General features: G+C 43.6%; 3 protein-coding genes across 7 annotated transcripts in view; 1 reads left to right on the forward strand and 2 right to left on the reverse strand.

Moving 5' to 3' along the window:
* Positions 1-18,065: 18,065 nt before the first annotated feature.
* On the reverse strand, positions 18,066-33,799 carry LOC143775064 (uncharacterized). The gene is made up of 4 exons (XM_077262899.1): positions 33,649-33,799; positions 20,470-20,625; positions 19,168-19,321; positions 18,066-19,082 (listed from the first exon to the last, which is right to left on the reverse strand). Exons 1-4 carry the CDS (start codon positions 33,797-33,799, stop codon positions 18,800-18,802), a joined length of 744 nt encoding a protein of 247 aa, XP_077119014.1. The 3' UTR covers positions 18,066-18,799.
* Positions 33,800-299,383: 265,584 nt separating this feature from the next.
* On the reverse strand, positions 299,384-914,403 carry CFAP54 (cilia and flagella associated protein 54). 3 transcript variants are annotated; one of them, XM_077265522.1, is made up of 69 exons: positions 914,193-914,403; positions 903,782-903,887; positions 902,310-902,453; positions 898,834-899,005; positions 898,616-898,674; positions 885,025-885,168; positions 857,323-857,436; positions 851,765-851,866; positions 848,495-848,693; positions 844,674-844,772; positions 834,212-834,324; positions 820,119-820,284; positions 816,977-817,059; positions 813,077-813,211; positions 806,360-806,510; positions 790,788-790,852; positions 783,465-783,593; positions 778,705-778,858; positions 776,363-776,440; positions 776,161-776,276; positions 775,706-775,882; positions 773,966-774,058; positions 770,280-770,465; positions 749,921-750,060; positions 744,917-745,064; positions 722,862-723,017; positions 712,300-712,422; positions 709,760-709,927; positions 708,957-709,062; positions 698,572-698,664; positions 693,021-693,147; positions 672,618-672,726; positions 672,103-672,206; positions 651,661-651,891; positions 609,519-609,673; positions 607,703-607,884; positions 603,311-603,538; positions 564,499-564,722; positions 564,216-564,351; positions 558,987-559,095; positions 552,458-552,610; positions 541,968-542,168; positions 538,706-538,793; positions 490,472-490,669; positions 482,343-482,409; positions 482,046-482,246; positions 480,160-480,246; positions 473,711-473,833; positions 473,535-473,588; positions 465,188-465,404; positions 453,841-453,917; positions 428,858-429,027; positions 422,080-422,167; positions 412,318-412,459; positions 411,167-411,324; positions 402,939-403,112; positions 398,629-398,755; positions 357,335-357,487; positions 354,941-355,049; positions 352,081-352,201; positions 340,587-340,685; positions 331,988-332,129; positions 330,105-330,269; positions 327,492-327,694; positions 310,250-310,432; positions 308,995-309,101; positions 306,723-306,894; positions 301,191-301,265; positions 299,384-300,922 (listed from the first exon to the last, which is right to left on the reverse strand). In XM_077265522.1, the coding sequence occupies exons 1-69, from the start codon at positions 914,345-914,347 to the stop codon at positions 300,803-300,805; spliced, it is 9,453 nt and encodes a 3,150-aa protein (XP_077121637.1). In that variant the 5' UTR covers positions 914,348-914,403; the 3' UTR covers positions 299,384-300,802. The 3 variants fall into 3 exon arrangements, with proteins under 3 accessions (XP_077121637.1, XP_077121636.1, XP_077121638.1); XM_077265521.1 differs by having other exon boundaries at positions 330,105-330,284; XM_077265523.1 differs by lacking the exon at positions 902,310-902,453 and having other exon boundaries at positions 330,105-330,284; positions 914,193-914,397.
* A 38,447-nt stretch (positions 914,404-952,850) lies between these two features.
* Positions 952,851-1,024,719, forward strand: part of CDK17 (cyclin dependent kinase 17) — a 226,138-nt gene continuing 154,269 nt past the window's right edge. For 2 of the 3 annotated variants that reach the window (XM_077265527.1, XM_077265528.1), the window contains exon 1: positions 952,858-953,300. The gene's annotated coding sequence lies outside the window, so the exon portion shown is untranslated. Of the gene's footprint in view, positions 953,301-1,024,719 lie in introns of all 3 variants that reach the window. The other variant, XM_077265524.1, reaches the window with a different exon arrangement.

Here is a 1,024,719-nt window from a genome sequence, read left to right on the forward strand (position 1 = left end):
GGGCAATATATTATGTGGCTGGGCAATATATTACATCGCTGGCCATTATACTACATGACTGGGCAATATACTACGTGGCTGGGCAATATACTACGTGGACATGCATATTCTAGAATACCCGATGCATTCGAATCGGGCCACTATCTAGTGTATGTATATATATATATATATATATATATATATATATATATATATATATATATATATATATATATATAGTTATTAAGGTTGAAGGAAGACTGTAAGTCCATCTAGTTCAACCCAAAGTTTAACTCCACCATGGGGAAAAAAATTCCTTCCCGACTCCACATACGGCAATCAGACTAGTTCCCTGGATCAATGCCTTATCAAGGAATCTAGTGTATATAACCTGTAACATTATACTTTTCCAGAAAGGTATCCAGTCCCCTCTTAAATTTAATTAATGAATCACTCATTACAACATCATACGGCAGAGAGTTCCATAGTCTCACTGCTCTTACAGTAAAGAATCCGCGTCTGTTATTATGCTTAAACCTTCTTTCCTCCAGACGTAGAGGATGCCCCCTTGTCCCTGTCTCAGGTCTATGATTAAAAAGATCATCAGAAAGGTCTTTGTACTGTCCCCTCATATATTTATACATTAACATAAGATCACCCCTTAGTCTTCGTTTTTCCAAACTAAATAGCCCCAAGTGTAATAACCTATCTTGGTATTGCAGACCCCCCAGTCCTCTAATAACCTTGGTCGCTCTTCTCTGCACCCGCTCCAGTTCAGCTATGTCTTTCTTATACACCGGAGACCAGAACTGTGCACAGTATTCTAAGTGTGGTCGAACTAGTGACTTGTATAGAGGTAAAATTATGTTCTCCTCATGAGCATCTATGCCTCTTTTAATACATCCCATTATTTTATTTGCCTTTGTAGCAGCTGCCTGACACTGGCCACGGAATATGAGTTTGTCATCCACCCATACACCCAGGTCTTTTTCATTGACTATTTTGCCCAGAGTTTTAGAATTAAGCACATAGTTATACATCTTATTACTTCTACCCAAGTGCATGACCTTACATTTATCCCCATTAAAGCTCATTTGCCATTTATCAGCCCAAGCTTCTAGTTTACATAAATCATCCTGTAATATAAAATTGTCCTCCCCTGTATTGATTACCCTGCAGAGTTTAGTGTCATCTGCAAATATTGAAATTCTACTCTGAATGCCCCCTACAAGGTCATTAATAAATATGTTAAAAAGAAGAGGGCCCAATACTGACCCCTGTGGTACCCCACTGCTAACCGTGACCCAGTCCGAGTGTGCTCCATTAATAACCACCCTTTGTTTCCTATCCCTGAGCCAGCTCTCAACCCACTTACACATATTTTCCCCTATCCCCATTACTCTCATTTTATGTAACAACCTTTTGTGTGGCACCGTATCAAAAGCTTTGGAAAAGTCCATATATACTACGTCCACTGGGTTCCCTTGGTCCAGTCCGGAACTTACCTCTTCATAGAAGCTGATCAAATTAGTCTGACATGAACGGTCCCTAGTAAACCCGTGCTGATACTGGGTCATGAGGTTATTCCTCTTCAGATACTCCAGCATAGCATCCCTTAGAATGCCCTCCAGGATTTTACCCACAGTAGAGGTTAAACTTACTGGCCTATAATTACCGAGTTCAGTTTTTGCCCCTTTTTTGAATATTGGCACCACATTTGCTATACGCCAGTCCTGTGGTACAGACCCTGTTATTATGGAGTCTTTAAAGATTAAAAATAATGGTCTATCAATGACTGTACTTAGTTCCTGCAGTACTCGGGGGTGTATCCCATCCGGGCCCGGAGATTTGTCAATTTTAGTTATTTTTAGACGCCGCTGTACTTCCTGCTGGGTTAAGCAGGTGACATTTAATGAGGAATTTTATATATATATATATATATATATATATATATATATATATATATATATATATATATATATATATATAATTTCTGATTTTTGTTTTAAACATGATCAAACATGATCGCAGTGTTCCGGCGGTATAGGGAAGCATCACGCAGGGAGGGGGCTCCCTGCGGGCTACCCTGAGACCCCCGGAGCAACGCAATGTGATCGCGTTGCTCCGAGGGTCTCTTACCTCCTCCCTGCAGCAGGCCCGGATCCAAAATGGCCGCGGCATCCGGGTCCTGCAGGGAGGTGCCTTCACAGCGCCTGCTCAGAGCAGGCGCCGGGAAGCCTGGAGCTGTGCACGTCAGATTGCCGATCTGACACAGTGCACAGCAAAGTGTCAGGTCAGTGATCTTACACTATAACATGATGCCCCCCCGGGGCAATGTTATAGTGTAAAAAAAAAAAATATTCACATGTGTAAAAAAAAAAAATTCCCCCGAAAAAATATATATTGTTCCTATACATACATTTCTTTATCTAAATAAAAAAAAATAAAATAAAAGTACACATATTTAGTATCGCCACGTCCGTAACGACCCGACCTATAAAACTGTCCCACTATTTAACCCCTTCAGTGAACACCGTAAAAAAAAAAAAAAAAAAACGAGGCAAAAACAACGCTTTATTATCATACCGCCAAACAAAAAATGGAATAACACGCGATCAAAAAGACGGATATAAATAACCATGGTACTGCTGAAAACGTCATCTTGTCCCGCAAAAAACGAGCCGCCATACAGCATCATCAAAGAAAAAAGTTATAGTCCTCAGAATAAAGCGATGCAAAAATAATTATTTTTTTCTATAGTTTTTATCGTATAAAAGCGCCAAAACATAAAAAAATGATATAAATGAGGTATTGCTGTAATCGTACTGACCCGAAGAATAAAACTGCTTTATTCATTTTACCAAACGCGGAACGGTATAAACGCCTCCCCCAAAAGAAATTCATGAATAGCTGGTTTTTGGTCATTCTGCCTCACAAAAATTGGAATAAAAAGCGATCAAAAAATTTCACGTGCCCAAAAATGTTATCAATAAAAACGTCAACTCGTCCCGCAAAAAACAAGACCTCACATGACTCTGGACCAAAATATGGAAAAATTATAGCTCTCAAAATGTGGTAACGCAAAAAATATTTTTTGCAATAAAAAGTGTCTTTCAGTGTGTGACGGCTGCCAATCATAAAAATCCGCTAAAAAACCCGCTATAAAAGTAAATCAAACCCCCCTTCATCACCCCCTTAGTTAGCGAAAAATTAAAAAAATGTATTTATTTCCATTTTCCCGTTAGGGCTAGGGTTGGGGCTAGGGTTAAGGCTACAGTTAGGGTTGGGGCTAAAGTTAGGGTTAGGGTTGGGGCTAAAGTTAGGGTTAGGGTTTGGATTACATTTATGGTTGGCAATAGGGTTGGGATTAGGGTTAGGGGTGTGTCAGGGTTAGGGGTGTGGTTAGGGTTACCATTGGGATTAGGGTTAGGGATGCGTTTGGATTAGGGTTTCAGTTATAATTGGGGGGTTTCCACTGTTTAGGCACATCAGGGGCTCTCCAAACGCGACATGGCGTCCGATCTCAATTTCAGCCAATTCTGCGTTGAAAAAGTAAAACAGTGCTCCTTCTCTTCTGAGCTCTCCTGTGCGCCCAAACAGGGGTTTACCCTAACATATGGGGTATCAGCGTACTCGGGACACATTGGACAATAACTTTTGGGGTCCAATTTCTCCTGTTTCCCTTGGGAAAATACAAAACTGGGGGCTAAAAATAATTTTTGTGGAAAAAAAAAAAGGATTTTTTATTTTCATGGCTCTGCGTTATAAACTGTAGTGAAACACTTGGGGGTTCAAAGTTCTCACAACACATCTAGATAAGGCTACGTTCACACTAGCGTTGTGCGCCGCTGCGTCGGCGACACAACGCACGCAAAAACGCGTCAAAACGCACGCAAAAACGCTGCGTTTTGCAACGCATGCGTCGGTTTTTGCCGAAAATCGGACGCAAGAAAAATGCAACTTGTTGCGTTTTCTTGGTCCGACGCTTGCGGCAAAAAAGACGCATGTGTCGCAGAACGCAACAAAAAAAACCGCATGCGTCCCCCATGTTAAGTATAGGGGCGCATGACGCATGCGTCGCCGCTGCGTCGCCGACGCAAACCCGACGCACATTAGCTTAACGCTAATGTGAACGTAGCCTAAGTTCCTTGGGGGGTCTAGTTTCCAATATGGGGTCACTTGTGGGGGGTTTCTACTGTTTAGGTACTTTAGGGGCTCTGCAAACACAATGTGACGCCTGCAGACCAATCCATCTACAGGTCCTTCTCAAAAAATTAGCATATAGTGTTAAATTTCATTATTTACCATAATGTAATGATTACAATTAAACTTTCATATATTATAGATTCATTATCCACCAACTGAAATTTGTCAGGTCTTTTATTGTTTTAATACTGATGATTTTGGCATACAACTCCTGATAACCCAAAAAACCTGTCTCAATAAATTAGCATATTTCACCCGTCCAATCAAATAAAAGTGTTTTTTAATAACAAACAAAAAAACCATCAAATAATAATGTTCAGTTATGCACTCAATACTTGGTCGGGAATCCTTTGGCAGAAATGACTGCTTCAATGCGGCGTGGCATGGAGGCAATCAGCCTGTGACACTGCTGAGATGTTATGGAGGCCCAGGATGCTTCAATAGCGGCCTTAAGCTCATCCAGAGTGTTGGGTCTTGCGTCTCTCAACTTTCTCTTCACAATATCCCACAGATTCTCTATGGGGTTCAGGTCAGGAGAGTTGGCAGGCCAATTGAGCACAGTAATACCATGGTCAGTAAACCATTTACCAGTGGTTTTGGCACTGTGAGCAGGTGCCAGGTCGTGCTGAAAAATGAAATCTTCATCTCCATAAAGCATTTCAGCCGATGGAAGCATGAAGTGCTCCAAAATCTCCTGATAGCTAGCTGCATTGACCCTGCCCTTGATGAAACACAGTGGACCAACACCAGCAGCTGACATGGCACCCCACACCATCACTGACTGTGGGTACTTGACACTGGACTTCAGGCATTTTGGCATTTCCTTCTCCCCAGTCTTCCTCCAGACTCTAGCACCTTGATTTCCGAATGACATGCAAAATTTGCTTTCATCAGAAAAAAGTACTTGGGACCACTTAGCAACAGTCCAGTGCTGGTTCAAAAGTGGCTTTACCTGGGGAATGCGGCACCTGTAGCCCATTTCCTGCACACGCCTGTGCACGGTGGCTCTGGATGTTTCCACACCAGACTCAGTCCACTGCTTCCTCAGGTTCCCCAAGGTCTGGAATCGGTCCTTCTCCACAATCTTCCTCAGGGTCCGGTCACCTCTTCTCGTTGTACAGCGTTTTCTGCCACATTGTTTCCTTCCAACAGACTTACCATTGAGGTGCCTTGATACAGCACTCTGGGAACAGCCTATTTGTTGAGAAATTTCTTTCTGGGTCTTACCCTCTTGCTTGAGGGTGTCAATGATGGCCTTCTTGACATCTGTCAGGTCGCTAGTCTTACCCATGATGGGGGTTTTGAGTAATGAACCAGGCAGGGAGTTTTTAAAAGCCTCAGGTATCTTTTGCATGTGTTTAGAGTTAATTAGTTGATTCAGAAGATTAGGGTAATAGGTCGTTTAGAGAACCTTTTCTTGATATGCTAATTTATTGAGACAGGTTTTTTGGGTTATCAGGAGTTGTATGCCAAAATCATCAGTATTAAAACAATAAAAGACCTGACAAATTTCAGTTGGTGGATAATGAATCTATAATATATGAAAGTTTAATTGTAATCATTACATTATGGTAAATAATGAAATTTAACACTATATGCTAATTTTTTGAGAAGGACCTGTAAGTCTGCATTCCAAATGACGCTCCTTCCCTTCCGAGCTCTGCCATGCGCTCAAACGGTGGTTCCCCCCCACATATGGGGTATCAGCATACTCAGGACAAATTGGACAACAACTTTTGGGGTCCAATTTCAACTGTTACCCTTGGAAAAATAAAAAACTGGGGGCTAAAAAATAATTTTCGTGGAAAAAAAAAAGAATTTTTATTTTTACGGCTCTGCGTTATAAACTAGTGAAACACTTGGGGGTTCAAAGCTCTCACAACACATCTAGATGAGTTCCTTAGGGGGTCTACTTTCCAAAATGGTGTCAATTGTGGGGGGTTTCAATGTTTAGGCACATCAGGGGCTCTCCAAATGCAACATGGCGTCCCATCTCAATTCCTGTCAATTTTGCATTGAAAAGTCAAACGGCGCTCCTTCCCTTCCGAGCTCTCCCATGCGCCCAAACAGTGGTTTACCCCCACATATGGGGTATCAGCGTACTCAGGACAAATTAGACAACAACTTTTGGGGTCCAATTTTTTCTCTTACCCTTGGGAAAATAAAAAATTGGGGGGCGAAAAGATCATTTTTGTGAAAAAATTTGATTTTTTTTATTTTTACGGCTCTGCATTATAAACTTCTGTGAATCACTTAATGTGTCAAAGTGCTCACCACACATCTAGATAAGTTCCTTAGGGGGTCTACTTTCCAAAATGGTGTCACTTGGGGGGTTTCAATGTTTAGGCGCATCAGGGGCTCCCCAAATGCAACATGGCGTTCCATCTCAATTCCTGTCAATTTTGCATTGAAAAGTCAAATGGCGCTCCTTCGCTTCCGAGCTCTGCCATGCGCCCAAACAGTGGTTTACCCCCACATATGGGGTATCGGCGTACTCAGGACAAATTGTACAACAACGTTTGGGGTCCATTTTCTCCTGTTACCCTTGGTAAAATAAAACAAATTGGAGCTGAAGTAAATTTTTTGTGAAAAAAAGTGAAATGTTCACTTTTATTTAAACATTCCAAAAATTCCTGTGAAACACCTGAAGTGTTAATAAACTTCTTGAATGTGGTTTTGAGCACCTTGAGGGGTGCAGTTTTTAGAATGGTGTCACACTTGGGTATTTTCTATCATATAGACCCATCAAAATGACTTCAAATGAGATGTGGTCCCTAAAAAAAAATGGTGTTGTAAAAATGAGAAATTGCTGGTCAACTTTTAACCCTTATAACTCCGTAACAAAAAAAAATTTTGGTTCCAAAATTGTGCTGATGTAAAGTAGACATGTGGGAAATGTTACTTATTCTTTCTAGCTTATGCTTCACCCGCACATGTGGTTCTGTCAGTATTTCATGTTCAACAACCTGTGTACATCCTGGCAACTCGGGTCTCAGTTCCACTTAAGCAGTTCTTGGCATTGTTGTTTCTTGGCCGGTGACAGTGTCTCTTCCAAAGTGACATCCTCGAACTTGGCCTGAGGATTGACCGCTAGGCATGTAACTTCCACTCATTCTCTTTCTCGCCATGGTTTATAGGGACTCTGTCACCTGAATTTGGAGGGAACAATTTTCAGTCATATGGGCGGGGTGTTCGGGTGTTTGATTCACCCTTTGCTTACCCGCTGGCTGTAATATTGGATTGAAGTTCATTCTGTGTCCTCCATAGTACACGCCTGCGTAAGGCAAGATTGCCTTGTGCAGGCATATACTACTTAGGACAGAGAATGAACTTCAATCCAATATTGCAGCCAGCATGCAGCCAGCGGGTAAGGAAAGGGTGAATTAAACACCCGAAAACCCCGCCCATATGACTGAAAATTGTTCCCTCCAAATTCAGGTGACAGAGTCCCTTTAAGCACATTGATGTGGTACATTTGATGCGGCTTGCTTCTCTTGGGCTGGTGGACCTTGTAGTTGACATTACTCAGATTTTTGGCGACCTCATATGGATCAACACCAACACTGGGTCTCAAGGGCTAAACTTTCTCAGCCTTGCCGACTGTAGACCCTTGCCTAAGCCTCTTGTGCTTGAAGGAGGCTCTATTTCATAATCGGCATTACCCTTGCGATCCTATCCTGCATCTGGGCCACATGCTCTATGATACTTTAGTGGGGTGTAGCCTCTGCTTTCCAGGTCTCCTTTGTAATATCTTGAAGTCCCTGAGGGTGTCGTCCGTATAACAACTCGAACGATGAGAACCCCAGCAGGTACTGAAGTAGGCAATCCCAGTCTTGGCCATCCTTTTCCACGACCTCCATAAGCATGAATTTTAAAGGCTTATTGAACTTCTCCACCAGGCTGTCCGTCTGTGGATGGTACACCGACGTCCTGAGTTGTGTAATCTGGAGAGACTTACATAGGTTTTTTTATTACTTTGGACAAAAATGGCGTTCCTTGGTCTGTCAGGATTTCCTTTTGGCAGGCCCATCGAAGAGAAAATATGAATTAGCTCTTGGCCTATGCTCCTGGCAGAGGAGTTTCTTAGTGATACCACCTCCCAGGACCGTGGTGCGTAGTCCATGACCACTAGGATATATGGGTGCCCACTGGCAGACTTAACTAGGGGCCCGACAAGATCCATGGAAATGGGACCTCTATAATGGGTAATGGCACAAGGGGATTGTGGAAGTGTGAAATAGGAGCAGTTAGCTGACAGGACAAAAGTGGAAATAATTAACAATCTCAGTGACACCAGGAATAGTAGAACCTTTGAAATGTCCGCTTCTGTTTTATTTACGTGCAGATAGATGCCCACCCAAGACATGAGAATGGCCAAAGTCTAGAGTCATCACTAGGGTTGAGCGACCTTTTAGTTTTTTAGGGTCGAGTCGGGTTTTGTGAAACCCGACTGTCTTAAAAGTCGAGTCGAGTGAAATCGGCCGACCGTGAAAAGTCGGGTTTCGGCCGAAACACGAAACCCAATGAAGGAAAAATTTTTTTTTTTCTTCTCTCTCTCTCTCTCTCTCTCCCCTCCGTCCCAGCACAGAAAATTTCGTATTGCACATTCCAAATCCCTACTGCGCACAAGCGATAATATGACGATAGGCGTTCACTCCCCTAAGACCTATGTCATCACTCTGCCCACGCTCATTCATTGGCTGAAAAAATGGCGCTAAACGCGTCATACGAAACGCGACTTTGGCGCCAAGATCGCGTACCGCATGGCCGACCCCGCACAGGGATCGGGTCGGGTTTCATGAGACGCCGACTTTGCCAAAAGTCGGCGACTTATGAAAATGAACGACCCGTTTCGCTCAACCCTAGTCATCACCTAGACTTGGGGAGGAACTGCTGGTCTCTCACCAACCGCCTTTGCGAGCAACTCAATCTGCTGCTGTTGTTGGTGCTGATCTTATTGCTGCTGCTTTTCACTCAAGACATGCAGGTTATCCACAGCCGTCACACGTTTTCCCTGGTGAAGTTGCCCGTACTTCTAGCGCCAACTGTGGTCGATCAGTTCATTCGTCTGGTCATACATGTAGACACAGGAATGCTGTCTCTTTAAATTTTCCACTGGTTTATTTAGATACAGCATTAACCAGGGTAGTAACCCTAACAACATAAAAACGGCCTTTCTGGCCTAACAGAAAAAAACAAAATAAACTGCACAGGCTGTGGGTATCCACCTGCTCAGGAAATAAACATAGGGAAAAAAAGATCCAACTTCCCTTTATATGCTTGCACAGTTCTGGAGTTCACATCTCCAGACACACACCACCCCAATGAGAAAGAAGGCTGTGTATTCATTCTCTGGACTCCACCCTGGAGTGGAGATATGTTGAACAGCCTCCCACCCAGTCTACAGCTCTTTAATCAAACTAATTGGATAGTTCAATCAACGTGTCATTCTCCTGCTGCGTACACACATTCCCCTGCTGCCTGCACAAATTTCCCTTCTGCCTCGAACTGTGTGCTGCACGGAGAGGCTGGGGCAGGAGGCATAGTGAGGGTCTGGCATAGACTGGGGGTGTGGTGTATGTTGGGACCTTACGATCAGTTTCTACAAGACTGTATAACTGGTCATGGTGTGAGCAGTTTCTCCAGAATCGAGAGAGCTACTTCCATGACTAAGGCTAGTTTCACATTTGTGTCTATGTGCGCAGCATATCATCCGCAAATGCATACTAACACAGCATTTTTTTTATCCGCATCAGCTTACACATGACGGCAAAAAAAAAAAGCATTTGCATGCGTTTTTTATAACGTTTACGCTTTTTATGCGCATGCATTTGATATTTCCAGGAGGGAGTGTCTCAATGGGCATGTCCTTGCGAACGCGTGCGTTCCCATAGACAGTAATGTGTTTTTTAACACACTCATGCGCATGCCTGCGCATATTTGATTTTTGATGCTTCCAAAAATGCAACATGTTGCGTTCTCCCCGCCGCACACCGCGAAAAAACATGCTTACGCAAAAGCATGCGAACGCATGTCCATGCATACACCATGGTACACGTGCGGATCCAACGCTGCGCACACAGACGCACCAGCCTAAGGCTACTTTCACACATCAGTTTTTTGCCGTCAGCCTCAATCCGGCAAATTTTGGAAAAAACGGATTCGTTGCAAATTGTGAAAAACTGATGCGATGGATCTGTTTTTTTGCTGGATCCGTTTTTGTTTTTTTTTCTTTCCCCGGGGATGGAGTTTGGACTTCCTGTTCCGGGGAAGAGAGAGAGAGCCTCTTCCGGGGAAGAGAGAGAGAGACAGCCTGTTCCAGGGAAGAGAGAGAGACCAGAATGGAAAATTCATGATTTAAATGGAATATGCATGATTTGTGTAAAGAAATGGATTTGGTTGCCGGATTCGATCATCTCACCTCAAGTTTCATACATTTTCTGCCGGATCCATTGCTGGCTGTTTTTTCGCCGGACAGAAAAAACGTTCCTATGTATGTTTTCTCCGGCCGCCGGAAAACAAACTTTAGACGGATCTGTCAAAAAACAGATGAGACATGAGGCCATCCATCGCAATCCGGAGCTAATACAAGTCTGAGAAAAAAACGGATCTGGCGGCCAATTTTGCCGGATCCGTTTTTTCAAAATTCGCCAGATTGCGCCTGATGGCAAAAAACTGATGTGTGAAAGTAGCCTAAGTGATATCTAGAAAACCATGCAGAATGCTGGCAAGGAGTATATTACAAATTGTCAAAATGCTGCAATTTGTCAAATTATAAAGAAAGCCCAGACAAGCCCTTTGAGTCTTAGGGTAAGTCTCCACGTTCAGGATTTGGTCAGGATTTTCCATCAGTTTTTGTAAGCCAAAACCAGGAGTGGGTGATGAATACAGAAGTGGTGCATATGTTTCTATTATACTTTTCCTCTGATTGTTCCACTCCTGGTTTTGGCTTACAAAAACTGATGGAAAATCCTGACCAAATCCTGATGCAATCCTGAACGTGGAGACTTACCCTTAGGCTGCTTTCACACATCAGTTTTTTGCTGTCAGCCACAATGCGTCGAACCCTGAAAAAAACGGATCCTGCAAAAGTTGCCACCGGATCCGTTTTTTTTCTCATAGACTTGTATTAGCGACGGATTGCAACGGATAGTCTCAAGTTTCATCCGTTTTTGCCGGATCCGTTAAAAATTGGTTTTCCAGAGGGCGGAAAAAACGGACATAGTAACTTTTTTCCGTCGCCGTCCGTCGTTTGTTACAATGGAACCCTATGGTGCCGGATCCGTCAAATGACGGAATCCAACGACGGATTCCGTTTTTTTTAACTGAGCATGCTCCAATTTTTTGGGGACCCAATTGTCTAGATCCAATCGCTAGTTGGATCTGTCGAAAAAACGGATCCGTCGTATCAATTTTTCACAATCTGCGACAGATCTGTTTATTTCAACATTCGACGGATTGTGCCTGACTGCAAAATACTGGTGTGAAAGCAGCCTGATGCAGCACTCTTGGAATTGCTAAGGCTAAGTTCACATTAGCGTTTCTGTGAGCAGCGTATCCTCTGCATGCGCAAACGCATGCCAAAACGCATGCAAAAGCATGCTTACGCCTGCGCATCATCTTGCTCATGACGCAAACAAAAACTCTGCGTGTGCATGAGTTTAAATGCGTTTTGCCATGCGTTTGTGTTTTTATGAGCATGGTGGAGGCGGTGACATCATTTCTGGACATGCGCAGTCTAAAGTACGCATGTGTTCAAACGCATTCATATGCATGTCATTGCGTACCAATGTGTTCCCATAGACAGTAATGCTTTTTTGATGCAATCATCCTCATGCGGATGATTGCGCAATATTTGACTCCTCAAAAAAGGCAACATGTTGCGTTTGCCGGAAACCGCCGCACACCGCGAAACGACGCATGCGTAAGCATCCACATACGAATGCATGTCCCTGTGTACACCATGTTAAAGATATGTACTCATGCGGATGTATGCGGATGATACGCTGTGCACAGAAACACTAATGTGAACCCGGCCTTAATAAGTTATTGGGGTGTGATCACAGAACCATTGAAAGTCAAAAATATTTGGACAGTGACCGAATCTTCATGATTTGGGCTCTCCATGCCACTATTTTTTAGTTAAACTAAAACAACTAAGATGCAATTGAATTGTAGACTTTCAGGTTTAATTAAAGGGGATGGACAAAATTATCCTGCAAGACTTTTTTGAATTGCAACCATTTTTCTACAAAGCCTCCTCATTTCAGGAGCTCAAAGGTAATTGACCAAATTAACTTTACCTTAAATAAAACTGTTCATTTTTAACACTTTGTAGAGAATCCTTTGCAAGCCATGACTATGTCGAGTCTGGAAGCCATGAGCATCACCAAACAATTAGTTTGCTTTGTGCATCTTTGCCAGGTCTTTACTGCAGCTAGCTTCAGTTGTTGCTTGTTTGTGGGTCTTTGTGCCTTACGTTTTGTCTTAAACATGTGAAATGTGTGTTCGATTGGTTGAGATCTGGTGATTGACTTGGCTATTGCAGAATATTCCACTTCCTTGCCTTAGAAAATTCCCAGGTTGCTGCAATATATTTTGGATCATTGTTCATCTGAATTGTGAAGCTCCGTCCAGGCAACCTCGCTGCATTTGGTTTAATCTGAGCAGAAAGTATATCCCTATACACTTCAGAATCCATCCTGCTGCTTCTATCAGCAGTCACATCATGAATAAACACTAGTGACCAAATGCCATTGGAAGCCATGCATGCCCATGTTATCTCACAACGCCTCATGTTTTACAGAGGATGTGGTGTGTTTTCGATCATGAGCTTTTTCATGCTTCTGTGTACTTTCGTCTTCCCATCAATCTGGTACAGGTTGATCTTAGTTTCATCTGTCCAAAGAATCTTTTTTCCAAAACTAGGTTGGCTTCTTTAGATGTTTTTTGGCAAAGTCTAATTTGGCCTTTCTATTTTTTAGGCTGATTAATGGTTTGCACCTTGTGTACTCCATTTGCCGTCATGAAGGCTTCTGTTTATGGTACACTTAGATACTGAAACACATACTTCCTTGAGGGTTTACTTCACTTGGGTGAATGATGTGAAGTGGTTTTTGATCTGCATCTAAAGAATTCTACAATCATCTACCTCTGTTGTCTTCCGTGGATGCTCAGGCCTTTTTGAGTTTTTTGGTTTTTTTTGCAGAATGTGCTATACTTTTGATTTGGCCACTCTTAAAATTGTTGCTATATTTCTAATAGATTTCTTCTTTTTTTCAGCCTAATGATGGTCTGTTCTACGCTTATTGTGAGCATCTTTTACTATGTGCTTTTCGTTCACTGTAAAAAATTCCAAATGCAATACCTGGAATCAGTTCCAAAGCTTTTACCCGCTTAACTGATGATAGATTAATGAGGGAAAAGCCCATGCAACCCATTAAAGAGCTTTTGCGATATTTGTCCAATTACTTTTGGTCTATTGAAAAAGAAGTTGCTTCATATTAAAGAGCTGTCATTCCTGAACTTCTACTCCAATTAGGATTCGAATACCCTCAAATTAAAACTGAGTGTTCACTTAAAGCCCATATTGATTATATAACTGTATTCTGAAAATGTTTTCGTAAACAGCTAAAACTTGTCACTGTCCAAATATTTCTGGACCTAAATTACAGTATATGGGACTAGGGTCAAAGAGTCAAAGACCCCAATCTCATTAGCACCTCCCTTAATAATATAAAATGCACTCCAATTTTTCTGATTTATACCATTATGAGAAAAGCATGATCCTATGATGTGTTCTATCTTCCCGACTGCCTTGCATAAAGTGTTGTGTCCACTAAGCCTCTGATTCCATACTGTGGATCTGACAAGATACTGGCTCTGTGAGATATTATGCCCTCTGGTTTAATAATTGACCTTGAGCTGACTCTCTCCTGGCTATCTTTTATACCAGCTTATTCAATCTGATCAAAGACCATTTTGCTGGTAGAGATTTGCCTTCCTCCCTTGATGATTTCATTTCTCTTGCTACGTGAGTTGACTTGAATTTTAAACAGCGGTCAAAAGAAAAATCTCTAGGTTCCCTTGTTTCATACTCCATACTACTTCAATATCTTTGAGTGGCCACATCGGAATGTAAGTCAGTTGGAAAAGGCTATTGAAAGGTCCAGTCTCCTTCTTGAATGGTTTGAATGTTGTGGTGAACTTGCTCATTCTTTCATAAATGGTTGCAAGCTGAAGGCAAAACAGAAAACTTCAGACGGTAGGCGAAGGAGGGATCCCCATTATGTTAAGGCCGGGGTCAGACCTAACGTATAAAAATACTGTCCGTTTTTTATGGCCGAGAAATGTTCCCTGAACAGTGTTCCATATGTAATCCGTTGGCAAGGTGTGGCAGCGTATTTTGGGCATGTCATCCTCCGTATGTAATCCGTATGGCATCCGTACTGCATTTTTTTCTTTCAACCTTCCAAAATGGACATTTAACGGTTTTGAGGCCTGAAATTAATTTAAATCATCATCAGCAACCCTATTAATTGCCTCTACAACAGGTGGCACTCTCCAATCTGGCCATTTTGTTGCTGTGCTTCTGTTGGTGTGTTGGTGGTTCTTTGGCAACATGTCTGACCTGCATTTCACCCCAACTGAGCGTGTGTTATATAACTGGGTGTTACACGTTGCTTTGGCCAGTCATACCCAGTGATAGTGGATCCGAGGAGGAGGAGACAAATGTGGGTCCATCCGCTTTTGAGGCAACGCCTCACTAAAAGCCATTTCCACCAGCTATATGCATCTCTGCGGACACATCCCGAAATTTTTTTCCAGTATTGTCGCATGAGTATTGATATTTTGTTGGAGACAGTGCAACCTGGAATAACATTTCAGAACACCAGGATGTGGAAATGCATATCTGCAGAGGAGCGTCTTCTCCTTACTTTACTGTATGTATTCCTCATCCTCACATACTATATGTTGATGTTTTTCTAATAAATGTGTTATTTAGTTTTACTTAGCAGCTGATGTAAATTGAGTAATAATATATGTACAAACTCAACTAAATTATTAGTTAGAATATGCAGTTAATGTTAAATTCACATAGCCAGTGTTAATTTTTTAACGTACTGCTAGCCTGGCTTGTTAGTTCCACACAGTACTTATGTTGTATATGAATTTTCAAAAACATTCAAATATTGTTAATAGTGATTTTTGTCTGCTTTCAGCTTCCAATTGGAAGGTCAACTACCTCCGGCATAGTCCGGGCTACGTGTGTGGAAATCTGGTCCAGACTACATGAACTGGTCATGCCTGTGCCCAAGATGGAAGACTGGATGCAGAATGCCTGTGGCTTTCAGGAGCATTGTGATTTCCCAAATTGCACTGGAGCCCTTGATGGGAAACACATCCATGTGCGTAAGCCGCCGATCTCAGGGTCCCAATTCTATAATTATAAACAGTATTTTTCTGTAGTACTGTTAGCTGTGGTTGACAGTCACTACAGGTTTATAATTGTAGATATTGGGGCCTATGGGAGAACTGGAGACTCTAGAGTCTTCATTTCTTCCATTATGGGTTGGCGTCTGCTATAACCAGTTGGACCTACCACTACGTCAATTTCCAGGCTCCAATTTAGAAGCTGTGCCGTATGTCCTTGTGGCAGATGATGAAGGAACAGATGAATGACCTCGGGGAGACCAAAACATCCAACACTGCGGAGACACCATCACGTGTTTCTCAACGCAGTGATCCAGAACACTGCCCCCATCCCTTATGGGAAATATGCAAACGCATGTAAATAAAGGAAGACCACCTGCGTTGAGAAACACGTGATGGTGTCTCCGCAGTGTTGGATGTTTTGGTCTCCCCGAGGTCATTCATCTGTTCCTTCATAGCCTTTCACCAGGCACTGCTCCTAATAGCCAGTTTCCTACTCCACACTGATGAGGGGCAAAAACCCCGAAACAGCTGTTTGTGGATGGATACCATGCTTGGCACAGGTGGTCTTCCTTTATTGGATATTCTCCTTTATTGGATGCTGCCCTTCCCGTGGTTGTTCCTTCCCAGAGAAAGGCCTGGCTATTCATTGCTTGCATTGAGAAACACGTGATGGTGTCTCCGCAGCTTACTTTACATGCTTGTGGCAGATGAGGCCTTCCAATTACCAAGGCATGTCATGAGGCCATTTCCTCATCGAAACCTGGATCACCGGCGGCGGATATTTAACTTACGTTTATCACAGGCACGGCGACTGGTGGAGTGCGCCTTTGGCATTCTTTGTGCCAAATGGCCGGTCCTCCAGTCTTCAATTCAGCTGAGTGAAGTCAACGAAGTTATAAAAGCTTGTATAGTACTACATAATTTCACCAGACTACATGAGTGCTCCTCAGCTGATGGTGCTGAAGGTGTGTTGCCAATGTGGGTAGGCCTACACCACATGTCATTCCTCAGAGTCATCCACTTTCAGGGCTCAAAGTCCGTGATATGTTTACTAACTATTTTCTTACACCTCAGGGTGCTACTCCCTGGCAAGATAATGCCGACTCTGTTATCATTTCAAAATTTGTTTATATATATATAAAAAAGTTTTTATGTTAAGTTACTGTATGTGTTGATTTTACTTACCATATATATACTCGAGTATAAGCCGACCCGAGTATAAGCGGACCCCCTAATTTTGCCACAAAAAACTGGGAAAACTTAATGACTCGAGTATAAGCCTAGGGTGGAAAATGTAGCAGCTACTGGTAAATTTCAAAAATAAAAATAGATACCAAAAAAGTAAAATTAATTGAGACATCAGTAGTTTAAGTGTTTTTGAATATCCAAATTGAATCAGAAGCCCCATATAATGCTCCATACAGTTCATAATGGTCCCATAAGATGCTCCATACAAAATACGCCCCATATAATGCTCCAGTTTATGATGGGCTCCATAAGATGCTCCATATTAAAATATGCCCCATATAATGCGGCACAAATGTTGATTATGGCCCCATAAGATGCTCCATACAGACATTTGCCCCATACAATGCTGCACAAATGGTGATTATGGCCCATAAGATGCTCCATACAGATATTTGCCCCATATAATGCTGCACATAGCCCCATACAGATATTTGCCCCATATAATGCTGCACATGGCCCCATAAGATGCTCCATACAGATATTTGCCCCATATGCTGTTGCTGCGATTAAAAAAATAAAAAATGACATACCTCTCAGGCCCCCGGCACTTGCTATATTCACCTGCTCCTCATTCCAGCGCCGACCGCTGCTGTGTCTTCCCTGTCCTCTGCACTGACTGTTCAGGCAGAGGGCAGCGCACACTAATCGTGTCATCGCACCCTCTGACCTGAGAGTCCGTGCAGAAGACGCGGAAGATGGAGCGGCGCCAACGGTGGAACGGGGAGCAGGTGAATATTGCGCACTGCCCCGTCATACTCACCTGCTCCTGGCGCTATCCCTTCACGTCTGTTCCCTGGCGCCGGCAGCTTCTTCCTGTAGTGAGCAGTCGCATGGTACCGCTCATTACAGTAATGAATATGCGGTTCCACCCCTATGGGAGTGGAGTCGGGTCCATATTCATTGCTGTAATGAGCGGTACCATGTGACCGCTCACTACAGGAAGAAGCTGCTGGCGCCAGGGAACCAGGGACACCGCGCCAGGAGCAGGTGAGTATTATTAGACATCTGCCGCTCCCCCTCCCCTGCCAACCCCTGGGTATGACTCAAGTATAAGCCGAGAGGAGCACTTTCAGCCTAAAAAATGGGTTGAAATTCTCGGCTTAAACTCGAGTATATACGGTATTTAAGAGATGGTTTAGAATCTAATTAGGTATGGTGTCTTAATGATTGTTAGAACAAACATAACTTGGCTTTTGAAACTTTTTTTATAATGCCAAAAACAAATTAGTTATTATCCAAAACCATATTCACCTCATATGGCTTTTGTGGCCATATAAATTTGGCCTAACATATATAGAACATATTCTTACGCTTACATATTCTTGCTGCCTTTGTTGGCCCAATTATCCTTCATACTGTGTGGGAAGATACTCTTGGCCATGGTCTGATTGTAGACTTGCCAAGTGACTATAGGGATATTGAGTATGTGCCTCATGGGGATTATAGAAGCCACGTGACTCATACCCCCCAATATGGCCATGTCGTCCAAACCCAGGTTGGGACCATCCTCCAACACTGGGTCTGTACAAGTGACCATATTGGTAAGGTTGCTGATAGAATGGCATTTGGATCTGTTTTGGCAATGGTTGGTTTTGGGGGGAAAAGGGTTGATGTGTAGGCACACGTGAAGGAGGTGCATCAGATCCCTGTTGAGCATGCACTTGTGGGGTTGGTTGAACTCGCATGAGGTTACGGGCTGACAGCTGCCACCTCTCCAAGTATTCAAACAACTCATATGGGGTATTGGGGGGGTGCATGCATTAATAAGGATATGAAAGCACCCTCTCACACGTAGCCTCACCTCACGGGGTAGGGGACAGAGGTACCGGGCCAGGCTGCGGGAATTTGCCTCCTCCCCCTCATCCTGGGCAGCCCTGGACAGATAGTTCAGAACATCCGTATCAACATGCCTCCTTGTATCCTGTAGCTCTCATCTTCTGCGCCCACGGCGAGATATCACAGCAGGCTGTGGGGAGGCCTCCAGCGGTACAGTAGGACTACTGCTATTTCCAGTATCTTCCTGGCTGACGGGTGCTGGTGCAGCATCTGGGCCTGTTGTTGGCGGAGCTTCAGGTGCTGCGGCAGATGGACCTGGAGGGATGCAGCAGGAAGGATCAGAAGATGGGCCAGCCACCTCTTCACCTTCCCTGAAAGGATCAGTTATGGCCTCTGAGTCTGACCCTGTCTCCCTCTCAGTGAGGTTGGATGGAGTTCTGTTATAAAAGTGTGAAAATAAAAATAAATAAATATATGAGCATAAAATACATATGTGTAATGTGTTGTGAGGTTTGAACTTACGGTCTCAGATCCATACTGGGATCAAGAAATGACAGCCGGTCATAATAGATGTATTTTCTTTTCGTCAGTGCGAAAGCACCACTCCTGGCCCGCTGCTGTCTTTCCCTCCTGTATTGGTCCCTTATGCTGCGCAATCGTCTCATAACATCTTCCACTGCAATGACAGACAAGAAAATAATGTATAAGGCCATCGTACACAGTGGTACAACAAGTTTACAGAGATTTTACATAGTCGTGGCCTAGTAAGCTGGATTTTTAAAACATTATCTTCATTCATAATAATTTGATTACAAACATCAGAATAGGATTTAAGGGGATAGTGTGAAAACCTGTTAATTACTGCAGTTTAGAATATTATTTGAGAAACATGAGTGAACTTACTTAATTGCTGCTGTCCCCGTCACCGCTGTGCTGTGCTTTCACTTTCCGGCCGGCAGTCAGTCAGTGCGGGAAGCAAACGGCAAGGGACCTGACGGACACCGGAATGTAAGTATGTACTGTTTGTTTTTTTTTTACATTTATGATGGTAACCAGGGTAAACATCGGGTTACTAAGCGCAGCCCTGCGCTTAGTAACCCGATGTTTACCCTGGTCACAAGCGAACGCGTCGTTGGATCGCTGTCACACACACCGATCCAACGATGACAGCGGGAGATCCAGTGACGAAATAAAGTTCCAAACGATCTGCTACGACGTACGATTCTCAGCGGGGTCCCTGATCGCTGCTGCGTGTCAGACACAGCGATATCGTATGGATATGGCTGGAACGTCACGGATCGTACCGTCGTAGCGCTCAAAGTGCCACTGTGAGACGGTACCCTTATTCCTAGTGATTATATCCAATTTCAGACAGAGAAGGTGACCCCCAGTACTGGAGCATTACACATTGAGAACATTTTTTTTAATAATTTTGCGCTTTCTGATGCGCTAATGTTTTTTGGGAATTACTAAGCATATGACTACATACCTGAGTCATTGATCGTCCGACCAGATTGCCCAGTGAAGATCATCCTTATTAGTGTCTCAAAGATCTACCTCAACCACCTTCTCTGAAACTCCTCTGCTTCTAATGCCTATAGTTCGCCTGTGCCCTATCAGGACTTCACAGATAGCTTCTATAAGCAGAGGGCTGCAACACTACCTTCTCATTGGTCATTTGACTGCACCATTACCCTTCCAGGTAGAGAGAGTTTACCCTATCTCTTCCAAAGACTGAGGTGTTGTCTACCAACGTTAAGTGGTATATCCGGTACTTAACAAAAAATGTACCTAACTGCTAACAGGCTGGTAGTTTCCACTTACCTGCCTGTTGTCTGGAGCCATTCTTCCCCGGCACAGAGCGGTCACAGACAGCTTCTGCTGGGGATTCAGAAGTCTCGACATCACGGACTCCAGTCCTCTCTGTAGACAGGGCGGGACTTCCGATGTCATTCTGATTGACAGCCAGATCCCTGCTGCCTAATTGAGGGATCCGGCTGTCAATCAGAATTACTTTGGAAGCCCTGCCCTGTCACGTCAGCAGAGGTAGCTGAATCCCCGGCACTGCGGCAGGAATATGTGACTGCTCTGTGTTGGAGAAGAACAGCGCTGGGCACAACAGGCAGGCGAGTTGCAATTACATGCCTGCTAGTGCTTAGATACATTTTTTTTTGTCTTTTGCATAGTCCTGGATACCCCCTTTAAAGATAATCTGGAAACTGGATTAATCTGAAAATCTTCATCTATTGCAGGCTTTTTTTCATTAAAAAAAGACAGGTCTCTGAGACAGTACATAAACTATTGGGGTTTAAATAAAATCACGCTGAAGAACCATTATCCATTGGCTCTAATCTGTGATTTATTTTTTTTTACAGGATTATAGGAACTACCACCTTTACCAAATTAGACCTGCATGGAGCTTATATCCTAATCTGCATTAACCCCTTTCTGATATTGGACGTAATAATACGCCCACGTCGTAATCCCCCTGTCTGGGTATATGACAGCTCATCAATACAGCTGACATGCTGCAACAGCCGCGCGTGAAATTGCGATCCACCCGCGGCTGTTAACTAGTTAAATGCCACTGTCAATCTCTGACAGCGGCATTTAACTCGTGCTTACCGGAAATGCGTCTCTAATCCTGCCCATTGGTGACCCCGTCACATGATTGCAGGTCACAGATGGGTCAGCATGACAACCAGAGATCTGCAGCAGACCTCTATGGTTGTCATTGCCAGATTGCTATGAGCGCCACACTCAATAGAATAAAAACATCACATGGTCCCTACATAGGCAAGGTAAGACAAATAGCACAACACCACCAGGAAAATCTAGGAGAACCTCGTCTGGAGCAAGGATATAACAGTGGAAATACATGTAAATGTGAAGAGTATGTTGTGATCAGAGCTCCTAAGAAATGTCTGGAACATGAAGGGTATGTACAGTTGAAACCAGAAGTTTGTATACACTATATAAAAAGACTAGTGATGAGCAAATACATTCTGCACTATTCGTTACTCACACGAATAGTACGGTATTTGAGCTATTTGTTTCACGGCAAGTAATTACCTAGTCACCTCAGTATATTTGAATGACCAGCCCAGCATGTTTGGTGCTTAATTTGGGCTTGCTTGTCAATCACAGTAATGCCGGCGCCATCTTTGGTGTCTTACAGCGTCACAGGAGATATTTAATCCTTGCTGGCGCCATCTTGCGCACATTACAGCCGCAAACAGCGTAATGTGAGCGTAGGGAGAGTGAAAGCATCATATAGGGAGAGTTTGTAATTGCAAAAACCAGTTTTAAGAGCTACTGAGAGTGAAGATTAGTTCTCTGTTAGGTGGAGATAGCGTAGGGAGAGATTTAATTTGAGGGAAAGGCATGCACCTGGGTGTTATCACTGCAAATACATGCTGAAGATATCTGCTAGTTTGCATTGTGTTGTATAGTGTAGGAACTGACTGTTGGATTAAAGAGAGAGGCAGGGTGTCATAGTTTGTACCATAATATATAAAACTGCTCTTTATAGAGCCAAATAATATTACTCAGTAACAGCTTATTTAGTACTAAGCAAATTTTTTTAGAGCTACATAATATTCCTGTGTAGCAACATACCGTATTTTTCGGACTATAAGACGCACCGGACCATAAGGCTATGTGCACACCTTCACGATTTCTTGCAGAAATTTCCTGAGCAAAACCAGACATTTTCTGAAAGAAATCCCCATGCTTTTTTTTTGCGTTTTTTGCACGTTTTTGATGCGTTTTTTCTGGAGCTTCGCAATGCATTAAATAGCAGGAAAAACACTAAAAATCCGCAAAATTAATGAACATGCTGCGTTTTTTACCGCGATGCATTTTTTTTGCGGAAAAAAAACGCATCATGTGCACAAAAATTGCGGAATGCATTCTAAATGATGGGATAATGTATGCGTTTTTTATGCATTTTTATAGCGAAAAATCTGCAACTTGTGCACACAGCCTAAGACGCACCTAGGTTTTAGAGGAAATTAGGAAAAAACTGAAGCAAAAAATGTGGGCAATTCTGTACTTAAGATCACCTATCCTGGTAAATATGGTCCCCTCACCCTCATCCTGGTATGCATGGCCCTCATCCCCACCCATTCTTATTCTGATATGATTGATTGGCCCCATCCCGTTCCTGGTGTGATTGATTGGCCCCATCCCGTTCCTTGTGTGATTGATTGGCCCCATCCTGTTCCTGGTTTGATTGATTGGCTCCATCCAGTTCCTGGTATGATTGATCGGCCCCATCCAGTTCCTAGTATGATTGATTGGCCCCATTCCCTTGTTGGTATGATTGGCCCTATCCCAGTCCTGGTATCCATGGCCTCATCAAAAAAGATTTAAAAAAACAAACCTTTACTCTTGCCTTCCTCCGCTCCCTCGCAGTTGCAGCGTCCTGCTCCGGTGCCAGCAGCTGATTAATGCTTGTAAGTAGCGCATGGCAGGGACATCATGCACTGCTCACAAGCAGAGCACAGCTGCAATACATGTGGTCAGAAACAAGCCAAAGAAGTCAGAGCCGATCGGGAGCAGGAAAGCCAGAGACGCAACCCAGTCAAACAACTCAGAGGACAAGCTGAGTCAAATACCAAGGGGTCACAAAACGGAGAGCGCGTACCACAACAAGCAAAGTCACAGGGGAACACAGGAACGGGACTTACCGTATTTTTCAGACTATAAGACGCACCGGACCATAAGACGCACCCCAAATTTGGCGTGAAAATTGCAGAAAAAAATATTTTTTTATAAGATGAGGGTCCGTCTTGTCCGAATATACAGTATCTTACCTGAGGGCTGGCAGTGGCAGAGCAGGGTCACAGGAGGCATGGTGTCGGCAGAGGTCGGGTGATGTGGTACGGCGTGCACCTGAGCAGGGTCCCTTCCTGCTTAGGTGGGCGATGCCACGGCCTGGTGTCCATGGGAGGGTTGCAGCAGTGGTTACCGGCAGAGGTGTGGAGATGAGGAGGCTCAGTGAGCGGTATGGCATGAGCGGGGTCCCTTTCACCGGTGAGGTGATGCAGCAGCCCGGTAAGCAGCAGAGCCGGGTGAATCATGTTATCAGTGGTGTCGGCCATCTTCCTGAGGCCGCGCATGCACAGATGGAGTGCTCTGCTTCCCGGGGCTTCAGGAAAATGGCCGCGGGAGGCCGCGCGTGCGCAGATGGAGATCGCGGCGGCCATTTTCCTGAAGCCAAGATCTAAATCTGCGAACTCAGCTTCAGGAAAATGGCCACCGCGATCTCCATCTGCGCACACGTGGCCTCCCGCGGCCATTTTCCTGAAGCCCTGGGAAGCAGAGCACTCCATCTGTGCACGTGCGGCCTCAGGAAGATGGCCGCCAGCACCGATAACAACATGATTCACCCGGCTCTGCTGCTTACCGGGCTGCTGCATCATCTCACCGGTGAAAGGGACCCCACTTACTGCGCCTCATCCCCGCACCTCTGCCGCCGCACCTCTGCCACCGCCACCACACCACTGCGGGTAAGCCTGCATTACGATTATTAGACGCACCCCCTATTTTCCCCCTAATTTGGGGGGGGGGGAAGTGCGTCTTGTAGTCCGAAAAATATGGTAGGTAAACGGGCAGAGGACAAATCAGGGTATAACGGGGTCAGCTGCTCAAGCCAGAGACAGGAACTATGACTGACACTGCTTGCAGGTAACAGCGGAATGAAATAGCCAGACATCCCAAAACGAGGCAGAGAAGATTAACCCCCACATGACCATCCCAGGGAGAGGATAATCAGAAACCAACCCCGGACCAGATCATGCTAGTTTGAGGGTGAAACCACTGGCCTTTCCCATGTCTTACATTCTTCCCAATCTCCTGTCCAGGAAGGAGGCGCTGATGCCTCTTGTCCACAACCTGCAGTTGCACAGACACAACAGTAAGCAACCAAGTCCAGTTCTTTGTCCCAGCGCAGTGTTCCGTTGTCCCTTGTCAGTATATATGCCTCTTCCCAAACTGTTAGTTGGATAGGGCATACATATTCGTTAGCACTTGACATTTTCTGCTGCTGGATAAAGACCATTCCTGGCTTTTCCAGGCTCCTAAATGAGACTTGTGTCTGCGGCCGAGTCTGCTAGCTGTGACGCTGCTGGGCGTGTGACCTCTGCTGCTCTCCTGCTCCCTGGCTCAGCGCTCCGCTGTTCTCTGTGTGACGCGGCCATCCAGCAGCGTGCGCACATTTAAAGGGCCCGCGCCCTCCTTTTTTTTTTTCCTTCCTCCCCTCTCCTGCTCTTCTCCAGGGGCCCACCGGGGATTTCCCCGACACCACACCAAGCCAGTCCGACAGTTCATTTTGGCCACCGAATCCCAATGGAGCCAATGTCATAGCGGGTGAAGCAGCTGTAAGTTGAATATAATACAGAAGTTGGGGTAGATGTATGATTAATGTCAGTAAATTGGACACTGTGTGAGAGGACAGTGTGAAGAGGAGGCCCAGTATAGAAAAGGAAGCTCAGTGAGGAAGGCATGTACCATAAGAATTATAGAGTGTGTGGGTCATATTTAGTGCAGGGAACATTGTGAGAGTTAATAGTCTATACAGTGGCTCAGTGTAGGGCAGATATTTTTATTCAGGAGCATTATAATGAGACTGCTATCTTTTAAGGGCATCGCGGTGGGATGTGCTGCAGAAGACCGGAGAAGATGGAAGTCTGCGAAGAACAGCTGTGGATGAGAAGAGTCATCATGGACTCTGGACAAGCGGAGATGAAAAGGAAGAGAAAGACTCTGATCAGAGAAGATGTCTGAGGTAAGATACCTGGATGTAAATACTTATTTGTGATCCAGCCTGCGTCTCATCAGTGCTGTGGTTCCTATATGGTCCGCAGTCTGATGATGACTGATGACAGCAACTCCCAGTATCTCCATTGTTAAGGACATACTGAGAGTTGTAGTTTTATGTGATACAAAGGTATGTGGGGCTGACCTGACACTACAATTGATGTACCACGTACTGATGGTGGTTCAGATGTTGTATTCATGTACTGGTGTGTTTGTGCGTGTGTCTGTGTATCTGTAATGATATGTATTTTTGGAAGATGTGTGTATGTAACAGTGCATTGTGGTGTGTAAAAACATTCATATGTTTGGCAGATTTAATAAATCTATTAGGGCTCTTTCACATGTGTTAGGGAATTTTATTAGTCTTTCCATGTTTAGGAACAGACATGTGAAATTTTCTAACATTGTCATAGCTGTCACCTTAGGGATGTGCTTTTATGGAGGGGTTCAGTGATACACAGCCGGCATCTGCCTATAACAGCAGTGATCAGAGTTCACCTTGATTGCTGCTGTTTTAGGTATTTAAATGCCCTTGTTAATCACTGACAGCGACATTTAGATGGCACGATGGCCCGGTGCATGCGCTCACCTGCACCCATCAGCCTCCTGTGACGCAGTTGCAGATTGCTGATGGGTGTCACGTGCTGATGCCATGTTAGTCGTCAATGAAGCCCAGCCTGAGGTTGGGCTCCCTAGACTATGTCACAATCGCAGTGTCGGGACATTATTACAGCACGCTCACTTTGTAGTTAGCGGTGACTGTAATGTCTCCCTCCTGGCACCGACCCTATCACAGGAAGCGACTGGCGGAAGGGAGAATAAAGACTAATTTTCTCCCTGCAGCCAATGCTTTCTCATTATGCCGGCTAACCAGGCTTTAAACCCCATTTACCTGCTGACTAACCCTATATCTGCAGATAAATAATGTTTCTCAAGATGACAAGTTACCCTTAAAGGGACTCAGTGCAGAATGACTGTTCAAAATAAGTCCTGCCGCTCGGTGGTTCACTGCGTGGCCAATCATGTACATTCATCTTCGCACTTGTTTGTATTTCATCATTCTCCACCTCTCTCTAATGTGTAATGTGAGTGACAGCTCTGGCTTCATAGAGCCAGAGAAGGATGGAGATGGATGGAAAACAAGCAGGTGGGAAGGTGTATGTAAATGATTGGCCGCCATGATGATCTGGGTGCCTGTGCTTGGTTTCAATAGTCATTCTGTGCTGACAGAGAGCGTTTAAAGAGGTGTCCAATACACCTGAAGGATTTCACTCTGACTCAAAACATTGTATATAATGCACCCAGCATTATGTATGAGTATATATCTATAATGCCGGCACGATCCTCTTCCAGAGCGGGTCCTCAGTGGGATACAAGCAGCGGGCATCCTGCAGTGGACTCACTAGTGGGAAACTACCCTAAATGTATATCCAGGGATTCTGTTACAGGGTATAACTAAGGGTAACAAACTAGTGACAGGTCCCCATAGCAGAATGCTGGGTCACTCAGTTGTACCACAATCTTGTATTGGGAGCTCCAGCACGTAATGATGAGTCCTGAATATTCATGAGTTCCTGACTTTCTCCGCCCCCGCTGCTAATTCAGTTTTTAAAAAAAAACAAATAAACCTGTAAATCAGGGACCGGGTGTAGAGAAAGACGGAAGCTCAGGAACATCCGGACTCATCATTCACTGCTGACAGAAACTGATTCCTAATGAGGTATATTACAAATATGATCAACATCTCTGTCCTTATATTGTATAAAAAAATATAGCTCACAGAAAAAATGCGGCAGCACTCACCGATCCTGAAGTTGGGTATACCTTTTATTCAAGCATATTACAAAGCCTTCACGGCCCAGGAGGGTGGGATGGTGGCAGGAGTGTGCGGGGACAGACGACGGCCGTTTCGCGCTACACACAGCGCTTCTACGGGTCCATGTCCAAAAGGAAATGACGCCAGGAGAAATAGGTAAGTCCGTGCAGAACTCCTCCTGCGCCCTATTCCAATTGGACAAACAAAAGTGCACGTGCATAATCATAAAAACATTTAAAAACAACCAACAATCGGCTGGAAAAAGCCGAACATAGCACAAAGTCATTATTCAGTTATAATACTTAAATTTTCAAAGGCTTTCCACGACTCATATCCATATGCGGAAAACTGGCCGGCAAAATGCATATATCGTTCAATCATCAAAAATGAACAAGCAAAGTATATCAAATACACTATCTAGTAATGTCATGAACAAATCAAGACAGCAAATAACACAATTGCAATACGAAATACATACACGAAAACGCAGATTACAGTGCGGAGTTCACAAGAAAACAGACATATCGACTCTGTCATTAAGGCCAGCCGGACCATTTGCTCGGGTCCGTAGGATCCACCTAGCCTCTTTCCTTAATAATAATTTATGCAAATCTCCTCCCTGTGCCGGCAATACCACCTTCTCAATACCTGCAAAGGTTAGGACCTCCGGATTCCCTTCATGAGCTTCTCTGACATGACTTATCAGTCTGGGCACCCCTTTACCCGAGAGTACAGATTTAAAATGCTCCCTGAACCGGATGGATAGTTTACGTATCGTCTTACCGATATAAAACCTTCTGCATGGACAAAAGACCACATATACTACATATTCAGTTTTACACGAAATGAATTGTTGTACAGTGTGTGTTATCGGACCAATATTCAGAGTACGGCCCGGTAGGTGATACTGACAATAACGACAATGACCACAATGGTGGTTGCCCTTAAAAGCTACCTGCTCCAACCAATTGGTATGTTGTTTGGTGGTACGATTGCGGACTAAAAAATCCCTAATACGTGTACTACGCCTGTTAGAAATAAGCGCCCCCCCGGCTGTCCTGCCTGCCAAATTTTTATCCCTCTCCAGTATATGCCAATGCTTCCTTATGGTAGATTTAATCTCCTGGTCCATCGGACCGTACTGAAAGCAGAAGGTAAAACGTTGTCCTGATACATTAGGAATGTCCCTCTTGGGACCCTGACAACGCTTATTCACCCGCTCCAAGCTAGTTTGTAATAGAGAGTCCGGATACCCCCTGCTATGAAGCCTCTGACACAATTCCTTGGACTGTCGTTCGAAGCCCTCCTGTGTGTTATTAACCCTTCATGTCCTCAACAACTGACTATAGGGTAATGCTTTTTTGGTGTGAACAGGGTGAAAGCTGTTAAAGTGCAGGACTGGATCTCTATCAGTACGTCCAAAAATTCTAAACTGGAACCTCCAAAATTATGAGTGAAGGACATCCCCATAGTATTAGTTTTGTTGATGTGCTCCACAAACAATACAAATTCACTCTCAGTCCCGTCCCAAATTAGGAATACGTCATCCACGTATCTCAGATAGAGTTTGATGTGTTTGAGGAAGACATTAATGCTGGAATAAATGTAATCTTCCTCAAATACAGCCATAAACAAATTGGCGAAAGTGCATGCAGCCGGGGTCCCCATGGCAGTCCCATTGGTCTGCCTATACCAAGTGTCAAGAAATGTAAAGGCATTATGTGTCAAAATAAAATCTAGACCCCCACAGACAAAGTCTATGTAGTCCCGACTCTTCTCAGTGGTGTCCAGAATACGCCTGATTGTACTAACCCCCAAAGATTGTGGTATGTTGGAATATAAGCTCACCACGTCAATGGATGCCAAGGAGAACTCCGGCTGCCAAATGAAATTCTGCACATAATACAAAAAAGACTTGGTGTCCTTAAAGGGGTTGTCCACTACTTTCAGTTAACCTCCCAATGTATCCCCCCGAGGCCCCTAATGAATTTTATAAATACCTTCTGTTGCCGTTTTCGCCTGTGAGCGGCGCTATGGCGGCGGCTGAGTCCGGGTCACGTGACCCCCAGGCTGCAGCCGCCGCTAATTTCCGCCGACGACACGTCAATTTCCAGACTCCGTTGCGGCGGCCGGTGCGACGGCCGGTGCCCGGCCGGTGCGGTGGTGGTGGCCTGTGCGACGGCGGGGGTCTGCGCGGTGAAACCGAAGGTGCTGGAGTGTGGCTGTGCGGTGGTGGTGGCGTCGTCGTCTCTGTGTGCAGGCATCGTCCGATGGGACTACATGCGCCATGCGACGACATGCAGCATGCGACATGAGACAACATGCGGCGACATGAGACAACATGCGGCGACATGCGACGAAATGCGCCATGCGACGACATGCGCCATGCAACGCCATGCGACGAAATGCGACATGTAACATCATGCGACATGCAGCATGCGACATGTGACATGCACCATGCGACATGCTACATGTGACAACATGCGACGACATGCGCCATGCGATGACATGCAGCATGTGACAACATGCGCCATGCGATGACATGCGCCATGCAACGACATGCACCATGCAACAACATGCAGCAAGCGACATGTGACAACATGCGATGACATGCAGCCTGAGCCATGCGACGAAATGCGCCATGCGACAAAATGCGACATGTGACATCACGCGACATGCAGCATGCGACATGCACCATGCGTCATGCTACATGTGACAACATGCGACGACATGCAGCATGTGACATGCGCCGACATGCGCCATGCGACAACATGCAGCATGCGACATATGACAACATGCGCCATGCGACAACATGCGACGACATGCAGCATGTGACATCATGCGACATGCACCATGCGACATGTGACGGCATGCGACGACATGCACCATGCGATGACATGCAGCATGCGACATGTGACATCATGCGACATGCCACATACAGTACATACATACAGTACATACATACATACAGACATACAGTACATATAACATAGAGTACATACTCACCATCACTTGTCACTTTGATCCCCGAAGCCAGTGTCATCTGTAAAAAATCTTAAAATAATAAACAAACACTATACTCCCTGATCCGTTATTAATTGGACTACGGCGGACAGGTAGTATACGGTTTATTATTTTACGTTTTTTGCAGGCGCTGAAGTATGGTAAGTATGGTGAAATGAAGAAAATTAAAATACTTTTTCCCTAATGTGTGTGTTTTATTAACCCTTTGTTACTATTGGATTAATAACGGATAGGTGTCTTATTGACGCCACTCCGTTATTAACCCAGCTTAATGTCACCTTACAATAGCAAGGTGACATTAACCCCTTATTATCCCATATCCCACCACTACACGGGAGTGGGAAGAGAGGGGCTAAGTGCCGGAATTGGCGCATCTTACAGATGCGCCATTTCTGGGGGGCTGCAGACTGGTATTTGTAGCCGGAGGGGGACCAATATCCATGGCCCCTCTCTAGGCTATGAATATCAGCCCACAGCTGTCTGCGTAGCCTTTCTGGCTATAAAATATAGGGGGACCCCACGTCATTTTTTGGGGGGATCCCCCTATTTTAATAGCCAGTAAAGGCTACGCAGACAGCTGCGGGCTGATATTCATAGCAGGCTACAAATATTGGCCCCCGGCCGTCGGCTTTCCCCCTCTGGCGCAGAAAATTTTGCGGGAGCCCACGCAATTTTTTTTTTTTTTTAACTGAAACATATTGTTCATTAACCCCTTTCTGCCAGCTGACGGAATAGTACGTCAGCTGGCAGTATCCCCCGCTTTGAGGTGGGCTTCGCGGTGAGCCCACTTCAAAGCCGCAACATGTCAGCTGTTTTCAATACAGAAAAAAAAAAATTACATGATCGCTAAACGGGATACCAAAAAAAAAAAAATCAAAAGACAAAATTACGTTTTTTTGGTCGCCGCGACACTGCATTAAAATGCAATAATGGGCGATCAAAAGAACGTATCTGCACAAACGTGGTATCATTAAAAACGTTAGCTCGGCGCGCAAAAAATTAGCCCTCACCCGACCCGATATCTCAGAACATATAGACGCTATGGGTATCTGAAAATGGCGCAATTATTTTATTTCTTTTTAGCAAACTTTGGAATTTTTTTTCACCACTTACATAAAAAATAACCTAGACGTGTTTGGTGTCTATGAACTCGTTATGACCTGGAGGCAGGTCAGTTTTAGGCTGTATGCACACGTTGCAGATTTGGGTGCAGAATTTTCTGTACAAAATCTGCATCTCCTTGCAGAAAACGCCACTGCGTTTTGGATGCATTTTTTTCACGTTTTTTTCATGTTTTTTTGCGCGGTTTTTATGCGGGTTTTTTGTGTGGTTTTGATGCAGTTCTTGGTGCGGTTTTTGTTGCGGTTTATGCGTGTTTTTTCTGCATTTTTGTATGCGTTTTTGAAAGCTAAATAAAGATGTATTTTTGAACAAAAAAAAAGATTTGTGATGTCATTATTGTCCAACCCACACTCAATTGCACACAGATAGATAGACATATAGATGATAGATGAAATGGATAGACAGATCTACATATAGATAGATCTATAGATGCATACATCTACCTATTCCTATATCTATCTATAGATATATCTGGATAGATATATCTATTGATAGATGTATGGATAGTGTAGGGTGCGTGTCCACTGTCCGGATTACATCCGAATTAGCTGCAGATTGGATGCTGCGTACTTGTAGTCCCATCGGATGATGCCTGCACACACACCCCAAAAGACCCCCCCGCACAGCCCCGCACACATCCGAACAGCCCGCAGACCCCGCACACACCTGAACAGTCCCGCACAGCGCCGCACACATCCGAACAGCCCGCAGACCCCGTCCACACACACATACACGCACACCGTCACCGCCCACACACTTCCCTCCTCCCGAACTGCAGCGTTTCTCGGACCCACATCCGCATCTAAACTGCAGATATTTTTTACATCTGCGGTTTTGCTGTGGATGTGCCCGACTCAATGAAAGTCTATGGGTGCAGAAACGCTGCAGTTTGGCACAAAAGAAGTGACATGCTCCAGAAAAAAAAAAGCTGCGTTTCGGTGCGGCTTTATCCTCAGCATGTGCACAACAAGTCTGCGGCTCCCATAGACTTACATTGGTTGTGCGCTACACTGTGGATTTGATGCAATTGTGTGCGGCAAAAAATGCTGCGGATCTGCAATCAAATCCACAACGTGTGCTCACAGCATTAGCATTTAGTGAACCTAGCAAAAAAGCCAAGCAAAAAACAAGTGTGGGATTGCACTTTTTTTGCAATTTCATCGCACTTTGACTTTTTTTCACATTTTCTGTTACACGACATGGTAAAACCAATGATGTCGTTCAAAAGTAGAACTTGTCCCGCCGAAGATAAGCCCTCACATGGCCGTATTGACGGAAAAATTATGGCTCTGGAAAGAAGGGGAGCGATAAACGAAAAAAGCTCCAGGGGTGAAGGGGTTTAGAAACATGGATATGGACATATATATGGAAATAGACATAGATATATCTGTATGTATCTATCTATCCATCCCATATCTATCTATCTATCTATCTATCTATTTGTTATCTATCTATCTATCTTATCTGTCTATTTGTTACCTATCTATCTATCTATCTATCTGTGTGTAATGGAGTGTGGGTTGGACAAATGTAAAAGAGGAGGTTGGACAGAAATGACATCACAAATCTTTTTGAAGATAGAGGAGGGAGGGGTTTGGGTGTGTTTTGGAGTGGGTGTGGTAGGTTCGGGCTTAGAAGCCTGTGCAAAGCATCATGGAACTTGTAGTATTAGAGCATAGTAAGTCAGGAGAAAGGAAGTTGTCGATTAACCCCATGAGAGCTGGATCTAGCACTGAAGATGTGCTGCTACAGCATGATAAAAGGTAATATTGCTAAAATAAAGACAGTGGATGTTTTCAGTGGCACATAATAGCAAGATTTATGAAAAAAAAAAAAATGTTTATTGTAGTGGACAACTTCTTTAACATAAGATGGAATGTCCTTAAGTAAGGGGCGTAACAGCCAGTCAATGTACTGGGATAGGGGCTCAGTGAGCGACCCTATCCCCGACACAATGGGCCTGCTGAGGGGACTTGTGAGTGACTTATGAATTTTAGGGAGATAATACCAATATGGTCTTGTAGGGAATCCCGGGAGGAGTTTTTCAGCCTTCCTCTGTGTGATAACTTTCATTTCTACCGCTTTTCTCAAAAAGGAACATAGTTCCCCCTTGAATTTATGTGTAGGATCGCCATGCAATTTGATGTAGATTGTACTCTCTGACAATTGGCGTTCTGCCTCCAACAAATACATCTCCCTTGGTATCAACACCGTTTTACCCCCCTTGTCAGCTGGACGTACGATGACATCTGGCCAGTTAACAATATCATTCAGGGCCCTCCTTTCTATATCCGTAAGATTCGAAGGTGCTTTTTTGTATATCAGAGCCTCCATGTCTTTTAAAACTAATGTTTCAAATAAGTCAACCATATTGCCAGGAGACACCTGGGGCATATAAGTGGAAGGGACCCCACCAGTAAATGGTATACAATCTATAGCACCCGACCTACTATTGTCCATTACCGTATCCGAAAGACTGAGAAGGAGCGCTGCATCTTTACCGCCATCTGCAAGGGTCTCTGTCTGGGCACCTGCCATGAAGCCAAGGGGTCCTATACCACAGGGTCGTTCCCCTTCTAATGTGGCGGTGACCCCAGCACCAGAAAGAAAAGATTTATAAAGATGAATTTTCCTTGTAGCTTTAAACAAATCTATTTGAAAATTAGAAAAATAAAAAAAAATAGGTACACAAAAATTTAGACCTTTAGACAGTAACATTAAATGTGCCGCATCCAAATGATGGTGTGTCAGATTGACCACATACTCTTCCGGGCGTGCCTCCATCACCATTCCTGCCTCCAGGAGACATTCTTCCTCTTGTGCTGTCAGTTGGGGGCGTTGTTTACGTTTGCCCCTCCGGGTCTTCCTCCTAAAGGGAATGAAGCTGGCGCCTGAATTTCTGTAGTCAAATCCTCAGCAGAACCGGTATTAATGGCTATTCCTTCACTGACTCGAATCTGATTCGGTGGTCAGATAGTCCTTGTTTCTTGATTGATTACGTTTTTTAAAACTACGCTTTCTGTATTTACGTTAATTTGCGAAAGCGCGCGATCTCTGATTTTCCTTATGTACCTTCTGCCATGTGAACACATGTCCCGAGTCATAATCATTTTTATCCCGAAGGAATTTATCTCGCTTACTTGACTTAATCTCAGATTGTATCGGGATAAGTCTAGTGTCCATCTTTTTACTGAATGCCAACCACTGACTGTCTGTCAGTCTGCCTTGTAGTTCTGTGTTTTTGAGATTTCCGCATTAACCGATTCATAGTTCTGTATGTTCGATTTCAAAACCAACTTTAATAAGTCCTGAGAACACTTCAGCATTATTTTTTCCCATTCAGACTGAAACGGTGTATCATTGCTGAAATGGGAAATCTCTTTCCATACACGTAGTCCCCTAGGAACGCGACCATTATCCACATAGGACTGCAAGGAGTTGTTTGTCCAGAACAGCCTAATCTCTCTTTCAGAGAGACTCATGAGTTTATGTACTCTCGGGTAAAGGGGTGCCCAGACTGATAAGTCATGTCAGAGAAGCTCATGAAGGGAATCCGGAGGTCCTACCCTTTGCAGGTATTGAGAAGGTATTGCCGGCACAGGGAGGAGATTTGCATAAATTATTATTAAGGAAAGAGGCTAGGTGGATCCTACGGACCCGAGCAAATGGTCCGGCTGGCCTTAATGACAGAGTCGATATGTCTGTTTTCTTGTGAACTCCGCACTGTAATCTGCGTTTTCGTGTATGTATTTCGTATTGCAATTGTGTTATTTGCTGTCTTGATTTGTTCATGACATTACTAGATAGTGTATTTGATATACTTTGCTTGTTCATTTTTGATGATTGAACGATATATGCATTTTGCCGGCCAGTTTTCCGCATATGGATATGAGTCGTGGAAAGCCTTTGAAAATTTAAGTATTATAACTGAATAATGACTTTGTGCTATGTTCGGCTTTTTCCAGCCGATTGTTGGTTGTTTTTAAATGTTTTTATGATTATGCACGTGCACTTTTGTTTGTCCAATTGGAATAGGGCGCAGGAGGAGTTCTGCACGGACTTACCTATTTCTCCTGGCGTTATTTCCTTTTGAACATGGACCCGTAGAAGCGCTGTGTGTAGCGCGAAACGGCCGTCGTCTGTCCCCGCACACTCCTGCCACCATCCCACCCTCCCGGGCCGTGAAGGCTTTGTAATATGCTTGAATAAAAGGTATACCCAACTTCAGGATCGGTGAATGCTGCCGCATTTTTTCTGTGAGCTATATGCCATTTTTTCTTGTTTCATGCGAGAACCTCCGATCAGCCATCGGGGGATTAACTGTTTGAGTATATGCTTACCTCTCCCTGTAAGGGCTGTGCTGCTCTACTGTTGTCTTTTGCTTCACATTGTATAAAAAAATGTTTATGGAAACTGTAGAGCGGGCCCCTAGAGTTAATTCCCCTGGTGGGCCCTAGGTTCCCCAGTCCGACCCTGCTGCTGACCCTCTAAAAATGTGAAGCGGGGGCCGTACAATGACATGGCAGTGGACGTGGTTGTGATGGCAGGCGAAGCCCAAAATTCAAATGTTTTAGCTGGCATTGTAAAGTGTTGGGGAATATGTATTCCTTTAGCACAAAATTCAAAGGGGCATGTTTTAGCTGGCATTGTAAAGTGATGGGGAATATGTATTGCATTGGATTTGTTATTCAGTAGGAATACACGGATATTAGAAATTATTTGTGCCAATTTTCCCGAATCCAAATATTTCACTATTCGCTCATTACTAAGACACTTATGCATGGTTTTTCTCAATATCTGACATGAAATCAGAATAAACTTTTCCCATTTTAGGTCAATTAGGATTACCATAATCTATATATATAAACACGAGTGTAATAACTGAAAAAAAAGAGAGCAAGAAGCCGCACCAACAGCTGGTTTTTGTCACCTGCACACACTCTTTCTATGTCCTCATGATGCGTAAACACGAGTGTATGTGTGTGTCTATCGACGATGATGTGATAATAGTTGCCATGGCGATGATGATATCATAAAGGTTGCCATGGCGAAGATGATGTCATTATGGTTGCCATGGTGACGATGATGTCATAATGGGTTGCAATGGTGATGTCATAATGGTTGCTGTGGTGACAATGATGTCATGATAGGTTGTAATGGTGACGGTTATGTCATAATGGTTGCCATGGTGATGATTATGTCATAATAAGTTGCCATGGCGACGATGATGTCAGAGTGGTTGCCATGGTGAAGATGATGTCATATAGGTATATGGGCACAAAACTATGGGATTGAGGATGTGTGATGGGCACATGGGCACAGGACTATGGGTTGGAGGATATGTATGATGGGTGTATGGGTATGGGACTATGGGATGGAGGATGTGTGATGGGTATATGGGCATGGGACTATGGGATGGAGGATATCTATGATGGGTATATGGGCACAGGACTATGGGATGGAGAATGTGTATGATGGGTATATGGGCATGGGACTATGGGATGGAAGATGTGTATGATGGGAATATGGGCATGGAACTATGGGATGGAGGAAGTGTATGATGGGTATATGGGCACAGGACTATGGGATGGAGGTTATGTATGATGGGTATATGGGCATGGGACTATGGGATGGAGGATGTGTATGATGGGTATATGGGCACAGAACTATGGGATGGAGGATGTGTATGATGGTATATGGGCACGGAACTATGGGATGGAGGATGTGTATGATGGGTATATGGGCACAGGACTATGGGTTGGAGGTTATGCATGATGGGAATATGGGCATGGGACTATGGGATGGAGGATAATCATTATAATTTGTTATAACTAACCACAGTTAGTTACTATGCCCAGGCAATGCCAGGCTCTTCAGCTAGTTATTAATATTTGCCAAATGCCAGAATAATCAGAAAGAGAGCATGTTTTACAGCATTTTTATTACTTACTGCAAAATCAAAACTTTATAAACACTCTCATTAGCTGCGAAGCATTTTTTTGTTACATTCCGTTACAAGATGAAAAGTTGTAATTGTGTGAAACTGGTTTGTTTGTTTGTTTGTTTTTTATCATATATTTCAGCTACCGTAATATGGCAGCCCCTGGGGAATGTTAGAGCAAAGTGTGCCCTAATGTAGCTGAGGCCCTTTTACTTTCTGCAATGCCTTTGGTACCATGTGGTGGCCTTCACAGTGAATGCTCAACTGGTTTTTAATAGTATAACCAAAAAGAAATAACCTAGTCACAAATGGCGCTTCCAAAATAATTTGTAGGTAGTATGGTTTTTAATAGTGGTGTATATAAAATTACAAGTGTTGAATGGAGTTTGGATTTGTTTAATGTATTAAAAAAAAAATTAAAAGCTGACTTGCAAAAAAAATAAAGTTTACAAAAAGATTACTATGCATTTAACCCCTTTACCCCCAAAGGTGGTTTGCACGTTAATGAACAGGCCAATTTTTACAATTCTGACCACTGTCCCTTTATGAGGTTATAACTCTGAAACGCTTCAATGAATCCCGGTGATTCTGAGATTTTTTTTTTCATGACATACTGTACTTCATGATAGCAGTAAAATTTATTTGACATGTCTTGCATTTATTTGTGAAAAAACTGAAATTTGTCTAAAATTTTGAAAATTTCACAATTTTCCAAATTTGAATTTTCATGCACTTAAATCACAGAGATATGTCACACAAATTACTTAATAAGTAACATTTCCCACATGTCTACTTTACATCAGCACAGTTTTGGAACCATTTTTTTTTAGGAAGTTATAAGGGTTAAAAGTTGACCAGTAATTTCTCATTTTTGTAATAAAATTTACAAAACAATTTTTTTATTGACCATATCAGATTTGAAGTCACTTTGAGGGGTCTATATGATAGAAGATGCCAAAAAGTGACACCATTCTGAAAACTGCACCCCTCTAGGTGCTCAAAAACACATTCAAGAAGTTTATTAACCCTTCAGGCGCTTCACATGAATTTTTTGAATATGGAAAAAAATAAACATTTAACTTTTTTTTCGCAAAAAAATTACTTCTGCTCTAATTTTTTTTATTTTAACAAGGGTAACAGGAAAAAATGGACCCCGAAATTTGTTGTGTAATTTCTCCTTGGTACGCCAATACCCCATATGAGGGAGAAAACCACTGTTTGGGCACACGGCAGTGCTCTGAAGAGAAGGAGTGCCATTTGCAAAATTTGATGGAACAATTGGCAGACGTAATGTCCCATTTGGAGAACCCCTGATGTGCCTAAACAGTGGAAACCCCCCATAAGTGACCCCATTTTGAAAACGAGACCCCTCAAGGAATGTACTTAGATGCATGATGAGCACCTTGAGCCCCCACGTGCTTCACAGAAGTTTATAACGTTGAGTCGTGAATATAACAAAATCAAATTTTCCTCAAAAATGTTATTTTGGACCCAAATTTTACATTTTAATAAACATAACATTTGTTGTACAATTTCTCCTGAGTACGCCAATACCCAATATGTGGGGGAATATTACTTTTGAGGCACAGTGCAAAGCTCAGAAGGGAATAGGTGCCATACTGGAGTTCAGATTTTGCTAGAATGGTTTGAGGGTGCCATGCACATTGGCAGAGCCCCTGAGGTGCCAGAACAACAGAAACCCCCTATATGTGAACATATTTTACAAACTAAACTCCCCTATTAATTCATCTAGAAGTGCAGTGATCATATTGACACCACATGTGTGTCACAGAATGTTATACCATTGAGCGGTGAATAAAGAATAAATTACATTTTTACCACTAAAATGTTGTTTTAGCCCCAAGTTTTTAATTTTTGTAAGGGCTAAAAGGAAATTTTTTTATAACAAACTCAGGTACATTTTTTCCTGAGTGCGCCAGTACCCTACATGTAATCGGAAAATATTTTTCAGGCACAGGTGCAGGTGCCATGACCCACTGGGAGAGCCTATGAGGTGCCAGAACAGCAGAACCCCCCATAAGTGACCCCATTTTAAAAACTATACCTCTCAATGAATTAATATAGGGGTGCAGTGATCATGTTGACACTTTTGGTGTGTCACAGAATTATATACCATTGAGCAGTGAAGAAAAAATAACTACATTTTTATCATCAAAATTTTTTTAGCTCCAGATTTTACATTTTCACACAAGAAGTGGGTAAAAAGGCACCAAACTGTCCCACAATTTCTACTGAACGTGGCAATACCCAATATGTGGCTATGCAGTGCTACTCAGCCATTTGGAGAGACTTGGGAGGAGCAGAGCGCTATTTGCCTCCTGGAGTGCAGATTTTCCTAGAACAGTTTCTGGACTCCATATACAGAGCCCTTAATTGCTAGAAGAGCAGGATTCCCCCTCAAGTGACCACATTTTGAAAACTATACCCCTTGGGGAATTTATCTACACATGTAGTGACGATTTTGACTCCATGGCTATTTTCCAGAAACAAGCAGCAATGCATGTTGCCAAGTGAAAATTGCAAACTGCTGCTGTAGTGTGTAATGTCTCTCCGGTAGCCAGGAATATGCGGAACGGACATAGGAAAACAAATATCATTACATGGCTTCTCTAACAATAATAGTGATGACAGGTGTTTGATTTTCAAAATTATGTACCTCAGGGTTACCAACAAACGTTCCTCAGCAGGAATTGCTCTACATAGTTGGGTTTCCAGCCTGGTGATGGATCCATGGTGATAGACACATTGCAGCAAGTCAACAAAGCTCTGGTATGACATCCTGGTGTAGTTGTAAAACTTCTCCGGGATTTCCAGCAGCTCGCTGTACAATGAGTAGTAGGCTCCACGGGTCTTTCGCACTTCAACAATGGGGTGTTGCCAGTAGCGACTACATCTTCTCCGTATTTCTCTCCTTGTTTCTTCTTCACAAGCCACAGCAAAGGAAAAAGCCAATTTCAAGGACAAATCCAGATTCCGATAGAAGCTCTCCATGCCAAGATCCATCTTGCAGCAGTATACAGCAGCAAAAGATAAGGATTTCATCTGTGTAGGGTTTATATACAGAATCCCCATGAGACACACTGATTGTGTGTGTCTTGTGTCAAGAAAATTCTCCTGGAAATATTGAACGCATGCCGAAACACATGCAAACGCAGATTTTTGCGTAAGATGATGCGGATAAAAAATGCAGCATAACCATGCGTTTGCATGCATTTTGGCATGCGTTTCCACATGCAGACAAAGCGCTGCGCACACATACGCTAATGTGTACTTAGCCTAAGTCCATTGATGATGGACTACGTTATTACATCTATGGGCATGTGCAATTTTTACTTTCAATATGCTATTTGTTTTACCTTCTCTTTGTAGGGACCATATGATGTTTTTATTCAATTGCGTGTGCGCTCTCTTCTTTGTTGCCACCATACCCTGTTATTGCGAATAATGTTATTCTATTGCCATATACCATTGACCACTTTTTGGGTGTCTTTTTTTGTTTAGTTTAGGTACTAACCATGCAGGGTGGCCAAACTTTTTCATACTTTTTATAATATATTGTGATGCAGTGACCCCTGGGGCAGCTAGGGGGCGATGTGTGTGCTCCTCGGGATATGCATGGAGGTGTATCTGTGGTTATAATGGTGGTGAAACAGTGACTGGCAGAATTGTAAGTGGCCGATATATGTCGCAGAGGGAGTCTGCGCGGTAAGTCTGAAGTAATGTTGTTGTTCTGGGACCTGTAGTCCTACAAGTAAATTGTGTTGTTTAACAAGGGAGACTTACTGGGCTAGTTATGAGATGGGCGGGTCAAACTAGCCACTCCCATCTAGGGAAGTGGTTACAGGTGTATAATGTGACCAGGGTGTGGGTCACATGGTTCCTGTATGGTCGCTGAGTGTGGACCTGAATGGTCTATGCTGGAAGGTCCTGGAGAGCCTATGTGTTGGGAGTGTCGTCTCCCTGAAGAGCACGTTGGGGCTTTGAACCTGGTGGCCTGGCGTGTTGGACAGACATCCTGAATAGCACCCGGACAGGTCACACGCCTGTGTGTTGGACGGTCCCCGGTAGGGACGGACGTCCTGAATAGTGCACTGAGTAACCTGTGTTGGAAGTCCTGGGAGTAGGCTTCCTGAAGAGCACAACCTGTGTTGGATGTCCTGGGAGTAGGAATCCTAAAGAGAACATGCCAGTGTGTTGGACAGTCCCAGGTTGGATTGACGTCCTGAATAGCGCACAGTGAAACTGTGGTCCTGGACAGTCTGTGTTGGAAGTGTCACGGGGGAACTGGGTAGACTAAGGTAGGTTACCCGGGCCCCTGCGATATCCCTCAGGCTAGGGAAACCCTGTCTGTCCCTTTCCCAGAAGTTACACTAAAGGTGTGCATGTCTGGGCCGCCAGGCCTGACCCTGACTCCTGTTTCAGCCCTAAGCTGAAACCACCTCCCGCCACCCAGTGAAGAGACCACACACCAATCCCCACAGAAAGCACAGACAGGGAAAACTGAAAAACGCACCACGCCGCAGACACACAGGAATACACTATAATGTGCACAGGGCAAAACAAATACAAATAGGAAGGAGGAATATGACAAAGGATTATACACCACCAGATACGATATTCCTGCAACAAGACCACCACTCCAGACCGGAATCACCAGGCATAAAGCAAAAGCTATAATCATCGACGCCCAAAGTCCAGCGCGACTATTTAAAGGCCATGGGCGTGACCCAGCCTACAACCTGATTACCAGCTAGATTAACCCCGAGCAAGCTGGATAAAATCTAGCCGACGCCACTGAGTGTGTAGTGGACGTAAGTGGAATTACTGCTGTCTGTCGGACGCCCTAGTGTGAACAGCGTCCGACATGACTGGAAGCTCCCGTGAGTGGAGTCTTCCTGGAGCACCTGAGAGACCATGGACCTGGATGGTCTGTGTTGGGGGAGCTACTGACCTTCGGTGGCTCTGGACTAACTGATGTGTGCCTGCCAGGCAAGTTGGTGAACCCCGTAAGGCAGCTAGGACTGACAGGAGGTCAGCGTGGGGAACAGGAGCTCCAGAAAGGTAACACCCGGGAAGGGAGGCTATCATAACGGCAGAGACATATCTGCCAGTGGAACAGACAATTGGTGCTTGTTGTGTTCCATGGATAGTGATGAACTGTGCGGTCTCCCACGGTAACTGGATGAAGTGAGGTCCAGCGTGTTTAGAGACTGCGAACCAATGTCGTGTGCGCTATATGGCACGGACATTAATACAGCGTATGGACACCCCCGGGAACTAGTCAAGGAGGGCTGACGGGTGTAGTGTCTGAACTGTGAGTTAAAGCCGTATATGAAATATCTGAGTCAAAGCTGCAACTTAATGTCACCGGTTGGTGCCTGCTGTGTTCAATGGAGTTTATAACGAACTGTGCATAACCCGGGTTATGATGCTATAATAAACCAAATAGACTGTGTTTAAGTGAAAAAAACATGCCTGTGTGACTGAATCCCATTGCTAAGCAAGTGTCCCACAGCACACGCAGTAAGCACAATTCTTACATATGGTGGAGAATGCGGGCAACGGTCCAGGAAGTATGTTCGGAGTTAATGCCTGTAACTTGGCGGGGTTACGAAGGTGACAAGCGTCTTGCAGTGAATCGGCGGGTCCACGAAGGTGACAAGCATCTTGCAGTGGATCGGTGCGTCCACGAAGTCTGCGGTGGAGCCATACAGAGCATTGTGGAGTGTAGCTGCAGTTGCAGCAGGAGGTTTTGCAGCAGCCGGAGCTGCAATGGCAGCAGCAGCGGCTTGTGACCGGCAGCCGGAGGTGCCTGTTGTTTGTAACTGGAGCAGAAGCTGTGTCAGTACCCGCAGGAGCTGGTGAAGTTACATAAAAAAAAATTGTGCTCCAGGAAGTGCAAACTCTTAAAGGGCCAGTGCCAAGCCCAGAGACATTTTTTTTCTGTACTGTGCAAACTGGTGCCTGAGAGTACCGTGGGGAGTCCACAGGGTGTACCCCAGGGAAGGGGTGGTGTCCCTTAAAGGAGTGGTGTCCCTTAAAAGTGGGTGGTGACCTAAACAGGGATGGTTGCCCAAAAAGGGGTGGAGTCCCCAAAAGGGTGGTAACCCGAACAGGGATGGTGTCCCAAAAGGGGGTGGAATCCGAAAAAGGGACGGTAACCCAAACAGGGATAGTTGCCCAAAAAGGGGTGGAATCCCAAAAGGGGGCAGTAACCAGAACAGGGGCGGCGTCCAAAAACGGAGCAGTTGCCCATAAGGGGGCGGAGTCCAAAAAAGAGGCGGCGGCGAATGCGCTATTGGACTGTAGCCAGGAGCAACGAAGTTCCTGCTATGCAGGACCATGCTATACAGTGGATAGCTCGGTCGGTGAACTGACACATCACTGTCCCTTTTGGTTAGATGGGGAAATTGTGATGGGGCTGATAGACCCTGGGAGTAGAGTGTCTTTGCTGAGGATCCCTCCTGAATGTTCTTTGTCGCCTGGAATGGGGTCGAGAGTGAATGGCTCCGGTGGGGATGTTAAAGGACATTTGACAGCCTATCTCTACATTGTTGCGACTGAGGGGTCCACGTACCGGGAAGTGATGGTAGTCCCGGACTTACTATACAGGATGGTAATAGGGCGGGACTTGGAAGCCCTATGGGATTGGTGGATAAAAGGGAAAGTCTCAGTAGAAATAATGTGTATGGGAGGTAGTAATGTGGAGAATGTGCCCCCTATAGTTGTCAGTCCTAAGTTAGGTGTGACCAAGGAAAATGGTGAATGGCCCCAACTTACGGACATGATGTCACCTGATGTGTGCCACAATATGACTATTAGTGATGTGATGTAGATAAAACGTGTGGAGCTGACACCCAGAAAGAGTGGGACTTAGGGGTTCACCATACTGTGGGGTATGACACAGACTATGAGGGTGACTGTGACTCTGAGGAAGTAAGGGAGTACAGTAAAGAAGAGCCCCACAAGAAGGGCAAGTCCTCCCGTCGCCGGAGACATAAAGGGTGCAAAGAAGTGGTACCAGTTGCACCTTGTGAAGAAGTGGAGGAGGCCACCAAAGGAGTGGGGCCTGAAGTAGAAACCCGGTTGAAGCAAGAGGAGCTTCAGAGACAGGCTGCTGAGTGCCGAGTGGGCACCTTAGAGAAAGAGGTGACGGAGCTCAGAGGTTGCCTGGCAGAAATCCAGTCAAAGAATAAAGAAGTCTGGGAGAAGATGGACCGGCAGGTGTCTATCCTGGCCAAACATCTGGAAGCTGGTGACATTCAGAGGAAATAGATTCTGAAAGCTGAACAAGATTGGTGTCTAATGGCAGCAGAAGAGAAGGAGACTTCCTTGTTCAAGTGCATGATAGACGTACCTGAAGACCTGAGAGAGGCATGTGCCAGAGAGTCTATGCATGAAGGATTCAAGAAGGCTGTGGGGGCATGTAAGGTGAACTGGACCCCGGAAACAAGTCAGTTAGTGATGCTGTCCTGTTATGATCCCAGTGGCTGGGGATCACAGGAAATACTAGCTAAGTAACTAAACATAGACACGAGATCTAGGGAGGTGGTAACTGGACTGACCGCAAAACCTGATCCTATCCAAACACACTAAAGGTAGCCGGTGAACGTGCCTAAAATCCTGGAAGTCTCGACGCAGCCTGAGAAACTGACTACCCCTAAAGAGAAAGCAAGACCTCACTTGCCTCAAGAGAAATAATCCCAAAGATATAGGAAGACCCCAACAAATAATAACGGTGAGGTAAGGAGAAAAGACACACGTAGGAATGAAAACAGATTCAGCAAATGAGGCCCGCTAATACTAGATAGCAGAAGACAGATAGCGAACTGTGCGGTCAGTAAAAAACCCTACCAAAATATCCACGCTGAGAATTCAAGAACCCCCACACCAACTAACGGTGTGGGGGGAGAAACTCAGCCCCCCAGAGCTACCAGCAAGCTGGAAAATCACATATTAGCAAGCTGGACAAGAAACATATAGAACACTGATGATCAAAAAAAGAACAAAACGGAAACTTAGCTTCTCTTGAAGAGACTGGGAGCAAGGTAGTCAGAAGGAATCAGAATAGCACTGAATACATTGACAGCAGGCATAGACTGAGAGTCCAAGTGAGCTTAAATAGAAAACCAGCCCACAGATAACGAGACAGCTGATGCCAGTCACAAACCTGCAGAAAGACAGCACTCACACAGTACCACTTGTGACCACAAGAGGGAGCCCAGAAATAGAGTTCACAACAGTACCCCCCCTTGAGGAGGGGTCACCGAACCCTCATCAAGACCCCCAGGGCGATCAGGATGAGCCGCATGGAAGGCACGAACTAAATCGGCCGCATGGACATCAGAGGCGACAACCCAGGAATTATCCTCCTGACCATAGCCCTTCCACTTAACTAAATACTGAAGCCTCCGTCTGGAAATACGAGAATCCAAGATCTTCTCCACCACGTACTCCAATTCGCCCTCAACCAGCACCGGAGCAGGAGGCTCAACAGAAGGAACCACAGGCACCACATACCTCCGCAACAGAGACCTATGGAACACATTATGAATGGCAAACGATGCTGGGAGGTCCAAACGAAAAGACACCGGGTTAAGGATTTCCAAAATCTTATAAGGACCGATGAAGCGAGGCTTGAATTTAGGAGAGGAAACCTTCATAGGAACATACCGAGAAGACAGCCATACCAAATCCCCAACACGAAGTCGGGGACCAACACCGCGACGGCGGTTGGCAAAGCGCTGAGCCTTCTCTTGTGACAACTTCAAATTGTCCACCACATGGTTCCAAATCTGCTGCAACCTATCCACCACAGAATCCACCCCCGGACAGTCAGAAGGTTCAACCTGACCCGAGGAAAAACGAGGATGAAAACCAGAATTGCAGAAAAAAGGCGAAACCAAAGTAGCAGAACTAGCCCGATTATTAAGGGCAAACTCGGCCAATGGCAAAAAAGTCACCCAATCATCCTGATCAGCAGAAACAAAACATCTTAAATAAGTTTCCAACGTCTGATTAGTTTGCTCGGTTTGGCCATTCGTCTGAGGATGGAAGGCCGACGAAAAAGACAAATCAATGCCCATCTTAGCACAAAAAATCCGCCAAAATCTGGACACAAACTGGGATCCTCTGTCAGACACAATATTTTCAGGGATGCCGTGCAAGCGAATCACATTCTGAAAAAATAAAAGAACAAAATGGAAACTTAGCTTCTCTTGAAGAGACTGGGAGCTAGGTAGTCAGAAGGAATCAGAATAGCACTGAATACATTGACAGCAGGCATAGACTGAGAGTCCAAGTGAGCTTAAATAGAAAACCAGCCCACAGATAACGAGACAGCTGATGCCAGTCACAAACCTGCAGAAAGACAGCACTCACACAGTACCACTTGTGACCACAAGAGGGAGCCCAGAAATAGAGTTCACAACACTGTCCCCAACTGATGTCGCAGCGAAGACAGTAGCTACCCTGAGTGATATGCACTTGAGATATGTGCGCACAAACTGGATGGCTCAATTGAGGAATGAAGAAGCTGCTAGGCAGCTGGAGCATATGAGGAAAGCTCGGAGTCTTCAGGAAGGTGTAATACAGGTACCCGTCTCTATAGTGAAGAAAGTCATTGGAAGGAATGGTCAAGCCATGAAAGAGATGGTGGGTAAATCTGGAGTGGTGAGGTTGAGAATACCTGGTGTCCACGAATTCCACTTACCCCGGGAAATGGGTATGGTTCCCTTCTTCGTTGTGGGAACAGAGGAGTCTTAGAGTCTTAGCGAAATACGGACTCTGCTGGGGTATCGTGTGGCGTATCTAAGAGAGATGGAGCAGTTAAGGCTTGAAAGACGGCACCTTACTGGACTGCTGGGCCCAATTGATGGAAATGTTGACAGCCAAAGACGCTTAACAAGACTAGGACGCCGAGAATCTGCAAGTGGCAGTTGTATTCCTTGTAGAAAAAATAGTGACAAAGGGTCAAACTCTGAAGAGACAGTAGCCTCGACTGTAAGTGGGTCTCATGACTGCACCAACCGTGGGTGGCGGCCATGGAGAGAAAGGTCGGGTAAAGGGACGCACTCAGAAAGTGTGGTGACTAAAGGTCGGGTGACACAGACAGACTGTGACTTAAGGGCCAAAGCTCAAGGCCTACATGTTGACCGCTGGGGGCGGGGTAAACCGACTGAGACGGTTCTCTCGACTGGTAGGGCAAGGCAACATGCGTGACCTGTCTCGAGACCCCGGGTGTATGACAGGTGTTCAACCCCACAAGTTTGAACAGGGGGGGTTTGTGATGCAGTGACCCCTGTGGCAGCTAGGGGGCGATGTGTGTGCTCCTCGGGACATGCATGGAGGCGTATCTGTGGTTATAATGGTGGTGAAACAGTGACTGGCAGAATTGTAAGTGGCCGATATGTGTCACAGAGGGAGTCTGCGCGGTAAGTCTGAAGTAATGTTGTTGTTCTGGGACCTGTAGTCCTACAAGTAAATTGTGTTGTTTAACAAGGGAGACTTACTGGGCTAGTTATGAGAGATGGGCGGGTCAAACTAGCCACACACGCACACTCCCATCTAGGGGAGTGGTTGCAGGTGTATAATGTGACCAGGGTGTGGGTCACATGGTTCCTGTATGGTCGCTGAGTGTGGACCTGAATGGTCTATGCTGGAAGGTCCTGGAGAGCCTATGTGTTGGGAGTGTCGTCTCCTGAAGAGCACGTGGTGGGGCTTTGGACCTGGTGGCCTGGGGTGTTGGACAGACATCCTGAATAGCACTCGGACAGGCCTGTGTGTTGGACGGTCCCCCATAGGGACGGACGTCCTGAATAGCGCACTGAGTAACCTGTGTTGGAAGTCCTGGGAGTAGGCTTCCTGAAGAACACCATCTGTGTTGGAAGTCCTGGAAGTACGAATCCTGAAGAGAACATGCCAGTGTGTTGGACGGTCCCAGGTGGGATTGACGTCCTAAATAGCGCACAGTGAAACTGTGGTCCTGGACAGTCTGTTTTGGAATCTCCTGTGAGTGGAGTCTTCCTGGAGCACCTGAGAGGAAGTTTATGATGCTATAATCCAAATAGACTGTGTTTAAGTGAAAAAACGTGCCTGTGTGACTGAACCCCATTGCTAAGCGAGTGTCCCCAAGACACGCAGTGAGCACAATTCTTACTATATATATATATATATATATATATATATATATATATATATATATATATATATATATATATACACAGTGGGGCAAAAAAGTATTTAGTCAGTCAGCAATAGTGCAAGTTCCACCACTTAAAAAAATGAGAGGCGTCTGTAATTTACATCATAGGTAGACCTCAACTATGGGAGACAAACAGAGAAAAAAAAATCCAGAAAATCATATTGTCTGTTTTTTTATCATTTTATTTGCATATTATGGTGGAAAATAAGTATTTGGTCAGAAACAAAATTTCATCTCAATACTTTGTAATATATCCTTTGTTGGCAGTGACAGAGGTCAAACGTTTTCTGTAAGTCTTCACAAGGTTGCCACACACTGTTGTTGGTATGTTGGCCCATTCCTCCATGCAGATCTCCTCTAGAGCAGTGATGTTTTTGGCTTTTCGCTTGGCAACACGGACTTTCAACTCCCTCCAAAGGTTTTCTATAGGGTTGAGATCTGGAGACTGGCTAGGCCACTCCAGGACCTTGAAATGCTTCTTACGAAGCCACTCCTTCGTTGCCCTGGCGGTGTGCTTTGGATCATTGTCATGTTGAAAGACCCAGCCACGTTTCATCTTCAATGCCCTTGCTGATGGAAGGAGGTTTGCACTCAAAATCTCACGATACATGGCCCCATTCATTCTTTCATGTACCCGGATCAGTCGTCCTGGCCCCTTTGCAGAGAAACAGCCCCAAAGCATGATGTTTCCACCACCATGCTTTACAGTAGGTATGGTGTTTGATGGATGCAACTCAGTATTATTTTTCCTCCAAACACGACAAGTTGTGTTTCTACCAAACAGTTCCAGTTTGGTTTCATCAGACCATAGGACATTCTCCCAAAACTCCTCTGGATCATCCAAATGCTCTCTAGCAAACTTCAGACGGGCCCGGACATGTACTGGCTTAAGCAGTGGGACACGTCTGGCACTGCAGGATCTGAGTCCATGGTGGCGTAGTGTGTTACTTATGGTAGGCCTTGTTACATTGGTCCCAGCTCTCTGCAGTTCATTCACTAGGTCCCCCTGCGTGGTTCTGGGATTTTTGCTCACCGTTCTTGTGATCATTCTGATGCCACGGGGTGGGATTTTGCGTGGAGCCCCAGATCGAGGGAGATTATCAGTGGGCTTGAATGTCTTCCATTTTCTAATTATTGCTCCCACTGTTGATTTCTTCACTCCAAGCTGGTTGGCTATTGCAGATTCAGTCTTCCCAGCCTGGTGCAGGGCTACAATTTTGTTTCTGGTGTCCTTTGACAGCTCTTTGGTCTTCACCATAGTGTTGTTTGGAGTCAGACTGTTTGAGGGTGTGCACAGGTGTCTTTTTATACTGATAACAAGTTTAAACAGGTGCCATTACTACAGGTAATGAGTGGAGGAAAGAGGAGACTCTTAAAGAAGAAGTTACAGGTCTGTGAGAGCCAGAAATCTTGATTGTTTGTTTCTGACCAAATACTTATTTTCCACCATATTATGCAAATAAAATGATAAAAAAACAGACAATGTGATTTTCTGGATTTTTTTTTCTCAGTTTGTCTCCCATAGTTGAGGTCTACCTATGATGTAAATTACAGACGCCTCTCATCTTTTTAAGTGGTGGAACTTGCACTATTGCTGACTGACTAAATACTTTTTTGCCCCACTGTATATATAATTTTTTTATTTTTTTACTTAAAGGGAACCTGTCACCACGTTTTTGGAAGATGGGATAAAAATAGCGTTTAATAGGGGCAGAGGTGGGCGTTACATTAGTGTGTTTGTTATGCGTTTATTACCCACCTAAGTTGCCGAAATACCTTTGCAAAGTCTCCGTTTTCGCCTGTCAATCAGGCTAGTCTGGTCAGATGGGCGTTGTCTTCCCCCAGATCTTGTTTAGTTTTCCGTTGGTGGCGTAGTGGTGTGCGCATGCCCAAGGTCCCGAATCCTCTGCCAGGGGATTTCAAAGAGCGTGGTGTCCGTTATTGCATTGGTGATCGGTGGGCGCGGCCATCTTCCTTTGGCCGCGCGTGCGCAGAAGCGGCGCTCTGCTTGCCGCGGCGCTCTGCTGGCCGCGGCTTCAGGAAAATGGCCGCCGCGATATCCATCTGCGCACGCGCGGCATCCCGCGGCCATTTTCCTGATGCCGCGGCCACCAGAGCGCCGCTTCTGCGCACGCGCGGCCAAAGGAAGATGGCCGCGCCCACCGATCACCAATGCAATAACGGACACCGCGCTCTTTGAAATCCCCTGGCAGAGGATTCGGGACCTTGGGCATGCGCACACCACTACGCCACCAACGGAAAACTACGCAAAATCTGGGGGAAGACAACGCCCATCTGACCAGACTAGCCTGATTGACAGGCGAAAACGGAGACTTTGCAAAGGTATTTCGGCAACTTAGGTGGGTAATAAACGCATAACAAACACACTAATGTAACGCCCACCTCTGCCCCTATTTAACGCTATTTTTATCCCATCTTCCAAAAACGTGGTGACAGGTTCCCTTTAAGCCCTTTTAAATATCATTCAATCTTCAACTTCCCGTATATACTCGAGTATAAGCTGACCCAAGTATAAGCCGAGGCACCTAATTTTGCCACAGAAAACTGAGAAAACGTATTGACTCGAGTATAAGGCTAGGGTGGGAAATGCAGCAGCTACTGATAAATTTCCAAAATAAAAATAGAAACCAATACAAGTAAAATTAATTGTTAGAAAAAAAAAAAAAAAAACTTCCTTTCTTGGCGCTTCCGGAAGACAAGGATGATTTGAAGGTTGAGATAATTTGCTCAATACCAAATTTATTAGGACACTTTAATAAGAACAAAACAACGCGTTTTTGAAAAGCACATATAATACCTGATGAAGGCCGTTGTGGGCTGAAACGCGTTGTTTTGTTCTTATTAAAGTGTCCTAATAAATTTGGTATTGAGCAAATTATCTCAACCTTCAAATCATCCTTGTCTTCCGGAAGCGCCAAGAAAGGAAGTTTTTTTTTTTTTTTTCTTTTTCTAACCATTGTATTCACATGCAATCCTTGGATCAAGGCTGGCATAGTTCCTGCAATAGTGCTGCATACCGGAATATTATAAGGCGTGGATCCATCATACGGATCAATTGAATATACATACAAGACATCCAAAGGGTGAGTGCAACAATATATATTTCTTGCTGTGAATATACATCTACACTTAGACTCTGCGCCCCTTGTCTCTCCTTTTATATCTCCTTTCGATATCCTTGTGAAGTAAAATTAATTGAGACATCAGTAGGTTAAATGTTTTTGAATATCCATATTGAATCAGAAGCCCCATAAGATGCTCCATAAAAAATGCGCCCCATATAATGCTCCATAAAGTTCATGATGGGCCCCATAAGATGCTCCATAGAAAAATATGCCCCATATAATGCTGCATAGAGGTTAATGATGGCCCCATGAGAAGCTCAATATTAAAATATGCCCCATATAATGCTGCACAAAAGATAATGATGGCCCCATTAGATGCTCCATATTAACCCCTTAACCCCCAAGGTTGTTTTGCACGTTAGTGACCGGGCCAATTTTTACAATTCTGACCACTGTCCCTTTATGAGGTTATACCTCTGGAACGCTTCAACGGATCCTGATGATTCTGACATTGTTTTCTTGTGACATATTGTACTTCAAGGTAAAATTTCTATGATATTACCTGCGTTTATTTGTGAAAAAAAAGGAAATTTGGCGAAAATTTTGAAAATTTCACAATTTGCCAACTTTGAATTTTTTTGCCATTAAATCACAGAGATATGTCACACAAAATACTTAATAAGTAACATTTCCCACATGTCTACTTTACATCAGCACAATTTTGGAACCAAAAATTTTTTTTGTTAGGGAGTTATAAGGGTTAAAAATTGACCAGTGATTTCTCATTTTTACAACACCATTTTTCTTAGGGACCACATCACATTTGAAGTGATTTTGAGGGGTCTATATGATAGAAAATACCCAAGTGTGACAACTTTCTAAAAACTGCACATCTCAAGGTGCTCAAAACCACATTCAAGAAGTTTATTAACCCTTCAGGTGTTTCACAGGAATTTTTGAAATGTTTAAAAAAAAATTACTTCAGCTCCAATTTGTTTTATTTTACCAAGGGTAATAGGAGAAATTGGCCCCCAAAAGTTGTTGTACAATTTGTCCTGAGTATGCTGATACCCCATATGTGGGGGTAAACCACTGTTTGAGCGCATGGCAGAGCTCAGAAGGGAAGGAGCGCCGTTTGACTTCTCAATGCAAAATTGACTGGAATTGAGATGGGACGCCATGTGTTATGATCCGGTGGCCTTGGAGCCGCATGAGACCTTCTCTGGAGAAGGTGGTACCTGTACAGACCGCAACCCTAAACTGACACCGCAACTAGAAGTAGCCGTGGGGTGTACCTAACACATCCTAGACACCTCGACACAGCCGGAGGACTAAATAACCCTATAGATGGAAATGGGAATTCTATCTTGCCTCAGAGCAGAAACCCCAAAGGATAGGCAGCCCCCCACAAATATTGACGGTGAATATAAGAGTAAAGACACACACAGGCTGAAAACAGGATTTAGCAAAAGAGGCACTTCTAGCTAAATAGTAAAGGATAGGACAGAGTACTAAGCGGTCAGTATTAAAACTCTGAAAATATCCACAGCAGAAAATACAAAAATTCCACATCTAACTAAAGGCATAGAATGTATATCTGCATCTCCAGAGAATCCAGCATGACTGAAAAAATCCAAACAAGTCTAAGCTGGACAAGACAAAACAATAAATTGTTCTGAACTGAAAAGCACACTACATGTGTGCTGCAGGTAAATAAACAAGAACTTATCTTGGCTGAATTGGCAGTAGAGCAGAAGGAACCAGACAGGGATGTAAACCCTCCAAGAACAATGGACAACTGTGTTATGACCCCAATGGCAGAGGGTCTCAGAAATAATTACTAACCAGCTCGTAGGGCAGTGGTAACTGAGCTGACCATATATCTAATCCTAGCACCACAAATAGCAGCAGCCGGGGAACGTGCCTACGTTGGTTCTAGACGTCTCGCGCCAGCCGGAGAACTAACTAACCCTAGAAGGGAAAAGAAAGACCTTTCTTGCCTCCAGAGAAAAGACCCCAAAAGTTGGATACAAGCCCCCAACAAATAATAACGGTGAGGTAAGAGGAAAAGACAAACGTAAGAATGAGCTAGGTATTTAGCAAAGAGAGGCCCACTAGCTAATAGCAGAATATAGAAAGATGACTTATATGGTCAGCAAAAACCCTATCAAAATATCCACGCTGGATATTCAAGAACCCCCGAACCATCTAACGGCCCGGGGGGAGAACACCAGCCCCCCTAGAGCTTCCAGCAAAGTCAGGAATCACATTTAGTACAAGCTGGACAGAAATAAAAGCAAAGCAAATAACCAAAAAACAAAGAAGCAGGACTTAGCTTAATTTTGCTTAATGCGCACAAGGTTGTACGCACCACGAAGATCTATCTTGGTGAACCACTTGGCACCTTTAATCCGGGCAAACAAGTCCGACAACAGAGGCAAAGGATACTGAAATTTAACAGTGATTTTATTCAGAAGCCGATAGTCAATACAAGGTCTCAAAGATCCGTCCTTCTTGGCCACAAAAAAGAATCCCGCACCAAGAGGGGAAGAGGATGGACGGATATGCCCCTTCTCCAGAGACTCCTTGATATACGAACGCATTGCGGCATGCTCAGGTACAGACAGATTAAATAGTCTTCCCTTAGGAAATTTACTACCTGGAATCAAATCTATGGTGCAGTCAGAGTCCCTATGAGGAGGCAGAGCACTGGACCTGGACTCGCTGAATACATCCCGATAATCAGACAAATACTCAGGAACTTCCGAAGGAGTAGAGGAAGCAATAGACACCGGCAGGGAATCAGCATGAATTCCCTGACAGCCCCAACTTGACACAGACATTGCCTTCCAATCCAAGACTGGATTGTGGGTCTGTAACCATGGCAGACCCAAAACGACCAAATCATGCATTTTATGCAGAACAAGAAAACGAATCACCTCCCGATGTTCAGGAGTCATGCACATGGTTACCTGCGTCCAAAACTGCGGTTTATTTTCCGCCAATGGCGTAGCATCAATACCTCTAAGAGGAATAGGATTTACCAACGGTTCAAGAACAAAACCACAGCGCTTGGCAAATGACAGATCCATAAGACTCAGGGCAGCACCTGAATCCACAAACGCCATAACAGGGTAAGAAGACAATGAGCAAATTAAAGTCACAGACAAAATAAATTTAGGTTGCAAATTACCAATGGCGACAGGACTAACAACCCTTGTTAGGCGTTTAGAGCATGCTGATATAACATGTGTAGAATCACCACAGTAAAAACACAACCCATTCTGACGTCTATGATTTTTCCGCTCATTTCTAGTCTGAATTCTATCACATTGCATTAAATCAGGTGTTTGTTCAGACAACACCACCAGAGGATTAGCGGTTTTGCGCTCCCGCAAACGCCGGTCAATTTGAATAGCCAGCGCCATGGAATCATTCAGACTTGTAGGAATGGGGAAACCCACCATCACATTCTTAATGGCTTCAGAAAGGCCATTTCCGAAATTTGCGGCCAGAGCACACTCCATCCACTGAGTAAGCACGGACCATTTCCGAAATTTTTGGCAATACACTTCAGCTTCATCCTGGCCCTGAGAAATAGCCAGCAAGGCTTTTTCTGCCTGAACTTCAAGATTGGGTTCCTCGTAAAGCAATCCGAGCGCCAGAAAAAACGCATCAATATTTGCCAATGCCGGATCTCCTGGCGCTAGCGAGAAAGCCCAATCCTGAGGGTCGCCCCGTAAAAAAGAGATAACAATTTTAACTTGCTGAGCTGAATCTCCAGATGAATGGGGTCTCAGAGATAGAAACAATTTACAATTATTCCTGAAATTCCTAAACTTAAATCGGTCTCCAGAAAACAGTTCAGGAATAGGTATTTTAGGTTCAGACATTGGACTACTGGTAACAAAATCTTGTATGCCCTGCACACAAGCAGCAAGCCGGTCTACACTTGTAATCAAGGTCTGAACATTCATGTCTGCAGCAAGCACAAGCCACTCAGAGGTAAAGGGGAGGAAGAGAGGAAAAAAAAAAAAAACTCAGAATTTCCTTTCTTATTATCCCACTTCTGCAATGCATTAAACATTCAATGTTGGCCTGGCATACTGTTATGACCCCAATGGCAGAGGGTCTCAGAAATAATTACTAAGTCTGCAAACACAAAAAACCAGCTCATAGGGCAGTGGTAACTGAGCTGACCATATATCTAATCCTAGCACCACAAATAGCAGCAGCCGGGGAACGTGCCTACGTTGGTTCTAGACGTCTCGCGCCAGCCGGAGAACTAACTAACCCTAGAAGGGAAAAGAAAGACCTTTCTTGCCTCCAGAGAAAAGACCCCAAAAGTTGGATACAAGCCCCCAACAAATAATAACGGTGAGGTAAGAGGAAAAGACAAACGTAAGAATGAGCTAGGTATTTAGCAAAGAGAGGCCCACTAGCTAATAGCAGAATATAGAAAGATGACTTATATGGTCAGCAAAAACCCTATCAAAATATCCACGCTGGATATTCAAGAACCCCCGAACCGTCTAACGGCCCGGGGGGAGAACACCAGCCCCCCTAGAGCTTCCAGCAAAGTCAGGAATCACATTTAGTACAAGCTGGACAGAAATAAGAGCAAAGCAAATAACCAAAAAACAAAGAAGCAGGACTTAGCTTAATTTTGCACGAACCAGGACAGCAGACAGGAGCAAACAGAAAGGATCTGATTACAACGATGCCAGGCACTGGACTAAGGATCCAAGAAGTTTATATAGCAACACCCCTGGACTAACGACCCAGGTGGGTGCCAAACTGAGGAAAGACAATCCCAGAGTCATATCACTAGTAACCACAAGAGGGAGCCAAAAAGTCTAATTCACAACAGTACCCCCCCCTTAAGGAGGGGTCACCGAACCCTCACCAAGACCACCAGGGCGATCAGGATGAGCAGCGTGAAAGGCACGAACTAAATCGGCCGCATGCACATCAGAAGCAACCACCCAGGAATTATCCTCCTGACCATAGCCCTTCCACTTGACCAGATACTGAAGCCTCCGTCTGGAGAGACGAGAATCCAAGATCTTCTCCACCACGTACTCCAACTCGCCCTCAACCAACACCGGAGCAGGAGGCTCAACAGAAGGAACCACAGGTACAACGTACCGCCGCAACAAAGACCTATGGAACACGTTGTGAATGGCAAACGACACCGGAAGATCCAAGCGAAAGGACACAGGATTAAGGATTTCCAATATCTTGTAAGGACCGATGAAGCGAGGCTTAAATTTAGGAGAGGAGACCTTCATAGGAACAAATCGAGAAGACAGCCATACCAAATCCCCAACACGAAGTCGGGGACCCACACCGCGGCGGCGGTTGGCAAAACGCTGAGCCTTCTCCTGTGACAACTTTAAGTTGTCCACCACATGATTCCAGATCTGCTGCAACCTATCCACCACAGAATCTACCCCAGGACAGTCAGAAGGCTCCACATGTCCCGAGGAAAAACGAGGATGGAAACCAGAGTTGCAGAAAAATGGCGAAACCAAAGTAGCGGAACTAGCCCGATTATTAAGGGCAAACTCAGCCAACGGCAAGAAGGTCACCCAATCATCCTGATCTGCCGAAACAAAACACCTCAAATAAGCCTCCAGAGTCTGATTAGTTCGCTCCGTTTGTCCATTAGTCTGAGGATGAAAGGCAGACGAAAACGACAAATCAATGCCCATCCTAGCACAAAAGGATCGCCAGAACCTGGAAACAAACTGGGATCCTCTGTCAGACACAATATTCTCAGGAATGCCGTGTAAACTAACCACATTCTGAAAGAACACAGGAACCAAATCGGAAGAGGAAGGCAGCTTAGGCAAAGGCACCAAATGGACCATTTTAGAAAAGCGATCACATACCACCCAGATGACAGACATGCCCTGAGACACCGGGAGATCTGAAATGAAATCCATGGAAATGTGTGTCCAAGGCCTCTTCGGGACAGGCAAGGGCAAGAGCAACCCGCTGGCACGAGAACAGCAAGGCTTAGCTCGAGCACAAGTCCCACAGGACTGCACAAATGACCGCACATCCCGTGACAAGGAAGGCCACCAAAAGGACCTAGCCACCAGATCTCTGGTGCCAAAAATTCCCGGATGCCCTGCCAACACCGAGGAATGAACCTCGGAAATGACTCTGCTGGTCCACTTATCAGGAACAAACAGTCTGTCAGGTGGACAAGAGTCAGGTCTACCAGCCTGAAATCTCTGCAACACACGTCGCAAATCAGGAGAAATGGCCGACAAGATAACTCCCTTTTTAAGAATACCAACTGGTTCTGCGACTCCAGGAGAGTCAGGCACAAAGCTCCTTGAAAGAGCATCAGCCTTCACATTCTTTGAACCTGGTAAATACGAGACCACAAAGTCAAAACGGGAGAAAAACAATGACCAGCGGGCCTGTCTAGGATTCAGGCATTTAGCAGACTCGAGATACATCAAATTTTTGTGATCAGTCAAGACCACCACACGATGCTTAGCACCCTCGAGCCAATGACGCCACTCCTCAAATGCCCACTTCATGGCCAGCAACTCCCGATTGCCAACATCATAATTCCGCTCAGCAGGCGAAAACTTCCTAGAGAAGAAAGCACATGGTCTCATTACCGAGCAACCAGGGCCTCTCTGCGACAAAACGGCCCCTGCCCCAATCTCAGAAGCATCCACTTCGACCTGAAAGGGAAGTGAGACATCAGGCTGGCACAAAACAGGCGCCGAAGTAAACCGGCGCTTCAACTCTTGGAACACCTCCATGGCTGCAGGAGCCCAGTTAGCAACATCAGAACCTTTCTTGGTCATATCCGTCAAAGGTTTAACAACGCTAGAAAAATTAGCGATAAAACGACGGTAGAAGTTAGCAAAACCCAAGAACTTCTGAAGACTCTTAACTGACGTGGGTTGAGTCCAATCATGAATAGCTCGGACCTTGACTGGGTCCATCTCCACAGCAGAAGGGGAAAAAAATAAACCCCAAAAAGGGAACCTTCTGTACTCCAAAGAGACACTTTGAGCCCTTAACAAACAAAGCATTCTCACGCAAAACCTGAAACACCATCCTGACCTGCTCCACATGTGAGTCCCAATCTTCAGAGAAAACCAGAATATCATCCAGATAAATAATCATAAATTTATCCAGATACTTCCGGAAAATATCATGCATAAAGGACTGAAACACTGAGGGAGCATTAGAGAGCCCAAAAGGCATCACCAAGTACTCAAAATGACCTTCGGGCGTATTAAATGCTGTCTTCCATTCATCTCCTTGCTTAATGCGCACAAGGTTGTACGCACCACGAAGATCTATCTTGGTGAACCACTTGGCACCTTTAATCCGGGCAAACAAGTCCGACAACAGAGGCAAAGGATACTGAAATTTAACAGTGATTTTATTCAGAAGCCGATAGTCAATACAAGGTCTCAAAGATCCGTCCTTCTTGGCCACAAAAAAGAATCTCGCACCAAGAGGGGAAGAGGATGGACGGATATGCCCCTTCTCCAGAGACTCCTTGATATACGAACGCATTGCGGCATGCTCAGGTACAGACAGATTAAATAGTCTTCCCTTAGGAAATTTACTACCTGGAATCAAATCTATGGTGCAGTCAGAGTCCCTATGAGGAGGCAGAGCACTGGACCTGGACTCGCTGAATACATCCTGATAATCAGACAAATACTCAGGAACTTCCGAAGGAGTAGAGGAAGCAATAGACACCGGCGGGGAATCAGCATGAATTCCCTGACAGCCCCAACTTGACACAGACATTGCCTTCCAATCCAAGACTGGATTGTGGGTCTGTAACCATGGCAGACCCAAAACGACCAAATCATGCATTTTATGCAGAACAAGAAAACGAATCACCTCCCGATGTTCAGGAGTCATGCACATGGTTACCTGCGTCCAAAACTGCGGTTTATTTTCCGCCAATGGCGTAGCATCAATACCTCTAAGAGGAATAGGATTTACCAACGGTTCAAGAACAAAACCACAGCGCTTGGCAAATGACAGATCCATAAGACTCAGGGCAGCACCTGAATCCACAAACGCCATAACAGGGTAAGAAGACAATGAGCAAATTAAAGTCACAGACAAAATAAATTTAGGTTGCAAATTACCAATGGCGACAGGACTAACAACCCTTGTTAGGCGTTTAGAGCATGCTGATATAACATGTGTAGAATCACCACAGTAAAAACACAACCCATTCTGACGTCTATGATTTTTCCGCTCATTTCTAGTCTGAATTCTATCACATTGCATTAAATCAGGTGTTTGTTCAGACAACACCACCAGAGGATTAGCGGTTTTGCGCTCCCGCAAACGCCGGTCAATTTGAATAGCCAGCGCCATGGAATCATTCAGACTTGTAGGAATGGGGAAACCCACCATCACATTCTTAATGGCTTCAGAAAGGCCATTTCCGAAATTTGCGGCCAGAGCACACTCATTCCACTGAGTAAGCACGGACCATTTCCGAAATTTTTGGCAATACACTTCAGCTTCATCCTGGCCCTGAGAAATAGCCAGCAAGGCTTTTTCTGCCTGAACTTCAAGATTGGGTTCCTCGTAAAGCAATCCGAGCGCCAGAAAAAACGCATCAATATTTGCCAATGCCAGATCTCCTGGCGCTAGCGAGAAAGCCCAATCCTGAGGGTCGCCCCGTAAAAAAGAGATAACAATTTTAACTTGCTGAGCTAAATCTCCAGATGAATGGGGTCTCAGAGATAGAAACAATTTACAATTATTCCTGAAATTCCTAAACTTAAATCGGTCTCCAGAAAACAGTTCAGGAATAGGTATTTTAGGTTCAGACATTGGACTACTGGTAACAAAATCTTGTATGCCCTGCACACAAGCAGCAAGCCGGTCTACACTTGTAATCAAGGTCTGAACATTCATGTCTGCAGCAAGCACAAGCCACTCAGAGGTAAAGGGGAGGAAGAGAGGAAAAAAAAAAAAAACTCAGAATTTCCTTTCTTATTATCCCACTTCTGCAATGCATTAAACATTCAATGTTGGCCTGGCATACTGTTATGACCCCAATGGCAGAGGGTCTCAGAAATAATTACTAAGTCTGCAAACACAAAAAACCAGCTCATAGGGCAGTGGTAACTGAGCTGACCATATATCTAATCCTAGCACCACAAATAGCAGCAGCCGGGGAACGTGCCTACGTTGGTTCTAGACGTCTCGCGCCAGCCGGAGAACTAACTAACCCTAGAAGGGAAAAGAAAGACCTTTCTTGCCTCCAGAGAAAAGACCCCAAAAGTTGGATACAAGCCCCCAACAAATAATAACGGTGAGGTAAGAGGAAAAGACAAACGTAAGAATGAGCTAGGTATTTAGCAAAGAGAGGCCCACTAGCTAATAGCAGAATATAGAAAGATGACTTATATGGTCAGCAAAAACCATATCAAAATATCCACGCTGGATATTCAAGAACCCCCGAACCGTCTAACGGCCCGGGGGGAGAACACCAGCCCCCCTAGAGCTTCCAGCAAAGTCAGGAATCACATTTAGTACAAGCTGGACAGAAATAAGAGCAAAGCAAATAATCAAAAAACAAAGAAGCAGGACTTAGCTTAATTTTGCACGAACCAGGACAGCAGACAGGAGCAAACAGAAAGGATCTGATTACAACGATGCCAGGCACTGGACTAAGGATCCAAGACGTTTATATAGCAACACCCCTGGACTAACGACCCAGGTGGGTGCCAAACTGAGGAAAGACAATCCCAGAGTCATATCACTAGTAACCACAAGAGGGAGCCAAAAAGTCTAATTCACAACACAACTGGCACTGACTAATGAATCCAGCACACCTAAATACCGAATAGAGCTGCAATCAGCAGAAACACCAGCCCGGATTACAACCCAGAGACAACTGCACTATCACAAACGACCACCGGAGGGAGCCCAAGAACAGAATTCACAACAGCCATGTCGCGTTTGGAGATCCCCTGATGTGCCTAAGCATTGAAACCCCCACAAGCAACACCATTTTGGAAAGTAGACCCCTTAAGGAACTTATCTAGATGTGTGGTGATCACTTTGACCCACCGAGTGCTTCACAGAAGTTTATAATGCAGAGTTGTAACAATAAAAAATCATATTTTTTCACAAAAATGATCTTTTCACCCCTAATTTTTTATTTTCCCAAGGGTAACAGAAGAAATTGTACCCCAAAAGTTGTTTTGCAATTTGTCCTGAATACGCTGATACCTGATATGTGGTAAACCACTGTTTGGCCGCATGGCAGAGCTCGGAAGGGAAGGAGCGCCGTTTGACTTTTCAATGCAAAATTGACTGGAATTGAGATAGGACACCATGTCGCGTTTGGAGAGCCCCTGATGTGCCTAAACAGTGGAAACCCCCTACAAGTGACACCATTTTGGAAAGTAGACCCCCTAATGAACTTATCTAGATGTGTTGTGAGAATTGTGAACCCACAAGTGTTTCACTACAGTTTATAACGCAGAGCCATGAAAATAAAAAATCCTTTTTTTCCACAAAAATTATATTTTAGCCCCCGGTTTTGTATTTTCCCAAGGGTAACAGGAGAAATTGGACCCCAAAAGTTGTTGTCCAATTTGTCCTGAGTACACTGATACCCCATATGTTGGGGTAAACCCCTGTTTGGGCGCACGGGAGAGCTCAGAAGGGAAGGAGCACTGTTTTACTTTTTCAATGCAGAATTGGCTGAAGTTGAGATTGGACCCCATGTCGCATTTGGAGAGCCCCTGATGTGCCTAAACAGTGGAAACCCCCCAATTCTAACTGAAACCCTACCCAAACACACCCCTAACCCTAATCCCAACCCTAATTCCAACCGTTAATGTAATCCAAACCCTAACTTTAGCTCCATCCCTAACTTAACCCCAACCCTAACTTTAGCCCCAACCCTAACCCTAACTTTAGCCCTAAACCTAACTGTAGCCCCAACCCTAACTGTAGCCCCAACCCTAACTGTAACCCCAACCCTAATTTTAGCCTCAACCCTAACCCTAACTTTAGCCCCAACCCTAACCCTAATGGGAAAAAGGAAATAAATACATTTTAAATTTTTTTATTATTTTTCCCTAACTAAAGGGGTGATGAAGGGGGGTTTGATTTACTTTTATAGCTTTTTTTAGTGGATTTTTATGATTGGCAGCCGTCACACACTAAAAGACCCTTTTTATTGCAAAAAATAGTTTTTGCGTCTCCACATTTTGAGAGCTATAATTTTTCCATATTTTGGTCCACAGAGTCATGTGAGGTCTTGTTTTTTGCGGGACGAGTTGACGGTTTTATTGGTACCATATTTGGGCACGTGACTTTTTTTTATCACTTTTTATTCTGATTTTTGTGAGGCAGAATGACCAAAAACCAGCTATTCATTAATTTCTTTTGGGGGGAGCGTTTATACCGTTTCACGTTTGGTAAAATTGATAAAGCAGTTTTATTCTTCGGGTCAGTACGAATACAGCGATACCACATTTATATAATTTTTTGATGTTTTGGCGCTTTTATATGATAAAAACTATTTTATATAAAAAATAATTATTTTTGCATCACTTTATTCTCAGGACCATAACATTTTTATTTTTTCGCTGATGATGCTGTATTGCAGCTCGTTTTTTGCGGGACAAGATGGCGTTTTCAGCGGTACCATGTTTATATCCGTCTTTTTTATCACGTGTTATTCCACTTTTTGTTCGGCAGTATGATAATAAAGCATTGTTTTTTGCCTTTTTTTTTTTACGGTGTTCACTGAAGGGGTTAATTATTGGGACAGTTTCATAGGTCGGGTCGTTACGGACGAGGCGATACTAAATATGTGTACTTTTATTGTTTTTTTTATTTAAATAAAGAAACGTATTTATTGGAACAATATATTTTTTTTACACATGTAGATATTTTTTTTACTTTGTCCCAGGGTGGGACATCATGCTATAGTGTCAGATCGCTGATCTGACACTTTGCAGTGCACTGTGTCAGATCAACGATCTGAGCAGGCGCTTGGAAGCCACCTCCCTGCAGGACTCGGAAGCAGCCCCGCGGCCATTTTGAATCCGGGACCTGCAGGGAGGAGGAGGTAGGAGACCCTTGGAGCAACGCGATCACATCATATTGCTCCGAGGGTCTCTGGGAAGCACGCAGGGAGCCCCTTCCCTACACTCACCGGCCACTTTATTAGGTACACCTGTCCAACTTCTTGTTAACACTTAATTTCTAATCAGCCAATCACATGGCGGCAACTCAGTGCATTTAGGCATGTAGACATGGTCAAGACAATCTCCTGCAGTTCAAACCGAGCATCAGTATGGGGAAGAAAGGTGATTTGAGTGCCTTTGAACGTGGCATGGTTGTTGGTGCCAGAAGGGCTGGTCTGAGTATTTCAGAAACTGCTGATCTACTGGGATTTTCATGCACAACCATCTCTAGGGTTTACAGAGAATGGTCCGAAAAAGAAAAAAAATCCAGTGAGCGGCAGTTCTGTGGGCAGAAATGCCTTGTTGATGCCAGAGGTCAGAGGAGAATGGGCAGACTGGTTCGAGCTGATAGAAAGGCAACAGTGACTCAAATCGCCACTCGTTACAACCAAGGTAGGCCTAAGAGCATCTCTGAACACACAGTGCGTCGAACTTTGAGGCAGATGGGCTACAGCAGCAGAAGACCACACCGGGTACCACTCCTTTCAGCTAAGAACAGGAAACTGAGGCTACAATTTGTACAAGCTCATTGAAATTGGACAGTAGAAGATTGGAAAAACGTTGCTTGGTCTGATGAGTCTCGATTTCTGCTGCGACATTCGGATGGTAGGGTCAGAATTTGGCGTAAACAACATGAAAGCATGGATCCATCCTGCCTTGTATGGAGCATCTTTGGGATGTGCAGCCGACAAATCTGCGGCAACTGTGTGATGCCATTATGTCAATATGGACCAAAATCTCTGAGGAATGCTTCCAGCACCTTGTTGAATCTATGCCACGAAGAATTGAGGCAGTTCTGAAGGCAAAAGGGGGTCCAACCCGTTACTAGCATGGTGTACCTAATAAAGTGGCCGGTGAGTGTACATGATGCTTCCCTATGCCGCCGAAACGCTGCGATCATGTTTGATCACAGTGTTCCGGGGGTTAATGTGCCAGGAGCGGTCCGAAACACATTCCCTTGTGTACTGCTGTCTACCATCCCCACAACTGTAATTTCACCTTCAGATTTGGGGTTTTCCCTACTCTAGTCAGATTCCCCCAACCCACTCCCCTTCTCCCTTTTTTTCTGTCTCAATAAATGACATGCCTTTTACATGTCTTCATTACATTTATTGGAATGTATCCATTTTGTCATTATTTATTATATGAATCTTTTTTCTTTATACACTTTCCCTTGCTACTCCAAGGCATTTACTTGAATGGTTGGACTTTCATTGAAGAAAGTTATTATTAGCCTGTGAACAAAGGTTACCATTGAAATTTAACTAAAAAATAGAGATGAGTGAACCAGACGTGTAAAATTTGGGGTTCGTACCAACGTGTTTGGAACATAGACTTTTCCTGGACTTACGTTCTACTGAGAGAGAGATCTTTTATTTGGCATTTTATTTCAAGTGTGTCTATAGTAGTAAGCTAAGATTGTTCCAGATTCAATGTTTAAGAAAACCCTAAGTTTGTTTCCATATAAAAAGGTTAATCGTTATGTTTGATAAGGGAAATCTTCCTCAATTTTGCTTTTTTTCTTTAAAAAAAAAAGTGGAAATGTTGCTGGGCTGAAATACCAGGCTCAATGGTGGTGAGATGAAGTACCAGACTCAATCCATGGGCATATTTTATAAACCCATATATTAATGGCTTAGCGTTCAGATTTATACACATAATGAAAAAGATTCTATGCATCATCAGATATTATGGAGATATGGAAACCTTACCGATATTTCTAAACTGCATTTTTCTCACTGGAAACTATTGTGGCATTTGATGTTCAATAAATATATAATCTGTGAGGGTCTGAATGCTGGCACTCCCCACAGAGAGCAGAAATCTTATAAAATAATAATGTTGAGTTCTGTGATCATTACTAATTAATTCCTTATTTAAGCACTAATTATAAATCTAAAATAATCATATTTTCAGCAGAGAAACAAGAAAACGTTCACAATTTCAGGACATAGTGAAAAAGCATGTTCTAAGCTGTAGATGTGTACACAGTGTGGACAGGCCATCAATCCAGCTAGATATGTCTTATGGGAAATATACTTTTCGGGATATTATATTTCACATTTTCAGGGTTGCTTTCCAATCACATTGCACTTGTGTGAAAATAGATTCTGCCTTGTCTTTCCTCAGTGCTTGGTAGGACATAGACCTGAAAACAATCATTCCCAACAAGTTTCGATTTCACTCCAATGAAAACAATTTTAATGCAATACATTTATACCGATTGATATGTATTCTATATATATTTATTGTATATAGTCTCTATACTGTCCATTAAAGGCTTTAAACATCCTCCTAAATCCTTAGATAACTATCACTTATGTTTCAGAAATCAAAGAGATATTATTAGAGAGTAAAACAGCTCCACTTGAAAGAAAAATTATAAATTTTAGCTCTTATGTATCAGTGGATGGTTTAGTCCTTTTTCCATGTTCCTATATTATATTTGTAGTCACTGGGAGAAATGATCATATATTTCTGCAATGTTTTCTTCTTTTTTAAAGTTAATCTGGCATCTTACAGATGTTCAGCTTCCTGGACAGTAAATTTCTGAATATTATTTCTGGTCATTTACTGTTTGGGTGAATCACAAAAACAGCTTGGATGCTTTAATTTTTCAAGAAATCAGACCATTGTCAAACAAAGGCCATTCAACTACCTGCCACAAAGTTATTCAATATTATTGTTACAGTTGAGAAGAGTACTAATTTTGCGTTAAAGAAGCTTGTTAAAGAGCAAGTCAAGATGAAATAGATGTTTGTGCTGGACGTCTCCTACTAGACCTGGTCACAAAATTATACACCATAAAAAACAATACATAGAATAAAGTACTCACATGATGAATGCAAAATAAATGTTACGTGAAATTCAAATCTCTGAATTTCAAAACACTGGATTTTTTTCTGTTTTGTTAATGCTGCACTACATGTTTTGCTTTTTCTCTGATCTTCATGAACAGATTTGCACCATTCCCTGCTTACTGGGAGCCAGGGGCAGGCTGGGTCTGGTAGCAGGGAGGCAAATGCCCCCCGGGCCACTACCTCAGCAGCTGTGCAGGGCCGGTCGCCTGATGGCTGTGCACAGCAAATTGAGCATGACCGTGTTTGCTGTGCAGGAAGCAGACATGGCTCATAAGCTGCAGACTGCGGCTTGTGAGCCCTCAGATGACATCATTGTCTCGCGCCGCTCTACAGACCAGAAAAGAAGACAGAGGCTGCGGTGCCGGGAATCAGGATGAGGTGAGTATAAACTTAATTATTTGTTATATGAATGGGCTGTGGGGCCATCCTACTATATATATGGGGGCTGGGGCCATCATACTGTATATATGGGGGCTGGGGCCATCATACTATATATAAGGGGGCTGGGGCCATCATACTGTGTATATGTGGGCTGGGGCCATTATACTTTATATATGGAGGAACTGGGGCCATCATATTCTATATATGGGGGCTGGGGCCTTCATACTGTGTATATATGGGGGCTGGGGCCATCATACTGTGTATATGGAAGAACTGGGGCCATCATATTCTTAACATGGGGGCTGGGGCCATCATACTGTATATATGGGGGCTGGGGCCATCATACTTTATATATGGAGGAAACTGGGGCTATCATACTATCATACTGTAATACTGTATATATGGGGACTGGGGCCATCATACTGTATATATAGGGGCTGGGGCCATCATAATCATGTGATCAGTTGTAATTAAAATCACAGCATGGTGAAGGATGGAGTGCACCTATTCAGACTAGTTCTCATTGTTTCAGTCAGTTTTTCTGTTAGGCTGGGGTCACACTTGCAAGTGAGATGCGAGTCTCTCGCATCAACACCCGGTACTGCCGCCGGCACTTGGACCGGAGCGTGCGGCTCGAATTTCTGACTGAGCACTCCGCCCTTCACCATGCGGTGATTCTAATTACATCTGATCATATCAGGTTCCGACCAACCGATAAAGCTATGTGCACACGCTCAGGAATGTGTGCAGAATTTTCCTGAGAAAAATCTGACACCACTCCCAGGAAATTCGCATGCGTTTTTTATGCGTTTTTTTGACCCTGCGGATTTGCCGCTGTTGTACAGTACCATGTAATAAAGACTATATTCTCCCATAGGAGCACTCTCGGAGGAGGAGGAGTAGGAGAAGACTTAAACGGATGTGGGTTCATCCAATTATTCAGGAGCGGGCGGAAAAGGGCCACTTTCCTCTCCTTTACCGGGATTTAAGGAAGTAAGATATATTAGGGAGAAAATGTATATTGTCATCTATGTTCCTTTAATTGTTTTTTTATTGCTGTTATACAATGTAGTGTTACATTATCTGTGTGTTCGAACTAATTTATTAAATTTTTTTTATCTTCAGTTATCCAGGCTTAGTATTCAGGCATTTGATCGCCTTCTCATTCTTCTGGATCCACACCTCAGTTATGTAGACACGGTCATGCGAAGAGCCATCTCTGCAGAGGAAAGGCTTCTCATCACCTTGCGGTAAGGCAAAATTTTTTTTTTTTAACACATACTGCCAGACACATTGCCCCCATAATTAATGCTGCCACAGTGCCCCCATAATTAATGCTGCCACAGTGCCCCCATAATGCTGCCACACTGCGCCATAATGCTGCCAGTGCCCCCATAATGCTGCCACACTGCGCCATAATGCTGCCAGTGCCCCCATAATGCTGCCACATTGTGCCATAATGCTGCCACAGTGCCCCCATAATGCTGCCATACTGTCATAATGCTACCAGTGCCCCATAATGCTGCCACACTGCGCCATAATGCTGCCAGTGCCCCATAATGCTGCCACACTGTGCCATAATGCTGCCAGTGCCCCCATAATGCTGCCACACTGCACCATAATGCTGCCAGTGCCCCATAATGCTGCCACACTGCGCCATAATGCTGACAGATATAGTGCCCTTGAATCGTATTTTTTGTCTTGGCATACATATTTTTAACTTTATTAGGTATTCTAATTGTTTGGGTTTTTTTTCAGGTTTTTGGCCACAGGAGAGAGCTGCACATCCCTGCACCTCCAATTTAGGGTTGGCAAATCCACCATCTCTCAAATTGTGAGGTGCACATGTACCGTCATCTGGCAGAAGTTGCAGCCCATCGTGATGCCTTGCCCAACCGAGGAGACTTGGCTGCAGGTTGCAGCAGGCTGTCAAACTCTGGTCAATTTCCCCAACTGCATTGGTGCTGTTGATGGCAAACATATGAGAGTTCTGAAGCCACCACGATCAGGATCATGCTTCCTTAATTATAAGAAGTATTTTTCTGTGGTCCTGATGGTGGTGGCTGATGCCCATTACAAGTTTGTTGCCATCAACGTCGGTGCTTATGGCAGTTCTGGGGACTCTCGGGTGCTGCAGTGATCACAGATTGGACTTCAAATTCTTTGAGATGGCGGAACTCTCCCAATCCCACGACCTTTGCTGGGTTCCACACATCCAGTGCCCTTTGTGATGGTATCGGATGAGGCATTTCCCTTAAAGCCCAACCTGCTGTGCCCATACCCGCAAAGGGCACTGGTTGACCGGCGGAGGATTTTTAATTATAAGCTGAGCTGTGCACGTAGATATGTGGAATGTTCCTTCGGGATCATGTGTAGTAGGTGGAGGATCTTTCACACTGCCATCCAGTTAGATCTGGAGACTGTTGACACTGTAATAAAGGCATGCTGTGTAACTACGCCCGTGAATACAGCACAGAGGTAGTTGAGGAGTCACAGGTGTCGGAATTAATTGCAGTTGACAACTTGGGTCAAGGAAGGCAGTGTAAACCTTCACTGACTACTTCATGAGTCCTGAAGGTGCCGTGCACTGGCAATACTCCTGTGCCTGTGTTGAGCAGCCTGAACAGCAGAGAAGATCTGATGCCTAAACCCAAGCAATCAAGTCCCCAGCCTGTACAGCACAGAAGATAACAGCAGAGAAGATCTGATGCCTAAACCCAATCTACCAAGTCCCCAGCCTGTACGGCAGAGATGACAACAGCAGAGAAGATCTGATGCCTAAACCCAATCTACCAAGGCCCCAGCCTGTACGGCAGACATCATAACAGAAGAGAACATATGATGCCTAAACCCAATCTACCAAGTCCAGTTTTTATTCAACAATGGAAAACAAAATAATTGTTAATAAATAAAAAATTAGATTTATGAAAATCTCGTCTCCATGAATTTTATACTGTTTTTCACTGACACTTTATCAGATCCCATTACCCACTCTTCACATACTGTATTTATACATATACTCATATTTTTTTAATAATAATCACAAAGTTTTTCCAAAAAACCTTTTTTAATAAACTTTAAATATATTTTAAGTAAATATAAAAAACTTTTCAAATATATTTATCTTTTAAAACCTTAGGACAAACATTGTCCAAACGTCCATCGCAAAAGGACATTGCAACATCCTGTCAACGGGACAGTGGAGGTGGCTTGTGCCGGCCGGCCTCGTCGTTGTCAACCAAAAAACTCAAAACTGATGATACTCTGGGTCATATCCATAACCCAGAAACAAGTCTTGTTGGGAGGAGATACTCGTATTTGGTGTACTAGTATGATGGCCGGTTGTTGGAGGTACTGGTGGACGGCCATAAGTGTAGGCGTCAGCAGTGTCTGGCCTGTATGGTGCCACCTGCCCAAAACGCTGCGATGCAGCTGCTGGTGGTGGTGGTGGAGGCACAATAGGGTTATTAAATATATTGAAAATACCCATCATTATAGATTGTGCCGGGGGTAGGGTGGATGTGACATCAATAGCTGTTAATAGACAATTGGCTGCTGTCATATATATATGCTGCTTGTCCCGTGGCATTGACTTTAGGCGGTCAGCCAAAAGTGACCCAAATTTGTCTTGCTCGTCTTGCTTGACAGAATTGTCAAGCATATTGAGGGTTCTACTTGTTTGGTTTTCAATAAAATGAGTGTTTTGGCCTTCTTGGGTGCCACCCTTCTCATTGCCATGGGACGGGCAGAAGCAGCCCCCAACCCCGTGTTCCTTGACACGCCACCAGCAGAGCTGGACGCAGCGCCAAAGGCAGGAGCAGCATCATTGGACTCCAACACCACTTCGACCGAAGTAGCCGAAATGGCCATTACACTAGAGGAAGCTGTAACATCTTCTGACATCGCTGACAAACTTCTGGCCTTCAGAGAATCTTGTGAGTTGAACATGTGAACATCATGCAATCCTCAACCTCCTCTCCTATATCGTGCTCTGCGGTGTCTCCTTCATGGGCCGGTGGTATTTGGCCACGGATATTGCCTTCAGTTCTGTAAACCGAATAAAAAACCCATGTTAAAAAAATGACTATTTGAAATCATGAAGTAAACAAAAATTTTTTTCTATATAATCTAGCTCCGCAAACTCCTGCTATTCAATATGAACTTCAGCTGGTCTGCATATGGCACCCGCTTCCTTGGTGGAGAGCTGCCACTTGGTGTCTTTTGTGACTTCATAAACCGGTCTGTCACCGACCGCCACCTTTTCTTTACATCGTCCACTGAAATGAAACAATATAAAATAAAAATACATTTAAAAACTTTATTTCTTAAAATGTCCCCACATTCAAAATAATAAATACTTACAAATAATTTTTTTCCCCTGCTGTAATAATTATAGGGGATAACTCAGGAGACTCTTTGCGTGGAACAAGACAACTACAGGACACAGTTTTATAAGTGGTAAAGTCTATATTATCACACGGTGATTCAAACAGGTGCACAGAGAAACTCAAGTCCACAACACTTGGTGCAAATAATAAACGCAGCTTTGCAGTCTATAGGAAACTTCAGAGGAAAATGCAATGAAGCAGAAAGTCTATGAAGCACAGTTATTCTTGAGGATACTTGACACGAATAAATCCTTGTCTTAGTCCAGGCACAGATAGATATGCTTATTAGGCAGTTCAAATCATATCTTAGCTCAACCAGGGAGGCCTGGTTAATAGTCTCAGGTTATTGCAAAGCAGCAACAGCTTACATGACCAGCAAATGCAGATGGAAGTAAACACGAACAGCAGATGAAGGAGGATTACTGGAAACTTGTGTATGCAGCAGGAACTCAGAGCAGAGTAGCAGGATCACCACACAGGTTCACAGGAGCAGGTGTATAGCCAGGGAGTAATCAGAGGTCAGGAGCTGGATGCAAAGCAGAATACTCTAGCATAGACTGAAGGCTGGGGTGGAGTTTTATAGCAGGAGACACAGTGCACATGAGACCAAAGACGCCATCTTGAAAAAGGGCAGTAATGCACAAAAGGTAAAAAATATTCAGAGTCCTGACACCTGCTTTGGTAGGTTTGGTCACTGTGGATATAGTTCAGTAACTGTTAAGGGTCGAGTTCCCACCTCTGCACAGGGGGAATCTCGGGCCATCTCCGCTGCGGTCTCCCATTCTCCTGCCGCAGTGGAGCCTGCTCAGCAGAGACGTCGGTCCCAGCGTCTCGCTCAGTCTGACTCTGTACAGAGAGTTACTGCTGCTTTTCCTGCTTCTGCCATTGAAGTTAGTGCTGGGCAGCGGCAAGCAGACGCTTCTGGGACTAAGTCCTGCTTTTCTCGTTCTGAGCATGCCCAGAGTAAGATCTCTCAGTGGAGATCGAGGGTCACATGATCAGACACTGCAGCTAAGGCCATTGGTCCTTCAGGAAGGTCCTGTAGGTGCTCACGCTCTGTGGCAGCCTCTCATTGGTCCTTCTGGGAAGGTCCTGTACATGCTGCAACTATTAAAGGCTCGCTAGTATTGTTCTATGTTGTACTTTGCGCTAGTGTGGTCACGTATGATTGTGTTCAGGGACCCGGCTGAAATAAGCCCCTAGAATGCTGGCACCTCCGGCGAGGAGTTTGTGTGTTTGAGTATTCAGGGACCTGGCTGAAATAAGGCCCTAGCATGCTGGCACCTCCGGCGAGGAGTTTCGTATGCATGCATGACCACTGACTGCTCTCGTTTGGGTAGTTAGCCTGTGCCACTGTGAAGTTTAACAGGGTGCAGTGCTTTGAGTTCACGGCTACTCTGTGAAGTAACAGAGGTAGCTCATACCGCCATTCAGTTCCGCCATTTGCTAGCAGCAGGTTCTCCTGCACGGTGGACCCGGGCTGCGAACGCATATATTATAATAAAGTCTCTATATCCATTTGGTGCGTTCCGCTAGCCCTAACAGTAACAATGTCTGGCCAGGCATCACGCTTTGACGATGACCCCTTGTACTCCTCACTGGTGTGGTCCCAGACCTCAGGGTGTTTTTCAATCTAAAATGTTTCAGATGACAAGGAACAATATTTTTTAAAATTAATTGTGGACTAATAAAAATATAATAGCAATATCTAGACTAGCACAAAGACACACACACAAACCCCCTACACAGCTCGTTCAACATAATCTAAGGTACAAATTGTGAAGAAAATGCCCTAACATAATGGAAAAATATAGAAACACATAAGCATCACATAATGGACAGAAAAAGTGAAAAACTACCCATTCGAACTCATAACCTAACCTCAACACACCCCTAACCCTACACACAACCATAGACACAACCCTAACCCTAACCTTAGACTCAACCCTAACCCTAACCCTAGACACAACCCTAAACCAAGACACAACCCTAACCCTAGACACAACCCTAACTCTAACTCTAGACACAGTCCTAACCCTGTAAAAAAAACTGTCATGGGCTCCCGGGCAATTTTCTCCGCCAGAGAGTGAAAGCAGAGGGCAGTGAGTGAGGGCAGATATTAATAGCCTAGAGAGGGACCATGGTTAAAAACATCTGCCCCCAGCCACCCCAGAAAAGGCACATCTGTAAGATGCGCCTATTCTGGCACTTAGCCTCTCTCTTCCCACTCCTGAGTAGCGATGGGATATGGGGTAATAAGGGGTTAATGTCACCTTGCTATTGTAAGGTGACATTAAGCTGGGTTAATAATGGAGAGGCATCAGTAAGACACCTATCCATTATTAACCCTACAATAGTTAGCTAAAAAAAAGACACACACATTATGAGTAGGCTAGTTTCACACTAGCGCTTTCCTGAGCTGTGGACTTCCTCCATGAAGCCCCGGCTGCACCTCCTCCGCTCAGCTCCGCCTACGTCTGCATGTGGCCCGCGTACCTATCTTTTACATTAGGTACGCAGGTCGTGCGAATGTATGCGGATGCTTCTGCATGCGTCGTTTTGATGATGCGGAGAAAAAAAGAAATTCCAACCATCTGCGTTAGTACATCGTCAAAACGACTCATGCGGAAGCATCCGCATACATCCGCACGACCTGCATACCTAATGTAAAAGGTATGCAGGCCGCATGCGGACGTAGATGGAGCTGAGCAGCAGAGGTGCGGCCGGGGCTTCACGGATGAAGTGCACAGCTCAGGAAAGCACTATTGTGAAAGTAGCCTAAAAACATTTTTATTAAAAAAAAAAAAATTTTACCGCCATCTTTTGTAAAAAAAAAGAAAAAAAGAAAAAAAGAAACTTTAAAAAAAAATACATACCTCTCCGTCATTCAGTCCAGTACCACGCAGTAATCCATCAAAGGGTTAACAAGTTTACAACGGGGACCGGTGCTAATGCACCAGCCCAGCTGTAAACCACTGCAGAATGAATGATTTCATCTCTGCTCAGCCTCCCCAGCTGAACGGAGATGAACTGATAAGCGTGGGAAAATTTCCTACGCTCCCGAGTTCACCTCCAGTCAGCTGGAGAGTCCGCGCAGCCGCAGTCATTACCGCACGAGTTCACCCGAACAGCGCAAGCTGCTTTCGGGTTAACTCGTTATACAATGAACGGCGTCGCTTTACGGCCCCGTTCATTGTATCGTCGGTGCCGGTTTAGAGCAGTCACATGTTATGTGGCTGCTCTAAACTCTAAATCATCGTTCGTGGGACACTCGTTTTAATTGGATGCTGCGGAGGGTAGGTATATATTGTGGTTTGTTTTTTTACTTTTTTTTGGACGAGGGCTTCGTGGAATTGGGTGTGTAGGTGAGTATGGGGGGGTTTTTTTACATTTATTTTTAGGTGGCGATCAGCGGGGACAGGTAATTATAATTTATTTCTACAGGTAACTACTGGCCACCAATGAAAATACATTTTTGTGGACTAAGTTAATAGGACAATATAGGGACATGACCACTGGCCACCAATGAAAATTATTTTTGGGGGACTAATTAAATATTTCATGAATACATAATGGGCTAATTTAGGGACCACTGGCCACCAATGCAAAATATTTTATGGGGACTAATTAAATAATTAATTTATAATGGGCTAATTTTAGGACATGGGCCAAGAGGAATTAGTAACCACTGGCAACCAATGAAAAATATTATTAGGGGACAATTTATAAGGGGGAAATAATAGGAAATTTTTATTTAGGAAAATAGGGGGAGGGGGTGTGAGGGGGGGCCCTGCTAATTTCGGGTACGGACATAACAGCAGGGACAGTTCGATGGGAAATACTGCTCCCATTGAGCTGAGCCTGCTGCCATGACTTGTGTAGGGAACAGACATAGGCCGATGGGAGTAGTAGTCCTATCGGCCTATGTCAGACAACACACACACACTTACCACACTGATCATCATCGGCACATCCAGGCTCATCCGTTCATACCACTCCATGTCGGCAGCCATAATCCAGGAAGACGGGAATGATCCGGGAGTCTCGTCTTCCTGGATTATGGGATGCGCATGCATGGCATGATGGGATGGCCATTATGGGATGGACATGATGTAATTTCCTGTTTGCTGCATTTTTAACCGCAGCAAATACGCTTGAAATCCGCAAATATTTTTATGTTTGCGGTTTTCAAGCATTCCAATACAAGTCTATGGGTGCGGAAAATAAGCGATTCCGCAAAATAATTAATGAACATGCTGCATTTTTTTCCGCAATGCGTTCTTTTTGTGGAAAACAATGCAACATTTGCACAACATATGCGGAATACATTGAAAATAATGGGATGCATATGTAAGCGTTTTTTTCACGTTTTTATAGCGAAAAACGCAAAAAAACGCAAAAAATACTGAATGTGTGCACATAGCCTAAATGTAGGCTAAGGGTACTGTCACACAGTACCATTTTGATCGCTACGACGGCACGATCCGTGACGTCGCAGCGATCGTATGATTATCGCTCCAGCGTCGTAGACTGCGGTCACACGTTGCAATCACGGCGCTGGAGCGATGCCGAAGTCCCCGGTAACCAGGGTAAACATCGGGTAACTAAGCGCAGGGCCGCGCTTAGTAACCCGATGTTTACCCTGGTTACCAGCGTAAACGTAAAAAAAACAAACAGTACATACTTACATTCTGGTGTCTGTCCCCGGCGTTCTGCTTCTCTCCACTGTGTAAGCGCCATAGCCGGCAAGCACAGCGGTGACGTCAGACGTCACCGCTGTGCTCGCTTTCCGGCTGGCAGACGCTCACACAGTGGAGAGAAGCTGAGACGCTGGAGGACAGACACCGGAATGTAAGTATGTACTGTTTGTTTTTTTACGTTTACGCTGGTAACCACGGTAAACATCGGGTTACTAAGCGCGGCCCTGCGCTTAGTTACCCGATGTTTACCCTGGTTACAAGCGAACACATCGCTGGATCGCTGTCACACACAACGATCCAGCGATGTCAGCGGGTGATCAAGCGACGAAAGAAAGTTCCACACGATCTGCTACGACGCACGATTCTCAGCAGGATCCCTGATCGCTGCTGCGTGTCAGACACTGCGATATCGTAACGATATCGCTAGAACGTCACGAATCGTACCGTCGTAGCGATCAAAATGGTACTGTGTGACAGTACCCTAAGACCTGAGCCAGGAAGTAAATATAGATAGATTATAAACAAGCAGGAGGTCTGTGATAAGTTGATAAGCCACCTGAGAGAACCAGATGGAGAGACAAATTCCAGAAATACACCATAACTGAATGCAAAGCTTACTGACAATTATGCAAATGAAGGATATGCTAACCTGATAAGGTTACACAACCATGAATACCCATGAAACAGCTGCTGCAGATCCACTTGTCTTCTGACCAGGAAAGAGGGAAAAAAGGAGCCAAATGTGCTTTATCCACCCTGCTGGTAAGCAATGAAGATCTAAATGGAAGTAAAATAAAGGATTTCTTATTTCAGGTTTTAGTCAACGAGTTTCAAAGTAATTCCAGACTTCTTGCTCAGGTCACAAGCCGTATTTGGTAAGTAACATGCATTTTCCAATGCTGCAAGCAAAGGCAGCTTTATTTCTGCAATATCGGAGTAGTACAGTGGCATTGAAGCAGGCCTGATAGGATCCTAATGCTGTGCTCTAGAAATCTGTCCAGTTTCATAACAGAGTTTACAAGCTCTCTTGGAAAGAACATGTAAGCACTGAATGTTCAGCCTTCTGTTACAGTGCAGCATTAATCAGTAATCTAGACATTGAGCAATAAAATTAAGAATCACTTCATTTTTGAGAATGAAGAATATTTGTAATAACAAATAAATTGCAAACTTTGAGTTTGTTTTGTGAAAAAAATTGAAATTTGGTGAAAATTTAGCAATTTTCCAACTTTGAATTTTCATGCCTTTAAATCACAGGGATATGTCACACAAAATAATAAGTAACATTTCTCACATACTTTATATCAGCATAATTTTGGAACCAATTTTTTTTTGCTAGGAAGTTATAAGGGTTAAAAGTTAAACATTGACGGTCGCCCCTCTCGTTCATGGCAGAGTGCGACGTATCAATAGACAACCCTGGCACAATAACACCACTAAAAGGCTCCGGCAACTGTCCAGGGTTGCAGAGTGGCATTGGAAGAAAACATTCGCAAGACGACTTCACTGCATTCAAACAGGTAACACTGGCTTTTAAATCGGCCCTCACCTCTGCTAAACAGGCCTACTTCACAACCCTCGTATCCTCCCTATCCTCCAACCCCAAACAGTTATTCAAAACCTTTAACTCCCTCCTCCGCCCCCCACTGCCCCCTCCAACCTCCCTCATCTCTGCTGAGGACTTTGCCACACACTTTAAAAATAAGATCGCCCAGACAAGGCAAGTCTTCATTGCTCAACCACCACAACCCCTTTGAATACCAGACCAATGCCCAAACCCCATAACCTCCCTATCCATCATCACCGAAGGGGGGCCTATTTGTCTCCTCTCCAAATCGCACCTCACCACCTGTGCGCTCAACCCCATCCCATCTCACTTCCTCCCCAACCTCACCACACTTATCCCATCCCTAAGCCACCTCTTCAACCTATCACTAACTTCTGGCACCTTCCCTTCTGCTTTCAAACATGCCACAATCACGCCTACCCTTAAAAATCCAACCATCGATGCTATGTCCAGCTATTGCCCAATATCGCTGCTCCTATTCGCTTCCAAACTCCTGGAGTAGCACGTCCACGCTGAACTTTCTTCCCACCTCTCATCTAACTTGCTCTTTGACAATCTACAATCTGGTTTCCGCCCCCATCACTCAACTGAGACAGCCCTGACCAAAATCACTAACGACCTACTTACAGCCAAAACTAATGGACAATACTCTGTACTCCTTCTAGACCTGTCCTGCTTTTGACACAGTTGACCACTGCCTCCTACTACAGATTCTCTCCTCCTTTGGCATCAAAGACCTCACCCTATCCTGGATCTCCTCATACCTTTCCAACCGCACATTCAGCGTCTCCCGCTCCCAAACTACCTCCTCATCCCACCCTCTCTCTGTTGGAGTCCCCCAAGGCTCTGTTCTAGGACCCCTACTCTTCTCAATCTATACACTTGGCCTGGGACAACTCATAAAGTCCCATGGATTCCAGTACCACCTTTATGCTGATGACACTCAGATCTACCTTTCTGGCCCAGACGTCACCTCTGCTGTCCAGAATCCCAGAGTGTCTATCAGCCATATCCTCCTTCTTCTCCTCTCGCTTCATCAAGCTCATTGTGGACAAATCTGAACTCATCTTTCCACCATCTCATAGATCTTCCATACCTGACCTACCGGAAGTCAGCTGCCTCGGAGTAACCCTTGACTCTGCCCTGTCCTTCAAACCGCACATCCAAGCTCTTTCCACCTCTTGTCGCCTCCAGCTCAAAAATATCTCCAGAATCCGTCCTTTCCTTAACCGTCAATCTACTAAAATGCTTGTGCATGCCCTCATCATCTCCCGCCTTGACTACTGCAAAATCCTTTTCTGTGGCCTCCCTTCTAACACCCTTGCACCTCTCCAGTCCATCCTTAACTCTGCTGCCCAACTAATTCATCTCTCTTCTCACTACTCCTCCGATTCCCCCCTCTACAAATCTCTTCACTGGCTCCCATTCCCTCAGCGTATCCAGTTCAGACTACTAATACTGACCTACAAGGCCATCCATAACCTGTCTCCTCCATATATCTCTGAATTAATCTCCCGATATCTTCTCTCACGTAATCTCCGGTCCTCCCAAGACCTCCTTCTCTCTTCCACACTTATCCGCTCCTCACCCAACCGCCTCCAGGCCCTTCAGAATATCCCTCATCCTCTGGAATTCCTTGCCTCAACACATCCGACTATCAACCACATTCGGATCCTTCAGACGGAACCTCTTCAGGAAAGCCTACAGCCTGCACTGACTTTGCTGCCTCCTCACCACTACCGAAGCTACCGCCTCACCAACGCTTTAGCTCCTACAACCCTCAACCTATTGTCTCCCTCCCCACCATCCTGTAGAATGTAAGCCTGCAAGGGCAGGGTCCTCGTCCCTCTGTATCAGTCCGTAATTGTTACTTTGCTTAATGGAAGCGATATCTGTAATTTGTATGTAACCCCTTCTCATGTACAGCACCATGGAATCAATGGTGTTATATAAATAAATAAAAATAATAATAATAATAAACAGCGATCTCTAATTTTTACAACACCACTTTTTTTTTAGGGACCACATCACATTTGAAGTCACTTTGAGGGGTCTATATGATAGAAGATACCCAAAAGTGACACTATTCTAAAAACTGCACCCCTCAAAGTGCTCAAAACCACATTCAAGAAGTTTATTCACCCTTCAGGTGCTTTACATGAATTTTTGTAATGTGGAAGAAAATGAACATTTAACTTTATTTCCCAAAAAAATTTAATTCAGATCCAAAATTTTTATTTTGACAAGGGTAACAGGAAAAAATGGACCCCAAAACTTCTCCTGAGCACGCGGATACCCCATGGGAGGGAGAGAGTGTTTGGGTACATGGCAGAGCTCCTAAGGGAAGGAGCGCCAATTGACTTTTTGAATGCAAAATTTGCTGGAACAATTAGCAATGCCATGTCGCGTTTGGAGAGCCTCTGATTTTTTCAGACTATAAGGGTATGTGCACACGTTGCGGATGTGGCTGCGGATCCACAGCAGATTGGCCGCTGTGGATTCGCAGCAGTTTTCCATGTGGTTTACAGTACCATGTAAACCTATGGAAAACCAAATCCGCAGTGCCCATGCTGCGGAAAATACCGTGTGGAAACGCTGCGGTATTATTTTCCACAGCATGTCAATTCTTTATGCAGATTCTGCAGCGTTTTACACCTGCTCCTCAATAGGAATCCGCAGGTGTAAAAATGCAGGTGAAATCCGCACACAAAATAACGCAGGTAATCCGCAGGTAAAACGCAGTGCGTTTTACCTGCGGATTTTACAAAAACGTTGCCGAACAATCCGCACACAAATCCACAACGTGGGCACATAACCTCAGATGCAATTTTTCCCAAAAAAAATTTTTTGGGAAAATGGGGGGTGCGTCTTATAGTGTGAACGCAAACCTTACCGAGGGGTTGCCCGACGTGGACACCGGGCCGCGGCGTCACCACATTTCTGCCGCCAGCATCCTGAAGAAGGGACCCTGCTCAGGTGCACTCCACACCACCCACTGCTGACACCGAGCCTCAGCATCGCCGCACCTCTACCGCCACACCTCTGCCTCACTGCTAACACCGAACCCACAGCATCGCACCCCTGGACTGCAGCATTGCCCCACTGCTGCCGGCATCCTGAGGAAGGGACCATGCCTTCTGTGACCCCGCTGTACCATCGCCAGCCCTCTGGTAAGAGACCTTAAATTCAGACAATAAGACAGACCCCCATCTTATAAAAAATATTTTTTCTTCTATTTTCTACCCCAAAATTTGTGGTGCGTCTTATGGTGCGGGGCGTCTTATAATTAAAAAAATACAGTAAATAGTGAAAATCCCCCAAAAGTTACACCATTTTGGAAACTAGACCCCTCAGGGAACCGATCTAGATGTGTGGTGAGCAAATTGAATGCTCAGCTGCTTCACAGAAGTTTATAAAGTTGAGCCATAAAAATAAAAATTCTCCCCACAAATATGTTTTGAATGCAAAATATTGCATTTTTATAAGGGTAACAGAAGAAATTGCACCATACAATTTGTTGTGCAATTTCTCGTGAGTATGCCAATACCCCATATGAGTAAGAAAACCACTGTTTGGGCGCACAGCAGAGCTCGTAAGGGAAGGAGCGCCAATTAACTTTTTGAATGTAAAATTTCCTGGAATCATTAGCGCACGTCATGTCCCATTTGGAAAGCCCCTGATGTGCCTAAACAGTGAAAAACGCCCACAAGTGACCCCATTTTGGAAATGAGATACCTCAAGGAATGTATTTAGATGCATGGTAAGCACCTTGAACCCCCAGGTGCTTCACAAAAGTTTATAACGTTGAGCCATGAAAATAATAAAATGAAATTTTCCTCACAAAAATGTTGTTTTAGCCCCAAGTTTTTAATTTTTCCAAGGGCTAATAGGAATTTTTTTTACAACAAACTGAGGTCCACGTTTTACTGAGTGCACTAATACCCTACATGTATTCGAGAAATATTGCACAGTGCAAAGCTCAAAAGGCAAGGAGCGCCAGATTTTACTGTTATGATTTGAAGGTACTAAGACCCACTGGGAGAGTCCATGAGGTGACAGAACAGCAGAACCCACCATAAGTGACCCCATTTTACAAACTACACCTCTCAATGAGTTCATCTAAGGGTGCAGTGATCATATTGACACCACAAGTGTGTCACAGAATTTTATACCATTGAACAGTGAAGAAAAAATAACTACATTTTTACCATGAAAATGTAGTTTTAGCCCCAGATTTTACATTTTCACACAAGAAGTGCAGTGCTACTTAGCCATATGGAGAGACTCCGGAGGAATGGAGCGCAGATTTTTCTAGAACAGTTTGCGGACTCCACATACAGAGCCTCTGATTTCTAGAAGAGCAGAATTCACCCTCAAGTGACCTCATTTTGGAAACTATACCCCTTAGGGAGTTTATCTACAGGTGTAGTGCTGATTTTGACTCTATGGGTATTTTCCAGAAACACGCAGCAATGAATGTTGCTAAGTGAAAATTGTCTCTGTAGTGACCAGTACACTGTAGTGACCAGTATGTTGCAGTCACCAGTACGTTATGCCCATTATGAATTGTTTTTATTTATTTTTTATGCCGTTCCTTATGCGGTATAAGTGATTAGGCAACTTTATGCCTCACCAGCCACTGGTCGTACCATAACCCCATCTGCTGCTTTTTCCTCCTTCATCACCATTCCAAGGGTTCACACACAGGTGTCAGGCCATAGAAACTACAATTGTTTACCCACCACAGTTAGGGTAAGTGAGAGCCCGTCAGCTGTTATGGAATTGGACATGACTGCTGCTTTTGTGTCACCAAGCTCATCACATCTTTCTCAATCCACCATAGCATGTTTCCTCCTACACATGCCAAAGCTAAGAGCTTGAACTCCACCATCTCCAATCTGGTTTCCACGGAAATGCTGCCTTTCTGCCTGGTGGATATCGACAGCTTCAGAAAGTTGATGGTCATTGCAGTCCCCCAGTACCAATTACCCAGTCGCCATTACTTCTCTAAGAAAGCTGTTCCCACGCTACACCAGCATGTCATTGACAACATCAGCCGTTAACTGAAAAAATCTATTTCTGCCAGGGAGCATTTCACTACTGACACCTGGACAAGCAAACATGGGAAGGGTCGTTACATCTCACTGACTGGACACTGGATGACTCTAGAGGCTATGGGGGCAAATGGTCAAGGGACTGCTCCACAAGTCTTTGAACCCCAAAGCTTGAAGGAGAAACCGCTTTATCTAACAGTTCCTCCAGTGCTTCTGACTCCTCCATCTCCGCTAGGGCTCGACCTGTGCCCTCAACTGTTCCCTTAATCCGACATGTGTTTCAACAATGCAAATAGAATCACCCCCACCTCTGTACTGCACAGCCATGGCTCACTGCAATCAGGCAGTGTTCAAATTAATATGACTTGGAGATTGCAATCACACAGCTCAAGAGTTGCGGACAGCTATCTAGGCCAAGTTAGAGCAATGGCTGTCTCCACAGGGAAGGCTGTGTGTGATAACGGTGCAAACCTGGTGGCGGCCCTATGCCTTGGAAACCTCACACACGTGCCTTGCATGACTCACATCCTTAACCTGGTGGTACAGCAATTTCTTTGCCACTATCCGGTCTGGATGCACTGCTGCAGAAAGCAGATTCGCTGTGTACTCACTTCTGCCAATTGCACACTGCAGGTCATCGACTTGTATCGCTACAGAGGTCTTTCAGCCTACCGGTTAACCATTTGATTTGCAATGTTCCGACACAGTGGAATTCCACTCTGTACATGTTGTAGCAACTGTGGCAGCAGCAACGAGCCCTGGTGCAGCTTGTACTTTTGCATAGCCTGGGCCAACACAGTACAGACATGGTGCAAATCTCACTTGTGGAGAGGGCACAGATGAAGAACCTCTGGACTCTTCTGCACAGTTTCAAAATGGCTACTAAGATGGTTAGCGCTGACGATGCCATCATCACCATCACTATTCCGGTCATCTATATGCTGGAGCACAATTTCAATAGTCTGCATAAGTAGGTGGAGGTCCCAGAGGAAGAGGTGGAAGCAGAAGAGGATGCGGAAGGGATAACAATATCTCAAATTTCCAGACTGTCATCGCACAGGCGGATGCGATGGGAGGGTGGCTTACAGTGATCAAGGGGGGCTTATGGTACCAGACAAACTTAGTGAAGGTGCTGGAGCTGAGGAACAAATGGAGAAGGATGAGGTGATGGATGCGCTACAGTCAGGAGTTGAAGAGGGTAATGATTCCTTCTTTGTTGTTAGTGGTTGGTGGGAGGAGACAGAGGAAGCAACCTTGAGTGTTACCCCGCCACCAACACACCGTGGACTTGGACGTCATGGAAGCACCCGACACATGAGCGCCTTCTTGCTGCACTATCTTTAACATGAAGACTGTATTCTTAGGGTTTAAAATAGTGCTGACTACTGGATTGCCATCCTGTTAGATCCATGGTACAAGAGTAAATTTAGCCAAATGCTTCCCCGCTGGAAAGGGATGTTCGCATGCTGGAGTATCGAAACATGCTTGTAGACAATCTTAATAGAGGTTTCCCCAAGACAGCAGTGAGGCACACAGTGTGCATCCCAGTTCTAGACATCCAACCTCGGGAATGTCAAGGAGTCATCCCAAAAACATTAGCAGCAGTGTATGTGGCCTAAACAATGTCTGTGAGTCATTTCACACATTTTTTAGACCAGTCCGTGTACCAGGAGAACAGAGTACAAGTCTGACACGTTGTGAATGACTCGAGAGGATTGTGCAGGAGTATCTGGAGCTCAATATCAATGCCATCAGGGGGGGTTGGTCCATTTTGCATTTTGGTCTTCAAAAATAGAAGAGTGGCCTGAGCTTGCCTGTCATCCCTTGGAGGTTTTGTCATGCCCAGCAGCCAGCGATTCCTCAGAATGTGTTTTCAGAGCTGCTGGTGGTTTCCTGATGGATAAACATCCGCCTAGTGTAGACCGACTAACTTTCATCAAAATGAACAAGTCATGGATCTCCAATGACTTCTGCACCCCTGTCACAGACTGGGCAGACTAGGCAATGGTGTAGTTTTTAGTGTCATGCATTGATCTTGCGTTATTGCAGTCTGTGCCATCTTTGTGGTGTCTTCTGTGCCTGCTGTTGCTACTCCTGTTAATGTTACAAACAATTTTTTTAAATGTGGAGACTCGAAGTTGGGTTTCCATCTCGTGGATTGTCGGTAGTAGAAGATGTGTCAGAGGCCTATTATACTGTTTCTACTCTGTGGATAATGATGCCACTTTAGGGGTGTGTGTTTTTTAAATGTGGAGACTCCAAGTTGGGTCTCCATCTGGTAGGTTGCCTGTGTAAGTAGGTCTCTCAGACAGAAAGGCCTGCACTTCCTTTCAGTCAACTAACTGTGTTACTTTCCTTACATTTTTCTACCAATATTACTGTATGAAATTTGTTTGTGCCTTCTCCAAAAATTGGAGGTGTTGTATGAGGGATCAGGGCTCCCAGCTTAGAAGGCTTACACCGCTCCTTTAACCACCAGGTACTCATTAAAACGTCAATTCCAAGCTGTAAATGCTTGGTCAGACGCTGATACCTCATGCATGGCCCAAGGCTGATTGCTTCCGTGTCATTATAAAAGGTTCTATTGTGAGTCAATAGATCAGTCAACAACCTGTGTTACTTTCCTTACATTTTTCTACCAATAGTACTATATGAAACTGATGTTTGTGCCATCTGAGTGTGGCTGGAATAAAAAGAAATGGAGGTATTGCATGAGGTATCAGGGTAAGAAGGTTTACACCACTCCCTTAATCACCAGGTGCTATTTGGAAAGCTTTTTGTCACCCCTTAAGGTGTTGTGTATACATTTGGTTTGACCTTCCATTGATTCTAAAGGGGTTCAGGTACGTTCAGTGAATATCTAAACATTTGTAGAATCGAACCGGGCCTTGAAAGGTTCGCTCATCTCCAGTAATGATTACCCTTGAGTCGCATGGTGGGAGGTGACCCTGCAGAATATTTGGAGCCTTGCCCCCATCAGATTTAGCCTAGGTCATGGGGCATATTACATACCATCAGGGTACTGACCCTATGGAACAACATAGAAATCGCTTGCTATATATGCACAGCTATATTGGCTTGCGTCCATTGATCATTGGTATGTCATTATCATATGGATCGCATCTAATATAGGGTTAATAATTAAATTGCCTTGATGTTACCGTGTTTTTTCTTGGCTCGAATTCCTCTTCTCACCACTGGCACCTACGGATGATTTTTCAATCTCGCTGACCAGAGTATGGACAAATCTGTGGACACCTTCTCCAGGCTTTTTCCAGTGATTTAATCTGTCTCTTTCTTTTATTTTTATTTAAAATCTACATGACAAATAAATGGTTGTTCCCATATTTCGTCTTCTTGCCATTTATGCATTTCTTCTGTCTTGGCTCATGCCTTTCTTTTCCCTACTGGCACCTGTGTCTTGGCTCACACCTTTCTTTTCCCTACTGGCATCTGTGGGCAAGTTCCCACAATTATTTAAAGGAATTTAGATAGGCACATTGGCCATGCTTTTTGGGTATCATCATGTGATCAATTGGAATAATGGGGACCTCCAAATTATTGCTCTATAAAACTATATGTTGTGACCCAGCTCTTAGGGCTGTTTTATTGCGGTCTTGGAAATGGTTATCAACCATAATGTGGGTTTAGATCTAGGTAGCTTTGAACCTTCAAACTGAGTAGCATGGGGCTCTATTTCTGAAATGTGCATAACATCGCTGGTTGGCGCATTTCTTGCATAGGTATACAGGCTATGTTACAGCATGCACTATATGTTTTGATTGTTCTGACAGAAAAGCTACTTATAGTTTTTGACATGTGCTGTTATAATCAATGCTATCTGCATTGGTACATGCTGTTAATCAGTAAATGCAACACTTGATGAAGGAAGTAATTCCGAAACGCGCGTCGGGGAGTGCGCTGTGGCGAGAATTTGACGGGCCTTAAAGTTATATGCCATGGGTATTGATCCCATTTGTGCACTTTTTGTTCTTTGACACTTTACCTTTATCAGTTTATTTCATTGTACTATGACACTTTGAATTGTTTTCTCCCATACTGGTGGGACTTTTTCACACATTGCACTTATATGTGTAGCAATCCATGAAATGAGGAAAAAAGCAGCAACACTCCGTGTCACGTGCCATGAAAACCTAAGTCCTTTATTTAAAAGAGCTTTTAATGGACAAGATTTACAAGGGCCCGTGGAGGCGTGTTAAATGTGAAACGGCCATAGTCCTGTTCTTTTGCCCACATCCCTTCACTAGTCCTGCTCTTATAAATCTTGTCTTTGCCTTGTAGACTGTTTCTTAGTGCCATTCTATTTTTTTCTTTTTTTGATCTGCACTTATATAACTATTATATTTCTTTCTTTCACTCTTTAGTAGTGTTGAGCGATACCTTCCGATATTTGAAAGTATCGGTATCGGATTGGATCAGCAGATATCCAAAAAATATCGGATATCGCCGATACCGATACCAGATACCAATACAAGTCAATGGGACACAAATATCGCAAGTGATCCTGGATGGTTCCCAGGGTCTGAAAGAGAGGAAACTCTCCTTCAGGCCCTGTGATCCATATTCATGTAAAAAATAAAGAATAAAAATAAAAAATATGGATATACTCACCCTCGGACGAGCCCTGGCTGTCACCGCTGCAAGCGTCTGCCTCCGTTCCTAAGAATGCAGAGTGAAGGACCTTCGATGACGTCGCGGCTTGTGATTGGTCGCGTGACCGCTCATGTGACCGATCACGTGACCAATCACAAGCCGCGACGTCATCGCAGGTCCTACACTCACTGCATTCTTAGGAACGGAAGCTGCCGGTTGCACCGCTGAGGTTCAGGGTCTGTCGGAGGGGTGAGTATATCCATATTTTTTATTTTTATTCTTTATTTTTTACATGAATATGGATCCCAGGGCCTGAAGGAGAGTCTCCTCTCCTCCAGACCCTGGGAACCATACGCACCGCACATGCCTGGGAACTTATAGGAACTTCTGATTCCGATTTCCGATATCACAAAAATATCGGAACTCGGTATCGGAATTCCGATACAGCGAATATCGGCCGAGACCCAATATTTGCAGTATCGGAATGCTCAACACTACTCTTTAGTCATGAATTTTTGGATCCATTTTTTATATATTTTTTTACTTTTGAATTTTATACCTGGATTATATAATATGATTGGTTGATTCAATTTTACATCTCCTGGTCCATCATACCTATATATCAGAATAGTATATTCATTTTATCAATTTTTTATTAATTTGTTTATCCAAGCACAGGCACTTGTTTTTAATATTTAGTACTACTAATTGCCATTTGTATAAATAAAGCCATTTTTATTTGAATTTTTTTGTGGTCCGATATATTTTTTTGGTCCTGTCTTTGGGATATTCTCTATTGGTATGTAGGGGGTATGATATATTATGTTTATACCTTTGCCTTCCTCTTCCTCTCCCGGTGCCGTAGATTTTCAGTGTTTGTATATTTGTTAACATATGATGGTACTGCTACACGATTTAGTGTATTACCACTCTTATACAATGGTACTGATACACTGTTATGTGTACTACCGTGTCTTGTTAAATGTATATACCTGTAATGTTATACTGTTGTAATGCTGCTATATATAATGTATAGGGTAAGTGCAGTTATTGAATTGGCAACTAGATGGGGGCACTATAGTATTTATAGTGTATTCAAGAACATAGTGTAGGCAGATGGTTAATTGTAGGAGGGGATGCTGTGTGGTAAGTGTATTATGTTAGGTAAGCTCAGAAGGGTCTAAGCGCCAGAAGCGTCCACACGGGCTCTAGGCCCGAGACACAGCAGCAGCCAGAGTCCTATAGGGACAGAAGGACAGTTTTCAGTAGCAGTGTTTCAGCAGTAAGAAGCTGAGGAGAGAAAGAGGTCCGGAAGACGTACAGGGCGCACATTGTTCACCATGTAGCAGGTTATTGCTTGGGCTGAAGCTCTAAGGTCCGGGGTGAAATGGATGAGTGAAGCCTCAAACGTAGTGAGTCTACACCAAGATGATGCTGCGGTACCGCTATTACCCTGTAATGTACGAGAGGACATGGAGAGGAGTACAGGAAAAGTACAGGATGTGAACTCTATGGACTTTGATGCTGAAATTGTTTCTTACAAGGATGTGCTGCGAAGTATGTCAAGTAAAATTAACCGTTTTGAATTGCAATTGGACTGTGTTTATTCAGAAGCGTCTGAAAGGAACCCTGAAGAGCAGAGGGAAATTCCAGAAGGAGCAGAAAACAGGAACACAAGTAAGCTCAAAGTGAGATGTGAATTTTATGTAGAGGGAGACCAGGGTCTGCCAGACCCGTTGTACTCGGCCCCGACTGCACCCCTGGTCTGCCCCGACTGCACCCCTGGTCTGCCCCTACAGGTATATGCTGGTACAGTTCAGGATACCTGGCAGTGCCAAATAATTGATTATGTTTAGAAATAATTTTAGCTGATATCTGCTTACAATTGAATAATTCTTTGCTTTAAAACAGGTTCGAAGATTTTCATACTCAAATATCATCTTAAGACAAATATTAGATCTTGGAACATACCGTATGTTGAAATACTTTGCGCCACCTTACTATGATCAATTTTATTAATCTGCACTATTGACCAATACGCATGTGCTTGTGTATCCCGTCATTGACTATGTTATTTTGTATGTTATTGTTGTATGAATACTGCGCATGCTCATTATTGAATATCAGCAATGGTATCTGCTTTCGTCAGTATCATATGTCATTTGGATGCTCCTGCCTCTTCAACTACTGCGCAGGTGCATTGCTAGATATTGGCAGAGACATCTGCCCTAACCGGCATCGTGCTTCAAAATACACCTGCTTCCGCAAACAGACAGCTGAAGGCTATTCACCACCGGTATGTACTTGATGAATGATTAGTAACATACTTAAGCTATGTGGGTTTAAAGGCCCACACTTCCAAAGACAAAGCTGTGTTTGACACAGCGATACGCGTGGGGCTTTCTCCCTGCCTCACCATACCCTGCCATTTTGCTTGACTCTCCCCAGCCTGAAGGGTTTTCTATATCTTATCTGCCGATAGGTATATTCCATCTATTGCACATTCTATTCTATGCTTTATACCCCATTATGGGATTGAACTTTGTACAACAGTACATGATGCTATTATCCACCTTCATAGTGCGGCACATATATGCCAAGAGGTCTTTTCCATATCATTAGACAAATATATTCATGTGGGTTTTATGTGATCGGTGGCATTTCTTCAATTGTCTGGCATTTCATATGCTATTTAGGGTGTACATTCCTAATGGTCTTGTGTCTATATTGTGCTTTTCACTTGTCTATGAGATTTGATATATATTCTATCTTTTATTCCTGATTGCATTTTTTAGACTAATTTATTATATAAATTACCATGACTGTATTCATGCATCTTACTGTCTGTGATACTGGGACTGTGCTGTGCAATCTGTGCAATAGTGGTTCCTTGGGTTTTTTTAACGCTTTACTGACAGAGCCAATTTGGTACTTAATGACCTAGCCAATTTTTACAATTCTGACCACTGTCAATTTATGAGGTTATAGCTCTAGAACACTTCAACGTATCTCACCGATTTTTAGATCTTTTTTCGTGACATATTGTACTTCATGTTAGTGGTAAAATTTCTTTGATATAACTTGCATTTATTTATGAAAGAAATGAAAATTTGGCAAAAATGTTGAAAATGTTGCAATTTTCAAACTTTTAATTTTTGTACCCTTAAATCAGAGAGTCATTTCACACAAATTAGTTAATAAATTACATTTCACACATGACTACTTTACACCAGCACAATTTTGGAAACATAATTTTTTTGTTAGGACGTTGTAAGGGTTAAAAGTTGACCAGCGATTTCTCACTTTTCAACAACATTTACAAAACAATTTTTTTAGGGACCACCTCACATTTGAAGTGAGTTTGGGGGTTCAATATAACAGAAAATACCCAAAAGTGACACCATTCTAAAAAATGCACCCCACCAGGTGCTCAAAACCACATTCAAGAAATTTATTAACATTTCAGGTGCTTCACAAAAACTAAAGCAATGTGGAAGGAAAAAATGAACATTTTACTTTTTTCACACAAAAATTACTTTGGAACCAATTTTTTTTATTTTCACAAGGGTATCAGGAGAAAATTTCTCCTGAGTACGCCGATACCCCATATGTGGGGAAAAGCCACTGTTTGGGTGCATGGCAGGGCTCAGAAGGGAGGGAGCACCATTTGACTTTTTTAACGCAAAATTGGCTGCAATCAATGGTGGCACCATGTCATGTTTGAAAACCCACTGATGTACCTAAACAGTGGAACCCTCCCAATTTTAACTCCAAAGCTAACCGTAATCTCAACCATAACCACAACCCTATCCCTAGCCCAACCCTAACTTTAGCCCAACCCTAACTTTAGCCCAACCCTAACTTTAGCCCAACCCTAACCCTAGCCCTAGTCCCAACCCTAACTTTAGCCCAACCTTAACCCTAACTTTAGCCCAACTCACTTTAGCCCAACTGTAACCCTAATGGAAAAATGGAAATAAAATTTTATTTTATTATTTTTACCTAACTAAGGGGGTGATAAAAGGGCTTTTGATTTACTATTTTTTTATTTTGATCACTGTGATAGGGTCTATCACAGTGCTCAAAATGAACCAATAGCAAAAATTTCCTATTGATGCCGGGTGCCAGCTGACAGATTTCGGCAGGTGCACTGCGTATGCAACTGCCATTTTCTCCCGGAAGAAGATGCTATTTCTCTCTCCTGTGATGTGCGAAAATGGAAAATCTGATGGGCTTTTTTGCGGTCACGTTATACCATTAATAACGACGATCGCAACACTAGGATTGTGGGATCGGTAAAAACCGAGACCCCTGAAAAATTCCGAATCTGGGGGGCGCTGTACACTTATTTCTCAGCGCCGTTAAAAAGCGACGCTGAGGCATAAGTACCCTTAATTGCCACCGTTAAAAGGCATATCGGCGATCATTAAGGGTTAATCTTATTGTTGTCATCATTCAGGTTTGTTATTTGGTCTATCTGAAGCAGATGAACTTTCGGCATATATTATAACCTTTTTAAATGCTTTTCAATGTTTGTCCACTTTTTGACAGTCTACTTGCGGTGGATACCGCGTAGCTGCACCAGTCCTCTGCGCGCCTTTTTCCTTTCCTTCAACGGCTGGACTGCCACATCATTTAGTGTTTTCCTCAACACTCTCCAGTTGATGCAAAATAACTGTATTGGGGCCCATTATATGGTTCACATCACCTCAGCTGTATATCTAGCACACTGATGAAGGTCCACGCGGACCGAAACGTTTGTGACTACTGTATGTACATTAAATATTCCCCTTTGCATCACATTTCTGGAGTGTGCCAATTATAAATTATTTCATGTCCACTTTTTGAGACAGAAAAATACATTTTATGAATTTTCAGGTGTGCTTATCACTATATATAGTTATTTGTTTTTCCTTTTATATATACTATATTGTTTAAAACATGACACGCCAACAAGAGACAATAAAAATACACTAAAAAAACTAAGAAAAATGTAAGTAACCTAAACTTAATTAATAGATGTAGAAATGGTCCAGGACATCTGCAACATCAAAAACTCACCAACAGCTCATCATGGGAACATAGCCTAAAATTTTCTCCACACACTATTCTTGTTTTCTTCTTTCTTTCCTACCTTTGTGGTCTCCTATTCGCAACACTAACAAGCAAGCCAGAGGAGTTCTCAGCGAATTTGTGTTTGTGCAGAGTCCTGAAGGAGTTTGTCCCAGAGTATCCATAGTTTGTTGATATGAAGAGAAGCAGTGCTAAGAGGAAGCCTGAAGAGACGGATAGTTTACATCCCCAGACCTATCTGCATGTGTGGAGAGACCTCATAAAGGGGTGAGATACAAACTTTTTGTCCATGTAGACTTTTCAATAACTTTGCTCCCACATAAATTGAAAATGTATTCTTAGCTCCAAGTCAATTTCTTAACTCATTGTCTATGGTAATCTGATAGGTAAGGTTATGTTCACACAAGGTCTTTTTCAGGCGGAAAAACAGTGCCACAAATAATAAACATAATACAAAGCAATGTAAAAAACGACAATGCCATGTGCACATATTAAGTCCTTTTTTACTTCTTTTAACTGCTTCATTTCAGGGTAGCATGTTCATTCTCTGGGCAGCTTTCGTTAGGAAGTTGCTCACTAGTTATTGCTTGAACTACAGAAAAAAGCAAAAAGCAGCAGAATCGCCAAAAAAAACTGTAAAACTGCTAGCGAAAGCCCTTCAGGATAAAGCTTCTTTTTCCTTAAGCTGCACTGCCTAGGAAAACTTCAGCAGGTGTGCCAGCATCTTAAACAGGTTGTGGTCATATGCACTTATAGCTCATTCAAACGTCTAATTTTTCTGTACGAGTGCTAGCCATGATTTTCATGGATAGCACTCATACCTGTAATAGTGTATGGGTCATTTGCATGTCCGTGATTTTTTATGGACCGAGCGATCCGCAGAAAATTGCAGAGGCATGTTCGATATTGATCCGAGGGTTGGATCAAAATTAGCAATAAAAGAAAATGGGTCCACGAAAAAAACTGTCAGAATGGAGAAGGTGGATATTTTTTTTTACGAGAAAATCAGACCAAACTGTGATCAAAATAATCTGTCTGTTTTTCATGTACGTGGAAAAATTGGACGTCTGAATCAGCCCAAACAGTGTGTTTTGTCTAAATCTCAGCTCTTATTTTTTTATATTATTCACTATGCAACATAACAGACATATGAATGTTTTTCTTTGGTTTATACCATTATAAAGATTCATCTATATATATATATAATCGTCTAAGGGGCACATCCATCTGTTTGTCTGTCTGCCTGTCTGTTTGTCTGTCATGGAAATCCCAAGTCGCTGACTGTCCGCGACCAATCAGCGACGGGCATAGTCCGGCCATGAAATGGCCGCTCCCTACTCCCCTGCAGTCAGTGCCCCCTCCATACTCCCCTCCCAGTCAGCGCCCGCCACCCACATAGCGTTTTAGCAGTCCGTTAAACCGACTGCGTTACACCACGGCATAACACGGTGTAACGCAGTCTGTTAACGCTGCTATTAACACTGTGTGACAAACTTTTTACTATTGATGCTGCCTATGCAGCGTCAATAGTAAAAATATATAATGTTAAAAATAAAAAATGGTGCTATTCTCACCTTCCGCCGATGCGCGCGAGCAGCGAGGCTGCCGCCAGCTTCCGTTCCCAAAGATGCATTGCAAAATTACCCAGATGACTTAGCATTCTCGCGAGACTGCTAAGTCATCTGGGTAATTTCACAATGCATCACTGGTAACGGAAGCTGGTGGCAGCCTCGCACGCATCGGGACAACTTTGGTGGACGCCGGAGGGTGAGTATATAACTATTTTTTATTTAAATTTTTTTTTAACAGAGAGATGGTGCCCACACTGCTCTATACTACATGGGCGGTGTTATATACTGCGTGACTGATATATACTATGTGGGCAGTGTTATATACTGCGTGGGCTGTGTTATTTACTGCACGGGCTGTATTATATACTGCGTGGCTGCTATATACTACGTGGCTGCTATATACCACGTGGCTGTGCTATATACTATGTGGCTGCTACATACTATGTGGCTGCTATATACTATGTGGCTGTGCTATATACTACGTGGCTTTGCTATATACGAGGGGGCTCTGCTATATACTACATGGCTGTCTGTGTTATATAGTACGTGGGCTGTGTTATATACTACGTGGCTGTGCTATATACTACGTGGCTGTGCTATATACTACGTGGCTGCTATATACTATGTGGCTGTACTATATACTACGTGGCTGTGCTATATACTACGAGCTGTGCTGTATACTACGTGGCTGTGCTATATACTACGTGGCTGTGCTATATACTACGTGGCTGTGCTATATACTACATACTACATGGCTGTGCTATATACTACGTGGCTGTATTATATACTACGTGGCTGTACTATATCCTGCACCCCGAACCCCCTCGACATCCAGCGCCCCGAACCCTCGACATCCTGCGACCAATCAGCGACAGACACAGTCCAGCCACGAATAGATGCGGGATTTAAACCATGTTTCACTGATTGGTCGCGCAAGGCCGGCCGCGACCAATCAGCCATATTGGCGCGGGATTTAAACACTGCTTCGGTCTTTGGTCGTGCCCGGCGAGCCGCGACCAATCAGCGATATTGGCGCGGGATTTAAACACTGCATCTGTGATTGGTAGCTCACGGCTGGCAGCGACCAATCAGCGATATTGGCGCAGTATTTAAACACCGCTTCGGTCATTGGTCATGCCCGGCCCGCAACAAATCAGCGACAGGCACAGTCCGGCTGCGAATTGGCGCCAGATTTGAAGCACGCTTCGCTGATCGGCCAGCCGGGCGCAAACAATCAGCGATATTGGCACGGAATTTAACCCCCACTCACAGCGCGACGTACATACATACAGACATATTCTAGAATATCCAATGCGTTAGAATTGGGCCACCATCTAGAGATTTATATAATTGTTTTATGTTTTACTACTTTTTTCTCATTGAAGATGTTTTTTATTTTCTTTTTTTCAATCAGATCATTTTTATTGATTAGAAAGCATACATAAAATTGTGTTCCCAATATACCATCGAATAATAACTTGTTCATAATTATAGGTTCAACCTTTACTTTACTGTTATGCATTTAATTGTATCAACAACTTTCCATATATCCATCTCTAACTCAGTTTTATTGATTATATTTATAAATGAGAACAAAAATAAATAACACCCCTTCCTCCAATAACACACCAGACCAACTATATTCATAGTGCTTTACATCCAATATATACTAACTTGACTGACACACAATAGTTGCTTCTATTTACTATGTCCACTAACTACTCCTATATCCCAAACCTGGGAATATTGTAGCCCTCTATTCTGGAACCACTAGCTGCCATATCCTATCTCTCACCAGAACTCCAGATGGTAGACCAGGCATATTTAACTATGGTCACCATATATTTTCAAATTTTGTTATTGCTTTTCTTTTTCTATAAACCCCCTTTTCCATCCAAATGTTATAATTTTTCCTATTTATTAGTACATTGACCGACGGAGGTTGGACATCTAACCAATGTGATGCAATTACTTTTCGAGCATGGTATTATGTTCACGATAACCCAGTGGCCAGCGGAGATTCAAAGTCCGTTGCCTCTCCCAGATATCCCAGCACACACACCTTTGGGTCTGCCTGAAGTTGCACCCTTTTTATTAGAGCTAACATGCTTTTCCAATATGAGCCCAGTTTACTGCATTCCCAGAACATGTGCATTAAATGCGCATCTTCTGCTCCACATCTAGGACAGTCTGCATCTGAGCGGACCCCTATCTTAAAAAGGAAGCTCGGCATTCTATACACCCTGTGTATGAGATATATCTGCAAGAGTCTCTTAGACTCACACAGGGACAGTCTGGGAACCTGCTCCAATACCTCTTTCCATTGTTCTACTGTGATCTGTCCCACATCTGATTCCCATTCTAACCTCGCTGTCCTAGTATGGCCATCAGCACAAGACTGCAACATCTTCTGATATATTCTAAAAATTAGACCAGTCGTATACTTTGCCGATGCTAATGACTCAAGTGCGTATCTTTTGAATTTCAGGTGCAGTAACACCAAACTGGGACCGGAACGTATGCCTCAGTTGTAGGTATTGAAAGAAGGAAGCATAAGGAGGCCCATATTCTTGTTGAAGTTTATTGAAGCTTTTAAATGTTCAATTTTCTAGCATATTGTCCATAGTTTGTATTCCCTTCAGCTCCCACCCTCCAAACCCCTATAACTTGTCAAACTCCTCTAATTTATGATTGTACCATATTGGGGTAAATTTTGAGTATCCAGTAATTACCAGCAATCTCTTTCCCCTATCCCACACCTTGTATATTAGCGCCATAGTTGGCCACTCTCTATCCATTTGGCTCGCACCCCCTTCCAATATGTGAAAAAATCACAGAGAAAAAAGCAGAGATGGTTACCTGCTGAAGCCTCCAAAAAAATGCACCAGCAGGGCGCATCAGACCCGATTAATGATGGCAACAACACAGGTTGCGTTAGGACCGGCAAAAATGTAAGGACCCTTGACGTGGGTTGCCGGCTTACATATTGAGGCCCCAATATAAACCAATACCTTACATGCATTGATATGTGGGTTTTTTGCACTTTATCTTGCAGGGCACAGTCGGACCAATATGGCTCTGTAAACTGTAGGCCTCTATTCACACAGCATGCATTTTGTAGCACTGGGCAGCCCGCCTGTATGTGCGTTAGTAATAGGCTGTAGACCAGATGCTCTGCATTGCCTGTGTGAACAATGCCACATACAGACTATTATCGTTTATCTTTTTGTGCACTAATGCCAAACAACCAATACTGGATTGAAAGTGGTTGTTTCATCGGTATTTTTTGCACCTGTGTTTTTTGCCATCATTAATCGGGTCCGATGCTCCCTGCTGGTGCATTTGTTTGGAGGCTTCAGCAGGTAACCATCTCTGTTTTTTTCTCTGTGATTTTTTCGTCAATTTTCTGGAGGATTTTTAAGTCCTCCTTGTGCGTCTGTGACCCTTCCAATATGTGAATAAGTGAAAAGTATTTTTTGTCATGTAAAACAAGTCGTCCCGCTTTGCCCATACGCTCCCTCTTTCCCCAACTGTGAAGATGCTGCATCTGTGATGCTATAAAATACATCCATGGATTTGGTATCGCCAGCTCACTATCAGGGGGTTAGTGCAATGGAGCGGAGCCAGAAGACTGCAGCCTCTGGTTGCTCCTACTCCGCCGCTGAGAAGAAGCACTTGTCTGGTTTATTAAACATGTTTATTTCTTCAAGCAGAACAGGGGTTAATTGGCCATATTGAAAATTCCTTTGTTCAGCTGGGCTTGGTTAGCCACTCGTTTTCCTTATAAAATCTGGGCTCTATTACCTAGTCCTTGTCAGAGTTAGCACTTGCTGCATGACATTAGGAGGGAGAGAAGTTGGTTTGTGAAGGATTGCTGAAGGAGTTAGAAGAAACTGTTGTTTGGTTTGTACGCTTGGTAATTTTTTATCCTTCCCTGTTTTGCTTTCTTCCCCTTCCTGCACACCCTGGTGGATTCCTCTGTTATATGTGAGTGAATATTTTGTGTGTGTGTATTTTTCAGTTTCCCCTTGTCTTTTTTTGCCCTGTTTGTCAGGTTGGCGTACTGCGGTGCACAGTAGCACCCCCTGCTTCCCTGGGTGGGGGAAGGGGACAGACAAAGGGCTAACTTAGGAGATAAGGAAAGAGCGGAGGCCCCGGCGTCTTCACCATCTGAAGAATCCCGGGGAACAGGGTGAGCTAGAGCGCCACCTAATGTTAGGACCAAGAAAGGAGCCCCTGATACCAGGTCGCTCGACAGCTGCGTCGTGACACCCACCCTCTGTTTTATTCCTCTGAAGAGTTAGTAATTTAATTCTTCTATTGCGTTTGCACCAGATTAGTTCTCTAAACCTTAAATGCGCTTTACGGAATATAGGAGGAGGAATGTAACATAGAGAGTTGTGTAGTATATATAGCAATTGAGGCATTAGTATCATTTTAATGAGATTTCCTCTGCCTATTACAAATAGCAGGAGTTTGCACCATGCATTGATTTTAGACCTGAATCTGTTTAACAAGGGGTTAATGTTTAGCATTATATAATCTTTTATATGTGCATCAATCACTACTCCAAGATATTTTACATTTTCTACTACCTGAATCTGTGTATCTGATGTTAATTTTGTGGGGGGAAGAGAATCCACTGGTAAGGCCGGGGTCACACGCGAGTTCAATGCAAAAAACACGCATGAAGTCCCAGCACTACCGCCGGCACTCGGGATCAGAGCGTGCAGCTGCATGTATTTCTATGCAGCTGAACACTCCGGTCCCGAGTGCCGGGAGTTGATGCGAGAGACTCGCATGAGTTTCTCGCATTGAACTCGCAAGTGTGACCCCGGCCTAAGAGTGATGATTTTTTCCCAGTTAACTGACAGTCTTGACCAATGACCAAATTCTTTAATTTCCACCATTATTGGGCCCAAAGATGTCTCTATATTTCCCACATACAACAGCATATCATCAGCATATAAACTTACACTGTGTGCAGAATTATTAGGCAAGTTGTATTTTAATCACATGATACTTTTTATACAAGTTGTCCTACTCCAAGCTGTTCAGGCTTGAGAGCCAACTACCAATTAAGTAAATCAGGTGATGTGCATCTCTGTAATGAGGAGGGGTGTTGTCTAATGACATCAAAACCCTATATAAGGTGTGCTTAATTATTAGGCAACTTCCTTTGCTTTGGCAAAATGGGTCAGAAGAGAGATTTGATGGGCTCTGAAAAGTCCAAAATTGTGAGATGTCTTGCAGAGGGATGCAGCAGTCTTGAAATTGCCAAACTTTTTAAGCGTGATCACTGAACAATAGTGTTGAGCATTCCGATACCGCAAGTATCGGGTATCGGCCGATACTTGCGGTATCGGAATTCCGATACCGAGATCCGATACTTTTGTGGTATCGGGAATCGGTATCAAAACCATATTAATGTGTAAAATAAAGAATTAAAATAAAAAATATTGATATACTCACCTCTCCGACGCAGCCTGGACCTTACCGCTGTGAACTGGCAGCCTTCTTTGCTTAAAATGAGCGCGTTTAGGGCCTTCCATGACGTCACGGCTTCTGATTGGTCGCGTGCCGCTCATGTGACCTCCACGCGACCAATCACAAGCCGCGACGTCATCCCTCAGGTCCTAAATTCCCTTCTAGGAATTTAGGACCTGAGGGATGACGTCACGGCTTCTGATTGGTCGCGTGGCGGTCACATGAGCGGCACGCGACCAATCAGAAGCCGTGACTTAATGGAAGGTACTGAACGCGCTCATTTTAAGCAAAGAAGGCTGCCGGTTCACAGCGGTAAGGTCCAGGCTGCGTCGGAGAGGTGAGTATATCAATATTTTTAATTTTAATTCTTTATTTTACACATTCATATGGATCCCAGGGCCTGAAGGAGAGTTTCCTCTCCTTCAGACCCTGGGAACAATCAGGGATACCTTCCAATACTTGAGTCCCATTGACTTGTATTGGTATCGGGTATCGGTATCGGCGAGATTCGATACTTTGCCGGTATCGGCCGATACTTTCCGATACCGATACTTTCAAGTATCGGACGGTATCGCACAACACTACTGAACAATCAAGCGTTTCATGGCAAATAGCCAACAGGGTCGCAAGAAGCGTGTTGGGCAAAAAAGGCACAAAATAACTGCCCATGAATTGAGGAAAATCAAGCATGAAGCTGCCAAGATGCCATTTGCCACCAGTTTTGACATATTTCAGAGCTGCAACGTTACTGGAGTAACAAAAAGCACAAGGTGTGCTTTACTCAGAGACATGGCCAAGGTAAGGAAGGCTGAAAAACGACCACCTTCGAACAAGAAACATAAGATAAAACGTCAAGACTGGGCCAAGAAATATCTTAAGACTGACTTTTCAAAGGCTTTATGGACTGATGAAATGAGAGTGATTCTTGATGGGCCAGAGGCTGGATCAGTAAAGGGCAGAGGGCTCCACTCCGACTCAGACGCCAGCAAGGTGGAGGTGGGGTACTGGTATGGGCTGGTATCATCAAAGATGAACTTGTGGGACCTTTTCAGGTTGAGGATGGAGTGAAGCTCAACTCCCAGACCTACTGCCAGTTTCTGGAAGACAACTTCATTAAGCAGTGGTACAGGAAGAAGTCGGTATCGTTCAAGAAAAACATGATTTTCATGCAGGACAATGCTCTATCACATGCCTCCAACTACTCCACAGCATGGCTGGCCAGTAAAGGTCTCAAAGAAGAAAAAATAATGACATGGCCCCCTTTTCACCTGATCTCAACCCCATAGAGAACCTGTGGTCCCTCATAAAATGTGAGATCTACAGGGAGGAAAAACAGTACACCTCTCAGAACAGTGTCTGGGAGGCTGTGGTCGCTGCTGCACACAATGTTGATCGTAAACAGATCAAGCAACTGACAGAATCTATGGATGGAAGGCTGTTGAGTGTCATCATAAAGAAAGGTGGCTATATTATTATTATATATTTGTTATATATTATTATTATTATTTTATATTGGTCACTAATTTTTGGGGGTTTTGTTTTTGCATGTCAGAAATGTTTATTTCAAAATTTTGTGCAGTTATATTGGTTTACCTGGTGAAAATAAACAAGTGAGATGGGAATATATTTGGTTTTTATTAAGTTGCGTAATAATTCTGCACAGTAATAGTTACCTACACAGATATCCTCCTAAGATAGCCAAATCTAAAAAAAACGACTCCAACTTCCAAAAATATTAAGCTTTGATATTTATGAGTCTTTTGGATTGATTGAGAACATAGTTGTTGATCAATAATAAAAAATAATCCTCTAAAATACAACTTGCCTAATAATTCTGCACACAGTGTACTTTTTCCTCTATATATCACTACACCTAAAACCCAGTTATTTTCTATTAATTAGCCTCATCTGTATATGCTTTACAGCTGCCACATGGACATGGGAAATAATAGATGTTCATTGACTTATGGCAGAATTTCATGGGCATGCTCTGTGACCTGCGGTGAAGTCATTGTTGAAGGGTGAGGAGGTGACCTGTGACCGTCACTTATTGTGAATGGATCTTGTGTTATCTAATTACAGGTGGTGCCTAAGACTTTAATCCTGCCTATAATGATAATGATATGGCTAATAAAAAGTGATATATACAGAACAGATAATGGCAACCTGTCAAGAGTTTCATGGTGCAGTGGGAAAACTAAACGTTTAAAAAAAAAAATTCCGAATATAGATCACATGCAAAATTACCAAACATTTAGGCCACATTCAAACATTGAATATTTGGTGAATTTTTAACCTCAGTATGTGTAACCCAAAACCAGGAGAGGAACAATCAGAGGAAAAGTATAATAGAAACACGTCACCACTTCTGTATTTATCACCCACTCCTGGTTTTGGCTTACAAATACTGAGGTAAAAAAAACTCACCAAATACGCAACGTGTGAATATGACCTTACAAAAAACAATATTTTTGTATATGTATCAGAAAATGCAGCTCAGACCACTATAATTAATGTGTAGAAAGAAAGCAGCTCTGAATTTGGAACCTATTTAGATGAAAATTAAATAATATTCAAGGTTTAACATTCATTTTAAATTAGCTTTATGGTCATATCAGATTTTAAAAAAAATCGACTCTTAACTATTTACATTCACACCATTTTTTAAAGATATTTAATTAAGGTCTGCTTTGGAAAGATACATTAAAAGTTTTTAGCTTCTATGATGACACTATATGTGGAAACAATAATATGGAAGCACACTAAAAATACATTTACAAGAAAATGTGGGGCATCGTGAGATTAGTTTGTGGAAATCACAAAAAAATCACAGTGTTTCAAAAGCACCAGGAGGCAGAAAGACAGAAGCCAATGATTTCTGAAGAACCATCCAAATGGTGTCAGATCAGTTTGCATGGCGGTATAATTTCTTTTTAGTGTATTACTAGAAATGTTATTTTAAACTACACAGTTGTAAAAAAAAAACAACTTCACATAAATCATTGATATATGCCATCTAATATGTTCTGCCAAAACACTAGGTTTGTAATGAACTTTTTTTTTCTGATGATATGCTTCAATTGTCTTCCAATGTTTTGATTTTTTTTCCCGGCTAACTAAGAAGGTTGCATGCAAACCTCAATAAATATATTGGAAAATGAAGCTGAAAGAAATCAAGACACATTTTTCTGGATTTCCGTAACACTCCTGTAAGCAGCATTGCCTCTCTAACTAATGAGTAGATGGTTGGAATTGATTCTGCCATCATTTCCTGGACAACTTGCTGAAGAGCAGTGTGACCGCTCAAATCTTTCAAAATGGAGATTAAACTTCAGCAACAAACTAGAAATGTAATTAAGAGAGTAGTGATCCATGTTGTTCTCTCTGTGAGTCAGAAGCAATAGAAGAGGCTGTTTGAAGAATATTCTGAATATAAGGGAAAATGCAGACTGTTTATCATGATACATGCTAACTCTACACACACATAGTGTAAGGCACCCCTCAAGGCGGAAATGTAGCGCACAACTCATGACACAAATCGCTATCAGAAACTTATGAAGGAAAGAAAAAAGCAATGTGCCCCAAAGTGCAGAGATCCTTATTTAAAAAGGATTGATGAAGACTGACAGGACATATGGTAATACATACAGAACAGGCAAAACCCCTGCCAGAAAATGAATAGTTCAGCTTTAGATTGCCCAAGATGACATTTAGATAGTCATCGTGTTTCAGTTGTTTTTAGTCAGCATTAGTGATGAGCGAGCATACTCGGTAATGCTCAATACTCGCCCAAGCATCGCTGTACTCACAGTACTCGGCGAGCACCGAGCATTTCCGGGTTTGCTCTGCGGGAGCCCTGGTCCCCGCCCTGCATGATTGCCGCTCTTTACAGAGCCAATCAACATGCAGGGATTGTCTGCCACACACTGTAATGCCGTAGCCATCTTGGTTGTGGCATTACAGTGACTGGCTGGCTGCACAGCATCATCAAGTCTATAAGAGACCTGGCGCCGCCCTGCTTGTCGCATTCAGCTCCTGATTCAGACAGTGTAGGGACAGGTACTGCTGTGATAGGGTCAGATTTGGGGGGTTATCAGTTAGTGTGGGTATACCATTAGATTTCACACAAATCCAGCTAAACCAACAGTCCTTCTAAGGACTAATTACAGAGTATATAGATTGCAGTGCTAGGTAGGCAGGGGAATGCATGTGGCTCTATACAAATCAGTGCAAGGCATGCAGGCACTGTATGTGGGTATATAGATATCATTGTATACATCAAGCGGGTCCATTCCATTACTGTCTGCTGCTGCCTATTACATATATACCTAGCCCCAGGTATCAGTGGCTAGGAAGAATTTTTTTGGCATCTTAATCCTGATTATTTTAATCCAAAGCAATCCAGAGCCCCCTTTTTCTTTTCTTTTTTTTTGCTTGTTCACATATTGAACATTGTGATATCTCTGTCAGATGCCTGATCTATCTGTGGGCTACAAATTTGGGCATTTCAGACCTCCATTCCACTGTATTTGCTGTCTGTTACCCTCGCGTTCTATACATTATTTTGGGGAAATAATACAGGGCACACATTGAGCATTGGGGTACCTCTGTCAGACGCCTGATCTATCTGTGGGCTACAAATTTGGGCATTTCAGACCTCCAATCCAATGTATTTGCTGTCTGTTACCCTAGTTCTGAACAGTATTTTAGGGTAAAAAAAAAAACAGGCCACATATTGAACATTGTGGCTTCTCTGTCAGACAGGCCTCCATTCCACTGTATTTGCTGTCTGTTACCCTCATTCTATACAGTATTTTGGGGTAAAAAATACAAAAATAAAGGCCACATATTGAGCATTGTGGTATCTCTGTTAGATGCCAGATCTATCTGTGGGCTACAAATTTGGGCATTTCAGGCCTCCATTCCACTGTATTTGCTGTCTGTTACTCTCATTCTATACAGTATTTTGGGGTAAAAAATAGTGAATGTGGAAAATATTGTAGTAGTCCATTTAAAATGGGCAAAGTGCGTGGCAAGGGATAGGGAAGTGGACGTGATGCTGATGGTGCATGCAGACGCTGAGGCCGTGGGCAAGCTGAAATTGGGCCACAACAAACACCCACATCTTCACGCTTGACCTACCTGTCCCAATTACTAGGGGACACACCACTATTGAGCCCAGAGCAGTGTCAAAAGGTTGTTGGTTGGATAGCAGATAATTCTTCTAGTCACTTTTGCCACCACCACCACCATGTCTTCCACATGGTCAAGTCTGAGTTGCCATGAGTCTGGACTGCATATTACTCACCCTGATCCTCCTTCCTCCCACCATGCTGAGTGCTCGGAGATAACTAATCCCACACTTGGACACTCCGAAGAGCTGTTCACTTTTCCATTTATAGATTCAGGACTTTTGACCGGTCCACTTGAAGTGGGGCAAGATGAGATCGCATGTAGCGATGCCCAAATATTTGAGCAGCCATGGTCACATGAAGGTGATGGTGGGAAAGTGTCACAAGAGGTGTTCGATGATGAGACACAATTGCCAGAATGTCAGGAGGAGGACCAGGGTGCGGATGAGGAAGACGAGGTGGTGGACGATATAGTAACTGACCCACCCTGGCAGGAGGACATGCAGAGCGAGGACAGCAGCAAACATGGCACCTCAACAGGCAGGAAGAAGCAGTGTGGTGGCCGCAGACAGAAGGCGTGCATCCGTTCCCCCTAACACCAACATGACGGAAGTTGCCAGTCCAACTGTTAGGTCTTCACGAGTTGTTTTTTAACCCCTTAATCCCATATGACGTACTATCCCGTCAAGGTGACCTGGGACTTAATTCCCAGTGATGGGATAGTACGTCATAGCCGATCGGCCGCGCTCACGGGGGGATCGGCTGGGTGTCAGCTGCCTATCGCAGCTGACATCCGGCACTATGTGCCAGGAGCGGTTACGGACCGCCCCTGGCACATTAACCCCTGGCACACCGCGATCAAACATGATCGCGGTGTACCGGAGGTGCAGGGAAGCATCGCGCAGGGAGGGGGCTCCCTGCGGGCTTCCCTGAGACGATCGGTACAAGGGAATGTACTCACCTTGTACCGAGCGTCTCCTCCCTGCAGGCCTCAGATCCAAAATGGCCGCGGGGCTGCATCCGGGTCCTGCAGGGAGTACTTCCGGGTCCGGAGCAGGCTGCAGATGAAAGCTGCAGCATGCAGCGATGTGAGTGAGAGCGCCGATCTGATAGAGTGCTGTGCACACTATCAGATCGGCGATCTGTGATGTCCCCCCCAGGACAAAGTAAAAAAGTTTAAAAAAAAATTTCCACATGTGTAAAAAAAAAATTAAAAAAAAAATTCCTAAATAAAGAAGAAAAAAAAAAAAATTATTCCCATAAATACATTTCTTTATCTAAAAAAACCCAAAACAATAAAAGTACACATATTTAGTATCGCCGCATCCGTAACGACCCAACCTATAAAACTGTCCCACTAGTTAACCCCTTCAGTGAACACCGTAAGAAAAAAAAAAAAAACGAGCCAAAAAACAACTCTTTATTATCATACCGCCGAACAAAAAGTGAAATAACACGCGATCAAAAAGATGGATATAAATAACCATGGTACCGCTGAAAACGTCATCTTATCCCACAAAAAACGAGCCGCCATATAGCATCATAACCAAAAAAATAAAAAAGTTATAGTCCTCAGAATAAAGCGATGCCAAAATAATTATTTTTTCTATAAAATAGTTTTTATCGTATAAAAGCGCCAAAACATTAAAAAATGATATAAATGAGATATCGCTGTAATCGTACTGACCCAACGAATAAAACTGCTTTATCAATTTTACCAAACGTGGAACGGTATAAACGCCTCCCCCAAAAGAAATTCATGAATAGCTGATTTTTGGTCATTCTGCCTCAAAAAAATCAGAATAAAAAGTGATCAAAAACTGTTACATGTCAGAAAATGTTACCAATAAAAACGTCAACTCGTCCCGCAAAAAACAAGACCTCACATGACTCTGTGGACCAAAATACGGAAAAATTATAGGTCTCAAAATATGGAGACGCAAAAACTTTTTTGCTATAAAAAGCGTCTTTTAGTGTGACAGCTGCCAATCATAAAAATCCGATATAAAAAACGCTATAAAAGTAAATCAAACCCCCCTTCATCACCCACTTAGTTAGGAAAAAATAATAAAATTAAAAAAATTTATTTATTTCCATTTTCCCATTAGGGCTAGGGTTAGGGCTAGGGTTAGGGTTAGGGCTAGGGTTAGGGCTAGGGTTAGGGCTAGGGCTAGGGCTAGGGTTAGGGCTAGGGCTAGGGTTAGGGCTAGGGTTGGGGCTAGGGTTGGAGCTAAAGTTAGGGTGGGGCTAAAGTTAGGGATAGGGTTGGGGCTAAAGTTAGGGTTGGGGATAAAGTTAGGGTTGGGGCTAAAGTTAGGGTTAGGGTTTGGATTACATTTACGGTTGGGATTAGGGTTGAGATTAGAATTAGGGGTGTGTCAGGGTTAGGGGTGTGGTTAGGGTTACAGTTGGGATTAGGGCTAGGGGTGTGTTTGGATTAGTTTCAGGTAGAATTGGGGAGTTTCCACTGTTTAGGCACATCAGGGGCTCTCCAAACGGGACATGGCGTCCGATCTCAATTCCAGACAATTCTGCGTTGAAAAAGTAAAACAGTGCTCCTTCCCTTCTGAGCTCTCCCGTGCGCCCAAACAGGGGTTTACCCCAACATATGGGGCATCAGCGTACTCGGGACAAATTGGACAACAACTTTTGGGGTCCAAGTTCTCTTGTTATCTCTGGGAAAATAAAAATTTGGGGGGCTAAAAATCATTTTTGTGGGAAAAAAGGATTTTTTATTTTCACAGCACTGCGTTGTAAACTGTAGTGAAACACTTGGGGGTTCAAAGTTCTCACAACACATCTAGATAAGTTCCTTGGGAGGTCTAGTTTCCAATATGGGGTCACTTATGGGGGGTTTATACTGTTTGGGTACATCAGGGGCTCTGCAAATGCAACATGACGCCTGCAGACCAATCCATCTAAGTCTGCATTCCAAATGGCGCTCCTTCCCTTCCGAGCTCTGCCATGCACCCAAACAGTGGTTCCCCCCCACATATGGGGTATCAGCGTACTCAGGACAAATTGGACAACAACTTTTGGGGTCCAATTTATCCTGTTACCCTTGTGAAAATATAAAACTGGTGGCTAAAAAATCATTTTTCTGAAAAAAAAAAAGCATTTTTAGTTTCACGGCTCTGCGTTATAAACTGTAGTGAAACACTTGGGGGTTCAAAGCTCTCAAAACACATCAAGATAAGTTCCTTAGGGGGTCTACTTTCCAAAATGGTGTCACTTGTGGGGGGTTTTAATGTTTAGGCACATCAGGGGCTCTCCAAACGCAACATGGTGTCCCATCTCAATTCCAGTCAATTTTGCATTGAAAAGTCAAATGGCGCTCCTTCCCTTCCGAGCTCTGCTATGCGCCCAAACAGTGGTTTACCCCCACATATGGGGTATCGTTGTACTCAGGACAAATTGAACAACAACTTTTGTGGTCTAATTTCTTCTCTTACCCTTGGGAAAATAAAAAATTGGGGGCGAAAAGATCATTTTTGTGAAAAAATATGATTTTTTATTTTTACGGCTCTGCATTATAAACTTCTGTGAAGCACTTGTTGGGTCAAAGTGCTCACCACACATCTAGATAAGTTTCTTAAGGGGTCTACTTTCCAAAATGGTGTCATTTGTGGGGGGTTTCAATATTTAGGCACATCAGGGGCTCTCCAAACGCAACATGGCGTCCCATCTCAATTCCAGTCAATTTTGCATTGAAAAGTCAAATGGCGCTCCTTCCCTTCCAAGCTCTGCCATGCACCCAAACAATGGTTTACACCCACATATGGGGTATCAGCGTACTCAGGACAAATTGCACAACAATTTTTGGGGTCCAATTTCTTCTCTTACCCTTGGGAAAATAAAAAATTGGGGGCAAAAAGATCATTTTTGTGGAAAAATATAATTTTTTATTTTTACGGCTCTGCATTATAAACTTCTGTGAAGCACTTGGTGGGTCAAAGTGCTCACCACTCATCTAGATAAGTTCCTTAAGGAGTTTACTTTCCAAAATGGTGTCACTTGTGGGGGGTTTCATTGTTTAGGCATATCAGGGGCTCTCCAAACGCAACATGGCGTCCCATCTCAATTCCAGTCAATTTTGCATTGAAAAGTCAAATGGCGCTCCTTCGCTTCCGAGCTCTGTCATGTGCCCAAAAAGTGGTTTACCCCCACATATGGGGTATCGGCGTACTCAGGACAAATTGTACAACATCTTTTGGGGTCCATTTTCTCCTGTTACCCTTGGTAAAATAAAACAAATTGGAGCTGAAGTAAATTTTGTGTGAAAAAAAAGTTAAATGTTCATTTTTATTTAAACATTCCAAAAATTCCTGTGAAACACCTGAAGGGTTAATAAACTTCTTGAATGTGGTTTTGAGCACCTTGAGGGGTGCAGTTTTTAGCATGGTGTCACACTTGGTTATTTTCTATCATATAGACCCGTCAAAATGACTTCAAATGAGATGTGGTCCCTAAAAAAAAATGGTGTTGTAAAAATGAGAAATTGCTGGTCAAATTTAACCCTTATAACTCCCTAACAAAAAAAAATTTTGGTTCCAAAATTGTGCTGATATAAAGTAGACATGTGGGCATAAAAATTCAAAGTTGGAAAATTGTGAAATTTTCAAAATTTTTGCCAAATTTCCATTTTTTTCACAAATAAACACAAGTTATATCGAATAAATTTTACCACTTACATGAAGTACAATATCTCACGAGAAAACAATGTCAGAATCGCCAAGATCCGTTGAAGCGTTCCAGAGTTATAACCTCATAAAGTGACAGTGGTCAGAATTGTATAAATTGGCCCGGTCATTAACGTGCAAACCACCCTCGGGGCTTAAGAGGTTAAAGACTTTGCCGATAACCCCAAACAGGCCATTTGTACTGCTTGCCATGCCTGCATCAGCAGGGGTAGCAAAACTACCAGCCTTACCACCACCAGCATGATCAGGCACATGTCAGCAAAGCACCCAACTTTGTGGGCCGAACCCTAGGCTCCAAGAACAGTGTCTGCAGGTGACACCACTGCTTCTTTCACTATTGTGCATGCAAGCCAATCCCCTGTCCACGGTGCATGAGAAGATGCCTCATGCCCTGCATCTGTCATTGCCCACAGTCAACTAGCACCATCATCAAGCACGTCCACGTTCTTGTCCCTGCGCATCCTTTGGTTGTCCATACCCCAGTCATTGGAACGCAAGCAGAAATACGCAGCCACGCCCCACAGGCCACAGTACTAAACTCACACATTTCTTGTCTGCGTGCACTCAAAATGTTGCCTTTTAGGCTCGTGGAGATGGAAGCTTTCCGCAACCTAATGGCGGCAGCCGTCCCAAGGTACAAGGTCTTCTGGTGTGCCGTCTCGGCATTACACAAGCTTTTGTCCCACAACATTACCCGTGCCCTCAACAATGCTGTTACTGGGAAAGTCCACCTAACCACGGACACATGTGCTTGTGGGCAGGGACGGTACATCTCACTGATGGCACACTGGGTTTACATAGTGGAAGCCGGTACCCAGTCAGACCTTGGGATGGAACACATCCTCCCGATGCTGAGAATTGAGGGCCCTATGTCAATCAGGGTTGCCCCCACAGTCTACAGCTCCTGCACCTCCTCCTCCTCTTCAGCCTCCATCTCTGAAATGAGCACATCTGTCACAAGCTGGAAGCACTGTAGCGCTGCCTCAGCCAAGTGGCAGCAGGCTGTGCTGAAGCTAATCTGCTTAGGTGACAAACTGCACAATGCTGAAGAGTTGTGGACAGCGCTGAAAGAGCAGTCAGATTTGTGGCTGACACCGATAAACCTACAGCCAGGCATGGTCGTGTGTGACAATGGCCGGAACCTGGTGGCGGCTCTGAGGCAAGGTGAGCTCACACACGTACCATGCCGGCCCATGTGCTTAACCTCATCGTTCAGCGGTTTCTCAAAAGCTACCCGGAGCTGCTAGATCTGCTTGTGAAAGTACGCTGCCTGTGCCTGTTTTAGAAAGTCAGCTACAGCTTCAGCCGCCCTTGCCATGCTTCAGCAACGTTTTCAGCTTCCGGCTCACCGACTGATGTGTGATGTGCCCACGCGTTGGAACTCTACACTGCATATGTTGGAAAGCAGAAGAGGGCAGTTGTTGACTACCAGCATCAACAAGGCCATCGTTATTCAGTTCAGACTCAACACATAAGATCTCAGGAGTGGACATGGATGTCAGACATATGTACCATCCTACAAAACTTTGAGGACTCCACCAAGATGGTGAGCGGTGATGACGCCATAATTAGTGTCACCATCCCGCTTCTCTGCATTCTGAAAAGCTTTCTGCTCACAATGAAAGAGGATGCATTGCAGGTGTAGCACAAGATCATCAACCAAGGAGCAATACATGGTGAATACATACAGTATAGTCCAGCCTCATGTCATCCCAAAGTGGATTGGTAGACAATGAGGAAGAGGAGGAGGAGGAAGAACAGAAGCTACTTTCATGTGCTATAGATGGTACTACAAGTACAACTGTCATACCGTCTGTTCAGCGTGGATGGCTTGAGGACAGGGAGGAGGAGGACAGCATGGTCAGTCATCCTGTTGGTGAGGACACGGAAGTCTTCGCATTTGAGAACGCTGGGGGAAGAAGTCATAGTTCATTGTACAACCAAGGAGTACGGGCGAGAGACGCAACTCCAATGCAGCAGAGGCAGGGGAACACTGGCAAAGTTCTGGGAGATTTTTCTCAGACCCTCCCATCGCCCTGGCCCAGAGGCAAGGGGTACTGTCACAAGGAGTGCAATCAGATGCTGAGGGAGTGCCTTGCTGACCTTACCAACGTCCTCTGTGATTCCTCTGTGCCTTTTAATTATTGGGTATCCAAGATGGACACGTGGCATGAACTGACTCTTTACGCCTTGGAGGTCATGGCCTGCCCTGCCGCTAGCGTTTTGTCAGAGCCGCTGGTGGAATTATAACTGATAAGCACATCTGCCTTTCAACTGAAAATGCTGACAGGCTGACTCTTATAAAAATGAACAAGGGCTGGATTTGGCCAGACTTCTGTACACCATCAAATGATAGCAGAAAAACATAACCTCCAATATTGTGTCTTTTTTTGAGAGGTGTATTCCCATGCACCTCTTCACACCCACACATGGGTATACAATTCCTGATTTTCGTTGTTTGGTGTTACCCTCCTCCTTCTCATCCTCATCATCTACCACCACTAGAACACCAGGGTGAACATATTACATGATACAAAAGCCACGCTATTTTTTGGCAAGGGTGTTTATTATGCCCTTAAAACATTTTTTAAAAAATGTGTATCTCCAGGGGGAAATGTTTGTCAGCCCATATACTTAGTGTATGGGCATTCCAAATATAGAAGACCCGCTTCTTTAAATTGGGAAAAGATTCATAGGAGGACATCCTCCATGTCTCTTCAGACACCACAACTAGAACACCAGGGTGAACGTATTCTGTGATGCAACAGCCATGCTATTTTTTTGGCAAGGGTGTTTATGATGCCCGTAAAAAAAAAAAGTTGTACCTTCCAGGGGGAAATATTTGTCAGCCCATATACTTAGTGTATGGGCATTACAAGTATAGGAGAGCCGCTCCTCTATAATAGGAACATTTTTTTTATGAGGCCCTCCTGCACATCTCTTTCAAGGGGCATTGGAGTGCATCCTAATTTTTTGCAGGCCTTGCATTCACTGCATAGGCAAACACTTTGGGAGACCCACTTCCTAATAATGGGAACATTGTTTTCAGGAGGCCCACCTCTACGTCTCTTCCAAGGCTTATTGGGGTGCGTGTGAATTTGGTGCAGGCAGGCCTTGCATTCAATCCATAGGCAAACAGTATGGCAGTACCAAATGAATAATATGAACTAGGTTTTCCTGTGGCCATCCAGTACATGGGCTCAAAGGCTTATTGGGGTGCATGTAACTTTGGGGCAGGGCAAGCCTTGCATTCAATGCATAGGCACATACAATGGGAGACCCACTTTCTTATAATGGGAACATTTTTTTCAGGAGGCCCTCCTGTACGTCTCGTGAAAAGGGTATTGTGGTGCATACTAATTTTTGCCAGCCCAGCCACTCACTTCATAGGCAATAACAGTATAGGAGACCCACTGTTTAAGAATATTAATGCCGCCTGATGCCACTATAAAAATAGGCTTTCTGACTTTAAGAGTCCCTCCTTCATAAATGAAACGAGATGTGTCTAATGATGTGTCACACACCATATGGAGAGCTAAGGTTGTTAAATATTACAATGCCATTTCCCAGTGAATGCATTTGTATTGGTTGAAAGCAATGCTAAAGTTGAAAAACGCATCAAAAACGCTACGTGTGAACATAGCCCAAGTGGTGGAGGTACATTTTTTTGAGGGGGTCTTTATTTTGCCTTACATACAAATTATTACCCTGGGAAGGATGTTCCTTAACATATTTCCCAGGAAAATCCATTTTGGTTTCGTTTTTGTATGTTTTAGTGTGTGCCTGTAAAAGTGGCGTCACACTCTGACAACATTGGTCACAGCTATGACCTAGGAGTCAGAAATGCTTCCAGGGGTCTTCCCCATGATGTAACCATGTCATTTGAGCAGTATTCCCATCGATTTCAGACATTTTTAGACCCTAAAAGGACCCCCGGGGGGGAACGCGGCAAAAATGCTCGGGCTTCCCATAGACTTACATTGGGCTCATTGCTCGGGTCAAGTACACGAGTATTCCAATTTGCTCAACCCGGGCAAGGAGCACCCGAGCATTTTAGTGTTCGCCCATCACTAGTCAGTATGTTTCAAAACACAGTAAAAAAAAAATAATAAAGTAATATGATATACAGCGCTGCTTGTTGCAACAATCAGACAGGTTGTATAAAAATTAAATGTGCACAGGACTATGCATAACAACATGGGACAGATGTCAGATGTCTTTGTCAGGACAGGCATGCAAGATAGCAGTATAAGACGCCCTTCAAACATCTGCTAAAAAATTGGCGCTTTGCGAGACTCAGCAACTGTGAAGACAGTGTCTTGTTTTTGTTTCTCTCCTTTGATGCTGCAAACAGCTTCATAACACCACCAGAAAATGACAACGAGGGATACAGCAGACTGTATCACGTTTAGCAACAGAAAAAATGATAATTTTTGTTTTTCAATGTGCGTTAGGTCTGCAGACAGCTTCATATCACCGCCATAAAATTAGAACGTGGGATACAGTGGGCTGTATTACGTTTTGCAACAGAAAAAAATATGGTTTTTTTTAATGTGCATTAGGTCTGCAGACAGCTTTATATCACTGCCACAAAATGACAACATGGGCTATGGCAGGCTGTCAGTGCACAGACCATTTCCTGAAACACGTTTCGTGTTAGTGTGATTTAGGTCCCACCAAGAAGCTATCTGTTATCACACTAACAGAGAGAATGCTCATTTGAAATTTTTCACAAAATCAGAGCAAGATTTGCCTTTTAACGGTTTTTGGTATTGCCGCTCATTTCCATCATTCCATCCAAGTGGATGAGGTTGAGCCGCATTAATAGTCAAAATCTATGGCCAAGAGTAATGCTTTTTGTGGGAAAACAGTAAGATCCTTTATCAAATAAGTGTAATCTCTTGAGAAAATTAGATATTATAACTATTGCTATACATCAAATATGAAGATTAACAGTAATATTGATAATTAAGGAAAAATTGGTGTCTATTCACAGAAGATGCTCCTTGATAAGACATGAGGAGAACATGGATTATTCTTTTAAAAATATTTCATGTACCAACCTATCACATTGTTTCATTCTCTACTAAAAAGTTTGACATATCCATTCTTTAGTAAGTGCATATGGACATTATAGAAAGATTAAACCATCACAGACTCTCTTATCATGTGCCATTTATAACGCTGTTGTTTTTTGAGGAAGAAAAGGAACTTTTGGCCCCCTCAGGTACCACGTCTGTGTGTGACTAATCTCTGCAGCCCCTAATAAAACACCCTGTTGCTGTAAATGTCTTCCTACAACTTGTTATCTATAGAGCCTTATTCAAATACAACAAAGACAGACATAAAAAGCTCCTTCAGGCCATGTGCACACGTTCAGTATTTTTCGCGTTTTTTTCGCGTTTTTTCGCTATAAATACGTGATAAAAACGCGAAAAAAACGCTAACATATGCCTCCTATTATTTACAGTGAATTCCGCATTTTTTGTGCAAATGTTGCATTTTTTTCCGAGAAAAAATCGCATCGCGGAAAAAAAAGCAACATGTTCATTAAAAATGCGGAATTGCGGGGATTCCGCACACCTAGGAGTGCATTGATCTGCTTACTTCCCGCACGGGGCTGTGCACACCATGCGGGAAGTAAGCAGATTATATGCGGTTGGTACCCAGGGTGGAGGAGAGGAGACTCTCCTCCACGGACTGGGCACCATATAATTGGTAAAAAAAAAAGAATTAAAATAAAAAATAGTCATATACTCACCTTCGATGGCCCCCGCAGTCTTCCCGCCTCTCAGGTGCATGCTGCCGCTTCGGTTCCTATAGCTGGTGTGCGGTGAAGGACCTGCGATGACGTTGCGGTCTTGTGATTGGTCGCGAGACCGGTCATGTGACCGCGACGTCATGGAAGGTCCTGCACACACACAGCATCTATAGGAACGGACGCCGCTGAGGAGATCTGCTGTCTGCAGGTGAGTATAACCTTTTTTTTAATTTTTTTTATTATTTTTAAACATTCTATCTTTTACTATAAATGCTGCATAGGCAGCATCTATAGTAAAAAGTTGGTCACACTTGTCAAACACTATGTTTGACAAGTGTGACCAACCTGTCAGTTTTCCAAGCGATGCTACAAGATCGCTTGGAAAACTTTAGCATTCTGCAAGCTAATTTCGCTTGCAAAATGCTAAAAAAACGCGAAAAAAACGGGAAAAAAAAAGCAAAAAAAATATGCGGATTTCTTGCAGAAAATTTCCGGTTTTCTTCAGGAAATTTCTGCAAGAAATCCGGACGTGTGCACATACCCTCAGCAAATCTTTTATGAGTCATTTATCAGCTAGAAGTAGTTGATATCTCCAGCAGGTCTTCTCTTTTTTACATTACATTTTCAGTGCTTCATCACAATTTTACTAAAGAAGATAAAATAATCAACACACAGTAAAAAGGAGCTGCAAAAATGTTGCAAAAGTGGAATAAAAAGCCAGAAGGAAAAGTCCTAAACACAGCACTTAAAAGGTCTCTATATCATTTTTCAGTGGAAATAGTCCTATGTAGGATAAGAAAGTATGTATCTATAGCATTGGGGGTGGATTTTGTAGACGAGAGTAGTATCTGGTAGATCGTGATGATAAGACCCTTGAAAAAAGGGCCCTGCTGGAATAGGCTCTCAGATGGAATGAGAGGGGAAAAACCTTTTGGGAGCCCAGGATATATTACATATAGTAGTAGCAAATTTGTTGGTAATGAAAATATTATCCTGGAGTAATTTGCCAGAATTGACCAATTCTTTGAAGGAGTATAGTTCACGGGTGAGTGTATAAGTCATGATATTCTAAAAATTTTCGCTGAGATCAGTGTATGACCATTCTGGCCATCAGGTTCACTGGTTTTGCTTTAGGTTCTTGCACTTGGTGCATGCAAGGGCGTGACCTCACTTTTTTGAGCTGGGCATTACCTTTATATAGCTTCCCATGGCTGGGTGTCCATAGTCAGGCCCTAGTCCTGCTTGGCCCTTATTCACATTGAGATAATTTGTGACACATGGTAAGGTTTTAATACTAGAGGTTATTACCATACAAATTGGGTACACCTTGGCGCTGATGGGATGGCTTTGTCACGGGGAGACTAGGTGAGCAAGAGCTAATAACCTGGGCCCCTGCAGTTTCCCTCAGACTAGGGAAATCCTGACTGACCCTCTACCTGGAGTTTACGCTGATGCAGGGGCGTAGCTAGAGCTTTTGCCGCCCGGGGCTGTTCCCGAGTTTGGCGCCCCCCCCCCCCCCCCCAGAACGTATGCGATTTTCACACTTAGTCATGTACCGACGAGCTCCTCTCCCTTAAGCTCCCAATGTTCAGTGAAAAACTGAGAGAAGCAGAAGAGAAGCTCGTTGTTACAGGACCATGAGTATGAAAATCGCATATGAGTGACGTGTCCATGTGTCGACGACTGGAACCTGCAGAGGTGAATCCTGACATCGCAGCTTCTGAATTCTCACAACTAATGCATTGCACACTTTTAGGATTCTCCCTGGCCGGTGGACAGTCATGTCAGCACAAGCATGCGATTTGTATACTTCCGACCACATTCCGACTAGACATGCCTGGCCTCGCTCAGTTCATTTTCATAGAGTGAGGCCACACATGTCTAGTCAGCACGTGACCGCATGTATGTAAATCGCCAGCACCAGAGAATCCTGACAGTGTGCAGGGTGCACTGTGAGAACTCAGAAGTCTGCAGTCACAAAGAATGACTGCAGACTCATTACAAACCTGGACATCCCCTTTAATGCTCCTAACATAAATAAAAACATGAGAGTTAGTCAGTATCACAAATAACATTTACATCCAGGTACCTTATAGATGACGTCGTCTCTGGAGCCGATCTTCTTTTCTTCATCTTGTCCAGATCCCATGATGAGTTTTCTCATCCACAGCCGTCTCTGCAGACTTCCATCTTCTCCGCTCTTTTGCAGAAAGTCTCCACATGACGCCCTTAAAGATACAAGTGTCATTATAATGCTCCTGAATAAAAAATTTCCCCGCACTATATTGTCTGCATAAAATATGACCCCCACACTGTCTGTCTTATGGTACTTGCTCTTCACACTGACCTCCCCTTTCTATACCGGACCCCTCTTCACACTGACCTCTCACACTGTGTCCCCCCTATAGGGCCCAGTATTTATACTGTACTCTCTCATCACACTCCCCCTCCTTTGTATCATATCCCCTCCTGGCTGTGCCCTTACACTGTCCCCCATGCTACGCATGCACACATCCCAACACCCTCACTCCCCGTACTCTGTCCACATACGTTTTTCACATCGCTACTCATACTGTGTCCGCATACATTCCCCTGTTTGGCCCCAAGCTGTCTGCACCCATCCCCCATACTGTTTCCTCATATATGCCCCCCCATCTCCCCCTTTGCTCTTCATTTTGTGTCCTCAGATCTCCCCCACACATTAAATCCCCCCATCCCCATGACAAATCTCCCCCCACACACAATAAATACCCCATCTCCACTCACATTAAATCTCCCCCCACAATAAATCCCCCCATCTCCACTCATATTAAATATCCCCAATCCAATAATATATCCCACTATCCCCACTCACATGAAATCCCCCCCATCCCCACTCACAGTAAATCCCCCCCAGAATATATGCCCCCCATTCCCACTCACATTAAATCCCCCCCACAATATTTTCCCCCATGCCCACTCACAGTAAATCCCCCCCCACAATAAATGCCCCCATCCCCACTCACAGTAAATCCCCCCCACAATAAATGCCCCCATCCCCACTCACAGTAAATCCCCCCCCACAATAAATGCCCCCATCCCCACTCACAGTAAATCCCCCCCACAATATATGCCCCCCTTCCCCACACAGTAAATTCCCCCCCTGCACTTTCGGTGTCTTCAGCTCCATTGGAGCACTTACCACCGCTCTGCATCTCCTGCTCTGCCGCGCAGGTGAGTGACGTCAGCAGCGTGATCACATGACCTGATCACGCTGCTGGCGTCGCTCTGACCCGGCAGTCAGAGCTTCAATTGTACTCGCATCACAGATACGAGTACAATTGAACACTGGGAGCCGGCACGCTGCAGCTTCTCTGTGCCGGCTGTCAGCTTGACAGTCGGCACAGAGAACAGCTGACTCCCAGCGCGGGGGGTGACAGAATGCAGCCGCCGGGGGAGACACTGCGGACCGCCGCTTTAGGCGGCCCGACTGCGCCCCCCTGCCGGCTGCTCCCCCCCTAGATACGCCACTGACTCACCCCCGCATTGTGCCGCCCCCCCGCATTGTGCCGCCCGGGGCGGCCCGCCCCCCCCGCACCCCCCTTCCTACGCCACTGCGCTGATGGTGTGCATGTCCAGGCCTCGAACCTCACCCTGACTCCTGTTTTAACCCTAGGCTGAAACCAACCGCCCACCACCCAGTGAAGAGGTAATACACCAATACCCACAGTTAGCACAGACAAGGATAAAGGAAAATATACACCACGCCGCAGTCACTCAGGAATACACTATAAATGTGCAGGGCAAAATAAATACAAATATAGGAAGGAGTAAATAAGACAGAGGAAAATACACCACCAGCAACGAATCTCCAACAACCAGCTCTCCACTCCAGACCGAGATAACAACGCACAAGACAGAAGCTATAATCGGCGACGCCCAATGAACAGGAGAACTATTTAAAGGCCATGGGAATGGCCCAGCTTCCAATCCAAGGATTAGGTAAATTAACCACGGAACAGCTAGATAAAATCTAGCAGACGCCAATGAGCAAATAGTGGTCAAAAGCGGAATTACCGCTGTCTGTCGGACGACCTGGTCTGAACAGCGTCTGACATGACAGTACCCCGCCTTCTACGAGGGACCCCAGGGCCCTCACGGCTTATAGGACCCGGCTTGTCTGGATGGCGACGATGAAAAAACCTGACAAGCCGATCCGCATGAATGTCCGAGGCTGGTACCCAGGACCTCTCCTCAGGCCCATAACCACGCGGATGACGGCCTGATGTGCCCTTTGCTCAAGCTTTCAGCAATGTAATCTTTTAACCCTTGTCTCTCTGGACCGGAGATGTTAAACATCCTTGCTTTAGGCAATTTGGCCCCTGGTTTAAACCTGATAGAACAGTCATAAGGACGATGTGGCGGCAACTCTGAACAACCCTTCTCAGAGAACACATCCACAAAATCCAGAAGTGACTCCGGAACACTTGAAGTCACCGCAGCCACACATGTGGCTAGGCAATTCTCCTGGCAGAACTCGCTCCACCGAATTATGTCCTGAGTTTTCCAGTCAATTACCGGGTTGTGCATAGACAGCCAAGGAAAACCCAAAACCACCTGAGCAGGAAGATTCCTGAGCACCTTACATGTAACCCGCTCGGAATGTAGAACTCCTATGTGGAGTTTCACCTCAGCCACAAATTCAGTTATCTCCCCCTGAGAGAGAGGAGCAGCATTGATGGTGACCACGCGGATAGGATGAGACAGTTTTTCAATCCTAAAGCCTGCTGTGCGCGCAAACTCCTCATCAATGAGATTTGTGGCTGAACCACTATCCACAAAAACAGTAATTGGCAGCTCACTGCCAGCAATAAAAACCTTAGCAGGGAGCATGCATTGAGAAACCACCATGGAGGATATACATAAGCTCAAATTAGTCTCCTCCACACCCTCTGAGCTTAGAAGTTTTCCGCCGTTGCGTTTTTCTTAGACAGCAGAGGACAGATGTTAATAAAATGACCAGTTTTACCACAGTAAAAACAGGCTCCCTGCTTCCTGAGCTCAGGGGCTTGACGCTTGACATGTGACACCCCTGCGTTTTGCATAGGCTCTGTGGGCTCACCTGCATCAACCTCACGTGAACCTAAGCCCTCTCCCATAGGCGGTGTTTCATGCTCCCCCTGACGCAAACGGCGATCTATGCGGACAACCAGACTCATGGCGGAATCTAGAGAAGCAGGAGTCTCGTACATCAGAAGGGCTTTTTTAACCCTTCCAGAAATCCCTTGTATAAACTGACTCCGCAATGCTGGATCATTCCATTGTGTATCGATCGCCCAGCGACGAAATTCAGAACAGTAATCCTCTGCAACTCGCTCCCCCTGGCGAATAGTGCGTATCTTAGATTCTGCTAGAGCCATTCTGTCAGGTTCATCGTAGATTTTCCCAAGAGAAGAAAAAAAACTCACCACAGAGTCAAATGCAACAGAATCAGATGGCAAAGAAAATGCCCATGCTTGGGGATCCCCGCTTAACAATGACAACACCAGGCCCACACGCTGAGCCTCATTACCCGAGGAAATCGGGCGCATACGGAAATATAGTTTGCAAGCTTCACGAAAAGAAACAAATTTACTGCGTTCCCCAGTAAATCTTTCAGGCAAAGGAAATTTAGGCTCAGCAACTCCTCCTGTCGCTCCAGCCTGAACATTAGATACTGCTAGTCCCTGTTGCTGCACTGCCCCCCTCAACTCAGTGACCTGTAGAGACAGCGCCTCCAACTGGTGGGTTATGGAAGTCATGGGATCCATGACAAAACACAAAAAAAAGAAACCCCTTTTTTTTTTTGTTGTTGTTGTTGTTGGGCCGATTATAATATCACGGGGAGACTAGGTGAGCAAGAGCTAATAACCCGGGCCCCTGCAGTTTCCCTCAGACTAGAGAAATCCTGACTGACCCTCTACCTGGAGTTTACACTGATGGTGTGCATGTCCAGGCCTCGAACCTCACCCTGACTCCTGTTTTAACCCTAGGCTGATATCTCCGCCCTCCACCCAGTGAAGAGGTAATATTCCAATACCCACAGTTAGCACAGACAAGGATAAAGGAAAATATAAAATAAATAGTAAAAATAAATGTCATCATCAATTGTTTCCTTTTAAGCCACAGTAAATGTGTAATATTTTTTAAGAAAAATAGACAGCTACATAACTGTATCTACAATGCACAACAGAAAATACACTGTCACACAGAATGCTAAAATAATTAAGAACTACAAAAAATACATCATATTTCATGAAAAGCCATATAAACGCACACAATACTAAACAAGCTGTTCCAATTTTTTCATTTACTGTGCAATTGCTAAAAATAAATGAATCGTGATCTGACCGAAGACATGTTGCCTTCACAGTTAGAAAGGGTTGATTGGAATCACAGATTGCTTGGCCACTGAGCAAATGGAAATGTTTTCTGTTTCTAAGCAGTGTTGTCAATATGGATACGGTTGGTTGCATCCAAAACATTTGATAATGAACAAATTTGATGTGAACCTACAATGTATTTAACCCATTCGCTGTGACTTGCAAAAAGCTTCTTCTAGCATTATAATGAAACAAATCACATGAACCACTCTAATTAATCTTCCATAGGATGCCTGGCATTTATACGACATAGAATGTGGTCTAGAAATAGTAAATAACTAGGATTTAGGATTGTAAACCTGTCTCCTATAATAGCGTGTGGGGAAGTGACAGCATATATTACTAATAGAAACAATATATTACTAAATAAATATGATCATATAGCAAGAGATAATACAAATTGGGATAAGTTAGTAGGATCTTCATATACAATGACTCGTGACGTGCTGCTACCTGTGAGTTATCTTGTTTGGTTAATGCACTTTCATCCATAAATTAGAGAAGATATAAGATGTCATTGTGTCTTGTCAGATTTATTCCAGATGTACAAAGGTAACTTCTATATGTCACTTGTATGTGGACATATAAATCCTAGGTGACTTCTCATTTCCAGTAGGAGATGTGTTTTAAAATATATACATCTGACCCTGGGACTTAGGCTATTTAGACGCAGCACCAGGATTATACTCAAAATCTTCCCTTCTCTCATCAATATAAAGTGATTACTTTGGTGACAGCTGATGTTATCTGACAGCTTGACTGATGGGAATTAAACAGCATAAAGTTCCAAATGTGTAGGGCTCCAGATATCACTCTTAATAGTTCAGGAATTGTGAACTCTATCCATGTCAATTGTTATGCTAACTGGATTTTAACTTTACATTCTGCATTCTGGTTTAATGAGAATATTTATTTTATAGATTTTATGCTTTGAGGCCAAGGTATAGTGAATTGTATTTAGGCTTTAATGTGACTTCATCAATCACAAAATGGCTAAAGGAGTGTTTCATTTTACATTTTTAAATGCCAATCAACTTGATTGTGTTAAAAAATATAATCCCACCATAACTCTCCCTTCACTGCTCCAGCGATGCCTCTCTGCCACAATTCACGGTCTTTGCAGTCACTCACTGAGCCCCATGGTACTGCCAATATTAAACCAATGCATGAAATGTTACACCAGACATATGAGGATACGTCTTTGGATTACCTTCTCCAAGAAGCCAAAAATGATAAAGAATATTTGTTTGCAGCAATTCACTTTTTAAGGCTTCCTGAAAGGAAGAAAACAGTGTTCTGCAGAGGGAATGCTCAATGTTCACCCCATTCATTGTCTTTGAGACTTCGGGAAATAGCTAAGCGCTGTGCTGGCCCTCTCTTGTATACCTATTACAATCATACAATAAATGGATCAGCAGTTAGTCATGCACACCTCTGCTCCATTCAAGGTTGGGCACTGTGTGAACCAAGCCCATAAAATTTGTGTTTATATTTGCTGCAGATCTACCAGTTCTGTGAATACTGAGCTCTGTATAACACGTTTTCTACCACATATGAGGTATCAGTGAACTCAGGAGAAATTGCAAAACAATTGGGGTCCATTTTCTCCGGTTACCCTTGTGCAGCTAAAAAAGATTTTTGCTGGAAAATTGTGATTTTTTATTTTCACGGCTTAACATTATAAACTTCTTTAAAGCACTTGAGTGTTCAAGGTGTTCAATACACATCTAGATAAGTTCCCAAAGGGGTCTAGTTTCCAAAATGGTGTCACTTGTTGGAGGTTTCCACTGTTTAGGCACATCAGGGGCTCTCCAAACGCGACATGGCATCCGCTAATTATTCCAGTAAATTTTACATTCAAAGAGTCGCTCCTTCCTATTCCAAGCCCTGCCGTACACCCAAACAGTTGTTTTCCATCACATGTTGGGTATCTGCACACTCAGGATAAATTGCACAACAAATTGTATGGAGCAATTTCTCCTTTTACCCTTTGTAGGGATTTGCTCTGGTTGGCAATGGCAGGGCCGCAGTGATGAGGCGACACACAGGCTTTCAGTTCAAACTTCAGTGGTTTAGTAACACTTTAAACAGTCAGTGGCAGAAAATATGAGAAAAAAAACAAACATACTCCAGCTTGGAGAACCACTGATCTCAGACTCACCCTTGCATGGGACGGGCTTAACTAAGCGGCTGCTAGGTCAGCAGAGTCCGCCAGGTGCCATTCTGTTGTGAATTCCGTTCTGGAGCTCCCTCCTGTGGTTGCTAATGGTATTTTTGTGAGTTCTGCCCTTGGGCTTCCTCTGGTGGTTTCGAGTGGAACTGCTGCTCCTTTAGGTAGCTGTAGCAGCTGCCTCCACTGATCGCCTTGCCTGGGTTTGTTATTTAAACCTGCTCTGGGCTTTAGTTCATGCCAGCTGTCAATGTTCTTGGTTGGAGTTGGTTCTCTCCTTGGATTTCTCATATGGCCTGTCCTTGTCAGCAAAAGATAAGTTTTTGCTAGTTCTTGTTTGTCCATTTGTTTGGACTCTATTGCTCTGCAAATATGTCTCTTTTTGTCCAGCTTGTCACTATGTCATATTCAGGCTAGCTGGAAGCTCTGGGGAAGCAGATTTGCCCCTCCACACCGTGAGTCGGTGTGGAGTTAATTTTTGTAAACTCTGCGTGGATTTTGTAGTTTTTAATACTGACCGCACAGTATCCTTTTCTCTCTGTCTATCAAGTTTAGTATTGGCCTCCTTTGCTGAAATCTGATTTCATTTCTGTGTACGTCATTTCCCTCTCCACTCACAGTCAATATTTGTGGGGGGCTGTCTTTCCTTTGGGGGTTTTCTCTGAGGCAAGATAGCTTTCTATTTCCTACTTTAGGGGTAGTTAGCTCTTAGGCTGTGACGAGGTGTCTAGGGAGAGTCAGGAACATCCCACGGCTATTACTAGTGTTGTTGTTAGGATTAGGGACTGCGGTCAGTAGAGATACCACCTCCTCAGAGCTCGTCCCATGTTGCGTTTTAGCCACCAGGTCATATCAGTGTGGCCTCTTAACCACCAGGTCATTCCCAGGGTTGCTATGACTCTTGTCGCCAACCTTTGCAGCATATGTAAACCGACAAAAAACAATTCAGGCTCACTCCAGCCTAGCTCCTCATACAGATCATGTGCCAAACAAAAAAAACTCCATTACATAGACTATTACCACACCCACAGGTGAGGTACCTATCACATGGGCTGATCATGTGATCGTGACATCACTGCAGGTCCTCAACCTTAGGGAAAAACCAGGCCAAATCTTATCCTGCTGGGAGAAATGTACCTTCCGTCCAGCACTACACCTTTTACTGCACCACATACCTCCCCCTTTGTTCAACCCTATGGGGGTGGACACATGGCATACAATGGACTCTGGACAGGGCATCTGCGTCCCCCTGTAGTCTGCTGTCCAATGTTCTACTGAAAATTTTAAATTTTGCAGGGACAGAAACTACCTGGTGACTCGCGCATTCCTCTCCTTAGCTTGACTCATCCATGTAAGAGGGGAATGATCTGTCACCAAGCAAAATGTTCTCCCCAGCAAATAATAGCGAAGAGACTCAAGGGCCCACTTAAAAACCAGGTACTCTCTCTCCACAATACTGTACCTGGTTTCAGCTGGGGTAAGCTTCCAGCTCAGGAAACTAATGGGCTGCTCTTCCCTGTCAATGTCTTGAGACAACACGGCACCAAGACCTATCTCAGAGGCATCGATCTGCACGATGAACTCTCTCTTGAGAAATCGTGTGTAATCAGAACCTATGTACCACACAGTACTGATTTTAGCGTCTCATCAGGCTTAGGTATAGACTGGCCCACTCACTTTGGGACTCTTCAATGACCCCTAACTGTAGCATAGTTTTCAGCTCCTGCAATATGGCTTGTCGCTGGGCCTCAGGCACCCGATATGGCTATAGTCGGATTTTGGCCTGTGGCTCCTTGACAATGTCATGTTGGATTATGAAAGTACATCCTGGGAGCTCAGAGAAAACGTCCGGATTTCAGCTAACAAACTCCCGACCTCCTGAACCTGTTTAGGAGACAAAGTATCTGCTATTTTGACTACTGAGAAAGCTTTTCCTGACTCATCCAGAGGTAATGAAGCCTACTCCACAGGAAATGCAGGTGGTCTCTATCTTTCCATGGTTTAAGCAAATTGATATGATAAACCTGCTCTGGCTTCCTCCGTCCTGGTTGGTGTACCTTATAGTCTACCGGTCCCACCTTCTCCATAATCTCATAGAGCCCCTGCCACCTTGCAAGAAATTTGCTATCCACTGTGGGCATAAGTTCCAACACCTGATCCCCAGGACTAAAGGTTCTTACCTGAGCCTCCCGGTTATAGACCCGACTCTGAGACCGTTGTGCTGCTTCCATATGTTCCCGGACCAACAGTAGAACGGTCTCCATTCTTTCCTGCATTTTTGCAACATGTTCTATTACACTCTTGTGGGGGGTTGGTTGTTTCTCCCAAGCCTCTTTGGCTATATCAAGTAAGCCCTGGGGATGTCTGCCATACAATAGATCAAAGGGTGAGAACTCCGTAGATGCCTGGGGCACATCCCAAACTGCAAACAACAAATATGGTAGTAAGAGATCCCAACCAGTGTAATCACTGGTTTGCACAAGGCTGGCTGAGTCCAGTAGGGCCACAGCTGGGGTGACCTCCACATCAACCTTACACACATGTCCCATATTGGATCCCTCCGGGGTGTCCGTTGTGCAAATCAGTTTGGCATAATGGGATTGGCGATATCCAAAGTTTGTGTCCATGGGCTCAGCCAGGTGGGGGCAATCAGCTCTCATATGGCCAGACTCTTGGGCCCTTTTCTCCCCAGTCTTGAGCGGCCTTCCTGGACTCTGCTCGCTGAGCCTGGGGTTGGAGATAATTGTGAACTGGCTCCTATACTACAGAAAGGGGTGGTTATTGCATCTATATGCTCTGATCTTGAGAAGGAGGTTGTAGACCACCTGCTGCCTGCCCATTAGGTAATCTGTTTGTACTTGTGAATCTCCGTCTTTAACTTTTAAGTGAACATCATGATTCGGTCTTGGACGGACATCCTTGTAGTAAAGCCACTACAGTTCTCCTTACTCTGCGTATTTGGTGGTTTGGGATACACCAGGATGTTCATAAGTATGTAGCTGCCTGCATTGTTTGTGCATTTTCTAAGACCCCTCATACTCATCCGTCTGGGTCTTATCCAAGCATGCTTGGGTGTTATCCAAGTATCTGTGAGTGATCATATATTATTTTCGAGTCCCCGCGCGGATGCATGATTTGTGGCTGTTAGGCAATCCCCACATGTGTTGAGGCTGTCTAACAAACAGACATTCCCCAAATGAGTTGAGACTGTCTAACAGCCACAAAACATGCAGTCACAGGGACTCGAACATAATATACGAGCACTCCCAGATGCTCAGATAACAGCCGAGTATGCTTGTATAACACGTTGTCTGAGATTGTTCGCTCATCACTAAACAAGATGTCTCATTTCTTTGCGCTACCTGCTTTACTCGATGCCAAGACCTTTGCGCAAATTTTTGTCAAAGAAATAGTGAAATTACATGGCATTCCTACTAATATTGTTACTGACTAGGAAGTGAAATGTATTAATTTTTGTTGTATATGCATATTGTTCAAATGGATTACCGTGTTATGGAACTTTTTATATCTGTTCATCTTATGCCCACTTTTTAAATCAGTTATGTTAATCATTTACCCCACCGGTGTGTTTTCAGGTTTAGGGCTATTTAAGTGGGACACATGGGTCTTTTGGAATGTCATGATTAAGGGAGCTTAGTCTCCAGAAACGCGTTGAGATTCTTACCCATATGGTTCGTGCTGAAGTCTGTACCCTCTATGTCTAAAGTTTGTGAATAAAGAAAACTCTTTTTTACGGATTCGGTGAAGCTGGACATTCTCTTCTTTTTTGGACTTTATACGCCTGGACACAGCGGGTCCGTGCTCCCGAGGTTTGGTTTATGCATCACGGGTCAGCGGGCTTATATTTCTTCTTTCTAAGTGAAATTTATTTCAAAATTTTGGAAAGCATTTTGCGCTTGTTTGGAGATTCATCTGTTGTTTTCTTCAGCCTTTCATCCACAGTCTAACGGGCAAGCTGAACGTGTTAACCAGAATCTTGAGACTTATCTAAGGTGTTTTGTGTCTGAGACTCAGGAAGATTGGATTACTTACTTACCTCTAGCTGAATTCGCGGTGAATAACCATTGTCATGAGTCTACTGATAAGTCCCCGTTCTTCAAGGCATACGGCTTTCATCCTCAGTTCTACTCTTTTAAAAGGAATCATTCTTCAGGAATACCTGAAGAGGAAAAGTTTTCATCATCTATTACGAAGATGATAAAGCAGCATTTTTGAGGGAAAAAAGTTTTGTTTGTTTTTTTATTTTCACAGCTCAACATTATAAAATTCAGTTGCTCACCACACCTCTTGATAAGTTCCTCGAGGGTTTCCACTGTTTAGGCACATCAGAGACTCTGCAAATTTGACATTGAGTACTCTATCCATTCCAGACAATTTTGCACTTCAAAAGTCAAATGGTATTGTTTTCCACCACATACGGGATTTTGGTGTACTCTGGAGAGAGAAAACTAAATCGTATGGTCCATTTTCTCCTCTTACCTATGGGAAAATGCTAAGTTTGAGGCCAAAGTAATATTTTTTTGTGGGAGAAAGTAAAATATTAATTTTTTCCGTCCGCGTTGCTTTTATTCTGTGAAGCCCCTAAAGGGTTAATAAACGTCTTGAATGTGGGTTTGGAAACTTTGAGGGGTGTAATTTTTCAAAATGGTGTCACTTTGGGGTATTTTCTGTCACATAGGCCTTTCATAATGACTTTAAATGAGATGTGGTCCTTAAAAAATTGGTTGTGTAAATTTTGTTGGAAAAATAAGAAATTGCTGATGTAAAGTAGACATATGGTAAATGTTATTTATTAACTGTTTGGTGTGGGATAACTATCTGGTTTACTGGCAAAAAAAAAATTACAAGTTTGAAAGTTGCTAAATTTTCAAAGTTTGTCATATTTTTGATATTTTCAGAAATGATCGCAAATCATATCAAACAAAATTTACCACTAAAAACCCCCACAAAAATTGGGCTTCGCTTAAATTGGTATACATGCAGCACATAAACGCATGTTCACATTGGCCATAAAGCATACAAAACTTACAAGAGACATTTTGTCTCTTGTAGGTTTTGTAAAATTTACCACTTACATGAAGTACAACATGCCATGAAAAAACAGTCTCAGAATCCGGCCCATGAATGTTCTGGTTCGACCGAACTGGAGTCCAAAGTTTGGTTCGGTTACCAGAAATTTTGTGCTGTACAATTGCTGCAAAAAATGGTTGTAGTAAGGTCTAGGGGGCTGCAAAATAAGCAAAATGGGGGTAAGAGAAGATAAATTGCCCTGCAAACAAATGCGGATAGAGAAATGACTTAAAATAACATAGAATTAAAAAATAAAATAATAATCTTGAACTAGGAGGCAGAGGTCCAAGTGGAGGAGGAGGTGGAAGAGGCAGAGGAGGAGGAGGAGGCAGCCAACACTGTTTTTGTTTGTTTTTTTTTATTTTGGAAAGGCCATGTCGTAGCTGTTTTCGTTCTGACCCAATGTCAGTACGCCAGATCACCAGTGAGGCCAAATCAGGAGGTTACGCCCGTCATTTTACAAGCGCGCTTGGAGACAAAGGACACCCGCACACATATTTCTGTGAGCAAGTCACTTTTATCTGATATATCAAAAACCAAGGCAATGTTTTATACCATTTACAACAAATGCATTTCAATGTAACTCAGGTAGCCCCCACCATCACCCAGGGTCATACTTTCTTTACCACGCACCCAGAACATGTTGTGGCTGATTATTGAAAGCATACATGATAAGAAGTGTAGTCTCCTTGAAGAGGAGACCATCAGACTACTGTGTCAACAGATTCTAGTAATTCTAGCAATTACAGGCAAAAGGCACTTAAAGGCAAACTATTAACCCTTCTATATCAATTTCCCCTTTTTGTAAATGGTATAACCTCTGCCTCCGGGTCAGCTGATGTCCACAAAGGAGCTACTGTCTCATGGGTCTAGTACCCATAAGGGGGCTTTCTACCTGCTTCGCCCATCCACCCTCAGTGTGGACACTCACTTCCTCAGTCAGCAGTGGCTATACAGGGCCTATGATACACTATGGATTACACAGCCTTAGATTCCTTCCTTAAACATACTCTCTTCATTAGCTTAGGTAATACATATATTAGCGCTTTTACGGCTACATAAAACAATAAGCAAAGCAACAAAATTTGCATACAAGTCTGTAAAATACCAAAAATAATCCATCCCGCTAGGCCGCTAAGCCAATTGGCTAGATTTAAAAAGGAGTCTCTATATTGTATTAGTCTCAATAAGAGCCTTAAGGAACCTAGAAAATCTGAGTCCAAGTCTCATTGTGCATGCAGTGTGGTGTTAATACCTTCCTTGGCTCCACGGGTAAAGCTAAGTACAGCATAGTCCTTGCAGATACTGGGCTGTGTGTACAGATCCAACAGTCCAGCAGTTTTTGTCCTTCCGCGTCTTTTATAAGAAAAGCAAGATGTTGAATAAGTTTGTTGTCCTTGTCAACATTTAAAAGTTTATCCAGTCTCTCTGTAAGGTGCAAAAATCCTACCACTGCCAGCAAGGTGATTAGGAGAACAGTCATTCTGCTAGTGAAAAGATCTTTTTGCAGTGACTGGCATGGATCCAGGTGGGCTTTCCCTCAAGTTTCCCTGAGGTGAATGTGGTCAGCTGGACTTTAAAACGGGCCATCAAACCGTGGGTCTAGGCTCCCTCTCACGTGTCTGTGTATGACCACCAATCACCTGGATTCAGCTGATGCACGTCTGCACTGGCATTAGGATCTGGAATGGATGAAAACACATGTTTATGCACCACATTAAGGCCATGTGCACACGTTCAGTATTTTCCGCGTTTTTTCGCTATAAAAACGTGATAAAAACGCGAAAAAAATGCTTACATATGCCTTCTATTATTTACAGTGTATTACGCATTTCTTGTGCAAATGTTGCATTTTTTTCTGCGAAAAAATCGCATCGCGGAAAAAAAAGCAACATGTTCATTAAATTTGCGGAATTGCGGGGATTCCGCACACCTAGGAATGCATTGATCTGCTTACTTTCTGCATGTGGCTATGCACACCATGCGGGAAGTAAGCAGATCATGTGCGGTTGGTACCCAGGGTGGAGGAGAGGAGACTCTCCTCCACGGACTGGGCACCGTATAATTGGTAAAAAAAAAAAGAATTAAAATAAAAAATAGTCATATACTCACCTTCGATGGCCCCCGGAGTCTTCCCGCCTCTCAGCGGTGCATGCTGCCGCTTCCGTTCCTATAGATGGTGTGTGTGAAGGACCTGCGATGACGTCGTGGTCACGTGGCCGCGACATCATCGAAGGTCCTGCACACACACACCATCTATAGGAACGGACGCCGCTGAGGGGATCGGCTGTCTGCAGGTGAGTATAACCATTTTTCTTATTTTTTTATTATTTTTAAACATTCTATCTTTTACTATTGATGCTGCATAAGCAGCATCTATAGTAAAAAAGTTAGTCACACTTGTCAAACACTATGTTTGACAAGTGTGACCAACCTGTCAGTCAGTTTTCCAAGCGATGCTACAGATCGCTTGGAAAACGCTAGCATTCTGCAAGCTAATTTCGCTTGCAAAATGCTAAAAAAAACGCGAAAAAAATGGGAAAAAAACACACAAAAAAAAATGCGGATTTCTTGCAGAAAATTTCCGGTTTTCTTCAGGAAATTTCTGCAAGAAATCCTGACGTGTGCACATACCCTAAGTCTATTCTGCAAGGCCTGGACATGGGCTGTCATAGCACCGTGTTGCATTTGTAGCACCTGTGGGAAGTACAGACCAGTCTTTGGCAAACTACCAAACAGGACTTCAAAAGGAGACAAGCCTGTCTTTCTATTTGGAGTGTGTCTGACTGACAAGAGTGCAAGAGACAAGCACTCTACCCAGCTCTTTCCTGTGTCTGCCATGGCCTTTGATTTTTCAGTTTAAGTGTCCCGTTTAGTCTTTCCACTTTCCTACTACTTTGTAGTCTATATGGTGCATGATATGCTTGCTGTACTCCCAGGGCCTGCATGACTTCCCTCATTATTTCTCCCGTGAAGTGTGTACCCCTATCGCTTTCTATGGTTTCTGGGACACCATACCTGCAGATCAGTTCTTTCATCAGTTTGTCTGCAGTCGCTTTAGCATTTGCACATTTTACCAGATAGGCTTCCAGCCAACCAGAGAAGAGCTCTACACATACTAGGACATTTTTCACACACTTTTACCTTGGTTAGCTGTATGTAGCCAGTCTGCAGTCTCTGAAATGGGTAGAGAGCCCTGGGTGTCGCTTTCTTAGGGATTTTTACTGTTTTACTTGGGTTGTGCTGTGCACAGATGAGGCATGACTGTACGAGCTTTGCAGCTGCGTAACTGAAACCAGGAGCTATCCAGAAGGCATCTACCATGGACACATGTGACATTTTGAGGTGTGAGTGGGGCCATGTGTTGCTTGCACCATAATTAGGAACAGGGACCTTGGTATATACAATTTATCCTTATTCTCCCATACTCCTTCTGAGTTCAGCTCAGCTCCCATTCTTCCACAGTGTTCCTTCTCTGTTTGGGCAACTGAAGGGATTTCAGGACATCTAGGCTCAGTGTGGTTGGAATACGCTCACTGCCCGCCACCGTCCACTGCTCCCTAGGCCGCCTTGCTGCTATTTTAGCAGCCTCATCCGCCCTTCTGTTGCCCTCTACCTCCACAGAGTCACCGTTTGTGTGTGCTTTTACCTTGACGATGCCAACCTGGACTGGTAAGGTAACATCAATGCCTCCACTAATTGTTTCACCAGCTCTGCATTTTTAATGGGCTTACCGGCTGATGTAAGAAACGTTCTGCTTCTCCAGATAGGGCAATAATCATGGGATATTCCCCATGCACAATTCGAATCTGTGTAAATATTAGCGACTTTACCTGCAGCAGCTCTACACGCCTCAGTGAGTGCCTTCAACTCTGCCTCCTGCACCGACATGTGAGAAGGGAGTGGTTCAGCTCAGATTACCTCATGTGAGGATACTACTGCATATCCAGTGTAGAACTGCCCATCCTGGTGGTATCTGGAGCCATCTACAAAAATAACAATCTCAAAGTATGCATTAGGAACAGGGTTTTTTTTTCCATGAACATATGTAAAACCCACTGTCTCCTGACTCATCAATTCCTATGCAATCATGCTGTCATGCTCGTGCGTCATGTCAACGTACCAGAGTACTTTTTTTTTTTTTCCCCTGCCAACGCTGTCACCAATTCCCCCTTTTCTGAATCACAGGCAGATGAGTGGCTGGATTCAGAACATTATATCTTTTGAGGGTGACGTATTCAGGAATTAGTATTAGAGAACATTCAAGTCTGATCTGTCTAGACATAGACAGGTGTTTTGGTTGAACTTGTGTGAGTATGGCATTAATGTCATGTGGGGAACAAATTGTCAAAAGAAAAAAAGTCAGTGTGAGCTCACATGCCTAGCAGTAATACAGCAGCTCTTACAGCACAGACACATGTAGGAGACCCTCTAATCACTGGGTCTAATTGTGCTGAGTAGTAAGCTATCGGTCTCTGTTTTCCTCCATGCTGTTGTGTCAGCACTGCCTGTTTTCTTCTTTAATCAGGCGTCTTGTACCTTTAGCAATATTGTGGCCTAAAAATGTCACCTTTTGTTTGTAGTTTGTCACGTGAGACTTTGCAACCCTTTCCTGCTAAAATGCCACAGCAAGGACATTTGGTCCGGGCAGCAGAGCAGGAGGTCATCTACATACTGTAATAGTACAATCTGTGGATGAGGTGAAGAATGCATATGCCAAATCAGTGATTGTGAAACATTTTGACGTGGCTGGGATCTGTGACCGTACAGTGTGTGTATTAGGGACAGTTGAGGTCACACTCACTGTAACATCATTAATAGCCTGTAAGTCATGAACTATTCTGTATGTGTCAGGGGAACCCTTGGGTCCTTTTTCTTCTTAATGGGACACAAAGGGGTGTTGCAGGGGGAAGATCTCTGCACTAGAACCCCTGCCTTAACATACGCTTTAATATCCCTGCTCAGTGCCATTGATTTGATTAGGCTCAAAGGGGTATTGCTTTAACCAAAGAGGAGTGGTTCCTTCTTTTAATTTAATCATGACGGGGAATGGGCAGCCGACCCACATCAGATTTTCCCCTTGCCCAAACGGCGTCTGGTACCTGACTCTTTTCCCTGTCCTCAGGCATTCTGGTGTCAGGTGTTACTTTCACTACTCTTGCCATATACACCATTTCTGCAAGATTACACAAGTGTTTATATAAGTCACACATTAATGTCCAAATATTATGTATACCCGTATTTGATTGGGTAGAGTACCCCTTAAGGAACTAAATTTGGTTCACAAAATATGTTACCAAAAGAAAATTATATATATTAAAATGTATAATTACGAAAGGTGCGGAGTCATAAAATGGGGGAGCACAATGCCATAGGCCACAGCAAAGCACAAGCTTATTCTAAGAAAACCTCATGTTCAGTATATAAATTTTTGCATAGCGGCTTTAGATCAACGTATGATTTTGGGATGTGCGGCTCATGCTCTTTTTTTTCTTTTTGCACTAAGTATGTTCTTGTCTCTTTCTTGGACCAGCACTCCTCCCATTTGGCACAGGTGGTTTTAATTAGCAGGAGACTGCAAAGTAAGGGGTCTAGCCCATTTTGGCTCTCACTGAAGAGCTGGAGGAAGGTGAGTTTAAATGCTCCTTTCATTTTGGTGATGGTGCTGTGTGGCGGCCATTGTTGCTGTGGCTTTGTGCTGGTGGGGCGGCGCGGTCTGGAGTCATGGGGCTCAGTCTCGCAGCATGGGTGCTGTGGGGCAACAGGCCGTCCGCCCTGCTGGTGCATGGCCGCTGCGGCGGTGGTTGCCGCACGGCTCCGCTCCGTTAGGGCGGTAGGACCCACTACGAGGTTTGCCGTGTAGTGGCAGTGGGCTTCATACAGTCTGATCAGAATGTTAAACTGAAAACCTCATATTCAGTATATAAATTTTTGCCTAGCGGCTTTAGATCAACGTATGATTTTGGGATGTGCGGTTCATGCTCTTTTTTTTCTTTTTGCACTAAGCTTATTCTAAGAAAGTAGCAGCCCTATATAAATTCATAACCAACAGCTCCAAATACAAAAAAGAAGGGATTTGAAGAATACCAAATATCAATGCAAGTTGCTTGCGATAAGGTATAAGAAGTGGAAAAGACAAATAAACAGTGACTATGGTTTGAGCCAATATAATGAATGGCTAAAAAGCTATATATCATTTGAAGACAACCTAGAAATACACGGTAACTATATCATCTTGTGTAAGGAAACTGCTAAACTGGCAAATGAATGGAATTAAGTGTAACTATAATAGGGCATAATTTACCTGTGGTATAATGTGCACGTGGAAGACCCTGGCGTCCCTCTGCCCCAAGTGTTTATATGAAAGGGGGCTTGTGACTGTAATACCCTCAGGAGAGTACTGTATAGTGGCCTAGACAGCACTCAACTCTGCTCCCTGCAAATTCATAGGGGTATTGTCACTAACAATAAGTTTGTAAGCACCTCTTGGCTGTCTCGTGATTCTAGTCTTATTTGTTTAGTCATAGGGGCTTCAGTCGCTTGTCCCTCTACCCTCACGAGTTCCACAGTCTCGTCAGTAATCATGTCTGGCATTATCAAGTCTTTGTGTACCACAGTCCTGGCTGCCCCAGTGTCAATTAAGAATTCTGTCTCTTTCCCTCCCGGCATTGGTATGGTGGTCATCCACGCAGGACCAGGTCCGGAGGGGACAAGAACAGGGCACACACTGGGTTGTCAGTTTCCTAATCTGAAGGTGAAGGAGGTGGAAGATTGGTCTGAGTGTCCATTTTCTCCACAATTCCAGCACTTCACTGTTTCTAAGTTCTTAGGTCCCTTACTACGTCTCTACTGTTTTCCTTGTACTCCAGCATACATGACACGTCGTCTTATTGTCCTAGTTTGTTCAACTCCTTTAGGAACCTTCAGGTCTTTTGGATCTACATTTCTCCATTCAGGTCTGGCTGTCTGTACTGCATCTCGTAAGCCTTTGGTCATACCATCAATGAATGCATTTACCAATATTTTAACATCAAGTGGGTTTACTAGACTGTACCCCATGTCTGCCCATTTCAGCTGTAACCGTCCAAAGTACATCTCTACACTCTCTCCTTTAGTCACATCTGTAAAAGTCTTAATTTGCGTCCTAGTACGTCACCTGCTTTTGTGCTCACTAACTCTCTAGGTCTGCCCAGGTGTACTTATACGTCCATCATATTTTCTTTATTTGTCTGAAAAATGGGAAAGGTTGGTTCTCAGGGTTAGCCAATTGTTTTAGCGTAGCTAGCTAGTCAGAGGGCCTCCAGGGATAATACTCCTGTATCTGTCTTTCCCTACCTGAGGTGGTTGGTTCTCTGGTGGTGGGTCTGGTGGTGGGGGTGACTAGATGACCGGTTAGGGGTTACATGACATGCTGGTCTACAGCTCCTTCCCAAAAGGATTACTGTCAGCTTACTCCCAAAAAGTCAATGTCCCCACTACCCACTAACCACAATCCTGTGTCAGCTTCTTATGTCACTACATGTGATCTTGTCTGGACAGGATTCAGTGCAATTCACTTAGGTCGGGTTGCAGCACGGATCATACAAATATTTCTCCAGTCTGAGCTTGTCTGACCACAGTGTTTACAAGTCCATCTGTCTTGTCTGGGTCTCTGGTTATACAAAGGTATGACCATAGCAGTAATGTGTCGGTCATAGTCGGATTTTTGAGCATCAAAACATTCATAATACACCTTACTTTCATCCTGCTGCACTCTCTCAGACGCCATTTATTCACTTGCTATTTTCCTCCCTTGTCTGTGACTTTTTGTACATCCAAACATCCACACACTGGCATTTTTGCCTTTTTCAATACTGGTCCCACATCTTTCACTGCTTCCTTTTTCAATCTGTATAGTGGTTCTGGATCCCATTGGGGCCCTGACTGCACACAGAACAAGTTGCCCATGGCTTTAACTTGTTCACTCAGACAACTCACCTTTATTCTGCAAATGCCCTTTGTAGAGTGCCTTACCATCTACGGGTGGCCACACATAACAAGTCAGAGCGAGTGTCAAGGTTTAGCGGGCAGGTTACTCCACCTACCACCCGGTAGACCTAAAGGATTTAGCGGGGAAGGTTACACCACCTATCACCCGGTAGATCAGCTGGCTAGCTCAGCTCCATGGAATGGCAAGGTTAAACCACCTCTGAGCCGTAACAAAAACAAGCTGACTGTAGCGGGAAGGCCCAGATGTGTTAGGCCTCTCACCTACTACATCAGCAGTGCAGTTGGCTACCTCCTCTAATGATCCTCAATTTGCTATATCAATCACTCAACTTGAAGCAGGTGAATCTTTTACCAATCTTTTAATCACACTGATAACCAAACAATCACTTACAAGTTTCCTTCTAAAACTAGGCAGTTTTTTTTACTTTCAACGTCCAACTTCAACTACAATATTTTTTTCTACTTCAATACATACAGTACTAATGCTTTAAACACAAATCTCTCAGCCCGTACTACACCAAGGACAGAATATTTGAGCGCAGCTCCTTGCCCCCCTTCTTCTGGCACACAGCGAAGATAAGGACAGGAGAGAAATCACAAGCAATTCGCGCAGGGGTTTGCTTCACCCCTCCCATCAGGTATTCAGCACAGATAAGAGCTTAGTGTCTTCCACACAGAAACAGAATGCAGCAGTTCTCAGACTTAATCTCTACAAAACATTCATCCTCTCGGAATTAAAAACAGTTTCTCTATATGGGCACATCACTGCATAACTTGAATAAGCTGATTCTGACCGCGTCCGGCCAAAACACATATAGAAGCCTATCCAATGTCAAACCATATATAACACAGGTTTCACTGAATCTCAGATATAAATTAAATGTACATTAAAAATATCCACAACTCATTCATCCTGTACCCTCAACAACAGTTAGATAAGTAATGATACTTATGTGATGATTCATTCATACGTGCTCATTCAGGGATTGTTTTTTTTCTTTTTCCTTTCACTTTTCAGTTGATTTTTACAAGAAGAAAATCCCTTATCTCAATCACTCCACCTAATTCAGCTCAAATTGAGTTGAATAATGTCTTCTGTCACATACAGAGGACCACACCTAACGGAACCCCTCATCAATCAGGGATTTATTTATTTATCCCTTATACTCATTTACTCACCTCTCATCTCATTCAGAGGTTCTCATAGACATACATACAAGGTTCACACAGCCTGCCTATTTTGCACTTTGGAATTAACACAACTCTATATAAAAAAAAAACTGCAGCAGTGTCTACTGACACCCTGAAAGTACTTTAAGGCCAAACAACAAAAAACCACAGCCCTATACAAAATACAGCTTCATATAATGTACTGCCAATCCAAAATGACCAAAATAACAACACTGCACAGAGTCTATCCCAGCTCTGTACTTCACACTTACACAAATACACAGCCAATTAGTATATTGACAAATATTACAGATGACAATTATTATCTTACTAGATTGTGGCCCGATTCTAACGCATCGGGTATTCTAGAATATGCATGTCCCCGTAGTATATGGACAATGATGATTCCAGAATTCGCGGCAGACTGTGCCCGTCGCTGATTGGTCGAGTAAACTTTTATGACATCATCGTCGCCATGGCAACCATTATGACATCTACGTCAATACTGTGCCCGTCGCTGATTGGTCGAGGCCTGGCGGCAGACTGTGCCCGTCGCTGATTGGTCGAGGCAACCTTTATGACATCATCGTCGCCATGCTGTGCCCGTCTCTGATTGGTCGAGGCCTGGCGGCCTCGACCAATCAGAGACGCGGGATTTCAGGACAGAAAGACAGACAGACAGACAGACAGACGGAAAAACCCTTAGACAATTATATATATAGATTACTCTATTATTCAACTCTCAAACGGACATAAACAGACAAAACACAAAACTCACTGGTGATGTGGATTCTTTGAACCGTGTTCGCAGCCTTTTACCCAGAGGTATGGAGAGATCCAGAAGAGAGATTGCAAGCGCAAAACTGAGTGTAAGAATAACATTTCTCACCTTGCTGCAGCTGGTGTTTTGCATGTCCAATCTCCCAGGAAGCTCCCACATACGGATTCCGAATAGGCTGGTTACCACAGCCCCCATTCGGGCGCCAAAACTGTCGTAGCTGTTTTCGTTCTGACCCAATGTCAGTACGCCAGATCACCAGTGAGGCCAAATCAGGAGGTTACGCCCATCATTTTACAAGCGCGCTTGGAGACAAAGGACACCGCGCACATATTTCTGTGAGCAAGTCACTTTTATCTGATATATCAAAAACCAAGGCAATGTTTTATACCATTTACAACAAATGCATTTCAATGTAACTCAGGTAGCCCCCACCATCACCCAGGGTCATACTTTCTTTACCACGCACCCAGAACATGTTGTGGCTGACTATTGAAAGCATACATGATAAGAAGTGTATTCTCCTTGAAGAGGAGACCATCAGACTACTGCGTCAACAGATTCTAGTAATTCTAGCAATTAAAGGCAAAAGGCACTTAAAGGCAAACTATTAATCCTTCTATATCAGCCTCAAAACATTTGGAATGGCAAATGGATTATAACAATAGCTGGGTGCAGCTGGTATACTTCTCTATTCAGCCAAAGGTACAGACACCTCCTGTGGGATCCACGACAGATTCATTGTAATGAATGTGAGCTTGCCCATGCTGGCTGTGGACAGGCGGATGTTCATCTCTGTGATCACACTGCCTGTCATGCTGAACATACATCTCGACAATAGACTTGCCATCACTCAGTATGTAGACACATGTCGATACATACTCTTTGACCATGTTGTTGAAACATTGCCATGAGCGTCATCAGCGCTGGCCATGTTCAGAGTACTGGAAGCAGCACAACATGGCACACAATTCCTACATGGAGGCCCACTCATTGGTTGTGAAGTGGTCTTGTTTGGCAGAGCAACTCACCCATGCATGCTGCAGCTGAAACTCATCTATTGCCTGCTGCTGCTCGCACAGTCTTTCCAGCATATACATGATGGAGTTCCACCTTGTGGGTAAATCGCATATGAGGCGGTGAGTGGGAGGGCAGAAGTGACACTGCAGTGCAGACAGGCAAGCAGCAGGGTCGGAATTCCTAAAGAGCGCACAGACGGCCTGCACTTCCTTCAGCAGCTGTAACATATGTGGGTAATTTTTCAGGAACCTCTGCACTACCAAATTCAGCATATGTGTCAGGCAAGGGATGTGCATCAAACTGACTAGCCCCATAGCTGTTCCAAAATTTTGCCCATTATCGCACACCTTCTGCACAGTGTGGGACTTTTCCCCCAAACAGATGAGTTTCAAAACAGCTTGCTGTCATTTCCACTGGCTGAGCTGAAGTTGGTGGTGGAGGTGTTACGCTGACCAGATGAAGATCCAATTGGAAAATTGTTTCAAGTTGGGTACCAAAAGGGTTTGTCTTGGCCCCAGTGTTGTTCAATATTTTAATAAGTGATCTAGATAAAGGAACTGTTGGTAAACTAATCAAATTTGCAGACGATGCAAAGCTAGGAGGGATAGCTAAAATTAAAGAAGGCAGAGAATGCTCTAGATAAGCTGGAACAATGGGCAGCAACTAATAGAATGGTTTTAACGGAGAAATGCAAGACTCTTCATCTGGGCAAGAAAAACAAAAATTATATCTATAGAATGGTAGGAATAGAACTAAGCAACAGCATGTGTGAAAAAGACTTGGGTATATTAATAGATCACAGGCTGCACATGAGTCAACAGTGTGATGCAGCAGCAAAAAAGGCAAACACAGTTCTAGGATGTATTAAAAGAGGTATAGAGTCTAGATCACGCTGAATAAATATCCCCCTGTACTCCTCCTTGGTCAGGCCTCATCGGGAATACACTTTTTAAAAAAGACATTAAAAAACTGGAGCAAGTTCAAATAAGAGCTACCAGGATGGTAAGCTGACTGTAAAGTATGTCCTACAAGGAACAGTTAAAGGATTTGGGAATGTTTAGCTTGCATGGAAACACAAGAAGCAATGGAATGAACCTGAATGGGAGAAGATACAGATTAGATATTAGAAAAACCTTTTCGACAGTGAGGGTGATCAATGAGTTGAACAGGCTGCCATGAAAGGTGGTGTGTTCTTCAATTAAAGTATTCCAACAGAGGCTAGACAGACATCTGTCTGAGATGGTTTAGTGAATCCTGCATTCAGTGGGGGGTTAGACAGGATGACCCTTAAGGTCCCTTCCAACTCTAACATTCTATGATTCTATGAAGAGGCAGTGGAGGTAGCAGAGCAGGAGGAGGAGACAACATGGACAGAGAAACATCCAGCAATCCTGGGTAGGGGTAGGACATGCACCAGAACACCTTCTGCCTCAGGCTTAGTTGCCACTACATTTCCACAGTGAACAGTTAGGAAGGTAGAACATCCCTTGCCCATGATTACTGGTCTAGGTATTGGTGGTTATGTAGACCTTGCCACTGATGGTAATGCACAGTGCACACCTGATTTTGTCCGCAACATATTTGTGCGGAGCGGGGATGGCCCAACTAGGAAAGTAGTAATGGCTGAGAACCATCTACTGTGGGACAGCCACTAATATAAGTTTTTTAAAAGTGTCAGTCTCCACCAGTCGCAATAGCAGTATTTCAAAGGCCTGGAATTTTGAAATGCTGCCATTCAGGACCAGGGCTCGGGTGAATAGGGGGTTACTTGCTCTTTCTTTCCAGGGTTAGGGGGATGGACAGCTGAACGCTTCCATGGGACGGTGTGGAAATGGTTGGTGACACTGCTGCTGGTGCTGTCACTACCTCACTTTGCGAGGAGTCAGGTGGCCCTGTTGCTCGGGAGAAGGAGGTAGAGGCCGAGCCCGCAGCAGAACAGGGAGCAGGAAGAGCCTCAGATCTTTCCTGTTTTTTGTGTACTTCACTGCAGCTTGTGATTTGCATTCAGATGACTCATCAAGCAGGTGATGCTCAGGTTAAGAACACTGATGCCTCGCTTCAGGCTCTGATGGCACAGTGTCACGGGGGAACTGGGTAGACTAAGGTTGGTTACCCGGGCCCCTGCCATATCCCTCAGGCTAGGGAAACCATGTCTGTCCCTTTCCCAGAAGTTACACTAAAGGTGTGCATGTCTGGGCCGCCAGGCCTGACTCTGACTTCTGTTTCAGCCCTAAGCTGAAACCACCACCCGCCACCCAGTGAAGAGACCACACACCAATACCCACAGAAAGCACAGACAGGGAAAACTGAAAAACGCACCACGCCGCAGACACACAGGAATACACTATGACAAAGGATTATACACCACCAGATACGATATTCCTACAACGAGACCACCACTCCAGACCGGAATCACTAGGCATAAAGCAAAAGCTATAATCGGCGACGCCCAAAGTCCAGCGTGACTATTTAAAGGCCGTGGGCGTGACCCAGCCTCCAACATGATTACCAGCTAGATTAACCCCGAGCAAGCTGGATAAAATCTAGCCGACGCCACTGAGCGTGTAGTGGACGTAAGTGGAATTACTGCTGTCTGTCGGACGCCCTAGTGTGAACAGCGTCCGACATGACACACAGAGTGCAAACCTCCTGTATATTGTCATCAGGACATTGCCTGAAGAAGTGCCATAATAGGGAGTTTCTTTGAGCTGGCTTGGTGTGCTCAGTTTATCAGCACAGTGTGCGGTAGCAGTCAACATACTGGCTAGGGGCCGGTCGCTGTGCTTTTGCACCATGCTCCCTCTTTTGCTGTGCAGCTGGGGCAGTGTGACCACCACCTCTTTCTCCGAACTGCCCACGTCACTCAGATGGCTTTGACTCCATGTGAGGTATAGGTCTTCATCATCCCCCGCATCATCTTCCACCTATTCCTCACTCCTGCACTCCTTATCGGTCTGCACACTGCAGAAAGCCACAGCACTTGGCACCTGTGTTTTGTGTTTCATCATCATCAAAGATGTGCTGCAGTGGTCTTCTGACTATTTGCACTACCCCTACCGCATACTCATTCTTAATCAGAACAAGTGGTTGGGTATCAGTGCACTCAATCTATTCCTCTTCTGGGGCAGGGCCAGGTGGATGGCCCTCGGACCCACAGTGAGTGGAGTTATCAAAAAGCAGAAGTGACTGCTGCATGAATTGGAGATCAAGCTGCTTGGCTGATATGCAAGGGGGTTAGGTGGAAGTTGGATGCTCATTGTCCGCAGGTGGAAACTCTGTGCTTTCAGCAGTGGACTGGGTGGAAAACAAAATTAATGAACTTGTGGCAATCTCAGAAATACAATCTAAAACCCCCTCTACTTGTTCTGGCTTCATAATTCATCCAGCAGTACTCGGACCAGCTAAATTACGCAGAATGTCCTGTCGCCTGCGTGCACCAGAGGAAGGCGTTTCATTTGGGTGCATAGCAGGCTCAGATCGACCACATGCTCTCACTGCAGAAGCTATACTACAACCAGTAGCACCATGGCCACATCCCCTATTTGATGCTCTCTTCATTCTTTGATCCAAAAAAGTGCAGAGTATTACACAGCCTGTTTACAGAGATAGTGGCGAACAGGTTATTACACAGCCTGTATGTTGAGTATCCCCACAGAGCCTCTTTTCAGAGTACCCCATCAGAGGCTGTTTTGCAGAGTACTCCCTCAGAGGCTGTTTTGCAGACTATCCCCAACAAGGCTGTTTTCAGAGTACTCCCACATTACCTGATTTGCAGAGTACCCCCAAAGAGTCTGTTTTCAGAGTACCCCCACAGAACCTAACACTGTCCCTCACTCAAGCCAGGTCTTGTCCCTACACTAGAAAGAGTACAATGGTGGCTCCACCCCTGATCCGGAAGTTATACAGGCTGGGTCACGTGGTGAGCCGGCCAATGATAGCTATGCCAATACTCGGCATGGTTGTGATGACTGAGGAAGTGCCACCAGCCAAGCTTGTTGATTGGGGGTGTGTCCTCTGTTAGCCTTGAGGACTCTTTTGTAGGTTTTACTAGTTCAATCATTGTATTGTGTTTAAAGACAACATTACAGGATACATGGACTATAAGAAACGAGACAAAACCTGGGTTACACAACTCGGGGCGGTGTTTGGTGAGAAACAGCTGAATGATAAAGAAGTACACAATATTAAAGATTGAAACTGAGGATCAGAGATCTTAAAAAAAGAACTAAACCTTGGTGGAACAAAGCAGCTTTAGAAAATTATTTACAAAAAGATGTTATTCGTAGGGGATTACGCATACAATTATTCCCTTCCCTAGATGTGGAAGATCTGTCATTTACATCTAAATGGGAGGAGACTTTAACTAAATGCTCTAGGACCCTGCTGGAACTGCTAGTAGGGGTAGATAAAAGAACACTTGAGACCCTTGAAAGGGCACCCTTTCTGGTGATGAATGTAAAAAATTTGATTTGTCTCTAGAAGAGGACCTCTCTAAGTCTGAACTTGAAATACAAAATAACAAAACGAAAAAATATTTGTGCGATCTGGAAGACTATCAACTCAAGCAAGTTTATCGCTGGCGTCAAAAATATCCAAAAAAACAATCCAGATCACAATCAGTTTCTAGTGTTTCCACCACTTCAGAGGGAGCATGTGGAGATCATTTTTTAGACAGAGGACATACGTTAATCGGGGAAGGTCCTCTAATAAATCTCCATGCTCAGCGTACCCATACACCGGCTACAACAAAGAAAAAACATCAATACAATATGAGAGACAAGAAAATAAAGAGGTTTTAAAGGTAATAAATTTATCTCAATTCTCTTTAAATTCATCACAGATTGAAGTGCTCTCTAGAAGTCTCTCCTTCTCACCAGTGGAGGGTTCCGATCATTTTACACTGATAAAGGACCTAGAGCTTTTTGCCAGAAAATTAATTTTTAAAAAATACTTTGCCCCTAAACCGGACCCTTCTATGACTTCGATTGAACTGCAGGCCTTGAGTGACTTGGAATCTCTGGCAGCTGAAAATTCGCAGTCAGACTCTGCCTCTGTCCCGACACATTTGTATCGGCGCTCAAACGTATTTCCCCCCTTGTCTGCCTGTCCTCAAGTTGAAATTTTTGTTAAACTAGTTAAAGAGGATATTAACAGATTGGATCCCCACATCCTTCATGACAACCTTACATCTTCACAGAGGAGAGCTATAAGGGAACTTAGGGTCATGAAGGATGTGGTGATCAAAAGGGCGGACAAGGGCGGTAATGTGGTGATCTGGCCTGTGCGACTGTATGAGGCAGAAGCTTTCAGGCAGCTACATAGACCTGATCACTATAAAAAAACTTGATGCCATACCATTACCCTTATTTCAACGTGAAGTAAGCCATCTTTAGGACGAGGGAGAAGAATGCTCAGCCATTACTAAAAAAATGAGGACAGCATTATTACCGGAATTTCCGATTATTCCAACCTTTTACCTGCTCCCCAAGATTCACAAAGACCCCCTATGCCCACCTGGTAGACCTATAGTCTCGGGCATGGGGGTTCTTTGTGAACCGGCCTGTCAATTCATCGATTTCTATCTACAAAAATGTGTCGAAACCCTCCCATCTTTTGCTAAGGACACCACAGATGTCCTGAGAAGGTTGGATGGTCTATACTCGAAGACGATATGTGGTTTGTCACCTGTGACGTGGAGTCCCTATACACGTCGATAGGGCATAGCCACGAGATGCGGGCCGCTAAATTTTTTCTTGACATGACTAACCTTGAAACAAATTTGATTAAATTTATATTGGACTTATTACAGTTCATACTTACCCACAACTTTTTTGTGTTCAAGGACCGCCCCTTGCTACAGCTCCAGGGTACAGCTATGGGGGCGTCCTGTGCGCCCTTGTATGCTAATCTTTTCCTGGGGCTGTGGGAGAGGGATACAGTCCTTAACACACCAGGTCACGGCTCTGTCATCTCGTGGCTACGCTATATCGATATTTTTTTCATCTGGCAGGGCTCCACGTCACAGCTGGATGTATTTCTGAACCACTTGAATACTAATGTATTCAATATCAGTCTAACTTGGAAATACAGTCAAAGCTCCAATGACTTTTTGGATTTGGAAATCTCTAATTCTATAGACGGTATCATCAAGAAAAACATTTTCCGTAAAAAAACGGCCACTAATGCACTGCTGCTATTTACATCCTCTCATCCCCGTAAACTCAAAAGTTCGATACCTGCAGGACAATTTTTGCGGACACGCCGTATCTGTTCTGATGACAGCAGTTTCCTTAGTCAAGCTATGGATCTAACAACACGGTTCAGGAATAGAGGATATAAACGAAGGGACATTCATAGAGGCTTTTCTCGAGCTTTACATTCAGACAGGTCTACTCTGCTGGCAAGGCCGCCCAGAAGAATTACCAAAAATTCAGATATAGCACAAGGTTTATTACTAGATTTAACTCCAACTGGTTCGAGATTAATGGGATTTTCAGAAAACACTGGCCGGTACTGCTAACAGACAGGGACCTGTCTAACCAACTGACTCCATATCCTCTTATTACATGGCGTAAATCCCCCACCTTGGGAGATATATTATGTAACAGCCATTATGTCCCTCCTAAGAACAAATTCCTTGGTTCCAGCAGCAGTGGCCCCCATGGGGCTGCTTTCCATGCGGGAACTGTTCGGCCTGTTGCTCTATTGTAAGAACAAAAAATGTAGCAAATTCAGCTGGGGATAATATTTATAAGATTGTGCATCATATTACTTGTAATACTGAAGCAGTGGTATATCATGCCCGCTGCCCATGTGACCGTATTTATATTGACATGACAACCAGATCTCTAAAAGTTCGTGTGCAGGAACATATAAGAGATATAAAAAATTCAGCCAATTGTTCTGAACCACATTTACTCAAATCAATTCCGAAACATTTTTTTGAAAGGCACAATAGCAATCCTAAAGGGTTCACAGTTTGTGGCATTGACCACGTCTATATGGGGATTCGGGGTGGGAATGTAAAACAGAGATTGCTTCAAAAAGAAGCACGATGGATAGTGACCCTAGATACGCTTTCACCAAAGGGCCTGAACGAATCCCTCAGTTTCAAGTGATGTGATATCACGATAAAATGTTTGATCGCAGTGTGCCAGGGGATAATGTGCTGGGAGTGGTCCGTAACCGCTCCTGGCACATACTGCCGGATGTCAGCTGCGATAGTCAGCTGACACCCGGTCGCGATCAGCCGCGCTCCCCCTGTGAGCGCGGCCGATTGCATATGACGTACTATCCCGTCACTGGGAATTAAGTCCCAGGTCACCTTGACGGGATAGTATGTCATATGGGATTAAGAGGTTAAAGAAAACCTGCCAGCAGGATTTAGCCCTATAAACTAAAGTCATGGCCATAATGGCGCTGTGATGCTGATTAAACCCCTTCACAACATGCGCCGTACTAGTACGGCGCATGTCGTGTCTCCCCCTTTGATGTGGGGTCTGGCGGTGAGCCCACATCAAAGTCGCGACATGTCAGCTGTTTTGTACATCTGACATGTGCGCGCAATAGTGGCGGGTGAAATCGCGATTCACCTGCCGCTAATAACCTGTTAAATGCCGCTGTCAAACGCTGACAGTGGCATTTAGCTACCGCTTCCTGGCGCGCAGCCGGAAATGAGCGCATCGCCGACCTCCGTCACATGATCGGGGGTCGGCGATGCGTCAGGATGGTAACCATGGAGGTCCTTGAGACCTCTATGGTTACTGATGCTGGCCTGCTGTGAGCGCCACCCTGTGGTCGGCGCTCATAGCAAGCCTGCAATTCAGCTACATAGCAGCGATCTGATGATCGCTGCTATGTAGCAGAGCCGATCAGGCTATGCCAGCTTCTAGCCTCCAATGGAGGCTATTGAAGCATGGCAAAAGTAAAAAGAAATTTTAAAAAAAATTTGAAAAAAATAAAAAATATAAAAGTTTAAATCACCCCCCTTTCGCCCCATCCAAAATTAAACAATAAAAAAAAATCAAACCTACACATATTTGGTATCACCGCATTCAGAATCGCCCGATCTATCAATAAAAAAAAGCATTAACCTGATCGCTAAACAGCGTAGCGATAAAAAAATTAAAAATGCCAGAATTACCTTTTTTTGGTCGCCACGACATTGCATTAAAATGCAATAACGGACGATCAAAAGAATGTATCTGCACAACTGTTGTATCATTAAAAACGTCAGCTCGACATGCAAAAAATAAGCCCTCACCCGACCTCAGATCACGAAAAATGGAGACGCTACAGGCATCGGAAAATGGCGTTGTTTTTTTTTTAGCAAAGTTTTGAATTTTTTTTCACCACTTACATAAAAAATAACCTAGATATGTCAGGTGTCTATGAACTCATTATGACCTGGAGAATCATAATATCAGGTCTAGATTTTAGCATTTAGTGAAGCTAGCAAAAAGGGCCAAACAAAAAACAAGTGTGGGATTGCACTTTTTTTGCAATTTCACCACACATGGAATTTTTTTCCCGTTTTCTAGTACAAGACATGGTAAAACCAATGGGGTTGTTCAAAAGTACAACTCATCCCGCAAAAAATAAGCCCTCACATGACCATATTGACAGAAAAATAAAAAAGTTATGGCTCTGGGAAGGAGGGGAGCGAAAAACTAAAACGCAAAATCGAAAAAGGGCCGCGACGGGAAGGGGTTAATATGATACCTGATGTAAAGGGATCTGCTCAATGGCTGATGAATACACACCTTGTGAAGTTTTCTTAAAATGACGCCTTATGTGCTTCAGGGCGGGACGTAGGAGCAGGGTTTTCTTCTGGTCCCCCCATCAGCCTCCTCTGCTTCTTGTGCAAGTCACAGATTATTCAGTAACCTGCCTCCTTTACAAAATTCCGCCATCATAGTGTGGGCGGCACATGCGCAGTGTAAGTTCGTGTCCTGTGTGCAGGACTTCAATAAAATGGTGCCAGATGAGGCACATGTGCAGAACGAGAATTTGGCTCGGTGAAAAATTTACTGAGCCGAAATCGCTTTTTGTGTATGCGCTGCCTCGGGCGCCATTTTATTGAAGTCTTGCACAGAGGACGCTGACTCACACTGCCCTTGTGCCACCCACAAAATTATGTCAACAGCGGCAGTGAAGAATTTTAAAAAGGAGGCAGGTCACTGAATAATTATTGACCTGCTCAAGAAGCAGAGCAGGTTGGTTGGGGGTGGAGAACCAAAAGAAGACCCTGCCCCAACATCCCACACCAAAGCACGTAGAAGGACAGAAGATGTCATCATTTGAAAACTTCATAAGGTGAATACAGAAGACATCATTTCCTGAAAACTTCATAAGGTGAATATGCCCCTCAACACATGGAAGCCGCAGCAGCAACTGGTTTATCGAGGCCAGTATAAGCGTTGTGCCTGACACAACTTTGTACCAGAAAAAGAAACAGCCTTTCCAACACCAAATCAGATTACAAATACACTTGCAAGATGCAGCAGACCCCATAAAGGCGCGGGCAGCACAGGTGCAAAATACTGATAGAAGCAACCACCCACACACCTACCAATTCATGGAGGGGGTGGCTGCGTAGTAAAAAAATGTACACAAATGAGGCTTGCGTAGGATGCCAGTTACATAGGTAGGTGTGATGCACTGTGTCTGGCTTACAGCCTATTAATGACACCCATACTATTAGATCAGGCGGTCTGTCCAGCATTTTGAGTGCACCCCACGAAGACAGATGTCCTAGTTCAGTCATCTTGCTAGTGCATTTGTAATTGACTGGGTGTTAGTAAGGCTATTTATTTTTCTGGTATGTTTTTTTAATTCATGTCCTTTAGTGAGCTGTTTTGATTTTAGTGTTAGGATTCGCCACCTTTGGGACCCTTAACATGAGTTGTGAGCTTGTGTATTTTGGACAAAATATCAACCAATACCTCATGTAATGTATTTATCGTATACATTATTTTTAATTTTTCATTGCTCATTTTTCCATTTTTGCAGGATGCAGCCAGGCCATTTAGTGTTGCTTGGGTGAACTGGGGCATCTGTCCTTGTGGGGTGCACTTACATGGTGCTGGACAGCCCACCTGATCTAATAGTATGAGTTTCATCAATACTCTGTAAGGCTAGTTTCACATTTGCGTTTAAAACGCATCCGCAAGTGGTGGAAAAAACACATGTAAACGCGTACAAACGCAGCGTTTCCTGCGTTTGCGTTTTTGGTGCGCATGATGAGAAATTTCACAAGAGAAAAATCAAGATAACCAGACACCGCCAATGGGACTACAGAGGGCGTGTATTATGGGATCTCTATATGTAGACCCTATGGCTACTAAAATTTTAACAGTTTGCTACTGTATCCTGTGTCATGATGGATCTTCGCATGGAGAGCTTTTATTTCAACCTGGATTTCAGCTTCAAACTTTTTCTTGCTTGTGCTTTCGCTTGGGAGCAAGACAGAAATCGCCAAAGATGGAGAAGGAGACAACATAGGCGTTTTTGGAGGCACCCCATTATCGAACTACGTGAAAGCCGTGGAGCCTACCACACGCTCTATGCCGAGCTTAATGCCAACCTGGAGAAATTCCAGGAATACACACGACTGTCGCAAGACTGGATTTGCTGTCTCATGTCCAAGGAGCCATACGGCGACAGGACACCCAGCTCCGTAAAGCGATTCCACCCGAGGAACGTCTGCTGGTTACATTAAGGTACGTTCCAAATCTATACCAATGATAGTTCAAATTTACTGTTTTCTGACATGTATTTTTGGGGTATTTTCCTTTCTTTCTTTAGCCTAACCACACCATAAAAAGAATAGATTGTAATGGTTTTTGTGTTTGTTTTTCTTACAGATTTCTGGCCACCGGAGAGAGTTTATCATCCCTCCACTTCCAATACCGGCTTGGAATATCCACCCTGTCCGGAATAGTTGCGGACACCTGCCGGGCTTTGTGGAATGTACTCCGGGATGAGTTTATACCCCTACCCACCTTGGACATGTGGCTAGAAATTGCGGAGAAATTCTGGAGTGTGTGTGATTTCCCCAACTGTTTAGGAGCGGTGGATGGAAAGCACATTCGCATTATCAAACCAGCCAGAACAGGATCGGAGTACTTCAATTACAAAAATATTTTTCTGTTGTGCTCATGGCAATAGCCGATGTGAACTGTCGCTTCATTGCCGTGGACATTGAAGCTTTTGGCCGTGGCAACGATTCGCAGACTTTCAAGAACTCGGATATGGGCCGCCGTGTGTATGGCAAAAATTTCAATTTTCCCCCGCCACAACCTCTTCCCAACACTCAAGGACCATCAATGCCATTTGTTATGGTTGGGGATGAGGCCTTTCAGATGTGTGAAAACCTACTGAAGCCCTATTCCAGTCGGGACTTGAACCACACTAGAAGGATCTTTAACTACAGACTGACCAGGGCCTGAAGAACTGTAGAGTGTACCTTTGGCATTCTGGTCGCTAAATGGCGCATTCTTGCATCAGCCATAAATCTAAAAGTGGAAACAGTCGACGAGGTGGTCAAAGCCTGTGTGGTGCTGTATAATTATATAATGGTTAAGGAGCAACCCAACATTGAACTGGATGAACCAGTTGCACACCCTCTGCCCGATTTCCAGCATCACCCGCTGCGGTCAACTGCAGCAGTTGGCCACATGCGGGACCAATTTGCGGCCTTTTTTGATTCAGATATTGGACGTGTCTCATGGCAGGACAATGTAGTGTAAAAGTCCTGTTGTAATTCGATATGTACCAGTTATTTTCTACAATGATAATAATATTTCTCATTAATAAACTTTATAATATTTCTCATTAATAAACTTTAGTTTTGGTTGAGTTGACCATGTCTCCTATCTTTTTCCTCTCCAAACACAGGCTGTCCTAAAACTGGCAGTATTTGATCTGTATTTAATATCAGTTTTTGTAATCCAAAACCAGGAGTGGGTGATAAAAGCAGATGTGCTAGTTATTATGTTAATATCATAATTTACCTAATTGTTCCACTCCTTGTTTTGGCTTACAAATACTCATATAAAACACTGGCCACATACTGCTAGTAAGGGCAGCCATGTTGCTTTATTGGTAAGCTTGTTGACGTCATTGCATCATGATTCTCTTCTCCTGTATCCATTGGACACAAGCTGAAGAGACAATCACTGTCACACTATCTATAGTCATCAAGTCAGGTGTCAGAAATAATGAATTCATGATAAACATATACAGGCTCACGAATTCACTATTTCTGACACCTGTGCAGGTGAGCATAGATATGTAGTGTGTGACCACCATTGTAACTCAAGTTGTGTGTAATATAAGAAGAGAAAATGGTGGTTATACAAGGCAGTTCTCTACTCAACAGGTCAGGTGTTATAACTAATGAGTTTTTTGACACCTGACCTGTTCAGTAGAGGTCTGCACTGTATTTCCACCATTTTCTCTTCAGACTGGCACACTAAGCACAGACCTAAAGAGATTATGGAGATACATGTAATATTTTTTGGGCCACCTCATATCTGTATACTAAAGACACAAAGCTGCAGTCTTTTTATTTGTAACTAGAGGAGATATGATGTGGCCCCAAAAATTAGTGTGTGGCGAAGTTTCATGGCGCACGGTGTGTTGCCGGCGGCAGAAGACACAATAAACCAAACATAATTGTGGCAAATCAAACTTTTTTAATTTTGTTAACAGGAAAAAAATTATTTTTTACTGCGCCGGCTTGGGGTAGAGTGATGTAAACGGGGGGTGTGAAGTACTGAGGCCTGGCTAACCGTGGACGACGCAGAGGTGGCAGTAGAAGGGGCAATGAAACTAGAAGGGTCTGTAAGTTCGGGGATAGGGCTTGACACATGAGAGGCTTCAGACGCACTGGAAGGGTGAGACAAACCTGACATTACAGACACATTGGGAGGTGAAGGGGGAGGAATGCTAAGAGTCCTTGGTTTTTGTTTTTTTTTGTGTTTTTTTTTTTGTTTGCCTGGTTGTGGGAGGTCTTGGTGGGCTCATATGGCATGGCGTGGTGGTGGGTGACCTGTCAGGGTCCGGCTGCACTGTGTCAGAGTCCATAGTGCTCGTAGATCGTGCAGCCATGCCAGAGTCCATAGTGCTCATAGAGCGTGCAGCCATGCCAGAGTCCATAGTGCTCATAGAGCGTGCAGCCATGCCAGAGTCCATAGTGCTCATAGAGCGTGCAGCCATGTCAGAGTCCTGCTGCATAGTGGAGGAGGCGGTGCAGAAGGCCATGACAGGGTCCTGCTGTATCGTGGAGGAGGCGGTACGGAAGGCCATGCCAGGGTCCTGCTGCATCGTGGAGGAGGCAGTACGGAAGGCCATGCCAGAGTCCTGCTGCATCGTGGAGGTGGCGGTACGGAAGGCCATGCCAGGGTCCTGCTGCATCGTTGTGGTGGCGGTACGGAAGGCCATGCCAGGGTACTGCTGCATCATGGTGGTGGCGGTACGGAAGGCCATGCCAGGGTCCTGCTGCATCATGGTGTCAGTGGAGGAGGTCCAAGCAGGAGCAGCGGATGTCATGGTGGTGGCGGTGGGATGTCCAACTGCACTCGGCATGGTGGTGGTACTGTAGTGGTGTCCGGCTGTGGAAGGAATTGAGGTGGCCGTGCAGTGGGATGCAGCAGAGGTCGACATCAAGCGTGACAGTGAAGGCACAGTTGGATATGCCCCCACTGTCTGCTGAAAATACAGACTCTGCTGCATAGACTGCACGTAAGCAGCATTGCAGGCCTGCATGACACTCAGCTGGAGATCAGGAGTAAGGTGTTCCGACATGCCCTGCTCAATTTGGTTAAAACAATGATGTGCTGGCCTCTGGAGATCGGCTTTCACTTGATCAAGGCTTTTGCTGACCTCCTGGATACGTGCATTTAAGAGGTTATGCGAAGCATCCATTCGGTCACCCAAAGCCTTGATCGCATCATGTAAAACCGAGCTCAAGTGCAAAAAATTCGGGCATGAGTGACCTGTCCGAAGCCCTCTGCCGCTGCCGGGATGAGCCCAAAAAAACGGGGGCAGTGGAAGAGGACTGCGAAAGGGGAAGACCTGATGGACCAGCTCCCTGGTCTCCAGTTAGTGTGGAAGGCCCACTTGCTGCTGCGCTGCTGGATGGCTGGGACGGGTCCGTGGCTGTCGGATGAAGGACCGCTTCAGAACCTGGGCCGACAGTCGTGCTGTATGTGCTGTGAAAAAAGGAAAAAGAAAATTAATATCAAAAATTTACCAGACGCAAAATCCTGTGGAATTTAAAAATACAGATTATGGCAATACAATACAACCTAATGCACGTGATAAATACTTACGTTCTCTGGGCAAGGACCGTTCTTAAGAATGACAGTACTCGATGGTATTTGTAACGTCTGATCCTTGCTCCTGAACCACTGGGAACACGGCTCTCTTGTCGCAGGTCCTTGTTGAAGTGGTCCTTCATCGAACGCCAACGTGTTTTGACTTTGGATACTGTTAAAAAAAAATTGTGGTCAGAAAAAGGACTTTTGGCCGTGCTCACACAACTGTGTGTGATGAGAGAAACTCCTGAGAGTTTCTTTCATCACACACAGTCGAGTGAGCACGACCAAGGTCTCTGCTGCTTCACACTGCAGTGCAATACTTACCAAATGCAGCTCGGACCCGTGTCGGGGCGTTGTCCCAGCCATCCCACATCGCTTGGGCCACCTCATTCCATAACCGCCGGATCGTGATGTTGTTCGAGTGCAGTGGATCCCGGGTGTCCCACAACGGGACTCGCTCCTGGACCAGGGTGATAAGGAGGTCATTTTCGATTAGGTCATCCTCCCGTTGTGAAACCTAAAAATTAAAGAAAGTCATTAAAGTTTGCTCAATTTACATAAGGAAAAGAAAGAAAAAAGATGCTGAGAAATGGCATGAATAGGAAAGTCAACATACAAAAGGATTCCAGAAGAAAAAAGTAAAGAAAGAAGAGTGTAAAGAAAGGAAGATTCAAGAATAATACACGGAGGACAGTCAGCCTTGTATACGTACCCGCTGCCGCCTTTCCACCGGACCTTGACTCCGCTGCTCCTGCCCTGTCTCAGCCGCAGTAGAAGAGCTCTAAAAAACAGAAAAAATCAAATTGTCACATGTGTCGATGTGACAGTGAATACTTACCAATCTGACGAGGCAAGTACTCACCTCACTGAGGACATGCTCCACTTCCGACTGTCCTGGCCGAAACTCCTCACCAGATGAAGAATCCGAAGAAGACATTATGATGCATGTAGAAAGAAAGAAATGGCAGAAATTAGGACATGTAGAGACAGAAAATAGAAAATGAAGGCATTGGATAGGATATACTCACATTGTTCAGTGTCTTGTTTTCCTCCAAGGATGTAGCCTGCGTCTCGTCTGCTTCAGTGTCTGGTGAGAAGTGACCTGCACCTGTCCACACCCTCCCTTTTATCACCTTGATGGTGGGGGGTGGCTTATCAGTGTCTAGACATGTTTTTCTCTATTGAAACGCATGTGTTCAAAAACGCAACCAAACGCATGTGCAAAAAAACGCATGCGTTTACATAGGCAGCAATGCGTTTTTTTGTCGCAATCCTTGCGCAATCGCCCGCTTGCGTTTCCTGGTGGCAAATAGACGCCTTCAGAAATTACTACATGTTGCATTTCCGCGCCAAGCCGCAAACGACGAGACGACGCATGCGTCGTCAAACGCGGCAAAACGAGAACAAAAAAAAACTCATGCGTTTTTAATGTTAAATATAGGAAAACACGACGCATGTGTTTATATGCGGTACAAACGCTGTGGCAACAAACGCAAATGTGAAACCAGCCTAAGCCAGATACTGCATCACACATACCTGTGTGACTGGTGTCCTATGCCAGCCTCATTTGTGGGCAGTTTTTACTAGGCAGCCACCCCCTCCATGAATTGGTAGGTTTGTGCGTGGCTGCTTACATCAATATTTTGCACCAGTGATGCCCCATGCCTTTATCATGGGGTCTGCTGCATCCTGATAGTGCATTAGTAATCTGACTTGGTGTTGTTAAGGTTTTTCTGGTATGTTTTTTGAATTGATGTTCTTTAGTGACCTGACACAACTTTGGAAGGTGAACCAAGTGTATCCAGGTTATACCCTGTGTGCACTTTTGTCACCCTTTAGCATTTCTTTAGCATTGCCTCTTATATGGGTATGAGCTTAGTTTGTCACAAAGCTCTTTCTATATGCGTTAGAATCGGGCCACCATCTAGTATCCTATAGTCACATAGACCAATGAACGATAAGATTCTGAATGCCAGCAGCCACCACTAGGGGGAGCTTATGAAAACCACATATATTATTGAACGACATGTCTTTGAAGTCACTGCAGATAGAAGGCATTGTATTATTTAACTCTAGGACTGTATTAAGGGAAGCAAAAGATTAGGGTTAAGTTCACACGGGACATTTTTGCTGATTTTTTTTCTGCAGCAAAACCCGAGTGCTTGGCAGAAAAGAAACTAGCAAAAATGCAGGTACTGCTGCGTTTTTCATGATGTTTTTGCTTCATGTCCAAATAATCAAGCAAAGCACAAAATACTCATGAAAAAAAACAAGCTGTGTGCATGAGAGTTCTGAAATCTCATAGACATAGATGAAACTGTCAAACGTAGCTGAAAATTAGCATAAAAAACTGCATAAAAAAACGAAGCAAAAACGCCCAGTCTGCACTTAGCTCTAGGTTTCAGAAAATATCTGCAGCTAGTATTATGAAATTAACCTGGACTGTTGCCTGGACCTATTTAAAAACATCAGTGAAACCAAATGAATTGAAAATTATATTAATCTTGAAAGGTACATGGCTACAGCCAATTTTAACAAATGAATCCCCCACACAGTATTGTTCCAACAGTAAGTCTGTAAGGGTGCAGTTGCAGCGCCCCAAGGTCCTGGTCATTGCAGTAATATAATTTTCCTCTATGGGGGAGTGATGTTACATTTGGAGGCAAAGAAAGACAACTGAATCCAGGTATCACAAACATGCAACACATTTCGCACTCCAGGCCACCAGGGGGAGCTCTGCTCCTATTTATTAGGGCACTCCTCACACTTAGGTAGAACTGGTTGCCTGGGGAGGAAGTTAGTTAGTTGCTGGCTGAGCTTCGCTCAGGTAGTTGGTCCCTGACAGGGGTGGGATCCTGTCAGAGGTTGAGACAGAAGGACACGGAGCTGTGCCTGCCCTGAGTGCGGCAGCTTCCAGAAAGAGACACTGAAGGAGAACTGTATTGTAGAGAGGGTGAAGAAGTCATAGCAAAGGAGTGGATATCAGAGGAGTTCTGCCCTACACAGGCTGCCTCCTTCTGAGGTGCAGGATCCCGGTAGCCGGAACACCGAGGGAGCAACGACCCTTTATGCCTTGCTCCAGAGACTGGCAGGACAGCTAATTTCATGTTAGCTGTCCGCCCCTACACCCAGGAGGCAAGGTGGCACCCCTTAGAGGCTGGGGATGATAGAGTCCCTGTAAAACGCCTCAAGCCACCGGTCATACGGGTTTGTCCTATCCTATCTGAGGGACAGAGAGAGACATAACATCTGTAACATCTTCAACAGTTATGAGGACCTTATGAGAAGCTTAGCAGTAAGGTACTACAACACCATGGCACTAGAGGAAGGCTACTGATTTCTACCTGGATAAGGGGACTCTGGAATTGCCTCCAAACCGGCCGGACTCTGCCTGCCCTGTGGCCTGTGCTCTGGACTGTGGATACTGAAAGCTTCAGTAAAGGTAAAGAGGGTGCAACCTTTTGTCCTCGTTCTTCACTGTGCCTCTCACATCAACCATCAACACACTGGGAAGCCCTGGGGACATACTTCACCTGTGGGAAGGTATACCATCTAGCTGCCATAACATCACCCCTGCGGACCCCCTTAACCCCTTTCTGCCATTGGACGTACTATTCCATCCATGTGGGGTGGGCCCTACTTCCCAAGGACGGAATAGTACGTCTGCCTATCGCAGCTGACATCCGGCACTATGTGCCAGGAGCGGTCACGGACCGCCCTGCGCACATTAACCCCCGGCACACCGCGATCAAACATGATCGCGGTGTGCCGGCGGTACAGGGAAGCATCGCGCAGGGAGGGGGCTCCCTGCGAGCTTCCCTGAGACCCCCGGAGCAACGCGATGTGATCGCGTTGCTGCGAGGGTCTCTTACCTCCTATCCCTGCAGGCCCCCGATCCAAAATGGCCACGGGGCTGCATCCGGGTCCTGCAGGGATTGCTTCAGGGTGCAGACCAGGCTCTGGTAAGCCTGCAGCGCTGGAACTCCGATTGGTGATCTGACAGAGTGCTGTGCTAACTGTCAGATCAGCGATCTGTGATGTCCCCCCCTGGGACAAAGTAAAAAAGTAAAAAAAAAAAAAATGTTCCACATGTGTAAAAAAAAAAAAAAATAAATAAATCCTAAATAAATAAATAAATAAAAAAAATTATTCCCATAAATACATTTCTTTATCTAAATAAAAAATCAAACAATAAAAGTACACATATTTAGTATCGCCGCGTCCGTAACGACCCCACCTATAAAAATATATATCACTAGTTAACCCCTTCAGTGAACACCGTAAAAAAAAAAAAAAAACCGAGGCAAAAAAACAACGCTTTATTCTCATACCGCCAAACAAAAAGTGGAATAACACGCGATCAAAAAGACGGATATAAATAACCATGGTACCGCTGAAAACGGCATCTTGTCCCGCAAAAAAACGGGCTGCCATACAGCATCATCAGCAAAAAATAAAAAAGTTATAGTCCTCAGAATAAAGCGATGCCAAAATAATTATTTTTTCTATAAAATAGTTTTTATCGTATAAAAGCGCCAAAACATTAAAAAATGATATAAATGAGGTATCGTTGTAATCGTACTGACCCGAAGAATAAAACTGCTTTATCAATTTTACCAAAAGCGGAACGGTATAAACACCTCCCCCAAAAGAAATTCATGAATAGCTGGTTTTTGGTCATTCTGCCTCACACAAATCGGAATAAAAAGCGACCAAAAAATCTCCCGTGCCCGAACAGGTTACCAATAAAATGACTCTGTGGACTCAAATATGGAAAAATTATAGCTCTCAAAATGTGGTAACGCAAAAAATATTTTTTGCAATAAAAAGCGTCTTTCAGTGTGTGACGGCTGCCAATCATAAAAATCCGCTAAAAAACCCGCTATAAAAGTAAATCAAACCCCCCATCACCCGCTTAGTTAGGGAAAAATTGAAAAAATTTAAAAAATGTATTTATTTCCATTTTCCCATTAGGGTTACGGTTAGGGCTAGGGTTAGGGCTAGGGTTAGGGCTAAGGTTAGGGCTAGGGTTACGGTCAGGGCTAGGGCTAGGGTTAGGGCTAGGGTTGGGGTTGGGGCTAGGGTTGGGGCTAGGGTTAAGGCTACATTTAGGGTTGGGGCTTAAGTTAGGGTTAGGGTTGGGGCTAAAGTTAGGGTTAGGATTACATTTACGGTTGGGAATAGGGTTGGGATTAGGGTTAGGGGTGTGTCTGGGTTAGAGGTGTGGTTAGGGTTACCATTGGTATTAGGGTTAGGGGTGTGTTTGGATTAGGGTTTCAGTTATAATTGGGGGGTTTCCACTGTTTAGGCACATCAGGGGCTCTCCAAACGCGACATGGCATCCGATCTCAATTCCAGCCAATTCTGCGTTGAAAAAGTAAAACAGTGCTCCTTCCCTTCCAAGCTCTCCCGTGCGCCCAAACAGGGGTTTACCCCAACATATGGGGTATCAGCGTACTCAGGACAAATTGGACAACAACTTTATGGGTCCAATTTCTCCTGTTACCCTCGGGAAAATACAAAACTGGGGGCTAAAAAATAATTTTTGTGGGAAAAAATTTTTGTTTTATTTTTACGGCTCTGCTGTTATGATCCGGTGGGAACCCAAGAGCAGAATTCACAACAGTACCCCCCCCTTGAGGAGGGGTCACCGAACCCTCACCAGAGCCCCCAGGCCGATCAGGACGAGCCAGATAAAAGGCATGGACCAAATCAGCAGCATGGACATCAGAGGCAAAAACCCAAGAATTATCCTCCTGGCCATAACCCTTCCATTTAACAAGGTACTGAAGCCTCCGCCTCGAAAAGCGAGAATCCAAAATCTTCTCAACCACATACTCCAACTCCCCATCAACCAACACAGGGGCCGGAGGATCAACAGAGGGAACAACGGGCACCACATATTTCCGCAATAAAGATCTATGGAAGACATTATGGATAGCAAAAGAAGCCGGAAGGGCCAATCGAAAAGACACCGGATTAATAATCTCAGAAATCCTATAAGGACCAATAAAGCGAGGCTTAAACTTAGGGGAAGAAACCTTTGGAGCGCCCCCACACCGCCGCAGGGCCGAGGGGTACCCGGAGCCGGGCCTCTGGGATCTCAGTCCTGGGGTTGTCACGGTGGCTAGACCCGGTCCGTGGCCCTGTCTGTCAGTGGGGGACGTCCGTTGCCAATAGGTGCTGTTAACGGTGGTGTAGCGGTGCAGTTGTGGGGTGCAGGTCGCGGTAAATAACGAGGACACCAGGTTGCAGTCTCTTTACCTCTTTACTGAAGATGTGGGAGACCTCAGTCCAGAGCGCTGTTAACTGGGTTTTCAGAGACCGGCCGGTCCAACGACACATCAGGAGCTCTCTTTACAGGTGGGAATCAGTATCTACCTTCTAGCGCTGTGTGTTGTAGTTCTTCCCTGCTGAGCTCCCGGGATAGTCCTCACAACTGTTTCTTTCTGTCTCTACTGTTCCTTCTCCGTCCTCCAGTTGATATGGTAGGACGCACCCGTATGACGGGGTAGGCCTGGAGTTCTTCCGGGACCCTAGAGTCGCCCCTCTCCCACAGCTGCCTCCGTTGTCTGCTTAGGTGTTAAGTGAGACAGCCAACCTGTAGTTAGCTGCCCTGCCGTGGTTTGCAATGTACTTAAAGTCTCTTACTTGCTCGGCGTTCCGGCCACCGACTGTTTGCGCCTCAGAAGGATGTTGCCTCGGTCTAACAGCAAGACCCCTTCTGGTATTTCTCCTTTTCTGTATTCCCGTTGTTTACTGGTTAGTTCTGCTCTGAGGAGTCTGCCAGGATCCCATCCCTGACAGGTCCTCTCACTAGCTCTTCCCAGCTACTTCTCCCTGTCTTCCTGTCCAACCCCCAGTTTTACCAGAGTTGTGAGGAGTGGCCTACTAGATAGGACCACCCCCCCTGGTGGCCGGAGTGTGAAGTGTGGTGTGAGTGTACCTGATCAGAGAAACTCCCTAGTGCAATCAGACGCACCATAGCTCCCCGTAGTGGCGGAGCCACAGCACTGCAACAACCAGGACTCTGGGGTGCTGCACTCCCCCCCGGTTAAATCCAGTACTCCGGGACTGGGAAAACAAGAACAATAATACATGTTAACAGAAAACACACAAATTTTTGAAATAGCATAACAATTGAACATAACAGAGCTTCCCTTTACGGGAGGTGAGGATTCTTGAACGTTGCGAAAGTTTGGTCATGCACAGTTTATGACTCTCAGTTCAGTGGTTGAAACAGCGGGGACCCCGGGTAAACAAAGGGGCCCCCCTTTTTGAAAGTTTTTGAGCAATTCACCGTCCATTACTCTATTGTCCATTTAAAAACCTGTAACAAAAAGATATATATACAACATTTTCAATTAAATAGCAGCCCTTATTAATACCTCCAAGTTTTGTAGCGGAGGGGAGTTTGATTTTGAGTGCTGCGTGTGGACCTTCGCAGCGCAGGGGTTGCTATTGGTCTAACAGGGCCCGCTATGCTTGCTACCGCTGGTGTAGTGCGCTGTCTTCTAACTACACTTCTAGTGAGTCTGGGTAGCACTGGCAGGTTGGGGCTCTCAGAGCTGCTGCTATCAACAGTGGGTACGGCAGGCTCACTGATAACAGAGGGAGGATTTGCCGGTTCAACGGTTGGCATGGCTTCTTCAGGCAAGGCTTGTTGAGGTTGCGGGACCGGATGATCTGGTACCACCATTGTTTCTGGTGGGTCCGGCTGTGGAAACGTTAGAACAGGTACCGCGATGGCCTGATTTATCTGAGTCCAGGACTGGGGAAAGTCACCAAGGACAGTATGGAACATCTTCTCCTTTTCCACCGGCGGGGAGATTTCTGGGGCCGGGCCCCTCTCTTTCAACTTATCGGGGCAGACCTTAAGGTGATCCCTGGATACCGCTGTCGAGGTCTCCCCTCTGTCCTTGCTGATGAGACAGACCTTAGTGTTGTCGAAGTCGGATGGCAAGATGGTATACGGTTCCGCTTCCCATTGGTCATCAAGCTTGTGTAACCTCCTCTTTCGTTTAAGCACTTGCTCACCAGGTGACAGGGGAATCGCAGGAGCGTGTTGATTGTAGTCCCTTTCTTGTTTCTGCCTAGCCTGGGCGAGACTTCTCTCCACACACTCCTGTACTTCGCGGTATCTTCGCTGCCTTTCTGTATCCCAATCTGCCTCCGGCGAGGTATCTTCGGGTACTAGGACCCCCATGTCCAGATCAACGGGTAACCGACTAGACCTTCCTCGCATCAGGTACGCTGGAGTACAGTTGGTGGAACTTACTGGGATGTGGTTGTACATATCCACCAAGTCAGGCAACTTTGTCGGCCACAGGTTCCGTTCCTCCACAGGCAAGGTCTTCAATAAATCGATTACTACCTGGTTCATCTTCTCGCACATCCCGTTGGTTTGGGGGTGGTACGGTGTAGTTCTGATCTTCTTACACCCGTACAACTGGCAGAATTCTTGGAACACTTCCGCTTCGAATGCAGGCCCCTGATCGGTCAGTACTTTCTCTGGGTAGCCATGGGGTCTACAAAAGTGCTGCTGGAAGGCCCTGGCGGCAGTCCTAGCTGTTAGATCCTTGACAGGCACAACTACCAAAAACCTGGAGTAGTGGTCCACGATGGTAAGGGCGTAGATATAGCCCGACCGGCTAGGCGTCAGCTTCACATGATCCAGCGCGACCAGTTCGAGCGGCCGTTTGGTGATGATAGGCCGCAGGGGAGCCCGTTGACTGTCACGGTCCTTCCTTCGCAGACTACACGGACCACACTCTCGACACCACTTCTCAATGGTTCTCTTCATGCCAATCCAATAGAACCTCCCTCGGAGCAGCTTCTCCAGCTTCCTCCATCCGAAGTGTCCGGCTCCATCATGGTAGGCTCCCAGAACCATGGGCGCATCTCGCCTTGGCACCACTATCTGCCACACCAATTCATGAGTACGTGGGTCGATGCTCCTCCTGCACAACTTGCCATCATGGATAAACAGTTTGCTTCTCCCCTTCCACAGCTGTTGAGTTTCTTGTGGATCATCTGGGCCAGGGTGCAACCCAGCCTGCGTCAAGAGTTCCTTCACCTGACGGACCGCGGGGTCACTATCCTGGGTTTCTGCCCATCCGTGGTGGGGCAGGGGATTCAGCGTGGCATCCGGTTGGTTCTTGTGCCTGTTCTTCACATGGTGAGAGTTCTGAGTGGCTTTGGGGCGATGGAAGGCAGGCAGCTCCACCTCTTCAAGTGCCTCCGGGTCTTCTCCCACTTCTGGTAGATTGGGCATTCGGGACAGAGCATCGGCATTGGCATTCTGGTGTCCTGCCCGATATTTGATGGTGAAATCATAGTTGGACAGCCGGGCCATCCACCGCTGTTCCAAAGCCCCGAGTTTGGCAGTATCCAGATGCGTTAGCGGATTGTTGTCCGTGAAGACGGTGAATTTCGCAGAGGCCAGGTAGTGCTTAAACCTCTCTGTCACTGCCCAGACAAGGGCAAGGAATTCCAGTTTGAAGGAACTGTAGTTGTCAGGGTTCCTTTCCGTGGGACGGAGTTTCCTGCTGGCGTAAGCGATCACCCTTTCTTTGCCGTTCTGAACCTGGGACAGCACGGCTCCTAATCCCACATTACTGGCATCTGTGTACAGCACAAACGGTTGATCGTATTCGGGGTAAGCCAGTATCTCTTCTCCCGTCAGTGCCGACTTCAAACAGGTGAAGGATTCCTCCAGCTCTTCGTTCCAATCAAAGGGGGTTTTCCTCCCCTTGGTCTTCTTTGGTTGGCCCACCAGCAGATTTTGCAAGGGTGCGGCCTTCTTGGTGAAATCCTTAATGAATCTCCGATAGTAACCTACCAACCCGAGGAACTGCCGGACTTCGTGGAGGTCACTGGGCTTTGGCCAGTCCTTGATCACTGTGACCTTGTCGGAGTCTGGGGCCACTCCTTCAGCGCTCACCACATGGCCCAGGTACTGCACTTTAGGTTTCAGCAGATGACACTTGGACGGTTTCACCTTTAGGCCGAAGTTGGACAAGGCTTCGAACACCTCGGCCAGGTGCTTCAGATGGTCTTCGTAAGTTTTAGAGAAGACTATGACGTCATCCAGATATAGCAGCACGGTTTCAAAGTTCAGGTGTCCCAGGCAGCTCTCCATCATCCTCTGGAACGTTCCGGGAGCATTGCACAATCCGAAGGGCATGTAGTTGAACTCACAGAGGCCCATTGGCGTCGTGAAGGCCGTCTTCTCTTTGTCCGCCTCCGCCACAGGAACCTGCCAGTACCCACTGGTGAGATCTAAGGTAGAGAAATAGTTAGCAGATTTTAAGGCAGCCAGGGACTCCTCTATCCTGGGCAGTGGGTATGCGTCCTTATGTGTAATGCGATTCAACTGCCTGTAATCAACACACATCCTCATTGTACCATCTTTCTTTTTAACGAGGACTAACGGAGCTGCCCAGGGGCTACAGCTGTCTCTCACCACCCCAGCCTCCTTCATTTCCCGCAACATGTCCTTGGCACACTGGTAATGAGCTGGGGGTACAGGGCGATATCTCTCTTTTATGGGTCGGTGATCTCCCGTGGGGATGTGATGTTGGATCCCTTTCACCTGTCCAAAATCTGAGGGGTGTTTGCTGAATACCTGCTCGTACTCGTGTACTACCCTGTAAGCCCCCTGTATTTGATGAGATGGGGTAGAGTCAGTGCCCACATGCAATTCCCGACACCAGTCTTTCGAGTGCTCTGCAGAACCTTTGTTCTCCGCCACGTTTGACGGGACCAAGGGTTCAGGTGTCTGTATTACACTATTATTGACAGTGAACAGTTTGGCGAGCGTGGTATACTTGGTTAGGTGGACCTCTTCCTCCCCACAATTGAGGACACGTACGGGCACTCTCCCCTGTCGGACGTCGACCACCCCCCGAGCTGTCAGAACAGTAGGCCTATTGTCTGAATATACAGGTTCTACCAAGGCCTGGTAGTCCCTACCCCTGAGGCCTATGGCTGCTCGACACCATATTAACATTTCACTCTTGGGAGGTATCGCGATGGGGTTTGAATCACTTACAGTGACACGACCAATCTCGCCACCAGTCAGCTCTACCTGCTGTCTCTGCATCAGAGCCCTGATTTCCTTCTGCAGGGCACGTTGCTCACTGTGGCCAGCGTTTTCTGCCACCTGTTGCAACAAAACAATCACTTCTGCAAGACAATTTTCTATAACATTAGTACCAAGAGTCATCATGGGATTACATTCTCGACGATCAATATCTACAATCACAATCCCTTGGGCTTTCAATTCCACCCGCCCCACTTTGATGGTGACCTCCTTATACCCCACTTGTGGCAACGGCTGACCATTACTGGCGATTATGGTGAAATCATCGTCAGGGCCACGAGTAATATCAGCGTCCTCCCAATACCGTTTGTAGAGCACGTGAGGTATAGTCGTCACCTGAGAACCGGTGTCCAGCAAAGCATTCAAGGGGATTCCATCAATCACTACAGGGAGAACTGGTCGTCCTCCAATATACTTGGTTCTCCAATGCTGCGGGCCTGACCGTCCTACTCCTGGGGGTTGGCCCTTTGCCCCAGGGGTTGCTCGTTTAAAGGACAGTACCTTGCAAGATGGCCCACCTGGTGACAGCGGCGGCAGATGGGTCGTCCATCCTGGTGGAAGCGATCGTCGGGCCGGCTCCTGGTCGGCGGAGTCCTCCTCCGTCGCATCCAAGGGACATCCTCCGGGCTGGAAGCCAACTGGATCTTCTCTTTGGGGGCCTCCTGCAGGGACTGCACCGTCCGGGCCAGGGCAGCAACGCTCTTGGTTAGCTCTTGCATCTGGAGACGGAGTCCTGCAGGGGAGTCGTCCTCGAAGCTCTGGGCGTCGGCCTCCGCGGCAACTGGGGTATCCGATGCCACCTCCTGGAGGTAGGTGAGAGCGGGGCGCCTGGGTGGTACTGCGCGGCTGGGCTGTCGCTCCTGCAATGCCTGGATAGCTTTATCTTTAAACTGCGCAAAAGTCAAGTCTGGATTTTGCATGGCCAGGAAGTGCAATTGGCCCCGCTGGTGACTGCACAGGAGCCCCTCAATGAACCGCTCCTTCAGGATTTTATCCTCATCCTGCATGCTGCCGGGGTCACTCTGCTTAATGGCCCGCATCGCTTCCTGGAGATCAAGGGCATAGTCCCGTAAGCTATCCTGCGACCTCTGTTTGCATCCATAGAAAGTCAGTTTAATCTCTGTGGCAGTGCGAGTATCAAAGGTGGCTTTAAGCTTGGCAAAAATCTGTTGTGCAGTTCCTTTATCCTCAGTGGGCCAGGATTTCACTTCTCTCAGAGCCGCCCCAAAGAGTTGGCCGGTTATCATATGGACCTTCTGGGGCTCGGTTAGGGGATAGAACTCGAGCAGGCTGCAGAGCCCTTCTTTAAAGTCAGTGAACGTATGCGCCTCCCCAGAGTATCGTGGGAGCCAGGTCGCTCCGGGCAGGTAGGGCATGGAGAAGGGCATTATGGCTTTTGCGTTAGCGGCGGTGTCCAACTGGCTGATGGGGGCAGCGGGCTCTGCGGCAGCCAGTGGCGGTGTTAGGGCCGCGGCTTCGCCCGCTGCGGGGACCGGAGCTGCCCCTGCGTCCGCGGCTGCGACCGCCACCTCCTCTCCTCCCGACTCGGACATGGCCGTCCCTTCCTCCCACTAACCTGCTGGAGGTCGGAGTTCCTCTTCCGGGATTGGCGTCTCACCGCGCTTTCCGTTCCGCGCTTCTTTTGGCCGATCCCGCCCACGTAGCTAAGGCTCCTCCCTCCGCGCGCGGCAATGGCGAATTTTGGCGGTAACTTTCCGCGGCAAGCAGTAGCACACAGTTCTCTCAATAAAGTACAGTCCAAGCACGATAAATCACAGTTCCAAGGCACACATGACCTGATTCTTCAGGCTTAAGTAAATCCTGTTCGTGACGCCAAGTTGGAGCGCCCCCACACCGCCGCAGGGCCGAGGGGTACCCGGAGCCGGGCCTCTGGGATCTCAGTCCTGGGGTTGTCACGGTGGCTAGACCCGGTCCGTGGCCCTGTCTGTCAGTGGGGGACGTCCGTTGCCAATAGGTGCTGTTAACGGTGGTGTAGTGGTGCAGTTGTGGGGTGCAGGTCGCGGTAAATAACGAGGACACCAGGTTGCAGTCTCTTTACCTCTTTACTGAAGATGTGGGAGACCTCAGTCCAGAGCGCTGTTAACTGGGTTTTCAGAGACCGGCCGGTCCAACGACACATCAGGAGCTCTCTTTACAGGTGGGAATCAGTATCTACCTTCTAGCGCTGTGTGTTGTAGTTCTTCCCTGCTGAGCTCCCGGGATAGTCCTCACAACTGTTTCTTTCTGTCTCTACTGTTCCTTCTCCGTCCTCCAGTTGATATGGTAGGACGCACCCGTATGACGGGGTAGGCCTGGAGTTCTTCCGGGACCCTAGAGTCGCCCCTCTCCCACAGCTGCCTCCGTTGTCTGCTTAGGTGTTAAGTGAGACAGCCAACCTGTAGTTAGCTGCCCTGCCGTGGTTTGCAATGTACTTAAAGTCTCTTACTTGCTCGGCGTTCCGGCCACCGACTGTTTGCGCCTCAGAAGGATGTTGCCTCGGTCTAACAGCAAGACCCCTTCTGGTATTTCTCCTTTTCTGTATTCCCGTTGTTTACTGGTTAGTTCTGCTCTGAGGAGTCTGCCAGGATCCCATCCCTGACAGGTCCTCTCACTAGCTCTTCCCAGCTACTTCTCCCTGTCTTCCTGTCCAACCCCCAGTTTTACCAGAGTTGTGAGGAGTGGCCTACTAGATAGGACCACCCCCCCTGGTGGCCGGAGTGTGAAGTGTGGTGTGAGTGTACCTGATCAGAGAAACTCCCTAGTGCAATCAGACGCACCATAGCTCCCCGTAGTGGCGGAGCCACAGCACTGCAACAACCAGGACTCTGGGGTGCTGCACCTTCATAGGAACATGACGGGAAGACAACCAGACCAGATCCCCAACCCGAAGCCGGGAACCAACACACCGACGACGGTTAGCAAAACGTTGAGCCTCCTCCTGAGACAATACCAAATTGTCCACCACATGAGCCCAAATCTGCTGCAACCTGTCAACCACAGAATCCACACCAGGACAGTCAGAAGGCTCAACCTGCCCCGAAGAAAAACGAGGATGAAAACCAAAATTACAAAAGAAGGGCGAAACCAAGGTAGCCGAACTAGCCCGATTATTAAGGGCAAACTCGGCCAATGGCAAGAAAGCCACCCAATCATCCTGATCAGCAGACACAAAGCATCTCAGATACGTTTCTAAAGTCTGATTAGTTCGCTCGGTCTGGCCATTTGTCTGAGGATGAAATGCGGAAGAAAAAGACAAATCAATGCCCAGCTTAGCACAAAAGGCCCGCCAAAACCGAGAAACAAACTGGGAACCTCTGTCAGACACAATATTCTCCGGAATACCATGCAAACGAACCACATGCTGAAAAAACAACGGAACCAAATCAGAAGAGGAAGGCAATTTAGGCAAAGGCACCAAATGGACCATCTTAGAGAACCGGTCACAAACAACCCAGATGACAGACATCTTCTGGGAAACCGGAAGATCAGAAATAAAATCCATAGAAATATGCGTCCAGGGCCTCTCAGGGACCGGCAAAGGCAAAAGCAACCCACTAGCACGGGAACAACAAGGCTTGGCCCGCGCACAAGTCCCACAGGACTGCACAAAATAACGCACATCACATGACAAAGAAGGCCACCAAAAGGACCTACCAACCAAATCTCTGGTACCAAAAATACCAGGATGGCCAGCCAACACAGAACAATGAACCTCAGAAATCACTCTACTAGTCCATCTATCAGGAACAAACAGTTTCCCCACTGGACAGCGGTCAGGTTTGTCAGCCTGAAATTCCTGAAGAACCCGTCGTAAATCAGGGGAGATGGCAGAAAGGACCACCCCTTCTTTCAGAATGCCGACCGGTTCAAGGACCTCAGGAGAATCAGGCAAAAAACTCCTAGAGAGGGCATCAGCCTTAATATTCTTAGAACCCGGAAGATACGAGACCACGAAATCAAAACGGGAAAAAAACAAGGACCATCGAGCCTGTCTAGGATTCAGCCGCCTGGCAGACTCGAGGTAAATCAGATTTTTATGATCGGTCAAGACCACAATACGGTGCTTAGCTCCCTCGAGCCAATGTCGCCACTCCTCAAACGCCTACTTCATAGCCAACAACTCCCGATTGCCGACATCATAATTGCGTTCAGCGGGCGAAAACTTACGGGAAAAGAAGGCACACGGTTTCATCAAGGAACCAACAGGATCCCTCTGAGACAAAACGGCCCCTGCCCCAATCTCAGAAGCGTCAACCTCAACCTGAAACGGAAGAGAAACATCCGGTTGACGCAACACCGGGGCAGAAGTAAATCAGCGTTTAAGCTCCTGAAAGGCAGAGACAGCCACAGAGGACCAATTCGTCACATCAGCGCCTTTCTTCGTCAAATCGGTCAGGGGTTTAACCACACTGGAGAAGTTAGCAATGAAACGGCGATAAAAATTAGCAAAGCCCAAAAATTTCTGAAGGCTCTTCACAGATGTGGGTTGAATCCAATCATGAATGGCCTCAACCTTAACCGGATCCATCTCTATAGATGAGGGAGAAAAAATGAAGCCCAAAAAAGAAACCTTCTGCACTCCAAAGAGACACTTAGACCCCTTCACAAACAAAGCATTATCACGAAGGATCTGAAATACCATCCTGACCTGTTTCACATGAGACTCCCAATCATCGTAAAAAATTAAAATGTCATCCAAATATACAATCATGAATTTATCAAGATAAGTCCGGAAGATATCGTGCATGAAGGACTGAAAAACAGATGGAGCATTAGAGAGCCCGAATGGCATCACAAGGTATTCAAAATGGCCTTCGGGCGTATTAAACGCAGTTTTCCATTCATCACCCTGCTTAATACGAACAAGATTATATGCCCCCCCGAAGGTCAATCTTCGTAAACCAACTAGCCCCCTTAATCCTAGCAAACAAATCGGAAAGCAGAGGTAAAGGGTATTGAAACTTGACCGTGATCTTATTCAAGAGGCGATAATCAATACAGGGTCTCAAGGAGCCATCCTTCTTAGCAACAAAAAAAAATCCCGCTCCCAACGGTGAAGAAGATGGCCGAATATGTCCTTTCTCCAAAAACTCCTTAACATAACTCCGCATGGCGGTATGTTCAGGCACAGCCAGGTTGAAAAGTCGGCCCTTAGGAAACTTACAGCCTGGAATCAAGTCAATAGCACAATCACAGTCCCTATGCGGTGGAAGGGAACTGGACTTGGGCTCATCAAATACATCCTGAAAATCAGACAAAAACTCTGGAATTTCAGAAGTGGAAGAAGAGGAGATTGACATCAAAGGAACGTCATTATGAACCCCCTGACATCCCCAACTAGTCACAGACATAGACTTCCAATCCAACACAGGATTATGTGCCTGCAACCACGGAAAACCCAGCACGATAGCATCATGTAAATTATGCAACACCAGAAATCAACAATCTTCCTGATGGGCTGGCGCCATGCACATGGTCACCTGTGTCCAGAACTGGGGCTTATTTTTAGCCAAAGGTGTAGCATCAATGCCCCTTAAAGGAATAGTGTTCTGCAAAGACTGCAAGGGAAAACCACAACGCCTGGCAAACTCAAAGTCCATTAAGTTCAAGGCGGCGCCTGAATCCACAAACGCCATGACAGAAAATGATGACAATGAGCAGATCAAGGACACAGATAATAAAAATTTAGGTTGTACAGTACTGATGGTAAATGAACTAGCGATCCTCTTAGTACGCTTAGGGCAGACTGAAATGACATGAGAAGCATCGCCACAATAAAAACACAACCTATTCTGACGTCTGAATCCCTGTTGTTCCGTTCTAGACAGAATCCTATCACACTGCATTGACTCAGGCATCTGCTCTGAGGACGACGCCACAGCGCGCACAGTTCTGCGCTCCCGCAAACGCCAATCAATCTGAATGGCCAGAGACATAGAATCACTCAGACCGAAAGGCGTGGGAAACCCCACCATAACATCTTTAACGGATTCAGAAAGACCCTTTCTGAAAATTGCCGCCAAAGCATCATCATTCCATTTAGTCAACACAGACCATTTTCTAAATTTCTGACAATGCAATTCTGCCGCTTCTTGACCCTGAGACAGGACCAACAAGGTCTTCTCCGCTTGATCCACAGAATTTGGTTCATCATATAATAATCCTAAAGCCTGAAAAAAGGCGTCTACATTAAGCAAGGCCGGATTCCCAGATTCCAGGGAAAATGCCCAATCCTGAGGATCACCACGCAGCAGGGAGATGACAATTTTAACCTGTTGAATGGAATCACCAGAGGATCGAGGTCTCAGAGCAAAAAACAGTTTACAGTTGTTTTTAAAACTCAAAAATTTGGACCTGTCCCCAAAAAACAAATCAGGAGTAGGAATCTTAGGCTCTAAAACTGGAATCTGAACAATATAATCAGAAATACCCTGTACCCTAGCAGCAAGCTGGTCTACACGAGAAGCTAATCCCTGAACATCCATGCTAGCACAAGACTCCTCAGCCACCCAGAGAAAAAGAGGGAAGAAAAGACAAAGCAGGCTACAGAAAAAAAAATGGCTCTTTCTTCCCTTCTTCTGAGATGCATTTAACTCATTGTTGGCCAGTTGTACTGTTATGATCCGGTGGGAACCCAAGAGCAGAATTCACAACACTCTGCATTATAAACTTCTGTGAAGCACTTGGTGGGTCAAAGTGCTCACCAAACATCTAGATAAGTTCCTTAGGGGGTCTACTTTCCAAAATGGTGTCACTTGTGAGGGGTTTCAATGTTTAGGCACATCAGGGGCTCTCCAAACGCAACATGGCATCCCATCTCAATTCCTGTCAATTTTGCATTGAAAAGTCAAACGGCGCTCCTTCCCTTCTGAGCTCTCCCATGCACCCAAACAGTGGTTTACCCCCACATATAAGATATCAGCGTACTCAGGACAAATTGTACAACAACTTTTGTTTTCCAATTTCTTCTCTTACCCTTGGGAAAATAAAAAATTGGGGGCGAAAAGATAATTTTTGTGAAAAATATGATTTTTTATTTTTACGGTTCTGCATTATAAACTTCTGTGAAGCACTTGGTGGGTCAAAGTGCTCACCACACCTCTAGATAAGTTCCTTAGGGGGTCTACTTTCCAAAATGGTGTCACTTGTGGGGGGTTTCAATGTTTAGGCACATCAGGGGCTCTCCAAACGCAACATGGCGTCCCATCTCAATTCCAGTCAATTTTGCATTGAAAAGTCAAATGGCCCTCCTTTGCTTCCGAGCTCTGTCATGTGCCCAAACAGTGGTTTACCCCCACATATGGGGTATCGGCGTACTCAGGACAAATTGTAGAACATCTTTTGGGGTCCATTTTCTCCTGTTACCCTTGGTAAAATAAAACAAATGGGAGCTGAAGTAAATTTTGTGTGAAAAAAAGTGAAATGTTCATTTTTATTCAAACATTCCAAAAATTCCTGTGAAACACCTGAAGGGTTAATAAACTTCTTGAATGTGGTTTTGAGCACCTTGAGGGGTGCAGTTTTTAGAATGGTGTCACACTTGGGCATTTTCTATCATATAGACCCCTCAAAATGAGTTCAAATGAGATGTGGTCCCTAAAACAAAATGGTGTTGTAAAAATGAGAAATTGCTGGTCAATTTTAACCCTTATAACTCCCTAACAAAAAAAAAATTGCCTTTGGGGGCGCTCCACAGTGGTTACTGATGATTACTTCCGTTTGCCCTGGACACAACATTGATGGAAAGATTCAGCATATAGGGTCCTGTGTACGTTGCAATGCTAGGAAAAGCAAATTCATAAAAAATATGAAACTCAACCAGCTTGTCATGCTTTGCTTTGTTTTACGCAAATTTTAATGAGAATCTGTATTCTGCCATTTAATGTACCATGTGGGGAGTAGGTATTTAGAAGACATCGCTGGTAGTTACAGAGAAAACAAGCAAAGTGGGCTCGTAATGACAGATCAGAAGAGTGAAGTACTCTTATCATTAAATAGCAGTCTGTAAGAGCACTGACATGAATAGCTAGTGACCAGCAGTGCAAATCAGTCCAGTAAATTGCCTACATTAAAAAAATAAAGATCAATACAATGGTAAGACATATCAATAGACCTCTGTACATAGTGCTATATTACAGATCCTCATTAAGTTCTCACCAAGTACAACACAGCCATCTAATAGCAGTGTAGTAGAAACCAGCAGCAAATTACCTCTAACTAGTGATGAGCGAATATACTCGTTACTTGAGATTTCCCGAGCACGCTCGGGGGTCCTCCGAGTATTTTTTAGTGCTCAGAGATTTAGTTTTTTCTTGCCGCAGCTGAATGATTTACATCTGTTAGCCAGCATAAGTACATGTGGGGGTTGCCTGGTTGCTAGGGAATCCCCACATGTAATCAAGCTGGCTAATAGCTGTAAATCATTCAGCTGTGGCAAGAAAAACTAAATCTCCGAGCACTAAAAAAATACTCAGAGGACCCCTGAGCATGCTTGAGAAATCTCGAGTAAGGAGTATATTCGCTCATCACTACCTCTAACAAAAAATATATATAATAGTAAATAGAAAAAATGAAGTTCCAAACAGGTTCTCTACAGTCATATATTAACTTTAAATATGCAGCATATGTGGTATCATTTAGACTAAGGAAAAATCCTGTAATAGATTATATACTGTTTACTTATTGCTTTCTCTCTAAATTTACAATTTACAGTACTGTCTCTATGTTATCATTGTATCAGGATAGTTGTCTACTTGATATTTATTTATTTTACTCACTTTTATAGCATCATGAATTCCGCAGTGCTTTACAGACATTATCGACACTGTCCCCATTGAGGCTCACAATCTAATTTCCCTATCTGAATGTCTTTGGAGTGTGGGAGGAAACCAGAGTAAGAAACCCAAGCAAACACGGGGTGGACATCCTTGCAGATGTTGTCCTTGGTGGGATTTGAACCTGGGGACCCCAGCGCTGCAAAGCTGCAGAGCTAACCACTGAGCCACCGTAATCAAATCTTTTGAAATTCAAATTCACTGGTTCAAATTTTTAAAAAAATCTTTGATTCATACATAATAATCATATCATATTATCATGATCATATCACCACGAATCACCAGCATTGCTTAACCTTCAATTGCCCAGAAAAGATGTGTAACACTTTTGAAGTCTCCTAGGTCTGTATTGAAAACCTTATTAGCTTTTTAATGCAAGCACATCCTTAGAAATGTCAAAGTGAAGTCACCATATAAACGAATGATAACCATTGGTAATCAAAAGCCTGTTTAACAACACTCAGCACTAACAGACTTGTAAGATTTTTTAAATGTTTTTAATGGTCCAAAAACGATCCCTCTTTGTGGACAGATGTCTGTCTAGCAGTTGTTCATAACCAGGTGGTGCACAATGAACAAGTCTTGTTATTTTCACAAAGGGCTTAGGGATGTAAAAATGCTCCCTGTTTAGGGTATATAAAGAGGTTTGTTCTTTGCTAAATGATGGCATGATAACCTTTTCACAAGATGATCAACAATTATCCTTGTTTTGGGATCAGCAGACAGAAGCACATTCACTGTTTAGTAAGAGAAAACTCTATAGAAGGTTCCCTATAAGCCTTACAAAAATTATCACTATATTGGAATCTGACAGAGGATTGCTATTTGCTAAGTGAAGAAACCTTGGAATATTCTCAACCTGTGCAAAAAGTATCCCTTTATTTAGGGTGCAGAAGAAAGTGGAGAAGTAATGACGTCTTAACTAGGGTTGAGCGAAACGGATCGTTCATTTTCATAAGTCGCCGACTTTTCGCAAAGTCGGCGTCTCATGAAACCGACCCGATCCCTGTGTGGGATCTGCCATGCGGTACGCGACTTTCGCGCCAAAGTCGCGTTTCAATGACGCTAAAAGCGCCATTTCTCAGCCAATGAAGGTGGACGCAGAGTGTGGGCAGCGTGATGACATAGATCTCAGTCCCCACCATCTTAGAGAAGGGCATTGCAGTGATTGGCTTGCTTTCTGCCGCGTCACAGGGGCTATAAAGGGGCGTTCCCGCCGACCGCCATCTTACTGCTGCTGATCTGAGCGTAGGGAGAGGTGCCGCTTCTTCAGAAGCAGGGATAATGATAGGCAGGGTACATAAAGCCACAAACCGCTTGTGCTGTAGCGATTTCCACTGTCCAACACCACCTTTTGTTTGCAGGGACGGTGGAAGCTACATTTTTTTTTCCTCAGCGCTGTAGCTCACTGGGCTTCCCTAGAAGGCTCCCTGATAGCTGCATTGCTGTGTGTGTACGCCGTGCGCTGTGCAAACCAACTGCTTTTTTCAAAGCACAAATCCTGTTGTTCCTTCCTTTCTGCACATCTATCTTGTGTGTTTGTCCCCACTTTTGTGTACAGCAGTCCTTTTTATAGCTGCCTGCCATACTTTCCTGAGATTACTGCAGGGAGATAAAGATTGGCAATTCTGCCTCTGTGCCAGTCCTGTGTGTGGCATCTGTCTCTCATTGTGTGCCACCGAAAACCACTGTGTAATACTTGGCCATTTATTTTTTGGGGGTAAATTCTCCCTGGAAAAAAAAAATAATTAGTGGGAGATAAAGATTGGCAAGTCTGCCTCTGTGCCAGTCCTGTGTGTGGCATCTGTCTCTCATTGTGTGCCACCGAAAACCACTGTGTAATACTGGGCCTTTTTTTTCTAAATTCTCCCTTTTAAAAAAAAAAAATTAGTGGGAGATAAAGATTGGCAAGTCTGCCACTGTGCCAGTCCTGTGTGTGGCATCTGTCTCTCATTGTGTGCCACCGAAAATCACTGTGTAATACTTGGCCATTTATTTTTTGGGGGTAAATTCTCCCTGGAAAAAAAAATAATTAGTGAGAGATAAAGATTGGCAAGTCTGCCTCTGTGCCAGTCCTGTGTGTGGCATCTGTCTCTCATTGTGTGCCACCGAAAACCACTGTGTAATACTGGCCCTTTTTTTTTTTTTTTTTCTAAATTCTCCCTTTTAAAAAAAAAATAATTAGTGGGAGATAAAGATTGGCAAGTCTGCCTCTGTGCCAGTCCTGTGTGTGGCATCTGTCTCTCATTGTGTGCCACTGAAAACCACTGTGTAATACTGGGCCTTTTTTTTTTTTTTTTTCTAAATTCTCCCTTTTAAAAAAAAAAAAAATTAGTGGGAGATACAGATTGGCAAGTCTGCCTCTGTGCCAGTCCTGTGTGTGGCATCTGTCTCTCATTGTGTGCCACCGAAAACCACTGTGTAATACTTGGCCATTTTTTTGGGGGGGTAAATTCTCCCTGTAAAAAAAAATAATTAGTGGGAGATAAAGATTGGCAAGTCTGCCTCTGTGCCAGTCCTGTGTGTGGCATCTGTCTCTCATTGTGTGCCACCGAAAACCACTGTGTAATACTGGGCCTTTTTTTTTTCTAAATTCTCCCTTTTAAAAAAAAAATAATTAGTGGTAGATAAAGATTGGCAAGTCTGCCTCTGTGCCAGTCCTGTGTGTGGCATCTGTCTCTCATTGTGTGCCACCGAAAATCACTGTGTAATACTTGGCCATTTATTTTTTTTGGGTAAATTCTCCCTGGAAAAAAAAAAATAATTAGTGAGAGATAAAGATTGGCAAGTCTGCCTCTGTGCCAGTCCTGTGTGTGGCATCTGTCTCTCATTGTGTGCCACCGAAAACCACTGTGTAATACTGGCCCTTTTTTTTTTTTTTTTTCTAAATTCTCCCTTTTAAAAAAAAAAAAATTAGTGGGAGATACAGATTGGCAAGTCTGCCTCTGTGCCAGTCCTGTGTGTGGCATCTGTCTCTCATTGTGTGCCACCGAAAACCACTGTGTAATACTTGGCCATTTATTTTTTTTGGGTAAATTCTCCCTTTTAAAAAAAAAATAATTAGTGGGCGATAAAGATTGGCAAGTCTGCCTCTGTGCCAGTCCTGTGTGTGGCATCTGTCTCTCATTGTGTGCCACAGAAAACCACTGTGTAATACTTGGCCATTTATTTTTTTTGGGTAAATTCTCCCTGGAAAAAAAAAATAATTAGTGAGAGATAAAGATTGGCAAGTCTGCCTCTGTGCCAGTCCTGTGTGTGGCATCTGTCTCTCATTGTGTGCCACCGAAAACCACTGTGTAATACTGGCCCTTTTTTTTTTTTTTTTTCTAAATTCTCCCTTTTAAAAAAAAAAAAATTAGTGGGAGATACAGATTGGCAAGTCTGCCTCTGTGCCAGTCCTGTGTGTGGCATCTGTCTCTCATTGTGTGCCACCGAAAACCACTGTGTAATACTTGGCCATTTATTTTTTTTGGGTAAATTCTCCCTTTTAAAAAAAAAATAATTAGTGGGCGATAAAGATTGGCAAGTCTGCCTCTGTGCCAGTCCTGTGTGTGGCATCTGTCTCTCATTGTGTGCCACAGAAAACCACTGTGTAATACTTGGCCATTTATTTTTTGGGGGTAAATTCTTCCTAGAAAAAAAATAATAATTAGTGGGAGATAAAGATTGGCAAGTCTGCTTCTGTGCCAGTCCTGTGTGTGGCATCTGTCTCTCATTGTGTGCCACTGAAAACCACTGTGTAATACTGGGCCTTTTTTTTCTAAATTCTCCCTTTTAAAAAAAAAAATTAGTGGGAGATAAAGATTGGCAAGTCTGCCACTGTGCCAGTCCTGTGTGTGGCATCTGTCTCTCATCGTGTGCCACCGAAAATCACTGTGTAATACTTGGCCATTTATTTTTTTGGGGTAAATTCTCCCTGGAAAAAAAAAATAATTAGTGAGAGATAAAGATTGGCAAGTCTGCCTCTGTACCAGTCCTGTGTGTGGCATCTGTCTCTCATTGTGTGCCACCGAAAACCACTGTGTAATACTGGGCCTTTTTTTTTTTTTTTTTCTAAATTCTCCCTTTTAAAAAAAAAATAATTAGTGGGAGATAAAGATTGGCAAGTCTGCCTCTGTGCCAGTCCTGTGTGTGGCATCTGTCTCTCATTGTGTGCCACCGAAAACCACTGTGTAATACTTGGCCATTTATTTTTTTTGGGTAAATTCTCCCTTTTAAAAAAAAAATAATTAGTGGGCGATAAAGATTGGCAAGTCTGCCTCTGTGCCAGTCCTGTGTGTGGCATCTGTCTCTCATTGTGTGCCACAGAAAACCACTGTGTAATACTTGGCCATTTATTTTTTTTGGGTAAATTCTCCCTGGAAAAAAAAAATAATTAGTGAGAGATAAAGATTGGCAAGTCTGCCTCTGTGCCAGTCCTGTGTGTGGCATCTGTCTCTCATTGTGTGCCACCGAAAACCACTGTGTAATACTGGCCCTTTTTTTTTTTTTTTTTCTAAATTCTCCCTTTTAAAAAAAAAAAAATTAGTGGGAGATACAGATTGGCAAGTCTGCCTCTGTGCCAGTCCTGTGTGTGGCATCTGTCTCTCATTGTGTGCCACCGAAAACCACTGTGTAATACTTGGCCATTTATTTTTTTTGGGTAAATTCTCCCTTTTAAAAAAAAAATAATTAGTGGGCGATAAAGATTGGCAAGTCTGCCTCTGTGCCAGTCCTGTGTGTGGCATCTGTCTCTCATTGTGTGCCACAGAAAACCACTGTGTAATACTTGGCCATTTATTTTTTTGGGGTAAATTCTTCCTAGAAAAAAAATAATAATTAGTGGGAGATAAAGATTGGCAAGTCTGCTTCTGTGCCAGTCCTGTGTGTGGCATCTGTCTCTCATTGTGTGCCACTGAAAACCACTGTGTAATACTGGGCCTTTTTTTTCTAAATTCTCCCTTTTAAAAAAAAAAATTAGTGGGAGATAAAGATTGGCAAGTCTGCCACTGTGCCAGTCCTGTGTGTGGCATCTGTCTCTCATCGTGTGCCACCGAAAATCACTGTGTAATACTTGGCCATTTATTTTTTTGGGGTAAATTCTCCCTGGAAAAAAAAAATAATTAGTGAGAGATAAAGATTGGCAAGTCTGCCTCTGTACCAGTCCTGTGTGTGGCATCTGTCTCTCATTGTGTGCCACCGAAAACCACTGTGTAATACTGGGCCTTTTTTTTTTTTTTTTTCTAAATTCTCCCTTTTAAAAAAAAAATAATTAGTGGGAGATAAAGATTGGCAAGTCTGCCTCTGTGCCAGTCCTGTGTGTGGCATCTGTCTCTCATTGTGTGCCACCGAAAACCACTGTGTAATACTGGGCCTTTTTTTTTTTTTTTTTTCTAAATTCTCCCTTTTAAAAAAAATAAAAATAGTGGGAGATACAGATTGGCAAGTCTGCCTCTGTGCCAGTCCTGTGTGTGGCATCTGTCTCTCATTGTGTGCCACCGAAAACCACTGTGTAATACTTGGCCATTTTTTTGGGGGGGTAAATTCTCCCTTTTAAAAAAAAAATAATTAGTGGGCGATAAAGATTGGCAAGTCTGCCTCTGTGCCAGTCCTGTGTGTGGCATCTGTCTCTCATTGTGTGCCACCGAAAACCACTGTGTAATACTGGTCCTTTTTTTTTTTTTTTCCCTAAATTCTCCCTTTTAAAAAAAAAAAAATTAGTGGGAGATACAGATTGGCAAGTCTGCCTCTGTGCCAGTCCTGTGTGTGGCATCTGTCTCTCATTGTGTGCCACCGAAAACCACTGTGTAATACTTGGCCATTTTTTTGGGGGGGTAAATTCTCCCTGTAAAAAAAAATAATTAGTGGGAGATACAGATTGGCAAGTCTGCCTCTGTGCCAGTCCTGTGTGTGGCATCTGTCTCTCATTGTGTGCCACCGAAAACCACTGTGTAATACTGGGCCTTTTTTTTTTTTCTAAATTCTCCCTTTTAAAACAAAAAAAAATAGTGGGAGATAAAGATTGGCAAGTCTGCCTCTGTGCCAGTCCTGTGTGTGGCATCTGTCTCTCATTGTGTGCCACCGAAAATCACTGTGTAATACTTGGCCATTTATTTTTTTTGGGTAAATTCTCCCTGGAAAAAAAAAATAATTAGTGAGAGATAAAGATTGGCAAGTCTGCCTCTGTGCCAGTCCTGTGTGTGGCATCTGTCTCTCATTGTGTGCCACCGAAAACCACTGTGTAATACTGGCCCTTTTTTTTTTTTTTTCTAAATTCTCCCTTTTAAAAAAAAAAAAATTAGTGGGAGATACAGATTGGCAAGTCTGCCTCTGTGCCAGTCCTGTGTGTGGCATCTGTCTCTCATTGTGTGCCACCGAAAACCACTGTGTAATACTTGGCCATTTATTTTTTGGGGGTAAATTCTCCCTGTAAACAAAAAATAATTAGTGGGACATAAAGATTGGCAAGTCTGCCTTTGTGCCAGTCCTGTGTGTGGCAGCTGTCTCTCATTGTGTGCCACCGAAAACCACTGTGTAATACTGGCCCTTTTTTTTTTTTTTTTTTTTCTAAATTCTCCCTTTTAAAAAAAAAAAAATTAGTGGGAGATACAGATTGGCAAGTCTGCCTCTGTGCCAGTCCTGTGTGTGGCATCTGTCTCTCATTGTGTGCCACCGAAAACCACTGTGTAATACTTGGCCATTTATTTTTTGGGGGTAAATTCTCCCTGTAAAAAAAAAATAATTAGTGGGACATAAAGATTGGCAAGTCTGCCTTTGTGCCAGTCCTGTGTGTGGCAGCTGTCTCTCATTGTGTGCCACCGAAAACCACTGTGTAATACTGGGCCTTTTTTTTTTTTCTAAATTCTCCCTTTTAAAAAAAAATAATTAGTGGTAGATAAAGATTGGCAAGTCTGCCTCTGTGCCAGTCCTGTGTGTGGCATCTGTCTCTCATTGTGTGCCACAGAAAACCACTGTGTAATACTTGGCCATTTATTTTTTTTGGGTAAATTCTCCCTTTTAAAAAAAAAATAATTAGTGGGCGATAAAGATTGGCAAGTCTGCCTCTGTGCCAGTCCTGTGTGTGGCATCTGTCTCTCATTGTGTGCCACAGAAAACCACTGTGTAATACTTGGCCATTTATTTTTTTGGGGTAAATTCTTCCTAGAAAAAAAATAATAATTAGTGGGAGATAAAGATTGGCAAGTCTGCTTCTGTGCCAGTCCTGTGTGTGGCATCTGTCTCTCATTGTGTGCCACTGAAAACCACTGTGTAATACTGGGCCTTTTTTTTCTAAATTCTCCCTTTTAAAAAAAAAAAAAATAGTGGGAGATAAAGATTGGCAAGTCTGCCACTGTGCCAGTCCTGTGTGTGGCATCTGTCTCTCATCGTGTGCCACCGAAAATCACTGTGTAATACTTGGCCATTTATTTTTTTGGGGTAAATTCTCCCTGGAAAAAAAAAATAATTAGTGAGAGATAAAGATTGGCAAGTCTGCCTCTGTACCAGTCCTGTGTGTGGCATCTGTCTCTCATTGTGTGCCACCGAAAACCACTGTGTAATACTGGCCCTTTTTTTTTTTTTTTCTAAATTCTCCCTTTTTAAAAAAAAAATAATTAGTGGGAGATAAAGATTGGCAAGTCTGCCTCTGTGCCAGTCCTGTGTGTGGCATCTGTCTCTCATTGTGTGCCACCGAAAACCACTGTGTAATACTGGGCCTTTTTTTTTTTTCTAAATTCTCCCTTTTAAAAAAAAAAAAATTAGTGGGAGATACAGATTGGCAAGTCTGCCTCTGTGCCAGTCCTGTGTGTGGCATCTGTCTCTCATTGTGTGCCACCGAAAACCACTGTGTAATACTTGGCCATTTTTTTGGGGGGGTAAATTCTCCCTGTAAAAAAAAATAATTAGTGGGAGATAAAGATTGGCAAGTCTGCCTCTGTGCCAGTCCTGTGTGTGGCATCTGTCTCTCATTGTGTGCCACCGAAAACCACTGTGTAATACTGGGCCTTTTTTTTTTTCTAAATTCTCCCTTTTAAAAAAAAAATAATTAGTGGTAGATAAAGATTGGCAAGTCTGCTTCTGTGCCAGTCCTGTGTGTGGCATCTGTCTCTCATTGTGTGCCACTGAAAACCACTGTGTAATACTTGGCCATTTATTTTTTTGGGGTAAATTCTCCCTTTTAAAAAAAAATAATTAGTGGGAGATAAAGATTGGCAAGTCTGCCTCTGTGCCAGTCCTGTGTGTGGCATCTGTCTCATTGTGTGCCACCGAAAACCACTGTGTAATACTTGGCCATTTATTTTTGGGGGGTAAATGCTCCCTTTTAAAAAAAAAATAATTAGTGGGAGATAAAGATTGGCAAGTCTGCCTCTGTGCCAGTCCTGTGTGTGGCATCTGTCTCTCATTGTGTGCCACCGAAAACCACTGTGTAATACTTGGCCATTTATTTTTTTGGGGTAAATTCTCCCTTTTAAAAAAAAAATAATTACTGGGAGATAAAGATTGGCAAGTCTGCCTCTGTGCCAGTCCTGTGTGTGGCATCTGTCTCTCATTGTGTGCCACAGAAAACCTAGTGTGTAATTTTTTATTTTTTTTTTAATTCTCCCAGAAAAAAAAATAAAATAGTGGGAGATTAAGATTGGCATTTCTGCTTGAGTGCTGGTCCTGTGTGTGCCATCTGTCTCAAATTATTGGGGAACAGAAAACCTAGAGTGTAACATTGGGCCTGATTTTCCTTTCAGTGTCAGGCACCTATAAAGGTATATATAAATCCTACAGAAGTTTGAGTTCACCTTATAAGTTGTTTTACAGTAACAAATACCGTTACTTTGGTTACGTTTTGCAAACAATGAGGAAGTCTAGTGTAAGAGGTCGTGGCCGTGGGCGGTCATTGTCAGCTGGTAATGATGGTAGTGGTGGTGGAGCATCAGGTGGTCGTGGTAAAAGCAGTATAGAACCTAAAGGTACCGTCACACTAAGCGACGCTGCAGCGATAGCGACAGCGATGCCGATCGCTGCAGCGTCGCTGTTTGGTCGCTGGAGAGCTGTCACACAGACCGCTCTCCAGCGACCAACGATGCCGAGGCCCCCGGGTAACCAGGGTAAACATCGGGTTGCTAAGCGCAGGGCCGCGCTTAGTAACCCGATGTTTACCCTGGTTACCAGCGTAAAAGTTAAAAAAACAAACAGTACATACTTACATGCGTCCCCCAGCCTCTGCTTCCTGACACTGACTGAGCTCCGGCCCTAACAGCACAGCGGTGACGTCACCGCTGTGCTTTCACTTTCAGTTTAGGGCCGGCGCTCAGTAAGAGTCAGGAAGCAGAGGCTGGGGGACGCGCAGGTGAGCATGTACTGTTTGTTTTTTTACATTTTACGCTGGTAACCAGGGTAAACATCGGGTTACTAAGCGCGGCCCTGCGCTTAGTAACCCGATGTTTACCCTGGTTACCAGTGTAAAATATCGCTGGTATGGTTGCTTTTGCTGTCAAACACGGCGATACACGGCGACCTAGCAACCAAATAATGTGCAGACCTTCTAGCAGCGACCAGCAATTTCACAGCGGGATTCTGATCGCTGCTGCGTGTCAAATTCAGCGATATCGCTCCCTAGGACGCTGCAACGTCACAGATCGCTGGCGACGTTGCTTAGTGTGACGGTACCTTAAGTCTCGAGTTGTTGAGCCAGGTTCGTTGTCTGGCTACACAAGGCCTCGAACGCTCTCTTTTCTGGGAGTAGGAAAACCACTTTTGAAGCCGAAGCAGGAGGAACAAGTATTGGCTTTCATTGCTGACTCTGCCTCTAGCTCTTTCGCCTCCTCCTCGGAAAGTGCCAAATGTCAGAGCAGTGCATCGTCAGTGGATGCTCCCGGTCAGGAACAAGTCGCTTCCTTGTGTCCTTCACCCAGAACAACAGTGAAGGATGCGTCAGTCGACAGAACAGGTTACTCCAGGTTACACATACCGTTCCTGGGTTAGACAGTGAAACAGTTAACAGGCCATGCCCATTCGAAGTTGAATCGGACATGGAGTGTACAGATGCACAGCCACAGCCAGATTACTATGCTGTTCCTTTGACTCAGACCAGAACATTGCCCTCACAGTGTACTGAGGCAGAATCAAACCCAGCGGAGACTATGGTGCCCCGTCACGAACGCAATACCACCGGCTTACACGGTGACACAGACGAAGTTGCACACGACATAGAAGAGGAGGTCATAGATGACCCAGTTGTTGACCCCGATTGGCAGCCATTGGGGGAACAGGGTGCAGGCGGCAGTAGTTCTGAAGCGGAGGAGGAGGAGCCGCAGCAGGCATCAACATCACAACAGGTTCCATCTGCCGGGCCCGTATCTGGCCAAAAACGAGGGGCAAAACCAAAACCAGTTGGAGGACAGCGTGGCCATCCAGGTAAAGAAGCTCAGTCTGCAATGCCTGAAAAGGTATCCGATAGTAGAAAGAGTGCAGTCTGGCATTTTTTTAAACAACATCCAAATGATCAGCGCAAAGTCATCTGTCAAAAATGTTCAACTACCTTAAGCAGAGGTCAGAATCTTAAAAGTCTAAATACAAGTTGCATGCATAGACATTTATCCACCAAGCATTTGCAAGCCTGGACTAACTACTAGTGTTGAGCATTCCGATACCGCAAGTATCGGGTATCGGCCGATACTTGCGGTATCGGAATTCCGATACCGGGATTCCGATACTTGCCGCGTATCGGATACCGGAATCAGAAGTTCCAAGATTCAAAATGCAGAAATTCAGCCAATGAGAATGATTCCAAGTGTGGGCACATCCTGTTTAGCATGGAGGGCATGAAACTACTGGCAAGGCTGTGATTGGCTGCTGAAATGATGTCATGATGCAGTTTAAAAGTCGCTGGCGCCATTTTGCGATCACTCTGCTGTGAATTCAGTTAGTGACAGGACGCTGTTTGCTGACTGAGGGACAATTTAGAGATAGCGATTTGCTTCTTTGTGCTTTCCAAAGGCTAATTTAGCAACCGCTGTGTTCACCTATTATTCACCTAGCTTTTGCCTTGTAGCGCTGTTTTCACAACGATCTGCAAGGTCTGTGTGTGTGTGTGTGTGTGTGAGTGCAGCCCACTCTCTAGTCTGAGTGCAGCCACATAGGCCATCCATAGCTGGTTGTATTCAGTTCAGGGAGGGTGGTTCATTGCCTCATACTGTTCTTTTTTTTTTTTTTTTTCAAGTAGTGTAGTCTGCTGCTAATTTATTCAAAAAAATCCTATTAGTGTCTTTCCACCCGTCTCCAGCTAATTTGTGGAAAAACACTACATAGGATAACGTAGAGGAGGGTTTTTGGGCCTTGCAGCGCCGTTTACGGCTGTCTGCACGGTCTCCGTGTGACTGCAGCTCGCCCTGTAGTCTGTGAGCAGCCGTAGCCTGGTTGTCTCCAGCTCAGGGTTGTTCACTGCGTCATACCGCCAAATCAATTTTCATTTTGTTTTAAGTAGTGCAGGCTGCTGCACATTTTTTCAAAAAATTCCTATTAGTGTCTTTCCACCCGTCTCCAGCTAACTTGTGGAAAAACACTACATAGGATAACGTAGAGGAGGGTTTTTGGGCCTTGCAGCGCCGTTTACGTCTGTCTGCATGGTCTCCGTGTGACTGCAGCTCTATCCGTTGTCAGTTCAGCCCCCAAAAAATAAATAAATAATAAAGTTCACCAAACACACCAGTTACACCACTTTACATTTGTGTAGGCCACATTAGCTCATATTAAAGTCTAGTCCACACTTTAGAAAATTAGTGTTTCTTATACCTGTTAGTAGGAGTTGCTCAGGAATAAGCACACAAAGCCGTTAGTACTTTTCTGCTTATCTTTATCAGTCAACCAAGATGAAGAAGGCAGTGAGTAAGGCACGTGGGTGTGGGCGTGGGCGCGGAGCAGGGAGGGGACATGGGGATTCTGTGCCTGCTGCGGGCACCGGTGACTCATCAGCACCCACATTCACCAGGCAACAGTCGTTCATGCGCAGCTTTGTGTCAGAGCGCCCTACACCGCTGCTGCGTGAAGACCAAATTGAAGCCGTTGTCGGATGGATGGCAGCTAATGCATCAACTTCAATTAGTGCCACATCCTCTCAGACACAGAGCACTGGAGAGCAGCCATCTGTCTCTTCACCACCTGCCAAATTGCCCAGGCAGACAGAGAGCCCAGGACAGGAGCCGTCTCTACTTCTGTTCTCTGAATCTCTTGGCTTGGAAACAGGGGGCCAGCCAAGCAGCATTGGAGAAATGGAAGAAGAGGCAGGGTGCAGTGATGCCCAACAGCTTTTTCTCTCTTCCTCTGAAGAGGCGGGTGGGCCAGTGGCTCCGGTCACCACATCGCAGGCCGCATCAGCTGATGATGACACTCAGGTGCCACTTACTGGTGCGTGCTCTGCTGCTGAGACTACCCAGGAGGAGCAGTTGGGGGCAGAGGGTAGTGTAGATGATGAGGTCCTTGACCCATCTTGGCGTGAGGGACAGGAAGGTGGTGGGAGCAGCTCTGAGGAAGAGATTCCCCGTACAGCCCAAAGAGGGAGAGGGAGGGGGAAGACTGCGGATCCTGCAGCCTCCGCTTTGGCACCCGTTAGGAGCATGTCTCTTCCAAAAGCCAAAAAGGGCGCTCCCAAGACTTGCAGTGCCTGGGCCTTTTTTGACACAGTTGCAGATGACATTTGCTATGTCAAATGCAAGGTGTGTCATCACAAAGTAAAAAGAGGTCGAAATGTCAGCAGCCTCAATACCTCCAACATGTGGAAACATGTGCGCACCAGGCACCCGGCGTTGTTAGAAAAACACACTGAAGAGCTAGGCCAACCAACAGCGGCAGCTACCACCTCTTCAGCTCGTGTTGCCTCTTCCTCCAGCTCACACGCAGCTGGTTCGGCTTCCTCCCAGGATCGCCGTGGAAGAACCTCTGGCCCTGTTGTCCAGAGACCCGCTGTAATTCCACCCGCAGCACCACTTTCCCAGTCATCCACACACTCCCAGCCCAGTCTACAGCCATCGGTAGTACAGGCATGGGAGAAAAGGCGGCCTTTCTCGTCAAACCACCTACGAGCACAGGCTCTGACTGCAGGCATTGCCAAACTTCTGTCACTGGAAATGCTGTCATTCAGGCTGGTGGAGACTGACAGCTTCCGTGACTTGATGTCATTGGCAGTCCCACAGTACAATGTGCCCAGCCCCTTTTACTTCAGCAGGCAAGCCGTCCCTGCCCTGCACAAGCATGTGGAGGGACACATAAAACACGCGCTACTGAACGCCGTCAGTAGCAAGGTCCACCTCACCACCGATGCGTGGACCAGTCAACATGGACAGGGGCGATACCTTTCCCTGACTGCCCATTGGGTTAATGTCGTTGAGCCGGGTACAGACCGTGCGAGTGGCGCAGGACGTGTCCTGCCCACTCCAAGGATTGCAGGAATCCATTCTGTACGCATTGACTCTTCCTCTTACACCAGTTCCTCAGAATCATCGCTGCAGGAGCCGTCACAGTCCACCTCCACATGGACCCGTGATGAACGTGTACCTGTTACGACCGACATGAGCACAGCCGTGGCCAAACGTCAACAGGCCGTCTTGAAATTAATTTTTTTGGGGAATCGTAGCCACACAGCGCAGGAGCTCTGGAATGCCATCAAGCAGGAGAGCGATGTGTGGTTTGTGCCAGCGAATCTCCAGCCAGGCATGGTAGTGTGTGATAATGGCCGAAATCTGGTGGCAGCTCTGGGCCTCGGCAACCTCACTCACATCCCATGTCTGGCACATGTGCTCAATTTGGTCGTGCAGAGCTTTTTGAGGGACTATCCGGATCTTGATGCACTGCTGCACAAGGTCCGCCTAGAGTGTGCTCACTTGCGGCGTTCCAGCACGGCAAAAGCGCGCATTGCGGCTCTGCAGCGCCGACACCGCCTGCCGGAACATCGCATCATATGTGACCTACCTACCAGGTGGAATTCCACGTTACATATGTTGGAGCGGTTGTGTGAGCAGCAGCAAGCTGTAATGGAGTACCAGCTGCTTCAGGCGCAAAGAAGTCGCACTCAGCGCCGTACAGACTTCACAACCACAGAGTGGGCCACTATGAATGACGTCTGCCAGGTTTTGCGTCCCTTTGATTATTCCACGCGGATGGCGAGTGCAGATGATGCACTAGTCAGCATGACTGTCCCCCTTATCTGCCTGCTTGAAAAATCACTGCAAGCGCTAAGGGATGATGTTGTGGAAGAGGTGGAGGATGAGGATTCACCATTTCCATCATCTTCTGGACAGTCAGCGCCACGTGGTTCCTCACAAACGCGTAGGCAGGGGACAGTTTGTGAGGAGGATGAGGAGGAGTCAATGGAGGAGGAAGACATCCGTCCAGAGGAGGGAGTTACCGAATTGTCCAGTACTCAGTGTGTACAGCGAGGATGGGGTGATGACGAGCGGGCAGAGATCACGCCTCCAGCAGGGGACAGCGTTTCTTGGGCAGTTGGCAGTCTGCAGCACATGGTGGATTACATGCTGCAGTGCCTGAGAAACGACCGCCGCATCGCCCACATTCTCAACATGTCTGATTATTGGGTGTTCACCCTCCTCGATCCTCGCTACCGGGACAACGTAGAAAGCCTCATCACATCGTTGAACCGGGAGCGAAAAATGCGGGAGTACCAAGACACACTGGTCAATTCCATCATCTTCTCCATTCCAACTGAGAGAAGTGCTGCTAGTGCATTCCAAAGCAGCTCAGTGCGTCCAGGCAGTGGTGGAGGCTCTGCACAAAGAGGGAGCAGAAGCAGTGCCTCTGCCCAAGGCAAGACCAGTATGGCCCAACTGTGGCACAGTTTTCTGTGCCCCCCACAAAAGTCTACACCATCACAGACGGCTCCAGTCAGCAGGAGGCAACGGTTCCGTCAGATGGTGACAGACTACATGTCTTGCCCTCTTGCTGTACTCCCAGACGGCTCTTCCCCTTTCAAGTTTTGGGTCTCAAAGCTGGATACATGGCCAGAGCTAAGCCAGTATGCATTGGAGGTGCTGTCTTGCCCTGCGGCCAGTGTATTATCGGAACGCGTCTTTAGTGCTGCAGGTGGTGTACTAACTGACCGTCGCATGCGACTATCCTCCGATAACGTTGACCGGCTTACTTTCCTGAAAATGAACAAGGCCTGGATCACGCAGGAATTTGCCACTCCTCCTCCTGATTAAATAATTAGGTCACTGTATACGTTATCCAGGTCTCCTGTTGTGTTCATCTTTCTACCACCTGAACTTAAATTCCTGGGCTCCAACACCGCCAGTTGAGGCTCAGAAGTGCCGTCTGCACAGTCAAAACATACGACCCAATGTTATTGGGTTTCAGTAACGTCAGCTGATCCCCAGCTGTGTAGCCGGCAATGTGTCATGCGACCGCCACGCTGACACAACAACTGAAATGTAAGGGAATCTGTCCCCCCCCCCCAAGGCGTTTGTTACTGAAAGAGCCACCTTGTGCAGCAGTAATGCTGCACAAGGAAAAGGTAGCTATTTTGTTTTAGCTCCTTGCACACGCAGAACTTAACACTTATAAAATGTGTCCACTGATACCGTAAAACCGTCCCGGAGGTGGGACTTTCCTTCGTAATATGACGCAGCACAGCAGTTATTCCTACCCCCCCGGCGCCGCGCCCCGGCTCCTCAGCGTTGTTTGATTCCGTCCCGGAGCCTGCGCTGTTATGTTATCCCGTGGCCAGGCACACTTAGCGCTGCCCGTCTTCTGGCATCATTTGGTGTCAGGATGGCTGCGCCTGTGCGGCCGCGCTGGCCGAGAGCCCACCTCGCAGTGTCTTCTGATTTAATCCCACTGGGGGCCTGGGATCCATGGACATGCGCAGTGCATATCTGAACCTCCACCTCTCACTCATCTCCCTATGGCTTCTTCAGACTGTTCGGTGTCAGCTGGTCCCTAATAGCATGCCACGGCCGTGACACCGCACAGTCTTAAGAAGCCGTAGGGAGGGGAGTGAGAGGCGAGGATATGCACTGCGCATGGCCATGGATCCCAGGCCCCCAGTGGGATTAAATCAGAAGACACTGCGAGGCGGGCTCTCGGCCAGCGCGGCCGCACAGGCGCAGCCAGCCTGACACCAAATGATGTCAGAAGATGGGCAGCGCTAAGTGTGCCTGGCCACGGGATGACATAACAGCGCAGGCTCCGGGACGGAATCAAACAACGCTGAGGAGCCGGGGCGCGGCGCCGGGGGGGTAGGAATGACGGCTGTGCTGCGTCATATTACGAAGGAAAGTCCCACCTCCGGGACGGTTTCACGGTTTCAGGGGACACATTTTATAAGTGTTTAGTTCTGTGTTTGCAAGGAGCGTGATGAAAAGAGCCACCTTTTCCTTTTGCATCTTTTGTGCTGCACAAGCTGGCTCTTTCAGCTACAAACGCCTTGGGGGGGGGGTTAAAGGTTCCCTTTAGACTTTCTCAGGCTTCGGCCTACATTGTGTTCCTCTGCTTTTCCACCTGTCCCTGGGCTCCAACACCGCTAGTTGCCGTCCAGAAGTGCTGTCCGCACAGTCCCAACAGTCGCTCCTCTGTTATTGGGGTTCAGTAACGTCAGCTGTTCCCCTGCTGTGTGTGTGGCAATCCCTCCTACCTCCTCCTACCTCCTCCTCCTCCACCTGTCCCTGGGCTCCAACACCGCCAGTTGCCGGCCAGAAGTGCTGTACGCACAGTCAACAGTCCCTCCTCTGTTATTGGGGTTCAGTAACGTCAGCTGTTCCCCTGCTGTGTGTGTGGCAATCCCTCCTACCTCCTCCTACCTCCTCCTCCTCCACCTGTCCCTGGGCTCCAACACCGCCAGTTGCCGTCCAGAAGTGCTGTATGCACAGTCAACAGTCCCTCCTCTGTTATTGGGGTTCAGTAACGTCAGCTGTTCCCCTGCTGTGTGTGTGGCAATCCCTCCTACCTCCTCCTCCTCCACCTGTCCCTGGGCTCCAACACCGCCAGTTGCCGTCCAGAAGTGCTGTACGCACAGTCAACAGTCCCTCCTCTGTTATTGGGGTTCAGTAACGTCAGCTGTTCCCCTGCTGTGTGTGTGGCAATCCCTCCTACCTCCTCCTCCTCCACCTGTCCCTGGGCTCCAACACCGCCAGTTGCCGTCCAGAAGTGCTGTATGCACAGTCAACAGTCCCTCCTCTGTTATTGGGGTTCAGTAACGTCAGCTGTTCCCCTGCTGTGTGTGTGGCAATCCCTCCTACCTCCTCCTCCTCCACCTGTCCCTGGGCTCCAACACCGCCAGTTGCCATCCAGAAGTGCTGTACGCACAGTCAACAGTCCCTCCTCTGTTATTGGGGTTCAGTAACGTCAGCTGTTCCCCTGCTGTGTGTGTGTGTGGCAATCCCTCCTACCTCCTCCTCCTCCACCTGTCCCTGGGCTCCAACACCGCCAGTTGCCGTCCAGGAGTGCTGTACGCACAGTCAACAGTCCCTCCTCTGTTATTGGGGTTCAGTAGCGTCAGCTGTTCCCCTGCTGTGTGTGTGTGTGGCAATCCCTCCTACCTCCTCCTCCTCCACCTGTCCCTGGGCTCCAACACCGCCAGTTGCCGTCCAGAAGTGCTGTACGCACAGTCAACAGTCCCTCCTCTGTTATTGGGGTTCAGTAACGTCAGCTGTTCCCCTGCTGTGTGTGTGGCAATCCCTCCTACCTCCTCCTCCTCCACCTGTCCCTGGGCTCCAACACCGCCAGTTGCCGTCCAGAAGTGCTGTACGCACAGTCAACAGTCCCTCCTCTGTTATTGGGGTTCAGTAACGTCAGCTGTTCCCCTGCTGTGTGTGTGGCAATCCCTCCTACCTCCTCCTCCTCCACCTGTCCCTGGGCTCCAACACCGCCAGTTGCCGTCCAGAAGTGCTGTACGCACAGTCAACAGTCCCTCCTCTGTTATTGGGGTTCAGTAACGTCAGCTGTTCCCCTGCTGTGTGTGTGGCAATCCCTCCTACCTCCTCCTCCTCCACCTGTCCCTGGGCTCCAACACCGCCAGTTGCCGTCCAGAAGTGCTGTACGCACAGTCAACAGTCCCTCCTCTGTTATTGGGGTTCAGTAACGTCAGCTGTTCCCCTGCTGTGTGTGTGGCAATCCCTCCTACCTCCTCCTCCTCCACCTGTCCCTGGGCTCCAACACCGCCAGTTGCCGTCCAGAAGTGCTGTACGCACAGTCAACAGTCCCTTCTCTGTTATTGGGGTTCAGTAACGTCAGCTGTTCCCCTGCTGTGTGTGTGGCAATCCCTCCTACCTCCTCCTCCTCCACCTGTCCCTGGGCTCCAACACCGCCAGTTGCCGTCCAGAAGTGCTGTACGCACAGTCAACAGTCCCTCCTCTGTTATTGGGGTTCAGTAACGTCAGCTGTTCCCCTGCTGTGTGTGTGGCAATCCCTCCTACCTCCTCCTCCTCCACCTGTCCCTGGGCTCCAACACCGCCAGTTGCCGTCCAGAAGTGCTGTACGCACAGTCAACAGTCCCTCCTCTGTTATTGGGGTTCAGTAACGTCAGCTGTTCCCCTGCTGTGTGTGTGGCAATCCCTCCTACCTCCTCCTCCTCCACCTGTCTCTGGGCTCCAACACCGCCAGTTGCCGTCCAGAAGTGCTGTACGCACAGTCAACAGTCCCTCCTCTGTTATTGGGGTTCAGTAACGTCAGCTGTTCCCCTGCTGTGTGTGTGGCAATCCCTCCTACCTCCTCCTCCTCCACCTGTCCCTGGGCTCCAACACCGCCAGTTGCCGTCCAGAAGTGCTGTCCGCACAGAGCCAAACACCTCGCCAATGTGTTAGTGGGGTTCAGCACCGCCAGCTGTTCCCCTGCTGTGCAGCCGGCAACGTGTACTGCGACCGCCACGCAGGCACAACAAGTTAAATTTAAGGGAACCTGTCCCCCCCCCCCAGGCGTTTGTTACTGAAGGAGCCACCTTGTGCAGCAGTAATGATGCAAAGGTAAAAAGTGCCTCTTTTCGTGGTGCTCCTTGCACATGCTGATCCTAACACTTATGAAAAGTGTCCCCTCCTACCGTGATACCGTCCGGTAGGTGGAACTTTCCTTTGTGATGTGACGCAGCACAGCCGTCATTCTTACCCCCTTGGCGCCGTGCGCCGCCTCCTCAGCGTTGTTTGAATCAGTCCCGGAGCCTGCGCTGTTAGGTTAGCCCTTGGCCATGCACACATTTTGCGCTGCCCGTCTTCTGACATCATTTGGTGTCAGGCTGGCTGCGCCTGTGCGGCCGCGCTGGCCGAGAGCCCGCCTCGTACTGTCTTCTGATTTAATCCCACTGGGGGCCTGAGATCCATGGACATGCGCAGTGCATATCTGAACCTCCACCTCTCACTCATCTCCCTACGGCTTCTTCAAACTGTGCGGTGTCAGCTGGTCCCTAATAGCATGCCACGGCCGTGACACCGCACAGTCAGAAGAAGCCGTAGGGAGATGAGTGAGAGGTGGAGGTTCAGATATGCACTGCGCATGTCCATGGATCTCAGGCCCCCAGTGGGATTAAATCAGAAGACAGTACGAGGCGGGCTCTCGGCCAGCGCGGCCGCACAGGCGCAGCCAGCCTGACACCAAATGATGTCAGAAGACGGGCAGCGCAAAATGTGTGCATGGCCAAGGGCTAACCTAACAGCGCAGGCTCCGGGACTGATTCAAACAACGCTGAGGAGGCGGCGCACGGCGCCAAGGGGGTAAGAATGACGGCTGTGCTGCGTCACATCACAAAGGAAAGTTCCACCTACCGGACGGTATCACGGTAGGAGGGGACACTTTTTATAAGTGTTAGGTTCAGCATGTGCAAGGACCATAATTAAAAGAGCTAAGTTTACCTTTTCCAGCATTAGTGCTGTACACGATGGCTCTTTCAGCTACAAACGCCTGGGGGGGGGGGTTAAAGTTTCCCTTTCAACTTGCTCCAGTGCAGGCTTCGGCCTACACTCTGCTCCCTCTCCTCCTCCTGCTGACCCTGGGCTCTAACACCGCCAGTTGGGGCCCGGTACTGCTAGCTGCACAGAGCCAAACACCAGCCAATGTGTCAGTGGGGTTCAGCACCGCCAGCTGTTCCCCTGCTGTGCAGCCGGCAACGTGTCCTGCAACAGCCACGCAGGCACAACAGACCCAAAGCTGCCGCCAGTGCAGGCTTCGGCCTACACTCTGCTCCATCTCCTCCTCCTGCTGACCCCGGGCTCTAACACCGCCAGTTGGGGCCCGGTACTGCCAGCTGCACAGAGAAAAACACCAGCCAATGTGTCAGTGGGATTCAGCACCGCCAGCTGTTCCCCTGCTGTGCAGCCGGCAACGTGTCCTGCAACAGCCACGCAGGCACAACAGACCCAAAGCTGCCGCCAGTGCAGGCTTCGGCCTACACTCTGCTCCATCTCCTCCTCCTGCTGACCCCGGGCTCTAACACCGCCAGTTGGGGCCCGGTACTGCCAGCTGCACAGAGAAAAACACCAGCCAATGTGTCAGTGGGGTTCAGCACCGCCAGCTTTTCCCCTGCTGTGTAGCCGGCAACGTGTCCTGCGACCGCCACGCAGACACAAGAACTGAAATTGAAGGGAACCTGTCCACCCTCCCCCAGGTGTTTCTATGTTTTACAGCCACCTTGTACAGCAGTAATGCTGCATGTGTGCAAGGTGGCTCAGAAACGTATTCTCCTTGCACTCGTGGAACTGAACACGTCTAAAATGTGTCCTCTGTGACCATTAAAACGTCCCTCAGGTGTGATTTTCCTTTGTATTGACACGCAACAAGCTCCTTGGTAACGCTGCCCGTCTTCTGGCATCATTGTTTGGCTGGGTGCGCCTCTGCGGCCGCCTTGCCCCACACAACGCCCCTCGGTGTCTTATTTATTTTGACTGCGAGGGTGTGATTGACGGGCATGAACGGTGCATTTCTTCGCCTGTCCCTCATCTCCTTCCGCCTTCTTCGGACTGTGCGGCTTCATGGCCGTGGCATGCGATAAGGGATCAGCTGACACCACATAGTCTGAAGCAGGTGTAAGAACCCAAGCGAGAGGCGAACATATGTACTGCGCCAGGCCATGAATCCCAGCCCCGCAGTGTTTTAACTATGTCAAGACACTGCGGGGCTGGGATTCATGGGCATCGCGAACCGCACCGGCCGACATCAAATGATGTCAGAGGACGGGCAGCACTAACAGCACTAGGCCAGGGGATAACACGACAGCGCAGACTCCTGTACAGCAAATAACAACGCTCAGGAGGCTGCACCCAGCACCAAGGTGGGATTCTTGACATCTGTGCTGCGTCTCATTACAAAGGGAACTCGCGCCTCCAACACAGTTTGACTGTATAAAGGGCTAAATGTTATACGTGTTTCATTCAGCGTGTGCAAGGAGCAAAATTAAAAGAGCAACCTTTGACTTGTGCAGCACTACTGCTGCATAAGCTGTGGCTCTTCTACTTTGTAACCCCTGAGGGGGGGTTAAAGGTTACCTTTGAAATTGGTTCAAGTAGGCTTCGGCCTACACTCTGCTCCCCCTGCAGAGCCCGGGCTCCAACACCGCCAGTTGGGGCCCGGTACTGCTAGCTGCACAGAGCCAAACACCAGCCAATGTGTCAGTGGGGTTCAGCACCGCCAGCTGTTCCCCTGCTGTGCAGCCGGCAACGTGTCCTGCAACAGCCACGCAGGCACAACAGACCCAAAGCTGCCGCCAGTGCAGGCTTCGGCCTACACTCTGCTCCATCTCCTCCTCCTGCTGACCCCGGGCTCTAACACCGCCAGTTGGGGCCCGGTACTGCTAGCTGCACAGAGAAAAACACCAGCCAATGTGTCAGTGGGGTTCAGCACCGCCAGCTGTTCCCCTGCTGTGCAGCCGGCATCGTGTCCTGCAAAAGCCACGCAGACATAAGAACTGAAATTGAAGGGAACCTGTCCCCCCTCCCCCAGGCGTTTGTACGTTTTTAAGGCCACCTTGTACAGCGGTAATGCTGCATGTGTGCAAGGTGGCTCATAAACGTATTCTCCTCGCACATGTGGAACTGAAAACACGTCTAAAATGTGTCCTCTGCGTGACCATTTAACCGTCCCGGAGGTGTGACTTTCCTTTGTAATGACACGCTGCAACCCCCTTGGTAGCGCTGCCCGTCTTCTGGCATCATTGTTTGGCTGCCTGCGCCTCTGCGGCCGCCCTGACCCACACAACGCCCCTCGGTGTCTTATTTATTGGGACTGCGAGGGTGTGATTGATGGGCATGAACGGTGCATTTCTTCGCCTGTCCCTCATCTCCTTCCGCCTTCTTCGAACTGTGTGGCTTCATGGCCGTGGCATGCGATAAGGGATCAGCTGACGCCGCACAGTCTGCAGCGGGTGTAAGGACCCGAGTGCGAGAGGCGAACATATGTGCTGCGCCAGGCCATGAATCACAGCCCCGCAGTGTTTTAACAATGTTAAGACACCGCGGGGCTGGGATTCATGGTCATCGCGAACCGCAGCGGCCGACATTAAATGAGGTCAGAAGATGGGCAGCGCTAACAGCGCTAGGCCAGGGGATAACACGACAGCGCAGACTCCTGTACAGCAAATAACAACGCTCAGGAGGCTGCACCCAGCACCAAGGTGGGATTCTTGACATCTGTGCTGCGTCTCATTACAAAGGGAACTCGCGCCTCCAACACAGTTTGACTGTATAAAGGGCTAAATGTTATACGTGTTTCATTCAGCGTGTGCAAGGAGCAAAATTAAAAGAGCAACCTTTGACTTGTGCAGCACTACTGCTGCATAAGCTGTGGCTCTTCTACTTTGTAACCCCTGAGGGGGGGTTAAAGGTTACCTTTGAAATTGGTTCAAGTAGGCTTCGGCCTACACTCTGCTCCCCCTGCAGAGCCCGGGCTCCAACACCGCCAGTTGGGGCCCGGTACTGCTAGCTGCACAGAGCCAAACACCAGCCAATGTGTCAGTGGGGTTCAGCACCGCCAGCTGTTCCCCTGCTGTGCAGCCGGCAACGTGTCCTGCAAAAGCCACGCAGACACTTGCTCTTGTACCTTCTGCTCCCCATCCTGGTTCCAGTACCGTCAGCTGGTTCCGGGCAGAGCCTTTGGCTTAGGTGCCTCCCTCTGGGTATCCGAGTTCCACCAACGTCAGGTGGTCCTTGGTAGTGCTTTCAGGCACGGGTACCTCCTGCTTAGTACCCAGGTTCCAGTAACGTCAGCTGGTCCTCGGTAGTTCCATTGGCTCTTGGACCTTCGGCTACCCATCCGGGTTCCAGCACCGTCAGCTGGTTCTCAGCACTGTCTTTTGCTCTTGTACCTTCTGCTCCCCATCCTGGTTCCAGTACCGTCAGCTGGTTCCGGGCAGAGCCTTTGGCTTAGGTGCCTCCCTCTGGGTATCCGAGTTCCACCAACGTCAGGTGGTCCTTGGTAGTGCTTTCAAGCACGGGTACCTCCTGCTTAGTAACCGGGTTCCAGTAACGTCAGCTGGTCCTCGGTAGTTCCATTGGCTCTTGGACCTTCGGGTAGCCATCCGAGTTCCAGTTCCATCAGCTGGTTCTCGGCATTTTCTCAGCCTTCTTGTACCTTCTGCTACATTTCCAAGTTCAAGAGACTAATCACGATGACCCGGAAGACCACCCCTAAGATGACGACGACACCAGAGACGACAACCACCGTGATGACGACGACCCTGGAGACGATGACCCTGAAGACCACCCCGATGACGACGACCCCGGAGACGACGACCCTGGAGACGACGACGACCTGGAAGACCGAGAAGCAGAAGAACAAGAGGCTGCAGAACAAAGAGCAGAAGAACATTAAGCATAACACTAAATATCAGAGCAAAAAATATTATCTAAATTATAAGCAGAAGAAGACTAAGCAGTGTATGGGAGTGAGTCCGTTCCTCCTCGTGGTGCCCCTGGATAAAGCCTGATGCTGCAGGCCAAACTGAACGCGGACAAATGTAACTGTTTTGTGACAGGCAGAACGGAAGGTGTAATCTTCAAACTTTTATGGATAACAACTACGGGAATGCCTGTCACAAATAAGAATATGATGAAGAAGTTGAATATGAAGAAGATAATAGTAAAATAAAAAGAATATGAACAATGTATGTAACAAAAAAAATAATAGGTAGAAGATGAAGAAGAAGATGAATAAGGTGAAGAAGTTGATGTCAAAGAAGCTGATGATGAGGATAATGAAGAAGAAAGTGTGGGAGAAGTAAAAAAGAAGGTGAAGGGCGTGGAAGTAGTGAAACATCAATATCTGACAAAATAAAAAAAAAATTAACATAGTCAAAATCTTTCTAACGCCGAACGTCATAAAAAAAACCAAAATCCTGCTATTCTATTACATTGGGCTAAACCTCTGTGCCTTTAATGTCTCCGCCACGTCCCCCAATACATCCTACATTATTCTTAGTTGTTTTCCTTCATGTAGAATGAACCTACAAGTTTATAAAGGGTTTATTTTAATTCCGATATTTTCGTCCCATTGACTTGCATTGGGATCGGGTATCGGTATCGGATTAGATCCGATATTTTGACGGTATCGGCCGATACTTTCCGATACCGATACTTTCCGATATCGGAAAGTATCGCTCAACACTACTAACTACCAAACGTCCCTAAAGGTTGCAGCACCCTCGGCCAATGAAGCTAGTCAGCAACGCTACATCCCTTCCCTCCCTGTAAGACCACCATTTCCCGCGCCACCTGCAGTATCTGTGCAGCTTTCGTCGCCAGGCCAAAGCAGTCAGGGAATCACCAGGTTAGTAGTAGGAAACACTGCATGTAGGGCACCGGCAAGAATACCATCTCCAACCCTCTCTCAGTCACCCATGTCCACCGGCACCACCGCTAGTTCCACGATCTCAAGCTCTCCAGTCCAGCTCACCCTACATGAGACTCTTGTTAGGAAAAGGAAGTACTCATCCTCGCATCCGCGTACACAGGGTTTGAACGCCCACATAGCTAGACTAATCTCATTAGAGATTATGCCCTACCGGTTAGTTGAAAGCGAAGCTTTCAAAGCGCTGATGGACTATGCTGTACTACGCTACGAGCTACCCAGTCGGCACTTCTTTTCTAGAAAAGCCATCCCAGCCCTCCAACAGCATGTTAAAGACCGCATCGTCCATGCACTCAGGCAGTCTGCGACTACAAAGGTGCACCTGACAACAGATGCATGGACCAGTAGGCATGGCCAGGGACGTTACGTGTCCATCACGGCACACTGGGTGAATGTGGTGGATGCAGGGTCCACAGGGGACAGCAATATTGGGACAGTTCTGCCTAGCCCACGGTCAAGGAAAGAGTTGGCTGTAGGCGTTCGCCCCCCCTCCTCCTCTTCCTCCTCCTTCTCCTACAGAAGCGAGAGCTCGTCCACAGACCGCAGTCGCACATCCACTCCATCCACAGCTGCCACTGTTGCACACCAGGTGTGCCATTATGGGACAGCTAGTGGCAAGCGTCAGCAGGCTGTATTGGCAATGAAGTGTTTGGGCGACAACAGACACACCGCGGAAGTTCTGTCCGAGTTCTTGCAGAAAGAAACTCAGTCATGGCTGGGCACTGTACATCTTGAGGCAGGCAAGGTAGTGATTGATAACGGAAGGAATTTCATGGCTGCCATAGCCCTTTCCCAACTGAAACACATTCCTTGCCTGGCTCACACCTTAAACCTGGTGGTGCAGTGCTTCCTGAAAAGTTATCCGGGGTTACCCGACCTGCTCCTCAAAGTGCGCAGACTTTGCTCGCATATCCGCCGTTCGCCCGTACACTCCAGCCGTATGCAGAACTATCAGCGTTCTTTGAACCTTCCTCAGCATCGCCTAATCTTCGACGTTGCAACAAGGTGGAACTCCACACTGCACATGCTTCAGAGAGTGTGCGAACAGAGGCGTGCTATTATGTATTTGTGGGAGGATACACGGGCAGGCAGTTGGATGGCAGACATGGAGTTGTCAGGTGTGCAGTGGTCGAAGCTACAAGACCTGTGTCAAGTCCTTCAGTGTTTTGAGGAATGCACACGGCTGGTTAGTGCAGACAACGCCATAATAAGCATGAGCATCCCCCTAATGCGTCTGCTGATGCAAAGTTTTACGCACATAAAGGAGCAGGCGTCTGCAGCCGAGGAAGAGGAAAGCCTTGACGACAGTCAGCCATTGTCTGGTCAGGGCCGTGTAGAGGAGCGAAGAGGAGGAGGAGGACGAGGAGGATGATGGGGAGGAGTACTTTTTTAATGAGGAAGCTTCTCCTGGGCCAACAGAAATTAGTGGCGTTGCAAGGCCGGGTTCTGTTTTTTTAAGGGAGACAAGTGATGTAGATTTGACTGTAACTGCCCCTCAGACCAGCACAACCGCAGATTTGACAACTGGAGCTTTGGCCCACATGGCGGATTATGCCTTACGTATCCTCAAAAGGGACCCACGAATTAGTAAAATGATGAGCGATGACGATTACTGGTTGGCCTGCATCCTTGACCCTCGCTATAAAGGCAAATTGCAAAATAGTATGCCACATGAGAACCTCGAACAAATATTAGCAACCAAACAAGCTACTCTTGTAGACCATTTGATTCAGGCATTCCCAGCACACAGCGCCGGTCATGGTTCTCACACAAGCTGCAGGGGGCTACAGGGCAGAGGTGTTAGAGGTGCACAGATCAGAAGTGGCGTTGGACAGAGGGGTTTTCTGACCAGGTTGTGGAGTGATTTCGCAATGACCGCAGACAGGACAGCTACTGCAGCATCTATTCAAAGTGACAGGAGACAACATTTGTCCAGTATGGTTACTAACTATTTTTCATCCCTTATCGATGTTCTCCCTCAACCGTCATTCCCATTTGATTACTGGGCATCCAAATTAGACACCTGGCCTGAATTGGCAGAATATGCATTGCAGGAGCTTGCTTGCCCAGCAGCTAGTGTGCTATCAGAAAGAGTATTCAGTGCTGCTGGTTCAATATTAACCGAAAAAAGGACTCGTCTGGCTACACAAAATGTGGATGATCTCACCTTCATTAAAATGAACCACTCCTGGATTTCAAATTATTTTGCCCCACCTTTCCCGGCTGACACCTAGCTTTCCTATAAAAAGATCTTGCTTGTGGACTGGTCTTACTGAGTGTTCCAATCTCTTAATTTGCAGCAGCTGTTTGTACAGCATACGACATGTTTACACCTCCCTCAATGGGAAAATTCCCCCCACGCCACTTGGCGCAAGCACCCGTTACAGTGCCGTTTGTCTGAAGAGGTGGGTGTGCCCGCTTTTGGTCGACGGCACTGCCACTGGGTCCCTCATAGTACAATGAAGTGTCTCTGGCGGTGGTGGTGCGCACCCAACGTCAGACACACCGTTGTAACATGAGGGGCCCTGGGACGGTACCGCCGGCCACAAGAGAGTTCCCCCCCCCCCCAGCTCAAACTGTGCTCTACCACGTGCAAAATTATCTCGCACAGCTCCACCAATGTTTAGTCTATGCGCTGACATCATTCAATGCCTGGCACTGACAATACCAATTTGTTGACATTTATGATGCTAGTTAAAGTAGTCTGGGTCAGTGTCCTATATTGACACCAGTAAATACTTACTGCCAAATTACTTTGTCAGAAACTCAGCAGATGAGCCCACCCCTGTACCTAAGTATGCCACACTTTTTTTTTTTTGTTGTTTTGCGAGACATTAACATCTATTTTTTTTTTGTGAGTACTAACTGTGTCAGACCCTCCTTGCAATCCTCCTCCGCTGACCACAATGCTGCCTGTGTATCCATGTAACCGATTTAAAACTGCCTTGAGCCTATTTTTTGTTATTTTAGGCCTTCGTTAGCCTGTCTGCGGGCCTTCATTAGCCTGTCTGCAGTCCCTCCTTGCAATACTCCTCCACTGACCACAATGCTGCCTGTGTATCCATGTAACCGATTTAAAACTGCCTTGAGCCTATTTTTTGTTATTTTAGGCCTTCATTAGCCTGTCTGCGGGCCTTCATTATCCTGTCTGCAGTCCCTCCTTGCAATACTCCTCCACTGACCACAATGTTGCCTGTGTATCCATGTAACCGATTTAAAACTGCCTTTAGCCTATTTTTATTTATTTTAGGCCTTCGTTAGTCTGTCTGCAGTCCCTCCTTGCAATACTCCTCCACTGACCACAATGCTGCCTGTGTATCCATGTAACCTATTTAAAACTGCCATGAGCCTATTTTTTGTTATTTTAGGCCTTTGTTAGCCTGTCTGCGGTCCCTCCTTGCAATACTCCTCCACTGACCACAATGCTGCCTGTGTATCCATGTAACCGATTTAAAACTGCCTTGAGCCTATTTTTATTTATTTTAGGCCTTCGTTAGCCTGTCTGCGGTCCCTCCTTGCAATCCTCCTCCGCTGACCACACCAATGCTGCCCGTGTACCCCTGGAACCTATTTAAAAGTTCATAGAGCCTATTTATATATTTTATTTAATATTAATAAAGCCATGATGGACTACGCTGTACCACGCTACAAGCTAACCAGTCGACACTTCTTTTGCGAGAAAAGCCATCCCAATCCTCCACCAGCATGTAAAAGACCGCATTGTCCATGCACTCTGGCAATCTGTGAGTACAAAGGTGCACCTGACAACAGACGCATGGACCTGTAGGCATGGCCACGGAAGGTTACGTGTCCATTACGGCGCAATGGGTTAATGTGGTGGATGCATGGTCCACAGGGGACAGCCTACTAAGTCTGTCTGCAGTCCCTAATTCAAATTGTCCTCCACTGTCTAAATCTGAGCTTCAACCTTCTGCCTCTCCTTAAGTGTTTTTTTTTAAAAAATTGGTGTTTGGGGCCCAATACCTCTGTTTGCCGCTCACTGATGTTCTCCTCAACTAAATAAATCTGAGCTTCAACCTTCTGGCTCTCCTTAAGTGCTGTTTTGTTAAAAATTGGTGGTTAGGGCCTACTAACGGTGTCTGCCGCTCCCTGGTGTTTGTCCTCAACTGTATAAAGCTGAGCTTCAACCTTCTGGCTCTCCTTAAGGGCTGTTTTGTTAAAAATTGGTGGTTAGGGCCTACTAACGGTGTCTGCCGCTCCCTGGTGTTTGTCCTCAACTGTATAAAGCTGAGCTTCAACCTTCTGGCTTTCGGCCTATAGTATCAGATATTAAACAGCATTTGGCCTTCAACTTTGGTTGCGGCCTACTAACGGTGTCTGCCGCTCCATGGTGTTTGTCCTCAACTGTATAAAGCTGAGCTTCAACCTTCTGGCTCTCATTAAGTGCTGTTTTTTTAAAAATTGGTGGTTAGGGCCTACTAACGGTGTCTGCCGCTCCCTGGTGTTTGTCCTCAACTGTATAAAGCTGAGCTTCAACCTTCTGGCTCTCATTAAGTGCTGCTTTTTTAAAAATTGGTGGTTAGGGCCTACTAACGGTGTCTGCCGCTCCCTGGTGTTTGTCCTCAACTGTATAAAGCTGAGCTTCAACCTTCTGGCTCTCATTAAGTGCTGTTTTTTTAAAAATTGGTGGTTAGGGCCTACTAACGGTGTCTGCCGCTCCCTGGTGTTTGTCCTCAACTGTATAAAGCTGAGCTTCAGTCTTTAGGCTTTTGGCCTATAGTAGCAGATATTAAACTGCATTTGGCCTACTAGTGTGGTTGGGCCCTTAAAACAGTGTCTGCTGCTCCTGGGTTTGCTACTCCACTGAACAAAGCAATGCCGCCTGTTTAGTCCTGTCCTGTTACCAATTTTGAACTGCATTTAGCCTACTTTATTCTTTGGCCCTATATTTGTGTTTCCTCCTCATCCTGCCCATTGCCCAGCCACTGCTAGATGAGTCTGCTGGTACATTGACCTAGACCACTACATTCCCCTTGCACTCTACACAGCCAGAATCTGACCCTGCTGAAAGTAAGGTTCCCCTTCCCGCATGTTATACCACCTTACACAGGGACAAAGAGGAAGGTGCAGATGAAAGTGCAGGTTCCTTCATGAGGTGGGGGGCATACTCGTTGGCGACGTCACTGGCACAGGGCCCCTCAGAGTACGCAAAAGTGTCGCTGCTGGTGGGAGGCGCCCCCGCCATGCAAACACACCGCTGTACTTTGAGGGGCCCTGTGCCAGTGCCAATGCCAACGAGTGGGCCCCCCCTGCTTGCTTAGGATCACAGCACTTGCAAACTTGACATACTTACCTCTCCCTGCTCCACCGCCGTGACGTAGTCCACGTTTCCTGGGCCCACTAAAACCTTGAACCAGCCCTACCCCCCACAACTTTTGCCAAATGACCCCCAATTTCCAATGCCCAACTATTATTATAAAGTTAATTAAGATTGACAAGCTTCAGAAACAAGAATGGATGTTTTTGGCATTAAAATGGGCACTGTAGGTGTTTTCCTGGCCTCCACTCACTGTCGACTATGCTTCCCCATTGACTTGCATTGGGTTTCGTGTTTCGGTCGATCCCCGACTTTTAGCGATAATCGGCCGACTGCACTCGACTCGACTCTGGACAAAGTCGGGTTTCGCAAAACCCGACTCGATCTTAAAAAAATGAAAGTCGCTCAACCCTAGTCTTAACTAAGAGTGAAAAATTATCCCATTCGTGGTATTCACAATAAATATTCAAAATGAATAGACCATTACAATGGCCTTTTATCAAGCTATCCAAAAATGATCCATTTAAGGAATAGTTTTATGTTTGTGAACCCTGAAGATGGTACACTTCTGGGAGTGACAAAGCCATCTATTCTCTCTCACTGTATGCTGACTGCTTGACATGACTGTACTAACATTGCAAAGTGGGCCAGTTCTTATCACTAGTCCAATCTGCTGACCCAGAATTGCATTGGATTGAGACTGATGCTATCTGCTGGAGAAATGACACCGTGCAGGTATGCCACAGCAGCAGATAAAATATCTGATCCATCATGTCAAATGTACTCTAGTAACTCCTACTGCTTTGGCTGCTATTTCTAGTGACGGCAAAGGCAGGAGATCTTTGGCTTTTCTTTTCGTGGACCCGGGGAGAGGTGTGACCTGATTAGCCAAGCGATTGGCAGGTGTTCGCTCTGGAGAAGTTTTGACAGGCAGGAAACAAAGTTTATCCTGTTAATATGGCAATTTTTGTGGAAGCCACAAATAAATTCCACCATAGTGAGGGTCTAAAAGCATGCTTATCCAATAGTCAGTCATTTGCTTGATAGTAACGATATACTGTACCTGTCAACTTGTAAGCATTCCCATATACAGCTTGCCAGTATGACCAAGTATGAGCAAGTGGTTACATTTTTGCTTGGCCAGTGTCATGGTTGTCAATTTCTTTGTCAGCCTCATTCACTGCCTGTGCCCGGAATAACTCAATGTCCCATACCACATCCACCTGCAGCTGCTCCTCATTCCTTCACATCTTACTGCACGTATAATAGCATAAACCTTCAGTGTCACCCGCATCGGCCAGGACAGCTGAATGTGTACAAATTGAACGGGTACAAGTTGCTGCCATCCTTTGTTGCATCCTGTTGTTTTTTTCAATCCAAGAGAAATATGAGGAACTACATCGTTGATATCATGGTTGTCTCCTGACAAATTTAGTCACCGCCTTAAAGTACTTCAGTAAGGAAGACGTGCTCCTCAACTGCTGACAATGACTGTACTGCTGATGTCACGATCCTCCTCTGATAAAATCACCTCCTTGGTGCCACTATCTGGTTCCAAAGTCGTATCAACCATAGAATCATCATCATCTCTGACTCAGCTGTCCTTTGCCTCTGTGTGGAAAATGTCCTCAGTCCCTTGCCCTCCACCTGATTCCCACTTTGAGATTTGCCCTGGATCACTACCATTGCCCCTACATCAGCCAGCAATACTCCTCCATCTTCTCTGCTCCCATGTCATCCATGTTCAAAGACTGACTGTTCCTCTTTTCCAATAAATTAACAGGACATGCTTTCAAGTGCAGTAACAGTCCACAAAATGGTTATGGAGAGTATGGTTGCCAAACTGGACCAGGACTGTACTGGAACTGGACTGTTTATTTTCAATACTAAACAGTATCCCACCACCCTAAAAGAAAGCCGCAACCAAGGTTGCTAGGTTTTGAGGCAGGTACATTTACAAAATAGCACGTTTCGGCAACAGCCCTCAGTATTTCTATGGCATGTATGGTTGTTAAATTTGATAAAATGTTAAACTTTAAAACACGCACACTTACACCTCTCAATTCCAGTTGAGAGGTGTAAGAAGTTTGTTGACAGTTATACTATAACTGATAGGAAGCCATTGATGGAATTATTTATGCCAAAGGGTGTGCAACTAGTTATTAAGTTGAGGGTGCCAACAATTTTGTCCGGAACATTTTTGGTGTTTGTGTGAAATTGTCAACTTTGCCTTTTTTATCACTTTTTGTGTTGTTCCAATACACACAAAGGAAAGAAATGTATATAACAAAACATGTGTAATTGAATAATTGCAATAATTTTGGGGATAAATACTTCATTTTCTAGAATAATTTTAAGGGTGTCAACACTTTTGAACATGACTGTAGATAGATAGATATGCTGCAGTTCAATAATTTCTCAAGCCCCTTATATACACTGCTCAAAAAAATAAAGGGAACACTTAAACAACAGAATATAACTCCAAGTAAATCAAACTTCTATGAAATCAAACTGTCCACTTAGGAAGCAACACTGTTTGACAATCAATTTCACATGCTGTTGTGCAAATGGAATAGACAACAGATGGAAATTATTGGCAATTATCAAGACACACTCAATAAAGGAGTGGTTCTGCAGGTGGGGACCACAGACCACATCTCAGGACCAATGCTTTCTGGCTGATGTTTCGGTCACTTTTGAATGTTGGTTGTGCTTTCACACTCATGGAAGCATGAGACAGACTCTATAACCCACACAAGTGGCTCAGGTAGTGCAGCTCATCAAGGATGGCACATCAATGTGAGCTGTGGCAAGAAGGTTTGCTGTGTCTGTCAGTGTAGTTTCCAGAGGCTGGAGGCGCTACCAGGAGACAGGCAAGTACACCAGGAGAAGTGGAGGGGGGCCGTAGGAGGGCAACAACCCAGCAGCAGGACGCTACCTCAGCCTTTGTGCAAGGAGGAACAGGAGGAGCACTGTTAGAGCCCTGTAAAATGACCACCAGCAGGCCACAAATGTGCATGCGTCTGCACAAACGGTTAGAAACCGACTCCATGAGGATGGTCTGAGTGCCCGATGTCTACAGATGGGGGTTGTGCTCACAGCCCAAAACTTTGCAGGCTTGCCATAGAACACCAGGATTGGCAAATTCGCCACTGGCGCCCTATGCTCTTCACAGATGAAAGCAGGTTCACACTGAGCACATGTGACAGACATAACAGAGTCTGGAGATGCTGTCAAGAGCGATCTGCTGCCTGCAACATCCTTCAGCATGACTGGTTTGGCAGGGGATAAGTAATGGTGTGGGTTGGCATTTCTTTTGAGGACCGCACAGCCCTCCATGTGCTCACCAGAGGTAGCCTGACTGCCATTAGGTAGCGAGATGAGATCCTCAGACCCCTTGTGAGACCATATGCTGATGCGGTTGGCCCTGGGTTCCTCCTAATGCAGGACAATGCAGACCTCATGTGGCTGGAGTGTGTCAGTGTTGAGGGAGGATCTAAAGTGATCCTTCACGGTTAACCCAGTGATTTCCAAATTAATGTACAAGGTGTTGCCGGCAACTGAAAATGACCAGACGGAGACGTGTGTCTCTGTATGGGGGATCGAGCTGATCTCTGGCCCCCGTTTTATTGTGTATGAGTTTTGATAGTCATAGAAATTATACTTCAACCAATCAGCATAAGAACACGCTCACAGTTCTTAACCTATAAGAATGCAGGAAAAACTTAACCCATGAGGATACAGGAAAAATGGAAACTACAGATATGGTCATGTCTTTTTGGCATAGTATGTGTTTTTCTAACAAATGCCTCAGTCTTGTATAGTGATACACCCCCAAATCTCTTATCTAGCTTGAGTCAGAAGACTCAAGGTCTTTATACCAATTATGAACCATAGCCTAGTTGCATACCAGGCTTGTGAACAACAAGATAAAATTACTTCATGGCAGCTGTAACCTTTTACCTAATTAAATAACAGAATTTATCTTTAAGCAACAAGAAAATGGAGTCAAAAACACAAAATGGAGAATCTAGCACAAAATGGAGATCCTTTCATAATTTGTTCCTTCACATCAGCAATTCCTGCAAGAAGAAGGCATCGAAGCTATGGACTGGCCTGCCCATTTCCCAGACCTGAATCCGATTGAACACATCTGGGACATCATGTCTCGCACCATCCACCAACATCACGTTGCACCACAGACTGTCCAGGAGTTGGCAGATGCTTTAGTCCAGGTCTGGGAGGAGATCCCTCAGGAGACCATCCGCCGCCTCTTCAAGAGCATGCCCAGGCATTGTAGGTAGGTCATACAGGCATGTGGAGGCCACACACACACTACTGAGCATCATTTACTTGTTTTGAGTCATTTCCACTGAAGTTGGATCAGCCTGTAATTTTATTTTCCACTTTGATTTTGAGTATCGTTCCAACTCCAGGCCTCCATTGCTTAATAAATTTGATTTCCATTGATGATTTTTGTGTGATTTTGTTGTCAGCACATTCAACTTTGTACAGAACAAAGTATTCAATGAGAATATTTCATTCATTTAGATCTAGGATGTGTTATTTATTTGAGCAGTGTACTAATAGATTAGAGACTAAACATGAGTAAACAGTGTAATGCAGCAGCAAAAGAGGCAAACAAAATTCTGGATTGCATTATCAGAAGCATACAGTCTAAATCACGTGAAGTGTTCCACTCTACTCCTCTTTGGTCAGGCCTCATCTGGAATACTGTGTCAGTTCTGGGCACCACATTTTACAAAAAGACATGAACAAACTGGAGCAAGTTCAGAGAAGAGCGACCAGAATGGTGACCGGTCTGCAAACAATGTCCTATGAGTAAAGGTTAGAGGATTTTGGAATGTTTAGCTTGCAAAAGAGAAGACTGAGAGGAGACTTAATAGCTGTCTACAAATATCCAAAGGGCTGTCACACTGTGGAGGGACCAGCTTTATTCTCATTTGCACAAGGAAAGACTAGAAGCAATGGGAGGAGACACATATTAGATATTAGAAAAAACTTTTTGACAATGAGGGTGATCAACGTGTGGAACAGGCTGCCACGATATGTGGTGAGTTCTCCTTCAAAGGAAGTTTTCAAACAGAGGCTTGACAAACATCTGTCTGGGATGATTTAGTGAGTCCTGCATTGTGCTCTACCAACTCTACCATTCTATGATTCTTTTTTCACTGTCTCTAATGATGAGCTGTGTTCTCTGACCCTCTATCCCTAGGCTGTAAAACCCTAAAGTGGGCAATGTTTTCTCTGCTTCATCTTTTATAGTGGCTGTGATTTTCCCACATGATTGGCTATGCTAAACCATGTAATGCAATAGCGGCAAGGCATTATGGGGAAGTCGACGCAGACGCACCTGACATCATATTGTGACACCCCTGGGGTCCAGTTGCCACAGAGGTACTGCACCTCAACCCGAGGTGTGGTATCCCACTCTCAGGTAAGGAGGGAGCACTACATAGGACTCCAACATTCACATCCAACATACACCAGTTCAGTCGGGGCACCTGGGCGTACCCTTAGGGAGGAAGGCCTCATCCCAGGCTGGATAGGAAAGGGAGTTGGGAAATGGGTGGGGTAGGTAGAGTAGGGGAGGAACTTAGGAAGCTAGAATCAAGAAGATTGTGAGAGTAGTCGAGCTGAGCAGACGTGAGAGTCTGCAGCTCCTGACAAGCAGAAGACGGAACTGAGAGGGAGAGACAGAAGGAAGCTCCCAGAAGGACAGAAGGGGTCCTAGGGGACGGGTAGTGCAGAAGCCACCCATGCGGTCTGCATCCAGACGTGGAGGGACCAGGTCGCAGACAGGGGACCAGCCCCAACTTAATGGAATACTTCAAGTTCAGCTAAGAAACCGGAGGCTGTGGCTTTTGCAAAAAGCACAGCCACATCCACCTATACTTTGCCGTAAAGGCAACCATATAAAATCCAGGGGACTCAGAGGATGTCGCCTGACCAGGTACGTGGCTGCTGGCTGGGACACTGTGGGTAAGGCGCTTGGCAGGAGAAGAGGAATGCCAGTGTAGTGAGACGGCCAGAGAAAGGTATACGAAAGGAGTCCTGGAAAGGTGCATCCCAATTTGCCTGGGAGATTGCTGGACCACTAACCTGAAGAATACAGCATCATGCTGACATGTGTGGACTGGTGAACGGTGATTAAAAGTGGATACTGCACCTTACTGTGTCCTTTGCATTATTTCTACAACACCTGCCCGGTCTACCACAACCACCATCATCCCACCATTTATTCATACAGTTGCCCTGGGGTCTAGCTCTACCTGTGGAGAGCTGTACCAACTCTGTTGCATCACCATCAGCCCCAGCGGACTCTGAAGCAGCGTCAGCTAACACCTTTATTGCCGAGTACCACAGGTGGCGTCACGAACAATTCCCCTATAAACTATTCCCCTTTCATTACATTGACACTTTTATTGGATGCCTAGGGCCACAGACCGGGTCACTGCTGCCATGACACATCCCTTTAAGAACTGGTCCAGTGCCGAGTATTCCCACGGCCCTGGTGAGCGCTCCAATATGACCCTGCTTCTTGACAGATGCAATCAGAGGCACTGTGTGAAATGGTGTCAAAATATTTTTAGAGATCTATACAAATCGAAATGCAAATTGTATGTATTTGCTGGGACCTGCAAATTTCATAAAATTCAACTCACATTTGATTTGCATTTGATCAATTCAATCAACTTTATTATCTACATGACACGTCTTGTCATAATAGCAATGTTTGTAGAAGCCTGTTACCTGTTAATAGTGCTTCAGCAGACAGGCTTAGTGCAAGCCACTATGTTTGCCAGATTCTAGTGCTTGCCCTGGCCTTTACTCTTCAACCCATGTACGGGTATCTGAACTTACACAGGGACCCCTGTGCTAGGGCCACAGAGTGAACTGCATCCCAGTGGTGAAAGATGGAGGCCAGAAGGTTCTTCATGCAGGGTCAATACCAAGAGGTCACGTCAAAGACAAAATCAGAAAACAAGTTTGTAATCTAAATTTAAGCCAAGTTCAGTGAATGGGATAAATCAGTATGACACAACAAGAGCACCGAGCAAACCTATAGACCAGATAAGCAGAACCATTGACTGGCAGTCAAAGTCAAAACTAAACCATAATAACTAGTGATGAGCAAATATACTCGTTACTCGAGATTTCCCGAGCACGCTCGGTTGTCCTCCGAGTATTTTTTAGTGCTCGGAGATTTAGTTTTCATCGCCTCAGCTGAATGATTTCCATCTATTAGCCAGGCTAAGTACATGTGGGGGTTGCCTGGTTGCTAGGGAATCCCCACATGTAATCAAGCTGGCTGTAAATCATTCAGCTGCGACGAAGAAAACTAAATCTCTGAGCACTAAAAAATACTCTGAGGACACCCGAGCGTGCTCGGGAAATCTCGAGTAACGAGTATATTCGCTCATCACTAATAATAACACTATAGCTCCCTGATTAAGAGGCACCAGAAACAAAAACAGGTCATGTGTCGCCAGCCCCATGGCCGCCATTCATAGCAGATGATCATTTCTGCTATTCGTAGTACAAGCGATGAGAAGATGGCAGTTTCAAGTCTCCTAAGGAGATTATTGAAGCAAGTAAAAAGTTAGTTTTTAAAAAACTAAATTAAAAAAATATAAGTTCAAATCATCCCCCTTTTGCCCCATTCCAAATAAAACATGAAAAAATAAAAAATACGCATATTTGGTATTGCTGAATTAAAAAACGCCCGATCTATCAAAATATAAAACTAATTAATCCGATCGGTAAACGACGCAACAAGAAAAAAAATCAAAATGCCAGAATTACTTTTTTTGGTCACTGCAACATTGCAATAAAATGCAACAACAGGTGATAAAGTGATCTTATCTACCCCAAAATGGTATCAATTCAAATGTCAGCTCGGCACACAAAAAATAAACCCTTACTCAGCCCCTGAAAAATGGAGACGCTATGCTACACTTTGAATTTTTTTTCACTACTTAAATAAATAAGAACCTATACATTTTTTTATATCTTCGAACTTGTAATAACCTGGAGAATTATAATGGCAGGACAGTTTTAGCATTTAGTGAACATGGTAAAAAAAAAATAAAAACAATTGTGGAAGAACCTGAGAGTGGACCATCTGGGTCGCGACCCCAGAGCCCCCCAGGGTGAGCAAACCTGATGGATGCACCCCCTATACAGGGAGTGTTAGGAGCAGGCCCAAGGAGTATGGAACCGCAACTGCCGGAGCCAAAGGGACGACTGGGTCAAAGCGGGAATAGGCGAAAGTGCAGGACGAAAGGCAGACACAGGCTCCGAAGAAGACTGAAGGCAGAGAGCTGAAAAAGAAACAGCAACATGTGAAGGTAATACTGAGGACAGCGGGAACTGAGGAAGACAATAGAGAAGGGAACGGAGGAGGCAGGAGAAAGACGGACAGCAGACAATCAAAGATAGGACTGGTAACTGGCTAGCAGACAAGGGATAGACTCAGGGCTAGCGAGTAGGCAGGAAGGGCAGGGACCTGGGGATGACGAGGGACACCTTAGAAAAGCGGGTGTCACAAAGACGACGATTCACAGGCGCCTTACCTGGGAAAGCGCCGAACAAAAATACCCGGTGGGCGCCTCCATATTGGGGTGGAGCCTCTGGGTCATGACCTCCCAGAATCCCTGGCGGCCGAAGAGACGCTACGGCGCATGCGCGCACCACCGAAGCGCCGTGAGCCAGAGAAGCCGGGCAGAACGCAACGAGGAGGGACGTCGGGAGCGCGCCGGCCAGACAAGTAAGTATCTACGGGCGTGACAGTACCCCCTCTCTTACTCCCCCTCTTTTTAAAGCTGGAGAGAAACCTCTTTAAAATATGGGGAGCATTGATGTTCTCCCGGGGTTCCACGATCTTTCCTCAGGACCAAATCCCTTCCAGTCGATTAAAAATAACGTCCGCCCCCTAACTGTCTTTTTGGCAAGAATATCCTTAACCTCGAATATATCATCAGAAGTAGAGAATAAGGGGGAAAGAGATTGGGAAGAATGAAAACAATTAAAGACTGCGGGTTTAAGAAGGGACACATGAAAAGCATTAGGAATTCGCAACGAAGCAGGCAACTTTAACTTGTAAGCTACATCATTGATTCGACTAGAAACTACAATGGGGCCAATGTAATTTGGACCTAATTTTTGAGAGGGAATCTTGAGTTTAATGTAATGAGAGGAGAGCCAGACCTTATCTCCCGGTTGATATGGAGGAGCGTCTAAACGTCTCTTGTCAGCATACCTTTTCAATCGACTATCCGCCTTTATAAGAGCCTCTTTAGTCTCTTGCCAAACTTTAGAGAATTCCAAGGACAGAGAATCCGCTGCCGGTATGCCTGAGGTGGAGGAAATGGGAAGAGGAATGCCGGGGTGTTGCCCAAAGACCACAAAAAAAAGAGACTTGGAAGAAGATTCACTAGGGTGATTATTGTAAGCGAATTCTGCCCATGGAAGCAGGGTAACCCAATCATTCTGATGAGCAATGGAGAAATACTGAAGATAAGATGTGAGAACTTGGTTAACACGCTCAACCTGGCCATTAGACTGAGGATGATAGGCGGAGGAGAAACCCAGAGTCACTTTCAATAGACCGGACAGAGCCCTCCAAAATCGGGCGGTAAATTGGACTCCTCGATCCGACACGATATGCTGAGGGAAGCCGTGAAGTCGGAAAATATGAAGTATGAAGATCTTCGCTAACTCCGGAGCAGACGGTAGTCCAGGTAAGGGAATGAAGTGGGCCATCTTGGAAAATCGATCCACAACTACCAAGATAACAGAGCAATTCGAGGAGCGAGGAAGATCAGTGATAAAGTCCATAGCGATATGGCTCCATGGGATTGAAGGCACAGGAAGTGGATGCAGGAGTCCAGAAGGTAATTGCCGAGGAACTTTGTACTTGGCACAAGAGGAGCAAGAAGCGATGAAATCCAGGACATCTTGACGAAGAGACGGCCACCAATAATGGCGTGAAATAAGAGAGTCTTTTTGCTACCTACATGTCAGGCAAACTTGGAGGAGTGATCCCACTGCAGAACCCTCACCCTGCCACAATTTGCCACAAAGGTCTTCCCAGGAGGAGAAAAAATTACATCCAAAGGAGCCACGGAAATTATTCTAGCTGGATCAATAATATGAGCAGAACTCTCCACTTCATTGAAAGGATCTTGAGAGAGCATCAGCTCTGATGTTCTTATCACCAGGACAAAAGTGGGGTTCGAAGTCAAACCATCCAAAAAACAATGACCATCTGGCTTGCCGAGGGTTTAACCTTTGGGCAGACTGAACATAAGCCAGATTCTTATGATCCGTAAAAATGATGAAGGGATGAATAGCCCCCTCGAGAAGATAACGCCACTCCTCTAAAGCTAACTTAATGGCTAGCAGCTCCTTGTCTCCAATGGAATAATTAAGTTCGGAGGAGGAGAAAGACCTAGAGACGAAGCTACAGGTGACTATTCGACCAGAGACAGATTTCTGTAGAAGGACTGCTCTAGCTCCTACGGAAGATGCATCAACCTCTAGAATATAAGGTTTATTGGCGTCTGGACGATGGAGCACTGGGGCAGCAGCAAATTTCTGTTTTAGAGTTAGAAAAGCGTCTTCTGCTTCTGAGGACCAGTGATTGGGATCAACTCCCTTGCAGGTAAGAGCAGAGATGGGTCTGGTTAAAGAGGAAAAATGAGGAATAAATTGCCTATAATAATTGGCAAAGCCAAGAAAACATTGAATGGCTTTAACCCCAATGGGCCGTGGCCAGTCGAGAACAGCAGACACCTTTGCAGGATCCATCTTCAGACCAGAGTTGGAGACAATAAACCCAAGAAAGGGTACACTGGACTGCTCAAAGACCCACTTCTCAATCTTGGCGAAAAGATGATTCTCCCTTAGGCATTGTACAGTCATGGACAAAAATTTTGAGAATGAGACAAATATTAATTTTTCCAAAGTCTACTGCTTCATTTTTTCTAATGGCAATTTGCATATACTCCTGAATGTCAGAGTGATCAGCTTAACAGCAATTACTGTACTTGCAAAGTCATTATTTGCCCAGAAAATGAACTTTAACCCCCAAAACACATTTCAACATCATTGCAGTCCTGCCTTAAAAGGAGCAGCTAACATCGTTTTAGTGATTGATCCATTAACACAGGTGTGGGTGTTGATGAGGACAGGGCTGGCGATCAATCAGTCATGATTAAGTAAGAATGACATCACTGGACACTTTAAAAGGAGGCTGGTGCTTGGTATCATTGTTTCTCCTCAGTTAACCATGGTTATCTCTAAAGAAACACGTGCAGCCATCATTGCACTGCACAGAAATGGCCTAACAGGGAAGAGTATCGCAGCTACAAAGATTGCACCTCAGTCAACAATCTATCGTATCATCAAGAACTTCAAGGAGAGAGCTTCCATTGTTGTCAAAAAGGCTCCAGGGCGCCCAAGAAAGACCAGCAAGCGCCAGGACCGTATCTTAAAACTGTTTCAGCTGCGGGATCGGACTACCAGCAGTGCCGAACTTGCTCAGGAATGACAGCAGGCTGGTGTGAGTGCTTCTGCACGCACTGTGAGGCGGAGACACTTTGAGCAAGGCCTGGTTTCAAGGAGGGCAGCAAAGAAGCCACTTCTCTCCAGAAAAAACATCAGGGACCGACTGATATTCTGCAAAAGGTACAGGGAGTGGACTGCTGAAGACTGTGGCAAAGTCATTTTCTCTGATGAATCCCCTTTTTGATTGTTTGGGACATCTGGAAAACAGCTTATTCGGAGAAGAGGTGAGCGCTACCACCAGTCTTGTCTCATGCCAACTGTAAAGCATCCTGAAACCATTCATGTGTGGGGTTGCTTCTCAGCCAAGGGAATCAGCTCACTCACAGTCTTGCCTAAAAACACAGCCATGAATAAAGAATGGTACCAGAATGTCCTCCAAGAGCAATTTCTCCCAACCGTCCAAGAGCAGTTTGGCGCCCAACAATGCCTTTTCCAGCATGATGGAGCACCTTGCCATAAAGCAAAGGTGATAACTAAATGGCTCATGGAACAAAACAGAGATTTTGGGTCCATGGCCTGGAAACTCCCCAGATCTTAATCCCATTGAGAACTTGTGGTCAATCATCAAGAGACCGGTGGACAAACAAAAACCAACAAATTCTGGCAAAATGCAAGCATTGATTATGCAAGAATGGACTGCTATCAGTCAGGATTTGGTCCAGAAGTTGATTGAGAGCATGCCAGGGAGAATTGCAGAGGTCTTGAAGAAGAAGGGTCAACACTGCAAATATTGACTTGCTGCATTAACTCATTCTAACTGTCAATATAACCTATTGGTACTCATAATATGATTGCAATTATATTTCTGTATGTGATATAAACATCAGACAAACACTAATAAAAACCAGAGGGCAGCAGATCATGTGAAAATATAATTTTGGTGTCATTCTCAAAACTTTTGGCCATGACTGGAGAATTAGACGAATGTCACGTCAATGAGTGGAGAGATCCAGAGAGAAGATGAGGATGTCATCAAGGTAAACTACGACATTAGAATAGAGGCGATCTCTGAAGACATCGTTTACGAACTCTTGAAATATGGCAGGAGCGTTACAGAGACCAAAAGGCATGACTAGACACTTGTAATGACCGTCACGGGTGTTGAATGCGGTCTTCCACTCATCCCCTGCACGGATACGAACTAGGTTGTAGGCTCCTCGAACATCAAGCTTGGTAAATATTCATGCTCCTCTAAGACGATCAAAGAGCTTGGGGATTAGTGGCAACGGGTATTTGTTCTTCACTGTAATGTTGTTCAAGCCTCTATAATTAATGCTAGGACAAAGGGAGCCATCCTTCTTCTTAACAAAAAAGAAAGTAGCTCCGGCAGGAGAAGAGGATTTCCGAATGAAGCCTCTAGCGAGATTTTCACCCTAATGTTCTGTTCGGGTCATAGTGACCCGAACAGACTTTTTGCGGCCCTGTAGATTTTTTTCTGTAAGTCTATAAAACTTGAGACTCCTTGACTTTTCCTCATTTGGGGGGACCTACCTATGAGTATTTTTTATTTATTTTTTTTCGTTTACTTTTTGCTACACGCAAAAAGTTACACTTGTTGTGTTCGGGTCATAGTGACCCGACATCGTTTTTTACAGCTGTGAGGCCATATTTTCAGTGAAATAAAGGAGTTATAACCTCAGTTGGGTCTATTTATCTATTTATTGCATCCACTATTGTATATCAATTGATTTATTTCCTAAATTATTTCAATGGGGTCGTACACGCGCTCTACCGGGGGTATGCATTGAGATCTGCGCACCATAAAAATGGCTTTATTTTGATTATTTTTGGTGCGCAGTCTATTCTAAAATGTAGAGTGCATCCGGAGAGATCACTAGGTGTGCACTACACGTGTATATTATTAAGAAACACAGCGAGCACCTCTAAAAACCACAATTCAGACCACAAATAGGAAAAAAATCGTAATATATCCCAAGGGGTTAGGGTGCACTGTGAAAAACTTCAGTAAAGAGACTGAGAGAAAGGACCGAACCACCCAGCCACCACAGAATAGGAAATCACTAGGAAGTATCACACCATTAGGATCAATAATAAGCCTTTATTAAATCTATTGGCAATTCATACATAAAAAGTTTTATAAAAATTATACATGTGAATAAAATATAACTGATATAATAACAGAAATGCAGGAGATTTTATCTGGTATCCCAGAACCCCTAAATAATGAAGGTAGCAGCCCACCAAGGATAAAATTATCTTTACTCGCTGTGTATATAAAAAAATGAACTAACTAAAATTAGTATAACAGTGAAATAAGCTGGTCAAACCAGACAAAGTGAGGCTAAATATCCACTAAAATATTAAAATTAATTTATGAAAATCAGTGCAAAACCTCATAAAAATTTACATGTATTATTGTCCATGAACAGCAAAAGTGCTAAAAAATAAAAATACACAAAAATTGTATAAAAAAATCCATATAATGACCAAGTGTAAAAAATTATATCAGCATATTTCAAACCAACAACTAAAGTGCATAAAATGATTTGAGTGCAACAAAATAAAATGGGAATGTTGCAGTGGTATAACTAAAGGTTATGTTCACTTGTTATATATAAAGTGACTAGGTGCAGGAAAGTGATTATAGCACAGCGAGGTGGATGGGAATGATGTTAGTTTCACCGCATACATATGTGTCCAAGTACACTGGAAATCCGTGGGTTAATACCCCTACAATCTATCGACTCACTATATAAGTAGATACCCACATGTAGTGGTTAATAGCTAGTGGGTAATTCGGCGGTCATGATATTGCCGCATGCAAGCTTTCGAAACCGTATAAATCAGAAAAGGTAGTGAGGTACATAACACAATATCATGGCCAAACAGAACTAATGAGGACATATATAAATAAATCGTGGGCCATATTAAAAGCGGATCCTATTCTGACCCAATACATTGGAGAAAGATGTAGTATTACATATCGCAGATCTAAAAACCTTAAAGATCAATTGGTCAGAAGTCATTATTCATATAATGTAGAAATTCCATCTTTCCTTACGGACACAAAGGCTATACCGGGATGCAAACCTTGTGGTCGATGTGTGGCCTGTAATAATATTAAAAGAACTGATAGGTTTTGCAATTTTAATGGCACTACAGTATACAAAATCAAACAGACTATTAATTGCAACTCGAAAGCAGTTATATATCATGCCACATGCCCTTGTCCACTGGTGTATATAGGGATGACAACTAGACAACTTAAAGTACGCACCAGGGAACATGTATTAGGAATCTTAGCGGCCAAAGAAGTGGAGGATATCTCGTCCTTAAAAACAATCCCTAAACATTTCAAATTGTATCATGGATGTGATGCTTCCATGTTGAAAATAACCGGTATAGATATGATCCAAACAAATGAGAGAGGTGGCGAAATAAGTATGGCTTTGGCAAGAAAAGAAACAAAATGGATATGGACCCTGGATACTGTTGCACCAAAAGGGTTGAATGAGAACCTCAGCTTTGTACCATTTTTATGACTTTTATAAAATGTCGCACCAAAAGGGTTGAATGAGAACCTCAGCCTGGTACTTTTTTATGTCTTTTATATTCTGTAACCTTTTATATTTTAATTTTTATTTACAATTTTTATATTTATTTTTATTTCTACGATCCCGTATTTTATAATTCTTTTATCTTTTTAGTCTTTTATACTTGCCATTTGTGAATTGGAACTCTGCGTGGAGTACCTTTTGCTGTGGAGTCGGATGGTTGGACGACTGGATGCTGCGTACCATTGGGATACACCTTACATGGATGTGAAGAAAAAAAAGAGACTAATTTTACCTTTATGTAATATATTAATGCATACTGGATTTATCGTATATTTTGCTGTGTTATATGCATAGATTACACATCTATTTATTATACATTTTGACTTGCCACATAACAATTTCTTTTTTATATATTGGTTAAGATGTAATTTTTACATTAGTGAGCCATATTTTGGCAATTTATTTATAATATGTATTCGGCACGGCACATGTGTGTGTATATATACACATCCATGTGTGCCCATACCGTAATATACCGTCTATCAGCCATAGACAACCTTTCCCCCTCCTTCCCCCCTTTTTTTCATTTAGGGTAATCACTATTTAATAGAATTGTGGCTGGGCACTATTTCATCCCCTTCCACACTACTCCGGCCCCATTGTTATGCCGATATTTTATTTCTCTGCTTAATCGTGCTCCACTGGACATATGGCTTGGCATTGCTTCACCCACACTGTGTCCCTGATGGTGCGCATGCGCGGTCCATGTCTGTTGGCGCCGGCGCTCTGCGTCCTTGGTTGTTTTTCACGCCGGGTACTCTGTTCCCGTGGTGATGGATCATGTGACGTGGGGGCCGGAGCCGGCCGACCTCCGGACTGCGCATGCGCCGCAGACATCTTGGCCGCAGCGTCCGGTGTTAGCCCTATAAAAAGCCCCCTGGGATCATACTAACCACCCCCTGACGAAGAAACATATTCGAAACGCGCGTCGGGCGCACGCAGGTTCTGGACTCGGCCCCCCTGAAGGTAGATCATCTGCGGTAATGATTTGTCCATTTAATTACTAGCCAACATATATACGGAAAGCTTGCATGCGGCAATATCATGACCGCCGAATTACCCACTAGCTATTAACCACTACATGTGGGTATCTACTTATATAGTGAGTCGATAGATTGTAGGGGTATTAACCCACGGATTTCCAGTGTACTTGGACACATATGTATGCGGTGAAACTAACATCATTCCCATCCACCTCGCTGTGCTATAATCACTTTCCTGCACCTAGTCACTTTATATATAACAAGTGAACATAACCTTTAGTTATACCACTGCAACATTCCCATTTTATTTTGTTGCACTCAAATCATTTTATGCACTTTAGTTGTTGGTTTGAAATATGCTGATATAATTTTATACACTTGGTCATTATATGGATTTTTTATACAATTTTTGTGTATTTTTATTTTTTAGCACTTTTGCTGTTCATGGACAATAATACATGTAAATTTTTATGAGGTTTTGCACTGATTTTCATAAATTAATTTTAATATTTTAGTGGATATTTAGCCTCACTTTGTCTGGTTTGACCAGCTTATTTCACTGTTATACTAATTTTAGTTAGTTCATTTTTTTATATACACAGCGAGTAAAGATAATTTTATCCTTGGTGGGCTGCTACCTTCATTATTTAGGGGTTCTGGGATACCAGATAAAATCTCCTGCATTTCTGTTATTATATCAGTTATATTTTATTCACATGTATAATTTTTATAAAACTTTTTATGTATGAATTGCCAATAGATTTAATAAAGGCTTATTATTGATCCTAATGGTGTGATACTTCCTAGTGATTTCCTATTCTGTGGTGGCTGGGTGGTTCGGACGTGTATATTATGCGCAGAACGGACTGCTCAGAACGCGCTGTCTAAGACATTGTTTTTTTGTAATAAAATATGTGCAGTTTTCTATTTCCGTTTTGCTCATTGATCTGTTTTTTCAGAATAAAAAAAAAAAAAAAAGATTTCTAGTTCATTTTTTTTTTTTTTACTACCAAACATGTTCACAAACAGTCTAGTAAGCAAAAAGTATAAAAAAAATGGAGTTAGAGTGTCTAAAATCAAGGTTTAATAAGCCGGGTCATAGTGACCCGGAACACTACAAGTGTATAGTAAATGCGGGAGAGAGAGGGTAGATTCTTCCTCTAGGAGGCATAGTGCCAGGAACGAGGTCAATAGGGCAGTCATAGGGTCGATGCGGAGGAAGATTCTCTGCCTCCTTTTTATCAAATATACAAAAAAAGGTTGCACTCTATCGTGCCAAAACACGTCAAATATGAAATACATGAAATATGAATAGCAAAATGGCTTTTTGAACATAAGGAAAAAAAATTTTTTTGAGACGCTTCGCACAGAATTTGGCCAAATAGTGTGAGCCCATCAACCATCGTCAAGGTGGTCTCATTAAACTGATGGGTACCTGACCTCCCTGTCCAAATGTGAACACTTACCGAAGGCTAATGTGACAATGTCTGTATGCTTGGGTGAATATGGACACCTCTCTCAGCAAAGCCTACATATGGGTTGGCCGGAACCAAGTGTGATTAGATGTAATTAAAAACCAGATGGTGAAGGGAGGAGTGCTCAGTCAGTAAGCTAACATAGAAATGACAGAAAAACGACTGGCACATCCAAACTAGTGTGAATAGGTGCATACCAGGAGCAGCTACCTCCATATATAATGTACAAAAAAAGTTGCACTCTATCGTGCCAAAACACGTCAAATATGAAATACATGAAATATGAATAGCAAAATGGCTTTTTGAACATTAGGAAAAAAAATTTTTTTGAGACGCTTTGCACAGAATTTGGCCAAATAGTGTGAGCCCATCAACCATCGTCAAGGTGGTCTCATTAAACTGATGGGTACCTGACCTCCCTGTCCAAATGTGAACACTTACCGAAGGCTAATGTCTGTATGCTTGGGTGAATATGGACACCTCTCTCAGCAAAGCCTACATATGGGTTGGCCGGAACCAAGTGTGATTAGATGTAATTAAAAACCAGATGGTGAAGGGAGGAGTGCTCAGTCAGTAAGCTAACATAGAAATGACAGAAAAATGACTGGCACATCCAAACTAGTGTGAATAGGTGTCTTTGCAATTTGTCTATACACTGAACCCATACTCTAAGGCCGGCGTCACACATGCGTGTTTTACAGACGTAAGAGCGCAGAAACTACGTCCGTAAAACTCGCATTACACACGGCACAATTATTCTCAATGGGGCTGCTCCTATCAGCCGTATATTACGGATCCGTAATATACGGCTTTCTACGGCCGTAGAAAATCGCAGCATGCTGCGTTTGTCAGCGTATTGCGCAAAAAAATCGCCAATGAAAGTCTATGGGGGCGAGAAAAATACGGATTCCACACAGACCAGCAGTGTGACTTGCGAGAAATACACAGCGGTGTTAGTGAAAAGTCGGTAATTCAATTGCCGGCTTTTCATTTCTCCTGCACAAACCCGACAGGATATGAGACATGGTTTACATATAGTAAACCATCTCATATCCCCATTTTTTTTTGCATATTCCACACTACTAATGTTAGTAGTGTGTATGTGCAAAATTTGGGCGCTGTAGCTGCTAAAATAAAGGGTTAAATGGCGGAAAAAATTGGCGTGGGCTCCCGCGCAATTTTCTCCGCCAGAATGGTAAAGCCAGTGACTGAGGGCAGATATTAATAGCCAGGAGAGGGTCCATGGTTATTGCCCCCCCCCCCCCCCCCCGTGGCTAAAAACATCTGCCCCCAGCCACCCCAGAAAAGGCACATCTGGAAGATGCGCCTATTCTGGCACTTGGCCACTCTCTTCCCACTCCCTGTAGCGGTGGGATATGGGGTAATGAAGGGTTAATGCCACCTTGCTATTGTAAGGTGACATTAAGCCAGATTAATTATGGAGAGGCGTCAATTATGACACCTATCCATTATTAATCCAATTGTTTGAAAGGGTTAAAAAAAACACACACACATGATTTAAAAGTATTTTAATGAAATAAACACAGCGGTTGTTTTAATAATTTATTGCTCTCTCAATCCATCAGGAAACCCTCGCTTGGCAAAATAATAAACGCACAAGATACATACCTTCTGATGTCCGATCACGTCCCACGAAGTAATCCATCTGAAGGGGTTAACTAATATTACAGGCACGAGCTGCGATAAACCACTCGCTCGTGCCTGTAATCCCCGGGTGCTGAAAGGAAAGCAGAGTGATCTATACTTACATTCAGTTGCGGTGATGCGCCCCTGCTGGATGTTCTCATGAACTGCAGCCTGGGAACTTTTTCCCACGCTCCAGGTCATATGAGGACATCCACCAGGGGGCGCATCACCGCGACTGAAGGAAATGTAGGTCAATGACCTACATTTCATTCATTTGCCGGGGATTACAGGCACGGAGCACAGCTGCATTTGCAGGGCTCCTGTCTGTAAAATAATTAACCCCTTCAGATGGATTACTTCGTGGGACGTGACGGTTCAGCTGAGGGTATGTATCTTGTGCGTTTATTATTTTGCCAAGCGAGGGCCTGGAAATGGATTGAGAGAGCAATAAATTATTAAAACAACCGCTTTGGGAGCCTACTTGTGCACCATCTGACAGTAGTGCTAACTCTTTTTCAAATCCCTGTGGATCCAAGCTATGCGGCCTGAGTCCTTTGTTCAGCCAGCTAGGATTTCATATAGGAGTTTTTGGAAAATACTATATGTCCTAGCTGTACATCGTGTATATTTATGAGATTTCCAGAACAGGGCAAGCGTCCGCCTGGGTCTCGAGCAATTCTAACACACGGTTAGGGAGATACATAGAACAGCTAGTGGCAGCTAGGTAGCAAAATTGTGTTTAGTCTCTATGAGTAGCAGGGGCCCAACCAGATCTGATGGCGTCAGACCAAAACAGCCCTAGGATCATGCAGAAAGGAGTTATGATCATTTATAGGTTTTGGGAGATTAATCTCCAAACCTTCAGGGGAAGGGGATTCAGGTTCAGCCCAGAGAGCAGGAGGGGAGTGACCCAGAGGGTTAAATGCTTGTGTGCAGCATATCCTATTGCTTTCTTCTCTGGGAGGTCATGAGAGAAAGCACACATAAAGGGACCACATGCTTGCTATGTGACAGCTCCTCCCCCGCAAGTCATGCCTTTCATCTAACTGGTAACTGACCACATATTCTGCTTATATCTTTTGTCCTACCACTATTGTATTTGCATATCTGACCACTGTATATGTATAACCATTGTGTATATATAGTGTATTGTCTAGTGTGCCTTTATGGCTACTTTCACACTAGCGTCGGCCCGACGTACCGACGCATACTGTGCAAGCGCCACACAACAGGGGCAGCGGATGCTGTTTTTCCACGCATCCGCTGCCCCATTGTGAGGTGCGGGGAGGTGGGGGCGGAGTTCCGGCCACGCATGCGCGGTCGGAAATGGCGGACCGTCGGCACAAAAAAACATTACATGTAACGTTGCGACGTGTGTCAATACGTCACAATGCGTCGCTAATGTTAGTCTATGGTGAAAAAACGCATCCTGCAGACGACTTTGCAGGATGCGTTTTTCGCCAAAATGACGCATTGCGACGTATGCAAAAAAACGCTAGTGTGAAAGTAGCCTAAGGTGATTAAATTTATCATTTAACCTTGGGCTTCTCTTTTATCTCGATCCACAAATCTATTTCTCGACTTTACTTTACATGCTACCGGAGCTGGTTTCTAGCTCGATATAATCAAATTAATGGACCAGGTGTCTATCTAACGAGGAACAAGTGGCAGTCCTACCGAGCTGATAAGGTTCTGTTTCACTGGTGCTAGTGAAAGGGGCCTCTCAGACTGTCAGGGTTGTGGGCGAGTGTGGTGCCACTTTAGACTGCATTGACCCCCTCCTCTCACTCTCCGTGCTTTCCTCGACCCATGTGGACAGAGGGGTGTCTGTGTAAAACATTGGCAAGCTGACCTAACGTGTCCCCAGGGGGTGCAGAGTGTCACGTTGGTACAAGTGGGGAGACCTTATCACGTGATCCTGCTGAAGTAATATTGACGTCAGGTGGGGTGGCATGGTGTGGATTCTTCACATTATTCACAGCACAGGGAAAAGCTGTCAATCAAAGGTGGCTGGACAGAAAAAGCTGAGTATGAGGATTCCAAAGCTGTAGAAGATTACCTGGGATTTTATGAAAACAACTAGCTGTTTCCATCCAGCTAACGCTCGGCATGCTCATTGCTATTTAATTAACGCTGCTAGTGATTAAACTAAAGTAAATAATGACAACATTCAATAGCGCTTACGCAGATGGTAAATTAACTTAAAATGAAGTTAATAACAATAATAATTAAAAATCAGAATACTAATACATTTTATTCACAGTGTAAAATCAAAAGCAAACTGGATTCGTGTGGTAATGTGTGGGGACAGAGCCCCGTGTGGTAATGTGTGGGGACGGAGCCTCATGTGGTAATGTGTGAGGACGGAGGCTTGTATGGTAATGTGTGGGGACATAGCCTCGTGTGGTAATGTGTGAGGACGGAACCTCGTGTGATAATGCGTGGGGACGGAGCCTCATGTTGTAATGTGTGAGGACGGAGCCTCGTATGGTAATGTGGGGACAGAGCCTCATGTGGTAATGTATGGTGACGGAGCCTCATGTGGTAATGTGGGGGGGGCGGGAATATGTGTGGTAATGTGGTGGGGGGCGGGATTATGTGTGGTAATGTGGTGGGGGTGGGATTATGTGTGGTAATGTGGTGGGGGGCGGGATTACGTGTGGTAATGTGGTGGGGGCGGGATTACGTGTGGTAATGTGGTGGGGGGCGGGATTATGTGTGGTAATGTGGTGGGGGGGCGGTATTATGTGTGGTAATGTGGTGGGAGGCGGGATTATGTGTGGTAATGTGGTGGGGGTGGGATTGTGTGTGGTAATGTGGTGGGGGGTGGGATTATGTGTGGTAATGTGGTGGGGGGCGGGATTATGTGTGGCAATGTGGTGGGGGGCAGGATTGTGTGTGGTAATGTGGTGGGGGGCGGGATTGTGTGTGGTAATGTGGTGGGGCAGGATTGTGTGTGGTAATGTGGTTTGGGGGGCGGGATTGTGTGTGGTAATGTGGTGGGGGGCGGGATTGTGTGTGGTAATGTGGTGGGGGTGGGATTGTGTGTGGTAATGTGGTGGGGGCGGGATTGTGTGTGGTAATGTGGTGGGGGTGGGATTGTGTGTGGTAATGTGGTGGGGGCGGGATTGTGTGTGGTAATGTGGTGGGGGGGCGGGATTGTGTGTGGTAATGTGGTGGGGGGGCGGGATTGTGTGTGGTAATGTGGTGGGGGGCGGGATTGTGTGTGGTAATGTGGTGGGGCGGGATTATGTGTGGTAATGTGGGGGGGGTATTATGTGTGGTAATGTGGTGAGGGGCGGGATTGTGTGTGGTAATGGTGTGGGGGGGGCAGGATTGTGTGTGGTAATGTGGTGGGGGGGCGTGATTGTGTGTGGTAATGTGGTGGGGGGTGGGATTGTGTGTGGTAATGGGGTGGGATTGTGTGTGGTAATGGGGTGGGGGGGCGGGATTGTGTGTGGTAATGGGGTGGGGGGCGGGATTGTGTGTGGTAATGGGGTGGGGGGGCGGGGTTTTGTGTGGTAATGGGGTGGGGGGGTGGGATTGTGTGTGGTGATGGGGTGGGGGGCGGGATTGTGTGTGGTAATGGGGTGGGGGGCGGGATTGTGTGTGGTGATGTGGTGGGGGCGGAGCTACTGTGCAGGGGCGGGATTAGCGAGTAATCACGATGCCTCTTACATATATAGATGGCAAGAAAAAAATTGTATAAATTGTTAAAATCACAATTTCTGGCACTGCTTTTTACTGCCTCCTGATTTGGCAGCATAAACCTAGTGACAAATTCCCTTAAATGCATAGACTGCAATACATTGCAACCCATTTAGGTTTATTTTTGCTTTTTGTTCATTCATTTATCTGAGTGACACATTTAACCAAGGCATCTGACAATATTTGGTGCTGTAACACTTTTCACATAGGCCGTCACAAGGGCTTAATTCAACCATGTTTAGTGTTTAACAGACTGGAAAGAGCTTGTTACACTATGTTCAAGGTTCTCTCATAAAGTGTTCTCTGTCATTGCAATATGTCTTACTGTGACTTATGCTCACCTTCACCATTTATCTTCAAGGCTATGTACATTGCAAGATGCAAACGTAGTTCTTCAGGGAGATAGGGTGTAAAATACTTCAGATAACAAGCTTTATATATAATGTCACCAGTAAAATATTAATATAAGAAACCATAATTATTATTTTAGAATTTTGACCTGTGATGTTAAGTTGTATTTATTGTTATATGGTCCCTAAAAGAAATTCTCCATCAGAGAAACATCACATCCCATGTCACATCCTCAAGTCTCTGAGTGCTTGGAGTGGGAGTATTATCAGCAGCAGTCCTCCATATCAGCATGGAACTCTTCATGTTTTATTCACAGGATCTAGCAGGTTACAAAACCAGGCCAAAACCAGCACGGAAGTGAGACTTACTAAAATATAACTTTAAATATAAATGTATTAAAACAGACAAAATATTAAAATATTACCAATAGCAAAGGCAAAAAGACACAAGACTATCCTTATGGCTACTTAGGACCTCCATGCAGCTCCACTTGGTTAACTGCTATACTGTACAAGACGGATGTTTGACGTGATGATCGTTCTCCACGGACAAAGGAATCTGGGTGAGATTGTTCTAAGCTGTATAATGAATGTATATTCTTTTCTATGGCTATACATATGTGACCACTGACATTTTATGCAGCACATCAACACTGGTATATGTATTTATGTGAACTGAACCACTGTCAGTTTCACATATTTTTCTGACCTCATGAGAGGTTACTGTTGTGTCTTTTTGCCTTTGGTATTATTTTAATATTTTGTCTATTTTAATACATTTTATATTAAAAGTTATATTTTAATAAATCTCACTTCAGTGCTGTTTTTAGCTACAGTGAAGCCTAATTGTGACAAAAAGAGCAACGCGTATATCAAGGTCAACTTTTCACAGATCGATTACACATCATCCAATGCTAAATAATTTATAACCATCAATGCTATTTGTTTTTACATAAGTATCTAGCACCTTTTCATTTTTTTTTTCTGTTTTTTATTACATGTATTATCTTTTGGAGTGCTATAACCGGAATGGTCAAAAATGCGTCAAGTATGCTTACTATATAACTGATTTTTTTAATGCTTTTTTCCTTATTAATGACATGAGAACTTTAAAGGGAACCTGTCACCCCCAAAATCGAAGGTGAGCTAAGCCCACCGGCATCAGGGGCTTATCTATAGCATTCTGTAATACTGTAGATAAGCCCCCGATGTATCCTCAAAGATGAGAAAAATAAGTTAATTATACTCACCCAGGGGCGGTCCCAGGTTTGTTATGGTCCGATGGGCGTCGCGGTCCGGTCCAGCACCTCCCATCTTCTTACGATGACGTCCTCTTCTTGTCTTCACGCTGCGGCTCCAGCACAGGCGTACTTTGTCTGTCCTGTTGAGGGGAGAGCAAAGTACTGCAGAGTGCAGGCGCCGGGCCTCTCTGACCTTTACCTGCGCACTGCAGTACTTTGCTCTGCCCTCAGTACTTTGCTCTGCCCTTACATTTGGTGCTTTTTGACTATAAAAACGTGGGGGAAAAAATGTCACAATTGTGTCACTGAATTCCAAAAGCCATATTTTTTTACTTTTCGATTGACAAAGTCATATGGGCTTGGCTTTTGTGCTACACATAGTATTTATTGGTATCACTTTGGTGTACAATTTTTTCCCTCTTTTTGCAGGCATAAGTGTCACAATTGTGCTGACAACTGCATAATTTTGATGTTATTTTCATGAAAAAATATAATCTCAGAAAGGACAGTGCTTTACATCTCTTCCAGGTAAATCACGGAAAGGAAATTTAACCCTTTTCCGACATTGGGCGTAATAGTACTCCAATGTCGGACTCCCGCTGTTTCTGATCTATACAGCTGACATGTGCCTTCAAAAGCCACAGGTTGAATTGCGATCCACCCGCAGCTGTTAGCTAGTTAAATGCCGCTGTCAATCTCTGACAGCAGCATTTAACTTGCACTTACCGGAAGTGTGTTGCTAATCCCCCCCCCATCGGTGACCCCGTCACATGATTGAGGGTCACAAATGGGTCGGCATGACAACCAAAGATCTGCTGCTGACCTCTATAGTTTTTATTACCAGATTGCTATGAGCACCGCCCCGTGGTCGGCACTCATAGTAAGTGAGCATTTCTACTACACACAGATCATTGCCTATGTGAAGCAGAGGAAATAGAAGTAATGCAGCTTCTAGTCCCCCATCAAGACTATTGAAGCATGCAAAAGGAAAAAAAAGTTTTTAAAAATGTAAAAAAAAAATTAAGAAAATATAAAAGTTCAAATCACCCCCTTTCTCCCCATTCAAAATAAAGTAAAAAAAATCAAATATACACACATTTGGTATCGCCGAATTCAGAATCGCCCGATCTATCAACATAAAAAAAGGAATTAACCCAAACGCTGATTGGCGTAGCGAGAAAAAAAAATCAAAATATCAGAATTATATTTTTTGTTCCCTGCTACATTGCAATAATGGGCGGTCAAAAGATTGTGTCTACACCAAAATGATATAAATAAAAATGTCAGCTCGGCGCACAAAAAATAAGCCTTCAACCAACCCAAGATCATGAAAAATGGAGATGCTAAAGGTCTCGGAAAATGGCGCCATTTTTTTTTTTTTTTTTACAAAATTTGGGATTTTTTTTTGCCACTTAAATAAAAAAGAACCTAGACATGTTTGGTATCTATGAACTCATAATGACCTTGAGAACCATAATGGCAGATCAGTTTTAGCATTTAGTGAACATGGTAAAAAAAAAATAAAAAAAAACAACTGTGGAATTGCAGTTTTTTTTTGCAATTTCACCGCACGTGGAATTTTTTTTCCCATTTTACAGTACAGTGTCATTCAAAAGTACAACTTGTCCAGCAAAAAACAAGCCCTCACATGGCCATTTTGACCAAAAAATAAAAAAGTTATGGCTCTGGGAAGAAGGGGAGCAAAAAACCGAAAAAAAGCAAAAACTGAAATACCCCTGGTCGTTAACCCCTTCCCGACCCATGACGCCACGTAGGCGTCATGAAAACCCGTGCCAATCCGACCCATGACGCCTATGTGGCGTCATGGAATGATCGCGTCCCTGCAGATCGGGTGAAGGGGTTAACTCCTATTTTACCCGATCTGCAGGGAGAGGGGGAGTGGTACTTCAGCCCAGGGGGGGTGGCTTCACCCCCCCGTGGCTACGATCGCTCTGATTGGCTGTTGAAAGTGAAACTGCCAATCAGAGCGATTTGTAATATTTCACCTAAAAAACTGGTGAAATATTACAATCCAGCCATGGCCGATGCTGCAATATCATCGGCCATGGCTGGAAATACTAAAGTGACCCCCCCCACACCCACCGATCGCCCCCCCAGTCCTCCATTATAGGGTCCGGTCCCCTCCGTCCGCCTGCCGGCTCCCCCGTCCTCCTGTCCGCTCCCTCCTTGCTCATATCCACCCCCCCTGTGCTCCGATCCCCCCCCCTGTGCTCCGATCCACCCCCCCACCACCCCTTCATACTTACCGATCCTCCCGGTGTCCGTACGTCTGCTCGCTGGGCGCCGCCATCTTCCAAAATGGCGGGCGCATGCTCAGTGCGCCCGCCGAATCTGCCAGTCGGCAGATTCCTTACAAGTACATTTTGATCGCTGTGGTAGGTTCTATCACAGCGATCAAAATAAAAAAAATAATAAATAACCCCCCCTCCCTTTATCACCCCCATAGGGACAATAATAAAATAAATAATTTTTTTTTTTTTTTTCCACTAGGGTTAGGGTTAGAACTAGGGTTAGAACTAGGGGTAGGGTTAGGGGTAGGGTTAGGGTTACGGGTAGGGTTAGGGGTAGGGTTATGGCATGTGCACACAGAGCGGATCGGCCGCGGATCCGCAGTGGATCGGCCGCGGATCCGCAGTGGATCGGCCGCGGATCCGCAGCGGATCGGCCGCGGATCCGCAGCGGATCGGCAGCGGATCCGCAGCGGATGGGCCGCGGATCCGCAGCGGATCGGCAGCGGATCCGCAGCGGATCGGCAGCGGATCGGCAGTAAATCCGCAGGTAAAACGCAGTGCCTTTTACCTGCAGATTTTTCAAAAATCGTGCGGAAAAATCTCACACGAATCCGCAACGTGGGCACATAGCCTTAGGGTTAGGGTTGGAATTAGAGTTAGGGTTGGAATTAGGGCTAGGGTTTGAAATAGGGTTAAGATTAGGCTTGTGGTTAGGGTTACGGATAGGGTTAGGGGTGTGTTGGGGTTACAGTTGTGGTTAGGGTTGGGATTAGGGTTACGGTTGGGATTAGGGTTAGGATTAGGGTTGGAATTAGGGTTACGGGTGTGTTGCGGTTAGGGTTGTGGTTAGGGGTGTGTTGGGGTTAGGGTTGTGATTAGGGTTATGGCTACAGTTGGGATTAGGATTAGGGGTGTGTTGGGGTTAGTGTTGAAGTTAGAATTGAGGGGTTTCCACTGTTTAGGCACATCAGGGGTCTCCAAACGCAACATGGCGCCACCATTGATTCCAGCCAATCTTGCGTTCAAAAAGTCAAATGGTGCTCCCGCCCTTCCAAGCCCCGACGTGCGCCCAAACAGTGGTTTACCCCCACATTTGGGGTACCAGCGTACTCAGGACAAACTGGGCAACAACTGTTGGGGTCCAATTTCTCCTGTTACCCTTGCAAAAATAAAAAATTACTTGCTAAAACATAATTTTTGAGGAAAGAACAATTCTTTTTTATTTTCACGGCTCTGCGTTATAAACTTCTGTGAAGCACTTGGGGGTTGAAAGTGCTCACCACACATCTAGATAAGTTCCTTCGGGGGTCTAGTTTCCAAAATGGGGTCACTTGTGGGGTGTTTCTACTGTTTAGGCACATCAGGGGCTCTGCAAATGCAATGTGACGCCCGCAGACCATTCCATCAAAGTCTGCATTTCAAATGTCACTACTTCCCTTCTGAGCCCTGACGTGCGCCCAAACAGTGGTTTACCCCCACATATGGGGTATCAGCGTACTCACAACAAACTGGGCAACAAATATTGGGGTCCAAATTCTCCTGTTACCCTTGTGAAAATAAAAAATTGCTTGCTAAAACATCTTTTTTGAGGAAAGAAAAATGATTTTTTATTTTCACGGCTCTGCGTTGTAAACTTCTGTGAAGCACTTGGGGGTTGAAAGTGCTCACCACACATCTAGATAAGTTCCTTCGGGGGTCTAGTTTCCAAAATGGGGTCACTTGTGGGGTGTTTCTACTGTTTAGGCACATCAGGGGCTCTGCAAATGCAATGTGACGCCCGCAGACCATTCCATCAAAGTCTGCATTTCAAATGTCACTACTTCCCTTCCGAGCCCTGACGTGCGCCCAAACAGTGGTTTACCCCCACATATGGGGTATCAGCGTACTCACAACAAACTGGGCAACAAATATTTGGGTCCAAATTCTCCTGTTACCCTTGTGATAATAAAAAATTGCTTGCTAAAACATCTTTTTTGAGGAAAGAAAAATGATTTTTTATTTTCACGGCTCTGCGTTGTAAACTTCTGTGAAGCACTTGGGGGTTGAACGTGCTCACCACACATCTAGATAAGTTCCTTCGGGGGTCTAGTTTCCAAAATGGGGTCACTTGTGGGGGGTTTCTACTGTTTAGGCACATCAGGGGCTCTGCAAATGCAATGTGATGCCCGCAGACCATTCCATCAAAGTCTGCATTTCAAATGTCACTACTTCCCTTCCGAGCCCTGATGTGCGCCCAAACAGTGGTTTACCCCCACATATGGGGTATCAGCGTACTCACAACAAACTGGGCAACAAATATTGGGGTCCAAATTCTCCTGTTACCCTTGTGAAAATAAAAAATTGCTTGCTAAAACATCTTTTTTGAGGAAAGAAAAATGATTTTTTATTTTCACGGCTCTGCGTTGTAAACTTCTGTGAAGCACTTGGGGGTTGAACGTGCTCACCACACATCTAGATAAGTTCCTTGGGGGGTCTAGTTTCCAAAATGGGGTCACTTGTGGGGGGTTTCTACTGTTTAGGCATATCAGGGGCTCTGCAAACGTAACATGATGCCCGCAGACCATTCCATCAAAGTCTGCATTCCAAAACGTCACTACTTCCCTTCCGAGCCCCGGCATGTGCCCAAACAGTGGTTTACCCCCACATATGGGGTATCAGCGTACTCAGGAGAAACTGGACAACAACTTTTGGGGTCCAATTTCTCCTGTTACTCTTGCAAAAATAAAAAATTCTGGGCTAAAAAATATTTTTGAGGAAAGGAAACACATTTATTATTTTCACGGCTCTGCGTTATAAACTTCTGTGAAGCACTTGGGGGTTCAAAGTGCTCACCACACATCTAGATAAGTTCCCTTGGGGGTCTAGTTTCCAAAATGGAGTCACTTGTGTGGAGTGCCTACTGTTTAGGCACATCAGGGGCTCTGCAAACGCAACCTGATGCCCGCAGAGCATTCCATCAAAGTCTGCATTTCAAAACGTCACTACTTCCCTTCCGAACCCCGACGTGTGCCAAAACAGTGGTTTACCCCCACATATGGGGTATCAGCGTACTCAGGAGAAACTGGACAACAACTTTTGGGGTCCAATTTCTCCTGTTACTCTTGCAAAAATAAAAAAATTCTGGGCTAAAAAAATATTTTTGAGGAAAGGAAACACATTTATTATTTTCACGGCTCTGCGTTATAAACTTCTGTGAAGCACTTGGGGGTTCAAAGTGCTCACCTCACATCTAGATTAGTTCCTTGGGAGGTCTAGTTTCCAAAATGGGGTCACTTGTGCGGGAGCTCCAATGTTTAGGCACACAGGGGCTCTCCAAACGCGACATGGTGTCCGCTAATGATTGGAGCTAATTTTCCATTCAAAAAGCCAAATGGCGTGCCTTCCCTTCCGAGCCCTGCCGTGCGCCCAAACAGTGGTTTACCCCCACATATGGGGTATCATCGTACTCAGGACAAACTGGACAACAACATTTGGGGTACAATTTCTCCTATTACCCTTGGGAAAATAAAAAATTCTGGGCTAAAAATCATTTTTGAGGAAAGAAAAATTATTTTTTTCTTTTCACGGCTCTGCGTTATAAACTTCTGTGAAGCACCTGGGGGTTATAAGTGCTCACTATGCATCTAGATAAGTTCCTTGGGGGGTCTAGTTTCCAAAATGGGGTCACTTGTAGGGGAGCTCCAATGTTTAGGCACACAGGGGCTCTCCAAACGCGACATGGTGTCCGCTAACGATTGGAGCTAATTTTCCATTCAAAAAGTCAAATGGCACGCCTCCCCTTCCGAGCCTTGCCGTGCACCCAAACAGTGGTTTACCCCCACATATGAGGTATCGGCGTACTCAGGAGAAATTGCCCAACAAATTTTAGGATCCATTTTATCCTGTTGCCCATGTGAAAATGAAAGAATTGAGGCTAAAAGAAATTTTGTGTGAAAAAAAAGTACTTTTTCATTTTTGCGGATCAATTTGTGAAGCACCTGGGGGTTTAAAGTGCTCACTATGCCTCTAGATGAGTTCCTTGGGGGGTCTAGTTTCCAAAATGGGGTCACTTGTGGAGGAGCTCCAATGTTTAGGCACACAGGGGCTTTCCAAACGCGACATGGTGTCCGCTAACGATGGAGATAATTTTTCATTCAAAAAGTCAAATGGCGCTCCTTCCCTTCCGAGCCTTACCATGTGCCCAAACAGTGGTTTACCCCCACATGTGAGGTATTGGTGTACTCAGGAGAAATTGCCCAACAAAATTTAGGATCCATTTTATCCTGTTGCCCATGTGAAAATGAAAAAATTGAGGCTAAAATAATTTTTTTGTGAAAAAAAAGTACTTTTTCATTTTTACGGATCAATTTGTGAAGCACCTGGGGGTTTAAAGTGCTCACTATGCTTCTAGATAAGTTCCTTGGGGGGTCTAGTTTCCAAAATGGGGTCACTTGTGGGGTAGCTCCAATGTTTAGGCACACGGGGGCTCTCCAAACGTGACATGGTGTCCGCTAAAGATTGGAGCCAATTTTTCATTCAAAAAGTCAAATGGCGCTCCTTCCCTTCCGAGCCCTGCCGTGCGCCCAAACAGTGGTTTACCCCCACATATGAGGTATCAGCGTACTCAGGACAAATTGGACAACAACGTCCGTGGTCCAGTTTCTCCTTTTACCGCTGGGAAAATAAAAAAATTGTTGCTAAAAGATCATTTTTGTGACTAAAAAGTTAAATGTTCATTTTTTACTTCCATGTTGCTTCTGCTGCTGTGAAACACCTGAAGGGTTAATAAACTTCTTGAATGTGGTTTTGAGCACCTTGAGGGGTGCAGTTTTTAGAATGGTGTCACTTTTGGGTATTTTCAGCCATATAGAACCCTCAAAATGACTTCAAATGTGAGGTGGTCCCTAAAAAAAATGGTTTTGTAAATTTTGTTGTAAAAATGAGAAATCACTGGTCAAATTTTAACCCTTATAACTTCCTAGCAAAAAAAAAAATTGTTTCCAAAATTGTGCTGATGTAAAGTAGACATGTGGGAAACGTTATTTATTAACTATTTTGTGTCACATAACTCTCTGGTTTAACAGAATAAAAATTCAAAATGTGAAAATTGCGAAATTTTCAAATTTTTTGCCAAATTTCCGTTTTTTTCACAAATAAACTCAGAAATTATCGACCTAAATTTACCACTAACATGAAGCCCAATATGTCACGAAAAAACAATCTCAGAATCGCTAGGATCCGTTGAAGCGTTCCTGAGTTATTACCTCATAAAGGGACACTGGTCAGAATTTCAAAAAACGGCAAGGTCATTAAGGCCAAAATAGGCTGGGTCATGAAGGGGTTAAAGGGTTAATTAGTAAAAGAAAAAAAAAAACCTGAAAATGACAATCTTGGATGAGAAGAGCACCTGAAATCCACAGTGCCGATTAATTTATGCTGCTGATATTCCCTGCAGTGTGCGCATGAGACTTCATAAATGCTCATAATGCACAGAACTGCTACTGTAAGATGCAGTGGATTTTCCATTCAGAAAATCCACTGTGAATGCACCCTGTGGGATTGCACCCTTAAAGATTTTCACTTTGAAACAAAGCTCAGTCCAAAGAGAACAATATCTGGATGTTCTATTCACAACATATTGTGACATCAATAGTTTTTTCCCGCCAGGCATCAACAATCTAGAGAAGGTCAATATGTAGAACTTTTCTGTGCTGCACATAAACCTAGACTCAGTATTCCAGGAAGTACCATACACTCCAAATAGTAAATAAAAAAGTTCTAGTCAATGCAACTAATCTGAAATCGATATTTCCATTGTGCTTGATGGAGCTAGCACTAATTGCCCAGCTATTAATAATGTAATCAACCATTTCTGCTGCTCTGAAAAAAGCGCTCAATTGTGACACTAGTCACTACTCACGGACAAGCCGTGAGGCTGGGTAATCAAGAGGTGCAGGATCAGATATCAAGTAGGTAGGTTTATCATAAACAAATGGGCAAAAGCGTAGTCAGGTCACTGTTTATAATTCCAAAAAGGTAGCAGACCAAGACAAAAGGGCAAGGCAAACGGATGGTCAAAGGTGTAGAGATTAGACTGAAAGAATCCATTGTGTCTTTCTCCTGAAACATCTGGCTCATATCAAGAAACTTGAGCAAGTTGACATTTCCTTTTTATGCACGCATTCCTTCTGTTATTATAGCCTTTTACCTACATACTAGAGGTTGTAAATTTCACAGTATAGATAAGCTTTGTAAGAGAATGTGAAATAATGAGCGCTTGTACGCATGTCTGTAAATGTATGTTTTTTTTCTTTATAAAGGAGGGGTAAAGCCCAGAGAGTCAGACGCGCTCCTGAGCTTCCCCTGTATATGATCACACAATACTTTGTTTGCGTGTCATTTACCTGGAAGCTTACCTCCAGTAAGCCAGGGACTGAGAAGGACTTAACATTTCTTTGGCGCATCGAACAGGGACCTGAGATAAGAGTATTTGCTCGAGATTTACCTGCGGATACGGACAACGGAGATCTGGGATAATGGACGGCAAATGAACTGAAAAACCTGGCCAGGTAAGAGACATTATTAGTTCTCTTTTATCTGCCCTGTATTATCCGAAAGATCTCTATGAGCCGTGTCACGCTGGGTTAGTCTAGTAGTGAGTAGATACCTATAAAACTCGGGTTACCATATTGTATAGACTTATGAGTCCTGTCCCTGGCAGTGTGTGAACAGTGTGAAGGTTGTGGTATGTTGTGAAAGAAGAGCAAAAGTGCGTAGAAAAATAAGCCGAAATAGTTGGGGTATAAGCCTTATACACGGAAGTCAGCCTAACTGGGTCATGTGGTAGCGTCCTTCTGGGAGACCTCCGCCCATGCTTGACTATTCATTAAGTGCTTAACCTCCTTCATTTCTGGATAAGGTTTGATAGAATGAGCCCAGGACGCGGGTTTTCATGAGCCTGGGACAAGTATGCTAACTGACACAGAAAGTTTTGTGATCTGTATGGTGTTGCTGGGTCTGTCTGTGTGCATAATAGCACTTAAGTACGTCCTGCATATTAGAAGAAACGGAGCAGACAAGCCCTTCAATATTTTAGCTCCCTAGGAGAGAAGGCAACGAGACATCACCATAGAGTAAGTGATTGTCCAAACGTCACCTAGGGTAGTCATAGCTAATATTGAAAAGAAAAATGGGAAATAAACAGACCAAAACTGTCTTAGGACAAGTGGAAGCAGCAGATATCATACAGGAAAGATGTGGAAAGACAGTCAGAAGGCAGATTAGAAGGGTAAGAGGAAAATTGGGAATTTCAGAAGCACTTATGTTCAGTACAGAATGGGAAAGACTGGGTAAAGAACGAGGTGGAATTATCAAAGACAATGGGTGGGAAGAAATCATACATTGTATGATAGAGGTCTCAAAAACAGCTAAAGAGGAGAATTGGAAGTACGATCCAGATACTTCCAAATGGATCATGGGGAAGGGAAAAAGTTGTGACATAATCCCGCCACCTTACCTAGATCCAAAAGCCCAATCATTTGTACCATCTGGAAGAGCAGAAGGAGGAAAACAATTTCCAGCCTTGTATCCCAATCTTGGTGGGGTAGGAGGATGGGAATGTTCACACTGTGGACAACAAAATCCAGATTGGAGAAATGATTGCCTAGCCTGTGGTACACCTAGATATGGCGCTGTACTTGCCCCTGTTAGGGTAGTACCAAGACCTTTTAGAGAAGCTGGTGCTGACGGGGTAATGAACACCAGATATCATCAGACCAGACAATACATTCCTTGGTCCCCTGCTGAGGGTATGTCCCTCCTGCATAATGCGCCTGATCCCACTCAATATCCTATCCGATTTGCGCAGTATATACAACAAATCATGCAGACTCATGCTGGGGTCTGGGCGGACGGGGAAGAATTATGTAGAATGAAAATGTCCCCCGGACTTTTTCAGGAATTATTGACACACCTACAGCCCAATAGACCAGTGGCAGAAGGGGGTGCCTTACAGACAGAAGCATCAGGTACCCAGTTCACAGAGGCATTAATAATTTTCATGAGAGGAAAACAGAGGGAAAGGGGGTCTACAGGTGTGATTATGCAGAAATTTGGGCAAAGTATTGAAGAATATAGTCAAGAACTAGAAAATAACTTTAGGGATGAAGGATTGGATTTGACTGATGCTTCAGTAAGGAGACTTTTTACAAAACAATTAATAGAGGGGCTAGATCCAAAAATCAGAGAAAAATTTAAATCCTCTACTCCAGATTGGAGAACAATTGAACAACCAAATATTGTGAAACAACGATGTTTAGGAATAGCCATGGATATGAGAGAGAATCGTAAGCCTGTTAGAATAGCACAAGCTAATACAGGAGGAAGAATGAGACACAATTTTCCTTGCCACTACTGTAAAAAGCCAGGTCATTTCCAAAGAGAGTGCAGGAAGAAGTTGGCAGATATAAAGTCAGGCAAATTTGTTCCCAGAAATAACCCTCCCCAAACGGACAACCAGCAGAAATCTACCATCATAGATGGTCCCATACCAGATTCAGATTGACTCGATGTGTTACAAACTTCCCTACCAGCTAGGAGACCTATGATACAGGTGAATGTGGGGGGGAGAGAGATTCCATTTTTGATAGATACAGATGCAACTTCCTCAATTTTGAATCAAGATTTTCTTCCGAATCCGGAAGATATTTCAGAACAAACAACTTTTGCTGAGGGTTATGATGGGGTAATTCGAACACTGCCATATACTGTGCCCCTAGAGGTCTCATTAGGACCTAAATGTTTTGCATCCAGATTTTTGTATGCCAGAGGTGCCCCAACATGTCTTTTAGGAACTGATGTATTAAAGAAATTAGAAGCTAACATCAAATTTAGGGACGATGGCACAGTTATGCTGACTATCCCTGATGATGCAGAATCATTAGAACAATATGTCAGAATTCAGGCTTTTGAGGATTATACTGAAGAAAAAGAGTACAACACAGATCTAGACCTCTCAACGGTCCCAGAAACACTGTGGGCACAGGGTGACACTGATGTGGGATTATTGCATATTTCTCCTGTAAAATTATCTGTGCAACCAGGAGCTGTTCTCCCACAGCTCAGACAATACCCTGTGAGTGCCCAGCAGGAATTAGCGATTACAAAACAGATAGAGGGATATAGAGAGAAAGGAGTTCTGGTAGAGATACAATCACCTGCTAACACTCCTCTGTATCCAGTCAAGAAGAGAACTCTTGATAAGAGTTCTATGCCCAAATATCGTATGGTACATGATCTAAGAGAAATAAACAAAGTTCTAGATCCAATCACCCCAGTTGTACCCAATCCTCATACGTTACTATCACAGATACCAGCCAGTTCTCAAGTGTTTACTGTAATAGATCTTTCAAATGCATTTTTCTCGGTTCCTTTACACCAAGATAGTTGGCATTTGTTTGCATTTACATTTAAGGGCAAACAGTTGGCGTGGACACGCCTTCCACAGGGAATGATACACTCCCCTACTCTTTATTCAAATGCCCTACAAACAGTTCTTCAAAGGTTTGAACCTGAATCACAGGTAGTAATTTTGCAGTATGTGGATGACCTACTACTTTGCTGCCCAGATCTAGAAACTGCAGAAAGGTCCACTGTGAGTTTACTATGTTTTCTAGAAAAAGAAGGGTGTAAAGTGAATAGACAAAAGCTACAAGTTTGTCAGATCAAAGTGGTCTTTCTAGGTCATTGCATTTCTCAAGGTAAAAAGCATCTTACACCTCAAAGAACTGAAGCAATAAGACAGATGAATGAGCCTAGAAATCATAAACAGCTACGAGCATTTTTAGGAATAGTGTCTCATTGTAGACAATGGATTATACATGCCAGTCAACTAATGCAACCACTGTATGACTGTGTAAAAAGTGAACCTTATTTGTTGACAAAAGAAGGTCAGATTTCGTTCCAACAATTAAAAGATGCCCTTGTTTCAGCTCCAGCGTTAGGGCTACCAGACTACACAAAACCATTTCAGCTTATGGCTGCAGAAGTTGATTCTCATGCTACAGGAGTTCTTACCCAGAAGCATGCAGGGAAACAAAGACCAATTGCATATCTTTCAGCAAGGTTAGATCCCGTAGCTAGAGCAGCGCCAACCTGTGTACGTGTGGTTGTTGCTGTCTCACTATTGTTGGACAAAGCATCAGAAATTGTCCTAGAGCATCCACTCACAGTTCAAACTACACATGATGTTTATGGGATATTAAACCAGGTACAACCAAAACACATTTCCATGGCCAGACATTTGCGGCTACAGTGTTCTTTGCTGCTCCCCTCTACTATCACATTTGCAAGGCTTCAGACTCTCAATTTAGCAACACTGCTACCTCTCGAGTCTGAAGGGGGGAATAAGGACACTGATCCACACGCAAATTTTTTCCCTACAGACACACATGATTGTACAGAGCTCATTTTACAAGAAACAGCAGGCTTACCCAATGTATCCGAAACACCACTTCAAAATCCAGATTTAGAGCTGTTTATAGACGGTAGTAGGTTTGCAGATGACACAGGTAACTTTCATACAGGGTATGCAGTTGTGTCAGAATCTGAAACTCTCAAAGCAGAACCTCTTCCACCGAAACAGTCTGCACAAGAAGCAGAACTAACAGCATTGATTGAAGCGCTAAAAATAGCTGAGAATCAGACAGCTAATATATACACTGATTCTAGGTATGCACATGGTATTGTGTTTGACTTTGGAGTAATCTGGAGAGCTAGAGGTTACATGACAGCGTCAGGCCAACCTGTAAAACATGCTTCTCTGATCAAACAGATCTTAGAGGCTGCACAAGAAACAAAAGAAGTAGCAGTAATTAAGGTAGCTGCACATGTGAGACTCGACACTAGGGAATCTAGGGGAAATGATAGGGCTGATAAAGCAGCCAAGGCAGCAGCGGTCAAACCCTTACAGCAGGTTCATACTGTAAACCCCACAGAAAATACTGAAGATAGACTGAGACAAGCACAGGAAGATGCAGGAGAAGAGGAGAGGGACAGGTGGAAAAAGGAAGGGGCAGAAGAACAAGCAGGAATTTGGAAGAAAGATGGACTAATATGTCTACCTAGAGCCTGGTACCCGATTGTAGTTGGTGGACTGCACCACCCTACTCATGTGTCTGCAAATGCAATGACACTACTGGCAAAGCAAGTCTGGTTGGCTCCAGGTTTTGGCAACTACGCAAGAGACTATTGTGCTGCATGCGTTATATGCCTGGCACATAATCCCGGACAGACGACAAAGACCCCTATGAAGCACCACGTCCGACCTCTCTATCCGTTTCAGCGATTACAAATAGACTTTATCCAGCTGCCAAAAAGTAATGGGTATGAGTATGTGTTGGTGTGTGTGGACATGTTCTCAGGGTGGCCAAAGGCCTATCCAGTTCGGAAGGCTTCAGCTAAAAACACTGCTGTAAAGCTAGTTGCCGAACTGATACCCCGTTACGGTCTCCCTGAAGTGATCGAGTCAGATAGGGGTACTCATTTCACTGGAGAAATATTTCAAAATGTACTGAAAATGTTGGGTGTTGAAAGTCAGTTACACACTCCATACCATCCTCAAAGTTCCGGTAAGGTGGAACGCATGAATGGAACTTTAAAATTAAAAATACAGAAAGCCATGGCTGAAACAGGAAAGCCTTGGACAGAATGCCTTCCACTGGCCCTTTACTCAATACGCAATACCCCAAGGGGTAAGACTAAACTGTCTCCATATGAAATTTTGTTTGGCAGGACTGCCAATTTAGGATGTTATTTTCCACAACAACTTGTGTTAAATATTGAGTCATTGACTTCTTATGTGCAAAACCTCCAGAAACAATTAACTAAGGTGCATGCACAAGTTTTTGCTTCCCTTCCAGATCCTGACAACACTGAAGGAAGTCACAAGTTGGAACCAGGTGATCAAGTCTATGTAAAAAGACACACCAGAAAGGCTCTTGAACCAAGATTTGACGGACCCTTCCAAGTCCTGTTGACAACACCTACATCAGTCAAGCTTGAAGGAAAGGCATCATGGATACATGCAAGCCACTGCAAGAAAGCAGTACAAAACTCATGATATTGATGTTAATAATGTTAACACAGATGTGGGATAAATTAGTTAGAGCCACGGATTATCTAGATGATCAGATTTGGGATATATTGGATATACTAAACACTAGTATAGCAGTACAGAATCAGCTTATAATAGTCATCAACCAACATACTCTGGTATTGGATTACCTAACTGCCTCACAAGGAGGTATGTGTCAAATCATCGGACCCACCTGCTGTCATTATATAGACCCGAATAGTACTATGAGTATGACATTTAAATTAAAGGACGTACAACGACTCAGAGATCAGTATGACAAAGATAATGACCAGAATAAGGATAACTGGTGGTCAGATACCTTTTCTTTTCTTAACCCAGCCAACTGGTTCAGAGGAATCGGTGGGTGGGTTGCTGGGATTATGCAGAGCATAATACATATAGTTATGATTATTGTAGTCATATACGTACTATTCCAGATTGTGCTCAAGGGTATCTCAGTATGCACAGATAAACTTTGTGTAATAGATGCAAGAGTATAAAGTTTTTTTTTTGTTTTTTTTTCTTCCTTCTTATGTTATCCTCTAGTGATTCTAATTAATATTACTGTACTAATTTTTGTTTTTATATTTTAGTATACTGCTAAAGAAGAAAATAATTTGCAATAGAAGAATTAATACTAGATTTGATTCTCTTATTAATAATATAAGTGTGTGCATGTGTAATACCAAAAATAAAGGCTTTGTCTTTGGCCCTATGGTAATAAATAAAAGGAATATGTCAAAGGGGGGAATTGTAGAGATTAGACTGAAAGAATCCATTGTGTCTTTCTCCTGAAACATCTGGCTCATATCAAGAAACTTGAGCAAGTTGACATTTCCTTTTTATGCACGCATTCCTTCTGTTATTATAGCCTTTTACCTACATACTAGAGGTTGTAAATTTCACAGTATAGATAAGCTTTGTAAGAGAATGTGAAATAATGAGCGCTTGTACGCATGTCTGTAAATGTATGTTTTTTTTCTTTATAAAGGAGGGGTAAAGCCCAGAGAGTCAGACGCGCTCCTGAGCTTCCCCTGTATATGATCACACAATACTTTGTTTGCGTGTCATTTACCTGGAAGCTTACCTCCAGTAAGCCAGGGACTGAGAAGGACTTAACAAAGGCAAGGTCCAAGGTCGGACAATGATGAACAAGTACAGGAACACAGAGAACAGAGTAAGTGCACTCCATTTGGGTTAAGCTACATCTGGCACTAATAGGAGGCAGAGAGCCAACTAAATAGCCAGATAATCACTCCGAACAGGAGACACATCGATTAAATCCCGACACGCCCTGGCCCCAGGGCCGGTTTTAGGCAAAGTGGGGCCCTAGGCAAAGTTTAAAATGGGGCCCCAAATGCTAACATATTGCACATCATACAGAAGCATTTCTGCTCTATTTACATGCGCTGATCTCAGGCCGCTAAACGAGTGTGATCGACAATACTTAAGTCGTTGGACGCTTGTTTCCCGGCCTCTTTCCACCATCTGAGAAAGAACGAAGGGGACAGAACGATCACTAATAGATCACTAACAGATCACCATACAGTATCATGTTATCAGCAGCACATCTACAGTTTATACCGGCGATGTGCTGCTGAGAACAATGATTTTTATTCCGGCATAAACAATCCAATCACCCAATTAATATGCAGCATTTAGCTTGTTTAGTATAATACACCCCATAGTCCTCCATATAATATAATGTGCCCCATAGTCCTCCATATAGTATAATATACTCCTCATAGTCCTCTATATATTAAAATATACTCCTCAGTCCTCCATATAGCATAATACACTCCTCACAGTGCTCCATATAGTATAATGCACTGCCATAGTCATCCATGTAGTACAATTCACTTCCCATAGTATAATGCACCCCATAGTTCTTCATATAGTATAACGTATTCCCCATAGTCCTCGATACAATATAATTCAGCCCACATATAGTATAATGCAGCCACCACCCCACAGAGTATAATGCAGCCACCCCAGAGTATAATGTAACCCCCCCACAGAGTATAAGGTAACCTCCCATAGAATATTCTCCATAGAATATAATGCAGCCCCCCCAGTAGCGTAGCTACTGGGGGGGCAGAGGGGGCCATCGCCCCGGGCCCTGTCAAATGAAGGGGCCCACCGGGAGCCAGGGCCACTTCTGTGACGAGGCAGAACACAGCATAGGAGCAGAGCAGTATAATGTCTGCTGCTGTCTGACGGAGACTCTGCAGGCTGCTAGCACAATGGCCGGCTGCAGTCTCCCTCCTGCAGTGAATGGTTTCGCCCCTCTGACCTGATCATGGAGCTTTTCCTGGCTGCAGTTTTCTTCACTCTGTGCACGCTGGGATTGGCTCAGGCACGCTGGGTCCTAGTGTCCACAGCTTGCATTTCACTTACACTTACTGGTCCTGACTGCAGTGCAAACTTTATCAGTAAGTGGGGATGGAACTTATTAGGTTTATTAAATTCAGGTATGTCACTGAGACCGTTGGGGTATTGTGGGGGCTGAAAGTGAGTGAGGGGGACAGCGTACTGGGGGGTGGATGTGAGACCATTTGGGTGTTGTGAGGGCAGAAGGTGGGTGAGGTGGGACAGGGCACTGAGGGGTGGATGTGAGATGATGGAGGCATTGTGGCTGAAGTGGGGGAGGGGAGACAGGTCACTGGGGGCTGAATATTATAATGTTTAGTTATGATATATGTACTCCATCACATGTAATATTTGCTGTCTGGGGAGGCTGGAGATGGGGGGGATAGGGGGCTTTTGATACGTACCACCTGGGTCTTTTACGAGTATTAGTATAAAGAGCCCCCATACAGTAACCAAGAGCTGCATCACGTTTACAGCACCACTCCAGCATTATTTTTTATTTCATTGCTGGAGCGGTGCTGACAATCCACGTCCCCTGCCCCCTGTCTGATACTCACCTTCCGGCGTTTTCATCTGTTTTTGTCTCCGCTCGGCTCCGTCTCCTGCAGTTTGTGGCCTGTCCGAGGCTCCAGTGTATCATGGAGCAGCGCAGAGGTCACTAATCAATGTGAGTCTGTGGGAGTCTCGTTCTGGCCTCCTTCTCACTCTCAGGCTATGTGCACACGGTGCGGATTGGCCGCTGCGGATTTGCAGCAGTTTTCCATCTGGTTTACAGTGCCATGTAAACCTATGGAAAACCAAATCCACAGTGCACATGGTGCAGAAAATACTGCGTATACTGTGTATACGGGAGCTGCGGGTCCATCATACTGTGTATAAGGGAGCTGCGGGCACATCATACTGTGTATAAGGGAGCTGCGGGCACATCATACTGTGTATAAGGGAGCTGCGGGCCAATCATACTATGTATAAGGAAGCTGTGGGCCAATCATACTGTGTATAAGGGAGCTGCGGGGCCATCATACTGTGTATAAGGGAGCTGCAGGCTAATCATACTATGTACAAGGAAGCTGTGGGCCAATCATACTGTGAATAAGGGAGCTGCGGGTCCACCATACTATGTATAAGGGAGCTGCGGGTCCATCATACTGTGTATATGGGAGCTGCGGGTCCATCATACTGTGTATAAGGGAGCTGCAGGCCAATCATACTATGTATAAGGAAGCTGTGGGCCAATCATACTGTGTATAACAGAGCTGCGGGTCCATCATACTGTGTATACGGGAGCTGCAGGCCAATCATACTATGTATAAGGGAGCTGTGGGCCAATCATACTGTGTATAAGGAAGCTGCGGGCCAATCACACTGTGTATAAGGGAGCTGCGGGCCAATCATACTGTGTATACGGGAGCTGCAGGCCAATCATACTATGTATAAGGGAGCTGCGGGCCAATCATACTGTGATAAATACACAGTATACAATATTCAATCGGTCAATAAATATTAAACAAAACAAAATAATAGTTCCCATCTTAGGTTTTGAGCAAATAATAATAAACAAAGCAAAAAAGAAAAACAAAGTAACTGCGGGAGACCGTGGTACACATCGTGTAGAAACACCACGTATAACAGAAAAGAGGGTTGGAAATTGTTACAAAGTCAAAGGGGTAGAAGGCTAAGGAAGCCAGACCACGTGACTACTGTATATCAACAAGGGAAATAAAAGAGGTTCTTTTTTACCTTTATAATGCAAAGAAATTGAGGATAGAGATCCTTTGAGCTTCAACTATACACTGTGAAGAGATGGTGAATGTACATGAGAAAAAGAAGGTACATAGAGGACATGGAAATAGTGAAAGAATGACATATAGTGTACCTTAAGCGTTTCCCTGCTGTGGGTATATATTAGCCGTAGTGGTATACTCTGACCTGGGGTCTGTGAATAAGTAGGGGTATGAGTGAGTATGGAGTACATATACGTAGTGTATATGCGTTTTATATATGCGGCCAAGACCGGACCTAATAGGGACGCTAAAGTACCTGTACTAGCTGGTCTGTAAGCGGCGCTCCCACGCCCTGCTGCTGGTGCGTAGCGTGACCGGCGGTAGTGAGGCTTAAATTGGCGTTCGTAAAAACTGGAAGCAGGACCTGCGATACCGGAAGTGACACCAGCGAGATGAAAATGCAACTGCGCATGCGCGGTCAGCGAACTAGTGTATGCCTGGTTGCTAGGGAACCCAGGCGCTGCCGTGCGCAGCTGCTAAAAACCCAGATAGGATAAGGAATAAGCCTGTCACTGTGAGATGATGTAATGTGGCATGATGATATGCTGGCGCCGTGGTGTGCGGTCCTATACAAACCATATAGCATTGGGGACAACAGTATAAGGATATATGTAAAATAATAGGAGGAACTGTGTCCATATGGACTAGGATAGGGTCTATTGGGGGAATTATCTGTAAATAAAAGAAGGGGAACTCACCAAGCCTGTTAGCGTATCTGTAAGGGAAGAGGAGATTAATTAGTGCATAATTATTAGAGTAGCCAATCGATTTCCCTATTAAGGCCTCTTGGGGAGAGGGTGTCTAATGTGTAGATCCAGTAAGTTTCCCTGGATTTCAACTGTTTGACATGGTTGCCACCCCTTCTAGGTCGGGGTACCTGCTCAATTATCTGGAACTTCAGCTGTGCCACAGAGTGTCTAGCTTTGGCAAAATGATCGGGGAGAGGGAGCCAGGTTTTGTTACATCTAATGGCCGATTTATGGCTCGCAATCCTGTCTCTTACGTGCTGGGTCGTCTCTCCCACGTAGAGGAGACCGCACGGACATTTGATGACATAAATTACAAAATTTGTTTCGGAAGTATAGAACCCTCGGATGCGATAAGATTTCCCAGTCCCTGGGTGAGTCACATTATCGGATTTAATCACGTTAGAACATGAAGCACAATTCAAGCAAGGAAAAGTGCCACTGCGGCATGAGCCTAAGAACTGTTGAGTGGGTTCTCGATGTGTGCTGCCCATGTCGGCCCTGACCACTTGGTCGCGGATGTTAGGGGGTCTCCTGGTGCTCATAAGTGCGGGCACCCTGAAGGATGCAATCTCAGGGTGAGCTCTACCCAGAAGTGGCCAGTGCCTTTTGATGACAGAGTAGACTTTAGTCATGAATGGATGGTGCGTGTGTACGAACGGTATCCTCTCTTGTGGTTGGCGCGGTACTGACTCAGTGGGTGAATTAGAAGACATTCTGAGCTCGTGTTCCAAAAAGGTAGAGGGGTAATTTCTGTGACTAAATTTTTGTGCCATGGATTTTAGTCTAATTTGCCGTGTCCCTGGGTCAGTGACAATACGGGAAACTCTTTTGAATTGGGAGCGAGGTAGACTGTTTTTAGTGGTGATTAGCGTAGGCCGGGGCTACATTCGAGCCCATCGTGGTCCCGCATGCTTGGACATTGGACATAGTAGGTGTCCTCGTACAGAAAGAAATTTTCATAAGACTGTTCCCAAAAGATCAAGACAAAAGGAAATTGCATTCTGGGACATATCTGTCTGCTCCAGGAGGTCTCTGGTGGCAAGAACGCCCCTCTCGTGGGTTATTGACGTATACAGGCTATTGACATCCAAGGTGACAAGAAGGCTGTGGGGGGGTACCTGATGGATCTGTTTTATCTTTTCCAGAAACTGGTTTGTATCCAGTATGTAAGATCTGGTGGTTTTAGTTAAGGGGGTCAAGATTTTTTCCAAAAATATAGAGAGAGGTGAAAGGACTGAATCAGTGGAGGCTACAATTGGCCTACCCGGGGGATTATGGAGAGACTTGTGTATTTTGGGAAGAACATAGAAGAGAGGGGTGATGGGATGGTGGTTCTGCAAAAAAGTGGCTGTCTTGTTGTCAATGGTTCCATTATCAAGAAACGTCAGAGGCAGAGGGGGAATGATGGGAGAGGGAGCGTCAGGTGACGCTCTCTCCTCCATCATTGCTTTGAACTGTACCAGCTGATGCCGGTATAGTTCAATGCGGCGGGGGAGTCGGCGCTGGCGGCAGGCGGGCACCCCCGGCCTCACAAGGGCCCCATAGTGGCTGCGTGACTTTCCGCTAGCTGGGGGCCCCTGGGGGAGCGGGGGCCCCAGGCAGCTGCCTGGTCTGCCTGCCCCTAATGCCGACCCTGCCGGGCCCTGCTTAGACAGTTGAACTGACACTCAACACACTGACAGCTCAGCACACCCCAGCCTCCGATAGGATGACTGACCTGTTCATCACCATACTGACAGCTTAAAAAAAAATGCTCCTGTGCTAGATTGGACAACTGAGTTGTCACTCACAGCTTCCAGACACACTAATAGGCGGAATCTTGACAACATTATTTCTAAATGTTCCTTAATCACAGAAACAGGTGTACTTGATTCATATCTTAAACACTACACTGTAAGATGTTTCATCCAAAAAGAATGTAAACATAGTCAATTATTAACATTTTACAAGTAATTAGTTATATTTATTAAGTCAATTATCTAATTAGAAGGTCTGCTACGTGCAGGTTTAAAATAGTGAGTTCACACAGATTTTAGTGATTTTTCTTATTTTATTTGTAAAAAAAGTCATGCTATTCCTGCATTCTTTAAGCTTTTTTGTGGTAGTTTTTATGTTTTGTGTATTTTTTTAATAGAGAAGCCTATTAAAGGAATAATGAAAAATGACACATGTAACAGTAGTTGCCAGAGTATCTGCTTGCTCCTCACCCTCCTCCTGGCAGGGATGCCTACATACTCACCGCCCCGGACGCACAGCAGTGTCCCCAATCTATGTTTTGAAAATGCCCCCAGCCAATATCTGGAAGGCATTAACCCCTTTATGACCTTGGGATTTTCCGTTTTTCCGTGTTCGTTTTTCGCTCCCCTCCTTCCCAGAGCCATAACTTTTTTATTTCTCCGTCCATATGAGGGCTTATTTTTTGCGGGACGAGTTGTACTTTTGAACAACATCATTGGTTTTACCATGTCGTGTACTAGAAAACGGGAAAAAAATTCCAAGTGCAGTGAAATTGCAAAAAAGTGCAATCTCACACTTGTTTTTTGTTTGCCTTTTTTGCTAGGTTCAAACTGACCTGTTATTATGATTCTCCAGGTCAGTACGAGTTCATAGACACCTAACATGACTAGGTTCTCTTTTATCTAAGTGGTGAAAAAAAATTCCAAACTTTGCTAAAAAAAAAAATTGCGCCATTTTCCGATATCCGTAGCGTTTCCATTTTTCATGATCTGGGGTTGGTTGAGGGCTTATTTTTTGCGTGCCGAGCTGGCATTTTTAATGATACAATTTCGGTGCAGATATGTTCTTTTGATCGCCCGTTATTGCATTTTAACGCAATGTCGTGGCAACAAAAAAAACGTAATTCTGGCGTTTCTAATTTTTTTCTCGCTATGCTGTTTAGCGATCAGGTTAATGCTTTTTTTTTATTGATAGATCAGGCGATTCTAAACGCGTTGATACCAAATATGTGTAGATTTGATTTTTATTTTTATTGATTTATTTTCAATGGGGCGAAAGAGGGGTGATTTAAACTTTTATATATTTTTTATTTTTTTTCACATTTTTTTCTACTTTTTTTTTTTTTTTTACTTTTGCCATGCTTCAATAGCCTTCATGGGAGGCTAGAAGCAGGCACAACCCGATCGCCTCTGCTACATAGCAGCGATCTGATGTTCGCTGCACCGGCGATCAGTAACCATAGAGGTCTCAAGGACCTCTATTGTTACAAAGGAGAAGCATCGCCGACCTCCGATCATGTGACGGGGGTCGGCGATGCGCTCATTTCCGGCTGCCCGGCCGGAAGCGGTAGTTAAATGCCGCTATCTGCGTTTGACAGCGGCATTTAACTAGTTAATAGGTGCGGGCAGATCGCGATTCTGCCCGCGCCTATTACGGGCACATGTCAGCTGTTGAAAACAGCTGACATGTCCCGGTTTTGATGCGGGCTCACCGCGGAGCCCTGCATCAAAGCATGGGGATCTGACCTCGGACGTACTATCCCGTCCGAGGTCAGAAAGGGGTTAAATACCGTATATACTCGAGTATAAGCTGACCCGAGTATAAGCCGACCCCCCTAGTTTTGCCACAAAAAACTGGGAAAACTTAATGACTCGAGCATAAGCCTAGGGTGGAAAATACAGCAGCTACCGGTAAATGTCAAAAGTAAAAATAGATACCAATAAAAGTAAAATTAATTGAGACATCAGTAGGTTAAGTGTTTTTGAATATCCATATTGAATGAGGAGCCCCATATAATGCTCCATAAAGTTTATGATGGCCCCATAAGATGCTCCATATAATCCTGCATAAAGGTTAATAATGGCCCCATAAGATGCTCCATGGACACATTTGCCCAATATAATGCTGCACAAATGTTGATTATGGCCCTATAAGAAGCTCCATAAAAGATATTTGCCCCATATAGTGCTGCACAAACATTGATTATGGCCCCTGTTGTGAATTTGGATTCTGGGCTCCCCCGGTGGCTACTGGTGGAATTGAACTTGTGACATCATCTTCCCTGTTCACCTGTTCTGATTAGATCTGGGTGTCGCTATATAACCTGGCTTCTCTGTTAGATGCTTGCCGGTCAACAATGTTATCAGAAGCCTCTCTGTGCTTGTTCCTGCTCCCAGACATCTACTAGATAAGTTGGACATTCGTCCATGTTTTGTTTTTGTATTTTGGTTCCAGTTCACAGCTGCAGTTTCGTTACTGTGTCTGGAAAGCTCTTGTTGATCAGGAATTGCCACTCTGGTATTATGAGTTAATGCCAGAGTCCTAAAGTAATTTCTGGATGTGTTTTGTTAGGGTTTTCTACTGACCATGAAAGTATGCTTTCTGTCTTCTGCTATCTAGAAAGCGGACCTCAAATTTGCTAAAACTATTTTCCTGCTGCGTTTGTTATTTCTTCTAAAATCACCGCCAATATATGTGGGGGGCCTCTGTCTCCTTTTTTTGGGCATTTCTCTAGAGGTGAGTCAGGTCTTATATTTCCCTCTGCTAGCATTATTTAGTTCTCCGGCCGGCGCTGGGCATATAGGGATAAAAAGTAGGACATGCTACCTGGCTACTTCTAGATGATGCGGTAGGTTTAGTTCATGGTCAGTATAGTTACATCTTCCAAGAGCTTGTTCCTATAGAGGCTTATGCTAGTTCTCTGGCCATGGAGATCATGACAGTTTGACCGGCCCACTAAAGGGTTAAAATCCTTGGCTGAGAAAGGAGAGAAATAAGAAGTCTGCTGAGAGTTTTTTTTTTTTTTTCTCTGTGCTCTTAATTGGATCACTTGCCAGTCTGTCTATGCTGCAGTCTTTCTTTTTTTTTCCCTCTCCTTATAATCTTTGAATGGCTTTGTGGTCACCTGTTAATAATGGATCTTCAGAGTGTAACTGCAGGTTTGAATAATCTCACCACGAAAGTACAAAATTTGCAAGATTTTATTATTCATGCTCCGGTATCTGAGCCGAGAATTCCTTTGCCGGAATTCTTCTCAGGGAATAGATCTAGCTTTCAGAATTTTAGAAATAATTGTAAGCTATTTTTGTCCCTGAAATCTCGTTCTGCTGGAGACCCTGCACAGCAGGTTGGGATTGTGATTTCCTTGCTCCGGGGCGACCCTCAAGACTGGGCTTTTGCATTGGCACCAGGGGATCCTGCGTTGCGCAATGTGGATGCGTTTTTTTTGGCCTTGGGCTTGCTGTATGAGGAACCTCATTTGGAACTTCAGGCAGAAAAAACTTTGATGTCCCTATCGCAGGGGCAAGATGAAGCTGAAATTTACTGCCAAAGATTCCGTAAATGGTCTGTGCTTACTCAGTGGAATGAGTGTGCCTTGGCGGCTACTTTCAGAGAGGGTCTCTCTGATGCCATTAAGGATGTTATGGTGGGGTTCCCTGTGCCTGCGGGTCTGAATGAGTCCATGACAATGGCCATTCAGATCGATAGGCGTCTGCGGGAGCGCAAACCAGTGCACCATCTGGCGGTGTCCACTGAGAAGACGCCAGAAAGCATGCAGTGTGATAGAATTCTGTCCAGAAGCGAGCGGCAGAATTTTAGACGGAAAAATGGGTTGTGTTTCTATTGTGGGGATTCTACTCATGTTATATCAGCATGCTCTAAGCGTACTAAAAAGCTTGATAAATCCGTTTCCATTGGCACTTTACAGTCTAAATTTATTTTGTCTGTGACCCTGATTTGCTCTTTGTCATCTATTACTACTGACGCCTATATCGACTCTGGCGCCGCTTTGAGTCTTATGGATTGGTCCTTTGCCAATCGTTGTGGGTATGATTTAGAGCCTTTGGAAACTCTTATTCCTCTGAAGGGGATTGACTCCACCCCATTGGCTAATAATAAACCACAATACTGGACACAAGTGACTATGTGTATTAATCCGGATCACCAGGAGACTATTCGTTTTCTGGTGCTGTATAATCTACATGATGATTTGGTGCTGGGATTGCCATGGCTGCAGTCTCACAACCCAGTCCTTGACTGGAGAGCTATGTCTGTGTTGAGCTGGGGATGTAAGGGGACTCATGGGGACGTACCTTTGGTGTCCATTTCATCATCTATTCCCTCTGAAATCCCTGAGTTCCTGTCTGATTATCGTGACGTCTTTGAAGAACCCAAGCTGGGTTCACTACCTCCGCACCGTGAGTGCGATTGTGCTATAGATTTAATTCCGGGTAGTAAATACCCAAAGGGTCGTTTATTTAATCTGTCTGTGCCTGAACATACTGCTATGCGAGAATATATAAAGGAGTCCTTGGAAAAGGGACATATTCGTCCATCGTCATCTCCCTTAGGAGCCGGTTTTTTCTTTGTGTCAAAAAAAGACGGCTCTTTGAGACCATGTATTGATTATCGGCTTTTGAATAAAATCACGGTTAAATATCAATACCCATTGCCGTTGCTGACTGATTTGTTTGCTCGCATAAAGGGGGCCAAGTGGTTCTCTAAGATTGATCTCCGTGGGGCGTATAATTTGGTGCGGATCAGGCAGGGGGATGAGTGGAAAACCGCATTTAATACGCCCGAGGGCCACTTTGAGTATTTGGTGATGCCTTTTGGTCTTTCTAATGCCCCTTCAGTCTTCCAGTCCTTTATGCATGATATTTTCCGCGATTTTTTGGATAAATTTATGATAGTGTATCTGGATGATATTCTGATTTTTTCGGATGACTGGGACTCTCATGTCCGGCAAGTTAAGAGGGTTTTTCAGGTTTTGCGGTCTAATTCTCTGTGTGTCAAGGGTTCTAAGTGCGTTTTTGGGGTTCAGAGAATTTCCTTTTTGGGATATATTTTTTCTCCCTCTTCCATTGAGATGGATCCTGTCAAGGTTCAAGCTATTTGTGATTGGACGCAGCCCTCTTCTCTTAAAAGTCTTCAGAAATTTTTGGGCTTTGCCAACTTTTATCGTCGATTTATTTCTGGTTTTTCGGATGTCGTTAAGCCATTGACCGATTTGACTAGACAGGGTGCTGATGTTGCTAATTGGTCCCCTGATGCTGTGGAGGCCTTTCAGGAGCTTAAGCGCTGTTTTTCTTCTGCCCCTGTGTTGCGTCAGCCTGATGTGACTCTTCCTTTTCAGGTTGAGGTCGACGCTTCTGAGATCGGAGCTGGGGCAGTGTTGTCGCAGAAAAGTTCTGACTGCGCCGTGATGAGGCCTTGTGCCTTCTTTTCCCGTAAATTTTCGCCCGCTGAGCGGAATTATGATGTTGGGAATCGGGAGCTTTTGGCCATGAAGTGGGCGTTTGAGGAGTGGCGCCATTGGCTCGAGGGGGCCAGACATCAGGTGGTGGTATTGACTGACCACAAAAATTTGATTTATCTTGAGACCGCCAGGCGCCTGAATCCTAGACAGGCGCGCTGGTCATTATTTTTTTCTCGGTTTAATTTTGTGGTATCGTACCTACCAGGTTCTAAGAATGTTAAGGCGGATGCCCTTTCTAGGAGTTTTGAGCCTGATTCACCTGGCAACTCTGACCCCACAGGTATTCTTAAGGAGGGAGTTATCTTGTCAGCCGTTTCTCCAGACCTGCGGCGGGCCTTGCAGGAGTTTCAGGCGGATAGACCGGATCGTTGTCCGCCTGATAGGCTGTTTGTTCCTGATGATTGGACCAGTAAAGTCATCTCTGAGGTGCATTCTTCTGCGTTGGCAGGTCATCCTGGAATTTTTGGTACCAGGGATTTGGTGGCAAGATCCTTCTGGTGGCCTTCCCTGTCACGAGATGTGCGAGGCTTTGTGCAGTCTTGTGACGTTTGTGCTCGGGCCAAGCCTTGTTGTTCTCGGGCTAGTGGATTATTGTTGCCCTTGCCTATTCCTAAGAGGCCTTGGACACACATCTCGATGGATTTTATTTCAGATCTGCCTGTTTCTCAGAAGATGTCTGTCATCTGGGTGGTGTGTGACCGTTTTTCTAAGATGGTTCATTTGGGTCCCCTGCCCAAATTGCCTTCTTCTTCCGAGTTGGTGCCCCTGTTTTTTCAAAATGTTGTTCGTTTGCATGGTATTCCTGAGAATATCGTTTCTGACAGAGGAACCCAATTTGTGTCTAGATTTTGGCGGGCATTTTGTGCTAGGATGGGCATAGATTTGTCTTTTTCGTCTGCTTTTCACCCTCAGACTAATGGCCAGACCGAGCGGACTAATCAGACCCTGGAGACATATCTGAGGTGTTTTGTGTCTGCTGACCAGGATGATTGGGTTGCTTTTTTGCCATTGGCGGAGTTCGCCCTCAATAATCGGGCCAGCTCTGCCACCTTGGTTTCCCCGTTTTTCTGTAATTCGGGGTTCCATCCTCGATTTTCCTCCGGTCAGATGGAATCCTCGGATTGTCCTGGAGTGGATGCGGTGGTGGAGAGATTGCATCATATCTGGGGGCAGGTGATGGACAATTTAAAGTTGTCCCAGGAGAAGACTCAGCTTTTTGCCAACCGTCACCGTCGTGTTGGTCCTCGGCTTTGTGTTGGAGATTTGGTGTGGTTGTCTTCTCGTTTTGTCCCTATGAGGGTCTCATCTCCTAAGTTTAAGCCTCGGTTCATCGGTCCGTATAAAATATTGGAGATTCTTAACCCTGTTTCCTTCCGTTTGGACCTCCCTGCATCCTTTTCTATTCATAACGTTTTTCATCGGTCGTTATTGCGCAGGTATGAGGCACCGGTTGTGCCTTCCGTTGAGCCTCCTGCTCCGGTGTTGGTTGAGGGTGAGTTGGAGTACGTTGTGGAAAAAATCCTAGACTCCCGTGTTTCCAGACGGAGACTCCAGTATCTGGTCAAGTGGAAGGGATATGGCCAGGAGGATAATTCTTGGGTCACTGCATCTGATGTTCATGCCTCTGATCTGGTTCGTGCCTTTCATAGGGCCCATCCTGATCGCCCTGGTGGTTCTGGTGAGGGTTCGGTGCCCCCTCCTTGAGGGGGGGGTACTGTTGTGAATTTGGATTCTGGGCTCCCCCGGTGGCTACTGGTGGAATTGAACTTGTGACATCATCTTCCCTGTTCACCTGTTCTGATTAGATCTGGGTGTCGCTATATAACCTGGCTTCTCTGTTAGATGCTTGCCGGTCAACAATGTTATCAGAAGCCTCTCTGTGCTTGTTCCTGCTCCCAGACATCTACTAGATAAGTTGGACATTCGTCCATGTTTTGTTTTTGTATTTTGGTTCCAGTTCACAGCTGCAGTTTCGTTACTGTGTCTGGAAAGCTCTTGTTGATCAGGAATTGCCACTCTGGTATTATGAGTTAATGCCAGAGTCCTAAAGTAATTTCTGGATGTGTTTTGTTAGGGTTTTCTACTGACCATGAAAGTATGCTTTCTGTCTTCTGCTATCTAGAAAGCGGACCTCAAATTTGCTAAAACTATTTTCCTGCTGCGTTTGTTATTTCTTCTAAAATCACCGCCAATATATGTGGGGGGCCTCTGTCTCCTTTTTTTGGGCATTTCTCTAGAGGTGAGTCAGGTCTTATATTTCCCTCTGCTAGCATTATTTAGTTCTCCGGCCGGCGCTGGGCATATAGGGATAAAAAGTAGGACATGCTACCTGGCTACTTCTAGATGATGCGGTAGGTTTAGTTCATGGTCAGTATAGTTACATCTTCCAAGAGCTTGTTCCTATAGAGGCTTATGCTAGTTCTCTGGCCATGGAGATCATGACAGGCCCCATAAGATGCTTCATACAGACACTTGCCCCATATAATGCTCCACAAACGTTAATTATGGCCCCATAAGTTACTCCATAAAGATATTTGCGCCATATAGTGCTGCACAAACATTGATTATGGCTCCATACAGATACTTGCCCCATTTGCTGTTGCTGTGATAAAAAAATAAAAAATCACATACTCACCTCTCGTCGCTCAGGCCCCCGGCACTTTCAATATTCACCTGACTTCATTCCGGCGTTGCTCCATCTTCAGCGTCTTCTGCACTGACGTTCAGGCAGAGGGCGCGCACTAACCACGTCACTGCGCCCTCTGACCTGAGCGTCACTGCAGATGACGCTGAAGACGGAGCGGTGCTGGAACGAGGAGCAGGTGAATATCGCGCAGCGCTCCCCTCCCCGTTATACTCACCTGCTCCTGGCACGGTGCAGTCCCTGTTTCCCCGGCGCTGCAGCTTCTTTCTGTATTGAGCGGTCACCGTTACCACTCATTACAGTAATGAATATGCGGCTCCACATATTCATTATAATGAGCGGTACCATGAGACCGCTCAGTACAGGAAGAAGCTGCGGTGCCGGTGAACCAGGGACCTGCAGAGATCGCGCTAGGAGTAGGTGAGTATAATTAGACATCCCCTGCTCCCTGTCCCCTGCCGACCCCAGAGTATGACTCGAGTATAAGCTGAGAGGGGGACTTTCAACCCAAAAAAATGGGCTGAAAATCTCGGCTTATACTTGAGTATATACGGTATTTAAGGAATGCTCCTCAGTAGAGAGGTGCCTGAGTAATGTTCCTCATTTAGTAGTTGTGACGACATAGCATTTTATCTTAATTAACCAGACATCTATTTTCAGCAAGCCATGAAGAATAGCTATTACAGCTTTTAAAAAAAGGACTGGATGATTTCCTTGATACACATAACATTGCAGGTTATAGCTAAATTAGTGCCGAAATGTACAGTTGGTGGAGAAAGGTTTTGTAATGTCTGCTGCAGTGCAGTAGCACACAACCTCCACAGGGAGGGTGCGGGTGAAGGAAAACAGGTACACTCACAGTGAAATCACAGAGCAGCAGGCAGGAGCTACTAGGTGGCGAAAGGGTAGTCAGACAAAGCCAGGTCAGCAACAGAGAGGGAACGAAGTACCAGAGGTCACAGCAATACACATGGTCAGAAACAAACCAAAGAAGTCACAGCCGATCGGGATCAGGAAAGCCAGAGACGCAAGACAGTAAAACAGGTCATAGGACAAGCCGAGTCAAACACCAAGGGGTCACAACAAGGAGAGCAAGTACTACAACGGGCGAAGTCACAGGGGAACACAGGAACAGGACCTAGGTAAATGGGCAGAGGACAAATCAGGGTATAAAGGGGTCAGCTTCTCAAACCAGAGACAGGAACTATAACTGACACTGCTTGCAGGTAACAGCGGACTGAAATAGCCAGACAGATCCCAAAACGAGGCAGAGAAGATTAACCCCTGAATGACCATCCCGGGGAGAGATTAATCAGAAACAAACCCTGGACAGGATCGTGACAGGTTGAACTTGATGCACCTTGGTCTTTATTCAACCTAAGAAACTATGTCTGTTATCTGTATGTTGACTTTTGAATTTATGTGTTCCTTACTTGTTGGTCAAGAGTCTGAAATGTTGACTCTTCTAGTAGGTTAAATTGATAGTTCTAAATGTATGAATGTCAGATGTCTTGCATCTTATATTAGCTCCTACAACTTATTGTCTAGTATCTTTGCAAGACAGTGATACATGGTCATTGAAAAATTATATTTCCTGATATGTTGATTACACATTGTTCAGACCAGTCAGTTTGTTAACTTGCAAAACAAAGGAAAAACTCTGTGCAATACATTCTATGATAGTGATGGGTCTTGAAATTGTACCTCAACTCTGGAGGAGGAGTAATTTTATTAAAACTATGTCCCGTGCTGAAAGTAAATGGATATTTACCATGGACACTTTGATCCCTAAGGGATTGAACAGTGAATTAGAATTGTTTGGCTTTTATTGATATTTGCTGTCTGATAATGGACCTATAAAAGGATCTTCACAGCTAGAGAGACCAACCGTGAAGAAGGAAACCGTGTTTCTGAAACGCATTGGTTGTTTGGTCCTCACTGCTATCCATACTTCGATCCAGCAGCAGTCATGCGACACCACGTGATCCACTGTGTCACACAGGTCCTGCTCCTACTGCACACTGCCGGGAGTCAGCTACTGATGAGAGTGACCGGATCTCTGCTGACCGCTGGAGCCCACATGGTTTACCGTGTCACACAGGTCCTGCTCCCGCTGCACACTGCCGGGACGTAGTCACCGACCAGAGTGACTGGACTCCCGTTGACCGCTCGAGCGCTGGTCTTATGGTACTGTGTCATACCGCCAAATCATCCAGTTCTGACTCCTACCGCACCCCACAAGGATACAGTCACTGATCTAAGTGACAATCTTTTGCAGATCATCAAAGGTACTGTAATCAATTTCCAGAGCCTTTGTACTACAAGTAACGTGGAAGCCCCTTATATTTCCATTGGCAGATGACAGACCCTGAGTGGGGACTTGCTTTCTTTGCGGATTGATTTGAAACATTTGTTAAGAACATTTTACATAACATCTGGGATCACATATATCCTGCGCTCAATGCTGAGCATTTGCATCGGTGTTCCCATCTAAATTTCCAAGTGACGTTATTCAGATGAAAACCCAGAGGGATCCATTCACTATAATGAGGAAGCAGAGTTACTCTGGACTCCATCTGGCCTCTGTTCAGCATTGTAGAGAAAAAAAAAATCAGCTCACCATGTCTTTTATCTTGACCTCCTGTGTGATCACCAAACACCTCGCACGGACCAAAGTGAAGTAGCCACAATGAATCCAACAGAAAAGCAGGTGTGTCCAGCGAGTGGTGAAGGTAAAAAATAACTTTTAATGAAAATAAATTAAAAATACATCCATATACAGTGGGGCAAAAAAGTATTTAGTCATTCAGAAATAGTGCAAGTTCCACCACTTAAAAAGATGAGAGGCGTCTGTAATTTACATCATAGGTAGACCTCAACTATGGGAGACAAACTGAGAAATAAAAATCCAGAAAATCACATTGTCTGTTTTTTTTTATCATTTTATTTGCATATTATGGTGGAAAATAAGTATTTGGTCAGAAACAAACAATCAAGATTTCTGGATCTCACAGACCTGTAACTTCTTCTTTAAGAGTCTCCTCTTTCCTCCGCTCATTACCTGTAGTAATGGCACCTGTTTAAACTTGTTATCAGTATAAAAAGACACCTGTGCACACCCTCAAACAGTCTGACTCCAAACTGCACTATGGTGAAGACCAAAGAGCTGCCAAAGGACACCAGAAACAAAATTGTAGCCCTGCACCAGGCTGGGAAGACTGAATCTGCAATAGCTAACCAGCTTGGAGTGAAGAAATCAACAGTGGGAGCAATAATTAGAAAATGGAAGACATTCAAGACCACTGATAATCTCCCTCGATCTGGGGCTCCACGCAAAATCCCACCCCGTGGGGTCAGAATGATCACAAGAACGGTGAGCAAAAATCCCAGAACCATGCGGGGGGACCTAGTGAATGAACTGCAGAGAGCTGGGACCAATGTAACAAGGCCTACCATAAGTAACACACTACGCCACCATGGACTCAGATCCTGCAGTGCCAGACGTGTCCCACTGCTTAAGCCAGTACATGTCCGGGCCCGTCAGAAGTTTGCTAGAGAGCATTTGGATGATCCAGAGGAGTTTTGGGAGAATGTCCTATGGTCTGATGAAACCAAACTGGAACTGTTTGGTAGAAACACAACTTGTCGTGTTTGGAGGAAAAAGAATACTGAGTTGCATCCATCAAACACCATACCTACTGTAAAGCATGGTGGTGGAAACATCATGCTTTGGGGCTGTTTCTCTGCAAAGGGGCCAGGACGACTGATCCGAGTACATGAAAGAATGAATGGGGCCATGTATCGTGAGATTTTGAGTGCAAACCTCCTTCCATCAGCAAGGGCATTGAAGATGAAACGTGGCTGGGTCTTTCAACATGACAATGATCCAAAGCACACCGCCAGGGCAACAAAGGAGTGGCTTCGTAAGAAGCATTTCAAGGTCCTGGAGTGGCCTAGCCAGTCTCCAGATCTCAACCCTATAGAAAACCTTTGGAGGGAGTTGAAAGTCCGTGTTGCCAAGCGAAAAGCCAAAAACATCACTGCTCTAGAGGAGATCTGCATGGAGGAATGGGCCAACATACCAACAACAGTGTGTGGCAACCTTGTGAAGACTTACAGAAAACGTTTGACCTCTGTCATTGCCAACAAAGGATATATTACAAAGTATTGAGATGAAATTTTGTTTCTGACCAAATACTTATTTTCCACCATAATATGCAAATAAAATGATAAAAAAACAGACAATGTGATTTTCTGGATTTTTTTTTCTCAGTTTGTCTCCCATAGTTGAGGTCTACCTATGATGTAAATTACAGACGCCTCTCATCTTTTTAAGTGGTGGAACTTGCACTATTGCTGAATGACTAAATACTTTTTTGCCCCACTGTATATGGTATCCAGCACTCAGTACACACTGGCTATAGAACCTAATGACGATCCACGCGTTTCGACCTGGTGGTCTTAGTCATGATCTGCATTAGAAGCAAGGTATTACAATTAAAGGGAACCTGTCACCCCCAAAATGGCTGTTGAGGTAAGCTCACTGTCATCAGGGGCTTATCTACAGCATTCTGTAATGCTGTAGATAAGCCCCCGATGTTACCTGAAAGAGGAGAAAAAGACGTTAGATTATACTCACCCAGGGGCGGTCCCGCTGAGGTCTGGTCAAATGGGCGTCTCAGGTCCGCTCCGGCGCCTCCCATGTTCATTCCATAACGTCCTCTTCGGGTCTTTACGCCGCGGCTCCGGCGCAGGCGTACTTTGCCCTGTTCAGGGCAGAGCAAAGTACTGCAGTGCGCAGGCGCCGGAAAGGTCAGAGAGGCCCGGCGCCTGCGCACTGCAGTACTTTGCTCTGCCCTCAACAGGGCAGACAAAGTACGCCTGCGCCGGAGCTGCGGCGTAAAGACCCGAAGAGGACGTCATGGAATGAAGATGGGAGGCGCCGGAGCGGACCGGAGACACCCATCCGACCTGACCGCACCGGGACCGCCCCTGGGTGAGTATAATCTAACGTCTTTTTCTCCTCTTTCAGGTAACATCGGGGGCTTATCTACAGCATTACAGAATGCTGTAGATAAGCCCCTGATGCCGGTGAGCTTACTTCACCAGCCATTTTGGGGGTGACAGGTTCCCTTTAAGTCGTTTCCTCTGAGACTTTCATTGGTGGATATTTGCATACAATCAATTTCACCTGCCCATATACAATGCATATACATATTTAAAAACATAAAAATAACAATATATACATTTAATACATAATTAAGAGAGACTGAAAGGCATAATTCCGACACTAAATAATTAATATTGAGTAATTAGGTCATGCCTCGCATTTAATCCATAACGAACTCGGGTATATAACATATACGTCCAATAGGATTCTGTATTTAATAGCTTTTTTAATATAATTGCCTCCTCTGTGAGGTTTATAAACCTTCTCTATATGACTAAGGTAACCACAGCTGCGATATTAGTGGCGTCAGAGAGATGGCGGCGAATACGGGATTTCAAAGGGCAACTTGTGCATTCCGTATACTGCAATTTACATTGGGTGCATTCTATGACGTATACAACATAAGCTGTGTTACAATTTATATAGTCCTTGATTTGATAAATTGATGAATTATGAAAAGAACTGAATTCTTTTGTTTTCATCGCATGTTCACATGTTGTGCAGCGATTTGCTCCGCATTTAAAGAACCCTTTATAATCTAGCCATTTTTTGTTTTTAGATGTTTGTTCCATCTGACTGGAAAATAAACTGGGGGATAGAATTGATCCCAATGTGGGTGCTTTTTTTGCTACAAAGCGGATGTCGTTTTTCATGATTTCTCTGAGTTTGTCATCTTGGTTAAACATTGGTATATATTTCTTTATAATATTAACTATTTCCTGGTATTGTAAACTATAAATAGTACAAAATGTAATCTTATTATTTTGTGGTAATTTTCTTTTTTTACCAGTCAATAAACCAATGAAAGTCTCAGAGGAAACTACTTAGTTGTGATACCTTGCTTCTAATGCAGATCATGACTAAGACCACCAGGTCGAAACACGTATATCGTCATTAGGTTCTATAGCCAGTGTGTACTGAGTGCTGGATACCATATATATGGATATATTTTTTATTTATTTTCATTAAAAGTTATTTTTTACCTTCACCACTCGCTGTTCAGAAATTGTTTTTTTTTTGTTTAAATTTTTATGCCGTTTTGCGTGTGGTAAAATTAACAAGGCAGTTTTATTCTGCGGGTCAGTACAATTACAGCAATACCTCATTTATATATTTTTTTGTGTGTTTTGGCACTTTTACGCAATGAAAATTATGATATCGAAAAAAAAAAAATTATTTATGCATCGCTTTATTCTGAGAGCTATAGCTTTTTTTATTTTTCTGCTGATTGAGCTATTTGATGGCTTGTTTTTTGCAGGCCAAGATGACTTTTTCAGTTATACCATTTTTATTTACATTCATGTTTTTGATTACATTTTATTTCACTTTTTGTTCGGCTATGATAAACAAGCATAAGTTTTTGCAGCGCTTTTTTTTTTTTTTTTTTTTTTATACAGTGTTTGCTGAAGGGGTTAACTGGCGGGACAGCTTTATAGATCAGGTTGTTCCAGACCAGGTGATACCAAATGTGTACTTTTTTTTCCATAAAAATATTTATTCATGGGTATAATATATATTTTTCAGTTCACATTTTTTTTTTTCTTTTTAAATATTTTTATTGAAATTTTTCATAAGAAATGGTAGTGGATAAAGGGAAGGGAAGATGGGGAAGGGGTTAACATTGGAAAAAAAAGGGTGAGGGAAAAGGGAATCAATATAATTAGAGAACCAAATATCAATCTCGAATAGACAAGAAAAAAAAATGCATTAAATATGATATTTTGAATAGAATATACTACAATTTTTCTTATGCAATGTATTGGAAAGAGATATAAAGTAACTATATTTATCCACTTTGCATGACCACAAGAGATTTACTCTTTACAAAACTTGTCATTCCAAATCTTCCATTTTTTCAGATATTTTCTAATACCATTGGTGTTGGCAGCAAATCTCCATTCTAATGCACTATGCTGATGGATTTTATCTAGAATATCTGTAAAGCTGGGTGAATCCGATTTTTTCCACCAGAGTACTATTGTACTTTTGACTACTAGAAATATATGTATTAGGATGTATTTGACCTGAGGATCAATTCCTTCCATGTCCAGAGAAAGGAGAGCCCTCTGGGGAGTAATCACAAAATTTTTAACAAATAAATTAATATGAAATGAAACTTTTGACCATAGAGGTTTTACTTTCGGGCAGCCCCAAAAAAGATGAAAAAGATTTCCTTGATATCCACACTTCCTCCAGCACAAAGGAGAGTGATCCTGATATATATGCGCAAGTCTAATTGGTGTGTAGTACCAACGTGTGATCACCTTGAAGTAGGACTCTTGTAGAGCCATTGAAATGGTAGACATGTATGTATCCTTAATAGCCTTGTCCCATTGCTCAACTTGTAAAGAAATGTTGAGGTCCAATTCCCATTTTTTCATGTATATATTTTTAAAACGAGGTATCTCTATTGAAGTAACTGTAGAGGTTATTTAGACTCCATATATGTTTGTTCTTTACACTACACAGTAATGAAGAAAGAATTTCTAAATTTAATGGTTGGCTAGGCAGTAATTTCTGTATATGCTCTTTTAGGGTTAAAAAGAATATTAATTCAGATGAGGGTAAGTTAAATTTAGTCTTAATTTCGCTAAAGGTGAGAAAATTCATCCCGTTATAGATATGTCCAACTTTTTTAATGCCTGATTTGGCCCAAATTTCTGAAAGTGGAAGATCATATATCAATGCCAATAGATGAAGAGGAAATTTCATAATTTGCTCCGATTTGTCAAAAAATGTTCTTGGAGGTTTAAGAAGAGTTTTCCAGGCCTGTATTATAGCCTTGAAAATGGGATGAGATGATTCCTTTTTTGGTTTGTGAAATAAGAAACTGAAAAAAGTATCCTGTGCTAAATTAAGATTATTAATGTCACTTTCGATTTGGAACCACGCTGGGTATAGTTTTTTATCAAACCACTGTTGGCTTTGTTTTACCAGGGAAGCCAGATAATGAGCATGGACATTTGGGAGGCCAGCCCCGCCATTACGTTTGTGTTTGCACAATAAATCTGAAGACAACCTGGCCCGCTTACCGCCCCATATGAATGAGTTTATCATAGTTTGAAGTTTATGAATAAATTGGTAGGGGAAGGTCACTGGGAGAGTTCTAAAAAGATAAAGTATCTTGGGTAGAATGATTGTTTTGATAGTCATTGTTCTCCCGAATAAAGAAAGTTCCAATTGAGCAAATTGAGAGATGTCAAGAGAAATTGTTTTAAAAATGTTATCAGCGTTAGTTTTTATTATATTTTGTAGTCTGTTTGTTAAGATTATTCCTAAATACACTATTTTGTCGCCCTCCCCAGCTAGATTTATCTGATCCCTCAATTCTGCAACATGTGATTCATTCATATTAAAAGTTAAATATTTAGATTTATGTGGATTTATCTTAAAATATGATTCTTGGAGAATGTGTCTAACTCTGAAGAGAGAGCTTCAATCGAGGCTGCTGGATTAAGTAGTGTAAGAAAAATATCATCTGCATACATGCTAATTTTAAATTGACGGGATTGGATATCAATTCCAAGAATATCTATATTGGATCTGATTCTCTCCGCCAAAGGTTCCATTGCAAGGACAAATAGCAGGGGTGACAAAGGACACCCCTGACGTGTGCCATTGGAAATGATGAACGGATCTGACATGAAATTATTGGAGTAGATCCTGGCACTAGGTCCTGAATACAGAGCAAAGATAATAGACATAAATGCAGAATCAAACCCAAACTTTTCAAGTGTCGCTCTCAAATAAGACCAGTTTATCCTGTCAAAAGCCTTTTCAGCATCTAAGGTTAGAAAGGCTGCTTTTGAATTTGAATTTTGGATAATGTTGATTAAATTGATCACCCTCCTGGTCCCATCTGATGCTTGGCATCCATCAGTGAATCCCATCTGGTCATCTACCAGCAAACGTGGGAGAATATTTTTTAAACGATCCGCCAAAATCTTGGAATACATTTTTGTATCACTATTTATTAGTGATATTGGACGGTAGTCTTGCATCCTCTCAGGATCCACCCCAGTTTTGGGAATCATAACGATAACTGCTTCTTGCATCTCTTTAGGAAAGGAACCCTGAGAGGAGGCAAGAGCAAAAATAGAAGCTAAGTGCGGGGCTAGAATTTTTGAAAAAGATTTAAAATATTCATTGGAAAATCCATCTGGGCCCAGTGTTTTTTGATTCTTTGATTTATTAATAGTATCGATTATTTCTTTTTCTGTAAAGGGACTATTAATAGATATTAAGTCCAATGGAGTTATTTTGGGGAGGTTAATACTAGATAGGAATGCATTAATGGAGTCTGGGTCGATACTGGGTGTGCATGGGTCATCTTTCAAATTGTATAATTGACGAAAAAAGTCTGCATAAGAGCTAGCAATGTCTTTGGGATCAATCATAACTTCACCTAACGAGGAAATAATTTTGTTAATTCTTCTGTTGATACGTTCTTTTTTAATCTTTACCATTATACAGTTAGGTCCATATATATTTGGACAGAGACAACATTTTTCTAATTTTGGTTATAGACATTACCACAATGAATTTTAAACAAAACAATTCAGATGCAGTTGAAGTTCAGACTTTCAGCTTTCATTTGAGAGTATCCACATTAAAATTGGATGAAGGGTTTAGGAGTTTCAGCTCCTTAACATGTGCCACCCTGTTTTTAAAGGGACCAAAAGTAATTGGACAATTGACTCCAAGGCTATTTCATGGACAGGTGTGGGCAATCCCTTCATTATGTCATTCTCAATTAAGCAGATAAAAGGCCTGGAGTTGATTTGAGGTGTGGTGCTTGCATTTGGAAGGTTTTGCTGTGAAGTAAACATGCGGTCAAAGGAGCTCTCCATGCAGGTCAAACAAGCCATCCTTAAGCTGCGAAAACAGAAAAAACCCATCCGAGAAATTGCTACAATATTAGGAGTGGCAAAATCTACAGTTTGGTACATCCTGAGAGAGAAAGAAAGCACTGGTGAATTCATCAATGCAAAAAGACCTGGGTGCCCACGGAAGACAACAGTGGTGGATGATCGCAGAATTATCTCCATGGTGAAGAGAAACTCCTTCACAACAGCCAACCAAGTGAACAACAGTCTCCAGGAGGTAGGCGTATCAATATCCAAATCTACCATAAAGAGAAGACTGCATGAAAGTAAATACAGAGGGTTCACTGCACGGTGCAAGCCACTCATAAGCATTAAGAATAAAAAGGCTAGACTGGACTTTGCTAAATAACATCTAAAAAAGCCAGCACAGTTCTGGAAGAACATTCTTTGGACAGATGAAACCAAGATCAACCTCTACCAGAATGGTGGAAAGAGAAAAGTATGGCGAAGGCGTGGTACAGCGCATGATCCAAAGCATACCACATCATCTGTAAAACACGGTGGAGGCAGTGTGATGGCTTGGGCATGCATGGCTGCCAGTGGCTCTGGGTCGCTAGTATTTATTGATGATGTGACACAGGACAGAAGCAGCCGAATGAATTCTGAGGTATTCAGAGCCATACTGTGTGCTCAGATCCAGCCAAATGCAGCCAAACTGATTGGTCGCCGTTTCATACTACAGATGGACAATGGCCCAAAACATAAAGCCAAAGCAACCCAGGAGTTTATTAAAGCAAAGAAGTGGAATATTCTTGAATGGCCAAGTCAGTCACCTGATCTCAACCCAATTGAGCATGCATTTCACTTGTTAAAGACTAAACTTCAGACAGAAAGGCCCACAAACAAACAGCAACTGAAAACCACCAGTGAAGGCCTGGCAGAGCATCAAAAAGGAGGAAACACAGCGTCTGGTGATGTCCATGAGTTCAAGACTTTAGGCAGTCATTGCCAACAAAGGGTTTTCAACCAAGTACTAGAAATGAACATTTTATTTAAAATTATTTAATCTGTCCAATTACTTTTGGTCCCTTTAAAAACAGGGTGGCACATGTTAAGAAGCTGAAACTCCTAAACCCTTCATTCAATTTTAATGTGGATACCCTCAAATGAAAGCTGAAAGTCTGAACTTCAACTGCATCTGAATAGTTTTGTTTAAAATTCATTGTGGTAATGTCTATAACCAAAATTAGAAAAATGTTGTCTCTGTCCAAATATATATGTGCTTAACTGTATATTTGGTAGGCTTGTTTAATGATGTATACCCTTTGAATTTTGAGGCCTTTATAACATAGTCATATTCTTGGAAAATCTCGGATTTCAATTTTCGCCTCAACTCCAAGATTTCCCCCTGTATATTTGAAGATGGTATTTGCAGATTGTTTTGCTGTAATTCTTTTGTATTGATTTGGATCTGTAGGTTAGCAATCTTTTCCCTGTTTTTCTTTTTATATCTTGCAGCTAATTGTATGAGACTTCCCCTGAGGACTGCCTTGTGGGCGTTCCACAGTGTAAATGCATTTATATCTTCAGACACATTCTCTTTGAAGTAATTATTTAGTATTGTCTCTATTTCCTGCTTATAATCTGGAATTTTAAACAGTGTAGGATTACATTTCCATAGGTAATTATTTCCGAGTGGGGGTCCTAGAAGAAAATCTGCTAACACTGGGGCATGATCTGAAATATTTTTTTTAAAATTTGAATACTCTTAAATTTAGAGAGGGTAAAAACATTTGTAAAAATTAAATCTATACGGGAAGATGTTTTATGCACGTCAGAATAGTGAGAATACTCACGGGAAGAGGAATTAAGACATCTGAATATGTCGTAGAGTTCATTTTGGATCAACCACTTTTTTAAAACTGGCGCCTTGTAATGGACTAGAGAGGAGGAATCCATAATGCTATCAGGCACAATGTTAAAGTCTCCTATCCATATGATATCTCCTAATTTAATTTTATTCACTTTTTTATGTAGATTATTTAAAAAGGAAATGTGATTTGTGTTTGGAGCATATACATTCACCAGTGTACAAGGTTTGTTGTTTAAATAACAAGTAAGGATATGGAACCTGCCCAAATGGTCTGTTACTTCATCAACAAGTTGGAATGGAACATCGCTACTTATTAAAGTGACGACACCCCCTTTTTTAGACGAATGTAGCGATTTAAAGATATGTGGAAATTTTTTGTGCTGAAAAGTTGGATGATTGTCTTTCGCTAATTTCACCTCCTGTAGACATACAATATTGGCACGAGAACGAATAATCTCTTTCCAAATGGTAAATCTTTTATTAGGGCTGTTGATGCCTCTAACATTATAAGAAAGGATTTTCATTATTAATTATGAATGAAACAAAACTGAGCGATAAAAATAAATACAACAAAACTGGTAGTTGGCCTATCTAAAACTAGCCAAAATACATAAGAACTAACTTAGGGGTTCTCCTGGAGGACTTCAAATTTATTGAGTCTCACCTAAGTGTGGGGTATACAAGACTTGTGGCTGAGGCCCACTGTTGTGAATTCTGCTCTTGGGCTCCCTCCGGTGGTTGATTAGTGGTAGTGCAGTGGTCTCTGGATTATAGGCCAGGGCAGGTGTTTCTGCTTATTGCAGCTCTATTAGGTATTTAGGTTTGTAGGGTAGGATCCATCTATCCCTGCCAGTTGTCCATTGTATCTTGGAGGGATTGCATCTCTGTCTGGCTCCACTGCCCTGCTGTCATTTCAGCTAAGATAAGTGCCTTGTTTTGGTTCTCTGTAGCACGCATGCAGTGTGCTTTTATGTGCAGTGCAATCTATTGTGTTTTTGTCCAGCTTGACTTGTTTGGATTTTTCTGTCATGCTGGTTTCTCTGGAGATGCAGATATACATCCTATGTCTTTAGTTAGATGTAGTAAATAGTATTTTCTGCTGTGGAATTTTCTAGTGTTTTAATACTGACCGCTTAGAACTCTGCCCTATCCTTTCTATCTAGCTAGAAGGGCCTATTTTGCTAAACTCTGTTTTTTCTGCCTGTGTGCGTATTTCCTCTTAAACTCACAGTCAATATTTGTGGGGGGCTGCCTATCCTTTGGGGCTCTGCTCTGAGGCAAGATAGAATTTCCCATTTCCATCTTTAGGGGTATTTAGTCCTCCGGCTGTGTCGAGGTGTCTAGGCCTGGTTAGGTACATCCCACGGCTACTTCTAGTTGCGGTGTCAGTATTAGGATTGCGGTCAGTACAGGTACCACCTACTCCAGAGATAGTCTCATGCGGCTCCAGGGTCACCGGATCATAACAGTACAACTGGCCAACAATGAGTTAAATGCATCTCAGAAGAAGGGAAGAAAAGTTCGGAGCCATTTTTTTTTCTGCAGTCTGTTTTGTCTTTCCTTCCCTCTTTTCCTCTGGGTGACTGAGGAGCTGTGTGCTAGCATGGATGTTCAGGGATTAGCTTCTCGTGTAGACCAACTAGCTGCTAGGGTACAGGGTATTTCCGATTATATTGTTCAGACTCCGGTTTTAGAGCCTAAGATTCCTACTCCTGAGTTATTTTTTGGGGACAGGTCTAAATTTTTGAGTTTTAAAAATAACTGTAAACTGTTTTTTGCGCTGAAACCTCGTTCTTCTGGTGATCCCATTCAGCAGGTTAAAATAGTCATCTCCCTGCTGCGTGGCGATCCTCAGGATTGGGCATTTTCCCTGGAATCTGGGAATCCTGCCTTGCTTAATGTAGAAGCCTTCTTTCAGGCTCTAGGGTTATTATATGATGAACCAAATTCTGTGGATCAAGCGGAGAAGATCTTGTTGGTCCTGTCTCAGGGTCAAGAAGCGGCAGAATTGTATTGTCAGAAATTTAGAAAATGGTCTGTGCTGACTAAATGGAATGAGGATGCTTTGGCGGCAATTTTCAGAAAGGGTCTTTCTGAATCTGTTAAAGATGTTATGGTGGGGTTTCCTACGCCTATTGGTCAGAGTGATTCTATGTCTCTGGCCATTCAGATTGATCGGCGCCTGCGTGAGCGCAGAGTTGTGCGCATTGTGGCGTTGTCCTCAGAGCAGATACCTGAGCCTATACAGTGTGATAGGATTCTGTCTGGAGCTGAACGACGGGGATTCAGACGTCAGAATAGGTTGTGTTCTTATTGTGGCGATGCTTCTCATGTCATTTCGATCTGCCCTAAGCGTATTAAGAGAATCGCTAGTTCAGTTACCATTGGTACCATACAACCTAAATTTCTGTTATCTGTGGCCTTGATCTGCTCATTGTCGTCATTTTCTGTCATGGCGTTTGTAGATTCTGGCGCCGCTTCGAATTTAATGGACTTTGAATTCGCTAGACGTTGTGGTTTCCCCTTGCAGTCTTTGGAGAACCCTATTCCTTTAAGGGGCATTGATGCTACACCTTTGGCTAAAAATAAACCCCAGTTTTGGACACAGGTGACCATGTGCATGGTGCCAGCCCATCGGGAGGATTGTCGCTTTTTGGTGTTGCATAATTTGCATGATGCTATTGTGCTGGGTTTTCCATGGTTGCAGGTACATAATCCGGTGTTGGATTGGAAATCTATGTCTGTGACTAGTTGGGGTTGTCAGGGAGTTCATGGTGATGTTCCTTTGATGTCAATCTCCTCTTCCCCCCCTTCTGAAGTTCCAGAGTTCTTGTCTGATTTTCAGGATGTGTTCAATGAGCCCAAGTCCAGTTCCCTTCCACCGCATAGGGACTGTGATTGTGCTATTGACTTGATTCCAGGTTGTAAGTTTTCTAAGGGCCAACTTTTCAACCTGTTGGTGCCTGAACATACCGCTATGCGGAGTTATATTAAGGAGTCTTTGGAGAAAGGGCATATTCGGCCATCGCCTTCACCATTGGGAGCGGGATTTTTTTTTGTTGCCAAGAAGGGATGGCTCCTTGAGACCTTGTATTGATTATCGCCTCTTGAATAAGATCACGGTCAAATTTCAATACCCTTTGCCTTTGCTTTCTGATTTGTTTGCTAGGATTAAGGGGGCAGTTGGTTTACTAAGATTGACCTTCGAGGGGCATATAATCTTGTTCGTATTAAGCAGGGTGACAAATGGAAAACTGCGTTTAATACGCCCGAGGGCCATTTTGAATACCTTGTGATGCCCTTCGGGCTCTCTAATGCTCCATCTGTTTTTCAGTCCTTCATGCATGATATCTTCCGGAATTATCTTGATAAATTCATGATTGTATTGTTAAGGGGAGAATGTATGGCATATGAAGATATACTGGAATCAAACTTATATGGACGCTTTGCTGAACATTAGATTCATTTCACTTTAAGGTTTTCTAATTCACTGTTATAAGACTAAATTCTGTTTGTTACTCTGTACCAGGATATGTACCAAGATCCGTGTAAATCCCCTAGTCTTATCGAGAGTAAATGTACCTGCACGTAGGTGAATTGATCCCCAATAAACCAAAGATAAGTAGAATGCGTGCATAGACAGATGTCAGCTTGACCCAAAACAGCCATTAGGGCGATAGCGGTACAGAACTAGACTAAAAGCAATAATCATTAGAATAATGATACTATAGTAATAAAGATAATAACATAGAACATGTAAGATCAAAAGAGTTTTGTCATAATTGATAAGTTGGAAAAACCCATGATGTAATGTGCTGAGACCGCCTGATTTCTCTAAAAAGAGCGGTCCGACCATTAAAGATCAGGAAATCTTTCGAGACAATTGCTTGCATTTGTGTTCTGATTTCTCCGGCCGTAACATCTCACATTCAATTTGGCAGCAGACAACTAAGATGAGAACACACGCATCCCGTGTGCCCTAACATTTGGCGCCCAATGTGGGGCTAGGACGAAAGTTCGAACCTGACCAGCCAGAAGGAAGACCTCCAATCTTGGACCGGACCACTCGAGGGTGGAGAAGTGCACCTCCTACTAGGTAAGAAAATCATTCATCTTACCTATAACCCTCCAGTGTTTCCGTGCTGAGATAAAGGTCAGTCGGCTATCAGACTTGGACATAGTGACCGTTCTGACAATTCCTAGCACCAAAAACCCACCCTGGTCACAATTTCCAAAGGGGGGAGGATTAGATAGGAAGGTATGGAAGAATGTGTTAATGAGTAGAGAGCAGGGTCCTAGGCTTAGGTATTATGAAATCCTACAGAACCCTGAAGAATTTTATAAGATGGTAAAGGAAGTTAGAAGACAGGTATGGAGAGAGGGATATGATAAGGATACTGAATTTTATGCCAAACAGGTGCCTATGGAAAATGTGTCAGTTACAACATCTGCATTACAGTCATTGATACCGCCCATATACATTCCCGATGACTGGACATGTACCATCTGTCAGACACAGAATACAGAATACCGTGAGACTTGTTCTGACTGTCAGATGACCAACCCAAATAGCCCTACTTTCTATCCAACTATATATGTCGACGGAATACCTTATGCTACATCCTGTCCAGCATCCACTATAGCTCCATTAATTAATGCAGTCTATAAAAAGAATAATGAAGGAGAAGATGAACATGACATGGAGGTACATAATCAAGCAGAAGAGGGAAGACAGGAATCAACAGCTCAGACTGATAATCCACAGCATCCACCAATATATGGTGGGAGTACATTATCATCATCTTCTAAACCTCAAAGCTTGCACTCTCGCATACAACCTACTCCACACAAGGACCCCTGGAAATACCAGGAGACAGACACCCTAGTGAGCAGCTTGCCAGACCCAGTGCAACATCCCACGCCATTTTATAAAAGGATGCGTCAAATACAGAAGGCACACTCTGCCTCATGGGCAGATTTAGAAGGGCTCACTCAAATTACAGCAGGATATTCCCTTTGGCCAAGGATGCGACTAGCCCTTGAGCCTGATAACTTCCATGTAGAATGGCTTGAGTCACGTGTATTCGGAGAATATTTCCTCCGTAAGCTTTACGTCTGGGCTAAGAACCGCCTGCCAGCCCAGACTCCCACTCTCCAGGATGTCATGCAGGGGAAAGGAGAACCTGTGGATAGTTTCTTCCATTGATATAATGAAAAGTTTCAGAATCTCAGATTTGAAATGCAAGTTAGTCAATTAGAAAAAACTTTGACACCCACCACTACCGAGCTCCAGACCCTAATAGGGTATTGGCATACTGAATCTGCAACCCATGAAAGTACGTATACTCTTACAGTCCACAAAAATACCCGAGAGAAGCAACACCTCTCACCCATATAGAGGTTGAGGGTATACCCTCCAATTTCCAGGTGAGGACCTGAAGCAGCTAGAAGCGTAATCAGGAACATTGACTTACCCGACCCAGACTTTCTCACGGATGCAGTAGTGCCATTTGTAGGGGTGAATGGTAACACATGGTACACTCCAAGGATCAGACCCCTACACAAAGGCCTACAACCTACAGAGTATGCTGTCTCAATTAGTTGTCTCATCTACCTACCCTGTCAATTTACTAGGATCAGATCCACTACCAAAACTTCATGCCAGCAGTCTGTTTCATAAGGACAAACTGTCACTTTCGCAGGAGCAGTCTGCAGAAGTGTACGGTCTCTTCTCTCTACAGGACACACCTGTAGATCATGTGGACTTTGAACTGATGGCATTGATCCCAGACTTACTGCGGACACGAGGCCCAGCAGAAATTGGCAGGCTCAAAGTCCAGTCTATGAAGATGGAACTGGAGTCAGGAGCCCTGCTGCCATGGAAACTGCAGCCATCACCGGAAAGATGACACATCCCACTGCCACTCTGGCTGAAGACAGGAAAACAGGAAAGCAGCATACCTCTGGCAGCCAAGCCAACACAGTTACAGTCCTTCATTGGACCAGTTTCCTGTCGTCCCTGGAGCCTGGATGCCTCTACACATGAACCCCTGTATGATTGCCTCAAGGACACGCCTTTCAGTTCAACTAAGGAAGCCATTGATTGGTTTGACATGCTAATCTGCACGCACATCCTCTCCTGGGTACTACTATTAAACCAGTGGCCCGGGGAGTCCAAACCTTCATGAGAGCCAGTCACAAGTTGAAGATCCTGGCCCAAAGCCCTATTCTGCTGTCCTATGTCTGCAATGCCCTATTCTGCTCCCGGACAACGTCACCATCTCCAGATGTGCTGTCCATAACCTAGCTACTCTCCTACCTCTGCCAAGGGGGAGAGGGTGAAGATCACATCTCTTACACATCAGTGGAAGAGGTAGTCGACTCTGAAATGGCTCATTGCGATTGTCTCACTGTCATGAGACAAGAAAACCTCTGGAAGATCCTGACCTGATGCTCTTTGTAGTTTGACCAAGGTATGCAGACCAAGAAGGCCGTTCGCACACTGGTATAGCAGTAGCTACAGAAGATACCTGCTGCCAGCAAAACCGCTGCCTCCACCCAAAGGCAGGACTGCGGGCCTTGACAGAAGCATGCAAGAGGTCCACTCAACCCGAAGCTATGACCAATCTGGAGGGAAAGAGACTTCATCGTGGCTAATGGAATGCCGGTCAGACCCCACAAAGCCATACAAGAGTTACTGGAGTCCTCGTTGATGCCAGGAAGAGTTGCGGTGGTAAAAGGTGAAGACACACACACACTGGAGACACCTCAAGGGAAGCAGTGGGCAGCAGACTAAGTGAAGCAACAGCAAAAGAAGCAGCAATGATACTACTTGACACAGAAACATCTCATCTGTACTCTAATATGGATCCAGAAACAGAGGAAAAAAGGACTAACCCTGGAAAAAGATGTCCCAACATTCCAGAAGCAAGCATCCAAAGAAGAGAAGAAGAAAAGGAACCAAGATGGAGCCACACCGAAGAAAACACGCCTAAGGATGAACAAGGGAAATTGAAGGCCTTGAAGAAAAGACCCTACATACTTAATGCTAGACAGGAAACAGTGGAGCTATAGTATAAGGAGTGTTAGTTCTTCCCTTGGGTCTCACATACGCATGTACACACACACACGCTAGCAGGTCCTACAAACTCAGCACTATAGGATCCTACTAATATTCCCAGTTTAGGGTTATACCTTTTATACCTTTAATACCTAAAGCTGTCTATATGCAGACTAAGTTTATTGTTAAATAAGACATGTGACTAAATTTGTTCTCAAGTTCCATCCATCCCAGATCCTGAGGACCTAGAAGGTGCGCCCGATGACTGATTCCTCATCACCAAGAGGTTCAACAGACGTACCCTCAAACCTAGAGATGACAGCTCATTCCAAGTCCTGTCTACTACCACAGCAGTCCATGGGTCCACGCTTCCTACTGCAAGGAGATGCCAGATCCAGAGTCCAGTGGCGGCTGCCACTCTTCATCCGTCTGACACTTATCCTTCACCTAGTCCAAGGGGTAGCCAGTCACCAAGGGGTAGTCACTCATGAGGAGGGTATAGTGACATTTTGGTATAATATCTCCTCCCCAAGAGTAACATATCAATTTGACTATTGCCTCATAGTAGAATGCCCAGGCCCCATGGCACAGTTTGACATATGGCTAAATACACAATTCATCTGTGTCACCATTGCTGAAACAGGGGAAGGTTCAAACTGTGAGGATTGGTCACTTGTTGGGTGGCAAACTGGTGAAAGTGACTGGGGATATCAACCAGTCCAGGCCCTGCAACGCAGAAACAAATAGGGAATCAGCCTATTAACCCGCATGACCCTGTCCAAAGCCCCATTTCCAGTTTCAATACTCCACATCCCTGCAACTCATTGCCCCAAGGAGGGATGCATAGTCCTGTACCTCACCATTGACAACCCCTCAGAGAATGACCAAGGGTTATATGTACTAGGCTCAAGTACTAAACTTGGGAGGGAGAATGGTGGCACAAAAGGTAAATTTTGGCTAAGAAGCATAGATACCAGTGGGGGCACACAGGGGGGTACCTGATACATTCAAAGCGAGGAACGAGACAGCAGTTGGGCTTAAACCTATCATTCCCATAAATAAGAACATACAGTGAATAAACTACCTACACTATAACCAACAACGGTTTATAGTATACACTGGTGATGCCATAAAGGCACTTATTGACCCATTAAGTTTTCAATAACTATTCTATCTGTTTTAACTGTATTAGCCTTAATTCTTTACCAGCATAACTACATGCCTTAAGAAAATGATGATGAGGACCATGGAAACCAAAGTGATGATGACCATACATGCTGATTTCAAAGATCCCCTAGATGAAAGATGCTGCTGTGAAACCACGAGAGGAATGTCATATCCACATCCCCCGGAATATGTCTGCCTGACGCACACCGATGAGGGAGAGACCAGGATCTGACTTCCTCCTGTGCAAAGTCTGTTAGGAGGGGGTCCATCTACTAGAGATGGGTCGTCTCGTCTATACGGTGAAGATTAGTTAGTTAAGGTCCAGGATTTTGAGTCAGGTAGGCCGGGAGGACAGATCGATAGGCTCGCCGAGATCAGAGTTTGATTTTGCATATCTCCAAAGGGGGGACTGTTAAGGGGAAAATGTATGGCATATGAAGATATACTGGAATCAAACTTATATGGACGCTTTGCTGAACATTAGATTCATGTCACTTTAAGGTTTTCTAATTCACTGTTATAAGACTAAATTCTGTTTGTTACTCTGTACCAGGATGTACCAAGATCCGTGTAAATCCCCTAGTCTTATCGAGAGTAAATGTACCTGCACGTAGGTGAATTGATCCCCAATAAACCAAAGATAAGTAGAATGCGTGCATAGACAGATGTCAGCTTGACCCAAAACAGCCATTAGGGCGATAGCGGCACAGAATTAGACTAAAAGCAATAATCATTAGAATAATGATACTATAGTAATAAAGATAATAACATAGAACATGTAAGATCAAAAGAGTTTTGTCATAATTGATAAGTTGGAAAAACCCATGATGTAATGTGCTGAGACCGCCCGATTTCTCTTATAAAAAGAGCGGTCCGACCATTAAAGATCAGGAAATCTTTCGAGACAATTGCTTGCATTTGTGTCCTGATTTCTCCGGCCGTAACATCTCACATTCAATTTGGCAGCAGACAACTAAGATGAGAACACACGTATCCCGTGTGCCCTAACAGTATATTTGGATGACATTTTGATTTTTTCCGATGATTGGGAGTCTCATGTGAAACAGGTCAGGATGGTTTTTCAGATCCTTCGTGACAATGCTTTGTTTGTGAAGGGGTCTAAGTGTCTTTTTGGAGTGCAGAAGGTTTCTTTTTGGGGCTTTATTTTTTCTCCCTCATCTATAGAGATGGATCCGGTTAAGGTTGAGGCCATTCATGATTGGATTCAGCCCACGTCCATGAAGAGTCTTCAGAAATTTTTGGCTTTGCTAATTTTTATCGCCGTTTCATTGCTAACTTCTCCAGTGTGGTTAAACCCCTGACCGATTTGACGAAAAAGGGCGCTGATGTGACAAATTGGTCCTCTGCGGCTGTCTCTGCCTTTCAGGAGCTTAAACGCCGAATTACTTCTGCTCCGGTGTTGCGTCAGCCAGATGTTTCCCTTCCATTTCAGGTTGAGGTTGACGCTTCTGAGATTGGGGCAGGTGTCATGATCTCAATGGCAAGAGAACATAGCATAAGCATATATAGGAACTAGCTCTTGGAAGATGGGAACTGAGCTGACCATGAACTAAACCTAACGCACAACTAGCAGTGGCCGGGTAGCATGCCTACGTTGATTCTAGATGCCCAGCACCAGCCGGAGGACTAAATAAAGCTAGCAGAGGAAAATATTAGTCCTAGCTCACCTCTAGAGAAATACCCCGAAAGGAGACAGAGGCCCCCCACATGTATTGGCGGTGAGTTGAGATGAAATAACAAACGTAGTATGAAAATAGGTTTAGCAAATTTGAGGTCCACTTACTACATAGCAGAAGACAGAAAGGACACTTTCATGGTCAGCTGAAAACCCTATCAAAAACACCATCCAGAAATTACTTTAAAACTCTGGCATTAACTCATAACACCAGAGTGGCAATTCCTGTTCACAAGAGCTTTCCAGACACAGTAACGAAACTACAGCTGTGAACTGGAACAAAAATGCAAAAACAAACATGGACAAGAGTCCAACTTATCTAGTAGTTGTCTAGGAGCAGGAACAAGCACAGAGAGGCTTCTGATAACATTGTTGACCGGCAAGCAACTAACAGAGCAGCAAGGTTATATAGCGACTCCCACATCTTGATGGGAACAGGTGAACAGAGAAGATGAAGACACCAGTTCAATTCCACCAGTAGCCACCGGGGGAGCCCAGAATCCAAATTCACAACAGTACCCCCCCCTCAAGGAGGGGGCACCGAACCCTCACCAGAACCACCAGGGCGATCAGGATGGGCCCTATGAAAGGCACGAACCAGATCGGAGGCATGAACATCAGATGCATTCACCCAAGAATTATCCTCCTGGCCGTATCCCTTCCACTTGACCAGATACTGGAGTCTCCGTCTGGAAACACGAGAGTCTAAGATTTTCTCCACAACGTACTCCAACTCACCCTCAACCAACACCGGAGCAGGAGGCTCAACGGAAGGCACAACCGGTACCTCATACCTGCGCAATAATGACCGATGAAAAACGTTATGAATAGAAAAGGATGCAGGGAGGTCCAAACGGAAGGAAACAGGGTTAAGAATCTCCAATATCTTATACGGGCCGATGAACCGAGGCTTAAACTTAGGAGAAGAGACCCTCATAGGGACAAAACGAGAAGACAACCACACCAAATCCCCAACAGAAAGCCGAGAACCAACACGACGGTGGCGGATGGCAAAAAGCTGAGTCTTCTCCTGGGACAACCTCAAATTGTCCACCACCTGCCCCCAGATCTGATGCAATCTCTCCACCACAGCATCCACTCCAGGACAATCCGAAGATTCCACCTGACCAGAGGAAAATCGAGGATGAAACCCCGAATTACAGAAAAACGGGGACACCAAAGTGGCAGAGCTGGCCCGATTATTGAGAGCGAACTCCGCCAATGGCAAAAAAGCAACCCAATCATCCTGGTCAGCAGACACAAAACACCTCAGATATGTCTCCAGGGTCTGATTAATCCGCTCGGTCTGGCCATTCGTCTGAGGATGGAAAGCGGACGAAAAAGATAAATCTATGCCCATCCTAGCACAGAATGCCCGCCAAAATCTAGACACGAATTGGGTCCCTCTGTCAGAAACGATATTCTCAGGAATACCATGCAAACGAACAACATTTTGAAAAAACAGAGGAACCAACTCGGAAGAAGAAGGTAACTTGGGCAGAGGAACCAAATGGACCATCTTAGAAAAACGGTCACACACCACCCAGATGACAGACATCTTCTGAGAAACAGGCAGATCTGAAATAAAATCCATCGAGATGTGCGTCCAAGGCCTCTTAGGAATAGGCAAGGGCAACAATAATCCACTAGCCCGAGAACAACAAGGCTTGGCCCGAGCACAAACGTCACAAGACTGCACAAAGCCTCGCACATCTCGTGACAGGGAAGGCCACCAGAAGGACCTTGCCACCAAATCCCTGGTACCAAAAATGCCAGGATGACCTGCCAATGCAGAAGAATGAACCTCAGAGATGACTCTACTGGTCCAATCATCAGGAACAAACAGTTTATCAGGTGGGCAACGATCAGGTCTATCCGCCTGAAACTCCTGCAAGGCCCGCCGCAGGTCTGGAGAAATGGCTGACAATACCACTCCATCCTTAAGGATACCTGTGGGCTCAGAGTTACCAGGCGAGTCAGGCTCAAAACTCCTAGAAAGGGCATCCGCCTTAACATTCTTAGAACCCGGTAGGTATGACACCACAAAATTAAACCGAGAGAAAAATAATGACCAGCGCGCCTGTCTAGGATTCAGGCGCCTGGCGGTCTCAAGATAAATCAAATTTTTGTGGTCAGTCAATACCACCACCTGATGTCTGGCCCCCTCAAGCCAATGGCGCCACTCCTCAAAAGCCCACTTCATGGCCAAAAGCTCCCAATTCCCAACATCATAATTCCGCTCAGCGGGCGAAAATTTACGGGAAAAGAAGGCACAAGGCCTCATCATGGAGCAGTCAGAACTTTTCTGCGACAACACTGCCCCAGCTCCGATCTCAGAAGCGTCGACCTCAACCTGAAAAGGTAGAGCAACATCAGGCTGACGCAACACAGGGGCAGAGGAAAAACGGCGCTTAAGCTCCCGAAAGGCCTCCACAGCATCAGGGGACCAATCAGCAACATCAGCACCCTTCTTAGTCAAATCGGTCAATGGCTTAGCAATATCCGAAAAACCAGCAATAAATCGACGATAAAAGTTAGCAAAGCCCAAAAATTTCTGAAGACTCTTAAGAGAAGAGGGCTGCGTCCAATCACAAATAGCTTGAACCTTGACAGGATCCATTTCAATGGAAGAGGGGGAAAAAATATATCCCAAAAAGGAAATACTCTGTACCCCAAAAACACACTTAGAACCCTTCACACACAAAGAATTAGACCGCAAAACCTGAAAAACCCTCCTGACTTGCTGGACATGAGAGTCCCAGTCAACCGAAGAAATCAGAATATCATCCAGATACACAATCATAAATTTATCCAAATAATCGCGAAAAATATCATGCATAAAGGACTGGAAAACTGACGGAGCATTAGAAAGACCAAAAGGCATCACTAAATACTCAAAGTGGCCCTCGGGCGTATTAAATGCGGTTTTCCACTCATCCCCCTGCCTGATTCGCACCAAATTATACGCCCCACGAAGGTCAATCTTAGAGAACCACTTGGCCCCCTTTATGCGAGCAAACAAATCAGTCAGCAACGGCAATGGGTATTGATATTTAACAGTGATTTTATTCAAAAGCCGATAATCAATACATGGTCTCAAAGAGCCGTCTTTTTTTGACACAAAGAAAAAACCGGCTCCTAAGGGAGATGACGATGGACGAATATGTCCCTTTTCCAAGGACTCCTTTATATATTCTCGCATAGCAGCATGTTCAGGCACAGACAGATTAAATAAACGACCCTTTGGGTATTTACTACCCGGGATTAAATCTATGGCACAATCGCACTCTCGGTGCGGAGGTAACGAACCAAGCTTGGATTCTTCAAAGACGTCACGATAGTCAGACAGGAACTCAGGAATTTCAGAGGGAATGGATGATGAAATGGAAACCACAGGTACATCCCCATGAGCCCCCTTACATCCCCAGCTCAACACAGACATAGCTCTCCAGTCGAGGACTGGGTTGTGAGATTGCAGCCAAGGCAATCCTAGCACCAAATCATCATGTAGATTATACAGCACCAGAAAGCGAATAATCTCCTGGTGATCCGGATTAATACGCATAGTTACTTGTGTCCAGTATTGTGGTTTATTATTAGCCAATGGGGTGGAGTCAATCCCCTTCAGAGGAATAGGAGTCTCCAAAGGCTCTAAATCATACCCACAGCGTTTGGCAAAGGACCAATCCATAAGACTCAAAGCGGCGCCAGAGTCGACATAGGCGTCCGTGGTAATAGATGACAAAGAGCAAATCAGGGTCACAGATAGAATAAATTTAGACGGTAAGGTGCAAATGGAAACAGATTTACCAAGCTTTTTAGTGCGCTTAGAGCATGCTGATATAACATGAGTAGAATCACCACAATAGAAACACAACCCATTTTTCCGTCTAAAATTCTGCCGCTCGCTTCGGGACAGAATTCTATCACACTGCATACTCTCTGGCGACTTCTCAGTGGACACCGCCAGATGGTGCACTGGTTTGCGCTCCCGCAAACGCCTATCGATCTGAATAGCCATTGTCATGGACTCATTCAGACCCGCAGGCACAGGGAACCCCACCATAACATCCTTAATGGCATCAGAGAGACCCTCTCTGAAAGTCGCCGCCAGGGCGCACTCATTCCACTGAGTAAGCACAGACCATTTACGGAATCTTTGGCAGTAAATTTCCGCTTCATCTTGCCCCTGAGATAGGGACATCAAAGTTTTTTCTGCCTGAAGCTCCAAATGAGGTTCGTCATAAAGCAACCCCAAGGCCAGAAAAAACGCATCCACATTGAGCAACGCAGGATCCCCTGGTGTCAATGAAAAAGCCCAGTCTTGAGGGTCGCCCCGGAGCAAGGAAATCACAATCCTGACCTGCTGTGCAGGGTCTCCGGCAGAGCGAGATTTCAGGGACAAAAATAATTTGCAATTATTTCGAAAATTCTGAAACCCGGATCTGTTCCCCGAGAAAAATTCCGGCAAAGGAATTCTCGGCTCAGATACAGGTGCATGACAAACAAAATCCTGCAAATTCTGCACCTTCGTGGCGAGATTATTCAAACCTGCAGTTACACTCTGAAGATCCATTACAAACAGGTGGACACAGAGCCATTCAAGGGTTAAGAGGAGGTAAGAAGCAGCTAGACAGCAATTAAGGGCTAGGCAGCAAAACTCTGAGGGGAAAAAAAAAAAAAATTTCCCTTCAACACTTCTTTTTCTCCTGCTTCAGCCCAAACAATTAACACTTTGAGGGCCGGTCAAACTGTCATGATCTCAATGGCAAGAGAACATAGCATAAGCATATATAGGAACTAGCTCTTGGAAGATGGGAACTGAGCTGACCATGAACTAAACCTAACGCATAACTAGCAGTGGCCGGGTAGCATGCCTACGTTGATTCTAGATGCCCAGCACCAGCCGGAGGACTAAATAAAGCTAGCAGAGGAAAATATTAGTCCTAGCTCACCTCTAGAGAAATACCCCGAAAGGAGACAGAGGCCCCCCACATGTATTGGCGGTGAGTTGAGATGAAATAACAAACGTAGTATGAAAATAGGTTTAGCAAATTTGAGGTCCACTTACTACATAGCAGAAGACAGAAAGGACACTTTCATGGTCAGCTGAAAACCCTATCAAAAACACCATCCAGAAATTACTTTAAAACTCTGGCATTAACTCATAACACCAGAGTGGCAATTCCTGTTCACAAGAGCTTTCCAGACACAGTAACGAAACTACAGCTGTGAACTGGAACAAAAATGCAAAAACAAACATGGACAAGAGTCCAACTTATCTAGTAGTTGTCTAGGAGCAGGAACAAGCACAGAGAGGCTTCTGATAACATTGTTGACCGGCAAGCAACTAACAGAGCAGCAAGGTTATATAGCGACTCCCACATCTTGATGGGAACAGGTGAACAGAGAAGATGAAGACACCAGTTCAATTCCACCAGTAGCCACCGGGGGAGCCCAGAATCCAAATTCACAACAGGCAGGGGCCGTTTTGTCTCAGAGGAATTCTGATGGTTCCTTGATGAAACCATGTGCCTTCTTTTCCCGAAAGTTTTCGCCTGCTGAACGTAATTATGATGTCGGCAATCGGGAATTGTTGGCTATGAAGTGGGCGTTCGAGGAATGGCAACATTGGCTTGAGGGAGCCAAGCATCGCATTGTGGTTTTGACCGATCATAAAAATCTGATTTACCTCGAGTCTGCCAAGCGACTGAATCCTAGACAGGCTCGATGGTCTTTGCTTTTCTCCCGTTTTGATTTTGTGGTCTCGTATCTTCCGGGTTCTAAGAATATTAAAGCTGATGCCCTCTCTAGGAGCTTTTTGCCTGATTCTCCGGAGGTCCTTGAACCGGTCGGCATTCTAAAGGAAGGGGTGGTTCTTTCTGCCATCTCCCCTGATCTACGACGGGTCCTTCAGGAATTTCAGGCTGACAAACCTGACCGCTGTCCAGTGGGGAAACTGTTCATTCCTGATAAATGGACAAGTAGGGTGATTTCGGAGGTTCATTGTTCCGTGTTGGCTGGTCATCCTGGTATTTTTGGTACCAGAGATTTGGTTGGTAGGTCTTTTTGGTGGCCTTCTTTGTCGCGGGATGTGCGTTCTTTTGTGCAGTCCTGTGGGACTTGTGCGCGGGCTAAGCCTTGTTGTTCCCGCGCTAGTGGGTTGCTTTTGCCTTTGCTGGTCCCTGAGAGGCCTTGGACGCATATTTCTATGGATTTTATTTCAGACCTTCCGGTTTCCCAGAGGATGTCAGTTATCTGGGTGGTTTGTGACCGGTTTTCTAAGATGGTTCATTTGGTGCCTTTGCCTAAGTTGCCTTCCTCTTCTGATTTGGTTCCATTGTTTTTTCAGCATGTGGTTCGTTTGCATGGTATTCCGGAGAATATTGTGTCCGACAGAGGTTCCCAGTTTGTTTCTAGGTTTTGGCGAGCCTTTTGTGCTAGGCTGGGCATTGATTTGTCTTTTTCTTCCCCATTTCATCCTCAGACAAATGGCCAAACCGAGCGAACCAACCAGACTTTGGAAACTTATTTGAGATGCTTCGTGTCTGCTGATCAGGATGATTGGGTGGCTTTCTTGCCATTGGCCGAGTTTGCCCTTAATAATCGGGCTAGTTCGGCCACCTTGGTTATGCCTTTTTTTTTGTAATTTTGGTTTTCATCCTCGTTTTTCTTCGGGGCAGGTTGAGCCTTCTGATTGTCCTGGTGTGGATTCTGTGGTGGAAAGGTTGCAGCAAATTTGGGCTCATTTGGTGTTGTCTCAGAAGGAAGCACAACGTTTTGCTAATCGTCGTCGGTGTGTTGGTTCCCGGCTTCGGGTTGGGGATTTGGTCTGGTTGTCTTCTCGTCATGTTCCTATGAAGGTTTCTTCCCCTAAGTTTAAGCCTCGGTTTATTGGTCCTTATAGGATTTCTGAGATTATCAATCCGGTGTCTTTTCGTTTGGCCCTTCCGGCATCTTTTGCTATCCATAATGTTTTCCATAGATCTTTATTGCGGAAATATGTGGTGCCCGTTCTTCCCTCTGTTGATCCTCCGGCTCCTGTGTTGGTTGATTGGGAGTTGGAGTATATGGTTGAGAAGATTTTGGATTCTCGTTTTTCGAGACGGAAGCTTCAGTACCTTGTCAAATGGAAAGGTTACGGCCAGGAGGATAATTCTTGGGTTTTTGCCTCTGATGTCCATGCTGCTGATTTGGTTCGGCCTTTCATCTGGCTCGTCCTGATCGGCCTGGGGGCTCTGGTGAGGGTTCAGTGACCCCTCTTCAAGGGGGGGGTACTGTTGTGAATTCTGCTCTTGGGCTCCCTCCGGTGGTTGATTAGTGGTAGTGCAGTGGTCTCTGGATTATAGGCCAGGGCAGGTGTTTCTGCTTATTGCAGCTCTATTAGGTATTTAGGTTTGTAGGATCCATCTATCCCTGCCAGTTGTCCATTGTATCTTGGAGGGATTGCATCTCTGTCTGGCTCCACTGCCCTGCTGTCATTTCAGCTAAGATAAGTGCCTTGTTTTGGTTCTCTGTAGCACGCATGCAGTGTGCTCTTATGTGCAGTGCAATCTATTGTGTTTTTGTCCAGCTTGACTTGTTTGGATTTTTCTGGCATGCTGGTTTCTCTGGAGATGCAGATATACATCCTATGTCTTTAGTTAGATGTAGTAAATAGTATTTTCTGCTGTGGAATTTTCTAGTGTTTTAATACTGACCGCTTAGAACTCTGCCCTATCCTTTCTATCTAGCTAGAAGGGCCTCTTTTGCTAAACTCTGTTTTTTCTGCCTGTGTGCGTATTTCCTCTTAAACTCACAGTCAATATTTGTGGGGGGCTGCCTATCCTTTGGGGCTCTGCTCTGAGGCAAGATAGAATTTCCCATTTCCATCTTTAGGGGTATTTAGTCCTCCGGCTGTGTCGAGGTGTCTAGGCCTGGTTAGGTACATCCCACGGCTACTTCTAGTTGCGGTGTCAGTATTAGGATTGCGGTCAGTACAGGTACCACCTACTCCAGAGATAGTCTCATGCGGCTCCAGGGTCACCGGATCATAACAGCCCACAAAGACACCTCAGAGTTAGAGGTCTATTGAAAGAATGAAATTATGAAAATAATAAGCATATTTTCTACTGTTTATCTTTAAAGGCAGGTTCTTCCATGAGGAATTTAATAAATCTCAAGCCTTCTTGAGGGGTATCGATCGGATAATTTTGGCTGTTGTACCACACTAAGAGTTTTGTTGGGAAGCCCCATCTATAGGGCACTTTGAGGTCTCTAAGTTTAGCTGTTATGTCTTTAAAGGATCTACGTGCATCCATCGTCACTTTGGAGAAGTCTGAGAACAATTTTATGTTCCTATACGGGTCAGGGAAGGAACCTTTTTCCCTGATGCCTTTCAAAATTTTTTCTTTTGTATCAAAGAAATGTACTCTAAGGATAGTATCCCTGGGCTTGTCTTGGGGTATCCCCTTAGGACGTGGTAGGCGATGGATACGGTCAATGTTCAGTTGTAAGTCAGAGAGATTGGGGACCAGTTTTTTGAATAGATTTTTAGTGTAGTTTGAGAGGTCACCTTGCGGGACGGATTCAGGAATGCCTCTTATCTTTAAGTTATTTCTTCGATTACGATCTTTGAGGTCTGTTAACTTATTTTTGAGGGTAAGGATCTCAGCTTGAAGATTAGAATTCTGTTTGGATAGGTAAATGGTGTCTTTTTCAACAAGAGTTAATCTTTTTTCATTCTTCTCGAATCTTTGAATGAAATTGTTGCAAGTTTCCTGCAGGGTTTTGCTCTGTAATTCAAATCCTATCCTCATAGATTCATTAAATGACCTAAAAAGGCTAGCCAAGAAACCTTCAGTGGCAGGCTTGTTAGAACTGAGAAATTCATCCAGGTTAATTAAAGGCGGTGGGATCTCTGCTATTGGTGGCACCTCTATGTGATCTCTTTTAACTCTTTGTCTGTCTGGGCTATTGTTCGGTGAATAGTCATCAGACTGATTGTCCAAATCTTCAGTGGAAAGGTCATTTTTACTCCCGTGGTCACTAGGACCTTTTCTTTTAAAAGATCTGGAAGTATCCATTTCATTAGGTGAGATGGTATTTAGAATTGGAAGTTTGGACACTCCATTGGGGTCTCCTTTACGGGATGACATGCTTATCGGCAATTTGGATGTTGAATATTTCCGTATACTCCCTTCCTTTGTAGCTTTACTGTATGTTAGGAATGAGGATTGTTTTATAAATGTAGAACTTGGTTCCCCTGACTTAACAGGGGACCTTGATCTAGTAGGACTAAGTGAGTTGGGGAAATCAAGATTTACAGTGAGCCCTTTGTAGAGATTGTCTACTTGTTTGGGATTTATTTTTTGTTTTCCCTGTTCCTGTCTCCATTTTGGTCGGTCTCATTTATTGACATTTGGATAGATATAATAGTATGATACAATTAATAATAGTACAGGTCCTTCTCAAAAAATTAGCATATAGTGTTAAATTTCATTATTTACCATAATGTAATGATTACAATTAAACTTTCATATATTATAGATTCATTATCCACCAACTGAAATTTGTCAGGTCTTTTATTGTTTTAATACTGATGATTTTGGCCTACAACTCCTGATAACCCAAAAAACCTGTCTCAATAAATTAGCATATTTCAACCGTCCAATCAAATAAAAGTGTTTTTTAATAACAAACAAAAAAACTATCAAATAATAATGTTCAGTTATGCACTCAATACTTGGTCGGGAATCCTTTGGCAGAAATGACTGCTTCAATGCGGCGTGGCATGGAGGCAATCAGCCTGTGACACTGCTGAGATGTTATGGAGGCCCAGGATGCTTCAATAGCGGCCTTAAGCTCATCCAGAGTGTTGGGTCTTGCGTCTCTCAACTTTCTCTTCACAATATCCCACAGATTCTCTATGGGGTTCAGGTCAGGAGAGTTGGCAGGCCAATTGAGCACAGTAATACCATGGTCAGTAAACCATTTACCAGTGGTTTTGGCACTGTGAGCAGGTGCCAGGAAGCATGAAGTGCTCCAAAATCTCCTGATAGCTAGCTGCATTGACCCTGCCCTTGATGAAACACAGTGGACCAACACCAGCAGCTGACATGGCACCCCACACCATCACTGACTGGGTACTTGACACTGGACTTCAGGCATTTTGGCATTTCCTTCTCCCCAGTCTTCCTCCAGACTCTGGCACCTTGATTTCCGAATGACATGCAAAATTTGCTTTCATCAGAAAAAAGTACTTGGGACCACTTAGCAACAGTCCAGTGCTGCTTCTCTGTAGCCCAGGTCAGGCGCTTCTGCCGCTGTTTATGGTTCAAAAGTGGCTTTACCTGGGGAATGCGGCACCTGTAGCCCATTTCCTGCACACGCCTGTGCACGGTGGCTCTGGATGTTTCCACACCAGACTCAGTCCACTGCTTCCTCAGGTTCCCCAAGGTCTGGAATCGGTCCTTCTCCACAATCTTCCTCAGGGTCCGGTCACCTCTTCTCGTTGTACAGCGTTTTCTGCCACATTGTTTCCTTCCAACAGACTTACCATTGAGGTGCCTTGATACAGCACTCTGGGAACAGCCTATTTGTTGAGAAATGTCTTTCTGGGTCTTACCCTCTTGCTTGAGGGTGTCAATGATGGCCTTCTTGACATCTGTCAGGTCGCTAGTCTTACCCATGATGGGGGTTTTGAGTAATGAACCAGGCAGGGAGTTTTTAAAAGCCTCAGGTATCTTTTGCATGTGTTTAGAGTTAATTAGTTGATTCAGAAGATTAGGGTAATAGGTCGTTTAGAGAACCTTTTCTTGATATGCTAATTTATTGAGACAGGTTTTTTGGGTTATCAGGAGTTGTAGGCCAAAATCATCAGTATTAAAACAATAAATGACCTGACAAATTTCAGTTGGTGGATAATGAATCTATAATATATGAAAGTTTAATTGTAATCATTACATTATGGTAAATAATGAAATTTAACACTATATGCTAATTTTTTGAGAAGGACCTGTATATAGCCCTTGGAACTCAATATACATGTAATTGCATGTGAATATTGCTGTATGATACAATATATTGATAAAAGAATAGCTGTCAGTCAAACAAATAAAGTTGGTAACCTGAAACACAAGATACTACACACTAAGGATCAGCATGCGAAGCTTACAGGTTAAAGTAGGCAAATAATTACCTCATAGGCCTCTCAAGTTTTGTAAAGAGTAAATAGGGTAATGTACCTTTTAAATCTAGAATCTTTGATGTGGCAGCGAAATGAGATTTATATCCAGCCAAGGAAGAGGTTAAAGATTAAATAAACAGCCTGTGTAACGTACAATGGGAGTATAGGAAGTTTCTTGATTCCTTGATCAGGATGAAGAAAAGAATACAATGATTCCTATTCCTCAAATTTGCCCAAACTGTGACTAAAGGTACCTTCACACTAAGCGACGCTGCAGCGATACAGACAACGATGCCGATCGCTGCAGCGTCGCTGTTTAGTCGTTGTGTGGTCGCTGGAGAGCTGTCACACAGACAGCTCTCCAGCGACCAACGATGCCGAAGTCCCGTGGTAACCAGGGTAAACATCGGGTTACTAAGCGCAGGGCCGCGCTTAGTAACCCAATGTTTACCCTGGTTACCATTGTAAAAGTAAAAAAAGAAAACACATACTCACATTCCGGTGCCCGGCGTCCGCTTCCCTGCACTCCTCCTGCATCCTGTGTTAGCGCCGAACATCTCCGGCATCTCCCACAGAGCAGAGCGGTGATGTCACCGTTCTGCTTTATGGCCGGCACTTACACAGGATGCAGGAGGAGTGCAGAGAAGCGGACGCCGAGCACCGGAATGTGAGTATGTGTTTTTTTTTTTTACTTTTACACTGGTAACCAGGGTAAACATCGGGTTACTAAGCGCGGCCCTGCGCTTAGTAACCCGATGTTTACCCTGGTTACCAGTGAAGACATCGCTGGATCGGTGTCACACACACCGATCCAGCCATGTCAGCGGGAGATCCAGCGACGAAATAAAGTTCTGGACTTTCAGCAACGACCAGCGATCTCACAGCGGGATCCTGATCGCTACTGCGTATCAAACACAACGATATCGCTATCCAGGACGCTGCAACATCACGGATCGCTATCGTTATCGTTGTAAAGTCGCTTAGTGTGAAGGTACCTTAACAGAGCTGAGCCTATGGATGACAGTAGGATTAGAAGATAAGGGGAGTAAAGTCTCTGACCAGATTGTTATATATTAAAAGAACAAGGCTCTGAGCTGCAGTTGATTAGTATTATGTATCATAGGACACTTATAAGTCCCCTAATTAAATATACATGGAGCTTGGATGCCACTAACCAAAATGAAATAGGAACTATAAGGTATAAACTTATAAGGCACTACTTATGAGATGGTGTATATACAACCCCTAAACCCTCTCCATTTGCATTCTAGGTACAAGTAACCTTTAACCCCTTTCTGTCATTAGACGTACTATTCCGTCCATGTGGGGTGGGCCCTACTTCCCAAGGACGGAATAGTACGTCATACGCGATCGGCCGCGCTCACGGGGGGAGCGCGGCCGATCGCGGCCGGGTGTCAGCTGCATATCGCAGCTGACATCCGGCACTATGTGCCAGGAGCGGTCACGGACCGCCCCCGGCACATTAACCCCCGGCACACCGCGATCAAACATGATCGCGATGTGCCGGCGGTGCAGGGAAGCATCGCGCAGGGAGGGGGCTCCCTGCGGGCTTCCCTGAGCCCCCCGCAGCAACGCGATGTGATCGCGTTGCTGCGAGGGTCTTACCTCCCTCCCTGCCTGCTCCAGACCCGGATCCAAGATGGCCGCGGATCCGGGTCCTGCAGGGAGGGAGGTGGCTTCACAGAAGCCTGCTCAGAGCAGGCACTGTGAAGCAGCCTGCACTTCTCGCAGATCGGTGATCTGTCAGAGTGCTATGCAAACTGACAGATCACCGATCTGTATTGTCCCCCCCTGGGGCAAAGTAAAAAAGTAAAAAAAAAATTTTCCAAATGTGTAAAAAAAATAAAAAAAAAATATTCCAAAATAATGAAAAAAAAAAAAAATATATTATTCCCATAAATACATTTCTTTATCTAAATAAAATAAAAAAAACAATAAAAGTACACATATTTAGTATCGCCGCGTCCGTAACGACCCGACCTATAAAACTGGCCCACTAGTTAACCCCTTCAGTAAACACCGTAAGAAAAAAAAAAAAACGAGGCAAAAAACAACGCTTTATTATCATACCACCGAACAAAAAGTGGAATAACACGCGATCAAAAAGACTGATATAAATAACCATGGTACCGCTGAAAACGTCATCTTGTCCCGCAAAAAAAGAGCCGCCATACAGCATCATCAGCAAAAAAATAAAAAAGTTATAGTCCTGAGAATAAAGCGATACCAAAATAATTATTTTTTCTATAAAATAGTTTTTATCGTATAAAAGCGCCAAAACATAAAAAAAAGATATAAATGAGATATCGCTGTAATCGTACTGACCCGACGAATAAAACTGCTTTATCAATTTTACCAAACGCGGAACGGTATAAACGCCTCCCCAAAAAGAAGTTCATGAATAGCTGGTTTTTGATCACTCTGCCTCACAAAAATCGGAATAAAAAGCGATCAAAAAATGTCACGTGTCCGAAAATGTTACCAATAAAAACGTCAACGCATCCCGCAAAAAACAAGATCTCACATGACTCTGTGGACTCAAATATGGAAAAATTACAGCTCTCAAAATGTGGTAACGCAAAAAATATTTTTTGCAATGAAAAGCGTCTTTCAGTGTGTGACAGCTGCCAATCATAAAAATCCGCTAAAAAACCCGCTATAAAAGTAAATCAAACCCCCCTTCATCACCCCCTTAGTTAGGGAAAAATAAAAAAATTAAAAAATGTATTTATTTCCATTTTCCCATTAGGGTTAGGGTTAGGGCTAGAGTTAGGACTAGAGTTAGGGCTAGGGTTATTGCTAGGGTTAGGGCTAGGGTTAGGGTTGGGGCTAGGGTTGGGGCTAGGGTTAGGGCTAGGGTCAGGGCTAGTGTTACGGCTAGTGTTAGGGCTAGGGTTATTGCTAGGGTTAGGGCTAGGGTTGGGGCTAGGGTTGGGGCTACAGTTAGGGTTGGGGCTAAAGATAGGGTTAGGGTTTGGATTACATTTACGGTTGGGAATAGGGTTGGGTGTGTCTGGGTTAGAGGAGTGGTTAGGGTTACTGTTGGGATTAGGGTAAGGGGTGTGTTTGGATTAGGGTTTCAGTTATAATTGGGGGGTTTCCACTGTTCGGGCACATCAGGGGCTTTCCAAACGGGATATGGCATCCGATCTGAATTCCAGCCAATTCTGCGTTGAAAAAGGAAAACAGTGCTCCTTCCCTTCCGAGCTCTCCCGTGTGCCCAAACAGGGGTTTACCCCAACATATGGGGTATCAGCGTACTCAGGACAAATTGGACATCATCTTTTGGGGTCCAATTTCTCCTGCTACCCTTGGGAAAATACAAAACTGGGGGCCAAAAAATAAGTTTTGTGGGAAAAAAAAGATTTTTTATTTTCACGGCTCTGCGTTGTAAACTGTAGTGAAACACTTGGGGGTTCAAAGTTCTCACAACACATCTAGATTAGTTCTTTGGGGGGTCTAATTTCCGATATGGGGTCACTTGTGGGGGGTTTGTACTGTTTGCGTACATCAGGGGCTCTGCAAATGCAACGTGACGCCTGCAGACCAATCCATTTAAGTCTGCATTCCAAATGGCGCTCCTTCCCTTCCGAGCTCTGTCATGCGCCCAAACAGTGGTTCCCCCCCACATATCGGGTATCAGCATACTCAGGACAAATTGGACAACAAATTTTGGGGTCCAATTTATCCTGTTGCCCTTGTGAAAATACAAAACTGGGGGCTAAAAAATCATTTTTGTGAAAAAAAAAAAGAATTTATTTTCACGGCTCTGCGTTATAAACTGTAGTGAAACACTTGGGGGTTCAAAGTTCTCACAACACATCTAGATAAGTTCCTTGGGGGGTCTAGTTTCCAATATGGGGTCACTTGTGGGGGGTTTGTACTGTTTGGGTACATCAGGGGCTCTGCAAATGCAACGTGACGCCTGCAGACCAATCCATTTAAGTCTGCATTCCAAATGGCGCTCCTTCCCTTCCGAGCTCTGTCATGCGCCCAAACAGTGGTTCCCCCCCACATATCGGGTATCAGCATACTCAGGACAAATTGGACAACAAATTTTGGGGTCCAATTTATCCTGTTACCCTTGTGAAAATACAAAACTGGGGGCTAAAAAATCATTTTTGTGAAAAAAAAAAAAGAATTTATTTTCACGGCTCTGCGTTATAAACTGTAGTGAAACACTTGGGGGTTCAAAGCTCTCAAAACACATCTAGATAAGTTCCTTAGGGGGTCTACTTTCCAAAATGGTGTCACTTGTGGGGGTTTTTAATGTTTAGGCACATCAGGGGCTCTGCAAACGCAACATGGCATCCCATCTTAATTCCAGTCAATTTTGCATTGAAAAGTAAAATAGCGCTCCTTCCCTTCCGAGCTCTGCTATGCGCCCAAACAGTGGTTTACCCCCACATATGGGGTATCGTCGTACTCAGGACAAATTGCACAACAATTTTTGGGGTCCAATTTCTTCTCTTACCCTTGGGAAAATAAAAAATTGGGGGCGAAAAGATCATTTTTGTGAAAAAATATGATTTTTTATTTTTACCGCTCTGCATTATAAACTTCTGTGAAGCACTTGTTGGGTCAAAGTGCTCACCACACATCTAGATAAGTTCCTTAGGGGGTCTACTTTCCAAAATGGTGTCACTTGTGGGGGGTTTCAATGTTTAGGCACATCAGGGGCTCTCCAAATGCAACATGGCGTCCCATCTCAATTCCAGTCAATTTTGCATTGAAAAGTCAAATGGCGCTCCTTTCCTTCCGAGCTCTGCCATGCGCCCAAACAGTGGATTACCCCCACATATGGGGTATCAGCATACTCAGGACAAATTGTACAACAAATTTTGGGGTCTATTTTCTCCTGTTACCCTTGGTAAAATAAAACAAATTGGATCTGAAATAAATTTTGTGTGAAAAAAAGTTAAATGTTCATTTTTATTTAAACATTCCAAAAATTCCTGTGAAACACCTGAAGGGTTAATAAACTTTTTGAAAGTGGTTTTGAGTACCTTGAGGGGTGCAGTTTTTAGAATGGTGTCACACTTGGGTATTTTCTATCATATAGACCCCTCAAAATGACTTCAAATGAGATGTGGTCCCTAAAAAAAAATGGTGTTGTAAAAATGAGAAATTGCTGGTCAACTTTTAACCCTTATAACTCCGTCACAAAAAAAAATTTTGGTTCCAAAATTGTGCTGATGTAAAGTAGACATGTGGGAAATGTTACTTATGAAGTATTTTGCGTGACATATGTCTGTGATTTAAGGGCATAAAAATTAAAAGTTGGAAAATTGCGAAATTTTCAAAATTTTCGCCAAATATTCATTTTTTTCACAAATAAACGCAACTTATATCGAATAAATTTTACCACTATCATGAAGTACAATATGTCACGAGAAAACAATGTCAGAATCGCCAAGATCCGTTGAAGCGTTCCAGAGTTATAGCCTCATAAAGGGACAGTGGTCAGAATTGTAAAAATTGGCCCGGTCATTAACGTGCAAACCACCCTTGGGGGTGAAGGGGTTAAAGTTCTCTGAAAGCCGTCAATTCCTTATGGGACTGAATCCCAAGACACCACCCAGGCAACCAGAGTTGCCTTTATTGTTTTAAAATGTCTTCGCCTTGAGATTCTTATTTGGCTGATAGGGAAACAGCATCCTACAATGATTGGTGCTTTAAAAAAACAAAACAAAAAAAAAAACTATCCTCCTCCTCTCTGGTGTTCCAAAATTGCAGTCTCCTTCGGTGTTCTGTCTTCAGACAATTCAGCCCCTTTGATCTTAGATAAGCGATGTATCTGTATTGATGGTCGGCGTGGAAGCAAGTGCCTGAGGTGCTCCTGGATCTATAATCTTGCTGAAGCAGGAGCTTGCCACAGTAAAGGTACCTTCACACTAAGCGACGCTGCAGCGATACAGACAACGATGCCGATCGCTGCAGCATCGCTGTTTCGTCGTTGTGTGGTCGCTGGAGAGCTGTCACACAGACGGCTCTCCAGCGACCAACGATGCCGAAGCCCCCTGGTAACCAGGGTAAACATCGGGTTACTAAGCGCAGGGCCGCGCTTAGTAACCCGATGTTTACCCTGGTTACCATTGTAAAAGTAAAAAAAAAACACATACTCACATTCCAGTGCCCGGCGTCCGCTTCCCTGCACTCCTCCTCCATCCTGTGTCAGCGCCGAACATCTCCGGCATCTCCCACAGAGCAGAGCGGTGACGTCACCGCTCTGCTTTACGGCCGGTACTTACACAGGATGCAGGAGGAGTGCAGGGAAGCGGACGCCGGGCACTGGAATGTGAGTATGTGTGGGTTTTTTTTACTTTTACAATGGTAACCAGGGTAAACATCGGGTTACTAAGCGCGGCCCTGCGCTTAGCAACCCGATGTTTACCCTGGTTACCAGTGAAGACATCGCTGGATCGGTGTCACACACACCGATTCAGCGATGTCAGCGGGAGATCCAGCGACGAAATAAAGTTCTGGACTTTCAGCAACGACCAGTGATATCACAGCGGGATCCTGATCGCTGCTGCGTGTCAAACACAACGATATCGCTAGCCAGGACGCTGCAACGTCACGGATCGCTATCGTTATCGTTGTAAAGTCGCTTAGTGTGAAGGTACGTGAAGTCAAATGGAGCGGCCGGAACTACTTTCTACCTCAGGTGAAAATGCTGTTAAGCTGTGCGGTATTCCAGCCGGGTTTTACTGGTAAATCTCGGTTGTGCCACCTCTAATCTTTTTAGATATATGTGTCAAAATGACAGGATGATAAATCTAAGTTGTCCACTGAGTGAAAACTAGGTGCACTGGTCATCAATTTAATTATATTTTGCAGTCAAAAATATATGAAGTGGGTATCCCTCCGCCTTTACACCGCAGGGAAGAAAGCAGTTTCAGTGCACAAGAGACCCAAATAAAAAGAAGTCTCAGCAATATGGGCACCCAAATAACCAGGGATAGCTGTCCAATTGGCTCTTAGGTGGAAAATGCAAGCACTGACCTTAAAGTTGAATCCTGGTGTGAAAAAAAAAAAAAATAGGTAAAGGAATCCCTCCGCTTTTCACAATGTCGTCTCCGGTTTTATCTCCTACACTCTATGAAGTAAAAATTCTAGATTGAAAGCGTTTTTTGACAGTAAAATGTTCCAATTCTGTTGTAGGGGGATAATAACTCAATAAAAGTTATAAATAAATGCCTCTTGTGGATTTTTTTCCTCACTCTTTGGGTTCTTTAGTGGGAGCTCAGAGCTCTTACCTCCTACATCGCCAGAGCTCAGGCCACGCCCCCCACATTTTTTTAACCCTTTCACGACATGCGCAGTAATAGTACGGCGCATGTCGTGTCTCCCCCTTTGATGCAGGGCTCCGGCGGTGAGCCCACATCAAAGTCGCGACATGTCAGCTGTTTTGTACAGCTGACATGTGCGCGCAATAGCGGCGGGTGAAATCGCTATTCACCCGCCGCTATTAACCTGTTAAATGCCGCTGTCAAACGCTGACAGCGGCATTTAACTACCGCTTCCGGCCGGGCGGCCGGAAATGAGCGCATCGCCGACCCCTGTCACATGATAGGGGGTCGGAGATGCGTCAGGATGGTAACCATAGAGGTCCTTGAGACCTCTATGGTTACTGATCCCCGAAAGCTGTGAGCGCCACCCTGTGGTCGGCGCTCACAGCACACCTGCATTTCAGCTACATAGCAGCGATCTGATGATCGCTGCTATGTAGCAGAGCCGATCGGGTTGTGCCAGCTTCTAGCCTCCCATGGAGGCTATTGAAGCATGGCACAAGTAAAAAAAATCACCCCCCTTTCGCCCCATCCTAAATAAAACAATTAAAAAAAAAAATCAAGCCTACACGTATTTGGTCTCGCCGCGTTCAGAATCGCCCGATCTATCAATAAAAAAAAGCATTAACCTGATCGCTAAACAGCGTAGCGAGAAAAAAATCCGAAACGCCAGAATTACGTTTTTTTGGTCGCCGCGACATTGCATTAAAATGCAATAACGGGCGATCAAAAGAACGAATCTGCACCGACATGGTATCATTAAAAACATCAGCTTGGCACGCAAAAAATAAGCCCTCACCCGACCCCAGATCACGAAAAATGGAGACGCTTCGGGTATCGGAAAATGGCACTTTTTTTTTTTTTGTAAGCAAAGTTTTGAATTTTTTTTTCACCACTTGGATAAAAAATAACCCAGACATGTTTGGTGTCTATGAACTCGTAATGACCTAGAGAATCACAATGGCAGGTTAGTTTTAGCATTTAGTAAACCTAACAAAAAAGCCAAACAAAAAAACAAGTGTGGGATTGCACTTTTTTTGCAATTTCACCGCACTTGGAATTTTTTTCCCGTTTTCTAGTAAAAGACATGGTAAAACCAATGATGTGGTTCAAAAGTACAACTCGTCCCGCAAAAAATAAGCCCTCACATGACCATATTGACGGAAAAATAAAAAAGTTATGGCTCTGGGAAGGAGGGAAGTTAAAAATGAAAACGCAAAAACGAAAAAGGGCCGCGACTTGAAGGGGTTAAACTTTTTTACACCAGCACTGCGATGCATTAGAGCTGTCAGTCCTGCAGACGCTCCTGCACTGAGTTTCGGGAGTCAGCTATGGGAATCTAAGGGGTAACATTTCTCTTTGTGTAGAGTGACTTCCCTGGCACGCCAGTGTAAGGATGCTTATAAGCCATGCAATGCTCCTTTGGGAAAATAAATATGCAAATTGCCACTGCAGAGAAAAAGAGGACTTGAACTTCAGTGCCACCTATTGGAAGTAGCAATCCTAAAAGGCAATATCGACCCTTTAAGGAGCCTTGTCACACGACTTAGGAGAACAACTGTGTCTGTAAAATGAAATTCTGATCTGGCTTTCATCCGAAGTCAAATGGCAAGGCTCATTAGTTTACCGCTAGAGAACCATTACGCTTTCATCACAAATCAAAGTATCCAGTTCAACTGTAGTTACTAGGAATAGAATGATTTATCAAATGTATTCAATTCAGTCACCTTAATCCAATTTCTGGGGCAGCATGAACATTATGAAAGAAGGTGTTAACTGAAGCTACATCATCAACTTTAACTGCTTTTATTTTGTGTTGTTCATGTAGCGCTAGCAATGTGTAGAGGTTGTCACCATTACCGTCAGTCCAATAGAGCTTGCAATCTACTTTCCCTAAGTTACACAGACACAAGCTGAGGCTAATTTCTTTGGAAACCATTAGAGGACTACATATGTCCAAGTGGGAGCCTGATACGGCTGTCTCAGACATACAGTATCCTGTAGAGGCATTGTACAGTCATAGCAATCCCATTCAAAATGTGCCACCTGGATGATCAATTGATTTTCCTCTTACCTGCTCCTGCTGGTTTTTGCCATAGGAAGCTAGGAACAGCATTCCTCTGCAGTAGCCATTGCATTGTACATGTAGTCTTACATTGGGAACATGCAAGTGAATGGCCATCCACAGAGCCCTCCAAAGCAAGAGACCCCCTTAAATGATGTCCATATGCCCTAATAATAGGCTATATGGACAGGTGACGTTAAAGGGACAACCCCTTTAGGTGCATTTCATATATTTGGATAATTGCCATCTCCATTTCATGCCAATTTATTTTAGTAATGATAGGTATACTACTATTCTCCCGTATGGGTATTTTTCCAACACATACGGAAATCTATGACATTTTAAGTCGGAACACAAAATAAGCTAGATTGTAACATTCTTTATAATAGCTGTTTATAGCGCATTCTTCTCATCTCGGAAACTACAGGGAAGCAAAGAGATTGATTTTATGAGACTGTTTCCCATGGGCAATCCAATAAAATATTGTAGAAAGTTACAGAAAAAGATAGAAGAAATGGTTTGAATAAAAATTAGTAAACTCTGTGCATGTGATTTGTCTGGTAGAAACATATTTGTGTGCGATAAAACAATAAGTCTAAATTGATTGTTCAGGTGAGCTGTGACACTGTCCAATCTAGCAGGCTTCCCTTCATTAACATGCAGCCGTGAGTCAGGTCAAAGACTCTCTCCAGCCTGATTAATGATGGCAAAGTGATGTCAAATGGAGCCTGTGAAAAGAAGGAAATTATAGCTGTGAGAGATTCATTTTTCTTGTCACAGGCAAGCATCACTTCCATTTTTGCACTTAAGAAGATTAATATCATAAAGCAAAACTCTGCTGCAATACACACCAAATGGAGAGGAGCAAAAACACAGACTATGTAAATGTAATATAAACACTGAATAACTAGATCAAATTATGGAAAATGAATCATTTACACTTGTCCTGACTTTTTTTCTTGTGATAAATAAGCTAAATATAAACTGTATGCTAACCTGAGTAATTGGCCGTGAATCTGGATCAGTAGACATCAAGGCTTTAGCTTCAGAACAACAGAGCACGACCATTGCCTTTAATAAAATAAGACAATGAGGATGTAATACTGTACAACCGATCATTTTACATAAGGGTAATAAAGTGTTATTTCCAATGAACATGCCATAAATATCCCATATGGGGGGGGTCCAACTACTTTGACCTCCATTTACAGTATCAGTCAAAAGTTTGTACACAGCTGTTCATGCAATGGTTTTCCTTGTTTTTATTGGAATGTGCACATAGCAAATTCAGACTGAAGGCAGCAAAACAACAAAGGAACACATGAAAACAAGAAGTAAAGAGATACATGTGAAACAAATCAGTATATGTGTCAAAACTCAGATTACTCAAAGTATCCCCATTTCATCTGATGACAGCTTTACACAATCTTGGCAATCTCTCAAGCAGCTTCTGTTAGAATCTGTTTAGTTTGTGACTATCCGCCATTTTCTTGTGGTGTTCTGGCTGCTGGTCTTTTCCCTCTGGTGCTGGGTTTGTTTTGGGTCAGCTGATCGTATCACTCGTTATTAACCAGCACCTGCCTCCCAGTCCTTGCTGGACAACAGTGTTAATCTGCTTTAGTTCTGGCCCGGTGCTTTGCTTTGTCTTCTGTGTGTGTTATTTGTGCAGTACTGGGACCTCTGGTTCTGCTAGTCTTAGTTTCCATTTTTTTGTTGGTTTCTGCAGTCTTCTCTGTGTTTTCTATTAGGAGGTGACCCGTTTTTGTACCCAGTCTTAGATCTTTTAGGGAACCCCTTCTCCCTATCTATAGGTCTTTGCTTAAGATTATCCTAGGATCGTCGGTGGGTCTATTCACAAGGAATGGGTTGCCCACTCCATCGTAGGGTATCAGCCTAGTCATAGTGCAGGGTCAGTTTCCCCCCTTCTACCCTAGTCCTGTGTTGCAGTTCCGTAACAGCTTCATCATGCCATCACCTGGAAGCCTTCCAATTAACAGATATGTCTCACCAAGAGTCACAAGTGGAATTGCTGGCCTTCAGAAAGTGTTTCCAGAGGAAGTGTTGGTGCACAGTTCCATACAAGGCTGAGGGTGTGTTATGGTGCTTTGTTGAGAATACTGTTGGCGATTTATCCCAAATTCAAGGCACACTTCCCCAGCATGGCCCCCACAGCATTCTGCAAAGACTTGCCATTCCATCTAGTTTACACTTAACTGAACCTTTGTGTTGCAAGAGGACAGAAACATAAAACACACCTCCAGGCTATGTAAGGGCTTTGTGAACAAGAAGGAGGGGGGGGGTAACTACGCAGTCAGATGACAGGGCCACCATAGTCTCCCAACTTCAACCCACCTGAGATGGTTTGGAATAAGTAGAATCACAGAGTGAAGGAGAAGCAGCAAACAAGTGCTCTGCGCTTTTGGGACCTTATGCAAGCCATCCAAGGTGACTACCTGGTGAAGAATCTGCTTGATAGAATGTCAAGGATGTGTACAGCTGTAGTCAGTAAAAGGAGGGTATTTTGAGGACTATAAGGTTAAACACACTTTGTTTCACATGTTTCTTTACTCCTTGTTTCCACATGTGTTCATTTGTGGTTTTGCTGCCTTTAGTTTGAATCTACAATGTGCAAATTGAAATTAGAAAAAGAAAAGCCATTGCATGAACTGTTAACTGGTTCTACATCTTAAGAACAATCCTTTTAAAAAAAGAAACAGCCTTCCTGAATATTTGGTTGTGCAACCTTTACCAAATAAGATATCCCCGAGAGGTTTTGTGGCCATTTATAAGCTTCTTAGACCTGTCTGGAGTTAATTTCTTCCATTCTTTACTGCAAAATTCTCAAGTTCTTGAATGATTGCCATGTTCCTTTTCCTAATAGTAAAGTTCAGCTCTCTCCAAAAAATGTAAAACAGATCATGCTTTTCTTGTTTAAAATTCTTGTGTATATTTATATTTTGTGCTTATTATCCTAATGAAGGAGCCATTTTGTTCTACTTAAACCTAGTTGTTGTTTTTACACTTGGGAGCATTTATCTCTTAAATGCTCTGATAAATTCCCAGATTGTTATGGATTCTCTACCATGTTTCATTGTAGATGGGGCACACTTCCTAGGATTCATTTCATCATCTATAAACTATTACTCTAGTATGCAATCTCAAGAGGCTGTAGTTTAATTTAATCTGTCCATAGAACATTTTTATTGACAGATTGTATTTTGTCTACGTATTGTAACTTTTGGTAAAGAAAAGTTGTCACATTTTATGTCTTTCTTTAGAGGAGTTTTCAGGGATTTTGTGTCCTCAGGCTCTGTAGTCATCATTAAGCTCACTGACTGGCTGCAGTACAGACAACAGACACCAGGAGGAATGGCAGCACTCGGTGCCGGACCCAGAGAAGGTGAGTAAAGCAGAGTTTGTTTACACAACAAGCTCCACAACTTTGCTAAAGATGGAAAACCCTTTTAAGTAGTGAGATCCAGTGTGCAGTGTACTATAATGGCTGGAACCAACCCATAAGATGCTGCCAGCTCAGCCAGAAGGTTTTTTGCATGCTGTCAGTAGTTCCTTTGCCACATTTCGTACCAACTTTGTAGGGTTTTCTCAGCAATTTTACTCTTTCCACCATGTCCCAAATGGTTCCTGACTGGTTAGTGAGTAGCAAACATCTTTTAACATTTCAAACTGTTGAAGAAGGAATGTCAAATTCTTTGGAGATAGTCTTGTACTCTTTAGACAGCTTTTGCTTGGTAATAAGAGCATTACTGATCTGTTCAGGCAGCGTTCTTATCTTTGCCATATTGAAGTAAAAAGATGTAGCAGTCACCAGCTTTAATGAATGTGTACAGTAAAAGTGGTTTATTCCATACCTTGGGATTCGGACTAAAACATGATGTGCAGGTTACAGAGGCAGCAGGGAGAGGCAGAGTGTACGCCTCTGTAACCTGCACATCATGTTTTAGTCCTAACCCCAAGGTATGGAATAAAGGACGTTTTTACATTCATTCGAACTGGTGAGTGCCACATCTTTTTTCTACAATATTGCATGTTCAAGCACTTTATACAGAACACCAAACACAGTTCGATCAGCCGCTGTAGCTTTACATGGGATGTCTATTAAGTCTTCGAGGGAATTTTTTATATGTTGTCTGATGCCGCTACTTTTCTCTTTGAACTTTGCAGCTTTCTTATCTTTTCTTATCCACAGAACACCAACTTCACCAGGCATTTTGAATTTAAGTGTATTCTTAGACCAGGATATTTTACAGGATATTCAGCTGTTTTGTGAATCTTTAATTGATGAGTGTGGTGCTTCCTTCTCTTTTAATTATTATAAATAAAGTTATGTGAGTATTGGCAGGGTCCCAAACAAAAAGTGCCATTATTTAAAAATTCCATTTTTAATTTACTATTACAGCTACAGGCTACCCTCATACACACTTTTTTGTTGCCCGTAAAACTGCCTATAATTAGATAAATTCATATTTTTAGTTGCATTTTTTAGTTTACATATTATGAGGCAGTGAGGTGGATCATATGCGAGGGTCAATATGTATTCCCCAGGATGCGGACGTAGTCCTATTAGACCCACTGGAGTGCCTTGTGTTCACAGCAGGATGCCTGTGAGTCATAAGCCAAAATAAAAGTACCGTATATATTTGAGTATAAGCTGACCTGAGTATAAGCCGAGGCACCTAAATTTGCCACGAAAAACTGGAAAAACGTATTGACTCGAGTATAAACCGGGTATGCATTGTCCCCTCATCCCTGTCCTTGTATGCATGGCTCCCCATCCCTGTCCTTGTATGCAAGGCTCCCCATCCCAGTCCTTGTATGCATGGATCCCCATCCCTGTATGCATGGCTCCTTATCACCATCCTGTATGCATGACTCCCCATAACTGTCCTTGTATGCATGGCTCCTATATAAAAAAAAAAAACAACATCCTACTTATAGGCGTGGAGTGAATTTTCATTACCTGAATGAGCCGGGACAGGTGATCGCTCGGCCGGAAGAGCTGCTGGCACGGAACGAGATGCAGCAAGGGCACGCAGGGAAGGTAAGTAGGATGTGTATGCTGGAAGCCGGCGGCTGTTGCTGTAACTGTGCGTGCTATAAGAGAAATTAATATTTACTGCCAGCGCAGTGAATATTCATTTCTCTTTAGCAGCCTCTGTGACCCGCAGCTCCGCCACTCCCCCGCCATCTTTCTGGGATAATGACTTGTGTATAAGCCGAGGGGGACAATCTCAGCACAAAAAAAATAGTATATACGGTAAGTGTGGACCTGGTCAAGCTATTTGGCCAAGGCAATGTTCAGGAAAACCCGTTAAGGGCTTTTATTTTTGGAGTGAACTACAGGATGGTAATGGGGCAGTTCACTCCCTGCAAGCCAGGTCTTACAAGTGGCCCATGGCCACAGATTACATTTGAAAACCCGGCAGCAAAGGGTTGGGTGTGTCAGAGTTTTGTTTGCAAACTGCAGAACAGGTGGCTCTGCAACATCCGGCTTAGGTGTGCAGTAACACAGAGCCAAGAGCAGCAAATGCCTGGCACCCCTCAGAGTGATATGTTGTGACGCCCGGCTGCGATCTGGAGGATACTGTGTGCTGTACATTGTGTGACTTGTTTGGACATTAAACACATTTGCTGTGTACTTTCCTGGGCCACTGCCTATCTTTAACACAGCACCAACCAAGCTGCACTACAACATTTTTATTTTTTTTTTATGCAATTTTTTCTTTTATAAAAAAGTTTCTGAAAATGCTTAAAAAACAAGAAAGCCACACCTAGAGCCCGATGAATTCTGAAAAAAAGCCAAAAAATAACTGCTTGCATTAAGTTATATAATTCCTTATCAACTGGAAGTTAACATCTAATCACAGCACTTTTTGCTGCTCCTAAATATGATTTCTGTGAAGGCAACCTCCAACATATGCAGGAAATGCCTGTTTCTTAGACAGCAGCCAATGTATGTGTCGAACAGCTGCGATAAATGCAGGTGCGGGGACTCGAGCATATTTTTCGAGCACGCCGAAGACACTCGGATAGCACCTGAGCATGTCTGGATGACACCTTATTTGAGCATGGTCGCTCATCACTAGTTATAATGTTAGAATCACTCATGTGATTATGGCAGCATCAGCAGTATGCTGCACCATATAAATAGTATTCTGACGGACTGACACAACACTGCTTTCCCCACTGGCAGCACTTCTATGCAGCACAATACAACATTAAATGCCACACACAATTTTTCTTCATGCTAAATAGTCTGAATCAATGGGAGTCAGTAACTATGATTTACAAATATCCCAGATAAGTAGAAACATGAAAAGTGTATCTATTGCCATGGCATGCAATTTGGAAGAGTGATACATAGATCCCTGGCCTGTCAGCAGATACTGATGTGTTCCTCCTGCATCGGAGTGTGACAGCCAAGCTACTAATACTAATGCTTACCAATGTGCTTACACCCATCAGCCTCCCACATAAATTACCCTGCTGATTGGGAGCCGTCTGTTATACCTGCAGTTCTTCTGTGATCTTCCCTGGTTTCAGGTCACGTTTACTTTCAGCCGTCTGGGAAGATCGTTTTCGCTTTTCCCCACTTCCTGAGATAGAGGTATCACTCACGTCATGGATGGAGATTTCTGCCTTATGCTTCAGATTACAAAGTTTCTCATGTAATGACAAAACACTGGTAAAAAAAGAAGAATAAACACCAGTGAGTGCTGTTCATCAGGTTAAAACATTTATTTACGAAGGCTGAAAATACACACAAACAACGAAACCTCAAACAAAATCAATGCCAAAAAAGCCCCCAGGTATGTTTTACTACACTGTGTTCCACTGGAGCTCTTTTACAAGGGGGCAACCTGTAAGAAGAAGCAAGACTTTGCTGATAGTTTCCACCAGAAAACCAATGATTTGCAATAACATAAGGATATGGGCATGCTGAGTTTTTTTGCTGAGTTTTTAGAGCAGAAACTGCAGGTTTTTGAGGAGGATTTCTAGAATTTCAGGTTAGTCCGTGCTCCAAAATCTCCTCAAAAACTCTGTGTGCACATAGCCTTCTCAGCATGGAGTACACCATGTCAGGTGATGGGAACGGGAGGAATATTATAATCATAGTGACCTATTGGTTTTCAATAAAACATTTAGCAGTGGCATAATTAGAAATGATTGGTGCCCACTTTTTGAAGTTTTGTGGCATTGTAATTTGTCTCTCTCCTGTTGCCTAAGATGGCCATATTGCTTCTTAGCCTACCCAATGCACACTGTTCATTAGTGGTCTCAAACACTCCCCCTGTTCTCTGATTGGCCAGTTGTGCTCACATGACTGCTGCTTCCATGTACTAACATTTCACAGCTACTGTTATATTCTGCTATCGTTTTAATTAGTACGTTTTATGTATTAGAAATATGTTGTCCACCTCCAAGCATCATCATTACAAATTCGATTTAAAATAATATCTCTTCCATACTCAATTCCTCACAAGGCCTTCATGTCAATCTGACAAAGGGACATGATGAGAATCTATCACTAGTGCACTCTCATGCTGTGTATTTTTCATGATATCCTAGCATAGAGATGACATACGAAAATACAATAAAATGCTTTTTTTTTTAATTCTCAACTTTTATGCATATGAGATCAGCTAAATACAAGTGAAGGCATAAACAGTGGGTACGGAAAGTATTCAGACCCCTTTACATTTTTCACTCTTTGTTTCATTGCAGCCATTTGGTAAATTCAAAAAAGTTCATTTTTTTCTCATTAATGTACACTCCGCACCCCATCTTGACTGAGAACAAACAGAAATGTTAATATCTCAAGAATAGCTGCAAATTTTAATAAACCAGTAAATTACAAAAGTGCTTATTTTTACAAGCAATATCTGGCAATATCCACTTTTGAAGATAGGAATAACTTGTGAAGTGTAGTCATCATGAATATTCATTGGTGTAGGAGAAAGTTGTTTAAATTCTAACAAGATGTGCCAAACCTACCACACAGTATGCATGACTATCATAAACATATAGAGGCAACTACCACAAATAGCCCTCCAATTCTTCAGACTAAATGGAAGAATAATAATATAATAATCTTTATTTTTATAAAGCGCTAACATATTCCACAGCAATTTACAGTTTGCACACATTGTCATCACTGTCCCCGATGGGGCTCACAATCTAGATTCACTATCAGTATGTCTTTGGAGTGTGGGAGGAAACTGGAGTACCCGGAGGAAACCCAAGCAAACACAGGGAGAACATACAAACTCTTTGCAGATGTTGTCCTTGGTGGGATTTGAACCCAGGACGCCAGCGCTGCAAGGCTGCAATGCTAACCACTGAGCCACCGTGCTGCCCTCACATAACGTACATGATGTAGGACTGATTTACAATTAAGGCTCACTACTTGGGGATGCAATGGGACACTGCCTAGGTACAAAATATAAAACAAGTATATGTATAGCTATTATCAGGGTCATCTGGTAATAATCCTCTGCCCAATTCCAAATTTATGGTCAATGAGTTCTTATAGGAGTGTGTCTATTATGGGACAATTTGTAACGGCGAAACGTGTGGTTCCATTGTGCTGTGACAAAGATGATGGCACTGATGTCTTAACAGCAGGGCCATGTTGGCAGGTCATCAAGAACAATGATCATAGAAGCACAAGTCCTGGACTATATATTTAATATAGGTTGTGTAGATTGTATGATGTGACCAGTACACTCATAAGCAATATGGAAGATACACAGAATAGATATAAAGATAATGCTGTACTTACTCTGTCAAAGAAACCCAAAGATAGCCACATTGGACAGCAGAAGGATCACACTTTTTTAGGTCTCTAACATCAATATTCTGCTTGTTATGGGCATACATTAGTAAAACCTAAAATATGAATACATAATGAAAAATGTAAACATCAGGTATATAAATGTATAATAAATAATTCAGTGCTGTAATGCAAAAATTGTCACATTTGGGGTTACATAGGGTGAGGTAACTGATTTACTGAAACAAATTGTGTCATTTAATGCTACAATGTAGATTACGAGCCCGACTGATTTAGGCTGGGGTTTTGTACGCTAGTCTTAATGATGGACATGCTGGGTGGGCTAAGATGTGCTTAATTCATCAAGAGTCCTACAACGTCCCATACTGCCCATGCTACGCCCACTTTCACCGATAAGTCTAAAACCATGAAAACGTTGCAAGTTGCGAAAATTTTGAGACTTCTCCAAGTGTTTTATGCCAGAAATCTGGCAAAAAACACTTTGGTGAATCAGGACCAGTATTTCTTGCAAATAAGGAGAACAACAAAGCAAACATATAGAACATACAATATAGAAATACTACATATTGGCTGATCCTTCTACTGGAACATAGGATATCAGAATATCAATCAATTTAATGGGAAACACATTTGTTGCTACGAAAATGAAAAAATAGCAGCATTGGATTTCACATAAAGTGAAGAGGGAAAAGTATTTGCTCATTTCCTGATTTTTTTTGTAAATTTTTCACAATTGTTTTAGCCCTTCAAACAAAATATGATATGTCAAAAATGTTGCAGTTTTTTTAAAAAACGCAGCAAATAACAACTCAAGTACTGTAAATATACCCTTAAAGGGAATATGTCAGCAGGTTTTTGCTATCTCATCTGAGAGCAGTCTGATATAGGCAAAGAGAAGCTGAATCCAACGATGTATCACATAGATTAGTGGGTACAGCCGTTCTGACACAATCAGAGCTTTTAGATTTAGCAATGCAGCAGAGCTGAGAAAGCTAACCCCGCCCACACCAGGCTCTCTATGTACAAAGTCCATAGACAGTGAGGTCCTAATTTGCCGGGACTAGAAATGTTAATCTCTTAGTGATAAATCATTCACAGTTAGTGAAGGACAGCAGGCACTTTGACAAGTGACACTTCCCTGAGTTCTGTGTCTCAGCCTCTATCGCCTACTGTCTTCAGATAAGACAGCAAAAACCTGCTGACAGATTCCCTTTCAGTTCTTGCCTCAAAGATGTACAATTACCATTGGTTTCTCTTCTGTTGACCTCTCCAAAGGTGGGAGATACCACTGCAGACAAAGTTCCTGATCCAAAGCACATATTGCCATGTGTTCCTCTTGAACTTTTACTTTGCTTTGCAGTGACCCACTGGATGGTGATTTTAATGGCTGTGGCATACGCTGATTAACTTCATTTTCCAAATTTGTCTGAAACATAGATACTGTAATTAACTTGGGATTGTAGCCATGAAAAGTATGAAAAGCTGTCATACTGAATGCACATAGATTCTGTACGGATTCCTAGAAAATACCTACAATCCGCAGAGTACCCAAGCAATCACCCCAGGAAAATGTCTACGCCATATGCCCCCAAAAGCATGAATCACTACATTATAATAACATATACGTTAGAAACGGTCACAAATACACACCACTGGAAACGCTAATGCTGAGATACATCAGCTATAATGTGGATCAAAAAATAAAAATGTTAGGTCACAATAAGAGTAGACCACCTATGCCAAAAACATGCAGGGCTACTAACAAGTGGCCCCCTTACCAAACCTACTGGTCTCGGAGGGATTGGCCTGCCATCTTATAAGGAAACTGAGTAATGCTGGTTATTAGCCCTGTATTTTCCCAGTACTTATTGATTACATCCAATGTGGTCTACAATGTTTATGGCTTACTCCAGGCATTCACTGATATTTTCTCTAAACTCAGAAAAAAATGTAGAAATAATTTCTGAAAACCGAGATGCTGGCATCAGATCTGTTGGAGCAGTCCTCCACCAACAAAGTTTGGTAAAGATCTGAATAATGTGGCAGTAATATAGTGTTACTACAGTATAAATACTATGCCTATTTCCTACTCTCTATTCTGTCCTCCATGTAAGCAGTTCAATGGATTTTACAATGTTAATCACTAATGAAAAAACCAATGTAGGCCAATCAAATGCAAGACAGCTCCAGGTAGAGTGGCCTTGTGTCAGGAAAATGCTGAAGGATCTGTAGTGTTTAGCTAAGCTATGTATACCAATGTAATAGGTCCAGTGGTCACAACCCTAATATTGATACAATATCACATCAATGAGTGGTAAATCTCAAAGGGAAATGGTAATGCTTGGTAAGGACTCATATGACACTAAAGACATTGTTGTTATTGCTTCATCTAAACATTCATTCTGTACTAAGTATTAAAGGGGTTGTCCGGATTGGGGTACAAGTCTACAGTCACTATGTGACTGCAGACTTATGAATCCTCACATCACGTGCACTGCACACTGTAAGGATTCTACGATGCTGGCGCATTATGCGATTTGCATACTTCTGGCCACATTCTGACCAGAGTTGTTTAGCATTGAGTCAGCACGTTAACGCATATGTGCAAATCACATACTTGAGGGGTCACACGCTCCCGCACTGGAGAATCCTCAGATAGTGCAGTGCGCACAATGTGAAGATTCACAAGTCTGCAGTCACATGCAGTGACTGCCGACATGTACCCCAAGGCCGGACAACCCTCAAACATTTCAATTACTTTTCATATTACTTTGATATATGTAACACTGCCTTGTAAACAGGACACTTGTCCTTCCTTTTCTTTGTGCATTATCCTGCTGTTACTGTTTCATTGCTTAAATCAAATTAATTAAAAATAAAATTGCATTATGTACACATTCATAACATTTCTCCTATATAGCTTGGGTCAAAACACAGTTACTGATGACAAGACATATAAATGAGACCTAAAACGTAGGATCATCTGGTGCACTAAACCTGTTCTAGACAAACCAGTATACCAACAGTACCATTTATGACAGCATAGGAATTCTATGGGTGCTGACAGAGACTTTATTATTAGAAGCTTGCTTTATTCATGACCATGGTACTTGTGTAGAACAAATGAGTCTCCTATCCATTTTCTTTCGTTTCACAACAAACTGATCTATGTGAATGGAACCTCTAATTTCCAGAAATGCTATTTTCCTGCAAATATAGAGTCAGTCTGCAAGATGAAAGTGTTTAAAATCATGACTGCCTTTCTGAAAAATTCACCTGTAGCCTTCCAGAAGCTTCCAATCATCATTTATAGTCACCGCTCACTATACAGTGACTGCAGCTGTACTCTCTCCCCTGCAATCTGATTGACAGCTGCCTCTGCATACACACATAGTAGATTGTCAAGCAAAGTGCCAGAGAGTGATTACAGCCGCACTTACTGTTCACTTAGCGGTGACTATAATCGCTTGGGCAGGGCAGGGGTGTGAAGCCATAGCTTGTCTAATTTATGAAGAACTGTGGGGTTCCTTATGCCAGAAATCCCACTCCATTCCATAACTGGAGTGAGATTTTTGCTATGGTGCACAGAGTCACTCGCCACTTGTCTGATGCTCCAGATTCATGAAAAGGAGTGAACCTCTCCATGAATCCAAAGCGTATGACTCCACCATGCCTCCTCATGAAGACCAGCGAGTCTTGACGAATCAAGGCTGAAGTGCCTACAGCTCTGTAATGTAGAACAGTAGGGTCTCCATATGTGGACAGTCATGTTTTGCAGCAATAATGAAGCTTAAGGCAAATAACAGCTTTCAGCTATACACAATTTAGAAGTTTCATAAATTTGCTCACCATCTTTAGCACTTGTACTCACCCTGCAGAAGCTGCACAATGGCTTCCTCACTAGGACATGGCAGAACAGTAATCACGTTGCAGGACTAGGCATTTGTAAAACTTTCTATGACCTTTTCCTGAACACGCTAATCGCTATTCTCACAACACAAGAAAGGACAAATTGTACATGGACTGATCTTTACCCAGCGCTTTATTTCCCTATTAGGCTATAAATGATTATACATTTATACATCTCAGAAAAGAAACGTTTACTATTCAAAACATGGGAACTAATGAGGTGTAATAGTTTCATTTACTGAACAGCATAACGAGTTTAGACTGAGGTGTTAATGGTTATTACCAAAGATGAGAAACGCAGTTTGCAAGTTTCAATAGTTCACAGCCAGAAAAATCATGTAGGAAAGATTGTTGAGAAATTCTATTAAAACTAAATACTATCCTGCCATTTAAAGGTTTTCCCCTTTTTTTCTTTGCACTTTATTTATCTGCTTACTCATTGGTAACTTTTTTCTATGATCTGTTGGAGGAATTAATCTTATTTGCAACTTTCTACTTTTTCATCAATTTCCTACTTTTCACTTGCTTTTGGCATTTGATAACTGAATTTCTCAGTGTAAGGTGGGATTTCTCTAGACTCTACATGTCGTAGATTTATTACTGAAAGTTCTGTGACTGTAAATCAGTTCTGTTATTCTGAATAATGTTTTAGCAGTGAGAAAAAGCGTTTCTGCAAGATGGGTTCTAAGGAAACAGGGACGGCTCTTTGCTATCATGGGCATTTGTTGGAACACAATGACTTCCTATGGGCCATTGCATGTGTTGGCTCTCCCATAGAAGTGCAATGTGTGATGAGGTGTCAGGAAATGATAACCTTCTCACTTTATTATCATAACTCATGTTTAACAAATTAAAATCCTTTAGCACATCCCTCTTGAAGATCCTACAGACTGCTCACGACAGACAAAAAATTAAGCAGAATTTGATGGAATCGTTGATGGTCATTGATGGTCACTAAACCAACAGTTCCAACACATTATTTGATGTCCACAAACCATAAAAACAAATCCACTCCACCACGTAGGCCCTTTATTTCTGGAATGGAGGGGGCGCACTGAAAGGGTATCCAAACACACTGACGCAAAAATTGAGCTCTTGGCAGAAAACATACCATCTTTAAAACAAAATAAGGATCTACACATTGATGAGGACATGATGCAGGCTACATGTGACATTGAGTCTGATACATGCAGTATCTCATTTTTTAAGCATGGCAAATGTTAAGTCTAATCAGGATGAGTTTGTTCCTCACTTATTAGGATTTTGTACTCTCCCATAATTAAATTGCCCATTGGCATGTTTATTTTTTATTGGCATTGCGACTATTGAATATAATTCAATAAATATTCTTTTGTAACTGAAGATTAAGAAGCTGGATTTCCTTTCTTTTCTCTTATAGACCACTGGTAATGGTGTGGCATGAGCTTTATGTACATTGAATCAAAAAAAGCCATGAGTCTGAATTAGAGTTGGTGCGAACCGATTTGCAAGACCTGGTCCATCAGTTATGTCAATGATCTGTGGTTGCTCGAAGGAAGACCTGAGAACCACCTCTTAACTCTGGGTATACGTAGCAATTTTGATTAGTCAGACTGGAGCGACTACATCTTTGTGGTGTGACGAACATGTGACGTTACACTAGGATAGCTAGTCCAGAGAAGAGCCGCTGATGCCGTCACACAAGAGGCTGTACTCAGGGCTCCCGTTCAGCAGGTCCAGACTATTAACGTGTGAAATAGACTGGGTCCTGTGAACCGATTCACGTTAACTGTAGTCTGACTATAGTCAGTCTATCTACGTTTTTTCACAGTCATGTCATGCTCTCTCTATAAGGTATCACAAAATTAAAATATACTCTTACGGAATACCGTGGCATCTGACTGGTGTGCCCAGTTATGTGTAGCACATCACACATACTATGTGAAAAAAATATATCGCCGTGCAGTCAATAAGAATCTGTAACCTCTGAAATGGTATTGATTATGCATTTCTTCACTGCATTATAGACCAGATCAAATATCATCATCTCCTCTTCATAAGGATTTTCAAAATTAAATCATTCTTATGTTTCAGTCCAATTACTGTACATCCACTCACCAAACCAAAGGAAAATGAAATCAATAACGCAGGAAAAACAAACCTCCACAGCGCTTAACATTTACCAAAGCTTAATTATTTCATAAAATCAAAATATTTGCATGCTAGATTTTCAATAAAAGACGTTATGAATTTCGGATGAGGATCTGCCCTGTCTGCTCATAATAAAGAACGTTTGCATAATGACACTTTCATCTTTGTAGAAAACATTTCATGACATTACATTACAGGGGGAGTTTGACTGAATTCATCATGACATGTTTAAAAGCAACAAAGCTTTGTTTCTGTAATGAAACACAATAATCAAAGGGATGTCTGCTTGTTAGCTATCTACTACATTCAGGGTAATACACGAATATGCCTGCACCTGTCAGCTATCTGCAGCTCATGATCTGAGGAAACAGAGAATAAACTAACAAATAGGTCCATACCCCATTTTAATATGATGTCGTTTGGAGATGTCAACTATGTTTAATGTTTTTTCAGGATGAAATCTGATATTATCAATTTGATATTGTAATTCTGGAACCTGTTTTACAAATGTGCATTTTATTCTTTAAATAGTGCACTGGGTGATACAACTGATAAATGCAGTTTACTTATTAGAGAATGAAAATACCAAAAATATCTCACTACCTTGAATACCACTTATGAACAACTAGGAGAGTTCAGATGACCACTTCAGTTATGATTCCAAAACTAACCTGTGAATACTGCAAACATGATCATTGGCCTGTTATACAAATAATGGAAAGATGTGGCGCCTGAGGTTTTTCAGCCATAATCCAGAAGTAGGAGCTGCTTATTAAAGTCCTATTAAAGAGCATATGCCAACCAGTTTTAATCCATCCAAGCCATATCTATGTTTTAGGGCAGAGGTCCCCAAACTGTGGCTCGCAGACCCATGTTGTGTGTCTTGTGGCTGTCTGTCATCTTGGTGTATTAGCATTATATCTAGCAACCAGTTAAGGTGTCTAGATGGTGACTTGTGAATAGCCCTGCACAGAAGAGCAGATCTGGGTGTGCATATACTCCCAAGGAGACGAGGAGAGAAATAAAATTGCAAGCTGGAGATAGGATGATACTGATATTCAGACCAGGTACTTGAAACTGAACGTAATTACTAAATGGGGGTAAAGTGGGAACCCTTGGAAGCAACTATACAGACTATATGGGAGGGGAGCATGAGGTCTCAGTTTGCTTTCTGTGGGGAAGCTTTGGCTGTCATCACATCGGTCATGGCAGGTTCTGTGTATCACTACTGTGGGGCTGAGTTATCTGATGTAGTTCGTGACCATCTCAGAGTTGAATGTGGCTCTCAAGGTAAAAGGGGTTGGGGACTCCTGTTTTAGGGTGAAGCTTTAAGGCAGCTTTGCCCACAACTTGGGTCAAGCCAAAGATCGCTCTATGATGCTGCTATATTGCAGCATAGTGCTAGTGATTGGGGTGACGTAGCAACCCACAGAACTTCACGACTGACAAGACAAATTGGAACCTGTTGGACAAGTTGAAACCTGTTGGATTGTTTGCAACTTGCTTGCAGCAGTCACAGCGCGACCCCATTCTCCGGTATTATTCATAGAACAATATTTGACCATGAGATCAGTGTCACAGCTTCAGTTGCCGTGTAGCCCCAGCCTAATCGAGTCTACTCTTTTCAGCAAAAATATTCCAAATTTGCCTAGCTGCAAACAAAGTAATGTAAAAACACTACAGACACTGGTTTATTAATAATAAGATATTTTTCCCCTTTATCTTGATTCCCAAACCATGTTACAAATTCTATTAATTTGATTACCAGGGCACTTCTGGTTGGATTGGTGCTCAAGATCCTGTAATACAATTCAATATGAAAATGACACTCAATATGTTGAAAAAGAAGAATTATTGTATTTGGCATTTGCAATCCAGAATATTTTAGACATTTCAGTCTCAATGGCAGACCTTCATCAGTACGGATTGCATATGAGAACTGCAGAATCAGCGTAGCGCAGGTGTGCAGAGTCCACCACTGACAGAAGGAGCCCTAGACACTGCAAACCTGCGCTACGCTGATTCTGCAGTTCTCATATGCAATTAGTACTGATGGTCTGCCTTTAAGACCAAAACGTCTAAAACATATTGGATTGCAAATACGAAATAAAATAACTCTACTTTTTCAACATATTGAGTGCCAAGTTTCATAGTGAATACATTTTAGTCATGGCATACAAATCTAGGAATACATTTTCATATATTCACAGCAATATGCTAATATGCATATCAAAATTGAAATAAAAGAAAAATATTGTCAGATATCACATGGCGCTATATGAGGATAGAACAAGGAACATGGCTATTCCCAAATCTAGGCTAAACAAAAGTGTCACAGAGTGGTAAAAGCTCTAATCATGAGTAGCGGATATATTCTATTACTAGGACAGAATTGGGATTAGTAGAGGACAGAGGAGCCTCTTAAGAAGTTACAGGTCTGTGAGAGTAAGAAATCTTGCATGTTTTTAGGTGACTAAATACTTATTTTCCACCATAATTTGCAAAATAAATCTTGCCAAATCAGACAAGATTTTCTGGATTTGTTTTCCCATTTTGACTCTCATAGTTGTGGTCTACCTATGATGTCAATTACAGGCCTCTCTCATCTTTTTAAGTGTCAGAACTTGCACAATTGGTGGCTGACTCAATACTTTTTTTCCCCACTGTACCTAAATGATTTATGCATAATTATTCTGTTCAGATATATTGAGAAATATCCACTTGGAGCTATCACAATTCTGTCCTAATAATAGATTATACCCACTACTCATGATTATAACTATTACAACTCGACACTTATGTTTAGTCTAGATTTGGGAATAGCCATTTCCCTTGTTCGCTCCTCCTATAGCGCCATTTGATATCTGACAATATATTTAGTAATATGCATATCATCAAAATTGAAAGTCCATTCTTAGCATATGAAATGCTGCACGGAGTGGAGAACTGCACACATGGACATTTCAGGGCATTCTTTTTCTTCAAGCACAACACTGTATGATAGGAGAACTACAAGCAACGCTAAGTCTTTATTTAGAGATCCCTCTCTATTTCCAATTTCATATGAAGTTATATAGAAGGTTTTTTGTTGAATTCCCTATGAATCTGACAAAACATTGATTGTAGTATCTGATGGGACATGCCACAATCTTTTTCTAAGGGGAAATCTCTCTAATTGTCACAAGTTTACCATGACAGAAAGGATCCTGAAGACCACATCATCTGATTTCTCTACTCTGCATGCAGTAGAAGCACTTCACCTTCTTATTAAAGTGTACATTTCTTTGGGAAGTGCAGAGGTTAATCTGCTCTGTTGAGAGCTCCTGGAGCTAAGGCTCTCAGCTGTGCAGTTTGCCACTCCCATCTCCTATATAATCTGGGTCCTGCTAAGCATACACTGTCAGAGCTAGCTTTTGCTGCATGACTTGGAGGTTGTTGTTGGTGGTTATTTGAGTAAGGGGTTGGTAGATTTATCTGTGACTGTGGCTTGGTTCTGAGTGTGTGATAATTCCCTTCTACTTTGGTTTAATCTCATCCTCCACTTCCCCATGCATACCTCTGTTATATGTGTATATTTGTATGTTTGGTATTTTCCGTTATCCCTGTTCACATTACCTTGTTAAGTCTGGTTAGTGTATTACGGTACACTTCCCTCTTCCCTGGGTGGGGGAAGAGTACAGACTGAGAGCAGATTCAGGAGCTAAAACAAGGTACGCGGCCCCGATGTTTTCACCATCAGAAGTAATCTGGGGAGCAGGGCGAACTAGGGCGCCCCTAGCGTTAGGGACAGGGAAGGAGCCACTGGTCCTGGGACACCTCACAACAGTCATGACACTAATACAGTGAAGTATAGAATAGGAAGCTGCTGGGACTCCACATGCCTTCAAATAGGCACAGTCCAGAAGCTTTGCTCTGTGTTTGATGTTTTAATTTTTTACTTCTGGGCCCATCCAAATTTTTTTATAGCTTTCCTGTTATACCAGAGAGGTTATTTTTCCATTTTGTACGGGACAAAATGTGGAGAAGCATAAAAAATAGAACCTTCTTATCCTTTCTTTCATTTATAGAGATGCCAACTATGTGCACATTGTTAGCGACGTTGTGCTTGTAGTTTTACATGAAGCTTCTGCCCAATATTATTTAGGTACAGATATTATTTTACTAAAAAGGTGCAAAAACCAATAGAATCTGGCTGGTACAAGTTACAGTGCCTTGCGAAAGTATTCGGCCCCCTTAAACTTTTCAACCTTTTCCCACATATCATGCTTCAAACATAAAAGATACCAAATGTAAATTTTTGTTGAAGAATCAACTACAAGTGGAACACAATTGTGAAGTTGAACGAAATTTATTGGTTATTTTAAATTTTTGTGGAAATTCAAAAACTAAAAAGTTGGGCGTGCAATATTATTCGGCCCCTTTAGCTTAATACTTTGTGGCACCACCTTTTGCTGCGCTTACAGCTGTAAGTCGCATGGGGTATGTATATATCAGTTTTGTACATTGAGAGACTGAAATTCTTGCCCATTCTTCCCTGGCAAACAGCTCGAGCTCAGTGAGGTTTGATGGAGATCGTTTGTGAACAGCAGTTTTCAGCTCTTTCCACAGATTCTCAATTGGATTGAGATCTGGACTTTGACTTGGCCATTCTAACACCTGGATAAGTTTATTTGTGAACCATTCCATGTTTCTGCTGAAGAAAAGCAGGCCCAAACCATGATGCTGCCACCACCATGTTTGAGAGTGCGGATGGTGTGTTCAGGGTGGTGAGCTGTGTTGCCCTTACACCAAACATATTGCTTGGCATTGTTGCCAAAAAGTTCGATTTTCTGGTTTCATCTGACCAGAGCACCTTCTTCCACATGTTTGGTGTGTCTCCCAGGTGGCTTGTTGCAAACAACACTTTTTATGGATATCTTTGAGAAATGGCTTTCTTCTTGCCACTCTTCCATAAAGGCCAGATTTGTGCAGTGTACGACTGATTGTTGTCCTATGGGTACTGTCACACAGTGCCATTTTGATCGCTACGACGGTACGATTCGTGACGTTCTAGCGATATCGTTACGATATCGCAGTGTCTGACACGCAGCAGCGATCAGGGATCCTGCTGAGAATCGTACGTCGTAGCAGATCGTTTGGAACTTTCTTTCGTCGCTTGATCACCCGCTGACAACGCTGGATCGTTGTGTGTGACAGCGATCCAGCGATGTGTTTGCTTGTAACCAGGGTAAACATCGGGTAACTAAGCGCAGGGCCGCGCTTAGTAACCCGATGTTTACCCTGGTTACCAGCGTAAACGTAAAAAAAACAAACAGTACATACTTACATTCCGGTGTCTGTCCCCGGCGTCTCAGCTTCTCTGCACTGTGAGCGCCTGCCGGCCGGAAAGCAAGCACAGCGGTGACGTCTGACGTCACCGCTGTGCTTTCCGGCTGGCGCAGACACAGTGGAGAGAAGCAGAACGCCGGGGGACAGACACCGGAATGTAAGTATGTACTGTTTGTTTTTTTTACGTTTACGCTGGTAACCAGGGTAAACATCGGGTTACTAAGCGCGGCCCTGCGCTTAGTAACCCGATGTTTACCCTGGTTACCCGGGGACTTCGGCATCGCTCCAGTGCCATGATTGCAACGTGTGACCGCAGTCTACGACGCTGGAGCGATAATCATACGATCGCTGCGACGTCATGGATCGTGCCGTCGTAGCGATCAAAATTGCACTGTGTGACAGTACCCTATGGACAGACTGTCCCACCTCAGCTGTAGATCTCTGCAGTTCATCCAGAGTGATCATGGGCCTCTTGGCTGCATCTCTGATCAGTCTTCTCCTTGTTTGAGATGAATGTTTAGAGGGAAGGCCGGGTCTTGGTAGATTTGCAGTGGTATGATACTCCTTCCATTTCAATATGATCGCTTGCACAGAGCTCCTTGGGATGTTTAAAGTTTTGGAAATCATTTTGTATCCAAATCCGGCTTTAAACTTCTCCACAACAGTATCACGGACCTGCCTGTTGTGTTCCTTGGTCTTCCTTGGTCTTCCTGATGCTCTCTGTGCTTCAAACAGAACACTGAGACTATCACAGAGCAGGTGCATTTATACGGAGTCTTGATTACAGACAGGTCGATTGTTATATCATCATTAGGCATTTAGGACAACATTGGATCATTCAGAGATCCATAATGAACTTCTGGAGTGAGTTTGCTGCACTGAAAGTAAAGGGTCCGAATAATATTGCACGCCCCACTTTTCAGTTTTTGAATTTCCACAAAAATTTTAAATAACCAATAAATTTTGTTCAACTTCACAATTGTGTTCTACTTGTCATTGATTCTTCACCAAAAATTTACATTTGGTATCTTTATGTTTGAAGCACGGTATGTGGGAAAAGGTTGAAAAGTTCCAGGGGGCCAAATACTTTCGCAAGGCACTGTAAATGTATTTTATCATTCAAAGTATTGTATATACAGAGAATAAGTCATCAATATCAGATCGGAGGATCTGACACTTGGTACTCCATCCAATCAGCCATTATGAGCTTAGCCGGCAGCCGGATGTAAATGGTGTGAAGAAGCGGAACAGGATGGCTCCATACACTATTTAATGGCTGCTCCCTGGTACTACAGTTTAACTAGTAAGTGAGATGTACTGAGGTACTAAACAACTGAACTGCAGTATTGAGAAAGAGCCACTGAAAATTGAGCGGCAGTACTGAGTAATGACTATTAAACTAAACAAGTGAGGTACAGTATCGAGGAACGGCTACTAAACAAGTGAGCTACAGTCCAAGGAATGGCCACTAAACAAGTGAGCTACAGTCTAAGGAACGGCCACTAAACAAGTGAGCTGCAGTACTGAGGAACATCCACTAAACAAACGAGCTGCAGTACCGAGGAGCACTCAAACAAGCGAGCTGCAGTACAGAAGAATGGCCACTAGCAAGTGAGCTGCAGTACTGAAGAATAGACACTAAACAAGTGAGCTACAGCACAGAGGAATGACCACTAAACAATCAAGCTACAGTACTGGGGAAAGGTTACTAAACAAGTGAGCTGCAGTACTGAGGAACAGCCACTAAACAAGTAAGCTGCAGTACTGGGAGATGGCCTCTAAACAAGTGAGCTACAGTACCGAGGAACAGCAACTAAACAAGTGAGCTGTAGTACTGATGAACATTTATTAAACAAGCAAGATACAAGGTACTGAGGATAGGCCACTAAACAAGTCAGCTGTAGTACCGAAGACCACTCACTCAGCAAGCAAGCTACATTACCGAGGAAAGGTCACTAAAAAATTTAGCTGCTGTACCGAGAAACAGCCACAAAACAAGTGAGCTACAGTACTGAGGAACGATGACTAAACAAGTGAGATACAGTACCAAGAAACAGCAAATAAACAAGTGAGCTGTAGTACTGAGGAACACTCACTAAACCAAGCAAGATACAGTATCGATGAAAGGCCACTAAGTCAGCTGTAGTACTGAGGAACGCTCCCTAAACAAGCAAGCTACAGTACCAAGGAAAGGCCACTAAATAAGACAGCAGCAGTATGGAGAAACGTCCACTAAACAAGTGAGCTACAGTATTGAGGAATGGACACTAAATAAGTGAGATACATTACTGAGGAACGGTGGCTAAACATGTGAGCTGCACTACCGAGGAACGACGGCTGAACAAGTGAGTTGCAGAACTCAGGAACGACCACTAAACAAGTGAGCTGCGGTACCGGGGAATGGCCACTAAACAAGTGAGCTGCAGGAATGAGCATTAAACATACAGAGCTATTCCAGCTTATGCCTCACAGTTTACATCCAGCCACCGCTGGAGGTTATCTTTCTGATCTTTCAGGGTGGCAGGACTGGGATCTCCACCAATTGGATATTGATGACCTATCCTAAGGAAACATCATTATGATCAAAGTAGAAGCCAACCTGTGCTAGGCATGAGCACCTAACACCCATACTTTGCTTTCTAGCCACAGGACATCATTGTGATGTCACTCTCAGTTGGTCTTTTTTCATTATAAAGAAGTGTTTTTTTCATGGAGATAATTAATAAAGAGTCCCCTAGTATGAAAATGTGACAAATTTTTGGAGGAAACCCAAAGAAGAATTCATAAGAAGGTGACTAATAAATTGATAATTGTAAGGAACATAGCTGTGAACCCCTAACCAAGCAATATCTCTTTAAATGTACACTCTATGCCTCTTTGTACATCAATATTTAGTGGTGATATATAAAAATAAACTTATTACTGTCCTGAAAATATAATATATTTGATTTAAAAAGTCATATGTGACAAAAATATTGCTTTGACCCCTGATGACATTTGGTATATATTCTTCTGAAATAATCACAGTCCAGTAGTAATAGAAGACAATGCACTTTCTCTAAGACACAGAACAATATGCAAGTCAGACATTACAATATGAAAATCTATTTGTTCATTCAGATCACGTTCCTCCTTCGACTTAAGCCAACTATTTCAGGAGGTCAGTACGGGAACAATTCTTCTGCCGAGGTGGAAAACATGCATTAAATCCCAGCCAGATTCCAAGTCATTTCTTCTGATCCTATGTGTAATTTTTGTATACTTAAACATATATTAATTGAGAATATGAAGCTTTCTGGCAGAAGAAGGTCGATTCCTTTTAAAATGTGCTGCATAAAGAATGTCAGCTTTGTAATCCTATCACTATTGAAGCTTCAGCTGGCACCCCATTTACGGAAACAGATGGTAAGGTCATCGCTAGCATTTAGGAAATTGTAACGCTCAGAGCAGAAGACAGTGTGTATATTTTAGTTAGCATTCACATGTCATTTAATTGCTTTAAACAGAAAATGATGTTTCCCAAGCACACAGCTAGTAGAAAGAAAAAAAAAGCTTAATTACTCGCTAGTTGCTAAGGTAACAACATTTTCTCTAGGAAAATAAATTCCCAGATTTATGTAAACATAGCAATAATTAAAAAAAACTGATTTATTAGGAGAGGGATGACATTTAGTTGAATCATTAGCAAGGAACCATTGCTATAGGTTATATTTAGCTAATTCGATTTTACACCTCAAAGCTATATTCTCTACAGAGATAGAAAATAGAAGTGTTTTTGTAAAGTAACTCCACCAACCCCAACGGAATTACATTATACCTAGGTGGTAAATCACATATGTCTTTTTTCCATTGTATAACCCAGAATACCATGTTTGTGTAAATATCTATTTCCGTCAGAAAAGCCTGATTTCAGGAAGCATCGTAGGTTTCCAAACAGATGCTGTTTAGTTTTTAGTTTGCAGGTGAACTAGAAAATTCATGTGTATGATCAAAAATGTCCAGAATCTGAAAAGCACAAATGAAGAATTTGCATTGTATTTGCAATATTCGGTGGCTAAGCTTAGATCTTGGGGAATGGTGCTGGGTTAAGAATCTTACATCCGGCTTATATATTTCCTCATATCTAACATGGGGCTATACGGAGTAAATTAACACTGCAACATCCTGCATATATGATCCCGAAGGGCAAGGCTTAAAGTGGTTGTCCTAACTTTGGAAAAATGTCTTCAGTCACTCTATGTGACTGCTGAATTGTTACAATGTGCATTGCGCATGTATGCGATTTACCAACTAGACTCAATTGATGTCGTGGAATGTAACGACCCAACAGGGGGTTGGACAGTGGACGGCACAACACACACTCAACGGGATGGGAATGGGGAGAGGAAGGCCCTACCGATAAGGAATGATGGACACCTCCTGAGCTCCAACCTGAGCCTGTCCCTGCACTCCCTTAACGCCCTAAGTGGATCCTTCCCCCCGCCACCGTAAGGAACCTCGTACCTCGCTGTCATCTGGCACTGCCCTGGCTAGTGCACTGGCCAGCAAGGGCGCTAGCCTCACCACTGCAGATGGTACAACACAGGGGACAGTGACAAACATGAGATAGACAAGGTAAAAACACCAAACTCAGCTTCATAACTTTCTCTGCTGCAAAGCACTGCACAGCAGAAGAAAAGCACCAGGACCAACTCCACGAAACCAGCAGATTTACCACTGCAGCCAGAGAGTTCCTTACTATAGGATTGGTCAGCATAGATTGCTCTATCACCATCAGTCAGCTGATGCATTAGGGGACTATTTAAAGGATGGTGGGAGTGGTCACCACCCACATCAGCTGATCTAGCAACTCTGCAATTGTAGTACACTGCCAGCAAGGGAAACTGACATTAACCCTTGCTGGGCTGAAAGGAAAAAAGCTACATTTAAATCATAATGGAACCAGAGCTGTCATGCCTCCAAAAATGGATTGTGACAGTTGACTTCTCATAATAAAAAAAAACAGAAAACTGAGCCGGAGTATGACTTGAAAACATGCATGCTGTAAAAGCATTGTATTTTCTTTGGTTTTGTTGGACTTCTCATAACAGTAGTGAATGGAGAGTAGCCAGATGAGTGTAGTTTGCATGTGACCACAAGTATCACATACATGTAGAGGCGTCTCCATGTACCAGTACACAATGCCTGTAAAGAAGAAATTGATCACTTAGATCTTTAGGTAGAGGAAATTTTTGTACACATACTCATAGTAGTGCATCCTATGGCTCATTGATACAGTTTCTTCTTTAGCAGGTAAGATATGCTACAAGAAAAATAAATTAAATATTTAAGGTAAGGCTGGGTACACATTACGTTTACAGCAGCCCGTTCAACACATACGGTAACGGGCTGCTGTAAACGTAAGTGCCGGTATGGCTGCCCGCTAGCGCAGATAGAGCATCTGCTAGCTCTATCTGCCCTAGCAGTGACGGACCCGGAAACGCTGCAGCCCTCGTCTCTGGGTCCGTCACTCAATGATGGCACATCCCTATTGCACGCCCAATGTGGGCGGGCGCTAGTGATCCGTCCGACATTGGAGTCAATGGCGGCGTTAGACTACGTTACACCGCGTTATGCCGCTGTGTAACGTAGTCCTTCTAACGGACGCCACTAACGTAATGTGAACCCAGCCTAACTATTAAGCACATTCAGATGCTGATAGGGACTCTGCCTACACAGGGAGATAATTTCTATATAAGGATATTAAATATATACACATAAGCATCTAGTGAACACATTCAGATATTTAGAGGGATGCTGTCTAAACAGGGAGATTAATTCAGATATGTTTACACAGGTAGATAATGAACATAGTAGTGTCTGATATAACTAATATAAACCTACAAAAACCAGGCAAAGCATCGGTGCCTGTCAAAATCACTGGGCCATCCTCCTTTGAACGGTTGTGCAGTTGCACATGCAATATCTACGCCCTTGTTGATAGTCTATATTAAAGAGTAACCATCTTTTATTTTTTCCCCTTGTAAATCAATAGTATACGTGAAAATAAGAAACTTTGTCTTACTTTTTACCCGAAAAACCTTCTTCTTTGTCCTTCTCGAGCGATCACTCATTTTCAAAAGTCTCAATACGCAAATAAAATCTGTATTCAGTAAAGACAGATTTTTACATTACGGAGATAGATAATCAGCCACAACCGTCATCTCCTATCTCAGTAACATAAAAATCTGCATTTACTGGTAATCAAGTCAGATTTTACCTGTGAATGGAGAACTTTGAGAATAAATAATCCATCCAGGAGGAGAAAGAAGCAGATCTCTCTGATAAGATATATTACAAAGTTTCTTATTTTCATATGTGCTATTGATTTTATAAAACAGGCCATTCATATTTAGGATCTGGATAACACCTTAAAGAAGTTGTGTGATCTGAAAAGAAAAGTTTGCAGTCACATAGAGTGACTGCAGACTAGAATCCCCCCAGTGTGCACTGTGAGGATTCGGCAGTTTCTAAGCCAGGAGTGGCGGTGATATATGCCATATCCATACTGCAGAAACCGTCTGGTGCGTGTAGTCTCGTTCTATACAGGTGTATTGAGAGAGGCCGCACTTCAAAGTCTGCAGTCACACAGAGTAACTGCAGACTTTTCATTTTAGACCGGACAACCCATTTAAGAATACACATTTCCACTAGTGATGAGCGAATAGCATTGATGCTCGGGTGGTCTCCGAGTATTTGTTAGTGCTCGGAGATTACATTTTCGTCCCCTCAGCTGCATGATTTACGGCTGCTAGACAGGCTGAATCCATGTGAGGAATGCCTGTTTGTTAGGGAATTCCCACATGTATTCAGGCTGTCTAGCAGCCGTATATCATGCAGCTGAGGCGACGAAAACTAAATCTCCGAGCACTAACAAATACTCGGAGATCACCCGAGCAACAATGCTATTCGCTCATCACTAATTTTTACATAATAAATTACTGATGAATATTTTAAGAATTCTTTTAAATGAATACAACTTGTTTCTACCTTTCGAACGCAACATAAATGTTTGATTCATATATGAAACTCTTATTTTACCTACATAAGAATAGTCAGGTACAGATAGCGTAAAATACCTTAGATGAAGTATAAAAGCCTGTTGTTTTATGATCTAGCCCCCACAGTAGTTCTGCAGGAAAGTCATTCACACAGCATGGGGAATAAGAATCAAGATACTTCTTGAGAAACAGGTGCATCTCCACATAGCGCAGTGTAATCCCATTATCAAAGACAGATGTGTACAGTGTATCAGTGGCAGACATTTTCCCTTCATCAAAATCTGTAAAAAGATATTTACACATATTAAAGCACGACTGTAATTTAACATTAGTTATTCTATCTGTAACTGTTAAGTATAAATGTTTCTGGAGTCACAAGTGTAGGCTATGTTGAGTGTCACGCTAGACCTTTCCTACCTTGAGAGCCACATTCACATCTTAGACAAAGTCATAAACCACATCTAGATCCCTCAAGCTGTGACATCCAGCTCTCTCTCAAGTCACCCACATTAGTGACACCCAGAGACCCCATTACTGGTATAATGATAGCCAAAGCTTTCCCACGGAAGGTAGACTGAGGCACTTCTCTGACTGGCAGTATCTTCCAGTCTTCAGCCCACCATAACTTACCAGACTTGTATATTCTCTCCACCCAAAGCCCAGTATATGCACATCCAGATCTGCTCCTAAGTGTGGGGATACTCACTGAAGCCACCATTTGGAGACCTGCTATTAATAGCTGTTTGCTAGAACAGGTGCTAACATACCAATCTGGCAGGCAGCCGAGAGCCACATAATATGGGCCATGAGCCACATGTAGCTTCCGTGCCATAGGTTGGAGATTTCTGCGCTAGAGTGTGCTTGCCACACACATTTCCAGCGGAATCCAGTAGGAAAAATCACAGTAGCAAAGTGCTATTCAAGTCCTGCAGGAAGCAACTTGAGATAGGTTGGCACTTCGTAGAGGAATGTCATCCAGAAAAGACATTAATGATCTTAGTTTGACACACTTTTGAGTTTTTAGTAAATGCATGTTTTACAATTAGATATTGCTCAAGAAGTGAGGGATTACCCTCTATACTGTATGAGCGATTTCCATATCTGGACCTGCCTGTTTTGAGCCATCAAGCAAGTTTCCAGACACCAAAAAATGATGACCTTGATTAACAAAGTGAAGCACTTACTGTAGTCAGGGCCGGCATTATGGCCAGGCAGACTAGACAGCTGCCTAGGGCCCCCAGACACAGAGGGGCCCCCTGCTTGTCCCTTCTAGTCTATGCTCTAAGGAGTCTTCAGGGTTGCATGCGATTTCACTACTGGCAGTCAGCGAACATGCAGAGAGCACGGTCATAGTACATGCCAGACTTCTGCCTCCGCGATGGAGCTTACAATACAAATAAACTAGGCACTGCTTCCCACAGCAGAAGAGGCAGACATAGTGTAAGTGCATCTTTACTTCTGTTCTGCAATGCTCTTGCAGTTATTTATAGTTCCATCAGCGATAGCAGAGGTAGAAGCAGTCAGGCGTGTACTACTGACCTGCGCTCTGCATCTTCTCTTGTTCTGGGATCTGGCCATCCATCCTCACTTTCATAGGTTTATAATCTATACTGTGTCCTCACAGCTGCTGTTCAGCGTCAGGACATTACCCCAGTGTTACTGCATTCATTCACTTCATCCTTCTTCACTTAATGTGACCTTGATGTCACCACAAGTCTTCTACCCTGTGGCAGTCTACAAGACCTCAAGAAGAGGATACAGACTGGTAAGTATTCTACAGTGTGCGTAGGTCTACTTATCTAACCATCAGTATTCCTATGTGCTCTGTGTACATGTGTGTGTCACATACAGAGTTTAAGTAACATCCACATTTATAAATCCCGGAAGCGCAAACGTGATCTCAAAGGTGTAAACATATCATCAATCATTCAACAAATGAGCAAAATGGTGCTCATTCATCGGGTGATTGGATTGTTTAAGGTGGAACAAAAATCATTGTTCTCAGCAGCACATCGCCCGATGCAAACTGCCGATGTGCTGCAAATTACAGGATACTGTATCAGGACAGATGGATCTATTAGTGATCATTCTGTGCCCATCATTCTTCCTCAGGCGGTGTAAATAGGCCGGGAAACAAGCACCGAAAGACTTCAACATTGTTGATCTTGTTTTTAACGGCCTGAACTGAGGGCATGTAAATGCAAAATAAAGGCTTATGTGATGGTGCAATACAGCATGTCAACATTTGGGGCCCCACTTTGTCTAAAACTGTCCCTGACTGTAGTAACTGATTTTTACTATGTAAATCCAGTTGTTGCTCAAGATCTTACCTGACACGTGACAAGAAGGAGGCAATGTAGTTTTCCTAGTAGGCCTCTTAGCTGCAAAGCTCTCCGAGAACACCCCCTCCTTCTCTCTATGATGTCACCTCACATGGTAAACAGGTCATGGCTTACAGACTGTTTTCATAGGAGGTAGTAAGCCAAGTCCTGTTTTACACCAGGACAGTAGCATGAGGACACCAAAGAAGTACCAGCTCTCAGATGTTAACCCTTATGCTTCATTAGTTTCATCACAGAGGTTGTAAACCTTTTATAAGAGTGGACCACACATGGACATATGGCATAGACTTGGCTCAGTCTGATCAGGATTTAGTGTCTACAAATAAATTAATAGCATATGGTCATTTACCTGTCATTGTGAGCAGATTTTTAAGTCTCATTAGGTGATTATGATATCTGATGACATGAACCCAAGACAACATATCTATTGGAAGACTATCTTCAAGTCTTTTATTTCCTTCTAGAGGACTTTCAGCAGCAAGTTCTTCTTTGACAGCACTGTTGGGTCGATTATCTGTGGAGCAACAATCTGTGAATTACAACAATCACAAGAAAAAGTACAGAAGCAATCAGTCTCCCCAGGTATTAATAGCTGTCACTTGTGCGTTGATGATTGTTATGTCAGCATGGTGATTAGTTTAGCATTTTTATTACAGTGGGCATTTACTAACTGGCATCCAACCAGCAACACTTATAATTCTAAAAAATACAACAAACATGAGGCTACATAATTTTTGTAATGGTTCTAAATGTTTCCTCTACTTTTAGTGTTTGGCCCAGAATGAGAAACTGAGGATGAGAAAAGTGCACAATTTCCTTAGGCATAATACAACTTCAACTTGCAACCATACCAAAACATCTGAAAAGTACAAGAAAAGCTGCAGCCTGTAGTGTCAACATGAATTTAGCATTTAACTACTGTATCGACCAACAAAAGCAGTGCAATTACCATAAATTGAATTAAATACTGTACACTTGCAGTGAAACAGTCTAGTCGGATTCTGGCCGGGAGTTTGCCTATAGCAATGTTCCCCAACTCCGGTCCTCAAGTGCCACCAACAGGTCATGTTTTCAGGATTTCCTTAGTATTGCACAGGTGATGTAATTATTGCCTGTGCAGGTGATGTAATTATCACCTGTGCAATACTAAGGAAATCCTGAAAACCTGACCTGTTGGTGGCTCTTGAGGACTGGAGTTGGGGAACACTGGCCAATAGCATAATTGTGATCACATGACTGCTGTTCCCGGAGGATCCTCACAGTGTGTAGTGAGGGCTATGTGAAGCTTCACAGGTCTGCAGTCACACAGGGTGACTGCAAACTTATTCTAGACCGGACAACTCCTTTAAATTCATGTATTTGGGGCTAAACATCGTTTTTGCTATTTGACTTCACTTAAAATCTTTGCAACATTTGGCTTTTACAAGCTTTTGGTTCACAGACATTGAACTTTGATGTGGTCTGTGGTCATAAATCTGCTAACCTATGAGAACAGTGCTCCTGAGCTATACCTGGAAGCTGCAATCTTGTGAAAAACAAAATGCCAAGTCCAGATTTACAATTTCATGCTATGCTTCACATGCAGAGATTTTGCAGCATTTTTGCTGCGATTTTTTAATACAAATTAAAAGTTGCTTTTTACATTACCAGCAAAGCCTATGAGATTTCACAAATCTCATGCACGCTTGTTTTTTTTCCTGACTGAATATGGGAACTGCAGCATTTTTAAAATCTGCATCATGTTAATTCTTTCAAGATTTTTGCTACTTTTTTTCACAAATAGAAGGTAATGAGAATGTTAAAAAAAAGCTACAAAAACGTTTTTGATGCGTTTTCTAGGTGATTTTGTTGGAATCATAGAATCAGCACACAAAAATAAAATACATCAACAATGCTGCAAAATTGACAAAAAATACAGCGTTTTTACTGCCAAGAGAGCAAATTTGGGCTGCAGAAAAAAAACACAGCAAAAAAGCTGTATATGAACACAGCCTAAGGGTATGTGCACACAGAGTTTTTTGGAACATAAACGGAGTAGATACCCTCCAAATCATCCTTGAAAAGTCAAAACTCCTCAAATCATCATGAAGTCTGCTTAAAAAAAACCAGCAAAAAGACTCAGTGTGAACATATCCTTAGAGAAAAAAAAACTATTCTAGGCCAGTGATGAAGTGATCAGATTTTTAGGAACGCTTTCTTCCAGTGAAGACCTTGTAACTCTATTGTACTTACCATGTAAGTATTTCTTGTAAATTGCTAAAAGATCCATAGGAGCAAATGTTGGGATGTGCTGGTGCAGTTTAGTCTTTGTAGCCTGAACATTAACATCCTTCTCTCCTATTAACTGCTTATACGCCAACATGGATGTAGCCACCTGTACATATATTAAAACATGTATAAGCCAACGACGTGGACTTGAAAAGTGAAAGTTAGTAAACTAACTTATTTTACTAGATAAACTAAAAGGAGTAATGAGTTTACCGAGGAGGTTCACAGCAAGACATCCCGATAGACAGGTAATTTTCTGTTTGTTAATGTTCTTTCTGGAGAGGCTAAGATTTCACAATGCTTCTGAACTTTCCTGCCCAGAGCAATTTACTGGCAGTGTACAAGAAAGGTAATATCTTTCTCCTGACAGGGACTGTAACTCCTGTCTCTAGTTAGCAATCGTTTTTATAATCCAGCATTACTTCTCATCAAGGCTGTATTGGTGGCGATACCTCTGCTGTCTTCTTCATAGTACATGCTGAGTACAATCTCATCATTTTTTCTTTGCTTAATCACAAAGATCTTTGGACCCATATCATTCACAACACGAGCAATACAAACATAGCTCCATGGAACAATGCCTAACATCATTTTCTGGCTAAATAGTATTTCGTATCAATCTCTTGTTGGCAGAATCGGTTGTTTCTTTCAGAAAATAATTAGTTGTTTAATGGATGTTGGAATCAATCTGAGAACTTTGTCTTTCACTCAGTCAATGCGTGCTATCTACCACCTTAACGAAACTGCGTCACTAGAAACGTGTTTGTGTACTTTTGCACTTTGAGGTCCATTTTCAGCTTTATAAAACAAGAACACGTAACACTTATTTGCTTTTAGGCAAAAAGAGAGATAAATTACGCAGTTATATACAGTGTAAGAAAATTAGGAATGATGCAGATGAATCAACAAGTCATCCTGTACAAAGTAGAAAAAAAAAAGGAGTGAACAAAATGTTATTTACATGAGATTTAAAGTCAATGTCCACCTGTGACCACCTTTTGGTTTTTCACCTAAATGTTTAAAGAAGCAATCATCCTCCTACCATCAACGTTTTCGTAATATATTGCAGTCATCATATTATATAGCACCGCGTGTACTTACAATGACTCATTTTGCCTTTCTACAAAGCTAATTCTTCTGTTTTATCTGTTCTGAGTAGAAACATGAAATCTCTTTTCCCTGAATGAGTCTTCCCCCTCTTCACCTCCTGACTCAGATCCTCTGCTCCTTCCCCTGTCAGGGACAATTGCAGTGACTCATGACTCATGAAGGGAAAATTCACCTCCTATTTCTACATAGACCTTATATGGATTCAGCTAGTCAGTTTTTAATCATGTGATGTCATAGACCTAATGGAAAACAGAAGAGCTAGCTAGGTGCAAGGGCAAAATGAGCAATCGTAAGTGCACGGTGCTATATAATATGATGACTGCAATAAAGCAAGAGGACTTTATTTCACTGCCGAAGTGGTATCACTAATGTCCATATCCTGGCCTTAGTAATATACGGTACTTACCATCTGCTGTTATCTACTGTCACCGGCGCCACTCCGGTAATGTTCCGCCATCTTGTGATGGCAGCTTCTGATTGATTAGAAGTCACTGCTAAAAATCACAAGCGCTCAATGGAAGTCTATGAGGCACTCGTTCTGACTCTAATAGACTTACATTGAAAAGTGACTTCCAGTCTGCCCAGCAAACACTGGACCGATCTGGCAGGTCACAAAGTGCAAAAGCTGACTGGAGTGGCGCCAAGAACAGCAGAAGACTGCAGATTGCAAATATTCTACAAACACGCCGGGAACAGACATCAGTGATACCACTGCAGAGGTAAAAAAAAAATCTGGTGCTGTAATAATTAAAAAAAATCAGACTGGGGACCTCTCTATTCTTGATAACCAGCCTTGCTAACGCTGACAGCTTAGGGTTGCAGTTTTGCTTGGCTGGTTATCAAAAATACAGGGAAACTTGCAGCATTTTTTTATTTAATTATTTATTTACAGCGCTGGTGCCGGATGATAAATATTCCCATCAGCCGCTCCTGCTCTCTCACTGCTATTAGCAGCAGCAGGCTTCAGCTGATGGGAGCAGTAGTCCCATCAGCCAACCCCAATGACCAGAGGTAAACTTTATACCTCCGATCATAGCTGCGGGCTCATGCTGTCTTTTGAGAGCATGGGAACTTCGGTACGGACGCCAAACTTCACTGTTCAGGTTCGCCCATCTCTACTAAAGTGCTCTCAAAAAGTTAAAACTGCACTGTGACTGCTTGCTATAGGCAAAAAGGCAAGTTTTTTTTTCTGCTAGACAATGTATATAAATGAAGACTATATTTGCCATTTGGAGCAGTATACCAAAATAGAGCTAATCACTATATATTAGAAACAGTATGAAATGTTTGACCTAAAAAAAAAACCATTGGGTTAAATGGACAATATTCACTTTAAGGCACATATATAGTCCTAAGGTGGGTGATTAGTTTTAGCTGAAAATCTTCAGGCTAAAAAAATGGGTATTTTCAAATTATTAAGTGTTGGTTGCTGCTTTGTCCTGTCTCTTTGACATGTCAAGAAGAATTATTGTTCCTACGGGAGGGTAATGTTAAGCTCTTTATCTGTTTCTTTATCAGCCTTAATATTAAACACTCAAATTGGCAATCAGAATTCTAAGTTGAGTTTTTTTCAGCTGATAAATTGCAATGAATTTTTGAGCATTTTGGGGTATATTATTTACTGTACTGAAGAATAATGAAGTTTTTCGGACTGTAAATAAACACAACTCTGTCTCTTTGAAATTTCGGAGTCATTAAACATCTTCGTTTACAAAAATGATTTTCACTGAAGTTGGAGCAATGGCACTATATTCGAGTCCGTGCACGGCTGAAGAAAAGAAGAGCCGGTTATTTCCATCAGCCATCTATCAGGGTGGAGAGAACGCAGTGAAGAAAGAAATCTTCCTGGTGACAAATGCTCCCGTTCCTAGCGTACCACGGCACTAAATAACGTTTAGATGTAGGAAGAAGGAAAACAGGTTTTCCCCTGTAATGTTCACAAATCTGATTATAGGATATTATGCCAACCCATAAAATCTGGTGTGATCATAAAATTTCCAAGAGACCCTGTACACGAACAGATGCTGCTTATACTGCCAGCAGACTAATATCTCACAGACTTGTTTCCATGAAAAAAGGCACAATCTTTTACAAGCTGTACAGCAATATGTAAATGACTTTCAAAGATTCCAAGAATTTAAAAATAGATACCGTGGAATACGCGCATGAAAATAGATTTAATATCCCCTTATGTGAGAGAGGTTTTTTCTTTTTTATAACATGTAGGCATATAAAAATAGTATTGTTCTACGACTGCAAACCAAGCAGATGTCTTCACAGCAGACAATCTCTCTTGCGGGCTCCCAGGAGAGGGTCTTGTCTAGCTCAGCCCCGCATGTCTTCTGAAGCAAAGCTTCACTGTCTTTTCACATGCATTTATCTGACTGTCCAAATAACAAACACTCTACTTCGAAATCAATGAGAAGGTCATGGCTTGTCCCTTCCTGGATGAAATAAGTTTATGCAGCCAGAAATCAACGCTAGAAATGTGTCATGTCATTTACTCATCCATTTATTACGTTTTGCAAAAAAAATGAAGTTATTGGCCGATGCAGATGTAGTCGTTTCACCATCTACCGCAGCGAATAGCTCACCTTTTACTGCCGTATATATACAGAGATTTCAGCACCATGGACAGGAACAGTCATTTGGACTTTTACAAACAATAAAACATGTACTGTAATATGAAGAAGAGGACATAGGTCACACTACTGCTGGAAACACAGTATGTCACAAGGGAGGAAGACAGTACTCAATTAAATAACTCCATAACTCCATGGTTTTGGTATGTAATCTGACAGCAGCATGATGTAGGGGTAGAGACCCTGATTCAAGAGATGCATCACTTGCTGGTCTGCATGCTGTCATTTTGATACAGTCACTGTTTAATCTGCTGCCGATCTATCAGAGCTCAGAATGCTGGGTCCTGTATAAGCCCACCCACACCACTGACTGGCAGATTTCTGTCAATGTACAGAGTACTCAGAAAGCTGCCAATCAGTGAGGGTGAGGTTATACAGAGCAGTTGACTAGGAAGCACGAGACACCTAGTCTTGTAATGATAATCTGCTTATAAAACACTGATTTTATTGAAACAGCATCACACAGCCCAGAAAGTGATACATCGCTGGAATCAGACACTCAGCCCCTATGTCATGCTGCTCTCAGATAACATAGTAAAAACCTGCTGATAGATTGCCTTTAAATATATTGTAATTTTCACATGCACACACATTTTGGCCTCTTCCTGAAACACGCATTCCCCCTCTTTACTACTGTGAAAAAAGGGGTAATCTAAAGTTCTTAAAATTAAATTAAGCATAATAAACTTTTAAATAGAAACAACCTACAGCTCAGGAAAAAATTAAGAGACACCTGCAAAATGTCCAGTTTGTCAGATTTTTCTCTTCATAGTTATATTTTTGAGTAAAATGTAAATTGTTCTTTTAGTCTAGAAACTTCTGACGTCTCCAAATTTCCTAGCAATACATTTTATAGTACAGAGCAAAAGTTTGGACACACCTTCTCATTTAAAGATTTTTCTGTATTTTCATGACTATGAAAATTGTACATTCACACTCAGGGCATCAAAACTATGAATTAACACATGACTTGCTTTGATGACTGCTTTGCACACTCTTGGCATTCTCTTGATGAGCTTCAAGAGGTAGTCACCGGGAATGGTTTTCACTTCACAGGTGTGCCCTGTCAGGTTTAATAAGTGGGATTTCTTGCCTTATAAATGGGGTTGGGACCATCAGTTGTGTTGTGCAGAAGTCTGGTGGATACACAGCTGATAGTCCTACTGAATAGACTGTTAGAATTTGTATTATGGCAAGAAAAAAGCAGCTAAGTAAAGAACAACAAGTGGCCATCATTACTTTAAGAAATGAAGGTCAGTCAGTCCAAAAAATTGGGAAAACTTTGAAAGTGTCCCCAAGTGCAGTTGCAAAAACCATCAAGCGCTACAAAGAAACTAGCTCACATGAGGACCGCCCCAGGAAAGGAAGACCAAGAGTCACCTCTGCTTCTGAGGATAAGTTTATCCGAGTCACCAGCCTCAGAAATCGCAGGTTAACAGCAGCTCAGATTAGAGACCAGGTCAATGCCACACAGAGTTCTAGCAGCAGACACATCTCTACAACAACTGTTAAGAGGAGACTTTGTACAGCAGGTCTTCATGGTAAAATAGCTGCTAGGAAACCACTGCTAAGGACAGGCAACAAGCAGAAGAGACTTGTTTGGGCTAAAGAACACAAGGAATGGACATTAGACCAGTGGAAATCTGTGCTTTGGTCTGATGAGTCCCAATTTGAGATCTTTGGTTCCAACCACCGTGTCTCATGCAGAAAAGGTGAATGGATGGACTCTAAATGCCTGGCTCCCACCGTGAAGCATGGAGGAGGAGGTGTGATGGTGTGGGGGTGCTTTGCTGGTGACACTGTTTGGGATTTATTCAAAATTGAAGGCGTACTGAACCAGCATGGCTACCACAGCATCTTGCAGCGGCATGCTATTCCATCCGGTTTGCGTTTAGTTGGACCATCATTTATTTTTCAACAGGACAATGACCCCAAACACACCTCCAGGCTGTGTAAGGGCTATTTGACCAAGAAGGAAAGTGATGAGGTGCTACGCCAGATGACCTGGCCTCCACACTCACCAGACCTGAACCCAATCGAGATGGTTTGGGGTGAGCTGGACCACAGAGTGAAGGCAAAAGGGCCAACAAGTGCTAATCATCTCTGGGAACTCCCTCAAGATTGTTGGAAGACCATTTCCGGTGACTACCTCTTGAAGCTCATCAAGAGAATGCCAAGAGTGTGCAAAGCAGTTATCAAAGCAAAAGGTGGCTACTTTGAAGAACCTAGAATATAAGACATAATTTCAGTTGTTTCACCCTTTTTTGCTAAGTATATAATTCCACATGTGTTAAATCATAGTTTTGATGCCTTCATTGTGAATTTACAATTTACAGTCATGAAAATACATTAAAATCTTCTTCAAATGAGAAGGTGTGTCCAAAATTTTGCTCTGTACTGTATATATATATATATAAAATCTAAGCAAACTAGTATAAGCAATACTACATACAGTGGGGCAAAAAAGTATTTAGTCAGTCAGCAATAGTGCAAGTTCCACCACTTAAAAAGATGAGAGGCGTCTGTAATTTACATCATAGGTAGACCTCAACTATGGGAGACAAACTGAGACAAAAAAATCCAGAAAATCACATTGTCTGTTTTTTTATCATTTTATTTGCATATTATGGTGGAAAATAAGTATTTGGTCAGAAACAAAATTTCATCTCAATACTTTGTAATATATCCTTTGTTGGCAATGACAGAGGTCAAACGTTTTCTGTAAGTCTTCACAAGGTTGCCACACACTGTTGTTGGTATGTTGGCCCATTCCTCCATGCAGATCTCCTCTAGAGCAGTGATGTTTTTGGCTTTTCGCTTGGCAACACGGACTTTCAACTCCCTCCAAAGGTTTTCTATAGGGTTGAGATCTGGAGACTGGCTAGGCCACTCCAGGACCTTGAAATGCTTCTTACGAAGCCACTCCTTCGTTGCCCTGGCGGTGTGCTTTGGATCATTGTCATGTTGAAAGACCCAGCCACGTTTCATCTTCAATGCCCTTGCTGATGGAAGGAGGTTTGCACTCAAAATCTCACGATACATGGCCCCATTCATTCTTTCATTTACCCGGATCAGTCGTCCTGGCCCCTTTGCAGAGAAACAGCCCCAAAGCATGATGTTTCCACCACCATGCTTTACAGTAGGTATGGTGTTTGATGGATGCAACTCAGTATTCTTTTTCCTCCAAACACGACAAGTTGTGTTTCTACCAAACAGTTCCAGTTTGGTTTCATCAGACCATAGGACATTCTCCCAAAACTCCTCTGGATCATCCAAATGCTCTCTAGCAAACTTCAGACGGGCCCGGACATGTACTGGCTTAAGCAGTGGGACACGTCTGGCACTGCAGGATCTGAGTCCATGGTGGCGTAGTGTGTTACTTATGGTAGGCCTTGTTACATTGGTCCCAGCTCTCTGCAGTTCATTCACTAGGTCCCCCCGCGTGGTTCTGGGATTTTTGCTCACCGTTCTTGTGATCATTCTGACCCCACGGGGTGGGATTTTGCATGGAGCCCCAGATCGAGGGAGATTATCAGTGGTCTTGAATGTCTTCCATTTTCTAATTATTGCTCCCACTGTTGATTTCTTCACTCCAAGCTGGTTGGCTATTGCAGATTCAGTCTTCCCAGCCTGGTGCAGGGCTACAATTTTGTTTCTGGTGTCCTTTGACAGCTCTTTGGTCTTCACCATAGTGGAGTTTGGAGTCACACTGTTTGAGGGTGTGCACAGGTGTCTTTTTATACTGATAACAAGTTTAAACAGGTGCCATTACTACAGGTAATGAGTGGAGGAAAGAGGAGACTCTTAAAGAAGAAGTTACAGGTCTGTGAGAGCCAGAAATCTTGATTGTTTGTTTCTGAGCAAATACTTATTTTCCACCATAATATGCAAATAAAATGATAAAAAAACAGACAATGTGATTTTCTGGATTTTTTGTCTCAGTTTGTCTCCCATAGTTGAGGTCTACCTATGATGTAAATTACAGACGCCTCTCATCTTTTTAAGTGGTGGAACTTGCACTATTGCTGACTGACTAAATACTTTTTTGCCCCACTGTATATATATATTATTTTACAACTATTGAATCAAAATGCAAAAATATACCATAACAAGCATAAAACACTAGTTGTCTACAGCACAAAAAAGACTTTTGACATTGATTAGAGAAGTTGAGGCATTTTCTTTGGCTCTGTATGAAAGTGAAAGATGTGCTATACAGAAGCAGTCCAATAAATGTGAAATTTGAGAATAATGTGTATGGTAAAGCAAAGAGACATCTATATTCAAATAAAACCCAAAAAGTCCACTTGAATAGGGAACAGACAGACTACAAATGTCTTATTTCTAACATTATAAAAATACAACATTTATTAGAAAAAAAGTTTAAAGAAAAAGATAAAGTAAAAAGCAGCAATAAGATAAAAGGATAGAAGGATGCGGTCACAGAAATCATAAACACATCATTGAAAAAAACTAAAGATTCAAAAAATAAAGAGCCAAACATTGCAGAAAAAAATAATCCTGGAACTTAATAACAAAAGCAAAAAGATTGAGAAAGAAAACGAAGGGTTCAGAGATGAGGCAACAAAATAGATAGGGTAAATTTGCATTTTTGTTCTAGGTTCAATAGAGGTGTACAGGTGATCTTTTGGATATAACAGAACCGAACTAGACATAGAGGACATCTTATTGGACCTTATTGCCAAATGTCAGAGACTGCATCAAAGTCAGTATGGATTCCTTAAGAAAGTATTGCTGTATCAGACATTTATTACACTAGTAAAAATAAAATGTGAAAGCATGACAAGCACCTGCGTGGCAGCTCTGACAGCAATCCATGCAAGCAATCTGAATAATTCTGGTGGGCTCACTGTTTTCCCTCCTCCGTCTTTTTCCATCACTTTATCCACCTAGAAAAAAAAATAAAGATGTTATGTTGACACCAAATACATGTAGTCTTTCATGGGCTTACCAATTTTACTCATCACCCTATTAAAGAGCATGTCCCATAAATAAACATAAATTTATTCTCTCAGATCAGACAAGAGATATGAAGTTTTCAGTTGAAACCATTTATGGGGTTGTCCACTTTTGGAGATCATTTTTTCTTACTTAAATGCATGTATTTTTGGCTTAAAATCAACTTTGCAATTGGGTTTCATTAAAAATGTTGTCTTTTATAGCCTATCTGTTGCAGTGCTTATTGCTGGCTGCTGAATGACTTGCAGGGGTTATCAAGAACTATATTATTTTTTTTATAAAAACTTGATTCTAGCTCACCCAGTTGCTCTATGCTCATCCACCTGGAGGTCAGATACCGGCCTCACCCTGGCCTCACATCAAGGATAATAGAAAAAATTGGGGTCTGGCTCAGCATGAAAATCCAGTCCTGTTGAGCAGGACTCCAATTTTTTCTAATATTTTTTTACTGTGGACCTAAGAATCAACAGGCAGGTAGTTGCTAACGAAGATCTCTGTCGGTACATAGTGGTCACTAACCGCTCCTGCCAGTGATTCTGTGGCTTCCGCTGACATTATGTCGACAGATCAGTGGCTTCTCTTCCACTCTGCTCTGTTGAGAAGGTGTGGATGCTGATGTCATGCTGATTGATAGCTGCTGTATAACTGCAGAAAGCCGGGTATCAATCAGCATGACGTTGGCAATCATGCTGGTCGATGGAGCAGATTGGAAGAGAAACAGTTGCTCTGTTGACATGGAGCAGCTGAATCACCAGCAGGAGCGGACAGTGGCCGCTCCGAGCCAGCATTGGATAGTTTTTTAGCCTGGATAACCCCTTTAATTGAGAATCCACCAATAAGCTCATTCTGACTGTTTTTTTTTAGCTGCTCTCAGCAGATGTATGTCTATAGACCACATCACAGTTGTATGTACAGGGAAATAGAGAGCTTGTAACGGTGCAACATTTTTAATAAAACAAAATTGCATAAATGATTTTCAGCCCCAAATACATGCATTTAAAAACAATATATGCAGTATATATTATCCCACTTTAAATAAAATCTTCTGTGTCCACATATTGCTGTTAAATACTTAATATGGTGCCCCCTGCTATTATTTTGATAACCTGTCAGTGCCATATCTTGCAACATCACGGTGGACTGATTCCTGCCATTGTGGATGTCAGCCAGTTAAAATCTCAGATAAAAATATAAAATTGTTCTCAATAGCACTGGACATTTTAGGTGGATGTGGTAAGAGAATTATAAGAACATTGATGGGAAAGGGGCACCATAACAGGTATATAAGAGCAATACCTAAACACAGAAAGGTTTTCTTTATTGATTTAAATGGGAAAATTGTTATGTTTTGAGCTGTCTAAGAGAGTAAATTATTACTACGCTATGGGACAGCCCCTTTAACCATAGTATATGGATTCAGTTTCTAACAGTTTGACCTTTTGTGCCACATGTGAAACCATCCACCTTCATTTTCTCCTGCAATTTTTCTTAGTGTATTGAAGTGCCATGGTTTACAACTATGTTGAACTTTGCTAAATCCTAATCACTGAAAGTCTACTTTTCTCCCATCGCAATTCTCAAAGGCATAAAAATATGTCCTGCACATATAAAGATGTATTCTGTCCATGAAATGACTGCTGATGAGGTAGCATACGACCAGACCTGTCCATCATCCTCCAACAATAGAAAAGCAGCCATTTATGGACAGAATTGCCGAACGGTTTGTGAGGAAAGCTGCACTAAGAAAAGAAAGTGGCCAACAACCTCTTTAAGTTCAGCTCATGCATGGATCATGTTTTCACACAAATGGGTGGAACTTCCTCATTCTGTTAAAGAAAGCTTGAACATACCAATGCTTGTGCTGTAGGCAAAACCCCAATTTACAGCAAATCTGCCATGTGCGACTATCCTTGGCGTTCGTTCACATGTTCTGAACATTACGTTGCATTTCAAAGTGGATTCTGTGTAAAAATCCACAAAAGATCTACAAACTTTCTGCATCCAATACATGTGAATGAGAGTTAGAATCCCTGCTCATGTACGAAAGAAAATTTCACACTGAAAAAAAGATCAGTGAGAATAAGTAGCTAATTATTGCCAAGAATTCTGCGTGGAAAGATTGGCGGATTAGCCATACATGGACTGGCCACATTAGATGGACTAATCTTTGTGAAGAATGAGAGCACATAAACATGTCCGTATTTTTGTGGACTAAGCGTCTACAAAAACAGAGCAGACCTGTCCAATTTAGAACCCAGTCATGGATGAAACTTGCCAATGCAAGTCTTTAGGTTCGTGGAAAAACTCAGACACTATTAACATCCCAATTGTGTCCGATTTTCACGCATGAGAAAAAAACAAACGCCTGAATGAGTCCTAAGATGGACACTTAAAGTGACAAAACAATAGCTAAAAAGTGCTCAAAAAAAGAGAAAGGACAGCACCTCCAAAAATCATACAATGATCTAAAGCCTCTTGGCAAAAATATGTATAACTGAACATGAGGTTCTTAGTTTAAAGGGCCACTGTCACCCCCCTCCAGCCGTTCTAAACTAAAAGAGCCACCTTGTGCAGCAGTAATGCTGCAGTCTAACAAGGTGGCTCTTTTAGTTTTTGATTCAGTTATTACCTCAATAAAGCGTTTTAAAAATTGGCCACAAATACCAGATTTTGTACCTGGAGGCGGTCCGAATCGTCCTCTATGAATCTCCCAACTGCCGTCACTCTTCTCTTCAGGGGCGATGGTCGCCGCCCCCTGCGCGCTGTTCTTCTTAAATCCGGCGCCTGCGCTGTGCGTGCCTGCCTGGGGCAGGCGCAGTGTTCATTGTCAGTCACAGCTCAGATGCCGGGTGCCTGACTGCGCCTGTGCGGGCAGTGCGGCCACCCTGTTGCTGAATCCCCACCCCGCACTGTGTTATTCATTATGCACAGTGCGGGGCTGGGGTTCCTGGGAAGGCGGGGGAGCTAGGGGAGCGTCTGAGCTGGGGAGCATCTGAGCTGGGGGAGCGTCTGAGCTGGGGGAGCGTCTGAGCTGGGGAGCGTCTGAGCTGGGGAGCATCTGAGCTGGGGAGCGTCTAAACAGCGCAGTGCGCATGCCCAGGAACCCCAGCCCCGCACTGTGCATAATGAATAACACAGTGCGGGGCGGGGATTCAGCAACAGGGTGGCCGCACTACCCGCACAGGCGCAGTCAGGCACCCGGCATCTGAGCTGTGACTGACAATGAACACTGCGCAGGCCCCAGGCAGGCACGCACAGCGCAGGCACCGGATTTAGGACGAAACAGCGCGAAGGGGGCGGCGACCATCGCCCCTGAAGAGAAGAGTGACGGCCGTTGGGAGCTTCATAGAGGACGATTCGGACCGCCTCCAGGTACAAAATCTGGTATTTGTGGCCAATTTTTAAAACGCTTTATTGAGGTAATAACTGAATCAAAAACTAAAAGAGCCACCTTGTTAGACTGCAGCATTACTGCTGCACAAGGTGGCTCTTTTAGTTTATAACGGCTGGAGGGAGTGACAGTGGCCCTTTAACATTCTGATCAGACTGTATGAAGCCCACTGCCACGTCACGGCAAACCTCGTAGTGGGTCCTACCACCCTAACAGAGCGGAGCCGTGTGCCGACCACCACCACAGTGATAATGCACCAGCAGGGCGGACGGCCTGGTGCCCCACAGCACCTCATGTTCAGTTATATAAGTTTTTGCCTAGCGGCTTTAGATCAAAGTATGATTTTTGGAGGTGCGGTTCATGCTCTTTTTTTTTTCTTTTTGTGCATGTCTCTATAGTGTTAAAAATACTAAGAACGTAAATGTGTGCAAGTTTGGGTAACTGGAGTCCATTCCACAGATCTCATGCTAAGTGCTACAAACCTAGAAAGTCGGCATGTGCTCAAACTGCATTTTTTCATTATTTTTTGGTGCCCCAAAAGCAAATACTATGCATAAGGCTACATTCACACAACCGTATTTTCGGTTCAAGTGCTGTCTGCGATAAAAACAGATATCACTTGGACCAATGCCATTTAATCGGGCTTTTGGCATGTTTTATCTGGAATGAATGTTCGTGTGAAGAAAAATCACTGCATGCACTAATATCTTCTATATTTCACAACACTTAAATATTTAAGTCTATGGGAGTGCAAAAAAAAAAAAATGATCCTATATGGATCAACCAATATAGCAACTGATTTTTACGTATACATTGTAATTGTTAACATAGGAAAGTGTATTTGGTCTTGTCCATTTTCGTCACTGCTGATGTACAGTGGGGAAATTAAGTATGTGATACACTGCCAATTTTGAAAGTTTTCCCACCTACACAGAGTGGAGAGGTCTGTCAATTTTATCGTAGGTACAGTGGGGAAAAAAAGTATTTAGTTTTTAGTATTTACTATTTAGATTTTTAGTGTAAACCTCCTTCCATCAGCAAGGGCATTGAAGATGAAACGTGGATAGGTCTTTCAGCATGATAATGACCCAAGCACACCGCCAGGGCAATGAAGGAGTGGCTTCGTAAGAAGCATATGAAGGTCCTGTAGTGGCCTAGCCAGTCTCCAGATCTCAACCCCACAGAAAACCATTGGAGGAAGTCCGTGTTGCCAGCGAAAGGCCCCAAACATCACTGCTCTAGAGGAGATCTGCATGGAGGAATGGGCCAACATACCACCAACAGTGTGTGCCAACCTTGTGAAGACATACAGAAAACGTTTGACCTCTGTCATTGCCAACAAAGGGTATATAACAAAATATTGAGATGAACTTTTGTTAATGACCAAATACTTATTTTCCACCATAATTTGCAAAATAAATCTTGCCAAATCAGACAAGGCGATTTTCTGGATTTGTTTTCTCATTTTGACTCTCATAGTTATGATCTACCTATAATGTCAATTACAGGCCTCTCTCATCTTTTTAAGAGGGAGAACTTGCACAATTGGAGGCTGACTAAATACTTTTTCCCCCACTGTACACTTCAACTGTGAGAGACAGAATCTAAAAATAAAAACCAGAAAATCATATTGTATGATTTTTAAATAATTACATTGCAACAACCAGCAAGAATCCTGGCTCTCACAGCCCTCCTACTCTGCCTGTGTTAATTGCTCCTCTTTGAACTATTTACCTGTTTAAAAGTTACCTGTCCACGCACTTAATCACACTCCAACCTCTCCACAACGGCCAAGACCAAAGAGCTGTCTAAGATCACTGGGGACAAAATTGTAGACCTACACAAGGCTGGGATGGGATACAGGACAATAGGCAAGCAGCTTGGTGAAAAGGCAACAACTGTTGGCACAATCATTAGAAAATGGAAGAAACACAAGATGACTGTGACCATCTGGATTATATAGAGGATGCATGGGAGAAAGTTATATGGTCAGATGAGACCAAAATAAAAGTTTTTGGTTTCAACTCCACTCACTGTGTTTGGAGTGAGAAGAAGGATGAGAACACCATCCCAACCGTGAAGCATGGTAGGGGAAACATCATACTTTGGGAGCGCTTTTCTGCAACGGGTACAGGACACCGTACTGAAGTGAGGATGGATAGGGCCATGTGTCGTGAGATTTTTGCCAACAACCCTCAGTAAGTGAAATGAAATGGGCTGTGGCTGGGTCTTCAATCATGACAATGACCTGAAACACACAGCCAGGGCAACTAAGGAGTGGCTCTACTCCGTTAGAATCATTTTAAGGTCCTGGAGTGGCATAGTCAGTGTGCAGACCTAAACCCAATAGAACATTTTTGGAGGGAGCAGAAACTCAATGTTCCCCAGTGATAGCCCCAAAAACTGAAAGATATGGAGAATATCTGTATTGAGGAGTGGGCCAAAATCCCTGCTGCAGTGTGCAAACTTGGTCAAAAACGTCAGGAAACGTCTGACCTCTGTCATTGCAATCAAAGGTTTATGTAGCAAATTTTAACTTCTGTTTTTCTATTGTATGAAATACTTATATCATGCAATAAACTTAAAATTAATTATGCAAAATTCATACATTGTGATTTTCTGGATTTTTTTTCAAGATTCAGTCTTTCACAGTTGAAGTGTACCTACCATAAAAATTAGAGAGCTTTCCATTCTTTGTAGATGGGAAAATTTACAAAATCAGCAGTGTATCAATACTTATTTTACTCGCTGTACAACAGTAAAACAGCGAATGCCATATGGATGGTATACAGATGACCAAAGTGGGATTATAACAAGGGAAATCTGGGTTTTCACCCGGGCTCGAGGCTCTGAGGGGGCCCATGGCCAGATTACCATTGCTGTGACACCCCGCACAAGAACGTCACAGCAGAGGCGACTGGACAAGTAGAAATGGAGCCTCTGGGACCAGAGCGGAGCGCCAAGGGAACAGGAGATAGGCAAGTATGTGTTTTTTCTAATATGTGTATCGAATGTGTGCCTATATATTGGGGGTATGTGTGGCTCTCAATGCTTAAAGGGAGCTATGTGATGGCTCATCTTGCATACAGGGAGATATGAGGGGGCTCATACTATAAATTGGGGGCTATGTGAGTGTTCGTACTGTATATAGGAGGTTATGTGAGGGCTCATCCTGCATTTAAAAAGTTATGTGAGGACTCATATTGTATCTAAGGAGCTATGTGCGAGCTCATACTGTGTATAGTGGGCTATGTGATGGCTCATATTGTATATAGGGGGTTATGTTGTGGCTAATACTGCATATAGGGAGTAATATAGGGTTCATACATTATAAAGGTGGCTATGTTGGGGCTCATACTGTATATAGGGGGCTATGTGGTGGCTAATCCTGCATATAGGGAGTAATATAGGGTTCATACTTTATAAAGGTGGCTATGTGGGGGCTCATACTGTATATAGGGGTTATGTCTGGGTTGATACTATATCTAAGTAGCTATGTGGGGGCTCATACTATATATAGGGGTTATATAGGGGCTCAAACTGTATATAGGTGGATATGTGGGGCTCATACTGTATATAGAGGTATGTGTGGCTTATACTGTGTATAAGGGGTTATGTGGGGCTCATCTTGCATACATGGAGCTATGTAGGAGCTCGTACTTTATATAGGGGTTATGTCAGGGCTTGTGCTGTAACTAGGGAGCTATGTAAGGGCTTATACTGTATCTAGGTAGCTATGTGGTGCTCATACTCTATAAAGGGACCTATGTGAGGGTTCAAACTGTATCTAGTGAGCTATATGAGGGCTCATACTGTATCTAGGGGGCTATGTGGGAGCTCATATTGTATATTGGGGCTATGTGAGGGCTCATACTGTATATAAGGGCTATGTTCAACTGAATATAGGGGCTAGGCGATAGCTCATTCTGCATATAGAGGGGCTGTGTGTGCACTCATACTGTATGTAGGGGGCTGCATTTGGCTCATATTGCACAGTGGCTTGTGAATATATCCCCCCCCTTGGCTTTTCACCTATTTTGTTACATTTCAACCTGTGTGTACATATTTTTGTTATCCGATTTGTGTGTGATATATCAGCACTAAATAGTCTGTTAGTGAAGTAAGAAAAATATAGGCATAAATTAAATTTATGAAAGCAAATAACTAAAAATTGCCACGTGCATATGTATTTATCCCTTTTGCGATGAAGCCCCTAACAATTTCTGGTGTAAGCAATTACTTTTATAAGTCACATGCTTAGTGAAAGGAAGTCCACCCGTGTGCAATCTAAGTGTTACATGGGCTGTCAGTAAATACACACTTTTTCTGAAAGGCCACAGAGGCTGCAACACCATTAAGCAATAGGCATCGCTAACCAAAAACCCATGAAGACCAAGATCTCCAAACAAGTCAGGGGCAATGTTGTTCCGAAGTACAAGTCAGGGTTGGGTTATAAAAAAATAGGATATATCTGCGATATATCTGCAAGGAGGGCATTAATCAGAGAGGCAGTACAGAGACCAAAGTTAATCCCGGAGGAGCTGCTGAGTTCCCAAGCAGAGACTGAAGTATCTGTGTACATGACCACAATATGCCGTACACTCCATAGAAATGGCTTTTATGTAAGAGTGGGCAGAAAAAAGCCTTAACTTACACACAAGAATTGTAAAGCTCGATTTGGGTTTGCCAAAAGACATGTGGGGGACTTCGAGAATGTATGGAGAAAGGTGCTGGAGCCAGATGAGAACAAAACTGAACTTTTTGGCCACCAAGGTAAACGCTTATGTCTGGCACCAAATCAACACAGCGCATCACCCCAAGAACAGCATCCCCGGCAGCAGAGACAGGGAAAAAGGTCCGAGTTAAGGGGAAGTTGAATGTTGCGAAATACACCGATATTCTTGCGCAAAACCTGTTTCAGTCTGTCAGTGATTTGAGACTGGGAATGCTAAAGCAAGACTCAAGTGGTTTAAGGGGAAATGTCTAAATGTTTTTGAGAGGCCTAGACAAAGCCAAACCTCAATCCAATTGAGAATGTGATCAGTAGTCACACTTGAAGATAGATGCTTTTCTTTGATGAACAGAAAAAATGAAGGAGCAGGAGCAGTTTTGCCTTGAGGAATAGGAAAAAATCCCAGGCGAAAGATGTGGAAAGCTCATAGAGATTTATCCAAAGAAACTTGTAACTGTACTGAAACCAACAAGAGAGAAGAAGGTGCAAAAGACGGTGCACACCACTTGATGAAATGTGAAACAGGCTTTATTGGGTAAACAATCAGTGCAAACATTAAAAACATCTAAAATCACATGAAAAGTGAAACATAGTTAAGACTCACAGTAAGGCATGATAATAAATGTGTGACAAATAGAAAGAACCTCTGGACCTAAATTGGCAATGCTGCGGTAAACCCAGTATATAAGCTTGGAAAATATGTTAGATATAGTTGACAGAGCATATGCCAAAAGAGGGATGATTTCAGGCGCTTATATATAATATCACAGTAAATATATATAAAATTGCTTAAAGAAAATGCCTGAAAATATATATAATGAGCTATTAAATTATCACATGCGTAGACAAAAAATTGAATCATCCCAGATGACCGTTTGCTAAGTTGAAAATAAAGACAGTAAAAATATATCTGTCTTATAATGCTGATTGATAAGGATAGTACATATCAAAATTATAAAGACAAAAGAAATACCAAGTTTCTATAATAGGACCATGATAACTTGTAAGCCCTAAAACAGGTGATGGTAGCATACATATCAAAGCAAACTATACTTGCCCAGGCCAATGAGAGGTAGGAAATGAGCCACGTCCCAACACGTGTCGCTATGCCATATAGCTTCGTCAGGGGAAGTAAGTACTGTGTGTGTCTGGTCTCGTATAAATAGTTGTAAGTGCACTTACAAATGTTACCCAGATCGCCAACACTTGAGTCAGCGTTCCGGAAACACATGTGGAACAGTCAGGAGGAAGTACCTGGTATGCCGTCATCGCCAGTCAGCGTGCGTGCCAGGAATGCGTTCCAAAGTACGGAAGAGTTCACTGCACATGCGAGTCAAGAAGTTATATGAGGATGGTCGATAGGTCAGTCAGCCAATACAACTGCGCCTGTGTGCATTAAGCTTAGGCATCCCATGTACTCAAACTAGCCCTAAGTATAGCACAAGTCAGGGGAACAAGGATTACTTGTAACTGTAATCACCACAAAAGGAGGCTCTACAAAGTACTGACTTTAGGGAGATGAATAGTTATGCATACTGATACTTCAGTTATTTTGTTCTATTTGTTGTTTGCTTCACAATAAAAATAAAAAATGTTCACAGCTGTAGGCATGTTCTTTACATTAACTGATGCAAGAACCTAAAAAGAACTACTGAAATTCCAGGTTGTGAGGTAGAAAAACACGAAAAATGCCAGAGAGAGTGAATAGTTTCACAAGCCAATGTATGTACGGGCTATGTGGGAGCTCATACTGTAAATAGGGGGCTGTGTGGGGGCTCATACTGTATATAGGGGATGTCAGCATATTTAAGTCTACTCAATAAGTGATACACTTAATATAAAAAATAATTATAACTAATATGTTAATATTAAAGTTGAACAGAATTAATTTCAGCCTATTGGTTCAGCCTCCACAACAGTTACAGGTCTCTCATGTGGCCCCTTGGGAAAATTAATTTTCCACCGCTACTCTATTTTGCATTGCGCTGTGTTAAGTATAATGCTGTAAATAAGGGAAAAATGTGTGTGGTGCGCCATGCACGCCATTATCTCTATTGTTTTCCATCTACAGTTGTGCACCAGAGCACCTTTATGTTAGTCACATGACCAACCACATGATCTATCAAAAGGGATACCATGACATGCCACATCATACATTGGGTACCTGGGTGGGGCCCACGCCTGCTAAACTGCCTGGACCCTTGCTACTCTTAATCCACCCCTGCAGATGACAATACAAATGAAAAATCAGTGGGGTTCATTCTGGATGAAAATTGGACCATTTTTTATATGCTCTTGTGAATTGAGCCTAATGGAAAGAACTGCATAAAGACTCAGTTTCTTTCTGTATGCATAGGATCTTTGGTGTACATTGTGAGACTTTGTACTGCTGCAAGTTTACATCAAATAACACACACAGTGCAAAAAAAACAAGGCATCCCTTGCCGAAGGATTGAAGAAACCATATAGCAAATTCAAAAAAATAATTAGTGGAGCAGCCAGACTACAATACGCCCTGTTGATAGGTCCTCTTTAAACAAAATGGAAATAAATAATGCAACTTCTGGTGCCGGACCCACTTGTTGTATGCACAGGAAGAACCTTGCAAATAAAATAAGCGGTAGTGGGGGTTGGCCTCAGAAATGCTGAAATATAACAAGATTTCTTGTGATTGAAAAATCTCTTATAAAGAACTTGAGGCCTGGAGATCTCAATTTAGCCCTTGAAGAGAGATTATGGTGTTTAAGATGATATTAGTAATGCAGTGTGCCTCCAACACTGAATGTAGAAATGAAATATACATCATAATCTCTATATTTGCTCATAACAACTAGTGAGATTCCCATATCATTATTCACTGATCTACATTATAATAATTACATCACTTCTTACAATCAAGGCCCACGGCATTTTTCTCCACCTTACACGCCATGTTTTGAATCATTTTGCACGTCAAATTCTGTATAAATGCAGTATCTGAACTCTGAGTCACAAATTACATAGAAAATTCCCCCCTATCAAACCCATTGCACAGTAGTGTTATACTGATATGAAACCCTCCATTATGGAAACAAATGTTTTGGGATACGTAAATGCCACTTCCGATTTTCAGAAAAATGCAAAATGAAGGGAGACAAATCTAAAGGTACAATGTTAGCTACTGAGACAAAGGTAGAAATCATCAGGGAATTGTTAGGATTACCTTTTGCTTCGATGAAGGTGTTTTCACAGCACGTAAAGGTATAGAATTTGTTTTGTTTGCTTCCAAACTAGACATATGCAGGTATACAAGTGCGATCTCCAGATAACATTTCCTTATTAAACTGTAGATAAAAAGCAATTACATAAAATATAATTAGTATAATAAATGTACACATTTAATATCACTTGTTGTGCTCAATGGGATGGTCTCAAATGAACAACTTTTAAGAGGTTGCATATTGCTAACCATATAATATATGCTTAAGCTAAGTCCACCAGAGTGTGACCCATTATTTGCAGTGGTACTCAAGCTAAGGTCACGTTCACACGTTTGGTACTTGGTGAGTTTTTTACCTCAGTACTTGTAAGGTAAAACAAGGAGTGGGTGATAAATTCAGAAGTGGTGACATGTTTCTATTACACTTTTCCCAACTGTTCCATTCCTGACTTTGACTTACAAATACTGAGGTAAAAAACTGATCAAATACTGAAGGTGTGAATGAGACCTAAAAATGGGTCTCTTGAGCAGGAAAACGATCTATCAAGCCCTCTTAGGCCATGTTCGCATGTTCCCATTTTACCTCAGTATCTGTAAGCCAAAACCAGGAGAGGAACAATCAGAGGAAAAGTATAAGGCTACGGTCACATGTTCATTATTTGATCAGTATTTTACCTCAGTATTTGTAAGCCAAACTTAGGAGTGGGTGATAAATACAGAAGTGGTGACGTGTTTCTATTATACTTTCCCTCTGATTGTTCCACTCCTGGTTTTGGCTTACAAATACTGATGTAAAATACTGACCAAATACTGATAGTGTGACCGTAGCCTAATAGAAAAACATCACCACTTCTGTATTTATCACCCACTCCTGATTTTGACTTACAAGTACTGATGTAAAATACTCACTCAATGTGTGCACGTGGCCATGGCTCAGTTCCCATGATGAGTATTTCTGCATCAATTTAGTCAATTAGTTTGTTGCACTTTTTCATTGCGTTTGAGTGTTTTTGCATGCATTTTTTGTCTCCTGCCATGCTTTAAACACCGATGTCCTGTTTTTGATACTACTTGGTATTTGTCTTTGACAAAACCTATTGATATAGTCATGTGTGGATTACATGCATTTTGGATTAGTTTCCACATGTGCATTTTTTACCTGCTGATTTTCTATCTAATGCAAGTCTATGGGAAAAATCTGCACATAAAACTCATCATAACCGCAAGAGAAACTGATATGTTGCTGATCTGAAACACACATCGTAGGTCAGTTTATGCTGAGTAAAAAAAAGATCATGGGTGACGGCGAACTTTTGGCTCCATCTCACTGCGCATGTTTCAATCAATGCCGAGTCTGTGTCCCTTTCGTCTGTGCTGTATTTTTAAACCTCCCCTATCCATGATGACGCCGCCCCCTGACGGATGTATCACCGAAACGCGCGTCGGGGTGGGCGCATCGCTGTGGAGGCCTTGCTGCTATTCTGGTATGTAGTAACTATTATCACTTGTTTAATATTGCTAATTGAGTGGTGGTGCATAGATGCATGAATAATTATATACTTGTTCTAATATACAATATGATATATTTACTTATATTCATTTGACCATCTATATTTCACTTGAAAGGCTGGCTATAATTGTAGCATATATTTGTATTACCTGACACCTGACACATTTACATACTTCATCTGGTTTCACAGTGGGTATGCATTTTTGTCATTATTTATGGAGCATGTCTCCTGTCTTAGTTTGACATCTGCGCCCTTTTTCCTTGTGTCTATGTGTCCCCCCACATTTTTTATATTTGTATACTAATAAAATATTTCACTTTAGAATGATTTTTTGCCTCAATGACTTCCTATCGGGTTTCTTGTGGTTTGTTGAGTAAAAAAGAAGCACAGTGGGCATGAGACATCCATAAATCCCATGCACTCTGCTAGAACTGTGTGTTTTTTACACAGCGAAAATACACAGCTTAAAATCTCGCCAAAACTCATAGGAGAAACACAGCCTTAGTGGGTGTTAAGTGAAGTCATAAATTCAAGCCTATGTTCCCACAATGAGTTTTTGGCGAGATTTAAAGTTGCATATTTTCGCTGCATAAAAAAAGCAGCGTCTTACAGACCCAGCAAAGTGGATGGGATTTACAGAAATCTCATATCCATTGTGTTTTTTTACATGTGCATGTTTCAAATCCACAAAATGTCAATTTCTCTTATGGACATGATGAGTTTTATGTGCAGATTTTCCCCGTATACGGTAATTGTATTAGATGTGGAAAAGCCGCAAAGAAAGACACAGGCATTTTAGTGCATTTCCCCTGTGCTAATGTTTTGCCAAAGCCAAATACCAGCTAAAAGCAAAGCAAGATCATTTAAAAAAATTACATACTAAAAAGACAAAAAAGAAGCAGTCAAAAATGGAATGAAAATGCCTGTAAAAAATGCACTCAAAACGCAATTAATAAAAACGCAAGTATCCTAATTTACCTAACAATCTGTAACATCAAAAACTCATTAAACACTCATTGTAGCCACAAGACCTAAAAAAATATTTGCATCATCGCAAACAGTTAAAACTAATGGAAACATTAGATTGGAAACGCTGACATAAATGACTAGAAACACCCATTCAACAAACTGTAGATAGTAGAGTTGGCAGTAAGCCCTAAAGGGGATGCCAAATAAAATATGGTGACTTAGCAAAAGGTGTTTGTACAGTGTTGGAATTTGGCTGCTACATACCTGCTCCATAGCTTGGCACTAATTTGTATATATCTGTCCTATTTTCTATATGTAAAACCACGATATTCAAGTCTTCTTTGTGAATTACATGATCCTTCATTTAATGACTGATGTCTTACCTGAAGTTTTGATCATTTTCCCTGCTAATGCTTATAGCTTCTGAGAAGGACTTGATGGCGTACGACTTTTCATGATCTCCTAAGACAAACATCAGGCGTTCTGTTTTACCTACAATAGTACATAAGCCATAAAGATTTCTGGAAAAAACTATTGCAAACTAACAGCAGTACAAAGCTTTTTAGACTATTTTCTGATCACCCCTAATCATAAGTTATCCACATTACTGCTGGAAATTAGATAGAATACATACAAATGATCCAACGCTAACCTGGAAAAAGCCTTGCCACCACTCCTGAGGTCCCACCAGTTTGTCGTAACTACTGATATAAGAACAGTTCTCACAGGCTACAATGTATTATCCGTGTTCTTAACAATGTATCTGATAATCCCATCACTGGAGAAATTAGTTGAGGTGCTATATGGCCCAGTTCTGATGGACTAGTAGGCCACGTTTACATGGCAGTGTTTTGGTCAGTATTTGTAAGCCAAACTGAGAAGTGGGTCAAAAATACAGAAGTGGCGACGTGTTTCTATTCTACTTTGTCTCTGACTGTTCCACCTCTGCTTTTGACTTTTGATACTTAGGTAAAATACTGACAAAATATTACAGTGTCATCGTAGCCTTAGACTAACTTACAGTTAGGTCCATATATGTTTGGACAGAGACAACATTTTTCTCATTTTGGTTATAGACATTACCACAATTTAATTTTAAACAAAACAATTCAGATGCAGTTGAAGTTCAGACTTTTAGCTTTCATTTGAGGGTATCCATATTAAAATTGGATGAAGAGTTTAGGAGTTTCAGCTCCTTAACCTGTGCCACCCTGTTTTTTAAAGGGACCAAAAGTAATTGGACAATTGACTCCAAGGCTATTTCATGGACAGGTGTGGGCAATCCCTTCATTATGTCATTCTCAACTAAGCAGATAAAAGGCCTGGAGTTGATTTGAGGTGTGGTGCTTGCATTTGGAAGGTTTTCCTATGAAGTAAACATGCGGTCAAAAGTGCTCTCCATGAAGGTGAAACAAGCCATTCTTAAGCTGTGAAAACAGAGAAAAAACCCATCCGAGAAATTGCTACAATATTAGGAGTGGCAAAATGTACAGTTTGGTACATCCTGAGAAAGAAAGAAAGCACTGGTGATCTCATCAATGCAAAAAGACCTGGGCGCCCACGGAAGACAACAGTGGTGGGTGATCGCAGAATAATCTCCATGGTGAAGAGAAACCCCTTCACAACAGCCAACCAAGTGACCAACACTCTCCCGGAGGTCGGCGTATCAATATCCAAATCTATCATAAAGAGAAGACTGCATGAAAGTAAATACAGAGGGTTCACTGCACGGTGCAAGCCACTCATAAGTGTCAAGAATAAAAAGGCTAGACTGGACTTTGCTAAAAAACATCTAAAAAAGCCAGCACAGTTCAGGAAGAACATTCTTTGGACAGATGAAACCAAGATCAACCTCTACCAGAATGATGGAAAGAGAAAAGTATGGCGAAGGCTTGGTACAGCTCATGATCCAAAGCATACCACATCATCTGTAAAACACGGCGGAGGCAGTGTGATGGCTTGGGCATGCATGGCTGCCAGTGGCACTGGGTCACTAGTGTTTATTGATGATGTGACACAGGACAGAAGCAGCCAAATGAATTCTGAGGTATTCAGAGACATACTGTGTGCTCAGATCCAGCCAAATGCAGCAAAACTGATTGGTCGTCGTTTCATACTACAGATGGACAATGACCCAAAACATGAAGCCAAAGCAACCCAGGAGTCTATTAAAGCAAAGAAGTGGAATATTCCTGAATGGCCAAGTCAGTCACCTGATCTCAACCCAAATGAGCATGCATTTTACTTGTTAAAGACTAAACTTCAGACAGAAAGGCCCACAAACAAACAGCAACTGAAAACCACCGCAGTGAAGGCCTGGCAGAGCATCAAAAAGGAGGAAACACAGCGTCTGGTGATGTCCATGAGTTCAAGACTTCAGGCAGTCATTGCCAACAAAGGGTTTTCAACCAAGTACTAGAAATGAACATTTTATTTAAAATTATTGAATCTGTCCAATTACTTTTGGTCCCTTTAAAAACAGGGTGGCACATGTTAAGGAGCTGAATCTCCTAAACCCTTCATCCAATTTTAATGTGGATACCCTCAAATGAAAGCTGAAAGTCTGAACTTCAACTGCATGTGAATTGTTTTGTTTAAAATTCATTGTGGTAATGTCTATAACCAAAATGAGAAAAATGTCTCTGTCCAAATATATATGGACCTAACTGTATTTAGCTGCATATAGTCCACCTGAAAGGAGGATGATAGGTCCATCAGTCAGGATGAAAAGGTCCGAAGGCAATGGAGAATGGACGCAGGATGACTAGTCATAATACCTTTTAAAAAGAGCAACTCAGCTTCCAAGTCCCTTTCTCGAAATGCAGACAATCGACATATCACTAATGCCATGTTGTACAAATTAAGGCTTGGCAAAATGTGAGATGGATTAACAGATGAATCAGAATTTGCTTGAAGAATCAGAAGTCGCCCTTGAGAAAATAATAATTTATAATCATTATTACAGGGGTTTCCCCTAACAATATAATGAATGACATTTATATTTTGTGTCATTTTTTTGGGAATGGAAAAACGCAGGGAAAACTTTTCCTGCATGGACAGAAAATTCAGCCATGTGAATGCATTTCCACTGTATACATGAGAAAACGACCTGCCAGATAGCAAGGATGGTAAGTGTTATTGGACGAAACAAAATATCAAATTGTAAGGGAATACCCATTCAAATTACTTTCCCCTCTCTATTAATGCCTATATCTAAATTCTTAAATACAGACATATAGCATCATAGATTAGCTGCTCCCCTCTCATCACAAGCTTGCTAGTCTGAGCCGAATGTACATATATACTGGAGAATGGAAGGAATGTACACTTAATGTTCAGGCTTTTTGTAACAAAACAGAAAATGTTAAAAGAGAACCTGTCAAAAACGCTATTATCCTGCAGATATGGGATTAATCAGCAGCGTAATAGTGTTCTGAACCTGCACTAGCACTGAGAGCCCCACTGCCAGGAAGAAATGCCCCACTGTAACCACGCCTCTGGTACTGACTGACAGCTCACTTGCTCAGCATTAGGACCGGCTGTCAGTTAGTGCAGTTGCAGTGGTGACTGATCCAACGCCGGCGGCCCTCTGTTACTGAAACCCAAAAGCTGCCGGGTGGAATAAAGTTATTTTAGCTCTAAGTGCCAGCGCCTGGCAGGTTCAGGACACTATTAACCTGCTGCAGATTGATCCCATATCTGCAGGTTAATGTTTTTTCATGTGACAAGGTCCCTTTAAAACATTGGTAAAAAAAAAAAGAAATATCCAATTTTAATTCTTGCACAAATAAAGAGAGGCTCTAGCACAAAGTTCAAAAGTGCAAGTAGCACAACAAAAGTATTTTTTCCATTCACCATCACGATAAAAGGTTGTATAGCCTTATCTTCACTCACAAACAATATTACTATTGCAGTAAATGTACAATTATAATAGTAATGAACTGTAAATCACTGACTATAACATTTTTAGAGAGACTAAATTTGTAACATAAAACAAGCAATAATTCAATATTCTTTTTTGGCACAAACAAAAGTTACTTACCCTGGAGTTGTGCCCAAATACACAATCTACATGACTGACACAGAAAGCAGTGGAAGGATAGTTAATTAAAAAGCAACAAATGAAAGGACCACACTATTACTCATTGCACGGCAACATGATAATGATCATTTTAATTTCATCATTATTCAATATTTCAGAAGTGCAGCAGCTATTAATCAGAAAGTGTTAAATATTCTATACTTGCAGGGGAGCTTGAATGACATTATACATACCATAGAAGTTTCATGTTGTTGGACCATTAGTTACATTTCAGGTATTGTATTACATAGGCAATCTACATTGTTATCTGGTATCTACACAACTGTACGGGACTGAACGGGTAAAAGTGAACATGGCCCTTCCCCATCATTGTACATGCTGTTAGCATTTCCAAGCATTTACATCATTGTTCTACATCCAAAAGGATAATGTCTATCATGAAATAATGATGACCATGTAATACGACATAAATGATGACCATTTAATATGTCCTGATTTTTCCCAGCGTCTGTTGGGGGTCGAGTTCCCGCCTCTGCACAGGGGGAATCTCGGGCCATCTCCGCTGCGGTCTCCCATTCTTCTCCTGCCGCAGTGGAGCCTGCTCAGCGGAGACATCAGTCCCAGCATCTCGCTCAGTCTGACTGTACAAAGGGTTACTGCTGCTTTTCCAGCTTCTGCCATTGAAGTCAGTGCTGGGCAGCGGCGAGCAGATGCTTCTGGGACTAAGTCCTGCTTTTCTCGTTCTGAGCATGCCCAGAGTAAGATCTCTCAGTGGAGATCGAGGGTCACATGTTCAGATACTGCAGCTAAATCCATTGGTCCTCCAGGAAGGTCCTGAAGGTGCTCAGGCTCTGTAGCAGCCTCTCATTGGTCCTTCTAGGAAGGTCCTGTACTTGCTGCAGCTATTTAAGGCTCTCATGACCGCACGGCCATGCGCTAGTATTGAATCTGTTACGTGCATGCGCCAGTGTGGTCATTTATGTGTGTTCAGGGACTCGGCTGAAATAAGCCCCTAGAATGCCGGCACCTCCGGCGAGGAGATTGTGTGCATGGATTTAGGGTCCCAGCTGAAATAAGCCCCTAGAATACCGGCTCCTCCGGTGAGGAGATTGTATGTTTGCACGACCACTGACTGCTCTCTGATGGGCAGTTAGACTTCACAGGAGCACAGATTAACAGGGCGCAGAGCTTTCCTTTCTTGGCTACTCTGTGAGGTAACAGAGCTAGTCTATACCGTCAAATAGTGCCACCATTTACTAGCAGCAGGCTCCCCTGCACGGTGGACCCCGGGCTGCGAACGCATCAATAATAATAAACATCTATATTTACTCGGTGCGTTCCGCTAGCCCTAACAGAATACTAGCGCCAGGGTCTGGCTAGTAAATGGCGGACATACATACAGCAGTCCTTGCGGTACATCCAGCAGCTGGAAGGTAGGTTGGCGGCTCTTGAGAGCACAACCTCAGCTGTGGATGTTACCGCAGTTGCTGTACAGGCTGCTAGCGTGGCTGCAGCAACCTTGTCCACTGCCACCCCTGTTCCGACATTATCTCGCCTCCCGCTGCCAGAAACATTTTCTTCTAGTAAATCTTGTAGGGGTTTCGTGAGTCAGTGCTCTATATACCTCGAGCTCCTGGCTGCACGTTTTCCCACACAGCGGGCAAAGGTGGGATTTATTATGTCTCTCCTGTCGGACAGGGCGCTGGAATGGGCTACGCAGCTGTGGGAGAGTGGTGATCATGTGGTGCAGAGTGCTCCGCTGTTCCTGAGCACTCTGAAACAGGTCTTTTTAGGACCTCGAGTAACCCATGACACGGCGCTCCAACTGCTGGCATTGACTCAGGGTTCGTCCTTGGTCAGCCATTTTGCCATCCACTTCCGTACTTTAGCATCTGAGCTGGAGTGGTCGGATAAAGCCCTTATCCCCATATTTTGGAGGGGGCTGGCTGCTGACCACGTGAAGGACGCTCTGACCACTAGGGAGATTCCCGCCACACAGGAGGAGTTAATAGCTGTCTCCACTCGTATTGACCTCCGTTTTAACGAGCGGAGGTTAGAGCTAGCCCAGTGTAGGCAGAGGTTTCGGCTGGCTCCCACCTTCGCCAAACGTCTGGAATCTCCGGTCCTGGTCCCCGAGTCACATGAGGCCATGGAAGTGTCACGAGCGGGATCTAAGTCCCGGACCTCTTGTGCACACAAGGTCTGTCATGTTTGCCAGCAGTCAGGACATCTTGCCACCAGATGTTCCCAGCGGTCGAGGAAACGTCAGCGTCTAGTGGTAGTAGGTGGAGGTACACTAGACACGGCGACGTTTGCCTCCAAATTGTCCTTTAAGGGGACAATTACTATAGGCTCATCCACCCACTCGGTGGAGCTCTGCATGGATTCTGGGGCGGAGGGCAATTTTATGTCTTGTGCCTTCGCCCAACGTCACGCAATACCCCTGGTGATGCTAGCTCAGCCAGTGACGTTACGAGTGGTGAATGGGTCGACACTGCCCTCACAGATAACACACCAGATCATCCCTTTTACTCTGTCCATGTCGCCATCCTATCAGGAGATTATATCTCTGCTCGTCATTCCTGAGGGAATTGATGAGGTCCTGTTGGGGACACCTTGGCTACGGTACCACTCTCCTCATATCGAGTGGTCCTCAGGCAGAATTCTGGGATGGGGTGAATCTTGTGGGGGTAGGTGTCAGAGGGAATGCGCTCAGGTTGCTACTACTGAGGTACCCGCAGATCTATCCTCTCTCCCCAAGCAATATTGGCCCTATGCGGACGTGTTCTCCAAAAAGGCGGCGGAGACTCTTCCGCCCCACCGCCCCTATGACTGTCCTATTGATCTCTTGCCTGGTGCTGAGCCTCCCCGGGGTCGAGTCTATCCGTTATCTCTCCCGGAGACGGAGGCAATGTCTCAGTACATTCAAGAGAATCTGGCAAGAGGGTTCATCAGGAAGTCAGTGTCACCTGCAGGGGCTGGGTTCTTCTTCGTACAGAGGAAGAGCGGGGAACTACGTCAATGCATAGATTACAGGGGTCTTAACGCCATCACCGTTAAGAATAAGTATCCTCTGCCCCTGATATCGGAGCTCTTTGATAGGCTTCGGGGAGCAAGGGTATTCACAAAATTAGATCTGCGGGGTGCTTACAACCTGATTCGCATCCGTGAGGGGGACGAATGGAAGACGGCTTTTAACACCAGGGATGGGCACTATGAATATCTGGTGATGCCCTTCAGGCTCTGTAATGCCCCAGCCGTTTTCCAAGACTTTGTTAACGATATCTTCCGGGATATGCTCTCCACTTCGGTCGTTGTCTATCTGGATGATATTCTCATCTACTCTCCAGATATTGACTCCCACCGGAGAGATGTTGGCAGAGTCTTCGACCTCTTCCGGGCAAATTCCCTCTATGCAAAGTTGGAGAAGTGTATGTTTGAGCAGGAGTCTTTACCTTTCCTGGGCTATATCATCTCAGCCCAGGGATTGGCTATGGATCCTGCCAAACTACAGGCTGTGATGGACTGGCAAGAACCCCATTCTCTTAAAGCAGTGCAGCGCTTTATGGGGTTCATTAATTACTATCGCCAGTTCATTCCCCAATTCTCCACTTTGGTAGCTCCCTTGGTAGCCCTCACCAAGGGAGCAAATCCCAAATTGTGGTCTGAAGAGGTCTCCAAGGCCTTCTCTTCTACTAAGTCCCATTTTGCTAGCGCTCCCATCCTACATAGCCCCGATGTATATAAGCCATTTATCATGGAGGTGGATGCCTCATCCGTTGGTGCTGGAGCAGTCCTTTTCCAAAAGGATGCTCAAGGTCGGAAGCATCCTTGCTTTTTCTTCTCCAAGACCTTCACACCAGTGGAGAGGAATTATTCCATCGGGGACAGGGAGTTGTTAGCCATGAAGTAGGCTTTCTCTGAGTGGAGACATCTCTTGGAGGGGGCTCGCTTTCCCTTTCAAGTATTCACAGACCACAAGAATTTGGTTTATTTACAGACCGCCCAGAGGCTAAATTCTCGCCAGGCCAGATGGTCCTTGTTCTTCTCTCGGTTTCATTTCACCCTCCATTTTCTTTCCGGGGAAAACAACATTTGTGCCGACGCTCTCTCTCGCTCCGTGGTATCATCTGAGGAGGAGGAAGAGGAGCCTCGGCTTATTGTCCCTTCCGAGAGCCTGAGAACTGTGGCCCTGGTTTCGCTAGAGTCTGTGCCCCCGAGCAAGACTTTTGTATCATCCAATTTGCGTCCGGAGGTTCTCTCTTGGGCTCACTCGTCTAGGGTGGGTGGATATTTCGGGACCAAAATGACATCTGAGTTACTGGCAAGAACATATTGGTGGCCTCATATGGTCCGTGACGTCGCAGATTATGTTCGGGCATGTGTCTCCTGTGCCAAGAACAAGTCTCCTCGTTAACGGCCAGCTGGGTTGCTTTACCCTCTGCCGGTGGATGATAGGCCCTGGGAGATGGTCGGGATGTATTTCGTGGTGGGCTTAGGCCGGCGTCACACTCAGCGTAAGACAATACGGTCCGTTTTTTACGGCCATAATACGGCCGTAATACGGAGAAATGTTCCCAAAATAGTGATCCGTAGGCAGGGTGTGTCAGCATATTTTGCTTATGGCATCCTCCGTATGTAATCCGTGTGGCATCCGTACTGCGATATTTTCTCGCAGGCTTGCAAAACCAACATCTAATGGATTTATGTGCTCAAATGTTCGGGAAAACATATATACAGTATATATATATATATATATATATATATATATATATATATATATATATTCTGTATTTATGTTTAATTCAGCGCGATATCTGTGAAAAGCCGGTAATTCAATTGCCGGCTTTTCATTTCTCCTTCACAAACCCGACATGATATGAGACATGGTTTACATACAGTAAACCATCTCATATCCCCTTTTTTTTGCATATTCCACACTACTAATGTTAGTAGTGTGTATGTGCAAAATTTGGGCGCTGTAGCTTGTAAAATAAAGGGGTAAATGGCGGAAAAAATTGGCGTGGGCTCCCGCGCAATTTTCTCCGCCAGAGTGGTAAAGCCAGTGACTGAGGGCAGATATTAATAGTCAGGAGAGGGTCCATGGTTATTGGCCCCCCCTGGCTACAAACATCTGCCCCCAGCCACCCCAGAAAAGGCACATCTGGAAGATGCGCCTATTCTGGCACTTGGCCACTCTCTTCCCACTCCCATGTAGCGGTGGGATATGGGGTAATGAAGGGTTAATGCCACCTTGCTATTGTAAGGTGACATCAAGCCAGATTAATAATGGAGAGGCGTCAATTATGACACCTATCCATTATTAATCCAATTGTCAGAAAGGGTTAAAAAAAAAAACACACACACATTATTAAAAAGTATTTTAATGAAATAAACACACAGGTTGTTTTAGTATTTTATTGCTCTCTCAATCCATCTCAAGACCCTCGCTTGGCAAAATAATAAACCCCCAATATACATACCCTCTGATGAACCGTCACGTCCCACGAGGTAATCCATCTGAAGGGGTTAAAAAATTTTACAAGCAGGAGCCCTGCTAATGCAGCTGTGCTCGTGCTCGTAAGCCCCGGCGAATGAAGGAAATGTAGGTCAATGACCTATAGTTACCTTCAGTCGCGGTGAGGCGCCCTCTGCTGGATGTCCTCATGAACTGCAGCCTGGGAACTTTTTCCCACGCTCGAGCTCATATGAGGACAACCTGCAGGGGGCGCCTCACCGCGACTGAAAGTAACTATAGGTCATTGACCTACATTTCCTTCATTCGCCGGGGCTTACAAGCACGAGCACAGCTGCATTAGCAGGGCTCCTGCTTGTAAAATTTTTTAACCCCTTCAGATGGATTACCTCGTGGGACGTGACGGTTCATCAAGGGGTATGTATATTGTGGGTTTATTATTTTACCAAGCGAGGGTCTTGAGATGGATTGAGAGAGCAATAAAATACTAAAACAACCTGTGTGTTTATTTCATTAAAATACTTTTTAATAATGTGTGTGTGTGTTTTTTTAACCATTTTGTACTATTGGTTTAATAATGGATAGGTCTCATAATTGACGCCTCTCCATTATTAATCTGGCTTAATGTCACCTTACAATAGCAAGGTGGCATAAACCCTTCATTACCCCATATCCCACTGCTACAGGGGAGTGGGAAGAGAGTGGCCAAGTGCCAGAATAGGCGCATCTTCCAGATGTGCCTTTTCTGGGGTGGCTGGGGGCAGATGTTTGTAGCCGGGGGGGGGGCCAATAACCATGGACCCTCTCCTGGCTATTAATATCTGCCCTCAGTCACTGGCTTTACCACTCTGGCGGAGAAAATTGCGCGGGAGCCCACGCCAAATTTTTCCGCGATTTAACCCTTTATTTTAGCAGCTACAGCGCCCAAATTTTGCACATACACACTACTAACATTAGTAGTTTGGAATATGCAAAAAAAAAGGGGATATGAGATGGTTTACTGTATGTAAACCATGACTCATATCCTGTCGGGTTTGTGAAGGAGAAATGAAAAGCCGGCAATTGAATTACCGTCTTTTCACTAACACTGCTGCGTATTTCTCACTGCTGGTCCGTGTGGAATCCGTATTTTTCTCACCCCTATAGACTTTCATTGGCATTTTTTTGCGCAATACGCTGACAAACGCAGCATGCTGCGATTTTGTACGGCCGTAGAAAGCCGTATAATACTGAACCGTAATATACGGCTGATAGGAGCAGCCCAATTGAGAATAATTGTGCCGTTTGTTTGGCGAGTTTTACGGACGTATTTTCTGCGCTCTTACGTCCGTAAAACTCGCTAGTGTGACGCCGGCCTTACCCAAGTCTCGTAGCTGCACCATTATTTGGGTGATCACTGACCATTTTTCCAAAATGGTGCACTTGGTGCCTCTTCCACAGCTACCTTCTGCACGGGCTTTGGCGGCGTTGTTTATCAAACACATATTTCGTCTACATGGTATGCCGGACAAAATTGTCAGTGACCGGGGCCCCCAGTTTGCGTCTCGATTCTGGAGAGAGCTTTGTCATCTACTCAGCATTGAGTTGAATCTCTCCTCAGCATATCATCCCGAGACGAATGGATTGGTAGAGAGGGCCAACCAGACCCTGGTCACATATCTGCAACATTTTGTCTCTGCCAGGCAGGATGACTGGGCATCCTTGCTACCGTGGGCGGAGTTTGCGCTTAACAACGCTGTAGCCGACTCCACCGGTCAAACTCCTTTCCTCCTTAATTATGGCGAGCATCCGTGGGTTCCTGTGCCTATGCCCGTGTATTCTGCTGACTCCAGGGTGGCAGACTGGGCAGTGGAGGCACGAGACATTTGGGACCGCATTCAGGATGCCATCCGGGCCTCCAAGGAGAGAATGAGGTTCTCCGCCGATGCACATCGGCGCCCTGCTCCGACCTTTGCTCCTGGCGACTTAGTGTGGCTCTCCGCCCGTAACATCAGGCTGCGTGTTGAGTCCACTAAGTTTGCACCTCGCTACTTGGGTCCCTTCAAGGTCCTCGAACAGGTTAACCCTGTGGTCTACCGTCTGGCCCTTCCTCCACGCCTAGGTATCACCGACACCTTTCATGTGTGCCTCTTTAAGCCCCTATACATGTCCCGGTTTTCTGAGTCATCTGCCGGGACATCGGGTTTGTCTACGGATGATTACGAGGTGAACGCTATTTTGGGGTGTAAGGTGGTACGTGGCAAAAAATTTTATTTGGTGGACTGGAAGGGTTATGGTCCTGAGGACAGGTCCTGGGAGCCTGCTGAGCACATTCAGGCTCCGCAGCTCATTGCTGCCTTCGAGCGTTGCGAGGCCCAAGGGGGGGGGCCATGTTAGGGGTTGAGTTCTCGCCTCTGCACAGGGGGAATCTCGGGCCATCTCTGCTGCGGTCTCCCATTCTTCTCCTGCCGCAGTGGAGCCTGCTCAGCGGAGACGTCAGTCCCAGCATCTCGCTCAGTCTGACTCTGTACAAAGGGTTACTGCTGCTTTTCCAGCTTCTGCCATTGAAGTCAGTGCTGGGCAGCGGCGAGCAGATGCTTCTGGGACTAAGTCCTGCTTTTCTCGTTCTGAGCATGCCCAGAGTAAGATCTCTCGGTGGAGATCGAGGGTCACATGTTCAGATACTGCAGCTAAATCCATTGGTCCTCCAGGAAGGTCCTGAAGGTGCTCAGGGTCTATTGCAGCCTCTCATTGGTCCTTCTAGGAAGGTCCTTTTCTTGCTTCAGCTATTTAAGGCTCTCATGACCGCACGGCCATGCGCTAGTATTGAATCTGTTACGTGCATGCGCCAGTGTGGTCATTTATGTGTTTCAGGGACTCGGCTGAAATAAGCCCCTACAATGCCGGCACCTCCGGCGAGGAGATTGTGTGCATGGATTTAGGGCCCCGGCTGAAATAAGCCCCTAGAATACCGGCTCCTCCGGTGAGGAGATTGTATGTTTGCATGACCACTGACTGCTCTCTGATGGGCAGTTAACCTGTGCTCCTGTGAAGTCTAACAGGGCGCAGAGCTTTCCTTTCTTGGCTACTCTGTGAGGTAACAGAGCTAGTCTATACCGCCAAATAGTGCCACCATTTACTAGCAGCAGGTTCCCCTGCACGGTGGACCCCGGGCTGCGAACGCATCAATAATAATAAACATCTATATTTACTCGGTGCGTTCCGCTAGCCCTAACAGCGTCAGATGTCAGGAGAAAGAATTTTAACATGCCTGATCCTTTTATACTCAGAGAAAAAAGACCAGTGGTGCTGACCATAGTTTCCCCCCATTTATAACATATCACTCCAGCAGGACTACATTGGGTGCGGGAAGTACTCGGACCCCTTTCAATTTTTCACTCTTTGTTTCATTGCAGACATTTGGTAAATTCAAAAAAGTTCATTTTTTTTCTTATTAATGTACACTCTGCATCCCATCTTGACTGGAAAAACAGAAATGTAGTAATTTTTGCAAATGTATTAAAAAAGAAAAACTGAAATATCACATGGTCATAAGTATTCATTGAGTAGATGCACCCTTTTGAGCTAGTACAGCCATGAGTCTTCTTGGAAATGATGCAACAAGTTTTTCACACCTGGATTTGGGGATCCTCTGCCATTCTTCCTTGCAGATCCTCTCCAGTCCGTCAGGTTGGATAGTGAACATTGGTGGACAGCCATTTTCAGGTCTCTCCAGAGATGCTCAATTGGGTTTAGGTCAGGGCTCTGGCTGGGCCAGTCAAGAATGATCACAGAGTTATTCTGAAGCCACTCCTTTGTTATTTTAGCTGTGTGCTTAGGATCATTGTCTTGTTGGAAGGTGAACCTTCGGCCAAGTCTGAGGTCCTGAGCACTCTGGAAGAGGTTTTCATCCAGGATATCTCTGCACTTGGCCGCATTAATGTTTCCTTCAATGACAACCAGTCGTCTTCTCCCTGCAGCTGAAAAACACCCCCATAGCATGATGCTGCCACCACTGTTGTGAATTCCGTTCTCGAACTCCCTCCTGTGGTCATGAATGGTACTTCGGCGAGTTCTGTCTGTGGACTCCCTCTGGTGGCTGTGAGTGGTACTGCTGGTTCTGAGGTTGCTTCCTCAGCTGCCCTCGTTTGCGGCTAGGCTGGCTTCTCTATTTAACTCCACTCAGATCGTTACTCCATGCCAGCTGTCAATGTATCAGTACTGGTTCAGATCTCTCTCGGATCTTTCTGATGACCTGTCTACTCCAGCAGAAGCTAAGTCCCTGCTAGTTCATTTGTTGTTCATTGTGTACTGAATATATTTATTTGTACTTGCTAAGTTCTAGTCCAGCTTGCTAACATGATATTGCCTTGCTAGCTGGAAGCTCTGGGGTGCAGAGTGGCACCTCTGCACTGTGAGTCGGTGCGGGGGTCTTTTTGCACACTCTGCATGGCTTTTTGTAGTTTTTTGTGCTGACCGCATAGATCCCTTTCCTATCCTCAGTCTATTTAGTAAGTCTGGCCTCCTTTGCTGAAACCTGTTTCATTCCTGTGTTTGTGACTTTCCTCTTAACTCACAGTCAATATTTGTGGGGGGCTGCCTTTTCCTTTGGGGAAATTTCTCTGAGGCAAGGTAAGGCTTTATTTTCTATCTTTAGGGGTAGTTAGCTCTTAGGCTGTGAAGAGGCGTCTAGGGAGAGTTAGGTACGCTCCACGGCTATTTCTAGTGTGTGTGATAGGTTTAGGATTTGCGGTCAGCAGAGATCCCACTCCCCAGAGCTTGTCCTGTCGTCTTGTTTAACCATCAGGTCATTCCAGGTGCTCCTAACCATCAGGTCATTCCAGGTGCTCCTAACCACCAGGTCATAACAGTACAGCTAGCCCGCAAAGTGTTAATGCATCTCAATAGAGGGATAAGAGAAGTTCTGAGACCATTTTTTTTTCTCTGCAGTGTGTTTTGTCTCTTTTCCCCTTAACCTCTGGGTGGTTCAGGACTCAGGTGTAGATATGGACATTCAAGGTCTGTCCTCTTGTGTTAATCAACTCACTGCAAGGGTACAAAGCATTCAAAATTATGTAGTTCAGAATCCGATGTTAGAGCCTAGAATTCCAATTCCTGATTTGTTTTCTGGGGATAGATCTAAATTTCTGAATTTCAAAAATAATTATAGACTGTTTCTTGCTTTGAAACCCCGCTCCTCTGGTGACCCCATTCAGCAAGTGAAAATCATTATTTCTTTGTTACGTTGCGACCCTCAAGACTGGGCATTCTCCCTTGCGCCAGGAGATCCTGCATTGCTTAATGTAGATGCGTTTTTTCTGGCGCTTGGATTGCTTTATGACGAACCTAACTGTGGATCAGGCTGAGAAAATCTTGCTGGCTTTGTGTCAGGGTCAGGATGAAGCGGAGGTATATTGCCAGAAGTTTAGAAAGTGGTCTGTGCTTACTCAATGGAATGAGTGTGCCCTTGCGGCAATTTTCAGAAAGGGTCTTTCTGAAGCCCTTAAGGATGTTATGGTTATTCCCCACGCCTGCTGGTCTGAATGAATCAATGTCCTTGGCCATTCAGATCGATCGGCGCGTACGTGAGCGCAAGGTTGTGCACCATTTGGCGGTATCCTCTGAGCAGAGGCCTGAGCCTATGCAATGTGATAGGACTTTGACCAGAGCTGAACGGCAAGAACACAGACGTCAGAATGGACTGTGTTTTTACTGTGGTGACTCCACTCATGCTATCTCTGATTGTCCTAAGCGCACTAGGCGGTTCGCTAGGTCTGTCACCATAGGTACTGTACAGCCTAAATTTCTTTTGTCCGTTACTCTGATTTGCTCTTTGTCGTCCTACTCTGTTATGGCATTTGTGGATTCAGGCGCTGCCCTGAATTTGATGGACTTGGAGTTTGCCAGGCGCTGTGGTTTTTTCTTGGAGCCCTTGCAGTATCCTATTCCATTAAGGGGAATTGATGCTACGCCTTTGGCCAAGAATGAACCTCAGTATTGGACTCAGTTGACCATGTGCATGGCTCCTGCACATCGGGAAGATATTCGCTTTTTGGTGTTGCATAATTTGCATGATGTGGTCGTGTTGGGTTTGCCATGGCTACAGGTCCATAATCCAGTATTGGATTGGAAATCAATGTCTGTGTCCAATTGGGGTTGTCAGGGGATACATGGTGATGTTCCGTTGTTGTCAATTTCTTCCTCTACTCCTTCTGAAGTCCCTGAGTTTTTGTCGGATTACCGAGATGTATTTGATGAGCCCAAATCCAGTGCCCTACCTCCTCATAGGGATTGTGATTGTGCTATTAATTTGATCCCTGGTAGTAAATTTCCTAAGGGACGACTTTTCAATTTATCTGTGCCGGAACACGCCGCTATGCGGAGTTATATAAAGGAGTCCTTGGAGAAAGGGCATATTTGCCCGTCGTCGTCACCGTTGGGAGCAGGGTTCTTTTTTTGTGGCCAAGAAGGATGGTTCTCTGAGACCTTGTATAGATTACCGCCTTCTCAATAAAATCACTGTCAAATTTCAGTACCCTTTGCCTCTACTGTCTGATTTGTTTGCTCGGATTAAGGGGGCTAGTTGGTTCACCAAGATAGATCTTCGAGGGGCGTATAATCTTGTGCGTATTAAACAGGGCGATGAATGGAAAACAGCATTTAATACGCCCGAGGGCCATTTTGAGTACCTGGTGATGCCATTCGGGCTTTCTAATGCCCCATCTGTGTTTCAGTCCTTTATGCATGACATCTTCCGAAAGTATTTGGATAGATTCATGATTGTATATTTGGATGATATTTTGGTCTTTTCGGATGATTGGGAGTCTCATGTGAAGCAGGTCAGAATGGTGTTCCAGGTCCTTCGTGCTAATTCTTTGTTTGTGAAGGGGTCTAAATGTCTCTTCGGAGTTCAGAAGGTTTCCTTTTTGGGCTTCATTTTTTCCCCTTCTACTATCGAGATGGATCCTGTTAAAGTTCAGGCCATTTTTGATTGGACTCAGCCTACATCTGTGAAGAGCCTTCAGAAATTCCTGGGCTTTGCTAATTTTTACCGTCGCTTCATCGCTAATTTTTCTAGTGTTGTTAAACCGTTGACTGATTTGACCAAGAAAGGTGCTGATGTGGTGAATTTGTCCTCTGCGGCCGTTGAGGCTTTTCAGGAGTTGAAGCGTCGTTTTTCTTCGGCCCCTGTGTTGTGTCAGCCAGATGTTTCACTCCCTTTTCAGGTCGAGGTTGATGCTTCTGAGATTGGAGCAGGGGCTGTTTTGTCTCAAAGAAGTTCTGATGGCTCTGTGATGAAGCCATGTGCTTTCTTTTCTAGAAAGTTTTCGCCTGCTGAGCGTAATTATGATGTTGGCAATCGGGAGTTGTTGGCTATGAAGTGGGCATTCGAGGAGTGGCGACATTGGCTTGAGGGAGCCAAGCATCGCGTGGTGGTCTTAACGGATCACAAGAATCTGACTTATCTCGAGTCTGCCAAGCGGTTGAATCCTAGACAGGCTCGATGGTCGCTGTTTTTCTCCCGTTTCAATTTTGTGGTTTCATACCTTCCGGGTTCTAAGAATGTGAAGGCCGATGCCCTTTCAAGGAGTTTTGTGCCTGATTCTCCGGGAGTTCCTGAGCCGGCTGGTATTCTCAAAGAGGGGGTAATTCTGTCTGCCATCTCACCTGATTTGCGGCGGGTGCTGCAGGAGTATAAGGCTGATAGACCTGACCGTTGTCCAGCGGAGAAACTGTTTGTCCCTGATAGATGGACTAGTAGAGTTATCTCTGAGGTTCATTGTTCGGTGTTGGCTGGTCATCCTGGGATTTTTGGTACCAGAGATTTGGTGGCTAGGTCCTTTTGGTGGCCTTCCTTGTCACGGGATGTGCGTTCTTTTGTGCAGTCCTGTGGGACTTGTGCTCGGGCCAAGCCCTGCTGTTCTCGTGCCAGTGGGTTACTTTTGCCCTTGCCAGTCCCGAAAAGGCCTTGGACGCATGTTTCCATGGATTTTATTTCAGATCTCCCTGTCTCTCAGAGGATGTCGGTCATCTGGGTGGTTTGTGATCGCTTCTCTAAGATGGTCCATTTGGTACCCTTGCCTAAATTACCCTCCTCCTCTGATTTGGTTCCATTATTTTTCCAGCATGTGGTTCGTTTGCATGGCATTCCGGAGAACATCGTGTCGGACAGATGTTCCCAGTTTGTTTCAGGGTTTTGGCGGTCCTTTTGTGCTAAGATGGGCATTGATTTGTCTTTTTCTTCGGCTTTCCATCCTCAGACAAATGGCCAGACCGAACGAACTAATCAGACTTTGGAGACCTATCTGAGATGCTTTGTTTCTGCTGATCAGGATGATTGGGTAACCTTCTTGCCATTGGCTGAGTTCGCCCTTAATAATCGGGCCAGTTCAGCTACTTTGGTTTCGCCTTTTTTTTGTAATTCTGGTTTTCATCCTCGTTTTTCTTCAGGGCAGGTTGAGCCTTCGGACTGTCCTGGTGTAGATTCTGTGGTGGACAGGTTGCAGCAAATTTGGACTCATGTAGTGGACAATTTGACATTGTCCCAGGAGAAGGCTCAACGTTTCGCCAACCACCGTCGCTGTGTTGGTCCCCGACTTCGTGTTGGGGATTTGGTTTGGTTGTCTTCTCGTTATGTCCCTATGAAGGTTTCTTCTCCTAAGTTTAAACCTCGTTTCATTGGTCCTTATAAGATTTCTGAAATTCTCAATCCTGTGTCGTTTCGTTTGGCCCTTCCAGCTTCTTTTGCTATCCATAATGTGTTCCATAGGTCGTTGTTGCGGAGATATGTGGCGCCTATGGTTCCCTCCGTTGACCCTCCTGCTCCGGTGTTGGTCGAGGGGGAGTTGGAGTATGTGGTGGAGAAGATTTTAGATTCTCGTATTTCGAGACGGAAACTTCAGTACCATGGTCAAATGGAAGGGCTATGGTCAGGAGGATAATTCCTGGGTTGTTGCCTCCGATGTCCATGCTGCCAATTTGGTTCGTGCCTTTCATTTGGCTCGTCCTGATCGGCCTGGGGGCTCTGGTGAGGGTTCGGTGACCCTTCCTCAAGGGGGGGGTACTGTTGTGAATTCCGTTCTCGAACTCCCTCCTGTGGTCATGAATGGTACTTCGGCGAGTTCTGTCTGTGGACTCCCTCTGGTGGCTGTGAGTGGTACTGCTGGTTCTGAGGTTGCTTCCTCAGCTGCCCTCGTTTGCGGCTAGGCTGGCTTCTCTATTTAACTCCACTCAGATCGTTACTCCATGCCAGCTGTCAATGTATCAGTACTGGTTCAGATCTCTCTCGGATCTTTCTGATGACCTGTCTACTCCAGCAGAAGCCAAGTCCCTGCTAGTTCATTTGTTGTTCATTGTGTACTGAATATATTTATTTGTACTTGCTAAGTTCTAGTCCAGCTTGCTAACATGATATTGCCTTGCTAGCTGGAAGCTCTGGGGTGCAGAGTGGCACCTCCGCACCGTGAGTCGGTGCGGGGGTCTTTTTGCACACTCTGCGTGGCTTTTTGTAGTTTTTTGTGCTGACCGCATAGATCCCTTTCCTATCCTCAGTCTAATTAGTAAGTCTGGCCTCCTTTGCTGAAACCTGTTTCATTCCTGTGTTTGTGACTTTCCTCTTAACTCACAGTCAATATTTGTGGGGGGCTGCCTTTTCCTTTGGGGAAATTTCTCTGAGGCAAGGTAAGGCTTTATTTTCTATCTTTAGGGGTAGTTAGCTCTTAGGCTGTGAAGAGGCGTCTAGGGAGAGTTAGGTACGCTCCACGGCTATTTCTAGTGTGTGATAGGTTTAGGATTTGCGGTCAGCAGAGATCCCACTCCCCAGAGCGTGTCCTGTCGTCTAGTTTAACCATCAGGTAATTCCAGGTGCTCCTAACCATCAGGTCATTCCAGGTGCTCCTAACCACCAGGTCATAACACACCACCATGTTTCACTGTTGGGATTGTATTGGGCAGGTGATCAGCAGTGCCTGGTTTTCTCCACACATACCTCTTAGAATTATCACCAAAAAGGTCTATCTTCGTCTCATCAGATCAGAGAATCTTATTTCTCATAGTCTGGGAGTCCGTCATGTGTTTTTTAGCAAACTCTATGAAGGCTTTTATATGTCTGAGGAGAAACTTCCATCAGGCCACTCTGCCATAAAGGCCAGACTGGTGGAGGGCTGCAGTGATGGTTGACTTTGTGGAACTTTCTCCCATCTCCCTACTGCATCTCTGGAGCTCAGCCACAGTGATCTTTGGGTTCTTCTTTACCTCTCTCACCAAGGCTCTTCTTCCATGATTGCTCAGTTTGGCTGGATAGCCAGGTCTAGGAAGACTTCTGGTGGTCCCAAACTTCTTCCATTTAAGGATAATAGAGGCCACTGTGCTCTTAGGAACCTTAAGTACTGCAGAAATTCTGTTGTAATCTTGGCCAGATCTGTGCCTTGTCACAATTCTATCTCTGAGCTCCTTGGCCAGTTCCTTTGACCTCATGATTCTCATTTGGTATGACATGCACTGTGAGCTGTGAAGCCTTATATAGACAGATGTGTGCCTTTCCAAATTAAGTCCTATCCATTTAATTAAACACAGCTGGACTCCAATGAAGGAGTAGAATCATCTCAAGGTCTCAAGGAGGATCACAAGGAAATGGACAGCATGTGACTTAAATATGAGTGTCTGTGCAAAGGGTCTGAATACTTATGACCATGTGATATTTCAGTTTTTCTTTTTTATTCAATTTGCAAAAATTTCTACATTTCTGTTTTTTTCAGTCAAGATGGGCTGCAGAGTGTACATTAATGAGAAAAAAATGAACTTTTTTGAATTTACCAATTGGCTGCAATGAAATAAAGAGTGAAAAATTTAAAGGGGTATGAATACTTTCCGTACCCACTGTAAGTGTGAGGTATCGTAAGGTGGAGAAGAGCAGTTTGAGAAACCACCATGTCTCCAATGCAGAGGCGTAGCTAGGGTTTCAACTTAGGGGGGGCGAAACATCTGAGTGGGCCCCTAACCAGCTAACCCTGATTACAGCTACGGTTGCGCACTTATTGTGAATATAGGGGAACCTCAGAATATGACCCTACTGTTATTGAAAATAAATCTATATACAAAAACGAACATTGACTTTACTGCCATATTGGACCATATGCACAATAATAATATCCCCTAAGTTCCCCCATGTACTGCTCCATTATACACAGTATCGTGAACTTAAAGCTTCCCTATACACAGTCTAAGGCTCCCACAGCTCCCCTATACACAGTATGATGATTCTATAACTCCCCTGTACACAGTATGATGTTCCCACTGCTTCCCTTTACACAATATGATGTTCCCACTGCTCCCCTCTACACAGTATGATACCACTGCTCCCCTAGATAGTATGAGCCCAATGCTCCCCTATACACAGTATAATGCTGACAGAAATCCACTATAGAAAGTATAATGCCCCCCAGAGCTCCCCTATATACAGTGTAATGGGCCAACAGCTCCCATATGCATTCACAGTTCCCTATACACAGTATGATGGGCCTGCAGCTCCCGTCAAACAGTATGATGTCCCTCATAATTCCCCTGTACACAGTATGATGGGCCCACAGCTTCCTTATACACAGTGTGATGGGCCCGCAGCTACCTTATACATAGTATGATTGGCCTGCAGCTCCCTTATACACAGTATGATGGGCTCGCAGCTCCCTTACACACAGTATGCTGGGCCCACAGCTCCCTTATACACAGTATGATGTGTGCACAGCTTCCTTATACACAGTATGATGGGCCCACAGCTCCCTTATACACAGTATGATGGGCTCGCAGCTCCCTTATACACAGTGTGATGGGCCCGCAGCTCTCTAATACACTGTCTGGTGGGCCTGCAGCTCCCATATACACAGTATAATGTGTGCACAGCTTCCTTATACACAGTATGATGGACTCCCAGCTCCCTTATACACTGTCTGATGGGCCTGCAGCTCCCGTACAAACAGTATGATTGGCCCGCAGCTCCCTTATACACAGTGTGATTGGCCCGCAGCTCCCTTATACACAGTGTGATTGGCCCGCAGCTCCCTTATACATAGTATGATTGGCCTGCAGCTCCCGTATACACAGTATGATGGACCCTCAGTTCCCTTATACACAGTATGATGGACCCGCAGCTCTGTTATACATCAGTATGATTGGCCCACAGCTTCCTTATACACAGTATGATGGGCTCGCAGCTCCCTTACACACAGTATGATGGGCCCACAGCTCCTTTATACACAGTATGATGTCTGCACAGCTTCCTTATACACAGTATGATGGGCCCACAGCTCCCTTATACACAGTATGATGGGCTCCCAGCTCCCTTATACACAGTGTGATGGGCCCGCAGCTCTCTTATACACTGTCTGGTGGGCCTGCAGCTCCCTTATACACAGTATGATGTGTGCACAGCTCCCTTACACACAGTATGATGGCCTCACAGCTCCCTTATACACAGTATGATGGGCCCGCAGCTCCCATATACACAGTATGATGTGTGCACAGCTTCCTTATACACAGTATGATGGACTCCCAGCTCCCTTATACACTGACTGATGAGCCTGCAGCTCCCGTACAAACAGTATGATTGGCCTGCAGCTCCCTTATACACAGTGTGATTGGCCCGCAGCTCCCTTATACACAGTGTGATTGGCCCGCAGCTCCCTTATACTGTCATGGTTCCCAATGGCAAGGGAACGTAAAAAACACATAAGTAACGAACGAGCTCTCGGGTGATGGAAACTCGAGTTGACCGTGAGCTAAATCTACCACACAACTAACAGTAGCCAGGGAGCATACCTACGGCTTCCTATATGCCACGCGCCAGCCGGAGGACTAACTACGCCTGGTAGAGGAAGAAACAGACCTGGCTTACCTCTAGGGAAATACCCCAAAAGATGATAGCAGCCCCCCACATGTAATAACGGTGAATTAAGAGGAAAAGACATACACAGTATGAAAGTAGATTTAGCAAAGAGAGGTCCACTTACTAGATAGCAGAAGGATACAAAAGAGGACTTCACGGTCAACTGAAAACCCTTTCAAAAACCATCCTGAAATTACTTTAAGACTCCTGTGTCAACTCATGACACAGGAGTGGCAATTTCAGCCCGCAAGAGCTTCCAGCTACAGAGAATTACAAAAACTGCAAACTGGACAAAAGGTACAAAACAAAAGGACAAAGTCCACTTAGCTGATCAGCAGACTAGTAGCAGGAACATGCAACCGAAGGCTCTGGTTACAATGATGACCGGCAAGGAAATGACTGGAGAGCAAGGCTAAATAGGAAACTCCCAAACACTGATGGAAGCAGGTGAACAGAAGAAGCAAAGTGCAAACAAGTCACCAGTACCACCAGCAACCACCAGGGGAGCCCAAAAAGCGGATACACAACATTATACATAGTATGATTGGCCTGCAGCTCCCGTATACACAGTATGATGGACCCGCAGTTCCCTTATACACAGTATGATGGGCCCACAGCTTCCTTATACACAGTATGATGGGCCCACAGCTTCCTTATACACAGTATGATGGGCCCGCAGCTCCCTTATACACAGTATGATGGGCCCGCAGCTCCTTTATACACAGTATGATTGGCCTGCAGCTCCCTTTTACACAGTATGATGGGCTCGCAGCTCCCTTACACACAGTATGATGGGCCCACAGCTTCCTTATACACAGTGTGATGGGCCCGCAGCTACCTTATACATAGTATGATTGGCCTGCAGCTCCCTTATACACAGTATGATGGGCTCGCAGCTCCCTTACACACAGTATGCTGGGCCCACAGCTCCCTTATACACAGTATGATGTGTGCACAGCTTCCTTATACACAGTATGATGGGCCCACAGCTCCCTTATACACAGTATGATGGGCTCGCAGCTCCCTTATACACAGTGTGATGGGCCCGCAGCTCTCTAATACACTGTCTGGTGGGCCTGCAGCTCCCATATACACAGTATAATGTGTGCACAGCTTCCTTATACACAGTATGATGGACTCCCAGCTCCCTTATACACTGTCTGATGGGCCTGCAGCTCCCGTACAAACAGTATGATTGGCCCGCAGCTCCCTTATACACAGTGTGATGGACCCGCAGCTCTGTTATACACAGTATGATTGGCCCACAGCTTCCTTATACATAGTATGATTGGCCTGCAGCTCCCTTATACACAGTATGATGGGCTCGCAGCTCCCTTACACACAGTATGATGGGCCCACAGCTCCTTTATACACAGTATGATGTGTGCACAGCTTCCTTATACACAGTATGATGGGCCCACAGCTCCCTTATACACAGTATGATGGGCTCCCAGCTCCCTTATACACAGTGTGATGGGCCCGCAGCTCTCTTATACACTGTCTGGTGGGCCTGCAGCTCCCTTATACACAGTATGATGTGTTATATATATATTATACTGCTCTGCTCCTATGCGGTGTTCTGCCTCGTCACAGAAGTGGCCCTGGCTCCCGGTGGGCCCCTTCATGTGACAGGGCCCGGGGCGATGGCCCCCTCTGCCCCCCCCCAGTAGCTACGCTACTGCTCCAATGTCTTTCTATAGTGTATGGCCAGCTTAACCCCTTAATCCCATATGACGTATCATGGGGGAGCGCGGCCGATCGCCGCCGGGTGTCAGGCTGATTATTACAGCTGACATCCGGCACTATGTGCCAGGAGCGGTCAAACATGATCGCAGCGTTCTGGCGGCATAGGGAAGCATTACGCAGGGAGGGGGCTCCCTGCGTGCTTCCCTGAGACCCTCGGAACAAAGCGATGTGATCGCGTTGTTCCGAGCGTCTCCTCCCTGCAGGCCCTGAATCCAAAATGGCCGCGGGGCTTCTTCCGGGTCCTGCAGGGAGGTGGCTTGCAAGCCTCCTGCACTGCCTGTCGGATCGCTGATCTGTCACAGTGCTTTGCAAAGTGTCAGATCAGCAGTCCGACACTATAGCATGATGTCCCACCCTGGGACAAAGTAAAAAAAAAAATATTTACATGTGTAAAAAAAAAAAAATTTCCTAAATAAACCCCAAAAAATATTGTTCCAATAAATACATTTCTTTACCTAAATAAAAAAACAAACAATAAAAGTACATATATTTAATATCACTGCGTCCGTAACGACCCGACCTATAAAACTGTAACCCCTTCAGTGAACACCGTAAAAAAAAAAGAAAAAAAGAATGCAAAAAACAACGCTTTATTATACCGCCGAACAAAAAGTGGAATAACACGCGATCAAAAAGATGGGTACAAATAAACATGGTACAGCTGAAAATGTCATCTTGTCCCACAAAAAAACGAGCCAGCATACAGCATCATGAGGAAAAAAATTAAAAAGTTACAGTCCTCAGAATAAAGCGATGCAAAAAAATTTTTCTATATAAAATAGTTTTTAGCGTATAAAAGCGCCAAAACATAAAAAAAGATATAAATGAGGTATTGCTGTAATCGTACTAACCCGAAGAATAAAACTGCTTTATTAATTTTACCAAATGTGGAACGGTATAAACACCCCTCCCCCCCCAAAGAAATTCATGAATTGCTGGTTTTTGGTCATTCTGCCTCACAAAAATCAGAATAAAAAGCGACAAAAAAACAGACCTCACATGACTCTGTGGACCAAAATATGGAAAAATTATAGCTCTCAAAATGTGGAGACGCAAAAAATATTTTTTGCAATAAAAAGCGTCTTTTAGTGTGTGACAGCTGCCAATCACAAAAATCCGCTAAAAAAACAGCTATAGATAGTAAATCAAACCCCCCTTCATCACCCCCTTAGTTAGGGAAAAATAATAAAATTAAAAAGATGTATTTATTTCCATTTTCCCATTAGGGTTATGGTTGGGGCTAAAGTTAGGGTTAGGGCTACAGTTTGGGTTGGGGCTAAAGTTAGAGTTAGGGTTGGGGCTAAAGTTAGAGTTAGGGTTGAGGCTAAAGTTAGGGTTAGGGCTACAGTTAGGGTTGGGGCTACAGTTAGGGTTAGGGTTGGGGCTAAAGTTAGGGTTGGAGCTAAAGTTAGGGCTAAAGTTAGGATTACATTTACGGTTGGGATAAGGGTTAGGGGTGTGTCAGGGTTAGGGGTATGGTTAGGGTTATGGTTGGGATTAGGGGTGTGTTGGAGTTAGGGGTGTGGTTAGGGTTGGGATTAGGGTTATGGGAGTGTTCGGGTTAGGGGTGTGGTTAGGGTTATGGTTGGGATTAAGGTTAGGGGTGTGTTTGGGTTAGGGTTGGAGTTAGAATTGAGGGGTTTCCACTGTTTAGGCACATCAGAGGCTCTCCAAACGCGACATGGCTTCCGATCTCAATTCCAGCCAATTCTACGTAGAAAAAGTAAAACAGTGCTCCTTCCTTTCTGAGCTCTCCCGTGCGCCCAAACAGGGGTTTACCCCAAAATATGGGGTATCAGCGTACTCAAGACAAATTGCACAACAACTTTTGGGGTCCAATTTCTCTTGGTACCCTTGGGAAAATAAAAAATTGGGGGCTAAAAAATCATTTTTGTGGGAAAAAAATGATTTTTTTATTTTCACAGCTCTGCGTTATAAACTGTAGTGAAACACTTGGGGGTTCAAAGTACTCACAAAACATCTAGATAAGTTCCTTGGGGGGTCTAGTTTCCAATATGGGGTCACTTGTGGGGGGTTTCTACTGTTTAGGTACATCAGGGGCTCTGCAAATGCAACGTGACGCCTGCAGACCAATCCATCTAAGTCTGCATTCAAAAAGGCACTCCTTCCCTTCCGAGCTCTGCCATGCGCCCAAACGGTGGTTCCCCCCCACATATGGGGTAACAGCGTAATCAAAACAAATTGGACAACAACTTTTGGGGTCCAATTTGTCCTGTTACCCTTGGGAAAATACAAAACTGGGGGCTAAAACATAATTTTTGTGGAAAAAAAAAGAATGTTTATTTTCACGGCTCTGCGTTATAAACTGTAGTGAAACACTTGGGGGTTCAAAGTACTCACAAAACATCTAGATAAGTTCCTAAGGGGGTCTACTTTCCAAAATGGTGTAACTTGTGGGGGGTTTCCACTGTTTAGGCACATCAGGGGCTCTCAAAACGCGACATGGCGTCATATCTCAATTCCAGTCAATTTTGCATTGAAAAGTCAAACGGCGCTCTTTCTCTTCCGAGCTCTGCCATGCTCCCAAACAGTGGTTTACCTCCACATATGGGATATCAGCATACTTAGGACAAATTGCACAACAACTTTTGGGGTCTATTTTCTTCTGTTACCCTTGGGAAAATAAAAAAATTGGGGGCGAAAAGATCATCTTTGTGAAAAAATAGGTTTTATTTTTATGGCTCTACATTATAAACTTCTGTGAAGCACTTGGTGGGTCAAAGTGCTCACCACACATCTAGATAAGTTCCTTAGGGGGTCTACTTTCCAAAATGGTGTCACTTGTGGGGGGTTTCAATGTTTAGGCACATCAGGGGCTCTCCAAACGCGACATGGCGTCCTATCTCAATTCCAGTCAATTTTGCATTGAAAAGTCACACGGCGCTCCTTCCCTTCCGAGCTCTGCCATGCGCCCAAACATTGGCTTACCCCCACATATGGGGTATCAGCGTACTTAGGACAAATTGTACAACAACATTTGGCATCCAATTTCTCCTGTTACCCTTGGTAAAATAAAACAAATTGGAGCTGAAGTCAATTTTTTGTGAAAAAAAGTTAAATGTTCATTTTTTTTTAAACATTCCAAAAATTCATGTGAAACACCTGAAGGGTTAATAAATTTATTGAATGTGGTTTTGAGCACCTTGAGGGGTGCAGTTTTTAGAATGGTGTCACACTTGGGTATTTTCTATCATATACACCCCCTCAAAGTTACTTCAAATGAGATGTGGTCCCTAAAAAAAATGGTGTTGTAAAAATGAGAAATTACTGGTCAACTTTTAACCCTTATAACTCCCTAACAAAAAAAAATTTGGTTCCAAAATTGTGCTGATGTAAAGTAGACATGTGGGAAATGTTACTTATTAAGTATTTTGTGCGACATATCTCTGTGATTTAAGGGCATAAAACTTAAAAGTTGGAAAATTGCGAAATTTTCGCCAATTTTCCATTTTTTCACAAATAAACGCAGGTAATATCAAAGAAATGTTACCACTGTCATGAAGTACAATATGCTATGAGAAAATAGTGTCAGAATCATCAGGATCCGTTGAAGCGTTCCAGAGTTATAACCTCATAAAGGGATAGTGGTCAGAATTGTAAAAATTGGCCCTGTCATTAACGTGCAAACCACCCTTGGGGGTTAAGGGTTAAAGAGGAGCTGGCACTTGTTATACATATACCACTTTTTTACCTTTCGCAAACGAAGCGATTCTCCTGAATCAAATGGTTTAATATTGATCTTTTCTACGGGAGTCTCATAGGGACTCTGCCAGCTTAGCTATGGGCCCAATTCATTATTTATGTTTTTAATTTTATCCTGTGGTATTTGTTGACATTTTTACAACAAAAACTTCTTGAAAATTGAAAACATTTAATTTTATTTACTTATTTTACTCATTTATATAGAGCAGAGGTGGGGAATCTTTTTCCAGCGGGGGCCATTTGGAAATTTCTACCATCATCCGGGGGCCACACAAAAATGATCACCTTGAAAATTACCCAGATATATTTAGTCAAATAATTAATTACGGTAACTCACTCAATGTGACGGCTGCTTCTCTTTGGTGCAGCTGTCATGTTAGGTGATACTGTTCATGTTGCTTCTCACAGCTGCTTTTCCAGGTTTTTGTCGGCCAGGAGAGCAGGGTGGATAAAAATCAATGTTTTTTAAAAAAAATCAAAAAAATCGGATTTTTTTGATTTAAATCGGATTTTTTTTATTTAAATCGGATTTTTTTCAATAAACTGCTTTTTGAGGAAAATATTTTACCATCCAAAGGTTCTTCCATCATGAGATAAAGCTGAGTTGTTTAACTCAGTAGAATAAAGGCTGTATATGTGTAACATTCACAATGCCATGCTCTTCGAGAGGTTTCTGTAGGATGCTGACTATCCAACAAGTTTGGGCATGTCAACTGAATGGAAAAAGAAACTAAACCAAAAGTGAAACCAAGCTAGAAGTGTGGAATTAAAGGGGCAGTATGAACAAAATGTGGAGGCTATTAATAGTTTATACAATTAAGACATGCTGCTTTTAAACACCTACCTATTGCCATATAGTAAAACAAAAAAGATTTTTACTTACTTTGGGGTCCCCCCCTCACCCTGGCGTTAGATCGTTGCCCCTAGTTTCGTCCGTGTAACTATGGGCGCACATGCGCACTGCTCTCACTTCTCATTTTAATCGTGATTTATATTAAAAAAAACCTTTTGATTTAAATCAGTGATTTAAATCATGATTAAAATCATGATTTAAATCGATCCGATTTAAATAGAAAAAAATCTTTTGATTTAAATCGTGATTTAAATCATGATTTAAATCGACGTGATTTAAATCAATCCACCCTGCAGGAGAGCAGTCAACTTTTTGTCATAATAAGTTTTGTAAATCATATACATCACCATAGGAGACGCTGGGAATACTGTATTGTACATACACCACATAGGAGACGATGGGACTGCTGTATAAGCATCACATAGGAGACACTGACTGCTGTCTATATATCACATAGGAGATGCGGAGACTGCTGTATCTATATCACATAGAGGACGTGGAGACAGCTGTATATACATCACACAGGAGATGCTGCGACTACTGAAAACACATCACATAGGAGACACAGGGACTGCTGTATATACATCACATAGGAGACACAGGGACTGCCGTATATACATCACACAGGAGACACTGGGACTGCTGTACATACATAACATAGGAATTATTGACACTACTGTATATGCATCACAGGAGACTTTGGGATTATATAAATTACAGGAGGGGCTGGGGGGCATAGACATCACAGGAGATGCTGGAATATATATACAGCACTGGAGGCTATATGCATCACAGGTGGGGATATACAGCACTGGGGTGATATACAGTACTCAGTGGGATATACAGCACTTCTGGGGCAAATGCCGCACTGGGGAATTTACATATCACTTGAGGCACAGAGCACTTGGGGAGGGGGGATATACAGCACTGGGGGGACAGGCATCGCCGGGGATTCACTTAGATCACTGGGTGGGGTTCATAGATTACTGGGGGGAAACATCATAGGGGGGGACACAGAGATCACGGGGGGCACAGAGATAACAGGGGGAGCACAAAGATCACAGGGGGCACATAGCTGGGGGGCGCAGAGATCACTTGGGGGTGGCACGAAGATCACAGGGGGGCACAGAAATCACAGGAGGGCACATAGCTGAGGGGCACAGATCACGGAGGGGTACATAGCTGGAGAGGACAGATCACAGGGGCACAGAGATCAAATGGGAGCACAAATATCACAGGGGATACATAGCAGTCGGGCACAGGGATCACAGGGGCACATAGATCACAGAGGGTCAGAAAGCTGGGAGCCTCAGATCACAGGGGGGCATATAACTGGTGGGCACAGAAATCACAGGAGGGGCATATAGCTGGGGACAGAGAGATCAAAGGGGGCACACAGCTTGGGGGCACAGCGATCACAGGGGTGCATATAGCTGGGAAGCAGAGATCACAGGGGTCACAGCTGGTGGGCACAGAGATCATAGGGGGGCATATAGCTGGTGGGCACAGAAATCACAGGGGGGCATATAGAAGGGGGACAGAGATCACAGGGGGAATAGAAATCACGGGCGGGGGGGCACATAGCTGGGGCACAGAAATCACAGAGGGCACATAGTTGGGGGTGCACAGGGATCACAGGGGGGCATATAGCAGGGGGGAACAGTGATCACAGTGGGGGCACAGAGATCACATGGGGCACAGAGCTGGGAGGCACAGAGATCAGAGGGGGGCATATGGTTAGAGGGCACAGAGATCACATGGGGGCACAGATAAGGCTACGTTCACATTTGCGTTGTTGTGCACAGCGTCGGCGACGCAACGCACAACGCATGCACAACGCATGCATAAGGGCTCTTTCACACGTCCTGATATTTCCGGTACCGGATAAAAACGGTACCGGAGATATCCGTGTCCGTATGTGTTATGACCCCAATGGCAGAGGGTCTCTGCAATAAATACCAAGTCTGCAAACACAAAAAACCAGCTCACAGGGCAGTGGTAACTGGGCTGACCGTATATCTAATCCTAGCACCACAAATAGCAGCAGCCGGGGAACGTGCGTACGTTGGTTCTAGACGTCTCGCGCCAGCCGGAGAACTAACTAACCCTAGAAGGGAAAAGATAGACCTTTCTTGCCTCCAGAGAAAAGACCCCAAAAGTTGGATACAAGCCCCCCACAAAAAATAACGGTGAGGTAAGAAGAAAAGACAAATGTAAGAATGAACTAGGTATTTAGCAAAGAGAGGCCCACTGACTAATAGCAAAATATAGTAAGATGACTTATACGGTCAGCAAAAACCCTATCAAAAATATCCACGCTGGATATTCAAGAACCCCCGAACCGTCTAACGGCCCGGGGGGAGAATACCAGCCCCCTAGAGCTTCCAGCAAAATCAGGAATCACATTTAGTACAAGCTGGACAAAAAATAAGAGCAATACAAATAACCAAAAAACAAGGAAGCAGGACTTAGATTAATTTTGCATGAACCAGGACCAGCAGACAGGAGCAAACAGAAAGGACTGATTACAACGATGCCAGGCACCAGACTAAGAATTCAGGAAGTTCATATAGCAACACCCCTGGACTAACGACCCAGGTGGGTGCCAAACTAGGAAAAGACAATCTCAGAGTCATACCACTAGTGACCACAAGAGGGAGCCAAAAAAAGTCTAATTCACAACACGTATGTCCGTGTGCTCAAGTGGCACATACGTGCGGCATCCGTGTGCCGCCCGTGTGCCGCCTGAGGACCACACGGACCGTGCAGGAGAGACAGAGCTACACTAAGCGCTGTCCCCCCCGCATGTGGTGCTGAAGGCAGAATTCGTCTCTTCTCCCCCAGCGTTCGTTGGAGAGAAGAGATGACAGATCTTTTTTTTTTTTTTTTGGGGGGGGGGGAATAAAGTTTGCATGTGCGTCCGCGTCCCCCCCCCCCCTCAGTGCGCCGCCTGGCCCCTTGCCGCAGAAATACTCACCCGGCCAGCTCCTGCGATGTCTCCTCTGTCCTCTCAGCGCCGGCAGCTTCTCCTGTGTGAGCGGTCACGTGGGAGCGCTCATTACAGTCAGTGAATATTCCCTGACTGTAATGAGCGGTCCCACGTGACCGCTCACACAGGAGAAGCTGCCGGCGCTGAGAGGACAGAGGAGACATCGCGGGAGCTAGGTGAGTATTTCTGCGGCAAGGGGCCAGGCGGCGCACTGAGGGGGGAGGCGGGGGGCACATGAAAACTTTATTTTTCACAAAAAAAAAACAAAACTTGATCTTTCATCTCTTCTCTCCGGCGGGGGAGAAGAGATGAATTCCGCCTTCAGCACCACAGCGGGGGGACAGCGCTTAGTGTAGCGCTGTCTCTCCTGCGGGCGGTACGTGCACACGGAGGAGAGTGCACACTGTTCTCCGTGTGCACGTGTGCTGTCCGTATTGTGGTCCGTGCTGCCGGTAGAAAACGGACATGTCGACGTGTTTTCAGCACGGACATACGGTCCGTGTGAAAACATGCACATGTGCATAAACCCATTCATGTAAATGGGTCTACGTGTGTCAGTGTCTCCGGTACGTGAGAAAACTGTCACTACACGTACCGGAGACACTGACGTGTGAAAGAGGCCTAACGCAGCGTTTTGTGACGCATGCATTCATTTTTTTTACGCCAAAAAACTGCATCATGCAGCATTGTCTGCGCCCTGACAGTTGCGCCAAAAATGACACATGCGTCACAAAACGCTAGACAACGCATGTCCATGCGCCCCCATGTTAAATATAGGAGCGCATGACGCATGCGTTGCCGCGGCTGCGCCCAACGCAACGCAAATGTGAACGTAGCCTTACACAGCACATAGCTGAGGGGTACAGATCACCTGGCACAGAAATCACCAGCAGACAGGCACTGAGCTGCTGCCACAGAGATTGCTCTGGACTCTCTGGCAGCAGCTCTTCTTCCGGGGAGGTGGTAACCCCGCCCACCCTGATGCCTTCACCATTCATGTGCAGTCAGCGTTCTGTAATGAACATGTCACATGTGGCCCACGGGCCGAAGGTTTCCCACCTCTGATATAGAGCCACTAATTCCACAGCGCTTTACAGACATCATCATCACTGTCCCTATTGTGGCTCACAATCTAGATTCCCTATCAGTATGTCTTTGGAGTGTGGAAGGAAACCAGAGAACCCAGAAGAAGCCCACAGAAACATGGGGAGAAAATACAAACTCCTTGCAGATATTGTCCTTGGTGGCACATGGTTCTTGTATTTTGAGATAAAATAAAAAATCCTATTTATTTTTTTTAAAGGGAACCCAGATATTAATGAGTTAATGAGTTGTTCAGGACTATGGACCGGACACTGATCTGCATGAGGATCTTCCTCCAGAGAGTATTTTAAATCAATGTGAGACACAGAAATAACACAGAGCAGTAGCACTGAAATTTGTTGCATAACAAACACGTTAGCAGCTGCAGCTCTCACAGCTCTGCTGTATTGCAACACTAGTACAACCCTGTCTGCATATGAGATGGAAGCTGAAGCAGATGTGTCAGGTATAATCACACACAGCTCTGCAATGAGATCAGGAGAACAGAGAGTGATCACGACATGTAACACTGGTAATGACCCACTTTATTTTAAAATAAGCTGGAGGCAGATTCCTATGCATATCAGTGTCCGGCATATAGTCCTGAACAGATTATTTACATGTAAGAAAAATGTGGACATCTCTGGAATAAGACATTGGATCGCAAATTCGAAATCAAAGTATCATTTTATTCAGCTTCCTATGACCTGCATGTTCATATAGATGACTTAGGAGGTTTGATCCTACTGACAGAATTATCTTCGACCTTCTTTGCCACTTTTTTGCATAAAAAAGTTAAAAAATTTGTCCAAAATAAAAATTCAGACGTACCCAAAATCACTCTAGGGAGGACTTTAGTACTTCTATGTAACAAAAACCTCAGACTTTTTTTCAAAAGTTGCAATTGATGAATTAGCAAAACAGAAACCCCAAACTCTGTCTACAATGGTGAACATAAAAAAGAGGCAAACATATATAAAATAGACTTTAGAAAAGGTGCAACTTAAAAGAATAATAAGGCACAAATGAAAAACAGATGAGAAACACTAAAAACTAAAAAAAAAACGGAGCAAATGCAATTATGAAGCGAGATGTATGTTTTTATATTGGGAAAAGGGGATAATATAGCAGGAGCAAAAGAAAAAGTAATATAAGATTCCAGAGAACAGCAGCATTTACATCAGATAAATACAATTACATATGTATTACAAGTGACAAATCATCTTTAAGAGTAGATAGTTGGAAATGTCTTAATCTTGGCAAACTATATGCATAAAATGTGTAAGCAGGTTTCATACTTCTTATGCCAGTAGGCGAAAGTATGTATTTGTCTTTGGATACATTCAAGATATTAAAAACAGAATTAAAGGGAACCTGTCTTGTGAAAATAGTTATTGTTGCGCAGGCAGGATGTTATAGAGCAGGAGGATCTGATCAAAATATGTTACATTTTTGTGGGAAAATATTCAGTAAAACTTGTATTTTATTCATTGGAATCCCAGGTGTGTTTACAGGTACGAATAGCGAGGGCAGTATTATCAGTGATTGACAGTCTTTCCTTTGACTGTATATGCAGATATAGCTGTCATTCACTAGTAGGACCGCCCACCGGACTCATATACACATACACCAGGGTTTCAATGAATAAATACAAGTTATAGTAAATCTTTTCCCACAAACATATATATCATTCTGCTCAACTTCTCTTTCTCCATACCATGTTGTCCACAGATCAGACTGCATGTCCATCATGATAGGTTTCTTTTAGGGTATGTGCACACGCTGCGGAATGGTGTGCGGATTTTTCCACACTGATTTTGGTAAATCCGCAGGTAAACCACACTGCAGATTGACCGTGGAATTACCGCGGTTTTTCCGTGGTTTTTGTGCGGATTCCACCTGCGGTTTTATACCTGCGGATTCCTATTGAGGAGCAGGTGTAAACCGCTGCGGAATCTGCACAAAGAATTGACATGCTGTGGAATATAAACCGCTGCATTTCTGCGCGTTTTTTTCAGCAGCATGTGCACCGCGGATTTTGTTTTCCATAGGTTTACATGGTACTGTAAACTCATGGAAAACTGCTGCAGATCCGCAGCATCAAATCTGCTGCGGATCAGCAGCAAAATCCGCAGCGTGTGCACATACCCTTAAAGTTATACTAATAAGAAAGTTAGATGATCATAATACTACTCGAAACTCAAGACAAGGCTTTTACTTACGAAAACTGGAAAATTCGCTTTGTTGTAGCAATGGATAACAGTAAGGCCTGCCTAATTTTAGAACAGTTTAAGAATTAAAAGCTTCACAATGATAAGCACCTGTCATCCAGAAAGTCTGTTTTTGGTAAGGCTATGTTCACATCAGCACTGCAGCCAGGGACAGTTTTAAACACAGAAGGGCCCTGAGCAAAAGTTTAAAGTGGGCCCTCAATGCTAACATATTGCACTATCACACTCAAACTGTTTACCGCGACATACAGGAGCCAGAAGACCACAGCGTCTGACTTCACGTACTATACTCCCGAACGGATTAGAAGCACTTCTAATTTATATTAAACGGTGCAGGTTTCTGTTAGTAGTGCAGGGGTTAAACTGTTCAGCTTAGAGTCTCTGAAGCTTTACTGCTTGAATGATCTCAGATGTTTAGTACTGACCACTCCCCTCTCCTATATATACTCGCCTCTGGCAATCTGGATTAGCAGTGGGGTACCACAGGGGTCAGTATTGGGCCCTCTTTTTAACATATTTATTAATGACCTTGCAGGGGGCATTCAGAGCAGAATTTCAATATTTGCAGATGACACTAAACTCTGCAGGGTAATCAATACAGAGGAGGACTATTTTATATTACAGGATGATTTATGTAAACTAGAAGCTTGGGCTGATAAATGGCAAATGAGCTTTAATGGGGATAAATGTAAGGTCATGCACTTGGGTAGAAGTAATAAGATGTATAACTATGTGCTTAATTCTAAAACTCTGGGCAAAACCGTCAATGAAAAAGACCTGGGTGTATGGGTGGATGACAAACTCACATTTAGTGGCCAGTGTCAGGGAGCTGCTACAAAGGCCAATAAAATAATGGGATGCATTAAAGGGAACCTGTCACCCCCCAAATCGATGGTGAGGTAAGCTCACCGTCATCAGGGGCTTATCTACAGCATTCTGGAATGCTGTAGATAAGCCGCCGATGTTACCTGAAAGAGGAGAAAAAGACGTTAGATTATACTCACCCAGGGGCGGTCCCACTCCGATGGGCGCCTCAGGTCCGGGGCCTCCCATCTTCATTCCATGACGTCCTCTTCTGGTCTTCACACCGGAAAGGTCAGAGAGGCCCGGCACCTGCACACTGCAGTACTTTGCTCTGCCCTCAACAGGGCAGACAAAGTACGCCTGCACCGGAGCCGCGGCGTGAAGACCAGAAGAGGACGTCATGGAATGAAGATAGGAGGCGCAGGAGCGGACCTGAGACACCCATTTGACCAGACCGCAGCGGGACCGCCCCTGGGTGAGTATAATCTAACCTCTTTTTCTCCTCTTTCAGGTAACATCGGAGGCTTTTCTACAGCATTACAGAATGCTGTAGATAAGCCCCTGATGACGGTGAGCTTACCTCACCATCGATTTTGGGGGTGACAGGTTCCCTTTAAAAGAGGCATAGACGCTCATGAGGAGAACATAATTTTACCTCTATACAAGTCACTAGTTCGACCACACTTGGAATACTGTGCACAGTTCTGGTCTCCGGTGTATAAGAAAGACATAGCTGAACTAGAGCGGGTGCAGAGAAGAGCGACCAAGGTTATTAGAGGACTGGGGGTCTGCAATACCAAGATAGGTTATTACACTTGGGGCTATTTAGTTTGGAAAAACGAAGGCTAAGGGGTGATCTTATGTTAATGTATAAATATATGAGGGGACAGTACAAAGACCTTTCTGATGATCTTTTTAATCATAGACCTGAGACAGGGACAAGGGGGCATCCTCTACGTCTGGAGGAAAGAAGGTTTAAGCATAATAACAGACGCGGATTCTTTACTGTAAGAGCAGTGAGACTATGGAACTCTCTGCCGTATGATGTTGCAATGAGTGATTCATTACTTAAATTTAAGAGGGGGCTAGATACCTTTCTTGAAAAGTATAATATTACAGGTTATATACACTAGATTCCTTGATAGGGCGTTGATCCAGGGAATTAGTCTGATTGCTGTATGTGGAGTCGGGAAGGAATTTTTTTCCCCAATGTGGAGCTTACTCTTTGCCACATGGGTTTTTTTTTGCCTTCCTCTGGATCAACATGTTAGGGCATGTTAGGTTAGGCTATGGGTTGAACTAGATGGACTTAAAGTCTTCCTTCAACCTTAATAACTATGTTACTATGTTAATCTCTCCCCATACCATATCATGCTATCGGCAGCACATCTGCAGTTTGCACCAGGCGATGTGCTGCTAGAAACAATGATTTTTGTTCCACTATAAATAATCCAATCACCCGATGAATGAGCAGCATTTTGCTCGTTCATTGGGTGATTACTGACATGTTTACATCTATGAACTCGTGACTGTGCTGCGAGTATTTATAAATATGGATGCTACATATACCATATGTGACACACACATGACATGTCACAGAATGTGCTGGACTGTCGATATTGTAAGTGATCTGATCCTGGGGCATGCTGGGCTGTCAGCATTTTAATTGACAGCCCTGCTGCTCAAGCTGGTCTAGCCTGCGGGACTTCCAAAGGTGCCTCCAGTCCTCAAATAGTTTGCTAGATATTTACTGTAGCTGGCTTGCTAAGAGCATCAGATTGTCGGATGTAGCTTAGCTTTAGGTGTGTGTGCTTGCTCTGTATCTTACTTCTTATCTTGTTTATGACTTTGAATCTGTTGTCACAATTCTCGTGGATTATCCCTTCTGGTTTGGACTCTCTCTGGCTTCAGGTATTTGTATTTGCCAGACTTGACCTCTGACTATCCGTTTGCTGTACTCCCTGGTTTTGACATACCCTTTTGGGATTCAACCCTGGACTATTTCAAGACCATGCCTTTGACTTACCTCTCCGTTCTACGAGCCCTCCTGGTATCTGACCTCGAACCTCCTGACTATTCTATATATATATATATATATATATATATATATATATATATATATATATATACACACCCCAAAGAGTCCATACATCATTGGGCTGTCTGTGTCATACAGGACAGGGCCTCTAGAAAGAGAAGCACTTTGCAACCAATTATACCATATGGCCAAAAGATGAGCATTCTGAACACATGACTTTTTATATTAAAAAGGCTTTATACTACTTTATGATTGATGAACTATCCTTAGGATAGGTCATCAATGTCGGATCGGTCGGGGTTTGACACCTGGCACCCCTGCCGATCAGTTGGTGTTGGTGGCAGCAGCAACCAGCTGGAAATGCTCAATTGTGGAGCTGCTCCATCTACTGATAGTGGCAGCGGCTGGGTACAGCACATCTGCCTCCTATTAACCCCTTCATGACCCAGCCTATTTTGGCCTTAATGACCTTGCCGTTTTTTGCAATTCTGACCAGTGTCCCTTTATGAGGTAATAACTCAGGAACGCTTCAACGGATCCTAGCGATTCTGAGAATGTTTTTTCGTGACATATTGGGCTTCATGTTAGTGGTAAATTTAGGTTGATAATTTCTGAGTTTATTTGTGAAAAAAACGGAAATTTTGCAAAAATTTTGAAAATTTCGCAATTTTCACATTTTGAATTTTTATTCTGTTAAACCAGAGAGTTATGTGACACAAAATAGTTAATAAATAACATTTCCCACATGTCTACTTTACATCAGCACAATTTTGGAAACAAATTTTTTTTTGCTAGGAAGTTATAAGGGTTAAAATTTGACCAGTGATTTCTCATTTTTACAACAAAATTTACAAAACCATTTTTTTTAGGGACCACCTCACATTTGAAGTCAGTTTGAGGGTTCTATATGGCTGAAAATACCCAAAAGTGACACCATTCTTAAAACTGCACCCCTCAAGGTGCTCAAAACCACATTCAAGAAGTTTATTAACCCTTCAGGTGTTTCACAGCAGCAGAAGCAACATGGAAGTAAAAAATGAACATTTAACTTTTTAGTCACAAAAATGATCTTTTAGCAACAATTTTTTTATTTTCCCAAGGGTAAAAGGAGAAACTGGACCACGAACGTTGTTGTCCAATTTGTCCTGAGTACGCTGATACCTCATATGTGGGGGTAAACCACTGTTTGGGCGCCCGGCAGGGCTTGGAAGGGAAGGAGTGCCATTTGACTTTTTGAATGAAAAATTGGCTCCAATCTTTAGCGGACACCATGTCGCGTTTGGAGAGCCCCCGTGTGCCTAAACATTGGAGCTCCCCCACAAGTGACCCCATTTTGGAAACTAGACCCCCCAAGGAACTTATCTAGAAGCATAGTGAGCACTTTAAACCCCCAGGTGCTTCACAAATTGATCCGTAAAAATGAAAAAGTACTTTTTTTTCACCAAAAAATTATTTTAGCCTCAATTTTTTCATTTTCACATGGGCAACAGGATAAAATGGATCCTAAAATTTGTTGGACAATTTCTCCTGAGTACACCGATACCTCATATGTGGGGGTAAACCACTGTTTGGGCACATGGTAAGGCTCGGAAGGGAAGGAGCGCCATTTGACTTTTTGAATGAAAAATTATCTCCATCGCTAGCGGACACCATGTCACGTTTGGAGAGCCCCTGTGTGCCAAAACATTGGAGCTCCCCCACAAGTGACCCCATTTTGGAAACTAGACCCCCCAAGGAACTTATCTAGAAGCATAGTGAGCACTTTAAACCCTCAGGTGCTTCACAAATTGATCCGTAAAAATGAAAAAGTACTTTTTTTTCACACAAAATTTCTTTTAGCCTCAATTTTTTCATTTTCACATGGGCAACAGGATAAAATGGATCCCAAGGGTAATAGGAGAAATTGGACCCCAAATGTTGTTGTCCAGTTTGTCCTGAGTACGATGATACCCCATATGTGGGGGTAAACCACTGTTTGGGTGCACGGCAGGGCTCGGAAGGGAAGGCATGCCATTTGGCTTTTTGAATGGAAAATTAGCTCCAATCATTAGCGGACACCATGTCGCGTTTGAAGAGCCCCTGTGTGCCTAAACATTGGAGCTCCCGCACAAGTGACCCCATTTTGGAAACTAGACCTCCCAAGGAACTAATCTACATGTGTGGTGAGCACTTTGAACCCCCAAGTGCTTCACAGAAGTTTATAACGCAGAGCCGTGAAAATAATAAATGTGTTTCCTTTCCTCAAAAATATTTTTTTAGCCCAGAATTTTTTATTTTTGCAAGGGTAACAGGAGAAATTTGACCCCAAAAGTTGTTGTCCAGTTTCTCCTGAGTATGCTGATACCCCATATGTGGGGGTAAACCACTGTTTGGGCACATGCCGGGGCTCGGAAGGGAAGTAGTGACGATTTGGAATGCAGACTTTGATGGAATGGTCTGCGGGCATCATGTTACGTTTGCAGAGCCCCTGATATGCCTAAACAGTAGAAACCCCCCACAAGTGACCCCATTTTGGAAACTAGACCCCCCAAGGAACTTATCTAGATGTGTGGTGAGCACGTTCAACCCCCAAGTGCTTCACAGAAGTTTACAACGCAGAGCCGTGAAAATAAAAAATCATTTTTCTTTCCTCAAAAAAGATGTTTTAGCAAGCAATTTTTATTTTCACAAGGGTAACAGGAGAAATTGGGCCCCAATATTTGTTGCCCAGTTTGTTGTGAGTATGCTGGTACCCCATATGTGGGGGTAAACCACTGTTTGGGCGCACGTCAGGGCTCGGAAGGGAAGTAGTGACATTTGAAATGCAGCCTTTGATGGAATGGTCTGCGGGCATCACGTTGCATTTGCAGAGCCCCTGATGTGCCTAAACAGTAGAAACCCCCACAAGTGACCCCATTTTGGAAACTAGACCCCCCAAGGAACTTATCTAGATGTGTGGTGAGCACTTTCAACCCCCAAGTGCTTCACAGAAGTTTATAACGCAGAGCCGTGAAAATAAAAAATAATTGTTCTTTCCTCAAAAAATTATGTTTTAGCAAGTAATTTTTTATTTTTGCAAGGGTAACAGGAGAAATTGGACCCCAACAGTTGTTGCCCAGATTGTCCTGAGTACGCTGGTACCCCATATGTGGGGGTAAACCACTGTTTGGGCGCACGTCGGGGCTTGGAAGGGAGGTAGCACCATTTGACTTTTTGAACGCAAGATTGGCTGGAATCAATGGTAGTGCCATGTTGCGTTTGGAGACCCCTGATGTGCCTAAACAGTGGAAACCCCTCAATTCTAACTTCAACACTAACCCCAACACACCCCTAATCCTAATCCCAACTGTAGCCATAACCGTAATCACAACCCTAACCCCAACACACCCCTAACCACAACCCTAACCCCAACACACCCGTAACCCTAATTCCAACCCTAACCCTAATCCTAACCCTAATCCCAACCCTAACCCTAATCCCAACCCTAACCACAACTGTAACCCCAACACACCCCTAACCCTATCCGTAACCCTAACCACAAGCCTAATCTTAACACTATTTCCAACCCTAGCCCTAATTCCAACCCTAACTCTAAGGCTATGTGCCCACGTTGCGGATTCGTGTGAGATTTTTCCGCACGATTTTTGAAAAATCTGCAGGTAAAAGGCACTGCGTTTTACCTGCGGATTTACAGCGGATTTCCAGTGTTTTTTTGTGCGGATTTCACCGGCGGATTCCTATTGAGGAACAGGTGTAAAACGCTGCGGAATCCGCACAAAGAATTGACATGCTGCGGAAAATACAACGCAGCGTTTCTGCACGGAATTTTCCGCACCATGGGCACAGCGGATTTGGTTTTCCATAGGTGTACATGGTACTGTAAACCTGATGGAAAACTGCTACGAATTCGCAGCGGCCAATGCGCTGCGGATCCGCGGCCAATCCGCTGCGGATCCGCGGCCAATCCGCTGCGGATCCACAGCCAATCCGCTGCGGATCCGCGGCGGATCCGCAGCCAAATCCGCACTGTGTGCACATGCCATAACCCTAACCCTACCCCTAACTCTACCCCTAACCCTACCCCTAACTCTACCCCTAGTTCTAACCCTAACCCTAGTGGAAAAAGAAAAAAATATATTTTATTTATTTTATTATTGTCCCTACCTATGGGGGTGATAAAGGGGGGGGGTTATTTATTATTTTTTTTATTTCGATCGCTGTTATAGAATTTATCACAGCGATCAAAATGTACTTGCAACGAATCTGCCGGCCGGCAGATTCGGCGGGCGCACTGCGCATGCGCCCGCCATTTTGGAAGATGGCGGCGCCCATGGAGAAGACGGATGCACACCGGGAGCCTCAGTAAGCATAAGGGGGGGGAGATCGGGGCACGGGGGGGGCGTCGGAGCACAGGGGGGGTGGCATAGGTGCACGGGGGGAGCGGACAGGAGGACGTGGGAGCGGAGCACAAGACAGAGGGGAGCAGAGCACAGATCGGTGGCTTGGGGGGGCGATCGGTGGGGTGGGGGGGGGTCACATAAGTGTTTCCAGCCATGGCCGATGATAATGCAGCATCAGCCATGGCTGGTTTGTAATATTTCACCAGTTTTTTAGGTGAAATATTACAAATCGCTCTGATTGGCTGTTTCACTTTCAACCGCCAATCAGAGCGATCGTAGCCACGGGGGGTGAAGCCACCCCCCCCTGGGCTGAAGTACCACTCCCCCTGTCCCTGCAGATCGGGTGAAATTGGAGTTAACCCTTACACCCGCTCTGCAGGGACGCGATCATTCCATGACGCCACATAGGCGTCATGGGTCGGATTGGCACCGACTTTCATGACGCCTACGTGGAGTCAAAGGTCGGGAAGGGGTTAATGCAAATAGGGAAAATGGGAAAAAAAATCCAAGTGCATTGAAACTGCAAAAAAAGTGCAATTCCACAACTGTTTTTTTAGTTTTTTATTTACCATGTTCACTATACGGTAAAACTGACCAGGCAAAATGATTCTCCAGGACAGTACGAGTATACAGATACCAAACATGTATAATTTTGTTTTTTATTTAGGACAAGAAAACATTTTCCAAAATTTGTAAAAAAAATTAAACAATAATTTTGCTTTTCTCTCCATATTCCGAGACCCGTAATGTTTTCATTTTTCAGGATATTGAGCTGTGTGAGGGCTTATTTTTTGCACCCTGAGCTGAAGTTTTTACTGCTACCAATTGGGGAAGATACGATGTTTTGATGTACTCTTATTGCATTTTATTGCAATGTTGTGGCGGCCAAAAATGTAAATCTGGCATTTCTATTTTTTTTTTCATTAAGCCGTTTACTGATGGGATTAATTTACTTTATATTTTCAGAGATCGGACTTTTATACAGCGATACCAAATATGTGTATTCTTTACTTTAATTGTTTCAATGTTGCTATCAGTGTAGCTCCTGCTGTAGAAGGTGGGAGCCCCCAAGGTTGTGGGGGGCCCGGGCAATTGCCCAGTTACCTCTGCCCTCCCAAAGCCGTGCCTGACTAAAGCCACCATTGTAAATTCCTTCATATTTCATAGGAAAAACAGTTCTGCATGCAACACTATTATTCTCCTAAAATTGACAAGAACTTTAGTGCAAGCTGTAAATAAATGTGGTCTACTGATGGTGCTGCTATACAACCACCATGACCATGGACCATGAACTGCGTTGTGGGGAACCCAAGATACAGATCTGAACTGATCTGATAGATTTCATAAGTGGGACCGGGGTCTCATATAAAAAGATACAGATACAGATAAAAGCAAACAATGTTTGCAGATTGCTTAAAAAAAAGTAATGTAGAGAACGATTGTCTTGTTTATAAACGCATTTTACAGGTTTGCAAATTAGAACTAATCTTTCTATCGCAGAGCAGTTCATAAATGTAATAAAACCTGGATAATAGCCAAAAGATAGAAGCATTCAATAGGCAATTCTACATCAGTTTGTTACTTCTCTCTTGCCCTTTGTAAAGATCCAAACAATTACTATTCTAGTCTTGGTGACACGGAGAGAATAACATAAGCTCATTGATCGTCGTCTACAGAGAAGCCCATTTTAGAATCAATATGATGGCAGCATTTGTATAGACAATTATGCCTTTTTATGCACCGTCAACAATGGTCTTCGAAAAAGAACTCCTTATAAAATCTACAAGAAACCCAAAACAGGGGTCAGGTATTCGGAAAGCATGCTTGCTACAGATGCGCCACACTTACCTATTTTCATTTGTACTTTTGCCAGTAAACCAATTTGTGGTAAGTATATGTTCTTGAGAGATGGTTCAGCTGATGACCCGACAGGTTGTAATACATTATGTTCAATGGTTTCCCCAAGACATGCCAGCTGAAACAAATGTGAAAGGTGATCTATTAACGTTAACTCATTAACAAACAGAGAAATCGACCATTTCACTTAAATTACCATAGAGTGAACACAATTCTTATACAGGAGCCATACAGAGTTATTTAGTATGTCACCACCCACTCTTCTAAAGTGAGAATTACACAGCTAAAAGGGGTTTTCTAGTTTTATGTATTTAATGTTCAACGGGTTATTTTCATTTTAATTCCATTAATCAATTATACACATGAAAATAAGCAACTTTGTAAGGCTGCGTGTCCACGTTCAGGATGGCCGGCGGTATCGCCGGAGCGGCGAAGCCCCGCCCCCTTCTGGGACGCGATGATGCCGGATGTGTTAACTGTACACATCCGGGATCATCGCCCCCCTCCCATAGGGCCCTGTGTTATGCCTTGCAGGGACGCTGCGTCCCCGCAAGGTGTACGGACATGCTGCGATCTGAAAAGACGCGCAGCATGTCCGGAGTCGCAGGGCCGCCGCGTGCGGGTTTCCACGCATAGTGGACACGGGATTTCAAAAAATCCCCTCCACTATGCTGGAACATCTGGACGCTGCGTGTTTGACGCTGCAGCTCTGCGCAGCGTCAAACAAGCAGCGTTTACTGACCGTGGACACACACCCTTGTATACCTTATCAGCTAAATCTGCTTCTTTCTCCACCTCGGCTGATCTTTCACTCTCAATTCTTTCGTAAAATTGAAAGAGCGAAAGAAGCAGATTTCTCTGATAAGATGAGAAAAAAATTGGCGACTTTTTGTGAAAGAGAAAGAACTTTTTTTACTTTGTGCAAAACTAATGAACTGTCATTTTGCTAAATTTGGGGCAAAAACATCAGTGAACACCACAAAACAAATAAAGAAAAGGGATTTCAATAAATTGCAAATGATGAATCAGACCCTGTGTGTTTCAATTCCTCGTCCCTTTCAATAAATTGGTTTGCTGCCAGTGAATGAGAAGACTCTTATTTACATTCACTAGTGCAAGTCAGTACATAATCAGTCCTTCCCTCCCTACACAAAAATGTTCAGAATTCTCTGATCATAGGAATACATTGAGTGGCTAGAAAATCGCTTTAAAATGGCCGAGTCAGCTGAGTGACTAGCGAGATCTTTTTTTCTTTCATCGGTACGCACTAAGATGTCAAAGTGATTTTGAAAAGTAGTAGCTATTTTTTCCCTCTATAAAGTAATATTAAGTTCACAAGGTAAATGGAATCTGTCAGTAGGATAAACTGTGCTAAGCCGTCTATATGGACACGTACGTCATAGGAAGGTGAATAAAATGATACTTTGATATCTGAGAGCTAATGTTTTAGCCCTGAGAAATTCCTGTTTTTATTAAAGACAATCTGTCAGCAGGTTTTTGATATTTAATCTGAAAGCAGCATAGTGTAGGGGGCAGACAGCCTGACCCTAGGGATATGTCACTTGCTCAGCATCTTTCTGTAGTTTCATTACAACCAGTGTTTTATCAGTAGGAGATTATCACTGCCAGACTATGTGTCAAGTGCGAGCCAGACCAGATAATCTAATCTACATGTCTCACACTGGTAATGCCCCTCTCATTTAAAATAAGCTCGGGTGCGAAATCTCAGAGAGATTTGTGTCCAGCCGACAGATCTTAACAGCTCATTTACATATCGAAAAATGGGGATTTCTCTGCAATAAGACATCAGATCACATATATAAAAGTATAATAGCTTCTTTCCTATGACCTACATGCCCATATATAAGGCTTAGGAGGTTTGATTCTACTGACAGATTCCCTTTAAGGGATTTTCTCACAAAATACATCTATCACTCAGGGTCATCCTGCTAAGACCTCCCAAATCAGAAGAACATGGGTCCTAAACCCCCATACCACCTCACTTTGGTTAGAACTGAAGGGGCATGATCGCTGCTGCTGCTGCAATTCTTGATGGAGACAGTCGTGTGCAGAAATCTTAGTGGTCTCCTCAAATATACCATTTTTTTTTTTAGAAATCCCCCTTCGGTGATGTGCAGAAGATAATGGAAATATTATGATAAATGCCCCATTACTAGATGCAGGACTATAGGCTCCTAAAGATGCTCATATATTTTACTTTATGAGCACCACTGAAAATTAAAATCGATATAAGAAGTCATTAAAAGAGTAGACTTCATCCGGGAATCAACCAGAAAGTGAATAGAAATGAATGTATAAAGTGGAGGTCTAGAAGTCATTACATTTCAGTAACATCTGGGCTGTTTAGACCATATACAAGCATGGCCCTGCTACTCACATGTGGATATTAGGGTCATCCGTCCTGATTAAGCTTACGAGCAGTTGGCAACTGCCAATGAAATGCATTAGCCCATAACCCGGCCTGGTATTTACCACCTACTGAGAGCCCTCTGGGCAGACATTGTTCATACCTTAAAACATAATATCTGACATTGCTATTTCACACTTTTACGGTATAAAGGATTTTATGGCTGACTGAGCAGATTCCTCTGATAAGACATGCATTTTGTACTCTGCACATTTTACTTACTACATTTCTTGATATCTATAGCACATATTTGCTAAATACATAAAAGTGATATTTTTTTGTGAGCCGCCCTTTGAAATTTAATAAGGCGCACATATCCTAGTCCGTAATGTCATTCTTGACAGCAATCTTAGGTGGCACGTCAGCTAGTACTGCTACTGCAGACAGGGCCACGGCTCTGATTTTAATAAGACAAAATAATCATAATGTGTAGAGAGCTGTCAGTTTTCTGGGGATTTTCTTTTAAGTCAGTGTTGGGTTAAACCCAGTGGAGTCTCCTTAGCAGTAGAAATTTAGGGGCCCCCCCAGAAAATTATTTCCTAATAAATTTTGAAATTTAGTGACAGCAATTTTACTATACAAATTAAATTTCATTAAAGAGGTTGACAGCTCCTCGCATAAACCCTTATCAATACTTATATTGCCCCCTTGTGAAAATAATAACACTTCTACTGACCTCCGATGCGGGCTCTCCTGGGCAATGCCATGCAATCTCTGCGGCCAATCAGTGCTGGCTCCACTCTAGCCGCCATTGAACAAATCACATACGTCCGGAGGAAGTGAGAGCGCAATGTCACACAATCCCAGGGAGAGCCAGTTCCGACACTGCTGGAAAAGCGCCCGCACCGGAGTTGAGTATAGGTGTTATTATTTTACAAGTAGGAAACAAAGAGATTGAGAAGGGGTTGTCCAAGTAGTGGACAACCCATTTAAACACAACACAAATTAAGTTCTTCAAACTTCATTATACCCTAGAAAAGGTAATTAAATAACGTCGGCCTCAGGTGTAGGCCTATATTTTCTTGTCCGTGTTCCCCAAGCTTCTACTCATGAATATTCTTTTATGATCTAGTGTCGGTGAGATCATGCAGCACTTATCTCAACTCCACCCACACTACCCATTCTGGCCAATTACACAGTTGCCATGACCGATGGCATAGATGCCCCTCTAGTACCCGTGAATTGTCGAATATACCCAACAACAGCCAAAATATTGTTTCTCTTCACTTTGCTGTAATGTTCACATTGGAACTACGGTAATTGGCAAATTATTTTACATATCCAATCAATATTATTTATTATCCATTGTGCAGAGCCCCCAGAAGACGCAGGGCCCAAAGGCCAGTGCCTACTATGCCCAACTGGTAATCCGCCACGATTTCAGGTACTCTAAATACCTATCCTAAAAATGGTGTTGTCTTACAGGGACAATTCTTTTGCATAAGCCTTATGAGGACATGGACATCTGCTTGGGGTGCCTCTCTATGACATATAATGCAACAGTTGTTTTTTCAGGTAATAACTGTTGGTTGAGCCGGCTCTCTGAGCCTCAACCCAAGTCATTTCAAAGAGGAAACAGGAGTAGGTACAGCTCACCACCCTGAAAAAAATTATTCATTCCGGTTGGAGTTCCTTGAGGGTGTCGATCCCGCTTGTGAAGGCAGCTGCAATAATGAGTAGGAGGGGAGGGTGGGATTTTCGACCAGCATGAGGTAAATTAAAAAAACTTATTTTATTAGAAAACCATTAAAAATTGTTAAAACCAACACCTTGCTTTTAACTACTTTGAATGGTTTTCTAAAAAAATATATATTATTTTAATATTTTTTATTTTAACTCATTACAATACAAGTAAATCCACTGATACACTTACCTGTTTGGTGATAAGTTCATGTGCCAATTTGTAATTGTTCAACTGTTTAGCCCAAAACAATTGCTGGTCCTTATTATTTTCCATTAAGTCAGCTGACAGAATCAAGCTCTGAGCCAATGTTAAGTTTGCCACAGGAGACATAAAACACTTTCCTTGTAGCAAGAGAATGACATTCTGTTAAAATAGACAAAACACCTTTTTTTTAATCGAACAGTCGTGTATAAACATGTTCTCTTTAGAGCTTGTTGATTACGATACCTCTGAACTTGCCATATAAAATGTCATACAATAAGACCAGATATTGGCCTAGGCTGATACACTTATGACACTTATGACAAATTTATTTCCCAGTGCATTTATTTTGACGAATTATCAAAAATTAAATCTGCCAAGATTAGTCAAAAGAGGTTGTCTACTACTCAGACAATCCCTTCTCAAAATATACAGTCAGGGTAGATTGCGTTTGCACCCTTGATATTGTTCCAGAAAATGAAGCATTTCTCCCAGAAAATGATTGCAATTACACATATTTTGTTATACACATATTTATTTTCTTTGTGTTTTTGAAGTAACATAAAAATACAGAGAAAAAAGTCAAATTGGACATAATTTCACTCAAAACCCAAAACATGGGCTGGACAAAATTGTTGGCACCTTTCCAAAATTGTGGGAAAACAACTTTGTTTCAAGCATGTGATGCTCATTCAAAATCACTTGTGGCAAGTAACAGGTGTGGGTAATATGAAAATCACACCTAAAACCAGATAAAAGGGGATAAGTGTAACAACCCTGCCGGCATCACTGCATGGCCTTCCATTCCCCACCTGCCTGTTACATCAACTCACTCACCTAGTGCCATGCTGTGAGATCTAGTAAATATAATTTCACCGCACACCCTAATGGGAACGTGTTGATTGCTTAAACATTTATTGTCAATTAAACTTATATTGGGGAGCAAAACAGAAACACAAAGTATGGAAGCGATATGTACAGACGTTTCGGCTCTACCAGAGCCTTACTCATTGTATCGCTTTTCCACAGTAAGTATAGAGATGCAGCGGATAGGATAGAAATCCCACAGTGCCCAGATAAGGCTATGGCTGTAGCACTGCTCGTAAATTTAGTGGTGGCCCAGCAGTTATAGGGTAGCCTGGTATAGTAGACAGTATGAGCGGCGCTCCCGCGCCTTGCTCTGTAAGCCGCTTACAGAGCAAGGCGCGGGAGCGCCGCTCATGCTGTCTACTATACCAGGCTACCCTATAACTGCTGGGCCACCACTAAATTTACGAGCATCGCTACAGCCATAGCCTTATCTGGGCACTGTGGGATTTCTATCCTATCCGCTGCATCTCTATACTTACTGTGGAAAAGCGATACAATGAGTAAGGCTCTTGTAGAGCCAAAACGTTTGTACATATCGCTTCCATACTTTGTGTTTCTGTTTTGCTCCCCAATATAAGTTTAATTGACAATAAATGTTTAAGCAATCAACACGTTCCCATTAGAGTGTGCGGTGAAATTATATTTACTAGTACTTGGGATCATTCGATCCATTACACCAGCACCTCGCACCCTTGACCGAGTGCACGCTAACTTTATCTTCGATGCTGTGAGATCTGTCTGCTGCCGGCTCCATGCCATGTGCTTCATGGCCGCTTGCTCTGTGTACACTTCCTGGCTGTGTGCATAGGGGGGCGGCACCAGCCACTCCAGATTCTTATTGAGACTATGTGCACCTCCCTAAGGTGTCCCTGGCCAATGGCCTAGAGGTCTCTGATACTTAAGGCATCCTCACCCATTGGGGGATGCCTGAGCAAACTATTTCCCTCAGTTATCACTTGCTACTGAGCTGCCAGGTCGTGTCTCTTTCCTGTCTCAGAGGGCTGCAATTAGCAGGCCTTCATCTGTGTTCTGTTTGTGTATCCGTGTCCGTTCCAGTCTGTACTCTGGTCTATGTCCGTTCCTGTTCCTTCTTTGTTATTTGTCATTTCCCACTCTGCTGTGTGTACCTTCGCCTTATCTCTCTGCTCTGCTTGCCACCATCAGTGACTCTGCATCTCTCTGCTCAGTGCTGCCACAACCTGTGGTTCTGCGCCTCAGCTTTCCTCGCCACAACCTGTGGTTCAGCACTCTCTGGCTCTTGGCGTTACCTCCTGCGGTTCTGGCTCTTGGCTCCGCCTGCAGCGGCTCTGCTCTTGGCTCCGCCTCCAGCGTCTCCGCTCTTGGCTCCGCCCTCAGCGGCTCCGTCCTTGGCTCTGCCTTCTCCTTCTCTACTCTTAGCTCCACCTCTTGCTCTTACTCTGCCTCCTGTGATTCTGCTTTGCATCCGCTCTTGCTCTACCTCTCTTCTACAACTTGCCGTACAGGTCTCTACTTGTTTGTTTATATTCACCAGTCTGAACAGGTTCTTACCTGCTTCCTTACATCCGCCTGTATACCAGTTCCTACCAGAGTATCAGGCCAGTCTGCCAGTGCCAGCTGTGCCCGCCTGTCTGCCTGAGTGCCAGCCCGCGCCTGTCTGCCTGCCTGTATCTCCGTCAAGCCAGTCTGCTCATCAGGGCCTCTGCCTTTCCCGTCCGTCAGCCAGTGTCACAGCCGTGCCTGCCTGTGTCTTGTCCCTGGTGGGATCAGCATCCACAGTCCGACTCCACCCTGGAGTGGTACCTGGTAGCTTCCTATTGCACAAGTCTGACCTCACCATCAGAGGCTCCAGATAACTAGGAAGCTACTTAGTTACGCCCCTTCCAGGGAAGTTCGGTCTGTGGTCCAGTGGGGCCACACCCCCAGGCGCCCGCGCCAACCAGTCTCGGCTCGAGCGTTACAAAAAGTTGACTCATTGTATTGTATATGTGTGCCTCACTAAGCAAGGAGAACAGAACAATTAGTAGAAAACTGTTTGAGGACTTGAGAACCAGAATTGTTGAAAAATTATCAACAATCTAGGTTACAACTCTATCTCCAGAGATCTTGATGTTCAATTGCCCATGGGGTGCAATAATCAAGAAGTTTACAATCCATGGAACTGTAGCTAATCTCGTTGGATGGCAGAGAAAAATTGATGAAAGGCTGAAACGCAGGATAGTCTGGGTGGTGATAAGCAGCCCCAATCAAATTCCAAAGAAATTCATGCTATCCTGCAAGCTTAGGGAGGAACAGTGTCAGTGTGAACTATCTGTCAACATTTGAATGAAATTAAACACTATGGCATGAAAGTCCAGGAGGACCCCTCTGCTGACACACACATAAAAAGTTAGACTGCAGTTTAACAAAATCTACGTGAGTAAAGGTACCTTCACACGAAACGACATCGCTAGCGATCCGTGACGTTGCAGCGTCCTGGCTAGCGATATCGTTTCGTTTGACACGCAGCAGCGATCAGGATCCTGCTGTGATATCGCTGGTCGCTGAATAAAGTCCAGAACTTTATTTGGTCGTCAGATCGCTGTGTATCGTTGTGTTTGAAAGCAAAAGCAACGATACCAGCGATGTTTTACACTGGTAACCAGGGTAAACATCAGGTTACCAAGCGCAGGGCCGCGCTTAGTAACCCGATGTTTACCCTGGTTACCAGCGTAAAAGTAAAAAAAACAAACAGCACATACTTACATGCGTCCCCCAGCGTCTGCTTCCTGACACTTACTGAGCGCCGGCCCTAAAGTGAAAGTGAAAGCAGAGCGGTGACGTCACCGCTGTGCTGTTAGGGCCGGAGCTCAGTCAGTGTCAGGAAGCAGACGCTGGGGGACGCATGTAAGTATGTGCTGTTTGGTTTTTTTACTTTTACGCTGGTAACCAGGGTAAACATCGGGTTACTAAGCGCGGCCCTGCGCTTAGCAACCCGATGTTTACCCTGGTTACCCGGGGACCTCGGCATCGTTGGTCGCTGGAGAGCTGTCTGTGTGACAGCTCTCCAGCGATCAAACAGCGACGCTGCAGCGATCGGCATCGTTGTCGCTATCGCTGCAGCGTCGCTTCGTGTGAAGGTACCTTAAGCCTAAATTCTTCAGGGAAAGCGTCTTGTAGACAGATGAGACCAAGATAGAGCTTTTTGATAAAGAACCTCATTCACTGTTTACCAAAAACAGAATGAGGCCTACAAAGAAAGGAACACAGTAACTACAGTACAATATGGTGGTGGTTCAAAGATGTGTTGGGGTTGTTTTGCTGCCTTTGACACCGAGTGCCTTGACTGTGTGCAAGACATCATGAAATCTGAAGATTACCAAAGGATTTTGGGCTGCAATGTATTGCACATTGTCTGAAAGCTGGGTTTGCATCCTAGGTCATGGCTTTTCAAGTAGGGACAATGACCCCAAACATAATTCAAAAAGTGGATGGAAACAAAGTGCTAGAGAGTTCTGAAGTGGCCAGCAATGAGTCTGGGTTTAAATCCCATTGAACAGCTATGGAGAGTAGAGATGGGTGGACACCTGGATATTCAAGTCTGGCAGGTCCGGCCTAACAGTTACAAAAAGTTCGGGTTCGGGTACCATAACAGTACCCGGACCCAAACCCAGACCCCATTCACGTGAATGGGGGTCCTGAACGTCCAGTGGTTGGCCCCCCCAGCCTAAAAATAGCAGCCCGCAGCCACCCAGAAAAGGCACATTTATTAGATGCACCAATTCTGGCGCTTTGCCAGGCTCTTCCCACTTGCCCTGTAGCAGTGGCAACTGGGGTTCATGTTTGTGGGGTTGATGTCACTTATGTATTGTCAGGTGACATCAAGCCCACGGCTTAGTAATGGAGAGGCGTCTTTAAGACACCTATCCAATACTAATCCTATAGTTGTATTGTAAATAAAGACACAGCCAGAATAAAGCTTTTTATTAGAAATAAAACACACTTTAACTTTTTTATTTAAAAATAACAAACACAATTATATTCACCAAATGCCTATTCCACCGAAGCCATCGTTCTGTAATAAACCAAAAATAAAAAAACAACAATATCCCTCACCTGTCAGTCATTCTGTCCCACACCGCAATACATGTCTGGGAGAAAAACAGTTTTCAACCTGGATGGTACCAAGATGCGATCGTCCAGACTGAGAACCACTGGCGAATTAGCTGCTGGGAGTACAGACTCAGTGACCAGCAGTGACGTCATCAAGGTTACCTCTTGTCGCTGAGGCTGAACTGCCGTGACCTTGGTGAGATCGCCACTAGCACCGTGAGAAAAACTCTCACGTGAGACCTGCAACCAATCAGCGGCTGCTCCGCTATCACTTCCTCAGGATGAAACTTACACCTAGAAGAAATGGGAGCTTCTGTAGCTGTCTGACTTCCTCTTGAAATAAAGTAAAAATTAAGCAGATGCTGATTGTTATGGCACATGAGCACTGCAGTCAATGTCATGCAAGCCCCAGAAGACCAGGCACCAACTGGAACAACGCCTGCACGTGAGGGGTGTACAGGCTGTTACTCTTTTACATCGGGGAAGCATAGTGATTGAGAAAGGGTTGTCCTAGTAATAGACAAGCCCTTTTGGTTTATGTCTACAGCTACTATAGAAACGTACAGTATGTTTTTCCAAGGTTATAGATCACAAACAATCTATAAGCAGTGTGATATTACAATCATACTTCCCTTCAACTGTTCTCTACTTGTTACAAACATACAGTTGGTATTAACATACGTTAGCGACAGATGGACGGCAGTATGACTGTGCCGTAAAGTCTACACAAGTTTCTTTGTGATCTGTAACTAGTGAAACACATAGACCTCCATTGGAGCTGTTTTGTAGACACAATAAGATAACAAATATACATAATATTAGAATTAAGATGTACTTGCTAAATTACTATACTAACTTATTGTAACAGTTAAAAAAATACAGTGCGACATCTGAACTTCCATCTATTATGTCAGTGGCGTCAAATTAATGTAGTCTGCTGAACAAGTCTGCCTGGACTCATTAGATGTCCAGAACACCTATTGTGGGTGCAGTAAATCCACACCACCAGTATGAGGGGAGCTTTAGATAGCCATATCATTGTGTTTGAGTAATTACTGATGTCTACGTTTACTTTATTTTGGAATTTCCCATCTATTTGCACATCATCTTATAGTAATTGTCTGCACTGTGTGGCTCTCCAGCTGGATAACGCTCCAAAAATAGTTGTTTCTATATTCTGCAGGTTTCTAGCCTTGGTACGGTATATCTCTAGAGTATACTAAATAAGTTTACTACGATCATGCGGAATTCTAAACTCATAGCAATATTTGCCTAATGTTAGCGAGAGGGAAGATCATCTATCAGTCTTCAGGCATCATACAGACTATAAATAAAAACTGTTCTGTTCTCAGTTCTTTGTGCAGAGAAATGAGACACTTACATCAAAGTCAATGCTAATGTATTTGGTGCACAGGCTTATTTCTAGTGATTGTCCACTTCTTTGACTAATAATACATTTTCAGTATAAACGGTTCACATTTTTCAGCATTCGGTGCAATATGACTGCAAAATCCTACATAGTATATGGATTTGATATTTTTTGAAATGTTACCTGCTCACTGTAAATGTATGTTTAGTTTGGCATAGCAGATTTCTACCCACCTTATAAGGCACTGTATTTTGTATTTTACAATTTTGTATTTTTATTTGGTTAAAATTGAAAAGCGATTGTAAAAACAAGCAACTTCTTGGTATTAATAATCCTTTCTGTTCTGAAAGTGCAGGGATTTTAATTCTATTGTTTACTGTCTGTTGCCTAGGTTGCCAGGCACCTCTGAAGTCTATCAGCGATGGTCGGTCTCCTAGGCAAGAAGAACAGGGCTTACAAGCTCTTTCCAATAATATAAGCACTGGTTGCTGATCTCAACTGCCAATCAATCAGAAGTGCACCATTCCTCAGAAATCTGGGGACAAGGGTGTATCATTGTGCTTTTGAAGATTGATCATGAGAACAACCCTTTAAGTATATATAATAATGGACTTGCTTTTCAACGATGCTCCATAACTGAAGCAGTGTGTGTTCCCACCATTAATATACCCAAAAGACCTAGCCAAAATGGAGTAAACAAAGACCACCAAGAAAGGGGAATGCAGAAAATTACCTTTTATTAACTATATGTAAAAAAAATGAATCACAATCAAGGATATACATATAGGTCCAATAAGGAGGAAATAGCAGGGGGTACATCAAAATCCAAATTAATTCAAGTGATTAGTACCAGAAATCACCATATAATCAATCCATATAAAACAATTTGGGATAAATAAGATTAGAGTGACAGTGACCTAAAGGACATATGCTGATCAGTATTTTGTGCAATGCTCACCTATGATAAGGGAGGATCTGTATTGGTGGCGGTTGTTAGCCAGGGCTTGGGGTGCAGTTATATCCACCGCTCTGTATTCCCAAAGCGATGACTGAACCAGCGCCACCCCCGCCTCTATGACTGAAACCCAAAGGCTGCCTGGGGGAATAAAGTTAATTTTCTCCCCGCAGCGTTCAGCTAAGTGCAGGCGCCGGCCAGGTTAGTAACGCTATTAACCTGCAGATTAGCCCCATATCTGCAGGTTAATAACATTTATTCTGGTGACAGTTACCCTTTAAATATGGAGATGAAGACAGTTGAAAAGTCACCTGAGCTTCCAGGGTGGTGTAGAAGACATGGGGGTGTATCATTTTGATAAGGAATACGTTAGTTTGCTTGACTGAGTGCTGCAATTAAAAAGAATATGACAAGTTTTTTCCCACCTAATCTGATAGCAGCATCATGTAGAGACAGTGACCTTGAATGCAGCGATCTGTCACTCACATACTGGACTGTTTTCTGTAGCTTTGATAAAATTACTGTTTTATCAGCAGGAGATTATCACTAAAGGATTAGTGGTCTTGTGCAATGTAGTCCTTCATATTCATGAGCTCCATATAATCTCCCTCCCACCACTGATTGGGAGACTTCTGCCTATGCACAGTGTATACAGACGGTTGTCAATTAGTGGGGTGGGCAGGGTTAGAAGGAGCTCAGCATTCCGAGTACTGCTAGATCTGCAGCAGAGAAAACAGTGATTGTATCAAATCACATTGCTGTAATCAGAGTATATGTCCCTATAGCATGCTTCTATAACAGACTAATTGACTATAGATTACATTTAAAATAGCTGTGAACTGCATAAAAATTCCCACAAAATACAACGTAAAAAAAAAAACAGCATTGCTCTCCTACTCTTGAAAAACAAGACGTATAACAAGTAAACTGACAGTGTAATATGTAATGTACCTTCAGCATGAGCTGAACGCCTTTCCTGGGATGTCCCTCTTGAATATCCAGGAGAGCAGCTTGCAGCATAAACCGGGCCTGGGTCTCGGAATCATTGAGCGCTTCTGCCTCGACAATACCCTCGGTTATTAGGGCTGAGCCGTCAGGCACATCCTGATCTAGGAAGCGATGTATAACACATTACCTTACCACACTGTTCTAACAGCACATACAAAAGTGTCATTGGAATGCTAGAGAGCCGTCAGCACCACCAGGAGCGGGTCACGTGGCACAGCCAATGCCAGCCACCTATGGAAGGGTAGAAGGAAAGGAAACACTCCAATGGAGACCTGAACGGACACTAACACGGACTAAGTAGCTATATCATTAGTTAATTGCTTCTGTCTTAGTTGCCATACATTACAGGCTTCCTTCTCACGCTCCCCAATTGAATCCTTGATAAGAACTTACATTTTGTGTAAATTGGATCGATACAATGTAAGAAATATAATCCTCTTTATTTTAAGGTTCTCACAAGAGCTCATATATCGGAGGAGTGCAAAAAAGGGATGGCATCCAGACCCATGTCATTCAATGTAGTTCATTCAGTGCAGATCTGCAGGGTTTTTTCTCATCTGTATTCGGGGGGTTAAAATAATTGCAGCATGCTGCGAGTGGATGGGCGCGAGAAAAAAAAAACGGATGCCATACGGATTTATGGCATCTGATTTTTATAAATAAATTCAATTCTTTAAGATGGGAAACTTTAAAATATTAATAGAAAAAGTTGTTTAAAAAAAACAACTGATTGACACTTGGGAAAAAATCGTCCCAATTTTCTGGATGAGAAAGGGACCAATATTTTATACACTCGTGTGACCCCAGCCTTATAGTTGTTGTATCGCTCAGGGATGGGTGGTCAGACAGCAATGTAACCTGCTGCACTACACTTCTTCCCAGTCTCCTTAGTCTCACCGCACTATATAATACTTGTGCAATGCTACAGCACATTCATTATGGGAAGTAATGCAATGGCTATGGCTCCAATAGGACATAATAAATGGGCAAGAGGAAAACTAGGGAATCAAATTCACCAAGCAGCCATTTTTATTTTCATATGCTCTTTTATATATTATCTAAAGTTCTGTTAGGATAGAAATAAACGTCCATACCATGAAGTGCTATTCCATGTATCTGCCTTGTAAGAGCAGCGACAAATGCAAGTCGACATCTTAACCACGTATGGATGTTCAGACGCTCTCTGGCTTCAGATTCAACGGGATTTATGAAAGTTTCTTCAAATTTTTCTCTGATCTTAAATTAAAGCAAAATGCTTAAATTACGGCAAAAAACAGTCAAATTCAAAAGCATAACGTAAATTAGGCTTATATTGTTAAAGATACTCTGTCAGCACAAAATCATTGTCTTAAACCAAGATCCTCACCTTATAGGGGACATAGCTCTAATAAAAATCATACTTTTAGGACCCAATTCATCAGTGTTACCACCAAAAACTAGCTTAAAGGACTTTGAAATGTTGAATAATTTTTGCAAAACGTGGAGCTGCATAAAAATGTAATGACTGGCATTTTCATGCTAGTTTCACGCAGCTACGCCCATATTGTCAATCAAGGATATAGATGGAAAACAAGGTTACCCCAAGCACCTCTATCAGTATACTTCAGTGGAAGAATTTCATTAATATGATAATTCCCTATGAAGGTTTGGTATGCAAAAACAGAGCATGTGCTCAAAAATTGACTAAAGTGTGGGAGAGATGGTGTGCGTCTCCTAAGACCTCCTATTCTAACACCCTCAGGTCCCATCTACCTTCTAACCTTGGCAGAGTTATCTGAGCCAATATGTTTCCAAAGTAGGGATGGGCGAACCAGAACGGTAAAGTTGTGGGTTCGTACCAAATATATAATGTCCGTGCACTGACCCCGAACATAGACTTCTCCCTGTAATCCATGGTACTACTGCCTGTGCAATAAATAAATAAAATAAAAAAATGGTGTGGGGTGCCCTCTGATTACCAAAAATAGAGGGTAACCTACACAGTTTTTTTTAATTTAAAAAAATAATAAAAAAAAAACCGCATAGCACTCCCCCATTTTTGACAACCAGCCAAGCTAAAGCAGACAGCTCGGGGCTGGAATTCTCAGACAGGGAAGTGGCAATGGATATTGGCTCCACCAGCCTAAAAATAGCCGCTCTCTGTTGCCCCAGAAAAGGCACATCTATTAGATGCGCCAATTCTGGTGCTATGCCCAACTCTTCCCACTTCACTGGTGCGGAGGCAAGTGGGGTAATACTTGTGGGGTTGATGTCAGCTTTCTAATGTCAGTTGACATCAGGCTCACAGGTTATTAATGAAGAGGCATCTATAAGACACCCCCATTACTAACCTGTATTTAAATATAATAGAAACACAGACGCAAAGAAAAGTTATTTGAAATAAAAACACAGACCCTTTTATTTGAAAGAAACACTCTCAACCCTCTTTCACCCTGTCCGATAACAAGATAATCCATATGTTCCACGATGCGCTCCAACCCTGCTACATCTGGATTTCATTGCTGAGCAGTGGCATGATGTGACTGCTAAGTCATGAATCCATAAGACACTGAGCTGAGCTTGAGAACTCAGCTGCAGAGCGGAGTGCTGACATCAATAAGGTGAGTGGAGTTCTCAGTCAACCAACTCCAGCAACCTCACTGACGTCAGCGTTGACTGTTAAAAAACTTTCTCTTGAGTGCTGACATCAGTGAGGCCACCGGAGTTCATCAACTATGAACTCCCCTCACCTTACTGATGTCACCAATTGGCGCTGCAGCGGAGTTCTTAGGCTCAGCTCAGAGTTCTCTTTAGTCGCATCCTACCACTGCTCAGCCATGAAGTCAAGATGTAAGAGTTGGAGAGCATCGTCGGACATATGGATTATCGTCGGTCAGATGAGGAATATGGTGTTTTTTTATTTTTAACTGTTGTAAATAAATAGGTTAAAGAGGGTCTGGGAGTTTTATTTCATATAAAGGACTTTATTCTGCCTGTGTCTTTATTACATTCTGACTATGGGGTTAGTAATGGGGCAATCCATTACTAACCCCTGGGCTTGGTGTCAGCAGCCATAAAACAGCTGACATCTACCACAAACCTATTACCCCACTTGTTACAGCACTAGGGAAAGTAAGGAGATTAAGAACCAGAATTGGCACATTTTATGGATGTGCCATTTCTGGAGTGGCTGAGAGCTGATGTTATTAGTCTGGGAGAGGGTCAATATCCATGTCCCCTTCCTAGGCAAACAATATCAGAGCACAGTTGTCTGCGTAGCCTTTGCTGGTTACTGAATATAGGGGGGCCCATCGTCATTTTTTGGGGGGTCTGGCCTATAATAACCAGTAAAGGCTAAGCAAACAGTTGTGATCTGATATTAATAGGCTGGGAACCTTTATGGATATTGGCCCATAACCAGAATATTAACATCAGCCCCTAGCCGCTGGCTTTCCCTCAGCTGGTTATGAAAATTACGGGGGACCCATGCTGCTTTTTTTAAACTTTTTTTTTGAGTGAGAAAGTTCTCACGCAGTCAGCGCTTACGTCAGTGAGGTCACAGTAGTTCGTCAACCATGAACTCCGCTCACCTTAGTGACGTCACCACTCGGAGCTGCAGTTCTCAGGCTCAGCGTCTCATGAATTCATCAGTTCCTGGATCACTTTGCCACCTGGCTTCCACACTTTCTCTCCTGTGACACTCCCACCCTTATCATGGGTGATTTCAACATCCCCATTGCTTCTCCCCTTTCCCCGTCTGCTTCTCACCTTTTATCTCTAACCTCCTCTTTCGGCCTCTCGCAGCATACTAACTCTCCAACGCATGAAGATGGAAACTACCTTGACTTGGTCTTCTCCCGGCTTTGCTCAGTGGATGATTTCACAAACTCCCCTCTCCCACTCTCTGACCACAACCTTCTTTCATTCTCTATCAAGAACTGCCATCCTGCTCAGATCACCCCCACTTTCCACACTTATAGAAACATACAGGCCATTAACACCCAGAAACTTATGAAGAACTTGCAGTCCTCATTGGCCCCAATCTCCTCCATCTCATGTCCTGATTCTGCTCTGAACCATTACAATGAAACCCTGCAAAGTGCCCTGGATGAAGCTGCTCCTCCTATACATAGAGCAACTCGACACAGACGGCGACAACCGTGGCACACGCTGCAAACACGCTTCCTGCAGCGATGCTCCAGGTGCGCCGAACGTCTGTGGAGAAAATCTTATCTACCCGAAGATTTCATCCATTATAAGTTCATGCTAAAAACATACAACTCTGCCCTTCACCTCTCCAAACAAACCTATTTCAACACCCTCATCACCTCACTGTCCAATAACCCTAAACGTCTCTTCGACACTTTCCAGTCCCTACTCAACCCAAGAGAGCAGGCCCCAACCACAGATCTCCGTGCTGAAGATCTGGCCAATTACTTCAAAGAAAAAATTGACCACATTCGCCAGGAAATCATCTCCCAATCTCTTCATACCAGGCACTGTCCTCCCTCCCCCACTGCATCTAGTTCACTCTCTGACTTTGAACCAGTTACTGAAGAAGAAGTAAGCAGGCTCCTTGCATCTTCTCGCCCGACCACTTGCACCAGTGACCCCATTCCGTCACATCTCCTCCAGTCCCTTTCCCCGGCTGTCACCTCTCATATAACAAAAATATTCAACCTTTCCCTCACTTCCGGTATTTTTCCCTCCTCATTTAAGCATGCCATCATACATCCATTACTTAAAAAACCCTCCCTCGACCAAAACTGTGCCGCTAATTATAGACCTGTCTCTAATCTTCCCTTCATCTCTAAACTCCTGGAACGCCTGGTCCACTCCCGTCTTACCCGCTATCTCTCAGATAACTCTCTTCTCGACCCTCTTCAATCTGGCTTCCGCTCTTTACACTCTACTGAAACTGCCCTCACTAAAGTCTCTAATGACCTACTAACAGCTAAATCTAATGGTCACTACTCCATGCTAATTCTATTGGATCTTTCCGCAGCATTCGACACTGTGGATCATCAGCTCCTCCTCACTATGCTCCGCTCCATCGGCATCAAGAACACCGTTCTCTCTTGGTTCTCCTCCTATCTCTCTGACCGATCCTTCACTGTATGTTTTGCTGGTTCCTCCTCCTCTCACCTTCCCCTTACTGTTGGGGTTCCTCAAGGATCAGTCCTAGGCCCCCTCCTCTTCTCTTTGTATACTGCCCCTATTGGACAAACAATCAGTAGATTTGGTTTCCAGTACCATCTCTATGCTGACGACACCCAATTATACACCTCTTCTCCTGCTTTCACTCTGACCTTCTTAGAAAACACCAGTGATTGTCTTACCGCTGTCTCTAACATCATGTCCTCCCTCTATCTGAAACTGAACCTGTCAAAAACTGAACTCCTCGTGTTCTCTCCCTCTACTAACCTACCTTTGCCTGACATTGCCATCTCCGTGTGTGGTTCCACCATTACTCCAAAGCAACATGCCCGCTGCCTTGGGGTTATCCTTGATTCCGAGCTTTCATTCACCCCCCACATCCGATCACTGGCTCGCTCTTCTTATTTGCATCTCAAAAACATTTCTAGAATTCGCCCTTTTCTTACTTTCGACTCTGCAAAAACTCTTACTGTTTCTCTTATTCATTCCCGTCTGGACTATTGTAACTCTCTACTAATCGGCCTCCCTCTTACCAAACTCTCCCCGCTCCAATCTGTCCTGAATGCTGCTGCCAGGATCATATTCCTCACCAACCGTTACACCGATGCCTCTACCTTGTGCCAGTCATTACACTGGCTACCCATCCACTCCAGAATCCAGTACAAAACTACTACCCTCATCCACAAAGCACTCCATGGCTCAGCACCACCCTACATCTCCTCTCTGGTCTCAGTCTACCACCCTACCCGTGCCCTCCGCTCCGCTAATGACCTCAGGTTAGCATCCTCAATAATCAGAACCTCCCACTCCCGTCTCCAAGACTTTACACGTGCTGCGCCGATTCTTTGGAATGCACTACCTAGGTTAATACGATTAATCCCCAATCCCCACAGTTTTAAGCGTGCCCTAAAAACGCATTTGTTCAGACTGGCCTACCGCCTCAACGCATTAACCTAACTATCCCTATGTGGCCTATTAAAAATAGAAAAAAAAACAAAACACATAATCAGGTTCCTCGCATCGTGTTCTCATACACTTTATGCAGTTAATAGCACTCTGTGTCTGTACTGCTACATACTTAGGCAGTTAACTGGTTCATGCAGCTTTACATGAACACCCGAGCCTTACACTATGGCTGGTCCAAATAACTAAAGCAATTGTTACCATCCACCTCTCGTGTCTCCCCTTTTCCTCATAGTTTGTAAGCTTGCGAGCAGGGCCCTCATTCCTCCTGGGATCTATTTTGAACTGCGATTTCTGTTATGCTGTAATGTCTATTGTCTGTACAAGTCCCCTCTACAAGTTGTAAAGCACTGCGGAATATGTTGGCGCTATATAAATAAAAATTATTATTATTATTATTATTATTATTATTATATTATTAATTCATGGCTGAGCGGTCGCATTATACCACTGCTCAGCCATGAAATCCAGATGTAGCAGAATTGGAGAGCATTGTGGGACATATGAACTATTTTATCATTGGACAGATGAGGAATATGGTGTTTTATTATTTTTAATTTTACAGTAATAAATAGTGAAAGTGGGTGGGGAGTGTTTCTTTCAAATACAGGACTTTTCTCTGTGACTATGTTTTTATTACATTTGACTACACGGTTAGTCATAGGGTTATTTTATAGATGCCTTTCCATTACTAACCTGTGGGCTTGATGTCAGCTGACTTTACAAAGCTGACATCAACCTCACAAACATTATCCCACTAGCAACGCACCAGGGCAAGTGGGAAGAGCCGGGCAAAGTGCCATCTAATAGATGCGCCTTTTCTGAGGCGGCTGTGGGCTGCTATTTTTAGGCTGGGGGCCAATATCCATGGCCCCTTCCCTGTCTCAGAATACCAGCCCCCAGCTGTCTGCTTTAGGTTGGCTGCCTGTTAAAAAAGGGACGGTCCTACGCAGTTTTTTAAAATTTATTTAAATAATTTAAAAAATGGCATGGGGACTCCTCTATTTTTGATAACCAGCCAAGATAATGCTGACAGCTGAAACACTGGATGTTCGTTGCACCCATTCATTTGAATGAGGTCCGGGCTATCCATGGGTTCGCCCATCACTATTCCAAAGTTCTGATCCCTGATGCTGGAGAGAGGTTGGGTCCCAAGCTGGGGATATATAGATATTATAATATTGAATTTTTAATTGTATATAAAATTATGTATGTTATTTTACGGCTTTCTATTGAATAGAGGTGTTTCTATATGTTGACTTTACATGAATGTACATCATGAATCCATAATGTACCTTTCTTATTTGATTTATTGTATCATTTTGTGCTGAGAGTTCAATAAATATCAAGTAGTTTTTTTTTTTTTAAAAAAAGAAGGTTTTCTGGACAAAAAGAAATGGAATTGGACACTACAGATAGGATTTTATTATTAGGGCTATGTCCACTACAAGGCGTTGTGCTTGGTTTGAACAGTCAGTTTATGCTTACATACTCCCTTTAAATAATAAATAATGGTACATTATTTTTAAAGATATTGTAATTTGTGAAAATGAGGAGCAGGTTACAGGTACAAGTAAGATATAGCATATACTGTAAGTGCAATACTTTCTAGTCATTATATATGATAGGAAAGCGTAACAACTAAACCACTGGATTGGCATTCATCATTCGGGTAAATAAGTGCACCTCTTCTGACAAATCTACAAAGTAATCTACAAAAGACAACGTAAGTGGAGTACAGAATGTTGTACTGTGTTCTTGGAAAGTCAATGAATTTGCTGTTGAATGTCAAGATGTTACTTTTTTGTAAGAAGGCTTTGTTCTCAATGCATAATTGAATGCAGTTACAGTCTATAAACAAGCATTAACAATTATGTATAAGGACATATATAATATTAGGAATCCTTCATCTTTGAGAAGGAATAATATATGGTTATTGTTAGCTGTAGTACTACTATTTAAGGAATATTGTCCTGCATGGGTCTCATAAGGTATATAATGCACTATTAAAACGTCTTCTGAGTACATAATATATTCCTTTTGATAAGTATATCTGTTTCATGCAGATATGCTAATAACATTGGAATGGAATTGTTATCAGTACATTTACAATCCTACCCAAATAGCCTCTTCAGAGAGGAATAGAGCAGAGTCTCCAGTGCCACCTATTGGAGTTAAGAATCCAAGAAAACAACATTGATTTCCTTTTAATCTCCTCTTGCCATAGAGAATTTTTGTTTTTGCACTTTCACTTTTTTACCTTTTACCCATATTTTATTATTTTTCCATCCACGTAGCCATATGAGGACTTCTTTTTTTGAAGGACGAGTTGTATTTTTGAAGATAATATGAGTCACTTAGGGTGAGAAGGAAGTCACAGCATCTATTCCCGATATGGGTGAGCATTGCACTTTACATTGAGTCATATCTCCATTTACTTTTCATTATGGCTGACCATTTTTGAATGGTTAATATCTGCACTTTGATATATAACTACCGTATATACTTGTGTATAAGCAGAGTTTTCAGCACATTTTTTTTGCTGAGAAAGACCCCCCTCGGCTTATACACAAGTCACGGTCCCACTTACCATGTATACTCGGGTATAAGCCGACCCGAGTATAAGCCGAGACCCTTAATTTTGCCACAAAAAACTGGGTAAGCTTATTGACTCGAGTATAAGCCTAGGGTGGAAAATGCAGCAGCTACCGGTAAATGTCAAAAATAAAAATAGGTACCAATAAAAGTAAAATTAATTGAGACATCAGTAGGTTAAGTGTTTTTGAATATCCATATTGAGTCAGGAGCCCCATATAATGCTCCACAAAGTTCATGATGGGCCCCATAAGATGCTCCATACAAAATACGCCCCATATAATGCTCCATAACGTTTATGATGGGCCCCATAAGGTGCTCCATATTAAAATATTCCCCATATAATGCTGCATAAAGGTTGATTATCGCCCCATAAGATGCTCCATAGAGACATTTGCCCCATAAAATGCTGCATAAAGGTTAATAAGGGCCCCATAAGATACTCCATACAGACATTTGCCTCATACAGTGCTGCATAAAGGTTAATAAGGGCCCCATAAGATGCTCCATACAGACATTTGCCCCATACAATGCTGTCCCTGCTTCTTTCTTACAAATGGACTCCGGGCGCTGACAGCTTCTTCCAGCGTTGAGCAGTCACTGGTACCGCTCATTACAGTAATGAACATGCAGCTCCACCCTTATGGGAGTGGAGTCACTTCCATATTCATTACTGCAATGAGCGGTACCATGTGACCGCTCAACACAGGAAAAAGCTGTCAGCGCCCGGAGACCATCGGAGATGCAGGGACCTCGTCAGGAGCAGGTGAGTATGTGACAGCCGCCGCTCCCCCTCCTCTGCCGACAATGACTTGAGTATAAGCCGAAAGGGGCACTTTCAGCCTAATAAAATGGGCTGAAAATCTCGGCTTATACTCGAGAATATACGGTACTTATTCTCCGTTGTGGGTGGTCCCCGGTGTCTCCAGATCGTCTGCACGAGCCTGCAGCCTCTCTCAGTGTTCTGGTGACTGCTGACAGAGGCGGCGGTCGGCGTTAGCACCGGGGCAAGTGCCAGGGTACTGAATAGGCGGGGACATCGGCGCGCTATGGGGGCCAGGAGCCCGTGCCGCCACTTGCTCAGGCCCCTGGCACTTGCGATATTCACCTCTCCCCGTTCCACCGCTGTGATGTCTTCCGCGTCCTCTGACTGTGACGTTCAGGTCAGAGAGCGCGATGATGTGATTAGTGTGCGCCCTCTGCTTGAACAGTCAGTGCAGACACCCGGCGACGCTGAGGAGCAGCGGCCAGCAACAAGAGGTATTTCATTTTTTTTTCTGCAGCATAGTCTGTGCATTATATGGGCATCTTATGGGGCCCATCATGAACTTTATGGAGCATTATATGGGGCATATTATGGGGCCCATCTTGAACTTTATGGAGCATTATATGGGGCGTATTTTCTATGGAGCATTTTATGGGGTTCATCCCGAACTTTATGGAGCATTTCATGGGGCCCATCTTGAACTTTATGGAGCATCTTATGTGGCCCATCTTCAACTTTATGGAGCATTATATGGGGCGCTATTTTGTATGGAGCATCTTATGGGGCCCATGTTGAACTTTATGGAGCATCTTATGTGGCCCATCTTCAACTTTATGGAGCATTATTTGGGGCATATTTTGCATGGAGCATTTACCAGTAGCTGCTGCATTTCCCACCCTAGGCTTATACTCGAGTCAATAAGTTTTCACAGTTTTTTTTGTGGTAAAATTAGGTGCCTCGGCTTATACTCGGTTGGCTTATACTCGAGTATATACTGTACATTTGCAAAATATTCTACATTTGTTTTTTTTCAGTCAAGATGGGGTGCTGAGTGTACATTAATGTGAAAAAAAATGAACTTTTTTAATTTACCAAATGTCTGCAATGAAACAAAGAGTGAAAAATTTAAAGGGGTCTGAATACTTTCCATACCAACTGTACAACCATCGCAATAGCAATCTGCAACGACAATATCACCTGTAGTATACAACAAACATCTTAAATGCATAATATAGATATTTTATGAATGTAAATACAATACATCTACACACATTTGGCCCTGAGGCTTAGAATGTAAGCATTAATAAAGTTTAAGAACATAAGTATGAGTATAAAAAGGAAGTCTTAATAAGGAAAAGAAAATGTGTGATAACGGGTAATTTCTGCCAGCACTTACTTGTCCATTTTTATTATCGCATTTCGCTTGAGCAGCAAACAGTTTGGCTTCCTGCAGAATCTTCAGTGCAGAAAATGACATAGCAATGCTGCAATTAGTGAGGAATGCAAGATTATATTGGCCACCCTGCACATGTTACCAACTTTGGTGTAATACAATCGATAGAGATATAACCTTAGCAGAAACTTATGCATTGATGGGGTCATTTATCTAATGTACAATGTTTCAGAGTTGCTTCAAGCTATCGTGTTGTAATAAACTTCAAAACTTTATTGTATCAGAACCAATTACCGTACATACTCATGAATAAGCCAAGTTTGTCAGCACATTTTTTTGTGCTGAAAACGACCCCCTCAGCTTATACACGAGTCACGGTACAGAAAGCTGGAGGGGGAGGAGGGCGGCGGAGCAGCGAGTGCCAGGAGCCGGCACACACATCATACTCACCTACCTGCGTGCCCTCTGTGCTGGCACTGCATCTCATGCCAGCCGCCGGCACCTGCCTGCAGCTCTTCCTGTGCTCAGCGGTCACGTGGTACCGCTCATTAAGGTGATGAATATGGGCGCGTCTCCACTCCCATAGGGATGTAGCGCATATTCATTACCTTAATGAGCGGTACCATGTGACCGCTAAGCACAGGAAGAGCTGCAGGCAGGCGCCGGTGGCCGGAACGAGATGCAGTGCCAGCACCGAGGGCGCGCAGGTAGGTGAGTATGATGATTTTTGCTTTTTTTCAATAGGAAACATGCACACAGGAATAGGGAATAAGGAAGCATGCATACAGGGACAGAACTGGGAAAGCATGCATGCAGGGACATAACGGAGAAGGCATTCATACCAGGACAGGGAAGGGGGAGGCATGCATACAGGGGAAGGGAGGCATGCATACAGGGATGGAACATGGGAGGCATGCATACAGGGACGGAATGGGGGAGGCATGCATACAGGGATGGAACGGGGGAGGCATGCATACATGGTTGGAACAGGGAGGCATTCATACAGGGGCAGGGACAGGGAGACATGCACAGCAGGACAGGGATGGAATGGGGAAGGCATGCATACCAGGACAGGGAGGCATGAATACAGGAACGGAACGGGTAAGGCATTCATACAGGGGCAGGGACAGGGAGGCATGCAGACAATGACAGGGTTGGCATGCAGATAGGGACAGGGATGGGGGGGCATTCATACCAGGACAAGGAGGGGGGCATGCATACAATGACAGGGACAGGGGAGGCATGCAGACAGGGACAGGGAGGCATTCATACCAGTACAGGGAATGGGGAGGCATGCATACAGGGATGGAACGGGGGAGGCATGCAGTCAGGGGCAGGGAGGCATTTATACTAGAACAGGGAAGGGGGAGGCATGTATACAATGACAGGGACAGGGGAGGCATGCAGACAGGGAGAGGGTTGGGGAGGAATTCATACCAGGACAGGGAAGGGGAGCCATGCATACAGCGATGCAACAGGGGAGGCATGCATACACGGATGGAACAGGGGAGGCATTCATACAGGGGCAGGGACAGGGAGGCATGCAGACAATGACAGGGAAGGCATGCAGACAGGGACAGGGAGGCATTCATACCAGGACAGGTAAGGGGGAGGCATGCATACAGGGATGGAACTGGGGAGGCATGCAGACAGGGGCAGGGAAGGGGAGGCATTCATACCAGGACAGGGAACGGGGAGGCATGCAGGGACAGGGATGGGGAGGTATTCATACTGGGACAGGGATCGGGGAGCCACACATAGCAGGACAGGGATGAGGGGACAATGAATACCCGGCTTATACTGTACTCGCGTCAATATGCTTACCCAGTTTTCCATGGCAAAAGTAGGTGCCTCAGATTATACTCGGGTCGGCTTATACTCGAGTATATACGGTATGTTAGACCTTAAAGAGGATCTCTTACAATCCCACAATGCAAACATAAATAGATTTAGTAACCCTGATGAGGCTGATGTACTTACACTGAAAAAATCCATATTACATTGGTGGTGTAATTCTCTTACTAAAATTAGCATTTTATGAAGCTCGCTAGATGCGCATTTTAATAACACAAAGCAAAACGTTCACAAATGATTATTTAGTAAGTTCAGCAGCTTCATTGTAAGTACGTTCGCCAGCCTCATCAGGTCTAATAGAGCTATTTAATCTATATACACTCACTGGCCACTTTATTAGGTACACCTGTCCAACTTCTTGTTAACACTTAATTTCTAATCAGCCAATCACATGGCGGCAACTCAGTGCATTTAGGCATGTAGACATGGTCAAGACAATCTCCTGCAGTTCAAACCGAGCATCAGTATGGGGAAGAAAGGTGATTTGAGTGCCTTTGAACGTGGCATGGTTGTTGGTGCCAGAAGGGCTGGTCTGAGTATTTCAGAAACTGCTGATCTACTGGGATTTTCACGCACAACCATCTCTAGGGTTTACAGAGAATGGTCCGAAAAAGAAAAAAAATCCAGTGAGCGGCAGTTCTGTGGGCGGAAATGCCTTGTTGATGCCAGAGGTCAGAGGAGAATGGGCAGACTGGTTCGAGCTGATAGAAAGGCAACAGTGACTCAAATCGCCACCCGTTACAACCAAGGTAGGCCTAAGAGCATCTCTGAACGCACAGTGCGTCGAACTTTGAGGCAGATGGGCTACAGCAGCAGAAGACCACACCGGGTACCACTCCTTTCAGCTAAGAACAGGAAACTGAGGCTACAATTTGTACAAGCTCATCGAAATTGGACAGTAGAAGATTGGAAAAACGTTGCTTGGTCTGATGAGTCTCGATTTCTGCTGCGACATTCGGATGGTAGGGTCAGAATTTGGCGTAAACAACATGAAAGCATGGATCCATCCTGCCTTGTATGGAGCATCTTTGGGATGTGCAGCCGACAAATCTGCGGCAACTGTGTGATGCCATCATGTCAATATGGACCAAAATCTCTGAGGAATGCTTCCAGCACCTTGTTGAATCTATGCCACGAAGAATTGAGGCAGTTCTGAAGGCAAAAGGGGGCCCAACCCGTTACTAGCATGGTGTACCTAATAAAGTGGCCGGTGAGTGTATATAATTGTCTAAGGGTTTTCCTGTCTGTCCTGGAAATCCCGCGTCTCTGATTGGTCGAGGCCGCCTGGGCCTCGACCAATCAGCGACGGGCACAGTATCGACGTAGATGTCATAATGGTTGCCATGGCGACGATGATGTCATAAAGGTTGCCTTGACCAATCAGCGACGGGCACAGTCTGCCGCGAATTCTGGAATCATCATTGTCCATATACTACGGGGACATGCATATTCTAGAATACCCGATGTGTTAGAATTGCACACTGGCTGCACATGGTGCACATGAAGGTCCACACAGCCCACGTAGTGTATAACACAGCCCACGTAGTGTATAACACAGGCCACATAGTATATTGCACAGCCCACATAGTATATAGCACAGCCAACATAGTATATAGCACAGCCCACATAGTATATTGCACAGCCACGTAGTATATTGCACAGCCCACGTAGTATATTGCACAGCCCACGTAGTATATTGCACAGCCCATGTTGTACATTGCACAGCCACGTAGTATATAGCACAGCCCACGTAGTATATTGCACAGCCCACGTAGTATATTGCACAGCCCACATTGTACATTGCACAGCCCACATAGTACATTGCACAGCCCACGTATTATATTGCACAGCCCACGTAGTATATTGCACAGCCCACGTAGTATGTTGCAAAGCCCACGGAATACCCGATGCAGTGGCTATTGCAGTGTGCACGCAGCCAGACTATGTGCACAGCCAGGGCAAGGTCCACAAGAATATAACTGCTATAATACTGCCCCCTATGTACAAGAATATAACTACTATAATACCGACACTATGTACAAGAATATAACTACTATAATACTGCCCCTATGTACAAGAATATAACTACTATAATACTGCCCCTTATGTACAAGAATTAACTACTATACTACTGCCCCTATGTACAAGAATATAACTACTATAATACTGCCCCTATGTACAAGAATATAACTACTATAATACTGCCCCTATGTACAAGAATATAACAATTATAATACTGCCCCAGGCCTCGACCAATCAGCGACGGGCATTGTCCTCCATTGTCTAAGGCATTGTACTCCATTGTCTAAGGGTCACTTCCATCTGTCTGTCTGTCTGTCTGTCTGTCACGGATATTCATTGGCCGCTCCTTACTCCTTGCAGTCAGTGCCCGGTGCCCGCTCCATACTCCCCTCCAGTCAGCGCTCACACAGGGTTAATGGCAGCGGTAACAGACCGCGTTATGCCGCGGGTAACGCACTCCGTTACCGCTGCTATTAACCCTGTGTGTCCCCAACTTTTTACTATTGATGCTGCCTATGCACCATAAATAGTAAAAAAATGTAATGTTAAAAATAATAAAAAAACCTGCTATTCTCACCCTCCGTAGTCCGCCGAGTCGCACGCGGCTGCCGCCATCTTCCGTTCCCAGAGATGCATTGTGAAACTACCCAGAAGACTTAGTGGTCTCGCGAGACCGCTAAGTCTTCTGGGTAATTTTGCAATGCATCCTGGGAACAGAAGATGGCGGCAGCTGCGCGCCATCGCCAGAGCTTCGGTGGATCCCGGTGGGTGAGTATATCACTATTTTTTACTTTAATTATTATTTTTTTTAACAGGGATATGGTGCCCACACTGCTAAATAGTGCGTAGGCTGTGTGATATACTGCGTGGGCTGTGTGATATACTGCGGGGGCTGTGCTATATACTACATGGGCAGTGTGATATACTGCGTGGGCTGTGCTATATACTACATGGGCAGTGTGATATACTGCGTGGGCTGTGTGATATACTGCGGGGGCTGTGCTATATACTACATGGGCAGTGTTATATACTATGTGGGCTGTGCAATATACTGCGTGGGCTGTGCTATATACTACATGGGCAGTGATATATACTACGTGGGCTGTGTTATATACTGCGTGGGCTGTGCTATATACTATGTGCTCTGTGTTACATACTGTGTGGCCTGTGCTATATAGTATGTCGCCTGTGTTATATACTGCGTGGCTGTTATATACTGCATGGGCTGTGTTATATAGTACGGGGGCTGTGTTATATAGTACGTGGGCTGTGTTATGTACTGCGTGGCCTTTATTAACGCATCGGGTATTGTAGAATAAGTATGTATGTATATAGCAGCCACATAGTATATAGCACAGGCCACGTAGCATTTGTCTGCTATATACTACATGCCTCCTATATACTACGTGGCCTGTGCTATATACTATGTGGCCACTATATACATACATACATACATACATATTCTAGAATACCCGATGCGTTAGAATCGGGCCACCATCTAGTCTATATATATAATTGTCTAAGGGTTTTTCTGTCTTTCTGTCCTTCTGTCTTTCTATCTATCACGGATATTCATTGGTCGCGGCCTCTGTCTGTCATGGAATCCAAGTCGCTGATTGGTCTTGCCAGCTGCCTGTCATGGCTGCCGCGACCAATCAGCGACGGCCACAGTCCGATTAGTCCCTCCCTACTCCCCTGCAGTCAGTGCCTGGCGCCCGCTCCATACTCCCCGCAGTCACCGCTCACACAGGGTTAATGCCAGCGGTAACGGACCACGTTATGCCACGGGTAACTCACTCGGTTACCACCACTATTAACCCTGTGTGACCAAGTTTTTACTACTGATGCTGCCTATGCAGCGTCAATAGTAAAAAGATCTAATGTTAAAAATAATAAAAAAATAAAAAATCATTATATACTCACCTTCCGCAGCCTTTCCCGCTCCTCGCGACGCTCTGGTGACCGCTCCATGCAAGCGGCAGGTTCCGTTGGCAAGGATGGTATGCGAGAAGGACCTGCCATGACGTCACGGTCATGTGACTGCGACATCATCACAGGTCCTGCGAGAAGGACCTGCCATGACGTTACGGTCATGTGACCGCGACGTCATCACAGGTCCTGCGCTCATACCAACCCTGGGACCAGAAGCTGCCGCGTGCACCGCGCACAGGGCCAGGACTTCAAAGGGCCTTCAGAAGGTGAGTATATGTTTATTTTTTGTTTTAAGTCTGTATACGTATACTACGTGGCTCTGTGCTGTATACTACGTCGCTGTGCAATATACTACGTCACTGGGCAATATACTACATCACTGGGCAATATACTACGTCGCTGGGCAATATACTACGTGGCTGGGCAATATACTACGTGGCTGGGCAATTTACTACGTGGCTGGGCAATTTACTACGTGGCTGGGCAATTTACTACGTGGCTGGGCAATATACTACGTGGCTGGGAAATATACTACGTGGCTGGGCAATATACTACATGGCTGGGCAATATACTACGTGGCTGGGCAATATACTACGTGGCTGGGAAATATACTACGTGACTGGGCAATATACTACGTGGCTGTGCAATATACTACGTGGACATGCATATTCTAGAATACCCGATGCGTTAGAATCGGGCCACCATCTAGTAATATATAAGTGTGTATTGAGAAATTTGGTGACGGTACACTGATGGTATAGCTGAGTGCAGGACACCCGGTAAGTCAAAAGCTATTCCTCCTGACTTCCCTGATATATATGAGATGGGTTCAGTTGGGTGTGTATGTGTTTTTAATGGGAAATAAACACATTTGAGACATTTTGGCAGATAACAAGGTATCAAATATTCTGTAATTCAAGATGGTTTTCATAGGGTAATTTCAAGATGGTTTCCAAGATGGTGTATGGCTTACCTTTCGGCAATGTGCAGCTTCTGCTGTGCTATTTCGGAAAGTTGAAGCTTTGCCTCAATTGCAAATTCCAGGTCAAGTGCGGTACATTCTGACAGTCGATAATTATATTTCATCTCTACATCCTGGAGAATACATTTTACGCTTCCCTCTGCTTCTTTTAATAACATGTTCTATTTTAATGGCAAAACAAAGAGGCAAGATAAAAGTAAGTTGTCTACGTCCTTAGATAATCCGTTTCCATATCAAAAGTAAAATATGGAAAATATGGTTTTCATCAAGGCATTACACCTTGACGGGTATTCCTGTCTCAACAAAACATCACGTATCCACTGAATAGGTGAAAGCTGTTGAATCAATCTGGTTCCCCTCGTCACTGTAGTTGGCTATCCTCATTGATGTCACAGACTGAGTGCATCAGCAGGGCTGATTTGTTTAGGATGGGATACCCCTTTAAGAAACTAAAAGGTAGCCACTGACTAGACACTAAAGGGAAAATCAGTTTATCAGCATTGTAACTTATGTCTCGTTTACATTGAATGACCGATGGCCGTAAGGAAGCGTTGACCGGCTACACAGAACTTGATCGGGACTTCTGTGCACAGAATGAACACTAACAGATAGTTCTGTGCATTTATAACCAACTAGCTGAAGAGCCCGGCGTTGCCTGGGCATAGTAAATATCTGTGGTTAGTTATAGCACCTCATTTCTCTCATTTTCCCCATCACATCTTTCATTTTCCCCCTCACATCTCTCATTTTCTCCCTCACACCTCTCATTTTCCCCCTCACTCCTCTTATTTTCCCCCTCACTCCTCTCATTCCCCCCTAACACTTGTCATTTCGACCTCACATCTGTCATTTTCCGATCACTCCACTATTTTCCCTCACTCCTCTCATTTTGCACTCACACCTTTTCATTTTCACCTCATACCTCTCATTTTCACCTCAGTATATACATGTTTGTCATCTCCCTTATATATAGTATACACCTGTATGTCATCTCCTGTATATAGTATATACCTGTATGTCATCTCCCCTGCATATAGTATATACCTGCTGTGTGTCATGTCCCCTGTATATAGTATATACCTGTATGTCATCTCCTCCTATATGTAGTATATACCTGTATGTAATCTCCTGTATATAGTATATACCTGTGTGTCATCTCACCTATATATAGTATATATCTGTGTGTCATCTCCTCCTGTATATAGTATATACCTGTATGTCATCTCCTCCTACACATAGCATATACCTGTATGTCATCTCCTCCTGTATATACTATATACCTGTAGGTAATCTGCTCCTGTATATAGTATATACCTGTGTGTCATCTCCTCCTGTATATAGTATATACCTGTATGTCATTTCCTGCTGTATGTAGTATGTACCTGTATGTCATCTCCTCCTCTATATAGTATATACCTGTGTGTCATCTCCTCCTGTATATAGTATATATCTGTATGTCATCTCCTCCTGTATTAGACCTCGTTCACACGTTATTTGGTCAGTATTTTTACCTCAGTATTTGTAAGCTAAATTGGCAGCCTGATAAATCCCCAGCCAACAGTAAGCCCACCCCCTGGCAGTATATATTAGCTCACACATACACATAATAGACAGGTCATGTGACTAACAGCTGCCGGATTCCTATATGGTACATTTGTTGCTCTTGTAGTTTGTCTGCTTATTAAACAGATTTTTATTTTTGAAGGATAATACCAGACTTGTGTGTGTTTTAGGGCGAGTTTCGTGTGTCAAGTTGTGTGTGTTGAGTTGCGTGTGGCGACATGCATGTAGCGACTTTTGTGAGATGAGTTTTGTGTGGCGACATGCGTGTAGCAACTTTGTGTGTGTCGAGTTGCATGTGACAGGTTAGTGTAGCAAGTTGTGTGCAGCAAGTTTGGCGCATGGCGAGTTTTGCGCGTGGCGAGTTTTATGTGTGGTGCCTTTTGAGTATGTGCAAGTTTTTGTTTGAGGCAACTTTTGCATGTGTTGCAACTTTTGTGCATGTGGCAATTTTTCCGCGTGTGCAAGTTTTGCGTGTGGCGAGTTTTCCATGAGGTGAGTTTTGCACGTGTGGGGAGTTTTGCATGTGGAGAGTTTTGCGCGTGGCGAGTTTTGAGCGGCGACTTTTGTGTTTCGACTTTTATGTGGCGAGGTTGGTGTATGTGTGGTGAAATGTGTGCTGAGGGTGATATATGTGTTCGAGCACGTGGTAGTGTGTGGCGCATTTTGTGTGTGTGTTCATATCCCCGTGGTGACCTGCTCCTGACGAAGCCACTCTAGTGGCGACACGCGTTGGGCTTCTGCCCCCTGGACGACTATTGGGATGGGTATTTTTGGTCATGTTATATAGGCATAGCTGCTTCTGGTTCGGTGCGTTCCTACTTATTGACTAGTGGGGCTCTGTACATCCTCGCTGTATTTAGACAGCCTTCAGGAAACAGAATTAGTCTGTCCACTCTAGCTTATTCTGCTGAGGCACCGACTCACTTTAACATTTGGATTGTGTTATTTCGCCAATGAGATATTCACTAATCCTGCATACCTGAATTTGGGCATTAGGGACTGATCACCTCTGGCCCGCTATTTTTTGACCTATATGTGGGGGTATGCCAAGCGGTCTATCTCACTGGTCTCTATACGGTGTATTTGTTCCACCTAACCTTGGGTCTCCATCTACCCATAAGGGACATATTCGCTGCCTATATTTATATTTTACACATACTGGTTATTACTTGCTATGAGTGGCATACCAGCTGTATATGGGCTGACAGACACTATTTATTTACAGCCTGCATATCTGTGACATATTTCCTTATTAGCATTTACTGTTAGTATGCTGCGAGCTGGGCCAGGTATATGTGTTTAGATTTCCTACTTTGTATTGGAATGCTTGTATCTAGAGCAGCTGTTGTTATAACCAAATAAGTCCATACTTTTGTACTCTTTACCTTATTATTTTCCATATGATATTTGTCCAGGGGAGGTTCCTCATAGGAATCTATGATGTTATATGTGTCTTTTAAATGTTTTTAAATTTTTGTGTGTTGTTTTGTGGTCGACAGTATAAATAAAAGATTTTGTAAAAATTGCTATATACACTTATATAATTTCTCTGTTATTGTTTGGTGGCTCCCTTTATGTAGCATGACATCTTTTTCTTGGTGTCTATGGATCTTACTACAGGTCATGCTTTGGGTTGAACCCCTATTTAACTTTATCTTATTGGATGGTGCCCTCCACCTCTGTTTTGTATAATTATCCCATGTTGGGGCCCCACCTTAGCAACTGTACAGTATATACTCTTTGGCGCCATCGCTCTCATTCTTTAACCCCTTCCCGACATCGGACGTACTATACCGTCCGATGTCGGGTCCCCTGCTTTGATGTGCGCTCCGGCGGTGAGCGCACATCAAAGTCGCGACATGTCAGCTGTTTTTTACAGCTGACATGTGCGCGCAATAGCGGCGGGTGAAATCGCGATCACCCGCCGCTATTAACTAGTTAAATGCCGCTGTCAAACGCGGACAGCGGCATTTAACTACCGCATCCGGCCGGGCTGCCGGAAATGAGCGCATCGCCGACCCCCGTCACATGATCGGGGGTCGGCGATGAGTCAGGAAGGTAACCATAGAGGTCCTTGAGACCTCTATGGTTACTGATCGCCGGTGGCTGTGAGTGCCCCCCCTGTGGTCGGCGCTCACAGCACACCTGCATTTTAGCTACATAACAGCGATCTGATGATCGCTGTTATGTAGCAGAGCCGATCGGGCTGTGCCTGCTTCTAGCCTCCCATGGAGGCTATAGAAGCATGGCAAAAGTAAAAAAAAAAAGTAAAAAAAATGTGAAAAAAATAAAAAAAATATAAAAGTTTAAATCACCCCCCTTTCGCCCCAATCAAAATAAATCAATAAAAAAAATATCAAATCTACACATATTTGGTATCGCCACGTTCAGAATCGCCCGATCTATCAATAAAAAAAAGCATTAATCTGATCGCAAAACGGCGTAACGAGAAAAAAAATCGAAACGCCAGAATTACTTTTTTTGGTCGCCGCGACATTGCATTAAAATCAAAAGAATGTATCTGCACCGAAATGCTATTATTAAAAACGCCAGCTCGGCACGCAAAAAATAAGCCCTCACCCGACCCCAGATCACGAAAAATGGAGACGCTACTGGTAGCGGAAAATGGCGCAATTTTATTTATTTATTTTTTTGCAAAGTTTGGAATTTTTTTTCACCACTTAGGTAAAACATAACCTAGACATGTGAGGTGTCTATGAACTCGTAGTGACCTGGAGAATCATAATGGCAGGTCAGTTTTATCGTTTAGTGAACCTAGCAAAAAAAACAAACAAAAAACAAGTGTGGGATTGCACTTTTTTTGCAATTTCACCGCACTTGGAATTTTTTTCCCGTTTTCTAGTACATGCCATGGTAAAACCAATGGTGTCATTCAAAAGTACAACTCGTCCCGCAAAAAATAAGCCCTCACATGGCCAAATTGACGGAAAAATAAAAAAGTTATGGCTCTGGGAAGGAGGGGAGTGAAAAACGTAAATGGAAAAACGAAAAATCCCACGGTCATGAAGGGGTTAAGTCCCCCTTGTTCACATCTGGCAGCTGTTAATTTGCCTCCAACACTTTTCCTTTCATTTTTTCCCCATTATGTAGATAGGGGCAAAATTGTTTGGTGAATTGGAAAGCACGGGGTTAAAATTTCACCTCACAACATAGCCTATGACGCTCTCGGGGTCCAGACGTGTGACTGTGCAAAATTTTGTGGCTGTAGCTGCGACAGTTCAGATGCCAATCCCGGACACACACGGACACACACGGACACACACACACACACACACACACACACACACACACACACACACACACACACACACACACACACACACACACACACACACACACACACACACACACATTCAGCTTTATATATTAGATTTAGAGAGAAATAACATAAATATCAAGATTATATAACAAACCAAAGAGGTATAGGGTATACTATGGACTATATGAACAAAAAAATATACTCTAATAAAAAAGCAACACTGAATGACTCAGACGGCTGAATATTTACCTTCTAAACCACACCATGGGGTGGAGATATGGTGAACAGCCTTCCACCCACTCTTCAGCTGCTCACAAAAAAACTAGTACTTAAAATGGCCGATAAACCCTTCTCAGCACTTAGTGTGCTAGAGTATTTTCCCTAGGTTCCTATTACTGAAGCTAACAACCTCAGTTATACATACAGTGCCTTGTGAAAGTATTCGGCCCCCTGGAACTTTTCATCCTTTTCCCACATATCATGCTTCAAACATAAAGATACCAAATGTAAATTTTTGGTGAAGAATCAACAACAAGTGGAACACAATTGTCAAGTTGAATGAAATTTATTGGTTATTTTACATTTTTGTGGAAATTCAAAACTGAAAAGTGGGGTGTGCAATATTATTCGGCCACTTTAACTTAATACTTTGTTGCCCCATGTTTTGCTGCGATTACACTGGCCAACAGTGAAAATGTTTCTGAAATGAAAATAGCTGGTTTGTAATAATTTTAGCATCCTAAAAACGAATATGTTACTTAAAAATCATTATTAGCTCTTGTTGCTGAGATACAGGTCATTTAAGATTATTATGCAGGAAAATAGGGAAATTTTGAATTTTCAACAAATGTGTATTGGTAAACCTGATTACAGACCTGTTGAACCAATGTCAGCCATTTTATTCATTGTGTCTGCATAGTTTGTACTAATTGAAGTCTCTTTCTCTTGTTGCAGTAATTTTGTGGAGAGAATTTACACTTTGAAAATGCCTCGTAAATGTGCAAATATTGTTAACAATTTTTGTTACGTGTGTGGTTATGTGACATTTGCCAACCAAAGAAGACCAATTACTCCACTTGTGAAGACTGCTTACCATCATTACTTTGCTTATACGTGGCACTTAAATACGTGGCACTTATACGTGGCACTTAAATACGTGGCACTTATATACGTTGCATTTTGAGACCTATAATTTTTCCACATTTTGGTCCACAGAGTCATGTGAGGTCTTGTTTTTTGCGGGACGAGTTGACGTTTTTATTGGTAACATTTTCGGACACGTGACCATTTTTTATCACTTTTTATTCCGATTTTTGTGAGGCAGAATAACCAAAAACCAGCTATTCATGAATTTCTTTATACCGTTCTGCGTTTGGTAAAATTGATAAAGCAGTTTTATTCGTCGGGTCAGTACGATTACAGCGATACCTCATTTATATCATTTTTTAATGTTTTGGCGCTTTTATACGATAAAAACTATTTTATAGAAAAAATAATTATTTTGGCATCGCTTTATTCTGAGGACTATAACTTTTTTATTTTTTTGCTGATGATGCTGTATGGCGGCTCGTTTTTTGCGGGACAAGATGACGTTTTCAGCGGTACCATGGTTATTTATATCCATCTTTTTGATCGCGTGTTATTCCACTTTTTGTTCGGCGGTATGGTAATAAAGCGTTGTTTTTTGCCTCGTTTTTTTGTTTTTTTTCTTACGGTGTTTACTGAAGGGGTTAACTAGTGGGACAGTTTTATAGGTTGGGTCGTTACGGACGCGGCGATACTAAATATGTGTACTGTACTGTGCAATTTATACTCTTGTAATGAATTCTTATCGCTACCTACAGCACATACTTCCATGGCGTGTATCTAAAAAACGAGAGCTAATTAAACAATTCTGTGGGTATATTTGAGTTTCTCGACCCAAAATTAGTAATATTTGCCTATTTTCATCAAAGAAACATAAAAAAAGTTGTTTTTTGTTGGCCTGTGTTACAGCTGCAAGTCGCTTGGGGTATGTCTCTCAGTTTTGTACATTGAGAGACTGAAATTCTTGCCCATTCTTTCTTGGCAAACAGCTCGAGCTCAGTGAGGTTTGATGGAGATCGTTTGTGAACAGCAGTTTTCAGCTCTTTCCTCAGACTCTTGATTGGCTTGAGGTCTGGACTTTGACTTGGCCATTCTAATACCAGGATACGATTATTTGTGAACCATTCCATTGTAGATTTTGCTTTATGTTTGGGATCATTGTCTTGTTGGAAGACAAAATTCTGTCCTAGTCTCAGGTGTTTTGCAGACTGCAACAGATTTTCTTCAAGAATTGTCCTGTATTTGGCTCCATCCATCTTCCCATTAATTTTAACCATCTTCCCTGTCCCTGCTGAAGAAAAGCAGTCCCAAACCATGATGCTGCCACCACGTTTGACAGTGGGGATTGGTGTGTTCAGGGGGATGAGCTGTGTTGCCTTTACGCCAAACATATCATTTGGCATTGTTGCCAAAAAGTTCGATTTTGGTTTCATCTGACCAGAGCACATTCTTCCACATGTTTGATGTGTCTCCCAGGTGGCTTTTTGCAACCTTTAAATTACACTTTTTATGGATATCTTTGAGAAATGGCTTTCTTCTTGCCACTCTTCCATAAAGGCCAGACTTGTGCAGTGTACGACTGATTGTTGTCCTATGGACAGACTGTCCCACCTCAGCTGTAGATCTCTGCAGTTCATCCAGAGTGATCATGGGCCTCTTGGCTGCATCTCTGATTAGTCTTCTCCTTGTTTGAGATGAAAGTTTAGAGGGACGGCCGGCTCTTGGTAGATTTGCAGTGGTATGATACTTGTTGTGATCTGGTGGCCTAAGAGCAGCATGAGACGTACTCTGGAGAAGGTGGTACCTGTACTGACCGCAGACCCTGAACTTAACACCGCAACTAGAAGTAGCCGTGGAATGTACCTAGCGCTCCCTAGACATCTCGACACAGCCGGAGGACTAATTACCCCTAGAGATAGAAAAGGGAAAACTATCTTGCCTCAGAGAAAATCCCCAAAGGATAGACAGCCCCCCATAAATATTGACTGTGAGAGGAGAGGGAAAAAACATACACAGACTGAAATGAGAATTTAGCAAAGGAGGCCACTCCTAGCTAAATAGAAAGGATAGGACAGAGTACTATGCGGTCAGTATTAAAACACTAGAAAATATCCACCACAGAAAATACAAAATCTCCACAGCTAACTAAAGATATGGAGGGTATATCTGCATCTCCAGAGATACCAGCTTGGCTAAACAAATCCTTATACAGACCAAGCTGGACAAGACAAAAACATGGAAAAGAACCGAACAATAGGGCCACAGCATGTGGACAGCAAAAATCAAGGCCAGAACTTATCTTTGTTGAAATGAACTGCAAAGCAGAAGAGACCAGGCAGGGATGTGAATCCTCCAGGAACAATGGACAACTGGCACTGACTAAAGGGTGAAGCAAGACTAAATAGCCCAGTCAAAATTGCAAAAAGTGAACACACCTGATAAATGCTGCGATTCAGAGACAGCAGCGCTACCACTTACAACCACCGGAGGGAGCCCAAGAGCAGAATTCACAACAGTACCCCCCCTTGAGGAGGGGTCACCGAACCCTCACCAGAGCCCCCAGGCCGATCCGGATGAGCCAAATGAAAGGCACGAACCAAATCATCAGCATGAACATCGGAGGCAACAACCCAAGAATTATCCTCCTGGCCATAACCCTTCCATTTGACAAGATACTGAAGCTTCCACCTCGAAAAACGAGAATCCAAAATCTTCTCAACCACATACTCCAACTCCCCATCAATCAACACCGGGGCAGGAGGATCAACAGAGGGAACAACAGGCACCACATATTTCCACAACAAAGATCTATGAAAAACATTATGGATGGAAAAAGAGGCTGGAAGGACCAAACGAAAAGACACTGGATTGATAATCTCAGAAATCCTATAAGGGCCAATAAACCGAGGCTTAAACTTAGGGGAAGAAACCTTCATAGGGACATGACGGGAAGACAACCAGACCAAATCCCCAACCCGAAGCCGGGAACCAACACACCGACGACGGTTAGCAAAACGCTGAGCCCCCTCCTTAGACAACACCAAATTGTCAACAACATGAGCCCAAATTTGCTGCAACCTGTCAACCACAGAGTCCACCCCAGGACAATCAGAAGGCTCAATCTGCCCCGAAGAAAAATGAGGATGAAAACCAGAGTTACAAAAGAAAGGTGAAACCAAGGTAGCAGAACTAGCCTGATTATTAAGGGCAAACTCGGCCAATGGCAAGAAAGCCACCCAATCATCCTGATCAGCAGACACGAAGCATCTCAAATAAGTTTCCAAAGTCTGATTAGTTCGCTCGGTTTGGCCATTTGTCTGAGGATGAAATGCGGAAGAAAAAGACAAATCAATGCCCAGCCTAGCACAAAAGGCCCGCCAAAACCTAGAAACAAACTGGGAACCTCTATCGGACACAATATTCTCCGGAATGCCATGCAAACGAACCACATGCTGAAAAAACAACGGAACCAAATCAGAAGAGGAAGGCAACTTAGGCAAAGGTACCAAATGAACCATCTTAGAAAACTGGTCGCAAACCACCCAGATAACTGACATCCTCTGGGAAACCGGAAGATCCGAAATAAAATCCATAGAAATATGCGTCCAAGGCCTCTCAGGGACCGGCAAAGGCAAAAGCAACCCACTAGCGCGGGAACAGCAAGGCTTGGCCCGCGCACAAGTCCCACAGGACTGCATAAAAGAACGCACATCCCGTGACAAAGAAGGCCACCAAAAGGACCTACCAACCAACTCTCTGGTACCAAAAATCCCAGGATGACCAGCTAACACAGAACAATGAACCTCCGAAATCACTTTACTAGTCCATCTGTCAGGAACAAACAGTTTCCCCACTGGACAGCGGTCAGGTTTATCAGCCTGAAATTCCTGAAGAACCCGTCGTAAATCGGGGAGATGGCAGAAAGAATCACCCCTTCCTTCAGAATACCGACCGGCTCAAGGACCCCAGGAGAATCAGGCAAAAAGCTCCTAGAGAGGGCATCAGCCTTAACATTCTTAGAACCCGGAAGATACGAGACCACAAAATCAAAACAGGAGAAAAACAGGGACCATCGGGCCTGTCTAGGATTCAGCCGTTTGGAAGACTCGAGATAAATCAGATTCTTATGATCGGTCAAGACCACAATACGGTGCTTGGCCCCCTCAAGCCAATGTCGCCACTCCTCAAATGCCCACTTCATAGCCAACAACTCACGATTGCCGACATCATAATTGCGTTCCGCAGGCGAAAACTTTCGAGAAAAGAAGGCACACGGTTTCATCAAGGAACCATCAGAATTCCTCTGAGACAAAACGGCCCCTGCCCCAATCTCAGAAGCGTCAACCTCAACCTGAAAAGGAAGAGAAACATCCGGCTGACGCAACACAGGGGCAGAAGTAAATCGGCGTTTAAGCTCCTGAAAGGCAGAAACAGCCGCAGAGGACCAATTCGTCACATCAGCGCCTTTCTTCGTCAAATCGGTCAGGGGTTTAACCACACTGGAGAAGTTGGCAATGAAACGGCGATAAAAATTAGCAAAGCCCAAAAATTTCTGAAGGCTCTTCACGGATGTGGGCTGGATCCAATCATGAATGGCCTGAACCTTAACCGGATCCATTTCTATAGATGAGGGAGAAAAAATGAAGCCCAAAAAAGAAATCTTCTGTACTCCAAAGAAGCACTTAGACCCCTTCACAAACAAGGCATTATCACGAAGGATCTGAAATACCATCCTGACTTGTTTCACATGAGACTCCCAATCATCTGAAAAAATCAAAATATCATCCAAATATACAATCATGAATTTATCAAGATAATTCCGAAATATATCATGCATGAAGGACTGAAACACAGATGGAGCATTAGAGAGTCCGAATGGCATCACAAGGTATTCAAAATGGCCTTCGGGTGTATTAAACGCAGTTTTCTATTCGTCACCCTGCTTAATACGAACAAGATTATATGCCCCTCGAAGGTCAATCTTAGTAAACCAACTAGCCCCCTTAATCCTAGCAAACAGATCAGAAAGCAAAGGCAAAGGGTATTGGAATTTGACCGTGATCTTATTCAAGAGGCGATAATCAATACAGGGTCTCAAGGAGCCATCTTTTTTGGCAACAAAAAAAAAACCTGCTCCCAATGGTGAAGAAGATGGCCGAATATGCCCCTTCTCCAAGGACTCCTTAGCATAGCTCCGCATGGCGGTATGTTCTGGCACAGACAGGTTGAAAAGTCGGCCCTTAGGGAACTTACAGCCTGGAATCAATTCAATAGCACAATCACAGTCCCTATGCGGTGGAAGGGAACTGGACTTGGGCTCATTGAATACATCCTGGAAATCTGACAAAAACTCAGGAATTTCAGAAGAGGGGGAGGAGGCAATTGACATCAAAGGAACGTCACCATGAACCCCCTGACAACCCCAACTAGTCACAGACATAGATTTCCAATCTAATACCGGATTATGCACCTGTAACCATGGGAAACCCAGCACAATAGCATCATGCAAATTATGCAACACCAGAAAACAACAATCTTCCTGATGGGCTGGCGCCATACACATGGTCAGCTGTGTCCAAAACTGAGGTTTATCTTTAGCCAACGGTGTAGCATCAATGCCCCTCAAAGGAATAGGACTCTGCAAAGGATGCAAGGGGAAACCACAACGTCTGGCAAATTCTAAGTCCATTAAGTTTAGAGCGGCGCCTGAATCCACAAATGCCATGACAGAAAATGACGATAATGAGCAGATCAGGGTCACAGATAACAGAAATTTAGGTTGTACAGTACTGATGGTAACAGAACTAGCGATTCTTTTGGTACGCTTAGGGCAATCAGAAATAACATGAGCAGAATCGCCGCAGTAAAAACACAACCTATTCTGACGTCTGAATCCTTGTCGTTCAGCTCTAGACACAATCCTATCACACTGCATAGGCTCAGGACTCCGCTCGGAAGACAATGCCATAGTGTGCACAACTCTGCGCTCGCACAAGCGCCGATCAATCTGAATGGCCAGAGACATAGAATCACTCAGACCAGCAGGCGTGGGGAACCCCACCATAACATCTTTAACGGATTCAGAAAGACCCTTTCTGAAGATTGCCGCCAAGGCATCCTCATTCCATTTAGTCAGTACAGACCATTTTCTAAACTTCTGGCAATATGATTCTGCCGCTTCTTGACCCTGAGACAGGGCCAACAAGGTCTTCTCAGCATGATCCACTGAATTAGGTTCGTCATACAATAACCCAAGCGCCTGAAAAAAGGTGTCTACATTAAGCAACGCCGGATTCCCAGCTTCCAGGGCAAATGCCCAATCCTGGGGGTCACCACGCAGCAGAGATATAACAATTTTAACCTGCTGGATGGTATCACCAGAGGAACGGGGTTTCAGAGCAAAAAACAGTTTACAGTTATTTTTAAAGCTCAGAAATTTGGACCTATCCCCAAAAAAACAAATCAGGTGTTGGAATTCTAGGCTCTAAAACCAGAGTCTGAACGATATAATCGGAAATACCCTGTACCCTAGCAGCAAGTTGATCCACACGAGAAGCCAATCCCTGAACATCCATACCAGCCCCGAACTCCTGAGCCACCCAGAGATAAAGAGGGAAGAAAAAAAAAAACACAACAGACTACAGAAAAAAAATGGCTCAGCACTTTCCTTCCCTTCTTCTGAGATGTGGTTAACTCATTGTTGGCCAGTTGTACTGTTGTGATCTGGTGGCCTAAGAGCAGCATGAGACGTACTCTGGAGAAGGTGGTACCTGTACTGACCGCAGACCCTGAACTTAACACCGCAACTAGAAGTAGCCGTGGAATGTACCTAGCGCTCCCTAGACATCTCGACACAGCCGGAGGACTAATTACCCCTAGAGATAGAAAAGGGAAAACTATCTTGCCTCAGAGAAAATCCCCAAAGGATAGACAGCCCCCCACAAATATTGACTGTGAGAGGAGAGGGAATAAACATACACAGACTGAAATGAGAATTTAGCAAAGCAGGCCACTTCTAGCTAAATAGAAAGGATAGGACAGAGTACTATGCGGTCAGTATTAAAACACTAGAAAATATCCACCACAGAAAATACAAAATCTCCACAGCTAACTAAATATATGGAGGGTATATCTGCATCTCCAGAGATACCAGCTTGGCTAAACAAATCCTTATACAGACCAAGCTGGACAAGACAAAAACATGGAAAAGAACCGAACAATAGGGCCACAGCATGTGGACAGCAAAAATCAAGGCCAGAACTTATCTTTGTTGAAATGAACTGCAAAGCAGAAGAGACCAGGCAGGGATGTGAATCCTCCAGGAACAATGGACAACTGGCACTGACTAAAGGGTGAAGCAAGATTAAATATCCCAGTCAAAATTGCAAAAAGTGAACACACCTGATAAATGCTGCGATTCAGAGACAGCAGCGCTACCACTTACAACCACCGGAGGGAGCCCAAGAGCAGAATTCACAACAGATACTCCTTCCATTTCAATATGATCGCTTGCACAGTGCTCCTTGGGATGTTTAAAGTTTTGGAAATAATTTTGTATCCATACCCAGCTTTAAACTTCTCCACAACAGTATCACGGACCTGCCTGTTGTGTTCCTTGGTCTTTATGATGCTCTCTGTGCTTCAAACAGAACCCTGAGACTATCACAGAGCAGGTGCATTTATACGGAGACTTGATTACACACAGGTGGATTATAGTTATTATCATTAGGCATTTAGGACAACATTGGATCATTCAGAGATCCACAATGAACTTCTGGAGTGAGTTTGCTGCACTGAAAGTAAAGGGGCCGAATAATATTGTACGCCCCACTTTTCAGTTTTTTAATATCCACAAAAATTTAAAATAACCAATAAATTTTGTTCAACTTCACAATTGTGTTCGACTTGTTGTTGATTCTTCACCAAAAATTTACATTTGGTATCTTTATGTTTGAAGCATGATATTTTGGAAAAGGTTGAAAAGTTCCAGGGGGCCGAATACTTTCACATGGCACTGTATTAATGGTCTTGTTGAATAGAAATATTATATTCTGTCTTTATGATAACGATTTCTTCCAGGCTCCAGAGCGTGCGGTGCCTGGAAGAAATCCCTGCCCCCTGTCCTCATTACAATACTACCCCCTCCCATGCACGTCAGGTATGGCCTTGGAATCCCGTGCCTGCGCCTGCACTCCTTCAGAAATACATACCTCATCCTCCCTTCTATGGGCAGTGCTATCATGGATCTTCTGCACAGGCGCCAGCGACTTCCGCTCCAGTGACCTGCATCACATGTATACCCATATTAATAGGTCATACAAGTCAAGGGGGTGACGGATTCCATTTAACATTAGCTAAAATAACATACAATGGCACAAGACATGATCAATAACATGGGCTAGGCAGCAGAGATGAAAATAAATGATAAATAATACAACACAAGAATTGTGTGTAAGTAATGCAGTGGATCAAAATCACCAAGGAATGAGAATTGCTCATTATTGAAGAGCACCATGTAAATGTTAATTATTATTATTACTACATTAAGATAAATATGAAAACAGTGCTAAAAGTGTTTCATTTTCAACCTTTCACCTTAACACCTTAAAGGGAACCTATCACCCCGTTTTTTAAAGATTAGATAAAAATAGTGTGAAATAGGGGCAGAGCTGGGCTTTACATTAGTGCCTCTTTGGTGCCTTTACACCCCCGTTAGGCTGCCCAAATACCTTAGTGAAGTGTCCGTTTTGTCCTGTCACTCAAGCTGGTCAGGTCGGATGGGCGTGGTCACAGCGCTGTTTGTCCCCCAGGATCCTGCTCATCATTACGTTGGTGGCGTAGTGGTGTGCGCATGTCCAGCAGATGAATCCACTGCCCAGGAGATGAATAACGGCGCGGTCTTCGCTATTCGCCGTTTACCGGTGGGCGCGGCCATCTTTCCTGTGGCCGCGCCTGCGCAGATGGAGCGCTCTGCTGCCCGGGGCTTCAGGAAAATGGCCGCCGCGATCTCCATCTGCGCACGCGCGGAATCCCGCGGCCATTTTCCTGAAGCCCCGGGCAGCAGAGCGCTCCATCTGCGCAGGCGCGGCCACAGGAAAGATGGCCGCGCCCACCGGTAAACGGCGAATAGCGAAGACCGCGCCGTTATTCATCTCCTGGGCAGTGGATTCATCTGCTGGACATGCGCACACCACTACGCCACCAACGTAATGATGAGCAGGATCCTGGGGGACAAACAGCGCTGTGACCACGCCCATCCGACCTGACCAGCTTGAGTGACAGGACAAAACGGACACTTCACTAAGGTATTTCGGCAGCCTAACGGGGGTGTAAAGGCACCAAAAAGGCAGTAATGTAAAGCCCAGCTCTGCCCCTATTTCACACTATTTTTATCTAATCTTTAAAAAACGGGGTGATAGGTTCCCTTTAATAAATCATTTTATTCATGTTTTTATTTCCAGATTTTCCAAGCATTCTTCAACATTTATTCTTATCTTTTTTATTCATCATTTTTATTATCTTTATCAATTTTTTATTATTACTTACTCACCTTCTCATACTATGTTACTATCATTTATGTCTAGGCTCAGTGGTTAGCACTGCAGCATTGCAGCGCTGGGGTCCAGAGATCAAATCTCACCAAGGACAACATCTGCAAGGAGTTTGTATGTTCTCCCCGTTTTTTTGTGTGTTTCCTCCCACACTCCAAAGACATACTGATAGGGATTGTGAACTCCAATGGGGACAGTTCCGATAATGACTGTAAAGTGGTGTGGAATTAATGGTGCTATATAAGTGAGTAAAATAAATACATTTTTAACTTACTTCCTCATATTATTTTACTACGGGTTTTTGGTGTGTGTGTCTACTTCTTCACTTTCTCCATCATCCAATTATTTTTTTTTATTTAATTGCAATTATTAATTGTTCTGAAGAAACATAGCTGCTTCTTTTTTTCTGTTCTGCCACGCACCCGTGTGAAGTTTCCATCGACATTGTCTTGCTGGAGCCAGTGGGACGTTGGCAGTGGACATGTGGCACCCGATAAAGAGGTATTCCATATTGTGTAGATACTGTTTTAATTGGTCTTACGTTTACAGCAGCATTATATAATGGACCCACCTATCTCCCCTCCTTGTCATCTCCTGAGGAAGCTCATGCGGAACACACTGTGAGTAATGTGGCTGAGAAACAGAGGGATCATTGCACATGCATGATCAGTGCTTTTATCTCTTAAGTTACCTGTTCATATCTATTTATGGGAGTTTTTGCAGTTTACTCCTATTATATTGTAACATTTTCATATTTGTCTTAATTTATTATTACCGTATATACTCGAGTATAAGCCGAGATTTTCAGCCCATTTTTTTGAGCTGAAAGAACCCCTCTCTGCTTATACTCGAGTCTTACCCAGGGGTCGGCAGGGTAGGGGGAGCGGGGGCTGTCTAATTATACTCACCTGCTCCTGGTGCGGTCCCTGCAGGTCCCTGGCTCCCCGGCGCCCCAGCTTCTTCCTGTACTGAGCGGTCATATGGTACCGTGTTGTGAATTCCGCTCTTGGGCTCCCTCCGGTGGTTGTAAGTAGCACTTTTGTGAATTCTGCTCTTGGGCTCCCTCCTGTGGTTTTCAGTGGTATAGCTGCTTCTTGGATTTAGCATCAGCAGCTGCTCCCACTGATCGTCTTTCTGGCTCGGCTATTTTAGTTTGGCCTTATTCCTCAATCAATGCCAGTTGTCAATTGTTCCTGCTTGGAGCCACTGCTCTTTTGGATTTCCCTGACACTCTGTCCAGTTCAGCAAAGATAAGTCCTTTTGTCCTTTTGCAGTCCACTTGTTGTGGACTTTATTGTTCAGCACATTCTATGTTTTGCTCATTTGTCCAGCTTATCAGTATGGATCTATTCAGCTAAGCTGGAAGCTCTGGGCTGCAGTTTTTGCCCTCCACACCTTTAGTCAGGTGTGGAGATTTTTGCATATCTCTGCGGTGGACTTTTTCTAGTTTTTATTACTGACCGCAGTGTTTCTTTCCTTACTGTCTATCTAGCTAGAATTGGCCTCCTTTGCTAAATCTTGTGTCATACTACGTATGTCATTTCCTTCTCCTCTCACAGTCAATATTTGTGGGGGGCTGTCCTATCCTTTGGGGATTTTCTCTGAGGCAAGATAGCTTTCCTGTTTCTACCTTTAGGGGTAGCTAGTTCTCCGGCTGTGACGAGGTGTCCAGGGAGTGACAGGAACATCCCACGGCTACTGCTAGTGTTGTGTTAAGATCAGGAACTGCGGTCTATATAGTTACCACCTGCCCAGAGCTAGTCGCATGTCGCTCCTAAATTACCAGTCCATAACAGTACCGCTCATTACAGTAATGAATATGCCGCTCCACCTCCCATAGGGGTGGAGCCGCATATTCATTACTGTAATGAGCAGTAACGGTGACCGCTCAATACAGGAAAAAGCTGCGGCGCTGGGGAACCAAGGACTGCACAGTGCCAGGAGCAGGTGAGTATAATGGGGAGGGAGAGCGCTGCACGATATTCACCTCTCCTCGTTCCGGGTGCCTGTTGTGGATTCTGTTTTTGGGCTCCCTCTGGTGGTTACAACTGGTACTGGGTGACTTTGGTGGGTTGCGGTTTCTGGTTTCCACCTGTCCATCAGAGGCTGGGTGTTTCCTATTTAACCTGGCTTCCCTGTCTTTCCCTTGCCGGCTATCAATGTTCTCAGATGTTCTCAGTTTGGTTCTGACTACCTGCTTCCAGATCTCTCAGGATAAGCTAAGTTATGCTTTTCAGTTGTTTTGTTTTTTTGTCCAGCTTGCTAAATATTACTCTATGCTAGTTGGAAGCTCTAGTGGGCTGAGGTGCTCCCCATGTGCCATGAGTTGGCACATGGGTGCTTGTAATCTCAGGATGGTTTTTGATTAGGGTTTTTTGCTGACCGCTCAGACCCCTTTTGTATCCTTCTGCTTTCTAGTTATAGCGGGCCTCGTTTTGCTAACTCTATTTTCATATCTATGTGTGTGCCTTCCTCTCATTTTCACCGTCAATACATGTGGGGGGCAACTATACCTTTGGGGTTTATTTCTCTGGAGGCAAGTTAGGTCTTTATTTTCTCTGCAGTGCTAGTTAGCTCTTAGGCTGGCGCGAAGCGTCTAGAATCAACGTAGGCACGCTCCCTGGCTATTTCTAGTTGTGTTTGTCAGGAGTAGGGCAGCGGTCAGCCCAGGTTCCATCACCCTAGAGCTCGTCCGTTATTTTAGTTATTTTTGCTTGTCCAGTGCGATCCCCTAGCCATTGGGATCCATAACAGTATAGCCGGCCCACAAAGTGTTAATTGTTTGGGCTGAAGCAGGAGAAAAAGAAGTGTTGAAGGGAAAATTTTTTTTTTTTTTTTCCCTCAGAGTTTTGCTGCCTAGCCTTTAATTGCTGTCTAGCTGCTTCTTACCTCCTCTTAACCCTTGAATGGCTCTGACCTTAGCTGTTTAACATGGATGTCCAGAGTTTGGCTTCCAGCCTGAATAATCTCGCTGCAAAAGTTCAAAACATACAGGATTTTGTTGTTCACACTCTTATGTCTGAACCTAGAATTCCTATTCCAGAGTTTTTTTCTGGAGATAGATCTACCTTCCTGAATTTCAGGAACAATTGCAAATTGTTTCTTTCTTTGAAATTTCGCTCCTCTGGAGACCCTGCTCAGCAGGTCAAGATTGTAATATCTTTCCTGCGGGGCGACCCTCAGAATTGGGCATTTGCATTGGCACCAGGGGATCCTGCATTGCTCAGTGTGGATGCGTTTTTTCTGGCACTGGGATTGCTCTATGAGGAACCTAACCTGGAGATTCAGGCTGAAAAGGCTTTATTAGCCCTCTCTCAGGGGCATGATGAAGCGGAAGTATATTGTCAAAAATTTCGGAAATGGTCGGTACTTACTAAGTGGAATGAGTGCGCACTGGCTGCAAACTTCAGAGATGGTCTTTCTGAGGCCATTAAGGATATTATGGTGGGGTTCCCTGCGCCTACAGGTCTGAATGAGTCTATGACTATGGCCATTCAGATTGATCGGCGTTTGCGGGAGCGCAAACCTGTGCACCAGTTGGCGGTGTCTTCTGAACAGGCACCTGAGACTATGCAATTTGATAGAATTCAGTCCAGAAGTGAACGGCAAAATTATAGGCGGAAAAATGGATTGTGTTTTTATTGTGGTGATTCAGCTCATGTTATATCAGCATGCTCTAAACACACAAAAAAGGTTGATAAATCTTTTGCCATTAGTACTCTGCAGTCTAAGTTCATTTTGTCTGTAACTCTGATTTGTTCACTGTCATCCATTTCCGTCGATGCCTATGTGGATTCGGGCGCTGCCCTGAGTCTTATGGATTGGTCATTTGCCAAACGCTGCGGTTTTAGTCTGGAGCCTCTGGAAGTTCCTATTCCTTTGAAGGGAATTGACTCTACACCATTGGCTATGAATAAACCGCAGTACTGGACACAAGTGACCATGCGCATGACTCCCGTTCATCAGGAGGTGATTCGCTTCCTTGTACTGTATAATTTACATGATGTACTAGTGCTTGGTCTGCCATGGTTACAAACTCATAATCCAGTCCTGGATTGGAAAACAATGTCTGTGTTAAGCTGGGGATGTCAGGGGGTTCATGATGATGCACCTCTGATTTCAATCGCTTCATCTACTCCTTCTGAGGTCCCTGCGTTTTTGTCTGACTATCGGGATGTTTTTGAGGAGCCTAAGCTCAATTCGCTCCCTCCTCATAGGGATTGTGACTGTGCTATAGAATTAATTCCTGGCAGTAAGTTCCCTAAGGGTCGTTTATTTAATCTGTCAGTGCCAGAGCATACTGCTATGCGGAATTATATTAAGGAGTCCTTGGAAAAGGGACATATTCGTCCATCTTTGTCCCCTCTGGGAGCAGGTTTCTTTTTCGTGGCTAAAAAAGATGGTTCCCTGAGGCCTTGTATAGATTATCGCCTTCTGAATAAGATTACAGTCAAATATCAGTATCCATTGCCATTATTGACTGATTTGTTTGCTCGCATTAAGGGGGCTAGGTGGTTCACTAAGATAGATCTTCGCGGTGCGTATAATCTTGTGCGGATAAAGCAGGGTGATGAGTGGAAAACCGCATTTAATACGCCTGAGGGCCATTTTGAGTATTTGGTAATGCCTTTTGGACTTTCTAATGCTCCTTCAGTCTTTCAGTCCTTTATGCACAATATTTTCCGTGAATATCTGGATAAGTTTATGATTGTGTATTTGGATGATATTTTGGTGTTTTCTGATGACTGGGAGTCTCATGTTCTACAGGTCAGGAAGGGGTTTCAAGTCCTGCGGGCCAATTCTCTGTTTGTGAAGGGCTCGAAATGTCTCTTCGGAGTCCAGAAGATTTCTTTTTTGGGGTACATTTTTTCTCCTTCTACTATTGAGATGGATCCCGTCAAGGTTCAGGCGATTTGTGACTGGACACAACCTACATCTGTTAAGAGTCTTCAGAGGTTCTTGGGTTTTGCTAATTTTTATCGTCGGTTCATTGCTAATTTTTCCAGTGTTGTTAAACCTTTGACTGATTTGACTAAAAAGGGTGCTGATGTTGCTAATTGGTCTCCTACGGCTGTGGAGGCCTTTCAGGAACTTAAGCGCCGGTTTTCTTCTGCTCCTGTGTTATGTCAACCAGATGTTTCACTTCCTTTTCAGGTTGAGGTTGATGCTTCCGAGATTGGAGCGGGGGCGGTTTTGTCACAGAGAAGTTCCGATGGCTCGGTGATGAAGCCATGTGCGTTCTTTTCTAGAAAATTCTCGCCCGCCGAGCGCAATTATGATGTGGGTAATCGGGAGCTTTTGGCCATGAAGTGGGCATTTGAGGAGTGGCGTCATTGGCTTGAGGGTGCTGGACATCGTGTGGTGGTCTTGACTGATCACAAAAATCTGATTTACCTTGAGTCTGCCAGGCGTCTGAATCCTAGACAGGCTCGTTGGTCGTTGTTTTTTTCTCGTTTCAATTTTGTGGTTTCATACCTGCCAGGTTCAAAGAATGTGAAGGCAGATGCTCTTTCCAGGAGTTTTGTGCCTGACTCTCCTGGAGACTCTGGGCCTACTGGTATCCTTAGGGATGGGGTAATATTGTCCGCTGTCTCCCCAGACTTGCGACGTGCATTGCAGGAGTTTCAGGCGGATAAACCTGATCGTTGTCCACCAGAAAGACTGTTTGTTCCGGATGATTGGACCAGTAGAGTCATCTCCGAGGTCCATTCTTCTGTGTTGGCTGGTCATCCGGGAATATTTGGTACTAGAGACTTGGTGGCCAGGTCTTTTTGGTGGCCTTCCTTATCAAGGGATGTGCGCACCTTTGTGCAGTCTTGTGAAGTGTGTGCTCGGGCTAAGCCTTGCTGTTCTCGGGCCAGTGGGTTGTTGTTATCCTTGCCTATCCCGAAGAGGCCTTGGACGCACATTTCCATGGATTTTATTTCAGATCTCCCTGTCTCACAGAAAATGTCCGTTATCTGGGTTGTGTGTGACCGCTTTTCTAAGATGGTTCATTTGGTACCCTTGCCTAAGTTGCCTTCCTCCTCTGAGTTGGTCCCTTTATTTTTTCAGAACGTGGTTCGTTTGCATGGGATTCCGGAGAATATCGTTTCTGACAGGGGATCCCAGTTTGTGTCTAGATTTTGGCGGACGTTTTGTGCTAAGATGGGCATTAATTTGTCTTTCTCGTCTGCATTCCATCCTCAGACGAATGGCCAGACGGAGCGAACTAATCAGACCTTGGAAACTTATTTAAGGTGTTTTGTTTCTGCTGATCAAGATGACTGGGTTGCCTTTTTGCCACTGGCCGAATTTGCCCTTAATAATCGGGCTAGTTCTGCTACTTTGGTTTCTCCTTTCTTTTGTAATTCGGGGTTTCATCCTCGTTTTTCCTCTGGTCAGGTGGAGCCTTCGGATTGTCCTGGAGTGGACGTGGTGGTGGACAGGCTACATCAGATTTGGAATCAGGTGGTGGACAATTTGAAGTTGTCTCAGGAGAAGGCTCAGCAGTTTGCTAATCGCCATCGCCGCGTGGGTCCCCGACTTCGTGTTGGGGACTTGGTGTGGTTGTCTTCTCGTTTTGTCCCTATGAAGGTCTCTTCTCCCAAGTTCAAGCCTCGGTTCATCGGTCCTTATAAGATCTTGGAGATTCTTAACCCTGTATCTTTTCGTTTGGATCTCCCAGCATCGTTTGCTATTCATAACGTGTTCCATCGGTCGTTATTGCGGAGGTATGAGGTGCCCGTTGTTCCTTCGGTTGAGCCTCCTGCTCCGGTGCTGGTGGAGGGAGAATTGGAGTATGTTGTTGAGAAGATCTTGGATTCTCGTGTTTCCAGACGTAAACTCCAGTATTTGGTTAAGTGGAAGGGTTATGGTCAGGAGGATAATTCCTGGGTGGTCGCCTCTGATGTTCATGCGACTGATTTGGTCCGCGCCTTCCATAGAGCTCATCCTGATCGCCCTGGGGGTTCTCGTGAGGGTTCGGTGACCCCTCCTCAAGGGGGGGGTACTGTTGTGGATTCTGTTTTTGGGCTCCCTCTGGTGGTTACAACTGGTACTGGGTGACTTTGGTGGGTTGCGGTTTCTGGTTTCCACCTGTCCATCAGAGGCTGGGTGTTTCCTATTTAACCTGGCTTCCCTGTCTTTCCCTTGCCGGCTATCAATGTTCTCAGATGTTCTCAGTTTGGTTCTGACTACCTGCTTCCAGATCTCTCAGGATAAGCTAAGTTATGCTTTTCAGTTGTTTTGTTTTTTTGTCCAGCTTGCTAAATATTACTCTATGCTAGTTGGAAGCTCTAGTGGGCTGAGGTGCTCCCCATGTGCCATGAGTTGGCACATGGGTGCTTGTAATCTCAGGATGGTTTTTGATTAGGGTTTTTTGCTGACCGCTCAGACCCCTTTTGTATCTTTCTGCTTTCTAGTTATAGCGGGCCTCGTTTTGCTAACTCTATTTTCATATCTATGTGTGTGCCTTCCTCTCATTTTCACCGTCAATACATGTGGGGGGCAACTATACCTTTGGGGTTTATTTCTCTGGAGGCAAGTTAGGTCTTTATTTTCTCTGCAGTGCTAGTTAGCTCTTAGGCTGGCGCGAAGCGTCTAGAATCAACGTAGGCACGCTCCCTGGCTATTTCTAGTTGTGTTTGTCAGGAGTAGGGCAGCGGTCAGCCCAGGTTCCATCACCCTAGAGCTCGTCCGTTATTTTAGTTATTTTTGCTTGTCCAGTGCGATCCCCTAGCCATTGGGATCCATAACAGGTGCCGCTCCGTCTTCAGCGTCTTCTGCAGTGACACTCAGGTCAGAGGGTGCGATGATGTGGTTAGTGCGCGCCCTCTGCCTGAACGTCAGTGCAGAAGACGCTGAAGATGGAGCGGCGCCGGAACTAAGTCAGGTGAATATTGAAAGTGCTGGGGGCCTGAGCGACGGAGAGGTGAGCATGTGATTTTTTTTTTTATCGCAGCAACAGCAAATGGGGCAAGTGTCTGTATGCAGCATCTTATGGGGCCATAACATTTGTGCAGCACTATATGGGGCAAGTGTCTGTATGGGGCCATAATCAACATTTGTGCAGGACTATATGGGGCAAGTGTCTGTATGGAGCATCTTATGGGGCCATAATCAACGTTTGTGCAGTACTATATGGGGCAAATATCTTTATGGAGCATCTCATGGGGCCATAATTAACGTTTGTGCAGCTTTGTATGGGGCAAATGTCTGTATGGAGCATCTTATGGGACCATAATTAACGTTTGTGCAGCTTTGTATGGGGCAAATGTCTGTATGGAGCATCTTATGGGACCATAACGTTTTTGCAGCACTATATGGGGCAAATATCTTTATGGACCATCTTATGGGGCCATAATTAACATTTGTGGAGCATTATATGGGACAAGTGTCTGTATGGAGCATCTTATGGGGCCATAATCAAGGTTTGTGCAGCACTATATGGGGCAAATATCTTTATGGAGCATCTTATGGGGCCATAATCAACATTTGTGCAGCATTATATTGGGCAAATGTGTCTATGGAGCATCTTATGGGGCCATTATATGGGGCATATTTTAATATGGAGCATCTTATGGGGCCATCATAAACTTTATGGAGCATTATATGGGGCTCCTGATTCCATATGGATATTCAAAAACACGTAACCTACTGATGTCTCAATTAATTTTACTTTTATTGATATCTATTTTTACTTTTGACATTTACCGGTAGCTTCTGCATTTCCCACCCTAGGCTTATACTCGAGTCATTAAGTTTTCCCAGCTTTTTGTGGCAAAATTAGGGGGATTGGCTTATACTGGGGTCGGCTTATACTTGAGTATACACGGTAATATGAATTGTTATAATTTACATGGTGCTCTCACAATTAATAATGCTCATTCCTGGGTGATTTTGATCCGTTGCATTACTCACACACAATTCTTGTATTATTTATCATTTACTTTCCTCATTGCTGCCCAGCTCATTTTTTTAATCATGTCTTGTATTACTGTATGTTCTTTTAGCTAATTATGTTAGTAAATATATGCAATTATTGAACGCTGTTGCTTTTTTGCTTTTATTAGGGTATATTTTCTTGTTCTGTGCATTTAGGCTGTCATTGTTCTCGGCAGCACACAAACTGTTTACACAGGACCATGTGCTGCTGAGAAAGACTATTTTTAAGCAGGCTTAAAAATCCTTTCACTAGATGAACGAGAATTTACCATTCATTCGGTAATTGGCAATCCGTTAACACTGCCCGCATAACGATTAACAAACAAATGTTAACCCTGACACCCTTGATCAGGCAGACTCTGTACCTTCTGATAAGTCACAATATTAATTCCATGCCTTATGATGAAAACTCTCGTTCCTATAAGGGAATTTTGAAGTTGCTCATGGGTGGCAATGTGCAGCAAAATTACCACGGATATACAGTATAAGGGACTCCAAAAAAGCCTAACTGACAGTGTAGTATACTAGTGTTGACTAAATGCTCAGAACATCGTGATCATGCACCAGACCTTTAATTTTGATAGTGTAAGATCTTGAGGGGCAAGTTGAACTGGAATCTCACTTTCTCCTTTGGATCCATTGTCTTCTGCAAAAGAAAAGAAAATAACAAAATAAATCATATCCCTTGTTAATTATTTCACAGAACAATACTTTTTCACAAAACAATATGTTTTTTTGGACTACAAAGGTTTTTACAATGCCACAATAAAATGGATGCAAATAGCCTCTTTACGGAGGAAGAGAGCAGGGTCTCTAAAGCCAACTGTTGGGAACAGCAATCCTAAAAGTCAAAATGCACCCCAAGTAATGTGGCATGGTTGTTTAAAGCAGGGGTCCCCAACTCCAGTCCTCAAGGCCCACCAACAGGTCATGTTTTCAGGATTTCCTTAGTCTTGCCAAGGTGATAATTGCATCACCTGTGCAATACAAAGGAAATTCTGAAAACATGATCTGTTGGTGGGCCTTGAGGACTGGAGTTGGGGAACACTGGTTTAAAGGGTCAATACTGACCCCTTCACCCAGGGCAATTTTCTATTTTTCATTTTAGTTTCTCCCTCCCCTTCTTTCTCTTCTTCTTCTTCCAACATTTTTATTTTTGCAGCCATACAGCCATATGAGGGCTTGTTTTTTGTGGGACAAGTTGTACTTTTGAATGACACCATTCATTCTGCGAAAGAGTGTACTGGAAAATAGGAAAAAAAATCTAAGTGGGGAGAAATTGTAAAAAATACAGAATTCTGACATTGTTTTTTTGCTAATTGTGTTTATGGTGTACATTTTGCAGTAGGAATGACCTAGGAATATGATTCTGTTCATCAGTATGATTATGGGAGTACCAAATGTCAATTTTTTAAATTATTTTAGTGGTAAAAAAAATATTAAGTTTGCAACAAGAAAAAAAAATGTGTCACCATTTTCAGACAGACACCTGGAACGTTTTCATTTTTTTGTCGATGGAGCTGTGTAATAGCTTATTTTTTTGCAAGGTGAGACGTTTTTATTGATACCATTTTGGGATAAATGTGATATTTTTGATCGCTTGCTATAGCATTTTTTGTAGTATCGCAGCGACAAAAAAAAGTAATTTTGGTGTTCTTTAATTTTTTTCATTTACTGTGTTTACTGATCGGGTTAATTATTTTTATATTTTGATAGTCGCGACACCAAACATTGTATTTTTTATTGGCTTATTATCTTTATTTTTAATAGGTGAAAAGAGGGGTGATTTGAAGTTCTGTTTTTTTATTTTTTCATATCTTTTAAAACTTTTTTTAAATTTTCACTGTTCTTATTAGTTTCCATAGGATGCTTGAAGCTGCATAGTATCCTGGTAAAAATAAAAAGTGAAACTGCAAAAAAAGTGTTTAATACAGTATATGGTAAAACTTACCCGGCAATATGTTTCACCAGGTCAGTGCGAGTACGCAGATACCAAATATGTATAGTTTTACTTTTTATTTAAGTGGTGAAAAAATTCTGACATTTGTGTCCGCCCAAAACAAAAATTGCTTTTGACGCAATTTCCACAGACAGTAGTGTTCTCATTTTCAGGATCTAGGGCTGGTTGAGGGCCTATATTTAAGCTCTGAGCTGATATTTTTACTGATTCCATTTTAGGGAAAATACAATGATTGGATTGCCTTTTATTGCATTTTATTGCAATGTTGCGACGTCCAAGAAAAATTAAATTCTGGGGTTTTCATTATTTTTTTTTGTTATGCTTTTAACTGGTCAGATTAATTTATTTCATATTGGATAAATCGGACATTTATGAACATGGTAATACCAAATATGTTTAATTTTTAAAATGTTTTATGATTAATGGGGCAAAAGGGAGGTGGTTTGATCTTTTGTGTTTCTTTAGTTTTTTTATATCTATTTTTTTTACTTTTCACTGTATTTAATAGTCCCGTTAGGAGACCTGAAGCTGAGATTCTTCGATCTCTTTTGCTATAACATAGCATTGATTCAGCACAGCCATGAATAGAAAAAATCATGACCTATCAACGCCGGCCACGGGCAGGCATTCACAGGAAGATTGCGATGACAGTCAAGGGAGTCATCAGCAGACCCCGGCTGTCATGACAACCCATCGGCACCCCGTGATCACGTGATGTGTGCAGTGTTGGGTGGGATCAATGACGTGCTTCCTGTCTGCGCATGTTTAACTGGTTACCACTCGCATGTGATTCTTGGATCCACATGCGGCTGTTCGTGGCACTTGGTGGCTGATTAAATAAGCCATCAAGTGTGGGGAAAGATGGGCATGTGAGTCCACATCAAAGACAGGCACACGACCCCTTCATGTCATCGGTCATAAACCTCATGTTTCTACATACAGATTAGAAGGATGCAGCTGGTCATTATTTAATCATGTGATATCATAGAACTAATGGAAAAAAGAAGAATTAGCTGGGTAGAAAGGCAAAATGAGCAATTGTAAGTACAAAGAGCTATATAATATGATGACTGCAATATATTAATAGGTTAAAAATTTTGAGGCGAGTGCTTCTTTAAAGCACCACTCCAGCGTTTTTTTTTATTGCACTGCAGGAGTGATGCTTTAAATGTGAATCCCCCACCCCTTCTCATACTTACCTGCCGCATTAACCATTTTCCAGAACGCTCCTGTCGGTCTCCAGTGAAAAGTGACCTGCCAGCTGCTCCAGTGTTTCATGAAGTGGCATGGAGGTCACTTTTCAACACAAGTCTATGGAAGCTTGTCATGTAGCTTCTGACTTCCAACCAGTTGGAAACTGCACTTACCAAATGGAGCCGTGGGACAGGACCCGTGCCGAAAAAAGGTGAAAATGTCAGAGTGAGAGAATATGACGTAGGCAGGGGACCTAAATTTAAAGCGCCACTCCAGCACTGAATTGAAAAACACTCTGCTTTAACCCTTTAATGACCGCCGATCCACATTAAAAAGTCGATCGTTAAGGGGCCTTATTCCCTGTTATTGCTGTTTTAAAATGACGATGGGGAATAAGGTTATAGCTACCCCAGGCGTCGGAAAATCTCTGGGGTGTCAGCTACTGGGAGTGTAGCTGAGACCCTGGAGAACAAGATAAGGGCCGGTTTTCCGGTTCCTAATCACGGGATCGCTGTTATTCAATAATTGCAATCATGTAAAAAAAGTGTGCCTAGTATTAAAAACATTTCTTTCATTTCTGACATGATACATTTATCAGAAGAGAGAGAAATTAGGTTCCCAAGCCCCATAACTGTTACCTGTGGCATCCCCAGTCCTTCAGCTCCATCTCCCTACCTCCCCTTGCTAAAAAAAAATGGCAGGCGCATTCACAGTGCGCCCACCGAGATAAGCTGGGCGGCACCCGGCAACAGCAGGGATTTTTCCTATTGGTTCATTTTGATCACTGTGATAGACCCTATCACACTGATCAAAAGCCAATAATTAGTATGTGATTCCTCCCTGTGTCATCCTCTTAGTTAGATTACATTTTTTTATTTTATAATTTTTATTTCTTTCATTCTTTGCCATTAGGGTTAGGGTTGGGATTAGGGTTAGGGCTGGGCTAAAGTTAGGGTTGGGGGTTAGAGCAATTTCAAAAGTAAAAAAAAAATAATGATGATATGACGACTAGTGTTAAGCACAAGTGTCCGCCACTCAAGATTGCATCAGGATCACTAGAGCCCCCGCGATATATGCTGCATACCGGAGCACCCCGATGCAAATTCAAGTAGCGAGCACTTGCATTCAACACTAATGACGACATATTCAATATGACAATCTAATGTTATCAAATTGTGTGCAGTACCTTTGGGTTAAAAATCCTAACTTTACACCTAAAAAATAAAATCTTTGATGCAGTGTGGTTTTTAAAATAGGGTAACTTGTGATGGACTTCAAATGTTTATGCAGATCAGGGGGTCTCCAAATGCGACATGGCGTCCGCTATCAATTCCAGCGGTGCTGCTTCCCTTCCAAGCCCTGACGTGTGCCCAAATAGTAATTTTCCCCTACATATGGGGTATCGGCGTACTCAGGAGAAATTGCACAACAAATTTTGGCATCCATTTTGTCCTATTATCTTTGTGAAAGTAAAAAATTTGGGGTAAAGCAAAATTCTTGTGAAAAAAAGTAACACCACCACTATATTCACAAAGATACTTTGGAATCCCCATTCTAAGGATCTGTAGGATTCTGTGGAAAGCTGCGAAATGTATTGAGTGGGAAAACCACTTTAATTCCTTTCTTCTTTTTGCTACGCAATATTATATCTAATATTGTACCTACTATTTCTTAGTTTTCCGATTTAATATTTTCCTCCCCTTTTGCTGGAAACATGTAAAAATGGTTAAAGATTTCACACTTTTATTCCCTAGCTTTTTTTCACCCACTGCATTTTATAATTATAATGTTTGTCAGAAAAAACATATATTGCTTTCCTGTAGAGTATGGAGGCTGTGATCACAAATGACCCCCTAAAGTGCCAATCAGTGGGTATAAAATAGTACTCCTGGTAATTGTGCAGCACACACTACACATCTTTTTACCTCTGGACTATTTTTGCTTTAGACCTGAAAGAGTAATGGTCACGGAGGAGAAGGAAATCGCTTTTGAGTCTCTAACACTACTGTGCTTGCTAGTCAACCGAAAATAAGTCATTAAAGATTTGATTTACAAGGTCCTAAAGGCCCCGTCTCACATAGCGAGATCGCTAGCGAGATCGCTGCTGAGTCACAAGTTTTGTGACGCAACAGCGACCTCCATAGCGATCTCGCTATGTGTGACACGTACCAGCTGTGAGATCGCTGGTCGTGTCGGAATGGCCTGGACCTTTTTTTGGTCGTTGAGGCCCCGCTGACATCGCTGAATCGGTGTGTGTGACACCGATCCAGCGATGTCTTCACTGGTAACCAGGGTAAACATCGGGTTACTAAGCGCAGGGCCGCGCTTAGTAACCCGATGTTTACCCTGGTTACCAGCGTAAATGTAAAAAAAAACAAACAATACATACTCGCCTTTCGGTGTCCAGGTCCCTTGCCGTCTGCTTCCTGCTCTCACTGACTGAGATCCGGCCGTACAGTGAGAAGTGAGAGCACAGCAGTGACGTCACCGCTGCGCTCTGCTCTCACTGTACGGCCGGATCTCAGTCAGAGCAGGAAGCAGACGGCAAGGGACCTGGACACCGAAAGGCGAGTATGTATTGTTTGTTTTTTTTGGTAACCAGGGTAAACATCGGGTTACTAAGCTTAGTAACCCGATGTTTACCCTGGTTACCTGGGTGCTGCAGGGGGACTTCGGCATCGTTGAAGACAGTTTCAACGATGCCGAAGTCGTTCCCCTGATCGTTGGTCGCTGGAGAGAGCGGTCTGTGTGACAGCTCCCCAGCGACCACACAGCGACTTACCAACGATCACGGCCAGGTCGTATCGCTGGTCGTGATCGTTGGTAAATCGCTTAGTGAGACGGGGCCTTAACTTGGTGACCAGATACCTTTAAGGCCCCGTCTCACTAAGCGATTTACCAACGATCACGACCAGCGATACGACCTGGCCGTGATCGTTGGTAAGTCGCTGTGTGGTCGCTGGGGAGCTGTCACACAGACCGCTCTCTCCAGCGACCAACGATCAGGGGAACGACTTCGGAATCGTTGAAACTGTCTTCAACGATGCCGAAGTCCCCCTGCAGCACCCAGGTAACCAGGGTAAACATCGGGTTACTAAGCGCAGGGCCGCGCTTAGTAACCCGATGTTTACCCTGGTTACCAAAAAAAACAAACAATACATACTCGCCTTTCGGTGTCCAGGTCCCTTGCCGTCTGCTTCCTGCTCTGACTGAGATCCGGCCGTACAGTGAGAGCAGAGCGCAGCGGTGACGTCACTGCTGTGCTCTCACTTCTCACTGTACGGCCGGATCTCAGTCAGTGAGAGCAGGAAGCAGACGGCAAGGGACCTGGACACCGAAAGGCGAGTATGTATTGTTTGGTTTTTTTTACATTTACGCTGGTAACCAGGGTAAACATCGGGTTACTAAGCGCGGCCCTGCGCTTAGTAACCCGATGTTTACCCTGGTTACCAGTGAAGACATCGCTGGATCGGTGTCACACACACCGATTCAGCGATGTCAGCGGGGCCTCAACGACCAAAAAAAGGTCCAGGCCATTCCGACACAACCAGCGATCTCACAGCAGGGGCCTGATAGCTGGTACGTGTCACACATAGCGAGATCGCTATGGAGGTCGCTGTTGCGTCACAAAACTTGTGACTCAGCAGCGATCTCGCTAGCGATCTCGCTATGTGAGACGGGGCCTTTAAAGATGTGAAAATTTTACAACATCCAAACAATCTTAAAGATTAAAGGAAAGTAAAATTAAACTGTGCTTCTCATAATATTTCTGACCTTTTCTCAGAATGGATCTGAAAGTGACTGTACTATTAAAAACAATCAGTTTGTACAAAGTGCAATTAGTACCTGTGTGTTTTTGCTTTAATTGTGTTATTAAGCATGGACCAAAGAACTAATGATATAATTACTAGATGTATCCATCTGAAAAAATTAGAGGGCTGTGATTCTTTCAGTCAAAGATAAAGCTGAGTACAATATGATTTAATTATAGTGTAGAAATGATGGCAATAAACATTCTTACTAAAAACACATTCACAATTTAAAGGGAATATGTCAACAAGAACAAACTTCCCAGACAGCATAGGTCTTTGAAATGTAAATTGATCTACGCCTTTACATCTTCTAACCTGTTGCTGCAATCCTTAGTAATTATCATCTTAATTTATATGCAAAAGAGGCATTAGGTGGTCTGGGCATGACAGAGCACTTAACAAGCCTCTGTCTGGTTTGGTTGCTTCCTTCCAGTCTAATTGATAGGTCACTGTCTGATTTCCTTGCTTGGTACCGGACTTCACACAGACAGTGAGCTATTTGTCAAGCTAAAGAGACTGGTGATGGGTGGGAAGGCAGAGGCTCATTAAGTGCTATGTCATGCCTAGAGCACTTAATGCATCATTTGAATATGAATGAAAATGTTACTGGGGCATGCAGCAAAAGATAGAAGACATAAAGGTGTCAGTGGATTAAAATTTCAAATATCTGCATCGACATACAAGTGCTCTCACTAAATTAGAATATTATCAAAAAGTTAATATATTCAAGTTCTTCAATACAAAAAGTGAAACTCATATTTTATAGAGTCATTACAGAGTGATCTATTTCAAGTGGTTATTTCTGTTAATGTTGATGATTATGGCTTACAGCCAATGAAAACGCAAAAGTAATTATCTCAGTAAATTAAAATACTTTATAACACCAGCTTGAAAAATGTTGGCCTACTGAAATGTATGTTCAGTAAATGCACTCAATACTTGGTCGGGGATCTTTTTTGCATTAATTACTGCATGAATGCTCCGTGGCATACAGGCAATCAGTCTGTGGCACTGCTGAGGTTTCATGAAAGCCCAGGTTGCATTGATAGCAGCCTTCAGCTCGTCTGCATTGTTGGGTCTGGTGTTTCTCATTTTCCTTTTGACAATACCCCAAAGATTCTCTATGGGGTTAAAGTTAGGCGAGTTTTCTGGCCAATCAAGTACAGTGATACTGTTGTTAATAAATCAGGTATTGGTACTTTTCGCAGTGTTGACAGGTGCTAAGTCCTGCTGGAGATTTAAATTTCTGAATAAGAAATTTTAACAATGAAGTGCTCTAAAATTTCCTGGTAGACAGCTGTGCTGACTTTGGTCTTGATAAAACACAGTGGACCTACACTAGCAGATGACATGGCTCCTGAAACCATCACCGATTGTGGAAACTTCACACTAGACCTCGAGCAGCTTGGATTGTGGCCTCTCCGCTCTTCCTCCAGACTCTGGGACCTTGATTTCCAAATGAAATGGAAAATTAACTTTCATCTGAAAACAACACCTTGGACCACTGAGCAACAGTCCAGTTTTTTCTTTCCTTGGCTCAGGAAAAACAGCAGCAATCTTGCAAGATAGCATAGGGGGTGGCAGTACCTTTTGTCTCCCTTTTTGAGCACGTAGGCACTCATCTCTCTACACAAGCAGGTCCCCTGATGATTGGCTTGGAGGAAACGCGTCGGTACTGACTACAGGGAGAGTGCAGGGCATGTTATTGCAGTGGTAGCTGTGGACTGCCCTTGTAAGGGCGGGAGCTCTGGGGATAGCTTACTGGCAGCCCCATAGGGAATGACAGGGTATTGTCGTCCCTTTTCATCAAGATCCGGATTACTCCCTGACCAGAGGTTTTCCGGTGCTCCTGCCCAGTCGTCTTGAAACCGGTGAGATTGTTCCTTTACCGTTTCATTGTGTTAATCACTAGTAATACCTCTGCTGTAGGTTCTACTTTTCAAATATAGTGATAATTTTCTTGCATGCAATCATGTGTATGGAGTATGGCCCCGCCACTCATGTGAATATGATTCTGGTAGTTGTGGCTTAAACCATACTTTGGTCATTGTCCACTCCGCAAGTACCACTGTAGGCGGAGTTGTTTTGAATCCTAATTGGTTTTTTTTTGCTAGGTCTCACGGTGAGACCCTACCCCATTTTATAACACTTTGGGTGACATTGTTTTTACTTTTATCTATTTAATATTACTAAAAGTTACGTTTTAGTCCATTGCTGCTGTTTTTCTTGTTACTATTTAGTGGATATATCTGTTGAATTCACACATCAAGCACAGATTTTGCTATTTTCTCTTTCCTTGGCTCAGGTAAGATGATTCTGGCATTGTCTATTGGTCATGAGTGGCTTGACACAAGGAATGCGACACTTGTAGCCCAAGTCCTGGATACGTCTGTGTGTGGTGGCTCTTGAAGCAATTACTCCAGCAGCAGTCCACTCCTTGTGAATCTCCCCCAAATTTTTGAATGGCCTTTTCTTAGCAATCCTTTCAAGGCTGCGGTTATTCCAGTTGCTTATGCACCTTTTTCTACCAAACTTTTTCCTTCCATTCAACTTTCCATTAATATGCTTGGATACAGCACTCTGTGAACAACCAGCTTCTTTAGCAATGACCTTTTGTGGCTTACTCTCCTTGTGGAGTGTGACAATGACTGCCTTGTGGACATCTGTCAAGTCAGTAGTCTTCCACATGATTGTGGAGCTTACTGAAACAGACTAAGGGATCTTTTTAAATGCTTAGGAAGCCTTCGCAGGTTTTTTTTGTTAATTATTCTAATTTACTGAGATAATGACTTTTGGGTTTTCATTGGCTGTAAGCCTCAATCATCAACATTAACAGAATAAACACTTGAAATAGATTACTCTGTTTGTAATGACTCTATATATGAGATTCATTTTTTATATTGAAGAACTGAAATAAATTAACTTTTTGATGATATTCTAATTTAGTGAGAAGCACTTGTATATGCGGTCTGTGGACGGGCTGATCTTACTGACACATTACCTTTAAACCATATTTTCAACTACATAACACTAACAACAACAGATTTACTGCACGTTGTGCAATTATGGGGGAGAAAAAACTCAAAGTTTATAAATGTGAGGTTTTTCACAAGGGCTATGTCCACAATACTTCTAACCATATGTTACAAGGAATATTGCTAATATTACTTGGGAAAATAGGTTAAAACAAATTTAGAATAAGCACTCAGTGTAACTCATAATGACAAGCAGCAGCTTTAAGAGAAAATAAAAATTAATGTATAAAAGAGAGGTAACTGTGTGATTAAAGCATCATTTACTACGATTTTGAGCTTTTAATGTGCTTATAATATCATGAAGTGATAACTCTACTGTGAATATATGGTCCTACGTCTGCATAGGAAACCTAATAGCAGAACTTGCAAATGAACAGAGGCCCTGGAAGGCAATGCGGGGGGCTGGCATTACTGTGTATGTGCGACCACCAAATTAGACTGGTGGATGTTGCCAGCAGGAGCTGAATTCTAAACAAGAGCATACAGTATAGAGGAGTAGTACGTTTTTCATGTTCATATAGTGCAAATCCCAGAAAAAAATCCTTATTAAAAATATGTTTTTTATGATCTCAAATCATTTCAGTGCTATTTGCTATTTGGGAAACCCTTTCAACAAACTGAGATTCTATCTTGAAGATATGGTAAAAAATAGAATTATAGCACAACGTATATATTAAAAATGAGGGTGAAAGCATCAGAACAGTTACAATAAAAAGAAAAAAAAAAAGCATCACTCGAGGAAGGATTAGTATTGAGTTTGGAACCAAAATTTCACATTTACAGTATGGGTGAATAAAGAAGATTCATTTTTCTACTTGAATGGTTGGCACTGGAGTGCTGCCTCCTGTTCTTTGGATTGAAAATCAAAGCAATTAAAAAAGCGTCTAATTCAAGAAAAGCCTTACGCCAGAAATCTTACTCCAGTCCTCAACTGGAGTAAATTTTGTGGCGAGGCGCATGTTTTTCATCAGACGCTCCTGATTCATTAGGAAGCATATATGTCTTTATGAATCAGGAGTGTCTGACCCCAGCATGTCGTCTCATCAAGACCCGGGTGAAAATTTCCGGTCTTGATCAATAGTTATATAGTTGTTATCTACAATTAGACATGAATGAAGTTTCACTCAGACACAGATCTCTTGGAAATCTGGCTAAATGAATTCATGAAAGGACAATTTGTTGGATTTTTGGATGATAAAAATGAGGCCTAGTTGATCTTATTAAAATGTGAAAAATACAGCCATAAAGAAGCACTGCTCCCATCAAAATGTGTATCCTCTTAATATAGTTGTAAAGCGCTGCAGAATATGTTGGCACTATATAAATAAAAATTATTATTATTATTATTATTATTATATTGCAATCATCATATATGGCACTTACATTTGCTCATTTTGCCTTTCTACCAGTCAATTCTTATCTTTTTCATTAGGTCTGTGACATTAGGTCTATGATATCACACGATTAAAACTGACTAGCTGAATAAGCCCTATGTAGAAACAGAAGGTCTGTTTTCTCTGTATGAATCATGAGTCACTACAAAAGTCCCTGGCAGGGGTAGGAGCAGAGGAGCTGGGTCAGGAGTTGAAGAGGGGAATGATTAATGCAGGGAAAATAGACTTCCTGTTTCTACATGGAGCAGAGAAAAAGAGAAGAATTTACTGGGTAGAAAGGCAAAATGAGCAATTGTAAGTACACAGTGCTATATAATATGATGACTGCAATATACTAAATGGATAAAAACGTAGATGGGAGGGCTTCTTTAATTCCAAGAAGGAATTGGTTTAATCTTCAGGATAAGAGACTCATCTTTTTTTTGTCATGTGAACGGTTAGGATCAAAATAAGGCTATGACAATGGCATATACTTGGCAACAGTTTTAGGTGAAGGTAGCCATTTCAGTGGGTTTTGTTACCTGACGAGGTCGGTTCCCGGTTTTTATTTTGAGGCTTTGTTCTGTCCCCAGTCACATAATATCCAGACTCCTTCTCCATCTCTGGGATGGCATTAATCTTCGAAGACAGTTTTAGGATGAAATATGTTTTTGTTAGTACCAGCTTATTCATGGTTGCTTGATCACACACAGACAGGAGACAAGGGCTGGGTTTCCTGTTCAGAATTTCTTCTAGTGCCTGCAATTTCCAGAGGGTTGGTTTTCACAATGTGTAGAATTAAAAAAGATTACCACTATTGTCTACATAGGATTTTGATTCAATTAATGGCTATTCCTATAATACGTATTATGTAACATATTTATCATTAGCATTCTACCCTACAACATTTTTATAGTTGATATTTTGTGAACTAGACTGTTTCCTAGCAGAATATGGTTCTTCAATTAAATAAGCCTTAGGGACAAGAACTGCACCTTTAGCAGAGCAAATATCAAGCTATTGCTGTAAGGAACAGTTCTGACTTTTCTTCCTTTAGTATCTAAACCACTGGGGTATACCTAGTCATGACAGCAGACTTTACTTAAAAATAGAGGGGAAAACATTCTGAGAAAAATACCCCTTTTTTCTACTTACACAATAGCATACCTAAAATAAACTCCACTTAAAATGGAAATGAAGAAAAAAAGGATAACTTAAGATAACACTTAATAATAAAGAACGTTAAGAAAGCATGACTAGGGGAGATCTGGAATTTTAGTTTTACTAAAACAGCCTAACGTACCTTTGTACACTGTGCACTGATCCAATGTTTACTGGTATACATTATTAATACTAGGCAAAATTCAACTGGCACAGCAAAAAAGTCAGTTTCTTAGACCTCTAAAAGCAGTAACAGGAGTTCAAAATGACACTTTAGGGGATGTTTCTCATGTAATAAAAATCCAATAAATCCCTTATACCATTAAGGGCTAGTTCAAACCAGCAAAATATAATTCTGTGTGCTGTGCAAATCATGTACATATGGAGAGTGGACTAACCAATGTACTGTAGGTCAATGAGGTAGTTCAGATGAACTGGTTTTACATATGGACCAACAGACCCCATCTAAAAAATTGCAGAATGCATGTTAGGCACCGGGATTCTCCCTCTGCACAGGATGGATCCCAAGCCTTGTCTTCTCCTGCGGTCTCCCATACAGTCTTGACCACAGTGAATGCTGCTGAGCAAAGACGTCGGTTCGGTCTCAGCATCTTGCTCAGACTCGGACTGTGTACTGGGTTACTGTTGCCTCTCCAGGTTCAGCTATAGTAACTAGCAATACTCAGCGGCGAGCAGTCCAGGTTTCGCTCAGCTGAGCACGCTTCTGGGTCGACTTCTCGTTGATGGTCGCCCGTCACATGCTCAGGTCCTGGTCCAGCTCTGGCTTGGTCAGTGTGCAAGGTCCTGTCAGACTAACAGAAACTATAAAAGGATCTTTGGAGCGCCCATCGGTGCACTAAGATCATTTGTATTTGGTGTGTGAGAGGAACCTGACGGTAGTGTGGACTCAGCTGTGTGTGCTCAGGGCAGGCTCAGTGCCTTTAGAATTCCGGCTTCTACGGAGAGGAGTTTGTGTGGTTGAATTCAGGGCAGGCGCTAGTGCCTTTAGAATTCCGTCCACTCTGGAGAGGAGTTCTTTGAGTGCTTGAAGTCCACTACCGATTCCCGTGCCCCAGTTGGGCTTGCGTACTCCTGTGATGCTAACAGAGTACGCGTTTAGCACGATATTCACTCTGCGGCCGTGTGCCGATAAACACGGTCTCTTAGAGTTTTTTTTTCCGCCACTGTGTGTGATTGGCACAGCCACGTGCTACTCCACTGAGTGACGTTAACTCCGAGAGAGTCTGTTTCGCTCGCTGCAAGTCTCGCCACTGTCCTTTTAGCTGCAGTGTACCATCTCTGCACGGTGGACCCCGGGTGGCGAACGCACTTCATTATTATAATTTTAGTGTGTTCCGCCCACCGTAACGTAATGAGACATCTTTTTATAGGCCATTAGTTGAACCAGCTATTATTATTTTTACTAAGTGGCAGGATTGTTTTCTAATTATTGATAAATTTCAGCTGGTGTCATGATTTTCCATGTTTTTCTGCACCTCTTTTTCTTCTGTGTTCTATACTTTTTCCCTGTGTTATTTCACATTATTACACAAATGTTAATTTATGAACATCTATGGTTTAATTTATTTACCTTTGTGGATTGGATGGGTTGTTACCGATATCTGGTGAGAATGTTATGCCAATAGCACCTTTAGAAACATATTTACTAAGAAAAAGGGTGACGTGTTCAATACTCATTTCACACACTGTATGTGTGATACAAATGCCAAGAACTGTATGTATTCAGTCTGCAGCCCATTCTGACAAGTGACTAGGACTGACTGTAGTTAGTATTATACCAGGGAAACCATTTTTTTTATCTCATTCTCGCAAAATATCCTTGATATAGGATAATTTTTTGAAACTGTTTATAGAAATGGATGCCATTCCAATATAATACCAGGAAATCGGCATAATACATGGATGGGAAATAATCCTTTTTTTTTTCCGGATAAAAAACTAGTGATTTTTTATACGCTAGTCTGAACCCAGTATAAGGATGAAGCCCTTATCTTGGCAATGCACTTTTCAGGGGCAGAGCTGTTGGAAACCAGCATTGGAACGAAATGATTCACTATTTACTCCAATAATATTAACTGTTGCTGTGTAATGCTTGCGCCAAGACTGGTTGGCGCCGGGGGTCCGTGGGTGTGGCCCCACTTCATCACTGACCAGACTACCCTGGAAGGGGAGTAACTAAGTAGCTTCCTAGGTGTTCGCTGGAGCCTCTGATGGTGAGGTCAGACTTGTGCGGCAGGTAGCTACCAGGTACCACTCCAATGTGGTGTCTGGCTGTGGATGCTGATCCCACCGGGGGACAGGACACAGGCAGGCAAGCACGGCTGTGACACTGGCTGGTGGACGGGCACGGCAGAGGCCCTGATGGGCAGACGGGCTTAACTGAGACACAGGCAGGCGGGCACGGCTGGCACTCTGGCATACAGGCGGGCATGGCTGGCACTCTGGCAGGTCAGACGGACAGGGCTGATACTCTGGTAGGAGCTGGTATACCAGCGGGTGTATGGAAACAGGTAAGAACCTGTTCAGACTGGAGGGTATATAGGAACAGGTAGGGACCTGTTCGGACTGGTGAATATAAAGAAACAGGTAGAAACCTGTGCAGCAAGTTACAGAACGGAGATAGAGCAAGACAGCAAGAGCGGATGCAAAGCAGAACCACAGGAGGCGGAGCCAAGAGCAGAAGGCTGAGCCAAGAACAGAAATGCAGGAGGCAGAGCCAAGAACAGAAATGCAGCTAAGAGCAGAGAAGGAGAAGACAGAGCTAAGAGCAGAGAAGAGGAAGGCAGAGCTAAGAGCAGAGGAGAAGGCAGAGCTAAGGACGGAGCCGCTGGAGGCGGAGCCAAGAGCGGAGATGCTGGAGGCGGAGCCAAGAGCGGAGATGCTGGAGGCAGAGCCAAGAACAGAACCGCAGGAGGCAATGACAAGAGCCCAAACCACAGGAGGCAAAGCCAAGAGCCAGAAGGCGCAGAGCCACAGGTTGTGGCGAGCAGAGCAGAGAAGCACAGAGCCACGGGTTGTGGTGAGCAGAGCAGAGAGTTGCAGAGCCACTGGTAGTGGCAAGCAGAGCAGAGAGGTGCAGAGCCATTGACTGTGGCAAGCAGAGCAGAGAGGTGCAGAGCCACTGATTGTGACGAGCAGAGAAGTGCAGAGCCACAGGTAGTGGCGAGCAGAGCAGAGAAGTGCAGAGCAACGGACAGTGGCGAGCAGAGTAGAGAGGTGCAGAGCCACTGGTAGTGGCAAAGAGAGCAGAGAGTTAAGGCAGAGGTACACACAGCAGAGTGGGAATGGCAAACAAGCAAAGAAGGAACAGGAACGGACATAGACCAGAGTACAGACAGGAGCAGACATAGACCAGAGTTCTGACAGGAACGGACACAGATACACAAACAGAACACGGATAAAGGCCTGCGTATTGCAGCCCTCAAAGACAGAGACAAAACACGACCTAGCAGCTCAGTAGCAAATACTAACTGAGGGAAATAGTTTGCTCAGGCGTCCTCCAATGGGTGAGGACGCCTTAAGTATCAGAGGCCTCTAGGCAATTGGCCGGGGACACCATAGGAAGGGGCACACAGCCTCAATAAGAATCCAGATTTGCCAGCGCCGCCCCCCTATGCACATGGCCAGGAAGTGTACACAGAGCAAGCGGCCATGAAGCACACGGCATGGAGCCGGCAGCAGACAGATCTCACAGCATGGCACAGGGTAACTGAGTTGATGTACCAGGCAGGTAGGGCATGGAAGGCCATGCAGTGATGCCAGCAGGGTTGTAACAGTACCCCCTCCTTTACGCCCCCTCTTCTTCAAACCCACCAGAATGATCTGTAGAAGAAGAAAGTGTCCACTCACAGTCCAAGTCATCATGACATCTTTAGGGAAGAACCAAGCAGACGGGTCACCAGGAATCTCGGATAGCAAAGTCTCTTTGTGCCCAACGGGGTTAGTTTCCACAATGGGCTGGACCACTTCCACCAGGTAGATAGGATGCAGGGACTTAGATGCTATTGTCTTGACATCTGCATCAACCGGACACTTGGAAACTGGAAACTCTCTTACAGGGTCCAACTTCTGCCTGTAATCCCGAGAAAACTGGGCCTCCTCTTCCAGATCAGGGGAACTGAGAGAAAAGAAAGCTCAAGAAAGCTTCCAACTTAGTATCTTCACCAGCCGTCCACACGGAAGCTGAGGGAACTCTCACAGGATACATATCGATACGATACGATATCCAGAGACAAATTTTCAGGTAGCAGAGATGTTCTAGCGTACTGAACACAGGAAAAATCATTGGAGCTGAGTGTGGAGAACAACAGCTCCACCAGATCAGAAAAAAAAAATTGAGAGGAGGAAACGTCTGTTTCGAAATCTTCACCAACTGGCCACATGGACGATGAAGGTACCCACATAGGAACCATCTTATGCCTGTTATCCAGAAGAAAACGTCCAAGAGGTGGGGATGTTTCTATGAACAGGTTACAGGTATAGTCATTGGAGTTGTGTGGAGAGATTGTCACCACTTCCCCATCTTTGGTGATGTCAGCACACCTTGACTCAATGACTAACATGTTACTGGTATAGTCACTGGAGACATGTGGAGAGATATTCACTGCTTCCCCATCTTTGGTGATGTCAGCACACCTTGACTCAACGACTAGCAGACCAGCTTAAGAAGACCACACAGTTGACTGTCTTTGACACATGGGAACCAGACACTTCTCGCGACTGGTTAAATTCAAACGGAGCATTTTGCTGGAACTCTTGACCAGAGCAGGTGGTAGAGTCCTTGACTCAGAATGACCCATGGGCATAATAGACAGCATACGGAAGACAAACTTCTTCGAGTATAAGGCTCCAACCTGGAGCTGTAGTTGTCCTTGAAGGACTAGACTGTTCTTGAATAGGGCTTGATCATCTTCAGACATTGACCTCATCGGGTTATGGAGATGTATGACGGAGACCACACACCGACTCCGAATGGATGGCAACTTTACCATGCCAAAGCTCCCGGAAAACAGAGACACAGTCTTTAAATGGAGAGGAGGTACTCTTGCCAAGGGCAGCCTCTCCTGCTGGCCCAGGGTTTCAGAGTTTTAGATTCACAGGGCAGAGACCGTCTGGATGTTCCTTACAACCGCAGTGATACCGCGATCCCTTCTTGCGGCTGGATTCGGGCTGTTGCTTTTCCAGCCCACTTTTATCAGCCTTCTTGGGTTTGGCTTGGGTAGCTGCCTGGACAAGTTGAGGAACAGGCGGGTTTTGGACTGACTTGGTCTGACATAGCGGTTTCTTAGGGGGATTCGCTCATCTGGACCGCCTCTGGGATCTAGTGAGGGAAGACTTTGCAGGAGGAGCTGGCTTAGGCACTTTGAAGGCTTTAAGAAAGACCATTAGGAAGGCCTCAAGGTTCGAGCTTCCCAGAGGGGGTTAATCCAACTCAACGCATCTCCTGCTAGGTAGGACATAAGGAATCCCACCTTGGCCCGATCAGAGGTGAATTCGGCAGCATTCTCTTCAATATACAGCAAGCTACACTCCAGGAACTCCATGCACTCCCCTGGATCCCCATAAAATCTTGGCGGAGGCTTCAGAAGGAGTTTTTCATAAGCTGCAAGCTGATTATACATCTCATCAGAGACTATGAATTGATCTACTGCAGAGACAGTCTGGAATTCTGATCGGGTAAAAACTTTTTTCGTTCGCCTATGCTGGCAAGAAGAAAGTTCATCTCGCTCCGAGAGTGACGGCTCATGGGACTCAGTTGTGACCTCGTCCTGAGCAATCTGTAACGCTCGCACCCAGACTGGTTGGCGCAGGCATCCGGGGGTGTGGCCCCACTTCACCACTGACCAGACTACCCTGGAAGGGGAGTAACTAAGTAGCTTCCTAGATGTTTGCTGGAGCCTCTGATGGTGAGGTCAGACTTGTGCGGCAGGTAGCTACCAGGTACCACTCCAGGGTGGTGTCTGGCTGTGGATGCTGATCCCACTGGGGGACAGGACACAGGCAGGCAGGCACAGTTGTGACACAGGCAGGCAGGCACGGCAGGCACTTTGGCAGGTCAGACGGACAGGGCTGAGACTCTAGTAAGAACTGGCATACAGGCAGGTGTATGGAAACAGGTAAGAACCTGTTCAGACTGGAGGGTATATGTGAACAGGTAGGGACCTGTTCGGACTGGTGAATATAAAGAAACAGGTAGAGACCTGTGCAGCAAGTTGCAGTACGGAGATACAGCAAGACCGCAAGAGCGGATGCAAAACAGAACCACAGGAGGCGGAGCCAAGAGCAGGAGGTAGAGCCAAGAACAGAAACGCAGCTAAGAGCAGAGAAGAAGACAGAGCTAAGAGCAGAGAAGAGGAAGGCGGAGCTAAGAGCAAAGAAGGAGAAGGCAGAGCTAAGGACAGAGCTGCTGGAGGTGGAGCCAAGAGCAGAGACGCTGGAGGCAATGCTAAGAGCCAGAATGCGCAGAGCCACAGGTTATGGCGAGCAGAGCAGAGAAGCACAGAGCCACGGGTTGTGGTGAGCAGAGCAGAGAGGTGCAGAGCCACTGGTGAGTTGATATATCAGGGAGGTGGGGGATGGAAGGCCATGTAGTGATGCCGGCAGGGTTGTAACATGCTGTTTTACGTTTTTTTTTCATTTTTGTTTTATGCTCACTGATTGGAAGACAGAGTCTGAAAAGATGTTATTTGTACAGTGGTTAAAAGTGTACAGTGGGTAAAAGTATAGATTTGCACCAACCCCAGAATGTATTTACAGGTGCTTCTCACATAAATTAGAATATCATCAAAAAGTTAATTTATTTCAGTTCTTCAATACAAAAAGTGAAACGTATATATTATATAGAGTCATTACAAACAAAGTGATCTATTTCAAGTGTTTATTTCTGTCAACAGTCCTTATTCTTATTCTCCTTGACCCAGGTAAGACGCTTCTGGCATTGTCTATTAGTCATGGAGTGGCTTGACACAAGGAATGCGACACTTGTAGCCCATGTCCTGGATACATCTGTGTGTGGTGGCTCCTGAAGCAATGACTCCAGCAGCAGCCCACTCCTTGTGAATCTCCCCCAAATTTTTGAATGGCTTTTTCTTCTCAATCCTTTCAAAGCTGTGGTTATCCCGGTTGCTTGTGCACCTTTTTCTACCACACTTTTTCCTTCCACTCAACTTTCCATTAATATGCTTAGATACAGCACTCTGAACAGCCAGCTTCTTTAGCAATGACCTTTTGTGGATTACCCTCTTGTGGAGTGTGTCAAGGACTGCCTTCTGGACATCTGTCAAGTCAGCAGTCTTCCCCATGATTGCGTAACCTACTGAAACAGACTAAGGGACCTTTTAAACACTTAGGAAGCCTTTGCAGGTGTTTTTTTTAATTATTCTAATTTAGTGAGATAATGACTTTTGGGTTTTCATTGGCTGAAAGCCATAATCATCAACATTAACAGAAATAAACACTTGAAATAGATCACTCTGTTTGTAATAACTCTATATAATCTATGAGTTTCACTTTTTGTATTGAAGATCTGAAATAAATTAACTTTTTAATGATATTCTAATTTTGTGAGAAGCACCTGTATATTAGTCTATTTTAGTTATACTGATATACTCATTTATACACAGAGTATTATAAAGTTTTTATACAAGTCCTTTGATTGTAGCTATAAGATAATACTAAAAGAAAGCGTGCTAAACATGTTGGTCTTACCTCTAAATTTTCACTGGAGACGAGTGTGTTTGATGATAAGAATTTTATGGTTGCCTGAAATAAAATAGTACAGATAAAATCCACCATTTTCAATATGGTCACTTTAACCTAATATCTATCTAGTGAAAACCAAATAATGCTTTGCAACCTCCCAAAAGTACAGAATGACTGCTTACCGGAACTTTGCCAGCTGTTGAAAATCCCTCATGCGGCCTTCTTGGAATTCTTTGTCCACTATTTAGGAGGAAAAACTCCTGGAAAGCTTCAGAAAACAGGTGAAGCTCTATGAGGACTCTAACCTTAAAAGAAACAGTGCAATAAAATAATTACAAAGAAAATAAAAAGGAGCCTCTACCAATTTAACATTGTCCAAATGGCTTTTCTCAAATTTAGGCTTGAGATTGCATTAAAGCATTGTGATTTTTTGCCACAAGTGTAATAGTACTGTAATGTTTTAGCCGTGATACTAACATTTTTTTGTAAAATAATTCCCTTTATGACGTTAGTGCAGAAAAAAGAATTGTAGCCACAATGTATGAATGAGGCTAAATGACCTGGGTTCCAAACAGCATTATTTCAGTAGGCATTATGTGATCTTAATTCCTTGAGAAAATGAATGTGTTGTCAGTCCTGATCTGTATTTAGTACATAGTATATGAGCAGAACATGTTACTAAACTTTGTAGATTATACTTAATACACAACATTGGCCACAAGTGAGTAGAAAAATGAAAACCAAAAAAAAGGGATTGTAGAGGTAGCATCCTCAAATAAAAACTGGAGAGTCAGAAACACTGAATATTTACTTTTAGTGTTAAAACAATGAATGGTGTGTCAAATAAAAGGCTTTGTGTTTCTACATCGGAATGATGTTTTCTTCAGTTCATGTCAGCTGTATGGTGGCAGCCAGTCCTAGTGACTTGGATCTTGTCTGACAGTTCTGGATTTTAATTGCTGTCCTAGGAGATCCCTCAAGTGTCCCAACATTTTTGGAGTCCAAAACCTCACAGTAAAGCTAGCAATATTAAAGACATCAAAGGGGACAGAGAAGAAGGATCGGCCAGGAACTGTTTAGCAGCAGGTATGCGGATGATAGACAGATGCGGGATCAGGCACAAGCTGGTACAGGAACACAGAACTGCCACAGGTGCAGGCTCAAACAGATCAGAATCAGGAGTAGGCACTGGCAGACTGGGTTTGTGTAGACAGATATGGGATCAGGCACAAGCAGGATAGGTACAGGAACACGGGACAGACACGGGTATGGGATCACAGGTGCAAGTTCAGAAGGGTCAGGATCAGGAGTAGGCACTGGCAGAGGGGGTTTGGGTATAGGTACAGCAGGATGGACAGGAAAGGGTGCAGACTGGATGGCCTGGGTCAGTTAAACGGGGCAGACTGGGTCAGATTCAGAGAGTACGAGTACACGTACCTTACAACTAGGTAGCAGTATGCAAATTGCCTCTTCAGGGAGAAAGAGGACTTGAACTCTAAAGTGCCAACTATTGGAAGTAGCGATGCTACGAGTCACAATCAACTAAGGTTAAAAGCCAAATCAGAACCTCAATTTGCAGACACAGTGTTTCGGGCTATTGGCCCTCGTCAGGGCAAAGTATAAGAACTGATTTGGCTAGGTGAGAGGCTCTGGACTGGGGTCTAAGGGTTAAGGTTTCCCCTTATAGAGAGTGACATACAAGCTCTGGCTTGTGAAGGTAAGGAGGTTTATTAGCCGTGCAATGATCCTTTGGGAAATTTATTATGCAAACTGTCTCTTCAGTGAGAAAGAGGACTTGAACTCTAGCACCACCTGTTGGAAGTAGCGATCCTACTAGTCACAATCAGCCCTTTAACGAGTTTTGCAATATGACATAGGTATATGACTAGGTAGCAGGAAACTCACTAGTACAAACATTGCTAAGGCACCTCCCATTTGGGGAAGGTGACTTAAATACCTAATGTCTCCCAGCCATTGCCCTAAGCATTCTCCTGTGAGACCTGTGGGCCGTGCACAGGCCCTTGGAGGAGACAGAGATGGCAGTGACTGGAGCAGCATGGCAAGGTGAGTAAACACACCAGCGTCCCTGCTGAGAGGGGGAATGGGACACATGCAGGGGTGCCAATGCTGTTCTAATATAGACATTCTGTCTATTGGGGAAGTTAGGATCTAATACTAGAGACAATGATTTCATTCAGCTTGCATTTTTTTAATCACATTCCCAGTGGCTCAGAAGTTTAAATACACATGGTTTATATTTAGTGGCATTGTCTATAAAACGACGACATTAGGTGACAGAGTTCAGTTAGATTTCCACAAGTTTTTTACTATAAGTTGGTGAAGTTTCCCCCTAGCACTACTGGTTTATAGGCTTCCTTGTTCGCCCACGTGTTTTCAGTGTCGCCATAAAAGTTTTCTTGAGGTTTGCGCCTGCTTGCTGAATGGTACTATAGCTGCAGATTACCATCTGAAGAGAAGGTCATTGCATCTTTAGGAGTTTGAAAATCACTCCCACAGGTGTATCAAACATGTGGAAGTCCACAATGATTTCTCTGATGTCTTAACTGAATTGTTTTGCCTAGCAATTAAGTAAATAATGCTTCAAATTCTGTACATCTCAAATTAACTCAAATTATGTGAAAAAATTAAATGATCTCACCGTGCTGAAGTATTGCATGCCTGTTAGATCCCACAGAGTGCCATATCCAAAAAGCTGCTAACGCACAGAGAAGTCCACAAAAAGTAAGAAAGAGGAAGGCATCTCCGTTTAAAATTCTCCAAAGTTTATTTTCAAAGGATTAAAAACTCCACTTTTAGCACAAAAAAACTCTTGTCAATTTGCCCATCAGAAGCTTCTAAAATCATGACATCATTTTTTTGAATTTTCCAAACAATTTTAACCCCTTCAGCCCCAAGCCTGATTTAACCTTCATGACCAGGTCAAATTTTACAATTCTGACCAGTGTCACTTTATGTGTTAATAACTCTGGAACGCTTCAACGTCTCTTGGTGATTTTGTTGGTTTTTCATGACATGTTGTACTTTATGTTAGTAGTAAATTTAAGCTAATATTTCTTGTGTTTTTTTTGTGAAAATATCGGCATTTGGCAAACATTTAGCAATTTTAAAAATTTTAATTGTTATATACTTTAACCAGTTAGTCAGGCTGGACAACACAGTTAATAAATAACATTTAACAATTTCTCATTTTTCCAACAAAACCATTTTTTTAGGCACCACATCACGTTTGAAGTGACCTTGAGGAGTCTATGTGACCTAAATACTGAAAAGTGACACCATTTTAAAATCTACAAATTTAGTTTTCCCCACCAAATGTTTATTTAGCACCAAATTTGGCATTTTTCCAAGGGGAACAGGAGAAATTGAACCACTTTGTTGCGTAGTTTTTCCGGAGTACGCTGATACCCCATATGTGGAGGACAACTACTGTTTGGGGGCACGACAGGGCTTGGAAAGGAAGGAGCACCATTAGACTTTTGGAGTGCAAAATTGGCAGGAATAAATAGCAGATGCCTTGTCGTGTTTGATGAGGCCCTGGTGTGCCTAAACAGTGGAAAGCCCCACAAGTGACACCATTTTTGTCCTTAGACCTTTGAACCTGCAAGTGGTTAGCATAATTTTATTACGGTAAATTAAGATGGAAATTAATAAAACAAATCACATTTCTCCCACAAAAATGTTGCTTTTGCCCCAAATTGTTCATTTTCACTAGGGTAACAGGAGAAAAAGGACCATACAATTTGTTGTTCAACTTTTCCTGAGTTCGCCAATATCATATATGTGGTCAGAAACTACTTTTCAGAGACAGTGCAAAGCTCAGAAGGGAAAGATCGGCATATTGGAATTCAGATTTTGCTGGAATGATTTGTGAGTGTCATGTCACATTGGCCGAGGTCCTAAGGTGGCAGAACAGCAGAAACCCCATAAGTAACCCCATTTTACAAACTACACACCTTCAATTCATTCATATAGGTGTGCAGCGAGCATATTAACACCACAGGTGTGTAACAACATTTTAGATTACAGGGTGGTGAAGAAAAAAGGGGAAATACGAGAAAATGGATCACATAATTGTTGTGCAATTTCTCCTGAGTTCGCCAATATCCTATATGTGGTCGAAAACTACTTTTCAGGCACAGTGCAAAGCTCAGAAGGGAAGGAGCCATATTGAAACGCAGATTTCTATAGATTTTCTATCAGTAACCCCATTTTATAAACTGCGCCTCTCAGTGAACACATTGTCAGCTAGCCACACGAAAAACCCTCACAGAGCTCCATCAATGGAAAAAAATATAACCATTGTGGGACACGGAAAATGGCAACACAAACAATTTTTTTTTTTTTTTTTTTTTTTAGAAAGTTTAGAATTTTTTTTACCACTTAACTAAAAAAAAATTTTTAAAAATAAAAATCTATGTAAGTTTAGTTTTGCCATAATAGTACTAACCTGGAAAATCATGCTCCCAGGAAAAAGGATAATTTTTCCCACATAAGTAGAAAAGTGAAAATAGTTCCAGCTTCGATAAAAACAATCCTTTATTACTAACTGTTAAAAATGGATTCCATATTGCAAGGAAAGAGCTCTTTTTTTCATATAATGGACACCATAAAACAAAACCCAAAACACAATAGTGGAATCACATTTTTTTTTTACCATTTCATCTCACTTGGATTTTTTTCTTGTTTTCCAGTACATTGTATGGCAAACTGAACAGTATAACTCAAAGCTACAACTTGTGCAGCAAAATATTAGTTGTTACACAGCTATGTCGACAGAAAAAAGAAAAATTATTGCTCTTGGAAGACTGAGCGGAAAATATAAAATAGTAAAAATGAAAAATTGCCCAGCCCTTAAAGGGGTTATCCAGGCCTACGGTATTAATGACCTAAATACATAATAGGTCAATAATATGAGATCAGTGGGGTCCGACATATGGCACCCCCATTGATCAGCTGAATGTTTTTGCTCTGGTGTTGGCCAGATGTAAACACTTTGGTCGGAGTTTATAAGCGCAGTTCCAATCAAAGTGTAGGGGCTGCTATCGGCTACTGCAGCGCAGCTCCCATTCTTTTGCATAACATCTGTGCTGCAGTAGCACACTTTACTCGTAGCTCCACTCACGAGCTTCACTCAAAGTGTTTCCACCAGGCTGATGCTGGAGCAAAAACAGCTGATCAGTGTGGACTAGTGATGAGCGAATATACTCGTTACTCGAGATATCTCGAGCACGCTCTGGGGTCCTCCGAGTATTTGTAAGTACTCGGAGATTTAGTTTTCATCACCGCAGCTGGATGATTTACATCTGTTAGCCAGCATAAGTACATGTGGGGGTTGCAGCTAAAACTCCGAGCACTAAAAAATACTCGGAGGACCCCTGAGTGTGCTCGGGAAATCTCAAGTAACGAGTATAGTTGCTCATCACTAGTGTGGACGCTAGGTGTTGGCCTTACTGCGATCTGTGATTGATGACCTATCATATAGGTCACCAATACTGTATGCCCAGACAACCTTGAAGACTATATATTATCAGTTGATAATGGATCTGTGGAAAGTATAAATATGAGTTGTAATGACTTCAACTGTTCAGTACTGTAGCCTCACCCATATGACAGGGGCGGACATATCATTGGTGCAGTCTGTGATGCCACACAGGTGACCAAAAGGTAAGAAGACCACATCCACCTCCAAAGCAGGTGGAAATTTGCATTATGAGGAGATATGGGACTACAAAGGATCCATATACTGTTCTTTTACAGGGGCCCAAGAGGTAAGGGGACACATCCACCTCCACAGCAGGTGGAACTGTGCATTATGAGGAGATATGGGACTGCGAAGGGCTCATACATTGTTCTTGTACAGGGGTCCTTTCTGTCTGTGTCTCCCGGTGAGTGAAGAACATCAATATTCTTGCTATCAATGTCAGCGTTAATTTCCACAAGGACATAATTAAAAAGTAATACTCTACACCAGAGGTGTCAAACTGCATTCCTCGAGGGCCGCCAACAGGTCATGTTTTCAGGATTTCATTGTATTGCACAGGTGATAATTTAATCACCTGCACAGAATGATTCCAGAACCTTGTGGAATGCTAAGGAAATCCTGAAAAAATGACCTGTTGGCGGCCCTCGAGGAATGCAGTTTGACACCTCTGCTCTACGCTACACTAACCTGGCATTAGTTACCGTACATAGGGAAATCTGTCATAAGGGGTTCCCTTTAATTCTGCAGCATCTCTAAATTAGCAAAATGTAACTAGTACGGAATGAAGGGCATTTCTGGATACTGAAAGCTGTGGAAAAACAGTGTAGCTCATTGCAAGTATTTGGCTGTGTTTTCTAAAAATCAATATCCACAAGACAGAAAGTGTTCATTTGTTGCGGCCAGTCCTACAGTTTCCTCTGCAGTGGTGGCACTTGTAGCTGCGATCTTTACTGTAGCCAATACCTATACTAGTGTCAATGCGAGAAAAGAATGACGGAAGACGGCCTACAAACAAATCAATTGCTGGCCAGATAATGTCTGTCTGTGTAATACATTTACTGCTGTTAAAAGTCAGGCTGTCATCTGTTTATCTCGGTGTCGATAAGCTTCATTTACAATTGCCCATACCTTTAGGAGCCTTGCCTCCACACTTCTCACAGGGTCACGGCAGATAGTGCTGACAACATACTGGTACAATGTAAGTAATGGCAAAACCTGTGAAAACACATTCATTATAAGGTGGGAACACTACATAACACTATTTGTAAGGGCGGCTGGCAATGTTATTAGGTAAAAATAGTCACCAACATTTTGACACAACGGAACTTTATAAAATTTAATTGCATACAAATTTTGGGGAAATGTTATGTTACTATGCATTTACGTGACCCCGTTAGGGTTAATCTGTAGAGGTCACTGTGTTGGCATCTCTTGCCAAATTTCTGGCTTTTTAGTGATCATGGTGGTATTTTGGAAAGCTAATTGATGCCTGTAGCATCGGTTCAAGCAAGGGTTGTCGCCTATCCTTCACACAGCCCTGGGAGCATTCAAAATAACAGGGCCCTAATCTTGGCCCATTAATGATTTTCAGAACACATGGACTCTTAAAGGGAATCTGTCACAAGGTTTTTGCTACCTCATCTGGGACCAGCATAATGTAGGGACAGAGACCCTGATTCCAGCGATGTATCACTTAGTTTACTGGGTGCAGCAGTTGTAATACAATCAGAGATTTCAAATGTAGCATGCAGCAGAGCTCAGAAAGCTAACCCCGCCCACAACACAGCTCACTGTGTACACTGTATATTAACACACAGCTGATTGGGGGCGTGGTTGGATCAGGATGCTCAAGGGCAGCTAGTCTGGGCAGTGACATTCTCCTGCTGATAAAACACTCATTATAGGACACAGCCTAATAAATGACACATGGCTAAAATCAGTGTATCTACCGCTACCTCATGCTGCCCTCAGATTACATAGAAAATCCACTGCTTTTCTACTGATGAACTATTCTTATGATAGGTCACCAACATCAGATCAGGGTGTCCGATACCCCTCCCCGATCAGCTGCTAGGAGGCCAGATCTAAAAAGTACAGATCGCAACAACACAGCGCCATACACTGCTTAGTGGCCGCTGCCAGTTACTGCAGAACTGCTCATACTGAAGAGAATAGGTACTGATAGACAGTGAATGGAACTATAGTGTTCTCTGTACACATTCAGCAGTTGACTAAAGTGCTAATAACAGACAGGTGTCAGACCCCCACCAATCTTATGTAGATGACCTACCTTTTAAGGGTGGCTTTCACAAGCTACAGATTTTGTTGCAGAAATATTGCAACCCTCCTGTTAATCTGAATGCAACCTTCGGAAATTGATGTTTGCTGCCAATACTACCCTATTCAGATGAATGGAATATTTTTTTTAGTCCCAGAAATGTCAACACAAACTGGCCTCTTTGAATCAAATTTTTATGCTAAATATATTATTCTTGTGCTTTTTTTTTCCTTTTCAGACTACTGCAGGTTTTACAGCAGCCACATGGACCAATCTCTAAATGCTGTTAACAGAAGCTTAGGCAAGATGGAAAACCTCATAAAGTTGTCTAAAAAAATATACAAGCAGAAAATAAAAACAGATTGGAAAAATACGTTTTACTAGATGGCTTCAATTATTAAATTATGATATGGGCAGTGCATTTCCTTTATAAAGCTTAAATCTGTTTGTTATTGTCTACAGGTTTCTAAAAACTGGTACTGTTATCTTTTTATTGAAAAAAAATCAATATGCAATTATTCTACTGTCCGTTATCATTGTTTCATACTTCCTACTTTATGACCTGTGTTATCATTCTCTTTTAGACCATTGCTTATTAATACCAAATCAGCATGTAAATGGCATACAAATATTTGGAACAGAACAAACATTTTTTAAAGAAAAAAAATCTTAAAAATAATGGCATCATAAGCATTCAGGTATATTTTGATTCATTTTCTTGTAAGTGGGCACTAACCATAAGATTCTGAGCAACAGAATGCAATTCAGAAATGAGAAAACCTAGACTGGAAACAACGGTTATAACATCGGCTCTGTGCCGATCAGAAAACAGGTCAATCCCCGGAATAAGATCAGATACTTCACATCCTTCTCCAATCTCATATAATGCATAATCAACATCTTCATCTGGATGTGGCAGGGACACGCGAAATAAGGACTGGGAAGAAAAACAGAATTTATATATTATGTCATTTGCTTTCAAATACCTTATTATTTGTCACAGAAATTCATAAGAAACCAATGTGCTTTTTACCTTGAAAAGTAAAGCTGAGAGCAAGCAGCAATCTGTTCTCTTTCGAACATCTGATGTCAAGATATAACTACAAAAACATACAAAACAAGAAAGGTAGAGTACAGAACAATGACACATGGAAGGAGACAGAGGCAGACTGGTGGAAATGGAAACCAGAGGCAGCTGCTGAAAAAAAAACTATATGTTGTTGTTTGTTTTTTTTTAATTAAATTTAAAAAATTACAATAATCATGTGATCTGTTGTTAACATACTTTTCATGGATTAATGGATGACACCCTACAAAATTACATGACATATATATATATATATATATATATATATATATATATATATATATATATATATATATATATATATATACAGTAGGTATGGAAAGTATTCAGACCCTTCTAATTTTTCACTCTGTTTCATTGCATCCATTTGGTAAATTCAAAAAAGTTCATTTATTCTCATTAATGTACACTCTGCACCGCATCTTGACAGTTCGTGCCAGAAATAAAAGAGAAGGACTCAAGCACAGCAGCATTTCTTGCAAAACTATTGGTGTCTTGTATTCCATAGGTATAGAGACATGCACAAAACACTTGGCTGACATGGTTGTGTTTTCTGCTAACAGCTTTTAGGCTTAATTAAAGCTGTTAGCGTGAAACAAGACAATGTAAGGAAAGCCACTGAATATGACTAGGAGCTCTTAGCTCAAAATATGACCTTGTCAGCCGAGACACTACGAATGGCTACGAGTTGTTAGCTCAAAACATGACCATGTCGGCCAAGCCACTGGTCATAACTAAGATCTGTTAGCTCAAAACCCAACTATGTAAAGCAAGCCACTGGACATGACTAAATGTTGTTAGCTTGAAACATAACCATGTAAGGCAAGCCACTGGACATGACTACGAGCTGACTAAGAGCTGACTAAGAGCTGACTAAGAGCTGATAGCTTGACGTGTGTTTAGAATCATTATCCATTTGTAGAAGCCATCTTCTTTTCAACTTCAGCTTTTTTATTTACAAATGGTGTTATGTTTGCATCAAGAATTTGTTGAGATTTCATTGAATCCTTTCTTCCTTCTATCCGTTAAGTGTTTCTCATGCAATTGGCTGCAACACAACCCGAAAGCATGACTGATCCAACCTCATGCTTAAAGAAGTTGTCCACTACTATAACCTTTTTTTTTTTTTTTTTTTCATAAATCTTGCTATTATGGGCCACTGAAAACATCTACTGTGTTTATTTTAGCAATATTACCTTTTATCATGCTGTAGCAGCACATTTTAGTGCTGGATTCAGCTCTCATGGGGTTAATCGACAACTTCCTTTCTCCTGAGTTACTGTGCTCTAATACTACAAGTTCCATGATGCATTGCACTGCTACTAAGCCTGAACCTAGCACACCCTCTCCAAAACACACCCAAACCCCTCCCTCCTTTCCCCCCCTCTAGCTTGAAAAAGATTTGTGATGTCATTTCTGTCCAACCTCCTCTTTTACATTTGTCCAACACACACTCCATTACAGATAGATAGAGGGAAAGATAGATAGATAGATAGATAGATAGATAGATAGATAGATAGATAGATAGATAGATAGATAGATAGATATGGAATGGATAGATAGATGGATAGATATGAGATAGATAGATAGATACATACATACATACAGATATATCTATATATCTATGTCTATTTCCATAGATATGTCCATATCCATGTTTCTAAACCCCTTCACCCCCTGGAGCTTTTTTGTTTTCGTTTATCGCTCCCCTTCTTTCCAGAGCCATAATTTTTCCGTCAATACGGCCATGTGAGGGCTTATCTTTTGCAGAACAAGTTCTACTTTTGAACGCCATCATTGGTTTTACCATGTCGTGTAGCAGAAAATGTGAAAAAAATTCAAAGTGCAATGAAATGGCAAAAAAAGTGCAATCCCACGCTTGTTTTTTGCTTGGCTTTTTTGCTAGGTTCCCTAAATGCTGAGGCTGTGTGCACACATTGTGGATTTGATTGCAGATCCGCAGCGTTTTTTGCTGCACTGAATTGCATCAAATCCGCAGTGTAGTGTACAACCAATGTAAGTCTATGGGAGCCGCAGACTTGTGCACATGCTGCGGAAAAAGCCGCACCGAAACCGCACCAAGAACTGCATCAAAACCGCACCAAAAACTGTATCAAAACCGCACCAAAACTGCGAAACTGCACCAGGTTTTGATGCAGTTTTGATGCAGTTTTTGGTGCAGTTTTTAGGCTTTTTTTGGTGCGGTTTATGCGCGGTTTTAATGCCGTTTTTGGAAATAAGTAAATAAACGGAAAATGTGCATGATTTGAATGGAAACATGCATGAAAAAACGGATTCCAAGGCCGGATTCATCATTTCACAGCTCAGTGTTTCATACTTGTTTTGCCGGATCCGTCGCTGTGCGTTTTTTCGCCGGACAGAAAAAACGTTCCTCTGTATGTGTTTTCCATCCGGCGGAAACAGCTTTTTTGACGGATCCGGCAAAAAACGGATGAAACTCTATGAAAAAAAGACGGATCCGTTGGAAAAAAATGGATCCGTTTTTTTCAAAACTCGCCGGATTGTGCCTCACGGCAAAAACCTGATGTGTGAAAGCAGCCAAATATATTGATAGATACATCTATGTATCTATAGATATATCTATAGATAAATATATCTATAGATAGATATATCCATAGATATATAATAGAAAGGCCGATGTTTCTATAAGGCTACTTTCACACTTGCGTTTTTCGCAATCCGTCTTTTTGGGAAAAAAACGGATCCTACAAATGTGCTCGCAGGATGCGTTTTTTACCCATAGACGTGTATTAGTGAAGGATCGCGACGGATGGCCACACGTCGCATCCATCGTGCAACGGATGCGTCGTGTTTTGGCGGACCGTTGGCACATCCGTCATGTCTGCCATTTTCTACCGCGCATGCGCGGCCAAAACTCCGCCCCCTCCTCCCCGGACTTCAGAATGGGCAGCGGATGCGTTGAAAAACTGCATCCGCTGCCCACGACGTGCACAAATTTCACAACGTGCGTCGGTACGTCGGCCCAACGCATAGTGATGGACCCGTGCCGACGCAAGTGTGAAACAGGGCTTAATGAGCGTTTAATTTAATAAAAAACTGAAAAAAACGGCGTGGGCTCCCGCGCAATTTTCTGCGCCAGAGGGGGAAAGCCGACGGCCGAGGCCAATATTTGTAGCCTGCTATGAATATCAGCCCGCAGCTGTCTGCGTAGCCTTTACTGGCTATTAAAATAGAGGGACCCCCCCAAAAAAATGACGTGGGGTCCCCCTATATTTTATAGCCAGAAAGGCTACGCAGACAGCTGCGGGCTGATATTAATAGCCTAGAGAGGGGCCATGGATATTGGTCCCCCCCCCCCCCCCCGGCTACAAATACCAGTCCGCAGCCACCCCAGAAATGGCGCATCTGTAAGTCTACGTTCACATTAGCGTTCGGCGCCGCAGCGTCGCCGCATGCGTCATGCGCCCCTATATTTAACATGGGGGCGCATGGACATGCATTGTGCTGCGTTTTGCGACGCATGGGTTTTTTTGGCCGCAAGCGTTGGGCGCAGAAGACGCAGCAAGTTGCATTTTTTTTGCGTCCAACTTTCGGCCAAAAAGGACGCATGCGTCGCAAAACGCAGCTTTTTAGCGTGCGTTTTGTTGCGTTTTTGTTTGCGTTGTGTCTCCGACGCTGCGGCGCACAACGCAAATGTGAACGTAGCCTTAGATGCGCCAATTCCGGCACTGAGGCTGGTTTCACACTTGCGTTTTTGGACGCTTCGTTTTAGCGCTAAAAAACGCATGCGTTTTTTTCCTATACTTAACATTAAAAACGCATGCGTTTTGACGCGTTTTCGGCAACGCATGCGTTTTTGAATGCGCGCGTTTGTTTGCGTTAAAAACGCATGCGTTTTTATAGAAAAAAAAACAGAAAAAACACTGAAAAACCACCCACCACCATCAGGGTGATAAAGGGATCCAAACCCTAACCTCACCCCTAACCATTTAATGAACATTTTATGACATAGTGCCACGATATTTCAGTGCCACGTATGTAAGTGCCACGTATGTAAGTGCCACGTGCCACGTATGTAAGTGACACGTGCGTAAGTGCCACATATGTAAGTGCCACGTATATAAGTGCCACGTATGTAAGTGCCATGTATGTAAGTGCCACGTATGTAAGTGCCACGTGCCACGTATTTAAGTGCCACGTATGTAAGTGCCACCTATGTAAGTGCCACGTATTTCAGTGCCACGTATTTCAGTGCCACGTATTTCTGTCACGTTTAGGGTTAGGCCCTAACCCTACCCCTAGCTATTTCTATTTATAGTGGGTTTTCTTGTGGATTTTGATGATTGGCAGCTGTCACACACTTCTCAGCATGCGTTTTAAAAACGCAAACGCATGAAAAAATGCATGTAAATGCGGCAAAACGCCGCATTTTTTTTCTACATGCAAAAACGCATGCGTCTAAAAAACGCAGCGTTTTACCACGTTTACATGCGTTTTTTCACACATGCGGTTTTTAAAAAAACGCATGCAGATAAAAACGCAAGTGTGAAACCAGCCTAAGCCCCTCTCTTCCCACTCCTGTGTAGCGGTGGGATATGGGGTAATAAGGGGTTAATGTCACCTTGCTATTGTAAGGTGACATTAAGCCGGGTTAATAACGGAGAGGCGTCAATAAGACACCTATCCATTATTAATCCAATATTAATAAAGGGTTAATAAAACACACACACATTAGGAAAAAGTATTTTAATATTCTTCATTTCACCATACTTACCATACTTCAGCCCCTGCAAAAAACGTAAAATAATAAACCGTATACTACCTGTCCGCCGTAGTCCAAATAATAACGAGTGTCCCACGACGATCCCCCCTATAGAACAGAGACATCGGGTGATGTCACTGCTCTATAGGACCCTCAGTGACACAGTGACAGGAGACAATGGCTCCTGCACTGCATCACTGAGGTTACTAAAGTTCACTGGTCTCACTTTATGGCAAAAAGCTGGGTGGGAACTTTCTCATACAGCATAACATAAAGTGAGACTAGGGACTATTTTCTCACAGGGGCGTAGGAATACATTGTGGGGAATACATTGTGGAAGGATACCTTCCTCCCCTCATTGTCTTCCTGGAGCCCCTGGAGAGTAGTTGCATCAGCAGAGGCTCCTGCTCTCCATGGGAGATCGTCGTGGGACACTCGTTTTAATTGGATTTCTGCGGATCAGGGAGTATATTGGTTGTTTATTATTTTAATATTTTTTATGACACTGGCTTTGGGGATCAAAGTGACAAGTGATGGTGAGTATGTAATCTATGTTATATGTACTGTATGTCTGTATGTATGTACTGTATGTCTGTATGTATGTATGTACTGTATGCGCATGTCGTCGCATGCCGCATGTCGTCACATGGCGCATGTCGGCGCATGCAGTCGCATGGCGCATGCAGTCGCGTGGCGCATGCAGTCGCGTGGCGCATGCCGTCGCGTGGCGCATGCCGTCGCGTGGCGCATGTCGTCGCATGGCGCATGTCGTCGCATGGCGCATGTTGTCGCATGGCGCATGCAGTCGCATGGCGCATGCAGTCGCATGGCGCATGTCGTCGCATGGCGCATGTTGCATGTCGTCGCATGGAGCATGTTGGCGCATGCAGCATGTCGGCGCATGTAGGCGCATGCAGCATGTCGTCGCATGCAGCATGTCGTCGCATGGTGCATGTCGTCGCATGCCGTCACATGGCGCATGTCGTCGCATGCCGTCGCATGGCGCATGCAGTCGCATGGCGCATGTCGTCGCGTGGCGCATGTCGTCGCGTGGCGCATGCAGTCGCATGGCGCATGTCGTCGCGTGGCGCATGTCGTCGCATGGCGCATGTCGTCGCATGGTGCATGTTGCATGTCGTCGCATGGCGCATGTCGTCGCATGGAGCATGCTGCATGTCGTCGCATGCTGCATGTTGTTGCATGGTGCATGTCGTCGCATGGCGCATGTTCTGTATGTGTGTATGTACTGTATATGTGTGTTTTTTTTTTTTGTTTTGTTTTTTTTTACATTCAACACATTAGCCGGATGATGGGACTACTACTGTCCCATCATTGGCTAATGTGTCACTGACTGTCACTGTAGCAGGCAGAGCCCGATGGGACTTGTAGTCCCATCGGACAATGCCTGCACACAGAGACACACACACACACACACCAAAGACCCCCCCACCCCCCCGCAGCAGACCCAGCACATACCGGCAGCAGAGCCCCGGCGCCGGCCAACCCACCCCCACCCCCACATGCCGGCGCAGAGCCCCGGCGCCGTACCTACATACCGGCGCTGGCACGCAGGGCACCGGCACCGGCCCCCACCCCCACATGCCGGCGCAGAACCCCCGGCGCCGTACCCACATTCCGGCGCTGGCACGCAGAGCACCGGCGCCGGCACGTACATACAGACCTCAGCGCCCGCACCTTCATCATCACTGCCTAGCCCCGCCCGCCCCCAGCACAGCCCCGCAGGCAGCCACCAGCCCCGCCCACAGCCCAGTCACTCTTGATGAGTGACTGCTCTGACTGTGCGGCTGGGACACACCTGCTGCTGACGTCACGTCAATTTCCAGAGCCTGGAAATTGACGTGACGTCGGCGGAAATAAGCGGCGGCTGCAGCCTGGGGGTCACGTGACCCGGACTCAGCCGCCGCTACAGCGCCGCTCACAGGCAAAAACGGCAACAAAAGGTATTTGCACAATTCATCAGGGGCCCCGGGGGGATACATTGGGGAATTAATTGAAAGTAGTGGACAACCCCTTTAATGGTTGTTGAGATGTTTTCCTGAAATTCTGTGCCTTTTTTCTCAACATATACCATAGATAAGATTTTAACCTCATGAGTCCACAGAACTAGTTTCCAAAATTGATCAGGCTCGTTTAGGTGTTCTTTTGCACACTTCTGATGCTGAATTGTATGGATGTGGACGCAGGAAGGGTTTTTTCTGATGACTGTTCCATGATGGCCATACGTGTGCAGTTGTGTCTGAACAGCAGAACTCCAGAGTCTGCTAAATATTTCTGAAGGTGTTTTGCAGTCAAGCAGGTGTCCTGATTTGCAATCCTACGAGTAATTCTCACTGAAATTTTGCTTGGTCTTCCAGACCTTATCTTAATCTCCACTGGTCCTGTTAACTGCCATTTCTTAATTACATTTTCGAACTGAGGAAAGTGTAACTTGAAAACGCTTTGCTATCTTCTTCTAGCCTTCTTTTGCTTTGTGGGCCTCCACTATTTTCAGAGTGCTAGGCAGCTGCTTAGAAGAATCCATGGCTGCTGTCTTTTGGTACAAGGTTAGAGGAGGCTGGGCTTTTATAAAGCTGGGAAATTTGCATCACCTGGCCTTTCCTAATGATGATAGTGAACAAGCCATAACACTAACAAGCTAAATAAAGTTTGAAACATTGGCCAAAGTTATCTGAGTATACAAACCTCCAATGATGGCCAAACTTTTGCATTGTCTCATTTTCCTTTTAGTAATTTTTAAAATGTAAAGGATGATATATACACATATATATATATATATATATATATATATATATATATATATATATATATATAAACACTTCGAATGTCAAAGCGGATTTCTTCAATAAAGGTAACAGCTGAATCTGTATTGCAGCCATATCTTTGCTTTAGATTCCAAATTTTAGACATCCAGGCCCTCCTTGAATGTTTTAGTGAATCAACCATTACAACATGAGGATTCTATACAAGTGACATTGCTGAGAGTTTACCAAACAATCATAATGTTGCTTAGCTAAATCCATCCTGAATCCATCTTTGTAATTTCCTTCAGTTTTTTATGCAGAAATATAAACAATTTATTTTACAAATATAGCACAGCATCTATTAATAGTTAATATGGGATGTTTATGTGGCTAAAATATGGGGGTTCATGCATTAAACATGAACACTACTAAGAAGTTTTCCCTTCCTATATTGTAACATTTTATTTCTTCAGCATGTACCAGGAGAAGCTTTTATTGCTCCCCTCTGGGCCCTGAGCATTACGTGATAAATAAAAATAAATCAAAAAGTTTTTTTCTTCAATACCTACCGAGACATTTTAGCAGCGATGACGGCAGCCAGCAAACAACCCCAAATTCCCGCTTGGGAGAGAAATTTCTCACTGTAATCTTTAGATCTTGCATTGCTTATGCCGTCTGGGGAGCTATCAGGCTCTTGCCATGAATTAAGAGCATCAGACATGTTCAGCGTTTCATCAAGGGCCTGACACCAGCATTTGAAAGCAGCTCTGCAACATATAAAATGCAAAAAAATATGACACTACAGGGGGGATTTAGTGCACACACAGCCAAATAAAATGCTTAACCTCTTTAGTTCTAGAGATCAAGTAATGTGTGCACTGAGGAGCATGAATAGGATGAGTTATGTGGATATTATCCAGACGCTTACTTATTGTATCAAGTATCATTTATTCCAACCTTGTATTGCCAGATATCCATACCTCACATGTGCACCAAAGACAAATAGCAAAAGTGTGCACTTACAAGAGAGTGAGGCTAAAATATATATACCTAACATGGCACATACAGGGGCAGAAGTGGGGTAATATAACCCATAATCAAGTATTTAACCCCTTCATGACCTAGCCTATTTTGACTTTAATGACCTGGCTGTTTTTTGCAATTCTGACCAGTGTCCCTTTATGAGGTAATAACTCAGGAACGCTTCAACAGATCCTAGCGGTTCTGAGATTGTTTTTTAGTGACATATTGGGCTTCATGGTAGTGGTAAATTTAGGTCGATAATTTTTGGAAATCTGGCAAAAATTTTGAAAATTTCGCAATTTTCAAATTTTGAATTTTTATTCTGTTAAACGAGAGAGTTATGTGACACAAAATAGTTAATAAATAACATTACCCACATGTCTACTTTACATCAGCACAATTTTGGATACAAAATTTTGTTTGCTAGGAAGTTATAAGGGTTAAAATTTGACCAGCAATTTCTCATTTTTACAACGAAATTTACAAAACCATTTTTTTTTAGGGACCACCTCACATTTGAAGTCAGTTTGAGGGGTCTATATGGCTGAAAATACCCAAAAGTGACACCATTCTAAAAACTGCACCCCTCAAGGTGCTCAAAACCACATTCAAGAAGTTTATTAACCCTTCAGGTGCTTTACAGCAGCAGAAGCAACATGGAAGGAAAAAATGAACATTTAACTTTTTAGTCACAAAAAATGATTTTTTAGCAACAATTTTTTTATTTTCCCAAGGGTAAAAAGAGACAATGGACCACAAAAGTTATTGTACAAATTGTCCTGAGTATGCCAATACCCCATATGTGGGAGGGAATCACTGTTTGGGCGCACGACAGGGCTCGGAAGGGAAGGAGCGCCATTTGACTTTTTCAATGAAAAATTGGCTCCAATTTTTAGCGGACACCATGTCGCGTTTGGAGAGCCCCTGTGTGCCTAAACATTGGAGCTCCACCACAAGTGACCCCATTTTGGAAACTAGACCTCCCATGGAACTAATCTAGATGTGCGGTGACCACTTTAATCCCCCAAGTGCTTCACAGAAGTTTATAACGCAGAGCCGTGAAAATAAAAAATAATTTTTCTTTCCTCAAAAATGATGTTTTAGCAAGCAATTTTTTATTTTCACAAGGGTAACAGGAGAAATTGGAACCCAATAGTTGTTGCCCAGTTTGTCCTGAGTACACTGATACCCCATATGTGGGGGTAAACCACTGTTTGGGCACACGTCGGGGCTCGGAAGGGAAGTAGTGACTTTTGAAATGCAGACTTTGATGGAATGGTCTGAGCATCAATTTGCGTTTGCAGAGCCCCTGATGTGCCTAAACAGTAGAAACCCCCCACAAGTGACCCCATTTTGGAAAGTAGAGCCCCCAAAGAACTTATCTAGTTATTTGGTGAGCACTTTGAACCCCCAAGTGCTTCACAGAAGTTTACAACGCAGAGCCGTGAAAATAAAAAATCATTTTTCTTTCCTCAAAAATTATGTTTTAGCAAGCAATTTTTTATTTTCACAAGGGTAACAGGAGAAATTGGACCTAAATAGTTGTTGCTCAGTTTGTCCGGAGTATGCTGGTACCCCATATGTGGGGTAAACCACTGTTTGGGTGCACGTCGGGGCTCGGAAGGGAGGGAGCACCATTTGACTTTTTGAATGCAAGATTGGCTGGAATCAATGGTGGCGCCATGTTGCGTTTGGAGACCCCTGATGTGCCTAAACAGTGGAAACCCCTCAATTCTAACTCCAACACTAACCCCAACACACCCCTAACCCTAATCCCAATCCCAACTCTAGCCATAACCCTAACCACAACCCTAATCCCAACCCTAACCCTAATCCTAACCCTAATCCCAACCCTAACCACAACCCTAACCCCAACACACCCCTAACCCTAATCCCAACCCTAACCCTAATCCTAACCCTAATCCCAACCCTAACCACAACCCTAACCCCAACACACCCCTAACCTTAACCATAACACTAACCACAGCCTAATCTTAACCCTATTTCCAACCTTAGCCCTAATTCCAACCCTAACTCTAAGGCTATGTGCCCACGTTGCGGATTCGCGTGAGATTTTTCCGCACCATTTTTGAAAAATCCGCAGGTAAAAGGCACTGCGTTTTACCTGCGGATTTCCAGTGTTTTTTGTGCGGATTTTACCTGTGGATTCCTATTAAGGAACAGGTGTAAAACGCTGCGGAATCCGCACAAAGAATTGACATGCTGCGGAAAATACAACACAGCGTTTCCGCGCGGTATTTTCCGCACCATGGGCACAGCGGATTTGGTTTTCCATAGGTTTACATGGTACTGTAAACATGAAGGAAAACTGCTACGAATCCGCAGAGGCCAATCCGCTGCGGATCCGCAGCCAAATCCGCACCGTGTGCACATAGCCTAATTCTAACCCTAACCCTAGTTCTAACCCTAATTCTAGCCCTAACCCTAGCCCTAACCCTAACCCTAGTGGGAAAAAAAATATATATTTTCTTTATTTTATTATTGTACCTACCTATGGGGGTGATAAAGGGGGGGTTTATTTATTATTTTTTTTATTTTGATCGCTGTGATAGAACCTATCACAGAGATCAAAATGTACCTGTAACGAATCTGCCGGCCGGCAGATTCAGCGGGCGCACTGCGCATGCGCCCGCCATTTTGGAAGATGGCGGTGCCCATGGAGAAGACGGATGGACACCGGAGCTTGGTAAGTATGTGGGGGTGGGATCAGACAGCGGGGGGGAGATCGGAGCACGGGGGGAGCGGACAGGAGGACGGAGGGCAGCAGATGACAGAACGGAGGACGGAGGGGAGGAGATCGGTGGCAGTGGCGGGGGCAGATCGCGGTCTCCAGCCATGGCTGATGCTATTGCAGCATCGGCCATGGCTGGATTGTAATATTTCACCAATTTTCATTGGTGAAATATTACTATCGCTCTGATTGAAAGTGAAACGTCACTTTCAACAGCCAATCAGAGCGATCGTAGCCACGGGGGGGCAAAGCCACCCCCCGGGCTCAAGTACCACTCCCCTGTCCCTGCAGGTCGGGTGAAATTACAGTTAACCCTTTCACCCGGACTGCAGGAGCGTGATCCGACCATGACGCACATGCTGCGTCACAGGTCGGATTGGCACAGGTTTTCATGACGCATACACTGCGTCAAAGGTTGGGAAGGGGTTAAGTCAGAACACACATCTTTAGCCAGATAGTGATTGAACATTTCCATCCTAAAAGTTCAGGGAAATATTCATAGTGATGCAATTATACATCTTCCGTATAATGCTTTAGCATACCTAGGAAAATTTGCTGTTCAAGGATACCAAAAACTATCTAGGAACTCCTCAATGTCTTCTTCAATGTCAATGAGTGGGTATCCTTCTTTATAAAAATTGCTCCTTCAACCCTATCCAACCCCCACCCTCCCGTATCCTCCCTTCCTTTGAGGTTCACTCTGTCCGTATTTATGCTCCCTCCAATCTCCAAATGGCCATCATATTCCGACCACCTGGCTCAGCCACTGCCTTCATCGACCAATTCTCCACCTGGCTCCTTCACTTTCTCTCTGCCGACATCCCCACTATCATCATGGGCGACTTTAATATCCCTACTGACACCCACCAGCCAGCAGCCTCCAAACTACTGGCCCTTACTTCATCCTTTGGACTCACCCATTGGTCCACCACAGCCACCCACACAGACGGACATACACTAGACCTCATCTTCACAAGCCTTTGTTCCTTATCTAATCTCACAACCTCTCCCTTCCCCCTATCTGACCACCATCAACTCACCTTCTCATCCTTGTCCTCCTCACCTGCCCCCCATGTCAAGCCATTACCACATCCTCGCAGAAACCTTGCACATATAGACACTCACAGACTCTCAGACTCTCTCCTACGCCTGTCCTCCATATCTTCACTGCACGACACGGACAGTGCCACCGCTTTCTATAACTCGACCCTCACATTAGCCATAGACTCAGTCGCCCCTCTCATGCATGGCACAGTGCGACAAACCAATAGGCAACCTTGGCATAACAATGTCACAAAAAAACTTCGACAAGCATCCAGGGTTGCGGAGCGGCGTTGGAAGAAAACACGCCTGCCAGATGACTTCACTGCCTTCAAACAAGCTACATTTGACTTCAAATCAGTCCTCACCTCTGCTAAACAGACCTATTTCACTAACCTTGTATCATCACTATCCTACAACCCAAAACAACTGTTCAGCACATTTAACTCTCTCCTCCGCCCACCACTGCCACCTCCAACTCCCTTCATCTCTTCCGAGGACTTTGCCACCTACTTCAAAAACAAGATCGACCAAACAAGGCAAACCTTTACTTGTCCACCACCCCAACCACTCCATATACCAGACCTCAGCCCTTCCTTAATAACCTCCCTCTCCAACATCACTGAAGGAGAGCTTACTCGCCTCTTTTCCAAATCACACCTCACCACCTGGGCACTTGACCCCATGCCTTCCCACCTGCTCCCCAACCTCACTAACACGCTTATTCCAGCTCTAACCCATCTCTTCAACCTATCGCTCTCTTCTGGTACCTTCCCCTCTGCCTTCAAACATGCCACCATCACACCCATCCTCAAAAAAGCTAACCTTGACCCAACTGCTATGCCCAGCTATCGCCCCATATCACTGCTCCCGTTTGCTTTAAAACTCCTTGAGCAGCATGTCCATGGTCAACTTTCCTCCCACCTCTCATCTAACTCTTTCCTTGACAACCTCCAATCTGGCTTCCGCCCCCACCACTCCACCGAAACTGCCCTGACAAAAATTATCAATGACTTAGTCACAGCCAAAGCTAACAGACAGTTCTCCATCCTCCTCCTTCTTGACCTGTCCTCTGCTTTTGACACAGTCGATCACTGCCTACTGCTACAGATTCTTTCTTCCCTTGGCATCAAAGACCTCGCCCTGTCCTGGATTGCCTCATACCTATCCAACGGCACATTTAGCATTTCCCACTCCCACACTACCTCCTCATCCCACCCTCTCTCTGTTGGAGTCCCTCAAGGCTCTGTCCTAGGACCCCTACTTTTTTCCATCTATACCCTTGGCCTAGGACAACTCATAAAGTCCCATTGCTTCCAGTACCACCTGTATGCAGACGACACTCAGATCTACCTCTCTGGCCCAGATGTCACCTCCCTGCTGTCCAGAATCCCGAAGTGTCTGTCAGCCATATCCTCCTTCTTCACCTCTCGCTTCCTAAAACTCAATGTAGACAAAACCGAATTCATCATCTTTCCCCCACCTCACGTATCCCCCTACCCGATCTATCTATTATGGTAAACGGCATCACGCTCTCTCCCGCTCCTGAAATCCGCTGCCTCTGGGTAACTCTTGACTCTGCCCTGTCCTTCAAACCTCACGTCCAAGCTCTTGCCACCTCCTGTTGCCTCCAACTCAAAAATATTGCCAGAATCCGTTCCTTCCTCAGCCCACAATCTACCAAAACTCTTGTACATGCTCTCATCATCTCCCGCCTCAATTACTGCAACACCCTCCTCTGTGGCCTCCCCACTAACTCTCTTGCACCACTCCAGTCTGTCCTCAACTCTGCTGCCCGCCTAATCCACCTCTCTCCTCGCTACTCCCCTGCTTCTCCCCTCTGCAAATCCCTCCACTGGCTCCCAATCTCCCAACGAATCCAGTTCAAACTACTAACACTGATCTACAAAGCCATCCACAACCTGTCCCCTCCCTATATCTCTGAACTAATCTCCCAATATCTTCCCTCACATAACCTTCCTTCATCCCAAGACCTCCTACTCTCCTCCACACTTATTCATTCCTCACACAATCGCCTCCAAGATTTCTCCCGAATATCCCCCATCCTCTGGAATTCCATGCCTCAACACGTCCGATTATCCACCACCCTCAGATCCTTCAGACGGAACCTGAAAACCCATCTCTTCAGGAAAGCCTACAGCCTACAATAACCGAGCCGCCGCCTCACCACCGCCAGAGCCGCCGCCGCCTCACCCCTACCTTCTGTCTCTTCCCCACTATCCCATAGACTGTAAGTCCGCAAGGACAGGGTCCTCTCCCCTCTGTACCAGTGTGTCACTGTAAACCTGTTTACTGTAAATGATATCTATAACCCTGTATGTAACCCCTTTCTCATGTACAGCACCATGGAATTAATGGTGCTATATAAATAAATAATAATAATAATGCCTGAGCAAATTTGTAAAGAACTTGGCATGTGTAATGTGCTGCAGTGCAGTACAGTGCAACCTCCACCAGGGGGTGCTGGTGAAGGAAAAGATGTTGTGCACATAGCGCAGCAACACTGAACAACACTGAACAACACAGGTGCCACAGGTAATGAAAGAGTAGTCAGACAAGCCAAGGTCATACACAGAGGGGTCAGCGCAGTACACAGGGGGAGTCAGAGGAATAGTCGGGGACAAACAAGAAGTCAGAGCCTACCGGGAACGTGGTAAACAAAACGTGAGACGTAAGAAGAAGTCGGGATACAAGCCAGAGTCAAAACCAGTCGGGAAGCGTGGTATCAAAGACGGAAAACAAGGGGCGACGTCCAGAAATCAGATTGAGTCATACATGGGTACAGGCAGTCAGAGGAACAAGGATCACTAATAGGAATACAGGTCAGGGGCTCCAGCCGGGAGGCTTGAACTATAGCTGACACTGGCCCACTGACTGCAGAGGAATGAAATAGCTCAGCCAGCTCCATAAGGAGGCAGAGGGGATTAACTCCCGCATGACCAGTCCAGAGACAAGACAGCTGAAAACAAACTCAGGACTGGACCATGACAGCATGGAATGGCAATGACAATGGCATTTACAACAGATATGTTTTATTTCTTAGTAAGGAATAAGCTCGGATATGCCATAAATGTTTAGTAGATGCCAGTCCTACCACTAGGACCATCATCTATCTCTAAAACAAGTATGAGGTGCCATTTTCTGATCTCCTATACAAGTAAATGGAAAAAGCAATGCACAAGCTGTCACCTCTCCATTAAAGACAGCGTGTGATGGGGCCTTGTACTCAAGAGTACTGCCAGTTTATCCAAGGCGAAGACGCCAGTGGTCATTTCCTGAAGTATATTCAAGGTGATTTTAGTCGTTTTTGCAGGGGCTCCGTGACTAGCATTTTTTTTCAAGTTTAGAAGGAATCTTATTTTCCCTGAAAACAAATGGATTGGCCATGGAAATTCCAACAGCCTCGTTCTCTCCTCCACAACACCAGTAAGGAAATACTTATTACAAGCTCCCATACATGTCTGCCAGTCCTATCGAAATCGTTGGGTTCAGCCGACTTTCGTTCAACGTGTACGGAGGCCTCTGGTTTATAGAAACCTGATGAGCGGATGTCCTTGAAACCATACAACAATAGACTTTTAATGTGGATTTCAATCTCAACGGAAACAAAGACAACTCAGAACAGAAGAAATGGCAAAATAATATGCACCAATAAGAAGAACTTAAAATAAATGCAATAAATCTTTTAAAGACCCCGCTAGATCCAATAAATGGCAATGACAGACGCTGCTGTCAGCTCTAGATAAATATGACAGTCACAATAGAAAACATCTTTGTTGATAAATATCACACGCAAAGCAGATTATCAGTTTATAGAAGAGAAATGAATTGTTTCATCAAAGGAAAACACTTTTGGCAGGGTCTCAAAATAATTTTGGTCACCAATGATTCGACTATGTAGATGATGAGAGGAATTCAGCACAGCGTCCCACTGTCGCAGCACAATCTATGACTGTACTGTGGTTCCTCTATTATTTTACTGGGAAATAAATAAAACAAAATCGTTTTTATCTGACAGAACGGAGACCCCCGACTTACAGTCATCTGTGCTTTGGTACATGAGTGACCCCAATTGCTTTTATTAATTGTCCCCTTAAGTGGCTATATAATACAAACCAATGCTTTTAAAGGTTGTGGGAAAAAACTGTGGGAAAAATGACTGAGAAAAGATGGTATCCATAGCCCTAAAACACTGGCAAAAGTTTAGGCACAGTCTAATTCTAAGTTATAGCACCTAAAAACACAAGAACAAATACGTATCTGCAACATATACTGTAAGACAAACTGACATCAATATGTAAGAAATTAACTTACGTCATTCCTCTCATAGTAAGCCATGTTAGGCAGGGTTCACAAATCTGCCATATATATGGTATAGATCACCTTCTTTGCATTTAAAGATAACTGAGTAAAACATAGTTTTTATTTTTTTTAATTTCTCCTCAATCCATTGCGGAGAAGAGAAATGTAACCAAAACTTTTCAAGCTATGATAAGCCCAACTTGGTGTTACCAGACATTTTTGTCTAGTGTGTGAAGTTTTTCCCGTATGACATTGACCAATCATAAATAGGAGATGCCAAGCAGGAGAAAAAAGAACATGACTAGAGAAGATCAGAAGGACACTACGGTGAGATAAAGCCCTGCTCTCAGCCTTGATCTCTTCAGCTACTTTGTAGTATAGTACAGAGCTGAATGTAATTACATCATTCAGTTTTTATCTTACAATAGTCAATTTAGTTTGAAGAAAGAGGGAAGTAGGGATTCACTTACTCATGTAGGCATTAGGTAGCGTTCACACAGGCAATGCGGTTTGATCTAAAGGTGCAGTTTTATTGCTTTCATAAAACTCCAAGGGATTTAAAATCAAAATCCTTTCTCCAGGAGCAAACTTCGTACACAGAGAAGGGGATCCCATCAGTCTCATTATCCCCTTCTTCCCGAGCCTACCTTCAAGGTGAAGTGTTCAACTCCGGTCACAGTTCAAACTGAAACAGCTTCCACACGGCTCTCTGCATCTCCAACACACAGACTTGCTCAGCTTTCCTAGCTGACCCATGCAGTATCCATACAGAGAGAGCCTGACATGTCTCTCTCCCAGCTATAGCTCCCATTTCAGCTAGTCTCTTACGTGCAGCACACGCGACTTGCTTAACATTCAGCAGACTGACACACCTAGTGAACACAGGCACTGTTTCTTAGTCAAAGCTAGTCAAATACATCTATTGAAGACCTGTAGTGCTAGGATTTAACCCTGTTGTACTTGTCTCTGCTACAGGGAGAACAGCAGAGCTGAGTGTCATTACAAACACCTTTGATTTCACAGTGCTGTCAGCTCAGCTGTATCCCAACACACAATGACTGGCATGAGATGAAAACTTATTGTGTTTTGTAATCACACTCATCTCTGCTCAATACTACACAGTAAATGTAGAAATCAGGGCTGTCTATCATTAAATCTCAGAGGAGAAAGCATGTTCTTCTGACCTTCTGGGGGCCCTCATAGAAGAATCTCTAGTAATGCCCTGTCAGGCTTATTATGAATTATAACCTAAACTTTATCAGCTAAAATCTCCAGAAAGATGGAGAGGAAAGCTAAAAAATAAAAAGCATGTTTTATTCAGCTTTGCAACCCTTATTCCATAATTTGGCCAGTCTAACATGCACAAACTGATGAAAAAAACTCTTTACTATATGAGAACTGACTTCTCATTTTGAACAAATAAATTGACTAACAAACAGAAATATAAAAACTATTGAGAAATTTAAATAAAACCATATTAGAACGTGGCATAACATTTCATTACATAACAATTAAGCTTTAAAGGTCACGTTAGGAATCAGCCGTACTCAACCGGAAAAATTAGATGGTGAAAGGTGTTTGTGAAACCTCACATTAGTTGACCAATTTCTTGTTTAATTTACATTGCCATGATGGATGGCTTTTACCTTTTAAAGCATTTACCTATAATTTAGCCATGACGTAAAGATATAACAGGCCTGAATTTGTTGCTTAACTCTTTCTTTTCTGCAATGTAATCTTCTGTCTCCGCAAGGAAAACTGGAGATAACAGTAGTGAATTAATGAATTTATCTTTACTCCTTCGACAAACTCAGTATTTTTTTTAAATATAACCAAAATGACTAATCTTGTCTAATAATGTATATAGACAGCATAAAATTGGGCAAGGCAGTCTGGAAATGGCGCATCATTTGGCGCATCATCAGATATTGAAGTCTAATTTTACGCTACCTATTGCTACGCTTAGTTCACTGCCAAGATTTTGCACACAGTGGCATAATTTAAGCCACATTTCTTCCACCAAGCCATACCCATTTGCCGACCGGTTACACTGGTTCATTGGGAGAAGAGCAAACAGTTTTTAACCCCTTCATGACCCAGCCTATTTTGGCCTTAATGACCTTGCCGTTTTTTGCAATTCTGACCAGTGTCCCTTTATGAGGTAATAACTCAGGAACGCTTCAACGGATCTTAGCGATTCTGAGATTGTTTTTTCGTGACATATTGGGCTTCATGTTAGTGGTAAATTTAGGTCGATAATTTCTGACTTTATTTGTGAAAAAAACGGAAATTTGGCGAAAATTTTGAAAATTTCGCAATTTTCACATTTTGAATTTTTATTCTGTTAAACCAGAGAGTTATGTGACACAAAATAGTTAATAAATAACGTTTCCCACATGTCTACTTTACATCAGCACAATTTTGGAAACAAAATTTTTTTTTGCTAGGAAGTTATAAGGGTTAAAATTTGACCAACGATTTCTCATTTTTACAACAAAATTTACAAAACCATTTTTTTTAGGGACCACCTCACGTTTGAAGTCACTTTGAGGGGTCTATATGAGAGAAAATACCCAAAAGTGACACCATTCTAAAAACTGCACCCCTCAAGGTGCTCAAAACCACATTCAAGTAGTTTATTAACCCTTCAGGTGTTTCACAGCAGCAGAAGCAACATGGAAGGAAAAAATGAACATTTAACTTTTTAGTCACAAAAATGATCTTTTAGCAACAATTTTTTTATTTTCCCAAGGGAAAAAGGAGAAACTGGGCCCCAAAAGTTGTTGTCCAATTTGTCCTGAGTATGCTGAAACCTCATGTGGGGGGGAACCACTGTTTGGGCGCATGGTAGGGCTCGGAAGGGAAGGAGCGCCATTTGACTTTTTGAATGAAAAATTAGCTCCAATCGTTAGCAGACACCATGTCGTGTTTGGAGAGCCCCTGTGTGCCTAAAGATTGGAGCTCACCCACAAATGACCCCATTTTGGAAACTAGACCCCCCAAGGAATTTATCTAGATGCATATTGAGCACTTTGAACCCCCAGGTGCTTCACAAATTGATCCATAAAAATGAAAAAGTACTTTTTTTTCACAAAAATTTTATTTTGCCTCAATTTTTTTCATTTTCACATGGGCATCAGGATAAAATGGATGCTAAAATTTGTTGGGCAATTTCTCCTGAGTACACCGATACCTCACATGTAGGGGTAAACCACTGTTTGGGCGTACGGCAAGGCCCGGACGGGAAGGAGCGCCATTTCACTTTTAGAATTAAAAATTAGCTCCAATCTTTAGCGGACACCATGTCGCATTTGGAGAGCCCCTGTGTGCCTAAACATTGGAGCTCCCCCACATGTGACCCCATTTTGGAAACTAGACCACCCAAGGAACTTATCTAGATGCATATTGAGCACTTTGAACCCCCAGGTGCTTCACAAATTGATCCATCAAAATGAAAAAGTACTTTTTTTTCACAAAATTTTTATTTTTGCCTCAATTTTTTTCATTTTCACATGGGCATCAGGGTAAAATGGATGCTAAAATTTATTGGGCAATATCTCCTGAGTACACCGATACATCACATGTGGGGGTAAACCACTGTTTGGGCGCACGGCAAGGATCGGAAGGGAAGGAGCGCCATTTGACTTTTTGAATGAAAAATTAGCTCCAATCTTTAGCGGACACCATGTCGCGTTTGGAGAGCCCCTGTGTGCCTAAACATTGGAGCTCCCCCACATGTGACCCCATTTTGGAAACTAGACCACCCAAGGAACTTATCTAGATGCATATTGAGCACTTTGAACCCCCAGGTGCTTCACAAATTGATCCATCAAAATGAAAAAGTACTTTTTTTTCACAAAATTTTTATTTTTGCCTCAATTTTTTTCATTTTCACATGGGCATCAGGGTAAAATGGATGCTAAAATTTATTGGGCAATATCTCCTGAGTACACCGATACATCACATGTGGGGGTAAACCACTGTTTGGGCGCACGGCAAGGATCGGAAGGGAAGGAGCGCCATTTGACTTTTTGAATGAAAAATTAGCTCCAATCTTTAGCGGACACCATGTCGCGTTTGGAGAGCCCCTGTGTGCCTAAACATTGGAGCTCCCCCACATGTGACCCCATTTTGGAAACTAGACCACCCAAGGAACTTATCTAGATGCATATTGAGCACTTTGAACCCCCAGGTGCTTCACAAATTGATCCATCAAAATGAAAAAGTACTTTTTTTCACAAAATTTTTATTTTTGCCTCAATTTTTTTCATTTTCACATGGGCATCAGGGTAAAATGGATGCTAAAATTTATTGGGCAATATCTCCTGAGTACACCGATACATCACATGTGGGGGTAAACCACTGTTTGGGCGCACGGCAAGGATCGGAAGGGAAGGAGCGCCATTTGACTTTTTGAATGAAAAATTAGCTCCAATCTTTAGCGGACACCATGTCGCGTTTGGAGAGCCCCTGTGTGCCTAAACATTGGAGCTCCCCCACATGTGACCCCATTTTGGAAACTAGACCACCCAAGGAACTTATCTAGATGCATATTGAGCACTTTGAACCCCCAGGTGCTTCACAAATTGATCCATCAAAATGAAAAAGTACTTTTTTTTCACAAAATTTTTATTTTTGCCTCAATTTTTTTCATTTTCACATGGGCATCAGGGTAAAATGGATGCTAAAATTTATTGGGCAATATCTCCTGAGTACACCGATACATCACATGTGGGGGTAAACCACTGTTTGGGCGCACGGCAAGGATCGGAAGGGAAGGAGCGCCATTTGACTTTTTGAATGAAAAATTAGCTCCAATCTTTAGCGGACACCATGTCGCGTTTGGAGAGCCCCTGTGTGCCTAAACATTGGAGCTCCCCCACATGTGACCCCATTTTGGAAACTAGACCACCCAAGGAACTTATCTAGATGCATATTGAGCACTTTGAACCCCCAGGTGCTTCACAAATTGATCCATCAAAATGAAAAAGTACTTTTTTTTCACAAAATTTTTATTTTTGCCTCAATTTTTTTCATTTTCACATGGGCATCAGGGTAAAATGGATGCTAAAATTTATTGGGCAATATCTCCTGAGTACACCGATACATCACATGTGGGGGTAAACCACTGTTTGGGCGCACGGCAAGGATCGGAAGGGAAGGAGCGCCATTTGACTTTTTGAATGAAAAATTAGCTCCAATCTTTAGCGGACACCATGTCGCGTTTGGAGAGCCCCTGTGTGCCTAAACATTGGAGCTCCCCCACATGTGACCCCATTTTGGAAACTAGACCACCCAAGGAACTTATCTAGATGCATATTGAGCACTTTGAACCCCCAGGTGCTTCACAAATTGATCCATCAATATGAAAAAGTACTTTTTTTTCACAAAATTTTTATTTTTGCCTCAATTTTTTTCATTTTCACATGGGCATCAGGGTAAAATGGATGCTAAAATTTATTGGGCAATTTCTCCTGAGTACACTGATACATCACATGTGGGGGTAAACCACTGTTTGGGCGCACGGCAAGGCTCGGAAGGGAAGGAGCGCCATTTGACTTTTTGAATGAAAAATTAGCTCCAATCGTTAGCGGACACCATGTTGTGTATTGAAGGTATGTAGTGTATGTCATGTTGGGGTGTGGTGTACTGTACGTCAGGTTGGGGTGTGTGGTGTAGTGTACACCACACACACACACACCAACCTGACGTACATTATACCACACCACACACCAACCTGATGTACACTACGCCGCACACACCAACCTGACACACTACGTCAGGTTGGTGTGTGTGGTGTAGTGTATGTCAGGTTGGGGTGTGGTGTACTGTACGTCAGGTTGGGGTGTGTGGTGTAGTGTACACCACACACACACACACACACCAACCTGACGTACATTATACCACACCACACCACACACCAACCTGATGTACACTACGCCGCACACACCAACCTGACACACTACGTCAGGTTGGTGTGTGTGGTGTAGTGTATGTCAGGTTGGGGTGTGGTGTACTGTACGTCAGGTTGGGGTGTGTGGTGTAGTGTACACCACACACACACACACACACACCAACCTGACGTACATTATACCACACCACACACCAACCTGATGTACACTACGCCGCACACACCAACCTGACACACTACGTCAGGTTGGTGTGTGTGGTGTAGTGTATGTCAGGTTGGGGTGTGGTGTACTGTACGTCAGGTTGGGGTGTGTGGTGTAGTGTACACCACACACACACACACACACCAACCTGACGTACATTATACCACACCACACACCAACCTGATGTACACTACGCCGCACACACCAACCTGACACACTACGTCAGGTTGGTGTGTGTGGTGTAGTGTATGTCAGGTTGGGGTGTGGTGTACTGTACGTCAGGTTGGGGTGTGTGGTGTAGTGTACACCACACACACACACCAACCTGACGTACATTATACCACACCACACACCAACCTGATGTACACTACGCCGCACACACCAACCTGACACACTACGTCAGGTTGGTGTGTGTGGTGTAGTGTATGTCAGGTTGGGGTGTGGTGTACTGTACGTCAGGTTGGGGTGTGTGGTGTAGTGTACACCACACACACACACACACACACACACACACCAACCTGACGTACATTATACCACACCACACACCAACCTGATGTACACTACGCCGCACACACCAACCTGACACACTACGTCAGGTTGGTGTGTGTGGTGTAGTGTATGTCAGGTTGGGGTGTGGTGTACTGTACGTCAGGTTGGGGTGTGTGGTGTAGTGTACACCACACACACACACCAACCTGACGTACATTATACCACACCACACACCAACCTGATGTACACTACGCCGCACACACCAACCTGACACACTACGTCAGGTTGGTGTGTGTGGTGTAGTGTATGTCAGGTTGGGGTGTGGTGTACTGTACGTCAGGTTGGGGTGTGTGGTGTAGTGTACACCACACACACACACCAACCTGACGTACATTATACCACACCACACACCAACCTGATGTACACTACGCCGCACACACCAACCTGACACACTACGTCAGGTTGGTGTGTGTGGTGTAGTGTATGTCAGGTTGGGGTGTGGTGTACTGTACGTCAGGTTGGGGTGTGTGGTGTAGTGTACACCACACACACACACACACACACACACCAACCTGACGTACATTATACCACACCACACACCAACCTGATGTACACTACGCCGCACACAACAACCTGACACACTACGTCAGGTTGGTGTGTGTGGTGTAGTGTATGTCAGGTTGGGGTGTGGTGTACTGTACGTCAGGTTGGGGTGTGTGTGTGGTGTTGTGTATATCAGCCTGGTGTGGGTGACTTCTGTAGTGGAATATCAGGATGTGGCTAGTCCACGGACGTGTGATGAATTCTGAAGCATTCATTCAAACACAGTGCCGGTTTGTCGGGACACGTTTCACATTGGAAACGAGATTCCCTTCTTATCCCCCTTTTATAGCACACCCGACACCTTTTTTTTGCTCTCCCCTCACAGGGAAAATGTTGCCCTGGTACCATACGGGATCCTTGAGTTCCAGGGGTGCTGGGGCCCGCTCCTTCCACGCCTCCAATCAGGGCCTTTATCACCGCCTCCTGGAACTGAAGGAAGGTGTTGTTGGTCTGACCTGCACATCGTGATAGCACGTATGCATTATACAGTGCCATTTGTACGATGTGCACAGCCAGTTTTTTATACCACACCTTCGTCTTCCGCATGGCACTATAGGGCTGGAGGACTTGATCAGAAAGATCAACTCCCCCCATGTGTTTGTTGTACCCCAGGGCACAGTCCGGTTTGTGGACCTGTGCTGGGGTACCTCGAACGGTGGTGGCCGTGGTGCCGGGACCATGGATTGTGGTCAAGAAAAAGACGTCCCTTTTGTCTTTGAACTTGACCGCAAGCATGTTGCCGCTACATTGGGCCCGGCTCTCACCCTTCGGGAGAACCTGCTCAATTAGCGACAAAGGGAGACCCCTCTTGTTTCTGCGCACAGTACCGCAAGCGACGGTAGCTCTGGCAGAGAGGGATTGAAAGAGTGGGATGCTTGTATAAAAGTTATCAACGTACAGATGGTAACCTTTATCAAGCAGTGGGTGAACCAAATCCCACACTATTTTCCCACTCACCCCCAGAGCGGGTGGACATTCTGGGGGCTGGATACTGCTGTCCTTTCCTTGATAAACTCTAAAGCTGAGAGTGTACCCTGAGGTACTCTCACAGATCTTGTAGAGCTTTATCCCGTACCTCGCCCTTTTGCTTGGCAGGTACTGACGGAACTGAAGCCGCCCTTTGAAGTGGACGAGGGATTCATCCACACAAATTTCTCTTTGGGGAGTGTACACTTCAGCAAACTTGTTGCTGAAGTGTTCGATGATAGGCCGAATTTTGAACAGTCTGTCAAAATTCGGGTCACCGCGGGGAAGGTTGTCAGTGTTATCCCTAAAATGGAGAAATTTATGAATCGCCTCAAAACGTTTGCGATTCATAACCATGCCATATATTGGAGTTTGATATAAAATATCAGTACTCCAGTATTGGCGAATTTCTGGTTTCTTCACAATCCCCATGTGAAGGACCAGTCCCCAATATTTCATCATTTCTACGGAGTCAACGGGATTCCAAGTAGTAAATGATGAACTTGGGTTTTGGGCAAAAAATTGCAGGGCGTATAAGTTTGTTTGCTCCACCATGAGACTGACAATTGACTCCGAAAAAAAGACTTTGAAAAAGTCTATTTCCCTGAGGTTGGCAGTCTCAAATTGGATTCCTGATTGGGGAATGAAATCAGGAATCCGTGGAGCAAAGTTTTCAGGGACGGGGGTCCAGGTGGGGGCACTAGTGCTAGGTTGGGCGTGACTAGCACTAGGTTGGGGGATACTCACCCTTGGCTGTGTGTCTCCTCCGCTGGGCTCCGGCTCTCCTCTTCTGGGCTCCGGCTCTCCTCTCCTGGGCTCCGGCTCTCCTCTCCTGGGCTCCGGCTCTCCTCTCCTGGGCTCCGGGCGATTTCTCGTCCTGCGACATCTTGTGGGTGGCGAGTCCGTGTCACTGGAGGAGGAAGAGGGGGAGGAATACAGAAAAGTAGGGTCCTCACCCTCACTATCAGCGTCGGAGGCAAGAAAGGAATATGCCTCCTCAGCTGAGTACAGCCTTTGTGACTGGGATGACTGGGATGAGCGGGACATTGTGTGTGTGGTGTGTGTGCGTGTGTAAAAAAAATCCAAACTTTATTATAGTGTTGCGTGTGCGTGTGTATGTGCGAGTGTTTGGTGAAACTCTTCTGCAGGAGGAGGCTGTCAGGCGCGCGGGGGGGCTGTCAGGCGCGGGGGGGCTGTCAGGCGCGGGGGGGGGCTGTCAGGCGCGGGGGGGGGCTGTCAGGCGCGGGGGGACAGGAGGGGACTGAGGAGATGCAGCGTCAGATGGAGATGAAGCTGGCAGCAGCAGGTGATCAGGGGGGGCAGGGGGTGATCAGGGGGGGCAGGGGGTGATCAGGGGGGGCAGGGGGTGATCAGGGGGTGATCAGGGGAGCAGGGGGTGATTAGCGGTGATCACTGAAAAGGGTGATCACCAGGGGAGGAGGGGCTGACAGACTCAGGGGGCGGTAGGCGAGATGAAAACGCAGCAGCAGCAGCAGGTGATAAAGGGGGGCAGAGGGGTGATCAGGTGGACGGGGGGGGCAAGGGGTGATCAGGGGGGGCAGGGGGCGAACAGGGGGGGCAGGGGGTGATTAGCGGTGATCACTGAAGAGGGTGATCACCAGGGGAGGAGGGGCTGACAGACGCAGGGGGCGGTAGGCGAGATGAAAACGCAGCAGCAGCAGCAGGTGATAAAGGGGGGCAGAGGGGTGATCAGGTGGACGGGGGGGGGGGCAAGGGGTGATCAGGGGGGGCAGGGGGCGAACAGGGGGGGCAGGGGGTGATTAGCGGTGATCACTGAAGAGGGTGATCACCAGGGGAGGAGGGGCTGACAGACGCAGGGGGCGGTAGGAAAGACGAAAATGCAGCAGCAGCAGGTGACAAAGGGGGGTGATCAGGTGGACAGGGGGGGCAGGGGGTGATCGGGGGGGGGTAGGGGGTGATCAGGGGGGCAGGGGGTGATTAGCGATGATCACTTTAGAGGGTGATCACCAGGGGAGGAGGGGCTGACAGACGCAGGGGGGCGGTAGGAGAAAAGAAAGTAGAGCAGCAGCAGGTGAGATAAAGGGGGGCAGGGGGGGTGATCACCGGAGCAGGGGGTGATCAGGGGGGCAGGGGGGAGGGAGCAGAGGTTGGGGGGAGTGGAGGACAGGAGAGTGGAGGTACCTGTCCTCAGCAGCAGCGGTGGTGCAGGCGGTAGCAGTGGGGGAGGCGGCAGTAGCGGCAGCGGCAGCGCTCTGAAGAGGTCTGCAGCAGAGGCGGCGGCGATCGCGGTGTCTGGGGGGGCAGGTGAACAGTCGGGCACCTCGCTCCTCAGCTTCCACGGATGGGATGAAGCTGAGGAGCGAGGCAGACACTGTTTATCTCCGCCCCTCCACATCTGATTGGAGTGCAAGCGTCACATGGACGCTAGCTCCAATCAGAGCTGGAGGGGGTTAAAAAAAGGTCGCCAGGAGATATCGTAAACCCGGGGGGGCAAAGCCACCCCCCCCGGGGTGAAGTACAGGTCCCCCTGCACCTGCGGGTACGGTGACATTTGAATGACCCCGGTCACCGGACCCGCAGGGAAGCATTCCCGCCATGACGCCACATAGGCGTCATGGGTCGGATTGGCACCGACTTTCATGACGCCTATGTGGCGTCATGGGTCGGGAAGGGGTTAAAAGACATGATAAATAATAAGTCATAATGGGGGGGTTGTCACAAATTGTTTCAGAATTCGGCACATTTATTTTAACCCCTTAGTGACAGAGCCAATTTGGTACTTAATGACCAAGCCAATTTTACAATTCTGACCACGGTCACTTTATGAGGTTATAACTCTGGAACGCTTTAACGGATCCCACTGATTCTGAGAATGTTTTTTCGTGACATATAGTACTTCATGCTAGTGGTAACATCTATTTGATATTACCTGCATTAATTTATGAAAAAAAAAAGGAAATATGGCGAAAATTTTTAAAATTTTGCAATTTTCAAAGTTTGAATTTTTATGCCCTTAAATCGGAGAGATATGTCACACAAAGTAGTTAATAAATAATATTTCCCACATGTCTACTTTACATCAGCACAATTTTGGAAACAACATTTTTTCTTGTTAGGAAGTTATAAGGGTTAAAAGTTGACCAGTGATTTCTCATTTTTACAACAAAATTTACAAAACCATTTTTTTAGGGACCATCTCACATTTAAAATCACTTTGAGGGGCCAAAATGACAGAAAATACCCCAAAGTGACACCATTCTAAAAACTACACCCCTCAAGGTGCTCAAAACCACATTCAAGAAGTTTATTAACCCTTTACGTGCTTCACAGGAACTGAAACAATGTGGAAGGAAAAAATTAACATTTAACTTTTTTTACAAACATTTTACTTCAGAACCAATTTGTTTTATTTTCACAAGTGTAAAAAGAGAAAATTAACCACAAAATTTGTTGTGCAATTTCTCCTGAATACGCCTATACCCCATAAGTGGGGGTAAACCACTGTTTGGGCGCACGGCAGAGCTTGGAAGAGAAGGAGTTCCGTTTGACTTTTTCAATGCAGAATTGGCTGGAATTGAGATCGGACGCCATGTCACGTTTGGAGAGCCCCTGATGTGCCTAAGCAATAGAAACCTCCCACAAGTGACACCATTTTGGAAACTAGACCCTTTAAGGAACTTGTCTAGATGTGTGGTGAGCACTTTAAACCCCCAAGTGCTTCACAGAAGTTTATAATGTAGAGCCGTGAAAATAAAAAATTGCATTCTTTCTACAAAAATCATCTTTTTGCCCCCAAATTTTTATTTTCACAAGGGTAACAGGAGAAATTAGACCACGAAAGTTGTTGTGCAATTTGTCCTGAGTACGCCGATATCTCATATATGAGGGTAATCCACAGTTTGGGCGCACGGCAGAGCTTGGAAGATAAAGAGTTCCATTTGACTTTTTTAATGCAGAATTGGCTGGAATTGAGATTGGACACCATGTCGCATTTGGAGAGCCCCTGATGTGCCTAAACAGCAGAAACCCCACACAAGTGACACCATTTTGGAAACTAGACCCTGGCGCCCGCCATTTTCTTACCGGAGGAAGACACCAGTGGCCGTGAAGGGAAGCAGAAGGACCCAGGGACACCAGGAGACACTGGTAAGTATCGGGAGGGGATCGGGGACCCTATTTCTCTGTCCTCTAATGTGCGATCACATCAGAGGACAGAGACATTGAATGTCGCCGGTAAACATTTTGCAGTCGCCCATAAACGGTTAATACCGGCGATCGCAAAACAGGGGTCGGTAAAAACCGACCCGGATCATGTCCTTTGGGGTCTCTGTCATGAATCCCCAATGGCTAGGGATAGCACAGGATAAGCAAAGTATAATAAATATCGGACGAGCTCTAGGGTGATGGAACCTGGGCTGACCGCTGCCCTACGCCAGCCAGGGAGCGTGCCTACGTTGGTTCTAGACGCCACGCACCAGCCTAAGAGCTAACTAGTACTACAGAGAAAACAAATACCTCACTTGCCTCCAGAGGAATTAACCCCAAAGATATAGTTGCCCCCCACATGTATTGACAGTGAAATGAGAGGAAGGCACATACATAGAGATGATGTATATAGCTTTAGCAAATAGAGGCCCGCTGAAAACTAGAAAGCAGAACGACACAAAAGGGGACTGAGCGGTCAGCAAAAAACCCTAATCAAAAAAAAACCATCCTGAGATTACAAGAACCCATGTGCCAACTCATGGCACATGGGGAGAACCTCAGTCCACTAGAGCAACCAGCTAACCAAGAGACATTCTAAGCAAGCTGGACAAAAAACCAAACAACTGAAAAACAGCACTTAGCTTATCCTGAAAGATCTGGGAGCAGGTAGGCAGGAACCAAACAGAGCACATCTGAACACATTGATAGCCGGCAAGGGAAATGACAGAGAGGCCAGGTAAAATAGGAAACACCCAGCCTCTGATGGACAGATGGAAACCAAAGGCCGCAACCCACCAAAGTCACCCAGTACCAGCAGTAACCACCAGAGGGAGCCCGCAAACAGAATCCACAACAGTACCCCCCCCTTGAGGAGGGGTCACCGAACCCTCACGAGAACCCCCAGGGCGATCAGGGTGAGCTCTATGGAAGGCGCGGACCAAATCAGTCGCATGAACATCGGAGGCGACCACCCAGGAATTGTCCTCCTGACCATAACCCTTCCACTTAACCAAATACTGGAGTTTGCGTCTGGAAACACGAGAATCCAAGATCTTTTCAACAACATACTCCAATTCTCCCTCCACCAGCACCGGAGCAGGAGGCTCGACCGAAGGAACAACAGGCACCTCATACCTCCGCAACAACGACCGATGGAACACATTATGAATAGCGAACGATGCTGGGAGATCCAAACGGAAAGATACAGGGTTAAGAATCTCCGAGATCCTATAAGGACCGATGAACCGAGGCTTGAACTTAGGAGAAGAGACCTTCATAGGGACAAAACGAGAAGACAACCACACCAAGTCCCCAACAAGAAGTCGGGGACCCACGCGGCGACGGCGATTAGCAAACTGCTGAGTCCTCTCCTGAGACAACTTCAAATTGTCCACCACCTGATTCCAAATGTGATGTAGCCTGTCCACCACCACGTCCACTCCAGGACAATCCGAAGACTCCACCTGACCAGAGGAAAAACGAGGATGAAACCCCGAATTACAAAAAAAAGGAGAGACCAACGTGGCCGAACTAGCCCGATTATTAAGAGCAAATTCGGCCAGTGGCAAAAAAGCAACCCAGTCATCCTGATCAGCAGAAACAAAACACCTCAAATAAGTTTCCAAGGTCTGATTAGTTCGCTCCGTCTGGCCATTCGTCTGAGGATGGAATGCAGACGAGAAAGACAAATCAATGCCCATCTTGGCACAAAACGTCCGCCAAAATCTAGACACAAACTGGGATCCCCTGTCAGAAACGATATTCTCCGGAATCCCATGCAAACGAACCACGTTCTGAAAAAACAAAGGAACCAACTCAGAGGAGGAGGGCAACTTAGGCAAGGGCACCAAATGAACCATCTTAGAAAAGCGGTCACACACAACCCAGATAACGGACATTTTCTGTGAAACCGGGAGATCAGAAATAAAATCCATGGAAATGTGCGTCCAAGGCCTCTTCGGGATGGGCAAGGATAACAACAACCCACTAGCCCGTGAACAGCAAGGCTTAGCTCGAGCACACACTTCACAAGACTGCACAAAGGTACGCACATCCCTAGACAAGGAAGGCCACCAAAAAGACCTGGCCACCAAGTCTCTTGTACCAAATATTCCAGGATGACCAGCCAACACAGAAGAATGGACCTCGGAGATGACTCTACTGGTCCAATCATCCGGAACAAACAGTCTTTCTGGTGGACATCGATCCGGTTTATCCACCTGAAACTCCTGCAATGCGCGTCGCAAGTCTGGGGATACGGCGGACAATATTACCCCATCCCTAAGGATACCAGCAGGCCCAGTGTCTCCAGGAGAGTCAGGCACAAAACTCCTGGAAAGAGCATCTGCCTTCACATTCTTTGAACCTGGCAGGTATGAAACCACGAAATTGAAACGAGAAAAAAATAACGACCAACGAGCCTGTCTAGGATTCAAACGCCTGGCAGACTCAAGGTAAATGAGATTCTTGTGATCAGTCAAGACCACCACGCGATGTTTAGCACCCTCAAGCCAATGACGCCACTCCTCAAATGCCCACTTCATGGCCAAAAGCTCCCGATTACCCACATCATAATTGCGCTCGGCGGGCGAGAATTTTCTAGAGAAGAAAGCACATGGCTTCATCACCGAGCCCTTAGAACTTCTCTGTGACAAAACCGCCCCCGCTCCAATCTCGGAAGCATCAACCTCCACCTGGAAAGGAAGTGAAACATCTGGTTGACACAACACAGGAGCAGAAGAAAACCGGCGCTTAAGTTCCCGAAAGGCCTCCACAGCCGCAGGAGACCAATCAGCAACATCAGCACCCTTTTTAGTCAAATCAGTCAAAGGTTTAACAATACTGGAAAAATTAGCAATGAACCGACGATAAAAATTAGCAAACCCCAAGAACTTCTGAAGGCTCTTAACAGATGTAGGCTGTGTCCAGTCACAAATAGCCTGAACCTTAACGGGATCCATCTCAATAGTAGAAGGAGAAAAAATGTACCCCAAAAAAGAAATCTTCTGGACTCCGAAGAGACACTTTGAGCCCTTCACAAACAGAGAATTGGCCCGCAAAACCTGAAACACCTTCCTGACCTGTAGAACATGAGACTCCCAGTCATCAGAAAACACCAAAATATCATCCAAATACACAATCATAAACTTATCCAGATATTCACGGAAAATATTGTGCATAAAGGACTGAAAGACTGACGGAGCATTGGAGAGTCCAAAAGGCATTACCAAATACTCAAAATGGCCCTCAGGCGTATTAAATGCGGTTTTCCACTCATCACCCTGTTTTATCCGCACCAGATTATACGCACCACGAAGATCTATTTTAGTGAACCACCTAGCCCCCTTAATGCGAGCAAACAAATCAGTAAATAATGGCAATGGATACTGGTATTTGACTGTAATCTTATTCAGAAGGCGATAATCTATACAAGGCCTCAGGGAACCATCTTTTTTTGCCACGAAAAAAAAAACCTGCTCCCAGAGGGGACGAAGATGGACGAATATGTCCCTTTTCCAAGGACTCCTTAATATAATTCCGCATAGCAGTATGCTCTGGCAGTGACAGATTAAATAAACGACCCTTAGGGAACTTACTGCCAGGAATCAATTCTATAGCACAGTCACACTCTCTATGGGGAGGGAGCGAATTGAGCTTAGGCTCCTCAAAAACATCCCTATAATCCGACAAAAACGCAGGGCTCTCCGAAGGAGTAGATGAAGCTATAGAAATCGGAGGTGCATCATCATGAACCCCGTGACATCCCCAGCTTAGCACAGACATTGTTTTCCAGTCCAGGACAGGATTATGAGTTTGTAACCATGGCAGACCAAGCACTAGTACATCATGTAAATTATACAGTACAAGGAAGCGAATCACCTCCTGATGAACGGGAGTCATGCGCATGGTCACTTGTGTCCAATACTGCGGTTTATTCATAGCCAATGGTGTAGAATCAATTCCTTTCAGAGGAATAGGAACTTCCAGAGGCTCTAGACTAAAACCGCAGCGTTTAGCAAATGACCAATCCATAAGACTCAGGGCAGCGCCTGAATCCACATAGGCATCGACGGAAATGGAAGACAGTGAAAAAATCAGAGTCACAGACAAAATGAACTTAGACTGCAGAGTATCAATGGCAAAAGATTTATCAACCCTTTTTGTGCGTTTAGAGCATGCTGATATAACATGAGCTGAATCACCACAATAAAAACACAAACCATTTTTCCGCCTATAATTTTGCCGTTCACTTCTGGACTGAATTCTATCACATTGCATAGTCTCAGGTGCCTGTTCCGAAGACACCGCCAACTGGTGCACGGGTTTGCGCTCCCGTAAACGCCGATCAATCTGAATGGCCATAGCCATAGACTCATTCAGACCTGTAGGCGCAGGGAACCCCACCATAATATCCTTAATGGCCTCAGAAAGACCATTTCTGAAGTTTGCAGCCAGGGCGCACTCATTCCACTGAGTAAGCACCGACCATTTCCGAAATTTCTGACAATATATTTCCGCTTCATCATGCCCCTGAGAGAGGGCCAATAAAGCCTTTTCAGCCTGAATCTCTAGGTTAGGTTCCTCATAGAGCAATCCCAATGCCAGAAAAAACGCATCCACACTGAGCAATGCAGGATCCCCTGGTGCCAATGCAAATGCCCAATTCTGAGGGTCGCCCCGTAGGAACGATATAACAATCTTGACCTGTTGAGCAGGGTCTCCAGAGGAGCGAGATTTCAAAGAGAGAAACAATTTACAATTGTTCCTGAAATTCAGGAAGGTAGATCTATCTCCAGAAAAAAACTCTGGAATAGGAATTCTAGGTTCAGACATGGGAGTGTGAACAACGAAATCCTGTATGTTTTGAACCTTTGCCGCGAGATTACTCAGGCTGGAAGCCAAACTCTGGACATCCATGATAAACAGCCAAGATCAGAGCCATTCAAGGGTTAAGAGGAGGTAAGAAGCAGCTAGACAGCAATTAAGGGCTAGGCAGCAAAACTCTGAAGGAAAAAAAAAAAAAAAAATTTTCCTTGAACACTTCTTTTTCTCCTGCTTCAGCCCAAACAATTAACACTTTGTGGCCGGCTATACTGTCATGAATCCCCAATGGCTAGGGATAGCACAGGATAAGCAAAGTATAATAAATATCGGACGAGCTCTAGGGTGATGGAACCTGGGCTGACCGCTGCCCTACGCCTGACAAACGCAACTAGAGATAGCCAGGGAGCGTGCCTACGTTGGTTCTAGACGCCACACACCAGCCTAAGAGCTAACTAGTACTACAGAGAAAACAAAGACCTCACTTGCCTCCAGAGGAATTAACCCCAAAGATATAGTTGCCCCCCACATGTATTGACGGTGAAATGAGAGGAAGGCACATACATAGAGATGATGTATATAGCTTTAGCAAATAGAGGCCCGCTGAAAACTAGAAAGCAGAATGACACAAAAGGGGACTGAGCGGTCAGCAAAAAACCCTAATCAAAAAAAAAACCATCCTGAGATTACAAGAACCCATGTGCCAACTCATGGCACATGGGGAGAACCTCAGTCCACTAGAGCAACCAGCTAACCAAGAGACATTCTAAGCAAGCTGGACAAAAAACCAAACAACTGAAAAACAGCACTTAGCTTATCCTGAAAGATCTGGGAGCAGGTAGGCAGGAACCAAACAGAGCACATCTGAACACATTGATAGCCGGCAAGGGAAATGACAGAGAGGCCAGGTAAAATAGGAAACACCCAGCCTCTGATGGACAGATGGAAACCAAAGGCCGCAACCCACCAAAGTCACCCAGTACCAGCAGTAACCACCAGAGGGAGCCCGCAAACAGAATCCACAACAGGTCTCAGCCTGGCAGCCAAGACCCCAATATCTGCCGGGTGCCGGTCGGCAGGCGGGCGCACTGCGCATACGCCCGCCATTTTCTTACCGGAAGAAGATGGCGGCGCCAATGGGGGGAATCACGAGGGCCGAGGAGCACCGGGAGGATCGGGATCCTATTTCTCTGTCCTCTGATGTGCGATCACATCGGAGGACAGAGAAATTAAATGGCAAATCGCGCTTTTTTTTGCGGTCGCCAGTAAACGGTTAATTACCGGTGATCGCAACCTGGGGGTCTGTAAAAGCCATCTTGAATCATGTTCTCTGGGGTCTTGGCTACCCCCAGCAACCGAGACCCCAGAGAAAATCTAATTCTGGGGGGCGCTATACACTTTTTCCACAGCGCCGTTAATTAACGGTGCTGTGATTTAAGTACCCTTAACTACCACCGTTAAAAGGCGTATCGGCGGTCATTAAGGAGTTAATACATGTGTCCCATTGTTACATTCAAAGGGGTAAGTGTTCTTGTTACTCATACAGCAAACCTCTGACAGTTAGCAAAAAGCAAAATATTAACTTGAATGGACTCTGTGCCTTTTTTTGTCTGCAGAATAGTTAATAAACTCCTACTACTGTGTTTTTTAATTAAGGGTTTTTCAGGGTTTGTGCTATAACAGTAATCAACATGAGCCAGACAGATTTTTGGGAGAACACCCAATAATCACTGTATATTCCTTCATTTTTAAAAGAATCAACAAATGAGGATCAAGTTTTCATGTGAAACATACATTTTTTTTTAACTATTTTTAGTGATTTATTTTTCTGAGTTTTAAATATCACTACCTGTTTTGCATGTGTCACTTTTCAGAAGTCTCATTATCATCAGAAACTATTACAATGAACGGTAACATCTTTGCAGACACACGATCACTCAACTAATAGAAAGTGAGCTGAACAGATGAATAGATTTATAAGTGATCACAACATTTATGACCTATTGCTAGGATAGGCCATCAATACCAGATCACTAGGATATCAACTTTCGGCACTCTCGCCATGACACTTGTGCGAGTGCTGCCTCTTCAATGTTTACACTGCACCATCTAACCACATGCCGTCCACTTAGTTTCAGCTGTGTTGGGTACTGTAGAGTCGTCTCCTTGCCCCCAGGTAAATGGGACAATGCTGAAATACCCAGAACAGTCATTGCTAAGCGTATGACATGCAGGTATACAGTAAAACACTCACATAAGCGTTGCAGCACATTCAAACAGCTGATCAGCAGGTGTGCCAAGAGTCAACCCCCACTTATCTGATACTGATGGTCTATGCTACGGACAGGCCCTCAAAATTGTCATCCCAGAAAAACCCTTTACGTGGTCCTCAACAATGACCTTTGCACAGTTAACAGAGCACAACCACAAGAATTAAGCTATTTGCTGCCTGGCTTTTTCTCTGTCCACTTGTCTGATTTAATCCACTAAGTGTGAGATCCGTAAGTGGTTTTACATTCTGAGAAAACCTTTGATAAACCTGCGATAGTAATTTGCGAATCCTAAGAAGCACTTGAGTCCTCTAAGGTCCCGAGGCTGGACCCACTCCATAATAGCTTGCACCTTCTTGGGATCCATACAAAACCCCTGTGGAGAGATTATGAGACCCAAAATCAATAGCTCCTGAACGAAAAAATAACATTTCTCCAGCTTAACAAATAATTGGTTTTCTCTGAGTCTTTGAAACACTGTTTTAACATGTGATAAATGAGAATGTCTGTCAGTGGAATATATCAGTATATCATCTAAGTAGATCACCACAAAGAGGCCAATGAGGTCCCCATTGACGAAATTTTGAAACACAGCTGGGGCATTGGTGAGACTGAATGGCATCACCAAACTCTCAAATAATGCCTCAGATGCAAGAAAAGGCATTTTCCACTCATCCCCTTCCCATATTCTTATCAAATTATAAGCCCCTCTGAGGTCCAAATGCGAAAACAACTTGGTCCCAGAGAGCTGGTTACAGAGATCAGGAATAAGAGGCAGGGGGTATGTGTTCCTGACTGTGATTTTATTCAGTTCTTGAAAGTCAAAGAAGGGGCCGTAGGCCGCCATCGTTCTTTTTAACAAAGAAAAACCCTGCAGCTACTGGGGACACTGAAGGTCTTATATGCCCCTTACGAAGACTTTCAGCGATGTATTGCTTCATAGCCAGGCACTCTGGGCCTGACAAATTAAACAGACGGGCCTTGGGCAATTTGGCTCCAGGAATCAGATTAATAGCACAGTCAAATGGCCTATGCGGGGCAGTGCCTCAGCCTCACTTTCAGAGAACACGTCCTCAAAGTCTTTTAGGTACTCCGGAATACCCTCCAGACTAACAGAAGACACCGAGACAGGTTTTGCAAGTTTCAGACAACAAACAGGTTTATGGTAACAGTCGACATATTTGGATCCCAATTTAATAATCTCCCGTTTCCCAGTCAATCACTGGGTTGTGGCGTTGAAGCCATGATGGCATGCCCAACACCAGCCCTGCGGGCAATTTGTCCATAACAAAACATTTCATCTCTTCCTTGTGGGAAGAGCCGATCTGTAAAGAAAACCTTTTGGAAACATAAAGAATCCCTGTTCAGGTAAAAGGGGAAGAGTCGATGGCCACAATTTTAAGTAGTGTCTCCAGCCTGACTGTCCCTATTTTGTGTTGGGAGACGACACAGGAACTGACTGTAATAATTATAGGGGATAACTCAGGAGACTCTTTGCGTGGAACAAGACAACTACAGGACACAGTTTTATAAGTGGTAAAGTCTATATTATCACACGGTGATTCAAACAGGTGCAGAGAGAAACTCAAGTCCACAACACTTGGAGCAAATATCAAATGCAGCTCAGCAGTCTATAGGAAACTTCAGAGGAAAATGCAATCACGCAGAAAGCAGGTATATAGCCAGGGAGTCACCAGAGGTCAGGAGCTGGATGCAAGGCAGAATACTCTAGCACAGACTGAAGGCTGGGGTGGAATTTTATAGCAGGAAGACACAGTGCACATGAGACCAAAGACGCTATCTTGGAAAAGGGCAGTAATGCACAAAAAGGTAATAAAAAATGTTCAGAGTCCTGACACTGACCAAGATGAGAGATGAACCACTGTCCACCAATGCTGTAGAGAAAAAACGATAGTTGTCTACCAACAGTTCCACCTTTAACAAGACTTTAGGACATGAGGAAAAGAGTACCTGAAGGTCTGGGCAGCCGCCTTGACTGCTACTCAGACCTAGTCGTTTCCCGTCGTCTTAGAGGATGACGGACAGGAGGGGCAATCTTTTCTCCAATGTCCGGGCTCTACGCAATAGAAACAGAGTTGTTTCTCCCGGCGACGTCTTCTCTCCCTCTCTTTTAGAGAGGTGATGCCAATTTCCATGGCCTCAGGAGTGGCCCCAGTCTCTTTGCTACAAGCAAATAGTGAAGTTTCACACTGCATGACACCCCTGACACGTAGCCTGAGGTACATTTGTACAGCCTGGGTTATGGCGTGCTCCAAATTATCAGGTGGAGGATGAAGCGCCAAAGCATCCTGGAGGCGTTCAGACAGGCCTCTGCGGCATCATCCCAGGACACTTCTGCAGCCCAACATCGGAACTCCAAACAGAACCACTCGGCAGACTGTTTACCCTGACGAATACTCATTACCATGTCCTCAGCCATACGGACCCTGTCAGGCTCATCATAGATGTGGCCCAGGGTATCAAAAAAGGCATCAACAGTCATCTTCTCAGGAGCAGAAAGAGAAAAGGCCCAGGCTTGTGGAGCCCCCCGAAGTAGGGAAATAATGACCACCACCCTCTGGAACTCATCCCCAGAAGAACAAGGCCTCAGGGAAAAAAAGTTTACACCCCTCCCTCAAGGCTCTGAACTCTTTTTTATCCCCTGAGACGGGGTCGGGCAGTTTTACTGGAGATTCAGGAGATACTAACGACACATCCCTACCACCAGTACCCAGAGTCCCCGCAGCGACAGCCCCCTGTACGGTATCTACCAGCTGCTGCTGGGTCTGTGCCATCGTGCGCTGCTCAACATTAAATTTTTGGAACATTTGCGTCAGGTGTTTCACCTGATCTGCTAATGCCTGCATGGGATCCATGAGGATAACACTCCTAAATCTCCCCCCTAAAAAGAAAAAAAAAACTAACGGTCGTTGGTCATTTATAATGTCAGGACCAGCTCCCCGACGGGCACTCACCGGCGGCTGCGCAGGGGGTTAGCCTGTCTGGTGCTGGGGACAGCCTTGTGACACCGGGGAGCCGTGAGAGCGGTACCAGTGGCGCTTGTAGGAGCTGGCCACTCTCCAGAGAAGGCAAACAGGACCTGCGATCACCTGACCGTGAGTCAGAGGGAGTGGGCGGAGCATAGCGCCGCTGTATGAGCCTACAGCGCAGGGCTGCAGCGGCACCAGGGGGAAAGTGCAAAAGGGACAGGAGACACCAGGGATGTAAAAAGGGGTGACAGGAAAACACGTAGTTACACAAGCCAAAGTCAAACACAGAGAGGTCGGCGCAGTACACATTAGCAGAGAAGAATAGTCAGGACGTAGCAAGAGATTAGTAAAGCAGAACAGGCAATAGACGGTATAGAAACGGCAGGCAAGAATCACAACGGGGACGGAACAGATCAGAAACCAATCAGACAGTAGTACATGCACAAAGCAGAGGCACACCAGGGTCAGACACACTCAGCCAAGGGTCAGAGTTTAAACGACAAGGATTGACCTCACAGTGAGGCTATAAAAGCCTCCCAGGACCCAGAAAGAGGACATCCAAGTTAACCCTGCAACTACCTGACCTGAGAACCCAGTAAACCATGACACTAAGGCTTCGCTCACACTCATATTGGAGTGCCTTCTAGGAAGCACAATCTAAATTTTCTGTCATTTTCATTAAAACAAAAAGCTCAGAATGCTGTGTTATTTTTACACAGTAAAATGGCGGACACCCAACAAAACACCAAAAGACCCCATTATAGTCATTGTGACCCATCAACGATGGTTTCTATGTGGCATGTGACAGATCTGATTTCTTCATGAGCTGCATTTTTCTGTTTCGATAACAGAACCAACAGTTTGAACTGAGAACACTAGTGTAAATCTTCCCTTGGCTTAACCCCTTCATGACCCAGCCTATTTTGGCCTTAATGACCTGGCCGTTTTTTGCAAATCTGACCAGTGTCCCTTTATGAGGTAATAACTCAGGAACGCTTCAACGGATCCTAGCGATTCTGAGATTGTTTTTTCGTGACATATTGGGCTTCATATTAGAGGTAAATTTAGGTCGATAATTTCTGAGTTTATTTGTGAAAAATGGAAATTTGGCGAAAATTTTGCAATTTTCACATTTTGAATTTTTATTCTGTTAAACCAGAGTTATGTGACACAAAATAGTTAATAAATAACATTTCCCACATGTCTACTTTACATCAGCACAATTTTGGAAACAATTTTTTTTTTTTGCTAGGAAGTTATAAGGGTTAAAATTTGACCAGTGATTTCTCATTTTTACAACAAAATTTACAAAACCATTTTTTTTAGGGACCACCTCACATTTGAAGTCATTTTGAGGGTTCTATATGGCTGAAAATACCCAAAAGTGACACCATTCTAAAAACTGCACCCCTCAAGGTGCTCAAAACCACATTCAAAAAGTTTATTAACCCTTCAGGTGTTTCACAGCAGCAGAAGCAACATGGAAGTAAAAAATGAACATTTAACTTTTTAGTCACAAAAATGATCTTTTAGCAACAATTTTTTTATTTTCCCAAGGGTAAAAGGAGAAACTGGACCATGAACATTGTTGTCCAATTTGTCCTGAGTACGCTGATACCTCATATGTGGGGGTAAACCACTGTTTGGGCGCACGGCAGGGCTCGGAAGGGAAGGAGCGCCATTTGACTTTTTGAATGAAAAATTGGCTCCAATCTTTAGCGGACACCATGTCGCGTTTGGAGAGCCCCCGTGTGCCTAAACATTGGAGCTCCCCCACAAGTGACCCCATTTTGGAAACGAGACCCCCCAAGGAACTTATCTAGATGCATAGTGAGCACTTTAAACCCCCAGGTGCTTCACAAATTGATCCGTAAAAATGAAAAAGTACTTTTTTTTCACGAAAAAATTATTTTAGCCTCAATTTTTTCATTTTCACATGGGCAACAGGATAAAATGGATCCTAAAATTTGTTGGACAATTTCTCCTGAGTACACCGATAACTCACATGTGGGGGTAAACCACTGTTTGGGCACATGGTAAGGCTCGGAAGGGAAGGAGCGCCATTTGACTTTTTGAATGAAAAATTATCTCCATCGCTAGCGGACACCATGTCACGTTTGGAGAGCCCCTGTGTGCCTAAACATTGGAGCTCCCCCACAAGTGACCCCATTTTGGAAACTAGACCCCCCAAGGAACTTATCTAGAAGCATAGTGAGCACTTTAAACCCTCAGGTGCTTCACAAATTGATCCGTAAAAACGAAAAAGTACTTTTTTTCACACAAAATTTCCTTTAGCCTCAATTTTTTAATTTTCACATGGGCAACAGGATAAAATGGATCCTAAAATTTGTTGGGCAATTTCTCCTGAGTACGCCGATACCTCATATGTGGGGGTAAACCACTGTTTGGGTGCACGGCAAGGCTTGGAAGGAATGGAAAATTAGCTCCAATCGTTAGCGGACACCATGTCGCGTTTGGAGAGCCCCTGTGTGCCTTAACAGTAGGAACTCCCCACAAGTGACCCCATTTTGGAAACTAGACCCCCAAGGGAACTTATCTAGATGTGTGGTGAGCACTTTGAACCCCCAAGTGCTTCACAGAAGTTTATAACGCAGAGCCGTGAAAATAATAAATGTGTTTCCTTTCCTCAAAAATATTTTTTTAGCCCAGAATTTTTTAATTTTCCCAAGGGTAACAGGAGAAATTTGACCCCAAAAGTTGTTGTCCAGTTTCTCCAGAGTACGCTGATACCCCATATGTGGGGGTGAACCACTGTTTTGGCACACGTCGGGGTTCGGAAGGGAAGTAGTGACGTTTTGAAATGCAGACTTTGATGGAATGCTCTGCGGGCGTCAGGTTGCATTTGCAGAGCCCCTGATGTGCCTAAACAGTAGGAACTCCCCACAAGTGACCCCATTTTGGAAACTAGACCCCCAAGGGAACTTATCTAGATGTGTGGTGAGCACTTTGAACCCCCAAGTGCTTCACAGAAGTTTATAACGCAGAGCCGTGAAAATAATAAATGTGTTTCCTTTCCTCAAAAATATTTTTTTAGCCCAGAATTTTTTAATTTTCCCAAGGGTAACAGGAGAAACTTGACCACAAAAGTTGTTGACCAGTTTCTCCTGAGTATGCTGATACCCCATATGTGGGGGTAAACCACTGTTTGGGCAGATGCCGGGGCTCGGAAGGGAAGTAGTGACGTTTTGGAATGTAGACTGATGGAATGGTCTGCAGGCATCATGTTACGTTTGCAGAGCCCCTGATGTGCCTAAACAGTAGAAACCCCCCACAAGTGATCCCATTTTGGAAACTAGACCCCCCAAGGAACTTATCTAGATGTGTGGTGAGCATGTTCAACCCCCAAGTGCTTCACAGAAGTTTACAACGCAGAGCCGTGAAAATAAAAAAATCATTTTTCTTTCCTCAAAAAAGATGTTTTAGCAAGCAATTTTTTATTTTCACAAGGGTAACAGGAGAAATTGGACCCCAATATTTGTTGCCCAGCTTGTTGTGAGTACGCTGATACCCCATATGTGGGGGTAAACCACTGTTTGGGCGCACATCAGGGCTCGGAAGGGAAGTAGTGACATTTGAAATGCAGACTTTGATGGAATGGTCTGCGGGCGTCACGTTGCATTTGCAGAGCCCCTGATGTGCCTAAACAGTAGAAACACCCCACAAGTGACCCCATTTTGGAAACTAGACGCCCCAAGGAACTTATCTAGATGTGTGGTGAGCACGTTCAACCCCCAAGTGCTTCACAGAAGTTTACAACGCAGAGCCGTGAAAATAAAAAATCATTTTTCTTTCCTCAAAAAAGGTGTTTTAGCAAGCAATTTTTTATTTCCACAAGAATAACAGGAGAAATTGGACCCCAATATTTGTTGCCCAGTTTGTTGTGAGTATGCTGATACCCCATATGTGGGGGTAAACCACTGTTTGGGCGCACATCAGGGCTCGGAAGGGAAGTAGTGACATTTGAAATGCAGACTTTGATGGAATGGTCTGCGGGCGTCACGTTGCATTTGCAGAGCCCCTGATGTGCCTAAACAGTAGAAACACCCTACAAGTGACCCCATTTTGGAAACTAGACCACCCAAGGAACTTATCTAGATGTGTGGTGAGCACTTTGAACCCCCAAGTGCTTCACAGAAGTTTATAACGCAGAGCCGTGAAAATAAAAAATAATTGTTCTTTCCTCAAAAATTATGTTTTAGCAAGTAATTTTTTATTTTTGCAAGGGTAACAGGGGAAATTGGACCCCAACAGTTGTTGCCCAGTTTGTCCTGAGTACGCTGGTACCCCATATGTGGGGGTAAACCACTGTTTGGGCGCACGTCGGGGCTTGGAAGGGAGGGAGCACCATTTGACTTTTTGAATGCAAGATTAGCTGGAATCAATGGTGGTGCCATGTTGCGTTTGGAGACCCCTGATGTGCCCAAACAGAGGAAACCCCTCAATTCTAACTTCAACACTAACCCCAACACACCCCTAACCCTAATCCCAACTGTAGCCCTAACCCTAATCACAACCCTAACCCCAACACACCCCTAACCACAACCCTAACCCCAACACACCCGTAACCCTAATCCCAACCCTAACCCTAATCCTAACCCTAATCCCAACCCTAACCCTAATCCCAACCCTAACCACAACTGTAACCCCAACACACTCCTGACCCTATACGTAACCCTAACCACAAGCCTAATCTTAACCCTATTTCCAACCCTAGCCCTAATTCCAACCCTAACTCTAATTTCAACCCTAACCCTAAGGCTATGTGCCCACGTTGCGGATTCGTGTGAGATTTTTCCGCACTATTTTTGAAAAATCTGCAGGTAAAAGGCACTGCGTTTTACCTGCAGATTTACAGCGGATTTCCAGTGTTTTTTTGTGCGGATTTCACCTGCGGATTCCTATTGAGGAACAGGTGTAAAACGCTGCGGAATCCGCACAAAGAATTGACATGCTGCAGAATTGACATGCTGCGGAAAATACAACGCAGCGTTTCCGCACGGAATTTTCCACACCATGGGCACAGCGGATTTGGTTTTCCATAGGTGTACATGGTATTGTAAACCTGATGGAAAACTGCTACGAATTCGCAGCGGCCAATCCGCTGCGGATCCGCGGCCAATCCGCTGCGGATCCGCGGCCAATCCGCTGCGGATCCGTGGCCAATCCGCACTGTGTGCACATGCCCTAACCCTAACCCTACCCCTAGTTCTAACCCTAGTTCTAACCCTAACCCTACTGGAAAAAGAAAAAAAAATATTTTCTTTTTTTTATTATTGTCCTTACCTATGGGGGTGATAAAGGGGGGGGGTCATTTACTATTTTTTTTATTTTGATCACTGTGATAGGTTTTATCACAGTGATCAAATTATACCTGGAACGAATCTGCCGGCCGTCAGATTCGGCGGGTTCACTGCGCATGCGCCCGCCATTTTGGAAGATGGCGGTGCCCATGGAGAAGACGGATCGACACCGGGAGCCTCGGTAAGTATAAGGGGGTGGAGATCGGGGCACAAGGGTGGCGTCGGAGCACGGGGGGGTGGCATAGGAGCACGGGGGGAGCGGACAGGAGGACGGGGGAGCGGAGCACAAGACGGAGGGGAGCGGACCACAGATCGGTGGCTTGGGGGGGCGATCGGTGGGGTGGGGGGGTCACATCAGTGTTTCCAGCCATGGCCGATGATATTGCAGCATCGGCCATGGCTGGATTGTAATATTTCACCAGTTTTTTAGGTGAAATATTACAAATCGCTCTGATTGGCAGTTTCACTTTCAACAGCCAATCAGAGCGATCGTAGCCACGGGGGGGTGAAGCCACCCCCCCTGGGCTGAAGTACCACTCCCCCTGTCCCTGCAGATCGGGTGAAATTGGAGTTAACCCTTTCACCCGATCTGCAGGGACACGTGATCATTCCATGACGCCACATAGGCGTCATGGGTCGGATTGGCACAGGTTTTCATGACGCCTACATGGCGTCATGGGTCGGGAAGGGGTTAAAGGTGTATTCCCATCTCCAAGATCCTACCCCAGTATGTAGTAGTTGTAATAAAATATAATATTATCAAATACCTCAGATTAGAAATGTAGTATAGTTTGGTTGGATGAAAGACCACCAGTTAAAAAGGAATTTGTTAAAGGGAACCTGTCACCCCTTTTTTGAAGATGAGCTAAAAATAGCGTTAAATAGGGGCAGAGCTGGGCGTTACATTAGTGTCTTTGTGTGCCTTTATTACCCACCTATGCTGCCGAAATACCTTTGTAAAGTCGCCGTTTTCTGCTGTCACTCATGCTGGTCTGGTCCTATGGGCGTGGTGACAGCGCTGTTTCTCCCCCAGAATCCTGCTCATCATTACGTTGGTGGCGTAGTGGTGTGCGTATGTCCAAAAGGCGAATCCACTGCCCAGGAGATGAAAAACAGCGCGATCTTCGCTATTCAGCCGTTTACCGGTGGGCGCGGCCATCTTTCCTGTGGCCGCGCGTGCGCAGATGGAGCGCTCTGCTGCCCGGGGCTTCAGGAAAATGGCCGCGGAATTCCGCGCGTGCGCAGATGGAGTTGCCTCTGGAGGAACGGTAAGTTGCTTCTGGAGGAACGTCTACATGTACAGTAGAGCTTTCGTAAAGCTGGGTATAACTTTTTCAAGAGGTGATGTTTTAGTTGGATAATATTGGATAAAGGGAAGGGGATTGAGGGGAGGGAGGGGAGGTGGGTCACTGGGTGAGTGTGTTGTTAATGTAAAATGTATTACGGTTATCTGGTTTGTACTCATTGTACCTGTCTGTAATATGTGTTACAATCTTGCCAAATGCTTTAATAATAAAAACTATGTGATTAAAAAAAAGAAATGTGGTATAGTTGTCTGATTCGCTATGTTGCTTACCTCACTTGCAGGCCATTGAGTAGTTAAATACATGGTACGACCACTAGCAACTAACTAAATGTCACTATGGGTGGTCGAAGCCATGGATACCTAAGCTACTGCAATGGCCTGCACGAGGTAAGCGACATAGTTATCAGAAGAAGTATACTACATTTTTAATTACTTAGATAGAAAACCACATGGAGCAATTAGTCCAAATATTCTCATATATAAACAATTATTAGCTTTATTCAAATTAAAAGCACATACATGAAAGTTAAAAAAATGTATCAAAACAAGGTGATCAAATCAGAAGTGGTGGATAGAAAAACATGGGTCTCTCAATTTAAATCATATCACAGGGTGGGAGAAACAGACATGAAACATCTCCATGCTTATAAAAGGTGCTAGTGGCTTTTCTGTCTATCTGAGGAAAGCAGCACATATACAGTATTGCAGGGCCTCAATTGACCATATTCTACCAAATGGTAAAACCTGTGAGGGGCTCAATGATGCAATGCACCTACTGCTACATATATCCCCATATCATGTGCATTCTTTACGCATAATCCCCCAAGTAGACACCACGATGACAGCCCCAACGCGCTTTTCGCATTGGCTTCTTCAAGGAGATATATGTGGCAGTAGATGCATTGCATCATTGAGCCCCGATGCCTGATGGCTTTTAAATATTCTTTTTTTTGAGAAATATAGAAGATAAACTCTAGCTGGTGTGTGCCATCTTTACGCCCTTATTCTTTATTACGTTTTGGGAAATGTACACTTATACAGTCTAGCTCCAACCTAAATATATAGATATGTAACAAGGTGGCACAGGATGGTAGTCATGGGCGAGTTCATTAATCAACAGTCAGTGAGCACCCCGGCACCTTGTACATGAAAGGATAAATAAAGTCCCTTGTACTGAATGCAGCACGCACCACAGCACACTCACAGGCTCTGTCAGATTCCCCTCAGCTGCTGCCATGTCAGCTTCGGATTCATGAGCTCTGCAAATCACTTCAAAGACGAGGTTCTTTCCCAACAGCTTAACTTTATTAGACAGCAGATAAGAAACAACAAGGAACAAACAGCCATGAAGGTCCAATAAAAAATAATTTTATTTAAGTATACAATATTAAAACCATCAGACAGAAATAGGAAATATGGCACAGGAGAAGATGGGCACACATGCGAAACCGGTCAAGTAAACCGGACCAGAACAGAAACCCATAAACCGATCACACACAGGGTTATGCGATATTAGGGTAATTGCCCATGCTAGTTAGAGGCAGTGCACTTAATAAGAGCATGGGACCATCATAGGTAACATTACCACACTAATAACATATCAGCGTTGTTACATACCTAACACCTGTAGGACCGGCAAATAGGAAGCGTGCCTGGATCCGACCCCGACGCGCGTTTCGGAGCAAGCTGCTCCTTCATCACCCCCTGATATATATAAAAATTTAAACCACCCCCCCTTAGCCCCATTCAAAATAAAACAATAAAAAAAAATCAAATATACACATATTTGGTATCACCGCATTCAGAATCGCCTGATCTATCAATAAAAAACAAGCATTAACCTGATCGCTAAACAGTGTAGCGAGAAAAAACATTCCAAACGCCAGAATTATGTTTTCCCCGCCTTACAGCGTCTGTATACTGTACTGTATACTGTATGAGGAGGCATGATCAGCTGAATACAGTATACAGACGCTGTAAGGCGGGGGACCTGGGTGACAGGCTGACACTTGCAGTGCGCATGCCCAGGAATCCTAGCCCCGCACTGTGCATAATGCATAACACACTGCAGGGCTGGGATTCCCAAGGTGGGTGGCCGCAATGCCCGCACAGGCGCAGTCTGCAAGCCTGGCTGGGACGTCACATGAACAAACCAAAACACAAGGATTCCTAAAATATAACTTTTAATAAATAAAGTTAAAATGCAAAGTTCTAAAATTGAGGACAATACAATGAAGATAAGTAACAAGGGAACTAACTGACCCCTGTCAAAAACCCTACTCCTATCCACTACCTATTTGCGGGGGTAGGCACCCTAAGTTTCTGCGGTTGGTGCCCCCGCTCCTCGAAGACTGGCCCTGTTGGCCCTACAAATACCCTATAATACCTAGAAAGGTAATGTCACAAATATGAACCCAAAAACCAAAAATATCATAAAAAATTAGCAAAAATAGTATAAATAAATAAGAAAAAATTAGAAAAAACAAACTAAACAGAAAAACTCAAAAATTGGTATTTAGCCCAAGCTGAAGACCCTAAATAGGGTGTTCACATATCATATATTTAGTGGGGTATATAGCGGGAGAGATATTACACAGAACAACTCAAAAACAAGAGAGAGCCCCTCAGATAACAATAATACCAACATATCCCCCTCCCTGCATAGAGTAGAAAACCCCAATCACCACATCTGTAGTTACAATGGTCTGCAGATTTGTCCCTAAGCAAAAGTATCATAAAAAATAAACAAAAAATTGTATGAAAAACATAATATAAAAAATAATCAAAAACAAACAAAACAAAAAAACTGAAAAATAGTTCAGTAACCAACAGCTTGGATGCCCCAATAAGGTGTATAGACCAGATATAACTTTTTTTGGGCCAATAGAGAGGGAAAATATTAATGTCCCATTTATGCACAAAACTCAGTTATGGGAAACCACTCAAATGACAATAATGCCTATATATGGTTCTCACACAATGGTGAAATCAGCAAAAGCTAGATCCAAAAAAAGCCTCCTTTAATACATCGGCTGGTTCAAAAAAAGTCATTTCAAAGAGTGGAGACACCAGAGTATGATGCAATTCTTATCCCAAAGAGATGTATATATCATGTATCAAAAAAGTCATTCTGATGGCCATCTAATATATAAAGCTGAATGTGTGTGTGTGTGTATGTATGTATGTATGTATGTATGTCCGGGATTGGCATCTGAACCGTAGCAGCTACAGCCACAAAATTTTGCACAGTCACACGTCTGGACCCCGAGAGCGTCATAGGCTATGTTGTGAGGTGAAATTTTAACCCCGCGCTTTCCAATTCACCAAACAATTTTGCCCCTATCTACATAATGGGGAAAAAGTGAAAGGAAAAGTGTTGGAGGCGTCGCAGCTACAGGCACAAAATTTTGCACAGTCACACGTCTGGACCCTGAGAGCGTCAAAGCTATATTGTGAGGTGAAATTTTAACCCCGCGCTTTCCAAGTCACCAAACAATTTTGCCCCTATCTACATAATGGGGAAAAAATGAAAGGAAAAGTGTTGGAGGCAAATTAACAGCTGCCAGATGTGAACAAGGGGGACTTAAAGAATGACAGCGATGGCACCAAAGAGTATATACTGTACAGTTGCTAAGGTGGGGCCCCAACATGGGATAATCACACCACCACGGGGATATGAACACACACACAAAATGCGCCACACACTACCACGTGCTCGAACACATATACCACCCTCAGTGCACATTTCACCACACATACACCAACCTCGCCACATAAAAGTAGAAACACAAAAGTCGCCGCTCAAAACTCGCCACGCGCAAAACTCTCCACATGCAAAACTCGCCACACGTGCAAAACTCGCCACACGCAAAACTTGCACACGCAGAAAAATTGCCACACGCAGAAAAATTGCCACATGCACAAAAGTTGCAACACATGCAAAAGTTGCCTCACACAAAACTTGCACATACTCAAAAGGCACCACACATAAAACTCGCCACGCGCAAAACTCGCCATGCGCAAAACTTGCTGCACACAACTTGCTACACTAACCTGTCACATGCAACTCGACACACAAAAAGTTGCTACACGCATGTCGCCACACAAAACTCATCTCACAAAAGTCCCTACATGCATGTCGCCACACGCAACTCAACACACACAACTTGACACACGAAACTTGCCCTAAAACACACACAAGTCTGGTATCCTTCAAAAATAAAAATCTGATTAATAAGCAGACAAACTACAAGAGCAACAAATGTACCATATAGGAATCCGGCAGCTGTCAGTCACATGACCAGTCTATTATGTGTATGTGTGAGCTAATATATACTGCCAGGGGGTGGGCTTACTGTTGGCTGGGGATTTATCAGGCTGCCATTTTAGCTTACAAATACTGAGGTAAAAATACTGACCAAATAACGTGTGAACGAGGGCTAATACAGGAGGAGATGGCATACAGCTATATACTATATACAGGAGATGACACACAGGTATATACTATTTACAGGGGAGATGACACACAGGTATATACTATATACAGGAGGAGATGACACACAGATATATACTATATACAGGAGAGATGACACACAGGTATATACTATATAGAGGAGGAGATGACATACAGGTACATACTACATACAGGAGGAGATGACATACAGGTATATACTATATACAGGAGGAGATGACACACAGGTATATACTATATACAGGAGCAGATTACCTACAGGTATATAGTATATACAGGAGGAGATGACACAGGTATATGCTATGTATAGGAGGAGATGACATACAGGTATATACTATATACAGGAGATGACACACAGATATATACTATATATAGGTGAGATGACACACAGGTATATACTATATACAGGAGATTACATACAGGTATATCTAATATATAAAGCTGAATGTGTGTATGTATGTATGTGTGTATGTCCGGGATTGGCATCTGTACCGTCGCAGCTACAGCCACAAAATTTTGCACAGTCACACGTCTGGACCCCGAGAGCGTCATAGGCTATGTTGTGAGGTGAAATTTTAACCCCGCGCGTTCCAATTCACCAAACAATTTTGCTCCTATCTACATAATGGGGAAAAAGTGAAGGGAAAAGTGTTGGAGGAAAATTGACAGCTGCCAGATGTGAACAATGAGGACTTAAAGAATGAGAGCGATGGCGACAAAGAGTATATACCGTACAGTTGCTAAGGTGGGGCCCCGACATGGGATACTCACCACACACGGGGATATGAACACAAACACAAAATGCGCCACACACTACCACGTGCTTGAACACATATACCACCCTCAGCACACATTTCACCACACACACACACCAACCTCGCCACATAAAAGTCGAAACACAAAAGTCACCACTCAAAACTCGCTACATGCAAAACTCGCCATATGCAAAACTAGGCTCACGCAAAACTCGCCACACGTGCAAAACTCACCTCATGGAAAACTCACCTCATGCAAAACTTGCACACACAGAAAAATTGCCACATGTACAAAAGTTGCACCACATGCAAAAGTTGCCTCACACAAAACTTGCACATACTCAAATTGCACCACACATAAAACTCGCCACGCGCAAAACTCGCCATGCACAAATCTTGCTGCACACAACTTGCTACACTAACCTGTCACATGCAACTCAACACACAAAATGTTGCTACACGCATGTCGCCACACAAAACTCATCTCACAAAAGTCGCTACATGCATGTCGCCACACGCAACTCAACACACACAACTTGACACATAAAACTCGCCCTAAAACACACACAAGTCTGGTATTGTCCTTCAAAAATAAAAATCTGATTAATAAGCAAACTACAAGAGCAACAAATGTACCATATAGGAAATACGGCAGCTGTCAGTCACATGACCTGTCTATTATGTGTATGTGTGAGCTAATATATACTGCCAGGGGGGAGGGCTTCCTGTTGGCTGGGGATTTATCAGGCTGCCAATAGCAACCAATCACAGCTCAGCTTCTATTTTGCTACAGTTAATTAACCTGAGCTCTGATTGGTTAATATAGGCAACAAAGACATTCTCAGTATAACAAAGCTAATATATGTTGTGAAATGCTTCTATTTGCTTAGTTTTTGCCTTTTAATAATTACATTTCTATCTATTTGTTTTGTGGTTTTTGTGTGCAGAATAAATTTTTGTTAACACATTCTATTTTGCTAACAGCAGTCATTAACCCGGGCGAAGCCGGGTAGTACAGCTAGTATCATATATAAACCAAATAAAGCGTATTTCACACAGAGAAGAGATGAGGATATGGCCCGTCCACTACGTCGAGGTCCTTCAATCCCGTTGTAAATATGGATCCAGCAGTCATATAAATAGCCACATATCATGCAGCAAAAGATAGTCATTAAGCCATATCAAGCATATCGGTGCGGCAACCGTTTATATGGCCATATCATATGCAGCAAAAATAGTCATTAGGCCATATTAGGCACTTTACTCATCTGATTCACAGAGGTCCTTTCACCAATGCTGCAGATATCGGTCCAGCCACCAACAGACGTCTCCAAAGCGTAGTCATAAGGCCATATCGAACCCTTTACTTTACTTTACGATGCATCGTTTGGACGGTCACTACCCCCTGATGAACCCCCGGTTTTCCCACGGGGGGGAAACGCGTTGGGTATTATAAGGGATGTTATCCTGGATGGAGATGTTCTGATGGCTGGACTGATATCTGCAGCGCTGTTGAAGGATTTTTTCTGTATCAGATGAGTAAAAAAGGGTTCGATATGGCCTTATGACTACGCTTTGGAGACGTCTGTTGGTGGCTGGACCGATATCTGCAGCATTGGTGAAAGGACCTCTGTGAATCAGATGAGTAAAGTGCCTAATATGGCCTAATGACTATTTTTGCTGCATATGATATGGCCATATAAACGGTTGCCGCACCGATATGCTTGATATGGCTTAATGACTATCTTTTGCTGCATGATATGTGGCTATTTATATGACTGCTGGATCCATATTTACAACGGGATTGAAGGACCTCGACGTAGTGGACGGGCCATATCCTCATCTCTTCTCTGTGTGAAATACGCTTTATTTGGTTTATATATGATATGGCCATCAGAATGACTTTTTTGATACATGATATATACATCTCTTTGGGATAAGAATTGCATCATACTCTGGTGTCTCCACTCTTTGAAATGACTTTTTTTGAACCAGCCGATGTATTAAAGGAGGCTTTTTTTGGATCTAGCTTTTGCTGATTTCACCATTGTGTGAGAACCATATATAGGCATTATTGTCATTTGAGTGGTTTCCCATAACTGAGTTTTGTGCATAAATGGGACATTAATATTTTCCCTCTCTATTGGCCCAAAAAAAGTTATATCTGGTCTATACACCTTATTGGGGCATCCAAGCTGTTGGTTACTGAACTATTTTTCAGTTTTTTTGTTTTGTTTGTTTTTGATTATTTTTTATATTATGTTTTTCATACAATTTTTTGTTTATTTTTTATGATACTTTTGCTTAGGGACAAATCTGCAGACCATTGTAACTACAGATGTGGTGATTGGGGTTTTCTACTCTATGCAGGGAGGGGGATATGTTGGTATTATTGTTATCTGAGGGGCTCTCTCTTGTTTTTGAGTTGTTCTGTGTAATATCTCTCCCGCTATATACCCCACTAAATATATGATATGTGAACACCCTATTTAGGGTCTTCAGCTTGGGCTAAATACCAATTTTTGAGTTTTTCTGTTTAGTCTGTTTTTTCTAATTTTTTCTTATTTATTTATACTATTTTTGCTAATTTTTTATGATATTTTTGGTTTTTGGGTTCATATTTGTGACATTACCTTTCTAGGTATTATAGGGTATTTGTAGGGCCAACAGGGCCAGTCTTCGAGGAGCGGGGGCACCAACCGCAGAAACTTAGGGTGCCTAACCCCGCAAATAGGTAGTGGATAGGAGTAGGGTTTTTGACAGGGGTCAGTTAGTTCCCTTGTTACTTATCTTCATTGTATTGTCCTCAATTTTAGAACTTTGCATTTTAACTTTGTTTATTAAAAGTTATATTTTAGGAATCCTTGTGTTTTGGTTTGTTTTTGTAGTCTAGGATTCCATTGGTATTGTTTTTGGTTTTTTCTGGGACGTCACATGGCCAGAGCTTACACACAGCGAAGGCGTCGGTTTTGAAGAGAAAAAAGCGCGGAGGGGGTGGCCCCGAAAGTCCCTGAAGATTGGAGTGACGGCAGAGTAGAAGTTCAAGCTGGGGAGTGAGGACCCGCCTCCCTGGCTAACGACAGGTATTTTGACTAACTTTCAGAACGCTTTATTTTGGGAATACTTGAACCAAAAACTAAAAGAGCCACCTTGTTAGAATGCAGCATTACTGCTGCACCAGGTGGCTCTTTTAGTTTATAACGGCTGGAGGGGGGTGACAGTGGCCCTTTAAGATAAACCTGAAGGCAGAAACACTCACAAACAAGCAACAACAGAAGTCAGCTGCAGTACAGGCCTGGAAAAGCATCACAAAGGAGGAAACCCAGAATTTGGTAATGTCCATGTCTTCCAGACTTCAGGCCGTTATTCCCTGCAAAGGATTCTCTACAAAGTATTACAAATAACTATTTTATTTATAGTAAAGTTAATTTGTCCAATTACTTTTGAGCCGCTGACAGAAGAAAGCTTTGTAGAAAAATTGTTGCAATTCCTAAACGTTTTAAAGGAAATTTTTGTTCAGCCCCTTTAATTAATCCAGAAAGTCTACACTTCAATTACATCTCAGTTGTTTCATTTTAAATAAAAAAATTGGGGCATGTAAGGCCAAGTCACAAAAGTTCGGTCACTATTAGTGATGAGCGAATATTCTCGGTACTTGAGATTTCTCAAGCATGCTCAGGGGTCCTCCGAGTATTTTTTATTACACGGAAATTTAGTTTTACTTGCCACAGCTAGATGATTTGCGACTACTAGACAGCTTGATTACATGTGGGGATTCCCTAGCAACCAGGCAACCTCCACATGTACTTATGCTGGCTAACAGATGTAAATTATTCAGCTGCGGTAAGAAAAGCTAAATCTCTGAGCACTAACAAATACTCGGAGGACACCCGAGCGTGCTCGAGAAATCTCGAGTAACGAGTATATTCGCTCATCACTAGTCACTATCCAAATATTTTTGGACCTAACTATATGTGCATGTAGTGCTTTCTAAGACAAGTCTAGCAATACCTTTACTTGTTCAGTCCAGTCATCCTTTACTGAGAAATCAGTGTTTGAATTGATTTGCTAATGTGGCTGAAGAGCTATTGTTGATCTAAAGCCTCTGTCACTCCAGGTCTACTCCCTACGTCCTCCTGTTTAACTGATGTCTCCTTTGGTTGAAGTCACACAGCATACAGTCTGTCAGTTAAGCAGAAGGAGGCGGTACTAGGCGGGGAGTAGAGCTGGAGTGACAAAGGCTTCAGAAATTCAGTTTCAGTTGAATATCAGTTCAAATATTGCATTCTCAGTAATGGAGGAAAGGACTGACCATGTAAAGGTAATTCTGGACTTTTCTTTGAAAGAGCTACAAACACGTATAAATAGTTTGGTGTGTGAAATCTTGCTGACAGATTCCCTTTACTAATTGGTGTTGGACGGCATTGCTCGAGTTTGAGGCACGCCACTTAATGACTTAGGCACATCCAACAACTGGCATGTGCCTCTGCCAGGAATGTTACTCCAGTCAGGTAGTACATTTCTGGTGTAATTTACGACAATAAAGTGGCCTAAATTTTGATGAGTTTGCCAGGCAGGCTTCACCCCACCCGAGCCCCATCCACTTTGGTGGAACTGACTGGGACCAATGTAACAATGTCAAAGGTTGAAAAGTTTTTCCTCCACTATGAGATGAACAAAGAAATTGTGACATTTCAAGGTGTTTGATGCCAGAAAATTGTTGAAAGCACCTTGATCAGTTGGCCCCTATGTCTTTACATTGATAGAACAGCCATGTTAGCTTGTGTTCTTTTATGATGAAAAGTTATTGTCTGAAGCAGAAATAAAATATGTACTGCACAATCTACACACTAATCTGGCTCTGAGCATGTATTATTGAACCAGTGCTATACTGACAAAATTAATATCCTTTAGGGATGGTGCACGCAACAAATTATATTGGAAGAGCACAATCTGTGGTTTTCATGGATAGCACTCGTTCCCATGATTCTACGGGACTGTGCACATGTCACCGATTTTTTTCGTCAAACTGTGTGGTCTAAAGAGAAAATTGGAGACATGTCCGATTTTGATCCGGGTGTATATGGGTCCACGAAAAACATTGGACTGCACTCAGATGATATTTGAGTGTGGTCTGATTTTCACAGACTCATAGAATGGAGAAGAGTGAGAAACTTTACAGTCGTGTGCACCTACCCTTATCCCTAGTCTGCTCAGATGAATCATACAGGAGAAGAGAAGTATGAGTAATACATATCTTCCCCATATTTCAAAAGCATGATGAATATACAGTACCTTTAGAACGCATGTTTTTAATAAATCACGATCAAACCTATTATCTGAAACTAAAATACTTTATACTAAATAATACCTGTTATTCCCCGCATATAGGTGAAGATTGCCAAGTTCGTGAAGAGCCTGAGCTTTAAGTCCTTGTTGTCTGTCTGAATGAAGGATTTCTAGTATCCATTGAAAAAAAAGAATTAGTATTTGAAGAGTTTTATTAGATAACATTTTCTAGATTATAAAGGGGCTTATGGGGTATTAAAAAAAAAAAAAAAGAATATATTCGCACCTACTATACCCCGGTATTCTGCTGCAAAACTGCCGATGTCTCACACCAGTCTCCTGGCTTCCTCTCTTAGTGTGGGACTTCATCTTCTCTTCAAGCCAAAAGTTAGATTGCTTCTTTTGATTTGAACAGAATTAGTATGCTGCAACTGATCAGGTCCACTTATTTCCTGCAATAATCAAGTGACATCCCCCACCGAAAGAGGAGACCAGATGACCGTCAGGAATTAATAGCAACAGGGTGGTGGAAAGGAGGGGGTCCCATAGATAGTCATCTATACATTCTTTCTTTTTCAAAGATCCCCATTCACCATTTTTTAATATAAAAGTAGTGGACAAAAGTTTTAAAGTTTAAAAACCGTACAGCATACTATTACCTAGTTTCTGATAACATTGTCACTACAATTAACTGTATAGTAATGCCAACATAGAGACACCGGCACTTACCACAGCATTCATACCTTAGTAGATCCACGGGAGGCTGGCAGCACGTTGCAATGTCATGAAGGACCCAAACGAAGAAGTGAAGAGGTGACACTCTGTTATCCGGTAAAAAAATCGTATTTATTTTGTTCATTAAGATTAAAAAAATGTGGATGCTGAGGAGTCAGTTCTGTGGTGGACAACGGCCGTTTCGCGGACTCCTTACACTTCAACGGGTCTAGGTACACGAAATGGCCGTCATCCACCACAGAACCAACTCCTCCGCATCCACATTTTTAATCTTAATGAACTAAAAAAGTACGATTTTTTACTGGATAACAGAGTGCCACCTCTTCACTTCTTCGTTCGGATCCTTCTTAACTATATAGTTATAACTAAATCTTAAGCTTTCTAATGTATTGTGAACATACATAAGAGGCTTGCAAAGTTCGCTTGGGCAGAACTCATTTTCTGAAACATTTTTTGCATCCTTTTGATTGGACAGCGCTTACGTTTTCCATCAAAAGATACCTCAAAGAGGTGACATTTCTTTTCTCCCACCTGTAGGGTGAATAAAAAAGCTGTGCAGCAAGTCGTTTTCCAATATAAATGAATAAAAACAGTCTTTTAAGTGATTTTTTAAGCTTTTAAGCAAACTTGATCCAAAAATTTCCTCCAAAAACTAAGCATGCACATACTGTCACAATGCATTACAGTTTCTGAGAAATGGACAGGTGGGGATAATCTCAATGAAAACAAAATAATACTAATAAAGAAAATTAAAGGTATTCCAGTAAAATAAAGGTTATTACCTATACCCTGAGACCCCCCCCCCAATCCCTAGAATAGGGAACTTCTGTTCCCCATTGGCTTAGCCATTTAACATGTCCAATGTTGCTCCTTTCCTTCACTGTGGGACACCTGGAGACATCTGATTAAAGCGTTACCATATGGATGGGTAATAATTTCTTCTTGTTGGAGTACCCCTTAAAGGCTGATTTCATACCATGTCTGTGGTGTGCTGTGGGTGAATATGCCAGGAAAATCCTTAATGAGCATATACTGCTGTGCTTATAGACTTAAAGGGAATCTGTCAGCAGGTTTTGCTACCTCATCTGAGAGCAGCCTTATGTAGGGAAAGAGAAGCTGAATCCAACGATGCATCACATAGATTACTGGGTGCAGCCATTTTTGCACAATCAGAGCTTTTAGAGTTAGAATGAAGCAGAGCTCAGAAAGTTAGCCCCGCCCACAGCAGGCTCTCTATATACAAAGTCCATGGACAGTGAGGTGGTTAGCTGCCTGACTAGTCCGGCAATGTTAATCTCTTAGTGATAAATCCTTCACAGTTAGTGAACAACAGCAGGCACTTTGACAAGTGACACATCCCTGAATTCTGTGTTTCAGCCTCTATCTCCTGCTGTCTTCAGATTACATAGCAAAAACCTGCTGACAGATTCCCTTTAAATGGTCATATATACACCAGTGGGGTATCCTTTTGGGATAGATTTAGTCAGGAAACTCCAAAGCCCAATTGTATTGAAAAAGAAAGATGACTATATTTTTCAGTGCAAATATTTACATTCAGTATGTTTTGGACTTTTTCTCAAAGGGGTTTTCCACTTACAGACTTCTGGCCTATATTGACAACGCTGTGTTAAAACAATAAAAACAAGCCGCACTCCCTCTCCCCAGACCCTGCTCTCCGCCACTGCTTCAATCTCCATGCAATTCCTGCAGCAGTCACATCATAGCACACATCACCACTGCAGACAATCAGTGAACTTAACAACTTGTGCCGCCTGCATTGGCAAAGTCACTGAGCTCAGTGACCGGCTGCAGCCTTTATATGTGCTGTAGTAGTTACATCGCAGCTGCTGCCAGTACAAAGAGACCACAGCAGCGGCAGGGAATTGATGCTGACCAACACAGGCCAGAAGTGGAAGACCCCTTTAATAATGGCTTTGTGCGTGTAGCTTGTATTAAAGACCATGTCTGGGCTGTTTTGCAGGAATTTAGTAGGCAAAGCAGAGTCATAAATCATACTTGTTTTGCAAAATAATAAAAAAAAATGTACGAACAGTTGTATATCCCCGTGCCTAATTGCATATGCAGATTTTCGGCAATATGCATATTACATAAAATGACAAATGAAACTGTGGTCTGCCTGTTATCCCACTAAACATTTTTCGATAGGACCTTTCATTATTATGTTAACCTACCATTGTGTCTGCTTTGAAATAAATTTGCAAATAAATGGATATGTCAGTGTAAGATAAATGATGTATTGGCAAGTGCATGGCACACTATGACAGGCCGCAGTGTCTGGGCTCACAAAGTACAGCTCTGGGTGCGAATCAGAACTATTTGCCAATGATGAAATGAAGGATTTAATGAGAGGTACCTCTATAAGCCGCATGCATACTAATCTTTCCCGCAGGTAACAGGATGTGTTGATTGATGCCCCTCCTGCACATCTTCATCACGGTGATTACATTAACTTGATATATTTGGGAATATTTTGCTGTCGCTGTCCAGTTTTTCAATACTTATTGGATGTTGAAGGCATTAATCCCCAACCCACAGATTAATTGATCTAAGACTGTGGCTTATTATCAGTCAAAAAATAAATGCCTTACCAATAGTCTTGTCATAGGACGCTATAACCAGTGAAAGGTGCGATGGAGGGATTGGCGTGCTTTCAATAGAGCCCACAGAGAGAAAGTCTTCTTCTGACAGGTCTGGGGGACCTGGGCGGTGAGCCTGCAATGCACCGGCAGAAAAAAAAACTTTTCCAGAGGACAGTTGTGGACTACTATGGTTGTCTAGTGAATATAACACTGAAAAAAAGACAGTAAAACAAACACCTCAATAAGCAAGCCAAGACATAAAAGTGACAGGAACATGGAAATATACAGAGTTTATTTACTTATTTATTATACTGATTTAAGCCATGTTCGCACGTTGCGTTTTTGCTGCTTTTTTTAGGCAAATTTTAAGCTGTGTTTTACCAGCAAAAGCTTTGAGATTTCAGAAACCTCACGCGCACACAGTTTGTTTTTTCTTGACTAAATTGGAAAACGTTTTTGAAAACTGCAGCATGTCACTTCTTTCAACATTTTTCCCCCATAGAAACGAAAAAAAGCACCAAAAATGCAAATATCAGGTTTTGCTGCATTTGTACCGAAAAAAGCACATACAGAAGTGTGTGGAACTCATTTATTTTTGTGATTTTCCCAAGTTTAAACCCTAATGCCTTGGTCTCCTCACCAGAGCATGGCTGTTAGTATTAGTACAGTTTAATTAAATTAGTAATATGTGTATAAAAGTATGCAAATAATTAAAAAAAAAGGAAACTAAAGTTTTGAAACATTCAAATCATTCGGTATGGAGTATGAGTGTCATCCATCAACAGCAGAAATATAAGCAATTATACATCGTCATGCAATCAATAAGGTTACTAACGGTCGTCTGAGGAATGTTCTGCCACGTGGAGGGCAGGTGGGCATGCAAATCTTAAAGATCTGATGCTGGTAGCAACCTTTGCAATTGTCGAACAATGACAGACTCAGATGTGCTTGATTGGAGGCAAGTAAACCATAGTAGCATGTTTAGGCCATGCGGGCGGCTCACCATAGCAAAAGAAACAAGCGACCTGGCGTTGTCGTGTTGAAAAATCGCTCCTGGGACACTTTAGAGAAATGATAGTACCACTGGTTCCACCTTCAAATCAATGTAATGCCAAGCAGTTAATGTACAAGGAATGAAGACTAGAGGAGTTCGGCTACCATATAGTATGCCTCCCCAAACCATAATCTTGTGAGCAGGACCAATGTGACGTTTCCTCATGAAGGTCTCTTCATGGCGTTGCCATTTGGTTCAGGCCATCTCCAGCTATCGTTGCATTCCAGACAAAAGTGGGACACATCTCTAAAGAGGACCTCCATTCCAGCCTATATTCCTGTGGTGCTCTGCACTATGATAGCCTTTAAACCCTTCGTGACCGCGACAATTTTGTACTTATTACCAAGCCAAGTTTTACCATTCTGACCACTTTATGAGGTTATAGCTCTGGAACGCTTCAACGGATCCAACTGATTCTGAGAATGCTTTTTCGTTACATATTGTACTTCATGTTCGTGGTAAAATTTCTTCAATATGATTTGCGTTTATGAAAAAATGGAAATTTGTCAAATATTTTGAAAATGTTGCAATTTTCAAACTTTTAATTTTTGTGCCCTTAAATCAGAGTCATATCACACAATATAGTTAATAAATAACATTACCCACATGTCTACTTTACATCAGCACAATTTTGGAAACATATTTTTTTTTTGTTAGGACGTTATAAGGGTTAAAAGTTTACCAGAGATTTATCATTTTTACAACAAAATTTACAAAACCATTTTTTTAGAGACCACCTCACATTTAAAGTGAGTTTGGGGGGGTCAATATAACAGAAAATACCCAAAAGTTACACCATTCTAAAAACTGCAGCCTTTAAGGTATGCAAAACCACATTCAAAAAGTTTATTAACCCTTCAGGTGATTAATGAGAAACTAAAGCAATGTGGAAGGAAAAAATTAACATTTTACTTTTTTCACAAAAAAAATCTACTTTGGAACCAAACTTTTTTATTTTTACAAGGGAATCAGGAAAAAATGGACCACAAAATTTGTTGTGCAATTTCTCCTGAGAAAGCCGATACTCCGTATGTGGGGGGAAAGATACTGTTTGGGTGCATGGCATGGCTCAGAAGGGAGGGAGCACCGTTTGAGTTTCTGAATGCAAAAAAAGGTGGAATCAATGGCGGGCGCTATGTCATATTTGGAGACCCCCTGATGTACCAAAATAGTGGAAACCCCCCAATTCTAACTCCAACCCTTACACAGCCCTAACCCCAACACACCCCTAAGCCTAATCCCAACCTTAACCATAACCCTAACCACAACCCTAACCCCAACACCACCGTAACCCCAACACCATAAACCTAACCCTAACACAACCCTAACCTCAACCCCAACCCCAACACAACAGTAACCCCAACCCTAACTCTAGTCCCAACCCTATCCCTAGCCCAACCCTAACCCCAACCCTAGCTGTAACCCCAACTCTGACCTTGGCTCCAACCCTAACCCTAGCCCAACCCTACGCCTAGTTCTAACCCTAACCCTAGCTCTAACTCCAACCCTAACCACCAACCCTAACTCTAACTCCAACCCTAACCAAAGCCCCAACCTTAATCCTAACGGAACAATTGAAATAAATATATTTTTTTGTTTTATTATCTTTACCAAACTAAGGGTCTGATAAAGGGGGGTTTGATTTACAATTTTTTTTATTTTGATCACTGTGATAGGGTATATCACATTGATCAAAATTAACCAATAGGAAAAATTTCCTATTGTTGCAGGGTGCTGGCCGGCAGATCTCAGCAGGCGCACTACACATGCGTCCGCCATTTTCTTCCCGGAAGAAAATGTCGAGGGTCATGGGACATCACCAGTGGATGCAGGAGGTGCCAGAGGTACCGGCGGCGCTCGGAGAACCCCATTTCTCTCTCCTCTGATGTGCTAGATCATATCAGAGGAGAGAGGAATAATTAGGAAATCAGAATTTTTTTGTGGTCGCAGTTATTCAGTGAATAACGGTGATCACAACACTGGGGTCAGTAAAAACCGACCCAAATTATGTTTTTGGGGGTCTCAGCTATCCTCGGTAGCTGAGACACTGGGGAATTTCCAATGCTGGGGGGGCGCTATAACCTCATTTCTCAGTGCCATTAAAAGCAGCACTGATGAATAAGTACCCTTAACTGCCACCATTAAAAGGCTTATCGGCGTTTGTTAATGGGTAAGAGCGGTGGCGTGAGGTTAATTGAACACCTATAGCCAGATGTTTGGCTCCTTCCCAATGTTTTGCTACTGCCAAAAGGTGGATTGTGTAGACACTATTTGACGCCTTAGGCTTGGTATCTGGTGTCCAATTTCACTAGTTACAGTGGTACAGCTTTTTCTCCAAAGTGTCCCATGAGCCATTTTTCAACCTGACAACACGAGGCTGTATATTGCTATTCCTACTGTGAGCAGTCTACTACCACACAAAGGCATGTAAGTGCATGTATTTCTATACAAGTAGCTCATACTCAATAATGAATGAATCAAGATGTTTTGAGAATGTTGCTTCCATTTTTTCTTTACTTAGCATATCATTACCATGTCTATTGATATAGCAATATCCATAACTCCACAACCTTTCTTCCTGGTGTTGCAATTCTAATAAATATAATTTAGGAAAGTGAGGGTTAAATCATAGCACTACAGGTTCTAATTAGGTACTCCTGGATAGCCATGACTAGAACCAGAACATGTGGTCACTGGAAAGTCAGCTGGGAAAACTGAGCAATGTGGGTTGTGTTGGAGCTGGAGGGAGACAAGCCAAGGTCTCTCTGAGTGGAGACTGCACAGACAGTGTGCACCAAACTCCTAGTATCACTGGTTGCTTAGGATAATAGCCATTATGTGTGAAGAAACTGGGACTAGCTCAGCCGTGTCTCTAGTGAATGTGAGCCCACTGAGCATAAAGCAAGACCTAAGTTGCTGTCTGGGTTTGACCCTGTTATTGCATTGCCTTCATTGGAAAAAGGCTGTACATTTTTGTTATTACATGTATACCAGAAAAAGGCTGTTTTCATTTAAAGATTTAAAGAGCTGCACAATTTTATGGAGATCAATAAACATCATGCTACTTTTGACACAAGAATCCAATGTCTTTGTGAACTCTACTGCCTACCTGAGAATCCCCACAACATATTCTATGATATATACAGTGATTAGCCGTAAGTGTTGGCAGCCTGGAAATATTTCCAGAAAATGAAGTATAACTGTAGGTTCCAAATTATTATGGAAATTGGATTTAAGTGTCAAAAAGATGCAATTTTTTGATTTTCAAATAAACTCAAGGATGGTATTTTGTCTCAGAGCTCTTTGCCTCCCTGAAATCAATCTAAAAAACCTGTATTAATTAGTTTGCCAGGTAAGAAAAAAATTAAAAGAAAACTACAGGGTGGGCTATTTATATGGATACATCTAAATAAAATGGGAATGGGTTTTTCACCTCCCATATACTAATGTGCCACAAACAGGAAGTTGATATTACCAACCATTTCCATTTTATTTAGGTGTATCCATATAAATGGCCCACCCTGTACTTAAATAAGCTTTCCCATCAAAATTTTACCCTCTTAACCTCTTCACGACCTTTGGATTTTTCGTTTTTGTGTTTTAGTTTTTTGCTCCCCTTCTTCCCAGAGCTGTAATGTTTTATTTTTCTGTCAATATTGCTGTGTGAGGGCTTGTTTTTTGAGTTGTACTTTTGAATTACACCATTGATTTCCCCAGTGTACTGGAACACGGGAAAAAGAATTCCAAGTGAGCTAAATGCTGAAACTGACCTGCCATTTCGAATACGCAAATAACAAACATGTATAGGTCCTTTTTTATTTAGGTGGTGAAAAAAATCCAAAGTTAAAAAAAAAAAATGGCTCCATTTTCCGAGACCCATAGCGTTTCCATATTTCAGAATCTGGGGCTGGGAGAGGGCCTATTTTTTGAGCGCTGAGCTGATGGTTTTATTAATACCATTTTGGGGTAGATGTTTTAGTCGCCTGTTGTGGTATTTTATTGCAATCTTGCAGCGGCCAAAAGAACATAATTGTGGCGTTTTGATTTGTTTTCTAGTTACGCAGATTAACTGTTTTTATATTTTGATAGGTCGGTAGGTTTTATTTTGAGCAAAAGGGGGAATTTGAACTTTTATTTTTTTTTAACATTTTTTTCTACTGTTTTCTTGCTTCAATAATTCCCTTTGGAGGCTTGAAGCTGCGATCATCCTATTGCTTGCTATGTGTAGTAGAAATCATCATCTTCGACGAACGTGAGACAGGGACGCCAATGGACAGGATTTGTGATGTACATTGGGTTTGCGCATGTTAAATGCTGCTGTTGGAGATTGACAGTGACATTCAACATGTTAAAAGCTGGGGGTGGATTGTGGTTCCACCTGCGGCTATTAGTAGCTGATCGAATGTGCCAGAAAATATGCAGGCTCAGTGCCAGAACCCATATCAAAAACAGGTACATCAAAGGTCGTGAAGGGATTAACAACATACAAACTGCTTGCAGATGTTGTCTTTGGTGGGATTAGAACCCAGGACCCAGCACTGCAAGGAAACCGTAGTACCTGGAGGAAACTCACACAAATATGGGGAGAACATACAACTACCTGGAGATATTGTCCTTGATGGGATTACAACCCAGGACTATAGTGCTGCAAGGCTTCAGTGCTAACCACTGAGTCTCCATGCTGCAATGCCACCATGCTCCAAAAGTCCCTGGCAAGGAGGAGGAGCAGAGCAGGTGGGTCAGGTGTTGAAGAGGGGGAATGACTCACGCAGGGGAAAGTGACTTTGATTCTACATAGAGAAGAAAAAAGAGAAGAAATTGTCAAAAATGGTCAAAAATGGAAAATGAGCAATTGAAAATCCACAGTGCTATATAATATGGCAATTGCAAAATATAAATAGGATAAAAACTATGATGGGAGTGCTTCTTTAAGAAGTATGTTCCATGTTATTAAGCAAGCCATAGGTTTCAAACAATATGGGAAAGAAAAAAGATATATATCGGCTGTAGAAAAGCGTACAAAAATTCAACAGCTTGGGCAAGCTATAAAAACAGATAGGTTAGGGCAGATGAAGGTATATGAGGAAGGTTTCTTGAAGACAAATTCATCAGATTCAGAGAGCAGCTGCTAAAATACCAGAGCAAAGCAGCAAACAGATATTTGGGACTGTTGGTGCCTCTGGAGTCCTGCAAACCTCAAGGTGTAGGTGTCAAGATTCCTCTGCTCAGCGTGCCTTGGTAATTTGATTGAGAGCTCTGTCGTTCAATCTGAAACTGGGTGGTGCTGAGTTCCTTCAGATGTTCCCTGTTTCAAATGATTACCCAGCTACTTAGCTAAGTTGTCAATCCCAGATGTCTACCAGACGTAGCAATTGCTTGATAGTTTGCCTTGTATTACTGTGCTTTGTATGTTGATCTATTGCTGCCTGACCTTGTGACCTTCCATTTGCCTAGCCCCTTTTCTCTGATCCATTATCCTCCTGGTATTCTGACCATAACCTGACTTTGTCTTTCCCCTTTAGTTTACTACATGCTATCTTGGTATCTAACCTTGAAATGTTTGACTACCCTGCCTCACAGCTTGTCCGTGATTAGTGACTAGCATCACAGTAGGATCCTACAGAGGCTTGCAGTTGTAAATAAACCTACTATTCGGCCACCCCTGAACAGTGCTCAAGAAAGAAATACATGAACACTGATTTTAAAACAATCTTGTTTACTGATGAGTGTTGTGCAACACTGGATAGTCCAGTAGTGGATGGTTAATGGATGGTCACCATGTCCCAACAAGGCTGCGATGTCAGCAAAAAGTTGGGAGTCATGTTTTGGGCCGGAATCATGAGGAGAGAGCTGGAAGACACTTTTAGGGTCGCTGAAAGCGTGATAGTATAACCTCAGAAAAGTATAGAGTTTCTGACTGACCACTTTCTGCAATGGTCAAAAAAAAAGATCCGTGCCAACCATAGCAAAATCCCCTCTATGCATAACAATGCACCATCTGATGCTGCAAAGAATATCTTTGAGTCATTGGCTGCTGTGGGCATAAAAAGAGAAAGTCATTGGGTGGCCACCATTCTCTCCTGACCCCACCAGCATCAGCTAAGCCCACCAGCATCAGGGGCTTTTCTACAGCATTCTGGAATGCTGTGGATAAGCCCCCGATGTATCGTAAAAGATGAGAAAAAGAGGTTAGATTATACTCACCCAGGGGCGGTCCCGGTACGATGGGCGTCGTGGTCCAGTCTGGGGTCCTCCCATCTTCTTACGATGACATCCTCTTCTTGTCTTCATGCTGCAGCTCCGGCACAGGCGTACTTTGTCTGCCCTGTTGAGGGCAGAGCAAAGTACTGCAGTGCGTAGGCACCGGGAAAGGTCAGAGAGGCCCGGCGCCTGCGCACTGCAGTAGTTTGCTCTGCCCTCAATAGGGCAAAGTACACCTGCGCCGGAGCCGCAGCATGAAGACAAGAAGAGGACGTCATCTGATGAAGATAGGAGGCGTGGGACCGGACCGTGACATCCATCGGACCGGAGCGGGACCGGGATTTGAATCAACTATTTAGGAAAATCAGAGAAAAATAGAATTTACACAATAATTAGGAACACGGTATAGTTTATATCATTCCATCTCTGTCCAGTTATGGTTTTTGCATTTAGAGGTGTTGGGCTGCATAATTACTGTGCTGATAAAAGTTGTGCTGGAAAAGAATTCTGACATAGGGAACTGCACAGCACATCAAAAATCAGCTGTGGTGTAACACCCCTGCCTCATCCATGTCCTGCTACAGCCTTGCATAATTTGGTGGAGCTAGGAGAAATTGGCAAAAAGGCTTTGAAAAGTTGTAAAATTTTGGCTCAACTCCGAGGTCTCCATGCTCCATGTCTTTTTGAGACAACCTCTTAAGCCCAGCTTATTTTTTTGTTTTACAACTGCATTTTAATGTTGAGAACCAATGTGGTTGATCTGTTTTGACTCTATACAAAACAGAGCCAAAATAAGGCTATATGATGGACTGAAATGAAATCCGGTTAATCTGTGCTGCTAGTGGAAAAGTAATGAGACAGGAATCCAAGGATGGGGTTTATTGGTCAACACGTTTCGAAGTATCAAACTTCTTCATCAGGGCAATCTCTGATAGTTGCATTTAACATGCACATGCTGTAAGCACATCACAACTTCTGCTACATGATCCCCGGGCACCGATGTGTTTTCAGGACAACTTGGGGTCTGCAGGAGACCCCCATGCTTGTCATTGCTGAACTGCTATGAGCCGGAGTTCATAGCACATGATCATTTCTGCTACACATAGCAGGGCTACAGCTCAGCCCTGCTATGTGTAGCACAAACGATCAGAAGATCGCAGCTTCAAGTTTCCTAAGGAGACTATTGAAGCAAGTGAAAAGTAAAGATAAAAAAGTTTTTAAAAATATAAAAAAAGCATTCAAAATAGAAAAAATACACATATTTGGTATCGCTGATTTCTGAAACCCACACTCTATCAAAATATGAAAAGAATTAAAGGCGGTAAATGGCGTAATGAGAAAAAAATCTAAACACCAAAATTATGTTTTTTTTGGTCGCCGTAATGCAATAACAGGCGATCAAAACATCATATATAGCTTAAAATGGTATCAATAAAAACATCAGCTCAGCATGCACAATATAAGCCCTCACCCAACCCCATATTCTGAAAAATAGACTATGAGTCTCAAAAAATGATGCCACATTTTGTTTTTTGTTTTTTTTTTAATAAACTTTGGATTATATATTCATCACTTAAATAAAAAATAACCTACACATGTTTGGTATTTGCTAACGCGTAATGACCTGAAGAATCATAATGGAAGGTCAATTTTAGAATTTAGTGCACAAAGTAAAAAAACAAAAAAACAAAAACAAAAAAACATTTTTAGAATTTTTGAAACTTCTCTGCACTTGCAGTTTTTTTTCAGGTTTTCCAGTACACTATATGGTAAAGCAAATGGTGTTGTTCAAAAGTACAACTTGTCTAGCAAAAAACAAGCCCTCAGGGCCGTATTGATGGAAAAATAACAAAACGTTATGGCTCTGGGAAGACGGTGAGCAGAAAAAAGAAATGGCAAAAATGGAAAAATTCCAATGTGGTGAAGGGGTTAGCCTAATTTAATTCCAGTCCTTGATGTTTCCATAATCGTGGATCTGTAGCAGCCTAAGCCTTCTTAGTGGTTGTGAGCATGCAACTAGACCACTTTGCTCATAGTCTTTCACTTATTTACCGGATATGACCTAATTGTGCTCATCGTCCTTCCAGCTTCGCAATCCAAAACAAGGCTATATGCATGAACCATTGTAGGCAGCCGCTAGTAATCAGCTACGGAGCCCTTACAGTATGGGTAGTAACGATAGGGATGGGTTTTTTGCAGTGATTCTAACAAGGTTTGTGCTATTTTCTGAGAGATTAGAGACATCTAGTCCTGTGTGTGTCTAAACCATCATATCCTTACAAGTATAATAATAATAATTCATCAGTGAATAGTTTTAATTTACATTTTACTGTCAGAAAAATCAATGGTTATTTCTTATTTACGATATTGTGATTGGTATATATAATTCTTGATGAAAAAAGCCTGCAATAAATAGGTCTGCATTAATTAATAACGAAAAAAATGACTGTCAGTTGAAAAAGGCTGAAGTTCCTGTGACACTGATCTCTTGTAATCTGTCACAGCTAATTAGGAGTCTTTGTCAATTTCTGAACACTTTCTCCAGAAAATCATTCTGGAAGTAATTTCTAACAATGTAGTCTGAGACACAGTTTTGACATTTTACCGTGTTGTCAGATTACTAACATAGCTGTTGTATTGGATCGCAGCTCACAGAGGTATTGGATAACTCATCGCAATGGTCTTTCTTTTATTTGCTAAACACGTGTCTACATTTATGTTATCCAGTGAAGAATCTAGCTCTTTAGGCTGACAGATACCACTATTAAAGGGACTCTGTCACCTGAATTTGGCGGGCTATGTAAATGCCCTGTTTTCGGTCCAATGGGCGGTGTTTCTTCTTTTTTCCTCCACCCCATCCTTCCCCGCTGTCCGCAATATTTTCCGGACTTGGAGTAGGTGTCATCCATAGTTCGCGCGTGTGCAATCTTGTTTCGTACACGCGCAGTATGCTTTGCCCATCTGCGGGCAAAGCCGAAAAGCATTACTGCGCCTGCGCACTATGTTCCGGATGTATTTCTCTGTGTTCTGGGACATTGCATTGCACACGCGCGAACTATGGAGGACACCTACTCCAATTCTGGAAAATATTGCGGACAGCGGGGAAGGATGGGGTGGAGAAAAAAAGAAGAAACACCGCCCATCGGACCGAAAACAGGACATTTACATAGCCTGCCATAGTCCCTTTAACACAATCCACTTTTTATACATTTTCCGATTTTGCATTCACAAACTGAACACTTACGACTTTGTGAACCTTGACCGTAAGCTAAGAGCAAAGTGAGAAGTTTTCTGCTGTGTTTTAGTGCTCGGCTGGAGTATTTAGATTTCTGTAAACTTTCACGGAAGCAAGCTAATGTATCTGACACGTCCAGAGGAACACATGGGAGTACGGGCTCTGTAATGAAAGCAAAACATAGCTTTTACATGGTATTCTAAAAGGCACATACTATCATTTCCTAGATTTACTAAGACGTTTACTAATATATATTTAGGCGTTTCCAAACTGCAGCACCCTCAATTATTAAAAATTGCTTCCACGTATTCAAGAATTATGCAGAATCAACATACAATTCTATATAAGCCAAGAAAGAAGAGTGCTCTGGGAAAAACAGCACTTTAGGGTATAGTCACAAATATTGACACAAATAACACACCAAAATCTTAAAAAAACAGCATCAATTCCACTTGCATCTATCTTCTTATTAACCCCTTCATGACCTTGGGATTTTCTGTCTTTCTGTGTTCGTTTTTCGCTCCCCTCCTTCCCAGAGCCATAACTTTTTTATTTTTCCATCAATTTGGCCATGTGAGGGCTTATTTTTTGCGAAACAAGTTGTACTTTTGAACGACCTCATTGGTTTTAGTATGTCGTGTACTAGAAAACGGGAAAAAAATTCCAAGTGCGGTGAAATTGCAAAAAAAGTGCAGTCCCACACTTGTTTTTTGTTTGGCTTTTTTGCTAGGTTCACTAAATGCTAAAACTGACCTGCCATTATGATTCTCCAGGTCATTACAAGTTCATAGACACCTAACATGACTAGGTTATTTTTTATCTAAGTGGTGAAAAAAAATTCCAAACTTTGCTTAAAAAAAAAAAATTTGCGCCATTTTCCGATACCCGTAGCGTCTCCATTTTTCACGATCTGGGGTCGGTTGGGGCTTATTTTTTGCGTGCTGAGCTGGCGTTTTTAATGATACCATTTTGGTGCAGATATGTTCTTTTGATCACCCGTTATTGCATTTTAATGCAATGTCACGGCGACCAAAAAAACGTAATTCTGGCATTTCGAATTTTTTTCTCGCTACGCCGTTTAGTGATCAGGTTAATCCTTTTTTTATTGATAGATCGGGCGATTCTGAACTCGGCGATACCAATTATGTGTAGGTCTGATTTTTTTATTGATTTATTTTGAATGGGGCGAAAGGGGGGTGATTTAAACTTTCATATTTTTTTTATTTTTTTCACTTTTTTTACTTTTTTTTTTTTTTTTACTTTTGCCATGCTTCAATAGCCTCCATAGGAGGCTAGAAGCTGGCACAACTCGATCGCCTCTGCTACATAGCAGCGATCATTAGATCGCTGCTATGCAGCAGAAATTCAGGTGTGCTATGAGTGCCGACCACAGGGTGGCGCTCACAGCTAGCCGGGATCAGTAACCATAGAGGTCTCAAGGACCTCTATGGTTACTATACAGAAGCATCGCTGACCCCCGATCAAGTGACGGGGGTCGGTGATGTGATCATTTCCGGCCGCCCGGCCGGAAGCGCCGGTTAAATGCCGCTGTCAGCGTTTGACAGCGGCATTTAACTAGTTAATAGCAGCGGGTGAATCGCGATTTCACAAGCCGCTATTGCAGGCTCACCGCCGGAGCCCTGCATCAAAGGGGAGCTGACCTCGGACGTACTATCCCATCCGAGGTCAGAAAGGGGTTAAACAAAGAAAAACCAAAGAAATGAGCAGGAAGGCATGTTGGTATAAGTGTAATGTGTGGGGGCACAGTCACACTGTGGCCATTTAACAAACAAAACCCAAGATAAAAACAACATGAGTAAATACAATGCAGTAAGTTTGATGGTTTTTACACCCTTTTGATCAAAATTGTCAACTAAAGGTACCTTCACATGAAGCGACGCTGCAGCGATAGCGACAACGATGCCGATCGCTGCAGCAGGGCCGCGCTTAGTAACCCGATGTTTACCCTGGTTACCAGGGTAAAAGTAAAAAAAACAAACAGTACATACTCACCTGCGCGTCCCCCAGCGTCTGCTTCCTGACACTGACTGAGCTCCGGCCCTAACAGCACAGCGGTGACGTCACTGCTGTGCTTTCACTTTCACTTTAGGGCCGGCGCTCAGTAAGTGTCAGGAAGCAGACGCTGGGGGACGCGCAGGTGAGTATGTACTGTTTGTTTTTTTTACTTTTACGCTGGTAATCAGGGTAAACATCGGGTTACTAAGCGCGGCCCTGCGCTTGGTAACCCGATGTTTACCCTGGTTACCATTGTAAAACATTGCTGGCATCGTTGCTTTTGCTTTCAAACACAACGATACACGGCGATCGGACGACCAAATAAAGTTCTGGACTTTATTCAGCGACCAGCGACATCACAGCAGGATCCTGATCGCTGCTGCATGTCAAACACAATGATATCGCTAGCGAGGACGCTGCAACATCACGGATCGCTAGCGATATCGTTACAAAGTCGTTTCGTGTGAAGGTACCTTAAGTCCCCTATGTTATTTACATGCATTATTACTATTTATTTACCACAGGGTATTTGCTCATTTTGTTTTTATCCTAGGTTATGTCTGTTAATGGCCACAGTGTGAATGTGCACCTAGAGATTGCACTTATACCAACATATTTTCCAGCTCATTTCTTTGGTTTTGCTTTAGTATTTTGTACATTGTACATGTAAGGGCTTGGTCCCCCTTTATGGGCTGGGCATCTTGTCTACATAGCTTTCCATGAGCACGTGTCTGAACAGTCGGGTCTGGGTCCTGCTCTGCCCCCAACTATTTTGAAGTCTGCTGAGACCTAGTGAGGTGAATTACAAGACATAGGATAGGACCATCCCGATTAGGTGCACTTGTTGCGGTGGGATGACTTGTACGCTCTTTGGATCAAAATAGTGTTAACCAAGTACCCTATGCTATTTACATGCACTATTATTTATGTGCTTACTTACTGCAGGGCATTTAAATTCTCATTTTACTTTTATCCCAGGTGTTAGCGTGTTAATTTAAATGTGGAAATGCACATGTAGAGCACATGTTGCAATATTTTCTGCGTGATTTTTAACTCCTGAGGAAAAATCATCATGTCAATTCTTTAGCATGTTTTACAATACTGCAAAACAGGCATTTTCATTGTAGTTTTTAATTAATGTGTAGAAAGTTTTTGTTGTAAAAACAAGGAAAAAAACATACTCTACATCCTATATTATAACCAAAAATGCATTAAAAAAACTATTTAAAATATCTGTCAAAATACTGAGTATTTTTACAAACCTATGTCAAAGCCATATGATTTTATAATTGAATCCATGTGAACATACCCTTCACTAAACTATAGTGCACATGGCATAGCTGTGTGCAGGAGGCTGGACAGAGGCACTATGGGGGCAAGTTATCGTCACAGTAGATGTTTTAAGTCAGTTTTGCTTGAGGTGGATTTGCACCATATGTATTTGATTAGTCTTGCACAATGCTTGATAAATGTAGTGCATCTTTCAGTACCACACTTCTATCAAGAAGAGTAGAGGATTCAAGTGATGAGCGCTCCCATGAAAGTAAAAGAGTAAAGATTCACCAAAATTGATGATTCACCAAAAAGGATAACACGTATTAAAACCACAATGCATTTTGACTGTAAACTATCTTCCTCAGACCTCCGTGGGAGCTGTTATCACCTGATCCTATACTCCTGATTTCGCACTGCTGGAACTCTTTCGTGGAGGATATTCCTGCAGCAGACCAGGTCAGCTACACCCATTTACTTCTCACATGTGCGTTTTATGCAGGTGTCCCGTTAGCACACCCCTATCAACTGAGAGGCTTACCTTTTAATAGTCACATTGGTTTTAAATTTACTACTTTTACAAACCGCTACTTTCTTTCTATTTCATCTATGGAAAATCCATATATTACATACTTGTGTCTAGAATCGAAGACGTAACGTTTCTCCTTGCGGAGAGTGACATGTTAAGCATGCCAAGATGAGGAGACTTAAAGCTGCAATGCTCCTCTAGGAAATTTGCAAATTGTCTCTTCAGTGGATTTTCACTTTAGTGCCTCCTATAGGAAGTAGCAATCCTAAAAGTCAATGTCGACCCTTTAACGAGCCTTGTTACATGACTTAGGATAAAAGCTAAACCAGAATCTCAATTTGCAGACACTGTGTTTAGGGGCTTTCATATATCTGGTTAAAACTATTTATGTAAGTAATCAAACCTCCTTTTTTGCCAACACTTAATGGGAACCTGTCATCAGATTTATGCTGCCTGTACCACAAAAAGCATGAAATGATGTATACATAGGGAGGGAACTGTCAGTCACAAGAGCCAGGGCAGGGAAAAGACAGACAGCATTGGACTAAGGGTGCTTTTACATTGCATTCAGGCACCCGTTCGGGGCTTAAATCCAAATCCCTACTGAAGGCGGACACACAGAAGAAGTCTACTATGTCTAATTATCCGCCTCCAGTAGGTGTACACACTTCAAAATGATGCATGGTAGAGCCGTTCATTCTGTCAGCACCATTATAGCCTATGGCCCCGTCGGCGCATATGTCCGAATCTCGTTTTGAGTAAGGGTCAGACTTAAGTCCCAACAGGGGCCACCGAACAGATACCTGAACGCAATGTGAAAGCATGCTAAGAAGCTAAGACACAGTCCCCGACCAGCTTTTCAAAGCATGTTTACTTGAACACGACTCGCATCCAGTGTCTGATTCAGGCTGAGCAAGGTTTGCGCAACATTAATCTGTACATAGGTTCCATTTAAAAAGAGAAAAAGAGAGCACCATAAAAAAGGTCGCCGTTTTTCTTAGTAAAAACGGCATATAATAGAATTTTTGCATGGCATACACGGTTTAATGGAAAAACAACCTTTGTATACTTTTAATAGGAAATCAGGGGTATTCCAAAGAAAGGTAGTATCCAATATAAGAATATTATGGCACTATGTATATCACAAGTATGGTTTGCAAAATAAATATTTGTTGGTGCTGTATTTCTCATAAAAGTGTTTCTGTTGGTGTATAAAAAACAACTATATCCAGTTTCACTTATTAGCAAATATTATTTTAAAATAGCCTGATATTTTTCTTTAGTGTTATGTGGATGGAAGAAAAATGCGACATATATTTACAAAAATAATTAAAACTGTAAGAAATACAACAGTTATAATAACACAAAGGCATAAAAAAGGTAACAGATAACAAACACTATCTGTAGAAAAGACTTTATGGGGTTTTACAGTTATTTTATATAAAGTCCAATGGTGCCTTATAAATATAACCTTAATGTTTAGTAAAGTAAATGAAGTGACTATGAAATAACCATTTTACATAAACAACTGAAGTAATGCGAGGAAAAGATTTATGAAAGGCCATGAGCCACATAATAGTCTGCCAATAGTCAAGGGGACTAACTATAAGGCTATGTGAACTCGTAGAATGGTCCACTGCAGATTATTCCGCAGCGGATTTGATAAATCCGCAGGGCAAAAACACTGCATTTTTCCTGCGGATTTATTGCGGATTTACTGCGGATTTACAGCGGTTTTTGTGCGGATTCTTTATTATGGATCAGGTGTAAAACCGCAGCGGATTCCGCACAAAAAAGTGACATGCTGCGGAATGTAAACCGCTGCGTTTCCGCGCGTTTTTTTCCGCAGCATGGGCACGGCGTTTTCCATTTCCCATAGGTTTACATTGTACTGTAAACGCATGGGAAACTGCTGCGGATCCGCAGCAAAATCCACATCGTGTGCACAGAGCCTAAAAATACAATATAAATCCTATAGAAAGCATGGAGGTATAAGTCCACTACTAAAAAAACATTGAATTTTATTAAAGATAAGACATAGTGGCTCAGAGCATATAATAATAATGATAAAATAAGTGATGACTCAAGAGCAAAAATGAGACATAGTCTACACACATTATTCAAGGAGGGGCAACGCTTGTATACAGTGTCAAAATAACCCTGACGCGTTTCGCGTGAGCTTCTTCAAAACGCCAGTAGACTATGTCCCCTTTTTTCTCTTGCGTCCTCACTTTTGATTCTTTTATTATTACAGAATATATTTTGTTTCACTTTGTGTTATCTTTAATACCATTAAATATTTACTATTAGTGGATTTATGTAGCCATGCTTTCTATAGGATTTATACAGTTTTCTTCAGAGCAGTAATAGGACAACCATAGAGATGAATGGAATCTTATATTAATGGAGTCAAAAGCAATAACCAAATGGAAATGGAAGAGATTTGTAAATGGTCATCTCCTGCATTCAATGAGCCTCGATTCAGTTCAGAAAACCCCTTTAATGATAATCTCTGATATGCTTTCCCCATTTTATACTTTTGCATTTTTAATAATAAAGTGATATGGCAATGTGTCCAGCAAATGCCACAAACTATCATACCAAAACCTGGCTTTTAAAATAGGCCACTTAATATAACATTACAGAGATCTAGACAGAACATTGTTTCTTTTCTTTGGATACAAATACGTGTCACATAAAGAGATGTAGCTCAGCTCTGACCCGAATGAATAATGTGTCTTGTCTGATCGATATCGGCTCCCGAGTTCCTCACTTTATTACTGATTGTGCCAACGTGCGGTTGTTTTCCGATGTAATTCCTGCAATGCATCTAAAGAGCAAACGAGAACAGAGAACATTTCTGAAGGCTTACGGTAACAAATCTTTTGAGCAATTTATGATGTGCATGTTCTTCAAATACCATAATAGTGATGTTGCTTTATAGATAATCCTGTGTGGGAAAAGACAGACTGATGTTAATCTTGTCCCTTAGTAAAACTATTGTAAGTACAATTTATGTTTTACAGGGAAATCAAACAAAATAGAAAAGCTGTGTTATGTACTTACCGTGTTAACTTGTAAGAAAAGGTTATTGGAAATAATGTTTTTTATCAACGACAGAAGGGTATTGGCGACAACTAGAGATGAGCGACCGCGAACTTGTACCACACAGGTAATGTCTGGCGCTAAACGCAGAACACAGACGTCTCCCAGAAGTCCATTGCAAAAGACAGAGAGAAGGAGAGAATTTTCCAACTCAAAAGTTCGTGTCACATTGTTTTCAATAGGATTCGAGTACATGTTCAATTTAGGGTACTTTGGAATAAAATTAGGGTCTGGTACCTGAACCCGAACTTCCACGGGTCTGCTCATCGCTAGTGACAACATAAAAAATATCTTACATCCTACTATTCTGTTCATTCTATCTACTGTATATAAAAATGAAGGGGAATCATATGCAGGGTCTTCGTGGGAACATGGCCTACACCAGAAAACTAATTTAAGTAGTTAAAAGTGGTCATTGTGAAAAAACTAATATAACCCTTTCAGACTGTTTTCCTCTAAAAGGCTTTTAGTTATACGTAACTACTATCCAGGGTAAAATGATGAGAGCTCCAAACATATTGGCAGTACTCCATATGTCTTAAGGCACTAATACGCTTCTAAGGATTAAACATTTTCTGAAAAGAAAGAACTGTGCCAAAGTGGACAATCTTTTAATCTACTCAAGGTGTATTACAGCAATCATTTCATTTGTAGTAAATTGGAGCCATGCACAAATACGAATACTTTTTTCTCGGAGTCGGCTTGATGTGCCCTCTGAGTGTAAAACACAATACTTAGGACAGCTGAATGGATGTAAGGTTAACGTGCCCAATTATTGAACTGTAACTTATATGTGAGGTCTTGGACCTGTGGAGACCTCACATATAAGGGACCCAATCTTTACATTGGTGGTGAACAAAAAGTTTCTAAACTATGGCAAGGAAAATACAATCATCACTGAGCAAGTACTCTGGTTAAACTCTCCACTTCACTAACATAACAACACTTTGACCATTAAAAGATCATCTCTATGTACAATGGTGTTTAAAACTTTGTGAACCATAGATAAAGGGAACCAAGTCAAAAACTTATGTAGGTTGAAAAATGACCTAGGTCTATCAAGTTCAACCTTTCTCCACCAATTGTACATTTCGTCACTAATTTAACGGTAACCCACAATGTTATGTGTATCTAGGAAATCGCTCACTCCCCCTTTGATAAAGCAAGCGCGTGTCAGGGGTTGGGGAAGGCTGCTTTTGGTCCAGACTTACTATGGGTAAGCAGGCATTCTATCCTAGCACTTTACATTATGGTGGAATATAGGAATACCTTATAACCATCTACAGCATCTGCCAGTCTTTGCTATTTTTGTGCATCTTTGATTATTATACTGTCGGTTTTTTTTTCTGCTTGCCCAAGTCCTATTCTGACCCACAGACTCTCCCTTGCCTACCTTCATGTCTCTTCCTTTTCCCTTATATGTACTTGTATTATGTTAAATCTGATTTTCTGTGATTATTCAATAAAAGTTATTTATTTATTTGGTGGTTTTCTTGCTAGTCTTTTTTCCTTTGGTTTGGATATATTGTCTGGAGTACTCCACTTTAGTAACTGTATTATCATTACATGTCAGGAGAGCTTGACTTTAATATGCTCTAAGCCTCAATACATAAATTGTGCTTTTTGATTATTGTTTTTGCTTGTAAATTTTCAATTCTGTGTTGGGGATAACCTGACCTCCTCTATTAAACTGGATAGAGCACATAGGGCCCTGAAACACAAAGGCTCTATCCCATTTCCAAGTGATATAATATGTTGTCTGCACACAGGGGGGCCCTGAGCAGGCAGGGGACCCACTAGCCGTCGGGGACACTGGCATGCTATGGGAGCTTGGTGCCGCTCCGGGCCCTGGCACTTGCGATACTTAGCTCTCCTGGTTCCAGCGCTGCAGCGTCTTCCATCCTCTGACTGTGACGTTCAGGTCAGGGGGCGCGATGATGTCACCAGTGCGCACCCTCTGCCTGAGCAGTCACAGCACAGAGAGCAGGAAGACGCAATACTAAGGAGTCCAGAGCAGCGACAAACAACGAGACGTATTTCATTTTTTTTAATATTTGGAGCAATATATGGGGACCATCAGAAGGGGCCCATATATGGAGCATTATATGGGGCTAATTCTATATAGAGTATCTTATGGGGCCAATAATATAGGGAGCATCTTATGGGGCCAATTCTATATGGAGCATCTTATGGGGCCAATTCTATATCGAGCTTCTTATGGGGCCAATTCTATATGGAGCTTCTTATGGGGCCAATTCTATATGGAGCTTCTTAATGGGGCTAATTCTATATGGAGCTTCTTAATGGGTCCAATTCTATATGAAGCTTCTTATGGGGCCAATTCTATATGGAGCTTCTTATGGGGCCAATTCTATATGGAGCTTCTTAATGGGGCCAATTCTATATGAAGCTTCTTATGGGGCCAATTCTATATGGAGCTTCTTATGGGGCCAATTCTATATGGAGCTTCTTAATGGGGCTAATTCTATATGGAGCTTCTTAATGGGTCCAATTCTATATGAAGCTTCTTATGGGGCCAATTCTATATGGAGCTTCTTATGGGGCCAATTCTATATGGAGCTTCTTAATGGGGCTAATTCTATATGGAGCTTCTTAATGGGTCCAATTCTATATGAAGCTTCTTATGGGGCCAATTCTATATGGAGCTTCTTATGGGGCCAATTCTATATGGAGCTTCTTAATGGGGCTAATTCTATATGGAGCTTCTTAATGGGTCCAATTCTATATGAAGCTTCTTATGGGGCCAATTCTATATGGAGCTTCTTATGGGGCCAATTCTATATGGAGCATCTTATGGAGCATCTTATGGGGCCAATTACATATGAAGCAGTATATGGGGCCAATAATATATGAAGCATCTTATGGGACTAATTATATATGGAGCATTTTATATGGCCAATTATATATGGAGCATTATATGGGGTCCATTATACATGGAGCATCTTATGGGGCCAATTATTTTTGGAGCATTATATGGGGTCAATCATATACTGTAAGGAGCATGGGACCCATTCTGTAAGGAGCATTATATGGGGTCAATTCTGTATAGAGCAATATATGCGGCTCATTCTGTATGGAACACTCTGTGGTGCCCATTATACTGTATGGAGCATTATATGGGGCTCATTATTCTGTATGGAGTACTACGTGCTGCCTATTATACTGTATGGAGCAATATATGGGACTCATTATTCTGTTTGGAGCATAATATGGGGCTCATTATTCTGTTTGGAGCAATATATGGGGCTCATTATTCTGTATAGAGGACTATGTGGTGCCAATTATACTGTATGGAGCACTATATGGGGCCATTATACTGTATGGGGCAATATATGGGGCTCATTATTCAGTTTGGAGCAATATACGGGGCTCATTATTCTGTACAGAGGACTATACTGTCAGGTTTCTGAGCTAATGTAGAATGTACAATAGATATCACGCATGTAATGTAAGAAGTAAGTGAAATCTTTGGCATTGTACTATACCTATATTTCTCTGCCGTATCTGTGCATTATGAATTGTGGTTAAAGGGGCCCACTGGGACTCTTTCGCCCAGGGCCCATGAAAACCTGGAGCCGCCCATGTCTGCACAGTTACAAGATTAAATAAAGAATAATGAGGATTGCCAAGTCCTAGAAGACAGTCAATTTCAAGGGCCATGAGCTACAATTGTTTCCAGATCTTTCATGCATAACTCTACAAAGGAGAAGACATCTTAGACCATTATTGAAGTCTCTGCAGGATCAGAATATCTACTATAGGTGGAGGTTTTCCTTTGCCATGACAGCCCGCAACGATGGAATTTCAGCGTCTCTATGCACCCTGGAAGATTTATCATTTTGTGAAAAAATGAACTTGCCTGTATGAAAAATCTTGGACTGGGACATTTCATCACCTCCAGAAGCTCACCCTCTGGCGTGGCGTTCGAGTATGAAGAAGGACAAGAAAGACGGGCCCTGATGCACTTTACCCCCTATCCTTTGCATCATGTTGTGCATGAGGCAAAAAAAAACGTTGCGTGTGCCTGCGTTTAAATGCGTTTTGGCATGCGTTTTTATGCACATGGTGGAGGCGGTGACATCATTTTCTGGACATGCGCAGTCTAAAGTACAATTGCTCAATATTTGACGCCTCAAAAATGCAACATTATGCGTTCCCCGGACACCGCCACACACCACAAAACGACGCATGTGTACGCATCTGCATGCGAATGAATGCATGTCCCTGCGTACACCATGTTAAAGATATGTATGCATGACGCATGCGGATCTATGCGGATCATACGCTGCGCACAGAAATGCTAATGTGAACCAGGCCTTAGCACATAATTTGGCCAATTCATGCAAATCCATCAACCTTCGACAAGGTGGTTTCAAAATTGATTGGTCCTAACGTATCTAATCTAATCACCTGAAAATAAAGATTAAACAACAACCACAAGACGGATTTCATCACCCAGGTATCATTTTAACCAGTATAAGGGTGCCGGCCTGACACTGTAGGTTATTGTGCACAATCCTGCTGATTCCCTTTAATTGCCGGCATTCCCAGCTCTTCCTTTTATTAGTCGGGTTGGCGTGACATTGTGTGTGCATCACACCACAATGATAACGTTGCACCATACCAGCTAATCAAAAGCAGAGACAGAAATGCTGATATGTAAAGAGATTTGCAGGCTCCTGTCGACAGACCGTTGACCTGTCTGATGGACCGGAGTTCTGCAAATCGATTCTCCAATCTCTACCATGGACACGTAAATAAAAATGGCAAAGCAGACTTCTAAATGGCTCATTAGCATACAGCAAATAGCTTTCAGTTACTGACCTTTCCATCACTTGCCTCAATTTGTGTATAGGAATTTGAATCTGAAAAATCACTTCCTTTTTTGTCTAATATTCTTCCAGCCAGCATCCTCTGAGCATGAACCAACAATGGTGTGACTTGCTCAGTAAACCTCTCACTGTAATAAGAGAACAATATATTAATATACAACTGTGGGCAATTAGACTTTAATACTTACACAAAATGACATGCCCTGGATGTCATTATTTTATTATAAGACTATCGGAATCTATAGTTCATACAGAAAAAGCACAGATCTACTTACTGAGAAAGAATATTGAACTGCACGGCTATATGCACCAATGCCTCCCATCTTTTTACAAAGTACAAAACTTCTAAGGTTTTCATGACTATATCACATATCCAACGCATGTCAATTACTGTCACATCATCAAAGGGATATTCAAACTTTAGGCTAGATCCACCCTCTTCATCAGCAATGTCACCCATGCAGCTTGGAACACTAAACTTTCCACTGTCATCAATGACCTGAGAATGGAAATATCATGGGTTATTACCTGGTCCATTACACATTAAGAGCTAACTTATCAGTAAGTTCACACAAAGGCAATAACTTATACAAAATTTGACTTCAGATCTGCAAAAAGAATTCAGCTCTTCTTTTCAACCAGCATACAGTCATGGTGTCCATCATGTAAAAACACAAAACAGTGCAGCATGTTATGTTACTCTCTAGTGGGAAAAATCACATGACAGCTTGAAACATCAAGAACTGATCAAAAGATGGCTGGTAAGTCATTTGGTCATCCCAGATGTGTTTCTATTGTCAGTAATTATTTCAAAATATTGAGGACAAATTATGAAAATGTAATCTTGCCATCAAGCAAATCTATCAAAGACAAATGTCTGACTCCTCTTAACCCTTCCCCTGCATTGCACGTACCTCAAACGTCCTTACAAAGTGGAATCTCAAATAAGCCCGTGCTACTGTTGGCTATATCTGAGCCTGGATCACAGCTACAGCAGGGATTCTCAGCTTCAAAATGAAACCAGAATCCCTGCTGTAGTCATGACCCAGCATGAGATATCATGGGCAGAGACAGACTGCCGTATTTCTCGTGCGAGAATCGCATCGCACTGCACGGACTGGCCGGCACCTCTCCTGATCTGAGCAAGACAGTATGATGGATTACTATGCAGCTGTCAAGCTCAGGTCAGGAGAGCCGCCAGCCAGTACGAGGTTTACAATGGGATTCTCGCACAAGAAATACGGCACTCTGTCTCTGCCCTTAAAGTGAGAGCTGTATGTGCTCCTGTCACTCCCAACAATGACTTAAATCCGAGATATCTCAGGGTGAGTCGACAACAGCATTGACTTCTGCCAGTGTGAAGAAGGAAAAAGTGCTGTGGGGGAGCAGCCAGGCAGCATGGATAGAAGAGAGGTGATAGGTGATCTCCTCCTGACGAATACATGTGTATCACACCTTTTTTCCTTTAAGTCCTTTATTATTGGAAACAAAAAAACATATTTGGCATCAACTATAAAACTAGCTTCTAATTATTTACGGTAGTTTAAAAAAATGTTTTATTCTTATCTAGTTTATAATTATTTGCTATTTTCATAAGGTTTAATTGTGAGAAAGTGTCCATAATTCATACTACAAAAATGAGAATGTGATTCATTCTGTCCAGCCAATACCATACACAAAACATTTCCAGAATTCCAGATCATTTCAGAAAAAAGCATAATTAAAAGTCTCAAGAACCCAAAATGATACCAATAAATATTACATTTTGCCAAGCAAAAAATAAACCCTCATGCACCGCAGTCAACTATTAACCCCTTCCCGACCTGTGACACAGCGTATGCGTCATGAAAGTCGGTGCCTTCCCGACCTGTGACGCATATGCTGTGTCACAGAATGATCGCGTCCCTGCAGATCGGGTGAAGGGGTTAACTCCGATTTCACCCGATCTGCAGAGACAGGGGGAGTGGTGCTTCAGCCCAGGGGGGGTGGCTTCACCCCCCCGCTAGCTACGATCGCTCTGATTGGCTGTTGAAAGTGAAACTGCCAATCAGAGCGATTTGTAATATTTCACCCCAAAAAACGGTGAAATATTACAATCCAGCCATGGCCGATGCTGCAATATCATCGGCCATGGCTGGAAAACCTAATCTGCCCCCACCCCACCGATCGCCCCCCCAGTGCTCCGGTGCGCGGTCCGCCCCCCCTAATTCGTTCTGTCCGCTCCTCCGTCCTCCTGTCCGATCCCCCCGTGCTCCGGTGCCCCCTCCCTGTGCTCCGGTCCCCCCCCCCCTGTGCTCCGGTCCCCCCCCCGTGATCCGATCACCCCCCCTTCATACTTACCGGGCCTCCCGATGTCCGTCCGGCTTCTCCATGGGCGCCGCCATCTTATAATATGGCGGGCGCATGCGCACTGCGCCCGCAGAGTCTGCCGGCTGGCAGATTCATTTCAGAAGTATTTTGATCACTGCGATATAGCCTATCGCAGTGATCAAAATGAAAAAAAAGTAAATGACCCCCCTTTATCACCCCCATAGGGACAATAATAAAAATAAATAAAATATTTATTTTTTTTTCTGCTAGGGTTAGGGTTAGAACTAGGGTTACAATTAGGGTTAGAATTAGGGGTAGGGTTAGGGTTAGGGTTAGGGCATGTGCACACAGTGCGGATTTGGCTGCGAATCCGCAGCGGATTGCCGCGGATCCGCAGCGGATTGGCCGCTGCGAATTCGTAGCAGTTTTCCATCAGGTTTACAGTACCATGTACACCTATGGAAAACCAAATCTGCTGTGCCCATGGTGCGGAAAATACCGTGCGGAAACGCTGTGTATTTTCCGCAGCATGTCAATTTTGTGCAGATTCCGCAGCGTTTTACACCTGTTCCTCAATAGGAATCCGCAGGTGAAATCCGCACAAAAAAACACTGGAAATCCGCTGTAAATCTGTAGGTAAAACGCAGTGCCTTTTACCTGTGGATTTTTCAAAAATGGTGCGGAAAAATCTCACACGAATCCGCAAAGTGGGCACATAGCCTTGGGGGTTAGGGTTGGAATTAGAGTTAGGGTACCGTCTCACAGTGGCACTTTGATCGCTACGACGGTACGATCTGTGACGTTCCAGGGATATCCATACGATATCGCTGTGTGACACGCAGCAGCGATCAGGGATCCTGCTGAGAATCGTACGTCGTAGCAGATCGTTTGGAACTTTCTTTCGTCGCTGGATCTCCCGCTGTCATCGCTGGATCGTTGTGTGTGACAGCTATCCAGCGATGCGTTCACTTGTAACCAGGGTAAACATCGGGTTACTAAGCGCAGGGCCGCGCTTAGTAACTCGATGTTTACCGTGGTTACCAGCGTAAAAGTAAAAAAAAAAAAAAACGTACATACTCACATTCCGGTGTCCTTCAGGTCCCTTGCCGTCTGCTTCCCGCTCTGACTGTCTGCCGGCCGGAAAGTGAGAGCACAGCACAGCAGTGACGTCACCGCTGCGCTCTGCTCTCACTGTACGGCGGCACTCAGTCAGAGCGGGAAGCAGACGGCAAGGGACCTGAAGGACACCAAAATGTGAGTATGTACGTTTTTTTTTTTTACTTTTACGCTGGTAACCACGGTAAACATCGGGTTACTAAGCGCGGCCCTGCGCTTAGTAACCCGATGTTTACCCTGGTTACCCGGGACCTTGGCATCGTTGGTCGCTGGAGAGCGGTCTGTGTGACAGCTCCCCAGCGACCACACAATGACTTTCCAACGATCACGGCCAGGTCGTATCGCTGGTCGTGATCGTTGGTAAATCGTTATGTGAGACGGTACCCTTAGGGTTGGAATTAGGGCTAGGGTTGGAAATAGGGTTAAGATTAGGCTTGTGGTTAGGGTTAAGGATAGGGTAAGGGTTGTGTTGGGGTTACAGTTGTGGGTAGGGTTGGGATTAGGGTTAGGATTAGGGTTGGATTTAGGGTTACGGGTGTGTTGGGGTTAGGGTTGTGGTTAGGGGTGTGTTGGGGTTAGGGTTGTGATTAGGGTTATGGCTACAGTTGGGATTAGGGTTAGGGGTGTGTTGGGGTTAGTGTTGAAGTTAGAATTGAGGGGTTTCCACTGTTTAGGCACATCAGGGGTCTCCAAACGCAACATGGCGCCACCAATGATTCCAGCCAATCTTGCGTTCAAAAAGTCAAATGGTGCGCCCTCCCTTCCAAGCCCCGACGTGCGCCCAAACAGTGGTTTACCCCCACATATGGGATACCAGCGTACTCAGGACAAACTGGGCAACAACTATTGGGGTCCAATTTCTCCTGTTACCCTTGCAAAAATAAAAAATTACTTGCTAAAACATAATTTTGAGGAAAGAACAATTATTTTTTATTTTCACGGCTCTACGTTATAAACTTATGTGAAACACTTGGGGGTTGAAAGTGCTCACCACACATCTAGATAAGATCCTTTTGGGGTCTAGTTTCCAAAATGGGGTCACTTGTGGGGTGTTTCTACTGTTTAGGCACATCAGGCGCTCTGCAAATGCAACGTGACGCCCGCAGACCATTCCATCAAAGTCTGCATTTCAAATGTCACTACTTCCCTTCCGAGCCCTGACGTGCGCCCAAACAGTGGTTTACCCCCACATATGGGGTACCAGCGTACTCACAACAAACTGGGCAACAAATATTGGGGTCCAACTTCTCCTGTTACCCTTGTGAAAATAAACAATTGCTTGCTAAAACATCTTTTTTGAGGAAAGAAAAATGATTTTTTATTTTCACGGCTCTGCGTTGTAAACTTCTGTGAAGCACTTGGGGGTTGAACGTGCTCACCACACATCTAGATAAGTTCCTTGGGGGATCTAGTTTCCAAAATGGGGTCACTTGTGGGGGGTTTCTACTGTTTAGGCACATCAGGGGCTCTGCAAACATAACATGATTCCCGCAGACCATTCCATCAAAGTCTGCATTCCAAATCGTCACTACTTCCCTTCCGAGCCCCGCCATGTGCCCAAACAGTGGTTTACCCCCACATATGGGGTATCAGCGTACTCAGGAGAAACTGGACAACAACTTTTGGGGTCAAATTTTTCCTGTTACCCTTGGGAAAATTAAAAAATTCTGGGCTTAAAAAATATTTTTGAGGAAAGAAAACACATTTTTTATTTTCACGTCTCTGCGTTATAAACTTCTGTGAAGCACTTGGGGGTTCAAAGTGCTCACCACACATCTAGATAAGTTCCCTTGGGGGTCTAGTTTCCAAAGTGGGGTCAATTGTGGGGAGTTCCTACTGTTTAGGCACATCAGGGGCTCTGCAAACGCAACGTGACGCCCGCAGAGCATTCCATTAAAGTTTGCATTTCAAAACGTCACTACTTCCCTTCCGCTCCCCGACGTGTGCCAAAACAGTGGTTTACCCCCACATATGGGGTATCAGCGTACTCAGGAGAAACTGCACGACAACTTTTGTGGTCCAATTTCTCCTCTTACCCTTAGGAAAATAAAAAATTGTGGGTTAAAAAATCATTTTTGAGGAAAGAAAAATAATTTTATATTTTCATGGCTCTGCGTTATAAACTTCTGTGAAGCACTTGAGGGTTCAAAGTGCTCACCACACATCTAGATTAGTTCCTTGGGAGGTCTAGTTTCCAAAATGGGGTCACTTGTGTGGGAGCTCCAATGTTTAGGCACACAGGGGCTCTCCAAACGCGACATGGTGTCCGCTAATGATTGGAGCTAATTTTCCATTCAAAAAGCCAAATGGCGTGCCTTCCCTTCCGAGCCCTGCCGTGCGCCCAAACAGTGGTTTATCCCCACATATGGGGTATCATCGTACTCAGGACAAACTGGACAACAACATTTGGGGTCCAATTTCTCCTATTATCCTTGGGAAAATAAAAAACTCCGGCCTAAAAATCATTTTTGAGGAAAGAAAAATATTTTTTTATTTTCATGGCTCTGAGTTATAAACTTCTGTGAAGCACCTGGGGGTTTTAAGTGCTCACTATACATCTAGATTAGTTCCTTGGGGGGTCTAGTTTCCAAAATGGGGTCACTTGTAGGGGAGCTCTAATGTTTAGGCACACAGGGGCTCTCCGAACGCAACATGGTGTCCACTAACGATTGGAGCTAATTTTCCATTGAAAAAGTCAAATGGCGCGCCTTCCCTTCCAAGCCTTGCCGTGCACCCAAACAGTGGTTTACCCCCACATATGAGGTATCGGCGTACTCAGGAGAAATTGCCCAACAAATTTTAGGATCCATTTTATCCTGTTGCCCATGTGAAAATGAAAAAATTGAGGCTAAAAAATTTTTTTTGTGAAAAAAAAGTACTTTTTCATTTTTTACGGATCAATTTGTGAAGCACCTGAGAGTTTAAAGTGCTCACTATGCATCTAGATAAGTTCCTTGGGGGGTCTAGTTTCCAAAATGGGGTCACATGTGGGGGAGCTTCAATGTTTAGGCACACAGGGTCTCTCCAAACGCGACATGGTGTCCGCTAACGATGGAGATAATGTTTCATTCAAAAAGTCAAATGGCGCGCCTTCCCTTCCGAGCCTTGCCGTGCACCCAAACAGTGGTTTACCCCCACATATGAGGTATCGGCGTACTCAGGAGAAATTGCCCAACAAATTTTAGGATCCATTTTATCCTGTTGCCCATGTGAAAATGAAAAAATTGAGGCTAAAAAAATTTTTTGTGAAAAAAAAAGTACTTTTTCATTTTTACGGATCAATTTGTGAAGCACCTGGGGGATTAAAGTGCTCACTACGCATCTAGATAAGTTCCTTCGGGCGTCTAGTTTCCAAAATGGGGTCACTTGTGGGGGAGCTCCAATGTTTAGGCACACGGGGGCTCTCCAAACGCGACATGGTGTCCGCTAAAGATTGGAGCCAATTTTTCATTGAAAAAGTCAAATGGCGCTCCTTCGCTTCCGAGCCCTGCCGTGCCCACAAACAGTGGTTTACCCCCACATATGAGGTATCAACGTACTCAGGACAAATTGGACAACAACTTTTGTGGTCCAGTTTCTCCTTTTACCCTTGGGAAAATAAAAAAATTGTTGCTAAAAGATCATTTTTGTGACTAAAAAGTTAAATGTTCACTTTTTCCTTCCATGTTGCTTCTGCTGTTGTGAAACACCTGAAGGGTTAATAAACTTCTTGAATGTGGTTTTGAGCACCTTGAGGGGTGCAGTTTTTAGAATGGTGTCACTTTTGGGTATTTTCAGCCATATAGAACCCTCAAACTGACTTCAAATGTGAGGTGGTCCCTAAAAAAAATGGTTTTGTAAATTTTGTTGTAAAAATGAGAAATCACTGGTCAAATTTTAACCCTTATAACTTCCTAGCAAAAAAAAAATTTCTTTCCAAAATTGTGCTGATGTAAAGTAGACATGTGGGAAATGTTATTTATTAACTATTTTGTGTCACATAACTCTCTGGTTTAACAGAATAAAAATTCAAAATGTGAAAATTGCGAAATTTTCAAAATTTTCGCCAAATTTCCGTTTTTTTCACAAATAAACTCAGAAATTATCGACCTAAATTTACCACTAACATGAAGCCCAATATGTCACGAAAAAACAATCTCAGAACCGCAAGGATCCGTTGAAGCGTTCCTGAGTTATTACCTCATAAAGGGACACTGGTCAGAATTGCAAAAAATGGCAAGGTCATTAAGGCCAAAATAGGCTGGGTCATGAAGGGGTTAAAGTGACAGCTATTACAATATGAAGCACAAAGAAACATTCAAAAAAACTGATTTTATTGTAAAAAACAAACTATAAAATAATATATCAATATATGTATATAACTATACATATTTCTTATCAACATGTTGGTAACCTAACCTATAAAATTAGTATGCTATTTATCCCATCACGGGAACACCATTTAAAAACATTAAAAATGCTGTTAATATCAAATAGACATATTGGAAATGCCGATTATTAACTATTTTGTGGGGTATCTGTTCTAAGGGCAGACACTTTAAAAATCTGAAAAGTGCAAATTTGTTCACATTTTTTGTAAAATTTCAGCTTTTTTGTTTAAGTGAAAACATATCTACATATATTTAACATTGACACAGGACAATGTGCCATGAATAAATAGTCTCAGAACCAAAGGGACACATTAAGGCATTCCAAAGTTATTGCTACGTAAAAGGGACATATGCCAAACTAGAATTTTTCAACGTATAACCAGAATTTTCAACTTTCCCATTCTGATGATTTTCTAAAGATATATAATACATAGTCTAAGTGGTATGTATCAACTCTAACCATGTTAATCTTCTATTTTAAGAAGGTGTGGTGTACCTAGGTTTCAGTTCAGGTCAAACTTTGTATAAAGTGCTGAATGGCCTTTTGACTAGGTGTCAAGTGTTTGCATTCAGAAACTATACAAGTATTGGGAGTTAATATCAATTATTATTTTACATGCTTATACAGCCCCATTATTTCCAAAGTGCTTTACAGACATCATCATCGCTGTCCCCGATGGGGCTCACAATCTAAATTCCCTATCAGTATGTTTTTGGAGTGTGGGAGGAAGATGGAGAAAACCCAGGTAAACATTGGGAGAACATACAAACTACTTGCAGATGTTTTCCTTGGTAGGATATTATTATTATTTATATAGCACCATTAATTCCATGGTGCTGTACATGAGACACATCAAAATACAAATATCACTTACAGTAAACAAACTAACAATCACAGACTGATACAGAGGGGAGAGGACCCTGCCCTTGCGGGGTTACATTCTACAGGATTATGGGGAAGGAGACAGTATTGTCGGGGGTTGCAGTAGCTCCGATGGTGTTGAGGTGGCCATGTTGTCATTACAGGCTGTAAGCTTCCTTGAAAAGGTGAGTTTTCAGGTTCTGTTTGAAGGATCCAAATGTGGTTGATAACCGGACGTGTTGGGGCACAGAATTCCAGAGGATGGGTGATATTCGGGAGAAGTCTTGGAGGCGATTGGGTGAGGAGCGAATAAGTGTGGAGAGAAGGAGATCTTGGGAGGAATGGAGATTACGTGAGGGAAGATATTGAGAGATTAGGACGGAAATATAAGAGGAGAAAGGTTATGGATGGCTTTGTAGGTCAGTGTTAGTAGTTTAAACTGGATACGCTGGGAAATTGGGAGCCAGTGAAGGGATTTGCAAAGAGGGGAAGCAGGAGTGTAGCAAGGAGAGAGATTAATTAGTTGGGCAGCAGAGTTAAGGATGGACTGGAGGGGTGCGAGAGTGTTAGAGGGTAGCCCACAAAGGAGGATGTTGCAGTAGTCAAGGCGAGAGATGATTAGGGCATGCACAAGCATTTTGGTAGAGTGAGGGTTGAGAAAAGGACGGATTCTGGAAATAATTTTGAGGTGGAGGTGACAGGAGGTGGCGAGAGCTTGGATGTGCGGTTTAAAGGACAGGGCAGAGTCAAGGATTACTACGAGGAAGGGAAGATGTGCGAGATGGAGGAAAGATAATTAGTTTGGTTTAGTCCACATTAAGTTTGAGGAAACGAGAGAAGGAGGATATGGCTGATAGACTCTCTGAGATTCTGGACAGCAGAGACTCTCTGAGATTCTGGACAGCAGAGAGGTGACATCTGGGCTAGAGAGGTAGATTTGAGTGTCATCGGCATATATATGTTACTGGAAGCCATAGGACTTTATGAGTTGTCCCAGGCCAAGGGTATAGATTGAGAAGAGAAGAGGTCCTAGGACAGAGCCTTGTGGGACACCAACAGAGAGGGGGCGAGATGAAGAGGTAGTATGGGAGTAGGAAACACTAAATGTGCGGTTGGTAAGGTATGAGGAGATCCAGGATAGGGCGAGGTCTTTGACACCAAAGGAAGAGAGGATCTGTAGTAGGAGGCAGTGGTCAACTGTGTGGAAGGCAGAGGACAGGTCTAGAAGGAGTAGTATAGAGAATAGTCTGTTAGCTTTGGCTGTAAGTAAGTCGTTCGTAAGTTTGGTCAGGGCACTCTCAGTGGAATGGAGACGGAAGCCAGATTGTAAACTCAGGACCCCAGTGCTGATAACCACTGAGTGACCGTGCTGCCCAATTTATTATTTAGTGAGCATCACTCCTGGCTCCCAGAGGTGGAAAATCATGAGAAACCCCGAAGCAAAGGAGTTAATACGAAGTGTCGGACTTGTATAAAAGTGCATAAAAGTATCATCAATGCCTTATAATAAGTCACTTGGGTTCATATTTGTTGCCATTTTACAGCCAAATGAATAGGTGAGGTATCGGTGGCAAAAGACTTATAGAATGTTAGAGTTGGAAAGGATCTCCAAGGTCATCGTGTCCAACCCCCTACTCAATGCAGGATTCACTAAACCATCTCAGACAGATGTCTGTCCAGACTCTTGGACGTAAGCTTGAGAGTCATCTCAGAAATGCTTAACCATTGAATAAAGCTTTTCTCGTGTCTGATGAATGTTTATGGCACACATAAAGCAAAGAGGAGAAAGTAGAATGTGGTAATTTGAGCCCAATGGAGGAGGTTTTTATTTTCCTGGGGTGAGGAAGGTGTGCACTTTACTTTCCAATGAAGGCCATAACTAAGCTGACTTCTACTGATATCTATTCACATCAGAAAATTCTCTCCAATGGCCAGAAACTGGATACAGAGATAAATACGAGTGCCGAAAGCTTTGTATTGTACTGATAATAAAAGCTCAGAAGGGGACTTCTAAACTGTGACCGGGAAAGAGAAATGTGCGCTGGCATTGTACCAGAGTGTATTTAAGACACTAATGAATCATGCGAAGCATGGAACTACTGTTTGCCAACAGCTTTATTCGCTCTGATGTACAGACATTTTTAATTGACTCGACTAGATGTAACATTTTATTTTTGTCTTTGTGCGACACACCTTCATTTATCACTTGTGTGCAAAATATTTACTAGTTAAGCAGATGATTCTGTGCATTTTAACATATAAGCACAATGATCTCTGAGCCATTTGTTGAGTAAATCACCCGGATACACTTCAATGGAAGCAAACAATTTGCACAAGGGCAGGTGAACACGACCGTTTTCTCTTCATCCGAGAATAATGGTCCCATTTTTCTAATCAGATTTTGATCAGAGTTTGATCACAGCGGGATGAGTTTTCCTCAAAGGTAGTGACAAACAAAGGTTCTCCACCTCCTCCATTAGGTCAGTCTGTGAAAATTGGACTTGGCTCAGATTTCATCCCAGTTCAATTTAATATTTTCCTTGGACCCTTACAGTAGCATTGCTGATTTTGATCCAAAACTAGAATAAAAATCAGACATGTGCACAGACCCATTGAATAACATGCTATCCGTGAAAAGCATTTACAATAAAAAGAACCTTAAAGGGGTATTCCCATCTCCACGATCCTATCCTAATATGCAGTAGGTGTAATAATATAGCAAGTACCTGCAATTACAAATATAGTATAGTTCTTCTGATTCACTGTGTCGCTTACCTCATGTGCAAGGCATTGCAGTAGTTTAGATATCCATAGTTATGATCACTCATATATTGACAGTTAGCTGTTAATGGTCATAACCACGGCTACCTAATCTACTGCAATGCGAACGGGACCATTTGCATGTCACTGAGACAAGTCGGATCAAAATCGGCAATGCTAGTCAATGGGTCTGTGAAAAAATCAGACAGAGCACACTCGAACCACACTCTGATCAAACTCGGTCTGATTTTCTCGTAAGTGGAAAAATCAGATGTCTGCATGAGCCCTAACTCTGCAGCTATAAATTCCCATTAGGATAGGTTCGCAGCAAAGAGAATTGCCTTATCGCGGCTGTCAGGTACACATGAATTGGCCAATTTATACCCTAAGTGTTGTCAATTTTTCCTATTTTCTAGAGCAGTAACACAATTCAGATTTCATGTTTTCAAGTTATAGTGCTACAGAGTGCAACTTTATTTGTTAGTTATTTATTTATTTATGGAGATGGCTATCCTTAGTGAGCATCTGTACACACCTGTTTTCTGTTTTGAAGAGACGGGCAGTCTTTTGTTATTTGTATACATAAGTGTTGTGAATTCTGCTCTTGGGCTCCCTCCAGTGGTTGTTAGTGGTAGTGCAGTTGTCTTGGGGTTGTAATCCAGGGCAGGTGTTTCTGCTGATTGCAGCTCTACTAGGTATTTAGGTGTGCAGGATCCATTACTCCTGGCCAGTTGTCCATTGTTCTTGGAGGGATTGCATCTCTCTCTGGTTCCTCATGCTCTGCTGCCAATTCAGCTAAGATAAGTGTCTGGTTTTTTGTCTCTGTGCACACATGCAGTGTGCTTTGCAATTCAGTGCAATTCATTGTGTTTTTGCCCAGCTTAGACTTTGTTTGGATTTTTCAGTCATGCTGGATTCTCAGGAGTTGCAGATATACTTGCTATGTCTTTAGTTAGATGTAGTATATTTGTATTTTCTGCTGTGGATATTTTTAGGATTTTAATACTGACCGCTTAGAATTCTGTCCTATCCTTTTCTATTTAGCTAGAAGTGCCTCTTTTGCTAAATTCTGTTTTTCTGCCTGCGTGTGTCTTTCCTCTTATACTCACAGTCAATATTTGTGGGGGGCTGCCTATCCTTTGGGGTTCTGCTCTGAGGCAAGATAGAATTCCCATTTCCACCTATAGGGGTATTTAGTCCTCCGGCTGTGTCGAGGTGTCTAGGACATGTTAGGTACACCCCACGGCTACTTCTAGTTGCGGTGTCAGTTTAGGGTTTGCGGTCAGTACAGGTACCACCTACTCCTGAGAAAGTCTCTCATGCGGCTCCAAGGTCACCGGATCATAACACATAAGCTTTCTGACTGAGCACTTCACCCATCAGCCTCCAGCGGTTTTAATAACAGCAGGATCCTATCCTATCTACCCATACAGATGTAGGTTTCAGCCTAGGAAAGGATTCACATTAGGATAGGTTCCCAGCAAAGAGAATCGCTTTATCTTGGCTGCTGGTTATACATGAATTAGCCAATTTATGCGCTAAGCATCCTCAATTTTTCCCATTTTCTACAGCAGTAATGCATATCAGATTTCATCTACTTCATGCTTTCATGCTATAGCTCTCCAGAGTGCTACTTTGTTAGTTACCTGAAGGGTGAGGCCACTGACTGGCTTCAGGGTCAAGTGACTGATGGGATGTAATCTCTTTCGGTCCTGTTTGAGATTGTTGAAGCTATAGCCAAAGGGGATCCTAGTGGTATTAGTTTTGTGTTTCTTTTATAATGATTTGTGCACTTTAGTAGCACTGTGAAAAAACTTTAGGGGAAACAGCATGCTGCCACATATTGCCACATTTTAATTAATTCCTTTCAGGATACTGTCCACATGACTGTTCTTTTAGTGAGTGTCTGTGAAATGATAATTCCCTTAACCCCTTTCTTACATTGGGCATAATATTACGCCGATGTCGGACTCGCTCCCTTTAATGTGGGCTCTGGCGCTGAGCCCACATCTTTCCGGAACATGTCAGCTGTTTTGAACAGCTGACATTTGTCTCTAACAGCCGCGGGTGGAATCGCGATCCACCCGTGGCTATTAACCCGTTAAATGCCACTGTCAATCTCTGACAGCGCCATTTAATCGGCGCTTCTAGCAACTGCGCCGGAAATCCCGCCCATCGGTGACCCCATCACGAGATTGTGAGTCATCGATGGGTTGGCATGACAACCAGAGGTATCCAGCAGACCTCTATGGTTGTCACTGCCGTAATGCTATGAGCGCCGCCCGGTGGTTTGTACTCATAGCAAGTGAGCAATTCTGCTATATATGATCATTGCCTGTATGTAGCAGAGCTGATCGGATTATAGCAGCTTTGAGTCTCCCATGGAGACTATTGAAGCATGCCAAAAGTAAAAAAAAATGTTTAGAAGAATATTAAAAAAATATAAAAGTTCAAATTACCCCCCTTTCAAAATAAAACAATTAAAAAAAAAATCAAACATATACATATTTGGTATTGCTGCGTTCAGAATCGCCCTAGCTATCAATATAAAGAAAGAATTAACCCGATTACTAAACGGCGTAATGAGACAAAAATTAAAAACACCAGAATTACATTTTTTTGGTCGCCGCAACATTGCATTAAAATGCAATAACGGGCGATCAAAAGATTATCATTAATTAAGCCCTCACCCAACCCGAGATCACGAAAAATGGAGACCTGTGGGTATTGGAAAATGGAGCAATTTATATAAACAAAGTTTGGGAATTTTTTTCACCACTTAAATAAAAATGAATCGATATATGTTTGATGTCTATGAACTTGTAATGACCTGGGCAATCATAATGTCATGTCAGTTATAGCATTTAGTAAACATGGTAAAAAAAAAATATATATATATATATATATATATATATATATATATATATATATATATATAAAGCTCTCACATCGCCGTTTTGACCAAAAAATAAAAGTTATGGCTCTGGGAAGCAGGGTAACAAAAAATGAATCTGTCAGCAGGTTTTTGCTATGTAATCTGAAGACAGCAGGAGATAAAGGCTGAAGCACAGGATTCAGGGATTTGTCACTTGTCAAAGTAAGTGCTGTTGTTTACTAACTGTGCTGGACTAGTCCAGCAACTAAGCACCGCACTGTCTATAGAGTTTGCACACATAGAGCCTGCTGTGGGCGGGGTTCGCTTTCTCAGCTCTGCTTCATTCTAAATCTAAAAGCTTTGATTATATCAGAACGGCTGCATCCAGTAATCTATGTGATACATCGTTGGGTTCAACTGCTCCTTGCCTACATCAAGCTGCTCTCAGATGCAGTAGCAAAAACCTGTTGACATATTCCCTTTAATGGAATTTTTCTCTTTTTAACTTTCTTCTGCCTATAGACTACAGATTACACTAGCTAAAACTAATAAAATCAGCAATACTCCCCAGGTTAATGAATGCCTCTCTGCCACTGCTTCAGGCTTTGTTGATATGCTGCTGCCATAAAGCAAGATCAAAAGCTCAGCCTGTCACCAATAAGCAAAGTAGTGACATGGATTCATCACTGTACTAAGGGAGTTTAAGTAACACAGATTTTATTATTTTTAAGTAGTGCAGATTGGAAGCTGCAGATTCAGAGCAGTTTTCCATGCGTTTACAGCACCATGTAAACCTATGGAAAACAAAATCCGCAGTGCACATGCTGCGGAAAAAAACACGCGGAAACACTGCGTTGTTTATTCCGCAGCATGTCAATTCTTTGTGCGGATTCCGCAGCTGTTTACACCTGCTCCATAAAAGGATTCTGCAGGTGTAAAACCGCAGGTGAAATCCTCACAAAAACCGCGAAAAAAAACGCGGTAAATCCGCAGTCAGGTTTACCTGTGGATTTACCAAAATCAGTCCGGAAAAATCTGCAGAGTAATCCGCAGCGTGTGCACATACCCTTAGAGTACAAGAAAGTTGAACATTCAAACATGCTTTAGACAGTCTCCATATTTAAAGGGGTTTTTCGTTCTAAGAATAAAAGTCTACAGTCATCCCATGTGACTGCAGAGTGCTGAATCGTGACAGTGTGAACAGAGCACACTGCGTAACTGCATGACCCAGCAACCCGTAAGAGGAAGAGCTGCTCTGTTGACATGGAGCAATTGAAGTGTCGGCAGGGGTTTATTGAGTGTCGGCCATCATTTATTGAGTAATTTAATATCTGATTCATTTTTTTCTATTTATACTGGCCGGTTGGCATACTACGCTCCCCCACTTCTTCATTGGTTTTATTATTCATGTTTTAGCATGCCACACATGCTTTTTAAATTGTGTTGTACAATCAGGTTTTTTTCTTTTGCTATCTAATAAAGTTTATATAATTGTTACTTTGTGTTAGGTGTCGATTTCCCGACGCTGCACAGGGGGAATCTCGAACCATCGCCGCTGCGGTCTCCCATTCTCCTCCAGCTGCAGTGGAGCCTGCTCAGCAGAGACGTCGGTCCCAGTGTCTGGCTCAAGCTGATACTGTGCAGCTGGTTACTGCTGATCTTCCAGGCTCAGCCATTGTAGCAGCGAGTGTGCGTCCATGGGACTAAGTCCTGCTTTTCTTCTTCTGAGCAAGCCCAAGGGACGACCTCTCATTGGAGGTCGGGGGTCACACGCTCAGGTCCTGTAGCAGCTCCAATTGGACCACTAGGAAGGTCCCGGAGAGCTTCCGCTATAAAAGGTTCACATGCGCTAGTGTAAACTTATTATCATGTGTGTGGATATATGTCTGTCGATGGATGAAAGCTCAGAATCATTCCCATCCCTAGTGTTGTTTACTGTTTGTGAATGGTGGAAGCTACCTAGTGCCTGACAGTGTTATCCTGCACAGCTAGCACACGATACAGCGTCTGATAGCAGTGACCACCAAATAATAGAGCGCTTTCCTGGCCCAAGTCTGGGTGGTTAGTGGAGTCCGTCAGAGCGGCACAGCACGCACTCTTGTGCAGTAAATTATTAGTTCTATTAATCTCTGACACCCCAGTAGCAGCGTCGAGCGCAAGAGGTCTAGAGGAACTCCTTCCCTGAGTCTTGCGACAGAGTTCTGTGACTCGTTGCTTGCGCTCTCTGTGCGGTATCGCGGCCCTGTGACGCATCAGGGTTCGCTTCCTTCATACCGGGTGAAGCTAACCCGTGTGTGTATCCACATTATACCGCCATATAGTCTGTCATTACTCAGCAGCAGGTTCCATCTCTGCACGGTGGACCCCGGGCTGCGAACGCACCTCATACCATCCTTATAATTATTTACTGCGTTCCGCTAGCCCTAACACTTTGCTTCTTGGAGACTTGCTTTTTCTTTTTTGGATCATTTGGAGGTAAAGAAAGGTCAGCAGTCACAGAACTGATAGATCTGCAGCAGGTAAAACACTGATTTTTATCAAAACTAAAGCAAGCAGCCCAGTAAGTGACACATCGCTGGAATCACAGTATGTGCCCCTACATCATGCTGCTCTAGGATTACATACAAAAAACTTGGTGACATATTCTCTTTAAATATCTATCTAAAAAATAGGGCATTGCTGAGGAATTAAATAATATTATGATCTCTTGAATTAAAGGGTTTCTATAAGTCATTTGTAAATACGTTTCTGAAAAACACTCTGGCAAAATGTAGTCCCAGACTGCTGGTTTTCAAGTTTAAGTCTAGACATTCATACACATTAATGGTCTTTCTGAACTTAGCAGATGTTATATAGGGAACATAGCAAGCATAATTCTGTACGCACTACAAAGCCAGCAAAAGGTTCATCTTCATTAGCTCTAAACATAAATTCCTAAAAAAACGAGTGTTACATTTCTTGATATTAATGAAGACCCAGTTTTCAATTAATTTCATTCTTTGATGGCTATGACTCCTGAACTATTTAGATTTTTGTGTCTGCAGTAATTGACATTTCTTGAAAATGTCTTGCAAGATGTTCTGTTGCTAATGTGTCATGAGCTTGAATTGCATGAAAAATGTTATCAGCATAATTTTCTAAATAAACTGGCAAGATAATCAGAAAGTTTCTGCTAACTGGTAATATGTAATACTTTTATCAGGATGAAAAGTTCTTAAAGAAGCACTCCTATCAAAATTTTTATCCTCATAATATATTACAATCATCATAATATATAGCACTTTGTAGTTACAATTGTTCATTTTGCCTTTCTACCCAGTTTATTGTTCTCTTTTCCATTAGGTCAATGTCATCACATGATTAAAACCAGACTAGATCAATCCTTTTAAGCTTTACGTAGAAACAGGAGGTCAATTTTTCCTGTACGAGTCATCCCTGTTGGGCAAGATTAGCGGCAACGTGTAAAGAGAAGCCCACCACTCATCAGATGCTTCTGTGTCAGTAAGAGGTGTGCACCTCCGACTACAACTTGCCCCCTCATCAAGATCAGTGTGAATATCACCGGCCTATGTTTTTTGAAAGCTTATAAAACACCTAATAAAAGTAGCCATTTATTGCCAAACTTTCAACTATGAGTGTCTTTTGATTTCTACCGAAGATGAAGTCTAAATGTAATACGGGCAATAGGTTTTATAAGTGCAAATACTTTTTGGCCAACACAATTAGGACAACCTGAAGAGACACCTACCAGAGTTTATAAAAGATTCTCAAATGTACATTGAACATAAGAAAAGTGTTTTAAAATATAACTTCCATTCTGAGATATGATTCCTTGAAGTTACAGCCCCAAAGCCTGAGGCAGAGCTTCTGAAAGAATCTGGTAACAACATTACTCCCTCGGAATTTCTGTCAAGAGTTGTCAAGTTCACATTTCAGCATAGAAGATATTTAAAAAAAAAGTTTTCACATTTCTGATATATGCTAGAAGGCTTCTAACAAATTTCTTTTTTGGTAGGTCTCCTATAACTCCAAGGTTATTATGTCAAAAAGAAGCAATGGTCTTCCAGCAATTTAATGTATAGAGCATACAGTATAAGGTAGTGATAATAAATACATGAATATTTTTTCATGAAATTTTTACAAATGTCATTCGTCTCAAAACATCATGAAGGCCGATCTCCTCATTTGCATTTTTCTTTAAGTCACTTTTTTTATCTAATTTGTGGCTTTCGTGCCAATTTCATCAAAATGGGGCCCATAGCTCAAGACTTCTGCGCAAAGCCCGAAATTGTTTTTTTTTGGCAATCTTTAAGTAGATATGCCATTGTCTAAAAGTTGCAACAAAAAAACTGGAATACATAAAATTACTCCATGGGGGACACTGGAATAGAGTTTTACAAAATTTTGCGACTTTTCTGTTGCATTTTATGAATCGCTGTAAAAGATCTGGAAAAGCCACATTAATGTAAAAATCCGAAAACTAACTAAACAACAAAAAATTGAAAAAAGGCACAAATTGTTTAATGAATTTGTTGCAAATCACAAAGTCACCAACTGAAAAGTAGCTACATAAAAAATGGAGGATATGTAATAATGGCAGTGTTAAACTGATTAAAATGATACCTGGGGTGAAGAAATCCATACTGTGGTTCTTGTGTAAATCTATGTCAGAAGTTTTCAGTCAATGATTTGCCCGTGCTCCGGAGCAGGGCTGTAGGCAGAGTCTTATCTTCCTACTCTATGCCAGAGTAAAACATGCCATAAGGAAACAGCCTTACCAAAACCTGTCAGATGACGGATGTTTTTCTCAATTTTTCTATGTTAGCTGTTTTTGAAATTAGAGTTAGCACTCGCAAGTATGAGAAACCTTGATGTTGGGTTGCGAGCTTATCTATTTTGGCCAAAATATCAAACAGTACCTCATTTAATGTACTGTACATCCAAGCAAGTGGCTTGGATGGTAAACATATCATTCATTCCCTGAACTGAAATATCCTGCATGTCTATTGCTCCATTCCCTGACAGCAAGCGGCTTGGATGGTAAACATATCATTCATTCCCTGAACTGAAATATCCTGCATGTCTATTGCTCCATTCCCTGACAGCAAGGAGCCTGAATGGTATCTGAGTCATTCTATCTTCGGCATTGAATCCTGCACATAGCTATATATGTTAGTCATGTTATTACGCATTTGTTTGTGTTTATAGATATTTAACTCACTTTTGCTTGTCCCTATGTAGAGAGATCACATAATCTGTTTCAAAGGGGTTTATGATCCATGTAGACCTGGACATTTGTTTATCTGATCACTACATTTATTGTGTCCTGTTTTCTCAACTGAGTTAGATTGATTGGTAATTAGAGGGGGAGAGAAAAAAAAAAAAAGTGAGATCTAAGAGCTAGCCTTCTATAAATGTAGACATAGCTTGGGGATGCATTCATGCAGGGGTGCATTCGTGCACTATTATTCGTGTACTTTTATTCAAAGTATTTTTTTTCTAAGTATGCAGCAGTTATAACATGGCAGTTAGACAGGGCAGGAGACAGGTAAGAAAAACTAAACCTATTCCCTATTCACTTGAAACAGAACAAATACTCACCATATGTATCTGTATAATCTATATCCTGGCTGCTGCATTCACTCACCGCCCATGCATAAACTCTTTAAACTCCATCCATATCGGCCCCTCTGTCCTTGCCTCTCCTATGTATAGCACTCATGCTCTGTTCACATTGCTTAACAGCGCAGATCCATTCAGTCCCACCATCCAACACAAGGGACGCTCTCACAAATCACTTAACCATCTGCTCACTCTTTCTATCCTCCTTCTCCTAGTCGCTGGAGACATCTCTCCAAACCCCGGCCCCCCCATGTTATAGCCAGTCAAACCTCCCAATTACTACACCCAGAAACCCCTCTAACCTCATTAATATTCCATGCATGCCTTCTGTCTCTTTCAATTGTGCTCTTTGGAATTCTCGCTCTGTGTGTAATAAACTCTCCTTCATTCATGACTTCTTCCTTTCTAATTCTCTTAATCTCCTGGCTCTTACTGAAACCTGGATCCAGCAGTCAGACACCACCGCTGCTGCTGCTCTCTCATATGGTGGACTACACTTTTCTCATACCCCAAGATCGGACAACAGAGCAGGTGGAGGCGTTGGTCTGCTCCTTTCACCCAAATGTACCTTCCAAGTTATCCCCCAAGTACCCTTACTTGTATTCCCTTCCTTTGAGGTCCATGCTGTCAGACTCAATGTCCCCTTATCCATGCGAGTGGCGGTGGTGTATCGTCCTCCTGGCCCCTCTCATCAGTTCCTGGATCATTTTGCCACCTGGCTTCCACACTTTCTCTCCTGTGACACCCCCACCCTTATCATGGGTGATTTCAACATCCCCATTGCTTCTCCCCTCTCCCCATCTGCTTCTCACCTTTTATCTCTAACCTCCTCTTTCAGCCTCTCGCAGCATACTAACTCTCCAACGCATGAAGATGGAAATTCCCTTGACTTGGTCTTCTCCCGGCTCTGCTCAGTGGATGATTTCACAAACTCCCCTCTCCCTGACCACAACCTTCTTTCATTCTCTATCAAGAACTGCCACCCTGCTCAGGTCACCCCCACTTTCCACACTTGTAGAAACATACAGGCCATTAACACCCAGAAACTTATGAAAAACTTGCAGTCCTCATTGGCCCCAATCTCCTCCATCTCATGTCCTGATTCTGCCCTGAAGCATTACAATGAAACCCTGCAAAGTGCCCTGGATGAAGCTGCTCCTCCTATACATAGAGCAACTCGACACAGACGACGACAACCGTGGCACACGCTGCAAACACGTTTCCTGCAGCGGTGCTCCAGGTGCGCCGAACGTCTGTGGAGAAAAATCTAATCTACCCGAAGATTTCATCCATTATAAGTTCATGCTAAAAACATACAACTCTGCCCTTCACCTCTCCAAACAAACCTATTTCAACACCCTCATCACCTCGCTGTCCAATAACCCTAAACGTCTCTTCGACACTTTCCAGTCCCTACTCAACTCAAGAGAGCAGGCCCCATGCACAGATCTCCGCGCTGACGATCTGGCCAATTACTTCAAAGAAAAAATTGACCACATTCGACAGGAAATCATCTCCCAATCTCTTCATACCAGGCACTGTCCTCCCTCCCCCACTGCACCTAGTTCACTCTCTGACTTTGAACCAGTTACAGAAGAAGAAGTAAGCAGGCTCCTTGCATCTTCTCGCCCGACCACTTGCACCAGTGACCCCATTCCGTCACATCTCCTCCAGTCCCTTTCCCCGGCTGTCACCTCTCACATAACAAAAATATTCAACCTTTCCCTCACTTCCGGTATTTTTCCCTCCTCATTTAAGCATGCCATCATACATCCATTACTTAAAAAACCCTCCCTCGACCAAAACTGTGCCACTAATTATAGACCTGTCTCTAATCTTCCCTTCATCTCTAAACTCCTGGAACGCCTGATCCACTCCCGTCTTACCCGCTATCTCTCAGATAACTCTCTTCTCGACCCTCTTCAATCTGGCTTCCGCTCTTTACACTCTACTGAAACTGCCCTCACTAAAGTCTATAATGACCTACTAACAGCTAAATCTAATGGTCACTACTCCATGCTAATTCTCTTGGATCTTTCCGCAGCATTCGACACTGTGGATCATCAGCTCCTCCTCACTATGCTCCGCTCCATCGGCATCACGGACACCGTTCTCTCTTGGTTCTCCTCCTATCTCTCTGACCGATCCTTCACTGTATGTTTTGCTGGTTCCTCCTCCTCTCACCTTCCCCTTACTGTTGGGGTTCCTCAAGGATCAGTCCTAGGCCCCCTCCTCTTCTCTTTGTATACTGCCCCTATTGGACAAACAATCAGCAGATTTGGTTTCCAGTACCATCTCTATGCTGACGACACCCAATTATACACCTCTTCTCCAGCTTTCACTCCGACCTTCTTAGAAAACACCAGTGATTGTCTTACCACTGTCTCTAACATCATGTCCTCCCTCTATCTGAAGCTTAACCTGTCAAAAACTGAACTCCTCGTGATCTCTCCCTCTACTAACCTACCTTTGCCTGACATTGCCATATCCGTGTGTGGTTCCACCATTACTCCCAAGCAACATGCCCGCTGCCTTGGGGTCATCCTTGATTCCGAGCTTTCATTCACCCCCCACATCCGATCACTGGCTCGCTCTTCTTATCTGCATCTCAAAAATATTTCTAGAATTCGCCCTTTTCTTACTTTCGACTCTGCAAAAACTCTTACTGTCTCACTTATTCATTCTCGTCTGGACTATTGTAACTCTCTACTAATCGGCCTCCCTCTTACCAAACTCTCCCCGCTCCAATCTGTCCAGAATGCTGCTGCCAGGATCATATTCCTCACCAACCGTTACACCGATGCCTCTACCTTGTGCCAGTCATTACACTGGCTACCCATCCACTCCAGAATCCAGTACAAAACTACTACCCTCATCCACAAAGCACTCCATGGCTCAGCACCACCCTACATCTCCTCTCTGGTCTCAGTCTACCACCCTACCCGTGCCCTCCGCTCCGCTAATGACCTCAGGTTAGCATCCTCAATAATCAGAACCTCCCACTCCCGTCTCCAAGACTTTACACGTGCTGCGCCGATTCTTTGGAATGCACTACCCAGGTTAATACAATTAATCCCCAATCCCCACAGTTTTAAGCGTGCCCTAAAAACGCATTTGTTCAGACTGGCCTACCGCCTCAACGCATTAACCTAACTATCCCTGTGTGGCCTAATTAAAATAAAAAAAAAAAAAAAAAAACATAATCAGGTTCCTCGCATCATGTTCTCATACACTTTATGCAGTCAATAGCCTCTGTGTCTGTACTGCTACATACTTAGGAAGTTAACTGGTTCATGCAGCTTTAGATGAACACCCGAGCCCTACACTATGGCTGGTCCAAATAACTAAAGCAATTGTTACCATCCACCTCTCGTGTCTCCCCTTTTCCTCATAGTTTGTAAGCTTGCGAGCAGGGCCCTCATTCCTCCTGGTATCTGTTTTGAACTGTGATTTCTGTTATGCTGTAATGTCTATTGTCTGTACAAGTCCCCTCTATAAGTTGTAAAGCGCTGCGGAATATGTTGGCGCTATATAAATATTATTATTATTATTATATTATTATTTATCATATGCATTAATTTTTTTCATCTTTTATTGCACTTTTTATCATTTACTGCAGGATGCAGCCAGGCCCCATATTGTTGGCTTGGTGTACTAGGGTGTCTGTCCCTATGGGGTGCATGTATATAGTGTTGGGCAGCCCGCCTGTTAATACTATGGGCGTCATCAATAGGCTGGACACTTTGCATCACACACACCTGTGTGACTGGAGTTCTACGCAAGCCTCATTAGTGTGCATTTTTCCTTCTAGGCACCCAACCCCTTCATAATCTGTTAGGTTTGTGGGTGGCTGTTTCTATCAGTAGTTTGCACCTGTGTTGCCACTGTCTTTATTAGTGGGGGGCCTGCTGCATCCTGCAGTGCATTTGTCATTTGACAGGTTTTGGTAAGGCTGTTTCCTTATGGTATGTTTTTCTCAATTTTTCTATGTTAGCTGCCTAAGCCAGAGTAACCAAGGAAAGTCCTGCATACAGGCCACCCCAAAGCGCAAACAGTCTGTCTCTATGATGAGGAACATGTTAGTATGTGCTAGAACTGGCAATGAGTCATTTACAATGCTCGAGGAATTGTGTCCCACTCATCTTTGCAGAATTGCTGTAATTGAGCCACATTGCAGGGTTTCTAAGCATGAACCACATTTTTCAGGTCATGCCACAGCATCTCAAACGGATTAAGGTCAGGACTTTGACTAAGCCACAACAAAGTCATAATTTTGTTTGTTTTTCTTAAGCCATTAAGAGATGGACTTGCTGGTTTGTCTTCCAGGTCCAGAAGTAGCAATACTGCCCTAGATCATCACACTACCATTACCATATTTTACTGTTGGTATGATGTTCCTTTTCTGAAATGCTGTGTTACTTTGACAACAGATGTAATGGAACATACACATTCCAAAAATCTCAACTTTTGTCTTTTTGTCTCGTCGGTCCACAGAATATTCCCCCGAAAGTCTTGGAGATCATCAAGATGCTTTCTGGCAAAACTGAGACAAGCCTTTATGTTCTTATTGCTCGCCAGTGGTTCTCATCTTGGAACGCTGCCATGCAGGACATTTTTGCCCAGTCTCTTCTTATGGTGGAGTCATGAACACTGACCTTAACTGAGGCCTGCAGTTATGTACAGTATGTTGTTATAGGGTATTTTGTGGCCTCTTGGATGAGTTGTCGCTGCACACTTAGGGTTATTTTGGTGAGCCGGCCACTCCTGGGAAGGTTCACCACTGTTCCATGTTTTCACCATTTGTGGATAATGGCTCTTACTGTGGTTCACTGGAATCCCAAAGCTTGTGTAATGGCTTTATGAGTCATAACCTTTTCCAAACTGATAGCTCTCAATTACTTTGTTTCTTATTGGTTTCAGAATTTCTTTGGATCATGGCATATCTAGCTTTTGAGGATGTTTTGGTCTACTTCACTTTGTCAGGCGGGTCCAATTTAAATGATTTCTTAAATGAGAACAGGTATGGCAATAATCAGGCCTGCATGTGGCCTGAGGAAATTCAAACTCAGCTTCCCAAATATGTGATAAACCACACTTACGGTAATTTATGTTTTAAGGGATGAGGTGGGCAATCACTTTTTCACACATATTTCTTTTTCCCCTAATAATAAAGACCTTCATTTAAAAACTGAATTTTGTGTTTACTCGTGTTATCTTTGTCTAATATTTAAATTTGTTTGGTGATCTAAAACTTTTAAGTGTGACAAACATGCAAAAGAATAGAAATTTAGAAAAGGGGCAAACATTTTCACCCAACTGTTTGTTGCAAAGTTGCTTATTTTTAAATATACTATTGATTTATGAAATACAAATTAAAACTCTTTAGTGTTTTTTGAGAGACTTGAGGTTACAAGTATATGTTATAGCTTTGTTGGACGTTTGAAGGTTAATATCAAGAGAAAACATACTTTTCTAAACCTCAGCATTCTGGCAAGATGTCACAAGTCAAAGGGTTTTCATCCAATTGTGACATTTGTGGCCTATATAACACCTGCCTTTAGGACCCGCAAATACCGTGTTTTCCAAAAAATAAGACAGGCTCTCACATTATTTTTTGCTCCAAAAGATGGGATAGGGCTTATTTTCATGGGATGTTTTATTTTTTTCCATGAGCAGCAATCCACATTTATTCTTAAACAAAAATCAACATTAATTAAAATATAATGATGTTATCACACTGCACATACACATTTATATGCACACACTGCACATACACATGTGTATTCACACACTGCACATACACGTTTATACATACACACACATGCACACAACGTGGCATGTAAAAATTTGTGCATCCCTGGTCCAAGTAGTATCGTTTCTCTTTGCAGAGAGTGACATGTTAAGCATGCCGAGAGGTTCGTTACAGGGTCGACATTGACTGATAGGATTGCTACTTCCAATAGGTGGCACTAGAGTTCTAGTCCTCTTCATCTCTGAAAAGACAATTTGCACCCCTGGTCAAAATTACTGTTATGGTGAACAGTTCAGCAAATTGACGATGAAATGATCTCTAACAGGCCTAAAATTAAAGAGGACACATTTCCTTTGTATTTTAGGCAAAAAATATACAGTACATATTTTAATTTTTTACATTTTAAAAATTAAAAAAGGAAAATGGGCCCATGCAAAATTGTATGCACCCTGCATGGCTAGTACCTAGTAGTACCCCCTTTTAAAAGTATTACACTTGTATGTGATTTTTGTATCCAGCCAAGAGTCTTTCAATTCTTGTTTGAGGGATTTTCATTCATTCTTCCTTGGAAAATTCTTCCAGTTCTATGAGATTCATGAGTTGTCCTCCATGCATTGCTATTTTGAGGTCCAGCCACAGATTTTCAAATCATGTTCAGATTAGGGGACTGTGCGGGCAATTGTAAAACCTTCAGCTTGCGCCGTTTGAGGTGGTGTATTGTGGATTTTGACATGTATTTAAGAACATTATTAGTGATGAGTCAGCACTAAAATGCTTGGATGCTTGTTTCTCGAACCGAGCAACTCCTAATGCTCAGATGCTCGTTTTGAGTAAGGAGTATAATGAGAGTCAATGGGAAATCTGATAATTTTTCTGGCAGATCCTATAAAGAGGTTTGGGTGGCAGTGCAAATGTTGAAATGGGTGGAAAAAGTACTGAGTCAAAGAAGAACAGCATGGGGAAGACCCCTGGAAGCATTTCTGACTCCCAGATCACTGCTGAAAACAATGGTGCCACACTGTTATTCCATTTTAAGGGCTGACAATAAAACATTAAAAATCAACAAGAAATTGTAGTTTGCGGGAATAAAATGTTAAGAAATATTCTTTCCTGTATAATGACTTGCATATAAGGCAAAAGGATATACAACATAATAATTAAAGTAAACCATAAGTTATTTATTTGTTATCATTTTTAATAAATTTTGATTTATCTATTTTAATTGGAAATGTCAGTGTAATTTATGAAGGAAGCAAGAACTGCCAAAAATTAGATGGAAGAGGGACTCAGATACACATTATGCTCAAAATGTCATGTAATATTACTCCTAGACTCAAACCTGCCAAAAATTACAAGGGTCATCCCTACACCTCTCTGAAGGCACCAAAAGTAGTGCCTCATTCAAATATTGTGAACAAAGTAGAGCTGCAGTACTCCCACACTCATAAAAGCCCTGCACACAGTGCAAAGCCTGCCAAAAATTACAAATAGGGTCATCCATACACCCTTGAAGGCAGCAAGTGGAGTGCCTCATAAAAAATTAAACAAAGTTTAGTTGATATACTCCTACACTCAAAGGCTTTGCACAAAGTGCAAAGCCAGGAAAGAAAATACAATGAGGGTCATTCAGTCATCCATAGACCCTTGAAGGCAACAACTGGAGGGCCTCATTCAAATATTGAAGTTTATAAACACTTTATCTGCTGCTGTCATTTGGTGGTGTGGAAAAGTCGGGGCTAATTCAGGCTTTGTTCGTTTTTAGTGAGCATGAGCCTGTCAGCATTTTCTGTTGACAGCCAACAATGCCTGTTTGTTATGACCAATCCGGCGGCACTAAAAACCCACTCAGACAAGAAAAGGCAGGACAGCACAACATCTCCATGGCATAGAGGGACAGCTCATGCCTAGTTGTCCAACGTTGAGACCCAATAGTTGCAGGTCACAGAAAAATCACGAAGTATGCTGGTTTTGTTGGCTGGGGTCAAAAATACCTGATCACAAAGGCCTGAACACTGGGAGGATGTCATGAAATTGGCCCAAGCCTTTGAACATGTACCGCTTCTGTGCATGGTGTGTGTCTCACGCTCCTCTCCTGCTTGGTTGCGCAAGGAAGCTTGCCATCAGCCGCTAGCGTCATCTGATGCAAATTTTTTCAACATATTTTCCACAATGGCCTTCTGGTATAGCACCATTTTAGTAGACCTCTCTGCCTCAGGAAGTAGAAGTCGACCATATGTTCAAAGAACCCTAAAGCCAACACTTTCCTGTCTCCAACATGATGATTACTCTCCATCACCTCCTCCTCATTCCCCTGTTCAGCCCATCCACGTAAGAAAGACGGGACAAAGCTTGTGTGGGTAGTAGCCTCTTTTGTGCTAGCAATCAGCTCCTCTCACTTCTCCTACTCCTCAGCCCCTAACTCTTCATTGTTACGCAATCCGCGCTGAGCAGATGAGATGAGGCTGGATTGGTTAATATTTTCCTGTCTCATTTATTCATCTAGCTCCACCTGGTATGCATGCAAAGCTTCAGCTTTAACTGTGATCAGGAACTGTTAGAAGTAGACACAGAAGCGGGAGTGTTGCGCTGATTATGGCGTCATCGCTGTTCACCATCTTTATGGAGTTCTCAAAGTCTTGGAGAACGGCACAAATGTCAGACATCCATGTCCACTCTTCAGTTATGTGCAAAGGCTGCCCAGAATATCTACGGACATGTTGGAGTTTGTATTCGACAACTGGCCTCTGTTGCTCACAAAGCCTTGCCAGTATGTGCAGTTCCAGCCAGAGGTGACGGTAAAGACACAGCACTGTATCTTAATTAACCAGGCATCTATTTTGAGCAAACCTCGAAGAATAGACTGATATCTGTATGTTGGCTTTTGAATTTATTTAAGCATTTCTTTCTGGCCAAGAAAACAGACTTTTGTTTGTGCAAGCCTGTAATATTGACTTGTAAGAGGATATTTGATGCAACATAATGTGCTATTTTCCTTGATGACTAGTGACCTGCTAATTATACATTGTCTAGCCCAGATAGTTTGTTGATTTTTAAAACAGAGGAGGAAAATCTATGCAAATAGATTACATAAACAAAGAAGGTGATTTGGTCATCACCATTCTTCCCCTTATCTGTGATGCTGGACTGAAGGACACTTGTTAAATATAAAAATAATTACATGCTTCTGCACAGAGACAGAGAGAGAGAGAGACAGCCAGAGATTCTACCAAGACATCCAAACATCCAGGGGACCCTCCAGGACTGCTGCCAATATATCATCGCTCCATCACGAGGGTCACAGATCTATCATTCTACAGGAAACAACCAAGGAGTTTTGGGCCCCGGTTGGAAGGATACAGATCTGCTCCACTGACCATCGGTGAACCATGGATACGTTTGGAGAAAGCCAGGATTGGGACCCGCTGGCCGCCTGTCTTCATGGATGTGTTCGGAGGAGCCAGGTTGTGACCCTGGGGTCAACTGGGCTTGTATCTGAATGGACTGTCATCTTCCTACACTTGTCTTTACGTCCTCTGTGTGTGTCACACGTGGGGTAGTCGACTCTGGGAGCGCTGAAGTAACAGCTGCCATTATCCTGGCAGTCAGTGAAAGGGTGAGACACTAATATGCACCATCTTGGGGTATTTTGCTAGGACTGTTCTACATGTTATCTGCCTATTTTGTGGTTAAATAAAGTATTGCCACACTGTTTTACCCTCACCCTGTGTTGTCTGAGTAGCGTTATGCCCATGTTAAAAGGAGAGTGGACGTTTGGTGGGGCGATCCTTGGTCCATGCGGTTTCGGCTAGCTGACTGGGGCACATGCCGACTCCCGTGTCTCCACAGTGACGTTGTACATCAATCGGCGAGCTGGAACTTGGGCACTTGCATGCACTGCTGCAGCACTGCCAGAGCGGCGGCAGCTGTAGCTGACTTGCGGATATGGGCGTTGATGCTGCATATCGTGTCAAGAAGCTCTGGCAAATCTGGGAAGGTTTTCAGAAACTGCTGAACCACCATATTTTTTTTTTAACCAATCAAATTTTTATTGCATAACAAAGATAAAACACAAATACAAGGTATAAGGGAAGGGGAGGAAGGGGGTACAGATCACTATGCGGAGATCACAATATAGCAAAAGATCAATATACACAAGCACTAAATGCAAATGCAACAAAGCTCAGGCACATGTTAATTAACGAGACGAAGGAAGAGAATGGTGGTTCGGGGAGGAAATGAAGGGCGAGGAAATCCAAGGATCCCACCAAGTGAGAACCTTATTTTTTTTCGAAAGACAGTCAGCTGTGATTGATTCATAGGAAAAGTGGAGATTAACTTTGGCAATTAATTCAGATCTTGAGGGGACAGACGGAGATCTCCAATGCTTTGCAATGCATAGTCTAGCTGCAACAAGAATATTAGATATAATGGGTTGTAGGGGAGGTGGGAACTCTATCAGCGATATACCCAAAACTGCCAAAGGGCCTGTTAGGATAACAGAGGTTTGGATTACCTCCGAGAGGATGCCTTCAACCTGGCGCCAAAAAAGCTGCACACGAGGACAATTCCACCACATATGAGCAAGCGAACCAGAGAGATTGCAATTTCTCCAACAAAGAGGAGAAACTGCGGGATAAAACCGGGCCAATTTAGCAGGTGTGAAATACCACAAAAGTTGAATTTTTTTGGATTGTTCTAGATGACCGAGACACGAAGAGAATTTAGAGGAATGTAGCATAGCCGAATTCCAATCTTTGAGGGGAGCTTCAAACGAAAGAGCAGCTTCCCATGAGGACATAAAGGGGAGTCTATCCGAGAAGTTATGCGAGAGGAGAGATTTATAAACTATTGAAATGCCGTGTGGGAGTAAGGTATTTGGCCTAAAAAATCTCTGGAGAGGAGTCTCCTCCCCCAGGGGGGGCGCGGACACATCAAACAAGTTTCGATGCTTCAAAAAGCTACGAATTTGGAAATATTGAAAAAAGCCTTTGGGAGGCAGATTGTACCGAGTAGAGAGTTCCGAAAATGACCTCAGACCAGATTCGTCATAAAGGTCGGTCACCAGATGTATCCCGCAGTCCCCCCAGGAAGAGAGAGACAGACCCTTCACCGCATTCTCCAGTGCTTGAATAGAGATATAATTAAATAAGAGTGGCATATGGGTAGGACAAAATTTTGCCCAGATTATAGTAGTGGAGGAGATTGTTTTAAGGAACGAGACCCGATTAGAGGGATGGAGTAGGCAAAGTTCTAGTAAAAGTCTGAGGGATCCCCTAGGAGCAAATTGCGATTCTATATTAAACCACTGAAGAGAAGAATTCCCCTCCCACCAGATTTTAAGGGGCTCTATAAGAGCAGCTTTGTGATATAGCTGAATTCTAGGAACTCCTAAACCTCCTCTGGAGAAGGGGAGCGTCATTAGGGAACGTTTTACTCTATGGGGTTTGTTATTCCAAATAAAACGGTCAATAACTGATTGAAAAGCAGAAAGATATTTGGAGGGAATAGAGAGAGGGAGACACCTAAAAAGATAAATTAGTTTAGGAAGGATTAACATTTTAGACGCTTGTATTCTAGCCATCCATGATAGGTGAGAGCTAGTAAAATGGTCTATTTCTTTTTTAATTTCGAGAAGGGTCGAGTCACAATTAACACGAACTATGTTTTTTAGATGGGTGATTTGTATGCCCAAATATGTGAAACCAAGAGGAGACCAAATAAATGGGTACTTAGCTTGAATTTGGAGTTGGAGGGGGGGAGAAATATATAAGGGGAAGATTGTAGATTTAGACAGATTAAGTTTGTAGTAGGAGGCTTCGGCGAATTGAGAAAGAATAGAAGAAACCGTAGACAGCGAACGGAGAGGAGCAGAACAGGTCAATACCACATCATCCGCATAGAGGCCAAGTTTATGTTCGTGAGATCCCACCAACACGCCCTTAACATCTGAACATTGTCTTACAGCAGCTGCCAAGGGCTCCATAACAAGAGCGAAAACGATGGGGGAGAGGGGGCAACCCTGCCGAGTTCCATTCGAAATAGAGAAGACACGGGATTTGAAGCCGGCAGAACGGACAGAGGCACATGCTTTAGAGTACAGAGAAAATTTGGCCAGTAAGACCAAACTTGTGCAAAGTAGCAGCAATATAACCCCAGTGCACTCTGTCGAATGCCTTCTCCGCGTCAAGAGATAGGAACACACAAGGAAGCCTCCCCCTCTCCACCACATCCAGCAGATCAATCAGACGTCTCGTGCCATCTCTGGTCTGCCTACCCGGGACAAAGCCAACCTGATCTGAGTGAATCAAGGACGGAAGGACTGACATTAACCTATTAGCCCAAATTTTAGCATAGATTTTAATATCACAGTTTAGAAGGGCGATAGGGCGGAAATTACCAGGAGAAGTTGTAGGCTTCCCAGGTTTAGGAAGAGTCGAAATACATGCTTCCAATCCTTCTTTCACAATAGAGCCGGTTGAGCGCCAGTAGTTGAATAAACGTAAAAGAAAAGGGCATAAGATAGAGAGGAATTGAGAGTAGTATGAAAAGGGGAACCCGTCCGGGCCTGGGGCCGACCGTTTTTTAGATTCTCTAATTATTTGAGAAATTTCAGAAGCCTCAATGGGAGCATTAAGAAAAGATAACTGTTCCGCATTAACTGCAGGGAGGTTTGCTTTACTTAAGAAGGCAGTTATTGAGGTTAGGGAAGGTTGGGGGGTGTCTCGGTCAGAGTCAAGATTATATAGGGAGGCATAGTATGAAGCAAATTCCTCCGCAATATGAATAGGATTGTAAATACGGGCACCATCTGGTTTAAGAAGATAGGGAATTTTAGATTGGGCTTCTTTTTTTTTACGCGTTTAGCCAGTAAGGTACTGGCTCTATCCCCCATAGAGTAAAATTTAGCCCTGGACTTTCTTAACGCATTTTCTGCCCTGTGCAAGAGAAGCTGGCGGAGGTGAAGGCGAGCAGTAGAGAGACTGGCAAATAAATGGGCAGACGGGTGAGCTTTGTGGTGGGATTCCCGTAAGGCCACTTCAGCCAAAGCAGATTGGAGGTTCGAGTTAAATCTGCGTTTAGCTGTCGCAGCCATTTTAATAAAAAGGCCACGCGCTACTGCCTTATGGGCAAACCAAAGGGAGTCTTCACGCACATCCACGGAGTCATTAAAAGTAAAGAATTCTTGCAGAGAGTGTTCAATTTGTGAGGAGTTCGCCTGCTCAGAAAGGAGATGGGTATTAAGGCGCCAGTGTGAAGGGGGTCTGATTGCAAGAGGATCTTTAAGAGTAAGTGACACTGGGGCATGATCAGACCAGGTGATATTACCTATAGACGCAGAGATACTGTGAGGAAGGGCTACGTCGTCTACCAAGATATAGTCAATTCTGCTATAGGAAGCGTGGCGAGGCGACCAGAACGTGTAGTCTCTCTCATTACAATGAAGATATCTCCAAATGTCATGGAGATTACAGGAGTTAATCAGGTGGCCTGCCTCACCCCTAGAGACAGAAGACGATGAGCAGTCCCAATTTTTAGAAACTGGGATATTAAAGTCTCCGGCGACTAATTTATAACCGTGCTGAAAATTTCCTAGTGTTGAGAAGAACGTGTTCAAAAACTTAGCTTGACCAACGTTTGGTCCATATACAGAGGCGATGGTGTAGGGAGTATTGTTGATTAGACATAAAATTATAATGTATCTGCCCGCAGGGTCAACCACAGAACTACGAAGCTGAAAAGAATTGGCCTTACTAAAAAAGATAGCCACCCCAGCTTTTTTGGAGTTCCCATTTGCGAAAAATTGATGAGGGTATAGGTTTGAATACATTCTTACATTGTCTTGTTCTAGTAAATGTGTTTCCTGTAAACATATAATATCATGCTTGGTCTTAGCAAGCTGGCGCCAAACAAGTGATCTCTTACCGGGAGAGTTAAGGCCATTAACGTTAACAGAATATAACGAAACACTCATAATAAACAATTATAAAATTGCAAATAAGGATATATAAACTTATGATCAAAGTACAATAGCGATATGCGCTACCATGTAAGAGCGATCTGAGATGACGGGAAGGAGGAGGGAAAGACGTGGGGAGGGAGAACCAGACAAACATTAACCAAACAATACAACAAAGGACCATTCAGGGAGTTCCTGAGTCCAAGGTGAAAACAGCAAACAAATCACCTATGGGGCAATAAGCTGAGGAAGGACCAACCAAGGACCAATCTCAGCAAAAAAGTCAGCAAAAAAGAAAGATAAAAGAAAAAAAGAACTAGAATTGTGCGGGAAAAGGAAAAAAAAAATTTTCCAACCAGGAAAAGGAGAGAGTTAACACTTCAGGCGACCTTCAAATCAGGGGAGATACGGCGTCTTTGAGGGACAGGTCCTTTAGCTTTGGAGGAAGCAGTAGTAGGAGGGGGTCCAGGAGGATCAAGGCCCCACTGCGACAGAGTCTTGGCTGCTTGTGATGGAGTCAGACACGTAGTAGTTGATCCTTCTTTGCGGATGCAGAGCTTGGTGGGGAATCCCCAGCGATATAAAATACCTTTTTCCCTCAGAATAGTGGTATAAGGCAAAAATGCCCTGCGCAGGGCCAGAGTTCCTGGGGATAAATCCGGGAAAACAGCAACAGCTGCGAAGCGATCAGGCACCGACGGTTTTGCTCTCAGGGCTTGTAAGAACTCCTCCTTCATAACAAAGAAGTGAATGCGAGCTAGAACGTCCCTAGGGATTGAGGGGTCCAGACTTGGGGGTTTGGGGATCCGATGTATGCGGTCAATTACGATGTCATCTTTAGAGTAAAGCGGGAGGACAGAAATAACAAAGTCTTGTAGGAAGGCTTTAAGTTCATCAGCCCCCACCGATTCTGCAATGCCTCTAAGTTTGACATTGTTCCTTCTAGATCTGTCCTCAAGGTCCAAGGTTTTGGCATGTATCTTTGTAGCCAGTAAATGCAGATTGTCGTGAGCTTCCCAGAGGTCATTGTGAGAGGCCACCAGCTCAGACATTTTATTTTCTAAATGGTCAGTGCGACTCCCCAACTCTTCAACCTCCCCCCTGAGCTCCGCCATCATGGAGCGCATGTCCTCTTGTAGGTAGGTCCGGAGGTCTCCCAGCATGTCCCTGAGAAGCGATGCAGTGACCGGAGCATCAGGGAGGTCGGTCTCCGCAGCGCTTGAGGCAGAGGATTGAGAGCCTCGGCGTGCCGCCCGGGAGGACCTGGGAGACAGCGGCGCCATCTTGGATATCTGGGGCTGTGGGGAGGAGGCCGCAAAGAAGTCCACAATATGCCTGGACGGGTCCCCAGTGCTGGCTTTAGACTTCCCCATGTACTCACCGACCGGTAAGGAGGCGGTGTGGGGAGTTTTAGGAGGGAAGGTGCCGTTCGTGCGCCGCTATGAGCTGCTAAGGGTGTCCTGGGTACGGAGCTCCCGCGTTATGCGACCTGCGCCATCAAAAGCCAGGCCACGCCCCCCTGAACCACCATATTGAGCATGTGAGCCAAGCATGGCACGTGTGTGAGCTTGCCAAGCTTCACAGCTGTCACCAGGTTAAGGCCCTTATCACACACGATCATGCCTGTATGGAGGCTCAGTGGCGAGAGCCACAGATCGGCAAAGTTAGTGAAATGAATAACAAACCAGACAGAAGTGTGCGGTTTCTCTACTAGACAAATTAGTTTAAGCAGAGGCAGTGCTGCACAGCTTCCAGTTGATGCAGACAATGTGCTCTGAGATACCAAATTGGAGATAGAGGATGAGGAGGAACAGGAGGAACTGCTGTAGAAGGTGAGGAAAAACCCTGATCAAAATAGGGCCAGCAATTCTCATGTTCAGTGCCAGGGCAGGACTCGGCCCTGGCCTCCAGATACTTAACCCAGTGTAACGTCAGGGAAATGTAGCCTACCTGGCCACAAGCACTTGTTCACGTGTTGGTCGTTAAGTGTACAATACCAGTAACTGCATTGGTAAGGGCACAGGTCATATTCCTGGACACGTACTGGTACAAGGTGGGGAACCCACTCTGACAGAAAAAGTGGAAGATGGGGACAGAGTACTGAGGGACGGCTGTGGCCTTGAGTCAGCGGAAATCTTCTGTGTCTACAAGCCTGAAAGATAAAATTTCCATGGCAAGCAGCCTGGAAATATGACTATTTGGTGTTTGGCTTGTTGGTGGGTGGCTGGGAACTTTCTTTTTCATTCCAATGCATGGGGTAGGGACAAATGAACGATGTGCTGGGACAAGATTTTTTCAGTGATTGATGATGGTGCCTCAGAATGTGCAAGGACAGGTGCAGGGTGAGAGGCATCTGCGCAAGTGTCATGGACAGGGGATTGGGAAGCACCTAACACAGAGAAATAGGCAGTGGTATTACCCGCTGTAAATGACCATTTTTTTGTTTCAGAACTCCCTTAAAAAAAGTCCCAGACTGGAGAACACACCTAAGTCTTAGACGGAGTAATTTACGAGTGTTGGTGCTTTGAGGAAAAGTAGCCCACCTTCTCCCTCTGGTCACTCCACTGCCTCTTCCTGCCTGTTTCAGTGCTGCCAATCCCTCCCCCTCAGCGCTGCTGGCCTCGCTCTGCATGCCAGCTTCCCAGGGTGGGTCGGTGACTTCATCATCCACCACCATGTCTTACATTGCCGCACACTGGTCCTCCTGACTTGGTGACTTAACAACCTGACTTATCGGCAGCTGTCTCATCATTATCTATCTCCTTAGACAAAACTTGCCGTTCCACACCATCATCTTTTTGTGGTCGTGGCTGCTCTAAGTTTTGTGCATCATTTAACAGCATCTCCTCCTGTCCCTCTTCGAACATGCAGGATAAGAGGCCACAATCAAGAAATTATGTTGTAAAGAGCTCCACTGAGTGTCCTAGTGTGGGATCACTGGTATCCTGGTACTCAACATGATGGAAGGAAGGAGGATCAGGGTGAGGTTTAAGAGATTCAAGCTGTTGGCTGGTGAGACTGGACCATGTGGAAGACTGGGTGTTGCTGGCAATAATGCTGGAAGCGTTTTTTGGAGTTTAATAATACCACTGTAATGTAACACAAAGCATGCAATACTCTATGGATGACAAATTCAATCCATAAAAATGTTTCAATGCTTTTGTGGTGTGTTATATACCACCGTGTATAACAATGTAAAACAAAGCACAAAATACTCTATGGATAACAAATTGAATCTAGAAAATTTTTTGAACACTTTCTTGAAGTGTTACATACCACTGGATGACAATATAGTCAATTTACCCCCACCCCCCAAAAACAAGAATGTGGTCATGTGCAGCAGCTATATTTTTAGCAACAGACTGCAAAGCCCTAAGCTCTGCTCAGAGGCTGTATTCTTCCACTCTCCCTGCTCCTGCAACAGTCCCTAGGCTAAATGCAGAATGTATCTGATACAAACAGCAAAGCAGAAGATTAGCCCTTGGGACTGTTAGTATGATGGTTGAGCATCAGCACCATTATCAACACTAGACAACTCTCATTAAACTGTGCACACACAGGCCTGGATAACTGCTCTCTCCCTCCAATCAGAACTGTCACTGAGCTGTGCAATGGCATCACATGACCGTGATGTCACCAAATGTGCTGAAGCAGTCATTAACTTCAGAATAAAAACGCTGAGGTCCAATAGGAGAGTGAGGGCCATGAGAAACTGCCCTTTTTTCTCCCCCTTCCACCTAACGCTAGCTCTGTAAATCAGTCTGTCACGTCTTCAGTTCCTCTACATTCCCGCAGTTTAAAAGACCATGATGTCACAAAAGGTGCTTATGTGGTCTTAACCTTGGAATAAAAATGTTGAAGCCCCTAAGAAAGTGGAGACCCTGGGCATTTGCCCAGTCTTCACCCCCTACCCCCCCCCCAATGCCACCCTTCACCATAACTAGGGTTTATTTTTGGCGTAGGGCTTATATTTCAAATATACCATATACACTCGAGTATAAGCCGACCCGAGTATAAGCCGAGACCCACAAAAAACTGGGAAAACTTATTGACTCGAGTATAAGCCTAGGGTGGGAAATGCAGCAGCTACTGGTAAATTTTAAAAATAAAAATAGATACCAATTAAAGTAAAATTGATTGAGACATCAGTAGGTTAAATGTTTTTGAATATGCATATCGAATCAGGAGCCCCATATAATGCTCCATACAGTTCATGATGGGCCCCATAAGATTCTCCATACAAAATACACCCCATATAATGCTGCACAAAGGTTAATAATGCCCCATAAGATGCTCCATATTAAAATATGCTCCATATAATGCTGCACAAAGGTTAATGATGGCCCCACAAGATGCTCCATAGAATAATATGCCCCATATAATGCTCCATAAAGGTTGATGGCCCCATAAGATGCTCCATAGCATAATATGCCCCATATGCTGCTCCATACATGTTGAAGGCCCTATAGGATGCTCCATAGAATAATATGCCTCATATGCTGCAATAAAAAAATAAACAAAATGACATACTCACCTCTCATCGTTGGGCGCCGAGTCCGGTGTCCTGAGCAGGCGGGGACACCGGAGCACTATGGGGGCCAGGTGCCGGGGTCGCCGCTGGCTCAGGCCCCCGGCACTAGCAATATTCACCTCCGCAGTGACTGTTCAAGCAGAGGGAGAGCACTAAACATGTTATTGCACCCTCTGACCTGAACGTTACAGCCACAAGAAGCAGAAGACAGAGCCCGGTGGTGGAACGGGGACAGGTGAATATCGCATGGCTCACCCTCTCCTGTCATACTCACCCTCCTGGAGCGGTCCCTGCTTCTCCGATGGTCTCTGGCACATGCCGGCAGCTTGTTCCTGTGTTCAGCGGTCACATGGTACCGCTCATTAAAGTAATGAATATGCGCACCATGTCTATGGGAGTGGAGGTGCGTCCATATTCATTACTTTAATGAGCAGTACCACGTGACAGCTGAACACAGGAAGAGCTGCAGGTGCCAGAGACCATTTGAGAAGCAGGGACGTGCAGTGACCACGCTGGGAGCAGGTGAGTATGATGTGACAGCAGCCACTCCTGCCGCTCCCCCTCCCCCGCCGACCCCCTAGGAGAATGACTGGAGTATAAGCCAAGAGGGGCACTTTCAGCCTAAAAAAATGGGCTGAAAATCTCAGCTTATACTCGAGTATATACGTTACTCCAAAAATCCTGTAAAATCATGCTAGGAATTATTTTCAGGGAATGTCTTATTTTTGTGAAAATATCTGGTGAACAGAGGTAATAGACCGTCCACTGCAGATATGCTATAAGTATCTGAGTTTGGACTGAGCCTAACTTAGCTAAGTCAGGATAAAAGGCTTAAGCAAAGTGAACAATTTAGTTAACATTACCGCAGATATAAAATAAAGCAAAGGAATGATGGCAATGTCTCAGATATAGAATACTGACAGAAAAATTACCTGAAGTGATCCAGTGTTTTGTAATATGACTATCATATCAAGTAACATGTCTGCTGCAAAATAAAAAGGTGTCCACATTTCACTGTTCAGGAGATTTCTTGTTATGGGACAGAATCCTTTACTTGCATCACATTTTTTAGTCATTAACTGTATTTCAAGTACAAGGTTCCATAGTACTCGACCCACGTTCTGTAGTAATGTCCAGTGTCCTCCTCGATGGGCCAGAACCTGCATCGGTGAAATACATAGAATGGATCTGGAACAGGTACTGAGATACGTCACTTATTACTACATACAAAAAGCTAAGGATAACTGAATATTGCTGAAGGGGAATAATGATGCACAAGTGAAATAGAGTCATTTTTGGTCTTGATTCATGAAGTAGAGGCTTTTATTGAAATACTAAAACAAATTTCACATGCTTATGATTAGTAGGACAATAAATGAAAGAGCATAAACCTATGAGAGCTGGTGGCTCGGCAGCTTAAGAGCCTTCGAGCAAAGTTAAAGGGAATCTGTCACCCCCGGGACATACAGTGAAGGAAATAATTATTTGATCCATTGCTCATTTTGAACGTTTGCCCACTGACAAAGAACAGTCTATAATTTTAATGGTAGGTTAATTTTCACATTGAGAGATGGAATATCAAAAATAAAAAAACAGAAAATCACATTGTATAAATTATATAAATTTATTTGCATTTTGCAGTGAGAAATAAGTATTTGATCACCTACCAACCATTACGAATTCTGGCTCCTACCGACCAGTTAGACTTTCCTAATCAACTCGTTACCTGCATTAAAGATAGCTGTCTTACATAGTCACCTTTATAAAAGACTCCTGTCCACAGACTCAATTAATCAGTCAGACTCTAACCTCTACAACATGGGCAAGACCAAAGAGCTTTGGAAGGATGTCAGGGACAAGATCATAGACCTGCACAAAGCTGGAATGGCCTACAAAACCATATGTAAGATGCTGGGTGATAAGGAAACAACTGTTAGTGAAATAGTAAGATAATGGAAGAAATACAAAATGACTGTCAATCAAACATCAATCTGGGGAACTATGCAAAATCTCACCTTGTGGGGTATCCTTGATCATGAGGAAGGCGAGAGACCAGCCTAAAACTACACGGGGAAAACATGTTAATGATCTCAACACAGCTGGGACCACAGTCACCAATAAAACCATTGGTAACACATTACGCCGTAAAGGTTTAACCCCTTTCTGACCTCGGACGGGATAGTACGTCTGAGGTCAGATCCCCTGCTTTGATGTGGCCTACGGCGGTGAGCCCACATCAAAGCCACGACATGTCAGCTGTTCTAAACAGCTGACATGTGCGCGCAATAGCGGCGAGTGGAATCGCGATTCACCTACCGCTATTAACTAAAATGCCGCTGTCAAACGCTGACAGCGGCATTTAACTACCGCTTCCGGCCATCTGGCTGGAAATGCGCTCATTGCCGACCCCCGTCACATGATCGGGGGTCAGCGATGCGTCGCCATAACAACCAGAGGTCTCCTTGAGACCTCTATGGTTGCTGGTGCTGGCTTGCTGTGAGCGCCACCCTGTGGTCGGTGTTCATAGCAAGCCTGTAATTCTACATAGAGGCGATCTATGCTTCGCCTCTATGTAGCAGAGCCGATCCAGTTGTGCCAGCTTCTAGACTCCCATGGAGGCTACTGAAGCATGGAAAAAGTAAACAAAGAATGTTTAAAAAAATATGAAATAAATAAAAAAAATATATAAAAGTTTAAATCACCCCCCTTTCGCACCATTCAAAATAAAACAATAAAAATAAAATCAAATATACACATATTTGGTATCGCCGCATTCAGAATCGCCCGATCTATCAATAAAAAAAAAGGATTAACCTGATCGCTAAACGGCGTAGCGAGAAAAAATTCGAAACGCCCGAATTACGTTTCTTTGGTCGCCGCGACATTGCATTAAAATGCAATAACGGGTGATCAAAAGAACATATCTGCACCAAAATGGTATCACTAAAAACGTCAGCTCGGCGTGCAAAAAATAGGCCCTCACCCGACCCAAGATCACGAAAAATGGAGACGCTACGGGTACCAGAATATGCCACAATTTTTTTTTTTTAAGCAAAATTTTGAATTTTTTTCACCACTTAGATAAAAAAATAAAGTAGACATGTTTGGTGTCTATGAACTCATAATGACCTGGAGAATCATAATGGCAGGTCTGTTTTAGCATTTAGTGAACCTAGCAAAAAAGCCAAACAAAAAACACGAGTGGGATTGCACTTTTTTTGCAATTTCACTGCACTTGGAATTTTTTCCCATTTTCTAGTACACGACATTGGTAAAACCAATGATGTCGTTCAAAAGTACAACTCGTTCCGCAAAAAATAAGCCCTCACATGGCCATATTGACGGAAAAATAAAAAAGTTATGGCTCTGGGAAGGAGGGGAGCAAAAAACGAATACGGAAAAATGGAAAGTCCCAAGGTCATGAAGGGGTTAAAATCCTGCAGTGCCCGCAAGGTTCCCTTGCTCAAGAAGGCACATGTGCAGGCCCGTCTGAAGTTTGCCAATGAACACATGGATGATTCTGTGAGTGATTGGGAGAAGGTGCTGTGGTCAGATGAGACAAAAAATGAGGTCTTTGGCATTAACTCAACTCATCATGTTTGGTGGGAGAGAAATGTTGCCCATGACCCAAAGAACACTGTCGCCACAAACAATTATGTTTTGGGGGTGTTTCTCTGTTAAGGGCACAGGACTACTTCACCGCATCCATGGGAGAATGGATGGCGCCATGTACCGTAAAATCCTGAGTGACAACCTCCTTCCCTCCGCCAGGACATTAAAAATGGGTCGTGGCTGGGTCCTCCAGCAAGAAAATGACCCAAAACATACAGCCAAGGCAACAAAGGAGTGGGTCAAAAAGAAGCACATTAAGGTCATGGAGTGGCCTAGCCAGTCTTCAGACCTTAATCCCATAGAAAACTTATGGAGGGAGTTGAAGCTTCGAGTTGCCAAGCGACAGCCTCAAAATCTTAATGATTTAGAGATGATCTGCAAAGAGGAGTGGACCAAAATTCCTCCTAACATGTGGGCAAACCTCATCATCAACTACAAAAAACGTCTGACTGCTGTGCTTGCCAACAAGAGTTTTGCCACCAATTATTAAATTGTGTTGGCAGAGGGATCAAATACTTACAGTATTTCTCACTGAAAAATGCAAATACATTTTTATAATCTATACAATGTGATTTTCTGGATTTTATTTTTGATATTCTACCTCTCAATGTGAAAATTAACCTACCCTTAAAATTATAGACTGTTCAAGTCTTTGCAGGGGCAAACGTACAAAATCAGAAATGGATCAAATAATTATTTCCTTCACTGTATATGACCTATTAATATGGGCATACAAGTATTAGAAATGTTACACTAGTCTCACCTGTATGTCTCATATTAGTCTTGATGCTGAAAAATGTTATATTCTGTCTTTATGTTAATGATTTCTTCCAGGCTCTGGGGCGTGCGGTGCCTGGAATAAATTCCTGCCTCCTGTCTTCATTGTAATACTTCCCATCAGCATCAGTTAAAGCCCCGGAATCCTGCGCCCTGCACTCCATCAGAAATACATACCTCATCTTCCCTTCTGTGGGCACTGCATTCAGAGATCTTCTCTGCTCATGTGCACTCCGAATTTTTTTTTGCAGAGTTTATAGAGCAGAACCTTTGCAAAACCTATAAGATTTTTTTTTTTTTTTATTAGATTTGGACTGTTTCCGCTCCAAAGACGCCTAATAAAACTCAGTGTGGACATACCATAAAATATAAATCAATTCTATGACAATATATTAGCTTTTGTAGATGATTAGCCATTAAAGTCACCTTCTACCCCATCACTGAAGGTGACTATACATTTTGCCACATTAGTCACTTGGATGCAGAAGGACCATAATGTTGGTCTCAAAGAACGAGTCATCGGGATGCAAACTGAAGGCCCCAGGTTGAGTGAGTATACATGACAAAGGAATTGCTGCTTTTCAGTAACAGGGTAGTGGGTCGCATTAAGCTGTATCCACAAAACACAGGAAAATCCATCATTGCTGCCCACCAGACAAAGTGTCTACTGCCAAGCAATGGCACAAGCTTCTTTGGGAAAGTGTTCAGCAAATCAAATGATTACAAAAAGTTTGAAAGGCGTACTGCTATAAAGATACACAGCTCATTTTAAATACATCATGCAAATGTGAGTGAAATAAGAATTGTTAATAGTGGAAGATAAGTGTGACAGTGCTACAAAAATACAAAATCTAATATTTAAAATTAATTTCATGAGATACAAATGGTTGTAATACAGGAACATAAATAGGGTCTTTCCTGGGAAAGTGTCTTACCACTGCTCTTTTAAGATGCATAAAAATCTTCCCAAGGTGATCTAAAAGAATGGCTGACGACACGTTTAGCTTTACTTGTTCTTTTAAGGGAGGTGATGACGTCTCTGTGTCATTGGTCATTTGTGTACGAGGAGTCTCTAGATCACTCCGCTTTGTACTTGGTTCAGAAATATCCAGTGAATCTAGACAGTAATAAATAAGAAGTGTGATCAATCATGAAAACACGTTTACAGCAAACATATAATAAGAAATAACAAGGAAAGGATACAGGAGGTATGTCTGAACACATTTTTACCACTTCTGGTTGGATACTAATATAATTACAGGTATTTATGTAAGGTGTGTTTGTATTTATTTTTACTGTCCGTAATAAAAAGGTGATTTCCCAAAACACAATTAACATTTTTATTCTACAACATGATTGGTGGGATTTTTTTTCACTTGGTTGAGACAGTGAGACTAGTAGATCACTTTTCCATCCCAGAGAATGTAAGAATGTGCCATATTACGTCTTAGAATACTTTATCAGTATTTATGTACAGCACATATATGTAATCTTTTTATTTGACAGGTACACACTAGAATTAATGACTATCTACGATATTGCACATTAAAGGGGTTATCTGGGACTATTCTTTTTTTTTTTACTATGGGCCTAAGAACTAATTGACAGGTATTTGCTACCTACTTGCTTGTTGTGCCTGGCGCCTATCTCTGCCAGCACAGATTGATCACAAACCACTTCTGCTGGCAACTGTGGCTTCCACTAATGTCAAGTGGACAGAGCAGCTCTTTCCCTTCCGCAATGCTCTGTTGAGAGGGCATTACCCTGCCGATGTCAAGCTGATTGACAGTCTGATCCACTCTGCCTAACTTCATTGAGCTGGCTGTCAATCAGCATGACAACAGCAGTTACGCCCATTGACAGAGAAGTCTGGGAGAGGAAGAGCTGCTCTGTTGATATTGAGCTGCTGAATCTCCGTCAGCAGCGGTCAATGAACGATCTGTGCCGGTGACGAGTAAACAGGCAGGTAGTTAGAAACCATCTGCCTGTTACTTTTTATATTTATAATAATTAAAAAAAATATCCTGGATAAGTCCAGCAATACCTGCACATGGCCAGGTCATTTCTCTGTTACTGAGAAATTTGCGTTTTAATAGATTTGCAAATGAAGCGGAAGTGCTTTTGGTGCTTGGAAGCACTTCCTAGGCCTCTGCTGTATTTATGCTTGACTGACAGCTCCTCTTCTATGTGACTTAAAGCAAAGAAGTTGTCAGGCCAACAGAAGTCAGGATGGGGATTAGAGATGGGGAGAGCAGAGACTTGGGGAGTGCTTCCTTGCATCGAAAGCACTTCAGAAAATGCATTTAAATGCGGATATCTCAGTTAAGAAAGACTGACTGCTTTTCGCGTCATATTCTGTAAGAAGCCAGAGGAGGCTTACAGCACAGAAGGAAGCATGATCAGATATATATATCTGTATAAGAAACTATTACCATTTACATAGGACGAAGCAGTAGCCAAATGACGATTCTTACTAATGGTTATTATTATTGCCAGTGATGACTCAGTAACCCCATTTATAAAGTGTGCGCCATTTGTGGATGGTTTGCGATGTACAATTTCAGAGCTGGCACACGGTGAAAGGCACGTCTTTTACAAAGTGCTAGCTGTACAGTCCCTTAGAGCTCAAGCCATTACACAGGCAATTTGCAAGTCGATGGAGGCGTTTTGAGAATGCAATTAGATTTGTAATTAAATGCAAAAACAGAGTAAAATATTGGACATTGTGGTATAAATTTATAAAATGTTTACCCGTTACTTTGGCATCTGGTGGAAGATCTAGTTTAAGTGAGGGATGAAGGTGACCTAGGCGAGACATTTGCTCATCTGCAGCACTTGTTTCCGTTGCCATGACTACAGTGCCAGCATGATGCAAAGTGAATAATTCGGGATCCAGAATTCTATAGCTGCACAAACACAGAAAAACACATGTATGGAACCAAAACAAATGTTAATTCCGAGCAATTAATTCAGTCACAACAACTTGAAGAACAGACACTTTTCCACTTAACTAGAAACTTGGAAGCAGGCAGCAGGTACAATTTGGCAGAGGAATGAGAAAAGTCTTCTACTTAAATATTCAGCAGTAAAATGAGCATTTACCCTTCATTTCAAGAAAAGACTTCATCATGTGATAACTTCAAGCTCAAAGCCTTCAGCTCAGAATAGCTTGTTTTATTTTTAGTTAATGTTCCACTGTATGAAACAGTTCTGTCATTTTATATACTAGAAATGGAACTTAAGGGTTATGGACACCTTTGAAATGGAAAAATAACTTTCACATACAACAGCCCCCCTTGCAGTTTGAAGCCTACCCAAGTTTCAGTTTTTTTTCTTGTGGGAACTTCGCTTTGTAATAATATAGGCTGGATGGGAGGTCTGTAAGTTTCCAGGGTGCTACTGTCTTCATTGGCTCATAAATCAGCACAGATTCTTTTCTACACTTTTTTCCCTCTTTGTGTGCTTTCCTCCTTTTCTATAGACTGCTTCCTCTCCTCTCTCTGAGACTGTACAAGCTTTCTACCCTCTCCACACTGTGAAGATCAGTGTTAATCCTGTCCGTGCTGATATCTAAAAGGCTAGGGTCACATGACCATTTTCTATCCATCCGAGAAAATCGGTCCGATTATGTTAATCACACTTTCAGCAGTGTTTGATGGGAGTAGGATCTGATTTAATCAAAGGTGGAGAAAAAAAAAACGTTTCTTCGACTTTTATATTCTGTCAGTTCGTGAAAATTGTACCGCACTCGCACACGGACCCATGTACTTAATTGGTCGCATGTCATCTGATTCTTGGAAGCTCTCCATTTTGAAAAAGCACTGAGCTAGATAACAGACTCGTAGAAACTCTCCAGCAGAAAAATGGAAGATTTTTTTTTTATTGACGACTATTTATAAAAGATACTTAATTTTAAATTTAGGAAAACACAATCTGTATGAAGGTGTACATAGCATTAAAGAGTAACAGTTGTTTTATCTCAGAAATCAATAGAATACATGGAATTTAGAAACTTTGTAATATTTCCTATCAGAGAAATCTGCTTCTTTCTCCACCAGGACTGATAATTATTTCTCAAAATTCTCAACTCAGGCATAAAATCAGTATTCAGTGAAGACAGACTTTCACAATGCTGAGATAGGAGATGGAAGTTGCTATTACATAGTTACATAGTAACCCTTGAGAAAGGCGATAGCCGAAACGTGCGTCGGGGGATACAGGGGTGAAGTGCCAATCCACGCTGTGACTTGTTTCCACATTACCTGGTATGTATAGTATTATATACTTAGTATGAAATATGCTTGTCAGCTAATCTTATGGACCTGTGTGTCCAATGCAGGCTTCTTTGAATCCTATGCACAGTCACTTTAATTTTCTGCTATACTAGCCTTGGCTATAATGTGGGCATATATATACTACAGGCACATACCCCCTGTTTCTGTAGGTGCGTGCTGAGTACAGCACGGGGACCACTTCCCTCTGCTCATTTTAAACCTGTAATAAATTGTTAATAAAGTTTGTTTACATATTTATCTGGACTTTATGCTGCTTCTTTTTCCTTTGGTTGATAGTTACATAGTACCATAGTTAGTAAGGTTGATGGAAGACTTTAAGTCCATCTAGTTCAACCCATAGCCTAACCTAACATGTTGATCCAGAGGAAGGCAAAAAAAAACCCATGTGGTAAGAGTAAGCTCCACATTGGGGAAAACAATTCCTTCCCGACCCCACATACGGCAATCAGACTAGCTCCCTGGATCAACGCCTTATCAAGGAATCTGGTATATATACCCTGTAACATTATACTTTTCCAGAAAGGCATCCAGTCCCCTCTTAAATTTAAGTAATGAATCACTCATTACAACATCATACGGCAGAGAGTTCCATAGTCTCACTGCTCTTACAGTAAAGAATCCGCGTCTGTTATTATGCTTAAACCTTCTTTCCTCCAGACGTAGAGGATGCCCCCTTGTCCCTGTCTCAGGTCTATGATTAAAAAGATCATCAGAAAGGTCTTTGTACTGTCCCCTCATATATTTATACATTAACATAAGATCACCCCTTAGTCTTCGTTTTTCCAAACTAAATAGCCCCAAGTGTAATAACCTATCTTGGTATTGCAGACCCCCAGTCCTCTAATAACCTTGGTCGCTCTTCTCTGCACTCGCTCTAGTTCAGCTTTGTCTTTCTTATACACCGGAGACCAGAACTGTGCACAGTATTCTAAGTGTGGTCGAACTAGTGACTTGTATAGAGGTAAAATTATGTTCTCCTCATGAGCATCTATGCCTCTTTTAATACATCCCATTATTTTATTTGCCTTTGTAGCAGCTGCCTGACACTGGCCACTGAATATGAGTTTGTCATCCACCCATACACCCAGGTCTTTTTCATGGACGGTTTTGCCCAGAGTTTTAGAATTAAGCACGTAGTTATACATCTTATTACTTCTACCCAAGTGCATGACCTTACATTTATCCCCATTAAAGCTCATTTGCCATTTATCAGCCCAAGCTTCTAGTTTACATAAATCATCCTGTAATATAAAATTGTCCTCCTCTGTATTGATTACCCTGCAGAGTTTAGTGTCATCTGCAAATATTGAAATTCTACTCTGAATGCCCCCTACAAGGTCATTAATAAATATGTTAAAAAGAAGAGGGCCCAATACTGACCCCTGTGGTACCCCCACTGCTAACCGCGACCCAGTCCGAGTGTGCTCCATTAATAACCACCCTTTGTTTCCTATCCCTGAGCCAGCTCTCAACCCACTTGCACATATTTTCCCCTATCCCCATTATTCTCATTTTATGTATCAACCTTTTATGTGGCACCGTATCAAAAGCTTTTGAAAAGTCCATATACACTACATCTACTGGGTTCCCTTGGTCCAGTCCGGAACTTACCTCTTCATAGAAGCTGATCAAATTAGTCTGACATGAACGGTCCCTAGTAAACCCGTGCTGATACTGGGTCATGAGGTTATTCCTCTTCAGATACTCCAGTATAGCATCCCTTAGAATGCCCTCCAGGATTTTACCCACAGTAGAGGTTAAGCTTACTGGCCTATAATTTCCAAGTTCAGTTTTTGTCCCCCTTTTGAATATTGGTACCACATTTGCTATACGCCAGTCCTGTGGTACAGACCCTGTTATTATGGACTCTTTAAAGATTAAAAATAATGGTCTATCAATGACTGTACTTAATTCCTGCAGTACTCGGGGGTGTATCCCATCCGGGCCCAGAGATTTGTCAATTTTTGTGATTTTTAGACACCGCCGTACTTCCTGCTGGGTTAAGCAGGTAACATTTAATGGGGAATTTTTATCACTAGTCATATTGGCTGCCATGGGATTTTCTTTTGTAAATACTGATGAAAAAAAGTCATTTAGCATATTGTCTTTTTCCTCATCCTCATCCACCATTTCACCCAGACTATTTTTAAGGGGGTCAACACTATCATTTTTTAGTTTCTTACTATTTATGTAGTTAACGAATATTTTGGGGTTATTTTTGCTCTCTCTGGCAATGAGTCTCTCTGTCTCAATCTTTGCTGCCTTGATTTGCTTTTTACAGAATTTATTTAATTTTTTGTATTTATTTAATGCCTCCTCACTACCTACTTCCTTTAATTCTCTAAATGCTTTCTTTTTGTCACTTATTGCGCCCCTTACAGCTCTATTTAGCCATATTGGTTTCCTCCTATTTCTAGTATGTTTATTCCCATACGGTATATACTGTGCACAGGTCCTATCCAGGATGCTAATAAACGTCTCCCATTTTCTTTGTGTACTTTTATGTCTCAGGATATCGTCCCAGTTAATTGCACCAAGATCCTCTCTCATCCGTTGGAAATTTGCCCTCCTGAAGTTTAGTGTCCTTGTCACCCCTCTACTACACATCTTAATAAAGGAGACATGAAAACTTATTATTTTGTGATCACTATTCCCCAAGTGACCCCCAACCCTTTTATTTGATATGCGGTCTGGCCTGTTGGTTAATATTAGGTCTAGCAGTGCCCCCCTTCTTGTTGGGTCCTGAACCAGTTGTGAAAGGTAATTGTCTCTCATAGTTGTCAAAAACCGATTACCTTTACTGGAATTGCAGGTTTCTGTCCCCAATCTATTTCAGGGTAGTTGAAGTCCCCCATAATAATGACTTCTCCTTGAGTCGCAGCTTCATCTATTTGCTTTACGAGGATATTCTCCATTGCTTCCATTATTTTTGGAGATTTATAACAAACCCCTATCAGTAATTTATTATTTTTTCCCCCTCCCCTTATCGCCACCCACAGGGACTCTACATTTTCATTAGATTCACCTATTTTATCACGCAGGATGGGTTTTAAGGTCGATTTTACATACAGACATACCCCACCCCCTCGCTTATCTGTATGGTCATTTCTGAACAGGCTATAGCCCTGCAAGTTAACAGCCCAGTCAAGGCTCTCATCCAGCCATGTTTCAGATATCCCCACCATGTCATAATTATGTTCCAACAACATTAGTTCTAATTCGTCCATTTTGTTGGCGAGGCTTCTGGCATTAGTATACATGCACTTGATGTTCCTCTCTGTACCTCTATTCTTTCTTAAATTACTAACTGTTCTAACCCCACCCCCCATGCCACCGCCACCCCCAACTTCCTTATTTGTGCCCAGGTCTCTATCTGCACTATCTTCCCCTCCTATAAAATGAATACCCTGCCCCCCAATCCCTAGTTTAAACACTCCTCCAACCTTCTAGCCATTTTCTCCCCCAGCACAGCTGCACCTTCCCCATTGAGGTGTGCAGCCAGTCCCTAGCGTAGAGCCTGTAGCCAACTGAGAAGTCGGCCCAGTTCTGCAGGAACCCAAACCCCTCCTTCCTACACCAATTCTTGAGCCACTTATTAACCTCCCTAATCTTGGTAAGATTCTATGTGGAATAGAGGGGAAAGGCGGAGGAAGGAGTTAGAGATATGGCTGTTCCCTCCTCCCTCCTTCCGTCTTCATAGAAGCTTAGCAGCAGCTGTTACTTCGGTAATGTGAATGTCTGTCTTCACCGAACAAGGCTCAATAAGCTTTGGATGACCAATTCGGGGAAAGTCGTGGGAAACTCTGGACTACATTGGAACCTTCATGGGAACTTTTTTTTTTTTATAATAAATTAGTATATGAGGGACAGTGTTTTTATTTCTCTCTTTTTATGTTTTTCATGTTTCCATTTGTGGACTAGGTAGGATTCCTTCAACTACATCGGATTCCCTGGACTACGGTGGACCTGCCTGGGATTTTTTTTAAAATAAATTTGTGAACTAGGGATGTGTCGGAGAGTGTTTCTTAAATGAAATATTTGTATTTGTTCTTTTTAGTACTGGGTTAGTAATGGGGGTGCCTGATAGACACCTCTCCATTACTAACACTAGCTGTGTTTTTTGACAATTTACAGCTGACATTAACCCAACTACCATTACCCCGAATGCCAAAGCACCAGGGAAATCAGAAAGCGCCAAAATTGGTGCATCGAATGTGAAGCGCCACTTCTGGGGCAGATGGGGGCAGGTATTTTTAGACTGGGAAGGGCCCAATAACCATGAACCTTCCCTGTCTGATAATATCAGCTCTTAACTGTCTGCTTTATGTTTGCTGGTTCTAAAAAATAGAGTGAACTCCAAGTCATTTTTTATTTATTTCTTTGTTTAATAGCTTAAACATTAAGTTACATACAAGGCACTGAAAGGTGCCTTGTTTATAATGTGTCCTGGTGTTTTGCAATTAGATGTCTATCTATCTATTGACCTATCCATAAAGGGTCTTTGCAAAGCTGCAAACATGTTACACATAAAAATCATTATTTCCTGCAAGCCATTTTATTCTTGTATGAGTCACACGAATGGCACATGGATGTCACAAGGAAGCCATCCATGTGTGGCACGTATTTACAAGAACCCATAGACTTGTATGGGTCCATGTGACATGTGCATGGATCAAAAACGAATATTCCAGACATCTCCGCAGCCCCATAGATTATAATGAGTGTGCGTGTGTACATGTCTCCGCTACATGTGAAAACGGACGCCACATGTACCAAAGACACATGCATGTGAAGGGGGCCTAAGCAGCAGTGGTATTCCGCCTCTATACATGTGTAATTCTGGACATTGTGGGATCTATTAACGGGATTGTGGAGGTGTTGGTTAGCATAAGCCATTGATTTTATTCTGATGAGATGACCTAAGCATAAGTCCTCAATTTCATAGTCCTGTTCAAACCTTTTAAGCCCTGACTTCAAGCTTGTAGACCTTCAGGCTTTTATGAGCCCCCAGCTGACCCGAAAACCCATTGGCAATCCGGTTGCATGTGGGCGAATGGAGAGACAGACCAAGCCTCCTCTTTCTATGTAACCACTTACAAGCTGCAGTTGATATTGTCTACAGCGTCTAAAGGGTAAAACAGCCAGGATATGAGTGTTATGTTGCAAGCTCAGCTCAAAAGCCAACTTCATACATTTTTTGCAACTCACACCACAAATATGGATGCTAAACATTGGTTATATTGTCACTGTGAGGGAATAGTCACAACATTAAAGGTTTTAACATTTGGAGGTTATTGCCTTATTACATGTGCCACATGGACATCCTTAAGGAATCTTAGACATCTCATGACCATGGATGTCCAAAATATGCAACTGGGTTCGGAAATATTTTTTAAAGTGACCGAATTTTCACAATTTTGCTTCTGTACATCAGTACAACGTAAACTAAGCCCTTAAAGTGGTTTTCTGTATTCAGAAAAAGCCTGTCAGCTGGCACAATTTATTTAAGGAAAAACATTCACACATCCATGTCAATTTTTACATACATGTTAAACTGACCATTTTATTCTCACATGTCATACGCATTGCCTCCATATTGGATCGTTTTTCTTTTCTCATCCATTTTAAGCATAGACTATGCAAACTTTTATTTATCTACTGACTCTTAACAATACATCAATGTAAAACAGATAAAACATGGATGGAACACAAAAGTACAAAGCATGTCTTCTTTGTTTAATCTGTTTTACACGTAAACCTATTAAGTTTAATGGCAAAGTCAGATTAGCAAATGGGATGAGAATTGGACCTGCTCTGAGTCTTATGGACAGGACATATAGTATGAACAAAGATGTGTGCAGCAATCCATGAAACTCTTTGGGTCCATGCGCTGTCCAAAAAAATAATGGATATATTACGGACATGTCACACAGATGTGTGAATGTAACCCTATTTATCATCTCTGGGATCAGGGCTGAGTCTCTACTGCTACTCCCCATGCCTGTTATTGTCTGCCGCACAGATTCACATAAATCAGTGACCTCAGCCTGTAAGTGTAGATGGCACGAGCCACTCCGCGCTGCCAACCTCAGTTATAGGCAATATGATATCAGCACTACAGATAATAATAAACTCAAGAAGCAGTGGCAGAAACTCAGCTTTGGACCCAGGGAGGGTGAGTAAAGAAGAGTATGTCTTTTTACGACAAAACTGCATTTGGCGACAAGGGTTTCTGAAAACGGGAAACTCCTTTAACATGCAACTGAATTGTTTCAACTATAATTTAAGAGATATAAAAATACTGCGCTGATCATTTAAAAATTACAACCTCTATTGTACACCGTCCTACATTTTGAAAGACTCAAAACTAATCTGACTGACAAACAAAAATTTATAGGTTTATATTTAAGGTTTGTTTTTAGTACTTTAAAGGGGTGCTCCGAAAGCCAAAAGTAATTTTCCTTCTAAATCCCAACTAATTTAGTGCCATAATCAAAACGATTTTCTAATACTTAAACTATCCTTACCTAACTACACTGCTTTTCTATTTTTTTATTTTTTTTTTCACTTTCTTTGAGTATTCCATGCGGGAATACTCAAATGAAGCGTTACAAGGGGCCAGAGGTTGTGGTCAGTGCCGAGGCCTCTGCCCCTCCATGGAACAAAGCATCATCAGTGACCTTCATTTTAGGTAATGGGCTAGAACATGACCAGTGTGCACAATGACAGCGCTCTCACTCGCCAGGTTAGATCAGCTGTAATGAGTCGGCAACGAAGCGCACTTTCAGTGTGTGATATCAGAATACCTAGCGTGCTGAGACCAGCGCGGCCCTCTGAAAGTACGTTACTGGTTTCTGCACGCTGGGTATTCTGACAACGCGCTTTGTTGCTGGCTCATTACTACAAATTTGAGCAGGCAACAGACAGCGCGCTGTCATTGTGCATATCGCACAGTTGTATGGACTAGCCCAGGACCTTAAACTAGCGCCACTGATGACATTTCTTTTCAGGGAAGAAGTAGAGGCTGCGGCACTGACCGCAGCCTATACCCCCTGATGATTCTTCGTTTGAGGATCCCAACCTGGAATATTCTCAAATGAAGCATCATCAAAAAGGAAGTAAAAAAAAAAAAGAAAAGCAGTTAGTGTAGTTAGGGAAGAATTGGGGATTTTCAATGCAAATATATTAGAAAATAGCTTGCAATATGGCACTAAATAGATAGGGATTTAGGAGGACAATTAATTTTGGACTTCGGACCATGCTTTTAAATATTTTTCAGCCCGATGACTGGCTCAATCCTGGAAGCCATGGACACCACCAAATACCCAGTTTCTTTCCTGAAGATGTAATGCCAGGCCTTTATTGCAGTCATCTAAAAATTCTGCTTGCTCAAAAACTTTCTGTACTTAGCTACTTGTGAACGGTCATGCTGTACAGTCCTCAAATAGGCATTTTACATAAAAGAATGGCTAAAAAGGAAGTAATCTCCTCACCTTATTGCCATGTTAATTTGAGATACTAAAGTAATTGACAATTCTGTGATTTATCAAATTCTTAACAGTATTAGCCTAATAATATGTTGGGAGGAATTTAGCAATGATTTACCGTTATTTATTTTACGCTAACTTGGTCAAACGCTCATTAGGTATCATCACTTGAATCATACTGTATAATAAAAAATATTCATTTTTGATCTGTGCAGCTTTACCGTCAGCTTTGTGAATAATCGACACAATCCCATTTTACAGAATTCTCATCTACATTATCGCAAACACCTTGGGGAGAAAGCTTTTGTCAAGTGAAACTTTTGCTAGCTCTTTTTGATTTCTCATAAAAAGTAGATCAATAACTTGAGCTCTCGTAACAAATGTAATAGCAACTAGAAAAATTTCAATCTGACCAAAGTAATTGGTTTAACGGCGGTTTGAGAAGATTCATACCGAGTTCCCCGGAGAGATGAGGAAAACAAGAAGACCATTTTCTAATAAATGTCCTAATAATAGTGGTTGAACTGATGTGCAAATCTGCTTTTTTTGTGTAGTTTTTATTGGTTGTGTCAGGAAAAAAAGTGCACTTTTAAAAAGAAATGTATTGTGTATGCAATATACAGCTTATATAGCTCTGCACAAAGTAGTACAAAAAGGAGAGCTTCTAAGCAGAACACAAAATATCACTTTTACTCCAGTGTATCTTTGGAGAAAAAAAAAAAAAATCGCTAAAAATTCCCCTTTTGCTGTATTAAAGAGAACTTGCCTGCAGGTTTACTAAAACAAACCAAACACTCGTATGTTACATTGCTGCAATGGAGAGACTATCCATACCTTCATTTTTGTTAATCCTTTTTTGAGTTCCAAAGTAATCCTCTAATCCAGGTATGTCAAACTTAGACAAAATTAAAAATATGGACAAAGCTGAGAGCCAACCTTGATATTTAACCCCTTCATGACCCAGCCTATTTTGGCCTTAATGACCTTGCCGTTTTTTGCAATTCTGACCAGTGTCCCTTTATGAGGTAATAACTCAGGAACGCTTCAACGGATCCTAGCGATTTTGTTTTTTCGTGACATATTGGGCTTCATGTTAGTGGTAAATTTAGGTCGATAATTTCTGAGTTTATTTGTGAAAAAATGGAAATTTAGCGAAAATTTTGAAAATTTTGCAATTTTCACATTTTGAATTTTTATTCTGTTAAACCAGAGAGTTATGTGACACAAAATAGTTAATAAATAACATTTCCCACATGTCTACTTTACATCACCATAATTAGGGAAACAAATTTTTTTTTTGCTAGGAAGTTATAAGGGTTAAAATTTGACCAGTGATTTTTCATTTTTACAACAAAATTTACAAAACCATTTTTTTTAGGGACCACCTCACATTTGAAGTCAGTTTGAGGGTTCTATATGACTGAAAATACCCAAAAGTGACACCATTCTAAAAACTGCACCTATCAAGGTGCTCAAAACCACATTCAAGAAGTTTATTAACCCTTCAGGTGTTTCACAGCAGCAGAAGCAACATGGAAGGAATAAATTAACATTTAACTTTTTAGTCACAAAAATGATCTTTTCGCAACAATTTTTTTATTTTCCCAAGGGTAAAAGGAGAAACTGGACCACGAACGTTGTTGTCCAATTTGTCCTGAGTACGCTGATACCTCATATGTGGGGGTAAACCACTGTTTGGGCGCACGGCAGGGCTCGGAAGGGAAGGAGCGCCATTTGACTTTTTGAATGAAAAATTGGCTCCAATCTTTAGCGGACACCATGTCGCGTTTGGAGAGCCACCGTGTGCCTAAACATTGGAGCACCCCCACAAGTTACCCCATTTTGGAAACTAGACCCCCCAAGGAACTTATCTAGAAGCATAGTGAGCACTTTAAAGCCCCAGGTGCTTCACAAATTAATCCGTAAAAATGAAAAAGTACTTTTTTTTCGCAAAAAAATTATTTTAGCCTCAATTTTTTCATTTTCACATGGCCAACAGGATAAAATGGATCCTAAAATTTGTTGGAAATTTCTCCTGAGTACACCGATACCTCACATGTGGGGGTAAACCACTGTTTGGGCACATGGTAAGGCTCGGAAGGGAAGGAGCGCCATTTGACTTTTTGAATGAAAAATTATCTCCATCGCTAGCGGACACCATGTCAGGTTTGGAGAGCCCCCGTGTGCCTAAACATTGTAGCTCCCCCACAAGTGACCCCATTTTGGAAACAAGGCCCCCCAAGGAACTTATCTAGAAGCATAGTGAGCACTTTAAACCCTCATGTGCTTCACAAATTGATCCATAAAAATGAAAAAGTACTTTTTTTTCACACAAAATTTATTTTAGCCTCAATTTTTTCATTTTCACATGGGCAACAGGATAAAATGGATCCTAAAATTTGTTAGGCAATTTCTCCTGAGTACGCCGATACCTCATATGTGGGGGTAAACCACTGTTTGGGTGCACGGCAAGGCTCGGAAGGGAAGGCGCGCGGACACCATGTCGCGTTTGGAGAGCCCCTGTGTGCCTAAACATTGGAGCTCCCCTACAAGTGACCCCATTTTGGAAACTAGACCCCCCAAGGAACTTATCTAGATGCATAGTGAGCACTTAAAACCCCCAGGTGCTTCACAGAAGTTTATAACGCAGAGCCATGAAAATAAAAAATTATTTTTCTTTCCTCAAAAATGATCTTTTCGCAACAATTTTTTTATTTTCCCAAGGGTAATAGGAGAAATTGGACCCCAAATGTTGTTGTCCAGTTTGTCCTGAGTACGATGATACCCCATATGTGGGGGTAAACCACTGTTTGGGCGCACGGCAGGGCTCGGAAGAGAAGGCACGCCATTTGGCTTTTTGAATGGAAAATTAGCTTCAATCATTAGCGGACACCATGTCGCGTTTGGAGAGCCCCTGTGTGCCTAAACATTGGAGCTCCCGCACAAGTGACCCCATTTTGGAAACTAGACCTCCCAAGGAACTAATCTAGATTCATAGTGAGCACTTTGAACCCCCAAGTGCTTCACAGAAGTTTATAACGCAGAGCCGTGAAAATAATAAATGTGTTTTCTTTCCTCAAAAATATTTGTTTAGCCCAGAATTTTTTAATTTTCCCAAGGGTAACAGGAGAAATTTGACCACAAAAGTTGTTGTCCAGTTTCTCCTGAGTACGCTGATACCCCATATGTGGGGGTAAACCACTGTTTGGGCACATGCCGGGGCTCGGAAGGGAAGTAGTGACGATTTGGAATGCAGACTTTGATGGAATGGTCTGAGGGCATCATGTTACGTTTGCAGAGCCCCTGATGTGCCTAAACAGTAGAAACCCCCCACAAGTGACCCCATTTTGGAAACTAGACCCCCCAAGGAACTTATCTAGATGTGTGGTGAGCACGTTCAAACCCCAAGTGCTTCACAGAAGTTTACAACGCAGAGCCGTGAAAATAAAAAATCATTTTTCTGTCCTCAAAAAAGATGTTTTAGCAAGCAATTTTTTATTTTCACAAGGGTAGCAGGAGAAATTGGACCCCAATATTTGTTGCCCAGTTTGTTGTGAGTACGCTGGTACCCCATATGTGGGGGTAAACCACTGTTTGGGCGCACGTCAGGGCTCGGAAAGGAAGTAGTGACATTTGAAATGCAGACTTTGATAGAATGGTCTGCGGGCATCACGTTGCATTTGCAGAGCCCCTGATGTGCCTAAACAGTAGAAACACCCCATAAGTGACCCCATTTTGGAAACTAGACCCCCCAAAGAACTTATCTAGATGTGTGGTGAGCACATTCAACCCCCACGTGCTTCACAGAAGTTTACAACGCAGAGCCGTGAAAATAAAAAATCATTTTTCTGTCCTCAAAAAAGATGTTTTAGCAAGCAATTTTTTATTTTCACAAGGGTAGCAGGAGAAATTGGACCCCAATATTTGTTGCCCAGTTTGTTGTGAGTATGCTGGTACCCCATATGTGGGGGTAAACCACTGTTTGGGCGCACTTCAGGGCTCGGAAGGGAAGTAGTGACATTTGAAATGCAGACTTTGATAGAATGGTCTGCGGTCATCACGTTGCATTTGCAGAGCCCCTGATGTGCCTAAACAGTAGAAACACCCCATAAGTGACCCCATTTTGGAAACTAGACCCCCCAAAGAACTTATCTAGATGTGTGTTGAGCACGTTCAACCCCCAAGTGCTTCTCAGAAGTTTATAACGCAGAGCCGTGAAAATAAAAAATAATTGTTCTTTCCTCAAAAATTATGTTTTAGCAAGTAATTTTTTATTTTTGCAAGGGTAATAGGAGAAATTGGACCCCAACAGTTGTTGCCCAGTTTGTCCTGAGTACGCTGGTACCCCATATGTGGGGGTAAACCACTGTTTGGGCGCACGTCGGGGCTTGGAAGGGAGGGAGCACCATTTGACTTTTTGAAAGCAAGATTGGCTGGAATCAATGGTGGTGCCATGTTGCGTTTGGAGACCCCTGATGTGCCCAAACAGTGGAAACCCCTCAATTCTAACTTCAACACTAACCCCAACACACCCCTAAACCTAATCCCAACTGTAGCCCTAACCCTAATCACAACCCTAACCCCAACACACCCCTAACCCTAATCCCAACCCTAACCCTAATCCCAACCCTAACCCTAATCCCAACCCTAACCACAACTGTAACCCCAACACACTCCTAACCCTATCCGTAACCCTAACCACAAGCCTAATCTTAACCCTATTTCCAACCCTAGCCCTAATTCCAACCCTAACTCTAATTCCAACCCTAACCCTAAGGCTATGTGCCCACGTTGCGGATTCGTGTGAGATTTTTCCGCACGATTTTTGAAAAATTTGCAGGTAAAAGGCACTGCGTTTTACCTGCAGATTTACAGCGGATTTCCAGTGTTTTTTTGTGCGAATTTCACCTGCGGATTCCTATTGAGGAACCGGTGTAAAACGCTGTGGAAACCGCACAAAGAATTGACATGCTGCGGAAAATACAACGCAGCGTTTCCGCACGGAATTTTCCGCACCATGGGCACAGCGGATTTGGTTTTCCATAGGTGTACATGGTACTGTAAACCTGATGGAAAACTGCTACGAATTCGCAGCAGCCAATCCGCTGCGGATCCGCGGCCAATCCGCTGCGGATCCGCGGCCAATCCGCTGCGGTTCCGCAGCCAAATCCGCACTGTGTACACATGCCATAACCCTAACCCTACCCCTAACCCTAACCCTACCCCTAACCCTAACCCTACCCCTAACCCTAGTTCTAACCCTAGTTCTAACCCTAACCCTAGTGGAAAAAGAAAAAATAAATATTTTCTTTTTTTTATTATTGTCCCTACCTATGGGGGTGATAAAGGGGGGGGGTCATTTACTATTTTTTTTATTTTGATCACTGTGAGGTTTTATCACAGTGATCAAAATGTACATGGAACGAATCTGCCGGCTGGCAGATTCGGCGGGCGCACTGCGCATGCGCCCGCCATCTTGGAAGATGGCGGCACCCAGCGAGGAGACGTACGGACACCGGGAGGATCGGTAAGTATGAAGGGGTGGTGGGGGGGTGGATCGGAGCACAGGGGGGGTGATCGGAGCACAGGGGGGGTGGATCCGAGCAAGGAGGGAGCAGACAGGAGGACGGGGGAGCAGGCAGGCGGACGGAGGGGACCGGGCCACATAACGGAGGACTGGGGGAGCGATCGGTGGCGGTGGGGGGGGCAGATCAGGTTTTCCAGCCATGGCCGATGATATTGCAGCATCGGCCATGGCTGGATTGTAATATTTCACCGTTTTTTTGGGTGAAATATTACAAATCGCTCTGATTGGCAGTTTCACTTTCAACAGCCAATCAGAGCGATCGTAGCCACGAGGGGGTGAAGCCACCCCCCCTGGGCTGAAGCACCACTCCCCCTGTCCCTTCAGATCGGGTGAAATTGGAGTTAACCCTTTTACCCGATCTGCAGGGACGCGATCATTCCATGACGCATACGCTGCGTCACAGGTCGGATTGGCACCGACTTTCATGACGCAGCGTATGCGTCAAAGGTCGGGAAGGGGTTAATAACCCCTCAACCCCCGGAGGTGTTTTCATTTTTGCTTTTTTGTTTTTTGCTCCCCTTCTTCCCAGAGCCATAACTTTTTTACTTTTGGTCAAAATGGGCATCTGAGGGCTTGTTTTTTGCGGGACGAGTTGTACTTTTGAACGACACCATTGGTTGGATTTAACATATTGTGTACTGAAAAATGGGTAAAAATTCAAAATGTGAAATTGCAAAAAAAGTGCATTCAAACAGTTGTTTTTTGTTTTGCTTTTCTACTATGTTCAGCAAATGCTAAAACTGACCTGCCATTATGATTCTCCAGGTCATTACGAGTTCATATATACTAGTCGGCACTCAACTTAAATGATCAAGTGGTGATTTATTGTTGTCCATTGTAATAGGTCTTGCTTCAGACTTTCCTCAGTTACAGACTACAGTGCGTCTATTGGATCAGGTGGACCAATAGGTTCAGTAGAGAAATGCTTGATCTAGAAAATAGAGATTAATCAGTCTGACTATCCGTCATGAATAATATTGGTGGAGATGTTAGAGCCTGTACTTCAGTGTTGGAACCTACTCTGGCACCCTTTCTAGTTGTGCGCACGGTTATCTATTCTATTACGAGTTCAAAGACACCAAACATGTCTAGGTTCTCGTTTATCTAAGTGGTGAAAGAAAATTGCAAAATTTGTTAAAAAAAAAAATTGCGCCATTTTCCGATACCCGTAGCGTCTCCATTTTTCATGATCTTGAGATGGGTGAGGGCTAGGGTTGAGCGACTTTCATTTTTTTAAGATCGAGTCTGGTTTTGTGAAACCCGATTTAGTCCAGAGTCGAGTCGAGTGAAGTCGGCCGATTATCGCTAAAAGTCGGGGATCGACCGAAACACGAAACCCAATGCAAGTCAATGGGGAAGTATAGCCGGCAGTGAGTGGAGGCCAGGAAAACACCTACAGTGCACATTTTACTGCCAAAAACATCCATTCTTGTTTTCTGAAGCTTGTCAATCTTAATTAACTTTATAATAATAGTTGGGCACTGGAAATTGGGGGTCATTTGGCAAAAGTTGTGGGGGTAGGGCTGGTTCAAGGTTTTAGTGGGCCCAGGAAACATGGACTACGTCATGGCGGTGGAGCAGGGAGAGGTAAGTATTTCAACGTTGCAAGTGCTGTGATCCTGAGCAAGCAGGGGGGGCCCACTCGTTCGCATTGGCACTGGCACAGGGCCCCTCAAAGTACGGCGGTGTGTTTGCATGGCGGGGGCGCCTCCCACCAGCAGCGACACTTTTGCGTACTCTGAGTGGCCCTGTGCCAGTGACGTCGCCAACGAGTATGCCCCCCCACCTGATGAAGGAACCTGCACTTTCATCTGCACCTTCCTCTTTGTCCCTGTGTAAGGTGGTATAATATGCGGGAAGGGGAACCTTACTTTCAGCAGGGTCAGATTCTGGCTGTGTAGAGTACAAGGGGAATGTAGTGGTCTAGGTCAATGTACCAGCAGACTCATCTAGCAGTGGCTGGGCAATGGGCAGGATGATGAGGAAACAGATATAGGGCCAAAGAATAAAGTAGGCTAAATGCAGATCAAAATTGGTAACAGGACTAAACAGGCGGCATTGCTTTGTTCAGTGGAGTAGCAAACCCAAGAGCAGCAGACACTGTTTCAAGGGCCTAACCACACTAGTAGGCCAAATGCAGTTTAATATCTGATAGTATAGGCCGAAAGCCAGAATGTGGAAGCTCAGCTTTGTTCAGTTGAGGACAACACCAGGGAGGGGCAGACACCGTTAGTAGGCCCTAACCACCATTTTGTTTTTTAAAAAACACTTAATGAGAGCCAGAAGGTTGAAGCTCAGCTTTATTCAGTTGAGGGCAACACCAGGGAGGGGCAGACACCGTTAGTAGGCCCTAAACACCATTTTGTTTTTTAAAAAACACTTAATGAGAGCCAGAAGGTTGAAGCTCAGCTTTATTCAGTTGAGGGCAACACCAGGCAGGGGCAGACACCGTTAGTAGGCCGGAACCACCATTTTGTTTTTTAAAAAACACTTAATGAGAGCCAGAAGGTTGAAGCTCAGCTTTATTCAGTTGAGGGCAACACCAGGCAGGGGCAGACACCGTTAGTAGGCCGGAACCAGCAATGTGTTTAAAAACAGCAGTTAATCAGAGCCGGAAGGTAGAAGCTCAGCTTTATTCAGTTGAGGGCAACACCAGGGAGGGGCAGAAGCCGTTAGTAGGCCCTAACCACCATTTTGTTTTTTAAAAAACACTTAATGAGAGCCAGAAGGTTGAAGCTCAGCTTTATTCAGTTGAGGGCAACACCAGAGAGGGGCAGACACCGTTAGTAGGCCCTAACCACCATTTTGTTTTTTAAAAAACACTTAATGAGAGCCAGAAGGTTGAAGCTCAGCTTTATTCAGTTGAGGGCAACACCAGGGAGGGGCAGACACCGTTAGTAGGCCCTAAACACCATTTTGTTTTTTAAAAAACACTTAATGAGAGCCAGAAGGTTGAAGCTCAGCTTTATTCAGTTGAGGGCAACACCAGGCAGGGGCAGACACCGTTAGTAGGCCGGAACCACCATTTTGTTTTTTAAAAAACACTTAATGAGAGCCAGAAGGTTGAAGCTCAGCTTTATTCAGTTGAGGGCAACACCAGGGAGGGGCAGACACCGTTAGTAGGCCCTAACCACCATTTTGTTTTTTAAAAAACACTTAATGAGAGCCAGAAGGTTGAAGCTCAGCTTTATTCAGTTGAGGGCAACACCAGGGAGGGGCAGACACCGTTAGTAGGCCCTAACCACCATTTTGTTTTTTAAAAAACACTTAATGAGAGCCAGAAGGTTGAAGCTCAGCTTTATTCAGTTGAGGGCAACACCAGGGAGGGGCAGACACCGTTAGTAGGCCCTAAACACCATTTTGTTTTTTAAAAAACACTTAATGAGAGCCAGAAGGTTGAAGCTCAGCTTTATTCAGTTGAGGGCAACACCAGGCAGGGGCAGACACCGTTAGTAGGCCGGAACCACCATTTTGTTTTTTAAAAAACACTTAATGAGAGCCAGAAGGTTGAAGCTCAGCTTTATTCAGTTGAGGGCAACACCAGGCAGGGGCAGACACCGTTAGTAGGCCGGAACCAGCAATGTGTTTAAAAACAGCAGTTAATCAGAGCCGGAAGGTAGAAGCTCAGCTTTATTCAGTTGAGGGCAACACCAGGGAGGGGCAGAAGCCGTTAGTAGGCCCTAACCACCATTTTGTTTTTTAAAAAACACTTAATGAGAGCCAGAAGGTTGAAGCTCAGCTTTATTCAGTTGAGGGCAACACCAGGGAGGGGCAGACACCGTTAGTAGGCCCTAACCACCATTTTGTTTTTTAAAAAACACTTAATGAGAGCCAGAAGGTTGAAGCTCAGCTTTATTCAGTTGAGGGCAACACCAGGGAGGGGCAGACACCGTTAGTAGGCCCTAAACACCATTTTGTTTTTTAAAAAACACTTAATGAGAGCCAGAAGGTTGAAGCTCAGCTTTATTCAGTTGAGGGCAACACCAGGCAGGGGCAGACACCGTTAGTAGGCCGGAACCACCATTTTGTTTTTTAAAAAACACTTAATGAGAGCCAGAAGGTTGAAGCTCAGCTTTATTCAGTTGAGGGCAACACCAGGCAGGGGCAGACACCGTTAGTAGGCCGGAACCAGCAATGTGTTTAAAAACAGCAGTTAATCAGAGCCGGAAGGTAGAAGCTCAGCTTTATTCAGTTGAGGGCAACACCAGGGAGGGGCAGAAGCCGTTAGTAGGCCCTAACCACCATTTTGTTTTTTAAAAAACACTTAATGAGAGCCAGAAGGTTGAAGCTCAGCTTTATTCAGTTGAGGGCAACACCAGGCAGGGGCAGACACCGTTAGTAGGCCCTAAACACCATTTTGTTTTTTAAAAAACACTTAATGAGAGCCAGAAGGTTGAAGCTCAGCTTTATTCAGTTGAGGGCAACACCAGGCAGGGGCAGACACCGTTAGTAGGCCGGAACCACCATTTTGTTTTTTAAAAAACACTTAATGAGAGCCAGAAGGTTGAAGCTCAGCTTTATTCAGTTGAGGGCAACACCAGGCAGGGGCAGACACCGTTAGTAGGCCGGAACCAGCAATGTGTTTAAAAACAGCAGTTAATCAGAGCCGGAAGGTAGAAGCTCAGCTTTATTCAGTTGAGGGCAACACCAGGGAGGGGCAGAAGCCGTTAGTAGGCCCTAACCACCATTTTGTTTTTTAAAAAACACTTAATGAGAGCCAGAAGGTTGAAGCTCAGCTTTATTCAGTTGAGGGCAACACCAGGGAGGGGCAGACACCGTTAGTAGGCCCTAACCACCATTTTGTTTTTTAAAAAACACTTAATGAGAGCCAGAAGGTTGAAGCTCAGCTTTATTCAGTTGAGGGCAACACCAGGGAGGGGCAGACACCGTTAGTAGGCCCTAAACACCATTTTGTTTTTTAAAAAACACTTAATGAGAGCCAGAAGGTTGAAGCTCAGCTTTATTCAGTTGAGGGCAACACCAGGCAGGGGCAGACACCGTTAGTAGGCCGGAACCACCATTTTGTTTTTTAAAAAACACTTAATGAGAGCCAGAAGGTTGAAGCTCAGCTTTATTCAGTTGAGGGCCACACCAGGCAGGGGCAGACACCGTTAGTAGGCTGGAACCAGCAATGTGTTTAAAAACAGCAGTTAATCAGAGCCGGAAGGTAGAAGCTCAGCTTTATTCAGTTGAGGGCAACACCAGGGAGGGGCAGAAGCCGTTAGTAGGCCCTAACCACCATTTTGTTTTTTAAAAAACACTTAATGAGAGCCAGAAGGTTGAAGCTCAGCTTTATTCAGTTGAGGGCAACACCAGGCAGGGGCAGACACCGTTAGTAGGCCGGAACCACCATTTTGTTTTTTAAAAAACACTTAATGAGAGCCAGAAGGTAGAAGCTCAGCTTTATTCAGTTGAGGACAACTTGAATTAGGGACTGCATACAGACTTAGCAGGCTGTCCCCTGTGTGGACCATGCATCCAATACATTAACCCATTGAGCCACAAAGGACACGTAACCTTCCGTGGCCATGCCTACAGGTCCATGTGTCTGTTGTCAGGTGTACCTTTGTCAGTGTAGGCCTATTGGAAGGAGGGACCGCAGACAGGCTTCGAAGGCCTAACACAATAAAATGGGCTGGCTGTAGGCACTTTAAAATTGGTTCCAGGGGTACACGGGCAGCAGTGGTCTGGTCAGTGGAGGCCTAGTGGAAGGAGGGACCGCAGACAGGCTTCGAAGGCCTAACACAATAAAATGGGCTGGCTGTAGGCACTTTAAAATTGGTTCCAGGGGTACACGGGCAGCAGTGGTCTGGTCAGTGGAGGCCTAGTGGAAGGAGGGACCGCAGACAGGCTTCGAAGGCCTAAAATAACAAACAATAGGCTCATGGCAGTTTTACAGCGGTTACATGGATACACGGGCAGGCAGCTTGGTGGTGAGTGGAGGAGTATTTAAAGTAGGGACCGCAGACAGGCTATCAAAGGCCTAAAATAACAAACAATAGGCTCATGGCAGTTTTACAGCGGTTACATGGATACACGGGCAGGCAGCTGGTGATGAGTGGAGGAGTATTTAAAGTAGGGACCGCAGACAGGCTATCAAAGGCCTAAAATAACAAACAATAGGCTCATGGCAGTTTTACAGCGGTTACATGGATACACGGGCAGGCAGCTTGGTGGTGAGTGGAGGAGTATTTAAAGTAGGGACCGCAGACAGGCTATCAAAGGCCTAAAATAACAAACAATAGGCTCATGGCAGTTTTACAGCGGTTACATGGATACACAGGCAGCTTGGTGGTGAGTGGAGGAGTATTTAAAGTAGGGACCGCAGACAGGCTATCAAAGGCCTAAAATAACAAACAATAGGCTCATGGCAGTTTTACAGCGGTTACATGGATACACGGGCAGGCAGCTGGTGATGAGTGGAGGAGTATTTAAAGTAGGGACCGCAGACAGGCTATCAAAGGCCTAAAATAACAAACAATAGGCTCATGGCAGTTTTACAGCGGTTACATGGATACACGGGCAGGCAGCTGGTGATGAGTGGAGGAGTATTTAAAGTAGGGACCGCAGACAGGCTATCAAAGGCCTAAAATAACAAACAATAGGCTCATGGCAGTTTTACAGCGGTTACATGGATACACGGGCAGGCAGCTGGTGATGAGTGGAGGAGTATTTAAAGTAGGGACCGCAGACAGGCTATCAAAGGCCTAAAATAACAAACAATAGGCTCATGGCAGTTTTACAGCGGTTACATGGATACACAGGCAGCTTGGTGGTGAGTGGAGGAGTAGTGCAAGGAGTGTCTGTCCCAGTACTCCCAAAATATAAATAGATGTTAATGTCTCGCAAAACAACCAAAACAAAAAAAAAGGTGGCATACTTAGGTACAGGGGTGGGCTCATCTACTGAGTTTCTGACATAGTAATTTGGCAGTAACTATTTAATGGTGCCAATATAGGACACAGACACAGACTACTTTAAGTTGCATCATAGATGTCTACAAATTTGTATTGTCAGTGCCAGACATTGAATGATGTCAGCGAATAGACTAAAGATTGGTGGAGCTGTGTGACATAATTTTGCACGTGGTAGAGCACATTTTGAGCTGGGGTAGGGGGGAACTCTCTTGAGGCCGGCGGGACCGCCCCAGGGCCCCTCATGTTACAACGGTGTGTCTGACGTTGGGTGCGCACCGCCACCGCCAGAGACACTACATTGTACTATGAGGGACCCAGTAGCAATGCCGTCAACCAAAAGCGAGCACACCCACCTCTTCAGACAAACAGCAGTCTCACGGGTGCTTGCGCCAAGTCGCGATACCACGGCCCCGTGTGGGGAGTTTTGCCATTTAGGGAGGTGTAAACATGTCGTATGCTGTACAATCAGCTGCAGCAAATTAGACATTAGAAAAGTAATTCACAGGCAAGAGCTTTTCATAGGAAAGCTAGGTGTCGGCCGGGCAAGGTGGGGCAAAAGATTTCGAAATCCAGTTGTGGTTCATTTTAATGAATGTTAGATCGTCAACATTTTGGGTAGCCAGACGAGTCCTTTTTTCGGTTAATATTGAACCTGCAGCACTGAATACTCTTTCTGATAGGACACTTGCTGCCGGGCAAGCAAGCTCCTGCAATGCATATTCTGCCAATTCTGGCCAGGTGTCTAATTTGGAGGCCCAGTAATGGGAATGACGGTTGAGGGAGAACATCGATAAGGGATGAAAAATAGTTAGTAACCATACTGGACAAATGTTGTCTCCTGTCACTTTCAATTGATGCAGCAGTACCTGTCCTGTCTGCGGTCATAGCAAAATCACTCCACAACCTGGTCAGAAAACCCCTCTGTCCAACGCCACTTCTGATGTGTGCACCCCTAACACTCCTAGTCTGCTGCCCCCTGGAGCTCGTGTGAGAACGATCACGTGCGCTGTGTGCTGGGAATGCCTGAAGCAAACGGTCAACAAGAGTTGATTGTTTGGTTGCTAATATTAGTTCCAAGTTCTCATGTGGCATAATATTTTGCAATTTGCCTTTATAGCGTGGATCAAGGAGGCAGGCCAACCAGTAATCGTCATCGTTCATCATTTTCGTAATGCGTGTGTCCCTTTTTAGGATACGTAAGGCATAATCCGCCATGTGGGCCAAAGTTCCAGTTGTCAAATCTCCGGTTGTGATTGGTTGAGGGGCAGTTGCAGGCAAATCTACGTCACTTGTGTCCCTCAAAAAAACAGAACCCGGCCGTGACACGCAACCAATTTCCTGTGCCCCGGGGAAAGGTTCGGCATTAAAAATATACTCATCCCCATCATCCTCCTCGTCCTCCACCTCCTCTTCGCCCGCTACCTCGTCCTGTACACTGCCCTGACCAGACAATGGCTGACTGTCATCAAGGCTTTCCTCTTCCTCTGGTGCAGATGCCTGCTCCTTTATGTGCGTCAAACTTTGCATCAGCAGACGCATTAGGGGGATGCTCATGCTTATTACGGCGTTGTCTGCACTAACCAGCCGTGTGCATTCCTCAAAACACTGAAGGACTTGACACATGTCTTGTATCTTAGACCACTGCACACCTGACAACTCCATGTCTGCCATCCTACTGCCTGCCCGTGTATCCTCCCACAAATAAATAACAGCACGCCTCTGTTCGCACAGTCTCTGAAGCATGTGCAGTGTTGAGTTCCACCTTGTTGCAACGTCTATGATGAGGCGATGCTGGGGAAGGTTCAAAGACCGCTGATAGGTCTGCATACGGCTGGCGTGTACAGGCGAACGTCGGATATGTGAGCAAAGTGCACGCACTTTGAGGAGCAGGTCGGAGAACCCAGGATAAGTTTTCAATAAGCACTGCACCACCAGGTTTAAGGTGTGAGCCAGGCAAGGAATGTGTTTCAGTTGGGAAAGGGAGATGGCAGCCATGAAATTCCTTCCGTTATCACTCACTACCTTGCCTGCCTCAAGATCTACTGTGCCCAGCCACGACTGCGTTTCTTGTTGCAAGAACTCGGACAGAACTTCCGCGGTGTGTCTGTTGTCGCCCAAACACTTCATAGCCAATACAGCCTGCTGACGCTTGGCAGTAGCTGGCCCATAATGGGACAACTGGTGTGCAACAGTGTCATCTGCCGATGGAGTGGTTGGCAGACTGCGTTCTGTGGAAGAGCTGTAGCTTCTGCAGGAGGACGAGGAGGAGGAGGAGGAGGGGGTGCGAACGCCTACAGCCAACTGTTTCCTAGACCGTGGGCTAGGCACAACTGTCCCTAAATTGATGTCGCCTGTGGACCCTGCATCCACCACATTCACCCAGTGTGCCGTGATGGACACATAACGTCCCTGGCCATGCCTACTGGTCCATGCATCTGTAGTCAGGTGCACCTTTGTACTCACAGATTGCCTGAGTGCATGGACGATGCGCTGTTTAACATGCTGGTGCAGGGCTGGGATGGCTTTTCTGGAAAAAAAGTGTCGACTGGGTAGCTCGTATCGTGGTTCAGCGTACTCCATCAGGGCTTTGAAAGCTTCGCTTTCAACTAACCGGTAGGGCATCATCTCTAACGAGATTAGTCTAGCTATGTGGGCGTTAAAACCCTGTGTACGCGGATGCGAGGATAAGTACTTCCTTTTTCTAACCAGAGTCTCATGTAGGGTGAGCTGGACTGGAGAGCTGGAGATCGTGGAACTTTCGGGTGTGCCGGTGTACATGGCAGACTGAGAGACGGTTGGAGACGGTATTGTTTCCGCCGGTGCCCTAGATGCAATATTTCCTCCTACAAAACTGGTGGTTCCCTGACCCTGACTGCTTTTGGCTGGCAAAGAAACCTGCACAGATGCTGCCGGTGGTGCGAAAAATGGTGGCCTTACAGTGACGGAAGGGATGTTGCGTTGCTGACTAGCTTCATTGGCCGAGGGTGCTACAACCTTAAGGGACGTTTGGTAGTTAGTCCAGGCTTGAAAATGCATGGTGGTTAAGTGTCTATGCATGCAACTAGTATTTAGACTTTTCAGAATGTGACCTCTGCTTAAGCTAGTTGAACATTTTTGACAGATGACTTTGCGCTGATCAGTTGGATGTTGTTTAAAAAAATGCCAGACTGCACTCTTCCTAGACTCTGATCCCTTTTCAGGGATTGCAGACTGAGCTTTAACCGGATGGCCACGCTGTCCTCCAACAGGTTTTGGCTTTGACACGCGTTTTGGGCCAGATACGGGCCCGGCAGATGGAACCTGTTGCGATGTTGATGCCTGCTGCGGCCCCTCCTCCACCTCCGCTTCTGAACTACTGCCGCCTGCACCCTGTTCCCCCAATGGCTGCCAATCGGGGTCAATAACTGGGTCATCTATTACCTCCTCTTCGAGCTCGTGTGCAACTTCGTCTGTGTCACTGTGTCGGTCGGTGGTATAGCGTTCGTGGCGGGGCAACATAGTCTCATCAGGGTCTGATTGTGGATCTGTACCCTGAGAGGGCAATGTGGTGGTCTGAGTCAAAGGAGCAGCATAGTACTCTGGCTGTGGCTGTGCATCAGTGCACTCCATGTCAGAATCTACTTGTAATGGGCATGGCCTGTTAAATGTTTCACTTTCTAAGCCAGGGACGGTATGTGTAAAGAGCTCCATGGAGTGACCCGTTGTGTCGCCTGCTGCATCCTTCTCTCTTGTTGTAGTTTTTGCTGAGGAGGACAAGGAAGCGACTTGTCCCTGACCGTGAACATCCACAAGCGACGCGCTGCTTTTACATTTACCAGTTTCGGAAGAGGAGGCAAAAGAGCTAGAGGCTGAGTCTGCAATGTAAGCCAAAACTTGCTGTTGCTGCTCCGCCTTTAAAAGCGGTTTTCCTACTCCCAGAAAAGAGAGCGTTCGAGGCCTTGTGTAGCCTGACGACGAAACTGGCTCCACAGCTCCAGACTTAGGTGGAATATTTTTATCCCCACGACCACCTGATGCTCCACTACCACTACCATCATTACCAGCTGACAATGAACGCCCACGACGACCTCTTGCACCAGACTTCCTCATTGTTTTAAAATCTTAACCAAAGTAACTTTATTTGTTGCTGTCAAACAACTTACACGGTGAGCTATAACTTCAGTATGATTTCAATATCCCTTAACAGGTTGGTGAGACCACAAGGAAAATCAGGCACAATGTTACACACTCTGTTTTCTGTGGCACAAAATCACAGAGATGACACACACGCAGGACTGTCACTCAAGCACTAATGTCAATATTAATCTCCCACCTAATTTATTTATTTTTTTTTCTCAGGGAGACTTTAGAAACCAAATAATATTAAAAAAACCAAAAAAAAAATAGCCTTTCTATGGCCCACTGAATGAGAGAGAGAGGTGGCACACCCAGGAGTCAAGACTGGCACACAAGCTGAAAGGGCAATATTACTCTCCCACTGTTTTTTTATGTATTTTTTGTTTTTTAAGGGAGACTTTAGAAACCCAATAATATTTAAAAAAAAAAAAATAAAAAAGGCTTTCTATGGCCCACAATTAGAGAGAGAGAGGTGGCACACCCAGGAGTCAAGACTGGCGCACAAGCTGAAAGGGCAATATTACTCTCCCACTGTTTTTTTAAGTTTTTTTTTTATTTTCAGGGAGACTTTAGAAACCAAATAATATTAAAAAAACCAAAAAAATAAATAGCCTTTCTATGGCCCACTGAATGAGAGAGAGAGGTGGCACACCCAGGAGTCAAGACTGGCACACAAGCTGAAAGGGCAATATTACTCTCCCACTGTTTTTTTATGTATTTTTTGTTTTTTAAGGGAGACTTTAGAAACCAAATAATATTAAAAAAAAAACAAAAAAAAAAAGGCTTTCTATGGCCCACAATTAGAGAGAGAGAGGTGGCACACCCAGGAGTCAAGACTGGCGCACAAGCTGAAAGGGCAATATTACTCTCCCACTGTTTTTTTAAGTTTTTTTTTTTTTTCAGGGAGACTTTAGAAACCAAATAATATTAAAAAAACCAAAAAAATAAATAGCCTTTCTATGGCCCACAATTAGAGAGAGAGAGGTGGCACCCCCAGGAGTCAAGACTGGCACACAAGCTGAAAGGGCAATATTACTCTCCCACTGTTTTTTTATGTATTTTTTGTTTTTTAAGGGAGACTTTAGAAACCCAATAATATTTAAAAAAAAAAAAAAAAAAAAGGCTTTCTATGGCAGACAATTAGAGAGAGAGAGGTGGCACACCCAGGAGTCAAGACTGGCGCACAAGCTGAAAGGGCAATATTACTCTCCCACTGTTTTTTTTTTTAAGTTTTTTTTTTATTTTCAGGGAGACTTTAGAAACCAAATAATATTAAAAAAACCAAAAAAATAAATAGCCTTTCTATGGCCCACTGAATGAGAGAGAGAGGTGGCACACCCAGGAGTCAAGACTGGCACACAAGCTGAAAGGGCAATATTACTATCCCACTGTTTTTTTATGTATTTTTTGTTTTTTAAGGGAGACTTTAGAAACCCAATAATATTAAAAAAAAAAAAAAAAAAGGCTTTCTATGGCCCACTGAATGAGAGAGAGAGGTGGCACACCCAGGAGTCAAGACTGGCACACAAGCTGAAAGGGCAATATTACTCTCCCACTGTTTTTTTATTTATTTTTTTTTTTTCAGGGAGACTTTAGAAACCAAATAATAAGAAAAAAAATAAATAAATAAATAGGCTTTCTATAGCCCACTGAATAAGAGATAGCACACACAGCAGTGGCACACAAGCCCTGACTGAGGCCAATATTTTTCTACCACTGATTGATGTAGTGTTTTTGTGTTGAGGTAGAATTTAGAACACAAATCACGGAAAAAATAAATAGGCTTTCTATGGCCCACTCAGTGAGAGATGGCACACACAGGGATGGCACTGTAGCAGAAATGCCAATCTTAATCTCCCACAAAAAAAAAAAAAAAAAACAGGGACTGTCCTACAATTACTATCTCCCTGCAGTAATCTAAGCCAGGTATGGCAGGCAGCAATAGGAGTGGACTGATGCACAAATTAAATAAAAAGTGTGGACAAACAAAAAAGATAGCTGTGCAGAAAGGAACAAGAGGATATGTGCTTTGAAAAAAGCAGTTGGTTTCCACAGTGGCGTACACACAGCAATACAGCTATCACGGAGCCTTCTAGGGCAGCCCAATGAGCTACAGCGCTGAGGAAAAAAAAAAAAAATAGCTTCCACTGTTCCTGCACACCGAAGGTGGTGTTGGACAGTGGAAATCGCTACAGCACAAGCGGTTTGGTGGTTAGTGGACCCTGTCTAACGCTATCCCTGCTTCTGACGAAGCGGCAGCAACCTCTCCCTAAGCTCAGATCAGCAGCAGTAAGATGGCGGTCGGCGGGAACGCCCCTTTATAGCCCCTGTGACGCCGCAGACAGCAAGCCAATCACTGCAATGCCCTTCTCTAAGATGGTGGGGACCAGGATCTATGTCATCACGCTGCCCACACTCTGCGTTCACCTTCATTGGCTGAGAAATGGCGCTTTTCGCGTCATTGAAACGCGACTTTGGCGCGAAAGTCGCGTACCGCATGGCCGACAAGCACAGGGGTCGGATCGGGTTTCATGAGACGCCGACTTAGCCAAAAGTCGGCGACTTTTGAAAATGATCGACCCGTTTCGCTCAACCCTAGTGAGGGCTTATTTTTTGGGTGCCGAGCTGAGGTTTTAATTATACCATTTTGGAGCAGATACGAGCTTTTGATCACCCATTATTGCATTTTAATGCAAAGTCACGGAGACCAAAAAAAACAGTAATTCTAGCGTTTTTACTTTTTTCTCCCTATGCCGTTCAGCGATTAGGTTAATACTTTTTTTATTGAAAGATCGGACGATTCTGAACGTAGCGATACCAAATATGTTTATGTTTGATTTTTCTGTTATTGTTTTATTTTGAATGGGGCAAAAGAAGGGTGATTTGAACTTTTATATTTTTTTTATATTTTTAAAAACATTTTTTTTTTACTTTTGGCATGCTTCAATAGTCTCCATGGGAGACTAGAAGCTGCCATAGCCAGATCGGCTCTGCTACTTAGAGGCAATGGTCAGATCGCCTCTATGTAGCAGATATACTGACTTGCTATGAGCGCCGACCACTGGGTGGTGCTCATACAATCCGGAACGGACAACCATAGAGGTCTCAAGGAGACTTTTGGTTGTCATGCCGATGAACCAATAACCCCCGATCACGTGACGGGGGTCACTGGTGCGCGTATTTCCGTCCCGATGGCCAGAAGCGCGATTTAAATGCAGCTGTCAGAGTTTGACAGCGGCATTTAGCTAGTTAATAGCCACGGGTGGATTGCGATTCCACCCGCGGCTATTGTGGGCACATGTCAGCTGTTCAAAACAGCTGACATGTCCCAGAAAAGATGTGGGCTCACCGCCGGAGCCCACATCAAAGCGGGGGATACTGACATCTGCGTACTATTACACTTGATGTCGGTAAGAGGATAAGGGCTTGTCACAAGAAAAAAGCACATTTTAATTAATAGATCTTAGAATATAATTAGCACATAATCACAAATGGGGCATACTGGAATAATGTAATATGTTATGTAAAAGCAGTAAAAAGCATATGGCCTAATGGCTTAATTTAAATATGTAATAACAAAGGATAGAAAACATTGAAGAATACAGATAATAAAATAAAAGTATGATGCAAACAAAAGTTCCCCCAAATACAGGATGATAGTCCCACAGCACAATATGGTGAACCATCACAGTATGATGCTTCAACTGTGATCACCACACAGATCTCAACACAGCATAATGGGTCCCACATTGTCCTCTATACAAAATAATGGGCCCCATATAGTCCACTATGTAGTATAATGGGCCCCACATTGTCCTCCATACAGAATGGTGTCTCGCAGTGACAAGGGACTGAGGACACCTACCTGATCCCTCGAACTAGGGGCACCCTAGTTTATCCATGTCCCCCGGATTATACCAGATGGTGGAGACGCCAGGGTCTCATACCTAGCAATGCTTCTAACTTAACCCTTATCTGACCCAGGGGCAGACACTGACAGCTTGGGGCCATTGTGCAAGAAAAGAGTCTGGGGCCCCCTCCCTGCCCGGTATGCTGCTTATGATGAGGGCAATCTGGCCATGGGATCCCAGAAGCCTTGGGTTCCGAGCAACGAGCCAGTTTGCCCTCAATATCACCACCCTGCAAGCAGGGGCACATATAGAAATCACAGGGCCCCATAGCAAAAGTTCTATATGGACACACACACTAATGTATACAGTATATATAAAATCTCTGTTCTGTTGGTTCCAGAGCAGCCATACTTGCTGTCAAGTGACGACTAGAATGACAGCTGTTGGTGAATAGAACAATGCAAGACGTGGCTGATGCTTTAGTTGGCACATGACTGCAAATGTGCAAAGAGCATCCTCGTGGTTATGTCACACACTGCAGGGTGACTGAATATTGGTGTCTGCAGTCTCTATCTGAGGATCACTGTAAGTTATTGCTGCAGTTTCAGCTTACATATAAATCGGCTGATGTTGGAGCCGATGACCCCACTGACAGAGCGACCTGATCTGTATGTAAGTGTAAGATGGTGCAAAAAATCTCACAGTGCCTGTGATAGCGCCTCTGCAGAAACAAGACATAGTATCAGATGAAGTCCTGTCACATACCTCCTGCCCCAGCCCCTTGGCTCTGCTGACCTCATCTCTACTCTCCGGCAGATTGCTGCAGACATGCCCACACACACAGCCGGCAGTGTCTGCAATACTGGGATGGCCGCACCGGCACCTGTACACATCTAAAGTACAGTACAGTGCCAGCAGCTGTCTACTGAAGAAGCAGAAAGCCAGGCCCCTGGCAGTACTCCCCTGCCTGCAAGGGCCCCCTCCACCTCCGGGCCCCAATGCAGTTGTACAGGCTTCACATGCGGTAGGTCTGCCCAATAAAATGTCATCTTTATCTCACTTTTTGAGGTTTAGGGTTACCCCATTTTTTCTTTGGCGTTAATGTTTAGGAGTACTCCACATTTGTACTTTATAATGGGGAAATGGCACTATTTTTTTTGTATTTTGTAAATGACGCCCCCTGCGGTTCATTGACATAAAAGTTGAATAGTAAATTACTTTGGAACACAAAGAAGGAATGCAAAAATAAAGTTATGGATTAATTCCCAAATGCAGTGACTTAACATAGATGTGTTGGTTTGTGGCAGTAAAACCTACTGATAGGTTCTCTTTAAACTCAGTGCTAAGGTGCAGTCAGACAGCTATATAAATCAGACCAAGATCGGAACACAGTTCATGGACTGGCCCGACCTGAGTGTGACAGTTTCATGTATTTCTATGCAGCTGTCATGGTCAAGTTTGGAGAGCCGCCGGCAAGTCCGCGCACGGTGTTCCAATCTCGATTCGATTTATAAGACCATCTGTGAAATTACACTTGGGATCCCCTCACATCTGTGTCAGAAGCTCAAAGGCAATACAGCTCCCAATGAGTTTGGTGGCAGTTATATAAATCCTTATGCACTAAGCTTCTCATAGTGATGATTGTGGGAATGCAGAATTTAATAATGTAATTTATCTCCTATATTTATTATTAAAAATATATTATTTTTCTAATACATAATTTCAGGCTTGAAAATAAATAAACTGGTGTTCAAAGGAGGATGTTTATTTTAATTAAATCAGTATTACCATAAAGTTCACTGTATCTGTCTACATTGAATTATAGATAATCCGCATCTTCAGGACTTGACATGCTGGATTACGTAAAAATCTAGGCAATCAAAATCATTAAATATACACAGATATACAGTCATATGCATAAGCCCACACACAGTATATCCAGTTGAATTTGCTGTAGGGCAGATTTTTTCTTCTTCATGCCCTCCTTTTGAGTGTTCTTCTGTGATACTATAATTAATGTGCATAATGTACAAAAATGCAACAGAAAATAATAATACAACAATGAAAGGAAAAATGCCATGAAAAAAAAAAGATATCTATAGTATGTGTGACAGTACATATTGTAAAAAAGCCGGAGTTAGGGCCTGGATGGCAGATATGTGTTATTGAGGTGGTTGGCCTCAGTAATATAAAGTTTGTACCAGTAACACTAGGTTACGGAGAGGGTTTTACCGTAATTTGACTGGATTTTGGGTAAGGGATATAGGGGCAGCGAAAACAGTCTGGTTGGGAAAGGTCGTTCCATAATGCAACCCTGGGCTTACAGGCCTAATAACAGCAGCTAGCTTAGCTCAGCAGAGTGAGGTTGTGCTGTACCTGAACAGAGGTACGTTTGTTTGGAGAACACATTTAAATCGGCTTCAGCCAATTCAGGCTGGATTAATGAGATTGGTGAGACAGCTACATTAACTTTGCTTATTGATACCTGAAGAAAGGGCTGCTTATGTAATTGAATTGTACTGGAGAAAAGTGGTTTTCATTTGGGAGCAGTAAAGTTTAAGAATAGCAATAAACTATATTCTGGTTTGATCTAAACATGCTGTGCCTGGGCGTTCCCAAGTGGCTACCAGAGAATGTTAACCCCTGCAATAGCTAATTGATATCATCTTTTTATATCAGCATAGCATAATAACAATTAAATTATGCACATATACACAATATGGATAAGAGTAGTGGGAGACCCCTATATATTATACCAACAGTAACTTTTATGACATCCCAGGTTACATCCATAGGCATTAGTATAGAGTTGGATCCACTTTGAAGCTAAAATAGCTTTGAGTCTTCAAATACTTTTTTTTTAAGATTTTGGAGGGTCACTGCAGGAATTTTGCCCTTTCGTAAAGAAAATCATTTGTGAGGTCAGATAATGATGTCGAATGAGAGGGCCTGCGCTCACAATCTCTGTTCTAGTTCATCCCAAAGATTTTTTTACTAAAGTTGAGGTCAAAGCTCTCAGTGGGCCAGTCAAGTTCTTCCAACCCATACTCACCCAACCAAGGATTTACATACCTTGCTTTGTGCACTGGGACACAGTAATGCTAGAACAGAAAATAGACTCCCCCAAACATTTCCCACAAATTTGGAAGTTCTAATTGTCCAAAATGTCTTGGATTGCTGAAGAATGAAAATATTCCTATACTAGAACCCCTAAAAAACAAGTCAAAGGATCACCAATCCCCCGCCAAAATTTATAGTTGGCACAATGCTAACATGCAGGTAGCGGTGTTAGGGGTCGAGTTTACGCCTCTGCACAGGGGGAATCTCGGGCCATCTCTGCTGCGGTCTCCCATTCTTCTGCCGCAGTGGAGCCTGCTCAGCGGAGACGTCTGTCCCAGCATCTCGCTCAGTCTGACTCTGTGCAAAAGGGTTACTGCTGCTTTTCCAGCTTCTGCTATTGAAGCCAGTGCTGGGCAGCGGCGAGCAGACGCTTTTGGGACTAAAGGTACCTTCACACTAAGCGACGCTGCAGCGATACAGACAACGATGCCGATCGCTGCAGCGTCGCTGTTTCGTCGTTGTGTGGTCGCTGGAGAGCTGTCACACAGACGGCTCTCCAGCGACCAACGATGCCGAAGTCCCCTGGTAACCAGGGTAAACATCGGGTTACTAAGCGCAGGGCCGCGCTTAGTAACCCGATGTTTACCCTGGTTACCATTGTAAAAGTAAAAAAAAAAACACATACTCACATTCCGGTGCCCGGCGTCCGCTTCCCTGCACTCCTCCTGCATCCTGTGTCAGCGCCGAACATCTCGGGCATCTCCCACAGAGCAGAGCGGTGACGTCACCGTTCTGCTTTATGGCCGGCACTTACACAGGATGCAGGAGGAGTGCAGGGAAGCGGACGCCGGGCACCGGAATGTGAGTATGTGTTGTTTTTTTTTACTTTTACACTGGTAACCAGGGTAAACATCAGGTTACTAAGCGCGGCCCTGCGCTTAGTAACCCGATGTTTACCCTGGTTACCAGTGAAGACATCGCTGGATCGGTGTCACACACACCGATCCAGCCATGTCAGCGGGAGATCCAGCGACGAAATAAAGTTCTGGACTTTCAGCAACGCCCAGCGATCTCACAGCGGGATCCTGATCGCTGCTGCGTGTCAAACACAACGATATCGCTAGCCAGGACGCTGCAACGTCACGGATCGCTAGCGATATCGTTTAGTGTGAAGGTACCTTTAGTCCTGCTTTTCTCCTTCTGAGCATGCCCAGGGTAAGATCTCTCATTGGAGATCGAGGGTCACATGCTTGGATACTGCAGCAAAGCCCATTGGTTCTCCAGGAAGGTCCTGAAGGTGCTCAAGCTCTGTGGCAGTCTCTCATTGGTCCTTCTAGGAAGGTCTTGTAATTGCTGCAGCTATATAAGGTTTGCATGGCCGCACGGCCATGCGATAGTATCAATGCATGTTATGAGTTTTGCGCCAGTGTGGTCACGCTTGTGTGGATTCAGGGACCCGGCTGAAATAAGCCACCTAGAATACCGGCTCCTCCGGTGAGGAGATTGTGTGTATGGTTTCAGGGCCCCGGCTGAAATAAGCCACCTAGAATACCGGCTCCTCCGGTGAGGAGATTGTGTGTATGGTTTCAGGGCCCCGGCTGAAATAAGCCACCTAGAATACCGGCTCCTCCGGTGAGGAGATTGGATGGTTGCCTCCTTGACTGCGTGACCACAAGCTGCTTTCTGCTCAGCAGTTACTGTGTATTCCTGTGGAGTTTAACAGGACACAGTCCTTTCTTTATAGCGACTCTGTGAAGCAACAGAGATCGCTTCTACCGCCATATAGTACCGCCGTTTGCCAGCAGCAGGTTCTTTTCCTGCACCGTGGACCCCGGGCTGCGAACGCACCAAATAACCTCTCTATATTTACTCGGTGCGTTCCGCCAGCCCTAGCAAGCGGTCTCTTGATATAAGTCAAATACAGACTAATCTTTTAGCCCACCAAACAAAGATGCATGAGTCATCACAACAACAGAACACATTTCCACTTCTCCAGAGTCTAGCGGTGGCATAGTTTCTACCACTCCATCTGATGCTTGGCATTGTGCGTGGTGAGGTAAGAATTCTTTGCATGTTTTTTGTGTTGATGCTAATGCCTGAAGAGGTTTGAACTTTTTGTACACTATGCTTCTCAGTACCTGTCAACTTATTGGCTATTCTACTGTCTATTTCTCTATGAAATATAAAGATATATATACTGATATATATACACCTACTGTGCTGTTAAATTTATCTTGAGAATTCAGAAAACAGACCAGCTGACTGCCTGAATCTCAGTTTCCAAGCTCTCTGTAACATAATAATAATAATAATAATCTTTATTTTTATATATTGCTAACATATTCCGCAGCGCTTTACAGTTTGCACACATTATCATCGCTGTCCCTGATGGGGCTCACAATCTAAATTCCCTATCAGTATGTCTTTGGAATGTGGGAGGAAACTGGAGAACCTGGAGGAAACCCACGCAAACACGGAGAGAACATACAAACTCTTTGCAGATGTTGTCCAAGGTGAGATTAGAACCCAGGACTCCAGTGCTGCAAGGCTGCTGTGCTAACTACTGTGCCACCGTGCTGCCCATATGGGTAGCATCAATATTTTACAAATTCTCCAAATCATAATTTTGTTAAAGTTATTGAGTTATTTTCACAACAGCGTACTCATTTCTTGGGCGTATGCCGTTACAACGCTGGCTTTGACACTCTGAAAACACTTATGTTATTGAAATGATTGCAATTTATCAAGGATACGTGTTGTTGTCAAGTCATAAGATGAATTATGAGTGTGATATCTTGCCATCCACATAATGTATTATGGTCTTCATAGAGAATGTATCTATCTAATGTATCCATTGGATGACACGTGTGGGGGTAATAATAATGTGCAAATATTTGATGTACAAACAGTATCAATAATGCTTGTTACATCTCTGGCATCTACGGCATTAATGTTATATCCTCATTTCCATTCGAAGCTAAAAGCCCTGTTTGTCACTGTGCCAGGGTCTTCTTAATTTCATACACATGATTAAAAGATTTACATATAAATGAACATTATCAGTTTGATCTCTGCCCCAGAGTATTCATTAAAATTAAATCTTATTAAATAACAAGAATTGAAAACTTAAGTTCTGATTTATTTCCCAGTTTTTGCGGTGAGCACTAAATTTGGGAAACAAAAAATTACTTTATAGAATTTCTTTACACAGACTGAGTAATTTTCACTGGCCAATGTCATATAAGATATAACAAATACTTAATAACCGGCGGCTTAAATTCAAACAGAAAGAAATGCGCAAAGAATTAATTATTAAAATGTGCAAACTTGTCCACTCAAGAGCCATTACTGACACTCAGAACATGGCACAGTGAGGGGCGTACAAGTAGTAAGGTAGAATTTATTTGCAATGGAAGCCGGGTTATTATCAAGAAAATTCTCTGCTGTTCGTAGAATGCTAAAGTGGCACTGATAACATGTTTCATGCACATTAAAATAGAGAGAATTGACTTTAAAGTGCTGTACTGTGGTAAAGAGAAAGAGGCTGCCACACCAACTTTCCCCTGAACTTAATCAGTGTTGTGAGAGCCTTAGGCCATGTTCACACAACAGTACTTTACTCAGCATGTCACATCAGTAAGTGTAAGCCAAAACCAAGAGAGGAACAATCAGAGGAAAAGTAGAATAGAAACATATCACCACTTCTGTATTTATCACCCACTTCTGGCTGTGGCTTACACGTACTGATGTGAAATACTGACCAAACACTGAACGTGTGAACGTGGCCTTAGGCCATGTGCACACGTTCAGTATTTTTCGCGGGTTTTTTCGCTATAAAAACGTGATAAAAACGCGAAAAATACGCAAAAAAAACGCTTACATATGCCTCCCATTATTTTCAGTGTATTCTGCATTTCTTGTGCAAATGTTGCATTTTTTTCCGCGAAAAAAAACGCATCGCGGAAAAAAAAGCAACATGTTCATTAAATTTGCGGAATCGCGGGGATTCCGCACACCTAAGAATGCATTGATCCGCTTACTTCCCGCATGGGGCTATGCACACCATGCGGGAAGTAAGCAGATCATGTGCGGTTGGTACCCAGGGTGGAGGAGAGGAGACTCTCCTCCACGGACTGGGCACCGTATAATTGGTAAAAAAATAAGAATTAAAATAAAAAATAGTCATATACTCACCTTCGATGGCCCCCGCAGTCTTCCCGCCTCAGCGGTGCACGCTGCCGCTTCCGTTCCTATAGATGGTGTGTGTGAAGGACCTGCGATGACGTCGCGGTCACATGACCGCCGCTGAGGAAATCGGCTGTCTGCAGGTGAGTATAACCATTTTTTAATTTTTTTTATTATTTTTAAACATTCTATCTTTTACTAATGATGCTGCATAGGCTGCATCTACAGTAAAAAGTTGGTCACACTTGTCAAACACTATGTTTGACAAGTGTGACCAACCTGTCAATCAGTTTTCCAAGCGATGCTACAGATCGCTTGGAAAACTTTAGCATTCTGCAAGCTAATTACGCTTGCAAAATGCTAAAAAAAAAACGCAAAAAAACCGCAAAAAAAAAAAAAGCGGATTTCTTGCAGAAAATTTCCGGTTTTCTTCCGGAAATTTCTGCAAGAAATCCTGACGTGTGCACATACCTTTAGAGTGAAAACTCCATTAGGCCTGAGTAAGTCCCAGAGCCAGAGAGGGACAAAAAAAGCAGCCCTGCCACACAAACCCCACCAGCCCACGTACTATAACACTCCTACCCCGATCAGTGAATTTTGCTTTACTTTGTCGTGCCCCTCACGCTCCTAAAAGGAGATATTTGAAGAGTCACATGTGAATGGCGCCACAGTGCGTATGATCGACCACAGCTGCATTTACATGGTGCTCTACAGAGCTCTGATTTTCATGATCATTGAGGTCCCAGCAGTATTATGAGCCCTACATAGTGCTCAATACAGAACAATGAGCCCTATATATTGCTCTATACATGAGCCCCACATAATGCTGCAAACAGTAAATTGAGCCCCATACATAACAACAGCCATATAATGCTCTATACAGTATATGATTGGCCCCATATATTGCTCCAGTATATGATGGGCCCCATATATAATGGGCCCTATATGACGCTCCATATATAATGGGCCCTATATGACGCTCCATATATGATGGGCCCTATATGATGCTCCAGTATATAATGGGAGCCATATATTGCTCCAAACATTTAAAAAAAAAATAAATGAAATCCTCACCTCTCTTCGCTGGCCGCTGCTCTGCTACAGACTCCTCAGTGTCGCCGTCTTCCGGCTCTCTGCACTGTGACTGCTCTCAGTCAGAGGGTGCACACTAGTGACATCATTGCGCCCTCTGACCTGAAACGTCACAGTCAGAAGACACGGAAGAAGCTGTAGTGGAGGAGCGGGGAGAGGTGAGTATCGCAAGCACCAGGGCCCTGAGCGAGCAAGCAACATTTTCACTTCATGTTCTGTTATGGATCCGAAAAGTTGCCACATGGGCTAATAAAGAGTCCGTCACTTTTTGCACAACTTATAGGAGTGCTATATTATATATATATATATATATATATATATATATATATATATATATATATATATATATATTTTTTTTTTTGGGCTGAAAGTGCCCCTCTCGGCTTATACTCGAGTCATGATCGGTGGTGGGGTCGGCGGGTGAGGGGGAGAGAGGACTGTCATATACTCACCTAGTCCCGGCGCTCCTGTCGCTGTCCCTGCCTGTCACACGGTCTTCGGGTGCCGCAGCTCTTCCTCTGTTCAGCGGTCACGTGGCACCGCTCATTATAGTTATGAATATGGACTCCACTCCCATAGGGGTGGAGCCGCATATTCATTCCTGTAATGTGTAACGGTGACCGCTGACAGAGGAAGAGGCTGCTGTGCCCGGAGACCATCTGTCCGGGAGAAGGAGCCAGGGACCGCGCCGGAGCAGGTATGTCATATTTACCTGTCCACGTTCCACCCGCCGGGCGCCGCTCTGTCTTCCCGTCCTCTTGCATTGACTGTTCAGGTCAGAGGGCGCGATGACTTACTAGTGTGCGCGCCGCCCTCTGCCTGAACAGTCAGTGCGGAGAGACGCTGAGACGGGACGCTGAGGAGCTGCGGTTAGCAAGAGAGGTGAGTATGTGGTTTTTTTTTTTCATTACAGCAGCAGCAGCATTATATATGGCACAGCTTGAAATGGAGCATCTTATGGGGCAATAATGAACACTACAGAGCATTATATATGGCACAGCTTGAGATGGAGCATCTTATGGGGCAATAATGATCGCTATAGAGCATTATATATGGCACAGCTTGAAATGGAGCATCTTATGGGGCAATAATGAATGCTATAGAGCATTATATATGGCACAGCTTGAAGTGGGGCATCTTATAGGGCAATAATGAACGCTATAGAGCATTATATATGGCACAGCTTGAAATGGAGCATCTTATGGGGCAATAATGAACGCTATAGAGCATTATATATGGCACAGCTTGAAATGGAGCATCTTATGGGGCAATAATGAACGATATAGAGCATTATATATGGCACAGCTTGAAATAGATCTATGGGGGTAGCTGCTGCATTTCCTACCCTAGGCTTAAACTCGAGTCAATAAGTTTTCCCATTTTTTTGTGGCAAAATTAGGGGGGTCGGCGTATACTCGGGTCGGCTTATACTCGACTATATACGGTATTATATATATATATATATATATATATATATATATATATATATATATATATATATATATACATATATGCTACTCAAAAAAATAAAGGGAACACTAAAATCCCACATCCTAGATATCACTGAATGAAATATTCCAGTTGTAAATCTTTTTCATTATATAGTGGAATGTGTTGAGAACAATAAAACATAAAAAATGATCAACATAAATCACAACTAATATCCCATGGAGGTCTGGAGTTGGAATGATGCTCAAAATCAAAGTGGAAAATCAAACTGCAGGCTAATCCAACTTCAGTATATTTTTTATTTTCACAGCTCTGTGTTATAAACTTTAGCGAAACACTTGGGGTTCAAAGTTCTCACAACACATCTAGATAAGTTCCTTGGGGGTTCTAGTCTCCAATATGGGGTCACTTGTGGGGGGTTTCTACTGTTTAGGTACATTAGAGGCTCTGCAAACGCAACATGACGCCCGCAGACCATTCCATCAAAGTCTGCATTCCAAAACAGCGCTCCTTCCCTTCCGAGCTCTGCCATGCGCCCAAACAGTGGTTTACCGCAACATATGGGGTATCGGCGTACTCAGGACAAATTGTGCAACAAGTTTTGGAGTCCAATTTCTCCTGTTACTCTTGGTAAAATAAAACGAATTGGATCTGAAGTAAAAATTTTGTGAAAAAAGTTAAATGTTCATTTTGTTTTTAAACATTCCAAAAATTCCTGTGAAGCACCTGAATGGTTAATAAACTTCTTGAATGTGGTTTTGAGCACCTTGAGGGATGCAGTTTTTAGAATGGTGTCACTTTTGGGCATTTTCTGTCATATAGGCCCCTCAAAGTCACTTCAAGTGTGAGATGGTCCCTAAAAAAATGGTTTTGCAAATTTTGTTGCAAAAATGAGAAATCGCTGGTCAACTTTTAACCCTTACAACTTCCTAACAACAAAAAAATATGTTTCCAAAATTGTGCTAATGTAAAGCAGACATGTGGGTAATGTTATTTATTAACTATTTTTATGATATGACTCTCTAATTTAAAAGCATAAAAACTAAAAGTTTAAAAATTGCAAAATTTTCGACAAATTTCCATTTTTTTTCACAAATAAACGCAAGTCATATCGAAGAAATTTTAACACTATCATAAAGTACAATATGTCACGAGAGAACAATCTCAGAATCACCAGGATCCGCTGAAGAGTTTCAGAGTTATGACCTCATAAGATGACAGTGGTCAGAATTGAAAAAAAATTGCCTGGTCAGGAAGTTGAAAACAGGCTTCGGGGTGAAGGGGTTAAGTGATCCCTTTATTTTTTGAGCTGTGTATATATATATAATAAATAATAAGTGCAGAAACTGAAAATTACACCATGTATATAGGACAGGAGAAGTATATGCTGTCACGCCTTTATACAAATGCATATAATCAGTTTTGCTATGCTTTGTATTGAACTATGATGTATTGTGATAACTTATCCAACAGCGCCATCTATTGACAATGTTCTAATTACAGTTTACTTTGTTTCATTGCTTACTGTGCAATTTAATATTTAAGGCTCATCAAGGCTTCCGTAGTTTCCCATCAGTCTCTGCATTAGTCTTGCCCCCTTCTCCTCCAGCAGCCATTTTGGCCTCATGAATACTGACATGCTGATTATCTCTCCCTGATTTTCAGCCCATCTGGTTGTTTACCTCCACAAAGCACAGTCAGTGAGTTATTTTCCCCTTGTTAGAGCTCACCATATTGTATTATGTAGCTACTCTGTTCCATATGTTTTATATCAAAGTAGTCTTTTGATATTGCAGATGTTTATACTACCGCCATGTTGTGCAATTACACTGCGAGTGACCCGGGGACTACTATGGAGTTGCCCCTGGGCCAGGCCTAACCTCACCATCAGAGGCTCTAGTGAACACCAGGGTAAGCCCGGCCCGAGGTGTAGTGGGTCCACAGCCACCAGCATTACTGGTTGTCACTGCACCTTCCCAAACATAACCATCTATGAAAATATAATCCTAAAACTCATGATGACTATTACCAATACGGATAAATAAGAAAGCACTGATCATTAGTTTACTGTGCAGCCATATGTAACGGTAATATATTATGGCTACTGGCCCTTCTTAGTCTTACAAGTGTTAACAGAATGTTGTTTTGTTTGGTTATTAGAAAGTTGAAAGAAGATCCGGTCTTATGGGTCCTGTGTATTCATTAGATGTGTGCTCCATTCGCCTCGTCTCCGCCGCTCAGGGAAGCCATTGACAGGTCCCTTGGTGTATGGATACCCAAATCATAAAATGTGTGTCCATTTCATTGTTTTACTACCATGTTTTTGTGCTGTTTTTGCTATTCGGGGCACAGACTGGTAGCGACGAGATGCTGCCCTTGCAGCTTATTGAGCTGACGGATCCACTTTCATGAATAAAAATTAAACGCATAGGCATGCCGCATAGAAATAAGGCAGAGCTGCTAGGCTACAGTCCATAATGCAGGAGAATGGGTCAATGGCTGCATACACATTTGTGACATAAGCACCGCTAACGGCCCCCCGGCTTAGAGGCTGTGCAAAGAAGTCCAGCAATCCTACAGAATAACGGACATGGTGAGCTGTGCTTGTGCCCATTAACAGACAGCAACAACAAGCAAATAGTAAAGGTCACACAATGGCAATCTGTTCTTGCCGCATTAAAGGAACTAACAAGGCAACATAACATTTCAGTTGGTAAACCTGAGAACAAGGGCCACCATGTCTCTTCATTACTACAGGATCTTACACCGGTCGTTTGTCTCTAGCCCAAGATGTGGAGGAATGCTAACGAGAGGCATTATTCGTGAGGCTGCTCATGTGGTCTCGTGGCCTTACCTGCTAATGCTCGGCTCACTCGCCACTTCTTCACTGCCCAGCTGACTAAGCTTTTTCTTAAACAAGCTGAAGTGAGTTAGTGCCAAAAGTAGATTTATTTGAGCTCTCCATGGCATCTCTTCTCTGCTGGCTTGAAAAACTCTCTTACGCTTTATATATCTACCAACGATGGGTGTTAGCAGCACAAGCAAAGTTTTAAAAGCTTTTTTCTCAATCTCCTCTGGGGTAAGCCTGAAATAAAAAATAAATAAACATACTGTACTAAATATGTAACACAGAATATTAGTAAATCAAAACCATATAAGACAGTTTATTTTCTACGACAATGTTCAGATTTATCACCAAAAAATAAAAATGAAAATAAATCTTTATATGCAAATAAGCACACAATAATTTGAAAATATTAAAGTGACTAACGAAACTTACCTGCAGCAAAATCTGAAAGAATTTACACAAAGTAGAAAATACTCTAGTCTTTTAATAGGGAATTAAATAAATGGAATACGTCAGCAGGTTTTTGATATGTAATCTGAGAGTTGCTGATTCCAGCGAAGTGTCACTTGTTGGACTGCTTGGTACAGTTTTGATATAATCCCTCTTTTACCTGCTGAGCTGTGTATAACCCCACCCACAATTCTGATTGGCAGATTTCTGTGCACACTGTACACTGTCAGCAAGCTGCAAATCATTGGTTGGGGCGGGGTTACACAGATAAGCTGGACTGGCCTGCACATGAGACCTAGTCTGGCAGCGATAATCTCCTGCTGATGAAACACTTCACTTAACTAAAAGTACAGCACAAAGCCTAATAAATGTTACATCCCTGCAATCAGTCTCTGTGCCCCTACGTTATGCTGTTCTCACATTAAATAGCAAAATCCTACTGATAAATTCTCTGTAATGAGGTGTATAAGAAAAAAATATAAGACTACTCGAAAACATGTTTCCTAAAATTTGTTCACATTATAATTGGGGTATATGCTCAATGGCATATATCAAAGAAGCACACAAGTCTTAAAAGGATTTAGCTCTATGTCCATCACTGACTTAGAATGTAAAATATGCACACACTATAATATGCATTTTTTGTGGGATCTCCTTGCATTGAAAAGTCTATATGTAGTTCACATACATACGTCACCAGCCAAACATATGCCAAGTATATTTTTGTGAGATGAAGCCCATGATCATGTCAGCATATACATCAGGAAGGGCTCCCGTTGCCTCCCAGAGCGGAGATATAACACATTCACTATATATAAGTAGATTTGGCTGCTGTAGCTAAACACCAAGTGGCTTCGGACATTGTAACTAATTAGTGTGTACTCACGCATCCATGTGAAGTGTTGGTGGAGTGTCCTACTTTTTATTCGGACAGCACACAAACCCACTGCATATGTCCTATTCTTATCCTCAAAATCGGATCAGAGTAGACCACACTCTGGGTTTCTCTGATCTCATTCTCGTATCTGATTTTAGAAAATGTCTGAATAGATTCATTTTACCTAATGAGTTTGTGTTTGATCCGGAAAAAATAAAATTGTGCAGCACACGGACATTTCACATGGATGGGATATGTCAGGCCAGGGCAAACGGCAGCCCGTGGGCCACATCTGGCCGCCTGGCTGTCCCACACCCACCATCCATCAGCCGCTTGCTGTCACCGCTATCTGCATTTTCAGGATGCTGACAGTGGTGAATACATTGGTGAAGGAGGGTCAGCCGGCCTCTTCCACCAATCAGCAAGGTGGTCAGCAGTCGCGATGTCATTTCATTGGGTCAGCTGTGTACTGAGAAGAGTCAGTGCATCATAGAGAGCAGAGGCAGAGCACCGGAGGAACGGGAGCAAGGTATTTGTTTTTTTTCTCTCTCATGTGTATAAGATATTTTTATATATATAGGAGGCTTTGTGGGGCTCATACTGAATATATGGAGGTCATGTGAGACTAACACTGTATATATGGAAGCTATATGGGGCTCACCCTGCATATATGGAGGTTATGTGGGGCTCACACTATATATATGGAGGCTATGTGGTGCTCACACTGTATATATGGAGGCTATGTGGGGCTCATACTGTACATATGGAGGCTATGTGGAGCTCACACTGTACATATGGAGACTGTGGGGCTCACATTGTGTATTGGAGACTATGTGGAACTCACTACATATGGAAGCTATGTGGCGGGCTCATACTGTATAAAGTGAGGCTACATGGGGCACATGCGGAAATCAGAGGCTATGTGGGGCACATGCTGTATATCATAAGCTATGTGGGGCACATTATTATTATTTATTATTATAGCATCATTTATTCCATGGCGCTTTACATGTGAAGAGGAGTATACATAGTAAAGACAAGTACAATACTCTTAAACAATACAAGTCACAACTGGTACAGGAGGAGAGAGGACCCTGCCCGTGAGGGCTCACAATCTACAAGGAATGGGTGAAAATACAGTAGGCGAGGGTAGAGCTTGTCGTGCAGCGGTTTGGTCGATCGGTGGTTACTGCAGGTTGTAGGCTTGTCGGAAGAAGTAGGTCTTCAGGTTCTTTTTGAAGGTTTCGATGGCAGGTGAGAGTCTGAAATGTTGTGGTAGAGGGTTCCAGAGTAGGGGTGATGCGCGAGAGAAATCTTGTATACGATTGTGGGAAGAGGAGATAAGAGGGGAGTAGAGAAGGAGATCTTGTGAGGATCGGAGGTTGCGTGCAGGTAAGTACCAGGAGACGAGGTCACAGATGTATGGAGGAGACAGGTTGTGGATGGCTTTGTATGTCATGGTTAGGGTTTTGTACTGGAATCTCTGGGAAATGGGGAGCCAGTGAAAGGAATGACAGAGGGGAGAGGCTGGGGAATAGCGGGGGGACAGGTGGATTAGTCAGGCAGCAGAGTTTAGAATAGATTGGAGGGGTGCAAGAGTGTTTGAGGGGAGGCCACAGAGTAGGAGGTTGCAGTAGTCAAGGCGAGAGATGATGAGGGCATGGACTAGGGTTTTTGCAGATTCTTGGTTGAGGAATGTACGGATCCGTGAAATATTTTTGAGTTGAAGTCGGCAGGAAGTGTAAAGGGCTTAGATATGTGGTTTGAAGGAGAGATCAGTTTCAAGGATTACCCCGAGGCAGCGAGCTTGTGGGACTGGGGACATTGGGCAGCCGTTTACTGTAATGGATAGGTTTGTTGGGGGGGTCGCGTGAGATGGGGGAAAGATGATGAAATCTGTTTTGTCCATGTTAAGTTTCAGAAATCTAGCGGAGAAGAAGGATGAAATAGTGGACATGCATTGAGGGATTCTGGTTAGTAAGGAGGTGATATCTGGTCCAGAGATGTAGATCTGTGTGTCATCAGCATAGAGGTGATACTGAAAGCCATGAGATTCTATGAGCTGTCCCAGGCCAAAGGTGTAAATGGAGAAGAGCAGGGGCCCTAGGACTGAACCTTGTGGGACTCCGACAGATAGGGGGCGAGATGAGGAGGTGGTGAGTGGGAGACGCTGAATGTCCGGTCTGTTAGGTATGACGAGATCCAGGATAGGGCCAAGTCTGTGATGCCAAGGGATGAGAGGGTCTGTAGTAATAGGGTACACTGTGTCAAAGGCAGAGGACAGGCCCAGGAGGAGGAGATCAGAGTAGTGTTGCTTGCTCTTGGCGGTTAATAAGTCATTGGTGACTTTAGTTAGGGCAGTTTCAGTGGAGTGGTGTGACCGGAAGCCAGATTGTAAGCGGCCAAAGAGGGAGCAAGAAGAGAGATGGAAGGACAGTTCAAGATAGACGTGTTGTTGCAGTAGTTTGGAGGCATAGGGGAGACGTGATATAGGGCGATAGCTAGATACAGAGGATGGGTCAAGAGAGGGCTTTTTGAGGATAGATGTGATTGAGGCATGTTTAAAGTTTGAGAGAAAAAAAACAGTTGTTAGTGATAGGTTGAAGAGATGGGTTAGGGTTGGGATGAAGACTGTGGTGAGGTTTCGGATGAAGTGGGATGGGATCAGGTTAAGTGCACAGGTGGTGAGATGCGATCTTGAGAGTAGAGTGGAGAGTCGATCTTCTGTAATGGTGGAGAAGTTGGTTTTGGAGGTGGAGGGCTGGGAAGTTGTGAGGAAGGGCTCTGGGAGCTGTTGACCAAAACTGTCTCTGATTTTATCAATCTTACGCTTGAAAAATGAGGCAAAGTCTTCAGCTGAGATGAGTGGGGAAGGAGGAGGTGCTGGGGGACAGAGGAGAGAATTGAAGGTGTTGAATAACTGTTTAGGGTTGTGAGACAGGAAGGATCTGAGAGATGAGAAGTAGGTTTGTTTAGCTGTGGCGCGTGTGGCCTTGAAAGTAGTGAGGGACTGTTTGAATGCGATGAAGTGCTCGTTGGAGTGGGATATTTTCCATCTCCGCTCAGCAGCCCTGGAAGCCAGGCTCAGTTCTTTGGTCAGGCTGGTGTGCCAGGGCTGTCTGTTGATTTTACGAGCTTTGGTATGTGTAAGAGGGGCAGCAGATTCCAAAGCTACAGCTATTGTGGTGTTATATAGAGCGGCAGCGGCATCCGCATTGTGTAGGGAACTTATGTCTGTGAGAGGGAGGAGGGATTCAGAGAATGAGTGTAGATCAAGGTGTATATCAGAGGCTAAAACTGTATATAGAAGGCTATGTGAGGGGCCATATTGCATATAGGAGGCTATGTGCGGAACTCATATGGTATATAGGGGAATATCAGCATACTTAATTCTGCACAATATTAAGTGATACAATTAAAATTAAATATAAATAATTTACATAATTCCTCTCTTGTTGGACTTAATTCTTACCAACAGGGAGGAAATAGTTGAGGAAGCAAAGGAAAGGTTTCTGGAAATTTAATAGGCAGCAATCATGCTATTTTTGAACTTTGGTTTACAAGAGGAGGAAGACCTGCGAGGACTCAGACCTTTAACCCTTTTCCGATGTTGAGCTCAATAGTACGCCCATGTCAGACTCCCCCCGTTTGGTGCGGGAGGATACACATATTTGGTATCGCCACACTCAGAATTGCCCGATCTATTAATATAAAAAAAAAAAAAAAAAACCTGATTGGTAAACGGCGCACTGAGAAAAAATTAAAAACGCCAGAATTTCTTTTGTTTTTGTCGCTGTTATATTGCAAAAAAATGCAATAATGAGCAATCAAAAGATCGTATCTACGCCAAAATTGTATAAAAATGCCAGCTCGGCGCACAAAAGTAAGCCCTCACCCAGCCCCAAATCATGAAAAATGGAGACGCTACAGACCTCAGAAAATGGGGCGCTTTTTTTTAACAAACTTTGGAATTTTTTTTTACCACTTAAATAAAAAAGAACCTATACATGTTTGATGGCTTTGAATTCGTAATGACCTGTAGAAACATAATGGTAGGTCAGTTTTAGCATTTAGTGAACATGGTAAGGAAAAAACACAACTGTGGATCTGCACTTTTTTTGCAATTTCACCACGCTTGGAATTTTTTCCCCGTTTTTCAGTACACGATATGTTAAAACCAATGGTGTAATTCAAAAGTACATTTTCTCCCACAAAAAACAAGCCCTCACATGGCCATATTGACTGAAAAAAAAAACAAAAAACTTATGGCTCTGGGAAGGAGAGCAAAAAATCAGAAATTCAAAAACTGAAATTCCCCTGGTCGTTAACAGGTTAAGGTTGGACTTCAGAAAGGCAGATTTTAATTAACTCAGAAAGAGTGTGGGAAAGGTACAACGGCTGGATGTTCTAAAGGACATACCGTATATACTCAAGTATAAGCCGAGATTTTCAGCCCATTTTTTTGGGCTGAAAGTCCCCCTCTCGGCTTATACTCGAGTCATACCCAGGGGTCGGCAGGGGAGGGGGAGCAGGGGCTGTCTAATTATACTCACCTGCAGGTCCCCGGCTCCCTGGCTTCTTCCTGTACTGAGCGGTCACATGGTACCGCTCATTACAGTAATGAATATGCGGCTCCACCTCTATGGGAGGTAACGGTGACCGCTTAGTACAGGAAGAAGCAGCAGCGCCGGGGAAGCAGGGACTGCACAGCGCCAGGAGTAAGTGAGTATAACGGGGAGGGGAGCGCTGCGCTGCACGATATTCACCTGCTCCTCATTCTGGCGCCGCTCCGTCTTCAGCGTCTTCTGCAGTGACGCTCAGATCAGAGGGCGCGGTGGCGTGGTTAGTGCACGCCCTCTGCCTGAACGTCAGTGCAGAAGACGCTGAAGATGGAGCGGCGCCCGGAACGAGAAGCAGGTGAATACTGAAAGTGCCGGGGGCCTGAGCGAAGAGAGGTGAGTATGTGATTTTTTTTTTTATCGCAGTAACAGCAAATGGGGCAAGTGTTTGTATGGAGCATCTATGGGGCCATAACGTTTGTGCAGCACTATATGGGGCAAGTGTCTGTATGGAGCCATAATCAATGTTTGTGCAGCACTATATGGGGCAAGTGTCTGTATGGGGCCATAATGTTTGTGCAGCACTATATGGGGCAAGTGTCTGTATGGAGCCATAACTAACGTTTGTGGAGCATTACGGTATATGGGGCAAGTGTCTGTATGGAGCATGTTATGGGGCCATAATCCAGGTTTGTGCAGCACTATATGGTGCAAATATCTTTATGGAGCATCTTATGGGGCTATAATCAGCATTTGTGCAGCATTATATGGGGCAAATGTGTCTATGGAGCATCTTATGGGGCCATTATTAACCTTTATGCAGGATTATATGAGGCATATTTTAATATGGAGCATCTTATTGGGCCATCATAAACTTTATGGAGCATTATATGGGGCTCCTGATTCAATATGGATATTCAAAAGTACTTTTACTGATGTCTCAATTAATTTTACTTTTATTGGTATCTATTTTTACTTTTGACATTTACCGGTAGCTGCTGCATTTTCCATCCTAGGCTTATACTCGAGTCATTAAGTTTTCCCAGTTTTTTGTGGCAAAATTAGGGGTCTCGGCTTATACTGGGGTCGGCTTATACTCGAGTATATATGCGGTAAGTGTTCTAGAAGGATGAGAGATTTTTCTAAATGAAATTTTCACTGCAGAATCAGTAACAATCCCCCCAAAAAAACAAGAATTGGAAGCATTTAAAGAGTCCAGGATGGATTAGCACAGAACTTAAACACTTGCTAAAAAGGAAAATATAAATGTATATCAAATGGAAACAGGTAGGGCAAATAAAAAGGGAATGCATGGCAAGTGTTAGAAGACCTAAAGCCAGTAATGAAGTGAAGCTTGCAAGGAAGACCAAAAGCAATAGAAAAGCATTTTAGGGGTGTGTCAAAAGCGCAAGAAAATTCAAAGATGCTATAAGATTTTTACAGGATAAAATGGGTGAAGTGGTCAAAAATGGTGTTAAGGTGGCCGAACTTTTAAATCCCTATTTTGCATCTGTGTTTTCTAAAAAACCAAATGTAAAATCAACTGATCTTCACTGTGCTATCAAAGAAATAAAATAATCCACACTATCTATAAACAGAGAGATGGTGCGGTAACGCTTAGCTAAAATAAATCAATTTAAATCTTCTGGTCCAGATGATTTACATCATAGAGTACTGAAAGTACCTGGAGAACAGAAGTCCCAGAAGATTGGAGAAGGGCAAATGTTGTCCCGATCTTCAAAAAAGGAAAGAAGATGGGGCCAGGAAATTACAGGCCACTAATGCCTTACTTCTATACCAGGAAAGATCTTTGAACAAATTAAACAGCATGTATGTAAGTACTTGGATAAGAATACAGTAATTAACCAGATACAGCATGGGTCTGTAGCAAAAAAGTCATACCAGACTAATCTAATTTCCTTCTATGATGGAATCACTGGGTGGATAAGGGAAATGCGGTAGATATAATATATCTTCACTTCAGCAAAGCATTTGATAAAGTATCTCATACTATCCTTATTGAAAAAATGACCAAGTATGGGATTGACAAGGTTTTGGTTAGATGGATTCATAACTGGCTCAGTGATCGTTCTCAAAGAGTGGTAATAAATGGTTGCACATCCAATTGGAAGACTGTTTCAAAGAGGGAACCACAAGGCTCTGTCTTGGCACCAGTGTTGTTCAACATTTTTATAAATGATCTCGATAAGGAAACTAAAAGGTAAACTAATCAAATTTGCATACAATGCAAAGCTAGGAGGGATAGCTACCACTAGAGAATAAAAAGAAAGGATTCAGAAGGACCTTAATAATCTTGAACAATAGATAGCGACTACTAGAATGGTATTTAAAGGGGAGAAATGCAAGATTCTACATCTGGGCAAGAAAAACAAAAATTACATCTACAGAATGGGAGGAATAGAACTAAGCAACAGCAAGTGTGAAAAAAAACTTGGATATACTAATAGATCCAAAACTGCATGAGTCAACAGTGTGATGCAGCAGCAAAAAAAGGCCAACACAGTTCTGGGATGTATTAAGAGAAGCATAGAGTCTAGATCATTAGAAGTAATTATTCTCCTCTACTCCTCCTTGGTCCGACCTCATCTGGAATACTGTGTCCAGTATTGTCTGTTTACGGTACTGTAGTGTGTGCATTTTAAAAAATACATTGAAAAACTGAAGCAAGTTCAGAGAAGAGCTACCAGGATGGTGAGAACTTCGAGGAACAACAGTTAAAGGATCTGGGAATGTTTAGCTTGCAAGAAAGAAGACTAAGAGGAGACTTAATAGCTGTCTACAGATATCTGAAAGGATTTCACAGTGTAAAGAGATCTGTTATGGACCTGGTGGTTAGGAGCACCTGGAATGACCTGATGGTTAAACTAGAATACAGGACAAGCTCTGGGAAGTGGGATCTCTGCTGACCGCAAATTCTAATCCTATCACACACACTAGAAATAGCCGTGGAGCGTACCTAACTCTCCCTAGACGCCTCTTCACAGCCTAAAGAGCTAACTACCCCCAAAGATAGGAAATAAAGCCTTACCTTGCCTCAGAGAAATTCCCCAAAGGAAAAGGCAGCCCCCCACAAATATTGACTGTGAGTTAAGAGGAAAGTCACAAACACAGGAATGAAACAGGTTTCAGCAAAGGAGGCCAGATACCACTAAATAGTCAGAGGATAGGAAAGGGATCTATGCGGTCAGCACAAAAAACTACAAAAAGCCACGCAGAGTGTGCAAAAAGACCCCCGCACCGACTCACGGTGTGGAGGTGCCACTCTGCACCCCAGAGCTTCCAGCTAGCAAGGCAATATCATGTTAGCAAGCTGGACTAGAACTTAGCAAGTACTAAGAAATATATTCAATACACAATGAACAACAAATGAACTAGCAGGGACTTAGCTTCTGCTGGAGTAGACAGGTCATCAGAAAGATCCGAGAGAGATCTGAAACAGTACTGATACATTGACAGCTGGCATGAAGTAACGATCTGAGTGGAGTTAAATAGAGAAGCCAGCCTAGCCGCAAACGAGGGCAGCTGAGGAAGCAACCTCAAGAACCAGCAGTTCCACTCACAGCCACCAGAGGGAGTCCACGGACAGAACTCGCCGAAGTACCATTCATGACCACAGGAGGGAGTTCGAGAACGGAATTCACAACAGAGATCATCATTATTCTCATTTGCACATGGAAACACGAGAAACCATTGAATGAAACTGAAAGGGAGAAGATACAGATTTGATATTAGAACAAACTTTTTGACAATGAGGGTGATCAATGAGTGGAACAGGCTGCCATGAGAGTTGGCGGCTTCTTCAATGGAAGTCTTCAAACAGAGGCTGGACAGACATCTGTCTGAGATGGTTTAGTAAATCCTGCATTGAGCAGGGGGTTGGACACTATGATCCTGGATGTCCCTTATAACTTTAACGTTCTATGATTCTGTGATAAGTTCATATTAATACTGAGCAGAATTAATTTCAGCCTATTGGTTCAGCCTTCCACAACAGTCACGGTCTCTTATATGACGCCTCGGGAAAATTGACAACCTCTAGGATATGTAATTGCAGCTTTAGGTCAGTATGAGAAATGTGCACAAGTGTGACAGTACTTGTAGCCCCATCTGCTCTTCCGTGACCAAGTGTGACATATACCATATATACTCGAGTATAAGCCGAGATGTTCAGCCCATTTTTTTAGGCTGAAAGTGCTTCTCTCGGCTTATACTCGAGTCATTGTCCCAGATGGTCGGCGGCGGAGTAACAATACAATCATTTATATAATGAGCAGCCATTAGCTGGCAATTTTTTTACAATTAAAATTGTTACACAAGGTTTATACATTTTAGGCCACAGCCATAAATGGGAATACGCATCTGATCCAGGTCAGGGATCAAAGATGTGGCCATTAGAAGAGGATTTACTATGGAAATAATGTTTTAGTTTGTTTTCAACCTCGATAGCTAGCGCCTCTCATTTTGTATAAATGTAGATTTATTCATTATACAGATCTCTCCAAGTTGTCCTTGGTAACATGGGAGGAGAACAAGATGTATTCTGTGGAGTGGAATACAAATAATGAGTGTGCTGTTATTACTAGGTCCATCAACAAGATATCTAGTGGATAAAACACTACGGCATTTAAGGGTATGTGCACATGTTGCGGAAAGGTGTGCGGATTTTTCGGCACTGATTTTGGTAAATCCGAAGGAAAACCGCACTGCGGATTTACTGAGGAATTACTGCGGATTTACAGCGTTTTTTTTGCTTTTTTTATGCGGATTCCACCTGCGGTTGTACACCTGCGGATTCCTATTGTGGAGCAGGTGTAAACCACTGCGGAATCCGCACAAAGAATTGACATGCTGCAGAATAAACAACGCTACGTTTCCACGCCATTCTTTCCACAGCATGTGCACTGCGGATTTTGTTTTCCATAGGTTTACATGGTACTGTAAACTCATGGAAAACTGCTGCAAATCTGCAGTGGCCAATCCGCTGCGGATCCGCAGAAAAATCCGCAACCTGTGCACATACCCTAATTCTTCAGTTCGATATCTGCATTACAACCAAATAGTTAAAAGCGGCAACAGAAGACCATATATATATATTGACGCAACACAAGCTTAAAGGGAACCTGTCAGCAGGGTTGTGCACAGTAACCTACACACAGTGTTAGGTCGGCACCGTTATACTGAATAAAATGATACCTTGGTTCAAGAAATCCGTCTTGTGGTTGTTTCTTAATCTTTATTTTTAGTTTTGTGTTAATGATATGCTCGGCCCTAAGGCGGGGTCGGTGTGTGTGGTGTTCTGATTATATATTCATAATGCAGACTGAAGACAGGTCACTGATCTCTTAGTGACCCACCCCCTAGTTTGCATAAGTTATACCATCACATACTGTATAAAATAAAAAAAAAAACGCTTCTGCAGGCAGGTGCTGGCCGTGGCACCTGCGATGCAGCATAATTGCATGTCTACTTTGCACTTATTCCCTTTGCAGATTTACTTAGGTATATAAAAAAAGTCATTTTGAAAGGCACAGTAGCAGCTATCGGTTTGTATAGAGATCTGATAGCTGCTGTTGTGCGGGCGCCGGAGGCACCACCTTGCTGGAGAAGAAAAAAAATGGGAGATCGCCGACAGCTGCTAGGGCTCCGGGCTAAAACCCAATATTAGGCCTAACAATTTTGATTAGCAAATAGGCCTCCTGATTTCTCACTGCAACACAGTTTCAGCCCCAAACAATTTGGATTAGCAAATGGGGCTCCTGACTGCAACACAGATTTAGCCCAATCGATTTGGATTAGCAAATGGGGCCTCCTAACTGCAACACAGTTTTAGCACAATCTAGTTAGATGTTGGAAGGTCGATTTCACACAGGACAGATTTCTATCTAACTAAATTACAAGGTCACTTGCAGCAGCAGTTGGAGCGGCCTCTCTGAGCTATTACATTGAGAAAATGGTGCCAACAAAACAAGATGTCTGCTTTTAATATGGAAAGGGAAATGTGACTTCGGCCACCAATCACAGAAGCCCTATTGTCATGACATTGTGGATGGTTTCTGCGCCCTGATTGGCTGCCAAAATGTACACACATTAAGTTATTAAATAAAAAAAACAAACATTTTTCCCTCCATCGCTCCTCTTACCTTAACACACCCCCTCCCCTCTCATACAGCACTAATATCGAAGACAAAGTCAAAAGAAAAGCATTTGCGGAAACACAATCATTCACCGTTCTTTGACCGAATGTTGCTGACTGAGGAAAAATGCTCTGGAAACCGAACACGAATCCAAATGTGCTACGTTCATGCCGAATTTGAGATTGGCAAATGTTTTCCCGAACAAGTTAGCTCATCTCTACTGGTGAGTTTTGGAACTCAAAAAGGCTTAAAAGACAACAGTTATGGAGGATTGCAGAATCCTTTCCATGGTGAAGAAAAACAACATCTACCCAAGTGAAGAACACTCTACAGGAAGTAGGTGTTACAATATCTACATTTAGAAGAAGAAGATTTCCTGAAAGCAAATACAGAGGGCTAAATGATGGGAAAAAGAAAGTATGGAGAACGCTTGGAACGGCTCATGATCCAAAGCATCCCACATCCTCTGTAAAACATGGTTTAGATTATATGCGGCAGGATGGAGACACATGGGGCAGGCTTGAGACTTATGGGGCAGGATGGAAGAACATATTGGAAAGGATGGAAGACCATATGAGGAAGGATGGTAAATCGTATTGGACAGGATTACACATGGGGCAGGAAGGTAGAACATATCTGGCAGGATGGAGGCACATTATTGCAGGATGGGAGAACATTTGGGGCAGGTTAGAGACACATGGGTCAGGATGGGAGATCATATCGGGCAAGATGGAGACACATGGGGCAGTATGGGAGATTATATGGTGCAGGTTGAAGACATATTGTGGCAGTATGGGAGATCATATGAGGCAGGATGGGAGATCATGTGTGGCAGGGTGGGAGAACATATTGGGCAGGATGGAGACACATGGGGCAAGATGGGAGAACATATTTGGAAGAGTGAAGAAACAATGTTATGGGTGTGTCAGAGGCTGCAGACCGTCGCTCTGCATCTGACTGCAGAAGGTCTCAGCAGTTTGCTTTGTATACTTCTTCCTGGACCTTCTGAATTTAGGACCCAGTGGCAACTTTCTCTGGCTCTAGTTGACACACCTGGACTGGGGTGTATATAACTCCCAGCTTGGTGCTGGAAGGCGTGGTTGATATTTCTATTTCCAGTTCCCTGTTGCAGCTTGTAGCTATTGCAGTTCTATTGCAGTTGGCTATCTTCATACTTTCCTTGGTATTGCTGGAGGACATCTGTGTTTCTCTCGGAGTCTACTCAAGTTGTGTATCCCATCTGTCTTTAGTGGTAGTGGGGATTGACTAGCTACACCCTGTCCTTTCTGATGCAGGGCTTATCGCCAGGGTCAGGCAGGGATTAGGTATCCTGCTCAGCGATAGGTGCAGAACCTATATAGGGACGATAGGGCACACAGGGTGACATTAGATCTGTCTAGGGCTCTCCACTCCCCCCTTCCTTAGTGTTTGATTCCCTGATGGGAGAACATATGGGGCTAGAAATGAGACACAAGGGGCCTGCATGTGGGGCATTATTACTGTAGGGACTAATCACGGTATATTATTAATGCTGTGATGTATTTTATTTTTGAGGATATCATTCTCTGTATGTGGGGGGGTTCCAGTTACTGTGCAGGGCGGCACTATGTCCCTATTTTTTCTTTATCTTGTGTGGTGCAGAAGTTGGGGGAAAATTGGGGAATGTGCTCTGGAAGTGGTGCTCTAGATAACTGTTATTTTCTGCAGAGACGAGTACTGGCTGCAAGAAGTGATGGAGGTCTGTGCTGGAAGAAGAAAAGCAAAGATGAAGGATTTCAACTAGAGACATCACCGGTGAGCCAGTGTACACTCACACTATACACTGTATACAGAGCTTCGGTGTATAATGCCACCGGTGAGTCACTGTTAGCTGTGCATTGACACTATACACAGTATCCTACAGAGCTCCTGTGTGTAATGTCACTTATGGTATTATTAGTATTGTGTTTTTATAAATGATCAGTATTGTAGTATTTGGTCACTATGTGGTGGTAATATGTGATCTAGTTATGGTGTGGCAGTATTTGTCCCTTGTGTGTGATATTAATAATTCACTATGTGGTGGTGATATGTGGTCTGGTCATAGTGTGGGGATATTTATTACTTGTATGTGGTATTATTCGGTCACGATGTGGTGGTAATATGTGGTCTGGTCATAGGGTGACTGTATTTGTTCTTTGTATGTGATATTATTTGGTCACTATGTGGTGGTAATATGTGGTCAGGCCATGTTGTGAAGGTATTTGTTCTTTGTATGTGGTATTATTGGTCATTCTAAAAAATTCTAAAAATTCTAAAAATGTGACGCATTCCCTTAAAGAAAAGTTTATAAAAATACACCTAAGAATACTGGATATTTTAAGGAATGTTTAATAAGATAGATTACAGTAGGGCCCTGCGAAAAGAGTCTCATTGTCATGGATGTAGGGTGAAAAAATCTTTTGGCTAAAACAAAAGTTGATGGCTATGTATGTGATTTGGTATTCTATGAGAATTGTTAATGCATGATTGGTAAGGACGTGGTGCAGAAGTGGAGTTTTTCAAAGAGTGGGCGGTGTGACTTTGGAAAGTTCGAGGGGTGGAGGCTGGGCGGAGACTCAAGGGGGCACAAAAATGTTGCCAGTATGGGTCCCTGAAATTCCTGGTGGCAGTCCTGTCTCTAGTGTATATGACATATGTGACATATGTTAACCTACGCTGACAGTGGTTCTATTTTGTACATAGGGGGTAGAATCATAGTAGAAGTACTGTATACTTGTCGATAGTGAGCTGTATAGTAATATATTATAAAATCACTCCTGAACTCTGTAGAAGAAAACCCACTGCTACCTGCCATAGAGGAACTAATTGTAAATTATTTTTACATTTTTTCAGGTAAGGCTTCTTTCACACTTCAGTCGTTTGGCGTCAGTCACTTCCGACAAAGTGACGGATCGACGGATCCGTCACAATTGTTGAAAAAACGGATGTAACGGATCCGTTTTTTTGACGGATCCGTTACTCGGGGGTTGTATATACTTTTTGGAGCACGCGCAATTGAAAAAAATTGAAAAAACGGATTGGGGCGACGGATCCGTCGAAATAACGTCGCCCATAGGTGGCCATTCTATGAAATGACGGACGTGACGGATCCATCGCGATCCGTCATTTCAACGTAGACAAAAAACGTTGCAATGACCGTCAATGTCTAGACAACGTCCGCCAAATTTCGACGGATCCGTCGCATGACGGATGGAACGGACGACCATCCGTCACTAATGCAAGTCTATGGGGAAAAAAACGGATCCGTCGAAAAAAAAAAACTGATCTGTTTTTTGAGGAAAATGGCGGATTTAGACTGACGCCAAACAACTGAAGTGTGAAAGAGGCCTTAGGAGACACAAGTACCTAGCTACTCTTTTAATGGAGTTGTCTGGGAGAAAATAAAAAAGTTTGCAGTCACTCTACGTGACGGCAGACAGAAAAAGGTGACAGTGTGCACTGCGCACACTGTCACAATTTCCCTGTATTCCATGTGCAGGAGAGTGACCACATGTACTCATATGAACTGGAGCGTGGGAACTTTTCCAAGGCTGCAGTTCATGAGTTCATCCACCAGAGGGCGCCTCACCGCAACTCAAGGTAACTACAGATCACCCAGCTTTCATTTCATCACCCGGGGATTACAGACACGAGCGAGTGCTTTAGCGCAGCTCCTGCCTGTAAAATAATTAACCCCTTCAGATGGATTACCTCGTGGGACCTGACAGATCCTCGGATGGTATGTATATTGTGTGTTTTTTATTTTGCCAAGCGAGGGTGTTCCGTATGGATTGAGAGAGCAATAAAATACTAAAACAACCTGTGTGTTTATTTCATTAAAATACTTTTTAATAACGTGTGTCTGTGTTTTTTAACCCTTTCAGACAATTGGATTAATAATGGATAGGTGTCATAATTGACGCCTCTCCATTATTAATCTGGCTTAATGTCACCTTACAATAGCAAGGTGGCATTAACCCTTCATTACCCCATATCCCACCGCTACACGGGAGTGGGAAGAGAGTGGCCAAGTGCCAGAATAGGCGCATCTTCCAGATGTGCCTTTTCTGGGGTGGCTGGGGGCAGATGGTTTTAGCCAGGGGGGGCCAATAACCATGGACCCTCTCCTGGCTATTAATATCTGCCCTCAATCACTGGCTTTACCATTCTGGCGGAGAAAATTGCGCGGGAGCCCACGCCAATTTTTTCCGCGATTTAACCCTTTATTTTAGCAGCTACAGCGCTGACATTTTGCACATACACACTACTAACATTCGTAGTGTGGAATATGCAAAAAAAATGGGGATATGAGATGGTTTACTGTATGTAAACCATGTCTCATATCCTGTCGGGTTTGTGCAGGAGAAATGAAAAGCCGGCAATTGAATTAGCGGCTTTTCAATAACACTGCTGCGTATTTCTCGCAAGTCACACTGCTGGTCCGTGTGGAATCCGTATTTTTCTCGCCCCCATAGACTTTCATTGGCGTATTATTTGCGCAATACGCTGACAAACGCAGCATGCTGCGACTTTGTACGGCCGTAGAGGACCGTATAATACGGATCAGTAAAATACGGCTGATAGGAGCTGGGACATAGGGAATCATTGTGCCGTGTGTTATGCGTATTTTACGGATGTATTTTCTGCGCTCATACGTCCGTAAAACTCGCCAGTGTGACGCCGGCCTTAGAGTGTGCACAATGCACACTGTCACTATTTGGAACTCTGTTGTCATATAGACAGCAGACTATTTATTGTAGCGCTAGGAAACCCTTTAAGTCTAGAGCACCGCCATATGGGTTCTTTAACAGTTAAAATAATGCTATGCTAACTCTGCTAATATGTTTTTCAACCGAAATTAAGTGGTTAATGACTTTTATCCAAGTTGCAAGTTTAGATTTTTTCCTTTTTTAATTTTAATATTTTAGCTAAAAACGAAAAAAAAGATTTCATCCTTTGTTTATTACAGGAATCTCTGCCTTTATGGCTGTAAGTTACTGTTGCACTAGTGTACATATATTTATATGCTAGCTGTATGCACATCTCATTACAGTGTAGTAGGTTGTGAAGTATCGTTCAATGCAAATTGCTATATGCTCCAAAACAGCTCCTAGATTAAAACATTTTTATTTTACAAGTAAAACTTGAGTTTTAAATTGCTATGTTCATTAGACTGATGCACTCAGACTGCATTGCAAGAAGACAACAACACAATTACATCTAATTACCCTAATGACTGCATAAACACATCATTGAAGCATTATTTTAAATATATATAATTTCCTCATGATTGCATAATTGGAAAATATTGACAAAATTAATGTAGTTGATTTTCACACTAGCACAAGTGTGGCAGAAACTAGATGAAAGAATGTACAGTATAGGAGTCTTCATATGATCATTTCCACAGTCAGGTTAGAGGAGCTTCTGTAAACACGTGAACTGTGTACAATAAAGCCTTATGCACACAACCATAATACAGCGGTAGACAACCTGTGAATAGTACAAAGCTGTGATAAGACATCTAGGAGCTTCTTCTGTAGCTTAGGGTACTGTCACACAGTGGCACTTTTGTCGCTACGACGGTACGATCCGTGATGTTCCAGCGATATCCATACGATATCGCTGTGTCTGACACGCAGCAGCGATCAGGGACCCTGCTGAGAATCGTATGTCGTAGCAGATCGTTTGGAACTTTCTTTCGTCGCTGGATCTCCCGCTGTCATTGCTGGATCGGTGTGTGTGACACCGATCCAGCGATGTGTTCGCTTGTAACCAGGGTAAACATCGGGTTACTAAGCGCAGGGCCGCGCTTAGTAACCCGATGTTTACCCTGGTTACCATCGTAATGTAAAAAAAAAAAAACACTACATACTCACATTCCGGTGTCACGTCCCTCACCTTCAGCTTCCTGCACTGACTGAGTGCCGGCCGTAAAGCACAGCACAGCGGTGACGTCACCGCTGCGCTCTGCTTTTACTTTACGGCCGACACTCACAGTCAGTGCAGGAAGCTGAAGGTGAGGGACGTGACACCGGAATGTGAGTATGTAGTGTTTGGGGTTTTTTTACATTACGATGGTAACCAGGGTAAACATCGGGTTACTAAGCGCGGCCCTGCGCTTAGTAACCCGATGTTTACCCTGGTTACCCAGGGACTTCGGCATCGTTGGTCGCTGGAGAGCTGTCTGTGTGACAGCTCCCCAGCGACCACACAACGACTTACCAACGATCACGGCCAGGTCGTATCGCTGGTCGTGATCGTTGGTAAATCGTTTAGTGTAACGGTACCCTTACTCTACAGGTTTATCTTTCCTATTGCTCCATTAGATGCTGTATTACAGAGTTATTTTACTCTGAAGAACAGGGTGATTCACTAGCTACTTTACTGGGAAAAATTGCTGAAACTTCTAAAAAAGCCCGTCGACTGTACAAATTTGAACTGTGCATAATTTGGTTCATGACCAGTGTAAGAGCAATGAACCTCAGAGACGAGAGACGGTGGCTCAGTGGTTAGCATTGCAGCCTTGCAGGGCTGGAGTCCTGGGTTCAAATCCCACCAAGGACAACATCTGCATGGAGTGTGTATGTTCTCCCCATGTTTGCGTGGGTTTCCTCCTGGTTCTCCAGTTTCCTCCAACATTCCAAAGACATACTGATAGGGAATCTAGATTTCGAGCCACATTGGGGACAGCTATGATGATGTGTGCAACCTGTAAAGCGCTGCGGAATATGTTAGCTATATAAAAATAAAGATTATTTATTATCCTCGCTCAGAGTGGTCTCACAGACTTGTTGCCCCACCGGTCGTCTCCACTACAAGATAGACTTCCTGCTCGCCTTTCTGCGTGTCAATCGTTTATGTGTGGTGCTTGCATTTCACTCCTGAAAAATTCCTTCTTCATTTGTTAACAATGTACAGATTGGAGGAGAGTATTTTCATTGTGAAAACTTATTGGAAAACTGAGTCCTTGAAGAGGTGCCAAGTGAGTTTCTAAAGAAGTTTGGAAATTGAAATCCACCATGCAAATCAGGTATTCTGTAATTGGTGAATAAGCTGGAACGTACAGGAACATTACTAGATAGATGGAGGACATCGGAAAATGTCTAAGGATGCTTTCCCAGGAGACAGGCATGTCATATACCACATGCCAACGAGAGGGCAAGAAAGGTCGTATTCGCGAGCCATTTGAAGGGTCGGGCGTACAGTAACAAGACATGAACATTACAGGCACTTCGAGAGAACATACAGCAAGAAAATCAGGCTATGACCCCAGACATCCTGCGGAATGTGAGGCTAGTTACTTCTCACGGAAAAGCCGTGATGCAGGGTAGTCAAATGTTCCAGGGACAGATACCAAGAGAGTATGTCGTAAACTAAAGATGAAAGACAAACGCATTGTCAGGTCACGGTCCAAGATCAGAATAACAGGAGGATAGCAGATAAGAGAAAAGGGGCTAGGCTACCCAACCAGAGTGATGAGGAGTATTAGCTTATGAGGGATGATTACTGTGTGCCATTGCAGTCTATTTTAAATCTGCTATTACCTGTTCTAATGATGAACTCCGGGGTTCCTTTGAATCTCCATGGCCACCGGATCCGTCCTCCAGTAGTTCTAATGCTGCCGGTCGAGCATGCTCAGATGTACTTACAATCCCAGACTAAAACATCGGACATCTGTTATGTAGTACATTTCAGCTATGCAATGAAAAAGATCCCACCGATACTAGATTCTCATATAGTTAATGACCTTGTCTAGTTCATGAAAAACAGATGCCCCTATGACCCGGTCAACAAACAACACCAGGCCCTCTCATGGCATTATCATGGTAGCACACCTAAGCTAATCAATGCTCAGTGGGTGGAGAGCTTTCTGGACATAATCAATTCTCAGTTCTGCTATGCTGAGACTTTAAAGGGGTATTCCAATCTCCAAGATCCTATCCCAATGTAGTAGGTTTATTATTAATAATAATAATAATAATAATAATAATAGCAAATACCTCCAATTAGAAATGTAGTATAGTTCTTCTGATTGTCTATGTCTCTTACCCAATGTGTAGGGCATTGCACTAGCTTAGGTATCCATGATTACGACCACTCATATGGTGAGTTAGTTAGCTGCTAGTGGTCATAACCATGGATACTTCAGCTACTGCAATGCTCTGCATGTGAGGTAAGTGATGTAGCTAATCAAATGAACTATACTACATTTGTAATTGTAGTTATTTGCTAATGTTATTATTCCCTCTACTAAATACTGGGGTAGGATTTTATACATGGGCTACCCCTTTAAATTGTTAAATGACATGTCTGATACTATATATTCAATTTCAAACTGTATCCAAACTGTAACAAAGTAATGTCAAATAATGGTGATAATAACCTGTGAGCCTCCACGTTTTGATTCTTTTTTTGTTCATTTATGCTTCCCACTTTTTTAGAAATATTCTGTTTCTTTGACTGTTTCTGTGTTGAAGGGACCATGTCCTTAAATATGAAAAAAAAAATCAAAAATGTGAAAAGAGAACAGTAGTAGTAAAAAAACAAACAAACATGGTTTCAAAGTCACGCCATGCCCAGTAACTAGAGAGGACAATAATGGCGTCTGCAAGACAAATGGACATTGTCACTTTGGACAACATGTCATCACAGCGCAATCATCATGGAGCAGCGGGATTGTGAGAGATGAGGGAGGACAAAGGATTTCATGGTCAATCATAGAACAAGGTTTAGTATTTCTCAATGAAGACACCTTAAAGGACATGTTCAGACATGGCAGATTTGTGGCACCTGAATATCTGTTCCATACATCTGCACGGCAGTGAGTGCCTTATATGAACATCCCGTACATCTTCTTAGGCATAACAATGCTAATACTGCAGTTTACAGTCAGCATACCTTCCTGTATTCAACAAGGGCTGTGGTGTATCTCCTGAAGGAATCATTTGGTGCTGGAACATCTCCTGCCTCCTCAGTTGGCCTGTTTCCAAAAACATCGTCATTTCTCCTAAATAAATAAAACATTTCTTATTTCATTTAATGCAGGTTTTATTCCTATTTTTGTTTACTTATCCCTGATAGGCAAAATATATTGTCCCACATGTTGTTATAAAACTGTCAATGAAAACATAGGATAGTACAAAGAAGTAGTTGGCATCATGCAAGGTTTTCACTGTTTGTGACTGGAAGGCGGGCTAATTTAGGGGCCAGAGTCTTGCATGTCAAATGCATGTCAAATTGCATGTCCTGTTTTCTTAGCTACCCCCCAGTACATGGGAGATATTCAGCTTGGTTCTAATCACCATTTGCCCATACGTCCAAGCTTGGCTCACTAGACCGAGGTGCCACAATTGACACCTCAGTAGTCTTCCAGGAGAGTTCTTACACTCAGAGTAGGCAGAGCTTATGCTGTAGAGGCGGTCATGTAGATGTAGACCCAACTAGTTATTTTACGGATGTTATAATTTCTCTTCACATTAATTATATGTACATGAGGAAAAGATGGCAACTAAATACTCAGAACATCTTAATTTATTTAGTATCGAGAATGAGCGCTACGTGCAGGAATACACATAAGTACACGCCTTGGTGTAACATCGCTGCCGGCATCACTGCATGGCTTCCCATATCCCACCAGGCAGATGCACCAACTTACTCACCACTCCAGGCCATGCGGTGAGTTCTTCCCTCTGCTGGCTGTTTGCGGTGAGCTCCATGCCCTCTGCTTGCTGGGTGCATGCTTCCTGGCTGTATACTTAGGGCAGCAGCGCCTGCCCTTCCTGATGCATAAAGGGACATTGTGCGTCCCTGTCCCTTAATGTTGCAGTGTCTGAACCTGCTTCTATCTCTAAAGACCTGCAGTGTCTGTACTGACACTAATCTCGACAAAACCTGCAGTATCTGAACCAGCACCTATCTCTATTCTGTTGTCTCCACACAATGTTAGTGATCTTTGTGTACACTTGCTACTTCATTGTAAGAACCTGTGAGTGTCTGGTCCTGTCTGTGCTGCTTGTACCTGTCCTGGTATTGGTCTAGTGTGAACTCTATGCTGTCTGTCCTGTGTGTTCTTGTCCTTCTTATGGGGCTGGTTGACCGCACCTGCGGTGTACTGCTTGGCTGCGTGTGTGGTTTCCTGCTTGACCGCGTCTGTGGTTTCCTTGCTTGTCCGCACCTGCGGCTCTGCATCTGTACTGCAACTGTGGCTCTGCATCTCTACCGAAACCTGCGGCTCTGCATCTGTACAGCACCTGCGGCTCTGCATCCCTATCGCACCTGCAGATCTGCATCTCTACCAAACCTGCGGATCTGCATCTCTACCACACCTGCGACTCTGCATCTCTACCGCACCTGCGTATCTGCATCTCTACCGCACCTGTGGCTCTGCATCTCTACCACACTTGCGGCTCTGCATTTGTACAGCACCTGTGGCTCTGCATCTGTAAAGCACATGTGGCTCTGCCTCTCCACCACACCTGCAGCTCTGCATCCCTACCGCACCTGCAGATCTGCATCTCTACCGCACCTGCGCTCTGCATCTCTACCGCACCTGCGGCTCTGCATCTCTACCACACTTGAGGCTCTGCATTTGTACAGCACCTGTGGCTCTGCATCTTTACAGCACCTGTGGCTCTGCCTCTCCACCACACCTGCAGCTCTGCATCTGTACAGCACCTGCGGGCTCTGCATCTGTACAGCACCTGTGGCTCTGCATCCCTATCGCACCTGCAGATCTGCATCTCTACCAAACCTGCGGCTCTGCATCTCTACCACACCTGCGGCTCTGCATCTCTACCGCACCTGCGTATCTGCATCTCTACCGCACCTGTGGCTCTGCATCTCTACCACACTTGCGGCTCTGCATTTGTACAGCACCTGTGGCTCTGCATCTGTAAAGCACATGTGGCTCTGCCTCTCCACCACACCTGCAGCTCTGCATCCCTACCGCACCTGCAGATCTGCATCTCTACCGCACCTGCGCTCTGCATCTCTACCGCACCTGCGGCTCTGCATCTCTACCACACTTGCGGCTCTGCATTTGTACAGCACCTGTGGCTCTGCATCTTTACAGCACCTGTGGCTCTGCCTCTCCACCACACCTGCAGCTCTGCATCTGTACAGCACCTGTGGCTCTGCATCTGTGCAGCCCCTGCGGATCTGCATCTGTACAGCACCTGCGGCTCTACATCTGTAATTTGCCTGTATCCCAGCCGTGTCCACCTGTAGATCACCAGTGTCTGCCAATACTTGCCTATCTATACATCAGCTAAGCCAGACAGTATACCTACAGTACTTGACTTCACCTGTTGCTACAGTGTCCTGTCCCCTTGGGGGTCAGCTGCTATTGCCAGACGCCGCCCTGGCGTGGTACCTGGCAGCTACCTGCCGCACAAGCCTGACCTCACTACTAGAGGCCCCAGTGATAACCAAGGTAGCTGCTTAGTCATGCCCCTCCAGGGTAAGTCTGGTTACGGCACAGTGGGGCCACAATCCTCGCGGGTGCCAACCAGTCTAGGATTGAGCGTTACACTTGGCATGCTGACAATGAGGCCACTAATGGTTATCTAACAAATGTTCTGCTACACCGAATGCACTTGGGTACGCAAGTGTTGAACAATTAATTCCCAGATATGCTCAATGGGGGACATGTGCAGAGACACTGCAGACCATGATAGTACGATTAGGCCCCCAGGCTGCTCATTTTAGCGCAAACAACATTTAGCCTGGCATTGTTGTGTTGAGAAAAATGTCTTCTGGGAAACATTGTAGGTCCTACTGGTTCCATGACCAAATCAATGTAATGCCAAGATCTTAGTGTATTTGGAATAAAGACTAGAGGTGTCCATCTGGCTACCATACATGATGCCACGCCACACTATAATACACAAAGTAGGACAGGTGTGATGATCCCTCATGAAATCTCCCATAGTGTTGTCCAAGTGGTCTCCAGCTCAATCTTTGATTATCACAGTATCCAACATAAAAGCAGGACTCATCATTTCATTGCCAATACGGTTTTACTGCAGCCTGTATGGGTCCATGGCTAGAGAGAACTGTAAAGCCAGATGATTATATAATGGTATTGAGTAGCGGTAAGTGAACCAGAACTGCAAAACTTGGGGTTCATACTGGATACCTAGTATCCGGTGCTGAACTCTGACTTCTCCCAAAAGTCCGGGTTAATGTTCGGAGTTCCGGGTGAAGTGCAGGAGGAGAGAGAGGATTCTGTGGGGGTATTCTGCTTCCTTTGGCAGCCCCCTAGCACTTACTACGACCATTTCACAACACCAAAGATCGAGTCCCCATTGACTTCTATTGGGTTCGAGTTTTCGTTAAAGTTTAGGTAGATTTCTCCTACCCGAACCGAACTTTGGACTAATGTTCGGTCAAACCTGGACTTCCCCAGGTCGGCTCATCCCTAGCCTTGAGAAAACTGCAGTGGGATGGGAATTCTCCAATACTGCGCTGCCCAGTAGGGCATCCTTCTGAAAAGATCATGGAACAAATTATAAATACATGTTCTTTCTTTCTTTCTGAAATTATAGGCCTTTTGTCCCACGAAAACATGCTGTATGATTCAAAGCTTGTTGTTCTGTGCATTTTCAAGTGAATTTCAAAAAGATGAACTTTTTTTGGTCAAGACTTATGTCAAAAAACTGTCAGTGCCGTCTAGAATCAGGCTTCAGTTTGCTATTATTTCACAGAATAAAAATAGAATTATATTACAAATTAATACCCTGTAATTCTTGTGCAGGGAGAAAAAGAAAATCGATAGGCAGGTGGTTGTCAACATTTCACTCTCTTTGTACTACTGTAAGATGACAGTTTATTGATTCAAATCTATTTCTCGACTTCAATTTAGAAATCAATTTCACAAAGTGAAGGCAAGACCCATAACCTGCAGAACTATTTTTTATTTGATAAAAAATTGCATATATTACAGAAGGTACGATACTCCAGAATAATAATTTAATTATCCATGTCACGGAAGTTATTCCTTGTTACTATACAAAATTAATGGCATAAATTCATTTTTTTACCCAATGCATGAAAAGTCAATGCCCTGTAACTAATATCAAGCTGGTTCTAATTTTATTTCAATTGCAAATCCTCCATCTGTGTGTTAAGAACACAGATGGACTCTTGCTAGAACCTTTGCATAAACAAAACATTACTTTATTATGTATTACTTGTTACTTTGTATGCATTCATCATATAAACAGTCATAAATAAAGATATGGTTTCCTAGGAAACAATACAAAACTGCTACAAATCCAGATTAAAAAAAAAGAGTTGTCAACACAAATAAAGTAATAAAATCATTCTGATCTGTACAAGGATTTTCAGCGACCCCCAAAACTGCTCATATTTTGGGGGATTTCCTCCAAATTGCACACGTTATTCAGCGGTGTTGGCGTATGCACAGACATGTTCCCAACATATACATGGTGAATGCTAATTATGCAAACCTTAAATGTATCCATACTTTCTAACAGCCTAAATATTGCCAGTGCAGTGTCCTTTTGGTATACATCTGGCCGCATGCACTGTATTACATTGCAAGATAAACTTATTGAGAGCTGATATCGGGGAACCCATTTCTAAGAGACACAATTATGGACATTCAAATCTAGTTAGACATGGTTTTTAACTGATGTTATATATACACATTTAAAGGTAATTTGTTGCCAAGATTTTGCAACCTAATCTGATTTTGCCTCATAATATAGAGACAAAGACCCTGATTCCAGCAATGTGTCACTTACTGGGCTGCTTGCTGTAGTTTTCATAAAATCACGGTTTAATCAGAAGGAGATAATCACAAGAGAACTAGTAAACCTGCTACCAGGTAGTCAACTTTATTCATTATCCCTGCATACTTTCCCCTCCCCCACAGATTAGCAGCTTTCTGCCTATGCACAGTGTGCACAGAAAGCTGCCTATCAGTGATGGTCATGAGGTATGGTCTTATGAACCGTGGATATGAACACAAACGGAAAGCAGAAACTTATGCTGTTGGATATAAGCAAGGGGGAGGCAAACTCTCAAAGAATAGATACACCGTACTTTACTTTAGAAATATGCAAAAGGGGGGGGGGGGGGATACACGAACCCTTAAAAGACCAAGGAATTTTTCATTTCTGTTTTTTTTCTTCTTCATCAGTTTGTTTGGGGAGACATAACTTTTTTATTTTCCCATTTACATAGTTGTGTGAGGGCTTTTCTATGGCGGTTAATTTGTGATCGAGTTATAGCTTTGATACCATTCATTGTACCAAGAAAGTGGGAACACACATTCCAAGTGCAGTTATTTGCTCCCTGATCTGATGTTTTTGTTTCATTTTGGTAGGGAAATGAGGCAACACAAAAAAAATAAATTCTTTCATTCCAATTTTTTTCTTTCGGCATTCTCAATTGAAATCTTTTGATAGATCAGACTTTTATGAACACAATGATGCCAAATAGGATTTTAAAATTTTTTTTTAAATGACTTTATTTTGTAAAGATTAAAAGAGGGTTATTAAAACGTTTATATTTTACATTTCTTTAGTTCTGTTATCTATTTTTTTACTTTATTTTGTTAGTCCCCTCATGGGACTTAAACCTACAGTTTATACTATAGTATTGCACAATATAATAAAATTACTGTTCTCCTATGAAGCTCGAATGGCAGTTATGCCTGATATGGCAACTGTGAGGCAGTGACTGGTGTTACCTGTAGGGGTCGCAGTATGTTTCCTCCAGGATGCGCATGGAGGCATATTGAGGTCATGTGAGGGCATTGCAGTCACAGGCAAAACTGTGGTTGCAGTCCGTTTCACTCCAGGCCGGGTCTTACATGTGGTCTGCCGCCACTGGTTTGTTTGTAAAATCCCCTGCAGCAGAGCATTGGGTGTGTCAGTAGCACAGTGGAGTTTGCAGCAAGCAAAGCAGACGGCTCTGCAAAAGCTCAGATCTGTGTGAGAGCAACACAGAGCCCAGCAGAGTGAACTCCTGGCACCCGCAACGTACACAGCGGTGCAGTCGCCCACAGCAACTGGTCAGAGGTGGACCGGCATAATTAGGGACTGTAATCTGGAGGCTAAGGTTCCCGACGGCGATCCAGAGGATATCGTTTACTATGTAGAGCTGTAAGTTGGACATTAGCATTGTGTTTTTGTGAGTTGGACATTAATTCTGTGAAGTAAACGCATTAGAGAGACTTTTTGTTTGAACTGTGCTGGGTCACTGACTCATCACTGCGTAAGTGTGCTACCAATGCACTACACAACCCATCAGTTTCCTGCAATTACACCAAGGGGGAATATTGGAAGCCAATGTACGCATTCCCCAGTAGTAACTTCATTTACAGGGGTTTATCCAATCCCAAACGCAAATATTTGCATTTGCTCACGCAATATATTTTTATGTTTGTTTCTTCTTTTGCTTCCTCAACATTTTTGGTTCAGTGCCTACATGTTGCCAAGATATCTCATCTGCTCCATCTATGCCTGCACATATAGTACAATGATACCACTTTCCTAATTTAAAAAAATCCGTCACCATATCCCCCATATAGTATGATGTCATCACATCCTCTCTACAGTATAATGTCACTACATGACCCATACAGTATTATGCCACCACATTCCCTATACAGTATGCCACCACATCCCCATATAACATAATGCATAATGCATAATGATTCCACGGTATTGTAAATCCATCCCATAGAGATAAAACCAGCGCTATGTAGTAAAATGTTACCACATCCCCCAAACAGTATGATTCCCCCACACAAGTTTTGATTAGATGAGCTTATGCATGAGCGACAGAGACAATGAAGTCTACAAGTGATATAGATCCCCAGAGCTTACATTGGGTATCAGTGTCACTTACCAACTTTCTTCCACTGTATAGTATATGTGCCCGCTTATTTAATGAAAATCGTACAGCTCTCACTGTGCCTGCTTTGGGTAGCCAGAAGTTGAGTATTAGTCAGCATGACATTAACAGTGCAGAGTGGAAGAGAAGGAACTGCTATGTTGACGGGACATGGCAAGAAGAAGGAAAATATCAGCCATGTGTGGTCACGTGACGGCTAACGGCAGAAGAAGATCAGTGCACTGGAGGAGATGTAGGTAGTTAGCCACTACCTGCCCACTAGTGCAGAACTGCAAAGGGAAAAAGTCCCATAAAACCTATCTAAATGCCATTGTCAGAGATCGACAGCAACATTTAAATGATTAAGCTGTAGTGATCGGAGCAAGCTCTGGTCACTGCAGTTCCAGCCACATGTTCCTGAGCTGGCTTTATACATTCCTTACCGACTTATGGGGTACTTAATGTTGTTATACAGATACACGGTAACGAAAATTATTACCCAATTACTGATGTGGCTTAAGGGAACAATTTTGCTAAAAACAATGCATAAAAATATAATTTACAGGCTGGAAACAAACACCCAGGTCTTGGAGCAAACGGCAGCAATAGATTGGAAAACATATGAACTCTTAAATGACAATGTGAAATCAGAAAATGACTTTGTGTAAACAAGGTTCTTATAAATACATAGTTAAACCAGTTGAAAATAGAAAATGTCCCTCAAGTTTAACTGAGAAATGGGGAAGGTCAAAGGGAATGGGGCACAAGCACAGCTAAAATGTATGATCTAGTAGGCCCTAAGATAGATGCTCTTTTTCTCCGGCTCCCAATTGTTTGTCCCCTGCAGGCTTCCCAACTCCAGTCCTCACGGTCCCCAATATGTCATGTTTTCAGGATGTCCAAGATATCTTACAGTTGATGGAATTATTATCAAGGCATCAGAAATGGCCACAGCTTCTCTTACCTGTGCAATACTACGAAGATCCCGAAAGCACGATGTACTGGGGGCCGTGAGGACAGGGATTGGGCAAGAGTGGTCAACTGGAAAAAAACAAGAAGAACTTTACACGTCTACATGAGCAGTTGTGTTATTTTCTTTTAAAAAAGTTCCTCACCTTTTTTTAACCTCTTAAGGAGACGGGTACTTTCCATTTTTGTGTTTTCATTTATGACTACCCTTCTTCCTAGAGCCATAGCTTTTTTTTATTTTTCTGTCCACAGTGATATGAGGGCTTGTATTATTGCGGAACGAGTTGTACTTTTGAATGACACCATTCATTTTACCACATAGAGTACTGGAAAATGGGCAAAAAATTCCAACTGGGGAGAAACTGTGAACCCCCCACAGTTCTGACATTGTTTTTACGGTGTACATTATGCGGTAAAAATTACCTTGTAATATGATTCTCCTCATCGGTATGCCACGGTTTTTTTTCATAATTTTACAGGTAAGTTAAAATCAGATGCTTAAAAAAAAATATGTTTGGGTGTTTTGTTGGCATTTTCTGAGACCAGTAAAGATTTCATTGGAGATGTGATGGCTTTTATTTTTTTGCAGGATGAGACAATGTTTTTATTAATACCATTTTGGGATAGATATAACATTTTGATCGCTTGTTGTAACATTTTTGGAGTATTGCAGAGACCAAAAAACGTACTTTTGCTGTTCCTTAATTTTTTTTGTTTCCAGTGTTTACCAATCGGGTTACTTATTTTTATATTTTGATAGATCAGACTTTTCTGAACACGGCGATACCACATAGTCATGACTGAAACTGTTGGCACCCTTGAAATTGTTACAGAAAATTTCTCTGAGAAAATTATTGCAATTACACATTTTGTTATACACATGATTAATTCATTTGCGTGTATAGGCACAACACAAAAGAAAAAAAGGCAAATTGGACATCATTTCACACGACCCCAAAAATGGACCAGAGAACCGCGATTGTTGCAGGCAGGTCCTGGTTGTAACTCACAGTCATCACCTGCTGGGTATAAGGTGAGCTCACCATACACATGTTTCCAACTTACGCCGTACATGTTCAGCAGATGTTGTGAAGGAGTTAGGCCGGTTTCACTCTTGCGTTTAGGTAAAGTGCGTATGGCTGCGTCTACTTCCGCATGCGTCCTGAGTACCTATCTGTAACATTGGGTACGCAGGGACATAGTAATAGTAGTCTCGCCTCGACGCGTTTCCCCCCATGATGTAGTTCATACATACCTCTGCACACCTGCAACCAGGCGCTGCATACCTCTCTGATGTGATTCATACACACAAAATTGCCCATATGCCTCCTGAGGAACTACATCATGGGGGGGGGGAAACGTGTCGAGGCGAGACTACTATTATCATGATATGAATACAGATAAGTTTACCAGTGTTTACTGTTTTTTTCCCCATTTATGCATCTATATATTTGGTTTGGGCACTGTGCAATAAGTGTTTTTGGGATATGTACTTTATATAGAGGACATGTTGCAATAATTATGTGTACTCTTTTGGGGCTTATGTTTTTTCTAAGAACCTCTATTGAGCATCTTTGAATGATCCCAGTATTCCTCCGCAGAGGATATGTGTTAATATCTATGGACCTTCCATGTGCTGCGCTGAGGGATCTCCTTTAAGTCTTAGTGTGTTGCACCGCCCTTTCTTTGCTATGGTCTGACTGATACTAGGGGTCTGCAAGTATCACCCCCTATTGTTAGTCCCCTAGGCACTTTTCTGGTAGTGCCCCTGCGTAGCTAAGGGATTTATTAGGGCCACCAGGGTAAGCTGCCGAGGAGCGGGAGCGCCATATTGCGTCCAAGAGGGTGCCAACCTCCGCTGGCAGGCAGGGACGGTCTTTAGGGATTAAACAGGGTGAAATAACCATTAGAATAGGACTGCCTAATAGTACTGTCAGACCAAAAAAGATTATTGAATTATTGGTGATGGATACCTAGCATTGACTTTTGTTGGTTACGTTTCCATATTTTGTTTAGGGTCTTTGTATATAACCATTGAGTGTTCTGTACTGGTGTGCATATACCAGGTGTCTAGGGTTATATTCTTAGAATCCAGGATAAGACTGTTTAGTAAGGGACTCCTAGGGTTGGCAGGGCCAGTCGTCGAGGAGCGGGGGCGCCATATTGCGTCCAAGAGGGTGCCAACCTCCGCTGATAGGTAAGGTGCAAGAAGGGGTAAATAGGGTGAAAGTATTTGTATATGCCCACACCCTCCCTTGTATAAATGTCTGGCTAGGCTAAATAGACCCACGCTTTATTCTAGTTGTTGGGTACAGTTGATGTTTTTAAAGCCTGTAACGTTAATGTTTGATTTTTGGAAATATTTTGATTAATAAATTTTGATTTTTTTTTTAATGGTATTTGGTTTTTGGTTAGTTTTTGTATTGACACTAATCCCACCTATCTGTTAGTATACTTTTTGTAAAGATGAACCCCAAGATCACTGTGGCTGAGCTCCAGAGATGAAGTAGGGAGATGGGAGAAAGTTCCACAAAGTCAACTATCACTGCAGCCCTCCACCAGTCTGGCCTTTATGGCAGAGTGGCCCGACGCAAGCCTCTCCTCAGTGCAAGACATATGAAAGCCTGCATAGAGTTTGCTAAAAAACACAAGAACAAAAGAAGGACTCCCAGACTATGAGAAATAACATTCTCTGGTCTGATGACACAAAGATAGACCTTTTTGGTGATAATTCTAAGCGGCATGTGTGGAGAAATCCAGGCACTGCTCATCATCTGCCCAATACAATTCCAACAGTGAAACATGGTGGTGGCAGCATCATGCTATGGGGATGTTTTTCAGCTGTAGGGACAGGATAACTGGTTGTCATTGAATGAAAAATGATTGCGGTCAAGTACAGAGATATCCTGAATGAAAACCTCTTCCAGAGTGCTCTGGACCTCAGACTTGGCTGAAGGTTCACCTTCCAACAAAACAATGACCCTAAGCACACAGCTAAAATAACAAAGGAGTGGCTTCAGAACAACTATGTGACAATACTTGACTGGCCCAGCCAGGGCCCTGAACTAAACCCAATTGAGCATCTCTGGAGACACCTTAAAATGGCTGTCCACCAACGTTCACCATCCAACCTGACAGAACTGGAGAGAATCTGCAAGGAAGAATGGCAGAGGATTCCCTAATCCAGGTGTGACAAACTTGTTGCATCATTCCCAAGAAGACTCATGGCTGTACAAGCTCAAAGGGTGCTTCTACTCAATGAGCAAAGGGTCTGAATACTTTTGACCTTGTGATATTTCAGTTTTTCTTTTTTAATAAATGTGCAAAAATTGCTACATTTTTGTTTTCAGTCATCATGGGGTGCAGAGTGTACATTAATGAGAAAAAAAATGAACCTTTTTGAATTTACCAAATGGCTGCAATGAAACAAAGAGTGAAAAATTTAAAAGGGTCTGAATACTTTCCGTACCCACTGTATGCAACATTTTTATATATACAGAGTCCGTCTATTGTTGCTAATGTCCTTGGAAAGACAGGAAGGAGTGCAATAAAACAGCTAATGACCAATTTTAACACACAGACGCACACACACAAAGAATTGCAGGACACTGAGGAGAAAAATGGTGTGTATATAAATTTTTGAAGATAAATATATACAGTATATATATATATATACATACACACATATATACACATATATACATTTTGTATAGCTAGCAAAATTAAAAATAAAAACAAAACATCAAAACTTTCTAAAAAATAAAATGCACTTAACAAAAAAAAATGTAACTGTCATGCTGCTGCAATGCAGGTAGGTGCAGGCTTCACTAGATGGCAGTAGAGAGGAAACAGGTCTGCATCTAAACAGATCTGACCTGCAGTGCAGCAGTGAGGCCACCACAGGTGGCAGCAGAATAGTCAACCAAGCCGGGTCAAATCGTTGACTGTAGCGCAGCACCAAAGGAATAAGCAAACTCGGAGACAAGCCAAGGGTTCCGTAATGGTCAGGAGCGGATAAGCCAATAGACAAAGGACAGAAACAGGTCAGGATACAAGCCAAATCAAAACCAAGGAGTCTGCACACTAAAGGGAAACACTGAGTCAAGACAGGAACAGGGGAAAACAGAGGCACGGGTTCAGACAGCAAACGCAACAGGACTAATCAGGGCAATCAGAGTCAGCTACAGCAGCACTAGGCAAAAACTATAACTGACATAGCCTGCAGGAAGCCAACCTGAACCCAGACAGAGGCTGAGAAAGGTTAACTCTTGACATGACCAGACCGGGAAAAAGGGAAAACAGGACTCAAAACCCGATCTGGATCATGACAGTAACATATTACTTTTAAGGCCATGTTCACATGTTCATTATTTGGTCAGTATTTTACATCAGTATTTGTAAGCCAAAACCAGGAGTGGGTGATAAAAACAGAAGTGGAGCATATGTTTCTATTAGACTTTTCCTCTGATTGTTCCTCTCCCGATTTTGTCTTAAATATACTGATGTCAAATACTATAATAAAGGAAGGATTTATACTTTTCTTTCTGCTACATCTAGTGCCGGCTGGAAAAAAAAACAACTAAATGAGTTATTCCAACCTTAGGCTATGTTCACACATTAGTTTTTTCCTGCAGCCAAAACTCCAGCATGATCTCTTTGTAGTAAAACAAAATGCAGGCAAAAAGAAGGGTTTGATGACTTTTTTTGCTGCTTTTCTTACTGCGTTTTTGCTCTGTTTTTCAGGATCCCAAAGTTTGCTTCCACCATACAAGCATGAAACATACAAGATGTTAGGCCACAAATGCAAGACATATGTGAAACCAAAACATTGTTGGGGGGGAAAAGGCCAGTTTAATCAAATTATTTAGTGGGGGAAAAAAATTTTGTCTGGAAAAATAGTGAATAACCTGACTAAAAAAGTCCATTTGAGTTCATGAAAAGTGGGGAAGTTGAATTTGCCAGGCATTGTTTACCTAAGTGCATTTAGTTGGTAGACATTGTTTACTTTCACACATTGGTAAGGCAAAGTTTACTTTCACACATTGGTCAGGCATTGTTTACTTTCACATATTGATGAGGCATTGTTTACTTTCACATATTGATCAGGCATTGTTTACTTTCACACATTGGTCAGGCATTGTTTACTTTCACATATTGATCAGGCATTGTTTACTTTCACACATTGGTCAGGCATAGTTTACCTTTACACATTGGTCAGGCATTGTTTACTTTCACATATTGGTCAGGCAATGTTTACTTTCACACATTGGTCAGGCATTGTTTACTTTCACATATTGATCAGGCAATGTTTACTTTCACACATTGGTCAGGCATTGTTTACTTTCACATATTGGTCAGGCAAAGTTTACTTTCACATATTGGTCAGGCAATGTTTACTTTCACACATTGGTCAGGCATTGTTTACTTTCACACATTGGTCAGGCATTGTTTACTTTCACATATTGATCAGGCAATGTTTACTTTCACACATTGGTCAGGCATTGTTTACTTTCACACATTGGTCAGGCATTGTTTACTTTCACATATTGGTCAGGCAATGTTTACTTTCACACATTGGTCAGGCATTGTTTACTTTCACATATTGGTCAGGCTTTGCTTACTTTCACACATATGACTAGTTTAATTAAACTGTACTTACACTAATAGCCATTCTCAGGTGAGAAGACCAAGTCACTTTGATTTAAACTTGGGAAAATCACAAAAATAAATGGTTTCATATCCTGCTGTACCTGTATTGCTGCTTCACCAAAAATGCTGCAAAAACTGATGGCAACGTTATTTGCTACTTAATTGCACTTACTCATTGCTTTCTATGGGTAAAAAGACGCTGCAAAAACACTGAAAAAAGTGACATGCTGCAGTTTTAAAAAAGCAGCAGTTTTCCAATTCAGTCAGGAATAAACAAAACAAGCGTTTGCATGAGATTTCTGAAATCTCATAGTTTTTTGTTTTTCATTACTTTTTTGTGTGTATTTTCTTAACATGCAGTTTTATCACGTTTTTGACTGAGTTTTTTGTCTCGGTTTGGTGTGTATTTTTTTTGCCTGTAAATTTTCCGCAATTTTTCTATGGAAAATCTGCATAGAAAACTCAGCATTCCCAAAAGAAATTGACATGTCAGTTTACGCTGAGAAAAAAGAGGCGCAATAGGCATGAGATCTCTATAAATCCCCTCCACTTTGCTGGGACTGTATGACGTTTCTGATGCAGCATCAATAGCTCATAGTGGGAACGTAGCCTTATGGTCTGCTCACACATTTCCTGTTATATACATTTCCATGTGCTTCATGTTACAAATTCGCAAAATATCTGCAACCAATTTACCACATTTACACATTGTCTTTAAAAACCTTCGTCTAACCCATAGACTTCTTGTCTGCCATCATTTTTACTTGTATTATTCAATGGTTTTGTTCAAAAAGACTAGTAATACTTAGTTCAACATGTAAGCCACAGAGAAATTCAGACAATTTATGAACCCCTTCTAAAAGTTTCTGAATAGCTCATATTTCTATACACAGCCATTCCATCTCCATCCTAAATATCAGATAGTCCTAACTACTGCACTTTCATAAGGCTCGGGAGATGATCTGGGACCGAATTCCAATATTCATTTTCAAATATCTTCTACTATTGCTTATCAGAATTAACCATGGCTTGCCATGAAAGCACAATTAACCCCCTATTTGTCTTCATATATAGATAACTCCTAAATAGGGACACATGCATGCTTTCTTACCCAGTGTCCTGGAATTCAACATCATATTGTTATACAGTATAATATATATATATATATATATATATATATATATATATATATATATATATATACATATATACACACAGTTGCAGTTTAACGGCTTTTATTTGAAAGATTAAGCTGCAATCTCAGGGCTTACACGCGATCAAACTGTGAAATTTTTTGATAGGCCAATCCATCAGTCTTGGCAGTTACGTTGTTAAAAATATAGTGAACCTGGGGCTATTATTTCTAAAGATCCAAGAACAACATGCCACTGCACCAGGGAAACTTAAGAAATATTAGTAACATGAATGATTTATTAGCTAAAAAAAGAAAACCCTCTATTACAGCGACTTAAGATCTCCACTCTAATAAAGTGTCCTGCTCCAAACATCTAATTGACAAGCTGATTCTGCAAAATAGAAAGCATTTCTCAAATATTGTTACACAAAAATCATAACTGAGGAGGATCAAATAAGATATGTGACAATTAAAAATATCACTTATTACATTGTTCAGCCTTGTCATAAGGACGATGGCAAAGATTGAATGAAACTGCTGCACTAGGTGTTCACAATTGCAACATGGAGTAATGGAAGTAGATAGAAATAAATGAATCAACGTGATCACAACACTGAACTTCGGTCCATTTCCCAACACATTTGCATGTCTCAGAAAAAATGTCACAGGGCCTATATATATTTTATGTGATTTATGGCAGTAAAGATGAAGCTGACCCGTTTTATAAATCCACACCAATGTGTATACATATACATAACTACTATTATTAAACCCTTCCGACAGGGCAATTTTTCATTTTTTTGCATTTTGATTTTTTCCTTCACATATACCAAGAGCAATTACATTTTTACTTTTCCATCAACACAGCTGTATGAGAGCTTGTTTTTTGTGTGGGATGAGTTGTAGTTTTGAATAATACTATTCATGATATTATATAATTTAATGAAAAATGGCAAAAATTCCAAATGGGGTGAAATAATGAAAAAAAAAAAAAAAAACAAAGAATAAATCATTTTGTTTGTGCTGCAACTTTAAGACCTGTAACTTCGGATTTTTCCTGTAGTGGAACTATTGATACAATTTCTGAGCTACATATGATATTCTGATTACATTTTATAGCAATTTTTGAGGAAACTGGGAGACCAAAAAACTGAAATTCTGGCTTTTTTCTCCACATTTATTGTATGGCTTAAATAAAAAATAATTGATAAATCACACTTTTATGGACCTGATGATACCAAATTTTTATTTATGTATTTAATTTTAAATTGGGAAATGGGGGTGATTTTACATTGAGTTTTTTTTATCTATATATTGCAATACTTTAACCCCTTTATGACCTATGATGTATAGACACGTCAAAGGTCGCCTTCCCCTCTCTGGTGCGGGCTCCGGCGCTGAGCCCGCACTTTTTCCAGCACATGACAGCTGTTGACATGTTAAATGCTGCTATCAATCTCTGACAGCAGAATTTCACTCGCGCAAACCGAATGCATGTCATTAGCTACGCCCATGGCACCCCCGTCACATGACTGCGGGACGCTGATGGGTTGGCATGACAACCCGGGTTCTGCAGAAGATTGTAATTGTCATTGCAAAACTTCAGCTCTGCTGTGTGTAGCACAAGCGATCAGATAATCGCAGCTTCAAGTCTCTTAAGGAGACTATTGAAGCATGTAAAAACTAGAATAAAAAAAGGTTTTAAAAAGATTTTAAAAATATAAAAAAGTCATAATATCCATTCAAAACAAAACAATAAAAAAAATAAGCAACACACATATTTGGTATCGCCAAATATTTTTTTTTTGGTCGCCACAACACTGTAATAAAGGGCCATCAAAACATCGTATACACACCAAAATGGTATCAATAAAAATTTCAGCTCGATGCACAAAAATAAGTCCTCACCCAGCCCCAGATCATGAGAAATGGGGACGCTACAGGTCTCGGAAAATGGCGCCATTTGTTTTCATACGAACTTTGGATTTTATTTTTACCACTTACAAAAAAGAACCTATAGACATGTTTGGTATCTACAATCTCGTAATGAGCTGGAGAATCATATTGGCCAGTCAGGTCAGTTGTAGCGTTAAGCATTTAGTGAACACTGTAAAAAAAATAGTGGGATTGCATTTCTTTTTGCAATTTCACCGCACTTGGAATTTTTTTCCCGTTTTCCAGTACACAATATGTCAAATCAATGGTGTCCTTCAATAGTACAACTCATCCAGCAAAAAACAAGACCTCACATGCCAATATTGATGGAAAAATTAAAAACGTTATAGCTCTGGGAAGAAGAGCAAAAAGCGAAAACGGAAAAACCCAAGGTTGTAAAGGGGTTAACATAATTAACATAATTAATATAATTAATGGAAAGATTGTTCTATGCAATTGTTCCATTTAAATACCACTGGCAGATGCCGGCTGTATAACACAGCCAGCACCTGATGATTGTGGAGCGGGCTCAACTCCTGAGTCTGCTCCGTACACCCAATATAAGACCTACCAGAACCCTGAAGGGGGTTAAATACTTACCTACCTATTTATTTTAAATAAACACATAGGTCTCTTAAGTTCATTTCTTGCAACAAGTTTATCTTGAAGGAAAAAAAGAAAACCTGGAGCCACTGTTACATATTTTATCTATCAGGCATGGAGGAATGGGGCGGGATCGGATCTCTTTCCTGCCCCATAAAGACTGGTGCAACTATTTTCCATGCATTAATTTAACAGAATTCTTCCCCTTAATAACAATAGCTCCCAATATTAATAGACTTGGCATCAGACTAATCTTTGGGAATTTAATACAAATTCTGCCATTTTATGTTTTTTAATCTTGTCTAAAGATACCATGAAGAACCCTTGATGGGTGAAAAGATCTCTTTATTCACCCGTACATTAAGCTATGTTGTTTTTACGAGATTAGGACAAGCATGGACATTAAAGTGGGGCAAAATTGTATTTGATTCATGAGTTGTATCTTTTTTTGCATTCACTTTTGTATTAACATAAAACCAAAATAGATTTTGGCATTGATATGGATGACAATAAGATTAGGCTAAATAAAGTCAAAGCACAGGTTGGCTGTGTCAGCACGAGAAAATAAGGTGGGACTGCCTGTGCCTTCGGGGGCACTAAATGACAGGTTTATATATTACTTCTGGATTCTCACTTTCTTGCCAGAACTGGAAGGAGGCAGAAGTAATATCACTAGCTGTCTTTCCTGTCTGGAAGCCGCATGGCAGATGAATGATTAGTGCAGGAACTTCATGTATTATGTCATAAGTTTATCATCAGAAGTCTACGTGTGAAATGAAAAACAAAAATAACATTACATTACAACATCACAATGCAAATTAATTGAATTGTATCATCTTAAATATCACATACTTTTATATGACATTTATTGAAGTATTACAACAAATATAAAAAAATGAAATATCTGGTAAACATCAGCACATCTTATAAGAAGTTAAAATGTAATAATAATATAATGGGGTCTTAAAGGTACTTTGACATTACCGATAGGCCATCAATAATTTTTCAAATGTTTTAAAAAAATGTAAATAAAAAAAAAAACTAAATCAAATTTACAGTATAAAATTAAATGTGATAATAAAATAGAAGGCCTAAAGAGGGAGAGTTACTATATTTTTTGCACTATAAGACGCACTTTTTCCCCCCAAAAAATGTGAGGAAAATGGGGGGTGTGTCTTATAGTTGGAAGGCAGGCTTACCGGCAGTGGTGTGGTGGCGGCAGAGGTGCGGGGATGATGAGGCGCAGTGAGCGGTATGGCGTGAGCGGGGTCCCTTCCACAGGTGAAGTGATGCAACGGCCCGGTATCCAAGGTAAGCAGCAGAGCAGGGTAAATCATGGCTTTATCGGTGGCGGCGGCCATCTTCCTGAGGCCGCGTGTGCGCAGATGAAGTGCTCTGCTTCCCGGGGCTTCAGAAAAATGGCCACGGGAGGCCGCGTGTGCGCAGATGGAGATCGCGGCGGCCATTTTCCTGAAGCCGAGTTTGCAGATTTATATCTCGGCTTCAGGAAAATGACCGCTGCGTACCGGGCCGCTGCGTCACCTCACCTGTGGAAGGGACCCCGCTCACGCCATACCGCTCACTGCGCCTCATCATCCCCGCACCTCTGCCGCCGCCACAGCACTGCTGCAACCCCCCCATGGACACCAGGCTGTGGCGTCGCCCACCTAAACAGGAAGGGACCCTGCTCAGGTGCACGCCGTACCACATCACCCCACCTCTGCCGACACCATGCCTCCTGTGACCCTGCTTTGCCACCGCCAGCCCTCAGGTAAGATACTGTAAATTCGGACAATAAGACAGACCCCCATCTTATAAAAAATCTTTTTTTCTGCAATTTTCACCCCAAATTTGGGGTGCATCTTATGGTCCAGTGTGTCTTATAGTCCGAAAAATACGGTAATTTAGACGGGCAGGGCACCAAATTTATTAAGAAACTCATCTCTTTAAGGGAACCTGTCAGCAGACTTTTGCTAAGTAATCTGAGAGCACCATAATGTTGGAGCAGATATCCTGATTCCAGCAATGTGTCACTTACTGGGTTGTGTGTTGCTGTTTCAATGCAATCAGTGATTTAACAGCAGGAAATTATCACTACAGGACTAGCTGCCTGGTGCCTCCTGGTCCATCCACACCTGCATTACTGATTAGCAGCTTTCTGTCAATATACAATGTACACAAAAAGCTGCTAATCAGTAGTGTGGGCAGACTAAAGGCCCCGTCTCACATAGCGAGATCGCTAGCGAGATCGCTGCTGAGTCACAAGTTTTGTGACGCAACAGCGACCTCCATAGCGATCTCGCTATGTGTGACACGTACCAGCGATCAGGCCCCTGCTGCGAGATCGCTGGTCGTGTCGGAATGGCCTGGACCTTTTTTTGGTCGTTGAGGCCCCGCTGACATCGCTGAATCGGTGTGTGTGACACCGATCCAGCGATGTCTTCACTGGTAACCAGGGTAAACATCGGGTTACTAAGCGCAGGGCCGCGCTTAGTAACCCGATGTTTACCCTGGTTACCAAAAAAAACAAACACTACATACTCGCCTTTCGGTGTCCAGGTCCCTTGCCGTCTGCTTCCTGCTCTGACTGAGCCGCCGTACAGTGAGAAGTGAGAGCACAGCGGTGACGTCACTGCTGCTCTCACTTCTCACTGTACGGCCGGATCTCAGTCAGAGCAGGAAGCAGACGGCAAGGGACCTGGACACCGAAAGGCGAGTATGTAGTGTTTGTTTTTTTTGGTAACCAGGGTAAACATCGGGTTACTAAGCGCGGCCCTGCGCTTAGTAACCCGATGTTTACCCTGGTTACCCGGGTGCTGCAGGGGGACTTCGGCATCGTTGAAGACAGTTTCAACGATGCCGAAGTCGTTCCCCTGATCGTTGGTCGCTGGAGAGAGCGGTCTGTGTGACAGCTCCCCAGCGACCACACAGCGACTTACCAACGATCACGGCCAGGTCGTATCGCTGGTCGTGATCGTTGGTAAATCGCTTAGTGAGACGGGGCCTTAACACACAGCTCAACATTTCAAGCTCTGCTAGACCTGCATGAGAGAAAACGGAGATTCTGTCACGACTGCTGCACCCAGTAAACTAAGTAATGCAATGCTGGAATAAATGTACATTTTATAAAACCATAATTACTATACCTTTTTAAATAGTCTAAAGCTGTGGATGACCACTCCAGGGTTTTTTGGAACTTTTCCTCATAATATACCCTCTGCAATAAGTGAATAAGAAATTCTAGGAAACGAGATTTTTTCTTGAACTTCATGACTGTAAAAGAAAAGACAAATTGTTTCATTTTTTAATCATTTATCAAGAAGATATAGCTAGATATTGTTGAAGACACAAATATTTGAATGAAATGAGGTCAAATGGTTTCACAAACAGCCCGAAAAGAGAATGATAGAAGTAATTTACCTACAGTGCTACCACTCAGGTCACTGACAATAGTGACACAGGCATCAATCTGAAGCCTAGAAGCCGGCCTATATTACTTGTACCTGTGACAGCTGAACATAAACTAGAGAAGAGTGACATCTTTTGGTTATTAGCAATCACTGGATTTCCTGCCTGTCTAAAACATTCCCTTGTTCTTCAGTCACCAGATTCTGCCCATCATTGCACTTTTGATTTGTTTCTGCATATGTCGTGGTTCTGAGACTAGTCTATTTGAGTTTTTTTAATCCCAATTCATAATAGTATAAGGTTAAAGAGAATGACCATAAAAAAGTGTTGGATGGGTCTTTTAGAGTTGAGCAAAAAGATTTGAAGGATCCAGGACCATTAGCCTCATTGTCCCAGTTCTACTAATCACAAGAATTGCCAGGGATGCCGCAGGTAGAACTCGCTCGCACTTACAATTAAATCGGATGAATGCATTCCGATTAAAAGTCGGACTGCATTCATACCAATTTAATCATATGCTTGTGTTCTCAATGGCGTTTTTTTTTTCCTGCTCCAATAGGATGGAAAAAAAAATTGCATGTGAAATTCGGATCATACACACCCATATACAGTTGTGTAAAAAAGTGTTTTCCCCCTTCCTGATTTCCTATTCTTTTGCATGTTTCTCACACTTAACTGTTTCAGATCACCAAACAAACTTAAATATTAGACAAAGATAACACAAGAAAACACAAAATACAGTTTTTAAATGAAGGTCTTTATTATTAAGGAGAAAAGAAATGCAAACCTACAGGGCCCTGTGTGAAAAAGTGATAGCTCCCTAAAACTAATAACTGGTTGGGCCATCCTTTGTAGCAAAAACTGCAATCAAGCATTTGCCCTATCTGGCACTGAGTATTTTACAACTCTCTGGATTGTTGTAATTCAGCCACATTGGAGGGTTTACAAGCATGAACTGCCTTTTTAAGGTGATGCCACAGCATCTCAATTGGATTTTGGCCAGGACTTTGACTAGGCCACTCCAAAGTGTGCTTCAGCTTGAGGTTACAAACAGATGGCAGGACATTCTCCTTCAGGATTTTTTGGTAGACAGCAGAATTCATGGTTCCATATACTACAGCTAGTCTTCCAGGTCCTGAAGCAGCAAAACAACCCCAGACCATCACACTACCACCACCATATATTATTGTTGGTATGATGTTCCTTTTCTGAAATGTGTTATTTCTACTCTACATTTAATGGGACATAAAACTTACAAAAAGTTCAAGTTTTGTCTCGTGAGTCCACAGAAGATTCTCCCAAAAGTTTTGGGGGATCATCAACATGTTTTCTGGAAAAACTGAGATGAGCCTTTATGTTCTTATTGCTCAGCAGTGATTTTTGTCTTGTAACTCTGGCATGCAGGCCAATTTTACCCAATCTCTTTCTTATGATGGAGTCATAAACACCGACCTTAACTGAGGCAAGTGAGATCTGCAGTTCTTTGGATGTTTTTGTGAGGTCTTTTGTGACCTCCTGGATGAGTCGTCGCTGCGCTGTTGGGGTAATTCTGGTCATCCGGCCACTCCTGGAAGGTTCACCACTGTTCCATGTTTTCGTCATTAGTGGATAATGGCTCTCACCGTGGTTCGATGGAATCCTAAAGCTTGAGAAATTGCTTTATAACCTTTCCCTGACTGATAGATGTTAAATACTGTACTTTGTTTCTCATGTGTTCCAAAATTTCTTTGGATCGCAGTATGATATCTATCTTTTGAGGACCTTTTGGTCTACTTCATTGTCAAACAGATCCTGTTTAAGTGATTTCTTCATTGAGAACAGGTGTGGCAGTAATCAGGCATGCGTGTGGTTAAGAAATTTGAACTCAGCTTCCCATTTTATCTTTTAAGGGGCAGGAAAATCACTTTTTCACACTGGGCCCTGTAGGTTTGGATTTCTTTTTCCCTTAACAAAGACCTTCATTTGAAAACAGCATTTTGTGCTTCCTTAGGTAATCTTTGATTAATATATACATTTGTTTATTGATCTGAAATATTTAAGTGGGACAAGCATGTAAAATAATAAGAAATCAGGAAGGGGGCAAATGCTTTTGCACACAACTGTTAGTCTATGGGTTCTTGTGAAACCTCGCTCTGCACTTGGATATCACCCGAATGCAGTGCGAGTTCAGAGGATGCCGGCAATGGAGGAGATGGAGAAATTAATTTCTCTGTGTCCTCCGCAGCTGTGCTCCAATTCCCTGATGAAAGAGGATCGGAGCACAGAGCACTGACACTCGGCTCCCACTTACAACAGAGTTGGAGCAGAGTGTCATTAGCATATTGCATTCGATACTCTCGCATCTGATGTGATACGCTAACGTGAATTCGGCCTTGGAAGGAGGTGCACAATGATCCGTGCCAGTGGCCAAAGACTACCAACACTGAGGCTGGATCAGGGTTCTGCAAATCTTTTTTTTCCCAAATCTAGTTTATTCTCTTTGATGGTATACACGTAAAGTCTGTATTCCACACTGTTCCAGCTTCAAAAGTGCTCTGGCAGCCACTCCATTTTGCTATCATCTTTGATGTAATGTACACAATATATGATTGTGAAAACCATATCAGTCGTTTGCTAGCTATGCCAATTTAATTGACATGCTCTTTCAGGGAACGGTCAGCATGGTGGCTCAGTGGTTAGCACGGTCACTTTGTAGTGCTAGGATCCTGGGTTCACATTACACAAGAACAACATCTGCCATGAGTTTGTATGTTCTCCCTGTGGGTTTCATCCACATTCCAAAGACATCTTAATTTAAATGACATTCAGCAGGATAGAGGTGCAGTATATGATGGCTGTGGCTGAAGGTGGGGGAGGGGTGGGGATTCTGTGTGGAATGCAGTGTGTGGGGAAATAGGGCTGATAATGTTAGGAGGAGGATGGGTTACAGCAGTATTCCCCAACTCCGGTCCTCAAGAGCCACCAACAGGTCATGTTTTGAGGATATCCTTCGTATTGCACAGGTTATTGAATGCTTGCATGTCCATGTGATGCAATTATCACCTGTGCAATACTAAGGAACTCCTGAAAACATGACCTGTTGATGGCTCTTGAGGACCGAAGTTGGGGAACGCTGGTTTACAGAGTATGATGGGCTGGAGATGCAACCAAATCCCTTTTAAAAGAAAGAGCCTGAGCCTGATTTTAAAATAAGTACAGCATGTGTAGCCCCTGGCTAGCATCTCCACCACTAGTGGCAATCCAAGGTTGCCAGTGCAATAGAGAGGACTAAGGACCAATGGTGAGAGTCAGAGGCAGAGTTAAGGAAGGCTGAGAGACCCCATGAAGAGACAGAGCAAAAGGAGCAAAGTGAGGGTCACAAGTTAATAGGAAAAAGAAAGAGGCAGTGGTAAAGCCAAAGAATAGTGACTGCCCATTGCCTGAGGCCAGCAGACGAAGCTGCACAGGACTATCAGAAAAGTGAGGCCTCAGGGAAGTGTACGGGCAAGATATACACATAGCAGGAAGAACCCTCAAATGTCAAACAGTAACAAGGAGTTAAAGGGGATGTCCGGACTTAAACTACAGGTCTGCAGTCACTGCAGAGTTGTGAATCCTCACTTCACACACACTGCGCTGTGAGGCTTCTCAGGTTCTGGGAATGGCGGTCATGTGACTGCAAGTATGTGGTATGCATACTCCGGGCCACATTTCAACTACACTGTTTCTGGCCTCGCTCAACAGGCGTGCCCATCTAGTAGGAATGTGGCCAGGAGTATGTATATCGCATACTTGGGGTCACATAACTGCCATTCCCGGCGCAGGTATCGGAGAAGACTAACATAGCGCAGTTTGCGTGATGTGGGGATTGTCACATACAGTAACTGCACACTTGTAAGACTGGACAACACCTTTAAGTAACCCCCTCCTTGCCCTTTTTTTTATTTTGTACAGTAATTCCGTCTTATTGATAGGTAACTTTAACCAAGGATATGCTGCCACTTGTCTGGACAAAACTGGACTACCAGACTTTTGCTGTGTCACCTATGGAAATCACTTGGAGCATTTGTAGGGTGTGGATAAAACTTAGATAGATAATGAGTCTTTTCTGGTTCATAAATGTGTTATGTTCTCTCGGATAAAAATCTATTGGTCATAAATGTGCACCAACATTTTTGTCATATAGAATGAAAGCAGACTTTTGCTCACGCCTGAACAACCCCTGTAAAATGTACATGGAGTAATGTGTAAGATAACTATCATTGGCTATTCCCAAATATACTTTGATAACCCAGAACAGAAAGAAGGACAGTCAAGGTTAAATCCAAATCTGAAGAGGTCACTGGTGCCTGCCAGCAAATCGTTCTATGTGTAAGTCTATTGTTTTGAGTAGGAAATTTGATTTTCCACTGACAGCCCAGCCTGTTCTATCAGTAATCTGGTTGCGGAAAATATCAATTAAAAATGTGCATTTGTGAATTACAGAAAGCTGCAAATGTAGTGTCTGTAATGAGAGTGATGAGCGCTCTGAGGCCAAGGAAAGTAGAAAAGGACACACAGGACAATCCAAAATTGCTACAGACTGGTCATATATGGTTCCCCTTCTCTTTTCGAGCATTTGTTGCTCCTGTGCCTTTAAGGTTTCATAAAATATCTACCGTAATTCAGCGTTCTTTCAATACATATACCTAAAGTCTCGTGTGTGATGATAATCCAATGAACATGATGTGATCTTTTTTATTGAGTTTGATCAAAACTGACAAAATAAAGCCTCTGTGCCCCTTCATTAAATCAGATATAGTCTAGCTGGGTACTCTATAGGAGAGCACTAGTGAGAATGGCACAACCTTACATCACTACATTGCAGGCTTCTAGAACCATGCTTGCTTCCATATTACAGCTATATTTCTACTGCCTACTAATGATCCCTTAGTATCAGAATTATTGCAGAGACGGGTTACATTCCCACAGCTGCTAATTTCACTATCACCATATCATTTGGAGGTTGTTCACAGTGATGGACATCAGACCTAATTACACAGAAATCATGGGAAATATTGTGCCTTTGGCTCGTAAAGTACAAATCAAGATTGTATCCGTTCATCACTTAGAATGAGACATTTTTAGAATAATGGATGGTAATTCTCATCAGTCAGAATCCATCCTTTGTGGTCCCACAGAACCAGTAGAAATAAATTGTGCTAACCTGACAACTTAAATATGTACCATGACATACCCTCTATATTGCAAAATATAGAATAAAAGGTCAATTAAAGCTTTTCTTTATTGATTGGATCATGAGAAACTCACTTTCTTTAAATGCGGCACTTGGCGCCCAGCATGAAACAACAGAATACAGAAGGAGAGGATCTTCATGTCCGGTAAGCTGTGTCCCAGCTGCGGCTATAAAATGAAATGATGAAATATATCGGATTTATACATATTCAAATGAATTATCGTTACAGCAGTCAATGCGACAGTCATTTTTAGACTAAGTTACACATTCTAAACTTTCCCTGCAATTTCCCTGCTTAGTATTCTGTTCTAACATGTGAGCGCAGCAAGCGGTAAATTTAACGTTGTGCTGTGTCAGCTTGTTCTTTCCCGTGGCAAGAAACTCTTAATTGTTTTTTTATTTTCCATACACGCATCAGTGTAAAAACAACAATATGGCCAGTTAATAACTTTTTTCATTAACTCACCCAGGTAAACCAGACTGATTAGCTATTATTATATGAGAAATAATCATTTAAAAGTATGCAAATTTAGAATAAAAAAATATTAGAGTCATAAAGTGTCTTGTGAGTAATTAATCTATTAATTGTTCAACTTTTGAAGAGTCTCGCTGGTAACTCTAGCTAGCAGATCTCAAGGACCTTGGATAATTGATTTGATTACAAGCGGAGAAAACATGGACAAGGAACGCAGAAATATACTATGCAATCATCTACACATTCTCAGCGTGCTTCCTTGGGCTAGCACTAATTATCATACTAATTCTATACATGTACAGTACAAGTGTGTCTACATAAAATACACACATGGAATCTCAGTTTATCCATGTAAAAAGTACATGATGTTCTGTGAACATAAACGCTTGTAACGTCCTATAGTCCTGAGATTGCCCTTTGAAGGCCACTTTAGTAAACATGGGGTTGGGTCTGGCAATTCAGACAAGTTTTTGAATAGTTATGTTCTGAATAATACCGTATGTTATGACTAATAGTTATTACGAATAGTTAATAGTTGAATGCTACACCCTTGTAATCACAGTTCATCAAAAGCAATAGAAAAAAACTGGCCCGATGCTCCTTGGGCTTCAGGTGTGGGGGTATGTGTGCGGCTAGAACCTCAACCTTGTGCAAGAACTTCTCTTGGCTCATATCTGCGGAATTGCTTCTCAGCTGCTGTATGTTAGATCATCTGCCTAAAATTCCTCTATCATTCTGGAAAAAGAAGAACATTACATAGGAAAGTATTCTTCCAGCAGGCAGAAGCATAAATATAAGCAAAATGGCTGCCTCCAGTAACGCGCCTGGCATGCTACCTACCACGCCTTCTGAAATTGAACATGTGAGTTAAAGGGAACCTGTCACCCCCAAAATCGAAGGTGAGCTAAGCCCACCAGTATCAGGGGCTTATCTACAGCATTCTGGAATGCTGTAGATAAGCCCCCGATGTAACCTGAAAGATGAGAGAAAGAGGTTAGATTATACTCACCCAGGGGCGTTCCCACTGCAGTCCGGTCTGATGGGCGTCACAGTCCGGTCCGGTGCCTCCTATCTTCATAGGATGACGTCCTCTTCTTGTTTTCACGCTGCAGTTCTGGCGCAGGCGTACTTTGTCTGCCCTGTTGAGGGCAGAGCAAAGTACTGCAGTGCGCAGGTGCTGGGCCTCTCTGACCTTTCCTGGCCCCTATGCACTGCAGTACTTTGCTCTGCCCTCAACAGGGAAGATAAGTATGCGTGCGCTGGAGCCGCAGCGTGAAGACAAGAAGAGGACATCATCATAAGAAGATGAGAGGCCCCGGACTGGACCACGACGCCCATCGTACCGGGACCGCCCCTGGGTGAGTATAATCTAACCTCTTTTTCTCATCTTTCAGGATACATCGGGGGCTTATCTATAGCATTACAGAATGCTGTAGATAAGCCCTGATGCAGGTGGGCTTAGCTCACCTTCGATTTTGGGGGTGACAGGTTCCCTTTAAGGCTCATTCAGACACCTGTGTCAATTGGTCACAGAACAGACTACTAATGCACGGACTGACCATGGATCTCTAGAACCAACCGTAACAGCTTCACATATTTCCATGAACCTGTAACGCTCGAGTATGGAGACCCACAGCCAGTCCATGTATTGCAGTCTGACATTGGACTGAAACCCACAGATGTCTGCATGAACCCTAAAGAAGATAAATTTTACTATTGGTGAGTGCCCTTGTTTTTCTGCTAAATAGTTTTTATGGCATTGAACAGGGGTGAGCAATTAATTTTCCTAGGTGGTCCTAGGAGATATGGTGACTGTTGTGAAGGACCAAACCAAAACGCTAAAATTAATTCTGTTAAATATTAATATGAAATAATAATTGCATTACTTAATATTGAGCAAAATTAAATATGTTAACATCCCCCTGTATACCAAATGAGCTCACACAGCCACCTTTATACAGCATGAGCCCCACATAGCCTCCTATACACAGTGTGAGCCTCGCGTTCCAACCTATCAGCCCACATCTGACAATCACTAGACAAACGAGCAAAACGCTCACCTATTGGATGTGATGATTTTATGCCGGCATTATTGGCGGCACAAAGAACATCTCCTGGTTACATAGGACAATCTATACCTTGATATAGTATGTGGACAGAACAACCATACAAGCTATCGTTCTGCTGACATCAATGTTTTATAGCACTGTATAAAAGAGAAGTCGGTAAATGGGATCCGATTGACTTGTGAATAGCCTATGCCTAAATGGGCCATACTATCTGCCACAGTATCGGGGTGCCCACATTCACTTTCTGTCACTAATTGGAAACTACAATTCTTTATCCTTTGGATATGTAGCCATTTCATTTTTAATAGTACACAGCGTTTTGCAGAGTAGCTGATAACAATCAGTGTACATGTTAATACCTGACATTTACTTTTTTCACGGGTTTCCTTCGAAAATCCATTTCAACTTCTACCTCTCTCTTGACTTAATTAATACATAAAATAATCTTACAGTATATACTTTCACCTCATTAGGCATAACCAAATCTCATATCTAAATTGCATAATTTCTGCTTGAAAATTCAACAGTCCCTGCTTATGACCGCAACGCAGAACGCATGTGCATTTTACCAAAAGGAATATATTGAGGTTATTTTCAGTCTCATGTCATTAAAATCTAAATCTATCCTAATTTTTTTTTCATAATTTAATGACTAGACTGTAAACTGACTTAATTAATTTATCATATGCTTCAGCAACCAACTTGTATAATTAGCTGATTAAGATGCATATCTCATTGATTTAGTTATACACTTGTTAATTTAATTGCCACAAGTTTGCCTAATTACATTTAGGAGTGTCCCCATAGCTAGATATTGTCCTTTGTTTAAGGATGTATAGAATATTATATCTGGGTTATGCTTGGCGGAGATTATAAAGAAGTGGGCTTTTATTCATTTAGTTAGTTACTTGCAGAATATTGGGACATAATGCAATTTAGTCTACAAATCATAGCAGCGGGATAATTCAATTAAGCCATATTTATATTTGCTTCTAGATTAATGCAAGCACCTTGCAAAATAATAAGTTCACAGTTTTCATGATGGAAATGGCTATTCCTTGTCTAACAGACATAGCATTAGTGCAGAAATGATGAAAACATTATCAAAAGCCACATATGTTCCGATATTTCACTACACTAACAGCACACTTTACATTTCAGATTTATGACTATATGTCAATTACTAGCAAATACATTAGCTACAATAAATATTTTATTTTCTAAGATGAACATTTCTATAAATTGATCACATTTTATATAAAAAAGAACTAAATTGTACTGTTAAGATTTACCACTAAAGCCCACAAAAAACAATAGTACATGCACTGCAGTAAAAAAGCTCCACTAAATGTATAGAATTTTGGAAGTTTCATTAAAATTTTCCGGTTACATAACAAATATTTACATGTTACAGAAAAGCAAAAATTTTACAAACATAGTAAAAATTAAACACTGATTTACAGCTTTTTAAAGATGCTTTCAAATGTTGCAACAGCATCACGACTGAGGGGCAGCCAAGATGCAGCTGAAAACCTTGTTGGTGTGCAGTTTGAAATAGCTTACAGTCAATTGTTGATAGCCATGTGGTCAAAACTTGTTTCACTGTATAACCACTGTCACTGGAAAAGTATTGCCGGGGACATACAGTATGTGTCACTACGCATAATGGCGTCAGTGATGTGAAATCCAGAGTATTTTCCTCCAGCACACTAAGTGATGTGAGGATAAAGCTAAGTTGCATAAATGGGCTGGCTTTTATGTGGACATCCACAAAGTGGGTGGGAGGATGTCCACCTTATCTCCACCTGCAGAGCCGGCACTGTAGTGTGCTGACAGGACCTGTACGATGTCACAGTCATGTGTTCAGTCGCATGGGGAAGGAGTCACATGGTCTGGGGCATAAATAGTTGGGTTCCAGAGGCAGTCTTGGTTCAGCAGAGCTGGAGAGAGGATCTCCAGTGGTTAGTGCCCTGAGGAGTAAAGACTGAACCTGTGTGGCTCCAGAGCGGGCTGCTACCCGCAATTGTATGGACTCTGTTACAGCATTTTGTTTTCTTTGTTGTTTTTCCAGTTTTTATACAACGGAGACCAGAACTGTGCACAGTATTCTAAGTGTGGTCGCACTAGTGACTTGTATAGAGGTAAAATGATGTTCTCCTCATGAGCATCTATGCCTCTTTTAATGCATCCCATTATTTTATTTGCCTGACACTGGCCACTAAATGTGAGTTTGTCATCCACCCATACACTCAGGTCTTTTTCATTGACGGTTTTAAAATATAAAAAATATATAAAAGTTCAAACCACCCCCTTTTGCCCCATTCAAAATAAAACAATTAAAATAAAAATCAAACATACACATATTTGGTATCGCCGTGTTCAGAGTCACCCGATAGAACACATTTTTTATTGGATTGGAATTAAAAGGAAACTTGGTATCATTAAAAACGTCAGCTCGCAAAAAATAAGCCCTCACCCAACACGAGATCACGAAAATTGGAGATGTTACGGGTATCGGAGAATGGCGGAATTTTTTTTTAACAAAGTTTAGAAATTTTTTTCACCACTTGGATGAAAAACAACCTAGACATGTTTGGTGTCTATGAACTCGTAATGACCTGGAGAATCATAATTGCAGGCCAGTTTTAGCATTTAGTGAACATAGTAAAAAAGTCAAAACAAAAAAACACTGTGGGATTGCACTTTTTTTTGCAATTTCACAGCACTTGGAATTTTTTTCCAGTTTTCGAATACACAACATGGTAAAATCAATGGTGTTGTTCAAAAGTACAACTTGTTTTGCAAAAAACAAGCCCTCACTTTGCCATATTGACGGAAAAATAAAAAAGTTATGGCCGTGGGAAGAAGGGGAGCAAGAAATGGAATAGCAAAAACGGAAATACCACTGGTCCTTAAGGGGTTAATATATCCTGTGCTTACACTGCGCATTTTAATACTTTTGTATAGATTTTTTGTATACAGGGTGGGCCATTCTATGATTCTATATCAAAATGGCTGCCATGGTCACCACCCATCTTGAATATTTTCCCCCTCCCATATACTAATGTGCCACAAACAGGAAGTTGATATCACCAACCATTCCCATTTTATTTATGTGTATCCATATAAATGGCCCACCCTGCATATAGCCATTTTGGATCCAACTTTATTTTTTCCAATGGGAAGAGGGTCATGTAACACATCAAACTTATTGAGAATTTCACAAGAAAAACAATGGTGTGCTTGATTTTAACGTAACTTTATTCTTTCATGAGTTATTTACAAGTTTATGACCACGTATAAAATGTGTTCAAAGTGCTGCCCATTGTGTTGGATTGTCAATGCAACCCTCTTCTCCCACTCTTGACACACCGATAGAAACACCGCAGAATAAATGCTAGCACAGGCTTCCAGTATCCGTTGTTTCAGATGCTGCACATCTCGTATCTTTACAGCAAAGACAATTGCCTTCAGATGACCCCAAAGATAAAAGTCTAAGGGGGTCAGATCGGGAGACCTTGGTGGCCATTCAACTGGCCCATGACCACCATCATGATGCTATGTTGCCCACTTTATGCACTGAAGATGGCACGTTCCCTAAGTTTTCCCAGCAACATGGTGCACCACCACATCATGGGTGTCAGGTCTGAGCATTCCTACATGACCAGTTTCCTGGAAAGTGGATTGGTCATCATGGGCCAGTTGAATGGTCACCAAGGTCTTCCGAATTTCAGGAATCTCACGCACACACATTGGTTTTACTTTCCTGACTGATTTGGAAAACTGCTGCGATTTTTTTTTTAAACTGCAGCATGTCACTGCTTTCAACGTTATTGCAACATTTTTTTGACCCATAGGAAACAATGGGTAGCTGCAAAAATGCAGCAAAAACACAGGTATCAGGTTTTTCTGTGTTTTGGGGGCAAAAACCTAAAAAAGTTAAATCATGTTTTTTTGGGGCCACTAAACTTTATCAACATGTACAAGAGTCAACAAAAATGTGTTAAAAACTGAGCAAAACCTGCTTTTTTAAGCAGCAGCTTTACTACCAAGAGAGCAGCTTTTGCCCGTGGAAACCAAACATGAACATAGCCTAAGTGCATCTATTTCACGTCTATTATTATTATTTATTTATATAGCACCATTAATTCCATGGTGCTGTACATGAGAAAAGGGGTTGCGTACAGGGTTATAGATATCGTTAACAGTAAACAAATTTACTGGTACAGACAGACTGGTACAGAGGGGAGAGGACCCTGTCCTTGCGGACTTACATTCTACGGGATAATGGGGAGGAGACAGAAGGTCGGGGGAGCGGCAGCTCTGGTGGTGATGAGGCGGCAGCTCTGGCGGTGGTGACGCGGCAGCTCTGGTGGATGGTGACGCGGCAGCTCGGGTGGTGGTGCCACGGCAGCTCGGGTGGTGGTACCGCGGCAGCTCGGGTGGTGGTGCCGCGGCAGCTTGGTTGGTTGGTGAGGCAGCAGCTCGGGTGGTGGTGAGGCGGCAGAATGGTTATTGCAGGCTGTAGGATTTCATGAAGAGATGGGTTTTCAGGTTCTGTCTGAAGGATCCGAGGGTGGTGGATAATTGGACATGTTGAGGTGTGGAGTTCCAGAGGATGGGGGATATTCGTGAGAAATCTTGGAGGTGGTTGTGTGAGGAACGAATAAGTGTGGAGGAGAGTAGGAGGTCTTGGGAGGATTGAAGATTACATGAGGGAAGATATTGGGAGATTAGTTCAGAGATATAGGGAGGGGACAGGTTGTGGATGGCTTTGTAGATCAGTGTTAGTAGTCTGAACTTGATTCGTTGGGGAATTGGGAGCCAGTGACTGATTTGCAGAGGGGGAAACAGGGGAGATAGGTGGATTAGCTGGGCAGCAGAGTTGAGGACAGACTGGAGCGATGCAAGAGAGGTAGTGGGGAGGCCACAGAAGAGGGTGTAGCAGTAATCGAGGTGAGAGATGAAGAGGGCATGCACAAGAGTTTTAGTAGATTGTGGGCTGAGGATGGGACGGATTCTGGCAAGTAGACCACGTCCACAAATAAAACTTGCATTAGATGCATAAAGTCCGCAGGAAAAAAACACATGTGTTTTTAGTGTGTTTCCACGCATGAAAAAATGAATGTAATCCACACGACTGTATCAATAAAGTTTTGTCAAAGCCAAATACCAGAAAGTGTTAAAAACAAAACCTCGTTAGTTAACCCTTTAGTGACAGAGCCAATTTGGTACTTAACGACCAAGCCAATTTTTTCAATTCTGACCACTGTCAATTTATGAGGTTATAGCTCTGGAATGCTTCAACAGATCCCACTGTTTCTGAGAATGTTTTTTCGTGACATATTGTACTTCATGCTAGTGGTAAAATTTCTTCGATATGACTTGCGTTTATTTATGAAAAAAAAAAATATGGAGAATTTTTTTTTTTAATTTTGCAATTTTCAAACTTTTAATTTTTTTGCCCTTAAATCAGAGAGATATGTCATACAGAATACTTAATAGACTACATTTCCCACATGCCTTCTTCATCAGCACAATTTTGGAAACAAATTTTTTTTTGTTAGGAAGTTATAAGGGTTATACGTTGACCAGCGATTTCTCATTTTTCCAACAAAATTTACAAAATCTTTTTTTTAGGGACCACCTCACATTTAAAGTGAGTTTGGGGGGTTAATATAACAGAAAATACCCAAAAGTGACACCATTCTAAAAACTGCACCCCTCAAGGTACACAAAACCACATTCAAGAAGTTTATTAACCCTTCAGGTGCTTCACGAGAACTAAAGCAATGTGAAAGGAAAAAATGAACATTTTACTTTTTTCACAAAAAAATTACTTTTGAACCAATTTTTTTTTATTTTCACACGGGTATCAGGAGAAAATGGACCACAAAATATGTTGCACAATTTCTCCTGAGAATACCCCATACGTGGGGAAAAACCACTGCTTGGGCGCATGGCAGGGCTTAGAAGGGAGAGAGCACCGTTTGACTTTTTGATGGAAAAATTGGCTGGAATCAATGATGGTGCCATGTCGCATTTGGAGACCCCCTGATGTACCTAAACAGTTGAAACCCCACAATTCTAACTCCAACCGTAACCACAACACACTCCTAACCTTAACCTCAACCCTAACCATAACCCTAACCACAAACCTAACCCCAACACACCCCTAACCCTAATCCCAACCCTAACCATAACCCTAACCACAAACCTAACCTCAACAGACCCATAACCCTAATCCCAACCATAACCATAATCCCAACCATAACCACAACCCTAACCCTAGCCCAACCCTAACTTTAGCCCAACTCTAACCCTAATGGAAAAATGGAAATAAATACTTTTTTTAATTTTATTATTTTTAGCTAAGGTGTGATAAAGGGGGGTTTGATTTGCTTTTTTTTATCTTGATCACTGTGATGGGTCTATCGCAGTGATCAAAATGAACCAATAGGAACAATTTCCTAATGTTGCAGGCTGGTAGATCTTGGCGAGTGGACTGCGTATGTGATGCGCCGCGATTTTGTCCCGAAAGAAGATGACGGCGACCCGGGGGACTTCACGGGGTTTACAGGGACTAGGGAGGTGTAGGGGGGAATTGGGCACCCTATTTCTCTCTCCTCTGATGTGCGATCACATCATAGGAGAGAGAAAGTAAATTGAAAATCACTTTTTTTTGGCGGTTGCCGTTATACCGTTATTAACGGCGATCGCAACACCGAGGTCGGTAAAAACCGACCCGAATTATGATCTCTGGAGTCTCTGCTACTCAGACCCAGGAGAAATTCTGACTCTGGGGGGTGCTATACCCTTATTCCTCAGCGCTGTTAATTAAAGGCACTGTGGTTTCAGTACCCTTAACTGCTGCCGTTAAAAGGCATATCGGCGGTCGTTTAGGGGTTAAAACATGACATGCCAACAAAAGACTAAACTGCAGAGTCAAAAACTCGATAAAAAAACATGTAAAAATCACAATAAAAAAAACAAAAGTAGCAAAATGTATCCAGTAGGTGCAGAAATTCTTGAACTTCATAAACTCACAAAGTACTCGTCATGGGATGGAAGCCTTCTAGCTTTAGTGCAGGAGGTCTCCTACAGACACATCGAACCCTGCACTTAGGTTATGACTGGCGACACGAAAAAGTTACCAAGCAGACTGCTGGGATAGGACGCTATAATATTGGTTGCTGTTTGGGGGCCTTACAGACCCTGACAGGGACACTGTCAAGTGGGATTGGCACTTAATTTTACAGCATAAATGAATTGCATAAATAAACATAAATCTTACACCAGATAAGACTAGGAAACTTACTTTGAAAATCTATGTCAGAATAACTGTGTAATACTGATATTAACATGAGCATTTTAGAAGTCCAGCAATAGAATGAAACATCTCATGAATCAAAGTGTATTCAATCTCCACCCACACAGCCTACCTGACAGCAGCTTCTACTAAGCAGGGTGAGATCGAGATCACAGAAGAGTAAAGACAGTGAGACGCTGTGACTAAAGCTGGGTGAATAGAGTGAGTCTACACTTTCATAAAGAATTATAAAGCACGATGGCTCAGTGGTTAGCAGCGCTTGCGTCCTGGGTTCAAATCCCACCAAGGACAACATCTGCAAGGAGATGTTTGTTCTCCCTGTGTTTGCGTGGGTTTCCTCAGTTTTCCTACCACATTACAAAGACATATACTGATAGGGAATTTAGATTGTGAGCCCCAACGGGGACAGCGATGATAATGTGCGTAAGGCGCTGCAGAATATGTTAGCGCTATATAAAAAATAATGATTATTATTATAATACAGCATCATCACTGAAAGATCTATTTAATATTGTATGCAAGTTGTATTGCTAAATCTGAAGTTAACTCCAACTAAAAACTGTTATTCCTACAAAGAGCACTTACATGGTTTTGTCAATTTTAGCAGGGTATGTTCCAAAGCATTTAACTGTTCATTAACTTTTTCAGTGATAAGCGTCTTCTTTTTTTGATGTTTTTTCTGTGGATGTCCCTTAAAAGAAACAAGAAAAAAGCACATTTAGGACAATTTACTAAGCAAAATTTAATAGAATTCTGGCACAATAAAAAAATTAAAATCAATCAATTGCATCGCATGTGGTGTGTTTTAGACACTTTCGCACCTTGTTCGGTGGGGTGGGGGCTGGGATGGCCTTACCAAGAAAGGGCATGGTGCGTGATGTGACAAAGGTTGGTGCGTATTTCTCTCATAAGGTGCGTTAACCAATAGGTGGTGGAAAAAAATCTAAACATGCACCTAATTTATCAACCAACATGACCCACTGGGATAAATTGGGTGCATTTAAAGTTTTCAATGTCTAAAAACTGGATGGTAATTAGAAAAATGCCCCAGAATGTTAATAATTAAAATACTTGATAATTAATATGCTTAAAATATATATAGATGTAGTTTTTTTTAACTTTTTATTTAAATGCAAAATTAAATGAGCTAATTAACTGCTGAAATAACTGTCCAAGTCCTACCTCTAAGTGGATCAGTACAGTAAGAAGGTCCCATCTGCACAGAACCAACACTCTGTAGCTTGCGCCATGCAGAAAGCCCTTTATTATTTCTTTACAGGATTAGTATTTGGTCAGTTGTTAGCTATCAGCTTACATCTTTATTTTAATCTTGTCAAACCTGTTTAAACATAATATCACATCATCTTGTAAGTGTATTATTCCTATACCTTTTCTTTTTCATTAGCATCCTTAGCTTTTTCCGAGTCGTCTTCACAGATGGATTTCGCCTGAGAACTTAGTATAGTAGCTGATGTATTTTCAGTCACATCAAGTAACTTTTTCCCAATTTCAATTATATATATGGCAAGTTCATATTCTTCCCAAGAACGAAGTGTCTGTCAAAAGAGAAGCCACAACCACACTCAGTTTTAATAAAGCAGAATAGTAAAAGATGTAGCAAGTTAAGAATCATTTCACTCAGTTAAGGTTGCTCAGCAACTCCTAAAACCTTCACTTCATCCAGAGATTTTGGGAGTTCTTCTAATCTAGAAGGTGATAACAGTAGGCCTTTATGAAGAGCCGCTCATACTTCTACACACTACAGAAGGAGGCAAAAGAGCAAGACAACTAGCAGATCATATACAGCGGGTGAAATAAGGACTGAACATGTCACTCATTTTATAAGTACATATATTATTGACATGAAATTATTATTCATTGCTGGTAACAACCCATCCAATCCATGAAGGCGAATAAATGAAGCCACAGATGTCCATAAATGATATTATGTGTAATAATGAGAAATGACACAGAGAAAAAGAATATCTATTGAAGAGTGGCTAATGGTCGCGTAGTCAATGGGAGGTATAAGTCACAGAGATGGCTGGTCTCTGTGATGTAACCCGGAGTATTTTCTCTAGGGCATGAAAGCACTAAGAGGTTCGTTTGTTGCACCCGGTGCCAGGTTGCGGGTGGCTGTGAGAGATCGGTGGGTCTGGCTACCCACATACCTCACCTCTGGGTGTGGTTACAGCCTATATAATGGAGGCTGTTGTTTGGCACATGGTCTGTGTGTTGGGAGGGAGAAGGCCTCCTGTGTGTTTGGCTCCAGACCGAGCCTGAGAATTGGACACTACACAAGCCTGGCGGAGCAGAGCCCTGTTATAGACATTTGTTGTTTTGTTTGCCTAATCTAAAGGCTGTTTGTTCTCTGTTTGACTTCTGGGTTTATGAAGCAATAAACCCATGAACGTTTAAAGGAACAAGCCTCCTGTTTTCCTCCCGTCGCATCCAAGTGAGTAAACCGCCTACAATATATACATACATACAATATATACATACATGTGAAGATTTTTTTTCACTTAAATGGGTATTCCATAAAGTGATGTTTCATCAGTTTATAATTGGTGGGGGTCTGACTTCGCTGATGCTTAAAATGAAGGCATATCGCTAAGGTGTGCCATTACTTCAAGACTCATGGTGGGCTATCTACGAGACCTATCCGAATCCTGGGATGAAAGGGGCTGCAGCACTAATTCAGTGTTGTGGCCCTTTCATAGCATCCCGGCTGCCTGCTGGGCAGTTTCTTGCCCACGGGGGTTGACTGTATGGACTCCATGCAATACACAACAGTGAATGGGCCACAGTATGGAATCAGTGCTGCAGCCCCATCATCGTCTGGATTGCTAGGTGTTACAGAAATCTCACCATATAGATCTTAAATTAATGGCATATCCTAGTGATGTGCCAAGAGTCTATGAAATAGGAATGCCCCTTTGCTATCCAATGAATCTAATGCAATAAGCACAATGACTGGCCAAACCAATTATATAACAATGAAACAGCAGCAAAGCTTTGCACTGTGTTGACCTCATGTATAAGGAGTTCATTTAACAATGTGTAAAGCCAACTTTAATGTGACACCATTCATTAATGCATGTCAGTCTGTTTTCTGCTGCTGAAATAGAACTATTCATTCGACTTTCCTAACAATCTCATTACTCCGCACATCAATGAGCTGCCTCTGCAAACACAATATTGTCTGCTCTCTCCGTCATACATTTCCAAGGGGATTAAACAAATATCATCGCCATTAGGCCACATCTTTTCATCTGTTTCCAAGCAGGACAATTACAAACCATTTCCTCGGCACCTGCGCAATTACGCACAAGCGCAACTCTAGCATTTCCACAGAAGAATATGAGTTTTCTTTGAATTAATATGTTTGCTAGTAGGGAAATATTAAGAAGATCACATTATCTTAAGATCTCTTCATTCATTACCGCTAATGCGGAAAAGTGCATTACCTCATTGCTGTACGGTTATCAGACACATAATTACATAGAATTCTGGATACAAATCTATTGATCCTTAAAGAATAGACGGATCAAATACCGGTACTTACTCCAGCTTAGGAAGAAGAACTTTGTTTTTAGTTCTAATTTATAGCAAGAAATCTGATTACACCTAACAAATAATCATGGCGGATTTTCGGTCCTTTGCACGTAGGTGTCAATAGGTTACAAAGCAGCAGAGAAAATGTTTATATCAAGGAGCTTGATAAAGTAGGTCATTAAGTCCTCTAATCTGCTAATAATACATCATTTAATGAGACCCACCATTGGGACAGGATTCAGAAAGAAAAACAAATTCAATTATCAAGAACAGAAAAGTATCAGAAAAATGCTTTGCTTCTAGCGGCATCCTAAAAATAGAAATATAATATGCATTCTCACGATTGCCATGTTGGATGTGCCGAAATAAGTACCTTTGCTACAAAATACACCATGCAGGCTGTCATGTGCAGAACGCCCTCCGTTACACCAGCCTGTTTTCTCTGCCAGGTGCTGCTGGGGATTTCTTGTAAAACTGCCAAGCATTTAATTAGGATCTAAAAACAAGAAAAAAGCAAATTTACCCTTCTAACATTAACTACTAATTCACCGTGTAAATATTTCATGGTCATGTGTACAGTTAGGGAATTATCAGGTAATCATAACCTGAAGTCCATATACTTCTACATGAAGAGCAGATTACTGAAAATATAATATATCGATATAGTTTAAAAGGAATCTGTCAGCAGGTTTTTGCTATATAATATGAAAGGGCCATAATGTAGGAGCAGAAACCCTGATTGCAGTGATGTATAACTTACCCGGCTGTGTTTTTCTGTTTCAACACAATTAGTGTTTTACGGTTAGGCCACACAGCAGGGCTGAGAAAGTAGGAGCGCTATTTGGTTTTCGGGGCACAGATTTTGAAAGAATAGTTTGTGGGCGACATTCGCGGAGCCCCTAAAGTGCCAGAACATCAGAAAAACCCCATAAGTGACCTCATTATAGAAACTGCACCTCTCAATGAATTAATCTACGGCTGAAGCAGCTATTTTGAAAAATCCACACCAGTTTTTTTTCTGGAGAATTGCAAATATGGCGGCTTAGTGCCCATACAGTGTAGAGCCCCCATATATTGTGCCCAGCTTGTGCTTCTGGTGATACGCACCCTGTAAATTGTTAAGTGTTCTCTCCCCACTACACTAATGCCAATCTGTGGTTTAGGCACAGTGGGCTCAGAAGGAGGCGGGGATTTGGGAGAGCAGAATTCACTGGATTTTATTTGAGGAGGCGGGAGCCATGTCACTTTTCCAGAGTTGTTGTTCTACCAGTAACATGGGAACCCCTTACAGCTCCAGTGACAGATGACGGACCTGAGTGGGGGCTGGTTTTGTGCAGGATAAATTAGGAACCCCTACCTGCTATTTTTCCAATTCATGTCTTTTAAGGGTTTTATTGATAACATTTTGGGGTACACAATATTTTTTGATCGTTTTCAGTATAAGGCTGGATCATATTCTTGTGTTCTACGTGAGCACTTTACCTCTGGGTTTCCGTGTAAATCCCACAAAAATATGACTCACATAAAACCCCCAACAGAACCACCCACCATGAGACAGATGGAGGCACTTCGTACTCCGTTTGGTGTCTGCTACAGCAGTCCCCATCTTTTTAGCACAGATCTGTTGTCGCCCACACGTGTGCGCTAAAAAGACACCTAAAATAATGGAACACTGCCGGAACACAGACTAGTCCAAAGTGACGCCATCTGCCTCATTAGTGAGTGATTTCGTCAGGGGTTTTGTCTGATCACAGTTTTGGAGAATTAACATGGAAATCCCAACGTAAGCGCTTAGCAGAAAGCGCAGTATAAGGCCGGCGTCACACTTGGCGTAAGACAATACGCCACGTATTATACGTCCGTACTACGGCCGTAATACGGAGAAATGTTCCCAAAATAGTGATCCGTAGGCAGGGTGTGTCAGCGTATTTTGCGCATGGCATCCTCCGTATGTAATCCGTATGGCATCCGTACTGCGAGATTTTCGCGCAGGCTTGCAAAACCGACATCTAATGGATTTATGTGCTCAAATGTTCATTAAAACATATATACAGTATATATATATATATATATATGTCATTGAGACACATATATATATATTCTGTATTTAGATTTCATTCAGCGCGATATCTGTGAACAGCCGGTAATTCAATTGCCGGCTTTTCATTTCTCCTGCACAAACCCGACAGGATATGAGACATGGTTTACATACAGTAAACCATCTCATATCCCCATTTTTTTTGCATATTCCACACTACTAATGTTAGTAGTGTGTATGTGCAAAATTTCAGCGCTGTAGCTGCTAAAATAAAGGGTTAAATGGCGGAAAAAATTGGCGTGGGCTCCCGCGCAATTTTCTCCGCCAGAATGGTAAAGCCAGTGACTGAGGGCAGATATTAATAGCCAGGAGAGGGTCCACGGTTATTGGCCCCCCCGTGGCTAAAAACATCTGCCCCCAGCCACCCCAGAAAAGGCACATCTGGAAGATGCGCCTATTCTGGCACTTGGCCACTCTCTTCCCACTCCCTGTAGCGGTGGGATATGGGGTAATGAAGGGTTAATGCCACCTTGCTATTGTAAGGTGACATTAAGCCAGATTAATAATGGAGAGGCGTCAATTATGACACCTATCCATTATTAATCCAATTGTATGAAAGGGTTAAAAAACACACACACACATGATTTAAAAGTATTTTAATGCAATAAACACAGCGGTTGTTTTAATAATTTATTGCTCTCTCAATCCATCAGCAACACCCTCGCTTGGAAAAATAATAAACGCACAAGATACATACCCTCAGCTGAACCGTTACGTCCCACGATGTAATCCATCTGAAGGGGTTAAAATATTTTACAGGCAGGAGCCCTGCAAATGCAGCTGTGCTCAGTGCCTGTAATCCCCGGCGAATGAATGAAATGTAGGTCATTGACCTACATTTCCTTCAGTCGCGGTGATGCGCCCCCTGGTGGATGTCCTCATATGACCTGGAGCGTGGGAAAAAGTTCCCAGGCTGCAGTTCATGAGAACATCCAGCAGGGGCGCATCACCGCGACTCAATGTAAGTATAGATCACTGCTTTCCTTTCAGCACCCGGGGATTACAGGCACGAGCGAGTGGTTTATCGCAGCTCGTGCCTGTAATATTAGTTAACCCCTTCAGATGGATTTCCTCGTTGGATGTGATAGGACATCAGAAGGTATGTATCTTGTGCGTTTATTATTTTTCCAAGCGAGGGTGTTGCTGATGGATTGAGAGAGCAATAAATTATTAAAACAACCGCTGTGTTTATTGCATTAAAATACTTTTAAATCATGTGTGTGTGTGTGTGTTTTCTAACCCTTTCATACAATTGGATTAATAATGGATAGGTGTCATAATTGACGCCTCTCCATTATTAATCTGGCTTAATGTCACCTTACAATAGCAAGGTGACATTAACCCTTCATTACCCCATATCCCACCGCTACAGGGGAGTGGGAAGAGAGTGGCCAAGTGCCAGAATAGGCGCATCTTCCAGATGTGCCTTTTCTGGGGTGGCTGGGGGCAGATGTTTTTAGCCACGGGGGGGCCAATAACCATGGACCCTCTCCTGGCTATTAATATCTGCCCTCAGTCACTGGCTTTACCGCTCTGGCGGAGAAAATTGCGCGGGAGCCCACGCCAATTTTTTCCGCCATTTAACCCTTTATTTTAGCAGCTACAGCGCTGACATTTTGCACATACACACTACTAACATTAGTAGTGTGGAATATGCAAAAAAAATGGGGATATGAGATGGTTTACTGTATGTAAACCATGTCTCATATCCTGTCGGGTTTGTGCAGGAGAAATGAAAAGCCGGCAATTGAATTACCGGCTTTTCACTAACACCGCTGCGTATTTCTCGCAAGTCACACTGCTGGTCCGTGTGGAATCCGTATTTTTCTCGCCCCCATAGACTTTCATTGGCGATTTTTTTGCGCAATACGCTGACAAACGCAGCATGCTGCGATTTTGTACGGCCGTAGAAAGCCGTATGTTACGGATCCGTAATATACGGCTGATAGGAGCAGCCCCATTGAGAATAATTGTGCCGTATGTTATGCGAGTTTTACGGACGTAGTTTCTGTGCTCTTACGTCCGTAAAACTCGCATGTGTGACGCCGGCCTAAAAGCTAGCGGAGCTGATTTTTGGAAAGTAGAATGAACAAATAGACAGCAGTACAAGAATAGTTCTTATTTTTGCGCAGTTCACCATGAGGTATAAGTGATTAGACAACTTTATTCTTTGGGTCGGTGCGATTACAGCGACACCAGATTTATAGTTTTTTTATGTTTTGCTGCTATCACACAGTAAAAAATATTTTTAGAACATGCAGTTTTTTTCATCACCATATTCTGAGAGCTGTAACTTTTTTTTTTTTTTGACAAGCAGAGCTGTTATGAAGGCTTACTTTTTTAATGGATGAGTTGAAAATATTTGGTACCATTTTGGGGTACATAATATATTTTGACTAGTGTTGAGCATTCCGATACCGCAAGTATCGGGTATCGGCCGATACTTGCGGGTATCGGAATTCCGATACCGAGATCCGATACTTTTGTGGTATCGGGTATCGGTATCGAAACAACATTAATGTGTAAAAGAAAGAATTAAAATAAAAAATATTGCTATACTCACCTCTCCGACGCAGCCTGCACCTTACCGAGGGAACCGGCAGCGTTCTGTGCTTAAAATGCGCGCTTTTCCTTCCTTCCGTGACGTCACGGCTTCTGATTGGTCGCGTGCCGCCCATGTGGCCGCGACGCAACCAATCACAGCAAGCCGTGACGTAATTTTAGGTCCTTCAGGATTTTAAAATTACGTTCCGGCGTTGTGATTGGTCGCGTCGCGGTCACATGGGCGACGCGACCAATCACAAGCCGTGACGTCACGGGAGGCTGGACACGCGCGCATTTTAAAATGCGCGCGTCTCCTGCCTCCCGTGACGTCACGGCTTGTGATTGGTCGCGTCGCCCATGTGACCGCGACGCGACCAATCACAACGCCGGAACGTAATTTTAAAATACTGAAGGACCTAAAATTACGTCACGGCTTGCTGTGATTGGTCGCGTCGCGGCCACATGGGCGGCGCGCGACCAATCACAAGCCGGGACTTCACGTAAGGAAGTTAAAGCGCGAATTTTAAGCAAACAACGCTGCCGGTTCCCTCGGTAAGGTGCAGGCTGCGTCGGAGAGGTGAGCATAGCAATATTTTTTATTTTAATTCTTTATTTTACACATTAATATGGTTCCCAGGGCCTGAAGGAGAGTTTCCTCTCCTTCAGACCCTGGGAACCATCAGGAATACCGTCCGATACATGAGTCCCATTGACTTGTATTGGTATCGGGTATCGGTATCGGATTAGATCCGATACTTTGCCGGTATCGGCCGATACTTTCCGATACCGATACTTTCAAGTATCGGACAGTATCGCTCAACACTAATTTTGACTGCTTTTTATTCATATTTTTCAGACACCGAATGAACACCAGCAATTCAGTTATTGTTATTATTCTTTGTGCCGTTAACCGTGCAGTAAAAGTGGTAAGACCAATTTGTCCGTTGGGTTGATACAATTACAGCTATACAAGATTTATATCTTTTTTATGCTTTGCTATTTTTACACACTAAAGACAATATATAAAAAAAATGAATCTGTTTTTGTATCATCATATTCTGAGAGCTGTAACTTTTTTATTTTTGTGCCGAATAAGTCATACTAGGGCTTGATTTTTAGGGACTGTTTGGCATTTTTATTTATAAAATCTTTTTTTTCATACAACTTATTGATCACATATTTTTTGTGTCAGTATGGTGAAAAAGCTACATTTTTAGAATGTTTTATATTTTTTTTTACGGCATTAACCATACGGAATAACTATTGTAACAGGTTTATAGAGTGGGTGGTTCCGAACGTGCTGATACTAATTATGTGTATTTTTTCCATTTATGTTTTATCATAAACACTGTGTTTTGTGTAACGAAACGCCTTTTAGTGATTTGTGTGTGCTTTTTTGTGCTTTTAATACTTTTTTTTCATATTTTATTTTACTTTTTCACTTCGTTCAACTGTGGGACATGTATAATTTTTATTTTGATCACTGGTCTCATACACTACATACATGAGACTGTGAGTGTCTCACTGACACAGTTTGTGAGACCAAGCTTATACAGGTGTTTCTCACAAAATTAGAATATCATATTAAAAGTTAATTTTTTTCAGTTCTTCAATACAAAAAGTGAAACTCCAATATTATATAGAGTCATTACAAACAGAGTGATCTATTTCAAGTGTTTATTTCTGTTAATGTTGATGATTATGGCTTACAGCCAATGAAAACCCAAAAGTCATTATCTCAGTAAATTAGAATAATTAACAAAAAACACCTGCAAAAGCTTCCTCAGCATTTCAAAAGGTCCCTTAGTCTGTTTCAGTAGGTTCCACAATCATGGGGAAGACTGCTGACTTGACAGATGTCCAGAAGGCAGTCATTGACACACTTCACAAGAAGGGTAAGACCCAAAAGTCATTGCTACAGAAGCATATTAATGGAAAGTTGAGTGGAAGGAGAAAGTGTGGTAGAAAAAGGTGCACAAGCAACCGGGATAACCACAGACTTGAAAAGATTGTTAAGAAAAGGCCATTCAAACATTTGGGGGAGATTCTCAAGGGGTGGACTGCTGCTGGAGTCATTGCTTCAAGAGCCACCACACATAGATGTATCCAGGACATGGTCTACAAGTGTCGAATTCCTTGTGTCAAGCCACTCATGACCAATAGACAATGCCAGAAGCGTCTTACCTGGGCCAAGGAGAAAAAGAACTGGACTCTTGCTCTATGGTCCAAGGTGTTGTTTTTAGATGAAAATTAATTTTGCATTTGGACATCAAGATCCCAGAGTCTGGAGAAAAAGTGGAGAGGCACACAATCGAAGCTGCTTTAGGTGTAGTGTGAAGTTTGGGGAGCCTTGTCGTCTGGTGGTTTAGGTCCACTGTGTTTTATCAAGACCAAAGTCAGCACAGCTGTCTACCAGGAAATTTTAGAGCACTTCATGCTACGCTCTGCCAACAAGTTTTTTGGAGATGGAAATGTCATACTCCAGCAGGACTTGGCACTTGTCCACACTCTCAAAAGTACCAATACCTGGTTTAAAAACAACAGCATCAATGTGCTTGAGAGGTTCTGTATATGGAGCCCGTTAACTATTCTACGATAGTTTGTTCTCCAAGAGACAAATAGTGCTCCTTCCCTCCTGAGCCTCTCCGTGTGGCTAAGCAGCACAGTACAGCCACATATGGAGTATTGCCACGTTCAGCAGAAATGGTGTGCAAATTTTAGTGCCACTTTTCCCCAATTCCCTATGTGACAAAGGAAAATCTGGGGCTAAAACAAAATTTTTGTGGTAAAAAATGTAATAATTTTTTCTTCACCGCCCAAGCCTCTGTGACAGACCCGTGGTGTCAATGTGATCACTACACCCCTAGATGAATTCATTGAGATATGTGGTTTGTAAAATGAAGTCAAGTCGATGGGACATGGCACCCTCAAATTATTCCAGCAAAATGTGCACAACAATATGGCGCTCCTTCCCTTTGCAGCTTTGCCTTAAATCTAGTTTTCGACCACTTATAAGGTATAGGCGTACTCAGGAGAAATTGCATAACATATTCTGTGGTCCAATTTCTATTATCCCTTTTGAAAATGGTAAAGCAACTTTGCATTGGAAAAAATGCTAATTTTCCATAGACTCAACCCAATGTTATACAATTATGTGAATCGATGGAGAGTTAAAAATGATCTCTACACTGCTAGATGAATTCCTCAAGACATGTAGTTTATAAAATGGGGTCATTTTGTGGGGGTTTCTGCTGTTTTGGCACATCAGGGTAATTCGCAATCTTTTCCAGCCAAAATTGTGCTTCAGAATTCAATTGGCACGCCTTCCCTTCCAAGCCCTGCCATATGCATAAACCATTATTTTCCACCACATATGGAGTATCTGTGCACTCAGGATAAATTCCATAAATTGTATGATTCATTTTCTCCTGTTACCCTTGTGAAAATGAAAAATTTGGGGCTAAAGCAACATTTTTGTTGGAAAACTTTATTTTCTAATTTTACTGCTCAACAATATAAAATTCTGTGAAGCACTTGTGATTTCAAGGTGCACAGCACACCTTTAGATAACTTCCTTGAGGGGTGTAGTTTCCAAAATGGGGTCACTTGTCGGGGGTTTCCACTGTTTAGGCACATCAGGGGCTCAGCAAACACAGCATGGCGTCGGCTATCTACTTCAGCCAATTTTGCGTTCCAAAAGTTAATTGATGCTCCTTCTGTTCCAAACCTTCCCATGTGCCTAAACAGTAGTTTTCCCCCACATATGGAGTATAGCCGTACTCAGGAGAAATTGCACAATACATCTTGGGTACATTTTCTCCTGTTACCTTTGTGAAAATAAAAAATTTCCAAATTTAGTAGTTTAATAAAGCACATTTTTTGTGAAAAAAAAGGTAAGATGCTATTCTTTTCTTTTCTTATTTTTCCTTCCATTAATTCCTGTCAAGCACCTGAAGAGTTAATACATTTCTGGAATGAAGTTGAGGACTTTGAGGGGTGCAGTTTTTAGACTGGCGTCAATTTTTTTTCTTCGTCATATAGGCCCCTCAAAGTCACTTCAAATGTGATGTGCTCCCCTCTGTACATTTTCTTGGAAAAATGAGAAATTGCTGATGAACTTTTAACCCTTCTAAATTCCTGACAAATTATGTTTCAAAAATTGAGCTCATGTAAAGTAGACATGTGGGAATGGGAAATGTTATTTATTAACTATTTTGTGTGACATAATTCTCTGGTTAAGTGTTATCAAAATGACGACTTTGAAAATTACGAAATGTTGAAACATTTTGATGAATTTCCGATATTTTCACAAATATTCACAAGTGGTATTGAACAAATTTTACCACTATCATTAAGTACAATATGTCATAAGAAAACATGCTCAGAATCATAGGATCCTTTGAAGTGTCAAAGAATTATTAGCCCATAAAGTGACACTGGTCAGAATTGAAAAAAATTGGCCTGGTCAGGAAGGTGAAGACAGGCTTCGGAGTGAAAGGGTTACATTTTGTTCTCATTTTTAGGATCTTAATCACAAAATCATGTCCCCAACACATCTGTTAGAATAAAGAAAATGTGGCCAACCCCAGTAATTCATTCTGCAGCCAATAGACAGTGTAATATAGCGGCTATAGGAGGCAAAAGGTGCAAAATTGTTAATAAACCCCAGTTGCAAAAATGATTTTCAGCTCCTATTTAATGTATTTAAGAAAGAAATTGTCCCCAGAGTTGGACAACCCCTTTCAGTGTATCTGAACTCACTGCTGTGATGAGTGTATAGCACTTGATCAAAAATGGTTTTATCTACTGGGTGTAAAGAATGATTTCCATTGCTGACAAGGAGAAATCTTAAAAACAGTGAGATTAAAACATAACATTTATTATAAAGTTTCAGCATTTTTTAATGCAATGATTAGATTATTAAAATAAAAGTATAAAACCACTTTAATGCAGAGAAATATTGTCACTAATCTCATTTGCATGTAATGTTCATATAACTTACACAATTTTGTCGGTGTGGCACTTATCCAACAAGCATTTCTTATGCTTTAAAATATTCTAATGGAGTTTTCTGCGACTTATACACTGATGGCTTTTCTTTAGGATAAGAACTAGTCCAGGACTGGAGTACATTTTCTGATTCTAACACACAAGCAGCTAAACAATTTGCCAAATTCATTAAGAACACAGTCTCAGTTATGTCAGCCATGTATATTTCCCTTTGAAATGCTGCAGAGGTCCGGGATTATGTATCTTGGATCACTATTGACAAGTCATGACTGCTGTCGGCGTCTGATTCATGCCGCCCTTGGTTGGGGCTGCATGAATCAGCTGACAGGTTCCCTTTAAAAATGTGGAGGATCTAATCCGGCTGACTCTGTATCAAGACTGAAGTATAAACCACCAGTTTTGTTGAATTCTCTTCAGGGTGTTTGATCATGGTGCTAATCACTGCCTGCAGCACAATTTAGGGGCCATAATATTTCACTTTGATTGTTCGCTCAGGCATGGCGACTCCTATGTGAGGCTGATCCTGCCACTGCGACTTAGACAAATTCATTTGAAAGCTCCATAGGTGCAGTAACATGTACAACTGCCTTCGATAGGGCATATTTATCAGTACTAATTGTTACAAAATTGGACTAGACAGTCTTAATATAAACTTAAGATAAACGTGTACCAAAATTTTATTACAAAGTTTAGCATGTTGGACTACACCTATTTTCTGATAAAACACAACCATTTCTACCAAGTCCACTTATCGGACAAGGCACAAAGTGTCTAAATCACATAGAAAATATGGTTCAGGTCACAAAAGGCTGCAAATTTCATCCCAATTCTGGATCACTTAGCGTCACAGATCAGTAGCATTTTAAAAGTTGGTACTGCTATTGTACGAATACCTTTAGATAGATGACCAGACTGGGCAGGGTTGTCTGCGTTGCCAAAACATTGTATTCTTCACTGTATAATGAATTCATTCAGCATATTCCTGGCCTTATTAATGAGTACTATAGGCACTATATGCATAGAAAGGAAATTAACTCAAGCAGACAGGTCCTGAACAAAGTTATCAGACACAGTCAACTGCATTATATTATTGTACTCGGTGCAAAACAGTGCGTGGCCCGAAAAGACTCGACATCGCCATCATCCTAGTAGGCACATCAACCTCATTCTGGTACAGAAGTGCTCCATTACTTTTATTGGAGAGATTTGTTATGTTTGAGACATAAATAGAAATGATTACTTATCACGTCTGAATGCATTTCTCTTGGAACATTTCCGCTTACCTGCACTACTGCAGCAGAAGGGATCCTGTGATAGATTAGAGGGGCAATCAGACCGTAGCACTGAACAACAGCTTGAAGGGCATAGCTGGCATCACTCAGCAAGGTGCTAACATCAAGAGCCACTAACAACCTCTCACATTCGGCTATTCGGCAAATCTAAAGATAACAGAGACACATTTTGCTCAGCAGAGACGACCTTCCTTTAACAAAGTGTTTTGGTAATCTAAATGTAAATACAATTTTATAATTTTAATTTTTTTTACAAGTCAGCATGAAACAAACAAAATTTTCTTTGTGGATTACATTAACTTTTATTCTACAAGCTTCTTGATGTGTTTCGCTCCTTAAATGTTGTTCTCATAACATGCCTCCTGGGTGACTGTACGACTACATAACACGAGTAGTGATGAGCGAATATACTCTTTACTCGAGATTTCTCGAGCATGCTTTGTGGTCCTCCGAGTATTTTTTAGTGCTCAGAGATTTAGTTTTCATTGTCGCAGCTGAATGATTTACATCTGTTAGCCAGCATAAGTACATGTGGGGGTTGCCTGGTTGCTAGGGAATCCCCACATGTAATCAAGCTGGCTAATAGCTGTAAAGCATTCAGCTGAGGTGAAGAAAACTAAATCTCCGAGCACTAAAAAATACTCGGAGGACACCCGAGCGTGCTCGGGAAATCTCGAGTAACGAGTATATTCGCTCATCACTAAGCACGAGTTAGTTTCAATCTACTCACCCATGAGGGGCTTTCCAGTGAAACAAGAATATAGCCAAATGACCTCTAAATAGTAATGTAGATAGATCTCCAATATAATCCTATTAGCCCGAGTGCCCCTTTCCTCCGATAATTGCTTCGTTCCAGGTTTTGCCTGTTCCCTTCATGTCCTGTGTCAACAAGGTACATTGAAGCCAATTCATAAAGAAAATTTCGTTAGATTTCTGGCTAAAAAGCTTTGAAAAGTCGCATTTTATTTGCGCAAGAAAATGCGTTTTCACACCCTTCTCACCCTAGTTCCAACACAGTGGGGGTAACTGGGTGGGGCATGATGGAGCAGGGTATCATCAAATTCATGACAAGTGGCACAATCGATCGTACTCCAGCAGAGGTTGGAGCAACATTGCGGCAAACGTCACTGCATGCTTCACCAGATTCATTAAGAGGCATGAGCGTCGTTACCAAAACGCCCCCTCAAAGACCGGCGAACCTCTCTCTTCATGAATCACTTCCATTGTTTCTTGTGTGAACAAGTGACTAGAGTGAGTGAAGGGGACCACCTGAATGCCTATTTCAATAGCAAAGCTGGCCCCCATCTCTGATGTAAAGTCAAAGTAGAGAATGAACTTAGCTGCTGAAATAAGTAGTCAGTCGGCCCCCTTCTTACACTGGTTTGTGCACAAGCTTACAGTGGTAATTCTGCCCTATGATGAAAATGGGACTGTAAGAGAGGCAACCAGGACTGGAATGTAGCAGCACCTAGGCTATAATAGTAAGTCATGGAACTTAAATGGGTTTTCACATAAATAAAGTTAATTTTAATCAACTTTTAAATCAATAGATCTCTGAATGATAATACGTTTCACAATTGGATGTGTTTAAAAGAAATATTCCTGTACAGAGATAATCTTATAGATGTGCCCCTGCTGTGTACTGTGTAATTGCTGTGTCTGACCGTGCAGGGACGTGGTCTGATCACGCCACAGCTCCTGGGCAGGGGAGGAAGCAAAATAGTATACAGACAGGACAGCATGGGATCACAGATGATTCTTTTTTTCCAGGTAAAACATTGTTTAAAAACAGGCAGTGAAATGTTTTCCCTCACAGAGAGAATCAGATGTGATCCCATACTGTCCTGTCTGTATACGCTTTTGCTTCCTCCCCTGCCCAGGAGATGTGGTATGATCAGATAACGTTCCTGCACGGTCAGACAATGCCATTACACAGTACACAGCAGCACATTAATAAGATTATCTCAGCAAAGGAACATTTTTTTTAAATACATCCAATTGTGAAACATATTTTTATTCCACGATCTATTAAATAAAATGGCTGACATAACGCGGCTGACATTTGTCTGCTTTTCTGCTCTTATGCCACCTTTTACTTTAGTTGCTACAATTTGTAGAAGTTAAAGTGTTATATTCTGTCCACACATATTATTTCACTAACCTACACAGTCTATGGAACATTAACCCCTTCATGACCCAGCCTATTTTGACCTTAATGACCTGGTCATTTTTTTTCAATTCTGACCAGTGTCCCTTTATGAGGTAATAACTCAGGAACGCTTCAACGGATCCTAGCGGTTCTGAGACTGTTTTTTCATGACATATTGGGCTTCATGTTAGTGGTAAATTTAGGTCGATAATTTTTGCGTTTATTTGTGAAAAAAAATGGAAATTTGGCAAAAAAAATTGAAAATGTCCTAATTTTCAAATTTTTAATTTTTGTTCTGTTAAACGGGAGAGTTATGTGACACAAAATAGTTAATAAATAACATTACCCACATGTCTACTTTACATCAGCACAATTTTGGAAACAACATTTTTTTTTTGCTAGGAAGTTATAAGAGTTAAAATTTGATTAGCGATTTCTCATTTTTACAACGAAATTTACAAAACCATTTTTTTAGGGACCACCTCACATTTGAAGTCAGTTTGAGGGGTCTATATGGCTGAAAATAAACAAAAGTTACACCATTCTAAAAACTGCACCCCTCAAGGTGCTCAAAACCACATTCAAGAAGTTTATTAACCCTTCAGGTGCTTCACAGCAGCAGAAGCAACATGGAAGGAAAAAATGAACATTTAACTTTTTAGTCACAAAAATCTTTTAGCAACCATTTTTTTATTTTCCCAAGGGTAAAAAGAGAAACTGGACCCCAAAAGTTATTATACAATTTGTCCTGAGTATGCCGATACCCCATATGTGGGGGGAAACACTGTTTGGGAGCACGACAGGGCTCGGAAGGGAAGGAGTGCCATTTGACTATTTCAATGAAAAATTGGCTCCAATCTTTAGCGGACACCATGTCACGTTTGGAGAGCCCCTGTGTGCCTAAACATTGGAGCTCCTCCAAAATTGACCCCATTTTGGAAACTAGACCCCCCAAGGAACTTATCTAGATGCATAGTGAGCACTTTGAACCCCCAGGTGCTTCACAAATTGATCCGTAAAAATGAAAAAGTAATTTTTTTCACAAAAAAATTCTTATAGCCTCAATTTGTTAATTTCCACATGGGCAAAAGGATAAAATGGATCCTAAAATGTGTTGTGCAATTTCTCCTGAGTACACCGATACCTCACATGTGGGGGTAAACCACTGTTTGTGCACATGGCAGGGCTCGGAAGGGAAGGAGCGCCATTTGACTTTTGAATGAAACATTAGCTCCAATCGTTAGCGGACACCATGTCGCGTTTGGAGAGCCCCTGTGTGCCTACACATTGGAGCTCCCCCACATGTGACCCCATTTTGGAAACTAGACCCCCCAAGGAACTTATCTAGATATGTGGTGAGCACTTTGAACCCCCAAGTGCTTCACAGAAGTTTATAACGCAGAGCCGTGAAAATAAAAAATCATTTTTCTTTCCTCAAAAATAATTTTTTAGTCCGCTATTTTTTATTTTCACAAGGGTAACTAGAGAAATTGGACCCCAAAAGTTGTTGTCCAGTTTGTCCTGAGTACGCTGATACCCCATATGTGGGGGGAACCACTGTTTGGGTACACGTCGGGGCTCGGAAGGGAAGTAGTGACATTTTGGAATGCAGACATTGATGGAATGGTCTGCGGGCATCATGTTACGTTTGCAGAGCCCCTGATGTGCCTAAACAGTAGAAACCCCCCACAAGTGACCCCATTTTGGAAACTATACCCCCCAAGGAACTTATCTAGATATGTGGTGAGCACTTTGAACCCCTAAATGCTTCACAGAAGTTTACAACGCAGAGCCATGAAAATAAAAAATCATTTTTCTTTCCTCAAAAATGATGTTTTAGCAAGCAATTTTTTATTTTCACAAGGGTAATAGGAGAAATTGGACCCCAATAGTTGTTGCCCAGTTTGTCCTGAGTATGCTGGTCCCCCATATGTGGGGGGACCTCTGTTTGGGCGCACGTCGGGGCTCGGAAGGGAGGGAGCACCATTTGACTTTTTGAACGCAAGATTAGCTGGAATCAATGGTGGTGCTATGTTGCGTTTGGAGACCCCTGATGTGCCTAAACAGTGGAAACCTCTCAATTCTAACTCCAACACTAACCCAAACACACCCCTAACCCTAATCCCAACTCTAGCCATAACCTTAATCACAACCCTAACCCCAACACACCCCTAACCACAACCCTAACCCCAACACACCCCTAACCCTAACCATAACCCTAACCACAAGCATAATCTTAACCCTATTTCCAACACTAGCCCTAAATCCAACCCTAAACCCTAAGGCTATGTGCCCACATTGCGGATTCGTGTGAGATTTTTCCACAGCATTTTTAAAAAATCCGCAGGTAAAAGGCACTGCGTTTTACGTGCGGATTTACCGCGGATTTCCAGTGTTTTGTGTGCGGATTTCACCTGCGGATTCCTATTGAGGAACAGGTGTAAAATGCTGCGGAATCCGCACAAAGAATTGACATGCTGCGGAAAATATAACGCAGTGTTTCCGCGCAGTATTTTCCGCACCATGGGCACAGTGAATTTGGTTTTCCATAGGTTTACATGGTACTGTAAACCTGATGGAAAACTGCTACGAATCCGCAGCGGCCAATCCGCTGCGGATCCGCAGCCAAATCCGCACTGTGTGCACATAGCCTAATTCTAAGGGTATGTGCACATGCTGCGGAAAACGCTGCGGATCCGCAGCGTTTCCGCAGCTGCGGGTCCACAGCAGTTTCCCATGAGTTTACAGTTCAATGTACACCTATGGGAAACAAAAAACGCTGTGCACATGCTGTGGAAAAAACTGCGCGAAAACGCAGCAGTTTACATTAAGCAGCATGTCACTTCTTTCTGCGGATTCCGCAGTGGTTTTACAGCTGCTCCTATAGAAAACCGCAGTTGTAAAACCGCAGTGAAATCCGCAGAAAAACCGCGGTAAATCCGCAGCGGTTTTGCACTGTGGACTTATCAAATCCGCTGCGGAAAATTCCGCAGAGGACCAGAATACGTGTGCACATAGCCTTACCCTAACCCTAATTCTAACCCTAGCCCTAACACTAACCTAGTTCTAACCCTAACCCTAGTGGAAAAATAAAAGTAAATATATTTTCTTCATTTTATTATTGTCCCTACCTATGGGGGTAATAAAGGGGGGGTTCATTTATTATTTTTTTTATTTTGATCACTTTGATAAAACCTATCACAGTGATTAAAATGTGCATGGAACGAATCTGCCGGCCGGCAGATTCGGCGGGCGCACTGCGCATGCGCCCGCTATTTTGGAAGATGGCGGCGCCCATGGAACGGACGGACACCGGGAGGCTCGGTAAGTATGAGGGGGGGATCGGAGCACAGGGGGGGATCGGAGGACGGGGGGGATCGGAGCATGGGGGTGGGATCGGAGCACGGGGGAGCGGACAGGAGGACGGGGGAGCGGACAGGAGGACGGAGGGGAGCGGAGCACAGGACGGAGGACTGGGGAGGAGATTGGTGGTGATGGGGGGGCAGATCAGGGTTTCCAGCCATGGCCGATGATACTGCAGAGCATCGGCCATGGCTGGATTGTAATATTTCACCACTTTTCATAGGTGAAATTTTACAAATTGCTCTGATTGGCTGTTGCACTTTCAACAGCCAATCAGAACGATCGTAGCCACGTGGGGGCAAAGCCACCCCCACCCCCCCGGGCTAAAGTACCACTCCCCCTGTCCCTGCAGATCTGGTGAAATTGGAGTTAACCCTTTCACCCGATCTGCAGGGACGCGATCCCTTCATGACGCCACATAGGCGTCACAGGTCGGATTGGCACCGACTTTCATGACGTCTACGTGGCGACACAGGTCGGGAAGGGGTTAAACAAATGCCCTTATGACACGTGGAGTGCCTAATGTAGTCGTTTGGAAGCATGGTATTAACCTGAATGGAAGGGAAAGTGAGACAGTAACGACTACATTTATGATCACCATTACAGAGCTGCTGAGCTAAAGTCAAAACTGACTAAGATTCTAGGGAATGTTCAATTCTCTCACAACTGATTTTTTTTACGCAACATTTGAAATTTGTTTGGTTGACCAGAGATTTGTTTTGTTCTACAACCAGGCCAATAAGTTGTCAAGATAGTTTTATCTACCTATGTTTGTTTTTATCAAAAATTCTGTTCTATTTCACTGCAAAATAATCATTTTTTTTGCAATGTACATTTGGGGATAGGCAACTGCCTCCGTATTGTATGAGCGCCCCTACTACCAGTACAAGACTGCCTTAATTAGAGCTGAATTCTACATGCCTTTTAAATTTGGAAACCTGGGCCCAGAACAATTAAAGGGCTTTCCCCATGAACAAAAGTTCATTTTATTCAATACATTTTGGAATAATAATAATTTCCTCAATTGGATGTTCCTGTGCTGAGATAATCTTATAAATGTGCCCCTGCTGTGTACTGTGTAATGGCCGTGTCTGACCGTGCAGGAACATGGTCTGATCATACCAAAAGAGAGTATAGAGACAGGACAGCATGGGATCACGACTGCTTCTTTTTGTGAGATAAAGCATTTACCTGCCTGTTTTTACACAATGCTTTACTTCAAAGAAAGAATAATTTGCGATCTCCTGATGTAAGGTCTGTATACTCCCTACCCAGGGGCTGTGGTGTGATCAGACCACTTTCCTGCAGGGTCAGATGCAGCCATTACACAGTACACAGCAGGGGCACATTTATAAGATTATCTCAGCACAGGAACATTTCTTTTAAACACATCCAAATGTGGATGGAACTTATTATTATTTCAAGATCTATTGATTAAAATTTTGTAGGAAACCCCCTTTAAGTCTGAGAGTGCAAATTTCCATCTTGAGAGAATGCTTTGTTGGTGACAAGTGGGCTTGCACAATTTGATTAAAATGTGAACTAAGAACATTTATAATACAACAGTAATGGAGTTCAACATGTTTATATTCAATATTTGCTCAGCACATTCAGAGTGAGGCTGTATTTGCTTGCTTTCCTAATTCAGACATTTATGGCTTATCTACAAGATGGATATTAAGCCAGACAAGGTGACTGGCAGAAAGAGATTACATTCAAGCCAATGGGTATTGTGAAAAGACCAAGAAGTTGACAAAACCTGCTTAATAGAGTTTGTGAAGAAGAATCGGAAACTATAAAGGTTTGTAAAGGTAAAAGTGGTATGGCGAAGGGAGTATGGCTACTGCACTCCATCCAGGATGGTCAGATTTTCTCAAACTTTGTTAGATAATATAGCTGATAGTCAGGGGCGTAACTACTGCGGTCGCAGCAGTCGCCAGTGCGACCGGGCCCGGTGGGTCAGGGGCCCGGCAGGTCAGAGGCACCCAACACCATGTTGCCGTGCAGGAGATTCCTCCTGCACGGCAACAGTCCAAGGAGTATCTAGGGGGAGGGGGCAGCCGGGGCACGTGAGAGACAGGAAGCAGCTCCAGTCATCACGGTGAGACAGCTTCTCCTGCTCTGCACTCTGCAGCCCCGGGACAGAAGGCGAGAGCAGGGGGGAGGTGCGGGACAGAGCCGCTTTAGTCAGGAGAAGCTGAGGAGCTGCAGCCGGTTTACATCAGCCACCCCTGTACCAGAGAGGAGATTGTGAGTTGTGTATATGAGCTGGTATCTGGTGTGTGTGTGTGTGTGTATGTGATATCTGTAGTATGTGTGTGTGTGTGTGATATCTGTATGTGTGTGTGATATCTGTAGTGTGTGTGTGATATCTGTAGCATGTGTGTGTGTGATATCTGTAGTGTGTGTGTGTGATATCTGTAGTGTGTGTGTGATATCTGTAGTGTGTGTGTGATATCTGTAGTGTGTGTGTGATATCTGTAGTGTGTGTGTGTGTGTGGTAGCTGTAGTGTGTGTGTGATATCTGTAGTGTGTGTGTGTGATATCTGTAGTGTGTGTGTGTGTGATATCTGTAGTGTGTGTGATATCTGTAGTGTGTGTGTGATAGCTGTAGTGTGTGTGTGATATCTGTAGTGTGTGTGTGATATCTGTAGTGTGTGTGTGATATCTGTAGTGTGTGTGTGATATCTGTAGTGTGTGTGATATCTGAAGTGTGTGTTGTGAATTAGACTTTTTTGGCTCCCTCTTGTGGTCACTAGTGATATGACTCTGGGATTGTCTTTCCTCAGTTTGGCACCCACCTGGGTCGTTAGTCCAGGGGTGTCGCTATATAAACTTCCTGTATTCTCAGTCCTGTGCCTGGCATCGTTGTAATCAGTTCCTTTCTGTTTGCTCCTGTCTGCTGGTCCTGGATCTTGCAACATTAAGCTAAGTCTTGCTTCCTTGTTTTTTTGGTTATTTGCATTGCTATTATTTTTTGTCCAGCTTGTACTAAATGTGATTCCTGATTCTGCTGGAAGCTCTAGGGGGCTGGTGTTCTCCCCCCGGCCGTTAGACGGTTTGGGGGTTCTTGAATATCCAGCGTGGAAATTTTGATAGGGTTTTTGCTGACCGTATAAGTCATCTTACTATATTCTGCTATTAGTCAGTGGGCCTCTCTTTGCTAAATATCTAGTTCATTCTTACGTTTGTCTTTTCTCCTTACCTCACCGTTATTATTTGTTGGGGGCTTGTATCCAACTTTTGGGGTCTTTTCTCTGGAGGCAAGAAAGGTCTATCTTTTCCCTTCTAGGGTTAGTTAGTTCTCCGGCTGGCGCGAGACGTCTAGAACCAACGTAGGCACGTTCCCCGGCTGCTGCTATTTGTGGCGCTAGGATTAGATATATGGTCAGCCCAGTTACCACTGCCCTATGAGCTGGTTTTTTGTGTTTGCAGACTCGGTATGTATTTTTGAGACCCTCTGCCATTGGGGTCATAACAGTATGCCAGGCCAAGGTTGAATGTTTAATGCATTGCAGAAGTGGAATTACAAGAAAGGAAAGTCTGAGTTTTTTTTTTTTTCTTTCCTCTCTTTTTTCCTCCCCTTTACCTCTGAGTGGCTTGTGCTTGCTGCAGACATGAATGTCCAGACTTTGATTACAAGTGTGGATCAGCTTGCTGCTCGTGTGCAGGGTATACAAGATTTTGTTACCAGTAGTCCAATGTCTGAACCTAAAATACCTATTCCTGAGCTGTTCTCTGGAGACCGATTTAAGTTTAGGAATTTCAGGAATAATTGTAAATTGTTTCTATCTCTGAGACCCCGTTCATCTGGAGATTCAGCTCAGCAAGTAAAAATTGTTATCTCTTTCTTACGGGGCGACCCTCAGGATTGGGCCTTCTCGCTAGCGCCAGGAGATCCGGCATTGGCAAATGTTGATGCGTTTTTTCTGGCGCTCGGATTGCTTTACGAGGAACCCAATCTTGAAATTCAGGCAGAAAAAGCCTTGTTGGCTATTTTTCAGGGGCAGGATGAAGCTGAAGTGTATTGCCAAAAATTTCGGAAATGGTCCGTGCTTACTCAGTGGAATGAGTGTGCTCTGGCCGCAAATTTCAGAAATGGCCTTTCTGAAGCCATTAAGAATGTGATGGTGGGTTTCTCCATTCCTACAGGTCTGAATGATTCCATGGCGCTGGCTATTCAAATTGACCGGCGTTTGCGGGAGCGCAAAGCCGCGAATCCTCTGGTGGTGTTGTCTGAACAAACACCTGATTTAATGCAATGTGGTAGAATTCAGACTAGAAATGAACGGAAAAATCATAGACGTCAGAATGGGTTGTGTTTTTACTGTGGTGATTCTACACATGTTATATCAGCATGCTCTAAACGCCTAACTAGGGTTGTTAGTCCTGTCGCCATTGGTAATTTGCAACCTAAATTTATTTTGTCTGTGACTTTAATTTGCTCATTGTCCTCCTACCCTGTTATGGCGTTTGTGGATTCAGGTGCTGCCCTGAGTCTTATGGATCTGTCGTTTGCCAAGCGTTGTGGTTTTGTTCTTGAGCCATTGGTAAATCCTATCCCTCTTAGAGGTATTGATGCTACGCCATTGGCGGAAAATAAACCGCAGTTTTGGACACAGGTAACCATGTGCATGACTCCTGAACATCGGGAGGTGATTCGTTTTCTTGTTCTGTATAAAATGCATGATTTGGTCGTTTTGGGTCTGCCATGGTTACAGACCCATAATCCAGTCTTGGATTGCAAGGCAATGTCTGTGTCAAGTTGGGGCTGTCAGGGAATTCATGGTGACTCCCCGCCGGTGTCTATTGCTTCCTCTACTCCTTCGGAAGTTCCTGAGTATTTGTCTGATTACCAGGATGTATTCAGCGAGTCCAGCTCCAGTGCTCTTCCTCCTCATAGGGACTGTGACTGCGCTATAGATTTGATTCCAGGTAGTAAATTTCCTAAGGGAAGATTATTTAATCTGTCTGTACCTGAGCATACCGCAATGCGTTCGTATATCAAGGAATCTCTGGAGAAGGGGCATATCCGTCCATCCTCTTCCCCTCTTGGTGCGGGATTCTTTTTTGTGGCCAAGAAGGACGGATCTTTGAGACCTTGTATTGACTATCGGCTTCTGAATAAAATCACTGTTAAATTTCAGTATCCTTTGCCTCTGTTGTCGGACTTGTTTGCCCGGATTAAAGGTGCCAAGTGGTTCACCAAGATAGATCTTCGTGGTGCGTACAACCTTGTGCGCATTAAGCAAGGAGATGAATGGAAAACTGCATTTAATACGCCCGAAGGTCATTTTGAGTACTTGGTGATGCCTTTCGGGCTCTCTAATGCTCCTTCAGTGTTTCAGTCCTTTATGCATGATATTTTCCGGAAGTATCTGGATAAATTTATGATTGTTTATCTGGATGATATTCTGTTTTTTTCTGATGATTGGGACTCGCATGTAGAGCAGGTCAGGATGGTGTTTCAGGTTTTGCGTGAGAATGCTTTGTTTGTTAAGGGCTCAAAGTGTCTCTTTGGAGTACAGAAGGTTCCCTTTTTGGGTTTTATTTTTTCCCCTTCTGCGGTGGAGATGGACCCAGTCAAGGTCCGAGCTATTCATGATTGGACTCCACCCACGTCAGTTAAGAGTCTTCAGAAGTTCTTGGGTTTTGCTAACTTCTACCGTCGTTTTATCGCTAATTTTTCTAGCGTTGTTAAACCTTTGACGGATATGACCAAGAAAGGTTCTGATGTTGCTAACTGGGCTCCTGCAGCCGTGGAAGCTTTTCAAGAGTTGAAGCGCCGGTTTACTTCAGCGCCTGTTTTGTGCCAGCCTGATGTCTCACTTCCCTTTCAGGTTGAAGTGGATGCTTCTGAGATTGGGGCAGGGGCCGTTTTGTCGCAGAGAGGCCCTGGTTGCTCTGTAATGAGACCATGTGCTTTCTTCTCTAGGAAGTTTTCACCTGCTGAGCGGAATTATGATGTTGGCAATCGGGAGTTGCTGGCCATGAAGTGGGCATTTGAGGAGTGGCGTCATTGGCTCGAGGGTGCTAAGCATCGTGTGGTGGTCTTGACTGATCACAAGAATCTGATGTATCTCGAGTCTGCTAAACGCCTGAATCCTAGACAGGCCCGTTGGTCATTGTTTTTCTCCCGTTTTGACTTTGTGGTCTCGTATTTACCAGGTTCAAAGAATGTGAAGGCTGATGCTCTTTCAAGGAGCTTTGTGCCTGACTCTCCTGGAGTCGCAGAACCAGTTGGTATTCTTAAAGAGGGAGTAATCTTGTCAGCCATTTCTCCAGATTTGCGACGTGTGTTGCAGAGATTTCAGGCTGGTAGACCTGACTCTTGTCCACCTGACAGACTGTTTGTTCCTGATAAGTGGACCAGCAGAGTCATTTCCGAGGTTCATTCCTCGGTGTTGGCAGGGCATCCGGGAATTTTTGGCACCAGAGATCTGGTGGCTAGGTCCTTTTGGTGGCCTTCCTTGTCACGGGATGTGCGGTCATTTGTGCAGTCCTGTGGGACTTGTGCTCGGGCTAAGCCTTGCTGTTCTCGTGCCAGCGGCTTGCTCTTGCCCTTGCCTGTCCCGAAGAGGCCTTGGACACACATTTCCATGGATTTCATTTCAGATCTTCCGGTGTCTCAAGGTATGTCTGTCATCTGGGTGGTATGTGATCGCTTTTCCAAGATGGTCCATTTGGTATCTTTGCCTAAACTGCCTTCCTCTTCCGATCTGGTTCCCTTGTTCTTTCAGAATGTGGTTCGTTTACACGGCATTCCTGAGAATATCGTGTCTGACAGAGGATCCCAGTTTGTTTCCAGGTTCTGGCGATCCTTTTGTGCTAAGATGGGCATTGATTTGTCGTTTTCGTCTGCCTTTCATCCTCAAACTAATGGACAAACGAAGCAAACTAATCAGACTCTGGAGGCTTATTTGAGGTGTTTTGTTTCTGTAGATCAGGATGATTGGGTGACCTTCTTGCCATTGGCTGAGTTTGCCCTTAATAATCGGGCTAGTTCCGCAACCTTGGTTTCGCCTTTTTTTTGCAACTCTGGTTTCCATCCTCGTTTTTCCTCGGGACATGTGGAGCCTTCTAACTGTCCTGGGGTAGATTCCGTGGTGGATAGGTTGCAGCAGATCTGGAATCATGTGGTGGACAACTTGAAGTTGTCACAGGAGAAGGCTCAGCGTTTTGCCAACCGCCGCCGCGGTGTGGGTCCCCGACTTCCTGTTGGGGATTTGGTATGGCTGTCTTCTCGATTTGTTCCTATGAAGGTCTCCACTCCTAAATTTAAGCCTCGCTTCATCGGTCCTTACAAGATATTGGAAATCCTTAATCCTGTGTCCTTTCGCTTGGATCTTCCGGTGTCGTTTGCCATTCACAACGTGTTCCATAGGTCTTTGTTGCGGCGGTACGTTGTACCTGTGGTTCCTTCTGTTGAGCCTCCTGCTCCGGTGTTGGTTGAGGGCGAGTTGGAGTACGTGGTGGAGAAGATCTTGGATTCTCGTCTCTCCAGGCGGAGGCTTCAGTATCTGGTCAAGTGGAAGGGCTATGGTCAGGAGGATAATTCCTGGGTGGTTGCCTCTGATGTGCATGCGGCCGATTTAGTTCGTGCCTTTCACGCTGCTCATCCTGATCGCCCTGGTGGTCTTGGTGAGGGTTCGGTGACCCCTCCTTAAAGGGGGGGTACTGTTGTGAATTAGACTTTTTTGGCTCCCTCTTGTGGTCACTAGTGATATGACTCTGGGATTGTCTTTCCTCAGTTTGGCACCCACCTGGGTCGTTAGTCCAGGGGTGTCGCTATATAAACTTCCTGTATTCTCAGTCCTGTGCCTGGCATCGTTGTAATCAGTTCCTTTCTGTTTGCTCCTGTCTGCTGGTCCTGGATCTTGCAAAATTAAGCTAAGTCTTGCTTCCTTGTTTTTTTGGTTATTTGCATTGCTATTATTTTTTGTCCAGCTTGTACTAAATGTGATTCCTGATTCTGCTGGAAGCTCTAGGGGGCTGGTATTCTCCCCCCGGCCGTTAGACGGTTCGGGGGTTCTTGAATATCCAGCGTGGAAATTTTGATAGGGTTTTTGCTGACCGTATAAGTCATCTTACTATATTCTGCTATTAGTCAGTGGGCCTCTTTGCTAAATATCTAGTTCATTCTTACGTTTGTCTTTTCTCCTTACCTCACCATTATTATTTGTTGGGGGCTTGTATCCAACTTTTGGGGTCTTTTCTCTGGAGGCAAGAAAGGTCTATCTTTTCCCTTCTAGGGTTAGTTAGTTCTCCGGCTGGCGCGAGACGTCTAGAACCAACGTAGGCACGTTCCCCGGCTGCTGCTATTTGTGGTGCTAGGATTAGATATATGGTCAGCCCAGTTACCACTGCCCTATGAGCTGGTTTTTTGTGTTTGCAGACTCGGTATGTATTTTTGAGACCCTCTGCCATTGGGGTCATAACAAGTGTGTGTGTGTGTGTGTGTGTGTGTGTGTGATATCTGTAGTGTGTGTGTGTGTGATATCTGTAGTGTGTGTGATATCTGTAGTGTGTGTGTGATATCTGTAGTGTGTGTGTGATATCTGTAGTGTGTGTGTGATATCTGTAGTGTGTGAGTGTGTGATATCTGTAGTGTGTGTGTGTGATATCTGTAGTGTGTGTGTGATATCTGTAGTGTGTGATATCTGTAGTGTGTGTGTGTGATATCTGTAGTGTGTGTGTGTGTGTGTGATATCTGTAGTGTGTGTGTGTGTGTGATATCTGTAGTGTGTGTGATATCTGTAGTGTGTGTGTGTGATACCTGTAGTGTGTGTGTGTGATATCTGTAGTGTGTGTGTGATATCTGTAGTGTGTGTGTGTGTGTGATATCTGTAGTGTGTGTGTGTGTGTGTGTGTGATATCTGTAGTGTGTGTGATATCTGTAGTGTGTGTGTGTGTGTGATATCTGTAGTATGTGTGTGATATCTGTAGTATGTGTGTGATATCTGTAGTGTGTGTGTGATATCTGTAGTGTGTGTGTGTGATATCTGTAGTGTGTGTGTGATATCTGTAGTGTGTGTGTGTGTGTGTGTGTGTGATATCTGTAGTATGTGTGTGTGATATCTGTAGTGTGTGTGTGTGTGTGTGTGTGAGACAGGGGCGTAACTACCAAGGTTGCAGCGGTTGCCGCTGCAAGCGGCTCTGGCAGGTCAGGGGCCCGTGTGTCCCCTTGAGCCTGTCTCCCTTGTCCCCTTATGCTTGTGTCCCTTGTCCCCGTGTGCCAGTCTCCCTTGCCCATTAGTCCCTGTGTGTCCCCATGTGCCTGTCTCCTTTGTCCCCTTGTGCTTGTGTCAGTCTCCTTTGTCCCCTTGTGCTTGTGTCAGACTCCCTTGCCCACTAGTCCCTGTGTGTCAGTCTGCCTTTCCCACTTGTCCCTGTGTGTCCCCTTGTGCTTGTATCCCTTGTCCCCGTGTGTCCCCTTGTGTCAGTCTCCATTGCCCACTAGTCCCCTTGTATCAGTCTCCCTTGCCCACTAGTCCCCGTGTGTCCCCTTGTGTCAGTCTCCCTTGCCTACTAGTCCCTGTGTCCCCTTGTGTCAGTCTCCCTTGCCCACTAGTCCCCGTGTGTCCCCTTGTGCCAGTCTCCCTTGTCCACTAGTCCCCGTGTGCCCCTTGTGTCAGTCTCCCTTGCCCACTTGTCCCCGTGTGCCCCTTGTGTCAGTCTCCTTTGTAACCTTCTCCCCTGCCTCCTAGCCCCCATGTGTCCCCTTGTGCCTGTCTTCCTTGCTCCCTAGCCCCCCTATGTTACCCTTGTGCCTGTCTCCCCTAACCCCATTGTGCCCTCTCCCCTGCCCCCTCGTCACCATTTGCTCGTGTCTTTCTCACTGCCCCTGTATGGAGGGGCTGCATTATACTATGAGGGGGACTGCATTGTATTCTATGGGGGTTATATTGAATTGTATGGCAGGGCTGCTGGGGGGGGGGGCATTTGGAAGTTCGCACCGGGGCCCATAACTTTGTAGTTACGCCACTGCTGATAGTTTCTCATTCATTATATACCAGGAGATCCATTTCTTCACTTCCATGAGGTCTTGCTCTGGTTTTCTCCAAGCTGAAGCAATGGTCTGTTTGGTAGCGAGGAAAATTACAGAAAAAAGAGAACAAGAATATTTAGGGACATTAGAGATGTGTTTACTAATCAGGGCCTCCAAAGTGTTTTTCTTTAGGTCATGGCCTGTGTCTGAGAGGACAGAAAGTACACTGCAATGCAGAGCCTTTGTGATTTGGGGCAGGGCCACCATGTGTGATACATGTCGCCCACCGATTGTCAGCCTGTGAAACACTGAAAGCAGTAGTTAAGAAAGGCTTTGGTCACTATGGTCATCATTACATTATAATATTTTCCCAGTATCAGAGTACTGAGTAGACCACCCGTGGTGGAGGAACAAATTTGCATCCAATCTGCATCAGTTACAGTGGTGCCAATATCTGATTCCCAACGACAGGTGTAGGCAAGGTGACGTGTGGTTGAGATGTGTATAGAGGAGTGAGATGGTGCCTACTGCATGAAGGTGTAGGAGACATCTCTGTTCAAATGTGGTAAACAGTTGTATTCTACAACACAGAGGTGATAGTGTCAATGCTATGGGTATCAGAAAACTCCTTTGGAAAGGAGATGGATTCTTTAGTGAAGAATATTCTATATATAGTATTTATTTCTTTTAATAATGCAGTTGATGTGCTCCATGAGACAAGACAAAATGATTCATTTTAAGTACTCTCCCCACACCTTGTGGTTCTGTGATATTTTAAGGTTTGGGGCACATCTTTATTTCTATCTTCAATTTACCACTGCCTTATTCATAAAACAGTCATGAAATCATTGTTTCTCCTTAGGTCAAGAAGCCTCTCTCCTCTCGGAGAAAACACGGTGATGAAACTTATCCACAATATGCCTATCTTTGACTACTTCATTATTAGATGACAGATGGTGAACTGCTCCCAATTGTCCCTATTGCAAAGCATATTACTTATATTAATATAGTTTTATTAAAGGAGAAGAAGTGGTAGTATTCCTCGGCCCTGCTTCCAAGAATGATGCATAGATGTCAGAAGACTAATTTAAGCTGGATTTATACTGGCCAATTATTGTGAACAAGGGTTATTTAGAAGGATCATTTCCCTATAATTGGCAGTGTAAACGCGCTGTCAATCACCCAAAGAAAGCGCAATACGTTCATTTGTCAGGTGAAATGATTTTAATGCAGGATCAAAAATTATCTTTCTCAGCAGCACATCATCCTGTGTAAACAAATTATGTGCTGCCGAGAACAATGGCAGACTAAGTCTACAGAAAAATGTATTACTGATCAGTCTGTGCACATAGGAAATGCACCTAGCCTGTTTCAACAGGATATCATGTATCGCTACTGAACAAGTAGCTAATTAGTGGTTGTTTAATGCAGAATGTTGGGTGATGTAAACTCGCCTAAGAACATCAATTTTATACACTATATATTACAAAGTGACTCAAACACAGATTGGTGTCCTTGGCAGGTATAATGATGATATATAGAGGTGGATGGATCTGACAGGTTTGCCACTACAAACTGCAGATAGTTAAGTAGGAGACCTGAAACACAGTTTAAAGGGAACCTGTCAGCAGGATTGTGCACAGTAACCTACATTGTCAGGTCGGTGCCGTTATACTGATTACAATGATACCTTGGTTAATGAAATCCACCTTGTGGTTGTTGTTTAATCTTAATTTTCAGTTTTTAGTTAACGTATGTACATATAATATTCATTATATAAATTAGGGGACAAATCAGTGAGGTATCAGTGACCTGTCAGCAGTCTGCATTATGAATACCTAATCAGGCACCACATGAAGCCGCCGCCCCAGAGCACGAGCATATCATTAACTAAAAACTGAAAATAAAGATTTAACAACAACCACAAGACGGATTTCATCAACAAAGATATCATTTTAATCAGTATAACGGCGCCGGCCTCACACTGTGTGTAGGTTACTGACACAATCCTGCTGACAGGTTCCCTTTAAACATATTGCTGAGAATGACTTTATCATCCTCCTTGTGAACAATAGTGTAAGGGTCCGTTTACATGAAATGATAAACTTTTACCGATCGGTAGGCGTTTGAATGTCTGTTTGCACAAGTAAACCAAATTAATTGATGCGCACTGAGCAATCTATACTAGAACACTTAAGGTACCGTCACACTAAACGATATCGCTAGCGATCCGTGACGTTGCAGCGTCCTCGCTAGCGATATCGTTTAGTTTGACACGCAGCAGCGATCGGGATCCTGCTGTGATGTCGCTGGTCGCTGAATAAAGTCCAGAACTTTATTTGGTCGTCCGATCGCCGTGTATCGTTGTGTTTGACAGCAAAAGCAACGATACCAGCGATGTTTTACACTGGTAACCAGGGTAAACATCGGGTTACCAAGCGCAGGGCCGCGCTTAGTAACCCGATGTTTACCCTGGTTACCAGCGTAAAAGTAAAAAAAACAAACAGTACATACTCACCCAGCGTCATACCTTCCCCAGCGTCTGCTTCCTGACACTGACTGAGCGCCGGCCCTAAAGTGAAAGTGAAAGCCGCTGTGCTGTTAGGGCCGGAGCTCAGTCAGTGTCAGGAAGCAGAGGCTGGGGGACGCGCAGGTGAGCATGTACTGTTTGTTTTTTTTACTTTTACGCTGGTAACCAGGGTAAACATCGGGTTACTAAGCGCGGCCCTGCGCTTAGTAACCCGATGTTTACCCTGGTTACCCGGGGACCTCGGCATCGTTGGTCGCTGGAGAGCCGTCTGTGTGACAGCTCTCCAGCGATCAAACAGCGACGCTGCAGCGATCGCATCGTTGTCGCTATCGCTGCAGCGTCGCTTAATGTGACGGTACCTTTAGTGCGCACAGGTTGCCATAATTCTCAGCACCGCAAGTCCTGTTTACACAGGATGATGCACCACCGAGAGCGTTAATCTTTTATACTGCAGAAAAGATCACTTCACCTGATGAATGAGTGTTTTGATTGTTCATTGGGCGATTGGCAGCCTGTTTACATGGCAAGATAATCGTGAACTTATCATTTTTTAACAGAGTTCCTTCACAATTATCTTGCTGTGTTAATGCCCCTTCACTCGAAGCTTGAGGGCCACATTCCAAATCTCCAACAGAGTGCCAAACTACCACGGGTCTTTAATAGTATTGGTATTCTCATATAAGCCAAAATGACAGGTTGGGCCCTAAGCTGCAGGACCTGAGTTCGACTGCAGCCGCCACACCCATTACCATATGGTGCCCACTCCTCCTGAAAGTGCTTAAAAGTCTTTCTCTAATGATTAAGTTATATTGGCTCTACGTGATAAGTGCTGCAACCCTCCATTTTATCCCTGATGTTGCTTCCATACATCTGCGTGTCACAGTCTGAGAACAGCTGCATATACCGCATGCCGATGAGGCTGTTAGGTTTGGGTCAGGAACCCAGTAGAGTCCGTGCATCACAGTTCGCACTTGGACGGATGTAGGAATTCAACATAAGTGATGAGATCATAGCATCAAATCAGAAAGCTGATCCAGCTGTTACTCAAGAGCACAGGGAAAAGGTTACTGCAGAAAGCCCTTTAGCGCTAGGGAGTGACATCTAAGTACTTGCAGGAGCAGTGTGCGCAAGACTAAACCTACATTTTCACAGTAAGGCCATGTTCACAAGTCCAGTATTTGGTCAGTATTTTACCTCAGTATTGGTAAGCCAAAACCAGGAGAGGAACAATCAGAGGAAACATATCATAGAAACACGTCACCACTTCTGCATTTATCACCCACTGGTGTAAAATACTGACCAAATGCTGAATGTGTGAATGTGGCCTAATGCTGATGATAAAACTATACTGCTAGCAAATACAGTGAACAGTATTACAAAGAAAACCCTTTTAAAAATATAGAAAACATAAGAAAATATAGATGTTCAATCACCGCTTTTACCCATCCAAAAATAATAATAATGAAAAAAAAAATCTAGTGCACCGCATTTGTAAACGTCCGATGTTTCAAAAAGTGGCAAAATATGAAACTATTTAACTCAAACTATAAACACCGTAATAAAAAAAAATGAAGAACTGCCGTTTTCTGCTGGCAATACCTGTCCAGGAAATTGCAGTTCAATTAGATCAAAATGTTGTAGCACGTTGATAACACTAAATAGTGCCAATTATAACCACAGATTGCCGTGCAAAAACAAGCCCTCTCACTGTTTTATTAGCAGAAAAATACAAAAAATAAAAAGTTAAGTTAAGTCTTGGAAGTTTGTGAAACAAATCTGCCACATATACTCAAATGGTGCACCAATACAAGTACATAATTGGTGAATAAGGTCGCATAGGAATATTGGTGTAAATAGTTTCCTATCATCTGCTGGTGTAAACATACCTGTGGTCACCTGACAAACAAGCAAAGTGCTGATTTGGTGCTCCTTATAGGGGTACTCAGTGGAGATAAAAATATATTTATATCAACATTCTATCCCTCTAACTGTTCTTATATGTCAATTTATGAGATTTCACTATGAGTCACTGTGATTTCACCGGACTTATGCTGCATCTGAGTGCTCCTCCTCCCTTCTGGAACGCAATGTCACAGATTAGGGGGCTTGGCTTGCTTCTTGCTCCTTATGCAAGCCAGCCCCTGGTCCAAGCCTCATTAAAGGTGTGTGCATGTGTGATGTGAATATAATAAAAGCTGTGAAAAAGCGCAGAATGAGTATTAGTATTGTCATGGCTTGTTCTGTGCTTTTTCTCCACTCCTTCCCAGCTTTGATGTGACACTCTTGGACTCCCTTACCACTTCTTCTGTGCTCCCTCCATGATCCTTGACGTGTCATATAGAATTCATGAAGGAGCATAGAAAAAAAAGCAGAAGAAGCAGTGAAGGTGTAAGGAGATGGACATGCTGCCCATGTTTCCCCCTTGAAGAAACAAGTTTATTGTTGTAAAGTGTTATGTGCTACAATGTGAACTGTGATGTGTAATGTGACTTCTGTTGTGCTTTAGAGGTGTTAGAAATAATGATAGTGTGTATAGTTTGACAACAGGGATAGTAAGAGTTAATGGTTGGGACTAGCCCAGATCAGGATTGGCTAAGTTGAAGGGAAAGTGACAATATCCTATTAGAATGTCAAATAGGGCCTGGACTGCATAGCAAGTAGACCTAAAGGTCCAACATGAGCAGTGCTGCATGGGGTGTCCTTAATGAGAGGAGACCAAAGTAGAGGGATAGTGAGATTTGGACAAGTGACTAAGAGACAGAGTGACCTTCAGGAGATGGGTTGTGGGAGAGAACGCCTAGCAAAAAGGACCCACATGTATAATTCTTGAAAGTAACAGCCCTAAACTGGACTTAGTATGTGAAACTAGTAAAGCGTCCTGGAAGGGAGTTCCATGGCGTCAGCAGTACCGACCATACTGTATCCTAAGACTTGGAACTGTGTGACAAGTAAAAGACTTTGTTAAGCAGGACTGTAGTGTTAAAGCTGGGTTGTAGTGAGGTAGTGAGAAACAGTGGACACAGAGGACAAATAGACAGAGTAAAGAGGAAAGGTGAACATAGAGAACAATAGGGAGACAAAGGAAGGAAACTTTGTGGAAAATACTTCAAGTTGTAAAGGAAACATTCATAAGACTATGCGCTGCTCACTCTTACATATATTCCCTAGCAAGTTCCTGTTCAGTTTATGTTTGAATGGTGGTCTACCCCATTGAACTGTGAAACATCTGGCTCTGGAAAACCTGCAACAAAGGTTACTTGCAGCTCACACGGGCGTAGTGCCCTCACAGCACAAGTCCACACACCCAGCCAGGACATGCACTGCCCACGGCTACAGCCTTGCGCCATGTTACAAAGGAACCACAAGGCGCCAGATAAGAGCGGCAAAGGAGCGGGTAAGTATTGCTGAATGAGCCATGACGGCATACACATACTCATACTTTTGTGATATATAAACATGCTAGTACAAAGCAGCAGCAAGAGTGAGAACATCAAAAAAGGCCGATAGATAAGGCTTGGTCAGGGGTCTGGCTTAAATAAGGGGCAAGAAGCAAGTCATGCCACCTGATCTGTGACAGCATTCCAGCAGGGAGTGAGACCACCTAGGAGCAGGATCCCTGCTGTTAGGTCACGGTAAAATTATAAGAACAGTAAGAGATATCTGAGCCTTTATATTTAATGTTGTATTATATGCAACATTAGTCTACATTTCCAGTATGAACAGTAACTTACAATCTATGTGTATTTATGTGGTATTCCCAGAATTGAAAGGTAACCTCAATCCTTATGTCAGATCCCCTAAGATGCCAAGACTAGGGCTCGGGATCTTGGGAACAGGGCACGCCATCTTGGATGGTGCAGAAGTGCGCATGCTTAACCTCTGCTCCACCCAAGACCGAGCTCTGCAGAGCCGCATTCCCTGGATCTCTGGGGTCTCCCACAGATGGGGGATAGCTTTCAATTCTGGGATTACCCCTGTAACCTAACTAAAGATCAGAATATCATTTTCTTACTCACTTGTCCTTTCCGGGAAAGCTCACCATCACACACAGAGTCACAAAACAGTGCTCCTTCCTTTATGTTTATATCACTGAGCATAAAAATGCTTCCCAGGAAGAGTTGTAGTAGTATCGGAGAAGAGTTTGCTACGGCATCCTGACACAGTCTATGGAAAGAAATAATGATTGCAGCTATGACAAGGGCAGAAATGATCCATTCTCACACACAACATGCAAATACCCCCATTGGACTTCACTGTAACAATGCTAATCTGCACTATAGTGCTTCCTGCAGGGGAAGAGGAATAATAACGATTAGTTAGGACAAACCGACTATTTACTAAACAGCCAGAATCACAATCTGACAGCGCTAATTAAAAATTCTTCCGCGCACACAGCAGGCAGATACTGGCCACTGCGGTCACCATGGAAACCATCACCGGGGCCCACTGTATGAAACAAAGACCATATTAGAAATGGATTCCAAGCATCTCAGTGTTATACATAGATCATCACATCTTATTTACTGTAGTCCTGGGAGACTCGGATATTGAGCCTAAAAATAAAAACACTCCTTGACACGAGAGCTGGGTCGCGCCCAACGCCACTGTGCTGCAGCTGAGTAACTGTACATATAATTAGTGAGAAGGATAGGAAACACATACGGCAGAGCTGTGAAGAAAGTGACAAGTCGTCTTATTTATCGCCTGACCTCTCCTGGTTTCCTTATGCATCTCTGTCCCACCAAGAAATGATGCTGCTCCACCTTACACCCTACACCTCCTCGAAAATGCTCATAATCAGTGTGTCAGCAAACGGCCCATTATATCACAGATCAGCCGCATTATATTAGTATTATATCGCAGATCTGCCACATTATACTGTATTATTATTATATCGCAGATCTGGCACATTATACTGTATTATTATATCGCAGATCAGCCGCATTATACTGTATTATTATATCGCAGATCTGCCACATTATACTGTATTATTATATCGCAGATCAGCCACATTATACTGTATTATTATATCGCAGATCAGCCACATTATACTGTATTATTATTATATCGCAGATCAGCCGCGTTATATTATTATATCGCAGATCTGCCACATTATACTGTATTATTATATCGCAGATCTGGCACATTATACTGTATTATTATATCGCAGATCTGCCACATTATACTGTATTATTATATCGCAGATCAGCCACATTATACTGTATTATTATATCACAGATCTGCCACATTATATTATTATTATATCGCAGATCAGCCACATTATACTGTATTATTATTATATCGCAGATCAGCCGCGTTATATTATTATTATATCGCAGATCTGCCACATTATACTGTATTATTATTATATCGCAGATCAGCCGCGTTATATTATTATTATATCGCAGATCTGCCACATTATACTGTATTATTATATCGCAGATCTGGCACATTATATTATTATTATATCGCAGATCAGCCACATTATACTGTATTATTATTATATCGCAGATCAGCCGCATTATATTATTATTATATCACTGATCGTATTATATCACAGATCAGCCGCATTATATTATTATTATATCACAGATCAGCCGCATTATATTATTATATCACAGATCAGCCGCATTATATTATTATTATATCACTGATCGTATTATATCACAGATCAGCCGCATTATATTATTATTATATCACAGATCAGCTGCATTATATTATTATTATATCACAGATCAGCCGCATTATATTATTATATCACAGATCAGCCGCATTATATTATTATTATATCACTGATCGTATTATATCACAGATCAGCCGCATTATATTATTATTATATCACAGATCAGCCGCATTATATTATTATATCACAGATCAGCCGCATTATATTATTATTATATCACAGATCAGCCGCATTATATTATTATATCACAGATCAGCCGCATTATATTATTATTATATCACTGATCATATTATGTCACCGATCAGCCGCATTATAGTATTATTATTATATCACTGATCATATTATATCACCGATCAGCCGTATTATATTATTATTATATCACAGATCAGCTGCACTATATTATTATATCGCAGATCAGCCGCATTATATTATTATTATATCGCAGATCAGCCGCATTATATTATTATTATATCACCGATCAGCAGCATTATATTTTTATTATATCGCAGATCAGCTATATTATTACTATTATTGTTGTATCAAGTATCAAAGATATTATTATTGTTGTTAAATTGCGGATCAGCTATATCATTATTGTTGTATCGAGGATAAACTTATCGTATTGTGGATCAGCTATATTAGCAACAGCTCCGGACACTGTTGCCTCTGGGCCGGCATCAGAGTCTCTGAAATGGTGACATCGTCCACTGTGACTTTGGGTCTGGCTCCCAGGCAAGGGGTATCCAGCGATTCCCAGTCTTGCCAGGGCTTGAGCAAGTTCACATGATAGACTTCGTGCCACTTCATTTGACCTGGCTGGTGTACCTTGTAATTCATCTCTCCCAGTTTTTCCACCACCTCGTATGGGCCTTGCTACTTGGCCAGGAACTTGCTCTCCACTGTAGGGATAAGCAGTAGCACAAGGTCCCCGGGCTGGAACCGCCTCAGCCTCGCTGATCGATTATACACCCTTTCCTGTGCCTCCTGAGCCTGGAGAAGATGCTCCTTCACGATAGGCATTACTTTCGCCATCCTCTCACCCATACAGGAGCTTGAACGGCATATAGCCAGTAGAGGCTTGAGGAACCTTTCTGATGGAGAAGAGCAGAAACAAAAGCAGATAGTCCCAGTCTCAACGGTCCTTCTCAATTACTTTTGATCATGGCCTTTAAGGTTTTGTTGAAGCGTTCTCCTAGGTTGTCGGTCTGCGGATGGTAAACTGAGGTTCGCGGCTGGGCAATCTGGAGGATCATACACAGCTCTTTCATACCTTGCTCATAAAGAGTGTTTCATGGTCTGTCAAAATTTCCTTCGGAAGGCTTGCCCTTGCAAAAATATAAACAAGTTCCCGGGCAAAACTCTTGGCCGAATAATTCCTTAGTGGTATTGCATCGGTACCGGATCACATAGTCCCTATCTACTACTACTGTATATATTAGTGCCCTCGTGCAGACTTAACTAGAGGACCTACTAGGTCCATGGCAATTCTCTCAAATGGGATCATTATTATGGGTAAAGGGACTGGGGGACTTTGGAAGTGATAAGAGGGAGCGGTTATCTGGCAGGTGGGGTAGGACCTACAATAATTCAGGATCTCCTGGTAACATCCCAGGCAACAGAACCTCTGCAATATCCTCTCCTACGTTTTCTCTACCCCCATATGTCCCCCCAAAAACGTGTGAATGGGCCATGTCTAAAACCCTCTGCTGGTAGGGTCTTGGAACTAACAGCTACTCCACTATCATCTCACCTCCCCTCAGGGTGGTCACCCAATACAATAATTCTAAATTGACCGCAAAGTGTGGGTACCTGGTGTCAGCCCCCGGCTCTTCAGCAACCCTATCGATCACAAACACATTTTCAAAGGCCCCCTTTAGGGTAAGATCCTGCATTGGACTAGTCCTCAAATTTTGCCCAGAAACCCCCAGTTCAGAAACCTCCGCATCACTGATCACTGTTTCATCCTAAACACTAGCGAGGACACACAAAGGAAACTCCTCCACCTCCGACAGGAAATCATCAGGGTTGCCCTGCTCCTGAGTCACTTGGCACCCTTGCCTTTCCCCCCAAATTCCAGAACAGGCTGAAGTCCTGCTCAATTATCACAGTATATAGGAAGTTTCTGACTACCTCGACCTCATGGTACTCCGTTCCATGGCTTTTTTTTATCAACACTCTGGCAATAGGGTAGTTGTTGGCGTTCCCATGGATACAGCGGACACCCACATGTTTCCCTGGGATCAATTGGTGGAGAAGTGACAGCAGCATCTATATGGTTATAAGCTGAGCTCTGGCTATGACTGTTAGGGATCAGACGTCGGAGCACAGACCACTAATGCATGGACTGGCTGTGGCTCTTCCGACCCAAGAGTCACAGCTTCATATATGTCTATGAGGCTGTCATGCTTGGGTCCAAAGTGCATTAGCAGTCTGTGGGACCAATTTGCACAGACGTTTGCATATTGGCCCCAAGAGAGATGCTGAATATGTAGTATAATCAACATTAGCAGTGTGTGGAGGGATCTCAGCTCTTAAGCCCCCTCTATACTTTATACATGCACCCTTCATAAGAAGTTAATTTGCAACATGAAGCAGGTGCACAAATGGCGAATATTAAAAGAAAAAGGTGCAAATTAAAAACAGGCAAAAAAACTGTAAAAAAAGGAAAAAATTAGCAAATGCAGTAATGATTGAGCAGGTTTCTTACTGCATAAGATCTAAAAAGAAGATAGCCATGAACATTAGAAAACTGAATTACTGATTTATTGTCTGAATCTCGTCTTTTTACACAGAACCAGTTCTACAAAACCAATATTGTAACAAGTCTGTTACTCTTACAGAATCCAGGCTTCCAAAAACAGTGCAGGTTTTTAGTCTCCGACATCTGTAGGGTAGAAGTTAGGCTTAACTAATGAAGTGTGTTAGGCTACGTTCACATTCGCGGCGGGCGCCGCAGCGGCGCCGCATGCGTCATGCGCCCCTATATTTAACATGGGGGCGCATGGACATGCGTTGTGCTGCGTTTTGCGCCGCATGGCCGCAAGCGTTGGACGCAAGAAACGCATCAAGTTGCATTTTTTTTGCGTCCAACTTTCGGCCAAAAACGACGCATGCGGCGCAAAACGCAGCGTTTTAGCGTGCGTTTTGCCGCGTTTTTGTTTGCGTTGTGCGCTGCGGCGCCGACGCTGCGGCGCACAACGCAAATGTGAACGTAGCCTTAGACAGTGTATGGGAAACTAAAGCTAATTTGAGATGAATTACATTTTCGATCAAACTTATCATTAATATTAAGTACTTGCACTATACATATAGGGGCAGTCGTTACTTCCCAACTTACCTCATCTGCGTTATGTATTTATCTCTGACACCTCTTCTTTCAGAAGGATTTGGTGCCAGATTCGGTGAGAAGACAAAGTAGTTCCACAGGACAGAGCAGGCCTTCTTAGATACTTTATAGTGGCCAATATGATAAGCACTCTGTAAATCAAAAGATTTAATTTATTGTGTTATTGAAATTACCCAATACAAGAGATTATTAAAAGCTTACCAGCAGGGAGAAGGACTAGCCATTCAAAAAATTACCAGTGACCTAATTGAATGAAGTGGGACAGCGACCTTATCAAATGAAGTGGGATATGGAGAAAATGGCCTAAGCTTTACTATAAACATAACACTCACCAAAGGAAGAACCAGACAAATAAGCACAAAAAAGTGATCTTGAAAAAAGATATACATACTGTAGCTTCTTGAATCACATAGACAAGGGTAAAAATGGATCACACAGAGCAAGAAAAGCGCCAAAGTCAACAAGAGAGGACAGGACCCAGAGCACAACGCATAGGATGGCCATCTCAGTCTCCTGACCTCAATATAATTGAGCCACTGTGGGGAGATCTCAAGCGCAGCAGTTCATGCTAGCCAGCCCAGAAATTTACAGGAACTGAAGGCTTTTTGCCAAGAAGAGTGGGCAGCTTTACCATCTGAGAAAATAAAGAACCTCATCCACAACTACCACAAAAGACTTCAAGCTGTCATTGATGTTAGAGGGGGCAATACACGGTATTAAGAAATGGGGTATGTGAATCAGGGTCATTTGGATGTTTTGGGTTGCCATTATGATTTAAAAAGAGAAAACACAGTAGATTGACAATAAATGGCTTCACCCAACCAATAACCATGAGTGGAGATAAAGTTTAGGTGTTATCATTCATATTTTCTGGAAAAAGACTGCCGAGGTATGTAAACTTTTGAGCACAACTGTATTTATAGTCATCTTTTACATTTTAAAAATTACAAAAAGGAAAATGGGCATATGGAAAAGTTTCGGTACTCTGCATGGTTAGTATCTACTATCACCCCCCCTTTTGCAAGTATCATAGCTTGTAAATGCTATTTGTAGCCAGCCAAGAGTCTTTCAATTATTGTTTGAGGGATTTTCATCCATTCTTCCTTGGAAAATTCTTCCAGTTCTGTGAGATTCCTGGGTTGTTTTGCATGCACTGTTACTTTGAGGTCTAGCCACAGATTTTCAATGATCAGGGTACTGTGAGGGCCATTGTAAAACCTTCAGCTTGCACCTTTTAAGGTAGTCAATTGTGGACTTTGACATGTGTTTAGAATCATTATCCATTTGTAGAAGCCATCCTCTATGCAACGTCAGCTTTTTTATAGATGGTGTTATGTTTGCATCAAGAATTAGTTTCAATTGCATTGAATCCATTTTTCCCTCTACCCGTGAAATTTTCCCCATGCTATTGGCTGCATCACAATCCCAAAGCATGATTGTTCCACCGCCATGCTAAATGATTGGCAAGATGTTCTTTTCCTGAAATTATGTGCCCTTTTTCTCTACACATCAGGCTTGTTTAGATGTTCTTTTGCATACTTTTCACGCTGAATTTTATGGTGAAGATGCAGGAGAGGTTTTCTTCTGATGACTTTTCCATGAAGGTCATATTTGTGCAGTTGTCTCTGAACAGTAGAACAATGTGCTACAACTTCAGAGTCTGCTAAATCTTTCTGAAGGTCTTTTGCAGTCAAGCGGGGGTTCTGATTTGCCTCTCTAGAAATACTACGAGCAGCTCTAACTGAAATTTTCCTTCCAGACCTTATCTTGACCTCCATTGTTCCTGTTACCTGCCATTTCTTAATTACATTTCAAACTGAGGAAAGGGAAACTTGAAAACTCTTTGCTATCCTTTTATAGCCTTTTTATGCTTTGTGGGCCTATACCGTTTTCATTTTCAGAGTGCTAGTGTCACGCACAGCGTGGGAAGACTAAGGGCAACACGAGGGGAAGGAAGACCATACGTTAGTGAAAGGGAGAGTGGAGATCCCTAGGCGCCAGATCTAATAACACCCTGCCTCCCCTACTGTCCCTATATTGGTTGCACACCAATCGCCGAGCAGGAACCTAAGCCCTGTATATCCCTAGAGCTAGGCCCTGAATAAGGACAGGGGGATGAGCACTAGTCAGTCCCCACTGTACACGGAAGAGAAGAAAGAGACAAACAAGGGGGAAGCAACTTCGCTTGAGCAGACTCAGAGAGGTAACACCAAAAGTCCTCCAGCAGCACCAGAGAGGAAGTGAGACAACTGCTATAGCTCCAAGCCTTCACAAGGGAAAAATGTGAATATCACCGACAACTCCCAGAAGCAGACTGAGTCTATAAACACCCAGGTCCAGGTGTGTCAATTAGAGCTGGAGGGGGGTTGCCATTGGGTCCAAAAGTCAGAAAGATTAAGAAGGCGTCTGCAATGCCAAACGCAGAGACCTTCTGCAGCCAGATGCACAGTGACTGTCTGTAGCATCTGACACACCCCACACAGCTAGGCAGCTGCTTAGAAGTTGTTGTTTTTTTTTTGCTGGTTTTTGGCACAAGGCTGGGTTTTTAGAAAGCTGACAAATTTGCATCACCTGGCATCACCTTTCCTAATGATGATAGTGAACAAGCCATAACCATAACAGTCAAATTAAGATGTGAAACGTTGGTCAACGTTATCTGAGCACACATATCTCCATGGGTGGCCACATTTTTTATTCTGATCATGTGCAGTGCGCCTTTCTGGAGCCGGCATGCGTACATCCGGCTTCAGAGGATCAATGATGAGAGGGGAAGAAGCCGCGCACATGTGGGAGGTAAGTATAGCGCTTGTGATTTTAAGTGAAAAATGCATAATAGAAATACTTAGGATGAATAGATATTTAACATAATTCATTTGGACAGGGGCACCAGATGATGCAACACCTTTTGTACATTAACTTAAAAATAACTGTTGGGAGTTAGAGTTTTAGTTTTCTTTCTCAGCCACGAGGATTGAATTTCTGGATTTGGCAATTTACTAAAGAGAGCAGAGCGCTATTCACACTTCGACATTTTTTAAAGATGTTGATGTGAATAGTTACCTGGAATTCTCCAGTGGTCACTATCCAAAATGGATTAAAAACATCACTTACGGCCAATACAGGTGGATTAGAAAAATTGCACATCCGATGGGGAGTTTTTCAAGGAACCTGCCATTTAAAAAAAAAATGGTTCAGGGAAAACAAATACCCCAAAAATATTATGATGGATGCCTTTGAGTGTACAAAAACAATTAAATCAGATGGATTGCTTGGAAAATGAATACAATTTTCATGTAATAGGTAATAACATAATAAGGATGTCAGCCACAGAGGAAGTAAAATGAAATAAAAAAATAAACATATAGTTGTATAACTACGTTTAATAAGTCCCACAAAGAGATAAGAAATATTTTGACAAAGTACTGGATAATTTGAATTAATGATCCTATTCTTTCAGTGGATATTACAAAAAAATAATAATTATTATCTTCCATGGAAAGAATCCCAGTTGCCCGAAACATATTATTCTTGAACAAATTGCATAGAATTGTACTGGTTTGTACTAACTCAGCTGCCTGAGGTAGGCACAGGAAACGGTATTGATGCAATGTTCTGGCAAGTTTATTCAAAGTTCCTAAACCCCTCCGGATGGCAAAACAAAACAGAGCATTTTCTGGCACAAAGTGAAAAAAAACCTGCAAGTAAATAGTCCATATAGTACTGCGGGTCCGCCCGCTCAGGTCAGTGCCTTTAGCAACACACTGGAGGTCTCCACACCTCCAGTCACAGACCCTGAATGAGACACTCGGTCTCCATTTTATCTGCTAAACCATGCCCCTGGGGTTGGGTTATGTGAGCAGTCATTCCCACCCATCCCTTTTGACTGTTTGTAAAACCCGACCCTGGAATGGTCCAAATGACTCTCTCAGCGCTATATGTGCTGGAGCATGCTTCCGAGCTCATATCACCGCAGCCAATAGCCACAATGACACATATCTCCCCTCAAGGACTCATCCAGGGGCCATCTTACAAAATATCCAATAGATTCCAGAGACTTGTCAACAGGGAATCACATTGGATATGTAAATTGTCCACCTTAAGGGTACCGCCACACAGTGCCATTTTGATCACTACGACGGTACGATTCGTGACGTTCTAGCGATATCGTTACGATATCGCAGTGTCTGACACGCAGCAGCGATCAGGGACCCTGCTGAGAATCGTACGTCGTAGCAGATCGTATGGAACTTTCTTTCGTCGCTTGATCACCCGCTGACATCGCTGGATCGTTGTGTGTGACAGCGATCCAGCGATGTGTTCGCTTGTAACCAGGGTAAACATCGGGTAACTAAGCGCAGGGCCGCGCTTAGTAACCCGATGTTTACCGTGGTTACCAGCGTAAACATAAAAAAAACAAACAGTACATACTCACATTCCGGTGTCTGTCCTCCGGCGTCTCAGCTTCTCTGCACTGTGAGCGCAGGCCAGCCAGAAAGCGAGCACAGCGGTGACGTCTGACGTCACCGCTCTGCTTTCCGGCCGCTGTGCTTACACAGTGCAGAGAAGCTGAGACGCCGGAGGACAGACACCGGAATGTGAGTATGTACTGTTTGTTTTTTTTACATTTACGCTGGTAACCACGGTAAACATCGGGTTACTAAGCGCGGCCCTGCGCTTAGTTACCCGATGTTTACCCTGGTTACCCGGGGACTTCGGCATCGCTCCAGCGCCGTGATTGCAAAGTGTGACCGCAGTCTACGACGCTGGAGCGATAATCATACGATCGCTGCGACGTCACGGATCGTGCCATCGTAGCGATCAAAATGGTACTGTGTGACGGTACCCTAACACCTGAAGGCCTCAATGAATGTATAGAAAACACTATTCAGTGAGAGGTGTTTGATTAAGGATTCCCTTTGGGGATCTTTAGTTATTGATGTAATTATTTTTTCTTAGTATTTTTTTTCTCTATGGTTGTGATTTTCTAAAAAAAAAGTATTTTATAGGATTGGGGTGCATTAAGCATATGTTTAACACTGGCATTGGTAATTCTTTTTATCTTTTTGTTCTTAAGACTTATAGTACATGTTGTTATATACTAATTAATTAAATCTGATTTCTGACATTATTTGGGAATGTATATTAGCTAGCTTTCACTAACTGTATTGTATGAGCATGAGAAAGGAGATGAATCAGCTCTATAACGTGTAGTTTGAATAAAGAAGGTTTTTATAAGTTTATTTCTCTCCTCATTTGGCAGCGCTATTAATTCAAAGAAAGCCTACTTTTTACTTTTTCTATATTCTCTGGTTATTGCATTGTTGCAACATTTTTTGTGTGTTTTTATTTGATGCAGATTTAATGCAGGGGTTGTTTTACATGCTTATTCTACATGCATTTTTTTAGGCTCTCAACAGAAGCCTATAGAGCCAAAAAAAAGACACCAAAATCGCATGGTTCAACAGAATATTAACACACTGTGGCAGCAGTTTTCATGAAATAAAATCCACTTTGCTTGGACAGTTAAACTCAGCAGAATTTCTGAAAATTATCTGCAAGGAATTGTTTGAAAATAGGTGATTTTTATATACAGTACTTTCAATCACAGAATTCAGTAAAAATATCCACAAAAAAAATCCACCACATAGTTTTTCTACTAACACTGACTCCATTGGCTTTTTCTTGCCCCATATGTTAACCCCTTTGCGTGACATTTGGTGGATGATTTTGTTGTCATTAAATTTGTTAGAAATGGTTTTTAATAGTATAGAAGCAGAGTAAAGGAATTCCTTCCATGCTTTTCTCAAGATTGTACTCAAGGTTACATATTTCTATTAGCCTAGGAACATCATTGCAATGCACTAGAGCACCATGTAAGCAAGTGGAGACTATTGATTCATCCAAAAAATAGTCTGAAAGCTGTGCTACTGCACAATGGCAGCAAGTATGCTTCACTGCCTGTAGTGCATCTTGTGCACTTGAAGGAAAGCTATGAGAATTGAAACTTTACTCTCAAGAAACGTAACTACGAGGATCAAGGATGGTCAATGTGTGATGATCTGAAAGTTCTCTATTTGTTTCTTCGGCAGCAAGGAGGATACACGGAGTATCCATGCTTTTTGTGTGAATGGGACAACCAGGATAACACTCATCACTAGAGCCAAAAAAAGTTGACTCAAGGTGATAGTTGCGGAAAGTTTAGTTGATCCCACTAATGTTCTCCTGCCACCACTCCACATTAAGCTTGGACTAATGAGGCAGTTTGTGAAAGCTCTACAGAAAGAAGGAGAGACTTTTAAGTATCTGTGTACCAAGTTTCAGGGTAAACACACATGAAGAAATCCAGTATACTGTGCTAATATTAAAAATTACAGCTTTTATTATATAAAACTAAACAAAGTTCATATATAAATAACACAAGTAACAAAAATCCAAAATCAATTAATATAGCCATTATGGTCACTACTTGGTATAAATGGGGAAATATACCAACACATGCCTGACCTACTATCCACGTTGTGTAATGTATCTTACAATGTTAGCTCATAATCAAAATAGATATCCTAACTAGGATGTCAGTAGTACTGCCATGGGATTAAATCGAAATATACAAAATGATAAACACTTACTTCAGAGGTGGTCTGCTATGTGTGGCTACTCCTCAAGCGCCCCAACGCACGTTTCGTCCCTTCAACAGGAGGCGAACGCTAGAGGGAAGGGAGGATTATCTTAAATAGGAGGCATAGCCAATAAGAGCCCAAGTTTCATTTTGTTTTCGACGCGCTCAAGTGATCATCATCACATCCGGTGTATATCGCGCGTGCGCAGCCGGTAACAGCCATCACCAAGGCTTGCAGCCGTGAAACGCAAGCCCAGCCTGGGCCGTCATGGAGACGGCGCAGGCGTCCTCCTATTGCCCGCTCACCATAGCGCCGACGGATGTAACGGCAGAGCACGCATCACAACGGAGTGAGAGAAACCTTAAGACCTAAAAGTTAAGACCTTTTAACTTGGGTAGGGTGGGTGTTGTTATATATATTTAGTCATTAACCCTTTTTCCTTGACTGTATGTTGTTGTTTTATTTTATGATTCTCATTTTCGTGTTTTTTTGTCATAGGCCTTTTAATCTATGGATAGGCAGCCCATGCTGCATTTGGCTCCATGATCATGTACTGGATGTTATTTCGACTCATTAGGACTAGATCTGAACTGAAATAGGAAAAGGACATCAATTTTTTTAAAGATCGCATTATAATCCACACTATTTGTTATGCAGCTTCTGACTTTCGACATCGGTACTCCATATGGTGTAATATGTCTATGATTAATATGGATGTATTATTGTATATTGGTATGCACGGGCACTTCAATATGTACTCTGCACTTTAGATTTGTCTATAATATCTATGTGGGTATATATAATAATTGATAGCATTGTTTATGTTTAATCTGTGGTTATTAGTGTATAATCAAAAATAGTGATTTTCATTTTTACACTTGACATCACATGCTTATGCAGCGCCCCAGAGTCCTGGTCGTTGCAGTACTACCGCTCCGCCGCTAAGGGGAGTGATGGTACGTCTGATGGCACTTAAGGAGTTCACCTGACCAGGTATCACAGACACCAATACACTTCACAGTCTGGCCTCCAGGGGGAGCAAAGGGTACTATGTATTAGGCCACTCCTCACAATCTGGTAAAACTGGGGGTTGGATAGGAAGTTAGTTAGAAGATGACTGGGTTGGAACCAGGCAACATCCTGTGGCAGGGGGTGTTGCAGGGGAAAGATTCAGGGGGGTCCCTGTCAGGGGTGGGATCCTGACAGAGGCCTAGCGAACAAGACAGAGCGTTAAGGAACCGCGCCTGCACTACATTGCGGCGGTATCTCAAGAAAGGACAAGAAGCGAGGTTTATTGTGGAGAGTGAGAAACGAGATCACAGCAAAAAGGAGATAACACCAGTAGGAGTCGTGCCGTAAGATCGAGGCAGCATCCTACTGAGGCGCGTAGCCGGTGGCCGGAACGCCGAGGAAGTATTAGGCTCCAAGCATTACTTCAAACCAATGGCAGGACAGTTAATTATAGGTTGGCTGTCTCACCTAAATCACCTAAGCAGACATAGTGGGCAACTGTGGGAGTGGGGCGACACTAGGGTCCCGGAAGAACTCCAGGCCTACCCGTCATACGGGTGCGTCCTAGCCATATCATCTGGGGGAAAGAGAAGAACATCAGAACAGATATAAGTTGTGAGAAAGAACATCAGAAACAGACACAACAGTTGTGAGGACTATCCCGTGGTGCTCAGCAGGGAAGTATTACAACACACAGGCGCTAGAAGGTAGGCACAGATTTCCACCTGCAAAGGGAACTCTGGAGGTGCCTTCGGACCGGCCGGTCTCAGCCAGCCCTGTTAACAGTACTCTGGATTGAGGATCCTGAAGCCTTCAGTAAAGAGGTAAAGAGACTGCAACCCTGTGTCCTTGTCATTCATGGCGACCTGCACCACGCACCATCATCTTATCTTTCATTGGACGCCCCTTAGCAGGGTCACGGACCGGGTCTAGCCACCGTGACGACCCCAGAACTGAGACAGAGAGGCCCGGTACCGAGTACCCCGCGGCCCTGCATCTGGGGGCGCTCCACTTACATTTAGGGGGTCATAAAAATATATATGGATATGTAGTTACCAAGCTCTATGCAGCTCAGTCTTTTTGAAGTATTACTAATGATGTTACTCCTTTTGCATCTTAATGTTATATAATTGTCACTTTACACATCACACTTATCATGCACTTAGCACTTTTATTCATCAGTTTATTTAGAGTCCTGAAGTAATTAGGTTCTAAGTTTCACTCATTCTGATGTGATGTGTGCCTTATTACCACATCCATCATTGTTATGGTGGGTGAGCAACAGGAGCAGGATGCTTATATATTATGGATTAATATGGATGTACCACTGTATTATGGTATGCACGGGCACTTTAAAATGCATCTGCACTTTAGATTATCGTCACATTTATCAATTATTGCTACTAAATAAGACATCACACTTATGAAGCACCGAGCACTTTGATTTATTAGTGTATTTGGAGCTCTGAAACAATTAGGTCTTAAGGTTTCTCTCACTCCGTTGTGATGCGTGCTCTGCCGTTACATCCGTCGGCGCTATGGTGAGCGGGCAATAGGAGGACGCCTGTGCCGTCTCCATGACGGCCCAGGCTGGGCTTGCGTTCCACGGCTGCAAACCTTAGCGCCTTGGTGATGGATGTTACCGGCAGCGCACGTGCGATATACACCGGATGTGATGATCATCACATGAGCGCGCCGAAAACAAAATGAAACTTGGGCTCTTATTGGCTATGCCTCCTATTTAAGATAATCCTCCCTTCCCTCTAGCGTTCGTCTCCTGACGAAGGGATGAAACGCGCGTTGGGGCGCTTGGGGAGTAGCCACACATAGCAGACCACCTCTCATGTAAGTGTTTATCATTTTGTATATTTCGATTTAATCCTATGGCAGTACTACTGACATCCTAGTTAGGATATCTATTGGGATTATGAGCTAGCATTGTAAGATACATTACACAACGTGGATAGTAGGTCAGGCATGTGTTGGTATATTTCCCCATTTATACCAAGTAGTGACCATAATGGATGTATGAATTGATTTTGGATTTTTGTTACTTGTATTATTTATATATGAACTTTGTTTAGTTCTATCTAATAAAAGCTGTAATTTTTAATATTAGCACAGTATACTGGATTTCTTCATGTGTGTTTACTGATCATTGTCAGTTTTTTTGTGCTCTGGCTATTTGAGGTTTTTTTTTGTGTGATCAAGTTTCAGGGTAGTCCAAAGCAAAACTGATGGAAGACATTTTTGTACATCCGGATATTCTTAAACTCATGAAGAACTTGTTTGAAATAAAAATGAAAGCAGTTAAGAAAAGAGCTTGGGATTCTATTAAAGAAGTTGTGAATAAATTTCTCGGTACGAACAAAGATCCAAAATTTAAGTCCATTATGGAGAACATGCTGAAATGTTTCAAATCCTTGGCCTGTTTAAATTTGAAGTTACATTTTTTACACTCCCATTTGGACTATTTTCCTAAAAACCTTAGTGCTGTTAGCGAAGAGATGGGGGCTACTTCTGGATGCTTCACAGAGAAGTTCTGTGTCACGATTCCTCTGCTCAGAGTGTCTGGGACTATGTGATGGACAGCGCTGTCATCCTATCTTTTGCTGAGCTGTCAGTGCTTTGACTGACAGCTCGGTTGACCTATCTGACTGGAAGGTTCCACAGGTGCTCCATGTTCTTGGTATTTGCCCTGCTATTTAGCTGAGCTGTCTGGCTCAGATCCTTTCCAGTCTAAAGCTTGTTCTAAGATTGTGCTTTCTGGTGTGTTCGCCTGTACCCTGTGCTATAAGTTTTGATTTTTCTTCTGTTGCTAACTTTTGGACCGTGTTCAGACTACCCGTTTGTTACTGCCCCTTTGCATCTGATTTTCCATTGCTGACCTTTGGACTGTGTTCAAACTACATGTTTGTTATTGCCCCTTTGCTTATCTGCTATTTCTTTGGCATTCTGACCCTGGCATGTGACCTGACTTGCGACTTTATATTTTCCCTTGGTTTACTACGTGATCTTTTGGTATTGACCCCGGAACGTCTGACTGTGCTGATTCACGGCCTAGCTGTGGGTTCTGACTAGCATCACATTTTGACTGGCCACAAAAGTATTTTTTTTTCTTTGTCTTCCTTCACAAATGGATCCTATTCATGCACTCTGTGATCAGGTGGCGAATCTGACCCAGATGGTGCAGGATCTCACAAGGGAACACCAGAAACTAGAATCTACACAGTCCCAGCTGCAGGGACAGTTTTCTAGAACTATGGATGCTACCCAAAGCTCTTCACCATCGACTGTAGTAATGACTCCTTTACCTTCTGACGTACAGTTGGTCTCTCCTGAACCTGTAGTGGCACTTCCTGACAAATTTTCAGGGGAGAAGAATCAGTTTAGGGTGTTTAGGGAGAGCAGCTAACTATTTTTTACCTTGCAACCCCGGTCTTCAGGGGATGAGTCCCAGCGGGTCGGAAAAATCATGTCCCTATTGCAAGGGGGGTCCTCAGACTTGGGCATTCTCTTTTCCCTTGGTTTTCTATGTGATCTTTTGGTATTGACCCCAGAACATTTGACTGCGCTGATTCACGGCCTAGCCATGGATTATGACTAGCGTCACACTCTGCTGGCCTACTGTAAGGCCGGAGTCACACTAAATGTATGGAAAATTGGTCCAAGTCTCCCTGATGAGTCGCACAAGTGTTCTCTGTATGGTCATCCATGTGTAATGCGTTTGCAATGCGATAATGTGATTTTCTCGCACCTATGTATCCATATGACATGCGTATGGCTTTACATTTCTCACTGATTTTCCCCATTGAATTTAATGGCTCAATGGGCTGAAATGAGGAAAATGTGTGCGTATTTGTCGCAAGCTAGATGGATGGTCCGCGTGGTGTCTGAGTTTTTCTCGCACCCATACGCTTGCATTGACGAGTCTCGAACGATATACATGTACAATCGCAGCATGCTACGATTTTACATGAACGTCGAATACGCCTGTGAAAAAATTAGATGATGTGAGCTGCCCCATAGATTAACACTGGTCCGAGTGCTATGCGATGTTTTCTAGCATAGCACTCGTCCATATTCTACGGTAGTGTGACTCCGGCCTGAGAGAAAAGGTATCAAGAGAAGCTTTGAAGAGAAAAGGTGCAAGAATTAATTTCCAATAGAGAAAAAACACAAAAATTGAGCTTAACTTGAGTTGGTATACATGCACAAGTCGCATGTTCACATTGGCCACAAAACCTTAAAACCTACAAGAGAAAAAGTAAGCAAAAACCCTGATGTAACTAAGTAAAAAAGCAAAAGTGCATTTAAATAACACGGAGTTTTTAGTAATACTGTTTTTTGATGAAAAAATAGCACAAAAGCCATCCAACCGCGTCAAGGTAACTCTGATCGGGACAGTCCTACACTGTGGCCTCCCTATTTCTGAGCTAGAGATTGTATATAAGTCTTCCCCAGTCTGGTGTTCCCTGGTTGGGCCCAGTCCTTTTGTTTGCTCTTATTCACACTGAGGTCAACATTGACACATGGTAAGGTTTTAATATTAGACAGTGTAGGACTGTACGTTTTAATTTCCAATAAAGTTGCAGAATGAGTGATTAATATATTTTTATACTGTATATAATATTGTGTACATTTTTGGCTACAATAAAGATTTTTCTTGTTCATCTTGCTTGTACGTAATTTCATGCGCATTTTATGCAAAAACCATAAGTGATGGTTAAAAATAGAATTTTTTTTAAATAAGGGACTAAGAAAACAGCAGAATCAGTCACTGGATTTGAAACAATTTTCATAAACCCAAATTTGCTTAGCTGTGTAAACACAGCATTTACGCTACATGTGAACACAGCCTAACCGCCCAAGCAAAGAAGATGTGATTTTATGAAAACTCCTACACACTGTGCAACTTTAGACAGTGCTGAAAAGTGTGGATCTGGTGCATTTTTTCTCTACAGGCTTCTATGGGGAAAAAAATAAAAGTACTTTTGTTTTTAAGTGCAGGAACAAAGCATTTATGTACTATAAATAAATAATGCTGCTTCAAATCTCCATAAAAAAAACAGCAAGAAAAATGAGAAGGCATAAAAAACAGCAAAAACACAATTATCAGAGAAGATTGCACAGTGTAGTGCAGACACCACCAGAAAACATGCAGACAAAAAGCAGCAGAAACAAAATGCAGCATTTACGCTATGTAGCCTCAGAATTATATTTACCGTATATTACATTATTTATGGGATTAAAAGAGTCACTTTTTGTACGTTATTTACCAATCACCGTAAATAATCCTTCACTGTTTTGTACGGTGATGCCATTGTTTTGCATCAAATTGGCCAAAATGCCACTTACAGATTGATGAATTTTGCGCAAACTCAAATATAATTTTTTTTCTTCCTTTTTTGTGCTTTTTAGAACAGAAAATTGCATGTTCATTTCAAATGTTACACATTAGTCTTCAACAGGTCAAAAATAAAAGTAATATTTTATAATACAGTACATTTTTGCATTTATATTTTTTGCTTTTTGTATATTACATTTTGTATTTATGTAGTAGTAGTCGTAGTACTAAAGTACAGAAGGGCAAAAACTTTTTGAAGTGGCAAATCATGAATTAGACTACACATCTTGAGAAGCAAAACCATGACCACATTGTAGAATGAAAAATAATTGATGAAACCTAGTTAAGTTACCATATATACTCGAGTATAAGCCGACCCGAGTATAAGCAGAGGCACCTATTTTGCCATGGAAAACTGGGTAAGCTTAGTGAGTCGAGTATAAGCCGGGTATGTATTGTCCCGTCATCCCTGTCCTGCTATGTGTGGCTCCCCCGGTCTCCTAGTTGTATGCATGGCTCGGTGTCTTCCCCCCGTCATCCCCCTTGTATGAGTGGCTCGGCATCCTCCCCCTTGTATGCATGGCTCGGCGTCCTCCCCCGTCCTCCCCCTTGTATGCATGGCTCGGCGTCATCCACGTGGTATGCATAGCTCGGCGTCCTCCCCCATCATATTCACCCTCCTCGAGCAGTCGCTGCACGTCCCTGCATCTCCGTTGTACCGGCGCGGCAGCTCTTCCTGTGCTGAGTGGTCACATGGTACCACTCATTAAGGTAATGAATATGTGTGCCATGCCCATGGGAGTGAAGACGCATGCATATTAATTACCTTAATGAGCAGTACCACGTGACCGCTGAGCACAGGAAGAGATGCCGCATTGGGACAACAGAGATGCAGGGACTTGCAGCTACCATGCTAGGAGGGTGAGTATGATCCTGTGGACTGAGACTGATGAGGAAAAATAAAACTCTTTGGCTACAATAATCAAAAGGTATGAGTGGAGAGAAAAGCACACAGAGTTTCAGGAAAAGAACACCTTGCCAACCATTAAACATGGGGGTGGATCTATCATGCTTTGGGGTTGTGTTGCAGACAGTTGTATGGGGAACATTTCATGGGTAGAGGGAAGAATGGACTCATTGAAATTTCAACAAATTCTTGATGAAAACATAACACGATCAGTAAAAAAGCTGAAGTTGAAAAGAGGATGGTTTCTACAAATGGATAATCATCCTAAACAGACATCAAAATCCACAACTGACTACCTCAAAAGGTTCAAGCTGAAGGTTTTACAATGGCCCTCACAATCCCATGATCTAAACATCATTGAAAATCTGTTGTTAGACCTCAAAGTAGCAGTGCATGCAGAACAACCCAGGAATCTCACAGAACTGGAAGAATTTTCCAAGGTAGAATGGATTTAAATTCCCCAAACAAGAAAAACGTTTACAAGCTGTGCTACTTGCAAAAGGGGGTGCTGCTAAGTACTAACCATGCAGGGTGCTCAAATATATATATATTGCCTAACATACAAAGGAAATGTGTCATATTTAACTTTAGCCCTTTTAGACATCATTTCACCTTCAACTTCCTGAAATGTTCACAATAACAGTAATTTTGACCAGGGGTGCCCAAACTGTTACATGCCACTATATATATACGGTGCAGACCAAAAGTTTGGACACACCTTCTCATTTAAAGATTTTTCTGTATTTTTATGACTATGAAAATTGTACATTCACACTGAAGGCATCAAAACTATGAATTAACACATGTGGAATTATATAGTTAACAAAAAAGTGTGAAACAGCCACTTTTTACTTTGATGACTGCTTTGCACACTCTTGGCATTCTCTTGATGAGCTTCAAGAGGTAGTCACCGTTAATGGTCTTCCAATAATCTTGAAGGAGTTCCCAGAGATGCTTAGCACTTGTTGGCCCTTTTGCCTTAACTCTGCAGTCCAGCTCACCCCAAACCATCTCGATTGAGTTCAGGTCTGGTGACTGTGGAGGCCAGGTCATCTGGCGTAGCACCCCATCACTCTCCTTCTTGGTCACATAGCACGTACACAGCCTGGAGGTGTGTTTGGGGTCATTGTCCTGTTGAAAAATAAATGATGGTCCAACTAAACGCAAACCGGATGGAATAGCATGCCGCTGCAAGATGCTGTGGTAGCCATGCTGGTTCAGTATGCCTTCAAATTTGAATAAAGCCCCAACAGTGTCACCAGCAAAGCACCCCCTCACCATCACACATCCTCCTCCATGCTTCATGGTGGGAACCAGGCACGTAGAGTCCTTCCATTCACCTCTTCTGCGTCGCACAAAGACACGGTGGTTGGAACCAAAGATCTCAAATTTGGACTCATCAGACCAAAGCACAGATTTCCACTGGTCTAATGTCCATTCCTTGTGTTCTTTAGCCCAAACAAGTCTCTTCTGCTTGTTGCCTGCCCTTAGCAGTGGTTTCTTAGCAGCTATTTTACCATGAAGGCCTGCTGCACAAAGTCTCCTCTTAGGCTGCCGTCACACTAGCAGTATTTGGTCAGAATTTTACATCAGTATTTGTAAGCCAAAACCAGGAGTGGAACAACTGGAGGAAAAGTATAATAGACACATATGCACCACTTCTGCACTTATCACCCACTTCTGGTTTTGGCTTACAAATACTGATGTAAAATACTGATCAAATACTGCTAGTGTGACGGCAGCCTTAACAGTTGTTGTAGAGATGTGTCTGCTGCTAGAACTCTGTGTGTCATTGACCTGGTCTCTAATCTGAGCTGCTGTTAACCTGCGATTTCTGAGGCTGGTGACTCGGATAAACTTATCCTCAGAAGCAGAGGTGACTCTTGGTCTTTCTTTCCTGGGGCGGTCCTCATGTGAGCCAGTTTCTTTGTAGTGCTTGATGGTTTTTGCCACTGCACATGGGGACACTTTCAAATCCCACTTATTAAACCTGACAGAGCACACCTGTGAATTGCAAACCATTCCCGGTGACTACCTCTTGAAGCTCATCAAGAGAATGCCAAGAGTGTGCAAAGCAGTCATCAAAGCAAAAGGTGGCTACTTTGAAGAACCTAGAAAATAAGACATAATTTCAGTTGTTTCACACTTTTTTGTTAAGTATATAATTCCAGTGTGTCCAAACTTTTGGTCTGTACTATATATATTTATTTATATATATATATATATATATATATATATATATATATATATATATATATATATACACTCACCGGCCACTTTATTAGGTACACCATGCTAGTAACGGGTTGGACCCCCTTTTGCCTTCAGAACTGCCTCAATTCTTCGTGGCATAGATTCAACAAGGTGCTGGAAGCATTCCTCAGAGATTTTGGTCCATATTGACATGATGGCATCACACAGTTGCCGCAGATTTGTCGGCTGCACATCCCAAAGATGCTCCATACAAGGCAGGATGGATCCATGCTTTCATGTTGTTTACGCCAAATTCTGACCCTACCATCCGAATGTCGCAGCAGAAATCGAGACTCATCAGACCAAACAACGTTTTTCCAATCTTCTACTGTCCAATTTCGATGAGCTTGTACAAATTGTAGCCTCAGTTTCCTGTTCTTAGCTGAAAGGAGTGGTACCCGGTGTGGTCTTCTGCTGCTGTAGCCCATCTGCCTCAAAGTTCGACGCACTGTGCGTTCAGAGATGCTCTTAGGCCTACCTTGGTTGTAACGGGTGGCGATTTGAGTCACTGTTGCCTTTCTATCAGCTCGAACCAGTCTGCCCATTCTCCTCTGACCTCTGGCATCAACAAGGCATTTCCGCCCACAGAACTGCCGCTCACTGGATTTTTTTTCTTTTTCGGACCATTCTCTGTAAACCCTAGAGATGGTTGTGCGTGAAAATCCCAGTAGATCAGCAGTTTCTGAAATACTCAGACCAGCCCTTCTGGCACCAACAACCATGCCACGTTCAAAGGCACTCAAATCACCTTTCTTCCCCATACTGATGCTCGGTTTGAACTGCAGGAGATTGTCTTGACCATGTCTACATGCCTAAATGCACTGAGTTGCCGCCATGTGATTGGCTGATTAGAAATTAAGTGTTAACAAGAAGTTGGACAGGTGTACCTAATAAAGTGGCCAGTGAGTGTATATATATATATATATATATATATATATATATATATATATATATATATATATATATATATATATATATATAGTAGCAATGCTACTCATGTGGGAGCTATCTGAGGTATCACAGGAACTGTCTCGATTTAAAGTCTGGCTGGTATATTTCAGTCCTCATAAACCATATCACAAGAAACACACATACAGCCCTTGCCCGGGACAAAGTAAAACATAAAGCGAGAAGTCCATACAATTGTGCTGGTTGCCAGCCTGGCTTTGAGTCCACCTTCTTAGTCCTTTAGCAAAGCTACTCAATCCAGGAGATCTGCACACCTCCATACACACAGACATGAGTGAGACAATCAGGTCATCACGCCCAGGGGTGGAGATATGGTGAACAGCTGTCTCTCCCAACTCTTCTGCTGCTCACACTCAACCTGTCATGGCCGATTAAACCCTTTTAGTCCTAATGTACTAAAGCATTACTCCAGGTGTATCCCCCATCTACTAAGGTTTCCGGCAGCCACCTTACAACTATATACATACAGTATATATATTGTGAGGCTGTGGCCCCTGATACAGCTAGGAGGCGCTGTTTGTTCTCCCCAGAATGTGCATGCAGACGGATGAAGTCCATAGGTGTGCATGAGAGTCACGGATTTCCGTTCCGGGTTTTCCAGGTGGCTGAAGGCCACAGGTTTGTGTGTGTTTAAAAACCCTGCAGTAAGGGGTATGGGTGTGTCAGGTGTGCGAGGTGCACGTCAGTGTCAGTCTGGTGTGTGCTGGTCTGCAGAGTGCATGGAGGCACAGGCCAGCAGAGCCAGCACCCAGGGCAGCTGAATAGCCTGGTACACAGAGATGCAAGTCGTCCATGGTACTGGTCTCGGATGTGGACAGTCCTGTGCCCGGAGGTGGATGTCCTGTGCTCGAAGGAGTCGGATGTGTATAGTCCTGTGCCCGGAGATGGATGTCCTGTGCCCGAAAGAGGACTAGCATGTGCAACGATTGCAAACAGGTGGATATGGTGCCCGGCTGCTATCCGGAGGATATCCTGGACTGTGTACGACTGTGTGAGTAAAGAGACTGTGATACAGCAATGCAGGACACCCACGAGAACTAGTCAGAGGAGGGCTGGCGTGTGTAGTGTCTGCAACATATGAGGCTGTGTGTATGGAGACGTATAGACTGAGATAGCGTGCGGTCGCCCAGGGAAACTGGACAAGGGAAGTCTGGCCTGTTTAGGGACTGCAAATCTAAAGCCATGTGATATGTATTGCTTTGAACCGGTGTAGACTGGTCACTGGTAATATCCACTGAAGTTATATACATTTATGTGAATTGGACTTTAATGTTGTGAAGAAACACATTAAAAGAGACTTTTGTGTTTGAATTCGTGGGTCACTGCTGCACAGCTACTGCAGCTTTACTATATATATATATATATATATATATATATATATATATATATATATATATATATATATATATATATACACACATATATACATACATACACACACACAGTATATATATATATATATATATATATATGCACACAGTATATATACACACACACATACAGTATATGTATATATATATATATATATATATATATATATATATATATATATATATATATATATATATATACAGGTCCTTCTCAAAAAATTAGCATATAGTGTAAAATTTCATTATTTACCATGATGTAATGATTACAATTAAACTTTCATATATTATAGATTCATTATCCACCAACTGAAATTTGTCAGGTCTTTTATTGTTTTAATACTGATGATTTTGGCATACAACTCCTGATAACCCAAAAAACCTGTCTCAATAAATTAGCATATTTCACCCGTCCAATCAAATAAAAGTGTTTTTTAATAACAAACAAAAAAAACATCAAATAATAATGTTCAGTTATGCCCTCAATACTTGGTCGGGAATCCTTTGGCAGAAATGACTGCTTCAGTGCGGCGTGGCATGGAGGCAATCAGCCTGTGACACTGCTGAGATGTTATGGAGGCCCAGGATGCTTCAATAGCGGCCTTAAGCTCATCCAGAGTGTTGGGTCTTGCGTCTCTCAACTTTCTCTTCACAATATCCCACAGATTCTCTATGGGGTTCAGGTCAGGAGAGTTGGCAGGCCAATTGAGCACAGTAATACCATGGTCAGTAAACCATTTACCAGTGGTTTTGGCACTGTGAGCAGGTGCCAGGTCGTGCTGAAAAATGAAATCTTCATCTCCATAAAGCATTTCAGCCGATGGAAGCATGAAGTGCTCCAAAATCTCCTGATAGCTAGCTGCATTGACCCTGCCCTTGATGAAACACAGTGGACCAACACCAGCAGCTGACATGGCACCCCACACCATCACTGACTGGGTACTTGACACTGGACTTCAGGCATTTTGGCATTTCCTTCTCCCCAGTCTTCCTCCAGACTCTGGCACCTTGATTTCCGAATGACATGCAAAATTTGCTTTCATCAGAAAAAAGTACTTGGGACCACTTAGCAACAGTCCAGTGCTGCTTCTTTGTAGCCCAGGTCAGGCGCTTCTGCCGCTGTTTATGGTTCAAAAGTGGCTTGACCTGGGGAAATGCTGAAATGCTTTATGGAGATGAAGATTTCATTTTTCAGCACGACCTGGCACCTGCTCACAGTGCCAAAACCACTGGTAAATGGTTTACTGACCATGGTATTACTGTGCTCAATTGGCCTGCCAACTCTCCTGACCTGAACCCCATAGAGAATCTGTGGGATATTGTGAAGAGAAAGTTGAGAGACGCAAGACCCAACACTCTGGATGAGCTTAAGGCTGCTATTGAAGCATCCTGGGCCTCCATAACATCTCAGCAGTGTCACAGGCTGATTGCCTCCATGCCACGCCGCATTGAAGCAGTCATTTCTGCCAAAGGATTCCCGACCAAGTATTGAGTGCATAACTGAACATTATTATTTGATGTTTTTTTGTTTGGTATTAAAAAACACTTTTATTTGATTGGTCGGGTGAAATATGCTAATTTATTGAGACAGGTTTTTTGGGTTATCAGGAGTTGTATGCCAAAATCATCAGTATTAAAACAATAAAAGACCTGACAAATTTCAGTTGGTGGATAATGAATCTATAATATATGAAAGTTTAATTGTAATCATTACATTATGGTAAATAATGAAATTTTACACTATATGCAAATTTTTTGAGAAGGACCTGTATATACACACACACACATATTAATAGTATGTTCCCACGTCATATACCTGAGCTAGATAGGCCAAAGTCGCAGGTACTGACAAAGGCAGCGAGGCTAAAATTGATTTAGTTGATTCTCCTATAACATCTCCAATGAGCCGCCCATCGTCAGCATATGCAGCAACTGCAAATATGTACTTCTCATTCTTCTTTAGCCCTTTAGCTTCCAGTAAGACATTACCGTTTGCTGGAACCTGTTGAAGAAATATGTGTGATCATTAACGCATTACTACATTGTTCAATAAAGACATTGGAGCACATTTACTAATACTGATTACAGACTATGGCACTGCATGGAAAAGGAATCCTGATTATACAGTATTAGTCACAGAATGTGACTTTTCATGTTCTCATTTTAAATTGATATAAATAAATAAATGGCATTTCTAAAAAGCAAAAACTGTATTTAAAAAAAAAACAATAAGCAGTTCAGGAGCACCACCTTCCCTTCTTTGTGAAAATAGGTGGGGTATTGCATTAGTTTTGTGATGCCCATTGGTGTCATCTCGGCATGCTTAGCATGTCAATCTCCGCAAGGAGAAACGATACTTCCTGGATATCAGTCAGAGGCCTCTCACTCAGCCAAACCAGATCTCCTCTTTGCACTGACGAGGGGCAGTACCCCGAAACACAGTGTCTGCAAATTGAGATTCTGGTTTGGCTTTTATCCAAAGTCATGTGACAAGATTGGTTAAAGGGTTGACATTGACTTGTAGTATTGCTACCTTCCAATAGGTGGCACTAGAGTTCTAGTTCTCTTCCTCTCTGAAGAGACAATTAGCATAATTAGCATATTTCCCAGAGGAGCATTGCGGCTTTAAGTCTCCTCATCTTGGCATGCTTAAAGGGAACCTGTCACCCCAAAAATCGAAGATGAGCCAAGCCCACCGGCATCAGGGGCTTATCTACAGCATTCTGTAATGCTGTAGATAAGCCCTTGATGTTACCTGAAAGAGGAGAAAAAGATTAGATTATACTCACCCAGGGGCGGTCCCACTGCGGTCCGGTCAAATGGGTGTCTCAGGTCCGCTCCGGCGCCTCCTATCTTCATTCCATGACGTCCTCTTCTGGTCTTCACGCCGCGGCTCCGGCGCAGGCGTACTTTATCTGCCCTGTTGAGGGGAGAGCAAAGTACTGCAGTGCGCAGGTGCTGGGCCTCTCTGACCTTTCCGCACTGCACTGCAGTACTTTGCTCTCCCCTCAACAGGCCAGACAAAGTATGCCGGAGCCGCGGCGTGAAGACCAGAAGAGGACGTCATGGAATGAAGATGGGGGGCGCTGGACCGGACCTGAGACACCCATCGGAGCGGGACCGCCGCTGGGTGAGTATAATATAACCTCTTTTTCTCCTCTTTCAGGTAACATCGGGGGCTTATCTATAGCATTACAGAATGCTGTAGATAAGCCCCTGATACTGGTGGGCTTAGCTCACCTTCGATTTTGGGGGTGACAGGTTCCCTTTAACATGTCAATCTCCGCAAGGAGAAACGATACTTCTTGGATATCTGTTCGGATGTAGCAGGAAAGTAGTAATGTGGAAATTCAAAATGGAGCAATATGAGAGAAATATTTGACATCCCCTGCTTATATTATATATATGCACAGTTTTGGAGACTTTTTGCTTTAGATTTATTACTAAAGGTGCATTTAGAAGAGCGGATCGATATAATTCTGATTCCCCTGAGGGAACCACAACTGATTCTTCTACATTTGAATGTATGGGAATTCTTCACCAGGAGTGCAGCACACCAGCATCCTTTTTTAAATAAAACAAATCTGGAGCATTTTAAATTATTTATTAAATGTATTTTTATGTCTACAGTGTGCAGCTATGCATTGGGGATACTAATTTGCACCTTCTCAAAAAACAATTAAGGTCATGTTCACACTAGCAGTATTTGGTCAGTATTTGACATCAGTGTTTGTAAGCCAAAACCAGGAGAGGAACAATTAGAGGACAAGTATAATAGAAACATATGCACCACTTCGGCATTTATCACCCACTCCTGGTTTTGGCTTACACATACTGATGTGAAATACTGACCAAATACTGAACGTGGCCTTATAGGAAACCTGTCAGGCTCAATAATGTTACAGCATTGTGAAAGTGCCCGGCTGCGGTACTGAAGAGTGGCACCCTGGAGAAAATAAGTACCCCTCGGCACTGACTGATAGCTGGCATCAGAGAAGTCATGAGGCGTGCCCAGAGCTTACAGTCACCGCTCACAGCATGGTGAGGTGCGGCTGTAAGAATGCCCCTGCACGACGGACAGTCGGCCCTGCTGTGGTCAACCACCTTCATAACACTATATCTGCAGGTTAATAGCGTTATCGAACCTGATAGGTTCCATTTAATTTAATAAGTAATTTAGGACATTAAAGAGTACCCATCATCGGTGTGTGCCTGCCCTTTTTTATTTAATAAAAGTTGGGCAACGTCAGACAGGTGATTTTTTCTAAATAGCATCTATTAGCAAATTAGGGCACAGGGGTCCATTATGATTCTCTAAAGAACCCTACTTTTTAGCAAATATCAGGTCCTAACTTCCAAAATGTGGGCTAGGATGGCACGCTCTGCATGCCGAGATGCCACACCCCGTGATGGGTGTGCAGAGCAGGCGATCAGTCAGTGTGCAGAGGTGTGATTACAGCTGTGCGCGCTGGGTAGTGAACAGTGACTGTTAGGCCATGTTCCCACAATGAGGTTTTATTGAATTTTTGACGTTGTGTATTTTTGCTAAGTCAAAAACGCAAAGTGGATGGGATTTACAGAGATCTGTGCTTCTTTTTAGAACTGTGTAAGCTGACCTGCGGTGTTGTTTTATCGGCCACACGTCCATTTCTCTTGTGGGCAGATCTTCCCCAGAGTCTTATATTAGGTGTGGAGATTCCACAAGTAATAATAATAATAATTTTATTTCTATAGCGCCAACATATTCCGCAGCACTTTACATTTTAGAGGGGACTTGTACAGACAATAGACATTACAGCATAACAATAATCACATAGATCAACAGGTACCAAGAGGAATGAGGGCCCTGCTCGCAAGCGTACAATCTATGAAAAAAAGTGGCTGAAACGCATCAAAAACGCATCGCATGTAATCCGCACCTAAGTATAGCAATAAAGTATTGTCATAGCAAAATACCAGGTAGTATCAAAACAAATGACACACCAATAAGAGACAAAAAACGCAAAGTCAAAAACACACACAAAAAAAGCAAAAACGCAAGTATCCTAATTTAAATAATAGGTGCAAAAATTCTGCAACGTCAAACTCGACAAAAGCTCATGGTGGGAACGTAGAGTTACAGCTCCCGACACTGCCTCAATGATGGGAAATAAGCAGCTGCAGGGAGAATAAAACTTCATTCACTCCCTGCAGCTGCTACTACAAGATGTCGGCGACACAGTGAGAAAATGCTATTCACCTGCAGGAACCCTACATCTGCAGGTAAAAAGCGTTTCTGGACCTGGAAGGTTCCATTTAATAAAGGGCAAATTGAAAGTAGCTTGTTTTTACAACCCTGAGAAAAACCCTTTAAAAAGGGCAGCCTCAGATTAGTGATAGGTGCTCTTTAAGTTCCATGTAAATTATCTGCAACCTCTTACAATCCTGACAAATGACGTGTAGAGGACGTGTAGGTACATTGTGACCCCCTTCATCTACTGTAAAGATAAAATGAGAGTTTACCTGCTCTCCGGTCCCCAGAAGAGAGTGATCATTTAACCGAACTTTTAGGTTAGGGCCTGTTGCAATGCGCCCAAATAAACTGTACCAGGTCACCTATAAAAGAATCCAAACATATTCAACGTGGAAGATATTGTAACGGCTCAGGACCAAGGGAAGAATAGAATACAGGCTGCTAAGCAGAAAATCTAACATCATATGGAGGCAACGTGTAGTTTTAGACAGAAACCTGTATTAAAGCCAAGAAAAAAAGAGTATAAAGCAAGCTTATCGGCAAAAGAGCTGATTCACATATCCAAAGAATGGTTTTGCTCAAACGTATAAAATAATATAAACAGCAACATGTCAGGAGTCATACTTTTTCAGACAAAATGTGATTTGCGGCCTTTGATTGGCTGCAGTGCTCATGTGACACCCCTACTGGATACAGATGTCAGGGAACACAGGGCTGAGCATGGAGGAGCAGCGCCACTGCGGGAGTTGAGTATCTTTTTGTTTTCCATTTATTTTACCTCCTTTGAGCCATTAATATGGGATTATCTGATGGTGGACAACACAGTTGAGCCAGTCTGGTATTTATCTAATCCTTGTATAGACATCCTAGAATCAGACAGCGTCTCCCCTCTCCGCCCCTCCATACACATTTCTGTTATCTTCACTGCTTCCCTGCTCTCCGTTGTTTCACATGCTGAGCAGCAGACTGTCCAGTGTGCTTCAGTAGCACATTTTCAAGCATTTTTTGTTTGTGCACCATATCATTCAGCTATTAATGCCTATCAGATTAATCTCAGCTCACTGTGATGTCAGGTTACACCGCATATTATATTCAATGGAGAGGGAAGGGGAATGAGGAATGATGAGCATGGTGAGAAAACAAGCAAAGGCTGACAAGACAGGCAAAAAGAGCTGCAGTTAGTCAGAAATTTCGCTTATCCCAGAGATGGATTCACAGCCACACAGCTTGGTACTGCCGCAATATGGCAATTATGCTATTGCTTCTGAACATGTCCTGAAGAGAGACAGATGAACAGGAATCCCTCTGTTCCTGTGCACTGTGTATATCATAGCAGATTGTCTCCTTTCACTAATTCTTAGATAACTGAAAATGAAAGAGAAATTTTCATGTAACTAAAAATGAAAGAAAGAGCATGCAAAAGGGAAAACCAAAAAATGCAGTATAGAAGTCATATAATGGACAAAAATAGTGTTATTCCTTAAGTACACCACACAAAAAACATAATTCTGAAAAGGTCCATTTTAAGGACTTGTTCACAAGAGAATATACATCTGATGAGTGCTATCCACAGCTTTATCGAATAGCACTCGGACCAATGTTATTCTATGGGACTGTGCTGATCACCATCTTTTTCTCATACCGTTTCGGCATGAGAAAAGAAATGGAAAAATTCTGCGATATGCTGCATTTAATTGGATGCCAGTTACCTATTCAATAGTATGGGTGCGTGGAAAACATCGGTCTGCACTCTGATGACATCCAAGTGCAGTCCGATTTCTGAGGACTCAACGAATGGAAAAGATAGAGAAACTTTGTGCTCCATCTTCTCCTCACCTGTGCTACGATTCCCTGATCTCAGCGAATCGGATCACACTCACATCAGAGTCTGATCAGAGTGTCATTACCACGATTCTGTCGGAGGAGGGAATATACGCTCGTGTGAGCGAGCCCTAAATGTGTCAGAGCGGCCACAAGCAGCTATTGATAATGCTTACAAAATAACTTACCTTAGTATCCGATGTGAATGGAGCTGGTTTAAACACCATGGAATTTTCGGTCCTGCAAAGTAATATAGGTGAGGGAGGTGCACTCATTTTGCCACCTTTTGTCTCTGATTGTTTAATGCAGGATAAGTACACTGCATTTTCTTCAGTTTCAGCTTGTTGAATCAATTTCTCTGAATCCTGCCAGGAGAATAACATGGAGATAAATAAGCAATAAATTGTGCTTCTGACTGTTCGTATCCAAAGGAAGAACAATAAATATGTCCTAGACATTGTTAAGCTGGGAGAAAAGCATAGAAAAGTCTTGGTAACATTGCAGAATTTTATTATGCCATCGTTTAAGCCAAAGATCAATATTACTGCACCAGTCACTAGCACAAAATATACACTGGAATCATAATTCTAGCAGACCAAGCAAGTTTAATAAAATTGATCAGAATGATAATTCTCAACATTACCTCCAGGAGCATAGAAGGAGAACAGTCTAGTCCTTTATTCAACAGCACGGCTTTCTGCATTAAGAAGATGGATTTCGAGAGCTTATTCTTGTTGATTTTAGCAAGTATTTCCGATTCTATAAGCCAAAATCACACAAAAATGTAGTTAGGACGAGCAGTTCTCCGTCATGTATGGCATTAGTTTATACCCAAAGCATTTCACCTGTGAGGAATCGCAAAGACTCATCTCTTCCATGACTCTTCCTGAAACTTTTCGATGATCTGAGATGTTCACCATCATCTGCAGTAACATAAGAATCCGTGGAAAAGCGTTATCATCGGAAGTGGAGTCTCACTACTGAGCATTATTTTGATAGAATTTATATATATTATATAGAAATTGAATAACTCTGTAAATATTGGCTTTTATGTAAAAAAAAAAAAAAGGATGCTGCATGGTATATTCTTTTTTCCTTAGTGGATGTGTCTGTATGACATAGTGAAGTGTGGGCGCTATTCAACACAGCAAAAAATGGAAACCCAGATTAACATCGGACAAATGGAGGTAAAGAGGCCTAGGAATTAATTTAGTGTTTCACCAGACACAGGAGAGCAGCTGTGAAAGACTGCAAACTGGGAAAAATGTTTTTGATCTTTAAGAAGCACTCCAGTCAAAGTTTTTATCCTCTTAATAAATCGCAATCATCATATTATATAGCACTGTGTGCTTACAATTGCTCATTTTGCCTTTCTACCCAGATAATTCTTCTCTTTTCCATTAGACTTATGACATCATGTGATTAAAAACTGACTAGCTGAATTCTTCTAATCTCAATGTAGAAACAGGAGGTCAATTTTCCCTGTATGAGTCACAAGTCACTGCAACTGTCCCTGGCAGGGGAGGAGCAGCTGGGTCAGGAGTTGGAGAGAGGAATGATTTCTATAGGGACAAAAGACTTCCTGTTACTACATAGAGCAGAGAAAAGAGAAGTATTAGCTGGGTCCAAGGGAAAAATGAGCAACTGTAAGTACCGTACATAGTGCCATATAATATGATGATTGCAATATATTCAGAAGAGAAAAAGTTTGATGGGAGGAGGAGTGCTTCTTTAAGCAGTAGACACATTGAGGCATATTCATCAAATAAATTACGCTAGAAAATATGCTAATAAAAGGGATAGTCTTGCTGAAGGATGTTCCTGTGACATTCACACCATTGCTTCCTTCAGTGGCAATATGGCAGTCTAAAGTCACACTGATGCCTACAAGTAGAGGTCAGCACAGTCTAAGTGATTTTGAGCATTTGGAGAAGTCATAACCAGCGTCTTCTCTCCAACTCCAGCAAACAGACAAAGAGCCATGCTGAAAAAGAAGGGTCTGTGAGTATTTTGTTTCTTTAATCCCAACATTATGCAATCCACCATGTGTGAGATGATATTGACTGTCCACCTTAACAGACATCATTGATCTGCTTATCATCATATGCTTGTATAATGGGACTTCCCTGGTAGCGGCTCCTTCTGTCATACTGCTGCATTGGGTTAACATGGTAACTAGGTGTGAACCTCCGATGTCATCACCCCAAGCCTTTACCTTTGGTCCAAGTGAATGCACATTACCTTTGTATTCCAATAGTACGGAGTCCAAGTTGACTACCAAGGTTCTTGGACTCTGCTTCTTGCACATGACCTTCCCAGCTCTGTGGTTGTGGGATCTGATGCATTGTGTTCCTTACCAACAGCCCTCTGCCTCTTCAGCTCTGCTGTTCCTGGGTGCGACCCGCACCCTCGGCTTTCTTACAACAAGGTGCCTGGTTCCTAATTCATCTCTGCTCCTTCTGGGTGCTGCCATAGCACTCTGTTACTTCCAGGCACCTGTCCGTCAGCTCAGTTCTGTCTGCACACCCGGCTCTGTAACCAATGCACCATGCCACTCTAGGTGTCACCCTGCTGATCCAGCTCTGATGTTCTCTATATTGTCCGACCTATCCAACTCTGATGAATCAACCCCTCCGGTCTGTGCTGCTCAACATGACCTACAGCAAATCTACCTCTCCAGGTGAGCATCTGTATCATTATCATCTGTATCATTATCATCTGTATCATTATGAATGGAACAGAGCAATAGAGTTGCTTTTAATATAAGGATGTAAAATGGTAACATTTAAAAAAAAAATATTGTACAAGGAATAAAAAAGGTAGGATCCCAAGTAAAAAATTTCTACACCTAACGCCAGAGGAGTGCCCCAAATACCCCAACAGCAAACGCAGAGCAGTATGACAATGGCACTCCATCCACTGAAAGCTAGAAAGTGAGCACAGGGCACCGTACAACACCTACAGGGCTAGTGAACAGTACATAACAATGGCCACTGTTTGTAAGCAAACTATAGCAGCCTTTGTCACCTCCTGCATTTTGCTGAAGAAGATGCCTGACTTGACATGATTTGCTTCTTTTCAGATGTATCAACTCCATTCTTCTGCTAATGGGCTTTATTACATGGTGAGACGCTCTGCCATAGCAGCCCTATCATTGAGACGGATATAGCACAAGCAGATCTCCTACCTTTTTCTTGACAGAGAATTTTGATTGACACCCGATGCTGGGCTACAATTAGCTCGAGCTGCAAATCCATCATGGTGACATTATTTACAAGGGACTTGGAAGAACGGTTCTGAGCTTTAAGTGTGTCTTCTGCACGCTGTCTCTTTGCACCCAGCTAACAGAAAGCACAAACATATACAGAATGGATTAGGATTCATTTGTGTTCTTGTGTTTTAATTAGTTTATAATCCTAACAAACATTACTTCAGGATTTAACCAAGAATTTACAAAACACTGAATATTCAGTAAGCAAGAAATCTGCATAATACATTGTTTTCTGGAAACTTAGCTTACCATCTAGAAATTAACATCAAGTAGCACTATATCATATATAGGCAAATGTTGGATCAATACGTGTTACAATAGCTGGGCTGTAAACAGAGTCTGTCACCAGGTTTTTGCTACCCATCTGACAGCAGCATGATGTATTGGCAGAGACCCTTACTCCAGCGATGTATCACTTACTGGACTGCTAGTTATATAGGATGATTACTGCCACACCTGTTCTCAATAAAGAAATCACTTACAGTGGGTACAGAGAGTATTCAGGCCCCTTTACATTTTTCACTCTGTTTCATTGCAGCCATTTGGTAAATTTAAAAAAGTTAATTTTTTATCATTAATGTACACTCCGCACCCCATCTTGACTGAAAAACAGAAATGTAGAAATTTTTGCAAATTTATTAAAAAAGAAAAACTGAAATATCACATGGTCATAAGTATTCAGACCCTTTGCTCAGTATTGAGTAGAAGCACCCTTTTGAGCTAGTACAGCCATGGGTCTTCTTGGGAAGGATGCAACAAGTTTTTCACACCTGGATTTGGGAATCCTCTGCCATTCTTCCTTGCAGAACTTCTCCAGTTCCGTCAGGTTGGGTGGTGAACATTGGTGGACAGCCATTTTCAGGTCTCTACAGAGATGCTCAATTGGGTTTAGGTCAGGGCTCTGGCTGGGCCAGTCAAGAATGGTCACAGACTTGTTCTGAAGCCACCCATTTGTTATTTTAGCCGTGTGCTTAGGGTCATTGTCTAGCACTCTGGTAGAGGTTTTCATCCAGGATATCTCTGTACTTGGCCGCATTCGTGTTTCCTTCAATGACAACAAGTCGTCCTGTCCCTGCAGCTGAAAAACACCCCCATAGCATGATGCTGCCACCACGTTTCACTGTTGGGATTGTATTGGGCAGGTGATGAGCAGTGCCTGGTTTTCTCCACACATATCACTTAGAATTATCACCAAAAAGATCTATCTTCGTCTCATCAGATCAGAGAATCTTATTTCTCATAGTCTGGGAGAGTCCGTCATGTGTTTTTTTTTATTAGCATATTAGCAAACACTATGCGGGATTTCATATGTCTTGCTGCACAGAGGAGAGGATTCCGTTGGGCCACTCTGCCATAAAGGCCTGACTGGTGGAGGGCTGCAGTGATAGTTGACTTGTGGTTCTTCTTTTCCTCTGCCACCAAGGCTCTTCTCCCATGATTGCTCAGTTTTGCTGGACAGCCAGGTCTAGGAAGACTTCTGGTGGTCCCAAACTTCTTCCATTTAAGGATTATGGAGGCCACTGTGCTCTTAGGAACCTTGAGTACTGCAGAAATTCTGTTGTAACCTTGCCCAGATCTGTGCCTTGTCACAATTCTGTCTTTCAGCTCCTTGGCCAGTTCCTTTGACCTCATGATTCTCATTTGGTCTGACATGCACTGTGAGCTGTGAGGTCTTATACAGACAGGTGTGTGCATGTCCAAATCAAGTCCTATCAGTATAATTAAACACAGCTGGACTACCGTGAAGGAGTAGAACCATCTCAAGGAGCATCACAAGGAAATGGACAGCATGTGACTTAAATATGAGTGTCTGAGCAAAGGGTCTGAATACTTATGACCATGTAATATTTCATTTTTCTGTTTTAATAAATTTGCAAAAATTTCTACATTTCTGTTTTTTTTCAGTCAAGATGGGGTGCAGAGTGTACATTAATGAGAAAAAAATGAACATTTTTGAATTTACCAAATGGTTGCAATGAAACAAAGAGTGAAAAATTTAAAAGGGTCTAAATACTTTCCATACCCACTGTAAATAGGTATATCTTTTTGAGAAAGCACTGCATTAACAAGCGAAACGCGCGTAGGGGTTCCCTTGGATCCAGCCTGGTGCCTCTTTCCCCCCATATATACTGATAATTGCTGCTCTTAACATAAGAATTTTTTATAGTGTCAATTGACAGCTTGATAATATCACTTATTGTACTGAGCAGCTCTCTGCCTGCTTACAACATATGTGTTTGGTTGTTAATAGGCACCGGTGGGCCTCTTTTTTCATCCTTGTGCACTTTATTACTACCATTTTGTACTTTTTTGTATTATTTATATATTATATGTAACTAATAAAAATATATCTTTTATAACCAAGTAACTCCTTCTTTCTCCTTCTTTGTCACTAAATATGGAGTTGGTTATTTCTCTGGTTGTGGGGCTTTTTTGCACAATTTAGTACAATCTTCTGGCAGTCAAAATACAACCTGGTATTGTTCTCACCACTGTAAATAGGATCTGCCTGGTAAAGTGAAGTAGACCAAAAGATCATCAAAAACTAGACACCATGCTGCTAACCAAATCAATTCTGGAATAAATGACTAATGAAGTAATTGAGATCTACCAGTCTGGAAAAGGGAATAAAGCCATTTCTAAAGCATCGCGACTCCAGCGAACCACAGTGAGAGCCATTATCCACAAATGGCGAAAACATGGAACAGTGGTGAACCTTCCCACAAGTGGCCGGTCAACCAAAATTAGCCCAAAAGCGCAACGACGACTCATCCAAGATCCCATCATAAAAGACCCCACATCAACATTCAAAGAACTGCAGGCCTCAGTTGACTCATTTAAGGTCAGTGTTCATGACTCCACCATAATAAAGAGACTGCACAAAATTGGCCTGCATGGCAGAGTTCCAAGAATAAAATCACTGCTGAGTGAGCTCGCTGCTAAAGAGAAATGAATATTCACTGCACTGGCAGTGAATATTCATTTCTCTTATAGCGTGCACAGTTACAGCCGCAGCTGCCGGCTTCCAGCAGCGGTCGGGCTATCATGGGTGCCCACTCATTAAGGTAATGAATATTCACCATTCTCCACTCCCATAGGCATGGAGAAAGGTGAATATTCATTACCCTAATGGGCGGGGACACGTGATCGTTCGACCGAAAGAGCTGCTGGCAACGGAACGAGATGCAGCGAGGGCGCAGAGAAGGTAAGTAGGATGTGTTTTTTTCATAGGGAAGAGGAACCATGCATACAAGGACAGGGATGGGGAGCCATGCAACAAGGATATGGGATAAGGAGCCATACATAGAAGGATAGGGGATAAGGAGCCATGTAGACAAGGATAGGGGATAAGGAGCCATGCATACAAGGACAGGGATGGGGAGCCATGCATACAAGGACAGGGATGGGGAGCCATGCATACAAGGACAGGGATGGAAAACCAGTATTGGGATGAGGAGACAATGCATACCCGGCTTATACTTGAGTCAATAAGTTTTCCAAGTTTTTCATGGCAAAATTAGGTGCCTCGACTTATAATCGGGTCAATTTATACACAACTATATAAGTAAGTACATTGCCATCGATCATTGGATTAATCTTTGTAAAAGAGAGAGGTTGACTGGGGGCCCACTGTGCTCGTTACCGTAGAACATTGTCAAAGGGGTTGCTTTAAAAAAAAAAAAAGGATAAAGACAAGAAAGTGACTAAAATAATAATAAAAGGAAAATGTCTTCCCCATTTAAACCCCAGGATTTTCAAAGCTGCCACTCATAAGCTACCCACCAGTCCTGCAGAAATGACATCATATCCACTGTAAAAATAAACACTGCAACCAATCACAGGTAGTAATGTGCCAAAAATGACAGTATGGCCACTGAGGACAGCGATTGGCTGCGACAGTGACGAGATGACAATGTTGCAGAACTGCAGGGACACAAATTAGTATTGTTGGAATGTTATAAGATGAAGATGAGCTAAGCCCACCAGCATCAGGGGCTTATCTGCAGCATTCTGGAATGCTGTAGATAAGCCCCGATGTATCCTGAAAGATGAGAAAAAGAGGTTAGATTATACTCACCTGGGGGGTCGGTCGTTCCCGCTGCGGTCCGGTCCGATGGGCATCGCGGTCCGGTCCGGCGCCTATCTTCATAGGATGACGTCCTCTTCTTGTATTCACACTGCGGCTCCGGCGCAGGTGTACTTTATCTGCACAGGTGCCGGGAAAGGACAGAGAGACCCGGCGCCTGCGCACTGCAGTACTTTGCTCTGCCCTCAACAAAGTACGCCTGCGCCGAAGCCGCAGCGTGAAGACAAGAAGAGGACGCCATCCTATGAAGATAGGAGGCCCCGGACCGCGACGCCCATCGGACTGGACCGCAGCGGGAACGCCCCTGGGTGAGTATAATATAACCTCTTTTTCTCATCTTTCAGGATACATCGGGGGCTTATCTACAGCATTCCAGAATGCAGTAGATAAGCTCCTGATTCCAGTGGGCTTTGCTCATCTTCGATTTTGGGGGTGACAGGTGACAGGTTCCCTTTAATAAGCGAATAATGCTTATTTTAATGTTTATACCATTTATGCCCTTAGCTAATTTTTTGAATAATCCCGGACAAACGCTTTGAATTACAACCTTACCTACTACTACAAGTTTAGCATATTCCTATGATCTTACCGTTCTAATGTAGTGGTCAGCAAGTAATATATTATGATGTCCAGGGCTTTCTGATAGGGATACAGCTACTCCATTAATTGCTTTGTCTAGGGTTTCATATGCAAAAATCAGCTGGTTCAGAGGGGTTTTCTGCAATAAAAACAATATGCCACATAAGGATAAACGATAATCTTTACCTGGATCTCAAACTAACGAGAGGCTTATTTATTCAGGCAAAACTTTATTTTTTTCTAACACATTTTCTCATAAATTCAAACCGAATATTGACAAATTGATTTACCTTTAACAGAATTGCAAAATTAATTTCTGTGTGGCCCATGTAATAAATTAAATTACCTAAGCTCCCAGTCTTCCATTACCAATTCAATAAGATTAATGGAGCCATTTGTCCTGACGGAATAAAATACTCAAATAAAAGAAAAAGAAATGTTTGTGTAGCTGTTCAATGCACGTTCAACTGAAACTTGAGAGGTAATCAGCAGTTTTTAAATTACCACAATAATAGCCAATGCAGAAGATGAACATTTCTAATTTTCTATACAACATAGACTAGCAAGAATGCCGCACACCTCTTTTCCTGAATTTTGAGGTGCAGACTGGTTTACATTTTATTGTGCCAAAGCCAGAAGGGGATCCATCAGGAAAGAAAATTGTGCTTTTGAGAATCAATTACAAGAATGTAAAAATAAAAAGTAAAGAGAATTAGAAGTTCCTTCTTAAATTTCTCTTATTATTTCTTTTGATCCACTCCTGTCTTTGGTGACAAGAAAATAGCATAGAAAACTGTGAAAAGTCTGATTCCAGACTCATAACTACAAGGAACTTTCTCCATACATAGTGTAGTGTATCCACACTGTGCAGTGATGAGGCAGTGACCCAGCAAAGTTCAAAGCAAAAGTCTTTTTAATATTTAACTGAAATAATATACAGCACACGATATCCTTCAGATCGCGGCAGGGAACAATATCCTCTGGATTACGGCCAATAAACACGCCAGTCCACCTCCTGAGACCAGCTGCCGTGGGTGACTGCACCACCGTGTACACTGTGGGTGCCAGACCTCTCAGCTCCCCTCAGAGGTATATCTAGGGGGGGGGGGGCAGCAGGGGCATGTGCAACGGGTGCAGCCAGCAGGGGGGGCGCGGTCGGGCCGCCTAATGTGGCGGTCTGTAGTGTGTCCCCTGGCTGCATTCTGATGCCCCCGGACTGGGAGTCAGCTGTTCTCTGTGCCGACTGTCAAGCTGACAACCGGCACAGAGAAGCTGCAGCGCGCCGGCTCCCAGGGATCAATTGTACTCACATCTTACAGAAGCAAGAACAATTGAGGCTCTGACCGCCGGATCAGAGTGACATCAGCAGTGTGATCATGTCATGTGATCACACTGCTGACGTCACTCGCCGGCTCTGCAGCGTGGTGGTAAGTGGTGGTAAGTGATCCAGTGGAGCTGAAGATGCGGGGGGGAGATTTAATGTGACTGGGGATGGGGGATTTATTGTGTGGGTGGAGAATTTGACTGGGGATGGGGAATTTATTGTGTGGGAGAATTTGAATGGGGATGGTGGATTTATTGTATAGGGGAGAATTGGAGTGGGATGGGGGATTAATTGTGTGGAGGGAGAATTGGAGTGGGGATGAGGGATTTAATGTGTGGGGGGGATTAAATGGGTGTGTGGGGGATTTGTCATGGGGATGGGGTGTTTAATGTGTGTGTGTGGGGGGAGATTTGGAGTGTAAATGGTGGATTTAATGTGTGGGGGGGATTTGAAGTGAGGATGGGGGATTTAATGTGTGGGGCAGATTTGGAGTGGAGATGGGGTTATTTAATATGTGTGGGGAGATTTGTAGTGGGGATGGGGGTATTTAATGTGTGGGGAGATTTGAGGACACAAAATTAATAGCAAAGGGGGAGATGGGGGCATGTACGAGGAAACAGTACAGGTGAATGGGGGGCATGTATGAGGAAACAGTATGGGGAATGGGGGGCATGTATGAGGAAACAGTATGGGAGAATGGGGGGCATGTATGAGGAAACAGTACGGGGGAATGGGGGCATGTATGAGGAAACAGTATGGGAGAATGGGGGGCATGTATGAGGAAACAGTACTGGGGAATGGGGGGCATGTACGAGGAAACAGTATGGGGGAATGGGGGGCATGTACGAGGAAACAGTATGGGGAATGGGAGGCATATATGAGTAAACCGTACTGGGGAATGGGGGCATGTATGAGGAAACAGTACAGGAGAATGGGGGCATGTATGAGGAAACAGTACAGGGGAATGGGAGGCATGTATGCGGAAACAGTACAGGGGAATGGAGGGGCATGTATGAGGAAACAGGGGAATGGGGAGAAGGTATGAGGAAACAGTACAGGAGAATGGGGGGCATGTATGAGGAAACAGTACAAGGGAATGGGGGCATGTATGAGGAAACAGTATGGGAGAATGGGGGGCATGTATGAGGAAACAGTACTGGGGAATGGAGGGCATGTACGAGGAAACAGTACTGGGGAATGGGGGGCATGTACGAGGAAACAGTATGGGGGAATTGGGGGCATGTACGAGGAAACAGTATGGGGAATGGGGGGCATATATGAGTAAACAGTACTGGGGAATGGGGGCATGTATGAAGAAACCGTACAGGAGAATGGGGGCATGTATGAGGAAACAGTACAGGGGAATGGGAGGCATGTATGAGGAAACGGGAATGGGGAGAAGGTATGAGGAAACAGTACAGGAGAATGGGGGGCATGTATGCGGAAACAGTACAGGGGAATGGGGGGCATGTATGAGGAAACGGGAATGGGGAGAAGGTATGAGGAAACAGTACAGGAGAATGGGGGGCATGTATGAGGAAACAGTACAGAAGAATGGGGGGAATGTAAGAGGAAACAGTACAGGGGAATGGGGGGAATGTATGAGGAACGAGTACAGGAGAATGGGGGGCATGTATGAGAAAACAGTATGGGTGAATGGGGGTATGTACGAGGAAACAGTATGGGGAAATGGGGGGCATATATGAGGAAACAGTATGGGGGAGAGGTGCAGACAGTATGGGGAGCGAACGGGGGAATGTATGCGGACACAGTATGAGTAGCGATGTGAGAAATGTGTGTGGACAGAATACGGGGAGTGAGGGTGATGGGATGTGTACATGAGTAGCATGGGGGTCAGTGTAAGGGCACAGTCAGGAGGGGACAGTATACCAAGGAGGGGGAGTGTGATGAGAATACAGTATAAATACTGGGCCCTATAGGGGGGACACAGTGTGAGAGGACAGTGTGAAGAGGGGGCCGGTATGGAAAGCAGAGGTCAGTGTAAAGAGCATGTACCATAAGAGGGACAATGCGGGGGTCATATTTTATGCAGACAATATAGTGAGGGGCAATTTTTTATTCAGGAGCATTATAATGACACTTCTATCTTTAAGGGCATCATGTGGAGATTTTCTGCAAAAGAGCGGAGAAGATGGAAGTCTGCAGAGACGGCTGTGAATGAGAAAACTCATCATGGGGTCTGGACAAGATGAAGAAAAGAAGGAGAACGATTCCAGAGACGACGTCATCTATAAGGTACCTGGATGTAAATGTTATTTGTGATACTAACTAATTCTCATGTTTTTATTTATGTTAGGAGCATTAAAGGGGATGTCCAGGTTTGTAATGAGTCTGCAGTCAGTCTATGTGACTGCAGACTTCTGAATTCTCACAGTGCGCACTGCATGCTGTCATGATTCTCTCGTGCTGGCAATTTACATACATGCAGTCACGTGTTGACTAGACATATGTGGCCTCAGTCAATGAAAATGAACTGAGCGAGGTCAGACACGTCTAGTCGGAATGTGGTCAGAAGTATACAAGTCGCATGCTTGTGCTGAGAGGACTGTCCACTGGCAAGGGAGGATCGTAAAAGTGTGCAGTGCATGCGTTGTGAGAATTCAGAAGCTGCGATGTCAGGATTCAGCTCTGCAGGTTCCAGTAGTCGTCACATGGACACTTCACTCATATGCAACTTTCATACTTATGGTCCTGTGACAACGAGCTTCTCTTCCTGCTTCTCTAAGTTTTTCACTGATCATTAAGAGCATTAGGGAGAGGAGCTCCTGGGTACGGACTAAGTGTGCAAATCGCATATGTCCTGGGGGGGCGCCAAACTGAATTCTTGCCCCAGGTGCCAGAAAACCTAGATACACCTCTGGCTCACCTGGCTGTTTGGTTCCGCTTGCCTGTGTTGCCTCACACAGCATGGAGCTCTGCAGAGCCGACTGCTCTGTACTCCTCCAAACATCAGACTGACAATGAACCTGACACACCTAAACCCTATACTGCAGGGTTTTTACCTTGAATCTGTGGCCTTCGGACACATGGAAAACCCGGCCAGGAATGAAACGGACTGCACCACTACTGTCCAGTAGTCAGTTTCAAAACACAAAAGTCCAGAGCAGGTTTTCCCTAAATCTGCCTTGGACAACCAGCAAGTGCAAGACCTATACTCACTTCCTATGATTAAGAGCACCATGGTGCGCCAGAAACGCGTCAGGCAGAGAGTCTCTCTCTCAACTTTAAAATAGTTTTTTTAAATGTTCCAATAAAAAGACATTTTATTTAAACTGGATGGAAGTGCTGGAAACACCCCTCCTACTTCCTCTCGTCGGCTGAAATCACCAGCAGTTACGGAACACACCAGCTATATTCAATTGCAACGGCTTACGATACAGTATATGTCTTAGCGTGTCAAGCTTCAACTTTTCCCTCTCTCCCCTAGACACTATACTCACTCTAGTCTGCATTGCAACCACAGCTACGCCTGTGACTGCAATGCCCTCTTATGACCTCAATACGCCTCTGTGGGGGAGGGAAAACATATAGTGACCCTCACATGTAACACCAGTCACTGCCTCACAATAGGAACAAAGGATTTAAAAAGTTTAAAAAGATGAAAAAAGATGAAAAAAGATAAAAAAAATGATGCCTTGATATCTGCGATCTTGTGTTTTATTGCAAAGAAATCCATGTTTTTCTTACATGTAAATGAGCTGTTCATGACTATCGGTTGGACCTGCATGAGAATCTGCCTCCAGAGCTTATTTTTAATGAAAGGAGGTGTTACACAGAAGTGGGATACACAGAATTCTAAAATGAATTTTGTCTCCTTAGGTCTCCTTACACACAAGTTATCAGCTGCAGCTCTCACAGCTCTGCTGTTTTACAACAATATTGCAGCCGTGCACATAAAAGCCGTTGTATGCTACGTGTCCACATTGGACATTTCCTTTCTGAATCCTGCTCATACAGGTACTATACATATGACCAGGTTTTTAAATACATCAGATAGGAATTACATACCGTATATACTCGAGTATAAGCCGACCCGAGTATAAGCTGGGACCCCTAATTTTGCCACAAAAAACTGGGAAAACTTAATGACTCGGGTATAAGCCTAGGGTGGAAAATGCAGCAGCTACCGGTAAATGGCAAAAATAAAAATAGATACCAATAAAAGTAAAATTGAGACATCAGAAGGTTAAGTGTTTTTGAATATCCATATTGAATCAGGATGCTCCATACAAAATACGCCCCATATAATGCTCCATACAGTTTATGATGGGCCCCATAAGATGCTCCATATTAAAATATGCCCCATATAATGCTGCACAAATGTTGATTATGACCCCATAATATGTTCCATAGAGACATTTGCCCCATACAATGCTGCACAAATGCTGATTATGGCCCCATAAGATGCTCCATAGACACATTTGCCCCGTGTGATGCTGCACAAATGCTGATTATGGCCCCATAAGATGCTCCATAGAGATATTTGCCCCCATAAAATGCTGCACAAATGCTGATTATGGCCCCATAAGATGCTCCATAGAGATATTTGCCCCCACATAACGCTGCACATGGCCCCACAAGATGCTCCATAGAGATATTTGCCCCATATAACGCTGCAAATGGCCCCATAAGATGCTCCATACAGATATTTGCCCCATATGCTGTTGCTGCGATAAAAAAAAAATAAAATCACATACTCACCTCTCGTTGCTCAGGCCCCCGGAACTTGCTATACTCACCTTTCCCGTTCCACCGTCGGCGCCGCTGTATCTTCCGCGTCCTCTGCACTGACTGTTCAGGCAGAGGGCGGCGCGCACACTAATCGCGTCATCGCACCCTCTGACCTGAGCGTCAGTGCAGAGGACGCGGAAGACGGAGAGGCGCCGACGGTGAAACGTGGGACAGGTGAACATGCCCCCGTTATACTCACCTGCTCCTGGCACGGTCCCTGCAGGTCCCTGGTTCTCTGGGGTGGAGCCGCATATTCATTACTGTAATGAGCGGTACCATGTGACCGCTCAATACAGGAAGAAGCTGCCGGCGCCCGAAGAACCAGGGACCTACAGGGACCGCGCCAGGAGCAGGTGAGTATTATTAGACAGCTGCCGCTCCCCCTCCCCTGCCGACCCCTGGGAATGACTCGAGTATAAGCCCAGAGGGGCAATTTCAGCCTAAAAAAATGGGCTGAAATTCTCAGCTTATACTCGAGTATATACGGTACATTAGTTAGGGCTGCTCTAATACGGGTATACCTTGACGTTTGGCAGAGCAGCTTAATATACATTTTTTGCAAAAACCTATTAACCAAATACCCTGTGTTTTTCCATCTTTTTACTAGCACTTGCTGTTTACTGATATTTTCTGCAACAGAGTATCTTTTGGTTTTACTGTGCCTTTTTTGTGTCTCAATATTGCAGCCCTGTCTGCCTGCGAGATGGAAGCTGAAGCTGAGAGGAACCTGCAGATGTGTCCGTTATAATCACACACAGCTCTGCAGTAAAATCAGGAGAGCAGACACATCACACTGGTAATGCCCAAGTCATGTAAAATAAGCTCTGGAGGCAGATTCTCATGTAGATCACTGTTAGGCCCATAGCCTGGAGCAGCTCAATTACATGTAAGAAAAATGTACATTTCTCTGGAATAAGACATCAGATCGCAGCTATCAAGGTATCACATTATTCAGCTTCCTAGGACCTACATCTACATGCCCATATAGATGGCTTAGGAGGGTTGATCCTACTGAAAGATTCCTTTTAAGAAGACGAAAAAAGTATCCAAAGGTATTTGGTTTATTTACACCAAAAACAATATAATTACACAAAATAGGATTTTTTATGTGCAGTATAAAAAATATCAAATGTATGGCAAACAAGTCATGTAAACCTAGTATGGCTTAAAAAGGGTAAATCACGCACTTCCTTCACATACTTAAAGAATATTAAGTTACGTGTGCTATAGACATACATACATCACTTATCTGCTCACCTTCATACTTCTGGGTTTACTGCTGCCAGTGCACACATCTGCAACCGTTTTTTCATGTGATCTGCCTGAATAAGATTAAAAGTATGTGTTACTTCTCTTGAGGAGCTGTATTCAACTGATAGAGCCTTTGAAGTAAATTGCAAATACAGAAATACACCAAACACAGAACTATGGCAGAATTATGACTAAAGCTGTACAAACTAATTAAAATAATTCCAAAGAAAAGTATAAGATGATCACCCAGGATAAAATCATATATTTCACCTTGCATGGGTAAGAAATACCCTGCTCCACTATGAGGCTGTGTAGACACAATTTAGATCTTTGTGTATGGAACTGCAAAAAAAAGCCAAGTACGTTGCCCGTTCCCCAGACCTGAATAAAATCGAGCACATCTGGGACATTGTCTTGTTCCATACACCAATGCTATGTTGCACCACAGGCTGTACGGGAGTTGACTGATGATTTAATCCAGGTCTGGGAGGAGATCCCACAGGAGACCATCCGCTGCCTCATCAGGAGCATGGCCCTGTGTTGTACGGAGGTCATACAGGCACGTGGATGCCACACACACTACTGAGCATCATTTCCTTGTCTTGAGTAATATCCACTGAAGTTGGATCAGCCTGTAAATTCAGAAATCCATGGGATATTAATTTTGAGTTACATTGATTTTTTTTGTTTTATTGTTCTCAACACATTCCACTATGTAAGGAATAAAGATTTACAACTGGAATATTTCATTCGGTGATATCTAGGATGTGGGATTTTAGTGTTCCCTTTATTTTTTTGAGCAGTGCATATATTGGATGAAATAGTTTGAGATAAATTATGAAGAAAAACAACGTGTTGTGCCGTTTTCTGTTTTGTGTATGCTAGGGCATGCCATTCCTTTATGATTGGTGGATGTCTCACCTCTGACACCCCACTGATCCTGAGAATAAATGGTCTACAGCTTCAGCGCTGCTGCTTTCCCTTCACTATTATCCCTGCACAGTGGCAGCCACCTGACTGCAGGAAGCTACAGACAACTCTATTTATTTCAATGGAGCTATCCTGCTGTTCACCTGCATAGCTGCAGTGCAGGGAAAGCATATGAAGAAATTACTGTTGGGGGATTGCAGTGGTCAGACCCCCACTAATCACAATAACAAGGCAAAAAAATCCTTGCTTCCATTGTTTCAAATAGATATGTGTACAAGGAAGTAGGATCAACAACTCAAATGTATTTGTAGCCGTTTTTTGGGGTTGAATTGATTTTTACTATTTCCTCATGTGGCCATCAAATTAAAAAATATTATTGATTGAACATACACACAAAAAATCCATGTATTATGTGTCTTGTTATTTCCTCACATCACATGGTAAGATATGAATACAACTCTAAACAGATTTGCCCGGGGTTGAACAAGACATCCACGTCCTTTGATCAGAAGGTTAGTATGCAGATTATAGAATTTGTAGCACTGTGACTTTTTCCATGGGTCACTTTCACATTTTAGTTGGTAGCTACATTGCTAAATGGTTTATTTTACAAGGTCTCCAGAATGGGATTCTCCAGGCTGGAAGTTCACAGTGTCTCTCTGGGTTAATTGCCCTGTTGTCTGCAGAATATCCTTACAGCAGAAAACTAATTTCCGCCATGGTCAGAAGGGTCCTAGTTCAAATTCAGCAATGTGTTTAGCAGAGCTCACAAATACATCCCTCCTCACTGCTAGGAATGTGCCGTACCTGGTCATTACATCCAGCTTTCCTTTCGCTTGCTCTGGTAGCAGGTTTTTGCTAGGTAATATGAGACTGCCATTATTGTATGAGCAGAGAACCTGATTCCAGCAATGTATCACTTACTGGGCTGCTTGGTGTAGTTTTGATAGAATCCCTGTTTTTCTTCTGAAGATGTGGCAGTGGTCAGAATATTGAGCCCAGCGTAACCCCACCCACACACGAGCTTCCTGTGGACACTGTGAATTAACAGCAAGCTGCCAATTAGTGGTGGGGGTGTGGTTACACAGATTTACCAGACTGGCCTGTACATGAGACTTAGTCAAGCAGTAATAATCTTCTACTGATAAAACACTGATTGTATAGAAGCTACAACCCAAAGCCTAATAAGTGACAGGCTCTCTTAACGTATATATTCTCATATTAAATAAAAAAAACTGCAGACAGATTCTATTTAAAGGGGTTGTACACTACTAGGCCAAACCCTTATTATAAATATTCGGCCCCGATAAAATAAAAAAGCCTGAACTCACCTCCCGTGGTGGCGCCGTTCCCGCGGTGTCAGCACTCACTCTCTTCAGGGCTGTGATGCGGTGTTTTGGCACATGACACCAGAGCCCAATCAGCCTTCAGACAAACTGAACATGAAGAGGAAGTCAGAGATCAGCAGCAGCCTGTTTATTCAAAAACAGCCAACGTTAAAAGAATCTTGTGCGTTTCAGAATAAAAATCTAGCTATGAGCCATGATTAAGAAACTTTATTCCGAAACACGTAAGATGTTCTGATACTTGCTTTTAACATTGTCTATGCACATGATTTCTGAACAAAGAAACCAGAGTTCATCCTGGAGGACGGAGTGCCGACCTTTTCTTCAGTTATACTTATCTTCATGCCTGCTCAGGCTGTCGAGCACCCGGGATGTTAATGATGCAGGTGTGGAGAGCTGATGTATCGCCAAAGTCTCTGGCTGCTGCCCCTCTGCCCAGGCAGAGGCACCGACTTACTCACCACCGAGGCTCCCATCCCTTATTTCCTCCTTCGGTTGTTGACACCTGGGGTGCACACACTGCACGCAGATTCCCGGGCATTTTGCTTAGGATGCATGCACATGATCCCATTCTCTTAAGGGGACAGCAAGCGCTGTCCTAACGTGTCCCCAGTAGCTGGTTGGGAGATACTCATTATTTAAGGCACCTCCACCTTAAGGTGGTGCCAGTGCAATGTTGTAAGTTTGTTCCTAAACACTCTTGTTAGTTCTCAGGGACCAGTGCTTGTATACCTGTATACCTGCTTGTCTATCAGCCATGCTCGCCTGCCTGTCTTCCAGCTGGTCCAGCCTGCCATTGATCATCTTTACATCAGCCTGAGGCACCTGCTAGTGCTCATCCCTACGTCAGCCGATTCAGCTGCACTTGCTAGTGCTCATCTCTACATCAGCCAGACCAGCCGCACTTGCCAGTACTCATCTCTACGTCAGCTGGTCCAGCTGCACCTACTAGGGCTCATTTCTATGTAAGCCGGTCCAGCTGCACTTGCTAGAGCTCATCTCTACATCAGCTTCCCCCCTTCTCCTCCCCCTACCTTCTCCATAATCTACTATGGGCAGCATGTGGACTGATCCCTCAAGAAGCTTAAAGTCAAACTCCTCTCTTAAGATTTAGCCAGTATTTCAAAGCTAATAATGAGCTCAGGAGACAGGGGGAGGAGAAGAAAAAGATGAAAGGTGGAGAAAGGGCTTTTGCTCTATTAAGATATATCAGTTTGTACTATTGATTTATGTAGGCCAGTGACCATAGGGGATAGGGGTAATGATAAGAACAAGCTATCAAGGCTTGGAGGATAACTTACCATATATACTCCTGTATAAGCCGAGTTTTTCAGCACGTTTTTTTGTGCTGAAAACACCCCGCTTGGCTTATACACGAGTCATTGTCCAGAAAGCCGGTGGCGGAGGGGGAGCAGAGGAGCAGCGGCAGGAGCCGCCGGCTGTGGCTGTAACTGTGCAGCTGCTAAAGAGAAATGAATATTCATTTCTCTTATAGCGTGCAGTGACAGCTGCAGCGGCCGGCTTCCAGAAGACATCATACTCACCCTCCTCTGCGCCATCACAGCATCTCGTTGGTCCCAACATCGGCAGGTCTTCCTGTGCTGAGCGATCACTTGGCACCGCTCATTAAGGTAATGAATATGCACACGTCTCCCCACTCCCTTAGGCGTGTAGCGCATATTCATTACCTTAATGAGGGGTGCCACGTGATCGCTTGGCACAGGAAGAGCTGCTGGAAGCCGGCACCAACGAGATGCTGCGAGGCACGCTGGAGGGTGAGTAGGATGTTTTTTTAGTAATAGGAAGCATGCATATAGGGACGCGGGGAGCCACGCATACAAAGACGGGACTGGGGGAGCCATGCATACGACGGGACCATGCATACAACGACGGGACAGGGGGAGCCATGCATACAACGACAGGACCGGGGTAGCCATGCATACAACGACGGGACCAGGGTAGCCATGCATACAACGATGGGACCGGGGGAGCCATGCATACAACGATGAGACTGGGGAAGCCATGCATACAACAACGGGACAGAGGGATCCATGCATACAACAATGGGACAGGGGGAGCCATGCATACAATGACGGGACAGGGGGAGCCATGCATACAACGACGGGATAGGGGGAGCCATGCATACAACGATGGGACAAGGGGAGCCATGCATACAACAACGGGACAGGGGGAGCCGTGCATACAATTAACGGGACAGGGGGAGCCATGCATACAACGGGACAGGGGGAGCCATGCATACAACGACGGGACAGGGGGAGCCATGCATACAATGACGGGACAGGGGGAGCCATGCATACAACGACGGGACAGGGGGAGCCATGCATACAACGATGGGACAAGGGGAGCCATGCATACAACAACGGGACAGGGGGAGCCGTGCATACAATTAACGGGACAGGGGGAGCCATGCATACAACGGGACAGGGGGAGCCATGCATACAACGACGGGACAGGGGGAGCCATGCATACAATGACGGGACAGGGGGAGCCATGCATACAACGACGGGACAGGGGGAGCCATGCATACAACGATGGGACAAGGGGAGCCATGCATACAGCGACGGGACAGGGGGAGCCATGCATACAATGATGGGACAAGGGGAGCCATGCATACAACGACGGGACCGGGGTAGCCATGCATATGACAGGACCGGGGGAGCCATGAATACAACGATGGGACAGGGGGAGCCATGCATACAACGACGGGACAGGGGAAGCCATGCAAACAACGACGGGACAGGGGGAGCCATGCATACAACGACGGGACAAGGGGAGCCATGCATACAACAACGGGACAGGGGGAGCCATGCATACAACGACGGGACCGGGGGAGCCATGCATACGACGGGACCGGGGGAGCCATGGATACAACGACGGGACAGGGGTAGCCATGCATACAATGATGGGACGGGGGGCCATGAATACCAGGACAGGACGGAGGAGGGGGGGTGGCGCGCACCAGGACAGGACGGGGGAGCTACTGATACCAGGACAGGGGAGCCATGCATACCAGGACAGGACAGGGGAGCCACAAATAGCAGGACAGCGACAGGGGGAAGCCACGTATAGCAGGAGAGCAACTGGGGAAGCCACGCATAGAAGGACAGCGACGGGGGAAGCCATGCATAGCAGGACAGTGATGGGGAAGCCACGCATAGCAGGACAGGGAAGAAGGAGCCATGCATACCAGGACAGGGATGAGGGGACAATGCATACCAGGCTTATACTAGAGTCACCAAAAATGAAAAAGGAAAAAAAACACTTCCGCACTGCTGTTATAAGTTAGACCCTTGAGTCTCCCTATGTTATTGCCAATTGCCGCTTTAGCCTGAAATATGGAACAAATTTACCGGGGTGCTGCTGTATAATAGTCCATAAATGACTATTACTTGGCTTCCTGTCTTTCTCGACATGTATCAGACTGCACTCAGGTATTTTTTTGCACTTGTTATTTCACATGTTTTCCGTTTTGGCTATTTAGCCATAGTGACGTGTGAGAAAGAAGGAGGGGTCATGAAGATCTCACAGGTAAAAAGACCCACCTTACTTCCTCCCGTCATAGGACCTGTTGAAGTGCATTAAGCACGAAACAGCTGTCGTCCGAGTGTTCACCACCCTCCCTGCAGCACATTAAGTTATGTCCGAATAAAGACTTGGAATAAAGACTTGGATTTACTACCGGTGAGTGCGCTTCATCTTTTTTCTTTTTTGGATATCATTTATACTAGAGTCAATAAGCTTACCCAGTTTTCCGTGGCAAAATTAGTTGCCTCGGTTTATACTCGAGTATATACAGTATATATTTAAGGAAACAAAGAATTGACTGGGTTCCAATGCGGTCCACAAACAATGGTAACGATTGTGGGATCCATCAACAAAAATATCATGCATATGGCGAACTTACATCTCTCACATATAACATTGCATACTGTGGAGAAAATAAGTTTTCGATACACTGACGATTTTGCAAGTTTACCCACCTACAAAGAATGGAGAGGTCTATTTTTATAGTACGTACACTTCAACTGTGAGAGACAGAATCTACAAAAAAAAAAAATCACATTGTATGATTTTTACATAATTAAACTGCATTTTATTGCATGAAATAAGTATTTAATCACTACCAACCAGCAAGAATTATGGCTCTCACAGACAAGGAACAAAATTGTAGACCTGCACAAGGCTGGGATAGGCTACAGGACAATAGGCAAGCAACTTGGTGAGAAGGCAACAACTGTTGGCACAATAATTAGAAAATGGTAGAAGCACAAGATGACTGTCAATCTTCCTTGGTCTGGGGCTCCATGCACGATCTTGCCTCGTGGGGTATGGATGATTCTGAGAAATGTCAGGAATAAGCCGAGTACTACACAGGCGGACTTGGTCAATGACCTGAAGAGAACTGGGACCAAAATCTCAAGCATTACTGTTAGTAACACACTATACCGTCATGAAGTTCACCAATGACCATCTGGATGATCCAGAGGAGGCATGGGAGAAGGTCATGTAGTTAGATGAGACCAAAATAGAATTTTTTGGTATCAACTCCACTCACCGTGTTTGGAGGAAGAAGGATGAGTAGAACCACAAGAACACCATTCCAAAAGTGAACCATGGTGGAGGAAACACTTTGAGGATGTTTTTCTGCAAAGGGGAATGGACGACTGCACCGTATTGAAGGGAGGACTGATGGGGTCATGAATCTTGAGATTTCCGCCAACAATCTCAGTAAGAGCATTGAAGATGGGTCATGGCTGGGTCTTTCAGCAAGACAATGCCCCAAAACTCAAAGCCAGGGCAACTAAGAAGTGGCTCCATAAGAAATATATCAAGGTCCTGGAGTGGCCTACCTAGTCTCCAGATCTGAACCTAATAGAAAATCTTTGAGGGAGCTGAAGCGCAATGTTGCCAAGCCACAGCCCCAAAACCTGAAAGATCTGGAGAAGTGTGCTAAAATCCCTGCTGCAGTGCTTGCAACCTTGGTCATGTACTACAGGAAATGTCAAATATTAAGTTCTATTTTTTCTATTGTATCACATACTTATTTCATGCAATAAAATGCAAATTAATTATGTAGAAATCATACAATGTGATTTTCTGGTTATTACTTTTAGATTCTGTCTCTCACTGTTGAAGCGTACCTACAATAAAAACTACAGACCTCTCCATTCTTTATAGATGGGAAAACTTGCAAAATCGGCAGTGTGTCAAACTATTCTGGTAATAATCCAAATTATTCTTTTCAATTTTACAAACAAATATAATAAATAAATTCTGCTTTGTTCTTTACAATACATTAAAATCCTGGCATTGAATATTGCCTATTCCCTCGAATTATGTTCTTTGAATTACGGTATATCTTCTTTTTCTTTAACCACTTATCCCCAGGGCCATTTTCCTTTTTGTTTTTGCTACCTTCTTCCCGGAGCCATACGTTTTTATTTTTCAGACAAAATGGCCATGTGAGGGCTTGATTTTTATGGGACAAGTTGTACTTTTGAACAACACCATTGGTTTTGACATATCATGTACTGGAAAATGGGAAAAAAATTCCAAGTGCGGTGAAATTGCAAAAAAAAGTGCAATTCCACAGTCGCTTTTTGTTTGATTTTTACCATGTTCATTAAATTCTAAAACTGACCAGACATTATGATTCTTCAGGTCATTATGAGTTCACAGACTCCAAATATGTCTAGGTTCTTTTTTACTTAAGTGGTAAAAAAAATTCCAAAATTTGTTTAAAAAAAAATGGGACCATTTTCCAAGACCTGTAGTGTCTCCATTTTTCATGATCTGGGGCTGGGTGAGGGCTAATTTCGCATGCCAAGCTGGTGTTTTTATTGATACAATTTTGTTGTAGATATGATCTTTTGATCCCCCGTTATTGCATTTTATTGCAATGTAGCGACGACCAAAAAAACCATAATTCTAGCATTTTGAATTTTTTTCTCGTCACACCGTTTAGCGATTGGGTTAATTCTTTTTTTATATTGATAGATCGGGCGATTCTGAACACGGTGATACCAAATATGTGTATATTTGAATTTTTTTTTGTTTTATGTTGAATGGGGAGGGGTGATTTAAACTTTTATATTTTTTTAATTTTTTATATTTTTAAAAAGTTTTGCATGCTTCAACAGTCTGCATGGTAGATGATCAGATCGCCTGTGTGTAACAGAAATGTTCACCTGCTATGAGCACCGCAATCTGGCAATGAAAACCACAGAGGTCTGTTGCATACCTCTGGTTGTCATGCCAACCCATCGGTGAAACGTGATCATGTGAATGGGTCACCGATGGGTGGAGCCAGTCATTCTGCATTCGGCTATAGAAGGTCATTGCGCTTGGCTCTGCAGGCACATTCTGGATCTTGCATCTCTGTTGTGGAGTGATATTCTTCTCCCTCTAAGATATAGCGGTGATCTTCACCATCTGCTGCTGATTAACACACCCTTGTAGGATGTTTAAATACCTTTAGTCATTTCAGCAAGGCATCGGTGATGGCTCTATTTACCTCTGTCTATGTTATGAACTGGTGGTTTAGGAGCAACATGGGACGTGCTCTGGAGGAGGTGGTACCTGTACCGACCGCAGTTCCTGAGCTTAACACAACACTAGAAGTAGCCGTGGGATGTTCCTGTCACTCCCTAGACACCTCGTCACAGCCGGAGGACTAACTACCCCTAAAGATAGAAACAGGAAAGCTATCTTGCCTCAGAGAAAATCCCCAAAGGATAGGACAGCCCCCCACAAATATTGACTGTGAGTGGAGAGGGAAATGACATACGCAGAATGAAACCAGGATGTAGCAAAGGAGGCCAGTCTAGCTAGATAGATAGAACAGGACAGAATACTGTGCGGTCAGTATTAAAAACTAGAAAAATCCACCACAGAGTTTACAAAAATCTCCACACCTGACTAAAGGTGTGGAGGGTAAATCTGCTTCCCAGAGCTTCCAGCTTAACTGAATAAATCCATACTGACAAGCTGGACTAGAAAAAACATAGAAAGCGCAGAAAGATTAAGTCCACAACAAGTGGACTGCAAAAGAACAAAGCAATAACTTATCTTTGTTGAACTGGTCAGAATATCAGGGAAATCCAAGCAGAGATGTGAATCCAAACAGGAACCATTGACAACTGGCACAGGCTGAAGGATAGAACCAGGCTAAATAGCCGAGCCAGAAAGACAATCAGTGGAAGCAGCTGCTGACTACTAAATCCAAGGAGCAGCAGTACCACTTAAAACCACCGGAGGGAGCCCAAGAGCAGGACTCACAAAAGTGCCGCTTACAACCACCGGAGGGAGCCCAAGAGCGGAATTCACAACAGTACCCCCCCTTGAGGAGGGGTCACCGAACCCTCACCAGAGCCCCCAGGCCGATCAGGACGAGCCAAGTGAAAAGCACGAACCAAATCGGCGGCATGGACATCGGAGGCAACAACCCAAGAATTATCCTCCTGGCCATAACCCTTCCACTTGACAAGATACTGAAGCCTCCGCCTCGAAAAACGAGAATCCAACATTTTCTCCACCACATATTCCAACTCCCCATCAACCAACACCGGGGCAGGAGGATCAACAGAGGGAACAACGGGCACCACATATCTCCGCAACAAAGATCTATGGAAAACATTACGGATGGCAAAAGAGGCCGGAAGGGCCAAACGAAAAGATACCGGATTGATAATCTCAGAAATCTTATAAGGACCAATAAACCGAGGCTTGAACTTAGGGGAAGAAACCTTCATAGGAACATGACGAGAAGATAACCAGACTAAATCCCCCACCCGAAGCCGGGGACCAACACACCGACGGCGGTTAGCAAAACGTTGAGCCTTTTCCTGAGACAACGTCAAATTGTCTACCACATGAGTCCAAATCTGCTGTAACCTGTCCATTACAGAATCCACACCAGGACAATCAGAAGGCTCAACCTGCCCCGAAGAAAAACGAGGATGAAAACCAAAATTACAAAAGAAAGGCGAAACCAAAGTAGCCGAACTAGCCCGATTATTAAGGGCAAATTCGGCCAATGGCAAGAAAGCCACCCAATCATCCTGGTCACCAGACACAAAGCATCTCAAATAGGTTTCCAAGGTCTGATTAGTTCGCTCAGTTTGGCCATTTATCTGAGGATGTAACGCTGAAGAAAAAGACAAATCAATGCCCATCCTAGCACAAAAGGCCCGCCAAAACTTAGAAACAAACTGGGAACCTCTGTCAGACACAATATTCTCCGGAATGCCATGCAAACGAACCACATGCTGAAAAAACAATGGAACCAAATCAGAGGAGGAAGGCAATTATGATGTCGGCAATCGGGAGTTGTTGGCCATGAAGTGGGCATTTGAGGAGTAGCGACATTGGCTTGAGGGAGCCAAGCACCGCGTTGTGGTCTTGACCGATCATAAGAATCTGATTTACCTCGAGTCGGCCAAGCAGCTGCTGACTACTAAATCCAAGGAGCAGCAGTACCACTTAAAACCACCGGAGGGAGCCCAAGAGCAGGACTCACAAAAGTGCCGCTTACAACCACCGGAGGGAGCCCAAGAGCGGAATTCACAACAGTCTATTGGAAGTACTAGAAGTCGACTAGTTTCTTCTTGGAGCCTCTTGGAGGATTGCTGGCGTGAGCTCTCTTGTGTCATCTCAAGCTAAGTGTATTCCCTCATTTGTCTTCCTGCTTTGCCTTTAGTTGTAGTGGGGACAGACTAGTGTTCACTCGGTCACCTCACAATCCAGGGCCTATCGCCAGGGGTAGTCAGGGATTAGGTTTCTGCTCAGCGATAAGTACAGAACCTATTTAGGAACATAAGGGCAGACAGGGTGTTGTGAGATCTGCCTAGGGGTCTCCACTATCTCCTTTTCTTAATGTTTGGGCTCCCTCACCCTCTTACCGATGTTGTGCACCTAGAATCTCCCTCATCCAGTGTGACAGTTAAACAGCCATGGGTGGATTGCAATTCCACCCGTGGCTGTTGCGGGCACATGTCGGCTTGTAATTACCTTGTAATGTCTTCACATCCTGTTCCGTCCAGTTGTGTCCAGATCCCAGAATTCCAAGCGGCGGAAGTTCACCGACCGCCATAATGGGACACCCAAGTGATGGGTGTCTCAATAGGGAAACTGCTGGTGGTACCAGCCTCTTGCACGGTACCACCAGCGGAACACCATCGCACCACACACACACACAGTATACGCCGTACGCATCACACACACACACTGTATATGCCATTCGCACCACACACACACTGAATACGCCGTACGCACCACCCACACACACACACACAGTGTATACGCCGTACGCAGCCTCTTACACGGTAACACCAGCAGAACACTGTAGCGAACATGCCGCCACCGGGATCAGCCGAATGTTTCACTGACCGCCGCCAACTTTGTACAGGAGGAGCGCATGTGCAGTTTTAATGTGACCGCCGCTATGTGTCTGCACAAAGATGGCGGCGGTCTGATTTACTGTGCCTGTATGAATTCCGCGCAGGCACAGTGAATCATTCGGCTGATCCCGGTGGCAGATATCGTGACGTGTCTACAGGCAGAGGAAGCCGGTCACATTAAAGGGGTTTTCCCACAAAACAAAAGTTCATTTTAAAAACTGTTTGTGTCTGACCGTGTACGGAGCATACCACATCTCCTTGGCAGGGGGGAAGCAAAAGACAACACTGACATTACAGCAGGGGATCACAGTGGATTCACTTTGTCAGGTAAAATATTTCACTGACTGCTTTTAAACAATATTTTACCTCACAAAATGTATCCTCTGCGATCTCCTGCTGTAATGTCAGTATTGTCTTTTGCTTCCTCCCCTGCCCAGGAGCTGTGGTATGTTCTGTACATGGTCAGACACAGACAATTTTTAAAATGAACTTTCGTTCGTTGGAAATCCCCTTTAAAAAGCAAATATTATCGCAAACATGGCTCCTCATAAAAAGTATGCCAATGAAAATGAAAGGAAAGCAGCAAATGCACAATGTCAAAGACAACAACGGGCAAATGAGACTCTTGAATAGCAACAGCATCGCTGGAACAAAAACAATGCGTATAACACATGGGGTAGACAGGTCAAAGAAGAGAGCAGAGACAGGAGACAGCACATGGGGAAAGAGAGAGTGGATGAGCACATGGGGGAAGAGATTCTTAAAGCTGCAAAGCCTGCCCCCATCACGACATTACCGCCCTCCCGATGTGATAGCATTGGGCCACCATCTAGTCTGTATATAAACTAGACCAAAAATAAAACAGGAACATGGAACAGTAGTTACAAAGTCTAGAAAGTAATACTGAAATATACAGGATTGTTCTTTCTGACATTTTGCGAGCTGTATGAACTTTCTGTAGTGAAGAAGCTAAAGGTTGGTACATGTTCTTTTTCAACTTCACATTAATGTTGAAGGTAATATGTAGCAGGATCACTCTGGCATCTAAGTCAGCTTGTTCTTTACCGAGATTTCAATATTTTAGACCTGAGAAAGTCATTATTCTCAGCAGAGAAGGAAAATTCAGTGACATTGTCATTTCTCTGAGAACAGAAGTAAGAAAACTTCTGTGAACATCTTCTTAGGAACTTCATGAATTGTTTTTTTTTATGTGTTTCAAAGATTCAAAATCAATTGGTACTTTCCATTGTATTTCAGTAAATATTAACATGGCACAAAAGCGTTATTTGAATGCAAAAGCTTCTTGTGGTAAAGAAAACCGAAATGTCTGCCGAGTAGCGGTGTGCGCTGACACCGCTGTGATCCTTTCCATTAGCTCCAGCTATTATATACGTGTATTTGTGCATGGACAATACATTTTGGTGACAACTTTTGCCCTCACAATGCATTGCATATATTTTCTCAAGAATAACTAACCTATAGATAGCTGATCTTACACTTTTTACTGTAATGATCCTTCCTAGCTTAAATCAGAGAACATAACAAACACTGTCCTATACTGTATTAGAGATCTGCATTATCTGAAATCAAGCACGTACACAGCAAAAGTCATCAGCATCGTTTCAGAATGCTATTTCATTGGCCAGCAATGATTTGTAGCAAAAGGTGATGATATGGATGGAAAATGTCACTTTACGGTCACATTAAAGGGGTTGTCCATGTATATGATACTGAAGGCCTATTATTATACAGGGTGATTCACTCAGTACTTTACCCCCAAAATTGCTGTGACTTCTAAAAGAGATGGCGCTGAAATTTGTACTGGCCGTACTTCGGTTCATGAGAAGTGAGAGTGCAATGAACTTCAGCGACAGCGAAGCAAAATATCGTCATTCCGAGTGGTCTCACCAACTTGTTGCCCTGCGGTCGTCTCCACTACAAGATAGACTTCCTGCTCTCCTTTCTGCCTGTCAGTAGTTTATGTGTGGTGCTTGCATTTCACTCCTGCCGAATACCTTCTTCATCTGTTAACAATGTATAGATAAGGTTTGGAGGAGCATGTTGTTTTCATTGTGGAAACTTATTGGAAAATTGAGTCTTTAAGGAGGTGCCAAGTGAGTTTCTAAAGAAGTTTGGAAGTCAAAATCTGCAGTCCAAAACAAATATTGAAACCTTCCTTGATGACAGCGTAATCTCCAAGGGACTGTGGACATCAAGATCGCCTTATTTATTATCACCAGATATTTTCCTTTGGGGCCATTTGAAGGGTCAGGTGTACAGTAAAAACCCAGGAACATTACAGGTACGCCGAGAGAGCATACAGCGAGAAATTCAGACGCCTGAGGTACTGCGGAATACATTCAACAATATGGAAAGGTGTGCTTGAATGCGAACGGTGGACATTTTGAACACCTGCTTTAAAAGATCAATTTCCATGGACCAAGGTATGTACAGACCAAATTTCAGTACGATAGATAGTCTCAGCACTTTTTCCAGGTAAAGTAGCGAGTGAATCACCCTGTAGAAGAAACAGGGATTCCAGCTCAACAGTCTCATACAGATGTACGGGAACAAGAGATTTCCAAATAATAATGAAAGGATATCCAGCACTCCATGGTTGACCTAAAATCTTCATATTTATTTCAGGAACATAAGTATCACAGTCAGGAAAACAAACTGTTTCGACCAGAAGGTCTTAATCATGGTCCAGACCATTTTTCAAAACCCATTGGTTTTACTGATTATGTTGGTTTGTCTGTACTTACGTTCCTTAAATAATCTGAAGATTTCATCCCACTCACAGAGTCCTGGATATCCTTTCATCATTAATCTTAATATAGGTTATCAATATCAGATTGGTGGGAATCAGACACCTGGCACTACCATCGATAAGCTGTTTTTAGCTCTGGTGTTGGGATGAATGGAGCCAAATCACACTTGTCCGTTTACTGTATGGGGGCTATTCGCAAAAACAGTGGCACTGCTCTTACTGAAGTGGAGCTAGGCTGCAGTACTCAATAATAACCAATACAGTGGCAGTTGAGCTGTTCGGCATCATTCACTGTTTACATCTACCACTATTGGAGCTGAAAATTGCTGAGCATTGTGGGTGCTGGTTGTCAGACCCCCTCCAATCTGATGTTAAGGATATATCCTAAGGATAGGTTATCAATATCTTAAGTATAGAAAGCTCCTTTAAATATTCAGTTAACCTTCATGGTGGAGATGATGTCATGAATAGTTGGGGTTGTATGCATCCTTTATACAATATTGGCCATCTGATTTTATGGCTCCTATACAAGTCTTGCTGACTCAGGTCCCAAAATACAACTCCATTCACCCATCCTTATGTAGTAACAGTAAAACATTGAACATCGTCGGCCATCACTTTTAATAAAAAGTGCATAGGTAAAGCTATGGCAGCATCAGGTCTCCAGACATGTCCGTTCTAGTAAATGCTTAGATTTCCGAAAATGTAACAATTCTGGAGCATCCTTCATGCGGCTATCAGAGCATGAGATCATGGTGGTGCAAGAACTCAACCCTTTAACATGCAGGATTGTAACACCCAGTTGTCAATGTATAACTATTCAGGCGGCATACAGCACAATGCAGATAATACAGAATTGTTTTATTTTGTAATGTTTCCCTTCTAGTTACCGAGATGGAAGTTGGGAGTGAGTCGCTTTTATTATAGGACTACTGAGCAACATTCAGTTAAAATTATTATTTTTATTATTATTAATTATTATTAATAATAAGACATAATTTCATTGGAATGACATATATTAGAAAATGAAAAAGGCTTGTTTTCAGAATTCTACACTCCTTCCTATTTTAGGCTTTGACCTTTTAATTACAGCTAATTAGGTTGTCATTTTACCTGACTTTTTTTCACATTTCATGATAGCATCAGCCATACTTTCGGCAATCCCTGCTAATCTCAACGCAGCTTCTCCCAATATAACAGCATCCGTGTGAATGATACTTGAGTGCTGCATCACTTCATAGATGAGACTCAGAATATAGATCCACTGGAAGAGAAAGGAAAAGAGTATCTAAAAAAATGTATTTTACTAATCTCTTCACTGAAAATAGATTATCAATAAAATGATGATTCCAGAACACTAATCATATATGTGAGCCGATTAATAAAGCCTGGCATAGCGCATGCTCATGCTTCACCAGTTTTGCTGGAGTACAAGGTGCCAAATTAAAATAAATGTGTTGCATCTTGGGAGTGGCATGCACGTCTGTGCACACCGACAAAAATGCTACTCCAGTACTGGAGTAGCATTTAACCAGTACAAAAAGTTGGTACTTGTGATGATTTTGATGGGCGGGGATAGCCATTCCCCAGCTGGCACTACCTCATCTCAACTCTGCCCATTTCAGCAAATCTGATTCAAACTGTCATGAAAACGCCAAAAGTTGCACCATTTCGTATTGCGTAAAACATTTGCGACTTTTCAAATCTTTTGGTGAATTGGCCCCATAGTCTGTGGCAACTGTGGCAAAGTAAGGTCTGTCCTGTCGATTGACCAAAGTGTTCCCATCTCTGATGCAGTGTGCCTCTTAATGAACTGGGTGCATCTTACACCACCACAACCTTTCCTTAAAGGGAATCTGTCAGCAGGATTTTGCTACCTCATCTGAGAGCAGCCTGATGTAGGCAAAGAGAAGCTGAATTCAGCGATGTATCACATAGATTACTGGGTGCAGCCATTCTGACACAATCAGAGCTTTTAGATTTAGAATGAAGCAGAGCTGAGAAAGCTAACCCCGCCCACACCACAGCTAACCCCGCCCACCGAGGTGCTTAGTTGGCATTTGACAATGTTAATCTCTTAGTGACAAATCCTTCACAGTTACCGAACAACAGCATGCACTTTGACAAGTAACACATCCCTGAATCAGCCTCTATTTCCTGCTGTCTTCAGATTACATAGCAAAAGCCTGCTGATAGATTCCCTTTAATTCTGTTGTGTACAACACCATTCTTAATTAATTGGGCCCTATGATTTTTAGTTTTATCATCATAACCAAAGAACATGAATTTTACTACCTTAGAGCAGCTAAAATGAAAAGAAGTAACTTTACAATCGATATAACAATTTCTAATTGCTTGGTTTCTAAATTCTATGCAGACTTATGTTTATATACGCTAACAGGCCATACGCTTTAAGAGGTTCTCCATGAACTGAAAAAAAAATAAATGGTTAAAGGAAATGTCATTATAAATGAATATCTCAACATTTTTAATTAGCAGATCATGCTTATTTTGTCTATGGAGGTAATCACTATAGCACATTAGTAGCCATCTTGTTACACTGACAGAAACCTGTCCTAGAATGTTAGAAGTAAAGGTGACAGAGCATATGCAGCAGGAAGCCCCACTGTGGTGATCTGGAGATAACCTTTATATGTTCTGAAGAGAAGCCAAACAATATTGTCCTCAAGATAAGCTATTCCACGCACTGTCCAGAGATGTCCAGTTCATAGCAGCCGTTCAGCACTCAGAATAACATCCTGGACAGCAGTCTGAACAACCTTTGTTTACCTCAGCTCCACTATTAATACTCCAGTGTTAGATCAGATAGACATGGTGAACAGAAGTGTCAGCAGTCTCTTCTTTACTCATCACTAGGGTTGAGCGACCTTTACTTTTATAGGATCGGGTCGGGTTTCACGAAACCCGACTTTTTCAAAAGTCGGGTCGAGTGAAATCGGCCGATCCTATAAAAAAGTCGGGGTCGGGGTCGGCCGAAACTCGAAACCCAATGCAGTGCATTGGGTTTCCAATGGTTCCCAGGGTCTGAAGGAGTGGAAACCGCCCATGTGACCGCTCGCGCGACCAATCACAAGCCGCGACGTCACCGTGACGTCATCGAAGGTCCTGGAAGGGCTGATTCTTAGGAAGGAAGGCTGCCGGAAAGAAGCAGGGCGTGTCCGAGGGTGAGTATATACCTAATAGGAATATACTCACCCTCGGCTTCGTTCCAATCACAAGCCGCGACGTCACCGCAAGGTCCTGGAAGGCTGATTCTAAGGAAGGAAGGTTCCCGGTTAGTACCAGGGCCCGTCAGAGGGTAAGTATAGCAATATTTTTTATTTTAATTCTTTATTTTACACTTAAATCTGAATTCCGATACCAATTCCCGATATCTTAAACATATCGGGAATCGGTATCGGAATTCCGATTCCAGATTCAGAAGATCGCCGACTTCATGGCCGACCCCACACAGGGGTCGGGTCGGGTTTCATGAAACCCGACTTTGCCAAAAGTCGGCGACTTCTGAAAATTGCCAACCCGTTTCGCTCAACCCTACTCATCACCCCTGGGATCCCCAGCAGAAGAATAGAAAGACAGGGTGAACAGAAGTGTGAGTAGTCTCTTCTTACCTCAGCACACTTGGTATGTCAAGCATTAGATCAGAAAGACAGGATGGACATTAGTATGTGCAGCTTCTTCTTACCTCAGCACCCCTAGTATCTCCAGTATAGGATTAGAAAGACAGGATGGACAGCAGTATGTGCAGCTTCTTCTTACCTCATCACTCCTGGTATCTCTAGTACAGGACCAAAAAGACATGTTGAACAGCAGGTTGAGCAGCCACTTCTTATCTTGACAACCTCTGGTCTCTCCAGTATCATATTAGAAAGACAGGGTGGACAGCAGTGTGAGCAGTCCCTTCTTACCACAGCACCTCTGGTATCTCCAAAATTATATTAGAAAGACAGGGTGGACAGCAGTGTGAGCAGTCCCTTCTTACCACAGCACCTCTGGTATCTCCAAAATTATATTAGATAGACAGGGTGGACAGCAGTGTGAGCAGTCCCTTCTTACCACAGCACCTCTGGTATCTCCAAAATTATATTAGAAAGACAGGGTGGACAGCAGTGTGAGCAGTCCCTTCTTACCACAGCACCTCTGGTATCTCCAAAATTGTATTAGACAGGGTGGACAGCAGTGTGAGCAGTCTCTCCTTACCACAGCACCTCTGGTATCTCCAAAATTATATTAGATAGACAGGGTGGACAGCAGTGTGAGCAGCCCCTTCTTACCTCAGCACTTCTGTTACCTCCAATATTAGATCAGATTGTCTACCGGGAGCACAACTTCCTTCATATGAAGTGGGGATGAAGCTTCTACTGCACATGCTTACATACTATTGTCTTATTTTCATTTTATTATTTTATTAGGATCACCTCCCAAAACAAAATGAGTGTGATTTACTAATTAAAGGTATTAAGAAACATACAGTACAGACCAAAAGTTTGGACACACCTTCTCATTTAAAGATTTTTCTGTATTTTCATGACTATGAAAATTGTACATTCACACTGAAGGCATCAAAACTATGAATTAACACATGTGGAATTATATACTTAACAAAAAAGTGTGAAACAACTGAAATTATGTCTTATATTCTAGGTTCTTCAAAGTAGCCACCTTTTGCTTTGATGACTGTGTGCACACTCTTGGCATTCTCTTTATGGCTTCAAGAGTTAGTCACCGGGAATGATTTTCAATTCACAGGTGTGCCCTGTCAGGTTTAATAAGTGGGATTTCTTGCCTTATAAATTGGGTTGGGACCATCAGTTATGTTGTGCAGAAGTCTGGTGGAAACACAGCTGATAGTCCTACCGAATAGACTGTTAGCTGCTTTTTCCTTGCCATGATACAAATTCTAAGTAAAGAAAAACGAGTGGCCATCATTACTTTAAGAAATGAAGGTCAGTCAGTCCGCAAAAATTGGGAAAACTTTGAAAGTGTCCCCAAGTGCAGTGGCAAAAACCATCAAGCGCTACAAAGAAACTGGCTCACATGAGGACCACCCCAGGAAAGGAAGATCAAGAGTCACCTCTGCTTCTGAGGATAAGTTTATCCGAGTCACCAGCCTCAGAAATCGAAGGTTAACAGCAGCTCAGATTAGTGATCAGGTCAATGCCACACAGAGTTCTAGCAGCAGACACATCTCTACAACAACTGTTAAAGGGCCACTGTCACCCCCTCCAGCCGTTATAAACTAAAAGAGCCACCTTGTGCAGCAGTAATGCTGCAGTCTAACAAGGTGGCTCTTTTAGTTTTTGATTCATTTATTACCTCAAAAAAGCGTTTTAAAAATTGGCCACACATACCAGATATTGTACCGGGAGGCGGTCCGAAGCGTCCTGTATGAATCCCCCAACTGCCGTCACTCTTCTCTTCAGGGGCGATGGTACCCGCCCCCTGAGCGCTGTTATCTTCTGAAATCCGGCGCCTGCGCTGTGCGTGCCTGCCTGGGGCCTGCGCAGTGTTCATTGTCAGTGCGGCCACACTGTTGCTGAATCCCCCGCCCCGCACTGTTATTCATTATGCACAGTGCGGGGCTGGGGTTCCTGGGAAGGCGGGGGAGCTGGGGAGCGTCTAAACAGCGCAGTGCGCATGCCCAGGAACCCCAGCCCCGCACTGTGCATAATGAATAACAGTGCGGGGCGGGGGATTCAGCAACAGTGTGGCCGCACTGACAATGAACACTGCGCAGGCCCCAGGCAGGCACGCACAGCGCAGGCGCCGGATTTCAGACGATAACAGCGCTCAGGGGGCGGGGACCATCGGCCCTGAAGAGATGAGTGACGGCAGTTGGGGGATTCATACAGGACGCTTCGGACCGCCTCCAGGTATAATATCTGGTATGTGTGGCCAATTTTTAAAACGCTTTTTTGAGGTAATAAATGAATCAAAAACTAAAAGAGCCACCTTGTTAGACTGCAGCATTACTGCTGCACAAGGTGGCTCTTTTAGTTTATAACGGCTGGGGGGGGGGGTGACAGTGGCCCTTTAAGAGGAGACTTTGTGCAGCAGGCCTTCATGGTAAAATAGCTGCTAGGAAACCACTGCTAAGGACAGGCAACAAGCAGAAGAGACTTGTTTGGGCTAAAGAACACAAGGAATGGACATTAGACCAGTGGAAATCTGTGCTTTGGTCTGATGAGTCCAAATTTGAGATCTTTGGTTCCAACCACCGTGTCTTTGTGCGACACAGAAAAGGTGAACGGATGGACTCTACATGGCTGGTTCCCACCGTGAAGCATGGAGGAGGAGGTGTGATGGTGTGGGGGTGCTTTGCTGGTGACACTGTTGGGGATTTGTTCAAAATTGAAGGCATACTGAACCAGCATGGCTACCACAGCATCTTGCAGCGGCATGCTATTCCATCCGGTTTGCGTTTAGTTGGACCATCATTTCTTTTTCAACAGGACAATGACCTCAAACACACCTCCAGGCTGTGTAAGGGCTATTTGACCAAGAAGGAGAGTGATGGGGTGCTATGCCAGATGACCTGGCCTCCACCGTCACCAGACCTGAACCCAATCGAGATGGTTTGGGGTGAGCTGGACTGCAGAGTGAAGGCAAAAGGGCCAACAAGTGCTAAGCTTCTCTGGGAACTCCTTCAAGATTGTTGGAAGACCATTCCCGGTGACTACCTCTTGAAGCTCATCAAGAGAATGCCAAGAGTGTACAAAGCAGTCATCAAAGCAAAAGATGGCTACTTTGAAGAACCTAGAATATAAGACATAATTTCAGTTGTTTCACTCTTTTTTGTTAAGTATATAATTCCACATGTGTTAATTCATAGTTTTGATGCCTTCAGTGTAAATTTACAATTCTCATAGTCATGAAAATACAGAAAAATCTTAAAATGAGAAGGTGTGTCCAAACTTTGGGTCTGTACTGTATTTATAATTACATTTACTTTACAAGAAGAAAAAGAAAATGGAAAATTGAATGGCCAATTTCCTTAAAATGAATCATGTGGAGGATATTTTTATGTAATATTAAGATTAAACCAATAAAGAAGATTGATTTTAAGGAATTTGAATGTGAAGTTACACTTGACTTACAGATTTTTTTCATGTTGTGAGTTGGAGGTCCACAATGGGACTGGCTCCCATCTTCCCTAAAAACAAGAGTTAATTTCAAGGACTGTTGCAATCATTAATGCAGGCGTGGAAAACCCCATCATTCTTCCACATATTTCCTTTAGTTATTATCCATTTTTCTATTCCCAGAGAATGCCTTTAAAGGAATATTTGCTTCTGAGGCATATATGGCAAAGTATAATTGCAAGAAGCGTGTAACAGGTAACTGTTCTACTTTCATGATTTCCATCCTTTCCCTACTTCTTAACCAAAAGAGAAGGAGACATATGGGAGTATGATGTTAGGATCTAACCATGAAGATTATTTTTTGTTTATTCATTAAAATGGTGTTCGTACATTGTTGTTTAGAAGAATTGTTTAATGTTTATCAGACATGTAATGCTATTTTTCTCTCTCTAACCTCTAATTAGCTAATTTAATAATAAGAAAATAAAATGGCATAAGGTTCTTGTCCAGTCATTTTTATTAAAGGGGCTTCTTTGTCACAAAATCTGAAAGCTCCTAATTCCTTGGAGGCCAGTTGTAATTTTCAAACACTTGTTTTTTTGCTTTAGAAAAGCATGTTAATTATCAAAATTAGCTGTCAGACTTCTTAAGTAGAGCTGTGCACACCAGCCCAAAATAACGGAGTCCCGGGTGGAAACTAAACTATACGGCAGTTTAAGAAACCTACCTTGCTATTCATTTCACATTTTTGCACAAATTTGCATCCATCTACTCCAGGTTGCATTCGTTGCACTCCGGCTTTGCATTTTTGCCACAGGAATAATATGACATCAATGACAATATCTCTATCGGGCTGGACATCCTGAAAAATCAAGGGGAAATGTTACGGAAAAAAATGATGATTTCAAACATTTTAAATTAAAGGGCAAACCACAGGCGAGATGAGTCCACGACTGGCTCCATTATTGAAGACGTGTATGTTTTACTCTGAAAAGATGCAGATTTTAAGAGGAAACATACTTTAAGATGGTGGTCAGCGAGAAGATGGTTGGGATTTCTAGTCATAGATGTATGTCCCCACCACTTTTCCATCTGCAATAACAGTCATTCTCTGATTCATGCTGCCTGAGGTTTAGGTGGCAGAAATCAGCTGACAGGTTCCATTGAACATATGATGAAACCTTGTAATTAGGCCCAGAAAGAACAGAGGATTAAATGCTTAAAACACAAGTTATACTTAATATTTTCTCATAAAATTATATATCAGTCCACTCAGCTCCTCCTACTCTATAACATGATGCCTGCTATTTTCACGGTGATAGGTTCCCTTTAAATGTAAAAAAAAAGAACATCTTAAAATGTGTCACAGTAGCGGAAGAGGGTATGAATATCAAGGTGCATGCATGATAGTCACATAAAATATAGATAAACATGAACGAACCCACCCATGAAACCCTCCACTTACTGGAATACAGACAACATGCTATACATTTTAAACTAGAATCCATCAAACCTCCATATCTGAAAGTGATTTTCAATCAACTCATTAAGTGGTACAAGGAGTGGTATAAGGAGAGGTACAAGGAGTGGTATAAGGAAAAGTACAAGGAGTGGTATAAGGAGAAGTACAAGGAGTTGTCCAAAGAGAGGTCCAATGAAAGGTACAAGGAGTGGTACAAGGAGTGGTCCAAGGAGAAGTACAAGGAGTGGTCCAAGGAGAGGTACAAGAAGTGATATTAGGAAAGGTACAAGGAGTGGTATAAGGAGAGGTACAAGCAGTTGTCCAAAGAGAGGTCCAAGGAGAGGTCCAAGGAGTGGTCCAAGGAGAGGTACAAGGAGTGGTCCAAGGAGAGGCACAAGAAGTGGTACAAGGAGTGGTCCAAGGAGAGGTACAAGGAGAGGTATAACGAGTGGTATAAGAAGTAGTACAAAGATTGGTATGAGGAGTGGTATAAGAGGTGGTGCAAGAAGGAATACAAGCAGTATCATAAGAAGTGTTACAAGAAGGAGTACAAAGAGTAGTATGATGAGTTGTACAATGAGTGGCACAAGGAGAACTATAAGAAGTGGTATGAGAAGGGTAACAAAGAGTGGTGCGATGAGTGGTACAAAAAGTGGTACAAAGAGAAGTACCAGAAGTGTTACAAAGATGGGTACAATGAGTGATACGCGGAGTGGTAAAAGAAGTGTATTCAGAATGTGCGGATCAAACTATATACTAAAAACCGCATGCATCCTAGAATCCACCAAACCGCTATATTTGAAGATAATTTCCAATTAACTGATTGAGTAGTACAAGGAGTGGTACAAAAATGGTTCAAGAAATTGTATGAAGAGTGGATGGAGGAGTGGGTCAATGAGAGGATGGAGGAGTGGTACAAGGAGTGTTGCAAGAAGTGACACAAGCAATAGCGGGATAAAGGACGTATTCCAACTGTGAGGTTAAAACCATGCAGTTTTGTCGTGGTTATCGCTGTTATTGCAGCTTTTACAGGTAAAATGTTTACACTGGATGTATAAAAACTGCAAACATAACAAAAACCAAGGCAAAACTGCATGCAGTATTTTGGATGGAATTTTAGACATAGCTTTAAGCACACGTTCTGAACCCACCCTTAGAATCCCAGAGATTTCATTCCTGGATAAAAGACTACAGCACATATAGGGTTTGTATATATTTTGTCTTGTCTGTTCCCTTTAAATATTTCATATATCCATTTTATGTTTCCTAAACAATAAATGCATCCTGACAGAGCGTATTGTGCCCTCACAATAGCAGAGGAATGGCAATCCCCATTTACTGTACACAAAGCAGTCCCCGTGATTGATTTATATGCAGACCTAGACAAAACCTGTCAAGTTTCACTGATTTCTTGTCAGTCCTGCTGACTGTTTGCAGTGACGCATACGTTAATGGATTATCTATCACTCACAGCTTTCAATAATTTCTCATTTAAATTTCAGATTCTTTTTGAAAAAGATAAAATGAGTGTCTCCTTTTATTGTTAGTGTCCTCGTGCACATCTCTGTGCGGCTGGAGATAGGATTAGGCTGGAGAAGAGACGGGTATGTTGGCCTCATCTCTATAGATTTGTAGTGCTGCTTAATGCGACAAGAACTTCACACACCTGGTACGTGGGCAAAGTTATCGCCCTACTCATGTATTTTATCCATTTTATTCTTTATTTTAGAACTTTAAAGGCTGGTAAGGCTATGGACACCTTGGCATGAACAGAATTTACAAAAGTTTGTGATTACGTTGAATTAGAAACAAGTTGCACTAACTTTATACTGCACTCCTCATTCCCTGTTAGGTCGCCTAATTAGCAGCCCCCCAGTAGAACATGGTGGAAGATGCTACTTTAACTAGCACTAATGTTCTACGCCACCCACAGTCCTGTACGGCTCCTTGTAATATAGTGGCCGGAGTATGTGACATATCTCTCTCCTTCTACACTGATGTTGTCCGATCACTTCCACCTCCCTGGGTAGATTCTGCAGATCTCCCTCACTGTGTGATCTCTTCCTCTGCAGAATCTTCTCCCTCTCGTCCCTGTCTATTATCATGTACACTTGCTCTAAAATGTGAGTATCGCCAGACCATAAAACGCAGCACTAAATAAAAAGGCCCCTATATCTGGAAGCATATAGCAGAATTAAAAAAAAAAAAAAAAAAAAAAAAAAAAAAACAACGAAAAACTGGACTGCTAAGAGGAGCAACAGGGGAAAAAAATCTGCCCACTCCTGAGCTTAATTACAGTGTCCATTGAGGCCTCATCATTCACTTGTTTATACAGAATATTAATTCCCCCCTACTTGCATAATTAGATATTAAAATTTCAGTAATTGGCTTGCCATCAGCCAGAACAAGAAGCGGGGGAAAAGACTGAACTGTATGTTATAATTGTACATATCGGAAAAAAATCAATCTCACCAAACCAAAATGAAGCTTTAAAGGGGACCTGTCACCCAGGTTTTACTCTTATTTTATTCCCACTGCTCTCCCGAATACTTTGATACCTTTAACTCTGAAGTTTAAATGTTTTATTAGGTAGAAGAGTCCCAGTAGCTAGTGGCTCTTCCAAATAACCCCCTTTATTACAGATTCCTTAACCTGGCAACATGTGATATTGAATATTTTAGCTGAATTTTCAGGTCTTAAAGGGAATTTGTTACCAGGTTTTTGCCATCTAACGTCAGAGCAGCATAATGTAGCGTCAGAGACTCTGATTCCAGCGATGTGTCACTTACTGGGCTACTTGCTGTAGTTTTGATGACATCACAGTTTTATCAGCAGGAGATTGTCACTACAGGACCAATTGATCTGCAGCTGTTTAATCTAACCACACCCACACCACTGATTGGCAGCTTCCTGCTTATGCACAGTGTAAACACAAAGCTGCCAATCAGTGATGTGGGCGGGGTTACACAGAGCTCAGCATGTGGAGAACTGCTAGATCTGCAGCAGATAAAACACTGATTTTATCTAAACTAAAGCAAGCAGCCCAATAAGTCATACATCAATGGAATCAGAGTCTCCGTCTGATCTTAAATGAGCTAACAAAACTCTGGTGACAGATTTTCTTTAATAATGCTTAAAAGTGCAAAAAACTGTCAAACACAATACCTGAGAGGAGCGACACACACATGAGTACAGTGTCTCTGCCAGTGTGACGTGATCGTCCGTAGATTTGTTATCTATAGATTCACCTGGAATGTAAGATCAATCCATCAACAATAAAACACAGATTATTGCCGATATTCTAGAGTGCATACATTATTATAGATCTTCTATTTTTATTGCTCACGTCACAAATGTCAAACACTTTTTTTTATCTTTTCCATATGTTTTCACTGTCTGCAGACATATCAAGACTCGGGATCTATCCAGTAGGAGTGATGCCGTGCATTCTCCCCTTTCATTGGAAGTTACACTAGTGTATGGGATGATGTGATACGAGTTGGGAGTGAGAGGAGCTTTGAATGCAGACACCTTTCTTCATTAAATGATCACAAACAAAAATCAGTAATGTACACAAGGAAAGTCTGCCGATTCCGAGTAGTGTTTCATGTTTTAAGATGCATAATCACTAGGAAATCTCATGCATATTTTAGCTTGTCAAGTTGTCCCCCCAGAAGGGAAAACGTTAATCACTTTGACGGGAAGCGCACACCATGCTTTAATGAGGCATCTTCAGCTTCTTACTCTTGACTTATCTTCCTCAGTAAGAACTTATTTTCTGCAGATACTAGAGACAGATTCTTAGACTAAGTCACTTTAGAAAATATTCAAAAGGGTTAAAAGTGTAAGCATTTGGAGTCAAACAGAAGCAAACAGTGAATATATTAGAGAAGTTGAACCTGTCTACCCTGGAGAACTTAGTTTGATTTCCTTTATAATGACGCCATCTGGTGGACACATTCAGTAATGTTAATGCATCACACAAATGATGAAAATACACTGCTCAAAAAAATAAAGGGAACACTAAAATCCCACATCCCAGATATCACTGAATGAAATATTCCAGTTGTAAATCTTTATTCATTACATAGTGGAATGTGTTGAGAACAATAAATCCTCCTTTGTGGCCTATCTTCTAACACTCTCGCACCCCTCCAGTTCGTCCTTAACTCTGCTGCCCGACTAATTAATCTCTCTCCTCGCTACCCTCCTGCTTCCCCTCTTTGCAAATCCCTTCACTGGCTCCCAATTTCCCAGCGTATCCAGTTTAGACTACTAACACTGACCTACAAAGCCATCCATGACCTTTCTCCTCCGCATATTTCGGTACTAATCTCTCAATATCTTTCCTCACATAATCTCCGGTCCTCCCAAGACCTCCTTCTCTCCTCCACGCTTATTCGCTCCTCACCCAATCGCCTCCAAGACTTCTCCCGAATATCCCCCATCCTCTGGAATCCTGTGCCCCAACACGTCCAGTTATCAACCACATTTGGATCCTTCAAACAGAACCTGAAAACCCACCTCTCCAAGGAAGCTTACAACCTGTAATGACCACACGGCCACCTCAACACCATCGGAGCTACTGCAACCCCCGACCTACTGTCTCCTTCCCCACAATCCTGTAGCATGTAAGCCTGCAAGGGCAGGGTCTGTACCAATCTGTTAGTTTGTTTACTGAAAGTGATATTTGTATTTTGATGTAACCCCATCTAGTGTACAGCACCATGGAATGAATGGTGCTACATAAATAATAATAATAATAATAATAATAAAAATTATCAACGTAAATCACAACTAATATCCCACGGAGGTCTGGAGTTGGAATGATACTCAAAAGCAAAGTGGAAAATGAAGTTACAGGCTAACTTCAGTGGAAATGCCTCAAGACAAGCAAATGATGCTCAGTAGTGTGCGTGGCCTCCACGTGCCTGTATGACTTCCCTACAAGGCCTGGGAATGTTCCTGATGAGGCGGCAGATGGTCTCCTGAGGGATCTCCTCCCTGACCTGGACTAAAGCATCCGCCAACTCCTGGACAGTCTGTGCTGCAATGTGACGTTGGTGGATGGTGAGAAACATGATGTCCCAGATGTGTTCAATTGGATTCAGGTCTGGGAAATGGGTGGGCCAGTCCATAGCTTCAATGCCTTCATCTTGCAGGAACTGCTGACACTCCAGCCACATGAGGTCTGGCATTGTTCTGCATTAGGAGGAACCCAGGGCCAACCACACCAGCATATGGTCTCACAAGGGGGTCTGAGGATCTCATCTCAGTACCTAACGGTAGACAGGCTACATCTGGCGAGCACATGGAGGGCTGTGCGGCCTTCCAAAGAAATGCCACCCCACACCATTACTGACCCACTGCCAAACCGGTCATGCTGAAGGATGTTGCAGGCAGCAGATCGCTCTCCACGGTGTCTCCAGACTCTGTCACGTCTGTCACATGTGCTAAGTGTGAACCTGCTTTTATCTGTAAAGAGCACAGGGTGCTCTTTACTGGCGAATTTGCCAATCCTGGTGTTCTGGGCAAATGCCAAGCATCCTGCATGGTGTTGGGCTGTGAGCACAACCCCCATCTGTGGACGTCGGGCACTCAGACCATCCTCATGGAGTCGCTTTCTAACCATTTGAGCAGACACATGCACATTTGTGGCCTGCTGGAGGTCATTTTGCAGGGCTCTGGCAGTGCTCCTCCTGTTTCTCCTTGAACAGAGGCTGAGGTAGCGGTCCTGCTACTGGGTGCCCTCCTACGCCCCCTCCACGTCTCCTGGTGTACTGGCCTTGCCACAGCTCGCATTGATATGCCATCCTGGATGACCTGCACTACCTGAGCCACTTGTGTGGGTTGTAGAGTCCGTCTCATGCTACCACGAGTGTGAAAGAACAACCAATATACAAAAGTGACCAAAACATCAGCCAGAAAGCATTGGTACTGAGATGTTTCTCTAGTGTCCCCACCTGCAGAACCACTCCTTTATTGAGTGAGTTTTGATAATTGACAATAATTTCCATCTGTTGTCTATTCCATTTGCTTTGATTGTCAAACAGTGTTGCCTCCTAAGTGGACAGTTTGATTTCACAGAAGTTTGATTTACTTGGAGTTGTATTCTGTTGTTTAAGTGTTCCCTTTATTGTTCTGAGCAGTGTAGGTAATTTTTTACGTGGTTGGTGTTATTATTGGCAATTCGTTTTAGATTCATAATAAGTAGAACATGAACAGTATGAGTTTATAGGCAATGAATGACACAGGAAAAAATGTAATAGATTTTAGAAGCATAAAGAGTGCACTGTTCTTCGCCTACCTTGTAGTCCAATAATTCCAAGATAGTCAGGCAACTCAGCCATATTACTCTGCTTCACAATAACCTGTACATTGTGTTTGTGCTTTTTCCCTGACAACAAAGGTTCAGCGATAATAAGTATGCTAAGATCCATTTCTTCTTTCTTCCACTTTGCGCTTTCCTTGGCCTAGTTTGGAAAATTCAGACTGATATGAGAGATTTATACTTGCATTTATTTCAAGGAAAGAAAAGTTTACAAGTATATATCGTAAGTGTATACAAGTACAACAGCCATGCAAGAAAACTAAGAAGCAAGCTTGATGTGTGCACAGATGCACTGTCATGTGATACGGCCCCATAACAATGAACCGAGCAGTACAGGTTGTGTGATCCAATGCTGCAACCTCAACATCGAGGACTCATCCACACGTCAGTGATTTTTTTGTACACAAAATACAGTTTGAGCTTGTCAGAAACGTCAGTTTGTCAAACTGCCATCAGAGTTTCATCTGGGTGTCAGTCGTTACCATCAGAGTTTAGTTCGAGTGTCAGTTGTTACCACCAGAGTTTGAGCAGAGTGTCAGTTGTTACCACCAGAGTTTGAGCAGAGTGTCAGTTGTTACCATCAGAGTGTCAGTTGTTACCATCAAAGTTTTGTCAGAGTGTCAGTTGTTACCATCAGAGTTTGAGCAGAGTTTCTGTTGCTACCATCAGAATTTGGTCACAGTGTCAGTTGTTCCCATCAGAGCTTGAGCAGAGTGTCAGTTGTTCCCATCAGAGTTTGAGCAGAGTGTCAGTTGTTCCCATCAGAGTTTGAGCAGAGTGTCAGTTGTTCCCACCAGAGTTTGGACAGAATGTCAGTTGTTACCACCAGAGTTTGGACAGAGTGTCAGGTGTTACCACCAGAGTTTGAGCAGAGTGTCAGGTGTTACCATCAGAGTTTGGTCAGAGTGTCAGTTGGTCACATCAGAGTTTGGTCAGAGTGTCAGTTGTTCCCATCAGAGTTTGGACAGAATGTCAGTTGTTACCATCAGAGTTTGGTGAGAGTGTCAGTTGTTCCCATCAGAGTTTGGTCAGAGTGTCAGCTGTTCCCATCAGAGTTTGGTCAGAGTGTCAGTTGTTCCCATCAGAGTTTTGTCAGAGTGTCAGTTGTTACCACCAAAGTTTGAGCAGAGTGTCAGGTGTTCCCATCAGAGTTTTGTCAGAGTGTCAGTTGTTACCACCAAAGTTTGAGCAGAGTGTCAGATGTTACCATCAGAGTTTGGTCACAGTTTTATCAGCTTTTCTCACAATAAAAAAGGAGGTTTTTCAACCTTTACACATTCCATGAAAAACGTCCAGCAGACGGATACCATGTGATTGCTGCCTGAGTGTTTTACAGACCCAACACTTGCCTTGGCAAGTTTAATCTGAGACTGGAATCAAAACTGATGTCAGATTTGAGCGTATGAGATCTATCTGTGTTTTTCAGATAGAACTTGTATCTTTCATCGTCTAGGGGCTTTTCACATGTGCGTGTACTTAGGGGTAGGTTCATACGAGCATACAAAAAAAATCGTTCAAAGATCCATCATGAAAACTCGGACAATTTTTTTCTCAGTCGCCATCAGTGTGCTGTACGAGTACAATCCATTTTTTACAGCAGCAGCTATTAATCATTCACAAGATCATTTACAGTTTCCTATGTTACAAAATTGCAGTGTATCCGTAAAAATTGGGTGCAAGACTGTGGCTCAGTATGGATCTGATTTTTTTTGGCACCCATAGACTAGAAAAGCTTGAAACTAGTGCGGGCTGTGATTTTTTTCACATATAGTTTCGGTCAGTAAAAAAAAAAATAAAATCGCTTATCTACATGGCCTCACTGAATAACATCAAACTGTGTGCTGTTCTTTTTTCATGTACAAGACTCGTTCTGAAAATACGGTGGTGTGATCAAGCCCTAAGGTCTCCTTCACATGTCCGTATTTCCAATACATGTGGCTTCTGGCCAATAGAAGACTATGGGTATGTGAAAAACACGTACAACGCATGGATGGCATCAACATTGCAAAGTATAGAAGCTTTTTTTATTTAAATATTTCCTTATCCATACTGGAAAAACACAGATGACACACGGATGCCACACTGATCATAAAAACAGCTGGTAAAAACAGACAGATGGCAAACACTGATGGTACCAGTACCAGTTTTTCTCATGTGAATGAGGCCTTACCAGGAGACATGTCCGATTTTAACTAAGTCACGGATGAATTTTACCAATGAGAGTGTTTTACCAATGAGAGTGTATACGGACAGAAAAAAAATAATCATGGACTGTTTGATGGGAGAAGCTTGAGAAACCTAAATAATTTTTTTTGCTTATGAGAAAAATCTAAAACACTGATGGTAAAAAAATGACACACATATCAAACACTACTGGAACTCGTACTGTCTTTTGTGTACGTGACAAATCACTAATGTCTGAATGAGCCCTAAGTCACGCTGAAGCTGCAGTGGGGAAACTGAGCAGGTGGCACCGTACCATGGCCTAGCACTGGTCTAAGTATCAGGCAATAAGTAAGCTCACGTTCTGTGGATTAAAAGGTTCTGCATCGCATGGATGGAAGATTGAACTTGACTACACTGATTAACTGAAATATACTTCTACATCCAAGTATTTTCTTATTATGTTTCATTGGAAATTGGGAGCATTCAAGCCATGCTGGTGCCTCATCATAGAATACTGGCACTTTATTGGGTAAAAGGAATAAATGACAGGAGTAATGTGTATTTTTCACATCCTCAAGCATGTTTTTACTCTGTACTGTATAGTTTCTTCCATTTTTCCTTTAGATCTTTTCCCTTGTAAACATGTCCTCTCCTTCCTCTTTGATGCAGTTTATTTAGCCTTGCATAACCTCTTCCCCTTCGCTACTATTATGTCTCTAATAGGCCAGGGTCACACGGCAGAAAATTCTCTCATGCGAGGGAATCGGGCCAATTATGCTAATGTCAAATTCCGTCAGAGCGTAATCCAAGCGTCATCTTACTGTGATCCAATTCTCTCGTATGAGGGAATCTTATCACAAGTCTAGAGAAGATGAAGAAATGCATTTCTCCATCTTCTCCTTTGTCTGAGTCTGCGTAAATTGGACTGCACTCGGATGACATTCGGCAGTCCGATGTTTTACACGCCTCCATATCAGTGAAAATGACTAATGGCATGCTCACACGAGCGTATAACATGGCAGAGTGCGAGCTGAAGCTTTATTGGGCAGCACTGGATCAGTGTTATACTATGGGGCAGAGCACAACAGAGATTATTTTCTCATGCCGTTTCGGCTTCGGTTTGCTCCGATATTCGAATCACGTGCACCCGTACAAGTCTATGGGTGAGTGTGAAACATCGGACTGTACTAGAATGTCATCTGAGTGCAGCCCGACATCCGCAGACAGAAGCAATGGTGAAGATGGAGAAAATAAGTTCTCCATCTTCTCCACACCTGTGCTGAGATTTTGTCATGTGAGAGAATCCCAACACAGTAAGAGGCATCCGCCTCACACTCTGACAGGGTTTGAGTGGAGTGTCAGTGTTAGCATAATCAGCCCCGATTCTCTCGCCTGAGACAATCATCGGCTGTGTGGCCCAAGCTAAAAGAGGAAGAGTAAGAGTGAAGAGTAAGCAGATGACATCAGCCATGAGTTCACAGCAAACAGTAGCAGTGTCCTGTTGGATCTATTTCACTGACTGCATATATTTTTCTTTCCTTTAGGTCATTTTTTTTTTTTAACCATAAAATTTTTTTTTTCTTAAACATGGTATAACAAAACAGGGTCGTACAAGTATTTAGTTTCTGTATAGTGTGCATGAATAATAAACGATATAAACGATGTAAGGCTATAAATGACCTTAATTTTACAAAGACATAAATGACAAAGACAAGACAAGACAGTAAGGAGTAGAAGGAGGGGAGGGGAAGAAAAAAAAAAAAAAAAAAAAAAGGGAAAAACCTCAGTTAAATCGACTAATCAAATCCGAACTCAGCCGCACTACAGGTCGGATCCCGCTGCATAATAATCCCACGGGGACCATATTGCCTGGAAGCGCACCACCGAGTCATTTAGTAAGGCTGTAAGGTGTTCCATCCTTCTGACATCCATGATCTGTCTAATGAGGATCTGAAGCGAAGGGGGACTCGGCTGCCTCCAAAAACGCGCAATCAGGCATCTGGCCGCCGTAAGGATATGTTGCAATAATCTATTGGAAAGTTTGCCCATACCCGGCGCCCCGTGACCCAGGAGAAGCACCAGCGGGTTTAGTTCTATATCTGTATGCAATACCTTGTCAATGAGGGACTTAGCTTGACCCCAAAAAGGCACAATTTTTGGGCATGACCAGAATATGTGCATGAGGGACCCAGTGCTTCCTCCACATCTCCAACAGGAGGGAGGGACAGAGGGATTCAGTCCATGCAGAAACTCTGGAGTGTGATACCAGTGCATTAGTATCTTATAGATATTTTCTCTATAGAGAGTACACACTGACGATTTTGCGGCATTCCTCCAAATGACAGACCACTCTCGGGGAGAAATACGCCGCTCCAGGGCGGCCTCCCACTTGCGCATGTATAGAAAAGATTCACCAGACCCATCCCGTGGATCCGATAAAAGGTTATAAATTTCTGAGATCAGACCCCTGGTGTTCACGCCCCTCCTGCAAATTTTCTCGAAATCCGTGGGGATCGAAGCTCCCGCTTTACCATATAGGGAGTTAGCAAAATCTCTGATTTGTAGGTATTGAAAGAATTCCCTGTTGGAAATCGAGAAATGTTGCTTAAGATAATCAAAGGAGTGAATCTCCATGGTCTCCCCATCTATAATATCCGCAAATCTAAATAGGCCCGCTTTCAGCCAAGGGTGAACCATAGGAGACTCTAAACTGCTTGGGAGCTGTGGATGATAGATGAAGGACACAAGGGGGGAGCAAGGTGACATGAGGGCGAATCTCCGTGTGCAGGTATTCCAAATGTCACGGGTGAACCGCATGGGGCCTAAAAGGGGCGGAAAGGACTTACATTGTGCTGGCGACCATAAAAGAGAGTTAGGGTGTATTGGGGCAAGCCATAATTTCTCTATTTCATTCCACTTGCTGTAGGCCCATAGGGATGTCCAGCAGGGGATTCTCCTCAGGTGAGTAGCCCAGTAGTAATTAAGAATGTTTGGCACAGAAAGCCCTCCCCTGGTCTTATGAGCTGTGAGAACCTCCTTAGCCACTCTATGGCGCTTTTGTTGCCATATGAACCTAATAATAGCCGCCTGAAGGGACTTCAATTCTGAGACCGGAACTCCAACTGGGAGGGTCTCAAAGGCGTAGATCAATCTGGGTAAAAGGCTCATTTTTACCGCCGCTATCCGACCCATCCACGAGAGAGGGAGTGATTGCCATTTAGTCAGGCGGGCTTTTGATTCTTTAAAGAGGGAGGGGAAATTTAGTTTGTAGAGGGTCTCATATGAGGACGTAATATTCACCCCCAGATATTTCACAGCATCCTGTTTCCACCTGAATTTAAAATTCAGGCGTAGGTGGTCCCATACCTCAGGGGGGATGTTAAGCGGCATAGCCTCCGTTTTGCTGGAATTGATTTTATATCCAGATAAATCCCCATATCTCCTCAAAGCCCTCATGAGGTTCGGAAGAGACACGTGGAGATTAGTGAGCGTCAATAGGACATCATCAGCAAATAGTGCAATCTTAAAAGATTTACTCCCAACCATCACCCCAGAAATATTGGGGTCCCGTCGTATGGACGCTGCCAGGGGCTCTATGCAGAGGGCAAACAGGAGAGGTGACAAAGGGCACCCCTGCCTGGTGCCATTCGATAAAGTGAATGGTTTGGATGTACAGAGAGGGAGTTTTATGGCTGCTGTAGGGTGATTGTATAGGGATCTCAGCGCGGACAAAAATCCGCCCGAGATGCCAAAGACCCGCATCGTACTAAAAAGGAATGGCCAGGAGAGGCGATCGAAAGCCTTCTCGGCGTCAAGGCTCAGTACTAGTGTTTGCAATTTCTTTCGGTTCGAGATGTCCACCAAGTCCACAACCCTCCTGGTGTTATCACCCCCTTGACGGCATGGAATAAAGCTATGGCATCAGGGTGATAATGCGTCACCCCTGCAGCGTCCCGCAAGGCCTGAGGAGATGAAGCCGCGGAGCGTTCCTTCAGCTGGCGTGCCAGGAGGGTGTGTGCCTTATTGCCCCTTTCATAGAATTTCTGTCTAGAGAAAGTTAGCAGCTTCTCCGCCCCCGCCACCACCAGATCTTTTAATTTTTCCCTTAGTCTGACCACCTCTTTCAAAGCGGCCAGAGAGGGAGATTCAGCGAGTGTCCTCTCATGAAGCTTTAGTTGAGAAGTCAAATGTGCCCTCTGGACCCCCGCGGATCTCTTGGCCCTGGCGCCCTCCCTAATAAAATGGCCCCTCATCACCGCCTTATGTGCCTCCCACAGAATTCCCAGGGAGGAGACTGAGCCCGTATTGAGCTGGAAGAATTCCTCCAGTTGCTTATGCAGTGAGGCCCTGACTTCGGGGTCCTTGAGTAAAGATTCATTTAAGCGCCAGTGGCCAAATCTAGGTCGAGAATGGGCTCCCTCAAGTTCCATGATCACAGGAACATGATCTGACCAGGTAATGGAGCCCAGTTCCACCCCCCCCCCAGCCTCTTAAGAATAGCAGGGTTTACAAAGAAGTAATCGATCCCGGTATGGGTCTGGTGTGGGTGTGAAAAGAAGGTAAAGGCCCTCTCTCCAGGGTGTGCCACCCTCCCTTTAGGTCATTTTCACTTTCACTGGAAAAGCGCCCCTTCAAATAAAATCCAGTGAATTGTGCGCTCACAAATCCAAATGCCCCCCACCTTCTGAGCCCCGTTCTGTGTCTAAACCACAGTAAACGGCCACATTATTGTAGTGGTGAGAGAGCACTTAATTTAAGGGTTCCTGTTACCAGAAGCACCAGCTGGGCGCTATGTATGGGGGCGCTACAATATATGGATGCTCTACACTGTATGGGGGAATGAATGGGAATCTAAGAAAAAAAATCATGGTGTGGATGTTACAAAATAGCCACTGCAGCCGTAGATGAATTCATTGAGAGATGAGGTTCTACAATGGGGTCACTTTTGGTGTTTTTCTGATGTTCTGGCACCTTAGAGGCTTTGATGTTGCATAATAAATTATGGGGTCCAGTGTCACCTATTAACCCTTGTGTTCTTGACAAATTTGCAGTAAATAAAAAAATTACAATTTTACCACTAATATGTCATGTTTCCACGTTATAAAATTTTGTGAGGCACCTAAGGGTTCAAAATACTCACTACACCCCTAGAAGTATTCCTTAAGAAGTGAAATTTCCAATATGGGGAAATGTGGGGTTTTCGGCTGTTCTGGCACCTCAGGGCCTCAGCTAATGGAGCCCACAATCTATTCAAACAAACTCTGCATTCTAAAAGCCAAGTAGCGCTCTTTCCCTGACGGGTGTTGAAACAGTAATATACAACCACATATGGAGTGCTGCCACAGTCGGAAGAAACTGTATAACAAACTGTGGGGTCCAATTTCTCCCGTTACCCCTTGTGTAAATTAAAAAAATTTCTGCTAAAACAGAATTTAAGTGAATTTTTTTATTTTTTGCTACCGTTGTGAAAATAAAAATTTGGGGATAAAAGTACATTTTTGTGGGAAAAATGTGATTTTTTTTTTTTAATTTATTTTCAAGGCTCTACATTATAAACTTCTGTGAACCACCTGTGCTTATCACACTTCTAGATACATTCCATGAGGGGTCTAGTTTTCAAAACGGGGGCAGTTGTGGGGGGTTTCCACTGTTTAGGCACATCAGGGGCTCTATACTCACGACATGGCATCTGCTCTCAATTCCAGCGATGTTTGCATTGAAAAAGTCAAATGGTGCTCCTTCCCTTCTGAGCCCTGCCATGCGCCCAAACAATACTTTCCCCCCACATATGGGGTATAGGCGTAATCAGGAGAAATTGCACAACAAATTTTAGAGTCCATTTGTTTCTATTATCCTTGTGAAAATAAAAAGTTTGGAGCTAAAATCACATTTTTTGGGAACAATATTATTTGTTTTATTTTCACTGCTTTATTTTATAAAATTCTGTGAATCACCTGATGGTTCAAGGTGCTCACCACACCTTTGTGAAAATTCAAATTTTGGGGCTAAAGTAAAATTTTTGTAAAAATAGTGAAATGTTAATTTATTTTTTCCACATTGCTTTAGTTCCTGTGAAGCACTTGAAGGGTTAATAAACTTCTTGAATGTGGTTTTGAGTACTTTTAATGGTGCAGTTTTTAGAATGGTGTCACTGTTGGGTATTTCTTTCATATAAGGCCCCCAGAGTCACTTCAGCCCCACAGAGTCAATGTGATGTGGTCCCTAAAAATTGTACATTTTATTGAAAAAATTAGAAATTGTTGATCAACTTTTAACCCTTCTAATTTCCTAACTAAAAAATTAGGCTTCAAAAATTATGCTGATGTAAAACAGACATGTGGTAAATGTTATTTATTAACTATTTTGTGTGACATTACTCTGTTTTAAGGGCATATGAATTAAAAGTTTGAAAATTGCATAATTTTCTAAATTTCTGCCAAATTTCTTATATTTTCACAAATAAACCTAAGTCAAATTGAACAAATTTTACCATTATCATAAAGTACAATAGGTCACAAAAAAACACACTCTCAGAATCAGTGTGATCCGTTGAAGCATTCCAGAGTTAAAGTGACACTGATCAGATTTAAAAAGTTTGGCCTGGTCATTGAGGTCAAAATTGGCTTGGACACTAAGGGGTTAAATTAGTGATATGGTGATCTGCATTAAAGTAACCAATGTCCTACCAAGGTGTAAAGTAAACAATATCCCACCAAAGTGTTAAGCAAACAATGTCCCACCAATGTGTTAAGTAATCAATGCCTTACCAATATGTTAACCCCTCAGTAACAGAGACAATTTTGACCTTAAAGACCAGGCCAAATTTTTGAAATTTTAGGAAATTAGAAAGGTTAAAAGTTGACAGGAAAACTCTCAATTTTCCAACAAAATTTACAAAACCATTTTTTTAGGCACCACATCACATTTGAAGTGACTTTGAGCGGTCTATATGAGAGAAAATACCCCAAAGTGACCCCATTCTAAAAACTGCATGCCTCAAAGTTCTCAAAACCACATTCAATAAGTTTATTAACCCTTCAGGTGCTTCACATGAGTTAATAGAATGTGGAAGGAAAAAATTAACATTTTCCTTTTTTCCCAAACATTTTTCTTTATCCCCAAATTTTTCATTTTCACAAGGGTAGGGTGAGCACCTTGAACCCTCAGGTGAGAGCCACAGAGCCGTGAAAATAAAAAAAAAAAATAAAATCACATTTTTCCCACAAAAGTGCATTTTCAGCCTCAATGTTTTTACTTTTCCAAGGGTAATAGGAGAAAATGGACCACAAAATGTGTTGTGCAATTTCCCCTGAGTACGCCTATACCTCATATGTGCGGGAAAAGTATTGTTTGGGTGCACAACAGGGCTCAGAAGGGAAGGAGCACCGTTAGACTTTTTGATCCCAAAATTGGTTGGAATCATTATCGGACGTCATGCCCCTTTTGTAGAGCCCCTAGTGTGCTAAACAGTGGAGACCCCCCACAAGTGGCACTATTTTAGAAACTAGATCCCTCAAGGAATCTATCTAGATGTATCGTGAGCATCTTAAACCTCCAGGTGTTTCACAGAAGTTTGAACTGTTGATCTATGATAACAAAAAATAACATTTTTCCACAAAAATGTTCTTTTAGCCTCATTTTTTTTCACAAAGGTAAAAGGAAAATGAACCCAAAACTTGTTGTGCAATTTCTCCTGAATACCCGATACCTCGTACATGGGGGAAAAGTACTGTTGGGCGCACGGCAGGGCTCAGAAGAGAAAGAACAGCGTTTGACTTTTTGAATGCAAAATTGTCTGAAATCATTAGCGGATGCCATGCTACGCTTGGAGATTCATAGATGTAACTCCCACAAGTGGCACAATTTTGGAAACTAGACCCCGTCAGAAATGTATCTAGATGCGTGGGGAGCATATTGAACCCCCAGGTACTTCACAGAAGTTTGAAATGTTAACCTGCGAAAATAAAGGAAAAAAAAAACACATTTTTTCCCACAAAAATGTTATATAAGCCTTTTTTTTTTTTTTAAAGGGTAACAGGAAAAATTGCACCATACAATTTGCTGTGCAATTTCTCCTGAGTACGCTGATACCCTATATATGGAGGAAAACTACTGTTTGGGCACACAACAGAACTCAGAAGAGAAGGAGCATTATTTGACTTTTTGAAATCAAAATTTGCTGGAAACATTCATGAATGTCATGTCCAGTTTGGAGAGCCCCTGAAATGCCTAAACAGTATTAACCCTTCAAAAGTGACCCCATTTTGGAACTATACCTCTCAAGGAATGTATCTTGATGTGTGGTGAGCACCTTGAACCACTAGGTGATTCACAGAACTGTGGAAAAAAAATAACATTTTCATTAAAAAAAAAAATATTTTAGTCTCAATTTTTTTATTTTCACAAGGGTAACAGGAGAAACTGTACCATACAAATTGTTGCGTAATTTCTCAGGAGTTCACAGATACCCTGTATGTGGGGGAAGACTACTGATTGGGAACAAGGCAGGGCTCAGAAAGGAAGGAGTGATGTTTTGAAATGCAGGATTGATGGAATTGTGTGCGGGTGTCATGTTGTGTTTGGAAAGCTCCTGGTATGCCTAAACAGTGGAAAACCCCCACAAGTGACCCCATTTTGGAAACTAGACCCCTCAAGGAATTTATATAGACATATGGTGAACACCTTGCACCCTCAAGTGCTTCACAGAATTTTACAACGTTGATCAGTGTAAATTAAGAAAACATTTTCCCCACAAAACTGTTGTTTTAGCCCCATTTTTTCATTTTCAGAAGGATAGCAGGAGAAAATGGACCCCAAAATGTATTGTGCAATTTCTCCTGAGTACTCCGATACCCCATATGTGGTTGAATACTACTTTTGATGCACATTGCAAAGCTCCATATTGGGGTACAGATTTTGCTGAAATGGTTTGAGGGTGCCATGTCACATTGGCAGAGCCCCTGAGGTACCAGAAAAGCAGAAAGCCCCGCATATATATTTACAAACTACATACCCCACTGAATTCATCTAGGTGATCATACTGACACCACATGTGCCTCACAGAATTTTAAACTACTGGGCGGTGAAAGAATAATTACATTTTTACCACTAAAAAGTAGTTTTATTACAGAATTTTATACTATAGGGCAGTGAATAAAAAATAATACCATTTTTACCATAAAAATTATGTTTTAGCTCAAGATTTTACATTTTCACAAGCAGAAATGGGTAAAAATGACACCAAAATGTGTCCCACAATTTCTGCTGAATGTAGAAATACCCCATATGTGGCTATACAGTACTGCATAGCCACGCAGCGAGACCCGGGAGGAAAAGAGCACTATTTGCTTCCTGGAGCTCAAATCTTCCTAGAATAGTTTGCAGATTCCATATACAGAGCCCCTAAGTGCTAGAAGAGCAGAATTCCCCCTCAAGTGACCCCATTTTGGAAATTATACCCCTTTGGAAATTTACCTAAAGGTGTAGTGACGATTTTGACTCCATTGGTGTTTTCCAGAAACAAGCAGCAGTGGATGATACAGAGTAAATTGCAAACTGACATTGTAGTAACCAGTACGTTATAGTGACCAGTATATTGTAGTGACCAGTATATTGTAGGGACCAGTACGTTATCCTCAGCTTGTGCTTCTGAAGACACGCACCCGTAAATTAGGCAGACTCTCATCACTACAGAAATGCCAAACATGTTGACGTTAAATGTGCCTTAGGCATACTAGGAATCAGAAGGGAGGGGGCATTTGGACTTGGGAGCACAGAATTTGCTGGATTCCTTTTGGGGTGTGAGGAGCCACAGCACTTTTCCAAAGCCTTTGTACTACCAGTAACGTGGAAACCCCTATATTTCCATTGACAGGTGATGGACCCCAGTGAGGACTTGCTATTTTTGTGGATTAAGTTGAAGCTTTTATTGGGAACATTTTACATAACGTTTGGGATCAAATTTATCCGGCGCTCTACGCTGAGCACTTGCTTTGGAGTTTCCATTTAAATATCCGAGTGACGTGATTCAGATGAAACCCCTGAGGGATCCATATACTATAATGAGGCAGCAGACTTACTCAGGACTCCGTCTGGCCTCTATTCAGCAGTGTCATTCTTTTCAGAAGTGCACAAAACTGTGGCGGACCAGGCTTTTATAAACGCCTGAAAAGACGGACACTGCCAGATCACAGGCCAGACAATGTCCTCAGTGACTCCATCTTCCTGATTATAGGGAATCTTCCGCCGGGGGTTCCGTCTGAATCAAATATTTCAAAGCTTTACATGGAAACCCTAGCGTACTTACTCAGCGCAGAGAGGAGGATAAATGTGCGCCTTACTGCGATCTTTGGGAGGCCGAATAATAAAAATTAACAGCAGGAGAAGAATTGATTTTATTTATTTTTTATGCTGCTGCGTGTTTCTCTGGTTCTGCGGGGGGCTCTGTCGACATTTTGTGAAAGGCCAGAGCCCCCGCAGTTCCATGGTTTCCTGTGTGGGAAAATGGCAGACAGGGGGAGGCGCATGGGCAGATGGAGATCTCGGCAGCAAGACCTCAGGAGATGAGATCTCAGCGCTGAGACCATGGCAACGATCAGACTCCAGCAATGAAGTTGCGGGGGGCACCGATCAGTGGGCAGAGGGAACCCCTCCCATGTAAGTGTGGCAATCGCAGCATTATCAGCTGATCTCCTGGCGGCAGAGCGCGCACAGAGCTCCTGTGTGCGCAAAATCACCTGGACGTACTCAATATGTCCAAGTTCAGTAAGTACCAGCTGACCATGATGTACTGAGTACATCCAAGGTCGTGAAGGGGTTAAATCCTTTAAAAAAAGCTTTTATAACCTCCTCTTTTCCTATGCTAATGAGGACTTTGATTAGTTGATGGGGTGTTAGTTCTCCAGACTAGTCAGCTCTCTTTACATGTTATAACTCCCCTGTGGGCGTGATGATATAATTTGCACGAGCAGGCCACATCGCCAGATCGTGCAAATCTGCGCATGCATGCCACTCATTCCGGTAGCGTCACTCCATTTCAAAAGATGGCTTCCTGTCATACGCAGTACGCGCCTATGAAACCGGCAAGTGTGAACGAGCGGCACGCCTGCCCAGATTTGAATGAGCTGGCAATGAGGCTGGTTAGTTCAAATTATTTTAAGATGCCCACAGGGTAGTGATAACATGGAAAGAGGGCTGGCTAGTCTGGGGCAGTAACGCCCCATTGACTAGTCAAAGCCCTCATTAGCATATGGAAAGCAGAGGTTATACCTACTTTTTTAAAGCATTTATTTAACTGAATTATGTTATACAGGGATGGCTAGGGAGGCAATTTAATCACACATAGCCGAATGCTACTGGATTGGAGGGCACGGGGGACCTGACAGGTTCCCTTTAAGAAAACAGCCTGACCAATTCAACTTCACCCACTGTTTTTACATTTGCAATCATGTATCCATTTATGAACTGGTATAACCTTAGCTCAGGGCCACGTCAGAACAAAACAGTTGGATTTATGTATGAATAGTCACTATCTTTTCATACATAAAAAAAATTTCCCCTAAATAATTTGACCAAATTGCACTTTTCCCCCAAAATGTTTTATGGTTTCACATATGTCTTGCATTGGTGACCTAACACCTTGCATTGGTCAAGCCTGTATGGTGGCAACAAAGCTGAACTTGGGGATCCTGAAGAAGGCACCAAGAAAAGCCACAAAACCTGCCTTTTGGCTGCAGCTTTTTTTTACTGCCAAGTGATCAGGTTTTGGCTGTAGAAAAAAATGCAGCCAAACAGGAATGTGTGAACATGGCCAAACACTGCTAAACATTGCAGGAAATACTGTACTGCTATATAATATCTTCAGAATTATAATTACTGAAATCAATTCTAGACTCTTGTACTACCTGTAGGAATGAATATAATGGTGCTATAATGGCATCAAATGCTTCCCAGTGTTCATAGCTAAATGCCAGTTTTGAAAACTTGACAACGGCTTCTGCAGACATGGCATCCTTTTCTGAAAGACACAGAAAGAGACAAAGCAATGCAGATCTCTAAATGCTCACACAGAACAACAGAGAGCTCTGCTGCGTTTCACAGCACTGTTATCAATATATCATCCGTCCGGTGTGAATTGTACGTGGCAGTAGGAACATTTAAACTAATTTTAGACAATGTAATGCCGCCTTTGGCAGTGTCTGGCATCTTGTGAATCTTCAAGGATGCTTGGCGAATGTTTGTTGTGAGATGATTTATTTCTCTTTGCAGTACATTTATCTTATTGTACACGATTAAGTCATCAGTTATGTTGCACGCTCTTTAGTCTGCTCCTTTGGTTACAGACTAAGGAAATATATGACTAACATTCAGACACAGAATTGTGAAAGTGAAGCACAGATGCAGATGCAGATGTATTCTGCTATATGGAATTTTTATTTTTTCATTACAAACAGGGCAGACAAAGAGAAGAAGGTTCCTCTCTCAGAGGAGCTGTGCACCTTGCTTTCCTCAGCTAATTTGCTGCAATATAGTGCCCATGTGACAGCATGCCAATGGGTGCAAGACATCTTTTCACAGTAAAAAATGTGTTCTAGGGCAATGAGAACATATAGATATTGTAGAGGTTTGTACTCACTCAGCTGCGGTTGAGGTAGGTACAGGAAGCGGTATTGTTGCAATGTCCAGGCAAGTTTATTCAAAGTTCAAAAACCACTCAGGATGGCAAAACAAAAACACGGCCTTTTCCGGCACAAAGTGAAAACAAAGTAAAAAGTCCATACAACATACAGCGGGTCTGCCTCCTCAGGATAGTGTCCAGTTCATTAGGCCTTAGCACAGACAAACAGAAAGGAGATCCACACATCTCTAGCTCCAGACCCTGAATGAGAAACTCAGCCACCATTTTATCTGCCAAACCATGCCCCTGGGGTTGGGATATGTAAGCAGTCATTCCTACCCATCTCTTATGACTGCTCATAAAACGCGGCCCTGGAATACGCGGCCCTGGAATGGCTTGATAACTCTCTCAGCACTATATGTGGGTGGAGCATGCTTTCGAGCGCACATCACCACAGCTAATAGCTACGATGACATATATCCCCTCAAGGACTCGTCCATCCAGCGGCCATCTTACATACCCTCCCTCTCTGCCCAAAGCTGGAGGGCTTGGCACCTTCTGCTATCAAACAGTGGATTCTCGACAAAGCGTCAGCATTGCCACTGTTATGGAACTGCAACACAAAACTAGGATAGAAGGGGGAAAACTGACCCTGCACTATGACTAGGCTGATACCCTACGATGGAGTGGGTGGCCCATTACTTGCGAATAGACCCACCGACGATCCTAGGTTAATCTCAGCTAAGACCTATAGATAGGGGGAAGGGGGTATCTAAAAGATCTAAGGACTAGGTATAAAAACAGGTCACCTCCTAATAGAAAACACAGAGAATGCTGCAGAAACCAACTGAAAACAGAAACTAAGGATAGCAGAACCAGAGGTCCCAGAACTGCACAATATCAAACACAGAAAGCTATCAAAGCACCTAGCCAGAACTCTAGCGGATTAACACTGTTGGCCAGCAAGGACTGGGAGGCAGGTGCTGGGTAATAAAGGGTGATACAATCACCTGACCTAAGACAACCCAGCACCAGGGGAAAAAGACCAGCAGCCAGAAACCACAACAAAATGGCGGATGGTCAAAAACCAAACAGATTCTAACAGTCATGCAGTTTCCCTGGCCTATGCTTCACATGGAAGTCAAAATCCTGAAGTGCTAGAAACTACCTGGTCACTCGGGCATTGTTCCATTTCTTCTCCCTCATCCACTTCAGTGGGGCATGGTCTTACACTAATACCATAATCCGAAAAGGAGAGGGTTTAATATAGGCAAAACATAAGCACTTCGATTATAGATGCTGAATTGAATTTACCTATTGAGGTATGAAGTGACACGTTAATGGGTGACGATAAAAGAGATCTTTATTAACAAAATAGTTTAAAATTACAATACTTAAAAAGACAGGGTGATGTAAAACAATTGGACCTCCAAAAATAAAACAAGTGGTGGCCCACGTTTCCCAGTAGCAATGTATTTTACCTATTAAATATGCATATCACATGTTACTATGCTGTAGATAAAATCCCTATAAAAAAGAAGAGGTTGTCTATGTGGATGGGCGTGTAACACGTCTCTTTACAGACACCACATAGCAAACTATTATCTAATTAAAGGGTTTGGCAGAGAGATAAGTAATTAATAATAGGTATGTAAATTAGACAGTACTCTAGCACCAGGAGATAGAAAAAGGCTCTGGCTGTAGTGCTAATAGATTTTATTAAAGTGGTATAAAAGTAAAAATGATATTTTACTACTAATAATTACTACTGTGCATAAGAATATGGCAGCAGTAAGCTATGGAGGATATTAGCCACTAGATGGCAGTGTAAGACATGAGAGAAGGAAATGTAAATTTCCTTAGGAAGACAACCAGCGGAGAGGGAACTAAAGAAAAAGAATTAGAAGCGGAGCCAGAGCTGGTGTTTACCTGATGGTGAGTGGAGCTGATGAACTGAAAAAGCAGGTCACCTCCTGTGCCCGACGAGCGCCGTTTCGCCTTTCGGCTTCTTCAATCAAGAGGGGCGATGGAGTGGGTGGCCCATTACTTGCGAATAGACCCACCGACGATCCTAGGTTAATCTCAGCTAAGACCTATAGATAGGGGGAAGGGGGTCTCTAAAAGATCTAAGGACTGGGTATAAAAACAGGTCACCTCCTAATAGAAAACACAGAGAATGCTGCAGAAACCAACTGAAAACAGAAACTAAGGATAGCAGAACCAGTGGTCCCAGAACTGCACAATATCAAACACAGAAAGCTATCAAAGCACCTAGCCAGAACTCTAGCGGATTAACACTGTTGGCCAGCAAGGACTGGGAGGCAGGTGCTGGGTAATAAAGGGTGATACAATCACCTGACCTAAGACAACCCAGCACCAGGGGAAAAAGACCAGCAGCCAGAAACCACAACAAAATGGCGGATGGTCAAAAACCAAACAGATTCTAACAGTCATGCAGTTTCCCTGGCCTATGCTTCACATGGAAGTCAAAATCCTGAAGTGCTAGAAACTACCTGGTCACTCGGGCATTGTTCCAATTCTTCTCCCTCATCCACTTCAGTGGGGCATGGTCTTACACTAGTCTGAACTTCCTGCCTAAGAGGAAGTACCTTAGAGAGTCCAACACCCACTTGATGGCTAAACATTCCTTCTCCACTATGGAATAATTTTTCTTGCAGGATTACAACTTCCGGCTAAGATACATTATGGGGTGCGCTTCCCCGACCACCTCTTCAGATAAGACAGCGCCCAGCTCAACATCTGACATGTCCGTCTGGACCACAAACTCCTTGAGAACAGCACAGGCTGTCTACACAGGGTCAGCTTCAGTTCCTGGAAGGCTGTCTCAGCTTCTGGAGACCACTCAGCCATAGCCGACTTTGTCGCTTAAGGAGATCTGTCAGAGAAGCAGCTACCATGGCGAAGTTTGGGATAAACCGTTGGTAAGAGCCCTCAATGCCCAGGAACGCCCTGACCTGCTTCTTTGAGAAGGGTTGGGGCCAGCCCTGGATTGCCTCAACTTTGTTTTTCTGGGGCTTTATTTCGACCCTGCCTACAACACAGCCCAAGTATTTTGTTTCCTCCATTCCCAAGGCACATTTCTTAGGGTTTATGGAAAAGCCTGCCTTCTATAGAGCATCAAATATCGCAAGGACCTTGCTCAGATGGCTTCCCAATCCAGGCTGAAGATCACAAAGTCATCCAGGTAGGCCGCTGCGTACCTCTTGCGTCGAGCTAGGATCCGGGCCACGGCTCTCTGGAATGTGGCTGGAGTGCTTTGTAACCCAAACGGCATCCTTGTGTATTGGAAGCATCCATCTGGCGTTGAAAAGGCAGTCTTCTCCTTGGCGTCTTGGCACATTGAAATTTGCCAATACCCTTTTGTGAGGTCAAGGGTAGTAATATACCGAGCCAGCCCCAGCCTCTCAAATAACTCATTGACCTGTGGCATTGGGTATGCATCAGACTTAGAAACCTCATTTAGCTTTCTATAGTCATTGCAAAACCGCCATTCCCCATATGGTTTCGGCACTAAGACTATTGGACTGGACTGGCCACTCTTGGATTCCTCGATGAGTCCCAGTGTCAGCATCCGCTTCACCTCCTTTGAGATCACCTCTTGGCGTGCTTCGGGAATCTGGTAATGCTTTAAGTTGACCCGGACAAGAGGATCCATCAGGACCTCATGCTCTATGATCTTCGTACAACCTGGAAGTTCTGAGAACAGGTCTCTGTTACGCTGTAGCAACTCTCTGCAAAGCTGCTTCTGCGAGCAGGACGAGGTGTTTGCTACCTTAACATCCTAAGCACTGACAACGGACTTGGCCAGGAGACAAGGAGCTACCACAGGTTCTCTGTCCTGCCACGGTTTAATCAGGTTCACGTAGTACACATGGTAGGGCATCCGCTCCCCTGCTTGGTGGACTTTCTAGTTGACATCAGCAACTTTATCCACCACCTCATAGGGACCCTGCCACCTGGCCTGGAATTTGGTCTCCACCGTGGGCACAAGCTCAAGTGCTTGATCCCCAGGGTGAAAGTGTCTCACCCTCGCCGACCTATTGTACACCCTTGACTGCGCCTGTTGTGCTTTGCAAAGGTGTTCTCTCGTGAGGGACATCGTCTTGGCAATTCTCGCTTGCATATGGGCCACATGCTCGATCACACTCTGATAGGGTGTAGACTCTGCCTCCCATGACTCTTGCTACGTCGAGGAGCTCACTGGGGTGTTGGCCATACAGGAGTTCAAAAGGGGAGAACTCAGTAGAGGCCTGTGGGACTTCTCTGATGGAGAAAAGGAGGTACAGTAGTAGACAATCCAAGTCCCTGCTGTCCTTCTCTACGTACTTCGTCAACATGGCCTTCAAGGTTTTATTGAACATTTCTACCAAGCCATCAATCTGTGGATGGTAGACTGAGGTTGGGAGTTGTGCGATTTGCAGGGTTTTGCACAACTCCTTCATCACCTTTGACCCGTTTTAGAGAAGACATGGACCAACTCTCAGGTGATACACTTGGCGGAGGAGTTACATAGTGGAATGGCCTACGCGTATCGCGTAGCATAGTCCAGAACCACCAAGGTATACTGATATCCTCTGGCGGACTTGGACAGGGGCCCCAGTAGATCCATGGCTATGCGATCAAGTGGCACCTCGAAAGTGGGCACTGGCACTAAGGGGCTATGAAAATGGGTAACTGGGGAAGTCAGCTGGCAGGTGGGACAGGACCTACAGAAATTCACAATATCACGGTGACAACCGGGCCAGTAGAACCTCTGGAGGATCCTTTCCTATGCCCAGGTGACCACCTAACACATTTGTATGGACCATGTCTAACACCCTGCGTTTGTACAGCCCTGGCACCAGTAACTTCTCAATTACCTCCCCTCTCAGCTTGGTGACCCGATATATCACCTCCCCGTTCATGGCAAAATGTGGGTATCGGGTGTCAGCCCCCCGGTTCTTGAGCAACACCATTAAGTACTATTGCATTATCAAATGCCCCTTTTAGAGGTAAATTCCTGAGTTGGGCGGTTCCAAAGTTTGCCCCGGACACTTCCAGCTCAGGGGTGTTGGCCTCAATGGATGTTACCTCATGCTCATCATCACCCAGCACACAAAATGGAAACCTGTCATCTGCAGCCTGCGACAAAGATTCTGTACGAGCCAACTGGCTGTTGTCCGGACAACCAGACGTCCTCCCTTTCCCCCACAAGTCCCAAAATAATGCAAAGTCCTGCCCTATTATTATAGGGTGCAATAGGTCCTTGACCACGCTGATCTCATGGGATGAAATAGTTTGTGTTTATGACCATTTGGACCACAGTGAAGTCCTTAGCGTCGCCATGGATACAGCGGACGCCCACCCTCTTTCCAGGAATCAGCCAATGGGGAATTGTGGCCCTCACTAGCATTTCCAAACTCCCAGAGTCCAGAAGACCAGTCATTTGCACCCCGGTTACTGTTACGGAGCATGCATGCGGTCCTTTGCCTGGTTGAGGGACAGCACTGCAGGCAGGATATGCGAAATATGAGCAGCGCCGTCCTATGCTGCAGTCCATTGTCTGGGTGATCATGGAGCAACGGGCAGCTATGTGACCTGGGGTATGACACCTCCAACAAATTATACTATTGGACGGGGCCTTTGACTCAGATACCTCCTGGGTTCATGAACGTCCCCCCCATGTTTGGTGTCTGCCCCCCTTTGGGAACCCCAGTATGAGGATGCTCCGACCCCTTGCTTCCCCAAGGAACTCTCGACCGCCTGATAATTCTCCACCATGTTCACTAGGTCATCGGCATTACGGGGATCTTCCTGGGCAACCCAGGATTGCACCGGCCTTGGTATGGAGTGTATTAACCTGTCCATGACAACCTTTTCCACCATCTGTGCTGGGGAGGAGGATTCAGGTTGCAACCTTTTTGGAACAGGTGTAGGAGGTCAAACATTTGAGACCAGGGAGGTTTGTCACTGTGATAGTCCCACTGGTGCCCCCGTTGCGCCCTGACAGAGTCACTCCTAAACGTGCCAAGATTTCAGCCTTTAACTTGGCGTACTCTTTTGCGTCCTGCAACGCCAAGTTATAATAAGCCTTCTGTGATTCACCTGTCAAATATGGCGCCAGAACCTTCGCAGGAGGCAATTTCTCCAGCTCTGCCACCCTTTCAAACATCGCCAGGAACGCCTCGACGTCATCACCCGGGTCATCTTTTGCAACGCTCTTCTTACGGTCTTCCTCACGTGAGAGTCATCAACTGGATTTGGGGTTGGGCGGTTGCCCTGCCACGGATCTCTTCCGCTAGGAGTTCCATCTGGTGCCGATGCTGAAGCTGCATCTGCTGATGTTGTTGCTGTCATATCTATTAGCCTGCACAAGTTGCTTTATCAATTCCTCCATGTTGTCAGATTTCGCTCCTGCAGCCACTTTAACCCAGGACATGCGATATCTGTGCGGCAGTCACACTGCCCCTTGGAATTAGTGCCCATGCTTCTACCACCAATTGTAGAGGTTTGTACACACTCAGCTGCGGTTGAGGTAGGCACAGGAAGCGGTATTGCTGCAATGTCCAGGCATGTTTATTCAAAGTTCATAAACCACTCAGGTCTGGCCTTAGCACAGACCAACACAAAGGAGATCCACACATCTCCAGCTCCAGACCCTGAATGAGACACACGGCCTCCATTTTATCTGCCAAACCACGCCCCTGGGGTTGGGATATGTGAGCATTCATTCCCACCCATCACTTATGATTGCTCATAAAAACTGGCAATGGAATGGCCCGATAACTCTCTCAGCACTATATGTGCTGGAGCATGCTTCCAAGCTCACACCACCGCAGTTAATAGCAGCGATGACACATATTTCCCCTCAGGGACTCGTCCAGTGGCCATCTTACAAAATATATTGTAAGCTATAAAGACACAAAACTGTCAAGCACTTCCTAATGGAATGACGTGTGAACAATCTCAAACTGATGTGACTGTATTAGATACACAAAGAATACAACCACATGCTGTAACAATTGTATACGTGAAATGATAACTGCATTAGTGAGCCCATCAGCCACAACATTGCGACCAGGCCAATTTGTGTAAGCCCACCAGCCACAACAATGCGAGCAGGCCAATTTGTGTGAGCCCACCAGCCACAACAATTCAACCAGGCCAATTTGTGTGAGCCCACCAGCCAGAACAATGCGACCAGGCCAATTTGTGAGAGCCCACCAGCCACATCAATGGGACCTTGACAATTTGTGTGCTGAGTACCTTCATTTTATAAGTGTATTCTATATAGTAGTAATGCAATTTACATTTCAAAAGAATGAAGGGACATTGGATAAGAAATTTAGGGAACTACAGTTGCAAAACACTTTTGGAAATGTGGATGTCAGAATTAAAATCGATGATCATGGAGGAGATAGTTAAGGATGATGCAAAACAGATTAAAAGAAAACTACTGAAAACAGAGGTATACTGGATAGTCTCCATCAATACAGTAAGTCCGGAAAGGATGAATAAAAATGTAACATCAGAGTTCTTCTATAGAATCATGTATTTTTTAATGTGTTTTATTGCACCACGTGTAAATTTAAATGCAGCAAATAAGGTATGTATAAATAAATACTATAATTTATGAGAACACATCAAGAAAGGATTGCATGTAATTATGTATAACAAAAATTTTGTTTTGACTATAGCAAAATAAATGGTTTCATCTACTTTAAATACCAGTTTGTAGGATTGGTGCAGGGTGACACATGATATGTGTCATTTTTAGGAAGGAAGAGAAGATTGTGTGCTTGAGAAAGAGGAGGATCCCTGAAACTTTGCCACAGGTGCAGACTCTCTAATCGTGAAGGAGCGTCTCTGCCTTTGCCCTCAATCTCTGGAGTAAATGGATCATCGACACCGAATCATTTGGATTTTTCTCACCATGAAAAATATGGTGATTGATTATTGTCTATAATTGCTACACTTCCATGGAAAATGTTGGAAATGCAAATTGATCTCTTGTAAATGGAATATTGAACAATGCAATGTGTTTTATGCTGATTTTCCGCACTGTATAATACAGTCACAGTAGTTTGCACCTGTTCACACTTGTTTCATTATATTAGGAAGTGATGGTCAGTTTGTTATATCTTTGTAGTATATATTTGGAGGTAGTGATTGCTTTCTTAGTTGGCTAAGCATTCACAGCAATCCAATGCTGTTTTTAATAATCCTTTTAAGGCTATGTGCACTCGTTGCGGATTAGGCTTAGGAATTTCTGCTGCGGATTCTGCCTCTCCTGGCAGAAAACGCACCTGAGGTTTTTTGTGCGGTTCCGCAGCATTTTTTTGTGCGTTTTTGCTGCCGTATTGTATAATGGAGTGGGTACAAAAACGCTGCAGATTCACAAAAAAGAAGTGACATGCTACTTCTTTTAAACTGCAGCGTTTCCGCAGCGGATTTTCCGCAAAGTGTGCACAGCATTTTTTTTTTCATTGATTTACATTGTACTGTAAATCAATTGCGGATCTGCAGCGCTTCTGCACCTCAAAAAACGCTGCGGATCCGCAGCAAATCCGCAACGTGTGCACATACCCTAAATGTGCAGGTTTTTTGCCCTGGAGAGGTATATCTGATAGACAGAGGGCCCCAATAGAGGGAGGATGCATTGTTGTGTAAGGCCGGCGTCACACTGGCGTTTTAAACGGCCGAGTGCAATGCGATAAAAAATCGCATTGCACTCGGACCAATGTTCAGCTATGGGGCAGCTCCCACCAGCCGACTTTTTGTCGGGCGTGTTCCTCGGTCCGAGACAATCGCAGCATGCTGCGATTGTCTCGGACCGAGGAAAACTCTCGGCTCACTAGCACCCATATAAGCCTATGGGTGCGAGTGAGACATCCGAGTGATGTGCGTTATAAGCGGACCCCAGCAATGGAGGAGATGGAGAAATTCATTTCTCCGCCTCCTCCGCAGCTGTGCTCCGATCCTCCCTGTGCGAGAGGCTCGGAGCACAGACGCATGACACTCGGCTCCTGCTCTGCTGCGAGCAGGAGCCGAGTGTCATTAGCATATCGCATCCGATGCAATATGCCAGTGTGACGCGACCAATCACAAGCCGCGACGTCATCGAAGGTCCTAAACTCCTCATTCTTAGGAACGGAGGCTCCCGGTTACATCGGTAAGGTCCAGGGGCCGCCGGAGGGGTAAGTATATACAAATTTTTTATTTTAATTCTTTATTTTTTACATGAATATGGATCCCAGGGCCTGAAGGAGAGTTTCCTCTCCTTCAGACCCTGGGAACCATCCAGGATAGCTTCCGATACTTGTGTCCCATTGACTTGTATTGGTATCGGGTATCGGTATCGGCGATATCCGATATTTTTCGGATATCAGCCGATACTATCCGATACCGATACTTTCAAGTATCGGAAGGTATCGCTCAACACTACTCCTGGGTATTAATGCTGCGGGGAGAGCTGCACACAGCAGCAAAGGAGCTGAGCTTAATGCCGGGCTTTGACATATGTGCACTGCTCAATTAACCATATATTTGCTGTGATACCTTTGTGCCCAGAAGAGGCTGTTTTTGGTTTTCAATCCCTTGGACTTTAATGAAAGCAATAAAACTGCACCTGGACCAAACAGCATTGCCCGTGTGAACGCTGCTTAATGCCTACCTGAGAGAGTGAATCTCTACATATATGTAAACCAACATAGCTCACAGATTTATCCGTTAAATACTTTCTATCTTACCCTGCACTGCTAACTCCAGTAGTGAAGACTCTTTCAGCAGCTTGCACAGCTCACTTTCAGGGGTACCTCCCACATTCCGCTCACCTTTGTTGCCTCCCCCTAGAAGAAGTGATAAACAGTAGAATAAATGTCATAGTTACATTTTTATCCTACAGTAATTTACATGAATTCAGCAACACTGTGCTGTAGATAAAAGTCCCATGAGAAGCTAGGAATCAGTCTGTTTTACTGTGTTCGGGTATGTGCACGACATCTTTTGCCGGTACACCTACCAACCTACCGTTGTCTTTTTGGCGTCTCCGCCGGCGGCGTCTTTTTTTTTGGATTATTTAACCTGTAACTAGAGAGCAACTCCCCAGCAACAGCTGCATAAATAATAATCACGCTGCTTTTGTTATCAGTTTCATTTTCCAAACCCTGAAGTGTTTAAAAGAAGTAACCAAAAACTGAACATGTGTACAGCAATGTCATTTTTACATTTAGTTTTTTGTAGACGCTTTTTCAAGCGAAATCCACTGTAACAAGACATTGTGTGACATACCCTTATGCCCCCTTTTTTACTCCGAGATATTTTTCCTGACTGCATCTTTGAGGCCACATTCACACGTTCATTATTTACCTCAGTATCTGTAAGCCAAAACCAGGAGATGAACAATCAGAGGAAGAGTATAATAGAACTCCTGGTTTTGGCTTACACATACTGAGGTACAAAAACTCACCAAATACTGAGCGTGGGAACATGACCTATCTCAAATAATATCACTTCCAGACTGAGGCCAGTCTCACACATCCAGATATTTCCGGTACCGGAAGAAACGGTCCCGGAGCTATCCGTGTCTGTGTCCGTGTGTGCACGTAGGCCATCCGTGTGCTATCCGTGTTTATCATACGTGTGCTGTCCGTGTGCTGTCCGTGTGCGTGTATTGAAACAATTTGTTTCAATTTAAACCCTATGACTTTAAAAAAAGCACATGGGCAGCACACGGACAGCATCCATGTGCGGTACGTGTTTACACACACCCATTGACTTTAATGGGTCTGTGTGATCCGTGCGCTCCCACGAACACTGACATGTCTCCGTGTTTTGCATACGGACACACGGTCCGTGAAAACACGCTTACATCTGCAGAGACACTTATTTTAACGTCTCTATGTGTGTCAGTGTCTCCGGTACGTGAGGAAACTGTCACCACACGTACCGGAGCCACTGACGTGAGGCATTACAGTATGTAAAGTGCAGTTGAACACGCTTTTGTGCCCGGCTCAAAAAGGCAGACACTGTGTAAAGGAGGTTAGACAAAGCACAACCTGACTCCATCTGCTTCAATAAAGTCAATGGCCCTGTTGGAGGATACTGCTGAATCCTGTTTCTCTTGGCTTCAGACAGAAACCCTGATGAAGCCACTGACGTTGCAAAAATGTGATGTGAACTGGGTCCTAGGCTTTAATGAAATATTCTGCAATTTAGTAATAGCCATTAAAATCATTTCTTATGGTTAGTGACTACACACATAACAGTTTACATTCAGAGGCTAAAAGCTATCCTGCCAGCTGACTATCCATTACCGGGGTGTGGCCTCCCTCTCCTGAGCTAGAAATTACATTTAAAGGCTTCCCCAGACTGGAGTCCACAGGTTGGGATCCGGTCCTTTTGTCTGCCCTTATTGACACACTGAGGTCAACTCTGACACATGGTAAGGTTTTAATATTAGACAGTGTAGGACCCGTCCCGATTAAGGTCGACACTAACAGAAGGACTGAGAACAGTGCCCTGCACTAACAGAAGGACTGAGAACAGTGCCCAGCACTAACAGTAGGACTGAGAGCAGTGCCCAGCACTAACAGTAGGACTGAGAGCAGTGCCCAGCACTAACAGCTGGACTGAGAATAGTGCACAGCTGTGATGGTATGATATGTTATGTGGGTATCATTTTGTGTATATTTCTATTTTACTTATTTTCATGGTGTTGAGTTGTTATTTGCCATCTGATATTCTCCCCACAGTTCTGTATTGTTATCTCTCCACAGGGTCAGTGAATAATGTTGTTTGCTAATATGCTAATGACATGTTGACCTAGCTTGTTGAAACAATGAGCCCCTGTGACCCACCCCCCAAACCTGTGAATGGGGAGGTGAGACACAGATCAGTCTTGTTTGGAACTATGAAATGAACACAGCACATCAGAGAGAAAGAATGGAATATGGACTGTGTGCTGTGATGGAGGTGCCCCACTCTGGCTGGATGCGTTTGTTAGTGGGACTCCTGAACGGTAGCCTGGCGGAGGCTTACCGAACCATTGACTCACAGCAGAATCGGGATTATAACATTGTAAAGCAGACTATCCTGGATTACCATGCTATCACCCCAGACTCATATAGGGCCAAGTTCCGAGACTTCCCATGCACCACGGGGGGATCGTTTAGGATGTATGCACATAAGATGTCCCAGGCATGTCGGAGATGGCTGGAAGCAGAAAAATGCCTTTACTGTGGAAGATGTTATACAGGCGTTCCTTATAGAACAATTTCTTGCCAAGTGCCCCGCAGAGGTACGGGAATGGGTCCGGGAGCGCACGCCGTGCACCGTGGATAGAGCTGCAGCCCTGGCCGATGAAGCCCTTAGTATCCGACCGCAATGGAGGAGGCTTCTGGACAATGAACCACGGCCTTCTCCCGCGCCCCGTCCCCCTCTGATTATATCTGCCCCTCCACCCAGCCGCAAGCCGATGAAAATCACAGCTCGCAATCCTGGGCCCCAACAGTTCCGACCACAACCTGGGGGTATCACAGAGAGGAGATGTTACGGGTGTGGGCAACCTGGACATTTACAGTCTGGCTGTCCCTCAAGGATTCGGAGGGAGCCCCACACAGCCCCACCTCATCCAGTGCATCTTGTGCACTCCATCCCGCCTGAGGAAGAGGAACCACCACCCCCACAAGAGTAGACCTAATGGCGTGCTCACTTATTATGAGGGGGAGAGGTTGTGATGGTGTGATATGTTATGTGGGTATCATTTTGTGTATATTTCTATTTTACTTATTTTCATGGTGTTTTGTTATTTGCCATCTGATATTCTCCCCACAGTTCTGTATTGTTATCTCTCCACAGGGTCAGTGAATAATGTTGTTTGCTAATATGCTAATGACATGTTGACCTAGCTTGTTGAAACAATGAGCCCCTGTGACCCACCCTCCTAACCTGTGAATGGGGAGGTGAGACACAGATCAGTCTTGTTTGGAACTATGAAGTGAACACAGCACATCAGAGAGAAAGAGGGGAATATGGACTGTTATCCTCTGTGCTGGATTGTTGGACTTTTATCCTGTGACTGGATGAATTCGTGTTCTGGAATATTTTATCCTTTGTGTGATGGATCATATATATGGACCTTTCGTGTTTTGCCTAAATAAAGGTCTTGGAATTGTTCACTATTCTCTTGCTCTGTTGATTGTGTGATACCGGAGAAGGAACCCGTGACACCAGCACTAACAGCTAGACTGAGAGCAGTGCCCAGCACTAACAGTAGGACTGAGAGCAGTGCCCAGCACTAAAAGCTGGACTGAGAATAGTGTCCAGCAGTAACAGCTGGACTGAGAGCAGTGCCCAGCACTAACAGAAGGACTGAGAACAGTGCCCAGCACTAACAGAAGGACTGAGGACAGTGCCCAGCACTAACAGTAGGACTGAGAGTGGTGACCAGCACTAACAGTAGGACTGAGAGCGGTGACCAGCACTAACAGTAGGACTGAGACCTGGACTATCAGTAGGACTCAGTTTTCTGTTGTGCCCAGGGTCGTTCTTTAGGAACCTTAATAATTACCTGAAAGGATGTCGATTCCAGCAAAACAAAGCTCTGCAATCACATCGTGAATTTCTGGTTCATCCGGCATCGGGGGTCCAACCTGCAACACTCTTCTGTTGCTATCTGTCAGCGCTTCAACAATCGCAAGGAATTGGGCTGCATTGTTTCCAAACATCTCAACCAGAAGTCGCTCAGTATTAGTACGAGGCCACGGCAACTGGGAATAGAATAGCAGATGTACTTTCTTATTATGTGGCCTATCTTACTATGCACAGATAGTGTTGGCAATTGCATCGTTTCGGTTGGTCTGCATTAATCAGAATGTCAAAGAAAAGGATGTAGATGTACCGGGCAGGAGGGAAAGCTAGTAGATCCCCATGCTGCATAGAGGGATCCCCATTAAAAAAAGGATGATTATGATCTCATTGTATGAAGCTTTTCAGAACATACCTGGGAAACGGGTAAATGTATTAGTACGGTTTGAAATAAAGACGTTATAAACCTTCAGGCTTACATTACACTAAATAGTTGCACATGAAAATAATGAGTCTGGGTCTACATGGCGACTTTGGTTGTGATATCTGACATGCGACTAAAGTTTGCCAGATGCTGCTACAGTGAATGTGGTAACATTGTGACCCCTGAAAGGACTGCGACAAGAAAGTCACAAGAAATCCAACAGGAATACAGTTTTTTGCTATCTGCTTGTCACAGTCACTACGTGACCCCAATCACTTTTATTACGCTGCAATGTAGTAACACCTAGTGAACTATGGGTGCACAGCAGGCGTCGCAGACAAAGCGGCCGTGTAGCTTCAGCCTAAATAAAGTACATTTTAGGACCTTATGCAGCCCTTCCCTTCTCTTCTCGCCACTTTAGAAAAGTGTATAAAACACAGAACAATCCTGGCACACTGAACGTATGCTAGTTGGTCAGTACATATCATATCCCTGTCTCACCGGTACACCATCTCTTGCATGGCTTTGCATAGTTTTTGTGCCAAAAAGGTTTTGAACATAATTGATCTAGGACAACACTTAGTCATTCTCTTCTTTTCTGTACACTTTTGAAAAGTATAAACAACTAGTCCCACATAATTACATGTGGGAAGAAGAAGAGATCCAAATACTGATTAAAACCAATGTTTATTAATAACTAGTTAAAAATCAACATCATAAAAAAGCAAAAATTACCGTAGGGGACACCACCATACAAGGGTGTATAAATATATATACTCAATGATATATTATATATACTAAATAGTAATTTGACTGCATACAATGAAAACCACACAACAATAATCCAAATCTAATTCCATCCTTATTATCACATAATTCATTAGTGTGGCCGGTATACCGTGCCCAAACAAAGAATCACTGTCATGTCGGACGCTATTCACACTAGGGCGTCCGACAGACAGCGGTAATTCCACATTCGTCCACTATACGCTCAGTGGCGCCGGCTAGACTTTATCCAGGTTGTCCGGGGTTAATCTAGCTGGTAATCGGATTGGAGACTGGGTCACGCCCACGGCCTTTAAATAGTCATTCTGGACTTTGGGCGTCACCGATTATAGCTTGTGTCTTGTGCCTGGTGATCTCGGTCTGGAGTGGTGGTCAAGGAGAAGCTGGTGGTGTATTATCCTTTGTCATATTTCTCCTTCCTATATTTGTATTTGTTTTGCCCTATGGACATTATAGTGTTTTCCTGTGTGTCTGCGGCGTGGTGCGTTTTTAGTTTTCCCTGTCAGTGCTTTCTGCAGGGGTTGGTGTGTGTTCTTATCACTGGGTGGCGGGTGGAGGTTTCAGCATAGGACTGAAACAGGAGTCAGGGTCAGGCCTGGCGGCCCAGACAAGCACACCATCAGTGTAAATTCTGGGAGAGGGACAGATAGGGTAGTCCCTAGTCTGAGGGATATCGCAGGGGCCCGGGTAACCAGCTGTACTCTACCCAGTACCCATTGTGACAATCACATTATCTGCCTATACCGAAGTTATAGTAAACAGCACAGTGGCATTACGGAGGGCAGAAATGCTAATAACCGCATGTGTGCTCCAAAGTAACCCTTTATAATGGACCAGTGTGGATATTGAACATTGAATTATGTGATATAAGGATTGCTCATTTGTGCATATTATTGTGGAATTAGATTTGGATTATTGTTGTTTGGTTTTCATTGTATGCAGTCACATTACTATTTAGTATATATAATATATCATTGAGTATATATATTTATACATCCTTGTATGGTGGTGTCCCCTATGGTAATTTTTGCTTTTTTATGATGTTGATTTTTAACTAGTTATTAATAAACATTGGTTTTAATCAGTATTGGGATCTCTTCTTCTTCCCACATGTAATTATGTCGGATTAGTTGTTTATATTATTGTGAAGTGCCCTGTGATGGTAAAAGACAGGTGTTGAATTAATTCACTTTTGAAAAGTGTCTAAACCAAAAAATGTTTAAAATAAGTAACTATTGAAAGCACCGGTGGCCTAACGTTAAAATCAAAAAATATCACATGGCCATTATGGCCCAGGGCACACTGGAGAATTACAGTGAAGGAAAACCGTACACCTCTGACCCGTGTCTGGGAGGCTGTGGTTGGTTGTCGTCAGATTACGAAACTGACTGATCCATGGATGGAAGACTTATAACTGTTATAGAAAAGAAGGGTGCCTGTATTGGTTACGGATATGTTTTGGAAATGTCAAACATTTACTTTTGTACATTTTGAGTTGTTTGGTTATTATTATTTGTTATTGCTCTCACTTTAACAGATGAAAATAAACTATTGAGATTCAGTTAGTTCCATAATAATTCTTCTCACTAATAGTTGCCCACTAATTGTACACACATAGAAATTCTCCTAAGAAACACAAAATCTCACTTTTACTTTCTTACATATTCAGCTTTCAGGATTATTAACCTTTTGGACAGTCCGACAGCAAATACAGTAATCCTTCCAAAAATATATAACGTCTATAGTATAATAAATGTTTTTTTTATCTTATCTTATGTAAAGTGCAGAATAAAGTTATCTATAAAAATTACCCTAATAGTCCTTCTAAAATACAATAATGGCTCCTTTGGCTGATAGTAGATACTTAGGACTGAATGATACTCCCCATTAGTTCTATCGGCCCACAGACTATCTTTTATGGCAATGCCAGGTATTCTGATGAAGACCCCATTGTCGTGCTTAGAACAATAAACAATAAAAATGACAATACAATTGCAAAGAAAGTACTCCCTAAAACAGAAAGGGTCCTATTCCCAAACCAACCTTTTCCGCTTCTTTTAGATTATTTTTCAGCTTGGGGCGAAGGATTCCTTTTGGTTTTCTTCTTGACTCAAAAACGGCTCTTTTGAAGATCATTACTGCCATCTAACAATGAATGCATTCAGTTAGTCCCATAAAACAACTCACTTTATATCAGTAGGAAAATTTCCCCTTGAATAGCAACTCACAATTAAAAATGACATCAATGACATTTGTCTGTAATTTAGGCCTCATGCAGACAGCCGTGTTGACCACCTTACCGAGGGATAGACTATTCTCTGCTAGGTGTCGCATCTCTGATCATATTCCACTAGCGTTTATTATTATAAATTGTATGTATACCAAAAAGTATTCTGTCAATAGGAAAAAAGTATGTAAAGAGCCAATAAAAATCGCTGCAGACCCCTTCCCTTCATTTATGGGACCCAGGCACCATAGACTACGTCAATCATTCTGGTAAAGGTCTATTGGCATGAACTGGCACGTGAGAACATAAAACCAGGGAACCAAGGCAGTCGCATGTACTTTCTTACTTACAAAACCAGTGACAAATAAGTGTTTGTAATTCACAATCCTGTGGACTATTCCGGGAGAAAACAGGTCTGTAAAGCTATTTGGACAAATTGCCTTAAAAAAAATTGGTCACTTCTTGTTGTAATTGGCACAGAAAGTGGTCTGGATCCTCCCCCATAAGTGTACAATGTGGATCCCAGCATAAGGTATCCAGAAGCCGTTACTTCCTTTACTTAACTGGGTTATCCAGACATAGGTCATCAAACACCTATCTCTAAGCTATGTCATTAATAGCAGATCGGTGGGGTCTCATTCATATCCATTGCCCTCCTTAATCAGTTGCTTTTTCCTCCAATAAAAGTCGACCGACTATGTGTATGGGGAACGTCTAATATGGCAGATTAAATCAGGGGACATAAGGAATGGCTGGTTGGAATTCAGTCGCTTAATTCTTTTTTCCGTGAAAGTTGAAATGACTTTCTCAAAGTAAAGACAGTGGCATTAGGTCATCGGAAGGAATAACTTTTAGATAGAGCTAAAGGAGTATTTCCATCTCAAAGATCCTATCCCAATATGTAGTAGGTGTACTACTAATAATAATATTAGCAAATACCTCCAATTAGAAATGTAGTATAGTTTTTCTTATTTGCTATGTCGATTTCCTCATCATGTGCAGGATCTTAGGTATTCATGATTATGACTAGGGTTGAGCGACTTTTCATTTTTTGAGATCGAGTCGGGTTTCACGAAACCCGACTTTCTCAAAAGTCGGGTCGAGTGAAATTGGCCGATCTTATTGAAAAGTCGGGGTCGGGGATCGGCCAAAACACGAAACCCAATGCAAGTCAATGGGGGAGCATACTTTTTTAATATTTGCTTCAGCGCGATAATGTTGAAAAGCCGGTAATTCAATTGCCGGCTTTTCATTTCTCCTGCCTAAACCCGACATGATATGAGAAATGGTTTACATACAATAAACCATGTCATATCCCCCTTTTTTTTGCATATTCCACACTACTGTTAGTAGTGTGTATGTGCAAAATTTCGGCGCTGTAGCTTGTAAAATAAAGGGTTAAATCGCGGAAAAAATTGGCGTGGGCTCCCGCGCAATTTTCTCCACCAGAGTGGCAAAGCCAGTGACTGAGGGCAGATATTAATAGCCTAGAGAGGGTCCATGGTTATTGGCCCCCTGGCTACAAACATCTGCCCCCAGCCACCCCAGAAAAGGCACATCTGGAAGTTGCACCTATTCTGGCACTTGGCCACTCTCTTCCCACTCCCCTGTTGCGGTGGGATATGGGATAATGAAGGGTTAATGCCACCTTGCTATTGTAAGGTGACATTAAGCCAGATTAATAATGGAGAGGTGTCAATTATGACACCTATCCATTATTAAGCCAATTGTATGAAAGGGTTAAAAAACACACACACATTATTAAAAAGTATTTTAATGAAATAAACACACAGGTTGTTTTAATATTTTATTGCTCTCTCAATCCACCTGAAGACCCTCGCTTGGCAAAATAATAAACCATCAATATACATACCCTCTGATGACCTGTCACGTCCCACGAGGTAATCCATCTGAAGGGGTTAAAATATTTTACAGGCAGGAGCCCTGCTAATGCAGCTGTGCTCGTGCCTGTAAGCCCCGGCGAATGAAGGAAATGTAGGTCAATGACCTATAGTTACCTTCAGTCGCGGTGATGCGCCCTCTACTGGATGTCCTCATATGACGTCGAGCGTGGGAAAAAGTTCCCAGGCTGCAGTTCATGAGGACATCCAGTAGAGGGCGCATCACCGCGACTGAAGGTAACTATAGGTCATTGACCTACATTTCCTTCATTCGCCGGGACTTACAGGCACGAGCACAGCTGCATTAGCAGGGCTCCTGCTCCAGCTGACATGTGCCCGTAATAGGCGTGGGCAGAATCGCGATCTGCCCGCACCTATTAACTAGTTAAATGCCGCTGTCAAACGCAGACAGCGGCATTTACCTACCGCTTCCGGACGGGCGGCCGGAAATAATCGCATTGCCAACCCCAGTCACATGATCGGAGGTCGGCGATGCTTCAGCATTGTAACCATAGAGGTCCTTGAGACCTCTATGGTTACTGATCCACGGTAGCTGTGAGCGCCACCCTGTGGTCGGCGCTCATAGCACACCTGCATTTCTGCTACATAGCAGAGAACATCAGATCGCTGCTATGTAGTAGAGCCGATCGAGTGGTGCCAGCTTCTAGCCTCTTATGGAGGCTATAAAAGCATGGCAAAGGTAAAAAAAAAAAAAGTTAAAAAAATAAAAAAAAATATAAAAGTTTAAATCACCCCCCTTTCGCCCCAATCAAAATAAATCAATAAAAAAAATAATCAAACCTACACATATTTGGTATCGCCATGTTCAGAATCACCCGATCTATCAATTAAAAAAAAAGCATTAACCTGATCACTAAACAGCGTAGCGAGAAAAATATTTGAAACGCCAGAATTACGTTTTTTTGGTCGCCATGACATTGCATTAAAATGCAATAACGGGTGATCAAAAGAACGTATCTGCACCGATATGGTATCATTAAAAACACCAGCTCAGCACGCAAAAAATAAGCCCTCAACCGACCCCAGGTCAAGAAAAATGGAGACGCTACAGGTATCGGAAAATGGCGCAATTTATTATTTTTTTTAGCAAAGTTTGAAATTTTTTTTCACCCCTTAGATAAAAAATAACCTAGTCATGTTAGGTATCTATGAACTCGTACTGACCTGGAGAATCATAATGGCAGGTCAGTTTTAGCATTTAGTGAACCTAGCAAAAAAGCCAAACAAAAAACAAGTGTGGGACTGCACTTTTTTTGCAATTTCACTGCACTTGGAATTTTTTTCCTGTTTTCTAGTACACGACATGGTAAAACCAATGATGTCGTTCAAAAGTACAACTCGTCCCGAATAAAAATAAAAAATAAGCCCTCACATGGCCAAATTGACGGAAAAATAAAAAAGTTATGGCTCTGAGAAGGAGGGGAGTGAAAAACGAACACGGAAAAACGGAAAATCCCAAGGTCATGAAGGGGTTAATAAATGGCTTAAAGAAGGTCAGGAAGTTTTTATTTCAAATAAAGGACTTTGTTCTGCTTGTCTTTTTGCATTTGACTATGGAGTTAGTAATGGGGGTGTCTTATAGACGCCTCTCCATTACTAACTCCCGGGATTGATGTCAGCTGACATCATCCCCCCCAAATATCACCCCTCTTGCCACCACATCAGGGCAAGTGGGAAGATCGGAGGCTAAGCGCTAGAATTGGCGCATCTAATGGGTGTGCTATTTCTGTGGCGGATAACGGCTGATGTTCTTATTCTGGGAGGGGATCCTTCCAAGGCTATCAATATCAGCCCGCATTTGTCTGTTTAGCTTTTGCTGGTTATTTTTTTGGGGGTCCCCACTTTGTATTAACTAGTAAAAGCTACGCAGATAGTTGTGAGAAATCAATAGCCTGGTAAGCTCCATGTTTATTACCTCTTTCCTAAGCTATTAAGATCAGCTCTCCGCTTTCCCTCAGCTGGTTAGTAAAAATTAGTGCCCCCACGCCATTTTTTTCTTGTATTTATTTAGTTTTTAAATAAATACAAGTGCAGAAAACTACACACGTAAGGCACTGATTATGTATCTCAATGCCATCTATCATCTACCTAGCTATATCTGTATATAATATTGTTTTATTCGTTAGAAAACAAATGTCAGAGAATTACGGTATGTAAAATCTGATGTTAAATATTTATTGCATACGGACTGTATATGAATGTCAGATGGATGCTACTTGCTTAGAATCGCATTGTACTCTCATGACACTTATCCTACTTTTCTCGATCAACATCGGACCGAATTTTTAAATGTTAGTGTGACTCCAGCCTTATAGTTTAGGGGGCTGGATATAATAGGTGCTCTTACACAACAGTGTTTAAGTACATGTACTTTCTCCTGTGTTTGCGCCTTTTAAGAAAATAGACGTTTTGAACTTTTCCTTAAAGGAGTATTCTCCATCTACAAAATCCGATCCCAATATGTTGTAGGTGTAATAATAATAATATTAGCAAATACCTCCAACTAGAAATGTTTTATAGTTTTTCTGGTCTCTTTTCCTCATGTGCAGGCATTGCAGGATCTAAAGTATCCATAGTTACGACAACTAGCTAACTAACTGCCACTATATCAGTGGTCGTAACCATGGATACTCTATGTGACTGCAGACTTCAGATTGTGACACCATGTAGTGCATTACGGACACTGCCATGATTTCCCGGTATTCCCCATGCCAGGAGGTGGTCACCTGACTGTATGCATGCGTTTTTCATACTTGTGGTCACATGCCAACTAGACTGATCTAGCGTCTCTCAGTTCACGTCTATTGGAAATCGCTGAATGCGTCTAGTAGGCACATGACCTCAAGCACGCAAATCGCATCCATGCAGTCAGGTGACTGCCCTCTCACATCGAGAATACCAGGAGACTGTGACAGCATGCGCACCGCCCCGGTCACACAGAGTGATGGCAGGCTATTGGCCTAATCCTAGACAGCCTATTTAACACACAGAACTGCATTTCCCTTTTGTAGATGCTTTCTCTGTTTCAATGACTATAACTGGTCTCCTCTGTATGACGGGTTGATGATCCTGTGAAACAGTTATGCGAAACACTAAACTTGTGAATTTCTAGGCAGATTTGAAGCCTTATCTCAACCTACCCCTGACATATATTACTACACAGCATTAAGGATGTATTGCAGTGTGTACACGGGTCCATTTCTATTCATACTGTATCCAGTTCCGGATATGTTATTGGAAACAAGGCAGCTGTAATACACAAGGAAATCTTCCTACATGCTTCAGTAGCAGTAAGCAGCAGCGGGACTTCTGTAGTGTGTACAAGTAACCCCACCGGCAGTATTCCATGTCTTGTTCCCTGACTTGCGTCTATGAATATCTTACTGAGCTTGTAAGTCATGTCTGGCATCTACAATCACTTCACTTCTTAAGGCGAGCAAATGTTTGTTTACCTTAAGAGTGGACTCTTTAAAAGCTTTCTTTGTCTCTTCGTTGTATGAGGAATCGCTCATATGTTCAAGCTGACTAAGCTCGCTGATCTTACCGAGAGCACGGCGCGCAAACACCTAGAAAAACACACAAATATCAAACAGGAGATGTCTCAATCACCTTGTCATTCATACAAAGAAACAATAGGCCAGTAAACAAAAATATTAATTGCATTATAATCCTATGTGAATCGGGAAGTTCAGAAGCCAAGTTCGGTGCTCAGCAATGAATATTCATTCTGAAGTTTATGGAAAATGTAATTATTTGTACTCTATAAATACAAATGAAAAAGGAAACATAAACCCTCTTCTCTTCCATGAATAATAAAAAAGAAAATAGATTTCTTTAGTTATTATTGTTGCAGTCCACCCTGGCAGCCAAGGAGCTCCACTCCTTGCTCACTTCCTGCTGAGACACCTAGGGCTCGCTGACTACTGCTCTCTTAGGCTACTTTCACATTAGCGTTTTAATCTGCAGCGTTTAATCCGCAAACGCAAGGACACGAAAAACGCATGAAAACGCGTGTAAACGCAGCGTTTTTAAAACGCTTACGGTTACCGCATGCGTCATTAAAACCAAAAGAAATACCAATCATGCGGATATACTTATAAATAACAAAATCCCTTCCATAGGACGTGCCCATTGCACTCCACTGAAAAAGGAGGGGGAGGGGCAAACTCCCAAACATATATATTTAATAAACTGAGCAGAGCATGATGCCCCAAAAGAACCAATAACCACAACACAACATGACAACTATTGTGCAAACTAGAAATTTTATTGACAAATGCAAAAATACTAAAAACAACACAGATATATGAGGGTATGGTGTATGACTACTATGAACACCATCAGGAACACGCATAAGTGCAAAAGTCACAAGGGTACAATTGTAAAGCCCTATGGCATGGTAATACAAGTAACGTTTGCAGTATAATGCACCATGTGGAAATACCACGGAGGGGGGGAGAGTGGGCACTATATTGTGTCAAATGACCAATAACTTAATGCAGGAAAATCCCACCATGCCTAACACCCGCCCCTATTGCAACTGCCCGAGAATAAATATATAGTAACTAAACCATGAACTGCCAACTGAGCTTACCCATGTATGCGATGTCCTGTGTATGGTGTCCAAAGAAAAATGCCCCGACGCACGTTTCGCGATTGTCGCTTCTTCGGGAGGCAGTGTAAGTGTGGCAAACTGAGGAGTGTTTTGTATCATTGTAGCAGCTGCTGCTAATTAGCGTTGGTGATAAGCGGCGCATGCGGGTGGACACACTCAGACGCGCCGCGCTACTTCCGGCCATCCCAGCGGCGCACAGAGAAGGGAAATATCCCCGTGACGTCATCAGATCTGTGCGTCGCTGTTAAAGGATGCCGTTAGGAGGCGCGGCTTATCCAAGAATCCATTGCGCATGCGCGCCACCCGCGGCCATTTTGGAAAAGGGAATGAGTGCTGGCAAGTCGGAATAAAGGTAAAATATAGCTGTACATTTATAGAAAGACATGAAATGTATATAAATTGGACCAAAGAACCCACGCTACCGTTAGAACACAATGAATCATAAATAATTAACATAAGACTGATGCTGGACATAAAAAAGATGGAAATAACATCAATAAATACATAATGCTCTATAAGTGCTAAGAAAGCGGCAAACATTGCCACTTCCCCTCTGATATATAATCAGAGAAGGTTCTCCCAGCAGATACACAGCCTCTTCCAAATGGGCACGCTTAGAGATGGCATCACCGGCAGAACGATGTAAAAGGTGCAATACAGCTGTAGCTAAAATATGAAAACAAAAGGAAAAAGACAATGATTAAAAACCCAAATTAAAAGCAAAAGAAACAGGGAGACAATGTTTTAATACAAGACGCGCCTATAGAAAAGGGACAAACGATAATTTTTCATTAAGGCCATTCGGGGCCATAGTCCCCAGGAGCACAATCCAGCGACACTCGACTTGTGCTAACGTACGTTTGGGGTCGCCACCCCTATTGCCCAGATGGACCCGATCGATACCCCGTACCTTAAATGTGTCAGGGTTGCAATTATGATATGTCTTGAAATGTCTTGGGATCGTTTTAAGTTCCAAGATGTTATCAATGTCCCTAGCTGCTTCAATATCCCTGACATGTTCTCGGACCCTGACACGAAGTTCACGAGATGTGAGACCTACATAGATTAAATTGCATGCACAAGTAGCGTAGTACACCACATAAGTGGTGCTACACGATATATAACTTGTGATCCGGAAGTCCCTACCTCCCCCAGCCGCAGAAAAGGAAGTGGTTCTGATGATGTTTTTGCATGCCTTACAGGAGCCGCAGGGAAAACAACCCCACCTTGGTGGTCCTGAACCAAAAATTCTTGGGGGTGCAGGGACGTAGTGACTCCTCACCAGCTGATCTTTAAGACTCTTCCCCCTTCTCGCTGTAAGAAGGGGGCGGTCCGGCAAGATGCTGTTAAGGGTGGGCTCAGTTTTCAGTACAGACCAGTGTCTCTGCAGAACCTCCCGGATGTCATCCCACCTGTTGTTAAATGTAGAGATAAACCTTATCGGCTGATCTCTCACAACAGGAGTGGGTCTGGGAGGTCTGCAGAGCAACTGCTCTCTGGGGGAGCTCCTGGCACGTAAATAACCTTTTTTGATGACCCTCCTGCTGTAGCCCCGATCCCGGAACCGATCAGTAAGGTCCCGAGCCTGGCGCTCAAAGATCCCATCCGCAGAGCAGACTCTCTTCATTCTAAGGAACTGGCCTACTGGTATAGCTCGTATAGTTGACCTGGTGTGAGCTGAGCTAGAATGGAGCAGAGCATTAACCGATGTTTCCTTACGGAATACGTCCGTCTGTATAATCCCATCCTCACACCTCATTATTTTGATGTCCAAAAAATCTATCTCATTAGTAGCTATTCGATGGGTGAGCCGGATGTTACGGCTATTTTGATTCAGCTCTCGGATGAAATCAAGGAGAGCCAGCTCGGGACCCTGCCAAATCAGCAACACATCATCAATATAACGGTACCAGCACTGCACATGGGAGGCGGCGCATGCGCCCTCCCCAAAAACCTCCCTCTCCCAATGTCCGAGAAAGAGGTTAGCGTACGAGGGCGCACACGCCGCGCCCATGGCAGTGCCGCGGTTCTGTAAAAAATACCGATCTTTAAATAGAAAAAAATTGTGTGTTAGAATGAAGTGTAAGAGTTCCAAGATCAGGGCCCGCATCAGGGGGTCAAGGTTACTCATGCTCAAAAAGAACTCCACCGCCTCTAACCCGTCATCATGTTTGATGCTGGAGTAGAGGGACTCCACGTCAACTGTCGCAAAAACCATATCAGGCTCCAATGTAAGGCCATCCAGTCTCCTCAGGACGTCCGTAGTGTCTCTGACATAGGAGGGGAGCGACTCCACTAATGGATGCAGATAGAATTCAATGAACTTGCACACAGGGTCGCATAGCCCTCCCATGCCAGAGACAATCGGACGCCCCGGGGGTTCGACCGGATCCTTATGAACCTTCGGCAGTAGGTAGAAGGTAGGGACCACCGGATATTCAACAAGAAGACCCTCAAACACCTTTTTTGATATAATACCTCGTGTCAGGGCCCGATCAAGAATCTCAAAAAGAGTCCTCGAAAACCCAGATAATGGGTTACATGTCAGGGGTATATATGATTCACGATCCCTCAACTGACGAAAGGCCTCCCTTTCGTACTTCACTGTCGGCCAGATGACCACGTTCCCCCCCTTATCTGCAGGTTTTATCACAATATCCTGCATAGACCTGAGTTCTTTTAAGGCTCTACATTGTGCAGATGTTAAATTGTTGCCCCTCTTATCACTCGGAATTTTCTTGAGATCCTCCACCACCAATTTATTGAAGATGTCAACCTGGGGACAAAGTGAAAAGGGAGGGAACGTGGTACATCTACGCACGACAGAGGTAGGAAAGGTACCTGTGGCTGGTGGATCCGACTCTCCTGCAAGCTCCTCCAAAGCAGCCAATGCCTCATGCTCGAGTGTTGTATCGGGTCTGAAGGTATCCTGAGGTTTAAAATGTAGCTTACGTAGAAGGACCTTCCTCAGGAACAACTGTGTGTCCTTCATAGCTGTAAAATAATTGAACTTATTAGTGGGGACAAAAGTCAACCCTAAACCCAAGACATTAAGCTGATCTTTAGATAACACATGATCTGACAGGTTGATTACCTCCAGATGGTTAGTGGGTTTAGATTTTTTCTCCACAGATTGGGGTGGGGTAACCCTGCGTTTACTTTTTCCTTTGCGATTCCAAGCCTTCCCAATTCCCAACCTTTCAGTGAACATATGATTCGTTTGACTACTACTGGCTTGATCCTCCTCCATAGAGGATGCAGATGAAAACAAATTACGATGAACTGGAGGCTTCACTTGGGTGGGTAACTTTTTCTTCCACCTATACACATAATTGTTTTTGTAATCCATTACATCCCTCTGATATTTTTTAGTCTTCGATGCAACGATGTCTTTTTTTTAACTAAATTAAAGGGGTTACTTAACAAGAAAACGCGCCTGTGGTGGAATAGGGCTTTTTTGGAGCGCTATCTGGCCAAGGGCCTGATCCCGAGGGGATTGAGGGTACAAGTTTTCCCTTCTTTCACTGTGGAAGATGAGCTCCTTAGGAAGGAATGGGAGGGGTTGTCCTCCAACTGCTCGAGAGGGTATATGGAGCTATTAATTAAATCAAATACCACCTCCTTGGAAGAGGTGGAAAAGGAGATTGGTTCCCTACAAGAATCTTTGTGTAACAGCTTGTCAACAACAGCTCAGAACAAACTTAATGATGAGTTGGAGGGGGACTTTCAGAGGTGGGAAAAAGACATCGTTGCATCGAAGACTAAAAAATATCAGAGGGATGTAATGGATTACAAAAACAATTATGTGTATAGGTGGAAGAAAAAGTTACCCACCCAAGTGAAGCCTCCAGTTCATCGTAATTCGTTTTCATCTGCATCCTCTATGGAGGAGGATCAAGCCAGTAGTAGTCAAACGAATCATATGTTCACTGAAAGGTTGGGAATTGGGAAGGCTTGGAATCGCAAAGGAAAAAGTAAACGCAGGGTTACCCCACCCCAATCTGTGGAGAAAAAATCTAAACCCACTAACCATCTGGAGGTAATCAACCTGTCAGATCATGTGTTATCTAAAGATCAGCTTAATGTCTTGGGTTTAGGGTTGACTTTTGTCCCCACTAATAAGTTCAATTATTTTACAGCTATGAAGGACACACAGTTGTTCCTGAGGAAGGTCCTTCTACGTAAGCTACATTTTAAACCTCAGGATACCTTCAGACCCGATACAACACTCGAGCATGAGGCATTGGCTGCTTTGGAGGAGCTTGCAGGAGAGTCGGATCCACCAGCCACAGGTACCTTTCCTACCTCTGTCGTGCGTAGATGTACCACGTTCCCTCCCTTTTCACTTTGTCCCCAGATTGACATCTTCAATAAATTGGTGGTGGAGGATCTCAAGAAAATTCCGAGTGATAAGAGGGGCAACAATTTAACATCTGCACAATGTAGAGCCTTAAAAGAACTCAGGTCTATGCAGGATATTGTGATAAAACCTGCAGATAAGGGGGGGAACGTGGTCATCTGGCCGACAGTGAAGTACGAAAGGGAGGCCTTTCGTCAGTTGAGGGATCGTGAATCATATATACCCCTGACATGTAACCCATTATCTGGGTTTTCGAGGACTCTTTTTGAGATTCTTGATCGGGCCCTGACACGAGGTATTATATCAAAAAAGGTGTTTGAGGGTCTTCTTGTTGAATATCCGGTGGTCCCTACCTTCTACCTACTGCCGAAGGTTCATAAGGATCCGGTCGAACCCCCGGGGCGTCCGATTGTCTCTGGCATGGGAGGGCTATGCGACCCTGTGTGCAAGTTCATTGAATTCTATCTGCATCCATTAGTGGAGTCGCTCCCCTCCTATGTCAGAGACACTACGGACGTCCTGAGGAGACTGGATGGCCTTACATTGGAGCCTGATATGGTTTTTGCGACAGTTGACGTGGAGTCCCTCTACTCCAGCATCAAACATGATGACGGGTTAGAGGCGGTGGAGTTCTTTTTGAGCATGAGTAACCTTGACCCCCTGATGCGGGCCCTGATCTTGGAACTCTTACACTTCATTCTAACACACAATTTTTTTCTATTTAAAGATCGGTATTTTTTACAGAACCGCGGCACTGCCATGGGCGCGGCGTGTGCGCCCTCGTACGCTAACCTCTTTCTCGGACATTGGGAGAGGGAGGTTTTTGGGGAGGGCGCATGCGCCGCCTCCCATGTGCAGTGCTGGTACCGTTATATTGATGATGTGTTGCTGATTTGGCAGGGTCCCGAGCTGGCTCTCCTTGATTTCATCCGAGAGCTGAATCAAAATAGCCGTAACATCCGGCTCACCCATCGAATAGCTACTAATGAGATAGATTTTTTGGACATCAAAATAATGAGGTGTGAGGATGGGATTATACAGACGGACGTATTCCGTAAGGAAACATCGGTTAATGCTCTGCTCCATTCTAGCTCAGCTCACACCAGGTCAACTATACGAGCTATACCAGTAGGCCAGTTCCTTAGAATGAAGAGAGTCTGCTCTGCGGATGGGATCTTTGAGCGCCAGGCTCGGGACCTTACTGATCGGTTCCGGGATCGGGGCTACAGCAGGAGGGTCATCAAAAAAGGTTATTTACGTGCCAGGAGCTCCCCCAGAGAGCAGTTGCTCTGCAGACCTCCCAGACCCACTCCTGTTGTGAGAGATCAGCCGATAAGGTTTATCTCTACATTTAACAACAGGTGGGATGACATCCGGGAGGTTCTGCAGAGACACTGGTCTGTACTGAAAACTGAGCCCACCCTTAACAGCATCTTGCCGGACCGCCCCCTTCTTACAGCGAGAAGGGGGAAGAGTCTTAAAGATCAGCTGGTGAGGAGTCACTACGTCCCTGCACCCCCAAGAATTTTTGGTTCAGGACCACCAAGGTGGGGTTGTTTTCCCTGCGGCTCCTGTAAGGCATGCAAAAACATCATCAGAACCACTTCCTTTTCTGCGGCTGGGGGAGGTAGGGACTTCCGGATCACAAGTTATATATCGTGTAGCACCACTTATGTGGTGTACTACGCTACTTGTGCATGCAATTTAATCTATGTAGGTCTCACATCTCGTGAACTTCGTGTCAGGGTCCGAGAACATGTCAGGGATATTGAAGCAGCTAGGGACATTGATAACATCTTGGAACTTAAAACGATCCCAAGACATTTCAAGACATATCATAATTGCAACCCTGACACATTTAAGGTACGGGGTATCGATCGGGTCCATCTGGGCAATAGGGGTGGCGACCCCAAACGTACGTTAGCACAAGTCGAGTGTCGCTGGATTGTGCTCCTGGGGACTATGGCCCCGAATGGCCTTAATGAAAAATTATCGTTTGTCCCTTTTCTATAGGCGCGTCTTGTATTAAAACATTGTCTCCCTGTTTCTTTTGCTTTTAATTTGGGTTTTTAATCATTGTCTTTTTCCTTTTGTTTTCATATTTTAGCTACAGCTGTATTGCACCTTTTACATCGTTCTGCCGGTGATGCCATCTCTAAGCGTGCCCATTTGGAAGAGGCTGTGTATCTGCTGGGAGAACCTTCTCTGATTATATATCAGAGGGGAAGTGGCAATGTTTGCCGCTTTCTTAGCACTTATAGAGCATTATGTATTTATTGATGTTATTTCCATCTTTTTTATGTCCAGCATCAGTCTTATGTTAATTATTTATGATTCATTGTGTTCTAACGGTAGCGTGGGTTCTTTGGTCCAATTTATATACATTTCATGTCTTTCTATAAATGTACAGCTATATTTTACCTTTATTCCGACTTGCCAGCACTCATTCCCTTTTCCAAAATGGCCGCGGGTGGCGCGCATGCGCAATGGATTCTTGGATAAGCCGCGCCTCCTAACGGCATCCTTTAACAGCGACGCACAGATCTGATGACGTCACGGGGATATTTCCCTTCTCTGTGCGCCGCTGGGATGGCCGGAAGTAGCGCGGCGCGTCTGAGTGTGTCCACCCGCATGCGCCGCTTATCACCAACGCTAATTAGCAGCAGCTGCTACAATGATACAAAACACTCCTCAGTTTGCCACACTTACACTGCCTCCCGAAGAAGCGACAATCGCGAAACGTGCGTCGGGGCATTTTTCTTTGGACACCATACACAGGACATCGCATACATGGGTAAGCTCAGTTGGCAGTTCATGGTTTAGTTACTATATATTTATTCTCGGGCAGTTGCAATAGGGGCGGGTGTTAGGCATGGTGGGATTTTCCTGCATTAAGTTATTGGTCATTTGACACAATATAGTGCCCACTCTCCCCCCCTCCGTGGTATTTCCACATGGTGCATTATACTGCAAACGTTACTTGTATTACCATGCCATAGGGCTTTACAATTGTACCCTTGTGACTTTTGCACTTATGCGTGTTCCTGATGGTGTTCATAGTAGTCATACACCATACCCTCATATATCTGTGTTGTTTTTAGTATTTTTGCATTTGTCAATAAAATTTCTAGTTTGCACAATAGTTGTCATGTTGTGTTGTGGTTATTGGTTCTTTTGGGGCATCATGCTCTGCTCAGTTTATTAAATATATGCGTCATTAAAACGCAGCGTTTACATGCTTTTGCTTGCGTTTTCCATGCGTTTGCGTTTTTTGTGCGCATGTCGCAAAAATTTACCAGAGAAAAAATCTAGATGCAAGAACCAGCCAATGGGACTACAGAGGGCGTGTATTATGTGAAATCTATATATAGACCCTAGGACAGCTGAAATCTTCAGATTTTGCTCCTGTGTCCTGTGAGAAGATGGATCTTCACATGGATAGCTATTACTTCAAACTGGATCTGAGCATCAAGATTTTTCTGGCATGTGCGTTTGCTTGGGAGCAACACCGAAACCGGGAAAGACAGAGAAGGACAAGGCGTAGGCGGTTTTGGCAACACCCCATTGTAGAACTGCGTGAGAGCCGTGGTGCATATCACACCCTGTATGGTGAGCTCAATGAGAACCCAGAACAATTCCCGGAATATACCAGGATGTCACAAGACTCTTTCCGGGATTTGCTTGATCGTGTCCAAGGAGCCATCCGGAGACAGGACACACAGCTCCGTAGAGCCATTCCACCAGCGGAACGTCTCCTGGTTACCTTAAGGTACGTAATAATTCTAAACAAAAGCTACCCAAAATTTTTTGCAGGTCTGATGTTTTTTTGCCTATTTTGTAAATTATTTATTCTTACTACAGATTTCTTGCAACTGGAGAGAGCTTGTCATCCCTTCATTTCCAGTACCGCCTTGGGATTTCCACGCTGTCCGGAATTGTTTTTGAAACCTGCCGGGCTTTATGGACCATTCTCCGTGAGGAATTTATACCCATACCCACGGAGGACATGTGGAAAGAAATTGCTGACAAATTTTGGACTGTTTGTGATTTTCCCAACTGTTTGGGTGCGGTGGATGGGAAGCACATCCGGATTACCAAACCAGCCAGAACGGGATCACAGTTCTTCAACTACAAAAAATATTTTTCAGTAGTTCTTATGGCAATAGCCGATGCGGACTGTCGCTTCATTGCTGTGGACATTGGTGCTTTTGGCCGTGGCAACGATTCACAGACTTTTAAAACCTCTGATATGGGCCGACGTGTTTATGGCAAAAATGTTTATTTCCCACAGCCACGACCACTCCCCTACACTCAAGGCCCACCGCTGCCATTTGTAATGGTTGGGGATGAGGCCTTTCAGATGAGTGAAAATCTCCTGAAGCCCTATTCAAGTCGGGACTTGAACCGCACAAAACGGATCTATAACTACAGACTAACCAGGGCACGCAGAACAGTAGAGTGTGCCTTTGGGATTATGGTGTCCAAATGGCGCATTCTAGCAACTGCAATAAATCTAAAAATGGAGACAGTGGATGAGGTGGTTAAAGCCTGTGTGGTTCTCCACAATTTCATTCTGGCTAAGGAGCGACCCACCATAGAACTTGATGAACCTGTTACAAACCCTTTGCCTGATTACCGTCATCACCCGCTGCGGTCAACAGTTGAAGTAGGCCACATGCGGGACCAATTTGCAGCGTTTTTTGATTCTGACATTGGACGTGTGCCATGGCAGGACAATATGGTGTAAAATGTACTGCTGGTTTCGGGTCTGCAAATTTATGTTTGGAATGTTAATGTTTTTTCTAATAAAATAATTGTGATTTACTTTCTTCACCATGTCTCCTATCTATTTCCTTAACAAACCACTTTGGGTTTTTGGGCTTAGGTTCTTGACGTCATTGAGTGCTGTCTTGTTTCACCATTAGCTATTTGCCGCAGACTGTATAGACGATGTCTGTTATTGTCGCAGTAGTTGTCCAGTACTTAACAGCATTATTTGTAAGCCAAAACCAGGAGTGGTAGTTAAATGCTTTTAGTGGTGCATATGTGTTTATTGAACTTTTCCTCACATAGCTCCACTCCAGGTTTAGGCTTACAAATAGTGCTGTAAAATACAGACCGAATACTGAGAGTGTGACGGCAGCCTATACCACAAATCTATAGTAATCAAGTCAGGTGTCTGAAATAATGAATTTATGATGCTAATTGCTCTTGAATTCATTTTTCATGACACTTGTCCGGGTGAGTATAGATATGTCATGTATGACGTACATTGACCCTTCACTTTGTGTGAAATATATGTATATGTACCCATAATATAAAATGGAGGTAATATAATGCATTTCTACAATCAGAAGGTCAGGGGTCATAAATAATGTTTCTGATAAGACACGACCTGTTGAGTACACTTGTGCTGTGTATTACCACCATTTTGTCTTCTGTGTGCTACCAAAAGTCACGGAGTAAACAGAAAGAACTGTTTTTGGAGAAAATACAAGTGTTTTTTTGGGGGGCAACCTCATATCTCTTAAGCAAACACACACCAAGCTTCAGTGTTCTGTTAATTAAGTACTGTAGGTTGGAGGTGGCCCCCCAAAAAGTGTTTGACGCATTATTTGTTATTGGCGCACGGTGTGTGGTGACGGCGGCGAAATACACAATTAACCAAACCTCATTGGGGCAAAACACAGGTTTATTAAATACAAAAACAAAAAAATTAACTGCGCCTGCTTGGGGTTGAGTGCCGATATTGTGGGGTGTTGAGTTGTGAGGTCTGGCTTACTGTAGCCGACATAGGGGTGGCAGGAGAAGGCGCAATGAAACTGCTGGGGTCAGGATATTCAGGGATAGGGCTAGACACATGAGAGGGTTGAGACACACTGGAAGGGTGAGACAAACCAGACATTACAGACACATTGGGAGGTGAGGGGGGAGGGATAGCTATGTTTTTTTGTTTTTTTTTTTGCCTTTCCCCTTCCTTGTTTTGCGCGGGCTCGTTGTCGTGGTGGCAGGGAACGCCAGGGCAGGGTCCGGCAATGGCAGTCTGGTGGTGGTGCCAGGAAACGCCAGGGCAGGGTCCGGCAACGGCAGTCTGGTGGTGGTGCCAGGAAACGCCAGGGCAGGGTCCGGCAACGGCAGTCTGGTGATGGTGCCAGGAAACGCCAGGGCAGGGTCCGGCAACGGCAGTCTGGTGGTGGTGCCAGGAAACGCCAGGGCAGGGTCCGGCAACGGCAGTCTGGTGGTGGTGCCAGGAAACGCCAGGGCAGGGTCCGGCAACGGCAGTCTGGTGGTGGTGCCAGGAAACGCCAGGGCAGGGTCCGGCAACGGCAGTCTTGTAGTGGTGGCGGGGAACGCCAGGCCAGGGTCCTGCGGCGGCAGCATGCTGGTGGCAGTGGAGGAGGCCCAAGCAGGAGCAGCAGTTGTCATGGTGGTGGCGGTGGGCTGACCCACTGCACTGGGCATGGTGGTGGTGCTATTATACGGTCCGGCAGTGTTTGGAATGGAGGTGGCCGTGCAGTGGTATGCAGCAGATGTCGGCATTGATGTAAAGCGTGACAGTGTGGGCACTGTTGGAAATGCCCCCACTGTCTGCTGAAAATACCGACTCTGCTGCATAGCCTGCACGTAAGCAGCATTGCAGGCCTGCATAACAGTAATCTGGAGCTCAGGACTAAGGTGTTCCGACATGCCCTGTTCTATCTGATTAAAAAAATGATGTGCTGGCCTCTGGAGGTCGGCTTTCACTTGGGCAAGGGCTGTGGTTACCTCCTGGATACGTGTGCTCATATGACTAATGGCAGTATCCAGTCGGTCACCCATCGCCTTGAGTCCCTCATGGAAGACCGAGCTCAAGTGCAAAAACTCGGGCATGAGTGACCTGTCCGCGGCCCTCTGCCGCTGCCGGGAGGAGCCCATAAAAAATTGGCTAGAGGCAGAGGACTGGGGAAGGGGAACACCTGATGGACCAGCTTCCTGGTCTCCAGGTTGTGTGGCAGGCCCACTTGCTGCAGCGCTGGAGGATGGCTGGGACGGGTCCGTGGCTGACTGATGAAGGACCGCTCCAGAACCTGGGCCAACAGTGGAGCTCCAAGTGCTGCGGAAAAAAAAAAAAAAATATTACAAAACATTTACAAACAGATAACTGAACAGTTAGATACACATTCAGATAGGGAAAGGTCACACTAACACTATTTGTAGTGAATTTTACATCAGAATTTGCAAGCCAGGAGTTCAACAGTAGGAATAAAAGTTTCATAAAACAACATGCTATACTTATGCATGCATCGACCAGTCCTTGGGGATTAAAAAAACTGATGTAAACTATGAAGAGACGATGGAGGCAATACAAGCCATATCTCTATACAAGGTATTGGGAAGCCAAAACCTGGAGAGGAACTATGAGGGAAAGTATTCAAAGAACACGTACCCCACTTCTGCATCTATCAATCACTCAAGGTTTTGGATTACAAATACTGATGGGAAATACGAATTGACGACAGAGGACATACAAGCCACCTGTATACTCACCAGGACAAGTGTCAGGAAAAATGAATTGAGGAGCCATTGGCATCCTGAATTCATTATTTCTGACACCTAACTTGCTGAGTATAGATCTGTTGTGCAGGCTGCCGTCACACTCTCAGTATTTGCTCAGTATTTCAAATCAGTATTGGTAAGCCAAAACCTGGAGAGGAACTATGTGAGGGAAAGTATTCAAAGAACACGTACCCCACTGCTGCATCTATCAATCACTCAAGGTTTTGGATTACAAATACTGATGGGAAATACGAATTGACGACAGAGGACATACAAGCCACCTGTATACTCACCAGGACAAGTGTCAGGAAAAATGAATTGAGGAGCCATTGGCATCCTGAATTCATTATTTCTGACACCTAACTTGCTGAGTATAGATCTGTTGTGCAGGCTGCCGTCACACTCTCAGTATTTGCTCAGTATTTCAAATCAGTATTGGTAAGCCAAAACCTGGAGAGGAACTATGTGAGGGAAAGTATTCAAAGAACACGTACCCCACTTCTGCATCTATCAATCACTCAAGGTTTTGGATTACAAATACTGATTTGAAATAATGACCCCCAAAAAATTGCATTATACAACACTTTTTTTTTCTTTTTTAACCAATATACTTACGTTCTTCGTGCAAGGACTGGTCTCAAAAACGCAAGGATGCGGTGGTACTTGTATTTGCGTATCCTTGCTGCAGAACCACTTGGAAGCTGGCTCTCTTGGCGCAGGTCCTTGTTGAAGCGGTCCTTCATCGATCTCCAACGTGTTTTCACTTTTGACACTGTTGGCAAAACAAAACATAATAGTTAGGACAATGGTCTTTTGACCATGGTCACACAACTGTATGTGCTGTGAAAAAGTAATGACTTTCTGACATCATACACAGTTGTGTGAGCATGGCCAAGGTATTGACTACATCACACTGCATTGCGATACTTACCAAATGCAGAACGGACCCGAGCCGGGGCATTGGCCCAGCCATCCCACAACGCTGCGGCCACCTCATTCCAAAGCCTCCGGATCGTCACATTGTTGGCGTGCAGTGGATCCCGGGTGTCCCACAATGCGACTCGCTCGTGAACCAGGGAGATGAGGTGTTCATTCTCAATTAGGTCCTCATCCTCCTCTGGAACCTAACAACAAAAAGTACATTAATATAGGAGGCGTTCACATACGGAAGACAGAAAACAGAATCAGAGGAATGGCATGAATATTGAAGTAAAAAAACCCACTGGTGCTGAAGCAAAAGGGAAAGAAAGAGAGAAGTAGAAAGAAATGAAGATTCAAGAATTATAAAGTGAGGATACAATACACATTCAGCCAGCTATACTTACACGATGCCGCCGTGTTGCCCGGCCGTGACTACGCTGCTCCTGCCCAGTCTCCTGCCCAGTCTCTTCCGCTGTAGAAGAAGTGGTCTGAAAAAGGGAAAATATACATTGTCATATGTGTAGATGTGACAGTGAATACAATCTGAGGAGGTGAATACTCACTTCGCTGACATGTTCCCCTTGTGCAGGCCCAGGCGTTTCCTCATCAGAAGAAGAAGACATTCTGATGTGTGCAGAAAGAAAGGAATGACAGAAATTAGGGCATATAGACACAGATTATAGAAAAGAAATGCATTGGATAGGATATTCTCACATAGTTCTGAGGCTTGTTTGCTGATCCAAGGGGCTGTGGGGCGTCTCGTCTGCAAGGCAGTCTGCTGACTAGTGACCTGCAAATGTCCACTACCTCCCTTTATCACCTTGTATGTGGGGGGTGGCTTATCAGTGTCTAGACATGTTTTTCTCAATTGAGACGCATGCGTCGGCAAACGCAAGCAAACGCATTGTACTGGAAAACGCATGCGTTTACATAGACTACAATGCGTTTTTTTGGCGCAAACCTTGCGCAATCAGCCGCATACGTTTCCAGGCGGCAAAATGACGCCTCTAAAAATTACTACATGTTGCATTTCCGCGCCAAGACGCAGACGGCTAGACGACGCATGCGTCGTCAAACGCGGCAAAACGCGAACATAGAAAAACGCATGCGTCGATAATGTTAAAGATAGGAATACACAACGCATGCAGATATTTGCGGAAGAAACGCTGCGGACACAACCGCAAATGTGAAAGCGGCCTTAGCCCATTACTGATGACCGCTGTACATGTATGGTGGGTGTGTGATAACAAGATATGAAGCCATCTGAAGAGCATGCTCAAAACCGTGCGGGTACCAGCTGTGCTACACAGCCAACACCTGGCAGTGACTGATGCAATAGGAGATAGTGCCGATCGCATGAGTTTAGCCTCTCAAGTATTATTGTTAAGAGTGACATTGACATTTAAAAGTCTGCAAGATGGCGGTCATAGGAACCCTGCTCCACATGATTGTGGGGAATGAATCAGTTGCTATGGCCATCATCAGGGACCTTTTGAAGGCCCCCATGTCTGCCATAAGCTGGTCTTTATAGGAGGTCATCTATTTCAAAATACACCACAATATTATTTTATTGCACAGTATTGCAAAGCTGATCAAGACATTATGGGGACTCATTGCAAATGAAAAAAACATTACAAAAGAATAAATACAGTACAGACCCAAAGTTTGGACACCTTCTCATTTAAAGATTTTTCTGTATTTTCATGACTATGAAAATTGTACATTCACACTGAAGGCATCAAAACTATGAATTAACACATGTGGAATTATATACTTAACAAAAAAGTGTGAAGCAACTGAAAATATGTCTTATATTCTAGGTTCTTCAAAGTAGTCACCTTTTTCTTTGTTGACTGCTTTGCACACTCTTGGCATTCTCTTGATGAGCTTCAAGAGGTAGTCACCGGGAATGGTTTTCACTTCACAGGTGTGCCTTGTCAGGTTTAATAAGTGGGATTTCTTGCCTTATAAATTGGGTTGGGACCATCAGTTGTGTTGTGCAGAAGTCTGGTGGATACACAGCTGATAGTCCTACCGAATAGACTGTTAAAATTTGTATCATGGCAAGAAAAAAGCAGCTAAGTAAAGAAAAACGAGTGGCCATCATTACTTTAAGAAATGAAGGTCAGTCAGTCCGCAAAAAAATTGGGAAAACTTTGAAAGTGTCCCCAAGTGCAGTGGCAAAAACCATCAAGCGCTACAAAGAAACTGGCTCACATGAGGACTACCCCAGGAAAGGAAGACCAAGAGTCACCTCTGCTTCTGAGGATAAGTTTATCCGAGTCACCAGCCTCAGAAATCGCAGGTTAACAGCAGCTCAGATTAGAGACCAGGTCAATGCCACACAGAATTCTAGCAGCAGACACATCTCTACAACAACTGTTAAGTGGAGACTTTGTGCAGCAGGTCTTCATGGTAAAATAGCTGCTAGGAAACCACTGCTAAGGACAGGCAACAAGCAGAAGAGACTTGTTTGGGCTAAAGAACACAAGGAATGGACATTAGACCAGTGGAAATCGGTGCTTTGGTCTGAGGAGTCCAAATTTGATATCTTTGGTTCCAACCACAGTGTCTTTGTGCGACGCAAAAAAGGTGAATGGATGGACTCTACATGCCTGGTTCCCACCGTGAAGCATGGAGGAGGAGGTGTGATGGTGTGGGGGTGCTTTGCTGGTGACACTGTTGGGGATTTATTTAAAATTGAAGGCATACTGAACCAGCATGGCTACCACAGCATCTTGCAGCGGCATGCTATTCCATCTGGTTTGCGTTTAGTTGGACCATCATTTATTTTTCAACAGGACAATGACCCCAAACACACCTCCAGGCTGTGTAAGGGCTATTTGACCAAGAGGGAGAGTGATGGGGTGCTACGCCAGATGACCTGGCCTCCACAGTCACCAGACCTGAACCCAATCGAGATGGTTTGGGGTGAGCTGGACAGCAGAGTGAAGGCAAAAGGGCTTGAAGGAACTCCTTCAAGACCGTTGGAAGACCATTCCCGGTGACTACCTCTTGAAGCTCATCAAGAGAATGCCAAGAGTGTGCAAAGCAGTCATCAAAGCAAAAGGTGGCTATCTTGAAGAACCTAGAATATAAGACATAATTTCAGTTGTTTCACACTTTTTTTTTTTAAGTATATAGTTCCACATGTGTTAATTCATAGTTTTGATGCCTTCAGTGTGAATGTACGATTTTCATAGTCATGAAAATACAGAAAAATCTTTAAATGAGAAGGTGTGTCCAAACTTTTGGTCTGTACTGTGTATATGATATGGATGTGTGTATATGATACTGTGTGATATGGATAAAAACGTCTGCTCGATGTACAAAAAACAAGCCCTCAAAGAGGTCCCATGGGTGGAAAAATAAAAACGTTACAGGTCTATTATCTATCTACAGGTTATTTTCACCATTTAAGTAAAAAAAAATTGATATCACAGTAATTGTACTGACCTGGAAATTATCTTGCCAGGCATCAATGAATGCTGGAAAATGAAAATCCAAAAAGCAATCGCGGAAGTATTTTTTCCATCATTTTACTGCACTTGGAATTTGTCTTCTATTATTCAGTGCATTAGTCCTTATTCACATGTCAGTATTGGGTCAGTATTTTGCATCAGTGTTTGTACGCCAAAACAAGGAGTGGAACTTACAAAGAAAAACTATCATTGAAAGTTTGACAAGTTCTGTGTTTTGGAGACACTCCTGGTTTCGGCATACAAATTCTGATAAATACTGATCAAAAATACTGACGTGTGATTAACGTCTTATGTAAAGGAAAATAGAAAAAATTGGGAGTCTGGCTCAACCGGACTGAATATTCCTTTTCTTTATATTTTTCAAAAGAAAATATAGTGCATACAAAAGAAAAATTTACATGGTCGACATGACCCAGTCGACGCGTTTCGACTACACTAGGCAGTCTTACTCATAACTCATACGACGTGTGAATAACGTCTTATGTGGTGTGAGGCAGTGACTGGTGTTACATGTAGGGGTCGCTGTATGTTCCCCCCAGGATGCGCACGGAGACGTATTGAGGCCATCAGCGTGCATTGCAGTCACAGGCGTAGCTGTGGTTGTGATGCAGACTAAAGTGAGTATAGGTCTTGGACATGCTGGTTGTCCAAGGCAGATTTAGGGAAAACCCGCTCTGGGCTTTTGTGTTTTGAAACAGACTGCAGATGGTAGTTGCAGTCCGTTTCATTCCTATACTAGCAACCCGTGGCCTTCAGCCAAATGGAAAACCCAGCCAGGAATGAAACGGACATTATTCATCCTTTATTTCATGTACAAAAGAAAGAGCAATCTTTAATGGAATTATTATAATTATCTTTCATAGGAAAGACATATAGGATAGAACATTTAGAAATCTATTTTTTTTAAAAATGGAAATAATGACAAAATTTTAAAAACATCACTTATGCAATCAATACAAAAATACTTTCCTTTTATATATCATATAAGGGCAAGAATCCCAAAAGAAAATCTGTAAGCCAATAATGACAAATCACTTTGATGTGATCCCTTTGTTCAAAAAAAGAAAGAAGATGGAGCCAGGAAACTACAGGCCAGTGTGCCTCACTTCTATACTAGGAAAGATCTTTGAACAGATTATTAAAGAGCATGTATGTAAGTACTTGGATAGGAATACAGTAATTAACCAGAGCCAGCATGGGTTTGTAGCAAACAAGTCATGCCAGACTAATCTAATTTCCTTCTATGATGGAATCACTGACTAGGTGGATCAGGGAAACGTGGTAGATATAGTATATCTCGACTTCAGCAAAGCATTTGATAAAGTATCTCATACTATCCTTATTGAAAAAATGACCAAGTATGAGATTGACAAGGTTACAGTTAGGTGGATTCATAACTGGATCAGTGATCATACTCAAAGAGTGGTAATAAATGGTTGCACATGCAATTGGAAGAGTGTATCTAAGTGGGGTACCACAAGGCTCTGCCCTGGCCCCAGTGTTGTTCAACATTTTTATAAATGATCCAGATAAGGGAACTGAAGGTAAACTAATCAAATGTGCAGATGATGCAAAGCTAGAAGCAGGGCCGTATTTAAAGTTTCTGCTGCCCTAGGCACTTTTAGTGCTGCCTCCCCTTTGGTGAGTATGACACTATCGGCAGTGACTTTGGCAAGAATCGCTGATGTGAAAGTAGCCTTTTGCAGCAGATCTGGCAGTTTTTCTGCATGTGCCGCGTAACGGATCACTTACGGCAACACTGCGTTTGGCCTCATTCATTCCCTATGGGATTTGCGGCACTTGCCATGATCTGGCAAATGCGGTACCATACCTCCCAACTTTTGAAGAAGGGAAGGAGGTATAAAGTTTGCGGCGCGCGTAGTGCGCCACGGCAAATTTTAGGCCACGCCTCTGACCACACCCATTTCACAACTAGTCACACCCATATCCACGTCCCAACCACAGCCATTTAGCACTGCTGATCACACTGTTTTATATACAGTAATTATAAACAAAACAAAATATGGCCACAGTGCTCCATACTGTATAATGGCCACACACGATGCTCAATACTGTATAATATATAATATATCTAAGAGCTAGCCTTCTATAAATGTAGACATAGCTTGGGGAAGCATTCGTGCAGGGGTGCATTTGTGCACTATTATTCGTGTACTTTTATTCAAAGTACTTTTTTTCTAAGTATTCGGCAGTTATAACATGGCAGTTAGACAGGGCAGGAGACAGGTAAGAGAAACTAAATCTATTCCCTATTCACTTGAAACAGAACAAATACTCACCATATGTATTTGTATAATCTATAACCTGGCTGCCGCATTCACTCACATTTACTGCTCTTGCATTAACTCTCTACACTGCATCCATATCGGCCCCTCTGTCCTTTCCTCTCCTATGTATAGCACTCATGCTCTGTTCACATTGCTTAACAGCGCAGATCCATTTAGTCCCACCATCCAACACAAGAGACGCTCTCACAAATCACTTAACCATCTGCTCACTCTTTCTATCCTCCTTCTCCTAGTCGCTGGAGACATCTCTCCCAACCCCGGCCCCCCATGTTATAGCCAGTCTAACCTCCCAACTGCTACACCCAGAAACCCCTCTAACCTTATTAATATTCCCTGCATGCCTTCTCTCTCTTTCAATTGTGCCCTTTGGAATTCTCGCTCTGTGTGTAATAAACTCTCCTTCATTCATGACTTCTTCCTTTCTAATTCTCTTAATCTCCTGGCTCTTACTGAAACCTGGATCCAGCAGTCAGACACCACCGCTGCTGCTGCTCTTTCATATGGTGGACTACACTTTTCTCATACCCCAAGATCAGACAACAGAGCAGGTGGAGGCGTTGGTCTGCTCCTTTCACCCAAATGTACCTTCCAAGTTATCCCCCAAGTACCTTCACTTGTATTCCCTTCCTTTGAAGTCCATGCTGTCAGACTCTACGTCCCCTTCTCCATGCGAGTGGTGGTGGTGTATCGTCCTCCCGGCCCCTCTCATCAGTTCCTGGATCACTTTGCCACCTGGCTTCCACACTTTCTCTCCTGTGACACCCCCACCCTTATCATGGGTGATTTGAACATTCCCATTGCTTCTCCCCTCTCCCCATCTGCTTCTCACCTTTTATCTCTAACCTCCTCTTTCGGCCTCTCGCAGCATACTAACTCTCCAACGCATGAAGATTGAAACTCCCTTGACTTGGCCTTCTCCCGGCTTTGCTCAGTGGATGATTTCACAAACTCCCCTCTCCCGCTCTCTGACCACAACCTTCTTTCATTCTCTATCAAGAACTGCCATCCCGCTCAGGTCACCCCCACTTTCCACACTTATAGAAACATACAGGCCATTAACACCCAGAAACTTATGAAGAACTTGCAGTCCTCATTGGCCCCAATCTCCTCCATCTCATGTCCTGATTCTGCTCTGAAGCATTACAATGAAACCCTGCAAAGTGCCCTGGATGAAGCTGCACCTCCTATACATAGAACAACTCGGCACAGACGGCGACAACCGTGGCACACGCTGCAAACACGTTTCCTGCAGCGGTGCTCCAGGTGCGCCGAACGTCTGTGGAGAAAATCTAATCTACCCGAAGATTTCATCCATTATAAGTTCATGCTAAAAACATACAACTCTGCCCTTCACCTCTCCAAACAAACCTATTTCAACACCCTCATCACCTCACTGTCAAATAACCCTAAACGTCTCTTTGACACTTTCCAGTCCCTACTCAACCCAAGAGAGCAGGCCCCAACCACAGATCTCCGTGCTGACGATCTGGCCAATTACTTCAAAGAAAAAATTTACCACATTCGACAGGAAATCATCTCCCAATCTCTTCATACCATGCACTGTCCTCCCTCCCCCACTGCATCTAGTTCACTCTCTGACTTCGAACCAGTTACAGAAGAAGAAGTAAGCAGGCTCCTTGCATCTTCTCGCCCGACCACTTGCACCAGTGACCCCATTCCGTCACATCTCCTCCAGTCCCTTTCCCCGGCTGTCACCTCTCACCTAACAAAAATATTCAACCTTTCCCTCACTTCCGGTATTTTTCCCTCCTCATTTAAGCATGCCATCATACATCCATTACTTAAAAAACCCTCCCCCGACCAAAATTGTGCCGCTAATTATAGACCTGTCTCTAATCTTCCCTTCATCTCTAAACTCCTCGAACGCCTGGTCCACTCCCGTCTTACCCGCTATCTCTCAGATAACTCTCTTCTCGACCCTCTTCAATCTGGCTTCCGCGCTTTACACTCTACTGAAACTGCCCTCACAAAAGTCTCTAATGACCTACTAACAGCTAAATCTAATGGTCACTACTCCATGTTAATTCTCTTGGATCTCTCTGCAGCATTCGACACTGTGGATCATCAGCTCCTCCTCACTATGCTCCGCTCCATCGGCCTCAAGGACACCGTTCTCTCTTGGTTCTCCTCCTATCTCTCTGACCGATCCTTCACTGTATGTTTTGCTGGTTCCTCCTCCTCTCACCTTCCCCTTACTGTTGGGGTTCCTCAAGGATCAGTCCTAGGCCCCCTCCTCTTCTCTTTGTATACTGCCCCTATTGGACAAACAATCAGTAGATTTGGTTTCCAGTACCATCTCTATGCTGACGACACCCAATTATACACCTCTGCTCCTGTTATCACGCCAACCTTTTTAGAAAACACCAGTGATCGTCTTACCGCTGTCTCTAACATCATGTCCTACCTCTATCTGAAACTGAACCTGTCAAAAACTGAACTCCTCGTGTTCTCTCCCTCTACTAACCTACCTTTGCCTGACATTGCCATCTCCGTGTGTGGTTCCACCATTACTCCCAAGCAACATGCCCGCTGCCTTGGGGTCATCCTTGATTCCGAGCTTTCATTCACCCCCCACATCCGATCACTGGCTCGCTCTTCTTATCTGCATCTCAAAAACATTTCTAGAATTCGCCCTTTTCTTACTTTCGACTCTGCAAAAACTCTTACTGTCTCACTTATTCATTCTCGTCTGGACTAGGGTTGAGCGAAACGGATCGTTCATTTTCATAAGTCGCCGACTTTTGGCAAAGTCGGTGTCTCATGAAACCCGACCCTATCCCTGTGTGGGGTCGACCATGCGGTACGCGATCTTGGCGCCAAAGTCGCGTTTCGTATGACGCGTTTAGCGCCATTTTTTCAGCCAATGAAGGAGTGTGGGCAGAGTGATGACATTGGGGCGTGCACGGCTATCATCATTTTATCGCTTGTGCGTAGTAGGGATTTGCAATGTGTAACACGAGATTTTCTGTGCTGGGACGGAGGGGAATATGGGACGGAGGGGGGAGAGAGAGAGAGAGAGAGAAGGAAAAAAAAAATCCCCATTGACGTGCATAGGGTTTCGTGTTCCGGCCGATCCTCGACTTTTCGCAGTACTCGGCCGATTTCGCCCGACTCGACTTTTCAAAAAGTCGGGTTTCGCAAAACATGACTCGACCCTAAAAAGGTCAAAGTCGCTCAACCCTAGTCTGGACTATTGTAACTCTCTACTAATCGGCCTCCCTCTTACCAAACTCTCCCAGCTCCAATCTGTCCTGAATGCTGCTGCCAGAATCATATTCCTCACCAACCGTTACACCGATGCCTCTACCTTGTGCCAGTCATTACACTGGCTACCCATCCACTCCAGAATCCAGTACAAAACTACTACCCTCATCCACAAAGCACTCCATGGCTCAGCACCACCCTACATCTCCTCTCTGGTCTCAGTCTACCACCCTACCCGTGCCCTCCGCTCCGCTAATGACCTCAGGTTAGCATCCTCAATAATCAGAACCTCCCACTCCCGTCTCCAAGACTTTACACGTGCTGCGCCGATTCTTTGGAATGCACTACCTAGGTTAATATGATTAATCCCCAATCCCCACAGTTTTAAGCGTGCCCTAAAAACTCATTTGTTCAGACTGGCCTACCGCCTCAATGCATTAACCTAACTATCCCTGTGTGGCCCATTAAAAAAAATAAAAAAAAAAATTATCATGTTCCTTGCATCATGTTCTCATACACTTTATGCAGTTAATAGTACTCTGTGTCTGTACTGCTGCATACTTAGGCAGTTAACTGGTTCAATGCAGCTTTTACATGAACACCCGAGCCTTACACTATGGCTGGTCCAAATAACTAAAGCAATTGTTACCATCCACCTCTCGTGTCTCCCCTTTTCCTCATAGTTTGTAAGCTTGCGAGCAGGGCCCTCATTCCTACTGGTATCTGTTTTGAACTGTGATTTCTGTTATGATGTAATGTCTATTGTCTGTACAAGTCCCCTCTACAAGTTGTAAAGCGCTGCGGAATATGTTGGCGCTATATAAATAAAAATGATTATTATATTATTATTATAATGGCCACACATGATGCTCCATACTGTATAATGGCCACACATGATGCTCAATACTGTATAATGGCCACACATGATGCTCCATACTGTATAATGGCCACACATGATGCTCCATACTGTATAACGGCCACACATGATGCTCCATACTGTATAATGGCCACACATGATGCTCCATACTGTATAATGGCCACACATGATGCTCCATAGTGTATAATGGCCACACATGATGCTCCATAATGTATAATGGCCACACAGTGCTCCATACTGTATAATGGCCACACAGTGCTCCATACTGTATAATGATCCCACATGATGCTCAATACTGTATAATGGCCACACATGATGCTCCATACTGTATAATGGCCATTGGCCACACATGATGCTCCATACTGTATAATGGCCATTGGCCACACATGATGCTCCATACTGTATAACGGCCACACATGATGCTCAATACTGTATAATGGCCACACAGTTCTCCATACTGTATAATGATCCCACATGATGCTCAATACTGTACAATGACCCCCCCTCCTGTATGCATGGCTCATATTCCCCCCTTGTATGCATGGCTCATATTCCCCCCCCCCCGTATGCATGGCTCATATTCACCCCCCTCCTGTATGCATGGCTTATCTCTCCACCCCACTCCCATCTTGAATGGCGTGGCTTACAATCCTCCTTCATCCCCCCTCCCCTGTCCCCCCGTCCCTCATACTCACCTGTTCCTCACCGCGCGGCCGCGCCAACATCCCTCTGGCTCTGTCCCGACTCCCGGCGCAGCACCTTCTTCCTGCGTGAGCGGTCATGTGATACCGCTCATTAAGGTCATGAATATGCGCATATTCATGACCTTAATGAGCGATACCACGTGACCGCTCATTCAGGAGCGCTGCAGAAGCCGAGACCAGGCATCGCTGGACCAGGGTGAGTATCGTCTTCAAGGAGGGTGGGTGGGAGGCAGGCAGGCGGGCGGATACGGGAGGCCGGGGGGGGCGGTGCGGGGTCGGTCGGTCGGTGACCCAGCTGTTATAAAAAAACACAACAAACCTTGTTCAGGTGCCGCCCCCTGCATTGTCCCCGCCCTAGGCACGTGCCTAAGTAACCGCACATGCGAAAAAGACTTGGGTATACTAATAGATCACAGAGTGCACGAGTCAACAGTGTGATGCAGCAGTAAAAAAGGCAAACACAGTTCTAGGATGTATTAAGAGAAGCATAGATCATGTGAAGTAATTATCCCCCTCAATTCCTCCTTGGTCAGGCCTCATCTGGAATACTGTGTCCAGTTCTGGGCTCCACATTTTAAAAAAGACATTGAAAAACTGAAGCAAGTTTAGGGAAGAGCTACCAGGATGGTGAGTGGACTACAAAGCATGTCCTACGAGGAACGATTAAAGGATCTGGGAATGTTTAGCTTGCAAAAAAGAAGGCTAAGACGAGACTTAATAGCTGTCTACAAATATCTGAAGGGCTGTCACAGTGTAGAGGGATCATCCTTATTCTCATTTGTACATGGAAACACGAGACGCAATGGAATGAAACTGAAAGGGAGAAGACACAGATTAGATATTGGAAAAAACTTTTTGACAGTGAGGGTGATCAATGAGTGGAACAGGCTGCCACTAGAGGTGGGGAGTTCTCCTTCAATGAAAGTCTTCAAACAAAGGCTGGACAGACATCTGTCTGAGATGGTTTAGTGCGTCATGCATTGAGCAGGGGGTTGGACACTATGACCCTTGAGCTCCCTTCCAACTTTAACATTCTATGATTCTATGATCCTTAACTATCAGCTTTCACACAAAGTATAAAATACATTGTAGAATGCGCCTGAAACCTATGATAAAATCCACATGTAATGTATGAAAATATAACAGTCATGGAAAATCACTGGACAAATAACCCATCTCTAGTAACATAGAACATGCAGATTTGTCCTTCCCTAAAGGGAACATGACCATGCTACCTGCTCCATGGTATCCTGTATCAGACATTGGCTGTATGATTTCAGCCATACATGTTTAATTCTGAAATGCTGGGGCATATCAGAGAAATACATACTTTAAAAGCTGCCGGGGACCAAGCCGCATGAGAAACTAGCTGGACAGGCGGATCACCGGTGGATTGTCCCCATCCTACCTTGAGTGATACGTCTCTCTCTACATAAGCATGTAGGGAAAGACCTGTCACTCCAGGGCAGCAGAGAGACTAGTCGGACAGGCGGATCCCCAGTGGCTTCCCCTCACCCACCCTACTTTGAGTGATAGGTCTTTCCCTACACACGCATGCAGGGAGAGACCTGTCACTCCAGGCCAGTAAGTGGGGAGAAGCCGCCAGGGACCAAGCCGTACGAGAGACTAATCGGACAGATGGATCCCCGGTGACTTCTCCCCGCCCATCCTTCCTTGAGTGATAGGTCTGTCCTTACACATGCATGCAGGGAGAGACCTATCACTCCAGGGCAGCAGGTGAAGAGCAGCCACAGGGGACTCACCTGTCCAACTATTCTCCTGTGCGGCTTGGTCCCCAGCAGCTATTAAACCATATTCAAATTAGCTGTCAGGTTGAAAAAAATGAAGAAAACTTGTTCCAACTCCATAAAATAGAAAAGACTATTGATCCATTAAAACTCCATAGTATTAGTGAAAATCCTTGTAAAAATTGAATGCAAGCATGTCAGAAAAAAAAAATAAGCGACGCGTTTCGATCTATGCAGATCTTTATCACAGCTGTGACACATGCAGCTGCAGAGCCGAACAGTTGATTATCGGGAGCGCTCCTGGTATCCAATGCAGCTATTCGGTACAAATGCAAGTCACAATTTTCAGATTTATATTTTTAACCCATTTCCAACGTCGGATGTAAATGTATGCCGATGTTGGGCTGTTTTGAACAGCTGACATGTGCCTGGAATAGCCGCAGGTGGAATCGTGATCCACCCACGGCTGTTAACCCGTTAAATGCTGCTGTCAAACTCTGACAGAGGCATTTAACATGCTCTTCCGGCAATCGCGACGGAAATCGGCACATCGGTGACCTCCATCACATGATCGCGGGTCACCGATGGGTTGGCATGACAACCAGAGGTCTCCTGCAGACCTCTATGGTTGTCACTGCTGGATTGCTATGTCATCTGCTTTGGGGAGCCATGTCATCTGTTGGTGTAGGTCCACTGTATTTTATCAAGACCAAAGTCAGCGCAGCCGTCTACCAGGAAATTTTAGAGCACTTCATGCTTCCCTCTGCAGACAGGCTTTTTGGAGATGTAAATTTCATTCTCCAGCAGGACTTGGCACCTGTCCACACTGCCAAAAGTACCAGTATCATCATGCTTGATTGTCCAGCAAACTCGCCTGATGTTAATCCCACAGAGAATCTATGGGGTACTGTCAAGAGGAAGATGAGAGACACCAGACCCAACAATGCAGATGAGCAGAAGGCTGCTATCAAAGCAACCTGGGCTTCCATAACACCTCAGCAGTGCCACAGACTGACTCCATGCCACGCCGCATTGATGCAGTAACTGATGCAAAATGAGCCCCGACCAAGTATTGAGTGCATTTGCTGAACATACATTTCAGTAGGCCAACATTTCAGATTTTAAAATCATTTTTCAAGCTGGTGCTATAAAGTATTCTAATTTACTGAGATAATGACTTGGGTTTTCATTGGCTGTAAGCCATAATCATCAACATTTACAGAAATAAACACTTGAAATAGATCACTCTGTTTGTAATGACTCTACATATGACTTTCATTTTTTGCATTGAAGAACTAAAATAAATTAACTATTTGACGATATTCAAATTTTGTGAGAAGCACCTGTGTAAAAAAATGATGGCAACTTATACTTTACCTCGCCATGAACACCAGCTTGACAGTCGAAATAACATTGGCACACGGCAGTATACAGGGTCGCCCTCCAGGTAAGGTACTGGACAGATAGGAGAGGAATTGAAGACTCCATGCATACACTTGCCCATAACAGTGATTCAAGAGCCTGAAATAAAAGTGTATTTAACAAATATTTACTATCTGATAAAAGGTAGTCATTTGACATTTATGGAGCGTCGAGTGTTTTATATCTAGTATGTAGATAAGAAATTGGTTTACAAATACCAAAGCAATAAAAACTGCAATTTGGACATTAATGTTGTGCACTGAGATTTATTATTTCATAAATACTAATAAATATGTGAACATAGACAAGTAGAGCAAACACAGACTACTGTTTTATTTTTATAACCCTGTGATATACCCCATTGTGGCCACTAGAGGTCCCCACCACATAAGTTATTCAATATACTCAATGATAAGTATTAGTTCATTATAGCACTTTATTGAGTGTAATAACTTATTTTTGACAGGAGAGAGTTAAATAGTAACTACTGCAAACATTAGCAGCGCAAGCCTGACAATAAAAGTTACATTTTAATGCTAGGAGTTAGTAAAGGCATGCAGCTAAATGCAGATGTAATGAAAGACACTTATTGGAGCATCTGATCACAACACAATGACCTAGAGAGGGGCGGTAATTTTTAATAGGACAGATGTGCTTTGTGATCCATTTAGTCACAGCTTTCAAGGAATCTGTCAGTGGGATCAACCCTCTTAAGCCGTCTACATGAGCATGTAGCTCACAAATTCAAATAAAATGATACCTTGATATTTGTGATCCGATGTCTTATTTTTCGTAATATGTAAATGAGCTGTTAAGATCTATGACCCGAACACACATCTGCCCGAGAATCTGCCTCCAGAGCATTTACCTGTCTTTCCAGTGAATGACAGGTAATGGCTGACAGTCTGCTCTTCTGATCTCACTGCAGAGCCGTGTGTCACGATGACTAACACAGTACAGCAGAGCTGAGCTTTGTTTCATTACAAACACATTTGCAGCTGCATCTGATCTTCTACTGTCAGCTCAGCTGCAGGGCTATACCTGATTACAACTAACACTTTTTTATCTTTCATCTCCCAGGCATACCGTGTGGGGGAGGGTAGTACAGCGGAGCTGACAGCATTGCAGAAGAGAACTACAATGGCAGATGTGTCTGTAATAAGACAATGTTCTTCTTTACTGCCCTTCCCCCACACTGGCTGACTGTGAGATGGAAGCTGAAGAAGGGTTAGTTGAAATCAGGCACAGCTCTGTAACAGAACTCACAGCACTATGAGGGAACAGCCCCGGGTCAGATGCTGCGGGGAAGGCTCAGGCAGACGGGACCTGAGCAGCGTGGTGAGAGGGGATGCTGAGGGTAGCATGAAGCAGAAGGATCGGTGATCATGTGACCACAGGGGGCGGGGCTTAGCATCCTGCTGCTGGAGATGAGGGTAGGATGCTATAGGGACCCTGGTGTAGAGGATAGGGGAACTCAGGTCGGACAAGCTGGGGTCATACATGGAGAGGGTGGCACGGTACAGGAGGGGCGAGCAGAGAATAGTCAGAATGTAGGCAAGGAGTCATAAACGAAGAAAGCAGCGCAGTACAGGAGGGACAGGCAGAACTCTTAACAGGGACAGAACCACGTCAGAACCAGACAAGCATAAAGTAGCCCAGGCACAACAGGGTCACATACTCGGCCAAGGGTCAAAGCATAAGCGAGGAGGAATGACCCCACAATGAGGCTATAAGAAGCCTCCCAGAATCCCAGAGTGAGGCCATCCAGATTAACCTCTGAACTACCTAATCCCACAAACTAAGCAGATCATGACACACCTCCTTTCATTTAAAATTATCTCTGGAGGCAGAGTCTCAGGTGGATCTGTGTCTGGCCCATAGATCTTAACAGCTCACTATCAAGTTAAGAAAACTGTTGATTTCTCTGGAACAAGACATTGCAGTGATGGTGTCTATATTTTATTAACCCATTTAGAGACAGAGCCAATTTGCTGCTTAATGACCACTGAAAGTAAATTGTTACAATTCTGACCAGTGTCACTTTTATGTGGTTATAACTCTGGAACGCTTCAACAGATCCCGCTGATTCTGAGAATGTTTTTTTCGTGACATATTGTACTTTATGCTAGTGGTAAGATTTCTTCAAAATAACTTGCGTTTATTTATGAAATATAAACAGAAATATGGCAAAAAATCTGAACATTTTGCAATTTTCAAACTTTGAATTTTTATGCCCTTCAATCAGAGAGATATGTCACACAAAATACTTAATAAATCACATTTCCCACATGTCTACTTCACATCAGCACAATTTTGGAAACAACATTTTTCTTGTTAGGAAGTTATAAGGGTAAAATTTGACCAGCGATTTCTCATTTTTACAACAAAATGTACAAAATTGACTACCTCACATTTGAAGTCACTTTGAGGGGTGTACATGATGAAAATACCCAAAAGTGACACCATTCTAAGAACTGCACCCCTCAATGTGCTCAAAACCACATTCAAGAAGGTTATTAACCCTTCAGGTGCTTCACAAGAACTGAAGCAATGTGGAAGGAACAAATGAACATTTAACTTTTTTCACAAACATTTTACTTCAGAACCAATTTTTTTTATTTTCCCAAGTGTAAAAACAGAAAATAAACAACAAAAGTAACGAGGTAACAGGGGGGGGGGGGGAAATCGGGGGACCCTCTTTCTCTCTCCTCTGATGTGTGATCACATCAGAGGAGAGAGAAATTAAATGCAAAATCTGACTTTAAGTACCCTTAACTGCCGCCGTTAAAAGGCGTATCGGCGGTTGTTAAGGGGTTAAACAGGGTCATGCGTGCATCAGATCATCATAAATTAGATAAGGTCATTAGGTGCAAATTCTATTGGTATGAACTGTGCTACAGATGTTTTATTAGGCAAGGTCATTAGGAGCATCTAGCATGATTGACCAACAGAATTACAACTACTGGAGGATGGATCCAGTAGCAGAGGATTAAAAAAACAGAGCTGAAGTCATCATTGCAAGGGATGGGGGGAAAGCTGCAAATCTGTGCAAATGTAAAATGTGCCTATCTAAGACTGCCCTTTTTATTCAATAAAAGAGTGCCCCAGCCTGGTGATTTTATTAAATGTTAGTGCTTTTAATGCCCCTGAAAAGCCTTTATTTTCTATCGAGTGCTGGATTAGTGAAAATAGCTTGAACTTTCACTGCAAGATTGCCGTGGGGGGTTGTGGGATCCCACTCTGCATGCCAGGACCCCACACTCTGCAAGTTTGGGCCCGACTTTGGTAGAAAATTGAATCCTTTGGAGCTATTGAGCTCACTTATGAGCACTTTTAGGGCTCGTGCACACTTTGCGGTTTTTGCTGCGGATCCACAGCGGATTTGACGCTGCGGATCCACAGCAGTTTTCCATGCAGGGTACAGTACAATGTTACCCTATGGAAAACAAAAACCGCTGTGCCCACGATGCGGAAAATTCATTGCGGAACCGCTGCGGAAAAAAAGAAGGAGCATGTCACTTCTTTCTGCGGATTCCGCAGCGGTTTTCAACATGCACCAATAGGAAAGTGCTGTTGAAAACCCGCAGAGAAATTCGCAGAAGAAACCGCAGGAAAATCCGCAGGGAAAACCGCTGCGGTTTTGCACTGCAGATTTTCCAAATCCGCACCGGAAAAATCCGCAAAGTGTGCACATACCCTTAAGGCCAACTTATATTTAATAAAATCACCAGTCAGAGTGCCATGGTCTCAGTATAGGAAACTGAGACCACGATATAATTTTTTAACTAAACTCTTTACATAAAAAAAACATGAATGCAGCAAAATTTTCTGAAGCTATCATAAAGTAAAAAAACAAACAAGTAAGCATACAATGCTGGCTGGTACGTAAAGCTTCTATAAAGCTCTGCATGAGTGATGGTACTTTATTACTCATAAATATAAGCAATCGCCAACTCAGCATCTACAGCGCCATGAATTATTGAAGACACCAAGATCTCTTTCTAGTGACGAACTATAAGCTCCAAGAATAGAGATGTTTTCTTCCTTCGTTTTCTTGAACAGTATTCCCTATAGCTGCATTTCCTGGCATTTGGTTATAGACATATCGGTACTAGGAATAATTCTGTACTATTCTAAACTGCTCAATACCAGGGCTCTCATGCTTTCTGGCAAAGGTTAACTCCTTATTGCCATCCTTGTCTGCATGGCTACTTATTCCCATCCTTGTATGCATGGCACCTTATTCCCATCCTTGTCTGCATGGCTCCTTATTCCCATCCTTGTATGCATGGCTAATTATTCCCATCCTTGTATGCATGGCTCCTTATTCCCATCCTTGTCTGCATGGCTCCTTATTCCCATCCTTGTCTGCATGGCTCCTTATTCCCATCCTTGTATGCATGGCTAATTATTCCCATCCTTGTATGCATGGCTCCTTATTCCCATCCTTGTCTGCATGGCTCCTTATTCCCATCCTTGTCTGCATGGCTCCTTATTCCCATCCTTGTCTGCATGGCTCCTTATTCCCATCCTTGTCTGCATGGCTCCTTATTCCCATCCTTGTCTGCATGGCTCCTTATTCCCATCCTTGCCTGCATGGCTCCTTATTCCCATCCTTGTCTGCATGGCTCCTTATTCCCATCCTTGTCTGCATGGCTCCTTATTCCCATCCTTGTCTGCATGGCTCCTTATTCCCATCCTTGCATGCATGGCTCCTTATTCCCATCGTCTGCATGGCTCCTTATCCCCATCCATGTCTGTATGGCTCCTTATTCCCATCCTTGTATGCATGGCTCCTTATTCCCATCCTTGTCTGCATGGCTCCTTATTCCCATCCTTGCATGCATGGCTCCTTATTCCCATCCTTGTTTGCATGGCTCCTTATTCCCATCCTTGTTTGCATGGCTCCTTATTCCCATCCTTGTCTGCATGGCTCCTTATTCCCATCCTTGTCTGCATGGCTCCTTATTCCCATCCTTGTCTGCATGGCTCCTTATTCCCATCCTTGTTTGCATGGCTCCTTATTCCCATCCTAGTCTGCATGGCTCCTTATTCCCATCCTTGTCTGCATGGCTCCTTATTCCCATCCTTGTCTGCATGGCTCCTTATTCCCATCCTTGTCTGCATGGCTCCTTATTCCCATCCTTGTTTGCATGGCTCCTTATTCCCATCCTTGTCTGCATGGCTCCTTATTCCCATCCTTGTTTGCATGGCTCCTTATTCCCATCCTTGTCTGCATGGCTCCTTATTCCTATCCTTGTTTGCATGGCTCCTTACTCCCATCCTAGTCTGCATGGCTCCTTATCCCCATCCTTGTATGTATGGCTCCTTATTCCCATCCTTGTCTGCATGGCTCCTTATTCCCATCCTTGTCTGCATGGCTCCTTATTCCCATCCTAGTCTGCATGGCTCCTTATTCCCATCCTTATATGCATGGCTCCTTATTCGCATCCTTGTCTGCATGACTACTTATTCCCATCCTTATATGCATGGCTCCTTATTCCCATCCTTGTCTGCATGGCTCCTTATTCCCATCCTTGTCTGCATGGCTCCTTATCCCCATCCTTGTATGTATGGCTCCTTATTCCCATCCTTGTCTGCATGGCTCCTTATTCCCATCCTTGTATGCATGGCTCCTTATTCCCATCCTTGTATGCATGGCTCCTTATTCCCATCCTTGTATGCATGGCCCCTTATTCCCATCCATGTATGAATGACTCCTTATTCCCATCCTTGTCTTCATGGCTCCTTATTCCCATCTTTGTCTGCATGGCTCTTTATTCCCATCCTTGTCTGTATGGCTCCTTATCCCCATCCTTGTATGCATGGCTGTCATGATATGTACTTTTGCCCTGTCCTGTATTTGAATAATATGCCATTTGATGTATGTAACTGTTCTCTGGTTTCTATTAGCTGTAATTTATGTATTTTCTTGTGCTGGGAGTCACCTGTAACAATGTCTCCTTCCCCCAATACTTGCAGCCCTAAGCTTTAATGTAATTAAGCTATGTCAACTAGTGAAGGAATAGCCATTCTTCCTCACAGCAGGTGGCTAGTCAAATGTACATACTACGTAGACTAAGCGGAGCCGACCAGCATAGAATCTTTTGGTGGAGCCAACCATTGAACAGAAGGTGTGACCCCTACCCCCCTTCATGGGGGGATCCCAGGAGCTCAGACAATCCATTCTTATTTTTGAGATCAGATGTGAGTTGATCCTAAAAGGAGAAGGAGTGGGGATTCTTAGCTGAGGCAAGACCTCACGTCCATCTGTGACTGCGGAAGCGAACGGGGCGAGACTTGAGCTGAGGACATATCTCGTCATTCGTGAGATTGTTTTGGGATCTGTTGGACTCGTGGAAGGACTATTGCTTTGTTAGCTGGCACAAGGATTATCGGGAGGTGCCCCCGTATCTGTTCTGTGGGACTCGTGGAAGGACTATTGTTTCGTTTATCGGGTGCTGGATTACTGGAAAGCACCTCCAGATCTGTTTCTTTACTTGGACTTATTGTGGACTTCTCGTGAACTTGAAGGACATTATGGATATTTGATGTTGTATGCTCCCTGCTTTAATAAATCTCGTTGGATCGTCCCTCAGCCTGTTGTCCCTTCCTGCTCTGCCGTACACCCCGTCACAAACTGGTGGCAAGCAGTGGGATCAGAGCAGAAGGAATGGAGGACAACGGCCCAACATCGGGAACCAGCACCGCAGAGTACAAGAACTGGACTGTGGTGAACTTACAAACAAAGGCCCGTGAATTGGGAGTCAGCTACAAGGGGCTCTCCAAGGAGCAGCTAATTGAGGCTTTGGAAGGAGTTCGCCTGCAAGATTACGCTGAGGAAGGATCCCCACAGCAAACGGAGGACAGACGGCAGCCGGAGGTAAATACACAAAAAAGTCAGTGGGTTGTGTGGTACGAGGAGGAGTTGGCATTGCTGGGAGAAGAGGCCACCATAGACGATAAGAGAGAGGCCATTCACAGAGCTCAGGAGAGGGAGAGGGAGGCCATTCACAGAGCCGAGGAGAGGGAGAGGGAGGCCATTCACAGAGCCGAGGACAGAGCTCAGGAGATGGCATTGCTGGAGAGGCAGATCGCTTTGGAAGCAGCTAGAAGCTCCAGACAGACTGTAACCCCAGCACCCACCATGAGGGAACTCCCCAGAGTGTCCCGCAAAGACTTCAAGCCGTTTAATGAGGCTGCAGGCAACATTGAGGGCTTCTTCCAGGACTTTGAGCATCAGTGTCGATTAATTGAAGTCCCAGAAAGGGAGCGAGTTCGACATCTGGTGGGGCTCTTAGAGGGTGGAGCTGCCGCAGCCTATAGAGCTATGGGCCCTCTGGAGAACTGTGAGTATGCGGAGATTAAACTGACTATTCTAGAACATTATGCTGTTACCCCAGACACTTACAGGACTCAGTTCCGTACTTTAGCCTGCGATGAGGAAGTGTCTTTCAAGATGTATGCCCACCGACTCAAACAAATATGTCATCGCTGGCTGGAGGCAGAGGAGGCCTTAACCTGGGAGACCTTCCTCCAGGTTATCCTAAAAGAGCAGTTTTACTTCAAGTGCCCTGCTGAGATCCGGGAATGGGTGCGTGAGAGGAGACCAGCCACTGTGGAGGAAGCTGCAGCTCTAGCTGATGAGGTTCTCACCATCAAGCCTCAGTGGAAAAAACTACTACTCAGTGAGAAAAGAACTACCAGCCCCCCAACACTGGCGGCCCCTGGTCCTTCGGCCTCCAATATTTACCATCCCACTAGACCACCAACTCATGGTGACCTTCGTGTGACTGTGCCTCGCACTACTCCTGCTCCACCTTTGGGAATACGACGTGGAGGAAGAATCCCAGAGTGCAGATGTTATGGATGTGGGCAGCCTGGGCATCTGCAATTCCAATGTCCAGGTGTTCGGAGGCAGAACAGCTACAGACCGCCTTTGCCTGTTCATTATCTACAGACCCCCTCACCAGGAGAAGAGCTGGATATAGTCCCTGATGACTTGCCAACTGACTCTGATACCCTGGCTCCCCTACCAGGAGTCTATGGGGTGCGTGCCCCATCCACCTGTTCTTCTGAGCTTCAGCACAAACATCTACAGGAGGTCGTGCTGGATGGCCAAAAAGTTGTTGGCTTCCGTGACACTGGGGCTTTCCTCACCATAGCCGATCCCCGAGTAATTCAACCAGAAGCAATTCAAAAGGGACCAGGAATTGCCTTTGAATTGGCTGGAGGCACCCAGAGATATATTCCAAGAGCGAGTGTGACCCTGGATTATGGCTTTGGGGCCAAACAATGCATGGTCGGTGTGATGAGCGGCCTCCCTGCAGATGTTCTTCTAGGAAATAATGTGGGAAATCTTCATTGCCACTTTGTCGGTGCGGTAACCAGAAGTCAAGCCAAGAGGGCAGCGGATGTGGACATGTACAACCCATCCATGGAAATGAGGCCACCAGAACTGCCGTCACAGCCGGTGAGTGATTCTTCTTGTGGGGATAATAAGAATGTTACTTGGGATAAAGTTCAGTTTAGACAAGAGGTAGAGACTGACCCCACCCTTGCTAGTTTTAGAGCTCGAGCTGAGATAGGGCAGCTAGGGGAGAACGGGGAAAGAATTATCAGAGAAAATGGACTTCTATATCGGGTTACCAATGCCGACTCCCTAGATAAGCCCTGGACTTATAGCAAACAGTTGATTGTTCCTCACAAGTACAGAATTCCCCTATTACACCTTGCTCATGACATTCCTACGGCTGGCCATCAAGGCAAAACTCGCACGGAGAGACGATTGACTCAAACTTTCTATTGGCCGGGGATTTCCCAAGCCGTAGCGCATTTCTGCCGAACTTGTGACATATGTCAGCGTAGAGGGCGACCCGGAGATCACCCAAAGGCACCCCTGCAACCACTCCCTATAATAGAAGAACCCTTTCAAAGAGTAGCTGTCGATATCATTGGACCTCTTGCTAAACCAAGTAAATCTGGAAAGCAGTACATTCTCACTGTCGTGGACTATGCCACCCGATATCCAGAAGCTGTGGCCTTGTCAAGTATTTCTGCAGCCAAGGTGGCCGAGGCCTTGGTTACCATCTTTACCCGAGTAGGATTCCCCAGTGAGAACTTGTCAGACCAAGGCTCCCAGTTCATGTCAGAGCTGGTCCAGTGCCTGTGGCACACTTGTGGAGTACGAGCGATCCGAACGACCCCGTATCATCCCCAAACAAATGGACTTTGTGAACGATTCAATGGCACTCTGAAGAATATGCTAAGGGCCTTCACTGACAGAGATTCAGACTGGGAGACGTACCTACCCCATCTCTTGTTTGCCTATCGGGAAGTTCCCCAGGAGTCCACTGGGTTTTCCCCCTTTGAACTACTCTATGGAAGAAAGGTCCGAGGACCCTTAACCCTGCTCAAGGAATACTGGGAGGGGCAAGTTGAGGATACAGGAGCCCCTGTTGTCCCTTATGTCCTAAAGCTGCGAGAAACCCTGGCTCAACTTGCTAGTTTTGCCCAGAGTCATGTGCGGGTGGCTCAAACCAGACAGAAGACATGGTATGACCATAAAGCACGCTATCGGGAGTTTGTAGAAGGACAACAGGTCTTAATGATTGTTCCCCATCGGCAGAATAAACTGCAGACCACATGGGAGGGTCCCTTCCGGGTTCTCAGAAAACTAAATGACACCAATTATCTTCTTGCTTTAGATGATCAGGGGCTAAGACAAAAGACTGTCCATGTGAATATGATTAAGGAGTACCATGACCGGAACATTCCAATGATAGCAAGCTGCCGGCTGGCTTCAGAAGACGGTCAAGAGGATGAGGACTCCCTACCTGATCTCGTGGAAGCAGCGAGAGCCCCATCTACTGTGGAACAGGTTCCACTGGGAGATCACCTGGATTCCTTACAGAAAAAACAGATGCTGGGAGTGCTTCAACAGAGACGGGCTGCTTTCTCATCCCAACCAGGTCGAACCACCATCACCCAACATCATGTAGACACTCAGGGTATCCGTCCCATACAACAGGCTCCTTACCAGGTACCTGAATCAGTTCGACACACCATGCAGCACGAACTGGAGGAGATGTTACAGCTTGGGGTAATCCAGGCCTCCCATAGCCCTTGGGCCTCTCCTGTGGTGTTAGTACCCAAGAAGGATGGGAGTACTCGGTTTTGTGTGGACTATCAACGACTAAACGACCATACCGTCAGTGATCCGTACCCAATGCCCCGTATTGACGAACTTCTAGACTGCCTGGCTGGGTCCCGATATGTCACTACCTTGGATCTCAGTAAGGGATACTGGCAAATCCCTCTGACGGAGGAAGGGAGAGAACGATCCGCTTTTATAACCCCCTTTGGTCTGTATGAATTTCTAAACATGCCCTTTGGAATGAAGAATGCCCCTGCAACCTTCCAGAGAATGGTGGACCAGATCCTCCGGGGATGTGGTGACTTTGCTTGTGCCTACTTGGATGATATCGCAATCTTCAGCCAGACGTGGGAAGAACATCTGAACCAAGTAGCCGTTATTCTTGACCTGCTTCTTGCAGCAGGCCTAACCATTCGACCAGATAAATGCCAACTCGGGATGGGTGAAGTTCAGTACCTAGGGCATAGAGTGGGAAGAGGGAAGCTCCGTCCTGAACCTGCCAAAATCCAAGCTATTAGAGACTGGCCTGTACCCCAAACTAAGAAACAAGTTATGGCTTTTTTGGGCACTGCCAGTTATTACCGAAAATTTGTTTCTCATTTCAGCACGGTGGCCAAGCCTCTTACCGACCTGACCAAGAAAACGATGCCCCGGCTGGTGGTCTGGACTCCAGCCTGTGATGAGGCTTTTAACCGGCTGAAGGACGCTCTGGTCTGCGACCCTGTTCTGGCTGCTCCAGACTACAAGAGGAGATTCATGGTGCAGACTGACGCCTCTGCTTATGGACTGGGAGCTGTACTCAGCCAGGTGAATGCAGCTGGGGATGAGAACCCCATTGCCTACCTCAGCCGGAAATTGCTGGACCGAGAAGTGGCCTATGCAACTGTTGAAAAAGAATGTCTGGCTGTAGTGTGGGCCCTCAGGAAACTAAGACCGTATCTGTATGGACGAGAATTCACTGTGGTTACTGATCACAATCCCCTCATCTGGCTGAACAGAGTCTCTGGGGACAATGGACGCTTACTACGATGGAGCCTGGCTCTGCAGCCCTATAACTTTACCATACAGTATAGAAGAGGCAGCCAACACCAAAATGCAGATGGACTGTCCAGGCAAGAGGAGCCCCGAGTCTGGTCAGCCATGCCTGTGTGTACTTAACCAGCGACCTGCAGAGGTCCCTAGTACGTACACAAATTGGGAGGGGAAGGGATTGTCATGATATGTACTTTTGCCCTGTCCTGTATTTGAATAATATGCCATTTGATGTATGTAACTGTTCTCTGGTTTCTATTAGCTGTAATTTATGTATTTTCTTGTGCTGGGAGTCACCTGTAACAATGTCTCCTTCCCCCAATACTTGCAGCCCTAAGCTTTAATGTAATTAAGCTATGTCAACTAGTGAAGGAATAGCCATTCTTCCTCACAGCAGGTGGCTAGTCAAATGTACATACTACGTAGACTAAGCGGAGCCGACCAGCATAGAATCTTCTGGTGGACCCAACCATTGAACAGAAGGTGTGACCCCTACCCCCCTTCATGGGCGGATCCCAGGAGCTCAGACAATCCATTCTTATTTTTGAGATCAGATGTGAGTTGATCCTAAAAGGAGAAGGAGTGGGGATTCTTAGCTGAGGCAAGACCCCACGTCCATCTGTGACTGCGGAAGCGAACGGGGCGAGACTTGAGCTGAGGACATATCTCGTCATTCGTGAGATTGTTTTGGGATCTGTTGGACTCGTGGAAGGACTATTGCTTTGTTAGCTGGCACAAGGATTATCGGGAGGTGCCCCCGTATCTGTTCTGTGGGACTCGTGGAAGGACTATTGTTTCGTTTATCGGGTGCGGGATTACTGGAAAGCACCTCCAGATGTTTCTTTACTTGGACTTATTGTGGACTTCTCGTGAACTTGAAGGACATTATGGATATTTGATGTTGTATGCTCCCTGCTTTAATAAATCTCGTTGGATCGTCCCTCGGCCTGTTGTCCCTTCCTGCTCTGCCGTACACCCCGTCACAATGGCTACTTATTCCCATCCTTGTATGCATGGCTCCTTATTCCCATCCTTGTATGCATGGCTCCTTATTCCCATCCATGTATGAATGGCTCCTTATTCCCATCCTTGTATGCATGGCTCCTTATTCCCATCCATGTATGAATGGCTCCTTATTCCCATCCTTGTATGCATGGCTCCTTATTCCCATTCTTGTATGCATAGCTCCTTACTCCCATTCCTGTGCTGGTATGCATGGTTCCTCATCCCCATCCTTGTATGTATGGCCCCCATAAGAAAAGCATAAAAAAATAAAACCATCCTGCTTACCTTCCCTGCGCGCCCTCGCAGCATCTTGTTCTGGTGCCAGCAGATTCTGCAGCCGGGCGATCACGTGTCCCCGCTCATTAAGGTAATAAATTTTCACCTCTCTCCACGTGCAATAAGATAAATGAATATTCTTTACCAGTGCAGTGAATATCTATTTATCTTTAGCAGCGGGCACAGGTTTTAGCCGCAGTAGCCGGCTCCTGCCTCCTGTGACCCGCTGCTCTGCCACTACCCCTCCGGGACAATGACTCGTGTCTAAGCCGATGGGGGCATTTTCAGCACAAAAAAATGTGCTGAAAAACTCGGCTTATACACGAGTATATACGGAAATTCTTCGGAAGCAGTACAAGCCAAAACATACATATGTCTCACGACTGGTCAAAGTCTATGGTAAACTTAAAGCGTTATCTTAGTTCTTTGCCTCTTTGACTTATTTTGTCCTTTTTTTAGTGTTACAGGAAGACATGTGCAACATATGATGACTTCAGTCAAAAATGCCTCATCAGCCTCATAGTTTGAGAAGCGTACATTTCAATCTAGTACTCTAATTCATTTAATATCCTTAAAGTAGTACTCCAGCATTTTTTGTAATTTCCCCATCCGTTAGCTATCAGCATTGTATATTCAGTGTGTGCATGAAAATACTTTCACGGGTGCTGTCTTCTTCCGTTTCACCGCTGCCCTATCTTGCATCATGTGGCCACAGTTGTGACCAGCTGACACACAGAATCTTCTTTGTGGATCAGAAGTCATATTTTCAATGTCAGTTTATGAGATCCGGGCTATAATATTAAGAAAGAAAGTAACAGTCGGCTGTGTGAGTCGGCAAGAAAGAGCTGCGGTAACACGGTACAGGCGGCGCCCTTAGGAGCGCTAGAAATGGCAGAAGGCAGCGATCCGTAAGTATGTTAATGCATACACTGAATAAACATTAGTAATTCCTAACAGGGGGGGAATAAAATACACCTGGACTGGCTCTTTAATGTGATTCTAGCAAAAAAGCCACTTTTTTTTTTTTTTTTTAAATATACAGTATAACAAACTCTTGATTTACTGATCACATCTTACCTTTGATGAATGCCCCAATGCCATTAAATGTCTGCATATAGTGTATATGTGGAGACTTCCTACAGATAGATAAAAAATAATAACTGATTATTAATACATAAAATGACAAATTGCCATACTAAAAGAACACACTGTATACAAACACCAAAAGTAGCCATAAAAACTGAACATTAGCCTTCACTCACCAGTGCATCTATATAGTTTTATATTGAGCATACCATTAAAAATTAACCAGCAGAGATGTTCTTGTGGGAGCACAACTTGCATGACGAGCTGAAGAAATGACAATATATTAAGGCATTTCTTCACGGATTCTGGGTTCCGAAGATTGGCATCACCGGTCTTCACCAACTGGTACATGCAAATACATCTTCCTTGCAGAGCATGGAACTGAAATTTGGGCACAGAGTATGTGAATTATTAGGGAAATGTTTTAGCAAGAATTATTTTGAAGTTGCGGATATATATGTATGTAAGTATGAACATTGCAACCAAGCCCTATCTCATAGACAAGTGAAGATTATGAAGATCTAAGTGGTCCAGAATTTCCAGAATGCCGTTATACAGGTACTAAGGGCTGCTGCTTAGGACCATGTCTACCATTGAATCTAGTAGTCAGTATACCTGTACCCTCTTACATCTCAAACACAAATGTTTCCATTCCCTCAACTCCCCTAGTTAGGTCCAGAATCATCAGATTAACATGTTCGGATTCATAGTACAAAAAAAGTGTCTCTAAATATTTGTACCAACATCAAATTGTGATGTCAGAAGCTCACAATTACACGGACATCAGAGGCGGTGCAGAAGACTGTGGACAAGTTCCCTCTTGTGCCAATCACTAACTGACGAACATGTTTTTCTTCACCTTTTGAGACCCGTTCCCCTCTTGCGATGTGTATTAACCATTTGTGTGTTCACAAACATTACATCCCACAGATCTTAATTTTTTCATTGGATCTGATAGCTCCCCTTATAATTACGCTTCACTTGTAAGTATCCTTTCATGAATTCTGTAGGCCAAATGAAAAAGGTATCTGCCGAAACGCGTAGTTTTAGGAGGGGTGAGGGGTTACATTTTTATCTGTAGATGTAACATTATTGGATTCATTAAATATTGAGAAGATCTTTGTAAAAACGTCTATCACTGTTCCTTCTACGCTCCCTGGATATACTCCTCTTTTCCCTAACATTTATTATGGTTAACATTTCGGTAATTTGGACAAAACCAATCTCTTTTGCATTTCATTGGAAATTCCATTGTGAATCTTGTCACGATTCCTCCGCTCGGTGAATGATTGCTATGCTGTTCTGTGGAAACTGTCTAGCTGAACTGTCTGTGTCTTGATTGACAGCTCTGTTCTCCAATCTGTGACCTGGATGTGCCAGGACTTTCTGCAGGAGTTCAGTGTTCTGGTAATCGCATCACTACTTAACTGAGCTGTCTGCCACTGATCCCTGACAGATGTAGTTTGTGCGTCTTGGTGAGTGTTAGCCTGATTCTGTTGCTCTGAGTTCTGATCTTCTGCTGCCTGACCCTTTGGACAGTATTCTCCTGATTCTGTTGCTCTGAGATCTGATCTTCTGCTGCCTGACCCTTTGGACAGTATTCTCCTGATTCTGTTGCTCTGAGTTCTGATCTTCTGCTGCCTGACCCTTTGGACAGTATTCTCCTGATTCTGTTGCTCTGAGATCTGATTTTCTGCTGCCTGACCCTTTGGACAGTATTCTCCTGATTCTGTTGCTCTGAGTTCTGATCTTCTGCTGTCTGACCCTTTGGACAGTATTCTCCTGATTCTGTTGCTCTGAGATCTGATCTTCTGCTGCCTGACCCTTTGGACAGTATTCTCCTGATTCTGTTGCTCTGAGATCTGATCTTCTGCTGCCTGACCCTTTGGACAGTATTCTCCTGATTCTGTTGCTCTGAGTTCTGATCTTCTGCTGCCTGACCCTTTGGACAGTATTCTCCTGATTCTGTTGCTCTGAGATCTGATCTTCTGCTGCCTGACCCTTTGGACAGTATTCTCCTGATTCTGTTGCTCTGAGTTCTGATCTTCTGCTGCCTGACCCTTTGGACAGTATTCTCCTGATTCTGTTGCTCTGAGATCTGATCTTCTGCTGCCTGACCCTTTGGACAGTATTCTCCTGATTCTGTTGCTCTGAGTTCTAATCTTCTGCTGCCTGACCCTTTGGACAGTATTCTCCTGATTCTGTTGCTCTGAGTTCTGATCTTCTGCTGCCTGACCGTTTGGACAGTATTCTCCTGATTCTGTTGCTCTGAGTTCTGATCTTCTGCTGCCTGACCCTTTGGACAGTATTCTCCTGATTCTGTTGCTCTGAGTTCTGATCTTCTGCTGCCTGACCCTTTGGACAGTATTCTCCTGATTCTGTTGCTCTGAGTTCTCATCTTCTGCTGCCTGACCCTTTGGACAGTATTCTCCTGATTCTGTTGCTCTGAGTTCTGATCTTCTGCTGCCTGACCCTTTGGACAGTATTCTCCTGATTCTGTTGCTCTGAGTTCTGATCTTTGGCTGCGTGTCCCTTTGGACAGTATTCTGACTATCCCTTTGGCTTGTCCTTCGGCTTTTGATCCGCTATCTCTTGTTATTGACCCTGGACTGTGACCTGACTTACACCTTCGTCTTTTCCCTTGGTTATCTATGTACTCTCTTGATATTGACCCCGGAACGTCTGACTCTTCTGCCTCATGGCCTGCCTGTTAGTGACTAGCGTCACAAATCTGTTGCAAAATCTGCTTGTCTATCTTGTTGCAGACTTGCCACAGACCTTACCCTATGCTTTGTAAAGTATCCTCAGCAAGCATTGATATGCAGCATACTTTACAGCTTACGAATGCTCTGATACTCCCAATGTCGGGTGTTAGAGTATAGAACAAGCCAAGGTGATGAGCCCCTGCATACATGGTGGATGCCAGCTGTGTTATACAGACAGCGCCTGCCTCTAAAAGCAGTGACTGGACAAAGCTCCGATCGCTGCTGTTTAACCATCTAAATGCCACTATCAATCTTGTTCCATACAATGCGGCTAAGGTGAGCTGACCGATTCCCATGGCAGCTGGAAGTCTACTAATGGCACCCTTGGGGCTCCAATGAAGGCCAGCCTGCCATGTGCCATACCACATATAGTATTACAGTATATAGAATAAGAGATCAAATATAACATTTAAATCACTCCTCTTCCATTTTTGCTAGTTCAAAAATAAATGTTAAAATTAGAATTAAAAAAAACAAAAACACATTTTGTATCAATAAAAACCTTCAGATTGACACTCATTGAACAGTGTCTCATAGGGCCCATCAACGGGAAAATAAAAAAGTTATGGTGATCAGAAAAAGTTGACCCAAATCTAAACCATTTTTATTACAAATTCTGACATTTTTTAGCCACTGAAATGTAAAAATAATTATACAATTTTGGTATAGCTGTAATCATGAAATACAAAACTTAGGGATCTTGGAAGATAAATGAGGGAACAAAAAAAATAAAAAAATTGCTCAGCCATGAAAACTTAAGTGTTGTGTTAAATCCTTGTTATGGCTCAAAAAAATAAATAAAAATGGCCCTAGCTAAAACTTTAGTGTCACAGAGAAAGAAAGAGGGGGAGAGATGTTACCAGCATTAAGATTTAAAGGACTGAATTTTCAATGGCGATGCACCGTGCCATGTAACGTACCATCATACCGGCTCTTTCATCATCTGTTCCATTTGGAAAAAATGTCGATTTGAATTGTTCCACATCAGAAATCTCATCAATATCCAGTGAGCAAAACTGTTCAAGGTACCTCCCATAGCACTGAAAGAGCGCCAGCTTGTACTCCTGCAAATGAGTCATGAGAGAATAGCCAATCCTTTTATTACTCAGGGATACGTTACATGGAGTTTTTAAAAGGAATCTGTCACCAGGATTTTGCCAGAGCTGAATGAAGCAGGGGCAGAGCCCTGATTCCAGTGATGTGTCACTTACTTGGATGCTTGCTGTAGATTTGATAAAATCACTGTGTTATTACCAGGAGAAATCACTAGAGGAATAGTAAATCTGCTGCCATGTAGTCCTCCATATTCCTGACTTCTGTACAACCTCACCCCCAACACTGATTGGCAGCTTTCTGCCTATGCACAGTGTACACAGGAGGCTGTCAATCAGTGGTGTGGGTGGGGTTATACAGGGTTCAGCATTCAGAGACTTGGCACTCTGCAGCAGAGAAAACACTGATTTTATCAAAACTGAAGCAAGCAGCCCAGCAAGTGATACATTGCTGGAATCAGTATGTCTGCCCCAACATCATGCTATTCTCAGATGGGGTTGCAAAAACCTGTTCACAAATTCATATAAGTTAATTGTAACTGATAAAGATAGTATGTTTGCTTGTATATGGGATCTTTCCCCTCTTACTGTTCTATGACATCTGGTACTGTTGTGCGTTCTGTCTCCACACAAGGTGAATGGAGGTGCAGCTGACTGATAAGGTGCTGTGAGATGTCTTTACTACGTCCGTATCCAAGACAAGGAGCAGACAGGACCAGCGTCCACAGACCCGGACTTAGGACCACAGCATGGGTACAATTCAGTGTCTGTATACACTGTGCATAGGCAGAAAGCTGCCAATTAGTAGTGGGAACGGATTTATGCTGAGCTTATAAATATGGAGGACGGCATGCCATCAGGTTTACGTGTCATCTAGTGATAATCTCCTGCTGATAAAACAGTGATGTTATCAAAACTACAGCAAGCAGCCCAGCATGTGACACATCATTGGAATCAGGGTCTCTGCCTCTACATTATGCTGCTATCAGAATAGGTGACAAAAAATGGTGACAGACTACATTTAACAAAGAGTGGTATGAAAAGCTACAACAATCTATCAATTCTGACCATAAAAGTCTATCTTCCCATAGTTTCATCATCACAGAACGCAGAATCTAATAGTACTGAATGGATGAGGCACAGCCATGATTCATCAATGTCACCAACAGCACCCTGCCAGACGATTCATTCTCAGGGAAATACACACATCACATAGTGATCACTGCCCGCGAGACTGACGGATGTACGAGCTTGTCATGTGAACAGCAGCAGGACGCTTGGTTAGTGAGGCAAAAGACTGGCAAATCTCAGTGTGTTACACATGAATAACCTTGACTTACCCCGATCAGAGCAAGGCTATCGCCGGCCTTAAGAAGCTTTTCTTGGTAATACCACGCTGGCAGTCGGGGTTTATACTTGACCCATATATGAAACAAAGTACTGGATCTGCAGAAACAACAGAAATATGTGCAACTGAAAGCCTGCATTAATCTATGAAATCAGGAAACAGTCACATAAAATCACAGATATTTTCTACAGCCTGTAGAGTACAGTGGCATTTAAAAGTTAGGGCACCCTAACTGTTATTGTGAACAGTTAAGAAAGTTGAAGATGAAAGGCCTAAAATTAAACATGACACATTTCCTTTATATTTTAAGCAACATAAAAAAATATATAATATATTATCATATATAATATATTATCATATAATATAAATATATATACAGTATATATATATTGTAAGGGGTTATACTCGCTCAGGTGCGACAGCTGACACTCAGGAGGCACGTTCCATTAAAAGTTCACAGGTTTATTGCTCCATAAACCACATAGTAAGAACAGAAAAGGCAGCATCAATAGTAAAAACTTGGTCACACGGGGTTAATAGCGGCAGTAACGGAGTGAGTTACCAGCGGCATAACGCGGTCCGTTACCGCTGGCATTAACCCTGTGTGAGCGGTGACTGCGGGGAGTATGGAGCAGGTGCCAGGCACTGACTGCAGGGGAGTAGGGAGGGACTAATCGGACTGTGGCCGTCGCTGATTGGTCGCGGCAGCCATGACAGGAAGCTGGCGAGACCAATCAGCGACTTGGATTCCATGACAGACAGAGGCCGTGACCAATGAATATCCGTGACAGACAGAAGGACAGACGGAAGTACCCCGTAGTCAATTATATAGTAGATATGTATATATAGTAATGTTTTACATTTTAAAAATTACAGAAAGAAAAATGGGCAGATACAAAAGTTTGGGCACCCTGCATGGTTAGTATCTACCAGAGCCCCCTTTTGAACATATCACAGCTTGTAAACACTTTTTGTAGCCAGCAGTGATAAGCGAGCATACGCGGGTGTTATCCAAGTATCTCGGGCGTGCTCGAATAATATGTTCGAGTCTTTGTGGCTACATGATTCGCGGCCTGCGTTGTGGCTGTCTAGCATATCATATGAACATATCACTCGAGCATTCACAAAATACTTGGATAACACCTGAGCATGCTCGGGTATCACGATATCATCCGAGCATGCTCGCTCATCACTAGTGGCCAGCCTAGAGTCTTTCAATTTGTGTTTGAGGGCTTTTCATCCATTCTTCCTTGGAAAATTCTTCCAGTTCTGTGAGATTACTGGGTCATCTGGCGCATGCACTGCTATTTTGATGTCTAACCACAGATTTTCAATGATGTTCAGATCAGGGGACTGTGAGGGCCATTGTAAAACCTTCAGCATGTGCCTTTTGAGGTAGTCTACTGTGGATTTTCACGTGTGTTTTGGATCATTATTAGTGATGAGCTAGTATACTCATTGCTCATGAGGAATGCCTGTTTGTTAGGGAATTCCCACATGTGTTCAGGCTGTCCAGCAGCGGTAAATCAAGCAGCTGAGGCCACGAAAACTAAATCTCCGAGCACTAACAAATACTCGGAGATCACCCAAGCATGCTCGGGAAAACCCAAGCAACGAGTATACTCGCTCATCACTAATCATTATCCATTTGTAGAAGCCATCCTCTTTCAACTTCAGCTTTTTTACAGAAGGTGCTATGTTTGCATCAAGAATTTGCTGAAATTTAATTGAATCCATTCTTCCCTCTACCCGTGAAATGATCCCTATACCATAGGCTGCAACACAACCCCAAAGCATGATTGATCCACCACCATGCTTGATGGTTGGCAAGATGTTCTTTTCCTGAAATTCTGTGCCCTTTTTTCTTCACACAAACCTTTCATCATTGTGGCTGAAGAGTTCTATTTTAACCTCAACGGTCCACAGGACTTATTTCCAAAATACATCAGACTTGTTTATATGTTCTTTTACATACTTCTAACACTGAATTTTATGGTGAGGACACAGGAGAGGTTTTCTTCTTATGACTTTTCCATGAATGCCATATTTGGGCAGGTGTCTGTGAACAGAAGAACAATGTACCACAACTCCAGAGTCTGCTAAATCTTTCTGAAGATCTTTTGCAGTCAAGAGTTTGTTCTGATTTGCCTCTCTAGTAAGCCTATGAGCAGCTCTCACTGAAATTTAGCTTGGTCTCCCAGAACTTATCTTGACCTCCACAGTTCCTGTTAACTGCTATTTCTTAATTACATTTCGAACTGAGGAAAGGGCAACTTCAAAACGCTTTTCTATCTTCTTATACTGTAGCCTTCTCCTGCTTTGTGAGACGCCACCATTTTCATTTTCAGAGTGCTATACTGCTGATAAAGAAGAACCAATGGCTGCTGTTTTTGGCATAAGGTTAGAGGAGGCTGGGTTTTTATAAAGCTGGGAAATTTACATCACCTGGCCTCTCCTAACTATGACAGTGAACAATCCACAACCCTAACAGGGTAATTAAGGTTTGAAACCATGATCAAAGTTATCTGAGCACACAAATCTCGGTATTTTTTGGATTATAACACTTTTTTCCCTCAAATTTGGGGGGAAAATTAGGGTGCGTCTTATAATGCGGATCTACCTTACCGGCCGCAGGCTGGGATGAGGGGGTGTTCGTATGTGCAGTGTGGCGCGCTGCTGCAAGTGTTCGGTCCTGCGGGGGCTCTGCCTACATCTTGTGAAAGCCCAGAGCCCCCGCAGTTACTTTGTTTCCTATGCGGTGGACTGAACTCCGGGAAAATGGATGCATGGGGTGGAGCATGCACAGATGGAGATCTCTGCACCAAGATCTTGGGAGATGAGATCTCTATCTGTGCATGCGCCACCCCTGGCCGGCAGCCATTTTCCCGGAGTCCAGTTCTCCGCATAGGAAATCAAGTAACTGCGGGGGCTCTGGGCTTTCACAAGATGTCAGCAGAGCTCTCGCAGCACCGAAGACCCGCATGACGGAAGACAAGCAGCACCGCACCACACCACATATCCGAATACCCCCTCATCCCAGCCTGCGGCCTGGAGCAACGCTCTACTCTTGCCTTCTCCAGTGGTGATCCTGGGACCCCGCTTCACCACAGCCACCACCCCCAGTAAGCAATAAGAAGCATCTACTATATAATTGTCTAAGGGTCACTTCCGTCTGTCTGTCCTTCTGTCTGTCTGTCACGGATATTCATTGGTCGCGGCCTCTGTCTCTCATGGAATCCAAGACGCTGATTGGCCGTTTCAAAACGCCCACGACCATTGCCACGACTAATCAGCGACGGGCACAGTCTGGCGACAAAATGGCCGCTCCTTCCTCCCCGCAGTCAGTGCCCGCTCCATAATCCCCTCCAGTCAGCCCTCACACAGGGTTAATGCCAGTGTTACCAGAGCGCGGTGTAACGCACTCCAGTTACGCAGCTATTAACCCTGTGTGACCAAATTTTTACTATGCAGCGTATGCAGCATCAATAGTAAAAAGATCTAATGTTACAAATAAGAATAATAAAAAAAAAAGCAGGTTATTCTTACCCTCTGACGTCGCCTGCTGTCCTCGGCAGTGCAAGCGGCAGGTTCCGGTGCCAAGGATGCTATGCGAGAAGGACCTTCCATGACGTCACGGTCATGTGACCGCGACGTCATCACAGGTCCTGCGCTCATACCAACCCTGGGACCGGAAGCTGCCGCGTGCACCGCACACAGGGCCAGGACTTCAAGGGGCCTTCGGAGGGTGAGTATATGTTTATTTTTTATTTTAAGTCTTTTTTAACCACGCATATAGTGCCCAGTGCCCACATTGCTATATACTACGTGGGCTGTGTTACATACTGCGTGGGCTCTGTTATATACTACATCTCTGTGCTATATACTAACGTGGCTATGTTATATACTGCGTGGCTGCTATATACTGTGTGGGCTGTGATATATATTATGTGGCCAGTGTTATATACTGCGGGGGCTGTGCTATATATTGCGTGGCTGCTATGTACTGTGTGGGCTGTGCTATATATTACGTGGCCAGTGTTATATACTGCGGGGGCTGTGCTATATACTGCGTGGCTGCTATGTACTGCGTGGGCTGTGCTATATATTACGTGGCCAGTGTTATATACTGCGGGGGCTGTGCTATATACTGCGTGGCTGCTATGTACTGCGTGGGCTGTGCTATATATTACGTGGCCAGTGTTATATACTGCGGGGGCTGTGCTATATACTGCGTGGCTGCTATGTACTGTGTGGGCTGTGCTATATATAGTTGTATCTGTATTTATATAATATTTCTATCCTGTTTTGATATAGCATCTGGGTATTGGTTATATGTATTGCTGTAACTCTTTCTTTTCTTTTTTTCTAAACATTCCTTCATACATTGATATGGACCCATGGTGCTCTTTTTATATGTACATTGCTTCCCTATGGATCATCCATTATGGGAAGTCCTGAAGTAGTTAAAGAATAGAGCAATGTATCTGAAAAAAAACAGATACTCTTATAGAGTTGAACAGTATGGGATCCTATTATCTTTTGCGACACATTGAAGAAACAGCCCCTGAGAAACCACATTAGGGTTTGATATTCCTTATCAAGCACGTTAGGATTTGACGTCCTTGATCAATTGTATTAGGGCCTGATGACACCTCTGATCAACCACATTAGAGTCTGACACCCTTGATCAAGCACAAACAGCTATATTTACACCCCTGCCCTGATCAAACACATTAGGGTCTGTTCACACCCCTAATTAAGTATATTAAAGTCCAGTGGCATAACTAGAGTCTGATGGGCCCCAGTGCAAAATTTGGACCAGGCCTCACTGCATCCTGAATATATACAGTGTGTCCATAAAGTCATGGTGCACTTTTGACCATTCACTGGAAAGCAACAAAAAACTATAGAAATGTGAAATCTGCTCCAAATAAAAGAAAAACTCTCCCAGTTTCATACCTATTCAGTGCAGTTTGATGTGATCTCTATTTGTTGCCCTACACACATCCAACGATAGTGAAGTTCTTGCCACACACGGGTAAGGACGTCTGGTGTAACAGAAAGAATAACGTCTGTGATTCTCTGTTTTATGGAAAGTCGCCTCATCGATAAACACAATCTTCTGCAAAAATCTTGCATCATTGTCAATCTCATGAAGCATACAGTGCCTAAAAGTAGTATTCAACCCCCTGCAGATTTAGCAGGTTTAATAAGATGCAAATAAGTTAGAGCCTTCAAACTTCAAACAAGATCAGGATTTATTAACAGATGCATAAATCTTACAAACCAAAAAGTTTTGTTGCTCAGTTAAATTTTTATAAATTTTAAACATAAAAGTGTGGGTCAATTATTATTCAACCCCTAGGTTTAATATTTTGTGGAATAACCTTTGTTTGAAATTACAGCTAATAATCGTCTTTTATAAGACCTGATCAGGCCGGCACAGGTCTCTGGAGTTATCTTGGCCCACTCCTCCATGCAGGTCTTCTCCAAGTTATCTAGGTTCTTTGGGTGTCTCATGTGGACTTTAATCTTGAGCTCCTTCCACAAGTTTTCAATTGTGTTAAGGTCAGGAGACTGACTAGGCCACTGCAACACCTTGATTATTTGCCTCTTGAACCAGGCCTTGGTTTTCTTGGCTGTGTGCTTTGGGTCGTTGTCTTGTTGGAAGATGAAATGACGACTCATCTTAAGATCCTTGATGGAGGAGCGGAGGTTCTTGGCCAAAATCTCCAGGTAGGCCGTGCTATCCATCTTCCCATGGATGAGGACCAGATGGCCAGGCCCCTTGGCTGAGAAACAGCCCCACAGCATGATGCTGCCACCACCATGCTTGACTGTAGGGATGGTATTCTTGGGGTAGTATGCAGTGCCATCCAGTCTCCAAACGTCACGTGTGTGGTTGGCACCAAAGATCTCGATCTTGGTCTCATCAGACCAGAGAACCTTGAACCAGTCAGTCTCAGAGTCCTCCAAGTGATCATGAGCAAACTGTAGACGAGCCTTGACATGACGCTTTGAAAGTAAAGGTACCTTACGGGCTCGTCTGGAACGGAGACCATTGCGGTGGAGTACGTTACTTATGGTATTGACTGAAACCAATGTCCCCACTGCCATGAGATCTTCCCGGAGCTCCTTCCTTGTTGTCCTTGGGTTAGCCTTGACTCTTTGGACAAGCCTGGCCTCGGCACGGGAGGAAACTTTCAAAGGCTGTCCAGGCCGTGGAAGGCTAACAGTAGTTCCATAAGCCTTCCACTTCCGGATGATGCTCCCAACAGTGGAGACAGGTAGGCCCAACTCCTTGGAAAGGCTTTTGTACCCCTTGCCAGCCTTGTGACCCTCCACGATCTTGTCTCTGATGGCCTTGGAATGCTCCTTTGTCTTTCCCATGTTGACCATGTTTGAGTGCTGTTCACAAGTTTGGGGAGGGTCTTAAATAGTCAGAAAAGGCTTGAAAAAGAGATAATTAATCCAAACATGTGAAGCTCATTGTTCTTTGTGCCTGAACTACTTCTTAATACTTTAGGGAACCAAACAGAATTCTGGTGGGTTGAGGGCTGGAATAATAAATGACCCTCTTAAAAGACTTTTCACAATTTAAAAAAAAAATAAACAAAGAAATAACATTCTTTTTTGCTGCAGTGCATTTCACACTTCCAGGCTGATCTACAGTCCAAATGTCACAATGCCAAGTTAATTCCAAATGTGTAAACCTGCTAAATCTGCAGGGGGTTGAATACTACTTGTAGGCACTGTATCTGTAGCAAACGTGCATCATTTGGGTCTATCCGTCGGTTTGATAGCGTGCAACGGCCACAATTTGTACCCCGTAAAACAGAGACGTTTCTTTAACACCTTAATGAACTGTAGTCTTGCTTAAGTGTAATTGTTGAGCACACGCACACAGATTTTTTAGGGCTCCTTAGGTAGCTATCCCGTATAGCCCCTACAGACTCGTCACTGACTGATGGTCTACCAGAAAGGGGTTTAACCACCAAACTGCCGGTTTCCTGCAACTTCGTATCCCACCGAGTAATGTTATTCCTATGTGGTGGCGCTTCGTTATAAACGTGCCGATATTCACGTAGAACTTTGGTCACGGATTCGAATTTAGCGAGCCACAGAACACAGTGAACTTTCCTCTGTACTGTCCACATCTCGACTGGCATGGAAAGCCACACAGCTGGCATAAGCTTGTGGCTGATTGATGTCACAGACCTGGCAGTGTATTAATCAGCTTTCAGTTTATCAGGGGTTAATCTGACTGGGGGCTCAGCAACAGCTTAAATGAGTTTGTGTTGTTTGATTGGTTCTTGTTATCGCTCCTCATGAACAGGTTTGATATGATTGGGCCAGAGAAAGGGCACCAAAATGTAAACTATAAATAGATCCTGTGACTGGTCAAAAGTGCACCATGACTTTACGGACACCCTGTATCGTGCACATGCCAGATGGGTCTGGGTGTCGCAATACACTTCGACTGGATGTGTATCCAAGGACAAACATCTAGTTGAAGTTTCTGCTGACAACGGCGTACCCCTAATGGGCCAGGCCCGGTCGACCGCTTGACTGTAGACGCTAGGCCCATGTTAGGGTCTGTTCACACCCCTGATCAACCATATTGTTACACACCTGTCCCGGGTCTGGGCTCTGTTCCCTGCACCCTGGACCGATAAACATTGTTGTGCTCCACATCCAGCTTTACAAGTAAACAGGCGTGCTCCCATGGGTTCATCTACCTAGGCCTATATAGGGCCTTCTAAGACACACAACTGTGTCTTATTATTAAGACTTTTAACACACCCCTTTCTGCGGTCTCCAGAACATCTCCAGGCTGGTTGCAGTTTCCAGTAACTCCGTTACCTCTCTGCCTACGGCTTTCAGTACTTTTGATCAGGGTCATTTGGATATTTTGGGGTTGTCATTATGATTTAAAAAGAGAAAACACAGTAGTTTGGCAATAAATGGCTTCACCTAACCACTAGCCATGAGTGGAGAAAAAGCTTTGGTGTTATTATTCATATTCTCTGAAAAAAGCCAAGAAAGCAAAAATTCTGCCGGGGCATGCAAACTTTTGAGCACAACTGTGTCTGTTCCTTGTCTTCTTGGACCTCTGCTATGTGTCCCCCAGTGGCTTCCAGAATGTTTCCTGTCTACCTTTCAGAACCTCTGCTACCATTTCCTGGTCTTCCTGGACCTCTTCTACGTATCCTTCAGCTTACAGGATCCCTGCTACCTGCCTGTTGTGTTCCTTGGTCTTCATGATGCTCTCTGTGCTTCAAACAGAACCCTGAGACTATCACAGAGCAGGTGCATTTATACGGAGACTTGATTACACACAGGTGGGTTATATTTATCATCATTAGGCATTTAGGACAACATTGGATCATTCAGAGATCCACAATGAGCTTTTGGAGTGAGTTTGCTGCACTGGAAGTAAAGGGGCCGAATAATATTGCACGCCCCACTTTTCAGTTTTTGAATTTCCACAAAAATTTAAAATAACCAATAAATTTCATTCAGCTTCACAATTGTGTTCCACTTGTTGTTGATTCTTCACCAAAAATTTACATTTGGTATCTTTATATTTGAAGCATGTTATGTGGGAAAAGGTTGAAAAGTTCCAGGGGGCCAAATACTTTCGCAAAGCACTGTATCTGTCTGTGGTCTCCCAGATGTTTCTGATCCTGTCTTCGGCTTCCAGTACCTCTGCTATCTGTTTGCAGTTTCCAGTACCTCTGTCTCCCATGTGCCTCACCTGCCTGCTGAACCAACACCCATGGCTCTTGTGCCTACCCGGTCCTTGTACTTTGAGGACCCACCTCACCCTGTCAGCCTAACAGAATACCAAGACCATTGTTCCTAAAAAAGCAGCAGCAACAACAACACCATTACGGACTTATTTTGTAGGGGTCTTAAAAAGGGGGTTACAGTACCGAATCTGGGCTCTGCTTTCTTAAACCCGGCCTGCTTCATTTTCTTGTTCTCTATGTCGGGCTTTACAAATAGACCGGCATGCTCACATGTGTTCATCTACCTAGGCCTACATAACGCCTACCAAGACATAACGTGTACCAAGACACACACCTGTATCTTGGTATTAAGACTTTTTTAGTTTGTTTATGCACAGCTCCCTGCCTGAGGTCTCCAGGACATCTCTGGGCTGCTTGCGGACATTCAGTACCACTGGAACCTGTCTGCGATTGTCCAGGAACTCAGCTACCGGTCTTCCAGGACCTCTGTTACATGTCTGTGACTTCAATGACGTCTCATGTCCCCCTGCAGCTTCCAGTATCTCTTTTACCGATTCTAGGTCTTCCAGGACCTCTGCTACATGTCTATCTATGGCTTCCAGGATGTCTCCAGTCCACCTTCAGCTTCCAAGATCTCTGCTACCTATTCTACATCTTCCTGTCTTTCTGCTACCTGTTCCTGGTCTTCCAGGACCTCTGCTACATGTCTATCTGTGGCTTCCAGGATGTCTCCTGTCCACCTGCAGCTTCCAAGATGTCTGCTACCTATTCTAAGTCTTCCAGACTCTCTGCTACCTGTTCCTGTCCTCCAGGACCTCTGCTACATGACTATCTGTGGCTTCCAGGATGTCTCCAGTCCACCTTCAGCTTCCAAGATCTCAGTCTTCCAGACTCTCTGCTACCTGTTCCTGGTCCTCCAGGACCTCTGCTACATGACTATTTGTGGATTTCAAGATGTCTCCTGCCCTCTCCCCCCCCCCCCCTGCAGCTTCCAGGATCTCTGCTACCTATTCTACATCTTCCAGGCTCTCTGCTACCTGTTCCTGGTCCTCCAGGACCTCTGCTACATGACTATCTGTGGATTTCAGGATGTCTCCTGCCCCCCTGCAGCTTCCAGGATCTCTGCTACCTATTCTACATCTTCCAGGATCTCTGCTACCTGTGTGCGGTCTTCCGAATGTGTCCGGTCTGCCTGTGGCACCCCAGACCCTTGCTACCTGTCTGCAGTCTCTCAGACGTCTCCAGTCTGCTTGCAGCTTCCAGTAGCCCTGCTACCTGTCTCCCGCATGCCTCCCCTGCCTGCGGCACTGATGTCCATGGCCGTGTGCGCACCCAGACCTTGGGCTTCCAGGGTCTACCTCACCCAGGGAGCCTGACATATATCAGGGTCTGACCACACCCCCGGCCTAATGCCCCTGATCACGTGTCCTATTTCAGTCATGTAAGAATGTGCTGTTCAACATTTGGTGTTTCAGCCGAGTGAGGGTTTCACTACAGGACATGCTGGGAGTGGTAGTACTGCCCTTGTGGAGCCCCCTGCAGTAGACCCCTCTGGGCAGCCATCTGCTGCCACACGCCCAGTAGCCAGCTCTGCCAGCACAGCACACATCACACTGCTATGTCCCAGTCATAGCCTGTATGGCACGTTACCCCCTCCTGCGGTCCTGCTGCCGGGCCTCTCCGGGAGGAGCTCGCTGCAGTTTTCCCATAAACCCCAGAAACTGCTTGATCTCATTCTCGAAGGTTGCGATCACGGGGTTCTTGCTGTCTATGGCTCCGTAGAAGGCGGCCGGCAGCGGCTCCATGCTGCAGCTCTGCTGCGGTACGGAAGGACTATGTATACCGCCGGAGCTGCTGCTAGGAGACCGTCTCCATGGGAACGGCGCACTGAGCTGCCTTCACAACGAACGCTGCGTTGGGACGCAGAGAGCGCATGACGTCACGCGTGTACACGTATTGGTGAGAGGGTCGCGTCGTAGGTCGGAGGTGATGGCTTGTGGCTCCTCTGTAGACGGCTCAGCGCTGAGGGGATTACACCGGAGCTGCGGGTGAGGGGATTACACGGGAGCGAGGACCTCACATAACCCCTCCGCTGCACTCAGCTCACACTCCATCCTAGTGTCCTCATCCGGCTTTTTAATGCTTTTATGTGGAATTGCTGAAGGTTTTAAACATCACACGTCAGAAATTATTTTTTTACATTGTTATATATTTTATGTATTTGGGAAAAATTAATTTTTTTCCTGATTTCTAAAACTTGCATTTTTAGTGTCGCTTCTTGTAATATAAAATTACACTCAGCGCTGATTGTTCAGTGTCACCAGAATGTGACGTCTCCCGTCTGTCACCGGTCCTGTCTGCAGCTGTGACATTGAGAGTAGTGGGCGGAGCTTCACGGGGAGACGCGTAAAAGAGCGCAACCAACAGTGATCATAACAGAGCGCCACCAACAGTCACCATAACAGAGCGCCACCAACAGTGATCATAACAGAGCGCAACCAACAGTGATCATAACAGAGCGCCACCAACAGTCACCATAACAGAGCGCCACCAACAGTGATCATAACAGAGCGCCACCGACAGTGATCATAACAGAGCGCCACCAACAGTGATCATAACAGAGCGCCACCAACAGTGATCATAACAGAGCGCCACCAACAGTCATCATAACAGAGCGCCACCAACAGTCATCATAACAGAGCGCCACCAACAGTCATCATAACAGAGCGCCACCAACAGTGATCATAACAGAGCGCCACCAACAGTGATCATAACAGAGCGCCACCAACAGTCATCATAACAGAGCGCCACCAACAGTCATCATAACAGAGCGCCACCAACAGTGATCATAACAGAGCGCCACCAACAGTGATCATAACAGAGCGCCACCAACAGTCATCATAACAGAGCGCCACCAACAGTCATCATAACAGAGCGCAACCGACAGTCATCATAACAGAGCGCAACCGACAGTCATCATAACAGAGCGCCACCGACAGTGATCATAACAGAGCGCCACCAACAGTCACCATAACAGAGCGCCACCAACAGTCATCATAACAGAGCGCCACCAACAGTGATCATAACAGCGCAACCAACAGTGATCATAACAGAGCGCCACCAACAGTGATCATAACAGAGCGCCACCAACAGTCATCATAACAGAGCGCCACCAACAGTCATCATAACAGAGCGCCACCGACAGTGATCATAACAGAGCGCCACCAACAGTCACCATAACAGCGCCACCAACAGTCACCATAACAGAGCGCCACCGACAGTGATCATAACAGAGCGCCACCAACAGTCATCATAACAGAGCGCCACCAACAGTGATCATAACAGAGCGCAACCAACAGTGATCATAACAGAGCGCCACCAACAGTCATCATAACAGAGCGCCACCAACAGTCATCATAACAGAGCGCAACCAACAGTGATCATAACAAAGCGCAACCGACAGTGATCATAACAGAGCGCAACTGACAGTCATAACAGCGCAACCAACAGTCATCAAAGCAAAGCGCAACCGACAGTGATCATAAAAGAGCGCAACCGACTGATCATAAAAGCACAACCGACTGTGATCATAAAAAAGCGCAACCAACAGTGATCATAAAAGTGCGCAACCAACAGTCACCATAAAAGAGCACAACCAACAGTCACCATAAAAGAGCGCAACCGACAGTCACCATAAAAGAGCACAACCAACAGTCACCATAAAAGAGCGCAACCGACAGTCACCATAAAAGAGCACAACCAACAGTCACCATAAAAGAGCGCAACCGACAGTCATCAAAACAGAGCACAACCAACAGTCATCATAAAAGAGCGCAACCAACAGTCATCATAAAAGAGTGCAACCGACAGTGATCATAAAAAAACGCAACTGACAGTGATCATAAAAGAGCCCAACCGACAGTCCCCATAAAAGATCATAACGACAGTCATCATAAAAGAGCGCAACTGACAGTGATAATAAAAGAGTATATAAACATAGAAAAGACATGTTATAACGGAGATCACCAGAACAATAATTCAATACAAAAACTAAATTTTATTAGAGTATGCAGAACAATCAAAACATTAACAATGTTTAAAGGGAACCTGTCACCCCCCCCCCCAGGCGTTTGTAACTAAAAGAGCCACCTTGTGCTGCACTAATGCTGCATTCTGACAAGGTGGCTCTTTTAGTTCTTGTTCCTGGCACTGCTGCAATAATCGTTTTTGAAATTCGGCCCTCATACCTCAAAATCACTCAGGGCCTCTGCGCGCCGGGCGCCACTTCCTCCTCTTCCTTCATTAGTGTCCCCGGCACCTGTGCTGTAAGTTTGAAGGGCAGCGCAACTGCGCATGCCCGGAAAAAAAAATAACAGCGCAGGCGCCGGGGACGCTAATGAAGGAAGAGGAGCCGGCGTGCAGAAGCCATGATTGATGGCTGTGGTGCGTCTGGATTAGGGGGGAAAGACCTGCCCCTGTGGCGGTTTCACGGTATAAGGGACGAATTTCAAAAACAATTATTGCAGCAGTGCCAGGGACCCGAACTAAAAGAGCCACCTTGTCAGAATGCAGCATTAGTGCTTGCACAGGATGGCCCTTTTAGTTACAAACGCCTGGGGGGGTGACAGGTTCCCTTTAAAAAGCAAGAAGTTGCTCCCAAATCCGGGGAAATATCTTGTATACACATACCTAGATTAAAGGATCAAGATCAGCTGCAGCCGTGTGCATGTCTGTAGCGCATGCGCAGGTCTCTTTGTTGGCTGACAAACTCTTTGGTCTGCCTCAATGCGCCTGCGTACCAATACTCCTGAATAGGGTTGAGCGAAACGGGTCGTTCATTTTCATAAGTCGCCGACTTTTGGCAAAGTCGGCGTCTCATGAAACCCGATCCGATCCCAGTGTGGGTCGGCCACGTGGAACGCGAACTTGGCGCCAAAGTCGCGTTTCGAATGACGCCTTCCCCGCCATTTTTTTGAGCCAATTAATTGTGGGCAGCGTGATGACATAGGTTCCGGCTCCTGCGGCATCATAGTGCTATGTTACGTTTTCGGACGTAGTAATTTCCGGAGTCAAAAAATAACATATGCCTTGCACGGAGGAGAGAGAGAGAGAGAGAGAATAAAAATAAAAAAAATAATTTCATTGACATACATTGGGTTTCGTGTTCCGGGTCCGGAACCCGACTTTACAGTAGAATCGGCCGATTCCATACGATCCGACATCCGAGAAGTTCGGGTTTCACAAAACCCACCTCGATCCTAAAAAAGCTAAGGTCGCTCAACCCTACTCCTGAACACTGCCGACGTCATATCCGGCTTTGCGGCCTGAATCCCCTGCAGCTGATCTTGATCCTTTAATCTAGGTTTGTGTATATAAGATTAGAGTATAGGAGAGCAGACACTCCTGCCCCTGACAGTGATCATAAATGAGCGCAACCGACAGTGATAATAAAAGAGTGCAACCGACAGTCACCATAAAAGAGCGCAACCGACAGTCATCATAAAAGAGCGCATCCGACAATCATCATAAAAGAGCACAACTGACAGTCTTTATAAAAGAGCACAACCAACAGTCATCATACCAGAGCGCAACCGACAGTCGTCATAAAAGAGTGCAACAGACAGTCGTCATAAAAGAGTGCAACCGACAGTCATCATAAAAGAGCGCAAACGAAAGTCATCATCACTTATAACACAGAAGTGATTTAAATTATTACAGAAACGTCAAGGGCCACAGGAGAACTTTTCTGGTGTAATTTTTGCCACTTTTGTGATGTAGATTCTCATGATTCTGTCGGCTGGGCTCTGTAACTGGCCGAGACTTGTAAACATACAGCAACATTTTAATTCTATGAAAACTGACCAATCAAAGCTCTGCGTAATGTGTTATATTACGAAAAGCAATAATAGAAAAACTAACTTTAAAAACAATGCACAGTGGCCGCTGCTTTCACTCTCGTACCCTTTGTTGGGTCTCTGTCAGACGTCACTGTGTCAGGTACGTGTGGCTACAATTATCACACGTACCGGAGACACACGTAGATCCATTTAAGCGAATGGGTCTGTGCTCATGTCACTGTGTTTCCACGGACCGTGTGTACGAGGGCAAAATACACTGGCATGTCTGTTTTTTAACAGCACGGGAAGCAAAGTGTTGTGCACATTGATGACATATGGATGACATCCGTGTGTCATCAGTGTGACACGTACCGGCACCTGGGAAGCAGTGGTACAGTTGGCGTTCCCCCAGTGCCAGGTGCTGAAGACGGCTCTCATCATTCTCACTAGCTCTGCCAGCGATCAGCGTGAGCAGGGAAGAATGTTGAGAGTTATATGCAACTGATGACAGCGAGAGCAGGTGGCAGCTGATGGGTGTATTCATCAGCTGCTACCTGCACTATAAATAAATTAAAAAAATGTGTGGTTTCCCCTGTACTTTAGATAACCAGCCAGACAAACTTACAGCTGGGGCTGCAACCTTCAGCTGTCAACTTCAGCAAGGCTTTTTATCAAGAATAGAGGGGTCCCCATGTCGTATTTTTTAATTATTTAAATAAATAATTAAAAAAAACTGCATGGGGTCCCCCCATTTTTGACAACCAGCCAATCTAAAGCAGACAACTGGGGGTTGGAATTCTCAGGCTGGTAAGGGGCCATAGATATTGGCCCTCAGCCTAAAAATAGCAGCCTGCCGATGCCCAGAAAAGGCACATCTATAAGATGCCCGATTCTGGCACTTTGCCCGGCTCTTGCCCTGTAGCGGTGGCATGTGGGGTTCATATTTGTAGTGTTGATGTCAATTTTGTATTGTCTGGTGACATCAAGCCCACGGGTCAGTAATGGAGAGGCATCTATAAGACACCTATCCATTACTAATCCTTTAGTTATATTGTAAGAGGGATCAATATCCATGGCCTCCTACCAGCCTGAGTATACCAGCCCCTAGCTGTCTACTTTAGCTTAGCTGTTTTACATAAATGGGTCGATACCATGCAGATTTTTTAATTATTTATTTAAATAATTTTAAAAAAAAGCATGGGGACCCCTCTATTCTTTATAACCAGCCTTGCTGAAGCTGACAGCTGATGGTTGCAGCCCACAGCTGTCAGTTTTGCCTGGCTGGTTATCAAAAACACAGGAGAACCCACGCCATTTGTTAAATTTATTTATTTATAGCGCAGGCGACCACTGATGAATGCTCCTATCAGCCATCGCCTGCTTTCACTGTTATTTGCAGCAACAGGTGTAGGCTGAAAGGAGTAATTGTCCTATTAGCCTCCACCTGCTCTTGCTGTTATTAGTTGAATATAACTCTCATAATTCTCCCCTGCTCTGCTGGCGATCATGGGAGCCATCTTCAGCACCCAACGCCGGGGAACAGCGCTAACTGTACCTCTGCTTTCCGGGCACTGGTACATGTGGTACTGATGCGGCACACGGTTGCCACACATGTGCCCCAAGTATTACACACACGGACACTGATATCTCTGGTAATGTTTTTCCAGCACCGGAAATATCAGGACATGTGAAGCTGGCCTTAAAGGGGATATCCAGGACTTTATGAAAAAACAAAAAATGGTTTTGGTTCAAGGGGGGGGGGAGAAGCTTCTGAGTGGGCCCCTAACCAGGTAACCTTGATTACAACTGGGTGATGCACCCTAATAGTGGAGGGGAGCCTCAGCAGATGACAGCGATGTTGCTGAAAATAATCTCTATACAAATACCAACATTTATATTACTGCCATACGGTCAGTGGTAGATACCAGTCCTACAGAACATATAACAGATCAAAGTACAGTTACAGATAGTGACTTACCGCTGACGTCCTTTCTGATGGAGTTGTTCACTTTTCCGGTCTTTTCCATCTGGCCCAGACCGACACAACTTCTTCCACCCAGGATTCGTCTGCAGAGAATACAACAAAGACACATTTCACTTCTCATATTTTCAGCACATCACCATCTATTCCCAGCCTGCACAAACTCCTTATCCTACTGGTACCCCAATGCTGCTGCCGTATGTGTCCCTATTACTGCACCTGCTGTGTGGTTCTCTGTGCCCTCTAAATTCTAAAGCAACCCTCTAGAATATTGTAATGCCGGGTGCAAGTGCCCTAGAAAACAGTGCCCACATTTTGTCCTGAGTCTCCCCCTGTAGAGCTCCCCTATACACAGCATCATGCTCTCTTACACATAACATGATGCCTCCTCACTGTAATGTACCCCCACACAGTATGCTGACCTCTTAGTAACCTCCAAACTGCTTGATGGCCCTCACATTGTATGATGGCCCCTTCACTGTAATCCCCACACTGTATGATGGCCCCCAAGATAACCACCATATAGTATAATGCACCAGACAGTCCTCAATATAGTATAATACATTCCCCATAGGCCTGTATAGTATAATGCACTCCCCATGGGTCTGTATAGTATAATGCTCTCCCCATAGGCCTGTATAGTATAATGCACTCCCCATAGGCTTTGTAGAGTATAATGCACCCACATAGGCCTGTACAGTATAACGCATCCCCATAGGCAGCCAATACAGTATAATGCACCCCCATTACGCAGCCAGTACAGTGTAATGCACCCCCATTAGGCAGCCAGTACAGTATAATGCACCACCATTAGGCAGCCTGTATAGTATAATGCACCCCCATTAGGCAGCCAGTACAATATAATGCACCCCCATTAGGCAGTCTGTATAGTATAATGCACTCCCATTAGGCAGCCAGTACAGTATAGTGCACCCCCATAGGCAGCCAGTACAATATAATGCACCCCCATAGGCAGCCTGTATAGTATAATGCACCCCCATAGGCAGCCAGTACAGTATAATACACCCCATAGGCAGCCAGTATAGTATAATGCACCCCCATAGGCAGCCAGTACAGTATAATGCACCCCCATTAGGCAGCCTGCATAGTATAATGCACCCCCATTGGCAGCCAGTACAGTATAACGCACCCCCATTAGGCAGCCAGTATAATATAATGCACCCCCATTAGGCAGCCTGTATAGTATAATGCACCCCCATTGGCAGCCAGTACAGTATAACGCATCCCCATTGGGCAGCCAGTACAATATAATGCACCCCCATTAGGCAGCCTGTATAGTATAATGCACCCCCATTAGCCAGCCAGTACAATATAATGCACCCCCATTAGGCAGCCTGTATAGTATAATACACCCCCATTAGGCAGCCTGTATAGTATAATGCACTCCCATTAGGCAGCCAGTACAGTGTAATGCACCCCCATTAGGCAGCCAGTACAATATAATGCACCCCCCATAGGCAGCCAGTACAATATAATGCACCCCAATTAGGCAGCCTGTATAGTATAATGCACCCGATAAATATAATAATATAATAATAATTTTTATTTATATAGCGCCAACATATTCCGCAGCGCTTTACAAATTATAGAGGGGACTTGTACAGACAATAGACATTACAGCATAAAAGAAATCACAATTCAAAATAGATACCAGGAGGAATGAGGGCCCTGCTCGCAAGCTTACAAACTATGAGGAAAAGGGGAGACACGAGAGGTGGATGGTAACAATTGCTTTAGTTATTTGGACCAGCCATAGTGTAAGGCTCGGGTGTTCATGTAAAGCTGCATGAACCAGTTAACTGCCTAAGTATGTAGCAGTACAGACACAGAGTGCTATTAACTGCATAAAGTGTATGAGAACATGATGCGAGGAACCTGATTATGTTTTGTTTTTTTTGTTTTTTTTAATAAACCACACAGGGATAGTTAGGTTAACGCGTTGAGGCGGTAGGCCAATCTGAACAAATGTGTTTTTAGGGCACGCTTAAAACTGTGGGGATTGGGGATTAATCGTATTAACCTGGGTAGTGCATTCCAAAGAATCAGCGCAGCACGTGTAATGTCTTGGAGACGGGAGTGGGAGGTTCTGATTATTGAGGATGCTAACCCGAGGTCATTAGCGGAGCGGAGGGCACGGGTAGGGTGGTAGACTGAGACCAGAGAGGAGATGTAGGGTGGTGCTGAGCCATGGAGTGCTTTGTGGATGAGGGTAGTAGTTTTGTACTGGATTCTGGAGTGGATGGGTAGCCAGTGTAATGACTGGCACAAGGTAGAGGCATCGGTGTAACGGTTGGTGAGGAATATGATCCTGGCAGCAGCATTCAGGACAGATTGGAGCGGGGAGAGTTTGGTAAGAGAGAGGCCGATAAGTAGAGAGTTACAATAGTCCAGACGAGAATGAATAAGTGAAACAGTAAGGGTATGTCTCCACGTTCAGGATTGCATCAGTCTTTGGTCAGGATTTTATGCAAGTAAAATCCTGACCAAAACTGCACCTGAGGTCACTGGCAGGTCACCTGTGGTGTACCTGCGTGTTTTGCTCATATGCAATGGGAATGTGGGAAACCACATAAAAAACGACCAAACAGGGTACTAATGCAACAAAATCTTTATTGAGAATAACAACAAATAAGTAAAATGCTTACTAAGGCTCAGGACAAAGAATAGAACAAGGTGCTAAAATGGTGGCTATGCACCTATGGAATGGCCACCATGTGTGAAAACCGTGCGGACACAAGCCCAACAGCTACCCACTCCAAGTAACATCCTGTCAATATCATATGCATTGTAACCCCATGGTCGTCTAAGACCGTATAACTCCAACTATCTATGCCTGGAACACCAGGACTAATTTCCGCAATGGCGGTAAGGAGTATACCTGTAAGCAGGGGGATGTGGAGGAGAAAGCCGGGACCAGTCACCGCACGGGCACCCGACGCGCGTTTCGGAGCAGAGGCTCCTTCGTCAGGGGGTGTTTTGCTCATAGTAGCAACATGCAGCGTTTTGAAAAAACGCACAACGCATGCGTTTTCGCGGCAAAAACGCATGCGTTTTTAAACGCATAGTGGAGTCTGGATTTCATAAAATCCCATCCACTATGCTGTAACATCTGGACGCTGCGTTTTTGACGCAGCAGAAAAACGCAGCGTCAAAAACGCAGCGTTTCCTGAACGTGGAAACATACCCTAAGAGTTTTTGCAGAGTCGCAAGTAAGAAAAGGGCGAATTCTAGAAATGTATTTGAGATAAGAAGAGCGAGCCAGTGATCGGATGTGGGGGGTGAATGAAAGCTCGGAATCAAGGATGACCCCAAGGCAGCGGGCATGTTGCTTTGGAGTAATGGTGGAACCGCACACGGAGATGGCAATGTCAGGCAAAGGTAGGTTAGTAGAGGGAGAGAACACGAGGAGTTCAGTTTTTGACAGGTTCAGTTTCAGATAGAGGGAGGACATGATGTTAGAGACAGCGGTAAGACAATCACTGGTGTTTTCTATAAAGGTCGGCGTGATAACAGGAGAAGAGGTGTATAACTGGGTGTCGTCAGCATAGAGATGGTACTGGAAACCAAATCTACTGATTGTTTGTCCAATAGGGGCAGTATACAAAGAGAAGAGGAGGGGGCCTAGGACTGATCCTTGAGGAACCCAAACAGTAAGGGGAAGGTGAGAAGAGGAGGAACCAGCAAAAGATACAGTGAAGGATCGGTCAGAGAGATAGGAGGAGAACCAGGAGAGAACTGTGTCCTTGAGGCCGATGGAGCGGAGCATAGTGAGGAGGAGCTGATGATCCACAGTATCGAATGCTGTGGAGAGATCCAAGAGAATTAGCATGGAGTAATGACCATTAGATTTAGCTGTTAGTAGGTCATTAGAGACTTTAGTGAGGGCAGTTTCAGTAGAGTGTAAAGAGCGGAAGCCAGATTGAAGAGGGTCGAGAAGAGAGTTATCTGAGAGATAGCGGGTAAGATGGGAGTGGACCAGGCATTCCAGGAGTTTAGAGATGAAGGGAAGATTAGAGACAGGTCTATAATTAGCGGCACAGTTTTGGTCGAGGGATGGTTTTTTAAGTAATGGATGTATGATGGCATGCTTAAATGGGGAGGGAAAAATACTGGAAGTGAGAGAAAGGTTGAATATTTTTGTTAGGTGAGAGGTGACAGCCGGGGAAAGGGACTGGAGGAGACGTGACGGAATGGGGTCACTGGTGCAAGTGGTCAGGCGAGAAGATGCAAGGAGCCTGATTACTTCTTCTGTAACTGGTTCAGTCAGAGAGTGAACTAGATGCAGTGGGGGAGGGAGGACAGTGCATGGTATGAAGAGATTGGGAGATGATTTCCTGTCGAATGTGGTCAATTTTTTCTTTGAAGTAATTGGCCAGATCGTCAGCGCGGAGATCCGTGGTTGGGGCCTGCTCTCTTGGGTTGAGTAGGGACTGGAAAGTGTCAAAGAGACGTTTAGGGTTATTTGACAGTGAGGTGATGAGGGTGTTGAAATAGGTTTGTTTGGAGAGGTGAAGGGCAGAGTTGTATGTTTTTAGCATGAACTTATAATGGATGAAATCTTCGGGTAGATTAGATTTTCTCCACAGACGTTCGGCGCACCTGGAGCACCGCTACAGGAAACGTGTTTGCAGCGTGTGCCACGGTTGTCGCCGTCTGTGCTGAGTTGTTAATAAATAGTTGTTGCTAAAAAAAAAATCCAATACTCACCTTTCTTCCTCCTTGTTCCTGTGGTGCTCTGAGCGCCTGCTCATCTCCAGACAGCTGACGCCGAGTACTGACATCATCACAACCCCTGTCAGTGTCTGCGTCGGTGACATCAGACGCTGACAGGGGGATGATGGGAGAGGGAGCGTAACGCTCCCTCTCTCATCAATGTGGTCAGCTGTATTGGCATGTAGCCAATACAGCTGACCCTGCGATGACAGTCGGGGGCCCACTGCTGGCACCGGGCCCCCCTGCCTGCTCACGGGCCCCATAGCGGCCGGGCGGCAGTACACGGAGATCGTGTCTCCCTGCTCTGCTGCAGAATGTAACTGTATCGGCGTGCTGTGCACGCCAATACAGTTACATAATGTAGCTCTGGGTGGGCCCCCTCTGAGCGCGGGGCCCTGGGTCACCACCCCCTCTGCCCCCCCCCCCCGGTAACTATGCTACTGCACTACAGGGATGACTAGATCAGAGTTGCTGCACTGAGGTCCATGATTTCTGTGCACACTGTAATGTCTATTCTACAGTAGTGGTTACACTAAGGCTTCCATGCACATAAGGCTAAAGTCGACAGGTTCAGCTACAATCTGATGTGTATGGAGCCTCTCGACTCTTCTTCCATACTTTATGTGAGTTGAGGGAAGGATCTGGCGTGTTGGAATTCCAATGGTTGATCCTCTTGTTCTCTCTGAAGATAAGCTATCGCGACAGTAGCCTGACATCCAACGTTGGACTGGAGCACCTTGGGCCCACCAGAAAAAATCATTCTTGGGGCCCACTATGTAGCTAGATAGAAATAAATACAAGACCACCAATTGTAAAACACTGTAATATCAGGGTATAATATAAGGTAGTACACGTCATAATTATGTAGCAGGGGTTGGGGTAGCCCCCTCACAGAATATAATGTAGCCCTCATAGTATAATGCTGCCCACCCATAGAATATAATGTAGCCCCCTCATAGAATATAATGAAGCTATCATATAGTATAATGCAGTCACCTCATAGATTATAATGTAGCACCCCTCAAAGAATATAATGCAGCCCCCCATAGAATATAATGTAGCTCACTCATAGCGTATAATGCAGCCCCACACAGTATATAATGCAGCCCCCTCAGAGTATAATGCAACCCCCTCATAAGGGCCTGTCTGTTCGTTCCCTGGACCACCTTTGTTTGCTGTAAGTACATCGCTGCACTGTGCCTAGATGATAGTGTTTCCTACATGAGGGCACTTGCCCTATATATATAGAATATATTACTATCTCCTATACTGGAAAGCTTCCTTCTAGCATATTGCTAGTTCAGCATTGTGGTTCATGGACCGTCCTCAGGCCTGTTTTTGCCATTAACATTGGTGCGTACTGTTATTTCCCCTCTGTACACCTGTTCTTGTCTGGTGATTTTATATCTTTTGTATTCAATAAAGTATGTATTTTATGGGACCACATGGCTGCTTGGGTCTCTGTTTTTTGTCTTTACATATTGATTGGCAGCTGGTCCCCATTATCCATATAAAGCATATATTTATTTGTAGAGTGTGTCGTGATACTGTAATACTTTTCTAAATATGCTGGCTTTAATATTTTCAACCCCCTCATAAGGTATATTGCAGCCTCCCATGAAATATAATGCAGCCCCCTCATAGGGTATAATGCAGCTCCCCTCATATAGTATAATGTAGCCCCCACAGAATATAATGTAATCCCCTCAGAGTATAATGCAGCCCCCCACAGAATATAATGCAGCTATCTCATATGGTTTAATGCAGCCCCCTCATACTGTATAATGTAGCCCCTTCATAGGATATAATGCAGCCCCCTCATAGGGTATAATGCTGCCCCCACACAGAATATAATGTAGCCCCCTCAGAGTATAATGCAACCCCCTCATAAGGTATAATGCAGCCCCCCATAGAATATAATGTAGCTCCCTCATAGGGTATAATGCAGCCCCCTCATAAAGTATAATGCAGCCCCCTTATAATGTGTAATACAACCCCCCACAGAAAATAATGCAGCCCCTTCATAGGGTATAATGCAGCCCTCTCATAGGGTTTAATGCAGCCTCCTCATAGGGTATAATGTAGCCCCCCTCATAGGGTATAATGCAGCCCCCAATATGATGTAGTGCAGCCCCCTCAGGGTAAAATGCAGCCCCGCTCATAGGGTATAATCCAGCCCCCACATAGGGTATTATGCAGCCTACTCATAGGGTACAATGCAGCCCCCCCATAGGGTATAATGTAGCCTCCCTCAAATAATATAATGCACCCCCATAGAATATAATGTAGCCCACTCATAGGGTATAATGCAGCCCCCCATAGAAAATAGTGTAGCCCCCTCATAGGGTATAATGCAGCCACCTAATAGAATATAATGTAGCCCCCTCATAGGGTACATGTCACGGCCACTCCTTCCGCTCATTCTTACCCACTGCGGCGCGCTCCTCCTGCAGGCGCGCGTCCTCTCCTTCATTCTTCTCCGCTCCCTGGTTCTCGTCGGGTGCGTGTGCGCACCGCCCACTCCAGCACTTCCTCTTTCTGATTTACAGGCGCTCTGTATCTCCTCTCTGTGATCCTGGAGGACCATGACCCGGAAGTCCTCCAGCACTCCATGTATATAAGGCGTTTCCTTCCTCTGCTCCTTGCCTGTCTGTCATTTGTGCTTCTGTGACTCAGGTCCACCTTTGTCTTTGTACTGCCTGTTTTGAGTCTCCACTCTGTCCAGCCAGTTCAGCTTCTCTGTCTCTCCCAGGCTTCCTTGTCTCCTCGTCCAGTCCTCCCAGTGTCCTCTCCCTACTCTGTTAGTCTGGTGTCTCTGTCCTGTCCTGCTTCCTTTGTGTCTTCTCCTTCTCAGTGCTACTTTGGTCACGCCAGTACCCAGCTCTTACCTCCTACTACCTGTCTCCGGGTTCCAGCTTCTGCTGCAATAGTCTCCCTTGGGTCTGCCCCTAATGCTCCCTGTATAGGGGGTGGTCTACCTGGTCAGCTCACCCTTGGGAGGTTCGTTGTCGTGGATCTGTGGGTCCACCCCAGGTATTCCAAAAGATCTCACAATAGGACTGCACTCGGATGACATCTGAGTGCAGTCTGATTCTCACAGTACAGACAGGCCATGGACCCCGCTGGGACCTCAACTCCAACTCTGAAGGAGTTATTGTTCCTATGGGAAAACCAGTCCAGGATTATGTCCCTTTTGAAGTCCATGGAGTCTCGTCTCTCCGTGCTACAGGCTTCTGATCCCGGTAGTGCTTCGCAGCTGGCTACTTTCCAACAGGAGCTAGCTCAACAGCGAGATACACAAGCCCATATACTTAATTTTATGGCTTCAGTGGATGATCGCCTTCGTGCTCTTCAAGCTTCTGCTCCCATTTTTTCCCCGGCCTCGGTCCCTCAGCCACCTCCTCGTCTGGCTAAACCTCCTCGCTATAGTTGGGATCCCAAATTGTTTAGAGGGTTTCTTAACCAATGCCAGCTCCACTTTGAGTTACTTCCCTTGCAGTATCCCACTGACCGTGCTAAAGTAGCCTTTGTAATTTCACACCTGGAGGGTGAGGCTTTGGCATGGGTTAATCCTCTCTGGGAGCGGGATGATCTTCTCGTTTCTCAACTTTCCATCTTTCTTGATACTTTCCGCAAGGTATTTGATGAACCGGGTCATTTGGCCTCTACCACCGAGTCCCTTTTTAACCTCCATCAAGGTACGCTTTCGTGGGTCAATACGCCATCCGGTTTTGCACTCTTTCATCCAAATTAGGGTGGAATAATGAGGCTCTGGTAGGAGCTTTCTGGCGGGGGCTTTCTCCTTGGATCAAGGACGAGTTAGCAGGTCGTGATACTCCGACCTCCCTGGAGGATCTTATTTTTTTGGCGACCCGCATCGATTTAAGTTTCCAAGAACGTTCTCCGGAAACCGCTAGAGAGAGAAGGTCCCCTCATCTTCTTCCGGCTCATTCAGATTTGACTTCTGCTAGTACTGCTCCAGAACCTATGCAGGTGCATCGCCTAAAACCTGTAGACCAGCGTCGGAAGGAAAGGCTAACCCAAGGTCTTTGCTTCTATTGCGGCAGTGCATCATATCTTTTGCATTCTTATCCAGTCAGGCCGGGAAACGCCTCCACCTAGGGCAGGTAAGAGAGGTCTCCCTAGGTATCTCTGAACCCTCTCAACCCCTTAGGCCGGCGTCACACTCAGCGTAAGACAATACGGTCCGTAATACGGAGAAATGTTCCCAAAATAGTGGTCCGCATGTCATCCGTAGGCAGGGTGTGGCAGCGTATTTTGCGCATGGCATCCTCCGTATGTAATCTGTATGGCATCCGTACTGCGATATTTTCTCGCAGGCTTGCAAAACCGACATCTAATGGATTTATGTGCTCAAATGTCCGTTAAAACATATATACAGTATACAGGTCCTTCTCAAAAAATTAGCATATAGTGTAAAATTTCATTATTTACCATAATGTAATGATTACAATTAAACTTTCATATATTATAGATTCATTATCCACCAACTGAAATTTGTCAGGTCTTTTATTGTTTTAATACTGATGATTTTGGCATACAACTCCTGATAACCCAAAAAACCTGTCTCAATAAATTAGCATATTTCACCCGTCCAATCAAATAAAAGTGTTTTTTAATAACAAACAAAAAAACCATCAAATAATAATGTTCAGTTATGCACTCAATACTTGGTCGGGAATCCTTTGGCAGAAATGACTGCTTCAATACGGCGTGGCATGGAGGCAATCAGCCTGTGACACTGCTGAGATGTTATGGAGGCCCAGGATGCTTCAATAGCGGCCTTAAGCTCATCCAGAGTGTTGGGTCTTGCGTCTCTCAACTTTCTCTTCACAATATCCCACAGATTCTCTATGGGGTTCAGGTCAGGAGAGTTGGCAGGCCAATTGAGCACAGTAATACCATGGTCAGTAAACCATTTACCAGTGGTTTTGGCACTGTGAGCAGGTGCCAGGTCGTGCTGAAAAATGAAATCTTCATCTCCATAAAGCATTTCAGCATTTCCCCAGGTCAAGCCACTTTTGAACCATAAACAGCGGCAGAAGCGCCTGACCTGGGCTACAGAGAAGCAGCACTGGACTGTTGCTAAGTGGTCCCAAGTACTTTTTTCTGATGAAAGCAAATTTTGCATGTCATTCGGAAATCAAGGTGCCAGAGTCTGGAGGAAGACTGGGGAGAAGGAAATGCCAAAATGCCTGAAGTCCAGTGTCAAGTACCCACAGTCAGTGATGGTGTGGGGTGCCATGTCAGCTGCTGGTGTTGGTCCACTGTGTTTCATCAAGGGCAGGGTCAATGCAGCTAGCTATCAGGAGATTTTGGAGCACTTCATGCTTCCATCGGCTGAAATGCTTTATGGAGATGAAGATTTCATTTTTCAGCACGACCTGGCACCTGCTCACAGCGCCAAAACCACTGGTAAATGGTTTACTGACCATGGTATTACTGTGCTCAATTGGCCTGCCAACTCTCCTGACCTGAACCCCATAGAGAATCTGTGGGATATTGTGAAGAGAAAGTTGAGAGACGCAAGACCCAACACTCTGGATGAGCTTAAGGCCGCTATTGAAGCATCCTGGGCCTCCATAACATCTCAGCAGTGTCACAGGCTGATTGCCTCCATGCCACGCCGTATTGAAGCAGTCATTTCTGCCAAAGGATTCCCGACCAAGTATTGAGTGCATAACTGAACATTATTATTTGATGGTTTTTTTGTTTGTTATTAAAAAACACTTTTATTTGATTGGCCGGGTGAAATATGCTAATTTATTGAGACAGTTTTTTTGGGTTATCAGGAGTTGTATGCCAAAATCATCAGTATTAAAACAATAAAAGACCTGACAAATTTCAGTTGGTGGATAATGAATCTATAATATATGAAAGTTTAATTGTAATCATTACATTATGGTAAATAATGAAATTTAACACTATATGCTAATTTTTTGAGAAGGACCTGTATATATATATTCTGTATTTATATTTAATTCAGCGCGATATATGTGAAAAGCCGGTGATTCAATTGCCGGCTTCTCATTTCTCCTTCCCAAACCCGACAGGATATGAGACATGGTTTACATACAGTAAACCATCTCATATCCCCCTTTTTTTGCATATTCCACACTACTGATGTTAGTAGTGTGTATGTGCAAAATTTGGTTGCTGTAGCTGCTAAAATAAAGGGTTAAATGGCGGAAAAAATTGGCGTGGGCTCCCGCGCAATTTTCTCCGCCAGAATGGTAAAGCCAGTGACTGAGGGCAGATATTAATAGTCTAGAGAGGGTCCATGGTTATTGGCCCCCCCTGGCTACAAACATCTGCCCCCAGCCACCCCAGAAAAGGCACATCTGGAAGATGCGCCTATTCTGGCACTTGGCCACTCTCTTCCCACTCCCGTGTAGCGGTGGGATATGGGGTAATGAAGGGTTAATGCCACCTTGCTATTGTAAGGTGACATTAAGCCAGGTTAATAATGGAGAGGCTAAATAGAGTAAAGAACTTGGCACTCAACTTGGTAATAATGGTAGTTTTGAATATGCTTTTTTTATTTCAGATAGCAGTCCCAAAATAATAAACGTTTCGGTCTACCATAGACCTTCTTCAGTAAACTAAGTTGAAAATACATAACAAAAATTCTCAATCATTATACAATGTCATAACATCATGAAGTTACAAAAATGGCAGAAAAGGGGGGGGAAGGCTAACAAGATAAATCTAGCAACAATTTAGTGAATTGTGATGGAACAGAAGGTAGGAGAGGTAGGGAAGGGATAAGATAAAAATCTTATAACATACCCGACTGCTCAAGTGAACGGTATGAGTGATGTCTCTGACTATAACGTTGATCTCTGTGTATGGAAATACTTATGGACCATAAGGGGAGAAGAAATGGTCGGAAATGGTCGCCCTGTGATATTAAGAAGTATATCCTATAATTAGGTGTACAGTGCTAGTGACAGAAATGGTATAACACGTACGTATACTGACCAGATTTAATCCAAAAAGTGGTGTAGTTTATGGGTCATGGACTTCCAGTTATAATATGACGTGACTGTAAGATAATATGATGTCTGTTACTTATATCTAATGTAGAGGAGGTAAAGAACACGTGTAGCTGAGATGCAGAGCCATATGTAAAAGGACCTCTCACCTACTGACGGTAACTGTATGTGGACAACATGTGACAGGCTTGCACACCTATTGTGGTGAATGGGATAAAATAGCCTGCTGTTTATAGATAGAAAGTATATATCAGTATCATTACTGTAATGTGGATTATAAGAGAACAACAATGAGGATCTTACCCTATGGGTGAGGGCTAAAGCATATATAATGCATAAATTGTTGCCACAGGTAGATCTAAGCGTCTGTGGAATAACAATAAGAGTGGTTGAGTCACTGTTACTATAAGTTGATAAAATTGTCGCCATACAAAGGACTATATTATGTCTCACCTATTGTACTGAGATCCCAAACACCTTGTGGAATTGGAGGGGGGCGTACCAAACAGGGAACGTTCCTGTAGCATACAATATAATCGTAAGGGGAATGCCCATAACATCTGTGTCCTAATCGGTAGATAGTAATAACAATGTAGTTTGTAACTTACCCATATGTTGAATGATATGTCAACGCCACACAACGCGGTGTCCGCCGCTAGTTGCTGGCATTGTATAGCGAGGGTAAGTATATATAGAAAAGGGGCGGGATTCGGCATGTAGCCGTGACCGGAAGCGCGTCAGAGAGTGTGACGCTAACTTCCGGTGATTCCTGGTGCGCTCGATTGTCATGGTAACTGACAACACGAGCGGTACACTGGTCCCTGCATATGAAACATGCGGAAGTAGGGGAAGAAGATGTAATGGGGCAGAATGTTGGGAACGGAAGTATATCCCCGGATGTGTAATGAGGCCGATTATGTAGTCAAGGTAACAGTCACATGTAATAACAAAGGCGGTCACATGATTGCTGTCTACATTAAAGGCTAGTATGCAGTCACTATAATGTATGTGAGCACATAAAATAAGGAGACGGTCTAATAATGAAAATCCTGTATACCTAAAGAGACAAACAGTAGCAGTCGGGTAAAAGGGAGAAGGAAGGGAGAATCCAAGGGTAGGGAGGGGACAGGAGGTGACTTGAGTGAAGTGATCAATATAAACGGCTCTGTAGAGAAAGATAAATACATTAGTATCTTCATATAGGCAGTAAAACTTAGATACAGGTAAGACAATAGTATAAATTCATGGTCGACTACCTTATATATCTGCAGTACCCCAAGATGGCCAGATCAGTTTGCTGACAGGGGATATAATTGAATTCAAGTGAAAGCAAGTGGATCGTAGTCTCTGTTTAGACCTTTAGGTGCTAGGGTCTGTAATTCATGGATCCAAAAAGCTTCCCTTTTTTTTAGGAGATGTATTCTGTTGCCCCCCCCCCCCCCCCCCCCCGTCTCGAAACCGGAATATGTTCCAGGATCTGGAATTTTAGCTGGGATATATTGTGTCCCTTAGAGATAAAATGGAATGGGAGTGGCAGCAGCATATTTTTGCAACGAATTGTCGACTTATGTTTGGAAATACGGGATTTGATGGCCTGTGTGGTTTCCCCGATGTAAAGGAGGCCGCAGGGGCATTTGATAGCGTAAATGACAAAGGAAGTGTCACAGGTTGAGAAACATTTAATCTCATATCTTTTACCAGAGTGAGGATGATAAAAATGGTCTCCCCTAGTGACGTTGTTACACTGGTTCCAGACGTTATCAATCTATGTCTAGACCTCCTGACATTGGTCCTAACTAAGAATTTCTTTATGTTCGAGGACCATTTCTTCTTACAGATAAGGGGCACCGCGATGGGCTCGAATGTAGCCCCGCCATACGCTAATAGCTATATGGCCCTGTTTGAGGAAGAAATTGTATACCCTGACCCATTGTTCCAGGCCTACTGCCCCTTCTGGAAACGCTACATCGATGATGTGTTCTGTCTATGGACAGGCATACCACAATCCTTAGATTTGTTTTTCCATACTCTCAATACAGCATGGCCGGGTTTATCTTTTACCATTTCTAGTAGCACACAACAAGTCAACTTCCTAGACACGTTGGTCATGAGAGACGATATGGGCATTCTCAAAACGGACTTATATACAAAACCGACGGATAAGAATAGCCTGTTACACTATCAGAGTCTACACCCCAATGCGACCAAAAAATCCATCCCCCGCTCTCAGTTTAAAAGAGTACAAAGAATAGTTACGGAACCCAACCTCCTAAAAATCAGAACAGATGAGATGTACTCTAAATTTAGAGAACGGGGCTACCCTCCTGACTTACTGACAGACGCCATTAACCCCCCCATGACGGTGCGCCCTCCTGCTAACAAAAGAATTCCTTTTGTTCACGTGTACCATCCGTATGTACACATTCTACATCACACCATAAGACGTCATTGGAGTATGCTACGCACAGCCCACCCGGGCATTCCTGAATTCCAGGAACATTTTCTTCCATGTTACAAACGCCCGGCTAACATCCGGGACTCTTTAGTCAGAGCAGACTTTGGGGGTAAAAGAGATGATTCCACACAACGGTTTTTGAGCAAACCCCAGAGGGGTACCTTCCCGTGCTTACACTGTAACCAGTGTAACAACGTCACTAGGGGAGACCATTTTTATCATCCTCACTCTGGTAAAAGATATGAGATTAAATGTTTCTCAACCTGTGACACTTCCTTTGTCATTTACGCTATCAAATGCCCCTGCGGCCTCCTTTACATCGGGGAAACCACACAGGCCATCAAATCCCGTATTTCCAAACATAAGTCGACAATTCGTTGCAAAAATATGCTGCTGCCACTCCCATTCCATTTTATCTCTAAGGGACACAATATATCCCAGCTAAAATTCCAGATCCTGGAACATATTCCGGTTTCGAGACGGGGGGGGGCAACAGAATACATCTCCTAAAAAAAAGGGAAGCTTTTTGGATCCATGAATTACAGACCCTAGCACCTAAAGGTCTAAACAGAGACTACGATCCACTTGCTTTCACTTGAATTCAATTATATCCCCTGTCAGCAAACTGATCTGGCCATCTTGGGGTACTGCAGATATATAAGGTAGTCGACCATGAATTTATACTATTGTCTTACCTGTATCTAAGTTTTACTGCCTATATGAAGATACTAATGTATTTATTTTTCTCTACAGAGCCATTTATATTGATCACTTCACTCAAGTCACCTCCTGACCCCTCCCTACCCTTGGATTCTCCCTTCCTTCTCCCTTTTACCCGACTGCTACTGTTTGTCTCTTTAGGTATACAGGATTTTCATTATTAGACCGTCTCCTTATTTTATGTGCTCACATACATTATAGTGACTGCATACTAGCCTTTAATGTAGACAGCAATCATGTGACCGCCTTTGTTATTACATGTGACTGTTACCTTGACTACATAATCGGCCTCATTACACATCCGGGGATATACTTCCGTTCCCAACATTCTGCCCCATTACATCTTCTTCCCCTACTTCCGCATGTTTCACATGCAGGGACCAGTGTACCGCTCGTGTTGTCAGTTACCATGACAATCGAGCGCACCAGGAATCACCGGAAGTTAGCGTCACACTCTCTGACGCGCTTCCGGTCACGGCTACATGCCGAATCCCGCCCCTCTTCTATATATACTTACCCTCGCTATACAATGCCAGCAACTAGCGGCGGACACCGCGTTGTGTGGCGTTGACATATCATTCAACATATGGGTAAGCTACAAACTACATTGTTATTACTATCTACCGATTAGGACACAGATGTTATGGGCATTCCCCTTACGATTATATTGTATGCTACAGGAACGTTCCCTGTTTGGTACGCCCCCCTCCAATTCCACAAGGTGTTTGGGATCTCAGTACAATAGGTGAGACATAATATAGTCCTTTGTATGGCGACAATTTTATCAACTTATAGTAACAGTGACTCAACCACTCTTATTGTTATTCCACAGACGCTTAGATCTACCTGTGGCAACAATTTATGCATTATATATGCTTTAGCCCTCACCCATAGGGTAAGATCCTCATTGTTGTTCTCTTATAATCCACATTACAGTAATGATACTGATATATACTTTCTATCTATAAACAGCAGGCTATTTTATCCCATTCACCACAATAGGTGTGCAAGCCTGTCACATGTTGTCCACATACAGTTACCGTCAGTAGGTGAGAGGTCCTTTTACATATGGCTCTGCATCTCAGCTACACGTGTTCTTTACCTCCTCTACATTAGATATAAGTAACAGACATCATATTATCTTACAGTCACGTCATATTATAACTGGAAGTCCATGACCCATAAACTACACCACTTTTTGGATTAAATCTGGTCAGTATACGTACGTGTTATACCATTTCTGTCACTAGCACTGTACACCTAATTATAGGATATACTTCTTAATATCACAGGGCGACCATTTCTTCTCCCCTTATGGTCCATAAGTATTTCCATACACAGAGATCAACGTTATATTCAGAGACATCACTCATACCGTTCACTTGAGCAGTCGGGTATGTTATAAGATTTTTATCTTATCCCTTCCCTACCTCTCCTACCTTCTGTTCCATCACAATTCACTAAATTGTTGCTAGATTTATCTTGTTAGCCTTCCCCCCCCTTTTCTGCCATTTTTGTAACTTCATGATGTTATGACATTGTATAATGATTGAGAATTTTTGTTATGTATTTTCAACTTAGTTTACTGAAGAAGGTCTATGGTAGACCGAAACGTTTATTATTTTGGGACTGCTATCTGAAATAAAAAAAGCATATTCAAAACTACCATTATTACCAAGTTGAGTGCCAAGTTCTTTACTCTATTTATGTTCACTGGTTTGGGGAACCTATCTTGTGCACCAACACAGTAGTGCCACGATATACTTCAATAATGGAGAGGCGTCAATTATGACACCTATCCATTATTAATCCAATTGTCTGAAAGGGTTAAAAAACACACACACACATTATTAAAAATTATTTTAATGAAATAAACACACAGGTTGTTTTAGTATTTTATTGCTCTCTCAATCCACCTGAAGACCCTCGCTTGGCAAAATAATAAACCCACAATATACATACCATCCGAGGATCTGTCAGGTCCCACGATGTAAATCCTTCTGAAGGGGTTAAATCAATTTACAGGCAGGAGCTGCGCTAAAGCACTCGCTCGTGCCTGTAATCCCCGGGTGCTGAAAGGAAAGCTGGGTGATCTGTACTTACATTGAGTTGCGGTGAGGTGCCCTCTGGTGGATGAACTCATATGAACTCGAGCGTGGGAACTTTTCCAAGGCTCCAGTTCATGAGGACATCCAGCAGAGGGCGCCTCACCACGACTCAATGTAAGTACAGATCACCCAGCTTTCCTTTCAGCACCCGGGGATTACAGGCACGAGCGAGTGCTTTAGCGCAGCTCCTGCCTGTAAATTTATTTAACTCCTTCAGAAGGATTTACATCGTGGGACCTGACAGATCCTCGGATGGTATGTATATTGTGGGTTTATTATTTTGCCAAGCGAGGGTCTTCAGGTGGATTGAGAGAGCAATAAAATATTAAAACAACCGGTGTGTTTATTTCATTAAAATAATTTTTAATAATGTGTGTGTGTTTTTTAACCCTTTCATACAATTGGATTAATAATGGATAGGTGTCATAATTGACGCCTCTCCATTATTAACCTGGCTTAATGTCACCTTACAATAGCAAGGTGGCATTAACCCTTCATTACCCCATATCCCACCGCTACACGGGAGTGGGAAGAGAGTGGCCAAGTGCCAGAATAGGCGCATCTTCCAGATGTGCCTTTTCTGGGGTGGCTGGGGGCAGATGTTTGTAGCCAGGGGGGCCAATAACCATGGACCCTCTCTAGGCTATTAATATCTGCCCCCAGTCACTGGCTTTACCATTCTGGCGGAGAAAATTGCGCGGGAGCCTGCACCAATTTTTTCCACCATTTAACCCTTTATTTTAGCAGCTACAGCAACCAAATTTTGCACATACACATTACTAACATTAGTAGTGTGGAATATGCAAAAAAAAAAGGGGGTATGAGATGGTTTACTGTATGTAAACCATGTCTCATATCATGTCGGGTTTGGGAAGGAGAAATGAAAAGCCGGCAATTGAATTACCGGCTTTTCACTAACACCGCTGCGTATTTCTCGCAAGTCACACTGCTGGTCCGTGTGGAATCCGTATTTTTCTCGCCCCCATAGACTTTCATTGGCGTATTATTTGCGCAATACGCTGACAAACGCAGCATGCTGCGATTTTGTGCGGCCGTAGAAAGCCGTATAATACGGATCCGTAATATACGGCTGATAGGACCAGACCCATTGAGAGTAATTGTGCCGTTTGTTTGGCGAGTTTTACGGACGTATTTTCTGCGCTCTTACATCCGTAAAACTCGCTAGTGTGACGCCGGCCTTACTCTTTCTGTTCCTTTGCATTTGGGTGATAAGCATTTTTCTGATTTTACCTATATAGATTCTGGGACTGCTGGGAATTTCATCCATTTCGAGGCTGTTAGGAGATTGCGGATTCCGGTCAGATCCCTGGAGACTCCTTGACAGATTGCGTCGGTCGACGGTCAACCTCTGCGAGAGTCCGTTACCTTGGTTACCGAAGAATTGGAGCTTCAAATTGGAATTCTGCACCGGGAAAAGATCGCCTTCTATGTGCTGCCTTCCTTGTATCATACTATTTTGCTTGGTCTTCCTTGGTTGAGGATTCATGAGCCTACTCTTGACTGGCGGTCAGGTGAAATCCTGCGTTGGGGTCTCTTCTGTCAGAACTGTCTTCTTCCGGTTCAGCCAAGAAAACCTTCTCGTCTTATTTCTGAGTCCTCAAATTTACCTTCCTCGTATCAGGCTTTTTTAGATGTCTTCAATAAGGCTACTTTCACACTAGCGTTGGACGACGCACGACGAATTGCGTCGTTGCGACGTACTGATGCTAGCAGTGAATGTGCCGCACAACGGGGGCAGCGGATGCTGTTTTTCAACGCATCCACTGCCCCATTGTGAGGTGCGGGGAGGTGGGGGCGGAGTTCCGGCCGCGCATGCGCAGTCGGAAAAGACGGGAACGCCGCACCAAAAAACATTACAAGCGACGTTTTTTGGTGGCGACGGTCCGACGCAACACGACGCAACCGTCGCACGACGGTTGCGACGTGTGGCAATGCGTCGCACTGCGTCGCTAATGCAAGTCTATGGAGAAAAAAACGCATCCTGCAAGCACTTTTGCAGGATGCGTTTCTTCTACAAAACGACGCATAGCGACGTGCAGTGCACGACGCTAGGGTGAAAGTAGCCTAAGAGAGAAGCAGAGACCTTGCCTCCGCATCGACCATACGACTGCCCAATTGATCTTGTACCAGGCTCTACTCCGCCTCGAGGTCGAATCTATCCATTGTCTCCTACCAAGACACAAGCCATGTCTGAATATGTTCAGGAGAATCTAGCTAAAGGCTTTATCCGCAAATCTTCCTCTCCAGCAGGCGCAGGTTTTTTCTTCGTTAAGAAGAAGGATGGAACCCTCCGTCCTTGTATAGACTACCGTGGTCTCAACAACTTCACGATCAAGAACAAGTATCCACTTCCACTCATTCCTGAGTTGTTTGATCGTCTTAGGGGAGCACGTATTTTTACAAAACTGGATCTTCGTGGAGCCTACAACCTCATCCGTATTCGCTCTGGTGACGAATGGAAAACCGCCTTCAACACCCGAGATGGCCACTATGAATATTTAGTCATGCCTTTCAGCCTGTGTAATGCTCCAGCGGTGTTTCAAGAGTTTGTGAATGATGTTTTCCGGGACTTACTCTACTCCAGTGTAGTGGTATATCTGGACGACATTCTTGTGTTTTCTTCGGACCTAGCTTCCCACAGAAGACACGTCCGCCAAGTTCTGTCTCGACTAAGAGAAAACCATCTTTACGCCAAACTCGAAAAGTGCGTTTTTGAACAAACTTCGCTACCGTTTCTTGGCTATGTAATTTCTGATTCTGGTTTGCGGATGGACCCGGATAAAGTGTCTGCTGTGCTTAACTGGCCGCGTCCGCAGGGAGTAAGGGCAATTCAACGCTTTCTCGGATTCGCTAATTATCATCGGCAGTTTATCCCACATTTTTCCTCTCTGGTCGCCTCAATTTCAGCCTTGACTCATAAAGGATCTAACCCTCACGTTTGATCTTCGGAGGCTGAAGATGCTTTTCGCTCTCTAAAGCAAGCCTTTGCCTCGGCTCCTGTACTCCGTCGACCTGAGATCAATAAGCCCTTCATTTTAGAAGTAGATGCCTCTGTCATCGACGCTGGCGCAGTACTTTCCCAGAGATCTTCTTCTGGACAACTGGCTACCTGTGGTTTCTTTTCCAAGATCTTCTCCTTCTCTGAAAGAAATTACACCATTGGCGACAAAGAACTATTGGCCATCAAGTTGGCGTTGGAGGAGTGGCGGTATCTGCTAGAAGGAGCTGTTCATCCTTTCAAGATCTATACTGACCATAAGAATCTGGAGTATATCCGCTCAGAGCAAAGACTTAACCCCCGACAAGCCAGATGGTCGTTATTCTTTGCCCACTTTGACTTTGAATTACATTTCCGTCCCGGCGACAAGAACCTCAAGGCTGATGCTTTATCCAGATCTTTTCTCGCATCCGATGTGGAAGAGGAGCCTTCACATATCGTGGATCCAAGCAAAATCATTCTTGTGGCTCCGGTTAGCATGTCTTCCTTGCCCCCTGGTAAGACCTTTGTCCAGGAGAACGAGAGAACTCAAGTTCTTCGTTGGGGTCATGCCTCTAAACTGGCAGGCCATGTGGGATATTAGAAGACACTTGCTCTCATTTCGCGCCACTATTGGTGGCCATCTCTTCTTCCGGATGTCCAAGGTTTTGTCGCTGCATGTCCTTCGTGTGCAAGGAACAAGGTTCCTAGACGTCTGCCCTCTGGTCTCCTGCATCCGCTTCCAGTTCCTTCGGCTCCATGGCAACATATTGCAATGGATTTCATTACCGATTTACCCCGGTCTTCTGGTCATACAGTCATATTTGTGGTTGTAGATCGATTCTCCAAGATGGCTCATTTTGTTCCTTTGCCAGGCTTACCTTTCTGCTCCAGAATTGGCAAGAATCTTCATTACTCATATCTTCCGGATTCACGGTTTCCCGCTACACATTGTCTCTGATAGAGGAGTCCAGTTCACCTCTTGATTTTGGCGGGCTCTTTGCAAACTAATGAACGTTACTCTAGATTTCTCTACAGCTTACCATCCACAGACCAACGGACAAGCAGAGCGCACAAACCAAATTCTAATGACTTATCTTCGTCATTTTTCCAACGGTCATCAAAATGACTGGTCTGATTTGCTTCCTTGGGCCGAGTTCGCATACAATAACCATATCAATGTTTCTTCTTCCAAGTCTCCCTTCTTTAGCGTCTGCGGGCAACATCCTGGCATTCCTCTGCCGGTACTTCCTGTCTCGGGTGTGCCGGCGGCCGATCTTCTGTCCGAGGAGTTCTCCAGGGTCTGGCGGGAGACCAAAATCGTGTTAGAACAGGCGCAGGCCAGGACTAAGAGATATGCTGATAAGAGACGCCTGGATCCTCCGTTATTTCAGCCTGGTGATAAGGTGTGGTTGTCTTCCAAGTTTATTCGTCTTAATATTCCCTCGTATAAACTGGGTCCACGCTACGTAGGTCCTTTCGAAGTTTTGTCTCGTATCAATGATGTTGCCTACAAATTGAAATTGCCCACTTCACTTCGCATCCCCAACTCTTTTCATGTCTCCCTTCTAAAACCTGTCGTTTTCAATCAGTTCCATGTTTCTCCTGCTCAAACTCCTTTACCTGTCTCCGACCCAGATGTCTTTGAGGTTAAGGACATTCTTACCATGAAAAGTCTCGAGGTAAAACTCTCTTTTTGGTTGATTGGAAGGGTTTTGGTCCTGAAGAGAGGTCTTGGGAGCCCCGTGAGAACATACAAGCTCCTCAGATTTTATCTAGGTTTCGGTCTGGTCTTAGAAAGGAGGGGAGTAAGGGGAGGGGTACTGTCACGGCCACTCCTTCCGCTCATTCTTACCCGCTGCGGCACGCTCCTCCTGCAGGCGCGCGTCCTCTCCTTCATTCTTCTCCGCTCCCTGGTTCTCGTCGGGTGCGCGTGCGCACCGCCCGCTCTAGCACTTCCTCTTTCTGATTTACAGGCGCTCTGTATCTCCTCTCTGTGATCCTGGAGGACCGTGACCCGGAAGTCCTCCAGCACTCCATGTACAATGGTGTTCAAAAGTCCTGCATAGGCGTGAAGAAAACTATATGTTTCATACGTCTGCATCTCTACAGTGAAACTGGTGGAACATATATGTTTTTGTAATCCCTCATTGTATGCCATACTCATTTTTGAATGTCCCAAGTGTATAAATTGTTATGGTATGTGCATTTTTGATAAATTTTTTTACAGCATAACCATGCCAACACCGGTACAGTGTGTAGAATGGTGAACAGGTTTCTAAGTTCATTAACTTCCAATGCAAGTTCACACAGACTTAAATTTTACTTTTTAAGATTTATTATTTTTTTATTTAATTCAGAGTCCTGAAAAGGGCTTTTTTAGTGCATCTTTAGCTTCTAATACTTTATTGGCCAGCTTCTGCTCTTGAGCACCAGCTTGCATCTCTGTAGCATTGAGTGAACAAGCTTCTGCAGATGTTCACGAGTGATGATGTGGTTCCAGGCCGGTATCAGAACCTCAATCAACTCACTCTTGGTCCCTGGCTGTTTTCTAGATATCTCTAATGATACCTTGTGCCACAAATTTTTTATTGGATTGAGGTCCGGGGACTGAGCTGGCCAGTCAATAGTAGCCACCTTGTTCTTTTTTTTCCATTCCGTTACTGTCTTAGCTCTGTGACAAGGAGCATTATTATCCTGGAAGATATAATCCCCTGAAAATAGGTGTTGAGTAGAAGGCAGCATTTTTTTATTAAGGATGTCTATGCATTTTTTTGCATTAACCATACCCTCCACAATATGAAGCCTTCCAACACCATTGGCTGCCATACAGCCCCAGACCATTGCTTTCATCGGATGTTTCACAGAGAAGCTCAAACACTCTGGCTTGTACTCTTCATGTGGGAACCTTCTCACATAAGACTTGCCATCATTTCCTAAAATGCAAAAAGTGCTTTCATCACTAAATAGCACTTTTTCCCACTCCTCCTTCCTCCATTTTAAATATTTCTATGCCCACGATCCTCCACTGACAAAAATCTGAAGGCTCCCATCATAAAACTCTACAGTATGATTCACTAGATAGACCAACAGATAAAACAAACAAACAAAGCAGCAGATATGATGCAATGTAATGCAATGTGATTGGCTGCCATATCCAGGTTATGATTGGTCACAAGAACCTCATCTGTGATTGGCTAATTTTGGATCTGAAGCTGTACAATATTTAGTTGTGCTTTCAATTCCCATATTTTTGCAATAATTTCAGGCAAAACTGCTTCAAAAGCTAAAAATATTACAGGGAGAGAATGCAAAATTGTATTCTGAACAAAACCATATATAATATGTCATATTAGCATCGAAGATATTCGACAGAAAACGTTTAAAACTTGAAAATTCAATTTATCCTATGCAGGACTTTTGAACACCACTGTATATAAGGCGTTTCCTTCCTCTGCTCCTTGCCTGTCTGTCATTTGTGCTTCTGTCACTCAGGTCCACCTTTGTCTTTGTACTGCCTGTTTTGAGTCTCCACTCTGTCCAGCCAGTTCAGCTTCTCTGTCTCTCCCAGGCTTCCTTGTCTCCTCGTCCAGTCCTCCCAGTGTCCTCTCCGTACTCTGTTAGTCTGGTGTCTCTGTCCTGTCCTGCTTCCTTTGTGTCTTCTCCTTCTCAGTGCTACTTTGGTCTCGCCTGTACCCAGCTCTTACCTCCTACTACCTGTCTCCGGGTTCCAGCTTCTGCGGCAATAGTCTCCCTTGGGTCTGCCCCTAATGCTCCCTGTATAGGGGGTAGTCTACCTGGTCAGCTCACCCTTGGGAGGTTCGTTGTCGTGGATCTGCGGGTCCACCCCAGGTATTCCAAAAGATCTCACAATAGGACTGCACTCGGATGACATCTGAGTGCAGTCTGATTCTCACAGTACAATCCAGTGCCCCCACAGAATATAATGTATCCCCCTCAGAGTATAATGCAACCCCCTCATAAGGTATAATGCAGCTCCCCATAGAATATAATGCAACCCCCTCATAAGGTATATTGCAGCCCACCCATGGAATATAATGTAGCCGCCTCATAGGGTATAATGCATCCCCCCTCATATAGTATAATGTAGCCCCCCATATAATATAATGTAATCCCCTCAGAGTATAATGCAGCCCCCCACAGAATATAATGCAGCCCCCTCATAGGGTATAGTGCTGCCCCCTCATACGGTATAATGTAGCCCCCCTCATAGGGTATAATGCAGCCTCCCTCATAGGATATAATGCAGCCCCACCCAACGGGTACTATGCTGCCACCTCATAGGGTATAATGCTGCCCCAACACAGAATATAATGTAGCCCCCTCAGAGTATAATGCAACCCCTCATAAAGTATAATGCAGCCCCCCACAGAATATAATGCAGCCCACTCATAGGGTATAATGCAGCCCCCTCATAGGGTATAATTTAGCCCCCTCATAGGGTATAATGCTGCCCCCTCATAGGGTAAAATGCTGCTCCCCTCATAAAGTATAATGTAGCCTCCTCATAGGGTATAATGTAGCCCCCTCATAGGGTATAATGCAGCCCCCCAATAGGGTGTAATGCAGCCCTCCTCAGGGTATAATGCAGGCCCATCATAGGGTATAATGCAGCCCCCTCATAGGGTATAATGCTGACCCTTCATAGGGTATAATCCAGCCTGCGCATAGGGTATAATGCAGCCTACTCATAGGGTATAATGCAGCCTACTCATAGGGTATAATCCAGCCCCCCTCATAGGGTATATAGGGTATAATTTTGCTGCCCTCATACAGTATAATGCTGCCCCCATAGGGTATATTGCAGCTCCCCTCATAGGGTAGAATGCAGGCCCCCCTCAAAGGGTATAATGCTGCCCCCTCATAGAGTATAATGCAGCTCCTCCATAGGGTATAATGCCGCCCTCCTCATATGGTATAATGCAGCCCCCTCATAGGGTCTAATGCTGCCCGGCTCATTGAGTAAAATGCAGCCCCCTCATAGGGTATAATGCAGCCTCCCCCCACAGAATATAATGCAGCCCCACATGGAATATAATCCAGCCCCACAATCTTATGGCCACCAGGACTCAGCTCTGGAAAAAATTAAGAGACCACTGCAAAATGTTCAGTTTGTCTGATTATTCTCTTTATATGTATATTTTTGAGTAAAATGTAAATTGTTCTTTTATTCTATAAACTTCTGACAACACGTCTCCGAATTTCCAAGCAATAAATTTTGTATTTTTTTCGGACAAAGAAAAATGGTCAAAATTAAAAAAAAACAAAACAGTGATTTCAGACCTCAAATAATGCAAATAAAACAAGTTCATAATAATTTAAAAACAACAATACTAATGTTTTAACTCAGGAAGAGTTCAGAAATCAATATTACCTGGTCTCCCGTCTGCTTCGGAGCTCGCTGACCATTTCATACAACATATCTTCCGTCATCATGGGTTTCCTCTCCACATCGTGTCCGACAGGGGTGTCAGTTCACCTCCAAGTTCTGGAGAGCACTTTGTAAGTCTGTACAAGTGGAGCTGGACTTCTCTTCCGCATAACACCCTCAATCCAATGGGCAAGTAGAGAGGACCAATCAAATTCTGATGGGATTCTTGCGTCACTTCGTCAACGTGCATCATGATGACTGGATCAAGTTGCTGCCTTGAGCAGAATTCTCGTACAATAATCAAGTAAGTGAGTCCTCTGGTAAATCTCCCTTTCAGATTGTGTTTGGGCCCCAACCCAGGATTCTGCTTCCCATCTCTGGGTCTTCTGGTGTTCCTGCAGCTGATACCTTTACTGAAGAATTCTCGAAAGTATGGAGCGACACCAAGGTTGCCTTAGAGAAAGCTTCACTACGTATGAAGAAGTATGCGGACAAAAGACGTCTGGATGCTCCCTCCTTTCGGCCAGGAGATAAGGTATGGCTCTCCTCCAAGTATATCCGTCTGAAGATGCCCTCTTACAAACTGGGCCCCTGCTTCATCAGTCCATTTTAAGTCCTGAAACAGATTAACGCAGTCTCGTACAAATTGAAACTGCTGGCTTCTTTACGTGTGCCTAATTCTTTCCATGTTTCCCTCCTCAAACTCGTATTTTTGAGTTCTTTTTTTAAAGACCCTGGTTCCACTCCTGATCCCGTCAGTGAGGAGGATGTTTTTGAGGTAGAGAATATCTTGGCCACTAAAAGGATAAGGGGTAAGATCTATTTTTTGGTGGATTGGAGGGGCTTCGGTACTGAGGAGAGGTCATGGGAGCCTAGAGAGAATATCCTAGCTCCTCTTCTTCTGAAAAAAATCTACGCAAGCTTGAAAAAGAGGGGGCGTAAAGAGGGGGATACTATTACACCCAGTCCATTTCCTGTACCTCCAAGGGGTCTTCGTCGGGACTCCCGCTCTGTGCTGGCTCCACGCTGTCTGGATGCAGACTCTGCCCCTCCTTCCTCTCCTGCTTCCTGGCGTGCGGCCAGCAGGTTCCCAGGCAGGGTTCTTAGGTCGCACGTGCACTCACTCCCGGTCTCGTAAAGAGCCAGTGTGCATTTTCCAAAAGTTGCCTCTAACCAATAACGTGTGGTTGGCTACTATTTCTAGCCCCTCCACCATAGGGAGGGCACCGGAGCAACAATTATCCACTGTTGCTAACTTCCGGTTCCTGTTTACATGCGCTTCTGTTTCTAAAGTATCTGCCAAGTACTCCGCTTACACTGTCTGTCTCCACAGATCCTCTGCTACCTTTTACCCGGATATTCTGGACTGCATCCACATTATCTACGCTGGACCCGTCTAGTCCCGCCAGTCTACCTGCCACTCTTCCGGACTACGCCAGTACTCCCGGTTCCAGCTTCTACTCGAACACCCAGTATCTTCCGGTCAGCTCTGCAGCATCCACTAACCCTGCTGGTCCATCTGTTCCGCTGGGACAGCCGCCACGAGTACGGGGTCTAACTGAAGGTAGCACCCGTGTCCTCCAGGCATTCCATTCTGTCCCTGTTCGAGGGGACTTACTACGGGTGTCTCGGGCTCACGCAGTAACGCCCCCTTCGGAGCCTCCCGGACCATGGTCTAGTGGTTCCACATTTAACCTCAATAAATACGAATGTGAACTTCTACATCTGTGCCTTCGTTTCCGTTCGATACAGTGTACAATGTCACTGGTGATCACTGTACACTGACACTATATACAGAGCTCCTGTGTATAATGTCATTGATCACTGTATAACCTGTACACTGATAATGTATACAGAACTCCTGTGTAAAATGTCACCGGTAATCACTGTATTATCTATACCAGTACACTGCACACTAAATACAGATCTCCTGTGTATAATGGCACTTATGGTAATATTAGTATTGTGGTTTTTTTTTTTATTAATGATCAGTATTGTAGTATTCAGTCACTATGTGGTGGTAATATGTTGTCTGGCCATGGTGTGGCGGTATTTGTTCCGTGTATGTGGTATTATTGGTCACCATGTGGTGGTAATATATGGTCTGGCCATGGTGTGGCGGTATTTGTTCCGTGTATGTGCTGTTATTTGGTCACTATGTGGTGGTAATATGTGGTCTGGTTATGGTGTGGTGGTATTTGTTCCTTGTATGTGGTATTATTGGTCACCATGTGGTGGTAATATGTGGTCTGGACATGGTGTGGTGGTATTTGTCCCTTGTATGTGATATTTTCTGGTTACTGTGGTGGTAATATGTGTTCTGGACATGGTGCGGTGGTATTTGCCCCTGGTATGTGATATTATCTGGTCAATGTAGTGGTAATATGTGGTCTGGTCATGGTGCGGTGGCGTTTGTCCCTTGTATGTGATATTATTGGTCATTTTAAAAAGTGAAAAATAAATAAAAATATACCTAAATTGTATTGCAAATTTTAACAAATGTTTAATAGGTTAAAGTACAGTAGGACCCAGCCAAAAGAGTCTACTTTGTTGTGGTGCCCGCTTAAAAAATGTTTTGGCCAAAACAAAAGCTGCTGGCTATATGTGTGATCTGGTGATGGGAACTGTTAATGTGTGATTGGTGATGATGCGGTGCAGATGTGGAGTTTTTCTATGAGTGGCCGGAGGGACTGTGGAAGGTTCAAGGGGTGGAGCCTGGGCGGAGTCTCAAGGGAGCCCCAAAAATGTTGCCAGAATAGAGCCCCAAAATTCCTTGTGGTAACCCTGACTTCAGTTACCAAATGTTCCTATCACCAGCTCCAAATCTGGCTGGGGTTAAACAAAGAAGGGTGTGTGTGAGGGGCTGGCTGATAGTGTAGGGCTGCTTATGTAATTCTACACCTCTAACCCTTTAGTTTACCCCTTTGTTTCACCAGTGATAAGCTAGGTGCAGTAGAGTTACAAGGCCAGGTCCCTCAGGCAACAGAATGTGGAATATTCTTGAAATTTCAAAAACAACAAACTGCAGCCATGATGTCACAGCACAGCCCTTTCTCTGTGCACTATCTGTACAGGAATCCCCTACATGCATTACCATGTTGCACACAGCAGGGGGCGCTAGCACACCACAAGCCGCCCCCCGAAGAAGCCGATGCGAAACGCGCGTTGGGGCAGCGGTGCGGTCCAGGTCTGGTGCCAGTGTGCGGGTAAGGATCCGGGGTGGGGGGGTTTATGATGCCATCACCGTGATATGAGTCAGTGTACAGGGCTCAGGAGATTGATTTATACCGTTCCTCTTGTCCCCCGGTTCCATACCTTTGCGATACTTTGCACTATGCAGCTGACTTTTATGTAAACTGCACCGGTCTGTGTGCTGCACCGGCTTATGTCTGTGCTACCTCCTATCTTTTGACTACCCTGATTTTTATCTTGTTGTATTTGTTATATGTTTGTTGGTAAATTATTGGCAATTTTTTGTAAAATAAATAAAGTATAATGTTACTCTTTTTGGTTTCAAAATATTTTATTAGATTTCCATTTTTGACGGGGGAGGGGAGAGATGGGAGGGGAGAGGGGGGCAGGGAAAGGGTATGGAAAATGGAAAAGACATACCCCCTAACGACTGGGGGGGATAACAATTCTGCTTTCACATTTGAAATGCATGGAATATAATATAGAATATAGTCAAAGTCGTGTGTAAGAATGTTACTCTTTTTGGACATGGACTCCGCTTCTCCTTTTTGTATAATATTGGCTTTAGGAGTGTCCTTTTTGTAATTAATACATCTTCCTGATAAACTCCCCCACTGTGGTTGTGAGTATGTGGAGGAATGTCATTTTGTTTTCTTCCTTTTTGGGTTTGATTTATCACACCACAAGCAGCGCCGCCTCCTCCTCACCGTGTTAGGCTGGAGTCACACTTGGCGTAAGACAAAACGCCATGTATTATATGTCCGTACTACGGCCGTAATACGGAGAAATGTTCCCAAAATATTGATCCGTAGTCAGGGTGTGTTAGCGTATTTTGCGCATGGCATCCTCCGTATGTAATCCGTATGGCATCCGTACTGCGAGATTTTCGCGCAGGCTTGCAAAACCGACATCTAATGGATTTATGTGCTCAAATGTTCGGGAAAACATATATACAGTATATATATATATATATATATATATATATATATATATATATATATATATATATGTCATTGAGACACATATATATATATATATTCTGTATTTAGATTTCATTCAGCGCGATATCTGTGAACAGCCGGTAATTCAATTGCCGGCTTTTCATTTCTCCTGCACAAACCCGACAGGATATGAGACATGATTACATACAGTAAACCATCTCATATCCCCTTTTTTTTTGCATATTCCACACTACTAATGTTAGTAGTGTGTATGTGCAATATTTCAGCACTGTAGCTGCTGAAATACAGGGTTAAATGGTGGAAAAAATTGGCGTGGGCTCCCGCGCAATTTTCTCCGCCAGAGTGGTAAAGCCAGTGACTGAGGGCAGATATTAATAGCCTAGAGAGGGTCCATGGTTATTGGTCCCCCCCTGGCTACAAACATCTGCCCCCAGCCACCCCAGAAAAGGCACATCTGGAAGATGCGCCAATTCTGGCACTTGGCCACTCTCTTCCCACTCCCTGTAGCGGTGGGATATGGGGTAATGAAGGGTTAATGCCACCTTGCTATTGGAAGGTGACATTAAGCCAGATTAATAATGGAGAGGCGTCAATTATGTCACCTATCCATTATTAATCCAATTGTTGGAAAGGGTTAAAAAACACACACACACATGATTTAAAAGTATTTTAATGAAATAAACATAGCGGTTGTTGTAATAATTTATTGTTCTTGCAATCCATTTCCAGGCCCTCGCTTGGCAAAATAATTAACGCACAAGATACATACCTTCTGATGTCAGATCACGTCCCACGAGGTAATCCATCTGAAGGGGTTAACTAATATTACAGGCACGAGCTGCGATAAACCACTCGCTCGTACCTGTAATCCCCGGGTGCTGAAAGGAAAGCTGGATCTGTACTTACATTCAGTCGCGGTGATGCGCCCTCTGGTGGATGTTCTCATGAACTGCAGCCTGGGAACTTTTTCCCACGCTCCAGGTCATATGAGGACATCCACCAGGGGGCGCATCACCGCGACTGAAGGTAACTATAGGTCAATGACCTACATTTCATTCATTCGCCGGCGGATTACAGACACGAGCACCGCTGCATTTAGCAGGGTTCCTGCCTGTAATATTAGTTAACCCCTTCAGATGGATTACATCGTGGGACGTGATCTGACATCAGAAGGTATGTATATTGTGCGTTTATTATTTTGCCAAGCGAGGGTTTGTAAATGGATTGCGAGAACAATAAATTATTACAACAACCGCTGTGTTTATTTCATTAAAATCCTTTTTAATCATGTGTGTGTGTGTTTTTTAACCCTTTCCTACAATTGGATTAATAATGGATAGGTGTCATAATTGACGCCTCTCCATTATTAACCTGGCTTAATGTCACCTTACAATAGCAAGGTGGCATTAACCCTTCATTACCCCATATCCCACCGCTACAGGGAGTGGGAAGAGAGTGGCCAAGTGCCAGAACAGGCGCATCTTCCAGATGTGCCTTTTCTGGGGTGGCTGGGGGCAGATGTTTTTAGCCACGGGGGGGCCAATAACCATGGACCCTCTCTAGGCTATTAATATCTGCCCTCAGTCACTGGCTTTACCACTCTGGCGGAGAAAATTGCGCGGGAGCCCACGCCAATTTTTTCCGCCATTTAACCCTTTATTTTAGCAGCTACAGCAACCAAATTTTGCACATAAACACTACTAACATTAGTAGTGTGGAATATGCAAAAAAAAAGGGGGTATGAGATGGTTTACTGTATGTAACCATGTCTCATATCCTGTCGGGTTTGGGAAGGAGAAATGAAAAGCCGGCAATAGAATTACCGACTTTTCACTAACACCGCTGCGTATTTCTCGCAGGTCACACTGCTGGTCCGTGTGGAATCCGTATTTTTCTTGCCCCCATAGACTTTCATTGGCGTATTATTTGCGCAATACGCTGACAAACGCAGCATGCTGCGATTTTGTACGGCCGTAGAAAGCCGTATAATACTGAACCGTAATATACGGCTAATAGGAGCAGCCCCATTGAGAAGCATTGTGCCGTATGTAATGCGAGTTTTACGGACGTAGTTTTTGCGCTCTTAGGCTACGTTCACATTTGCGTTGTGCGCCGCAGCGTCGGCGCCGCAGCGCACAACGCAAACAAAAACGCGGCAAAACGCACGCTAAAACGCTGCGTTTTGCGCCGCATGCGCCGTTTTTGGCCGCAAGTTGGACGCAAAAAAAATGCAACTTGATGCGTTTCTTGCGTCCAACGCTTGCGGCCATGCGGCGCTAAACGCAGCACAACGCATGTCCATGCGCCCCCATGTTAAATATAGGGGCGCATGACGCATGCGGCGCCGCTGCGGCGCCCGACGCTGCGGCGCTGACCGCAAATGTGAACGTAGCCTTACGTACGTAAAACACGCATGTGTGACCCCGGCATTACCAAGTTGCACACAGCAGGGGGTGCTATGCTAGTATGCTACAATCAGTGTCACCTCCTCTTCTCGTGTCACCAGGCAGCGCACAGCAGGGGGCGCTAGCACACCACTATCAGCGCCGCCTCCTCCTCCTCACAGTGTTACCAGGCTGCACACAGCAGGGGGCGCTAGCACGCTACAATCAGCGTCACCTCCCCCTCACCGTGTTACCAGGCAGCGCACAGCAAGGGGCGCTAGCACACCACTATCAGCGCCGCCTCCTCCTCAGTGTTACCAGGCTGCACACAGCAGGGGGCGCTAGCACACCACTATCAGCGCCGCCTCCTCCTCACAGTGTTACCAGTCTGCACACAGCAGGGGGCGCTAGCACACCACTATCAGCGCCGCCTCCTCCTCACCGTGCTACCAGGCTGCACACAGCAGGGGGCGCTAGCACACCACTATCAGCGCCGCCTCCTCCTCACCGTGCTACCAGTCTGCACACAGCAGGGGGCGCTAGCACACCACTATCAGCGCCGCCTCCTCCTCACAGTGTTTCCAAGCCGGGGGCGGAGCTGCTGATGCTGCGTTCAAGAAAAAAAAACCGAGCTTCAAGCAGGATCTTGTCCGGGTAGTGTAATCCGCCGGATGCGTCAGCCTGTCGGCCGGGGAACCGGAGGGGCGTCTGTCGCTGCCGTATAGCAGAACTATTGCCATAGTTAGGAAGGCGAAGATTTACCCCGCACCTGTGATAGAAGCACCTCTGGGCTCGGGAGCCATGTTGTGTGCGGAGACCGGTGATGTCCTGGGGTCATGACTCCACAACGGCTGCACCCGTAGTGAGCACCGAGGAGGAGCGGCCCCGGGGCTGTGAGACAGGAAGACCCTCCGAACTACGGCGGCATCCGGCCTGCAGGGAAGACCACGTCTGTGTGAGGAGAGACCACCGCTGCCTGGTGAGTGCTGTATATAGCGTGTATGTGCTGTATATAGCGTGTATGTGCTGTATATAGCGTGTATGTGCTGTATATACCGTGTATGTGCTGTATATAGCGTGTATGTGCTGTGTATACCGTGTATGTGCTGTGTATAGCGTGTATGTGCTGTGTATAGCGTGTATGTGCTGTGTATAGCGTGTATGTGCTGTGTATAGCGTGTATGTGCTGTGTATAGCGTGTATGTGCTGTATATAGCGTGTATGTGCTGTATATAGCGTGTATGTGCTGTATATAGCGTGTATGTGCTGTATATAGCGTGTATGTGCTGTATATAGCGTGTATGTGCTGTATATAGCGTGTATGTGCTGTATATACCGTGTATGTGCTGTATATAGCGTGTATGTGCTGTGTATAGCGTGTATGTGCTGTGTATAGCGTGTATGTGCTGTGTATAGCGTGTATGTGCTGTATATAGCGTGTATGTGCTGTGTATACCGTGTATGTGCTGTATATAGCGTGTATGTGCTGTATATACCGTGTATGTGCTGTATATAGCGTGTATGTGCTGTGTATATACCGTGTATGTGCTGTATATAGCGTGTATGTGCTGTATATAGCGTGTATGTGCTGTATATACCGTGTATGTGCTGTATATAGCGTGTATGTGCTGTATATAGCGTGTATGTGCTGTATATAGCGTGTATGTGCTGTATATAGCGTGTATGTGCTGTATATACCGTGTATGTGCTGTATATAGCGTGTATGTGCTGTATATAGCGTGTATGTGCTGTATATACCGTGTATGTGCTGTATATACCGTGTATGTGCTGTATATAGCGTGTATGTGCTGTATATAGCGTGTATGTGCTGTGTATATACCGTGTATGTGCTGTGTATATACCGTGTATGTGCTGTATATAGCGTGTATGTGCTGTATATAGCGTGTATGTGCTGTATATAGCGTGTATGTGCTGTATATAGCGTGTATGTGCTGTATATAGCGTGTATGTGCTGTATATAGCGTGTATGTGCTGTATATACCGTGTATGTGCTGTATATAGCGTGTATGTGCTGTATATAGCGTGTATGTGCTGTATATACCGTGTATGTGCTGTATATACCGTGTATGTGCTGTATATAGCGTGTATGTGCTGTATATAGCGTGTATGTGCTGTATATAGCGTGTATGTGCTGTATATAGCGTGTATGTGCTGTATATAGCGTGTATGTGCTGTATATAGCGTGTATGTGCTGTATATAGCGTGTATGTGCTGTATATAGCGTGTATGTGCTGTATATAGCGTGTATGTGCTGTATATAGCGTGTATGTGCTGTATATAGCGTGTATGTGCTGTATATACCGTGTATGTGCTGTATATAGCGTGTATGTGCTGTATATAGCGTGTATGTGCTGTGTATACCGTGTATGTGCTGTATATAGCGTGTATGTGCTGTGTGTACCGTGTATGTGCTGTGTGTACCGTGTATGTGCTGTGTGTACCGTGTATGTGCTGTGTGTACCGTGTATGTGCTGTGTGTACCGTGTATGTGCTGTGTGTACCGTGTATGTGCTGTGTGTACCGTGTATGTGCTGTGTGTACCGTGTATGTGCTGTGTGTACCGTGTATGTGCTGTGTGTACCGTGTATGTGCTGTGTGTACCGTGTATGTGCTGTGTGTACCGTGTATGTGCTGTGTGTACCGTGTATGTGCTGTGTGTACCGTGTATGTGCTGTGTGTACCGTGTATGTGCTGTGTGTACCGTGTATGTGCTGTGTGTACCGTGTATGTGCTGTGTGTACCGTGTATGTGCTGTGTGTACCGTGTATGTGCTGTGTGTACCGTGTATGTGCTGTGTGTACCGTGTATGTGCTGTGTGTACCGTGTATGTGCTGTGTGTACCGTGTATGTGCTGTGTGTACCGTGTATGTGCTGTGTGTACCGTGTATGTGCTGTGTGTACCGTGTATGTGCTGTGTGTACCGTGTATGTGCTGTGTGTACCGTGTATGTGCTGTGTGTACCGTGTATGTGCTGTGTGTACCGTGTATGTGCTGTGTGTACCGTGTATGTGCTGTGTGTACCGTGTGTATGTGCTGTGTGTACCGTGTGTATGTGCTGTGTGTACCGTGTGTATGTGCTGTGTGTACAGCGTGTATGTGCTGTGTGTACAGCGTGTATGTGCTGTGTGTACAGCGTGTATGTGCTGTGTGTACAGCGTGTATGTGCTGTGTGTACAGCGTGTATGTGCTGTGTGTACAGCGTGTATGTGCTGTGTGTACAGCGTGTATGTGCTGTGTGTACAGCGTGTATGTGCTGTGTGTACAGCGTGTATGTGCTGTGTGTACAGCGTGTATGTGCTGTGTGTACAGCGTGTATGTGCTGTGTGTACAGCGTGTATGTGCTGTGTGTACAGCGTGTATGTGCTGTGTGTACAGCGTGTATGTGCTGTGTGTACAGCGTGTATGTGCTGTGTGTACAGCGTGTATGTGCTGTGTGTACAGCGTGTATGTGCTGTGTGTACAGCGTGTATGTGCTGTGTGTACAGCGTGTATGTGCTGTGTGTACAGCGTGTATGTGCTGTGTGTACAGCGTGTATGTGCTGTGTGTACAGCGTGTATGTGCTGTGTGTACAGCGTGTATGTGCTGTGTGTACAGCGTGTATGTGCTGTGTGTACAGCGTGTATGTGCTGCGTGTATGTGCTGTGTGTACAGCGTGTATGTGCTGTGTGTACAGCGTGTATGTGCTGTGTGTACAGCGTGTATGTGCTGTGTGTACAGCGTGTATGTGCTGTGTGTACAGCGTGTATGTGCTGTGTGTACAGCGTGTATGTGCTGTGTGTACCCCATAACTGTGAGGGGGAGAGACCACCGCTGCCGGGGAGTAGTGTATATACCATGTATGTGCTGTGTATATACCATGTATGTGCTCAGCTGTGTATATACCATGTATGTGCTGTGTATATACCATAACTGTGAGGGGGAGAGACTACCGCTGCGGTGGAATAGTGTATACTATGACTGTGTAAGGGGGAGAGTAGTGTACAATTGTACTCAAAAGTTTACATACCCCGGCAGAATTGTTGCAAATACCGGAGGCAAATTTTGACTGATCAGCCCGGAAGCTGAGCATGGGACTTACTTGGACGTTCCAACATGACAACGATCCAAAACACAAGGCCAAGTCGACCTGTCATTGGCTGTAGAAGAACACAGTGAAGGTTTTGTAGTGGCCATCTCAGTCTCCTGACCTGAGAAATTAACCTGATCCACAATTACCACAAAAGACTTCAAGCTGTCATTGATATTAGAGGGGCCAATACAAAGTTAAGAAATGGGGTATGTGAACTTTTGATCAGGGTCATTTGGATGTTTTGGGTTGTCATTATAATTTAAAAAGAGAAAACACAGTAGTTTGACAATAAATGGCTTCACCTAACCTCTAGCCATGAGTGGAGTAAAAGCTTTGGTGTTATCATTCATATTCTCTGATAAAAGGCCAAGAAAGCAAAAGTTCTGCCGGGGTATGTAAACTTTTGAGCACAACTGTATATTGGTAGTATATACCATAACCATATGAGTAGTGTGTATACCACGTCTGTATGACGGGTAGAGACCACCATTGCCATTTTAGTAGTTTATATACCATGTATGTGCTGTATATAGATTGTGTATGCCAAAACTGCTTGAGGGGGAACAGACCACCACTGGCGGGTTAGTACTGTATATACCATATATGTGCTTTATATAGCTGATGTATCCCATAACTGTGTGAGGGGAGGGTGGTGTATATTCCATATATGTGAGAGTGGGAGGCTACCGCTGATGTGAGTAGTGTATATATCATGTATGTCCTGTGTATATACCATATATACTATGTCTGTGAGAGTGGGAGACCATCGATGCTGTGTGACTAGTGTATATAATAATAATAATAATCTTTATTTATATAGCGCCAACATATTCCGCAGCGCTTTACAGTTTAACCACATATGTGCTATGTATATACCATGTCTCTTAAGAGTGGGAGACCACTGCTGTATGAGTAGTGTATATACAATAGGTAGGTAGCATATACCTTGTATATACTTTGTGTGACCTCCTTTGCCTGTGCATATACAGGGGCTTCTCACAAAATTAGAATATAATCAAAAAGTTAATTTTCAGTACTTCAATACAAAAAGTGAAACTCATATATTATATAGTCATTACAAACAGTGAACTATATCAAGAGTTTTTTTCTGTTAATGTTGATGATTATGGCTTACAGCCAATGAAAATCCGAAAGTTATTATCTCAGTAAATTAGAATAATTAACAAACACCCGCAAAGGCTTCCTAAGCATTTAAAAAGATCTCTTAAGGCTGAGTCACACATAACGATATCGTTGCAACGTCACGCTTTTGGTGACGTAGCAACGATCCCGCTAACGATCTCGTTATGTGTGACAGCGACCAACGATCAGGCCCCTGCTGGTCGTTGGGGAATGATCAGGACCATTGTTTGGTCGCTGATCACCCGCTGTCATCGCTGGATCGGCGTGTGTGACGCCGATCCAGCGATGTGTTCACTTGTAACCAGGGTAAATATCGGGTTACTAAGCGCAGGGCCGCGCTTAGTAACCCGATATTTACCCTGGTTACCATTGTAAATGTTAAAAAAAAACAGTACATACTCACATTCTGATGTCTGTCACGTCCCCCGGCGTCCACAGGGTTAAAACTGCTTTCGGCAGGAGCGCTGCTAATGCACGCGCTCCGGCAGAGAGCTTCCCTGCACTGACTGTGTCAGCGCCGGCCGTAAAGCAGAGCACAGCGGTGACGTCACCGCTGTTACTGCCGGGGCTGACACAGTCAGTGCAGGGAAGCTCTCTGCAGCAGCGCGTGCATTAGCACCCGGGTAACCAGGGTAAACATCGGGTTACTAAGCGCGGCCCTGCACTTAGTAACCCGATGTTTACCCTGGTTACCTGGGTTCTGCAGGGGGACTTCGGCATCGTTGAAGACCGTTTTCAACGATGCCGAAGTCGTTCCCCTGATCGTTGGTCGCTGGAGAGAGCTGTCTGTGTGACAGCTCCCCAGCGACCACACAACGACTTACCAACGATCACGGCCAGGTCGTATCGCTGGTCTTGATAGTTGGTAAGTCGTTTAGTGTGACTTAGGCTTTAGTTTGTTTCAGTAGGCTCCACGATCATGGGCAGACTGCTGACATGACAGATGTCCAGAAGGCAGTCATTGACACTCCACAAGGAGGGTAAGCCACAAAAGGTTGTTGCTGAAGAAGCTGGCTGCTCAGAGTGCTGTATTCAAGCAAATTAATGGAAAGTTGAGTGGAAGGAAAAAGCGTGGTAGAAAAAGGTGAACAAGCAACCGGGATAACCGCAGCATTGAAAGGATTAAGGCTATGTGCACACCTAGAATGGTCCTCTGCGGATTTTTCCACAGCGGATTTGATAAATCCGCAGGGCAAAAACACTGCGTTTTTCCTGTGGATTTATAGCGGATTTACCGCGGTTTTTGTGCGGATTCCACTGCGGTTTTACACCTGTGGTTTTTTATTATGGAGCAGGTGTAAAACTGCTGCGGATTCCACACAAAGAATTGATGGGCACAGCGTTTTTGGTTTCCCATAGGTTTACATTGTACTGTAAACTCATGGGAAACTGCTGCGGACCCGCATCTGCGGGAACGCTGCAGATCTGCAGCAAAATCCACATCGTGTGCACATAACCTAAGAAAAAACCATTCAAAGATTTGGAGGGGATTCACAAGGCGCGGACTGGTGCTGGAGTCATTGCTTCAAGATCCACCACACACAGACATATCCAGGACTTGGGCTACAAGTGTCGCATTCCTTGTGTCAAGCCACTCATGAGCAATAGACAATGCCAGAAGCGTCTTACCTGGGCCAAGGAGAAAAAGAACTGGACTGTTGCTCAGTGGTCCAAGGTGTTTTCAGATGAGAGTAAATTTTGCATTTCATTTGGAAATCAAGGTCCCAGAGTCTGGAGGAAGAGTGGAGAGGCCACAATCCAAGCTGCTTGAGGTCTAGTGTGAAGTTTCCACAATCAGTGATGGTTTGAGGAGCCATGTCATCTGCTGGTGTAGGTCCAAAGTCAGCGCAGCCGTCTACCAGGAAATTTTAAAGCACTTCATGCTTCCCTCTGCCGACAAGCTTTTTGAAGATGGAAATTTGATGCAGTAATTGATGCAAAATGAGCCCCAACCAAGTATTGAGTGCGTTTACTGAACATACATTTCACTAGGCCAACATTTCAGATTTTAAAATAATTTTTCAAGCTGGTGATATAAAGTATTCTAATTTACTGAGATAATGACTTTTGGGTTTTCATTGGATGTAAGCCATAATACAGAAATAAATACTTGATATAGATCACTGTTTGTAATGACTATATAATATGAGTTTCACTTTTTGTATTGAAGAACTGAAATAAATGTAACTTTTTGATGATATTCTAATTTTATGAGAAGCCCTGTATATGATGTATAGGTAGTGGCTGAGCCCTCATCCCTGGCAGCAGGTATGTGCGTGTGTTTATGTATATAAGGTGCACAGCTGCCAATAGTCACTTCCCTTAGATCTGCCGGTCATGTTAGTTTCCCAGCACTGTGTTGATAAAGTGGTGCCATGCCACACCACATACCTACCAGATCACACATGGTCCATGATAGTTACAGTGCACTTTGGTGCCAGAGATGTATGGTTACACATGCTTAATGTTGGCGGTCAGCCTCACATCACGTGTTACATGACGACATGCCTGTGTAAGGTGAAGCTGTGGAGCATTATATAATAGACTCCTCAACATGGAAATTGTATCACCAAGAAGGAGAAGTCAGGAGTTATGGAAATCACAGGATTTGTAGAAATGTTAGTGGTACGCAAATGATGAAAAAAAAAAAATGGTAACAAAACTTTCAAAATATCTTGATTTATTCTGTAGAGCGCCACATGTAGAAATCCTCAATCCTCACACTCTTAAATGCCTTGGCTTGTCATCTGAGGAATAATCTGCTAAGCAGAATGCACTCGGCACCAGATCATGAAGATCCGCTTCTAGCAGCCCCCTTTGCAATTGCCATCCAAAGGTCCTGATACACTTTGGAGAAATGGCTGAATAACTGGTTACACGACCAAGTCAATCTAATGCCAAGCAGTAAGTGAACCTGGAATGAAGACTAGAGGCTTCCAGCTACAATATATTATGCCACCTCATACCAAATTCCGGGAATTGTTTCGGTGTGATGTTCCTTTTTTAAGGCCTCTTCATGACATTACCCTCAAGGTCATCAGACCAATCTACGGCTATCATTGTTCTCAACACAGAGGATAGACCTCCATTGCAGTCTTGCTCAATACAGTTAGGTCAATAGAACACCCGTAGTGGACTGTCTGGCTTGTAGCTCACTGTCTTACAAATACCTTCTGATGGTTTGTGCAGACACTGCTTGATGCCTTAGGCTTAATATGTGATGTCAAATTTCACTTGCAGTACAAATAGAATAAATTGTGGAAAAGTGGTACTGCCATTTTTCCAAGGTGTTCCAAGAGTGCTTTTTGTCACAACTATACCAGGCCGCACGTTGCTCATGCTTTTGTGAGAAGCCAGCGTGGTATCATGCCATGCAGCATCTCTGAACTTGTCCCAGATGTACTTAATGGGAGACATCATTGGTTAGGAATTGCAAAATGAGATGCCAGCAGCGTATCTTGATGACTTGCCCAAGTGCATTCAGCCTAGCGGAACATTCTTCTGACAACCATTAATAATCTCATTGATAGCAGCCAAGGCATGTAAGTGCAGACATTTCTGTGTCTGTTACTCATACTTGATACTGAATAAATCGGTGTTTCTGTAAATTGTTTCCATTTTTAAAAAAAATAATTTTCATATCATTAATACTGCTATAGTGCCTGTGAGTCCCATAAATCAATGAGTTTTCTTTCTTTGTGTTGCAAGTTTAATGTTGAGGAGTTCATATTCCTTCACAAGCTATGGTTGATGACATTGGCAGTATGTTTTTACAGATCTGCTACTGATTGAAATAGAAAGCTGAATATGTTGAACTATTTTTACTGCGATCCAATATTTCCAGTCAGTATGAAGTGAAATGTAATGTCTGATGTGTAGGAATATCGCTATAATGTTTAGGTTGTGGCATTGCCTAACCCGCAGGATAAAGTGCAACATTGTGATTCTGTGCAGATAAGCACTTGACCGTTTCATGGGCTACAGCACAGTGCTGGGGTCAGGATAGTTCTTTGCAGAGTAGTGAGAAGCCTGGAGTGCAGCGGCCCCTTTTATTGAAGGCCCCAAAGTCTGTAAATTTGGGACTATCCAAGTAGGAAAAATGCTATTACTTAAAGTTGCTTCCTAATAATAGTTCCCAATTCACTCTTAGTGGGAAATATTGTCATATTCATCTATAGTCTCTTATTCACCCGACCATGGCCAGAAGACTCTAGGGCGGTATATGGAATACGTGACCTATGAGCAACATATGCCTATACAGAGTGGAACACACTTGAGGTATACGTCCTGAAATCCTGACATGTACCCTTGATGAACTCTGCAAATGCCATGCAAGCACACATTTACATGTGAGATTTCTCCTGGTAATGGGAAGACAGGCGAGGGGCAGTCATGTATCGTAGCTGTTCACTACATCACCAGATTAGACCATTTCTTATTCTGCCTGCCTTTCCCTAACTGAATCAATCCTGTTTTATAAAGGAACTTGTTGGTTGTATATTAGTAGCAATACCCCATTATATAATACGGTAAGTCCCCAAATTTTTTAGTGTTCTATGACTTTAGCCTTTAATCAGGTCCATTAATACAAAATAAAGGATGATCAGAACCGTAATTAAAATGTCCGATTAGACTACCCTAAATGAATAAGCCTCAGGCTGGGAATGCCCAGCTTGTTGTTACTGTGTCCTTACATGGAGCAGATGACATGTGTGTATTACATAGATTTATGTGTATAATGTACAGCTTCTGACTAGGGGTTACAGCCTAGAGGTATAGTATGTGACTAGCAGCGTGATTTATCTAAGCCCATCGCCCTGTGCTTGGGTAAACCCCGAAGGAAAACACCAGTGACTCCTCTTTCTAGATGGCAGGGAAACCTCAGCTGCACAGCAGGCATTATTCATCCACTGCAGGGGGATGGGAACGTGTGTGGAAAACACAATGTAAGGAATTGCTGCTAGATGGGAACAATGGTGATGATCCGTTCCCTTCCATGTGATGTAATGCTCATGTTTTTATGTATACTACAATGGTGAAAGGCTTACAGTTTACAGCGACGCTACAGATTTCTGCGGTGAGAATCTTCACATTATCAGCTCTGTAAACGCCGCTTTTATACTGTATTTTCTACTTGACTAATGATGGCCGTTAATGAAATTTCTGTCCAATAATCCGACTAAAAATCTTTGTCCGTGAATGTTCCCAGACAGTGTGTACGTTTCTCTTGTGCTGTCATCTAACCTATATTGCCAATTATAGATGTTATTGCAGCATTTGCATTAAAATTACTAAATTATTTTTCCAGACTCATTCATTCAACAGTTGTTCATCCACCTACGTTGCTGCTTACATTTTTGTGCACCCTCCAAAATTTTCCATTTTTGCTTAAATTTTATCTAAAACTACATATTTTAACACAATTAGACAGAGAACCAAATCAAACAAATGCATCACCAAAATGTTATACTTCGTCATTTTTTTTAAATGAGGGAAATTATCCAATAACAAACACCCCCTCGTACAGCACTAAATGCATCAAAACAAAAATCCAATAGTTGTTGGTTTGTCCTGTACATCACCTTGGAGGAATTTCAACCCATATCTGCTTGCTGAACTACTACCACTCTGTTGGTGAGTTTACTTACAAGAACTGCTCACTTCATGTGCTTCCACAACATTTCTGTAGGATTACAGTCAGGCCTTTGACTTAGCCATTCCAAAACTTTAAGGCTATATGCACACGTTGCAGATTTGACTGGAATTTTCTGTGCAGATTCTGCATTTCTTGGCAGAAAACGGAGGTCAGAATCTGCGCCCTTTTTTGGTATGTGCACACGTTGCAGATTTTTGTGCGGATTTCTTCCTTTTTTTACCCCTGCAGATTTCTATTATGGAATGGGTGCAGAAAAGCAGCAGATCTGCAAAAAGAATTGACATGGTCCTTTTTTGAATCTGCTGCGTTTTCCCGTGCAGATTTTTCCGCACCATTAACACAGCATTTTTTTTTGCTATTGATTTACATTGTACTGTAAATCACTTGTGGATCTGCAGCGTTTCTGCACGGAAAAAAAATGCTGCAGATCTGCAGGAAATCTGCAACGTGTGCACATACCCTAACTTTATTCTTCTTTGACTCTTCTTTCGTAGAAAAACTTCTGTGCTTTAGTCGTTGTCTTGCTTCATTATTCACATACTCTTTTTTAAATTCAGCTCATGGGCAGATGTCCTAGCATTTTACTTTAGAATTTGCTGATGAAATTCAGATTTTTTTTGTTCCATTAATAACAAGCCATCCTGTCCCATATGCAGCTATATAGGCCTAAACCATATTACCACCATTCACAGACTCACAGACTACTGTGTTGCAGCATAACAACCTTATACTTTCTCCAAACAACACTTCTCATTTTAAACCAAAATGTCTAATGTGTCCACAAAATATTGTTCCAATAGTCTTCTGATTTGTCTAGGTGACCTTTAGCTAACTACGGTCAGCAATTCTTTTTGGAGAACAGTGGCTTTCTTCTTCCAATCCTGCCATTCACACCATTTGTGTCCTTGTAGTGGACTCATGTACATTGCTAATGTGAGAGAGGCCTTTTGTTGCTTAGAAGTTACGTTGGGTTCCTTTTGTGATCTTGCAGACTATTATACTCTCTGCTTTTGGGAGTGAACTTTGTCGGACAGCCACTCATGGGAAGGGTAACTATTATCTTGAAATTCCTTCATTTGTACACATTCTGTCTGACTGGATTGGTCAAAACTCTTTAGACATGGCTTTGTAACCTTCCAAGCCTGATGAGCATCAACAATGAGTTTGTTTACTACAACAGCTGATTAATTTACAGTAGATACATAAGTGAGAGAGCTACATAGGCCACGTTCACACTTTCATCTTGTAAACCAAAACCAGGAGTGGGTGAAAAATGCATAAATGGAGATTACGGATGATCGAATAGCATTGGATAAGTGCTTACCGAATAGCTGCATCGGTAACCTGGAGCGCTCCTGATAATCAACTGCTCAGCGCCGCAGCTGCATGTGTCGCGGCTATTTCGCACTCACAACACATGCATGGATAGTCCTACGAACAGGCTCTCCATGCATGTGTTGTGACTGTGAGACAGCCGTGACACATGCAGCTGCGGCGCTGAGCAGTTGATCAGCCGAAGCGCTCCAGGTTACCGTGCAGCTATTCAGATAAGCACTTATCTGATGCTATTCGACTGATTTTGGCTTATAAATACTGATGTTAAATACTGACCAAATACTCACCGTGTGAACATGGCATATGCTCACAGTGGCATTTGTTATGGCTTCGTTTGGGTGGTAACTGCTGAACTTCAGGGATCTAGCATGGGAAGGGGAGACTCACTGAAACTGAAGAGAGCTCATCTGCCACTGTTGCCTTCAAGTCATTTGGTGTTTTTGTTTTTATCTCTAGTGTTTATTTGCTCTGTTTTTCCAAAATCATGGCAAAGGATGCCGTGGTTTTTGCTATGTTTTTGGAAAACACTAACTAAAATATTAATGACAGACATAAGAATAAACCCTTAATAATCAGTAATCCCTAAAATAGACCCTCAATCCCACCTATATTTTAATCATTCTGGTTATTGCTTGCATCATTGCTGTCTTGCTGCCCATATATTGCCATCTATAATAACTATCATTAGGATTGTCCCAACTTCATTTGGGTTCCATCTACTATATAATTGTCTAAGGGTCACTTCCGTCTGTCTGTCCTTCTGTCTGTCACGGATATTCATTGGTCGCAGCCTCTGTCTGTCATGGAATCCAAGTCGCTGATTGGTCTCGTCACTGCGTGACTGGGCAATATACTACTTGACTGGGCAATATACTACGTCGCTGGGCAATATACTACATACTACGTGGCTGGGCAATATTCTACGTGACTGGGCAATATTCTACGTGACTGGGCAATATTCTACGTGACTGGGCAATATTCTACGTGACTGGGCAATATTCTACGTGGCTGGGCAATATTCTACGTGGCTGGGCAATATACTACGTGGCTGGGCAATATACTACGTGGCTGGGCAATATACTACGTGGCTGGGCAATATACTACGTGGCTGGGCAATATACTACGTGGCTGGGCAATATACTACGTGGCTGGGCAATATACTACGTGGCTGGGCAATATACTACGTGGCTGGGCAATATACTACATACTACGTGGCTGGGCAATATACTACGTGGACATGCATATTCTAGAATACCTGATGCGTTAGAATCGGGCCACCATCTAGTGCGTAATAATTGTCTGAACAACCTTTGCAATTTTCATATAGAAACTATGAAAACAATAGGCTATTGAGGAAATGGCTGTAACATATTTATTTTTATAGCACCAGCATATTCTGCAACGCTTTACGTTACAGATTGTAATGTCTGTCTGCACAAGTACAGAGTAACATATTTAAACAGTTACCAAGAGGGATCAGATTTGGGAAGAAATTTTGAAAGGGCGGAACTGGAATAGTTACATAATTGAGGTCAGGTGAGGTGAAGGGCCATTCTAAAGGAATGCTTTTCTTAGACCACGCTTAAAACTGTTGGTATTGGGAATTAATCGATTTGTCCTGGGTAGTGTATTCCAGAGAAGTGGCGCTGTTCGCAAGACGTCTTGGATACAGAAGCGGGAGGTTCTGTTTATTGAGGACTTTTAGGTAGTTAGTGGAATGGAGGGCATGGGTGGGGTGGTAGACAGGAGAGGGAGGAGATGTAGAGTGGTACTGAACTGTGCTTTGTCTGAGAGCGATACGTTTATATTGAATTCTGTAGCAGATAAGCAACCAGTGCAATGGCTTGCTCAGGGTAGAGGCATCGGTGTAGCAGTTGGAAAGGAATATGATCCCGGCTGCTGCATTCAGGACGGTTTGGAGAGGGGAGAGTTTAAGGGCTTGTTCACACGATCCTTTTTGTGCTGCGGATCCGCAGCGGATTTTCAGCTGCGGATCCGCAGCCGTTTTCCATGCAGGGTACAGTACAATGTAACCCTATGGAAAACAAAATCCGCTGTGCCCACTATCCTTTTTTTCCCAGGCAAATCCGCGCGGATTTGCCTGCAGAAAAAAAGAAGTACCTTGTCTATTCTTTCTGCGGATTCCGCTCCTGTTTTCAACATGCACCAATAGGAAAGTGCTGTTGAAAACCCGCAGAGGAATCCGCAGAAGAAACAGTCGGAAAATCAGCAGTGCTGTTTTGCACTGCGGATTTTCCAAATCAGGACCTGAAAAAAAAAGGATCAAAAAAAGGATCGTGTGAACATAGCCTAAAAAGAGGGAGACCACTTAACATAGAGTTGTTATAGTCTAGACGGGAATGAATAAGGGCAACAGTAAGGCCGGGATCACACACAGCGAGATACGGCCGAGTCTCGCAGGTTAAAACTAAGCTCTGGCATCGGCACTCCAGAGCAGAGCGTGCAGCCGCATAGCAATACATGGAGCTGCACGCTCCGCTCCGGAGTGCGAGACTCAGCCGTATCTCGCTGTAGTGTGACTCCGGCCTAAGTTGCAGAGTCAAATGTAAGGAAAGGTTGACTTCTAGAGATGTTTTTGAGGTGTAGGTGGCATGATAGTGATTTGATGTGAAGAAAGAAGGAAAGATCTTAGACAAATATAACCCCAAGATAGCAGGTGTGCTTTCCAGAGGTAATGGTAGAACCACACACAGGAATGGCAATGTTGGTTAGAAGGAGTAAACACATGGACTTCACTTTTGACAATTCAGATTTAGATATAGGCAGGGCTGTGGAGTCGGTGTCCATTTTGGTGGAGTCGGTAAAAAATAGACCGACTCTTGACTCCTAAAGTAATAAATTGGGTTCAGTACTTAAGTGCAGTATGTGCTAAAAATGTCTTCCTAAAAATTTAGGAATATTATGAAATATCCTATAAATGTCTGTTCTGTTCTTGACTTTTAGGTGAGATGAATCTGTTCTACACTTTATGTACATGCTCAGTTGTGAAGCATGTATGATGGAGTTGGAGGTTTGGCTTACCGACTTCACAGCCCTGGTGAGAGGGAGGACATATTAGAGACCGTGTAAAGACAATCACTGGTATTTTTGTAGCAATGCAGGAGGGATATCAGGGGACTATGTGTATAATTGGCTGGTATCATCATATACAGCTCTGGCAAAAATTAAGAGACCACCACATCAAAACCCTGTCATGGGCAGCCCAATCTCCAGACCTGAACCCCATTGAAAACCTCTGGAATATCATCAACAGGATGATGGATAGTCACAAGCCATCAAACAAAGAAGAACTGCTTACATTTTTGCACCATAAGCAGTGTGAAAGACTGTTGGAAAGCATGCCAAGACGCATGAAAGCTGTGATTAAAAATCATGGTTATTCCACAAAAAATTGATTTCTTAACTCTTCCTGAGTTATAACATTAGTATTGTAGTTTCTAAATGATTTATGAACTTGTTTTCTTTGCATTATTTGAGGTCTGAAAGCACTGGGGGTTTTTTAAATTTTGACCATTTCTCCCTTTCAGAAAAAAAAATACAAAATGTATTGCTTGGAAATTCGGAGACATTGTCAGAAGTTTATAGAATAAATGAACAATTTTTAGATTTTACTCAAAAATATACATATAAAGAGAAAAATCAGCAAACTGAACATTTTGCAGTGGCCTCTTAATTTTTGCCAGAGCTGTAGATGGTAATATGTTTTATTGTCCTTGTAGAAGTACATACCTGTTTGTATCTGAAGTGGGAACTGATGATCTTGCTTCTGTCTGAAATATTTCCATGCTGTCCACTGCAAGAGAAATGGCTGCCCCCAGGGTATTGTTTACCTCACTTAGGAATGACTCTCTGTCATGCCAGGCTGGTATGATTTATTTTAGATACAATTAATAAGTCCTTTGTACCACTCTTTTTGTATCCTTGTGGCGCTGTTAAATAATTGTGGTACTTCTAGAGCTGGGGTGCACAACCTTTTCTTGCTCAAGGGCTACATTATCACATTGAGCTACAACCAAGGGCCACAATAAAACTTAAATGAAACCTGACAGCTGATGCATGCTGCCTGATCTACAGGCAGGAAGTATTGGACATTGGCTGTATGATCTTAGCCAGGTATGTTTGAAATTGTGCTACATATCTAAAAAAAAATGCTATACTTTCACAGCTGCTTGGGACTGAGCTTATGGGAGACTCGTGGGAAAGGCTGGTCCCCGGTGGCTTCTCCCCGCTCACTCCCAAGGAGTAACCTGTCTCTGCCTGTATTGGCAGAGACCCGTCAGTCAGTTTCATCTGGTGGGGAGAAACCTCCAGGGAGCAGCCTTTTTGATTTTTCTCCCATGAAAATGTCCTTCTGAACCCAGCCTTATGCACACATGCCTTTTTGGAGTGTTAACTGTGGTCAAGGAACCCTAATCTCTTGAGATGTGAGGGGCCCATATCTGGTTGCATAATGCTGTATTTGTGCTTTGCCGTCCTGAAACATGCTACTCTACTTCCTCTGACATGGAAGCTACTGTATATAGAAGGTTGGAGAGGTTGCACTTTTAAAATAGCATGGTGGTTTGCATGTGGCCCCTGGTCTAGAGTCTGCTGATGTTTCGTCATTAGTCCTATTAGGTAAGGAATACGATTTAGTGACCATTGTGGAATTAAAAAGTGTATATTCATTTTTATGTGCTATTTCTATGACACAGATTCTGCTTTAACAATTTCTTCTTACACCTCAGAAGCCAAATTAAGGCTGCTTTCACACTAGCGTCGGTACGGGGCCGTCGCGCTGCGTCGGCCCGACGTACCGACGCATACTGTGCAAAAAATGCCCGACGTGGGCAGCGGAAGCAGTCTTAGGACGCTTCACTGCCCCATTGCAGGGTCCGGGGAGGAGGGGGCGGAGTTTCGGCTGCGCATGCGCGGTCGAAAATGGCGGTCTCGATGGCAGCGATCCGCCAAAACATGAAGCAACCATCGCACGACGGTTGCGACGTGTGGCGATACGTCGCAATGCGTCGGTAATGTAAGTCTATGGGGAAACAACGCATCCTGCAGACAACTTTGCAGGATGCGTTTTTTCTTCTAAACGACGCATTGCGAAGTCCGCCGAAAAACGCTAGGGTGAAAGTAGCCTAATTTGTTTTGTATTGTGTGAGATTGTGGTATTCAGTCTTTGTTGAATTTGGAGGTTGTTGCCTATGGCCATGGTCAAACAGCGATTATTGTGTATGCTGAGCAGTAGGATGCTATTGGCACTGTTTATGAGAAGAGTGTAATTTTTGGCATATGTTTGGGTAGTACGTGTCCTACCCACAGAATTGAATGAGCGACATGTGCTCACAGTGGCATATGTTAGGGCTTCCTTTGGGAGTACTTACTGTGACTAAAATGTTTATCAGCAGTGTCTAACCCTAGTTAGATATTTGGCCACGATGGCCTGAGACACTATCTATGACTTAGAATGGAGAGCTCCAAAAAAGAGTTTAGCGACCATGTTCAGATACTATCGCCGAATTTGCCATATTTGTACCCTTTTTGGGCCGAATTTGTTTGACGATCATTTCCAAACATATTCGCTCATCTCTACTCCCTTTGACTCCAGTATCATTTGACTGTGTTCAACGAATATTGCAAATACCATATCGTATTTGTTATCCGAACCAAATATTAAAAAATTGTCTCAACTCTCCTCCTAAGTAGTGTTGCTCTCTACGGCTTTCGAACTCCAGAAGTGTATACACATTACAATGCGGGTTCATAGTGAGACACTGCTTTCTCTTGCAATAACTGCTGATTAAGGGTTTGAGAAGCTTTTATTGCACATTTCTTTAATGGTATAATAAGTGATTTTCTGCCTCTTCCTTTATTTTTGCATATGGTTCTCTCCTTTTGTGTATTCAGCGCCAAAAGGGACCACTAATGCAACCGCTAATCAACTGCAGTAGTCACATGACCACCATGCTGGAAGCAAAGGAGAGGAGGCCGGCGGGGGATATAGCCAGCGGGACCAAGGAGCTGCAGGGGATTGGATTAAAAGTTTGCTATTTCTTAATTTTATTTTATTTATTTTAGCTTTATTTTCTTAAGTTTACAATATGTTAAGAGATAACATATTGTTAGAGAGTTAGAGAGTAGTGGAAACCCCCCTTTTAATGATCCCTAAAAAAATGTCTAGCAGCATATTTCTGCTAATTTCTTATTTCTTTTAATTAACCGAAAAGAAAGATCTTCTGACTGCCCCAGCTCTCTGAACATTAAAGGGGTTTTCTACTTACTCATACACTTGAATAACCAAGTGACCGCCTTACATTGATGGTCCACCCAGCTCCACTTGTGACCTTGTGCACCACACGAGAGGGCATTCTTGCATGGACATATCAGAACTATGTGTGAAGGGTGCTGGCTAACCATTCAGTTGCCTTTTCTTCCACAGCTGATTAATGGATAAAAGGGATCAACTGCTTTAGTGTTAATTTTTCGGGGGAAAAAATGGAACTAAAGCGAATGAAAAACTGGTGACAAAATTGTATAAGGGATTTGACAGATGGGAAAAGGGATTAGAAACTGATATTGTAATTGCTTTATGGACAAGAGAAATCCCATGATAGAGCCGCCTGTGTCTGCGGCTCTCTGGCCAGAGGTGAATGTGAATTCCTCACATCCCTGCCATGTATTAATACAGAAGTGTAAAGCTGCTATTGTAATCAGATGGACTGTCCTGTACACCAGCAAATGTCAGTGGCATGGAGTGTCTGAAAGTCCTTCTATTTCCCTGTGGTTTCCTGTATACTTGATATAATAAAGTGGAGCGGTCACCAGGGCAAGTGGCCAGTTTTTGCTCCTATCTAATTACTGCCTCTCCGACTTATTTAAATCCCCCACACAGTTGCATATATATGGGTCTTTTTATGTAGTCAGATCGATGTACTAATTTTTAAGGTCTTTACCAAGGATGCGTTGCTCATATGATTTTTTGTGGGAATGTTTTAGGCTGCTCTGCAAAATTACCCTGTAAGAAATGCTGCGTCAGTAAAAACCGTAAAAATTTGTATATTGGATGCCTTTAAGGCCAAGTCTCTACAACCAAATTGCCCATTTATATTTAATATAAATAAAAATACTCTGACCAGCTTTAAAAAAAAAATGAACTTGTCATTTTGACCCAGTGACAAGTTCTCTGTAAAATATAAGAAGGCATATGTGGTATTATCATTCAGTACTGCCCATGGAAAAGGCTGGCATTAGTACTCCGGACAGGACAATCTGATTCTGTCATCTCCTAGTAATCGCATGCTGTTTTTCCCTTTCCTCCTTTGTGGGCCCTGAGCACAAACCGATATAAGATATTGGGTCTGATCGCCCCTGTGATGTTGTGTGCAGGCCTACAGGAGAATCCTCCGGTGGGCTCCTGTGCAGGTGTGGACCACCACCCACTAATATGAGCACTACTTGGCACTATATGCTTCAATCACGATGTACAGGCAGAGGCAGCAGAGGCAGCATCTTATTCATTCCACAGGCTACCCTGTTCATTGTTACTGTAAATCAATTTGTGATTGAGGATAATGTCACATTTGCAGGCCTGGAGATTTTTACTGGTGTGTCCTTGGCACCCCAGTACAACACTACAACACTGGCCTGAACAGTATTAATTTTGGATAGATTCGATTAACCCCCTGATTCTGTCATGTCTTTAGGATTATGCTACATAAGCCTTGGTTGCTATGGTTTCCATATTCATTTTGACAGTCAGAAGCTAAAATTAAGTTTGCTGTGTGTAGGTGGTAATACTGAAAAATGACAGTGGGATTATGTCTAAAGGTTTCACCGTCTACCTGTGGAACATAAGGGACAATTCATTCCTTCCTTGCCGGTCAGCGAAATCCTTCTTCGGTCACTTACCTCGTATGTGGCCTTGTAGTTTTATGTGGTTGTAAAATTCCCTCTACGGCTGCCGTCACACTATCAGTATTTGGTTAGTATTTTACATCAGTATTTGTAAGCCAAAACCAGGAGTGGAACAATTAGAGGAAAAGTATAATAGAAACATATGCACCACTTCGGCATTTATCACCCACTCCTGGTTTTGGCTTACAAATACTGATGGAAAATCCTGACCAAATACTGCTAGTGTGACGGCAGCCATAATACCCAGGCATTTTCTGCCAGCATCTTAAAGACCCGGTGTGAGAATTCCCTTACTTCCCTCATCCTACTCCTACTGCACATCTCTGTGACCTATCGTGTCTGTCCACCAAGGTAAGGGACATGTCTGACTTTTCAGCAACTGCGTTAATAAGAGAATTTCAGAAAGCAGAAAATGTATGAACAGTTCTTGATTTTGGAAAATTCTTCTCTTTAATGTACAGTCACAATAAAAATTAAGTACAGCCTATTTTATTCCATGGTTTAATGTATCCGAACATTATAAGAAAAAGCAGCTAATGAAAATAAGTCGGATGTAGTCGTCCGACAGTAATACAGGCCATTCGTGTGTCCAAGGACTAAAGGACAAAGAACCAACGCCAATAATATCACTCCTGGGACAAGTGTACATCTTGGATACATTTTATTAATTGCAGAAATGGCAAGCACGGGATCACCAGTGTTTGTCCTGCTTGTTAGTGAGGTCTTGCACATTCATTATTCGGTAACTACACTGCTATTTGGCGACGATGCTGAAGTTAGTTTCTTATTCGTTCAGTTTCTTATTCGGGCTGAAGTTGGTTTCTTATTCAGCAGTTTCTTATTCGGCTATTTTTTATTTTCTGTTTTTTTCAGGTTTTTCAATAAAAATAAATCATTCTAAGTATATAATATTATGCGGTCATGTGCCCTCTTGTGAATACACTTAAAAACAGATAAAAATATTAGAAGGCTGGCACAAAAATGGGCATCAAAGTGGGCACTGAGGTATGGTATTAAAGGTGTTAAATGGCTTTGTGCCACTGATCTGACACCTGACTTGCATACCTTGTGATGCCACACATCAAGTTCCTGTCAATCCAGCCTGGCACAAATGGGTTCTGGGCATCAGAACTGGCATCAAAGTGGGCAAATTGCACATTTTCACAGATTTGAATAAGTAACAGCTATTTTTAAGGGGTTAAATGCCTTTGTGCCACTTATTAAACACCTGATTTACATACCTACTGATGCCCCACATGAAATCCATGTCACTGCAGCCTGGCACAAATGGGTTCTGGGCATCAGAACTGGCATCAAAGTGGGCAAATTGCCCATTTTCACAGATTTGAATAAGTAACAGCTATTTTTAAGGGGTTAAATGCCTTTGTGCCACTAATCTAACACCTGATTTACATACCTACTGGTACCCCACATGAAATCCATGTCACTGCAGCCTGGCACAAATGGGTTCTGGGCATCAGAACTGGCATCAAAGGGGGCAAATTGCACATTTTCACAGATTTGAATAAGTAACAGCTATTTTGAGGAGGTTAGATGCCTTTGTGCCACTGATCTAACACCTGATTTACATACCTACTGATGCCCCACATGAAATCCATGTCACTCCAGCCTGGCACAAATGGGTTCTGGGCATCAAAACTGGCATCAAAGTGGGCAAACAGCGCATTTTCACAGATTTGAATAAGTAACTGATGTTTTTAAGGGGTTAAATGCCTTTGGGCCACTGATCTGACACTTAAAATACACAGACAGTGATGCCCTGCATCAAACCCAGGTCCCTTCAGCCTGGCCCAAATGGGTTCTGGGCACCAGAACTGGCATCAAAGTGGGCAAACAGCCCATTTTCGCAGATTTGAATAAGTAACTGATGTTTTTAAGGGGTTAAATGCCTTTGGGCCACTGACCTGACACTTAAAATACACAGACAGTGATGCCCTGCATCAAACCCAGGTCTCTCCCGCTGTGCCCAAATGGGTTCTGGGCACCAGAACTGGCATCAAAGTGGGCAAACAGCCCATTTTCACAGATTTGAATAAGTAACTGATGTTTTTAAGGGGTTAAATGCCTTTGGGCCACTAATACGACACTTAAAATACACAGACAGTGATGCCCTGCATCAAACCCAGGTCTCTCCAGCCTGGCCCAAATGGGTTCTGGGCACCAGAACTGGCATCAAAGTGGGCAAACAGCCCATTTTCACAGATTTGAATAAGTAACTGATGTTTTTAAGGGGTTAAATAGCTTTGTGCCACTGATCTAACACCTGATTTACATATTTAATGATGCCCCACATGAAATCCATGTCACTCCAGCCTGGCACAAATGGGTTCTGGGCATCAAAACTGGCATCAAAGTGGTCAAATCGCCCATTTTCACAGATTTGAAAAAGTAACAGCTATTTTTAAGGGGTTAAATGCCTTTGTGCCACTAATCTAACACCTGATTTACATACCTACTGATGCCCCACATGAAATCCATGTCACTGCAGCCTGGCACAAATGGGTTCTGGGCATCAGAACTGGCATCAAAGTGGGCAAATCGTACACTTTCACATATTTGAATAAGTAACAGCTATTTTTAAGGGGTTAAATGCTTTTGTGCCACTGATTTAACACCTGATTTACATACCTACTGACGCCCCACATGAAATCCATGTCACTCCAGCCTGGCACAAATGGGTTCTGGGCATCAGAACTGGCATCAAAGTGGGCAAATTGCACATTTTCACAGATTTGAATAAGTAACAGCTATTTTTAAGGGGTTAAATGCCTTTGTGCCACTGATTTGACACCTGATTTACATATTTAATGATGCCCCACATGAAATCCATGTCACTCCAGCCTGGCACAAATGGGTTCTGGGCATCAAAACTGGCATCAAAGTGGTCAAATCGCCCATTTTCACAGATTTGAATAAGTAACAGCTATTTTTAAGGGGTTAAATGCCTTTGTGCCACTGATTTGACACCTGATTTACATATTTAATGATGCCCCACATGAAATCCATGTCACTCCAGCCTGGCACAAATGGGTTCTGGGCATCAGAACTGGCATCAAAGGGGGCAAATTGCACATTTATTCGGACTCCCATGACAGCACTACGAGAGAGGGGATCCGCCCTTCAGGAACAGGAAACCTACAGAGATACAAAAGGGCGGCACCTCTCCCTATGCATCAGTTGGTTTCCTGTTCCTGGAGGGACAGGATCCTACAGATGAAATTCTCCGTAGTGGATCCCAGGCTGGCCGGCCGAATCTGGTAGCTGGGGGGTCTCCTACCTCGGCCGGTGCGGATGTCCCTGGAGGCGCCACGGTGGTCCTGGCTGGACTGCACGTCGGTGGCGTATGGCAGCAGGGAGCAGGGTCCGGAGGATTGCCTGATCTCCATTCTATGCCGGCGTTGGTAAGTATATGCCCCCCTTGGTTCTTGCAGCGATGCGGCGGTGCAGTGGTGGAGTGGGGTAGCGGTGACGGGAAAGCGGCGCCGACCGGAGCGCTGTCGCACATCTCCGGCGTCCTGCACCGCTCTCAGGAGCGTTTCCGGAGTGCTGTGACGCCGGGGGCGGAGTCGGCAGGCGCTTCCGGGTTACTGGATGGCTGCGCATGCGCAGTCTATCCAAGATGGCGGCGCCCATCGATCCTGGACACCGGATTCCCCACTAACTACCGCTGACCTCCCAGCTGCGGTCTGGTCAGCAGAAACCAATGGGATGACGCCAGGCAGTCTGCTGACCGGAACCCAGGGGGATTTAAGCAGGTGTCGGATTTAGAGCCCTGCTTTTGGTCACACTTCCATCATGGAGAGTGGTGGTGAGCAGCCTCAGCTACTGGAGGTGCGACAGAAGCCCTTGGAGAAGGAGCATGTCAGGAGTGACCAGTCCAGCCGCAAAAGCTCGTCCAAGCAGGGATCGAGAGCTTCGACTGGGAAAGAACCCCCTCGTGTTCCGGTACCTTGATTTGGCGTACACTGGTAAGTGATCTACGTGAATGTTCACTCAGTGACGCGGGCCCCCTTATACTTTGTCATTCTAGGGGAAGAGAAGTGCAAAGACGAAACATAAGGAGTGCGCCCTGTGTGGAATCCCTTTACCAGATTCTTATCCTAAAAAATTATGTGCCCCCTGTATACAACAGACGGTGAGGTCTACAGGTGTGGTAGGGGTTAAAGGACATCAGGTCGGATAGATGGTATCACCTTATTGTCCTCCCCTAGGTAGCGGAAGAATCTGCAAATACGGCTAACTTAAAAGAGATGATCCGTATGGAAGTAAGGGAATCCCTGCGGTCTCTATCCCAGGCGGGAAGTTCAAAACCTAAAACTCCCTTAATCTCTGAATCTTCGGAGGAAGAAAAAGAGGAAGGTTCCTATGGCTCTATTCCCTCTTCCTCGTCATCGGAAGAGGACTCTGGCCGGTTTTGTCTACCGCTGGACCGAGTGGACAAACTAGTTAAATCGGTCAGGGGTACCATGGGCCTGGAAGAGCCTAAAACACAACCTTCCAGGCAGGAAATAATGTTCAGCGGATTAGACCATAAGAAGCGCAGATCCTTTCCGGTGATAGATAAAGTTCAAGATTTAATTCTCCGTGAATGGAAGAAACCGGAGAAAAAAGGCTCGTTACCACCAGCTTTAAAACGCAGGTATCCCTTTGAGGATGCACCAGTTGATACCTGGGACAAGGCCCCTAAGCTAGATGCGGCGGTGGCGAAAGCGTCCAAAAAAGCCTCATTACCCTTTGAGGATATGGGGACCCTTAAAGATCCGCTCGATAGGAAGGCAGACACCTTCCTTAAAGGTACCTGGGAGATGGCGGCCGGATCTCTGAGACCAGCGGTGGCCGCAACGTGTACAGGCAGATCCTTAATGGTCTGGCTGGATCAGTTAGAGTCACAACTTAAGGAAGGTGCATCCAGGAATACAATCCTGAATGCGCTCCCAGTGATTCAAGATGCTGCGGCCTTCCTGTCGGACGCTTCACTGGATTCCGTCAAAATGGCGGCCAGAGCAGCAGGTCTTTCCAACGCGGCTCGTAGAGCCTTATGGTTAAAATGTTGGTCTGGTGACATCCAATCAAGATCCAAGCTCTGCGCTATCCCATGTAAAGGGGAATATCTCTTCGGACCAACTCTGGATGACTTGCTTGAAAAAGCAGGTGATGATAAGAAGAAGTTCCCTAATCTGCCATCAGCATCTTACCGTCGCCCCTTCAACAGAAGGAGGTTTGGTCGCGGAAGGAAACGCGCGTCCTCACCCTCGAGAGATAATTTCAGATGGGAGGATAGACGCAAGAGAGGTACGGGCTATATGTTCCGCCGTTCCTCAAAAGAACGTAAAAAGTCAGACCAATGACTAGCAATCCCTGTGGGAGGGAGATTGGCAGCCTTCTCTTCCGCATGGTCTGACATCACTAATAGTGACTGGGTCCGAGGCATTATATCAGACGGTCTGAGACTGGAGTTTGACCATTGGCCTCGGGATAAGTTCAAATTAACCCCCTTACGTTCCTCCTCTATTGAACAAACGGCTTTGGAAGCTGAAGTCACCTATTTATGTCTTAAAAAGGTGCTGATTGAGATCCCAGATTCAGAAAGAGGAAGAGGGTTCTACTCTCCTCTATTTCTGATTCAAAAACCAGATAAGTCATTTAGGACCATCATTAATCTTAAATCTCTTAATGAATTCCTGGTTAATAAAACCTTCAAAATGGAGTCTATCAGTACTACAATAAAGATGTTGTTCAAACACTGCTTTATGGTAGTTGTAGATCTTAAGGACGCATACTATCATGTTCCTATCCATGAGAACTTCCAGAGGTTCCTGAGGGTGGCGGTGTCTATAGAGGGAATTGTTCGTCATTTTCAATATCGAGCCCTTCCCTTCGGCATTTCTGCAGCTCCTAGGGTATTTACCAAGGTAGTCGCTGAGGTTATGGCATATTTGCGAGAATCCGATATCCTCATAATACCTTATCTGGATGATTTCCTTATTGTGGGGAATTCAGCAGGTCATTGCCTTTCACAAGCAAAGACAGCCATAGCCAAACTAGAACATCTGGGCTGGATTATAAATTATGACAAATCCCGTTTACAGCCCCTAAAAATTCAGAGATTCCTCGGACTGTTATTAAATTCAGAGACCCAACAATGCTGTCTGCCGCCTGATAAATTACTCCACATTCAACAACAGGTGTTGAAGGCGATTAATAAACCATCCATGACCCTTAGACAGGCTATGTCACTGTTAGGATCCCTAACTTCGTGCATTCCTGCCGTCCGTTGGGCCCAATTCCATACCAGACCTTTACAGGTTGAGGTTCTGGACAATGATAGAGCCTTACAGGGGTCCTTGCAGGGTCAGGTGACGTTAAGTCCAGTAGTACTTACATCTCTCAGATGGTGGCTAGTGGAAGGCAATCTGTCGGCAGGAGTTCCCTGGGTGACACATGTGACTCGTGTAATAACAACTGACGCCAGCCCTACGGGATGGGGGGCGCACATGGGTGACATCGTAGTTCAAGGGCTATGGGACCCTCAAACATCAGCTTCCTCCAATCAGAGAGAGTTAATGGCTATTGAACTAGCAGTTAAAAAACTCCTCGTGTATCTACAGGGTCACCATGTCAAGATCCTCTCCGACAACCAGGTGGCAGTAGCCTACGTAAACCACCAGGGTGGTACACACTCCGAATCTCTGATGGAAGTAGCAGACCGCCTTCTCCAGACGGCAGAGAGCAGTTTACTATCTTTAACTGCTCTACATTTAAAAGGGAAAGAAAACATAAAAGCGGACTTTCTAAGCCGCAACACCTTAAAACAAGGGGAATGGTCCCTGAACAGAGACATCTTCGGTCAAATTGTCCACATGTGGGGTCATCCAGACGTGGACCTGTTTGCCACCAGGGACAACAGAAAAACAAAAAAATTCTGTTCTCTGAATCCCAGGGAGAATCCGTTGGCAGTGGACGCCTTCCTGATCAAATGGGACTTCCGTTTGGCTTATGCGTTTCCCCCGCTGGGCCTATTACCTCTTGTGGTCAGGAAAATAAGGGAGGACCGAGCAAGGGTCATACTGGTCGCCCCTTTCTGGCCCAAGAGAGCTTGGTTCGCGTGGCTCAGGACCATGTCGGTGGAAGACCCCTGGGTACTTCCGGACATTCCCAATTTACTCCATCAAGGTCCGATCACCCATCCGCAGGTGAAGGGGCTCCATTTGACGGCATGGTGTTTGAGAGGTCATTATTAAAAAACAGAGGTTTTTCCCCAAACTTAATTGATACCCTTATGAAGAGTAGAAAAAATATAACAACAAAGATCTACTCTAGAACCTGGAGGAAGTTCTTGGCCTCTTCAGATTTCAGAATTGAAGAAGGGTTAGCAATTAACCAAATTTTAGAATTCCTGCAGAAAGGGTTAGAGCTAAACCTATCCACGAGTACACTAAAAGTACAAGTCTCAGCCCTGGGGGCCCTGTTTTCTTGTAATGTTGCTAATAACTATTGGGTATCAAGGTTTATTAAAGCTTCTAGTAGAGCTAGACCTATACACAAGAACAGGTCGGTACCTTGGGATCTCAACCTAGTCCTGTCAGCCTTGACTAGAGAACAGTTTGAGCCCTTACATTCTGCTTCAATTAAATTATTGTCCCTCAAGACAGCGTTCTTGGTAGCGATAACATCTGCTCGTAGAGTAGGGGACATTCAAGCGCTCTCTAGACTCTCCCCATATACAGAGTTTTTACAGGACAGAGTAGTCCTAAAACCGGACCCCGCCTATTTGCCAAAAGTCGCCTCACATTTTCACAGATCACAGGAGATAGTGTTACCATAATTTCTCCCTAACCCCTCTAACGCTAAAGAAGAACTACTCCATACATTAGATGTTAGGAGATGCCTGTTAGAATACATCACAATCACTAACGCTTGGAAGAGAGAGGATGCGTTATTTTTATCCTTCCAAGGTCCTAGGAAAGGGCTTAGAGTTTCGAAGTTCACACTAGCGAAGTGGATTAGGGAGGCTATCTCTCTGGCTTATACTGCAGGTGGAGGTCTGGCTCCGCAGAATCTGAGGGCGCATTCCACCAGGGCCATGGCTACATCCTGGGCGGAAAGATCTGGAGTATCAATCGACCAGATATGTAAAGCAGCTACGTGGTCGTCCCCTTCCACCTTTTTCAAGCACTATCGGTTGGACTTGGGGTGCTCCTCTGATCTCACCTTCGGGTTAAGGGTGCTGCAAGCTATAGTCCCTCCCTAAGGTAGTTTTACATCTCTGTAATTCTCTCGTAGTGCTGTCATGGGAGTCCGAATAAAGCATTAAGCTACTTACGGGTAGCGGCATTTTTCGGAGGCCCATGACAGCACCCTTAGTTCCCTCCCTATTCACGTGGGGGTTGCACTTCCTATAATGTATATAATGATATATATATATATATATATATATATATATATATATATATATATATATATATATATATATATATATATATATATATATATATATATATATATATATATATATATATATATATATATATATATATATAGATCTCACGTGTGGTATTTGTATTGGATTAGTTTTGTATATAAACTGTATATAATATTTGTGTGCTACTAACCGCGGTAGTCCTCTCAGGCTCTAATATACAACTGATGCATAGGGAGAGGTGCCGCCCTTTTGTATCTCTGTAGGTTTCCTGTTCCTGAAGGGCGGATCCCCTCTCTCGTAGTGCTGTCATGGGCCTCCGAAAAATGCCGCTACCCGTAAGTAGCTTAATGCTTTTCACAGATTTGAATAAGTAACAGCTATTTTGAGGAGGTTAGATGCCTTTGTGCCACTGATCTAACACCTGATTTACATACCTACTGATGCCGCACATGAAATCCATGTCACTCCAGCCTGGCACAAATGGGTTCTGGGCATCAAAACTGGCATCAAAGTGGACAAATCACCCATTTTCACAGATTTGAATAAGTAACAGCTATTTTTAAGAGATTAAATGCCTTTGTGCCACTAATCTAACACCTGATTTACATACCTACTGATGCCGCACATGAAATCCATGTCACTCCAGCCTGGCACAAATGGGTTCTGGGCATCAGAACTGGCATCAAATTGGGCAAATTGCACATTTTCACAGATTTGAATAAGTAACAGCTATTTTTAAGGGGTTAAATGCCTTTGTGCCACTAATCTAACACCTGATTTACATACCTACTGGTACCCCACATGAAATCCATGTCACTGCAGCCTGGCACAAATGGGTTCTGGGCATCAGAACTGGCATCAAAGTGGGCAAACAGCGCATTTTCACAGATTTGAATAAGTAACTGATGTTTTTAAGGGGTTAAATGCCTTTGGGCCACTGATCTGACACTTAAAATACACAGACAGTGATGCCCTGCATCAAACCCAGGTCTCTCCCGCCGTGCCCAAATGGGTTCTGGGCACCAGAACTGGCATCAAAGTGTGCAAACAGCCCATTTTCACAGATTTGAATAAGTAACTGATGTTTTTAAGGGGTTAAATAGCTTTGTGCCACTGATCTAACACCTGATTTACATACCTACTGATGCCCCACATGAAATCCATGTCACTGCAGCCTGGCACAAATGGGTTCTGGGCATCAGAACTGGCATCAAAGTGGGCAAATCGTACATTTTCACATATTTGAATAAGTAACAGCTATTTTTAAGGGGTTAAATGCCTTTGTGCCACTGATTTAACACCTGATTTACATATTTAATGATGCCCCACATGAAATCCATGTCACTCCAGCCTGGCACAAATGGGTTCTGGGCATCAAAACTGGCATCAAAGTGGACAAATCACCCATTTTCACAGATTTGAATAAGTAACAGCTATTTTTAAGAGGTTAAATGCCTTTGTGCCACTGATTTAACACCTGATTAACATACCTAATGATGCCCCACATGAAATGCATGTCAATACAGCCTGGCACAAATGGGTTCTGGGCATCAAAACTGGCATCAAAGTACTCAAATCACCCATTTTCACAGATTTGAAAAAGTAACAGCTATTTTTAAGGGGTTAAATGCCTTTGTGCCACTAATCTAACACCTGATTTACATACCTACTGATGCCGCACATGAAATCCATGTCACTGCAGCCTGGCACAAATGGGTTCTGGGCATCAGAACTGGCATCAAATTGGGCAAATTGCACATTTTCACAGATTTGAATAAGTAACAGCTATTTTTAAGGGGTTAAATGCCTTTGTGCCACTAATCTAACACCTGATTTACATACCTACTGATGCCCCACATGAAATCCATGTCACTCCAGCCTGGCACAAATGGGTTCTGGGCATCAGAACTGGCATCAAAGTGGGCAAATTGCCCATTTTCACAGATTTGAATAAGTAAGTGGTGTTTTTAAGGGGTTAAATTCCTTTGTGCCACTGATACCAGAGTGCATACATATAGAACAGGGAGCCCCACAATAAAACCAGGTCTCTTCAGCCTGGCCCTAATTAGTTCTGGGCATCAGAACTGTCATCAAACTGGGCAAACAGCCAATTTTAACAGATTTTAATAGGGACCTGCTGTTTTTAAGGGGTTAAATGGCTTTGGGCCACTGATCTGACACTTAAAATACACAAATAGCGATGCCCTGCATCAAACCCAGGTCCCTCCAGCCTAGCCCAAATGGGTTCTGGGCACCAGAATTAGCATCAAAGTGGGCAAATATAGTGGGTTGGTGTCGGGAATGCCTTGGTTACAGCATCAAAACCCTGTTATTAACTGGGTTACTGAGGAAATTGTTCAATGGTCCTTATCTAAGTCCTTGAAGTGTGTATCTGTGTTGTCTGTCGGTCTGGAAGCTATTCCGGAGTATCTGAAGGTCTTTGAAGACGTGTTCTCTGAAAGCGAGGCTGAGGTTCTACCGCCACATCCATCTTTTAATTGTGCCATCAATTTAATCTGTCTTGTCCTGAGCGGCTGGCCATGAAGGAGTATATTGCCGAGAGTCTTCGTAAGGGGCATATCCGCCCTTATGTTTCTCCTATGGCAGCTGGCTTTTTCTTTGTAAAGAAAAAAGATGGTGGTTTGAGTCCTTGCCTCGACTTTCGGGAACTCAACAAAATCACTGTGAGAAACACTTACCCACTTCCTCTCATTCCTGACTTGTGTAACCAGTTGTCTGGGGCCAAATGATTTTCAAAGTTGGATTTGTGGGGAGCCTATAATTGGATAAGTGTTTGAGAGGGAGACGAGTGGAAGACGGCGTTTCTCACGTGAGAAGTTCTTTTTGAGAATCTTTTTACGTCCTTCGGGCTAACAAACACCCCTGGCCATTTTTCAAAATTTTATTAATATTGTGTTTGCTGATCTGATCGGTCACTTTGCGATTATTTACCTTGACGACATCTTGGTTTACTCCCCTGACAGTGAAACCCATTTTCACTATTCGCGTACTGTCCTTCATAGACTCAGGGAAAAACTACTTTTTTCAAAATTTGAAATGTTAATTTTTTGTACAGGAGTTATCATTTTTGGGTTTGATTGTTTACAATGAGGGGTTTCACATGGATCCCAAGAAGGTGCAGGCTATTAGTGATTGGGTTCAGCCCCGTGACTTGAAGGGTTTGCAACTAGTGATGAGTGAGTATACTCGTTACTTGGGTTTTCCCGAGCACACTCGGGTGGTCTCCAAGTATTTATGTCTGATCAGAGATTTAGTTTTCCTTGCCGCAGCTGCATGATTTACAGCTACTAGACAGCTTGATTACATGTGGGGATTCCCTGGCAAACAGGCAACCCCCACATGTACTCAGGCTGGCTAGCAGCCATACATTATGCAGCTGCATCAACAAAAACTAAATCTCTGAGCAGTCACAAATACTCGGGAGACCACCCTCGCGTGCTCGGGAAAGCCCGAGCAACGAGTATACTCGCTCATCACTATTTGCAATGCTTCTTGGGGTTTGCAAACTACTATCGAAAGTTCATCAAGTGTTTTTTGCAGGTAGTTAATAGTGATGAGCGAATATACTTGTTGCTCGGGAAATCTCCGAGTATTTGTGACTGCTCAGAGATTTAGTTTTTGTTGACGCAGCTGCATGATTTATGGCAATTATGGCACTTAGCCTCTCTCTTCCCACTGCCCTGTAGCTGTGGCAATGGGGTAATAGTTGGGTGGTTGATGTGACCTTTGAATTGTAAGGTCACATCAAGCCCGGCTTAGTAATGGAGAGGTGTCAATAAGACAGCTATCCATTACTAATCCTATAGATCTCCTGTAATGAATAAAAAAAACCAAAACAACAATATACCTGTCCGTTGTTCTGTCCCACGCAGTAATCCATATCTGGTGAAAATACAGTTTGCAACCAGGACTGTGCTAAGATGCTACCAGCCCAGCTGCAAACTACTGGGGAATGAGGAGATGCTGCCAGCGCAGCCTCAGTGACTAGCGGTGAAGTCACTGAGTCTACCCTCCCTGCTTGCCTGACCCGCGCTGAACTCTGGAGCGTGGGAAAATGCCAGTTCATTTTCCCACGCTGCAGAGTTCATTGCAGTTCAAGCCGGAAGGGAGGGCAGACTATGTGACATCAGCACTAGTCTCTGTAGCTGCACTGGCAGCATCTCCTCATTCCCCAGTAGTTTGCAGCCATGGCGGTTGCATTTCAGCACCGCTCCTAGTTGCAAACTGTATTTTCCCCAGATATTGATTACTGCGTGGGACAGAACGACTGACAAATATGGTATATTGTTGGGTTTTTGGTTTTGGTTTTTTTTAATTACAGGAGAACAAGGGCGTTGTATGTATTAGCTGCATAATAAGGATGAAAAACTGTGTTTAGTGTTTTATTTCATTAAAAGACTTTATCCTGGCTGCGTCTTTATTGAACCTGTAACAACTATAGGATTAGCAATGGATAGGTGTCTTCTTGACACTTCTCCATTACTAAGCCGGGCTTGATGTGACCTTACAATATAAAGGTCACATCAACCCCCAAACTATTACCCCATATACCACCGATACAGGGCAGCGGGAAGAGAGAGGCTAAGTGCTGAAATTGGTGAATCTTAAAAACGCGACATTTCTGGGGAGGCTGAGAGCTAGTGTTTGTAGCCATGAGGGATCAATATCCATGGCCCCTTCCTAGGCTATGAATATCAGCCCGCAGCTGTCTGCATAGCTTTTTCTGGAATTTAATTATAAGGGTACCCCATGTCATTTTTGGGGGGCCACCCTATTTTAATAGCCAGTAAACACTAAAAATACAGCTGTGGGCTCATATTCATAGCCTGGGGAGATCCATGGGTATTAACCCCTTCTTAGGCTATAAACATTGGCCTCCAGTCGCTGGCTTTCCCTCTCTGGATTGGAAAATTATGCGGGAGCCCGCAACATTTTTTCCCCCAAAAATAATCTTTTATTAATTACATACATGTCCTCTAATTTGCACACACACTATACTAATTGTATTGATCACTGACATATACAGTACATATCTAACTATTCTGCATCTACTTAGTGTATGTAAACCATGTCTTCTATCCTGTCGGCTCCAGCAGTGATTTTAGAGAGGCTGACAAATGAATTACCGGCTATTCTTCTATGTATCTCTCTCTGCAATATAAAGACTATATATATATACAGTGTGTGTGTATGTATATATATATATATATATATATATATATATATATATATATATATATATATATATATATATATATATATATATATATATATATATAAATAAATATATATATATATATATATATATATATATATATATATATATATATATATATATATATATATATATATATATATATATAAAACCATATGCAAGAAGAAAGAGAAGGCACTCACCGATCTAAATTTCCCAACTTTATTTCATCTTAATGTTAAAAAAATTCCATGGCCGGGGGAGTGAGGAGCGGAGTTCTTGTGAGCAGGGATAGACGATGGCCGTTTGTGCTTGCGCTTCCACGGGTCAGTATTTTTTTAACATGAAGATGAAATAAAGTTGGGAATTTTAGATCGGTGAGTGCCTTCTCTTTCTTCTTGCATATGGTCATGGATTTTCGTGTATTTTCAGAAGAGCACCTATGATCTTGATGCATGGCTGATGCTAGGACTATTATTCATTAATACCTGAACCCGAAATTTTTGGATAACCTCGTTTCACAGACAGTGCCGTTCGTTTTTGGTCTTCTTGGCGTTAGATAGATATATATATATATATATATATATATATATATATATATATATATATATATATATATATATATATATATATATATATATATATATATATATATATATATATATATATATACATATACACACACCCACTAGCTATTGAACCTGTTCTACGCCCGGGTGGCGAGCATTTATATTGGTATATGGTCTCCATCCTGGTATGCGCCTCTTCCATCCTGCCCCCTAATCTTGTCATGTGCTGCTACCATCTTGCACCCCCATCCTGTCATACGCTGCTCCCATCCTGCGCCCCCTTCCTGTCATGTGCAGCCCCATCCTGCGCCCTCATCCTGTTTTGTGCGCCTCCATCTTGTCATGTGCTACTCTTTTCCTGTGCCCTCATCCTGTCATGTGCTGCTCCCATCCTGCGCCCCCATCCTGTCATGTGCTGCTTTCATCCTGCGCCGCATCCTGTCATGTGCTGCTCCCATTCTGCGCGCCCATTCTGTAATGTGCTGCTCCCATCCTGCGCCCCCATTCTGTCATGTGCTGCAACCATTCTGCGCCCCCATTCTGTCATGTGCTGCTCCCATCCTGTGCCCCCATTCTGTCATGTGCTGCTCCCAACCTGCGCCCCATTCTGTAATGTGCTGCACCCATTCTGCCCCCCCATTCTGTCATGTGCTGCTCCCATCGTTGATGGCCCCCATAAGATGCTCCATAGCATAATATGCCCCGTATGCTGATGCTGCGATTTAAAAAAAAAAAAATGACACTCACCTCTCGTCGCTGGGCACCGAGTGCCTAAGCAGGCGGGAACACCAGCGCACTATGGGGGTCAGGTGCTGGAGTCGCCGCTGGCTAAGGCCCCCGGTGTAACAGCGTGTCCCTCCCCCGGCCTGTGTCCCTGGACTGCTATGTAATCAGGCTTGAGTCAACAACCAGAAGGGGGAGCTTTCCCTCATGGAGGGATGGATCCCAGGACACAGAACAATAGACTCATGTGTTGGCTGATTCAATTGTGTGGTGACTTGCGAAGGGCTGGGATCGTATGCTGAGGCGAGATCCTGGTGCCCGTGTGTGGAGGATTAAAAGCTGCCACGTGGAATGGTGTTGTGTCCCTCATCTGCTGGATCCAGTAAACCCATCCCAGGATTATTTTTCTTTTCCCTGGCTTCAGATTGCCAGGTGGCGCCCCCGGATCTGCTCCCTTTGTGTGGACTCATTGTAGACTAATTACGGACGCTGCAGAATTACTTTGATTTGTGTTGTCCGAGTTCCCTGTTCCGATAAATTTTATTGGATTGATTACTGGCGTGGTGTCTCTTCCTGCTCTGTCGCATGCCCCGTCACACCCGGCACTTGCGATATTCACCTGTCCCTGTTCCACCGCCGCGCGCCACTCTGTCATCCGTGTCCTCTGGCTGTGACTGTTGAGGCAGGGGGCGCGCACTGACCACGTCATCGCGCCCTATGACCTGAACGTCACAGCCAGAGGATGCGGAAGACCCGGCGGTGGAACGGGGACAGGTGAATATAGCATGGCTCACCCTCCCCCTTCATACTCACCCTCCTGGTGCGTCTCTGCTTCTCCGTTGGAGATAGCGGTATGCGTTCAGTGCTTACTCATACCGCGATCTCCTGGGCCACAATCCTCCTCCCCGGATGTGTCACACTGTGGGATCCAGACTGTGCAGACGCGTCGCGCTTGCGCAGTCTATAAAGGCTTTGGACAGAGTGACGCTATCAGCGTTAATATAAATATATATATATATATATATATATATATATATATATATATATATATATATATATATACACAATGGTGTTCAAAAGTCCTGCATAGGCGTGAAGAAAACTATATGTTTCGTACTTCTGCATCTCTACAGTGAAACTGGTGGGACATATATGTTTTTGTAATCCCTCATCGTATGCCATACTCATTTTTGAATGTCCCAAGTGTATAAATAGTTATGGTATGCGCATTTTTGATAATTTTTTTTACAGCATAACCATACCTACACCAGTACAGTGTGTAGAATGGTGAACAGGTTTCTAAGTTCATTAACTTCCAATGCAAGTTCACACAGACTTAAATTTAACTTTTTAAGATTTATTATTTTTTATTTAATTCAGAGTCCTGAAAAGGGCCTTTAGAGTGCATCTTTAGCTTCTAATACTTTATTGGCCAGCTTCTGCTCTTGAGCACCAGCTTGCATCTCTGTGGCATTGAGTGAACAAGCTTCTGCAGATGTTCACGAGTGATGATGTGGTTCCAGGCCTGTATCAGAGCCTCAATCAACTCACTCTTGGTCCTTGGCTGTTTTCTAGATATCTCTAATGATACCTTGTGCCACAAATTTTTTATTGGATTGAGGTCCGGGGACTGAGCTGGCCAGTCAATAGTAGCCACCTTGTTCTTTTTTTTCCATTCCGTTACTCTCTTAGCTCTGTGACAAGGAGCATTATCATCCTGGAAGATGTAATCCCCTGAAAAGAGGTGTTGAGCAGAAGGAAGCATTTTCTTATTAAGGATGTCTATGTATTTTTTTGCATTAACCATACCCTCCACAATATGAAGCCTTCCAACACCATTGGCTGCCATACAGCCCCAGACCATTACTTTCATCGGATGTTTCACAGAGAAGCTCAAACACTCTGGCTTGTGCTCTTCATGTGGGAACCTTCTCACATAAGACTTGCCATCATTTGCTAAAATGCAAAAAGTGCTTTCATCACTAAATAGCACTTTTTCCCACTCCTCCTTCCTCCATTTTAAATATTTCAATGCCCACAGTTTTCGCCTTTGTCTTTGTATGGCTGTCATCAATGGCTTCTTTCGGGCCTTGCACCCTCTCAATCCTGCTTCCAAACATCTCTTCCTAACAGTTGATGTTGCTACCTCAATATTGCACTTTTCTTGCCATTCTCGCAGAAGCTGAGGAGAGGTGAGTTTTCGATTGGCAAGGGGTGTTCTTATGAGTACTCTATCCTCCCTTTTAGTTGACTTTCTGGGCCGACCAGATCTGGGCCTGTCCTGGGTAATTCCAAGCTGCTTATGTTTCTGCAAAATTCTTACGACTGTACTCTGATTACAGCCGACCTTCCTTGCGATCTGGGGGCCAGTATAACCCTCTTCATGTAGCACCACAACTCGCACACGATCCTCCGCTGACAAAAATCTGAAGGCTCCCATCATACAACTCTACAGTATGATTCACTAGATAGACCAACAGATAAAACAAACAAACAAAGCAGCAGATGTGATGTAATGTGATTGGCTGCCATATCCAGGTTATGATTGGTCACAAGAACCTCATCTGTGATTGGCTAATTTTGGATCTGAAGCTGTACAATATTTAGTTGTGCTTTCAATTCCCATATTGTTGCAATAATATCAGGCAAAACTGCTTCAAAAGCTAAAAATATTACAGGGAGAGAATGCAAAATTGTATTCTGAACAAAACCATATATAATATGTCATATTAGCATTGAAGATATTCGACAGAAAACGTTTAAAACTTGAAAAATCAATTTATCCTATACCTATGCAGGACTTTTGAACACCACTGTATATATATACTGTATATATGTATACACACACACACACCACACATTTATTCTATGTGTATATCTCTGTTCTATCGTAATCTAACCTGTCACTCTGATTAAAATGTACGTGGCTGATCATTTGCCGGCTTTTAATCTATCTATCTAGAATATATATATATATATACATTTTGAAGAATATTACGTTTTAAAACTGTGTAAATGATTAATAACATTTCTGTATGTAAAATCTCATGTTAAAATCGCACTGCAGTCGGATGTAGATCGGGTGTTAGGTGTGAAAAGTCAGATTGTACTCGCACAAAAAGCGCCTGACACTCACATGACACTTGCATTGCACTCGTCAGACTTTCCTGCAATAAATAGAACCGATTTTTAAATCGCTAGTGTGTCTCCAGCCTGTGTATGTAATAGTGGTGTGAGATCAGTGGCCAAGGTCATTTAACCCCTTAAAATTCAGTTACTTATTCAAATCATTAAAATCAATGCCAACTTTGATGCCAATTCTCACGGCCAGAACCCATTTGGGAAAAGCTAAGGTGACATGAATTTCATGCAGGGCATCAAAATGCATGTAATGATGGTGTCAGATCAGTGGCCCAAAGGCATTTAACCTCTTAAAAAATCACTTACTTATTCAAATATGTGAAAATGGGCTGTTTGCCCACTTTGATGCCAGTTCTGATGCCCAGTACCCATTTGGGCCAGGCTAAAGGGACCTGAGTTTGATGCAGGGCATCACTATCTGTGAATTGTAATCGTCAGATCAGTGGCCCAAAGTCATTTAACCCCTTGAAAACACCAGTTGCTTATTCAAATCTGTGAAAATGGGCTGTTTGCCGACTTTGATGCCAATTCTGGTGCCCAAAACCCATTTGGGCCATGCTGAAGGGACCTGGGTTTGATGCAGGGCATCACTTTCTGTGTATCTTAAGTGTCAGATCAGGGGCCTAAAGGCATTTAACCCCTTAAAAACATCAGTTACTTATTCAAATCTGCGAGAATGGGCTGTTTGCCCACTTTGATGCCAATTCTGGTGCCCAGAACGCATTTGGGCCAGGCTGGAGGAACCTTGGTTTGATGCAGGGCATCACTGTCTGTGTATTTTAAGTGTTGTATCAGTGGCCCAAAGGCATTTAACCCCTTAAAAACATCAGTTACTTATTCAAATCCGTGAAAATGGGCTATTTACCCACTTTGATGCCAGTTCTGATGCCCAGAACCCATTTGGGCCAGGCTGAAGAGACCTGTTTTTGATGTGGGGCTCCCTGTTTTATATGTATGCACTGTGGTATCAGTGGCCCAAAGGCATTTAACCCCTTAAAAACATCAGTTACTTATTCAAATCTGCGAAAATGGGCTGTTTGCCTAAATTGATGCCAGTTCTGATGCCCAGAAAACATTTGGGCCAGGCTGAAGGGACCTGGGTTTGATGCAGGGCATCACTTTCTGTGTATTTTAAGTGTCAGATCAGTGGCCCAAAGGCAATTAACCCCTTAAAAACATCAGTTACTTAATCAAATCTGTGAAAATGGGCGATTTGCCCACTTTGATGCCAGTTTTGATGCCCAGAACCCATTTGTGCCAGGCTGGAGTGACATGGATTTCATGTGGGGCATCAGTAGATATGTTAATCAGGTGTTAAATCAGTGGCACAAAGGCATTTAACCCCTTAAAAATAGCTGTTACTTATTCAAATCTGTGAAAATGTGCAATTTGCCCACTTTGATGCCAGTTTTGATGCCCAGAACCCATTTGTGCCAGGCTGGAGTGACATGGATTTCATGTGGGGCATCAGTAGGTATGTAAATCAGGTGTTATATCAGTGGCACAAAGGCATTTAACCCCTCAAAAATAGCTGTTACTTATTCAAATCTGTGAAAATGTGCAATTTGCCCACTTTGATGCCAGTTCTGATGCCCAGAACCCATTTGTGCCAGGCTGCAGTGACATGGATTTCATGTGGGGTACCAGTAGGTATGTAAATCAGGTGTTAGTTTAGTGGCACAAAGGCATTTAACCCCTTAAAAATAGCTGTTACTTATTCAAATCTGTGAAAATGGGCGATTTGCCCACTTTGATGCCAGTTCTGATGCCCAGAACCCATTTGTGCCAGGCTGGAGTGACATGGATTTCATGTGGGGCATCAGTAGGTATGTAAATCAGGTGTTAGATTAGTGGCACAAAGGCATTTAACCCCTTAAAAATAGCTGTTACTTATTCAAATCTGTGAAAATGTGCAATTTGCCCACTTTGATGCCAGTTCTGATGCCCAGAACCCATTTGTGCCAGGCTGGAGTGACATGGATTTCATGTGGGGCATCAGTAGGTATGTAAATCAGGTGTTATATCAGTGGCACAAAGGCATTTAGCCCCTCAAAAATAGCTGTTACTTATTCAAATCTATGAAAATTGGTGATTTGAGTACTTTGATGCCAGTTTTGATGCCCAGAACACATTTGTGCCAGGCTGTATTGACATGCATTTCATGTGGGGCATCATTAGGTATGTAAATCAGGTGTTAGATCAGTGGCACAAAGGCATTTAACCCCTTAAAAATAGCTGTTACTTATTCAAATCTGTGAAAATGTGCAATTTGCCCACTTTGATGCCAGTTCTGATGCCCAGAACCCATTTGTGCCAGGCTGGAGTGACATGGATTTCATGTGGGGCGTCAGTAGGTATGTAAATCAGGTGTTATATCAGTGGCACAAAGGCATTTAACCCCTCAAAAATAGCTGTTACTTATTCAAATCTATGAAAATTGGTGATTTGAGTACTTTGATGCCAGTTTTGATGCCCAGAACCCATTTGTGCCAGGCTGTGTTGACATGCATTTCATGTGGGGCATCATTAGGTATGTAAATCAGGTGTTAGATCAGTGGCACAAAGGCATTTCACCTCTTAAAAATAGCTGTTACTTATTCAAATCTGTGAAAATGTGCAATTTGCCCACTTTGATGCCAGTTCTGATGCCCAGAACCCATTTGTGCCAGGCTGGAGTGACATGGATTTCATGTGGGGCATCAGTAGGTATGTAAATCAGGTGTTAGATCAGTGGCACAAAGGCATTTAACCCCTTAAAAATAGCTGTTACTTATTCAAATCTGTGAAAATGTGCAATTTGCCCACTTTGATGCCGGTTCTGATGCCCAGAACCCATTTGTGCCAGGCTGCAGTGACATGGATTTCATGTGGGGTACCAGTAGGTATGTAAATCAGGTGTTAGATTAATGGCACAAAAGCATTTAACCCCTTAAAAATAGCTGTTACTTATTCAAATCTGTGAAAATGTGCAATTTGCCCACTTTGATGCCAGTTCTGATGCCCAGAACCCATTTGTGCCAGGCTGCAGTGACATGGATTTCATGTGGGGTACCAGTAGGTATGTAAATCAGGTGTTAGATTAGTGGCACAAAGGCATTTAACCCCTTAAAAATAGCTGTTACTTATTCAAATCTGTGAAAATGTGCAATTTGCCCACTTTGATGCCAGTTCTGATGCCCAGAACCCATTTGTGCCAGGCTGCAGTGACATGGATTTCATGTGGGGTACCAGTAGGTATGTAAATCAGGTGTTAGATTAGTGGCACAAAGGCATTTAACCCCTTAAAAATAGCTGTTACTTATTGAAATCTGTGAAAATGTGCAATTTGCCCACTTTGATGCCAGTTCTGATGCCCAGAACCCATTTGTGCCAGGCTGGAGTGACATGGATTTCATGTGGGGCATCAGTAGGTATGTAAATCAGGTGTTAGATCAGTGGCACAAAGGCATTTAACCCCTTAAAAATAGCTGTTACTTATTGAAATCTGTGAAAATGTGCAATTTGCCCACTTTGATGCCAGTTCTGATGCCCAGAACCCATTTGTGCCAGGCTGAAGTGACCTGGATTTCATGTGGGGCATCACTAGGTATGTAAATCAGGTGTTAGATTAGTGGCACAAAGGCATTTAACCCCTCAAAAATAGCTGTTACTTATTCAAATCTATGAAAATTGGTGATTTGCTCACTTTGATGCCAGTTTTGATGCCCAGAACCCATTTGTGCCAGGCTGGAGTGACATGGATTTTATGTGGGGCATCAGTAGGTATGTAAATCAGGTGTTAAATCAGTGGCACAAAGGCATTTAACCCCTTCAATACCATACCTCAGTGCCCACTTTGATGCCCATTTTTGTGCCAGCCTTCTAAATTTTGTATCTGTTTTTAAGTGTATTCACAAAAGGACACATGACCGCATATTATTATATACTCAGAATGGTTTATTTTTATACAAAAACCTGAAAAAAACAGAAAATAAAAAATAGCCGAATAAGAAACTGCTGAATAAGAAACCAACTTCAGCCCGAATAAGAAACTGAACGAATAAGAAACCAACTTCAGCATCGTTATTTGGCGCTTGTTTTCTGTTGACCTTGTGTGATGTGTCGCCGGCCCCTGTTCCCCGTCGTACGGTTGTTACATGTGATTGGGTGCTAAACACATTCTATTATAGAACAGACCTGGTGGAGGCTATTCTGCCCGGGCTCCACTACTCCGCGTGTGTGCTAACAGTGGCCGATGTTTAAGTATTAATGTTTCACAGAAATGTCAGGATGCTTGTAAACCTGCAGATCTGTACACGGTTGCTACGCAACCTTCGTCACGTAGTTATTTTCGCAATGCTTCCATTACATAACCCATTTCACTTCGGTCTCTCCCGTACATAACACTGGTATACATTTTCATGACCAGACTATTCTTTGCTGCTGTTAGTACTCATCTCCTATTGATAGGGTGTTAATCTGTGTCACTATGAACTGTTCTAACCTCTTCGGCTAAGACATTGCTTGTTATGTCCTTTTCCTGCTTTGTGTTCCTTCGCCTTCTGGAATATTTAAGTTAGTTCTCTGTTATATGTTAAACTGGTACGGCAGACATTGGAAACCTGACATCGTGAAGCTTGTCATGCAGGGTTGTAGTTCCTTGTCTAGTCTTCTCTAAAATATTTACAACCTTAAGGCCATGTTCACACATTGCGGTTTTTACTGCGGATCCGCAGCAGTTTTCCATGCGGTGTACAGTACCATGTTAACCTATGGAAAATAAAAACCGCTGTGCACATGCTGTGGAAAAAAATGCGCAGAAATGCAGCATGTCAATTCTTTGTGCGGATTCCGCAGCGGTTTTACACCTGTTCCATATTAGAAAACCGCAGTAGAATCCGCACAAAAACCGCAGTAAATCCGCCATAAATCCGCAAGAAAAACGTAGTGTTTTTGCCCTGCGGATTTATCAAAATCAGTGCGGAAAAATCCGCACACCATTCCGCAGCGTGTGCACATAGCCTAACTCTGCTGATATATCAGAATTGTTCAACAATGCCATAAAACTCTAGGGCAGGTAATGCGGTAACTACTTTTTAGGCTACTTTCACACTAGCGTAGTGCACCGCACGTCGCTATGCGACGTTGCGGCGCACCGACGCTAGCAGTGAAACCGTTGCACAATGGGGGCAGCGGATGCAGTTTTACATCGCATGCGCTCCCCCATTGTGATGTGCGGGGGGCGGAGTTCCGGCCGCGCATGCGCGGTCGGAAAAGATGCTGAGGACGCACAAAAAAAAGTTACATGTAACTTTTTTTGTGCAGACGGTCCGACGCAACTGTCGCACGACGGTTGTGACGTGTGGCATTGCGTCGCTAATGCTAGTCTATGGAGAAAAAACGCATCCTGCAAGCACTTTTGCAGGATGTGTATTTTCTGCAAAACAACGCATAGCGACGTGCAGTGCACGACGCTAGTGTGAAAGTAGCCTTACCTGCAATAGCATGTGACAATTTACTGTGGCTGCAACCAGTGGTCTCCATACTGCAGTATTTATACAGCTTTTGATTAATTTTGATACTCTTTTATACCCATCATTGTGTATCTGCAGACGACTAGGTAAAATCAGAACCATACATCTACAGCCTTACAAAAAAATGTATTTGCAAAATCGGGAAGTTGAAATATGTAATGGAGTTGGTATGGGAAATCGTGGCAATGATGATTTAGACTCTTGATTATTTTAACTGATCTGTCTTTTTCCAAGTTCCTCTGTTGATTTATGGCCATAGCATCAAAGTGGGATGGATGTGCAGAGAAATAAAGAACATGTAAAAGCCAAACTGCAATTTTTTTTAATGGAATCCAGTTGCAAAAATTTTTTTACCGCCAAATACATGCATGTAAATAAAAAAACTCTAAGCCTGGTGATAGCATTTTCATATTATTAGACATTAGATCGACCTTTTCTTTGGATATTATTTATTTTTGTAACAATCTTCCTAGAAAGATAAGAAACCGTTCTTGATCTGTAAGCCTAGATAGGAGAGATATTAGTTCTGTAATAAGTATCCTCATTTATAAGGACTTATGGCTGCACTGTAGATCCGACAGTTGACATATTACAATACACACAACTACCTAAACTGCAGGAGCGTCACAGGATTGCAGGAAGCAGAGGACAGACTACTTCTGGATCTGATCCTTTACACTGGTTTTGACTCCTCATTCTTAACATGGTTTTCAAACTGCAAATCAAAATCTCCAAGTATGCATAACTGGTATGTCAAGAATGCAAGGCTGCTGCTTGTTTAGACAAGCAGGTATCATTAGGTTAAGGCAGAGTTCATTCTGCCCATGTTTACTTCACCAGTATACTTAGGAAGGACTAGCTTCCATGGGGGAATGTAGCATAAATGCCAAATTATTATGGTATGTGGTACACAGATTTCTAGAAGAGAGCACTTGGTTTTAAATAGGTTATCAAAGATCGCAAAAAAAATCCTTTTCACTTTTCTAAAACCAGAATTACATATGTGTGTCCATTTATCTGGTATGGTATTGTAACTCGCCACCCATTCAAGTGAATGGGGCTGAACAACAAGATCAATTTTAGTCTTACAAGCAAGGAATTCATCTCTGATTTGTTGATAGGTGACAATGTAACCTGTGTGGTAATACAGGGTGGAAATGGCCAACAGTACCTTATTCTTCAGCTTTCATTGTTAGAAAGCACATGTGTAGTCTAGTAGAGATCACACTCAAAACGAGGATAACCGTAAGGCTACTTTCACACTAGCGTCACTTGCTGTACATCACAATGCGTCGTTTTGGAGAAAAAAATGCATCCTGCAAAGTTGCCCGCATGATGCGTTTTTTCTCCATAGGCTTGCATTAGCGACACATTGCGACGTATGGCCACTCGTCGCATCCGTCGTGCGACCGATGCGTCGTGTTTTGGCGTACCGTCGGCACAAAAAAAGTTACATGTAACTAGTGTGAAAGTAGCCTAAGACTCCTTACAAAACTGGGCTCACACCCCTGCACAATCCAGCAGTGATATCTACTTACTTACATTCACCATCCTTACTTTTTGCTCTACGCTACCTTTCATGATGAAGAATAATGCTCATTAGGAGGCTATGGTCCCGAGCTGGTATGGATCCCACATGGCACAGCTAAACTTTGCAACAGTTTCCATGTGTAGCTTCTATCACTGTGCTTTCTTCAGTTTTAGCCAAGGAAATCTGCATACTTGAGAAAACATTGGAGATTCTGTTTTCGTGGTTATCAGGATTGAAACAAAGTTTTAGGCTATGTGCACACGTTCAGGATTTTTCGTGTTTTTTTTTTTTCGCCTTTTTTTGGCCATTTTCCACAGGAAAAACACTTAAAAAAACACATACATAAGCATCCCATCATTTTCAATGCATTCTGCAATTTTTGGGCACATGATGCGTGTTTTTTTCCGCGAAAGTATGTTAATTAATTTTGAGGATTTTTCACATTTTTTTTCCCGCTATTTAATGCATTGGGAAGCTCCGGGAAAAAACGCGTCAAAAACGCGGAAAAAAATGCATGCAGATTTCCTGCAGAAAAAGTCTGATTTTGTTCAGGAAAATTCTGCAGAAAATTTGACGTGTGCACATAGCCTTAGGGTATGTGCACACGTCAGGATTTCTTGCAGAAATTTTCCTGACAAAAACCAGACATTTCTGCCAGAAAACCACATGCGTTTTTTTCGCGTTTTTTCATGCGTTTTTGACGCGTTTTTTTGTGCGTTTTTTTTCCAAATGCATAGAATTGCGGGTAAAACGCAGAAAATCCGCAAAATTAATGAACATGCTGCTTTATTATCGCGATGCGTTTTTTTCGCGGAAAAAAACGCACCATGTGCACAAAACATGCAGAATGCATTCTACATGATAGGACGCATAATGTATGCGTTTTTAATGAGTTTTTATAGCGTTTTTATCGCGAAAAAACCTGAACGTGTGCACATAGCCTAAATCTGCCAAATAATAAAATGTGAATGACTTTACTAAAGGTGTTAATGCAATGTGTTTTCTTAGAGTCTCTAAACCAGAAATACAGGTTGTATAAAAGCTACTAGTAACCTGAAAGGGATTGTCCATGTTTTCCATAGTCAGATATGCAGGCTCAATAAATATTGATGGAATTTGCTGCATGCTTGTTCTTTGTGACCTGTTATCAGGAATTGTAATGGATATGACCAGTCTCCAGGATTATTCATCATTGTTCCTGTGTTACATATAAGAAGATTGAGTAGACACAACCCTACATTGTGCAACATTCTCTACGGATTCCTTTTTCACACTGCTGCATTTATTTCGCCTTGGCTCTGTCTCGCCTGCCTTCTAGGGTTTCCTCTGGTTTTGTACAGTGAGCGAGCAGTGGTCCAGATTTCCATCTCCTGCAGGAGCGATTTTAACAAGGTATCTTTATCATGAGATGTCAGATTGCTGCCAGGCTTCAGCATAGATGTTTACACTTCTTGCCTGGGTTTCTCTCCGCCTTACCAGCACAACTACTTGGGCCAATATTTGTAATGAAATGTGGAGTACAGCACCTTAATTCTTCCTGGAAACAAGGCTTTGCTGTGTGCAGCTACATAGAAGGATGTTATGTGCGCTCCTCTGCCCTGGAATAATCGGGGATGAAATACTGGGCCGTAGAGCCGACTCCGCCGGACAATTTGCTACACTTGTAGCTTTATTATACTAAAAATGTAATATTTGATTAACTGATTTAATGATAATTCTTATATAGGTCACATATTCTGCTCGCAAACTTGAGAAGTACCGTGTTTTTCCAGGATGTGATAGTAAAGCTTCTCTATTCTTACCATAACTAAAATGTATACTTGTGTTTTGTCAGTAAAGCTAAACTTTGGGGCATTTTGTGCTGATGTTGACATTTGTAGCACATATCTGCATTTTCTGCTGTTTGTTCCTGACTGTTGATACACAAGTACAACAATAGCACTTTCTCACAGATCCACCCTTCAGCAGAAGTAAATAGTCTTTCTCAAGACATGAAGCAGAACGGGAAATTTCATTGACCAATTGCTACCTGCTCATGATAAAAAGATTATTGCACACAAGTACCGTACTTCATTAAACTGTTTCATCCAGGACAACCAATTGATGATCTACTTCTAGGATAGGCCATCTAGGAGATTGGTGGGAATTTGACATCCAGCTACAGACCATTTGGCTGAAATCTGCTCTGCACTTGCTAAATATAGGCAATGTGCTGGTAGAACATAGTAGCCACGAAGGTCTTCTACAGGCCGTTGTTGGGTGCTACACCTAATACCCTAGTTAAATGAATAACCGTCACCAGCCAATAAATGTATGTGGCTGCTGCCCCACCAATCTCATGTTTGTTGTCCTGAGCCCGTTTATAATGTTACCTTTTTCGGAGTGCGGTACTTCCCTGCCTTCCGGCTTCTTGTTTGCTGGGGCGCTGTGCATGTTTGAATATTGACAGGTCAGGCCAGTGGTATGGTCACGCTGCTGGCCCAAATTTGGATGTCCTTTCCAGCTGCTAGCAGAGGTAGCTTTCCCTCTCCAGCATGGAAGAAGTGCAGGGAGGCTGAGGATGCTCTGATCCAGTCATCTGGCCGGCTTCAGGTCACTAAAAGCTGGCTTTAAAATATAGAGCCTGCATCTCCAAGGAGTTTATATGTTCTCCCTGTGTTTGTGTGGGTTTCCTCCGAAACTGCAGAGACATGCTGATAAGGAATTTTAGATTGTGAGACCAAATGGGCACAGTGATAATGTCTGTAAAGAGCTGCAGAATATGGTGGTGCTATATAAGCAAGCTTAATATATTAATACATGTGGCGCACACGCTCATTATGTAGGTAACTGTGCAATCTGGGATACTGGGGTGGCTGGTAACCTAGGCAACAAGGTGTGAACACTATAAAAGTAAAACCCCTCTGTTCTTAAGAGCGGAGAAGATTGTTAATAGTACATTGCAAAATTGCCTTTTTTATCAATACTCTGCAATTTTATGCATTAATCACTTTAAGAACTTGACAACTCCTTTTAGGCTGTGTGCACACGTCGCGGTTTTTTCGCTAGAAAAACGCTATAAAACCGAGAAAAAAACGCTCACATTAAGCATCCTATTTAATAGAATGCAATCTGCATTTTTTGTGCACATTCTGCGTTGTTTTCCTGAGCGGAAATGCATTCCGGAAAAAAAATGCAGCATGTTCATTAATTTATAAACAAAAACACGGAGAAAAAAAGTCCACTTCAACATATTTAGAAAACAATATACAAAAGGTTTATTAAGTAATCAATCATATACAAATACAAATACAAAACATGGGTGTATTGTCAATACCGCCATATAGCAGAAGACACATAGGAGGAAATGCGGCAATGACCAAGTCAGGGGGGGAGTTCACATATACACCTTTTGGGTGGCAGAGTCAGCTCAGAAAGTAGAGAGAAACTATGATCAAATACAATCACTACGTCTAACTCACATGGCAAAATAGCCCAAAGTACAGGATCATATCTTCATAAGTACGTATATTTGCTGCTTACCCATTATGGATCAGGTGTGTTCTCCCCACCTCACTCGGTCCCCCCGGACGCGCGTTTCGCGTGGCTTTTTCACACCCTGTTGAAAAAGCCACGCGAAACGCGCGTCCGGGGGGACCGAGTGAGGTGGGGAGAACACACCTGATCCATAATGGGTAAGCAGCAAATATACGTACTTATGAAGATATGATCCTGTACTTTGGGCTATTTTGCCATGTGAGTTAGACGTAGTGATTGTATTTGATCATAGTTTCTCTCTACTTTCTGAGCTGACTCTGCCACCCAAAAGGTGTATATGTGAACTCCCCCCCCTGACTTGGTCATTGCCGCATTTCCTCCTATGTGTCTTCTGCTATATGGCGGTATTGACAATACACCCATGTTTTGTATTTTACGTATTTGTATTTGTATATGATTGATTACTTAATAAACCTTTTGTATATTGTTTTCTAAATATGTTGAAGTGGACTTTTTTCTCCGTGTTTTTGTTTATGTATTGGTTTGGAGTAGTCCCAGAAGGGCACCTGAGGAGTGCCTAGAGAGAGTTGGTATTTACCACTCATCTATACAAAGTATATTGGTGCTTCATGACTGTAATATTAAATGTTCATTAATTTGCGGAATCGCGGGGATTCCGCACACCTAGGAATGCATTGATCCGCTTACTTCCCACATGTGGCTATGCCCACCATGCGGGAAGTAAGCAGATCATGTGCGGTTGGTACGGTTGAGACTTTCCTCCACGGACTGGGCACCATATAATTGGTAAAAAAAAAAAAAAAAAAAGAATTAAAATAAAAAAGTGATATACTCCCCTTCTGATGGCCCCCGGAGTCTTTCCTGCCTTTCAGCGGTTCACGCAGCCGCTTCCGTTCCCATGGATGCTTTGTTTGAAGGACCTGCGATGAAGTCGCGGTCATGTGACTGTGACGTCATCGCAGGTCCTGCACACAAAGCATCTATAGGAACGGAAGCCGACGCGTGCACTGCTGAGGAGATCGGGGGGCCTTCGGAAGCTGAGAATAACCATTTTTTTTTATTTTTAACATATCTTTTTACTACTGATGCTGCATAGGCAGCATCAATAGTAAAAAGTTGGTCACACTTGTCAAAAACGCTAGGAATATGCATGCCAATTCCGCATGGGATATACCCGCGGCATGAGTTGCAGAATTGCCGTGGAAATTTCCGCTGCAATTCTGCGACGTGTGCACTTAGCCTTAAAGGTTGGATGAATAAACTGACCATGTTCTTGGTTGTCAGTGGTTAGACCGTAGCACACAGACTCTGGTATCCAACTTGCTGCATCCAAGCTTCTTAGGCCCATTTCACACATCAGTTTTTTGCTATCAGTCGCAATCCGTCAAATTTTGAAAAAAATGAATCTGGCGACTGATGCTGCCGGATCTGTTTTTTTTTCTTCTTACAGACTTGTATGTGCGACGATTGGCCTCACGTTTCATCCGTTGTTTGGCGGATCCGTCGAAAATGTTGTCCAGAGGCCGATGACGACTAGGTAACTTTTTTTTGTGTACGTCAAAAAATCAGACAGCAACAGTTTGCTCGAATGGAAACCTATGGGCGCCGGATCCGTCAATTGATGGAATCTGGCTTTGGACTCCGTGTTTTTTTTTTTTTTTTTATTTTTTTTTAACATGAGCATGCTCCGATTTATTTAGGATCCAATTAGCCAGATCCGCTAGTTGGATCCGTCAAAAAAAAACGAATCCGTTGCATCTATTTTTCACAACCTGCGAGGGATCCGTCGAGCCAACGGATTGTGACTGATGGCAAAAAACTGATGTGTGAAAGGGGCTAAGCAGTATAGAGTTTGCAGTTTTGCTACAGCCAAGGAGCCATGTGTTGGGTGCCTCTGTTCTACAACCCCTGGCAATAATTATGGCATCACCGACCTTTGAGGATGAAGCAGTATAGAGTTTGCAGTTTTGCTACAGCCAAGGAGCCATGTGTTGGGTGCCTGTGTTCTACAACCCCTGGCAATAATTATGGAATCACCGACCTTGGAGGATGTTCATTCAGTTGTTTAATTTTGTAGAGAAAAATCCGATCACAGACATGGCACAAAACTAAAGTCATTTCAAATGGCAACTTTCTGGCTTTAAGAAACACTAAAAGAAATCAAGAACAAAAAATGTGGAAGTCAGTAATAGTTACTTTTTTTAACCAAGCATAGGGAAAAATTATGGAATCTCTCAATTCTGAGGAAAAAATTATGGAATCATGAAAAACAAACAAACAAAAAAAACACTCCAACACATCACTAGTATTTTGTTGCACCACCTCTGGCTTTTATTACAGCTTGCAGTCTCTGAGGCATGGACTTAATGAGTGTCAGACAGTACTCTTCATCAATCCGGCTCCAACTTTCTCTGATTGCTGTTGCCAGATCAGCTTTGCAGGTTGGAGCCTTGTCATGGACCATTTTCTTCAACTTCCACCAAAGATTTTGAATTGGATTGAGATCTGGACTATTTGCAGGCCATGACATTGACCTTATGTGTCTTTTTCTAAAGGAACAAACAAGGAAGGCAAAGACCGGGTTTCTCAATGTATCCGCGCTGACCACACACGATGGAAATGGTCTTGAAAACTTTATTGTGCCAACGCGTTCCGTGGCAATCTGCCACTTCCTCAAGGCCAAAAATCTTAATTTTTTCCTCAGAATTGAGTGATTCCATAATTTTTTTACTATGCTTGGTTAAAAAAAAAAGTAACCATTACTGACTACCACATTTTTTGTTCTTGATTTCTTTTAGTGTTCTTAAAGCCAGAAAGTTGCCATTTGAAATGACTTTAGTTTTGTGCCATGTCTGTGATCTGTTTTTTTTTCTACAAAATTAAACAACTGTATGAACATCCTCCAAGGCTGGTGATTCCATAATTTTTGCCAGGGGTTGTATAACCTCATTCCACGTAAGCCTAGCTGTGTGTCTTCTCTATTTCTGCCATGTACGCCGAGAGATTTCCATAGTTGCAGCCAGGGTTTGGGGTTTATCCATTGCATTTCTGCAGCCTTTGTTTTTCTTACATAATGAAATTGTGTTGATCTAAAAAGGTTGTCTGCACCTGTGAAACTAACCTTTCTCCCAATGAGTCATGGTAATATCTGTGAACGTTGGGCTGGACTCACACGTGTGCTTAGAAGGAGGGGGGAATAATCACCTGACTATGTGGTTTTGTAAATGGCTGCGAATCACTCTTCGGTCCCAGTATATTGGTGCACATATGCTAACAGCTGGGGTTGGCATTAGTGCACCTTTCTACCCAGTGAGTCATGTTTCCAGGTGTGTGAGACCAGAAGAGACATGTATGTGGGTGATGAGCGGTGCTCTTCCGGAACCCCAGTGTTTTGTGCCTCTGCTCCAGTGTAATCTGTACACAATTTATACTGTTATGGACAGGTTGTATGTTTCCCCACATCCCAGTGCTATGCCTATTGCACAGCTACTTCCTCAGTCCTTAGAATATTATGCTGCGCCATCTTATTCTTCCTGGCATGTTTCTTGTACTCCCAGCACCTTTTGTTGCATTTCGCGCCTCCATTCTTGTTTCCCTTGCCAGCCCCTCATACTTTATTAGCTTTGCTAGTGCAATGACATCATCCACACTGCAAAGCTTTTCTGAAGGGTTTTATTCTCTCAGGCCTGACTCATTATTCTGTGAAGATACTTAATGCCAGACAAGACATGGAAAGTCTCCCAGCTGATGCTGCATTGTCAGTAGTATGCAGCGATTATTTCATGGAGCAAGAATCTTAAACACTCTTGGGTCCTCATTCATCATTGTCTTTGCACCCCTTTTCTGGAGTAACAATGATTCATTATTTAAAGTGCAGGGTTTTTTTGTAAGTGAACTTTATCTGTTTCTTTGACAGTGTGGGCATGGCTTACCTTAAATTAGGCCAAATAATCTAGGAGTTATTTGCAACTTATTCAAATGCCATAAAATGTTTGTGCAGTTGTATTCCACTACCCACAAAATCTATCTAATTTTATTTTTGTAGTGTTTAAGACTAACGTTTGATGCTGTAAAGTATCGTGACCTTTTTTTTGCTCTTAAATGGCACGAAAAAAGTGCATCTTTGCTCAAAATTCATTAACCTAAGTGGGCCATTTTGAAAAATTTAAAGCAAAAATTACAAGAAATGCAAAAGGCCAAAAATGAAAACTGCCCCAAAGATGCAAATGATGATCCAGAGCCTTAGCTTTTGCCTCCTGCACATCAATGCTTTCCGCATTTACACCCACCCACAGTGGAGCGATCATCATTCTGTACTGTTCCCTAGTGGATGATCCAATGTCTTGTTTTCTCGCAAAGGAAATGTTTGCTATTGGCTCATTTCTCTGTACCAATGTGCGTTTTATGTTGTACTAATCATAAATAGTTAATATAGCATCATTTCTGGCAGCTTATCCTGGCATCACTTCAAAGGTTTGCTAATCTGCTTTTCTCTTCTGTCCCTTGGTGTCTGTATATAGCGTATACAAGACCTAGGTTCATCTAAAAAACTATTTTAGAAGGCCTGGTAAGAAGTTGTGTTGTGCACAAATAGTACAGATGCTCTAAAGCTCTGCCACATGACGTCAGCATGGCCGAAAATGGCGAATCAGCATGCCTCGATTGGTCATTGTGATACCTGTAATTACGTTCACTTTGGAAACCAGCAAGAATGTATGGGTTTGATCTGGGCTTGTTTTTCTGTAGCATAAGGTGCTTTTGTTCCCAGTGCTATACTATTTTGGTAAACTATGCATGCCATAATCTAGCAAGTAATCCATACACGCAGTCTGCCATATGCTCTTTTGCTGCCACATATATAAATTAATAATTGTATGCCCAAAACGTTGTGATAAAGCAGAATGTACAATTGGTGGGAATGAGTATTTGGTATAGATTTTCTAAGCAAGCAGTGCAAGGAGGAAGGAAGCAGGGGCTTGGCAGTGCCCCTTCTTCAGGGTATCTTAGCAGTATTGCCATGGCATTTATATGTGAAGCCGGTTAGGGTGTGTGTCCACGGTCCGGATTGCTGGCGCTTTGGACGGAGCAGAAAACCCGCTCCGCCCAAACGCCACCCCTTTCTATACGTGCGGTGATTCCGGATGTGTTATATATATATATATATATTTTTTTTACCAAAAGTTTGGACACACCTCATTTAAAGATTTTTCTATATTTTCAAGACTATGAAAATTGTACATTCACACTGAAGGTATCAAAACTATGAATTAACACATGTGGAATTATATACTTAACAAAAAAGTGTGAAACGACTTAAATTATGTCTTATATTCTAGGTTCTTTAAAGTAGCCTTACACAGCCTGGAGGTGTGTTTGGGGTCATTGTCCTGTTGAAAAATAAATGATGATCCAACTAAACGCAAACCGGATGGAATAGCATGCCGCTGTAAGATGCTGTGGGAGCCATGCTGGTTCAGTATGCCTTCAATTTTGAATAAATCCCCAACAGTGTCACTAGCAAAGCACCCCCACACCATGACACCTCCTCCTCCATGCTTCACGGTGGGAACCAGGCATGTAGAGTCCATCCGTTCACCTTTTCTGCGTCGCACAAAGACACGGTGGTTGGAACCAAAGATCTCAAATTTGGACTCATCAGACCAAAGCACCGATTTCCACTGGTCTAATGTTCATTCCTTGTGTTCATTAGCCCAAACAAGTCTCTTCTGCTTGTTGCCTGTCCTTAGCAGTGGTTTCCTAGCAGCTATTTTACCATGGAGGCCTGCTGCACAAAGTCTCCTCTTAACAGTTGTTGTAGAGATGTGTCTGCTGCTAGAACTCTGTGTGGCATTGACCTGGTCTCTAATCTGAGATACTGTGGACCAGCGATTTCTGAGGCTGGTGACTCGGATAAACTTATCCTCAGAAGCAGAGGTGACTCTTGGTCTTCCTTTCCTGGGGCGGTCCTCATGTGAGCCAGTTTCTTTGTAGCGCTTGATGGTTTTTGCCACTGCACATGGGGACACTTTCAAAGTTTTCCCAATTTGTCGGACGGACAGACCTTCATTTCTTAAAGTAATGATGGCCACTCGTTTTTCTTTACTTCGCAGCTTTTTTCTTGCCATAATACAAATTCTAACAGTCTATTCAGTAGGACTATCAGCTGTGTATCCACCAGACTTCTGCACAACACAACTGATGGTCCCAACCCCATTTATAAGGCAAGAAATCCAACTTATTAAACCTGACAGGGCACACCTGTGAAGTGAAAACCATTCCCGGTGACTACCTCTTGAAGCTCATGAAGAGAATGCCAAGAGTGTGCAAAGCAGTCATCAAAAGGGTGGCTACTATGAAGAACCTAGAATACAAGACATATTTTCAGTTGTTTCACACTTTTTTGTTAAGTATATAATTCCACATGTGTTTATTCATAGTTTTGATGCCTTCAGTGTGAATGTACAATTTTCATAGTCATGAAAATACAGAAAAATCTTTAAATGAGAAGGTGTCCAAACTTTTGGTCTGTATGTGCATGTATATACAGTATGTATGTACGTGTGTGTGTGTGTGTGTATATATATATATATGTGTATATATATATATATATATATATATATATATGTGTATGTGTATATATATATATATATATATATGTGTGTGTGTGTGTATATATATATATATGTATATGTGTGTATATATATATATATATATGTGTGTGTGTATATATATATATATGTATATGTGTGTATATATATGTATATGTGTGTATATATATATATGTGTGTATATATATATATGTATATGTGTGTGTATATATATATGTATATGTGTGTGTGTATATATATATATATATATATATATATATATATATATATATATATATATATAATTTTTTTTATTTTTTTTTATTTTACCTTAAGTGAATGGAATTGCATTATATATGAAGGCTGGGAATTAAAGGGAACCTGTCACCCCCAAAATGGAAGGTGAGCTAAGCCCACCGGCATCAGGGGCTTATCTACAGCATTCAGACGTCCCCTTCTTGTCTTCACGCTCCGGCGCAGGTGTACTTTGTCTCCCCTGTTGAGGGCAGAGCAAAGTACTGCAGTGCGCAGGCGCTGGGCCTCTCTGACCTTTCCCTGCACACTGTAGTACTTTGCTCTGCCCTCAACAGGCCAGACAAAGTACGCCTGCGCCGGAGCTGCGGCGTGAAGACAAGAAGAGGACGTGATCGCAAGAAGATGGGAGGCGCCGGACCGGACCGCAGCGGTACCGCCCATGGGTGAGTATAATCTAACCTCTTTTTCTCATCTTTCAGGTTACATCGGGGGCTTATCTATAGCATTCCTGAATTCTGTAGATAAGACCCTGATGCCGGTGGGCTTAGCTCAACCTCCATTTTGGGGATGACAGGTTCCCTTTAACTAGTACCTGCATTTTGCTTTTCTCAGCCTTTTTCTGGTTTCTGGAGTTCCTCATTGGTAATCGTTGTTTATTATCTGCAGAACCACAATAAGAATTGCCAGAGCAGTACTTCGATGGACATTTCAGATGACTTTTTTTTGGGTTGCATTTGGATTTTTGCATTGTTGGATTTGTATTTGCATTGAATTTGGCAATTCAGTTCTCCTCTTGAGTATGTGGCCAAGAATAATGTACAGCACCCTCAAATTCCTGTAGTGTGCGTCTAACAAGTGCCCTTGTGTGAGGGGATCTGTCACCAGACCAGATTATATAATTTATCATAAAGATAGATCCTAGTCCTTACGATGTACTTACATTGCCAATTCATACACTTACATTGCCAATTCATACAAGAATGGCTAATTCTTTCTGGACTTTGGGTCGACCTATATTTAAGTCAGTGTATTCGGGCTGCAGACTATCTCCATGCACTCTGACCGGCTCTGTTGGCGGACCTCTTGTTTTGCTGCACATACTCAGTAGGCGCTGTAGTCTGCAGAACACTACAGTACGATAAGCCTGGTCTCCCAGCAGCAGTGTGTGTAATAGCTGTTCTTACAGCAGGTGTTGTTAGAGACTAGGTAAGTACAGCTAGGTGATCTCTGCATATGTATTCATTATATCCATGGAAGATATGCTCAGACTTCAGGTCCTAGCTGCCACATTGTTGGGTGTGAGGGAAACATTAAACCGAATGTTGATGAAGCACAAGCCTGCTGAACCAGCCTCTATCTGTAAAAACGTGACTAATCCGTTTAATAGGAGGAGAGTGTCTAGAATCTTACTGTATAATGACAGTGTGGTGATACTGGATAGTCACAGCTGATCGAGTTACAGATCCACGTTACAATGTCATCCTTTCACCGTGGCATTATAAAAACCTCACCATATATTCTGCTACTGGGTAAGTGGATCAGTTTCGATAATGAAAATAAATTTGGGCATTGTAGATAATCTGATGCCTAATATTTTAGCCCTACTACTTCTGAATTATAGAATTTCTACTATTTGTAAGAAGGATTAAAAACTCATAAAAAAGGGTATTGTGTTCTCTAGATTGACAGCTTAAAGACAATCTGTCACCAAGCAGCATAATGTAGAGAGACGCTCTGATGCCAGCGATGTATCACTTACTGGGCTGCTACATGTAGTTTTGGTAATCTGCTGATACAATCACTGTTTTATCATTAGAGGACTAGTAAACTTGCTGCCAGGTAGTCAAGCATATTCTGCATAGCTCCACCCCCACCACTGATTGGCAGCCCTCTGTGTACACTGTATTGGGCAGAAAAGCTGCCAATTACAGGTGTGGGCGGGGTGAGACAGAGCTCAGCATTCAGAGAACTGCTAGATCTGCAGCAGAGAAAACAGACTGCAGCCCTGTACTGGAATCAGGGTCTCTGTCCCTACATCATGCTGCTCTCAGATGGAGAAGCACAAACCTGGTGACAGTTTCCCTTTAAATTGAATCTTCAGTTTATATTGTATGCATTACAATCTGCTAAAGTCTCAATCCAATCACAAACACAGAATGAATGCAGTTACCCATCACCCAAGGTGGCATGCACGATGGACGTCGTAACAGAACGCCCACAATAGCTAAAAAAAAATAATGTATGCGACTTTGCCAAAATTGGGTAAGATTTTTTTTCTAAGATGCTGTTTTAAGATCTCACTCTCCCGTCATAGTGTCGGTACTGACCAGGATGAGACCACCGATCCCCTTGTATCACCTCGGCTGCCCGGGAGTCATTCTGTTCTGTAGCTACGTATTGCCGGCATTCCTGTGTGATGTCCACGGGTTACCATGGAAACAGTTGTGCCTGAGCTCCCTGCATTCTTCATGCTTGTGTCTTGTCACATTCTGTCACATTCAGCTCTTTGGAGCCAGATTGGCGCTTGCACTGGAATGACTAATAGTTTTGTGCGTAAAGAGTTGCCATTTTCATGTTCACTCGAAATGTGGTGATTTCTTTTACAATTATTTTGATTGCTTCCATTGATGATTTGATCTTGTTATATTGTATAACGGGCTTCAAAAACGTCCCATTGTTAGTAAATCTGTGTAATTCCCTTTCTTTGCTCTTCACGCACCTTTTCACTGGTCTTGATAACTCTGATCTCTAGGTGGGGTTACTAATGTCTCTTGTGTATGGACGTAGTGGTCTGCATCTGGGGGCAGTCAGGTTTTCCTGGCGGGATGTTGCCATGGCTTTCATCCGGACCTATAATCCAGGGGCGGGTCTAGGACGGCATGCTCTTGGATGGCGCCATAATAGGGTCATGTGCATAGCCTATTGCTGCATTCAGGAAAAGCAGTATTTCCTTTTGCAAAGCTTACGGTCCCTTCTTCTGAAAGGATATAAGTGCTGTCCCATGGGGTTCTGTGTTATGGCTCTCTAAAGACAGGCGTACATACTGTATGACATGCATTGCCTATTGTTAGCCTCAGTGGGACAAAGGGCAATGCCAATCATAACAGCCAGTGGATATATGGAGCAGAGTAAGCATTGAAGAGGACACCTTCAAAACATTAATGACAGGGGAGCAGGGAATCTGACCTCCCTATATCCCAAATGAATGGCCCTTCTGAAAGCATACGGCATGAATTTTAGAGAACAGGAAACCCCTGTAACCTCTTAATGACCAAGACAATTTTTACAATTCTGACCACTGTCACTTTGAGGTAATAATTCTGGAACACTTCAATGGATCCCACTGATTCTGATGTTTTTTCGTGACATATTGTACTTCATCATAGTGGTAACATTTCTTCGAGATGACTTGCGTTTATTTGTGGGGAAATAAAAAACAGAAATTTGTCGAAAGTTTCACAATTTAAATTCTTATGCCCTTAAATCAGAGACACATGTCACACAAAATAGTTCATAAATAACATTTTCCACATGTCTACTTTGCATCAGCACAATTTTTGAAACATAGTTTTTTTGTTAGGAAGTTAGAAGGGTTAAAAGTTGACCAGCGATTTCTTACTTAACCAGCAAAATTTACAAAACCTTTCTTTTTTTTTTTTTTTCTGCAGACCACCTCACATTTGACTTTGAGGGGTCTATATGACAAAATACCCACAAGTGGCACCATTGTAAAAACTGCACCCCTCATGGTGCTTAAAACCACATTCAAGAAGTTTAAAAACCTTTCAGGTGCGTCACAGGAACTGAAGCAATGTGGAAGGAAAAAATCAACATTTAATTTTATTCACAAATTTATTAGACCCCCAACTTTTTTTATTTTCACTAGGGCAACAGTAGAAAATGGACCCCAAAAAATTGTTGTGCAATTTCTCCTGAATATACCGATATACCTTATTTCTGGGGAAATCTATTTGGGTGCACGGCAGGGCTCGCAAGGAGCGCCATTTGACTTTTTGTTTCAATAATTTTTTATTTTCAATAACATAGTAATTGAACAACAGTTTCCCTTACAAGGGGATTCAATAAGAAAAACCATACATATATTAACTCAAATTCAAAGATACAAATATGACAAGACAAGAACATGGGGAGACGTAAAAGAGGGAAAGTGGGGAGGGTAATGAGATGCTGCACTTTATTTCGTGATAAGCTGTAGTATATTTACCAGACAAGGTTATACTATGTTCCATTTTATGAGTTCTGCCTCCCACCACCCCGCACCCCACCCCACGCTGGCTCGACCCCAGTGTCATCAGAATCTCTCACAGGATAGAGTCTCAAATAGATAGAGTCAAGGTTTGTTCAAGATTTAAGTTTGTTAAGATCCATCCACGGTTTCCAAATCTGGTAGAAGGTTTCCCACACATCTTCCCTAGTCGCATGTATACGTTCATATAAGAGGATTGAATTCATTTTATCTCTAACTGTCTGGACAGAGAGAAACGGCGACCTCCAACTGGTAGCTATATGTAGCTTAGCAGCCATAAGCAGATGGCCTATCAGCTTGTGGAATTTATTAGTGAATCCAGGGTATTTGGCTCCCAAGAGGAATGTGGCCGGGTCAGGTTGTATTGTCCCGCCATACATTTTTCCAATTATTAATCCTACTTCCTGCCACATAGCCGAGGCTATCGGACATTCCCACCAAATATGCTTCATATCTCCCACTGCGCCACATCCTCTAAAGCATTGATCTGAAATGTTGGGGTATATAGTGTGAAGTTTACTTGGGACTTGGTATGTTCTGTGTAAGACCTTAATGGATGTCTCCGCCAGGGAGGCTTGATGACTACCCCTGGAAATTGTGTCACAGCATCGTCTCCAATTTTCCAAAGTTAATTGGATACCTAGATCTTCCTCCCACTGTTTCATGTATTGTAGTTTGTCAACACCATGTGCTGCATTGAGGGATCCGTATAGCAGAGAAATAGTTCCCCTTCCCAGTGGGTCACCCATGCATCTCTGTTCAAAGCCAGTCGCGCGAAAAGGGATTTTCCGTTGTAGAAACTGTTCCGCAAAATGGAAAACCTGATAGATACGGAAGGTTTCGCTAATGGGTGGATTCCATTTGACTTTTTGAATGTAAAATTTGCTGGAATTGTTAGTGGACCCCATGTTGCATTTGGAGACCCACTGATGTGCCTAAATAATGAAAACCTCGTACAAGTGACCCCATTTTAGAAACTACACTCCTGAAGGATTTTATCCAGGGGTATTGTGAGCATTTTGAGCCCACAGGTATGACACAGAATTTGATAACATTAGGTTGTCATATTAAATATGTTGTCATTAGTGTTGAGCGCAAGTTCTCACTACTCCAGTTTGCATTGAGTGCTCGGATATGCACCGGATATCGCGGGTGCTCGAGTGACATGCTCGAGTCCCTTCTCTGCATGTTTCCTGGCTCTGACACCCCAAAAAAACCCATGCGGGGATCTGTGATACTCCGTGCACACCCGAGCACCCGATGCAAACTTGGGTTGCGAGCACATTAATACCCTTAGCTGCTGCCATTTTAATGTGTATTGGTGGTCGCTAAGGGGTTAAAAAGAATTGGCTCATTAGCATTTTTTATCAACCTGACAGGAGAAAGTAGGGACTTTATATACCATATTTTATGTGCAGGTTACAGGTTCTTTATATCCTAGTTAGAGTTCAGCTTCTACAAAGACCGACAAGTAAGCTTGCACTGGTATATAGAGCAATGATGATAGGCAGTGTTCATTCTATTGAGACCTAGACCATTGTGTGACAGACTTTCTTGAGATATCCAGGAACTTGTGGCCATATTTGGCTGAACCTTCCTACACGGATTGTTCAGAATTACGTCAGGCTTCCTAGTTCTGTATATATCTTATAGTTTGGTATTATTTCTCTTATTTTCCATGGTACTTTTCTCTCAAGTGTGCATAAAATACAAAAGAACTTGAACTGTGGAATACAAAGAAATCCACCCACACCCCTGCATGAAGCACAGTCCAGGTGAGTCATGCTCAACTATAGAAAGGAACTGCAAGACCGCAAATGCCTTCTGCATACAAAGCTCCCGAAAATCGGGCACATCTGCAGAATGTGCGGTAATTCAGAACTAGACTGATTTACTTCTTCGGTGTCTGGGAAAGAGCTTTTTTGTTAATCTGAGATGGTGGAGGAGGGATGGTAACTGTACCAGCTATATCTTTGCCATCCTGTCCTTCCTCATCATAGGTGTACAGTACATATATACTGTAGTGTAGCATGCCTTTTTTTTTTTTAAATTACATCTTTGCTCATATCAGCATGGTGGCTCAGTGGTTAGCACTGTATCCTTGCAATGCTGGAGTCCTGGGTTCAAATCCCACCAAGGACAACATCTGCAAGGAGTTTGTATGTTCTCCTTGTGTTCCAAAGACATACTGATAGGGAATCTAGATTGTGAGCCCCAATCGGGGACAGCTATGATAATGTGTGCAAACTGTAAAGCGCTGCGGAATATGTTGGCTATATAAAAATAAAGATTATCATTATTATTTCTTTTATCCCCTCTGTTGACCATCACTACTCGTATACCATAAGGGATGGTGTTCTGGAGTTTAGTACTACAGAGACCATATAAAAATGAGTAGAGGATATGGGTGTATGAAGGGCACTAGACTACTGAATGTGCCACATTACCGTGTCATACAGCTGTGAGGTTGTACCTAGACTCCGTAGGTGTGTTTATATATAAATGGAAGTATAAATATTTTTGTTACTAAGGCCTTATTCAGACATCTATGATTTTTCACATACGGAATAAAGTCTGCAGTAGTATGTGGGGTTATTATGTTGGGTCCTTGTTTCATCAGTGTCCGTTTTACCATCAGTGTTTCATCAGGGTCTTGCACATAAGGAAAAATTAATTGCAAAGCATCTCCTATACATTGCACTGTTAATTGTTGACATTGCACATATTTTACTGAAGCCCACCCATGTGCTGTCCATGATATTATGGAACCATAGACTTGTATGGGTGACTATTTTTTTCCCTTAAAGGCGTAAGCACCCCATCCCCTGGGCAAAAAACAAAACAAAACCTACATGTCTAATTTTTTTTGCTAACAGACTGCAGAAAGAAAGGACTTGTGAACAGCTATAATAGGTTTGTTTTTATACGTGAAAACCACAGATGACCTCAGTGTATAGTTTGTGTGCTTGCAATTTCCAGAAGTTTTGCAATTTTATTTACTTTTTTCTATACACGAAAGTCACTGATGAAACATCGAATCTGATACACTGATGAAAATTGGAAGTAAAACACTGATACTGTGTGTTTGTTTTTGTAAATCAGGTAAGTTATCAACCCCTTCACGACTGAGACCATTTTCATTTTTCTTTTCCATTTTTTCTGACACTTCTTCCCAGAGCCATAACTCTTATTTTTCTGTCCCCATAGAGATAGGACTGCTTTTTGTGGGACGAGTTGTACTTTTAAATAACAATGTTTTTTTGAGAATTGTTTTTACGCTGTACATTTTGTGTTAAAATGACCAAGCGATAAGATTCTCATCATCAATACGATTACGGCGATACCACACATGTCCAGTTTTGTTTTGTTTTTTTACTATTTTATTGGCTGGAAAAAAAACCCGCAATTGACAAAAAAAAAAAATCTTTTGAGTTGTCGCCATTTTCCAAGACCCGTAACATTTTTATTTTTCGTCCGATCGGGTTAATCTAATATATAAAGCTGAATGTGTGTATGTATGTCCGGGATTGGCATCTGAACCGTCGCAGCTACAGCCACAAAATTTTGCACAGTCACATGTCTGGACCCCGAGAGCGTCATAGGCTATATTGTGAGGTGAAATTTTAACCCCGCGCTTTTCAATTCACCAAACAATTTTGCCCCTATCTACATAATGGGGAAAAAGTGAAAGGAAAAGTGTTGGAGGCGTCGCAGCTACAGGCACAAAATTTTGCACAGTCACACGTCTGGACCCCGAGAGCGTCATAGGCTATGTTGTGAGGTGAAATTTTAACCCCGCGCTTTCCAATTCACCAAATAATTTTGCCCCTATCTACATAATGGGGAAAAAATGAAAGGAAAAGTGTTGGAGGCAAATTAACAGCTGGCAGATGTGAACAAGGGGGACTTAAAGAATAAGAGCAATGGCGCCAAAGAGTATATACCGTACAGTTGCTAAGGTGGGCCCCGACATGGGATAATCACCACACCACCACGGGGATATGAACACACACACAAAATGCGCCACACACTACCACGTGCTCGAACACATATACCACCCTCAGCACACATTTCACCACACATACACCAACCTCGCCACATTAAAGTTGAAACACAAAAGTCGCAGCTCAAAACTCGCCACACGCAAAACTCTCCACATGCAAAACTCGCCACACGTGCAAAACTCACCTCATGGAAAACTCGCCACACGCAAAACTTGCACACGCGGAAAAATTGCCACATGCACAAAAGTTGCAACACATGCAAAAGTTGCCTCACACAAAACTTGCACATACTCAAAAGGCACCACACATAAAACTCGCCACGCGCAAAACTCGCCATGCGCAAAACTTGCTGCACACAACTTGCTACACTAACCTGTCACATGCAACTCGACACACAAAAAGTTGCTACACGCATGTTGCCACACAACTCCTCTCACAAAAGTCGCTACATGCATGTCGCCACACGCAACTCAACACACACAACTTGACACACGAAACTCGCCCTAAAACACACACAAGTCTGGTATCATCCTTCAAAAATAAAAATCTGATTAATAAGCTGAAAAACTACAAGAGCAACAAATGTACCATATAGGAATCCGGCAGCTGTAAGTCACATGACCAGTCTATTATGTGTATGTGTGAGCTAATATATACTGCCAGGGGGTGGGCTTACTGTTGGCTGGAGATTTATCAGGCTGCCAATTTAGCTTACAAATACTGAGGTAAAAATACTGACCAAATAACGTGTGAACGAGGTCTAATACAGGAGGAGATGACATACAGATATATACTATATACAGGAGGAGATGACACACAGGTATATACTATATGCAGGAGGAGATGACACACAGATATATACTATATACAGGAGAGATAGCACACAGGTATATACTATTTACAGCAGGAGATGACACAGGTATATACTATATACAGAAGGAGATGACACAGGTATATACTATATACAGGAGCAGATTACCTACAGGTATATAGTATATACAGGAGGAGATGACATACAGGTATATGCTATGTATAGGAGGAGATTACCTACAGGTATATACTATATACAGGAGGAGATGACACACAGATATATACTATATATAGGTGAGATGACACACAGGTATATACTATATACAGGGGAGATGACACACAGCAGGTATATACTATATACAGGGGAGATGACATACAGGTATATACTATATACAGGAGATGACATACGGGTGTATACTATATATAAGGGAGATGACAAACATGTATATACTGAGGTGAAAATGAGAGGTGTGAGGTGAAAATGAAAAGGTGTGAATGCAAAATGAGAGGAGTGAGGGAAAATAGTGGAGTGATCGGAAAATGACAGATGTGAGGTCGAAATGACAAGTGTTAGGGGGGAATGAGATGAGTGAGGGGGAAAATGAGAGGAGTGAGGGGGAAAATGAGAGGAGTGAGGGGGAAAATGAGAGGAGTGAGGGGGAAAATGAGAGATGTGAGGGGGAAAATGAGAGATGTGAGGGGGAAAATGAGAGATGTGAGGGGGAAAATGAGAGATGTGAGGGGGAAAATGAGAGATGTGAGGGGGGAAATGAGAGATGTGAGGGGGAAAATGAGAGATGTGAGGGGGAAAATGAGAGGCGTGAGGGGGAAAATAAGAGGCGTGATGGGAAAATAAGAGAAGTGAGGTGCTATAACTAACCACAGATATTTACTATGCCCAGGCAACGCCGGGCTCTTCAGCTAGCTTAGATTTACAATCTCCATGCTTTTCTCATGGTCAACTTTATGTGGCCTGTTCAAGAGTTGGAACAGCCAAAAATCTGTTTGTCTTTGCACCTGAAGGAAAAACTAAGAATGTCGTTTATCAAAAGGCTCTCGAATAAGTAGTAGAAGATTACTTCACATTACTTGGCCAATTTAGTTAAATCTGTGTGGAATATCTCTGGTGTTGAAATATATGTTGTAAAATGCTTCTATTAGCTTAGTTATTGCCTTTTAATAATTACATTTCTATCTATTTGTTTTGTGTTTTTTTTTTTGTGCAGAATAAATTTTTGTTAACACATTCTATTTTGCTAACAGCAGTTATTACCCCGGGCGAAGCCGGGTAGTACAGCTAGTTGTGTGTGTGTGTGTATATATATATATATATATATACATACATACATACATACATACATACATACATACATACATACATACATACATACATACATACATACATACGCTTTTACTTTTCTGATTGCATTGATGCCAAATAGATGTATTTTAAAAATATATATATTATAATTACCGTATATACTCGAGTATAAGCCGAGATTTTCAGCCCAAATTTTTGGGCTGAAAGTGCCCCTCTCGGCTTATACTCGAGTCATGATCGGTGGTGGGGTCGGCGGGTGAGCACTGTCATATACTTACCTAGTCCCGGCGATCCTGGCGCTCCCCCTGCCTGTCACACTGTCTTCGGTGCCGCAGCCTCTTCCCCTGAGCGGTCACGTGGGACCGCTCATTAAAGAAATGAATAGGCGGCTCCACCTCCCATAGGGGCGGAGCCGCCTATTCATTTCTCTAATGAAGCGGTGCCGGTGACCGCTGATAGAGGAAGAGGCTGCGGCACCGAAGACCAGCTGTCCGGGGGAAGGAGCGGGACGTCGGGAGCAGGTAAGTATGACATATTCACCTGTCCTCGTTCCACAGGCCGGGCGCTGTCTCCATCTTCCCGGCGTCTCTCTCTCCTCACTGACTGTGCAGGTCAGAGGGCGCGATGATGCATATAGTGTGCGCGCCGCCCTCTGCCTGATCAGTCAGTGCGGAGAGACGCCGGGAAGATGGCGCCGAGGAGCTGCAAGCAAGACAGGTGAGTATGTTTTTTTTTTTTTTTTTATTGCAGCAGCAGCAACAGCTATGGGGCAATAATGGACGGTGCAGAGCACTATATGGCAGAGCTATGGGGCAACGGTGCAGAGCACTATATGGCACAGCTATGGGGCAATGGTGCAGAGCACTATATGGCACAGCTATGGGGCAATAATGGTGCAGAGCACTATATGGCACAGCTATGGGGCAACGGTGCAGAGCACTATATGGCACAGCTATGGGGCAATAATGGACGGTGCAGAGCACTATATGGCACAGCTATGGGGCAATGGTGCAGAGTACTATATGGCACAGCTATGGGGCAACGGTGCAGAGCACTATATGGCACAGCTATGGGGCAATAATGGACGGTGCAGAGCACTATATGGCACAGCTATGGGGCAATAATGGACGGTGCAGAGCACTATATGGCACAGCTATGGGGCAATAATGGTGCAGAGCACTATATGGCACAGCTATGGGGCAATAATGGTGCAGAGCACTATATGGCACAGCTATGGGGCAATAATGAATGGTGCAGAGCACTATATGGCACAGCTATGGGGCAACGGTGCAGAGCACTATATGGCACAGCTATGGGGCAATGGTGCAGAGCACTATATGGCACAGCTATGGGGCAATAATGGACGGTGCAGAGCACTATATGGCACAGCTATGGGGCAATAATGGTGCAGAGCACTATATGGCACAGCTATGGGGCAATAATGGTGCAGAGCACTGTATGGCACAGCTATGGGGCAATAATGGTGCAGAGCACTATATGGCACAGCTATGGGGCAATAATGAATGGTGCAGAGCACTATATGGCACAGCTATGGGGCAACGGTGCAGAGCATTGTATATATGGCACAGCTATCTATGGGGCAACGGTGCAGAGCATTGTATATATGGGACAGCTTTATGTGGAGCATCTATGGGGCCATAATGAACGGTATGGAGTATCTATTTTTAATTTTGAAATTCACCGGTACCTGCTGCATTTTCCACCCTAGGCTTATACTCGAGTCAATAAGTTTTCCCAGTTTTTTGTGTCAAAATTAGGGGGGTCGGCTTATACTCGGGTCGGCTTATGCTCGGGTCGGCTTATACTCGAGTATATACGGTAATAACATTTTTAATAGGGGGTGATTTGAACTTAGGTTTTTTTCAGACTTTTTTAAGCTTTTTTTTTTTTTTTTTACTTTAACCTTTTTATTAAAAAAAAAAAATATCACTGTCTGAATGAGGACGTGGTTGGTGAGTAATGATGTGTTTTCATGGAACACATAAGCCATGGTATATCGTATAGTTTGAAGCTAGTACAGTTTCTTACAAGGATTATTTTTTGCAAAGGAAATGAGAAATGCCATGCACTTATTGAATGTCTGGAATATTTGTGATGTTTGTAGATTTGCGTACTTGAAATGTGTAGTGCTTTTGTGGAAGCCTTGAAGATGATATGAAAATGCCCGATGTTTCTTTGACATTGACTCTTGTTATCAGAAGATTACACCATGCAATCTATAGTCCGCCGTCACAACATGGATTCATGTGACTGACACAGGACACGCTGGCTGTAAATGTTTGTATTTTGTTATGCACTTAAAACATTTAAAAGAAAATGTGAAACATCTAAAAAGTAACCAAGTCTCCTAGTTGTATGTTTCATGTTGTAATGTGTGTTGTATCAACAATTTATAATTATGTAACCAGTTACTGAAGCTGAAGAATTCTAATGTATGACATTTCCCAATCTTTCTAAGTGAAGTTTCCCGCACCTCTGCAGTGTACTTTAAAAATACATGAGGACAGTGCTAGTAGCTCTGAGGACATGTTGGGTACCCAATGGGTGCACACATTACAGGTTTAGATCTTGGTGTATTAGAAAATGGGTCTGTTTAAAGGAGATCTGTCACCAAGGTTTTGCTATCCCATCACGCAGTTTAGGGAGAGATACTGTATCCAGCGATGTACCAATTGCTGGGCTGCTTGCTCAATTGAATTTATACAAATCAGTGATTTATCTGTTGAGGATCTACCAGTTCTCTGAATGCTGGTCTATGTCTAGCCCCAATCACTAATTGGCAGTTTTCTGTGTACACTGTGCATAGGCACAAAGCTGTTAATCCATGGTGGGGGCAGAGTTCTACAGAGTTTATATTTATGGAGGACTACATAGCGGCAGATTTAGTTCAAAAGTGACCATCTCCTGCTGGTGAACAGTGATTTTTTAAAGAATGCAGCAAGCAGCCCAGTAAGTGACACGTTGCTGGAATCTGGGTCTCTGTCTCTACATTACAATGTTGTAAAAATAGGTAGCAAAAGCCTGTTGATAAATTTCCTTTAAATATAGAATATAGTCAACTTAGACCAGTTTACCTAGCTGCTGATAACTGAATTTTAAATTTATTTTTCTTTTGATAGTTACAATAATTTAGGAATAAGAAGATTCCAGATGCTTGGATTCAGAATAAGTGGAATTGGTAGCCTTATAGTTTTGACAGGTGTCAACAGGTGGCTGCTATTTCACTCCCCAATATACAGGTGCTTTAAACAGAAAGAGGATGACTTAGGCTAGTTTCACACTAGCGTTTGGAGGAGCTGCGGAGGGCTGCTGACTTCCTCCGTGAAGCCCCGCCCTCGGCTGCACCTCCGCCGCTAGCTTCGACTACTTCTGCAAGCGGCCTGCATACCTATCTTTAACATTAGGTACGCAGGTCGTGCCGCTGTATGCGGATGCTTTCGCATGCGTCGTTTTGACGATGCGGCGACCGGCGTAGAACGCAGCTTGTAGCAATTTTTTTCCCTCTGCATCGTCAAAACGACGCATGCGGAAGCAGCCGCATACAGTCGCATGACCTGCGTACCTAATGTTAAAGATAGGTACTGAGGCCGCATGCAGAGGTAGGCGGAGCTAGTGGACTAGGGCGGAGCTTCACAGAGGAAGTCCGCAGCTTCTCCAAACACTAGTGTGAAACTAGCCTTAGCCACTGCTGGTGTGTTTTTTTCTTTTTTCCTTAACGATCAAAAGAATAGGGCATGTTCACATTTAACGTGCCCAACTTTTTTTTTTGTTTGTTTAAATGGATTAATTTATGATTTAGGCTTTTGAGAAAAAGCCTCACTGTGAACTTAACCTTATTGGTGGTAAATTTAGGAAGATTTATGGCAATGCATAAATGAGCTACACCCCATTTGAAAAGTAAGATTTTTTCAATATCTCACTAAACACTAGAACAATTTCCAAAATCTTGCTAAGTTACATTTTTCTTTACCTATAACATGAAAGTAAGGTTGATATAACTTTAATTACAAAATCTTCAGTTTTATTCAAGTTGTTTGATGCAAAAATTAATACACCCCACATCAAAAGCAACTACATCTAGTATTTTGTCTGACCTTCGTGATTTTTAAGGACATCACCAAGTCTTTTAGGCATGGAATGAACAATTTGGTGACATATTGCAACATCTTCTTTTTTCCATTTTTCAAGAACAACCTCTTAAAAGAGAACCTATCCGGGTCAAGCATGATAAACTAAAGGTATGCACATAAAGGCGCTGTTCTACTGATTTAATAGGTTCCTTCACTGTAGAAATCCGCAGCCTGGTTACTCTTTAATCATCCTTCTATATTATTTCAAAACACTCTTTCGGTGATTACTTTGTATCTCTGCTCCTACTGCACCCACACACAAAAATGATACACCATTTGAAAGGTAAACTTGCCCCCTTCAGCAAGAAAATAGCCAAACAAACCACACATCCACGATGTGATCACAAAATACAGTTTAAACATAAATTTTAATAAAACTGTAGTAAGGAAAAATGACCTGCTGGTGGCACCACACTACCCCAAAGCATACTACCACAAAGCTGAAACCAATCCTAACATTTACCTTGGGGGCTTTCCAGCTTGCCGAACTCCTTGCCCAGCCGATTTCAGGCAGGTACATATAAAATATTTGCTACATATGTGGAAGTAGAATAAAAGTAAAACTTTACCTGTTTAAGACTTCAGCTTTAAAACTGAAGATATAAATGAATGCAGCCTAAAAGGGACCGGACAGGTTCTGAACCATCAGATTTTCCGTATTATTGGACAGTCATTTAAAAGTCTATCTTCCTTCTAAGGCTACTTTCACACTAGCGTCGTGTGAGGCACGTCGCAATGCGTCATTTTGGAGAAAAACGCATCCTGCGAAGTTGCCCGCAGGATGCGGTTTTTCTCCATAGACTTGCATTTGCAATGGATTGCCACATGTAGCATCCGTTGTGCGACAGATGCGTCGTGTTTTGGTGGACCGTCTGCACAAAGAAAGTTCCATGTAACGTTTTTTTGTGCGTCGCGTCCGCCATTTTCGACTGCGCATGCGTGGCCGAAACTCCGCCCCCTCCTCCCCGGACTGCAGAATGGGCAGCGGATGCGTTGTAAAACTGCATCCGCTGCCCACGTCTTGCAGTAAATTTCACAGGTTCCGTCGGTACATCGGTACACCAAGTGTGAAAGTAGCCTAAGGTTGCAGCTTATTGGTGATCTGGAGTCAGCTCTGGTTCCAAGTAAAAAACTGCAGCGTTGACATAACTCAGACTGTACATTGTTTGCCGATGGGAGAGATTGGTGGAAACAACCTTGCAAAATGTGAAAAAAAAAATCCAACCGTATGGGGAAAAAAAAGGTAAAATAGTCTGCAGATATTATTTATTTATTTTTTTAAAGGGATATTCCCTATAATTATACAATGGTGTAAATACGCTCAGTTATGGGGTCAATTCTGCTTCATCATTTTTACTGTCTAAGTGGCACTGCTGTACAGGGAGCTGCTCCACTCACAAACATAGGGCTGTGTTGCACTTCCCTATACTGCAGATAGATGGCAGTGCTGCTGTGGAGAGGAAAAAATGCTGCTGCCCCTGTTCTTTTGCAAGGTCCGGACAATCAGACCCCTTCTGATCAGGAAGTAAAAGACCATTATGTTTAATGTTGGGGGATCTCCTTTAGGCCTGAGTCACACACAACGTATAAAAAAAAATTGGTCTGTTTTATATGGACGACAATTGTAGAAATGTTCCCTGAACAGTGATCCGTATGTCATCCTTGTGCAGTGTGAGGATTGCCTGCGCCCCCGACAACCAGTGTGCGAAAACTTAGCACGGGCCAACTAGTCATTAGAAATTTGGGTGTAAATAAGCTGTTCGTGTATTGGGGCAGGACTGTGGGTAGGGTCTTCATTTCTGCCATGACCCCTCAGCTGCCTCAGGTGTTCATATCTTCATACTGTTTAATAATTTTGCATCCGCACCGTCTTAGCGCAGATTGATCAGTTTGCGGGTTTCAGCAAAATGGCGTCTGCACATGCGCAGATTGAGATCTCTGCTCATCATTGAGCAGAGATCTCAATCTGTGAATGCGCCGGCACTGTAAGACCACAGGAGGCCATTATGTGCATTCGTAGACATGGCACCATTTTACTGAGGCCTGCAATCAGATCAGTTCGCGCCACCACCAATCGCAGCTAACACGTCGCGGCTTAACATTTTAAACAGCATCAAGATACAAACAGAAGATACAGCTGAAGGGCAAACTTTTAATGATCATGAAAGAATAACCAAGCTGCAGATTTCTACAGTGAAGGCACCTATTAAATTGGTAGAACAGTG

The sequence above is a fragment of the Ranitomeya variabilis genome, chromosome 5 (assembly GCF_051348905.1).
Source record: "Ranitomeya variabilis isolate aRanVar5 chromosome 5, aRanVar5.hap1, whole genome shotgun sequence".
NCBI lineage: Eukaryota > Metazoa > Chordata > Amphibia > Anura > Dendrobatidae > Ranitomeya > Ranitomeya variabilis.

Coding starts and splice junctions, on each gene's coding strand:
- LOC143775064 (XM_077262899.1), bottom strand. CDS start 33,799: ATGGTTGACTTATTTGAAACATTAGTTTTAAAAGACATGGAGGCTCTG. Junction 20,626..33,648: donor ACGTCCAGCTGACAAGGGGG/GTAAAACGGTGT, acceptor TCCCTCAATTAG/GCAGCAGGGATCTGGCTGTC. Junction 19,083..19,167: donor CCCAGTATGGATCTGAGACC/GTAAGTTCAAAC, acceptor CTTTTATAACAG/AACTCCATCCAACCTCACTG.
- CFAP54 (XM_077265521.1), bottom strand. CDS start 914,347: ATGGAGCCGCTGCCGGCCGCCTTCTACGGAGCCATAGACAGCAAGAAC. Junction 776,441..778,704: donor AATTCTCTGTCAAGAAAAAG/GTAGGAGATCTG, acceptor ATGTTACTGCAG/ATGATGGTGAACATCTCAGA. Junction 352,202..354,940: donor GAAAATGATCAAAACTTCAG/GTAAGACATCAG, acceptor TTTTATCTACAG/TTTAATAAGGAAATGTTATC.